The sequence below is a fragment of the Dromaius novaehollandiae genome, chromosome 10, assembly GCF_036370855.1.
Source record: "Dromaius novaehollandiae isolate bDroNov1 chromosome 10, bDroNov1.hap1, whole genome shotgun sequence".
NCBI classification, from domain to species: Eukaryota; Metazoa; Chordata; class Aves; order Casuariiformes; family Dromaiidae; genus Dromaius; species Dromaius novaehollandiae.
Window position 1 is genome coordinate 24491949 of NC_088107.1, and position 1113023 is coordinate 25604971.

General features: G+C 50.7%; 35 protein-coding genes, 2 long non-coding RNA genes and 2 other non-coding genes across 95 annotated transcripts in view; 22 read left to right on the forward strand and 17 right to left on the reverse strand.

Annotated features, from left to right (window-relative positions):
• Positions 1-10527: 10527 nt before the first annotated feature.
• Positions 10528-24855, forward strand: HEXA (hexosaminidase subunit alpha). Its single transcript, XM_026115646.2, has 14 exons — positions 10528-10902; positions 15736-15834; positions 16183-16248; positions 16426-16472; positions 16914-17024; positions 17935-18036; positions 18140-18272; positions 19360-19540; positions 19960-20046; positions 20405-20477; positions 21345-21525; positions 21766-21856; positions 22625-22729; positions 23269-24855. The coding sequence occupies exons 1-14, from the start codon at positions 10620-10622 to the stop codon at positions 23330-23332; spliced, it is 1623 nt and encodes a 540-aa protein (XP_025971431.2). The 5' UTR covers positions 10528-10619; the 3' UTR covers positions 23333-24855.
• A 3803-nt stretch (positions 24856-28658) lies between these two features.
• Positions 28659-47447, forward strand: CELF6 (CUGBP Elav-like family member 6). Of its 3 annotated transcripts, none has more exons than XM_064517642.1 (13): positions 28659-28990; positions 30458-30540; positions 38167-38215; positions 39802-39930; positions 40013-40092; positions 40224-40367; positions 40627-40771; positions 40891-41040; positions 41195-41257; positions 42052-42132; positions 42435-42578; positions 43857-44012; positions 44985-47447. In XM_064517642.1, exons 1-12 carry the CDS (start codon positions 28726-28728, stop codon positions 43982-43984), a joined length of 1461 nt encoding a protein of 486 aa, XP_064373712.1. In that variant the 5' UTR covers positions 28659-28725; the 3' UTR covers positions 43985-44012; positions 44985-47447. The 3 variants fall into 3 exon arrangements, with proteins under 3 accessions (XP_064373712.1, XP_064373713.1, XP_064373714.1); XM_064517643.1 differs by having other exon boundaries at positions 42055-42132; XM_064517644.1 differs by lacking the exons at positions 28659-28990; positions 30458-30540 and adding an exon at positions 33811-34024.
• A 1259-nt stretch (positions 47448-48706) lies between these two features.
• Positions 48707-56875, reverse strand: PARP6 (poly(ADP-ribose) polymerase family member 6). Of its 13 annotated transcripts, none has more exons than XM_064517650.1 (22): positions 56635-56870; positions 56387-56464; positions 56204-56298; positions 56012-56072; positions 55721-55811; positions 55394-55460; positions 55093-55242; positions 54492-54642; positions 53866-53919; positions 53365-53460; positions 53104-53196; positions 52715-52840; positions 52518-52583; positions 52170-52237; positions 51807-51855; positions 51373-51482; positions 51157-51229; positions 50843-50912; positions 50032-50111; positions 49880-49943; positions 49375-49459; positions 48707-49257 (listed from the first exon to the last, which is right to left on the reverse strand). In XM_064517650.1, the coding sequence occupies exons 1-22, from the start codon at positions 56635-56637 to the stop codon at positions 49155-49157; spliced, it is 1833 nt and encodes a 610-aa protein (XP_064373720.1). In that variant the 5' UTR covers positions 56638-56870; the 3' UTR covers positions 48707-49154. The 13 variants fall into 13 exon arrangements, 5 of the variants coding, with proteins under 5 accessions (XP_064373720.1, XP_064373719.1, XP_064373718.1 ...); XM_064517649.1 differs by having other exon boundaries at positions 51373-51485; XM_064517648.1 differs by having other exon boundaries at positions 54465-54642.
• A 2378-nt stretch (positions 56876-59253) lies between these two features.
• On the forward strand, positions 59254-82607 carry PKM (pyruvate kinase M1/2). Of its 3 annotated transcripts, none has more exons than XM_064517652.1 (11): positions 59254-59408; positions 66001-66170; positions 66567-66658; positions 69747-69878; positions 70084-70270; positions 70925-71195; positions 71888-72038; positions 73405-73557; positions 77764-77930; positions 80556-80737; positions 81379-82607. In XM_064517652.1, exons 2-11 carry the CDS (start codon positions 66020-66022, stop codon positions 81483-81485), a joined length of 1593 nt encoding a protein of 530 aa, XP_064373722.1. In that variant the 5' UTR covers positions 59254-59408; positions 66001-66019; the 3' UTR covers positions 81486-82607. The 3 variants fall into 3 exon arrangements, with proteins under 3 accessions (XP_064373722.1, XP_025970992.2, XP_064373721.1); XM_026115207.2 differs by lacking the exons at positions 59254-59408; positions 77764-77930 and adding exons at positions 65738-65790; positions 76995-77161; XM_064517651.1 differs by lacking the exon at positions 59254-59408 and adding an exon at positions 65738-65790.
• A 1069-nt stretch (positions 82608-83676) lies between these two features.
• Positions 83677-107940, forward strand: GRAMD2A (GRAM domain containing 2A). 2 transcript variants are annotated; one of them, XM_064517653.1, is made up of 12 exons: positions 83677-83783; positions 89789-89902; positions 91224-91281; positions 94876-94948; positions 95078-95181; positions 96196-96294; positions 97809-97880; positions 99621-99683; positions 103382-103538; positions 104299-104398; positions 104795-104902; positions 105326-107940. In XM_064517653.1, exons 2-12 carry the CDS (start codon positions 89799-89801, stop codon positions 105327-105329), a joined length of 942 nt encoding a protein of 313 aa, XP_064373723.1. In that variant the 5' UTR covers positions 83677-83783; positions 89789-89798; the 3' UTR covers positions 105330-107940. The 2 variants fall into 2 exon arrangements, with proteins under 2 accessions (XP_064373723.1, XP_064373724.1); XM_064517654.1 differs by lacking the exon at positions 105326-107940 and having other exon boundaries at positions 104795-104906.
• A 1500-nt stretch (positions 107941-109440) lies between these two features.
• Positions 109441-117666, reverse strand: SENP8 (SUMO peptidase family member, NEDD8 specific). 2 transcript variants are annotated; one of them, XM_064517656.1, is made up of 3 exons: positions 117518-117654; positions 114048-114171; positions 109441-112190 (listed from the first exon to the last, which is right to left on the reverse strand). In XM_064517656.1, exon 3 carries the CDS (start codon positions 112163-112165, stop codon positions 111527-111529), a length of 639 nt encoding a protein of 212 aa, XP_064373726.1. In that variant the 5' UTR covers positions 112166-112190; positions 114048-114171; positions 117518-117654; the 3' UTR covers positions 109441-111526. The 2 variants fall into 2 exon arrangements, with proteins under 2 accessions (XP_064373726.1, XP_064373725.1); XM_064517655.1 differs by lacking the exon at positions 114048-114171 and having other exon boundaries at positions 117518-117666.
• A 140-nt stretch (positions 117667-117806) lies between these two features.
• MYO9A (myosin IXA) lies at positions 117807-335779 on the forward strand. Of its 3 annotated transcripts, XM_064517657.1 has the most exons (44): positions 117807-118089; positions 164748-165657; positions 199866-199960; positions 204908-204970; positions 208176-208275; positions 210753-210809; positions 215257-215354; positions 218623-218749; positions 227165-227254; positions 249614-249730; positions 257780-257914; positions 274069-274190; positions 275032-275173; positions 276024-276219; positions 280608-280727; positions 285773-285848; positions 289695-289838; positions 290713-290752; positions 292744-292866; positions 297212-297292; positions 298555-298665; positions 300114-300236; positions 300759-300908; positions 301173-301483; positions 302544-304238; positions 305487-305568; positions 306129-306341; positions 312588-312700; positions 313146-313303; positions 314519-314742; positions 315040-315156; positions 315857-316045; positions 317751-317798; positions 318553-318664; positions 319531-319592; positions 322581-322773; positions 323382-323510; positions 324121-324226; positions 324355-324486; positions 325910-326033; positions 327360-327413; positions 330817-331019; positions 331349-331491; positions 332074-335779. In XM_064517657.1, the coding sequence occupies exons 2-44, from the start codon at positions 164815-164817 to the stop codon at positions 332529-332531; spliced, it is 8019 nt and encodes a 2672-aa protein (XP_064373727.1). In that variant the 5' UTR covers positions 117807-118089; positions 164748-164814; the 3' UTR covers positions 332532-335779. The 3 variants fall into 3 exon arrangements, with proteins under 3 accessions (XP_064373727.1, XP_064373728.1, XP_064373729.1); XM_064517658.1 differs by lacking the exon at positions 327360-327413 and having other exon boundaries at positions 306126-306341; XM_064517659.1 differs by lacking the exon at positions 306129-306341 and having other exon boundaries at positions 305490-305568.
• Positions 335780-337115: 1336 nt separating this feature from the next.
• On the reverse strand, positions 337116-340555 carry NR2E3 (nuclear receptor subfamily 2 group E member 3). The gene is made up of 8 exons (XM_026116149.2): positions 340498-340555; positions 339518-339668; positions 338722-338825; positions 338381-338626; positions 338121-338302; positions 337549-337789; positions 337366-337471; positions 337116-337248 (listed from the first exon to the last, which is right to left on the reverse strand). The coding sequence occupies exons 1-8, from the start codon at positions 340553-340555 to the stop codon at positions 337116-337118; spliced, it is 1221 nt and encodes a 406-aa protein (XP_025971934.1).
• A 6158-nt stretch (positions 340556-346713) lies between these two features.
• LOC112992409 (uncharacterized) lies at positions 346714-348836 on the forward strand. The gene is made up of 7 exons (XM_026115458.2): positions 346714-346809; positions 346934-346951; positions 347421-347495; positions 347766-347783; positions 348114-348315; positions 348431-348642; positions 348733-348836. Exons 1-7 carry the CDS (start codon positions 346714-346716, stop codon positions 348751-348753), a joined length of 642 nt encoding a protein of 213 aa, XP_025971243.2. The 3' UTR covers positions 348754-348836.
• A 3488-nt stretch (positions 348837-352324) lies between these two features.
• AP3B2 (adaptor related protein complex 3 subunit beta 2) lies at positions 352325-366344 on the forward strand. 2 transcript variants are annotated; one of them, XM_064517660.1, is made up of 28 exons: positions 352325-352660; positions 356285-356360; positions 356458-356532; positions 356854-356949; positions 357131-357291; positions 357562-357628; positions 357730-357912; positions 358221-358397; positions 358733-358830; positions 359008-359062; positions 359243-359314; positions 359503-359565; positions 359793-359925; positions 360023-360132; positions 360257-360433; positions 360555-360741; positions 360861-360979; positions 361332-361443; positions 361731-361911; positions 362018-362207; positions 362294-362369; positions 362787-362893; positions 363038-363269; positions 363353-363437; positions 363722-363819; positions 363939-363962; positions 365233-365371; positions 365775-366344. In XM_064517660.1, exons 1-28 carry the CDS (start codon positions 352461-352463, stop codon positions 365923-365925), a joined length of 3444 nt encoding a protein of 1147 aa, XP_064373730.1. In that variant the 5' UTR covers positions 352325-352460; the 3' UTR covers positions 365926-366344. The 2 variants fall into 2 exon arrangements, with proteins under 2 accessions (XP_064373730.1, XP_025972197.2); XM_026116412.2 differs by lacking the exon at positions 363939-363962 and having other exon boundaries at positions 352326-352660; positions 365775-366343.
• A 321-nt stretch (positions 366345-366665) lies between these two features.
• CPEB1 (cytoplasmic polyadenylation element binding protein 1) lies at positions 366666-414266 on the forward strand. Of its 4 annotated transcripts, none has more exons than XM_064517662.1 (12): positions 366666-366955; positions 375065-375242; positions 385465-385653; positions 402641-402867; positions 404522-404771; positions 405074-405187; positions 405505-405558; positions 406673-406809; positions 408486-408684; positions 411549-411643; positions 411921-412001; positions 412874-414266. In XM_064517662.1, the coding sequence occupies exons 1-12, from the start codon at positions 366860-366862 to the stop codon at positions 412982-412984; spliced, it is 1731 nt and encodes a 576-aa protein (XP_064373732.1). In that variant the 5' UTR covers positions 366666-366859; the 3' UTR covers positions 412985-414266. The 4 variants fall into 4 exon arrangements, with proteins under 4 accessions (XP_064373732.1, XP_064373731.1, XP_064373734.1 ...); XM_064517661.1 differs by having other exon boundaries at positions 366667-366955; positions 405505-405594; XM_064517664.1 differs by lacking the exons at positions 366666-366955; positions 375065-375242 and adding an exon at positions 382336-382732 and having other exon boundaries at positions 405505-405609.
• Positions 414267-415283: 1017 nt separating this feature from the next.
• On the forward strand, positions 415284-420929 carry RPS17 (ribosomal protein S17). The gene is made up of 5 exons (XM_064517666.1): positions 415284-415412; positions 415898-416049; positions 417166-417271; positions 419861-419926; positions 420805-420929. The coding sequence occupies exons 1-5, from the start codon at positions 415410-415412 to the stop codon at positions 420883-420885; spliced, it is 408 nt and encodes a 135-aa protein (XP_064373736.1). The 5' UTR covers positions 415284-415409; the 3' UTR covers positions 420886-420929.
• On the forward strand, positions 416774-416906 carry LOC112993148 (small nucleolar RNA SNORA71). The gene has a single exon (XR_003261665.1). It is a non-coding gene; the product is annotated as a small nucleolar RNA SNORA71 (small nucleolar RNA).
• Positions 417911-418044, forward strand: LOC112993143 (small nucleolar RNA SNORA71). Its single transcript, XR_003261664.1, has one exon. It is a non-coding gene; the product is annotated as a small nucleolar RNA SNORA71 (small nucleolar RNA).
• A 1075-nt stretch (positions 420930-422004) lies between the features above and the next one.
• On the reverse strand, positions 422005-426995 carry TERB2 (telomere repeat binding bouquet formation protein 2). The gene is made up of 7 exons (XM_026116252.2): positions 426932-426995; positions 426350-426431; positions 424419-424564; positions 424203-424264; positions 423362-423447; positions 422937-423028; positions 422005-422315 (listed from the first exon to the last, which is right to left on the reverse strand). The coding sequence occupies exons 1-7, from the start codon at positions 426993-426995 to the stop codon at positions 422173-422175; spliced, it is 675 nt and encodes a 224-aa protein (XP_025972037.2). The 3' UTR covers positions 422005-422172.
• A 725-nt stretch (positions 426996-427720) lies between these two features.
• Positions 427721-432318, reverse strand: TRIM69 (tripartite motif containing 69). Its single transcript, XM_064517667.1, has 6 exons — positions 431842-432318; positions 431049-431144; positions 430138-430371; positions 429349-429371; positions 428872-428996; positions 427721-428266 (listed from the first exon to the last, which is right to left on the reverse strand). Exons 1-6 carry the CDS (start codon positions 432316-432318, stop codon positions 427722-427724), a joined length of 1500 nt encoding a protein of 499 aa, XP_064373737.1. The 3' UTR covers position 427721.
• Positions 432319-432462: 144 nt separating this feature from the next.
• On the forward strand, positions 432463-436125 carry LOC135329380 (uncharacterized). The gene is made up of 2 exons (XR_010390829.1): positions 432463-432918; positions 435952-436125. It is a non-coding gene; the product is annotated as an uncharacterized LOC135329380 (long non-coding RNA).
• Positions 434157-437070, reverse strand: B2M (beta-2-microglobulin). 2 transcript variants are annotated; one of them, XM_026116129.2, is made up of 4 exons: positions 436911-437070; positions 436070-436348; positions 435429-435463; positions 434157-434829 (listed from the first exon to the last, which is right to left on the reverse strand). In XM_026116129.2, the coding sequence occupies exons 1-3, from the start codon at positions 436987-436989 to the stop codon at positions 435450-435452; spliced, it is 372 nt and encodes a 123-aa protein (XP_025971914.1). In that variant the 5' UTR covers positions 436990-437070; the 3' UTR covers positions 434157-434829; positions 435429-435449. The 2 variants fall into 2 exon arrangements, with proteins under 2 accessions (XP_025971914.1, XP_025971923.1); XM_026116138.2 differs by having other exon boundaries at positions 434157-434834.
• A 3247-nt stretch (positions 437071-440317) lies between these two features.
• PATL2 (PAT1 homolog 2) lies at positions 440318-448625 on the forward strand. Of its 2 annotated transcripts, none has more exons than XM_064517669.1 (19): positions 440318-440474; positions 441202-441304; positions 441544-441890; positions 442156-442224; positions 442367-442432; positions 442821-442988; positions 443207-443293; positions 443976-444130; positions 444584-444667; positions 444754-444892; positions 445181-445301; positions 445378-445475; positions 445869-445913; positions 446092-446240; positions 446445-446604; positions 446999-447139; positions 447242-447339; positions 447411-447560; positions 448253-448625. In XM_064517669.1, the coding sequence occupies exons 1-19, from the start codon at positions 440451-440453 to the stop codon at positions 448290-448292; spliced, it is 2244 nt and encodes a 747-aa protein (XP_064373739.1). In that variant the 5' UTR covers positions 440318-440450; the 3' UTR covers positions 448293-448625. The 2 variants fall into 2 exon arrangements, with proteins under 2 accessions (XP_064373739.1, XP_064373740.1); XM_064517670.1 differs by lacking the exon at positions 440318-440474 and adding an exon at positions 440491-440620.
• A 4685-nt stretch (positions 448626-453310) lies between these two features.
• SNX1 (sorting nexin 1) lies at positions 453311-473576 on the forward strand. Of its 3 annotated transcripts, none has more exons than XM_026116186.2 (15): positions 453312-453537; positions 459284-459386; positions 460269-460405; positions 461698-461764; positions 462981-463024; positions 465064-465205; positions 465670-465748; positions 466496-466571; positions 467753-467866; positions 468019-468112; positions 468753-468958; positions 470628-470771; positions 471280-471360; positions 471905-471976; positions 472421-473576. In XM_026116186.2, the coding sequence occupies exons 1-15, from the start codon at positions 453394-453396 to the stop codon at positions 472469-472471; spliced, it is 1554 nt and encodes a 517-aa protein (XP_025971971.1). In that variant the 5' UTR covers positions 453312-453393; the 3' UTR covers positions 472472-473576. The 3 variants fall into 3 exon arrangements, with proteins under 3 accessions (XP_064373741.1, XP_025971971.1, XP_064373742.1); XM_064517672.1 differs by lacking the exon at positions 453312-453537 and adding an exon at positions 454087-454155; XM_064517671.1 differs by lacking the exon at positions 471280-471360 and having other exon boundaries at positions 453311-453537.
• Positions 473577-475926: 2350 nt separating this feature from the next.
• SNX22 (sorting nexin 22) lies at positions 475927-478986 on the forward strand. The gene is made up of 7 exons (XM_064517673.1): positions 475927-476028; positions 476815-476898; positions 477165-477269; positions 477376-477470; positions 477674-477706; positions 478023-478096; positions 478355-478986. The coding sequence occupies exons 1-7, from the start codon at positions 475960-475962 to the stop codon at positions 478462-478464; spliced, it is 570 nt and encodes a 189-aa protein (XP_064373743.1). The 5' UTR covers positions 475927-475959; the 3' UTR covers positions 478465-478986.
• A 386-nt stretch (positions 478987-479372) lies between these two features.
• Positions 479373-482563, reverse strand: PPIB (peptidylprolyl isomerase B). Its single transcript, XM_064517677.1, has 5 exons — positions 482270-482563; positions 481224-481337; positions 480980-481073; positions 479970-480154; positions 479373-479802 (listed from the first exon to the last, which is right to left on the reverse strand). The coding sequence occupies exons 1-5, from the start codon at positions 482423-482425 to the stop codon at positions 479680-479682; spliced, it is 672 nt and encodes a 223-aa protein (XP_064373747.1). The 5' UTR covers positions 482426-482563; the 3' UTR covers positions 479373-479679.
• Positions 482564-483230: 667 nt separating this feature from the next.
• CSNK1G1 (casein kinase 1 gamma 1) lies at positions 483231-604407 on the reverse strand. Of its 2 annotated transcripts, XM_064517674.1 has the most exons (14): positions 604253-604407; positions 581546-581640; positions 556153-556571; positions 548195-548235; positions 542866-542935; positions 519773-519924; positions 512188-512422; positions 509511-509596; positions 507211-507295; positions 504666-504814; positions 502975-503079; positions 498812-498919; positions 494723-494829; positions 483231-489089 (listed from the first exon to the last, which is right to left on the reverse strand). In XM_064517674.1, the coding sequence occupies exons 3-14, from the start codon at positions 556331-556333 to the stop codon at positions 489035-489037; spliced, it is 1374 nt and encodes a 457-aa protein (XP_064373744.1). In that variant the 5' UTR covers positions 556334-556571; positions 581546-581640; positions 604253-604407; the 3' UTR covers positions 483231-489034. The 2 variants fall into 2 exon arrangements, with proteins under 2 accessions (XP_064373744.1, XP_064373745.1); XM_064517675.1 differs by lacking the exons at positions 483231-489089; positions 494723-494829; positions 498812-498919 and adding an exon at positions 498950-499491.
• Positions 604408-611061: 6654 nt separating this feature from the next.
• PCLAF (PCNA clamp associated factor) lies at positions 611062-613274 on the reverse strand. 3 transcript variants are annotated; one of them, XR_010390830.1, is made up of 5 exons: positions 613118-613274; positions 612949-613038; positions 612716-612872; positions 611908-612191; positions 611062-611502 (listed from the first exon to the last, which is right to left on the reverse strand). XR_010390830.1 is itself a non-coding variant. In XM_064517678.1 (4 exons), the coding sequence occupies exons 1-4, from the start codon at positions 613164-613166 to the stop codon at positions 611445-611447; spliced, it is 354 nt and encodes a 117-aa protein (XP_064373748.1). In that variant the 5' UTR covers positions 613167-613274; the 3' UTR covers positions 611062-611444. The 3 variants fall into 3 exon arrangements, 2 of the variants coding, with proteins under 2 accessions (XP_064373748.1, XP_064373749.1); XM_064517678.1 differs by lacking the exon at positions 611908-612191; XM_064517679.1 differs by having other exon boundaries at positions 611062-612191.
• Positions 613275-614274: 1000 nt separating this feature from the next.
• On the forward strand, positions 614275-651932 carry TRIP4 (thyroid hormone receptor interactor 4). Of its 3 annotated transcripts, none has more exons than XM_026116279.2 (13): positions 614275-614399; positions 616660-616826; positions 617053-617189; positions 620536-620769; positions 621913-621991; positions 623845-623974; positions 624510-624725; positions 625229-625355; positions 626118-626305; positions 627487-627611; positions 628839-628930; positions 646653-646755; positions 651660-651932. In XM_026116279.2, exons 1-13 carry the CDS (start codon positions 614365-614367, stop codon positions 651725-651727), a joined length of 1701 nt encoding a protein of 566 aa, XP_025972064.2. In that variant the 5' UTR covers positions 614275-614364; the 3' UTR covers positions 651728-651932. The 3 variants fall into 3 exon arrangements, with proteins under 3 accessions (XP_025972064.2, XP_025972056.2, XP_025972072.2); XM_026116271.2 differs by lacking the exon at positions 614275-614399 and adding an exon at positions 615412-615713; XM_026116287.2 differs by lacking the exon at positions 614275-614399 and adding an exon at positions 615412-615713 and having other exon boundaries at positions 620536-620706.
• Positions 651933-658998: 7066 nt separating this feature from the next.
• Positions 658999-748285, forward strand: ZNF609 (zinc finger protein 609). 2 transcript variants are annotated; one of them, XM_064517681.1, is made up of 10 exons: positions 658999-659351; positions 676567-677444; positions 722278-722503; positions 739139-739226; positions 739817-742169; positions 742470-742836; positions 743224-743399; positions 744104-744320; positions 744667-744745; positions 745154-748285. In XM_064517681.1, exons 2-9 carry the CDS (start codon positions 676698-676700, stop codon positions 744738-744740), a joined length of 4248 nt encoding a protein of 1415 aa, XP_064373751.1. In that variant the 5' UTR covers positions 658999-659351; positions 676567-676697; the 3' UTR covers positions 744741-744745; positions 745154-748285. The 2 variants fall into 2 exon arrangements, with proteins under 2 accessions (XP_064373751.1, XP_064373750.1); XM_064517680.1 differs by having other exon boundaries at positions 744667-744736.
• A 3144-nt stretch (positions 748286-751429) lies between these two features.
• OAZ2 (ornithine decarboxylase antizyme 2) lies at positions 751430-765773 on the reverse strand. The gene is given in 6 exon segments (XM_064517682.1): positions 751430-752262; positions 753887-753972; positions 755735-755910; positions 761834-761914; positions 761916-761991; positions 765624-765773. Coding segments are annotated over 6 exon segments (573 nt in total). The 5' UTR covers positions 765644-765773; the 3' UTR covers positions 751430-752128.
• Positions 765774-792998: 27225 nt separating this feature from the next.
• Positions 792999-826451, forward strand: RBPMS2 (RNA binding protein, mRNA processing factor 2). 3 transcript variants are annotated; one of them, XR_010390832.1, is made up of 9 exons: positions 792999-793366; positions 808841-808918; positions 810630-810668; positions 811282-811344; positions 812469-812619; positions 813326-813474; positions 816457-816619; positions 825068-825137; positions 825258-826451. XR_010390832.1 is itself a non-coding variant. In XM_064517683.1 (8 exons), the coding sequence occupies exons 1-7, from the start codon at positions 793307-793309 to the stop codon at positions 825128-825130; spliced, it is 603 nt and encodes a 200-aa protein (XP_064373753.1). In that variant the 5' UTR covers positions 793003-793306; the 3' UTR covers positions 825131-825137; positions 825258-826451. The 3 variants fall into 3 exon arrangements, 1 of the variants encoding a protein (XP_064373753.1); XR_010390831.1 differs by having other exon boundaries at positions 825068-825352; XM_064517683.1 differs by lacking the exon at positions 816457-816619 and having other exon boundaries at positions 793003-793366.
• Positions 826452-852011: 25560 nt separating this feature from the next.
• SORD (sorbitol dehydrogenase) lies at positions 852012-874490 on the forward strand. Its single transcript, XM_064517684.1, has 9 exons — positions 852012-852165; positions 855829-855862; positions 856589-856753; positions 858944-859103; positions 860905-861023; positions 861503-861568; positions 869480-869655; positions 872369-872490; positions 873139-874490. Exons 1-9 carry the CDS (start codon positions 852106-852108, stop codon positions 873302-873304), a joined length of 1068 nt encoding a protein of 355 aa, XP_064373754.1. The 5' UTR covers positions 852012-852105; the 3' UTR covers positions 873305-874490.
• A 1758-nt stretch (positions 874491-876248) lies between these two features.
• DUOX2 (dual oxidase 2) lies at positions 876249-899490 on the reverse strand. Of its 2 annotated transcripts, XM_026116375.2 has the most exons (33): positions 899420-899490; positions 898556-898639; positions 896789-896953; positions 895469-895656; positions 893638-893839; positions 892439-892605; positions 892284-892344; positions 892004-892100; positions 891754-891826; positions 891105-891207; positions 890597-890760; positions 889979-890145; positions 889608-889726; positions 888042-888179; positions 887602-887715; positions 886521-886723; positions 885910-886095; positions 885258-885483; positions 884465-884558; positions 884067-884242; positions 883695-883764; positions 883073-883168; positions 882016-882194; positions 880913-881143; positions 880545-880644; positions 880350-880399; positions 880083-880210; positions 879633-879786; positions 878759-878991; positions 878407-878565; positions 878089-878244; positions 877870-877998; positions 876249-877360 (listed from the first exon to the last, which is right to left on the reverse strand). In XM_026116375.2, the coding sequence occupies exons 1-33, from the start codon at positions 899463-899465 to the stop codon at positions 877238-877240; spliced, it is 4581 nt and encodes a 1526-aa protein (XP_025972160.2). In that variant the 5' UTR covers positions 899466-899490; the 3' UTR covers positions 876249-877237. The 2 variants fall into 2 exon arrangements, with proteins under 2 accessions (XP_025972160.2, XP_064373755.1); XM_064517685.1 differs by lacking the exons at positions 895469-895656; positions 896789-896953; positions 898556-898639; positions 899420-899490 and adding an exon at positions 894015-894188.
• A 5411-nt stretch (positions 899491-904901) lies between these two features.
• Positions 904902-911772, forward strand: DUOXA2 (dual oxidase maturation factor 2). The gene is made up of 7 exons (XM_026115115.2): positions 904902-904974; positions 906479-906642; positions 906824-906881; positions 908763-908897; positions 909090-909303; positions 909773-909987; positions 910451-911772. The coding sequence occupies exons 2-7, from the start codon at positions 906496-906498 to the stop codon at positions 910648-910650; spliced, it is 969 nt and encodes a 322-aa protein (XP_025970900.2). The 5' UTR covers positions 904902-904974; positions 906479-906495; the 3' UTR covers positions 910651-911772.
• Positions 911773-914819: 3047 nt separating this feature from the next.
• Positions 914820-923508, reverse strand: DUOXA1 (dual oxidase maturation factor 1). Of its 2 annotated transcripts, none has more exons than XM_026115128.2 (7): positions 923301-923508; positions 922154-922329; positions 920862-920919; positions 920051-920185; positions 919707-919920; positions 918166-918380; positions 914820-916883 (listed from the first exon to the last, which is right to left on the reverse strand). In XM_026115128.2, exons 2-7 carry the CDS (start codon positions 922298-922300, stop codon positions 916663-916665), a joined length of 990 nt encoding a protein of 329 aa, XP_025970913.2. In that variant the 5' UTR covers positions 922301-922329; positions 923301-923508; the 3' UTR covers positions 914820-916662. The 2 variants fall into 2 exon arrangements, with proteins under 2 accessions (XP_025970913.2, XP_064373756.1); XM_064517686.1 differs by having other exon boundaries at positions 920051-920194.
• A 15489-nt stretch (positions 923509-938997) lies between these two features.
• Positions 938998-943990, reverse strand: NMB (neuromedin B). Of its 2 annotated transcripts, none has more exons than XM_026115102.2 (3): positions 943782-943972; positions 942831-943033; positions 938998-939281 (listed from the first exon to the last, which is right to left on the reverse strand). In XM_026115102.2, the coding sequence occupies exons 1-3, from the start codon at positions 943918-943920 to the stop codon at positions 939234-939236; spliced, it is 390 nt and encodes a 129-aa protein (XP_025970887.1). In that variant the 5' UTR covers positions 943921-943972; the 3' UTR covers positions 938998-939233. The 2 variants fall into 2 exon arrangements, with proteins under 2 accessions (XP_025970887.1, XP_064373757.1); XM_064517687.1 differs by lacking the exon at positions 938998-939281 and adding an exon at positions 939288-941923 and having other exon boundaries at positions 943782-943990.
• Positions 943991-952921: 8931 nt separating this feature from the next.
• Positions 952922-966942, reverse strand: SEC11A (SEC11 homolog A, signal peptidase complex subunit). 4 transcript variants are annotated; one of them, XM_026115759.2, is made up of 6 exons: positions 966807-966942; positions 966446-966555; positions 963906-964055; positions 959949-960068; positions 958250-958307; positions 952922-953145 (listed from the first exon to the last, which is right to left on the reverse strand). In XM_026115759.2, exons 1-6 carry the CDS (start codon positions 966855-966857, stop codon positions 953125-953127), a joined length of 510 nt encoding a protein of 169 aa, XP_025971544.2. In that variant the 5' UTR covers positions 966858-966942; the 3' UTR covers positions 952922-953124. The 4 variants fall into 4 exon arrangements, with proteins under 4 accessions (XP_025971544.2, XP_025971537.1, XP_064373759.1 ...); XM_026115752.2 differs by lacking the exon at positions 952922-953145 and adding an exon at positions 957792-958084; XM_064517689.1 differs by lacking the exons at positions 952922-953145; positions 963906-964055 and adding an exon at positions 957792-958084.
• A 3483-nt stretch (positions 966943-970425) lies between these two features.
• Positions 970426-1010316, reverse strand: ZNF592 (zinc finger protein 592). Of its 3 annotated transcripts, XM_064517690.1 has the most exons (10): positions 1010213-1010316; positions 1008724-1008879; positions 1003074-1005418; positions 988939-989117; positions 984214-984390; positions 983249-983408; positions 980078-980353; positions 978185-978297; positions 974253-974388; positions 970426-972741 (listed from the first exon to the last, which is right to left on the reverse strand). In XM_064517690.1, exons 3-10 carry the CDS (start codon positions 1005408-1005410, stop codon positions 972190-972192), a joined length of 3930 nt encoding a protein of 1309 aa, XP_064373760.1. In that variant the 5' UTR covers positions 1005411-1005418; positions 1008724-1008879; positions 1010213-1010316; the 3' UTR covers positions 970426-972189. The 3 variants fall into 3 exon arrangements, with proteins under 3 accessions (XP_064373760.1, XP_064373761.1, XP_064373762.1); XM_064517691.1 differs by lacking the exon at positions 1008724-1008879; XM_064517692.1 differs by lacking the exons at positions 970426-972741; positions 974253-974388; positions 978185-978297 and having other exon boundaries at positions 978412-980353.
• A 64-nt stretch (positions 1010317-1010380) lies between these two features.
• Positions 1010381-1017377, forward strand: LOC112992237 (uncharacterized). Its single transcript, XR_010390833.1, has 3 exons — positions 1010381-1014047; positions 1015228-1015288; positions 1016546-1017377. It is a non-coding gene; the product is annotated as an uncharacterized LOC112992237 (long non-coding RNA).
• Positions 1017378-1031731: 14354 nt separating this feature from the next.
• LOC112992799 (mucosa-associated lymphoid tissue lymphoma translocation protein 1-like) lies at positions 1031732-1064406 on the reverse strand. 9 transcript variants are annotated; one of them, XM_064517694.1, is made up of 16 exons: positions 1064300-1064403; positions 1063950-1064098; positions 1063431-1063541; positions 1062727-1062845; positions 1062231-1062384; positions 1061331-1061509; positions 1060629-1060749; positions 1057769-1057804; positions 1056534-1056737; positions 1050411-1050588; positions 1045054-1045128; positions 1044189-1044316; positions 1043519-1043650; positions 1042807-1042958; positions 1035643-1035768; positions 1031732-1034093 (listed from the first exon to the last, which is right to left on the reverse strand). In XM_064517694.1, the coding sequence occupies exons 3-16, from the start codon at positions 1063438-1063440 to the stop codon at positions 1033728-1033730; spliced, it is 1980 nt and encodes a 659-aa protein (XP_064373764.1). In that variant the 5' UTR covers positions 1063441-1063541; positions 1063950-1064098; positions 1064300-1064403; the 3' UTR covers positions 1031732-1033727. The 9 variants fall into 9 exon arrangements, 7 of the variants coding, with proteins under 7 accessions (XP_064373764.1, XP_064373768.1, XP_064373767.1 ...); XM_064517698.1 differs by having other exon boundaries at positions 1057778-1057804; positions 1060653-1060749; positions 1063431-1063545; XM_064517697.1 differs by having other exon boundaries at positions 1060653-1060749; positions 1063431-1063545.
• Positions 1064407-1073598: 9192 nt separating this feature from the next.
• On the forward strand, positions 1073599-1109395 carry ALPK3 (alpha kinase 3). 2 transcript variants are annotated; one of them, XM_064517700.1, is made up of 13 exons: positions 1073599-1073790; positions 1086903-1087024; positions 1093813-1093930; positions 1095247-1096309; positions 1099972-1101823; positions 1102824-1102971; positions 1104520-1104647; positions 1105286-1105321; positions 1105455-1105729; positions 1106133-1106221; positions 1106612-1106829; positions 1107024-1107072; positions 1107332-1109395. In XM_064517700.1, the coding sequence occupies exons 1-13, from the start codon at positions 1073627-1073629 to the stop codon at positions 1107651-1107653; spliced, it is 4584 nt and encodes a 1527-aa protein (XP_064373770.1). In that variant the 5' UTR covers positions 1073599-1073626; the 3' UTR covers positions 1107654-1109395. The 2 variants fall into 2 exon arrangements, with proteins under 2 accessions (XP_064373770.1, XP_064373771.1); XM_064517701.1 differs by lacking the exon at positions 1073599-1073790 and adding an exon at positions 1083076-1084157.
• A 332-nt stretch (positions 1109396-1109727) lies between these two features.
• Positions 1109728-1113023, reverse strand: part of LOC112992389 (sodium/nucleoside cotransporter 2-like) — an 11365-nt gene continuing 8069 nt past the window's right edge. For 3 of the 4 annotated variants that reach the window (XM_064517703.1, XM_064517702.1, XM_026115411.2), the window contains 7 exons: positions 1112993-1113023; positions 1112603-1112771; positions 1112175-1112372; positions 1111644-1111725; positions 1111005-1111103; positions 1110398-1110509; positions 1109728-1110095 (listed from right to left, as the gene is read on the reverse strand). The exon at positions 1112993-1113023 is cut by the window's right edge and continues 100 nt beyond it. In XM_064517703.1, the coding sequence (XP_064373773.1) occupies positions 1109975-1110095; positions 1110398-1110509; positions 1111005-1111103; positions 1111644-1111725; positions 1112175-1112372; positions 1112603-1112771; positions 1112993-1113023 (812 nt within the window). In that variant the 3' untranslated portion in view covers positions 1109728-1109974. The remainder of the gene's footprint in view (positions 1110096-1110397; positions 1110510-1111004; positions 1111104-1111643; positions 1111726-1112174; positions 1112373-1112602; positions 1112772-1112992) is intronic. The other variant, XM_064517704.1, reaches the window with a different exon arrangement.

The window sequence follows — 1113023 nt, forward strand, 5'->3', positions numbered from 1 at the left end:
CGCCGCCGCGAGGGGGGCCCCCGTGCGGGGAGCGCGGCGCCCGGGGTCTCCTGGCTGCGGAGCGGGCGGCCGTGGGCGGCCCTGGCCGGGCCGGGCGGCATCTCCGTACTTCAGCTTTGCCTTTCGGGGCAGCGGGGATAAAAATACCCAGTTCTCCGCGGTCCTGTTGGGCCGGGGCCCCTTTCCCCACCGGGCCATGTGACCGAAACCGAGCGCCTCGCAGCTGAAGCGCTGTAAGACCAGGCGCCCGCGTATCGCCCCGGGCCTCGTTTGTCTGGCGTTCTGCAGGGGCCAGAGCACCCGTCAGCAGCCCCGTGACCAGGCCGGTAGCCGACCTGTCTCCTCTGCAGGCGGCTGGGGCCGAGCCAGGCACCAGCGAGCGCTTTGGGCCGGTCGCAGGGCCAGCGGTGTTTCAGGTGGCCTCCTCCCTGCCGGGGCCTGCTCAGCGTGCTCCCCGGCCCAGCGCTTCCCTGGCCGCTCTCTGCCCTGGCAGCGGGGCGGCTGGGTTTCCCACCTCTGCCGTGCTCAGCCCGGCACAGCTGAGGCACGGGCATGGCCAGGGCCAGCCAGGCTTATTGTCCACAGCCGTTCGTTCGGGGAGCGCGAGGGGCTCCGGTTGGCTTGGTAACCGGCTGCAGGCTGGCCCAGAGGAGAGCCCGCGGAGAGCACGGCCTCTGCTGCGATTCACTGCGGCAGGGCTCCAGGGCCGCCTTCTCCTCCACCGCGGCGGCGCTGATCCGCTCCCTCGTGCCCTGGAGAGTCATTTCTGGCTGGGTGAAGTGGGGCTGTTGTGATGTGGTAATGCCGTTCACCCACTTTGCCTGGATGAAAACGGCCTCATGCCTGGGGGGCGAGGGAGACTCAGCCTCGCAGCATGCAGCTAGGTGTGACGAGTTGCATCAGCTCTTTGGGCGGGAGTCAGTGCGGTGCTTTGTGGTTGTGCAGCACCTGGCACAGTGGGATCCTGCTTCCGCCTCGTGCTTCCTCAGTACTAATGCAGCACAAATAACAAAGATCTTGTGAAACAGGCAGTGGCGCTCGCAGAAAATTAGAAGCCGCCTCTGAAAAGCTACAGGGGTGTTTATTTTCTGGTGGCATCCATAAAGCCTAATGATGGCTGCCGTGCCAGGGGTTTAAGCTCAGAGTGACGCAAGTAGGTGCCCTTGTGGATCCAAGCAGATGAGGTGTCCAGCTTCCTGGGCAGGTGCCTCTAGAAACTTCACTGGGTACCGACCTGCATCTTGAGATACACAAGCAGCTCTGAAAATCAGCTCTAGATATTTCTTAGCATTACAGCAGCTTTCAAGTGAATTTGCTAGTCACGACTGCTCTGTGTCCCCCCCAAGTAGTTGTCCTGCAAACACTCCTCTTACTCAGGGGTCTCCGTGCATCCAGGTTGCAACGGGGCAGCTGGTGCCTGCTGTCCCCGAGCTCTGACCATCCCCGAGAGAGTTGGGACCAGCAGTGGTCAGGAGCGCTGTCCCAGAGGGACTGGGGGGCGCAGGCTGAGCTGGGGAGACCTGTGGGCCAGCCGCCTATATTGCCTCATGCCAAGCTACCTAGTAAATAAAGCCAGGTCCCTAATTACCCTATTTACTTGGAATGGCAAAGGCCTGGGCATTAATCATCCTGCCCTACATAAATATAAATAGCGCTGGCTTTGTTCAGCTCTGGACTTACCAGCTGGACATTTGCCAGGCTTGTCCCATCTCGCATGTCAAGTGTCCGTGGCTCGGTTGGCTGTCACACGTCCTCCCTGCGGTGCCCGTACCTGGTCTGATGGTGCAGGGCCGCGCCGGGGCCTCCGTCCTGCTCCAGGAGCCTCCGTGGCGGACAAGCTGCTGAGCCCGGCCGTCGCCTGCTGCCCAGCACGTCCCGGAGCGGGAGAGGTCATGGAGAGGTGCTGTGTCCCAGGGCTGCGTGACACCCCCAGGGGCTCTGCACTAAAGGCCCAGCTGACCTGCCCAGCTGGGGACATACGTAGGTCCTCGCCAACACATGAGCAGGCGTGAGCCAGCGTAGGGCAATGTATCTGCTGCAGCATCCGCTGGACTCCAAGGAGCTGAGCAGTCTTGCAGAGAGGCTTTGCCTGCACATCAGGCTCTTGTTTTATCAGAGCTTTGCCAGCTCCCATGGGCTATGTTTTTGTTGACCCACAAAACTGGGTTCAGCCCTTTGCTGGAGATGACTTTCCTCTCTGGGACAAGACTATCTCTGTCTTTGGTAACCTGCTTTTTCCTCTTGGGACCACCCTGGTCAGAAGGGCACACTGAGGGGTCCCGGTGGCAGGTTTGGGCAGGGGCAGACCCGCAGCAGGCCCCCACCATCGCCCGGCCAGGCCGACTGCCCGGAGGAGCGGCACCGTGCCCGGGGCTGCCGAGCGCCTCCCCGGTGCCCTCTCCTGGCCCCTGCCGATGCTGCACAGCGCCCGCCGCCTCCTCCCGGCGTCCGGCCTTCCCCAAGGCTCTGTCCCCTCACGCTCCTCGGGCTCTCTGCAGCTCTTCAGGGCCCAGATACTGGCTACAGCAACTTAAGCTGAAGGATAGTGTGAGCCCCCCAGGCCCTGATCAGTGATGAGGGTGCGCAGCCTCCCTCCGGGCTCCAGGAAGCAGTGCCTGGTGCATTCCCTATCCCAGATGCTCACCGTTCCTAGGAGTATCTTCTCTCCCCACACCCTTTCCAAAGTATCTGCCTCCCTTGGACACCCACAGTGGGGTAACCAGCTTTGCAAAGGCTTCATCAGACCCCCACGACATAAGATATTAGGCACCGAACTGACATGATCACCATGCACAGTCCTTCTGAGCACCGCGGGGCAGAGCTACGCCTGCAGCTCCTTCTGGAGTAGCACATTCCCACTTAAATAGCGTGCAGGGTGATCTCGGTACAGTGCATTCAGTAGCACAAAGCACAGTCATTTAGAAATACATTTAAGCTCTCTTGGTCATGTATACATCAAGGAAAGGTTGAGTTCAGGCTCACAATGTGTCAACAAATCTCCGGGCATTAACGAAATTTCCCTTTGCGAGAAGTCAAGGCAGCCCCCACTACACTTGCAGTAAGCGCGCTCTAATTCTCTTCCTCCTCAACCAGCACAGGGGAGATTTTAGACAACTGCTGCCTTTCAAACCCGAGTGCTTCCCTTTCTCATATAATCCCATTAATAAGCATTTATAAACAGTGACAGGATCTTCTCTGTGCAGCAAAAAATGCCATCCCACAGGCACAGGAATACGATTCTCCTCCTACAGTCCCAGCCTTATCTTTACACTAGAAAAGCTGACTTTTCCGCTGCAAGACGTGTATCGGCACTTTGCTCCTGGTTATTCCCCTGAACTCTGAGTGTTAGTCTTACTTAATGACAAGACTATGCTTTTAAAGAGCACAGTTTAAACAACAATCCATGCTTCTCAAAAATATTCCTTGCTATGAAATTTTAGCCATGGTCTTTGCAAAAGATCATTGCTCTAATTATTCATGGCTTTCCTTTCCTTACAAACTTTCCAAACTAATGGTCATCACCCTGTAGCCTGCGGAGCCCTGGCTGCCCAGGCTGGCAGTGAAAGGTACCTGAGAAAAGCAGAGCTGATGCCTTCAATTCGTTATGAGGGCACCTGCACTGCCTCTGGAAATTTTAGGACTCCAGCTGCTGAAGAAAGTTGAAAACTGCTGTTCTGTCCAATGTGAAAAATGATTTAGATCTCTGAAGGCACCTGGTGCTTTTTCATTTTATTGTTGCAAGAGCTTAATTGCAAAAGTGATTCTAGTAACTGTTAACACTGACAAGAATAAAATATTGCATTGCAATCACCTTCCTCGGTAAAGTCAAGCGCATGCTTAAGGGATTTACTCGAGCAGGGCCTTTCTGCACACTCATTTCATTTCTAGACTGGGGAATTTTTCACTACACATCCACGGGCTCTTGATTGATTCCGGTTCAGCTGATTGCTTAGACCCACAGACGTGATTGAGAGGAGGCAGGCACAGCAGCCACGTACATTCAGCCTCCGCAATAACTCACAGCAGCCCCCCTCGTGCCTGATAGCACCGGGCAGGGCCATACGTTTGAAATGATCTCCCATGCAGCGCTGCCACGAGTGCTCCCAGCCGGAGCGCCCCTTCGCTCTACCAAAAAGCCACAGAAGTGCTCCGTCGCTCCTTGGGCCAGGTGGGGCTAGGCAGACGGCCCTCCGCAAAGAGCCCTTCTCCTCTGCCGCCTGATAAACGTGGAGCTCCCCCGCTTGGGAAGAAGAAACCCAGGAGATTTCTCGGTGCCCAGTTTCTGGTGTCCTCCCTTGGTTTGATTCGGCTGCCAGCACAGCCATCAATGACCCCAAGCGCAAGCCTGAGTTGAGATGCTCTCAGATCACTGCAGTTTCTCAGCCACCCAAAAGCTGTGCAAGCTGCAGATAATCCAGACAAAAAAAGCTTTGCAAATAATACCAATAGTGCAAATATCTCCAGGCTGAGCTCAGCATCATTTCTCCAGCCAGGAACCCAAATCCTACAGACTGATTAACACATCTCACCTCAAGCTTGTTGCCTTAAACTCAATTTTTAAGTTCGCATTTGTACCACCCCTCAAACATGCCCAGAGCTGAGATACGCTCCTGTTTGCTAGCACTGAGTCTCCTAGGCCTCGCTCCCCGTACATGTGCTCTCTCATCTGAAGAAGTCCCTTCTGTTAAACTCCATCTGTGCTGAGAAATTCACTCGCCACATGCGTCTGCGAAAGCATTCAACGGCAGCATATAGCATGACAAGCAGCGGTCAAGGTGGAAAATGTAGAGCTATAAGAAGTAATCATCCCGCAGCCTGCGTTCTGAGAAGTGCCGGGACATGCGTTTGCAGCTCCGAAAGCACGGATATGGCAGACTGCCGTACCCTGGCCTGCTTCAGCCCCCCAAAACACAGATGTTCCATATGAACTGAGCTGTTAGGAAAGGACCAAAATACACTGGGCATGGATTTAGGGCCGCCTTCCATTTAGGATATTCTGTGTGCACGTGCTAAAGCTTCCACAATCAACTCCGCTGGTTTTTGTTGGTGTTCAAGATGCAAGCACCCCTCTGCTCAACGAAACCGCTGCAGCAGATGGGGACGCGTGCCGGTGAGCATCTCAGCCACTCCGCTCAGCGTGGCACCGCGGTGTTGGGGCACGGACACGGCTTCCCTCCCGTCATCCCCCTCAGGGACAGGTATCTCTGGCAGGGGCTGGGAGGCAGCACTCAGAACTGCCAAAGCAAGAGCCATCAGCACTTGTTTGTCCTCTGACGCTAATTTTAGCTTTGGTAAAACGCCCCGGTTCTGGTCGCACTGCAGTGATGCCTGGCTCCTGTTTGGTAAGGCGAGAAGTCGCTGCTGCTGCTTGGTATGGCCCTGCACACCAAACTTGGGGAGAGTCACTCCCAGACAGGCGATGTCAACCTGAAGGAGGAAACATATCCTTGTCAGCCCGCTTCCAGCGGAGCATACGCTGTGTCTGCACGGAGCAGCCAAGAGCTGGAACAGCAGATACATCAGCATCTATTCACGCAGATGGCTCGCTCCCTGCCAGCTCCTGCGTGACACTGCTCTGAGCAATATCCTTCCTGAAACATGGAGATTCGCAATGTGAGGGACCACGCCTGCAAAAACCCAGTACCTGCCTACCTTTGTATCCCCCACCACTGCCATCACAAGTAAGGTTACTTCAGTGCCTGACGGCTGCAACCCTCATGGTTCCAGTTCAAATACCATAATTATTTTGCCAAGAATTACAGGTGATGTAAATAAGCAAATGAAGAGTAAGTTTGCCCAGAAAGCTCTTTATCTGAGACATCAAAATTCAAGTCAGAGATCTGCAGGCGTTCCCAAAAGGTGATCTGTATTTTCCAAAGCCTTCTTCGAGCCACAGCAGCAGCAGGTCCGCTGACCTGGGAGCTGGCTCCATTCAGGAGCGAGTGTGCTTAAACAGCGTTTGGCTCAAACAGCAAAACGAACAGGAAATTCATGGGAGCGCTCTATGAACATTGCCATGATCATGCATACCAAACTGATCCCGGAAAGTAAGCCCAGCATAGCTTCACAGTGGGCAGGACAGATTAGACTCCAGCCTTGCAAAACACATGTGGTCATGCTCAGCAGGACTCGAGCAGGTGTCTGGGTGGACCGGGGCCACTGGCCAGTCAGCTTCCTCCATGCCCCTTTTGCTGGCTCTTACGCTCCTCACCAGCAGAGGAATCTGCATGCAAAACACCCTCCTGATTAAACGCAGATGCAACCAACGTTAGAGGAAATTAGACAGCATAGTAGATGGTTTTATACTCAAAAAAAAAAAAATGCTGTGGAACGAAGAACTGCACTGACAGCCCAAAGGCCATCCTCATGCCCAAAAGGCAGCCAAACTGGAAAGACCCAAGTGTGAAATACAGGCCAGACTTTAGAAAGACCTATGGTAGAATAAGGAATTTGGACTTCTACCTCCCACAGAGAGCAGGTAATCCAGCACAGCCCTGCTGCAGCCCAGTCCCCTGTGGAGTCCCCCAGCAACCTGGCTTTTTGCCAGGAACGGGACAGCTCTTACAATCAAAAGACGACAACTTGCAGCTACCTGTGTGATGGGTATCACATGACGAGCATGGTGCAACACTCTCAGCCATCTCGCATAGCTCAGTGCACCAGCAGGAACGGGCACTTGCCTCTGAACTGGTGCGTCCCTGCTGTGGGGCTGGGGACCTCAGTTAGGGCGACATGACGTGCAGTGAGGCAGGACAAGTAAGCTCCAAATCGTGTCTCCCTGTTTCCTCCATGTTTGTTCCTTGCTGAACTAGCAGAAGAGGCCAATCTTGCCAGATGGCTGTATCTCCCTTGAGAAATGCTCTGAGGCCACAAGCTGCCTTCATACGGGCTACAGAAGAGACGTCCAGTATCAGTGACTTCTGGCCACTACTGCTCTGTGCCTGATGCAGGAAAGCATGTAAGCCAGTCATTTTAAGCAGAGGCTCCAAAGTTAGGCACATGCTTAAGCAGTTTGCTTACGTAAAGATGCATTCCTGAATCAGACTGTTAGTCTAGATTAATGCCGGCCAGCTACAGATGAACTTCTCTGAGTCATCCCCTGGAGACATCAGGTCCCCTAAAATAGCAACAACAACAGAATACACAAGAAGACTTGAATACGTTGACTGAAAACCATAATCACAACATTTTACATAAGTGTGGTGAATATGCCACCCTTATACAGACTGAAAAAAGGATTTGTTTCAAGCCGGGGCAACAGCCCCCAGGAAGATAAGCCACCGCACTCTTGGATTTCAGTTTCACACACTGGGAGTAACCCTGCTGATGTTGCTGAGATTGCCTGATGTAACACAGCAGCAAACTGTTTTTCCTCCTGCAATTTTGATACAGTGAAGCTGCTTCAGGAAGAGTTCAGAGATACTGGAGTCAACGGCTGTTGACAGAAAAGGAATGGCAACAGCTGGTATTTCAGAGGGAGCAGTTTGGAAAGGGAAATGTAGCAAATCAAGCTCAAGACCTAGGAAGCTACATGTAGACAGGCAGTAGCCTTGAGACAAGCAGAGGAAAACTTCAGCAAAAAGAATGAACGGGGTTATTTTCCCAGAGGTCCAATGTAGGTTTTAATACAGTCACACTGCTCTATTTTTCAGGCATCCATGCTTCTTCCTGCCATTTGACGTGTCTATGGATGGAGACAGAGATAGCTCCATGAGGCTAACGCCCTGGAGCAACGGACACAGGAGTCAGGCTGACCATAAAGAAGCTACTTGGTACATGCCAAGACACTGTGCTGAACCAAGATCCTAACACCTCTCTCTAAGGAACACAGGGGGTGGGTGCAGATTATCAGGGCCCAAGGGCACCAACAGGCCTTAATTGCCCCAACTGGGCTCACCTGGGACCCCCACCCACGCACCCTCTGCCCATTGCTCCAGGAGCTCCATTTAAGGCCTGGCCTGAGGAGTCACTTCTTTTCTGAGCAGTAGTGTAGGTGTACTTGCTCCTATGTCTGTTCCTGAGTTGTTTGGATTTCCCAGATTGACCTCAGACTTGACTCAAGTATGTTACTTTTACCTGATGACCCTGGGAGGGCTGATAGGCCCTGTTGCTGTCACCACCATGCTCTGATTGCCTGGCTTAACTGCTCTGGGACTCTGCTCTGTTGGTGAGATGACAGCCTGGCCTGTAGTATGGCAACCCTTGGCTCTCAGCTTGCCTTCCCTTAGGGGGTAGCCAGCCCTTGCTGCTCCCTGACAGGGGTGTGGAGAAAGGATGCAGCGCTGTGTAGGTATTGTGCTCCTGGCAACACCAGCTGGTCCCTTTGGACCCATTCCTGATGGACTCTAGCTCCCTCAAATCTATGGGTGCCCCTTAGCCATTCCTTCCACCTTCACCCACCTGAGATCCCCTACCTGTCCTCATCAATCTCCTGCAATTCCCACAATTATGTTTCAACCCCAAACCCCACTGTGATCACTTCCAGCCCCCTCGCACCCCTAGGATCTCCCCAGCCTCTCTAACTCCTTGACAGCCCCCACTTTACTGGCACCTCACAGATTCTCTCATCCCTCGTGAGCACCTCCCTCCATCCCTCTCGAAACCTTATCCCCCCCAACCCCCAGAAAATCCCACCCCTTCTCCTTTCCTCTTCACCCTCAGCCTCGATATTTGTCCTGATGCCTTCATAACATCTAATTTTGCCCACGTTGATGAGAGGCTTTGAGTTCTGAGTTTATCAGCTGTAGGCTGCAGGAGAACAGCCCAAAGGACAAGCCATAGCCTAAAGAGGCAATTGGGCTATCAGGAAGACTTGTTGGAGGCAACTTGGAAAGCAGCTGCTGGAGGAGCTGTCGAGCTGCCCTCCCCACTCCCTGGAAGCACAGGGCCTCCGCAGGTGGGTGCTGGCAGGGATGGAGCAACCATGGCTGTGTGGGAGAGCCAGCTGGGAAGGCCAAGGAGAGTCCTGTGCTCACAGTGGACTTGGGCCAGAAGCTGTGATCCCAAGATCTGCAGGAAGCTGTGAGGTGTGCCCAGCCATAAGCTTTCCTGTGTTAGCAGCAGCAAACAGGCTTGCAGCTTGACACTTGACAGTCTGAACAACTTGTGCTTGAGGGTTTTTCTGCAAAATGTGTTTTCCTGTTGATCCCTTCTTTCCCTGTGCTGCTTGACAGAAGAATTGCTTAAATTCCACATCAGATCTTTCTATGGCTGTGTCCACCACTGCCTGCTTTTGCAAGATGTGTTTTTGTCTTGCTCGAGTGTGCTGAGGCCCTTTGCCTTGTCCTGCTTTCTCCCGTGGCATTTGTTTCATTTCCTGCTTGCTGCTCATGCCTGTGGCTTGCATCTTGCAGCATTTCTAACAGCTTTGAGTTTTCTGGCAGCTTCACTGCTTGCTCATGATGGCTGGTATTGGGAAAACAGCTCTTTCCTCAAACTGGATTGAGTTGCTTTCTCTGTAGGTAAGACCTGGGCTAGCGTCCTCACTTGACTCGGGATTGTTGTTGAGAAACACAGAGGCGGGAGGATGAAGGCAAAATGCAGAGTTCACTCGAGGCTGCAGGGGGCTCAGGAGCCCAAGGGGAGCTCAAACACCAGAGCTGAGCCTATGGGTTTTCTCGTTAAAGCCAAATCCTCTGAGAACATCCCTGTAACACTTGAGCAGTAATTTCTTCCCTTGCCTGTGCCGGAGTTGCTATCCGTGCGTAATCAGGGTTTTGGTACTACGCCTGGGCACGTGGCAGCCCTGCCGAAATGATCGGGGATTGATAACTGGGTCACAACGCACGAGTCCCTGGAGACACCCCTGCATGAGACATCACCGCAGGAGAAAGCGCTTTTGTGCAAAACCCAACCAACGTTTTACCAGTTACCTTTATCTCCCTGGAAACCTGCGCAACAGCCCTGATTTATATCTGCTTTAATAAAAAACACATTGTGCCAATAAAAGAGCACTCATATGCCGAAAAGCAAGGCACGTTCGAAGCCCACGTGCACTTAATCACACAACCTACGAGCAGCGCGTGCCGAGGGCTGGTTTTACAACATTCGTCTTCTCCTCAACTTCAAAGGGGGCTGCGGGGGCTCCGCGACCGCGCGCCTGGCTCCAGCTTGCTGCTGCCTTTTCCAGCCGGGCAGAGGGGATCTAGAGAACAAGAGTCTCGAGAGGAGGGCGAGGGAAGAAGCGACGTAACGCGGACCCGAAGATGCGTGTGGCACGGGGATCGGCAGCGTCGCATTTGTTTAAAAGCACATAGCGAAGAGGCGCTCGCCTAGGCGAAGGCAGCAACCGCGCAGCCCAGCCTACGGGAGCGTCGAAACCAAACTAAACGCTGCAAACGCCGCCTTTTCTCTAGCGCGCCGCGGGATTTTCACTCTGCCGATGGTTTCCCCTCGTGGCAAAGCGGGAGTTGGGGCCTGGGGCTAAACCCCGGCGAGCGCGCGTCCCGCCCGGCCCCGGCTGCGGAGCGAGGCTGCGGTGACGGGCGGCCGGGAGGGGCCCGGCGCCGCCCCGCTCCGCCGGCGCCGCCCCCGGGGCAGGGCGCGGGGCGGGGGCTGCCATTTTGTGCGTGCCGGGGGGCCGCGCGGGGAGGGCGCCGCGCTGCTGCCGCGGGGTCGACATGGCGGCCGCGTCGCCTAGGCGACAGCGGCGCGGTCACGCGGGCGCTGCCATGGCGGCGCGGGCGCTGCTGATGCTGGCGGCGGCGCTGGGCCCGGCGGGCGCCGTGTGGCCGCGGCCGCAGGCGGAGCGCCCGGCGCCGGGCGGCGGCCGCTGCTGTCTGCTGCCGCGCCGCTTCGGCTTCGCCTACGCCGCGTCGTCGGCGGTGGGGCCGGGCTGCGCCGTGCTCGACCAGGCCTTCCGGCGCTACTGGGAGCTGCTCTTCGCCGGCGCCCGCTCGGAGGGTGAGGCGGGGGGCCCGGGCTGAGGGCCGGGGCCGGGGGCGGCGGTGCGGGCAGTCTGGGCTCCTGGGGGAAAACATCCCCCCGATCTCCACTCGCGGAGACCAGCGTGCCGGGGTCCCCGCGGGGTGCGGGTTTAGCCTGGTAAACTTGAGCTCTGGCAGAGCAAAGGTGTGAGCCGTGACGGCCGGCCTGGCGGTTAGATACCGAAATAGCTCGTGGTGCCTCCGGCGTCGCCCTCAGTCCCACTTGCGCTGGTGGGTCAGCGCCCTGGGCTGCCCCGGAGCACCTCGCTCCCTCGCCATCAGCAGTCGCGAGGCACCTTGCAGGTGCTGGCAGAGCAAATAAAACAGTTCTTAGGAAGCAACGTGCTTGAGTTTGCAATGTCCAAACTTTGGGAGCACAGCCCGGATCGATCTTGAGCTTCAGTGCTCAGCTCGTGCTCCATGCCTGAAAACTGAGGTCTTGGTTATTTGAATCCTACCTACTGTTCGTCTTCTTTCGTCTTCTTTCGTCTTCTTTCGTCTTCTTTCGTCTTCTTTCGACTTCTTTCTTTTCTTTTTTCCTTGCTGAGCCTGACTCCTGATGACTCAGCTACTTGATCTGATTACAAGTTACTTAATAAAGGGCAGTGTTTCTTCAGTATATGCAGGGAAGTGCTTGCTGGGCTCCTGTTTAAAAGAAAAGAAAATCCCGCCTTGTACGGCACAGTGAGTGCCAGTTATCTGGCGTTTCTTTCAGGGAGTTACTGGGTCAATTTGCTGTTTCTGTCTGTATTTCACATTATCTCCTTCAGGCCACATTTCAGCTCCCCGGGGCTTCCTTTTGCTTCCTTTTCTTCCTCGTGACCGTGGCGAGAGCTGCTGGCGGTGTTGCAATTGCTCCGGCTGTGGTGCTCTCAGGAGTCGCGGCTCTTCCTCGTAGCGGTTGCCTGTGTGTCCAGTGTGATGTTTTGCGCTAGGGAAAGATGCTTCTGTTGCCTCCTGCTTGTTCCTTGGTTTAGTCCAAGAGCACCTTTTTTTGTAAGGTGAGATATTAAGCATCCCGAGGTCCCAAGGCCTTTCTGGCAAAGAGAGGTGGTGACTCTTGGATTCATGCTGGACTTTTCTATAGTGTAAAGTGAGTGAAAGCAAAAGCTTTGAGAGCGTGGGCTTGTTTTGGGACAGGTCATAACTGCTTATTGCCTCTTGACTTCTTTATGATAGTGCCTGTGGTGCGTATAGGAGGAGACATAGTAAATTCCCTGGCTGCTTTCGCTGAGGCAAACGCTGCGAACGTGAAGCCAGCACACGCTGATGCTTAATGCCTGCGTGGGTCTGCAGGCAGCCTGACGCGCTGCATTGGAGAAATACGAAATGCTCCATTCATCAAAAAGAGCTAGTAATTCTGCTTCCTAATGTTTTAAATGTCAGCGTGAACTCTGTCGCTGCTGATCAAAGCAGAGGAGGGTGACGGCACTGGAAGCTGCTCTGCTTCATCTCGAGTGCATCGTGCTTTGATACAGGCAAGCTTGAAACGCCGAGAAGAACCATTTGGCTTATTTTATTTCTTAAACCCAAGTCTTGTAAGTAGCAATAACAATAAATTTTGATTTGATAGCTGCAAATACCCCTCTTGTTTCCTCTTGCTGCTAGGAACTAAACTTAAAACAGCTAGTGTAATTATTCATGTTTTCCTGCTTCTGTCAGAGGGAAATATGACCATCACATCACTTGGAGCAATTTCTCATGATCACCAGATCAAGGTCCGTGTGCGTACTCAGCACTTTCCATACACCCTGCTTTATGTGGGACTCAAAGTCCACATGCTTATTTTTAGCATTTTTTTTTCCTCCTTGCCTTCCTTTTTATCCCCATGAGTGACTAGTAATAGCAGGCAATGGAAATCCTGTATGGAAAGAAATAGTTTCTATTAATAGAGAAAATAAAGAAATAGCTTTCTTGCCATTTTAGAAAGCTGGTACATCAATTCAACAAACAGGCACACTGATTGAATTGCAGAGGCTTAAGGGGACTTCAGCATCTTTTCCCGACTTGTTGAAAGCATGCTAAGGCAGAGCTGGTCTGATCAGCTAGACTCTCGGTGACATGAGTGCCCCACATTCCCAAACAAAGTCCTCTTAAAACTCCCCCAATATTACTGTACTGTTTCCTCTTGCCTTCTGGGAAGCAGCCTCATCTCAGGGGTGTTGCTTCTGGCCTGTGGCAGAACATGGAAGCATTGCGGTTGTGATTTGTGCCCTGAAAGCACGTTTCTGAGAGTCCTTTCTCCTGCCGAGAGTGGAGGGCCGGCAACCACTCTCCCAAGTGGGCTCATCCCAATGGCAGCTGTTGTTGGTGTTACACTGTGAGAGGCGGTTGCAAATTGCCAGGGTCTGAAAATGTTTTAGAGATTTGTAGACTGTGTCCAAATTCTGAGTTACTTTTGGACTTTTGGCATGAAATCAAAGACTAATAGAAGTTAGAAGAGACTTATAGAGATCTGTGGTCAACCCCCTGCTCAAAACAGGGCCAACCTGGTTAGAACCAACTTTGAAGTTGGATCAGGTTTCTCAGGGCTGTGTCCAGCAGAGTTTGTGGTATCTCCAAGGATGCAGAACTGGGCTGATGTTCCAGTGTTTGACCATCTTCAAGATGAAGATTTTTTTTTTCCTTATCTCTAGTCGGAATTTCCCTTGCCGCTTCTCCCTTGTCTCCTGTCCTTTAGCTGGGCGCCTCTGAGGAGTATTTGAGAGAGTGTGCCCCAGGACCCCACGTGGAGCTCAAGCCAGGACCTGTCATCCCTGATGTCTTACTGCAGTTAGCGACTGTTGCTTTAGTGTGTTTGTCTTCCAATCCATGGCAATAACCAACTATCAATGTGGTGTTGGTAGTGCTGTTTGCAACCATGAGCCTCAACCATTGGGTTTAATAGGTGATTGATTGCTGCCATGCTTGTCTACCTTGTCTTCTAGGCTTAGTGCCACTGGCACCTACCTGCCTTCTCCTTAGTCAGGAAAGCTATGAGGAATCATGTGCATGCAACTGGATTTTAGCACAGGTTTTTTTGGTAACTTTGTTCTGCTCTGCCTTCCGGTGTCTCCCCTTCCAGATCGGGACTGTCTGGAGCTCTTGCAAGCTGGGTTCATCCTGCTGGTGCATGCCACGCTCTCTGTGTTGGATGGCTTGTGCTCGGTGGTGTCTCCCTGCATGGGTTTAACAAGGGGTGCTATGATGGGACTGGTGTAACGGGCTGTGCTTTGCAGCGCTTGACTTACTGTTGGGCAGAAATTTGCTTCCTCTCAAGGCTGCCGAAAGGACAGTTGATGCTTAATAGAAAATTCAAGAATGCCTTCACCTTGGAGACCGGGCTCTTCATCCAGGCCCAGCCTTGGGAGAGCAGAGCTGCGGCTGTTGTTCTGCTCCTGGAGACTGCTGCTTAAATCCCTCCACGCTAAATCAAAAGCTCCATTTGGGTGGCGATGAGTGAAGGAGAGGCTGGGAAAAGCTTGTCCCAGGAAGATCCCTAGGGGAAAAAAAAAAGGATATTTCCCATGTGTCAAGGCCTGACACGTGGTGCTGTCCTTGGTGAGCTGCCATCTCACCAAACGTAGGGAGGAGGCCTTGCTGCTGTGCTCAGCATGCCAGATCGCACCTCTGTGAGGTTGCCTTGGCTACTAGCTTGTCTGTAACTGAACAGAAAACTTAAGACTGCAGAATATTCTTCCCTTCTGCCGTCTCTCCACAGAAGTTTTGTCATTCCTTCACAGAAACGTTTGTGGTTCCTGGCTCCTGCAAGCTTCAGAGCATCCATTCCCTGTGTTTCACCCCGGTGTTGGCTGTGCCGGGGTCTCTCTGAAGGCTGCTTGGTGTCTGACTTATGACCAGGCTCACTCAAAGCCGAGCTTTTAGTTTTCAGTGACCGTATTGAGCTGTTCCTGGGAGTGACGTGTCTTTGAAGGCTGTGGCGGTCTGGCGTGTACCTCGGCTGTGATCAGCACGGTCCCCGCTCAGCTAACCTGTGCTCTTGCTGGCTGGAGACTGCCATGGGCTGAGCTGCACTGCTCAGGAATGGCTCGACACCCCCTTCAGCACTGGGGGAACTTCTCCCATGGACTCCGGTGAGGACTTGGGGCTGTGCAGCATTGTTGAAAGTGCTCTTTCGGATAGGGAGGAGTGTCCAGAGCTCCTGCTTGAGATCCGAATGTGGCTGGGTTTATTCTTGTAGCTGCTGCACATGGGACCTACTCTGCAGAGCACTGAAGTTGGTCAGGAACCTCTCTGTGGTGAGTTAAGTTTGTGAGGCCTTACAGTGACACCTGACTTGGCTCAGCTTTGCAGTATGCTTGGATTCATTCTCTGTCTTTTTTTGCTCTAGAGAATTTCTTTGCTTTTTTTGAGAAGTGGGGGTGGGATAGGAGAGCTCTTGGGTTTATTCCTTTTCTGCCCAAGGCAGAGAGAGTTTAGAAGTATGAAGCTCTTCATGCCCCCTGGAGAAGACTTGGTAGTTGTGGCTGTTGCTCAGAGTGCAGGGCCTGGTGTCAGGGATGCCTTGGGAGCTGCTGCTAAACCAGGCTCTGATGTCTCTGCTTTTGTGGTGTGCTCCTTTAAGCTGCTGCTGGGATGCCTGTCCTTGGGGCTTCCTCACCAGCAGACCTTCTCTGCACTGGAGGTTGGGATCTGCTCATGTGGTCGTGGTTTCCTGTGTCGAAGGGAAGGTTTCCTGTGTTTTAAAAGCTATGGCTGGGCCAAATAGTTATGCATCTCTATCACTGGTGGGGCTGGAGGGAAGGCAGCGGGCTTGGGAAGCCGGGAGAGAGCCGGGGGGGTTAACGGCTGCGGTGTGTGTGTATTGCAGGGCATGAGCAACCCTGCGGAAAGCCCTGTGCCCAGCTCCTGGTCTCTGTGGCCTCTCCAGGGTGCGATGGGTTTCCCAGCCTGGACTCCAAGGAGAGCTGTGAGTATGGGGTTTGGAGCGGGAGCACAGATGTCTCTGTGCCCCTTAGTTGGAACTGGTGCCACACAGCACTTCGTGCGTCTCCCAGTTTGGGGGTATCCTCGCTGATTTGTTGAGAAACTGGGGCTGGGAGGGAGCGACTTACCTGAGGATGCTGATAAGGCAGTGGGAGAGGCAAAATAAATAAATAACCCCGCAGCTTTCTGGGATCCCGGGGACCAGCCCTCTGTCAAAACTGCTGCCCGGTCCAGCTGCAGCCCTGTGGCTGGGGCTGTCATGCTCTGTTGCAGTGCGTGATGGAGCGCGGGACCTAACGCCTAGGCTGGCCTGTCTCATGCTGTGTTTCAGATGAGCTCTCCATCGCACAGGACTCCTTGCTGCTGTCTGCAGATGCTGTCTGGGGAGCTCTCAGAGGTGAGGTGTGTTCAGCATTTGGGAGTAGCAGAGCTCTGATGGGCATTCCCACTCTCCCTGCCCCTGAGCCTGCGGGGACAGCTCTCTGGGCCTCTTTTCTGTAGATTTGCTTTGTTAATTGTGCTCTGTTCCTTTGGGGGAATCTGCTGAGAGAGTAACTGTGTGATTTTCCCACAGGCCTGGAGACGTTCAGCCAGCTTGTTGGGCGAGACGAGGATGGCACGGTGAGTGGGAGGCTCGCGTGCAGGCAGGCTAACGTGAGCCCTCACGGAGATACGAGCCCTGACGTTGCCTCACAGGGGCGGGCTGTGCTGCAGGGCAGTGAGCCAGCTCTCCCTAATGCTCCTGCCTTCAAGGGTACAGGCTAAGGATCGTTGGGGGACTTGGGGGCTGGTGGAGTTCCAGCACAGCAGCACAGCCCTGTAATGTCAAGGGCCACGTGGTGATTCGTGAAGACAGAGTCCAGCCAGATTGCTGCCTTCTGAGCAGGTAAAGTGCTGTGGCTCCTTCTGGCTGGCTTACACGGAGGGGTTGCGTGCTCGGCAGTGAGGATACCCCTCCTAGTCCTGCTGGCCCTGGGGATGAAGATGACCCTGATTCTCCCCCGTTAACGGCTGCGTTGCCTGCAGCCCTGCTCACCTCTTCCTTGTGCCCTCTGTGTGCAGTACTACATCAACGAGACGGAGATCATGGACTTCCCCCGCTTCCGTCACCGAGGCCTGTTGCTGGACACCTCTCGTCACTACCTGCCTCTGAGAGCCATCCTGCAAACGCTGGTAGGGCGCCTGTGCTGCGAGGCGTGTGTCCTGCCCTGCTGACAGCCAGCTGAGTACTGTCTGGGGGACAGAGCGGATTAGCTAGGCGTCCCTTCCTATGGGATGGATGGGAGCTCCCTGGGTGGCTGGGAGGCCTTTTGGTTTTTGCTGGTCCTTTCCAAAGATCACAGGAGCCATCTAGTGAGAGCCAGCCATACAGCTGGGCATGGGGCAGCCATCCACAGCTCATCAAGGAAGAGCTTGTCAGACCTAGCTGTTTTGAAGAAAACGAGCCTGTGTGCCTCTAGATGAAGCAGCAGGGTGGGGTGGGATGGCAGCATGACCTCAATTCTTGTACACTGATCTGCATCGTGGAAAAATGCTTCCATGCTGCGGGCCCTTCCTAGTGCAGTGCTCTGTGCCCATGGCTCTGTGCCCGATGTAACTTCCAGCTGCCTCAAGTGGGTGATTTTTCACTTCCCTTGATATGTGGGAGAAGGAAGAAAATCCTGAGGTATCTTAGATTCCTGCAGCCCAGCTTACTTTCTGAAGCCAGATTGTTTCTGAGGCAAGGAAAACGCTAGCTTCTTCCCAGTCACATTAGACGAAAGTGGGTGGTGGCTCTGCACTCATCTCAAGCAGAACTGAACATCCAAGTCTCAGTCACTGGCTTGCTTATATGGAGAAACAGGAGTTTTATTGTTGGCAGGAGCACTACTGGCCATCTGCAGCTCTTTGCAGTGCTCACGTGTTTGTCAGATAGGTATCTGAATGACTCCTGGAGCCTCGGGAGCATCTGGGGACACTCCTTATGTTTACCTTGTCCCTTTGGAGTGCAAGGACCTGGGGCCCCTCACGCCCTCTCTGCAACAGGCTGGCTGACCCTTCAGGCAGGGCAGGGCATGTTCACCTTGTTCCTGTTGCTTCCTAGGATGTCATGGCTTACAACAAGTTCAACGTGTTTCACTGGCACATTGTGGATGACCCATCTTTCCCATACGAGAGCGTGACCTTCCCAGAGCTCAGCAAAAAGGTAACCCATCCTGTTCGTTGTGCAGCTCCCTGCTGAGCACGGCGAGCGCTGAGCACTCCTATGCCAAGGGAGTGAGGCACTGTGACTTCTTGTGTTTCCCCAGGGAGCCTTCAATGCCGTCACCCACGTGTACACAGCCAGTGACGTGAAGATGGTGATTGAGTATGCCCGGCTCCGTGGCATCAGAGTAATCGCAGAGTTTGACACTCCTGGGCACACCCTTTCGTGGGGTCCCGGTACGGAGCAGGACGTGCCTGGGGCACTCTTCAGGGGCGCAGGTGTTAGGAGAGCTGCAGAGCTGGGGGAGGAAGGGTCTCTGCAGCCTGGATCCCAATAGCATGGACAGCTGTGTCCCACAGGCAGGCTCAGGGGAGGAGCAGGCCATCAGCTGGGGGAAGTAGGGGCCAGCAGTCCAACTTCCAGAACAGCATCCAAAGGGAAAATATTTCCATCTCTTCTTGGGTTCCAAGCTGGGTGCTTTTTTGGAACGTTTGTTCTGCCAAAACTCAACCTCATGGGGTACAGCAAGGATCCTGGGTTCCGCTGAGGGCGCAGCTGACCAAGCTTCCTCACTCTGCTCAGCTGGACCCCCAGTCCTGATACATTGCTCCCTGCTTTAAGAACTGGGAGTACCTCCTCGTCCATGTCTCCCAGGAGGTGTGAGAAGCTCCAGAAAATGCCACTTTGTCTTCCTCTTTCCTTCCCCTCCCTCCGAACGGCCCACACTGGAGTACGCTCTGTGCATGTGGTCTCTGCCAAAACCATGGCTGCTTCCCCTTCCCCGTCCGCAGTGGGTATACTGAACCGGGAGCGGGAGCGGGTGCTGGGGGCTGCACTGGCATTATCTTTTCCCAACAGCTCTGTGCGTGGTTTCCCCTGGGAATCTCCATAAAGGAATAGGGCCATGGCTGGGCTAGCTGGAACACAGGGTACAAAGATTTGGTGTGGGAGGGGAATGACAGGGCCTTGTCCCCTTCTTGTCCTCAGAGCAATCGTTGCAGGAAAGAAGGGGCGTCTAGTCTAAGAGGCTTGAGCCTACCCGCTGCTCTCGTCGGGGAACGTGCGCCTGGGGCAGCGGCAGCAGCAGTGTGTATGAGAGGAGCACAGGACCAGTGCAGAACGCAGCTCTCTCCTGATCAGATCAGACTTTCTGAGCCAGAGATCACATTGCTGCTGCTGTGGTTATGCCTCATGCACTGCACCTGGGCCTTCTGTCCCAGGCAGGCGCTGGGCCATGCTGGGGAGGGTCTGGGTGGCTACTACGCAGGGAGAGATGGGTGTGTTTAACCCCTTCCTCACTGTACTGGGTTTGTTGCGACCCAGGTGCTCCAGGCCTCCTAACTCCCTGCTATTTGGGCAAGAATCTTTCTGGGACCTACGGGCCCATCAACCCCATCCTTAACAGCACCTATGAGTTTGTGACCAGTTTCTTTCAAGAGGTCAGCGCTGTGTTCCCAGACTTCTTTCTTCACCTCGGTGGTGACGAGGTGGACTTCACGTGCTGGTGAGTGTTGCCTGGTCTGAAGTCAGTCTGGGCAGGGCCTGGGGAAAGCGCAGATCACAAGCTCCAGTTTAGCTGGGGAAGTGTCTGGGATTAGGGTCTGGAACAGGATCAGTGCTCTGTTGCCTGGGTGCCAGCATGTGGACGGATGACAAGTGCCTGAAAGAACAGCCACCTGAAAAGGTCGGGAGAGGCAGGGTGAGAGTGGAGAGTTATTTGCATGTAAGAGGGAGCCAGAGGGCTAGAAATTTAGCATGGGACCCCTGCATCCCACCCCATCAATCCTTGGCCATGCTTCTCTGCAGATCTTTGGTGTCTTGCTTCATTAGGCAGAGAGAGAGCATGAAAAGCCTTGGCCAAGTCTACTCTTACTCCAGAGCTCTGGTATGCAGTGCTTTTATTCTCTTCTCTCTCGTACACAGGAAGTCAAATCCAAAAATCCTTGCCTTCATGCAGGAGATGGGATTTGGTGATGATTTCACAAAACTAGAGTCGTTCTACATCCAGCGGTAAGGATGGCTGTGTCTGGGGCCTGTGGCTACAGTGTGTGACAACACAAATGTCTTCTGCTGTCACGGGGATCCTGTTATCTCCTTTGCAAGAATGCTCACACTTGGGCATGGCTCCCTGACCCCAAAGGGAGTAGCCTGGCCACATTTTGTTGGGAGACCAGACCATGAGGCCTGGGCCTGAAGCTCCCCTGTGAGGGGCCAGGCTTTCTCCCTTACCTTCTTCAGAAGTACTTCTGTGTCTTGCTGTGGGTGTTGGGAAAAATCGGTGCTTCCGCTGTGTCTGTACACAACTGGCAAAAAGAGGGGACTGTAGCTGGGAGTATCTATCCAAAACTCAGTACTGTTTCTGCTCCAGGCTTTTGGACATCATCTCTTCCTTTGGCAAGGGTTACGTGGTGTGGCAGGAGGTGTTTGACAATGGAGCGAAGGTGAGAGTTGGCTGCTTTCCCTAAAGGGATTCCCTGCGCTTGGGCAAGCAGTGCCAGTGCCCCAACTGCACTCTCTGGTGTGCTCCAGGGGCCCTGTGCTGGTGCTGGCGGGAGGTACTCTGGTAGGGGATTGAGGTTGCTCTTGACACGGTGCTGGCGAGAGCCCCCTGCCCTCATGGTGGCTTTATCCAACTACTGTCAACAGGCTCTTTCCCCCAGGTTCTCATATATGTAGCTGCAAGAGGCAGGTTTTAACCCTGCCTGGGGCGTGCTCTGCAAATGGGCTTATCCCTTCCTAAAAGCAGCAGCGGTTATTCACCGGGTCTGCTCCCAGTCTCTCTCGGCAAGTTCATGTTGGTGTCACGTGAGCCAAGTGCTATCCCGCTGTTCAAGCCTCCCTGGCTGGTTAGGAAGGCGCCTGAGGAGCTGCTGGGTTTTGCCAGCTCTGTTTTCTCCGTTTGAGTTCTGCCATTCGGGTGGCTCCTGGGAGCTGCAGTTTTGTGAAGGAGGCTTGTGCTGGGGCTGGAACGCATCAGAGATGCAGGATTTGTGCTACCTATGCGACCATAGTAACCTTGCACTGGTCCGTGGCTTTTGTCCTTGCTGCGGGTAGGAAAGTGCTCTTGTCCCTTCCTGTAGGCACAGCCCTGGGGGCAGAGGAGATTGCACCGCTTCTTGTGGACCACGCCACAACCGGTCCTGGGCTGTTTGTGGGGCAGGACCCCAGGCAGAGTGGGGTGTTCGGGAGGCATTACACAGCACAGGCGTGGATGGCTTGGGGACACTGCTTGTGAAGGGAGGTGATACACTCGGTTGCCACGCTGATTCTGTGCACGGGGTTCACGTATGTTTGTGCTGTGGGGCCAGGTGAGGCCAGACACAATCGTCCACGTGTGGAAGGAGAACTCCCCACCGTACAAGCAGGAGATGGCGGAAGTCACCAAGGCTGGCTACAGGGCTCTGCTCTCTGCTCCCTGGTACCTCAACCACATCTCCTATGGGCAGGACTGGATGGAGGCCTACCAGGTGGAGCCTTTGCAGTTCGAAGGTGCGTTCCTTGTGTCAGGTTCCCTTACGGCAGCTGACTTGCCTCTCGGAGGTAGCGTCAGGGCTGGCTCTCTTGCTAACCTGTTTTCACTGCTGATGTAAAGGCACTTGAGTGACCCTGTCAATGCCGTAGTCTCCATAGCTGAGCCAGCTCACTGCTGTTACAGGCACCTCTGTGGGCAGGGCAGTAAATCACAAGTTCTCTTACAATACCTGATCCTCTGCATGGTGTCTTTGGCAGGCAGCCCTGAGCAGAAGGATCTGGTGATCGGCGGAGAGGCCTGCATGTGGGGTGAATATGTGGATGTTACTAACCTGACCCCCAGGCTCTGGTAAGAGAAGTCCTGAGGAGGTTAGCCTGAGTCATGTGGGCAGGGCTCAGACCCATTTCCTTCACCACTGAGTTATGTGCACCAAATTCTGCCGGTTTGGTCTCCTAATGGTACTTGACTGTGTCCCCTGACAACATGTCTGTGGTAGCAGGAACTTTGCTGAGGCTTATACTAGGGGTTGTGGCGTCTGTGAGACTGAAACAGACCCCTGTAGAACCTGCTGCTGCAACCACTGCACGTTTAATCCTGGTCTCTCTCCTGTCATCTGGACACATCCTGATCTGCATGTGTCTGGGAATGGATCTTTCCGTATAAAGAAGCTATGTGCTTTATCCTGGAGGACTTGGGGCAGGAACCAGGCACCTGCATTTCTCCAGGCCTCCCCCAGACCCATCCTGGAAGGGGTCTCCTTTCCTCCCCACTATTGTCTAAGGGTGAACTATCCTCTAAACGTGAACTACGCTCTCTCTGGCTCTGTGGATTTTGAGCCAGTTGCTCTGAGAGCTGGGCCTACGCTCAGGCTGGCTGTGCTCGTGGTCCTGCTCACAGTAAGTGCGGCCGTCTGGGTGTGGTGATGCCGTTACCATCAGGGAAAGCTGCCTGGGCCTTGTGGATAACAGAGTGCATCTTCCCTGAATTTACACCTGCATCTCTAGAAGCAACTTCAGGTCTTAAATCAGAGCAAAGCCTTTGGGGGCTCAGAGGTCTCTGCGAGAAGCTTTCCCACGCCCCTCTGAGCTGAGTGCCTCTGTCCCTCGTTCCTTCAAGGCCGAGAGCTGGGGCTGTAGCCGAGCGACTTTGGAGTAATGCGACTGTGAGGAACCTGCAAGATGCATACGTGCGACTGGCCAACTTCCGCTGCGAGCTCCTCAGGTAACCGTCCCTCCAGCAGGGATCCTGAAGAGGTGCCAGCTCAGGGGGACAGTGCAAAAGACGTCGTCTCTGACGTTCAGCTCTAGCGAGACCCTGGGGACGGCAGTGAGGGTAATGGTGCGGGAGGTGAGGGTGAGGTGGGGCTTTCCTGGTGGGAAATGACCCTTGTACTTATCGAAACTCCCAGGTGTTTCTCATGCCTGTGAGTGGGCAGAGCTTGCTTTGTGCAGTGCTGGAAGAGGGCCCCGGCGTGCGCGTGGGCTGGCGGCTGTGCTGAGCAGAGGGTTGGTGATGGGGAAGGGGCACTCGTCGGAGCCGCTGCCTCTCCGGCAGCACCGGGCTCTGCCCTTATGCCTTGCTTCCACGAGTGAGCGAAAAAATGCAATCTGAGTGCAGGATGAAAAGCGCTCCCTTCTTGAGCATGTCACATCTCAAATTGGGTGCCGATGGCTAACTCGTGCTTCTCTAACTACTCAAAGCCTAACCACGGGCTCTGTTTGTGCCCTCTCTGTGACGGCTCTGTCTTTGCTGTGTTCCAGGCGGGGTGTCCAGGCTGAGCCGCTCTTTGTAGGATACTGTGATCATGAATTCGGTGGATTTTGAATGGAGAGCCCTGCTGCCCTCGCCCTCTGTGCGCACAAGAGGAATGATCTCTCCCTATCCCTCTCTCTCCCCGCCCTTCCCTCAAAAGCTGCTGGCATGTTAAAGGGACTTCCTTTCATTTGCTCTTGCCTTGTTGCAATGAGCAATTTTTTATTTGATGGTGCACTCTTTGCCTCTTTTTCTATTCTTATTTGTTCTTTTAAATCTATAAAGAAATGACCCCAAAGAGAAAAGGTGCCTTTTCATGCTCTGTTGGGGCTTGGCAGACTGCGCGAGGATTTTCGCTGTCAGATCAGCTTGCTGTCGGAGATGAGCAGGCCTGTTCCAGCGATGCCAGTGGAGGAGCATCCGGCTGCGCCTTGTCCCCGTGGCTCTGGAGCTGAACGTGTGCATCTCAGGGACCGCAGCCCCACAGTGCCAAGCTCCGAGTTGCTTTTTCAGGTGGATTTCCCCCTCCCTCCAAGCAGAGCTGCAGACCCTGCCTTGCCTCTGTGCTGAGTACACTACCGCTGGTATAGTAGACTTCTGCTCCTTCCTCTGGCCCAGCTCTTGGGTCAGGGCCTGGGTTAGGACCAGCCCTGCCGTACAAGCTACTGTTGCTGTTGTAGGCAGCCAGGCTGTCTGGATAAATGGTTTCATCCCTGCCTCATCCCGGCTGAGGGAAAGTTAGTCTGTAGTCACACAGCGATGTGTTTGCGGGGGAAAGGCTGGTCTTGCAGGTCCGAGGTTAGCTGTGGACTCCCCCAGGGTTTTTGCCTTGACCCCAACTGTTGCCTGCTGACAAAGTGCCATACCTATGCTGGGATGTCACTGTGCAGAACAGCCCACCTTGGTTTTCCTTCTGTGGCCCTGCCTTTTGTGTAGGAGGTCTTGCCCTCCGTACGTCAGCGGTCAGTGTTGCCTGTTGGTTCCTGTCCTTGTCTCTGTCTCTCCTCCGTCCGCTCCCTCAGCTGCTCTGGCTGGGTCCGGGCAGGAGGCTTGTCTTCAAGCCACCGCCTCTGCTGCCCTAAACCCGGTCTGCTGCCACCTCCTTCTCTGGCTTTTGAGAAGAGGAGATCCTGAAGCCCCTTGGAGGAAACCTCCCAAACCTGCTGTGCTGCAGCAGGCAAGCTGGATCCGTGGATGTTATCGAGTCACCGCTTGGCCCCTCCATCAGCCATTGCCCAGCACTCAGCCAGCTTACCCATCCTCGCACTGCTGCTCTGTCCTCAGGTGGGCTCCACGCCAGTTCTCCTGCATCCGAGTAGGAGGAGAGTAGGTTCCTTGGAGAAGAGACTGGTGGTGTTGCGTTGCTGGTCTGAGGAGCCGGGGCAGTCTCGGTGCTTGTCCTCTGATGGTCAGGGTTGCCCTACTGGAACCCAGTTCAGCCCCAGTGTGGGGATTTCTCAGGGAGAGCTCCTGTACCACAGGAGTGTTGGGTGCGTGTCTGGATGTGAAACGAGAGACCTGCTTTTAGCTCTCCGTTATGGCTGGAAACTTTTTGCTCCTGTTCGTTTTGAATTAAAAATGTTACTGAAATGGCAGATCGTGGATTTCTTTACCCTCCTGCAACGGGATGCCCAAGCAGTACTTGTCTGAAGTGATATGCAAAAACCCCTTCAGTTTTAATTGGAAAGAAAAAAAAGTGGAGCCCAGCCACAGCGGAGAAGGTGGAGGGAAGCCCGCCCTAGGCGCGTAAACCTCTCGCCTGCGCTGGGGGTTGCAGTGCCTGGTGCTTCGGCCCCGCTTTCAGCGAGAAGCCCAGTAGAGACCAGTTGAGTCGAACTGGAGCGAGCCAGGATTGCGAGTCCACCCGCCTGTCGCTCCTGGTGCGTTTGTTTCTCTTGGATTGAGTAACACGAAAGACACAAATAATAATAGCTGCTTCCTTGTGCTGGGGCTTGATGTGCTGTCAAGTCCTGAAGAGCTCCGAAAGGCTGGTATAATTAGAGCTCCTTGTTCCCTGTGAGGCTTTTCATCGGGAAGTGCTGATCTGCTGAAACTTCGCAGAAGCCTCTCGTCCCCGTGAGGCTGCTGAGGACGGGTTTTCGTGCTCTGAAACGTGTTTCTGGTCAGAACAGGGGTGGCCAGCAGCCCCCTCCCTATCTAGGCCACCTGCCTGCGCCTTGGCACTTAAACCTGAGCCTGCTCAGGCGAGTGTGGGTCCCCATTCCCGGCTGGAGCAGATGCGTTTTTGGAGTTGGCTTTGGAAATGCCTCAGTTCCCTGTTGTCCTACAGCACCGCAGGAACAAATGCCAGTGGAGCAGAGCCTTTCTTCTGACCCGTGCTGGTATCCTTCAGTGTCTTAGACCTCATAAAACACTGACTTAAGAGCCACCGAAGCTGATAAAGGCTTGAAGTGGAGGTGCAAAAGGTAGTAGGTGTGACGAATGCTTTTCCAAAGCAGCAGCGTGTGATGACTGCAACTCCATAGCTGCTCAAATGTACGGAGAGGGATGATGAATGTCTATGTCCCTCCTGCTACCGCAAGTAGAGCTGGTGCCACCAGCTTCTTCCCCATCCGTAGCCCTGAGAGGAGCCAACCACCGTACGTGAAGGGCACGTTCATGACTCGAGGTAAGCAATTGTACCAAAGGCAGCCTGGCCACCTTCCTTGGGAGACGCGTGAGCATCTGCTTGGTTGATGCTCGTGGCAGTGGGTTCGCAGCCACTTCTGTCTGTCTCTGTCTCCTACTACAGCTACGCCGTCGCCTTGGGGAAGGCCGGCCAAGCGCTGCCTGTTCCCCCGGGGGTCCCGAGTGCCCTGGTGCAGCAGGAGCGGCCGGTGGCTGTGCACGAAGCCGCGGTGCCTGGGCTGAGCCCTGTCCCAGGCGGGGAGGGAGGCCGGGAGGGCAGGGGGGGCTTGGGGGGGCGGCAGGCACCGAGGAAGGGTGTTATTATCCCATCCTACTTCTCCCTGGGCGGGGAAAACAGGTCCCTTCCCCGGGTGCCTTTGTCGCGGCGTGGGCCGGGCCGGGGGATCCGCTGGCCGCGAGCGCGGCGCTAACCCCAGCGAATTTCCTTCCAGCTGACCTTTAAGCACCCGATGATTTACCGCGTGTTTACCCACAGCGACACCGGCGCCCTGCTGGGGATTTAATTACCAGCCCAGATTGTTTCCATAAAGCTGCAGGGAGGCAATTACCGGGCGATATTTATGATCAGGTGTAAAAATCGCCCGCCTTTTCCCTCCGGCCTCCCCGGTTTATCGGCCCGGGCTGCGGGGCCGGGGTGCCGCGGGCGCCCGCCACCTCGCATCCGCCGACCCCGCGGCGAGCCGGCGGCTCCCGTCCTCACGACGTGTTTGATTCCTTCAAGAACATCTATTTTTAACTCGTATTTGTCATGTAAAACTTGCCAGGGATAATACGCGAACATGCAGCGTGTGAATCACTCAGGCCAGCGGGTTTAAAAATAACCCGGGGCGTCGCTGAAGAAGGGCGCTGCCTCCCGCCCCGCGGCCGGGCCGGGCGCTCCGGGCACAGCTGTGCTCTGCTCGCGGGGTCCCGTCCCGCTGCGGCGCCCCGGGCGGAGGCAGCAGCCGGTGCGGATTAAAAAAGGGGGGGGGGGGGTGACAACGTTTATACAAAGCCTCATATGTCAAAAACGCAATTAAAAAAGTAATTACCCGAGTCTGGAACGAAGCACACGTGTATTTCTTTGCGCAACAAGTGGCGGCGATCGATAATTCCCGGCTCGGGCTGAGGCGATAAGAGATAAGTGCGTTTGCCGCCGGGTTTTGCCATGAAGGAAACGGCGCTTCCCGCCGCTCTCTGCGCCGAGCCGGTGGCGGGCGGGCGGCCTCGGTGCCCAGTGCCAGGGCAGCCCCCGCGCCGGGCCGCAGAGCTGTGCGCTTAATTAACCGGCGCGGAGCTGGCGGGAGACTCGTCGGAGGTGGCGCGTCAGAGCTAATTACAGATTTTTTTTCCGAGCTGCGTTCTCGTTTCGGGCACCCGCGCCAGCCGAGGCAGCGCTGCCCAGGCCTCCGTCCCTCTGGGGACAGCCCTCACGGTGGCCCCAGGGAGCCCAGGCCCCGGCTCTGGGCATCTCCTGTCTCTGGCAACCTGGGTATCAACATGCTGTAGCCATGCCGAGGAAGAGCAGGGTGTTAACTCTGAAACCTACTGATGATGGTAGGGGATAGGCAGCTGGTTGCGGTGCTGGAGAGGGGGAAGGGACATCCAGGCAGTGCACACCGAGGAGATGCAGGGCACAGGCGGGAGAAGGGCACGGAGCAGCCTCTGCGCGAGCCAGGGCCCTCCGCGCCTCAGTTTCCCCAGCGCCAGAGGGAACCCCGGGCAGAAAGAGCCCCCTGGGGCTTGCGCAGTGTGGTGGTCGGAGGACCCTGGTGACGACCTGCGCCAGCCCCCGACCTTTTCCCTGGGGAGCCGGTGCTGCCCAGAGGGCCGTGGCACAGGCTCAGCGCCATCACAGTGTGCTCGTCCCCATCCCACTCTGCTGCTCTGACTTTCCCCCGTGACCGAGCGCAAACGCACTCCCCCGATGCATTAGTTATCTAGTTATAATTATCTAATCATATAATCGAAGAAATATTGTATATATTTATTCTATATAATATACAAGAATCTAATAAAATAATCTAATAAATATTATTATCTACTGTATCTATTATATTCCATATTATTACCCCAGCAGCTGGACCCGGGCAGGGCCCGGCACTAGGAATATCTGGGGGGGACAATGGGGTGTGATGGGGGGCAATGGGAGGTGATGGGGGTGACGGGGGGTGAAGGGGGTGATGGGGGGCAAAAGGGGGCAATGGGGGTGATGGGGAGTGATGCGGGCAGTGGGGGGTGATGGGGGGCTATGGGGGACAATGGAGGTGATGTGGGGTGATGAGGGGCGATGGGGGGCGCTGTGGGGTGATGGGGGTGATGTGGGGTGAAGGGGGTGATGTGGGGTGAAGGGGGTGATGGTGGTCATGGGGGGTGAAGGGGGTGATGTGGGGCGATGGGGGGCAATGAGGGTCATGGGGGGCAATGGGGGTGATGGGGGGCAATGAGGGTGATGTGGGGCGATGGGGGGCAATGGGGGTCATGGGGGGCAATGGGGGGCAATGGGGGTGAAGGGGGTGATGGGAGGTGCTGGGGGGCGCTGGGAAGCGGGGGGGGCTGGGGGGCGGGGGGCGGGCCGGGGTCCCCCCCGCGCCGCTGCCGGCCGCCGCTGCGGATTGGCCGGCGCCGGCTCGTTATGCTGATGCCCCGCGCCCGGCCGGGGGCCGGCGGCTGACGTCAGCGGGCCGGGCGGCGGCGGCGGCGGGAGCGGGGGGCGGGGCGGCGCGAGCGGGGCGCGGGGCGGCGCGGGGCGGCGCGGGGCGGCGCGGGGCGGGGCGGCTCCCGCCTCCCCGCGCAGCAGCGGCGGGCGCAGCGGGCAGAGCCGGCGGCGCGGCGCCATGGCCGCGGCGGGCAGCGGCGTGGCGGCGGCGGCGGAGGCGGGCCCGGCGGGCGCGGCGTTCAGCACCGCGAACAGCGGCCGGGTGAACGGCCTGAGCCACCCGCCCGGCGCCATCGCCATGAAGGACCACGACGCCATCAAGCTCTTCGTGGGGCAGATCCCGCGCAACCTGGAGGAGAGCGACCTCAAGCCGCTCTTCGAGGAGTTCGGCAAGATCTACGAGCTCACCGTGCTCAAGGACCGCTTCACCGGCATGCACAAAGGTACGGCCCCGCCCGCCGCGGGGCGCCCGCCCGGCACGGGGTGCCGCCGGGGCCGCGCGCTCCCTCCGGAGTTTCGAGGAAGCCCGAACTTGGCGCCTGCGGCCGCCCGGGGCCCTTCGGCTCCGTCCGCGTCCCGGTCGGTGGGATTCGGGCCGGGCCGGCCGCGCCGGGCCCCGCGGCTCTTGCCCCGGCCGGGCCGCTGCGGCGTCGAGGGCTGCGGCCGAGGGAGGCGATGGCAGCCCGGACGCTCCCGGTCCGAGCGGCGTCCCTCTTCCCGGGGAGCCCTGGAGCCGCCCGGCTCCTGCCCTCCGAACTTCGCCGGGATGCTCAGGGACCAAAAAAAAGAAAGGGAAAAAAGAAAGGAGGCAGCCGCCTTGGTCTGAGACGGTAAACACGGCAAACGCAGCCGGCCGGGGAGGCAGAGGTGCGCCGAGCGCGCCGCGACGCCGTCCACCACGGCCTCCTCCCCGGGGCGCGGGGCTCCCGGCACCCCCACCGCCGGCAAGCCGGGCCCGGCCCCTCGCCCGGGCCGAGCTCCCTCGGCTCCGCAGCACGCTGATTGTACTTATTAGGAGTTATTAATACTTAATCAGCCGGCGGATTTAATTGTGCCAATATTAAAAATGCATCGATGTCAATTTTATTCATTAAATATTTACTTTGTCGAAGGGAAACTGTTTTGCTGCTGTTTTAATATCACTTGGGGAAGCTTTTGGATGCGCCCGCATCCCGCGGTGGCCGAGGGGAGCCCCCAGGTAGCCGGACAGGGAGCGCAGGGCGGCCGGGCTGGGGCCGGGCGCGGGATGAGGCCCGTCCCCGCGGGCCGGAGGGCAGCTCGCTGCCCCCGCGTGCCCGCCCGCCCGCCGAGCATTGCGGGTGAGTAAGCGCTCGGCGGCGTGAGTCAGCGTGGGAAAAATCTCGCCCCGGCCGTGTTTCCCCTTCGCCACCCGCCGCACGGTGGAGGAGCCGGAGCCGGAGCATCCTGCAACCGGCCGGGGGCCGGGACCTGCCGGCCCCGGGGCAAAGCAGGCCCCGGCGGTGGACATGGGCTCCCGGCATGGCAGCGCGCCGCTGCGGGCGGGTGGAAGCTGGTCGGCTGCCTGCGGAGCGATGCGCGGTGTCGGAAATCGCCCTCTTCCTGGAGGAGCACGGCTGCAGCTTTCGCCAGGCTCCCGGCCCTTCCACGCCGTAGCTCACCCGCTCTCACCTTCCTCCCTCCTCTCCGCCGTTCCCCTTCTCCCACATCACTTTAGTGGCTCAAAAGTCGCCCCTTGCCCTGTGTCCCTCGAGGTTTGGGACACGGGGCGGCAGCAGCCGGCACGGGGCTGGAGGAGGCAGGCGCGACGGGCTCGCCGGCGCGATGAGCCGGGGCGTGAGGACGGGCGCCGGGCCGGCTCCGCGTGTGTTGGGGGGCTGCCGGGGCCCCGGGGGTGCCTGACTGCCATGTGCCGTCTCCCGTCTCCGCAGGCTGTGCCTTCCTCACCTACTGCGCCCGGGACTCTGCCCTCAAGGCCCAGAGCGCCCTGCACGAGCAGAAGACGCTGCCAGGGGTAAGTGAGAGCATCGTGCCTCGGTTTCCCCCCGGGCCGCTTCCCCGCCACGCTCCGCGGGGGCCGCCGGGCTCGCGCTCGCCTCCCGTAACGCGATATAAATATTGGATCGTAATGAATAGGAACGGTCTGCGTGCGGTTAGAGCCGGTGGGGCAGGGAGACTCGCAGATATCGATCTGGAGTTTTAAATGAATTCACCCTGGTTTCGGGCCCCGGGTTTCCTTCTTGGCAAGGGCTGCTGCGAGCGGCTGCCATCGCTGCTGCGCCCCGACGCCGGTGTCGGGCCCCGCCATTGGGGGTGATGACCCCTCGCACGAGCCCGGCCGTCACCCCCGCCGCGGGTCGGCGCTCGAAACCCGGCCGCCAGCTCCCCAGCTTCGGTCACTATATCCTCCCTTATTTATTTTTTATTATTTTTTTTCCTCCTTCCTCCTAGCGAAAGAGCGATTTTGTGGCGCGCACGGCCCCCCGGCCGGCTGGCCCGGCCCTGCGGGAGCGGCTCCAGAGGCCGCAAGCCGAGGCATCGATTTTCTCCCGCCTGTGCGCCGCTCTGTGCTGCGGGCTTCGACCTCCCGAGCTTAACAAAGTGAAAATAAATATTTAATTATTCCCCTAAATAAAAATCGATAGCGCCGCCGGTTGGCTGAGTGAAGCGCGGGCCCCATAAATTTTCCCCGCACGTGGCTCGCAGCGCGCCTGTTCAGGCAGGAGCCGTGGCGAGAGCCCGGCGCTGAGTGGGGCAGCGCGGGAGCAGTGGCACGGCAGGACCGTGGGGCGCACAAGGGCTGCGGGGTGGTGGCGGTCACCCGCATCCACGCTATGTGCACATATGTGTGTAGCGTGTGGCGAGAGCCTTCACCATGGGGGTGCCAGAAGGACGAGGGGGGATGGCATCGGCGGGGATGTGCCAGCCTGGCCCATGTTCTCCTCACTGGCACAGTGCATCAGTAGGCTTCAGAGTTAACACCCCACTTTGCTGGACAGTGAGGAAGCTCCATACAGCAGCCAGAGCCGCTGTGTGTGTGGCACTGCAGGGTCCGGCGCACGGACACGTGTCCCCATGGGCACGCACCCGCACGCAGGCACACGCCTGCACACGGATGTGCGTCTGTGCATGCACACGTGTCCCCACGGGTGCACACGCATCCCCGTGGCCGTGCACCCCCCCGCAGGCCCCTCGCCGCTCCCAGCCATCCCCCACATCACACATTCCCCCCAGTGCCGTCTGGCCCTGCGTGCCAGTTGTGTCCCCATGGGGAGGCCGTGATGGTGGCCAGGAGGCCGCTGCAGTGGCAGGGAGGCCGCGGTGGCAGCAGGGAGGCTGCGGCAGTGGCGGGGAGGCTGTGATGGTGGTGTGGATGCTGCGGCAGGGAGGCCGGTGTGGTGGTGGGGCAGCTGTGGTGGTGGTGTGGACACCATGGTGATGGTTTGGACGCCGTGGTGGCAGCAGGGAGGCCGTGGTTGTGGTGCGGATGCCGTGGCGGTGGTGTGAATGCTGTGGTGGTTGCAGGGAGGTCGCGGCGGCGGTGTGGATGCCATGGCGGTGGTGTGGACGCCATGGCGGTGGTGCGGATGCCGTGGTGGTGGTGTGAATGCTGTGGTGGTCACAGGGAGGCTGTGGCAGTGGTGTGGACGCCGTGGCAGTGATGGGGAGGCCATGATGGCAGCAGGGAGGCCATGGCAGTCATGGGAAGGCTGTGGTGGTGGTGTGGATGCCGTGGTGGTGGTGTGGATGCTGTGGTGGCGGCAGGGAGGCTGTGGTGGTGCTGTGGACGCTGTGGCAGTGGTGTGGACACCACAGCGGTGGTGCAGATACCGTGGTGGTGGTGTGGACGCCATGGTGGTGGTGTGGACACTGCGGTGGTGGTGTGGATGCCACAGTGGTGGCAGGGAGGCTGTGGTGGCGGTGGTGTGGACACTGCGGTGGTGGCAGTGAGGCTGTGGTAGTGGTGGTGTGGACACTGTGGCAGTGGCAGGGATGCCATGGTGGTGGTGTGGACGCCATGGTGGCGGCGATGAGGCTGTGGTGGTGGTGTGGATGCCGTGGCCGTGGTGTGGACACTGTGGTGGTGGTGTGGACGCCATGGCAGTGGTGTGGACGCTGTGGTGGTGGTGTGGACGCCATGGCAGTGGTGTGGATGCCGCGGCGGTGGCTGGGAGGCTGTGGTGGTGTTGGTGGTGGGAATGCTGTGGCGGTGGTGTGGACACTGTGGCCGTAGCATGGATGCCATGGCAGTGGTGGGGAGGCCGTGGCGGTGGTGTGGATGCCGTGGCCGTGGTGTGGACGCTGTGGCGGTGGTGTGGACGCTGTGGCAGTGGTGAGGAGGCTGTGGTGGCGGTGGTGTGGACGCCGTGGCGGTGGTGTGGACGCTGTGGCGGTGGTGAGGAGGCTGTGGTGGCGGTGGTGTGGACGCCGTGGCCGTGGTGTGGACACTGTGGCGGTGGTGTGGACACTGTGGCGGTGGCGTGGACACTGTGGCGGTGGTGTGGACGCCGTGGCGGTGGTGTGGACGCCGTGGCGGTGGCGGGGAGGCTGTGGCGGTGGCGTGGACACTGTGGCGGTGGTGTGGACGCCGTGGCGGTGGCGGGGAGGCTGTGGCGGTGGCGTGGACACTGTGGCGGTGGTGTGGACACTGTGGCGGTGGCGGGGAGGCTGTGGTGGTGGCGTGGACACTGTGGCGGTGGTGTGGACGCCGTGGCGGTGGCGGGGAGGCTGTGGCGGTGGTGTGGACACTGTGGCGGTGGTGTGGACGCCGTGGCGGTGATGTGGACGCCGTGGCGGTGGCGGGGAGGCTGTGGCGGTGGTGTGGACACTGTGGCGGTGGTGTGGACGCCGTGGCGGTGGCGTGGACGCCGTGGCGGTGGCGGGGAGGCTGTGGCGGTGGCGTGGACGCCGTGGCGGTGGCGTGGACGCCGTGGCGGTGGCGGGGAGGCTGTGGCGGTGGTGTGGCCGTGGCGGTGGCGGTGTGGGCGCAGCGGTGGGTGGTGGCGGTGCAGGCGTCGCGGCGGTAGGGAGGCCGCGCGGAGCCTGGCCGGGGCTGGGCTGCGCGGTTCCCGCCTCCGCCCGCCGCCCGCGCGCACTCCCGCGGTCCGACGCTCGTCCCGGAGGCCGCGGCCCCGCGCCGCCCCCCCGCGCCGCCCCCGCCTCCCCTCGGGGCCGGCCGCGCCCTCGCCCCGCCCCGCGGCGCGGTAGGGGGCGGGGCCAGGCGGGGGGCGGGGCCCTGCCGAGGCCCCTCCCCTCGGCTCGGCCCGGCTCGGCTCGGCCCGGCTCGGCGGGGCTGCGGCCGCCCCTCCCCCCGCCCCGCCTCCCGCGCGGCGCTGCGCCGAGCCGGGCCGAGCCCAACCGAACCGAGCCCAACCGAACCGGGCCGAGCCGAACCGGGCCGGGCCGCGGCGGCCATGCAGCTGCCGCAGGTGGCGGCGCCGGGGCCGCGGCCGCCGCTGCTGTGGGTGCCGGCGGGCTCCAAGCTGCTCTGCATCGAGGTAGGGCCCCGCCTTTGTCTGCGCCGCCGGCGCGGCCGCGCGGGGGGGGGGGGCGTGTGCCGGGGGGGGGGGCACCCGGGGGGGGATGGGGGAGTATTAGCACCCGGGGATGGGGGGTGGGGGGGGTGCATTTGCACCCAGAGATGGTGCGGGGGAATTGTGGGTGGGGGGTGCATTGGCACCCGGGGATGGGGGGGGGTTGTGGGTGGGGGGTGCATTGGCACCCGGGGATGGGGGGGGTTGTGGGTGGGGGGTGCATTGGCACCCGGGGATGGGGGGGTATTTCTCGGTGCGGGGGTGTGTTTGCCCCTGGGAGTGGTGGGGGTACGTGTGTGCTGGGGGGGTGTTTGCACCCGGGGTGGGGTGTGCGCGTGGCCGTGGCTGTCGGGGTGTTGCGCCCTGGGGCTGGGGTGAGGGTGTGTTGGTGCCGGGGGTGTGTGTGCAAGGGGACGTGCCGGGGGCTGCACCCCCGGCGGTGCGTGCGGTGGGGTGTTGGGGGGTGTTTGCCCCCGGGGTGTGCTGGCCGGCGGCCGTGCCGCCCCTCTGGCACCGGGGAAACTGAGGCAGGGGGCTCCCAGCGTGGCGGTGCCGGCTGTGGGCGCGTGTGCGTCCCCGCCTGTGCGCCGCGCGGGGTGTGTGCCGGGGGTGTGCGGTGCCTGCAGCGGCCTGGCGCGTGGTGCGGGGCTGGCGGGTGGGTGGTGGGTGTGTGGAGGCGGGTGGTTGTGCTTGGGTGTGCGGCTGTGCAAGCGCGGTTGTCCCTGGGGACACTGGGCCGGGGTGTGCGGCTGTGCAGGGGTGTCCGGGTGTCTGTAGGTGCTGGTGTAGGGGTGTGGTTGTGTGCGGTTGTACCCGGGGCTGCGTTGGGAGTGTGTGCGGGTGTGCGTTGGGGGTGTGCTGAGGCAGGTGTGTGGCTGCACACATGGGTGTGCGGTTGTGCCAGGAAGGACGTGGGGGTGGTGTGTGCCCGGTGTGCTAGGACCGATGTCTGGTTGTGCATGGGGCTGTGCTGGTGCAAGTGTGTGGCTGTGCGTAGCTGTGCGGTTGTGCATGGCGATGTGCTGGGGCGGGTGTGCAGTTGTGCACGGCGGCATGCTGGGGCGCTGCACGGCTGTAGGGGGGTGCGGCAGTACCCAATCCGACTGTGCCCGCCAGGGCAGGTACCCCCTTTTGCCCACAGCTGCTGGGGTCTCCGGCAGGCCGTTCCCAGGGCAGGCGGCTGCCTGTACCCGAGCGGCTGTCTCCCCGCGCGGCTGTTGGCTGATTCCGCTCCGGTAGCCGGGTGCTGGCAGTGTGTCCGTGTGGGGAGCCGGCGGCAGCCCCCCCCGGGGACGCCCCAGCGCTGGTGGCGGGTGCAGGGCTCTCGTGGGCACCCGCTGCTCGAGTGTCACGCGGTGACGAACCACCCGCCATTCGTATGCGCGACGTATTTCAGCTGAAATAGGTCTGGCTGTTGGGCTCCCGGCACCGCCGAGGAGGAGGGCGAGACCCGGGAGGAAGGAGCGAGGAGGGGCCGTAGCCAGGGCCCCGTCCTGCCCCGGGGAGTGGGGCGCAGTGATTTCTCGCGTGGGTGCCGGTGCCGGCGGGGGAGCGGGGGTGCTGGGACACCCCAGCCGGGGTCTCCCAGGAGCATCCTCGGGGCGCGTGGGGACGGGGCTGGGGCGACGTAGGGATGGAGGGAAGAGGGTGGGTTGGTAACGGGGTGGGAGGGCGGGCAGACGGACGGATGGGGCAGTAGGTGCTGATGGAGGGAGAGATGGGCGTTGGGGGACACGTGGGTGGCTGGCTGGGTGGGTGCTGCGGGTGTGGAGGGATAGGTGCTCTCGGGGTGGACAGATGGGTGTTGGGGGATGGATGGGTGCTGTGGGCAGGACGGGTGAATAGACGGGCGGGTGTTGGGATTGGTGAGTGTTGTGGAGGGATGGATGGACGGGTAGGTGTTATGGAGATGGGTGGGAGTTAGGTGATGGATGGGTGGTTGTGTAGGTGTTGTGGAGGGATGGATGGATGGTTATTTGGCTGTTGGGCAATGGGTGGATGAAGGGATGGATGGGTGTTAGGAGAGATGGATGGATAGGTGACTGTGTGGGTGTTGGGGATGGGTGGATGGGTGTTGGGGATGAATGGATGAGTGTCTGGAGGGATGAAAGGGGGGATGGATGGGTGTTGGGGTTGGATGGACAGATGTTAGGAGGGATGAAAGGGTGGGTGGACAGGTGTTGGGGATGGACGGGTGTTGGGGATGGATGGACAGGTGTTTGGAGGTGTGAATGGATGGGTGGATGGGGGCTGGGGTGGAAGGGTGGGTGGATGGCTGGGTGTGCAGAGAGGCGGCTGTGTGGGTGTTGGGAGGGGTGTTGGGGGCATGGATGGAAAGGTGGGTGTTGTGTGGGTGTTGGGAGGGGTGGATGGCCGTTTTGGAGGGGTGGTGTGGGGATGGGCCACGCAGGACAGACGGACGCGGGGGGACGGGAGAGTTTTCCCTGGTGCCGGGCAGCGGCCGCCCTCGGGTAGGTTAGTCGGTCCCCGAGGCCTGACATTTATAAACATCAGACAGTCCCAGAGAATCGATACAGTTTAATAACCGGCGAGCGGAGGAGAGAGGCACATCAAAATGACAGTCTGCGGCTCCGTAAATGTTATTCTAAATCACACTCGCCGGGTTTTTATTGCGTTAAGCATATAGCATCGGGCATGGGAAATATGTCCCAGCAAAGGCCGTCGCGCTGGTAAAGGTGATTGGCAGCTTGGCGAGGGGGGCTGTGCCTGTGCCCCCTCCCGAAAACGGGCCCCCCTGCCGCTGCGTGCCAGCAGCATCCGGCTGCTCCTGGGAGGGATGGGAGGGACGGCGTGGCCGTTCGGGGACCCCGCCGTGGGCCGTGTCCTACCCCCGGCACCTGCGTGCCCCTGCCAGGCTCCCGCGGCCGGGGGCACCCATCTGCACCCGGGGCACCCCCCCCCACCCCGGCCCCGGCGGCACCCTGGTCCTCGGAGCATCCCTGGCTCTCGCCGCCGCCGTTTCTTCGCCCCGTTTCCCTGGAGACGAGGCGGTTGCTGGGGAAACCTCCCTTCTCTTCGTTATCCCTCCTCGTTATCCCTCCTCTTCGTTAGCGCTGCCGAGGCTGGCAGTTCCCCCCCCTCCCCGGGGTGCCGTCGGGGGGGCCGAGCCCCCACGTGCCAGAGCGGTTTCATTCCCGGCGTGTCCGGTGCAGGCGCCTGTGCCCCTCCAGCAGCTGCTGTCTCCGGGGTGTATCCATCCGCCTGTGCGTGTGTTTGTACCCAGCGGCTGTGCACGTGTGGTGGTGGTGCCCAGGTGTGTGCTATCCCCGTGCACGCACGCGTGGGGGACACCCGAGCGCCTGTCGTCTGTCCGGCTGTGCCATGCGGCTGTGCGTGCACCGTGTGTCCACGTGCAGGGGTGTACGCGGCGGTACGTGCCCGGGCGGGCTGACACGCAGGTGCCCCGCGGCCGATCACGCGTGACGGCTCGGCGTTGCCGTGGCGACCCCATCAAGCACCCAGCGGCGCGGGGGACGCGCGCTTGTTGCCGTGGAAACCGCTGTAATTGCAGCGCTTTGAGGAAGAAAAAGGAGTGATGGGGGGGAGAGGAGGGGGAGAGAAGAAGGGATGAAAGGAGGGATTGCTTGGGGGGGGCTGGCCGGGAGAGCAGCCATGGGCCGGTGCTGAGCCCCCCAACCCCGAACGGCCCCTCGGGCCGTTCGGGGTTGGGGGGCTCAGCACCGGCCCTAGAGCTGGGACACGTCCCCTTGGGGGAGCATCTCCCCAGGGAGCATTGCTGGGGTGTGCATGGTCAGGCCATGGGTGAGGAGGGACAGGAGGGTGTCCCTGAGCCCGGGGGTGACCCCTCTGCTTTGTCCCCCAGCCCTTCACCCCCCAAGCGGGGACATCCCCGGTGGCACTGCTGGGGGGGCTCAGAGCCCGGTCCGGCGTGGGCAGGAAATCCAGGCCTGTTCTTGCAGGTGACCGGGCTGGGGGAGCAGCTTTCTCCCTGCCTCTTCCCATCTGTGTGCCAGGCAGGTGCCAAATCGCGGCCTGGATTTATGCTCCCCATGGAAGGGGTCCGCGGTGGCCAGCAGGCCGCGGTACCCACCACTAACAGCCCCGCTCCTGGTTGTGTTTTGCAGATGAACCGCCCCATCCAGGTGAAGCCGGCAGACAGCGAGGGCCGGGGAGGTAGGTAGCCCCTGCCGGCTTGCCCCTGCATGGGCAGGGGGTGATGGGACCGTGCTGGGGGGCCTGCGAGGCAGAGGAGAGACCGTGGACAGACTCGTAGTGTTGTGATGCTGCAAAGGCAGGAAGGGTTGGGGATGTGCCACCGCGGTGGTGGAGGGGACCAGCTCCCCTGCCCAGGGCCTGGGTGACCCCGGGCACCCGGAGCAGGTGAGGGCTGCGATGCCGCCGTGCCCGGCACCCCCGAGTTGCCCCACGGCCCTGTGCACGGAGGGTTGCAGCGGCACCGCTCTCTCGCTGGCGAGGTCCGTCCCTCCGGCAGCCGCTGCCGCAGGGAGGTTTGTTTGCAGAGACGCCCGCGAAAGGCCCTGGCTTTGCCACCGGCATCCAAACCAGATCTAAAAGCAAACAAGCTCTCTGCTCTCGCCGCCCGGCAGGCCAGGAACGAGACAGGCAATAAATGTCCTGACGTCATGCTGGGAAGAGCGCCAGAGCGCCGGTCTCTGACAGCCCCTTCGTCTTCCTCCGGCTAAATTACCCGCTCGGAGGTGCGCGGGGAAGGGTAGGAGCGACCCCGGCAGAGCCGGGGCACGGGGAGCCTGCGCCGGCCGCACACGGCTTGGAGGCAGCGCGTGGTTTACGGTCTGAGCCAGACTATAAAACACGGCCCTTTCTCGCGCTGAAGAGCAGCGAGCCAGTGTGTCGCCGGCGTGGCTATTCCCCGCGGCCTCGCCAGCCCCCTCGAAGGTAAACGCTCCCCCCAAATTCTCTGCCGAGGTTTGCAGCCCGCAGGATTTCGTCTCTGCTCCCTGCCGCTCCGCGGGGGTTTTGCCGGGGGTTTCCCGGGGCTCCGTGCCAGCCGGGGGGAGCAGGCGGCCGCGGTGCCTCCTCGGCCGATGCCTGGGGAAGGCGGCGAGCGATGGACACTCAGAGACCCGAGCAGGGCCGGGCGCCGCGGAGCTGCCACACAGCAAAACCGCGCCGGGGCGTTTTGAGCCGGCTGCCCCTTCCCAGGTGGGGTCTGAGGCCTGGCGCCTCTCGTAACACCGGTGAGACCCGTGGCTGCAGCCAGCATTGATGCTGGGGAAGCCGTAGAACCTCCGAGCAGGGCTGTTGGGTCCTGCACTGTCCAGCTTGGTGTCCCTGGGCAAAGCAGGGGGACGCAGGGGCGAGGAGCCGGGCCGGGGGCAGCCGCCAGCGCGGCCCCGTGCATCGACTCCCTCCGGCCGGCGTAAACCTCCGCGTGTTCAAAGCGCAACGTGGTTATTAAACACGGCTCGGCTGGCGCGAGCCCGTCCCGGAGGGACCCGGCAAATAAATTACCAACTTAGCGAAGGCGGTTGGTGAGGGATGGAAAATCGATGGGTGAGAGCCACGGCCCGGCCCGGGGGCTGCCGGGGCGCCCAGGCGGTTTGTGTGCAGCAAGACAGCGCCCATTCCCCTCATTTGCACAGGACCGGACAGGCGCGAGTCGTCTCCCGCTGTCGTTTATCTGTTTCGCCGGTGGTAACGAGGAGCTCCTCATTGTTCGCTCCGCCGGCATCGGGCTGCTCGGCGGTGCGAACGCGCGGCTCGGCTTGCTTTTCCAGAGGACAGGAAGCTCTTCGTGGGGATGCTGGGGAAGCAGCAGAGCGAGGACGACATCCGGCGCCTCTTCGAGCCCTTCGGCCACATCGAGGAGTGCACCATCCTCCGCGGGCCCGACGGAGCCAGCAAAGGTGGGCGCGGGGGCCGGCGGTGGCATGGCGGGGGGGCCGCGCGCGGAGGAGCCCCCGCCACGGCGCCCCTCTCTCCCCGCAGGATGCGCCTTCGTGAAGTACGGCAGCCACGGCGAGGCGCAGGCGGCCATCGGCGGCCTCCACGGCAGCCAGACCATGCCGGTGAGTGCCGCGCCGTCCCCCCGCTGCCCCCCGGCTCAGCCCACCTTCCACCCGAACCGGCAGCTTGCTGCCCCAATCCCCCCTCCGCGGGGGAGAGGGGGGCCGCCGTCAGCCCGTGCCCCCCCCCGCAGGGCGCCTCGTCCAGCCTGGTGGTGAAGTTTGCCGACACGGACAAGGAGCGTACCCTGCGGCGCATGCACCAGATGGCCGGCCAGCTGGGCATCTTCAACCCCATGAGCATCCAGTTCGGCGCCTACGGGGCCTACACGCAAGCGGTACGGGCGCCGCCGGGCCGGCGCGTGCGGGGGGGCTTCGGGGAGGGCGCCGCGGGGGAGCCCGGCGTGGAGGACCCCGTCAACGGGCCCGTCCCAGCGCCCGCGTTGGCGTCCCCTCGCCTTCGCTGTCCTCATCTGGACCCCGGTGCGGACTCAGTGTCGCACCCAAGCTGCCGGCTGCGAAGGGGAGACGCTAATTCATCCATCCTTTCCCCCTCCCTCCCCCCCATCTCCCTTTTCCGCCCTTTCTTCCCCCAAGATCATGCAGCAGCAGGCGGCCCTGATGGCGGCGGCGCAGGGCACCTGCCTCAACCCCATGGCCGCCATCGCCGCCGCCCAGATGCAGCAAATGGCCGCCTTCAACGTCAGCGGGCTCGTGGCCGCCCCCCTGACCCCGTCATCAGGTACGCGGCCCTTGGGGTGCGCCGGGGCGGCGGGGGGGGTTGGCAGCTGCCCCCGCTCCTCCTCCTCCTCTTCCTCCTCCTCCTCTGCCGCCGCCGCTGACGCCCCCGCCCGCCCACAGGGACGAGCACGCCGCCCGGCATCAGCACGGCGCCGGTGCCCAGCATCGCCACGCCGCTCGGGGTGAACGGCTTCAGCCCGCTGCCGCCGCAGACCAACGGGCAGCCCGCCTCCGACACCATCTACACCAACGGCATCCACCCCTACCCAGGTAGGCCGGCAGCCTGCACCGTTCACCTTGGCCCGAGCGCTTCGCAGCCCGAGCGCGCCAGCGGCCAAACCCGGCGGGGAGGCGTGAAAGCTGCCCGCCCTCGGCGTTTATCTCGCTTATCCGCCCGCCCTTCTCCCTTCTTGTCTCTCCCCAGCTCAAAGTCCCACCGTGGCGGACCCCCTCCAGCAAGCCTACGCGGGCATGCAGCACTACGCAGGTCTCGGACTTCGCTTGGCGCTTCTCCCCCGGCCCTCGGTGCCGCCAGCCTCTGCTCTGCCTGCGCTCCCGCTGGCACGGGGCTTCAGGAGGCGGCAGGGTGGGGGGGCCGTCCCCGTGGGATGCTCACAGGGGGAAGGAGCGGGCGGCTGCCTGCGGGGAATCGGTAGCGCCTCGGATGTTTGTCGCGCCGAACCTAGTTTCATTAGGAGCGCCAACGGCGGTTTTCAACAGAAAACTAAGTTTTCGTCCATGGATTATAACTTTTTTGCTACTGAAAGTGCCAGCTTTCTACCCAAACGCTAGCTTGGGTTTGCTGCGTGTGGCCTGAGCGCCTGGGAAGGGAGATCCCTGTGTTTGGCAGTGTTCGCGGCATCAGTGGGAGTCACCGCGTCGGTGCAGAGCCAGCTCTGCCGGCCGGGTCCCTGCCGCCCTCGGCGGCACCTCTCTCCGCTGACGGTGGAGGGAGCCCGCGCTTCGCTCTGAGCGAGGCAGAGCTAGCGGGACGGTCCGGTGCCTCCGTCCTTCCCGGCGGTTTCATCACCCGGGCCGCGCACCCCCGTCGGCCGACCCGGGCTCTGCAATTGCTCCCGGCAGACCCTTCGCCCGGAGGCTGTGCCCCAAATATTTCAGCATCCTTCTTCCCCCGAGTAATGCGGGTTTTGCACCCAATTTTTCCACGCGGAAAACTTTGCTGGCAGGAGCGCAAGCGCTGGAGGCGTTGCGGATCCCCAGCCCGGCGAGAGCTCTTGGTCCCGGGCTCGGGGGTCTCACGGCGGCGTTTCTCTGTTCCAGCAGCATATCCCACTGCCTATGCACCCATCAGCCAAGCCTTCCCCCAGCAAGCGCCCATCATCCCGCAGCAGCAGCGAGAAGGTAAGGGCGCCCCGCGGAGCTGCTCGCCCCGCTCTCCCGGCGGCCGGCGAGACGACGGGCGAGCGCAGTCGGTCGGAAGGCAATTCCCCCAAATCTGTACCCGCAGTAAGCGAGCGGAGGCCTTGCAGAAAGCAGCCCCATCCCAGGAGCAGAGGATTTTCCAGCGGCGTTTGGCTGGATTGCGCGTTTTGCAGGGAAAGAGCTGAGGCACAGCCTGCCGCGGGCGCCGGAGGAGGAGGAGGAGGAGGAAGGCGCGGGCGGCCGCTTGGCTGACGGGCGCCTGTCCTTTGTGTGTCACCCAGGTCCCGAAGGCTGTAACCTGTTTATTTATCACCTGCCCCAGGAGTTCGGGGACGCGGAGCTCACGCAGATGTTTTTGCCTTTCGGCAATGTCATCTCGGCCAAAGTCTTTGTGGACCGGGCCACCAACCAGAGTAAATGCTTTGGTAAGTGCCGGCGCGCGCCTCTCCCCTGCCCCCGGGTCCAGGGTCCGGCCCGTTGCCGCTTGTCGCTCTGCCCCGCTTTGCTAAGGGGAGCCGCGAAGCGTGAGCTGGCGGGGTGCTGTCGTTAGGGAAAGCCGCGCGGGGTTTTCGTAGCCGGGCTGAGAAGGGCTTGACGGCAGGGCCCTGCCGCCGGGCCGAGCGAAGCCCAGACGAGCGCGTGGCCGCTTGACCGGCGCGGCACGCGTGGCCGTCCCGGCCGCGGTCTGACCGCCCGCCCAGGCGGCGCAGGATTTTTCCCTGTATTTAACTGTTTTTCCCGGCCGCGCTGTCTCTGGCGCCTCCGAGAGGGGCCTGGCTCGTCCCGTCTGCGCCGCCCCGTGCCGGAGCTGCAGCCGGCAGCAAGATCCCCCTTCACCGCCCGTGCCGGCACGGAGGGACTCACGTGTGCTACCCGGTTTTACGCCGTCCCCGTGTCCCCAGCCCGAGGCGCCCGCCCTCATGGCCGCCCGCACAGCCGCTGGCAACAGCAGGCAGCTGCGTCTGCTCCGCTTGCACGGCCGAGCAGCGCTGCCACCGCCGCCGTCACGCTCCGGGCCCACGGACCTCATCACCCTGGGGTCCCCACAGACCCACTTAACCTGGTGTCCCTGCAGGCTCCGTCACCCTGGTGTCCCTGCAGACCCTGTCACCATGATGTCCCTGCAGACCCCCTCACCCCGGGGTCCCCACAGACCTGCTTATCCTGGTGTCCCTGCAGACTCCCATCACCATGGTGTCCCCACAGACCCTGTCACCATGATGTCCCTGCAGACTCCCATCACCTCAGTGTCCTCACAGACCCCGTCATCCTGGTGCCCCTGCAGATTCCCATCGCCACAGTGCCCCCACAGACCCTGTCACCCTGGTGTCCCTGCAGGCTCTTGTCACCTCGGTGCCCTGCCATTCTGGGCTGCACCATTACCCCAAGGCCTGCCTTTTTGGGGCTCCCCAACCACCTTGGGGTCCTTCACGTCTCAGAGGCTGCCACCCCCGGCAGCCTTCCTCCCCCTTTCCTCTTCTCCCTCGGGGCCCTCAGCAGTGGGGCCCTCAGCCGCCCCCGGGACACCCAGGAGCCCGGGCACGGGGAGGCAGCGGTGACATCCCCGGTGTCCCGTGCACCCCACAAGCCGTCGAGGGCGGAGGATCCCTCCCCGCGGCCCAGGCCCTGCGGTGGGCACCGGCGGCGCTCTGGGTGACGGCCTGTGTCCTTCCTCCCCCGCCCCCCTCTCCCTCGCCCCCCAGGTTTCGTCAGTTTTGACAATCCAGCGAGCGCTCAGGCAGCCATTCAGGCCATGAACGGCTTCCAGATCGGCATGAAGAGGCTAAAAGTCCAGCTAAAGCGGCCAAAAGACGCTAACAGGCCCTACTGACCCCTGCTCGCCCCGGCCCCGCAGAGAGGTAAGGGGGGGCGCCGGGGCTCGGCGTGGGGAAACGCCGGCGAGACGGCCGCCACTCCCTGCGCCCAGCTGCGTCCTCGCCGCCCGCCGTTGCCCCCGGCGGGGGACGTGGCTCCCGAAGGTCCCCAGCGCCTTGCGGCACCAGGACTCCCAGGTCCTTCTTGAGCCGCTGCTCCGGGCGTTCTCGGTTGCGAGGCTCGGCTCCCCCTTCGACGCCTCCGCTGGCATCGGAGCGGCGCGTACGGCAGCGCGCCTCCCGTCCCCCGAGCCGAAACGCGAGCGCGGCGGCCCTGCACGCGGCGGACCTCCGACGACTCCCTCACGCCGATTCACCTTCTCTGTATGTTTTGTCTCCTCCGGCCCCGCCACCTCGGTACCCAAGCAGCCCCGGCCGCTCGTTGCTCCGCGGCGGCCCAGAGTTGCCTAGCAAACCCGGGCTGTTACGGGAGACCCGCTAAAATCGGTCCCTCCCTAACGAGCCGACGCCGTAAGTGCCTCGCTCGCACCGCCATCCTCCGCGAGGACCGGCCGTGACCTCGTTGCATGACTTGCCGTTGAGTTTTTTGGTCTCTCTCCCTCTCTACCTTTGTTTTTTTTGGCTGTTTCGGCTGTTTGTGGAGTGCCGTGGTGACGCCCCGCTTGGCGGTGGGGTCGTCACGAGCTGTGGTCTTGCCCGGGTCTCTCCTCTTCCTCCTCCTCCTCCTCCTCCTCCTCCTCCTCCTCCTCTCTGTGGTCACGTACGGATCTCCGTGTGTGTGTTTGACCACGTTCGTTGCTGGGCCGCGGCCACGGGGAGTGCGCACAGCCCGAACCAGGCTCCGCGGTTCGGAAGGGATCACTTAGCTGCACACGCCAGGAATCCTAAACATACATATATATATATATATAGATGTATCCTTTATTTATTCTTTTTCCTTTTTTGCCTGCGAAGCCGGGGCCGCCCGCGCTAACGTGCCCCTTTGCTGTCTTGCAGGTTGGGCGTCCCGCGGTGTATGAAGAGTTTCCCCCTTCCCCACGTGCAGTATCCAAACTTGTAACTCTCTTTCTTTGCAACATATCATGGAGGAGGAGGAGGAGGAGGAGGAGGAGGAGAGGACGCGACGGAGGAGGAGGAGTGCGGAAGAGAGCGCGCGCCATTCTGGTCGTACCTTTTCTTTTTCATTTTGATTTTCGGATCGGTCTCGCGACGAGAAAGAGAGAGCGAGGAAGAGCGGGAGGAAGAGCGAGGCGCTGGCGTCGCGCAGAGGCCGGCAGCGCCTTGCCGCCGAGCGCCGGCGGAGACTTTCCGAGCCCCTTGCCGGGAGAGCGCCGCGATTCCCGGGAGCGCCAGGCCTTGGGGCGCCTCGGCCGCCCTTTTTTTTTCCTTTTTTAATTTTTTTTTTTAAGCACTCATTTGCTGCTACAACTTTCCAAGGAGGAACGAGGAAGGAGGCTCCAAACGGATTATAAACCAAAGCCAGTGGGATGGGACCAGGCTCACGCGCTTCACCTGGACGTTTGCTTGAAAAAGGAAAGAGAAATCATGTTTTTTTCCCCACACCTGGCTGAGGGAAAAAAAAAAGGGATAAAAGGATGTTGGACTTATAGAAGATATATATAAATAAGTATATATATATATATATCCCATGGAGCAGGGTGGCAGGAGATGCACCTCCCCCTGCTTGTCACTGGCACAGGGACATAGGATTACTTGTTTCAGAGTCATATCATTCCTTAGAGTTTAGGGACCAAAGGACTATTGCTTTTTTAAATATATATATAAATAAATTAATTTAAAAAAAAAGAAAACAACCGAAGAAAAAAAACAAAGCGGAAAGAAAAAAGGTTGAAACAACGAGCAGAAAACAACTTTCTCGCGTAGAAGCTGCAAGTATTTCAAAGAGAAGCCCGGCTCGCGGGCCGGACGGGCCCGGCGGCGGCTCCCTCGGGGAGCCAGTGAGCACCTTGGGTCGTTGGCCCTTTCTTTTTTTTTCTTTTTTTCTCTTTTTTCTGGCAAAAAGAAAAAAAAATGTTGAGGTTTCAGCAGAAAAGAGGCGAAACGAAATAAACTTATTTTGTCAAAGTCGTCACATGGTTTTGTTCTTTGGAGCAAGCGCCAGCGCTGCCCCGTTGGGGTCCCGCAGCGCGCCGGGGCGGAGCAGACGCAGCCACGTGTTTCCCCCGAGAAGACGGCGCCGGCCGCCCCGCTTTGACCAGCGCCGCTGCTCTGCACGGGCTGCGCGAGCTCCCGGGTTTTTCACTCGTTTCGGCGAGGAGCGAGGACTTTCCCGGCCTCGCCGCCCCCGGGGAGCCGCTCTTTTCGTCTTTCGCACGTGTGCGTGCCTGCTTTTTCCAGGAAAGGAGGAGCCGAGGGCTGCGGCGCCGCTTTTTTTTTTCCTTTATGGTTTCGCTGTTTTTTCCCAGCGATTTCGAGCCGCCTGCTCTTGTTGGCTGCTGCCCTCCCCTCGAGCCCCGACCCGGAGCCAGGCGGCTTTAGCGGTGATGTGAAAGTGGCTTTTTTTTTTTTCTTTTAGGAAAAAATCCCACAAATTCAAGCAAAATCCTGCTCGGACCTGGGGCGGCCGTCAGCACCGCCGGGGCAGCTCTGCCCCCGGTTCGGTGGCTTCGGGGACGGCAGCCGGGTTCCCGCCGCCGGGCCTCCCTTGGCCTGCGAGGGCAGGGGACGCCGGTGCCCACCAGCGTTACGAGCCTGTCAGTTCTCAGCCAGTGACGCGTTGCCGCAGCCGCTCTATATACTATAGCGGGTTTTTTAAGTCTCTGCTTAACTTTCTTTCTAAATCGCAGTTGAAGCGGAGGGGCGTTTTCCCGGGGGGGCACACGCAGCTGGAGCACCGGCTGCCCACCGGGGACCGGGAAACTCGCTGTTGCTTTCTGCCGTGGCTCCGGGACTGGGGACTGGGGGTATTTTTTTATTTTTCCTCGTGCAGACACTTGAATCCCTCCCGTGGGAGCCCAGGGGCTGCTGGTCAGGCGGGGGGGGCGAGGAGAGGCCCAGGCCCGTCCCCGTCCCCGCGGCGGTGGCCTGCGTCCCACCGAGGCCGCCGCTTCTCCCGCCCCACGCCGTCCCCGCCTCGCCATCGAGCACAAACCCAGCAGGAACTGCCATCTCTAAGGGCTAATCTTTTGCTGCCATAGTCTCTTGCTACCTTGAAGGACCGACCAGGATAACCCCGGAGAGGTCTCCGTGTAAAGCTACCTCTGCCAAAAAGGCTGCTATACCCCGCTCCGCCCCCGCGGCCCCCGGAGCCTCTCTGTCCTCGCGCCGGCTGCGCCCGCCCCGGCGATGCCCGCGGTCCCTCCGGCGCCCCGGTTCTCTTCGGCTGCTCCTTCTTTTTGATTTCCTTGTAGTGGAAAGCCAGACGCACGGGCGCTGACTCTGTATCTTTGTAGTGACTGGTATCTGCTTAGACTGAAATAAAGCACAGTCCAGTGGGAATTTTCCTTCTCGTTTCGCCCGTGAGTCTCTTCCTCGGCTCCCGGGATGGTCCCCACGTCGTGGCACGCGCCCTGCCCCACGGCCTGAGCCCATCTCTCTGGGGTGATCCCTTCCCTATGGCACCATCCCTTCTCCTTGATGCGATCCCTTCTCCACAGCTGGGTCCCTTCCCTATGGCACCATCCCTTCCCTGTGGGGTGATCCTGTCTCCACGGGGTGAGCCCTTCCCCAGGGCACCATCCCTTTGCCGTGATGTGATCCCTGCTCTGTGGTGTGGTCCCTTCCCCAAGGCACAATCCCTTCTCTGTGGCATGAGCCCTTCTCCGTGACTCCATCCTTTCTCCATGATGCAATACCTTCTCCATAGTGTGGTCCTTTCCCCTTGGCACAATCCCTACCCACGGGATGATCCCTTCCCTGTAACTCCAGCCCTTCGTCATGATGCCATCCCTTCTCCATCGTGTGGTCCTTTCCCCATGGCATGATCCCTTCTGCATGGCACAATCCCTGCTCCATGATGTGATCCCTTCTCCATAATGCGGTCCTTTCCCCGTGACACGATCCCTGCTCCGTGGTGTAGTCCCTTCCCCGTGGCATGATCGCTGCCCTGTGGTGTGGTGCCTTCTGCAGAGCACCAGAGCCTCTCCGCCGAGCCAGCCCTTCCCCGTGGCACCATGCTTTCTCCACAGTGAGACCCCTTCCTTGTGGCATGACACCTTGCAGTGGCCCCATCCCTTCCCAGTGACAGCACAGAGATGTCCAGCACCCCGGGCTGCTGGGGACAGGCTGCTGGAGAGCTGGGGCTGGCGGCTGAGACACCTGGCTCCAGGATGGGGCCGTTGGGAGGTGGGTGTGCAGAGGGACGGGGGTCAGAGGAGCACTGCATGCAGCCGGCACGGCTCTCAGACCATCTCCCTGTGCTGGGCAGAAGCACCCCGGACCCCTCGCCATGGCCTGGGGCAGGTACCCAGTGAGACGCCTGGCTCCCCAGGCCACACCGTGGGTCTGGACCATGAGTGAAGCACAAGGAGACCTGCTCCCTTAGGAAACCCAGACTTGGCATGAAATCCAGAGCTGTGAAGGCCACCAACTCCTGTGCCCGTCTCCCTGCCCGCTGAGCCACGATGCTGCTGTGCCCGCAGGGCCGGCTGCAGCCATCTCGCCAACGGGTCCAAAATGAGCTGGGGCAGGGGGACAGGACACTGCCATGGTGCCCCATCGCAGCTAGGCTGGCAGAGAGCGGCACACCCAGCCCAGGATGTTTTTTAAAGAATTTTAATAAGCTAAAACGGATTTCTTTTCTCTTTTTTTTGTGTTTTTCATTTTTTTTTTGCTTCAGTTTCTCTTCGTTGGTAAAAACATCATCACTGTAAACGCGAGGAGGGATGTCCACCCCCCCCCCAGGCAGCGGGCACGCGAGCCAGGCCGTGCCCCCAGGTCCTTCTCCACTCTGGGATGGGACTAGGGACACGGGAGGGACAGGGGAGAAGGGACCACTAAATCCGCCTCGTGCACGCTCTCTGCTTTACACCTATATACAGGATGGAGCCCGCCGGTGCTGGGCTGCCGCGTCTCCGCTGCCCTGATCCCAGGAGGCGCGAGACCCACTCCCCCTTCCCCGGCCTCCTCCAGAGCCTTCGCTGCTCCACTCGACGGCCTCGGACGCCTTTTGGCCCGTGTGCGAGGACCACGGCGGGTCCCTGCCCCTCAGTTTGTGTACACCTGAGTCCCAATCACACGCATGATCTCCTTCTGGATTTTGGGGTCCTGAGTATTGATATTGGCATCTCCCACTTGGCCATCTTCATACCTGCGGGGGCAGAGCTGGGTGAAGGGGGGTGTCCTGCAGACCCCGCGGCAGGCAGCCCGGGCACCCAGGTTCCCCCCCGCCAAGGGAAGGGGTGAGACGGGCACTGGCCACACTCACACAAAGAAGAAGCGGGTGCAGACATGATCCGAGACAGGGCAGACCCAGATGTTGCCGTGCTTCTGGAGGTCCTTGGAGGTGATGACTGCCAAGGCAAGAGGCTGTCAGAAGGGTGCTGGGGCCCATGGGGACCGCACAGGTGTCCCCACTGGAAACAGCCCAGGCTCTGACCACCCCTCCCAGGACAACACACTGGGTGAACCAAGGTGGGGTTGGGTCCTTCTGCCCCAAGTAAGCACTAAGGCCTCTCTGCTGCTCCCATCACAGCCAGCCCCTCCACAACCCCCAGCGTTGAAAGTCCAGGAGGAAAGGGGGTTCACACCAGCATGGCAGGAAGGGGGAGGGAGCAGGGGACATGGTGACAACGGCGGCAGGCCTGAGGGCTGCTCCCTACATGGCACGGTACAGCCAGGCTGGGAGGACCACGATGGCCACCCGAGGAGCCTGGGACCAGGGTGCTGCCCCCCCGCCCACCGCCCCGTCCCCTCGCCCGGGTGCCCCGCACCTTCACAAAGCGCAATGCAGTTCAAGTTGCGGCTCTGGAGGAAGCGAGACTGGATGGATCGGGTCTGCGGGGAGAGCACCTGGCATCAACCACACGCGTGCAATCCCCGCTCAATCCCATCTCCCCCCGCGCAGCCCCCGCTGGCCCGGCACCTGGGGAATGGTGTTCATCCGGTTGTATCGCTGCACCAGCTCGTCCTTGGAAGGCATCCGGTGCTGCCCTTTCCCCATCCCTGCGGGACAAGCGACACCACCGCCGTCACTCCCTAGCCCCAGCCCAGGTCGCGGGAGCTCCCCGGGGTGGGCACCACTGCGGCCGCTGGGCAAGGAGCACCCCAAGGCTCTGTCACCCGGCAGGATCCCGGAGACACGGGTGAGAGGACGCATGCCACAGACGCGCCGGGGACAGCTCTGCCACGCTGCGGCACCCGCGACACGCGAGCGCAGCACCGAGGTCAGGCGAGGCCCTGGGAGAGCAGCGCCCGGCCCCGAGGTCCCGCAAGGTGGGAGCACCCGATTTTCGGAGCTGGCAAACGAAGCAGACCCAGCGGCCGTAGCGCGATGCCCGACCGAGGGTCCGAGCCAGCTGCGCCCAGAGCCCCCATGGCTGCAGGACCCGCGCCGAGCCGCGCTCTCTGGCCAGCCAGAGCCTGGCAGAGCTGCTCAGAGAGACAAGTTGTCTCCCTGGGGAAAACTCCACCAAAGCACCTTAGGGTCATTTCTTCCCTAGAAAATGCTGGATTTTTCCCCAGAGACCAGAGCGGTGCATTGGAAATGCCAGATCCGGAGGGGAGCGGCTGGTCCGGGCAGGAAGGACGCCCCGGGCACAGCCGGGAGGCCTCGCCACCCTCCTCCCTGTGCAGCTCCTCCCAACGGCATCGTCCGAAGCGGAGCCGGGCCCGTGCCCATGCAAGGAGTGGGATGGGAGTGCAGGCGGGACGGAGCAGTGCATGCAGCCTCTTACCTGAGTATCCAAAGGAAATACTGGAGATGGGGCTCAGATAGATGCCCTTGCCATAGGCTGCTCCATGCAGCTTGCAGGAAAACACCAGGGTGAGTGACGCGGGGGGGCGGGATGGGTGGCCGTGCCGAGGCCACCCCGACAGCCTGGCCCTGGGGCCACCACGGCAGAGAAACCCCAGCCTCGGCACGCAGCAGACCCTGCGCGGCAGGGCTTGTCCCCCTCTCGGTGCCCTGCCGTCCCTCCCTACCTGCTGTCCCCCACCTGCCGGGCCGTCCGGCCCTTTGCGGCGACGGCTTCGGCCGGGGGAGCGTTACCTGCAGCTTGGTGTAGGACGCGTTCACCAGCCCGTTGCGGAGGATGGAGTGCCAGTTCTCAATGTGAGAGCCGCTGAAAGAGCCACGGCCACGTCAGCCCCTGCCCCGCGGCACCCACCTGCGCCCCGCGGCACGGCGGGCCCCTCCGGCACCCCCAGGTGCTGGGGTCACCCCCGAGGAGCCCGCCGCCCCAGGCCAGCCCCACGGCCAACGCACTGGAAAGCGAAGGTGCTGCCGTAGAGCTTCTTGGCGGTGCGGAAACGGGCCTCCTTGGCCGGGGGGCTGCTCAGCAGGAGGAACTGGTGTGAGGTGTGCATAAACTTCAGCTGCTACCAGGGGAAACGGAAGAGCAAACCCAGCGCCGGCAGGGAGAGAGGAGAGACAGACACAGATCATGCGCGGCAGCCTGGCCCCGGCAGCTTGCCGAGAGGGCTCGGCTGCGCCGAGAGGGCAGTGACAGCTCTCCCATCGCTGCCATCTCTGGCCCCTGCCATCCCACATCCCACATGCTACATCCCACATGCCGTATCCCGCACGCCGTATCCCATACCCTGCCTCCCGCATCCTGCCTGCACGGCCCCATTCCCCCACGGCCAGCGGTCCTGGGGGCTGTGTGCCACGGGGCTGAGCTGGAGAGCCAGGCCACTTACCCTGCTGAGAGGTAGCTTGACGATGTGGGATCTGTTGCTGGAGATTATCCTTGGAAAAAGGAGGAGAAGGGTGGTCGGACAGGGCGGCTGCGGTCCCATGTGAGTCACACCAGGCTCTGGGTGTCTGGCTCAGCCTTGAGCTGTGCCAGCCTTGCAAATCCTGCCCCAGGGCCGGCCAGGGGATTGCAAACACCCCCTGGGAGAAAGCAGCTCTGCCCTGGCCCCGGGGAACAGCCCCAAGGCAGCTGCGATGGGTCAGGGAGCTCGCGTTGGGGATGCCCGGTGGCCCATCCCATGCCGTGGGGCTCCAGGTGGCTGCCCCTGTCTCCCCTCCTACCCTGCCCCGCCAACCCTCAGCTTTACCATTGCAGGAGGGGATGCGCCAGGGGGTCCAGTTTGTCCATCTGCTTCTTGATCTCCAGATATGACCCCTGGCAGAGACAGAGCAGAGGTGAGACGGGGTGCAGGTGGGTCCCCTGTCTTCCAGCCCCCCCGACGCGATCCCGTACGGATGGACACCGGTGCCAAAGTGCCATCCCCAGGCCAAGGCCAAGGCAAAGGATCCGGCACTGGGAAGGGGCTTGGCTGCGCCGTTCCGTCTAAGGCAGCCTCACATGGCACCATGGGGCCAAGGTAGTTGTGGATCCTCCTGGCTTTGGCTCCAGAAGTACAGGGCTGGGGCGGGCAGGTTGGGCAGCGGGGCCAGCGTACCTGGGTCATTTCCCGGATGGACATCACGCTGTCCAGGGCCTTCTGCAGCCTCTCGTAGTTCTTCTTCTGCATGTGGGGCAGGAGAGGGGAGGCCGTTGGAGGTGTGCTTCAGGCTCGCCCCCAGCCCGCCGTCCCCGGCACTGTGCGGCCTTGGAACACCGACCTCCTGCGCGGCCCCCCAGGCCAGTGGTGCTTACCTTGGGGTTGAAGGCAAGTGTTTTGGGGTCGTTGGGGTCCACCACGGAGGGGTAAGGCTCAAAGATGATGCTCTTGCGGGGGGACTCCAGAGCAGCACGGCACATGGCCACGAGCAGGTCCACCACCTGGGCAGAGAGTGCAGGTGGAGGGACGGAGGAGTGGGGACATGCCCCAAACCACCCCATGGCTCCAGCAGCCCCCACTTCTGCTTACGGCCCCCTTGGACCTTCACCCTCACCCTGGGGCTGGATCTGGCCCTGCTCTGACCTAGGGTGAAGCAGCCAGAGCAGGACCCCAAGGACAACATGGGGCAGGTGTCCTAGAGCTGCCACCCTCGGTGCCCACATCACCCACCTTGCCGTGCCCCAAAGCCCGCGTGGGCCAGTACCTCGGCGCCCGTGGCCACCTCCTCCGCCGCGCCGGACATCACGCCGAGGGTGTAGAAGGAGAACACGCACAGCTCGCGGGTGCACACAGCCGGCTGCAGAGGAGACAGGCACCGTGTGCCGGGTCGGATAGAGCCCCCAGCCCCCACGGGGGACGGTGCCCCCTTGCGCCCTGCGACACAGGGATCCCGCGGGGGCTCTGCCGGCACCCAGCATCCCCAGCTGCGCCCACTCAGCCCCTGCGCCGGCCCCGGCCTCGGCACCTTGAGCATGGAGCCGTTCTGGAAGACGTGCTGCTCGTCGCACACCACGCAGTACTCGTTGAGCGTCGGGATCCGCTGCTCCGCGTACTTCATGATCTGCGGGGGAGGCCGCAGGGAGTCAGGCCCTGCTGCCGGGAGCAGGGGCCCTTGCGGGGACGGGGAGCACCCCAATGGCCTGGGTGCTCGGGTACCACCCGGACAGGCTCTGCCTCCCCCTCGTCGAGGAAGCGGCCTTGCACCCAGGTGATGCTTGGGGCTGCGCAGGACCAGAAGTGGATGCAAGGCAGGAGACAGCCCTGCTCATGGGACCCCGAGGAAAACCCCAGGCAGGGCTGTGTGCTCAGGAGCCCAGGCTGGGTGGGATACTCCAGGCAGGGGGACACAGGCTGAGCGGGAGGCAGGGCAGCATGGAGGATGCTCCAGGCAATGGGATGTGGGATGCTCAGTAGCATGGAGGATGCTCTGGGCAGCGGGACGCAGGGTGGTCGCATGTGTGCTCACCTGGACGAGGAAGCCGTATTCCAGCGTGGGGACGTTCTTGCAGTGGCCACCAACCTGCGGACAGAGCCGGAGCAGAGCCAGCTGCGTTATCCCCTTTCCCCCGCGAAGCCCCTGCCTCTGCATGGCGCCCGGGGCCCTGCCGGCTCCGGGGCCCTGAACACCCCCAGCACGGCGAGGTGTCTCCCCCAGGGGCAGGTGCCCTGAAAATGCCAGGGGGATCCCAGCATGCTCCCAGGGATGCAGCTGCATCTGGGGCATGTTGTCAAACCCAGCCCTGCCGGATACCGCCAGGACCGGGTCCGGGACCAGCGAAACCCCGCATGGTCCACATGGCCAGCGACCCAGCTCACCCGCCATTGGTCCGCAGCCACCCCAGGGTGCTGGGAACGAGGTGCAGCGGAGAGAGCCACACAGGGACACAGCCCAACAGGGTCCAACATGCTGCCCTTGTCGAGCAGGTCTCCCCAGCAGCGCTGGGCCACCGCTGAACCCACGATGGCCGAGACACTCCAGGGCAGCCCCGCGGACACCCGCCGCGCGCAGGGGGGACGGGAAGGGGAGGGAGAGCAAAGCAAGCCCCGAGCCGGGGAGGCACCCACCAGGATGTTGAAGGGGGCGACACCTGCCTGGGTGCTGGGGGGGTAGCCGAAAACCTCCACCTTGGGGTTCTTCACCGTGCAGGAGACGGAGCGGTTCATCAGGCGGTTGACGCGCACCTCAGGCATGCCCAGCTTGCCCTTCAGCACCGAGTCCTGGATGACTGGGAAGCTGGGCGACCTGCGGGCACAGAGCCGCGCTGACCTCCCGCGGGCCACCCTCGGCTTGGCGCCGGGCCCTGCCCCACGCTGCGGCCAACGTCAGGGTGGGCAGGGCGTCGAGCAGGGAGGAAGGCCCAGTCCTGTCCTTCCTCCTCCTCCAGAGGCCTGATGGAGCCAGACACTGTCCCTAAGCCCCATTTCTCCCACCTGCTCCTCCTTCCCCTTAAAGCCAGCACCAGATTCACTTTTTTAATGGTTTCTGGGAGCTCCCTTGACCTCCTTGGGCAGAGAGTGGCATTAAGTGACAGTAGTTGAGGTGCAGATGGGGGAACTGAGGCTTGGTACCAGGACGAGGTTCCCAGCCTGCCTGGCTAAAGCCAGGCCCAGGGTGACGGGACACAGGGCTGCCCCTCGAGGGGACGTGGTGAGGGGAGGCCAGCAGGAGCGGGGCCACCACCCGAGGCCTTACTTGGGGATGGGGGAGAAGATGCTGAGGCCCGCTCGAAACTTCTTGATGGTGCCGCTCGTCTTGAACCAGCTGTGCCGCTTCTCCTGCTGGGTCTTCAGGAAGTCGTTGCTCAGGTGTTTCCATTGCTGCGACGTGAACATGCCCAGGATCCTGGGCAGAGAGGCGGTGTGGGCACACGAGGGCGCGTGGATACGTAGCACCCGGGCGGCTTCGGTGCTCAACGGCACGGTGGCCGTGTCCCCGCAGACCCGCCGGGAGTGCCCCCCGCCACCCCGGGCACGCGCCGCGTTTCAGCTCTTACTTCTTCAGCTGCAGCCCCAGTCCGAACCCCTCCTTGTTGGACGGCTGGAAAACCTCGATGGATGGTTCTGCGGAGAGACCACGACCGCTGCTGGCGCTGCTGAGCTGCCCCGGTGCCGGGACGGTGCCGCAGGCACCGTCCTGAGGGCAGGTGGGGAGCAGAGGCCGGGATGGAGCATGGTGCCCCTCCGTGGGGTCCCGGGGTACCAGCCCCCTGGGAAGGACCCTTCACGCCTCCTCCTTTTGCAGTGAGCAGGGATGGTGGAGTGTCACCCACGCGTCCCCGCGCCTCACCCGGCCAAGGGCAGGGACCCCCAGCCCCACTCACCGGGGCCATCGAGGTACTGCGAGAGGGAGAACCGCAGCCGCAGCACGATGGGCTCCGTCCGCAGCACCTTCCAGGCTGTTGCCACCTCCTCCTGCCGAGGGAGAGCCGCGCGTCAGCGGGGCCACGGGGGCCCGGGTCACGGTCCTCTGGCATGCCGCCCCGAAAGCAGAATTTGGGGACACCCGGGGGACGCCAAGGCTGCCCCACACACCGCCCCCAGCACCTGCCCTCCTGCAAACCGGGTGCCATCGGGCGCCACCCCGGGCACGCCACGGTGCCGCGGTGACTCACATCGAGGAAGCTGATGTTCACGTGGAGGTCGATGTCCACGTCGTCGATGGTCCCATACTCCCTGCAGAGAGAGGTGCCGCAGCGGGAGGGCCGGGATGAGGCCGGGCGGGTGCCGGCCCCGCTGCCAGCACCCCCTCGCCGGGGCAGGGACCCCGCTCGCACGCTGCCCCCGCCGAGCCCGGGAGCACCCACCTGACGGCCACCGAGTTCTCGCTGTAGATCTCCTTCACGGCCTCGATGTCGGCGTCCAGCTGCGGGTGGCGGTACAGGTCGGCGGCGCAGGTCCCCTGCGGGCGCAGCACCCGCAGCGCGGTCAGGGCGGCCGCACGGGCTCCCGCCTCTGCCCGTGCCGGCCCCGGCGCCGGCGGTGCTTACCTGCACGCCGTAGAGGAACTCCTCGGACTCGTTGTCCCCGTCGGAGTCATCGTCCGTCCAGTACTGGCCCTTGAGGTCCTGGGGGGGCAGCGGGTCAGGACGGGGCCCCTGTGCGGAGCCGCCGGCGGGGCAGGACGGCCGGGCCGGGGCCGGGCCTCAGCGCCGCCGGCTCCCCCCTCCTCGCCGCGCCGCGCCGGGCCGCGCGGCCGGCCCCGAGCGCGGCCTCCCCGCCGCCGCGGCCCCCTCACCATTTTACCGGCGCTCGTCCGAGGGCGCTAGGCCTCTCGCCTCCTCCATGCCACCGGGCGGGCTGCGGCGAGCGGGGCGGCCATGCGAGCGGCCCGGCCCTGACGTCAGGCCCGCCGGCGGGGCCGGCAGCGCTGCGCTGCGCTCCGCCGTCTCCCAGCAACCCGGCCGGGCCTCCGCCGGGGCGGCACGGCGCCCCACGCCGCCGCACGCCGCGCTGACGTCAGCCCCGCGCCGGCCGCCGCCACGAGCGGAGCGGGGTTATGCCCCCCCCCCCCGCCGCTTCCCCCCCGCCTGGGATCTTATCCGGGCCTGGCGCGAGCGACGCCCTGGGTCAACAGGGCCGCTGCCGGGCGGCGCGGGGGCCCCGGGGAGCCCCGGGGCAGGCGTTGTGCCGGGAGGTGTCACCCACAGCCCCGCCGCCCCCCGTGCCTGGGGCGCCCATGGCACCAGGGCCGCGGGGAGGGTTTTGCCCCCGCCGTGCTGAAGGGGGGCACGGCGAGCAGGGGCGCCGCGGCCCCAGAGGCGGCCTTGGCCCGTGCCGGCGTGCCAAAGCCGCCGTGCTCTTTACCCCGGGCGGGGAGTTCACGGCAGCCGCCAGCGCCGGGGCTGATAAGGGCGCAGCGCCCGCCGGTGACAGCCGCGCTCGCAGGCAGCAGCGGGGCGGCGGGGCACGTGGCCGGGGGATGCGCTGGCGCCGGCGGCACCCAGCTCCCCGCGCGGTCCCCGACCGCAGCACGGCCGTGAGCGGAGCCCGTGCGGGACACGTGGCCGAGGCCGGCTGGGGAGCGGGCACGTCCAGCCGTGCTGAGCCGCCTTTGCCGAGCCGTCAGGCTGGGACCAGCCCTTTGCCGGCTGCAGCAGGAAACGGGTTGGAAGAAACTGCCCCAAATCGTTGTTTTCCCAGTGTGGGAGTTAAAGCTGCACCGTGCGGGGTCAGTCCAGTTTCCTTCATTTTCTTGCAGCCACCGGGGCCGGTTCGTGCCCGGAGGCGGCCTCCGGAGGGTGGCGATGCCCCGGGGCCCCGGGACCGTGCGTGGGGCACAGCTGGGTGACGGCGCTGGCAGCCCGGGCGAGCGAGCGCCAGGGCCGGGGAAGGGGCAGAGCGGCGGGGAGGAGGGAGCGAGCTGCCAGAGGCACTCGCACAGCCGCTCCGGGGCCCGCCGCACCGAGCTGCCCCGCGCTCAGCCGCACCCCGCCGGGCTGACTCACGCGGGAAGCGCTCCCGTCCCTCCGCTTGCCAGGAAAGCAGCTGACGTCTGTCCTTCTGCAGCCGGGTGCCAGGAAAAGCCTCCCCCCGAGGCAGCGGGGCGGACGGGGAGCGGGAGGCCCAGGCAGGGCCGGGCGCGCAGGGCTGGGCGCCGAGCTGGCCCCCAAACTCGGCAGCCCGTTGTAGAACAGTGGACGCCCCTTGCACAGCTTTTGGCCACCGAAGCAGCCAAAGGGAGCGGCGGGGCTCGGGCCTCCGCGACCTCAGCCGCTGGAGACGCCGGTCCGCTAGTGAAACCCACGTCGAAAAAATAACCGCGGGGACCGAACGGCAGGTCAGCCCCGGGGCTGGTATCCAGGCCACGAAACGCTGCTGCGGGTGCTGAGAGCATCTGCAGGGTCCTGCCACGGGGAAGCGAAGCAACGCGGCCCCGCCGTGCCCCAGCCCAGCCCGGCCCTGCAGCAGCCAGGGTCGCGCGCGCTTGCTTTCCTCCTAATCTCTTTTATCTGCAGGGATTTATCTAGGCAGCTTTAATCTGGGCGAGGCTCAGCGAAAGCAGGAAAAAACAGCTGGAGGCGGCCGCTGCGGGGGGCCAAGGTGCCGCTGCCGGCGGGACGGCGCCTCGGGAGCTCTGTGGGGTGGCGGCTGCGAGGTCAGCGATGGCGCACCAGGCACCAGCCCTGCCGCCCTCAGGCCCGAGGCCGACGCACGCAGCGCGGCAGGGGCAGAGCCATCCCACGGCCATTTTTGGCCCAAACTCCCCTCTGAGGATCTGGGGCTGGGGGTGCTGGTGGGAGCTCTGCCTGCAGCCCCAGCCCTCCGCTCCCCGGGCGAGTGGGGCGCAGCGCGCGCCGGCGGCCGCCGGGATTTTTTGAGAGTCAGGGCGCGTGTTTAGGAGCCTAACGTTAGACTCCTATTTTCGGCCTGGCACCTCAGCCTCGCGACACGGGCGGATAAGGTCAAGCAGGCGAGACGCGGGGTGACGGGCAGCGCGGCGGGCAGGCGGCCGCCCACGCCTCAGTTTCCCACACGGCAGCGGCCGCTCGGGTCTCCCGCTCGCAGATGGCGGGCGTTTGCCAGGCGCCTCGCCGGGCGCTTCTCCCCATCCTCCGAGGGATGCGGCACCCGCCGGCCTGTGCTGCTGCGGGGGGGGCGCTGGGGGCTGCGCTCCAGGTACCGCCGGGCCGCTGGCAGCAGCAGGACCCAGCCCTGCAGCGGACGCCATGTTGCGGGGCGAGGCCGAGGCCCGGCCGGGGGGTGGTGGGGGGGGGCGCGGCCCCTTTAAGGCCGCTGTCACTCTCGGCTTGCATGCCCGGCTCCCGTGCCGCCGCCTCATTGGCCGGCCGGGCGCGTGCGGCCGCAGCGTGCCTCCGCCCGCCGCAGCTTGCGCGTCCGCCGGGGAAAGGAGTCCCGGCGCCCAGCCCCTCCCGCGCGAGGCCGGCGGCGGCGGCGGAGGGATCCGGAGGGCGGTGCTGCGGTCGCCGGGATCACCTTGGCGAGGCGGCGGCGCGGCGCGCAGAGAAGCTGAGGCTCTCGGGGAGGACGGGCGCGGGGCGAGCGGCGCAGGTAACGGCGGCGGCCGGCAGCGGCGGCCTCGGCGCCCAGCCCCGGGCGGCAGGGGGACGAAGGCGGGTGGGGCGAGCAGCCGCGGTCCCGCCGCGCGGCGGGGGCCTCCCGCGGGGCTGCGCGCGGGGTGGCGGTTGGGGGCGGCCGCGGCGCCCCCCGGGAAGGAGGGGGTGTCGCGCGGCGGCCCCGTGGGGGGTGCGGGGGGGGGGGCAGAGCGTGGCGGCGCGCGCTGCCGCTGCGGGGCCGGCGCACGTGGCGCGCCGCGAGGCGCCGTCCCGCCCCCGAGCCGGCCGGCACCCGCCCGCCCTCCCCCTTCCCCGTGCACCGGGGCCAGCTCCGCTCCCGCGGCCCCGCTCCGGGAAGCGGCGCTGCCGCCGCCCCGCAGCCGCCGCACGGGTAGCCAGGCGCAGCCCTCGGCGCGGCTTCGCGCCGGCCACGCGGCTCTTGCGCCCGGTGGGCTGCAAGCTGAGGCTAGGTCCTTCGGGCGCCGGGAGCAAGCGCTGCCCGTGCCCCCTGCCCTCGGCGAGGGGAGGGGAGAAACTGCATTTTTGCGAGGAGGTAACGGCTAGTGTCAGGGGGGAAATGATAAAGCAAAAACCTCCCCGAAGCTTCGGGTCGGTGCAGTAAAACTGACGGGAAGGCGTGTGATGGCTGGATTGCAACACCTTACTGAGCTTCCTGTCTGCAAATGACTTGCGCTGGACCAGAATCTTCTGGGAGGCTGAGTCAGATATGGAAAGAGTGAAGCCAGCCCCCCCCCCCCCCCCCCCAATCCCCCGCGCACTCACGTAACGGCTCTGGCGATGCTCTGAGTGGCGTGAACTTAAATCAGTACACGGCTCAGTGACCTCGCTAGAGATGCAGCAGCCTCCTCATTCCACACGTAAGAGAAGGCCCCTTCTGAATTAATCTTCTGTCCTCCTGTAATTATGCTTGCCTAAACATGTCCAATTGATTTTTGACAGTCACTTGTACTTTACTAAGGGCTATGAAAACCTTTGAAACATGTTTGAACCCTCTTTGCAGTGTTAGATATGCATGAGCAGTACTTTTGTTAGCAAACAATGGAAACCTCACTACTGTCTCCTCCGATTAGTAAAAGTAGGCAATCTCTTAAAACGTGCTTTGCTCTGGTAACCTATTTATCTGTAAGGCACAGGTTAACAGAAATCACTGTTTCAAGGAGCTTTTGTGATGCTAATGTCTAATTTTCTGGTTATGTGCCCACCACCTTCTGCTACAATAGCTCCTGTGAAATGCTCCTTCTAATCATGACTTGCTTTGGCACAAGCGCTTTAAGGTTGGATGAAGGAAATAAGAGTCTCTGATTACCTAGATATGCCTAGGGAAGCCAAAGGGCAATTGTGCAACCAGAAGTGCTTATTAAAAATTTGGTCAGAAGCACTTCATATTTTTATGTTTAATACCCTGTTTCCAAAGCGGAATCTGGGTTAACGGTCAAAGTAACTGCTCCTTAGGCGTAACCCGCACATCTTGCTGAGGAGGAGTCATTTATACTTGATGGAGGAGCAGCTCCATGGCTGCCATTTGGTGGCCTAATGTGTCGTAATGATGCAACTAACTCTTATTCCATCCTGTGACCAGATTAAAGAACGCCTTCTCTGCCAACACAGGAAACTGTGCTGTGAGCCAGGTGTTTGAAGCAGTGTCTTGGACTTAAAAGCCTTCCAAGAAACTTCACTTTCACAAGATAACGTACTTCCTGCTGCTTACAGAAGTTAGGAGATGACTGTAGCCTGCATCTGAGCCTAGTGCTTGGATAGTCTGCATTTTTCTTGTCTTGCTAGTCGTCTTTGTCTGCCCGAAGAAATACATTTATTAAAACCTTAGCATATTTGTTAGCTGAACTGACACAAAGCCCATTGCTTAGCTTGTTAATTCCCCTTCCACACAGCAAGCTGGTGTTTTGAATTGCTACAGAAAAATGCTTCTTAGGCTGAATAGGAGGGCAAGCCACGTGTTAGTCCTTTATCTCTCTCCCGGGCTCTAGGCCCTTGTGCTGCCTAGGGGGAAGATGGTGCCCCTTCAGAGGGGGCTGAGTCTCGCTGCAGTGTGGTGTGATGAATGGCACGTAGAGAATGGGACTGCAGTACTAGTCACTGCCGCTACCAGACTGAGTGCGCAGCAAATCTTTATCCTGGAGCTGGGGATGCAGTGGAACAGTACCTAGCTGAAGGACCTGTATTTCCATCTAGAGTTACGTTTAAATTTTAAAAAGCTTTACTTTATTATGTAAAAAAGCCTTTGCCATCTTGACAAAAGCAGTAGCTAGCCTCGATTTCCGTGGGAGCAGGCTTTCAGGTTCCCTGAAAGACCCCCTAACCTTGCAGTATATTCCTTTGACATAGCATAAGCTGGTAGGTGTGCCTGCTGTATTATGTCTGGGCTGGAAATACATCTGTTCAGTTAAGTTCTTCAGCAAACATCTAATGCTAGTCATCTGCACTTGGTGTTTTTTGGGTTTTTTTGGGTTTCTTGGCGTTTTTTTGCCTGCTGTATGCCTTTGCCCTCTGGGAGGGGCAGGCTGAGCTAAATCATATATTGATGTGACTGTTAATCCGTTTGTGTGCAGGGAAAGTGCTGATGTCGCACAGCACCATGCGAGCTAGCATGACCTTTCTGGTCCAGACAATTTGCCTTATGAAAGCCAGAGAAACATTGGCATCAAAAAGCTGCAGGCTGTGAATGTCTCCTTCTGCATAGCTGGAGGTATAGGAAAGGAGTCTGCACCGTGCTGTTGGGAAGAGCTTATATGAGCTGGAGCAGGTGGTGGGTTCTGGGTCACATCCAGTGTTGCAGATAAGAGATTGTATTTTTGGTGGCCATCTTGTAGTTATGTAACAGTGCAAAGCTGCTGCCTGCAGCAGCAGCCTGAAAGAAGAACATGTTGTCCTCTCCCTTCTGGAAGAGGAGCTGACAGACCTTATTAAAAGCTTGATTTGCCACAGATCTAGATTTTTTTCTGTTGTTGTTGAGTCACTTTAGCTTCTGGAATGAATAAAACCAACATTTCTCCTAGATCTTAGGATGTTTTTGGAAGTCTGAAAGTTGGCAGAAAGCTTGCCTGGTTTCATAACCCTGGCCTTCCCAAATGTAATGTGAACTCGTACCATTTCTGCCTCTCTCTGACTTCTTTGGCACTCGTGTAGGCTGCCTGGGAACACCTGGACTCGAACAACCTTGTTTTTCAGAATGAGTGAGATTGTGCAAGCACAGCAACCCGTGCTGCTCACTCCCCCATAGGAGAGGTAAAAGAACTGGGAAAGTTCATCCACCGTACGGCTCTGCTGATGCCTCGATGTAACTTTGAGGCTCTTACAGGCCAAGAAAGGACAGTAAAACATCTTTTGGTGTGGCGGTAGTTAACACCAGGCCAGCCTGGCAGTGCTTACACATAGGGACAGTCCCGGGGCGTTCTGCCCACAGCCTAGGCACTGCAATCTCCACTTCCCCGTGTTGCCAGCTGAGATAAGAGCTGCATGCAAAGAGCGAGAACTAACTGCTCAGCCTGGGCTGGGGATTGCCACTTAGCTCTGTACTGCCTGCTTCTCTCTGGAGGGGAGGGCTGGAGATGCCCTGGTTTTACTGTTTCTTGCAGCAGAACTGGATGAGCTGGCTTGAGTTAGTCACCTTGCTACTGAAACTGATCTTCACTGACCTCAAACGGTCCTGACTTTCTAGAATATTCAAGAGCCTGAAGATACCGGGGAAGTACCAGGCATCTTTAGTATACCGTGGCTGGAGCATGGGCAATTCTAGTATTAAACCCAGGGGTTTGCTAGTCATTCCCTGAGGAAGGATATTGGATTTATTTGGTGCTTAAAACATCCCAAGAAATAGGCTTTTCCCCCTTGATCCACCTAAGCTGACTGAATGCACAGTGTCTTCAGGTGCCCTTGAAATCCTTGTCCCTCTATTTGATTAAAAAAAAATCAAATACTGGGAAACGCCAGACATTCCTGTCACACTTTAACTGTTCCTTGTGGTGTAATTCAGTAGATGCTTTGTAAATATACGGTAATGAAAGGCAAGAGGAAGCATAAAAATGTGAAGCTTGTGTAGCCAGATGTGTGCGGGCAAATAGGTCTTTGGGGTTTTTTGCTGCTGTGTTTCTTTGCTCTTCCCTGCTGTAGACAAGGTCACAGTGTCTGTGATCGATTTTTCTGGTCTCATTGAGCTGCTGGAAAATCTCTTGTAAAGGAGATTCTGACTTGAAATGAAACTGAGCTTTACCTCCCTTTTTGTATATTTTTAAAGACTTTGAGGGGGGTAAAAATTATATATGCAAATGACTTGAGTGGGTGGAGGATTTCCATGAAAAAAGGGGGAGAACTCGTCTGTGTGTTTTTTTTTTTTTTTAAAGCTTACTTTTAAAGTAACAGTCTGGATGCGATTTTCATCTTAGGATGCTATTGTTCCATATTCTTCTACATCTTATTTTCAGAAGCGGCACAGACCTGATCATTGCTATTTGTATGTAGACAGTTTCCCGGCAAGTGTTTTTCATGTGCATCTACAGAAGGCAGCACTGTTATGCAGGTGTTCAAGGACAAAGGAGCAGATGTTAGAGAGCTAAAACATAATGTTCAGGTCTGACCAGCAGGCATTCCTATAATAATGTGACTTTGTCAGGCTTTTTATGTGGGTAGACTTTCTTGTACTAACTTCAGTGAATCAGCAGCTTCTGGCAGTGCTGAGGTAAAGGACACTTGCCAGGACAAATTATGGTTTTCAGTGGCCTGTCTCCTTGCTCTCTTCTGCAGCGTAATGAGGCTATGGTGAGTCAGGGCTGCCTGCGAGACCATCTGCACGTAGGTGCGGAAGGTCTGACTAGCGGAAGCGGCGGAGGGGAGGAGCAACGGTCTGAATGGAGCCTCTGTGGCATCCCTGCGAGGCACGCGGTAGGGTCCCAGGGGGTCTCCCCGCTCATGCGTTAGAGGCATGGCGTTTCATTCTGGTCATCCGTGGTAGCTTTGTCAAAGCTATCTGTTTATTAGTGCCTCTGTTTTAAAGCTGAATATATTGGTGCTAGCTCACTTTTTTGCTTATGGCAGGAAGAACTGTGTGTAAAAACCCCACTGTACCTCTGCGGTCTGAGCAGCAATTTTTCTCTCTAAATGCCGTGCTAAAGGAATCTCTGAAGTCATCTCATAGGTTGTGGTAAGTTAGGCTGAAATAGTCACAGACTTTGAATCTCTTCTGTCTGTGGGCCTATCCCCTGAGTGCAGTGCTTGAAGTCAGAATCAGTGATCTGCCTGTGTTGCTACCCATCTTAAATCACTCATTTACTGAAGGCTTTTTGAATGCAGACAATCCAGACACCTGACTGAGAGCAGGGGCAGTACTCTACAGATTATGTAACCGGAATACGAAGTGGCTGAGTCTTGCCTTACCAGAGAGTACAAGCACAACCAAGTATTCTTTGGCAGAGTATAAATGCAGAAGGGAGATGGGCAGGTAGAAGAGGTCAGACAGCTTTCAGCTGCCATTGCTACTTCAGAACAAAATTGCAGTGTGACCTGAGGCGTGCAGTTGGAAATGCCCTGGAGCACCAGTGCTGCTGGGAAATGAACATTTTTCCATCCAAGCAGACAGTTGAGCTTTAATTCAGCTCCCTCCTGGGAATGGGGACCCTTCCTGCTGTTCTGGGGATGCTCAGCTCCTGCAAGGGCAAGCAGCTTGAGTTTGTAGGATTTTTATCTTACTGAGTTGATGCCAAAAAGTGTGCTGAAATTTCTCAGATCCTCTGTAGTTAAAACTCAGAGATTTCCTGTTCTGGCCTTGCAAATGTTACTGGGACTGCTTGATACCAGAAAGTGGGGGGAGAGGTGGTGGAAGGGGGTGTTGCAGTTTCCTATTGCATCCAAACAACAAAATACTGAATAACCGGTCTTAAACTTTGTGGTGGCTTTCTGCTGCTCTAGGGTAGGGGTCTCTTCCCATCCCTGCATTCCCCACGGTGTCTTTGGTTTGAAGAGGGACCTTGAGCATATTAAGGAAATCTTCAGTCTTGTACATGTTCTGCCAAGGTGTTGCATTTAATAACTCAAGTCTACTTATCTGTACAGGCTTAAAGGGTGGGTTTTAAGCTTAGGTAGACTCCATTTTGATTAGATGCTTCTCTCTGGAAGACTGCCTGTGTAAAGCACATCTGCAGTCACGTTAGCAGCAAGCTACCAAGGCCCACAGTTGTGAGGGGAAACCCAGTGAAGTCTTGTAGGAGAAGTGATTTGTGGGCTTGGAGAGAAGAGGCAGAATCTCTGCTTGTGCACTGAAGTGCTTGAATTTTGTTGTCCTGTAATTCTAAGGGAAGACTGGCTATGAAGAGAACCTATGAAGGGAACATCTCCATGGAAAGCAGGTAAGCTTTGGATGGCATTTATGGGGGATAACTTTAAAATAGGAACAAGTCTGCCTGTATCTAGGAGATTGAAGTAGGCACATAAAGATAGTTCAACCAGTGGCAGGCTTCTTGTTACTTCCATGTTCATCACGTGGGTATGTTGACATCTCTGCTTGACAAGCAAGTATTTATGATTTCTAAGCCTGGCAACACTCTCTTCTCTTCTAGATACAGAATTCCAGCAAGGATGTCGAAGCACCACGATGCAGGGACTGCTTTCATCCAGACCCAGCAGCTGCATGCTGCCATGGCAGACACTTTCTTGGAGCACATGTGTCGCTTGGACATTGACTCTGAGCCAACCATTGCACGAAACACTGGCATCATTTGCACCATTGGTAGGTGATTCCTAGATAAGAGAGGATTGCAGCTCTTCGCACCAGTTCAGCTATGAAGCCCTGTGGTGGTGAAACTTCTTAGGGAAATTGTGGGAAGGCTTCAGCTTTCATCCCTTGCCAAGGCTGAATTTGTGTTGAAACAACATGACTTTCCCATGTCTGCCTAACCTGTGTTATTGCTAGGAATGAAGCCAGTAGCTGGGGAATCTTTCCAGTTAGGTTCTAACAGCCCTCCTGAAGGCAAGTTGCAACAGCGCTTGCTGCTGTAGAGATGAGCTGATTCAGCACTGAGCGAGCCTATATCCATTATACCTTACTCATCCGCATGAAATACTCTCCTCTTGGGGTTCTCATTGTTTTTACAAAGTTAATATTCAACCTGTTTCCTCCTTCTAGGCCCAGCCTCCCGCTCTGTGGAAAAGCTGAAGGAAATGATTAAATCTGGCATGAATGTTGCCCGCCTCAACTTCTCTCATGGCACCCATGAGGTAAGGGTGGGGCCTGAGCTGATGCTGCCCAGACCAGCCTTGTGCCTGCCTGATACCCTGGACTCTCGTGAAAAGATCCTAAGTGAAATCCAGCTTACTCAGGCCAGCCTTAGTGTGGGAAGGTGGTACTTAGCTCTGCTTTGGGGGGGAAGAGCACACCAGTTGCAAACATTGAGCCTGAATGACTGTTGAGAACACTTAAGTATGCTTTCCAAGCCATTGTGAAAGCAGCTCCAGTTGGTTCCTCATACCTACACTTGCATGCCTTTCTCTGTATCCGCCTCCACCTGGGAGCCAGGTAACTGGTATTTGACACTTGTGTACACTTTATTTGCCATAAATTCCTTCAGTTCTTCCTTGCCCTCACGGCCTACTGTTAGCTATAAAAGGCTGCTGGTTTGCAGTTAACAGTGGAAGATGAGAACTTTGGTCATGGTCTTGCTGTGCACCTTTGCAGGAATATCTGTACTATCAGCAATTCATCTTGCCTGTTTTACTGCGGGGTGTTTTGGAAACAACTGATCGGTCGATAATCTTGTTCCAAAAGAGAGCTGCTAGGAATTTTAAATTTAAATTCCTGGGTTTGCTTGGCTAACTGGCTGCCCACATTATGTTCCTGGCAGTCATGGGGATAGCACCATGATAGTTGGGAGTTGGTGCAATAGGCTTATAAGAATAAGGTCAAAAGAAATCAGCACTATGGTTTGTGGTAGACAAGCCTGTGTGGATATAAATAGATGAGATCCTCACTGATACTGGAGAAGCCAAGGATCCCATTCCATGTTGCCTAAAATGCCACCCTGAGTTTTCATGCTGGCTGTCCTCCAGCTTTCAAAATGTCAGACTGTAGCCTAGTAACAGCTGTAGATGGCTTTACTAATTAAACAGCAAGAGCCTTGAGGTGCATAACAGCTTGGCCTGTCACCCTCAGGATCTTTAAAGGGCACAGGGCACTGAAGAAATCAAAAGGTCTGATGCTTAGCTGTGGACAAACATCAGACTTTGACTATATTAATAGTAACTTCTGGGGTAGTGTCAGTACATAGGCTGCAGCCTCATTAAAAAAAAAAAAAAACAAACCTAGAACAAGCAGCATGAAATAACTTTGCCTCGGAGGAAGAGTAGCCGAATGCCATATCCTGGCTCAGCTCTTGGGCTGGGTGGCTCAGCAGGGAGTTAGTGGCCAGGTTGAAGTTGGGAGTTCGGAACATTGCCCAGCTGAGTTGCTTTTGTGGCTTGCATACTTGTTAGCTGGGTGCAAGGGAACAGGGAGTGTGGCTTTTTGCTTTGAGTGAAGTGAAATCTAATCGCATATTTCATACAGATGAGGTTAGATTGCAGCAAGAGTCCAGTCTTGCTGTAACCTCCCGTTTAGTTTGACTGTTGCTGTAGTGAGTCTCAGTCCCCTTCTGGTTCCTCTGAAACACTCTGCTTGCCAGTGAAGTCTCAAGAGGTGTTCATCTGTCCGATGTACTTTGGTTCTGGGGTCCAGTCTAGTGTCTTCAGTAGGGCTGGAGTTAACTTAAAGCGGGGTGTTCAAAGATCTAGCTGTATGCTTTTTCTTTTTTTTTTTTTTTTTTTAAAAAAAATCCTTTTACATCCAGCTGTGCCTGCTTTTTGGTTCTTGTGCATGTGTAGTTTTACAGGAAGTCAAACTCCTTAGGAGGCAGTCACTCATCTGTATCAAACTAAAACAAATCCGAGGCAGCTGGGACCAGATATGCTTAATGGCACTGTTCAGGCTCACTTCCTGTGCTGTGTCTGTGTGGGCTGTGGGACGGTTGGGGCCTTGTCAATCCCAGCCTGCTTACTTGATCAGAAAATGAAATTGGTTCTGCTCTAAAATGTTAGTTGTTCCGGTGTATCTCTGGCCTACAGCATTCATACGTGCTTAAGTACAGCTTGTTCTGGCTGCTCCTTCCTGGTGTTGATTATTGTCCCAGGGATACCAAAGTTGGTGTGGGAGGCTAACCAGGGTGGGGGAAGTGAGGTTTCCAGGTGAGACTGCTCAAGCATTGTCAGTCTGTTACAGTGAGAGGAAAGGGCATTTCTTATATTCAACTGTCTGTAAGGGATTACATAACTTTTCAGTTAAGGTTATCTCCAGTGTTGTTTAAACAAATAAAGTAAATGGATCTGTTGATCATCTGAAGCTCATTTGAGGTAGTTGAGATAGGAGTTTCCCAGAGTTGTCTGTCCTGGAACTGGCAGCATTAGCAAAACGTTCTTGCTTATGTGAAAGGGTTTGGAAGCTTTGTGCGTGATGCTGGAGTCCTGAACTTCCTGCTGCAATTGCTTTAGCTCTAGAAATAAAATGTAAATACTTAAATGGATAATGTCGTCTTAGTAAATCCCTTATCTCTGGGGGAGGTTTAAACCGAAGAGTTGCAAAAAAAGCTTGTCCATCTGCTTGCCAGTGGAGTTCAGAGCCTCGTTATGCCCAGCCTTTGGAACTGATAGGAGATGCCAGACTGGAAGTGTGTGGGGAAGTCAGCAGTACAGGGAATGGCATCCTCCCTTTCACGCGCTGAAGGGAGGAAAGGAAAGGCCATGTGTGGTAACTGCTTAGCTTTGAAATTTTCCTGGCATTTAAAACTCTTCCCATGTGCATAATCTTTCAGCTGCTGGCACTTCTGATGTTGTGCTGTGTTGAATAGGCAGTCATTACGAATGTTCAGCAAAGCTGTTGGCTTTTTAGTTAGGGAAGCAGCCTTCCTAAAGGCTCGTTGGTTTCCCTCTGATCTTCAGAGGGGAAGTGTACATCCCGATGGAAAATCACTTCAGCTGAGCATTTAGGCAGTTTCCTTTGGTTGTCCATATGGCCTTAGAACTCAGGGCCTAAAATACAGTGAATGCATAGCCAGGTAACTCGGACTCTGCTTTCACATAGGAAGGACCCTTGTCAGTCCACACTCAGTGTCTTTAGAAGCTCAATCTGAATTAAATTCTGGAGCTGGAACTGGAATTGAGCAGAATCTGAGAGCAGAGCTGTAAACTTGGGTGGTGGTTGGGATGCATAACAGTCCTTTCTCTACATGGTGGAGGAGGAATGGGACAAAAGTTTCCGTGTCTTGTTTTCTCTTGCTAGTATCATGAGGGCACCATCAAGAATGTGCGAGAAGCTACAGAGAGCTTTGCCTCTGACCCAATCACCTACAGACCTGTGGCTATTGCATTGGATACAAAGGGACCTGAAATCCGAACTGGACTCATCAAGGGAGTAAGTCGCTGCTTTTTTCTTCCTTTTTCAATAAATAAGTCTAGATATTATGCTTATGCCTGTGGCCTGTTTACAAAGCAAGAAATGTCTTCAGGGAACTAGACAACTGTGTGCAATGTCTGGTGTCTATACCATGAGTTAGGAGTAGCTGCTGCAGTGAATGTCTGTATACTGGTCTGACTGAAATGTGTGTTTTGACATGCAGAGTGGCACAGCAGAAGTGGAGCTTAAGAAGGGCTCAGCTCTCAAAGTAACCCTGGATGATGCCTACATGGAGAACTGTAATGAGAATGTGCTGTGGCTGGACTACAAGAATCTCATCAAAGTTGTGGATATTGGCAGCAAAATCTATGTGGATGATGGTCTGATTTCCTTGCTGGTTAAGGAGAAAGGTGTGTGGCAACCACAGGGTTTTAGGATCTGCTAGCAGTACCTGTTTGTGCTTTCCTTCCAGCTGTCGTCTGGTCTTAAGCTCACGGTCCTGTAGTCCAGAAAGGTGTACCATGCTGATAGGTTTAATGCTGCAGTTAGATTTCCACTTAAAATGCAGTGAAATTTCTTCTACTTCAATTGTAGGAAGTTTCCCACAACTAACTGTGGCTGGATTTCACTAGGCTACCTCTAAAACCCCTTGTCAAAGATGACTTTGTGGTAGGGGTATACCTGTGCTCATGACCTAAGTCTGTTCAGCCAATCTAAGTCATACTTTTCATGCAGGATTTAACTAGTTAAGCATGGAGTCTTGTGGTCAGGCAGGGAGTTCCAGCCTCCTGCTTGGAACAAATGCATGTTTCTCCTCAAGAATAGCATAGGAATGGAGTTAGAATGGCTTCTTGGGCTCCCAGGAGTAGGTTGCAAGCTCCTGCATTATGTCAGTCTGCTGAAGAGAGCAGTACTGTGCTTTTTATCACACGCCGTGACCGATAGCGCTGACTGTTCTCAGGCAGCTCTGGTGGGAGGGTGGTAGAGGAGTGGGGAGGTAGCGTGGGAGCTGGCAGTGGGGAGCCTGCCGGTAAACACTGACCGTGGGAACGCATCTGTTACAGGCAAGGACTATGTCATGACGGAGATCGAGAACGGTGGCATGCTTGGCAGCAAGAAGGGAGTGAACCTGCCTGGTGCTGCAGTGGACCTGCCTGCAGTCTCTGAAAAGGACATTCAGGACCTGAAGTTTGGTGTGGAGCAGAACGTAGATATGGTGTTTGCTTCCTTCATCCGCAAGGCGGCTGATGTCCATGCTGTCAGGAAGGTGCTAGGGGAAAAGGGAAAGAACATCAAGATCATCAGCAAGATTGAGAACCATGAGGGTGTGCGCAGGTGAGCTTCGCCCAGGTGGTATTGCAACTCAGTCCCCCTGCATCCACAAGAGAAACCACGTGGAGCACAGACCTCTGCACTAGTGTGCAGACTCCTCTGGTCTCTGATGTTGATCAGCAGTGGTGGGCTCACAACTAGGGTACCACGACATGATGGTAATGCAGGCCACCAGTTAATTTCATGTGCACAGGACCTGATGGAGCTGCATTATGAACAGTGGCTTGGGTAAATGTCACAACCAGAGTGTGAGGGGTCAGTGTTGCAGCCTCCCTGAGCCCCTTGAAAAATCTGCTGTGGTCTTTGGTGAGTGTGAGTTCAGACTTGAGCAGACTTGTTTTTCTGGGTGAAGTCAAGGTAGTGGGTTAATGCATGGAAATTGCTAAGTCTCGGACAAACTGTCAGGCTAAAATGTCTCAGATCAGCTCATGCTCTTGTTCCGTTTTTTGTATAGCTCTGGAAACTTTGTGCTGTGACGTGGCCTTGTTTTTCTTCCTTCTACCATGGTGTTACAGGAAGCCTGCTGCCTGATACCGTAATGGTACACAGGAAGGCAACTTGCTGATAGCATAGCTGCATATAGCACTCCAGAGCAGTGAATCTTTTTGGAAGCAGGGGCATGGAATAGATGACCTGACCTCGGTGAGTTTCCCTGCAGAGTAAAAGGGATAACAAGCCTTTTCTCTTCTCATCAGGTTTGATGAGATCATGGAGGCCAGCGATGGCATTATGGTGGCTCGTGGTGACCTGGGAATTGAGATCCCTGCTGAAAAAGTCTTCCTTGCCCAGAAGATGATGATTGGGCGCTGCAACAGGGCTGGAAAACCCATCATTTGTGCCACTCAGGTATGGAAATGCAGTGCTGGCATGTAATTGTCAGAACAAGCGTGCGGAGTCTGGCAGTATGTGTATCTGTTGCTGCATGCTGCAGAGGGGTGGGCTGGGGGAAGGTCCTTGATGGCTTTCAATGGAGTGTGAGACACCAAGAGCAAAGGCTGGATAGCTTGTCTTGAGGCACTTGAGCTCCAAAGGAGTTTGTTCAAGATACCTTCCCCAGGTAGGTCACAGGACCTCTCGATTGGTTGCTGAAGGTTTTGTGTTTGCATTTGATAATACATCTGTGCCTAATAGAGAAGACTTGCTCAGAGTTGCTGCCTCAAGTCTTCTACAAGGTGCGCTCCTACTGCTGCATCAGAAGGAAGAGAGTGAAAACTCAACCTTCTTATCTTTCTGGGAGGTGCCAGTGAGGGAGGGGGAGTTGAGACTCCTCAGCTACACTGGTTCCAGTTGGGATCTTCTGCAGACAGTCTTCAGGCCCTGGGACAACTGGCTTCCTGGCTGTGCTTGCGTGCGAGCTGTGGAAAAAGTGCGCTTCTAACAGGATAATGAAGACTGGCTCTAGAGAGTAATCAGTTGAAGTTCTGTATTTACAGCAGCACCTGCTCCTTCTTCCTGAGACTCTGTATAATAAGGGATTAAGTCAAGCATCTTAGGAAGGGGTGAGAGCTGGCCAGGCTGTGGTGGGTGGCATTGCAGAAGTCAAACAGGTGGCTGGTTTATAGAGTTTCCTTATCTTCTGGGGAAAGCGTAGAAAGAGCTAACCTCCAAAAAACTATCCTGTGCTCTGCTTTCTTCAGTGTCCTGTGCTTATATTTGCCTTATTAGCTGTACTGAGTTTACTAGTATGTACATATTGTATGAAGGACGGGGTGAGGATGACTCAGGCTGGTACTGACCTTGCTGTTAACCTGTTTTTTAGATATTAAAATACTGTATGCCTGAGATCAATTGGGAACATGTGGCTGGGTTTGAGCAGTAGCAGAATTTCTGTAGAAGAAATCTACTGTAATACTTCAAAAAGCTGCAAGCTCCTTGAGTTAAGCCCCATACTGAAAAATTAACCTGGAAAGTCAGAATAAAGAATCTGTGGTGCTGTGTAGGTTAGACTTTTCTGGAAAGGGAATAATTGCAGAATGGGTGGAGAATGAAATGGGCTCCTTTCCTTGTTTGTAGATGCTTTAATTTAAAACTGGTAGGGACCAGCCCTCCCTCTCTTCTGAACCCACAAGAACTCTTCTCCTAGGGTTTTTAGTGCTGGTAAGCAGAGTGCTGTCTTCCGCCCTATGTATAAAGGTGTGTTGAAGTGCACTAGTGAAGAAGCAGCTAGTTCCTTCTGTGGTGTTTTGATTTCTTTGGACTTGTCCTTTCCCAGATGCTGGAAAGCATGATCAAGAAGCCTCGGCCAACTCGTGCTGAGGGCAGTGATGTTGCTAATGCTGTCCTGGATGGAGCGGACTGCATCATGCTCTCTGGAGAGACTGCCAAGGGAGACTACCCGCTGGAGGCTGTGCGCATGCAGCACGCTGTGAGTAACGCCTTTGCTCTGGGGGGACCTGTCCCGCAGGTGGTAATGGCAATATGCCATTTCCCAGCACCGTCAATCTGAGCAGGCACCTGCAGATCCAAATGTCTGGTGCTAGGTGGCAGCACCCAGCAGCCTGTAATAGCAGTTTTTTTGTCCATGCTCTCACTGTGGGCTTTCCTTTACCTAGCATGGTCGTGAGGCCCCAAAACCTCCATTTGTGTGCTATGTACTGCTGCAAGGCAGAGCTGAGGACTGCTTTGCAGTGCTGGGAGATCTAAAACTTCAGATTTCTTGTACTCTGACTCTTTTCCAATGCCAGGGTGAAGCTTTTTTTTTGCTGTTACCTTGGAATGAGTTTCTTCAAATGTGCTACTCCTTATTCAGTGTCTCAAACTCTTCCAAGGTCAAGGAACAGCTTAAGCAGTTCCTCGACCTTGGAGAAGTTTAAGCAGTTTATCTCTAGATAGTGGAACATACCAGCTGACTCCTCTGTATGGGGGCAGGGGGGAGGCTTGCAAGTGTGACTTGCAGCACTGTTACATTCGATGCCTAGTGCATCTGGTGATGGGGATGCTGTTGCATGACTACTGACAGTGCCTAGTTTTTACATGTCTAAACTGCCAGGAACCTCTGCTCTGCTTCGAGTTCACCCAGCTCATGTTTCAGTTAATTAAAAAGCCTGATGCCAAGTACAGTATCTAGAAGTATTGGTTCTCCCCAGTTACTGCTGCTGTGATTCACAGCAGTGATAACTCACAAGTTTCATCTGCAGTTCAGGTTATACAGGTTAAAAAAACTTAGTATGTGTGTTTGCAGTGCATTATGTGAATATCTTCTTCCTTTTACCTTTATTTGATCAATATGGAATGGTGCTTTTTGCATATGGGAAATGTGAAAATAGGACTTTGGGCAGTGATTGGGCATGAGATGCTGTTTTGCAAGCTGAATACTAACTGTGCCTAAAAGGTTCTTCCCTAATTTTTCACCTAAATCATGAGGGCTGACTTTCTACTTTCCAATATTTGGAAACTTGCTACAGCAAAACTTGCACCTGGTTTGCAGTTCTGGCATTAATGCTTAGACTGAGGCAGGCGGTACTTTGGAGAGGATCCCTGAATTTCTGAGGATACTTGCATTTTATATAGATGAATATTTTGATCCTAAATCAGCAGGCAAATACAGGAGAAGCCTTCTATCCTAGCTGAGGAAAGTGCTGGTTTCTGTCTTTGAGGTGCAGGGCACTTCCCATAGCCTGCTGGTGTGACAGGCAGACATTCAGCACTGCAAAAACACCCTCAAGAGCAGCTTTCTCCTTGAGTTCTTCACCAAGGTGTACAGCAAGCTGTGCAGCACTGGCTGCGCCTGAAATATCTGTAGTCTGAGCTTGGTGCCCGTTGCACATGCTGCCTTCTTCCTGCAGACCTGGGAATGAAGTTGTTCTGCTTGTTTTCTTCTTTCACTCTGGACAAATACTTGGTGTTTTTACCCTCTCTGCAGAGGAGCAAATACAGATTTGTTTTGTACTTTTGTGTAACTTGGCACAGGCAGCAAGATGGGAACTCTCTTATAGCAGAAAGAGCATAACAAAAGAGCATAACAGAAGTGACGTCCCTAATGAGTTTGGTAGCAAGCTTCCAAATACTGGGCAGGCTATTTCCTACTTGTGGTTGCCTTCAAATTCCACTTCTTAATCCACATTTTTCTTAAGCTGTGTGGAAACAAAAGTCTTTAAAAGCTGCTCTGGAAATTCTGACAGGACCAAGGTTCAAATAGCTGCTCCATTCTCCTTCCTCCCACCTCCATTCTGGTATTTCTATACAAGCCCGCTAACTGGAAACCCTCTAGCCATTTCTCTGTGAATAAAACCAGCTACAAAATGGAATTAAGCATTGCCGTGCCCTTCTGTAGTCATTGTCAAAGTGGGCACGTGTATACAGGTATTGACTCTCTCAAATGTGGTATGTGGGATTCCCTCTAAACTCAGGCTTACTGTGCATGTTAGACAAAGCTGCCTGCGTTTTGCCCAGGAGCTGAAGAGATAAGACTTGGCTACCGGCTCTCGTGTTTGGCATAAGCAGTTTGAGGTGGATATTTACTCTTTGTTCCACTTTTATCTAACGGCAAACTTAAAGCCTGTTGTAACAAAACTGACTGCTTTAAGTGTCAGACCCTGAAATATTGCCGAGGAGCTTATGGATGAAGACTGGGACTGGAGTTGGCATTGGACTCCTGTTCCTGTCTGTCATATGTGTCCTGTTATATTTAGGCATAAGGCACTTAACTACTTTGGCTTAAATTGATATCTGTCAAAGAGGGATAATTCCCAGCGTCACATAATTTATTAACACTAGAGTGGCAAAGTACTTATTTGGAAGGGCTCTAAATACAAAGCTTTCACTATAATGGCACTTTAGTCTCTGCTTAAACATCAACTTGTCCTGCTATGTGTAACAGCTGTTTGCTTTCTAGAGTAACTGAATGAGGTTGTCCTTGAAAAGATGATCAACCTTTTCATGCTTTCTTAGTCTCTGCAAGCCTTCTTTATCGGGTTGTCAAGGACTAATGCAGCCTTTTGAGATGAGAATTGTCTGTATGCTGAGAATCACTCACACTTACTTGGATGAATAGATTATTGAACTCATCTGCAAATGCTTAGTCTGAACAGAAAGCCTGTGGTTGTGCCTCTGCACATGTGGTCTGTCCAAGTCCAGTGCCATACAAATACCCCAACGGACATGGTGTGACAACCCTATAAGGAAGACTCGCTTCTGTTTGTTCCTCTACTACTGAAAGGGAAGTTGGTACACCACTTGGAGGTGAAACTCGTTGGCTCTTAGCTAAATTAAGCCTAATGAAAGTAGGAGCGAGCCTATCTCAGCTTTCAGAGGCATTGCTTGCACGTTGAGCTCCTTGAAAACTGTTCTGCTGGTGCTGTGCCACTTTGGAGAGTGAGAGAGGAGGAAACAAGGGGTATAGGCATCTACAAGCAGTGCCTCTGGAGGAATCAGAGGCAGGACCTGCAGCTGCTGGATAGATGCTGTGTGATCCTCTCAAGGAAATAAGAAGCAGCTGCAACAAAGTGCAGTCTGACTCTTGGCTGGCTTGTTCTAGTCCTTGAAAAGAGATCTGCATTTGGTTGCTCCAAAAGGACTCCAAAATACAGCAAGAATGCTGCCTTTGACATGCCTGCCAGTGAGCAGGACCCACCAGCTGTGTGGTGTGGCAGAGTGGCCCTTTCAGCCATGGTGCTGTTAGAGTTGTTCAGCAAATTCACAACCTGAGAGCCAAAGTGTTTCACATACAACCTGATGTTTAATTTCCTCTTGCATGCATTACTGTGACAATTGAGCAAATTAACGTGATCTCATGTTACTCTGGTGCATCTTTCCTTTTTCTGTTACTCCTTTCTTCTCCTTCCCTCTTACCCGAGCCTGCAGATCGCTCGTGAGGCTGAGGCTGCAATGTATCATCGTCAGCTGTTTGAAGAAATTTTCCGCCTCAGTGTTAACAACAGGGACCCTGCTGATGCCATGGCTGTAGGCGCAGTGGAGGCCTCTTTTAAGTGCTTAGCTCCAGCTCTGATAGTTCTGACCGAGTCTGGCAGGTAGGGCTCAGAGAGGGGTAGATGCATAGGCTCTGTAAGACAACTGCAACTCTTGTTCCCAGGATGCGAGTTAGCTGCTCTGAAGGCAAATGTGTGCTTTGTGCCAGCAGCCTCCACAAATAGAAACATGCTCCGTCGTAACACTGCCAATGCTCAGCCAGCAGCATGCTGCTACACTGTCAGCCTTGCATAACCGCTGCAGTCTGAGTTGACTTCCTCTCTGTAGCAGGGCAGGACTCCAGGTAGGTAGAAGCAGAGCAAGAGTGCCTGGCAGTTGGGCATGGATGTGACCTGAGTGTGGGCCAGGCAGGGTGAGGTGACTCAGCAGGGGCCACCAATTGGGAAGAGAAACCTTTTGAATCAAATGCTTCCTTCATAAGATTGCCTCGTTAGGGTGATGCCTCCTGTGTCTGGCTAAATGTTGTAGCCATTACCACAGCATATTAGACCAAATCTGGACTTGCTAATTGGTGACTCTTCTGAGTGTTAAAGATTGACAGGAGCTGCGTGACACCTTGCTGGTAGAGCATCTCGCCTTACTCTGTGCCATTCTGACTGACTGACATGAGTGTTGTCTTCCCGAATGCATGTTGCTCTTGTAGATTGCCCGCGAGGCGGAAGCTGCCATCTTTCACAGGCAGTTGTTTGAGGAACTGCGTCGCCTGACCTCCCTGAACTGTGATCCTACTGAGGCTGCCGCTGTTGGCGCTGTGGAAGCGTCCTTCAAGTGCTGCAGTGGGGCCATTATTGTCCTTACCAAGTCTGGAAGGTAGGAGGTGACTGGTTCCCACGGGTCAAGTGGACTTCGTGACAGGGTGGGGGCAGGAGGCCAGCAAAAGTTTTCTTTGAAAACCTAGAGCCATAACAGTGAAGTCCTGGTTTTGGCTGCAACTCAGCCCAGGCCGTCTGTCTGCAGTGCCCGTTCCTCGGAAGATGGGCAGACATCTCAAACATCTGCAGATACTTAATCTCCAAGTTACTGAGCGTGCCTCCACCAGCGTGGCATCAGCACCAAGCTCTGCCTTCTCTTGCTGTTCAGAATGGCATTTCTGTCAGCAAAGCTGACTAGAAGAACAAAAGGAAAAACAAGTGTTGCAGCTTTGACTGAAACTTCTTGGCAAGAAATCTTGAATTGAACAGTAAGACAGAAGTTCATTGAATGCAGAATTTTTTTAATCAAGTCCTTAACCTGTCTTGATAGCAATCAAATTACTGATCTGCTTAATGTGCCAGGTCCCTTGCTGGGCCATTCAGGTATCGGCACTGCTTGCCTAAGCCCAAGGGGCAAAGAGGGCGTGCTTAACCTAGAGTCGTTGGACTGGGGAGCTGAAAGTGTTGGAAGTCTTGTCTCGTGCAGGCTTCCTTTTGCCTGCGTGGGATCTGTCTCACTGAACAGACAGGCATCCAGCAGCCAAGTGTGTGCCTGCCCTGTCAGAGCCTTGGCTGCAGGTGAGAGACAGGGCAACGCAGGCTAGGCAGTTTGGCAATTCTGTCCAGCGGTGGTGAAGACTGAATAGACACAGACTTTCTCAGCTGTGGAAAGGAAACAATAAAAGGCCAAAGCGCTGCTGATCAGCTTTCCCATCTAGAGGAACTAGACTGCCCACTGTCAAAGCAAGTCTGACAATAAGTCTTCTCAGAGACTGCTTTCTAGAAGGGAATCTGGATTTCTTGCACTGAATTTGGACCAAGAAAATAATGTTGCAGCAGAGATGTCACTATTTATGTGCTGGGTGTGGTCTACCTGCAGAACTGGCCCATCTGTGAATTCTTCATCTAAACTTACAGCTTAATATCGTTTGAAACAACCACTTTCTACAGAGATGGGGAATGACTGCATAAGCGCTGAGGTTTCTGGATGACCTTGTGCTTCTAATGTTTCTTTGTAAAAGGTTCCAGTCTTACACTTGACCTTTTTTAAGAGATTTGAACTCTGATATTTGAATATTTTTAGCTGTGGATTCTGTTACAGCCTCTAAGTACCTGGGTCTCCTGGAGCTACTGGGAGGCTTCTTGGACAGTGCGAAGGGTTGTGTGAGAGCTGGCACATGTGATTGGGTGCTTCCAGCAGGCTGCTACTGCTTGCTTCTGAGCAGCAATGTTTGACTGGATCTGAGTGTTGTGCAGCTTTGGCTGAGCTCAGCACAAGAAAGCTAGGCCGCAAAAGCTAGTAAAGACATGAGTGTGCCGCGTGACATGTCAGGAAGATGGACCTGTAAATGTTGTGATTAACAGCAGCAAACCCACAGGTTTTTTGCAGATGTCTCCTAACAGCAAACTGCCCAAGGAAGGGGAAGCTGTAGCTCACTCAGTGTGTGCTGCTTGCTGTGTTAAGGCATTATGTGCTCTGTGCCTACTATCCCTGTCTAAATTTCTTTGTCAGTCGTATTTGCTTCCTGTTTTGCACAGAACAAAGCTCTGTGCAGTGGACAAGCCTGTCTGCTGTAGCTGGCTTAAGCAGGTGAATATGGGTTGGAGGCAAATGGCCTGTCTGGTCCCCACACGTGGGGTGAGAGCCTCTTTGAAAGGAACTTCACAGCTGCCTGGCGTGTTCCCGCTCCATGCAGGAGCTGCCAGGGCAAGCCTCCCCAGAGCCATACAGCTACGCAAAGGCTGAGGCTGATGCTTCTGCCGTCTGCTTACAGAGCTTTCAGAGAGGAGGCTCTTTGCTTCTGGGCGTTTGGGGATATCAATATAGAGGATTAAGTGTTGGCTGCCACTCCTCCAGGATCTAGATGTTTAAACTGATACGTGTGTTGTAGTCAAACCTATTTCTGGGGCAGCTCTGCCCTTTCCGATGCAGTTTCCTTGTCATGACTGCTCCGGAAGAATCTTCCCTGTCAGGCTTTGGGTAGCACTGCTGGTACAGGCTCTTCCCCTCCCACAAAGTGGGAGCTCATTAAAACAGAGCAAGCTACCTGCAAGGACTCCACTGAGATGCCGAGGGCTGCTTGCAGAGGCCACAGTAAATGGCACCTAGCTGCCTTAACTTAGCAACAGAGGCACATAAGTGCTTGTTCTCAGGCCTGAAACCTGCAGATTGCACTGCCTAACCTCAGGCAAGCTGATCTCCCCCACAGGACTAGAATAGGGACTATTTCCTGGGGGCAGCCTTCCAGTGTTGGTTCTCCCAGCTGCTAAATTCTGAATTCAGTCTGGCATCAAGCTTTACTGGTAGAGCTTCACTCTTGTGCCAGCGGTTCCCACGGTCGTCCTCTGCAGTGTACCCTCAGAGGCTGCGAAGCCCTTCAGGCTGAAAGGCAAACCCAGCTGATGCTTGTGCTGTGAGTGGAGGTGGCCCTCCGGTTGTATGCAGGCTTCCCTGAGCGCGCTCTCAGGCAGCTGTGCCCGTCGTACGGTGCTTCATCTTGCGTTGTGGCTTTCTTCCTCCTAGGTCAGCGCACCTGGTGTCCCGGTACCGCCCCCGGGCTCCCATCATTGCTGTGACCCGTAATGACCAGACAGCACGCCAGGCCCACCTGTACCGTGGCATCTTCCCTGTCTTGTGCAAAGAACCAGCCCATGACTCGTGGGCAGAGGATGTGGATCTCCGTGTCAACTTGGGCATGAATGTTGGTGAGTTGCGCTGTTCTGGCCTCGCCCTTAAGCAGAGGTTGGTGAGAACAGTCTTCTAGGCCACGGTAGTCCAGAGGGCCTCAGTCAGTGGCTTTGGGGCTGCTGAGGGGACCTGTGACAAAGGTAGTTACTGACAGGAAGGGAACTGGCTGCCTCTGCTCAGTAGGTGACTATCCGATTGGGAAACGGGGCAACAGTGTTACATAGGCACACCGCATCCGATTGGGAAATGGGACAGTAGTGTTCACAACAGCCTTCAGCTTCCAGCAGAAAACCTAGGCATGCTCTGATGTGATAAGTGCTTGGCTCACGACGTTCATCAGTCTTGAAAGACGAAACTGAGACCTAGAGTGACTCCTCTCATGGGGCCCTTCTCTGGAGTACATAGTGAAGGCTAGGGGCCGGTCAACTGTGAGATGTGACTGATGGGTGGACAGCAGGAGGATAGGGACTCAATAAAGCAAAGCTACAATCCCATGGGACAGGCTGCCTGCTGCACCCCTGTGACATGAGCAGTGAGCAACAAAACTAAGGAGCTGTGGAGAACCAGTGGCAAGGGATGTTCCCCATGTGGCAAGCTTACAGGTGGCATTTGGTGGTGTGGGAGCTGAGCTCTGATGCTTTTGTCCTTTCTCTCCTAGGTAAAGCACGTGGATTCTTCAAGAGTGGCGACTTGGTCATTGTACTAACAGGCTGGCGCCCTGGCTCTGGCTACACCAACACCATGCGTGTGGTGCCAGTTCCCTAAACAACTGACTCAACCAGCAACATGTTCCTTCCCCCTCCTCCACTCCCCCTCCCCTTGCATTAGACCAGCAATTGCTTGCAATGTTCTCCTTGTCTGTAGAGTGGATTTAGGTTGCTAAACACCACAGAGAGCAGCAGCAGGGGGAAAAGACCTTAAATCACTAAAAAATACTTGAAGTGTTTAGTTTTTTTTAAAAGTTCTCCCTGTAGTTAAGTACTGCCCTGATGTATGTTGGAGTCAGTGTAGGAGGTTCCTGCATGCTGATGGGACTTAAGCTCCTCTGCCTCCTCTTAGCCTAGTTACTGTCCTCAGGGTGTGAACGTGCCTTTCCTTGCCCCTGTTTGGGGTGATGGGGAAGGGAATAGGTGACTTAAGGTTCAACGGTTCCGGTGTAACACTCCACAGTAGGCAAATCGCAGCCCTGTGCCCCATAGGTTCAGCTACGCAGCAGCTCCACCTGATGCCTGTCCTCTGCTGTGTCTTTGTACGCCTGCAGGCTTGCACTGTTAGTGTCACCAGTACACTCCAGTTCTGGAGATGTCGTGGATTGCCATGGCTCTGTCTAGTCGCACACCGTGTGGGAGCTAGGCTGGCTCTTCTCTGGGTTTACTCTGGTTCTCTGCGCTCCAGACTCTGCCACACACTCAGGAGGTGGGGGTCCTCCGAAAGCAAGATGTGCTTAAGCCTTTTAAATCTTAAAAAGCATCTTGCTTGAGGATGGCTGCTATTCTTCCCCCTCTGATGCAAGCAGAAGCTGTTACACTTGAGACAAAAATCTGACTTGAGACCAAATCTGAGATGAATCCAGGCCTGGGTTCTCTCTAAGCTGTTTTCAGTTTGACTTAAGTGGTGCAGGGATGGGGATAGAGCTAGGATAAACCTGGATGTTGGCTCTAAAGGGTTGAGCGTTTCGAGGGTTTCAGCTGTCCACGGCGAGCGCGCTTCACCTCTGTGCTAAGAGCTTCCTGTGCTCCTATTGCAGCGTTGCGTCTCTGTGAGTTTAGTCATGTTTCCTGAGAAGGTTCTCCTTCCTTGTACATCTGGACAAACTGTTCACTCTTAACAGGTGTTTCGGGTTGTAGAGCACAACTATGTACATCAATAAAGAAAAGCTAAAGCACCCATTGGCCTGCTGCCTCTGTTGGGGTTGGTTGAGCTGTTCTGGGGAGGGCTGTGCTGAGGCGCGTGGGTGCTGACCGAACAGGCCTGCATGGCAGGCTGCTCCCTGGGCAAGGGGCTTTGTGGTGCGCGAGCCTCTTGCACGAGTTGGCTGGCTGCAGCTAGAGGCCAGGGCTCGGGGGTTGACGGCAGTGTGTGTCCCACTGCTGCCACCTCCTGTGGAAGGAGCTGCGATGGCTCTGAGCTGTTGTGGTGTCTCGACAGGGCCAAGTCTGTCTCCCGTGGCTGCCTGTGCATCGCTGCACACGTGGGGCGTCCCCCTGTGAGCCCGGCTCCCTGCCAGGCATGGACATCTGCCCCGTGGGCTGTGTCCACACTGGCCCCTGGGCTCCTGCTGAACTGGGAGCCTGTACTGGGGTTCATGCAGCCATCCCCAGAAGACATGGGCTCCATCCTGTGCATGTGGCTGAGGGGTGGGTTTGGTCTGTGCCCTGCGCCTCCATCCAGGGCTCTGCAGCAGGGGATGGGGGAAAGCGAGGTGCCTCCCTGCCGCTCCTGGCAGGGGCCAAGGGAAGCGCAGGGGTGCCCTCAGGACAGAGGGGCAAGAGGCACCCATGGGTGCCTGGGGCCTGGGCAGGGGTGGTAGGACTGTCTCGGCGGGGCTGTGGGGTGCACAACGGTGGCTCTGCTGCCTGCAGAGGGTGGCAGACAGGCGGGGGGCTGCATGTGGGGGGTGATGAGGGGATCTGGGGCAGAGATGGGGCAAATGGGGTGTGTGGGGGGAGAGGGGGTGTATAGGGGGAGGATGGGGCAGGAATTGGGCAAATGGGGGCGCAGAAGCAGGAGAGGGGCAGATGGGGGTGCAGGGGGGAAAGATCGGAGTGCCAGGGCAGGGGTGGGGCAGGGAATAGGGCCGCGTCCCCTTTAAGAGGCGGGTCTCTCCTGGCCTGGCCCGCCCCCTACCGGCGCGGGGCGGGGCAGGGCGCGGCAGAGAGAGGGAGGCCGACGGCGCGGGGCGGCGGCCAATGGGCGCGCGCGGTGGGCGGGGCGGCGGGCGCGGGGCGGGGCGGCGGGCGGCCAATGGGCAGGTGCCGGGGCGCCGCGAGGAGGCCGGGCGCGCGGGGCATGACGGCGCCGGGCCGGGCCGCGCCGGGCGGGCAGCGCGGGGCCGCCGCGCAGGTAGGGCCGGGGGTGGCGGCCGGGGCCGGGGGCCGGGGGCCGGGCGGGGGGCTCTGCTCGGGGCGGGGCGGGGCGGGGCGGGGCGGCTCTGTCCGCTGGGGATCAGTCCCGGGGCTTTGCCTTGGAGCCAGCCCCGAGCCGCTGCCGCGGGAGGGCAGAGCCGAGCCCGGGGGCGGCGGGGGGCGCCTGCCCCGGGCCGTCGGGGAGGGCCCGGAGCCCGCTGCGCCCCGGGCTCCGGTCGCTGGCTGGCGCTGCGGGGGCGACCGGGCTGCGCCGCGCCGGGGGGGCCCGCCCGCAGCGCGTAGCCCCCCTCGGCGGGCGGGAGCCGGGCTGGGGTGAAACCCGGCCGAGGGGCCGCTGGGCGGCCGGAGCCCGGCGGGGCAGCACCGGGCCTGCCTCGGTGCCGGGGCCCCGGGCCGGTGTCGGCCCTGCGCCCCCGGCTGCGAGGGGAGATGCGGCAGGGGGGTCCCCGGAGGGGCCGCCGGGCTCCCCGGCCCCTGGGCGACCGAGGCGGCCGCCGCCCGAGGAGGAAGCGCCGGGAAGAGAAAGGCGGTTTCTGGTCCTGCGCCCGCGAGCAGGAAGCGGGGGGAGCCCGGCTGCTGCCGCCCGCTCCCCGGGGAGGCGCCAGGCCACGTCGCAGCGGGCCCCGGGGCCCGGCGAGGCGGGAGCGCCGCCGTGTCGCCCTCGGGCCCGCCGCAGGCCTCGGGGACCGCCGGCAGCGCGAGCAGGGAGCCGCCGGGCCTGCTGCCGTTGCCAGGTGAGGCTCGGCCGGGAGGCGCTGGCGGGGACCGGCCTGCTCGCCCTGAGCTGCCTGGCGCCTCCCGAGCCGTCGCCTGGTCTCGTGGGTTGGGAGACCGGTATCCCCAGCATCGCTCCGAGTTTTCCGCTCTTTTCCCCCCTCTCCTTGTCCCTGTTCTGGCTCCGGCCACATCCTGCCGAGGAGCCGGGGGAAGGGGCACTCGGTGTGCCCGGCCAGCCGAGCCCTTCCCTGCCCTCCGGGGCAATTTTGGCTGCCGCCGCGAGAGCTGGAAGCCGTAGGCTGAGCTGGAAGCCGTAGGCCGACGGTTCCCGGCAGCGCAGTCCTGCCGCCGCCGCGCGTTTCCTGCATGCGGAGCAGAGGAAGGCAGCAAGGGGTAGCCGCGTCCGAAAGGCTCCTTCTCAGGAGCCCGCAAGTCGTCCCTGTGAAACCCCAGCGCTGGCTTGCTGAGAAAAATCTCTCTTTTCTTTTTTCTTTTTAAATCCCTTTCTGAGAAATCCCCATTTAAAAACGTGCCGGAGCAAATCTTTGCCTTGATTTGGGGAGAAAATCCACCTAACGCTCACGTATTTCCCCGGCCGTAGGAGCCGGGAGGAGATGGAGCGCTGTTGGTGAGCGTTTTGGGGCACGCGGGGAGCCGACCCCCTTCCCGGGGCCTGAGCTGCCCTTTCAGGGTGCCCTCAGTGAACTGGGGTGGCCGCCGCGTGCGGCCGGGACGTGGCCCAAAGCCCCGCGTCCCTGCGGCTCCCCAGTTGCAAAGCGGCAACCGAGCGAGGTCCTGCCCCGCTCCTGCGCTCGCCCGGCGCCGAGGGCGCGCGGCTGCTGCTGGCCCCAGCTCGTCCTCTTCTCCGTGCGTGCGGTTTCGGTGTCCGACCTCCCGGCAGCGGGGCTCCGGGCGCCGGCGTTTCGCTCGCGCATCTTCAGCTGTGGCTGCGCTCCAGAAAGGGCGCTCGATTCCCAGGCACAGATAAGGAATGGGAATGACCTTGAAACCAGGGAGCAAGGACAGCTCGCGGGATCTCTCCTCCCGGCCGGGCTCTCGAGTGCTCCGCGGGGTTTCTCGGCCAAGGCTGTTAACCCCTCGCCCCGCTCCACGGCCTTTCGAGCAGCGGGGCAGGGGGAGGGCGGGCGAGAGCGGGCCCAGGAGTCCCGTGGCGGGGCTGGCGCGTCTCCACGCCCTCTCCGCCTGGCCGAGCGGGGGACGCCGGGGCGGAGATGGCTCTCCCGTGGCGGGCCGGGGCCTTGCTGCGCGGGAGTCCTCCGGCTGCGGTTTTGGGGCGGCAAAGTCCCCCGCTCGCTCTCTGTGTCCTGCCTCCGCCGCGCGCTCCCAGCGAGCGGGTGCCTCCCCCTTGTTTGCGCTGGGAAGTGGAGCAGGGAACTGATCCAGCTTGGAGACAAAATAAAGCACCGCAGCTCATCGGGGGCGGCAGGGGGGCTTTTGCTGGGCTATTTTAGGCTGGATCCGAGCGCTGCGTCGGGGAGGAGATGCCGATCTGGGGGAGGAAGAAGCGCTGGTGGCTCGGGGTGGCGGAAGTGTCACGGTGCAGAAATAGCCGTGCCGTCGTGGGACCACGGGGATCGGCCGCTTCGCGCTGGCACGAGGGGCTCTTGCTCATGGCAACACGAGCCCTTGGCTTTCGGTTGTTTGGAGGGGAGGAAGAAATCCTCCGCAACACAACAAGGGTCCCCCTTTCTTGCAACCCCGGCACGGGGCCGTGTTCCCAGCTGTTCCCGGGTGTGGGGTTTAACGTGCAAGAGGCCCTCGCGCGTCAGGGGGAGGGAAGCGGCTGTCACGTGTTTCCCCATCGCCTCCTTCCTCGAGGAAGAGGAGGGGGCCGCTCAGGGTTGGATGCTGTCTCCCGGCACGGGGCAGCCAGTGGCCCCCCGCCCCTCTCCAAGCCACTGCCGTGGGCTCCCGGCAGAAAGTCGCCCCCGGTTGCCGGTGCGGGGCCCCTTCGCCTGAGCCCCCGGTAGGGCTAAATCCCCTCTCGCGGGATTAAGCAGCGCAACTGCTCGGGGATTTAAGGGATCATGTGGGGGAAGCCGGAGCGGGCTGCGGCTGCTGGCTTGGGAGGCAGCAGGTAGGGAGCTGCTTTGGGCAAGGCCTGAGTGCTGCAGCGGTGGCTTTGCCAGCCATCGCGCCGTCCCGGGCCGTCCCCCGGCACTCGCAACGTGCTTTGCGCAGCCGTGTCCTCGGGGACGGCCCCAGCGGTCCGAACCCGCGCGTGCGGCTGCGATCGGGTCCAGGCCCCTTCGCGGGGACGGCCCTGGGCTCGTGCAAGCAAAGGCTGCTCTGCCGTCCCGGTGCGATGCCCAAGGGCGTTATTTTGGCACTTGCTGTCAGCAGAGCTGCTCGGGGCCGGGAGCGGAGCGGGGACCCCCTCGCTTTGCAGCGAGGAATTCATTTGCTTTGCAAAGGCTGGCTGGAGGGATTACGAGCTGATTTGCCAGCGTATTTCTAACCGCGTGTCGCTGGCAACTGTTGTCTAAAATGTTTGTTTTTCTGCAGCCTGCCATTGCCGAGCGGTTTATTTTTCTGGCCTCTTCGCTTCCCGAGCGTCCTCGTTGCGGAGGGCCGGTGCAGCAGCGTCTTTTCCGACGTGCCGGTGTCTTCTCTGGTGCGCTTGCAGGCGGAGGCTTCGCGGGTGCTTTGGGAGGCTCGTGGAGCTGCGAGGAGCCTCGGCCTGTCTGAGGGCAGGGCTTTAATACCGATTCCCTTCGGTCCAGCTTTCTGCAGCTGATTTTCAGCCCGATGGCTGGGTTTTGTCACCTCTTGGGTCTGCTGGAACGGCCTGTGGGTTTTCTTGGGAAACGGTTCTTGTTTCGCAGCAAACCCACCTTGATTTGATGTTTTGGGACGTCCGCATTCAAACTGCGACGGTGGGAGGGAAAGGATATGGGTGCCGTCACGGCAGGGTTTACTGTCCGAGCCCCCGAGGAGGAAAAGCGGAGAGTCGCAGCCCCCGAGCGTGTGCCTCGTCCTCCCGGAGAGCATCCCGCGTGCCCCGGCCGGGCAATTGCAAGCCTCGCGCTGGGAGGGGGGAGCAGCTGGGTGTGCTGGGATGGCTTCGGTCCCTTTTAACGCCTTGCACGCAGTAGCACGAAGGGAAAGGGTGCGTGTGCACGTGCGCGTTTTATTGCACGCAATGAAATCCCCTCAAGCTGCCCCTCCTGCCTCCCGGAGCAGCTTGCTCACCGCGTGCGTGCGGTCAGCGCCGTCCGGCCCCGCGGGGACGCGGCGGGTCACCATTGCCGCCGGAGGGGCTTTCCCGCTCGGCGGGCAGCCTCCGGGCCGCGGCAGCAGCTGTCTGCGCGCCTGCGGCCTCTCCAGCGCCTTTTGTTCCCCGTCGCGCTGCGGCCCGGCCCCTGCCCCCTCCGGATGTCGCGGCCGCTTGCGAAACAGTTGCGGTCCCCGGCCTCGGCATCCGCGGAGGAGAGGCTGGCATAGCCGGGACTCGGGCTTTGGGCTCCCGGGTGGCTGTCGGAGGCCGGCTCGTGGCCAGGGCCGGGGCAAGTCGCGTGGCTGAGGGTCTCGCGGGGAGACGGCGGCCGGGCGCCTGTGGGAACTGAGGTTGATGTGACTTCAGACGGGACCCTCGGAGCGGGAACAGGATGCGTCGGGACGTGGGAAACCCGGCTGGGAGCCGCGGGTCAAGTGGGGGGACGTCACGAAAAGCAGCTCGGCAGCGCTCAGCAGTGGTGTTTCCAGTGAAGTCATTTGACTTCACATCCTTGGCGCTCGGGAAAAGTTTTGGAAGGGCTGAAGGTCCCCGATGGTGGCGTCATCTCGGACGCCCAGTGCTTTCCTTGCTCGTTTGGCCTGCAAAATGTTTCGTGCAGTCGCTTCTCAGGTCTTTTGCTTAGTCTGCCGTAGGCCTGGAGGAGAAACGGCCAACAGATTGATTTGGCTTTTGTTTTTCCCCCGTCTCAAAGTCTCTTGGTCGGGTTATTTTCTCCTTTTTGCATTTCTATCACTAGCCCAGGACGGAGCCATCTGTCACCTCTCCTGCGACGTGGCTTGAGGTCGGGGCACGGGAGGCCTGGACTTGGCTCTTGCGCTCCGTCACGGTGACACGCGACCTCCCGCCGGCCTCCACGGCAGCATGACACCCTCAGCAGAGAGGCTCCCGTGGCCGTGAGCCCCCGTTTCCACCCTCCCAGCCCCCAGGAGAGCCCCGGACGAGCTCCTTTCCCCGCACAGTTCCCTCTCCTCGGGGCCAGCTCCTGCTCCGCGGTGCTCGGTGCCGGCCTGGCCCCGCGACCCCCCGCACTGCCGCTCTGCTTCTGCCTCTTCGCCTCCGTGGATCGGTTTCGCGGGCCAGAACCGCGAAGGCTGAAGCAACGGCAGCTGCGGTTTGCCCGGAGCAGAAGCGTCACCTCTGCGGGCTGCCAGGTGATAACCTCCTCCGCGCCGCGCGGGGAGCGTGTTTACTCTGCGTGCATATCTGATAAGCGCGTCCGATAACGCTCGTCGTAGCAAATAACAGGCTTTAACAAGAGGTGAGAGCTTAAAGGAGGGAGGAGGCGTCTCCAGGAAGGGTTTTGCCCTGGGAACGACGGCAGGTTCTGCTGCTCTTGCCTCCTGCCCAGGGAGGGAACAGGAGAGGCTGGGTAAGTCCTGGCGGATTTTAGGGAGGAGAAAACACGTTGGCAGAACAAATCCGGGACTGTCCCGGGCTGTCGCTATCAGTGTCCTGCCGTTCCCGGGCAAGCGAGCTTCTCGCTCCACATAGCTCCGTCTGGGACGGGGAGCGGTGCACGCGGGGCAGGGTCTCGCTGGCGTCCAGCACCGCTGCCCCAGGGACTTCGCAGAGCTGCGCTGCTCCCATCCCGTCCGCGGCCTCGGTGGGAGGCTCTGTCCTGCCGCGTCCCAGCCTTGCCGGGTGTTATCTGAGCTCCCGGTCCACGTGATGCTTATAAAAGCCACCTCGAGATAAGCATTTGTTTGGACAGTCCCTGACCAGCCAGCCTACTTCTTCCCTGCTGTTAGCTTTCCCGTAAGCTGGTGGAGACGCAGGCTTCATTTCTTGGCTCTTCGGTTGCGAGTGCTGGGGAGCCCTGGCAAGAGATGCCCCTTGTTCTTGTGCGAGTCGAGGAATCGCAGAAATGCTGTTGCTGCCCTTGAGCGGCAGAGCTGCGAAGGTCTCTGTGCAGATGGGGCTTTGAAGGCTACGGATTTACAGCTCTAAAGCTGGCGTCTTGCCCCTCGCGCCCTTCTTCTTGTGGGCTGACAGACGTCTCCTTGCAGCGCCAAGCCAATGCATGAAAAGGCAGCTCCCCTGAAGAGCCCTGAGCCTATGCACGGCCGTGACAAGCTGGAGGCAGCTCACAAGGAGAAGAGTTTGGATTCCCTCGATGGCAGGTGAGCCCCGAGCTGGGTTTGCGGCTGGCGTGCGGGGGGGGAGCTGAGTGGGAGGACCGGCAGGGAGCCTGGGGGGTGCCTGGACCTCTTGCACCCGCAGTGCAGAGCGTCCTGTGTCACCTGGCTGCCCCCCGGCCACGATGTCATTGCAGAGGAGCTGGCTTTGCTTGTGGCTGGGAAATTCCCCGATCTCAAGCAGGGCCTGGGGTGTCTCGTGAAGTATTTTTCCTTTCTCTTCATGTTGTGGCATCTTCCAGGTTCCCCTCTGCCTCTGGTCCCAACCCACTAGGTAGGAGGCTTCTGCAGAGAGGGCAAAGAGGGTCCCACGTTTGTCTTCAGCATCAAACATTTGGTCTACAAAAATGGGGGCCAGAGGTGTTTGGGTAAAGGGTACAGCGTTCCCCCTGCTGAGGTGCTGGGAGTGCGTGCGTGTGTGTGATTTCACTGCCTGTCTCTGGTTGTTTCCTTCACCCCCGTGGTCCATGCACTCTCGCGTCCTGTCTGACGGATGCAGCTGGATGCTTCACGCGGGTCTCCTGCCCCGGTGCCCGCGGGGGAGAGTTGCTGGTGGGACGAAGGACGGAGGCTGCAGCCTGGCACTGGCCGTCCTCGCGTGCGCGGCCCTGCTCTCGCCCAGCCCCGGGGCGGCTCGCGGGGCCCCTGCCCACGCGCGTCAGTGAATTCCCAGGGGGCCAGGCAGGAGGCTGGAGCGTGAGCAGCAGGAAGCGGCAGGACCGGGCAGCGTGCTCCTTGGTGGGGACGTGCCCTCTCGGCTGCCCTGGTGCACACCCTCCCCAGGGCTGGGCAGGGCTGCTGGCTCCTGCCAGGGCAGGTTCCCAAACGCCCGTTCGGCTGCGCTGCCGGGGCTCCGGGGAAACCTGCCCCGGCCTGAGCTGACCGTCGCTGGCTCCTAACCTGTCCCCAGCAGCTCCTTGGCTGCCGCAGCACGGCCTGGAGGCAGCTCTGGCCCTGCTCCCCCGATGCCGGGGGTGCATTTGCGGGGTGTGACACCCCGGCGCTGATGGGCAGCGATGTGGGCTGTGTTTCCAAGCCGTGGTGCAGGCCGGCTCAGCCAGCCCACGATCAGCCCGATGCCAGGTAGCGACGAGCCTTCTCCTGCAGCAGGAGCTCCTGCGGCCACTGTTTAACGCCCGCCACGTCCCTGGAGCGTGACTTCCCGGAGCGCGCGTTGCGCGGGCGGCAGGGAGCCCCGGCGTCTCCTGAGCGTGGCTGCCATGCCTTGCCCGTTCTCCTGCCCTTCGTGGGTAGGGGAGCGGGCCAGGGAGCCGAAACTCTTTGCTCACCCAATTCTTTCTTGCAGCCTCCACCTGAATGAAGCCCTGAAGGATGAAGACATCAAGAAATGCCACCGGGAAGTGGTAAGTCTCTGGCTTCGCGCTGAGCAAACATCCTCGTGCTGGGCGCAGCCAGGCCTCCGGGATGTCTGCCAGGAAGGCGTGCCCGCCCTGCGCGGGGAGCGGCTGATCCCGCGGCACCCTTCCCGCTGCTCTGCTCCCCGCCAGCGCCTTTGCTTCCCGACGTGCCCTGCGGTTTCCAGAGCTTCGTGCCGGCAGGCCTGGCTCCTGCTGCGGCCCGTTCCCCTCTGAGTAGGTTGGACCTGTGCGTAGTCATCTGTAACGTCCGTAGGCATGGGGAGTGTGCAGAGCCTCTCCTCTGGCGCTCAGACTTAGCCATGGTTGGGGCCTGGATGTAGGCAGGATTGCTCGGAGCGTGGGCAAGCGCCAGCCGTGCTGCGGGTCTCGGCCGGCCTGCTGTCGACGCAGCCGCGAGGCGGGCCCGGGCCTGGAGCAGCGCGAGGTGGGGCAACGGCCCCCAGGCTGGGGGCAGAGCACTCCTGCCTGCTCCTGGGGGAGCCGGCGGCTCTGGGTGCTGTCGGCGGCTGTGTGGTCGGCTCTCCCAGGGGTTTGCGTGATCTGCCCGGCCAGCGCTTTCAGGGCTTTGCACTTAGAGCAGAGGAGCAAGCTGAAATCTTGAAGCTGCAAACTGAAAATAACAGTCAATTCATTTGTATTTGAACCTTAATTTCTATAGTTTCTGGATGTTCAAATCACGTCCAAAAGAGAGCTCTTCTGTTCAGCTACGAACAAGAACAGCTCTGGAGCAGAAGGAGTCAAGGAGACCTCTCCCTCTTGGGTTTTACTCTGACAAGGACAGCTCAGAGCTCCCAGCCGAGCACCGAGGTCTGACCGGCAAAGGGAGCCGTGTCGCTGCAAAGCAGCACCGTGGAGGGCTCTGGGGTGCTCCAGGGACCTCTCCTCGCCCTTCCCTGCCTGCCTGCGAGGCTCTTTAGCGCAGAAGAGAGGCAGCGGCGGGTTGCCCGGAGGAAGACTTCCAGCCGGATCAGGAAGGACAAGAGCAGGGAGATGCTCCGGGTACCTGCAGCTCCTCCCTGCGCGTCTGAACGTCTCCTTGCTCCTCTTCCTACAGCATCTTTAAGTGTTGACTGACTGGCGCGTTGGAGAGGGCCATGCAACACCCACCCCGGCTTGTCGCGTGACGCAGGCAAAAATCTCAGCTAATCCAAAGCTGCGGTGCAATTAGCCAGGCAGCTGGAGCAGGGCAGCAGCCTGCGAAGAGGCGCCAGGCGGGCTGCGATCACGTGCCTTTCGCCGTCCCCTGCAGACAGGCGTAAGGCTGCACGGAAGGATAAAGTTGATTTGTGTGAGGCTGCTGCAGGCATTGCTCAGGGCGTCCATCGCGGGACGTAAGCGGGGATGCTGGACACCAGCGGTCTGCAGGATGTGTGTCCTCCTTCCCGAAGTAAAAAGAGCTCTTTAACGCGGCAAAAGACTGCTTGCGTCCAGAGTTACGGCCAGCCCTTGCCCTGCAGCCCCCAGAAGCAACGTGGCCGGCTGTTTCCTGGCCCCCGTCGCCCTGGGGCTCTGCAGGGCTGTGCCTGGGGCTCACATGGACCATCAACTGCTGGCCGAGGTGATGGCAAGCGGTAACGTGCTGCAGGTGGTGCCTGGGCCGCCCCGCGGCTTTGCGAGCGTGGCGGCAGGTCCCTCTCTTAAAGGCCATGACTGTTTTTCTTGTGCTGGCCAGAGCTGGTGAGGATGAGGCTGGTGGATGGGAAGGGTGGCCGGCCCCGGGAAGGGGGCGAGATGAGGGAGAAATTCCTCTCCCCCCACGCAAAGAGGGTGCAGCCCGGCCCTGCCATGAGCTGGCACCGGCCGGCTGGGATCGGCCTTGGCTCGCGACCCAGCTTGCAGCCTGGAGCCGGATGGAAGAGCCGCCCCCGCTCGCTCCTAATCCCTTTTGAGGGCCTGGATACGTTTTTTTTCCTCTTCCTGAAATAAGCTTGGCCTTGTTGGGAATTGAACCCTCCTTTGGCCTCGCTCGGGGGTTTCTCAAGAGAACAAATGGCCTGTCCTACTTGTGAGCTGGCTTTCACGCTCCGGTAGGGCTCCGTGCTTGGCAGGAGCCGGCACGTTTCTGCCTGGGCCCGGCCGCCGGGATTTCTCCTCTCCTCCCAGCAGCCGTGGGCGCTGCCCGGCCAGGGCCACGGGGGATCGCAGCCCTGCTCCCGCGGCCGGCCAAGGACCCACCTTGTTCGGCAGCTCCGAACCCGCCTGAAGTGGAGGCAGGAGGTATATTTAGCCAAATATTTTGCAGATTATTCAGAGGCATCTGGGAGGGTTGCGAACGTCGGGCAGGCCGCCAGGCAGCTGGGGGCTTCTCCTGAGCTTAGCGGTGTGCAGGAGGCAGCGAGAGACGGCCACTGGTTTGTACTGGGGCTGGGGATATTTCCTGCCCTGGGGAAGGCAGGGCCCCCAAAAAGCCCTGAAACGCCCCCGCCACCAGCCTCCTGTCTCTCCAGGGGGGCATCAAGCTAAGCCAACCCCAGGTGCTGCTGAGCCCTGATCCTCTTAAGGCCCAGCTCATCCGGTGGCAAGGTGCGTGGGGTTAAGGTGACCTTGGCGCCGTGGGCAGTAGGGCTGTGCCCGCGGCACTGCCTGCAGATGAGCCTTCGGTCCCGGCCGCGTCCTGGGAAGGCACCTCATCCCTTGGGGTTTTCCCTCGGATTTTGGGTGATGGCTGTGAGTGATGACCGTGCTGCTGGCGTGGCAGAAGCGCTCCTTCACCCAGGGTGGGAATCCTCTCCCGCGCCCCTCAGCTGAGCCATGGGCTGCAGCACCACCATCCCTGGAGCACGCTGCGCTGGACCGCGGCCTCGGCAGACCCCGCGGCACAGGAACACCGCCTCCATGGCCCTGCAGCTGCGCGGAGCGCGAGGGGCACCCAGCTCGTTTGCTGGGCAGCGGCGGGCGGCCGGGGCTCTGCCCTGGCGGGGCTGAACCGATCTTTATAAGATATGCCGAGATCCGAACTTTAAAAAGCTGCTTGTGCCGCCTCGGAGGACTGGCTAATTGAGGAAACTTAATGCAAAGCGTTGAACTACTTCCATGTATTTAGCTTATATTTAGAGTTGTTGAGCTGCTGCGGCGAGGTGCAGATCGATGGGCTGGCGGAGGGGGGCCCTGCCGCCTCGGCCCGCCGGCTGCTCGCTCGCTGCTCCTGCCACGCACCGTCTCCAAGAGGCCCCGGGGATAGGAAGAGCTGGATGGCGCGGCGCAAAGCAAGTGGCGTCGCCCCGGATAAGGGAAGAGCTCGCGGGAGAGGAGAGGAGCTGCTGGGCAAAATAATGGCTTTGCGATGAGCCCGCTGGCAAACCGGCTCCTGCCAGAGGCTCCGACGTCTCCTCCGGATAAGCCTGAGATATTAGCGGGAGCGTTTACGTGGGCACGGGGGGAGGGAGGCACGACCTTGGTGCCAGAGACCCTCCTGCGGTTTCGGGGTGCCTCTGCCATCTCCCGGGCCCGGGGGCTCTTGCTGTGCCGGTCGTGAAGTCCCCGCCGTGCCGGGGGGCTTCGGCATCAGGGCCTCCGTCGGTCTCCGTATCAGCAAGGTCGCGGCGTAACTTTGCTGCTCTGCCTCTGCTCCGTTTCCAGGCCGCCAGCAAGTACAACTCGCAGTACCACAAGCTGTTCAAGGACATCCCGACGGAGGAGAGCGTGCTGAAAGGTGAGCGGCGAGCCGGAGGCGCGGGGTGCCCGGCGCTTCCCCGGCCCGCGCTTCGAGCCCGTGTTGGCGCGGCCTGCGGGGCTCCGGGCCGGGGGCTTTGTCACGCAGCCGCGCCGCTCTGCGTTGCAGTTTGCTCCTGCGCGCTGCAGAGGGACATCCTCATCCAGGGAAGGCTGTACATCTCCCCCAACTGGCTCTGCTTCTACGCAAACCTCTTCGGGAAGGACATCAAGGTAACCGGGGCGCAGGGTCCTAACCCCAGGGCAGCTTTCTGCAGGAGCAGCCCTCCCCGTGCACCCACCACCTCCATCCCAAACACTCGCTTAACCCAGGCTATCGCTGCAGCCCGCTTGTCCTTTCCCGGGCCCAGGCGCCACCGAGAGAGCTGTCAAAGCGTGGTACGCGTGGGGCAAGAGGGGGGCTGCTTTGCACTGACGAGGAGGGGAGCGCAGCTGCGCCTCTTCCTCCGATAACCTGCAGGATCTGCCTCGGGAAGACAAATATTGGTTTGCTTTAAAATTCCCTAATGCAAAACCTCGTGTGAGCCACGATGGCGTTTGAAGGAAGATCAAAGGTTTCAGGAGGAGACCAGAGGAGATCTGAATCTCTCTCGGCTTTTCTGCTTGACTTAAAACCTGACGTTTTCCCATTAAAGCTGTGGCTGATGGGGATCTTCAGGAGGAGTGACTGCCTTTAAAACTGGGCTGAAGGACTGAATTATTTATATCAGCAGCTTTAAACAAATATCTGATGGAAGTACGGCATGTCACTTCCAAAGCGAATCGTGTTTCAATGAAGTTTTTCTGCCATAAATTACATGCTGCCCTGCTTTTAACCGTGGCCTCGCTTGCAGAGACTTGGTGTCTATCTCTCAACGGGTTTTACGGCGGCTCACTGTGTTTATGTTGGACGATGGTTTCCCTGCGTCCTCGCTGTTTTGATCAAGTAGAAACTAGCTCCGAGCTGAGATGAACGTGGGGGGCACTGTGACCTTTAATGAAAGCAAAGCTGTCTCTGGGAAACGCTACATCCCCGTGTTACTGTTGTGTTTGGTGTGCAATTACACTTCTACTTGATGCATGTTAAATCTCCGTGTTTCGGAAGAAAACGCACGCATGGCAGCCGACGTCCTGAGGTCAGGAAGCGCCGAGCAGCCTCGGCTCGGCTCTGCTCGCGCCGGGGACCCGGCTCGGCTCTGCGGCTCGTCGCCGAGGCGCCCAGCTCTGACCGCGTGTTCTGCCTTCCAGGTTGTGATCCCCGTGGTCTCCGTTCAGCTCATCAAAAAGCACAAGACAGCCCGGCTGCTGCCGAACGGGCTGGCTATCACCACCAACGCCAGCAGAAAGGTAAAGCCTCTCGGCATCCCGCCCCTGCGGCCGCCGCGCTCCCGGCGGGCGGCAGCCTGAGCCCTGGTGCCTGCTGTTTCCGCCGGTCTCGCTGCGGAGCCGCCTCTCTCCTAGGCGCAGGCAAGACCGCGCGCGCAGCCCTTCTCGCCGCCCGGCTACGCCGCGGCCCTGCCGGCGGGGGAGCTCCCTTCGCTGCCCTCGCGAGGGGCTCGGGGCGGTGGCGCGGGGCCGGCCCGCGGAAGCCGGCTGACTTGTCCGCGGTCAGCGCGCAGCGAGCGGAGCCCGGGACCGCGGAGATTCCCGGCCCCGGCTGAAACCGCAGCCTCTTCAGGAAGCGAGCGGAGCTCTTTGTGCTGGCGGCCGGCCAGGGCAAACACTGCAGCTTTGCTTTTGTTTCTGAATTTCACTTTGTTTCTAGCTGAAGCAAACTCCAAGTGAGACTCGGCAGAGCCTGGCAAATCCCTGCCAGGCTCTGACGAACCCTTTAAACTCCATAGACCCAAGGAGGGAGGAGGCTTGGGCCAAAATGCAGCCCAGGCTGGCAGAAAGTTTGGTTACGGGGTGCGTTTGGAGCTGCAGCTGAACTTTAAAACGCGTTGGTTGTTGCCGAGACGTGCTGACGTATCCCCGGTTGGTGCTCCAAGCTCCGTGCCTGCCGAGGGCGCTGCGTCACTGAGAGCGGCCGATGGAGTCGAGCTCAAGGCAGCACGCGGCTAGCTGTCCCCTCCCGGGGAGGGTGGCAGGAGCTGATCGTACTACCGGATTTTAGCAGGGGGTAGCAGAACGCAGCGTTCGGGTGGTTGAAGTGGTCTCCCTTTTCCAGCCGCTCCGGCTGCTAGGCCTCTTTGCGCAGCGGACAGGGCAAGCGCCGCTTTCGGCTCCCCTCGCACCGAATCGTAGCCTGTGGGATGCTTTTGGTTGCCCTCGCCCCCGTTCTCCTCCGCGCCGTCCCGCTTGGAGCCAGCAGGCGCTCAGCTGAGCGTGGGGGAGGCCCTGCAGGGACGGCAGCCAAAACAAAACTGGCCCCAAAAAATCTGGTCCATGTTTTAGCCTGCTTCAAAAAATAGCAACTGGGAAACTCAGCAGGGAGATGTCTGCAGGGAGGGCGGAGGGGACGTGGCTCCCAAAGGGCAGGAGATTCAAGGGCAGGACGTCTCTGCCTGTCCCCTGCCATCGGGACACCGGCCCTCTGGCGAAGCCCCCTGGGAGCAGAAGTCATGCTGCCACATCAGACCATTAAGCCAAGCTGCTGTTGGTCATGTTCAACATCGTCTTTGTCTTCCTGGTCCCCTGGGCTGGGGGATCTTCCTCTCGCTCTGAACCCCGCTGGCTAGCAGAGCCTCTCCAGCGCTTTCTATCCCACTGGGCTCTTCCCTAAAAAGATGCTCCAGGGTAACTCACGGGTCGGTGCCCCTGTCTGCCGGGGGCTGAGCTGGTGGGCACCGTCCCCTCCTGTGCAGCAGGACGGATTGAGCAGGAAACATCTCTCACAGCAGCTTCTCTCTCTTTTGCAGTACATTTTTGTGTCCCTGATCTCCCGGGACAGCGTGTACGACGTGCTGAGGAGAGTCTGCACACACCTGCAGGTACCCTTTACTCTGTCGTGGCACCGGGAGCTTGGCTTGTGCCAGGGAGGCCCCCTCTCCAAGTCTGCCAGCATTTCGACAGCCCCACCGCTCGGCACTTGCCCCTTGGGCTGTGTCTTACAGAGCGAGGTTTTTTTCTTTCAATACGAAGGCTTTGGACTACTCCCAAAGGCGCCTCTGGTCCTCTGCAGGAGGGCGGCAGAGGCTCGTGTCACAGGGCACTTTTCCATGTCTCCGCTGCTTTGCTGGCATCTCCCTCCCTGCCACCACGTGGGATGGCGTGCAGACCAGGCTGGCTCCCTCCTCCCGGTGTCCTCACGTTGGTGACCGTCCTTATCGCCCTCAGATCTCAGAGGGGTTCTCGCTCCACAGCGAGGATCTGGGGCAGAGAGAGGGGAAGGAGACGTGCCTGGGGCTGCCTGCTGAGAACAGCAGCACCTCCTAACCCTGCTGGGTGCCCGGCAGCCCCTGCGTCTCCCGGTTTGCGCTGTTCCCCTTGGCAAGCAACTCCCTTGCTCTGCATCTGCTTCTCCTCTCTCCAAAACCAGGGCAGCGCTATGAGCGCAGGGATTTAGTAGCTAGCGTTGTCCTTTGAAGGTGAGATGCTCTGGTTGCTTTGCCTTCAGGAAAGTCTTCTGTCAGCACCCCGAGGCTGACGTTTTGGGGTATGAGGAGGAGCAACGGGCTAAGCCCTGCCTGAGCCAGTGTTAAGCCACACGTCCTCCCCATGAACACCACATGCTGTCTGATGGGAAGCAACGTTTTGGAGGACGCAGCCGTGACCCTTTGATCAAACATATTGCCCAGATGGGCCTTTTGAGCCCCTTGGCAGCATCTGAGATTTGAAGGCTCCCTTATGGTGTCCATCCCACTGTCCCTGAGCTGAGTTTGTACCTCAAAATGACAGTGGCTGTTTCCAGCGGTTTGTGATGTGCTCTTGAACATCTCAGAATGAAGACCAGGCTTCTTCTCAGCATCTTGGCAGGGACAGAGCTGAGCTCATCTGCTGTCGTTCACGTGCCACGTAGGCGTCTTGCCCCACACCGCGAGCCGCTCGTGAAGTTTTCTGGGTCACGGATGAACTAGGCAGGGCCCAGCAGGGTTTCTGTTCTCTGCTAGGGCGTGTGTATGCATTATTTTATAATCTGGTAGTAATACTAGTTCTGCCAGTATGCACATCACTGACTTTTCCTCAGATCTTCCAAAGTTTGGGGAAAAGGGATACAAAGTAAAAAAAAATTACAATTAAAAAGCCTGAAGGGGGAAGAAATCCATCAGTCCTTGAGCTGGAGATGAGGATTGCCAGGACTTATTTGTTTTTTGTGCCTTTGAAGCACATGGGAGTGTGGGTGCTGTTCTTCCCCCGAAAGGGTGCTTCCCGGGTGTGTTGGGACATTGGGGGAGCATTTGGGGTGACTCAGTCCGTTCGCCAGCCCGGGTGGGACCCAATAGCTCTGCCCCAAAGAGCTGGTTGGAAACTCTTCCCCAAACACTTCTCAAATGGCGAATACTCATTTGCCCAGTAAAGAAACATTTTGCAGGTTGTTCCGTCGTGGACTCCCTTAGCACCTACCCATGTCAGTGGCTGCAGAGAATCCAGTTTGATGTCCCCAGGCATGAGACTTCCCACCTGCGACTGGACATTAAGTTTTGTAACTAGGGCTGAAGTAGGAAGAGGGGCGAGGGGGGAAAGGACTGGTGAACATGGATAGGTAACATCTGTTTCTTTCTCCCCTCCAGGTTTCGAGTAAGAAGAGTTTGAGCTTGAAAGAGTTTACGGAGGAACCCGATGCAGTGTCGCTGGTAAGAGTCAGACTTGCATCAGGGAGCTCTGGAGGGGCCCACGGTGCTGTGGGATGGATGGATGCTGTGAAGGGACGAGCAGGGAAACATCCATTTGAGCCGTCGGTGGGGGAAGCGCTTTCCCCACGCGCTCAGAAGCAGCCGGCAGTGGTGTGTAGCAACAAGCAGGTCCTCCAGTCCCAACATTTGCTGGCTACTAAGAAAAGTTGCGTAAGGCTGTGGCAAACAACTTTTTAGCTTGTCCTATGGGATCTTTTTACGCAGTCTATCGTGACTTGGCAGCAACAGCGTTAATAGAAGGGTCAAGAGGATGATTTGGAAAGCCCACAGTTGAGCGCGAGCCATCGAGTGAGGCAGCCAGCCTCTGCGGTTTGTTTATAGAAATGAGAACTTCTGATTGATGTCCCAAAGGCGGCTTCTTGGCCCTGACTGGCTGTGGTCTCCAAATCTGATAAAGTTCCCAGAGCTGTAAACATGGATAATATGTTGGAAATGCGATTGAATTATTTAAAAAAAAAATGGAGGGGGGGGAAGAAAAAGGAAAGTATGTGTTTCTCTGTTCAGGCTGATTCACAGAGAGATCACGCTCAACAGATCCTCTCTTGCTTGCTAGCTGCAAGTGTCAAGTATCTATAGAAGTGTCGCAGCGCTGCTGCTGCTACCGTGCTGGTGCCGGGCTGGTGGTACGTTGATGGCTGTGCTCCTCGTGCCTTGGGAGGTGTTGTGTGAGCATCCCAGCGCTTACAGCTTAAGTGGCAAGTGCTTTATTATGGCAGCCTGCAACGCCGTAGTGCCAGAGCTGAGAGGCTGGGTCTCTGCGGTGATGTGAGTGGCCTTAACTACAGGGAAGGCCTGTAGCCGGGAGGGTGGAGGGCAAAAGGGGTGGAAAGCGTGTCCTCAGATGGGCTTCAGCTGACTGAGCTTTATTTGCAAACAGGAGTAGGAGAGCGTATAGTGCCCTCTGCGCAGCGGTCAGCTGGGGTGAGAAAGCTCCTCTAGCTGGAAACGTTCACTTTCTCCCTGTGACGTGAGCAATTACGGGGCCACGTGTGTAGTGCCGTGACCTAGAAAAGCCTGCTTGTGTTGGCTGCGGGCAGCCGACATGTGCTCATCTCTCGGCGCTGCCTATCCTGCGTGAGCTAGTTGCGATGATTTAAAAATCGACTTAGTGCTGGAGAAAGGGCTCTGGCAGTGTCTCCAGTGAAGGCCACCTTGGCTTTCTGTGCGGGATCCGAAGGAAGAGCGTGTTGACGGCAGGGGACAGGCACAGGCAGGCAGATGGAGCATCTCCACCGCTGGTGTTGGTGATGCTCCTGTGAGCACCAAAACATCCCAGCGCCAGGGCTGGGCTGAAATAGGGTCTGGTTGTCCCGACGGGCTGTGATGGCATCTTCTCTGCTGTTCCCTTGATGGCTGGTGTTACCTGATCGTGGGCTGCTTCAGCAGCAGCAGAGTCCTTGCGCCTTTTCCTTCGGGTCCATCTTGGCAGAGGCAGTCAGTGGGTGGCTGCCGCAGCTCTGTGCCCATCCCAAACACATCCCAAAAGCTGACGGGGACCAACTTGTTGGTGTACAGGAGGCAGCTGGGGGGGGGGCAACCCAGCGAGGGCCCCGGATCAGGGCAGCGTCAGGCTTTCGCCGGGCGCCCCTTTGCCGTGTTGCCAGGCTGCCCCGGCGTCCCGCACGGCTCCGCAGAGGCCCTCTCCACCGCGCGCATTCCTCCGGCGGCTCCTGTGTCTCGTAGGCAACTGCGCCGGTAGCGGCCCTTTATCCTGGGAGTTGTTTTCCAGTCCATCTTCGTTCCCCCACCGCTGACTATCTGTTTGGCCGCTCGCCTGGCGAGCTGGAAAGCGCCCCGCGGCTCCCGGGCTGCGGGAGGGAAGGCTGCGCCCTCCCCGGCCGGGCAGTAGCTGAGGCCATTCACAGCCTGCACGGAGCTGCGCGGCTGGGACGGGGAGACATGACGACAGCCACGGGCTTCTGCTCCCTCCTGCTTAACCGAGCACGCTCGGCCGTGGGGGGATTTGCCAAGCCTGAAATCCCCTAGTGCAAATCTCACCTTGTGTTGTGTTTGGACAGGCCGCTGAGCCTGGGGGAAGGACGAAGCACCAGGCAGTGTGGTTTTGGGGGTCCTGCCTGCCTGGGGCATGCCTGTGCCAGCGTGGCACCCCCCGGGCCTCATCCCCGGTTTCTTCGGCATCAACCATCTCCTCGGCAGGGCACACTGGAGGCCGTGCCCAGTTCCCAGCACGCGGGCAAGGTCACCTCCTGCGGGGCCAGGGCCGCAGCGCGGGTGGTGGGTGACAGCAGGGCCCCTCTTGCTGGGACGTGGGAGCAGCCCCGCGTGGTCTCGCCAGCCCCTGCGGCAGGAGGCTGTTTATGAAGCATCTCGTAGGCTTTTCTTCCCTTCCAGGGTTATAAACCACTGGGAAAGGGGCTTGGAAACCAGTGCAAAAGCCTCCCGGCAGGACTGGAGTTGCCTTCCCCTCCCCGGCCCGCCGCACCAGGCACTAGGACCCGCACCTTGAGTGCTCATTTCACGGTGAGGTTTTGCTTCAGGCCATCCTGGCCGAGGCAGCCGGCACAGCACAGCTCACCTCTGCGTGACGCCTCTGCCTGGGACGACTGCACCCGGGCCCGCAGGATACGGCCTCTCCCATGGTGCAGGCGGGTGCTGCTGGCCTGTTTGGGCTGCCTTGGGCTTTGCCGAAGCCGCAGGCTCAGGGGTGCTGTGTCCTGTCTCCGTCCCTCCCCTTGGTTATTGAAGGCTCTTGCCAAACCCGGGAGGTTGCAGGAGGTGGTGAGTGGGACATCCCTTGTGGGCTGGTGGCTCTGTGCACTGCGCTGGCTGCAGAAGGTGATGAGCAGGACGCCCCTCACAGGCCAGTGACCCCATGCGCCGGGTGCCGGAGGCGAGAAGTGAGATGTCCCTTGTGGACCAGTGGCCTTGCTGTGCCTGTGAGCTGGTCCTGGTCCATGCAGGAGATGCTGGAGGCCCTTGTAAGAGGTGAAGGCTGGTGACAGCAAGAGGAGTCAGAGGTGACACTTACGCTGCAGCCCCCTGTGACCTGCCTGGAGGTTTCTAGCTGGGCAGATGGCAGCAGTTGCAAGAGCCCTTCATGTCTCTTGGAGGTGGTGGGGTCTGAGCCGCTTCATCCTCCTGCTCCGGGCTCGACTGCAGTCGTGCTGCTGGGAACGCCAGCTCCGCGTAGATGGATGGGCCAAGCCGTTTGATTTAAACCAAAGCACATCCCTTGTCAGAGACTCCAGCTTTGGCTGGGAGCGGGTTTCTCGTGAGCTTGGGATAAGCTGTGCTGGGTATATATAATTTTTCTGTCAAAATATTTATGAAATGACTGCCTCTTTCCAGAGCCACGGAGCGTGGCTAGGCTGGAGCGGTGGGCGCACCGTGGGGTCTGGCGGGCGCGTTTGGCTCGCAAAAGCTCAGTTTGCAACGTAGGGAATGAAACGAAGGTAATTAACCACTTAACTGGCTGAACTGGGAGCACGTCAAACTTTTCAGCCCTTGGACTCTCCAAGTACAGGCCAGGCTTGTGTTTAAAAAGAGAAAAATGCAGAGCCGGGGCCAGCGTGAAGGGCTTGGCACGGTGTCGGGGAGCCGCCTCGGGGGGAGACGGCCCAAGCGCATCCGTGTGCCCCGCGGCGTGGGGTGCCGCTCACCCGGGGTGCTGCCCGCAGGAGGTGATCGTCCCCGAGGGGAAGTGGAGGAAGGTGTCGCCCGCGTCGCTCTCGCTGGCTCTCCCGGACTCGGACTACCAGTGCATCCACCGGACGTCCGTCAGCAACCTCAGCGCCAAGGAGAGCTCGTTCACCTCGGAGGAGCCCTTGGTCTCAGGTGAAGGCCGCGCTCCCGCCCTTGGGCGAGCGGCAGTGGGCGCAGACCGCGCCGGCTGCTTAACTTGTGCCCTGCCCTGACGCGGTGGTGCTTAGGGTGTGACCTGTCACAAATACACGCTTGCTGATCCTCAGGGAAGGATGGAGGCCTTGGCCTGGCAGATGATGGAGCTGAGGCACAGGAGCTCCATAGCAAGGGGACAGCAACAGGCCCCGGGGGTGGGATGGGGCTTCCCAGCTGCCTGCTCAGCACCCAGGCCCCTGAGCCAAAGCCCTGCAGTGCCTGAGCCCTCGGAGCGCACCCCTAGCAGCCCGGGGCCCCCACGGCGGGGTGGCGGAGGCGAAGCCAGTCTGAACGGAGGCAGCGATAGCCCCGGGCAGGAGGAATATTTGCCCCTTGTAGCTGGAAGGGGCCCATCAGGGAAACATCCCACCAGCCTGAGCAGATCTGCGGGGTTTTCCTGCACATGCTGTAGCGAAGTTTCTGCCATCCGCAGAGCACACGGCCCCTTCGCCTGTGCGGGCTGCCGGGGAAGGGCTGGATGCCCTCCGTAGCACAACGGGGCAGCTCCAGCAGGCTGTCGAGCAGAGCTGCTCTTCCCAATGGAAATCCCCGTCGAGGAAGGCCCTGGGTCGCTGGGCACAGGGAGTGGGAGCGTCTGCTGAGCGTATCTGCAGATCTCCGCTCCAGCTGTCCCGCGTGTCGAGCCCACGCGGCCACGTTCCTGCACTGACTCGTCGGCCCTCGGGTTGTGTTTCAGAAAGTGCAATAAACACGGAGGAGGAGCTGGAGGGGGAGCAGAGCTGCGTGGCGGAGCTGAGACCCTCCGACTACCAACTCCTGAAGATCTTCATCGTGCTGTAAGTGCGCTGAAGGGGCCGCGGGCTTCGAGGTGCCTGCGGGAGGGAGGTTGGCCGGCCCAGCCCTCCCAGCGCAGATCAAACGCCGTTGGCCAACAGCAGCTCTCCAGCCATGGCAGATGTGGGACAGGCATCTTCTGGAGCTGGGAGCATGGAGGAGGAGGAGGAGGAGGAGGGCAGGGCTATGCCCATCACTTCTCTGGCCGTAGTACAGGGGAATGGGTGCAGACTAGAGTCTCCATCCCAAGAAAGCAGTTCTGGAAGCAGCATTGGGGCTGAAACCCAGGGAGGACAGGGATGCTGGGGAGGGCCAGTACAGCCAGATTCCCACCGTCAAGGGGAGAGCTGGCCTCGGCCGTCGTCTCTGACTGCTTGTGCTTGTTCCCTTGCTCCCAGCATCTGCCTCCTGGTTGTGTCATCTTCGTACCTGGCGTTTCGCATCTTCCGTCTGGAGCAGCAGCTCTGCTCGCTGAATCGGGACTACCTCTCCCGCGGGCACAGGAGGTAAGGGCTCCGCGTCCCCGTGAACCCTGCTGTGCCTGGAGGGGTGTTTTGGGACAGACTGCCTCCCAGGAGGGTGAACCGCACAAAAAGTGGAGACCCCACACAACAAGGCGTGAAGGTCTTGGGGCAGATCTCGGGGCAGTGTGGCTGTTGCCCTGGTTCAAGGAGACAGGTGTTAGGGCGAAGCTGGTTGTTGCCCCAAGGCTAACACGACCCCCAGGCATTCACAGGGAGACAGGCTGGAGCTGGCTCTTCCCCCAGTGCCAGCGTACCCGGAGGCTGGGCCAGGCCGGGAGGGGGTACACGGGGGTCTCTCCCCTCCTCGTGCCGGTGGGACGTGGTGGGAGCCCATCTCGCAGCCAGGCTGGGGGACGGTGCCTCCCTGGACGCTCACCTCTGCCTTACCCTGTTCTCTGCTTGCAGGTGACTGTTGCCCCCAAGCTCTGGCTCAGGACAGGCGATGACAAGAGAGTAGCACTTTGCATACAGATCTCCCACCCGGGCTCCCGGCAAACGTGGCTGCAGTATTTAGAGCGTCCGAACTGAGGAGTCGGGGCTCTTCTCTCCGTTCAGCCTCAGCAGAGCCCTGCGTCCTCCCGGCTGCGGGACCCGGCTGCGTCACGTCACGAGCTCTGCACCGCCTCCGAGCTGTGCCTCCACGTTCGCATCCTTGCAGCGTCCCGCGCTGCTCTGGAGGGAGGCAAGCGCTGCATCTTCCGGTCAGGAACCCCAGGCTTGACTGTTGCACGTGGCCCGTCTTCTCCTCGGCCGGTATAACTGGGACCAAATACCGTCTGTTCTCCTACCGTCGCAGACTCCCGCTTCGAGCAGGACTGCCCCTCTGGGTCACAGCCACCGGTGCCAACTCCCCGTGCCATCGGAAAGCCATCATCATCCCAGGGCGCCGACGCTGTAGCACTGGACGATGGCCCAGTGGGCAGCTGCCCTGGCTGGAGGAAGCGGCTGGGCCTGCCCATAGGACTTGCTGCTAAAACGGTCACTGTTTTTTATCCCGAACTTGAGTTTCCTTGTTAAAAGTTGACCTTAGACTTACTGTAAGCGCCTGTAACCAAGTGGATGAGCTCCCGGTTGCAAAGGATGCAGGCGGCTCCCCGGCCGTGTTCCCGTGCTGACGTTGTTCCCATCAGGACCAGTTCCTCCCACGCTGCGAGCTGGTCGGTTCCCCTCCGGCACGGGGCGCGTGCCCCGTCTCGGGGAGGTGCTGCCACGTCGGATGTCAGTGTTAGAGCCCGGGAAGCGCCTCCAGCCCAGAGACGGCACCTCCGGGGAGGTGCAGGGTTTGGGCAGCCCCAGGGTTGGTACAGCTGAGCCTGGGCTTGAGCTGGCTCGTTTGTCCCTCAGCCCCTTGCAGCTCGGGAGAGGGGGGACGCAGGGAGGGGGCACCGCTGCCGCAGCCCTCGGCATGGGGGGTGTGAGCAGGGAGCGCGGCGCCCCGCGAGAGCCACAGCTCTCCCTCCCCGAGCGCGGGCCTGGACGCGATCCGCCTGGCTCCCGGAGGGGGATCTGCGGCGACGGAGAGCAGGGTGACAGGGGCGGCCGGCCCCGCAGTGCGGCGGGGAGGGTGCGTGGGGGGGACACGGCCCTGCTACCCCAGGCAGAGCCAGGACGCGGGAGAGGCCGAGCGTGCGAACGTGCCCGAGGCTGCTTGCTCTCGGCTCATGTTTAGTGTGTGCCGATGGTCCCCCCTCCTGCCCCGCGTGCCGCGGAGGTGGGGGCAGGATCCAGGGGCGCTGGGGGCTCTGCAGCAGCCCCCCAGCTCTTCTGCACTGCTTTTCCCTGGAGCCAAGGGGGGTCTCGGGGCGCCTGCACGCTTGTCCTCTCGCAAAGCACTTTAGGATCCTCCAGAACAAGCGTCCTCGCTGGGGACCGCACCGGGGACTGGGTGGTCACGTGGGACCAAGGCTTCGTTAGCCGTGCTGCGCCTCGTTAGGCATCCTGAGAGAAGCCTGCGACAAGCGGTGGTCTGCGGCTGCAGGCCTGACTGCTGCCGGTTGACTTCTCAGGTGTGTGTCTGGGATTGTGACGTGTCTGTGCCGATTTGTGTATTAATTATCGCCGTCAGGTTGTAAGCGCTGCTCAAACTGCGTTCCTGGGCGGCGGGGACCCCCCGCCCTGTCCCACGTCCCGCTGCGGAGGTGCAGCGCGGGGCCGGGTGCCTCTTGTTGTGTTCGTGTTGAGGACGGCTCTGTTTGTAGGAGCACAGCCCTTGCTGTGGGCGTGGATTAGGCCCTTGTTGATGCAGCGGGATGCCCCTGCTCCCGGGGGTGAGGTCCTGGGGACCCCAGGCCGGGCTTGCTCGAGCTGGGGGAGCGCGGCCCGGCGTGGCCCATGGGGTGCCTGGTGTTTGGGAGAGCGCGGGGCCCCTGGGCACGCCGCGGGGCGGTGGAGGGGCTGGGGAGCAAAATTTGGGATGGGGGAAACGGTGCCGAAAGCAGCCCTGCGGCCGGAGTGTGTGATGGAGGAGTGAGCAACGTGCATCCCTTGGCCACCGCCGCAAATCCCTTTTTCTTAGGGGAACGTGGCTCCGCAAGCTGCCGTTGCGGGGAGGGAGAGGCTCGCTGGTCCCTGGTGCTGGGCCGGAGGCTGCTGGGGCAGCGCCCCCCCCCATGCCCAAAGGGACCTCGGGGCCGCAGGAGCCTGTGTTTTGGGGGGTGGGCTGCAGTGCAGAAGTGAAAACCATCTCCGTGGCCGGCGTCCAGCCGCTTCGCGCCCTTCGAGGGGGAAGGATGAGGCTTTCCCAGCTCGAACACAGCCTGGCTCCCATCGCTGCTCAACCCACGGTGAAATGGCGGCAGTTATTTGACAACCCTCCTCCTCCTCCGCCACCGCCGCCCCCACGTGTGGCTGCTCGGGGTCCCACGAGCCCCCCGGGGCCATCGCTGCCCTCCCAGCCCTTCCCCTCCGCTCGGGCGCCTCCAGCCTCGCGGGGAGCCCGCGGTGCTGGCCTGGCCGGGAGGTGCTCGCTGCCTCGCTCCGGGCCGCGGACGTGTTCTCAATAAAGCCACCGTTTTCTAGCAGCGGCGCCTGCCAGGAGAGTCCTTGCTGCGACGCTGGGGTGGGGGCGAGCGCCCGCGGGGTCCCCCTGCCCTCGCCGGGGGGGTCATCCCCTCCCGCAGGAGCCCCGCGCTGCGGCGCGAGAGCTGCCCCGGGTGAAAGCCCTGTGCTGGCTCTCTCTGAACCTCAGGCGTTTTGGCAGAACGGGGATGAAAAGAGCCAGGCCGTGGGCCCGGGGCTCTCGGGGACGTGGCCGCCTCGGCCCGCAGGCCGCGAGGTTGCGGGGAGCAGCCTGGGGCTGGTGGGGCTTCGCTGGAGAGGCCGCCCACAGCGGGGAAGGCCATTTTCTCACTAGATGGCGGCAAAGGCTGCAGGATGCGGCCGAGGAGCTTGAGGCCAGGCCTCGCCGGCTGCTGGGCCGGGCTGGAGCCTTCCTTCTCCTCCTCATCCTCCTCCAGCCACCACGGGGTTGGTGCCAGGTGGCTGCTCGGGCCCGCGGAGGGCGGGTGGCAGGGCCGGCCGGGCTCTTCAGCGTCACCGAAGGGCCCGCGGTGGCTTTAGGCGCCTGGCCGGTGGTCGCTGGCAGAGGTGGCACCTCAGGGAAGGGGCTGACAGCTCTTCGCCGGTGCCCCATGTTCGGAAAGGCGCCTCTCCTGGCAACCCCGCTCTGCCCCTGCCGATGGAAGGGGAAGCCTGGTGCGGTTTGGGGTCTCCTGCCTGCTGGGAGCCGGTCGCGAGGCGCGATGTTGTGCCCGAGACGGCATTCGCCTGCCTCTTCAGCGCGTGTTTATTCTGCCTGGTGACGCCCTTGCTGTTTGGACCTATTTGCTTTTCTTTGTGTAAAGAAACGCCACGTAAAAGCCACCGGTGCATAAAACTTCCTTGGTTGCTCCGTCCCGCTCGCCCTGGCAGCCTTGTCCCTTCCCCGCCTGCGGGCTGCTGCAGCGGGGCAGCAGAGGCTTGGGCAGGGTGCCTGGCCCCACCGGCAGCATCTGCCTGCGTTGCGAACGCGGCTTTGTCCTCCAAACGGTCTCCCTGGTAACTGCCTCTTCGTAAGACCCTCTGGCTCTCCCCTTCCGATTCCTCCCACCCTGATGCTCCCCCAGTCCCACCGACTCACCTCTTGGGCTTTCCTCCCTGCCCAACCCTCTCTGCTTCACAGCCGCCCCTAAAAACACAACAGAGCCTAAACCAGAACGTACATTCTCCTTCCTGTTGCACAAAGCGCTGGCAGCGTTGATCTCTGTGCTCGCAGAGCGAGGGCGATTCCTCAGCCCGCTCCGTTCCCTAGTCGCTGGGAGCGGCGCAATTACAAAGCCGACGTGAGACCTTGGGCTGGTTCCTGCTGCACAGCTCCACTGCTCCCAGAGGTGCCTGAATGGAGGACGGTGCTGCCAGTGAGTCACGCTAACAGCAAATGCGATGCCAGGAACCCACGGTGCCGTGGGGCTGACCGGGCAGCAGGGGCCACCTCTCCGTTACAAGGTATGCCGCGTCGCAAAACAAGAGGCGAGCCTGTGAAGTACGTGGTTCGCATTAAGTTTTATTCCCAGATCTAGACAACAGCTCTCACTGGGAGGAAGGGGACCCAGAAGGAATCACTCCTTCATCCCCTTCTGCTGCGCGACACCATGATGGCAGCTCTGGCTGGGTAAGCGCGGTGTCACAGGAGGAGGAAGGAGTTAATGCTATCATGCCACAGACAGACGTATCTGTTTGTATAAATGAACAGCTAATCTGCAATGTCTGTTAGAAGTGCTGGTCTGCGTTTGAGGCCCTCGGGGCAAACCGAGGGGGTGGGGTGGTGTCACACCTTGGTAATAGGGTGCTCCACAAAGAGGAACCAGGTGAGGAGCAACCTCCCTCAACAGCCGGCCGTGAAGTGCATGAGCTGCCCGGGCCAAGCAGGCCCCTGCGTTCAAAAGGAAATCCCCTTTAGCAACTGATTGCATCTTATTTCAGACAACGGTCAGGTTGGCAGCTCCACCAGACCAGTGCGAAGGATTTTCCATGTAGCTGCAAGGATGGAGGGCCAGTAGTGGCGGGGGGGGGGGGGGGGGGGGGGGCCGGACCCCAGGCTGCTCCTTCTGGAGGGTCCAGGAAGGGCAGTAACAGCTCTGACCCTTGGTTCCCCCCGGGCTAGCCTGTGTGCGTTTGCTTGGGTGTTCTGGAAGTGTCTCTTTGGGTGCATCTACTTACCTTTTCCTTAGCAACAAGGAAAGTTTGGGACATTCCTGCCCCACACTACAGTTCACCATCCTCTTTGTTGTGCTGGCACAAACATTTGTGGTGCTGGGCTGTAAATGAGATCAGCGAAGCAATCCAGGTTAAAAACAACCCCTCCGTCTTTTTGAGGGCTATTTTTAACCTGTATTTCACTGATCTAGTTGGCATACAGACGTGTGGTTATTCTGCTAGACACTGCCTAAGCAACTGGCTCTTTGTCTCTCGTGAGGTTATAGATTATTTCTTATCCTGCAATGACATCTCATTTTTTTTCCACTGCCAATCCTGTCTTTTGATAAGAGGATCGGCTCTTAGATCCCAGCCATAATCCAGCACTGGAGGAAAAGTATGTTTTGAATAAACCAATCATGAGGCAGACAAGTATATTAAGGACTAACGTCTTGAGCTACAAGGATACTGCAGTTATTTTTGTCTTTTATACCTCAAATTCTGCTCCTTTGTTCTCCTTGGTATGTTTTTCATCTTGAGAATATAAGATCTGTTTCTGTGCTAGAGGAAACAGCAACTGTCTCATATATTCTAAGCGTAGCAAATGATAACGAGAGTTGGGGAACGCTGAAGACTGCCTCCCCCCCACAGCAGAATGGAGATGACCTAAAATTGTAACAAAAAACACTTCAAAGAATGGATGTCACTCTCCATCTCAATTAAGGTTCCCTTCCTAGGATTTGTTTTCTCAGCTCCCTATTAATCTTCCACTGGTTCAGTCAGACTTTAATATGTAATAAGAACAAGCAGGGGTGGGGACAGAAAAGCTACCTTCATACAGCCTAGAAAAACCTACATGAAGAAAAAAAGATCCTTGCCCCCATTCTTTAATTAATCATAACTTTCCTTTTTGAGTCTCATCTTTTTTTATAAATATCTCTGCATCTATTTTTCAGCTGCAACTCCAGCCTTGCTGCTAAATCCTGTATTTCACAAGTACCGTTAGGCACAGATTAGAAATGTCCATTATAAAGCAATTGGGGCTCGGTTTTAAAGGACATTGCCAAAGCTGGTTGAGTGCAGCAATGCCCAGAGCAAATCAAAGCCACCTAATGTGAGGGTGTGTTGCCTGCTGGGCGGAGATGGAGAAGGATCTTTAGCAGCCCATTTTGCCACAGCAAGAAGTGTAAAAATCACCTTTGACAGGAAGATTTAATTGAGAGCAAAGTGACTTTACTAGTCCCACGGCCAGTCATTCCTAGAGGAGACTGAGGCTTTCCAGGGAGGGTACTTGCAGGGGTGTTGCCATGCTGGAGGGGTTACATTCTTCTTTGGGAACATCCTGCGCATGGGCATCTCCCTCAGGCACTGGGGGTGCTGACTCGCGGGCAGGAAAGGCAATTGTTTGGGGCCGGGGTGGGGACTGCATCCAGATCACTTCTGTGCAAGTTTAGCAATGAGGGCTTTCCACTCTGCTCGCTTCTGCGTGATGTAGGAAGGGGTGAGGAGCTGCAGCAAAGGCTCCTGACGTCCCTTGAAGTAGCCCTGACACAGAGCCTCCGTGTTACAAATCACGTACATCCCACAGTCATAGCTGTTGTGCTGGGCAGGCGCTTTCTCCTCTATGAAGGTTGCTTTGCCCCCTTTTTTGCCCAAGAAGGCCTCCAGCTTCCCTGCCACTTGCTTGGCATGGGCAGAGTTGCTCTTACTGTGGGAATCATAGTGGGCGAAGTACTTTTTGTCCCTGAAGTAAACCAGTAAGCTCCAGTGGGTGCCTCCAGCAGCCTGGTTGGAGTTATCATTGATAGGCAAGAACACCAGCTTCTTGTGGAGAAGGTCTAGCGGTTGAAGGAATATGGCTACTTCTTCCTGACTGGTGGCACATTTAATGAACTGAGCCACTTCGGGACCAATAAAACACACCTGATCACAAAATTCCTGGAACTGGTCGCTGGCAAAGTACTCGAAGGCAAACCCAATGATGTGATCGTTGAGCCAGCTCGGGGGGTCCAGCAAGGCAACATCTGACTGCCTGAGCAAACTGTCCATGTAACTGAGCACGACAGGGTCCATTCTGCGGAGGTAGGGGCTTCAAAAGCTGAAACATAGAAAGGGTAGAAGATAAATTATGCAATTAGACCACACCTTTGACAAGATAGAGTGCAACAAATTTCTCAAGTTCCTTCTGAGCAAGTAGTGAATAAAAGACTACGTTCCCCAGACCCATACTGAGGGACCAGTATTTGAACTATCTGCCAGTTGACAAGACTACGATATGCAGGTAGGTTCCTCATCTGCAGCTTGTGACAGAGGCTGAGCCGGGCTCTTCTGCTGCCCTAGGAGCAGCATATTTTTCATCACATGCTGCTTAGACAGATGTTTCACAGTTACAATCTTAATCTGTGCTGTGAGTGAATTCAAAGAGGTTGCAGCTCAGGAACTGCAGCCACTCCTTCAGTTCTGTGCTTTGCACAGAAAATATGCATGATCCTGGAGAAGTCAGTTGGTGTTTCTGTTTCACCTGTACAATGACAATCACTGTAATTCCTTGCCTCATTGGTACTCTAAAGAAGTCTTTTCAAGGCTCTAAGAGACATATACAATCCTTTTCACCTAAGTAACAGAGATACTGTCACAACTGGGTGCCAGGCACATGACCTGTTCCAGGAAAACCTGCTGGTCTGCCAGCACAGGATGCAAGGCAGTGATAAGTAAGGTGAGGAAGAACAAAGCAAGACAAAACTACAAGCAAACTAGTTTCCTACTGTGGGAATTTTTAGGACAATTCACTGCATGCTTGGCAGAGATTTCAATAATTCAAGTAGCACTGAAGCTGGAAAGTTCACAATATATCAATTTCAGCTCAGATTCTAAAACACCAAAGTTTTGCTCACAAAAGCCACTTGTTATACTGATTATTTATTTCTTTAACCAAAAGGTAGGACCTTTACAACATCTTGCAGTAGGTGTATTATTATGGCTATGTCAGTGATATTTAGAATGGAAGACTAGCTGTACTGTGTCAGACCAAGATTTCACCCTGTCTTTGATGACAGAGAAAACTGAATGCCTGCTGAAGAGCACAAGAACAGGACCAGCACATATGATGCCTCCCTCAAGCTCACCTAGCTTCAAAGAATCTTCCCATGGTCTCGGACGTGCAGACAGAAACGTTTTTCCCTGCATGCATCACTCAACAATAAAATGGCAGGCGAAATTCAGTGTAGACACATGTTGAGTCATTCAGTCCTGTTTTTAAAGTCCTTTTGCAAGTCTTAGCAGTTGGCTGTCAGCAGCAAACTTTGCCACCTCACTGCTCCCCATCCTCCCCCAGTCATTCATGAGTATGGTGAACAATAAGGATCCCTGCAGGTTCCCACTGGTGATGTCCATCCACCAAGAGACTGGACTGTTCACACTGACCTTGTCTTCCTAATCTTTTATTCTATTATTTGTGCAGGCTACATTCTCCCCTCTTAACCTGTGGCTACCTATTTCCTTAAAAGCCTTTTGGAAATTCAAGTGGATTTTATCACCTGGTTCTCCCTATCCATGTGTTTGAGGACATATTCAAGGGACTTCAAGAGGCTTGTGGGGCAAGACCTCTCTTGACTCCCTTCCATTTATCAAATTATCTGTGCTGATTTTGGTCTTTACTATGTTTTCTACCAGTCTGCCTAGTAGAGGGGCCAGGTTTATGTATAACGCCTTTTCAGAAGTTGTTACCCCAAGACCGGCAGGTAGCAAATGTATTAAAGCGCGCTTTAAGAAAGCGGTTACACACCACACTTAGTTCTCACGCTCAGTCTAGCTAGGAGGTGCCACTCAACAGACAACAGTGAACACTAATTACCCTCTGGGATCAGATTAGGATTTAGCCAGGAGATCTTCCTAAGAAATCTTGTTGATCAACCCCCCTATGTCAGCCCCATTTCTCCTTTCACTCCCACATCACCTGGCCTGGGCTCCTCAGCCGTCACAATACGCCACCAGACCCTCTGACGCTTCTCCTCTGCTTGCTGGGACAGGGCTCAGGACAGCAGTGGTGTGACGCCATTTTTGCCTCACCCTTCCCTCACCTGTGCCAGACACAGCATGAAAACATCTTAGGATTTCTTAAAGCACTGTGTGAAAATTCATAATGATAAGATCGCTTTAGTATGATTCAGTATAAGACACTAATTATCCATTATGATAGGGAGAAAAAGTCACATGCAGTGTGTTGTTTACACATTAGGATGGAGTAGATTTGGGCTTTTTATTGCAACATGGATCATTTACAAATCCTTCCTATCGAAGTATGCATAAATTAAGAGAGATTTATATCTAATAAATCTTGGCAAGGTCACGTCGCATGTGACCTGTAAATAACAGAATGCATGAAACATGCTGCATATGTAACACAGCGGAAGGAAGGGCCAAGGTAAAATATCTCAAACTTGAAAAAGCTAATAACTATTTGTGTATCGCTGATAGTGCCAAGACATGCCAGGCAGTAAGAGTCATTCGAAAGGAAGGGGAGCAGCTATTGTTATTTATACTGAGCCAAACACAATGGTATTTGGACAAACTTCCTATATTAATGAACCCAACTAAACTATTTCCAAATTTATAGTGCAAATCCATTGCAACAGCCTGCAGAATAGAAATAAATTGAAAAAAAAACCCCAAACTAAGTCCTGGAAACCTACTAGACTGCCTAGTTATAACCTTTCTTAAAGAATTATAGAGCCTGCAAGTCTAGAAGTGACCACTTTGCGGGTTTACAGGGTCATCGCTGAATGTTTTTTACACGTGCCTGTACAGTGCCCCGGATTCTCCTCTGCTGTATTATTTCTGCTTCATCTTCTCACAAAGACATACACATCAAACCAAACAGCTTTCTAGTCAAGTCCAAATGAAATTAAAGGCTATGGAAGGAAGTGTGCATCCTGTATTCTGTTAATTTTCCACTCCGTAGGAACAGAGCCTTTTTTTTTTTTTCTCCTTTTGAAAAAAGGCATTTGGCAGCTTCCTACAATCAGGAAGGGAGAATGGTTACAGCAAATGCTTAATTGCCACTAGCTACTACTTTTAATTTTATTGCCATCTGGTATTTGTGAAACTGCTTGCAAGGTCTGCATGATGACTCACCACGCATTACACATCTTAAAGGAAAACCCTTCATAGACTCATGTGCCTTTCCGAGCCACTTCAGATAAGCGGCAAGGACGGCATCAAATGTGTAGTGCAGTGGAGCTGTGGAAAGGATTTGCAATCAGAGGGTTTGTTCTGCTCGGGAGAACCTTTCAATTAAAACGGAAGATGAGTTCAGAGTGAAGCTGGGATCTGGATCTGAACATCTTCAACATCTAGGGATGCTGAAATGCAGTCACAAGCGCCAAGCAGAACTGCCTTCACGGGTCTGCTCAAACACAGCCAGGATTTGCACTCAGGCACACTCTGTTCAAGGCTTTTCATAAAAATAGGCATAAGTATTGACCCGGGATGAGAACGTTTATCACGGGTTACAAACAAGAGTCTTGCTCATTCATTTTATTTGCCTATTAGTAGTTGGAATTTATGAAAACGCTCTGTAATCCTCTGCTTCTGAGAGGGATATTAATTTGCCTGATTTCAAGTGCTCAGATGAGAACACTGGAGAGAGAGAGAGAGAGATTCATTTCAATATAAAATTTATCAACCCAACAAGTGATGAAACTGTCCATGTAATTTATGGATTTAAAAAGGGTTCATTCTTACATCAACATGCCAAAAACGCAGGTTGCTCTCATCTCTAAGTTATAACCATTTTACAGGTAATCAGCACCATCATTAACACAAGTTTGATTCATAAATAGATGTATTCAGAATGCAAGGTAAAGGCTGCGTTTTGAAATACTTTACAAAAAAAACCATTTTTCTCATAACATTAAAGACAATCACCTTCTGAATGTAATTGTTCCCTTGTATGCTGAAGGCAGTATCTGAAAGCTGGGAAATGAAACTCGCTAGTAACTGAGTATAAATAAACCGTGATGGAGCAAAGAGCATAAATTAAAGGTGAATCAGATTCCTAAAGTCTATTTTAATAATCAAAGGTGCTAGGAGCATACAGAGTGAATATTTTAACCTGCCCCATCCCTAAATTCCCTTGATAAATGTAAAGAATACAGAGAGAAATACAGAAAGCCATCTGAAAGAGATGTTATTCAAACTTTACGGAAGGAAGAACTGGAGACAGAGAAATTTTCAGTGGCTTCTCTGAGGTCATGTGGAATGCCTTTGGAACAATCAAGAGCAAAAAGCCCCATGATTTAACCACAAGACCATTCCCTTTCACAGGAAATAGTTTTTGAAAGCGTGTCAGTGCTCTTAGTAATTTTAATGATAGCAAGAGCAGATGAGAAACATCAGTTTCTATTTATCAGTGTAAACGGGGCTGGGCTATACCAACACCCGAGTCTCCGGACAGATTGGGGTCTCCTAATTGAGACAGTGAAGACATTCAAGCAAAATTAATCGAAAAAGTTGAGAAGAATAACTAAGCCAGAAAAGGCCTTTGTTAAGAATAAGCGATCTCCCTTAGTGCATAGATTAAAGTTTCTGTTCTATGGGCGAACAGGATCTTCACAGGCTTCAAGGGTCCTGGATGCCACATTCAGAGGAAGCCCTTCACGGTTTCCGCATGTGCAAAATGGCAGAAAGACCATGTGAATCCCCAGACCTGGGTGTTAAACTAGAAGTCAGTGGATAGCATGCATCATGCTTATAAACAGAGTTTACTCAACAGGGTACTGACACGTGCCAAGAAGAAAAAAGCCACAGTTTTCCTGGAAGACGTGAGGGGCTCGGGACAGTGGGACGCAGTCAGGAGAGCTGCTGGGGGCAGTTTGTCCTGATCTGCGGGAACCGGCGCCCGCTGCAGCCGAGGCGCTGGGGCGGCCGGGCAGCGGGGGGCGGCCCCTGCCCTGCCTCGGCGGCGTGCGAGCGCAGTCGCGCAGGATTCGCGCACTGTCCGTCGCCGAGAGCCCGCTGGAGACTCGCCCCGCAAGCGCCCGGCGTTCCCTGCACGGTGCTGGGGTCTGTGCTGAAACGGGCGAAGCGAGGAGAGGAGGGAGACTGATCCCGCGGAGCTAACGCGGGGCGGAACGAGGCCTGGCAAACGCGGCGCTGCCCCTGCTCCCCCCTCGCGTGCGCTCCTCGGCCGGGCAGGCCGCCCCCCGCCGCCCCCGCCGGGCCCCAAGCGGGGTCACTCCCGCCTCGGCGCTGCCCCCACCGGCTCCCGCCGCGGAGAGGCCGAGGCGGCTGCCGAGGGCCGCGGCGGGGCTCCCGGCGCCTCCCTCCCGCCCGCCGGCTGGGCCTGCTCCGCTGGCGACGGCGCGGTTGCCACAGCAACGCCGAGGCCGCCCGCCGGGCCCGAGCCCCGCCCCCGCCGCCGCTCACCTGCCGCCTCATAGCCCGCGCCCCGGCTGCCGCCCGTCCCGGCGCCCCGGCACCGGCCCGTTGCTACGCGCCGCCGTAAAGCTGGCGGCGCCGGCGTCGTGACGCGCCCCTCAGGGGCGGGGCGTTGCGGGCAGGGCTCTGCTGCGCAGGCGCCTCGGCGGGGGGGGCGGGGGGACGGCGTGTCCGCCTCAGGGGTGTGGCGGGGGCGCGGCCGCGGGGGCGGGGCGCTGGGCCGGGGGCGGGGCGAGGGGGCGGGGCGGCGGGGCGCGCGCACGCCTCCCCCCTCCCCCCCCCCTCTCCGGGGGCGCGCGGGGCCGGGCCGGGCGGGCCGTGGCGGGTGCGTGTCCGCCTCCGTGTCCGCGTCGCGCGCCGCGGCGGCGGTTGGGCAGCGCGCGAGGGCGGCGGCCGGCAGAGCCCGTTCGGCCCCTTCCCCGCCCCCCGCCTCGCCTCCGTCCCCCCGCGCCGCGGCGGAGCGCAGCGCAGCGCAGGGCAGCGCAGCGGAGCGGCCCGGCGGCTCCCGGAGCCCCCTCGGCGGCGGCGGGCTGAGGGATGCGCCGCGCCCCGGCGCCCAGGTGAGCGGCGGCACGGAGCGGCGGCGGGAGCGGGCGCGCCGAAGTTGGGTGCCGGCGCGGCGGCAGCGGGTCGGCTCCGGCCGGGGGGCGGCGGGCGCTGCGGGGCTCCGCGGCGGGGCTTTGTTCCGCGGCGGGCGGGCGGGCTCGGCCGGGCGCGGCGCGGCGCGGGCAGGTGAGGCGGCGGCGGCGGCAGCGGGGACCGCCGCGGTGGCGGCGCCGCCCCGGCCGCGCTGTCGGGGGCCGCCGGGGCGAGGCGGGCTGCGGGCGGCGCTGCCCCGGCGCCGGAGCCCGCTCACCGCCCCCTCCGCGGCAGCGGGGAGCTGCCGGCTGCGCCGACCGGGCCGCGCTGCGGTGCTGCGGCTCTGCGAGCAGCGCCCGTTACGGCTGGAACAACTTTATTTTCGGACGTGCGCCGCGTTTCGGCCCGCGCGCGCCGCGGCGGCGGCGGCGTCAGCTGCGGCTCAACATGGCTGGCCCGGTTCGGCGGTTGGCCTCCCCCGGGCTCCCGCGGTGCCGGAGCCGGCGGCCCGCGCTGGGGGTGCCGCAGCCGGGGGAGCGACCGCGCCGGGGCGCAAGGTGTAAAGCGGCGCGGGGCGCCTCTGCGGGGCGGCTGGAGCCGCCGCTTCCCCAGCCCCCGCCTGCTTCGCCGGGGAGGAACGTCCCACCGGCGGGGACCTGCGTGGCAGCGCTGTCAGGGGACGGAGCAGCAGGCAGCTGCTGCCGGGTTTTAATACCCTGATGCTAATACTCTGTTATTTAGACCTATTTCGGGCTCGGTTGGACAAACAAGACAGTAAAACCGGTCCCTCGGGGAGCTTTTGTCTGTGGTGGCGCTTCCAATGTGGCTGCCAGCGGCGGATCTGTGTGGCGGTAGCGGTGGTGGGCATCGCTGCAGGGAAACCACCCTTCAGAGGGAGAAATAGCCCTGATGTGCTGCAGGAATAAGTGCTGTAATTAAACCGAGTCGTAGCAGGCGCAATTATTTTACGCTCTGAAAAAAGAGCAGACCATTATGCCACTGAAGGAGCACTGCGTTTAAGATTTCTTTTCTTACCCTCCAATTCTAATGAGATATTTCGTTTTTTAAATAAAGTATGGGAGTCTGTGGCATCTCGCTCCCCGGTACTCAAACCTTTATTGAAGTGCTGTGCTTAAGAAGGTTAAAATAGTCTGTTGCTTTCTGGAATTTTCTTAAATGTAGAAGAAATGCCTGTTCTGCTGTATCAAAAACCCTCAGACATGACTTGCAGTGGAGCATGGCCCTGCCTCGAGTTATGGATGCGTTAGGGTGCCTGGCTGGTTTTGCCCTTGCGTTGTTTGCTTTGTCTTGCTTATAGCTATTTAGCAGCTTCCTTCTCATATGTTTACGTTTCATATCCTGAAGTCATGCTGGGATTAATAATACGGAGTATGACCTCAACAGAAATCACGGCTTTCACATCCTCTGCTGCAGCATACGTTACTGTGCCTGTCAGACGCGCAGGCAGCGTGTGCTCTGCATTGGGACTGGGGAGGAGAGAACAGGAACGATTTTAGGGAAATCTCCTACAGCAACACTTGCTAACGGAAGGACGCGAGCTTTGTGACGAGGAGAACATCTCGTGCGGTGTTCTGATAAATCAATAGCGAGAGTGTGTACATCTTAATAGGTTCATCACCATAAAGAGAACATCAGTTGGAGAAATCACTCTCTGGCTAACATAAGCTCTTTCCTGGTTTTTTTTCACAGTGAAGCGTTAGGAAATGACATGTGAGCATTTTCTTCTCATCTTCTCAGACGAGAGATATGCCCGATCGAGATGTTGATGACCGGAACTTAGAAAAGGCCTGATGATGTAAATGCTTAACTACAAGCTTACCGCGTTGGGCTTAAACCCGAGTTTGAGCAAATCTCTAGTTCCATTTGGTGTCAGAGAGGCTCTGTTATCGCTGAAGAGCATCTCCTCTTCAATCAGCTGTTCTGGAGTCAGGTGATAATCACAATTTCCCTTGCATTTTTGAGTAAACTGATCAACTAGTGAGTGGCTTTTCTCTTTTTTTTATTTTTGATTAAAATGAGAGAACTGCATTTTTCTCGAGGACCAGATGTGTTGGGATGGCTAAGCCTTGCTCTGAAGTGGTTTTCTGAGTTTCTCTTGTGGGAGACCTGCAGTTTGACCTCTCCACTGGTTCTGGGAAAGTTAGGCTAGGGATAGCCTTTGCTCTCACTTCTGGCCGTGTTTTTCATGCTTACGGCTGTTCTCATAGTTGTCTGGCTGGCTGCTTAGAGCAGGGAAGATAACGTAGCAGCCGTGAAATGCAACTAATAAGCTTTTGTTTCCTGGTGGATTAATGACTACACAATTTAGCACTAGTGCTATGTAAATAAGGATGACATTAAATGTGTTTCATCTTTATTAGCAGGGTGATAGTCAGTTAATGACAACTTTGAAATCTCTCAAGTGAACAAAGTTCATTTTTCATTTGAATTGCTTTATTCTCTTTGTTTTTTTAAAAAAGTATTAAAATGTAGGCTCAGTTTTTATCATTAACGTGAGTATAGCTCATTTCTAAGTTATTCTATGGAGCCACAGGTTCAGTTACGATTCATAAACTTCACATTTTTAGCCTTTTCTTTTGAGGAAGAGCTGCATTTTAAGATTTAAAGGTATCAAATGGCTCACGTGACATCCACTGCTGCAGTATATCTTTTAAATACACGGGCACCTATATATACCACCTACAACTGTGTTCTACGCGCAGCAGCAGATCTTTGGGAACTTTCACATTGTATTCAGCCAAACAGCTGAATATTATATGCCTGAATTATTTCTGTCTAGGATGTTTGTGATAATTTCAGTGGGTATAAATCGTGTTTAGAAGAAAACCTCTGAGACGGTTAGGCATGCAAGGTCAGGCACTCAGGAAACGTGAAACCTAAGGTTACCTGTACGGCCTTAATTTAGCCCATTGCAAGGTAGGGCGGTAGCAGGAATCCTAGATGCTGCATGCGGCTTGATTTCTCCGAGGATGAACCTCTTACCAGTATCCGGCCGTGTCCGCTCTGGACTGGAGTGGGAAGGGATCGCTTCTTCCCAGCGCCCGCGAGTCAACAGGGGGAGTGCTGGGAGCACAGGGAAGGTGCTCGGCAGCGCGAGGAGAGCCGGCAGCAGCCCTCGCGGCCCTGGGCCCGAGCAGGCCTGGGAGCCCTGAAGCCTTGTTGGGTAGCTCCGGGCACCAGGATTTGACCGAAACGTGAGCGAATGTGAGCTGAGTGTTTCCAAAGCTGTTCAGAGTTTGTCAGGTTTCAAATTGTTTTCTCAGCGGCCGCAGCAAAAAAAGCGCATCTGATTAGGAGGCCGTTTCCTGCCAGATCTCAGTTCTCGCTCCAAACCGTGGACTCATCAGAGCTTTTGAATGTGATTCACTTCCAAATGCATTTTTCAGGGAGAAAATGACATTGTCGAATCATTTCTGTTAAAGCGTCTGAGCTGGTTAAGGTTGATTTCTGGAAATTCCTGCTTCCAGTCAAAAGGGATCGAAGTGCCATGTGCATGTGAAGTCCTTGAGAGGTCTTAGCGCGAGCAAAGCACTGCAGAAGAGCTGCTGTCTGCAGAGAGAAACCCCATCGTTTTGGAGACAAATTGTTTTGCTGTTGTGCGAGCTTGAAAAACATGTTCATTATGTAGTCTGTAAAACTTCCAGTCTGGTTCTGGAGGCTGCATGGGGTGGGGGCAGGTTTCAGCGTTAGAAGACAGGATTTTTATTTAGGCTAAAAGGAGTGCCTCATTTCCTAAAGGCTTCGGCCCTGCGTGCGTACCTTTGCTTAACTTCCTCTTAACTGAATGGGACTTCTCTCATTTCTAAAGCTAAACATGAGCATAAATGTTTAAAGGATCCTGACTTAAGTTTGCAAATTCAGGACTTTCTCCAGCATTCCTTTAGATAAAGCAACCTAAGAAGAGGCTTGGGTTGCGTCTGGATGGTTACTTACTCTGCGGAGGCGCTTGTTACTTGTTTGGTCTTCCTTGCACGTCGGTGTTTAAAAATGTTGTGCTGTGTTTTCAGGTTAGGTGACGGGGATTATCGCAGTTCATTGCAAAAGCTTAGGCATGACTAGGTTTCTTATTGAACAGTTGGAGTGAAATGCTGCTGATGGGATGTCCATAGATCGTCACAACTGTCTCCTGATTGAGGTAATTTTTATGGTCTTTTCTTTTTTACATAGGCTAATTTTTTCCATAGGCTTTGTGAAAACAGGTGTTCAGGATTTAAATTGTATAAACTAAACATGCAAGGCTCTTGCCAGATAATGAAACAGGAAAAAAGGGAAATCGAATAGTCTTTGCGTAGACGTTTTCTGTATGCGACCCTTAGTGTTACCTTGCTACCACGCTTGGCAGGTCGAATGGTGCGATGATATACTTCTCACTCATGCAGTTGCATTAATGTGTTAACTTCTGTATCTTAGAAAATAAAAATTTAAAAGTGAACTCAACAAACCACATGTTCTCTGAAAATGTCAAAATTCATAAGGAAGCATTTTGAACCGTGATTTTAGAATTCAACTGATTTTTGTGTGTGTATTAAAATACTATCAAGAGTTATGGCTGTATTAGTTATCATGGTAGCTTTTTTTGTTTTATTTTTTTCTGTGAGGGGGGAATCATATGGCAGGTGCCTATGGAGAAGTTTTATAGGTGATGTGAGAACTCTCTGTGCTGCAGATTTTTTTTTTAAACAAAACCCTATCATTTTACTACTACCCAATGGTGCATCTGCTTCTTCCTACATGGCATTTTTCTTCACATCGTAACCCTTTCCTTCCAGTGGAAGGAGAAGCTGCCTGGCAGTGACCGGATCACCTACCACGCTGATGAGTTGTCTCATTGTTTTCCTTCCGCTTCCTTGTACGCCTGTATTCCCAGGACCATAGGGTGGGTGAGGTTGGAAGGGAGCTCAGGAGGTCACCCAGTCCAACATGCTGCTTGGAGTAGCATCACCTATGAGGTTAGACCCAGTCACTCAGGGCTTGAGCTGTCTCAGATCAGTCATCTTCAACCTGTGGTTTGCGGATGTAGAAAGAGGTGGAACAAGGCGCAGTTTGGACAACTATGTGTTGGGTGAAAAGTGACTTAAGGGAAACAAGATTATAGCTGATCTGCACCAGTCTACGTTTATGAAACTTCTGAAAGGGTACATATGTCCACTTGAAAACTTATAGGTGTGCACATTTGTTGAACTGCCATCTTCTGCTGTGTTTTCATGATTTCATTAAGCTGATCTTGTAGTAGGCTTCTGTTGAAAGAGGATCTGATCTGGCCGAAGTTAATCTTTGGAGGAGAAAGGGGATAGTTTTCAGGTAGATCAATTTACTGATATCAACTCGCTGTGCAGCCAGAAGCCAGGGGATGGACAGCACTGCTCTTCTTTGGTGGCAGCCTTGTATTGTAAATTCTTGGCAAGTGAAAGTCATGCTCCATGAGTATGGTTTCCAGGCAAGATGAAATAAATAAATGAATAGGTGTGTGTTTGTTGAGATGATTACGTGCATCCCTGAGCTTTAAAGAATTATTGTTGCTCACCTGAATCCTCTCTGCCATTAAGCTCTTGCACTGTAGTTTCTCTTTAAGGCAGTAGGAGCCTAGGTGGGTTTTCCTTTAGATCGGGACTGAGGGATCTCTTTCTTGCCGAGGGCTAAATAGGTCTTTTGTGCACCTTCGACTGTCCACGCGGTGCTGAGGCATGGCTTACTGCGCGCTCACCCGCAAGCGGGTGGCATTGGCGCTCCGAGCTGGAGCCAGGGGTTGTTGAGTTCTTTCACCCTCGCTTTAGACTCTGTTGGTATTTCTTTGTCAATCACTTTTAGGGTTTTTACTAAGAGCATTATGAAGCACTTTGTCTTTTTTAGAGACGGAGCTAGCTCTTGTGCCAAGTCTATCTTCCGTTAAGGGAGAAGAGTCTAAAAGTGGAAATTGGTTCCAGGTTTCCTGGGCCAGGAATGCTGAATGCTCTCATTAATCATTAGGCCAGGCCTTTTTGATTAAGTGCAGTAGACTTTGGTACTGGATGTGCAGTGTCTGCTGTTACGGTACCTATGTGTTACACAGACAATGTTTATGGCTCACGTTTAGTTACTCTGTAGCAGTAAGAGGATTAGTAATGACTTCTGCATTTGCATTTTCTGTTTTTTATTTTGTTCTTGTGACGGGGAATCTGAGTTAAGCCTTTGAAATTAAATAGGCCGAGAGCCTTAAGATAACAGGGCTGCTTTGTTTGTCCCATGACATTCACAGCTAGCTGCATTGCAAGCCATTGCGGATTGCTTGTTTCCTTGTTGTGACTTCTATTTGTCAGCACAGCTTTGGCAAGGCGCCCAAATAACAATTGTATCATGTTTTAGAGATCGGGCCCCTGCTGCTGCACGCTTGGCAATAGCTTAAGGTCCACTGGGAATGCTTGGGGTAGGAAAGCAGCGTCGCTCCGATCGTTTCTCGCCCTGGCGCACGCACGTGGTTCCGATGTACGAACCTGCGGTTCCGATAAAGAGCTGCAAAGAGGGGGGGAAAGAGTTGTTTTGGCTTTTCCTTGAGAAATTCACAGTCTCAGCACGTGATGCTGTCATAGGAAAGCAAGCGGGTAGGAACAGGCTATGTGAATGGGCAAGGGAGCAAATTACCCTACTCGTGTCATATAACCAGCTGTATTACATGTTTGTGTTTGGCCATAGATATGAAAACTGTTCTTGATTGCGCTTTCCCTGCATTAAGTATCCGGAAATGAACTAGAAGCATGCTGGGGCCCTTTCAGCCCTCGTTTCAGCCCATGGCCGTCCTTCTTCGATGAGGAATATTGATGTAGTTCGCTTGGTTGCTTCCTCTCGCCCATCGCTGTTGATGGAGATAAGCGTTCAGTGCCTCTCAGCCAGCTGCGTCTCATCCAAGCTCTTGTCTCGCACAGCTACTGAGTTTTTTTTTTTTTTTTTGCAGTTACATGCTTGACTTAAAGCAAGATGCTGGTGTGATTCTAATACGCCTTGAAAGTACCTCTTCTGATACTTTTTTTCCCAAGCAAGTTTATGAAAATGCTGTTGTTGAAGATCCCTAGGAAGAGGCCAGGTGTACCTTCATCTGGAATGACGCAAGTAGACCTGAAGTTACCTGCATCAGGGGGAGGGCTAGATTAGGCCCTTTTAACCCTGGCTTTTTTTTTAAACGGTTCAAACTGGTTGACTGTACTGCATCGTTCAGCTTTCCTTCGAGAAATAATCTTGGTTGGTTCTGAAATGCCTAGCTATGATTTACAACTACAAAAACAGGTTATTCAGTGCTGATTCTTTCTTTCCAGTCTCCTGTTTTTAGGAGTTACTGCAAATATCCGTTAGGACTGATGGGAAATAGAGTGGTGCTGTGTCCTACCTGCTTGGATCCTTCATACAGCAACAGAAGAAAAAGGTGTTTTAAACTATGTGAACTATAATGCACAAAAAATATTGAAATCAGTGTGTAATGGGCTGCTATTCAATATGTTTACTTCTGAGAAGTTACCTATTTATGTAGGACCCAATTAAACATCCTAGGTATGCAAATACTGTTTTTTCTCCTGTGACAGTTACTATTTTGGTTAGCACCTTTACTAATGTAAAAAATGACAAAAACATATGGACTTCTCTATCAGCTTTTCATCTTACTTGCTGGTATCTCACCTTGACTCACTCCTGATATATTGTAAAATCACCTTGAATCGTTTGTACTATTACTGCTTCTTAGGATGGCTGTTTGTCCAGAGTCCATTTGCTTTTATCCACCAAACACTGATAATCTGAAAGCTGCTGGGCTGTTTTTTTGTCAAAATTCTTTAGACTCTCTGGTATTACACGTAAAGCAATGACCTCTAAGAGGTGTGAAAGATTTACGTGTCCAGCGCTTGTTGAACACTGACGGAAGGGGAGTGTCTAATTCATGCAACCGTCTTTGAAAAACCCGAACTTGGAAAAAAGGGAAAAAACCTCACATTATGAATGTTTTTGATAGAATGCCAAGAATTCATTTATTGTATTCTGCATGTCCATGTTGGTTTTGAGCGATGAACTTAAAACAGTTGACTTAAAATATTTACTTTATAAGACTTCCTTAAGTCTCCTGTTTTTCATACTTTACATAAATATGTAGACAGAAATAAAATTCCCCAAAACATTTACATTTTTACTTTTGCAGCACTTCTCTGAGGTGAAGAACCGTTATGTTGGTTTATGCTTTTTGGGTGCCTACAACAGACCCTCCACTGGAAGGAACAGTAAATGATTTAGTTGTTCAGGAATGTGGTCCCAATCGGCGCAAAAGAGAAGAACGCAGCAGGTCATTAGAAACGTAGCACTGGATTAAAACGGCGTTAACCAATGTTTTAAGACTTCAGAATTAGTACTTTTGGGAGAGGGGGATTATGCTACTAAATAATTCATTTGCGGGTTCACAGCTGCTCTTTCCTCTGCTTCTTTTCGGCAGAGAGTGAGGATACGGGCAGCTCGGATCACCCAGCGTACTCCGCTGGGAAGGGCTTGCTGCAATTTGGAGAAAGATGCAATGGATGGGCAACTTGATCTGGATTGGGGCCATCTTATTTGCAAAGCAAGGTGAAATACCTCAGCAAAAAGGGCACGTCACGTGTTTTACCTGTAATGTTTCATGGGAAGACTCGCATAAGTAATCCGCACAGGCAGACACTTGCATTTCGTGTCAGAAGAGCAGACTCCTTTGCTGTGGTCATTATCTCAGCTAATCTTTTAGTTATCCAGAGACACTTCACCGGGCCTGGGAGGGAAGCCCAGAGACAGAAAGACAGTACAGAGCAGAGGTCAAGTTTGGTGTGCTTGCAGCAGTTAAATCCCCGAAGAAAGGGACCAAAGTGTTCTGGGCTGTTCTGAATTTCCTGAGAGCTGATGGCTACTCTTGTGGCAGTATATTGCTGTAGACAGACCCAGAAGTGACGAAAAAATAATATGTATAATTGAGGCCAATTAGTCATTCATCAGAAGACTATACGGGGTTTGCTTGCCAGTCGGAGAAGGTGGAAAGTTATACGTGAGCACAGTGCCAGTATATCCATACATAGCAATGAGGAATCCAAGTATTTCTTAATGACAAACAGAATTAACTAGCCAAAAGCAACTGAGGAGTCTACAGGTATGATTTTAAAAACAAAAAATGTTTTTTCTGCCAGCGGCATAACCCTGTCTTTTTAAATAAGTGATTGTCAAGCACATCTTGACTTGTCAAAGCACAGGACCTGTTTTAAAGATAATGGCGTAGTTATACTTCTCCAAATACATCTTTAATTTGACTGCTATATGCAGTGATTTGATTAAGGAATTTATTAACATTGCACAGTAATATTTCTTCTTGGGAGATTGAAATTATACCTCCAAGAATTAAATTACCAAGAAACATTACTTAACAGCAATTGCCTATCAATTGCTCCTACTGCATGCTCTAATACTTTGCAAAAGTGACGTGAACGCATGTGCTTTGTTTCACACTCAAATCCGTTTTCAATTCTAGAAATGAAGCAGCAAGCCTGCCTTCAAGTGTTGTTCCTGGGTTTAGATTGACTCTCCATTCTGTTCCTATTCCTCTGCTCCCATTTATGTGACTAAAATCTCTCTCCAGGGCAATCACTGCTCAGCTGCAGTGAACAGTACGATGAATATGAGGGAGAATAAATAGAGGACCCCCAATGAAGGGGGAAAAACGTAATCAAGTATAGAAAGAAGCGAGCACCAAAGAAGGTTCCTTGTCTGTAGTATTGAGAATTTATCATTTACATCTAGAAGTCTTTGGTGGAAAGACATCAGATCTGAGAACTGAAACTAGGGAGGAAAAAAACAAAAAACCAGAATAAAACCCCAAACCCTGCCTGCACAGTTTTGCTGTTGCAAGGAGGCATGACTGTCGCCCCTAGCATGCTGCTTCGCTGGCGGCTGTAGGTAGCGGAGCTACTTGACTTTGGGATTTTTGACAACGTGGGGTTTCACCTTCTGGTTTTCTTCTGTTCGGTGCAGCTGCCCTACTTTAGTGCAGAGGAACTTCATGCTACTTTCATTTTTGTTTTGTTCAGGAGCCTGTGAATCTTCAGATGCAAAAGCTGAATGAAAAGTTTTATCCGCTTGTTGTTGTCTAAAGGAGGCCCTGATGCGAGATCTGTGGTGCTAAATAAGAATGATTTTCAGCTACGCTTGTGGCTCAGTGCTCATGGACTCAGGTTATGCAGTGGGAAGATTGTAATCTTGTCTCTTGCATTGCTTTTGTTTTTAGTAAAAATGAAATCCTTGAGAGTATCTCTTCTTTCAAGCAAGCAAAAAAAAAAAAAAAAAAAAAAAAAAAAAAAAAAAAGAGAGGGGGGGGGAGAAGGAAATTAAAGCTTAACCTACAGACACGGATTTAAAATGTTTTAGATGAAGTTCTTCTGTATTCATGTGCTTTATAAGTTAACTCTCCTTAACCAGGGCTGTCCTTTAAGCTGAGAACTAGTTTCTGTAGGACTCCTCTCTGGAATGGCTCTTTCCTCCTCTTTAGGTTTTCTGGGAGCATTAATCTACATACTTTGCTTTCAGGTATGTTGTTCAGGGGGTGGAGGGGATCAAGTATTCAAACAACGTGAACAATTTTCCTTAGGTGAATGATCACTGCAGGTTTAGATTCTGACGTTATTAGTGAGACTCCTGTCAGCTGCCATTTAATTTTCTTAACGTATAAATGTCGACATTCTTGCCTGTGATTTGCTTTTTACATCTTGATATGACCTTTCCTAAGAGCTCTTAAGCTGTCTTAAGGTCTGGAAATTTGAAGTGTCTAATACAATGTTGCACGGCAAGTGAGTAAAGTGACTATTACAGTTCAGTTGCACAAATGTTTCCATTGTAAAAAGTTATTTTCAGCTGCACAGAACTGTCAGAGTTTTAACTTTCTTAGATGAGACTGAGCATATATTTTCAGATAAGGAAAAGTTTTCTTTTTCTTCTCCCTCCTGCTCTTCCCCTCCTTCCTCCTTCCTCCATCCTCTGCATTTGTTCTTGGAGGCCGTACTGGGCCAGTTTATGGTAAGGAATGGGATTGGCGGGTTAGCGGGTCTAGATTGTAATTTTAAAATTACAGAGACTTCTGGAGCAAGAGAGAAACAAAGGCGAGAAACTTGTCATTTGGAGTGGGAGTCATCCTTGATCAGAAGTACGTCTCGTTTGATCTGAGGGAAAGCTAGATTTGTTACGACTCTTATAGCATGTGAAAATTGAGCTATGACATGTAACTAAAAAAGATCCCTGATTTTTTTGTACATGCCTGAATCTGTGGGCAGTCGCGGGGGGGGGGGGGGGGGGGGGGACGCGTTTTCTTTAGGACAGTTCTTTAGGCTCTCACTGGGTATAATCTCCATGTTTAACAAAGTTAAAACCCTCATTTCAGATTTAGTGAGTGTGATAATTATGAAAGTGTATATTTATATGCTTTAGGGAGCTATACCTCTGAGATGCTAGAATAATATGTAGCTAGCTGCTGCTGCTGCATTTGCAGACAAGAAGGCCAGTCTTGCTGTGATCGCCTTTGGATAGCGAGTACACTATAATGCTTATTTCACTTTCAAAAAGTGCAATGACTTTTGTTTCTAAATTCCCCTAAATAAAAAGCTTTGTGGGGTACACAGAATTCTGTTAAAAGAATTTGAGTGGCAAAGTCAAAGGCGAAAGCTGAGTAAAGTTAGCTCTCCAGCGCACCCGTCATTGTGTCCCTTTGTGCCTGGGCATCAGGGTAGTCTTTAATTACATAATTTTATACTGTTCTTCCCGCAGGAATTCTGAGTCACTCGGTGCACGGGGCGAACAGTCCTCTGCCACAGACGGCAGGGAGCTCTTGCGCCTGCCTTTCTGCATGCGTTTTTGGCTCCAGCACTGACTGTGGAATCGCTGACTGCTTCGTAGACCTCCTGGATGCTTGTCACTGCTGTGCAAGCTCTTCAGCAGCAGTAACCAAGTTGCAAACGCTAACTGCCTTTTGAAATAGATGGATTGGAATTTTATAGGTGGGAGAAGTGGGATGGAAGGAAACAAAGCTAAAGACTAACAAACAAGCCTCTATTTGAGTTGTTGGTTAGGAAGTAGTAGAATTCTTACGGGAATGTGAAGACGGAGACTGAAAACCCCATGGTGACCTGGAGAATGTGGGTCAGGTCAGAGCAGAGCTCCGGACTTCTCCTTCTGAGATCACTGTGTGTTTTTGCTGGCATCGCTGAGGGCTGTTACTGTGTTCTGCATCTTCCAGTACTCAGCAGTTTGCAAAATCAGGACTTAAACTTCTTTGTGTCCAGGTACCTAAAAATAAACAAAACTCTGTGGTCGTCTGTTGGGAGACATCGTCTCTCATAAAGGCAAGTAGGGAAGTAAATTTTCTTTGGTGGCATTTGCTTACTGATAAGACTATTTTTTTTTCTTGCAGTTCCTTTCCTCATTCTCTACATGCCTTCTAATTTCTCAAGCAAGTAAGGCGTGGGTCCTTCTTGTGTCTTACTCAATGCAAAACTGAGTTATTCCCTACATTTTGTGTGTGCTAAAATATGCAATAGTGTAAGTTGCATATAACTGAATTCAATGCTGAGTTGCACAACTGTATGTTATTTTGAGGCAAACAGTTACTTTCATTCATTTTGTTCAAGTTGTTACAAAGTATGTGGAACAGATTAGTGTTGTAGGTGAAACTTGCATTCAAGTTAGCCAGGTTGCCTTTGCTATAAGAAATGCTGAAGAAATGTTTACTTTTGATTTATTTTATTTCATTTTATTTTTGTCCCGAAGTAGTTAATTCTGAAATACATGTCGATGTGAGCAAACAATATGAGCCAGTCGCTGTGGTCGGCAGGGTGTGGTTCGAAAAGGTCTTGTTTCTGATTCTGTTTTGTAGGCTGAGCTGGAAAGGGCTAATTATAGAGACAAACTGGGGAAGGAAGAGAACAGGGTCATTTAGAGCATCCAGCACAGTTTCCTTTAAATTAGTAGTTGGGCTGAATAGATAAAAACAATAAAGCAGCATTGGGTGAGCTTTCAAATACTCTGGTTTAGACTAGTGTCAGCGGCTGCAGGAGATGATGTTTTGTAACTTCAGTTTGATTTTTAAGTAAAGAAGATGTTGAATTAGTAGTTTCATTATCAGATTTGCTGAGTTCAATGTAAAAGGCAGAAAAGATGTTAGAGCTGTTTTTCTTCTTTAATACCTTTTTGAATAGCGATGGATTGTGATAGGGGACTGTCACTGGATGAACCAAAGTAGTTCCTTGTCCCTGGCTGTTGAATAAAATGGACTTTTTAAGTCTCTTATACTTGTTATATATTTTAATAAAAAAAAGACTGCTTTGAACTGTACATTTCATGTAAATATAAAGTGGAAACATTTTGGATATGCTCTATCCCTAGTTTGAGAGCAAACTGGGGCTGAACATTTCTTCTCGGGGTTGTCTTAGGGGTTTAAAAGCTTTTTTTTCCTGGATTTATGTATGAACTAATTCAGATTAGAGGAAATAGTGTTTTAAAGAGGTGATGCAGAAGCAGTATGTGCTTTTGGCTCGTAGCTCCACAGGTGTGGAAAGTAATAAACCCTTAGGCCGCCTGGAATTCATACAAGTCAGTAAAAAAGCTTTTACTGTGCTCTTACCAGATGATCCTTGAGTCCTTTAAGACACTCTTGTCTCGATTTTTCTCCTTATTGGAAAGAGGACTGATTGGCAGACCCTCCCCTTTTCTGCAGTGTATTTTTGCCTTTTTTTTTTCCCCCTGGACTTACTGTCTTGCAGCATACAATTGCTCAGAATCGTTGTGCAGAAATGAATATAGTAGAGCAAGGAGAAAATGAGGGGAGAAAAATCCAAAATTACGTTCATGCTTCTTAATCCAGATTGGCAGGTTCCTTTTGCCGGTGCTGTGACTCATCCCAAGCTTCCTTGCTTGAGGCAACTCCTGGCAAGGCATCAAAGCAGAAACCCGTGCTTTCAAACCATCGCTGAACCAGGACTTTCCTTGAGTGAAGACTGTTTTTCTTGTGCTGCAATCTTTCATGTGCAGAACACTGCAGGATGCGACTGTATCTCTGGGAAATTTGCAATACGCTTTGGTAATTCACCTTTTGGATGAGAAGGTTCCTTCTAACTTCTTTGAGCAAGACACGTGCTCGATCGGAGGGTCTTGCCCATCTGCAGATAGGTTAGAAAAGCCCTCCAAGGTCAATGATATAATCAGATACCAGAACAGTCTTTTCACTCTTTAGTTGCTTCCTTTTGTAGAGCTTGTATTTAGGGGTTTAGCCTGGCTTTCAGGCTTAATATTTCATTTAGGAAATTCTTGGGCTAGGAAGGAATTCCCCCCCCCCCCCGAGGGAGTAGGCAGAGGTATGCTTATGCTTTGCTCAGAGCTATGGTGGTGGTAAAGGTTCCTGCCCACCCCTCCTTCATTCTCCTGGTAAAACTAAAAATATAAATGCTCCTGGCTCATTTTGGTTACAACTAGTTAGCTTTACACATGTGAAACAGTAAATTTTTAATAAGCTTACTCATTCTGAGCAAGAAGGCTTAGCAGTGTGAGCAGCTCCACCAGGAGCTATTTAGGGTGGTGCCTCTGGGAGGGAAAGACCCAGCTGGATCTCGGGGAGGCTTAAGTGATACATAGCAAAGCTCTTACTAGCAGGTTTGTGTCAGAAATTGGAAGTGTCTGGTGGAAAGCATGGGATTTCTGTGGAATATACCCCCAGTGACTTCATGCAAGTGTCGCCTCTTTATGAGCTCTGCTTACTCTTACTCTTGTTTTTAGGTGTTTTTTTTTTTCAGCTGAAATGTATCTGAAGTGTTCTGTAGGTTTATAATATAGTAAATTTTACAATAATAAAACTTTTATAGTAGTATAGCTATATATACATATAACTATATATAGTTATGTTGTCATAAAATATCATTATATTACCAATTAGTGGTTATATTATTATAAATGTATACATCATATATATGTATAAAGCAGGTTTACAATATTAGATAATATTGGTAGGTTTATTTTATTTATTTATTGTAGTGCCTAGTTACAGCCCAAGATCTTTTACTGAACACCAAGAAGGTACCTGGTCCAGAGAACTTAGTCCTTTGAGATGGATCCGTAGAGCCTGTCAGGAGCTCGATGAAATAGTGCCGAAAGACCACATAGGTCAGCCGGGGGCTTGGCACACCTTAGCTGTGGGATTTCTTTTGTAGGTGTCACGCAAGGAAGAGAAAAGCTTGAGAGAATAGGAGAGCAATGTATAAATATTCAGAGGCTGCTTCTCTCAAGTGTGTGAGGGGAGGAGTCTTGGAAGAGTCATGAAAGTGGTTGCTCTTTCCTCCTTAATGAGCAGAAAATGAAGACTGGCATCCTGAGCTGGCAGAGGAGTCAACCTTTTGATAGTGATCTTAAGTTACACAGGAGGAAGAGCCTTAGAAGTACCAATTAAAAAATGCATATTTAATTCCCTAAGGATATATTAGGATGCAAGAGAAGAGCAACAGGATCCTAGAAGACCTTTATTTTTGCAGCCACATTCTGGCAGGTGATGACAGAGTAACGTTGCCTTTCCCATAATCAGAGAGAGCAGCAGCTGAGATATGTGCCCGAGAAGGGAGTTTCGGATGTGTAGGTGCATGTGAAAAACCTCTATCTTTACAATCTTTGTGTATTGAGAGAAAAGAAAAAAACGAATAGATCTGTTTTTAAATCCTGGCTGTATGAACTGGTACATTAACTCCAAAACTTGGTCTATATTATTTTTGCTTACCAGTGAGACCCTTTTTCTTCTGTCTCCATTTAGTCCCTTCAGCTTGTATTTTGGAAGTGGCATTTTAAACAGCGTTGCCTTGGTTCCTCTTTCCCTACCACATTGCGTCCGCATTTCTTTCCTTCACCCACTTGATTGTTTTCCGTGCATGACAGTCCGCAGCATAAAGCTTTTTTGTATGGATGTGTTTTCTTAGGACTTGCTTATTCTGCATCTGAAACCGTGTGATCCTTGGGGCTTTGGAGGACCGCTATAGCAGAAGTTTACTGAAGCAATTTCTAATATTGATAGATGGTGTTTAGGTGGGTACGTTCCCTCCTCTTTTTGTTGTGGCATGTTCTGTGACAATTAGGACTTCTTAAAACTAGGGTTCCTACTTTTTTGCTGTCACCAAAACTTCAAATCGCTATTCAGGATTGTTTCCTACGGAGTAGCGCACAGGCTAGCAGCGATGGCACGGTCTCTTTTCCATGTCTCTCATCTGTCAGGACAACTGCTGGTAGGTGTCTGCCCAAGTGAAACTTCACAGCATTGCTGCATTCTCAACCGAATTATTTTTATGCTATAGTAGATAGTTAAATACAGCATAGGTTTGGTGGTATTTGAAAATCCGTGGTGGAAGCAGCGTGTGCTTTCCTTGAAGCAGTGTTAAGTGAGACTGGGAAAAGTGTATTTTTGTGGCTCAGCCTGTGGTGGTTCTGCTGCTCCATTTGCAGTTCAGTTTTTGAATTAAACATTTAGGCGAGAGTATTCGATTGCAAGGTACTGTGATCTGTCGGGCGCTCAGTGCATCTGACAAGCAAGATCGTCCTATTTCTGTTTCTAATTGAGGTTTCAAAAACTCACCTTCAGGTAGTTACATTTGAGGACTGTACCCAAGCATGCCAAGTGGCTTTCTGTAGGTAGGTGTGCTGAATAAGGTAATTGTTACCGTTGCGATAGACCTATGTTAATGATTTTAATAAATGGAAAAATTGGAGTCTTATTTAATCTTGGTGTGTTTTTAAGCTTTCCGATCGTGCTCAGTGCCGTGATGTATGGACTTTTCCTCTGCAATGGGCTCAGTGTAGTCAAAATGCTATAACCAGCTTTAATTTTCTCCATTTCCTTTGATTCTCAGCTAACCCATTTTTTCAGGAAATTAGTGACTTCCCGTAGACTATTTGTAGTTGCTGTTGGCCGAGAAAAGTGAGGTGATGTCTATGCAATGAAATCCGATAAAGTGTTTGGGAAGATTAGCTTTTTCCTTTTCTAGGATTGGAACGATATAATTGAGTATGATGGTGTTTTAAGACCAATGTCATGTGTAATTTCTGTTCTAATTCTTGTTGTTGTAATGGCAATGCTTTTTTGTTGACAGTAAAGCTGCCTGGGACCACTGGAAGTGAGCAGCTCTCCATACCCTCTGGCTGCCCAGCTTTCCGTTTCGTATCAGTACAACTTGCTTCTGGATTGCAAAGATGAGCCAAAACTAAGCGTTTCTGTTCAGTTGATTTATTGGATTTATTTAATTAGCTTGGCAGTACTGTTTTTCTCCTTTAAGAAAACAAAAAGCAAATGAAATCTGTTGGGAATCCTTCTTTATTTTTGGATCTAACTGCGGAGCCGGAGAGACTGCAATGTTTTTTCTCGATTGCTGTAGAGATCCTTTTTTTTCTTATTTATTTATTTATTTATTTATTGGAGTTCACTCGTGCTGAGCTCCCCTCTCCTGCCGCGGGGAGCTGGACTGGGAGCGTGAATGCTCTGTGGCCGAGGTGCGTTCAGCAGCCTGCCCCAGACAAGAAGCTGTGAAGACTGAGTTTCTCTCAAGACTCTCAGATTTCAAATATTATTTTTATTTGCTTGTGTGAGAAGAGGGTGCATGGTTAAGAGCAGCCGGTAGTCTAATCCTGTCCTTCAGCATGAAAATCCTGCGTTTTCAGCTCTTTGTCTGGGAGCAGCAGAACATTGAGACTTTGGGACTTTAAGCCTTGAGCTCCTCAAAGCCCTATGGTCACCTGTAAGGGGAGATTGCATGATAAAGTGCCATAGTTTCTTAGTAGAAGAAACGTGATATAATAATAATGTGTGTAGCTTGGCAGCCTTTAAGAGGAAGTTTGGGTAGGAGTGTCTTGCTGGAGGCACCAAAATCGCTGAGGACTGGCATTCGGCTTGTTCCTTAGCGGTCTCTCCGCGTCTTACTCCTTTGCGTCCCCCTTTTGTTCTTTGGAGGCATTGTTGAGGTGAAAATTCGCAGTGATGTTACTTGCATTAATCTTATTTACTGGCGTTCTAAGAATATCTGACGCTATTGTCTGGTCCTTCGTACGTGAAATCTAATCTCTGCTCAAATTAGCCCTTTTGTAATAAGGCTTTTGTGTTGGCTCTTACTTGATAAGTGAGGGAACAAATATTACAACCTTACCACCAAGGTCGTTATCCATCTTCAAGATACAGTGATTGAGCTTGAATGTAGGTTATTTATGCATAGAAAAAGAAGTTATCTGTGTTCCTGAATTACCCCCATCCCTGCCACTGAGCTTTCCTGCCCCAGGACACGGTCTTGGAGCCTGACCTGGCCCTGTGGCGAATTGCAGCCCCTTCCTATCGCTGAAACAAAACGGTGTTTTTCCCCTTTTCCACGTGTGCAGTAATTCTGGCGCTGCCCGGCCATGCCAAGCCGGCAGCATACATGCAGAAAATGCATAATGAGCCCAGTGTTTGTGGGCAGCTCTGCAGCAGCTTGGGGTTTCCAGCAGCACTTTTGAAATATGTGCAGCCCGTTCATTCGGCGCCTACGCGGTCCAGCAAGCAGCGAGGGCGAGGAGGAGCAGGGCCGGGAGCAGCCGGGTGCCGCTGCAAATACAGCAACTCATCCATCCTGCAGCCTGTCCCCGAGCCGAGCTGTCCCCGAGGTTGCGCGTCGCCGCTGTGGAGCGTAACGAGTGAGTAGAGCTCAGACCGTGGACTAGGGGCGGTATCAGATCCCAGAAGCCGTGAGAGGAAAGTGGCTGGTGTCGCCTCCGGGGCGCTGCATGGTTAACGGCAGTTTTTTATTTACTTCTGTTTTAGGCTTGCAAAGTGTAGGCAAAAAGGGGGATGAAAATCATGTTAAACGAGGTACTTCTAAAGCATCTTCATGATTTTCCAGATGGCTGGCTGTTGTCATGTGGATTTTTTTTTTCCTCCCCCCGGATGGGGAAAAGAGGGAGAGAAAATTGCTTCCAGAAATGATCTTATAGCTGATGAGAGAGGCACCAGCTGAGGCAGCACTATCGTGGAAATGGCAGGCATTGCAGACAGATGATGTTTCTTCCTGTCCTTGTGCAAAGCTCTTGTGGAAGCTTTATGGTGCTGGATAATCCTCTTCAAAACAACACCAAGGGACCCCACGGAAAGCTCCCGCTTGTCAACGCTTAGTGTGTGGCAGTTCAACCCATGGAATGACTATGCTCAAGATGAGTCTTAAAAAAACAAACAAACAAACAAAAATATAAAAAAAAAACAAACAAACCCTTGGACTTTCTTCTTATATTAAGGGGGATGAAGTAAATTCTTCTCACTTCATGCTATTTTGATGGCAACTCATTAGCAAACTTTCTCCTTTTTGTATTTCTCCTAATTCATATTTTGAATGTCCTAGTGCCACCATTTGGTGGCTTTAATATTCATCTAATAATAATTCCTTAATCTGGCGTACCAGGGCGGTTCAGGTTGTTTTGGACGTGGTACGGATCAAAGGTACCTTGTGCAATCTTAGAGGGGTCAGGGAATACTGGAAGTTATAAGCCGTCTTTGGAAACGGCTTTCCGCAGGAAGCGGTGTTCCAGCAGTCTTTGCTTGAAGTCTGAGGATTTCCCAGAAAACTTCATGAAACTGCCCTTCAGGACTCCTGGGTGATAAGCTTTTGATGATTGCTGCTACTATTAGAGCTCCTAAACTGGAGAAAACTGCTTGTAAGGACACGCGCTGTCTTTTTTTTTTTTTCTGGGCACTGAAGGGAAAGTGATGTGGCACACCGCGTAGTTTGGCAAAATCAGTAACCATACTGAAGAACCATCCATCTGTATTTTACCTATATACATATTACAAACAAATTATTAATTTTGAAAGTTTCTGTGTGTCAGGGCCTTTGCTTAGTTTTCCTCCCATTTGCAGCCCTGCAGGCACTTGCCCACAGAACTTACAGAACGAAAACTGTCCCAGCATGTTCTGGTTCTCCTTGGTCTAGTAGTCTTCTGCTGATGTTGTCCATCCTAAAATCGAGTAAGTGCATAAAGCAGGATATACTGAAGTTGGAAGCTGCCTCTCTTTATCTACTTAGGCACAGAGATGAAAGACGAGCTGATGCACGCTTTCCTTTGGAAACTTCCCTGACTCTATACAGCGGTTGCCTTCCAGGCACAGTGAGAAGCCGCTCACACGTTAGCAGGAGTTCTGGTGGCAAGTGCGATGGGCCGCCTCCCTTGTAGGGAGTTGACCTTTTTTCTGTGTGCCTGATCCTGTGTCAGAGTACCTATGTCCCATTGTGGATGTTTTCAGCCAGGGTTATTTGTACTGTTAGCACAGGAACTATAAAAAATACGTGGCATCTCTTTAAAGCTCAAATTGGGAATCTCTAGAAATCTCTCTAGGTTCTTGTTTTCTAATTTATTGAATCCACAGTGAGCCCACCTAGCATTTTGCTTTCCCCATTTCCAGTCGTACAATGAAAGCAATGGTTGGATGATCTCAGCAGGCATAAGGGTAGCAGAAGATGTTGCCTCCTCTGCAGGAACATGCTGTCCCCATAGTTAAGTTGGCTTGATCCACTGCCTCTGAACTACTTCAGTGGAAAAACCAGCTGGTTTAACTTTTCCTGCTGAAGATTGACGTTCTACCCCTCCACCCCCCCCAAACAAACCAAGAAACAAGCAAAATGTGGCCAACCAGTAAGGGTCAAACTGAAATGAAATGTCATCCATTACCTGCTCACATGGAGAGTTGCAACTAGGACCTACTGGGATCCAGATTATTCAACAGGACTGTAAAAAAAAAAAATCAAAAATATGTTTTTCATGTCTGCTTGTTGAAGAAGCCTTTTTGATTTATGTTCGTGCATCTTTCACATGTATGCGTTTCAGATGAAAACCAGCATGGCTAAATGATGAGGTTCAGGTTGACTCTAGCCAAACAGATGCACTTCAGAAAATGAAACTTCAATCTTAAATTTACTTAGCTCATTTCCTAGTGTCATTACATTATCCGGATGATGAATGTGCTTTAGTTGTGTGATCCTACACTAAATATATTTTTAAACATTTTTCACGCTCTCTTCTGTTGATCTCATCAAGGAGCAAAGTTAATAGATTTAAGGCAGTCGGTTTCACTTCCATACCATATGTTCCCTAAGACATTTTTGAGGAGTAAGTATAATGCTTTTATATTGTATTTTACCATATGATACCAATATGTACTCAACATTTCAGGTAACAGAGGTAGGCATATGAATTCTACTCGGAGAAGCTCTCAGCGAGGTGACTTGCTTTTTCTTAATGGTGCCATCTCTTACTGTCTTTTCGAGGAGCCGGGAAGGATGACAATGTTGTTCCTTGCTCCACCGAGGACAAGGAGATCATGCAGTCATTTGGAAGTGTTTATTAGACTTATTTAAAACATTCCCCCGCAAGTAATACTTCCTTGAAGAACAACTTCTAAATCATTATTACTCTAATGTTAATTAATGAGAAAGGAGGAATTCATGCAATATTTCAGTAGCTGTAAATACTGCAGTGAGTTTGGAGGGACAGGGCAAAGCAGGATCTTCCTTCGTTCTGCTAAGGGAAGTCACCACGACATGGCACAGACACCAGCTTTCTTCCAGCTCCCGTTGCTCCTTAGCCACTGCACTGACCCTGGCGGGGATAGTGGCAGCTGAAGTGGAGATGGGCAGTGGGGAAGGCAAATGGGGGGTAGGGATGGAAAGGAGCTTTGCTGCAGATTACCTGGGAAAAAATGTTTGAGGCTGCACACTACGTTTCTTTAGAAGACTTCAGGAATTGCTCTTCTAAATTGGCACAGTTCTGTGCACATGTAAGTTATAAAATTGAATTACTTACTCGGAGAACGCATGGTCTCATTTGGGAAGGCTCTGATTTCTTTTCCTGTCTAACAAATTTTGATCGCTACCTGAAGCGTAAACTTAGCTGCAGCTATAACCTGCAGCTAGTGCTTCGGCGGTATTTTGAATTCGGTTAAGTCCCAGGAGTGAGGTATTGAAGCTGACAGATTTTTCTCAGCATCTGGATGGTACCATGTATTTGAAGCTTTCTTCAGCACAATTTTAAACAAATATACTAGCTTATTTTGGATGTTTTGTGTTACAGGTGAACAGATTTCCCTTAGACTAAATATGTGACCCAAATTTGGAAGAAAAATTTGGTTTGATTGTCTGGTAACTTTGTGAGGCTGGGAAATTTCCTCCACTTTGCACACTCTTCTTTAGTTTTTCTTTGAATTTGGATTTTGATATGATAAAAGTGGATCATGATAGAATTCAACCCAAAATGTCAGTGTATTTTTGTTTGGTTGGTTTTGTTTAGGGAAGTTGGTATTTGCTCAATTAAATTTTGTCTTAACAAAATAGTGTAGAGAGAACACTTATTTTTCAGTAGTGGGTTGTTATTACCGCTTTTTATAGAAATTAATGTCCTTTAATATAAATGCTGAACTTGACGGTCTTAGTAGGGAAGAAATCTTAGCTAAATATTTCTGGAAATGTTACAAAGATATAGCTGCTAATAATTTGTGTTAGAAAATCAACTGAAAATTGACTAATTAAAAAGACTTGTATTCTATCACTGCAGGCAACTTTATTCCATCAAATCCACTGCCATATTTTAGGTTGTTGAAGCTGAAATCTCTGACCCGTTCAGTTCAGGACTGCAGATCTGAGCACAGCATCTTCCTTTTTTGTTTCTTACAGGCTTGCCATATAGTCCTTTTAGGGTTAAAAATATTTTGCATAGCTTTACTGCCTGTGATGAAGTGAATTAGGCATCATCATCCTATGAGCGGTTTAGAGAAAGGACTCTGATTTTATTTTATTTTATTTTATTTTTATTCCTTACAGTGTGGGAGAAACTAGTTGAAGCAATACCTCGCTGGGTGTTCTGTGCAAGTGCTACAGTTTTTTAAACTGTAAATGAAAACCAGCATGCCTTGATATTATGGAAAAATGCCTGTGCAATGTTCTCTGGAAAATTCAGGTCAGCTGTTCTTTCAAAGCCAGCAGTCAGACTGCCCTTTCATAAGGAACAATTGTGAAGTACTTTTGTCATTTTTGTCATCCTTGTCTTTTGGCAGAAGAATCTAATCAGATTTTCTCTTTAAAGGGATATTAATCTTGGAGATCAGTGCCAAAGAGAAAATGGTTTACCAGGACGTAACCCGTTCTCTTTCCTTTTGCTTGCGGGATAGACGTCGCAGCAGGTCAGCGCGCAACAGAAATTGGATATGACATTGCAGAGACTTTCAAGAAAGGGCATGAACTGGTTAGAGTGAGCGAACTGGCAAATGCCTTTACTGGTTGCAATTTGGACGGCCGAGATGTGGGAGGCCCTTTACCCAGGATGGCAGAGGTTCTGGAAATGAAAGTGAGAGGTTAATTTTTCCCCGTCAGCAAGCTGGGAGCTAGGGAAGGCTTGGGGGGGGGGGGGGGGGGGGAGGTCCCAGATGGCAGCTTATGAAGTAGGAGATCCAATGAGCCATGTCTGGAGAAGGGAAAGTCTAATGAAGTCGTCACTGGATGTTGAAGATTAAGGGAAAAGATCCCAAATTCGTTTTGTTTTGGTCCAGGCTCTTGGTAGAATGGGAAGGAGACAGAAATTTGAAGCAGGTACAGCAGAAACTGTGAAAAGATGAAGTCTCCGAAGTGTATAACTCTGTGCAGAGGAAAAGAGATGCTCCGATGTGCAATATGAGCTAGGAAGACCTGTTCCTCGAGGAACAGTTGGCAAAGTAGTATGAGAAACAAGTGAGTGTTGCAGAAGCTGAAAGAAGAGAGAAGAACGTGGGAAAGTATAGTGAAGGGTGCCATCAGGATCTGAGAGATCTGACATCCCCCTCCTCTAGATAATGTATTTATTTTTAAATCTTTGTTTCTGAAATTAAATTTATCTCACATTTCACTTTTTTTTACCCCAAAAACAGTTTTGGAAGAAAAAACCCTGTTGGGTTGATTATACTGGTTTTAGTCAAATTGAAGATACGTGTTTCACTGTAATACAGCAAATGCAGAAAGGGTCAAGGAGACTGGAGAATCGATGAGACTTGAATCAGAGTCCACTTCTGCTTGCATCCGAACAACAAAGAATATGATAAATGTTTTTCTGTGCTCATCAGGCTCCAGATACTGATGTTCTTAAATGGGGGCGAAACTTCAGATTCCATTCTGCCTGCAACTGAGGCATAGATAATCATAATAAAAAATTGGTTAAAAAGCATTTTTGATAGAAATTGACTTTTTGGGTGGCGTCCAAGCACAGAGAACTGCATCAGTTTTGTTAGGGAAAGTCGGGGCTGCTTTCTCCTGAGTCAGAAATTCCAAGGCTTTCTGCTAACCTCAGGCTCGTGCAGCTTCCGCGCTTTCTGGGGCCTTCAGAAACGGGAAGAGCAGCGCAGATCGCTTTTCTGAGAAGTCAGCTAAATCTCAGATTTCTGATCCGAATCTCGGTCTGTAATTCCTGTGCATGCACTATAGGTGGGTATGGCATATCAGGGACAGCATATTTTATTGGGGGGGAGGGAGAAAGGAAAAAAAACCTGTTTATTGCTTAGGAACTAGCACTATTGCTATGAACGAGATGGAGGAATTTTTCATATCTTATCTCATGCCTTTGCAAAAAGTAGAGCCGGTGCGTAAATGTCAGTGATGGTAAAGAAATAACGAGCTGTATTTCAGTTCTCTCAGAACTATGGGAGTTGATTAGTGGTGACTTTATATCCATTTATTTATTTATTTATTTATTTATTTATTTTTGCCAATGTGTTCATGGTAATAGAAAATGGATGCTTCTCTCATTATTCCTGGATATCACCGTCGCTTTTTCTTGATGCGATGAACAAAGGCGCGTCCTGGAAAGCTCTGCGTGAGCTCAGCTGCCGTGCCGTATAATCCCCTTACTGAGCGCGTTTTTCGGAGTTTGCAGGAGGAGCAGCCCACCTGCACGTCCTCCCGCCGTACGCCGCGGATATCGGGGCCGGCTGCCGCCCTGGGGAGCGAGCACCCACCCTTGGCGTGTCTGAGCAGAGCGGAGAGGGAGCATCTGCCGCCGGCCCGACCCGCTGCCGCTGCGGCGCGGCAGAGCGGCCCGCCAGCAGCACAGCTGCCTTGCTGCACGCTGTGGCCTCGGGCGGCTGCCTGTTGTGGCCGGTGCTGCTGTCCTAATGTTTCTAATTCTGCCAGTGAAATGGAGTGCAAGTAATTGAAAAAACCAATAGGTTAAATCTTCCGATGCTTTTTTTTTTCATTGCTGTGTCTGTCTCCCCCACCCCCATTTCATAATGAACTTGCTTTGCCGCTAGCAAGAAGATTGAATTAATTTTGTTTACTTGTCTTTTTAAATACTTATTATTGGATTTTCCTGTCCTCTTTCTCTGATGCACAGTTCTGCCGTATTTCTGCCGTCCGAATAATTTGTATGTAATCTATGCATTGGGTTAAAATGGTTTATTTAAATTCTCAGATTTCCCCCCAACTTCTGCTGAAAATACAGCAATTCTTTTGAAATTAGTTGATTCAGTTGGGTGGATGAGTACTTTGAAATTAATCTTTGAATGTGGAAAAGATACGAAACATGCATGCACAAGACTGAAAATACTTCAGCTGAAAATTCTGTATGTTGCTGAATGTGAATCCCAGTTTGAATGACTTAGCTGAGAGGAGTCAATAGCCTCACCTTTTATGCAGGCTCTTGCGAGACACTTTTGCATGGAAATCTGATGGCTCTGGAGAGAGACTTCTGATGCTACGTTTTGAAAGGGCAACGTATGGCTTCTGTTTCATGACGGTTCTCATAAAGCAGGTTCTCATAGCAGGGAAAATGCTTTGTAGTTTAAGTGAGGACCATTAAGATCTGGATAACTGGATATTCTGGAGCGTCTGTAGCTTCCTGTTGAATTGTCTTTATAAATAACAGGTAGAAATGAAACCAGTTGTGTTATTTGAGCCAGTTTCATCCCTACTCTGCTGTCATCAGCATTGCATTTCAGTTTCTTCAGATAACGTATGGTTGACCTTGATTGCGTTCTGTCCCCTTTCAAGGACGGAGATGGCAGGTTAGTGTCTCGGTTTGAGTGGCTCTCTTAAATACAGGTACAGCTACATGTTAGTGCTAGTTTGTTACTGAACACAAGGTTAAGGAAAAAGGAATGGTTGAGCCTTGACCGTTTTGCACTGATGTTCAAGACCTGATGCAGTATTAAGTGTTGGGGCAGTGTTTTGAAAACTGTGGTCTACTTGTGCAAAGAATTTGTTTATAGGATTTAGATGTAGGATTTGTTTATGTTCTTTATTGCAAATTTTTCAAATGCAGGTTTTCTTTTTTCTTTTCCTTTTTTTTCTTAGCTATTACTGATGGTATCTTTTTATACTAGTAGAGAAAGTATCTCAAAGATACTATCATTGTTAATGTTCTTTGCAAAGCAAGGGAGATGTTAAAGCCCAAGTGTACCACAGCCTTTTGCAAGATGTATTTCATCTTCTGTGCCAAGATCATTTTCTGTACGAATGCAGAGAGTGGGCTGGGAGAGCTGCGTGTTTTGTGGGGAGTAGGGGCCTCTGCTTCCCCTGGACAGGGGAAAAGAAAAATTGGGAGGGACAGCTTGGCACAGGGGAGAAAGTAGAAGGTGAAAGGGCCTCCCGCATGCGGGGGGAACGGCCCAGAGGAACTGAAGGAGCTAATAGTATGGTGAAAAACAGAGAAATGCAAGAGACCACTGCTAGGTACAACAAAAGTTTATTTGTTTTTAGCAGTCTTCTAACTCGTTGGTGGAGATGGACTCTGAGGCTTTTATTAGGGACTTGCCTACAGCGTCAAAATTTGGACCGGCTTTCTCGCAGAATAACCCTTTAGCAACAGCTAAAGTCACTAGTCATTGGATAATTAGAAGAATCCGCTTTGAAACGTTCGAAACCAAAATATCCTAGGGGAGACTTTAAGATGTATAGCAATTTCAAAGACGATTAATATACAAGGTGGAGGAGGGATTTTTTCCCTTATTGCTGCATTTGGCACCCCTCCGAGCAGTTAGCAATCTCAGGATAAGTGTGATTATCCACTGACTGCAGTGGGGGCACATGCCATAACTGAAGCAGCTTCGAGCTTTGGTGTGGTGAATGCATGAGCAGATGTCTAAGAAAGCAGTTTTGCAGACCTCGCTCAAATCAGTTTCTCTCTCTCCCTGTGATATTTCTACTCAGGACGTAACACTCCTCTGTTGCGATTTCTGTCATCTGCTTTAAGCCATCTGAGGATGCTCGACCTTTAATGGTGCAGACTGCCTAAACTGGTGTTGCTCCGTGTGCCATATGTCCATTTGTTTTCTGGTGGTTTTAACGTTCCCTTTTGGGGGATGGATCAAGTTAGAACTTGTTGTTTCCAGCCAAGGATGAATCTGTTTGGTTATTTGAAGGGGTGGAGGTGGGTGGAAGGGCCTGTGCTCTCGTATGAGCCTTAGTGCTGCTCTCTCCTAATTCAAAATCATGCCTGCTAAAGAAAAAAGTGGAAAGTTTCCTCCCTTTGAGTCCCCCCCACCCTTGTGCCCTCTCATTCTTGATGAAAAATAGTCCTGAAGACGGGAATGATGTGCAAGCTCAGCACGCTCAGAGTGGAAGAGTAAAAGAAAATACTTTGTGCTAGTTTCAATTGAAAATACTCCGTTTAATTTGTGCCTGCTGAAGCAGAGAAATCCTTCCACTGCCAATCTTGTGAATGTTTCTATTTTTGTTGCCTGATCTCCAAAGAAACCAGATCTCCAGCTCCCAGACTAGATTTTATTTTTTTCTTTTTTTTAGGTTAGAGAGTATAGTGAAGCTCTGGCTGTTACCTTGATCAGCTTTCTTCTTGCCTTATTGGTCTAGTTTGGTGGTTTTCCAGAACCTAGAATGTACTTTTGAGTTGTATTCATCAGTTATGTTCCTTTGCTACCCTAATTTGTGCTGAACTCTAGCTTGGCCATGTAAGGTGGACGCTGTTATCCAGCTGCAATAACGAAATCGTGGTCTGAGCCCCCGTGTGATTCTGGTTTTTGCTCAAAGCTCGCCTGTTGCAAAGCTTCAGAGCAGAATGCAAAGTCCACGTGGAGCTCGTCCCCCAGCGTCACCTTACTCCTTGCCTGTGGAAGCGGCTGGCGCTGCTCCGCGCTGGGTGGCCTTATCGAGCGATCTGCCTGACAGCTCTGGAAACAGGCTGCTTTCTTCCTAATCTTTCTCACTGATATACCGGTAGTTAAAGGTGCATGGCCATCAATAAAACTCCCATTTTAAATAACCCGGAAGAGGCAGCCTAAAATAGACACGTCTGCTCTGGCCGTGCGCCGTGTCCCAGCCTCTCCTGTAGATACGTGACTGTTTGTTGCTCGTTTCATTATCAAAAAACCAGCAGAAGCTGAATTTTGTTCTGTTGCTCCCTAACTGATGCATAGTTCCCATAGGCTCTTTAAAAACTCCAGCCCTCACTTGGCCAAGTGTTCATCTTCTAAGGTTATAAATGCTTCCTTTGGATGCTATCACTGATCTCTTGCAGGCCATCCATGGCGCTTCCCCGAAGCAAAACCCACCATGCACGCGCAGCAATCTTTCCTTTTGCTGCTGATTTTTAAAGCAGAGTAGCATTTTCTGTTATATTCTGATGCTTCAGGTTCAACTGAACAAATGGAAAGTGTGTCTTGGTAACTGCACTTTGTATCTTGCTGGGGGTAACGAGCTAGTCGATTAGACCTCTAATTACGTGAGCCCTTTACATGGGCTTGAAGCTGGCCGAGTTTATGAAGACCGTGTGGTCAAGAAACCTTCTCAGCGTTATCACCACCAATATCCCTGTGTTCCTTGGAAGGATCACTAATTCCACAAAATAACCCCGCCTTCGTAGTCTGTCCAGTTCTTGCCTTCTCTGCTAAAAATGTTGATGCCGGTGCCAAGGCAGCGTTGCTTTTCTCTTGGGCCTTAGCATGGAACACGTGTTTCATTTCACATATATTGTGGAGGACTAAAATAGCCATCAAAATGCTGGCGTCCCCTTGTAAGAGCTGTCTGCCTGCTCCTTCAGCCGCAGGGTTCGGTAGCAACCGGGGAAGTTGGAATAAATAAAACTTATATCGGATGGTGTTTATCCCTGCTTGGACGAAGTGGACAAAAAGACCTGCAGTCCAAAGAAGTTCATGTTGAAAGCAGTAACCCTGGTAACCTGGCTGATGGCAAATACCGAGCGATATTTCAAACAAGCTGGCCCTTCAGTTCTGGAATATTAATTAGTCTAATATTGAACTTCAAATATTTTTGCCAAAGGAAGGTGATACGCGTTATTAAATACCGAGTTATCTCTCCTTACCCTTTTTGCTTCTCCTTTAGATACTAGTGATTTTGAAGAAATACAAAGCTTGTGTTTTCAGATATTTGCTTGTTCTCTGGCAGTTATTTTGCTCTGATAATAACTATTTTTAGCAAAGTTGTCATTTATAATTCAGGGGATTTTCCGTACGTACTGGTTGTACAGAGGCTTTTGTTTTTAGTTTCATATGTCAAAATGCATTTGGAATACTCTTCTTTGCATTTAAAAGACACTCTTTTGTTGTGGCACTTACCTGACAGTTTAATTTTGAGATTGAATATATTGTTTTGTGGTTGGTTTAAATGTAACATCCTGCTTGTGTCCTTCCTTGTAAATGATCATAATCTTTGGAAAGAATATTTTTTCTAAATATGGACTTTGGAAGAGAAAAGACTTAATTTTTTCATACGCTGTTTTTTCGAAGCCTTGTTTACAATAGGATGCGTCCTGCTTGCTTCTAAGGTAGCTAGACAGATTTGGCAATGCAGTCCTAATTTTCCTTTTCCTTTGATGGTACATTTCTGAATGTTTCAAGTTATATTCTTTTCGGTTAGATTAAAATAGATTACTCTGAAGCAAAGCCCTAAACTAGCATTGTAGGATTTTGTTTGCGTGCTCTGCTTAGAGGAGTCGAAACTACCTGTATAATATGGCTCTACACATCAAGTTTCTAGAGTAGGTAGTGATGCTGAAATTTCCATATTTTAATGGTTATGTGAAATGGGAGAAAGACGTTCTTGCAACTAGCCTCCATCTTCCTGTGCTTCGTCTGATGTTCCTCTGTTTAGAGGAGATTATTATTATTATTATTATTTTAAAAACAACTTTTGTAACTTTTTCTGATGAACTGGTGGAAGATGAAAATAATCTGTGACTTGGTAAATAATTTTGTTGGTTTTCTGCTTAGAAATTCTATTTTCTTTTTGGAGGAAGCTCTCCTCTCTGCCCCCTTGTCTCTCCAGGCTTTGTTAATACTTATGGAGCTCTTGGGGTTGGGGGAATGGAGGGGAAGGGTAGCTTTTAGTTCTTCCATGAGTTGGGTAGGGTGGGATGCTGTTTTTTAATCTGAAGGTTAGTAAAGCGGAGGATCATGTTTTGTTCTGAACAGGATTAAATAGCAGCAAAGCCTGCCATGTAGTTGGAGGCAGCATTAATGGCACTTTGGAAGACTTCTGCAGAGGCTGATTGCAGCAACTCTCTGCTAACGTCGAAAAGGATGAGTAAAAAGGGCAGGCAAGTTGAACCAATATTGCTTCTCCTATGCTAAAAGAAGTAAGGGAACAAGCATTTGTCTTGTCCCTCTTAGGTGCCCTGTGTGGAGACAGGCAAAAACTACGGTTGAGGCTTTGCAAATAAAGCCTCCAAGCAGGAATCAAGATAGCGTGTGAACTTCTGCAGTGTTTTCTGAGATACGCGGTCACCTTTCCAAAGGAAGAGAGGCTTATGCAGTTGGTGTGGGTGGGTGTGCTCCTCTGTCCTTAGAGTTTTGACTGCTAAACCTCTAGAAACTTTGGTTAAAACTGATGGATCTTGGCAGTGTTAAGAAACAGCCAACTTCAGGGGAGCCTGGAAGGCAAGGGAAGAGGAGCCCTATAACAAGGGGAGGTTGCCTAATGTGTCGGCTCCTCAGTAAGCGCCGGAGAGCTTGCGTGTGCCATGAGGGATGTTGTGAAAACCTCAGCCTCAAGAAAAAGCTTTATCAGAACTTTTCTGTTATTGGGCACAATGCAATCCAGGCACGGAAAGGGAAATCTAGGGAAATCAATGCTTTCATATACTTTTTTGCTCTTCACTTATGCTTTAGCCGCTGGCTAGTGATACATTAAGCTATTTTTGATACTAAACTCTGAGGTGGGAGGGACGTGTTCGGATAACGCATGGCGTCATCTCTTCCTTAATATGAGCTGTAACTCCAGTAATGAGCAGCTGCCTTTTTCTGACAAGGCTGCAGTTTTTGCTGCCGAGGGCTGATTTTTCATTTATTGCAGAAAACGTTATGCTCTTTTGGGGAAGTGATTTCATTTGCAGATTGAGAATGGGAAGGTGGAATAAGCAGAAGTGGCAAACAGGAAGACAAAACTCATGTGCACTTTCCAGTTAATTGAGAGCCACCGTCAGTCGTCAAGTAGGGCTGTGGAAATGTGTGCGGGGATGTGAAGGGTTTTAGAAGAACCTGGATGGACTGTGCCGCAGTCCTGTTGTTTTGCATTTAGGAAGAGTTACAGCAGAAGAAACGACTTGGTGGAAATTACATTTGCAAGAGTGTTTGAATGGAAGAAAAAATACCCGCAACTGCTCCTGGGGTTTGCTGAAGGTCCTCAGTAGCTGCGAGTCCCCAGGGCAGATGCCAGCAGCTGTGGTGACGAGTGCGGAAGGAGTTTTAGTTCGTGGTGAAGCCTGTGGGAATTGAGCAGGTGAGATGGAGAAGATGAGCGTGGTCCTGTAAGATCACGGACTTTCTAAAATAACTCAACTCCTATTCAGGTGCTTGAGAAAAGCTGAATGGTAGTGTCGCTTAAAGGATGCGAGACAAACGGAGCAGAAATGTCTTTTGCAGAGCTAGCTATTTAACCTCTGTTTCGTTAAAGGACATGGTTAATTGAAAAACGTTCAAAAATTGGTTTTGGCTCAAGATTAGTGAGCTTTTTATTGCTTGTTTAAATCTTGAGGAGTGTATATTTTCCCAACATCTCCTATCAGTAGGAACATTGGAAGTGTCTTTTTGGTGGAAGGAAGAAGAGAAAGCTAAGGCTTTTATGTGTTGATGGATCTTCAGGAGTAGGTAGATAATGGTTTTTGTGAAATTGGAATATTTCATCTGAATATGATTGTTTTCTGGAAAGAGTTTTCTGGGAGAAGGCTTTAAAATCCTCCCATTCTTACTGTCTGTTGCAGTCCATAATCTGCTGTAAAATGAGGTAAGAGAGAACAACCATAATGCAATTATGATATCTATATATATCTATAGCACTGGTGCACTTAAATTTGACTTGGCGCCGATGCTCTATTAACTTCTGCCAGATAAAATCAAGGCTCTTAAGACTATCTTTGAAGAAGACCTGAAATTATCTAGAGATGGCTTGACCCAGTGTTTAGAAACAATGCGGTGACATTCAATTATGTATGTTGCCAATATTTTCCTTTTTTTTTTTTTTTTTTTTTTTTTTAAAGGAACTGCAACACTGGTATTGTCACTTATGAAGAGGTTTGATTACTTGTTTTGGTGCGGGCCAACACAGGCCTTGCTGGACTCCAGTACGAGCACAGCCAAGAGCCGTATGTTTGTCCCAGCTTGTGTGTAAAGCTGGTTGAGCTTCCCCGAGAAGGAAACCCATATGCTGAGGATCTGGGGAATGAAATATAGGTGATATATAGTTCTGGAACTGAACGGGATCCTTTCAAAAGACATATTCTTATGTTATGATGAAATTATATTATAAGAAGTTATTTCTTGCCCATAGCATATAAAAATCTAATTTTTTAAAGCTATTACCTTTCAAAATTCTCCAAGACAATGATACAAATACATGTAGGTGCAATGTATTTTTGAAAGACTCATTGCTTCTAGAGAGTGTGTGGATATATATAATTTTTTTTTTGTTCAACTATTATTTCAAGTTTGCTTGTCGTGTGCAAAGTGCGATACTCCTCGTGTTTAAGTTGCTACAAAGCAAGTAGTGCTGGAGTGCTGTGCTGCACCTCCAGTGTGCTTTGCAGCGTGGCAGTAGGCAGATGTCTCCTAACCCCAGCGCCTGCAGGGCTGGATTACAAGGTGAGGGACGTCTTTATTCCCTCGGTCTTTGTTCCCCGAAGCTCCTGAGCTCTGTGGGATAGAAGCGTCTTGTCCTTAACGCCTGTGTGATTCCTGAGCTCTGAGGAAGGTATTACTGGTGAGATGCTTCCAGCACTCCTCGGTTTGAACTCCTACAATAGTTGGCAGTATACCCCTGCTGTAAGGCTTTGCACTGTTTAACAGATTCAGTAAGATTTTTATTGTAAACACTGCTTTTTTTTTTCCAGGTTGTATATGTAAAACTTTTGGCTGCAAAAAAGTACAAAGTAAAAATAGCTACAGGCACATGCTTCCTGAAATAATAGGAAGATGTTATATCCATTTACAGTTTATACAGCAAATATTTTCTGAATCTATCCTTGCTGCTTTCACAGTCCAGATGTCCTACTTCTTCACCTACCCTGAACATGCAGATAAGGGAAAAGGATGTAAAATGAACTTGTAGGATTTAAAAACAAACAAACAAACAAATTGAGAAGCCCATTAAGCTCTCCCTGATGGTGGCCGATAGCGAACGGTGCTTGGCGTAAGGAACGGGGCTTGCGTTGCCCGCCCTTGCTCCAGGATGCCAGCTGAGCTGCTGGCAACCAGCTGCGTTTTAGGAGCTCCTTAAACAAATGCAAGATTGCAATCGGAAAATTATTTAATAAGTCTGAGCAATCTCATGAATTTGTTTAACAGCTTTTTGGATCCGGCTGTGTGTTTAGGCCTCCGTGGTATGCTGTGTCAAGGAGTTCCTCTGTGGTATGCAGTTGCTCGCTGGCTCTTCTCTGTGCTCGTATTAGTGCTGCGTTTGACAGTGATTATGCTTTCGGGATATGAATTCCAGATTGGCCTCCAGTTAGGTTTCCAGAGATCGAACACTACGCTGTACACCTGTAAGGAACAAATCCAACGAGCGAGCAAATTGCACTCCAAAATAAGGCTCATCAGCCTCGCTGACTAATCTGGCAACAGCATTCCATTACTGCACTGAGCACGTTTCGAGAAGTCATTGCAACCGGTGCTGGAATACCTGCTGCGGTACGTGGTGTTTGCTGTGCGCTTTGTATTCTCTGGTGCGGCTTCGCTGGAAAATGAGATGTTCTGGCCGTTCCCGTGGACCGTGTTGCTGCATTCGTGTGCAATGTCTTGTCGGATGACGATGCAGAAGCCTGGAATTAATCTGGTAAAAACATATTTGTGTCTTAGCAGATACTTTGTGTTAGATGTGAAAACTGGAAGCTCTTGTACTGGAGTGTTTATGTGGTCATCTAATCTTTAATTGTGGAAAAATGATTACAGGTTTAATAAGCTGTGTAGAACTTAGAGGGGACACGGTCTCTGCAGAAATGTAAGTGTTACTGTCAATTTTTGACTGAAATAATGTACATTGGCAGGTTAGCTCAGCCATATCACTGCAGCTTTCTGTACGTAGAGCTGGAATATTTGGGCTTGGATGTAGTAAAGGCTTTTTTCCCTACTTCTCTGCATCCTCAGAAGGTGCATGGCCCTCTGCTGTCGTGTAGATGCAGTACCAAGATAGAAGAATAAACCTACTGGTGTTCACCCCAACCTGTCCTGGTCCAGACAAAGATACTGGCTTAAATATCTTTGCGTGAAGGTAATTTCACAGATTGCTTTGCCAGTACGTAGCTACCTTTGTTGGCAACTCAGAATGGACGACAGCAAAACTAGGCTTTTGTGGCCCTTTAGGCTATATTTAGATGGCAGTAACCCCAAATGGGCAACCATGCCAGTTCTTGCCACCAACCGCCGATGGCAGCCAGTACAGGGGCTGCTATTTCTCGCTGTGTATGTGTTGCAATTCAGTTTTGAACTGGTGATGCGGAAAATCTGTCTCCTTCACGGCGAGGCCATTTACATAATAACTTAAAATGTCCTGTCTGAAGTTGGTATATATGAAAAGCATGGAGACATGCATGTATACGCAACTCAAGTAAAGGCTATGTATTTCCTTCTCTTGGGTGGCTCATACGTTCATAATGTCATCCTTTTAATTTTAATAAGGAAGAGAGAGTCCTTGTTTTATACATGCAAAGTGAGGTAGTTCAAACAGTAGTAATAATTCAGTAATATTTCACATCATCTGGTATGTGCTTTATTAGAGAAGGAATATCCTTGAAAAGGATATTTTTGCTGTTTTAGGAGTTTTGAATCCTGGCTTATGTTGTTGTCACTTCTGCAGTGGCAATCTTGCGGGTTACCTCATTTGTTTTCGCAACAGTGAATATTTTGAATAATTTACTTTGTGTTGCTTTTCTGCCTTAACCTTTTCCGTTTAATCTTAAGATAACCTCTGCCACCAACCTGGTTTTGCTGGTTTTTGAATGAAACCAAGGGGCCTATTTCAGTGCTCCAGAAAAGAGATGACGTGTGAGTTGTGCTGTTTTCTCCTCTTCCTCTCCGGTTATGTTTAGAGAGATGTTTGTTCAGGTTTGTTTTGTTTCTGTTTGCTTAGTAGATCCAGGAAACACTTTGAACCTTGGCGTTTGCTGCAGAGCAGTTGTAGAAGAGCCGCAGCTTGGTGCGGTGGGTTTTCCGGGCTTTGCTTCGGTGTGCTGCGTGGATGCGTGGTTGCATCAGCACTGGGAAAACCCGGGGCCGGGCACCTAACTTGTGCGTGTCGTGGTGGATGTTGTGGTGCCTCAATGCTCTTCTGGATCCAACTGTCGGCCACGTGTCAGTCACGGTGGTAGCCTTTACGCTGTGACCACGTTGTGGAACGTGCGAGTGGTTAATTTGTTCATCTTGGGAGCTAATTTTCATGGTGCACCTCAATAAAATGGGTCATCTCTGTGCTGCAGCAGGCCTCCACGGGGCTGTGTGGGGAAGGTGGCCGCTGTTGGGGTGGAGAGCCGGCACGAAGGCGTCCCAAGGGGGGCTTTGCCACTAGGGAAAGGAGTCCAGGAGCGTACCGTGCGGGGCTTTGTGAGCCGCAAGGAGCTTTGCGGACATGGCGGCGGAGGTGAGTTTGGAGCAAGTCAGATCAAGATGGAAGGGTGGAATATTTTCCATAGCCCAGATGTTTTCTCAAAGGTTAAGATTAGCAATCTTTACTTCATACCTTTCTGAAGCCCACAAAGCAGCGTGCAAAGCGCCCAGACCAGCGTGAGGAGCAGGTCTGTACTGACCTCCTACCACGTTAGCTCGTCCCATTGGCATCGCTTCAGAGGTTCTACCAAAGCAGTTCAGTAAATACTGGTGGGTTGTACCTCTTCCGTCTGGCATCATGTATTCACAGTGTTACCATATCTACCCCGTGGAAATAAGTTGAGTTTTGACAAATGAGAGTAGCTAGGTTTTTTTAAGACACTGTATTGACTAATCAAGATTGAAAGTGTCCTGAAAATGAGGCATCACTCAAGCAAGTGATGGCCTTGAGTCAAGAATTTGTAGCTGCTCCTTAGTGACCTGCACGTATGGAAAATAAACCTTTCTGGCCTTGGAGACTGCGTTGCTTCTAGAAACTAGTTTTCATGCATAATGTTACTCTGGCCGCTCTATAATGAGCGAAAACAATTCTTGGGGCATTATTTCTTTGCTAGCTGGCTGTCCAATGCCAACTTAAATATTTTTGATATCCAGTAGTTTTTCCTGGAGTTCAAAACGCTGAGTGATATTAATAATACATGTATACGGTAGCGTGTATGAAGTGCAGATGACTTGTGTAAGTCAACTTAATAAATATGCCTAAAAATCCTAATTTTGCCACCAGTCATATGTAAAATGTAGATTTCCTATATCCATAGTTTGATTTTTGATATGTGAATTTCTTCCTTTTTATTGTACACAGTGTGGAACTGTGAGCTTTGAAGCCACATAGTTACACTCAGTATAACAGGAGAGGATCTGCTTTGTCTTTTTTTTTTTCTTTTTTTCTTTCAATCAATTTGTCAATTATTTTGGACTCAGATGGAGGTTTCAGTGTGTGACTGCATCATGTAGTAAATTAAGTGACTTGCAATGAAACTACTGCAAATCCAACCTCATACATGGTGAGAATAAAACGTAGCTGTTCTGTAATCAAACTCTGAAATAAAAGTAATTCTGTGCAGCCCACCTCGGTTGTTCCCTGGTTTGCACATTAACATTTTAAAATGTTTGCATCTCTTAAACAATAGAAATGCAACAGTTATTAAATTGAGCAAAAAGAGAATACAGCAAAGATTGTGTTAAGATTAATTTTGAGTCATGCCTCATGATGGTAATAATATGAGAGAACTAATGCATTATTTGTTTTTAATGCTTAATATTTGTTTCATTAACCACTTGACAGTTTTGTAAATGTAATTTTGTCACTTTTGTGAATGATAAATTTATAATGGCATTTAGAATAGATTTCTCATGCCTCTGGTCAGTGATTTCTTAAATAATTGCTAGGAGAAGCAAAACAACTTCAGCTTACAATTTATCTATCTATATAAAATCATTTAGAACTAGGGTATTTATAATGCACTTTACACTGCATTTAATTATGTTGTTTTATCTGCCATCGGAAATGCCACCGTTTCTAGGAAGGAGAGCAGAAACTACCTCTAACAGTCCCTTAAAGCTGAAGATAAAAGTTGTCTGAAGAACTATATTTCAAGCTGCTTCAACATTGCTTATTAAGTTGACAGTTAAACTGTTAGGTGTATGCCTAATTTGAGTTAATCTTTTAAAATATAAGAATGATTCTTTCCCCTGAAGTCTCTAAACAATTGGAATGCCTGAAGTATTTTCTTCATTTCTGCCTCTTTGTTAGTCCTTGCCGCTCAGGTTACAGTTGTCACTGGCCACATATGGAATATTAGAAGAGCGATGTTTTTAAGTTAACCAAGCGGCAGCCTTCCAGCACAAGAGAGGGTTCAGCACTGGCATGCTTGCTTTGATTTTGTTTCTTATTTCTCTTGGCTGTACTTCTTCTGGATGCCAAGGCTCTCGAGACCACTGTACCCGCACAACAGATTATAATCCAGTGCAAGTTTGGCTTTCCGGTTCGGAAGACCAGACCTAATCTGGCCTTGAAGAAGAGCGCTCACAGCGACTCGTTTTCTAATTTGCGATTGTAGCCTCCTTTATATTTAGAACGTAAACCTTTGTATTAGATTACTAACAATGGAGTTGTTAAACTCAACTTTCAGATGTTAGGAAGCACAGAAGATAAAGGTGCTTTTGCAGAAGTACTGTGTTACTCTTGCATGTGGATATGGGAACATGGGCTTGAACAGGTGAGCTTGGACACGCTTAGCTGGGGCTCTCCAGCTGCCTGTCCTTTATTGGCATTTTCTCCATAGCCAAGGCAAAAAAATGCAATGTATGCCTTCGCTTCAGCTGCCATAGCTGGGGCCGGCATATTAGCACAAGCCGGCCTTCATCGGTGGTTTAAGAAGCTGGCCTGCGCCCTGGGACAGCTGAGGCCCAGACACACGTCCCATTCTGCTGCTTCTGTCGCGGGGTGGCTTCTGGCCAAAAAGCCAAGACAGCAGCTGGAGGGGCATGGTGCCTCGCACTGAGCTAGCTGCCAGGTCAGAATTCAAGTTTTTAATGACCGTGCATTTTTTTTTTGTAAGCGTCCAGCATTTTTTTGTTTCTCATTTACTGCGATGTGATTTTACAGATGAAGCAGTGGGACACAGAAAAAATTAGCTTGGAAGTGCTGCCTCTTCAATGAGTGCCCCCCAAAAGCTGATTATTTTAATTAACACTGCTACTGTTTTTTATATGTCTAAAGCATAGCACACACATTTCAAGAGCATTTCAGTACTTCCAGAAGTCAAGATCCAGGGACTCAAGTTGGGAGCTCGAGGAAGAGGAACAGGCAGTGACCATGACCATGGGTTAAAGACTCTATTTACATCATTTATTGCCACCCCCGGCATCACACAGAAAGTCTGTGATGGAAGTAAAGAAGGAATTCACTTCTGTTCAGTTGTCTTCATCACAAGACCACAATATGCCTTCCCATAGTCCTTTTTTTCATGCACTGTGTGCCTTCACGTATGCTCACTATAGTTTCTCCAACAAATGAAGCAGGAATCCTGCAGACAAGAGCTTCATTCCCTGTAGAGCCGTGACTCATTCTCTGGACCTGTGATTTCATTCTGTGCACAGAAGGGGCTTTGCCCTTAAGGGGAAGAGTAAAGTGATTGTGTTATTATTCACGTCTTAACTCTGTTCCCTGTTCACAAGAACTGTATTTGCAGAGGCTTCTGAAAATACTTGATTTAGCAATCTTGTAATTTTTTTAGGGTTTTTCTTGGTTCCTTTTCAGTTTGCCTTAGATAAAAGGTCTTGTAGAAGCTGATAGATTTCCACATGGGTTCTCAGCAAGGGTACGATCAACCTGTAGCAGTGACCTGTCCCTTCCTTGAGCTGCTAGGAGAGAAACCATTAAGTGGTATTCATAGTTATTTCTTGGACAGCAGAGGACTGTCAAAACCTCAAAATGTGTTTAAGTTCAGGTTCTGGAAGGGAATGTCATCTGGTGAGGTAACCTTCCCAAACCATCTCCCTTTTGGAGCAGATTCGCATGTAACCTTACTACTTTTCTGCCTATTTTATTAGTCATCTTGTGAGAGGATGGAGCCAGCATGTATCACAAGTTTAGAGCGTTAACTTTTGCTGGGCAGTCCCACAGTTCAGGCACATCATCTAAGGTTACATCCTACGTTTTTCTGTCACCCTCGGCATTAAGTGGGCATCTGTGGGGGAGAAGTTTGTATGTCTGAAGATTTGAAATTGTGCTTTAGGTTATACGTAAACTGAAGTAGCTGGCAAGTCTGCCTCTTGCTGTCGATCCCTAACTGTTACTCTTTATGTTAGTGCGTGCCTGGATTCTACTAGAAAGGTTTGGCCCGCACTCTAGAGCGTGCGAACGCTTTCACGGACAATATTCAAAGTACTTGGACTCTTAGGAGGTTGTGAGGACCTCTTATGAGGTCAGTTATTTTATTCTGAAACTTTATTTTTTTTGGAGTTTTGTCTGCAAACAATAAGGCTACACAATGTATCTGTGGGCCTCTTAAGGAGGAAGAAGTCAAAGGTTAGAGCATGGATTTGTGCTGATGTGTGCCTCAGCTGCAAATGCAGTGTCAGGATAAACAGAACCCATCTGAGAAAGAAAAGAGCTTGAGTGCACAGCAGAAGGTGTTTTGCAATGGTGGAAAAGCTTCCAAATGGCAAGTTAAAGTGCTGGTCTCATGGTTTAGCACAGAGGTGAACAGATAGAAGTTGATAGAGTTGCATAAAGTGATGAATAAAAGTGAAAAATATGGGGAAAATAAGTCTGGTATCGCTTTCTGCTTTCTCAGTTTTCAACCAAAGGCAGAAGCTGGTGAGCTTGGGAACAACTTACAGAATGCTTGCAACCTATTTTAGGTTATGTTTAGTATGGCTGTCTTTAAATCTTTGGGAGCTATTTACATACTTTTAGCTGTGTATTCACAACATCTTATTTTAAATCCTGGGAATCTTCCTTGGAGGCTGCGTATACTTCTCTGTTGACTGTAAAGGCATGACAGTGTGGGATTACCCACGCTTGCAGAAGTATTTTCACCATCTTCCCCCTATCAGAGATACAGCAGTTAGTGCCTGCCAAATGTGGTTGCTCCTTCCGAGTCTTGACAAAAACAGCCAAAACCCACCTTCTGATATTTCTGAATCTGCCTTGGATTGCAGACGTCAGGAGGGCTTTTATGGAGAATTATTTATTTGGATTTGCAACATCTCGGGAAGTAAAAGATGCCAGATTTGCTAGATTCCCCCACGTTGGCTTTGAACTCTAGGCACACTTAAATGAAAAGGATTTTTAGCTTAGGGAGGCAGGAAGAGTTCTTGATTAAAAAATTGGCGACAAATTGAAAAATTAAAGGGAGAGGAAAGAAAGCACTGAAACAGTAAAAGGTGCCCTTAAGATGTACCTGACATCGCACGCCTGTTCTGGCTGCCCCGGGTTTCCCTCTGGGCCGCAGAGCGCAGGAGGCTGCTGCCTCTGGGGACCGCGTTGTGCTTCTGAATTTGCAGCCGGTTTTCCATCGTTCCGGTTGCAGCGGGGATTTCTGACACCGCTGAATGCTTGTAAGCACGTCTCAATTCTCCCCTTCCTGCTTTCGTTTTCTGTTCTAATTTTGGTCATCTGACTGTGCTGGAGTCTTGCTTAGCTGCTTGACATTTGACAGTCCAAATAAACTACTCTTAAATGTATCTGAAAGAGCTTTATTATGTATAGAGAGAATCCTAGAGTGCTGAATTTCTCTTTTTCCTGTCCAAGTTCATCTTTCCTTTCAAAGAAGCAAATCTGCATTGTGATGATAAATGTGCACTGCGACATCCACAGACCTCAGTATTCCTCCTTGTGTGGTGTTTTAGTTCTTCTGGATCAAACTCTCTTTATGCAGCTCTTGGATGCAATTTACTGCAATACAGAGAAGGTCTCATGTGCCACCTCCTGTGCATGGGTACATAGACACTGTTGGTTTTAGATAGCGCTGAATCATACCCTCCCAATTGGAGGCTCTTTGAGGCACTCCAAAGTCGATAATGAAGCTCTGCTATGACCTTTCCTTCCCATTAGCAAATAACAGAGAGAAAACACGGTGCAGAAGAGAAAGATGATAAAAAGGGGGGAATTAGCATAATATAAATAGTCAAATGAAATGATTTGTAAAACAGTGCAATAACCCTATTCTGGATGCTTGAAGCCATGGACATTTTTACAGACGTTTTTGTTAACAAAAGAAGTAATTGCTCTTATTTTTTGCTTCTTTATACAAGGAAAAGTTAGGCTTCTGAATGGATTTTCTGCCTTTCTAGGACCTAGCAGTTTTTAAAGCTTCAGCTGTCACAGATGTGTCAGTACAGCAACAGTTTTGATGTCACCAGCTTGTCATTGAGGCAACAGCAGAGCTACGCTATTTTGTTGGCGTCTAAGAGAAATTCATATAGGTTTTATGCCAATATATTCAGATTGAAGACTGAAATATGTTTAAATTGGCCTGTTTCTATATCAGGTTTCGAAGTTTCCTGTTTCAAGAATTTTTGCCACGTATCGTATGTATTTTGATGCACTGGTGGACGGACAAATCCAGTTTATCTTGAACAATAGTAGCTGTTACAATTATCGGAGGATTAGGAATGGGAAGAAAGTTTATCTGGGTTATGTGATGTTATAGTAAAGCAAAGTGAACTTTGCTTCCAGAATTTCCCCTTTAGCAGCCTCAACACTGACTCTTTTTTTCTTTTTTCTTTTTTTTTTTCTTCTTTCAGTCATCCAATATTTGGCAAACTCTGTCCATGATTTCAAGCTTTAGCTGTCACAAATTATTTATGAAGGGTACTCATGCTTCCAGCGGACAGCTTATTCTGGCTTTTGGCCATATGTTGCTTACATTGTCCCTGAAAAGGGGAATATGGAGACTTGTCTTTCCACATGGAAAAGCAGGAAACCAAAAAGCACTGGATTTTAAAAATGCAGCCCCCCTAGGACAAGAGCGCTCGCTCTTATGTAGCCTCGTATATTTTCATAATGCTTTGAGAAATCACGTTTGCTACCAGTGTTTAAGAAACTGAGACGGCGGTCAACTGGTAGAAGATTGTATATAGTGTAAAAGTAAAACTTACTTGTTTAATGTATGCACAAAACCTAACTGAGCGTCAGTAATTTTGGCATACTAGTTTTTCTGTCAGTCTGCTAGTAATCAAACCATTATTGTGATTTTTTTTTTATAAGGACCTCTGGGTTCGTAGTAAATATTCATTTGCTTCATTATGTAGTAGGACATAGGTTTAATTTGTCATATCACATTTCTTTACAGATCGTGCTTTTTATGTTGCAAGTAAAATTATGAGAGCAGAATTGAGCAAAATCAGCAGGAGGAGTCAGGTTTGAATCAAAGTCTTCATTCAAATGTAGAAAATGTAAAAATATAGAAAATATGAGACAAAGCATTTTGGTTAAAATGTCCTGAATTCTCAACGGCATGCAAGTCCTCCCCTTAGCAGGTACGCGCAATCCATAAATTTTGGCCAAAGCATTCATGGGCGTTTGCAATTATTTTTGACCTCTGGGGCTAATGTATCTTCCAGGTTTCTGTCTCCAGTGGGATCAGCCTGCTATTGCTGCTTTCTTCATCCTTGCCAAAGTCAGTATGTTAGTGTAATAGTTGAAAGATGGGTTGGTGGTAAAGCCAGGTAATCTTATAATCTGCTGCTCATTTGGTAGAGACAAAAATATACTATTTCAGTAAGATGTTAGCTTTTTTTTTTCCCCTCCCATAAGCTTGTATAAATGACCTGCCTACGTAGATGTGCCATAATATTGATAGACTCTCATTTAAATGTAAGCATACAGCAATGCTGCACGTCTTTGAAGTAGATAGGGAGCGTTCAGAGCAAGTATTTATGGGTTATAGAGCACTTATTCTTGTGTTGTCTTTCTCGTGTCCGTATTTAAATTTTTGCCTCCAAAAGCAAAATTATTGTTAATTGAAAGAGTCATATAAAAGCTAATACGGCTGCCTACTTGAACAGTGTTTTCGTTAAGAGAACCTCACTGCTGACGTGCACTAATTACCCACAGCTATGCACGTTTCACTACACTATTTTCTCCGACGCGCTTTTAAAATTCACTGTCCCCAAGAGGTGTGTTTGATGTTCGAGCAAAGCCAGGCTCATGTGCATCAGTGGCTGGGAGACCACAAGCAATTATCTCCATCAATGTTCCTTTGACCTACCATAATACTCCGAGATTATATTTAACGTTATTAAAAGCAAATCGTGTAGCGCTCCGGTGATTTACAAGGCTCAAATTAGCAACTCTTCACTTTCTCACCTCACAAAATTGCTTAACCGTTGGTGGAGGCTCCTGGCGTTCAGATAGCTCTAGGAGACCTGGCTCCTTTGAGGTCCACTTCCAAGGTTGCGGGTGTTTTCAGCTGTCCGTACGTCGTGCTTGGCTCTCTTTTCTGTCAGACTTCAAGTTGTTTGGATATCGAAGGTGCAGTTCTTCTTTACGCCACCAAGTCCGTGCAGGATAAGTGTCTGTATAGAAGTGGACAGAAGTTTTTTGGTAGGCAGGGCAGCGCAGCAGACCTGATAACTTCATAGCGACTTTGTCAAGCTCGTGAGCTTTTGCAGGGAGAGGAGGTGGAAGGGCAGGTAGGTTTACTCGAGCGAGCCCACTTGCGTCGTTTGTAGCTCTCATGTGAGTCAGCAGCCTCTGATAACTTGACTAAAAATAGCAAATCATCTTGTCTTAAGCTTTGAAGTTGAGTCTTAGTGAAGAATTATCTAGCTGGAGTTAAGTGTTTTTTCCCTCGTCAAGAAAAGCCGATATGATAGTCGGAGAGCTAAACAAAGAAAGCCCAACCCAGCACTTAACTGACATCATCCCTGCCGCATCTGTGCATGTCCTAAATCTATAGGAAAGCAGCTGGAGCATTTCCCAGCATATAATGTATGTCCTGCTACCAAGCAATACACGGTGAATCCGTGCCAGATGTATTTCGCTGTGACAGAGTAATTTCTTTGCTTCAAACGGCATGTGGTTAGGGATAATATACTTAATGAAACGTGAGCGAGGAACAGTACGGTGTAAAGTAATGCTTTTTCATTTGAGCAGCTCAGAAATGTTTGTAGTAAATTATGTAGATGTGCAAATCCCAGCCGTATGGAGGTGGCGACGAGGGAGGAGTGTGAGGAGAGGGCAAGCATATAGAACACTCCCTCCGAAGGCTCTTCACAATCCCTGAAGCTCAGGAGCCTCCCTAAAGCTGATGGGGGTTCAGACCTGGTGCTTTCAGCCGCTGCTGAGCCTTCTGCTGCCGCTCAGGAACAATCTGTCATCGTCCCTGGGGTCCCTCCGAGGGACAGCGCTCGGCTCGGAGCTCATCAGGTTATACGTAAAGTCAGGATCTGCATCACATAATGCTGACCTGTGTTAAATTTCTCCTGCCACTTTATTGCCCATATCCTGCCGCGTGCGGTCCTCTGCATTTCTTCGTGGCTATCTTCTGTCTTTGTACTGGAGTAGCTGTGAGGGCTGCTGGGAAGCTCTGAGAGTCTGTTCCTGCCGATTCATCAGAGCTGCAGAGCTGGGAACCACTGATCTGGCAATTCCTTTCCTTGGGAGGGCGGTTAGGATGTCTCGTTTTTGTAGTTACTAAGTTTGAGCAATTACCTGTCCGTTTAATATGTTTCAACACTGGAGGTTTGCTTTTTGTGTTACTTAGGCGATGTGTGATGGTTAAAAAGTGAGATTGTAGGAGCGAGTTGGCTGCAATGCTTCATGTCTGATATTAGATATAAACATCTCTGAGAAGGTCGACGTGCTGGGTGGAAAACCTGTTACCATTTGCATCCTCATCGGTTGAAAGTCTCCTAGAGAAGAGGGGAAAGGAGTCTATCTGCTGGCACATGCTATGGCACAGTGTGTCTGGGTCCAGGAACAGCTGTGCAGTGAAAAACGATGGCTGTTTCCTCTTGGTGGAAAACATCTAAAATTTGGGGGTGTAACGTACCATAAATACATGCAAACTGGAGGATTTATTTTGCAATATGCATTTCAGAGCGGCAGTAGGAGTAGGTGAGTTGCCCTGATGCAAGCTCCTTATCTCGGGAGCGTTTGAGCGCAGCACCAGGCGCGTCGCCATTAGCGTTGGTGCCGCTTCCCTGCACGGCAGGCGAGAACCTGCAGCTCCTGGCAGCTGGGCCGTCGAGGGCTTTTTTTTTTTTTAAACTCAAGGCTAGGCAAGTAACTTTTTCAAGGGTCTTTTTAAACTTGGTTTGAGAAGGCCCTTGTAGTGACAAAGCAGGCGTTTTCCGTTCGGTTGGAATATGCCTCCGAGGTGGTATTTTAAAGTTTTTTTTTAAGTGAGTATTTTAGAAAACTGTTCAAAACCTCCGAAGGTTTAGTCGTCTTGCAGTTTCTGTAAAACAGCTAGTTTACGTGCCAGGTAAATCAGTCTTTGGAAAATCGAGGGCCGGTTTTCAGAGTCGTGGTTAATTGAACGACGCTTGCCCTGATTTTGCCAGAAGCATGTAAATATGAATCTTAAGCGTTATTAGCTCTCAGATAAGTTATTTGGTAACTTTAATCCGTCTTGCAGACTGCAGCAAGCTTTCGACATGAGAAGAATGCTGTGGTCGCTTCAGTATGCTATCTGGTATGCTGTCCACAAAACACTGCTTTTCCTACTGATTTCATTCTCGGGAGAATACATTGATTCAGAACCGGAGGGTCTCTTTGAATTTGTGGGGCCTGAAGCGATTAGCGTTTGTGCATTAAGTGTCTTCTGAGTGCGTCTTTCTTTACAGCGTTGGTGTATTAAAACTCTGCTCTCTTTTCAAATGTCAGCTTGGAATGATGAGTTACTTCGTTAAGGTGATTGGTAGCGTTATTTCGGCTGCTTCCCTGCGTCGCTTTTCACTGCGCGTGTCAATCTTTGCAGAGATTCCCGCCAAGATAAAACGCTTAACCTGGTTTTGTTTTGCCATTTTTTTTCGTAGTGTTGATAACATGATGACATGACCGCCCTGACTACGCAGTGCGGGTACTGATGGGAAAGGATCCAATATGAGTGTAAATGATGTTGGAGGCAGACGACGCTTTGAGGATAGCGAGTACACGTTGCACATATACCCTGGGAGCATTGCCGAAGGGACTATCTACTGCCCCATTACTGCCAGGAAAACTTCAACGGCGGCCGAGGTGATCGATTCGCTCATTAATAAACTTCAGCTAGAGAAAACAAAATGTTATGTCCTTGCGGAAGTGAAAGAGTTTGGGGGGGAGGAATGGATCCTCAACCCCACGGACTGTCCGGTCCAGCGCATGATGCTGTGGCCTCGCATGGCCCTCGAGAACCGGATAAGTGGAGAGGATTATCGCTTCCTTCTGAGGGAGAAGAACCTCGATGGGTCTATTCACTATGGCAGCCTCCAGTCTTGGCTGCGGGTGACGGAGGAGCGCCGCAGGATGGTGGAGCGTGGCTTCCTTCCCCAGCCGCAGCAGAAGGACTATGACGACTTGTGCAGCCTACCAGACTTAAACGAGAAAACGCTCTTGGAAAACCTCAGAAACCGCTTTAAGCAAGAAAAAATTTACACCTATGTAGGCAGCATTCTAATAGTTATTAATCCGTTCAAGTTTCTACCTATTTATAATCCTAAATATGTTAAAATGTATGATAACCATCAGCTGGGAAAGCTGGAGCCCCATATTTATGCTGTGGCGGACGTGGCCTACCATGCTATGCTTCAGCGGAGGAAGAACCAGTGCATCGTGATTTCAGGAGAAAGTGGGTCAGGAAAAACACAGAGCACAAACTTTCTGATTCATCACCTCACTGCCCTCAGCCAGAAAGGATTTGCTAGTGGAGTAGAACAGATTATTCTTGGAGCTGGACCAGTGCTTGAGGTAAGATGAAAATGATAGTACTGTGGAAACTTTTTTAATGGTGTTTAAAAAAAAAAGAAAAAAAAAGTAGCTGTGGTTTTATTATGAGACTAATCTGAGGTTATCTGGTAAATGCTGATAATAAACAAAGTAACAACAGTATTAGCAACAAGAGGAAGTTGCTTCTCTGCCTGGGAATACTAACTTCTACTGCAAAAATAAGGTGCAGCCAATGGCTTTTTGGCAGAGTTATTAATGCATTTATTTTCAGTCAAGTGTTCTTTACTACGGGTATATTTCATTGATTTTTCAATTCAAAAAAATCATAAAGGTATGAAAAAAGCTTTCCTGAATTAACAGAAGCCTGTTTTATAATATGCTGAAAGTTGAGTTCATTGCACGTAGTGCCTAGGTGGTGTTATATTTGAAGAGTTTCTTTACACTCAGCTTTGCTGAGATGGGGAATTAGATCAAAGATAATTTTAATAAGTCAAGAGTTTATTTTTCAGCCCTCGATTTTTCTCTGCTTGAGGTTTAGCCTGTGTGATTTGTTGCTTTATGAGAACTTTTGCTGGGGAGGAGAGGAGCGTAGATGAACTGGACCATTAACTTCACAGATATGAAACTCTGAAGAGGGGTATAAGTATTTATTATTTAATTTACTCTCTTAAGTTGACTGCATAATTCCTTGAAATTGTTTTCCTTAGATTTGTGAAGGTTTTCTTTGTTAGTTTTGCTCGTTAAAGCCTTCCTGCACGCGGCTTTGTGTGCGTCTTACTTGGGTGATGGGAGCATCAGATTTGGAAAAATCACTTCAGCTATGACACATTTCCTCTTTGAAGCTGGGATACAAAGGGGTGGCTTTCTAAGAAAGGCCAGCTGCTGGCGGCTGTGGAAACACTCCTCCCTCTTGTCCAAAAAGCTTGTTGTCAGTCCCCTGATTATTTCTAGATGAACTTTCATCTGCGTGTGTGAACTGCGTTTTGACTGTGGCCACGCGACTGGTGTCTCAGTCAAATAGGCAACAAAGCAAAATTCTCACAACTGGAAACTGTTCAGTTCTCATTTCTAGCTGCTGTTTTGGGCTTTGGCCTTATCTTGCAAAAGGGTGCAACTGCTTTGACAGTTGTAGACAAACGTATCTGTTCTGTTTGCATTTATTCCATTAATGAGTCTGAGGGTTTGGGTCAACTTAAACTACCAGCAGAAGCTTGGGAGCCGAGGAAGGACGAGTGTTCAGGCTTTGTGCTCGTGGATGTCTCAGCTCGGGATAACTGAACAGCTTTGTCTTGCAAAGCCTACAAGCTTTTTCTGTTTTCACTTTAGCAAATTAGCAAATGACTAAGTCATTCTGGATGGGTTTTGTCCTCAAAAGGAGCAAAGATTCATTACAAACTAAAGATGGAGAAATGGCACACACTCTTATTCTGATGTTCTTTGTGAAGCTCGCTTGTGCTAGTTTTTTCAAAGCACGCACTCAAGTGGGTTCTGAGTTCTTATTTTGCCCAGTGTTTCTTCTCGTGGTGTGGAAAGGATCATGGAGCTGTTTTCTTGTTGGGGTGGATTAGAAAGTATTAGACCAGGCCCTCATAGTCTGTGGTTAATTCATTACTGCAGTCAAACAGATCTTGATTCATTTTCAGTTCTTTTCTTTTCAGGAGCTAAGGGGGAGTAACCAGGCTTTGGATTTCTGCAAGTGAATACTACATTTAAAACCGTGTTATCACAGAGCAATGAAATCATAGACCATGAGTCTACAGAAAAAGGGATCTACATGTCTGTATAAGGCTTGTAGATCTTATACGGATCTACAGATTTCTGTATAAGGCTGAATGAACTGAAGTTCATTATGTCTAGATAGGCCCAGCATTTTGTGCAAAGTGTTCAGTGCTGTTCTGCCTGTTGCAGAAGGTATTGATGCCTGATGCACTCCATCTCTGAAAAGGCCTTTAAACTGCTAAGAGGCCTTTAAAAGTGTGTATTTTCAGTGTTGTAAAAAAGTGATGTCGCTTTGGGCAATGACAGCATGCTGCTGCCCTGTATTAGCTCTGAGGTGTGTGTTTTGGACTAGCTCATCTAAAACTCTTGTTGCCTCTTGTCCCTACAGCCCCTTTTCTCACCTTCTTAGCTTTTTAAAATTGATCAATGCACTCCTGTATTGGAACTGCTTAAGAGAAGACTGTAAGAACAGCTACCTGGGTTCAGAGTGAGCATCACTGTAGCCCAGTATTGTCTTCAGCAGTGGCTGTTTGCAGGTGCCTGGAGTGGAGTAGGAATGCAGCATCCATAAAAAATGTTACCTGTAATGCTCTCCCAGCTTCCAGCTGTTTTCACTGAGGGTTTTTTCCGAGATTGTTGTGGTTGATTTATTCTGTAACCCCCAATAAATCTCTCGTGCAAGTATGTGCCTATTTACCTTTGAGCCCATGCAAATGTCTTGCCTCCACAACATCCGTTGTGAGGAGGGGTCTACCCGTGGCGGGTGGGAGACCTGAAACACCACTTTATGTTTGTTCTGAGCCTGGTTCCCTGTAGCTCCATTTAGCCTTTAACAGATGGGACCTCACTGACCAAGCTAGTTTTCATACCTGTTTGCTTCAATTACTGCATACCAGCTCCAATTCTGTTATTTTTTTGGAAAGTTTGGATGCCTAGTTCTGAAGCTGCTGGTCTAGGATGAGTTGCTCTTGTAGTTTAACAGTGGAAATAAATCTCATCCAACGTCTGGCGAATAGTGTCAAGTTTGGCTTTGGCGTGCTTCTTATTGTTCATTGTATCTTGCTGGACAAGTGCGTGCTTTGTAGTTCTCCTAAGCAGCGTGGGAGGGAGAGTCCCCAACTAGCTTAGATTTCCAGAGGTGGGGAAAAGAGATCCCCAGAAGGCCAGAGGGTAGAAGGAGGTTTGGGGAACTCTTTTTTTCTTAAATCCTGTTTTCTTCAGGAATAGGTCCTATAGTCCAGTTGCAAAAGTGCCTAAGCGTGACAGACTGAAGGTCCGCTGGTGTGCAGTCCCTTAAGCGAACAACTATTCCACCTACGGGAAAGAGCTTTAAATGCTTTAAATGCTTTTTTCAAAAAGAAACTGTACTATTTTTTAATATGTTAGGTTTGAAATTATTGTAAGTCTCAATGGCTTCTTTCAGTGTGTTTGAACACTCTACCAAACTCCACATTCAACGGTCTACGTCTGTACACGTGTGTCCGTGTACTCAGTGAGGTCTAATCACAACACGCACAGCCAAGTGCCCCCAACTCGCTCTGTATGTTTGAACACTGAGAAGCTTCTCGAGCTCATGCAAAATCTCACTGCAGTTCCCAGCTTTCTGCATTGCTTGCAGTCGAACAAGCTTGTTTCCAGAGTCCAGAAATAGAGGCTCCCTGTGAGCTGCTGTGTTGCTGGCTCTTGGTTCTCTGCTGCCTGTTATTTCATGCTGTTGAACAGGGAGATAAAACGCAAGCAATTTTAGTACAGTGCAATTAGAAAGTTCCTGATGATCAGGACTGCAGTTGTTACCCTGATGTTTCAGGATGGGACTTTTTAGATCCACCTGCTTTGCTCTTAGATGAAGGAGAGCTGTGCAAGTAGTTACTGGTAAAGCTCTCGTGGAGATTGCCATTTATATTCATGCTGCTTCTTCCTCCAGTCTGTTCTGCGTGTTGGAATCGGGCACAGGGGAAGGATGTAATAAGCCTTTCTGCTCTCCTTTCACTAGACTGCAGCTGTCTTTATTAAAAAAAAAAAAAAAAGGAAAAAAAAAAAAAAGAAAGAAAGAAAAAACCCCATCTGACACATCATGAATTCAGGGAATCGTGTCTGCTAGCTCTGCTTTTGGAACAGTAGGTTGCATTCTTTTGCTTTGGCAGCTGCACTTCTGTTGTTGCACTTTGGTAGCTGCCTCCAGGTCTCTCCACAAAAGTTAGGTTAATCTAGAATTTCGTCTGGTCTTCCATTTCCGTTCAAAATATTCACAAATCAGTCAGTCTTAAAGATAAGCTGTGCCTACTTCTGCTTTTCCTTTGCTTCCTAAGATTTGTTTTAAGGGCTCTTTGGAGAAGATCAACTCTAATGATTGACCTTGCTGTGATTCCTTGCGTTTGTACTTGAAATAGGCTTTCTCACTCACTTCTTTAAGTGTGGATGCTATACTTATGTATTTTTTTCTTTCTCTCTTTCTTCTCCCTTCTTCCAGAAGCTTTCTTGGATCCCCTTGTTTGCCTTCTGCATGCTTAAAATTAAATTCAGCTCCGGCTTGACTTTTAGGAGGTGGTGCACGGGACATACCTCTTCGTGCTTCCACTTCTAGTTTTGGGAATACACTCTTTGAGCCTGTGTATACTCAGGCCTGTTTGCATCTTCCCCTTTCTACCTGCTTGCAAAGCATTTTGAGTGGATTGAGTGATGGAAACGACCCATCCATTCCCGGGACTGCGTTTCCAGTTGCACTAGCACGGGGGGAGCACGAGCGCAGCAAACTGAGAGTCTGTGCAGCTTCCCTGCGCTCCTGTTTCACCGTTTTGACTAGCCGAAGGCAGCTCATCTTTGGGAAATCTTTCTTGCAGAGGTCATCACGCGATTCCTGTGAGCCTCATCCAAAGGATGCTTTTGGGGAGCGCTGTCAAGCCACGCTGTTATGGTCATCTAAATGCAGTAGTATCGTCAAATGGTTGCACGTAGCGGTGACTTGAGTTGCAGGTGTGTGCTGAGCCCAAGCTCTGTTGTCTTCTTCCTAAAATAGGATTTAATAGACAAACCTAGTGGTGCTTTGGGAATGGTTATTCTCATACCGCAACATACCTTTTTTAATAATATTTGACAGTGCTGGTTGACTTCAAACAAAACTTTTTTTTTAATTGTGTGCAATTATGGCATTATAGGAACAACCTGAGTCACTGTTCATTTTGTGATAAATGGTATTACTTAAATACCATACTTTTTAAACAAAAACGAGGTCCAAATTGGTTTAAAAAGTGATTTTCTTTATACTTTTCCTGTATGTTTCTCTCAATTTCTTATGAAGCATTTTTCCCTATGCAAGATTGCCTTTTTCATATGGCATAAGTAGAGCTGAGTTTGCCGGTTTTGCTCTTTGGTTTCAAGACTGAGCTTCTCAAATTGAATTATTTTACTTGGATATCAGAGGAAAAATTGCATGGGCTAACACATGCTATACTTGCTGTGTAATTCAGTTCTGTTTCTGATATACTTCATGCACCGCTTTGGATGAAAACTTCATTATGATCAACCTGATGCTCCATCTGGGACCTGCAGCGAATGACTGTGCTGCTTAACTACTATATATATAGATTGTTTGCTTTTCATTTAGATGCCAACCCAGATATTTAATAAGAAATGTACTAGTCAGTGGGGCACGCGTGTGTTTTATATATGCGTGTCCTTTTCTAACAGTCTCAAGAGAATGAGAGAAGACTTCAGCATTTTAGCTACTGCTGATGTGAATTGTCCAAAGACTGAGGGACTTGATATATATATTTTAACTCCATTTCCTCTGCTTCAGTGAAACAGCACTTTCTTTTTTGTTTCTCTTTTTTTTCTTCTCCTCCCCTTCCACCCCGACAAGTTCATTTTTATTTTTTAAGGGGGGAATAGGAGGAGCTCATTGCAGGCAACCTATGCAGAACAAGAAGTGTTTCTGCCGTAATTGTGGCTTTTGGCCTTATAATTTCAGATTTGCTGCCAGAAATATATTGTTATCACAGGATTTCCAATTATTAGTTGTTCTACCTGGAAAACCTTAGGTTAGACATGAGGCTATTTTACCATAGATAAACTAGATGGAATAAATGTTGTATACAAAGTGGTTGCTTTCCTGGGGTTAACTAGCAGTGAAAAATAAAGATGCTTTGTGTGTATTATATGAACTTTTAAGGACTATTGCCAGCTTTATAGCTGGTATCTTTAAATTTAAAATCTGTTCAAACCTCAAGAACTGTAATATTGTAATATTTCATTTTGGGCCCGAAACAAAGGTTTCTTGAGGTTTTTCTGTGTGGTATTCCCAATCCTCCTCCCCGTTCGTTAAGTCTTCAGGAAAATGTGCTTTGGCAAAGCAGCTCTTCAGCCTGCCTTGGTGGCATAGATGGGATTCACAGCATTAATTCACTTAACTGAAGATTCCCAGGTCACAATCCAATTTAATAGGTCAGAGCTAATTGGCCGGAGCAATTCAAGCCTCTTATGACCAAAAAAAAAAAAAAAAAAATTCTGTGGAAGTTTGAAGTTGTGTGGACCATCCTCTCCCCAAACCCCCCATGATCTAATGCGATATCAAAACTTGCTGTTCTCGTTGCTGTAGTTACTAGACTGCTTTATAGCTTAGGACGGGATTTGAAGCTTATCTGCTTCGACATTCAGTTGCAGCATATTTTCGAAGGATGTATACGCTGTGAAACCCGATTTCGGCGGCTCCCCTCCTACATTCAGCCAGCGTTGCCTTAGAGCTCACTAATTGTGTGAAAGCAGTGGGGATCGGGATGGGATGCCAGACCAGCGCTGGCAAACGAGTCGGTCGGGATTTTCAGCTCTGAATCACCGCATCTGAACCTCAGAAGTTGCGAAGAAAACTATGCCTGTCCAAAGGGATATTTTTTTTATTTTTAAATTTTCTTTTACTAGTGTGTTATCTATGGTTCCCATAGCTAGCAAAGTGGTGGTGGTAAGTTATCGGACTCACAACTCTTCTTTAAATCCCAGAGAGCTGAGCTGGGATAATTAGGTAGGACTCAAGCAGCTGAATGCATGAGGTTTTCTTTACTTGGACATCTCTCCCTCAGCTAAATAAAGGAGATGGAAATTGTGTTAGTTTGAGATAAATACTAAACTAAGTATGCAGAGGCATGCAAGGTGAGAAGGGGAAGTAAAGATTTTGGGTATATGCTAGTGGTTCAGGGCTCACTACTTTTTCAAGAGCATTAGACATTGAAGTAAGGCTTTCAAATTGCTATTGTGGAAACCTAGGTGTCCAGTCCTTCTTTCGCTGCTGCTGACTTTTAAGTCAGGACATTGAGGTGTTCTGTGCCCTGTGACCATGGTGTGTTTTCGTTTTTTGAGGTCTACTAGAGACAAACCCTTGGGAGACCTCTAAAAGGGAAGTCTAGTCCAGTGGATTTTAGTGGCCAACCAGCTGGAAAATAACTCTTTGGGCTTGCTCATCTCGGCTAGTTTTACTGTTGACTCATATTTTCCATGCGGGGGGCAGGGGGGGGGAAGAATTGTACAGACTTCCTTAATTTTTCAGCAAGGGACACCTCATGCTGGTGGCTGCCGTCAGCTCTCTTCACTGAGGCTGGCAGTTTGCAAAGAAAGGCAAGCGCTATTTCTTTCTTTTCTTGCACTGGTCTTAGGCAGAAGGTAAGGAATGCCTGAAAATTCGCAAGCATTTATTTATTTATTTGCAAAGTCCTCCCTGGACTTTGGGAAACTTGTTACCCACCCCTACAAACCTGGAAAAGGAAGTTTTGAAGTATCCCCAGCTTTTCCATTAGCTCCTGGGGGGTAGCGCTGCAAATTGGTCCATGGTGGCTTTTTGAGCAATACCTGTTTGTGTTTGTAGATGCGTTTAGTGGAGGAATTCAGGTTTATAGCTTGGACTGCTTTTTCTCTCAAACTTGGTGACATAGCAATAACTTCACCTCTTGGGTTTTTTCTCTTTGTAGGTTTTTCCTATATATATATATGTATATATATGTATATATATTAAAAATAGTGACATTGTTTGAAGTCTTCTACATAGAGTTGTAATGTAGGAACATTTTTCATTAACTGTAATTTTACCTACACTTTTAATTAATATGAACCTTCCAAACTCAATTATGACATCCTTGCCTTATGCTTTAAGACACCGGTTTCCAGGAATGTCAAAATGAGCTTTATACTTGGCATCCCAACCTGTTCTCCTAGGCTTAAATCTTCAGAGATGGGAAGTCGGCGTCGTGCTCCCCGACGACTGGGACGCTGCTCCGAAATGCTCGAGCTTCCTCCCCTGTTGTGGAGGAAGTGAAAGCGAAACCACGCTGCAGCTTTGCTGGGGAGGTCTGAATGCAAATTGATGCATCAGATCTTGTTCTTTGATAATTCTCTGTGTGAAAGAAAAAGTAGCAAATTTCTCCCTGCCCCAGGTATGCCCAAATGTCCCCCGACAGGCATCGGAAGTGCCTAGATTTGAAGGAGGCGTCAGATCGCTTTCTCATCCACAACTTTCCCACAGTCTGGTTTGTCACAAGAAGTCCTGCAACGGCAGCTACAAAAACTAGACATGTTTCCTAAGCAGCTGTTTACATGCATGTTAACACGTCCCCGTGGGGATTTCTCAATTGCTTTAAAAAATAAGGCGACGTCTTTCTCGGACAGGCTAACTCACGTTGCTGTTTGCTGACGGGAGCTGTTGCTGTCATTCACAGCTGACATGCATTTGCATCATCTGCGCCGAAAAAAACCTGGTTGCTTGAATTGCTTTTGAAAAATAACAGCCTTCTGTAGCAGTAGCAATGCTATATGCATTCGCAGTCCATGGTGATTTACTTAGAAATCTTGGGAACAGCACTGGAGCAGCAAGCAGCAATTGCTCCAGTGCTGATCCTGCTTAATTTCTGAAACAACATTGCAACACCAGCCTGTATTTTAGTTGTACAAGGAAGTTATGGTTTCAGTTTTAAGGTCTAGAAATCTAGTAGCTTTTTTTTTTCTTTTTTAATCCTACTGGTTCTGGCAGTTGGATTGTTAAAGAAACAGAAAAAGTTCGGAGGTGCTTAATTGCATCTCACAGCACTTTGCACCGGTGACGAGCAGACTCTTTCCCTCCGTTTTGCTGAACTAAAGCAAGCTGGAGAGCTGCTTGCAGCAGCTGCAGAGCTGGCGGCTCTTAGGCACGGGGGAAAACAACATTGCACGGCCAAAACGTTCGTAGGTGCTCCTGACAGCTTCCAGAAAAATCAATGAACTAGAGGACCCGGGCATGCCCTGCGCTGTCAGTCGATCCGAGTGACGCCAAACGGCGGGGAGCGGACAGGCGGTTTGGATGGGTGCACGCACACGGACCAGCCCTCATCCCGCGAACTCTTTTTGCGCTCAGGTGGGATAAAGCGATGCTGTTTTCCTAGGGCGAATTTTATAGGTTTTTCAAAAATGTCCTTTTCTGAAAGGCCACTGCAAATCTGGTGCATTCCCGCGAGTGTATTTTTTCCTACATCCACTCGGAGCATTATTAATGGAAGTCTAAGCTTTGAGGTTGTTGACCCCAATTTCATTAAAATATGTATCTTTTATTCTTTTAATTAGTTTATCTAATAGAGTTCATGAAGCTCAATTTGCAGTACACTGATTTGAAGTCGTTTGGCTGTGCCCCGTGGTTATAGAGGTTTTTACATCTGAGAAACGGTTTTATATGAAGGGGCACGAAAAAGATGCTGTTCTGCTTATTGCCCATTCTTGATCATTTCTGACCTAGGATAGGCACTATCGGCCTCATCCCCCCCGTTTCGTAGGCATTTCGAGTCAGGGCTAGTTGTCTAACGTAGAGCTGAGATTGCAGCGTTACAGTCTTTTTCTCCCCGACGCGTGGAAAGGTTCGCGAGGGAGCAGCGCGCAGCGGTTGCACGGCTTCTGCCTAACGCGGGAGGAATTTGCGCAGGCCTCCGACCGCCGAGGCAGCACAAAGGAGCCACACATTCCCGCTCGCGCACTGAATGCTTTTCGCCACCAAAATGCTCTTGTTCTTGGGCTTGTGATATTTTACCTCGTATTGCTTTCCAGCTCTGTAACAAATACTGTACTGCTCGTCTGCTTTTCTGATGCAAAATGATTGAATCTGTATACTTCAGTGTCTCCTTCCGCTGTTTGGACTCATCCTCTCACTTGCTGTTTTGGCGTTTTTCCACTACTGGACCTCCGCGGCAAGCATTTTATTGTGCATAATTTTAAAATCCAGTTTATTATATTTGAACGACAGCCATTGTCCTCTGTGACCTAAGGTGACTTATTAAAGCAGCACTTTTTTCCTCCGGTGACAGACGTAACCAGAAGCCTGTCCCTAGCAGAGGCCATGTGTCCATGCCTATATGCAACCAGATGACTCCAGATGATGCTTTCCGATCACAAATCTGATTCATCGTCATCCTCAGAAGTATTTTGCAATCTTTTTAAAACCATGTCTGTTTTATATGATACTAGAGAATAGTTGGTTTCTTTGACACAAGTATGAGATGCATGTTTTGGGAAGCTCGAAGGAGGGACCTCTTTTCGGGAAAGCTTTTGTTTTGTCCCCTCTAGCTAATTTCATCAAGTAGGATGACGATAATGTAGTATTCTGGTAAGTAACGGCTTTGGCCGAAGGCCGTGCTGCTGCTGTCTGGGAAGGCTTCACGAGGCCTTAATTTCAATAGCTGAAGTGCCGCCTTCTTAATCTTACTATATATAGTTGATACCGATTGCAAAGAGCTGTATGAATGCAAAATAGCCTGTATCAGGCATTCAGCCTCTATCAGGCAGGGCCTTGAGTGCGGTTTTACAGCTTGCCAGGTTTCATCGTAGCCCTGAACTTCCAAACCCTGCGTTTAGCGTTTCATTCTGGCCCCCGCGTCGTGGTGGTGCCTCCTTTCCACTCGTGGCGGGAAGCGGACGGGCGGCGAGGCGCGGACGGAGGGCGCAAGAAAGCGCCTGAACCCAGGAGGCTTCGGGGCCGTGGCTCGTGCAGCCCTGAAACTGTAGGTCCGTCCGCTACTGCTCTCGTCCTCCACGCTTTGGAGAAAGCTGCTGCTTTTCCCCCCGATGTCGACGTCTGCCAAATATAAAGAAGCGCTTAACCAAGCGCCTCGCGCCTTGAGCAGGTGGCTTCATCGTCAGCCGATTTGAGAGCAGTCAACTGAGCGGAGCAGGAGAGCGAAGCACAGGCAGGTAGCTGTTAAGCCTCTGCAGAGTAACGATCAATTTATTCCTCCTCTAAGGTTAAATATTGTACAGGGGTTAACCCTGCTTAAGCTCCGTTGAGTACTGAGCAACTGCATGGCCTAAAAAAAAAAAAAAGTGTCTTCTCCTAAAAGCAGTATTGCAGCTTGTTTTATGTTAACATCTGGATGATGTTCATTCTCGGTCAGCGTGAGCAGTAAAGCAAGTTGAAGCAGCTCCTCGTCGCCGTCGTGGTTGCTGCCCCATACGTCTTGCCCCTTGCTCTCGTGAAGCTTCACGATGCAGAAGTGGGCACAGCCATCCCGCCTGGTGGCCCCCACCTTGCAGTCGCCCACCTTGCATGCCTGCAGCAAATTCCTGAATCGGGGGCGATGCCTCTCTTGAATAGACCCGGGTGGGCTCTGCCTCCGTCGATTTGGCTCTACGAAGCTTGCAGCACCTGCCGTAAACGGCATTCGCTCCAGCCCGCCCCTCGCGAGCAGGAGCACGCTTGCAGCTGAGCGGCTCTGTACCGTGTTGCGAAGCCGGTAAGGGTTTTCTATTTTAAAACTCGCAGTGGTTTAATAAAGATGGATCTCACAGCTAGATGAAAGCTAAAGCTTTTGGTATGACTTAACTGCGCAACTGGTGAAATGAGCCGTGTCTACGTTGTGTAGCGGCAGTCCGCCCCCGCCGCTGCGCCTGTCAGCCTCTGCAGACCCTCCTGGGTGCGAGGTGAGTCACTTGCCTGCCTCGGCGTGGGAGCCGAGCGCTTTCGCAAGGAGGTGCCTCGGTGTTCGGAGTCCTAACCCTGTCCCCGGCTGTGGGGTTAAAGCCAGAAATGAGAAAGTTACAATACTGGTCAAGAGTCTAAAGCATATTTGGGATTTAGCACGCTACAAACCAAATCAGCAGATATGGAAAAGGATTATTTGCAGGCATGAAAGCAAATTGGGTTGGCTCGTGTTGTTACCAAAGGTATTGGGAAACCAAATAATCTATTAGGACTATAGCAGAACTAGAAATCTGAATTATTGAGATTATTCCCAATTTTAAGCATTATCGGATGTATTTAATACTTTGCCAGTTAGGAAAGTGGTTGGCCAGTACATTCTGTTATGGGCAGATTGGTTTGCAGGGTATAAGGTAAAGGTTACCCAACACTTCTGTTTTCAAATACTAAAATACTAGTGCCATGCCTTCCAGAAATCAGGGTTTCCAGAAATAATAAAGTAACTCCAAAAATGACTTTTTTCTACCCAAGAAAGTATTCATTTTATTTGCTTTCCAATGAATAAAGAATGATCACATTCAGTTTACATGTGCAATCTGCAACATTGTTTAAAAGGCTTTAAATGTGTTTAAAGTGCCCCCTCCCCAAATTACCATTGCCACGATAGGTGCATGGAAACCTCAGCTTTCAGGAAACTGAGGTTTTGAAGGAAGAGAGCACACGTCTCAGAAGAAGGGGTATTTGTGCTAATGACTGCTGCGGAAGAGGCTGGAGATATATATAAAAAATATATATAAAATATATATATATGTCCCCCATATGTGTGTGTGTGTGTATATATGTATATATGGGAAGTGATAGAAAGCAAGTTCAGCAACTTCTGGCCATAAGGAGATAACAAAACCACATATATATACACATATAAATATATATATATGGTGTGCGTGTGTATATATATACACACACATATATATATGCGCACACGTATGTATTACCAGGATGTATAGTCTCGTGGTGTCCTGTAGAAGGGAAAAAGAATAAAGAAATGGGATTCCTACATGGTGACTTTGTGGTAGTGATCAAAGATGTAAAGATTCTCCCAAAATAGGCTGATTTGCTTGTGCCTTTTAATCAGGAGCATGGTTTTGAACAAGGAGATGTATGAGAGGTGTCTAGTGAGAATGCAAGTATGCTAATAGATGTGATCGCATCTGGGATAAAGGCGGAATGTGCAAGTTTTGATCAGCTTGAATTGAGAACTGTCCCCAAAATGCAAAAATCGTTTCAGGAAATTGCAGGTCTGGGAGCAGGGATCTAGACCGTCAGGCCAGGGTTGGTGCAGTATCGCTGTAAAAAAAAGAGCTGGAAAAAGAGTTTAGGCTGGAAGTTACAAGAAGGCTTTAAAGCATCAGGACGGTGGATTCGAGCGGTATACCAGGAGGAGCGATGAAATCTAGCTACTTTGGACCAGTTTGTGCAGGAGTCCCGTAATGCCGTTGCTGGCCATAGCTGGGACGGGACTTGGTGATGCACAGTATCTAGTCCCGTGCCTGGTTTCCAAAATAACTGCATTTCCCGGGTGACTCTTGTAGTGTCCATGGTGTTTTTTGCTCCTTCCTGTGAAATTCCACCCAAATTGGTCTAAGGTATAAATCTTCGGCATTACCTTTTTGGGCTCTGCCATGTTGTGCAGTGCTGGTGCATGCTAGTTACTCCCCTCCTCTCTCGCTGACCAAGGAACACACCAAGCTGGTTTTATTAAAATAAAACTTTTTAAGAACTATAGTTTTCTTTCTATTCGGAATAGACTAAGTGCAGGCTGGGAGCCGTGGATATAGCCGATGGCTCTGAGTCTCTGCTCCTTGCGTGTGAGGTCCGTTTGGGGGTTTTGCTTTTACAGCTTACAAATTTCACAATGAAACTCTAAATTTATGTGCCACATTGATATCTTTTTAGTAAGGAGATCTTGCAGCTCCAGAAGATTGTCTTGGCACGTAGAAAATTCCCTTTACTTTGCTTTCCAAAATCTAGACGAAAACGTCAGTGGAAAGGACCAACATCTGTTGCTGTCGCTGCCAGATGTTTAGTGAAGAGCAACAGATAATTTCAGCACTTCTCCTGTGTCTGGATTGACTGGGGCAAGTGGCGGTGTTTTCTTTTTTCCTCTTTAAACCTGAAGAAACATTCTGTTGTACGTTCAGCTTGCTTTCGCCAAGCGTTGGGGCCTGATTGATGACTCTCCCGCCCGGTGCTTTTGCACACGCTGCAGGATTTGCCTTCCAAATTCCCGAGGCGGTGCAAATGCTCGCCTTGAATGTAAATACTTTTTACCCTGCGGGTAAGAGGTAAAGCTCTAAAATGAGTTCTTATATTCCAAAGTCCAATACAATGCAACTTCTTGTAAGCCATTATTCGAAGGGTAGGTATAAATCAGTTGTGCAGTGGGTGGAGTAGGTTGCATTTGATGGAGTTTGGGAAGATTTGGGTCACCTCCTTAAAACAGGAAATTAAACGGCCTTCTATGTAACTCTGCCCATTTTTTTTTTTAACCGAAAATTAAACTTCCTTGTGTAAGCTTTCGAAATATACTTTCCAATTTAAGGCTCTCAAAAAGTGTATGTGCATTTTGGTAAGTCACGCTGTTCATATTTAAAACTTGATTATTTACAGAGCCAGAAAAAGGTAGATATTGCAAATGCCTCGTTGCAGCTGCATTTCGGCAGTATACCGGAGCCAGCCCTGTTGTCCTTGTCGTTGGTGACTGATGCTCTGATGATACGTAGGGTGGATATGTTGCCTCTTGTTGCCATTTGGATTAATCAGACTCATTTTTTACTCGAGTATCTTTTTGTTCCTGCTGAATTTGGAGTCCTGGGCAGGCTACAACTGCAGTTATGGTGATGCTTAAGGAAGAATGTGTTTGAATTATCTGACTGAACTCTGCTTTTGTGGGCCAGAGTTTTCTCGGTATTTGGAGGCCTCTGGGATAGAGGTAAACTTGCCAGCAGTTCATAAATTTTAGCCGGGCTTTTTACCTTAGTCAGGAAATTCATGTTTGAACTTTATTAAGGGGCTTAAGCTAGGATTCGCAGTGATCTAATACCAGGACGCTGCCAAATGCAACGTGCCGTCTTTGTGTTTCGCTGCTCTTTTTATTTTAGCGTTCTTGCTCGCGTCCCTTTCCCTCGTGCTATTCCTAGCGTTGTTCATTGGTGGTGGATTAAATAAATGCAAAATGCCTCTCGGCTGTGAGGCACCAATTGCAGCAGCAATGCGCAGCCGAAAGCGGGCGAGCTTTAACCCGGTGCCACGGGCATTGCTGTCCCGCGTGTGCATCGCCTGCCTGCCGCGGTGCGCAGAAGAACGCGCTTTCCAGGGGAAACTGGAACGAGTAAATATGTTTAACTTCTCCAAAAACTGGCGTGCGGTAGTATTTGACAAGCAGGGGGAGATTATGTAGCTGAGCAAGAAGAGCTGATGTCGCAGGTGTCATGCGGAAGGCCAAAACGATTAATCACATCGAATCACCCTGAGCCGAGCCCTCTGGGTTGTGGTTTGGCATCGAGCTAGCAGCCTCCGCGTAGAAAGCATTATTTTAAGTTAATTCTCAAGCTTCAGAAGAATGCATAAGATGAGTAAGCTGGTTTTGCCAGGGAAAAGCATATCCATCTGTGACGGAAACTTGACCTGTTTTGGATAGCAGGCATCTACGAACGTTTGCCCAGTGTTTTAACCGTCGCATGGGCTAGCGAACAGGCGAGGTGCGTTGCTCTTTGCTTGTCCCTTAAAAGTGGCCTAGCTGAGTAACTGAGGATGGTGCCGAAGAACATGGGTGTATCGTGGGAAGCTGCAAAAGATGTCAAAACTAGCTTGCCTTTGGGTTAATTTTAAGTTGGTTTTAAAGAAAGAAAGTGGATTACCTGGACTTAAGCGCTGGTCAATGTTGGGATGGCGACCTGTGCTTCCCAGCGTCTTCCTTTGGCTAGTGGATGCTATCGCTTGTATAAGCTGCTTATATATGATCGTGTGTCGGGCAGGGATGCTTGCGTAATGAGTATAGCGTAACGATGCTCTTTTCCCCATTTCTTCTCCTTTTCTGCAAATTCAAGCAAAGCATCACCCGTTTCTGTGCTCTGAATTGCAGTCTCTCTTAATTGCTGCCCTGTGCTTGGTTTCCATCAAATCCTCTATTGCCAGAAGTTTTAGATGTGTGCGAAATGGAGGAAGGACATCTTTATTTTAGAGAGAGCAAAGGTCTTGCGAGGGTTAGCAGGAGGCTCGGAAAACCTTGCTTTCCTCATTTGCAAACCATGCTTAAAAATTCGGCGAGGTCGGGTGGGCTGTGAATGACGGTTGCCATTTCAGCAGCCCCTGTGTACGGCCAGTCAGTTCCTAAATAACCCGTGATTGACTCTCAGTCCCTGTTTCTGCATCACGCGGCTGTCCACCTCCGATACTGCTTTTCCATTTGTGCTGCAAATTGTGCAAATGAGGAGGTATGTTTGCTCTTCCCAGTAACACATATGCAGTGATGTTGCCTAAATTGCCAGTGTGCATGTACACAAACTCGTGCTCTTTTTTTAACGCTCTAAGTATAGCAAGTGGGCACCCAAGAGCCGGTAAGCCTGGATTAATACTGGGCTTGGGCTACTTCAAAAGGGATTACAAACCATAATATTGGCATTAATGCTGCGAGAGCGAAGGGAAGCTTTCTGAAGTGCTTATGCAGCACAAAGAAACTTTGCTGAAACCTTTTAACTTGCACTGCTGCTTTTTTGCTTTCCTGGTCTACGGAGGAGAAACCTGTGGTTTCTAGAATTACATCACAATTATAATATTTGTAATAATAGAGATGCAATATAAATAGCCTTATGGCATAAGTGAAATATATGGGTAATGAATGGGTGTGACCCGGTTGTTGCTGTCTTGGTTTTTTATTCTGGCTCGCGTAACCATTCCCTCCATGTGACATCTGGTTTTCATCTGTTGCAGGAAAGCCAAATAATTTCAATAAAACTGAGAGAAAACATAGTCATTTAAAAAAAAACAGTTGATGTTTGGCCTGTTACTAATTAAATTTATCAACCGCAGTTATTGACAGAATGGACACTCATTGGGAAGAGTAGAAGTGTCTTCTGCTGTACTGCCCAAATCCAGCGTAATAGGGCCGTAACTCCACGCTTTCCCTCACGTTGGTGCCCGCAAGTGTCTGAGACGATAAATAACTTTTTGGTGAACCGCCTATCTGTGGTTTCAGCGAAGCACCAGAGCGCATTCGCAGTCTGGCTCCTCAGAGCAGCCTTAGTTCAGTCTCATTTCCAGTCTACTCAAATTCGCATGGTGGTTGTCTGGAGTAACGGGGCCTTTAAAAAATGCAGAATATAATGCAATGACAAGGAGAAAATGCAATGACAAAAAGAGAGTTCAAAAGCAATGGAATCGCTTTTTCTTTGCATCTGGTTTATAAGGGTTTGCATCTGCTTCACCATTACCATTCACCAGGAATCACCATTAAATACAGAGAGTCTCTATTGCATTGGCAGCCCCCCTCTACCGCATTTTAAACTTGTGTTTTATCGATTGCTAGGGTTGTAGCGAACGCTGTAAGCTATTAGGCACAAGTGCACTGTGTGCAAACTGAGTGTTCGTCTTGCTACGAGAGTTATTGACCCGTTCAGCTGGGCGCTCTAGGAACATTTAGTAATTTTTTTTCCCAGTTAGGCTGCAACACTCTTGCAGATCATTAGATCGGTTGTTTCCCGCCCCCCCTCCCTTTTTCTGTGGCTGTGAAAGCTTCCTTAGGATATCATTATAAGTAAGTAAAATATTTCTAGTTTTCCGTATTAATTGCAAGCATTCAACGGGAAAATTGCATGTAGCTAGTTGAGAGAAGAAAAGGTTGTTGAGAGAAGGAGCCTTTTTTAAAACCAAGGTTGTCTTGACTACTAGCTTATTGTTTTGGCATAAAGGATCTACATGAACAAATTGCGAAGTCTGTAGGAATCATAACTTTGCGTTTTGACTTCAATGGTTGTAATTTTTAACTTGGTTCTCATGTTGGAAGATCTTAAGCACTAATTTTTCCTAAGAGTTTAAGCTTCTAGTTTTCAGTTGGAAATCTAAAAAGTAAAATAAGCTTGAGCTTACTATTATGTTTTATACTTTGGAAGGAAGTGTTGCATTTCTACTTGTAAATTTGATTGAATGTTACCAAAAGTAACGAGATCCATGTTTCATTTTCCCTATGAGCTGCTGAAAGAGTAGCATTTGCTTGGAAAAGGAGATGTAATTTGGGAAGGGCACTTACAACCCATGAAAGTTGTCTTCAAAAGAAATCAAGGAGCTTTCTGTCTACATCAGTGCTTCGTTTTGGGGGCCCAGGTCTGTATCTCAGGGCCAAACTGGACTTCAGCTCCGTTTTGTTTGCCTTACTGTGGACCAGTCCTGTTGACTTGATTTAGAGGGTGGTAAAGGTAAATAGTTCAGTGACTCAATACTTTAATCAGATAATTCTATGTAGAGATTTTAATACCCATTTCTACCTAATGTATGAGTTATCTTTGATGCATTTGTTTTCTAATGCAGCATTTACAGGATTTCAAGTGTAGAAATACCTACAGAGCTATTTTTAGAGACAGGACCAGTTATATATAGCTTTTTTTCTCCCTCTAAATTGACTTTGGGCAGACATTACCTGGTGGGAGAAGTTCGTATGCCTCGTGAGGGTGATTTTATTTGTGTGAACGTGCCTGGACGTCATCCGCGATCGAGCAGAAGGCCTCCTGACCAGAGACGGTGGCTGTGCTGCATCCGAGACTCACAGAAAGGCATAGAGAAAGGAGGAAAAGACAAAACAAAACCAGAACGGGCTTAGGGCATATTAGTTGAGCTTGCTTTTTTTCTTTTCCCGGCATGTTTGTGTCTGCTTTGTGTTTAAGCTGACTCAGGATCTTGAGCCGGTTGTGGACACAGCCCCACGTGCGTTCGTGCCGCGCGCCCCGGGGAGCAGGGTGCTGCAGCACAGGGACGGCAGTTCCTTAAGCCGATCATCTTCCTCAGCACTACTTATCCTCAAACCGTGGCTTTAGGTACATGGAGCTCTTTGGCACTAATTCAGGGTTTTTTTTCTTCTTCTTTTTGCACATGCCTGGTAGCGTGGGCTTTTTCCCCCGAGCCTTGCTTCAAATCCCACCGCAATATTAATTATTGCAGTAACTCTAGACTAGACAGTCAATGAATTTTCTGCCCATTCCTGTGGCTGGGTATCATCCAAAGAGAGAGAGACGGGGAAGAAACTGCAGCAGGAGAGATTACCGGGGTGATAGCTCTGGCTGGCTGCTGCCCGAGGCAGCCTGGCGGTAGAAATCCCGCTGGAGGCCGGGGGCTGAGAGGTCGGACAATCGTGCCGCTGTTCTCTCCCTGCTCGTAACCAGGAGGAGGAAGGCTCAGCAATGCCCACTTCATGGGAAGAAAGGTTTCTTTCTGCAGTTTTCCTTTTTGTCAGTTTTTTAAGCTTCCTTTTCCATTCCTCCTCCTCCTCTTGAACTGCAGGCAGAGTTATTTAAGAAGTGCTGTTTTCCCCATGAATTTCGTTTTTTTTTTATGCAGTGTTTTACTTGCAAATAACCAAATGCACTTAATTCTCTGCCTTTAAAGTCAAAGATGCAAGCAAAACCCCCTTAACCTACCACTTTTTTTATTTTTTTTTTGCTTTTGGCTTTATCAAGCTGCTGTGAGTGAGCGAGCAGAAAAAGTGCCGCTGTGCTTCCCAGCTGGATTAAAGAGATGCTCTCAAACAATTTCTGCTACGCGTTGTGTGCATCCTTTCTGTGCACAAAGCAGGTAGAACTATGAGAGGCTTCAAAAAAAAATTCTCCATCATGCAAATAAACTGTTTGCATTCTTAAATTTAATTTTGCTTTCAGCACGGAGCATTCGTTATTTCTTGAGAGGTTTGCTGCAGCTCTACCCCCACAAAATCTTCCCAGATCCCTCCAAGCGATATGTTCGGAGACATTTTGACTGCATTATGCAGAATGCGCTTCCCTCCTGCTTCTTGCTGTAGGTGTTATTTTTAAGGTTTCACTCGTAGGGATTAGCGCGAAGTGCAGACAACAGCTAGCATAGCCGTGGGCACAGCAGAAGCTCCGTGATTTTCTCGGCATCTCGAGCAGGTTTGTGCTGTGCGTAATGCGAGTTAACAGATTGCCGTCTGTCCTCGGTAACGTTATAGCTCAGTGTTATGGGCTGAAGGCTTTACAGGTGGATAATATGTGATGAAGAAATTAAGATCTGGATATAAGATAGCCTTCCCCCTCGTCATCCCCCCCAGGATTGATACCTGTGCATAAACACGCACTACGGAGGTTGATAAAATTATATAAATCACAATCTCTCTGAGTCGAAGAGAGATCTCAGGCAGACCCCTGCTTTTGCACACAAGTGATGCTCACCTTCTGGAAACGCTGCGACACCTAAGAGGGTCAAAGGCTCCTTTTACCTTTCTACAAAGCCATAATGCATCACGCGTTCTCCTCATTGAGAGCTTTACTGCTTATCTGCAGCTGGAATAATATCTTCCAGGGGCTGCTATGTTACCATGGGACTCCTTCAGCCTCGAAATCGGACGCATCTGAGGCACTGATATGCAATGTCTGCTAAATTTAACTCTCCCCCCCTCCTGTAGACTCTGGCTTTTCAAATGCACCACTCAAATGGATTAAATCCATCAGATTTTAATTTACCAGCATCAGGCCACGCAGTCTGCTTTCCTCCCGGCGTTCTGCTGCTTCCGCATGTCCCTTGCTTTCTGTGTTGCCTTATTTTATTTATTTATTTTTCCTCCCCTGCTTTGGTGCTTTCTACCTCCCTGTGCTTTCTTGCCGCTTTGGACCACAGCTCGTGGGCGCCTTGGGCCTCCCGTCTCAGTCCTTGGGGCCACGTGAAACGATTCCCTGAGAATCCTGCTCCGGGAAGGGCACGAGCGCAGCAGCAGAAGCCGCTCTCACTACTTTCCAGTGATGGACAAACTTTCCAACGTAATTGCTCATGGCCCGTAGGCTACGCGTTGCATATTGCTGCTTTGCACAATGAGGGCTTGTTTTTGCCCTATCTCCCTTTTTCACATCCCTGTGCACCATTGGGTTAAATCCTTTTCTCCAGTAAGGTTTGGCGGAGAAATGTCTTGCTAAATTCAGAACGGTTATTCAGAATTTGTGTTTCTGCTCTGAGGTTTGTTTCAGACCTGCAGAAAGCATGTATTCCTGGAGGCCTGTCTAGTTTTCCAGTTATTCTCGTTCCTCTGATAAAAACAGTGTTACATCTGTCTATCGAATTTGCCCTGCCTCTGTCTTTATCCCATTGCAGCTGCTGCAGTGCAACTATCGTGCTGTATTTTCCATTACGTTGCAGTATGTTGAGTTGGTTACTGGAGAATCACTACGGTGTGTTTAGGCATTTTTGTAATTCTCCAAAGTTTGAACGGAGGCACGTTGGTCTAGATACCGGTGTGGCAGAGCTTGCTGTTTCTGCAAGGTGAGGCAGTTGTACACCACTCGTTTGTTTAATTAAGCAGAGATGGAGAGGGAGCACATCTGCTAAATCTCTTTAGGAGGGCAAGCGAAGGAGAGGCTTCGTCAAACAGCGTGATGGCAATTAAACAGAAAAGATGTTAAAAAACCCCCCATCATACCTGCCTGTTGGAAACCTGCACTTTGAGAAGAGAGAACAAATATGCGTCTTTATATTCCATGTCGTTAGCTACACAAGAATATATAGAAAAGATGCGACTGGTGTCTCTTTTTGCAGATAATTTGAGACGCTAACTGAATGCTGCTATATATCGTACTGAGTCGAACGTGATGCTGCAGATCGCTGTATCTATTATTACTCCCTAGCTACTTCATTATTTATGCTCTGCAGATAAAATCGGTGCTTCCCTTTTGCCAAGAGAAAGGGGTTATTTCAAGAATGTCTGTTTGGATGGAGCTATCTTTAGAAAGGGTGTCGCATATTTGTATGAAATTATTCAGAAAAACAAACGCTGTTGCTGTTAGCTCATTGACCAAGGGTGGGGGAAAAAGTCCCCGTGTTTTCCGAAGGCAGCTTCTGTATTTCTCATGCTGTTACGCAGCATTGCAGCAAAGCGCAGGAGCTTCACGTGTTGGTTCGGAGCAGCCAGCTGTACGTGCCAGCATCGCACCTGATCTTCTCCTAAATATCGTACAACTTAGTTGCAGCCCTGCCCGTGCACTCCGTTGTACGTAGCATCGTAGTACTGCCTATAGTCTTTTAAAGAACAAAAGGTTTAAAAAGTTTGTCTTCTCCAAAATGAATGAAGACTGTTATACAAAGGCTAAAGAGGCTGCAGAATTAAGTGCTGTTAAATTAGGAAGTCCTTACCGAGACTTAATTTGGTTCTTTGCACTCCTGGTCCTAGGCATACTCCATAACTTCACCTACTCCTTCTGTCCCCTCTGGTTCCCCGCTGCCTGAAGCGCACAGCTAGGCTGGCTCTGGGGATCAGTTAGTTCATGTAGGAAAATGAGCTTGCAGCTGGGAGGACTGCTGCTTCGTTTGCTGCAGGATTTGGCACACGTACAGCAAATGGAGGAGGGAGAACCATTTCTTGATGCATGCATGAAGAAATGATAGGGTGAAGGTCCTGGAGCCCCACTCCACGTTCTCGTGCAGTTGGCGGAGGTGGGAGATGAAGAGCTGCTGCTCTGCAGCTTCTGCTCTCCCGTCACACGTGGAGAAGGGGCTGAGAGCGGGCTATGAGGGGCAGTCGAGGCTCTGCATCTCCAGCACAGTGGCCAGCACAGTTTAGGCAGCGGTACGGCAAAAACAGGGCTGGTTTAACACCTTGCATTTCCAAAAAGCAGTAGAAGGCAACTGAGAAGCATGGGGACAAAATTCCCACGTGGTGTCCCAAATGCTTAACCTCTGGCAAAGCCCGGCTAGAGAAAAGTGGGAGATATCGAAACATCTGTATTGATTTCTTGCAAAGTGGATGGGGTAATTCTTGCAGGACATGCTCTGAAGTGAAAACTAATCCTCTGTTTACAGGCGTTAGAAACCATAACCCTGTGTCTGCCTTGTGCAATGGGGCATCGGCTGTGCTGGGCTTCACCGCGCAGTTCCTTTCTCTTTAGATAGCGGAGGGTGTGCTCTCATATTTACCCCCAGATTAGCTAATTTTTGCAGTTTGTCGGAAATTATCACGCCCTCAAATATAGTCAAATTTTATACCTTTGCCAAGTTGAGACCTTTTAAATAGTCTATTTATTTGTTTTACCTGAAGACTGAAAATGCATTTTTAAGCAGTTGTGTCATCTGGTCAGACACATATCTGATTTTGGGCTCGTCTTTTCAGTTTTGGTTGACAAGGATGTCTTCGTTTCTGACAATTCTCTTTTGCTCCGTAGGAGTGATCAGCGCCAGCCGTTGGTTTTCCTGGCTCCTGGTTTTCCGTATCAAACATTGCGGTCACAAACGAGAATAGTTTAACTGCTACGTAGAGAAAAGAGTCCTTCCTCCTGCAGTTTTTGGGGTCTGTTGCAAACATTTAGCAATGAACATTTGCGATTTCCCATCTTGCTGTTTGGGTTGTGCCGAAAAGGCCAAGGTGATTTTCGTGTGTCGATCAGCTAAGAGAAGCCGCCTGCGACTGCCGGCGCTTGCAGAGTTGCAGAAGGCACCAGCCGTGCTGAGCTTGTGGCAGGCAAGCGAGCAGTTTTAGCAGTGCACGGCGCGCTGCAATCTGATGCTGTTTGTACACAAGGAGCAGCCAGGAGTGCTCGAAATTTTGGAGCTGGACCAAGAGTTGTGGATTATTCACATAATCTGGCCGAAAGAGCAGGGTCGAGCTGGGGACTCGTATGCTCATGTTTAACCTCGTCCTTCCTTGTGCAATATTATTTTATGTGGCAGAATACAAATGTGGTTTTTTTAATTGTATTGACTTAATGGCAGTGCTCTGACAGCTTTTTTTTTTGGGGGGGGGGATGTATTATTTTTGTCTGTAACTAGAAAAAAAGTAGCTGCGGTCTAAAAGGAAGGATAACACAGGCAGCGGCCAAGTTGGGTTTTGTGTTACAGCGGTATGTTTTTGTTGCTGCTAACGTGTTTTTGTTTTTACTCATTACGCATATTTCTCTTGGGAAAAAGGGTGAAAATATGCGTGCAGGATACCCCGAGTGATGCCGGGCCCGGGGGAAGGCCGGGCGCTGCGGCCGCTTCTCCTCCTGCCACTCAGCTTGGGCCGCTAAGCGTGGTGACGAGCTGCAGGAAAGCTGTAGATAATTTTGCATAATGCAGTTATTAAAAAAAAGCTTGCCAAGGATGGCGTGTGCCGTGCCGCTTGAATGTTTTTAAGGGGACATACGTCCGACTGGAGAGACCCCGTTGCTTTCGGGAGCCGAGCACTGCTGTACGTAGCTGTCCGTGATACCCGATGCCCTGCAAAGCTGTGGCGGGCGCAAGTGAATTTTGATGTTCGGGACTTGGCGATTTTGTAGCTCCCCAGTAGCGCTGCCAGCAGGAAAGGCTCCGGTGTCGCGTACAGCGCCTTGCACCCAGCTCCAGGGCAGCGAACTGCCGTAGCATTTGCAATAAGGCTCTTTGCTGGCATTTGCCGAGGCCGTCGGCTGCTGTCCTGCCGCACGGGGCTGCCGTTTCGAGCAATCGCCGAGAAACCTTCGTTGCAGAACGAGCCGCTTGGGATGTGTCGCCGTCCTTCGCTGGGGTCTGTAAAAATTCATTTTGTGTGGGCACATGGGGCCGTCGTGGTCCGACCTGATGTCGAAATATATACTATAACCTCTCAGGTAGTTGCTTTAAATATATATTCAACGTGCTTTTACCTGTCAGTGCTTCATTAAGTGCTGTTTTACTTCTTCTGCAGTGCTCACTTAGGGCACTGCTATTGCATGTTGGTGCGTAAATGCTAGCTAGCATCTTCGGCCATGACTTGTTTTCATCTTGCCCCCATCATTTTATCTTTCCGTGATTATTTTATACCTCCGTTAGAGCTTCCAGTGACTTTTTCATACTGATTAAGGAGATTTTTCTCAGTCCCAGGAGTCAGATCTCGCCAGAGCCGGGTGCTCCAGCCGTTGAGGGCTGCATTAGCGGAGGACTGGGGACTTGAGCTGGTACTTACGGATTTGGCTGATGCCCATCGGCCAGCTGCACACTTGGTCGGGTTTCTTTCCCGTTCCGGCACTCGTGCAGGAAAACTCTCCCTGTTCGGGAACAGGGCTTGCGTAGGAGGGCTTTGGTTTGCTTTTGGGCTTTTTTTGTTGTGTTGTGGTTGCATGATGAGTCCTTTTCCTGAGCGTTCCTTAAAAAGAAGCAACTTTGGGCTCATCTTCTGCTGAAGTCCAAAATTGGAAAAAAAAAAAAAAAAAAAAAAAAAAAGAGCGTTCTGCCAACATTAAAACCTTTGCCAGTAACACTGACATAAAATCCTAATTTTTATTTAGCTGATAGAGCGCTTGCATCAGCACAGCGGTAAATCTCCGGAGCAGTTGTGTGTTGTAATGACTTTTGTAATAATTCATCTAGAGTGTCTTACTGAGGGTCTTTGATGGTGCTCTCGATAGTTGCATTACATCATTATCTTGCGCACACTGCAATGTCATTTATTCAATTAATCAGCTTAAAATGGACACCCAAATCTCCTCCAATCCAGTGCTCAAATATTAAAAGTAATTTTCCCCTATATAGGAATTAGTGAGTCTGAATTGTGAGTGTATAAAGACAAGCAGTCATAACTGGCCCTGGATTTTAAGCCGAATTGCTATAAAAGATGTGTTTGTTAATTGTTGGGTCCCAGGATGGTTGCTCGGTTCAGCAGAGGGGGAGGAATTGCTGCCCTTGAATAGCATCTCTTTGCTGTGGCCAGGTAGATATTTAGCATAAAGGCTTTACACTTAGGTGTTTTTAGTGGGCATAAATTGCCTGCTTGCATCAGTAAGAAGAAAATCATGAGAAAGTAGTGTTTTATACATAGTCTAAGTTACAACAAGTATGTATATTGGTAGGGTCGAACTTGCTTGGCTGTCATTCAATAGCTGTCCTCTTCTGACTGTTGTTCTGAAATATTTTTCAAGTATTCGATGTGCTTTCAGTGAAGAAAATACTGCTGGGGCTGATTCTGAGTGGTGCAAACATGCGAAGGGCGCGCTGTCATCGGCGGTCGCGTGGAGAGCGTTTTAGCCTTCGTAACGCAACAAATGGTATGTTTGCTAGGAGCAAAAGAAGGGGGGGAGAGAGCCTTTAGAAATATTGCTTTGAAGCTTCGAAGAGTTTCTGCAAGATGTGTTTGCCTGTCCATATGGGCCTGTTGTCCCTGAAGTCTGCTTCATTGAAACAGGGGGTTGGGGGAGGAGGGAGAGGAAGGGACTCAGCAGAATTTCCTGGATATTTTTATCCTGTGAACTTTTTCCATCTGAAGGATTTGCATAGCACATATTTGAAGATTCCCTGACGGTAGGCAATGAATATAGCTAGGGCTGGAGAGAAGGAGGGAGAGGAGGACAGGGCTGCATCTTCTGGTCACTGTGCCGACTTCATCCCTCTTGGCGTTCACGATACCGCAGGCTCCGTCTTTAATGAGCTAAATGAAGTTAGCTGGTGCTGCAAAAGAGGAGCTTCTCTTTTCAAGTGATATTTCAGGCCCTGTTTACTTTCCAGTCTTGGAACGGAAGAGAGATCATACTGGAATGTTTTATAGAGATAAAGTATTTGAAACAGATTGGTTTGGGGGCTGTGGTTTTCCATCAAAGCCAGCATGAAGACTAGTATAGAGCTGGAGTTTGTTCTAGGCAGCATGTTGACCCATGACTCTTATGACCTTGCTCCCCGTATAAGTAAGTAATGGAGTAATACGGCTAGATTCTTGGAACCATAGAATAACTTAGGTTGGCAGGGACCTCCCAAGGTCATCTAGTCCATCTGTGCTCCAAGCGGGTCCAGTGGGCTCAGGGTCTTGTCCAGTTGAGTTTTGAGCATCTCCAAGGATGGAAACCCCACAACCTCTTTGGGCTTCGTTCTAGTATCTGACTGCCCTCATGGCGAAGACGTTTTCCCTCTGTATCTAATAGGGCTCTTCCCACTGTAGCTTGTGCCTGCTGCTGTGCAGCTCTGAGAAGAGTTGGGCTCCGTCCTCTCTGAACCCCCGTGAGGGTCCTTTTTGACAGCAATGTGGCCTCCCCTCTGCCGTCTGTTTTTGAGGCTGAACAAAGCTCTCTCTCTCAGCCCCGTGTATCTAAGTTGTACGTAATTTCTTATATGTATATGCAACTTGGATATATGTACTTATACAAGTATATATTTATATACAAATATATATAAAAGTCACAGAAATTATGTATGGCTTCCAGGGATATACAGACGTAGAAGTGCGGGATGCAGTGGCATGTGCAAGTGAGGGGCTGCCTGGAGGCGCTGACTCCAAACACCTTTTGGGCTTTTCAGGCTCATGTTTCCCATTCAAATTTTTCTGGTTGTGTCAACAGCTAGGAGATTTTTTTTTTTTCCTCAAGCATTTGAGAAAAATATCAGTTTGCAATATAAAAAAAAAAAAAAACCCCACACTTCCTTTTGCCATTATATACTTCTTTTTATAAACTGCTTTGGCACCTCTGAGGTTTGAAACAGAAAATTTTGGTTTTGGTATGTAATATGTTCCAGTGGCTTGTTTAAAAAAAAAAAAATAAATAAATAACAAATTTTTGTTTCTAGGGTTGTCTTGAAAATATGTGTGTGTATATATATATATATAAAATATATATTTAAAAGTTACCTTGCAGATGAAACAGAGCTGTAATGTTAAATAAATTCATTAATGTTTGAGGCTCGGGACTTATAGCTGCAGCTGCGTTCTCGGTGAGAGCTCTTTGCTCAGGTCCTGCCGTACGCTATAAATGCTTAGTGGTTTGTGCTTGTTACCATAAAAGCATAAAAGGTTTCATTAGGCCGTGTGAAGTCTCTAACCACAACGAAGAGAAGTAGAGAGTGAGGTGTCAGCACTCGAACTCGTGTTTAATTGCTCTGAAGCGTTATTCAGTGCTATTCCTTGGCCAGGGAGAAGGGTTCTTTGCAAGATGAAAATAAATGCTATTTCACTTTGCACGAATGCAAGCAGTAGCTTGTACTTTTGGGCTTTGGGAGGTGTTTAGGCGTAGTGGTCTCTGCTGCATGGATGTGGCTTTTGGGGGTCCTTACTGAACGTTGGCTGTGATCGCTCAAAGCAGTAATAGTTCCCCCAATGTGACAGGGTACAGTGACGTCCCAGCACTGACTCTGAACAGTAAGTCTGGTTTTAAGGTAAGAACCTTACAGAGTTTAAGCTCTTTAGCTTAAAAATCACCGACTAGACGAGGCCCTGCTAAATCCTGCTTTTTCTCAGGCCACCCAGCAACTTTTCTGTGCTCGGTTTGATGGACAGATCTGCTTATTTGAAATGAAATCTAAACTTAGGCTTGCAATAAGCAAATATATATGTTCATTGCAGGTAGAACAAAAAGCAGCAAAAAACAGTTGTCTTTAACATCCACCTATTTATGTTTCAAGATGCAGACGGGAATTCTTAAGTGCGCAGAAGAATTTAAAACACTGGTGCACGGTCTGAATGACAGGTCACATAAGTTTCCTGGAAATACCAATGTGACTAAATTTCAAGACACTGGAAGATATTTTTCGTGCATCTTATTTTTCTCCTAGTGCTATAAAGATACTGTGAATATTACCAAAAAAAAAAAAAAAAAAAAGTGTGAGGGAAGCATCTATCAAATCTAGAAATAAATTACAGGTGATGTTTGATATCAAACTTTAAAATGTTTCTCTTTTTGGACGTATATGCTGGAATAATCCAGCCCAAGCCCCGTAGTTAAAGCACGCTGGGGCATATTTGAACTGTACGTTCAATACATACTCTGTATGGCTGGAAATTTTGTGGGATGTGTTTTCCTAAGCAGAAAACATGTATTATGTTTGGTTATTTGCTTTGTAAAGGTGTCTTTCTTCTGTTAGTTAATTATTTTATATAGTGACGTCCTTGTTTTGTTGTGCTTGACAGCTGTTGTTACGGGTCAGCAAGCTCAGTATTAAAGAGTTTTTAATAATAGAGTAAGAATGGGTCTTTGTTCTGTTTGTATATTTAATTAGGTTTTATGGATGTAAATTCAGTATCTCTCTGAAATAAATGTCACCAGCGTTACGCCGTTTGTGTCCTTGCCATCTAATTCTGGCCCTGGCCTTTTTTTGAGGTTACGCGATGGCAATCGACTCTTCTTACGTTGTCTTCCTCCCTCTTCCCTGCATTTCCCAGCGTGCAAGGGCTTGGGCTGTTCGGGCATCTGGCTGGACCTATTCCATAACTTCTTCATCCATTGACAGCATCTATAAATAAGAAGATTTAAATCCACAGCTGTAGCAGGAAGGGTTATGGGCAGTTGTTGTGAATTCAGCGTAGTGTTTGGTTGCGTTGCTTGCAGTGCTGCTCGCTGACACTTGCCTTGCCGCATTGCTTGTGCAGTTAGAAGCAAGCCGTGCTCTATGAATACACTTTATTCATGAATTCCCTTACTAATTTCATAGTCTTCTCTACGCTATACATGCCAAAAACTCTCAGTAATCCAGAGGAAATAAATCTTCCAGCGCGCTCTTCTCTGAAATTAAGCTATTTCTTGTCAGTAGCATGTGTAAGCATGATTCAGTCTTTTGTCTTTCTCCCAAGGCCTTCAGTGCCCAATAAAATATCTCGGTGGAATAGTCTATATTGAGGCTTAAGCAAAGTCGACTCGCTCTTTTTCCTGACATATTCATAGTAAGGCTTTCTAAAAAATTAAATTCACATTTCAAATAGATTACAAACCATTTTGAAACACTTGTCTATGAATGCTTGTCTTTCTACAAAGATGAAGTGATGTATCTGTTACTTTTCCCCTCAAAGGGCATAGCTGCAAATATAGATCAGAGAGGCTTATTTGAGATGTGTTATGCTGGGGAGCCTAAAAGGCACGGGTGAAGGCGTGTGTCTCTCCCGCAGAGCTGTCAGCCCGAGCAAGCGGGCTCGCGAGGTGCCACTGCGATGTGAGACTGAATCAGCGCGGTGGTTCCCTAGGTCGGTACGTTCGCGTGTACTCCCGGCGCTCGGAGTCGGGACCCAGGGCATCTCTCTCAGCTCTGAGTTGCATCATAAGCATTTTGGAAGAGGAAAGGGACAAAAAGTGGAGGGACCTGCCTGGGAAATGAGTGTCGAGGGAGGGAAATTGGGACGTGTTTAGAGTGCATGAAGGAGGCACTAATAGGCATCAATAAGCGCAAAGATATTGGGGTGAGATGAACTTCAATGTTGTGATGATGCAAGAGGAGAAAGAAAAACATCAGTGTTAAACTTATCCACTTTCTTGGTGGGCTTGGCTATTTGACACCCAGAAAGTACATGATGATAGTCCTGATTGCAGGGCAGAAGCTCGAGAATACAAACTCAGAGGACTCAAGGTGAGCCCATAAGTCAATCCAGTTCAACCCAAGAGAGTCCTATGATTTTGAACGCTTTTTGAGCATTCGTTGCTGAGAATATTGACCTGCCTTGTGAATTAGCTTGTGGTGAAAAAACGTTTCGCTTGCGGCCCTGTCCGCACGAACCATCTCTGTGTGCAGAAGTGCCGTAGGAGGTGGTGGGAATGGGGCTGCTAGTAGCTCTGTGTTTGCTGTGCTCCGAGCTGTTGAATCATCGGTGGCCAGCTCAGAAGGCCGCATTGCTCATACAGAGGAGGGTATTGAATTTGTTTCCTTCCAAATGTTGAGCCCCGGCCAGTAAAAGCTTTGGTCTCCCTAAGAATTTGAGGAATGCTGTTATGGCGTTTTTCCGTTGAGCGCTTACAGCTTCGAATCAATGAGCTAGTAAAATGAACTAATAGGAGCAGAATGTAACTTTAGTGAAATAGTCATGATTCACTTGGTGTTTTCCAAGGCTGAGCCATTTATATTATGCGCTATCATTATTGGCTTTAGAAGGACATGGTGTACTGTTCGAGGATATGTAGATTAGACAAGCATAAATTGAAGTAATAGAACTTTTTTATAGCCTAATAGTTCTGTTCAAGAAACACAGTGAATAAAACAAACAAAAATGTGTTAAGTTGTCTCAAGTTAAACATCAGATATTTCTTTAGCTACTTATTGGCTCTTTATCAGTATGCCTTTGCCATAGAGTTGGTTTAAATTTTAACAAGGCATGATTCAAAGAGCTTTTGCATTTACATAAGGACTAAAGAAAACGCATGAAAGACTGATATTATGTGTTATGGTTTCCGTAGGCTTTTGGGTTATAAAATATACTGGTCTGACATGTTAATCCAGAAAAAGTCATGAAGCTCATTCCTCCAAAAAAAAATGGAGGACTTCTGCAGTTTCCCAGTCCAGTCCTCAAAACATGTTCTCCTTTATCTGCCTAGCTGCTGCCTGTCGGAGAGCACAAGGAGCAAGGCGATGTTCTGTAGACCTATCTCCACCTCCAGGGAGAGGATGAGCTGCTGCCTCCTCATTAGCTCAGGGTGGAAGAAAATGGAGATACCTTTTTTTCTTTCTTTTTTTTTTTTTCCTCCACCCTCTCTTCTTCTCTGGATGTAAAGAAGGCTGGTGAAACAGAAAGTTGCTGCTCACCCTTCTCCGAAGAGGGTATTGTTGGTGAAGCTGGAAGGCAGCAGACTGATTAAGGTTCTGCCAGGCAGCAGAGAAATGCTACAGCATTAAGAAACTTGCTGATTCAACATTTCCGTGATTTCTGATCTGTAACTGCACTGAGGTTGGGCTGTAACTGTAACAGGCTGCAAGCAGCCCTGTGCCCTTTCGAGGAGGAAGCGTCTCTGTTGCGGTGAAATTTTCCCAGTTCAGGCTCTTCCGGAGAAGTCCTAATAAGTAGACGTTGCTTTTGTCGATGAGCTATTACGTTGTCTCTCCAGTGCTGCACAGGGAACTGAACCGTAAAATGCCTCTAATATTTTTGTTGGCTTAATAAAGAATTTAAGTCGTATGAAGGGGTGATTAAAGTAGGGTTGCCTTCCGTCTAGTCTGTAGAAGTTCATAGTGTCGCTGGCTCGTTTGCACTCAAGTGAGCAGCATCAGTTCTGTAGAAAGTTTCTCCTGTTGACTTAGCAATGATGTGCTAGGTTGTGTTCAGTCCTGTTGCGAGGAAATGTTCGTAATTAATATTATTAAATATGTTAACATATGGTAAGTTGCAAATATAGAATTACTGTTCTGAGTTTATTGGTGTTTGGAAAACCAGAGGCAATGTGCTAGCTTGTGTTGAATATAAACATATTCTGCTTATAAGCTTAGTGCTGCGTCTCTGTGTGCTGAGCTGTTAAGCTGAAATACCTGGAAGAGAATAGGTAAATTCTTTATATTTGTCAAAATAGCACTCATGCGCTTTAATGTGATAATACCTATTTGCAGGGAAAGGGTGCCTGGAATATATTTAAGGAGGTCATATGACGCCCCAGAGAATTTCATCCAGCCTTTTCTCATTGCTTACCCATCTCTTTCTTTACGTTCCTTTTGGAAGTTCTTGCTTTGCTGGTAGCACCTGAAGGCTGGAGCCAAAGGATGATGCTACACCTCCTCTTCCACCGGGATCCTAACTTTCCTGGCTAGGGCACTTTAGTCATGGAGCTGAGCTTCAGGAGGAAAAACAATTGCTTTAAAGAATTTATGCATAAGCAATGTACATACATGGGGCCCTGGGGGTTGCAAGCAGAAGGCTCTGGAGGCGGCGGCGTGGCTGGTAGGACAGGGAACCGAGCAGGCGGCGTGAGTTACGAGAAGAGGGGCGAGGACTTGAGGCAGATGGCTGGTGGTTAGGCTTGGCTTTGCTGGAGGTGGGACCGTAAAACATTGCTTTAGAAGCAGTGGACAGGGTGGCTTGTTAGTCGACGGGCAACTTTAGGGCTTGAATGTTCACCCGTAGGAATAAGCTGCAGAAAAGGGTTTAATGTACTTGGAAGGGGAGGAGGAGGGTTCAGGGAAGAAAACCATTGGGTGTGGGGATGTCTCTGTGGCCTAGTGATTTCGGGGGGATGAGCAGGTAACAAGTACGGGCAGCCTAAAAACATTTGGAAGTTCTCTATGGAAATACTGCTTGGCTACATGTCCGACATCGGCATCTCTCTGTAAACGCAAGTATAATTTGCTCGTCTGGCAGGTTTCTGCTACTGCAGAACTAGTTTTAATCAACTGAAGCAAATTCCTATGCAATACCTTGAGTTTAAACAAATCTGTGTATGCAAATCGGAGAAAAATCGGTCATTACTCTGCTTGTAAATCCCCTTGCAGTTAGTGGGCTAACTAGATTTAATGCCCTGCGCGGCAGCTGATGCTCTTCCTCCTCCCCGGCTGGCTTGACTGGGGCGACGGCCCATCCCTACGCGCTGCTAAATCAAGTTTTCTGGGAAGATAAAAGTAGAAGTGAGAGCGAGCATCGCACAGATGTGCAACTGAGCGTATATCGACTGCCTTTTCTGGGAGGCTTCATTTCATTTGGCATTTCTTCTCCTTTCAGCTGCAAAGTGAAAGCGGAAAAGGTCATTTGAAAAGCTTGAGACTGTAAATGTAAAACCCTGTTCATCTTTTCTAATAAATAGCTGAGTAGGAGATAAATCTATTGGGAGCTAGGACCTGAATTCTGATATTAAGCCTCAGGCCAAACCGTATTTGTAATTGTAGTTCAGTGTACGTACGCAAACAACTCTTGGAAAAATTATCTTGCATATAATTACCTTAAATAAGTTCGGATTAGGAGAAAAGATTATCAAGATGCATTTAATAAATGAAGCATTAACTGTACCTGGCAGACTGACTTTTTCTGTCCCTGTGAGCCAGGTTTTGGAAGCGCCTTGGGCACAGTCGGAGATTCCAGTTTTCAGCTGAACAGTTTTGATGTGCAGTTTTTGCAGTTATTCTGTTTTGAGATTGCTTTTAAACAGCAGTAACTGACTGTCCGCATTAGGTGCCTCAGCAAGGCAGAGCTTTAATGAAAGCTTTGCTTACTAAGGACCGAAGAGCACTTCAATTTTGAGACAACTACAGCAAAAAAAAAATCGAAATATTGAAATAGTGAAAATACTATAGGTTAGGTGAGCGTCACGTACTACGCTGTCTAACGTCCGAGTAGCCTTCAAAGTGTGTTTTCTCTAATTTCATACATAATTAAAAAGCAGCTTCCTTTAGCTCATTAAAAGTTGGAGTCTTGTTGAAGCAGTGTACTTCTATATTTATTTTCATGAATAAAATATAGGCCTTAATATAGAATGTAATAACCTCAATTATTAAATGTCTGTAAGATAACTAATGCTTTATTTTTAAACAGTGTTTAGCCTCCCTCCAGGAATGTCAATTTGCAAATGAATGTGGTCCCCAGAAGTTTATCATATTATTTCGTAGCTCTTTTGACTTACTTTCCCCACTTTTCTTTATTAGTTCTACGATAGCAAAATCCCAAAAGTAAGCTGCGTGTGGTGTACATGTAAATAAGGTACGGTGGTGGCTTTTCAAATGTAATAATAGTATCTCTTTATTTTAACAGGCTTTCGGAAACGCAAAAACGGCACATAACAACAACTCAAGCCGCTTTGGCAAATTTATTCAAGTGAATTATCAGGAGACGGGCACTGTGCGTGGGTAAGTGAAATCACTGCAGGAGCATGGTTTCTATATTAGTATTCTTCCTTGCACAAGAAGTCTAGACTGTTAGAAGTGATGCATGAAACAGAAAGTTAATTTTTTTCGCCAGTATGTTTCCCAAAACCTTATGCAGTAATCTTTTTTAAAAGTTTATTTAAATCCATTGGTATGAAAATGTCGGCCTATCTATGCTGCAAATGGAAACGTGAAGACACTGGAGCTGGCTTTAAACCAGCCAGCCCGGTGTGTGCTCTGCCCGCGGCTGCCTGGGTCTTGGGGCAGGAGCAGGATGAGAACTGTCAGCTCGGGCTCTGCTGTTAGGCTTAGGCTGGTCTAGCTCACGCGCTTGTGATTTAACCATCACGCGCTTGTGATTTAACCATCCGTCTCCCATTAATCATGATGACACCCGCATAATTCAGCGTAAATGTGTCTTTTCTTCTGCAAATAGCAGTGAAGGCAGGAGAAAGGAACGTTTTAGCGGGGATGGGCCCCCAGGATGGGTCGGAGGGCTGGAGCCTGTGATGAGTAGTGGCTGAGAGCTGGCTTTGTGCAGCCTCAAGAAGAGAAAGCTCGGGGGGGGGGGGGGGGAATTTAATTACCGTCTCCAACTATCTGATGTGTGTTAGCGAGGAGAGAGAGCCACACTATTCTTGGAGGCACAGAACAAAAGTCGGGTAGGTGAAGGACGCAAGTTGCAGCAAGTCAGACTCTGATTAGATTAAAAAATTCTGGTGGTCAAACACTGGGACAGGGATCCAGAGAGACTGTAGAAATCTCCATCCCTGAAGGTACTAAAAACTTGTCAAGCAGCTCAGGACCTTGTGCAGTCCTAACTTTGGTTTTGGTTGTATTTTGGTCAGGGCCTTGGACTAGAGGACCTCCAAAGGTCCTTCTCAACCTTAATTATTGCATAAATCTGTCTGACAACATGTCGGAGGCAGCTGCATTGCAGGTTGTGGGACGGTGCAGTTGCTTTCATCCACCGTAAGAGCAGTTTTAAGGCTGTTGGTGGCGGGTTGGGAGAGTATTGGAAGTTTTACCACAACCTGGACTAAGTGCTTGAGCAGTCTGCAGGTTCCTTATCCTCCTTCAGCTGACAGAGAGGCTATCAGTTTAATCCTTAAATATTTGCATTTAGGACCTTGTTCAAGAAAAGCACAATAAAGGACAGAAGATAGAAAAGCAGGAGAACAGTAATGAGGACTGAGATATTTTACAGTCTTCTGGGCTGGAGATTTTAAGGGCTGTTGATGGCTGGAGAGAGGCAGTTTGTGCTTCCCCACCTATAGCTAAAACTTTCTGTGGCCAACCTGGAGCTACAGGAAGCTGCAGTGACCACCTTGCTTGTTTTGAGGATGCAAAGAAATCTCCTCTAGTGATGCAACTTCTCTTCCCTGGGCAAAAGTGTGCTCCAGCTGCCGATGTGCATTAGGGCTGTTCCAGGGAGCTCAACCTGTCATGACTCCTCATGTCTACTTGCTTGTCTTATACCTAGAATGCCTCTTTTTGTATCTTTTCTCTTTTTTTTCCTATCCTTCACCTCATTTCTCAACATCTCCATCCATCTTTTCCCCAGCCCTCTTACCTGTATTCTGCCACACATTTTCTTTTTTTTTTCCTTGCCCAGCTGTATATCCCCGCGGTGTCCAAGGAGATCCTTGTTTCCATCATTAGCCTCCACTGTAGGAGCACGTGATTTCTCTCCAGCATTGCTTCTGCTACCCAAAACTCATGGGAAATGCAGCTGAAACTCAGATTCTCCCTCCGCTGCGGCAGAAGTGCTGCATCTGTGGATGAAACACTGCGGATGGGCTCATCTGAGCCGGGCTTTGCCTGTGGCTCACTTCGGTGTCAGGACATCGCAGTGGCTCGAGCTAGCTATAAATGAGCAAGGCTGCGTTAACTCTGCTTTCTGTCTGGGCTAATCAACTCAGCTGAGAAATCAAGTGTGCAAGTGGCATTCTAGTATTATTTCTGCAGCTAGCTAAGATATCTCTTGCTGGGACTTTGTGGCTATTTTTAGCGAATCGCTTTTAAATTTTTTCTTTCTTATTTTCCAGCAGAACAGTGGCACATGAATAGCTTCCATTCATTTTTTTTTCTTCTTCCCTTTCGCATGAATTTGAATAGTCTATATACCTTCCAATCCAGCAACTGTTTTTTCATCCTATTTCTAATCTGATGTGGGTTTTTTCATTATTCATTTTGGTCAGCAGTTCAGTTATATAAGGATAAGCCTCAGTTTTTAAATATTTACTTAAACACGTGGTAACAGGAATCCAACAAATGCCTTAACAGTGTATTTATCTTGTCATGGTATGTTGGCTCTACGGTAGTGGCCTCTACTGTTATTTGCAGGTTTCTGCTAATTATCATTTTATTAGTGTATTCTAGCTCTAAAAATAAGAGGAAGGCTCTGTCTTTTCTTTAAAAATGCAGTTGTCTGATCTTTTGTTGCATGGTATGATGTGACTGTGCTTTGCTGCAAGCTTGAAGTGCTGCCCCACTGGCAATAAGAAGACGTTTTTAAAAGCCGTGAGCTGTTCCTGGGGGATGACAATAAAATACTGTGTTTCCATAGTCTTAAAAAGAAGTTCACAAGTTTATTTTCTCTTTTTAGGCTTTGCATAGATTTTAAAGCACTTTGCATCTGGCTTCCTGAGTCAAATACCTCCCTGTATTGTGCATACACTGTTTGCTTTGTTACGTGTAGCTGTAATTTGTGATCCTGAATCAGAATTTTGCGCTGTTCATAGTCTGAAAATAGCAGCTGGATATTTGATTGCAAATGAGTATAATGACCAGAACTTAAAGAGAATATAACATTAAGATATGCAGTAGCCAAGATATTTAGTAGTAGCCAACCCCACCCCATGAAATTAAGCCTTTGAAGATGTCCTTAAAACTGATGGGGCATGAGCAATGGCTACATTTAAGTGCATTCCCATAAGGCTTTATGAATTTATTAAGTCCTGTTCAATGATAAGTGACTGCTGGAGGAAGGTCTTTGCAAAGTGTTTAGTCCCTGTAAGATGATCAAAAGCCTCCACATCTTAAAAGCTCCATAAAACTGCAGAAGAGCCAGATAGGAGACATTTAATTAAAAAGCAGCAATGCAAAGGTATAATGTTAAATTTTGCAATAGTGTGAGCCTATAGTACAAATGCCATGAGTTAGCGCTTTCAAGCATATTGTGTTTGGGTACTTTGCATGTTGGTATACGTGTATTAAATTCATTCTCAAATTTCAGGTGATGTTACTGGTTTGCTAAATACAGGTTCTGTAGCATGGCTAGGTTAGTATTTTGCACAGATTCATAACTCCTAGAGTTTCTTTTCTTTACTATTAAACCTGTGAATAATGAAAAGACAGGTTTTATATAATTGGCAGCAGTGGAAAGAAAAAACATTTGGGGATGTCTAATTTTTATACTTATTTTGTTTTCCTTTTTCACTGTCTTATTACAAGAGTGTCTTTCTTGGGACATATATTCATTATGATCTTTGCACCAAGCAAGGAGTATCTTACTGAAACAGTGTTTTGGTTGGATCTACCGAAAAAAAAAGGCAGCTGGCCCTGCTTTAAGTAGGGGGTTTGACTGTATGACCTCCAGAGGACTCTTCCAAGCTAAATTATTGTATGAATCTGACTCTCTCTCTTCCCCCCCCCCTTCTTCTCTATAATGAGAACAGAAATCACAGGGGAAAGGTTTAAATGACAAGAGTGGTGGACTTGATCCAGGTTGTCTCATACCTGAGTGGGATTGGGACATTCTAATACCCTTTTCCCTACCCCAGTCGTTCACCAAGTCTACACTGAATTTCATTTCTTGGCTTAAAAACTTATAAAACATGAACATATCCTTAAGGTGAAAAAGGGAAGACGGAGGAGACCTTTTGGAGAGGAATATCCAAACCTACTGGCGCATCTTTTATACAGGAATAATACAACTTTGCTCAAGCATGTGTTCCTTTCTTTGCTCTTCCTACACAGCAAGAGCATCCCATCGTGGACTGAACATGCCGGTTACGGTAGCCTCTCCCAAGAGCTGCCAAAGCAGCTGTCAGAAAAACTTCTGGGGCATGTCCAAGTGACTTTTATGAGAGAAGGGAAGAATTGCTGAGAACGCAAGCACTGAATAGGTCTGGTTGCCCAACTGGAGATCAGAGTGAAGAAGTGAGCGTAGAGGCATCTCATTGTCCCACTGTATCCAAAGTTAATTGGATTTTCTGACTTGCACATGCTGCTTCACATAGCTGTTGAAGACACATGGCTGCTGAAGTCATTGCCACATCGCTGTGCTTCTGTAGCTGCAGAAGCACAGCCTAATCTTGTTTTAGCTAGAAAAGCTTTGTATTAGTATGTAAATTAAGCATGTTTATTATGAAGGCTATTAGGATAAAATATAAACTCCAGTAAATAACTTCTGCATTTTTTTTAAACTATAGCCACAATTTAATAACCCAAGTTTTTATTGAAAACCGCTGTTCTGGCAAAGGGAATGATAATTTGGGTACTGATTCTGTAGCTAAATCTTCTTTTGCAAACTTTTGCATCCAGATGTATTTCTTGTTGAAGTAGGATCTGATTGTGCACAACCCTTGGTCTGCAAGTGATTTTATTTTGCTGGCTTTGGATTAAATAGGTATCCTAGAGTCTTAGTTTCTGTCAAAATTTCCCCCTGCACTCCCTGCCCATAGGCTAACTCATCTGAGATCATGTTTTTCATATCCAAGTTAGCTTTGGCTTTGTATCAAGCCAAAAAACCTCAAAAGCCAAACATAATATTGGGCTTGTTCTGCCTAGGAAGAAATTTATATAACTAAGTGAAACAAGGCTGAAACTTTTTTTTGTGTACTAAAACTGCAAAGTCCCAGTAAAGCTGTGTTCATTTAAATTGAATATTTGGTCAATGAATAACATTTTTATTTTTTCTTCCAGAGCTTATGTTGAAAAGTATCTCCTGGAGAAATCCAGACTGGTCTATCAGGAACACAATGAACGGTAGGCACCTACATTTTGCTTGTATGTTTGGTTTTAATTTTTATATGTCTTGATAGCATGGCATAGATAGCTCAAAACCCTGTTTCAGCTGGAAAGGGGGCTCAGGATTTTCACGCTTCTAATAATGTAATGATAGTTGCTTCAATGATAAATTATGTATTTAAATTCTGCATTGTACTGGCTTGGAGAGAAAAGTCAAAACTCAAAAAAAGCCCTAGTAGTTTGGATTTGGAGTAGATGATATTAAGTTGTATCATCTCCTGTCCTGGCCCACTGAGCATGTGTTTAAACTAGCTCCGATCACACATGCTATAATGACTAAGTGCAACAGTAAATACCTGTGCATCAAGGAGAGGACAGACCATACGCTACTGCCGCCTGCCAAAAATGTTCTGAAATAGCTGAGCAGGATTTGCATTTTTTAAACTGTGGCAGATGGAGGCAGCAGCTTTGCTGCACTAGCCTAGTAAAACAGCACTGGTGCAAAAAGCAAGGGAACCGTGTGCAGCTCCATTTATCCAGCGGGGTTGCAAACTTGCATCTCCCATTGCCTAAGCGAGTGCTCTGATGTCCAGGCTGCTGCTTGGTGAGTGGCTCCGTGCCGTCTCTTGAAGCAGGGTTGTTATGTAGCCCGGAGTGCAGCAGGCTGCTTTGCACCAGGAAAAGCGTATGGGAGTCGGGACGCGGTTCTGCAGGTTCATACGCAGGGCGCCCAGCTGACGGACTGGGAAGCTCCGTGTCCTGGGCCTCCTCGCTTTCAGCGTTAGCTGTGTGTTTCATCTTTGCGGCGGGGTGTGGGGGCGGATGAAAGGGCAGAAGTAATCCTTGTGATAGCAACTGGAATCAGGAGTCCATCTTGTTTTGATCGTCTCCAAGACCCAAGGATTTTGTACTCCTCCATGTGCAGGGAACATGAAGGGATCTCCACCCAGATGGATTTGTAGCTCTCTCTGGCTGGTGGCACAGATGTATTTGAAGCTGCCGGCTAAGCAGAGATGAGAAGTGAAAAGGGGTTCTCTGATTTGCTTCCTACGAAAGCAAATACCATCCTTTCTCTTGGCTATGTTTTTAAAGGGGGAAGCTCAGGTGCATGTTGGGGGAGAAGGCGGTTTTGTTGGCGTGTGCTTCCTAAGGCCATGAGTTTGGGAGCAGCTGCCAGCTCTCTAAATCCACCACTCGGATCTTGGAGTAGGGCAGAAGCAGGTGACATAGCTGCTAAGGCCACCCCGGCCCTGGGCAGCCTCAGGAGCAGAACTTCAGATGCTGTTGGACCTGCAGAGCTGGTTTGGGTGGCCACTGAACTGCAGGCTTTTTGATGTATGATTTTGGAGCTGGGTGCTGAAGTCTGCCTGATCTCAGTTCTCATTTCCCATGTCTTTTTCTGGCCGTAGCAACCTCTTTGCTATGTGGCTGCCTGTGTTGGAGCAGCATATAACTTGGGGAAAATCAAGTTCTTCATTTTACTGACAGTCCTTGACTTATGTTTTCCATTGTCTTTATGATTAGTCATATGGATTATTATATACCATTTGTTTTCTTGTGCAACTTGTGAACTATTTAATATCTAATTTTGGGAGGAAGATACTATTTTAATTCTATTTTAATTCTGTTTTCTTAGCACACTGAAACCATCAGAAGGTCATCTAGAAAAATCTAGAGAGAGACAACAAAGTTAGGCAAATTGTTTTTTCCTAACTGCAGCTTAATTTTCTGTTAGGTACTCCTTTCTCGGTAATTATTACTCTGATTTTAAACAAATTCGCTGCTTCTAATGTGAAAGATAGTGAACTTTCTGTCTTCTGATGTCTCTCAGCTCTTGGCACCTCGGCCTGTGTTCCCCTTGGTGGTAGTTGTTCTTGCAGAGGTCTAACATTAAGTCTTGTGCATGGCTGGGAGATTCTTGTCACCCAGCTGAATGTCGTAACTCATCCTTCACCAACCAAAGGATTTGGTGCGTGAAGCTTCCCCGAATGCCAATGGATTGATCCCAAAGTTAAATGGTGTACAGCCTCAAATTTGACAAACATACTTTGGAGCATTGTAAGATAACTAAATGTGTTTTCCCTTGGAAAATGTCTGACCTAAAAGCAAAGTTTTAATTTTAAAAATACGGTTGTATTGTTAACACTAAGGGCTTTATAGTCATTTTGAAACAAGACAGATGCGTGTCATTTGGTGTGTTTTTAATATTAGTAATATTCAGGTATTTCGAATATTTTAGTAGCCATAAAAATAGAAGATTTTCCATTCTGAGATACAGTACCGTAACTGAGAAATTATTGGCTTCTTTGTAGCAATAAAGTTTTTTTTAAAAAGTAGTAATTTCTGCATTTTAAGGAAGCATATTATTTTGATTCTAACAAATATATAGCCATTGCACACGTTTCTGGAGGAAAATACAGCTATGTTATCTAGGAATTTTTGAAATATATTGTTGGACAGTGCATGTCCTTGGATGGAATAGGGGACCTAATCCTCCATTGCCTGGTTTGATCTTTTGCAGCAGTGCAAACTGGATATGAGCTAGTCTCAAAACTGCTGTCAGTGTTAGATCTTCCAGTCATTGCAACATGGTTTGGACCTTGTGTATTTATTCGATGTACCCATTAAGGGCTTTGTAAATTGGATTCAGGGCTTTTTCATCCATTTCTGCATCAGGCCAGGTTAGCACCCTGTGTGAAACGATGGCAGAGGTTGAGCTCTCGGAGGGCTCTAGTGGCACAGGGCTGCGGTGGCCGTTAGCTGTCACAACAGCCTTTCAGGGGACCACGGCTGGGTTGTATCATCATATAAAGTGTGCTTATGGTAAGTCTACTCACTGAAAAGTGGCGTGGACTTCAGATTGCTCCCGGTTTGCTGAGAACTGGGTGGTCATGTGGCGTATTCAGTTTCAGCAGGTCTCTTAGATGTCCAGGAAACAGATGCATCTCATTCCAGACACGTTTGACCATTTCCTTTGTGCCCTCTCCAAATTCGTGAATTTTTTAGGGTTTTGTCTTCTTGCTGTCCTGTCCACTAAACTGCTGACTTCTATCAAAGTCACCCTACTAACATAAAGTGTCACCTTCCCCTTGCTGCGTGCTCAAGTTGTACACGCAAGCCTGAGTTTACACATTGGAAAATCAGCTTACGGTGTTTACCTGTGCTTCTCTGCTTAAGGCTGATACTTGCTTTCAAGTTTAACGTCGTTTTTATTTGTTACCAGGAACTACCATGTATTTTATTACCTCCTGGCAGGAGCGAGCGAGGAAGAAAGATCAGCTTTTCATCTTAAGCAGCCTGAGGAGTACCATTACCTCAACCAGGTGGGACCACTGTACGGGCGGCTTTGCGACAGGCCCTCAGCTCTGCTGACCTGCTGCCTTTTCTATTGCTGCTACTTAATGTCAATAAAGAAACTGCGTCTAAGGGAGAAACAGTAATGTTTTACCTGTATGAATGTTGTTTAGTCATTGACATCTGTCTTCTGAGTAGAAGAAAAGACAAAACTCTGTCCATTTGCCAGCAGTTGGTCTTCAGGGTATAATATCTGTCCTAATTCTGTAGCTCTGTGGCTGTCTGTTAGCGTGAACCTTTGAATTTAACAGTATAATAAGTTTAATATAAACAAAAAAAAAAGTAGAAACCATAGAAAATGTGTGAATTAAAAATGAGTGAGCTACTACCATTGGGCAACTAAATTCATCCTTCAGAAAATCTACTTTACTTTAGGTACTTAAAGATGCTGTTACCAACTGATGTTTGAAAAGAGGGAAGATGCTGCTTTTGGCTCAAAAAAAAAAAAAAAGAGTAGTAGTCATATCTGGAACTGTAGTTACCTTATACGATGATTTTAAAAAGTGTTGTTGCAATTTTTTTGGAATGGAAACTTGAGTAGCAGTAAAAAGTAGATTAACCTAGAAGTGAGAGAGAAGCTTATAAGCATAGTATAACGCAAATAGCCTTTAGTCTTTCTAGAAATACAGTTTAACTCTGTAAAATGTCTCAATTACCCAGGGCTTTTTTTTAAGATCTTTAAAGTGGGCTATCAAAGTCAAAATATATTGTAATATTAATGACTACCACCCACACTTAGCAGGGTCAGGAAATTCGCACAAATGAGTAACATATTAAGAGTTTCAGGCTTTTGCTCTGTCTCTGTGCTTTTGCCTTCTGCGTCCGTATGTACTGCAGAGGTTGGAGAACATGATGTGTTCTTTACGACCATCTGTGCTGCAGTTTTGAAGTCTGAAAGTGCCAAGATCATTTGGATTGAATGTTTTGGCAGTTTCGCAGATTTTGTTGGGCAATCCGGTAGTTTTATGTTAGTCTAAAACATTGCTTTTAATTATATTCCTTTTTTTTTTTTTTAATAGTAGCAGTTAAAATTTGAAGATCCATAATGCTTTGAGCAATATAATAAATCCAATGGCATATAATGTGTTGATCTGTTAGGAATGAGTTATTTAGGTTAAAACATGTATTTTAATCTACATTATGATCCTGTGGACAAGTAGACTGCAGAAGGATGCTAACTACATCCAGTGCATCATGGAAGTAGGCTCTGGACTTATGTAAATGCCGTATATGTGGCATAGTGACGTTTTGGATTTGTAGGTTTTTGATCATAATCATTTTATTGTACTTATTAGAGTTTGAGAGACAAGTTTGCATTGAAAATTATGTGAAAATAGCTCCTTTAAATATATTCAGTGCACCATTTCATATTAAGGCTTTCTAACAATGCAATAACATCTTTCCCACATCCTTTAGTCAAAGGGGAAAAAGCAAAATAAGGAGAAAACAGAAAAAAAGAGGAAGCTTAATAAGGATGTAAACTCTGGAAACATTAAAGGGCAATGTAATAAAATGACCCGTGAGCATTCGCAGTAACTTCTTAAGTGTGTCAGAGAGAAATCCCTCCCTATAAAAAGCAAAAAGAGCAAACTTGGAGATGAACATAAAAATTTAAAAATTAAAATTATAAAGCTATAAAACATTGAAACAGATCCTTTAACTCAAGGACTGACTTAGTCCTTGAGGCAAGAATTATTTTCTTTTTCCCAGGTTCCTCAGTTCACATTGTGTTATGCAAAATAAAGTGGTATTTTGCATTGCAGATGAGAAATAATCTATTCAGATATTTCAGCATAAAATATTCTGTCATTTTGTTGATGTCAATGTAGAAAGCAAGCTGGAAAAAATATTTTTACTTTTTTATGAACAAATTTACTTATCATATCTCCAGAGTTTGGATGACTTCTGTGTATCAGATAAGACTGATAGAAGTCCTACCCTGCAACTTGCTGAACATATTCTGTGCTGTTTACTAATTTTCATATGGGTTAATATGAATAATTTGCAGGGTTGGGTCCTTATTTAGTCAAATTTCAGCTTGGTGCTGCAATCTGAAGCTCTGGTGCCGCATCTCTCTCCCTGTCGGGACTACTCACTGGTTCCTGAAAGTAGACATGTCCTGCACTGTTGAGACCTTTTTTTTTTTTTTAAACTCCATCACCATCTGATTTTGGCTTTTTGACTGATTTTTTTGACTTCCCCCAAACCTTCCGAGTCTTGCTTGTTAATCACATCACAGGATGACAGCTTTGCAGTATGGGTACCCGTCTGCAGCAGAGTAGGAACAAAAACCTGCTCTTCTGCATGACACTAGGTAAACCCCATATTTTTCAACCGTGAAAGTTTAATGCTCTTAAAAAGCGATTAGGCTTGCGGCACGAGAGATCGCTACTGCATTGAGTCGTTTGGTCTGAATACTGCCTAACCGGGTCTGCCTTGCTTCCAGCTGACGCGGAGACCCCGCAGACAGAGCTGGGAGGACTATTGCTGCGACGCGGAGCCGGTCAGTACAACACGTGCCATTCGGCCTCGCCACCGCCGGGCTGCTGCTTGGCTCTCTCGCTGTGCCGAGACCCGGGGAGAAAGCAAAAATCAGATTAATTTTAACCTGTCGATAACCCTCTCTGCCCTGCAGTGATGTTGCTCGTGTTTTAGCTCGGGACAATATTGATTTTCTTTGCATTGCCCTTTTTTTGGTTGCTTGTCTCTGGAAAGCCTCTTTTTTGAGTTAGCTTGGGCATCTAGTCTGAGCGAATAGCTGAGACTTTTTGATATAATGCACGTTGGGTGTTTTTAATAAATCGTGTTACCGAGTATTTGTGAGATGGCAATACTGTGAAAATTGGAATCGCTTTCTGGTAGAAGAGCGGCTCCGTCTCTGCGAGCGCTGAGAGATGGCTCATTTTAATGGCAGTTCACGGTGGCTGCAGCAGTGTGTCTGCTCACCAGCTTCTAGGGAAAAGAAAAAAATAAAATAAAATAAAATAAAAGGATCAAGCCAAACCCAGCCCCCCAGCCTCACCATCTGTGAGAAAATCAGATCCTGATATTACTGGAAACACAACCAAGTCTTTGTTGGAAAATAGTTTTGCTCGCATTACCATCCAGCTCAGCTCCTGAGCCCTTTCCAAAGCGATCTAACCAGAAAAGGGCACGGGGAGCTTCTCCCCCTTCCCCGGCTCCTCTGTCATGCCGAAGCCCGGGATGGTGGCCTTGGCGGGTGCCCTGCCTCGGCTTTGCATGGCCTGTGGATGTGTCCATGCCGTGGTCCCTGGCGCTTTTGCCTTGCACCAGAAAGCGTGCTTTAAAGCCACCGCATGTTGCTGCTGCCAATGTCACCGCTTACTTAACGGTTCCCAAACTTGGCAAATATATATCTGACAGAATAAGAGGGCGATTTGGGCAAGTACTGTGTTTCAGCGCGGCTAAATGCACAGGTTGAGCAGCAAGATTGCAGCTGCAGTGTCTCCTTCTGCAGGAGGGAAGGGCAGCTGAACTCCCTAAGGTTTAAAGAAAATTCGAATATTGGCATCCTTATAAGGCTCTATGAGAGCAGGGAGGGCAAAGTGGCTGTTTTACCGTGTGCCTTGGTATGCTGTAGGCTTCAAAGACTTTAATTGCTTAAGGAATCGGTTCGAGCAATTATTTGGAGCTATTGCAAGAAAAGCAAAGCCTGGAGTTGCCATGTTCCCCTAGACCAGGGAAGGGCAAATAATGCAGTGCCAGCTCAGCAGTGCGGGTGCCACGCTTTAGAATTCCCATTTATAAAGAAACCCCTATTATATCTTCTTTAAACTTTTCATGGAAATACATGGGTTGCTCCAATTTAATGACAGTAAGCAAGGGACTGACTTTTGCTTGGAAGGGCTGAATAGGCCAGGAAACTAATTGCCCCAGCAGCATATTGATGACTAGTTTAGCATACAGGCAAAGGCCTTTAGATGTTTGTCCGTCATACTATCAAGGAAACTCTTAAAAAATTATCCATTAGGAAAAAATGCATCATGCAAAGGTGAAATATTGCATGTGGCATCTGCTTTTAGAGAGATGGTTTGCAAAAAGCTTTTCCATATGGATGAATGAGTTTGGCAATGATTATGTAAATTGTTAATTAAAGTGCCTTTGGCTTGGGTCGTATTAATTCTGAGGCAGCTCTAGTATGTCACTGCTGACTTGTGACTTCAGGTTGGATGAATGATGCCGCCTAAAGAAATTGTTTCCTGGAACATAGATCGTCCGTAAACCCGGCACTTGGTATCTTAAAAGCTTTTTGCAAGTCTTATTTGCAGATATGTTTGTGTTCTGCAGACCCCAAGTACCGCCTTGGGGGTGTGTGACAACTTCTCCAAAGTATCCTCAACAATTTTGTGCTGACCAAAGAAGCCCGTTGTCCACTACAGCCTCTTGAGGTAGCACTTGCAAGGATTTGAAGAGTCTTGCAATTTATAGTTTAGGGGCCACCTATCACCTGTTGGCTAGCAGTCGTTGTTCAGTGTCAGCTTGGGCCAAAAGAGAGTGAGAAGTGAAGACTTTTTATCTTAATATTTTATAGTATAAATATTCCATATGATATTCCATATTCCATATGATCCTTGCTGGTCTTACTGGAATAGAGCGTAGTTGCGCTCCTTTGAGTAAGTTATATGGATAGGTAGCTTAGACACCTGTGCTCAGTTAAAATGGGTAGATTGCAATAGTGTTGTCTATCCGCAAAAGGTGAAAAATTCACTCTTTTGAGTATTTTCTAAGCAGATGCAGGCCCATTATGTTCTAATTAAATTTTAGGCCCCATATTCGTTGGTATTGCGCATGGTTTTAAAAAGCGCGCAAAATATTCCCACTGTTCACCATCTTTTCCAGATTCGCCTTGTCAGTGCAATATTAAATTGTTGTGCCCGAAGACCACTGATAACAGTTTTAGACTTTATTTTTCAGTTGGACTGGATTTATGGCAGTGCACTGAATTTCTCTAGCTCTTAGGGATGGGGCAGTTGCGTATGGGGAGGTACCTTTTTTGAAATAAATACTTCAAATAACAATTTTGCCCCATAATCAGTAACTATCACTGTAATGATAGTAACTAGTGGGATGAAAAGCAAGAGCAACAGGGATTTAGTTGCAGGGCTTTAATTGCATATGGATGCAGTGAGCCACAAAGCTGATACTATAAAATAACTTTATAAGTGTCAGTGTCTGTTTTCATGTAACAGTCAATATCCTGTGATTACTTGGTATCTGTGTAATGATGTTCCCTGTAGTATTCATTTAGTTTGGTGCAGATTTTCAGAACTATTTGTGCAAAAGCTCGTGCACGCTTGCTCACGTGGCGCATATGTTTTGCAGACAAATGCGCCAAACTGTCGATCCAGCTACTTAATTCATTGTCGCTGTAACTGTAGATAACTTTTTTTTTTTTAATTATATGCCTAGATTAATTTGTAGGAAGCGATAGTACGATATTCTGAGGTTTAAGATAGCATGTATTGGGTCACACACAATAACCCAATTTTGATTTGGAGACTGGGAGGTTTCTTAGGTAGCAATGTGAAGAAAGGATTAAATAGAGGCTCTGGAGAGGGATAGAGTAATAGATAACGCATGGGCCTAAGGTGAGCCAAATCACGCAGCTACTTGACATTATTAGTTTATGTACTCATTAAGGAGAATTAATTTAAATATGTTTCCTAAATATTGATGCAGGGTGATTTTAGTTGGGCCCAGAATGTAACCTGAATTCCACTGTTTGCTCCGAATGTATCGGTGACTGCCATCGGTTTGGGGAGGATTTGGAAAACTAAAGCATTCAGCCTGAGAACATCGGCCTTCCCCAGACGTAAATTCAGTGGATTTCTAATTCCCTCCTTGCTGCCATTTTGACAAAATGTGTTGGTTTTTGGAATAAAGTTGATGAATAAAATATTTTAAACTTTCCCTTTCCTGGGCAGCATTTCACTTCACTGATATGTTACATGAAATTACATTTTATTTTTGAAATATTTTAAAACTGAGTTCTTCCTGTTTAGTTGTAGGAAACCCTAATGAACCAGGACAATTAATACGGAATAAACTGCCTGTAAATGTATAACATAGTTCATATTGCTGCTAATTCACATCCTTTTTGCATGCTAATTCCCCACACTGACACTCTTTCAACGCTGTCGGTAGTAATGGTGCGACTTACCTCTTTCTTTAGGGGCTAAGACATAGAGTTGAAATAAAAACTTACCTGCATGAGAAAGTAATCAAGAAAGTTGTTGCGGCAAAGCTATTCCAAAGTAGCCCCTGCTACAGTCAAGGCTATTCTAAAATAAGTGTGACCGTGTGATGTGTGGTTTAGGTGCAGGTTTAGGTGTCCTTTGAAAGAAAGGAGATTTGAAAGGACAGCTTGCTACGCAAGACAAAAACACAACGCAGAGTAAAAATGTCCGCGTGGGAAGTTAGTGCCAAGTAGTTATAGCATTTAAACTTGCACTCCAGCTAGCTTTCCAATAAGGGCATATAAGCAAATTCTCCTTGACAGCTTGATTTTTTTTTATTAATTGTGTATTCTTTCCAGTATTTAAGAAGAAAAATTCTACATTGCCACTTGCGCTAATCCTGGCCTCTTATTGCATTGCATACATGGTACTTGCTGTATCTGCTGTGGCAGTGTGGAACAGGCGTTCAAAGCAATGCTGGAGGTGTGAACAGAGTGTTCGAAGCGTACGTTCGGGGGGGAGGAAGCGTCGGAGGGGCTGGGTATTGGTGGTAATTAGCTACAGTTATTCCCCATAATGTTTGTGGGCCCTCCTGTATATCTCATTTCCCAGTGCCAGATTGGAAATGTTCTAGTCTCTGATAAAAGGCATGGAAATTACTAAATGATATTTATGAAGTGCTGAATTGGCCATCTGGACCTGTTCTGATCTTAATTTCTTTAAATGCTTCATCTCTCTCTTTGAACCCAACAGGACTGTTTCTCCGTTGAAGGGGAGGACTTGAAGCATGACTTTGAGCGCTTGCAGCTAGCCATGGAGATGGTGGGGTTTCTTCCCAAGACTCGCAGACAGTGAGTTTATTTTCTGTATAATTTTTCTGATAATGCACGTGACTTATGCTAACTTGACTCTACCGGGCTCTATATGACATATCAGATTGCTGATGTGAGGAGGAGTAACAACCGTTGCCCATTCACACAATAGAGGAGTAAACAGTATTTATGCATGCCTTACTCCGCGTATCATGAATCCAGGTACTGGTGTAATCAGAAACCCTAGTTGTAACCTTTTGATTACTAGTCGTGCTTAATCCTTTGCGTGGAGCTGCCAGTTCTGTAGAAGGGTGTTGCCACCAGGCCTTCGTCCACCAAGTTAGTGGAAGTGCTGGTTGAAAACCCAGGCTGTTGGACTGCAATACTGTCTTCCACGGACTGCAAAGAATTACATGCTTTGCATGAGGATCCTCTTTGACTAAAACGGCAAAATAATTCTTGTAGTGTTAATCATTGGCGTACTTCATTGTTTGAAAGTCCTGAGAAGGTTTGAACAAATTTGACCAATGTGTTATTAAAATAGTTAACACACAGTAAAAAATATATATATATTAAAAAGATGACCTCAAAGTGAGTATTGTTTTTGACGTTACCAGTGTCACTGAAATGCAAATCAGTAACTGGAACACCATGAGAAAATCTTGCACTTTTTTAATGAGTAAAAATGCTTCAACCATAATTTAATGAACACATTTTCCTTTCTGTTTGAAATATGTGGCAACAGGGAATTACTGCTTTGTACTAATGGCACTTGAAACCCTATTCATCACCTAGGGTAAATGAAGTTTAAGATGCTAAAATTTTTTGCAGCTGAGTGGATTACCTCCTTTTGTTTTAAGCATCATTTTTCTTTTTAATATGTCTGAGCAAAGTGCCTGAGCCATCAATTAGAAGCCCTTGACCGTGGGACATAACGTCCCACCTTCTACTCCAACATAAAATTGTTTCACCCATCTGAAAATCTTCTTCATCCTTTATCCTAAGCATAATAAATTAATTAATAACTTCTTCTTCTTTCTACTTTGCACATGCATGGACAAACCCAAATATGCATGCTGTTAGTGCGGATATGTTACATGACTTCTTGGTTCCCTGTCTTTCATGTCTACCCACTTTGTATAAAGCGTACGTTCAGCTTCTCAAGCAAACAGGCACACATCTGTACCGCGTAAACTAATGGCGTGGTATCCCACTCGAGGCAAGCTGCTTTGCCCACACTGTAGCAGAAATGAGCTTGTGGGGTAGTGCTAGACTGCTGCCTGTATTCTGCCTCAGCTCACTCTTTATGCAACAAGATTCGTGTTTCAGTGACAAGATTTCTTTTTTTTTTAAAGCCTGTTTGTGGTGCCAAATTGCTGTACAGTAAGCTAGTTTAATTGATGGACTAAACCCATCATGAAGTGCCCGTAGAGAATGGAGTAGGATGTCACTGTAACTTCATGTTCTTGGTTTACTGTGCAATAACTTTGTTAGTGGACAAGTTCTTGCACATGTCCTGCTGTGTCTTCCCAAAAATGCACTTGCCTTTCTTAAGAAAAAATAGTGGATTCTTCAGTATGAGAACAAATTTATTCTACTTAGCATTGTACACCTGCAAGAAGAAAAAGAAATCACCTTCAACTGAGTATAAAAAAAGCATGGACATTTAAAGTATTATTATACTTTATGAAGTGATTGCTTATAGCAAAGCATGGGGCTTCATGTTTGGAAAAATGTTTATAGTTGCATCAACGTAACTCATGATAAGGAATCAGTATTTTAGAGAGAAGGGAGGTGAGGCTAGAAGAGGTGAAATTGTATTGTCCAGACAAGCACTAGCTAGGCAGGGCTAGGAATCGAATCCACATCTCAAAGGTCCCAAGTCTACACTACCAATCAAACCACGCTGCCTCCGGGTTGAACGCGCCAAACGTACAAGTGCAAAAGATTGTTCCTTAGCTGTTACTCTTACCGACTCAGCCTTAAAGTCATCACTGAGGGATAAGCACCACGCTGAAAATAACAAATTATCAGTTAAAAAAGGACTAAATGCAAGTTGAAGTTTCAAGGGAGAAATCATGTTTGTATTCTTGCGCTATTCCTATTCAATATTTCATTACCAAATATGAGATATTATCTCTTACAAAATATAATATTGAATAATTTCCAGGAAATATATTCCCTTTGCCTAAAGAAATCCTAGAAGCATGATAAATAACAACGGCACGTTATTTAAACAGAGTGATCTGATTTGTTTCCTAGACTCCTGTTTATTACAATATGCTCTGTAGCCCTGTCACAGCTAATAGATACAAGTGGTAGAAGTCATGGTAGGAGACCAGGAATATGATTAAAAGCTAAGTTTTCTGAATCAGATTTTGTGGATTTGAGGCCAGAGTTGCTAGCTGAAATTTTATGTTCTTTTCTTTATTTTTTATACTGGAGATCAGACTAAATTATTGTAACGATCCCTTTTGGGGTTCTTAAAACTGTAGCCAAATGTTGCTCTTCCTTGTACCTCTGAAAGATCTTTGCCCTAATCAATGGATTAGTTTAGATATGACTTTTTCTGTGTATGTTTTTACTTACATGGGTACATATGTGCACTCACACATATGTATATGTAAAACAGAATTCATTTCTATTTGTTTTTAGCTTTCCTGAGTGTGCAGAGCTAGGGACACACGGTTTATAGCTGAAGTCAGCTATGACTGGATAATCTCAAAGAGCGGACAAGAATATCACTTAAAAGATTACCAAACTACCAAAAAAAGAAAAGTTAGATAAATTTGATGGGAGCAGTAAATTTTTTTCATCTGTCTTAATCTGCTTAAGTATAATAAAAGCATTTAAGCTCTTTTGTATAGGCTTCCAAGCTGGGACTAGATCCGAGAGAGTGTGCCAATGCTGGGCAAGTTCAGTCTTGATTAAGTGAAAATGAAATTTTGTGTGGCGCAAATTGGATGCTTATTTTGAGTGTGAGTTTTTGAGCAAGTGTCTGGAGATTATGGGCAGAAATTGCTTCAGCTTGAATGTAAGATGAGTGAGTTAAATATGAAGATGCCACTTTGAGGGTGTGAGGACGAAACGTATTGTAGAAGGGGCAAAATATTAAGTAGTGCAAGAAGTGGACTGAGAAATGCAGCATTCTTTTAAATACTATTTGGAAGTGTTTTTGTACTGTAGCAGTTTTCATTGTGATGGGGTTCGATAAGTGCTTGATAAACTTTTGTAGCAAAGTTTGATATGGAAAATTAGCTTTAAGAAAGACAATAAACTGAATATAAGTTCTCTTTATTCTTTTTAGAATATTTTCTCTCTTGTCTGCAATACTACATCTGGGTAACATCCGTTACAAAAAGAAAACGTATCGGGATGACTCCATAGATATCTGTAACCCTGAAGTACTACCTATTGTCTCAGACCTGCTGGAGGTAAGCCTTTACTTTCCATCCTGTAACCTTTACATGTCCCTCTAATGAGCTACCTTTATTTTATAATAGAATTTATTGCCATTTTCACTGAAGAGTATGTTCTCTTGTTGTAACCATTAATATTGGCTGTTCTTGTTCATCAGTCAGTAAAAAGTTCTAATGATTTTTGGTGGGGCTTTTGGTGTAGTATTTATTTTTTCCCCTAATCTTACTATTACTACTACTTCAGCTTCAGTACACTGTTTAATTTACTGAAAATATTATTTCTGTGATTTAAAATTTCAAAGGCTGTAAACTAGCGCTAGGAGGAAGGAAAACCTGCTATTCAGCATGGTGTTTTCTTAAGTTGCCGACCGTCACCTCCCTCACCAAAATTGCTCCATGCTCCTGAGATCTATTCCAATATTTATATAAGGAGTTAGTCAAGAAGCTAAAGCAATTGGTAGGACTGATGGTCCGTCCAGCCCGCTTTTCTGTGTCTGGTAGTGGCACTAGGAGATGCTGTGGGGAAAACACACGAGCCTGGCTGCATTTTGCTGTCTGTTGCCCTCATTACTCTGACAGCATCCGCACAGGTTTTATCTGGCATGCTAGAGGCTACATCCCAGCCTGTTCCTTTTACTAGCCATTTAGGGACCTATTATCCATGAATTTATCTAATCCTTTTTTCCACCTGTTGATACTATCTGCAGTTTTACTGCTTGGGAGCACTTTGTCCTCTGTGGATTACGGCTGCGCCGGTGTCATTGGGAAGGGTTTCAGTTCCGCAGCCTGGATGGCCTGGGGCCACGTTCAGTTTTGTAGATCAGTGCAAAAGTACCAAGTTCCTGCTAAAGCAACTCTGCTAGCCAGTGTGGGTTATGAAGCTGTGGCATTATTTGCTTGTGAGAAAACATTTTACTTAACAAATGAGCCAACTTGTCCGGCACTTGCCTTCCACACTGAATAGCAAAGATCAAACTCTGTTAATATGGATGCAGAGGGCCAGAAGCTCTCCTTGCCCTCTCACTTTTCTTTAAATGCTCAAAACCACCTGTAACTCCAAAGGCTTCTGAAGTCAGTTATGACAACTATATAATCTTTAGTCCTTTGTTATTGTCCTCAACTGCAGTCATCACCCCAAACTTATCCTTGGCACATCTCACCTGACTGATTCCCATCATATCCCATCTTGCTGAAACACCGGGGAACACGCTCAGCAATGCCAGCTGCTGTGGATGATGAAAAAAAGCTGTGCATCACTTAGATCTCCTAAGCCCCTTTGAATACTCGCTGGAAGGTGTGCAAGACTAATTTCTGCTCATTTTGTGATAGCATCAGCAGAAACCCTGTTGTGCGCACTTGGTCCTCTCTCATTCCTTCCCTCAAACTGCTATTGCGCTATAACTGAAGAACTCAGGAATTTGGCTCTCGAAGATTTTCCTAGCACTTCACTGATGTTCTGAATTTAAAGCGGGGGAAGCTTCCGTAAAATACAGGTATATGCAGCTGCATGCTCTTTTGCATCTTGCAATTGGAGATTGCAGAAATAAACAGAAGGAAACGATGAATTTGGACTAGAATGTTGTTGATCTTACCCTGTTCAAAATGGCCGTATTGAGTCATAGCAGGAAAGCAAGTCATTCAAGAAGTAATTGGCTTTTTAAAAAAAAGCTTTGAATAAGAGAGTGACTTATAGATCTGTAAAAGTTCCAGGCTTTGGGTCTTTGCCCTGGCTTTCTATTGCAAACAAATTCTTCTGCAACATCTGTATGCTGTAAGTTATCAGGATGTTTTTTGCACATGTACATGTGAAATTATGCATCAGTTGGGCCATATAGATCCAACTGTGGCTTAGTGCCATGCCGTAATACAGCACAGACTGTGGACGCCATGCTCACTTGCATTTATCATCAACAATGCGTACAAAATACATATTTTTTAAAACTTCACCATTTGAAAAAATAGAATTTTAGTTTAGCTGAGCAAAGTGGTATATTTCTATTGATCTCAGTAATTCTTTTGCAGGCTAAGTGGTCATATACTCTATAAAAAGCTTGGAATTTGGAGCAAATCAGGGTGATCCCATCAGTTATGGTCTTGCATTCCTGTCATGTTTGGGATTGAGAAGATCAAATTGTTGAATGCTCTTTAGTCTGTTGAAATACTGGCAGTACAAAAAATCAATATCTCTGAAGTTAGAGATACATTTCTTAAAATACACAACTGCATTTGGCTGAGTGATGTTGCTTGTCCTTAAAGATACATTTACAAACTTGCTCCCTGACCAGGTGAAATGAAAAGAGTAAGTGATGATTTTCAGAATAGACTTGCTTTCTTGTTTTGAAATGCTGAACCTTTGCAGACCTGAATAGATCTTGTGCAGGGTTGATTCAGTTTTCACCAAGAGAAGGACTAAAGGCTTCAAACAGATCAAGCAGTTTCAAAGTGCATCCATTACACGTATTTATTTAGTTAGCTAGTTATGACTCTCTGAATTAAGTGTAGTGAATCTTCCTGGCCAGAGCCAAAAATACTGGTTGGCCTATTTGACATTTCATGGTTTGTCTCATTTGGGTAGATTTTTGAGGTTGTTTTATTTTGTGGTTACTGAAAAGTATACGGTTTTTCCTTTCATGCCGTTGTTCCTGAAAACTTCAGTTGGCTTGAAAAAGTCATTGATTGCCTCTCTAGACCTTGCCTTTGCTTAGAATGGAAAATCAGCACAGAATAAAAATAGTATTAGCTGACAAATACTTTAACTTCTTTTCATACAGCTACTGTGTTCTTGGCTGGACGGTCTAGAGTGTAGCAAAAGAATTTCGGAAACCAGCTCACCTGTGATCTGTTACTTAGAGTCCAAAATTTTGTGTGTGTTTTGCTTTGGGTTTTTTCCCTTAACGGACTCACTGGGTTCTTTGCTCATTCAAGGACTGGCCAAGTAAAAGACGATTTGTAGGACAGCAGCTGGGGAGTCCTTGACCAGTGAGCGCGGTGGGGTGGTGTCAGAGACGGTGTAAAGCCAGCAAAAAAATTATGGGCTCCCCTGCCCTCTGCCTTTATGTGTTGGAGGAGAAAAAAGCATATGGAGCTTGTAGGTGGCAGGAGAGGAGGCAAGAGGGGAAAAAAAAATGTTGGGAGGATTTAATAGATAGGCCATGAAAAGCAGCTGCTGAACTGGACCCATCTGAGATCCCCCAAAGAAGAGGGGACCCAAATCAAGGGTAGCCTTCGTGGGAGATGGGGAGAAATGAGCAGCCTGTCCGGGATGAAAAAGTTGGGCAAAGCTAACGTGTTTCCCCTCCCGAGGAAAGTCTGGCCCCGACTATTGTGAGCTAGCCGCTACGTAGGAAAGAGCGGAGCCTTTGAGCGTCTAAGGGCGACTGGGGGAATTTCCCTGCCATAGCAATTAGTGTAACAACGTTGAATAACACTTATGCTTTAACTGTTATACCTGTCCTGCCTCTATATAAAGAGCTCTGAGTCCCTGTAAAAGGAAGCTAATACGCAGATTTTTGAGGGAATTTGGAAGGAGATAAACTACTGAGATGGATTTTCTTCTTGTTAGTGACAGCCTCTTCCAATATATTCTTTTGGTTTATTAAAACATTCAGACTAGCATTTGTTGAAAAAGCAAACTGCAATAAAGGATTTTGGCCAGACTCTGTGGATCATTGTTTCATTTACAGTAAGACCCCAATTCCTTTTCTTTTCTTTCTTTCTTTCTTTTTTTTAATTTTTTCTTTTCAAGAACAGACATAGCGTGTGGATTATGTGAGGGTCTTGGCAGGTTTTTCTCGGCCTTTGTTTAAGCTTCGCTGAAATGCAGTGCTGCAGCATGATGTCAATGCTGCCTGATGGATTGAGCAGACGTGGAGTTTTGCAGAAGTAGTGAAATTATTACAGACAGAGGGAGAACTCCCCTGCAGAAACCTTAGAGGATTTTGTAAAACTTTTCTGAGGAAAAGCCTGGAAGCACTGATTTGTGGGCTTACTGGTATCCATCCCTTTCCATCAGTCCAAACAAAAAAAATTCTCCAGACGCTCAACGTGGGCTTAAAACAGCAGGGGTTTTGTATTTATACATGTAACTGATACTTTAGCTATATTTTAGCTGGAGGAGCTGTTTGTTCAGAACTCCTGGCTAAGCTAAATCTTTGGGCTGCAGATGACCAAGGGCCTTTGTTTTGCTACCATTTCCTTATTTTTTTTATTTTTTATTTTTAAGATCTTAGCTGTTTCTGTATAGTACAAGACAGTATAATTGTTAGGCTACAGTGATATGTTTTTGGTTTGTGAAGTCTTGGACATATTAACAGAAGAAATCTATTAGAAATGACCTAGTGTCAGTTCACCTTAAGGGAGATGGGTTTGTTCTATTAGAAGAGCAAGAACCTTCTAATCATGTATATTTACTAATACCAGAAATCATTTCAGTAGATGGAGAATTGAGTAAGGATGGTAAATTGTATCCTCAATAGAGCAGTTTTATGCTGGATTGCTAGGCCTAGGTAACCAGACTCAATTTTTTCAATGCAAGTAAAGGTAAATATAAGGTACGGAGCGTCCTAACTTAGCTCTGCCAAATCTCCCTTTTGCGTTGACGATGTTAGCTTTTGGAACTGATGTCTGCCTGGATAGAAAATTTATGGGCTAAAGTTTTTTTTCCTACTACAAAATGCTCTTCAGCTGTCCAGAGGAATTCCATATTCGTCGTGCTTCTTGTATGATAAGCATCTCAGAAGCCAGTAGAGGAGCGAAAGGAAGGCAAGCATTGCAAGGTGCTTGCACTCAGCAGACTCTCACACCTTCTCTTATGAATCCACCTTCCAGATGAACCCACCATCGCCATCTGGGGATGCAGAGATTCGAGCTTGAACTTGGGTCAGATAACCTTCTGGTTGGTCTTGCCCTTGTAAGACCTGTGAAAGGAAATCAAAGCTTAAAAGAAAGCCTGAATAAAAGATTGCAGTCTTTTTCAAGGACCTTATCAGAACTAATGGAAAATGAAGTCAGCCCCAGCAATGTCTGCGTTCGGTCATGAGTTGACACCATTGTACTCATGACTTTCTCTTATTTCCTATCAGTCAGTTACGGAAGGAGTGCAAAATGTTGTAATGCCCTTCTCAAATATGGAGGCAAGGAGAATGGGAGACAAAAAGATATGTTTTCTCGCTCTTGAGTTGGAAATGGCTCATTTTTCTTCAGCTGCTATAACAAAATACCCTGGCATTACTGGAGAAGTCATCTCAGCCTGTTTTGGCTCCAGCCCAGCCTTTGTGGGAGTCTGCCTGGCCCTCTGGCTGCCTGCGCCCCGCCGCCTCCCCCGGCTGCCTCTGCTGACATTTATAGCAGTGAAGGAGTTGCCAGTCATCCTTCACTGAATTTTAGAGATCTACTCATCCAGCCATTTCGGTGTTAGTTCAGCTTGCATATGGCAGTGAGCTCTTAAATCCAGATTTATGGAACAGTGACTTGACTTTCTCTGTGAATTTTGTCCCTGTAATTAAGATATAAACTCCGACAGGCCGTGCAGCTTTTTTGAGAGAGCTGGACTTTTCCTTTAGGTGTTTGAAAACCAAAGGTCCATGAAACATAGCTTAGAAGTGTAATTTCAGGGACACAAGCTGGAGAAATAAGTTGTGTTTTCCTCTCTGCTAGTCTGCTGTGGTGGCTTTGTCTCTATTTCAGTATTTCGCGCTTCCTGAATGTCAGATGAAGCATAGGAGGTGCACGCTGGAAACGGTAAATATGTATGTGCACCAGGTGTCCTTAGTCATCTTCATATGCTGAGTTTATCTTTAGAATGGTCCTATTGCTCCTCATTGACATCAGGCATTGGATGCCTTAAAGCTGTGGCCTTAAATTACAGTGCAACCATAAAAGGATGGCTTGGCTACGCCTATAGAGAAACGTTCGCTCTCAGAGATGATAAAGCAATCAGACCCAACTCAGCTGTGCAGCAATTGTGGGTAGAGACCTGGGAATGGGTGGGAATTGCGTTCTAGGCTGAATTTCCCGTCCTTGCCAAGTATATTTTCATTTGACAAGATCGTTCGGTGATGCAAGCTGACCTGGAGGGGTAGCAGATTTGGGCATTAAGGAAGTGTATCTGCAGGTCTCCTAGATCAGGGTAGCGCAGGGAAAAGGAAGCTACAGAGAAAAATAGACAGATGGGGATGGTGAAGGAGGGTATGGGTCGTTGTTTAAACCACTTAAAATCGCTGTGTTGACTGACAAATCTGGGACTTGGAAGCATTTTGGCTGTTTAGTCTGGGCACCAAAAGTATTACATTGGATTGTTTTTACTAGTAACCATCTGATACCACTCTGCCTATTGCCTTCGATAATTAAAAAAGCCAGTGTGCTAGCTGCTGGTTGGTAATAGTCCTCCACTGCTCCTACTTCAGCATGTTTGCTGTTCATGTGGCATCACAGCCAGCGCAAAACTCGCTTTTGTTCCAAGCTTTGCAGTTGATGGAGGCCAGCTGATTGTTCGGCAGTTGCAAACTGCTGAAATAGTGCCCACGTTTTGCTTTTGGCAGTGCACTCGAGTCAGCAAATGCCCAAACTGTATTTGATGAGACAGGAGTCCAGGACTGAAGAGGAGCTGAGTGGGAACTTGGAGCTGAAAAGATGGATTGTGTTGGTTCAGAAGGTTGCGCTTAGGTTGTGCCCACAGAAAGCCATCGGTCCTACTGCCTGTAGAGCTTAGCAAATGGCCCTTCTGCTGTACATAGGGGAATAGAAGCCCAATGTGAGACTTTGCTTCTTGAGCAACCAGAATATTTTTTTCATTTGTTCTTGAAAGGCAAAATAGGATCATAAAAATTGGGGCTTTACTGGATTGCTGAGGCCAGATGACTGTAATCTCAGCGTGTGACACTTGACTTATCATAACCTAGGCTTTGCAGGGAGGCGAAAGTCATATGCAGGTGCCTTTCTGTTCAGGTTGAGGCAAAAAATCTGTGTTACTGGGTGCTGCAGGGGAAGTCAGTTATGTAAAAATGCATTGGAGCCTCTCAGGGAGGCTCTCGTGATGGTGCTTTTGGTAGAAGGGAGTAGAGCTTTCTGTGCAGAATGGTGTCATTATTGCAAAGCTTTGCAAGATTTCTCAGGTTCAAGTGGGAAGTGTACAAACTATGTCTTATTTTCGCTGGCTCTCAATACTAATTCTCGGGTTAAACCAATAAATCGAGACACCCTCTGAACTTAATTGCTAAGTATTCTGCGTCATCCGTGTCAAATCCTAAATGGGTGTACATTGTGCATGTACATGTGCTAAAAATGTGGCCTGGGATGATTTTCAGAAATGTGGATTTGGTACTTCTAGTTTTCATTATAGATGAAGATGAATATGTATTTCAATATATATTCTGAACAGGCCTGAGATCTGACTGCATCAAGGCATTTAGATTCAGTAAAGTGTATGGTACTCGTATGGCCTTGGAGAACACTGAGTTGCTCAAACTGCATCAGATATTTATTAATCTGTAGCTACTAATGCCTGGCACAAGGATTTTCCCTAAAACTAAATTACATTTCTTTTTTTGATACTGAAATTTAGCCAAGATGAGAAAATAACTAAAAGTAAGTAAAATTGATGTTTGAGCCTATAATCCTCTATTATGGCAGAGAGGGCAAACTGTAAACTTCTGAATTTCTCAAGAGAATATGAGAATAAGGCTTGAATTTTGTGGGAAAGGAAGCCTTCCCTGACAGTTCGTGATATCGCAAGTGCAGTGGTCTCGGGTGCGAGACAGGGAACGTGGCTCTTGCCATGGGAGAGTGGTATCTAACCCCCTTGCACAGCTGGGTCTGCTTAATGTTTGTTTCTGCATCTGCATTACCTCAAAGCTGTTTCTGGTATGGCTGATTAGCAAATGATTGTCACCTTGTGGGAAACTGTTTTCTTCAGAGAGTGGTATCAGGTGTGAATATCAGAGCAAATATCAGGTGCTTTTCTTACTATTGAAAAGGTTTCTTCCTCCTTTAATTCCTCCCCTTCCCCACCTTCCACTCCCAAGACCTCTCAGAGATGCTTCTTAAACTGATGATGCTATTTTGCTTGTTTATCAAGTAATTTTTTATGATGCTATCCTGATAACACTAGGCAGTTGATGTGTTTTGCTAACAAAGGGGGGGGGGAAAAACTGTGAAAGGGAGGAGCGCTTCCTAGGCTACAACACGAACAAAGGAACCCAATGGGAAATTGCTGGAAATGGGATGGCTGAATGTAGAAAATCAGGCTCCCTTAAATACCACGTTTTCTGATGCTGGATTTATGTGCTGAATTGTCTTCTCTCCATATCTAGCTTGTTTTTATGGCTTGCACTTTAACTTTGCAAGCACTGGCAGAACCGTGTGGATTTTTTTAACTCTACTCCTAGAATAATCATTAACATCATGTGTTTTTTGTTTTTGTTTTTTTTTTAGGTGAAAGAAGAGATGCTGTTTGAGGCCCTGGTTACCAGAAAGACAGTGACAGTAGGAGAAAAGCTCATCTTACCATACAAACTGGCAGAGGTTGGTACATAGTGTTTATTTTAAAAAGGAAAACTCTTGGGATGGTTTTCAGCACTTTGAAATGAGTTTGAAATATATACTTAGCTCTGGTACAGTTTAAATTTTTATTTATTTATTTAAAAATAAGGAAATGTAGGAGAAGCTGATATGTGTGTGAATCCAGGGAAATGGCTGACTTCACCTTCTTACTGCCATTCTTGGAAAGTAGATTTGTGCATTATTACGTGGTGGTGTTTCACTGTTTTAATGATTTACAGTTGAGTAAGTGTCCTCCAAAACAGAAACTGTGCATCACTGAGTGTATGTGCTGCAAGTTGAGCAGTAGTTTTCTCATGTCATTCCCTGAACTGTAGCACTGATTTGCCCCGCAATAGAATCAGGATCTAAGACCTTCAGGACATTCCTGGTGGGATACATCAGTCATTTTCTGATTTCTGTATGGGGAGGAGCTGAAGATCCTCTGTAGAAAATTCCCATTATCATTTCACAAGATCTCTTGCTTTCCGAGTCCTTAATTTAGTGCTTTGGAAGGGACACAGCTCAGTCGGTCCCTCTCAAATTGTCTTGAGTATAGTCTGTGCCACTGCTAACCTCGGTGAGGACCCTGCATGACGTGTAACTTCTGTATTATGATATCTCTCAGGATTACAATGTCAGAGAATGTGTTTTTCTAAATACGTGGTCTCCAGGATTTTGAACTCTATTCTGTGGCTGGTAAACAGAAATGCCTCTTATCTTCACCAAAGTATATAAGCTGTGTTCTGTTTGCATGCCTTTTGGCTGTTTCTGCATCTAGTGTCCTCGTGTCCCCTATTTCAGAGCATAAAGAGTGTGACAGTACAGTTATCCCTTAGCCTCGTGATTATGTCAGAATTTGCAACATCTTAAATTCTGTCTCTGAGAGCAGATCCACTACATTGCAAATAGCTGTGAATAGGTAAGCACTTGATATTTTGTCATCAAGGTCAGCCATAGATGTTTTGACAATGTTTTCTGTTGGCCAGAAAGACATCTTTTCTCCCCTTTTGAGATTGTCTGGGATCAAGTTCAGTAACTGTAACTGAACTTTAATCTTCAGAAATTTTCCTTTGTGCAGGGTTTGAATCACTCCTAGTAATGGGCACGCAGATGCTTTTATTGTGTGTTTGCAATGGGTGTATAATGGATGTGGTATTTGTCCATTTTACATAGGGATTGAGCGCAGATGTAGGAAATGCTAGAGAAGTTTAAAATATAACTGTTACCACCTTTTTGCTGGAGGTTGCTTCCCAACAGCTATGATGATGGAACAAAATGTACTAATGCCCCTCCAACCACCTCATTGCAATATCTGGCAGGTTGGATTAAACTGTTTTTTTCTAATAGTTTAAGTGCAGCCACCAGACTTCGCACTGAAATGGCCCGAAGGAGTGCTCCCTTGCCCTATTCTGTAGCTAGTATTGTGAAGGAGGGTCTTGTCTGGCAGAGGGCAGTAACATTCATACAGCAACTCTAATGCTTTAACTTAGTCTTTGCATTGAGAGGAAACCTGGGTGGCCCAGGAGTCTTATCTAGATGCTCCTACTGTTGAGATCCAGGTGTCCCTGTTGGTACCGAAAATGGCTGGGCATGAAATTCTGAAGTGCTTCTCAAAATATTTTTGGCTCATGAAGCTCAGGTATTCACTCATAACAACTTGTCATCAATATTTGGTAGAATAAATGAAAAATCAGGGTGTGGTGAAGGGATGCTGTAGGGGAAGGCAGAGGAGCACAAGACTCTAGTGAAAAAGCTTGATGTTGTCTTCATGACTAAATCATTTTGAAAGTAGCTGTGAATTGCCTCAGAAAAAGATAGGCACTGCCCATGCTTTCTATCCACTGTTCTTACAATGTTAGCATCCCAACTGCCATGTCTTATTTGGTAATGAGCTCTGGCATCAGGTTCACCACTGTCCTTGACAAAATAGAGCATAATCTGAGGTTATTCTAGCTGGAACTTCACCACTGCAAGAGGTCTACCTGTGGTCTTCCTCCGGCTCAGAGAATAGGAGACGTGATTTAAATTCAGATCCATCTGAATCGGGAAGGAAGTGTAGGATTCATTTGACATTTTAAGGCTTTATGAAGAATGCTGATATCCAATAATCCCACTCATGACTAATTGGACTGTTGGCCTTAATGGGAAACACTTGGTGATCTCATTCCATGCTCTAGCCCAGGGCTGGTTACCCTTCTTCTGTTCTGTATTTTGCAAAAAGCACTACAGTTGGCTCACATGGAAGGAGTAATTACAGCTTTGAGGATTTTCAGACGGAGGGCTGTCCCACCAGGGCTCCTGCAACTCGTAGGTAGCTGTCTTTGCTGATGAAGCAATGATGTATGTAACTGCTACCTTATTTTCTGGATGTTAAAATGCTCAATGGTTTTCTCATAGATTGTTGATATACTGAAAGTTTTAGCAGAATTTGTCTGGAAAAGGCTATACTGCAGTGTTTCTCCAAAAAGGACCATAAAATGTTATTTTGGCATATATCTGCTCTTTTAAACCATCAAGAAGAGCAGCTTGCATTTAGCAAGTGCTTTCCAAGACTTTGAGCAATTGTATACGCACAACCTGCACCCAGATGGCTGGACAATGGAGCAGTTATTAAAATAACTGCAAAAAAGTCAGCAAAGGTTATGATAAAAGAAGGGACCCTAAGAAGTGAGGTTTATCTGGTTGTGAAACCTCTTGTCAAAATTGTGAGTGGAAATAGTAGGTTATCAGGCTGTAGTGGTGAAGCGTGAGTTACTAGCCTTGGGCTTCTATCTCCAACATCACTGTTCAGACTCCTCAGGATAGCTGGAGAGTTTGCCCGTTGTTAAAGAGATTGTGTATCTCGTGACACAGCTGTTGACTCTGCAGACAAGGAACCTGTAGCCCTGGTTTCCTCAGTTGTGTCGTACTACTTTTTGAACTTTGGACTCTCAGAGAGGAGTTGTAAGGATGGAGCTTCAATTTGAAATAAATGTTCTTTTTGCATAAAAAGCCTTGAGATTTTACATTCTGCATGGATTCGTGAACTTCAGTGATGTTCCTAAGTGTGTCTACTCTGTCCCAAAGACCAGTGACGCATTCAGTACGGATGGCTGGGCTGATGTTCTCTGATCTCGTTGATCAAACAGTGTTGGAATATGTGTGGATCACAACTTGACGTAGAAATACCTTACAATAAATGGCGAATACTCTTGGTACGCACTCTGCGATCCACCTCTCTGCCCTGCTGTGTGATAGCCTGTAGCATCAGGATCCTATGATGATGGTGTTGCCCTCCCTTGATAGTCTCGAATGAGCAGAGGAGACACAGCTGGCCTGAAGTGATCATGTCTTTTAGAGGCTTGGAAGCCTGAGAGCTGAGAGTGGACCTATTATACTCAGTTAAGTCTTTCCTCTTCAGTTTTTCCCGAGCCCTAGCCCCACAGGAACGTTAAGAGCATGCCTTTGTTTGACTGTAACGATGCTGCATGCCTGCCTGTCCGCCCACTGTATTGTTATTGTATCATGATTAGAAACGTTGTTGTGTGGTTTGGGGATTTTTTTTGAAACTGTGGTTTGGGCGCTTGGCAGCTCCTCATTTGAAACAGTTCTCCTTCGTAACAGTTCTAAACTTATATCAGATTCTTTTTGTAGATTTGTTCTGCTCATCTTTATAGTAATTTACATAAAACTAGGTATTTTATTCCTAAATGTCTTGATGCTTGGCTATAAGTATCTCAAAAGGAAGGAGGAACAACTTAGAGCTGAATATCTAGGCAGCTTGAGGCCAATGTTGCTGAAAATGACCCCTGCAGTTAGCAACTGTTTCCTTGATATTTATTCATACTGTACTTCTGTACTTATTCCTCTTTTTTTGGCTTTATTCTTATGAATAGCATTTTGAAGCTAGGCATAAGCGTTGGTGTTGTCAACTCAGTGTTCCTTTTAATTAGCCCACTTTTTGAGCGTTACCTGTGTGTAACTGTGTTGGCGGGTGACGCTGGAGGATCTAAATTGCATTAACAGGTTAAAATTATATTAAACTCCAACAGAGTGAAAACACCTACCCCAAGTAGCAGCAGTTGCTAGGGCTGTCTTCTGCAGCTGAGCAAGCTTTTTCCAGCACATGTGGAGTTAGTTTAACTGTATTTCATGCGGGAGGGTAATGGACGTGTGGTGTGATAAGAGCACCTACTCGAGGAGGGCTGTAGACAGGAGCAGCTGGACTGTTGTGCACTGAGGTCCCATTTCAAGATCTGAGCTGTTGTTTCTAGATTCTCAGTCAGTGCCCATCTTCATGGTATTACAAAAACTGAGTGAGTGAGTGCTGTATTCTTCAGGAAAACCCTGTAAAATGCAATATGCCATGAGATTTTTTTTGATCGTTCTGTAAATCTTGGTGTATGTAAGAGGTTGTGTGTGACCTTGGTTTTAACATTTGGGTGATGCCTATTGTCGCTGGAGCCCCTGGTATTTCTGAAATTAAGGAGAGAATCAAATGAGAGACCCGGTTTTGGAGGTTAAAACCGACTCTGCTTGGCCTAAATGTCGCGCATTTAGGAGCACAGTTACAATCCCTCCTTTCTGTGGAAGCGGTGGCAAATTTGGGCTTGATTGTACACTGCATGCAGCTGGAAGCCTGCGGTGAAAAAGAGTTGCCTGGATGGGCTTGGCCTGCATATCTAACCGTTGTCGAAATTTAAATGAGTAAGAATACCGCGTCCATAAATAATGCTTATATTTACCTCTGGCAGCTGCCTCTTATCTTGAGACCCACATTGGGTTGTCTGCTGTAGAGCTGCCTCCTGGAACCATTCATTTTTCCTTTTATAGTAGCTGGATGGTATTTTAATGCAGTGTTTTAAATGACTGCATAATTTGCTTTAGTGCTAAGGTTTCGAAGCTTTATGCAGCAGATACACTTAGAAAAAGCTGCACACACATGAAAGGCTGCGGTTTTGTTCAGAGATCTAGTTTTTTTTGGCCGATACAGCTACTAATGTCTTTATTAGGAGTGAGCCTGTATATTAACATAGCTAGCAGCAGTTAATGGATTTCCAGAGAAATCATAGTGTATCTGTGCAGGCTGAGCACAGTATTTGATGACAACAAGCTGTTCATTTCTACTGTATTGGGCAAATGAAGTGCAGAATTAAGGACTCTTCTAAAAGAGGCGACTTGGCCATGGGAGCCTGCGAGCAGTCAGTGGTGTCTCAGATGATTAGAATATGTTAATTCAGGTCTGCCTTTAATGCAGGCATTTCTCTCCAGCCACAGCACTCTCCTTCCTAATAAGGTGAAATATAACAAGCATCAAATGAAATAGAGAAAAATGGGATTTTAATGGCAGCAGAATAATGGGTTCTGAGAGTTATTGTTCTCCCTCCCAAAGTGCTCCTCAACTCCACTCCCTGGATATTTTTTTTTCATATAATAAATGCATTTTTGCAGTCCTCCATACAAGGTAGAAAAGGTTTATAACCACAATTTGGGCTTCCAAAGGAAAAAAACCAGACACACCGAATATTAAGTGGCTTGGATGATGTTTGGTAGGAAAAACGCAGCAGATCCAGGAGCAGAGCACCTTAATCAAATCTTTGTTGAGAACCTGGAGGTTCTTGAAATCTTTTGCTCTTCTTTGTTTGTAATCTGAGCATCATCTCAAGCTTAATCTGTGCATGGAGCTGCTCTTCTGGGCCACATCTGTCTTCCTGCTTCTATCTAAATAATTCCAAGAATTCAGTTTTTTCCATCTCGACTTACTGCAAGACTCCAAGGCCCTTGTTTCATGCCTTGACTAATATAGTCATTTACCTCTCTTAAACCCATTCAGCATCTTGACTGGTGTTTTTCCACTCCTGTCAACCCTCTTTTTGCATTCTTCAGCTCGCTCCCCCTTTCCGTTGCAGCAGAGACAAGCTCCACGTCTGAGCGGATCAGCCATCCGCACCTTGTTTCCATCCCATTTGTTCTGCTTATCAGGCCAGTGTCTGTCACCTGCTGCTCTGTTTTTCACCAAAGAATCTCTGCATTTTTTTCCATGATCTCCATTAGGTGAGGAAAAACTCTTTATCAAAGTATATACATCTGTTACCGAATCCTCTTTTACCTCCCTCCAGAAAACAGATTTTTCCACGATGCCTTCAATTTATTTAGTTCTGTTGGCATTGCTTAAGCAAATGACTTTGCAAAAAGACTTTGTTTTAACAGTTCTTTATAATTTGCAGCCATTTATAAGCAAGGAGGTTTTATACCTGAAGATTAGTTAATGAATGAATTCACACTTTCTAAAGAGGCCTCTGGATTTACATCTTGAGAAAAAGGTCAGAAGAGCACAAGATGGTAACTTGCTAGTCGATCAAGAAGCAATATGGGCATATTTGGGAGACTGTCCCAGTTAGGTCCAACACAAGTGACTGAAGGACGGACTACTGCAGTAGGAGTCCCTTCGGGAGCTTTTCTTCAGTTTAACCTGGCTGCTTTTGCCACAAGTGTGAAAAGGAGAAACTGTTTAGGAAGACTTGCCCTGTATTGTTACATTTTGCTTTTGTAGAGAAACGTAAATGGTTGCTGTGGATTCCATAGTTAACTAAGGACTGATCTTCAGAAAGCACTTGTGCCTGGAGACATGGCATGACATGCAACTGAGGGCAGTTTGGTCCTGCCCTGAGACTCAATTAACATACTGTTTATTTTATTTTTATTTCCTGCCCTTATGGCACTCCTCTGTATTGTATTATTTAAGGTGAAGAGCATTAGATGGTGTGATAGTAAGACCCCTCGGACGCAAAGGGTTTTTTTGGGTCCCTCTGCCTTGCCATAAATATCCTCAGTTTTGGAGGTCTGCTAGAACTGTGCGTAGTGACAGACAACTTATTTTGAAAACTTGACTCCTATGCAACCTTTGTAGAGAACATAACATGCTACCACATCTTTGCTTAATTGGCTGTATGGCAGTGACCTGTTCAGCAAACGGCTGTGTTACAGCCAGTTACGTGGCCACGCAGCCACTCAGCCCTTCTGAGATGGTGCACAGAACACCCAGATTGCAACTGAATTTATTCTGAATCTGCACAACGCTTTTTATTCCGTACAAACGCATGCGTGCAGGTCCATGAGAAATCGGCTAACGATTGCTTACAAAAGTGCTTGTAAGATTCAGGTTCGTCAGTGATTTCTCCCCTGGCTTGATTGGTTAACGGAGCTAACCCAGCACATGCTCGAAGTTTTAAAGAAATTTAATGCAATGCCAGAGTTGCTAACAAAAGCATTCAGTCTGTACGCATGGAAAAGGGCAGTTATCACTGAACCTGTATTTGCGGTGTGATGATAAAGCCGGGAATGATGGTTCAGCAGTCCCTCCACGTGTACTGAGGGCCAGGCAGGGAAGGGCTGACGCTGTTCGTCCTGCCGCCCCTGAAAAGGGGGAATCCAGAGCCTCTGTCTACCTTTGCCCTGGGCTGGGCTGCCCTGGTTTTGGTGGGTTGAGCTTAGGGAGAACACTTATTTTGAGCATGGCAACAGTTAATCGGCAGGGACACAAGATAGAGAAGCCATGTGGAGCAGACCTTAATGCGAGGCAAAAAGTATTTCCTTACAGCAAACGGCTGAGTGATGTCTCATTAGCGTATGTACCGGTGTGATACCATCTAATGCCTTTTTCAGACCATGATGAAGAAAAAAGGAATGGAGTTCCATGGCCAAATTTACCAATGGCATAACATTAGCTAAGATATTTAAAAAAACAACGGAAAAGATCATAGTTACAACTAGCTATGAACATTAAACAGCCTGAAAATATTACAGGAGAAAAAGTGAGAGGGATGCACAATAATAGCAGGAGGAAAGTGGGATGAAATTTCTCAAACCTGAAATATAAGGATGGGGATGCTTAATGGAGTAGAAAGCAGCAAAACTGCTGGAAGCACGTACTTAATGCCAGACAGCATTAGCTTATGAGACTCATTGTCACCATAGGTCGTTAAAAGCAGGAGCCTAGCAGGATTCCTTTGAAGACTTGGTACGTTGATGACTATATTCAGAATTACCGAAAAGATATTAATAGACTAAAATGGAAAGCCCACAAAGCTTTTAAGAGACATGCAAACGTCTCCGCTTTGGGACGCGAAGGCGTCCTATCAATAGAGAACTTCGAAAGAAACTTTTTCCTGGGATTAGGTTTTTCATAACTTTGTTTTCCCTCGAAACTGCAAGGATCAGCCGTGCTTGGTGACAGCATATGGATTAGACAAGACGAGGGTTGTCTCAGCGTTGGCGCGCTGCGTGTGTTTTCTTGTGGGATGCAGCATCCTGCCTCCATCAGGAAGACGGATTCCATCAACACTGTGTCTTTTAAACTCTGTTTTGATGATTCTTTTACATTGAGATGGTTTATGCCTGAATGTCTGTTGGCATTAGGCTGTGCATGGGAGATGGTGCTGAGATTTGGCTGAACAGGGCTCGTTTCTATGGAAATCTCCCAAACCTGCAGAACTTTATGCTTAACAATACACACCTGAGTATCAGGGGAAAAAAATCATGCAAGTTCTTGTGTATGAGCTCCGTTTGAACTGTTCATGGGGCCCTGCCCTTGGGACAAAAGGAAGCCTCTCAGATTTTTAAAACTTTGAGTAGCACCCAGAATGAGGACTTGAAGAGGGGAAGCGCTGACGTCCCATGGACTGCTCTGCCCATGGTCAGCCTCCCCGCTCCAAAGGCCGTTTCCGTCATCAGATGCATTCTAGGCTCTCTTTGAGGGATCTTTTAATTACATTTGATTACTGAAAAGATGCTTTTAATTCAAAAAGTCCCTTTGGTACGTGTTTTCAGTAATTCTGCTATTTAAATTTGGGCTAAGCTCATGTGAGGAGATATATAAGAATGGAAACCATGCCTGAATTAGCAAGTCGGCTCTTCCCACGCACGGTGTAATTTTAGTATAGTTGGTTGGAATATGGGATTTTCTATGTAATCTCACTCAATTAGAGTAAACTTAGATTTCTTGCTTCTCAGAGAGCTGACTAATACTGTTTATCAACACTTGAAGTAGGAGGATGTGTAGAAGGTCGCTGGCTGGACAGGGTCAGTTGTGCAAACTGCCTGTACAGCCCTGTCGGTTGAGGTGCACTGATTTTTAATTGCAGAAACTTGCCAAAACAGACTGTAGTGAAGATGATATATTGGCAAAACAAGTTTTTCTACAGTAGTGTCTTTTGCTTGGGAAGGATGAGCAGAAAGGCAGGATTTGGCTATAACAGCTAAAGTGCTATTTTTGGCCCTATGTGCTGTGCTTCATGGTAGGAATGCTAGTATGCTGCGCCTGTGTACTAATGAGAAAACTCTCCAAAATGTAGCCTACGGATTCCTTCTTGGGTCAGGTCACACGTTTAGTTCCTCTGTCACTCAGTAACCTATTAATTTATTTATGTGCCTGGTTTCACTGTGAAAATGTGGGCAAAGGGCTTGGAAAGCTGAGTGGGGTTTCGGTTCCCGCTGTTGACATTTGGACGTAGCAGAATCTGCAGGAACGCAGCTGGAGAGAAGCAAATTGTTTTTCATCCACCATTATCAAGGTCTTCAAATTTGGCTGCCCAAAGACTCTGTTTTCGGGCAGCTCCTCACGCCGAGCTCCTGATGGCTGCATGGGAGCATCTTCCAGGGGTGCCTCAGCTGGTATCGCTGGTGTTCTCCATGCATCTCTTCTCCCGTTCCTTACTCCAGAGGGAGAGCTGGGTACCAAGGGATGACTTCTGGAAGAGTTTTATTTGAGGAGGTGAAGGGTTTTTTTTTTTTTCTTTTGTTTTTTCCCTTTGCTTTTATGAATTGCTACAGCTCACACTTTCAAACCGTGCTGTCCAAATCAGAAAGCTAAAGCGTCTGACTAAAATCTTTTTAGGAAGAAAATGCTCTTAACCACATGACTCTGGTGCTGAGGCATTAAGAAAATGACTAAAAAAGCTTTTTTTTTGCTTTTGGTTTTGCCTGTAACCTATGTGATTTTTTTTTTCCCTGATAAGTATGACCACATGATTTACAGACATTCAGCTACAATATGACAATACTATAGAAGGGAGCTTGCAAAAACATCTCTTAAAATACATAGCAGGCAGGCTCTGGTTTGACATGGCTTGTCTCCCATCTGTCCTCTTCCAAATCCTGCCTGCCACCAACAGGGACGTGCTAGGTGGATTGTTGACACCCACAGCGCGTTGTTCTTGCTTCTGGTTTTCCACTTCGTTTCCCCTATTTATGTTTGTGTAATGGAAGGAGGATGAGTAAGAAAGGGGAAGCAGAAGCTGGTGAAGGCTTCTGAAGAGTTTTAGCACAGCTGTCTGACGCTTTCCACGTTTGCCTTGGAAATCGCGTTGGGGCAGGAATGGCATGCAGTAATTTCACCGGGGACGTATGCGAGAGAGGGAGCTGTGATTTCTTGTTGATCTGTGGTCCTAGTGTAAGGGTGAACAAATTAAGCTGCGATGAAAGGAGTGGAATAACATTACTTTTTAATGATCACTTAGTAGTAAATGTTGGGTTTCCTTATTTGATTTTCTAGACCAGCAGGTACTTCAGTAGCTCTGAAGGTCTTTCTGTCTTATGTGAACATGATGATATATTGACAGAGGAAGATCATCTCACTGGACAAACCACTGATTTTACTTCCCCTGTTGTGGTGAATTTTCGGGGAAGAGTTTGTGGTTTGGGAGCGTCCCTATGAATATCTCTGAGTAATTTAAACTGGCAGATTGGAGATGGGCCTTTCCCACCACGTGCAAGGAAGAGATCATGGGAGGTACTGGGAAATTAGCACCAGAGAAGGGAGAGCATGAGAAGAGTGTTTTTTGTTTTTGTTTAAGGTACTTAATATGTTGGAAACTAGTACAAAAAAACTCTCTGAATGTGAGAATTTTATTACTGGCTTATTTTAAAAAAAAAGAAAAGAAAAAGTTCTGCCACACCTAAACTGATTGCTGCTGATTTCAGTAGTGGGTTGGAGCTATAGCGACATTTCAGTCCAATAACAATTTTTTTTCATTGTAAAATCCACCAAGTTATAAATAAGTTCTGGAAAACATAGCTGACACTTGTGTCTTTTGTATGAAATGATCCATTGACTGGACACCTCGCTGCCTCCTGACTTAAGAATGGTAGTGAAAGACATCTGCCCATACGTGGTAGCCAGAAATTGTGTTAGCTCGTGGTTTAGGGTTTTTTTTTCCTTTATACATTCACAGAAATAAAACATAAAAATGAGCCTTTATAGGAAAGCTTGTAACATTGCTAAATAATTTTTTCCTTTTGGGCAACTAGACTCCTCTTAACGTTTTTCACTCTTCTTCTAGCAATCCTTTAAAAGGTTTTTTTTCCTCTTCCTTTATCAATACAAACATAAGTCATCTGCCTTTTACAGGCTGTAGTGAGTACTACAGAGTAATAGTTAGAGTTCCCTTAGGGAAAGCAAATGTGAGCACGACAAGATTTTTAATACGATGCTAAGATAAAATATGAGTATGGAAAATTACATCATGCTTCTTATGCCCGAGTATGATATAATACTTACTGATGCCAAGATAGGGCTTAAGCTAGAGCCTGATATCCTGCAAGAGTACTTTCCTCTGGGTGTTAAGCCTCTGTTTAAAAAAAGCTAAGCCTGCCTGTCTCAGCCTATGTCCTGTGACCCGAAGGGGAACCACAAAAGCTGCTTAATCTCTCTCTCGCCGCGGGACACGGCTGTGAATGTAAACCAGACACACGCTGCATTAGGTAATAAATAGAAAGCTAGCAGAACAGCAGGAAACCATAATTCTCGGTGCACACACGTATGATTTGGGACCCACTGAATAGGCTGAGCCTAACGTTAGATAAGAGTAAGATGCCGAAACCTACGTTTTGGCCAAAAGAGGGATTTATATCTCGTCTAATTCTGGCAACTCTATGGCTTGTAACTGTGCATGTTTTTCGAATCCAGCAGTCTGGTGCAATAGTTCCCCAGTTTCCGTAAGCCGCGGAAAGGATCCGATGCGCGACCGACTTTTCTATGTGGTGCTACTACGCTTCGTCACCATCCGTCTCGTTTTCTGCTGCTTCCCTGATTTAGCTAGGCTTCACGGCTACGTTTCTCTCGCTTCCTTCTATGTTACTCCCTTTCAGAGTGGGAGAGTGGCAGACCAAGCAAGCTGCTCTTTAGCACTTGTGCTCCTGTCTATACAAGTGCAAAAATAAGTCGAATCAACCTTAGGATTTTTTTTTCCATGGAACAGTAACAGAATCATAAATAAAAATCTAGCATTTAATTTTATTTTAATGCAAGCGGTAGCTACTCCACCGCCACTAGCATACGCTGCTCTTGCCTGCACAGTAGCACTCTGATTAGTAACTGGCCCCTAGGACCTATTTAAATAAAACTATATTTAGAGTGTGTTTTATTTACCCATGCAATTTGTGGCAGCTGCGGAGATTGTCATCAGCTGGATACCCATGTGCACCCTTTTCGGTAGGCTGGATGTCCAAGATGATCAAGAGGAGGATTGGCTTCCGTTCCTGTGAATTAGACTGCTTTGTGAGATGCAAAATGTGTATTATAAGAGCTTGAGTTGCTCTTCTTTTTGCTTGCTCAAAAAGTGGGAACCTTCTGTCAAATAAGAAAACAAATACATTTTTTTTCTTGTGTTTTTTTTTTCTATTTGAAAATTATGTAATACCACTCAAACCCATAGAAGCAATCGAAGGAGGCATCAGTGGAAATTGGTATGTAAATACCAAGGGTAAAATTTAGCAGGTATTAAAGTGTGTTTTTCCTCTGAGCTATCTTGGAATCGGATATCTGTGTTACAATAAGTTCAAATTTAATTATGAAGTTGAATTTCACTTTAGAGAATAAATGGGGGAAAAATGGGAATGGCCAATAAAGATTTTAAAACAGACATAAAATTATAATGAGTGAAAGCCTGTGTATGGTCTACAGATGATAGCTCCCTAGATTTTTATTTATTTGTTTATTTTTAGGATGCCATCAGGTGCTTGGAATCCAGCGCCAAATTTCTCTGAGCAGGAGTGAAAGTTGATTCATTGGCTAATGCACTGAAAAGTTATTCCACGTATTAAAAGAAAAATGAAGCAAGCCCCCATAGAGCCATTATAAATATGTATACAGATTGGATTTTTTGGAGGGATTTCCTGAAGAAGAAGACTCCTAGGCACTTGGGAGGTTTTTTGTTATTTTTAGCATGGGTTTTTTTGACCATTTCATTGGAAGCACCTTTCATCCTTGTAGAGAAATTATAGGAAGTATATCAAAAGCCCTGAGGGCAAACGGGATATTTCCTTTCTTCCTGCGTTCCTGTCTTATTTCCTGAGGAGAACAGGAATCTCCGTGTCTGTTGTACCCAAGCAGAAAATGTGGCGTATTTGGTGGTGACCAGGCCGACTGAAAGAACATAGCTCACGTGGTTACCATGTTTTACGCAAACTTCTACGTGCTCTCCAAAAAGACAATTTTTTTGGCAATCTTGGGACTCTTCTAATCATTTTTATGAGTATTTGATATAGTGATCTGAAAGGAGAGCAGGCATTTCTTGTTTCCTTCTTAGGAAGTGCTTTCCAGGATTGTGCACGAGAAATAATTGGCATTTAAACATCTCATTTTCAAGGGCTTGTAGCTTTTAGAAAACTCTGGAGTCAACGTGTTGACTTCCCTCCCGTGTCTAGTTTGTCCCCTTGCAAAAAAAAACAGTAGGAAATTTAATAGCATGATGTTGGCCAAATTTGATGGAAGATGTAATAACGCGATGTTGATCAACTGATCTCTTCAACGTATCTTCAAAGATGTTTCATAGATTTTCATAACCCTGAAGGAACAGGAGAAGGCTTGTGCACCATTTGAACACAGTTAATGACCTCTGTAGTGTTTTAATCCTCACCAATTCAGTTCAGTGCTTACACTTACTTTTCAGTTCTGCTTTTTAAGGTCACTCCTGGTTAACTGAGCCTGCGCTTAGTCACTGGGGTCAAAAAGTAACTTAGGTGCAGGCACCATGTAACCTGTCCTTCATAAGCAGTGATGCAAAAGCAGTAATGGCATGAGACCACTTGCAAATATTAAATATTTGCCCTTAATAAAGGTATGTTTCTTCTGTGCACAACGGTCTTTGAGTTCCTCTACTTGCCTCCTGCAGCGGGGAGCACGCAGTGCTTCCCCGGTTCGGGAGGTCGTAGTGATGCTCGAATTTGAAGGTTGCAGCATCTCCTAGGCAAATTCTGCAGCTATTAAAATCCAATGCTAATTAATTACTTTGATAAACTGGTTATAAGAGCTGCCTGATCCACACATCTGTCACCTGACCTTTCTCCTCTGCTTGTCCCTTATTAGCCCCTCTCATACTTTTGCATTAGCAATGAAGGAAGACAGGCAGCTCTTGCCGTTGGAGGCACCTAAGATGTTTAAGATGTCTTTAGAGGTCTGTACCTGTCTCTTACACATCACTTGGGAGTCATCTCTTATTCGCAAGTGATCGGCGCAGAGCTGCAATCTTCTTCTGTGATAATGAAGGGGATTAGCTTGATTAGCTTGGCTTCTACTTTTGAGCCTCAGTGTTGACTGATGTACCGCATAGGAGGGGGTATTTATTTTGTGCTGGCTTTTTTTTAAACAAAATGTTAGTGGAAGTGTTTATACTGGTTAGAAGAGTCCTTTATGCTCTGTTTTCATTTGGGTCAGAAATGTTTAAAGTTGGATGTCAAAGGCCGGTTGCTGTTACAGATATGGCCTCTGGTTTGTTGGTTTTGGACGGAGTAGGTGGGATGAGGATTTGGGTTTTGAATTTCAATATCGCTCCAGATCTCGCTGTCGTGAAGGGGGGTCTGCACTCCAGATAACGTCCATCTTAGCTCTAGAAGTGCTTGATTAAAAACACATAGCTTCCAGCAGTGTCTTAATTGTTTTTTCTTTAGTTGCTTCTGTTTGCCTTCTGATGCCTATGATGTGCAGGCACTGAGATGTTACTGCCATTATGCGTGATAAATTTGTGCTTTTTGTCTTTAAAAATTCCTCGGGATTTCTTTCCACCCACCCTCTTTTCTCCAGACTTTATTTTTCCCCTTAGTCTGAGAAAATCTTAAATATATATATATATTTTTGGTTAGAATTGAAGTATTGCTTGCTCTTGCTCCTATATTAGGTTAGCAAACAATATAAACGCCGAATCCAATAAGGCTGGCAGACTGCACGCTAGGGAACTTTTTATCCCAGTAGATCATGTGAAAATATCTATAAAAGGTTGCCTGGGCCTTTGCCAGGCGGGCAGGTCACTGAAGCGTAGCTCTGCGGTGCCGTCGCGCAAATGGCATTTCGATCAAAGCGGCGGGGTTTGAAGCAGCTCGGTGGCTTGACGAGAAGCGAGATAGATCTGTCTTTAAGGGCTGGGGATGCCCTTACGGTCCTTAATACCAGGTTGGGCTGAGTGGAGGAAGCAACCTGGCAGCTTGCGATGCTGCGACGCCAGCGTGAACTTTGCGCAAACGGTTTCCCCGTATAAGCTTCAAATCTGATTTTTTACTATTTCTGACAATCCCGTGGCTCTGAGAAGGCAGAAGGAGAAGTGCAGGGGAAAGACCTGACATTTCGAAAGGAATAGGAAGCAAAAACAGCTTTTCTAATCGTTTTTTAAGAGTCGGTGCATATCGTGCAAAGCTTTGCAGCAAAGAGCGCCTTAAAATGCCAGTGGCTGGGCTGCGGTTTGCAGCACAAGATTGCCTGCTGTGGTAGCTTTTTTCATGAGAATTGCGGCCAGGCGAGGCACAAAGCTGCTGTTACAATCAGGGTTTTAAGTGCAACTGCAAAGGTTACTTTAACCTAGGTTATCCATACATAAGCTGTTGTAGTTTTGTGCATGTAGCAAGGGGCGGGGGGGGATCATGATTGTGGCATTTAGTAAAATCTTCAGTTTTTCCAAAAGAGCTCCAGCCATGGAGCCGTCCAGCCCGCTACCTGGGCTTCAACAACGGCTAACGGAAGCTGTGCAACAAGAACGTACATTAAAATACCGTTCTTTTCCAAGAGCATGTACAATTTTGCTGTTTTCTGCTCTTAGTGAGTTGTTGCTTCTGTGGGAGAAGGTGGTATGCGACTGTAGGATACAAAGGTTGTCTTGTTTGGCCTATAGTGGAGAGGCAGAGATGAAAGTTTCATAGGTAATCCCAATTTCTTTAATGTTTTCATTTTGGGAATTTGATTGCAACCAGCAGAACATCCATTCAACTTAATTTTTTAAAGAAAAGAGAAAATGTTTTTAATTTTCTAGTTGTGTTTTGGGGGTTTTTTGTTTGTTTTAGCAAGCAAACAAATTACTTTGTGTTAATACCTACTTCAGATTGGAAACTTTAGATCTTCTGCACCTAGTTTCTTACTTCATTTTCTTCTTTTCCATTTTTAAGTTTATTTTACTTTTTGCATTCGGTCATTATCTGGGCACCAACAAGTATTTTGAATAATACCAGGAGAGAAAGGCCTTACCCACGGTTTCAGCACAGCAACGCGGAGCAGCGTGGATGAGCAAGTAGGGATGGCAAATACGGTGTTTGCTGAGCACTGGCAGACGGGAAACATGCACTCGTGTGTTTGAAGAGGCTGTAATCTTCAGAGATCTCAGAAGTCAACCGAGTGTATGAAAACTGCCTTTTACAGGGGTTTATAGCTTGAATAAATTTGTTTTTCTTTTCTTGGTTATATCTTCTGGCATCTCTAATACACAGGCTTCCTGAAACTTTAGGTCCTCACTCCAAAACATTTTAGAGAGTTTTTAATGTTTCGGTCTATCTTACTCTTGCTCTCAAATACTAAAATCATCTTGGCAGAAGATTTTTCCAAAAGTATATATATTTTTAAGTTAGCCCAAATTTAATGGCCATCATGAAAACTTGCAGGCCGATCTTATGAAGCAAAGCAAGGAGCTCAGGATCGGGATCTTGGCAGAGGTTGGCCAACCTTATGCGGTGACGTTTCTAGCATGGGAGTGGGGAAGCCTGTGATAAAATGTTTTTCCTTGTTAGTCTTACACGCAGGAAACTTACTGATTTAAATATTCGCTTGAGTTTATTTCTCGAATCACCAAGTCAAAGTGTGTTTGATCTGTTTTGTTTTTTGAATCAGTAAGCAAAATTGGTGCGTGTGCGCGCAAGATGTTGTGCTTCCTTTGATCCCAGCGAGGTTGTTTTGGCGTTGCATGAGCTATTTTTATTTTGCTTTGTGAGTTAATCTGACGAGCGCTGCAGCATTGTAGACCTGCTGAAATGGTCACGTAATGCGGCGTGCAGAAGAGACGAGAAGTCGCAGACAACAAAAGCGGCTTCAAAACACGCAGCAGGGTTTGGAAGACGGACCATTCCTCGGAAGGAGTGAACGGGATCGCTTCTGCAGGCGAATGCTTTAGCCACAAATGCAGAGAGCAAAGAAACTGGTGTGACAGCCCGTAGCGAGTCCATTTGTTATTGGGTAGTTAGGAGAGCTCGCTGCAAGCAGAGGGCTTTTATTTCTCTATTTATAGGTCTGAGTAATGCACAACGGACTTCTAAGGTGGTGATTTTAGAGGAGGGCAGAAGTATTTGCAGAGGAGTTAGGTTAAAAATCAGTCAAAGCAAGGGAAAGGAGACTGCCCGGAGGCAAGCGGTGCATAGTGTATGCCATACGTGTCAGAAAGCGTTTGCGTTTAACACAAATGTGAGTTAGAGGCTGCGCATTGCCTTCAGCAGGTCGCATGTGTTCATTACCTTTCTTCTAGACACCCTAATAAATACAGGTATGAAGTATTTTCAGTATGCCCTTCAGCCGTGTATGACGAATGCAGCCTTTGCACATCGCTAGCAGGGTGTTACGAGTTACGTCGTGAGCGCTGGAGCCTTGGGAGGAAGAAATCCCATTGCTAAATCATGCAGAAAAAGGTCAAGTGCGTAAAACTCTTGGAGAGGCAGGAGCGTTTAAGCGCTTATGTTAAATGCTCTGCCGCATGAGTGCGGGTGTGAGCATGGAGTTAAGGTCTGTCTTGAGTAACAGGCCTATAATTACAAGAAAATCCTGAATATTTGCACACCAACTTGTGCTGTGAGCAGCAGAGACGTTTTGGCACTTCCTTGGTGCTGCTGCTCCTTGGCGACGTAGCGATGCCCTATTGAGCAAACAGAAAGTAAGCGCGAGCCCCGTCTAAGGTAACAAATTGCAGTGCAGGTTTTCTTTTAGCCCTTCTGTATTTCATAGACTTTATGGACTAACGTTATTTTAAACCATCTCCCCTGTGGCATATGGCAGTGCGAGATGCATACCTGAATAGTTAATAAGTGGTAGAGTGAAAAATGGGAAACTTGTTTTTCGAGTGCAATACTGTAACAGTTTGGGGGGAAACTTTGTAAGTCCTGCTTTCGAAATCACAGCAGCTCCTCACCTCGGAAAGAAACTGTAGCCCCAAACAGTCCTCAGATTTTGCACTTTGATACCTATGTGTGGACTGGAGGGGCTTTTTCCGTTGTGTAACATCACCCGGGATCTGGTCTAAAGAATAAATACCTCACTGAAGACTTTAAAAACAAAACAAAACCCATGAGTCACGAGACATGGACCGTCTATGCTGTTATTTTATAATTTGATGTTTTATGGAGGTGAAGTGCTGCCTTCACCCTTCAAGCCCTTTGGAAGTCTCTCGTTCAGAAAGCTCGTGTGGTTTTGTGTGCTGTGGAGTCCGTTCCCCCGGCTGGCAGACATCGGTCCACCCGCGAGAGTCTAGCGGAGGCCTCCACCCGGTCGGGGCTCTCCCGGGAGCTCGTGCCTCGGCAGGAGAGGCGGAGGGAGCCGGCCTTGCTGAGCTGGGAGCAGAGAAGGTGTTGGGGGGACCTATCTGCAGCCTGCCCCTACCTGTGAGGAAGTTCTCAAGGAGATGGAGCCAGGCTCCTTCCTGAGGTGCACGGGAGGCAATGGCCTTGAACTGAAGCAGGGAACTTCTGCCTTGGCATGAGGAAAAAATGTGAGGACAAGGGCTATGGGGCCCAGAGAGGTTGTTCTGTCTCCGTCCTTGGAGGTTTTCGAGACCCAGCTGGGCAAAGTCCTTCACAGCCTGGCGTGAATTCGGTGTTGACCCTGCCCTGAGCAGGAGCTCGCCCTAGAGTCCTCCTGGGGTCTTTTCTAGCCCAAACAAGTCTGCAAGTCAGTAAACTCTGGGCATAAAAGTACCTTGCTGGCAGAAGGGGCACCGGGGCAACCTGCGTATCTGCAACAGGGTTTCTCTGAGCTGTGCATCGTGGACGCTCTGCCAGGACGGGTTTAGCTCTGCTTCCTTTGTGCTTTGTAAGCCGTGCGTAAGATGGCCAGGTTTCTTCGGTTGCCCGAGCCTCCAAGAATCCCCGTCCCAGCCCCGCCGCCTTGCATCATCATCTGCCCTGGGAGCACGCAGGGCAAAATGCTGCCCTCTGTTTACACTGTTGCAAGCCTGGTGTGACAACATTTGTAGTCGAGGGATTATCTGGATTTGTTGGTATAACCGAGAGAAGAAATTGGCTTACAAGGAGCCAATGGATTTGCAAATGAGATCCATGTGTAAATGTGCCTCCGCCCTCATGTTCTACAGACGCTTCTTTGCCAGGAGTTTCCTACCAGTTCTTCTAGATGCATAAAGCCATAGCTCCTAAAATAGTTGTAGAAGAATTCAAGATTTGGGCAGTGTGTTATTCTGAGGTGCCCGAGTCCGAAGCGTAGCAAAGCGCGTAGTTCTCATGTGGGCTTTCCAGTTTGCCCCGTGGCAGAGGACATCTCGGGAAGCCGTAGCAGTCAGTTTGCAGCCCACCCGTTGGGAGCCTGGGTCCGGCAGGGCTTGGACATGCTTAATGGCACCGTTGTCCCTTGCAGAAGGAGGAGGAAAGCTCAGGGGAGGAGTTGTGTGCATCCCCCATAGTCTCTAATGAAACGGAGTAAAACAACTATTGCAGTATAAAACCATATATGACTGTAAAGGGGAAACAATGCCCTTCTTTATTTTGCGCTCCTCTGCCATTATATAGAAATGCTTTTTGTATTGTTTTTTTTAAATTGCATGCCTTTGCATTGGACCAGTTCATTGGACTGGTTTGCATTAGGACAAATCATTACGGCAGTGGGAAATGCTCCTGCGTCTTGGCCTTCCTCCTCTCCTAGGGATGGATTTTTCTCGTGTTTGTGTGTGATAGAGGTGCTGATCATTTTCCAATGTTGTCAGGTTAAATAGGCTGAGATAGAACAGAGTGTTAGAGAATTGGTCTTGAATAGGTTTTGTATAAATCACTGAAATCCGTACCCCCCCCCCCCCACACTTTGGGAAATGCAAAAAAAGACCAAGAAATCCCCCACCTTGTTTAAAAACAAACAAAAAAAACCCCAAAAACCTTTTTGTTCAGTAAAGGGAACAGAAAATGGTTACTGTAAAATACGTAGGCCTGCTTGTACATCTAAATGCCAGCAGGATTTCAGCGTGCTTGTTGGATAACTCAGACATTTCAGCTGCTTGCACTGGGTCTTTAAAAGTGCTGCTTAGATCTGCAATACAACAAATCTTTTTTCAGTTCTGTTGCTCATGTGTTTTCATCGTACACTTGTTTTTGGTTTATAACAAAGCTTTTTGGGGTAAGCGATAATTGCATATTAATTGTTGCAACATTTTGTAATTCTCTCTGGCACACTGCTTATCCGACAGTGTTTTATTGCCGCTGAGCAAGAAATAGCTGGGACAACGCCGGTCTGGTCGTTGCTGTTGCATGGAGTCTTGCGTGCACTGTGAATCTGTGAACATCTGCAGAGTGCGATGTTCTTGGTATCGTGGCAGGAGCTGTGGATTATGCTGCTGTCTTCTCCCACTCCAGCTTCTTGGAAAGAGGGAGAGAGAGCGCATGCTGGATTAATTGCAAATAAGAGCAAAATGTTGACAGGAGAGCATGTGTTTAAAGATGTTGTCACAAAGCATTCAAGGAAAAAGAGGTAGCTTTCCGGGGGCAAAGAAGCTAATAGCAAATAAGTGATGCTATGTTACCTTTGTGCTTTTGCTTCACATCGGTGAAATAAGGCTGCTCTGATCATGTACCTCGATGGGAGCTCGGTTGAGGGAGGATTTTTTTTTTTTTTTAACTTCTCACCAATTAAATTGAGCCGCAAAATGTTTGCAGCTCACTTAAGAAGAATAAGAAATGGGTTTTTTTTTGGGGGGGGGGGGCATTTGTTCTTCAGTAGGAAGTTCACTTGCGCTCAGTGCAATAATTTGAAGATTTGGTGAGAGGTGTTTCAATGCAATCTGTAACAAGCCACCAGGTTTTTTGTAGTTCCAGGCTTTATTGAAATAGGTGTGTGTGAACCTGCCATCGATGACAGTTTCCTTGTTGCCTATTATGCAGTGGCCAAAACCAACCAAAACTTGGCAGTTACCACTGGCATTGTAACATTTTACGTGGTTAGTGTGTTCGCAAGCACTGTGATAAAACTCAAGATAATAATTTGGACCAAGGAGTCATGAACAGGGAGAAAAGAGATAGCCCGTACATGTGATTTACTGCTTTATGGCTCAATATTTAACCAACCTGTTCCCTAGTGAGCCTGTTTTGGAAAAGTGCAAACTGCTTATCCTCCTTTCTTCTTGTTTTTAATCATCATTAATCAAGTGAAATCTCGTGCATCAGGGTTGAGAGAACGGCAGGATTTTGATGGGACCTCTGAAGAAGTATTATTCCTCTTTCTGAGACAACTGCTTGAAGAGCAGTAGTAAATCTGTCTAGTATGATTTGTAGCTCCCATTCACAGTACCTGGAAAACTTCAAATGTTCAGTAACGTTTGCTGATTTACTATATAGCCGTAGAGGCTTGAGCCTCCCCCTTTGTAACCCTTCTGTCGGTACCAGGCAGTACCGACCCCAGTGTGTGTTTTCACATTGCTTGATACGGTTGCTGTGCGATGGTCAGCCTCCTCTTTCCTTCTCCCCGAGTAAACTCTTACGTGACCTCAGTGAAGTTAAATACGTGTATCTCTTTTTTTTTTTTTTTTTTCTACTTCTTCTTCTTCTTCCCTTTTGCCATCAGTGATGGGATTTATAGCGTGACCTCACGCATCCTCCCCTTGGCTGCACCACAGTGAAACCAGCCCAATTCAAGGGGCACATTTCATGGTTTAATTGAGTTGAATAGCAGCACAATTGTGACAAATGACCGATTGCTTTCAGGGACGGTGGAAGACACAGCAGACACTAAAAAGTAGGCAAAAGCTTTGGCTGGAAAGAAATATGAACGTTGGACACGTGAGCTTAAGAAATGAATCCATTTTAATGCAAGCCATGAATCATTTCCACTCACCGTTTTCTTTTTTCTTTCAGGCTGTGACTGTGCGAAATTCCATGGCTAAATCGTTGTACAGTGCCCTGTTTGACTGGATAGTTTTTAGAATTAACCATGCACTTCTGAATTCAAAGGATATGGAGGAAAACACCAAGGTAATGTCTCAAGTCTCTTGACAGCTTTATTTTTGCAATGCATTTCTGTTTTAAAATGTGTAGCTATGGGATAAACCTTGCCCAAACTGCTAACAGCACATTGCTTAACATAAAGTTCACTTTTCCTCATGGAACATTGCTGTTAATATTTTAGAATGAGTATATAATTATTTTAAGTGATGCTTTCTGAGCCAGGAAAAGTGAACAGCCTCAAATAATATATCCTCCAAGTGGCTAGGGAAAAGGCTTTGTTTTAGTCACGACGGCCTCTTCCCCCACCGGTTCCAGGACGAGTGCCAGATCAGTTTTACCTCCTTGTGAGTAAGACTGTTGGACCGTATGTGATTGAGGACTTTTTTTTTTTTAATCTTGCTAGCACAAGGTGTTTTAATGAGGTAGCTATTCCATAAAAATAAAATGGAAAGCCCGTCGTGCGCAGGTATGTATCGAGGTAGAGGATCTCGAACTAGCACAAGAGCGAAATGAGGGAAAACATCCCAATGGGAAGAGTGAAGTCAGTACGGTGCCTCACTGATTTCCCAAAGAATTTGTGGAAGAGATTACACGGCATTTCCTGCGATAGCAGAAGCTGGACTCGATGACCCAGGACATCCTTTCCACTCCTGTGCTCCAAAAACTGTAACGTATGCCTCTGCACTCGCAGTGGAGACTGCCCCTCGAGTAGCTCTCGAAAAGCCTGGGTGCACATATGTGTATGTGCACGCATGCGCTTGCAGCTAGCCAAATACCCTGGGCTTTTAAATTTTGGGCACAGGCCAGCAGAATTTCTTGGTTGTACGTCCAGGCTGCGGCCACAGCTGCCAGAAGGATGATTGTTTTGCTAAGTGCTAACGTTATGTTTGAATTATGCTGTAGGATTGATTGAAGTTGCAGAGCCTTGCAGGGTATCTGATCTTTTGTTTAGCTGTATGGAAATGCTTGTAATGATTACAGGAACGTGATTATAGACCATAAGGAGACTGTGTTTGTGTAAAAGTCATATTTAATATGCAATGGTGGCGCTACGAATAGAAAAGTTTGTTAAAGTGGGTAACGTGCCACATACCTTCTGACTGCACATGCTCCCTCTCCCTCTGTTTAGTATTTTACTGAAAAAATTGTGTTCTTTCCTGATTTTTTTCCAAGTCAGGAAAACTTGTTTGGGCTGAAAAAAGCAATTTGTGTATTTGGTGAGTTTACAAAAGCTGGATCCCTTTTGTAAAGGAAATGCTTCTCCAATACTAGTCTGTTTTCATGATCCAGTTTCAGAGAAATATTAAAAAAAAAAAAAAAGAGTTGTATCTTTCCCATAGTATTTACATCTATAACAGGGCTTGGGCACTATTTTGTAGAAGATCGAAAAGAGTGGGGTGCAACTTCAGATATGTATGGGCTGTTAGACTTCGGTTACCAGTCTCAAGGCTCGGCAGGTAGGAGTTAAGAGTCCAAACTCATACTTCTTACTTCATCGCCGCCTCCGTGTCCTCCAGGTGGGACTCCAGGCCTGTGTAACTGGCTTCCTCTGCCTCCTGTTGCCCATCTCCCTACGGTATCTGCAGGATTCATAATTCCAAGTTCTCTGACCCATGTCTTTGTCCCAAAATTGCATGGTAGCCGTAAGAGCTATGCAATGGAGCAAGTGCTGGGAGGCTTGTCCTTGCACAAGAACAGATCCACGTACGTTGGCAAGAGCACAAAAGCTGGATTTACGGGAATGCGCAGGCTCTGCTCTGTGGCGGGTGCCAAGCATAGCCCAGCCAGCTGACTGGGCTGCGTGTAGTCCAGGTTTGCTGAAAAAAGAGCGTAGTGCTTGAGTGGGCAAGATATCAAGGTAAAGAACAGAAATATGTACCTCTATATACAGTCGTGTCATTGGTTTCATCTTCAAAACTCTTTGAACATGGGTTAATTTTCACGGTTCCCTCAGAAATCAAGAAAATGCATGAATCTGCCCTTGTTATGAACAGAGAAGTTCAGGCGGAGGGTTTCCGTGCATTGCATATGGCCACTGGGAGGAGCTTGGTTAAACTTGGATTAGAAAATTTTCTCTCAAGTTGCATTACAGTGTCACCTTCTCACCTCTTGTTAGCCCCCATCTTCAAGTCCTCTAGCACCGAGGAAGGAAAAAAGCTGTCGGGAGTGGCTAGGGGTAGGAAGAGCTGCATTCGCCAGTCTGCGCCTGCCGTTGATACCCACGACCAGCAATTACAGCTGCTGCTCCCTTCTCCGCCCTGGAGGACCTGAGCTGATACTAATTAATTGTGTTTTCCCTAACACTTCACAATCCTCTTTAAATCCTTTTGCAGCTTAGGCTTTGAGAAACCCTGGATTAGAGTGCAGGCCCTTCTTAACTCCCATATGTGCTCTGGGGGTTTGGCAACATGAGCGAGGAACTGCAAGGTGGACCAGGCGCGTGGAGGTCTCTGATCTCCGGCATGGATGTGAATGGCACCGAGCAGGGCAGGAAGTGTGAGGGACCATCATTTGCTCTTCTGGCCAAAACTGATAGATCCTGGAATTAGCTCCTTTCTACAAGGCGACATGTCAACATTTAGACGATGGTATTTACTACTTCGAGTGACAGCATCTACCAGCCCCTAAAAATTTTCTCCGGACACACTCACTGTCTGATTTGTGAAAGAAAAATGTAGTCTGCCAACCTCTCATGAAAAGTTGGTGACTCTTGAGTTTGCAGTGTGTTAACAGCATGTGAGCTTCTCTGCAGTAAGTGGCCACATAAATGCTTTATGTTCAGTGTGGATGCCGTGAAAGCCTTCTTTCACTAAGGGGCTTGGGCTTACTTTGAGGTGAGAGCCCGCAGGTGGGTGGTTGCTGAGGAGTATGCCATCAACACGTGCTCTTACTAATCTCATGGGAATTTATTGGTACTGGCGTAATCCTGTGCCACGTTTGTCACCGGTGTTACTTTGACTCTTCAGGTGTACTTTCAAATAATTAAGCAGATTCTGAAGGTGCGGGAGGTTGTCAGAGGAGGAATTGCTGGCAGCAGTTGGTCTTCTATGGCAGTCAGGATCCGTATGAAGCATAGGTTTAAAAAAAAAGGGAAATCCATCCAAATTCAGAGCAAGTGTGGAGAACTGTATAATCACCGCTTCGTGTCAGCAAGGCAGACAGGCGTCAGAAGCTGACTTCAAAAGTGAACATGCAAGTGCGTTTCGTCCCTAAGTGCAAATTCGGATTTCAGTGCTTGTCCCCAGCCATTCTGTCAAAACCCCGTGTTTGAGCTTTTGCAGCCTTTGCCGTGGGGTAGCTGAGGGTGTCAACGTGCACGAGTGGAGGTTGTGGAAGGAAGCGAATACTTACAAACACGCAGTTGTGCGTATGGTGTGCATGCAGAATCCTGCTATACTCTCTGCTCTGTGTGCCGGGAGAATGCGTGTAGCCATCTCTGTATTCGGCAAACGGATTTGGCTGAAGCAAAGAAGTGTTGCTCCAACCATCTTAAGACGATCTCTGTAGACCAAACCTCTGTAGACCAAAGAAATCAGCCTCTTTGGTGGTTATAGCATTCCCCAGTGAGACTGCATTTGCCAAAGAGGCTGTTTGTGGCTCATTAAGCCCGTTAAATCTCCGAGGGACTATCTGTCCTGGTGAAGAAGATCTAGATCCTAACAAAGTCAGTGACCCTAAGAGAACTTGGGACAATTAAAAGAGAGAGAAGTTTCATGTCCCAATATGTGTGTGTATCTGATGTCAGCAGCAAGGAGAAGATCAAAAGATGAAGCTAGGTTAGAAAAAAATAAACAGTCCTCATTCTTTCAATATTTTTCAAACTAGTATTTGAAAGATTTAAATCAGACCTTTGATATCCAAATTTAGTTAAATGTACATTGAATTATTTTAGGAAAACACAGTGGGATTTGGCTTATCTTGCTTGCTGACAGAATTCGTAGTGTGTTATTTCTGAACTGAGTTTTGGATAGTTATGTGATACGTGTTGTTTTATGCTTATAGCAATGCTGCTGTGTTTCAGCTTCGCCGAATCGCTAGCTGCTGATGTGTGTTCTTCATTTTCCATGGTCTTTTCTCTATAACTTTTGGGTTTTGTTATGCAAATGACTGTTCTAATGATATTGTGCAAATTGTCCAAAATTTGACCTGTATTAATGAGGTCAGAGACTTTTCCTTCTCATGGGAACTAGAATACTAAACCTCAGAGAGATCTCTTATTTAATTTGCGTTTCATAAATTAGGCTAGGAAGTTTTACAAGTCCTCCTTATTGCTTAAAATGATGATACAGTGTAGATGATGTTTTAATGAAAGACATTTTTGTCAGGTTTTTTTTAAGCTTTTCCCATTTGGCTCTTGTGAAGTGTCTTCATTTCCTGCTAAATAATGCCGCTATTGTTTTCAGAGGAGGTGCTCTGCATGTGCTCGTGATGCTGGAGGTGAATCCGTGCCTCTAAATAACATAAATTAATCACCTAGTTTATTCTTGGCTGTATGGCCTGAAATAGAGGAAGAACTGCTGAACACTTAATGGGTTTAATGCACATCTCTTCATTATTTTCAAGTCCCAACTTGCAAATTCCTGGTGTGTCATTGCCTCCCGCTTGGTATAAGGTGCCGGCGTGGGAATGGCGGTGCTGCAGATTGCAGTCATCCTTTCGGATTTACTGCTGGTGGTGGTTTGGATTTTTACAGTATTGGCTTTGGTTGCAATGTTGTAAAAACAAGTGATTTTTTTTTCCCCGAGAATTTGAAGCAAACCTATTTGCCATTGCCAAAATGTGACCCTGCGGTGGAATGACGTCACCCGCGGGCGTTCGGAGGCAGCGTCGGCCAGCTCCAGCAAGCTCTGTTTATTGCTGGTTTGGGGATTGCCGAGCAAGTGAACTTAGCTTCGAGCCGGTTATTTGCTGTGTGCCTCTAAGGCCCAGACTTAGCGTTTAACTCTGTGATTCATGTCGGTGACATTTTTAGAAAAGTGTGAGGCTGCTTTTATTATCTCAAATAGAGAGTAATTCCTAACCCTGGAGTCCTCCAAATTTAAAAATCCTTGCAGACACGTTTAAGGGCAAGAATTTTGCCATAGACGTATCTGCTGAGCAGCGTTGTCTGCTGCTAACCCTGCTGCATACTTGTGCAATACCACGGACTTGCAGGCTCGTCCGGACTGTGTACTTGTGCTCTTTAAATATTAGTTGCAATAGAGAAACAATGGTAAGACGTAAGCTCAACTTAGCTACGCGATTATATATTATATATCTTTGCTGATTTCCATATGGCACTCATTTGAAATGTGAATTGGGAACTGAAGAACTACAAGATGTAAAATTCCTTTAATTATTTTCTCTACGTATTGGACTGCAAACTTAATCCTAAAACTAGTAAGACTGCATGCTTTTGGGAGCTAGGTAGTTTTTAGCAAAATAATTTCACGTATGCATACGTTAATGGGAATATATATTTTTTTAAATCTTGCAGTAAGAAACAGCCGTACATCGGCAGAAGACTTTTGTTGGTTTTTAATGGAAAAGCTGGTAGAGTCCTTCAGCGTAGTTGCAATGAGATTTCTGGAGAATAATGTGTTTCCTTCTGCAGGTCAGTTAGCAGAGAAAGAGTCATAAATTCCCTGGGTTTTATTTTAAAAGTTTTACCAGCTTCAGTGTGTCGACCTTGTCCATTTGGGAACTCTTTGCACTATTGTCTCCTTTACACGACAAAATGAAAACGACCCGATTAACTGAAGAGCTCTGGTCTAGTCTCTCTTGCACAAAGCTGTACAACTAAAGCCACATTTTAGATGTTGTGTTCTGGAGGTGTTCAGCAAGTCTTTGGGCAGATTATGCATGTGGAAGCCAGCCGAGGAGTTATTAAAGTACTAAGCGATACGGGAGAACTGCTGTCTTCTCCAGTGTAACAACCATGGTAGGACGAAACCATGCTCATCTCACGTGCTCGCTTTGATATCTGCAATGATTTTGTTAAATGCAGGATTTTTGGAGTTCTCTGAATTTTGCCTCTCTGAATTTGTTTTATGTGGCATTTTTTTTGTGATGGCAGAAACTTGTAAGAAGGCAATTTCAAAATATAATAAATAGGTTTCTTCTTTTATAGCTAAAACAGCCACATGTTTTTCTATATGGAATAACTGTTTTGATTTATAAATATATTTATGTACACACATTAAAATATATCTTAGGAGCTGTTCTGACATGGTAGATTAACCAGCCTTAAAAACAGGGGGATAGTATTTGTGCATAAGGTATTTCATATTAAATTACGTTTGTGAGAGCCGGAGAAGTCCGGCCCTGTTGAGTCTGAATTGACCACTCGTGGCAATGGTGTGACGATGTCCCCACGGTGTCAACGCGGTGCTTGTGAAAGATCGGGCAAGATCTAATTCCTCACTCCAGTGGCTTCAAATCTCCATTTTTTGGTTGAATGGCTGTTTCTTGTGGGTATTTAGCCAGGTGATTCAAAGTGCTGGGTAACGTTAAAAACGCCATGCCTCCGGAGATGCGCAGCTCAGGGTGGTGCACTTCCGGGCATGCTGCCTTGACGCTCTGCCCTCTCCTGATGACAGGACAGCTGCTGGATGGACCCAGGCTGAACTTCACCTGCAACCAATCATTAATTAGTGGTTTAACATAACATGATATTGGAACTTGCAGAAATTCTCCTTCCTTAAGCTTTGTTTTTACCCCAGTGCCCCGTGTAAGGGAGGAGAGACCCTCCAGTTTGGAGAGGAGACTGGCGTGGGATGCTGTTGAGCTTCACCATATCACAAAGGTGGTGGGTAAAGTGAACGTAGAACTAATTCTCCAAATTCTGCGATACTACAGGGCACTTTATGGAACTAGAAACTGAAACACTTTTTTAAAATAATGAACTTCTGGAAGCTGAACTAAAGGGAGCAGGGAGGTACCTTTGAACCTGATTCGCCCTGTAACTGCGGTTGCAAGGAATGGAGCATTAGGCTTTCCAGCACCACCATTGGAGACGCGATGCTGGTCTGGTCCTTTCTTCTGTTCCCAGTGCAGGAGCTGGGATGGCTGTGCTAGGAGTGCCGGGCTCGGGGACGCACGTCCCCGGGAAACGCGGCCTTGTTCATTCTGCCCGTACCGCTGCTTCTGCGGCAAACAATGGTTTAGTCTGCCGAGGCCGTGGAAGGCAGGAAAAGCACAGCTTCTGCTCGGTATTTTAAAAAAGGAGCTTTTGTTTGCTTTAACAGCTCCGTTGCCTAAGTTTCAAAATACGAAGGAGACTCTTACTTAGGGGACTGATCTGAGTCCTCCTTTTCAGCAGCATTGCTGCTGTTTGCATCTATTTTCGCAAGGCGATAGAGGCAGCCTCCCAATGCCAAATATCAGCCCATCAGGATTATGCTATGTGACATTTGTCTTTGTCTTGTGGGAAGTTTTATTTTTGGAAGAAGTACCTCAGAAGTTACCTTTTCATTGCTAAATAGCTTCTCTGGTTAACTTTCTAATCTATATTTTATGCAAGTTGGATGTTTATATTTGATACTATTTTACTTCCAAACAGACTTATTTGCCTTTATTGCAATGCATTATTTCTGTATAAACCCCTACAGTGCAGGTGTTTCTTTGGCGGCCTTACAGCTGGAGTGCGTTTACTTAGACACCCTGTATTTACTTTGTAAGCATCTTTCTGTAGACTGTCTTCATGGTGTGAGTCTTTTTTTTCCAACCCTACCCCCACTTTTCTCCCCAAAGGATAAATACTTTCATAGAGCCAATAGAGTAAGTTGGAACTGGGTTCAGGTTTCCTCAAGGATGGCAATTTGTTTGACTATAAATAATAATAATAAAAATACTCAAAAGGACTTTTATTTTAGAAAAAGGCTGTCTGTCCAGAGATCCAAGATTGCATGTTGCCTCTGATGTAGGTGCAGTCTTCCAGATGGCATAATATTAATAGTTCCAGTAAAAATTAAAAGTCCCTCTCTAAAGTAGATCTAATTCTGTTTGCATGTTTTTGATTAGGTACTGTATGCAAATAGCCCATTTATTTTATGTGATTTCTTTCTTCCAATCTGCATTCTTCCTTTTGTCTTGCAGACTTTATCCATTGGAGTACTTGATATTTTTGGCTTTGAAGATTACGAAAATAACAGTTTCGAGCAGTTCTGCATTAACTTTGCCAATGAGCGCTTACAGCACTACTTTAACCAACACATCTTTAAGCTTGAGCAGGTAGGTCCGTAAATATTTGCTCCGTGATGCCAAGGAGTAGTGGCATAAGTTTGTGGCACTGGTATTCTGTTAATATTTTTATGTTACAGAGTGTACTGTGAATTACTCAAATTTACTTTGCTATCTGCGATATTTTCTGATAAATGAGCACTGTGTACCAGTAAGTATGAAGACCCTGTGTGGGTGTCACTTTGCAGCCTTAAAATCACATGTTGTACTAGAGATGACTGAAATACAGGCTGCAATTTAATAAGTAACATATAATACCAAAGGGCATAATCTCTTTACTAGGACGGGAAGAGGCATTTCCAAATATCATCTGCAATCTAATGACCCCAAACAAGTGAGTCAAGAGGACTGTTATAGTACATGTCATTTCATGAATGAAGAACATGCAGCTGGGTTATATGGGAGCCAATCTGTCTTCCACAGTGTCCTGGATTTGTGTTTTTTTTCTTTTTTTGAATGCCAGTATGCCCGCATTCCCTCCCTTCAGGTGAAATTCTCCTTTGGGTGAGGTCGATGGAAATGCTCCTTACCAGGAGTTTCAACAGTTGGTACTTGATTAGGTGCACTCTTCAGCATGAGACCAGCCGAATCAGAGAATTAAGCCGGTCCTTCCCAAGAAGTCTGGTAGTTTCATTTTGTGTCTTTTCAGTATTACAAGAACTCAAGAGTCAGATGAGTCCAGTAAGAAAGTGCAGGCTCCTCTTGCTTGACCTCGAGTAAGAGGAGGGAGTAATACAGCCTTGGATCCTCTGGAGCCCTTGGGGGATGCTTGCTAGCGAGGGTGACCCTTCTCTGCCAGTGCTCTTTTCCTTTAGCAAGAAGATGGAGCAGAGCTACTCAGAAACTATTTTATTTCAATTTTGTAACTGGCCTTTCTATTCCAGTGCCTCCTGCTTCAGTAGATGCAGGAAGAAGTAAATGGGAAAACCTGCCTGTACGTACAGGCAAGCAGGTCTGCTTTAGCATTAGGCACCATAAAAAGGCAAACTAAAAGACAGTATGCAAAGGCAGTATAGCTATTTTTTCTATAAAATTGCTGATATGCTTTCCAGAAGGCACTTGGGACTCTGTTTCAGGAGAGTGGACTTGGATGCCATCATCCATGAGGGAATTCCTGTACTTTGACTGGGATTTCTTAGCAGGTCACTGCTCCTCCCCGGGCCTGGGGTGTGTGCAAAGCTCCTGATTACAGCAGCCTGACAGGAGGAATGTGTCCGTAATTCTCCTCGGACCGTCTTCTAGCCAATGACCTAATTAGCTTTCTGCTATAAATCTGTCAAGCGCATAAAGTCATTAAAGTCCATATTTTCTCTATGCATGGGATGAGCAGTTGCAGCAGCATGCAATTCCAAACGGCTCATTCAGAGTCTCGGTGCCAGAGCACATCATCCAAGAAGAAAATGATCCTATGCAACCTCTGCTAGGAGAAAATATTCTTATCTTTATTTTGCCTTCTACAAATTGAAATAAAAACTGTACGGCTGCCTAAGTGATAATTCTTGGGTGAGGACAGGCATGTTTTATAGGGCTTTATGATTTACTTTTGCTTTCTTTGGAATTATGCTCTACATATAGAGGAGTAGTGCTGATGAAAACAAAACTGGTGATATGTATTCAGGTTTTTGGACTTGAGAATATTCTGGCTGGCCCAAAGATTCAACTGCTTTTTAATAGCAATTGCTGTCCTACGGGTTAAGACTGGGCAGTTAATATTGCATTTCAAAACAGCAAAATACTTCATTGCCTGGACTGTAAATTTGTCCGAGATATTTGTAGCATACTAGGGTGTATTTGATGTCTTTTGTGCTGAAAATCAAGTGACCCTATTGATGGAAATTACCTGCGGGCACTAGAATCTCAGCAGAGCATGGGTATCCTCTGCTGCCAGAAATAGGTTTGTCCTAGCTTTAAAGCTTGCAGGAGGCCGAAGATGGCATTGCTAAAACATTTGGGTATTTCTGCTAAAAGGAAGGACAAATTTAAGTAAACAGCAAGGATTTTTCTCAAAATGATTGCCGAATCTGTGGGCAAGAGTGCTCTGTTTAGCAGTGACGTAGCTGTCGCTGTGACGTGCTTTTTATGTTATGGGAACCAGAATGCTTACTGCAAAGTGATCCAGCACAGGCGTGGTATTATTTTAACCTTATTTCATTTTTTCTTACATGATTCCTGGTGAAATATAATAGAATGTGCTTTGTGAAGCTTTTTTTTTTCCCCAAAAAACCTTCTGTCTAAAGACAATGCGATTTCCAGCTGTTTGCAAACAAGCGTTAGAGGCATCCTCTGGCAGCCTGTCTTCAGGCTGCAGCCTCCTATAAATACAGCTGCTGTTGTGCTATATACTGAGAAGCTGTTCAAGACCGAGGCGGATTCAAAGATCTTTGCAATAGCAAACTTCTGTCTTGGAGCCAACTATATGAATAAGGATAACACATCCCTGCGTACTGTTTATAGTAAAATAGGAGCAGAAGGCAAAAAAGGTAAACGTTAGATTTCTGCCTTGAACAAAGACAAGTATTAATGTCTCTTTGCTATTTTTTTCTTTAAACCAACTGTTCTGCATTACTGTGGAAGACTTAGTGATGATTCATGATACATGGGAATACGCTTCACCGGATGCTGGAAACGTACAGGAGAGACGTATGCTAGTCGGGCCGCAAAACCCAGGCTCATAAATTTTCGTGTACCTGTATTGCCCCACTCTTGGGTTCAGAACGCTCGTGATTTATTTATGGCTCAAAAGCCTGTTATTGGCTGGGAACAGCTTAAATGCAGCCTGCCTCATCATTTAGGAAGGCTTTTTCTTTCTGGTGTGGCTCCCTCAAGGCAGGTTTGCTGGGTGGAGGACAGGAGAGGGGTTGTCCCCCGGTGCCAGTGGCTCCTCATGTAGGCACTGCCCAGCATAATGCTCGCTCCTGGGGACAGGAGACCCAAGCGTCCTGCCATTTAGCAAGTCTCACGCGAAGCACCACGTGGTCTCATCCTTCCATCAGGTTGGCAAGACCCCAATTTAAGGCAAGACCTGCCCATTGCTCTTTGACTAGTTAGCCACTATCAAAACATACTTCACGTATCTGGGGCGATTCGCTGGTCCTCAAGCAACTGAGCCTCTCTGTCTCCATAGCTGCATCCTCTCCACGTGGGCTCTTCTGCAAAGCAGATGAGCGCAGTGCTGCTGTGCCATTCAGATAATGCTCAGGTGCTTTTCTGTGATAGGAAAATTGCATTTCTGCATTATAACGTGCTTTTTTCAATTCAGGGCATGGCATAACAATGCGAAATAACTGCTGGGTGCAAAATTCAACTTCGGAGGCTTCTGTTAAGAGAAAAACCATTTTAAGAGTTTCCCCTGAGTGTTGAGTTTCTTTGAGTTAGAGGGACGGCAGTGCTGATTCTTGCCTCGGCTTGTGTCGCGTGCTGTCCTGCTAATTCGTGTTATGTTGAAATGTTCTCCAAACTCTGTTGTCTTTGATTTCACTCGTCTCCCACACCTCTCCTCAGACAACTTTCTGGTATTTTTCCTTTTGATTAACCCCCTCCCCACCCCCTTTTCCTGTTTTCAACTGGCACTTTGGAAAGTTTGAAAAGAAGCTCTGTAGCTCTCTCTCTCACAGGCCTTGCTGTTTAAAGTGCTTTTCTGCCTCGCTTTATGTGTAGCAGCAGCCTCTGTTTGCATGCCAAATTTCAATTTCGAGGACATCCTTTTATTGTTTTAAAAATTGATGGATAACTGGGGTTGAGGCTTGAAAAACAAAATGATCTGGAACCCGATCAGCTGGCGTGTGCTCGGGTGTTGAGCAAAGTCCCATTTTATGTCTCGGCCCCGGTGAGCTTGATGCTCTCCGAGCTGCTCTGCTCAGTCTGTTCACGTGTTAAAACTTAATTTCATAAAGATAACATGCCCTACAAAATGTTTGCACGGTCCTCTAAAGATCAGTAAATATTTACGGAGCCGTGCAGGTTTTATTGTTCCTGTGCAATAGGTGGGAAAATCTCACCATCTGGGCTGGTGCAGAGATCATATATTTGTTTGCTGGTGCAAGCAAACTAAAAAAATGCAGTGATTTGCGCCAGGGAGTGGTGATACGCAGCGAAATGACTGTATCCTTCGTATTACCTGCTGTGTTTTAAAGGATGTTGGATATACAGGATTTCTAACTCCGTGCTGCTCCGGTAGCCTACCTTGTGCATCAGTTAGAGAAAATAAAGCTGCATAATGAAAAAAAAAAAGGGGCTTTCTTCCATTGCATGGAGCATCTTTTCTCTTCTCGATTTATTCAATCCGTTTAGGCCTGGACAGATTTTATCGGTGCCGAAGACAGAAGACGAGCATTAGAAGTCAGCCGTTGAGTATTGTAAGACTTGGTTCAAATTTCTGTTTGAGTTGGAGATGGGATAGCGGGCGCTTTTTGGAAAATGCTTTAGTCAGCTGTATCCCACATGACATGCAGAGAAATAACAAACTGCAGAAGTTATTGATTTATTATTTGGAAATATGCCATTGCACATAACTCACATCAAGCCTTTTTTTTCTTTTTTTTTTTTTTTTTTTTTATAGTTGCTTAAACATTATCTTTAGAATAGGAAGATTTCAAACTGCATGATTGAAATAAAACATGACTCCCGTCATTATCGGCCCCCGAAACTGTTTGCTTTGGCTCTTCTGCTCTGGGGGGGTTGTTGAGTAAAGGGGAAAGGGAGATTATAAACCAGGACGGGATTGCAGAAAGGCTTAGTTCACCCCCATCCTGTTACCAGGTTGCTCAGAGCGATGAATATGTGCCCCAGAAAAAAACAAAAGTCATATTAAATCTGCATACTGGCACCTTAAGGAGATGTCTTGGAAAATGCGGCAAACTGTTATTAGAAAACAGAAAAGCTCTTCTGATGTGAGGTGCTGGTGTAAAGGATTCAGAGTTTCTGCATGTTTTGTATGTCAGGTTTAACTATCTGTAAATTTAGGTTGGTTTTTGGATTTTTTTTTTTTTTGATTCCCTGACTTTTGCTTCCAGATCAATTCAGTGAAGCCCACTAGGACCTTTGCTTTCGCGCAGCTATCCCAGTTGTAGCTGACAGCATAAAAATCTTAAGAGAAATGCACCTATTGGCATTTGTGGAACGTATTGTAGTCATGTTTTGCATTCAGTCGAGCCCATGGGTTATCCCATGCCTCGTAGCTCCGCGCTTTTAAGACACGAGTCCATCTTTTGAGTCGGAGAGAGAGGTAAAGGTGGAACTGATTTGGGAGTTAGTCAGCAAAGAGGCCATGGTTTTTAGAAAAAATATAACTGTGCTGGAAAAGGAATATTTGGGCAAAAAGCCAGTGAGCCTAATGGGTGCTTTGAGCGTGTGGGTGCCACTGCTTCATCCTGCACATAGCTTTCGGGCAGCATGTTTCCAAGAGTGCTTTTTCGGATGATTTGAAGTGTTTGGTGTATTAAGTCGCTGTACTTCTTGCAGTCGTGGCTCATAGGTGTTCTGCTGGAGAAATAAAAAACCTTGCGTTGAGCAAAATCGAATCCTACAAACATTACAGAGCTCATCTTGGTAAAGGCGAGTCTTGGCTTCTGCCTTCACCTCTTCTGAAGGTTTTTGTGAGCTGGGCAAACTAAGGCAAGTTTCATCAGGTGTCCAGTAACTGCGTTCCTCAATTTTGCGCTTCTGACTTTGAGGTTGTTGGCTCGATTTTCCTGCAGTGCCAAACCCTCAGCACGTTCACCAACGTTACCCGGAGATGGTAGTCCAGAGCAATGACGTGCAGGACAGAAGTCCTGCATGTTCCTTATACGTTTGAGCTAGGTTAGGCAAGAACTTAAGAAATCTTTGGTTATTTCAGCTTGAAAGCACTAGCAGGTATTTGGGAGCACCAACTTTTCTTAAAACAACATGACATAGACATGTCAGTAGATTTTCGTAGGCAGGAGGACCTATAGAAGGAGAAGGACCAAAATAGATGCTTGCTTTGGCATGGCAACAAGATCTTATAGGGGACTTCATAAGGGTAGTATCAGACAACTTTTGTTATAGGTTGTACTGTGAGCCCGCTGCAAGGATGACCGAATGGGAAAGGAGACGGGACAGTGTATATTTATTGACATACATCTGGAGTGGTGACTGGAAGGGAAGCCAGGGCCCTAGCTTGGAGAGTGCAGCCTGGGATTGACTATGACTGCTGGGGTATTCCCAGTCCAATTTTTCCAAGCCTGGTACATTTTATGAGGACTGTATTTATATTTTTCTTCCTTCTTTGGTCTAGATTAGCAGGTTACATACAGGTCACTGGCGTGCAAAGTTGGGCGCCTGCTGCATCGAGGCAGGGCAGCGGAGAAACTGCACTGCAGGCAGCTCTTTAGGCTGATGATCCCTCAGCCTGTAACGTTGCTCTAATAAATGGTGCAGTCCATAAGAGATGCTTAAGTTGCATGTGGCGAAGAGGAGAATTGGAAAGATGAGAGCTTGAGCTCTCCTTAAAAAGTTTCCCTGATTTCAAATACCAAAACGGAGCTGAAATTTTCACCCGCGCATTCTGAAGCTGATGGGAGGCTGGCCACTGCCTCCAGGGGCTCTGCATCAGCGGCTAAATGCGGTCGAATCCTGTTCCCTGGCGCAGCTGTTGCAAATTGCCCCGACTTGCCAGTTTCTGGATGGCCACCGAAATAGCAACCTCCAACGCGGAGGACCTGGAACGCAGCGCTTCCGCATCCAAGCCAGCTGCCAGCGTTCAGCAAGCGTTTGGAAAGCCTAATTAGTTGCACACGCTGTACTTGTCACCCGCTGGCGATTGCTGCCTGATTTACCCCCGCCGGGAAAAACAGAGCCCATCCAGCGGCAGCTAAGTATAACGTCTTTCAATTATTTGGTCTCTATTTTCTTGTTGTCGCTGAACGACAGCTGAGTGTTTGCCTCGTGTGCTTCGAGGAGGATCCCAAAATGGGAATTCCCTGATTATTTTGTTTTATTTTTTCAAGCATAAAACTAGCTAGCTGCTGCACAAAGATTCACGTCTCCAATGCAAAAATGGACCGCCTTTTGGCGCTTAGCTTGCTGGCGTACGAGGCCGCGAGCGCTGCCGCCCTCGACGGATGCCCCGAGCGCCGGCTAGGCGTGCTCTCGAGCGCCGAGCCTCCGCGCTGCCAGCAGCGGAGGTGGCCGCTGATGAACGGGGTGGTTTAGCAGAAGGCAGGCGGTCCCGCGGCCCCGGCACTTGTTTATAACCTAAAGGGGACGTAGACGAAGTGCCCGCCGAGGCTGTTTATCGGAAGCCCTGCATTACCAGATGGCGTCATTAAAAATAGCCTGCACTCTAAACCTGTTTATAGACTGTGTATTTGCACAGCGTGTGGGTAGGTATTTATAGATGCTGCATCTGGGGGGGTGTTTTTTAAAGAAAAAAATAAGATGTGTGTATATATTCCTTTTCTACTTAGATTTAGGGAAAAAAGAAAAAATATATATTTTTATATATATTTCATGAGCTCATAAATGGGAGTATTGGCATTGCCCGCCTTGGCCCTCTCCCCCGGAGCAGCATCTGGACCTCGAGGCATCGGTGTCGCCTGTGGCCCGAATCTGCAGAGATGGGCATGCGTCCCGCTCATTCGGGAGCCCTCTCGTAGTAAGGTTTCCCCGTGCGTGGGCTTTGTCGTCTTCAGATGGGAGAACCTGATTTCCCAGGCTGCGGCGGGAAGCTCTGCTTAACGCCGTCCTGTGCCTTGGGGCTAGTTGGAGATGCCTGCCTGAATTCGCCAAGCGTGTTTCGTAGTCCTCGGTGGGAGGCTGCCAAGAGCTCCTCTGCCCCTTCCAGCCCTTCAGAAACATTTCCCGAGCTCCGCATGTCTTCAGATGGACTCGAGGAGGTCCTCTCAGGCTCCAGCTGATGCGCTCTCTCCTGGTGGCTCCAGCGGCGTTAGACGCCCACTGCACTTGCAATGGCTTTTCCTGTTATGGATTTATGCAAAGAAACACGGCCACGGCCAGAGCACCTGAGAGGTCTCCTCTATGAAATACGGTTTTTATGAACCCGGCAAACTTCCCCCAAGTCCTGTACCTGGCAGAGACGAGAGATGGTCTTCTCCTTGCGTCCTGCCACCAGTTCCCGTTCCCTTTATCTCTGTCAGAAGCTTGGAAAAGTAGGCGAAAATTGTGTTGTAATTTAGGATTTATGTGCTTTCTGAATCAAAAGTAGCACTTGTCAAACCAGAGGATGCCAGCCCTGCTGCACTCCCTACTCAGTGGGTTAGTCCATTCCCATACCGTAGTGTTGCATCTTCCTTATTCTCTGAATCAGGTGCTCGTGTTGCTTTTATTTTTATTTTTTGGCCTCAGATCAGGAGTGTCATTATTCTGCCATCATCATTTTGACTTGCAGTCCTTGATATAACGTAAAAACAAGCAAAGAAGGCAACAGCACACCGGTCTGCAGTGCAGCAGTACAATTTAATGCAATCTGCTATGCTACACCAGGCAATTTAAGGTTAAAATTATCCACAGCCATCACAATATTTTCTGCTCACTGCTTTTCCCCCATATTTAAATATCCAGCCGCCTGACTTCACCCGCAGCTTTGGGAAAGCCCAACTGGGCAAACTTGAGAGCTGTGGGACCTCTTGGTGTTTGGCCAAAGGCCGTGCTAAAAGATTGAGGGCTTTATAGCTTAGAACTGGGTGCCTTAAATGTGGGTCCAGGTTGGTCAGGACCTAGTTTAAAGTAATTTTTAGAAAGTTAATACTCTGTTCTTTCCCAGAAGGCTTTTCAATATAGTGTATTTTGTCCTAATTTTTGAGTTGAGCTGCTTGAGATGTCGTTTGGATGTTTTGGTCCATCTGAACTTGAAAGGTCGGTGGTGTGTTGTCGCACAGATGTCAGGTGCCTAGCAGTCCAAAGAGAAACGATTTAAAGCCATGGGTTTACTGCCTCTAAGCTTGTATTTGTGAAAGCTGGTATTGAAGGTAATGAGAATTGACTTGCTTGCAATATTTTTAAGGAAGAGCTGAGGACACAGACCAAGAATGAAAAGAGAAATGAACATAGTTCACTTCCTACTCTCACACCGTCCTCAATTTTTAGGAAAAATACGTTCAGAGAGAAAACCGGGAATGCCTGGCTATCGATTGCATCAAAATGTGGCATATGTCAGCATAAAATGTAGGTACTGAATCTTAAAGTGAGGTACTCTGGAGCAGTTTATAATGCCTACATAACCTTGCGTGGCAGTAAGCGTTCCCACATGGAGCTGCTCCAGAAGAACTGTTTTCTGCTGATTTCCCCCTTTATTCTGGGAATTTTCATGTGTAAACAAGGCCTTCATATGCCTCAGTGGGAAAAGTTGTGGGATAACAAGCTCTGGCAGATAAAGTCCTGGAGCTTATCTGGCTCCATCTGGGAAGGAAGTGAATGAGTTGATGGGATTTTCCTCCACTGCAACAGTTTATTTGGGTGCTTCTGAAGCAGGTATTTTTGCGGGGGAGACAGAAAAGACCATGTTTAATTTGCACACTTGAGGGCTTCTTTTTGCACCCGATTTCCTTGCAGCCCCTGCTTTATAAACCCCGGCTCTGATTGCTTTTACGTGTGCACCGCGCAGGGCTCTGAGGTGGCAGACAGGCTTCCAGTCACGACCGTCTGTGCTCGCTTAAATATAGCACTGCGGGCGCAGACTTGCTCCTGCAATGAGGAGCAAGATTTGCAGAAATGTTTCACGCACAAAGTGCCGCCCTATCTTTGTCAGGGAATCCGTCAGTTTTAAACATCGCTTTATGGGCTGCTTCCCGATTTTTCACTAGAGATCCCTGCTGTAGAGGAGGGCTGCTGTCGCCTCCATGAAATGCCGAGAAAGTTGTGCGGCTTTTGGCCTGCAGCCCAAAGAGAAGACATTAATGCAAACATCAGTGCAAATCTTTACCTTCCCTTTTCTCGCAGGTTGTTTGCTGGATGGATGCATAAGGGGAATGCAGGATTCGTTTTAAATTATTCACTTTTAACTGACATATACTCAAAACTTAATTTAATCTCCTATGCGAAAGACTGCTGCATTTTTTTTTTTTCAATATAGAGAATACTCTACTTAGATTAGATTGGAAGAGACACAGATTAGAACAGGCACAGATTAAGCTCCAGTCAAATGAATAAAGTGGGGTGGACTCCTCACGCTGCAAGTTATTACGACTAGTTCACCCTCTCTGGGTGGATATAAGTGTACAGATGGTGTTTTCCAGCACCGGTCCGCTTCCTCGAAGATGCTGTTGGGCTTGGGGGTATTTTCCATCAGTCAGGATATATCAACCTTTAATTATGTGGCGGATCAAAGAATATTTCTGTTTGGTTTAACATCTAAATAAAGGTAATGGTACTTGTTTCTCCGCACATTGAACTGTAAAAATACAGATGTCTTGCATTCATGGCAGTTAGGCTTCTCTCCGTTCTTGCATCCCAGTGGGGAATATTTTCCCGATACTCAGCACGCGTATTTTAAATTTCACTTCATCACTCTGTTGCATCCCTTTATACTGGCGAAATCAGTTCCTCTCTTCATTTTGTGCTCAGTGGCCAGTCGCAGGCAGGCAGTATTTCTCTTTAATAGCGTTTGGCTATCTGCTTACTGTAGTTCTTTTAATTTTCAGTGTTGGAAATTCTGCTAAGTTCTGTTTATTTGGTTCGTACTCATCCTGTGTGCTAATACGCCTCAGGTAATGTGATGATACATCTTTATATATATATACCTGATATCAGTAGAGATTTATATGCACAGGTTCTAAGTAAATACATTTCAAAGTTTGGACTCACCTTTTAGATCTTTTTTTAGTGTTTGAACGTCACTAATTGTCTCCTGTCTTAGCATTCAGATCAGCGGGAGCATTACAATTCGTATTAGCTTGAAAAGATGCAGCGCAAGCAAGGAAAACACGACCTAATACTGTCCTTTCTTATGAAACACCTCCTTGCCTTGCCACCTCTTTCCAAATGGTGAAGTACATTTTCTTTTTCTTAGCGAGAGATAGGATGAGGTCGCTCACCCCCTTCTCTCCTGAGCTCCAGCTGAGTCAGATGGGCCAAATCGACGTTACACACTTGCTGCCCCGGCTAGACTGGCAAACGCACGGATGCAGCTATGGCAACGAAGCTCTGCTCTTGTCCGTTCAGCTAACGTCACTGGAGAAGTTGTTGTACTTGCGCTGGCAGAGCAGCTCCCCTTGTTGACATATGTTGCGTGTCCGTGAGGAGGCCCTGCCAACATAATCATGCCGGCGTGGTCAGAGTAGCAGGGATGCTTCTAAGTGCTAAATTGGAAGGCATTAATCTGCTCGTGGCTGCTATGTAGGTCATCTGGAGAGCAGTCGGTAGCTCCTCGCCCTGTATAGTTAGAGGAAAATACTGAGCTGCTGGACTCTGAGGAACCCGAATGAATTGTTATGGAATATTTTGGAATTATTATGGAATATTTTGGCTCTTTGCTCAGTTCCTCGGGTCCGGTGCTGTGTTTGGGAGCTCAGCGCACAGCCGAAACCTAGCTCCTTCCTCCCGCGTAATTGCCCTGCTCCACCTTCTGCCTGCAGTAACCTAAGTTTCTTTCTCCCAGGGGTGGGAACAGTAAGGCAACATGTTTTTGGAAGTGAGAAGGCCAAAAATAGGAATCTGTGGACTTTATTGGACTAGAAGCTTTGCAGATACTAGTGATGTCAATGGTACGATTCTTTGTAACATTGATTCATTGTCAGAGGTCCCAGGATAGGCGTGTGCCTCTGTCAAGAAGTTGCTGTTGCCAGTAACGTTTTGCCTGCGGAACTGATATAATCTGTGCCAGTAAAAGCACTCCGACCTGTATTTTCATATTTCATGAGTTTGTCAGAAAGATCGCATCTTTCTAGCGCAGACCATATCTCAGAGTGCTGAGAAACAAGTTCCAGTGAACCCTGTCAAGACGGCTGAAATTACTGCCTCCCTCCTTCAAAGTTATTGCCCTCAGTGCATTAGTCTTCACACACGTTTCTGTCCCAGACTTCAGAATAACGTGTTTAGATGACATCGGTGTATTTTACTACATCGAGCAGGATGGTACGAGATTCCCTTAGCTCTTCAGGGAGTTGGTCAGGACTTGGATTCGGTGCATAAAGAGGGAGATTCACCTTTCTTAGTGCATCTCTGTGGTGAGTGAATGGTCGCTCCCAGCTGCTGGGTCAGGACTGAAAAGCTGCAGATGTTCTCACCTTTGAGGGATGGAGCATTCCTTGCAGATCATCTCCTTGCTGCTGGTATCAACAAAAACATGAGAATTTCTGCTCCCCAACTGCTGTCAGATATGTCTCCAGTTTCATGATCAGGAAAGATCATAGATGTTCCCTGCAATTCCTCGTTTTCCCCAAATGGTCTTGGCCTCTTCTGACCGGTTCACTAGGGCTCAGGCTGTGAGATTTGTAAGGTTGCCCTGTGGGGTCTGTTCACGCTTTTCCAAAGCGCTGTGCTCCTAGGGAAGGTGCGGGGAGTGCTGCTGCCTTGGCAAAGACCCTTCCTCCAGTCTTTACCCCTGGCTGCTCCTCACCGAGTCCCACGCCGCAGGGCACTGTGCACGGAGGGACCACGTTGGGAAGGGCGACCTCACGGGCCGTTGCCTTCTGCTGAGAAACCAGGGCAGGGGCTGTAACGCCGGGCAGGGAATCAGAGCAGCCACGTGGGCTGGCGGGTTGGCAGCCTCTGCGCGACTCGTGAGAACGGGTCCAAGGAGTTCCCTTGCGCTAAAGCACGCTGCTCAGCGCTAGCTGGTTCAAGCTCAATATTAAGTAGGTCTTGAGATAGGCTTTCAAATTAATCGGGAAGTCGTTTCAGATGTAAAAGTGGTCTTAAACCACCAAAGGAGGGGAAGGTTTCTCCTCTGTAAAACATAACTCCATTTTAATTCAACGTGTAAATATAAGCTGATTTAATTAAGAGGTGTTAATCCTCAACTTGAGAGTTCCTTTCTGTTTGAATGGCTTATTTCAGTTATCTTGTTACTGATTGTCTTCATCTCGTCCTTGCATCTATTAAACAAAAACCTTACGTTTTTTAGATGTAATTCCTTAATATTGAAGTGCTGTGTAAGGACCATGTATCCGTCAAAGGATGCATGGACTTGAGTGTCCAGCTCAGGAATGAAGGAATTTGGAAGTAACTTTTAGGGCCATCTCCTAAATTCTGCAGAGACAGTCATCGCAATATTGAAGACAAATAACTGAAAACGTACTCAATTAAGTGGAACATATATGTATGGACAGCAATGATTTTACCCTACAGCTGCTGCTTTTGCATGCACGGTTCCCGCTGTGTTCTGCAGACTAGTCAAGATCAAGGAATTATATCTGTAGAACACAAAGTCAGAGTTATTTCTCCTGGACTGTGATTCTTTCTAAAGACAAGCAAACTGATAACTGGAAGAATGCTAGGAAAAAAATTAGAAGGAAGGGGAACTTTTTTCCACTCACCCTTTGGAACAATTATGCTGGAAGAGTTACTGTTGCATACATGAGCTATTGTGGAAAAAGTTACTATTTAAGGACTTCAGTCCCTATTCGTATTTGGCCAAACCATCCAAAGCTGAATTTGGAAGGGGAGAAAGCAATGGACAGACAGACGTGGGGGGACATACCCCCAGCCTCAGAGGGACGGGGTAAGTTTTTGTCTTGTTTTGTTCGAGAGGAAAAAAAGAGGAAAAAGCAGTATTTGCCAAAATTCTGCGGTTGGAGAAACTGAGGCAGGAGATACTTAATGATTTGCCTCAGATCTTGCACAGTCTGTGGCAGAGCTGGACGTGAACCTGAAGAAGCGGCGTCCTCGTGTAAGCGTTAACTACGAGATCATTCTTCCCCAACTGCTGGAAGTATAATTGTAATAAGCACCTAGAAGTGGGAATAAACTAATAAATTGCCAGCTCAACTCAATGGTCTTTTCAGGTCGTTGACAGAGGTATATTTAAGAAAACGAGCTGTGTTTCCAAGTGGCTATTTTGTACCAATCTTTGGATTAGTAGGACTTTATAGCGCGGTCAGACCGTTTCGCAGCGACATTAACCACGCAGATGCAGAACATCCCATGCGGGACTGTATGTTTGAGGTGAAATGATTTGCTAGAAAGCTGCTAAAACAGCGATGTGCTGTGTGCCCGGTTCAGATTTATGCAGACTTAAAACTGTAGGTGATTGGTTTTGGAGAAGAAAGAAAAATGTGTAAAGCTCCCAACATGCCAATATAAGTAGTTCAGAAAGGGTCACGATAAAAACTAGGTGAGCTGATTTAAAAATAATAATAGTAATTTTTTGCCGAAGGGCCTCATAATCGAGGCCAGCTGGCCGCAGTAGTGCTTAGTGGTAAGTGCTGTCACTCGTCTGGATTTTCTGAGCGGCTTCATCCGGGATTTTGATGATCAAAAAGCCTCTTCCAGTTCCCTGCCTTGCTGCTTTTCCTCCCCTTCCCTTCTCGGAGCGCAAAAAGCCGATAGAGGAGAAAGTCGGAATCTGCTGGGACCGCTCGCCTGGATTATCCAGGCCAGGGAATGACTTTGGCGCTGGGGAAGGTCGTTCGGAGGAGCGTGCCGAAGGCGCTGCGGAGCCGGCGGCTGGCTCGCTTCCAGGGAGGCGCTGGCAGCACTTGCAAATCCCGGCAGCAGCCGGGGCTGCCTTTTTCCACGTCGAGGCGTAAATGGGAGTCGGAACGCCTCTCCTCTTAAATCCCGAATTCGGCTTACAGCTCGAGTGCCTCGGCGTGCAACGCCTGGGAATTTCAGCGCCCGAGAAATTTGCAGGAGGTTTCTCGTTCCTTGCTAGCATTGGGCAAAATCGGAAAGCTGTTCCCTTTGAGCACTGCCCACTTGGCAGAGGGAGCTTTTGTGGTTTTTCTTGCGTTTCGGATAAGCAAGCAAGCCAAGCTAAGCCTCCTGCTTGAGCGCTATTCTGTCGTCATTACTGAAAAGCAGTGATTGTGACAGTAACTTAAAAAAAATAGTAATAATTGTGGGTTGTCCCAAAGTGCTTACAAGTACTCTTATTCTTGGAAATAACACGTGAATAGTTCACGTTAAATTTTGGGTAAAGATACAGGCCCTTTGGAGGAACTTTTTAAGGCTTGCACTCGCACTTTGAGCAACAAGAGCAGCAAGAGGGATAGGAATGGACTGGATTATTATAACGTGCATATTATAAGTGCAGCCAAGGAGCTTTTCCTTCTTCAACTCTCTCATCAACGAATGTTTTAAAACAGAGAAGTAAAAATATGACTTGGACTGCTACTGTTTTCAGCACATGGAGAAACGCATGCTTACGGTATCACTATTGAGGGAGGGCAAGTTGCAAGTTGTCACTTAAAAGCATACGATAAAGATGATGGTTTTTGTAAAGAGACCAGCTATACTTTCTTCCAGGCGCGCTAAAGTCATTTTTTCCCTCCTCTGCGTGTAAATAAATGGATGTATCCCACTACCGTTTTCTTTTATCGTGCATCTAACTAAATTTATTAGTTTGCTGATGATCATTCAAATACATTGTGTGATGCTTTAACAGCGAGTCAGAGAAGGGAAAGGCAAGAAGCAGCAACACGTGCAGCGTATCATACGTATTCAGTGGGTAGGGGCTCCGGTATAGCTCGCCTACGCGTGAGGGAAAGCAGGCCAAAGTGGGGAGAATCGGGTTTTTTTTATTTGTGTTTAATGATGTGTGGGGTCAAATGGAATTATTATTTCTGAAGGTGCCACTGCTGTTATCTGTGAAGCAGGTTTGAAGATGGATGTGCTAAAAATTGCGGAACGCAGTGCACTTCTCCGTGGTTTAAGTTGTACAAACCCATCTCTCTTGGTTGTTGGTTTTTTTTCCCATTAAAAAAAAATATTTGGCATCGTGTTATCAGAAGAACCGTTCATTTTGGTAAACAGCATAGCAGTTTCTTTGAAACCCTTTGGTCTTTGCCTTTCTTGCTCTTGCTTTGAAGCCCTGTGCTCGAAGCTGCACTACCAGCTCTCGCGTGGAACTACCCCCAAATATTTGGCACCTTCAGGATCCACGTTTTCTTCCGTTTCATCTTTCTGTTATTTGAAATTATTTTTTTTCTTTCTTTTGCAAAGCTGCTGCATATCACTATGCTTGCCTCAAATATTAATGTAATATCCATGGCTTTTTTTCCCTTTAGGAGGAATATAGAGCAGAAGGGATTAGCTGGCACAACATAGACTACATAGACAACTCCGGCTGCATAAACCTCATCAGCAAGAAGCCAACAGGCCTGCTCCATCTGCTGGATGAGGAGAGCAAGTAAGTGGGTGCCCGAGAGCCGCGAGGGCCGCTGCGGCAGTGGCCGAGCCCGGGGCTCTCGGCGCCTCTGCCCGGCTTGTCTGCCTGCCGGTTGCAAGAGGAGAGCGAAGCACTCTGCTCCGAGCGCCTAGCTGAGCCCCGTTCAAGCATCCAAAACTGCTTGTCCTACCGGCAGTGGTGGATTTTTTTTTGCTTAGAAAGTGTTTATCCTTACGTCTCATCTCGTGCCGGTTTTCCCTGGGAGATGCTAACAGGGAGCCGCGCTGATTTATCATGCCGGACCGCTAGGTCGACCTTTTGGTTCCAAGCTGATACCATGGACGGCGGGGAATGAAAAAGCTAAGCAGAAAGCCCTGACTAATAATTATTAAAATTCAGTGTCGAGGGTTCCTGCCGTGGTGGGGAAGGGCACAGGTTTTCCTTTGCTTTGCCGCTGCCCTCGTTTCTCTTGCCGCCTCTCGCGGCGCAGCAAAATGAAGATGCTTGAAGATCCTTCAGTGAAGAACCTTAAAGATCCTTCTCTTGAACGCTAGGTTCAGTTGGGTCACACCTGCAATTGAAATTACTCTTGTAGATAAAATGTATTGTTTCCTAGATATAAGAATATCCCATAGATGTAGGGCTGAGCATATAAGCATATATATGTGTGTATATATATATTTTTATATATATGAGTATTTGATAGCATAGTTCGGATTAGTATTTGTTTAATATTGGCCAGCACAGAAGTGGAAGCTCAGAATATCTCTATTTCCTATCTGTGGTCATTAATAAATAAGCATAAAGCTTTTTTTCCTTTGCGTTCACAGCCATCCTCTTTTTTTCCCCTCTTTCTAATCAGTTTTCCCCAAGCCACAAACCAGACGCTGCTGGACAAGTTCAAGCGGCAGCACGAAGGGAACTCCTACATCGAGTTTCCAGCAGTCATGGAACCGGCTTTCATCATCAAACACTATGCGGGCAAAGTGAAATACGGAGTGAAGGTCCGTCACCGCTTGCATTTGAAACATCACCTAGTTATAATTGGGAAGCGGAGTACCGCAGGCTCTACCGAGATGGTTTGATGCACAGAAGGGGACTTGGCTGGAGGAAAAGAAGCAGTGGTTGGGAGAGGAGTGTTTGGTGAAAAGCTTAATTTTCATTTGTATTTTGGGGGGATTATATCTTAACGTTCTCTTCCCTGTTGCAAACCCTATATGCAGGTAGGTTGGGAGGAATTAAAGACGTGTGCTGAGATTGATGCTAAGCCCCTGCGATGCATTGAAATTTGGTACTGTGTGTTTAGAGTTAACTTGAAACAGCAGATTGTTGCCAGCATTTCTGAGCTCTGGTTCGAACAGGAGAAACTCGTGTTTTTTGCTGTTCCATCATTAGCCTTTTTTAATATTGAGGTATCCTGGTTGCAGGAGCATAGGTCTTCTTAAGCAGTTGACTGATGTAGGTACTTTTGAAAATCCTGTGCAAGTTATTTCAAAGCCGACCCCATTTATATTCCTGCCGATTGCATTACTAGCAGAAGGATTTGGGGTGTGAAGATGCGCTCGCGTGAAAGCCTGCCTCGCTGTTTATGGCTGCAGATTTGGAACGGTGTTTTTGATACTGTCATCACGCATGGCAGTGATGAAACCATCAGCTTCTCAACGCCTCTTTCAGAGAACAGCGTATCAGAATTAAGCATGTATTTCCTAGACATAAAAAGGCGTCTAGAAAAAAGTTAGGAGCACGATTCAATAGCAGGGTTGTTATGGGGATAGTGTGGGAGATCCACCACTGTCTATCTTGCCCATCGTGTTTACGGGTTCTTCTTTTCTCCCCCTTCCCTTCTCTCCCTAGGATTTCCGCGAGAAAAACACAGATCATATGCGGCCAGACATAGTCGCTCTCCTGCGAAGCAGCAAAAACGCCTTCATCTGTGGGATGATAGGGATCGATCCGGTGGCCGTGTTCCGCTGGGCCGTCCTCAGGGCGTTTTTCAGGGCTGTGGTTGCTTTTAGGGAGGCCGGAAAACGATACGTCGAGAAGAAAACCGGTAAGTGTGCCCATCTCCTAATCTTAATGCAAGTTTTTCAGCAGTGGTATTGATCTAACGTATTACTACAGTATTTTAAACAGCCAGTCTGACTTATCGATGTGCTCCTGTCCCTAAGAATCTATTAAAAAATAAATCAATTAAAGTGTATAGATTTCCAGTATCCAAAAGCACAGCGCACGGTGGTTACGTTTCCAGCTACATTTGCAGTAGACCTTTAGCACGCTGTAACAAATGACTTTCATTTTTCTGCTTCTTTAATTTTTCCATTGTGTAGGACCCAAGCGTAGGAAATCTTGTGCGATTTCAATAGAAACATAAAAATTCTCCGGCACAAAAGACAAATTATTTTTAACTAGGAATTCCTGAACTGTTAGTGTTACATCTGGAAAAAATAGAGAATAATTCCTGTCTATAATCTTTCAAGCTGTTCATCCTCTAAGCTGAAAGAGTGTCTCTCTCGTCTAGCATAATTCATTGCTACGCAGTCATCTAGAACCACCTCTCCGTCCTCATGCAGAGCGCAGGGGCATTAAATTAAAGGAAAGTAATGGTGCATCATCATGCTGTGGCAGGCAATGCTTGGCTGTGCTTTTAGAACATTTCTCTGCATAAAGCAATTTTGGGGAAGACAGGTACAAGCTATTACTAGTAATTCCTGGGCACAAGAGGGCTTGAAATTCATGATGAAATTAGAGCATCAGCAGGGAGAACGTTGGCTAAGTTAAAATTGAGTGCAGAGCCACCGCTGTCCTTTTTAATTGGAAGCACTGAGAGCTTTGCATCAGGAGAGCCAAAGAACTTGGGACAGAGAGCAGAGATATGGAGACCATATGAGCAGAAAGAACAGTCTTCCTGTCCAGTGAGGATAAAAGTCACCAGAAATAGTTGGTTTAGAAAATTTGTATTTGCGTTTTCCTAGTATTACCTCGGACTCTCTCATAAATTGCACTAAAGCAAGCTGCTCAAGGAAATAAAAAATTATGCCCTGCTGATTTCAAGCCCTGCTTCGCCTTGGCGGCCGTTTGCAGTCGCGCCTGCTGCGTTAGCCCCCGCCGTAGCTAGCTGCCCGCTTCCTCTGTCTGGAGTTGCCTATATCTCTACCAATATATAGATATAAAAGGGAATCCAGGAGGTTTTCAGACAACTCTGAAAGACTTAGTGCTTGCCCTGCCTTCTCTTTCCGTACCGAAACAAATACACAGTAATTGCTGAGACAATTTCTGAACCTTTTCCGGGACGCGGCGCTGCTGCCGTAGCTGTCTTGTATCCTCTGGGCCACTTCCAGATGTCCTCGCCCCCACTTTTTGTGCTTCACGACCTTTCTTTTTCTGAGTTAAAAAGAAAAAAACTGCCCCCAGATTGTGGGCGACTGACGTTTGTCTTAAACTTCCTGACAACCCTCAATTGGTACCCGGGTTTTTTTGTCTATGTGGCGTCTTCAGAAAGTCACTTCCTAACACCCAAATTGGGAAAAAGTCATGAAAAAGTCACGATTGTATAGGCAGAACTAACGGGAGGAGTTCAGCTAAAATTAGTTCCTATATCGATGAAACCATTTGTGTAGGGGAGGCATCCCTTGTTTTTCCTACAAGCTATGGCTGAACGGGGGCAGCCACGCTTTGGCTTCTATAGGACGTTTCCCACCTCTTTGTGAGTGACAAAGTCCCCTAGTTTGGTGCACTTTTTGCGTTTTTTAAAAAAATCTGGTGCAGTGTTGCTGCCTATAAAGCAAGGAAGAAGCCCCACGCCGCAGACGGGTTCGTTCTGCTGCGGAGACCTCGTGCCCGTCCGCTGTTCAGTTGTGCAAGTCACGGCAAAACGTGGCTGTGCCCCCCGTCTGCAAAATAGTTTGTAAAGCCCACAAACTGCTGATCTGGACAGCGCATCGATGGCAGAAGGTATTTGGGAATTACGAAGGAATCCCTTGGCATTAGAATTAACTCGCTTTGGTAACAGTTCTGGGGAAAAAAAGCAGACAACTGAAGACAGCGTATGTTTTAAGTTTATTTTGTTTTTTAGTTTTTTTTTTTTTAACCAAACCTTGCTGGCTTTAATTAGCCTGATTGGAATGCCTCAGTGCATGTGGGCCTGGAACTGGTGACAAAATTATGGTAGATTAGCTAAATTTCACACACATGCATTTATACCCCACATCCTTCCGTGCAAGTGTGCATGCATAAACTTTATATTTTTTAAAAAGGCATTTAAAAATGCTTTCCATTTATTGATTTCTGAAGCCCTGTCTGCTTCGGCTACACTCCAACAGACAGGTGTAACTAAAAAGTGGAAAAATGTCTGAAACGTGCTTTTTTTAAAAAAAAAAAAAAAAAAGAGAAAAGAAAAGAAAAGTCTCCTTGTGTTCTTTTGCATTAGGCCAAAATCAATATACACTGCTTTTACCTGTCTGAAGGCCTGTTCGAGTTATGCTTGCGATACCAAACTGAGCTTTTCATGGAAAACCTTTAGCCTGTGTCTAACAAGCTCTGCAAAACTTGCTCTCTCCTTTTTTTCCCCCCGTGCTACTTTCGTTTCTCTCCTTGCCTACGCCAGTGGTGCCAACCAGTGCTACGAGCACCTCCGTGCTCTGCTTGAGCAGTGCCAGTGTGGCATGATCAGCGTTTCTTACTGCTGGCATCTGGTGCTCTCCTTTCTCTTTTTTGTGCTCCTAACGCTCTCGTGGTGCAGCTTTCAGCACCGGCGTGGTTGTCCTCCCTCACTTTGAGGGGCACAGAAGCAAAGCGGGGCCACGTTGTGAATTTTTGTTGGCTCCATGTCTCTTCTGCCCGAAAGATGCCTCTTACGATGCTCCAACCCTCCTCGAACTCAGAACAGGAGAGCGATCTGGCTCCATACGGATAGCTAAAGGGCGGGCTCTTTGCAATGGTTGTATTTTTTTTCATTATTGAGTTTATCTGGGAGGACTGTGATAGTCCAAAAGAGCTGCACATTTGAATTTGATTGGTTTTTCATGAACTTTGATTACAGGAACATTGCCAAGGCTTTTAGGGAATAAATTTGGCCGACTGACGTCTCTGCAGCCTGCTGAATTATCAGGATGAATTTCTTACCCAAACAGTCCTAGTAACTCCCTGGTGAAAACTTAGGACTGGAGCTGTTCATATAAACCAAGCTCTTCAAACTCGGTGTTTTCTGCCACGTTCTTGGTGTAATTTTGCAAAGCAGGACATGAACCTAGGTCCTAGCGCTGATAAAGGGGTCGTGTTCAAAGAATCCCACTGACCTGGGCAGAATTCCCAAAGCTGGGCACCAAAATAACCCTAAAGAATAACATAAAGAAGTATTTGCCAAATAAAGGTGATAACAGAAAACTGATTTTGTATTGAGCAATTTAAAGCGATGTTAACGTGAGAAAGATGCTACTTGACAGTGTTCCTCTGTAAAGTTCAGGTTGGTCCTTTCTGATGATTTAATGCGTTGGTATTAAATGCTTGGATATATGCTGACATAAGGTAACTCCTCAGTGACCTCATCACACCTTGGCAGGAGCATGACGTATCCTACAGTTTTTCTGATTTCCTTGAGCGTTTCGATGGCAATGGAGAGGTTGCCCCTGGGTAACATCTCGCCCGCCGCGTGCTTGGCGCTGGCCTGTGGAGGTCCTCCTGGCCTCGCCGCGGTGGCTGCTTCACCACCTCCTTCCAGCCGTGCCCCCTCCTGTCACCTGCCCAAACGCAATGCCACCCGGATCTGGTCTCCTTGTTCTCTCAAGGAATACTGGACCTTTGCTAATATAAGTAATTGCTATTTTTAATGGTAAAATCTCAACAATATGTGGTTTGGAGATGGGCACCAGATCAGATTTGGAGGTGGCCATGTTTGTGAACATCTGTGCAGGAAACTGTGGCTTAACGGCTGACGGGAGCAAGGAAAGGATTTTGCCCAGTGTAGTTAACAAAAGTCAAGATTTGTGCAATCCGTTTTTTTTGTTGTTGTACAAACAATCTTGAAGCGATTATAAAGTTTTTGTGCTCTGGCTCGGAAAGATCTTAAAGCAATTAGAGTGATGGAGCTGGTATCTCCTGCAGTTAATGGAAAATATCCATACGGTCATGGGGCAAATGGGCTCCTCTGGGGCTGAGCGCCAAAGCTTCCTCGCCGAGGCGGCGCTGAGCCAACGAGGCAGCACTGGGCCACTTGTCATGATGCCTGGTCATGAGGTAACTGAAGTTAAATTGTGTCGTGGCCGTACGCGGTGGGAACGGCTGCAGTCCGCGCGGCTGCGGTCCAAGCCCAAACGCGGTGTTTGACCCCGGCGCGCTGGTGCGGTCAGGGCTGTTGGCAGCATTGCTCTTTACTCTCGCCTGATTTCTGCTCACGTAATCTTTCTCTTCTCTCCATTTTTTGTTTTTATTTTGCTTCCCAAGGGCATGATGATGCAGTGCCATGTGCGGTTTTGAAAAGTGTGGATAGTTTTAGCTTTCTCCATCACCCAGTCCATCAGAGGAGCTTAGAGATCCTGCAGAGATGCAAGGAGGAGAAGTACAGTAAGGCTCCATATCCCACCGTCCTCTCTGATCCCACACTCACGTCAGGAAATGGAAACCAGGTGCATTCTGGGTAGCGAGGGTGAAAATGCGCAAGGAAACCCCCGGGGAAGCCTGCTGCCCTACGGAGCAGGCTGTCCGAAGCGAGGGGTGTTGAGTCCTTGCCTACTGGAAATTAGGCAGAGCTTTAAGAGTAAACTGGAACACAAACCCATGTCTCTTCAGATCCTGGATCGTTTTGCTAGTCCTTGCCCAGTTTACTTGCTGATCTAAGTCAGGATACTGAAGTGAGGGTTTTTTTCGTTTATCACATGCATGATAAGTTCAAAACACTGCAGAGCCACCAGGAGTATTCCTGGCTTCAGGCTGGTACAGCTAGAGCTTGACTTCCAGCCAGATCTCGGTCTTCCTATTTTGTATTTTTTTTTTTTTAATTACACCTTCATTTATTTCATCAGACTTTTAAAAGAACAGTAGCTTGAGAACATACCTACGTTGTTTCCAAGGGCTTTTACTTAAACGAAAGCATTTGGCAACTTTTTTGTTTATGGAACGGGTGGGTAAAGATGCACTTGGTCTCCGTTTCTCTCTCTCCCTCCCCTGTTACATAATGAACTAGTTCTGCATGACACCATGGACACTCCTGCCTGCGCTACTAATTGCTACGGCCGGGCTTCTCTTGCGGGAGGAGAAGGGAGTCCGGCCGCATGGAGCATGGCACCGAAGGCAGGTCACCCGGGGTCTGCCGCGCGATGCCACCTCGCTGGCCGTCTCGCTTGGGCGGCCGGTGGAGACCGTGACGTACCGTGATTTCAGGAGCTGCCTTACCGCTTTCAGAGAGCAGTGATAAAACGTAAAGGCAAACTTTGAAAAGGGAGCATATGTACATATGTATATACTTATGTATGTAAGTATTTATTTATATATGTAGTTGGTGCTTGTACTTTTAGCTCTATCACTTTTGTGCCATTATTCTCCTCCTTCATTTTGCGTACTAAAGCTTACAGAAATAGAGCATTGGTACAAGCAGCCTTTAAGGGCAGTTTTTCTGCCCAAATTGCTGTCTTGGAAAGCGTGCAACTCATGCCTAAATGCAAAATGCAGAGATTTGCTCCTGCAGAAACGAGCATGTTAAGTACAGTACTTGCATGTTAACTCTTCGCAAATATGTATTTCCTGTTAGAAATCTTAGATCGGATTTCTCTTCTCTGCTCCCTGCAGCGGGAAGCGCTGGGGGAGCAGAGGAAGTGTTCGAATTCCTACTTTAGACTTCTGCCTTCATTTTTTTCTTACAATTTCCTACTGTTATTACTTACAACGACAAGGAAATATAAAGCAGTAAGGCAAACACAGCAATAGAGTTTCCTAATTAAGTGGTTTTTTTGCTAATAATAAACTATTAAAAGGCTGATGATTATCAATAAAGTGATTTCAATTGCAGATAAGGATTTGTAAGTTAGCAATAGGAGAGGTTCAGGGTTTTTTAGCTTGCAATTTGCTTAAACATGAAGAGGGAAACCCATTCAACCAAAGAGACGCTTTTAAATAGGCTCCTAATTTAATGTAAAATGGGGAAGTCCTATGTAAATGTATTGGTGTTGAGTCCAACGTTTGAAATATTTGCGTAGTACAGTGTAGCTTTGTCTAGTAGGGTGGTGATGCAGTTCTGTCTCACGATAAAACCAGGGTACGGATCCGAGAGTAGAACTGTGGATTGGCCCAGAGCAGCTGACCTGACAAGCAAGTAATTCATGTTCTGCATCCAGAAATCATTCCCATCTTCACACAGGGTGTGCTCTCACAAGCTCGTTCCCCAGGCTGAATCTCTTCAACAGGCGAGACTAGGGCTGGACCATATATATCTTTGGATCCTGTGCTTGTGGGCCCTACAGGTGAGCGCGGTGAGGCTGGGGCTGGCCACCGGCACTCAGCTTTTCCTGCAGGTCCGGTGAAGTTACATCCTTGTCATCCTTGACATCCTTGGAGGAATCTCTATTGGCTGATGTTCCGAAGCAGCGAGTCGACCGGGTGTTACCCACCGCTCATCTCAGTGAGGGCAGGTAGAGGGGTCTGGTAGGCAGATCAGCTCGTCTTTCTGATGCCACTCCAGCCGCAGAAAGGGGAATGTATTTTGGAGATCAGAATAATTTTATTCCTGCAACGATCAGCCTTTCAACCTGCACCTGAGCTGGGTGTAGGGACTCTGGTTTCTACTCATGCCACCATGTGTTTTCTTTGCTTGCAGAGTATTAATATGTGCAATTTATTAACACATACTCATTATTCAGGATCCTCAAAGCCACGTGCGAAACATCTGATTAAATCTAAAACTTTCTTTCTTTTCATTTCTAAAAAAAAAAAAACCCCTCTTTTCCTGGAAAAGGGCTACATCAATATGCCTGAAATAGAAATCTTCTTTTCCCAATCAGTGCTAAGTCCTGTTTCACTAAAGCCTTGTCTTCATAATTTCAGTCTGGCTCGCTTGGTTAGACGGTGGTTTTGGCTTTTTCTGTCAGGGATTTCTTTGGTGGGAAGCGCAGGGGTGAAGGCAAGTGAAGAAGGACAGAGTTTGTTCCAGAAGAGAGGGCATAGACAAAAAAAATCTTTGAAATAACAGCAGAAGCCTTTTTTTCATGAGTATTATGGTCAAAAACATTCTAGAGAAAATGCAGTGCTTTATGTTAAAGGAGCCTTCTGCGTGTTAATGGGAAAGTATCTAGGAATATATGCTATATTAAAAAATATGCACAGCTAGACATTATGTACTTGCTTACTGTAGTAAATAATTTTAAATTTAGCCACATCTCTTCAGCACTGTAAACAGTGATCCGTGCTACTGCTACACTGCAAAACTATTTACAAAATACTTCAAAACTGCAGTATTTTGAGCAGAATCTCACTTTACTGTACAAAATCCATATGATAGCTGTGTATACATTTTGTTACTTGAATGTGTTTTGAATCAACAGCTGGAAGAAGTAAAGATACCTGAGGGGAAATGTCTGTGCATCAGTTCATACTGGAAGCACGGAAGCACTGGAAGCTGTTTGCATTTGCCCCCTTTTTCCCTTCCAGTCTTTCTCTGGAAAAGCAAATACTTAAAAAAAAAAAAAAAAAAAAAAAAAAAAAAAAGAGAGAGAGAGAGAGAGAAAAAAGAAAGAGGAGGAGGACGGATACCTAAAAGAGCACCTAAAAATCCCATGCCTCTAGCAAAATTGGTGCACTTTGTTAGCCTTGCAGTTTCCTGGTCTTGGGCTCTAAAATCAGGACTCGTTTTTTCTGAGAGGTTTTTTGTTGCAAATTCTTAATTATTCTCATTTCTTCTTTCTTTCAAAGCAAGCCTGACAGCAGTTCTCTTTGCCTTGTATCGAGGATGGTCGTTCTCTGTGTTATTTCAGACAGTTGAAACATCTGGCTTTTTGTACTCTAAGGAGGAAACTTTTGAGGGGGAAATGGAGGTCTCGAAACAGAAAGAAGGTCCCTCCAAACGGAATGAGACAGAGATAATGACTTAAACTGCAGCGAGGGAGATGTAAAAGGAAGTTTTGAACTCTAGGCATAGCTAAGCATTTGGATACAGTGTCTGGCTTGCTTTTCCAGAATCCGCAGGGATAGAGATTACCAAATCTTCGGAGCGGGAACGGTTCGGTAGCTTTGGTCCTGCCCTAGAGCAAAGGAAAGCGCTGGGTGACCTACAGCAGCGCGTTCCCAAGCTTCATTCAGGTTTCTAGGATCTTTGGCCACTTGCACCTCAGGGTTTTGAAGATCTTCCCTCTTCATTAACATGCTTTTGGGTTTCATCTCCACATTCAATGTCCTTTTCTTTTGCAAAGGGCCAAAGTAAAAGCCACTGTGTTGAATGAAATCGGATTAGCACAACTGGCTCAAATCTTTGCCTATTTTCTTCTGCATTCAACTTCAGAGAAGATCCTGCCATAGGCAGCTTTTACGCCAGTGATGGGGGTATGTGAAATATGAAAGTGATAAATGTGACGAGGGAATATGTTATTGTTTCTTCCCATCCCATTACAAACTGTGGTTTAGACTTCCTTCATTTTGGAGGTTTTTTTTTCCCTGAAATTTTGTTCCACTGCAGAAATATCAGGGTAAAGGAATACACACTTTTGCAATGTCAAGTGAGCTCTACAATGTTTCCTCTCTCACAGCAGAGATTTCAAGACAGTTAAAAATTGCTTGGCTGTTTTCTTGTCAAACTCAAGTTTATCAGGTCTTTAAATATATGTAGTTTAGTGACTTGAAAGGTATTTTGTTTTCCACAAAAATTGCCTTCTGTTGTCGTCTTAAGTGCTTGGTTACAAAACATTTCCACTTGAGAAGATAACAGGGGAAATATCTGCTTCTGTAGCCTACAAAACTATTGCATTATAGCTTCCTTGGCTATTTCTCATACATGATGCTCTAAAGCTTGCCATCTGAGAAGATACAGTTTAGTAAGCCATGAGGCTTCCCCTCGCAGCAGCGTGCTGCTTGCTATGCATGTCGGTGTCCATTTACTTGCCGGAAAAAGCGTGCAAAGAAGAAATTGCCGCTTTCGGCCACGATCTAAATCTCTGCCTTTCTCAAAGCACCCAATTTCCATGCAGCTGCGTAAGCACATAGACGGTCAGGCGCGCGGAGGAGCACCCGCGTTGCTGCTCGGGAGGTGCTTGGGCTGACGGGAGGCGGGTGAGCTGCGACCCCGGAGCTCCCTGGCAGTGGCGGCAGCTGTTTACTTGCCCCTTTTTTTGCTCGTCAGCTCTGCAAGCCCATCGCTAGCAAAACGCGCCTGCGTGGGAGGGAAGGTAGCACGCTTAAGCAAGCAGCGTTACTCATAAGGTTGATGACTCTGTGGCAAGCCAAGGGGTAGCGCTTAGCTGGCGACGGACACGGCAGCAACCGCGACCCCTCCTCGGTGTCCGTGTGCCTAGCATGTGCCATGACAACCCCATGCTCCTCCTCGCCCTAGTCAACGCTAAGCTACGGCCGCGCTGATTGTCCCTTGGTGAAGAGCCAGGTGAAACCTTTGTTTTGATGTGCTGCTATAGGTATTACTCGGAAGAGCCCACGAACGCCCCTTTCAGACCTTCAGGGAGTTAATACCATCAACGAGAGAACCCAGCGGTAAGTCTGCTCCTTTTCCCTTAGCACAGCAAGGAGGTCTCAGATGGGAGAATATCGTGTGTTGTTATGAGTGACTGTAGTAACATTTCTTCCAGCTTGTTTTTTAATTTTGTCTTCTTTTCATTCTTTCCCTGTCACGTGGTCATATCTAAATGTCTTTACCTGACTTAACAACAGACATGGAACCCAACTTTCCTCTGTCGAAAGGCAGTGATTGTAAGTGGTGGTGATGTACAAGGTGGTAAGAAGCATGCCAAAAAACTAATGAATGTACCAATATCAAGGAAATAAGAACTTGTTGAGGCTTTTTCTCGAGACAAAAAGATGATGCGTTTGTGTATGGAACAGCCTGCAAGCGGTCTGGTGCCTCCAGGCTCTGCTTTGTGTGGAGGACCCAGAAGGTTGCGAGTCTTGAAATGGTAAATTTTCAAATGTTTGCTTGTTGTGCAGATTTGTTAAGGAAAAATCAAGGGAAACCTGATGACTAGCGTGAAGGTAATTCTGCTGATTGGCAAGTTTCTTAATGCACAGGAGCTCCTCTACCTCTCTGTCATATTACAGCATGTGAATTTGAATTTGGTTGTTTTCACAGCTTACAAGATTATTTTTTAATCCTTCCTTGAAAATTCTGGCCATTCAAGCAACTACCGAATGAAGACTTCTGCTTGTGAGTCAGGTCTGCACTTTAAGAGGCACAGATCTGTGCCCCTTCTGCAGAAAGTTCTCCAAATTGATTTCAGAATTAAGCTTCTTGTGAAGCAGTGTCTCCGTTTCAAAGGGAAACCTGGGCTCTAATCCTTAGATCATTTAAATTCATAAATTTTTGACATGTTTCCCAAGTCTCGTGCAGAATTCCAGCTTGTGAAAATCATCTTACGCTATTGTGAGTCTTCAGAACCGACGTTCAGTGTTTCTAGCTCCTCTGGTTGCGCAGGTTTCCTTAAAGGTGGTGTAATGTGAAACTTTCCACGCAGAGATCTTCGCGTAGAGATAAGAGGAGCTCTGCAGTCAGACATGTTGCTGCAGAGGTGCGAGATGGAGCCCGTGCCGTGTTTCCCTAGCTGCACTGTCGCAGTAGGCTGAAGGAGGATGAGGTTGCTTACTGAGAGAAAGCCTTCAGATTCGATGTTGGTGCACAGCCCCGTCCCACTTAGCAGATTTGTTCTCTTTTCTGAATGCACATATCAAACCCCAGAGATGTGTTTTTGTGGTGCTTTCCTAGCCCAGAGTGTTTCCGTTACCTTAGCGAGGGGCCATCGCTGGTGCTTTCTGTCAAGGCAGGGAAATTCCTACTGTCACATCAGAGTAGCAGGGAGCAAGAAAAATATATTTGTTTACTCCTTGCTGTGGAGTTCAGTCTATGGTCAGCTGTATTTATTTGGCTAAAAACAAGCCAGCATAGCAAACAAATTCCCTTAAATGTCCAGGAGATCAAGGGTAAGGGCTATTGTGGTTTTTTTCCTTCATCCTCAGCAGCTGTATCCTAACAACTGGTTCCTCTCAGAGTAAGGGCAGACAGTTATTCCTTGGACAGGGCTGACATATGTGCAGTGATTGACAGAGAATGTATTTATGGAGGAACCACAAGGACTATGTTTCTCCTGGTGTGGCTCCTCAGCAGCATGTTCCATCATCTTTGGTTCCCCTACATACAGTGAGTGACTGGTCCCCGAATGTCTGAGCTCCATCCTTCCAAAAGTGCAAGCCAGAATGTAATCTCTCATTAAGATCTTCAAAATCCAGAAAGCACTTTTGGAGTAGGCACGCAATTTTAGCATCATTTGTTGCAGATGATCTTGATCTGAAGGCGCGTGACTTCATAAAAAGTAGGTATAAATTGCACTTGTCAGATAGGAAGGAGTAGTGACAGAAATAAAGGTGACGTGCATAGAAAGAAAAATTACTTGAAAAACGATGCTATTTAATTATCCTTCTGTTCAGAATTGCGCTGCTATGGCTTCCCAATACGTGCTAACAGATAGGCCAGTAAGCAATTTAGAGCGCTAAATTAACCAGAGGAATTTTCTTTCAAAGCACGCTCATTATCGCGTGGCTGCTGCTAAGTCTGCGCTGGAGCGCCGACCGGCAGGATCGCCTAGGGCATCCTTCTGAAAGCAGATCTGAGGCATGACTTCATGCCGGAGGTAGCCAGGCGGGCTTACTGAGCAACGCGCGCCTCAGATCTCCTCCGAAGAAAGTGCCCATGTGGCTGACACATGCTGTTATGGCAGCTGGAGGAAAGCGGGCTTCAGGAAAGCATCAGGAGGACAGCATGCCTTCAAATTGCCTTCAGCAGCCATTGTATAATTAAAACCATGCCATCGCTAACCAAAAGCTCTCGGGCTGTCTGTTTTCACGCAGCAGAAACCGTTTGCTGTTCATTGATGTCAAGAAGTGTGCAAAAAGGCAGGTGTTGACCCATCTGGCTTTAAGCAGCCCGTTCTGCTTGGTGGGACGATGAACCTCCCAAGTGACCAAGCAGCTGTGTCAGGCCCTGTATGTGCATCTTCACCCTGGTGTGTCCATTAGGAACGAATACAGTTATCGTTCCATCTCGTAGTCAAACTGCGTGGGACTTTCTAGGGCTTCCTATTCTTTAATCTTGTTCAGAATCCGTTTAACCACATCCTGTCCCAAGGCAGAGAGCGCTCTACTGTCACCCGGGATTAATGATGGGGTTGCAGTTCCTGAAAGTGGCCACTGAGGTTTTGTGGTCCTGGTCAACCTGTGATTTTCCTCAGCAAGTAGGAAGTTTTTGACAGTTAGGACCTTTATTGTAAAGGCAAAGAAGGTGGAATGGTGAGATAGTAAACTAGGTATTTATAGATAGGTGCTAAACTAAGTTAAATATTAAACTAAATTTCTTCTTAAAGCTTCTCAGTGGCTTTTCTTGAATCAAAGGGGCGTCTTTAAAAAAAAAAATAAGTCCTACAGCACAGTTTGCTGTGATTCATCCTTTCTTTTGGTAGTAGTATATGTCAAAATATAGATTTAACAGAAACTAGGGAAAAAATTGAGAAGCACTGGGTTGAGACAGTAAGAGAACTTGTATTCATTACTTCAGGGTCCTGTTGCTCCAAGGCTCTAGCTACAGACTTTCAGAGCTGGCTGAAGTAAAAATTTTTCAGTCTTTCTTTTTTCTTTCAGTCTGGCCCTCGATGATATTTCCCCTTCCTCCAGATAAGGACTTTAAGGGCCGCTTTATTGGGGGACCTCAGAAGACAGTGGTGCCTGCCTGAGACCCCATTTAAATGACCATGTCCTTCAGAATCTGGCCAGAAGACTGCTCTACTGCTCTCCTCCATGTGTTGAGTCTCTACCTATTCCTTTGTCTTCTGCCTGAAATAGTTCTGGTGGTTTGGCAGACCCCACATCCCGCTTGGATCTGCTGTTATTTCATACGGCCATTTCTGCAGGGCTGGAAAAGCCCCCAGGGTATTGCAGCCAAGGGAGACGCTTTGCCTAAGCCCCCAAAATCGGAGGGATGCTCTGCAAGTATCTGCAGACCCAAGTTGTCTGCCGGAGAGAACTGGATGTTATTGTTCTCCTGATGATAGTTAGATCTTTCTATGCATATTTGATTTTTAAAATGTGATTAACTAGCTGATTGCTTTACATGTTGTGTCTGGTATTGTGAGCTTGTCACGTGGGAGTGAATGATTAGTAAAGAGAATAAACTTGTGATTGTCATTTTCTATTGAATTATTTTATAATCTGTCAGTTTAGAAGCTTTTGGTGATTTTTAAATAAATGCTCTCTGCACTTTATTTTGTCAAAAAAAAAAAAAAAAAGATTTTTGTGTATCTTCCTGAAAGTGTGTTGTGACTGCCCTGCCTTGCATTTCAGTGATGCCTACGGAGTCGGCTGGAACGGCAGGATGGGGCTTCGGCACAGCAGACTCTCCAGCCCGAGCTCCTTCCTAGACAAAGATGGGATATTCGTTAATTCGACCAACAGCAAGCTGCTGGAAAGGGCCCATGGCATTCTCATGTTAGTACAAAAGGACTGGATTTTGGCTTTATTCCTGGAGTATAATAAGCAGCATGGGTAATAATAGGGACATAAATAGCCAGAATAAATGAATATGCTTCTAGCTAAAAAAAAATCAGAGCTCCGAGTGGACTAGGACATTGCAAGGTTGGGTCAAAGCAACCTCGGTAGGTTCTGTGTGTCTGATTTATTCGGTCTCTTATCATTCATTTGCAATGACAGGCACAGGGAAGAGAGAGAGGGAATGAATCTTCTAGTCAAACCAGTCTCAAGATATGACAATGATGTTATGCAGAAACATTTTTTAACGTGATATTAAAGTTTCCATTACAAATTAGATGTGGAAATGACGTTGGTGAGTCACGCTACATCCTCATCCGAAGTTTCGGAAACCCTTGCCAGAGCGCTTGGAGTTAACGTGTGATACGGGGAAGCAGGATGGTCATTCGTTTCGCGGTGCCGCTCCCCCACTCACCCCATCACTTCTGATGTAACCACTTGTTTTGATTGGATACCTTCCTTTCAAACACGTACAACTAAATTTGTCAGACTACTTTGCAGAATGCAGAAGAAACATAATTGCAATGCAGATTATGGGAAGCAGTTGCTCAAGGTGATTTTGAAGGGCTTATTTCATAAATTCCTGCTATGTCCGTTTTTCTGGACCTTGTGTTATGTTTATTGCTTGTACAGTGTCAAAAACCCACTGCTGTCCTTTGACTTGGGTATGTTGGGACTAACGTGAAAGAGTCTGATTTCTTAATGGCCGAAGTTGAGCTGTCCTATTATACGTGAATATCGCAACAGCAAACACGCGAACTCTGGTCTGCGATGGTACGCTTGGATTAATACAGGCTGTTTCTTATCTCTCTAGGCGAAATAAGAACTTCAAAGCCAAACCCAGTCTCCCAAAGGTGAGAGATGAGCAACGTTTTTACCTCTTCTGCTACTGGTTTAAAACTGTAGGTGCAATGTTGAAATGCTAATGTGTGTGTAAGGAAAATTGCTCGTTTCTAGTCCAAGGCCTTTGGCAAATGAACTCTGGCCTGCTCTGTTTGGGGCTCTTTTTCTGTAAAACCAAAGGATTGCAAAGCGTGGTAGCAGCAATTTACCCTGGGAGAGGGCTGTGTGAGCACTTGCATCTTCCTTTCTCTGTTGAACTTTGATAATTAAGTCTCCAAATTGAAATAAGTGAGTAGGTTATGGCTGGTATTTGACAGACAGAGTGATTTTTCAGGATGCCTACCTAGGTGATACAGATTTTGTCTGAAGAATATCTCTGCAGTTAGGTAATTGCACCCTGATTACAGTATCACTGCATACTATATTTGATTTGTAGTGCCTGTTACCTTTAAATTGCTTGTCTAATACTGTTCCAGTTTCCCTCTGTCTTGACTGTGCTTATTATGCTCCAAGACACAAGATGCAAAAAGATCTGTTGTGCGTAACTGGAAGAATAATGTTTTCTGTGGCCGGTGCTGATACTGCTTTGGCAGTCGGAGAACGTCTGGCTGATGCTGCCTGTCTTTTGATAATAATTTTACTTGCTTAAAACTGAGCAACATGATATAAATATACGGAAGAAATGGTGCTTTCTTGCTGCGTAGCCCCATAACTTTCCACTGGAGAGAGCTGCTGTGTGCTGTGGCCCTTTCCCTGCCCTGGGACCGTAGCAGTGGTGCACCTCCATGGTGGTGAAAGAGCAGGGGCCGGATAATGGCAGAGCGCAGCAGGTGCCGGTTTCCACCAGGACAACGTACGCACCCAAAACCCATTTCTTGCCCATAATGAAGTGATTTCTGGAAAAAGAGAGCGGCTGGGTGAGCTGCAGGCCACGCGAGCTGCTCTGGCAGGCTTCCTGCAGTCCCGAGGCTAGCGTTGGAGCATCCCTGTGCTAGGAGACACATGACTTCTATGCAGATAACTCCTTTGATTAACACTCCAGACTGCCGAGTTACTAAATAGTTTTCGGTCCATCTCAGTTGTCTGTTAGCCCAAAGCAGAAGCCTGCAAAGCATTAACGCTGGCTACCTTTCGTTCGGCTTTGATTTCTTCCTCTCCCGCAGGAATGCAGGGAGCAATCTTTAGCTTTACTGTTCTCTGTTGCATACTGATTGCACCTGGAGAGGCCCAGAAACAGTTAATAAAATTACTGTCAATTAATAGTGAATAAATTGGGTGCAATGAAGCAGTCATTTCATAGCAGTTGTAAGGAAAGGTGATATCAGTGGGATAGACTTTGTGCACTGATATTTCATTCTCAGCATTCACTGTCCTGGCTGACTCCAATGGAAATCTCCACTAGCTTTTGTACACGTGTTTTTCAAGTGAACCAAGTTCTCCCTTGGAGCGTCTCATCCCCAGATGCTTGCTCTTCACAAATCAAAGCCGAGATACTTTGGTCCTGCTGGCAAGCACGTGTTTTTCATCTACAGCTTCCTATTCACATGAGTGCAGCCCCAGGGCCTGCTGCTTATGTCTGGTAGCTCATTTTCTGCATGTGTGCGATGATTTGTTTGCAGTGGTCGTAGCTGGAGGTGGTTGTTACCATTCCATCAAAATAATCAACGAAGGGGCAACTTTTCTGTGGTGCTCGTGTTTGCCTGCAGCTGACCGTTAGTGAGTAGCAGAGCCAAACTTTACGTGATCAAGGATCCCCTTGGCAAGTCCTCCGAGGCCAAGGGAAGCTTGAAGGAACATGATCCAGTGGGTCCATCTCTGGCCAAAATGGAATAGAGCTAACTCGTTGTTCCTTGATGTTTCTCGTTGAGATTGAATAGCGTGGTTGCCCTAAGGAAGCCCTGCAGAAGAGGGGATATAAAGAGGGATGTAAAGGATAGCATGGCAACGAGGTCTGATCATTGTTGTATTTACAAAGAACAAAATAAGTCTCTCTTTTCCACAGCATATGCTAGACGTGAAATCCCTCAAGCACCTGACTAACCTGACGCTGCACGATCGCATTACCAAATCTCTGCTCCATCTCCACAAGAAGAAAAAACCACCCAGCATCAGTGCCCAGTTCCAGGTAACTGAGTTTCATGTTTGTTCTCAAGACAGAGAGGTGTTAACAAAGAGAGATTTTTATCGATTTAAAAGCAAGTACCTGCTCGGGCTCCCAAGGGTACATAGGAGAGTGCTTGCAGGCACAGTGCTTACCTGTCTTCAGCACCATTTAAGACATGAATTTGCCTGAGGATGTGGCTTGGATAAGTTATGAGGGAATGCAGAAACCTGCAGGTATCCAGCTGATGTAAAATAGAGAGAAACAAGAGTTAGTGGATGTTATGGTGAGTAGGGAGAGGATGTGCCAAAACAGGGGAATGAGGTAGGGTGTGAGGATGAGTTGAAGAACAGTAAGATTTTCAACTAGGGGTGGTCTTCTAAGGACAGTGGTGGGGAAAAAGGCAGTGAATTCTGTTATAAAATCATGGTGGGCAAAGCAGCAGGCAAAATACTGTATGGGACCTGGCAGAGGGATGGACTGATTCTGGTCTGCCCTGTTTGTGATTTTTTTTAAATGCCTGTGACATGGTTATGTATCTAATCAAGCGTTATGTATACAGTATATATCTCTCCACATGTGCATGTATGCCTTGCTCTTTGGTACCTTGCTTTCAAAGCAATCATATCATGGAGTTTTCTTTGTAGGGTCCATAAATAGTAAACTTTGGAAATGCTGGCATTTTAAAGTGTGTTTACTTGCATTCTGCGTTGGAAATCCAATCTGTTTTTGTGTCAGTTAGACTGTGCATTTTAATAGGCGCTGAAAGGTCAAAATCTTGCTGCATTATCTCAAGGCGCATATAAGGATTCAGAGAAGGGATCGATGCTGGCGTTTGCTGCGTTGTCAGTGCTCTGCACCACTGACCTTCCCTGTGAATAGCTACAGCTAAAATAATTCTCCAATATGTGCATCAGGGCTTGGAAATTGCCACAAGACTTAACAGTACCAGACATGCACAAGCATGTGGTAACATTAGAAAGCAGCATTTCAGCTAAAATCACTTTCAAAGAAAGTCTGTTGTGTTTTTTACTTTGTTTTTTGGAGAAGTGATTCATTTTTAGGAAGTCTGCATAAATCTGGGTAAGATTAAGTAATTAAATACATACACATGCCTGCCCACATATACATGTGTATATATATAATTTGCAGAATGTGCATCTGCATATATATTGAGCTTAGTCTAGTCTGATGGTATGCTGATTAAAATATAACTTCTACAGAGTGTCATTAATACAATACCATGGAGTGGTTGAAATGAGAATGTCTTGGAATGAAATGCATTCCTGGAACCTATTCATCCTGCAAGTGAAATTCTACAAAGTGTCACTGTACGTGGCTGAGATTCCTATATATTTCATAGCATACAAAAATAAGTAGCAAAAAGACCTCTGAGCATTGTAAGGATTCCCTCCCTGCCCCCATGCAGCAGAGCAATTTATTCGAATGCCAAGCGTTGCCTTACGGCTTCTGGAGTTCACCCGCAGCGACTGGGCAACTCGGGAGCGATGCCTAGCTGCATACAGCGTGTCCTCTTTCAAATGAACAAAAACATGTTCAAGTCAGTCCGAACAGCAGCACACTGGCTCCTTGTATTACTGCCTGGTTCTCCTTTTAGAAAAATGCAGGGCACTGTCACCCTAATTTCATTTAACACGCGTAAGAGAAGCATTTTCTCAGGAGACCAGCCTGGTGCAAGCCTGCAAGATAGCTTTTTATCAAGAGCATGCTAATAAAATTGCAGCGCATGGAATTGGGTCACAGGCAGGAAACACAAATGTTTCCTATCATGCATTTTTGCTGATAAATACTGCCTTGTGGCTAATGCCTGAACCGGGAGCTTACAGCTGTTCTGTCTCATATTGATTTTAAATATGCCGAAGATTATTGCGACCTATAGGCGAAATATGTCTGAAAGCAGCATATGTACGTGCAGTCGGCTGGTGAAGGCAAGGTTAAGAGCGGGAATGCTGTTGTAGTGCGTGGCATTAGTGCTTGTGAGTCATAGCTGTCTTTACTAGGGGATGCTTTAAGAGCAGCGACGGCTTCCTTGGCTGAAGACTAGCCTGCCCGTAGCTGAACTGAAGTGCAGAGATTTGTACTCTCCCTCTTGTTCTGCTGGTGGTACTCAAATGAAAAGGAGCCTGCCCTTTCTCGCGCAGGGTGATGCTGAGATGATTAATCCTGCGCTGGAAGGATGAGTAAAAGTGGTGAAAGAGCGTGTGGCTGTAAAGTTTTCCAGGCAGAGGGCAGAGAAGAGTTAATCCGGTGACTTGACACGTACTTTACGGATTCCTGATGATAAGGGCCTAACAGATGGCGTGTGTGTGTATGTGTAGGGGGAACCATCTGCTGTGCGCAGAATATTGATAGTTGTTGATGACGGGAAAAATCACGCCAGCATCCTCTCTGCTGTAGCTGCGAATCGTGCAGCGCTCTCCCAAGCTGAGCCTTGCCCGGGTCTCCCGAAATTTCCCCGTGCCTAAAGCTGCTTGTTTGTCTCGGGCATCAGCAGCGCTGCCGGGCAGAACGACCGCATCGTTTCTCGCCCCGCGCCTCCCACCGCCCGGACGCTGCGAGGTTAACCCCGGCGAGGCCGAGCGCGGGACCGCTTTATCCAACGCGGACGCCCGGCGTGGGAGAGCAGCGCTCCGCTGAGGTTTTTTGTTCAGCACTGGCTAGAGCTGATTTACGTAGCAGATTATTGGTTAATAAGCTTGCTTTTCTTTTTCCCCCCAAGTGATTTAAATGTACCTGTCACAAAGGAAGGCCATGGGCAGGAAATCTGTGACCGTGCAAGCCAGCTGAGGTTTGCTGCTTCGTAGCCTCTTCTCTGGGACGGCAGCGGCAAGGCCATTTTAATGGTCTGCACCAGCAGGAGCACAGCTGCACGGCATGTGTATGTGTGCTCTTACCCAGATACTGTATGTACAAAATGTCTATAAACATGAAAGGCTTCCCATAAAGTTGTCTTTAAAGTGATCGGAAGTAAAATAAAAGGCTTTCTGCGCACAGATTTTTAGATGAACTGCTGCTTTCCCTTATTACGCACTTGTGCACACACTTTTATGAGTATATATATTCATAAAATTGTAACTGTGTGTTTATAGTAAATATACAACAGAATATCTTTTAAAGCTCTGAGTTTCAGTAGCTGTTAAAATCAGGTCAGCACCACGAATAATCAGCTTGGAAGCAGGTTGCTAACACCATGTCAGCAACGTGCTCAGCCCTTAGGGATGCTCAGAGCAGTTGCGCAGGGGAGATGCGGTGAAGGAGTCCATCCAGGCGCCCCGTGATGCGGTGACTCTGTATTCGGATCTTAATTCGTCGATGTGTTGTTATTCACGGAGCTCCTGCTTCGCTGCAAGAGAGATTTGTGAGCTGGAGGCGTCCCTTGCAACGGCGTTCTGCTGGAGCCGTTGCGAATGGAAGTGATGCCAATACTTTTATGCCCTACGTTTTTAATAATTATGCAGAAATTACAGGAAATATTACTGTCGTTAAATGTCAGTGTTATAAATGACCAAGATTTATTGCATGACATAGTAAGAAATGGGACTCTAGAAAACCTTTGGTTCTCAAGAGTCACAACTGTGCATTTCAGCAGAAGAGCATGGCCAAAGATATACCAGCTTTGAAGCCCTTCTTATATAAAAACAGCCTATGATGTGTTTAGGGTTCACAGGCTTTAAAATTCATTGTAAATTCAGTTATTTGAAAGAGTGGGAAGTCACCCAGGAAGAAGAGGACAGGCAAACTATGGGAAGTGAATATTAGAGAAAGCTGCCAGATCTTCCCATTGCAAAACTATCAATCATGAAGAGAATTCACTTCTAGGCCAGCAATAATGTTTTTACAATAAAAAAAGAGACTGGAACAAATGCTGCATGGTATCATTTTTTAAAGAGGAAAATTGCTTCTTTGTATTTAAAGAACATCAATGACCGTACTGTCTCCCACAGATGTTTGGTAGATAGTTATCTTGGAGCTCCCACTCAAATCTATAAATGGATCATTGGCGTGAAATGGGAAATGGCTTTGGACTCCAACGGCTGATGAGAAGAGGTTGAAGATTGGGGACTGTCTTAAAGTACAGTTCTTCATGACGTACTGCTATGAATGTCATTTCAGCAGGAGCCTTAACCAAACAAAATCATATTTATCTCTAGCTGATTTGTTGGATGCAAAGCAATAACAGCCGAGTTGTAGGATGTCTGAAACGCTCATTTTGGGGAATGGGTTCCTGTCTGCCTGGTTTACTCATCATTCGTTCAAAGTTTTGTTTTCTGGTTTAAGTGCCTGGATTTTCATTATCCCCCATGCCCTCGTCTCTGTTTCCGCGTTTAAGATGTACTCTCTGTTGCAGGCATCGCTCAACAAGCTGATGGAGACTCTTGGGCAGGCAGAACCTTATTTTGTCAAGTGCATTCGCTCTAATGCTGAGAAGGTAAATGCTGACCTCTGAAATGGCGCTGCTGAAGGCTCGGGTACAAAACCGCTTCTCAGCCCTCGCTCGCGCATAGACTTGTTCCCTCTCTGACTGTCTGGAGATCAAAGAGCCCACTGGAAACCCATAATGTGTTGAGGTTTTGGAAACGGAAACTTTGCCAGTTCCAGCGGTGGCGTATAGCCAGCTCCACCGCTGTTGATTCAGAAGCACAAAGCAACGTGCCCTACAATTTTATCCAACGCCCAGCCGTTGTACTGTCTTACCGTAGACTAGTTAATTTTCTAGGGCTTTTGAAAGGTCCTTCTGCAGCACGGCCGCTGGATTGGCAAGAAAATAATGAAGTGACTTAGTAGGGCTGGAGCTCTTCTTCATTCCCGAAGTCCCGCTTGAAATCTGCAGCGTCTTGGAAGTGTTTTATAAATACGTAAATTTTTACACTGAGTTGAAAAGAAAGCCCACACCACTGAATTGGATTTAAAAGGTGCTTGTTAAAGCATCTACTGTATCATTTGGGCATAGAGTTGTTCTTGGTAAAGTACACTGGCTTTTGCTGTAGTTGTAGAAATAAGTATATGAAAACTCTTTAATAAATCAAATTGACTCCTTCAAAGTTTCTGCCACCTGTAGTAGGGATTTACAGGCCTGTGAATCCATTTTTGCCATTACTGAGCCCTGAAGTGTCTTTCTTTAGGTAGAATAATTTTTTCTGTTTCTAAAAGCAGGTTCCTTCAAAATAAACCACATTATTCCAACTGACTCAGTGATGTACAGTATTTCATTAATATGACTTTAAAGGGCTGGTTTGTCTCATGGCCTAGGGACCCTTAGTTTAAAAAGAAGCTTGTTGTGATACTTTCTTATGGGTTAATCCTTTGTAGTTTTACCCAAACATTTAAAAGCAAAAGATGAAGCATTAGGCCTAGATGATATTTCGTTGCTCACTCTCTCGCCCACTGGCCGTGCTGTTGAGGGGAATCCAAAAAAGCATTCTCTTCTAGATCATAGCTTTATATCTAGCTAGATGTATTGGAAAGTCACCTGCATCTGAGGGCTGCTCCGAAAAAAACAGGATTTGACCCTGGTGGTGGCAGTACGGTTCCTGGGAAACCGCATTGCCTCTTTCTCTTAGCATTGTTGCCAGTATGGATGTCACGCCAGATGTGCAACATGTGCTGAATCAGTTCACCCGTCCATGCACTTAAAAGTGGTTGGAGTTAAAGGAAATATTTGCTCATCGTTGGCTGTTTTTTCCCTTGCAGCTCCCGCTGCGGTTCAGCGATAGCCTGGTGCTTAGGCAGCTGCGGTACACAGGAATGCTGGAGACTGTTCGGATTCGCCAGTCAGGATACAGCTGCAAATACTCCTTCCAGGTTGGATAAAACGTTTTCAGTCTTTAGCCACCTTTATCATCATTATCGTAGTTGTCTGAACGGTGCTAGCTTGTCAGTGCGTTCTTGTTTTTTACGAAGGAATGAATTTATAGCTTGTGCCAGACAGTGTAATTGGCTACGGTCAGGCATGGAGTAATCATGCGCTCTGCTGCTACACCTAATTTCTAGCATGCTACTCTAGACCTAGGCAAAGGCTAGGAGCCCCTCTGCAGATAACATGACATTTTTCTAAATGCAGACATATTTTTTCCCAACATGTAGTTCCTTCTTTTTGCACAAAACGGCATCTGATTTGCATGCATGCTCACGGGCATGTTTTAAAGTCAGCTGCCCTGCGTGCTTGGGGTCAGTGAATTCACTCAAACTCTTTTGGTGAAATGAGGTGCTGCAGCTTGTCTTCCAAGGACCAAATTTTCTAGTTCACCTCCCCAAATCGTTTAGCGTTCTCTCTCTGTAGTGAAAACTGGAAATTCTTTCTAATGACACTGGATCCCTGTCTAAGCTGCAATGGGCCAAGTCAACAAAATGGAAAAGTGCAGTTTGGGGATTCTTTAGAGCAATATCAAAAGCTTTATGAATGCTTATGGGAAAATCCTCCTCAGGGTGAACCAGACAGGTGGCAAGATCCCATCTCTTCAACTTAAGCCTCCAGTTGGTCACTGAAATACAATTTTTTCTTTTTTGGTACTCATTTATTTCGTTTCCTTTGGGATGGCGTTTGTCCCATTGTGTCAGCGCTGACTGCATCTCCTCAGGAGGTTGGTCGAGATCCTCTAGAGTTGCTCGTTCAGGAGAAATCCAGCTTTTCATGTTTTCTGCTCTTCCGTGTTTTTGCCGGGTTTTGTGCATATGTCAGTTTGTTCATGATTTGCTGTTCCCCATTAGTTTCCTGCTGGCAGCTGCTTTTGGCCAGATGTCATGTCCTGCGAGCAGCTGTTTAGGAGGAAAGACTGCTCAATTTTTTTTGCAGAGAGCATGAATCCCATTTTTACCTGGGAGGATCTCTCCTGCAGTACGTCCGCTCTTTGAGTTATTGCAGCAGTAACTGATGAAGCAGTCTCTTGCCTGACATGCTTTGCAGAATCTGGTAACTCCCTTCCGTAGTGACCATATCTGAGGGTGCTTTAGCTCAGAATCACCTCGCAGAGAGATTGGGCAGACTCTCTCCTCCCGCGCTGAAAGACATTCGATCGTTCCTGGGCCTCTGCTTTGATAGGCTTCCCATGCAATGTTGAACCACAGATGGCTTAAATGGAGGAAACTTTGTGTGTTCTCCAGTATGCAAAATGCTCTCTCTTCTTCTGCTCACTTGACAGATCCTGTTTCATGTGGTTGGTGGAGCAAGTCACAGAGTTATTTATGTAAGACAGTGACACAACAGTGCCCGTTTAACCAAATTTTGGTGGTTTGTTTTCTTTTCCCCTCAGGATTTTGTCAACCATTTCCATGTCCTTCTGCCACAAGGAATCAGCCCATCCAAGCACAATATCCATGATTTCTTCAGGAAAATAAAACTCAGTCCGGACAATTATCAAGTTGGAAGAACAATGGTAAATGTTTATCCTCAGCTCACGCATACATTTAAGATACAGATATAACCCTTGCCTGCACTTCTATACTGATATATCAACATTCGCATCTGTGAGTTTAATTAACAAAACTGTTTTTCTTCTGTTTGCCAGCAGCAAATGGCTCAGTTGAAGGTTTGAATGTTGCTAACACAAAATAGTAAGGAATGTAGTTTTGTTTTGACCAAGTCGCGGCGTTCTGGTTTTAACAAGCCTGCCTTCAAAACTCGTCTGCGTTTAGATGTAGCTCGTTGTTATCACAGCTATCGTCTTGTCTTCCCAGAAGGGAGGTTAGAGGCTGCTGTGATTTATGACTCACGTTCAACATCGATAGTCCCAGGCTATAGATGAAATTCCAGAAACCTGTCACAGGTAGCCTGAAGTCAGCTGCTAAACTTCCTTCTGGGCATTCAGGATGCATCAGCCAGTGGAGTTAAATCATTTGTTTCATGGTCACAGAAGAATGATGTTGGTTTTCCATGCTAAATTTTTTTTTTTGGTCAGGTTTTTGTGAAAGAGCGGGAGCGTCAGCTCTTGCAGGACTTGCTCCACCAAGAGGTGCTCCGGAGGATCACCCTGCTGCAGCGCTGGTTCCGCACTATGCTCTGCAGGCGGCAGTTCCTCAGCTTACGGCAAGCAGCGATCATCATACAGGTAGGTGGTGGCGAAGAATTTTGCTGAGATTGCTAATTACAATCCGTAACTCCCTGAGCTTACAGCTCTGTCTGTAGTTGGAATATCCGAAGTGTGAAGTGAGTTCCTCTCTCCAAGGAGCTTACAACCGAAGTTCAACTTCTAGTGCAGTAATAAGTGAGTGCGTGGGCTTGGGAGAGATGGAGTCAGGAGTGTTGTGTGAAGGCAGGTGCCCTCTGATTCTGTCACCGTTCACGCTACAAGGACTGCTTGTTGTATTTGCAGCGATACTGGCGTAGCTATCGGAGTCGAAAGCAAGGCGAACCAGCCCCGGACTCTCTCGTTCGCAGCAAAGCAGCGGTCGTTCTCCAGACCCGCTGGCGGGGCTTCGTAGAGAGACGAAGGTTTCTGCAGATGCAGTTTGCGGCCCACCTCATCCAGAGCTGCTGGCGGGAGTACGCGAAGCGGCGCCACGAGGCAGCCACCAGCATCCAGGCAGCCTGGCGAGGGCACTGCGCAAAGCGCTTCTACCGAGTCGGCAGAAACAGCGTCATCTGTTTGCAAGCAGCCTGCAGGGGATATTTAGCGCGACAAAGGTAAGGTGACTTATTGAAGGCGTTGGGACTTATTTAAGGTAACGTGACAATCAGTTTAATTCCGTGAGTTAAAAAAGAAGATGCTTTCTGATAATGCCTGTTGCTGGGGGAGATGTGGTGGTACAGACTCTGGCAGCGCTCAGGCTACCGTGCCTCGCAGATCGTGGTGTCCCTTCTCAGGATCCCTGAGGCTGTCATGACCTGCCCTGATCCTTCACTGGGCCACGCTCTCTAACAGAGGAGTTTAGTTAGCTGCACATCCTACTCTTAGAATAAGCAGAGCCTATTTCAGGTTAGAGCACGTAGGCAGTGGAGAGTTGAGGACAGAAATACTCGCGAGGTTCTTTTTCTTGGCAGCAGTGCCAGTTTAAGTAGCTTATTTTTAACTCAGATCAGCTCACTGATCTGGTCGCTGCACTGTCTTCCAGACAGTCAGACAGCAAGTGGTGCGAGGACAGAAGGAGCGACGAGAGTTGCCTAAGCCAGCTGCTGCTGAGAGAAGAGCGTTTGCGAGCATGCCCTGCGCGGTCTTGGCTCGCTCACTGCTGGGCAGGTCTTCCTTCATTCCAGGGAAGCACTGCCTACGAGGTGCTGAGTGATTGACTCAGGGCGAAAGATTTGGGAGCCAGGAAGAGCTCGTAGTACAGTGTGGGAGTAGCTACTGGCTGTACCCCGGGCAGCGTGACGGCGAAGATTAGATTTGGAAAGCCAGGGCATGAGGTGTTACGCTTTTCTGCCTGTATTAACTTGCAAACAAGCTAAACTGGGGATGAAGTCTGGAGCCACTGTCATCAGCACAAGAGAAGCTTTTGGGGGTGCTGGTGCAATTCATGATTAGGAGAGATGGCAGAAGAGGAGAAGACTGAAAATTCACTTTGGATACATAACATGTGCACACATCACCTTGCACTTGACTTACAACAAGGAGGGTTGCCTGAGATGCCTGTGGTGATGAGGTGGTGAGACCTTGAGACTTGTGGTGATGAGACACCACTGGTGCAGTGCCTTGAAGCAGTGTGATAGGGCACAAGGGTGCAGTAATTTTTTTTTCTCCTTGCAGGTTCAGAGCTTTAAAAGAGCAGAGATTAAAAGAGAGACAGCTGGAGAATGGCCTGTCAATTAGAGAAGAGGATGGACTGGAGGCAAATGCTGCTTTGGAAATTAAGGGCTCAGACCCATCTAAGTGGGAGGACGGCTCATTTGAAGAGAGAGTGAGAGCTATAGAGGAACATAAATCACTGATTGAGAATAATCGGCTGAATCATATTGACCCATTGGATAGTACTGGAAATTTATTATACAAAAGACATGAGAGAACCAGTAGCCAAAGTGGTATGGACACTGAAGAGGAAGTAGTTGTGAGAGAGAGACCCAAGTCGCTGGAGGATCTCAACCAGAAAAAAGTGGTTCGTGCAAAAAGAGAAAGCCGGAGAATGCGTGAATTGGAACAGGCAAAATTTAGCTTGGAATTGCTTAAGGTCCGCTCCACTGGAGGGCTGTCGCCTTCAGAAGAGCGTCGGTGGTCCACAGAGCTTGTATCTGAGGCACTTCATTCCCCTCAGGGAACCCCAGAGAGTGAAAGCTCTCAAGGGAGCTTAGAGATGTTAAGCTGTGAAGATACCCCAAGTAAACTTGTTTCCTTAGTTTTAGATGAGCAAGATGTGCAGTTGTTTTCCACAGAGACCCAGGACTCTTTACCTAGCACTCCCCAGCCTCATTTGCAGGACAAGTCTTTCTGCGCAGCAGACGTGAACAGCAATTTACCCAGTTGCAAAAGGAGGCCTTCAGACTCCGAGTTACCAGATAACCGTGCTACTAAGGAGCGTGAGGTCTGTGATCCCCAGAATGTTATAAACAAGATGCATCCAAGAGAAACCTTCCTTTCTAGTAATCTACCAACCTTCTACATTCCACCCCAGGACAACTTGAAAGTAAAGCAGTCATTGCTGGAGAATAACCTGAGGAACAAACCAGCTGAAAGAGAAGAGAAAACAGTTACGTTCCCTGAGATCAGGAAGGACTCTGAGTCCAACAAGCAAGACCAGGGCAAAACCTTGATTGGGGAGGTAGGGGGAAAGGCTCCTACCAAAAGAGAGGAACATGGGACAGCTGTTGGAACACAGACCCATTCTCCAGACTCGGTAATCAAGAGACTGGAAAAACTCAATGTGGAGAAGGAAGAACGGCAAAAGCAGCTTCAGCTGCAAAATGAGAGGGAGATGATGGAGCAGATCCGCCAGCAGAAGGAAATTCTAGAGAGACAACGCAAGGCTTTCGAGCAGCTTGAGAAACAAGGGAGAGTGGAGGCTTTGCAGAGGGCTGAGCCGAGCAGAATCAGGGACCCTTCTCTCAAACCATCAAAAAGACCAGACATCCGGCCTCAGTCTGTCCTCATCCTGCATTCCCAGAGCAGAGGGGAGCACGGCCTGACCCCAGGTATAACTGCAGCCTCCTCAGTAGATATTAAAGGTCTCACCGTTGGGAACAGAGGAAATTCTCCAGCCCACAGCGCCCCAAAAGACAGACCTGTCAGCATGTTCATGGAGCGAAAGGAAGGTCAATCCGGAACAGTGCTTGAGCCAGCCCGGACAGAGCGGCCCAACTCCAAACTGGCTCTGGACTCCAGGGATTTCCTGGGCAGCCACCTTTCTCGGACAGAGCGCCTGAGGCAGCCCCGGATGCCAAACCAGGCGGCCGAAGAGACAAGGGCGAGCGCTATATTCTTCACACCGAAGGATAGTCCCTTTGGCCTCCAGTGAGTAAAAAGATGGTGTGCTTTCGTTATAGCCTTAGAGACCGGTTTACGTGACTAACAATGTTATTGCTGGGGGCTGTACAAAATACCTCTTGAAACAAGGACCAGTGTCAGGTTTGTTGACCTTCAAACAATGAATGGACAGAGATCAGGTGAAGAAGAAAATGTCTGGGAGCTGGAAATATCCCTTCTAATTTTCTTATGTGTTGGGTGTTATGTAAACCGGGGGAGATGGTCATAGATATTAGCAGGTGAAAGGTGTTGCTAGCAAGAGAGATGATACTGTTTTCATTTATCCTGAATGAACAGTGGTATGAATTTCTTTCTCAAGGTAAAAGATGAAGAAAAAATTATCAGGATTTTTGGGTGGTCAGAATAGATATCACTAGAGGACAGGGAAAAAAAAAGATCTAAAGATCCCTGTTCTTAACATTAGAATAAGTGTAGCCAGAGTGAACACTCAGATGATCTTACCATTGCTGGGGAGAAAAACAACAATTATCTTGAGGGGGTTTAGGATAAGAGCGTGCTTTTGACAGTGTAGCACTTGCGTGTAGAGTTACACGTGGGATGGTCTTAGTCATTCCAGCCTGTTGCATTTGCACCGTGCATCGCTTAAACGATGGGCTCCTTCCAGGGCACAGGGTCTGGACACTGCAGCAAGACTGGTCAACAGTGAACCGAGCAAAGCGGAAGTTAAATGGGACCGGTATGAGTACTCCCTCGATGCTATGTTAGAGGCAAAGTGTCGATGCTCTCCTTCCAAAGAAGTTTGTGTGAAAACTTGCAGGAGGCTCAGGAACGTTGGTTTGGAGGCAGTTATTTGAAAATAGTCTCTTTTTTTTGTCTCCCTTCTCTCCCCCTTTTTCCATGGTTAGTGCGCAAAACAAGGAACAGGAAAATGAAAACTATATTAAAAATTGCTATCTTTTACTCCATTTTGTAACTCAAAACTTTTCATGCTACAAGCAAACAATCAAATTTCGGAATACAGAACTTAAAAGATACCACGCATAGGCACTATACAGGGAAAGGTGTGATTTGCTAGGCAGAAATTCAGATCTTCGTGTCCCATGGCATTAAGTCGAATCCTGAAGATTTTGAAGCAGCTCCGAAACCTCGTAACGTCACGTTGCAATTTGTTCTTGATTGCGTGCGCTCCATCCTTGCGCGCTCCCGAGGTCTGGGCTGGCGCTGCGGGAAAACATTTCCGAGAAACTTCAACGCTTTTGTTTTGCTGCGTTTCAGCAGGGAAGCGAGTCCGCAGTGCCTTCCCAAAGGTGAACTAGCTAGGAAGCCGTTTAAGATTCCCGGGTCTGGCAGAGGAGAGGTAAGTTGCAGCTTTCTCATTTTCTCTTTTAGTTGAACAGGTGGGGGGAAGGAAAAAATAACCCAGACCCATATTCTGCCAGTTTGCCCTCAAGTGCTTCAGGGATGAGAACTATGAAGCACAAGTGCTACTAAATGCAGGGTGTTTGGGAAAGGGGGATATTGAGGGTACAGCGACTTTCAAGCCTTTGCTTGAAAAAGCCCACATAGCATTAATTCACAGCAGTGCAGAGTTGCTCTTGGTTTAAAAATAAAGATAAATAAAAGGATCTTGCAATCCTGATGGCAAACACTGTAGACCGCAGTCTTGTCTCGTTTGGTTTACTGTATGTCCTGGTAACATCCATGATTGTCCATTTTCTCAGTGCTGTCTCGGCTTTTGTTTCTCCTGGTCCTTTCCACACTACATGTAATGGTGTGTGTTCTCTGTGGGCTGCAATGTTACTCAGAGATGCCTTAAGGCCATATTTGACCTAGTCTGTGATGCCAAACATCCGTAGAATCTCCTTTTATTTTTAAAACATTTTTTTTTGTTATCTGTTTTATCATTTGGTCAAGCAGGTTGCCAGACCGACCCATAAAAAGAAAGCCCGCATGGCGCGGACGCGCTCCGATTTCTTGACTAGAGGTACTTTTGCTGATGGGGAGGGGGATACGGAGGAAGATGATTACGATGACAATTTTGAGTTCCTTCTCTCCTCTGACCAACCTCCTCATCCTGAGACAGGGCCTGCAGCCCGGCTCGGGCAGGCCTGTTACAGTGACTCCGAAATGGTAATTTTCCAATGTGTTGGGGGTGGAAAAAAAAAAGGAGCAAGCGGATAGGCGGGAGCGTTTCTTTGCTAACCTTAGCTGCACTGATCCCTACACCGCTTCTTCTCCCACTCACAAGGATGTTGTAGACGGGTAAACTCGGAGAACACAGCAGAAGCAAATCCCGAATGGAAGGAGAAGTCGTTTGTATTTCTCTGAGCCGAGGGGATGCTCTCTGCATTGGTCCGAGAGCAGCTTCCACAGCTTACCAAGGTTTTCCGTAGCACTGCAGCGTGTATTGCACAGCTGCCTATTTTTTTTAACCACGTTCACATCAATAGCAAAGTCCGACTATTATCTTCTAATGCGATTATCTATGCAAATAGAAAAGAGCAAAGCAAACATTATTGACCAAAAAGCAACAAAGCAAACGAGATAAATCTCACGCCTCCCACTGCTTTTGATTCAGTATCCTCAGCTGCAGTATCTGATGGTTATTCAGGCCTCAATTATTTGGAGTGACACTGGTACACAGTATCTTAGAGAACGCAAAAGCAGGTAAATTGGGCAATAAAACACAGCAGGGATGAAATAGTGGGTTTAAAAAAAAGGGGGGGGGGAGAAAACCCTTGTGGCTCTGTCAAGCACAGATCACAGTAGCTGATCTCCCTTGGCAAGTCCACACGCTGCAGCATAGTGTGATGTGAACATGTGCTGCTGTATGATGCGGAGTGTTTGCATCTCGTGCTTAGTCTACAGCCCGGATAAACTGCTTTCAGCAAACCGAGAACAGACAGTGTTTACTTTTGAAAAGGGAGTTTTCTGAAATGTAAGAGGACAGCACGTGCAAACCCTTACACTTTTGCTGTTGCCCTGAGGTGGCATAGATGTTCACATAGAATATCCCAATAAGAATTCCAAATAATATCCAAAATATCCAAAAAAGAAACATCTCATGTCCGAAGCACTGAGGCCGAGCGTGGCATAGTGCTATTTTACTCATATACTGAGACTATGATGATAAACACTACAGAAAACTGACCGAAGGCATGAAAACCAATGTTCGGTTTGACATTTTAGTTGGGACCTTTGCTGTTCTGCTCATCCTACATTGCCATGGAGCAAACAAATATGTTGTTTGATCCTAAAATCTGCCTTTGCAAGAAATTTGCCAAAGACCGACAACTAAACAGGGCTTTTCGTGCCTTTTAGTTTGTCAGCAGCTTTTATTTTAACTAAATGATAAAACTTGTTCCCAGAATAATTTTGTCATTGGAAGGGGGCAGAGATTGGATTATAAATTCTGTGAATTTTTCAGGTTACTCTGAATAAATGGCTGAGGGTTTTGAGGCAGGAATACTTGAAGTGCTGCCTGTCAGAAATGTGGTTGAGAGGCATTTTTGAACTGTGCTCACTTGGCTGCGTTTCAGTGCTTTCTCTCCCTGCTTTTGTCACAGCAAAGGGAGAGTTTTACTTAGAAGTACTGTTACGACTGGCCTTTTTTTTCCCCCCCCGTTTGATGAGAAGTGAGCTTAAATACACATGTGCATGCAAATGCAGTGCCTTCCATTCTGCACCTTTGGTTTCAGTTAACTGCGTGTTTGCAAGCACTAGGAAAAATAAAAATTGGTCTGTCCCCACTCCAACAGATCCAAAGACCCTATGTGAAAATGGAAAAAAATATCAGCGAGGGAAGAACGAGGAGCAAAATTTGCAGGCGTAGCTCTAAAAGCGCCCGCACGCCTTTGGAAGGCAGCTCCCTGCGGCAAAGGCGCGCTGGCCCGGAGGCTGGCCCTCCACGAAGCCCGCGGCGCGAGGGAACCTCGGTGGGCAGAGGGGCCAGGAGCTCTCCTCCGCTGACGTTCGACGCCGGCATTTCCATCCGGAGCTCCTCTTGCTGCAGTCTCGCTGGCTGGCAAGGTCGGATGCAGACCGGCTCCTGGAAACGCTCGAAGAAACCGCTCAGGGCGTGGGGAGAGCTCTGGGAGCGAGGCTGTGCCGGGCGCGGAGTGCCGTGCTGTGTTCCTGGAGGCTTACCCTGTTACAAAGCTCTATAGCTGTAGAAATCTTTCCCCTGGAAATCTCTGCCGAGATGCAAAAGGCGCTGGGCTCGCTGCTTGGCAAGCTCCGGCCTCGGGAGGGCTCGAGGTCGTACCGCTCATCCGAAATGCTCCGTGACTCTGCTCACCGGGTTTAACAGCTGTCCCTGCATGCAAGTAGTCGTAGGTGCCGACTGTGTCTCCTCTCTCCGTCTGTCTCCCCGTTTCCCGCTGCTCTCCATCGCTAGCTCTAACCGGTGGTCGGGGTTTGCCTGGCCGCGCTGCCCGGCTCGGGCCAGTCGTGCTTGCTAGCCGACGCTCCTCGTGACGTTGCGTGCCCAGCGACACTGTCCGTCTGCGTGTCTGGAAAACCGTGTACAGTGTTTCCATCTGTATTCTGTATTGCACGTTTGAGAGCAGCATTTTGGCTTGGGGCTCCTCTGTGCGAGGACCGCCGCACGTTTAAAGAGCTCTTTTAGCAGCGAAATGTAGGGGCTGTTCGTTCCCAAGGAATAGCAGAGCCTGGTCGGGCGCTGCAAATCGTGAAGCAGCCTGCAATACAGCAGTACTGTTGGACAAGCCAACATACGTGAATATATGCGTAGGCATATTCGTTACGTCTTGTGATGTTCACATGAAGGCCAGCCAGGCAGCCTCCATGGGCAGGGTGGCTGTCGTTTCAGTGAATAGCTCATTCACATTGCTCCTGCCCCCGGCTGCTGCTTCCCAAAAGGCCTCTTTTGCTGGCCGGTTTTGATGTGCAGCTCAGTGGCCTTGCAAAGTTGAGCATGTGAGGACTCACCAGCTGTACTGGCGTGAGCCTGCCCGCCTTGCCCGGGGGTTTCTTGAGCCCTGAGTCAGTGAGTTTGTATCACCAGCTGGGTAAGTAGAGGTCCAGCAGAGCACGACAGTCCAGGGTAGCCCAGGGCAGCAAGGGCTGGGAGCGTTTTTGGCCAGAACTGAAATCCAAGGTGCAACTGTTTGAGGTGGGAGAAATCCCTCCCTGGCTGCGTTCAGCACATATTAATACTGCTTCTGCTTTGCACCTCAGCCTGGAGAGCTGTTCTCCGAGAGATAAATAGGTGACCTTGGTTAGAGAAACCACACCTGCAATATCTTCTGGAGCATTTGGTTCTCCTGCAGCAGAGGCTCTTGCAGAGTGCTTGGAGAGGGGGACGTGGGTAGTGACGCTGTGGTGTATTTTGCTCCAGCCTCTGTGCCAAAGCTGTGAATTTGCAAGCACTAGTCTGAGTATCTCTGTAATTTGTCACCAGCTGATCCCAAGCATGCCTGAAGAGGCAGCAGTGAAAGAAGAGCTCTCGCCCCAAGCTGCTGTTTAGAGTGAGCGCTGCACTTTAGGAAGCCCTTCAAGGCAACATGCAGAAAAATTTCACCCCCAAAATGGCTTTCCTCCTTAGTCTCAAAACCTAGAGAGGTTACTGTGATAGCAGAGGAAACGTTGGACTATAATAGATCATAAATAGGGACAGAGCAGAGGGACTCGCAGCGGTAACGGTTAGGAGGTGCAGGGAGGCAAGATCTGTCGGCAGAGGCTGAATCCTTTGATTAGGCCAACTGAGAGCAAGTTTTGTCTCCCTGCAAATAGCAGAGAGAGGCAAACTGTCCCAGAGGTGCCTGCAGGCAGCAAAAATAGATTTAAAATGGTGAGACTGGGTGCCACTTCCAGCCATCTCATCGTGCGCTGTGATGGCAGGAAGCGTTGCTTCTCCCCATTTTTATTGCACTCCTCTAAAGAAGAGGACCCGTTTCAGACCCTGTGCTTTTAACATCCAAGCAATAGTCTCTCTACTGTGTTTTGCCTTATAAAAAGGCCTTTTTAACAGAACTAGTTTTTCCCCTCTCTATCAAGAGCTGCGTCTCACAGACAAGGCAAGTACCTCCAGGAAAATGTGCCTTCTTGCTAATCAAGGCCCATTACCGCTGTGCTCAAGCACTTTGTTGCTTGAATTATTTGTTGTCTGATTATCCTGAGTTTTTTAATTATCCCAAGTTACATCAGCTTTGGGCCTTGGCTCGCAGATGCATTCCTTTGATGAAGAACAGGATTTATACATGTTTCGATTTAAAAAAAAAAAAAAAAAATCTCCCTCCAAGCTATGTCTAAGAATTACCTTACTGACTCGTTTGGGTGGAAGCCTCCTGCTTGTGTCAGAGATTTCACTGGCTTTGCTGTACTCCAAAATCAAATGCCAGATCTGCTCGTGGACTAGCCGCGACGTACAAAGCGGTGCAGATGTCCTGTAGAGCAACCTTTATGGTGCTCTTGGAGCTCCCTTAACCAGGCTGCCAGGATCAGTGCCTGCCAGTGTGCTTTCAACAGCTCTGCAGAGGAAAAGGGAGCTCAGTTCCCCCCTGAAATCTGGTGTTATTACACAGCAGAGCGCTGGAAGTGACTGAAAGGTTGAAGTTACTTAGGAACAAAGCGTTATCCGTGGAGGTAGATGGGTCACTTTTGAAAGAAAGCGGTGCATGTGGACTGAATGCAAACCACTTTCTTGGCTTGCCTTTTTAGGTGTTTTTTTTTCCCCTTATGTCCATATGCAATTCACGTGTGACCATCACCTAATTGTAAGAACTACAGGGATGACAAATCCTTTCATGTTTCTTTTGCGGTGGCAGTTTTGCCTTATGTGCTGCCATCTCCTGGCTGGTAGGGAATTTGGTACGTGGGTGAAAAATGTGAAAAATGAGGGAGAGCGTTAGTGGTAAATGCGACTACCCTGGGGCCCATATTTTGTAGAATTTTGCTTGAAACACTTTTTCATGCTTAAAACCAGAGCCCGTTCAGTTGAGACAGTTAGATAAATGGGTCAAATGGACAAGGAAAGAATGACACTCTTTGGAAAATACTTGCTTTTTTCTTTGCTTTTTTTTTTTTTTTTTTTTTGCTTTATTTTTTTCTTAAATAGAGTGAGAACATTTTTGTGCTGCCCCACTGACACAAATGCCCACAGCTTTTTTTGGTGGTCATGCCACCAAAGTCACCGAGTCCATCAGGGCCGGTAGGAACACGACAGCTGAGCTCACCACCTTCGGCTCATCCTCCTGCTCTGGGGGGGGGATAAGATCTCCTCTCCACTCTGACGCAGTGGCAATCCTTTTCCAAATACCAACAGGCCTTTTCAGAGTAAAAAAAGACAAAATCTGTAGCTTTCAGATAATTTCTTCCTGCATGCTAGCCAAACTAGAGCGATTTTAGCAGTATTTCCCAAGATAAATACTGTTGTTCACCTAATATAGTGGTGGAGGCTTTGCGAGTGTGTGAGAAGATTAGGACTAGGGTAACTCTCCGTCTGAAGTGCCTCTCAGGACTTTTTTTTTTTGGATAGCGGCTGTTAATCCTTAAAACATCATGTCATGACAGCAGCCCATCTCAATGCTCTAGAGAGGGAAGAAAACACTGTCTCTTGCACTGTCTCCCACAGCATGCAACATAATAGAAACAGTGCAAAATCTACCATTGAATAGAGTGAAATAATTTAAAGATGCATTTTCAAAAAGGCATATGTAATATCGCTCATAGAATGCTACTACATTTAATTGATTGTGAATTCATTTCGCTCTTAAAAATTATCCCAGGGCATTTTAAATGGTGAGGGAGAGCTGAGAGCCTTTGTACTAAAGCTGCTTCATACCTTATTTCCCGAGGGATCCTTTTAGCTTGTCCTTAGCACAAACACTTTGGACTTTTCTTTTATTTATTTTTTTTCCCCCCTGCAAAGTCCACAAAAAGAGCCTAAGGAGGAGAGGCAAGTTCTGCAAGGATGTATCGATATGGCTGAGGGTGCCACGTATTGACAGCTCCTTTGCTGCTGGAAGCACCACAAATCGCTTTATCGTGGGTAACACTGCTCTTCTAAAACGGAGAGTTGGGCTGCTCACTCCACTGGGGTGATCCAGTTGGCTGAGCAGTTTTGCATGCTTGGTGATGTGGACCTGTGGCTTGGTGCACACTAATTTTGATCTTCTGTTGCTAAAGGAGTACGAAGGTTGGACCTTGAGGTAGAAGTTCAGTTAGGTGTTTCAAAGTATTTCTCTGACTGGAAAAGCTGTGCAGGACCTTAGGTTTTCATCGATAGGCAGATAGAAATCAGGACGTGTTTTTGAGTTGTAAGAGATGAAATGTCAAATTTTTGCTAAGAATGTCACCTGACATCCGAAGAACTGTCTCGTTTTTAAAATGGTTTCATGCTTGGAATTGTTGCAGACCGTACAGCGATTTGCATCTGGTGAAGGCCAAACTAAGCTTCATAAAACCATGTCTCAGGGTGAGATTGGGAAGTTGGCAGCTGCACAGAAGAACCTGGCTCCGGACGGGAGGTGAGGAGTATGGCTGGAGCTGGTGAAACGGGGAGAAAAGTCCATCCCATGCCGTTTGGATCTCCTTCGCGTTGATGGAGCTGCTCCGGTCCCCAATTCAGTGTGTTTTCAAAAGCTGCTTTGCTGGCTAAACCAGCCGTCAGCAGCAGCAGAGGATCTATCAGTGACATGTTTCATATGTGACTGTGAACATGCCCAATTAAAGAGGCATCCTGTTCATAGTGCAATGAAGTTTTGAAGCAATGTGACATGTATCCCATCCCAAACCACCTCTTGTACATGTAACTTGCAGTTTCTTGTGTTTTATGAGGATGAGTGTCCTAGTTTCCTTGTTAGCAGTTGTGTGAATTTAACTTTTTCTTAAGGGCCAGAAGGTCGGGGAGATTTTCTATAGAAGGACATTTTCCTAATTAAGGCAGTTTCTCTTTCCATGGATTATTTCCAGGCCTCAACGAGCCAAGATGAGATTCTGGGTGAAGGGGAAGCAGGGGGAAAAGAAGACGCCGAGGGAGAAGCTTGCCACCCAGTCTGAGCTGCTTGAGCTTTATGCAGAGCAAGAAGCACCGAGCAGAGAGGTGATTCCTGGCCTGCAGCTCGGGGAAGGTAAGTTGAGGTTGAGCACCAGGCAGGCTTGCATGCTGCTTGCAGGGTGTCGGAAGGAGCAGAAAAGTTGCATGCACCGTCTTAGCAGAGATGAAAGGCATAGCTACTTTAAAGCTGGCTTTATGCTACTTTTAACAGTGTGGCACAATGTGTAATGACTTGGGTAAAAGTATGGAATTTAGGAAAATCAGGTTATCCGTAGGGTCAAGGTATCTGTAAACTAGAGTATTGTGTATGAATGTGTGGTCTAGATGAGACTGCTGTACGAAAGCAAGTTAGAAAACCATACTCAAAGTACAGTTTGCACAAATCGAAAGGATGCACTGGTTGGACTCTTCTGGGCTGGGCGTAGCGCTGGTCAATGTATTTTTCAGTGCTTTGCTTGATAGAATGGAGACTATTCTCCTTGAGTTCACAGATGACGCCAACCTGAAAGGATGGCGAGGAGAGGATCCAAAACTGGTCTTGATAAAGTCAAAAAAATTCAGAAAAAACGGCGTGCAATATAATGAAAACAAATACCATTTCTTTTCAAATTTCTTTATAGTTTTACAAATAGAAATTACCACTTTATTCAGTAGGATACAGGCCGTACTCTCTTCCTCCCTGTGAGGAGGTGCTGTGTGCTGCTCGGAAGTGGATTCTGTGCCTTTTGAGTAGCACGTTCCATTTTCCAGGAGCGACACAATCCCTGTATCACTAATCCCCACTGCAGCCATCTGGCCGTTGACAGATGTTTCCCCTCACAACAGAGGAAAAAAAACAATGGAAAAAATAAAATTTAATCTTGCTCTAAGTACCATATAAATATAGCCCTTTTCTCCTCCATGGGTTTATTCTGAATCCCATCTCCTTATTTTAGTGGCAGAACTATTTTTTCCTACATGTTACCTTGCCATGTTTCTGTCAATGCAGCTCTGAGAGATTAAACTTGAGTCTTCACTCATTCAGACTTCATCAAAAAACAGATTTTGATTGCTACTGAAGAAGGGGCTCTATTTCTCTTCTAGACCGTAGGTGGTTGAGAAAACATGTTTTCGTTGCTTACAGCTTGATCTCACATAATGCAGGAGACGCTGAGAAACAAAACACACTGCAGAGCTTCAATGAAGTTGAATGCAAATAAACGTTGCTACAGCGTATCTGGGCGGCCAGAGAAAAAGATAACTAACCTCCACTTCATTATCTCTTCCCATTCTTAATTATCAACCGTAGAATTGGGTCCTCACCATCTGACACCTCCACGGAGTCCAGAGCTGTCGGGACTCTACCGGAAAGAATTTAAGGAGAACAAAGAGCCATCTCCCAAAGTGAAGCGCAAGCGCAGTGTCAAGATCAGCAATGTGGCTCTGGAGCCCGTGCAATGGCAGAACGACTCGCTGCAGATCATAACCAGCACTAGCGACTTGAAAAGCATGGATGAGTTTCTCCTGAAAAAGGTAAAGCTTGTCATTACCACTCCAGCTAAATCATGAGAGAGCACAAAGAGCAGACAGAGGGAGCAAAGCTGTATTTTTCTTGTGGGGAGCAGTAGCAATATCAACAATCCAGCTAGGGGAAAGCTTCAGTTACATTCACAGGGAAGTCCTTAAGTTTCTAAGTGGCAGGCAGTAGAAAGCACCTTGTAATAACGCGGTGGAGCGTATTCTCCTTGAGTTCGCAGATGACACCAACCTTACACAGTGCTCTGTCTCGGCACAAGTCGTATTAGCGCATAAAATGCTTTGGTTTCTCAGATGAATGAACTGGATAACGAGGACAGTAAGAAGGACACTTTGGTGGATGTCGTGTTCAAAAAAGCACTGAAGGAGTTCCGGCAAAACATCTTCAGCTTTTACTCCTCGGCGTTAGCGGTAAGTGGCAGCACGGCAAGTGGGACCTTCACCGTTCAGAAGAAATGAGGTGCGCTGAGTTCTCGTAGTGGTTCGAAGGCGCCAACCCTTTCATTCCTGGTCTGCTTAGCCCAAATGAAAGGTGCTCCTCTTCGGTATTCAGTCTCATAACGTTGTAAATTCAGGCTAATGCTTCCTCATTTGCCAGCCCTCAGCAGCATACTTTGAGTGGAGGTTTCTAGTCTCCTACTTTAAGCTTGCTCCCAGTCAAATGGGAGTTGACAGTAAGTCAGTGAACTCCTATTTGCCACCCAAAGTGTCTGGAAACCTTTGTGCTAGATTTGGGGGTTGTGGACCTCTGAGAAACATGGAGCTCTGCACTTCCACTGCTTCTGAATCTTCACAGCGATCGCTGAGCCAGGCTGTGTTAGTGCCAAGACTGTAGGAAAAGTTCCCTCTATGATATTACGCGAGCTGGCATTCAGTGTAGCAGGTGGCAGCTCCCCAGGTTTGTATCCCACTGCTCCGTACACTAGGAAGCTCCCTGACAACGGTCATGAAACATTTCTGTATTAGATGATTCCTTTTTCCTTCTTTTAATCATACTTGTACTTTTCCAAAGCAATTGGATGCCAGTCATGCTAAAACAATTGTTTGGTGCAGAAAACGCAGTCTGGTGTATACAAAAATCTCTTCTCTTTTTGCTTCTGTTTGTTTAAAGGTGGATGATGGGAAGAGCATCCGGTATAAGGACCTGTACGCCTTGTTCGAGCAGATTCTGGAGAAGACCATGAGGCTTGAACAGAGGGACTGGAGTGAGTCTCCAGTTAAAGTCTGGGTCAATACCTTCAAAGTCTTTCTGGATGAATATATGATAGAGTACAAGCCCCTGGACTACACTGCAGTGAAGGTAGTGGTCACTTTTTTCTTAGCCCACTGAAGATTTGTAAACTGTCTTTCTGTGGGGTGGTGCTCTGCATAGACACATGGGAACCTTGGAGGCTCTTGTCTTCTCTTTTGCTTAGTCTCTGACCACCAAAAAAGCAGTTAGATCATCTTGTTTAGCAGATCCACTAGTGCTTTGTCCAGGCAACTCTTCTTGCTGCCTCGCTCATTTAGCGAGGGGGTCACTGATGGGAGATGGTCCTGGGCAAGGCAGCAGGATTCTCTGAGGATCCCCTTGCTGGAGCTGTGCTGGCAGCACCTCTTCAGTGACCATGATGGAGAGGAGAGTTCATCCACAGACTGTAGTGACTCTTGGGTGGGAGTCCTTGGAAGCAGGAGGGGAGAATTCAGGGATGAGTTTCAAGTGAGACTTTCAAATGCCTCTGGGTGGTTCTCTGCACTGAGCATGTCTGCGTGGACATGGCTTGTGGCTTTCTGAGAGACTTTGGGGGGAAAAAAAATTTGAGCGCTGAGCCATAGAGAGAGAGTCACCCATGCCCAGCACATCCTGAGGGCCGAGGTGGACAGCACATGCCAGCACACCACGAGGTGTGATTCCCTGGTTGTGGTGCACTGTGGGCTTGGCAAACGTGAGCTCATTTCTGGGCTGCGCAGGGTCCTAGGCCACTGCCAATGTGTGGAGAGTATCTCCAGGGCAAAACTGCAACACTGGACGTCTGGAAAGGCACTTCCTGGTGATCTTTTTTCCTCGCATATTTGAGGGATGAGAAAAAGCAGGTAAAAGTTCTGCACGATTGTTTAGGGCTCTGAGAGCACGTTCAGATGCCCTGTCCGGTCAGCATACTGCTTTTATAAGAGAGAGATTTTTTTCCTAGTCTCCTGAGCTCTTCTTTAAGGAGGGTGTCCTTCAGCATCAGGTCTGGTTGCAGGAGAAGGGGACAGAGCTGGGCAGTGACAGTTTAGGTAGTCATTAGAGCAGTCACATCTTGCAGCGTGCCTATATTGCCTTTCACAGACGTGAGCTCCTCACTTTCTTCTCCATATTTTTTGCAAGAACAGCCACTAGATCCTAGGCTAGGCTTGGAAGATCGTGTTTGTTGTACCACGGGGGACAGCAAATACCCCCCCCTCCCCCCGGCTCTGTAGGCAGGTGTTCTTGGGATCAGCTGAGCATCAGCTCCAGCTGCAGTGCTGTGCCAGGTACTTCTTTGATGTCTTGCCTGAGATTGAAGAGCTTTAGGCCACTGATGCTGGGCTTGGAGCCAGACCAACAGCTAATGCCAGCTCCGAGATTAAGACTGTGACTGTTGCCGAAGGGATTTCTGAAAATGAGATGTTTCATAGGCATAGAAGCCAAGCTAGTGCTATTTTAGCCCCGACACCTACTGCTGCTAGTCAAAAGATGCAGATATCCTTGAGGGCTAGACAGGTTCGAGGTGAAGCGACCAAGCTGTGGCAGGTAGGACCTGGGCTGCCCAAACCTGAAGTTGCAGGTCTTGCTGAGATCAGGGCCAGCACCTCTAGGGGAGGAGGCTGGTCCCCACCAGGCTCTGGACAGCTTCTTCCCATCCTCAGTGCTCCCTGGAGTGACTGTCCTGGGGCTGCAGGTGGAGATGGAAGGAGACAGAAAAGGTTAGATATGAGTCCTCTGTGGGCTTTGCCTGTTGAAATTGTCTGTAAATACACTTCAAATCTCTTTTTAATACTAGGTGCCAAAAACAGAGAGAAAAAAGAGAAGAAAAAAAGAAGCAGATGTGGTGAGTTAAGCACTTCAGGCCTGTAAGTTAAAGAATTAATGTCCTCGTTGCCAGAATTACAACTGATAAGAGACCTGCTAACAACCTGTCCTATGGCGAGATCTGAACGCTGCACCCTGAACATGCAGCCGTGGAAAGGATGTGCTACAAACATGGGCAAGATAGTTTGCTTTGCTTGTGAGCAGCCGTATCCAAAATGACAGGCTCTAAGTCAGCATTTGCAATAAGGGCAAAGATCAGCGTAGGTTGTTCTCTAAAAACTTGCTCCGTATGCTGATGCCTTCATGGCTTTGAATGTGATGGTCTGGCTGCACATTTGCTTTTGACGGTCTTTAAATCAGCTTGCCAGATATTGAGAAGGCAAATGAGGGGAAAGAGCACTTTGTTTCTTATCCTTTTTCTCTAAGCCTCCGCTACTGGCTGCTGTCAGTGAGGAAAATTTGGACTAGACATACCTCTGGGCTGACCCAGACGGGCCATCCGTACCTGTACCCCCAGGAAACACAGCTGGTATCCAACTTGTTTGCACAGGGGTTTGGTCCCCATACAGATGGGACTGCTGTTTGAATTGCACACAGGGCAATCGGTCCGAAAAGGAATTGCAAATAGCAAACTTGCTCTAAATAAAAGCCCGCACTGCCAAGGAAGGAGGGTGTCAGAAAGCTGGCCTTGTTCACCGACCTATTTTGCAGCAGGCTGTGCATCCAGCTCCTCTTACTCACCACTGACTCCCACCCCCTGCGTTTTGTCCTAGGTGGAAGAGCACAACGGGCACATTTTTAAGGCCACCCAGTACAGCATCCCCACCTACTGTGAATATTGTTCCTCCTTGATCTGGATAATGGACAGGGCTTCTGTTTGTAAATGTAAGCATGGTCTGTTTGACTTTCCGCATGCTCATTTTCCCCAGCGATGGCTTTTAGGCTCTGAAAGATGTTCGCTACTGTTTCCCGCAATGCCAGACTCGCAAATACCTTGCGTTTTTCACAAGAGGATAGCTTTTGGGCCATCTTAAGGGCTTCTGAAGTCAACTAGTAAGTTCGTCACACAGCAGTCCCTACAGCAGGTTTAGTTGTGCTTGGGAGCTTTGCATTACAAATCTTGTCCCTTGGCTGGATGCCGGTCAAGCAACACTGAAGTTGCACTTTAAGATAGATGGTAAGGAGAGTTGGTGGGGCAGGAATGGCAAACGCGTCCTACAGCCCCAGGCTGCACAATTCTTGTGGGTCTTGTGACCATGACATGTTGCTTTGGTTTAGACCGTTTGATATCAAAGCATCTGAACATTTGACAAGATCAGGAAAAAGGAAGAGGGACCAGGAGAGGTTGATCTGGGTTTTTTTTCTAATTTTTTCAATGTTTCTTTGATTAGGTTGAAAATACCAACCTTCTGGTATTTAAGGCTCATATCCAATGCAGGAAGTGTAAAAATTAGGTGCTATTTCCAGCCTCTTTGAGCATATCCATGTCTGATAGCTCCGAGTGACTCATAGATTATTTTCTGAGTTGATGTGTCAGATTTTTGTTATGTTACAGAGACTTAAATGTGGTGCCTTTAAAATTAAAGAGTTCATTTTGTTGTTGTTTGAGCAGATCTAGTACAGGCTTGCCCCCTGACAAATGCAAATTCTATGTGCTTTTGACCCGCTCGTCCTGAGAGGAGATAATTAAGTCACATTTGTGCAGAGGCCTGAAGTTTTGAATTGCTAAATACTTTTTTCCGTTGTTACAGTGTGTAAATATGCTTGTCACAAGAAGTGCTGTCTTAAAACCACGACCAAGTGCTCCAAAAAGGTAAGTTTTTCCCATTCCTTTTGGTGTCTTTCAGACCGTGATCCTGGTCTTATATAGCCCTTTAAAGAAAATACTTACAGGTACACAGATTCATACAACGCTGGCAATAATCCTTCGGGGGACCTCCAGAAGTCTCTTCCTACCAACGCTTCTGTGATTATGAGTATTTTGGTAGCAATACAGAGACACACTGATGTAGACCTGCCCTGTCATGCGGTACCTATTGCACCGATGTTCCCAGTCTTGCAACTACGTTGAACGGAGCTATAACCTTGTTTTATCGCTTCTAAGGATTTCAAAGTTAAATACAGCTGGTGTCAGAAGATAACGTTTTTGATCAAAGTCGGTGCTGTACAGAGAGCTTACAGTGCCCAGAGTCTGGCACGTCGTGCAGTTCCTTGACTTGCGTTACTGCAGCTTTTTTGGCTGTTATGGTTTTTTATGTTTATTTTTAGAAGCGAAGGAATCCATGCGCTTCTGTGGCATGTTGAGCCCGAGGGTTTTACAAGCCCGGAGCCTTTGTTCCCACCCCCGCGCACAAAAATAACGGCTCCCCTTAACCCTGCTGGTCCCCCATCGCCCCAAACAGAGGCGGCAGCGCAGCCGAGGGGGTGGCGGGAGGCTGGGGACCAGCAGCAGGGTGAGGGTGGGTGGAGAGCGCGAGAGCATTCACCAGTGCTCATTAGAGGTGAATTAAGTATTGTGTGCCGGTTTTAAGTGTATGGGCGACAGCGAATGAATGCAGCAGGTCGTCCTAGATAGCAATGAATCATCAAGCCTTTTTTTCCCAGTCATTTATTTTGTGCTGCTTTTTGCTCTAAAAAGCACTTTACAGCCAGGATAATAATGTGCATAAAGCTTTATCAGCTCCCTAGGAGGTATCTCGGGTGTACAGCTCCCATAAAGCCCCATGATTATATTTTTCCCAACAAATAATCTGACCTCCCTTTTGGATATTTGAATATACTTGCTCTGACAGAGTATTCCTACTGCATTTTTCCCCTTCCTGACAGTCCCCCTTTTGCATCCTTGCAAAACAGCTGGGAAGGGGTTCTCCGAGTTTTTGCTTTACAAACATGAAAAGTCTCACAAGCTATCTGATTTTTTTCAAAGAATATGGTGTTGCCTCGCATGCTTTTAAGCGTTTTGCGTCTGCGATTTGAGACCCGAACAGCTGTGCCTCCTGTTCGCAGGGAGGAGACCTTAGGGCTTTGTTATATGCCGCTATTTATGTAGGAAAACAAGAAATTTGTCCTAATGCTCTCGGGTCTGCAGTCTAAGCCTGTCGCCTTGGCCACCGTTCAATGACGCACACCCAGCAATATAAAAAACAGGAAGGGAATTCAGGCCAGGGAAAATTTTGCTGGTAGAATAACTACCTGATGCGGATTAATTAGTTAAATGCCAAGAAAGAGATATTGGTGTATTTCTCTGTTGATCTTTTGGTCCTTTTTTTGTTATCCTTCATGAGAAATGAAACCTAAAACCAAACACAGCTCTAAATAGTTGCTCGGAGATGCTCAGAGCGTTCTTATTCTTTGGGGGTTTTTTACGCAAAAAAAGTTGTTGTGCTGTAAACAAGGAAATGAATTTATGGTTTCTCCACATGAGCTTTCCGCATGGGCAGGTTGAGGTCCTTCTATAGGAAGGCTATGGCTTGTCTGTACTTGATGGATTAACGTTTTTTAGGGTTGTTCTGAGAGGCAGAGTGTCACAGACTGTGTATTAGGCTTTAAGGAGGTCTTTATTTTCAGGCAACAGTCAATTCTGTAACTACTTTTTAACCTTGTCCCCAAACGGATCCGTTTCTTCAGACTTCTGGTGGACTTGACAGAATGCCAAACTCATCTTGGTGGCTGCAGAATTGCCTTCACCTTCGCATTTCTGAGTCCCTTGATGCCAGTATTTATGGCCCTCTGTTTATTTGAGTGAAACAGCACACAATTTTTGCGGCATCACGTTTGATGATAGTTTTTGCAGCCAAATGGGTCCTGTGCTGAAAGGTTAAGAGATGGTTGAACAGTGTAGATCATGAATTTGAACTAGTAGCTGAAACCAGATGTCCCCAAGGCTGCTTCTGGCTGTTTTTTGCATAGGGCACGAAATGGTATGGAAATCTTCCCAGATCCCTCATGGTGATATGGTTTTCATTGGTGAAAGGATGACCTTGAATGTGAAAACCAAGATGGAAGAGTGCTCGTAAGGAGAGCTTTGACCTGTCCCCTGTCCACCACCACCTTGCTCATTACTGGAGTGCAGCAAGGGCTGCTCCAGCACTCCTCGGCTGGGGCTGGGCAGAACACTTCAAATTTGCTGAATGTCAAATCTCCAGCGAGCGTTTCCAATCAGCCAAAGGGCTTTCCCGATGGATGCAGATTTTTTTTTTCCTCGCTCTTATTTTGACATTGCATTTCTTCCCAGATCTTTTGTAGTTGCCAGTGCCGCGAGTTGATCTAGGTATCTGAGACTCAGGTTTACCCATTCTGTTTCATGCATCGTCTTCAGGCGCTGAAGTCGTTCCTGGTGACTGTGGCAGAGCGGTGGAAGGTGGAGTAGCACCCTGGGTCTTGTTGCCCGGCTGCATTGGCTCTGCTGGGCTGAGAATGCTATAAACACGGTGCTTTGGTTAAACAAAGAAAACCTGAACTTTCACGACTTGACGCATGCCTGGAGACTGATCTAAAGAGCTGCTTTTCTGACGCGGCTCAGTAGCAAGCCTGGACTGTGCGCATTTGGGTTGCCGCTGGCATGGGGTGGATGTGGTGACAGCCCTGCAAAACGTCAGGCTGAAGTTAAGCCTTCAGGGCTGTCTTGGCCTCCTTTGCATATGGTTTTATTAGCTTGACTTGCAGATAACCTGGGTCGGCTGAAACGCGCTGCAGTTGAATGGCAGTCTGCCCCGAGCGTGGTGCAGTGCTGGGCCAGCGTTGCTTGCAGCCCTTTTTAAAGGCGTTTCAAGCAGTCTTTCCCTTTCCGCTTCCCCACCAGTACGATCCCGAGCTTTCGTCTCGGCAGTTTGGCGTGGAGCTCTCGCGGCTGACCAGCGAGGAGCGAGCGGTGCCGGTGCTGGTGGAGAAGCTTATAAACTACATTGAAATGCATGGGCTGTACACAGAGGGCATCTACAGAAAATCGGGCTCCACCAACAAGATCAAGGAGCTGCGGCAAGGGCTCGATACAGGTAAAAAAAACAAAAACAAAAACAAAAAAACCCAAAACAACAAAAAAACCCCAAAACAAATAGGGACAAAATCTCTGCAGCAGCCAGGTTTGATGTAAGGAGCTCAGATGAGTTCAACGGGGCCAAAGAAATGAGCTCTCCTTGCTTCCCTGAAAATGCATCGTGGAAGTACAGCACATCGCTTTGCGCCTCTAGCCATATGCTGGCTCTCCTGAATGCTGCCGTAATGTGAGCTGTCCCTGTGTCATCTATTCATTCTTTTTGGGTGCAGGTGCATGAAAAAAGTCCTCCAGTTGAGGGAAAATTCTGCCTTAATAACTCCTCAGAAATTTATACCAGCAAAAAAAATCTTGATTCCCCCATAAAGCCACTTGCGCTGGGAAACACGCTTCTTGTAGTGACCAGGATTTTAAAGTGTGAAGCTGAAATCAGGTGCCAGGTTTCCCGCAACTGAATGCGGTGTGGTTTTGGGGCATCACTTTAACATTTTCTGTCTTAGAGGAATATTTCGTACATGCACTGGCTTCATTTACGGCCTCGCGTTGATCACTTGGTTTTGCCTTTTTGCTTCCTTTCTCCTCAACCCGCTGCCAAACGCTGACGAGCAGACATTGACAACGTGAATTTAGATGACTACAACATTCATGTCATTGCCAGCGTGTTCAAGCAGTGGCTCAGAGATTTACCCAACCCTCTCATGACCTTCGAACTGTACGAGGAGTTTCTGCGAGCTATGGGTAAGGAAAGTCCTTCGGCGTTGAACTCCTTGGCAGAGGGAAGTTACGGCTACAGTTACGGCTACTCTGGGTGCCTAACTCCTTATTTAACGGTTGGTGCCAGCTCAGCTGGTTTTGCCCATTCTCATTTGCCTGGTTCCCAGGAGAGACATAACATTTTTGGCCACCGTTGTTATGCAAAGCAACATGCAGACCATGTTATGCAGAGCAACGTGCGTTTGGTGGCATGCGTTTCTATCTAGTCAGATGATCTCTCTTCTAAGCAGAAGTATTAAGAACGTCATCCTTGCTTTAAATATGAAGAACGGGTATAAATGTGCGGTTTTAATCGAGTCCGTGAGGGTATTTTTAAGCTGCCAGCTATAGCAGATGAGCCTTTAAATAAAAAAATCATTGTGTTTAGTAGTGCCTGTGAGTACGCGAAGTGTGAGGAGGGCACTCGGAGCCAGTTCACGGAGCTGGGCGAGAGAGGGGAGCTGTTATCTTAGTCCGTCTGCGTTAGCCGTGTGCCTGGCTGCGCTCTGCTCGGCGTGGAGAGCTGCCGCCACAAAGCTGGGGTGGCGGAGGGGGCTCAGCCAAAACCCTAACAGCGACGGTGTGTTTTCTCCAGGCCTGCAGGAAAGAAAAGAGACAGTCCGGGGAGTGTATTCGGTCATCGACCAGCTGTCCCGCACCCATCTCAGCACCCTGGAGCGCCTCATCTTCCATCTCGTGAGGTACGGCCGGCTGGCACCAGCCTTCCTGGGAGCGCCACGAGGTTTCCAGAGCTTTTCTCTCCCAGAGTGAAGTGAATTGGAACTGCCTTCTTCGTTAATCTCTTTTTTTTTTTTTTTTTCCCTTTTAGGATTGCCCTCCAGGAAGAGACTAATCGAATGTCAGCTAATGCCTTGGCGATTGTATTTGCTCCTTGTATCCTCCGCTGCCCTGATACGACAGACCCGCTGCAGAGCGTTCAGGACATCAGTAAAACGACCACGTAAGAGCACGGTGGAGTCGTGGAATAATCTAGTTCCTGCTTTCTCCAAATGTTGCTCACCATTAGTATGGTCAGACGGCTCCAGCATAAGGAGCTTTAATATCCTCTAGTGTGGAAACTTAAAACACTGCCTTGTTTTGCATATTAAGTGGGTCTTAATGAACTATTTCACATTCCCTCAGTACTTGAGAGGTTGTTAAGCAAGGATTGCTAAGTGCCTGAGAATCCACAGGAGCAGATCAGCTTGCACTCCAGAGTTTGATTATAAGGTCTCTGCACCCCTCATGTCCAACAGATCTTAGCAGGAGGTGGTGGAGCTTGTGCTGACGTAGTTTTATAATTAGTCACATTTATGGAAAACAGATCTTTATTGTTACTTAATTTTGGTTTTTGAGGCGGTGATGTGCTTGATTGGTGGTTAGCAACATTGATCTTGCATACTTAGATTTCTTTAAGGTATTTGACATAAATATTTGACATAATTTTACAAAGAAAGAGGAAAGCACTTGACCCAGATTCGGTCTAGCACATACTAAATAGATTAAAAAGTGGATAATTGGGACATCTGAGATGAATTGTGGTGGGAAATCATCCAGTGAAGGATGCTTTACCGGGGTTTCGTAAGAGATTGTGTTGCCTCCAGGAGATGTATTGAAGTTGTTGAAGACCCAAAAGCACTTGGAGACCCCCACGTTAGGGGCCACACTAGTACTGTACGTTTGTACGTGAGAATCGCATGGAGCCCTTCTGTGCTTGCTGTGATGCAGGAGATGAGACTTGCTCACAGGGGTCCTTTCTGGCCTTGAATGCCAAAAATATTCCCGCTGGAAGCAATTCCTCTGCCTACCTTTGAGTTGGTGTGACTCAGTCTTCTAAACTAGTCATTGTGAGGGATTTCTTTGTAACCTCTCTTAGACTTCAGCTACAGCACATCCTCTAATTTTATTACCCTGAAAGGATTTTTTCCCCAAAACACAATCCTGATAGCATTAAAAAGTCAACGGAGACACCTAAATGAGGTTGTTGCTGTATTACTGTCTCAGATGAGTGCAAACAGGTCGGGGGATGCGTACTTGTGCCTCAGAAGCAACCTGCCTTTGATGGTTTTGTGCTTCCTACTCCTTGTCCATGTCTCCCTTTCCAAGGGAGGAGTTTCTCTGCTGTAATCCTTGGGGGTCTTCACCTTCAGTTCTCCAGTATGAGTTCCTCTATCCATCCTTAGTCCATTACCACTCCTTTTAGGGAATTTCCACTACCTTTTAGTTTCCAGCCTACAGAGCAGGACCTTCCAAGCTGGAGAAGTTCTCTCCCTCCCTGTCTTTCAGATGAGGCAGATCTCTGGCACAGATGGGGACAGCTCAGATGAAAATTGAATTGTTTTCAACTTCAGTTTTGTCTTTTTCTTTTTTTTTCCCCCCCTCAGTTGCGTAGAATTAATCGTCATAGAGCAGATGAACAAATACAAGGCTCGTCTCAAGGACATCAACAGCCTGGAGTTTGCTGAGAACAAAGCAAAGAGCCGGCTGTCTTTGATCCGCAGATCAATGGTAAGAGGTGGGATGTGCGCGCGGTGTGGTTGTGTTGTGCTGCCCCTATCAGGACAGCGTGGATCAAATCTTCCTGCTGTTTTAGGAGGGTTTTCTTCATCCTCATAGATTAGTGTCACGTTCCCTTTCACAAGAGAGTTTGCAGCAGAGGGGAATCAGGTGTTCCCACGGTATTTTTGTGGAATGCCTACACGTGTTCGGCGCATCTGCTGTGACCGAGGAGGACGTGCGTCTTCCTGCAGGGAAAGTCAGACCACTCTTTGGCTCTGACCAGCCACCTCTGTTCTCTCCTGTCCTCTCCTTTCACTCAGAGTAATCCTGCCTTATCTTCTCCTGCTTATTTCAGCCTCCCTAACCTTTTGCACCTCCCAAACCACCTTATCCAGGACACCACAGCCCGATCCTCAGCCCTGTGACGGCTCCCCGCGTTTTCAGAGAATTACGCAAAAGCGGAGTCCAGCAAAGGAGATGCCAGTGGTCTGTCAGGAGTCAGAGGAGGCACCGTAGAAACGTAGTCACTGGAGCTGAGAGGCCCGTGGTTACATTTTGGGCTTTATTTTGCAAATCTGAGCAAATTGGCCCCAGGTTGAATTGACCCTTTTCTGCCCCGCTTACGAGCAGCTCCATCCGTAACCGCGCAGCGCTCTGCCCTCCGGCATGGCCCCACCACGCTCCGGCCCTCGCGCGGTTTCCCCCTCGGCGTGCAAGCGCAAGGGGGACCCGGGACCAAGCAGCCCGGACCCGAGGCCTTGCTTTGGCTCCTTCTTTGTGCAGATTAGCTCACGATATTGTCCCCAGCAGACGGGAAACGGAGCTGAGCTCCCGAAAGGGGTCACCTCCCCGCCGGGCTGCCTTTGGGGGAGCCCCGAGCCATCTCATTGAGCTGCCGTGCTTCCAGGGGGGATTGATGAGTGAGATGCAGCGTTTGGGCCGTGTGCTCCCCTGCCACGAGCCCAGCACGCAAACAGGCTGCGGGGGGACGCTGCGTTTGGCTTGCTGGCTGCGGGAAAGGGCTCGGCCGCCCCCGGCGCAGGCGGCCCCGGCCCGTTCCGCCGAGGAGCAGGGTGGCCTCTTCGTTCAGAAAGGCCCGCTGTTGCCCGCGAGGCATGTTGGACCTGGGGGCCTGCTTTGGGGACTGCAGGCAGTGCTAAATCCAAGCTTGCGGTGTTACTTTGCCAAGCTTGGGGCTCGGCCGTGCCTTGGCGCTGACGCAGCGGAGAGCGGTCACGGCAAGAGACGACGGCAGACGAGAACGGTTCTTTGGAAGGGGCGACGGCATGTGCACTCTAACCTTCTGCTTTCCTTTTCATGTCCTCTCTAATCCAGAAACCTGTACTAATTGCAGTTAGATTTATGAGCATAACCCGCAATTCAATCCCGGTATGTATTAACTGCATCGCGCTCTGTGCCAGCCGCATCCCTCCATTGTGTGTGACCTCCGCTCATTCCAGCCCCGTGCCACCGGCCATTGTCCGTGACGTTGCCCGTCTTGTCCCTGTGCAGGTGCCTCTCCTCCGACTGACCGTTTCTCCCTCAGGTCCCCCTTCTCCGCCAGGGAGTAGGAATTTGTGCCGGCCGCACAGTCGTGGGGCTGCGCTTGGGCAAAGGCTGCTCTTGCCCAGGCCATGCACCCACCCCTGCATGCAGCTCCTTCTCGCGGCGGGGTGACAGCGCCGGCGCGGGATGTCCCAGCTTTTGGCCGGCGAGGTCACCCGGTCGCAGCAGAGCTCTTGCCTTAGTCTCTGATCTTGCTTCGGTCGACTCTGCCCTTCCTCTCCTGCCTTTTTGCGTTCCCCTTCTCTCCCTCGTAGCTTCGATGTTTCTTTTTGTTCCCCCATTCTGTGCTTCCCTCCTTTTTGCTTTCCTTGACTCCTCCCCTCCCGTTTCTCCCCGATTTCTGCCCTCCTTTACTGCTAGTGCTGCTGCACAGGATGTATTTAGACGCAGCGTTGCCGACTGCTCTTGCGGTGCCGTTGTTTCCGAGGACGGTGGGTAAATCCCCGAGCCGGCGGGGAGCACGGCACAGCTGCTGCAGCGCTCGAGGGACTGCGGCAGAGCCGAGAGCAGCCCAGCCTAGACTCAGACCCTCCCAGCATCAAACGCACCCCAAAGGTTAGGGCTTTGCAGCCTCTGGCACCCAGGGGTGAATTTGTGGATCCAGCACCCCCTCCGTTTTCCCCATGCACCCACCTGCAGGGCTCTGCAAGCAGCCCTGGGGCAGCAGCGCAGCTACCGCGGGTGCAACGGGTGAGCAGAAACCGTCTTTGACACGAGTAGGTTAATGGGCAGCACCGGTTTCAGCCCACAGCATTTCTCCCCTCCCGTTTACGCCCTGCAGTGCCAAGGATTCGGAGGCGGATAAGATCAGAATTTGAGCTATGCTGCCGTCGCTGCACGCAGCAAGGCCCGGCACTGTTTTGCAAGCGCGCTGGCTCGGGGGCTTTTGGAACGCGCCCTGGTCTTGTCATGGTAAAATACGCTGAAAAGGTGCTGCCGTATTTGCCTTTCTCGTCTGGGGCCAGACAAGCGCCAGGTTGATGCAGGTGAACAAACGGCCGAGGCGTGAACACAAGCTCCTCTCTGCTGTGAGCGAAAGCCAGTTGGTTCAGTCTGGAAATTTTCCACTACTAGCAGTAAGGAAAGGAGGGGGCTGACTTAAATCCCCATGCACGGTGTCACCGAGGTGTCTGTCCACCACCAACCCCTGTGGTAGGGCAGGAGGCAGAGCTGCAGGGAGGGAGAAACACGAGTCATCGGGGATCTTTGGGATCCCAGGGGTTTTTGCTGATATAGGATTCGGGCAGCTCAAGAGCCCACCTGGGCAGGTGCCAATCAGGATAACATTGGTCCTGAGCGTAGACGTTTCTTTGCTACTGGAGAAAGGTCTCCAAAGTGTGATATTAAAGATGAAGAGGTAAAATGAAGCAAAGCTTGCATCTCCCTGGCCAGCGCTGAGCAGCAGCGTTCGTCCCGGGGCGGAGGACGAGTAGGGTGCGGTAGTGCTGAGAAGGCAACAAGTCCCGCAGATTTGAGCATTGCCTCATGCTTGAGTTGTATCCCATTGACGACTGGGGGTAGGGATGTCAAAATGCACGTTCCCATTTGAAGAAAGATCCCTGCCCGTGTTTCTGGTAGCTCTTTTGCTTTCAAAGCAGGACGGGGAGGCTCCTTTACCATGACAAGCTGTGCCGCAGGCACGTGGATTATCAGAAGGACCGAGGGGTGCCTTAATTGCAAGGTTTAAATAGCTCTATATGGAGAAGAGCTGAAGGTCCAAAGAGCTCCTTAACGTAGCAATGAGACAGTAACTGAAAGTGAGATCCAGGGACTTCAAATTAGGAACAAAATTGATGTTTTAACAAAGGCGGCGGCTTTGTGAAGGGAGGAAGATGAGTGATAGTTTTCCCATATTGCTATGTTAAATCTCCCCATTTGATGAAAGGCACAGAAAATAACATTAATACTTCTCACGTTATACCTGACCACTGCAGATGATCTTAGTTTATGGCTAGCTTGTACATAAGATGAGATCAGTGTAGGTAATGCGATTATATACAGGTTACTGTTCACCAAATGAATCCAGAGAGGCCCTTGCAGTGGTTTGGAAATACTGAACTCGGTCAAGGGGTGAGCTTTTCAAAGGGCAACCGGAAGATTCGATGGTGTATCCACCACCCAAAGATTTAAGTGTGAGCCAGCATCTTAAGCAAAATCAAATTCCTTCATATTTGCAGCAGTCCAAGAGCACGTGTGTGGTTACTGCTGCTCAGTGCCTGGGTGGTAGCTAACTCCTCTCCCAGGGATCCAAGCCCTGGTGGCAGTCGCTAGTGCTCACGCTGTGAAGTCACTTGAGCTTTCGAAAGCTTCTTCCAGATCCCACAGGAAGGGAGTAAATCCTCCTGCATGCTCCGTACTTGTCTAACTCCATCTCACGTCCAAATGCTGGATGCCGTGGACTGTTCTCTCTGCTTGCATCTCAGCAGGATGGTGACAGTCTGCTGGAATTCATGCATTTGATTTGGGTCTTGCGGGAGCTTGTATTTCTGAAGGATGCTTAAAGCCATTTCCCTTGAGTGTTTGTTTCTGCTTCTCTCCAACCGTCGCTCGCCGGGTTTTCTCGAGCGGCGCTCCGGCCTGCTGTGCCCCGTTTCCCACGCAGTTAGACATGTGCTTAACATGCGTCTTTGGACACTGGGCCCAAAAGTGCAGCCCTGATGTACCTGGCTTTCCTACTTGCCTGCGTGTCCAGTCTCCTGATACCACCCGGCTAGGGCAGGAATGGCCTTCCACGGGTGCTCGTGTGCAGCCGGGGCCTCCCGCGAGCGCGGCGTGCATGCAGAGGGTTGCTCCTCGCGGAGAGCAGGGTGGGTCAGCATTGTGCATGCCAGCGTTTTGTCTGTGCTCTTCTCATCCAGAGCCAGCGCTGCCGCCAGGCGGGCTGAGCTTCCCATCTTGCGGGCTGGGCTTGCGAAACGCATCCTGTCATGTCTTGGACTTTGAAGTCCAAGTTGCATGTAGCTGTCTGGGTACATTGGCTTCATCTTCATCTTCTGGAGTGCACTGAGACTGTTTCGAGTGTGTCCCCCAACCTGGTGTGACATTTGGAGCGTCCGGGGTGCAAACGCACCAAGTGTCCTAAGGCATGATGCCAGATGTTGTCTTTGCTGCTCCTTGGGAGTGGAGCACGCTGGGGAGAGCAACACTGTCGTCACCTGAGACGGATCGTGCGGTACCTGGCGGGCTTGCAAAATAACAGCTCCTTGACACCGATGTTTATCTTCAGGGCAAAGGACGCATACGGCGCGGCACCTACCCCAGCCCCACGTCTCCGGTTGCGGTACGCTTACCCTCGGTGTCAGACGTCCCCGAGGAGACCATGAGCAGCGAAGAGGCCATGGAGATGGATGTCACGGAGCAGCAGCAAGCGGCCATGCAGCAGGAGGAGAGGGTGCTGACCGAACAGATCGAGAGCTTGCAGAAGGAGAAGTGAGTCGCAAAGAGCAAGAGGGTGGAAGGACGTGGTATAACTGTGCGAGATGGGGCTGCGCCTCCGAGCTTGAATTCAAATCCTCCCCGAGCTGTGTTTGATACCAGAATTGCTCCCTGTCCCTGGACACAAGCTGTTTCAGAGAGCTCTTTGCTTTGGTGCCCAAGACCTGTATTTAAGCTTGGGTATTATTTGAGCATGGTGTTTGGGTGCTCGCGTGAATGGAGGACTACCCTGCACGTTTGCTCTTCACAAACACACATCCTCTTTTTTCCTTTTTTCCTCTCCCTTTGGGTCCTGTTTGATCCCCTGGGGTCTATTTTTGCAGGGAGGAGCTGACATTCGAGATGCTAACGCTGGAGCCGCGCGCCTCCGACGATGAAACTCTGGAGTCCGAAGCCTCTATTGGGACCGCTGACAGCTCCGAAAATTTGAACTTCGACTCCGAAGGAGCAATCTCTGACCGTTCAGGTAAATCCGAGCATTGCTATAACCAGATGTGTTTGGATTAGGTTACGGTGTTGTGAAGCTGCCTGTTCTTTACACGCAGCAATTGAGATGGTTTTTAGCGCGATGCGCTAGGCTTCCTCTTCCCACCGTCGGGCCGAAACGTCTGTGCCGGGCTGCTGATTGCCTGGCAGCTCGTACGCAGACCATCTCACGGCGCGGCCGAGGTGACATGTGCCTCAGATCAGTGCTGCGCCGCGGGCGCTGGGAGGGCAGCACCTGGCGGCAGGTACGGCAGGGCCCGTGGTGGACCTCATCCAGCAGCAACGTCACGGTTCAGACGTGGCAGGTGGCAGGACCTGCCTTCGTTCCCGACGTTGCAATGCGTGCAACCGCTTTTGGCTAGCAGGGAGCGTTGCTCTAGGTAGGCCGCGTCCTGGGCGCTTGCTGGGGGATGTTTCTGTAGACGAGACAGTGATGTAGATAATGATATGTGGAGATGGAGGTGGGAACATTTTGTCTCTTTTTTTGTTCTTTCATGGCTTAATCACATATGCTCTGAAACGTGGTGTGGATGGGTAATTCTCCTGTTGTCCCTCCTCTCAGAGAGAAGTTTAGCCCTCGGCTCGCTGCGGCCCGTCAAGCCGGAGGCGCCGAGCCGGCTGCGGAGGCACCCGAGGAAGCAGCAGGACTCGGCGGAGTCGGCGGACTCGGCCCTTTCCTCCTCGTCGCAGTCGTCCACCTCCTGCCTGCCCCACCTGCCCCGCAAGCGCTTCCAGATGTACTCCAAGTCGCCCTTCTACCGGGCGGGCGAGCCGGCCGAGCCCAAGGGCGGCCTTGACGGGCCACCGCGGGCGCCCGACGAGCGGCCCCAGTTCACCACCCGGGGGACCTTCAACCCCGAGAAGGGCAAGCAGAAGCTGAAGAACGTCAAGAACTCGCCGCAGAGAGCCAAAGAGCCGCCCGAGGCGGGCGCGGCGGCGGGCCGCCCGAGGAGCGCCGAGGCCGAGTGTGCCGCCACCCAGCAGCTGGTCCTTTTCGGCAGCAACGAGTTCATGGTGTGAGCCCGGCGGCTCGCGCGTGCCGAGCGCTGGCGGCTCACCCGGGCCGTCTCCCACCTCTGTCGAGCCGCCCGCGCACCGTAGTTACTCACTAACGGCTCGGGCCGCCAGCCCGGCGTCGCCAGCGCTGGAGGGAAGGACTGACTCGTATTAAAAAAAAGTCTTCTGAGGACGGTTTCAGCCGTGGCCTTAACTGTAACGTTTGGGAAATCAAGCCCCCGCCAGGTTTCGGGCGCAGAGGTGAGGCGGGGGCTCCGCTCGGGCTCCCCGGTGAGCGCGGAGACGCCTGCCAACGCCGCCGAGGCGCTGCTCCCGCCTTCGCCCTGCCGCCGACAAGACTCCTTGGTTTGTGGTTTTTTGGTTGTTTTTCTTCCTCTTTTTTTTTGTGCTGGCTTGAAGCAGAAACTCTTCACGAGGAACCACAGCAGACCGAGCCCTTGCTCCCAAGCTATTTGTAACGCACTCCCCGTCGGTGTCAGGTGAAAATAAAACGCCGTCGTTTCCATCCGAGCAATCGGAGCATGTCTCAAAGCACCATCGCCCAAGCCCGCAGCGGAAAGAGCGGATTGATATTTATTTTTTAGGGGGATTTTGTTGGTAGCGATGATCCGTCAGGGAAAGGGAAACAAAAAAATCAACGCCACTGGTTAGCCCGAAGCCAAATGTTCGTGCCGAATCGCCGATAGCCATAGCTAGTCCCGCCGCGGAGGCGCAGAGCAGCGTCTGGGATGGGAGGAAGCTTTAGGAAGCCAAGCTTAAAACACAGCTAGCCATGCGTCGTGAGTCCGCCGTGCTGCCTGCCTGCCGTGGGACCGGCGACCCTTGCGATCGCCCCAGCCCGGAGCGGCTCCCGCGCACAAGCCGTCTCTGCTCGCGGTGCGCCGGGAAAGCGCGAAGGAAATCTGCCAAAAGTTACCTTCTCCAATGTGACCTAACCAACTTTTTCTCACTTTCGAGACCATCAGTATTAAATAATAATAATAATAATAATAATAATAATAATCAAGGACTACTTGAAGTTATATTTGTTTATATTCTGGTTACTGAAGTTTGTTGTAAATATATTTTTTTATACGTTCTTTTTTTTTTTTTTTAACTCATTTTCCCCCCCCAGACAAAACGTTTTTGCCAGGGCAGAAAGCGGCTAGAGGGAAAAGCAGGGGAGACGGCAGGGAAAAGCTGCGTTTCTCGCCGGGGAGCTTAGCGACTCCTTTTGCTGTGACTAATTATCACTCCTAGCTAACGACTTGCATCGTAATCCCCCTGGCCCGGTGTCTTTCTCCGTCAGCACACGTGCTCGCTTGCGCCCGTAGCAGTTCTCCCGGAGCCCGCGGCGTCCGGTGGCGGAGCAGCACGGAAAGCAGGCGCCCGCTGTGCCCGCGCTTGCCGGGAGGAAGGAGAGATTAGGAGCCCCGTGACGGAGCTGGATTAAGAGCTGCTGGCCGTGACCTTCCCTGTAGGCCGGCTGGTCGGGCTTGAGCTGGGGGCTAGCTGCCCCGCTAGCTCCTTTCTTGCCCCAGCCCTGAAAAATGAGGCAAAACCCTGGCGTTTCAGTCTTCCTGGATATCTCATTAATTTTGCCTCCGGCAGCTTGGGACTGCAGTTATTCCACGACTGCTCCCCGGCCACGGCGCCGGGTTCGAGTGCCACCCACGCGGCTCGGGAAGGCGCCGACGGCAGGAGCCAGCTTCCCAGGAGCGGGTCCGCAGGCCCCAGCCCGGCTTTAGCGGCGGCTTCGGTTACTCTTCCCCCCACTCTTCCTGCCTGAACTGCCTTTTTTTTTTCCTTCTATTTTTCGCAATGATAAAAAGATGCTTTAAGCCAAGTTAAGAGCGGTGCCGGCACAGGAGCAGCTCTTGCTATCTCTGCTCCGGCGCCTGTGGGTCTGAGCATCCACCTCAACCGCTGAGAAGGTCCATAGGCGTTTTACGGCCGGATCGGGAACCATCGGGAAGGCGGGTGGTGGTAATGAAGGTGGAAAATTCCCCGAATCCTCCCGGAGGCGCCTGGGAAAGGGCCGGGAAGCACAGGTGAGTGGTGCTAAAGGGAATAAACTCTTCGGATGCATGGCGTCCGCTTGCGAGGAGCCCAGGGAGCGGGGCCGTGCCGGGCCGTCTGCTGTCCCCGGCCCCTGCCGCAGCGGCGCTCAGAGCAGCAGGGTAGAATAAGGGACTGTTTTTCCCCTTTTTGGTTGGATGGATGCCCCTAAAAAAAAATACATATGATTTTTTAAGGCTCTTTTTGCACCCTTGCGTATTGCCCCGAATTTCTGCAAACGCAGCTGCTCCAGGCGGGCGGAGCCGCGGCGGAGCTGAGGGCCGGGCGCGGGAGAGGGGGCGAGCGGGAGTGCTGGCTCGCTGCTCCTCGGCGGAGCAGGCTTAACTTGAGCACCAGCGCAGGTTTACGGAAGGCCAAAAGGGAAGGAGAAGTAGCAGCTCGCCGGGGCCGGGAGAGAGGGAGCAGCGCTGAGCACTTGCAGGAACAGCCGCAGCCTTCCGGACTTTGTCCTCCTTTCCCGGTTTCCCACCCAAGAGCTTTCAGCCAGAAACTTTCTCACCCATTTTCCTTCCCCCTTATGTTTTATTTCCCTTTTTTTTTTTTTTTTCCTTTTTTTTCTTTCTTTGGAGGGAATTGCGGGGGCGAATCGGATGGTTTTAGCAGGGCAACCTCGCGTTTCGTCCTTCCCGTCCACGGCGAGCCGGGTGCCTGGCTGCTCCCCGCGGGCAGTAGGCGCACGGTCAGGTTTTCGGAGATGATCCGCTCCTTGTACCAAGTGAATGTACTTACTACTGGAAAGGACATGGGCTGCGTATGGTTAATTATTATTTTTAATGGAAATTTTTTTAAGTAATTTATAAGTATGCTGAGTGTAAATTAAAGACAAAGTATGTATTGTAAGAGGATATATTATCCTGTGTCATACTCTCTATAAATTTTACCTGTTTAAAAAAGGAAAAAAAAATAAAAGCATAATTATATAAAGGAGAATGATTTATCTTGCCCCCCCTTGCCCCCCAAGCCACGTGGGGGGGGCAGTTACACAGCCCGCCGGCAAGCTGTAATGTCATGTCCGCAGGTTCTCTTTGATTTTTTTAATTAATGTTATTTTCTTTCCTTCTGGAATAAGGCCGTCATATGTATAAAGTGCAATTTGTGTAATATTTCTTAAGCGTATGCTGTATGGCTGTACAAAGCGACTCGATGAACTGATTAACCCCCAGCGTATTAAAGAGCAAAGCTATCACGAGGAAGCGCGTGGCGCCGAGCGATGTGTTTTGTGGAGCCGCTCGCAGTTCGGGGACGCGCGGGGCTCTGGTCAGCACCCGGCTGGTTTGCCTTTTTTTTTTTTTAATGGCTGTTTTTCTTTTTTTTTATGGCTTTTTTTTTTTAACAGCTGTTTTTTTGCCGTCGTTTTTGGGTTTGTCACACGCCAGCCTCACTTGACATTCCCCCCTTGCCTCTGCCGACGAACGGCAGTCAGCTCTTTCCCGTCTGGCTCATCGGGTCCCTCCTTGCCCGGCAGCTCTCCCGTGTCTTCCTCCCGTGTCTTCCTCCCTCCCCGTGGTGCCAGCTCTCCGGTCAAGGCCTTTGCGTCGCCGCTGGGGCCTCGCCTGTGCTGCTCCCCAGCCCTTTCCCCACGCAGTTGTGATTTTTAGCTCCTACCCAGCCCTAAGATGATGTTTCTCAGCTCGCTTCCCATAATGGCCAAAGAGTTTCTCGAGGGCGGATACTCGCTCAGGGGCTGTAATTTAGCTGTGCCTAATAGACGGAGGGGGGAACGGCCGGGAAAAAGTGGGTGCTGAGCCGCCACCGTGGTTTCAAGCCCCTTCCCGCCCCCCCGGGCGCCGGATGTGCAGCTGGACCTTTGCCAGCAAGGGGTGGTGGAGCATCTCTATGCTGTGCACGGGCTGGTGGCCACCAGCAGCTACCTGGGTTTGCCCTGGGCTGGTGCCACCTCGGGGGCAGCTCCAGCATCCCAGCCGGGGGGGTCCAGGACCGGGATGACCCAGGCTGAGCGGCAACAGGCTGTGGGCGATGCTCGGGGGCTCCCAGGGGCTGCCGCAGCCTCTCTCCCCCCACGGCAGGAGACGAAGACCAAATCAACCACAAGCGTCAGCGACCTCCAAAAGCCCATTTATACCAAGTACAAAACCGAGCGGCAGCTGCCGGGGGGCCGGGGCCCCTCTCTTCGCCTGCCCCACGGCTCCCTGCCTCGGCAGTGGGGCGCAGTGACTGCAGCCCCGCGGGGCGTTGAGAAACGCTGCAGCCGATGAGCGGCTTGTGGCGGGGGGGGTCCGAGCCGGTTCCCTGCACTGCTCCGCGGGCTCCCTCCATGCCGCCTCCGCCAGCACCCCCGCACGTTTCCCGCAGGATCCCCCCTCCCATGAGGAGCGGCGGACGCAGGCTTTGATAACCCCTACAGCCCCGTAGGACCAAACCCCCCCGGAGGCCGGTCCCGAAAGCCAAAACGCTATTGCCGGCTCGTCGCGGCCGTCGGGAATCCCGGCTCGGCCCCGCGCGCCGTTGCGTGGGAAAGCGGCGCTGTGGGGCGGAAGGAGCATCCCGCGGCTGGAGCAGCGGCACGGGTCAGTTCTTGAACATGTCGCAGAGCAGCTTCTCCATGGGGGTGTTGCCGATGGTGCGGCGGAAGAAGAGGAGCTCGACGCGCTCCGAGGAGATGAAGCGCAGGGCCGGCAGGAGTAGCAGCAGCTTCCCGAACCTGGGGGGGGGGCGAGCGGGACTGGTGGGTTTCCCCTGCGCCGCCGGGCCCCGGGGTGCTGCGGGAGGGGGCCGGGTGGGGATGCTCGGCGCGGCACTGGGGGGCCGGCGGTGGTACCTGACGGGCTGCCCGGGGTAGTGCGTCCGGTTGTGCTGGCCCAGCATCACCTGGGACTGGTCCTGCAGGTTCTCCACCTGCTCGGGGTCCTTCAGGCCGCGGGTCTCTGCGGGGAGAGGAAAGGCGCTGGGGGCGGTCGGGGGCCGGGGCCGAGGTGCCCCCGGCCGAGGCCACCCAGCTCACCTGGCTTGAAGAGCACCACGGCCTTCATGCAGGCAAACTCGGTGGGGTCGACGGCCAGCGCCTTGAAGCGGGTGAGGGTCTCCTGCAGGACGCGGACGTCCACGGTGGTGGGTGCCAGCTTGCCAGGGGCGCCGGGGGCCAGCTCGGGCACGGCCAGCAGCGGGCAGCTCTCCAGGGGCATGGACCACTGGATGGCACAGAGCAGGAACAGCTCGCTCCAGGCTTCCTCCAGCAGGATCACCTGAAGGGACCGCATCAGCCCTGGCACGGGGGGCTCCAGCACCCCCTCGCCACCCATGGACGCCCCCCTCACTCCCCAGCTGTTTGGAGCACATCTGGTGGAGGCTGTCCCCCACCCCCAGCTTTCCCACGTGCCCAGAGGGACATTTCTCAGGGGGCACTGATGCCACCCCAGGGCCACCCCTATCTGGTGAGCTGTGGTGGCCAACACCATGGGGTGCTCTGACCCCCATTGCCTGTTTTTCCCAAATCCCCCGGGAAAACACCCCTCTCCTCTTATCCTGGGGGCCCCCAGGGTACCCATCACCCTTTGCCAATGGCCCCAGTCCCACCTGGTCACGGAAGGGCAGGTTGGAGAAGACCGGGAGGTTCTTGGCCCACTTGACGGCCATGAAGAGGAGACGGGCCGAGGTCTCGTAGACATTTTCGGGGCTGCCCGCCGGGTAGGGCGCTAGCTGGTACTCGCTGACGGCCCGCTCAGGCTCACTGCCCGTCACATCGACGGTCTCATCAGCTGCACGAAAGCCAACAGCCGGTCACTGGCGGCGCCGCGGTGGCAATGTCCCCACCACCACCAGGAGCAGCCACCCACCGTCCTCGGGCTCCAGCTTGGCGCAGGTCTCGGCGGTCATTAGGCTGGCCATGAAGCGGTGGTTGGTGGGCGGCGTGGGTGGCCGGGGCCCCGGGGCGCCGGTGGTGGGGCCCCGGGGGGGCGGGCAGGGGGCCGGCGGGCCCTCACGCGCAGTGGCCAGGTGCTCGGGCGGCAGCTCGGCGTCCAGCTCGATGCTGTCCAGGCGGACCTGGGCCGTGCTGCGGGGCTGCCGCTCGTTCTGCACGGCTGCGGGGGACGCCGGGGACGCCGTCAGCACCACGGCCCGGGCCACCCCCGCCATCCCCCCCCAACGCACGCACCCACCGACGCCCCACGCTCACCATCCTTGTTCATGCCGGCTTGCAGGCACTTCTTCAGCCTGCAGGCCTGGCACTGGTTGCGGTGCGCCTTGTCCACCGGGCACAGCCCCGTCCCCGCCTGGCACCTGCGGCGGAGGAGAGGTGGCACATGGGTGCCCTGTCACCCACGGGTGCCCTGCCACGATGGGTGTCCTCTCTCCCCATGGGTGTCCTGCCCCAACAACTGCCCTGCTGGGCACCCTGTCCCCTCACATGTGCCCTGGCCCCTTGGGTGTCCTGCCCCAATGAATGCCCCGTCTCCAGGGTGCCCTGCTCTGATGGGTGCCGCGTTCCCCCATGGGTGCCCTGCCCCACTGGGTGCTCTGCCTCGATGGTAGTCTCTCCCCCCCGTAGGTGTCCTGCCTGCCCTGCTGGGCACCCTGTCCCTGCGCTGGGTGCCGTGTCCCCTATGGGTGCCCCACTCTGACAGGTGCCCTGACCCCCATGCATGTCCTCTCCCCCATGGGTGTCCTCTCCCCCCATAGGTGCCCTGTCCCCACACAGGTCCCCTGCCCCACTGGGTGCCCTGTCCCCCTTGGGTGTCCTGCCCCAATAAATGCCCTGTCCCCAGGGGTGCCCTGCCCCAGGAGGTGCCATGTGCCCCCACGGGTGCCCCATCCCCCAATGAATGCTCTGCCCCACTGGGTCTCTCACCCCACTGGGTGTCCTCTCCCCCTCCGTAGTTGCCCTGTCCCCAAAGCTCCCTGGGCCCCCTGCCCGCCCGGGGGTGCCCTGTCCCCCGGGGTGCTCTGCCCCGCAGGGTGCCCGCCGGCCCCACCTGTAGATGAGTTTCCTCCGCACGCTCCGCTTGAAGAAGCCGCTGCAGCCGTTGCAGGCGTAGATGCCGTAGTGCTTCCCGCTGCTCGTGTCCCCGCACACCTTGCACAGCAGCACGGGGCTCAGCGCCTTGCCGGGGGCCGGGCTCAGCCCTGCGGGAGCGGAGCGGTGACGCCTGGGGTCACTCAGCCCCCCCGGCACTGCGCTGCGGGTCCTCCCCAGCCCTGGACCCAGGGGTCCCCACTGTCCCCCCCGCCCCAGCATCCCACTCGAGACCCGGCAGGGCGCAGGGCTTGCTCGGCGGGTGCCTCGGGGCCGGGGAGCATCCCTGCGGCTGCCCGGCCTCAGAGCCTGCGGGGACCCGGGGCGTCCTGCAAGGGGCCACAGTCGGGGACCCAGGCGTCCTGGAGAAGGACCAGGGACCATGGGCATCCTGGAGAAGAGCTGCAGCTGGTGACTGTGAGCGTCCTGGAGAAGGGCCGTGGATGGGGAACGCAGGTATCCCAGTGAAGAGCCATGGCCAGGGGCCCTGGTGTCCTGGTGAGGGGCCGTGGTTGGGGACCACAGTCATCCTGGCAAGGCTCTGCATGCAGGGAGCACGGGTGTCCTGGAGGAGGGCTGTGGCCACCGACCATAAGCATCCCAGAGAGGGGCTGCAGCCGGAGCCCACTGGCATCCTGGAGAAGTGCCGTGGCTGGGGACGGTGGGCATCCTGGCAAGGTGCCATGGCCAGAATCTATGGGCATCCCGGAGAAGTGCCATGGCCAGAGACCATGGGCATCCTGGAGAAGCACCGTGGATGGGGATCAGAGGCATCTTGGAGAAGTGCAGGCATTCTGGAGAAGGACCACGGCTGGGGACCATGAGCATCCCAACGAGGGGTCCCAGCTGGGGACCACGGGCATCCTGGTGAGGCCCCGTGGCCGGGGACCCTGGCACACCGGCGGGGCACCGCGGCAGCCGCGGGCACCTGGTTCTTACCCGAGGGGCTGTCCTCCAGCCCAGCGCTCACCACGGACCCCGCTGGGGACGCAGCCATGCTGGGCACAGTGGGTGCTGCAGTGCCGAGCCCCGGTGCTCTCCCGACTTCTCTGGCTCCTCAGTCCATGGACAGCCGGGGCTCAGCGCGGCGCCCGGAGCTGCGAGGCCGTGGGCGCACCGGCGGGCTCTGCGGCGATGTGCGCGCTTGCCTTGCTCTCTTCAAGGCAGAGCCGGGCAGATTAGCGCCGAGCGCTGTGTAAGCAGATGCCCGTTTGTCATCGTCTTAATCTTTAGTGTCGCCGCGAGGGGGATCAATCAGCCACGCGATGAAGAATTAAAAAGGTGCTGAGCCCCAGCGGCGAGCCCTGCCTGCGCCCGGCTCCCTGTAACCCTAAACCCCGCGACACCGAAGCCGCCGGCCACCACCCGGCGCAGCCCCCCCACACACACACACCCCGCGCCGCCTCTCGGCATCGCCCCGGGGAGCCCGGCCTGGATGCGGGTTTGCAGGGAGCAGCCGGCGGGTCCCCAAATGAGGGTCCCAGCACCCCGTCCCTAGGGACGCCCCATCCTGGCTCCCGCCAGCTTGTGCAGTGCTGAGATTGCGGCGATGGGGCGGGCGCAGCGATGATGGGGTACGATGGGCTGGGGGGGCTATGGGGCCAAGCCGGGAGCACCCGATGGGGTAGGGAGGCTGGAGGGCCACCCGACCAGCCCCATGGTCGCCAGGCGGGGAAGGCCACGTCCCTGCATCCCACGGCCCAGGGAGCTGGTGCCCAGAGGGCCCTGTAAGCGCATAAGCCCTTTGCTAAGGAGTTTAGAGCAGAATCACGAAAAGTGGTAATTAAAGAGCAAGACCCCCCCCCCCCGCCCTTCGCTGCCCCCAAAGCAATTAATTACAAGCCCTGACGGGTGGGGGGGGGGGGGGGGGGCTAATGACGGCGGCACAGGGAGCCACTTAGCCCCTCTCGTCCCCCCTGGCTACAGCCCTGGCTGTCTGGGGTGGGGGGGGATGTCAGGGGGGGCAGGGCGATGTCCTGAGGACACTCATCCCACTCCAGCCGGGCTGGTGCAGGCAGCCCCTGGGTCCAGCCGCGAGGGGTTGGAGGGGGGCTGAGGCCGGATGGGGCGTGCTCTCGTCACGCTGGTGGCCGTGGCTCTCTACGTGCTCGCTGAGCCCGGTGGGCCGTAAATCAGCTTAGCCCCAGTGCGGTGGGAGTGCGGCGCAGGCAGCCCCCGGGGGCCGAGGTGACCGCGGCGGTGACTCAGGGGCCGCCCGTGCCCGGCCCCGTGCTCGCAGCGCCACCGGCCCGCGCCTCAGTTTCCCCTTCTGGTGCCAGCGGAGGCTGCGGCGGGTCCAATCCGGCGGGGAGCCGGGCCTGGAGGCGCTGATGCCGCAGAGCGCTGACGCTGCAGGTGGCCCCGGCCAGGTGGCCTGGTGGTTATGCAACCGCCGCTAAACCCTCGGGGTGCCAGGGCAGCACAATTTGGGATTTGAGGGCTTTAGTCTTTAAACCGGGGCTAGGCGAGGCCCCCACGCGCCACCCGGCGTGAGGCCACCGCGGTGCCCGGGCCCCTCGGCAGCAGGGGGAAACTGAGGCAGGAACGGCCTTCCCCCCCCAGGCCGGGGGCTCTCCAGAGCTGCCCAAGGAATTGCCCACTGGCGTTTGAGCCTGGCCAAGGTTAATGCGTGAAGGTGGTGTTTTGGCAGTGTGGCCTCCTCTGGGCTCCCGCGTCCAGCCAGCTTGAGGATGGGGACCGCTGCGCCCCCCCCCCCCCCCCCTTCACTCCCTGGGATGCTTTGGGCTCTTGCTGACTCTGGATGTGAGACTTTTCAAGCATCCCTCTTTCTTTTGGGGAGATTTCAAGGGTCTCTCTCGGGCTGCTCTGGGCTGCCCTTGCCCCATCCCTGCTGAGGACTTGCAGCTGTGACACAAGTGGAGTGGGAAGGGCTGGCTGGGCATGGGGACCCCCACGGCCTTGGCCACGGGATTGCCACTCCACGGACTGTGCCGTGCTGCCCCCAGCTCGGGGAAAGCCACCGGGCCGTCCGGGCTCAGGTTCTGGCTCCCAAACTAGCCCTGGGCTGAGCTGAATGAGTGCCACAGCCCGCAGCATCCCTCCGTCACCCCATGGCCTGCAGCCTCCATCCATCAACCCATGGCCTGCAGCCTCCATCCATCACCTGTAGCATCCCTCCATCATCCTGGGCTGCAGCATCCCTCCGTCACCCCATGGGCTGCAGCCTCCCTCCATGACCCAGGCCTGGAGCCTCCATCCATCACCCCGGGCTCTTGGCACACCATAGGACCTCGACCCCCTGCCTCGAGCCCTGCGGTCTCAAATCCTGACCTAGATCTCTGACAGCCGCCATCTGTAGCAGCGGCCATCCTCCTCCCTCAGCAGAATTATGACGCTGAGTTAATGCGGAGAGGAGCAAGCTGTCAGATTGCTCTGCCCCGATCCCTTTGATGGGGCTTAGGTGCTTCGAGATCATTTAGAACATCCTCAGCCCTGCCCGCACCTGCAAAAATAACCCCGTGCACCTGGCCTGGGACCATGGGTGCCAGGGCACCCTGGGAAAGGCGGGGTGCCGGGGCACCCATCGCAGGGATGGCCGCGGTGCTAGCAGCAGGTTTCGGCAGGCCGGGGCCAGCAGGTGCCCGTGATGTGCCTGGATGGACCAGCAGCGCGTGTGCCCATGGGTGCACATCGGTGCGGGGTGGTAGCACCATTGGTGATTGATGCCGTGCCCTTGCTCGCTATCTGCTGCATTTCAGCCCCCAAACGGGGCATCGCCATCCCTGCCAGCACAATACCTCGCTCCAGCCCCGGTACCCCGACATGTCACCCACTGCTCCCTTCTCGCCCAGCCATGGGTGTCCTCGCTCCGCCCCGGTGCCATAGCTGCAGGTGCCCTCAGCATGGCCACAGCTCACCAACATGAGATCCTGGGCAGGATCTGGCCCCCGGGATGCCCAGCCGGGGCTGGGGACCGCCGGGCACGGCGATGCGTGCTGACTTGGCTAATTTGTTGTCTGGCCGTGCTCCCCTCCTCTTAGTCAGTAAAAAGCCAGCTCTGGCGCAGGGATTTGGGAGGGGGATTAGCTGAGCCAACCATCTGCTACCAGGCCAATAATCATCACCGCGAGGAAATCCAATAATTAAAAAAATATTGTTCCCACCCGCCGGTCCTCCAGCTACCTCCGTTGCGGCACCGGGCCGCGTGTCCCCCCAGCGCTGGGGGTCACAGCGGAGCGGGTCCCCGATTGCCCTGCCCCGTGCCTGGGGGCAGCCAGCACCCATGGGCACCCTGCCGGCCCCGGGGCACCCGGGGGCTCAACCTGGCGGTTTTGGGGGAGAGCCCAGGGCAGTCGAGCCGGGTGCTGGCTGGCGGGGCACATGGTGTCACCGCCAGGCCCAACGCCACCGTTGCAGGGCTGATGCCGGGGCCGCCGTGGTCCTTGGGGCACCCGGGCGGGAAGAGCCGCCCCGGCGGCAAGGGCGAAGCGATGTGAAGGAGCAAACGTTAAACCCCGCGGCAGGGTCGTGACTCAGCTCCGTGACAGACGCTGGGGCAGATGCCACGGGATTACTCAGCCTAAAACCTTGGAATCTGCTCTCCCCCTCTCTCCCCAGCAGGCAGAGAGCATTTAATTACTAATTTACTAATTACCCAAAGATGCTGCCGACAATCTCAAAAACTCCTGCCAGGGAGGCAGCCCCGGGGCCGGCTGGTCTCTGCCGGCCATAATCCAGTGGGCGGTGGGCAGCGGGGCCGGCCGCGCCAGCCGCCCCAGCCCATGGAGCCACCTCGTTTGAGGGCATCTCCAAGCGATCCAGCAACGGTGCTGGCTCCCGGTGAGGCACACCTTTCCAGAGAGCCTCGGTCCACTGGGGGTGGAAATTTCTGCAAGGGGGTCAGGGCTGGTGGCTGCCCCGTTGCATCCGGGTGCCTGCACGCTCATGTCGAATCCTCCGGCTTGGCCACATTTCGGCCAAGCCAGTCTCCTTCTCTTTGCTGCCCGGCAGCTTTGCTGACAGATTTACCCCAGACGGTGCTTTCTGGCAGGGAAAAAGGGATCATTTTGCTGGAAGAGGCCAGCTCTCTGGTAGGAAGTGCAGGCAGGGAGTTTCTGGGCTCACACGCCATTCCCGGAGTAGAGCTCCCTTTTAAATTGCAATGGCCCTGCTGTGGGGTGGGATTTCTCTATGAGAAACTCTGAGCATGGAAGAAACCATCTCATTTTAAGGGAGAACTTTGCCCTTCCCACCGTGATGGGTTAGGGTCACAGTTGCTCATGTTTCACCATAGAAATGTTTCTTTCCGCTTCAGTGTAGGGCTCCGGTTCGGCCCACCAGCATTTCCAACTTCCTGCTCCAGGACGATGTGTTTTTGACTCCAGCTGGGGACAATTCGTCCTTCGGGAAACCCAGGTGGGTTTTGGGCTGACCCAGGGAGCATGAAGGTGGGTTTGAGTGTCCCAGCCCCACAGGACCATGCCAAGCTGGCAGTTGGGGGGCCAATGGGGTCTGGCAGGGGATAGTGGGGAACAGGAGAAGATGAGGTGGCCTGGAGGGATGGTGGGAACCAGGAGGGGATGACGATGGGGATGAGGAGGGGTTGGTGGGGACCAGGAGGGGATGATGGTGACCAGAAAGAGACAGTGAAGATGAGGTGGGGATGATGGTGATCAGGATGGGATGACGGGGATGAGGATGGGATGATGGAGAGCAGGAAGGGTGGGTGGGGACCAGGAGAAGATGGTGGGGACCAGGAAGGCATGATGGCAATCAGGATGGCATGATGGGGATCAGGAAGGGTTGATGGAGCTTCATAGGGAGCAGAAGGGCATGCTGAGGACCATGTGTGGACCAGGACAGGACAATTGGGATCAGGAGGGGATGATGGAGACCAGGAGGAGAGAGTGGGGACCAGGTGTGGTTGGTGGGGACCAGGAGGGGTCGAGGGGCTCTGGAGGGGATGATGGGGACCAGGAGGAGATGAGAAGGTCTAGGAGGGGAAAGGAGGGATATGGGACTCTGCCGGCTCCATGCAGCCTCCAGCAGCAACAGGAGGTGGCTGCGAAGGGTTAACGCGGCCACCCGGCGCTCAGCCGCATCCGCATCCCGCGTCCCGGGGCCCAGGGGAGCGCGGCTGCCAGGCCTCGGCTCTGGTTTCATGGGTAATTAGCTCCCGTTTATTGGCAGGCTCTTTTTCCCTTTGTGCACCCCGAGGGAGGGCAGCAGCCCGCAGCCCTGCCGTGACAAATGATGCCATGGGCTCCGAGGTCGCTGGATGACAGAGGGCTGCGGACGCGCGGTGACAGCTCCCATGTCACCTGCTCCAAGACCTGCCAAAGCCTTCACTGACCCCCGGCACAAGGATTAAAGTTTAATGTGGCTCCGTGGCTGACCTGGCCCTCGAAACCCAGTGCTAGGGCAGATGCCTGCAGCGCGCTTCTGCTCCGCGTGCAGCCCCGGTGCTTGATCCGACAGGTGCCAGGGCCAGCGTTTGCAATGCCCTTCGCCAGCGTCACCCGTTCAACTGTGCACCTGGGGTGGACGGGCCATGAGCCGCGTCTCCGTCCCTACTCTGATGCCACTGCCAGCGGGTTGCGAGTGAAAGGCGAGTGGCAAGTCAGGTTTGTTCACCCTGGGATGGGCCCCACCACACCGTGGCCTTCAATAAGTGAGGATGGGCTCCATGCCATGGGCTTGCGGTGGTCAGGCTGGTCGGGACAGTCTGGGCACATTCCCACAGACCCCTCATATTTCCGGACACGTGAAACTGGGGACGGCCTCGCCTCGCCCTGGCACCGAGCGCTGCAGAAAGCGCCACGCTCGCTCGCAGACGCTTCCCGGGCTGCAGACCCTGGCGGCCACCAGCACCCGGTGCCCCAGCCCCATCGTGCGCCGTTGGGTGCGGAGAGGAGAGCGCTGGCCGGACGCCTCCGCTCCGGACTGACGCTGGGAGCGTGTGAGTGCACAGCACCTGCGGGAACCTGGGCAAAGCGGGATTTTAACACCCTGCCACAGGGCTGCGGGGCTCCAAGGGTTTCACTGGGCTGCAGCAAAGGACCCAGCGGGGCAGGTCAGAGTGCTGCCTCGTGGCCCAATTCGGAGGAACATCGCAGAGTGAGGGAACCGCAGACATAGCCCCAGAGGCCGAGGTGAGGCAGCACCTGGGAGCCGGCCGTGGCTGTGAGACCGGCCATGACCGCGCGGCCGCTGGGCGTGAGCGAACCCGGGGCTGGCGTGGTGCCTGAGGGCAAGGCAGGGCCGAGCGCCACGGCTCGGCTTTCTGCCATGGTACACAGCACCTGGCAGCCTTTGTGCCAACCAGCCCACATTTGGGTCGGAGATGTCCCCAAGCCCGGGCTGAGCACAGCATCCGTGTCCCCAGCTGACTGGACATCCCTTCTTCTCTTTGCAGATGAACTTCCTCTCCCAGGTAATTCGGGGAGGACCAGCTGCCCACTGCCCTTGCTGTTGCCCCAGCTCACAGCCTTCCACCCCGAATGCTTCTGACACCAGTGCGCATGGGGACGAGTGCCCCGCAGCCTGGGCCCAGCCATCTTGCAGAGCCAACCTCCCACCTTGACCCCATGCTCTCGTATTTTGGGGCAGCAGGATGCTGGGTGCCCTCGGAAATCCCCTCGGATGAGGACTGCCCACAGGATCCTACCCCTTGGCTATGGCACCCAGCACTGTTGGCCCCTGTGGCTGAGACTGTGGTGGGTGCTGAGCCTTCCTGGGTGCGGGGTGGGTGCCCTGGGTGGCTGTTGGGCGCCAGCAGGGGATGGGTGTGATGCTGAGCATCCCAGCAGGATCCTGTTTCAGCCGACGGTGCAGAGCGGCACGCGCAGATAGGCCCCCGCGCTGCCCCACGCCTGCCACCTCTGCCCCGCCTCTCTTCGCAGGTGAGCGCCGTGGTCAAGGCCATGCCCGGCACGGACGGGCCATTCCTCCAGCCCTGGAGCTGGCTGCGTGCCTGGGTGCGACGGAGGTTTGGGGACGCTGATGGAAGCGGTGCTGGCGTGGGGCAGCGGGGCAGGGCAGGAGGAGGGCAGCCAAGTCTCGTGGTAGATTCATCTCTAGCTGTGCCCGCAGAGGGGTGCGGGGCACGGGGCAGGTTGCGTCCCGGTGGGGCAGGTTGCGTCCCGAGGGGGCAGGTTGAGTCCTGGCGGGGCAGGTTGGGCTCTTGGGCTCGGTCTCAGCATCCCCAAGGATGCACTGGGGCTGACTCCCGGTGTTTGTCCCTCCAGGTGAGCAGCTCCACACAGGTAAGCACCAGCACCCACCCTGCATGGTCTCACCACCAGCACCACCTGTAACAGGGCAAAATGCTGCATGGCCTGGGATTTGTTCAGCTCCCGTGGCTGCCCCGGGACCTAGCCCACTTGGGCTGGATGGGGACGGCCTCCCAAGCCCCTTCACGGTGGGTTGCCCAGTCCATGGAGACCCTGAGTGAGCCCAAGGGAAGGGCACCCACTGGGGACAGGCAAAGAGGGGCCGAAGCGGCAGGTCGGCCCCGTCCCCAAGATGCAAAGCTGTGTGGGGCTGCCGACATCCCTGGGGTGCCGGGCAGCCCTGACGTGCAGGCCCATCCCCAGGCCGCGGCCGGGGCGGCGAGCACGGCCGCCTTCTTCCTCTGCGAGGGGCTGCTGGGCCAGCACTTCGAGGTGGTGCCCAACGGGGCAGCCGAGCCCCAGCCCGGCGACCTCTTCCTCTTCCCGCTGGCCTCGGCGGGCCCTGGCTGGTGGGGCGCCCACGCCGGCGTGTACTGCGGCAACGGGGAGATCATCCACCTGGAAGGTGAGCCAAGGGCTGGGGGCCGGCACCGAGGCGGGCGCCCTCGAGCCACACAGCACCGCGTCTCTGACCACAGGCGCCGCCGGCCCCGGTGCAGGGCCCTTCCCGGAGAGCCGAGCGGGGATCGTGGCCAAGCACGGCAAGAGCCATCTCCTGCGGACGCGGGGCCCGGCCAAGGTGCTGAGGAGGAAGGGAGGACTGGACCGGGCGGCGCTGCAGCGGCGGGTCCGCACCGCCATGGACGAGGCCGTGGAGTACAACGCCGTCACCTGCAACTGCGTGCACTTCGCGCTCGCCCTGCTGGGCCTGGGCCAGCTCGCCGTGGGCACGGTGTGTGCCCCTCAGCACAAGCACCCCACTGCTGCCCCGCGCTGCGGGCGAGCACCGATGGGGCATCACCGGAGCCGTCTTCTCTCCTAGATCTCCCCGACGCTGCAGTGAAGGAGGCTGCGATCCAGCCTGGGCCCTCTCTGAGACCAGAGCATCCTTCCCAGGGCTGGCAGCAGGATTCAGGAAGGAGTTGTGTTGCTGGAGTGGTATCTTCAGCTTCAACATCTCTCCCTTCTTTTCTTCTGCGATAATAAAAGATTGCATGTAAGCGAGCCTGTGCTGCGTTACGGAGGGAGGGGATGGGCAGCGGTGTGTGCGTCACGGGGACAACGGTGACTTTTAAGCAGGCGACCCTCCACGTGCCCCTGGAGAAGAGCAGTGAGAGATGGGAGAGGGGCTGCCGTGGCTGGGGCTGGCGAGCGGGCTGGCATGGTGGGTGCCGCCACAGCTGCGGCCGCGGGACGGCCACCGGGACCGGGCTGGGGTGGCCTACACCCGCCTTAGCAACAGGCTCTGCAAAGTGGTGGGTGCTGTCACCCGCTCCCGGCTCAGAGGAAGGGGCTCCCGCCGGCGCGGCTGCTGGGTGCCCGCTTGCCCACGTCGCAGGGGTGCCCGGGGAGCAGAGCGGGGCCGCAGTGGGAACGGCCGGAGGTGGCCGATGCCACACTAAAATGGCTTCCGGGTGTGAACCAGGTGCGCAGTTTCACCTGTGCCTTTTCACTTTTGCTTTCCTATTCTGGGAAACTCATATCCCAGCAGCCACTGGCCCGTCCTCTCCTGGGGCAAAGGTTGTCTGCCCGGAGGTGCCCTCAAGGCAGCACGTATTTTCGAAGGAAGGACCCACCGCTCTCAGCTCTCCTCTGGCCCTCAAAGGTAAATCGATGCTTCTTTGGCTGCTGGCCCTAAAGTGCATTATCAAAATGGTCCCCTGCCCATTTTACTGGTGCTGCCTCGGGTCTTGGTCGCTCCGGGACTTCTCCGCAGTGAGGACGAAGGAGTGGCAGAGGAAGAAGCATGCGGGGGGGGAGGAGGGGATGTTTAGCAGCAGGGAGGATTTCTGTGTCTGTGAAGTTTTGCTCCTACAAAAGAGGATGTTTTTATCAGGGGGCTCAGACTAGGAGGAAATGTTTTTTAAAGGGAGAGAAATCAAAAATGAGAGCCCCGTGCCGGTTTTGAGATGTCTTTGCATGACATGCCTCTCCAGGGCTGGCCATGTCACCTGCAGCTGCTCTTGAAGTTAATGTTTAGACCTAGATGTCAAAAATTAAACTGGAAACTTTGGAAGTTGGTTTTTAAAGGGTGGAAAAAAAGTTCTTAGGTGTGTCCGAGTTCATTCTGGTTTTTGTGCTTCCTGTTTCACTCCTGGGTTTCTAGCCAAGCCCACCAGCAGCGTTTTGATGCGTTTCTTGCAGCCCGGCACTGCACCGAGCAGAGGTCTCCTTGCCGCTCTGCTCACCCGCGCTGCTCTGGCTCCCCCAGGGGTGAGGGATACCAACGACAGTGGTAGACACCTGGAGAGACCCCAAGGTGACAAAGTAAGGGTGCTCCCAGCCCTGCGCAGGGACTGCGTCACAGCGGGCTGCTCGTGCCTCTACCGCCGCTGTTCCGCGCGTGCATATGGACAAGGATCGCTTGGCTGCTGCAGAGCATTTCTAGCCTGAATATCACGGGCACCAAGGAGCGTTTGAGGAATTTTCACAGGACTGATGACTTTTTACTTGAGCCAACAGTCCTTACGGCTAGTAGGAGCAGGCATGCTCAAGGTGTAACGTGTATGGAAAGGGACCTGCTGCTTTGCATGGGAAGAAAAGAGGAAGGAGCACGCGGGTGGAGGTTTCCTGCAGGCTGAAATGATTTTTCTCCTCTGTTTTTACAGATGGCCGGCTTTTGGGTAAGTCAAAAGGGCTTCGCTGGACTCCCTCTTTTCCTACGTCTCTCCGCAAGGCATCGCGAGCAGTGCTAGCCAGGGGCTGTTTTGCAGCAGTGGTACCTAGACGAGAGGGCGACCAGAGGCGGGTGGAGGAACCTCGGTCACCGGAAGACGGGCTGGCGGCAGGTTGGATAAGCGAGCTGCCCCGGGCTGCTCGGGACAGCTGGGCACAGGCCGCGGTCTTTGTGGAGAGGGGGCTGTTTCCGGCGGGGATGATGGGACCATTTTTAGCTCTTTTTAAGAAAGAAGCTCCATCCCTCCTGGCTCCCCGGAGCATTTATTCATCTCCTTTTTTCTGTATGTTTTGCAGAGATTGTTTGAAACGATACGGTTTGTGCTCAGAAAGAGCATTCCTGCTTATGGGGTGGTCTTTGAGACCATACAAGATGACGAGCCGCAAATCGGAGACATCATGTTATTTCCAATGATGTATAAATCAATCTCTTCTGGAAGAATCTTTACACATGCTGCTGTTTATTGTGGCGATGGCGAAGTCATACACTTTCAACGTAAGTTTGTGGCCTCCTCTTGATTTCTTCTCAGCCCCCAAAGCATGTGACAAGCCACAGGCAAAGGAGCAGGGGCAGCCCCCGCTGTGGCCCCCCAAAGCACCGGCACAAATGGGCCGCCACAGATCCAAAAAGCAGAGAGTGAACCCGCCAGTGTGGTGGCCAAGGGGCGACGCCGGCTGAGGCGATCCGGGGCCAGGGAGCAAGACCCTCATCTTCCTCCCGGACAGCCCTTGGAGCCCTGATTCCTGTGGCGGGGGCAGCCTTTGCCTGCACAAGAGCGGCTCTGCGCCCGGCCAGCAAAGGAGGTCGCGCACGGCTATTGCTGGGTTTTTTCTTTTCCAGGCACTGACTTTATGAGAAACAAAGGATGTGTCAGCAAAGAAGGCTACAGGGCCATGAGAAAGGAGCGGGGGAAAGGCCAAATCTACAGGAAAATAGATGGGGTCAATCTCGAAGCTTTCAAAATTAGAGTGCGGGAGGTGATGAATGCAGAAGCCGAGTATTCACTCACCACCACCAACTGCATTCACTTTGCGCTCTACCTCCTGGGCCTGGTGAAGTTCTACCACGAGCTGGTGAGTAGAGAGCCCCGGGGCCACGTCCCCGCCACGGCCCGCGGAGCCTGCCCGGCCAGGCCGCCCTGGAGCGGAGCCCGCCCAGGCACCAGGCTTCATGGCGCCTTTCCCCGGCAGGTCGAGTTCCCCTAGCACCGGCACAGACGCAGCAGCAGGACGGTGAGTAGCCCGGTGGCGCCGCTGGGGCCCGGCAGCCGGTGAGGCGGAGGGCGGCGGGGGACACCCGGCTGCCCCCCGGGTGCCAGCCGCCTCACGGCCGCCTTGTGTTGCAGGAGAGCTGCCAAGTGGTGTGAGCAGAGGCCTGAAACCCTCCGAGGACTCCAGCCTTCCTCACCTCCAGCCTTCCTCACCTCCAGCCTTCCCCAGCCCCTGGTCAAATAAAGAGCGTGCGGCTGCCGCTTTCCATGTCCGGCCTCACTCCGGCCTTTCCCCCTCGCTCGCTTTCTGCTGGGACCGGGCGGGTGCCAAAGCAGCCCGAGGGAGGCCGCCGCCATGTTGGGGCCCGCCGCCACCATGCTGGGGCCCGCGCCTCGCTGCTGCCTGTCCCCGCTCCTTCGCCCCGTGGGCCAAGTGCCCGGGAAAGGCCGAGCCATGCGCTTCGTTAGGATTTTCCATGCCATCGGGTCCGCGGGCGGCTCCCCCCCCGCCCCCCCGGCAGGGCAGGCGTCGCTGCCGCGCGGGGGTGAAGCACCCGCTCCGCTCACCGGCCGGCGGCCGCGGCGGGCTCGGGGGGACGCGGGGACGCGTGTCCCCCTGCGCCTTTAAGAGGCGGCGGCGGCGGCGTTGCCCCCCCGACTCCACATGATCCTGACATCAGCTGCATCCCGGCATCCCAGCCCACCCCGCATCCCGGCCTGCCGCCACCGCGCATCCCGCTCCGCCGCCGCCATGGCCGCCGGGCAGGCCTACAGCGAGGAGAAGGGCGGCTCCTCCAGCCTGGGCGAGCCCGAGTACGGCCACGACCCGGCCAGCGGCGGCATCTTCTCCTCCGACTACAAGCGGTAGGCCGCGGCGAGGCCGAGGCGGCTGCGGGCCCGGCGTGCGGGGGGCTGCCGCCTCCCGCGTCCCCCCTCGGCGCTGCCCCGGCGCGGCCGGCGGCGGCACCCAGGACACGGGGCGGCAGCGGGGCCGGGGGGGCCGGGCGGCACTGGGGCGCGGGGATGCGTGGCGGATGCTGGGACACGGCGGGGGGGAGGCCAGCGGGGGGGTGGGGGCGTTTGGGGCGAAGGCGCTGCGTTTTGGGGCAGGGGACGGGAAACGCCGGCTCAGGGGATGGCACCCGAGCAGCAGCGTGGTGTGGCGGGGTGACCAGGGACGGGAAGCTACCAACGTCCCCCAGCCCTGCACCCGCTGGTGATGTCCCCCCAGCCCTGCACCTGCTGCTGATGTCCCCGATGTCCCCCCAGCCCTGCACCCGCTGGTGATGTCCCCCCAGCCCTGCACCTGCTGGCAGTGTCCCCCCAGCCCTGCACCCGCTGGTGATCTCCCTGATGTCCCCCCAGCCCTGCACCCACCAGCGATGCCCCCGATGTCCCCCCACCCCTGCATGCCCCCATGATGTCCCTGCTGTCCCCCCAGCCCTGCACCTGCTGGCAATGTCCCCCAGCCCTGCACCTGCCAGCAGTCTCCTCAATGTCCCCCCAGTCCTGCACCCACTGGCAAAGTCCCCCCAGCCCTGCACCTGCTGCCAGTGTCCCCCAGCCCTGCACCCATGGGCAATGTCCCTGATGTCCCCCAGCCCTGCACCTGCTGGTGGTGTCCCCCCAGCCCTGCACCCCCTGGCAATGACCCCCAGCCCTGCACCCCCTGACAGTGGCCCCGCAGCCGTGCACCTGACGATGATGTCCCCCAGCCCTGCACCCACCAGCGATGTCCCTGATGTCCACCCAGCCCTGCACCCACTGGCAATGTCCCTGATGTCCCCCAGCCCTGCACTCCCTGGCAGTGGCCCCCAGCCGTGCACCTGCTGGTGATGTCCCCCAGCCCTGCACCTGCTGGTGATGTCCCTCCATCCCTGCACCTGCCGGCGGTGTTCCCCAGCCCTGCACCCACTGGCGGTGTCCCCGATGTCCCCCCAGCCCTGCACCCACTGGCGGTGTCCCCGATGTCCCCCATCCCTGCACCCACTGGTGATGTCCCCATGCCCTGGTGCCGCCCTCCCGGGAGCCCTTGCCCAGTGGGCAGCGCAGGGAGCCTGGCAGCATCCCCACAAGCCCTCACTGCACCCATGGCGGTGGCCTCGGCGCCCGAGGACCATGGCTGGACCCGCCGTGGCTTGGTCCTGTGGGTCCTGCCCACACGTGCCAGCACCTGATCTGTGCCCTTCGGGGGCTGACGCCCCACAGGGATGGCGGTGGCCAGCCAGGCCCCACGACGCGTGCCGGAGGTGATGCCAGAGCCCGGCCGGGCTGAGGCGCAGGGCAGGCAGCAGGGCCCCGGGTGCGAGCGCCGCCCCGGCCATGGGTGCCCCCGCGGGGTGCCGCCCGGGACCCTGCAGCCAGCGCCGCGGTGCAGCTCCGGCTGGAGTAACGGGTGCTCGCGGATGGGGCCATAACGAGGCGCGCAGTCACTAGATGGTGCTGTGCCTTCTGTCCAGGGACGGCGTGTCCGTCCGCACAGCCTGCGTCCTCCTGTCCCTTCTCAGCTGCATCCCACCAGTCCCGTCTCAGGGAGGTGGGGGCTCAGGGCCGCTGGTAGTCACCCCGGCTGGTGCGTGGGGACAGCCTCGAGCTGCCCCGTGGGCTCCTCGCCCATTCCGGCGTCCCCTCAGGGATGGCAGGGCCTCGGTGTTGCCCCCATCCTCCACCTCCCGCTCGTCCCCTCTTGAGGGCTGACGATCACGGTCCCCAGACAGGGCTGGTGGTGGCCATGGCTGGGGGCTCAGTGCCCCCTGCGAAGCCACTCAAGGTGCCCGGGAAGCAGCTCCCTGCAGAGCTCTCCCACCCGGCGAGGCAGCAGCCGCGTCCCTGGATGCAGGACAGGTCCCCAGGCATCCTCAGGGTGACAGAGGGACCCCAGGGTAGGGGACCATCATGCAGTGCCAGGCCTCGGCGATGGCCTGGGGTTGGGGCTGACCCCTCCTGGCCTCGCCACTGAGCATCTTCCCCCGCCACAGCACCAGAGCAGCCGAAACCATGAGCCCCAGGCCCTGCCAGGGGACATGCCGCTGCCGCGGCCCGCGTGGCCGGGACGTGAGGGGCCACCCGGCGCCGTAGCATCAGGTTTCAGGTGGTGGAGCGGGGAGGAGGAGCGAGGCCCGTGGCAGGCCAGAGAGCCAGCGGGAGCCCGGCAGCCCGGCAGTGGGGCTACGCCGCTGTCAGCGTGGGGCAAACGGGCGGTTCGAGAGGCCGCCGGTGAGCCGGCTGCACCCGCCGGCTTCGCTGACCGAAGGGATGCTGTCGATGCCGCCGCTGCAGAAGCTGCTGCAGCAGCTGCCGGCCGGCGCAGGCGGCCTGGGGAAAGCACCAGCGGGCGCCGCGGCCGAGGAGGCGAGGAGCCCGGTGCTGCCCGCCGACGGAGGGCAGCAGGCCTGCTACAGCGCCCTGCGAGCCGACGAGCTCCGGCTGCTGAAGCGGCCCGAGGCGGAGGCCGTGGCGGAGAGCGGCAGCGGTGCCGGGCAGCCACAGCCGCTGCGGTAAGGACCCCCGCGGGTGCCCGCCAGGGGAGCGGGCAAGGGACGAGCCTCGAGAAGGGGGCACACGGAAGCGTGGGCCATGCGCCGTGCTCTCGAGGCTCTGTGGGACGATGGCAGCGGGGACTTGTGCCGAGCATTGTCCTGCCAGGAAGCCCCAGCACCACCAGCTACGTGTGGGTGCAATCCGGGCGGCCAGGGTTTTGGGGACGGTTTAGTGTTTCAGGATGCGACGCTTTGTTTAGCAACTGGCGTGTGCTCATGGATGGCAAGCACGTTATTTCTCCAGACGCTGAAGTGCTTTTGGTGCAAATTGGTGCTGTTTTGGGAAAGCTCCCATCCCCACGGGACAATCTGGGAAGAGGCTGTTGCAGGTGGATGCAGCCTTGCAGGTCTAGCGGTGCCGTGCCGCCAGGTCAGCTCGGGGACCGCAGGGACAGCTGTGCCAACCAGCCTTATAAAAGGGGACATTGGTGACAAGGAGCTGACAGTGCCCAGGGCGACAACCTCAGCCCACGCGAGTTGCCCCAGCAACGCTCCCAGGGCCGCAGGGTCCTTTTTCACACACCTGTAACCAAATTCCTGCCCAGATAAATATTTCACGAGCAGCTGTGGATTGGGTTCCCAGCCTGGCGCGGGCATCTCTCCTGCCCCAGCCTGACCGTGGGAAGGGGGCAAAGCCAAGCGAGTGCCCTCTGCCTCCAGGGGAGCCCTGAGCCAGGCTGGAAACAGGTGGGAAAAGTGAATAAAATGGAAAACAGGACTTTCCTTCCTCTGTTTCTACATCCTGAAGCTGAGGTCCTCCTGATCCCAGCACCTGAGGGCCACATTTGGTGGCCCAGGGCGAGCAAAGCCCTGGGAGCTGGCAGTGGGCACTGGAGGCTGCAGCATGCCCAGCATACACATGGGGACCCTCCGCAGTAGGTGCTGGGTGATGGCCAGGGGCTGCTGGGAGTGAGGGCTTGCTCCTCACAGCACCTGGGCTGCTCCACAGGCATGATGACCTCAAGGAGATGCTGGATAGCAACAAGGACTCGCTCAAGCTGGAGGCCATGAAGAGAATCGTGGCGGTGAGTGTTGCCGTGGCACGAGCTCGGCACCTGGCAATGCCGTGCCATGGGCTCGCCGAGGCTGCGTGCCTGGTGTCACGCTGTTCCTCCCCCCCAGATGATCGCCCGTGGGAAGAACGCCTCCGATCTCTTCCCAGCTGTCGTCAAAAATGTGGCCTGCAAGAATATCGAGGTGAGGCAGGTCTCAGCTGCTGTGCACATGGCCAGGGTGGGCAGCAGCCTTTGCATGGCCTGTGGCAAGAAGCTGCCAGGTGTCCCCGCTGCGGGGTGAGCAAGGGATTGACACCCAAGGGTGTCCTCGGGTCTGGAGCAGTTCCTGGAGGGATGCTATTTGGCATTAGAAAGGCTTTGGGGAGGGCTAGTGTGGGCTGAGTTTTGGGGGGATGGAGGCACTGGATGATGACAGCTGTCCTAGTATGGGGATAATCCTGGGGGAGGGTCTGTGCTGCGGGGTCCTTGCCACCTTGGCCACCCTCTGCCGTGCGGCCCGCAGGTGAAGAAGCTGGTGTACGTGTACCTGGTGCGCTACGCCGAGGAGCAACAGGACCTGGCCCTGCTCTCCATCTCCACCTTCCAGCGAGGACTCAAGGTAGGTGGCCTGGCTTCTTTTAGGGGGGCAAAATCGGGGCTGGGAGGCTGAAGTGGGGTTGGGCAGCCCCAGGGGACCTCCAGCTGCATCCTCTCACTGGCGAAATCCCCATCCTGGAGGGTCCTGGTGGGGCCCAAGAGCCCATCCCAGCTTGCTGCAGCGCTGTGCATGCCCACTGCAGGACCCCAACCAGCTGATCCGCGCCAGCGCCCTGCGGGTCCTCTCCAGCATCCGTGTGCCCATCATCGTGCCCATAATGATGCTGGCCATCAAAGAGGCAGCGTCGGACATGTCCCCATACGTGCGCAAGACAGCCGCCCACGCCATCCCCAAACTGTACAGGTAATGGGGTCTGTGGGCCACCGGGGGCCCAATGGGGTGGCTGGGGCCCCATGGGGTGGCGTGGTGGTGTGGAGGACAAAGAGAACTCGTTTAAAGATTTGTACTTGCTGTTAAATTGCAGTTTTGGGGGTATGGTGCTGGGGTCCTGCCTGCTTGGCATTGGTGGGCAGACGGCTGAGGAACGGGGTTGTTTGGGGCAGTGTCAGCCCCATGGGACTGGACTAGCTGTGATGTGCTCCTGTTCGTGCCGACCCTGCTCTCCCCTCGCAGCCTGGACTCAGACCAGAAGGACCAGCTCATTGAAGTGATTGAGAAGCTGCTGGCAGACAAGACCACGGTGAGCTGGGTGCCCCATCTCCCCTTTCCCAAAATGTGGGGCTGCCACCCTCCCCAGTGAGCGCCCGGTACTCTGGCTACCCTCAAGCCTTACGTCTCCAGCTGGTGGCCGGCAGCGTGGTGATGGCATTTGAGGAGGTCTGTCCCGAGCGCATCGACCTCATCCACAAGAACTACCGCAAGCTCTGCAATCTGCTCATCGACGTGGAGGAGTGGGGCCAAGTGGTGATCATCAACATGCTGACGCGTTACGCACGCACCCAGTTCCTCAGCCCCAACCAGAATGTGAGTGCGGCCACCCAGTGCCATGGCCCTGCCAGAGCTCCTCTGGCACCAGGGGCCCCGCGTCTGCCACTGGAGGAGCCTCGGGTGTCCCCAGGCAGCCCTCGCAGCGGGCAGTGCTCCAGCATCTCATGTCTGGGTCCAGGCACATCGCAGTGGTCCACTGATGTGGTCGGAGATAAGGGTGATGGGAAGGTGGGATGAAGGGCTGGGGTGGTGTGGGAGGGCCAGCCCAGGCATGGCCACGGACAGCTGGGCTGGCACTCGCCCTCCCTCCCAGCGGGGCTGCAAGGTGTCCCGTGTGCCGGCAGGAGTCCCTGCTGGAAGAGAGCGCTGAGAAGGCCTTCTACGGCTCCGATGAGGAGGACGCCAAGGACGCCAAGGCGGAGGCTGCCTCACTGGTGAAGTGCAAGCCCTATGTCATGGACCCTGACCACCGCCTGCTGCTGCGCAACACCAAGCCCCTGCTGCAGAGCCGCAACGCTGCGGTGAGCCCCATGGAACAGCCACCCCCTCGGGGAGCCCTGTCCCATCTCCTCCAGGCCCTGCTTGGCTCTCAGTCCAGCCCCCAGTGGCCAGCAGCTAGTGTCCTAGCATCTTTTCTCAGGACCTCTGATGGCCATGGTGCCACCAGGGGGCTGGTGGGGCCTTCAGGGACCCCCAGGAGGAGAAATGTGGTGGGTGTCCACATGAGTGGACCTTGCTTTCCTTCCTTGGGGTGTTATTGGGCTGGTGCTGGGACATGACTGTCGCACGGGAGCTGTGGGGTGTCCCCCATGGTGTCCCTGTGCCTACAGTGTGACGCACAGGTGTAATCCCACAGGTGGTGATGGCCGTGGCTCAGCTCTACTTCCACCTGGCACCTAAGGCTGAGGTTGGCGTCATAGCCAAGGCACTGGTGCGACTCCTGCGGAGCCACAGGTCTGCAGCACGGAGGCTTTGCTGGCCCCCCGCAGAGCCCCTCAGCCTGCTTGCTGGGATGCCCTGGCCCGTGGGAAATGTGGGGCTGTGGTGGGTCCTGCCCCCTGCACAGGGATGTGCTGGGAGGGCAGCCGGTCCTGGCCCCACTGACCCTGCTCCCCCTCCTCGTCCCCACAGTGAGGTGCAGTACGTCGTGTTGCAGAATGTGGCCACCATGTCCATCAAGCGGAGGGTGAGTTTCAGCTGCCAGTGCACCAGAGGTCAGCCCCATTGCTGCTGGAGCAGACGGAGGGTTTGGGAGGCAGCATGCCTCCTGCCCAGGTCCTCAGAATCACCTGCCCATGGGTAACTTTGGCATGGGCTGGGCAGCCGGTACCAGGGGTGCTCCTAACACTGCTGGCTCTCCACACAGGGAATGTTTGAGCCCTACCTAAAGAGCTTCTACATCCGCTCCACGGACCCCACACAGATCAAGATCCTCAAGGTAAGCCAGAAAAGCCTAGCTGGACCCTTTGCTGGTAGCCCCACAGGCTGCCCAGACCCCTGCCAGGCCTTCAGGGCTCCTAGGATCCAGCCCAGAGCCCCTTCTCCATAGGGGGATGGGAGAATGCCAGGGACCCAGCCCCCTGGTACTGTGTTCCCATGCTGCCTCTCTGTGCTTCCTTCCCACAGCTGGAGGTCCTCACCAACCTGGCCAATGAGACCAACATTTCCACCATCCTGCGGGAGTTTCAGGTATGCTGGGGCCACGGGCACGCTAAGACCACCTGGTGCCACTCCAGCATGGCTCCGGGTGCCAGCACCATGGGGGGATAGAGGGAGATCCCCGCCAGGAGAAGAGGGCTTTCGGCATGCCAATTTCAAGTATGGCATCGTCTCCAAAACTCCTGGCATGCAGCTGCCGTGCAGGGGGATTCCCAGCACTGGTGCATGGGTAATGTGCCTTCCACATGCCCGTGCAGACCTACATCCGCAGCATGGACAAAGATTTTGTGGCAGCCACCATCCAAGCCATCGGGCGCTGTGCCACCAACATCGGGAAGGTGCGGGACACCTGCCTCAATGGCCTGGTCCAGCTCCTCTCCAACCGGGATGGTGAGCAAGCATGGCCAGGGTGAAACAGGGGCTCCTTTGCTCTTGGAGCAGGAGATCTCAGGGTAGGACCCTGCTAACGCAGGCTCTCTGCCTGCAGAGCTGGTTGTGGCCGAATCCGTGGTGGTCATCAAAAAGCTGCTGCAGATGCAGCCGGCCCAGCACAGTGAGATCATCAAGCACATGGCCAAGCTCACTGACAACATCCAGGTGAGTCAGGGTGCTGCGCAGCCCCTGGAGCCGGGGTCCACCCCGGTGGAGGGCCAGTGGGTGTATGGGCTCGGCACCATGGGCTGGGAGGCAGCCGTGCCATGTGCCAATGGCCATCCTTCAGGTGCCCATGGCACGGGCCAGCATCCTGTGGCTCATCGGGGAGTACTGCGAGCACGTACCCAAGATCGCACCTGATGTGCTGCGCAAGATGGCCAAGTCCTTCACCAATGAGGAGGACATCGTGAAGCTGCAGGTCATCAACCTGGCAGCTAAGCTCTACCTGACCAACTCCAAGCAGGTACCAGTGAATGGGCTCCCCATGAGCATGGCGTGGGGTGCAGGGCTGAGATGGCCCTGTCCCTGTCTCAGTTTCCCTGTTGGGAGGGAGAAACTGGCTCTGAGCATGCCTGTCGGTGCAGAGCAAGCTGCTGACCCAGTACGTACTCAACTTGGCCAAGTACGACCAGAACTACGACATTCGGGACCGGGCCCGCTTCATCCGCCAGCTCATCGTGCCCACTGAGAAGAGTGGGGCCCTCAACAAGTATGCCAAGAAGCTTTTCCTGGCCCAAAAACCTGCTCCCATCCTGGAATCCTCCTTCAAAGGTATCAGCCCTGGCTATAGGGTATGGGGACATGGGAACTGGGGGTGTGGATGGGGAGAGCTGTCACCCCAGCAGCACATGGCTGCATTGGAGCTGCCCCAACTCTTCGTCCTGCCGTAGATCGGGACCATTTCCAGCTGGGCTCCCTGTCCCACCTGCTTAACGCCAAGGCAGTTGGCTACCAGGAGCTGCCCGACTGGCCGGACGAGGCCCCCGACCCTTCCGTGAGGAACGTGGAGGTAGTGTGGGGCAGTGCAGAGGTCCCCAGGGCCTGCCGGGGTGGTGGGAGACACTGGGAGCCAAGGTGGAGGAGCTCCAGGGCCTTGACAGTGTTGCCCTCCTCCGCAGGGAGGATGCACCTCCCAGCTGGGGAGCTGCAGCAGGCTTTGGGACAGCCCCAACAGGGGCTGCTCAGGTGCCTTGCCGTCTCCTCGCGTGTACCATGTGTGCGCAGGTGTCCATACACCAGCTTGCTGTGCTCAGGGACACGTGTGGCCAGCCCGGTGTGGGGGTAGGAGGGGGGCAAGGGTAGCACTTTGGGCTCTGTGCCCATGGGCGCCAGCCCTGCTCCATCACCCCTGTCCTTGGCAGGTTCCCGAGTGGACCAAGTGCACCAGCCGTGAGAAGAGGAAGGAGAAGGTGGAGAAACCTTTCTACTCCGATTCAGAGGGCGAGTCAGGGCCAACTGAGTCAGCAGACAGCGGTGAGGGCCCGGGCAGCACAGTGGGGTGTCGGGCTGTGGTGCCACGAGCTGGGCACAGGTCACCAGGGTGGGGGGATGTGGGACACAGCAGGCGGGTGCCGGACGGGGTGGAACGCAGTGCAGGGACATGCGATGTGGTGGGACATAGCAGGTGGATGTGGGATGCAGCGGGGGGATGCAGGACATGGTGGGACACAGTGAGTGGATGCAAGACATGGCAGGACACAGCAGGGGGATGCGGGATGCAGCAGGACGTGGCAGCAGGGCTGAGACGTGCCCACTCGCAGAGCCTGAGTCCGTCAGCGAGGAGAGCGAGAGCAGCAGCAGCGAGGGCAGCTCCAGCTCCGGCAGCGAGGAGGAAGAGGAAGGCAGCGGGGACCAGTCAGAGGACAAGGAGGAGGAGGAGAAGAGGAAGAAGAAGAAGGAGAAGGAAGCCCCTCGGAAAGCATCCCTGGAGAGCGCTGGCAGGTACCTTGCACGCCACGTCCCGTGGGGCTGAGGATGGAGGCAGGGTCTCCCCGGCTGGATCTGCATCCTCGAGATGTGGCCTGTCTGAGCTGGCCTCTCCCTGCAGCCGCAGCGAGGAGGAGGAGGAGGAAGGGGTGAAGAAGGGCAAGAAGAAGAAGCAGCAGCAGGGGAGGAAGGGCCGTGACGAGACCTCGTCCGAGGAGGCCAGCGCCTCCGAGAGCAGCTCGTCTGAGTCAGACTCGGGCTCCGAGGTGCAGGAGTCACCAGCAGAGGTGGAGGGCAAGCGGAGGAAGGCGGTGAGGGCCAGGATGGGGAGCAGCATGGTGGTGCGGGGCTGGCCTGAGCCCCTTTGCTCACCCCACGGCTCTCTGCCTCCTTCTAGCCTGCCAGCACCAAACCCGGTCCCAGGGCCACTGCCGCAGGCCCCAAGGAAATCTCCCTGCTCGACCTGGATGACTGTGAGTAGCTGCCACAGGGCCAGGGCTCGGCTCTGCCCTGGCTGTGGGGCATGCAGGGGTCCTGCCACCCTGTCTGCCCCCCTGCTGCCACCCCAGCGGGTGCATGGCCAGGCTGGGGGTGCCCCCCAGACAGGCCATTACTGCATCCTTGGGGAAACTGAGGCACAGGCCTCCCACACCAGCAGAGCTCAGAGCTGCACGAGTTCTTGGGGTGCTGCTGAGCTGGAAAAGGGGACTGGGATTGGTGGGGTCAACGGCCTCTGTCCCCAAGGATGGCTGCGGGGCACATGGCTGTGCTCATGGGGCCATGCCCATGTTCTTGTCCCCGTGCAGCTGTCCCCTTGCACTGTCCCCATGGGACTGTGGCCTGTCAGGGCTCTGCTAACTGTTTTCTCCTCGCCCCCCTATGCCCCACAGTCACCCCGCCTCCTCCCCAGCCCGTCCCCTCCAGCAACATCGTCTCCACCAGCCTGGTGACTGACCTGGAAGGTCTCACGCTCACCGACACCTCCCTGGCACCTGCTGTAAGTGACCCCAAATGTCCCTGCATCCCCCCAGGGACATCCCGCATCCTCCCTGGGGGCCATCCAAATCCACCGGTCATGGGCACTGCGTGCTGCAGCGCCCGGGCAGCCTGCTCACCCCCGGCCGTCCTCGCTCCCTCGCAGCTGCTGAGCCCGGCGTTCGGCTCGGTGAGGACCTACGAGCTGCTGCACCGCATGACGGGCGAGGGGCTCTCCGTCGAGTACTGCTTCAGCCGCCGGCCCTTCCCGCACGACCCCCACATGGTGGCTGTCCAGATCCAGATCTCCAACAACACCGATGCCGAGGTGAAGAGCCTGCGCATCAGCGAGCCCAAGCCGCTCTCGGGCATGCGGATCCAGGAGTTCCCCGAGATTGGTACGGTTGGGTGGGCTGGGTGCTGCCCGCCGGCCAGGTGCCCGCTGGCTGCTGGGGACGCGGTGCCAGCCGTGTGCTTTCAGAGAGCCTGGCGCCCGGCGACACTGCCAGCGTGGTCATGGGCATCGACTTCTGCGACTCCACCCAGGCAGCCAACTTCCAGCTCTGGTAAGCGCCTGGCACTGGGGCAACATGGGCAGGGGGTGCTCCAGGGGGTGGGGGACAGCAGGGCAGGGACCAGCATCCCTCCAGGGGACAGGGGATGGCCGGACATGGCATGGGGTACTCCAGGGAATGGGGGACAGCAGGAGCAGCACTGAGGTTCCCCCAGGGGCTGGAAGACAGTGGGATAGGCGTGGGGTGCTCCAGGGGACCGGAGGACGCAGCATGGGGTGGGGTCCTGCCTGTGGACTCCGGGCCAGCCAGAGCCTCTCACCCGCCTGTCTCTGCAGCACCCACACACGCCACTTCTACGTCTCCATCCAGCCGCCCGTGGGGGAGCTCATGGCTCCCGTCTTCATGAGCGAGAACGAGTTCAAGAAGGAGCAGGGTGAGTGCGGGACAGAGGCGGGCTGCCTTTGGGGGGACCCAGCGCCCCGAGCCCGGCGCGCCCGGTGCTGACGCTAACCACCCGTTTTATTCCCTCTGCCGCCCTCACCATGTCCTTAGAGCACCTCTCGCGGCTGGGCGAGGGTAAGTCGCAGCTCAGCCGGCCCTCGTGGGCAGGGGCGCACTGCTGACCCCCTCCCGCTCCCCTAGACTAGCTCTGCTGCCCTTGCCCTGTGCGAGCCCCCCTCCTGCACCCCCGGGCCTGGGGACGGCGGCAGCAATCCCTGGCGCAGCTCGGACAGATGCCATGCTGGGTGCCCCCGGTGCCGCCGGGGTCCCGGGGGGCCGCGCCGGGTCCCTGCACAGCGTGGAGGGCTCTGGGGCACGACGGGGCAGATCCCCGGCCCTGGAGACCCCGTGATGCCTGGCTGTGCAGAGCCCCAGGTATTCGTGGGGTCCCTGGACCCCTGCGCTCATGCACCCGGCCCCGCCACAGCAACCTTGTGCCACCCCGAGGGGCCCTACGGCCATCCCGTTGCCAGCACCAAGCCTCTCGCCGGCTGCGGGGACAGCTGTCCCCTGAGCACGTGGCCCCCGGGAGCCGCTGTGCAGCCTGACAGTGCCAGCGGCTCCCTCGCAGCCACTCACCAAGCTGCAGCCGGTGGCTGAGCGTGGGTCCCGCGGGTGCTTGGCGCTCCCAGCGCTGTGGCCAGGGGCCAGCAAGGAATGGGGACACCCTGGCTGCGTGTCCCCATGCTTCCAGAGCCAGCGCGCTCCGCAGCATCCCCGCAGCACAGCGGGGGGAGCCCTGGGGGGTCTGTGGCCACGGCACGGTGAGCGATAGGTGCTGGTCTGGCTGCTGCACCCGTAGCCAGGCCGGCACACAGTGGGTGCTCGATGCCCGCGATACCCGGGCTCCATTGCCCTGCGCTGCCTGGAGGAGCCGTTCCCCAGGGACATGGGACATGGCTGCAGGCTGCTGCCACCAGGCAGGCTGGCAGGACACAGAGACGAGCCCAGGAAGGGTCCTGGAGGAGGGATTTTCCCAAATCCATCCCTGCTGGGGGCTGGAGAAGAGCAAATGCTCAGGGAAGAGCAGGGTGTCGGGACCTCGTGGAAAGCCTGGGCTGCGAGGCCCCAGGCACAACGTGGGGTCGATGAGCCCCAGGATGGGGCTGAGCCCTCCCCCAGCACGCGGCTGGCACCTCGGGACAATGACCCCAGCGGGATGAGATGGGACAGGCAGAGGCTGGACGGGGGGCAGGAATCAGGGCTTGGCTCAGGGACACCAAGACAGAGCCCCGGAAGGGACACGGCCGCTCTCTGGGGGCGCGCGCGGGGCAGAGGGGCTCCGCAGACAGAGGGCCGGGGTGCGAGGCTGGAGATGGGCAGGTGCCTCTGCTGCCCGCCCCAGGGAAGCTGACGGGCATGAGCGAGATCACGGAGAAGCTGACACTGCCGGAAAAATGCCGGAGCGACCACGCCATCGTCCAGCAAGTGACCTCGGCCGCCAACGTGGGCCGCGTGCCCTGCGGAGCAGACAACGAGTACAGGTAGCCGGAGACGCCGCCTCGCACTGCGCTGCTGGGACCCCCGGCTCCTCGCGCAGCTCGAGCAGACCGTGCCGAGCCTGCGATCTGCTGCGGGGCCCAAATCGCGGAGGGGAGGCTAAGGGAGAACCGGCCAGGGGATGTTACCTCTCCGGTCTTACCCAAATCAAAGCAGCTCCCTGGGGGGATGCTCGGGTCTTACTTTAGGACAGGGAGCCCCTGTGCCGCCCGCACCCAAACCCACTGTGACAGTGGCTGCGGGTGGCAAAGGCCTCCCCAGTCCCGGCTGCAGCATCCCAGGAACGGCCGTGCCGGCCCGGTGCAGGATGCTGGGGGGCAGGGACAGGAGGGCGATGGCGGGGACGGCCGCAGCTCGCCCTGAAGCCCTGTGTCTGCCGGCGGGCAGGTTCGCGGCCAAGACGGTGACCAGTGGGAGCCTGGTGCTCATCACCCTGGAGAAGCGGGAGGGAGCCGCGGCCCAGCTGACCGTCAACAGCGAGAAGATGGTTATTGGCACCATGCTGGTGAAGGACATTGTCCAGGCCCTGGTGCAGTGACTGCCGGGCCCCGCCACAGCCACGACCCGTGCAGCCATCTCCTCTGGTCCACCCCGCTCCCCCACACCCTCTGCATCCACGTAACCTGTTTCTGCCGGGTATTTCTCGCCCTGAGCCCCAGCGTGGCGGGGCAGCAGCTGGTGGGGAGATGCAGGGATCTCCGGAGCCGGCTAGGAGGAAGGAGCGGGACAGGGGAGACAGGAAACAGGGCGATGCCCCGCTTGGAGGGGATGCGGCCGGCTCCAGCAGCGCACCTCCTGCCCCCAGCCCCTCGCCGTGCGACGGTCTCGTAGCGTAACCCTATTTATTATGGCCAGGATCTCCCAATAAAGCTCTCCTTGAACCCGCTCCCTTCGGCACCTCCGCTTCGCAAGCGCGGCGGCCGGATCGCCCCCAAATCGCTGCGCACCAGGCTGCTCCGGCCTCCCTGGGGAGGCTGCCCGTGTCTCTGGCAGGCGGCCACTGGCTCCGGGAGGAAACCCGGCTGCTGACATGCAGGTAGCTCCAGTTTGGGCTCAGCTGCTTGAAGCAGCAAGACACTGGGCTAAACCCTTTCAGTGCTCCCGCTGGCTGTGCCGAGCCGGGCTCGGCAGAGGGATGGGGGCGGGAGGCGTTCAGCCCCCAGCCGGGGAACCGAGCGGTCCTGGGAGGTTTCCAGCCATTTATTCAAAGCAGAATTGCTCATGCTTTGACCGCAAAAATACCTGCTACGTCAGGGCTGGGCTGATTCTGCAGAGTCGCTGGAGGGATTCCTGGGGCCGTCTCCAGGAGGCTTTTCATCTTCAAATTGGAAAAAAGGAAATTTGACTCTTTATCACGATCTCTCCTCCCAGCGCGGGCTGGGTGGGATTTAAGAGAGCCCTGGCTTTCCTTTTACCCTTTCCAAAGCTACGTCCCAGCTGGGAGCCAGTCACGACGCCTGTATCCAGCACAGATGTTGGAGGGAGGGGAAAGGATGCGCAAAGGACATATGGGAAGGCCTGAACCCAAATTCGCCTCGAGTCTGAGCCCTTCCGCTGCTGCAAAAAGGGTGAGGACTTTCTGCTTTTTCCATGCTCTCTTTTGCGTATGCAGGAGAAAGGATAAGATCGCCTTTATTTTTACGGGTAATGAAACACTGGTAGATAATCTGGCCAGAACAGCACGAGCTGCTGGGTGTAAAGTGTTTATTTCTAAAAGGAAAGTCCTTTTAAATAATTAACCCAAAAGAGCTTTGCACTTTTCTCTCCCGGGCCAGGCTCCCCTCCCCTCCCACCCAAAGGGGTGCAAGGCTGGGGAGCAGAGTGGCAGCAGTGGGGGGGCGACATTTCACAGCAGCCCTGGGATGTTCCCATCGGATGACTGCGCGCCGGCACTCAGACAGGGGGAATTCATGCCCATGCAGCACTGCCTTGCGTTACGGAGCGGAAACGGAGAGCCAGTGTTTCTGCCACAAAGCGCCTTTCCCCTTTGGGTCCTGCCTCCGTGCAGTTCCCCCTCCCTCCCCGCCTGAAACACAGCGAGAATCACAGCGCCCAGCAGCGTGCAGCAAAGACGCGACGCTCACCGCGCAAAGCGCCGGGCTGAGCAGCCACCTACGAGCAGCCTGGCGACCGCGCGCGAGTCAAGGAGGCTTTGTGTGCCCACAGGGTCCCATGGCCGCAGGCGCCCGCCCGCCCAAAGACCGGGCCGATGGGCAGTGTGGGGACACAGAGGATCTCTTTGTCTCAGGGCAGCACTCGGCTTCACACTGCAGCCCAGCGGCCGAGAAGGGGAGAAGGACGCTGGGAGGAAACCAGCACGGGAAGGGCACTGCCTTGCTGGACGGCGTCCAGGATGCGCAGCCGCCTCCTGAAAGCGCTCGCTGTGAGCAGCCGGCCCCCGGGCTTTGCCCCAAAGCGTCTCCGGAGAACCTGCCGAGCGCGCTGCTCAGTGCCAAAGCTGCGGGATGCATCTCCCCAGGCAGCGCAGGGCTGCCAGCAGCCCGGGGGGGGCTGCGTCTTGCGTGGGCCTAGCCCGGGTGACTTAGCACGGGAGAACACAGAGCGAGCCCACCTGCTTCTGGTGCACCGAGCGTCCCTCTCTCCCGAGGGATGCCGCCAGAGTCCTCCCGCAAACAGCATCGCGCGTTGGCCCGCACAGCCGCCGAGCGCTGTCCTCGCACGCAGCCCTCTCCGCCCGGATGCCGACATAGCAGCGGCCCTGCCAGGCCCTGCCGACGCGCCTCCCCGAGGCCTGGGCCCGGCCACGGGGCCCCCAGGCAGCGAGCGGGCAGCCCCGCGCCCGCCGGGAGGCGCAGCAGGGAGCTGCCGGGGCGCAGGGAGCAGGCCGCGGCCTCCGCCCCGGGCCCTCTCAGGGCCACGCAGCCAGGGCCCCTCCTCGAGGCGCCGGGGCCGTCCCGAGCTCCGGCTGCCCCAAGCGGGCGCGGAGCCGCCGCAGCCCCTGCGTGACCCGGCGCCACATGGCGGCGCGGGGGGGGGGGGGCGCGGCGGGGAATCGCCGCCGGCTCCGTGCGCTGAACCGGCCGCCGCGGGGCACGCCGGGAGGCGGGCGGCGCGCGGGGCGCAGTGCGCGTGCGCGGCCGCCCCCGCCCCTCCCCCCCGCGGCGCCCCCCGCCCCCCCGCGGCGCCGGCCCGGGGAAGCGGGCGGCCCATAAAAGCCGGCGGGGCCGGTGGGGCTCCTGCTGCTGCTTCCGCCAGACCCAGCGGCCCGGTTCGGTTCGGTTTGGTTCGGCCCGGCCGCAGCGCCGCCGCCGCCCCCGGCGCACCCATGGCTTTCCCGCCGGTAAGGGCGGCCGGGCCTCGTGGGGGAAGGGGGGGGGGCGGCACGTGCGGCGGGCGCCGCGCCGCGTGACGGGAGCGCGCGCGCTTCAAAGGGGCGAGGCGGCGGCGGGGGGGGAGGCGGGCGGCGCGTGGCGGCGGCGGGCGCGGCCCCTTTAAGGCCGCCCCCTCACGTGGTTTCACACGTTCGCGGGCCGAGCGCGGCGGCGGCAGGTGAGCGGGGGGGGCGGGGCCGGCGGCGCCTCCCCCCCACCCCGCGACCGGGCCGGGCGGCGCGACCCGGGAGCCGGCGGGGGGGGCCGGGCCGCGGCGGCGGGGCCGGCGGGGGGGGCCGGGCCGCTGCTCCCGCCTGGCGGGCGGGCGCGGGGAGGCCCGCGGCGCTGGTGCTGCGCGCTCCCCGCCGGCTCCCGGGGGTAAAGGGAGGCGCCGGGGCGCGCGGCGGCCTCCCGCGCCTCTGCCCCGCAGCGCCGGCCGCGGAGGGGGGCGGCCGCGGGGAGCCTCGGCGGTGGCTGTAGCGCCTTCCGCGAGCCTCGCGGCCGGGGAGGCGGCGGGAGGCCCGGGCCGGGGCGGCGGGGCCGCGGGCCGGCCGCTTCGGCGTGGGACTCGCTGCCCGGGTCTGGCCCGCGGCGACCCGTTTCGAGGGGCTCAGAGCCGCGCCGCTCGCCGCCGTCCGCGCTGGCGTGGCAGCGCTGGTGCCGCCCGGAGGGCGCCGTGCCGTGCCGTGCCGTGCCGTGCTGCGCTGCGCGCGGTGTCGGCTCGCTGGCGCCGAGCCGGGGCGGCGGCGTCAGAGCAGGCTCCGGAGCGGCGGTGGTGCGCTCTGAGCGCGGGGCTGGAGTCGACTGCTGATGTCCGGGCAGGTAGCGTGCCTCGCCTCCGCCCGTGTGCCTTCCCAACTCTGGTGCACGTAGCGGCCGCGCTTGGTTTTGCTGCTGAGAATAATCGAAACAGCCCCGCTGGATGCACTGGATTCGAGCTGGGATGCGTTACCTTCAGGAGCGCGGTGCTTCTGCCCAGAGCAGCGTGTCCGTCCCGTGCTCCCATCTGGGCAGCCGGCTGTGACTGAGATCCCCTCCTGCCCGGGTTACCGGGGCCACAGCTTTTCTCACCTGAAGATACTGAGCTCTGATTCATGATTGTGGGGTGTGTTTCTTCAGTTAAGTGGAAACCCGTAATCCTGCTTACTGCTTTGAAGTCCCTTTGCCAGGGAGGGGTAGTTCTGAGTGCTTTTAAAGTCCTTTTTAGAGTGGAAAACATGTGGAACAGTTATTTACTCCTAAACCAGGAGACTGAGAGCTTCATGCAGCAAGACTTCTGCTGCTGACCCAGGAGACTTAGTCCCCAACCTCTGCTCAATCAACTACACAGGCAAGAGAGTTTTCTGGAAAAACAAGCTCTTAGCTTTGCTGTTACCCTTTGGTATTCCCCAGCTAAAGTCAATTAACTTTTGCTGTGGCTGTTTTTGTGATAGACTGACCACATGCACTGGCAGTTGGTCTGTTCGTAAGTGGTTCCAGCTAGAGCTGTGGATGGAAACTGCCTTTTGCCTAGAGTTTCAGGGTCCTGGTGCTTTGCTACACTTTGTCTCAACGGGAACAATCTCCCTAAACCAATTAAAACCTCTTGCTTTGATAGCGTATCGAAACAAACATTTGTCATTTCACTTGTTTCAGAAGCAGTTTGGGTAATATTTTCAGAACATTTTGTTCCAAAAATGTCAAAAAGAAGGTGCTTCAATGGAGAAGCTGCTTTCAAAACAAGAGTTTTGGCAAAACCAGCGTAGTTCTGAAGTTAACACTCCCATGGAAAATGATTCCATCGAAATTGCTTCCAAACAGTTTTGGTTCCAGCCAGATGTGTTCGAGGCCCTCTCTACACAAAGTAAACCTTAGAAAAACTTCTTAAGGTCAGCCCAGCTGATGCTGAGAGTGCTGATAAGTCAAGTAGTGCAGACCTTATTTAAGACAAATTGAGCCTACAGACTTTGTCAATATAGCTAAAATAGCAGTATTGCTTGATAGGAACAGTTATGTCAGTATTGTGCTTTGTATTGGTATAGCTGACTTCAGCTTGGGAAGCAAACTACACTAGTAAAAAGGGATTTTCAGAGCTGATTTGATATAAAAGTATTAAGCCATCTTGACTTAATTATGTTGAGACTGACACCATTTTAATAGCTTCTCAAATCTTGTCTCGGGATTCAAGGCTGTAGTGTGCTATGCCTCAGCCTCAAGTGAGGCTTCTGTGAAAGATGTAAAAACCTAAAGGCTGAATAGTGGCTGAAGTGGACAACCTTCTCTGCTCCAAAGCATCCTGAGGAGCTGACGTACATCTCGATAATCCTGGCAGCCAAGCTGTGTTTTGTGGCTTCCCTATGGAATAGGACATCCTCGTCCTCCTTGCGTAGTGCTGCTGTGATGCCGCAGGCTTGCTGTGATGGCCCTGGGATTTCACTAGTTGCCATGCTGAAAGCTAGCTCTCCTGCAGATGTGCGTGGCTTGCTCTTCCGGGCTGTGAAGGTGCCTGCATTTCTGCTTATGCTTAGACATCCTTGGTGGCTTTTGCCACACAGGCGTATTTTGTTCCAAAGACTGAACTGCTCCAGGTTCATTTCCCGTGGGTCTCTCCCTGCAGGCTGCAGTCCTGGGATTCATTTGGGGCTGGCAAGATGTAAAGAGACAGGTCTCCCAAGAGACCTGACAGCTGCTGGGGTAATGCTTTAGCTGCCCGCTTCCTGATGCGGAGCCAGTGAGCAAGAGCTCCGTAGCATGGTGATATGGCTCATCAGCTGTCTTCTGCTCTGTCCTCCTGTTACTGAGAGGGAGCAGAAGCTCCTCTCCCTATTTCAAATCAAGCCAGGTGCTTTGCCTCTCAAGTGGGTTTTGTTTGGAGGACCCTGTTACTGCCATCCTTGGCTCAGAGCCTGTAGCACCCTAGAGATGAATCTTCATGCTTGGACATGGGTTCTTGGCTAATGATTAAGCTGAGCCAAGATGACAGACAGTGCTCCTGTTTGAGCTTCTCCTTGCTGTGCATCATCATTCTGCACAATGCTTCTTGGGTTTGTGTTCCAGATCCACCATGATGACTTAACTTTAAGCCTGTAAATTGTTTGCTTCATGCCACTGTGCACTTATTGCACTGAACTGTCTTTCTCATTTTTCTGAGCTAGGAAGATGTCTAGAAACTCTCTACTTTCCAGCTGAGAGGCTGGGTGTCTTACCAGGCTTTAGGAAGCAACATTTGACTTCTGATGACTTTAAGTAGACTCCCAGCTAGATCACCCTTCTGTATTGGCTATTGCTCATCTATTGGCCACAATAAAATGATGCCTGCTGTTCTGAATTGGGATTGTATGCTTTAGTGGACAGGACTGGCTGGGACAAGTGGTCGTTGGGTCTCTGATTACAGCCTAGGATCTCACAAAATGTGCCAGGTTACTGCTAGTGCCTCCAGGTGAGAGGGGACCTTCCACTGCTCTTGCACTGATGCCCCAGTGAAAGCAGAGGTGGTCAGCTGCTCTGAGTGTCAGCTGTAGCTATAATTACCCCCAGGCAGTATAGTTTCAGAGAAGCCTGAAGAAGCAGTATATGTGTAGCTATCAATGCATTGCTTGGGTCAGCAAAACCCTTCAAGACAGAGCATTGGAAGCTGATTGTAGCTGAGCTCAAGAATGCGTTTTTGCTCGGCTTGAGATTGAGAGTTGAGTATGTTCTGGAAGATGCAGCCTCAGACATGATGCTTCTCTATGCTTTGGTGTTAACTGGTTTTCTTGGGACTAAGTCATGGCTGTGTTCTCCAGCTGTATGTTTGCAACCTTTTCCACTTGAATGTGCAGGCTGAGGGGTTTTGGCCCTGTGCACTTAAAGACCTGCAGAGCTCTTCTCAAAGGAGTATCTGTGTTTTGGGGGGGTCTGGGGAGAGGGGTGAGCTTTACCAGGACCAAGTCTGGAGATGTGAGCCACTTTCTACAAGGTGTTGGATGCCAGCTCCTGGGCCCGGGGTGACTGCAGCATCTCTGGAGTGATAACCTTCATAACCTTAAGGTTAAAACTTTTTTAAGTAAAAGGAGATTCTGTAGAAAAGATTAGCCCTAGTGTTGCTGTTTTCTGTTCTTATTTGTGGCAGGGCTGGTGCTGCCAGTTGTGGGAAGCATCAAATGCTAAATGAGCAGGAATGGGTCAGGCATTTGATTTGCCACTTGAGTTTATTTTTGTCTTGCTAGCGCAAACTCCTAGGAAAAAGCTTTGCCTCCTGCTGTAAGAGGTTCTTTAGCAGTAACATGAGTAGAATATGGAGTTTCACGCTTGTGCCAAATCAGCCTGATGCGGCACTTATTTTTATTAAAGATGACTGGCAATACTTTCTTAAATTGAGCTTCTGTACTCCTCAGCTGCTTTTTATAAAGATGACCTAAAGCCTGCTCTGCCTGTTTACTCTTGCCTGAAGCTTGCTTTGAGCCCTACCTGTTTACTCTTGGCTTGTGAATGCTCTTATACTGTGTTGACTGAGTTTCAGGACCTTATCTGAGGGTGGGCTGAGTCTTTCAGTAGACAAATATCCCAGGCATCAGTGCTGAGTAGATGTTAATGGTCCTAAACAGTCAAGCTGAAATCCCTTCCATCAATTGCTCAGGTCCTGCCTGGAGGTGTCACATGAGTTGTATATCCAGCAGTTTGTTGCTGCACCCTTCTAGCACAGGGGTACCTTTGTTTTTACTGAACTGTGAAGGAAGCTTGCATGCCTGGAAAAGTCTCAGATCATGCCTGTTGAGGACTTGCTTGAAAGGAGAGTTTTGTGTTACAGCAGTAATGCTGCTCCTGAAGATAGAGTTATGGGGAGAAATGCAAGTCCCATACTTGAGCTGGGATAAAGTTGCAGTTGCTGTGTGAAATTGGGTTTAGACTTGCCTTCTGCATCCAGTTATAGGCCACATACTAGAAAGACTTAAGGGATCACTATAAAATAAAGCCAGCTCTGTTTTGGGCTTGCTACTGGTCTTAAGCTTATGTCAAGTTTTGAGCTGCAAGACATCTTGCTCCTCGCTCTGCAGTCAAGATGTGGATGAAGCAGGAAGAAAATGTGGGGAAGTCAGGCCCTAAGCTCTTGCAGGAATACATCCAAAAGGTAGATGTATTAAATGCCTCTGTGACAAATACAAATGTTCTAATCTAAAGCTATAGGCTTATGGGTGTCTTGGAGTAGCAGTGGCCTTGTTTGCCAGCTTAGCTGCAATTCTGTTCTTTGAGTTTGGCTCTAACTAGATTTAATGGCAAGGATTCTGGTCCAGAGGCCAAGACTGGGGAGACTGTGCCTTCCTGCTCTTCTTTAATATGAATCTTAATTGAGAGTGGTACTGTTTGCTCAGCAGGTCCAGGAGCAGAATTCTGCTGCAGTGCCTTTTGGGTGGTGGGAAGACCTGCCTGTGCTCTGAAGATGCTGGTTAGAGATTAAGCTTAGCCTCTGGATTGGCAGAGGCTTGAATGTTGCTGTACAGCTGCACTGAAAGAAGCCTAGATGTGAAAGCAGCTTGGAAGCAACTGGAGTGCCAGTTCTCCTGCTTCCTGGTGCCAGCTCAGTGCTTTGCTCTCCTCATGCAGAAGAAGCTTTACTGGGAGCTCTGACCTGTATAGGATGGCCAGCCTCAAAGCTGGGGAAGCCGATGGATCAGTGCCTGTGGAGGGTTGTGATAAAGCAAAGCTGATAGTGGGCAATGTCTCCTTCCTGTAAGGAGCTGCTAACTAAATGGAAGGTCAGGATTTAGTTCTCTGCCTTGCCAAGTGAAACCTCAGGACTTCTGGGCTATGTTTGAGTAGCTGGGAAGTCACTTTTTCCATAAGCCTGCTTTCTAGAGTGATTGCATGGCTGCTGACTTGGGCTGTTTCAAGATGTTGTTCAGAGCTCCCACACGTGGGTGGTTGCTCTCTGTCACTGTGCACAGGAGAAAACTGGTATCTTGTGGCTGTCTTGCTTGACCTTCCCCCTGCAGTGTTGGGACACTGATTTTTGGGGAAGAGGAGCATCTGTTACCCAGATCTCTGCCTGTTTCCTAGCAATGAGATGAACCATGCTGGAGAAAAGCAGCAATCTCATGCTAGCCACCAGCTGAGTTTGGGAGCTATGCCTTTTAGTCTCAAGTTTATTCTAGCCATGCTGAGCTTGTGCCTAATTGTGACCTGAATGGTCCTGGTCTGATGTGCTGTGCTGACAAATTGCTGACCCACTTGCTTAAGTGTTTCTTTAGTGCAAAGATGTCTGCTTGGGTTTTGCTAGGACCTGGAGTTGAAGCTAATATGAGAGGCAATCTGGAATTTTCCTACAGTGTGCTGAAAGCAGGGTGGTGTGTACTAGCTTGCTTGACACTAATCTCTTCTCTTTATCAGAAAGAAGATACTGGGAGGAGCCTGAAAGACTGCTGGGATAGCCCTGATGCCCCTGCACTTTCCACTTGCAGCAATGCAGATATATTCCGCAGAATAAATGCCATGTTGGACAACTCCTTGGATTTCAGCGGCGTCTGCACCACACCAATCACAAAAGGCAAACGTGACATCTTGCCAGGTGATGTGTTTGGCTGGATTTGATGCAGGCTGGGGGTTTGAGGGTTGGCGTAATGGAGGAGTTGCTTTGGACCTAGTGAACATGTCTTGGTGCTCCCTGGTGCTGTGGTCATTGCATGTCCTTGTGAGCAGGGAGCTGTCTGAAGCTGGGGTTTGTGCTGTTTTGGTGCTGGGGGCTTTGCGTGCCTGAAGCGGATAACCAGACTACTCCCTGGCACTGCGGAGGTGCGTGGCAATGCTGGCTTGCACCCCGTCAGCTGCCGGTGAGGCTGTGGGCTGGTGTGTGGGCTGGATGAGAGCTCTTGTTGCCTGACCTGTGTAATGTATCATCTGCCAACTTCTCCTGGTAGAGAGAGTTCCAGCAGATTCCTCTGTAGTCTGCCTCTCCTGGAGGCAGGATTAATCTGTTAGTGGTTAGGATGGCTGATCTGCTGCATATATTACAAATGCAAAAGACTCTTCAATAACCATTTTTGCTAGAGGTTTGTTAATATCTTGTCTTTAAGAGTATACCACAGCAGTGCATGCAGATGAAGACTGTCTTGCAAAGAGGAGCTTGAGACTCAAATCAGTGCTGCAAGTACTCACTTCCCATAGGCTCTGAGGGAACTGGGCATGTTCTGCTGTCTTTGCTTGGGCACAAAGCCTGCTGTTTTGATGCAAATGAAGCACAGGAGTATTGGGTCTGTCTTATTTTTGTGTCCCTGAAGGACATGCTTTTGTGCCTTTACAGTAGGAAAAAATGTGATGAATGTACCTGCTTGGAGCCTGATGTTCCTTTTGCCAGTGTGCTTCTGTGCAGCCGTGCTTGCCCTTGCTCCCCTCTTCTCTGAATTATAGGGTCAATAAACATTGTTGCCATTATTGGAAACAAGCTGGCCTTCTGGACTTGTACCAAAACAAATGGGAAATAAAACGAAAACCTCACTGCCTGGTGACCTTGCAGGCCTCTAGCCAGATGAGCTTTCCTTGCAGTCACTGGGAGACAGTTGTTTTACGCACCTGAATCAAATGGGGAGGTAAAAGCTGCAAACCAGTGTCTAGGCATCTTGTGGATCAGCTAGCCAGCTGTGGCGGTGTCCTGCCTGGCCTAATGCTACCAGCTTTCCAGCTTGCCTGTTTCAGTCATACTTTTTTGTGCTCAAAAGCAGCAGGACCTCTGAAAACTGAAGGCCTCACTTGTCTTGCTGTTTCCTGTGGTTTCTTCTGAACACTGCTGTAACAATTGTCTTGAACTCTTCATACTAGATCTACTCTGAGCCTGATGCAGTGTAACTTTGTTCTGGACTAGTGAAATGACTGCTACCAGATGACTTCCAGTGCAGCTTAATCTCCTGGGTATTTGAGGGGCTTAGCGCTGTGGACTAGAGACTGACCTGGCCATGTGATCCTGTGCTAGCACTGCAGCAATTCCAGAAGTGGCTTGTTTGCTTCTATGAGCATGTCTAAACACAACATTGCTTGAAACATGGCTAGTGAAACAGTATTGGGAGGATATGCTGTCTATTCCTGGGCAGTTCAATAGGGAAAATTACTGATTTCAGGTCAGTATTCTGGTTAGTAATGTGTTTTAGAGATTAGCTGTTGTACTGAGCTGTTTAGGTATTTCTGTCCCTTAAAACAATGGTACTCAATGTTAGGTTTAACCTTGATGCACTGGAAGCATAAGGGAGCAATAAACCCATCAAAATATTTTCCTGTATCTCCCTGTTGAACTATTTCAAGTTAATGAAGGAGTTGTTTCTGGCTGCTGTAGAAATCCTCACTATAGTTCTCTTATTCCATTTATAACTTGGAATGGAAACGCTTCCTAAGTCTCAGCTTACTCATCCAAGTTAACCTGGTTGATGAAGGAAATCATCTGCTCTAGCAGGAGGGTTTCTTCCTGTGAAGATGTGGGTTAGTTCTAGTATTAGGTCTGGGCTTAGAGTTAACATACCAGCTTTAACCTGCAGTACTGCTAAGGTCAGAACTTGAGCTTGATATCATTAATGTAAACAGTCTTTTAGACTTGCTTGTAAAGCACTTCTCTGGCGAGACTAAGGCATTCACCTGGCAATGAATGAATGAACCTACTGACTAACCCTCTGCAAGTAAGTCTCAGTACTGTTATTACTCTTACGGATATCTGGAACAAGAGGGTCTTGCTTGGTGCACAGCTGCTGTGAGATGGTGTCTTGCTCGGAGGCCAGCAAACTTCACTGCAGAGGTGTTAAACTGTGGTTGTGCTTCAGGTTATCAGTGAGTAACTTGTGTGGACGAGTGCTTCCCTAAGACAAATGATGGATTTGCATAGGAAGAAGAAACAGTTCCTGTGGGAAACATTGTTTCTGCTGCAGAGGAACAAGGCTGTGCTGTCTGGGATGTGTTACAGCACCATCAAATGCAGATTTTCTTGTTCCTGACAGAGCAAGACATTGAGGCTGGTTTCACAAGTAGATGCTGACTGCTGGCACAACCACCCATGCAGCTTGGGGACCAGGACTGGGACCTGCTCAGAGTTAAATAACCTGGCAGAAGGTTTTTAGCTTGTGTGGGCTTCCTGTGCAGTTGCACAAGTACTTGTGGTAGCACAAGGAAAGATGCAGCTTGCTCACTTTCCCAGTGATACTGTGCAGCACTAAGCCAAAACTAGAAAGTGGCTGCCTTTGCCCTCACCGTATAGTCTAATGGAAACGCCTGACCTTTTTGGAAGGTGCATCTGGGCTGTACAAGAGACTGATAATGAAGTACAACCAGAGCTACCCAGGCTGGTCCAGCACTTATCAGTGGTAAGTGTGGGGGTGAGTCAGCATCTGCCCAGTGTCTCAGCCTTGTTTTGTCAGGATCCCTCAGTAGGTAACCAGGGCCTGAATGCAACGATTACACAAGCTTCCTTCTGTCTCTGGGGCAGTAAAGTGCATGGGCTGCTTCAGTTGTTCGGCACGTTGCTAATGAGCATCTTTAAAAAGTTGGTGCTATCAGCAAGAACATGAATCCTAGGACAGCCATGATCCACAAATGGAGAGTTGTTTTGCACTTGCACCTGAGCTTAGGCTCTCCTGCATAAACTCCTGCCTAATGGCCAAAAGGCTGAGCAGCTGATTGTTGGGGTAATGCACTAAAATTCAAAATGCAATGCAGCTAATCCTGCCCTCTGCACATGCAGCAGGGTGGGTGGTTGAGAAACTGAAGCAGGTCATCAGAGCTGTTTCCCATGTCTTAGGGTGAACCAGGCAAGGCTATGCAGGAGAAGTCTTGCTTTTGGTGACCCTAGGTTCTGGGTAGGTGACTCCATAGTAGAGCAGAATGAGAAGGAAAAAACCCTGTTCTGAGCTGGGGCTATCTTGTGTATCTTGCCACTGCTGAAAGCTAAATTGCATGTGAAGAATTCATGAGCCACTGGTGTTTTTTTTATTCAGTGCAAGAACAGCTTGTGTATTGTAGTTAGGCTGTATTGTACATGAGACTCATAGCATGTGCAGTCTTCCCTACTGCCTTTCTTAACTTGAAGAGCCTGGAGACCCACCTATAATGTAGTTGTTATACAGAACTTTCATCTGTTACAACTTAAACTCTTTTGGTGGGGAGGGCCTGGGGAAGAGGCTTAATCCTGTAGGGGAAATACTTGTACTTTAATCTATTCATGGTCCCTCAAGCTTTTCAGTTGTCTTCCTCAGGTCAAACTAAATACCAGTCCAATCCAGGATAAATTTAAGAAGCCCCTTTCAGCATTAAGAGGATTACACGTGGTAGAGAAGGGACTGCAGAAGTTTGTGACCTTTCACTAATGCTACTGGGGAAACACGAACATGTGTTGAAGACACCTCACTTGGCACAGTGAAGTGCGCAGCAAGACGGTGCTGAGATCAGTACAGCATTGGTCTGAGCAATGTGAGAAAGTATAAGCTTATTCAGCAGTTCTGTATTTGACACAGTTGGAGAGGTGTCCAGACCTGGGCAGACCTGTGTGGCAGAAGGGACTAATGCTGGAGACTGAACTTGGCATACCTAATCTTAAATCTCTACCAAGATCAGTTTGCAGTTAATGGTAGTCCTTGGTGGACTTAGTTGTCTTGTCAAAATGATCCGAGTTGGGTGAGGCCCAGTCTGATCGCTGCAGTAGTTCAGAGGTGCTAGCTCCGGGAGCTTCCTAAACGCTTGGTTTAGGTCACTGACCCAAACCAAAGGGTACAAGCAGTGTGGTGGCTGCTGGTGATGAAAGCTGTAATTGTAGAACCTGTCTGGTAGCTTCTGAGACAGGGCTCACATCGTGCTTAAGCACTTGCCTTTCAGGCTGAGTTGATGAAAGGCAAAACTTCTTAGTGAGATCACATGTAGTGCAGACACTAGCTTTTAGTGGCTGTGCATGCCACAGCTTTTGGTGTTGGAGGTCCAGTTTGGTGCCACACCTCTCCTTGAGCAACTATTTCATAGCAGATGTTTCTCTTCCTCCAAATTTAAAGCTGCATGTTTGTCTTGGGTCTGAATAACAATGTGAGCAAAGCTGTGCTGTTTAGGTAGCTTTTGTGCAGCTGTTCAGGTTGCAAGTTTTCCAAGCTTTTAAGCTGGGCCATAGTGTGGAAGATGGTGCTGCTAGATTTTGTGAGAAGTTAAACCAGCTTCTGAAATCACTAGCCCTTCTATAGGTGCAACTTTCAGCTCTACTCAAGAGGGAGCTTTACTCCCTGTTTAATCTTTCTCTTTAGGCTTTGTATGCCCATTTTACTCATGATCTGGTTAAGATGGCCAGTTTCAACTGCATGCAATGTGTTAACAAATGAACTTAAAAGTGGTTGTAGGTACTTCAAATTCACCAGCAGCATTGATTCCCCTTTCATTAAGCTCTGCTCATTTAAATGAGACAAAGTATCCATTATCTTGATATGAGTTGCCAGTCCATCATCTAAAGAATGGGAAGATGCTTAGGTGACTCTCTAGTTGACAGGAGTTGCTTAAGGTGCCAAGCTCACTGTAGAGGCTGCTAGTTGTGGATCATGGTGCCTTAATGATTCTGACTGCTTTATTTAAGGAAAACTAAAGGACAAATGCAGACCAAGACTAGCTGCTAATTAAATCAGCTTCCTGCTTGGAAATCAGCTCTTAGTTGCAGTTAATGACTTGTTTAGTCACCCAAAAGGTCCTCTCTGGTGCTATAAGGTAAATGCTTCTGTTTCACTGTCCTGCAACCACCAAGAAACATGCAGCTGACTTGATGTGTGTGATCTCAGAAGGTGGGACAAAGCTGTAGAAGCAATGACCCAAAATGCAGCACTACTTGCCTCAACTGTGTGGGTTTAACAGGAGGCCTGGGCAAGGTGGATATTGGGAGCTCACCTAGGGTTTGCAGCTGAGAACCCTTCTGCTTGCCCAAGATAAATGCGTTGTCCAGTATACAGATCTGGAATAGTGGAATTGAACACCTACGTGCCTGAAGAGCTACACACCTAATGCCTTTGGCTTTGATGGTTTCAAATGAGATGTTGAGTCCATATAGTCAGAGACATTAATGCAATTCTGTCCTGGAAAGTAGCTCTAGTAAACAGAAAATAATTTCTGGTAAATAGAGATAAAAATTCATCACATCAGCAATTGGGAGCAAGTCACGGGGTCATGTTCTTCCACAGTGAGGACTTGGCCTAGGACTGTTGTACTCTGCAGCGGATGCAAATTGGATGCATGCTGCTGTAGATCCTGCAGGTTTCTGGTGGATTTTCTGACTTACTGTGCTGGCCTGGCACTCTGGTTCAGGTTTTGATGCAATAATCTTGTAGCAGTATCTCTTACCCTTTCTTCTGGGAGAAGTAGGTAGAGCAGCAAGGCTAAGTCACAGTACCTCTTCCTTAGTTTCTTAAATAGTTGATGGCTAGCTTTTCAAGTGTCTGGTTACTGGAACAAGGCAAACTCCTTCAGCTTGGCTGTGAAGCAGTTCACATGGCAACAATGTCTCCAGGAATTTTTCAGATTAGGGGGAAGATACTTAGTCAGGTATTAGACGGACCTCTAGTAACTGGTAGGGTTCTGCCTAAGACAAGAGCTCTCCTGAGCCCCTGATGATTCCCAGTGCACCCTAGGTATCCAGTTGGCTCTTCCTCTAAAAGCTTTCCCTCAAGATTTAGTCCGATTGTCTTGTGTGCAAAACATGCTTGGGAAGCTTTGTTTTCATGGATGCAGTTCCAGGCTTTGAAACTGGAGGTGTAAAAAGGTATGAAAGGCATAACTACTGCTGTGAGCTGCCTTCCCTCTTGTGACCTGAAGCGCTTAGGCAGTCGTCTCGCTGCCTTCTCTGGACTTGATTTGAAAGCTCCGCCTTGGGTGGACCCATAGTCCATGAGGTTGCTGCGCATGAAGATGTTCTGGAGCTTCATCTAGTTTAGTCAGTGAACAGAGCTCCTTCCTATCTGCTCTACTGTTGAGCTGTGCTTATCCTTTCCCTAATCTGTGCACTCGGGCCTTGTTCATGGAGGCATTTCCTCCTTATTCAGGCTTTGCTAGAGGTTGGCACGTAGGAGTGAAGGGAGACCTCTTCAGTGGTTGCAGAGGCAGTAGGAGGGGGAGCTAGCTTGCTTGGTTCATGGTCACTTAACTGTTCTGCTCCCTTCTGTGAGCTCTTGGTTTTCTCAGATTTCAAGACATAAAATGCATTTGCTGGATTTTAGCTTGCTTTGCAGGTGACCTGAGTCTGAAAGGCTTGAACGTTTGCATGTCTTTGCACTCGAATGAAGTGTCATGTTTCTTAGACTGCTGGAACAAGTATGATGGAGCAGAGGGATGCTGCTGCTATGGGGTAGGGATTGAACCAGGCTCAACTTCTCATGCTACCTTAACACATCTGCCACAAACTGCCTGTGGGTGACAGCTCTTAGTGCCTGTCCCTACTTGTCCTCTTGCCACAGGCTAAGCTGTAATTTTCCAAATATTTTCCTGTTTCAAATGCCTGGTTGGTGGAGCCATGCTGCATACCAGGTCAGGGAAATGAGCCAGGCTAAATCTAACTCCCGATGGCTTGGTTTTAACCAGACCAGTTCCCCAACCCAGTTTCCTCTGACAATTCATCTGCGTAAGTGGAGGCGAGTGCTGGGGTGGGGACAAGCAGTTGGGGCTGCAGCTGGCTGCGCTTGGCCGATAGGGTTTGACTGTAGGCTGAACTGCGCAGAGATGCTTCTCTTTAAGAAGTCTTTGAAAGCTTTTGAATGTTCTGAAGCCTGAAAAATGCAGCTTTCTGTCAGACCAGTGGTGTGGGAAGCTCTCCAGCCTATGTCGCAGTGTACCCTGGCTCCAGGGATCTCCTGGACTTGGTGGGAGGATGTCATCCAGGAAAACCGCCTGCTTTGAGACTTGCACAGGAGCTTTGCACTAAGGACCTGCTTCTCACGATGTTGAAACGAAACCTAACCGGCTCACAAGGCAGGAGTTCGGTCTCTTCCAGACTCCTGGGCACAAGCCCAGTGCAGCACAGCTCCCTCTGCCAGGATGGTTGGGTTCCAGTGGCAACTCCAGGGAAAAAATCAGGTTGGAAACACTCGCGCTAGTTCCTGGGGCTTGGAAAAGTCTGTGACAAAGCATTTGGTCTGGGTTGGACTGTGCCAGATGGCAAAGTGAAACTATTTAATATTTGGTAAACATGTACTTGCAACTAACTCCAAGTTGTGACTCTTTATACTGAATTTCTGCAGGAAATTAATTCTGCCTGCCCTAGTATCTTATTAGTTTTGTCTGCCATCAACAACTGACTGCTTTGTAGCAGATTTCCAGACTCTGAATTTGAAAGCAAGTATTCCAGAAATCCATTTAAATTCCATTTTTTTAAGTTGGTTTTCTTCCTGTATGGCCCATATCCATCTTTCAGCATGGTTGTTAGCTGTTTAAAGGGGAAGCAGGCTTGTGCTGGCTGTTTGCTTAGGATGGAAAAAAGTCTCATTAAAAAAAAATGCTGGCTACCTAAAACTTCTTTGTTCGTCAGAGCGGTTGTACATGTAACAGAATTGTAGGGAGCTTGTCTTTAATGCGCATTGGAGCCATCAGAAGGAAATGGATCTCTTGAACTTGAATCTGCTTGGTTTCAGTTAAACAAAACAGCTTATTTCCTGGAAAACAGATCACTAAGGAAAACCTGCATGACTAGATTAGAATGCTATGCTGAGTGTTTTGTCTCTAATGATTAATTTGGTCCCTGTTTTCCTAATTTTTTTCAGTGGTGGGTTTCATTCAGGATGCTGGATGAGGGACTCTAGGTGGGATTAGTTCTGCAGTGTGCATCTTCTCTGTTCTGGTCCCTGCTTCCCAGCTTGATGGGAGTGATCTTGGGAAGATGGCATAAAACCCAGCGAGATACTGGTCAATGAGTGGAAGGTAGTTGCTGGCTGTGAGGGGTCTGGGCTGCAGCAGAGCACTTGTGCATTTCCCTAAACATGGCAGTGTTGCATATTCATATGGGCAAGTTATGGTTGCTGTGGGAACTGAGTTGTCTGAGCAATATGCTTTTATCCTCTCCTCCCTACAGCTGCATTATGAAGGTTTTTAGGACCTGTCCAAAACATGCAATCTGAAAGCTAACTGGGAGAATTAATGCAGTAAAATACCCTGCTGAAGATACAGCATGATGCTTTCAGAAGAAAATTCAGTGCTGCTTCAGGTGCTTGGTAGTAACGTGACTGAATTGCTACTACAGCTTGTAGTAGTACAACTAGAGGAGTAGAAAAACCCGGGGGATGATATCCCAGTGAAGTGCTGTGGAGGAGGCTGCAGCTGGGAAGGGGGAAGACTGCAGTTCGCCCACCAGTACAGCTTCACCTGGTCGCGTCCTGACTGCAGCACTTGGGCCTCCTTGGCGTGAGCGGGTGACGGCAAGCGCCGCACCGATGGTGAAGCAGCCTGCTTCCCGCCTGGGGGGCCCGACTGCTGGGGTCTTGTCCGGGCTTTGCTAGGCTGCGGGTGACTGGATGACTTGAGCATGAAAGAAGAGGCCACGGACGCTGTCGGAGCGTCTGGGATGGCCGGGATTGCACGTGAGGGATAACGTGACAGGCTGGAGTCACTGCAGCGCCCTGCCGGAGAGCAGCGAGTGGTGTGTGCGAGGTGTACATCTGATGGCACAGTGGGAGGGTGTGGAGGCAGGGGGAGGAGGAGGAGACAGCTGCCACTGCTTGGGAGCTGCCTTATAAATGCCCTCTGACTCAGATTTTGGGTAACACAGCTGAGCATCTTGTGGTTTCACCAGCCCCCAGCTCCCGCAGTAAACTGGAATTCTCAGACTATGAACCTGCTGTGTCTCCCTAGGCTATTGGCACAGGCATAAACCGAGGCAAGAATCCGGCATCGCTGGTACCGTAGGCTTGTGAACGCCCCGCAGGGAAGGGGAGGGCTCGGTGGGACCAGGCGCCTGGAAGGGAAATAGGCCATGAAAATTCCTGCTGTGAAATGGGTCCTGCGCTCTGCCTGGTCCTGTTTTTGCTAAAGCAGGGTGATGTGCCCACTCGGCCTGGTCCAGGATAATGCGCTTCTCTTTGTATCGTGGGGGGGTTTGAAGGTTATCCTTGTTACTCAATGGTAAACAATGCAGAGTCAGTGAGGCTCAGTGGCCAAGTTGAACCAAATAGATTATGCTAGCAGAATTGTGAAGCTTTGCATTGGGCTCTGAATTGGAGCCAGCAGCTGGAGTCTGTCCAGGACTAAAGTGTTTTTGGGTTTTGTGGGTGGAGGGAGGCGGGGACAGGAGAGCTGGGTAGCACTAAAACTGTCTGATCTGTCGCTGCTGCTCTCGTCGTTGCTGGGGGGATTGCTGCCTTGAGCCTGTCTGCTGTGCCGTACCGTGGAGCTCTGCTTTTGTGCTGGCTGCCTCCCTTGATTTACTGTAGCTGCACCTCTTTCCTCCTGCGTGCTGTCTCGTCTTCCAGGGGGAAATCTATCCTTTCTTCTTGCCTTTATTTTGTAAGAGCTGATGCAGTTCTGTTGCATGGCTGAGTGACGTCACTGTCAGCACAGTAAGCATCAGCAGCCTGGTCACATGCTGACCCAGTCAGTAATGCAGACGGGATAGGAAGGTGGAGGGGCTGAGGGGGGTGGGGGGCTGGATTCTGGACATATGGTAGCCCTCCCTTTTGGGGTGCAACTGCTAGTTGCAGAAGCAGTGGCTTCCGAGCGGTACAAGACGCGGCTGGGGGCTTAACGCTTTGGAAAACTCCTGCTTTAAAAGAGAAACAGCCCTGAACTCTCAAGCTTCTGTTTGTTCTCAATCTGAGCAGACTTCCAGGACTCTGAAGAAGCAGTGGCGAGCAGGATGCTTTTCCCCACATCCACGCAAGAGTCTTCCCGTGGCCTCCCAGACACCAATGATCTGTGCCTTGGCCTGCAGTCGCTCAACCTGACAGGGTGGGACAGACCCTGGAGCACCCAGGACTCTGACGCTGCAGCACAAACCAGCACACAGTCCGGTGAGTCTCTCTGCTGACACATGCAGCAACAGTTGTTGGATTCCTTTTATGCTGTTTTTGAGCTAAAGCAGAGCTTGTATAACCGGAGCGCTGCCGTTGGTGAGGGGGGCTTCCTGAGCCTTAATGCCTGTGTAATGTGGAGGCAAGCGTGAGGGCAGGCTCCAGTTGGGGAGGCTGAGGCTGGCTGTTCCACAGCCCCCTCTGGGCTGCTGTCAGTTCACTGCAGACAAAAGTGCCTGGGCTCATCTTTTGCTCGGCGCTGTAATGCTGGCAGAGGAATAACAGCTGAGGGGAGAGAGCGGGAGAGAAATCCTTTCCCTGCCTTTGGATGGAGTGGGTGGGGGGGTGTGGTGTTAGGACACTAAACGTGCCGGGTGGGAGCGAGGCTGAACTTTGCTCTGGCAGCCTGAGGAAAATCCCCGGTGGCAGGTAGCGCTGCTCTGCGGGCAGGGGTGTGCGCGCCTGCAAAGGGACCCCCTCCCTGCCTGCCTGAAAGTGCGGGCAGCGGCACTCGCCGCTACCCTACGGCAGCGCTGGCTGCCGAACTCTGCCTGTGGGGTGTGGTAGGCACAGGCGGCACCCAACTGAACAACTTCAGCCCGCAGCTTGCAGGCTGCGTGGAGACTCGGAGGGATCCTTCCCCGCTCCCTCGTTCAACTAGAAATATCAGTCTGTTCCTCGCAGCGGGCTGGAGGAGATGCAGTGGAATGGCTTCTCGCTTTAACTCTTCTGGTCCGGCACAAACCTATGCGATCAGCAGGGTGTGGGCTTGCAGCCGTGCACTGCTGCCTGGCTCGCCCTTCCCCCAGTGCTGTTCGCTGCCTCCGCTCCCGGGATCAGATGCGGAGTTGTTCAGGGTGCTGGGTGCTTCTCCAGCATGATGCAGGCAGCGTTCAGTTAACTCTTCCAGAGACCCTAGGCTTCTCTGGAAAACTGCATGTGTGCAGGAGGAGAAAGGGGTGCTGATGCACTAACTTAATGCACCCCTGTGGCCTGCTTGTGGGGGGTACAAGAGACGGGGAAGAGCTCATTTCCAGGCCTTTGAGGGCTGTAAAGAGCAGTTTCACAAATGGTGGTGTGTTCATTCAAGTATCAGTCCATGGAAAGATCTAGTGCTTTGGCAGAGTTTGTACAAGTTCAGCCTGGTTGCTACAGAAACTCATCCCTTTATAGCAGCATGCTGCTGCTTTGTTAAAAGGGTAGTGCATCTCTGCGCAGACTTGGGTGACACAGGAGGCCCCAGGCGCAAAGTTGGTGCTGACAGGAATGTAGATAGCTTCTGGTGCCCTCCGAGGGCTGTCTGGGCAGGGCGATGCAGGCAGATAGGTGTTTGGGGGTGGAGGGGGTGCTCCAGGCCACCTCTGTCCAGCTGCACGCCCTGAGGGGATGCTATCCTCTGGAGAAAGAGCTAGGTTTCCGGGAAGCAGCACAATGTCTCCATAGGGGTTCTAAAAATCACTTATGGGGCTCTGGAGTGTGAAGCATCAGCTTCACCAGCAGAGCTCAGTTTCTACAGCTAGTTTCTGCAAGACATAGTAAGCAGGCTTATGCGTGGGCCCTAGCACATGTACTTAGGGTCTGCTTAAAGTGAGGCTGCAGCAGCTTGCTTCAGTCTTGCTCTCCTCCAGCACATGGCCCTATGGGTTTCCTTTAACAAACCATAAATGTGCCAGGCAATACCACATGCACTCAGCAGCTGCACCAGCTCGGTCCTGCTTTTGTTGCCTGCTAAACCCTTGCTGGAACCATCACTTTCAAGGATGGTGGAGAAATGAAGTTAAGCTGCTGTCCAGCCCGTTGCACTCCTAGAACAACAGCCAGTGCCCAGATGCCCGTAGGGTTGCTGACAGACTCTGGGGTGCTGAATGCATGTTGCAGGATCCTGACTTAAGGAGCAGTCTTAAAGCAAGCCATGTCCACGCTGAATGGCTCTGCTAGCACTGTAACAGCCACAGTGTGCAGGGCTAAATGCACAATGGCGCTGCAGCATAAGGCCTGTAGCACGCCAAGGCGGCTGTTCTGTGCAGATGTCCTGGCCCCACCTGATCAGCTGTAGCAGTTTCCAGCGCTTGCTTGGCCAGCTTCCTGCCAGGCTGCGTTGGCAGGGGTGAGGATGTCTCTGCAGCTCGGCCAGTCTGCGAGAGAGTAGCGCTTACACAAGTACGTGGCAGGCTTCTGCATGCTGTGGCCTGAGCGGCAGAGCTGAGCATGCGCTGTGGTGCCTTGCGGGGGGATTTGCTGTCAAAGGTGGAAGGGTTCCTGCTTTCAAAAGGGAGATGCACTTGGAGATGAGTTGAAGGTGCTCTGGTGACCTCCGTGCTCATGGAGGCTGTATCTAGTGTCAGATGCCCCCCTGACTGCAGTGCCTAGTGCTGGAGCTTCTGCCGCAGAGGCCTGGGAAGAGCTGTGGAAAGGATCTGAGCTGTGGGCTCCCTGTGTGTTTGTGTGTGACAACTTGTGGCAGCAGCTGCTGAGAGTGGCACCAAGTATGTCTGGGAAGGACTGTTTCCTCACTGCTCACACCTGGTATTCCTGTCAGTACTGGTGGAGGGAGGTTACTGGGGCATAAAGCAGCCCAAAGCAGCTGTGCTCCTTCCACAGGGGAAGCTCTGGCCTTCAGAGGCTCTGTGGTGGATTGAGTGCTGTACAGCTGGGGGTGTTGCCCTGCTCTCCCTGCTGAGACCACACTCTCCCTCTCCATCCTGCCCTCCATTACAGGGTGTGCAGCAGCCAGGCAAGAGGCACTCCTTGGCCTGGGCTGCTGTTTTCTCTGCTGCTCCAAGAGCTGTGGGGATGGCATATGCTTGCTAGAGAAGTGAAGCACTGATATCTGTGCGCAGCTGTTGTATTGCTTCAGTCTGCCTACACCTCCCACGTCTGCAGAGCCTCATCCTTCTCCCCTTCGTTAGGGCCTGGGAGTTGCAATGCAGAGTGCCTTGGGAGGGGAGGTAGGGGCGATCTCGTAGTTCAGGAATATCGTCTGAAAGGCTAATGAAATGCTTCCTCTCTGGGTGGCGGGGGAGCGCTCCTGTGTCTGAAAGCTGTGCGGGTCTGAGGAGCTGGCAGATGCAAACATCCAGGTGGCCTTGCTGTGCCGGTGGAAGAGGGATGTGGTAGGATGCTATTGTGTCCAGCCACTCCCGATCCCCAGCACTGAGGCATGGGAGGCTGCAGCAGGCCTAGACCCAAGCACTGGGGTTTCCAAGACATCCTGAGAGCAGGTGAGGCTGCGTCAGCACTGGGTTGTCTCTAGAGGATGGGGAGGGACAGCGCTGCCAAACAGAGCTGTTGTGCTGCTGGCACCCAACCGCTTGGAAGGTTCCAGCAGTGACTCAGCTGCATGGACCCATGGGGAGGTGGCTAGAAGGGTGGCAGTGCAAAAAATTAACAGTCAAGCTAAAAATATTGCTGATGTGGTCCCCTGCAGTGCCTGTGCTTGAGTACTGATGAGCTGGGACCTCCTCTTCCGTCTGCATGGTCTCTGCCAGCTTGGAGCTCTAAGTCTGGAAAGGACCCTCTGGCCGCAGACCCTACTGGTGTCACCTTGTGTGCCCAGGGTTGTGTTGCGGTGCAGCTTGGTGCATTGGGATCGGGTACCGATTAAGGGCTGGGGCTCTGCCATACCAAAGGAGGCCAGAATGCAGCTAGGCTTGTCTGTGCGCTCTGGTCCTGTCTGTCCCCCTTCAACAAGGGATGCTGAACTGCTTGGATGCAGACATGGTTATTTCTAATGCATCTTCCTTCTGGATCCGGCACCATAATGCACTAAGGATGCTCACTTAGCCCTTGAGAGCATGCCAGATGCAGTGCCAGTCCCTGAAGCTGGTGTGTCTGGAGAAAGCCTGTCCGGGAGGCAGCAGCTGCTGCAGACTAGAGCCGGCTGCATTTATTGGCTGTAGGACTGAACTGCTGTCTCATAGCAGGAAAGGCACATCAAACCCACGGCTGCCACTAGATCTGTCAGACTGGAAACACTTCATCATGTCCCAGGAACCTGCTCTGTGGCACAGGGAGGGGCTTCTGCAGGAAACTGGCCTTGAAGACTTCCAGTCCTGGCATTGCCAGCTGCGTTTGAGGTGGCGTTTCTCCTTGTTTAAAGTAGCCCTATAGTGTGTAGTCACTTGCATTAAGACCTACCAGTTCATCCCTCTGCAGAGGTAAGCAGGGGTTAAGAGGCACATGATAGGACTGCCCTTGGGTGGTATCTGTTGTCTTTGCTGCCCTGTTCTTAAAGCACAAAAAATAGTGTCTTGTTCCAGTTTTTTGCCTGGATAATCAGTGACAGCAGTACACAGGCAGATCTGCGTGCAGATCTTTGCATCTCTCCCTGACTGGTGTTTAGCCTGTGTGCCAGCTGCTAGGTCTGGCTGGTCTGTCCTGTCCTACATTGGGAGACTGCACTAACCCGATGTGGGACAGACAGACTTGCCTACTGGGAAATCCTCCTAGAACCGGCGTGTTAACACTAGGCTTGCTAGGCTAGCAATGCACTGGAGGAAGCTTCTGTCAATATATTGAACCCTGCCCATCAGACCTGAGTGTGGGGCCTCTGTCCTTTTGCAGCAAGTCCTGTAGGTCTGCTGTGTTGCATCAGGTTATCAACTGCCTGGCTGTGGCCCAGGTACGAGCAATTTCCGGGTTGGTTTATGCTTTCTGGCACATGTCCCTGTGAACAGAAGGGGCTTGTTTCTTCAGTCCTTCCTTGGAGAGAAGCTTCTCTCCTGTATCTGCAGACTGAGGCTCACTGCCCCCTTCATGGCATTTTGGCTTTGTGGACTGCAAGGCCGCTTTCAGAAGGATCAGCTCTGCAGTTTAGCGCTCATGGATGTCTGCATCTTGGTGAGTGCAGCGTGGAGCAGACTAGCTCTTGCCTGCCTAGGTCAGGGTGGACCACCTTGCTGCAGCTGTGTATGCCTCTCTGCCTGGTGCATGATCCGAAAAGCTGCTGGTACAGCAACAGACTCGAGCTTTGTCTTGGATGTGCTGTTGAGGCTGCAGCTCCAGTCTCATCTGTAGCCTTTCCAGGGTGGCAGCTGCCATCTCGCTTTCTAGCAAGGCTACAGCTGTACAGGCGGTTGTTCCAGTGCTAGGGAAACGGTCTGTGGTAGGGAAATGCTGCTGAATGCCTCCAACCCTTGACTCTCCTGCTCCCCAGAACTCAGCAACTTCTCCTTTCTGCAGTAGACCTGAACGTGCTGATTATACTTAGTTGCTTAAAATCTACTAGGCTGGAACTGCAGGCAGTGTGCTCTGCATTGCCCAGCAGATAGCTGAAGCCTCCATTCTTGTAAGAAAGAATCACTCCAAAGCCTGCAAGGCAAACCCCTGTCTCCTGAAGGACAAAAGGAAAGGCCCGTTGCACAGAAGCATGGCTGTCTTCCATGGTCTCCTAGCCTCTATCCTTGCAAACAGCAGCAAGGGCTTGTAAGCTGCTCCCCCAGGGCAGGCTGTTTGCAGACTGTCCTCAGAAATACTGTGTGGTGGCAGGTTCCTGAGAAGCCCTCCCCTTTGGGGTTGGTTACTTTTGGCAGAAGGAAGCACTATGTCTTCTCTGGGGCTGTCCAGGTGTAGTGCTGGTCTGTGCCATAGCTAAAGTGAAGGTCAGTGAGTGTTGCTGATCAGTCTGGGGGAGGTTGTTGCAAGTAAGCACAACACAACAGTTGCTTGCCTACCTACAGGGCTCAAGCTGCCTGCTTTGAGCATTCGGCTGCAGAGCTTGAGGAAGACTCTAGAGGAACAGAGGGTTTGGGTAAGGGAGGCCCCCAGAGGACTTGTTGGCTCTGGCTGTTTAAGGAGACTTTGTTTCTCCTTGTGCTAGAGGGAACTTTCAGAGGCTTATGCTGCTGGAGAAGAGCTCGGTGTCTAGATAACTCTGGATTATTGGATATGTGTCACTGAAGTGTCCTAGCTGACTTTCTTCTCTCCCTAGTGAGGGGGAAGCTTCAGGTCTGGGGAGGGATCACTTACCATGTTCACCTTGGCAACAAGAAGACTCATTTCATGCGAGTTCATCTGCAGCTGCACTCGAGTTGAAGCCCATGGCTCGGCAGCCCCTGAAGCTTGGCATAAATCAGGCTGTGGCCGGGATTCTGCCCGCAGTGCCAGCGCTGATGTCCATGTGGCAGTGCGGTGAGCCGGAGGAAGGAACCAGGCTGTCTGGAAAACTCCATGTGCCTTTGTCCCGCTCATGATGCGGCCCTTGGTGCTGGCATCTTGCTGGCCTTTTCAGGTTTGTGGGGGATTCAGGCAATCTGGTAACCAAAGACTTGCTGGTGGAGCGGGGTCCTGGACCTCCTGTCTTTGGTGTCCTGCCTTCCCTTTAAGAGGAAGGGCTTGTGAGGCAGCTGTGCTTGCGTAAGCCTGGGTCCTTCAGGGGCAGCCTGCCCACTGCTCATGGCTTAGCAGTGGAAGCACAAACACAGCGTATGCAGTGGTTGATTATAACACTGTAGGGGAAGTCTCATTTTTCAGAGCAGGGATCAAGCTTGCCTCACGTAGTTTCTTGCATGACAGATGCACTTCAGGAGCACCTGTGAGATGGCCTTACTAAAAGCTTGCCCCGTGCCATCTTAGTTCCTGTAGAGCTTTTCTGAGGACACACTTGGTGTGAATGCCTAATGGGCACTTGTTCCTTGAGCGCATTTGAGTAAGGGCTGCTCAGAGGCCACAGGCTGATTTCTCAACTGCTGAGCAGAACCGGCTGTGCTGTGGAGCAGAAAGCACAGAGCACTTAGTGGCTGCAGACTGCTCATATGGCAACACTGTTTGATCCTTAACAGAATAAAACATATATCAAATGTAAATACACATCAAAACTCTGGTGGGCTTGCAGTTGGTGTCTAATGGCAGTTGCTCTTAATCCTGCTCTAAAAGCTTCAATTGGAGCAGCTTCTCTTAGACAAACAGGTTTATTTTTATTTGCATGGATGTTGTAAAGTATAAGATACAAATAGATGAGTAACTTGAGCAAGAACCCAACCAGCAGTCTGCCAGAACTGCACTGGGCCAGGGCAGCCTCCAGCCTTGTGCTGGGGACAGCTTGAAGGAGCTCATGCACACCCTCCTGAAAACCCTTTCCCTTGACTTATTCCTCTGAAGGGTGTTGCACTGTGGTCCCCAGAGCAGCCCAGAGGGGATGTCATTGCCACTTGGCCAGCAGTAGCCCGTGTGCTCTGTGGAGGCAACTGCAGATGGGGGTGGGTGCAGAGAAGGCACGGGCTTCTCAAGCATCTGACCTTGCTCAAAGCAGCTGGTGGAAGTGCCATGGAAAAATGCTCCAGCATTGGCAGACTTCCACTCTTTGCAGCCATGCTGATTGCTGCTTCACTGCCTGTGAGACCAGTGTGCACAAGTACAGTGGGCTTGTGGATCTTGCCGTAAGCTTTTGACACCAGTTGTAGTCTGGAGTGTATGCATGCCTCTCGGCTACCTCCTGACGTGAGCCTTAACAAGCATGTCACCTTTAGAGGAGAGCATCAGAGCTGTGTTTAGTGGCTCTGAACAGCCCCAGGCAACTAGTAGCTTAGTCTTTTTCCATTGTGATGGGTATTGGAGGTAGTGGCAGGGTGTTTTAGATGTGTACAAGCTCTGGCCTGGGCTTTTAGGGATTTATCCATAAAATGTGCTGATTGAATGAGAGACGAGGAGGAGGGCAGGCTTTCCTCCAACCCTTGTGCTGCTAGATATCTAAGCAGAGGATGGGATGTAGCTGGGCTGAGCAAATGTGAAAGCCTTGATCTGCTGCAGCTTGATCTGTGCTAATATGGTAGCTTTCTAGAAGAGGCTCTGAATGTGTTTTGGCACAATGCCTTCATTATGAACTCCACAGTGCGTGCAGGTCTAAGTGCTTCCGTTTGGAGCTTGTCTGGACTTCCACGGAGCTTTCAGACCTGGTCTCCTGGTGGACTGGGGCTGCAGCAGAAAGTGGGAGTGGTGCCTGTCCCTTTCCTTCCCTGCTTCAGTGGGACAGGTCCCAAGTTCAGGGTCTGCTGCCACTGTAGACTTGAGTGTCACTGGAGCCCCATTGGGCCTGGGCACAGCCTGCTGCTCTGTGACAGCAAGGTTGTGTAGCACAGTGCTGCAGGATAACCTGTCCTTGCTGGGACATGAGTCAAGGCCTATGGGCCAGCAGGGCAGTCCTTGGTCTGCTACACAGCTGAAGTCCCTCTAGCTGGCTTCCCTTGCTGACTGCATGTGGGATGGCTATGAGTAAGGGCCCCTGAGTGCACAACCCCTCTGCAGTGCTGCTTTTTAGGGTTGTAGGATGATTCAGGTGGGAAGAGACCTCTGGAGGTCATGTAGTCCAACCTTCTGCTCAAAGCAGGAAAGCAGAGCTGCTAGAAGATGGCTTGTGTGAAGCTGCCTGCCCATGGGGGTGGGACAACCATCTTTAAGACCCCGCATGGAACAAGGGACAGAACGGGAAAAGGAGCGTGGCCCGAGGGGCCTGTAGAAACTATAATTTATGGGCTGCATCAGTGTTCCCAGGACAAGGTGCTCTTAAATGGGCCAGCCAGGAACACCCTTGGGGCTCTGCTTGCTGTCTCTTGTATCAATTTAGCAGTGCCTGCTGCTATTACTGGTGGTTGGGGCCTCTAAGTGGGTTTTGGCCTGGACAGAGGTAGCTAGTTAGCTAGTGTGTATGAAAACTAGTTGTGCTTCTGTAACTGTATGCGATTCCCACCCCTCACAGCTCTGCTTATTCACTCGCACCTCTGCCGAGTTGGCTCTGTGGGATGATCCCGTCCCAAAAGGTGCTGTGGTCCTTGAGCTGTCACTGCACCGACTTTGCTCGGTGCCACTGCGCAGCCGAATAAAGGGCCTTGCGGAGGGTGCTGGCTGGGGAGCAGGGGCTCGGACACTGCTGCCGGGTGGGGGAGCGCCAGCCGGTGCCACGTCTTGCCGCTCAGCGCCGTGTATCCCCACCGCCAGCTCGGTCGCGTTCCTGTCGTGCGTGGTCCCTTAGGCGCTGGCAAAACAGCTGAATCACAGGTGATGTCTGTGTTACTGCCAGCTCGGAGGCCGCACTCGGGCACAGCAGCAGCCGTCCGTTTGAGACAACCGTGGAGGAATGCCCGGCTTCCCTGCTCGCCCTTCTGGCCTATTTTTAGTCCAAGAGTACCAGAGGGAAGGGAGGGCAAAGCAAACCAACCCCTAAAGCTGCAGTTCTGAGGCATGCAGCCCTCAGAGCAGAGGCAAGGTAACTGGGAACCTGCAGGCATCACTGGGGGTGCTGGGCATGCTCATCCAGCAATGAGGTATGCGGCTTTGGGCCAGCTGAATGCCTTGCTGAGGCCTGTGCCATTCTGCAAATAAGATTGCATTTGGGATTAAAGCCTGGCTTTTAATTGTTCTCCCTTTACTGCAGGCTACTGCTTGGCCTAAAGGAGTATGGCCTAGCAGACTGCTCCCCCAGGTCTCTCTCTGTAAAGAATTTACCTTTTTTCTAAAAGTGCTACCCTAATTGTGGTCCCCCCCCCCCCCCCCAAAAAAAAGGCTGATGCAGCTGAGCAGTGAAAATGAGTCAGTCTCTGCCTTGTTATCACATAAACTAACACATGCTGCAGAGTTTGCACCCTGGATGTTGCAGCGGATAATTGAGAGGAGTTTGGCACTTAAATATAGAAATGTTTGTTCTTGAGGCTTGCAAAACTGAAGCTGTTGCGCTGGATTTGACCTGAATATGTTGGCTTTTAAATCTCTCTGGGATTTATACAAGTTAAACCTTGTTGTGTTTCAATGTTCTGATCTTTTAAAGACGCACGCTGCTGTGGCAGTCTGAGCGCAAATACTTGTGCACTCTTAAAATTCTGAATTGCTTTTTTAGCTGTCCTTTCTTGTTTTTTATATTTACCTATGGCATCTTTTTTCCCCCCTCCTAGAAACACCATAGTAAATTCCCTGCCTCCAGGCTCCCACTCGCTTGGAGCAGGAGGACCGGTGCTGTCGGGCGTTACTGGAACAAGCCTCCGTGTTGCTGGTTCTGATGCTGTCTCCGTTTTTCAGGGCGCACTGAGGAAGTGACTTGCCATGTTGGTGACAGAACCAAGAATAGCCCTCAGGTGTCCTGAGTCTAATTCTGTAGTTCAGCTGTGGGATCATGCTTCCTTTTTTTCATTCCCCTGCCCCCTTCTTAGCAAACCAGAAATAGCTGCCTGAATATCCTCAGTTCTTCTTCGTCCCAAATGAAAAATCCATCAGGGCAGAGGTTCCTCTTTTGTAGTTCAGAAACTAACCTGCTGATGCGGGGAGCTGTGTGTTCGTTCCTATTTGGATTGATTACTACTGGCAAAGCAGATGTTTGATTGCATCTGCTGTTTTGGGGCACTTTCTTGAATATTGGCAGTCTGTTCAAGATGAGGAGTTAAGACTTCTGTTGCAGTGTACAGCTCTGGAGAGGGTGTGTGTCTCTGACTTCAGGTGGTTTTTCTTGAGAATAGCGGAGATTTTTTTTCTCCAGTTGGAGTAATGGGTGTATAAGCATCAGATCAGGAAGACTTGGGCCAGAAGAGACTTCTAGAGATGCCCAGCCTCCTGCTCAAGCAGAGCTAACAGCCAAGCAGGATCAGTTGGCTCAGGGCCTTGTTCAGATGAGCTCTGAGAGTCTGTAAGGATGGAGATCCTCCTCCACCTCTCTGGGCCCTGTCCCATGGCTGCTCTACTACTCAGGAGGAATATTGTGGGTTTTCTGTGGGTTTTTCCTTCAATCAGCATTTCTTTGCTGCAGCTCGTGGCTGTTTGCTCTGTGTGTGCCTCTAAGAGTCTGGCTCTCTTCTCTAACTCCCTGTTAGGGATTTGGGGGGGATCTGACTGCTTTCCCCATGCTGAGCAAGGCCAGCTCTCAGCCCCTTGCCGTACCTCGTGCTCCACCCCGTGACTATCGTAGCAGCTCTGCTGGGCTTGTTTTGGTCGGTGTCACTTGCGCTCTCCGTGCTGGCTGCAGGCTTTCCGGCTCCTAGCAGGCAGCGCAAGGGCCTGTGGCTGCAGGGACAGAGTGCTAAAATGTCACTTAAGATGAGTCTGGAGTCCTGGTGGCCCCTTCCCGTACGGTGAGCAGGTAACGTTTCAAGTGGCTCGGCGCTCGTGCGATGGAGGGGGAACTCGCTTCGGCAGCCCGTCTGGCTCAGTCTCGCTGACTGCGGAGATGTTAACTGTCGCCGTAGGAGGTGGATAAGGTGCCCGTTTGCCTTTCAGACATGCAAATGTTTCTCTTGCCGTGAAGTTGCTTAGTGTCTGTAGGAGGTGCTGCTTTTTGGCTGACTAAAACATTCAGCCTGCTCCCACCCCACCAGTGCAGAGTCTGGCCGGGTGGTGAAAATTGCAGACGAGCTGTTTTTCTGGAACTGCAGCAGGCTATTGTTTGGGCCATCAGCCTTTTTTTCTTTATGAGCTTATTTGACAAACGACAAAAGAAGCTGCGCCGTGTTCAGTCCCCGGGGCCTTGGTCACGCTGCCGCCACCGTGCCCCAAATGTGCGTGCGGCTCCGCAGCCTTTGGGCACAGCAGGTGTCTCCAAGTGGACGCAGAAGCGCCGTGGCTCTCCAAAAGCCGTCTCTTCTGCCCCGCTTGTCCTGGCAGCGCTTTCCCTGCTGATCTCTTCCCCCGTGCCTGCGCAGGGGGATCGGGGTGGAGCAGCAGGCTTTGAAGGGAGGTTTTGACAGTCTGCCATTCCTCCTGTGCTGAGTAATCTCCCGGCAGACAAACTTCTGGTGTCTCTTCTCAGGAGACTGAAATGTCCCTTTGTCTAACCTTGCTGCTGGTGTCAGCCTGCAGATAGTGACTATCTGATGGCTCGGCACTGCTGACCTGCTTATTCAAGCTCCAGTCTCCCTTAAATAGGCTTTCTTCAGCCCTGCAGCGAGCTTTCAGAGGCTCAAATATGTATTCAGAGCATGACTTTTAAAAAGTGCGTGCATGTGCTCCTCTAGCGCTCGGTACCACTGCCTGATGCAGCGTCTTAGCTGCACACGCATTAAGCATGCGGGTGCCAGAGGCTGCGCGTAGTGTAAGAGCCTGGGGCCTGGTACTCTGCGTAGCTCCATGGGAGTTTGCTGTGTGCATGCACGCTTGCATGTGCCTCTTGGCTTGTGGGGTGGCACACTTCCCTCCCAGCCTCTCCATGGCAAATGCTGTTTTTTTCTTGCTGTGGGGAAGGCTTCACTGAGGTTCTTGCGGTGTGGGGAATGGTCTTGAGCAGAAGGAGCTGGGCAGCTGTGACCTGAGTCTTAGCTTGTAGCAGACCCAGTTTCCAGATAACTGGATGAGACTGGTACACGAAGGAGCAAAGAGCATAGGAACAGTGCTTGGTTAGCAGCTGTGTCGAATGTGCTGTTGGCTTGTTTTGCTGGATGGTCTCTTGCAGATGAAGAGGCTAAAACAGAATAGAGGACAGCTTCATGGTGGCAGACTTCTTGAGTCTTCTCTAGCTGTCACTGATAGCTCTTCGTGTCCAGTGTTCTGCTTATCTTAAGGTCTTCTGGCAGTAAAGCATCATTTGTGATTGCATAGTTGTAAGGTGGTTTATTTACCCAGAGCCCCCCTCTAAGCTCTCAGCAGAGGTAAGATGGGCTGCTGAGGGCCTGTCTTTAGGCTTATTTTTTTGTAAAATGGGTTTAGTCAAAGCTACCTAAACTGGGAAGATATTCTTTCAAGGCTGTGAATTTTAGTACTTGAGCAAGGAAGAAACCTTCACTCCTCAAAGTATCAAGCAGGTGCTGAAAATCCTAAGCTGCAAGTCTAAATGGCATGTGGAGAAATAAGACCTGTTCTAAGGCTGGTTGTGCTGGGAGTTGGGTGTCTGGCTGTTGGTGTCCCTTTCTGAGGGTGCACACTATGAACAGCTTGCCCTGATGGGGTGGGTTTGTTTGAGACTGAGTATGTATGTGTTAAAGGTGATAGCTTGCAGTGGCTGATAACCAGCATTAAAAGATGAGTTTGAGTCTACAGAACAGTATAGAAACTAGCCACCCTGTCAAGCCATGGTTCTGGGTGCTTCCCATGTGTTTTTGGGTGCTTCTCCTGTGATGTGTGTGGCCTGGATGTGATGTATCCCAATGCTTGCATGTGCTCTTAGTATCTCCAGAGGCCCCAGGATGGTGCAGGAATTGGAGCATATTTAGGCAATTTTGTCCTGATAGCCTGTACTAGTACAGGCTCAAATAAGAAGCAGGACTGGTTCTTAAGATGTTCATTCTCTCCAGAGTGACCTGAGCACCTGCTACCTGGAGGATTGCCACGCTGGTACCAAGACTGCTCCGTAGTGCTCTTAAATCTGTCAGGGTTTGGCTGATGTGCTTGAAGATGGAGCACGCTGGCTCCAAATTCAGTCATTCAAGTTGCAGCAATGAGTCAAAAGTCATAGCTGCGTTTCTATTAAAAGCTGCCTTTTTTTGCTGTCCCCTGCAAAGAGTTGGCATGCGCTTCTCTTGCGGCTCTGAGCAGAGGCCTGAAAGCTTCCAGAAGCTTTCTGCAAGCCACCATGCTCGGGACACCGGGCTGCTGGAGTACTAATGAATGGGAGTCATGTTTGACCCTTAAGTTAAAACTGCTCCCTTAGACATGAAGACATTTAGATGCTTGCACTTAGCTTTTTTTTAGTCTGGATAGTTGATATCTGCTGTTCTGGCTCAACTTCTGCATCTTTAGGGATGTTCTTGACACCGGAAACTGCTGATGCATCTTGCGTATACACTGCAAGTTGAAACGTCTTCTGCAGATGGTCTGTTTGGGAGGGGGAGACAAACTTCCCCATAACAACAATGTTTATATTGGGTAGCCCAAATAAAGGAGACCCAAATGAAGGAGGCTTTTTCAGTGCGCAGCCTTTTTGGGAGGGATCTTGTGTGTGCCAAGGTTGCACCCCGAGGGGGTTCAGTGTGCGGGCCTGCAGGCAGAGAGCTCAAGCAGACAGCATTTGGGTGCTCTGCTGTCAGGGCAGTTGGGGTTGAGAAACAAGATCAGGTCTCTTCAATGCTTAGTGTTTCCTAGGCTACCTGCAAAGGCTGGCTTCAAGGGACGCAACCTGATCACTAAGCAAGCATGAAGGAAATGCTGAGGATGGCCTGCAGCTTCTCCTTCCACTGTCCCTGTGAGTGGGTTGGTCCCACACTAGGCTGAGTCCAGCTCTAGGACCCACTGGAATGATGTGGGGTTTGTCACAAGCTTACTGTAGCCTGCAGAGCCTGTAGCCGAGCATGGTCTGGGCAGACCTGTCAAAAAGGTCTTGAGGGGATAAAATCCATCTGCATTAACAGTAGGATGCCAACACTTCTAGGACTGGGTCCAAGATGAGGTTAAGAGTGGGTCAGTTGTAACCAGAAGGATTACGCTTGGTAGGAGGTGCTAGAACTTGGATGCCCCAGGCTTTTAGATGCCCTAGCAGTGGATCCCCTGAAAGGACAGTAATCCTGCTGCCTGAATGAGCTCGTACTGCCCTATAGGTTGCCTAGCTGCAGCGACAGCTCAGCGATCCTGGGGGTAAATGTGTAAGTGGAGGGCAGTGGCAAGTCAGTGTGGTGGCAGAGATGCAGATGAAACAAATGGGGCAGAGCAGTTGAGTGCCTGGAAGATCCTTGAGGGGCTCCTGTTGAGCCCCTGGACCCCTGCTTATACAACACGAATCAGATTCTGGTTTTGCGCCCCCAAAGATAGCCCTTTAACCAGGAGACGAGGTTTAAGACAGCATCGCCAGCAGCAGTTGGTATCGTGCTTGCTGCTGTGGGTCCCTAGGAGATGCCACGGTGCACAGGTTTGGTGCAGTGCTCCTTGCTGGCCGGGGTTACAGACCTGCTGTGCTCGGTGGCGGTGGTGAAGGGGCCAGTGCTGGAGCATTCCTCAGCTGTGAGGCTTGGGCCGTGGATCAGCTGCTTTGCTTTGACTCTTGTACTGTTTAGTGACTAATCAGATTTTTGAGGCTGTTTAACAAATTCAGCTGTCTCCCTTGAACAATACACTGGCTGTATTTTTAAACACACCACGTGGCTTCGGCGAAGTCGGCAAACCAGCGTAGCGCAGCTTGCATAGGCTGGGAGACGGTCCGTCCTGCTCTGCTGTGACTAGAGGGAACAGTCTCCTCCCTGCCTTGAGCTGTCTGCGGCAGCTCTCCTCGGCACCCCGCCGCCGCTAGCGAGGCTGCTGCTGGTCGAGCTCTGCTGACAGTAAGTACTACCGGGCCAGCGAGGCTTCCTGCGGCTGCGGGGTTTGTCTGCTCTGACTGCTGCTGCTTTGGGTGCCAGCACGAGTGCTGCTGCTGGGGGAGCTGGACTGATGTTCAGAAGGCAGGAGGGATACCTGCGACCTTACCCGCAGGTGGTCCCTGTCCAAGTGACCCTTTAGAGTGGTCGGGTAAGCTGAGTTCCTAGTCCTGTGCTGCAGCTGAGATGTGGAAATCCAGGGGTCTGCAGCTCTGCTGGAGAAACTTTCAGGGATGAGGGTCCATGGATGGAAAAAGCCAGTGCTCTGGGATGATGTTGTGAATATAGCTAATGGTGCTCTGCAGCTGAGCTCTGCCTCGGGTTCAGAGGTAGATGCTTCAGATAAAGGACCCCCTGGTACCTGCGTGGGGTTTTTGGTGGTGGTTTGAGGTTGCTTACTCCAGCATGAGGCTGGAGATGCCAGCTCCCCAGCTGGTATGCTGCTGGGAAACACTGCCTTGGAGACACAGCTGAGCGTTTCACTTCAGGCATGCTCTACAGCTCTCTCTGGAGTTGGCACCGAGTCGGTGCTGGTGTGTATCGATCACTGTGCACTTCAGCATTTGCTCCTCATCCATTTTGGGCAATGTTTTGGACTGTTGTAACCTCTTCTGTATAAGAGCTATTGAAAGCCTGAGCTTAAAACCTTTTGGTCCTAGCTGATCAGGATCAGGTGTAGCTGAGGATATCAAGTGGATCCCAAACTTGCTCTACTGAAAACTGAAAGCTTCAGGGCAAGCTGCTTTGTTTTGCAACCTCTGAATAATTAAAACCATTTCTGAATGCTCTGCTCTTGGTTTGGGGACACATTGAGCTTGCTGAGACTTGCTCCTCTTGCATAGACGTGGCTGGTGTCATGCCCCTGTGGGATCCCGTATGGCTGAGCATGCCTCGTTTGCTGTTCTGGGTGGGTAGCTGGCCTGAGACCGTGACCCATGCGGTGGGACAAGTGCTTCCCAGCCCCTGGATACCTGGTGCTGTGCTGAGGGCTCTGTGGGTAGAGAGGAATTTGCATGCCTTGATACACTTCAGTGGGAGGAAAACCTGCTGCTGTGCGAGAGCAGCAGTCTGGCGCATACGTGTCTGTCAGCTCTTGGGCAAAGGCCTGACCAGACAGGCTCGCGAACGTGTATCGGGGACAGCACACGCTGACTGTGAAGAGTCTCCTTTGTCAGCAGGCTAGACTGGCACATTGCTGGCAGCCCGTAGCCAGCTCATGTCAAGGTTGATGTGTGCCATCCCACCTCCAAGTCTGCAAATGCCTGTTTTGGGTCAGGCCTTGCTCTTAGCCTGGCCATAGACATGTGCAGGCTGTGGGTGTGGTTGGCATGTGCCACCCTTGCTGCGGCTGTGGGGCTGGTTGCCCTGTGGGTCCCAGCTTGTTCTGGCCCCAGCAGCAAGAAACACAAGTGTACTGATATGGACCAGGCAGAGGGGTCTGTCTTGAAGCTGCTCTGTGGACAACCTGAGGTCTGGATGCAGGACGTGGGGTCCTTGGCTCTGCTGCCACATGAAGTGGGTTCTCCTGTTTGATTACTGCCTCGGGAGAATAACCAGCCCTTGCGGCATTTGTATGCCACGCTGGGCTGCTGCTGTTGGCTCGGAGGCGGCTGGCTGCGTGGCGCACTGCTGCAAGCGATGGCAAGGGCACGCAGCCTTTCTAGAGCAGCCTGGGGGACTGGTGCCTGCCGGATGGGCCATCTCCTGGCCTGGCTGTGTGTGGGCTACTGTAAGATGGGAGGGATGGAAGGAGATGTGGCGTGCTGTAGCACTGATGGGCTGTTTCTGTGTTGCAGTTCTCAGCATGTTGAGTAACCCTCTCGGGAATGTCCTGGGCAAGCCCCCTCTGGGTTTCCTGCCTCTAGACCCCATTGGTTCAGACCTGTCAGAAAAGTTTTCCACGCCGACGCTGAGGAACTCGCGCCTGGACTCCCGCTCCCTCCTGGACTCCCGCTCCAGCAGCCCCTCCGACTCGGACACCAGTGGGTTCAGCTCAGGCTCTGACCATCTCTCAGACTTGATTGTAAGTTTGGGTCTTGTATCTGCTCTCTGAGGCTGGGAATGCGTGGTTCCCGGCACCTTGCTGCATTTCTGGAGAGTGCGGAATAGCTGTGCTGAGCCGCAACCCTGCCGGCGCGGGAAGGGAGCGCTGAAGTGAGGGAGCTGTCATGTCTAGATTGACACAGTGAGGCCCTCTCCTGGAGCCCAGGGCTTGGAAGAAGGGGCTGCTTATGCAGTCTGTCCTTAAGCATATTGCTAGTCTGTGCTGATTTTCCTAAACAGTTTTTCAGCCTTTTGGCTTTGTGCTTGCAGCCCTAGTGGGTTAAAGTAGGGTCTGAGTGCTTGAGCTGGTATATGGTGGGATGACTGGGTCCTGCTTCCAACAGTGAGGAGGCTGATCAGCACAGCTGCCTCCAGACTGCAGCGTGGGCTTCTCGAGAGCTCCAGTCTTTGCCTTTCATTGCCCTTCCCACTTGCTGACTGCACTTCTCCATCTTAAGGCTGTTTCTTCTGGAGCAAACTGGGTCTAGCCTGCTTGCGTTCCCTAAAGCATAGCTAAATTTGGAAGCAAGCACACGAGGACTGTCTGTCTTGCTGACCTGGTCTGTGCAGCTGGGTCTGTACTGCAGTGTGAGCTGCAGTTCTAGGTATGCCAGCAGGGCAGCCTGGCTCTGGCCAGTTCTGTTCCCAGGCCTTGGTGCCCTACACGGCTTCCTTCTGATCCTCAGGACCTGAAGTTAAAACTAGGCTTTGCTGCCTCTTGTGCCGCACCTTGCTCTGCTGCGGTGTGGTTGTGGCCTTATCCTGTTCTTTGGGATGGGCATGAAGGATGTGGCCAGCTTGATTCTTGCTTATGAAATCTGCCCTGGAGAACTGGGTTGCAACAGTGCAGCATCCAGGGCTCTGTGGCAGGTGGTGCAGGGCAGCAGAGCTTGATGGTGGCCTTGCTTGGTGGAGATCAGGTCTTCCCAGCATGGCCTCAGCGTGGGTGGCTGTGCTGCAGCAGCATCCAGCTGGATCTGCAGGGTGATTAGCACTTTAAGCTGTGCAAAGTGTCTTGCATCCCTGCTGTTAATTCATGCTTTGAATCCTTCTGCCCAAGGAGAGCAGTGTTAAACCTGAGAGCAGTCAGGTTTAGTGCAGCCAGCTGAGCTCGCACCCTTGGCAGACAGGCGGTGGAGCTGGCATGCAGAGTGGTGAGAACCAGCGGATTGCTGCAGAGCTCTGTGGGTGCTGCTGGGGAAGCCCAGGCTGCTTCAGAGTGGGGCCTGAAGCAGAACATGGGGGTCCTGCTGGTGGGCTTGGTGCTCCCTGGGGGTGGAAGTCATTCTTGAGGCTGTGCAGGTGCAGGGTAGCTGTTGGCTCTGCCCTGTTGTGTGAGGTGCCTCTGTTCTCCACTGCCAGTTCCTCAGCAGAGGTTCAGTGGGAAATAGCTGCAGGGCAGGCCTTTCCCAGGGAGCTGTGTGGTCCCATCAGTGCCTCCTCCAGGCTGCTGGGACAGTTGAGGCAGCTGCTCTTCTGCCTGTGGTGGATGTTGGGGTCTCAGCAGAATAGGACCTCCCTGAGAGCCTCCTCTCCTGGCCTGGTTGCAGATAAGGCCCAGGAGTGGTACATGAGTGTCAGTGTTGCATCCTCCCATCTGGAGACCAGGTTTTAATTTGGTCTTTTTCTTGCAGTCGAGCCTTCGCATCTCCCCACCTCTGCCCTTCCTGCCTCTCAGTGGGGTGTCAAGGGACCCCCTAAAGATGGGAGTGGGGTCACGGCTGGATCAAGACCAATCTGCTCTGGCTGCAGTAACTTCCTCCCCAGCCAGTACGTCTAAAAGATGGCCTGGAGCATCTGCATGGCCTTCCTGGGATCTCCTGGACTCTCCAGAGGACCCTTTCAGTATTGAAAGAGAAGCCAGGCTTCATAGGCAAGCAGCAGGTAAGTAGGATGGTGGGTCTCAGCAGACTGCAGCGTGTGTTGATGGCCCCGTTGTGCTTGCAGGAGGGGAGGCAGGTGGCCTCTGCAGATGTGGCTGGACCTGAATCTGCAGCAGTTCTCCCTGGCAAGCCTGGTTCTGGGTCTACCTGCTGGCAGAAGAAAGGGCTGTCAGGGAAGGTGCCTGTTACTGCTGTAGCCCTGCTGGACCTGTAGTTGTGCAATGTGGGGATTTGTTTGGAGAACACTGTGGGAGCATGGGAAAGAAGTCAGTGGTCCTATATAAGTGTTTGTGTCTGTCCAAGCTGTGAATGAAGCAACCTGCACCTGGAGTGGGCAGCTGCCTCCCCGGAACTACAAGAACCCCGTCTACTCCTGCAAGGTGTTCCTGGGAGGCGTCCCCTGGGACATCACGGAAGGTGAGCGGCCCTGGCCTTGCAGCTCGTGCTGAGTGTGGGCCTTGGGTTTTGACATCTCAGGGAGGTTGAAAGCCCTTCTGGCATTGCTGCCAGCTCGACAGCAGTGCGGGGGGTAGGCAGGGGATTAAAGGCTCTGCAAAAAGAGCTGTGTTCACCCCACTAGAGTTGCCTGTTTCAGCAGTGAACTGCTGGGCCCTGCCATGGTGTCCAGCTTGCTTTCTGCTTGGGCCTTCTAGAGAGCCCTGTGCAGAGGTGGCTGCAGGGACTTTAGGATGAAGCATTTTGTGGATCACTGATGACTTTCCCTCTGCATATAGCTGGACTGATCAACACCTTCCGTGTGTTTGGCTCACTGAGTGTGGAGTGGCCTGGTAAGGATGGCAAACACCCACGCTGCCCTCCCAAAGGTAATATGCCTAAAGGTAATAGCGACACGGTAGGGTTACTTTTTTCCCATGCTATGTTACAGCACGGATGCTGGGATGGTACGGCTGCATGCTGGTGACTGGATGGTACAGAGCACTCTAGGGTAAATGTCCAACTTGCACTTGGGTCAGCACCAGGGTTGCACTGCACTGTCACCTCTAACCTGGCATCCCTGCCTGCCTAGTGTGGTGCTGGGCAGAAGCCCAGGAGAAAAAAAACCTGGTTGCTTCTGAAGCCCATCGCAGGGCTGGCTTGTTCTGGGTGATAGCTGCTAGCCACCACTGCTAGTGTAAGCATCCAGGGCACATGCACCCTTGGCGTAAAGCACAAGTAGTGAATACAAATGTGCATTCACAGCAAGCTGGCAGGCTCTGAGCACTGGTGAGTGGAACGAGCCCCTGTGGCATAATCCGGTCTGTGAAATAGCTGGGTGATGTGTTGTGTAAGCAGTAATGAGTTCTGGCATAATGAACTTGGTAGCTGATTCGTAGGTTTGGTGGGTGCCTCATGGCCTAGTTCAGTCACCAAAGTAATGTCAGGTAGAGAGTGCTGGCACTGATGGCAGTTTAGGGCCTGGAGTTTATAGTTCTGGGCTGAGATCCTACATATGAAGCGAAGTCTGATCTCCTGCAGACCATGCTGTGGCCAGGCTGGTTGTGTTCCCTTTTCTCATCCAGATGTGGCCGTATTACTCTGTATCCCTCTCTCCCTGCATGTGGGAGGCAGTGGCCCAAATGGTGTTGAACAGGGGTAACTTGCCCCGATGGCTGGGCAGGCAGAGGGGCAATCTTGCGCTGTGGTGAAGACCTGGGCGCTCTTGCAGTTTAGCCAGACTCAGTGCACCATAGGCAGATATTTTATGCAGAGTCTGCTCTGGAAGGGGCAGTATTGCATGAAAAAAAATCCTGCCTTTCACTGGAAGAGGCTGGGGAGAGCAAGGGAGAAGCAGAGCAGATACTTTGGTTTCTGAGAGTGATTTTTGAGGGTGTTTGCAAACTGGGGTGGTCTTTCTCCTCCACTGCTGTTCTAACAGTTGTTTCTTTCCCTTCACCTCCAAAGGATATGTTTACCTGGTGTTTGAGTCAGAGAAATCTGTGCGTGCTCTGCTCCAGGCATGCTCCCAGGACCTCCTGAGTCCTGATGGCCTCAGTGAATACTACTTCAAGATGTCCAGCCGCAGGATGCGCTGCAAAGAGGTGAGCAGACCCATCAGGTCCCCTCAGCCCTCCTGGCTCAGAGCAGCCTGATGTCAAGTGTGCTTTTGACACCCCTGGAGCCAAGGACAGTCTGTGGTCAATAAAACTGTCATCTGGGGAAGATGTGCCTGGAATGTGTCTCCTTCCTGCAGTAGGGCTTACAAGAGAGCTGGTGTGGTTACTCCTCTGCTACTCCTGATGTGTTCAGGCAAGGCTCTGCAGCAGGGATCCTTTGGTGCTAGATGGAGAGTGCTGTGATTAACCTTAGGACTGAGGCTAGTTCTGCAGATGAGAGCAAGGGGTCCTGGTGAGATCCTTGGAGGTGAGAGGGTGCACAGTGTTACTCTGCTCCAGGAAACTAGTGCTAAAGCAGAGCAGCAGAAGTCAAAACTGGCTCTTGGCCATCTTTAATTGGTATGTTCCTACAGCAGGGCCTGACACAGGCAAGGAGGGAAGCAGCAGACCTGTGTCTCTTTTCTTGCTGTAACTTGCTGTTTTGCACTTTGCAAGAGCTTGTATAAGGAATTGTGACCTGGCTTGGGAGCTCCTGGATTTGTGATAGACGCTGCCTTTCCAGTGCTCCATGCACCTGAGCTGCTTCACCTCTCTGAAAATGAGCACAGGAATAGGGATTTCACTGCTTCATGCTTAGTTCTGTGTACCTTTGCTTGTGGGGGAAGGTTTGGATCCTGTTTGGTTCTTTATTAGACCTTATCTGCTTGCAGAATAAATGGCTTTCATGCTTACTGCAGGCAGATATTTTGGATCCACAGCTGTAACTGCAGCTGCTCCCCAGGACAGCCTTGGCTGGCTGAACCGTTCTCTGGAGGTGGAGGTGCAGAGGCTGCCAAAGGATCAAACTGGCATTCCCGTAAACAGGGGCCTTAACTATAGATCAGGTACAGCTGCACAAGTTTGTAGAGTTAAAGAATTGAGATTCAGCTCTTATCTAGACAGGCACAAACTAATTGCACTCCAGACGGCTCTCTTGGTGTCTGGCTATTGGCAGCACTTTCATGCTTGGTGATTTAGCTCTGGCAGAAGTTTCTCCTCTTCAGGGCCCTGTATCAGCTGTCTAGCAGATGGAAGCTCCTGTTGAAATTGGCAGTGGGTGGGTTGTTTCATTGATCTCTTCCAACAATAGGCTTCTGTGCAGGGAGGCATCTGACTGGGCAGTAAACGTAGGTGCAGACTGTAGGTAAAATCCAGTCTTGCATGGATTGTTTCCTGGCTGCCAGCCCCAAGGGACCAATGTTTTGGATTCCAGTTTGGCTGAGAACAGAACAGTGTGGTGTTTATGTTCCCTTGAGCAGGCGCTGGCTCTCCTGAGGAGCATGGGGCAAGGCTGGTCTCTAGAACTTTATTGTGCTGGACATAGACCCCAACCAGCAAGAACTGAGGGGTTTTTGCAAGATAGGGGTCAAGTCCTGAGGGCTTGGAAGGGTTTCTGCTGTCAGCCAAGGGATGCTACAGTATCTGCCTGCTTCAGAGAGCAGGAATAATGCAGCCCGGGTCTCCTTGACTTGAGCCAATAAATGAGGGCTCAGCAGGCCTTCTGAACCCTGTGTTGTCTGTCTGGAGCAGAGTCCTGGGGCAGGACCTCCTTGCTGAGGTGGAGCAGCACAGCATGTGCCTTTGCAGGCTGTTGGCTGGCTGACCTGGTTGTGTGGTTCCAGGTGCAGGTGATCCCATGGGTGCTGGCAGACAGCAACTTTGTGCGCAGTCCGTCGCAGCGGCTTGATCCCAGCAAGACCGTCTTTGTGGGGGCTCTGCACGGGATGCTGAACGCAGAGGCCCTGGCGGCTGTCATGTATGACCTGTTTGGAGGGGTGGTCTACGCTGGCATTGACACAGACAAGCACAAGTATCCGATTGGTAAGTGTTGATCCTGCCAAGCGCAGTAGCTGCCCCAGGGCTGCTCTGGGGAGATGAGCAGGCTGCAGCAGTGCTCTTTGCTTGGCCCTTGTCAATGGGCAAGACTTCCTGGTGCCCTGAAGCTCCGCTGGACAAGCAGCCCACAGGAGGGAACAGCCGTCTGCCTCTGCCTGCTCTGGGAGCAGATGTCCAGCTGCAGGCAATGCTCCTCACCTCCTGCCTGTGAGGAGGGAAACCAGCCCTGGGGAGGGCAGGCAGAGCTGATTGCTCTAGGACCTTCCAGGTCCCAAGCACTTCCACAGCAGCTCAAGCTTTTAATGTCTCTGAGCATTGCTGGAGGGTCTTCTGCTGCTGTTCAGGGCTGTATGCAGAGCCAGCTGTTAATGGTCCTTAGATGCTGCTTTGGCTGTTCTTCTGTCCCCAGAGCAGAGACAGAGCTGTGGATCTGTTGCACTGGCTATTGCTGCCTGTTGAGTTAAACTCAAACCCACTGGTGGCTGCTGGTCCTTCTTGCTGGGGAGGTGCCAATTACTGGGCAGGAGGGACAGGGCAGCAGGAACCACAGGGCAGGGCTGTGAGCAGCTCATCTGAACCAGCACTTGTGGGCAGTGTCCTGGCCCCACTGTTCCCTTTGGTTTCCCTTCAGGGTATTGTTGCTTTGGGCCTCCAGGGTGGCTGGAGGCAAAAACAGCAAAGTCTTCTGGAGTTTCCTGACTAGGTCTGCTGGGAGAATGCTGCTTCCACCTCTGCTCAGGGCATAAGTCTTCCTGGGGGCAGGAGAAAGGGCAAGACTCTCAGAAAACACTTCCACCCATTCTGATGGAAGTGAAACCACAAACTGCTGCAGGTAGCAAGTCTACTGGTCAGCTGCTTCCTCTGCTCCCAGGTAGACCAGCTGTGGTGTAGATCATGAAAGGATGGAGCCTCTGTGAGCCTGTCTCCCAGACAAGGCTGCATGTCTAAAATGAGCAGGTTGTGAGCACAGCATCCTGTAATAACCAAGACAGCAGCCCTCTGCTGAGACTCCCGATGGTGAATTGAGCAGTGCCTCGCTGTTCTTGTCACATGAGCTCGATTCCCTGTGCTGCCTCAGCAGCCTGGTGGCCAAGGGGACACCACTGAGGTCCCTGGGACTGTACAGAGAAACCCTCCAGAGCTGAGACCAGCTTTACAGACTTGGACTGTGGGAAGGCTGCAGCAAGTTCTTGATTTCAGAAGAGACCATGAGTCTCCTGTGTGTTGCCAGGCAGGAGAAATGTCAGTTTGCTAATGCAGAGCTGTCCATTGCTCTTGACTGCTCTTGAGCTTTTCTGGTTGGGGTTTGGTGTCCAGAGCAGCATGCAAGTGGCCTGGGTTCAGGATGTGCTGGTGATGCTGCAACACTTAACCTGCAAAGTGGCTTTTGGGTGACAGTCCCAAGAGGTGGAGAATGGAGGTATGAGACTTTCAGCAGACAGGTGCACTCCTAGCTCGTGCGTGACAACAGATGAAGCATACTAAGCTACTCTGTAAGGTAGCTGCTCAATGTGGGCTCTTTAAGGTCTGAGCCTTAACCTCTGGTGGCTTCCTGCACAGCCCAAACTGCTCCCTCCAGTGGGAGAGATCTCTGGCTCTGAACAGCTGCTTGGCCTTCCCAGCCTTGAAGTTCTCTTAAATGAGATGCAGTAATGTGAACTCAGTGGGAAACTGAACTGTACCTTAATTTCCTTCAGTGTTGAGGACACTTGTGTGTTGAGATACTACCCTGGGCTTCCTTGCTGACTGCTGCCTCTGGTTTGGCAGAAAGCTTTTCAAGGGAAGACTGCATATGCATAACCTGCCTTGTTCCGGATCCTCATGTAGAAGACAGTCATACAACAGGCCTCCAGCAGGACTAACTGCAGTGTCTGACCTGTAGCCCATAGATGCAGGAAGCAATCAGAACTGCCCTTGAGACGGGCAGACCCAGCTCAGCCAAGGAAACCCTCGTCCGGGCTGCTTTCAGAGGGTCAGACTAGGAGGTGGAGTTGACCCTTCTAGGAGGAGGGACCTCCCTGAGCAGATTTGCAAGCTGTGTGCTGTGTCATGGCTGAACCAGGTCTGACCAAGGGCCCCCAGCCCCTTGTCCTGTGTGACTGAGCAGAGGCAGATGCTAAGGGAAAGGTGTAAAGTAGGTTCTAGGTTTATGCTTTGCACTATGGCTGTCAGTGGTGGATTTGGCTGTAGCCTTGTCCGCCAGCGTGCAAGACAGTCTTGTAGCAGCCAAAGCTCTTATTACGCTAAGAACAGCAACTCATAGGTAAGCAAAGATGCATTTTCCTGTAGCTTAACAAGATTTGGCTGGAAATGAGTGGTGCAGGAGCACTGCTGACTGGCAATGGAGATGCAAAATGCAAGAATTCAGGATGAGTGGGAGGCTTAAAATAAAAGCTGCTGAGCTGTCTCGGCACCAGACGTAGCGCTCGCCGCTGCGCTGCCCTCGGCAGTGCCCTGGCAGTCTGCCCCTGCGCCCGGCCACGGCTGGCACTCCTGGAAGCGCTGCCTCCTGTAAGTGCACGCCCAAACCGGCCTGGCAGAGCGGTCCTGGCTGTCCAGCAGTGCACAGGGCCTGTCCTGGCTCCAGAGCTAGTGCAGGCAGCGGAAAAGTCTTTCCGCTCTCCGCTGCCTCCTGTGCTTTTGCTTCTGCACAGGGGAGGAGGCAGGGTGAAGCTGCGAGACCTTGGATACGGTCTCCCAGCAAACGCTTGCTGGCTGCTTCCATGCTGGTGGCTAAACTGTGCTGGGGGGGAAGGGGTGGTGCTCGTGGCAGCCTGCTCTTTGCCTCCCCCAATTCCTGTCATAGCATGCCAAGTCAGGGTGACTGTTTTTTGTCTGGCTTGTTTCAGGATCTGGCCGCGTTACCTTTAACAACCAGCGCAGTTATCTGAAGGCGGTGACGGCCGCGTTTGTGGAGATCAAAACTACCAAGTTTACTAAAAAGGTGAGCAGAGGTGATGGGAGAGGCTTTGCAAGGGCAGCCCAGGGAGTTGCAGCTGCATGTACAGATGGTGGTACTGCTGTGGGTGCCAGGGCCGGGGGAGCCTCTCCCAATATCCCCTCTAAAAGCAGCGGGTGATGATGAGGTGCTGCTCTGCTGGCCGTGGTGGGTGCTGGTGACTGCCATGGCACCCCTGTGCTGTGGGGGCGGTGGGCTGGGGCTGCTCAGAGCAGCTGGGAGTTGTCCCGAGCATAGGTCCGACTCCCTGGTTCTTGCGCAGGTTCAGATAGATCCATATCTAGAAGACTCGATGTGTCAAGTCTGCAGTGCTCAGCCAGGCCCCTTCTTCTGCAGAGACCAGGTAATGCTTTCTCCCTCCAGATGCGCTCAGCTCCTCGCTGCCTGTGCTCGGTCGGAGGCGGGGGGGTCTCGGTTTGCTCAAGGAAGAGCAGGTGCTGCTGTTCTCAGCAGTGCTTGGTGGTTGTTGGGGCTATGCCAGGGTGCAGGGGCCCACCATGGGCAACAGGCAGCAGTGTGCGGTGGGCTGACCCAGAGGGGAGGTAGCTGCTAAGAGTGGTGACACTGAAGGTGAGGGTGGTGCTGGCCCTGAAGCTGGAGGATGGAGTGCTGCTGCCCTGCAGTTGGGCCTGGGGCTGCCTGCGATGTAGGGGACTCTGGCAGACCTCCGCTCGCTGGGGGCAAAGGAGCTTGGCCTGAGTCCAGCAGCTTCCCATGGAGAGAAGATCACTGAGCTGCAGCATGCTCTGCTCGCTCTCATGGGGAGACAAATGGGGGTACGGCAGGTGCTGGAGCTGTGCTGTAGCTCCCACAGCCTGTGCGCCCTGTACAGGTGTTGGGTTAGATGTGTGGCAGCCCCAGACTCCAGCTAGAAGTGGCCTTGGGAGGCTTCTGGCCAGAGCTGAGTTTCTAGGTTTCAAATCCCCTTTTAGAAAGGGCCATGCTGCAAAATCAACACCACCCGCCTGCAACCCGCCCTCCTGCAGCATTGCTGAAATTCCCTCCCTGCTGCTCAGGCAGTGTTCAGAGACCCGCCTTGCTGGCACGGTTTGTCGCAGGGGCTATGAAAGCAGGGAGGGGGGTGCCGCTTCCCTGATGTGCCGGGAGCCTTCCGGGATGGCCAAGCCGGGGAAGCAGCTGGTGCTTCCTCCCACCTCGGACGGGTCGGGAGCCGCCCACCCTGCCCTGCAGCGTGCCCCTCTGCTCTCCCCCCAGATCTGCTTCAAGTACTTCTGTCGCTCCTGCTGGCACTGGCAGCACTCCATGGAGGTCCTGCGTCACCACCGCCCGCTGATGCGCAACCAGAAGAACAGAGACTCCAGCTAAAGGGGCCGCCGAGGCTCGGGGGCCGCCGCAGGCGCAGGAGAAAGTCCTTTTGTTAACCTGCCAAGTGGAGAGCGCACGAGCGTGCCTGCTGGTGCCAGACCCAGGCTGGGAACGCGCTTCCTGAGGACTAATGGGGAAATCTTACATTCACGTTTGCACTTGCTGGTCTTTTTGTTTCTGCACTAATGCACAGTGAATTTTGTCGGGTTTTGTTTGGGGTTTTTGAGGGGGGGAGCACCCCTCAAGCGATTCTGCAGTTCCCAGACTTTGGTTCCTAGTTTGCTGACGAGAAGCAAAAAGGGCCACGTGTTGAGAAGGTGTTTATGCAGATGCCTTCACCTAGGTTTTTTATTTATTAAAGGCGCTTTTTTACATTCCTTGCAATACTGATGGTAATAATGCAGGTCTCATTGGCTCCATTTTTTTGCAGTTGCCATACAGTGCCTTTCCATTCATTTAACCCCCATCTGAACGGCATAAACTGAATGTTCAGCTGGCGTTTTTTACTGTAACAACAAGGAGACTTTGCTCTTCATTTAAACCAAATCATATTTCATATTTTACGCTCGAGGGTTTTTACCAGTTCCTTTTTACACTCTTAAACAGTTTTTAAGTCGTTTGAAACGAGAGATTTTTCTTTCCTGGCAGCTTTTAACATTATTGCAATTTGTGTCTGGGGGCTGCTGGTGGGAAGTTGTAAATCGAGGGGTTTGCAACAGAAGAGGACAGGATTTTTGGATTTGAAACTGGACCGGATAAACGATCTCTGAGCTGCTGTATATAGTTTTAAATAGTTTGTTGCACTTTTTTAAGTTGCACTTAAGGGGGGTTGATAGAGGTTTTTAATCACAAAGTCACAGGACTTACTTTTTCTTTTGTAACTAGCTAAAAAAGGGCTGCGTTTCGGTGGACAGATGAAGGTTCATAGGAGCCCTTTCTCTTAGAGGGGACAAGTACTTTTCCTTTTGTTTAAGAAATGTATGAAGTAACAGTGCAGTCGACTGAAATGCTGCTGGGATTTGAGAACTTTATAATTTTTTTTTTACTTTCCCCTCTATCGGAAGCTGTGTGCCAAAGAACCAGTGTCATAATTTCTCCCTCTTTCCTGCTGAGCTGATGTTGCATTGTTGCATATCCCAGCTGCTCTTTGTGGGTTTTTGTGAAGCTGTGTGTGAAGTCTCTACCTCATTGTAGTATATGCAGGCAAGACTGCACTCTCCTACAGATGCGTGGAGTAAGCTGTGGTGTAGTTTTTGGCACATAATAAACACGTTGCAGCAAACCTCGTTGTGCTCTCTTGCCTGGGGCGCGTGTGGGAGAGGGGAGGGGGCTGCTGGTGCCCCTCCCAGCTGAGCCCCAGCTGCAGAGGGCGTGTGGGGCTGGGGTGGGTGACTCGGGTGTGGGTGAACGCAGGCAACCTCTGCCCTGGGAAAGGTGGGGTTTAGATACCAATTACCAAAGGCTGCTTCAGCTCATGCCCTGGGGGGCCCCCAGCAGAAGCTGCCAAGCTCCAGCTGGAGCTCCCCTAGATACAGCAGCAAGGGAATGAGGTTAATTGGGAAGGGGGGAATGGTCTAACCCTCTTCTCCTCCCATTCCCCTTGGGAGGGGGGCAGCAGGGTCTGAGGCTGCACAGAGTGGGTAGCACATTGCACTGGTGTGTATGTGACACTGGCGACCAGCTGGTCTGTCAGGCTGAGCAGGGTGGTGGAGGGTGCAGGAGCTCCAGGGCTCTCGTCTCCCTTCAGCCTTGGGGTTTAGCCCCTGGGGTGCCTGAGGGGGGCTGGGCATGGGCCACAGGGCTGCAACGGGTGTGGAGACCCCTGGGTGCCCATGACTCTGGAGGATGGGGTTTTTTTTTTTGGGGGGGGGGGTGGCTGGGGCACAGCCCCTGGCAGTGCAGCCTGCCAGCATCGCTGAGAGCTGCAGGCTGCAACCGCAGCAGCAGCCGGTGCCGGTAGGGTGGGGGGCAAGTCCGTTTGTGCGGTGACAGAGCCCAGGCTCCAGCTAAGGGGCTGCCCCGGCTGCTGGCTGCCATGAGCTGAGCTCAGTCGCGGGCTGCGAGTGCGTCCTGCAGCCCTGCACGGGGGCTCCGGGCTGAGGCCGAGCTGCGCGGCGGCTCTGCTCGTGGCCCGGCCGCCGCCGGCGATTGGGGGCCGCCGCCGCGCTCCGCAGGCGGGTGGCGCTGGGGCTACGCCGCCGCCCGCCCCGCGCGGCTGCCGCCGATCCTTTCGGCCACGCCCCCCGCGCCCGGTCACGCCCCCTTGGCGCCTCGCCCCGCCCCCGGGTGTCCGGCCCCGCCCCCGAGCCCCACGCCGCTGCAGGCGCCCTCCGGGCCGCGGGGTGCCGCTGTGGCGGCGGGGCGGCGCGCCCGGCACCGCCTGTCTCCCCGCCTCCTTCGCTCTCTTTCCGCGGCCGCCGCCAACATGGTGGGTGCCGGCCCGCGCCCGGCGCCGCCGCCGCCATCCGTCGCCATCCGCCGCCGCCGCTGCTCCGCCCGGGACGCCGCGCCGCCCTGCCGGCCCCGGGGCAGCGCGGGGGAGCGCGGCGGGGCGGGGGGCCGACGCAGCGCGGGGGAGCGCGGCGGGGCGGGGAGCGGGGCCTGCGGGGCCTGCGCGCCGGGAAGCGGGGGGAGCCGGGCCGGGAGCGGGGAGCCGGGCCGGGCCTGCGAGCCCGGGGTGGGGGCAGCCGGGCCGGGCCTGCGGAGGGGCCCGGCCGGGGCACTGGGCCCTGCCGTGGGGCTGGGGGAGGCGCGTTACAGCGGGCTGCAGCGCGGCGGCCGGGCAGCGCAGGGCGCTGGGGCTGCGGGCCGGGCCGGGGTTAGGCCGGTCTGCCTTGGCCCAGGGCGGCTGCCCGAGGATGGGGCAGCGCTTTATTCAGCTTTGGCGTGACTCGTTTCCCCCTCCCCGCCTAGGGACGCGTGCGAACGAAGACGGTGAAAAAGGCCGCCCGGGTTATCATCGAGAAGTACTACACCCGGCTGGGGAACGACTTCCACACCAACAAGCGGGTGTGCGAGGAAATCGCCATCATCCCCAGCAAGAAGCTGCGCAACAAGATCGCGGGGTAAGGCGGCCCCGGGAGGGCGAGACGGGGTCTGGCCTGCGGGGTGAGTGGGGGCAAGGAACTCGCTATTGCGAGTTGCTCCTGTGTGGACACGTGTGTGTGTGTGTGTGTGTGTGTGCGCGCGTGTTACACAAGTCGCGGCATCCTGCTGGATGCTGGAGCTGCGTTAGGATCTCTGGAGTGCTGCTGTGTCAGGGTGGTCTTGGAGGAGATGCTTCAGCTTAAATTTTTCACTGTCGTATTCTTCGTTGTGCTGCTTGAATACTGGAAACACCTTGCTGTTGGCTTTCAGGCCTTCCTTGCTAGATTGAGCTGGATTTACAGGCTGTTTCCACCACTTCTCAATGTCTGTTAGCTGCAGGATATCAGGTGAAGCTGATATTTAGCTGTGCTTAATAACAAACCTCTGAGTCCTGATGTTCTCCCTTACGTAAGGACAGTGACAGCTTCTTCCTTGTCATTCTGGAGCTGCTGTGGAAACTTTATTTCCCCCCTCAAGGGCGACAGCACCTAGTTTAGCGTTTGGTCACTAAGAAAGCTGTAAGGATTGCCTTAAGCTCAAGATCAAAATACGCACAGAGGATTTGGAAGGGAGTCTCTCTTCGGAGAGCCTGGGACAAAACAGGGCAGTGTCCTGTTAGCCAGTTGGACATCACCACGCGGAGGGTTTTTATGTCCAGTTTCTTCACAGGACCGTGAGCAGCACTTAAAATTTTGTGCCAGAACCTGCATTCGAAAGTGATTCTGGTCTTGTCTGTGACCTGGTCATTGATAGTGCAGGGAGAGGAATTTCGAAAGCTTTTCCCGTGTTTGGTGGGGTCATTCCCATCCCTACCAGACCCTGTTACTTTCGTACATTTTTCTGGCACTAACCTTACTCTGAGGCGGTGAAATAATGCCTAGGTTGTCAGGAGGATTCTGGTAGCGGACCTGATCTCCCTGGCGTGCCGTGGCGGGGTCTGAGGTGAGCGGTTCTGGTTGCCTGTACCCAGTACGAAGTCTGTCACAATTCGGAGAGAGCAAGGGTGGAAAGCCGAGGCTTTGACTCCACGGGTTGAAGCTGGTATGTGAGAAAAGCAGGCCCTGGATGGATGGTCTTCTGCTTGTTTCCTGCAGGTATGTCACCCATCTGATGAAGCGTATTCAGAGGGGGCCTGTCAGAGGCATCTCCATCAAACTGCAGGAAGAGGAAAGAGAGAGGAGGGATAACTATGTCCCAGAGGTAAGTTTCTGGTTACGCTTGAGAGCTCACTTAGGTGTTTGTCTCCACACAGAGAGACTGCAGAGTCTGACCATCCTGCTTGTCTTGAGACATCGTTTCCCCTCTAATGAGGAACGCATCCTTAAAGAACACCCAGATGTAATGGTTTTTTGCTAGTGGCCTCTTAACTCCTTTAAAACAAAACCTCAGCTACAGCTGGGAGGATTTAGCCGAAGGAGGATTTAGGTCGAAGAGGGGAGGATGGAGGCAGATTTTGGCCTCGTATCTGAAGCACTCCTGGCTTTTCCTCAAAAATTTTGCTGCATGGGTTGGCAAGAGCAGCTGACTTCTTGCTGTTGACTGCACCGCCAGTTTGCTGGGGGAAGAAAGATAATATCTGCCCTCGATTTTTCTGATTTAAAATGAGGAAAAAGTAACTTGATGTTATGCAGGATAATATATCAGAGTGGCTTAAAAACTAGTGTACGGTAGATGTCGCTAAAGAGGCAGTGGTTAAAAATCTGCGAGCTGCTCCAGGTTTGTAAAACGGCACCAGAATGCCGAGCTCTCGTTAAAGGATGCCAGGAGAGCGAAGCATCGCCCACTTGGGTGCCCCGTTTGTTGTTGTGCAGAAACGCCTACTCGAGTCTTTCATCTCAAACCTGCATTCGAAAGTGATTTAGGTCTGGTGTGTGACCTGATCATTGATAGTGCAGGAAGAGGAATTTTTGAAAGCGTTTCCCGTGTTTGGTGGGTTCGGTACCATCCCTCCCAAACCCTGTAGCTTTCAGACACGCTGCTTCTTGCCTGTCTTCCAGCTCTCCTTAGTCAGCTCCTGATAAAGCTGTTATTTTCTGTGCAGCACAAAAATAAATGGTCAGTTCCAAGCCTTACCTCTGCTCTTCAGCTCTTGTTAATCGTTGGTGCTAGGGCTTGGCACAGGGTTTGGTTATATGAAGATTATTTGTGATTAAATCCTGGATCTAGGAAGAACTGGTATGATGCTAGGAGCCTTGTCAGTGTAGTAGGGCAGGCTGGTGCCGTCCTCCCCGTTTTGAGCTCTCCCTCAGGGACGCCCTCACCACTTCATCGTCTTGGTCGTGCTCACCCAAGATGGAGTAACGCTGCCCTCTGCAGAGACCAGGCATTGCTCTAGGCTAGAGCCAGGGCTTGGTTTGACTCCCTCACTTCTACATCTAGAAATGGCTCATGAAATGTTGGCAGGTCCATGCAGATGCTCTTCTACATATCCCTAAAACTTGGGGCGCTGAGGCATAAGAAAAATTGTGGTGACCTGCGAGGCTGTCTCGGCATAAGCTGCAGATGTTTCTCAAGCGAGTATAGGAGGCCTAGAGGAAACCATTGAGGCGGCTATCCAAGTATTTCACGTAGTGACCTAGCTGCGTTTCAAAGGCAGGATGAGGTGGTGCTGCTGGTGCAGCAGAAGTTACTCCTGATGCTTATAGTTCTTATTCCTCCCTTCCCTGAGCAGGGAAGGAACGTTTGTGTTGCAGCTGTGAATGCAGTGTTAGTCGAACCTCAGTAATTCATTCTTTCTTGTAAAAATACTGTTGTAATGTAGCCTGTTGGGGAAGAAGTGCACAGAGATCAAGATGTGAGGTCTTGAGAGAGGAAGGGGAGATTGCACTGAAATTAGAGAGCAGGAGACCTCAGGTTCCTAGCCCTGAAGAGTCGTGGGGTGCAGGACTGCCGAGAGATGCAATTGCTGAGCATTACTGTTTGTGGCCCAGCGGTGGTCAGGCTAATAACGCGTCCTTGATTTAGGACCCATCTTAGATAAATGTGAATTTTAGTGGTTATCACAGAGGTTTGGTACAGCTGTGGGCCTGCTAGCCAGCAGGACACGGCAACAGAAACAGGATGGCCAGGGTTGTCCGCTGGCACCGCGACTGAGCTAAAGCGAAGGAGTGCGCTGCCGTCACAACCTGCCTAAGCCAGCGCGGGGAACCTGACTCCAGCTCCTCTTGGGACTGTTGGTTGTTGCTGTCCTGTGAGTGTGCAGCAGACGGAGGTGCTGGCCAGGCTCCCAGAGCTGGTGGGGACTTGCCTTATAGCAGGCACCCCTCCCCGTGTAGCACCTCTCTGCTGTAGGGTAGTCTCTCGCGGTGTTTCGGCAGGAGTCTGTGTAGGTGTCCACAGCGTTTGCTGGCAGATGGAGCTTGTGATGTGAGGAGCAGTGAAAACCTCAGTGCCAGGCTTGGCCCTTCACAGGTAGTGGCCAGCGCCCAAACTCCTGAGGAAGAAGCGTTTCATCTGATGTTCCTGTGGCCTGAGCTACCTTTGCAAATGTCTTCGAGGCTCATGTGGTTGCTGGCACTGGAGCTCTTCCCCACAGTGGCCAGTGAGATCTTGTTCACATGGAAAAAATTGCTGGGCGGTTCTGAATGTGGGGAGCAGCTGTGGGAAGGAGTCAATCCCTTGCAAGCAGCTCCCGTTCAGTGGGGTGGGATCAGAGCTTGCTGTGGGTGGGGAGCTCCCAGCCAGCGCTGACCTGCTTAGCGCCTCGGTGGTAGCACAGACATGGCTCTGGGGCGTGGTTCTGGTCTGTGCAGCACTTCCAAACTGCGGCCATCTCTCTTCTGTTCCCAGGTCTCTGCTCTTGACCAGGAGATCATTGAAGTGGACCCTGACACCAAGGAAATGCTGAAGCTTCTGGTGAGTCTGAGCCATCCTCCTGCTAGCGAGGAAGGCTTTTGCCTTTTGTAGCTGTGCTGAGACTGCCGACGATGTCCCCAGCAGTGCTGTAGGTGCAATGAGGGGCTTGATAATGTTGGCTGAAGCTGTGAATGTTCTGGGCCAGTGACCGGGGGGTAGTTGGTCCCTGTGCTCAAAGGCAGCAGGGATGCCAAGCTCTGCTGGCTTCAGGTGGCCAGTGAACCTTCGATCTGGGACTTGCAGGTGGGTTAATCCCCACGTAAGCTGTTCCTCCTCAAACGAGACCCTAACATGGGGAAGTGGAGCACTTGTGTCCCCTTTCATCAGAAGCCTGAAGGGGTTTAAGGTCTGTCTGTCACGTGCTCCCTCTCCTAGGAGTCCTGGTGCCTGTGGAGTGGAAGGGGGAGGGCAGAATTGTTTTGCCCTGGGCTGTGCTAGCAGGGGTGGATGTGCTTCCTGCCCTCCCCGCTTCTCCCACCACCCCAGCTTCCAACCCCGTCAGCTCTTGCTAGCTGGGGCTTGGTGTGCAGCTCTCCTTCCTATGAGATAGCAGCAGGAAGCATCTTTATCCCAAACTGAGACAGTTCAGCCATAAAAGACCAGTTTCCCCAGCTGCTCGCAAAAGTGGTCTCCGGAATAGGGTGGCCTTCTCACCACCTTATTGACACTGACATAAGCTGGTCCCAGGTGCCCCAAAGATGTGGGTCCAGCTTTCCTCCTACCACAGCATGTTCAGTGCTTCCCTTTCTGCTCCCCTTGGGAGAGGCTGGGGGAATCTGCCTTCCCCCTTGGCAGGGCTGGGCACAGACGGGGAGCCAGGGCAAGAGCAGGGCTGGCAGCATGCAGCGCTGAGTGACTGTTCCTGTGCTGTCTTCCAGGACTTTGGCAGCCTGTCCAACCTGCAGGTCACACAGCCCACGGTGGGGATGAACTTCAAAACACCCCGAGGAGCTCTCTGAGTGTGTCACTGTATGTCATTTTTCCAATAAACATGGGAAACCAATTTGGCCTACTTCTTTCAAAGCCTGTTTCCACATGGATGAACAGGAGTGGGCTGATCCTTCTGGAAGGGCGACTCTCCAAGGCTTTGAGGTGTGAGGAAAATTAATACCTTCATATTTGTGGACAGGTTTTAGGGGTCTTTCCTTGCTGTTTGAGGTGCAGAGTTTTTACAGGCTTTCCTATAGGCATGTGCACTGCCCTCCTGGCGATGGTATGCAGCCACGAGAGGGCGAGCGTGGTGCCTTCGTGGGGCGTGCTGGAGCTCCTCGCTGTCTGTGCGTCCTGGGTTTGCCCGGTGCCTGTGATCTTTCCAAAAGCTCCGGGCAGCTGCGTGCAGTGTGGGTGTGCGAACAAACCTCGGGGCTGTTGTTAGGGCTGTTGTGCTGCTGGGGTGGCTATCTAGGGGGCATGCTGTGCTGAAATAAAAGCTGCCTTTCGTCGTTGCGTTTGTCATTTAAGGTGCTTAAGAGGAAAAAGTCTGTCTTGACTTGTCTTTCGAAGTGGGGGGTGACCTGGGCTGCAGAGAGCACTGTATTTGGGATGGAAGCTCCCCTGTGGAGCTGGCCCTGGTGCAGCCTGGCTGGGTGAGGAGTCTCGAGCCGCGTGTTTTGCTTCCTGACCTTTGTGTGACCGACTTTGGCACTTGCACTCAGGCCTTTGCGCGGCCCGTGGTTGACAGGGGCTCTGCTCAGAGGAAGTTTGGGGCCCAGTGAGTCAGTGACACTTCCGTATGCTTTATCAGGACGCCTAAGTGTGTCCTAAAAACTGCTGTTCGCAACCACGGGATGACCATCTTAAATCCCCTGATACAAATAAAAAGGCAAAGGACTTGCTCTTTTTTGAGATATCTGTCTGTATTTAAGTTCACTGTGGAATTTGTTTCAAATACTAAAGAAGAGAATGTTTACAGCAAACAGAGCCAGATATTTAAATACACTTTGAACATACTGAGCTGTAGTCAGGATAAGCCAAGCAGGGAAAATTTATAAATCCCCAAGTGCTACAGAGGTTTAACTCAGAATTTCCGGTTCAATACCACCAATCTCTTTACTATCTACCCAAAACACAGTAAGTAAACAGACTGACAGTTAAAATAACCATCAGTCTGCAGAATGGAGAGAACAAGTAGGCATCTAAAAGTCTAACTAGGGTATGTTATTAAACAGGATGGGTCTATACATGCCTGATAGCATTCTGGCAGAGCTTAATCAAGTTTTTGTTGGGAACGAGCCACCTGTTACTTATCATTTCCTTTTCAATTTATTTTTCACATCAGAGTAAATGTTAATTTCATTCTGAATCCAATATGCTGTGTAACCTGAGGTGCCAGGAATGAAATCGCATAGCTCTCCAACATATTTCTTCATGTCACGAGCAGAGACATAGCCTGCAAACAGAAAGTGCAAGTCTCATCAGGGGAAGTCTGGGCTACTCTTACTAAAAACAAAGCAAAAACTACAGGAAAAGTGCTGTGGAGAAGGGAGCAATTGCAGTCACAGTATCAGAATTAATAGCCATGGCTGGTTTTTCTCTTGGAAGTTTCTGAGGGTTGGTAATAGATTTCAGGTAATGTCTGGGGAAAATAAGGTTCTGAGATTTACTAGCCAGGAAGTTTAACTACAGCAACCTCTTATACCTGTTTTTTGGGTAATTTATTACCCAGTTACTGCAGCATCACTTTTTATATTTACCTACACCACAGAAAGTAAGGTGACAAGAAATAAGCAATACAGATGGATCAAAACCAAGCAGTATCAGTAAAAAGACAGTTACAGTTGTTAGATGAAACCTGTAGCCATTTTTGAGTGTGGCAGTTGGGGAAAGAGCAACCCTAAACAAAATTGTATGAACATCAAACAGCCAGGACTGGAAACAGGACTGCACATATAAGTAAGAGAAAGAACTAAGGAATGCCCAGGGCACAATATGGGCCCTGCTTCATCAGCATCCCCTGTAATTTTTAAGCGTAATTTCCACTTCTTAAATGTCTACCTGTGCTAAGCTTTACCTGTCACCATGTTATTCACTGGGTATTCCTGAAGTGCATGGTATGCAAATTCCCCTTGGGTCGTTGCTCTTGAATCTGGTTTTTCTTCACTGCTGTTTTGGGGAGACAAGATGGGTGTGTTATTTCCTGTTTTGTGTATTTTCTGAAAGCTGACGGTTTGGGCTGAGTCAACAGGCTTGGGTGCTTCAGGAAAGTTCAGCTTTCCTTGCATTGTGCAGCCATGCCAAAATCCAGACTGTGGCCCTCAACGTCACAGCGTGATCGCACAGCTTCCAAGGCCGTCCCTTCAGTGGCACCTGCCGTGTGCCGAACCAGAAGTCCTGCTGCAGCTTCTATTTTTGCAGGGAGCAAAGGGTGGGGGAGTGGAGGATCCGGGACATGCATCTTGCATGTCCAAATCCTACCACTGAGGATAAGGAAAATACCTTTCAGACAGATCTAGTGCATCTTCCACTTCCTGCTCGCTGTCTTGTCTCACCATCTCTGGTTCGTCAAGTAGACTTTCACTGTGCTGTGACTATCAACACGGAGTTAAATTAAAATTGTGCGCTTGATCCCTTCAACTTAATGCAGTTTACCAAGAAAGTAAATCCATGTTTGTGGCACGGCAGGGATATTGTCTTTAAGCCACCTAGCCTACTCACCTGCAATGGGAGAAAAGGCATAAAGCTTTGGAGTGTGCATCTCTCTTTTGAGTGCTTCCTTACCTTTGCTGCTGGCTCTATGTGCAGTTTGTCAGCAGTACGAATTTGCTGTTTCTGAACGTGGAAAAAAAACCCACACACTAGAGACTTGATCCAGAAGAGTGGTATTTTCAGGGCTTCTGTTTTCAAGCATAATTTACAATAAAATTGGAAATCCAAACATGTTTTTGCTTCAAAAGGACTTAGAAATTACTTCAGGAAGACAGTGTGCAGTGTCTGGGACCTACACAGAGTCATGCAGAAAGAAAATGCCATGCAGAATGGCTGAACTCAGATCTCGGCAGCTCTATAGGCAGCCTGGTTATTGGAGCCACCAGGATGTACAGGGGAGACAGGATGTCTATGAGGTGTAAGGGAGAAAATCCCTTCTGCATGTCCCCTACTTAATCCAGTGTTGTGTCCCTGGGATGTCACGCTGGGGAAGGACACACAGCACAGCAAGCACAGGAACATTTGATCCCATATTTGTTTTGAGGGATGAAAACCAGGCGTTCCTGAAGCTGATGCAACCGATTTTTTTTTAGGACAGGTCAACACCACCTGTATATACTTCTCATCTTACCTGTTCCACACGGGAATCATCCATCTGCTCCCAAATAAAACTACCAATTTTTCTTCTGATTTCTGCCATGAACAAAAATAAATGAATGTAAAAGCATTAAACAATGGCATTGTAAAAGCAATTAAACAATTAAATGATGTTGGTTTGGCATCCCCCAAAAATGCCTGTGCTTACAGGGAATACAGCATGGAGTAAAAGCCAGCTATTTTCCCTCACCTTCTTGCAAGCAGGCAGGAGGCAGAATGAAGTGACCCAGAACTACTGACTGTTTCATATCCGAGCTGGTATTTGCCCATGCGGAGAGATAACAAGCATGAAAAACTGTAGCTCTACCGTCTAAGTAATCTAGGCTCTCATGTATTCTGGAAGAGAAAAAAAAGACATCTGTTTTCTAAAGGTAAGCCTGGAAAAAAAAATAATTACTATCTTTGGCAGCGATTAATCTGGAAGTACAAGGCTAGCTGGCAGCTTCAGCTAATGCAAATCTAAAGGGACATTATTGTTAAAACTGACCTGCTCTAATATTACTGCCTTAAAGCAGGGTAAAAAAAGCATGATGTCTGGCCTTTAGCACCTAAAGAAACACTGTTACTTTCTAGCTATGAGACTCATCCCAAACACCAGGTTCAGCTCCCAGCTGCCTGGCACTTTCTTGGAACAGCCTGGAGGAAGAACCCAGGGGAACAGGTAAAGGTTTATTTTTAGGGATGAAATGGCCCTGTTCTCCAATCCGCTATTGAGATGTTTGAGTTCTTGGGGGAAGCTGGGGCAATATTTAAATATTTAATATTTAAAATTTTACGTAGCCATAGAAAAGTCTTCTACCCCTCCAGTAGTAGACTACGACCTATATTCTAGCAGGATGCACAAGGGATTTTGTGGCTGAAGGAAAGTCACTGTTCAAGGAGTCTTTGGATTCCCCTACCAAGGCTGGCGTCAGTGACTGAAGGGTTGTAAAATCTAAGCCAATTTTAAGCAGTAAAGTGTTCAGCAACCTGCTTATTCCAGCCATTAGGAGACCTGGTGCAGAGTAGCAGGAGGAACTAGAAAACTGTGATTCCTGCTGACATAAACACGCTTACATGGTATTTAATACCCACAAATACTCACTCAATGGGGGGAGATCTCATATCATCTTTTCCTATCTTTGTAGTTCTCATGCAAAAGTGTTGTTGAGCTGTCTCTTTTTTTTTAACCAAGCAGAATGAAAACAGCAATTTAGCCCTTTTGCAGTTGGTGTATAGTCTTTTTTAACTCCGCTCTTACCTTCTAAAGAGTTAACTCGCTGCGGCTTTTTTGTGTGTGTGGTTACTTCCTTGTTTACACTGTACCCGGGCATGATGTCAGCGCGACTTTTAGACCCGGGTTTTTTTAGTAGGTCAATTCAAGGTTAACAAGAAGCAGAAAACAGCGCAATTAATTAAATTCCTGGAAACGCCAGCTGGGTTAGGAGTTAAAGGCGTATTTAACCGCTCGGTCCTGCGCAGAGGCTCGGGACCGAGGCTGAGGGCAGGCAGCGCTGTTAGTGCCGCTCCTCGCGCGAACGCCGCTTTATCAGCTCGCTGCCCCGCTCGCTCAGCTTCCCACGCAGCTGTGCCGGTATCAGCGCCTTCCTCGTCACCCCCACCGCTGGAGTTAAGTCAGCCTGATGCGTGGCCAAGCTAGACAGTTTTTACAGCCGCTTTGTGTTTTGTCTGGGACGGCTCTGGGTACACTGTGGGGCGAGCGCTCAGCAGCGCTCGGTATTAGCTCTCGTTCGGGCTGAACTAAGCAATAAAACCCCTCCAGACGTCAGGGGAACGCTGCTAGGAACTGGAAAAAAACCTGATTTTTAACGGACGTTTGCTTCCATTAAACACGGGGTTAACGCAACCGCGAGCTTTAGCTGTGCTTTCGTTATCGTTTCTTCTTTACATACAGGCTTTATAACCGAAACCTCCACGCAGGCTACGGTTATACAAGATACGCTACATCGAGATGGCTTGCACACGCCGACCATGCGGCGTTTCCAAAACGGTCATTAAAAAAAAGGCCCTTAAGCGGGACAAAGCAAGAGATTTAACTGCGGCCGTGTTTCAAAATGGCGGGGGGGGGCAATTAGTGACGGGGGAGCGGAAGAGCCGCGATGGCCTACCGCCACGTGTTACCTCCGCGTGTCCGGGTGGGCAGCGTCGCTGCTGAAGAGGTAATCGGCGTCCCGGCGCCGGGCGAGCGCCCCCCCCTCGGCTTCTGCGGCGAAGACGAGGGTGAGGCTGAAGGTGGGTGCAGGAGACACACACACCCCCCCCCGGCACCCCTGCACCAGCGGCTCGGCCAGGGGCTGGGTTCGGGGGCCGAGGCTGCCCCCCCTCCCACCACATCCTCCTGCTGGGGCCCGTCATGGAGGAGGCTGTGGGCCCCCCTCCCCATCCTCCATTGCAGGTCCCACTGTGGACCCCCACGCTCTGCCCCCAGCATGGGGGGCTCAGCCCGCTTGCTCACCCCCCCCACCCTGATGACAGGGCTGAGCCCCACATGCTCTGCCCCTCTGAGGGGGTGACAGGGCCTCCCCACCCCCAAAGGTGACAGGGCTCTGCCCCATAGCTCTGCCCCTCTGCGGGGTGACAGGGTGCTGCCCCACACGTTTTGCCGCCACTGCTCTGTCCCCTGAGGGGTGACAGGGCTGTTCCCTGCCCCCCCCCCCCGCCATGCTGGGACCGGGGCAGGGTGGGTGCCGGGGTGTCCCTCACCCCACAGCTCCCGCAGGCCCGGGCTGACGCTCCGGGAGAACCAGGCCTGGCGGCCCTGGAACATGGTGGCAGCGATGGACGGCAGCGGGCGCTGAGGGCTGGCGGCAGATGGCGGCAGCGGCGCTGAGGGGCAGCGAGGCGCCCCCACGGGGCCCCCCCCGGGCGGCGGTGCCGTCCTCCTCCCGACCCCCTCGCCTCTCCTCCAGCTCTGGGGCCTGGCAGCAGCTCCTCGGGGCACCTCGGCCCCCCCCCCCCCCCGTCAGCCCGGCCCAGGGGTGCCGCTTCGTCCCCCGCCGCCCGGGGAGCCTTTACACCCCATCAGCCCTGGGAGCGTTGGCCAAGGGGCTCCCCACGCTCCTTCGCACCGCTGATCACCCCCTTTCCCCGCTCTGAGGCACTTCCCTACTAGTTTCCCAGCCTGGCTGCGCGAGAGGGGACCCTGCCAGCTCCCAGGCCCACCCTCCGGCCGGCGGTGGCGGCCGGCTGCGCTGGAGCGCGGCTCTGCCAGCCCGGAGGTGGGAAAGGCACGTGGGATCCTGCCAAGCCCAAATCCCACCAAGGTCGCCACAAAGAACCTCCCTGATGGCTTGACTCTCGCCCCGGTGTCCTCAAAGCCCTGTCACATTAACAGTGAGAGCTGTAAAACAAAGAGGAGCAATGCCGGCTGGTCAAGCGGCTCTGCAAAGCCACATCAGACTGTTTCGGAAGCGGTGCGTCACTGAGCCTCCGAGCTTTCTCAGCCCCCCACCCCCAGGAACGTACTCTGGATGAAATGCCGGTAAAGCTGAGCCTATATTTTGGAGGAAAACACTTTCAGCGGGTGGCTGTTCTCCCCTGCCTCATTCAAGCATGGGCAGAAATATGGGTAAAGTTTTTCCGTAAAAGTGTCCATGAACGTATAGATGTGGGACATCTCGTTAGCCTCATAAAAGGATACTTGCCCCCCCTCGTAGTCCAGATAAACCCCGATCTTAGAGATGCCCGTCCTCAGGATCAGCCCTTTCATGGGTACATCCAGAGCTTTAAGTTCATTCCTGTTCCTCAACATTATGAGCCAATAGCCCTCTCTGGGTGAGAGTGGGGGCTTCTTTTTGCGGTTGATGGACGCTTTTACCACTCCCAAAGTCCATTTGGTCTTCTTCTCAACCTCTACTTCCCAGTAATGTTTCCCTGAGGTGAAGCCTTCAGCTCCCAGGACAGCGATGCTGGAGTCAAACCTCTCTGGGGTATTGGGGAGCATCTGTTTTACATCGTCATGTCTCACGCTGGTTAGATCTGCAGACAGCACAAGGTTCGGATGCGCTGTTTTAGGGTCCAACGTTATCAAGGATAGGCCTAGGTAGAAAAATGAAGAAAAAAGATAACTTAGCAAAGGAAATGTTTAGCATGTTACTTTGCATGAAGGAGTAGAGGCCATAGTAATGAGACTAAAGAGGCTCTTCAAGGCGGCCAGAGTAAGCAGAGGTCCTGTCCAGAATCCCTGTAAAAAAGCCAGTGCTAAAGTTGGCCCAGCCTGGCCAGGAGGAAGGAAGCCGCCACCACCAACTAGCACTTAAGCTGCACATTTCTCAAATCATACCCAATGGGGAGTTCCCAACTTCTCAGAGTTTAGCTGAGTTATGGGCCAAATGGCAGTATTTTTGTGGCTGACTTGCTCAGCGGTGCAGAGGAAGGCAGTAGCATAGCTACAAACCAGTTCCCCAGAGCAGCATCCGGCTGCAGGGTTTGTAAGATCAGCCTTTCCATTCCTGGCCCGTTTGCTGAAGCTCTTCCAACTTCTGCAGAAAAATGAGGCCAAGGCTGTGGCCTCCTTCACAGCCCGGTCCTGATTCATTCCCGAAGCAGCTCTGAACGAGCTGCTGCAGAGATGCTCTGTATGCATTTTCCTTATAGGCGGTGGCAAAACACATGGTGGTGATAAGAAAGCAGTGGCTCCTTACCTGGACTAAGTACAGATTTCATTTCCTTCCATGCAGTGTACTGGATTGGACCCTTGAATTGTCCCGGGCTGAGTTCACGGCAGACTAGCTGACCTTCAGACAGGGTGTGTGCTTTTTCCCGCAAGCTGTGCAGACAGCAAATCATCTTGTCACTTAGTTTGCTTAAGTAGTAAAATCCACTAGTAAAAATTTGGGGGAATGTGCACAAAATATGAGCATGCAGGAGAGTTGGCCGAGCATCATAATGTGGCTGTGTTTCAGCCAAGTGCAGTCCAGCTGAATCCAGGTGAATCCAGCTGCAGTGCTGGATTTACCCCATATTTACTGGGCTCTGTGATCACAAAGCTGAATATGCCCAAAACAGTCATTTTCAAGTTACATGATTATTCTGCCATATTGAAATGTGGTACAGAAAGCCAGAGTCTTAGATTTTCAGCAAGTTTTTAAACCTGAAGAATTTTTTCTGCTTGCACTTACCTGTTCATGAAGGACTTGATACCCTGTTAAAGAAAAGGTGAGAAGAAGCCTTGAGTAATGGTGTAACCGCTGTGCAGGTAAGCCCTGGTCAGCTGAGCTGAAATAGGCAGCTGGTGCTGCTTTGGGGGCTGTGCACCCTTCCTCTTGCAATCACAGCATGAGTGTTTTGGCAAACACTTTGCCTGTACCCAACTCACTGGGTTTTGCATACTGTATAGGGAGCAGATCCCAAACTCATTCCCACCAAAGTACCAGAAACATCTGAGCCGGAAGCCATGCCAACCTGCAGCATTTCCCTTTCTCCTTCCCGGGGGGAGGCTGGGCTGCACGGAGCTACACGCACGCTTGGCATGGAATTGGGCACCCAGGCTTTAGCTAAGGAGATTGGGGTGAATCCTGACTCCTCTCTTCCCCCTGCTTATTTCCTACCCCGACCACATGCACTGCTTGTTGCTGTGCAATTTCTTGCTGTGGGGGGAAAAAAAAAAAACAAAAAACCTCAAGCTACAATAAGAGCAGTCACAAGCAACACAGTTAGGAATTTATTTCCATACAGATGTCCTTGGTGATAACCCACAAGATTTATCTGAAGCTGGTTTATATTTTGAAGCTTGCCATTCAGAGTTCATCCATACAGAACTGTAAAGCTACAAATAATTTCTAAACATGCCATGGATTCTCCTTTCTTGTTCCCCCTCCTCCTTTCCAAGAAAGTCTCACATTCCCCAGGTTATCTCTTTGCTAACCCACTCTCTCTTTTAGCTTTTTATCTGAACCTCAATTTCTCACCGTTAGGAAGCTGATGGAGTTGTGGTGGTAGAGCCGGGACTGAATGTGCATCAGTATCTCTTTTGCTTGGTTACACTTTTCCTGGAGGACACCCATATTCAGCTGCATGTCTTGAAGAAAGCTTTTCCCCTCCTCTTGCAGCTCGTTCATTAATCTTTTCTCTCTGCCATGAAGGAACTGGTGAAGCTTTAAAAACTCCAGAGAGATGTGATGTTGAAGAAGTAACCTGTTCTCCTAAAAACACGGATTCTTTGTTAACCTGGGAAATATTTTGCTTTCAGCAAAATTGCTTGTAATTCATAAACCACAAATGAGACTTGCTTCATACTTACCCAGATATCCTACAACAACTCTAACCCCTGGAAAGAGTGGAGAACCTTTTTACAAAAATGGACCACTGGTCCAGTCAGCCGGATATTCATCTCCAGCCTTGGCCAATGCGTGATATTTCTGAGGAAGAGGGAAAATCACCCCAGGCTAATACGGTGCTCCAAAGTCTGTCCTGGCCCTTGACAGGACCTCTTGGGCAGGGAGACACAGGGTGCCACGGAAAACACAAACACGACCGGTGTCGGATAAAACAGAGAAGGTTGTGCTACATGTGGTCCTGAAATTGTGATGTTAATCGAAACTGGCCAGCCCTGCAGGATTTACAGGCATGGCCCTCCCCCAAATGGGGGCTTTTTGAGTAAGCTGTCAAAATACTTCCTAAGCAATACCACGACGAGTGCAGTAAGGGCAAAGCCTTCCCTCGTGCGGGGAGATGGTGATGTACGTTGCGATGGCTGATCTATGCCACAGCTGTGTTCGGACATCTGTAGGGGCTCCTCCGCAGAGCAGACACATCGCTCTGGAGGAGAACCAGCAGTTTCTGCCGGAGCGTGGCTGTCTGCTGAATGAATGCTATTCACCTGGTGGGACGCGATCTGCTCTTTTTGCCTGTGCCACAGGATCTTCAGCTTCTGCAGAGTGGACTCCACTCGGGTCCTAATTAGGATCAGGTTTTCCTGTTGGTGTTATACACATGGCTGTTACCCTATGAGCCTCTCCAGTCCCCCAGAGAATTCAGGACAAATCCTTTCTCTTCACTTAAAATATGTAAGAAAAGAAATAACTGGAGGAGGTTGAGCTTATGTGATGGATGTGCACACATTCCCCTTTCCCACCCCTACAACAGCCCTGCTGTCACCAATGTCTGGGAGAAAGCTGCAAGCGGTCTGCCAGGTATGAGCAGTTAGCACCCGCAGGGCACCCAAGGGAGCCCGAGGAGAGAGGGCATCGGCCTTCATGGCAGTTTATACTTTCAGCATAAATACTTCATCAAAAGATCTCAGCTTGGGCAAGCCCCAATAAGCAGACCCATCTGCCCAGCCACAGACTGACTGCTTTTACTTGAAATCTCATAGAAAAGAGCTTTGCTTCCCTCCCAGCCCATCTTCTCCCGCAGAAATCCTGCAGGACCATTGCTCAGGGCTGGGGCAGGCCCGGGCTGGGCTCTGAAGCATGGCTGGCGTTGCAGGCCAAGCTTTGCAGCGCCTTGGTAGGATAAATTCGAGGAGCCATCGGCTTTTTCAGCGCAGGGGACTGACTGCATCCAAATTCATTTGTCAGCGAAACCACGGTTCCTTGTCGGTCTCCTTAGCAGCGAGGTCTCTGACACACAACCAAATAGCTGACAGCATCTTACTGTTTTCGCACACCTACCACGTAGTGCTGCACGGCTTCGGGTACGAGCAGAAACTGGCCCATTTGGTCCTCGGACACCTGTGACTCGCGGCAGAGGAAGCAGGCCAGTTTCCCGGCCAGTTTCCAGAAGAACATGAGGGGTTCGCCGTGCTCGCCGCACTTCTGCTCGCCCTGCTCCACCGGGAAGCCCTGCAGGCTCTCCAGTGCCTTTCCCAGCACTGTGTTTTCTACGTACTGCCCGTCTGGGACCTCGGCCTGACACTCCGGGCAAGCGCAAACCGCTGTCTTCGCCCAGATATTTTTAATACACAGCTTGCAGAAATTGTGGCCGCAGGGCAAAATCACTGGTTCTTTAAACCGCTTCAGGCAGAGGGTACAGGAGAAGTCCTTGCCAAAAAGATCGCCTGGTAGCTCTGGAGTTAGGTCAAATAAGCTTTCAGTCTCACATGCTGATGTTGGCAATAAAAAGGCGACAGCTGTGCTGAGTGGCATCATGTTGGGAGAAACCAGCTTAGATCTAACCGAAAAACATGTCCTGCCAGAAAAAGGTGACCGCAGTGAGATCCTGCGCAGTTCTGGCGAAACTAGGTGAAACGAGGGGCAACGCTGCTTCAGATTCGGGCCCCCGAAGAGAGGCAGTTCCCAGCCCACCACCCAGGGCAGCCCCAGGACCCCCAGAGACCCCCGTCCCATGGCCAAGGCGGACTTGTGCCACCCTCCCTGCCCAGGGCTGACCTTGGCTGTCTGTCCGTGTCTGCCCGGGGGGCTGTTGGGCTGGAGGAAGGTTCTGGAAGGGGGTGGTGGCCAGAGGGAGCCAGCCCCGGGGGGGAGCCCCAGAGCCGGGCGAGGAACGGTGGTGCCCCGTTGACCCTTGCGGAGTGACCAGCTCATTTTCTACCCCTCGCCCCAGGAGAGGCATCGCAGGCATGTTCGCTTCGACGTTCAGCAGAAAACCAGGTGTGAAGACACAGCCACCTCCTGTGGCACCTGCATCCCACCCACCACCCTTGGGATAATGCCAGAGACCCAAGGAAACTGATGGGAGACCAGTAACATAAATCACTGCGCTCAATCCCTGCCAAGCAGCCCAAAAAGGTAAGATTAAATTCCATTTCTCATTTCTACAGAGAGATTCCTCTCTCAGAGCATGGGCAACTGGGATATAAGGAACACTTTTATCCTAGCATTTTCAGATGATTTTAATCAGAGGCTAAGAGAGACTGTTACTTGCAGTAAGCAACTTGGTTTTGCATAAAATGTATTTTCAAGCAGAGCACATAGAAGACAAAAGTTTGTGTAGGACAATTTTTCTCCTTGTCTTGCACAGAAAGTGATTATAATGGAAGAAGCTATGACAGCAAGCCAAGATCACATATTCGTGAGTGAATGTTGTGTCCTGGCAGTTCCACGTCACTGTAAATCATAATATACCCCCCAAAAATAAGTATCATGTCCTCCAGGTTCAACATGCTTGCCAGGAATCCTTGCCAAGCACATGAAATCTGCAGAAATTCAATCCTCCCTGATTGAAGGGTACAATCATGAAGTAATTGTACTGACTTTTCCCTAAAATCAAAGCAGAAAGACTGATCATAGCTACGCAGGCTAAACACTTCTGCTAAGTAGCATTTGAAGTTCTACCATTTTGGGGTACTCCCATCAAAATCTTGTTCAACCTGAGGCATGACACAAGACCAGAGTCTAAACTAGACTTCCTCATTGTTGGGTGAAGCCACTTGTGGCAAACAGTTGGGAAGTGAAAGCAGCTGACTCACACCTGCTTCTCCTCAGCCCAACTTCACTGTACACATTCACACTCTCAACTAAGGTGTCCATTTCAAGCCTACCTGAATGGCTGTGCTCCAAAAGAAGAATGTTCCTGCATCTTCTCCATGGAAAAAGTGCAACTCAGTGCAGTGCCACCACCCTCCAGATTTACCCACAACCCAGTGGCCACCAAGGCCTGTGAGAGCAGAGAACGCATTTGGGTCTGGATATTGTATGACACTGAAGTAGCATCTTAAGGGCAAGTGTCAAGTCAGCGAGCTCCTTGGAGGAAGGGGAAAATCAGACAGGAGAACACCCTGCCCCAGACAAAAAGAAATCAAAACACATCTGGTAGAAAACAACGGGAATATCAGGATTCCCTTACTTGTCAGATAACAGCAGAAGCAGGCCTGCAGCACTCTGGAAGAGCATCAGGAAAGACAAACAGAGCTAAGGGGAACCTTTCACTCCTGCCTCTTTGGGGGTGAACATAAAAGCAAGCACAAGCTCTTCATGCTGGCCCCAGTGAAGTATGTGGCTCCCACTCAAAGACAGAATTCACTGAATTCGCTGAAGTTTTCCAATTATATTTAGATAAAATATCCTTTTAATGGTCTGAATTGTACAAATACTTTTTATAGCGTATAGCAATGTAGATACATAGTAATGTGCTCAAAGAATGCCTATTACACTGTCTGTAATAAAGGGTAAGGTTTCAAGAACGACTATTAAAGCTTTTCATTAAAAAGGCTCACACCAACCCAGACAGCTGTGGCTGCAGCTAAAACTGTTAGGGCAAGCAGATACTACAACTGAGCAGGGCTGTTAAGTTTGAGCAGTATGAAATCACATCACATATCTTCCAGAACAGGCAAACTATTTTACAAAATTTAGATTCCCCGCCAATCAATTCATTTTGGATCTCCACCATAACGGCCAGTTCAGAGCAGCTTCAATAGCATTACTATGTTTGCAGACCATCTGCCACGTGCCTCAAGGGCATAGAGCCCTCTGCAAGCTTTTCCTCTCAATTCCTCGGCATTTTAATTCCACAGCGAAGGCAGCAAGGAATATAATCCAGCGAGTTCATGCTAGAAATTTTAACCCTAGCAGATAGCATTCTATAAAGAAGGAATTTTGTGCGAGATCAGGATGATTCCGCTTCTCCATTACAACTGCAAGTGGGACATGAAGAAAGGACAGAAGCTTAAGCTCATTTCATCTTGCAAGTCTTCAAACCTGCACTGGGAAGAAGAGATTATTGATGCTCGTCATTCTGTTCATACCTTCTATTTTAACTATTTCAAACACTACAATGTTTTCTACATGTGAACCCAGACTCCAGAATCCCAGCTGCAGGTACACAGACCCACCTTCCCACCCTGCAGAAATCTGCTTTTCCATTTCCTACTCTGTGGGGGCCTCATTTTTCAACAAATAATCCTCTATTATGATGACCAGTGTTTTGCACCCCAAACGCCATCAATGATATTCTCAGTCTCTAGCATGCTCTTAACTCTACTGCCCCAGTTTCTAACTCCTTGCCCTCAAACTCTAGCAAAGTCCTGCCCAGCAATCCCACCTGAACCAACTCTGCTGTCCCTCGTCATCAATGATCTTCATGCAAGCACCCCACCAAAAGCCATTGCACCCCAGTTATCACCAGCACCTTCCCCAGGTAACTGGTTCCAACACATTCCTTAGGGAAGACTGCCCTCCTCCCCTTGAGCCCAGGCAAGGGCACAGCACAACCCAGACTTCAACTCTGCAAGCTATGGACTTGCCCCCCCAGACAGCAGTTCATGTTCCCCTTAACAGCAGGGCTCAGTGTAACTTACCACAGTGATCCCAAGTACAGCTTAGAACTCTGGATCTGCAAGAAAGAAGAGCAGAGCCTTAGGCTTCATTCACAGCTCACACAACCCTCTTCTCTCACCAGTCACCACAACCCACAGTCCTGGGGAACAGCCACACTGCAATAACCAGAGAGCTGCCCTTACTAGGCTGCGTGCTCGTAACGGACTGCAGACCGGGTCACCAAGACCAGTCCCCGCCACTCCCCAGTCCTCCTTTAGGCCTGCCTCAAGCATTTTGCTTTACTCCTGGAGGCAGGCCTCATCTGACAGAATCCTGTTTTGCCTCAGGAGTTGCACCAACAGAAGTCCTCCTACCAGAACTTCACACTTACATGCAACTGCCAACAGCAAGAGGAACACTAGCCATTTTATGGCTCAGAAGTCAGGCACACGTTGAGAAAGAAGTGATTTCATTAAGTGTGAATCTAAACATTAAGTGCTGGTCTGCTTACCCCTGCTTCAAAGCCAAAAATCACTGTATTACCACGTATATCTTTTTTTTAAGGTTACTTCACCTAGGAGATCAGGGAACCAGCTACTTACAGAACCTCCAATAATACTTGAAGCAAGTCTTTTCTGTCTATGACTAATTCTTTTATAAGCAAGAAGAAAGTCCACAATACCCCATTTGAAGGTCTGCGGCTCTGGGAGGGTGACGTGGGCCACCCTGCAGGTGTAATCATCATCTTCCCTGGGGATGAAGGGTGCAGACACAAGACACTGGAAAGTCCAGTTGTCACTGAAGGACATGTCAGAGTATTTCACGTCCGGCATGGGTTCTCCATTCTTGAGAAGGGTGATGTTAATCTTTGGAGGGTGGAAGCCCTCAACGTAGCAGTTGAGGAAGTTCTTGGTGCCGAACTCGACAGGGTAACGGGAATACACCTGCACTTTGGGCGCCTCTGCAAGGAGGGGATGGCAGGTAAGCAACAGGGCTGCGGTGGGCACCACCTGTGAGGCAGTGCCGGGGTCCAGGCAGCCTGCCCATGGCCCGTACCCGGGACTGGGTGCCAACCCCGCCAGGTAACCAGTACCTGCCGACCCCACTGCCAGTAAGCGGGACCAGGTCCCCTGCACCTCCCTCTCCCCCCAGTCCCCCCTTCCCACCAGTAACCGGGACCCCCACATCCCCCCTTCCCACCAGTAACCGGGACTCCCACACACCCCCCTCCCGTCGGTCCCCAGTCCCCCACATCCCCCCTTCCCACCAGTAACCGGGACTCCCGCAACCCCCCTCCCGCCGGTCCCCGGTCCCCCACATCCCCCCTTCCCACCAGTAACCGAGACCCCCGCACCCCCCCCCCTCCCGCCGGTCCCCGGTCCCCCACATCTCCCCTTCCGACCAGTAACCGGGACCCCCGCAGCCCTCCCCCCCCCGCGCCGGTAACCGGGTCCCTCCCCGCCACCCCCATGCCGGCCACCCCGAGCAGGGCCCCTCACGGCACCCCCGCCCCGCGGGCTCACCCTTGGCCTCAGACAGGCCGACCAGCGCCACCAGGACCAGCACCAGCACCAGCACCTGCCCCTTCAGCACCCGCTCCATGGCGCCTGCCAGCTCCCACCCGCACTGCCCGCAGCTCGCCCAGAATAGTGCGCTCCCGCCCGCCGGCCGCCCTATTTATACCGGCGGTCGCGTGCGGCCAATCACCGCGCAGGATCGCCCTGCGCGTCATCGGTCTCCGGGCAGAAGCGCCGCGGAGAGGTTAGCAGAGCCGAGTCTCGCAGCTTTCGCTTTCGCTTCTTGCGGGGCCTGGCGCTGCGCCCGGCCCGCCCCGGCCCCGCCGCGGTACCGCCGGGCCGGGCCGGGCCGCTGCGCAAGGGAAGAGTCCCGCCGTCCTAATCACAAGGCGCTCGCCCGGCTTTAATGTCTAACCGCAAGAAAAAAACACAAAATCCTGCCCGTGGAGAACTCGCCAGCAGCACCAAAACCTGCAAAGCCCCACGCGCAGCTGGGTTCCCTCGGAGCCAGCCTCCAGCCTTCCTCCAGCCTACTCGGGGCAGGCCCCGGGTACCCGCGCGGGCTTTTCTCGGGTCGGTCAAACACAACACAGGCTCCCGAAAGCACAAAATGAGAACCCCGAGGTCAAGGAATCGTTTTTTCCGGTGCCCCCCATGCTTCAACTTAGCTGGGCTGGGAGCCCCCCGAGCCGCTCCCCTAACGCGGCCTCCGGGGCAGGCTGAGGAGAGGAAGCAAGCAATTCGCTTTGAGCTCATCCAGCGGGACCTGATTCGTCCCCACAGCTTACAACAGCAGCATCGCAAAAATTGTAGTTTAAAAAAGTTTCCCTCCGGTGGCGAAGCAGCGTTAGCACTTGCATGAGTCGTGCAACCCGGAGCCTGCTTGCGTTTCCACAGATCCCACGCTGCTTTGCTTCAGAGCCAGTGTTTCGGACAGGGCATCAGGACGTGTATATTCTCTTCCATCCAACTGAATAGGGACTGTGAGAGCCTAGTATTTTCTTACGCAGTTAAAAAAATACAGAAAAAAAGGAAAGTCCCTAGCAGTTGGAAGAAGAGGGGCCCCTTTAAGACTCAGCCAACTTCACATGCCCAGTCTGAAGAGCTATCTGCAGACCAAAAAAGCACCTATGGAAAACATCTCCCGCTGGAAGGCCAACTGGGCAGCAGGTAAATCAGTAGAAACTGAGAAGTCATAAAAGGACCTGCACGTGTTACAAAATGCTACCACTGTGCCAGGAGAGCTCCGAGTTGTTGCAAGCTCTTGCTCCAGCTGCTCCACAGCTGCAGCATCCGGCTGCCAAGCTTTTCCAGCAGGAGATGAGACTGTATCTCTTGTCGCACAGCTGCCATTGGAGCCTTACCAGAGATCACACTCGTGGTGAGGACAGGCCCTCACAAAACTAAGCACCAGCTCCTGCATTGGTTGCTGAAGCTGCATCTGGGGTCATGATCTACCAGTCCGATCTACAAGTTAGTCTAGTCCTATCCAGGTGAACAAGCCCTCTGACTTAACATTAGTTACATTAGTTACAACTGCAGCACCAAAGCCTTTCCCTGTACCGAAGCCAAGCTCTGCCTGTTGGAACGGGTATCCCCAGAGGTCACTGTTGTTTGCAGCAAGGCCTGGTGGACTTTCCCCTTAAAGAGAAACTAAACCATGAGTTTCTTCCACGGGATGTTTCTGATAGGCCACACCAATGTGGCTAGTACAGCCAAATGCTTCCTGTTTTAGAGTGTTTCTGCTTTTATCAGCAGAGAAAAATATAGGAGTGGGTGAGATGCGACATGAACACAGCCTCTGAGGTAACTGCAGTGGGTTTTTAGCATGAAGCCATGTCAAGATACATCCATGCCCAAGGGTGGGTAAGTTGAAGGTAACTGAAGAGCTGGAGTCCTATGCCTTAGCTCTCTTCTCACATGCTTCAAAATCTACAGGTCTAAACTTTCCAGGTCTGCTTCTAGGCTGAGCGCTGCAAAAGTAAAACTCAAATCCTCATAAGAAAAAGGACTCTACTCATGCCAGCCACAGCAAAGTGGGATTGAGGAACTCCAGCTGGTTTGCCTTGATTACTCAGAAGGATATTGGCAGCAGCTTGGAAACACACTGGCACCAACTAGAGCAGCAGAGAAGGAGCCAAGCTAGGACTCTTCTGTGCCCTAAATCTACCCCGGATGCAGGTATTTGCCAGGCAGTGCCAGTGCTGCAGTCTAACACCCCCTTTCACAGGTGAGGCCATCAAGATCTCACCCTTATCTCCCCCATCTGTTCCCCAGCAGCTTGATTACCATCCCTGCCCCATATGCAGCCTTGTGTTGCTCCCAGCCTCAAAGGTAGCAGCTGGAAGAACACCCAGATTGCGGTCGCTTTGTCACAGAGAAATGCTGTAGGGACAAGAGGGCTGAAGAGGTACGAAGGCCACCAGCACCAGAGGCCATTCGGGGAGCAGGGCAGGAAACGCCTCGCCTCTCTCGCCCTCACCAGAGTGGGGAGGAGAAGCACCGCAAGGCAGAGCTCCCACCTAAGCCGTAAGGTACGGCCATCCCTCCCGCTCCGCTGCCAGGACAGAGGCCTTGGTGCCCAGCAAAACAACCCAGGGCAGACACAACCAGAGCAGCTGGCCGAGGAGAAGCAACAAACATTATCTCCCAGCAAGGAGAGGTGCCGGAGCAGCACAGCCCGTTGCAGCTTGGAGCGTGCAGAAAAATACCTTCTCGCTCCGTTGCCGCTAGAGCCGGGAGCACTGGCAGTGCATCCAAGGGACACACGGCTCCGCGGCCTTGAGCAGCGATGGAGAAAAGGCCTCAAGAAGCATCAGGCTCCCTCGCTCAGGGGGGTCGGACACCCGGGTGCTGAGGCCAGCGTTATTTGGGACCCCGTCCCCCATGCCAGGGGGATGCGTGGCTGTTCAGAGCCGGTTCCCCAGAGGACCCTGCACCTCGGCCCTGCTGCGGGGCGCCGCCTCCCCCAACAGCAGGATGAGGGGGTCGGGGGTCACTTTCTTGTCAACTCCAACCCTTCCGCGTTACAGTGAGAACCATATAGCATCATATAAGTGTTAGATAACATACACCACGACGCATACAACACGTATCAGAGCAGGACCTCAGCGCGCCGGGCGGGGCGGCCCCCGCCGCCTGCAGAGGGCCACGGCCACCGCCAGAGCAGTGCCAACCGGCCCGGTCCGATCAGCGCCGCCCTCCGCCCCAGGGGCTGCTACCCGGCCACAGCCCAGCAGCAGCCCGGAGAAGAACCGAGGGAGGACGGGACCGCCCCGCTCCAGGGGCAGCCCCGCACGGCTGCCGGTAAACGCCCCAGGTCGTCACGGTGGCCACCAGGAAGGGGTAGGGCCTAGCAAGGGGGGGTGGAGCGAAGCGACTGCGCAGCCGCGCGGCGGCGCTGGAGGCCGCCATGTTGTACGGCGGGCGGCGCGGGCGCATGCGCGGCGGCGCGGCGCCCTCGCCGCCGCGGCGGCCCGTAAAAGGCGGCGGGCGGCCGCAGCCCGGCCCCGTAGAGGGACGCGGGCGGGCGGGCGGCGCCGCGGCATGGCGGAGGGTGGCGAGCCGGTTGTGAGTGCCCGCCCCGCCCCGGCTCAGCCCCGCGGGCCGCCCCCTCCCCGGCGCCGCCTCCCCTCCCGGTGCCGCGGTCGCGTCCTCTCCGCTGCCCCGGGGCCGTCTCCGCTTGGTGCCGGCTCCCCGGGGCGGCACCTTCTCCGGTAGCGCTTGCCCTGGGAGTGCGGGCCGGGTGCCCCTCTCTGCCTCGTGCTCGGGCACCGTTTGTACGCTGGCGGCAGGGTGTTCACTCTGAAGCCTAACGGTGCTCCCAGCACTAGCCACACCAGTGCTGCTCCACACCTGTGCCTTTGGTGCTGGCAGAGCTGCCCCTGCCACCACACGGCCGAGGGCTGCAGCCGTGCTCCTCGCGTGCTTCGGTGGGCTTTGCTGCCCGGATGCCTACCTGCGCCAAGCAAGCGGATCCTGCGCTCGGGGCCTCGCTGGAGCGGCCTGGGAGCTCTGGGGCTTGGTGCAGCAAGGCCGGGGAACGAAGGGCTGACCTCCCACTGGTGGTGCCTGCGATTGGGGCCCCTGGCTGCTCTTGCCCTTCCCTTTCTATCTAGGGAGCGAGCCCTGGGGCTGTCAGTCACTCCTTGGGCACCACCAGAAGGGTGGGTGGGGAAGGGTGTTGTGTCCCTGTCCCCCCCCAGCTGGGGTGCTCCAGGGGCTGGTTAGGGTTGCACCTTCCCTGCTCGTCTCCCTTATTGGGGGTCCCTGCTGCTTTTGACTTCTTGCCCCCCAGATCTTAGAGGATTACCTGCTGGCAGAAGATGCGCCTCTGCTGGAGGAAATGGCCGAGGAGGACGAAGAGCTTGACCTGTACAACGAGATGACTTTTGGGTTAGGTAAGGTTGAAGGGAGTGCTGAGGCTGGGGTGATTAGGCTGTGCTCCAGGGCATAGGGCCTGGGGCTTCAGCCAGATCTTAGCACCTGGTGGGGCAGAGGAGGAGGTGGGTAGTGAGGAAGCTGCTGCCTTGCTGGGACAGTGCCATCGTGCCTGGTGAGGAGCTGGGCAAGGAGCAGAGCCCCCGGGTGCTGCCCGGGCTCTCAGCCCCCTCATGAGCGCTCTGCTTCTTCCCTGAAGATCGAGACTCCACGGAAGAGAATGCTGCAAAAACCCTGGTGCTTCCAGAGAAGAGCCCCGAGCTGGCTGCAGTGGGGGTGGAGGAGGCCCAGGCCGTGGAGCAGCTGGGGCCTGGAGCAGATGAGGGGCAGCTGCTGCTGGAGGAACTGGGAGAGCCCCAGGGGGAAGGAGGGATGGAGCTGGAGGCTGAGCAAGTTGACTACGTGGAGGAGGAGGAAGAGGAGGAGGAGCTGGGGGCTGAGGAACAGGAGGAAGAACAGGAGCCCGAGGAGGAGCCCTATGAGGAGCCCAACGACCTGGGAGACCCGGCAGTGATGAGAGCCGTGCAGAGCAAGCCCACACTGGAGGTGACACCTGAGTGGGGAAGGAGGGTGACCTGCTGTCCCTGCCCAGCCACCTCCCCAGTGTGCGGCAGCTCCCTGAGCTGATGCTGCCCGGGGACCTGCCACTCACTCCTCCTTCCCCAGCTGGCCTTCTCGCTCCCTCCCTCGCAGCTGCGGGTCGTGCCCCGCGCAGGGAAGGAAGTGGTTTTGGCCACCTTCCCTGCCCTAGGGAGGGAGATGCGTGGTGCCAGGGCCAAGTGCGTGTGTGTAACCTTGTCTTTGCTCCTAGAGCCAGGACTCGGCGGTGCTGGACAGCAGGATTGGCTCTGCCTGGGCAGAGTTTGGCAAAGAGGACATGGTAAAAGCACTCCCCTTCCCATGATGGGGCCTGGCACAGGCAGCAGACAAGGGCTGAGCAGCCCAGGCCCCACTTTGGGCAGCATCCTCTGCCCCACTCCTGTCCATGCTCTTTCCCTTGCTGACCTCCCCGTGTCTTTCAGCTGGCCATGGATCCTGCTGTGTGGAGCTCCTGCCCTGGCAGCATCCCACCCCACCACATGCTGGAGGTGGGTACCCTCTGCCGGGGGCTGGGAGATGGGTGGCCAAGGGCTCCCGGGCTGCCTACGGGCCTGCCTGAGACCCTGGCCAAGGTTTGGGCACAGGTCTCCCACTGGTGGAAGTGGGATGGCCACGGGGATTTGCCAGGACTGTCCAAAGCTTTGGTGCACATCCAGAGAGGCAAAGGGGTTGAGCAGGCTGAGAGGGCACACGTGGGAAGGACGCGTCTGCCTTTGGCGCAAAGGCTGTGGAAGGAGGTGCCTGCCCTAAGCAGATCCCAAGCCTGAAGGCAGAGCTGTCAAGAGCTTGGGGAAGCTGGGGCCTCTCTGGGCTTTGGGAAAGGTCTGCTGTGCTCCCCCATGTCCCCTTCCCACCTCCTGTCGCCTCCTCCCACAGGATAAAGCCATCCTGCAGGTTCTAGAGCGGCCCCCTCCCTCCGCCAACATGGCCCTCGACTTCCTCGGCTCCCCCGTGCAGAGGGGATACGCGGGCTCTCCCAGGCTCAAGCACCCTGACTTCAGAGTGATGTCCCCCAAGTCCTTCCCCCAGCGCTTCCTCCGGCAGGTAACGGGTCTTTGCCTGTCCCACGCAGGGAAGGGCTCTTGCTCCCTCTTTCCTGAGCCTTCCTCTCTGTACTGGCTGCCCCTGCTCTGAGACAACTGTGCCCCATAAGAGAAGCTGTCGAGCTGGGCTGCCGTGCTGTGGCCCGTGTCGCTGGCATAGCCCCGAGGGCAGGCGTGTGCAGCCTGTCCCAGTAATGCCTCCTGTCTCCTGCCCTGCAGCAATCTCCTCTGATGGCTCGCTCCGCCTGCTCCCCTCGGCACTTTACGCCGGCTCGCCGTGCCTCTCCTCTCTTTGCCTCCAACCAGGTAAAGCACCAGGCTGCGTGCAGCTGCCGTCCCTCCAGAGGCGGCAGCAGGGCCACAGGTGATGGGGACAGTGCTGTGCCCTGAAAGAGCCACCTCCCGGCACAGCTCTGTGCTGTGCAGGTGCCTCCCCAGAGCTCGGCTCTACAGTAATCACCGGGGCAGTCTGGAGCTCGGCCCTGAGCGCTGGGGAAACGTCTGAGTCCTTTTTGGCAACCTGCTGAGTTGTTCCCCCGCAGCAGGGAGTTGTACCTGTGCTCATTAGCCATCATCTAGCCCTGAACGCCCTTCTCTGTTGTCTGTTGATGGGGAAAGCAGAGTCACCTGGGTGGCTGCTGCTTTGCAGATATCTCTTCCCTGTTTGTCTTGTGGGGCTCCCTGCCCAGTGCACCAGGCAGCAGCAGGACACCATGGCCCAGTGCGGGTGCTGGGGGACGCTGGCAGGGATCGTGCCCTTGTCCAGCAGCAGTGGTGGGACCTCCCCAGCACTGACCTGGGGGTATCACCTCCCCCAGCAGCACTACCCCGCTCTGCGCCCTCTGCAGCGGTACCCCGCGCGTGCCCTTCTTGAGAGGACACAAGCAAAAAGCCTGCGTGGAGTTAGCAGGCTCCTGAAATCCCTCTTGGATCCCTTGGACGGGAAAGCAGGGTTTCCTGCTCACACTGGAATGCTCCTCTCTTCCAGGCCGCGGGGTTTGCGTCTCCAGCCCCTTTCAGGCCCATGTCACCCAACATCAGCACCCCGCCGCGGCCTCTCGCCATGCACTTTGGCCCCATGTCTCCGTCTTTGGACCCCTCTCTCTTCTTCAGTCCATCAGCCAGCGGCCAGCTGAACCTCAGGTAGCGGGAAGGCGAGCAGGGCGGCTGGTTAGGACTGGAGCAGGGTCGCTTTAGCCTGACAAAGTGGCTGGGAGTTTCCTGGGAATGGCTCTAGCGTGGGTGCTGAGCCCCTGGTTGTGATTGCAAGGGGGGTTGGAGGCCACTGGTCTTTTGGGTGAGAACAGCATGGGCAGCAGTGCCTTGGATCAGCTCTGGGCACGCTGGGATTCTCCGCTGAAAGCTTCTGTGCCATCTAGGGGAGGCTGGTTTCCCTTGGTAGCACCATGCACGGGCCACCAGCAGCCCAGTCCTGTGCCCACATCTCCAAGGGGCAGTGCTGAGCGCTGGCACCAAGCCCAGACCGGGCCAGGCACGGTCCTGGGGGTGCTGGGCGCGCTGCGGGGCCTGCAGAGAGGCACTGGAGCCAGCGCTGTGTTTGCCCTGTCCTCAGCCCTCGTCTGGCCTCCTTTGCAGCGTGCCCAGCCACATGACCCAGCTGCACCCCCAGCACCAGCGGATCCTGACCCAGCGCCAGCAGCAAGGCGGGCAGGCGCAGAGGTAAGGGGGGCCCAGGGCCCCAGGGACGGGGGGTGCTGCTGAGGGCTCTGACCAGTAACAGCAGGGTGTGATGTCTTATGTGACAGCATCTCCCCCAAGAAGATGTGGTCCCCTAAAGTGGATCCTTACGCCAGGCTCATGACCAGCAAGGAGAAGGACTGGGTCATCAAAGTGCAGATGATCCAGCTACAGAGTGAGAACATGGATGACGACTACTACTACCAGGTGAGCAGGGGTGAAAGCAGCTGGCCGCAGCCAAAAGCCCTGCTGGGCAGCTTACCGGGGTGCTGCGCCGTGCTGGATCTTCATGGCTGGGGCTTCCCAGCTCTGGCATCCACAGAGTGCCTGGGCCCCTGGTGCTGAGGCCCATCCAGCAAGGGCTTGGGTGGGCACAGGTGGGCTTGGACCATCCGGAGTGGTGCAGCCAGAGATGGCTGTCCTTGGGGGCACAGCAGGGTCCCCCTGCCAGCTCACTGTCCTCTCCTCCTGGCTTGGTTCTGCCTGTCCTTGCAGACTTATTACCACCGGCTGGAGCGCAAGCAGGCAGAGGAGGAGCTGCTTGGCGGGCGCAACAAGCAGGAGCCCCCCAAGCTGGTCACGCCGTTTATCCAGAAAGTTGAGACTTATGACTCAGGTGAGGGGCTGGGGCAGAAGCAGGTGGGTGCACCGCGGCACGGGATGCGCTCTCAGCATGTCCGCCTCTCTTGCAGTGGTGCGCATTGCGGGTTCGCTGGGCCAGGTCGCTGTGTCCACCTGCTACAGCCCTCGCCGCGCCATCGACGCTGTGCACCATGCCCTTGTGGAGGAGGTATGTAGGGGGGATGCAGGGCTGCGGGTGCCCCGGATGCCTGGGGACACAGCTCCAAGCTTTCTCTAGACCTTGGAGCAGTTTAGCAGGAGCTTTAGGAGCTGCAGCAGCACTGAGTCAGGGTGCTGCCCTGGCTCCCAGTGCTGCCCTTAGCATGGGATGGGGCACACAGGTGGACTGGGTGACACCTAGGTGGTGGCAGGCCCCCAGTGTGCCCGTGCCGAGGGGTGGGATGGGGCTCTGGGCAGTCTGACCTGGCCATGGCCTCCTCCGTGGGGTTGCTCTGTATCCTGAAGCCACATCTGATCCCCAGGGAGCAGCTGGCCCAGCGCTCTGCCGCCGGCGGTGTCTGGTGCTGGCTGTAACTGTGCCTTCCTTTCTCCCCTCCTGAAGGCTGCGGGGAGCCACCGGCTTCGAGCGCTGCACAGGATTGAGAGGGTGAGTGGGCGGTGGCCCCAATTCAGGGCTGGGGAACAGTGGGCCCAGGGCAGGATGGAGCAGATTCTTTCTGTCTGGGGAGCTCTGCCATGGCGATGTCTGGCTGGGTAGGGGTCCCGGATTACGTGGGGGCAGGAGGATGCTCTAAGCTGCCCCTAACCCTGTGCCATTTCTCTAGCTGTTCCTGCAGCTGCTGGAAGTAGAGGAGACACAGCGGAAGATGTCTCTGGCCCCAGAGGAGGAGCAGCCCTGCTTTCAGGAGCAGAAGAGCCAGGAAGTGGGGCGCATCTACCAGGCCCTGAAAATCAGAGCCTGCAGCAGTGAAGAGTGAGTTGTGTCATGGTGAGGGGAGTGGGCAGCATGTCCTGGCCCGAGCTGGGCTCTGACTGTCATGGGTGAGCAGTTCTGGGGTGATGGGAAGTCCTGGGGCCTAGAGGGGCTGGATTTCTTCCTTGGTATTGGTTCCTCTCCCAGGCAGGCAGTGGGGCTCCACGTCCTCAGGGCCTGCATCAACACAGCCTTCATCCCCAGGGAGGCAGAGGATGAGTTCTTGCAAGTCCTGTGTGTGCGGAAGGGCAAGAAGCTGACGGCACGGCTGCTACCCCACCTGGCCGAGGAGCAGGCAGAGAAGATCCTGCTGACCATCACCCACCACCTGCCCTTCCTCATGAAGAAGGACATGTTGGATGAGGCGAGCATCTCGAGCCATGGCAGGGGGATCCAGGGCTGCCGCCTCCTCCTGTTGCTCTTCCTTGGGGCACCCTGGGGAACAGGGGTCCCATCTTGCTAGGTCCCAGTAAGGCCAGGCAGCTGGTGGGGTTGGCATGAGGCAGGGGACAAGAGGCTGCTGGGACAGCCCTGGCTGTGAAGGGCAGCCTCTTGGCCTCACTTCTTCCCTGGGGAGGGGAGGAAAGGTCCCCAGGAGGGATTAAATAAAGCAGTCCTGATTGCAGTTGCCCTTCAAGGGAGAGCACTTCTGGCCCTTGCATCCCTGTGCAGGTGTTGGGACAGGGCTCAAGACTGGGGCTGCAGCTGTGATGGGTCAAATGGTCTCAGATCCCTGCTCTCCCCTCTGCCCTGCCCAGTCTCTCCCCCTGCTCTATGGCCCTTTGAATGAGATGGTGGGCAGAACAACCTTTAGCAAGCTCATCGAGGTCCTGCAGGAGATGACCAGGCCTCTGCCGGAGTCCGCCGAGCTCCCGCTCACCATGGCCTTGAAGAACCAGGTACGCAGCCCTGAGGAGAGGAGAGCCACTCAGTGTCCTAAGGCCTGTGGGGGATGCCACGGTGGTGGGAAGTGGCTGACGCTCCTCGTTGTTTCCCCACAGTTTGGGATCTCTCTGCTCTACTCCCTGTTGAGTCATGGCGAGAAGCTGCTGTCTTCCGACACGCCACTGGAGCCGCACAGCGGGGACTTCGAGAAATGGTGAGGACCTCTCCTGTCCTGGCAGGGGCTTGCTGGACAGGGGGTGCTCACTACCACATTTGTGCCCTCAGGACTGACACTGTGTTCCTGGTTGCTCGGGAACTGTCTCAAGTACCCAAGACCTCCCTCGTGGAGCCTCTCTTCTTGCCCAGCAACCTTCTCTCACTCTTCTGCCGCTACCTGGACAAGCAGACCATCCACCACCTGGAGGCCAAGATGGAGTGAGTATCGCCTGGACCCTGCCCAGCATGCTCAGAAATGCTGCCTGCCTCCCTTCCCTTTCTGCCTCTGCTGAGCAGGCTGGGGCAGGGAGTTGCAAGGGGATCTGATGGGGACTGTGCCCTGCGAGAAGAGCAGTGTGTCATGTCTGCCCAGGTTTCTCACCTGGAGGTGGCTGTGTACAATAGATGACAGGGACCTGCTGGTCCCTCAGGGACCCCATGAAACACAAAAGCTCTGCCGCTCCTGGCTGAGGTGGTTCTTGCAGCTTTGCTCCTGCCTGCACTTGGTGATCCTGGGACCTTGCAGGTTGGCACCAGGTTTTTGCTGTTGGGACAAGCAGGTTGCGCGCTGCCTCCTGAACCAGGGCTCTGCCTTGCTGCACGGATCAGACCGAAGGTGTTCATGTAGCTCAGTCAGCCCAAGATGGTCACCGGAGGCCAGTGCCGGCATGTCAAGTTGGCAGCTTCCTGTAACACTTCCTCAAGCTTGAGTGGGCCTGAGGTGCTTGGTCTGGCCACATCCCTGTGGGATGAATCAAAGTGGTGGCCAGAAAGCAGTGGGGATCCCTCCAGCTCTTCGGCCAGGCAGCTCTGGGGCCCCGTACCGTGGGGTGGTTTGGCAGGCAGGCTCTGGATGGCTGCCGCCAGTGGGTATGACAAGCTGATGCTTTGACCCTGGCCTTTCCCCGCAGGTGCTCTCCACTGCCGTCGGAGGCTGCCATGCCATGCTGAGGCCCCAGGAGAGGGATGAGAGCAGGGGCCAGCAGTGCCAGGAACGGGCAGGGGCCCGATGCAATGACTTTGAGCTACGAAGCAAACACTACCCTGGTGCGGGGCACTTTGGGTTATGCTGGGCACTGGCAGGGCCGGCGCTCGAGGGCTGATCATGGCCTGCCCTAGTGCCTGGGAGCACAGCACAGGGACACAGGTAACTTATTCGGGCCTCACACCCTGCGACAATGAGCATTGGGTGTGAGGCGGGTCTGCACAGGGGCGCTGGGAGCACCTGGGGGTGAGTGAGTTTGTGTACAGCACTTGAAATAAAATAAAATGGTGATTAACGAGCCCCTCTGCCTCCTGTGGGAAGCCTGTGCTGTGCGCGAGTCCCCGGCTCTGCTGTAAGCACAGGGGTCTGGGAGCTATAGCTTGGAGCCCGGGCACAGAGCAGCACCCTGCACGGAGATCCCCAGCCCAGGCCCATGGGGAGCCCATCGTTGTCAGCATGGAGGGGATCTGAGTGCGCAGGCAAGGCAGTAAAGGGGAAGAGAGGCAGGTATGGGGGACCTGAGGGGACCCAGAAGGAGGATGAAGGGAATGGAGGGGAGAGACTGTGATGGGAAGAGAGTGGAGGGGCTCTGAGGCCACAGGGCTGGGAAGGGAGGGGAGCTGAGCACACGAGGAGGGGAACGGGCTGGAAGAAAATGGGTATGGAAGGGAAGAGCAGGCCAATGGAGGGAAAAGGAGGGGGTCAGAGCTTGCACGGAAGGGAAGGGCAGCAAGATGAGTGCAAAGGGGAAAGGAAAGATCAGTGCACACGGGAGGGGATATATGGGGGAGCTGAGTGCACATAAAGGAAGGGGGAGATCTGAATGCTCATGGTTGGGTATAAAGCACTTCTCTCTGCTGAGGTTGTGAAGACTGACTAGTCTAAAGGCTTGCAGGCACGGTTGCGATGAAACACTGTGAAAAATATTTTATATAATATTTCTTGACCCCTTTAGGCTCGGTTCTGCAGCTAGCAATTAGGGGATGCCTTAAATGTAGGTGTTCAGTGTCAACGTAGAAATCTTTGAGGTTCCTGCCTGGCTTCCAGGTGAACAGGGTGAGATTTCCTCCAATGCTCCAGCAGATCTGCTAGTCTCAAGTCCACATCTTGGATAACTGGGACATCTGAAATGGCTTAAACACCTATGTTTAAGCACTTAATGTCAATGGCATACACAGAGACCTGAACTTGCCACCCAAAGCTTGCTGTATAGTCTAAAGAGAGGTTTGCACCAGAAAGAGTTTACCCTCAGATTGAGAGCTATCTATATGTCCAAGCTCCAATTGGGTGTCAATGAGGGTAAACTATTCATCTGAAGTACCAGGACCTACAGGAGACGCTTGCTTTTCACACACGGCAGCTAGAGGTCAGGGTACACACTGTCAGTCATCCAGAAGAGCAGCATGTGACTAGCCCTAGGCACTGGAATTGGTGCTCCAAAGTTGTGCAGATGACTGCTTCTCACGGATAGCTGTTTGGCTTAAATGCATCATACTACTTTGTTGCTGATACTGTTTTTAGGGAAACCTAATTGTTCTCCTTGCTGTTAACATGGACCTTGCCCTCCACACCCCAGCTTGTTTCTGGAGATCTGGTATATGTCTCTCACCCTGCCCAAGGTGCTGGTCACCGTTCTGTAGGGGAATACATCCATCTCTCTCACAGGTTGTGCTGCACAGATGTATTTCTTTCTGTTCTTTGGGGAAATTGAGGGATGCCTCTTAGCTGATATGGTACATGAGCACAACGTGGATGTGTGGCAACCTTGTGGCTATTGGACACACTGCGCACCTCTTCTCAGTACCTTTCAGAGGTGCTCAATCATTTCTCCTGTGAGATCCAGCCAGTGCTGGGGTGTGGGAATGAACTCCAGAACAATCTGGCTGCTCTTGTTACCATCCCGATGCCTTTCCTGCTCATCTTGGTGTCCTATGGCCTAATTGTTTCCTCTGTCCTCAAAATCGCATCTGCCAAAGAAGGTACAAAGCATTCTCTGTTTGTTCCTTGCACCTTACCATAGTGACGTTATTCTGTGGGACAGCAACTACGTATGCCCCAAATCCAGCTATTCCCTGGATGTGAGCAAGGTGCTCTTTCTGTGATGACCCCATCCAGAACCCCATCATCTACAGCCTCAGGAACAAGGAGGTGAAAGGGGCTTCCTATTAAAAGGGGATGAAGCTATTTCATCCCAAATCCTAGGTCAGTTCCTGTCAGCTGAACAACCATCTACCAATATGTCAGCTCAAAAGAGGCGCTGGCATGTTGTCAGTGGCGTATAGGAAAGAATAGCGGGAGGATTTAGGATAGGAAGGGGTTCATCTCTCCTAACATCAGGAAAACAACTCAGGTGTCTAAATACAGGTGTCCGGTGGTGTTGTAGACACATCTCTACTCCAGCTTCAGTTTCAGAACATGCATGTCTCCTTTGGCCTGAAGTCTTAGCTGCTAGCCACCCTTAGAAACACTGATGGAGCTGTATCAACTCTTGTGTGCTTTCCCCGAAGGGGCAATATTATATTATAATGCACAGTTTCTTGGCAGCTGGACCACACCCAGGCAATCCTTCCGCTGGTCTTTCCCTATAAGAAGAAACCACAGAGGGCAGCAGTATAGTTTATGCGTTAGAAATCACGTACTCAGGAAATAAAATAAGGTGAACCAGTTTAGAACAACATTCACTTTAAAGTTCTAATAAGTTCTCTGCGCCTTATTTGTTTCAAAAATAAATAATACTTCACTGCCTGTAGTGTGTTGGGGCAGCAGCAGAACCCACAGGGTGAAACCGATAGTTGCAATCAAGTGAGAGCATCTGGGATGATGCCTGCATGGTAAACTACCTGTAAGCAAAAGAACTTTACCACTACCAGACTTGTCCAGAAGACAGACTTTTTCTGCAGTTTCCACAGGCAGAAAGAAAAGGACCTGATGTCGCAAACAGTCCCGGGATGGAACAGGAACTAGCAGTAGCTCACTGATTTATTTGTAAGAAGGAGGATGCCACTGAGGCCTTCGAGATAAGGATGTACAATGTTATGTTTTTGGTTTGCAAAGGAGCTGAATGCAGACCTAGCACAAACACTCCTCACCAGATGGGCAGGAATAACGAAGGAGAAAAGGGACATACAATGCAATGGCTCGCAGTCGCATGTGAAAGCAAATGCTCAAACTTAGAAGGGTGCAGACCGGACTCAGGCATGTTCCTGCTATCTACCAGACTTTATGTGCACCTGTAGCACCTACCCCTTCCTTGGGCAGTGAGTTCCCCAGCTCTGCTTCCAGTTGCACAAAGAAATACTTCCTTGATTTCAAACCTGATTCTTCCCAGCTTCCTTTGGTTCCCCCGGTCCTTGTACTGGAAAAGAGCTCAACTGATCAACCTGTCCTCTTGTGCTGACCCTGGCTCCAGAGCTCACACAGTATTTGAGATGCAGAGTGCCCACAGATATACACACTGACCTCAGCTTTCCTCTCCTATCATCTCATCCCTGTTGTCCACCCCTTCTGAGCTGACTTTTTCTCAAAAACATCTCCTCTCTCCCAGCTGTCACTCGTGACAGCTCAGAGCCACTGTTTGATGTGTGACATAATTGTGTTTCCCGTGAACATTCATCTGCTTTGGATTTCAGCCACTGTTTTATTGCACAGCCTGGAGTCCCAAGGGCTTGTGTGTAGTTCTTGATGGCCAGCTGGTGTCTTGCTTCCCTGTGTAGCCACCCACTGCTCGGGACAGCAAGTCCTGTCCCCTCCCTGCTCAGAGCCTTGTTATGGCCCTGCTGAGCAGTGCAGACCTCATGGTGACATCTTTCTGCCACTACAGCTCCCTGCTTTCTCCCATTTTAACCAGTTATTTGTCCACATCAGGCCCGTCTCCCTTATCCCAGAGCTTCTTAAAAGCCTTGGGGAAGTCGAGGTTGTCTCCGCTGGCTCTACTCTACCCCTGCTCCTTCGGAGGACAGCGGGGTCCTGTGCTGGAGCCAGTCCTCAAGGGCCTCTTCTAGGAAGGCAAGATGCAGATCAGGCAGTCCCGTTCCTCCGCCCTTGAGCTGCTGCTTTTGCAAAGCCCAGAGGGGTTTGGAGGGGTTTCCTCGTCCTTCCTCGCTGTGACTTGCTCCTTCTCTGTTGGGCTACCCAATTCAGCAACTCCCTAGGAGGAAATCCTCAAACCCAGCAGGCAGTTGTTGCCCGAAGACACCAGGCCATGGGGTTTACAGCCCGCTGAAGCGCGGTGGAAGGTGGCCGGTGCCCAGTCAGACTAACGCTGCCACGGGAACCCAGGGCGCTCAGACACGGGGCACTCGTCAGGGAGTCCGTTAGCAAAACGCGGCGTGAGCCCCCGAGGTGGGAAATGGCCCGGTGCCGGGTGCCCTCCGCTGGGGCAGGGGACAGACCCCCAAACCCCCTGCCAGAGGCCGGCTGGGAGCGAGGGGCCTGGCGGCCGTCGCACGGAGGAGGGCGGTGGGGGACGAGGGGCTTTTGTGCGAGGAGGGACACGGCCGGGCGACGGCCCCCGGCCACCTCACGGGGCGTCGAGGGGCTGCAGGGCTCTGCTCAGCGGCGGTCGCCCGGGCTCGCCGCCCTCCCCACACGGAGCCCCTGGGCCTGCTCGGGGGCTCTGGGGCAGGGGCTGGCCCCGGCCCGGCCCGGCCCCGCTCGAGGGGCCCCGACCCAGCCGGCCCGGCCCGGCCCCGCTGGGGGCTCCGGGGCCGCCGCGTCCCCACGGCCCCCTTAGCGCTGGGCTCGTTCACTCCGCCGAGAGGGGGCGCCCTCCCCCCTCCGCTGGTGCAATGGTACGGCCCAGCGGGCCTCCCTCTCCCCCCTCCCTCCCCGCCGAGCTCGTGGCCGTTTCCATGGGGAGGGAGCGACGCTCGCCAGAGGAAGGAAAAGGCGGCGCTCATTGGCTCCCTTTGGCGGGGGAGGGCGGAGAGGGCGGAGGGGCCAGCCAATCATGAGGCCCTCGACCCCTCCGGCCCCGCCTCCGGGGCCCCGCCCCCCCGCGAGCCTTAAGGCGGCCGCGGCGGTTTCCGCCGCGGGTGTCGCAGGCGGAAGTGGTGGCAGCGCGCGGACATGGCGTCGGGCGGCGCCTGCGGCTCCAGCTCCCCCTCTCCCGCCGAGCGCCTCCCCCCGCCCTTCCCCGAGCCCCACGGCGACGGCGACGCGTCGGGGGCGGCCGACAGCGACACGGAGGGCGAGGACATCTTCACCGGCACCGTGAGTGCGGGGCGGGCCCGGCCCGGCCGCTGCCCCGGCCCGGGGGTGGGTCTGGCGCCGGCTCCCCCGGGGGCGGCCCGCGCCGAGGGCAGCGGCCTTGGGCACTCCCCGGCGGCCGGTAGCGAGCAGGCCGGAGCGGCCCCCGCCGGCTCCTTTTCAGTAGGTGTCGGTGCGAGAGCCCCCGCTTCCCGCTGGGGTTGGAGCCGCCCGGTGGCTGCAGCATCGTCTGGTTTGGTCGAAGGAGGCGCCCAGCAGAAGCGTGGAAGGGCAGAATCCCTTTTGGGGAGGAAACAGGGGCTCTGTGCTTATCTCTGCTGGCCCCGGGGACTCTCTGCTCTCCCTGTGGCAGTCACAGTTCTGCTCCTCCTGAAAGTGTTTCCTTATGGTGTTGCTGTAGACATCAGTGCCGTGGGAGTGAGTTAAATGCCCACTGGTAATGCAGAGGGTGCAGGGGGAGCAGGTAGCTCTAAGTGTGTTGTCAGTGCTTGGGCCACTATTTCAGTGCAGTTAACTTGTCAATTCTTGCAGAATCTGAGGGAGTGAAAAAGCTGTGAAGATGTCCTCATGGGGCTCCGGCGTGGTGTTGGAAGCTGGCTGCTCACCCCTGCCTCGCATCAGGTTAAAACTAACTAGTGTGCAGACTATCTTGCCAGGTCGAAACCTGACAGCTGCTGTTCAATGTTATTGTTGTGTCTCAGTTTGTTACGAGACTTCCCAGGGAAATGCCTAGGATTCCTACCCAGAGGGTAGCTCTCACCCCCTCAATAGCTAAGAGACTGTTGGTATGGCCAGCTTGGTGCTTGTCGGCTTGGAGTTGGGATGGAGGACGAGGTTTTTTCTCCATGAGGTGTGAGAGAGGTAACTCAAGCCCTCATACTGGGGCAGCTCAAGAGTATCCTTGTGACTGCCCTTGCCTCGTACTGGAATAAGCAACTATGCGACCACGGAGTGAAACGTATTGGGAAGGCTTAGTTGCTGCTTCTTCATCTGGATCAGTCTGGCAAACCAGGTCACTGCATTGCTGCACAAATAACCTGGTGAATGTGAGTGTGATGGAGGAAATGGCTGGGGGTTTATAGCACCTTATTTTGTTCCTAGTAGTTCTGTGTGTCTGTGAAGCTCCAGCTGTTGAAAGCTGTTTGCATTAACTCATGCCAGCTTCAGCTGATTGGGCCTGCATTTGTCCCAGGCACTGAACAGTAAGTGGCAGCAAAGTTAGAGCAGTGACCGATGCAGCTTGGAACGGGGCTGGTACAAGGGGACAGTTCAGTAAGTTGGTTATTGTAACTCTGATGATAGCTGAGGCCAGGTGTTTCTGGGAAGTTAGCACTGAAAGCGTAGCTGAGGACTAACTCCTGGGCCAGTGTGCACACGGGCTGCCAGACTGAAGAGTAGCAGGTACAGTACAGTCACACAGGCTTCCAGAGGGGTCTGAGGAGCAGCAGTTTAGATGTGCAACAGTTTGTGCAGGTTAAGACTAAGCTGCTGCTGAAGCAAGTCCTTGGGCCAAAAACAGTATCGTGGGGGCTCTGAAGGGAGCACGGTTCAAGGACCTCAGAGCAGCATGGGGTCAGAAGCTGAAGCAGGCTCGTGCATTGCAAAGCAGTATGTGCTTGGGCATTGATGCCTGTTTGATGCTCTATTAAACTGAATCCCCTACCCAGCCAGGGTCTAGTCTCAGGTTCTTGGTCTCAGAGTCTGTACTGAGCAAGGATTTGCCTACTAGAGGGGCCTCCTCTAGGAGACTGGTTATGTGGATGCTGCAGGGACTAGGATTGGCTGCTTAAGCTCCACAAACTGAGGCTTCTTGTGTTGTCCCCTGTGAAGAGTACCTTTGACACCATGGCCTCTACCTGGCTGCCTCACCCAGGCTTTTTCATCATCCCTGTTCCTGCAGGCAAGACAGAAGGAGTTGGTGTCTCTGGCCAAAATCTCTCCAGAAACCTTCATCTGTCTGTAGTTTCCCCAGCCCTGATGCTTTCCCTTCTGGCTGGGCTGGGCCCAGCTCTTACCTTTCCTCCAGTAGGAAACTACAGATTTGACTGTCTGAGGTATGCAGTGAGCATGGAAACCTGTCTGTCACATGAGATGGAGCTGGCCCAGCAAAGCCACATCCTGCTGACTGGCAGAAAGTTATAGGGTTAAGCTGTAGCTGTTTCTGTACCTTTCCTGATGAAGCTTCTGACCTGATGCTGCTCTGGTGTCCTTCGACTGTGTTCACTCAGCAGCAGATAGTCTTGCCAGGAGTCTGCTGCTGGGCTTAGTAGTAGAGAAGCAGGCAGGTTTGGAAAGATGTTGCTTGTGGCTGGATTCTGCCCTGCATGTGCTTCTGAGGACAAAACTTTTGTATTGCTCTGGGTGTAACAGAGCAGTGGAGTCTTGTTGCTGACAGTAATGTGGGAAAATGCAGTCCTGGCTTGACAGGATCTCTGTCATCCAGTGTTAGGGAGAAAGCAATCTATGCTGGTACCTCTGGCTGGCGGTAGAAGATGGTGCTTGTCCTGAGGAGTTCAGGACCTTTATTTAAGAAATGAAGGACACAGTATGTGGCTTGCTGTAAGAGAGCTTTATGGTAGAGGGAGCCTACCAAAACAGGCAAGTGTCAACTGCCGCGGGCTTTCATGCAAATAAAGTGGCCCTTCACAGAAACTGAAGTCTGAGCTGAAGCAGCTTATCAGGTGCTTAGTGTTGTTGTCGGATCAACTGTCATAACTAATACTTCAGTTTCCTGTTGTGACCTTTTGGCTTTGCTTGTCTGTCTGCCCTTGAGTATTAGCAAAACACTTTCTGTGAGACAAGGGAATTGGGCTGGTAAGGCAGATCTGTATGACAGTCAGTGTTCAGGTGGCTTGAGGGCGTTTAGCCATAAAATAGGAGGCCACAAAAGTGTTTGGGTCAGGCGTAGGTATAACCAGAGCTGGAACTCGCCTGTCTGCTCATGGAGGTTGGACAACTGCATGGCCATGATCCTCCCTAGGGATGCATTCAAGTGTCAGCTCTTCTGAAACTGTATCTGCTTCCCTGTGACAAGCTTTCCCTGAGACAAAAAAAATCAGGCTTGTATTTGGGGACTTGGGGAACTTAATTTGCCTGGTGTCATGATGGGCTGTGCTGTGTACTAAATCAGGCCTCTGAGATGGTGGGTGTAGTGTCATGGGCTGATCCAAAAGAGGCTACATTCGTTATCTTCTGTAGTAACAGATGGTGAAGAAGGCACAGGGCGTAGTAATTTCATATTCTTAGAAACTAAGTTTAAAGCAAATGAAGAACCTGGTCACTCTAGAAAAGTGACCTTGATGTGATACTGGAACAGATGACCTCCTGAGTCTGGGAGAGAACTGGGAGCTGAAAGGCCAGCCAGGGAAACTTCAGTGCCTCCCTTAGCTTGTCCATATAGGAATTTCTTACCAGCTTGAAGAGCTGCTGCAGGAGTGGAGGATCTGAATGACCTCTGCTAGAAGTCTGACATAGTATCACTGTGGTGATAGCACTCTTGTTCACTCATGTGCAAGGCTGGGAGAGAGGGTAGCTGCTGGCACAGCTTTCAGAGGTTGCTGCAAGATCCATCCTTGTGAACACTGTTTTTCATATTGCTCAAGTACACCAGCGACCTGTGCTAGGAGGAGACTGATCCTTGGCTGTTTGGAAGGTCCTACACCAAAATAACCTGTTTGAGGAGGGCCAAAACCAGGTGGGGGTGAGGAGCGTGTGCTAGAGGTAGTGTGGTCCAACAGGTGAGCCTTGCTCTGCCCATCACCAATGCAGAAACATTCCTGCTAGTGGCTGTTACTCCTCGGGTATGCTGAACTCTCCCTGCTCCTGGCCTAGTGAGCAGTGCTGGGAAGTGTGTAAGCTCCTGATGTGCCTGGTGAGGAATAGATTTAATGTTTCAACTGGTGGGCTCTGTGGGGACTGAGAAGCAGTCTTGATCGTGTCTACAGATTGGCCCCTATGAGCAGGGCTTACTTAGTCACTTGTGACCTATGCATGATGTTTGCCATGGGTCTGTTTGTGCCTCTGCTCTCAATTTTCCATCGTTAGAAAACATGCCTCTGATGCATCCTGCCTGTAACTGTTCTGATCCAAGCGGGGAGTGAGTCTCTGCTTTCTCCTCCAGAAAAGCTTCCTAAAATAGGGGAGGACCTTTCATCAAATGTCTCTGGAGTTTTATGTAGCCAAAGACTTGGCCCCATCTTACACAGGAGCTGCATTAGCAATGCTTTACTCCTTCAGGAGTAATGGAAACCAGTGGTGTTTTCCTACTAAAGAAAGCCCTCCATAGCCTGTCAGTTCCGAGTTGCTGCTAATAGTACTTCATTTACTAGCCATCAAAGAAGTGTTCTGTTCTCTACCTGGCAGCATTAAGGCATTAAAGAATAGCACTTGCTCTCTGGTTCTAGCTTAGAGTAACTTGTACTTGCTTGTCTTGGTTCAAAATGAAGGGTGATTCATGGCACCACTGTCCATAGCTCTTGCCTGTAGCTGTCATCCAAATTAAGTAGCAGGAGTGCAGAAATTGATTTCTAATGTAGCAGACTAGTAGACACAAGCTGTGGGGTAGGCTTTCATTTTGTCCCAAAGCCTGCTCCCAGGAGCCAGGACACTTCTGGCAAAGCCTGGATGCTGTTTGCTGTGGCATTCTGCAGGCTCAGCTCCTTAAGTCTCTGCCCCCAGGTTTTGAGGCTGGCTTGTCCTGGCTGAGCCATAGCTCAATGGCATGCTAAGAGCACAAGCTTTGAATCAAAGTGCAGTGCGCGAGACTCTGACAAAGCCGGTGTTTTACAAACACGAGCTGTGCCCCTGCTTTAATCCAGCCATGGCAGCCTTGTCTTTGCTGTTGGGGGGGGTGTTGCAGGAGGGGACAGTGCTGCCATGTGCAATGGAGAGCACCAGCACTACTGGCTGCCAGCAGTGCTGGGGGAGCAGAGAGTTCAGAAGCTGCTCTGGTGCCACTTTAAAGTGGAAGGAAACTGCTGTGTTAAAGCATGACCGAGCTTCCTTCATGCAGGGCTTAACTGGCCCTGTGGGGAAGGGCGGCTCAGCCTGTGGCAGTGGTTGAACTCCTAACACAAGTTGAGCTGCTAACAAGGTTCCTGTGGTCCATGACCAATTGCTGTCGGATGCCTCTTGGCAAGCAAATCGCTGCAGGCCTCTGCCACCAGTGGCAATAGCTTAGCTTTCCCAAGGGATCTTCTGTTGTCAGCATGCTCAGCCTTGTATTGCGAAGTGTGCAAGGCTTGCTAGCATTGCCCATCTGGCTCGATGCAGCATTAATGCTGATAGACCTGGCCATGCTATTTCCAGGTAGTGACTTGTATATTATGGGTGTCATGAACAGGAGCATTCGTGTGCACTTCACTGCCCACTGCTCCCAAAGCCTGTAGCGGAAGGACTGCACCTGTGACGCTTGGTCTGTGGACTGGCACATGCTAGTGATCTGCTAGGTGCCCCTGTTCTGCTGAAAACTGGGGTTGACGCTAGCTCTGAAATTCTTGGTGATTCCTGGTATCTTTAGCTGCTGAGAAGCCTTGGTGTAGCTCTGCTGACAGAGATGCTAAAGCTCAAGGGCTGGTAGAGGGGAGGCAGTCTGTGATGTCCCTGGCCACTGTGCTCAAGCATGTAGCTTATAGGATTCATAGTATTGACCCTGTGTGGTGCTGGCTAGAAAGGTGGGCTGTTTGGTCCTCCAGCCTCCACTCCTCAGTGTAAATGACCCCTTGCTTATGTGCTTTTAATTCTTTTACAGAGCAAGCCCACAGCACCGAAAAGGGAATCTCTACTCCCTGTGAGCAACAGCTCCAAAGAGAATGGGGTTCCTGTAGAGCAAGATGATCAGGACTTATTTGCAGGTGAGTCTGTATCTATTGGGCACTTACTGGGGCTTTCTGAAATCTAAGCCTAAGGAGTAATCTCCTTTCTAGCCATGACCTGCTTATGGCTAGACCATGCTTATTCATGTTTATCCCAAGTTCTTATCTCTCTAACTTATGTTCCAGTCTACGCTGGAAGCACTGAGCTCTAGTGGTGTTTCTGGGAAGGTCAGAGTAGCCTCCTCCAGGTCTCTAGCATAATCATGCGGCAGGATTAACTGCTTCAGAGCTGAAGAGGCCTAAAAAACTTGTTTTGCTTTAGTTTTGTCATCTCAAGCTGTTAAGGCAGTGAGTGCTCTCCCAGGGTTAAAAGGTTTGTGGTGTTCCCACCTCCGTGCAGGTGGAGGAAGTATCTCTAGTTGAGATATGGCTGTTTCCAAGCAACAGAAAACATAATATTCCTTACCAAAGGGAAACAAGAAGGGCCAGTCCTTGCACAGCTCTCCTGTTTCTTGGCTAGGTGGGACCCCTCTGGCAGAAGCATCCAAAGAAGAGTCAGCTACTGGAGAGTTTTGACTTAGTCTGGGTGGAGAAGCGTACTGGGAAGGAGCCTACCTTCCAGGCTGGTTTATATGCCATGTAAAATCAAACTTGGTTCTGGCTGTTCTAGTGCCTAGTTACTGCTGCTAGCAGCATTCTGGATTAACTTGATCCTCTCCGGCAGGATTGATCAAGTGCTTTTCCGGCAATGAAAGATGCATCGAGTCATGTTCTTCTCAGCGCTTACAGATGCCCTCCCATGGATATTATTGATTGTCTATTGTTACTCCCCACATCTTATGAACCTCTCCCAGAACACTGAAGTTACCTTTCCAGTAACGCAAAGTAGAGAGGCTGACCCTTGCAAACTTCTCTTGACAGATGCCACAGTAGAGTTGTCTCTAGACAGCACGCAAAACAACCAGAAGAAGGAACTGGCCAAAGCATCCAATCCTGCCCCCCCATTAGACGTAGCTGCAAGCTCCTCTTCTAGAAACCCTCCAAAGAGCTATGAGGAGGTGAGAATTGCTCTGAGCTTTCCAACTTGCCCTACTGGTTTGGGACTGTAATTGGCAGAAACCTGTATGTTTACTCAGATGTAAACATGCATCTTAAATGATGCAATTAATGTAATTGGCATATTGGATGTCCTGGCTCTTATCTCAGGCCATCAATTTGAGACCGATACCACTGAAATGGGGTTCAGGTCAGCCTGACAGCATCCTTGCTCATGTGGAAGCATGATAGTGCAGGCTGCTTCCAGTGCTGAAATAGCAAGCTGCTGATCTGATCCTGAGCTCTGACTCAGAGCTCTAGCACCCTGTATTGCTGCAGATGGGGCGAGTAGTGTAACTCTTTAACAGAAGAAAACTGGTCCTGGGTGCAGGGTCCTTAAGTGGGACTTGTAGTCTGGTTGCCAGGTCCAGTTAATCAGGTGGCATTTGGTCTGAATCTAGGTTTTCTTCTGTAGAGAGAATAAACCTGTTTCAGGGACAAGTGTTCCTTTTCCGCCCTGAGCACCACTGAGCTTATGAGGACAGACTTACTGCAGTGTTGTCAGGAGTAGCATCTCAAGTTAGCTTTGGACTGGCTTGGATAAGGAAGCAATGCAGAGCTAGGACAGGGTGCTGAACTCATCGCTGAACTGATAAGCTGTGACCTTCAGGCTCTTAAGCCAAAGGCTGTTTGGGGTTAGTCTCAGCTCTGCTTCATCCAGTCCCTTAACACCATTCCACTAGGTGCAGGACTGCAGTGCTCCCTAAGCAAGCCTGAAGCCTCTGTGGGTCTGTTGGAGGTGGTGTTGCTGGCATAGCCACCCACTAGCCTTTAGTCTGTCAGGGTATGATTGAAAGACCTGTTCAGACTGGATCTGCTGGTTGCTATTGTGGCTCTTGTCCCCTTATGCTGACACAAGATACCTTGTCTTCTATTTAGGCTCAGTTTCTTAAGTGGTTTCAGATGAGAACTGAAATTGTGATGTAAAAGAGCTAAAAGGAACTGATTTTGTACTGAGCTGAGTGAGAGTAGACTCGGCAGGTTTTCAGCTTAGCACTGTAGCAGTTTGCACATCTGTCTGTGCAGGTAGCATTGCTGTAAGGTCAAATCCCATTTGGGATCCTTGGAACAGGTAGCTTCAACACAAGTAAGAAGCCTGAGGGCTTTACAAATGGTCTTGGCCAGATTTAAGTACCAAAGATGCCTTTGCACTATGACAAGCTCACTTTGATCTATGGAATTCTATAATTTGGAGCAGGTTGAAGCCTGGATTTCTGGATTTAGTTGACTCTCCTTATGTCTTTCTTCCAAACAGCTGGAAGAAGAGGAACAGGAGGACAAATTTGAGCTGACAGTAGGAGTGAGTGACCCAGAGAAAGTTGGTGAGTTAACATCCTGTCCTGCTGAATGATGAAGCTGAGTTAGACAGGCCAGGCTTGGCAGTAGGACTGAATGTGGATATTATCTCCATGTGCCACGGTTCCAGCTTTTGAGCTGCCTCTGCAAGCACAAACTTGATCACTCACTTCCCCAAAGCCTCTTCCGAGATCTAGAGGAAGTGAAGCTAAGCAAAGCAAAAAATCTACATCCCAAATGAAGCAAAGCAGAAGCAGGCTCTGTGAAGCCAAGCACCTCAAAAGCAGGAGCCCATTTTGGGAGGGAGGTGATATGATGTTTGTACTAGCAGAGCTCAGTGCCTACAGCTGTGGTGTACAACTTTACTTGATCTCCAGGAAGCACTGTCCTTTGTGTGGCTGGCAGGGAAGAGGCAGAATTGCCTTAACCTCAAACTAAGCATCTTGCTCCATGCTCTGACACCTTGCCTAGCAGCTGTGGAGTGCTGAGAAGCAAGAGGCCTTTTTTGTGTTGACAGTGGGGATCAGAGCAATTTGACCAGCTACGTGGCTGTCCCTGGCTTGTGGAGAGTTCTAGGTAGCATCTGGTCCCAGCCAGCAAAGCAGCCTTACTTGTGGCAGCTTGTTCCAACTCTTGGCTTATGAGTTCTGGAGTTGGAAGATGCACAGACTTGTAAATTGGAGGTATTTTAGGGGTAGCATCAGACTTCTGAGGATGCCCTTCAGTTGAACTACCAGGTAAACTCTCCTTCTGCCAGACAAAGGGATTTCTGTATTAGCTAGAGGAAACTGCCTGTGATGTCTCAGAATCAAACCACATGTAGTCAGGGGCTGTCTGACTTGCATCCTCTGAATAGACTACTTCATGTGCTGTACAGCCACCGAATTGTTATGTTCGGAGCAGATGTGTGGAGTTAGCCCAAATGCTGTCAGTGTAACAAGTGAATGATTGTCAATGTTTGCTGCCTTAGGAAGTAAAAGGAGGGCTTAGCAGTCCCAAGCAGCCAGGTCGGGTAAATGCCTAATGGGCAGGGGTCCAGGGTCCTGCAATGAGATGCTGCCTGAAGTTCTGCGTGAGGATGCAGGGCTCTGTCACTTCATCAGGACTAATATATTAGAACCAGTAAAGTAGGCAAATGCCAGGAGGTCTCTAGAGCCTTGTGCTTTGGAGTTTTGAAAACATCCAGGTGATGGTGGAAAGGTCAGGCTTGGGACACTAACACCTTGTTTCTGTTTTCCATAGGCGATGGCATGAATGCATACGTAGCCTACAAAGTGTCAACACAGGTATGTCTGACTCACCACTCCTGTGATAGGATGCCATTATTTTTTCCCCACTTTAAGGCAGCCAGAGTGTGTCTTTCCCTAGTCATGCCAATGGTGACCTTAAAAATACAAGAGGCCTGAATACCTTGTTACAAGGGATTCATGAGTTAAAATGCACTCCTACAGACCAAAGGATGAGCCTAGCTGAGAAGTAGGTTTTGAACCTATTTGAAAGGACACTCTTGACTTCAGCCAGTTACATCATTGCAGCCCTGGCTGATGTCCTAGCTCAGTGTTACAGTGAGCAGCAGGAATGACAACCATTGGGGAGAGCCCCAGGCACCAGCTCTGTTGCTAGTGGTTGTGCGTTGATGGTTGTGTCAGGTTAAGCTGATCTGTACTCAGCTCATCTTTTGCTGAAGAGTTATTGCTGTAACTAATTTGCTGTCAGGATCTACTCTCTTAGGCTAGTAACAAGAAATCTGTCCTTCAGGAGCAGCTACTGTCCTTGCAGCTGTGGGGTGCTGTTCTGAGCTCTGCAGAAAAGCTGTTCCTAGGTATCTGACAGTCAACTGTTGTGCTCCTCTACTCCTGTAGCCTTTTATTGCCTTGGACTTGAGCAAATTCTACCTCAGGCTGTAGAGCTGGAGAAGAAATCCAGCTGAAACCCTGCACAGCTGACTGGCTCTCAGCTTTTAGGCCTGGCATAGGCAGTCATTCAAAGGAATTGACTTGAGTTACCCCAGTGACTGCCAACCCTTTTGGGTTTCTGGCAAAGTTGAGTGTTCTGGTCTGTCAGACATGAATACTCCAGTCCAAAGACTATCCTTCTTGCCCTGGTTCTTATGACTTCTTATGGCACAGGTTTTCTAAGATCCTTTTGCTGTCACTTGATGGTCATAAAGTGACATTGGGATGAAGGGATGTACTGGTGATAATCATGTAACTGATGTGCTGTAGCTGGAGCCTATATTTTATGGGATGGTTCCCTCACTGTGAGCAAAGCAAACTGAAGGGATCAAGTGGAGTTGATCTCCTAGAGAAATGGGATTTGGTAGTGCCAGGTGTCCAAAGCCTGGAGTATGGGTGCAGTCCTTGTGTAGGAAGCCAGCAGTTGCCCCATTATACTGTAGGTCCACAACTTTTGTCTAACTGGAGCTGAAAACAGACTGACCCATTGACTCACCTGGAATTCCCCAGGTCAATCACCCTGCTGAATGACAGGTCCAAACAGCACTGAGCTTCCTAGGCTACCTTCATCATATTGCTAAAACTGCTGCCATGTACAGGTCTCAACCTTCTGCATCCACAACGGTGTGACTTTCCCACTTTATGCCCAGCTCTGCCATGGGTGAAGGCACATGGCGCATAAGTAGCTGTGGCATTGCTCTCAAATCACAGAATGGCGGAGGTAGGAAGGGACGTTTATCATGCAACCCTTGGGTTATCTGGAGAGATGGCTTGCGAGAGACTGAGTGAGCTAGTCTGCCAGCGATAAGTACAGGAATGCAAATGGCACTTCTTCCTGTGCTGGAGCATGAAAGAGGCCTGTGGTATGTGCTGCCACAGCCCATTCCTGCCCGCTTAATGGTAGGCACTGTCTCCTGCGGTCTGAAACAGCTGGTGTGCGAAGGGAACTAGCAGATTTGTTAACCTCCAGTTCTGCCTTGGTGACGCTGTCAAAAGCTGCTGGTGGCCCTTGTAGTCTTAGGGTGACAAGTTGTAACCTAACGATGGTCTCCTTCTTGTGGAGAGCAGGGATGGTGGGATTAGGCTGTGCGCAGGGCTTACTAAGCAGCCTGTGGCCACAGTAACAGCTGCTCTGTTGTTAAATAGCATTAATATTATTGCGTAGTCTGAGGAGAACTCCTAGGAGGCGAGTTCTGGAAAGCCTAGGCCAAAGCTTGCTCAGTTTAGCTTTGCCTGTTCCTCATTCCACAGAGCTCAAGCTGTCCTATTTCTGCCCTCAAAATTCACAGCCTCAAAAGCATAATTTGGGCTGTCTATGTAGAGACAGCTTCCCTGGGCAAGCCTGAGCTGACTTTCATCTCTTCCCCCAGACAAGCCTACCAATGTTCAGGAGCAAGCACTTTTCAGTGAAAAGGAGATTCAGCGACTTTCTGGGTCTGTATGAGAAGCTGTCGGAGAAGCATGCCCAGAATGGGTTCATCGTTCCTCCACCACCTGAGAAGAGTCTCATAGGTGAGCAGTAGAGGTGCTCTAGAACTGGTCCTTCTGATGTTGAGCTTCTGCCTGCAGTCCCAGACCTGAGGGGGATAGCTGCAGAGCAGTAGATGGAAGGAGGCTGGTAAAAATTATCCCAATTTTGTGGTGCAGACAAAGCTGTAAGTATGGAATCAGCAGGCTCTGGCCTTAATGCTTTGAGTCCACAGATGGCTCTGCATTCACTTGAGTGTGGACTTGTAACCCTTGCAGTCTTGCCTGGCTTTGCTCTGCCTCTTCTCTGGATGTAGACTTTTGCTAGACATAGGTATAAGCAAATCTTAATTATCCAACTAGTTCTTGCTGATGTAAGGTCTCATTTCAATTGTAAAAAGCCCAGCTTCTGCAGTCATGCTGGTATGGTAGTCTGTACTCTAACAGACCTCGCTACCTTGTGTGTTCAGTTGAAGCCACTCATCACTTGCATCTTCCTCCTGTGCTAGGAATGACCAAAGTGAAAGTTGGGAAAGAAGACTCCTCCTCTGCAGAGTTCCTAGAAAAAAGACGGGCTGCTCTAGAGAGGTACAGATCCAAACAACTATCCCCTCGTGCCTGAGCCAAGCAAGGGACCTCTGAAAGGTCAGACTGGCTGCACTCTCCTCCCTACATAGAAGCAGTCTGCTTCTAGGTTTGCGGTGAAGCTGGAGGCCACTGAAGAGTTACAACTACAGAGAATTACTTTGACTCTAAAACTAACTCCTGCTTCAAAAGACCTTGCTGGGATTTGGTCAGAGGCTGACCAAACTGCACTGACAATGCAGGTTGTAAAATGGAGCTGTCTCATCAGCTCACATGTGGGTGTTTAGTGGTGGTGCAAACAGTGCAGATCAGGTGAAGAGCAACTCAGGCTTTTCCAAAACTGACATCCTGACTACACAGCCCACTAGCGGCTTCTGCTCTGCCACTTGTACTGGCTGCTGTAGTTAGCACCAGGATGTTGTTTACCTCTAGTTTGTCCTCTGAAGGGCTGGTAGAAATGTTGTTGAAGAAGCCAACTGATCAAGATCCAGTCTTGCATCTTGAGTAACTTGTCCCAAATATTAAATGTCTGGCAGGTCTGGTCTTGAAGTCTAGTCTCACTAGAGTCCACAGGGAAGCAAGACTCTTGCATGGTGGGTGGGTGAGAACAGGTTGTTGAGCCTGACTTTCAGCCATTTCAGAGTAAATAACAAGTGCATTGCAGTTGACTTGCACATTACAGCTCAATGGAGTTGCTCAGAGCCAAGTTTGCTACAAGGGAAGTAACTCTTGATATGTTCCACTCTGCAGGTACCTTCGGAGAGTTGTCAGCCATCCAACAATGCTGCAGGACCCAGATGTCAGGGAGTTCTTGGAAAAAGAGGAGGTCAGTACTGTGGAGTAGTGTAAGCTACAAGTACCTTGGAAGTAGAGAAGGAAACAGTGTCCAAGAAGGTAGCAAGGCATGATGCTTCAAGGCTCTTCTCTGCAAAAAGCAGAAGAATCCTGCAAGAGCTCCTAACCAGCAGTGACAAGAACAGGATTCCTTATCTAAGCACTGACACAAAGGAAAAGCACTGTGCACTGATAATGAGCTCTGGCCTAGCTTACCTAAGTCATGGCAGGAGGGAGGACACTTTGAGAGCACGGGTAGTCTTTGTCCTAAGAAATCCATGATTGGAGTCTAGCCTGCTGCTCAGAAGTGAGGAAAGACTGGTGCTGGCTTGCCCTGGCACTGAGATGTTAGTCCTTTCACTTGACAGTTGTCCTGTTTGCTGCCTGCTTGTGCTAAACTTCCACCTCAGGCTAGAACTGACTGAATGAAACTAAATGAGTTACTTGGATTGCAGCTAGAATGGACATCCCTGGGGAGCACCGGCTCCTTATGGAACCGCATATCTGATGTGGTCCCTGCTGCTCCACTGAGAGTACACTGAGAGCCTCTTTGAGGCTGAGCCCTGGGAAACTCTAATCTGTGTGATTCTGACTAATGTTGTGCTGAAGGGCTCTCATAGGAGCATACATCATGGAGAAGCCTCACTTAGAGCTGCATCTGCTCTAACCAGTAGTCTGAGAAATAGTCATGGCTGGCACAGAGTAGTACCCAGCACTGCTCTAGTGTAGTGTCCCAGGAATGCAAACTGCTGCTGGCTCTTGGAGAGATGCTCCAAAGCACTTTTCTCTTGTAATTACATGACCTGTGGCAGCTTGGGCAGCTCTTGGTTCCAGTTGCAGGCACTCAAATAGCAGGAATGGTTCTTAAAGATCTGTGTTACCTTGGCTAAGCAGAACAGACTGGCCCCAGATACCATGGAAGGTTGAGGAACTCCTTATCTGTCTGAAAACAGCTCTAGTCCCATGTTTTGAAAGGCCATGCAGGTTGTACAGATGCTCAGATAGTGTCTGGCTAATGCTTTACAGTAGCTGTGGTGGGTATACTGCTGCCTGCAGAAACCCTGCTGTCAGGGGATCCACATGTATATCACAGGGAAAGTGAGGCCACCGTGATGGTTGTTCTCAAAGCTACTTTCATCTCCTGACAAAGCAAACTTTTTTGCTTCTTTACAGCTGCCAAGAGCAGTAGGCACCCAGGCCCTGAGTGGAGCAGGAATACTGAAGATGTTCAATAAAGCTACCGATGCTGTCAGTAAAATGACCATCAAGATGAATGAATCGGACATAGTAAGTATTTGGACACCTCCAGGCTCTCCTTTTCCTTGCTTTAGAGCTGTGTGTGCCCACCAGCTCAAGTTTTGGCTGTGAGACACAAGTAAAGCTCGTGGCTATGCAGTGGTGCCATCTGTGAGAATCTGCTTTGGGCTCATCCATTTCAGTGGTTTGAGGAGAAGCTGCAGGAGGTGGAATGTGAGGAGCAGCGGCTACGGAAGTTACATGCTGTTGTGGAAACGCTGGTGAACCACAGGAAAGGTAACGAGCTTGGTACTGCTTGCACTGTAGCTTGAGCCATAGCAGTTAAGCCCGAGTCTAATGCCTGACTGGAGGTTGCCAGTGAGTAGGTGCCCTAGGAGGCACTTCTGAGAAGATGTGACATTGCTGCCTTGCTATAAATGACTCTCGTCCCCTTAATTGGGGCGATGGAAGCAAAAGGATGACTCCACATCTTCTAAGCTTGTAGGACTGGACAGGATCACAATGTCAAAGTGAACCAGTGTCCTGCTGGGTGAAGGCTGTTGCTGTTGCAAACCTGAGTAGAGTTGATCTTATTGTTGATTCTAAGCTATCCTCTGGCAGGGAGCAGAGATGTTTTTCTTCCTCGGCATGTTTTGGCTGACTTCTGCGAATCTGTGCCTGTCCTCCCACTCTGCCACTTCCCTTCCTGCTGGCTGGAGTTGCCTAGCCCTCCTCCCACCATGCTGCAGGAGCTGCCAGCTCTGACTGTGAGACGGTGCTGGCTCTTCCAGCAGCAGGGCCGGCTGGTGTCTGTCGGGGCTACAGAAAAGCAGTTCCCGTAGCAGCCTCCAGGCTGAGCTCTGTAGGATGGGGCTCTACTTGCAGGGCACCCAGCACAGCAAGGCCGATCTGTTGACTCTTTTATTCCATTCACTAGAGCTAGCGTTGAATACAGCGCAATTTGCAAAGAGTCTGGCCATGCTGGGGAGCTCGGAGGACAACACGGCCCTATCCCGGGCACTGTCCCAGCTGGCTGAGGTGGAAGAGAAGATTGAACAGCTGCACCAGGAACAGGCTAACAATGACTTCTTCCTCCTGGCTGAGCTCCTGGGAGACTACATCCGCCTTCTCTCAGTTGTAAGGGTAAGCACTCCTTTGGGGCAATCCTCAGAGCCAAGCTCTGGGGTACACTGCTGGTCCTAGCACAGTTCTTAGGCTAAAGTGTGCCAGGAGGCAGCTGGTTCTCTAAATGCAAATGCAGGGCACTGTATATCTCTGATCTCATCAGGCAGAGGGCAGACTTGCTGCTTGTTGAGTTGTGTGTGTGTTGGACTCTGTTCAGATCAGAAAAGTAGGGTAGGTGAGGGCTGTCTGTGCTGTTCTTCAGGGGGAATATGGAGCAAGTTCGTGGCTTATAGGTGGTCTCTAGCCATTCAGAGGTGGAGGCTGCAGCTACTGCAGAGGCTCTAAATTGCTAACCCATGACCCGAGTTACAAATAGATCTGACAAGCCCGGCTGGGGAGTAGCCAGAGCTTTGAAGTGTGTGTAGCCTGCCTGGCATGCACTGCTTATTGCTGGAGACTGACAGAAATAAATCCCTGGTGAGCTGTAAGCTTGAAAGGCTGTTAACTTGATCCTGCCCAAAACCCGTCCTGTCTCCAAGCAGTTAGTTCTTAACAGGCTTTCTTCTGGTCTCTGCAGCCTCAGGTAGGTACAAGCCTGAGGCTGGGCTGAGTTCCTTGGTCTGTCAGCTTCCTCTGTACTGGGAGGTGTGTGTGCTCCAGAGCAGGACAGATCTCTAGGGCTGAAGGTAATAAGACATCTTGGATATTCCAGTAAGCAACTGTAGTCTTACCTAAGACTTCACCTGTTTCTTGGCTGCTCTGTCCTGACCATGCTATCAGATGCTGCTTTCTGCCTTTTCTAGCTCTTCCCCACAATCTAGCTGGAAGCAATCAGAAGTCTAATGGATCTTTCTTGCTTGGGCTAGTGATTTGCAGGTCTGCTAAAATCATCGGCCTCCTGCCAAATGCCTGGAACTTGGTGCCTGGGCACTCTGCAGTGACTTAGCTCTGTGTGCCTAAAGGCAGTCTTGCTCCAGGACAGCAGGAGCTAATGCTGGAGATCCAGTGCGGGACTGGCAAAGGCAGTTCCTTGCACTGGCAGTTCTTGAGGGAAGGCCCCACATGCTGAAATGAGCATGCAGCAGAGCTTGGAGATGGAGCAGGCTCAGTGTTTAGGATACTGCCAGTTCAGCAGGTGCCTCAGACCTGTCCAGGCCTGTGCTGAACTGCATGCTTAGCGGAGGGTTTCCCCACAACTGTCTCCTGCCAAACCCTAGAGTAGATAGCCAGAACCTGTGCTGCCATCCCCATGTAGGGGGAGGCCTCCAAAGCTGCTCTTGAAGCACTAACTGCTTGATGTAACACCTGGGTTCCTTCGCTAGTGGGGTGGCAGGGAGAAAAAGTCCTTCATGACCTGGCCTGTGCTGCAGCGTTGGTTGCACATCAAGGTCTCTGACCTGGACTGGTCCAGGACCTGTCTGGTGAAGCAGCTCTGCTCTTAGCTGAAGCCCCCTTTGCCAAAGGCATGGGTGTTGCTGTCAGCAGTGCTTCCTGCAGCTGCCTACTGCTACTGGTGAGGTGATGGAGGGCAGGGGTGAGCAGCAGCAGAGGGGTGAGCAGCAGCAGAGGGCATAGCTGTGCTGCTTGTGGACTAGCGTGTACAGCCCCGCATGTGTTTATGACTCCTGTGTGCTGCTCCCAGCCTGTTTGGGGGCATGCCAACTCGTTCTCTGCTGCTTCCTTTCAGGGAGCCTTTGACCAGCGCATGAAGACCTGGCAGAGATGGCAGGATGCCCAGACCATGCTGCAGAAGAAGAGGGAGATGGAGGCCAGGCTGCTCTGGGCCAACAAACCTGACAAGCTGCAGCAGGCCAAGGAAGAGATCTCGGAGGTAGGGGGTGAGGAGCACTGGGGTCTCCAATTGGCTCCTTCCCCTCCATGCGCTGCTGCTCAGTCGTAGCTTGTGGCAGCACTGCTCTAGGTCAAGCAGTACTGGAATTGCTCCACTTCTCTTTAGAGGAGGGTGTTTTGAGTTGAAGGGCCACGTAGCAATTGCCAGGCTTGTAACAAAGGAAACGCCAGCTTTGAGCAAGCCCTACAGGAATCCACAGATGCTGCGGGAGGGGCTGCTCGCAGTCCCGCTTCACGTGCAGCAGTATGTGGCTTTCTTGATCACAGACCCTGAGCTTGCAGCATGCTTGAGCACTGAGTGCAGGTGGTGCAGCAGGTGCCACTTGCCGTGGCAGTGAGCAGATGTAAGGACCAGAAGGGCTGGCCTCCGGGGGGGCTGTGCTCCAGAGGTGCCCCCCAGCTGTGAACAGTCACTGGCTGCAAAGCCACTTAGGAGTGAAAGCTTCATCTCCCCTTCCCTGGAAACAGCACACTTCCTCTCTCTGCAGTGGGAGTCTCGTGTGACACAATACGAAAGGGACTTTGAACGGATTTCTGCTGTGATCCGCAAGGAAGTGATACGGTTTGAGGTAGGTTAGTCCCAGCTCTTAAGCAACTCCCAAGCCCCTGGGAGGGAGCTGCATGAGGGCTGAGCTGGCCTAGCTGACTTTGGTGTCATTTAGCTGGGAACACCAGCCTGGCCTAGCCAAGGTGTCACCTCAGTTCCTAACCCTGCTCTCTATCAAGCGGCTGGCAGTATTTGCAAATCCAGACAGGTTTGAGTGGGGCATGTACTACTGCAGACAGCTGCTGTCTTTGGTTAGAGGGGTTTTTCTCCTGCTCAGAGTATGTGAATAAGCATATCCATTAAAATGAAGGCAGATCTGCAAAGATCCTCAGAGCCTGCTAATCTGTTGTGCTGCTCACCAGCTCACAGCCAGCAGGTGAACCTGATCTTCCATTTCATGTTCTCATGCTGCTGCTGGTCACTTAGTGTGTGGGCAGCTGGGACTGTCCAGCTTGGTCCCAGGAGAAACAGGAAAATCCTGTCCCATCCCTGCTCAAGCACACCAGGCTGGAGGGCTTCAGTGGTTAGTTCAGATTTGTACCTACTTATGCAACTATCTCTTGCAGAAAGAGAAATCAAAGGACTTCAGAAACCACGTGACTAAATACCTTGAGACATTACTAAACTCTCAGCAACAGGTCAGTATCCCTAGCCTGCTTGCAGCTAGTCCCCGCCTTGTGTCGGTGTTGGCAAGCCCCTTCTGAAGAGGGGCTTCTGCTGTCAAATCTAAGTAGTGTGAGGTTGCACCCTGCATGAGCTGCTGGGGTGGATGTATCCTGCTTCCCCTGACCACCACAGGCTCCTGTGGGCTGGAGCCTCTGCCCGCAGTCTTGACTGATCGGTGCCTAACAGGAAAGCTGCTTTGCACAAAATACAAGCTGTTGTGTCACACTCAGCTTTGGGCCTGACTCTTGGGCTGCATGCGTGACCCTGGTAGAGCTGAGCCAAGCTCCTGGTGTGCACTGGGGATGGGCTTCTCCCTGAACACTTCTCAACTTGGCCTGTAGAAAGCTTGTTTGTTATGAGCTCGGACTGTGGTGGCAGAGTGACTGCCGGCTCCTGACTCTCTTCTCTCTCTACAGCTCGTGAAGTACTGGGAAGCGTTCTTACCTGAAGCAAAGGCAATTTCTTAATCGGACCAAGCAAATGAGTGTACCTGAACTTTGCCTTTTTATACACTATACCTCTGTCTTTTACACACGAACAAACCCTAGTTAAACACTCTGGAGCTGGTAGAGGTTTAACCCCCAAACAAGCAGCTTATAAGCCAGTAACTCTTCTAACTGTATATTTTTCATTTAGCTACATATATTTTCTTACTGAAGAGAAACTAGTTTCCTGCTTTAAGACCAGACCTGCAGTAGGTGAAGAGTGAGGGGGTTAACAATATATGTAAATGTATATTTTTCAGCCTGGGTTTTAGGGCTCTAATGACTATCTTACTCCTGCAGTGCCATTAAGATTATGTAATAAAACTTATATCAGGGCAAACAAGCTTGTTCTGTTGTTTACAGGAGCTACTTGGCCTGGGGAAGGGAGGTGCAATGCCTGAAGAGAAGAGGCTCTGTTAGTGTCTCAGGCCCCTGAAGGCCAGTAGATCCAGGGCTTGGCCCCTTCAAAGGCTGTGCTGGCAGCCCAGCATCCACCAGGCTCTGCTTAGCTGTGTGTCCTGCCCAAGAGCTCCACATGTGGATGCAGAAGGAGGCAATGGTGCCTGGTGCTTTGATATGTAATATGTTGTTGTTGAGGAAACCCATGACCTTGGAGGCTATCTCTTGGCTTTTGATTAAACTTTAGCCTTCTGCATTGCTTTAAGCATGAGGACAAGCTGCTGTTTGGGCTCGACCTCAGCCAGGCTCCAAGGTGGCCCAACTTCACATGCTATGGACTTGGTCTTGCCTCCCTCAGCTGTGGGGGAAGCAGACAGTGCCCAAGGTAGCACAGACCTCTCATGAAGGTGAGAAGCTCTGCTCCTTCAAAAGCTGTTGGGGTGACAGTAGGTGGCAGCCCCAGGATGCTGCTGCAAGTTGCTGGCTTGGGGAGCAGGGGCCATGCAAGGTGCTCAGCTGGCAGCTGTCCTTGAAGCTCCTTTCACTGCAGAAGCTGTCTTAGGAGGGGGCTTGGCCCTGAGAGCAGGCAGTTATGTTCTTAGCAGATTTGATCAAAACTGATACTGATCCTTCTCTTTTTTTTTTTTTGAAATTAATAATAATAAAAAAACCTGCCTCTATCAACTTCCCCCTTGTCCTGCTAGAGCAGGGGATTCCCTTGTATCCACAAGAAAGTTTGGTGGAGCAGTGCTGCACCTGCCCTCCCCAGGCTGCACTATCAGCACGGGCAGCTGGCACTCCTGTCCCAAGTGCAGCCAAGAGCTGCGCTGCTCCTGGGTCACAGCTAGCACCCTACATGGCCGGATCCTGGCTCCTGCGTCACCCCTCCCCTGAGCAGCCCGGCATGGGCTCCTTCCCCTGCCAGGCTGAAGTGCACAAAGATAGCACGCTTCGCTTGCCAAGCGCCTCTGTCTGCACGAGCTGGGCTGAACTGGCTTTGTCTTGCAGTAGAGAAGTTCCCGTAAAACAGAGGGAGGTCAAATCCGTACAAAGCATCTTGTTCGAGCTGCCACGTGCTGTCCTTGAGGGCGCCTATAGCAGGTGTGGGCCGCGGGTGCAGGTAGTTGTGGGAACTTTGGGTGAGAGCGGCTCGAAGGCTGTGCTAGGGCCGCTGCTTTTATCTTTCCCTGGCTCCTCCGCTGCTCCCCTTGCTGTGTCCTAGGAGCTTGAAGAGCGTGGAAATGGCCAAGCAAACTGCTGCTGGTTCTGGGCAGGGATCCCTGTGCCCTTTCACTAAGTCAAGCGCCAGTCCTAACGGAGACACTAGCCGCTGGAAGCCCCGAGGAGAGGCCGGAACGGTGCTCCGACTTACACCCTGCTCCTGAACGGCTCCGCCGGCGCCTGGCCAGCAGCTTCTCCCCGTGGGCGAGCAGAGGGCTCTGGGCGGCGCTGGCTGAAAGCACAAGGCTTTGGGTCCGGGCTCTCTCCCGGACCTCTGGGGAGGAACCCTTCCCTGGATGGCGCTCCAGGGACCGGCCGGCCCTCTCAGGCTGCGTTCACCAGCCAAAGGAGCCGGGGTGCAGCCCTTCGCTGGGCCGCTCGGCTCGCCTGCCCCGGGAGCAGGGGGGGCCCCGAGGGGCTTTGCCGCTTCTGCAGCAGCTCTGCGCACGGGGGCTGGGGGGATCCCGGCTGTGACCCCGCACAGGAGGTAGAGCCAAACACCGGCTCCTGCGATGAAAACTCGCCTGAGGCCGGGCCGTCTCGGCTCCCCCCCCCCCCCCCCAACACACACACCCCGTCCTGAACCTTGCGCCAGCCGCTTTTAGCAGCGTCACGTGGCCGAGGCTGCCTTTGCTGGTATCGTTTCTCCGCCGTGGCACGGGCTACTGGCGGTGACTTGCATGCGAACCCGCCTCCGGGACGCTGGGAGCTTAACCCGGCGGCCGGGGGGGCCGCGCTGCCTCCCGCGCCAGCAGACAAGGCGCTATGAGTTGCCGCAGCACCTGCGGACGCCTGTAACGCCGTGGCCTCCCTGGGCAGTGGCAGCACTGGCGCTGGGGCCACCGTGGTTAAGGCAGCGCCCTGGGCAAGCGGGGCCGCTTGGCACGAGGAGCAGCGTGCGCTAGCGGCTCCAAAGGCTCCTTCTTGCTTGTGCTGTGAAGATGACCATGACGATGATGCAGCAGCAGCATCCCTGCCTTTGCGGGGCCCAGGCGGGGCTGGACCACACCAGTCTCCAGCCGGGACCCGGCCGTGGCCGAGGGACATAGCCGGAGCTGGCCCTGGGGAAGTGAAAACCCTCCCCGCACACGCATTCATGTGTCTGGCCGTCCCCTAGCGCTTCCTCCGCCGGGAACGCCAGAGGGGCTGGAAGCGGCAGCCCCAAGGGAGCCGGGGCGGTGGCGCTGGGGCTGGCGGCCAGCGACGTGACCCCTGTCTCCAGCAGCACTGGCTCCCGCCCGGGCAGGCCTGCGCGAGGCTGATAGGGGTCCCCTCACCTCCGCCCCCCCCCCCCCCCAATGCTGGCACCGATAAGCCACAGGGTGGGCAGGACCCACAGGGCAGCTCCCAGCCCAGGGGGCTGCCCAAGCGCCGGCCCCACGGCCAGGCACCTGCCTCCCCCCCCCCCCCCCCCCCCCCCCGGCCCTGCGTCTCAAGGGCCACCTCTACCCTGGTGTCCCCGGGCGCAGGCAGTGAGGGGCTGTGGCGGGGAGCGTGACCATGCCACCCCCCCCCCCACCCAAACCCCCTGGGCCTTGTGCTGCCCCACAGCCCTCAGGCCCGGGGGGGGGGGCACCAGCACCACCTGGGCCCCCTCTGCCCCACAGGGCCATGGCTGTCCCCCCCTCAGCGCCGGCCGGGTCCCCTCAGGGCGGGGGGGGGGGGATGGGGGCGCGCCCCCTCCGGGCCGGCCGGGGCGGAGCCCCCTCCCCCCCCCTCGTTCCCCCCCCCCTTACCGCGGTGCCGGGGCGGTGCGGAGCCCCGGGCGGTCCCGGGAGCACGTGCCGGCCCGGCCCGGCCCTGCCCTGCGCGGCGCCGCCGGGGGCAGCGGGCGGCGGCGGCGGGGGGCCATGATCACCGTGTCCATCCCGGCGGCGGAGCCCGAGGCGGCGGCGCGCAGCCCCGACAAGGCGCACACGGTGAGCGGCCGCGGCGAGCGGCGCCGGCGGGCACCTGCCGCGGTCTCCGGCCGCTGCTCCTGCCGGCCAGGGGGTCCCGCCGGCCCCGGGGGGGGAAACAGGTCCCGCCGACCCTCGGGATTCGGGGGGGGGGGGGGGAGGGTGGTCACCATCTGACCGGCCCAGGGGACCCTGCCTGCCCCAGGGGCTGGGGGGGGGGAGCCCCCGTCCTCCCCGTCTGTCCCGGGATGGGGGTCCGCATCTGCCCCTCGGGGGGAGGGGGGGGGGGGGTCCCCCACCTGCCCCAGGGAGTGGAGGGCTCTGCCTGCCCCCCCCCCCCCCGAGGTCCCATCTGTCCCGGAGGTGGAGGTCCCAATCCCCGTCCCGTCCCCTGCCCCGGGGTCTCCATCTGCCCCTGGGGTGGAGGTCCCTGCCCCCCTCGGGGAGGTCCCTGTCTGCCCCTGGGGCTGGAGGTCTCCATCTGCGCCCCCCCCCCCCCAGGGTGCCCCATCTGCCCCTGGGTGGAGGTCACCGCCCCCCCCCCACCCCGGGGTCCTCATCTGCCCCTGGGGATGGAGGCCCCCATCTGCCCCTGGGGTTTTTTTTTGGGGGGGGGGTTGGTTCTCCCTGCCTGCCCCAGTGGGTGGAGGGCTCTGCCTGCCCCCCCCCCCCCCCCCGGCCATGTCCCCATCTGTCCCGGGGGTGGAGGTCCCGATCTGCCCCTCCTCCCCCCCCCCCGCGCCCCGGGCAGTGCTGGCCCACAGGCAGCTGAGACCGTGCCCCCCCCTCCCCCCCCCCCCCCCGCAGGTGTTCAGGGTGGAGGTGCTGTGCAATGGCCGGCGGCACACGGTGGCCAAGCGCTACAGCGAGTTCCAGGCGCTGCACAAGCGGGTGAGGCCGCAGGGCCGCGGGCACCCTGGGGTGGGGGGGGCGCTGGGCCCCGGAGCCGCCCATGCCCCCTCGGCGGTGGCTCACGGGGCTGGGAGGGTGCCCAGGGGACAGGGCACTGCCTCTGCCACGCGCCTGGGTGCTCCTCCTGAAGAGCTCCCCAGAGGCGGCCCGAGGAGCCCCCGGCAGGGTGACGGGCTCCGGGGCAGCACGGGCCCAGCCCTGAGCCGGCCCCGCAGCAACGCGCCCCGGGCTGCGCTCGGCCCTAGATCAAGAAGACCTGCAAGGTCCCCGACTTCCCTCCCCGGCGGGTCCCCAACTGGATGCCCAAAGTGCTGGAGCAGCGCCGGCAGGGCCTGGAGCTCTACATGCGGGTAAGGTGTCTCCCCGCGGCTTGGGGGGGGGGGGGGGGGGGTCACTTGTGACACCCAGAGCACCCCGGGGTGCCAACCCCCTCCGTGCTGTGTGCGCTTCGTTCAGGGCGTCCTGTACCACAATGAGGAGCTTCCCCAGGAGGTGCTGGACTTCCTGAAGGTGCGCCATTTCCAGCAGGAGCCCAAGGCCGGCAGCATGGCGTGAGTACGCGGGGGCCGGGGGGGCCGGCGGCTCCCACAGCACCTGGTTTCCCCGGCGCGGGGGAGGCTGGGTGGCCGCGACCGACCTGCTCCTCTCGCGGCTGGCAGGCGTGAGGCAGTGGCGCCTGGCTGCTGCTGGCAGCGGTGCCCAGGGCAGCAGCTCCTCTGCTGCCGAGCCGCTGACTTGCTCCGCTTCCTTGCAGCTCCTCCAGCCGCTTCTCCGCGGAGGCGAGCAGGTAGGCGACTGCTGGGGCTGGGCTGAGGGGCTGCCGTGCAGCGGTGGGGCCAAGCGTCCCCTCGGCTGGGACAGCCAGGAGCCCTGCTGCGAGGCAGCACTGGCTTCTCCCTGCTCCCAGACCAGGCAGCCGGGCGCCTAGCGGGGACTTGGGGCAGGCGGTGTCACCTGCCCACGCTGGGGGATGTGGTGACTTCTGGGCAGGACCCAGGGGTGCACTTTTAGCCAGGAGCTGGTGGGAAAGCCTGAGCCATCCTGGTCAGCTTGGTGGGACAAGGGGCCCTTTCCCGGTGCTCACCTCTCTCCCGTTGCTGCAGGCCTGGCTGCCTGCCCTCCCAGCGGCCGGTGCTGAGTTTCTGCAGAGACCCCTACGTGCGGCCCCTGTCCACGGGTAAGGAGCGGGGCCACAAGCTGCAGCCACACGTTCCCTTTGTAGCTGGGCAGGCGTGATGCGTTCATTTCCCGAGTCTTGCTCCAGCTTTGCTTTCTGTATGTCCCTGGGAGCCAGAGCACCGCAGGGCCCAACGCGCTGGGGATGGCTCTCTGTTCCCCTGGAGGTTTTGTCTCGCCAAAGCCCCAGGCCAAACAATGTTGCGGCAAGAAAGTCTGCTCTCACTTCAGCTTGCTCTGCTTTCCTTCTGAGTTGCAGACCTGCTTCCTGATACGGTCCTCAGCGGGGTGCTGCAAGGCCTCTACGTCCCGGAGAGCTGCTCCTCGCGCAAGGCAGCGCCACAGGGCCTCGGCCAGCCGGGCTCCTGAGCACCGCACGCAGCAGCCACCTCCCTGCTGCCGCTGAGGGTAGGCCTGCTCTGCAGCGGGACCTCCTCGCTCACTGGATGGGTCTCCTGGGCCTTGGGGAGGGATGGAGTGGTGGGGCCTGGCCCCACATCTCAGGCTAGAAACTCTTCTTGTAAAGCATGTGGTGCAGTGGGCGGCCAGGCCTGCTGGGAAGGCTCACAGCAATAAAACACGCCAGGACAGGGAGCTAGAAAGCAAGAGGGGCTGCTCTCGGACAGGAAAACTGGGGGTGGAAGAAGCCAAGTGGTACAGCAGGAGCCACAGCTGCTCTCCAGACTAGAGCTGGCTTGTATCTGCTCTAACCATGGCAATCCAAGCCCTCACATGTCTTAGTTTTAAGCACAGGAGTTCTGCCTTCTACCCTAATGTTTTGGGTTTGCGGGAGGAGCCTTTGGACTCTGAACTGTACTGGGAAAACCCCTCAGCATCTGGGCTTCTGGTGCTTGGGAGACTGTGCAATAAATCACTCAGGCTTGACTGGCAGATGATTGCTGTGCTCTGTCGTGCTGCAAAAGCAAATCTGAGGCCAGCTGCAGCGCTGCTCTGTTTAACGAAACATGAAAGCGGGGGGAAGAAGGCTGGCTGCAGCGAGGTGATCTCCTGGGGAAGTCACTTTGTGTAACAACCCACTCAAACACAGCTAGGAGCGTGCAGCAGTCTCCCCTCCTCCCGTGTGCACCTTGCCTCCTGGTCTCCCCCAGTCCCCTGCCCCAGGGGTGCTCAGGTTTAGCATGACCCAGGTCTCCAAAGAGCTCCCAAAGTTGTCCTGCCAGGCTTTGACCAGCCTGGGGGATGCGCAAGCAGGGTTGCTGCTGGATGGCTGTGAGGCTCAGGCGAGCCCCTCAGAAAGCAGGCCAGAGGCAACGCTCTAAAAAACACATTGGTCACATTTATTGGTGCATGTGCTTCTTACAAAAGTGATGGGAAGAGGAGCCAGCGCCCCGTCCTGCCCGCTGGCCAGCTGGAATGTGGTAGGGGTGAAGGAGGAGGCCTGGGCAGCGGAGGCGGGCGCGTGGGGCACAGCGGCTCGGCTGCTGCTCACCTGCCCAGGGACGACGCCGGGGAGGCGGGGAAACGCATGGGGGAGGAGGGTGGGGCAGCCCCAGGCCCGCAGCCCTTTGCGGCTGGGCCTCCGCGGCGCAGGGCCCTGCCGTTTCGCTGAGCCAGGATGGCGGCTTATTCTTTGGCGATGGCGAATGGCTTCTCCACCTCTATGGTGCCACAGTCAGCGATGGTGACATCCTTCAGGGGCTTGTCCCGGCTGTCTGTCTTAGTGCTCTCCACCTTCCTCACCACGTCCTGGGGAAAGAACGTGTGTGAGACTAGGGCAACGCGCTGGTCGTCCAGGCAGAGCCAGCTCAGAGCAGGGGCAGTCCCCATCCCAAAGCGCTCTGTCCCCAGCCAGCCTGCTTGTGCAAGATCTGTTTGGTGCCACGCCACCCCGACAAGGGATCCCCCCCCCTTACCATGCCTTCCAGCACTTTGCCAAACACCACGTGCTTGCCGTCCAGCCACGGCGTCTTCACCGTGGTGATGAAGAACTGGGAACCGTTGGTGTCCTTGCCAGCGTTGGCCATGCTCACCCAGCCAGGGCCGTAGTGTTTCAGCTTGAAGTTCTCATCGGGGAAGCGGTCCCCATAGATACTCTTGCCTAAGGGGAAAAAAAACGGTTGTGCTGCACTGATGGAAATAAGTCAGGACAAGAGGGGAGAGCAATGAGGTGGCGGGCAGGGCAGGCAGCTGCGTCCAAAGGCCGTGTGGGGCGTATTGGCGCATCTAGGGGCGGATTAAGTGCCAGCACCACAAGGCTGCGGGAAACCATGAGCATCCTGCCACTGGGAAGTAGCTAAAAGCAGCTTGCAGGCTGGGCAGGAGGGAACGTGCCCCTGTAAGCCTCAAAACGGCCCGTGTTAGAGCAGACCTAGGCGAGGCCTGTAAATGCACCCGGGCCAAGGACAGGTCCTGCCCCAGGAAGAGGCAGGACACAGGGCAGCACAGACCTGACCTTGTATTACCATGAGCTGCAGCGTGACAAGGAGCAGGTCTGACAAGAGCTAGCAAGCCCCAAACTCTCCAACGCGGATATTATTGACTTTGCTAATATTTGCTAAGCACTGATAGAAGGCTTGTACTCGTGGCAGCCAGGACACCCGGCAGGGGCACAAGCTGCTGCAGAGGAGAGCTTTCCCAGCGGGAGACAAGGAGAGCGCTCCAGCTCCCACTCCTCCCAGGGCAGGGGCATCTCTACTTGGGCCCAAGCTACAGCACACTCAGGAACAGGAGCTGAGCCTAGCTCTGTCCGTCCCTTCCCAACACCAAGGTCCCTACAAGCCATGTGCTGGCCCCACTCGGCCCCACTGTGGCATCATGCTCCAACTCCACACTGGCCTCCTGGCGGAGCCCGGACAGAGGGTTAGGAATGTGGCCCCTCTCAAGCGAGCAGCTGGACTCCCCAGACTGGTGTGGGCCAAATTACCTCCGGTGCCGTCTCCACGGGTGAAATCTCCTCCCTGGATCATGAAGTCCTTGATGACACGGTGGAACTTGCTGCCCTTGAACCCAAACCCTTTCTGGGGGTCAGGGGAGGGGAGAGAAACGAGTGAGACAAGGAGACAGGCTAGGGCTCCAGCCTACTCTGCCACAGGACACCGAGGAAGAGCCCCCCCAGGGAGGGGGGGGTCTGGGGGCGAGGCAAGGCCAGGCATTTGGTGGCACCTCACCTCTCCGGTGGCCAGTGCAACGAAGTTATCCACTGTCTTGGGCACGGTCTTGCCAAAGAGCCCAATGACAACACGGCCCACATCCTCTTCACCGATGCGCAGATCAAAGAACACCTTTGGGGGTTAAAAGGGTGTCAGCAAAGCTGGCCTGATCCCCACTGGACCTCCCCTGGGTCAACGAAATGCTCCCTGGCCTGGCCCAGTCCCATCTAATCCACCTGCCCACCCAGCCCAGCCCCAACCCAGTCTAACCCACAAAGTCCAACTGGGCACATCAATCCCAATCTGAGCTACTCCAACTTGGCCTACCACGGTCCAGCCCAGCCTACCCAACTGGGCCCATCGTGGCCCAACCTGGGCTAACCTGGTCTGATATGGCCTACTCAACCACATCCATCCTGACCCAACCTACATCTGCCTAGACCCATCCTGACCTACACTGATCCGGCCAGATTGAGCCTACCAAATCAGGCCCTGACCCAACCAGGCCTACCCCTGCTGGCCCAACTGGGACCAAACGGACCCAGCCTGAACTATCTTGGCCCGGACTATCGAACCAGGCCTACCCCAGCAAGCCCAGCCAGGTCCATCCCGACCCAGCCTAGACTATCTTGGCCCAGCCCAGCCCATCCAGCTAGGCCCATCCTGCCCCAGCTAGGCCTAGTCCAGCTGACCCTGCCGGGCCTGTGCCAGCCAAACCACTCGAGTCCATCTTGACCCAGCCAGGCCGACCACAGCCCACCCAAGCAGGCCCATCCTGCCCCAGCCTGGACTACAGTGGTCCACCCCAGCCCAGACTGTCCAACCGCGCCCATCCTGACCCAGCCTGGACCACCTTGGTCGGGCCCAGCCCACCCAACCAGGCCCACCCCAGCCGGCCCCATCCTGCCCCAGCCAGCCCCGCCCTAGCCTACCCTGCTGCAGCCCGGCCTACCCGACCGGGCCTACCCAAGCCCGGCCACCAGGCCCAGCCCGGCCCAGCCCGGCCCAGCCCGCCCCACCCTGCCCGGCTCGTGCCGCCGCAGCCCCGGGAACCCCGCGCCGACCTTGGCCGTGACCTTGGGGCCCTTCTTCCGCTCGTCGGCCCGCGAGGCGGCGGGCAGCAGCAGCAGGAGCGCCGCGCCCAGCACCGCCGCCGCCACCAGCACCTTCATCCTTCGCCGCTCGCAGCCCGGCCACAGCGCCCGCCGCGCTGCCTGCATCCGGCCCCGCCCGCCGGGCCGGCCCCGCGCCCCTCCCCCGCCGCGCAGTGGTACGCTCCGAGCCGCGCTCCGCTCGCCGCCCGCTCCGGCCGCCCGGGCGAAACCAACGAGCGCGCCGGGGGGGAGGGAACGGGCGGTGCCTTCCGGCCGGCTGGGGTGGTGCGATCCGCCGGGGGGCGGCGCTAGCGTAAGCTGCGGTGCGGCTGCCACGTTGCCCCTCACTCCGCTGCTCCGGGCGCAGCCAATGGGGAGCGGGCACGGGGCGCGGCGGCCCAGGCGGCGCGCCGATTGGGCCCCCGTCGAGGAGGGGCGGGAGCAAGTTCCCGGCGTGCCCCGCGCGTGCCGCCGCTGCGGCCGCCGGCGGGGCGCTGAGGGACCGAAGCCGGCACGAGGGCGGGGGGCGGAGTCGCCGGGTTCGCACGGGCCAATCGGCGGGGGGCGCGGCCCTGCGAGGGGCGGGCTGGGGCGGCCGCGCGCTGAGGCCGCTGGGGGCGGGGCTCGCGCCGCAGCGGGGCGGTTAGGAGCGTTGCGGGGGCTCGCGCCGCCGTGGGGCCGTAGGGGCCGTTGCGGGGGCTCGCGCCGCCGCCGGGCGCAGGAGCCCCGTAGCCGTGAGGAGCCCGCTCAGGTGATCCAGACAAAGGGTGAGGGACGAGCCCGCCCCGCCGGGCGGTGTTGCCGAGGCTGCGGCAGCCAGCGGCGGGGCCCACGAGCCCTGCCCCGGCCGAACGGCCCGTGCCGGCACGGCGCACCTCCCCTAGCTGTGCAGCCACCGCTCCGCCCGCAAGAAACACACAGCCACACGGGGTAGAAAGGAGTCCACAGTTGAGGTTTATGTACTTTACAGTAAAAAAAAAACTGGCAAGAAACATCCCGTCCCCTCCTGCACGTACAAAGGGAAGGATTAAACAGACAAAATAAATTACAGCTCGTCACCGTTTCCACCGGCATTCGGCCCTTGACAGTACCCCTAGGGGACAGGGGCGCAGGGCTGTTCGGTACAGTCCCCCGGTGCCCGAGGCCCTCCTCGGCACAGCTGCGGGGCCGCTCGAGGCCCAGCACCGAGGAGGGCAGGGCCCTAGCGTTACTCCTGCCCTGGTGTGGACAGGGAAGCAAACCCCTGCTGCAAAGATCAACTGTTTTCCTGAGACACTCCCCAAAAGGATAAAACAAATCACCTTTTAAAGCTTTGCCCTGCCTCTCTGTGGCCACTGGTTTCACCTGCCATTTGTCCAGGGGAAAGAAATGCAAACAATCCCCTAAAGCAGTGACAGCCAGGTGGGAGCCCCCAGTGCTGGGGGGACAGAGAGGTGGGTTGTTTGGAGTTGCCCTATCTCCCCCTCCTAACTCATTAATACTCAGTAAAGATGCTAAAGCCCCTCAGTTCTTGCCCAGAAAAGACTTAGGGCATGATGAAGAGCAGGTGAAACTGTATGATAAAGCTAAAGAAAGGAGTGAGAAAGGAGAAAGATTTTCATCAGAGAGGTTGAAGTTTCTCTAAATACCAGATTTGGTACACAGAAGTGTTTGCAGTTTATTTCAGGTGCTGGTGTCCAGCTTAGCACAATTGTTCGCAAATACTGGAGTTAGTTGAATATGTGGGAAGTACATTTTTTATGTCTACTCAAATAGATGTGGGTCAGTGTTAATCACCTACCATACAATTCAACAAAGCTTGAGAAACCAAGTATGTCCAGCTGGTTCCTCGCATCACACTAGAAATCTACAGTCACTCAAGTCCAGCAGAACTCCTAGAGTATGGCACACCTGGACATCCTGAAAACTGTGAGTCCTGCACAGGAGGACACTTGCTTCTAAGTCACTTAGTCTAACCCTATATTAGATGCCTGCTGTCCTCCTCCCAAAGAGGGGAAGGTAGTACTCTTGTCAGAACTCAAGCCCCAAGTGGGCTGTGAAAACCCAGAGCCCTTCACAAACGCATCCTTTTTCGTGGTTCCTTGCTCATGTCAGCAGGCCTCATGAGGCACACAATGGCTGCTGTGGCTGGATATTGTCCTCACATGTTGGTTCCTGTTGGGGTTTAAACACCCCTTCCTCCAAAAGTAATCAAGGGCATGCTCAGCTTACGCTTCCTGGCATATTCTCTATAGCTGAGTACCACCACTGCGGGCTTAAGCATGCCCAACTCAGTGGCATATCAGTACATTACCTGTTTGTTAATTGTTACCAGAATTGCCTGGTAGAGATGAAGGTTTCCAAGGGCCATGGAAAGAAATGTTGAGATTTTTCTTCCTTCTCAGAGCACAAATGTCCCAAGAGTACTTTTTGGGAACAGGAAATTAAAGCTCATGCTAAAAATATTACATTTAAGGCTGTGAAACAGAAGGAGAAAAGTGTCCCAACAAAGCAGACCCTGGCACAAAGCAGTATCTAAGAGTGGGAATCGTCACTGACAGCACACTACAGGTGCTCTCCCTGTCTAGCTATAGTGAAAGCTGCTTTTCAAAGATGCTCTCTTTGGCTAATAGGTAGCATCTCCTTTAGTGCTTTTCTTTGACTGTATTGAGAATAAATAAGCAGCATCTATTTGCATGCTGGAAAACCTCATAATCCTGGGAGTCAGTTCCTTCCAGCTATTCACATCTGTGACACAGGGCTTTTGCTTTCTACGTAACAGCCTGATAAATGGAGAGACTCCCAGAGGAAGAAGGCACTCGAGGCAACAACAGTCCGGTACAGGTCATTGCCACCCTCCTCCACAGGCATGGCTATCAGCATTGCATGTGCTGATACTGCCCAGGGGCTCTGCTGTGGGCTAAGGTCAGCTGGAGGTGGTGCTGGATTCTCAGCTGTTTAAGCTCCTCCGTTGTGCCCTGCCCAGGAGACAGGCATACATAGTGCCCTTCCGTTTGGCGGAAGACACACTTGATGCCTTGCCACTGAAGTGGCAGCTGTAGATGCTATTCCAGAGACATCGGGACCACCTGACATGTGGCCAGCACATTTTCTGGTTGGTTCACGTGCTCATGTTCAAAGCAAAAAATCGCTTAGCCATTCTCTGTTACCCAGGATGCCTGAAGTGGGGATGGGCAGACAGGGAGCAGTGTTTGGTGTCATCATTCCTTAGCGAAGCTCTGGGGGGCTGAACTGTTCACGGCTTTAAAGCACAAAGTGTTCAAAAGCTCCCATGCCATGCACCATCCCCTCAACGGAGGGTTCAGAGCTTACTGCAGGAGGGGAGGGTTACCAAGAGAGTCCAAGAGAAGCAAAGGAAAAGCAAATATTGTCTAATAAGTGTTTTCAGGAAAGGGTAATAAATACATCTATTCATGGAGAACAATGCAGCAGTGCAATGTTTTATTGAAAAAAAAATCTCACTTGATACCTCAGAAGACTGCATCGCAACGTTGGTGGGCCACACCATGGGAGAACTACATCTGGGACCCCAGCGTGACGCTGAATGCTCCCTGACATCCGTGGTAGGCAGCTGATCCGAAAGCCCCTCCCTCACTTCCGTGGGCAAGGGGCACAGGCATATCCCAGGTACTAAGTTAACTTCCAGTGAGAACAGGAGAGGTTGCCCAGGCAGGTTTAATGCCCTACTTCCTACCACAGAATGGTTGGCTCAGTCTGGCTTGTATCTCCTGGTCACCTCCAAACTCCCTGGGGTTAGCAGTTTCCTCAAGCACAGGCCTTACTGTTTACCTGCCTTAAAAAAAAAGCAACAACAAAACCCAACAAAACATCTTTGCCCTTTTAGAGAGTCCAACGTACGATTATAGTGCAAGAGGGCTTGGTACAAGTGAGCATTACCAGCATGCCGTGGGGAGACAGTCCTCCCCTACAAACACATCATCATAGGATTAAAAGAACATTGTATCTCCAGAGTAAGCAGTAGCGGGTCATTGTGAAATAGCTTTCAAATCAACCCACTTAAAAACAAGGTCAGGAAAGTTTCTAAACAATCAAATACATTCACTTTAAAAAAACATTTAAGAACAAAAACTGTTGAGATGGCCCCTTTTCTTCCCGCCCTCCCTCACCCTGCAAACACATACGCTGCAACTACAAGCTGCCCCTTGACTGGAAGCAGCGAGGAATGACCAAACACGGCAGGAGATGCAGAAGGAATCGAGTTCTGGTGACAGGCACTTAGTGGGGCTTGGGAGGGCAGCAACAGAAGTGTGTGTCAGGGCCCAGCTCAATCTGCAGAACATGACCGCTCTCCCTGGGGAGCGCCTGTGCCCCCTTCCCCCCCGCAAGACGCCAAACCATGGTTTCCTACAGCAGAGAGGGCAACGCCCGTGCCAGAGGTCCTGGACTTCCTGGGAGTCACCGGCAGCAGAGGAGTTCAAAAAGAGAGTGGTGGAACACAGCAGTGGTCCCTGTCCTCCCTCTGGTGGGAGGGCGAGAGAGAACCAAGTGCCCCAGCATTCACATGCAGGAGATGAACAGTCCCTTCCTGCCCCTGCGCCCACGATACACCTAAAGGAAAGCATTTTGCAGAACGGGAGCAGTGGGTGTACAGATCTCCTGGGGGGTGAGCGAGTGAAGAGCAAGCCAGCCTGCAGCTTAACTTTCTGCTGGGGGAAAGAGGCAGGTGCAGCCAAGCCTCAGAGCTGTGCTCTGTCAGAATAAGGCATTGAGATAATTCAGAAGAGAATGGCTAAGAGAAACCCCGGAGGGATCCTGGTACAGAAGCGAGGCTCCTCCATGCTGACACCGCACCGGTGCGTTTGCATGCTTCCAGGAAGCACAAAGAGCAAGCGGAGAAGCTCCCTGCTCATGATGATCCCTTGCCCCCTAAGCATGCTTTTTCCCAGCAAGGGGAACCAAACCTTCCGTAAGTGCCACTAAATGAATTCCAAGCTACGCAGATCATCATTTAAAAACAGATAATGAGATTTAGTCTCTGCCTTTCCTCCCTTCGTACTTTCCAGGGAATTCAGGGACTGGAGTGAGCAAGCCCCAACTTTCTGACAAATGAAGTCCCTCACTCAAGTGAACAGTCCCAGCCTAGTCAGATGTCACATGTAGAAAGACAACGCATAAGGAACCTATTCACAGCAACACCCTCTCCCCCCGCCCCCCTCCCCCCCAAAAAAGAAGCTGCTTGAATTCACCTGGAGCCCTGCCATATCCGTGATAACCCCAGAGCAGCCTCGGCCTCCTCAGAGTCTGGAAATGCTGCAGTAGGATGCAAGATTTTACACTTGTGCAAAGTGCTCCAAGCCCTTTGCTAGCTATTGGTTTGGCTCAAAAGCGGTGCATGAGAACTGTGGCTTCCCCTCCAGGGTGGGAGAGCATCCCACGTGCCCCAGGCCAGCAGAGCGCCAGGCCTGTGCTCACAGAGAGGACGTGAAGGCTATTCCAGTCGAACCTATCTGACCATCTGGAGATGAAATCAGTATTAAGGCAGTGAAGTATCCTCTCCCCTGCTGGGGAAGCTTTGCCCCTGCTAACATTTTCTTGCAGAAGGTGCGTATTCATAACCACCCTACCAGAGGGATTTGAGAAGGCTACCCAGTTGCCTAGCCACACACCAAGAAATGCCTATGATTTGGGAAACATCTGGTTTCCATTTACCTTAATCCAGATCTACATCTTTAGCCAGTGCAAACTCCTCCAGCTCAGCAAAGCTGATGCCGCTCCCTCCTGCCAACGCCAGGCTAGTCTCCAGGCTGGTTGGCTCAGGCACGGTGTAGGAAACCATGGTAGGGACATTCACTGGCAGCTAGAAAGGGTGATTGAAAATTCAAGTATGCTTTCCCCAGCACATGACCCAAAACGGGCATTGGGAACCCCAGACTGGCATGAGGGCTGTGTGGATGTTGTCAACATCCCCGTTTGAGGGCATTCTTTGCACCCCACCGTATTCCCAGCTGAATGTCTGTCTGCGCTGGCCTCACTTGTCCACGCAGAAATCCACAGATACAATGTGCATCTGTAATGCTAAAAATAATAAAAAGTGCAACGACGTCAGTTTCTTTAAAACAATCCACATTGCTCTGTTACCATCAGAGGAGGGAGGTGTCAAGGAAGCCAGAAAACCTAACTGGAACAGTAGATTGCAAATTTCTCACAGCTTGCACATTACAGTGTAACTGTTCCCAAGGAGCCTAAAAAGGAACCTGTGTCTTACTGCTGCAGCAGTCAGGCCTTTCTCCCACAAAACTCTCTTGCCCAGACTGCATCCTCCTGCCCTCTTGAGAGCCAATCAAGCCTATGGTATTTTTTTTAATTAAGGAGGGAGGAGGACAGAGAACCAGAGAGCACAGGGGAGGGAGGGGAGTAAAGTGAGCAGGAACTAAGCACAGTCCTCAGGTTTGCATGAACGATGCCTTCGCCGTAAACAACGGGAAGGAGGGTCAGCCAGCCAGCCCCCCTCCCAGGGCGACCAAGACCTGAGCCAGCCACAGTCCTGGTCCCAAAAGGAGCTTCAGGCTTGGAGTGAACGAGGGAGACCATTCAGCAGATCCACCCCAGAGTGGTTTGTTTTGGAACGTTTTCTTCTCTTTTTGGTTTAAAATGTCACTTTTTTCTCTTCCTCCTATGCCTCCTCCTCCCCCCTAAAGAGAAGCCCCTTCCAGTAAGACATGGCAGGAGCTGCAGGTGCAGGTGGTGTTCCTGCAAGGCCCCAGGAGGCACTGGTCACTTGTGACGCTGAGCCGTCTTCTTCCTTTTCCTCTTAAAGAAGCAGCAGCACCTGGAGCACAAAGAACAAGGCAAGTCAGCCCCACACTGCCCCCCGAGCAGGCCCCTGCTGACCCAGCGCCCACCGTGGGCTTCCCTCCGCTCAGAGTAACATGCAACAGCACCTCCACATGCCCGGCACTAGGGCCCAAACAGACCTGCCACCCCACAGGAGGTCTACAAGGCCGGCAGCTGCTCGGGGCTAGCTGATGCTCGCCTGGACTGACGGATCAGAGAAGGCGAGTAGCTGAATACTGATGGTTCCTGCTGCCCAAAGGCTGCAGCAACAGCAGGGCACAGCCCTGTGGGAGCCCCGGAGCGCCAGGAGCCAGGCCCTCTTCCTCTAGACGCTTAACTGGGACAGGAACACCAGGAGCCATCTGAGAAAGCAGTAAAACAGCGATCCAGATACTCCGCTCCCTCTGTCCAAAGACCTGGCGCAAGCCCTGAGGAGCATTAAGACAGCGAGCCTTGGCTCCTCTTCCCAGCTACGAGGCACCTACTTTTAACACTGTTCACTTAAGAGTCAGTCAGACATGTTTTGAAGAGTTCTTGGATCAGGGACCAGGTTTCTTTACTGAACCTTTCACAATAACCTTCAATAAATCATTCGGTGCAGGTATGCATAACTCCTGCTTCTTCCCTCACCCAGTGCAGGGAAGATGCACAGTATTCAGGGTTTAGGGAAGCAAAAGGATGGATAGGGGAGACGGAGGTGGTAAGAAAAACATCGCAGCTGAACCTTCAACCGTGGTGGTTTCACTTGTGGTTATACTGAAAGCAATTGTCCAGGCTTTCTATTCCTGTTGGCTTCCTACAGAATTACTTGGTCTTTAGGGCTTATCTATATTTCTATCCTCAGTCTCCCTCAGTCAGGAATCCTCTGCACAGAGGAAACATTTGTTCTTTGCAAGTTCTGCTCCTGAGCTACCTATCTTTCTCATTCTGCCATTACAGCTGTTTCCAGAGAAGCCCAGGTGATGCTGAAAGAGTATTTTTTCAGGCTGGTGGAAGGGACATGTAGCTAAGCAACAAGAGCAGATGTGACTATGCAAAGATCATTTTCTTCCTACAAGCATCTTTTACCAATAGCCAGACCAAAAGTGTTCAAAACTACTGTAACAACATCTCCAAGTTATTTTCAGCCGGATACACTCTGAAATGTTGGCACGAAACTCCTGTCCTCTCACAGCTAGAGGAAGAGAGTTCTCATTCTCACTTGTACCCCAGAAGGTGCTTTGCCCCCAAAGCACAAGCCTGGCCGTGGGGTGCAAAAGTGATGGGTGACCAACGACACCACAGGAACAAAGCATGCCAGCCCAAATCGTTTGCTGGGGAGACTGAAATTCCCTAGAACACACAGAGCTGAAAGAGCCAAGGCAACAGGAGGGTGACCTCCCACCACATGTTCCCCTGTCCTGCAAGGACTAAGACCCAGGGGAAGTTTAATATCCATGATTTGCCTTTGGGTTCCTTCCAGGCACTCCTAACAGGCCCAGTTTGGAGACAAGCTGCACTTGTCCTTCCAGGAACACGGGCCTAGAGCAATCTGTCAGCTGTGATGACTCCATCATTGCTACCTAGTTTGACATTTGCAGCGCACAGTCTAGAAGCTTTACTGTCACATAACACAGGTTCCTGTGCATTACAGGCCAGGGACTACAGGTGCCCTCTCATCCTCCTGCTCCGGGACTGGTCTTGCACTTCAGGCCATCTGCCACCCTCTCTGGTTTTAACCTATCACAGTATTCCTCTCCCACAGCAGCCACCTGCCTCCATGTCTTGGGTACTAATAAATAGGGAATAATTATGGGGAGAGATGACAGAAAATGCATGAGTTATGATTTCACATGCATCTGGTAAGGGAAGAACAGGGCTGAGCAGCACTCCTTTCCTTGGGCACTGTAAGGAGGGAACTGACTGACTTTTGGCCGGTTTTCCTTGTGACTGTCTATTTACTCTGTTACTCGGAGGTCCAGGGAAGGGTTCAGGAAAGGAAGTCCTTGCAGTTCAGACAGGCAGAGGCAGAACACCAAAATAAAAGAATAAGGCAGGCTGACAATTACAGAACGTGATCTCTGTGCATGCAGACAATGCCCAAGAGAACAGCTCCAGACTATGACATACAGAGAAGCCAGAGATGCCAGAGGAGGAGGCAATGCCTATGGACAGAAGGGCAGAGAAGGGTCAGCCTGTCATTGAACAAGGACATTCCTCAACACACACGGGGCTTTTGAGCAAATCCAAGCTTCCTATGTTTCACCGCACTCTGCAGCAATTCCTACTCATCAGCACCCCAGAGTGCCACCTGGACCTACAAACTCCTCACTTGAGTCTCATCTTGGCCCTCAGTTTACTCCGCAGTGTTGGGCAAGCTGCTTCTCCAGCTGCAGAAAGGGCAAGGCAGGGAGGGAATGCCTCCACAGGGCTCCTTGAGCCTGGGACTACAGCTGTGACTTAGAAAGCATGGTAAATTGTACATATACTTGAGCTGGACTTGGAATAATGCTAATCCCAACCCCTGGGCAATCAACAGGGCTGGACAGGCTCTTAGAGAAAAGCCAGTTCACCTGTACTCTCAGCTGGCAGCTGCAGGTTTTTTTTCCCCCCCTAGTCCTCAGCCTATCTGGAAAGTAGCCATCTCCCACCAGCTCACTCCAAGCAGTATATTTGGCTGGGGATCTATCACTAACAAGGTCTACAACCACTTCTTTATACTCTCTAATCACATAAGCCCTGGGCTGTGCTTCTTCATAGGAAACTCTTCTACGAAGTGATTGCCCTCCTCCCCTCAATAGCCAGGTTGGGGCGCAGGGTTTTCCCTTCATAACCATCTGCGTGAGGAATTCCTGCAAGATGCTTGGCAAGCCTGTTCCCGACTCTGCCCAACTCCATTAGACATCATCTGCTCACGGACGTAACAGTTTGGGGGAGATGGTAAGCCAAATAGAAAATCTGTCTTTTGCATAGATCAGCTCAAAGATCAGCCTAATTGCTTGGCCTAATGTGGCCTCTCAGACTCAGCCCACACCCTCCCCAATATTGTAGGTGGTTCTCAGCACGGTCATAAATCAGAACAGCCCTGGGTTGGCTTTTTGAGTTTGTGCCTTTTTATGGTTTGGTTGGTTTGATTTTGCCAACCCCAGTCTAGTCTGGTCCGCTCCCCCTTGCATGTGGACTGGAGAGAGGGACTCACCACAAGTTGAGCATTTTCAGGCAGCTACAGAGAGTGTAGAGAAAAAACACAGAAAGGAAGAAAGAGCAATTAGTTCACAGAGGTGGGATGAAAGCATGTCACTGCAGCCATGCAAACATGCAGTGCAGACTGGCAGACACACACCATGCCTGACCACCCACCCACCCCCAGCACTCAGACCACCTCTGCCCTTGCCACGTTGCCGCTGACAATTGCCACGTTTTCCAGGGGCTTGAGGCCTCAGACAAACATCCCACGATCTCCACAAGGGCACAGGCCCCACGGGGTACTTTTCTGGGGCTGGGAACAGAAAGGAGCTCCAGGCCATCAGAAGAAGATACGGCTCTATCCCCTGCAGCTCCAGAGGCAAAAGGGCCAGATTACAGATCTGCGTATGTGACCTGCGGTTCAGTGAAACCCACTGCTGGGATCACTACCTTACCTCCAGCACACACCAAAGCGGAAGCGCTTGCACCCCTCCTCTGCCTGCCAGGAGTGCCAGGGCAAGACCTCTCCAGTGCTGCATCTCGTCTCAAACACAGAGCCACAAACTCCAGCTAGTTCTAGCTCCTTCTGGCCCACCTTACTGCGGAGCAGCTACTCAAGTTCAGAAATCCTTTGCCCTCCTCACCTAACTGAGGGGTTTTATAATCACAGACGCAAGAAAAGATGAAGGCAGTCCCCCATGTGGCAAGAGGAATGAAGCAGACTACACTTGGGAATTGCAACAACAGCCCCTGCCAGTGCAAAGCAGCGGTGCTCAACTTCATAATAAACTGTTACACCCTTCAAAACCAAACCTGAACCACCCAAACAGGGCCTGGAAAGAGACAGAACGATTCCACACATCCCAGGACATGGCTTGGGCAGCACGGCCCATGCTCCCTTTCATCTGTCTTGACGTTGTCCCGTACACGCGCCTGGGGTCTGGACCCAGGCCTTGCTGAACTAGGCGCTACAGAAACAGAACAGAGGTGATCCCATCTTAAAAGTGACTCTTGCTTGCATTGGGTTGCCATATCAAGAACTGTTAAGGATGGTGATTTGCCCCAACCATTTTAGGAGCAACCCCAAGCCACTTGCCCAGTAAACCCCACTTCAGTCATTCAGACCAAGACAGAGCCTGCAACACCATACCTGTGGCCTTTGCAGGCCACACTACCCATATTCAAGAGGAATATTGCCCACTCTGCAGCCTGCCCTTCAAGACCTCCTCATCTCTGCTGTACTTTATGAGAAGCCTGTGGCAAAACCAAGGCTTGCTCTTTTGGCTGGAAGGAGAAAGCATATTCACTGCTGCGACAAGTCACTGCAAGGATCAAAGCCTGGCCAGCTACCAGCAAGCAAGATCAAGCAGAAGTGCTTCCCAAGGGACAGAGGCAGTGAAAGACATTCACCTTCAAGACTGCAGTAATAAGACGGGAGACCAGCACTGGCTTCAGCCTGATACACACCTAGGGACCGTTTCCATCAACACACACTTTAACACGTCTGCCATTTTTCCTTTTTACCCTCCCACAAGTCATTCCTAACAGAAGTGCCCATAAAGGCTAAAGACAAGCAACGTGGGACAAGCAACACCAATGCCATCAAGTCAAATTATAACCAGACAGTGGGACAATGTCATGGCACTAACCAGTTCAAAGGCAGCCCTGGGGCCTATTTACCCCTCGTATGGAGAAGTCAGTATTACAGTGACCTGCTAGGGTTCAGGTATAGTTCAGAGGCAGCAAGAAGGTCCCATTTTGAGGATCATGCAAAAGGTGACTTGATGGTGCCAGATGCAGTGCTTGTGCAAAGAAGGACAAAATGGTCAAGGCAGCAATTCTGTACATCGGTTCTCACTCTTCACTACAAGCTACAGAGGACAGGTCCTGCTACACTGAGGTCATCTCAAAGTGAGCATATTGTTCCCCACAACCAGGAAGGCTATTTCTGGTTTCTCCCTCATTCAGCTTCCACTGGGCTGGACCAAGAGGATTCACACAGAAAACTATATGCTCCTGCAGGAATTACTTTAGGACCATTCTGGATACCAGGTCTCCACTTCTTGCAGCCAGAAATAAAGTGTTAACTTTCAGACCAACAATTCCTTCACTGAGCTGTGCTCCAGCTACTCCTACACTCTCAGCATGAGAGTACAGTGTGTTCTCCTTTTGGAACAGGGATGTTCACCGGGATTCCTGAAATCAATCCACATTATTTTAGTATTTGTGCTACCACCTATTTCGCAATACATGCTCTGATTAAGAGTTATGTTCTTTGGCCATGACAAGTGTAAAAAGCAGCAGCAGCACTGAAGGCACCATGCACAAAAGCAGCAATATGCAGGAAAAGGTCATGGGACACAAGCATCAAGTACTTCACCATGGGTAAATATCCCCACTCATTTCAAAGGAGGAGGATTAATCATCACACCAGTGGAAAGCCTGTTTGTAAAGCAAACGTACTTAGCTTCCTCCACCACTTCCACTTCTGCCTGCGCTGTTATCGGTGCATTGGAGTGCGCCCCTGTCGGGTCATCAACATTCAGCTCCCCGTTGGTCGAGCTGACCACCTGAAACACAAACGAATGCCCTGTTAATGAAGCTCCCGACAGAGCACAGTTGCATGTGATACGTCTCCAGCTGCCTGCACAAGGGATATTGCAGCAATGGGAAGTCTGTGGAATAACTTCTGTTTGCTCCTGTCTCTCTACTCTTTCTTAGCAAGCTGTGGGATTCCTGGGATGCCTTTAAACCATGTGCTTGTTTCCAGCAGTCAACTGAAGAGACTATGGGATTCCCTGGACGCCTTTAAACCATGTGCTTGTTTCCAGCAGTCAACTGAAGAGACTAGTCTGCTTTGCCCCAAGCAGAACAGCAGGTAGGGGACTCTGTGCTCGCTAGTTCACTTCGGTTCTGTACCCAACACAGGTCTTCACAATGTCTTTGGGAGGCTACCCTACAGTGTGCTTTTCTTCCACTGGGATCTTAAGAGGAAAAATTAGTGTGAAGACTAATTGACAGCCTTATACATACACAAACTGTATTATGCTGACTCTTTTCTCTTGACACCTTTAGAGCAGTCCTTCTATAGACACTAGCTTCTAGGACCCACGTTTTGATAGTTGAAGCATCTAGCATAGCACTGGCTGTAGACAGCAGGGACACTTCTTGGGAAGGTCAAGTGAACACCTGCATATAGAGGCACCAAGAAATCCCTAGGACATGGGCCATGGCCTGTGAGGGACTTGGCCCTGCTGCCTGCCACTAGTGGGGGAAGAACTCACTCCAGAACCCTCAACACCTCATTCCTTGCACAGCCAGTTCCTAGAAATACTTCATTGCCCAGAGGTATTTATATGGTCTCTAATCTCCTTTTGCCTCACAGTTTACATTATGGCTTACTTGAATGTTTTCATATAGGTACCCCCAGCTGTCAAGGAGCCAGGGGTACATTAGCCAGGAGAGCACATAATGTTCTGGATAATTCATGATCACTCTGCTGCAAGTGGGACTGCAACAGTGACCAACAAACAAGCCTGTATCAGACCGAAGTTCAGCCAGCCCTTCCACACTCCATCTGGAAGGTAGGACAGGCTTCTGCATATTGCTGTGAACACCTGCAGTTGCTCCTGAATCCGGGGCTATAATAATGTGTGGTTCCACTCACACGCCACCTCTTTGCCTTTCTACAAGGTAAAAGGAGGTACCTCACATCCTGGAGTTCCAGTCTTCGGCAGAGTTAGCAGCTGAGATTGCAACTCTGATAACTGAGTCTGGGAAGCCCTACGGTCCGTGCACATTTCAGGAGTCGAGGTGCTACCAGGTATTTCCTGGTGGCTCAGGATGACCTAACCACCAGAGACGAAGGGAAGGAAGCCGGAGAAGCAGCAGATCCATAAGAATTCTCCTCACTATTAAGTCCCTCTACACGTTTGTTTTGAAATCTTAACTTCTACCAACAATTGCTGTTTCTGCAGAAATGAAGATAGAACATGTCCCATGCCCAGTTTTTGCCAAGATAGGTCAGAAATAAGCTCATATATTCTTCGGAGCTTTCCTCTCTAGTGATTACGCCTTGGGTCCTCTTGACACCTCCCTCCCAAACTCTTTGCACTGTAGGTCTATGCAGGCTCTCAGGTCCCCCACACTTCCCACACAGCTTTGCCAAACACTAGCAGTTAATTGTGCTGTTCCCCATGATCTTCCCACACTTTCAAAGCCTTTTGTAAAATGAAATTTAACAAGAAGCAGCTGAAGATTTTCCTTTTCTTTTTTTTTTCATTCTGCCACTTTATTCTGATGTGGCAAATTCAACAGTTGCCTTAAAGGAAACAGCCACTTAAAACTACTGACTTTCCAAAGGTTCAGTGTTAGCCGGGACATCTGCTGAGAAACCTTCTAAGTGTCCATCACACTGCAGCCAGAGCAGCCACGCACAGCAGAATAGCTGCTGTTCCTGGCTGCAGATAAGCAGAATTTTAATGCTTATAGTAGCACATACCTGCTTGGAAACTGCTCAGACAGGTGACCCTCATGATCAGATCCAGACTGGGACTGCCTTACTGCTGTAGCTATTCTGGCGCAGCACTGTTTGTGTGGAGACATGGCTCATGCTTGCTTTGCATGATTGAAATATTCCTCATATTAAAATTAAAATATTCCTCAACACCAATAAAAACACCCATTCTGAAGCTACTGAGAGCTGAATTCTCTACTTTACTGTCTGCTCTTGTCTGAGGTCAGAGCTATACATACATCAGTTCCTCCTTATCTTTCAATTTCTCAGCCAGTCAGAAAAATATCTTTAAACGAAAAGAAGTAACCTGGTTAATGAAGCCAAAAAAATCATTGAAGCCAATCCAATATGAAGAATAATGCAAAACTTCAAACTAATCTGCATTTTACCTATGGGCATCTTGCCCTGGCCCCAAAATCTCCAAGGTTGGAAAGCTTCAGCTCTCAGGGCAGCTCCTCTACACATGCACACACAGAGCCTGCTGGCAACAGGGGCACGTCCAGGGCAAACGGCACAACAGGGCAGAGCGTTTCCAGCCAGGAAAGGGAAGCTTTAGCAGCATGGTGCTTACTGAAAATACCTCTCCTCTGTCACGTTCTGCTTGGAATGAGACTCCTGCAGAACAGAGCGATTTCACCCAGCAACAGGCACTCAGAGTAACACCACGATGTGTGCTTTTTGAGCAGTGAGAAACGGCAACGTGTACTGCACACCTCAAAGGAAAGCGCAGGGCTCCACATGGCTTCACATGAGGATGCGTACAAAAGACAGTATTCAGCTCTTTCCAAGCATTTGGTCTCATACTAGTGTAGTAGTCTCTTAAGACGTATTCAGGTAGCACTTCTTCCTCAAGCTGTTGCCATTTGCAATGAATGCACAATAAACTAGATTACAGCAAAAGATGCAGATGCTGCTCCAGAGAGCTCCAGAAAATAAGACTTCCTGTCTCCTCTGTTCAGCTCTGTCCCACTCCAGGCATTAGTTCCCATTTCACCAGAGCCAGTTTTCAAAGTCATACTAGGAGTGTGTCTGACACTCGAGCCAGCTCTCCCAAGCAAACTCTTTGGCAGACCAAAAAGCTCACCTTGCCAGCAATGTTAGGCAGTTCTCATCTACTTGAATAACTCTTGCACCTTCCCTCTGGTATTTCAAGCTATCTTACCCTGGTAGTAGTGCAAGAAACTCCCTTAGCGAGGCTAAATGACAGCCGGAGGCAGGTATGTTTTCATAAACAAAAGCAGTCTCTTCAGGAATTTCAGAACTTATTTGTACTGGCACCTTTAATGCTGTCTGTCACTGTTGCTTATCCTCTGCTTCACCTTCTAGGTGCGATCATCTAGCACTCACTGGTGGTATCCAGCTTGCAAACCACCATGCCCCTACACGTGTGCTGGTGCGGTTCAGACCGCCATTGGATCCAGAATTGAAATACAAATGCACTAGGGAGCAAGAGAGCATGCTGTGACACTGTGCTGCAGCAACACTTCAACATGTCTCCCCTCCATCCTGAGAGGGGAGTTGCTGTATAGCCTACTTGCACCGGCCGTGCACTGTGCCCTTCTCCAGTTCGACAGCCCTAGATTTCCATTAGGTAGGAGGCAGTCAACCAGCAACTCACCTGTCAAGCCTGAACTGGAACAGCAAAACTGTTTCTCTAACCTTTCTGGGTTTTGTATGCAACAGGCCCCATCTCAGGTGCCTCTTACTACTCAAGAGCATCCCTGGGGGGAGTGCTTTGTAGACCAGATGGGCTGATATACACTACTTTCTGTGTTCAATTTGACACCCGAACAAATCTGAGATCAAAATAGCTCTCAGAGGAGAAGCTTTGCTGAAGGGGTAACAGTAATTATGTTATCAGTCACAGCTTGGGTTGCACAAAACTGTGGCCTGAGCATCAGGTACAGGATAGGGCCAAACCAGCCTGTGAAATTGCCTTCCTGATCACTAATGTTGTAACTGCAATTCAAGGAGACTTCTGGGGATTTTAGACAGATTCTTACATCGAAGCTGGACAAGTCAGAGGGAAAAGGTACCTGTACTGATCCTCCATGCCGATCTGCAGCCAAGTGAGATGTCAAGTACGAGGTATTCGTCTGCCGGTTTGGCTGAATCTCCCACTCTCCTCGGCGATCTGATGGTGCCTGCTCACAAATTCGGAAGCATGAGAGAGAGAGAAGAGAGGGCACAAGGTGAGTCAGGTGAAGAAATGAAAGCATGTTTGTTAGTGAGTTAGTTTTTTTGCAAAAAGCAAGGCATTTAAACATTTAGCTAGGGTAAAATGTTGCTTTACCAAATGCACCTTATACTTCATTTTAGTGGTGTCTGCAGCAATCCACTGCAGGAGTAGATTTCTTCTCCTCTATTTGATGAATGGAGAGAAAGCTCATATCTATTCAGGAAGTTATTTCACTACACGGCTTCATTTCCACATTTTTCAGCATAGAAACAAACATACCAACAACATGTTTAACCAGATCTGTCAGGTCACACATCGGAGCTCTTCACATGGCAGCACGATTGGATACACAATTTGACTTCCCTAAGATACGTATTTTTGGCTCAAATTTGCAACATAAAACAGAGCCACATTTTATTTCACCAAAAGCCAGTGCCACACACTGGTTCATCTGTACAGTGCAGAAGGAAACATCTACCACACCTACTTGACTGGAGTGAGGGTTGGTGTGGGTTTTTTTTTCCTGGTTTTGTTTTGCTGGAAAAAAGCACAGTAGATGAACTTGCTGTAATAGTTTCTTCTTCATCCAAAATAGATGCAAACTTTATACAATGCAATTATTAGAACAATATATTGAATGCAAAAACAAATATGCTATGCATGGGGAAAAAAAACCCTGAATTTATCTATACGGAATGTCCCTTTTGCGCTTTTCATGGAGTAATTCATTCAGCTAGGAAGCAGAGACCCTGAAACAGGTTTTAGGAAAGCAGATAAAAACTACATCTAACAACTTGTCACACTTCCCAGCTTTTTGCCAAAATTCATGTTCCTTCTGCCCAAAGCTAATGTACTTTTTCTGAGATAAGAACTAGCTATAAAATACAAGGAAACACACTTCTGCTGAACACCCTTTTACGAATGAATTTTGCTTCTCAGCAAAGCTGCTTTAAGAACAGAATAGTAGAGGGAATACTCTGCTAGAGCAACGCGCCTCGAGTAATCAAAATGCCTCAAAGGTTTTTGCAATATGTTGAATGATACCCAAGTATAGAAGCACAGGAGCATGACCACCAAAACCAGCCATAGAGCGGTGGTCAGCTCTTGTCCTTGCAAAGAGCTGCATTTACTTTTGGCCATTTGACAATGAGATCTATGCAGCTCAGCTCACTCAACCAAATCGTGTGGTTTCCACTCACAGTTTTTTCACTGGGAGGAGGAGGCAATCCAGGCTAACCTTTTGAGCTTGCACAGTCTCTACTGGAACAGAAGGTACCCATCCGAGTACGTATCTGAAGCCAGGAGGCTGTTGGCTTGACTTTTGAATCTTGGACAGTCTGAGAAACCTTCTCCTGTGGTATCAGATATGTCGGTCCCCACAATAAAAGGTAAGTTTTTCACATGCAATGCTTCCTGCTTCACGGAAAACCAGGATGGAGCTTTTTATAGATCACAGAGTCATATTACACCTCAATGCCTCTTTCACCACATAAAAACAGCAATTCTTAATTCAATGAATTGTTGGCAGAATTCATCTGGAATATGTATTGGTAAGTCTAAACCCAAGAGACTGAACTCTCAGATGTTTTAAGACTAGAAGATTTATCTTTCCTTTGAACTGGTTTTAGGTTTGGAGTTACTCGTTGCAGTGAGCCATACGGAAGGTCCTGATCAATCCCAGCAGGGATGCTGCTCCCTGCCCCACTGGCTGTTTCTGTAGGGATTCTGCTATGCCTCACATCACCATGCAGGTCGTCCCTGACACTCGCCTGTACATGCTTCGTTCTCCTGCACCCTCTCTCTGTGGGAAGAACTATACACATTTGATCTGTTTTATCAGAAAATCCACCTTGCACTTGCATGCTAAGCTTCTTATAAGTCACCCAGCACTGAGGAGATAACGCAGCCAGCGTTCACCTTCCTAAGACCACTAAGTATCTCAGCATAGCTAAACATAACTGGTCAGCCGAAGGAATGCACCTGCTTCCTAAGACCGGGACGCACAGGACAAACAGGCAGGTCTGTGTTAGGCCGGCAGGAGAGGACGTAGCGAAGCCTAAAGCAACTGGTAGGACACGCTCATTCGACACCTGCTCATTCGCAGGTTTGAGCGGAGCAGCCTGAAAAGCAACCCAAACAGTGGCTCTGAGCAAGTGATGTCCGTGAATCTGAGAACATCGAGTTCCTGTTAACTCTCAGCACCTTCCTGCTAGTTACCAAATGACAGGACAAGACTAGCATCTGAAGAGATGGAGGACAGGGCTCACCAATCTTTGCTAGATAGTATCCTCATTTACTAAAGGAAAAGGCTACAGAAAGTAGATCATTCTTGTGTCAGTGTCTTTACTGGGAAACCAAATATTATAAAAGAGAGTCTGTGATTATTATACTAGGGAACAGAAATAAAGCAATTAACTCTGGAGATCAAGGTGATCGCTTGACCCAAACCTGTACCTCCATCCACTACCCTAGAAGTTTACTTTTTCTACTTTTTTCTGCATAGAAATAGTTTGCACATTTAAAAGGAAGAACTCTTGCAAGAGAACTATTTATGCCTTTGCAAGAAGAAACTGATTTTCAGTGCATATTGGGAATATTAAATAATTCAGCATCCTAAATAATATTCAGGTTAAAAAAAATTGTAAAAGTTGCCATGCAATATAGCATCAAGATTATCTGAGAGGCTCAGAAGAACAAGGACTGAAGCTGTCTGAGTAACATTTTTTTCTGCTGTGTACTGTAACTTGTGAACTAACATGCTTGAAAATGAAGCCAGGCATCACTGTCAGTTAAAGGAAAACAAGAAGCCTCGTATGTACATAGCATTAAGGTCTGTTGTCAGGAGCAGACAACCAGAAACTGCCACCCGAAAAGGGGTTAATGCATTAATCAGGCGATATATTAAAGCAGATTATTTTAATAGTACTCACATACTAGTCCACACTAATAAGCATGCATAAATACAGTACTGCGCACAAGCTTCAGACAATCCAGCTTCCTACAAGCAACACATCTAATGAGGGATATTCATTCTGATTGTAGCTGACGGCTTTGGATCTATTCTAGTCTATATTAGCTGCTCTACCATTCCGAGCCCAGCTGCGTGGAACAAGGAAAGCTGAGCCCAGACAGGTTATTACATCTCACACTTGATTCTGCAACCACAAAACCAAGCTCGTGTGAGAATGGAGACAGCAGACAAGGTGCTAGAACGGCACACAGCAGTTAGAGGAGCAGAGCGAGCCCAGAACCACTCACTGGAAAGTAAGAGCACCAACAGCTCTAACTAGGAGCCAGCAGTTGGAGATCTACTGAACTTCTGATCAGTTCTGTTAATACAGAAAATCCAAACTCTCAACACCAACAAAATATTACAACTAGACAGGAAAAAACGGAGAAATTCAGAAACTAGCAGTTCATCCAGACCATGATGCCCAGCCTCCCCAAAGGACCCTACACTGGCAACGCTTTATGCTGCGTGATTTGCTCACAACGGACACTCGGGAAGTGAACTTGACACCCTGTGCTGGATATACTGTGCGTACAGAGGACAAGCACATCCTCATTACGGCTGCGAGGTCCATGGAAGGTGGCAACTGGGAGCAGGCTGCCACAGCCAGAACTGTTGGTCTACTCCACAGCCCATGTGCTAGGAGTAAAAGCAGCCAAAAAAAGATTGTTGGCCAGGTAAGTCATATCGTGTGACTAGGCTGGATAGTTAAGTTAAATAGTTTACCTGCCAACTACAAAAGAACGACCAGCTCCCTTTGGTTCACAATCCTGAGGAATCCACTGGCAGATACAGTATTTCAGCAATTCGTTGTTTCAACAAAATTCCCCTCAAGTCGTAACCTTCCTAAATTAAACAGGGAGCAAGGCTTGCCATCATAAGGCAAGCATCAGCCCCGGCTGCCTCTAAGGCATAGCCTTCGGCACAGGGTTTCTAGTTCTCCAGACCGAGAGGAATGGAGAGAGGCACTAAACGATGCAATAGTGCCTGAGCAATGGGGAGCAACACACCTGATTGCGGTGGGCCTGCTGCGATGGTCGATCCCTATGTACGTGGCTGTCTCTTGTTACTGCAGATGTCCCAGAATCTATGTGAACAGATCCCACTGGAGTAGGCTGGAAAATAAGGTGTTTGTTACGTTGAAGCCAAGGTCCGAGATGCCACTCTCTCAACACACGCATGCACAAACGTAACTGGTCAGCTTAGTTCACATCGTGCAAAAAATACAGGAACACAACCAAAACACTGCTCAAAGGTACTAACAGCAACCTAGGATAATTACAGCAAGTGCTACAGAAACCTCGTGATTTGATGGGTTGCCGGACACCAGCACCTCACATCTTGTAGAAAGCTGAATTTAAAAGAATACAGTTAAGAATGTGGTATCATTGTCAGATCACACTTTAGCGTGTCTCAAATAAGACGACTGCAACTGCAAATACACAGACTTCTTTTCCTCATCTCATTGTCTTCCTACTTTTAAAAACTACACTTGCATAGAAACAGGACGTGCTAAAATTGAAGCTTCATCTGCTATATTCTCACCTAAGTCATAATCTCTGCTCACAACATCAAAATCTCCATAGCAACCACTGCAGTTGTCAGCAATTGCAAGCTTGTCTTACAACAGGCTTTTTATCAATTGCCTTTGTAATTAAACAAGAATGAGCAGAAAAATCATGATTTGCAAAGGGAATGATTACTTATTAAAATGAACTGTTTCGGGCAAAGTAAACATTGGTAATGCTATGTATAGCTCGAATACCAAATCATCGGCAACCGTACCAAGTTTAGCATTGAAGACATTTGGCCTGGCACCAGTGACAATTATTTAGAGATCCCTTTGCCATTGCTGGTGCGTAGTGATGGGCTATTAGCATGAAGGCTATCATCAGAACAACACAAAACACAAGTGACAGGCTGGGCACCATGGACACAAATCACACAGGCAGCCAGCAGAAGAGATTTAGACGTCTCTCTCAGATTTCCCCATGACAGCTCTCTTGGCCAAGGTCTTCTTGAATATAAATGGCTTTTGACAACAGCAGCAACACATCAAGATCACATGTTCCATCTAGTGTCACGGAACTGCTAAATGGAGCTTGGATACTCCCAGGTTTCCTTGCCATGCACTTTATTTATAGCTGGCAGAGCCTCTGGAGTAGGGTAAGCACCAGGATCATTTGAGCTCAGAATGGGTTTGCTGTTACTGTTTGCCGAGCATCCTTCAGAGCCTCGCTAAGATCTCCTGTACTTCTGTATGAGAACGCGACCATTATAGGGATCTTCCGCCATTCAGTGCGGAGGTAGCAAGTATGCTCTCCTGTTGTAAAATGATGTCTTTAGATATTGATTATAAAGGTCTCAAATCCTGTGCTAGATGAGAGAAAGTTAAATCTCATCATGTTCACTGTCACAGGTGGCAAAAGAAGGTTTGAGTGCCCCACCAGAGCAAGTTCAAAGAGGTGAGAAGGGGCCTTCTGCCACTTAGGGAAACATCAAGGCACCGCGAGAACCCCTTGAACACAACATCAGGACATCTCACTAATGAAGAGCCCACGTTAGCTAGATAACAGAAGTGAATGATCTGACCCTGAGCTCGCTGGCATTAAACGGGATTGTTAGGAGCAAACAAAGAGCTAGGTGGCTGGGAAGCAGGATGTGGAAGGCAAGGCGCTGCGTTTTCGCAAGAACAACTTACAATTGGCCTGCCAACCCAGTCATAGGCATAGTCAAAGGTGTAGCCTTTCTTTTCAAACAGCTCTGTGAAGATGGTTCGCAAGTAATCATAGTCTGGTCTCTCAAAGAAGTCTAATCGCCGAACATAGCGGAGGTACGTGGCCATCTCCTCTGTTGGAAAAGGGGAAAAAAGAAGCAGCATCAGTTCAGTGTAAGGCACAAATGACACACTCTGGAAAAATTTAGCTTCACACTGGAAACATTTAGCTTTTCAAACAACTCCAAATAGGCCTTCCCACAGCAACAGGCAAGACTGGCTATCTAGTGCTTGAAGTTGGACCAGGGGCCAGGTCCCCCAGTGATGTGAATTGTCCAGGCTCCACTAACTTCAGCTGAGCCATGCAGATTTACGTAAGCTGAGGATATCCAACAAGTCTTTACCCTTCTAAGTGACCTACCTGACAGTCTTTTATTGCTACATGAATCTCACTGAGCTCTCTAGAGCCCTTCTGCACTGCCCAAAGTCTAAGAATAGTCTGCTTTTATTCTGAATCTTCTGAGTTGCTATAAAACAAGGCCTGTGCTGTATCATCGAGCACCACACAGAGAACTGTCTGGGCTGCCAGTGTTGCCTATGGCTTTTCTTTAAAATGCACTGGTTTTAATAATGGCCCACAACGCTGATAATTCAAACGCTTCTCAAACAAAGCGGGAAGTTCCACGTCTGCTCCACCTCGAACCTGAGTTCCAAGGCCAGTTGTATAAACACAAACACTGAAACACACTGTACAATAAATGCCAACCCACTGAACCTGCCAACAGGATGCTGATGCATGTGCCTGCTCTCACAGACACTTCAAACAGCCACAGCGATTTCATCTGAATTCTGTGGACAAACACAAGCCTACAGCTCTATAGCCAGCTGGAGAAGGAAAGCAGGAGAGGTTCTTGGTGTGCGTGGCCGTGGCACCCCAGAGCTCCTGCGGCAGCTGGGGCCCGGCTGCATGGAGCACTGCGAGAGAACACCTCCTGCCAGGAAGCAAACGCACTGTTCGCTTATGTTATGCAAACTAAAGCTCTGCCTGAAAGCTGAGCTAAAGCAATGCAACAAAATCCAAATTCAGAGTGATCTCTCAGCCTGCCCAGTGGCACTACTTCACTTGTATACTCAAAGCAAGGCTTTGAAGGTGAGGCTCAAACATGAACACGTAACAGTGTTCGTTGTTAAGCTGATGAGCTGAGAACAAGTCCATTTCCTGCCCCTTTCCAGCTCTCCCTTGGCTCATATCTTTGCCAAGGCGGGACTTACGTTATGTTTGAGCTCAGTAGGAGGTGCGAGTCTGTGTACTGCAGTAAAAATGACACATCAGCATGGGTTTTGCCTTTAACTGACAAAAGTAAGGACAGCATTGCTTAGTGATACTGGACTTTTCCAATGGCTCACAGTTTGCATGTCACACTGAGGAAGGAAAAAAAAGAGAGAAAAGAAAAAGGAAAAGAGGAAAGGTAATTCCCCCTTCACGCTGTTATCTCTCAAAGGTGGAAGACCAACAGGTTTCAGCCAGCAAGGAAAAGAAACAACTTCTTCATCTCCCTTCAGCCCAGGCCCGCACAGATGACAGAGCTCTGAGGAAGGAGGACTGGGGAAAGGAAGAAACGCAAAAGAGAGCAAAAGATGAGAACAGCCATTCAACAACAGGATAGCTGTCCTGTTCTGCTTCAAACTAGGTGGATTTTGGATGCAAATACATCTGGGGAATTAGCGCGCCTTGAGTGAACAACATCCACTTCCAGGCCTGCTGCTCCTCGCGCTGGGAAAGAGCCAACAGACAGAATGGTTCCTACAAAAGCGGGGCTGTTATGGGACAACAGACCTGTTGTTGCTCCGACCTTACTTGTGTTGACTTACTTCTGTGATTACGGGAACCTGGGTGCTCTCCCTGAGGTCAGGATGCCCACTTCCTAGACAGAACACCAAGACCCACTCTGTGAAGGCCACGTGGTGCCTGAGGAGGGCTTTAACTTCATGCTCTGCTCTCCTAGCTCCAGGGTGGACTTTTGTTTAACTGCAGAAAAGGTGTCAGGTTCAGCTATAAGCACATCTTTAATAACGTACTCCTTAAAATCATTCTCGGAAGGTGGAATTCAGTGACAGACACATCCTCGCATCTTCTAAGCTGGCCACCTAAAATTTTAACATCTGTGAAATGTTCCAGTTGAAAAAGAATGAACTCAATAGATCCAGCACGGTCACTTGAGAGGGGAAAAAACAGCAAGGCACTCTTTTGGAAGGAAGTCAAGAAGAAAAGTGGGAACATGAGGCACTTGAGCAATGTTCATCCTCCTCAGTGAGAAGAGTTATGCTTATCATAAGCTACGGTCACAGGCTCTCGGGCCCTGCTAATACATAGCGGCAGCTCCAGATGTTTGCCAGCTACAGGAACAACGTAACAGATATGTATCATCCAAATATGTTCTGCCAGATGAGCTCAGAACAGTCATATTTAGCAGGGTATATTCAGTCTCCAACAGTTACGCTGGACTGCAATGATCCCATCAGGACTTACCTGGAAAGTTCTCACAGAGAACTTCAACCGGAGTGTTTCTCTTTGTGTCCCCGATCTTCTGATACCTCTCTTTTAAGGTGTCAGCCTGCAGGGAACAAAAACAGAACACAATCGTGGAGAAGGAGTTCAACCATGAGATAAATGCCATGCTGTATGGGAAGAAAAAAAAGGTATTTAATACTGATTCTGGGTGGTATCAAATGATGTTACTTGTAACTATACTGCATCTTAGACTATATTACTAGGAATACTGTGTTACCCTGTTGCAATTCTCACTATACATTTTACATGCTATCAGCAAAGAATATCCAGCAACACACTCAAAACATCTTCAATATTTGAAAGGAAGTATACATGTTAGTGTTTTACACGGCTATCTTTCCAGCACAGGCGTGAAGGGTGTAGAGGAAGCTTTCATGGGGCAAGAAAATGAAGCTGCATTTATTATGATTGCACATCAGTATTCTGACACTACTACAGAAGAGTTCCTAGGATTAGAGTCATCAGCCAACCACTGCACCTTTGTAAGCAACTGTAAAATTAGATAAACTGTGACTGCAATTTGGGCATGTTGAGTTTTTGCTCTACTGCATATAATAGAATGCAGCCACCACACAGTCAAGTAACCAGTCTACATCAGAGTCACACTTCTCCTGAATCCTCTGCTACTGTAAAATGAACCTGCCCTTTCACTCCCAAAGTGTCTACCACCTAGACAACACTGAATAAACAGCTGGCCATCAAGAAAAATGAAGCAATTTTCAGTTACACATTTCCAACTTAAATCCCTTCTGAAGAAGAGAACTCTGCTCCAAACGGTATCTCAAGAACAGGGTTTTATTGCCTCTGTTTCAGATTATTCCAGTTAGACCTGCAAGCAGCATAGGCATTATAAGATGTTTCCTCAAGACTTTAGTGCTGACAGGATAGACCAAGGGTGGAAGCAGAAGAAGCCTGGAAGAGTGAAAATACCATAATCTAGATCAAGCTGAATAGTTCGTGTTTGTTCTGGAGGTAAGAAATGCAGGACTTCAAGGGACAGCCAACTAATTCTTACTAAGTTCACCACCGATCTGAGGAAATTTTGTAGAGGCTTGCTAAAACCTGGAATTTTTTTTACAATACTTTACAGTATTAATTTAAAACAGAGGAATTCAACTAAACCAGAAAGAGAATATGTAACAGAACAACACTCGCTCAGGCAGTTACTTTAGGATGTGAACTTAAAGTAGGAGAGATTCTAATTTCTTTCAAAATCGTTTTCATGCTTGAAAAAAGCCCTTCTGTGCTTTTATGAATTGTCACCAACATTTTTGGTATATATCTGATCAGGCTTAAGTGGGGCTAACTCTGGATAGCCGTGACAAAGCAGATTAACAAGTTAGGTCATGCAAACTGCTGTCACTGGCCACAGCAGCACTCTGCTGAAGAGCCTGCCAGCCCCAAAGCTTGTCTACTTTTTCCAAGAGTCCCAACAGGTCTAACAGGAGCTACTGTCTTCATTCAGAAACCACCTCCTAACCTGAGCATATTCAATGGCTTTGCTTGCCGCAATTCCAGAGGTGAACACAGTAGCTAATCATCAGGAAAGTGATGGAGAAGCGCAGATGCAACTTCTAGCAGGCTCAGAGCCAGCACACGACTTACTACTAGTTAATTCAGTTGACGGATGTTAGCTTCAGTTGCTGTAACTCAGTTGCTCACAGTCCTCCCCATTGTGCGGGACATTTCATAAACTTCTAACCCAGAATTAAGCACTGAATGTCCAGTGTGTCTGGAGGGAAGCCAAGCTTACTACTTCCACCAGATAAACATTTTTTCAAGCTAAAGTCCATCTGCACATCTAAAACCACCAAGCTGCTCCCATTATAAACACGCTCACAGATGCAGCTGGGGAATTGTGTGCCATAACTGGAATTGCATAAACAACCGTTGCCTTCCAGTCACGCTCCAGCACAGGGCAGGTTCACCTCGCAGCTAAGCTGCCCCAACAGCTCAACGGCACTCGCGTTGCAGTCCCTGCCCTAGTCGTCCATCTGCCTCTGCTGTATCCTGGAGCTGGGTCTTCTTTCCAGTTACACCGATGTAGCTAAGCCAACAGTAACTTGAAGTGACAGGTAACATACTTCTACCTAAAATCTTTTCCGTAGGCAAAGCTAACTCTTGTTGTTAGGCTTAAGGACACAAAGGAGAGAACATCTTCTGTTTGGATTTTGTAAACTTTCCCTCATCAGATTCACATTTGGGCAGAGACCAAGAATGAAAAGTTTCAAAGGGCAAAATCTAAAACTCACACCTACCTTCAATCCTTGCCAGGGCAGGCTGCCTCGGAGGAAATACATAAACATATGGCCAAGGGCCTCCAAATCGTCTCGACGACTTTGCTCTAAAACATAAGAGGTCACAAATTATTGCTGCCGCAGCGGAAACGGGTCCAATCAGTAGCCAGACTTATTTCCAAGATAAAGTTATTACAGGAAAGTTATTTTGCTGGCTGTAGCTCAGACCTTGTGCAAAAATACCTAAAACTGGCTACTACAAACATAAAATGCATAAATAAAAGATCAGCTAGCGGACATGTGGCAATATAGGAACTATAAGTAGATTCAAGAGGTACTGCCCAGCATTAGGTAGACGTTGCAAGAGACGGAAGTATTAATAGCATAGGAGTAGAGCAGTTCCCCAGTTGTTCTCAGGACTGCCAGTACCAATGGTACAACGGTGATGTTGTGCTGGATTATATTATTTCCTCTGAAACACACAGGAACAGGCAGGAGCCACACTTGCAGCCAGCTGCTGGGAACTACCACGTTGCATCATGCCAACCCTTTTCCAGTTGCTTCTGTAGCTCATCACAGCGGAACAGATTAAAAATAGATCCTTTTAGCACTGCTTTTCCTTGTAAAACACTTGCTGCTGTTGCCAGGCAGATGTTATGATTATGAATGCGGAAAAAAAAAGGGGGCCTACTCTCAAGCCAACAGAAAAGTATCCTTAAAATAATCCACCAAAATGTAGCCCACACTATCAAAAAAGCTGAGGGACCACGCAAGAGGGGGCAACGAATCTGGGGCACAGCACGGGTTTGCCGCTGTGCCCGGGTGCACCGTACATTTCCGTTTTCACTCAAAGCTGCCCTGGCACACGGTGAAACCGCTGCTTGCTGAATGACCATTACACAAGCAGTCTTAACAATTCCTTAACAGCACAGGGACCCCAGAAGCAGTATTTTACTATCTCTGGCTTCCTCTCACATTTCAGAAAAACATTTACAGAGAACATCAGAACGCTGCAGCTCCAACCCGTTTCCCAGGAAGGAACAGACTTGGGCTAAACGAGCTTGGAGACCGATTTGGCACTATTTCTCCCGTCCAAATCTCCACCTGCAGGCAGATAACGTATTTAGAACCCACAATACAGAGCGAATCTAGTCGCGCAGCCCACATGCCAAAACAAACTGGGTGAGAGCTGTCCCTGATGCTGCATAATTTGCAAGAGGAGAAAAAGGCAGTGTTTTTGCACAGCATGACTCTCCTTCAAAATTAGCAACAAATGCAACTCTCAAAACAGTCTGGAGGTAGAGAACACTCAACAGAAGGGAATTAAGATGACAGCTCCTGCATGTTGCAGTGATACAGCTGTAAAAAAGAGGATGAACTTGGTAATTTAGTGCAATGATGTAGATGAACTTCTCAGGAAGAGAGTTGAGAGCACTTGTCCTTCAGAAAAATTATAATCAAACTCCTTTACTTTGTTCAGTCCTGAAATGGAGAGGGCAGATGAATCTGCTAGCAGAAAGCCAGCGACAGCGATAGAGGAACAACAGTCTTTGCTGGGCACCTGCCTTTTTATAGCGAAGGGGCCAACTACACCTGGACTGGCCTCACTAGCAAAGCACCAGCACTATGGGAGAACTCAGGGCAGAACTCAACTTTCCCTACTCAAATGCACCTTGGTCCTGTGCCCTCGCTACACCAGGGACCACACTTCTCCACGCTGGACACGGCACCCACCCAAAACAAGCTCTCTTCCTGAGCAAGTCACCAGAGCTACAAAGCCTGCAGGGAAAGGGCCGTAAAGAACGCACACAGTAGAGTTCGATGAAGGTGATCATCTTCATCTTCCCACCTGCTGAAATGAGGACTGTCATCCCCGTTGAAGGAAACATGCCCACACAGTCATGTCTGTGGTTCTCCAGCGGGGAACGTACAGGTTACTCACCAGCGGGGGTGGCAGTGCGGTGCCCGCTGGGTGTTCCCACCCCGCCGAGCACATCGCCAGCACCTTCCAAGCCTTTTTAAAGACCTGTTCCCACTGCAGCTTTTCCTTTCCTCCACCCCTTCATGACTCTTCATAAGGTTTTCCAGAAATATACATTGGGTCCCTCCCTTCTTACTCCCCAAAGAAGGCTCTCGCCTTCTAAGAGACCTGAAAGCCAGCGGCACCCTTGGTCTTATCGCTGGGAGGCTACACAAAGAATATTCCCTATCTTACTACTCTTACGACTTTAAGTGAATATAAACATTTAATAAGGTTTTTTGCCTTTTAGCCACAGAAATGTAATTTTCTAGCATGAAAGAGGGTTGCAAGGCAGTGAGGGGAGGAGATGGAGGACAGGGTTAAAATTAGTTAAATCATTAAAGAAAACCGTTTATCACTTTCTCCTATCAATTATCAGGTCAGGGAACATTCAGCTGTAACACTCGAAACTGGAACGTACCGGTGCACAGAGCTGTGCTAGAAAAATCTATTTGGTCACCATTTAGTATAGCAATTATTGCTCGCCTGCTTGCCTTTTATCACAGGGTTGCTGTTAGTTGTTTAGTTCCTAATAAAAATAAATCCGCACAACCGTGGATGGCGTCACCACACTGAACACTTTACAAGGAGCTTGAAGGGCACTAGACTGCTATAAGCCAACCTACAGTCCGAGCTCTGCAGCACAAAGCACAGCAAGCTCGCATCAATCAAACAGACCTTTGCCGAGATGAGTGTTGATGGACATGTATCTTGCTGTTCCAGTTAAGCTCTTGTGTTCCCTGTAAGGTATGTGTTTTTTGGTTTCAGGATCAATGTACTCCTTCGCCAGTCCAAAGTCTATGATGTGAATGACGTGCTCTTTCTTATTGCCTTGCCGGCCAATAAGGAAGTTCTCTGGCTTGACATCTCGGTAGATGAGGTTCTTTGAATGCACATATTCCATTCGAGATATCTGCAAAATTACGAGGGAAACGTTATTCACAAACTGACCGCCTATTTCACGCCCCTGGCTAACGATGCAGCAAGGTTTCGCTAGTCCATCACAAAGTCTCCTGGAACTGCTCAGCGCTGACTAACTCTTCAGATATTCTATAAGAAATGCAGTAACAGATGGAGCAAACCGAGGCAGAAGTTGCAATCTGAGCTGGGTCACATGCCCCGATACAGAGCTGGAAGAGGAATTTGTCATCCCCCCTTTCTCCATCTACCACACTGTGCTCCCTCGCTTTATCTGAAAGAAATATGGAAAGGCTGTTTTTGAAATGTTACCAACAGAGCACAGTTCTTGGAAGGATTCCACGGAGAATTGCAGCAGCCTTTTTGTATTGATTTTAAACATACTAAACCGGTTACCAAGAGCTCTTCCCTTGCCCACAGCCTTCCCTTGTTGCTCTGTGTCTTACCACCTTCCTCCCTCAACCCATATGTTGTCTTAGACATGCCAGATTCTTCATGGAGGGGGATTTTGGGCAGGCGGAAGCCTGCGGTCCTCAATACTGATGAAAAGTAATAATTAAGATCATCAGTTGTCAACTAGAAATAGTAGGAATATTTTTCAGACTTTGACCAACTTTATTCTGAAGCTACAACTGGGAAGGGAAGTAAAAGGGCAGGAACCACACCTCTGAGGTGATGAATGGCCATTTCCCCCCTAACAACGCACCTTATTCAGATGCTCAATGTTTATATTATTTTTGAAAACAAACATGCTGCCAGTGAAGTTAGAGTAAGTCCGCAAGAAGTTCTCACTCATGTTATTACTTTTTTAGATGATTCCAACTGAAAGTAATTAACAATTTCATTTACTTCATTACCTTTTTATTTGCTTTTTATGTTTTAATTTAAAATATGTCGATTCCCATTTATGGCTGTCTAGGTCCATGGCTGCCCTACATGCTGTAGGAAACCTTTTTTTGGCAAGAAGCTTCTTTAGAAAGGCTATTAAATCTACCCATCTGCATTCAGGCTTTTAACATTATAAAAACTATAGAAAAGCCCTCACAGACTCCAGATTTTATATCAATGAGTTTCTATCCATACAGGTTACTGCTGCACCATTGTAGAGGACGATGGAGCAGAGATTTTCTGAGGAAGAGCATGTTGGAAGGAAAGCAAGTTGCCCTCCACACAAATGAGGGTTTCACGCCCTTGCAGCTCTGCACTGCTTCCCGCAGCGGCATAAACCTAACTCCAGCCTCCGGTATTTCATACGTGCTGTCTCTACTCCAAGTGTGGGTGCTCAGAACCATGTGAGACCTCAAGCTCCCTCCTACAAAATGGCAAATGGACGTCAGGGTCTGAGGTTATCAGCACAGGCTGGTCGTCTCCCCAGGGAGCTCCCCGCGGGGGCATCGCTGGTTCCCGAGCAGTTTAGCGCAGGCAGTACAGGCTGTACGGCTCCACACCTCCTGGAGCTGGGCAGCGGGGACCATACGTGCTTCTGGACCACTAGCGGGTGACACCATATTAAAGTAGCTGATCCCCAAGCGGAGCAGCTGCCGAGATTACATCAATCCAGCATCAGTCCTTCAACCTGTACAGCTTACTTCGACCATGAGCTCTGTTCGGCTGAGAGACCCCGACTGCTGTTTGGTTTCTCACTCTGAATCCAGACACATACTCAGCTGTCAAATCCAGGTCTCTCTTTCTTTACAGCTCTTGGAGCCGTGCCTGGTTAAAAGCTCCGCGCGCCCAGGTCTAGCAGCCGGAGTGCCATTTCAGCATACCTAAGTATGTTTGCCCAGACAAAACAAACGAGGCTCTTTAATTCTGGAGACAGTGAAATCAGAGCCTCATCCCTGCAACAATATTTGGGATTACTCCGTCCTGCTCCCACAGGTTTAGTAGACATCTTATTTTTAAGGAAAACCTCAGATTTGCCCTAGACAAACATCACGAGGGAAAAATAAGGCTAGTGATCAGGCTTGTATATACTATTCATCCCTGCTGCATTTCCACCACTTGGAAAAAGCTAAAGGGCAGGAGGGGACAGCTCTCCTTAAAAACAAGAAGTGCTAAGCAGGGAGGGCAGGAGACAGGAAAAAATGGACCTCAGCTGCCTCAGGGCTGGCAAATAAGACTGCTCTAAGGCTCTTCTTCAAAGACGTTAACAGCACGTGCTGCAATTCCCCTCCCCTCTCATTTTAAGTAGTGATTTATTTTAACGCATTGAGAAAATGGGTTTCACGGCTAACAGCCATGATTTCTAATCAATTATAGGCTGAAGCAGAACAGAACAGATGCTGTGCACTTTGGCCGTTTGTCACGCATTGAATCACCTACGTGACACATCAGCACATTGGAAGACAACAGGTATGTCGGGAGGCAATGCGAGTTAAGATGCAACCCTTCACACTGGAACAAAGGATTTCCTAGCCTCTCCATACGTAACAAGCTTCCAAACAAAGCCTGACTGGCTTATTTGACAATTACACAGACGTGTAATTGCCAACAGCAATTACACATCTGTGAAAAAAGCATAGTTTTTTCTTACAAACTCATGGCAAGTCCCATTGGCCAAGGCAACACAGAGTCTGGAGAGCTAAGACGTCAGATGAAGCACCACGCTCCAGCGGCATTTGGAGATATTTACCTGCCTTGTTTGCTGCCGGTTCTTTCATATTCCTTTTTCTTTACTTCCACGTGGCTGGATACTACCCGATCTGCTGCCTGAACACTGCGCGCAGCTGGCAACAGCTGACAGCGGCTCTCCAAGTCAGAGAGATGTTCCCCTGAAGTAGCCTCCCTGCTTTACTCAGCCTGACAGGACGCTTGCCCTGCTTATGTCTCCCAGCGCTGCCAGTGAAGGGGACCTGGCGACGACGGGTGCTGCATCTCCCTTCCAGCCCTGCTGCCTGAAAAGAAACAACCGGCTCCAGGAAAGCAGTGCGGCACGACCCTCAGCCTGGCTCGCACCCATCACGCAGCTGGAGGAGGAGAGGTCAGGGCGGAAGGTAAGACAGGTCTGCGTTCCCACTGCAGAGACGCCCTGCGTGCAAAGGCACGGGTGCCAAGAGACGGGTGCTCGAACCAGGGGCTCTTCTGTCTGCACATTAATTCCTCTGCATACGCTATGAGGAGCTTGCGCTAGCTGTTGGAACGATTCCTATGCTGGAAAACAGTGACTGTGAAGCAGTGTTAACACCCGCTCTGTCATTTGAACAATAATAAGAACAGATTAAGGCATTTTATCATAGGGCACAGGAACCCTAACAGTGCATGGGAGATTCTACTTGAGAATTAAAGCACGATTTCCACGGCCATGGCTGTCTGAGTTACTCAGGGGTTCATCTTCAGAGCCACAGATCTCAATTTTGGATGTCAGGAGAACGCCCGGGGAGGCGAGGGGGAGAGCACGTCCTGGCACACAGCAGGAACACTGTTGCTCATCCTTTTCAGCCTTCCCTCCTAAGGAAAACAGGGCCGGATTTGGAAAGGAACAGTCTACTGCCTGCAGAAAAGGCAAAGGAGAGTCTAGCGCTGGTTGAGAAATCGCAGGGCATTTATGACATTTAATGAGATGCTAAGGAAACCCATGCTTTTTTTCCACCCCCTCCTGTCAAGGAAACAACTGCAATAAACCAAGCCTTTTCTCCAAAAGGGCAACTCTTAAGGATCTGAACTTGCTGGCAATCCTGTCTCCAGGCACCTCTGATAAACCTGAACCCTTCTCCCACAAGTCACCTGCCTGAATGCAGATCAGATGAGCAGGGATTAAAAATTCTCCCCATTTAAAGGTTGTTTTTGTGGCTCTTGCACAAAATGGTCACAGGTCTGACTCCCAACTCAGACTTTTCACCGCAACTTGGTCTAGATTGCAGCCAGAGACCAAGTATTTGCACAGCGCCTGACACAAGAGGCCTTGAACTCGACTGGCTTCGACAACAAGCACTTGCAGCGAGGGTGGAAATGACAGTGTTCATGATAAACTTGAGCTGTCAGCAGAGCATCACACACGTTGGACCTGGCCCAGAGTGAAAATGGGGAAGATGGAATAAAAAGCGTTTTCCTCAACCCAATCACTGAGTCAGCTCCGTAAAGCTGTAATATTTGTAGCGATTTATTGGCTTTGGGGACTGGCATTAGCGAACACATTTTTGATTTCCAAGCTTTTTCTTAGTTTAGGGACATTAGACACCCGATCTGTTCCAGCTGCACACGGAGGATGGAGGAAGCAATTCCAGGCTGATGCTCTTAACAGAGCAATACAAAGCATCAGAGATGCACGAGCTATAGGAGCAACAGAGCTGAAAGATTTCTGCTGGGGAAGAAAAAAGGCAGAAGACTGCTTCTACATAGGCTTTTGCCCAGAGGTATACAAGAAGCGCGAAACACCGCATTAGACTAAGAAAAAGAGCACGTCTGATTCTACCAGGCTGTATTTGATAATCGAGTGCCACAGCTCTGAGCACAACACATGCTTACCAGAAAAACATGCAAGTCTAGTGACAAACCTGAAGCCTGCATGTCTCATCCTCCCACTGAGACAGACTTTCTTACTGTGTCATCTAATTTGAAGATACTCCAAAATGGGTTCTCCCTCTTCCTCGAAGATTCATCATCATCAAGGCTCCATCTCCCTCAGCCAGGGAGGGAAAACTGCATGTTTAAATTCTCCCATAAACACAAGCTACACTGCTTTAAAAACCCATATATGTTTATCCTAGATGGCTTTTCTCTCTTCTAACATCTGCAGAGTTCAAGGGTCCACCTCAGTCTTGAGGGGCTGCTACCTATCAAGCTAAATAAAAACAGCCAAGCGTGCATGCTTTTAAAAAAAACATCTTTTAGGGATGTCTGGGTAAAAATTGACCCCCTGACACACAAAAAAAGTAAATCAAGCACCACCACAAGGAGCACACACTGACTATGTCCCACTAGCTCAGGAGCAGCACGCCTTTATTGCTGAAAACCAGCACAGGGAAGAACGGCCCGCTCCCTTTCTCCAGCTCTGCTGCCGGCGTTGCCGCTCCACGTGCACCGAAACACTTGCAGCAGATCTCGCCGTCCTCCCCCTCCGGGGAGGGGATCGAGCCCGAGGCAGGAGAGGCAATGCAAAGGCGACTCCCAGCATCGGGGCCATCTGGGAGCTGCCAGCACCACATGCTGCATCGCTTCTGCAAGCGGCCTCCTAGACAAATGGCATTGCTTTACCTTTGGTTGGTCTTCCTGGGCTAAAAAATAAATCTGCCTCCTTTTTGGCAACCGGAGCAGCACCGCTCTGTGAAGCGCTATATTGCCCCTCACATTTTTGGGAGTCTCCCCAGATACTGACTTCGTTAACAGGCATCTCAAGCAGCAGAGGAGAACACCACTGCTCGTGCGACACACCGAAGCCTGGCAGCCAAGTTTTATGCCTCCTCACATCTGAGATGAGAATTACAGCAGCTTAAGCAGGCTTGGCTGGTCAAAAACGACAGCAAAACACACTTTATGGAGATAATACAATTGAATCTGACAGTTCAACTTTTCTTCTTATATGAGTCTCATGTACCGGAGTGTGGCAGAGTAACTAATGATTCAGTGCAGGAAATAAGATAAATCCAAGACAGCTTCCCTCAAAGCCTTGTGGTTTTAGCAAAGGGTTCTCATTCCAGCTGTGCAGGAAGAGCCAAGCCCTTTGCAAAACGGGCTGCAGAGGGCCAGCTGAGCCCTTTTCCCGGGAAACTTCCCAGGGGCGGAGATGGGGCAAAGCTAAAGATGCTAAATCTGTCTCTCTAAATGCATATGCTTCAAGCTAATATCTCATTTATTCTTCCCGAAAAGACTGGCAAGGTCCTAAAACATCTCCTCATGTAAAGAAGAGAAGCACTGCCTATAGAGAATATCAACTCCATTTGCAATTGCCTTTGCTGTCTCCATACACCACCCACTACCTGGCAAGCCGGGAACAGCTAAGCATCTGTTTTCCAAATAGGTATCACTGTCTGGATCTTGTGACTTTGACTGGCCTGCCAGCTCACCAGCAGCTGGTGCTGGTGAAGACCCTCCAGCTAGAGCCCAGCTGCAACCCTAGGGCGCTGTGTCAGTCTTAATCTCCCCAGAGGTCTTCCTGGAACGAAATTATTCCTACCAGTATCAGGAAATGTAGTAACACAACAGTAGGAGATATAAGTCTGTCAAATTCACTGACTGGAGTTCTTACAACCCAGTTTTGCCCTATATTATACACATGCACCTAAATGTGTATCTACATGGGTTTTCTGTTCCCACTGTTTATGAGAGACTATGAGTTATTTAAGTACTTACTGAAAAGCTGCAACAAATGGTAAGACTATTTCTGGAGTGCATCTTTACAACCAAAAGGAAATACAAAGTACATCCAAGCTTTGCAGTCTCATGCCACTTGATTTACTCAAAAACGAGACTATAAATTGGTTTTCCACTGAGCAAGGAACACTCAAAGCCACACAAAACTGGGAGCACAGCTTCAGGAACCTAACGCCAGGCCAGCGTCGTTCAAACTTCTGCATTTGTGGCCTTGGTTTTCCCTTTGAGACTCTGCTATAGCAGACCACAGATTGAAAACCAGTGAGCCAAACTGAAATAATAGTTGACTGGCGCTACCCAACCGCAGGTGTTCACTCACCATATTTAATATTTCCTGTTTGCATGTAGTTCAGTTTGAACACAAACACAAATCAAAGCTATCGCTTTCGGCTTGCTTTCCTTAGGCAAAAAGAGACTTCTGTAAAGCTGCCCACAGAACTGTTAGTCTTCTAAACCACTGGCCAATTTCAACCAAATTTGACCAAGGCAGAGACCTCAAATTCACACAAGTCCTGTGAAGGTCAGTGGGCTGGGCACAGAAGACCCCGTGCTAGTATTGTGGCTGAGGCGAGCTCAGCTCCCACCACCTTGAGAGGTCTCAGTCTATGAGCACCCTGGTAGCACCAAACCAGCACAACCAGGAGGAGTGCGGGAGGGTGCTGTACTTGTGTGTCCTGGGGACCGGGGAAGGAGGGAGACGTTTTGTGGGGTGTCCGAGCAGAGGGAGGGAGTTGGGGTAGGTATCGGGGCAGGGAGCCGTAGGGGACACAGGGCACAAATCTCTGAAAATCCAGGCTTTGCTGGGTCTGCTACTCAAGGAGCAAGTTTGCTTTGAGCATAATTTGACCTTTCCTTCTTGAGCAAGAATTTTTCCTCAAATCTGATGGAAGGAGATTCTCCCTCAAACCAACAGACACCCTTGGATCTTGCACTGCGGGAACCCAACCCTGCAGCTAAACCAGGACTGACATAAATAAATACAAGTCGTCATCGTGGAGCCGCCTGGCAGAGCCTTGCCAGCTCTGTTACTCACCAGCTGGATGGCTATCATTAACACCGTCTTCAAAGTGAACGTCCTATCACAGAGGTCAAACAAATCTTCCAAGCTCGGACCAAGCAGTTCTAGTACCATGGCGTTGTACTTTCCACATGGTCCAAAGTAATACACCTGGGGAAGGCCTTCAGCTGGAAGAATACGAAAAAAATTGAAATCAGTCAGCAGAACAACATTAATACCCTTCCTTCTGGGCGCAGGTCTTGCGCTGTGCAGCACCTTAATTTTCACCTCTCAAGTGTCCTTTCTGTTTGATCTTGCACAGCCACCAAATAGGTTTCAGCACGTATTGTGAATGAACCGAAGGCCAAATCACGACCACATGAAAGTGTCTCTGGCACTGGCAGCACAAACACCGGGACTTTACGCAACCAGACATGGAGTTCCCCGTGTTGCACCAAACACGAGGCAGAGCGCAACCCCAAACACGGGCGGTTACTCGTCTGAGCAGCCAGGAAGATGTTAGCCCTTCCAGAAAACAAGGCATGTCCAAGAAAGGGCTGCTTCTTAAACCAAGATAATACACGCAACCTTACACAAAGTTTACGCATATTATCATCACAAGAGAGAAAAAAAGTTCTGCTTCAAAAGAGAGCAAAGAGTTACATTTTGATGCATCACCACGCAAAAATAAGCAATCACAAGCATTAAGCAGATCTGTAAAACACTTTGCTAAATCACACAGGAGACTCTCGACACACAACGGGTACGAGTCAGAGCCCACCCTTCCTCACCTAACAGCTCAGGAACATATTCTCAGCAAGAGCTTGCAATATTTATACTCAGCTGACAGCACCTTTTTGTGTCTATTAACTTCTGAAAAATACCAAAAAAGGGGGAAACATCAGCCGCAGTGTCTGACCGCTTACTGAATTGATCAGAGCTGCGCAGCACTGCTTGAATCAGTTCTTGAGAGTTAAAAAGAAAAATCAGATCAGCCAATCCAGGGGAGAATTCGGCGCCAGGGTAACTGCAAATATTTCTAACCGGCACCGAGTACAGGCACTCAGCATCCTGGCACCACTGGCAAGCTGCGGGACAGACTTTGTTTTGCAATGTACTTTCAGTCTATGGCTCATAAGCAAAACTCAACGGAAGGATTTTCATTTTGAAATATAGGTTTTTGCCCTGTGTCCGATCGACACCTTCACTTTGAATACACGAAGGTACGACGTCTCATTATTCAATTTAGTGACTAACTACGGGGAGCTCTACCACGTGCACGGCCTGTTTTCACAAGACCAAATCACGTAGAGGTCCATAAATTAGGTAGTATGGGGCCAGAAATGAGAGTGATTACAAACATCATGGTGCATTTTAAGTAAATGCATACAAACCCATATATTTATGTGTGAGCAATACCAAACGTAGCAAAAAAGTTCCAAGTTATCAAACACCAGAATTAAATTCTCCGTGTCACTGCACTTTTTTGCACCTGCATCGTGACGTGCTCACGCAGCTTGGCCCGACATGGGCAAAGGTAGCGAAACCAGAAACACTAGGGCCTAAAGCGTGTCAGAAACGTCACAGCTTTAAGCCCTACTTTAGATTCAGGAAAGCCTCGTTAATCTGCCTGCCGGCACTCAGCAACTTGCCAGCAATGCAATAAATACTGCATTGAGATTACTAAAGCTTAAACATTATGGAATGTATATTCATGTAAATTACTCAAAAAGACCGAAATACAGCTGGACAAAGATTATCCTAGGATGGGTTTAATCTTGTTAAATCACATGCTTGGGGAATCATAGTAAGCATCAGCCGTCAGGACGCACTAATGAGATATTACACAGTATCACGGGAATTCCCAGCCCAACCAAAAAAGTAGCCACAAGGACAGAGCTCCAAAACAGAGAGGTTTTTTACAATTTCCTAATGCCGAGTTCATCACCTCTATTAAATAGAGACTAATGGAATATTCTATGAGAAGTTTAAAAATGAGATCGCTATAAATCCAAGATATATATACAGTGAGTGCTCATATCATGATTTCTGCAGTACGGTAACGGGCTTGAAAAGTGCCAATCAGGAAGGAAACCACTCAAGCTAGGAGTGTGCTAATTAATGGATGCTGGAGAATACAATTTCAGACAGGCTCTTAGGGAAGGTGGAGAATCCCATTCCCAGAGCAAGGGAAAAGGAGTGAAGTTATAACCTCCTTGCTACAGAGAGATCCTGGCAATTAAAATTATTTCCCTACTGGACATAAGAACCAGGAAGATAAATCACAGCAAGATGGAAAAGACTGGGATTTCATATTGGAAAGGGAGCAACACAGCTATGTAGTGCTCTCTAGGGTTGCTAACCCCTTGAGTTACCTTTACCATCAACTCAAAGTGTTTCAGCAAGACCTGGAGTACCCTTCCCAGCTCCCACGGCAGGATAAAACCTCAGAAAGGCTCTGCTCTGGATGGGAACTGCTGCAAGGTAAAGCCGTAGCTAAGAACATTAACAAAAAGCATCCTAAGTGCCAGCTTGTGGAAGAGATTATTAGATTCAGGCATAGTTTGGGGGGGGTTGATGTTTCTTGGGGGGGTTGGCAGCAATGCTGCCAGCTCTGCAGTCAAGACTGAGCTATTGGCTTTGCTAGAATGCAAATGTCATAAAACATATCTAATCTTCAGAGGGCGTTTAGAGGAACCCGCCAGGCCCCGGGTGCATCGCTCACGCATGCTCGATCCAAACAGGCACCACTAACGAGTGTTTCCCGCAAAGCCGCACTTGAGTCAGCTCGGCAGCCGGCCCCTGCCGTCACCGCTAACGGGGGATCTGTCCCCCGGCAGACGTGGCTCAACGCGCCTCCAGCAGAGCTGGCACAGCCCGGCTCCTCCCCGACTCCAGGCAAAACCTCACCGTCCCCCGGGGAGCAGAGCAACAGCGTGGAAAGGGCACCCGGCCCGCCAGGGAGAGGGAGGAGAGTCAGCAAGGTGCTGCGGTCAGCAGAGACGCCTTGACGCTGGTGAAAACATCAAGCGAGGGACCTCTGGCAGCATTACGGAGCCCCCCACCAGCTCCCGACTGGTGGACGAAATACAGTCAGAAGGGACACAAGGTAAATATGTCCTCACTCGCTCAAACACAAGTCAACATTAAGCAGCTTTTTAGGAAGCGGCGCAGCTCAAAACAGAAGCTGTAAACTTGATGCAGATTTTAAGGGTGCCTGTTGCCCGCAGGATGCAAGCCGTCAGATTAGGCTGGATGATTTCAGGGTGGTCCTCTGGGAACTTAAGATACAGGCATCTCAGAACCAATTCTTTCTATGAACGGTGCGTAAAGTAAGATGAGACAGCCTAGGGAATTTTACGTAAAATTTAGTTTATGCCCAGCTGCATAATTCAGGATGCAGCTTGGTTCCATTTGAGCAGCAAGCAACGTGTCCTGGTCCCACTGAGTCCACCTCCATGGTGAACCACATCGACTTCGCAAATGTCATGAGTAGATCTGAAAACACTCAGAAGAACATTTCCAACAAAAGAGGTTGTTTGAGGAAAAGGTATCCTTTGTCTGAGCAGTCAAACTTGAGGTTTTTAATGCAAAGCAGTTGTGTTGGCAGATATTGATAAGGTTAAATGAAGCCACTGTCCTGTGAAACAATTGTTTTTAGATAAGCAGTTCTGTATTCAAAGTGTGTAGGATGAAAAGCCATGGGCAGAGCAGAGTCTCATCCTGAGGATGTAAAGGTACAACTCAATGCTTTAAACACAAACCATGAGCAAGTTAGTGTGACTAATGAGTGGAATAACATCTAAACAAGGAATTTCTCCATGGCTTTAAACACAAGACCAAAATAAGAAGGCAAGAAAGGCAATGTGTGACGTGTGCAGAGTCTTCTTTGGAGAAAAAGTAGCCTATTACAGTTGGAGTTACTGCAAGCAGAAGTCATCTGAATTTGCCTAACTGCTTCAATCATGCAGCCGAGCAGTTTGGCTCAACCATGTATAAAAGGCCCTGCTCCACCCTTGCTCCGGTGAAAAGTTTATCAATCCAATAAACACACAGTGATCACTGTACTGGAATCCACAGGCAAATTCTGCTATTTCAGCAGTGCAATGTCTTGGAAAAAAATCAAGCTGAGCCTAGCGAAAACCTAGCATGGCGTTTCAGAAATTAAAGCACTGTGGCTGGAATGAGTGCAACATCAGACATCAAAGCCCGAAACTCAGACTTCACTACCACCACGTTCCCACACAGCCACACGACTTGGGCCTTGGGTTTCCCAAGATGCTAAAAATCCAGTGCTCCTGCAGGCTGCCACCAAAAGGGACCATCCCATCCTCACCCCACCCTCGCCCATCCCACTGCTGCTCCGTGCTCTCGTGGCCGAGCAGTAAGTTGGATTGGGTGACTAACCCAGAAAAGCTAGAGCCAGACCAAATACGAGCAAGGGAAGAGTAACTCAGAGCAGGACCACCCCTCTTGGAGAGACCTTCATTTGAACTGGATTAACACCAGGGAACGACACCTTTCGGCAAATTTCCATTGCAAGATGAAGCATCCTGGCTGATTCAAGATGTGCTGTCTTGCTACCACATTTTTTTGTGGCATGAGTAACAGCTCTAATACTTTGTCAGACATTCAGCATATTCCAGCAAGCCATGTTAGCCCAGGCAGCAGATGTACAGGTCATCCCGGCAGTCCAAAGCCATTTCCAGGACCAGTCATGAAATGGCGAATGGCAGCGAGAGAGACGCTAATCAGAGGCTATGCTCAAGGGAAATCTTCGATTTTGTGGCATTCGCCCCACAATGGAAGGCGCTGAAAGCGGAAACCATCTGCTGTAGCAGTGAGTATGTGCTGATGCTGTCAGAGACTATGAATAAACCTGGTGCAACACTGAGCAGCCCAAAATACACCCAAGAAGAGATGAGGTGGCAAGGACAGGAAGCTATACGTGACACCTACAGCAGCGGAGGCACAAACGCTGAATCTCCATGCATCAAATCTACAGGAGACCGTCACGTTTTGTAGGAAACCGAACAATACTATTAGCTTCTGCATCACCAATTTTTGCTCCCACGGGACACTGGTTTACCCTGCCCTTAGGTGTGGTATTGCCAAATAAAGAGGAGCTGACATCTTCAATTTCAAGAAGAACAAATACAGCTTGTTTTACTCAGATTTCATAACGTCTCTTGATGCAGGCTTCAAAGCTGAGAACTCAGCTCACTGCAGGGGGAGACACTTCCAAGAAATCCCAAATCAGATACCCAAAGATGAAGGGAAGGGGAAGCAATGCAACATCAAGCAAATGGCTGATGCTTGATGCAGGAACACGGTCTCCAAGGGCGGTGAGAAGTATTCTTCATAAAAATGCATCGCAAGAAGACACCACAGCCCCCCTGCAGCACTAGTGCACAAAAAAATTCTGCAAGATTTTAAAGCAACACTGATGAATAGCATGCAGATTGTCACAAAATCTTCATTTAGAGCAGAAAGGTTTATTTTTACGAGTCACAGAACACAAAATTACATGATAAACAGCATAAATAGCAACCGCGTAAGTGCTGAATATTTATAGCTAAAATTAAACATGTTTCAAACAAATTAAACAAATTGCTTTAGAGTAGTCAACCCATTTAAGCTGATTACACTAATGAGGATCTACCCTTCTCTTAATTTTCAAATCAGAACAAAATCCTAGCTGAAACAGAAGCTTTGCTATTGACATCAACTGGGCCAAGATCTCATCTTTTAACCTCTTAAAACACGCCCTGAGATACCAGGTTTAAATCTATGCCAATATATTCGTTAATGGGTTACATTTATGAGCCATGTTCTGCAGGCTGAAATCACCAAGGCTCATTCTGACCTTCCAGTCTATGAAGAGTCTACTATAAAAATAGCACGAGGGGAGAAAAAAGAAGAAAGCTTTATTACTTTGAATGAAGTTTTCCTAAAGATCTTCTCAATATTTGACTAACAGGTTTCTGAGCTGGCTTATTTTGAAATAAGACTGCAAAAGCTTTTCATTATAGCCCTTCACTAGGACTGCTTTGGTTTCAGGACCAAAACAAAGCTTTAGGGGGAAAAATAATAATGAAAAAAAAAAAAAATCAGTGCTCACAGCTGGTCCTTTTTTGTGTATTTGAGTGTCTTCATAGCAGTGTACCAACGGTAGGATCACATTAAGCAGAACATGCTCACTCCCCAAAGGCAGCAGCAGGTAGTTTGGCCATGACAACACTGATAAAAATTTTGGAAAACCCTAAGAGCTGGCAGCAGGACACTCAGTGAAGTTGCACTGATTTCATGCCCACTGTAGCTGAACAGGGCTCCCCGCCGCAGCTGTACACTCTTTCCAATTCGTTTGCACAGGCTGGAGGACTCCCGCGATCGCAGGAGATGGATCTTGGGGATGGAGCTGAAAACCACCCTCCCTCTCCCATACAACTTTCAAGGCCTGAGAATAAGACTACAAGGCTCAAACCAATGAGCCAGCCACATAAAGGCATGGTTATCAAATAAAAGCAATATTTAACCTTGATTTCAATAATGAGCGAGCGACATTAAAGGCTCCTCACAAACTGTAATTCCCTTCTAGTTTTTCACTAGGTCCCCCCAAACCACCTTCTCCCGGTATGGTTATTCAGAAAAACTGGCTGCATGTTCTTTGTAGCTCATTCTTCAAGTTCAAATGATTAAAAGTAAATCTGTAACCGAACCAAGAACAGGCCCCCTTTTAATGCAGCAGAGAATAATTAACTGTAAGGATGGAAAGGGACTCAAGTCCTGGGAGTCAAGAAAAAGGAAGTCAATGTACTGTTTTAAAAATAGGGTATTTTACATTCAGCCCTATCACGTTTAGTTTCAGCTTAAGGGGTTGCAGTATACAAAGCCTAGTGGGGTTCATGACGTGGGGAAGCCTAGATTTAGCCCAAGATGAGCATGTGCTGTAAGAGTCTCCCACAATACAGGACGTAGCCCGACGACTTCTCTTACAGACAAACTTTAATTCATCTCCTAAAGCTGCTGGCTGTTGCACCGTTGGTCACTTAACACTGCTTCTTTGGAGGAAGGTCACCAAGTTTTAACAGGTTATTAGTGCTGCCGCTCCTGGGGCACTGTCGGGACATGTCACTGCTCGGTGCTTCTTCAAGAGCCAGGCTGGAGGAGTAGGAGGGTTTGCTAGTGAAAGCTCTCATTAACAGGTGAGGGGAATGCAAAAGAATTTAGACAAAAAGCCTAAGGACGAGGATGATCCTGTCACCTGCAAAGCTGCCACCAGTGGGATCCGTCACGTGAGGAGCATCTTCAGCTCAAGGAGGCGGCCGGTGTTACTCTTTGGAATAGCTGACTAAGTGCTTGGCATGACAGTTGTCACTGGGCACTTACTACAAGCCCAACCAAGAGCTCTTCATCTGTTCAGGAAAGTTAACACATGCCCTTGTAAGCGTTTTAATTAAGATTTTCATTTTAACAATATCCTTCACTCCCTTTAGCTACAACTTTAACTGGAGGAGTTTGGGGCAGGCAAGAGATTGTAGATGATCTAGAGTATTTTCTCAGAAGTCCCATCTTGTTTGCTTTAGGAAAACATGTAGCAGCTGGATGGCAAAGCAAAACCAGTAGAAAATGCGATTTGTGACTCTGGCACTGACTCAGTTGGAGCCATGCTGGAGAGGGGAAGGGGACAGGAGGGGACAGGACCTATCACAATCTTGTTAACCACTGTGACACTTTGCAAAATTTGAACTGGCATCAGATGAGTGAAATAACCCCAAAATAGAAAGCCAAGCCAACACAAAAAGTCATGGTAGAGAAGCGGGGCTGAGTAGAGCACAGAGCACAGTTATGGCTCAGTGGTGACTGCAATCAGAGGGCGACTGGTTCTGCTGCAGCTCCCTTCCTACTGCTCCGATGGACATCTCAGAGCTGACCAACCGGCTTGGCAATCGTGAGTGTCTGCAGCCTGCCTTATTACTATAAAGCTCCTGGATACTTTCCTTGCACTCCGCTGCAATTGTGCTGCAATACTCTGGTTGAGAGCTCCCAATTTACCCTTAGATCTTTCCCACTCGAGAAAACATCCTCCGGCTGGGGTGAAGAACAACCAGACCCGTCCGAAGGCCAGGTAGCTTCTGCCCCTCTCCTCCTGCAGTCAGCAATGGTGCCTGGGAGGCAGCTGGCCGCCCCCACCGCCTGCTGCCTTTAGCTCCTCAGGGAAAATGGCACTCAGCAGAGCATCACTTAACGAAACCCAGCTCCCAGCTGCTCCTCTTTCTCCCCTGCCCTCCCTCAAAGCCAGCAAGGAAAGCAGCAGCGAGGGCTGCCTCTGGATCCACCAGATAAGTCACCTCCCCAAACCTCGACCGGCTCTTGGTGCTCCTATACCCGTTTATCGCAGACATCTCCTCCCCAACCCAGTACTCCGGCTGCTCGTCCTATTCCAGACAGCGGCTCAGCAGCCCTTTTTACCGCGTCGTTATAAGCTCCTTTTACTGCTGCTCCCCCCGTATATCCTCACATTCCCTTTGCTTCAGCTGCTGCCACACGCGAAGCTTGCCTGCTTTTTACAACGCTGCTTTGGCAGGGCGATGAATCATCTCCTTTCGAGCAGATGCAAAACGCTCTAGCGTTAGGGCCCAGCGTGAGTCGCTGCAGCGGGACGTTCTGCAGGACCGCAGCAGGCGAGCAGGGCTGCAGCGAGGCAGGGCTGGGTGCCCCGGCAGGCAGCACCACTCTCACCTCCTAGATGCTCGCGAGAAAAACGTGGCTTGCATGAAGGCTTTCAAAAGACTCCAGCTCCGCTTCAGAAACCCGGCATATTTTGTGCACCTTCTCGGGAAATACAGGCTACGTTGAAAGCCTGCTGTGTTTTGAGTAGCTTGTTAGTATCTGAATCTACCAAAAAGGTATGGGAAAAGGAACAGAAGAAAAACAGACAGGGGAAGGACAGAAGGAAGAACATATTTGTTCTTGCTGCTGGTAAAGATCCAAACTATTTGATTTGACTTCGGTTACAGAAAAACAGTTTTCCCAAGTATTGTGTTGTTCAGATGGGGTGGCATTTCATTTTCTTTGAGTTGTACAAGCTGGTCTCCTGACACCATGGTTAGACACCATTAAATAACTCCATGCACACAAAGAAAGAAGCAGTTTTATAGAGGGTACCAAGAGGAGGTTCACATTTTTATTTATAAAATAAAAATCAGGTTCAGCCAAACATTAAAAAACAACAACAAAACAACAAAAAGCAAGCTTTTTGCTCAATCTCTGGCTATCGTATAGAGCTGCAAGCGCTCACCTTTCCAAGTATCCCAGCAATTCAAAGCTAGTTGTGTTGATGACCTGGCTAAAACAAACTGCTCACACGATTACTTCAAACAGATACAATTTACAGTAAGCGTTAGCTCTGCTTAGACAAATGCTATCAGCACGGTGTTAGATGACTAAAGTACACCAGCACTTTATCTGGCCAAAAGATAGGGAGAAGAATTAGCACTAGTTAGAAAGACTAGCTGCAGGAAGACTTGCAAATCTGTTGTGCAGAAGATTTACCCAGAAGCACCCATTCGCAGCCAATTTTTTTAGCTGTAGCAAGTAAACTGCAGTCAAGTGAAATTGTTGCTTCATTTCCTAAGAGGAAAAAAACCAAAAATACAACAGTAACCTGCCTTCTTGGCAAGCTACAGGAGAGGTCTGGAGACTGAAATCCCTATTTTACCTCCAGCATCAAGGGAAAATTTCCCTGAAGTCTCCAAATGACTGTTGGATTTTATGCTGATGCACCCTTTGCATGATCCAGTGATGGTGGCAGCTGGCATATAAGACAACAGCTTAATAGGAAGATCAAAACATTACATAATTTTAGAATAGTTATTTTAAACCACCCCCAAAAAGCTTCAGTTTAAAGTTAATTATCTATCTTTTCCCACGTACTCGGGAAATGGGGACATGAGTGGAAGAAAACATCAGAAGGCTTAACTTTATGTAATTATTCCTCCACCCTCAAGCTCCAGTCTGCTTTGCTTTTTCGGCTTCTTTGTGCACGCAGCGGAGATGGCGTTCTGGCTGGGAGGCACGAACAGCTGAGGTGCTGCAGGTTTTGAACCGCCTGCAGGTTAACTCGGGGGCTACAGTAGCCTGCTGAAGGCGATGGGATTTGCACAAAAAGCTCTTATGTAATTAAAATACAGCCAGGGAGCCACCTTTCCAGGCCGGCTCCCCCACAGCAGGGATAGCTTGCTTTACAGACCACGAATATTTGACGGTTGGAGGTACCTCCAAAGTCTCACTAAAGAGATACGAAGCAACAAGTGGCTGTGCAACGGCACTGAAAATGAACACAGCCTTTTCGTCGCATCTTGAACACGACCGACTCACTATCATCACGGGCCCAAGCCTGTCGAACAAGCAGCGGCTTAAATGCCCTTTTAGCAACTACAGTCGCATGCTGCAACAATTCTACCTCCAAGGTGTGCTTTGGGGTGTTCGAGGTGTTTGTCACTCGGTGCATCGGCCCCACGTTGGCAAACCGGCCAGGTATACTACAGGCAGCCTCCGCAACCAGGATCGCAGCTCCTGCACGCTGGATAGAGCAAGAAACACACGGCCTCCCGTCTCCTGCTATGCTGCAGGCCACCACGCTGGTGGCTTCTACAGGTCCGTGCAAATCAAGATCATGCAAGATCACAGCCATGAGGACTAACCTGGGTCTGTTAATACCGCAGAGAAATTACTTCCCACTCAGCTTTCCTTGGCTGTACAATTCTTGCACTGGATCAGTTCTACCTACTGAAAGGGAAATAAGTAGCAGGTTCTGGCTTCTTCATTTTAGCCAGGTTACAAGGGAGTTTTAAAGCAACTAAGGATGTGCTCCATGATTGCTTTTTTTTTTTTTTTTTTTTTTTTTTTTTTGAGAACAAGTACCGTGCATATTAGTTACTTTATAGATATGATCTACAGGATGCTTAAGAAAACTTCAGAGCAGAGCTGCGGGGTTGCAAGAGAGCACTCAACCACACACACTTAACTTCAGAGGCACTGGCAAGGAAGAGGACAGTCAACCCAGGGAGGATGAGGGATGCTAAGAAAGCGGCAATAATAAAAGACTTCTGCTGAATCGCTCCTCTGCTGTCCAGAGGAACACTTTGATTTGATTGCACCGAATCCCAGGTGGCCACTGCTCTTAATAGGCTCATCTCCATCTCCTCCTCTGCTGGAGGCAGAGCTCTTACCGACTCCCCGCTTCTTCCCCAGCCACGTGCTGCAAGTCTGCAGTGCAAGTTAAGTAATACTTTAAGCTTATCGTGTGCCGACCAACTGCAAAACAGGGTGAAGCTGCTGCTGCCTCTTGCGACAATAATGCAGAAGGAATTTGACAGCTTAAATTACAGCTCAGCTCCAACCCGTATCACTGTGCGGCGACCAGCAGTTGTGCTAGCCACGGTGGTGCAACGGCATAAGGCAAAGTTTGCATGCACGGGCAACGTTCGTTGTCGATCCAACGACATTCGATTCTCGCATGACTAATCAGCTGGTCCAGTTTAACCGGATAAAGCAGACGAGGTGTCAGGTACGCAGTCCCTGCTTTGAGCGCTCGGGAGCGAGAGGACTGGCAGGGAGCTGGCCCTCCTCGGTGGCAGCTCGGTAGCAGGAATACCTTGTGCCAGCGCTGCCGTCAAAGCTGCTTTATCATCAGCACAGGGCCAAACAGAATGACTGATTGAAAAGCCACGAGATCAACGTTTGTTACTGCGGAAGTATCAAGCCGGTAAGGGAGGAATGCGAAGAGCCAAACACAGGGTAAGCTATCCGCAACAAATCAAAAGGTTGGCATTCATCAGTCCCGCTACACGAACTGCTGCCGTTTTTGAGCGGGGAAAAAAATGGGTTGTCTGATCAGTAGAAAAGTGTTATCCACACAGTCCTTTAAGTCATGGAAAACCTCTCTTCCCCTCCCATTCCCAACAGAAGAACGTCACGCAGAAGGGAAGTTAGCTGCACAAAATGATACACTAGCTCCAGATTTCATCTTTTTGGTTTACCTTAGTAAGACAGCTGAGCATGAGCAGGTAGGAGCAGAGTTTTGAGGGAAAGACTATGCCACTTGCAGAGAGAAAGCTTGTACCAAGCCGCAAGTCTCCACTCAGGGCAGACCTTGCCGTGAAACGCTTCTAGCACAACTTGGTCCCTTACAGATTCAGGGGCAGAGTCAACGGCTCCTCTTTTAGAGATATGAGGGGGGCGTTTCTGAGCAGGAGGTACCTACAAAACACTAACTCAAACCTACTGAATAGCCAGCCTGAGAGGCAGACAGCCCTATGTACCAGAGTCTCACTCTTGCAAAACCTCCCTGGCACAGCAGAAACATTTTCCTTCTTGACGTGAGCAAACCTGCCCCCGCTTCTAGTTGCCCCAATGGAGAGCACCTTCAAGTCTCCAGCATACGCAGGATGCTCCTGGTGCTTAGGCAGCACAAACGTACGAAAGGGTCCCACTAGATCAAGCACACAAATCGCCCTTCGAAAGAGAAGCAGCTTTGCTTCAATTGATGTAGTACGCAACACCAGATACTTGGGCTCTAAAGAAAACGCATTCACTTTTTAATTATAAACCTCAGCTAGTTCAAAAGTACAGAATTCCAACATCTTGGAAAACTGTTTTCCTAGAAAGGCTAAGAAAGGGGGTAAACGGAACAGCAGTGCTAACTGGTTATTGCGTCCTCATTGCGGTTTTAATTACCCTCACCCTAATCGTGTCTATCTGTTCGATACAGACGTACCGAACCTGAATTCTAGGGCTTACCTATGCATGAAGCACCTGGTATTTCCATTCCTTCACTCAAATGGCTCAGACACGCAAAGTCCACACGACATGGGCTGCTAACAAGCCTGAGAAATTTCAGCTCAGGGTTTGTCAGAAAGCACCAAAAGCAGCCCAGAAGTAAGTGTCCTGTCCCACCTGTCCACGTTCAGCTGTATCGTTACAGCAGTTGGGCAAGTGGCATCTCGCTACCTGCTCTTATTAGATATTGCCGTCTACCAGGAGAAGGCACTGAGGTATCTGGGACAACTTGGATGAGTCTGACAGCTACTGATTTACGACCGCTGTCATGGGGCATGTCACACTTCAAGGAAACCATCTGCAGGAAAGGGATTTTTCAGCTTCCCAGCATGCTGCCTTTGCCCTCCGCCAGCCCTCCATGAGCTGCACAGGGTAGCTGGATTTTGATTTGCGACTACTGCAATGAATGCTGGAAGAGCAAGATATGCATGAGGACTTTTCAAAATATAAAAAGGAAACTGCCCTAATCTCATATTCAAATATTAATGGCCTTGCTTTAAAAGCATCTGAGATGGCTTCCAATTGACAAAGCCTAAATTTAGCCAGAGGAAGTCAAAACTCCTGATGTCAAGAGATGCTGAACTGTGCATGTTCAGTAAGCCCTTAACAAGGGAACTGCCACATTCGAAACCAAGTATTTTTAGATAGCAAAATATTATTCCTCAGGGATCGACAGCAAGCCAACATTGAAAGCAGGCAGGCTTTTAACTGGGCATGTTACAGTACTCCACTAAATTTTATTTTGCAATTCAAATGCTCTGAAGTCAGAGCTCCCTCAAGTTCAAATTTCCTTGGACTACCCTAACTTTATAAAGAGCAAATACAAAAGCTTGGAGCTGTTGCATCACCACCCACTGCTCCAGGGTGCAGCTAACTCTGCTGGGGATCTGTGTGTGTTGCACTTCACGTTGATTTACATAAATACATAAATAAAAGCAATTTTCAGCTGAATGCACCTTGTTATTTGTTGATGACATTTCTCAAACCTATCTCCTATGGCAAGTTTCCTGGCAACAGCTTGCAAGATTTGAGAACGAACATAGTAGAAGAGTTTTTCCTCGCCATTATAAAACTAACCCAAAAGCTTAACAGAAGCGCTGGGGTCTGTCCCAGGTAGTTGAAGTAGGGAACTCTTAAATACACAGATGTGACCCAAAGGAGCAAGTTGCTTTCAGTGCAAACAGAAGTCAGCTGTGCATCACTATCGTGCTCAGAAATAAGCTACCAATTAAACACTCACAGCAAGTCAACACTGATTTTCTTCAATAATTCGAAATACTTAAAAGAAAGAGGCTGCAGCACACATCTGGAGCTTTGAAACATGACAGATACGAACAAACTTTTCCATACAGTGAAGCAGGACATGACTTAGCTTCAGGCCACGGGTGCGTATCACTTCAAGCCAGCACAAATCCACTTCATTGCGCAGAGGCGATACCCCCAGCACCCTCTTGGGCCCCAAAGCAGCACCTTTCTCTTGGGGGATCTTTCGCCGGCTCGGTTCCCTGATCGCCACCCAGCCATGGAAGTGCTCCCATCAGTTCAAAGGTGGTGGCAAACGCAAATGGGATTTCTGAAGATTAAAACAGCCACAACAACGGCTAATGTATACGTTCGTGCTGCTTAATTAAACAGGGGTGTAGACCTCTTGCATTAACCCTCGCTTAAGCGGCCTCAAGTTACTTCAGCTCCCTTGGGGAAAAGTGTTGCACAAAGGGAGTTCCCCACCAAAGAGCTGCTGTTCGGCAGCATGCTCCATCACGGCAACTTGTTTACAGCCACATATAACAAGTCTTACTAAAACGACCCCTAACTAATTGCTACTGAGTGACAGTGTTGTGCAACCGGCATGGAAGGAATTCTTCTATAAGGGATACTTGGCACATACAGCGTGCAGGTGGTCCCAGATAAAAGCAAGATCTCAACACAGAATAAGTGCGCTAAACATAGGCAATCCTGAAAAGCCAACTTAATACACGGTATGGAATAGCAGACAGCTACATTGAAAAAATATCCATGCAAATATTGACTAGACTATGTAAAAGGCTCAGTTATTTATACCACCTTCATTTTTCTTGGTCCTAATCCCTGACAAGTAAACAGACTGCTTCACTCCAGCAAGTTGGGCAACAGAGAGAGGTCCAAAAGTAAACACACAGACTCGATACTTCATTAGAGGTGAACTTGTTTACAGAGCAAAAATTAAAACAGAACTACAGAATCCTTAGATATTATATATGTAACGACATATCCCTCCCTGACTCAGTATACGCTGCTTGGCTTGTGTGCTATGACTAACGTACTGCGTGGGCTGGAGATGTTCTCGCTTTCCCGGGATTCTTCAGCATATCAGGCTCCTCTCCTAGTTATTAAGGCTGCAGTTTCCAACATGGCACCATAGCAGCTAATTAAACTTGACGTCCAATTGCCAATATTATCTACCCATCGTGGAGAAGAGCACCAGCTTCAGCATCAATGACAGCGCAGCGAGGCCACGGGCTTCAGCTGCGCTGTCGCCTAAAGCTACGGTGACACTGGGCTGCTATGAATCACATGTGCCAAGGTGGGATTGCGAGGGAGCGGCGGGGGGAAGGCATGACTCATCCGCCAGCTGATTTTAAAAATAAGCTACTACTGAACAAAAAAAAAAAAAAAAAAAAAAAAAAAAAAAAAAAAAAAAAAAAAAAAAAAAAAAAAAAAAAAAAAAAAAAAAGAGTGTACCATTTTTTCCACAATATGTGCATAGGCAGAAGCTGTCACTATGTGGGAATCTGATCATCATTTCAGCACAGCCAAAAGAAACCCAAAAATAAGCAGTGCTCCCTTTTACCTCCAAAATGCAGAGCGTACACTGACGGCACTATGCATGACACTAGCAATTACAGGGGAGAGATGACAGATGCTTTGAAATATGGTAAGGACGATGTCATTCCTGTACATCTACTGGTCACTACTGGAAAGGCAATACTTCCTAGGACCACAGTGAATTATTTATTTGTGTAGAAGCACAACATTAAAAAGCAGTTTCTCGGTTGTGTGGAAGTGTTTTTCAGCCATGATCATCTCCTTCGGGAGAGGACCTGGACGAAGAGTCTATATACTATAGACGATAACCGTCCTGTAGCAGTGGGCTCCCTGACCTCAACAAAAGGCTTTGGGGAAAAAAACATACATAACTTTGGGGAACAAGAGAGTTGAAGTGTTGTAAATATACATCACCACGCAGCAAACCACGTGTTTGCCTCAACTTCTCAGCAAAGCAAGGCTTTAGTAAAAGGTACTATTTATTTTTCCAGTCAACACCAAGAGGGGGGGAAAAAAGCTTTTAAAAACAACAGTTGTCTTAAGGTCTCAACATTTGGTCTCCATTTCAGCTGGGGGACTGGCAGATACGTGAAATCCGTTGGATCCGAGAGCAGTTGCACTGGGAGAAGCATCAGCTTTATGGCTGCAGCCCTGCTGCAGCGTCCAGGAGGAAGGGGCTGCCCAGCTCCCTGACCCCGATGTGCCAACAGCTTCAGCAGCTACGTCTACTCTGCACAATGCAGGAGCTTTCTAGAAGTGTTTACAAACGGTGTCCTCAAGTTCCCTTCGAGAAAATTATGTCAAACACTTAATGGATTTCATACGTCTTTATGGCACTGAGTAAGAATACAGAGGTTCCCAACCCCATTTGATCTTCAATTACATCTAAAGTAATGGCTGGTGTTTAAAAGGTGTCCTGTGACTTCTCCATGTTCACTGTATTGGCTCATCAGCTTCAGTAACTTACCTACAGCAGGAAATTTAGCAAACACTCTCAAATTCAAAAGGCATCACAAATTGTAACACATTTGAAGCGTTTTCTCCCAGAGCTCAGAGCAGTTGGATCCACCTGCCACACTACAGGCTTGAACAGCACTGCGTGCACTCCTCCACCACCCCAAATCACGATAGTTGATAAACAGGAGAGTCCAGTAGCTCCACCTGCAACTCGAACTGTCTGCTTGGAAAGACCACCGTTTGCAAAGGACTTGTAGGAGCCGCAGGAGGTGAACGCAGCTGCTGCTGTGGTGCATCAGCAGACTGCAGCCAAAAGCCGGATGATGGGACAGGCATAGATAAAAGCTTGGCCACGCGCTCCTATGTGCCTGCATTACAAACAGGAAAGAGCAGCTCGAGCCAAAGACAGCTGCTGAAAAGTGAAAGGCAGAGACGGGGGAATATGGGCACTATTTGCTGACCCAAGACGAGCTTCCAATAAAGATTTTGGAACCTGAAGGAAAGGTGGAAATCTGGAATCAGCCAAAGAAAAGAAAAAAATCCTGCTTAAGTTCCTAGAACCAGAAACAATAAGCAAAAAAGGTCCACAAGAAACTGCCAGCACAACTGCTGTGACCACTGCATGCCACCTGCGTGACCCAGGTTGCTAAAGGTGGCCCAACAAGCCTAGCAAGCCTCCAGAGTGATCCAGAAGCTAACCTGCTTTACTCCTTCCAAACCAAGCAGGAGAGGCCTGCGATGTCACTGGGTGAGCTGGGGATGGCCTGCACAAAGCAAAAGCTTCGTCCTTTGGTAGCTGCCCGAGCCTCAGAACCATCTCAGGAGCTAGAAGCTGTGTCCGTTTCTCTAACCATGGCCAAGTAACTCCATTTTACTCTGCCAGCACTGGCTTCCCCACCCTGACGCTCATGGGCAGACGCTCCAACGTCAACCTGTGGTGGAGAGAGCGCTCCTCCACTTGTCCTCCTGCGGGCCATGTGGCATAAGCATTCAAAAGCTTTTGGGAAGGCCGAAAAAGCAGGCCTTTGCTCCATGAACTTCAAGGGGTACCTGAGTTACATGCTCAAGTGCCTGGTCCAACACTACAAACACACTGGAGACTTGAACTGCTTCTGGCAGCCACAGGAGATACAACAGGATCCTGTCGAGCTGGCGGCAGAGCTTATCTTATCCTCGGAGTATGGAAGCAGCAGATTTAATTAGCTGCACGAAGCCTCAGAGCAAGGCGAAGCTCACCAGCCGAGGAATCAGCCTGGGAGAGGAGGGGAACACCTGGAATAGCCTTGAAAAGAGCGGTTTATAGAGCAAGAACCCAATTTTGGGGAATACCCATCACATTTGGGCATACGTGGATAGCTGTGCTACTGCACATTCATCCCCAGGCAACCACCATCCAGCAAGAAAGAATTTGGGACTGGCGTACGTAGCCCTTGCCACCACCGATAAAGCTAGATCCAGCAACTGGCCCAGACTGAATCCTGGCTGTCAGACACACTTGTGCGTGTTCACATGGACTTTACAACAAAGGGCAATCATGAAGCAGTTTAATGTAGGACACAAACTTCTTACAGGATTGACGACAGGGAAACACAACTAGTCGACACAGAGCTTGTTGAAACTAGTCCAGTTATCATGGTTGACGAACAGATCATATTCTGGACTACTTAAAAGGAATTCTAGCCCTTTCCTAAGGGACCATATGGATCAGCCATCAGGACTTTGACTCCACGCCTATGGTTTGTTTTTTGTTTCACTGCCTACATGCAGGTAAAACAGTCATACACTATTTTAGGCTATTAAATATTTAATTCCACAGTGAGACAGAAGAAACTGACAGATGGTCACTGCACAGAGAGCCTCTGCCTCTTTTTGGGGGGGAATAAAGAAGTTAAAGGAATAATCACAACATCTTTATTTCTAATAGGAACCATATAAATCCAAGCACTGTGCCAGAGAACAGGGCCGAGAGGAGAAAGAGAGGCTCCTTACAAGCAGCTGTTAAGCAACAGCCACCTTTGCATCCCCGTGAGCGAACCATGCCGTGAAAGTGCCTTGCCAAGCAGTCCATTGGGTGGTCCACAGATGTTCCCGCAAGCTGGCATCACTGTGTCTCACCTATGCACCCGAGCACTCCCCGCGCTCCTGCTGCATCTTCTCTCCCAACACAGGAAAGAAGATCTAGAGGCAGGGTGGAGCACGTGAGCTGGCAATTCAGGCAAGGAGTTTTTTGGTTTTGCTTTCAAAAACTTAACTTCTATAATGGCAGATAAGCAAACGACCCTCCACTTGAGGGGGCAAAGTGGAAAGTTTTTGGAGAACTGTTACTTTCTCCCACTATAGGGAGCATTGAAACGTCAAAGCTGGCACCTATTCCTGCAGAACTGCATCAGGAATGTCCATCAGCTGGTTGATCCTTAACCAAGACTATCTTGGTTTGCTCATTAAAGAGCTATTAAATTGTGTTTTAATAAGAGTTACATTCATACAGTTCAGTTCCCTTTATCAAAATTCTCACTACTCTGGTGTATCTTAATCTAGTGTGAAATATGTCTTAAGGTCCACGAGAAAAACAAATCCAACCTTCTACTAAGCTAATCCAGGCTGACCAGTGATCTTTGGCTGAGTCTAATGGCAGATAAAGAGGCTGGTGCCAATGGGAAGTAACAGATGCAAATTCAGTGCCTTGTCAGAAAAATCTTTAAACATAGGTGCCAACAGAGCATCTGGCACTGGAAGCTAGTGTAGCTGCAGAGGGAAGAAACAGCACAGTTGTGCGATAGCTGCCGTTTCCACGATGTGGAAACATCTAAAACGGAAGTTCATCCCAGGAATCGACTTTTGACAGAGCCCTCAATTACTGGGCTGTATGCAATGCTACTCAACTACATCAAGGAAAAGGCAAAACTAGACCAAATAGCTTGAAAACAGACCAATTCCACTAGTTTTTGACTATGGCAACAAGGGAAGCAAGTAACCAATACACATCCTTCAGATATTCAAGTCCAGAATTCTTCTAAAATGTAGGCAAACACCCCAAAACAGGTATTACACGCAGTATAAGGAAAGAGATACAGCAGTATCAGACTCCAGTCAGCATTATAAAGCTAGTTGTAAAGCTCTCCCCAAAAGTATCATATCTGCTACCAGTGTTGTCAAGGACTCCATGCCTTCTTAGCAAGATTACATGGACTCCCACAATAAGCAATAAACACAAATGGCTTTCAGTAAGATCCGGAGTTAGGCAGTATATTGAGGTTGTGCTTCTATTTTGTCCGTATCTAACAAATCACGATCCAGCTTTTCAGTAGTCTTAACATTTACTGTTCCTTGGAAAGGCTGACTGCCACAAAACACTTCCTTCCAGGCTTGACTGCATGAGCATGTTTGCCCCAACTTCACACACTGACAACGACATCCTACAAGAAGGTTCCCCTTTGATTCACAGAAAGCCGGTCCCTTCCAAACAGCATGTTCCTCTGATTAAATACAATTAATATACTTTTAAAATGTTTACTCTGAACATCCAGGGGAAAGAAAAATCACCATCAACATTCTTCTCACTAATATATATATATTTACAAACGCTGCACGTAAAAGCAGCTGATGACAATTTTGACTTCTCATAGAGATACAGCTCACCGAGACCATCTGGTTATACAGTCAGCTGAAGGAAGCAGTTGCACTAACTAGAGGACTACTATATTACTTTTTAGGTTAGCAGTGGGAGATTCACAGTCAGCCACATTAGCTGGCAAGATTAATTGGCTGATTTATTGCACAGTATGTGACATGCAACACTACTGCTGTTTGTAACTGAGTCATGCACACCATGGCTCTGGACACATTCACTCTTAGCTTGGTGAGTCTACGATAATTTAAAGTAACCAGACCTGCTTATGGGAAATTAGAGGCAGTCTGTTTCAACAGTTGAAGTTTTCAAAGTGAAGACCATTAAAATGTAAGGGCAGCCTGGCATTAACCACACAGCTGAGAACGGTCTCAACTATTTCTCTGGAGTGGGAGGATATTTAGCCCCGATCTGTTCTTGCAGCCAGCCAGCCTTTCCCCAGTTCTCAACTTAATGTCTGCACGGCACGCTGAGACTCCCTGGCCCTGGCAGTCTGACTCCACCAAAATTTATTTTGTTAAGCTTCCAAGTTTCGCAGAGAGACAAGAGATACGGCTCCCATTCTCCACCCTAGCTTCTGGCCTCTTTCCAGGCTTCTTAGCAAAACTGTAGCTCGAGAGCTTCTAATGGAAATAAACAGATTTTCAGAGCTGGGTTTGCGATGCCAGTAGGACCATATAGGTTTAGAGATGAAAGTCATGTCCTTCATAAAGCCTCCAACAGCCTCTTGACAAATACTGGCAAAGAGCTAGAGATGACAGTCAATCTCGAACAGAATGAGAGATGCTGAAGGCAAGACCTTCATGTCCGACGGCAGCACATTCAAAAACACTTCCATTGCCATGCACAAGTTCTAATAGGGCAGAAATGCAACGTGTGCGCAAATAAGTGTTGTAGGAAGAGGAATTAAAATTCATTAGGAACAGCAGAAAACCCATAAAGGAAAATATTTAATCTAAACCAAAATGAAGCCAAGCTTCTAATACTCAATCAGTTTAAAAATTCCTCAATAACATCTTTAAAGAGTGGTAGAGAGCCAACGGGTGTAGAAAAAGCTGACTGGGATGACACATTCTCTAGGGTATCCCAGAGACAGCAGGCATCAGCAAAACTCAAATAGGGAATGAAGAGCAGAATTCAAGCATCTCATTCACTCTGTGAACTTGCATCCCTTTTATTTATTACAAAGGCTTCAGTAGGAATGCTACAAGTCTCAAACACAGGCAACTGGAATTAAATGAAGACATTAACCTGTAAGAAATCGTGTGGGCAGTGGATAATCAGCAGGATGCTAACCCCAGAATGGAAAGCACGTAGAAAAGAGCACCTTATTTCAGTGGCCTAATGCTGCTATGCGTTAAAGAAAGCTTAGGATCCAGTCATATATGCATGTGACTTGTGCCAGCATAGCACAGGACTGCAGCAGCAAAGCTAAATGGGAAAAATATCACATCAGGGCTGACCAGCAGCCACCCAACAAGAACAGCAGGACTCACACGCTGAGGGCGATCAGAGAGGCAACAAGGGCAGCAAATGCAATAGTGAAAAACATCAGTTACCCCACAACTGGGTTAGTATCACACTACAAGTTAAGGCACGCGCTTCATACTTTAAACTCCGTAAGCGACTGCTCCTTGCAGCAACTGGCTGAGGCACCCATAGAGACAAGAACCCTTGACTGACTTCTGCGATATACCACAAGACCTGCTTCACAAAAAAACAAACCAAAAACTGTGAAAAAAAGTCCCTTGTTTACAGTCATGACAACTTACTTGGAGATCCCACATTCCATGTTTTACATCCTATAAGGAGCAAAAAAGTCAAAAACTGTGCAATAGCATCCAGTCTCCAGGGGATATGCTGCGTGAAATTAAGGCAAATGGCTAGAGAAATTGATGGGAACGAGCGAAAAGTAAAAATGCGGGATGACTGTATGAGTACCACAAATTATGAGCTCAGAGCAGATATACCGCCAAATATTGCCAAAATACTAATTTGAGCAGAATGAAAAATATGAGAGCACAGCCTCTGCAAGTGGAAGTTGGATCCACTCAAGGAAAAAAACAAATAAACAAAAAATTCAGGAAAAGTGTAAAAGAAAAATTACAGTAAAGTAGGAAACTTGCCAAAAAACAAGGTCAAAATATTATCAAGGCACAGAAGGAGCGGAGGAAAGATCTTCACTTCTGAGATGCTGCTTCATGCAGTGTCTAGTCAGGGCTGTGGAAGTCACTGTCACAGGGCACATGCTAACAGTCTATATAGGTTTAAAAAACAACCATAAATTCATGGAAGAAAAATCCAGACACAAGCACAAACTCAAGCCCTACATTAGAGAAATCAGAGAACTCACCAGGGCAAAAACCAAGTAATCACCATAGGCTTATCCTGTTATATTCTTCCCTCATTTCCTATGGACTACTGTCACACGGAGGATACTGCATAGATTAGCTTTTAGACAAGCTTATGGCTTAGCAAATAGCAGTGAAAACTTGGCATTTTAGTATTTCATTACAAAGGCCCTATGCTTCTTACACAAGTTCCTGTGTTTTAAGGCTTCAAATCACCTTTTTGAAGTCTGTCATGCTATACACAAATAGCTTTCAGTCCATTAAAGGTTCCCGTGTTTTAAGAGCACATTTATGTAGGTATTTCACATGTCATTCAATCCTCACCAACACAATAACCAGTTTACTGAAGAGAGTTCCCAGGTCCGCATAACTTTCAATACCATTAAGGTGTTATGCTGACGAAATCTCTTCCAAAAGCTCCTATGGGACTACAAGAATTTGCCCAAATCAGTAAGCTCAAGTCAAAATTACACAACAAGCATGACAGCATCATTTGCTTTAATAAAATCACATACTTTCTATAAACTGAAGGTAGGTTTACTTACCTGCACTTCCAAGTTGTTTATAAAATCTGTACTCTAAATGAAGCTGCGGTGCACGTGATTTTATTGGTTCCTAAAGCAGAAAAAAAAAAGTTGGTTAAAATCAGTTTACTTGAAGTTTTATGATCACACAATGTTTGAAGTTTCAAGATGAGCCAGTCTAGATGAAGAGTCCAGCCACAGAACCGACCATTAGATGATATTTCAATAAGTAGAGGACAAAAAGCAAAAAAAAAAAATTGCTCTATGTACTCTGGAGGAGCTTTTCTGGCATGTGCCAGAGGAGAAATAACTTCCTCGTTCAAAAACAACGCTCGCTCTTGAAAGGGAAATTCAAGCATTGTTCAGCAAAGCTCCTGATCCTTGAACCACAACAGTACGTTTGCAGGAGGAAAGCCAAGGCCGCAAAAGATTAAGTCACACATTCACAGTTTGTGGCCTTTTCTTGCCCAGAGTATTTTTGGTGGTCACTAGCATGTATTTTCAAAAGATGTTGAGTCAAACATCATTGTTTTTAAGTCAGGCCACGGTTGCAAAAATATATAGTTTTGTTTGCAGTAAGCACTACAAAGCAGCTAGATATTTGACAAGCCTTCCCTTTCAGTAACAGGTGTCAGTCAAACATTTCAAAGCACATAAGACTACTCTATTTTTATAGATAGAATAAAAACGGATGAGCTATGTCTATCGTGCACCCACAACATTTCCCGATTGTCAGTCATCTGCAACAAAACTTAATGCCTGCAGTCTATAATGGCATTAACACGCAAGATTACAAAGCTTCTGAAAGTACACAGTTAACATGGAGAGGATTAAGAGACTTGAGTAATTATGTTTTCAATAACACCGTGCACTTGGGAAGACAGTAATGCTGATTCAGCTATTGCCCTTACATCTTTTAATGGAAGTTAATACTCGCCTCAAATTTGTCCCTGGATATTACCTATTTTTCTTGCATTTCAGAAAAGAAGTGCCCCATGCTCAAAACTTCATTAAAAGACTCATATCGTGGCAACAAAGTTAACCCAATCAGTGTCCGAATTTCAAAAACGTGCTAAAGAGCCTTCTATTTGGAAGCTAAGTCTCCATCCACTAGAAGTTTGCCTCTAAAGAAGCCACCTGAGATTAGCAAAAATCACTTGGTGTTCCACATCTGCTCCAATAAGTGACAGCAAGAGCATCCAAAGGAGGTGCAACACAGGCAAGAGTTTGAGCTGCCATCTCCAGCATGCTGGAATAACAGTTCTGTCCACACCAAGGCTGTTGCTGATCCATCTGCCTTTGTCCATATTGCAAGACTAATGTCCGCAGTTGGCATGAATTCTGCATAAAAGACTTCCTTTTAAGTCAGAAAAAAGATAATGTACAGGAATTCAGGCAATACAACTTCCAGTCAAACTGTTCATCACCAGCTCGAGTCATTTTCCTTGCTGGAAAATGGAGGAAAAGAAAAAAAACCCACCCACCACACTCTGGTTGCTTCTGAGCTTTCTGATGCTTAAAAGGTTTGAAGTCAAACATGGCTAATCCTTTAGAAAACAAGTGGTGAAAAGCACTCCAACTGTACTGAGGATAAATAAAAAGCAACGCAATATCCAGTTTGCTAACCAAGTCGCACATTTAAATTAATATAGATGTCAATGCTGGTTTGAGCAAGAGTCTTCAGATGCCTCCCCCGGAAAGGGATTTAGAGCAACAGGAACTCAAGTCTATTCAGTGACTTCAAGCTGGTAGGAGGATTACTGTACCAGGACATGAAGTTGCTTGTGAGAAAGTAGGGGACAGTAAGCCATGCCCAAGCAGGTCTCCTTCTGCACCAGGAGGTGCTGGAGAAATGAGCTTGAGCTCTGGACGCGTGCCAGAGTTGTGGCAGCATCCGGGAAGATGATACCAGAACAGATGGCTGTCCTGTAAGCAAAGGGCTTAGGGATGCTGGCAGATGTTGCCTTTGTATCAAAAATAACTGAATTACTACTGCCTAATGGACAAAAACTACAGCTCAAACCAACGGACACTGGGATCATCATCCTTCCGAGAGGGCACGCAGGAGGTGCGTGGTACAGCTTGGTAATGCAGCTCCCGCGCTCAGATTACAGCTTGATTTCATACAGGGAAAAAATCCTTACTATATGCAATGCAGCATTAAAAACCCTCAGAAGATTAAGGTGGTAAATATGACCACTGTGTTTCAGAAGACAGATTCCCTCAGGAAGCAGATGCCCTTAACCAAATAATCCTCAGCAGAAAGGAGGAAGAGGAGCTACAAGCTACACAAGGCAGAGGCCAGCCAGTACTTTGCACTGCCAGAGCAAGATGCAACACAACTGCAGAAATCCCTCATCCCCAAAGACAAACCAAGAGAGATTAGCAGTGAATTTTGCAGCCTTTTCTGAGCAACTCTTTGGCATCTATCGCAGAAGTCTTAATTCTCTCATTTTCCCTACATTCAGCTTTAACGTAATGACGGGAGGCAAATAGCTGAGACAGCAGGGTTGCAGTTGCAGAAGATGATCTCAAACAGTTCAGAGGATTTGGTGCAGAGTTTTGACTCGGTCTAACGATGCAGATAAAATGGCAAGTGTTGCCTTCAGGTACATTGAATGCAGCTACTTTACTGCTAACCTGTAGATGATTCAAAGGGTAAAACAAGTCTTTCGAAACGTAGTGAGTTGTTATAATGAAAGCTAAAAACAAGATTTAATGAGGTCTCCCCCAAGGAGAAAGGCAGGACTATTTACAAGTGTTCTTGGTCTCAAGTTTTCCTGGCTTTTTTTTTTCCCCCGCAAAGAGACTAGATTATTTGATTTAACCAGTCTGTGTAAACACTAATTTAATAACAACATTTGAGAAGCTGGATCACAATTTTTTTGCTCAAGCCTCAAAATGGCATATAGGAAATAAGCACTCAGCAAATTAGTTCATTAATTGCATCCTCCTCCTATCCGGAGCTGAAGGGCTGCCTCAAAGAACAGAGGTTTTAGCTCTTGAAGGAAACACTTTGTCCTCTCAAGTTTGCTGCACAGTTTTGATGAAGAGTAATTTCCTGCACAGTATTTCTATGCAGAGAAGTGGGCAATCCTTGGCACTTGGCAGCATGCCATTCTTTAACCCAGAGGAAAATACAGTGGGTCTTACACTCCTGCATAAGAAGTGTTTGCTTCCCCCATGATCACAGTTAAGGACCCACATAAAAGGAATAAGTGCTTGCAGCTGAAAAGGCAGAATATGGTCTCCCAGGGAATACGGTCTAAGATTAGGAGACAAAATCTTTGCTAGTACTCCCTCGCTAACCTTCTCAAAAATCCACTGCAACGGAGCAGGTGTGCAAACGGAAAAGCTACATGGATGGCCACGGAGCAGCAACTCCAGTCCTTCACATCCAAAGGATCAGAGATTTTAAAGTATGAATCATAATAGTGCAAACAAAATTGGAGTGTGTTGAAGTGTAACTGCTCTAGCATACAGTCACTCAGTATTTTGAAAAACTAAAGAACGCTATGAAGAAAAAAGAACAGGTAAGATTCAGGTGACAATAAAGCTAACGCCATTCAGCTCGAGCTGTGCAGCTATCGAAAGGGTTCAGGTTACCGGGAGGTGCTGGGACAGCATTGTGTTGAGAAACAAGAACTCACTGAACAAACAGATCTGCCTTTTTGGTGCACTATTACTTCCTTACTCCTTCCAATGCTATAATTCCGTGGGATTATCTGTGAAAGCCAAAGCAAATTAGGAGTGTTATTGGCTCAGTAAAACACCTAGTAGTATGCATACAGCACGTTTTCTGTTGTCAAATCTGCCCCAAGAGCAAGCTACTTGACAAGCATCACTCCTCCTTTCTGATGCAGATCCATAGCCCAGCAAGGGTATAAACTCCACTGCAGGCATTTAATTTTTAGGGAAGATCTTCTGACATTTGCCAGTGGGAGGCTTCAAAATGAATCCCTCCTGCAAAGTACTAATTATTTTTCATCTACTACGCATCGCATAAGGAGAACGTTAGATATGGAAGATCTGTGGCACTTCAACATGAATCAGAATTAAATACGCCAAGTCCATCTTGATCTTCTCTAATCTGAATGATTCCTGTCATTTTGCCAGACAGCATTAGATGGAAAAACAGGCATGTTTGCGGCTAGTACCAAATTAGTGCAACAACTTTTATTTAAAATTCTAGCTTTTGGAGCTGGGATAAAAGAGCATACTGATGAGTAAAGAGCACTGGGTATTTTCAGTCAAACACTTCAAATTTCAAAACCCCAACAGACTAATGAAAGTCTTAATTAACGGATAGAAAAGTTAAGGCATAAAAACAAACTACTGGGCTACGGTTTTCTAAGGCTGGTAGAGCTCAGGATTAAACAGTTTCCCCATCCCTTCGACTCAAACTTCAAACAGCACTGTTGACCACTGTGCCTTCATACCCGGAAGCAACCATCAAAAAACCAGTTTTATCTGATCCATTTGCTGCACTGCAGAAATACGAAAGTAGCCATCACGTGCTTGGGGAGAGCTACATCGCCTGCAGAGTAGAAAATAAACTGATAACTGGGTACTGGAGGCTTGTATGACAGGATGGGAAGACAGCTGTGCACTCAACTGCTTGCACAATTTCTGGTGTCTGCTACTGGAAGGGCCAGAGTTTTTATGCCACTCCTGTAACACTGTTCAGCCAGTCTGATTCATTGTCACCATCTCCTAACACAGGATAAAAGGGCTACAACATCTTCAGGATAATTTTCTCCTCTATCCTTAGATATCCAAATCAGCTAGATAAAGACTGTCCTTTGCTGGGTTGCCTCTTGTTTTGGTTGTTGCATCCGCAGCTTCTCAGCATTATACCAGAGTAAGTTGTGCTGTTCCCCGAAAGCACCTTCTAACTGCAGAAACGCCCCTATTTCCTGCCTCTCAACTCAGAAAACATGGAGCAGCAAGCTGCACAGTGCCGTGCTCCTAACCAAACGCCTTGCCAACAGTCCACCTAGAGAACGGTTAAGGGTCTGGAGAATGGATGGAGTCCTGAACAGAAATACTCGACCCCAGGGACTTGGAAGCTGTGGCAAACCTGCAATCAGTGCTGTTCACTGGGACCTAGCACGCCGTCTTGGAAAAGGGACAAGGCACATAGAGGTGTAAGACAGCTAAGGACCATTTATGCACGAAGAATGGTGAGTGTGTTGTTTTTAGAGTATTCAAGAATTTATTCTGCGCTTCAATAAGTTATTCTAGCTGAGGTGAGAGCAGCCTTAAGCACAAAGTGAGAGAAAGCTGCTTTTTGTACTTAACACTAGGAACTCTGCCAAGTCATTTAAGAGCACATGAAGCTTCTACTTACCAGTTTGATCGCTACATATTCATTGGTGTAGAGATTTTTGCCTGTGAAGGAAAAAGAAATATCTTTTAGTTCTGCATTCAGCACTTCCAATTTGAGAGACAACGCTGAAGAGCTTCACTGATCATCACTGAAGGCAACGAGCTGTCCATCTTCTCTGAATTAGACACTGAAGTTCATGCCTCTAACCAAGTGCAAGTCTCAAAATAATAAGCTGGAGCAGTTCACCAGGCTAGGCAAACACTATTTTCCATTCAGCATAAGGTACCCATGGATACCTTACACAGCACTTACGCTCAGTACAAGTATTTGAGAAGGTTTCCCAGACACTCAGTGTTTTATTATCCATGATATGCCAGAAAAGTTTGGGGAACAAGAAATGAAGAGTCAGACTAGTATTTCTTTTCAGAAGTGTCTTGATTCTGCTGGACACTGGACAGTTATATCTGACAATCTATAGAGAATTTCACTAGCTTAACCGTGTAACATATCAAAGGGACTATTGCAGGTAGACATATGAAAATAACCTTTGTATCAACACAGAGCTTTATTTTTTCCTCCATGAACAGTGTACATGAAAGGCCTTCTCAGCTGATCAGTCAATCCTCAATCTAATAAGGCCAACAACTGCTGGCTGCAATACAGTACCAATGAACTTCACAGCCGTTCCCAGGATGTTAACAAATACACTACATAAATAGAAGAACAAAATCCATTCTTGGGACCCCCAAACACGCAGCACAGCAGTACTCCACTCCCCCTTTCTCCCAGCAAGCACCGTGGCTTGTAGCATGCAGGAGTACCCATGCTATTGCAGACTAAAGGTTTGTTAGTCTAGTACTAGCTCCAGCAGCACCTAGGATGACTATAAACAGGCAAGCACATAGCCGTACCTCCACACCACCAGTTACCAGTAAACCGTAGCTGAGGGACATCAAGCCAGAGCTAACACACTTGCATTCAACAGCTGTAGGTGAATTTTTACTCCATGAATTTGGCTGGTGTTTGCACCAAGCCTTTGGCATCCTTAATGAACTGTGGCAGAGACCCACAGCTGTGTGTGTCAAGGAGCATCTCTTTTTGCACGTTCTGAAACTGCCAATTATTGTATCATTCAATATCCTCTCGTTCCTCTACTAGGAAATTCGAGCAATCACTCCCTGTTCACCTTCTCCATGCTGCTTGTGATTGACAAGCACTCCTGGAAGGAAGATCCCTAGGGAAGGATGCTTAGACAGTCCTCATACAGCATCTGTCTTGTACCTCCGACATCTCTGCTGCCTTCCTCTGTACCTGGAAGGAGCGTGGCCACCACTGCACAAAGCTCCCTGTGCGTTTATACACATGCCTACCATTCCCAGTACTGCTTGCTCGCTTTACTGTTACTGTGCAATGAAGTCATGCTTTCATGGAACAACTTAGTAGACCTCCAAAATTCAGTAGCAACCTACACAGGAAGTTCAGCAGTGCTGGTTTGTAGCACCAGTTTTGCCTGGATCTGTCAGGCCTTTGCTTCCCAATGCCTGCAGTAAGTATTGAGGCTCAGAAGACTGGATTAGCTACTGAGCAAGTCCATCGCAAGGAGTGGCACACTTCAAATCAGCTAGAAGTTTGGGAAACTTAGCACATCTATGTAGGCAACGTTAAAAAACATGCCTGGTCCTCCCCTCATGTACATGTATTCTTTGCATGCAGCAACAGCACTGGAAGACTCAATAGAATTAAAGACCTAAAGATGACTGTTGGTGTTCTCCCATGCTCTTAAAATCCAAAATACTTACCAGGGGAATTTCTTATTCCCACCCCCTCCCCTTTTAAAATTTAATTATTTTAAACAGCTTGGTATTTTCTTCAACTAACTTCTTTTGATACCTTCTCTACTGCATCATTCAGTTTAGTTCTGGCCTCCAGATTTCAAATAGGACATTCCTGATATAGGTCCTACACTGAGCAGATGGCTTTAATATTCATCAGGAGGTCAAGAATTTTACCAGAAGATGGACACCTCAACCTGTTGATGCCTCAACAGTAACTGGCAATGCTGTTTAGCACAGGACAGGCAACTTAGGGTGAGGTTAAATGGCCTAAGAAATGTTTTATGCAATCAGACATGTAAGCCGAGTTTCACGGCGTTAACCCCTGTAACACATTTGTTCTTCAAAGGGACCCTGCTGTTTCTTAGCTCTTTCATTAAAAGCTAGTATGTGTAGGCTGGAAATGAAGGGTAGGAACCAGGTTTTGCAGTCACATCAGGAACACCCAGATGGTGGCTTCAAAACAGACAGACTGGAAGAGTGCGAAGGCCAAACTCAGCAGAAAGGCAGGTGGCAAGGATAAACTGCTTCCCCATTTGAGACAGATAAGGACTCCAGCCTGATACCATCCGAGGGCAGCGGGGGAGAACATGCAAGGACATTAAGAGAAGGCAGCCTAAATACACTTGAATTATCTGCTCCATATTAGCTCCCAGAAAATGAGTCGTATCAGCCGCTCCAGATGCGGCTTGCCCACCGACACTTCCTCCTCCCTCCCCCTTCAAATGGGATTAAACTGATATCAAGATGCTCAGTTTGAGGATACTGCATCCGACTGAGGGAAGCTCCAGCCCAAATATACGAGAAAATTATGTGCTCTAAGCAGCAAAAGACCTGAGGCAACATGGGAATACTGTCCCCCTACAGATCCCATGCATGTCACGCCCGGCATCGCAACCCTGGAGCCACATCACTTCAAGGTAGTTTTAGCACTCAGCGTGAAGGGGTGTAACGACGGTCAAGGGGCGATGACCCACAGACCTTATATTACCACTCATGCTCTCCCGCCTAAATGGGATAATGATACTGCAAAAATACTGTTAGGGCCCTCCATGTATGTCCAGCCATTATTCGCCCTATTATACTCCAGTTATGAAGACCAAGAATAAGCAGAAGCCAGTTCTGATGATGAAATTCCTCAATTAAAAAAAGGCATTGGTAAAACACTGATAAACTAGCTCCAGATATAAGTCTGGCAAAAAAGCACATGAACTGACCAACTTGCCCTCCAATTCAGCCCCTTCCAAGCAAGGAAATAGGGAGGAGAGTCTGAACATCTAAATGGGTCCAGTTTTTGAACTCCAAACCATTCCTACAGCTACAAGGGAAGACGTTTGCTTTGCCAATTATCTTCTGCAGCTGATGAGAGCAAAAGCAAAGGTCCTTGAAACCTTCGTAGTGGCTCACTCCAGCCTGAGATCATGATCTACCCCTCAGTTTTGCTACCACGCTGCTGCCCGAGGTGTAACGATTCCTCCCTTCTCCTTACACAGGGCAGCACAGATATTAGAAGACAAGCGTAAAGGCAGCACCACTTGCAGGACGGCATTAAGCTGCATGGTAAAAATAAGCTGCGAGTAGAAGCTGCACCTTATCTCAGGAAGACAAAAGCTTTGTGATACAACTTGGAGGATTTAAGCATGCTAACAAAAGCCTTTCAAGTTCAGGCAAGGCTTTAAATGGAGAAACAATTAAGCTTATGCCTTGGTTTTGGGTAGTTCCACTGACAATTACGAACTATATATTGTAAATGAGAAGTGATGCATTAAGTCGCTAGCGTTCACGTGGGAAATCTAACCAAGTGGATTTCTCAAGCCCTGGCGGTGTGATGTACGATGCGCTGGCTGCCCAGCTGAGCTGCAGACAGGTAGAGCAACCCAAAGCCATCAATCTCTCGAGCACTGCACTTCTGCAGTCTTAATTTACGAGCCACAAGTGGAAACCTTCTCTCACAACTAGCAGGAATTAAATATTTCTTTTTTGACCTGTCTAGCTTGGCATCCTATGCACAATATGTTTTGATGACAGGCCGAGGCTGCCAAACGAAACTGCTCCAGCCCTAGTTTACAGGAAACAATGTCTATTTTTATATTAACTTGGGGGTGGAGGTCCAGGACATCATAAAGGCAGAGGTCACACTATCAAACATCCAACTAGTTGTCCTACAGACCAAGTAGAGCTTACCCCAGACAGCGCTGCACCTACAGAGAGACTGTGTCCTGGAGGCATCAGCCTAAACAAGAGTTCATGTGAATTTTGTACCATGTTTGCCCTCCTGTCTAGAGCACCTCTCTCCAAACAACAGCACTTAGGGTGGATCCTATATATGATGTGCTGCCATCCCCACCTCTTTTTTTTTTTGTACACTGTGGGTTTTGCTTATCACAAGTTCACTGCTGAGATGCACCAAACCTTCATGAGACCTGTGTATGACTCATGCCAGCATTTGACTTCAAAACACAGTTTCTCTGAGTAACGCATGAAAACCGATACTTATTGTAAAACCCCCTTGCTGCACTGGCCCATCAGGAGAGGACACGAGCAATGGATAGGATCAAGCTCTCCTAACGCTGTCTTTCAAGCAGGGCTAGACTGTACCAGCTGCCATTTTTAAATGACAATTGAACAGTACAATTTTGAAAATGCCAGCTAATGCAAAAAAAAAAAAAAAAGATTTGGGCTTCAGTCTACAGCTCTACATTAATTTCTGGCTTATCTTAATGTCTCTTAAAAACAAATAAACAAAAAATCTCTTTCCAACCTAATGGAAGCAGCAATAATTTTGCATTAGTACATGTTTTACGCTTTACTAAATAAGAGTGCTAAAAGTTGGGAAATGGCATTTGAAGAGGCTTATTTATCCCTAGTCTCATGGTTCAGGATTTCAGATGAATACAGCTGTAGCAGTCGGCATTAAACCTGTCCAAGGGTGTTATGGTTTCAGAGCTTTTCCAGTGGGCACGCAAGAAAAATCCATTCTGCAAGTCCATGAGTCAATATGAAGAGGTGGTTCATAGGCTGAGTTGGCAATGGCCAATGTAAAAAACATTAACGTCTGTTTTCATACTAGCTTGGGGTGGAGACTCAGGGCATCATCAAGGAAGAAGTCATGCTATTACAATTGCGGGCGTTTTTCAGTTCGCTTGAGAATTAATTTGGCGGTTCTCCGGGAAGCTGCACCACGATCTTGACGCCTCCTTAGAGCGCGGTTTCACACAAGGCAGCCAACCAGCATAACTGCGCGGAAGTCCCTCCACCTTCACCTGGCATTCTCTCTGGCACATTTCAGACCCCTCTGGGATCCAATTTGCTTAAAACAGCAAAAGTGATTTTTGCCGAGAAGTAGCCAGTGTTCCACCATCCTGAAGAATTAAGCATCTCACAAGAGGGTAGACAAGCGCCAGAGCAAGTCTCACCTAGAAACAGCAAACCAGACCGCCTGCTTTTTGCTGGCACCCGAGGCAGGTTCAGCTACTTTGGAAAAAACAAAATCTAAGCTTTTACACACCACCTACCCTGCAGCCTTCCCAAGGGAAGAGCCATCAGTTAACACACTTTCATCTCATTATTCCAGGCCAGACACTGATTTTTGTTTTCATCCCTTTCCCATTTCAGCTCATCTTTCCAGCTGAAATCCTACTGTTTTGCTCCAGCATGACTCCAAACACTTCAAAAATAATATACTTGGGGCTATTTATTTGTAATAAGGAAGACCAACCCGAAGCAGCTAACTTGACATTCGCAGAAAACAGCTTCACTATGTGACATTGCCTTTCCTCCCCCCAAAACTATCGGTCCCCTGGTGACCTGGAATATGCTGATACAAAAGGAGCTCAGAGTGAAAATACAACACCTGAAAAGAGCAATTCTTTGGAGAATTAGACAATATATTTTGTCCTTGTTTACCAGTCTACAGGCTTTGTGTGACTTTGTTCTTCCTGTGTTTACTGAAAGCACTCACTGATGCCTTACTTCTCTGAAACCACATTAAAAAAAAGGCCAAAAAGCAGAGAGGGCATGCCATGCATCTTTGCAGGACAAAATTGTTATCAGACTTGTTTGCTTGCATTTCAGACATGCTTCTTCTCCTTCCTCACTGCACAATTCAGCAATAATTAGCATCACATCTGTGCAAGCAAACAAGCGTTCTTAAAGCTATAACGACTAGCAAAAAGTGTAAGAGTTTCAAGCAACAATACAGCTTAAGGACCTTACACTTAATTCCCATTATCAGTGTGTTTGGCCCTCTGCCCAAGTACAGCGAGTTACAACATACTCTGTTACCCAGGATTAGCAAAACATTTACCATGGTAATGTATCAATGTACCAGAATTACAAGCCACTCTATTAACAGGTGATTCTTTTTCCGTAGCTAAAACTGAATTTCTCTGTAAAGCAATCTTCTCAGAATTGAAACCCCTTGTTTAACGCCCGTGCTTTGAAACAATACGTTAGTTAGAAATCTGATATCCGAGTCTCCAAATAGCTAAAACTTTGAGAAATGTGGAAAAGAACAACCCTGGAAACAAGATTAGAATTTGGACACCAGCTGAATAAAAGCAAGAGCCATTTACCTGGAGGGATCCAATACAGCTGCTAAACACTCGAAGCAGAGTTTTGCATTACAAAGCAATTTGACAGCTCTGGCCATGGAGTTGTTGCGATTGTGACATTTGCATTTGGGGGTCCCTTCCCTTTAAGGTATAATTCTTCTGGGCATTTCACTGAAAAACGCAACACAGCTATGCATGTTATGTTACTAGGAGGATCCAAACCTCATCACCTTCAGGCACCAATACTGCCCATGTGCTGTAGGTTCATATTCAGGAAGTTGGGAATTTTTGTCCCTCATCTCGCTTTTTCCGCCTTTGGAGCATTAGCTGTACTCCTGTAAATCAGTATAACTTCTCTAACGCAACATTGAAATCAAAATTATCAATTTACTGAGAAAGAACATAAGCAACCTGGTTACTCTTTATATTATGGAGAGGTGGCCTGTCCTGTAGATACAGTAGCCAAACCTCAGAATGAAAGGTAGCCATACATAGGATTCGGAGCAAGAATCTACGAAGCCTCTGCTGGTACTTATAATTCCTTGTTGGTAGGTTACCTGAAGCAATTTCCTGTTCAATTTATCTGTTATCCCTTCTTCTTAATTTCAGTTCTAAATAGTCACCAAGTTTCAGGTGAAAGGTCCACCTGCTTTCAGTCCACAGCAGTCCACCTGCCTTCAGCACTCAAATTTATTAGCACAGCAATCCACTTCATTCAGCAGAAAGAACAGAAATGCAACCATTTTAAATAGGTCCCAGTGAAACTATCACAAGTTGTTTCCTCTGATTGAAAGAAAAAAAAAGAAAAAAATCTTATCCCCAAACCACATATTGAGAGCTCAGAAGCATATAATCAAAAACACTGGCTGCTTCCCCCTCCTCATTTAAAAAAAAACCCCCAAAATACCATTAACACATCCTTTGTTTAGAATGACTTAAGAGCCCAACACAACACACTCCGCAACGCCATCTGTTTGGGCAACCAGCTGCAAGACATGCTGTTAGAAGACCAACGGAGCAAGAAAAAGCAAGGGCTGTCGGGCCGGTTCAGTGGCTGGGAGGCAGCAGCCAGATGGCCCGGCAGCACGCCCTGCTCGTAGCCAGCCAGTGAGTCAAACGCACGGGACAGACCAGGGAGTGGGTGATGGGGCAGAAATTAGGGCAGGGAGGTTAGTGCAGGACGTGGAACGGGGATGTGGCTGAGCCCTGGCAAACAGTCTAACCCCTTGCTTTAATAGGGTGTCCTGACTTATGAACAAGAGATTGAGAGAAGGATTTAGCCATCTAGACAGCTGAGAAGATTTTTCACCTTAGGCAAGACATTCAGCGTTGAGGAGAGAACAGTCTTCATTGTCGAGATTGTTCAAAATTTGCATCTTTGGCCTCTCCAGTGTACTCACTTTGGCTTTATGCAAATAAAAACAACGTTAACAGTTACATTTTCTGAGTCAGAAGCTGCAGGTAAGGTGGCTCAACACTTGGGAAACAAGACAAACACACTGATTTCTTAAGCCAGAGTAAGTTTTTATGAACTTATATTCCAGCAATGAAATGCTAACCTGGACAACAGGCCGTTAAAACAGTTGCTTCTTACCTAGTCTGAGTTCTCCAAAGTTCCCACACCCAATCTTCTTGCCCACTCGGAAGTTGGGTCCCACCATAAGAACACCAGAAGATGCGGATGAACTCGACGGTCGAGAACCGTGCCCGCTCCTTCCCGGCATTCCTTTCGTCGTGCGCTGCCTTTCATCCTTTTCCCTATTAGAATGGTCCATGATCTTAGTGAAAGATCTCTGCCAGCGAGCTGGCAGAGAGGAATTGGAGTATGCACTCTTCTTCTTAGAAGAGAAATATATATCCAAAAGTATCTGAGTCAGGGTCCAAGAGAGTCATGGAAACGCATGGAGTTCTTTTGGCACCATATCCAGTTTCCTAATGCATCTTTATAATGTACCAAGTGGTCGATTACGTTCTTGAGAACTCAATAAAGGCAAGCTGCTTTTGGTTTCTTACCTGGGGAAAAGAAAGAGGATATACGAAATAAAAATCATTATTTTAAAATACCAAGAGAGAAATGTGCAACATGGCAAACTTCCAGTATTTTCCAGAGCTATTTAGGCCTCAAAGAAGTTAATAGCTATGTATTAACTTTACTGTTTTCCTAACAGTTTGCTGATAAAAAGCTTCAACATCATGAAGAGAAATAAATGATGGCCCATCCACTGCTTCCTGTTAGAGTTAGTATGTATGGTGTTAGTCCTAATAAAAACAATTTCAATTACACCAGGATGTCAGGTGGAAACAAGGCAAGGAGAACACGCTCCACCTTTACAGCAACTGTGCAGTGTAAAGTTTGTTCTCCCTCTTCATGCATTCACAAAGTGTTATACAAAAGCCAGACAAATGAGAAGTGGCAAATGAAAGATGCTAAGAGAAGAAAATACCGAAACACTTAAGAAATTACATGCATCTACTATACTAAAAGTCATATCCTGCCTAGTTTTGCATCTTCAAGAGTTAACCTCAGATATATTTGCTAATTGAAACTGATGCTTCAGAGAGGCTTGACCAAAACTAGTAGTCAAGATTAATTATTTTAAAAAAACTTAAGAAATTTCTTGAAAGCTGTGTCAACATACAGTTCACATTGACATGTCCATCTTTAATGATTTAGTTTCCAAATAAATGAACTTTTGCAAAATAGATTCTAATGGAATGAGGCAAGAAAGTCAAAGGCCAAGATCTTCTCCAGCAGACCAAATTCATAACTGGCAAACAAAAGCCTGACAGTTCTGGAGGAGAAACTGAAATACGCTACCTTCCCTGTATGCCCAAACTTGTCATCATTATATCCCCGGGGCAGGCAACTCTGGACTACTCCAAAGAGCAGCCTGGTGCATCTAATGAGCACCAGTCCATTCATTTTGTCAAAAGATGACAAGAAACACATGCTTGTCAACCCATGCAGGCCAGATGGCACAGCAAAGGAAAGGGTTTTCTCTGTGCCTACGGGCCAGCCTGAAAAGACAGGCTGATGCTGTGTGGACCCAGGAGCTCCTGGCTTTACAAGTGCAGTGCAGGGAACTCAAGGAAGATTGACACCTCACCATGAGATCTATCCTGGGACACAAACTTGCCCTGGATCTTTTCGAGTAGCCAAGTGATCCAGCCTGAGCCCTCTGTGGACAGAGGTAGCTTCCATCACTCAGCAGTGAAAGCCTGAAGCCTCTGTAGCAATAGCCAGGTCCAACTTGATGGGATGGTCTGGAGATCCTGAAGTGGGAGTGGGTGAGCTTCTCCTCACACCCAAGGCAACGGGCAGGAGGAGGGAAATGGTGTAGCATGCTTTGCCTGTACGGATGCTGCACAGGGAATGAGCATACCTGGTGTTAAACAGCAGATGTGGACACACTAGTGGTCGTGGCTCAGCTGTTAAGCAAGAATCACCTATCTGGAAGCATCCCCCACCTCCCAGGAATTACATATTATATTCCGCTAGGACTCACTGTTGCATTCATGGTTCTCCAGATGTGAGCAGAAGAGTGCCTGAATGATTTTAGAAGCAGAGTTGTGTCCTACTTTCATGCGGACATCTACAGCTAAAAGCATCAATGTTTGCATGGAAGTTAACAAATACCTCCAAAGTCAGCAGAAGAGTGCTAGCTGAAACCACCTAAACCAGATTCACCGTGGAAGGACATCGTCAACTGAATGCCATCAGGGACACCCAGAGCTACAACTGTACTTATGGGTGTTCTGAGCTATTAAGGAAACCGGCTCAATCCTCCTGCAATATATTCATAGCTTATTTTTCCAAGGGATTTAGAAAGGGTTTTGGTTGTTTCACAACAGCTAACCTAGCTTGACAAAGCTAACCTGCCTACTTCCAGTCCTCCAAAGTCCAAAAATAAAAAACAGAATTACTATGCATCCACAAACCAGTGGCACAGAACAAAAGCATCAACTCTTTTGAAATATGAGTATATTTTCCCTGATCTTCCAGTTGCGGTACATTTACTTCTAGAAATTTTTGTTTTGATCTGACTCATCTGTATACAAGGCAGAAATCACTCACAACAGATCCAGAATATGCTGGTCGCTGCCAGCCAGAAATTCCAGTTTCTCAGTATGAACAAGTCTTCAGCACAACTCTGACCTTTTCTATCCATTTCCATCTGCAGCTCTAGACATATGAACAAAAGAGGGCACAGTTTTCCTCTGCTCGAGCATCCTCCCCAGATTTTTTTTTTCAGAAATCCTTTAGCAAAAAAAGCAAAGGTTAAACAAAGAGATGCATGACTTGAACAACAGTATTTGGGAATTACTTTTCAGTACTTTGGTTTATAGATCACTGGAGCTTCTACATCAGACAGGGAGTCTGAAGGAGTCTGAACAGGCTCCATCTTCACTGGAAGGACACCCACCTTTCAGCAGTACCTTAGGAAAACCTTCAACGCTCCAGAAGAGGAGCTAATAACAGATTAAAACACCCATAGATGTGAGCCAGCTTCATGTGATGTGACAACCCCACAAAAACGTCCCCATCTTGAACACGGCTCTTGCATACGCAGTTAAGGTTGCACAGCTTATAACCCACGGGATATTTCATCCAGTGCACGACTCAGCAGTCCTTTTTTCCCCACAGGGAAAAAGCAGATGATTTCTTGTAGCCTCTTTGCATGGAGGTGGATCCCTGCAGAAAATGCCATATGGCACATTTGCAGCAAACCCAAAAGGTCAGAGATCTGTACTGCGTGCGTACTGTAGGTCTGGCTACGCAAGTGCAGAAGCTGCAGCAGATAGCTCTCACGTGGTACCAGGCAACTCTGAACTGCCATTCATGATTAGACACCACCAGTCTAACTAGGTACAGAAGAGCTGAAGATGCCCGTGTACAAGAAACTCAGTGGTTAGTATTACCAAGCCTTACTTGTATTGGAGATACAAGTAATACAAGCTTTAATAGTTAAAACTGAATATGGATTAGCAGGAAGTATCCATTACAGGTAAACAGGACAAACTGGTTCTTCATCCTAGATATCCACAACATATTTTCAGTGGTGGCATTCATTTTGACAGGGAGAGTTAGTGCCATTTCTTAAAGTCAGTGGCAGGGATACCAGCAAACAGCTCATATTTGCTTTGTATGTGCTTTGCTTTCAGCATGACACTAAACAGGAACAATTTGCCTCAAGTGATCTGCTGGTACAGCTTGCAGAAGCAATGATGGATGCTCTGCCAGATATCAGAAAACCACTTTGGATGGACCCCACCCCAAACCGTTCTGGGAGAGGACTTCAAAAGAGGAAAAGAAAAAAAAATAGCTAAGTCATTGAATCATCCTTATTTTCTGAACGAAAGCCATATGTGCAAGGATGATGAAGGTATGCTTCCAGGGCTGAGCTGCTGAGCTAGATCACTAGGAAAAGATGAGCAGAACAGAGGAGCTCTATGAATGAAAAAGTAACACTCTGGAAAACACACTAGACCCTGTCAAAGTCAGAAAGGAGAAGTTTTTTTTTCCTGGAGACCAAAGGCATCTTCGTTGAGGGGGGACAATCCATGGGCAACAACTACAGACCTCACAAAAAGGGTAACAAAAAAGTCTCTAGCAAGAGCAAGTAAGACTAGCTATACGCAATATAAACAGACTACAGATACAATTCTATTTGCAATTCTGTTCTACCTTTTTTTCCCCCTCCATCTCTTCAGGAAGAGTTCCTATTCAGCAGCTACCGCTGAAAATCAAAAGCAAAATTATGGTCAGATCAAAGTAACGACAAGCTCTGGGAGGCTGCCATTTCAAAAACACAGTAGCAAGTTCTGCTGTGCTCCTCCTGACCCCTAGCCAGTTCTCTGCTGGAAAACACAGCACACAGCATTTTGAGACAAGGACAGCACAGCTTTGTGGGCCGAGGAGATACCAATCCGATGGATTGCATGGAAGACATGCCAAAAACCCTGAAAGGAAGAGGCAAAAGACTGCATGACAGCAAAGTCAAGAGGAATGATAATGTTTCGGTAAAGTTGTGGATAGATCTTTCTTAAGACTCTTTCTTGAAATTCAACTAACAGTTGCATGTTAGCTGAAAGAAAAAAAAACAAGAAAAGTCAATATAAACTAAAAGCACAGGACAGGGTTTTAAAACAGCTCAATTAACTTGAGGTGGAGTGGAGAGAGAGGCTGTTTAAGAATGCACTATGATTTACAGCATTTGTCGTATGGTACCAAAATCCATTTAACCTTCCACCTGCCCATCCTGCCACACTGACTTACCACCAGCCTATTACCTGCAGGGCAGATCTATCCCGCTAGCAAGGGTATTCTGCAGCAGAACCCAATGCCTAGGTGCAGATCTTCCCAAAGTGCTTAGCTAGCTGGGGCAAGAGATAGCATCCTTGGAGAACATGAGAATTTTACCCGCTATGATAGCACGATAGAGCCGAAAGCCACCAAGAGGCTCAGACGCACAATTCAACATGGTTCAAACAGTCCGTAATATCGGAGTTGGCCTCAATTTTCAGCTGGCAGTTGCAGGGCAGGCCATGCTGAAGAAGTGCTCCATGACACAACTACATCATTCCTTCAAGGGCTGCTCAAGCCTTTTGCGAGCACAAGTCCTTCTGAGCCTTGATACGAGTTACTCCCTTCTTCCCCACCCAGATTTAAGCCTAAACTCAGCTTAAGGCAAGTGCACCAAGTTTCAGATCTGACGGCAGAGATGCACTGCTCTGTCTGACGCTTAAAGCATCCTGCTCGCTGCTTGTGGGATGGGACAAGCAACCTGGTTCTTCTCAGGCAGATAAGTAGACCGAGCTCCACCACACGTTTTCTAGCTAGTGAAACAAGTTTTTAACGGTTATAAGCCACTACGCCCCCATCCTTCCCCCTTCCCCACTGTTCCTCTCATTTGTGTACAGCCTCCCCAGAGGAAGGATGGAAAGGTCACACCTGACAGTTTGAGAACACTAAACATCCTCTTTCTTAGTTAAAAGCCTTTTGCAGCAAACAGGAGTTCGGATCAGCAGTGAAACAGTGAATCACGTGTTTGATGATCTCTTTCCCATGGCAAACACTACGAGCAGAACCCAGTTGTCAGGGCACCAAATTGCACAAATTTTCTTCCAGATCTTTTACTATTCCTGCTATATAAAAATATGACTGTAGTAAATAGGGCATCAAATATGGCTTTTAAGGACTAACAAAGAAAAAGCACTTGGTTTTGGAAGAGAAGCAGAAGAACCAAGACTAGACTGTAATTTGAAGTCTGTCACATTAATATTTAAAGACTACTCGGAACGCTAGGACTATTTCCTGCCACGATACGAACTTTTTCATAACGATTTTCCTTCCTACCTTTCCACCCACTCAGCAAGATTGCTGACGAAAGTTACTTGCATTTAAACAAAGCTGCAGGAAGATATTTGCCTAATGGTGACTCAGTTCGACTCCAGTATTCATTTCACTAAAATATACTTCAAGACCTGGGAACAGTTATTTAATAATAAGAGATACGGGGTTGAAGGGGAGTTACTTAAAGCACAGCTAGTTCAATAAAGAAGCTGGCTCAGACAGTATCCTACACGTCCAAACACTTAGGACTCAATCTCAATTACTATCTCACCTCTACCAACGAAACTGGAGCGTGAGGGTTACAAGCCAGCTTCCAGGCAGCACTGAAGGCACCTGCCACAGTCAGGTTGTGATTGGTAGTGGGAAAGGAACATAGTCTAGCAGGAAGGAGATTTATTGCTTACTGAGCACTCATCACGACAACATGGGCATGGCATAGCGACACTGCTCATAACCATCCTGTTTTCTCAATTAAGTCTTAAGTTTGAAAGTAGTAGTAGTAAAGGATAATACAAACAAGGGACTGGTGTGAATAAGTCAAGCAGTACGTATTCCTGCCCTTCAAAGGAAAGGCTTGCTTCCCTTGCACTGAAAATTTCTTTGACCTACTTGAGACGCTCTGGAGACCTTACCAAAGTAAGATCCAGAGCTGTCAGAGTGCTGTTTTGTAATGCAATTTCAGATAATCGAGACAGATATTGCAAGTGAATGCCCCTTTCCTCCAATCAAACCAAGCAGACCTGATGCAGGTCTGCGTGTATTTTTGATTTGTGAGGGAGTCAGCACATGTGCTAGAAATCAAACTGCAAACCCTCGGCACATGGATCACCACTCTAACAAGTGCAAGTAGTTCAGCCGTACAATTTTCCTTCTCTTAAGCTGAGAACTTCAAGGAACTCTGTGGGGATGGGTGATCTCATCCTACACTGTCTAAAAGCCGCAACTCCATTTCTCAAAGCAACTTTCAGATTGTTTAGGACAGGACAGGCACATGCCTCCTCACAGTGTTTTCCAACATCCCCCCATGTACACGTGTAATGCTTTTGGTAAGTCTCTTGATCTTGCCTGGAAAACACTGCCAGGATCTACCGCTTCACACATGACTTGAGACTTTTACATTCTCCAGGGCTCTCAGCTGACATGTGCTAAACATAAGGATATGAGATCACTCCGTACAAAAAAGATGGCAGCATAATGATCAGCATCAGATGCTCATTTTGCACAGATCAGGACAACCAGTTCACTCTTTAGAAAAGAGATAACAACAAGTAGGCGGGTTATGATGATTACTTTAAAACCAGGATGCATGAGGTGTTCCCTCAAGTCCTCAACATCTCCCAATGCCTTTTATTATCTTACACCTTTAAGTTCAGAGGAATAAGCCGGCTTCACGTGTCCTACACTTCACTGCAATGCTAAACAGCTCCCTAGACGTCAATGCTCTTCCCATATTAAACTGAGATAAGAAAACCTTTCACTCACGGCTTCGCTCTCTTCCACACTGACACACACACTGCCATCATCTTCAGTGCCCTTAGCACCTTCTCTTCCCACCACCTCATCTCTTTCCTTCCATGATGTTCCACTTCTTACCCTGCTTCTGCCCATGCTGCTTTCCAAAGTCTTCTTCCAAAGCCACCCAGTCACACACTTCTGGTAAAGTCTGTGTCCGCCAACTGGAAAGCGAAAACATTTTCTAAGATCTGTCCTGCTACTAAGCAGAAAATTAACAGATAACCTAATACCCCATCTTGGCCTGATCTGGAAGATGATCTTGCTTTAGTGCTTGGCTGTTCACACAAGCTAGTAGTATGACTGCAAAGTCATAATAATCTGTCCATGCTCTCTGCAACCATTAGAAATGTATGTTTTTGCCTATTCCACTCCTACTCCAGAGCTTTCTGGTTAGCTAGAGGGTCTCCCCCTATAAGATACTCCCCCAATAAGCTTCTTATTACAGGAGTGTATGTCTACTATCTGACCATACACCAGCAGTACCTCCGCACACCCATTACAGAAGAAATCAGCATTTATTTGCACTTTCCCAAACAGCACTAGACTGACCTGGTTTTTAACATTCTCAGCATTGCAAAAAACAGCAGAAAAACTAAAAAAAAAGGTCAGTTTTCTCTGTTGCAGTTTAAAGCTTGTAGCAGCATCAACAAAGTTGTTCGCAGACTAAGGCAGGGACCACGTCATGTCAGACGTCCCACATTTGGAAGGTTCTTTCCAACCTTAAAGGCTACAGGTGCATTTTAAAAATTAAGAATTGCTTCTATTTAACTGTTTGACCCAACAACTTATCTTCAGCTTGTGGAGTTGGTTTTGTACCAACCACTTCGCAGGCAGACAAGCATCTTAAGCTGAAGCATACAAGCCGTGTTTTATATGTCTAAATTGTTGGGAAGGGTGAGGACAGACAACTGTGGACCACTACACTCATATTCACGATTCATGAATGCGCACAACTGTCAAGCTGACACAACAATTACACAACTCTTTCACGCAAAGGGAGGAACTCAAACACATGTTACTTCATCTCCCACTCATATCGTTTGCCACAGTAGGGAAGTGAACTTGCAGGAAATCTTTTCCTTGAAAATTCTGTGGACTTGCTAAGAAGCACTAATGGTACGACCCTCAAATAAACGCATTGGCAAGTTACGTTTCCAGATGAGGCTCAGTCCGATGTTGACTGTTGTCACCAGAATGGTCCAAGAGCCCATCATGCAAGTTCACCTCTGGACTTTGTTCTCAAAACCCCCTATGCAAGTTCAATGTTTAAGCAAGAATGTTATGAAGGAAAAAGCAAGTTAGTTCTTCCAAACGAAATCAGTCAAATGAAAAAAATAGACCATTTCAGGGAAGTGTTTTGTGTGATGCAAGCTGGATTCAGTCATTATTTCCCACTCAAGTTAAAGCAAAACAGAGGCCACGAAGTACTAAAGCAGTCATGTATGTATATAGCATATACACATATATATGTATATAGCATATACACACATATATGTATATAGCATATATATGTATTACAATGCACTACAGACCATAATCTGCCAGAAAACCAGAGGATTACTGCACTTTATGAAGAGTTGCATTATGCTAGAACAGCTAAATGAACGGTTGCTTAAATTAAAAATCCCCTAATGAAAGAGTGATCTGCACTTTTTTTTTTTTTAGGCTGAGAGGAGGGGAAAAAGACTGAAAGGCAACTGCCAGCTCTGTTCCAGTCTACATTCTGTGGCTTGTTGCAGAAGTCAGACATACATCCCTCTGCACAAAAACCTGACAGACTGCCAAACCCCCCCTCGTCGGCAGCAGCACCCCTGAAAAACGCAGGTGTTCAGCCCCACGCAGCTGTCTGCGCAACGCCAGCCCCAACACCGCATCCTCAGCGACCCCAGGAGTCCTGCAGCCCGAAGAGGCAACTGTCACGTACCAAAATTTGAGCACTACACCTTCATATTACTGTAACCACCCCTGGCTTTAAAATCCAGTGTTTGAAAGGCTTCTCAAAGACCGGTGAAAGCATGAAGTTTAGGATAGTGTCTGCTTGCAAAAATAGGCTAAGGCCATGCAAGATCAGGTACCAACAGAAATAGATACTCATGAGGATGCTGCAGAGGAAACGAGGAAAAAACCTGACAGCAGTGAAGGGTCTACAGCAGACCTGGTATAGGACAAGAACTCTGCAGATATTCTCTTCTCCAGTGTCCAGGTACCACACATACTTTTTTTCATCCAAGTATCAGCTTACTTAACAGCAAAAACAGAGCCTCAGGTATACCTACTCCATCTCCTTCCTTTCAGGCAATGTATTTGAAGAAGAAAGGGGGAAAAAAAATCTACTAAAGAGGTTACTTCTAGACAGCCATGTACATCTTCAAGCAATAATCCACATTAGGCAAACTCTGGTGCTTGGATGGCATGTAGTGCTTGACGGATGTAGTTTGCACCTTCTGGTGTCAAGGATGAGCAAATTCCTTGTCAAGACCACCAGTGCAGCTTGGGCTCCGGATGAGCATGCTTGGATCACTGGTAGCAACTCCACTTTTGGAGGTGTATAGCAGAACTTAACACAGATCCACCACAATAGTCTGACTGTTTTATCTGTGGACCACCTGGCAAGAAAAAGCAGCCTGGAGGATGAGTTGCAGACAGGTTCAGATAGCTTGAAAAGACTGGTGTTTTGGTTGGTAAACACACACACAAAACCCCTCTGCATTATCCAAATCAAAGTGCTTTTTTCTCGTTTTCAGAAAAGAAGGCAAGTATCAAGTTCAGAGCCCACAAATGCTTCTGAGGTGCTGGGGGTGCCTCTTATTAGAAGGAAAAAAAACCCTCAACAGGTCCCACATGAACTTGGACAGGGCCAAAGAAAGCTGAAGACCCCTTACTAGCAAGAGGTAAGTAGAAGACATGTTATTCAAGCTCAGCTTGAGCTGACAGGCAGCCCTGACCAACTCAAGAACGAAGTTATGAAGGTGCATCAAACACAGGTGCATCTCCTAAGGATACCAAAAGGAAGCTTTATGCAAGCATCTAATTCAACGCAAAGATTTAGACACCAAGCCCAGATACACATACCACAAATCAGGCAACATTAATCCCAACCTAGGTGTGCCCTGCAGGGATGAATACCAGATATCTGTTAAAGCAAACTTGGCCATAAGAGAGACTTTGTGCAGCAGTGCCGTACAGCAGGGCAATATTCAGTATCACAGAAACTGAAGCAGCTGCTCTTCACCACTGCACAACCTCATATGAGAAGAGGACTTGAAGAAAAACCTTCAAGAAGGAGCGTGATTTGAAGCACAGCTAGAAGATGAGGGGGAAAAAAAGGTGTCGATAGGGAAAAGTCAAAGTGCGTCGCAGCCTGTGAAACTATGCTTCAAAAACTGGACAGGCAGGCAAAGCCCACAGATCACGGCAGGGCAGACAGCCCTGCCATGTCCAGGCGACTGCATCCCTCACATTCAGGGCTGCCCAGCGGGCTTTGCTTGATCCCCATTTCCCCAGTTGCTCCTCACTGGAAACCCTTCAGAAGAGGCGCTTGATCAAATGGAAACACAGCGAAGGAAGGGATGTTTAGCTAGCACACCAGCATCTCTTAAAAATTCAGTAGTGCCGACGCCAAGAGCAGAGACAAGTAGTGTAGGAAAAGGAAACACAGGCAAACTTGATACAGTATGATTTAATGCATGTGGCTTCTCTTTAATGCCTGAACTCCCCTCTCTCCTTCCTTGAAGATACTGCCTTTTCAGGCAGCCACAGGACAAAGGAAGAGACTGTGCTGTCACTTCAGATTTAGACATTTGGCAGGAATTCATCTGGCATATATAAAAATATTTATATATATTTTATATGTCAGGTGAATTATATACATAATTTTTACAACTAAATTACTTTGAAAGAGAAACCTACGTAAGGCCAGTACACGGAGAAAAATCTTCCCAAGCTTTTAATGTGCTGTTTATTGGAGTCACATTGCCGTCAAACAGACTTTAAAGGGGTGAGGAGTCCTGCAGCTACGTAAACGTGTTAAAGAGCATAAAGGGGGGAAAAGGAAATAAGCAATACTCCTTGTTCAGGTCTGCAAATGTGCTGCTAAAGTAGAGGCAAACAAATCCAAAAGCTGCTACCAAAATGGGCAGTAGCTCTCAGCATACGCCTTGCCTGCCATCACCAGATCCATATTCCCCCCCACTTTTTTTTTGTAGGGTAGAGTTTTTACTGATTTCACTCACCTAAAAAAGTGAGTCTATAGTACCAAGCAGGCAGGTAAAGATCAAGTTGACTAAAGATGTCTGTAGCCCATCTCTTCTCCAGGCCTTCGTTATCTCCAGGAAGAGTTTCTATAGACAGTAGAGCTTAATATTTAGGGCACTGTTACACCCGGAGCCCGAGACCTGTTTCAGCGATTTGTCCTCCCTTAGCATTACGGGATAAAAACTCCATGAAGTCATCTCAGCAGCTGTGCTATAGTCCCAAAATGAGCTGTTCAAGGAAAGAAAAAACAAAAAACCCTAAACCTCCCCAAACCACTCTCCTATAGGTCAGCATCCTTACCATCTATAAGGAATGACTTTTCCCTTTCTGCTGCCTCTGAATTTTAAGACTTCCTTTTTTAGGGCTCCCGACAGTTCTGAAACAATTTAGCTGACTGAGACGACTGACCCGGGTAGTCTACGCAACTGGAAGAAGCCAAGAACGACGCGCAGACAGAGCAAAATACCTGCTGGAAAAGTACAGGCCCCCTTGCAGGAGGACCGGAAGATGCTGAGCAGCTCTGTGACAGTTTTGTGGAACAGTTCGGTCTTTTGCTTTTTTACAAAGCAAAGGTCGCTGCTGCAGTTTCGCTGCTCGCTCTGATGTTGCCTCCTCCCCAGTGCAAGGTACAAGCTTGGTTACTGGTTCCATTTCATGCCCACGAGTGGCAAGATAGGCTACACCTACACAAACATTATAAGCTCCATAAAACCCTGCACTTCCGCAGCAGAGTAATTATACATAATAATCCCAAGATATGCAGTTAGGCAGTTGCATATGTTCACAGAAAGTAAATATTTGCACCTAGTTACTTCCTCAATAAGGCAAGGAAGTAGCCCAAGCCACCAGGCTACAATGTGACACCAAGCAGACTCCATCCCCAGTCCAGAGAGCAAGTTACACAGTTTTAAAAAAGATTTTAACACTTGAAGGTTACCTTGCTGGGGGGTTTTGTTGTTTGGGTGGATTTTTTTTTTTAAACCTAAAGTATGCAAGTTGGCAATGGTTTAAGAATATTGATGTGTTGGAAGGGTATTTCAGCTTTTTCCACACTCATTAGCAAGCGCCATCCCGTGACTGTCATTTCTGTACCTGTGCTTCACATGACATCTTTTTATAAAGCCACTTACACTGCCCGTCAAGGCAAGGTTTGCACGCTACAATAGGTAGTGAGCGTGGCATCAGGAGAGGCCATGTCTCCAGGCTCACATACCTGACACAAAAACAGCTCAACGTACTACTACACGTCTGTGCGGCATGAACAGTTTAAGAAAGAGCAACAAATACTCTCAGGTTTCTCACCAAGACAGTCTTGATGTAAGCTCTGGCAATCTCCTTCGACTGTACCCATCCAGCTGACAGTGTTTGCCTTCACACGCCATCAAGTTTGTGAAGTTTCTCCCCTTTTCTCAAGTATACAACAATAGTACAACTTTGAACTTGCAAATGATCAGCCCGGTTAGGAGACGGCATCATCCTTTCTCAGTCCACTTTGTTATCCTGAATGTAGGTTCACAAGCCAGGGTGGCAAAGACCGGCCTGCTCTCCCAGGCATCATGCTGCCCTTTCAACAATCGAATGGGAACGTCCACTGAGAAAAAGCTGTATTTTCAAGAGATGCAGTGAGACGGTGTTAAAGTCAGCCGTCCACACAATCTCTGCACAGTGATGGAAAGCAACCCTTTCCGTCTGCACGCTCATGGTGCGAGATGCAGGGAGGGAGAGGGGAAGAGACGGACTATGCAGACAGCCTTCTGCCTCCACAAAAAGAGAACAGCCAACAATACCAATAGCTAGAAAGAGATATCAAGCTTCCGCAGTGCGCTTATTTTCACTATTACAGCCAGATGGATTTGGTGACACTTTCGTGCTAAGGTCGCTGCAGTGCCCAGCTCCAGGCATACAAAGTTCCCATGCGTGCCAATCTCTGGAGCAACTACTGATAATCCTCTATCTGCATTCACAGCTCCGTCCCACCATCTGACACTTATTTCCTAGATTAAGAAATATATCAGGCAATAATCGAATGCCTCAACTACCTTCAGCGGATGCTTTCATTTGCCAAGACATCTCGTCATTTTGGCCACACCTATTCAAATTTAAGTTCTTCAACTGCAGAAGAGAATCACCACTGAAGTTATTCAATACCGAAAACAACCACACCAGGTTACCACTGGGTACCGATGCTTCCCTTGAAGTTGAACAAGTGATGCATTGCATTAGCACTGGCAATACTGGATGCCCATCTGCATTTGGTTTCGAGCAGCGACTGCAGACAGCAAAAGCAAGCCAGCACTGACACAATCGTTCAAGCTTGTATGCATTTGACATTGCTATATCAGCTTAAGACAACACCGCTTGTGTTAGATGTCTCAAAAGCAGCTCTTAATATAAAAGAAATTTAGGAGAGGGAAGACAGGTTACTTATAGAAGTACTATTAGAAAAGTGAGCATCTTCTCACGTAGACTGAAGGACCTAGTGCAAATATTGTGCATGGCTTTACTAAAAGGACTTTATATAGAGATAACCAAGCCCCTTTGGTCTCTTGCAAAAACCTGTCATTAGTTCTCAGCCAGCTCAAAGCGTGGCATCTCCTCCAGCTTTTCTCACATCACTCCAACCTATTATGTGGCTTGATGCCTTTAATTTAGAATTCATGCTCCTGCAATTACGTACAAAGTACAGTTCTTTCTGTGAAAAGCTCTAATTATGTTTGCCTGTTTGGTTTTCAATGATTAATTTATATCTGAATAGATGGGTGAGATGACTCCCCAAGAAATAAAGGTAAAGAAACCAAAGGTTCTATATGCCAGTATGGGAAATAAGCTGAAAAGATTTCTCAGTTTCACAGCGAGGTAACTTTACAAGTCAACCTGTCCTAGTTCTCTTCTTACCCTACCGTTCAGGACTTTGCACAGTTCATGGCCTGGCTCTTCTGTTTGCTGTAAACTCGAGACGTGCCTACGTAAAGTGGATATTATGCCAAAACAAACAAATCTTCCACCCACTTATGATCCTGCAATCTATTAGGAAGGAAAGGCAAGGCACATAGCATTAAAACTATAAATACCAACAAGCATGAACAAGGGTAAAGTTAAGTCCTACACAGTTAGCAAAAAGACTAACATTTTGCTCCACTTCCTAAAGGAACTGGGCTTCCGCGTTGGCCTTGCATGTCAGTACCCCTGTTTTGCAAGCTTCCAAACTCATCCACGTGGTTCAATCCCATTTGACAAAGGTTTCAAACACTACATTTCTACAGACTTCACGATAAAGCCGAGGAAAGATAGCTTCACACCCTCATTCAAGAAAATAATGAGGCGCAAGATCAACCATGCAGTGAAACATAAAGGAACCACAGGGGAGAGAAGTGCTCATCCCTATCCACAAGAAAAGCTTCAGTGCTGGTGTCTTACTAGATACTGGATTATACAGTCATCAAAAACATATTTTATAACTTCCCGTTCTCAAAGTCATTTAGCCCTGTAATACAGCATTCAGATTTTGAGGCAAAGAACAGGTACGCGCATCTCTGCTAGGCACCACTTTTCCCCCATGATGTCCTAACGGGTGCAACTTTCCTCCAAAAGCATATGGTGCAAGCCAGCTTTGCTGTTGGTTTTCATATATACAAATAAACGTCACCAGTAACCACATAAGGTTATTTGCTATATAACAAGTGAGAGTGAGCATTATAACTGAGCGGAGACTGATCAAACAGGATATTTTTAAACAGCCAAATTCAGAGCCATTCCTTAGGAACAAGATTACTAGTCCTAACAGAGCAAGCAGGATTATATCCTCAAGGAAACCTGAGGAATATTTTGATGGTCAAAGTAGAACAACAGCTCCGTGCAAAGCTGTGGTCAAAGTAGAACAACTCCGTGCAAAGCTGTGCTAAGAAAGGTCGCATGATCCTTTGATGCCCAAACAGGAGTAACCACATAAACATGAGGAAAGTCTAAGCGTACATAGGAAGAGCTCTGTGCTGCTGTATTTCCCTTTTTCTAATGGCTTCAAAACAGTGACACTGCAGGGAGAAGCATAAAGATTCCTCAAGAATCAGAGCAAGGTCCTGTGATAAGATTAAGGCAACTCAATGAGTTTGGCGTAAAGAGGTGAGAAGACACTTTTTGGCTTCCCCCAGATTAGTAATGGGAAGAAACTGAAGCCAACATACCCAGTAAAGAAAAAACAATAAAGAAGGTGCAGCTACCAGAGGAAGCCACTGGTTCCCTCAGAGCCAGAGAAGAAAGTGGATATATTTCGGGAAAATACTTTGACTATAAAGCAAGTCTGCCTTAGAACATCAGGTTGACTTTTAAGCTGGAAATCAGACTAGATGATCCCAAGTCACTTCCAGTTTCACACAGCAGTAGCATCGGCCTCCAGAATTTTCTTACCAGGTTGATATTTTGCTGCTCAAGCTCCGCCTTGCAAAGTCATCAACATCAGCCTTGTAACAACGTGCAATCGTTCCAGCTTCCCATGCTCCTATGAATGAGAAACTATAAAGGCTCTAGAGAGCCACTTGTTCCAACCTTCAATTCTCACCAAGTCTAAATGAATGTGTTGTTTATCTTTTAACATTAAGAAGAGATGCAGAACAGGTACTTGCAGAGTTTTATAACCAATGAAAGCACATGCAGATAACAATATTACTTTGCTCTGCAAGACATGGCCTTTGACTAGTTATGACTGGCAGACTTCTTCACATAGAGCTTTATAAGCAGCAATTTTGTTGAACACATGACAGAGACAACACCTTATTCCAGCCTATTAGTTCTAAGATCATGATCTAAAGCACTAAAACATATTCATTTTCTCTCCCCTCCTTTCCCCCGCCATGAAGAAACAGTTGTGAACCGACCCTTCAGACTGCCATAGATCTACTGTGCTATTCTAGGCTGGGGACACGATAGGAGTTGAGTCCTCACACAAAAAGAGAAAAAAAAAATTAATAAAGGTAGGAGTATTAAGCAGCCCAATGCAGCAGAGTGACTCTTCAGGCCATCGGTTTTCTTCTTTCTTCCACCTGGAGGCTAAATGCTTTCACACATTATCTTGGACAAACTGGGACAGACCTGTGAATAACAAAAATATATAAGGCTTTAACAAGGGTTTTTTGTCCCATTAAGAGAGCCACCTCCTTACCAGGGGAGAAGTCTGAGTGCTTCCACTATTCAGTATCTCTCTGTCCTCCAAAAGACACCAACCTCCCATTGCGTATCCTCTCCCACCCCAAGATCTTCAGTCAAATAAATAAACCACCGAGCCGCTCAGAATACATTGTTGAAGCCCCCTGGTCCCCCCAGCTACAGATCATAGTTAGGCATCATCTTTAAACTATCTTTTCAAAATGAATGACTTCATTACACTCATTTATCCAAATAGCACAAGCTTGAGAAAGCCGAAAAACAAGCCCACAATGCAGTTCTGCCACGTGGGAACAAGGTAACTACAGAACCTTTTGGAAAGAGTAGAATAGTGTATTTTGATAGTGTTTATACATAATGCCCAGTATGTGCCTGTATATCACACACTTATTTAAATAAAGGAAAGTCATCCTGTGCGCTTCGAAACCTAGAAATTATTCCATTTTCAGCTACAAAATATCACTTTGAATCACCACATGTAAATGAAAATGCAAGCCATTTACAGCTTAGCTTTCTCAGTCAAATCATGAGAAACTGCAGGTGGCACAAGGCATGAGACATTTGGGATTTTAAGAAGAAACTCATGCAGTGAAAGTGCAGGTGCAATCAGAACACGAAAAACCGCACTGAGGGGGACAAAAGGTCCACGTGAACAACCCCCCATCTTAAGAGGCCAGTAGCAGATGTTTAAACAAGACCATGGAGCACAGGAAATACATAGTGTGGGAGTCAGGGGGACACACGCTGTAATGACCCAAAGTGGTATCATTATACGCAAAAAACTTGCACTGATTTTTTTCTCCCCCGCTTCTATGAACTTGTCCCATTTCTTTCCAAATTTATGTAAACTTTTGGTATCCACAGCTTGCAGAACAATACTCGGCCTGCGTCAAGTGAGATAGCTCCTCTTCATCTTGAGCCTGTCGCCTCCAGGGCTAGTGTGAGGCAAATCAGGGTTCTTGCTCAAAGGACTAGCGCTACGTCCCCAAAGACAGCATCCCAGAAAGCGAGACATGATGCAGCTTTCAAAGCGGCCAACTTGGACACTGACATCAGACAAAGTCTTTTCTTTTTCTCTGTTCATAGATGAGAACAAAAAGTGATGAAAGAATATTGTTTTGTCACAGGAACCATATAGATTTGATTCTAACTCAACTGAAGAAGCTTAGGACAAAAGGACACTGAGGACAATCTGACATCTGCTGCCTTTTAGAGGAAACGCTAGAAGTCGTACTTTCCAGCACATAAACCCTCAACCTTAACACGGAAACTAAATTCTCTTGGTCTGACAACCATCCCTCTGCACAAACTGTCTCAGGACAAGCAGATGAAACTGCACATGGAGGTAAGATAACTCAATTAAATGGAGAGAAGGGGGAAACCTATTTAAATATGTTCTATTCAGACACCTTTGTGTGGGATTGATCATTGCCTGGCCGTGTCTACAAAGTACTAGTCAGATGTCAAACAGCTGGTATAACCACCCACAAAACCCAGCTTCATTAGCTGAACTCTTTATCAAAGGACTTATCACAACATTGCAAATCCCCGCTGCTGCTTGAGGCAGAGAAGAAGGGACAGTGACTATGTATTTACCAGTAGAAACCGCTTTACCGTTACCTGTCAGCTGGCTAGGAAGTAAGCAGAACAGTGCCTATCTGAAGCTTATCTGTTTTTTTCCCCATGGGTCACATGCAAACGCGGCAGAGCACAACTCGGGACCTCTCACACCAAAGGATTCCCGAAAGGAAATAAAAGATGCCAGATGCCCAGGAACCATTCTTCTGAACAGAGTGCTCTGCTACAAACACACAACCAACTAGACAAGTGACAGCACCTAGCAAATCGGTGCTTGTTAGCGTGGCTGTCCATCACTGGTTCAGCTGCACAGGAGTGGGTTTGGTTACTGCTAGGACTCTTTTGGTCTCCCTTGAAATGGCATTGCATACAGGCAAACAGCGCCTGCATCTCCTCCAGCCTTCCTTGCACACCTGCATGTTGAGAAAATAAAAGGATTAAGGCAGCACAAGCAGTGAAAGGAAACATTCCTTGGACTACTGTGGAAGGTACAACTTAGCGGCTTTTATTTTAAGAGGTTAGTTGTTCTGTAAAACAATATTCCCAACTCACACGCTAGTACAGGAAAGCAGCTTACGTCTGATCCATGTGGTGACCAGGTACAGGCCAGGTCAATTAACATACTTCAGCTTTTCTGGTTTTTCACAGAAAAGCAACCAGTAAGACAAGGCATCCATGCACCACTGCAGAAAAGCTTTCACAGATCTATTTATGACACCTAACTACACACAAAGCTTGGGTGCGAGTCAAAGCTCCACATGTACTCTGCTTCTAGTTTTGATCTTGTAGTAGTTCAGATACGTGATGACATGTTTAATATTCAATAAACTGCAAGTGCTGAAGCACTGCAAGAAGGTGCAAGACAAAGACATCCAAAAACTGAGAAGTGAAGCAATTAAGCATTTACTTCCAGGCTTCTCATGACCCAAGGTAAATAAACAGTGAGAAAATCTTTCTCAGACAGCCATCAGTTTATCCCAGTAACATTTTCTATCCACTTTTCATGTTGGCCCTACCAGCTAACTTCAGGTGAATCTCCAAGTGGCTCCACAAATCCTCTAAAGCACCCTAGGAGTCTGAAAAGCTGCTTCCACATCACAGAACGGTTCAGACTCCTCCACCCCATCCCCAGGGAGGTAACAGGCCATCATTAGCCTAGACTACAGCAGCCTTAGTAGTTTAGCTGACAGACTGAGACAGGCTAAAAACTGAAATTAAGCAAAGACAGGGCAACTCCAATCCAAAGTTACCTCCCCAGAGCCAGCAGCCATAGGTCAAGGTCATGGCTCTTCAACTAGCAGCTCACGGACAACACCCTGCCCAGGAGGTAACAGCTTCAAACACAGCACTAGCAGTCTCCCCACCAGCATGCTACACCCTCAGCAGTGCAAGACAGACCTATTATTTCTTAAGCACTGGAGAGCAGTGAGTCCCAGCACTCCTGAGCCTGTTGCCAGGGTTAGAGGGAGAGCTTCAGTATCCAGTACCCCAAAAATGGGCCGGGCAAACCAGAGCAGAGCCTGGCTGTACCGCTCCCATGCATCTCCTCCTGACCTTGCCTGGTCCTAGCCTTCTCCTCTGCCAGTGTCCTGGGTACAAGGGAAGCCACAGTAGAGGTTTAAGGCAGGCTTTGGCTGTCTCCTGCTGGCTGAGCACAACAGAGAGGAGTTTGTTACAAAAGCTGAGTAGCCCTTAGGTTACCAGAAAAAAGTCACATCCATGCCTAGTACACATCAGAGAAGTTTTAAAGATGGCTTAACCAATTTAACATTTAAATACCGTAAAAGGCATGTTCCTGCTCCTCCATCCATCCATCAAATGCTCCCAGACTCTCCATTTCACTGGCTCTGGCACCCACCTGACCTGCTGGTGAGCCAACTCATCTCACTCACCTAGCAGTAACTGAAGAGCTTTCTGTCAGGTTCCTGAGCTGAATCCTTACTGAGAGGTTAGAAAAGTCTCCAAGCCAGTAGAAGGAGAGTTACAGGTAGATGGTATCACCCTTAGCAGCAGCAGCAAGTTGTTTCATACTGCAGCTCCATGAGATTGACAGCTAAGAACATTGCAGACAATTGGACATTTATGATTCTTCTTAGAACTCAAGATAAATGCATGTTCTCAAAGAGTTTTGCTTCCTAAATATCAGCCTGTTGTCTGGTAGTTTCCAGTAGCTCTTTTTGTATCCTGTCTAATAGCAGAGTGCCAAGAACATAAAGGCTTTCATTTGTGTTAACTGCAGTAGCAAAAGCTTTAACTAAAACTGCAGCCACATCTTCCACCCTCACATGTTTTTCGAGCACTAGAACACAGCACAACCTCCCTCCCCCATCCCATTAGGAGAAAACAGGATAGGAAACACTAGATTTCAGAACTGGCAGATATTTAGTAAGCTAAAACCTGACACGAGCAACACGAGGGAGAGGAGCTGGAGGTACTTCTTCAAATACCAGTCTCACATCTTACTGGGAAAACAGGACACTGAAGTTACCTCCCTCCTGAGCTATGGCAGGATTTTGTGGGAGGTATTAAGAACTTCCAGAAAGGCACCAAGAAAAAAGGCTAGCGTGCATTGAGATACGTAATCGAGACAACTGGAACATCTGTACTGAGACCCGAAGTGCTTCCAGTACTAGGTAAGTAGTATCTCCAGAAGCACCTCTCACCTAAACAAGCAGATACTCTGAACTCTGACACCTTGCAGCCCTTTGCAGAGCTGTACTACTTCTCTTGATGTATACTTCTTCACTGTGGACCTGTCACCAGTGCCCCCAGTCAGAGGCCACTAAAATTTGTTCTTGAAGATCATCTGTGCCGCTTTTCATGCCTTTGGATTCCTGAAGGACAGCTGCACCTTACCTGTGCCGATCGTGCTGTTCACAGACGTGCTTTTGGAGACACCACATTAGCTACTGCTTGTTCTGTACTTTAAGCTTAAGGTCAGGCCATGCCTCAAGGCAAGAGGAGACTATTACAGCCGGCTTGGTCCTCCAGTACACACACCTTCATGTCTGAACTGCACAACAAGGGAAGTGTTACAGGATCTGGAGGAAAATATTCTTGGGGGAAGGGAAACAGTGCAGCTTTACTCTGATTTACCGGGACTCTGCATGTCCAGAGGAAGGCTACATACTATCCCAAGAGAGAGCAGAACAGATCCAAGAGTCTGTGTACCAGATCATTCACCCCCAGCACAGTGTCCCTGCGTAGTCTCCAGTGCCGAGCACAGCCTTGGAAAGACAGTGCTCCTCAAAGCTCTGCAACGGGCACATTTCAGAGACAGAGGCTGCTTGAACTTCTCAGCAGTCACTATCAGGACTCTATTCACCCCATGTCCCCCATAAAACATTAGGCCATCAGCTCTGCTCCCAGGAGGCACTGGCAGATTAGAGGATGCTGCAGAAATGGGGGATGGTCACCAACAAAACTGGTGGCTCACTCATGGCCCGCAAGCCATTAGCGGTGCTCAGAAGACCCCTGTTCTACAACACAGAGGCAGGACACACTTCCTCTTTTACCTACCTGCGAAACTGAGACAGCAATTGACTTCCCGTGGAGATGTTAAATAACCAGAAGGAGCCTGGCAAAGAACAAGACCACAGAAGACCTACGGCTACGTAAGAAGCCTAGATGACAACCAGAATTCACAGCAGGATCAGCATGGCAGCACATCCGCCAGACAGATTTGGCCCACACAGTGCTAATTGCCCAAATAATACCAATTCCCCTGAGACAGCTTGATTTTTCCCCAGAACAGTACGTTTATGGAAACGTTAAAAACTATAGAAAAGGCCTCATAGCATACAATAAAAAATAAGGATTCGTCGTTGTTCTAATGAAACTGCGAACGTGCACTGGGTTTTTAGCAAGTAAATGGAAATCATGCTGACATACAATTGTTCCACCCCCGGCTTCGCCTTCACACATTTCTTACAGGTCAATTTTAAAGAATTAAGTCTTGTTCAGCTAAACATCTGGTGGCTGTTGCTAGAGGAAACAGACTATCTGCAACATTTGAGCAAAAATAATGAGTTACATAAAAGCAGACTGCATAAGCAAGAACAAGTGTTTTGCCAGCATACATATCTCAAACATTACATGAAAAACTATGCTTAATTTTGGGGTTAGAATACAATGAAGTTAACCCATATGCATTAGAGAAGTAACGGAGATTCAAATTCTCTAAGTCCATGAAAATATAATCATGCTGTATTACAATCAATATTCTAGCTAGCAGCTGCCCTAGAGATTCTGCAGAAACAGTTCTGCTAGAGAAAGAGGAGTTACAGGTGAAAAGGGGACCAGTTCAGCTGTAGGCATTTTCAGACTTATATCAAGTCAGTATGAGTTGAGAAGCTATGCAAGATGGTTTTGGTCCTTAACAGTTTGACTTAGAGCCCCCATGCCTAACAAAGCAAGTACTTTTCCTTAACACTACAGAGCACCTTTTCAGTCCTTTTCCTTGGGATTTATCAGTGCTTTGAGTCCAATGCCCAAAAGATAAAGCTACACAGCACTACACTAGAGGCTTGATTTTGAGAGGAAAAGCTGACGGCTGACAAGAAGCTCTAATGACATCACCATTCAAAGCCCTAAGACCAAACCAGAAGCCTCGTAAGATTACAGATCTTTTATAGGGGCTTTATAGATCATGAAGTCCTGCATCAGGAGACACAGCATTCCTGAGAACATCTCAAACAGCGTAACACTAATATACTGGAATTGCGCTTCACATTATGTACTTTTCTACAAATAGATAGCACTGTTCTTTGAGGAGAGCTTCAGCACTTAAATAATCCAGAAGCCTGATGGATGACTAATACAACGAGAAAGCTTCGAGCACAGAAGGATATTTTCAGTACCACTCACTCATCAGGACCACTGACAATACACAGCCGCTGAACAGCGGAGGCACCTAAGGCTTTCACTGCTGTCTCCTTTTTTTTCAAAATACACACAAAGACTTTGGTGGCAATGAGCTTCCTCCAGCACTGCCTGAAGTCCACTCTGCAATCAGCTCCAACTGCTTAGATGGTATAGTGTTATCTTGTACGTGTCACCACTGGCCCAGGACTATCTCATATTAGCATGCAGTGAATCTATCGCTATTTTGTAGAAAGCCACTCCAAGACACCGCTTACTGAGCACACTGGAGATGTGCCCCATGAGCAACTGTTTAAGCCAGGAGTTCCACTGCTGTTCTCATTTGTTTACACCAGCCAAGAAGAACTTGCTCCTAAAGCCAGATTCCTCCAGTTGCTGTGGACATGGCACTGCAGGTTCACCAAGCATATCAAAGCAGAACATAGAGTCAAGAGCCGACTCCTCAACTCCTATGGGCAAAGTGTCTTCCTCTCACAAGGGCAGGAGCTGAGGCTGCGTTGATGTTGAGAAGCCACCAGGCCAGCACACCTCCGCTGGAGGGTCCTGAGGCAGGATACAAACGCTCCTTGAACGAGTGATGACACGAGCCGGGGTGCTAGCTTACGGAGAAGTGTGGGCTGATGAAAGCATGACACGGGGCAAACCAGAGCTTGTTGAAATATGAAGTTTAAAATTCACAGGAAAAATAAAAGAGACACAGGAGGCAGGAATGGGATACAGGTGTAGACAGGTCAGGAACAAGATCTGTGGCTGAGACAGTGCCACTTTTTCAGTGTTGGAATTAGTAAAGAATTTCAGTAATATATTATCAACTTCTACTATATATTAAAGGGAAAAAATGTACACTTGGGTTTACTCATCATCTGATTTAGTGTTCATACTGCCCAACAGTCTCTGCTTAAAATCCACATCTGTGTGCAAACGGTTGAATAGAAAGCAAGTGGTGAGGGGGAAAATTAGACATCTTGAGCTGGGCAGAAGCTTCTCTCAAGTGAAAAAGCATGCCGATTCCAAACCCCACAGAAACTGCTTCATCTGATAAAAAGGTTCCCAAGATCCCAAACATCCTCCAGGCAGGGATGAGGAAAAACAAACCAATGTCTTCAAGTCACACAAGAAACCCTCCGCAACATCATGTCAACAAAGCATGCTTCTTTAGACTTCAGGGGCTTATCTTTAAGACAAAACAATGTAAAATAAAGCACAGTCGGATAACTACAGTCCCTCTTGGATTCACAGAAAGATATTGAAAGCACTATACTGCACCAGTCTGAAGAAGTTTCAAGCAATTAATGACACTTGTACTACTAGCACCAAGAAGAGAGGGAAATCATTTTTAAGGGACAAAACGGCAAAATAATTTGACATACCGTATCAAGCAAAATTGACAACACATTTCTCCTTCAGGCTGGAAGCGTGAAACAGTTCCTGGCCCTTCCCCCCATCTCTTTCTCCCCAGTTAGTCGAGACTACCAAAACTCAAAAGCTCATTAGGCTTTCTATATGAGAAATTTAAACCAGAAATTACGATTTAGAAAGAATTTGTTTTGTGAAGTTATTTTGTCCAAAAGCAGAAACAGCATCTCCAAAAGTTTTTATTATTATTTTTTCCCCATCACCGATTTCCTGAAACAGGCAGTAGTGTCCTACGTATACTGAAGTCAGACATACTCACCTAGGAGCGTTACTGATTTTGCTCTCAGTTCTGGAAAGAAAGTTCTCTCAACATCTTTGATTTTTAGTTTTCTGCTTATTTCATAACAAAGTTAAAGCGCTTTTAGAGAAGCTTCAGTTCCTCATGAAAGACTTCGGACTCTCCCCTACTTTATATCCTACCCAACTTGAACAATTTCCCTATTCAAGGTATTCACCACTGACAGGCATCCTTGCAGTTACCTGGTTTCCAGCTCTCAACACATACATTTCTAGAACTAAAGGTAGGGAAGTTCAATCAGGGATGCAATTTGCGTTAAGCTTCCAGGCAAATTATTTCTGGTGAAAACAAAACCAAACCCCAAAACACAGCACTGACAAAACGAAAATATTGAAATGGAAACATGCAATAAGAATTGAGCAGCTTTCATTCAGATCTCTAAGCATCCTCCCGCAGGCCTGAGGGCCACTTCACATATTCTGGCTAGACGTTACTGCATTTTAAAGCACCTCCCCTTATACATCTTTTTTTGAGGAATGAAGATGGGATTTGCATGCTAAGATCTTCCACAATATCAACTCAAACTATACTCACCATATGTTTCGTAATTCACTTGTCTTTGTTATCCGAAATCACAGCGTAAGCAAGTACTGGGGCATCAGAGCAGCACAGCAGCTAGCCAGTCATACCTGTAGTGATTTTAAGAATAAATAAATAAATAAATAAAAGCAGACATTTTAGAAAGTCTAAATGCAACAGCTTCCAGTCTTGCTTTACACTTTACAGAGAGCCAAAAACCTCTTCCTATAGAAAAATCTAATATTTCCCCTTACTCCAAATCAGGACGTGAATTTTCGTTCAAAAGAGGACAGTGTTTTCTTAAAATACAGATGTTTCCGACTGCTCAGTGATTTTGGTTTGTGTTTTCAGTAAGCTGCTTCCCCACCTTGGCAAACAGGTTCCCAAACCTGAACTCCCATGAGGCAGCATCCACGGGCTGACTACAGCTCCTGCGATGCTCCGGGCCCTTTGGCCAGAAGGAAGCACAAGGGGGGTTTGTGCTCGTTTCTTTTTTTCTTCCCCTCCCGCCCCCCAAATAACATCCTCCCGAGTGCATAGCCCATAGGGCAGAACAGGGCTCAAACACCAGTTCCTAAGGGGGAGTGCTCCATAACCGGGACACCAAGGCTGAACCAAAATGAAACTGGATGATGGAACTGCCCTGGATGACCAGATACAGGCCGCTTCCTTTTTTGTTCAAAATTTAGACATTTAACTTCCTTTTGAGAAATGTGGACTGTTAAAACAAAAATAAAAGTAAGTTTTAAACAGCAAGTTCAAGATCTGAAAAGCCTTAACAGCCACCTAGAAGACAGGCTTATCTGACACTGAAGTACCAAGTCAGACTCCCTTACACACAACGCTCTGCAATGTGCTAACCCCTGCTCCCAAATGCCTAAGGGCATTCAAAGCCCATCCCTAAGCTAGGGCTTTTCTTCTTAATTTCCTAATTATTACAGCAGAGGTAGAAGTTTAAGGGTCCGTACTGCCCTTTGATATCACTGGTTCCACAAGCACATGGCAGGGAAAAGAAACACAGTCTACTCTCTACCCTGACCCCAGCAGAAGTAAACTTTTCTCACTTTAGAAAGCCCTGTGCTCTATATTAGCAAGAAGAGTTGTGGGGTTTTTGTGTTATTGTTGTTTTTGTTTTTTGTTTTTGTTTTTTTTGCTTTCTCCAACAGCAAGTACAAGATGCGTCAAAGTCATGGTTACCAAGAGTCACCACTTTGACTGAAGCATGCAGGAATTTGGGTCTACTTCTGCCCTGTACTTTTATAAGCTTCTTGCCAGTCCAGTCCAAGTCACATACATTCTCTCCATATTGTTCATAATTTCTTCTCTCGAGAAACTATGAGGTTTGCTCAACTGCATTGTAAGAGACTTCAAAAGTCTTAAGCTCACAGCAGCTATCATTATTAATCCTTGACCTCAACTACCCAGCACCAATTTGTGAGTAAAACCAGCCGCTGGGATGAGGAAAACACACCACTTAAGGCTTCAGCTTACAAGGTCTAAGCAACACTCATCCTTTCAAAATGGCACGACATCAGGTAGCTGAATATATCCCCCTATATCACAGTTCTTCTAAAGCATTAAGGAAAACTTTAGAGTTTAGTACCAAGTAAAACTAGATTATTTGACCCAGTCAAAGGTCAAAGCAAGGAAGAACCAGCCAAACTTGTACCCAACTAAACCGCAGAGGACATGCAAGCACTTATACTCATAGTCAAAGTGGGATCGCAGTGCTTTTTATTGGCTTGACAAAGCAGACCAAACAGTGCTCTTGGGCAAAGAATGGAAGGACAATCCCATGAACCTGACACTCCACATACTTAAATGCTGAACACTTTTTAACCTAGGGAAGCTTGCTCTTTTTCCACCTTAAACACACCCCAACATTGCAGCTTGGGAGAGTGTGTGGGGGGGAAGTACTGCATAGAAATGCCATATTGGGATGTTTGGTCAAAAAATACCTCAGTTTGTTTATATAAACAACGACCTCCAAGAAGTACTGGCATCTGCAAACACAGCACCTAAGTGAAAGAATTTACTTATAACGTGCTCTAAATTACAATTATTTACTTACGGAACAAAAGCAAATAAATCATCTCAAGCTCCGCTAGGGTTAAGGCCTGAAGCCAGGAATTACATATTATTCATGTTCTGCTTGAAGACAAGAACACAAGCGCATTATGGAAGACTCGAAGTGTAACTTTGAATCCCCAGCGTTGGTCAGTCCCTGTGACTTCCTGCTACTAAGGCCAAGATACAAAACTCCGTCTGTGCTTCAGAAAACCAATTTACTAAGAGACCTTTCAACCCACAGCACGGCAAACAGGACTCCTCCCTGGCCCTCCCCTGTTCCCATAACAGCTCGTTCTCAGATGGGACTCCCAGTCTCATGAGAGCATTGGAGGTTAAAAAGCTGGGTTGAGCTCATTTTCTGTCCCAGAAGCCCTGTCCACTACCAAGATCTCTCAAGCAAAGCGTGAAGGACCCCAGAGTAACAAGAAGGACTTGGCTCATGATTGCAGCACACGTCAGAGGAACAACCTACATGAGAGGCTGGAAACCTCATTCAGTTGCAAGTATGGCATGAAACAGCCAACCCTCGTAGCAAAAAAAGCAGTGGTGAACAAGCTCGAATATGTAGAACAACCCAGTTGGTGCACAAGTTTATCATGGTAATGAACTCCATTTTGGATTAACATTTTCAGCAAACTGTACAGCTTATGCAGAATAAAAGGGGCTTGTGCCTCTTCTTGAAGAGAAGATGAAGGTGGAGGGAGCCACTACAGCAAGAGGGAATGAGAATGAAGGAGGCAGTCTGAAACCAAGAACAGCGAGAAGGACCTTTTCCAGCTTTTGACAGATAATTCAACTTTTGCATGTTATTTAATACCTCCAGCCACTTTGCCCATTTCCTGTGACATCCCCTTGAGAGCAGTAGCTAGGCTTTAGGGTTATCGACACACATGCCAGGTTGAACTGCCTGGACCTTGGCTTCGCACAATAATGCGGAAATAACACAATTTGGTTTCAATAAGGTTGCGTTGGTTCCCCCCAAAACACTCTCTTCAGGAAAAGCAGTGCTTATTTCACAGAACACCCAAAACGGAGGGATACGAAGCATTTGGGGAGCTGGAGCTGGGCACGAGTCCCAAGCACTTGTACTCCGGACATGCTCCTCTGCATCACTTGACGTAGGCAAGGCGAAGGCACCTGCCTGTTCTCAGCACACTGCCAACAAGCAGCATCTCTGCTCCGACCTCGAAGGCCGCAGCAGTCAGATAAACACTATCAAATCGACAGGGGAAGCTTCGCAGACACCAAATCCTTTTCCAGCTGTCAGCGAGAGAGAAAAAGGCCACACCAGAAGCTTTAAGCTTTGCTAGATGTTTTTTCCCATTATTTTTCAAAGCGAGGACGAGAAGAGAAGCCAGCTTTTGAGCTTGCTTTAGCTGCAACAGAGTAAAAACTAATGTCCCTGAAGGCAGCTCATGAATAGATAATATTTGCTCCCTTTGAGTACACAACCAGATCTTTCATCTCCTCCAGGGGCCAGGGGGATCTGTGCCAGTCAGAACAGAGAAGTGATTTCCAGAGACAGAGTGCTTTCTAGTTTGGGCTATACTGCAGACACTTCTTGGCTCCCAGAGGAAGATGTAGCTTCTGTCATAGCAGGGAAGACGACTCTACTAAACCATGCCTTATTAGTTCTCTCAGGAAGCTGCTCCACAGACAGCTTTAGGTCTTTTGTACTTTGTCTTATTATTGTATTACCAGTTAGCAGCGCAAAACTCTGGGTAATACTTAAAAAATGCCCCGTCTTTAGGCTTGAGGCTCCTACTGTCTTATCAAACGAAAGCACGGCAGCATGATTAAAAAAATCTAACCTAACCCACTTCCCCACTGCAAAGCCTTCACACAAAAGAGAGAAGTCTCCCAACAGTATTATATGCTGGAACAAAACTTGAGTAGCCAACGCGACGCTCCAGCGCTCATCTCGAGTTTGAACAATGAGAAGTTTGTGCAGCCGCGTACAGAATTTGGATCAGCTCTCCAGAAACCAACGCAGTCATTCTTCAAACGAGCCACAGCCAGACTTGGCTCAAGATATGTGCAAGTCAGCATATTTTAAACCAAGGAGTTCTATATCCATATGGAGAAATAAGGTCTTTGTAGACTATTTCTGGTGCACAAGAAAGTCTTTTCAGGAGAACTCAGCACTGTCAAACAGTTTTGGCATAATACCTGGAACATATTACTACTCCAAGTCAAATATATAGTCATTTAAAAGCTCTGTCTAGATAAAGGCTTGTCTTCCCTACATGAAGTCATCCTTTTTGCTGAAAAACAGAAGCACACGAACAATCTCAAGGAAAACACCATGTTCTTCAGTTTCATCCCACCACCCAGTGTTTCAGTCTCCCCTCATACAGACATTTAGCCAGAACTGTTACCAAAAAAAAGTCCAAAACACTTAAAATAGCAAAGACAACCCCCCAAAATATTAATACAATTTCAAAACTTTAAAAGGTACTAACATTTTTAAAGACTCCAGAGATCTAAAGCACCTTCAGTGGCAGTGAGGAAACTAGTAAAAGCATCTATACATACTAAAGCCTTCCCCCAAAAGGCAACTTCAGGGAAAAGTCTGCCTAATGACTAAAAGCAATAAATAGATGAGTTTGTAAAAATCAAACATTCCTCTCCTATTGTGCCAACATACAAGAAATGTCTCTTTAGAGGGAATGTCAATTGGCATGACAATCCAGAGTTCAGCAAATTTAAGCTGCACGTTATGTGCAAGTGCAAAAGAGTGAGGAAGGAGCAAGGAAGGATCACTTAAGCTGTGTAGTTACACGTGCTTTCCTCTCAAAGCCATTGCCAGGTTAAGGCAGCTCCCAACCCATCTGCCTTGTTCCCCTCATGTTGGTAACCCGTTTGCTAACAGAGAGATCACACTGGAGACACGCTTTAAATATTCATTTTACCATCTTCTGAGATTGGTTCCCCGATCTGGTTCATCCTGTCACCTTACAAGAAGGAAGGATCAACACAGCCAAGGACTATGGAGGACTGAGAACCCATTTTTGCAAGGAAACTGCTAGGTATGTGACCATACCCTCACACTGTTCCTATTTCTTGCCTCATTTCCCTCCTTTACCCAACCTGAAGTCATTCTGAAGCCTACAGGTTTGCTTTAGTATCTCCAACCATGTGGCAAAGCTCCTTCAGTCTTACCCACATCAGAGCTCCACTACCAAGTGCAGCAGAGAGGTCTGTGCCTAGTCTTAGGCCACGTTTTTAACTTCAATCAGACGAGTAGCTCAGACATGCCACCTGCACCTCCATCCACATACTGCTCCGGTTGCTAAATGGTTACAGAAATCATGAACAAATACAGCTCAGAGGATGGCACCAAAATAACTAAGGCCACGTCCTCTGCAAGTTAACAGAGCTGAACTTAATAAGACCCATCTAGCTTAGATTTGAGTCTGAAACAGCAGCCATAAGGAGATGCCTGAGAAAGAGAAAGAAGAGGGCAAGCATACATAGCTTTCCTGTGCAACTCTTCTAACCTCCAACTATTTTTCATTCTGGGCCCTCCCGAGTCAGTTATGTTTCTATGTATTCAGTAACACTCAACGGAGTCTCGTCATGAGCTTGTCCAGTCTCCCTCTGAACCTGCACCACCTTTTTGTAGCTCCAGCATCCTTTGGCTGGTTTTGAGAGTCCATTATTCACTGCCTGAAAAACAACCTCCTCCTGTTTGTTCTGAACCTGCCTCCATCTGATGCTCCCTAAATCTCGTAGTGGAGGAGAGTGGACCATCCTCCCACACAGGCCGCTCCTGATTGTATTGACTTGACCAAACCTAGCTAACGTTAAAGGATTAGCAATGGATGAAAACAACCACTTCTTGTCAGAAGGGACACAAAGTAGAAGACCAAATTTGACCGTATAGAATAAGCAAGCAGCATTATTTGCCAACTAGCAGTAGGTATTAAAGCCTATGCCTGGCGTACAGTAAAGCAGCAGTGGAGGAGAGAGGACCCAAACCATTACATTAAGGTTGTTTGCAAACCAGGTTCGCCCTCAAAAGATGGGAAGCAGCAATGAGAAAAGGGGAGAAGGTCATATCTTGTTGGGTAAATGTTACTGTCTTTTCACCAGAAACAGATACTCATATTCAAGACCTGAAGAAGAATTGAGCGCAAGGCTGATTGCCTTAACAACTACACTTAAAGTGAAACTCCTCTGCAGACTCAATTTACAAATTCCTCTCTGAATACACCCCAAAACTGATACCTACGTTTCTTCTGCTCAAATGAAAAAGAAAGGTCAAAGCCAGTATAAGTTATTCTGGCACCGTGCTTGGGCAGTACTCGGAACAATAGTTGTCTGACACTTAAATAAAAAACAAAAACACTGCTGCTTGCACAAGCCTTGCAAATACCACTCGAAGCATTGCTCCCAGCTCCCCTTACTCGTGAGTAGCCCACGCATTTCAAATGCGGCAACAGAGCACTGCAAGGTCTAGATCTTAATTTTGCCCTTACAAAACTTTTCAGTTATATACTGGCGTGCCTAATTGAGTGCAATCTTTGTGCATGTAAAGGTTTGACATGCCTCATAAGCCACTGAAATGTGCACATATTTTTACAGCCTGCATAACAGGAAGCCTAATTTTTGTTAATAAAAGGATGCTGAAGACTTCAAAACTGATGCCAACAGTCTCTGTGATGAAAGGGTACAGAATGGTGCCTGGAATAAGACCAGGAGACTAAAAAATTTAAAGATAACAAGTGGACAAGTTCAGATAGAGCCTCATTTGTGATGCATAAATACCTTAAAATGAAATTCTTCAAATCTTTCGAATCATTCAGAACAGAGAGTCCTGCCTACTCCAAATTAAGTTTCATTACACAAAGTTTTCATTGCCTATACTTCCTTGAGGTATTCCAAGACTACCTGCTTCAAGTGGTAAGAAATCATTTGATATTACATGGCTCAGTGACATCTCAGTGAGGCCATTCCTCCTCTGTCCTCTTGGGCTGAGGATGCTCACAAAGACCACTATGTTTTACACTTCTGCTACTAGCTTCCACTCCTGAAACCTTGATCTGTTTGATTCAGTCTACAAAACTTGAAAAGAAATCAAGCTGGGATAGCCTACATAAAGAGTAGCTTACTTTTCACTTCCAGATGATCAAAACTTTTGCAGAACACATATGTGTGAAAAACTGTACCTTGAAAGATATTGTGGGACCCTGGGAAAAACAAGTCCACATCCTAAAGCTAAGCATCTGCTTTTTATTCCTGTGTAAGAGCTACTAAAGCAACACCTAGCTTTGCAGTCCTGCTCTGATGACCAAAGTCTCACTCAAACACTACAGCGACAGATCAACAGTTCTGTCCCAGTTACAATTGCTACACAAATAAGCGTTCATTCTCAAAGCTGAGCTCTCTTCCAATCATGAAAGGACAAAGAAGTTTCAAAGATAACCTGCAGGTAAGATTTTTTCCTCTTTGCTTACTTGTACATAGAAGTAATACGCAGTAACAGCTAAAGTGGAGTTCTCATGTTGTGCTCACGCTGCATCTGAAGCGGTTCTGTCCTTCTCTGCAGTCCTACGGTTTTCGGTTCAGCTGAACACAGCTCAGTGAGGATGGATCAAAAATGAGTAATTCCACACAAATGGTCAAGGTGTAGAAGATGTTCTATATGAATGAGCAATTAGAATAGGGCTACCCCACCTCACACATATGGGCCCATCGAACTACCAGCACAGCAAAGAAACAGCTTCTTACTTGACTTCTCCTGAAATTAGAGGGCTACCAAGTGAAACGGTGTTGATTAACGGTCTAGGTATGCTGCAAGTTCAGAGAGAAGGACTGAGAAGGAACATAGGTCTTTACTAAACATTAAGATACAGAAACATTTAAAATGGGATTTCGAACCTCCACTATCTTATCAAAACAGACGTTAAGGAACAGTCAGAACACACTCAGTCTTATGCAGGCTCGCTCGCCTTACATCCTCCTGTGAAACAGTTCCTAAATCACACATCGAGTATCACTATTAGCACCTTGCACTTTGTTCATATTTTGGATTTTTTTTTTTAAAAAAAGGAACCCTCTATGGGTTTAATGAGTCACACAGGTTATATTCTTCAGGAGCTGGTAGCATCTGTACAAGGAACATTTCTATTCCCCCATCCATTCTAGGAAGAGAAGTAAATCCCTCCTAATTCAAGTCTAAAAGAAGTCTTCCCAAATGGGATGTCTTATTAGACATGGTCAGGTATAGCTTCCCCAACTGCAGTCCCGGCTTGGATAGTGTAAGCATGTTCCAAAAATCTCATATAGGCAAAGGAGTTTTCTTGCAAGATTCCACTGATTCACATCCCAAGATTAATTTCTTCAGTTCTTTATATATTTTGAAGAAAAATTTAATCAATCATCGCTAGAACACACTGACCTCTCAGCCTTCAAAGCGAGGATCATTTGTTCAACATTCCCCCGCTTAATACATTGGCTTACTAGATCATTAGCAGACTCTTACTTCAATATCCCTTAGAAGAGTTGCTTGCTAAGCTGATACTCCTCCTCAGACCTAAGCACAAACCATTAGCCCAAATGCTGCTATTTGGGATCTATTTTCACCACCTGACAGATTTAGGCCTTGAGCACTGCAGAGTGGGAAGCTTGCCACATACTCAGATGACACAGCTGGCTCTTTAAAGGCAAGTGAGTCTTTCCAGGAGAAGTCCATTACACTGCTCATCAAGACCTCCGCTGTTCCTCAAGAGCTCTGCTCTGGTAGACTTTAGGTTCTTTGCAGCTTCTATTTATCCTGGTTCTCTTCCTCCATACATCATCCCCTTTTAAGAGAGGCCAACAATCCAGTGAACAATACTTAACTAGCTAGCGAGGCAGTTTTATTAAGTGACTACTGGGTGTTATTATATAGTTGTAGCTAGCGGTAGTCAAAAATTCAAGTAAGAGCACCAGGAGTCTAAGGAAATAAACCCACACGCTCCCCCAAAAGTTCTTAAGTCAAGATGCTTGCAGTTGGGAACTCGCACAAGGACCGAATGAGAGCTTTCATGGAAAAAAACAAAAACACCCAAACAAACAAAAAAAACAAAGTATATTCTCCATAAAATGGAGCAAGCCAAACAGCTGCAGCAACCAAGAGCAGGAATTCCTGCTGTCTTCTCCCCTGCCTGTGCTTATCAGACCTATTTGTGAAGAAGTCTAACTCATTGTAACAACAGGAAAAAACCAACCCAACAATAACTGGATAATTTTGTGCCAGGTTAGAGAGTTAAAGCAGCTCAGAAACAGGTTTGACAAGCACCAGAAGCAGTACATAGGAAAGGCATGATCAAAACCTCCCCTTTTGGACACAGCAGTTACAACCACAGACAAACTTTTCACGCTCCACAACAGGAGATTTCAATATCAAGGAAAGATTAAACCCACAGGTTCAGTATTTAACTACTAAACTACATGAAAAGTTCCCCGAATGTGTTAAAAAGACTAAGTTTATATTTCCCATGCTAAAAGTGGGGTTCAATAGTCCAATTTCTGACTACGTTTTTCTCAGGCATGGATCAGGAAGCTGGGAAACTCAATAAGCAAAGCACAGTTCATCAGCCACGACACGAACACAAGCAAAGCAGCCCCGGTGAAGCGTTGCGATCATCACAACAGACACTGCATAAAATCAGAATGACACAGAGCGAGGCATCAACATGTACATACTCTGCTACTTGCTGTCACTACCCCGTTCTGGGCTATTAGCTGATCGCGGTCTGGAAAGGAACGCTCGATCGTCCGCTGGCCCCAACCCCGCACTAGGAGAGCGGAACAGAAGCATTATGATCACCTCCTCCCACTTTCTGCATACAAAGGTGGAATTTCAAGAATTTCTTTCATTTTAAAGGGACTGAGAACTTCATGTTCAGCTTATTTGTCCCATCTTTCTAATTTTTATTTGCCTGGTTTCGGTTCCTAGCCATCCCATTTTGAAATGCCTTTACACGCAAGTCACGGTATCTCGTACGTCAAATCTCATTTGAGTATTTACAGCATGTAAGATCTGTAGGAGGGTACCGTATGCTGAGAATCACCTCAAGATTTCCCCTCCCTCTTATCTGAGACATCATTGCAAGCCATCCTTCATGGCCCTTCAGAAATATTGCTGCCTCCTCCAACCTTTCAAGTATTCCAGAAAGGAAGGGGGTCCACGAAGCTGGGATAACTGAACACTTGAAATAAGAAATGCCCTACTGGTGGTCTTCCTAGCCCAGTATTCTCTCTCCAACCATGACGATCACAGATCTATGGGGAGATGCTATAGGGAGCAGGAGCCTGGCCAGTTTTTGCAGTCTGCTGCCCGACCAGCATCCACAACTGTTGCATTAGAGATGTTAGTATGGGCACCCCCTGCCCAGTCCCACTAGCATCCATTTTACAGACCTGCTGTCCATGGATTTGTCTAATCCTTTTTTGAATGCATCTAAACTTGCAGCTTCCACAGATTCCTGGGACAGCAAGACCCAGAAGTTTGTTGCCTGCAATTTAAAGAAGTGCTTCCAAGCTAAACAGTCGTAGACTGTTTCTCCTGGATACGCCGCTGCTCCATTGCCTTCAATTTAACACCCCTTCTCTGTACGTTCTCCAGCTCCGCTAAAGATGCGTGACCAGAAACACAATGCAATAGATTTAGTCAGACATTCATGTATTGAAATTCACTCAACTTATTACCCAACAACCCTAGTCTTTAATCAGATTAATATTTCCCCTCCTAAAAAATAAAAGATAACATGTACTATCTGTAGCAAGGAGGAGAGACCAGTGTGCCAACAATAACTCACTCAATGGCAGGGAGACTAGATAAGTCCTGACAGTCCCAACTGGCAAGCAATGCCCATGCCAAATAATAAGGTTTTTGCCCACTCATCTGCAAAGAGTTTCTTTCACAAGCCAAAAAAAAAATCACACCACTCACTGCACTCCTAAACACAAGTAAGCACAGCAGACACTCGAAAATCCTGTTCTACTTCCCAGCAACAGCCATTCCCATGCAGCTGGCAGTCTACTACCAACCCCAGAAGAGTCTGGTGTTTGAGAGGATGGCAGCTCAGGAAGCCTGATTATACATGGAAGGGAACTTCTTCACTACTCTCGCATGATGAATTATGCATTTAATGAGAATCAGCCTTAAGGAGAAGCTGCTAAAGTTGAACATCGAGGGTAAGGCAAAGAGTCTTATTTCATACAAGGAGGCAAATTCAAACAACAAAGCAGATGCCAGAACTGTCCAGCTCTGTACACTGTCTCTCACACTTTAAAATCTTCTTGCAGAAGCTGGAATAAAGCACTATTTTGCACAGATAAATTTAACCTTACCTTGAAGGCAAATATTACTAGTCACAAAGTTCGGAAGTTGCATCTGTATGAAGCCACTTCGATTAGACTTCCGCTTTCAATCACTGATCTTCAGTGTAGTCGACAATTAGAAATGGTCATTACCAAGTAATCCCTACCATGTCAAGTCATATCTGTCTTCTTTGAAGCCTTAATACCCACTGGTAACGATCACTTTGTATGAGTAGATCACTCTTCTGAACTACATCCAGACACTGAGTTAATCACTGCCAACAGCAGCATCAGAAGTGTCAGCAATTATCCAACATGAAAAAGCTTTCCTAGTTATAGATCCCCAAAGTTCAGTTCCCCCCAGAAACGCAGCCTTTACATTTTGATACACATAGCTACAGATAAGTAGCAAAAGTCCTTGTAACACAAGGTCATACCTAGTTTCCTAGAAGACTAATTTTAGCCATCTGTGCCTCAGGCAATTCTATTAGTTACTTGAAGAAAGGCTGCTAGTGCTGAGCGCTGGTACAAGGGTAAGTCCCTTATAACCCTGTTTCATTGCAAACAATCTCAAAACTATCAGCAGAGAGCCCTGTCTTAATCCTAAAAGGAGACGGATTTAAATACTATACAAAACTAGTATTGGGACACCGCGATGCTGTCTGAAGATAGGTTTGTTCAAGTGGTGTAAACTATTACTACATTCAATTTTAGAGTTGGTAAGAGATCAGTTCAAGAAGATTTAACAGATGGGGTTTCAACACAAATGTATTTTAGAACACCTCCTTAGCAAGCATGTTTCCTACTCTAACATGCCTCGCGCTACAGTTACAGCACGCCGTGGAAGAGCCGGTCGACCAGAACACAGGGATTATCGCAAGCTTTTGTAAATGTTACTGGAGACTGATGGAACAGTTTGCGAAGACGAGCTCCAGTTTACCAAAAGGTGTCACAGTGAACAGCTTTGCGAAACATTTAATAGTTTTCAAAGCCAAAATGATGGTGATGACTCAGATTCCCTAGCAGTAGCGTTAACTGCAGTGGGTCTAGAGATCAGTATCAGCAGAAACCCACAGAAGTAGCGTAGCACTCAACTGAGTTTCAAAGTCCAGAATCACTGCAAGCTTTCTACAGGATCTACACACAAAAGAGTTATAGAACTTGATTCTAAGACATTATGGTGGAACATCTAGAAAGCCTCAGCCCTGCAGCCCTTCACAAACCCTGAGGAATCAATTCTGATAGAAGAAACCCAAATATGAGCGTCAACTTAATCTAATGGGGTGGGGGGGGGAAGTATTACTGAGATCACTGGGAAAAAAAAAAAAGAAAAAGAAAAGAAAAACCCACCAAAGTGAGCTCAAGGTTTCATGCAGTAGATGTTGAGTATTTGTTGGCCAACTAGATGCCCGAAAGTCACATTCCAGTCCTTAGTGTCTTTGAAAACGGCTGGTAGCAACGAGGGCTGCCTGACCGTCCAACCTTCATCCTGCATATAGCTGTTCTTGGATCTGAACCTCTTCTTGCCATATCCCCAGCCAAGGGCATGCAGAGACCCTCAAGACCCCCCAGCCCATATGCTGCATGCCAAAACCATCTACTAATACCAAAAAGTTGTCCCCCAAACCCTGCCTCAGAGCATGTTGTCTCCCTTAAGTTGAAGCACTTTGTTTTCTGCAGGGACGAGGAAGAACAGAACAAACGGTTCCAAAATACCACGCTCCGAATCGTAGATCTTGACAAGTGAAGCAACTCTGGCACATACAGTAACAACTAACATTTAGAAATGCTAAAAGACACTAAGTGCCAGTGCCGTATCCAGTAAATCTAGACAAAAACAAAGGACTGCATATCAGTTTGGAGCCTAATATCAGTCTTGGATCTTAACCACCGAGTATCGACTTCGGCACAGGTATTCTTTCCACAGCAGCAGAACGCAGACTAACTACTGGTTTACCATCACTGCTGTTGCATCTATCACCAATAAAACTGAAGCTTCAGTGCTGCCAGCACTGTGTAAACCTGCTTCAGAAGTACAAATGTGTCAAAACCTCTCCAAACACAGGACAGCTGAGAAACAATATCAGATGCTGTAAGTGGCTGCAGTCCTGATGTGAGTTGCAGGAGGATCATCCAGAGAACCTGAGGGCCTCCAAACCACCTAATCTGGCCCTGACGTTTTGGCACTAGCTAAGCCAGCTAAAATAGTCCACGGCTAGCTACAAACAAAGCATTTCTCTGGGGCAGGCAAAAACCATGCTGCCTGGTGGAAGCATGCAGAGCATATATTTTGGAAGTGTTTTATTTCCACCTAAAAAGTTACTTCAGGCACACGTTGCTACAACGCCTCCCTCCCGGAGGAAACCGGTAGGCTGTTGTCTGCTACTCCGGCCCGGCCAAGAGCCCGTTGCCACAAAACGACAGCAAGTGCCTGTCTTCAGGAGCCTCCTAAAGGTGAGACCTTTGAAGTCTAACTTGGACTTGGAAAAAAAAAAAAAAAGAGAGAACTACAAAGTATGTGGTCTCTGTCTCATTAAAATAAGGAGCTACAGGTTAATAAGTCTCGTTCATTCATCAAAGCTTGTTCTGTTAAGATCTAGGAAATAAAACAAAGCTATAGAAACTAGCCTGGCACATTACAAACACCTAAGACAGTTACAAGGTACCTAAGGACAGCCCAGCTAGCCCAAAGTAGCACTGCTGCAGGGTTAAAAAATATATATATAAATAAAAATAATCAAACAACTTATAACAGATTTCAGAAAAGTTGAACTGTTTCAGGCATTTGCCTGAGCTTTCCCCGTCAACAGAACAACTTTGTAAGCTGTATTTAGAGGACTTCCTCTCATTTGTTTAATAGACCTAAGTATGCAGAAGTCAAATCAACAAGGAATGCTGAGATTCCCAAGGGATGAAAGCTCAAAGACTAGTAAGTCTTCTGAGACACTGGGATCAGTACACTTCAGAAACTTACCCACAGAGTTTTGACAAGCAAGCAGTAATAATTCAATTTGCTATTTTTTTTTCCTGCAGAGTGCCCTCTGTTAACATGAGAGCTTAAAAAAAGGAAAGACTGCATCATTTAATTTGCTTTGCTGTTTCTGCAAGCTAGATGTTACCAGCGTAACAACGATGAATATTTGAGAAAGAACATGCAGCTTTAAACCCCATAAGCACAGAAGATCTTCTGCTACATAAAATAAGTTACGAATTTGCTAGCTTCATAGCAAATTGCTAAGATCAAAGTTTCCGTATTTTACAACGTAAAACAAATAACTAAGAAACAAGTACGTCGGACTGGCTATAACAGAGTTCAAGTATGCTTCTCCTACAACTTGATTAACCTAGTTTTGTCACTAGAGCACAGCAATTCCTTGTGGACTGGAGAAACTGAGTAGCTCTACAGAAAGCTGCTATTCCAGAGTTTCATTAGCATCATTACGAGCTGCACAACCTCATCATCAAGCTTTGTCAATAGAAACAATACATTAAAACGCATATATGGGACAGCGACTACTCAAGGTATTTAATAAATTATGTGGCCTCCTCTAATGTACCATGTGCAATTTGGCCAACTCAGAAGACTATGGACATATGACAGCTTCAGAACAGGCCAGCAGATTCAGGGCTGGAAAGAAAACTCCACTACTTTGTAAACGCCCGTAGTTTTCCCAGCCTAAAGGAATGTCATAACTTAATCGTTAAAAAATAATTTTAAAAAGTAGCATAGCAGAGGAAGACAGCAAAACAGCTTTCCCAGTCTCACAACTGAGTATCTCCAAGTCCTGCATTAGATGTTCAGATTATCAAATCCAAGCCATTCAATTATCTTCTGCAAAGCAGGAACTGTCAAACTAATCCTCAAGGTAGAACTGCTGTCAACTCTTGAGGCTATTAAGTTATTATCCAGAGGAGATTTGCTCACAGAAGAGCAAACTAAAGCAGAAGGTTCAGACAGGTAATAGACACCTGTCCATTTTCAAAAATCGGCTGCTCCGAACGCATCCTGCAGGAAGAAATAAGGTGTGAAAAGCCAAGAGTAAATGGTAACAAGTCTCGCATGGATTAGCATTGCACTGTTTTTGCCAGCTTCTAGAAATAAGCGGTCTTCCAAATGGTAAGGTCTGCTGAACGTCAATTATCTGTTCCCATATAAAAGAAGCATTTTAGCAAGGAATTAAAGTACCTTCTCCCTCTTTTAAAAACAAAAAGCTCTAGGTGGATTTAACATAGAATCTAGTTATGCTCTAGGCACAGGGCTGAGCATTTACCTCTCGATACCATCTTCTGTAAACTGTGCCTTCCACACCGGCATCTTTGCTGCTGTACTCCGAAACCTTCAATCTTTCTGGCTCTCTGTAGATCCAGATCACCACTGCCATAACTTCACTGAAACCAAAAGCTTTGCAGGGCTCAAAAGGGCGTATACGTGCATGGATAATGTAGAACAGTCAATACAGTGAGCATCACGGGCCTGTCCTTCACGCTGTCGCTTTCTGATTTGTCAGATGCAATTCTCAAAGCATGAGGTTTAGACCCATCATGTCCCAGAGCAATTCCCACACGCATGGGACAGCAGGTGAGCGAGCGCAGACCACTGGAGGGATCGAGGCTAACCTTCGCACCCGAAACACAGGTCAATCCTTGCGGACAGCGAGGTGGTCCGGGCCTCCACCTGGGAGGCTCTTTTCCATAGCCATTACCACTCTGCTGCCCCTCTATTTATTTCTACAGCACTGCTGGCAATGAGAAGAAGGCAACTACTGCAGCCACATACCTTCAGGGGAACTAAAACCCATACTGGAACCCAATTTGATTTGGGTGATTTGGTTATAAAGCTCAGATATCAAGCTTGACACAGGACCACTCATTTGTGTGGGAACAGACTCCTAAATAACGTAGGGAAGAAGCCATTGGCTGTGGTCCACAACGGTACCACCAACATAGGCAGGAAGGAAAGTTTCTGTAAGCAAAATTCAGGATGAGAAGAGGAGGTTGATGACCAAGAGTTCTGTGCTAGCAGTTCTTTGAAATGCTCCCACACAGGCTCAGATTCGTTTGCAATGCAGACGATTCTGAACCACTGGGAGCCCATAAAGAACAAGACGACCAAATTCATCAAAATAGCACCAGGATACCAGCACTTGAAATCCAGATTAAAGACCCCTCTGACACTTCAGAACAAGAGCAGAGAAAGCCAGCAGGCACAGAAGAGCTTGTATTTGAGGACAATGAAGCTTCTGGGGAAAAGAAACGGAGAAGAACTTTATCTCCTCAAAAAACAGCCAAACAAGAAAAACCCTAGAGGTAAGACAAGAGTTGGCAATATAAAATCAGAAGCTAGACAATCAATACAGTACAAAGTGAGATAAATGGAAAGACAAAACCAAGACACAGATGTGTTGCTGCACAAATGCTGGAGGTCCAAAAGAAAGATGGAGAAACTCAAGTGCCTATTCTTAATGTGATAATATGGATGCAGTAGGTATGCTGAAAACACAATAGAGGGCAGACAAATCGATGGGACACTAACACCACATTTCAAATTATACTGGAAGGACTAAGGAAGCCTTCAGAGGATCTAGACTTTCTTTAGCACACGGCACCATTCAAGTCACATAAGTTTAGCGTGTCAGCAAGAAACATCCTATGGATGAGAATTCTGGGCTTAAACAAGAAAAATACCGTATGAGCCACCCGAGCAGCAATAGCAACTGACACACTATCACCAGAGGGCTGTACAAGCAGGAAGCGTGGTATTAAACGGAGATTCACAATGCCTCCGTGTAAACTGTGCAAGTGTCACGTCAATACGTAACGCCAAGACTAAGTCCTTAAATAGCACAAAGCAATGCATCCCTGACAGTGCACGAGACGCGGCAATTCCTGACTTCATCTTGAACAGCGAGCAGAATATTAGTAAGAGCCACTCACACCCAATCTGACCATACGACAGAGGTCACAGAAGCCAACCTATCCAGTACAGTAAGGCTAAACTTCCAAGAAAGAAGCTACTATTTTTTATTTTTTTAAAAAGGAATTATACTTGGCAACCACACGTAAAATCTTTACAGATGGCATGAAAAATATCTGAAGATACTATTCAAAAGCTCAAAGCAAGTGCACTTCAACAGAGACCGAAGAGAAAAGTCACATGATTAAGTGCAAGGTAAGTAATTATTAGATGATGTCTCCCAAAAGTTAAACTGTGTTTCACACCTAATTTGCTAAGCCCTGTTCACTTCTGTTCTCCTCTTTTGGCCATGGTAAGGCAAGCCAAATAAAGTTTGAGGAGCAGCTTACTTAAATCATAAGAATTCAGATCTTTGCAACATGCATCTGGAAAAGGAAACCTGCCAGAGAGTCAGCCAAGCAGATAAAGCTCCAGGGGGGCAAAAGGACCACTCAGAAGTCAAGCCCAGAACAACCACCTTGCTTTACATCCACAACCACCCTGGAGGAGGACGGGGAGGTTCCCCACATTGGTCCTCTCATGGTCCCTCCACACAGAAGAACTCCAGTCTCCAAATGGAGGGTCTGGAGGAGGTTACTGACCGAGCTGCCAGAGCCCGACGGCATTCACTCAGAAGCACTGAGGGAACTCAAGCATAAAACAGCAACGTGACAAATGCCACATGTAGCTTCTTGGTTAAAGCTGTGCTGGGATACCTGAAAGGCATTTGCACCAGTTTTTAAGGATGGATTCAGAGGCATCTGTGCAACCACAAACCAGGCATCCAAACTGGGCAAACCGACAAAGCTGTCCTGAAGAACACACTAAGTGGATACAGGGATAATTATATTTTATAAAATGAAGTCATGTCTCAAGAGTCAGAGGTTGTTGCGTTCTTTTTTTTCTTTCTGAAGGAGTCAGAGCACATCCACAAGGAAAAGGCAGCTGATATACTTTATTTTAAAAAGTACACATACACACACACGATCCTTCACCAAAGCTCTTCAGGGAACTCAACTGCCATGAGATAAAAGGAAAGATCCTTCACATACATAAATAACTGGTTAAAAAAGATAAGGGCGGGGAGAAGACAGGCATCACTGGTTTGTTATGTAGTGGAGGGATGTCAACACAGATTCTGTCAGTTTAACTATATCGAACTGTGTAAGAGAAAGTAATACTAAGACAACAACATTTGCTACTCTGAATAATTTAACTTTATCAGTAAATAAGAGCAGTGCCTATAAGGAATTGCGGTAAAATCTTGTGATATGAGCGGGTGATAAAATTCAGCAAAGCAATCAGGAATGACAATCCTAACTTCAAATTAAAAAAGGGAGAGAAGAAGAAGGACAGACAGAACATGAGCTAACCCTCAGGAAGGAGACACCAGGGCTCTAGCAGAGTATTCCATGCAAACAGTAGCTCTGTGGTTTTTTGATCACTATGGAGCAAGTGCAACGCCTGTAATTATGAAGAAAAGAAAACAGAACAAAATACAAATCCACAGCATATCATGTTCTCTAAAGTGGCACCTGCACAATAAACATCGTGTGCTGATCTGATCATTGCTTTTGCTAATCCCCCTCATGTGCCTATGTTGTCCCCCCTGCCATTCCCATCTCAAGGAGCCAGACTATAACTGGAATGACATGACGAACAAGGAGAAGAGACGTGGAAAGGAAAGGCTAAAAAGACTGGGACAATTCAGCCTAGCTAAGAGATCGCTGGGATAGGAAACTACAGTTTCCTAAAATCAGGGAGAAAGTGAAGATAGAATATGTTATGAATTTGCTTCTTGCTGATTTTATGACACCCTCCCAGTTCAGTTGCTGTCTCTTCCAACACAAGCAGGTACAGCGCTTGGTTTTGTAACTCCCTGTACAAGGCCGTGAATATTGTGACGATTCAAAGTGAGTGGACAAGCTTGTGCAACACAAATATGAAGGTTACTGAATTCAAGGATTACTACACCTGGCTCAGGAAGTTCGTGAGCTGCTGGAGTGAGAAAAATAGAGCAGTATTTCCCCAGATTAGCTTTGCTGTGTTAGCGCACTCCTCTCACAGTGCATCTGCTACTGGTTACTAGTAAACAGGATACTGGCCCAGATGGATTTCTGGTCTGATCTAGTATGACTTTTTATGGCATTACACAGGATTTCATCTGCTAACCTCAAAGCATGCAGCATCTGATTATTTCCTAAGAGTTGGAAATGAGTTTAAAAAGCACACACAAAAAAGGCGGGCATCTCAGAAATCTAAGGTAGATAGCAACGGGCTGGACTAGGCTGTACTTACAGTCTCATCCAGCTAATAATTCCCCTTGTAATGGAGCTGTGTGAACCTGTCTGCTGGATCAATCTTGCCAAATATTTTCCACCAGTGACTTTGGCATAAGAAGTTGAAGTGTTGTCAATACAGAGGACTGGAACAGCATGAAATCTCCCGAAGAAGAAAAATATGGATGGAATAAAACAAGACAAAGACATAAACTTCAGAATTTGCAAGAAATTTTGCTATTAATTGGAAACTCAAAAATCTAAGGGAAAGAGAGAGACACAGAATATTAGCTTGTCGCCATCAGCTGTGAGCCACCAACTTGATCCAGCAGTGAAGTGGAAGATACCGACAGGAAGAAGTTATCCGTGACACCGTACGACATCCTGGCGAGAGCTCCTTCGGCATTCTGCGTCCTGCCTGGTCAGGCACGTTCAGAGATTAGTTTATGCAAACACAGGCACAGAACAGCACGAGAGATAATCAGGAAAAGAGAAACCACAAGGTTGACCTGCACAGTTGGAGAATAAGGAGCCAAGAGGGGAAACGGAGCGCTTGTTGAAAGCACTGAAGGAGAAGAGCGCTATTTTTATGAAGGACAACACTGGCATGGGAACAAATACGTATGTACTGGCCACAGTCAGGAGAATCCAAAGCAAGTTTCCAATCACTGCAGCTGGAGCATAACAGATCAACACAGCAAGAAACCTGGACTGTCCTAAACCAGCATGGACTTCAGGCAAGCAATCGAAAATATGCTACTATAGCCCTCCAGCATAAAGAGCTGTGCCCCGTCTTTGCAACCCAACTGCTTTTCAAATAAAAGCCACCAGCTGGAATCTTTGCCGAGTCCAGAAGAAGCAATTTCAAGGCAGGCAGTGTTTGGAGAAACAGTTGCATATTGCAAAGTTTAAGCATTTATGCAAGACTTAAGTGCAAAGCACTGCCTTTATCAAGCTGATAGTCTAATATTTCAATAGTCAGCAGTATTTTGCCAAAGGGTTTCAAAGTCACCTGTATTGGGGTACCACTATGCTTGGAGCGGAAAATTCATCAGCAAGAACAAAGAATTTCCAGGCCTTACTCACAAAAATGCTGTTAGGAGTCTAACTGTACTTTAGAGCTAGACGCTGCACACAAGCTCTGACCTATATTCCTTGACAGCCTCAGGTCTAGCTTCCCTCTCTCTATATAAATTCGTGGAGCAAGGATACAGAGCTGGACACCAGCACGAGACATCCTGTAAGCCTGCAACGGAAACATACCTTCAGGCTGCTTACAGATTTCAGTTACGGTTGAGCACAGCCCCACCATTACCTTCCTAGCTTTCTAAGTAGACATTTTTTTTAATCACTAAGACAGAATTACCTGTTTCTAAATACCATGATATTTAAAGTTCAAGATCCTTCCTTACCTAGTTGCCCCCTGCCAGTGGTCAGCACTCCATACAAGAACTCTAGCAGCATCTCCAGTTCATTCCTGGCTGAAAGAGCTCTAGTATCAGCAGGGCTTCAGATGGAGAACACTCTGTTCATCTCTTTACAGCAGCAACAGCTCGAATAACAAAGCTAAATTCTAGCATTAGTAATATTTCAGTGCATAGGCTACACTTCCAAAACTTCAGCAACAGACACACAGCAAGGTATCCTCCATGGCTTTCACAGCCCTAAGAAAGCAACCTCTCTGAACTTGTAGCTTAAAGACGCTCTTTGTAAGTTGGAATGCGTCTGTGGGAAAGCACTGCTAATATTTGATAAGAGCTCCAAAATGGGAACAAAGCTTACTCTTTTCAGCCCACCCATCATCCTCTTCCCAGCAGGCCGGCAGAGACCACGTTACGAACACAGGATTTAAAAAAACTAACACGCTAAAACAGAGACATGGAAAAGACAGTTTGTTTTGTACGTAATGAAAGTCAGTAGCTGAGGAACTGAGAAGAGAAAAAGGCAAGTGCTGAGGAGCTCGGGGAGTGGCAGCACGAGCTGGTTACACATATGCATTAGGTCACTGATTAAAAAAAAAAAATCAAGTCTTCGATCACACCCATGACAGCGTGACTTCAACTAGGACAATCTGACACCGACATGAGAAATGGGGGAGATGGCAAACTTTATATAAAGTTAGGGCCCAGGAGGCAGCGAATATTAAAAACCGAATACGAGCTTGGAAGGCACATATGCCAGTTCATGTGAACTGAAAAAAAAAAATCGAGTCACCTTCGAGCAAGGCTGAAGAGAGCAGCTGCCTGTTTTATTCCGTTCAATGAAACGGATCCTGAGCAGAAGACAAAAACGCCACAAGCTCTCCGGACAAGACAAGAGTCGAACTATCCCTGACCCTTAAAGTTTGACACCGTGACAAACAGCACATCATCTCCTAGATGGATGGGGGGGGATACACTTCCCACCCACATAAAGAAGCTCCAAAAGCACTTATCATTACCTATAGCCTTTGTTTCCTTTAGATATAGCAACAGCATTAGGTTTTAAAAAGTTCCTGCTAAGATACCAGCCCTAGAAGTAGTTTCTTGGCAGATGACCTGCCGCAGGCTCGTAGACTTCGGAGCTGCCCAGAGGAAAGAGCGACGTTTTCAAACCCACGCAGCTTAACCGGGCTCCCCCCGCTCCTAACCGCATCATGGCAGCCGCAGCTCGGGTAAATTAGCTAATAACGGATAAGCGCCCCCCCCCCCCAAAAAAAAAAAAAACACAACCCAATCGCCAGGGCACCCCGGGGCATCGCTGAGCCCGGCCGGGCGGCTCCGGGCCCCCCTCCCCGGCCGCCCGCAGCGCGGGGGGCGCCGCCGCCGCCGCCGCTCGGCCTGGCGCCGAGGCGAGTCCGCCCCGCGCTCGGGGCCCCTCGGCGGCGGCGACGCGGCAGCTCCGCCGCGGCCCCCAGCCCGGCTCCGCAGGGCAGCGGCGGCAGCCACCGCTTCGGCTGGGGGGGGGGGGGGGCGCCGCGTCCCGCCGCGACACGCTCCGCGCCGCTGCCCCCGCTCGCCCCGGCCCGCGGCCACCGCTCGGCACCGAAGCGGGGCGCCCGGCTCGGCGCCGCCCCAGCGCGGCGGCCCCGCACCGGAGCTCGGCGCCGCCCCGGGCCCGCGGCCGTACCTGGCTCCGGCGGCGCTGCGCTCCGCGGCGGGCGGCTGCGCTGGGCCGGGCCGCGCCGGGCCCCGCCGCTGCTCTCCGCGCCCCGCCGGCGGCTCCGCCCTCCGCCGCGCTCCGCGGGGACGCCGCCGACCCGGAAGCGCTCGCCGCCGCCACGCCCCGCCGCGCGCGCCGCCCTATGGCAGCCGCCGGCCCGGGCCGCCGCGCCGCCCGCAACCGCTTCCGGGGCGCCGCCGCGCCGCGCTCGCCCTAGCAACCGCGTTCCGTTGCTACGCGGAAGCGCCGCCCGCGCCTCCCGCCCCGCCGCCGCCGCCGCCGTCCCCGCGGCGGGAGCCCGGCGCCGGCGCTGCGGGAGGGGCGGGCGCGGCCCCGCGGCAAGGCCCGCGGCCTGGGCGGGCCCGCGGCGGCGCAGCAGGCCGCGGCCCCGGAACGGCTCCCGGCGCCGACGGCGGCGGTTATGAAATCCGAGAGGCGTCTGGAGACCTCGGCAGCGAGGGAGCCCTCGCCGCCCCTCCAGCCGCGGCGCTCCGAGGCTCACGGGTTTAAATTAAACCTTTTCCTTACCCTCTCGTATTCCCAAAGCTGGGCTTGTGAATTCTCCTGCAGAAGTGTAATTCAGTAAAGCACAGTTTGGTAAAAACTAGTATTTTGCTTTTGGTGTTTGCTCCTTTTGTTACCTATTTGCAGTCTGCCGACTTATTTAAGACATTGTATGCTTTGAGATAAAAATATTCCTCTAAGAAGTGTGGTATGAATGTCTTAATCCAGCCACCTAAATAGCCCGTCCTACCAGGGTTCATCACATCTAATACTGTTCCCGGGTCTGCTGTGTTACAAGGAGTTTATGTTGTACTTCAAGTCACATTGTAAAATTACTGGTAAAAAAAAAAAACGTTAGCGTCATTACATCTTCGATGAAAGGAAGCGGCCCTGGGAGCTGAGCACTTGGGGAATATTGACATTCAGTATTGACATTTTTTAAGTGCCATAAAGACAATAGGGTACTAATTCACCAAAGCAGCCTGTGTGATTTTGGAGCAGGAGTGCCTCTCAGCAGGAGGCTCGAAGGGCAGCCGCGTGAGATTTTGCATTTTGAAATACACGTCCTGGTTTACCATGGAGAGCAATTCCCCTTCCCTGAATTTTCCAATTTCTGCTCCGAGCCATCCAGAAGCTCCCGAGGCTTATCTTAATTCTGAAGCCTGCTGTTTATTGTCAAACAATTTTTATCCGAGTAATTCTTTTGATAAATTATAATAAATGTATGGTTTCTGGTTAGCCCTGTGATAATCCCACGAGAGCTTATCAGAAGAATGGCACACGTGTTCAAAGACATATGGAGAGAAGAGAGCTTGCAGCTGACAGCGGAGCGTGTTAGGCTGGTTGCGACCATCTGACTGGAACAGCGGCAGACACCAGCTTTATCTTCTCCAACTGAGGCAGGTGAAAATTAGGACTGATTCATGGGCACATTATTGCTAGAGAAAGGAAACTTCTTGCTTCTTGTTTTTGAAATTGCTGGATACTGTAAAGGAAGCATCTCCAGTTGAGACGGACCGTTTTGCTGCTGTGGGGTGCTGGGTTGAAGCTGGTGGGTAGAACAATAACCCTTTGTTTAGGGGACAGAGAAAAGACAATGAAGCGCCTGTTTGGTTATTCTATCGAGGAGCACTAGCCAAACACAAGCACAGTTAGTGCCTGAGCGATGTGGGCGGCGAGGCTGCCCTGCAGGCCAAAAGCAAACGCAGAATTATCTTGTATCATTTTGAGGAATGCTGGACACTCGTGTGCAAAGAGGAAGAGCCAGAGACTGAGTCTCCTGAGAGAAGCCTGAGAAAGACGTTTCCTAAGAAAGGAAAGTCTGGAGACAGAAACATCAGCGTGCTTGGCAGAGAAAATCTTCATCCAGGGGATGCTGCAAGCTCAGTGCTTTTGGCAGAAGTGCCGGGGCAGTTGCATTTCCCACGGCAGGGTGGGATTGTGGCGGCCTGACAGCTGATGGCCCGCTCTCCTCAACGCACAAGTGCCACCTCTCTGTCCGCGTCCTTACGGCAGGGACATCTGCTCTCTCCGCCGAGCAGCTGCCTCCTCCGCACAGCCTCGTCTGGAGTAACAGGAGGACCAGTCTCCTTCCGGTCGGATCTGTCCCGTTGGGAGCAGAAGGCTCATCCTACGTAGAGGAAAAAAAAAATCAGACTATTATTTTTTTGATGTAGTGGCAGGACAAATCTGCCAGGAAAAGCTTGCAAATGCTCTGAAGCTCCAGCGTTTTGTAATCATCCCACATTACTCGAAAAGGGAAAAAGCAATGAACTCCTTGCAACTTTCTACCCATCCCCATGTCCTACTCCTCCTTGTTTTTCTTCTTTCCCTGCCCTCCCCAAACACCTGGCAGTGTGCACATTGGCTTTGTGGTCCAAAATTCATCCAGGAGACAGGACAAGCAGTTGGCTGCTTACAGCATATATCCATCCAGAAGACAGGACTGGAGAAACATAGTCCTGGAAGTAAGTAGCCTAAGTAGCCCCAACCTGAGCTGAAAAGGAGCTTCTGGGCCTTCTCCACATGGGGGCATGGGTGGGAGTCCTCAGGGCCATGGCTTTCTCAAGATCAAGGGTCATAAAAATAGTTCAGACTGTATGCAGAAAATCCTAGATATTGGAAATCTGAGAGTCATAAAAAGGGAAGAAATCTTTTTTTGCCTTTCTCAGGAGCGGGGAAAAAATCTGGGATCTTCTACTGAACCCCACCAGACAGTGCTGATAACCTGACCCGCGCTCCGAGGCACGACGGCATCTGTCGAATCATGTTAGCTAGTGGATGCAGCTGGCTCCAACCAGAACATAAAAGGCAGAAATATCTTCCGGCAGTTGGAAGAAGCGTCTAGAATTCATTTATGAGGAAAAGTTTAGGTTGGGAAAGGCTATGTTACCACAGGTGCTTGTTGCTAAAAAGCTGGGTGTCGCTTATCCTGCAGAGAGACAAATGCACTCCAAGACCATAGCTTATTGCTGGAAAAAGGCTAAATGTGTGTTGCCCTGGTCGCTGGCACGATCGCGTGTTTGTAAGCTGGAGATGCTGCTGACATCTATTGTCAGCACTGGGTATTTTCTTCTTCTGGTGGATGTTTGTAAAAAGAGTGTTAAGTTTGAAAAATTGAGGATAACAAGTTGGTCAATGCTGGGATACAGCGAGTGGTCTTACTTTGGTACCAGCTTGCTCCTCTTCTGTATTTTATAAAATAACTTAAAAATCCAACTTACCGAGTGCATTCATGAGAACTGGGTTTTAGCTGGTTTTGTGTTTCCCTCTTTTTCCCCCTGTCAAAAATCAGTGAGTTGCAGGATTCATATGGATTTAAACAGAAGAGCATCGTTAACAAAGATTTTTTAAACTTAATTGGAATGACCAGTGAACTAAGGAACTGGAACCTAAAAATGGAAAACTACTTTGTAATAATAATAATAAAAGACTAGATTTTCACTTGATTGTTCCCCTTAAGTTCTCAAAAAGTCCCTTTTGCCCTAAGTCTCTAGAAATCCTGTTGCATGGAGAAAACTTATGTTACATTGTGCGATACCACATAGTAAATCCTCATCTTAAATTTGTTTTCAGCATTGTATGTGACCCTTCCTTACCACATTAAAAGTTCTTCATGAAAGCATTTGCGGCTGCAGATGGAAACTGTGCACCCAAGACACTGATGTGTTTGGGGGTGGCACAGTTCGGGCACAGAGAGGACCGGTTGCCCTTGGCCGGCTCCCTCTCCACTCAAGAAAAGGTCGAGTCCACCCTTCCCTCTGTGGCCTCACCACGGCTGTAAGGAGCCCCCGGACCCTGCTGCATTTGTCGGCTTCGTTTTGCGACACGTAACTACAGGGGGGAATGGGCTACAGCACCAAGTAGCTCATGGACGTGGACAGTCTGTGTAAAACAAATCTCACCTTCTCAGCAAGGTGTTCTTTGCATTCTTCATCTGCGCGGCACTGCCTGTGTATATCTGTATATTCAATGCTTGGCCTGCTCGCCGTGGCTTCTCCCCCATATGCTGAGGTTACAGTTCCATATTCCCACTGAGAAGTGAATATACGCGAGCAAAAGCCTTTACCAAGGTCTGGGGAGATGCCTTCCCCAGAAAGCGCGCCCAGCTGCCCAGAGGCGAGAGGGCTTCAGGCAGCTTTCAGTCCCAGCTGAGCCCGCGCATCTTCTCATCAAAAACTGGCCAGTGTGTGGATGTGTCTCCAAAAAATGTTAGAGTGCTTACAGTCCCTGTGGGAGAAGCGGTAGGATAGGAAGAGGTCACAGATACTTAAATCTACATATTGCTCCTCAATAGAGTTTCTCCTCTAGCACTTTTCTCCAGTGCTGACACCTGCAGCTCCCCACTGGGATGTTCAGTGGTCTGTCCCTGGACGTACCTACACTGTATTTTGCACCAGTGTCACTAAATTGGTCCAATTTCATTATACAGATTAGATGAAACCTGTGGCATCCATTTTTTCTTTCTACAAAATTAAAGTGGAAAAGCTTAAAAGTGGAACATTTAATAGATATCCTTTTATGTGCTGTGCATTTTGCCCCCTCTTCTTGCGAATGCCGTTCACATCACAGCTTGCCTTCTAAAGTAAAGCATTTTATATTCCTATTCTGTAAGATTTTAACTTTCTAAGGACTGGCATATCAGAACAATCCAGAGACCATTTATTAAGGCCTTCAGTGGAGACCAAAGAGTTATTCCTTGATCATTGGTCTGGGAAACTGTGGTTCATACTACTCTTCATTGAATTTTGTCCAGAATAACTCTTATTCTTCCTCCCTTCCCCTGCTTACAGTTTCGCAGGCCTCATGCTAATACTAAACATGATTAGCACAGGAGTTAATGCAGCCTGAAGCTGATGTACAGCTCTGATAAGGAAAAGTACAGTTTGATCTCAGAACAATCGAACTGACTGGACCTTGTATTCAACAACAGCCCAGCCTCCACACAGGAGGAGCAGCGTTTCGCAGAAGCACTCAAAAAAAGCCGAGCGTGTACCAGCACAGGCGACGCGCGATGGCACAGGTGCACAAACAGCATTTCTGGGTTTCGATCGGGGCCTCGGGGAGGGTTTCTTGCTGCTCCCAGGCAGTTTTAGAGAAACCGGGCCTGAGACGTGATTGAGGAGCACATCTAGTTTGGGTCAAAGAGGCAAAAGAAAGGCCAGGATAGCATGCAAGAGCTGCAGGGGGGAAAGGCAGCAGAGGAGGCCACCCACAGGGCCTCTAGCCTGGGATCTAAAGTAGCGCACGCACAGCTCAGCACTAGCTTCAATGTACAGAGCCATCCGGGAATACCTATCCCTGGTCTCATTAAGTGAGGGGATGTGAACTCTATCAGGCAATTTCCCCATGTAAATAAGCAGGAATATTACATTGAGGCTTACTAAATTGAGGGAGAATATTTTTGACAAAGTGGGAATCCATCCTTTGCCAGAAAGTGCCGAGAAGCTCCTGCCCCTCAGCTCTCAAGCCTATGTCGTTGCCTTATTGCTGCAGTTACAAGTCTGCCTGGATAAAATTCATCAAAATCCATCAGCCCACATTTATATGCGGTACATGCAGAAATAACTAAGATCTTGTACTAAGAGACAGAATATATACTTTTCAATTCAACGTTGAAGTTAACCCATTTCCTCAATAATTCAGGCACCGAATGATTTGCTACAGTAGACGCAGACAAGCATCTAGCTACAAAACACTGTTCAGCGGCTTTTTATTTTACTAGCGCTGTGCCCTAGAAAAACCCATTATAAAACAAAGGTTTTGTTATTTTGCATGATAATCAAGGTTGAAGTAGCCTGTAGATTTTACAAGACATTATCACAAGCTTAATTTACATCAGCCCCTTAATTTACAACACTTTTTAAGTTTCCACTACAGATAAAGGAAAATTTTTACTTGCTACTTGCCATTCAAACTATTTTAAGCATCTTTTTCTGTGACATTCCTTCTTCTATTTGCAGGCTTTTAGGAAGAAGCAGGCTTGTCAGCTTTTAGATGGTGCTGTGCTAACCCCTTTCACCATGGCAAATGCAACAAGCTGATCTATTAAAGCCACCGCTAAATTACGCTTGCGTGCGTACACTCACCTTTCCACCAGCGAGCACAAGCTCAGCAATGCCGTGATGATTCCTGGTGCTTCTAAGAAACAGCAGAAGCAGAACTCAGGAGAGCAAAACTCACTGCTTCTTGCCCACAAGACCTCACTCACTACCCCATAAAGTATCCAAGAAGCTGTGTGGCAGCTTCAGCCCATTCAGAGTAACAAGTCTTATTTGCTTTTAGCTGTTTACTCCCTCCCCAGGCATCCAGGTTGTTGATTCGTTGAAATAATCCAACTTGTTTTAATTAAACTTTGCCTCTAACTACTCAAAGCTCTCTAGGTCTGCAGAAGGTTGAAAGGAACTCCTTTTCCCTCAGCGACCTGAGAATGGGCCTCTTCACACCAACACCTTGTAGCATCCTGCTCTAGTTAAGAGTCAGCTCCCCTTTCAAGCTCAGTACCTTGCTCTCCTTCATTGAACACTCTCTTTTTAGCATGACTGTTTCAGTGTTTCCCTCCAGTGAAGTGTTTTGAGGCTCTGGCCCCAATCCCAAGCCTTCCCCCCCGCTGCTTTCCGATGCAGGCACATATTGTGTTTATGTACCAGACGTTAACAAGTGACAAGTCCCCTTCCGCCTCACCATTGTTTTTACAAATCCAGCTTCCCCATCTTTGGAAAAAAGGGGTTGTCATTAACAGTTTTTAGTTCAATAAAGACACGATACAGATGTACTTTCAGGAGGCTTGTGTAATAGAAAAATGACAATTTGCTTTACAAAACAGAGCACAAACAGGGGGCAAGTCTTGGACAAGCAAAAAGCAAACAAAAGATGAGAAGAGCACAACATGCAGGAGTCATTGAAGAAGTCAAGGAAACCAAAATAAAAATTAAAAGTGCTTTACACTGAATGCTAAGCTTCAGAAAGTATATATTAATTTTATCATAATTTTTTGCAGTCTCTCAAATTTAGATTTGAGGACTATTTAGTAAAAAGCCTACTTTTAGTTCTATACAATAGCTGAACATAAGCATAAAAAATATACAACTGTACAAAGACCAGCTCAAGTACAGGAGACGCGCAGTTTATTATTAAAGTCAGGCTAGGATTGTATCTACTCTTCTTCAGAGGAGGTGCCATCTTCTGTAGGATCTGGTGGCAGGGGGCGAGCTCTGTAAAAAGTGATTTCAATTCACAAGAGTTAGCAGAACTCGATCAACTGTTGCTTGAATGGTTCCAATAAACAGAGCCCTTTTACTAGAGGTTAAGTGACCTAAATGACTTCAATTAGCCCCAGACTCATTCTTGCACCTGGAGACAACAGGAGCCTTTGAACTGATACAAGCTACCTTATCCTAAGAATTAGAAGACTGGATTATAAAGCAAATGCCTACCTTTCAAATGGGAAAGGCTACTTCAGTGCAGAAGGAATTTTACACTGATACAATCCTTGCTCATTCTCTGTTAAGCTGCGTTTCCTTCTCTAACTAGAGGGCCACACGCAGGTTGATATCGTTTCTAGGAAGCTGAAAATGTAACTCTGATTTCAGGCCCGAGTTTCAACCTGACTAACTTACCTGTATGATGGGGGGAAAAAAGAACAACAAAAAAGTTGCACAGTTAAGTAAGCAGAGCTCTTGCTTCTTTCAGAACATCCAGGGAAGATGCAAACTGTTTTAGGTGGAGACACTGCATATTCTCTTTAGCATTATCACCCCCTCGTCCTTATTCAGCCAGGACATCTTAAATGGAAGAGATGAATGTTTAGCAGCACTACAGTACACATCTTTCATTTCTCCAAGAGGTAGGATGGAAGTCTTTCTGCTCGCTTGCTTTGCAGGGCCTTCAAGACAATTCAGGACTACTCCAAGACAATTTAGAGTTATCCATATTTGATGTAAGAAAAAAAAGGAAAAAAAAAAGGTAATTCTTTAAGAAAACAGAGTCTCTGTAAGACAATGTTTCACACTGCTATCTTTTTAGTCAACAGTACTGACTACAGGCTTATCTCTGAAGTGTCAGCTAGGTAGAGCAACTCAGCTCGTGAAATACCGAACTTGCCAGCAGTCCTCAAAGCTTTCCTGAAACAGAGACAACAGCTGCACAAAGTTACGTTGCTGTTCTTTTCCTTTCTAGGCAAGCGAAGCATGTCCGAGCACAGAATTTGCCTAACCTCCCGGCTACGGCACCCTTTTTTAGCCCCCCCCCCCCCGGAGCTCACCAGCAGCCGGCAGAGGCCGCTAGCCGAGCAGCCCTGCCTCCGCCAGCCCCCGGGCTCTCCCCGTCCCGGGGCTCTCCTGCCCCTTCAGGATAAGCCCGTAGCTGTCACGGCAGCTGGGAGCCGGCCGCGGCGGCGCGGGGCTCCCGGCCCCCCCCGGTACTCACCGCGCGGCGGGCCGCGCCGCCCCGCTGCTCCCCGCCGCCTCGCCGCCCGGCGCCTGGTTCTCCTTCTGCGGCCGCCGCAGGAACTCCCCGATGCCCCTCTGCCAGGCGGGCGTCGGCCGCACGCACACCGGGTTGCCCCCCGCGTAGCGGCCCTCGGCTGCGGGGAGAGCGGCCGTCAGCGCCGCCGCCCCCCGCCTCGCCTCGCCTCGCCTCGCCCCCCCGCCCCACCTCACCTCTCCTGGCGAGCGGCTGCGGCGACGACGACGGGCCCGCGTTGGCGCTGCTGGAGCCCAGCACCTTCCGGGGCGCCCGGGCGGCCACCACTGCAAGCGGAGCGGAGCTGTCAGCGAGCGGGCGGCGGCGGGACCCCGGCGGCCTCCCCCGCGCCGCGCCGCGCCGCACCTTTCCGGTAGGTCCCGCCGCCGCCGCCGTCCGCCTTGGTGCGCACCATGCTGACAGGAGCCGAGCCGAGCCGAGCCGAGCCGAGCGCAGCCTCCGCCGCGCGCGCTGCACCGGCCGCGGCGCCAAACGGCCGCCACGCGCGGGCCGTCGCTATTGGCCGGCCGCCGGCCCGATCCCGCCAATGGGAGCTCGCGGGGCGGCGCGCGCGCCCCGGGGCCCGCCGCTCTGCCGGGCGCGCCAAAGGGCCCCGGCGCCGGGCTCCGCGGTTCGGCTCGGCTCGGCTCGGCCCGGCTCGGCTCGGCCCCGCCCCCCCCCGGCCCAGCTCCCCCCCGCCGGGGTCTTTCCCAGCACGATCTGTTCCCTGGCCAAACTCGCTGCAGGACCGAGCGTTAAGGAGGGAGGGAAGCGGTGCCAGGGCACAGCCAGCACCTGGGCCGGGGGCTGCCTCTGACCACCAACACTTGCTGAATGCAGAACCACCCTCCTGGTAACGGCGCGTGGTTTTAACGTGGCTGCGCAAAGCCTTTATGGTATCCGGGCCCCCAGGTGAGCACGGCAATAATAAGCCGGCGGGACACCGAGGCTGCCCTGGAGCCCAGCCACTGTTGTTACCTCCCACCTGGAGGCTAGGCCTGGAGCTGCCTCTGATGCGCAAGCCAAGTTTCGCCGTATGAAGACTTTGCTGGCAGGGGGGAAGGCCCTGGCACCCTCAGCTTCCACGAATGACTGCTTCGTGGTGAATTAAATCAGCGTCTCCCCGACGTGAGTCTCTCCCTCGCAAACATCCTGGGGACAGCATGGGTAGCTGATGGTCTCGCTATACGTTAGGGGCAACTGCTGAGCGCTTCGAAAGGTGCTGATAGCAACACATACGTCTGATAAATACCTTAACCATCACTGCTTGTGTCACAGGCACTGTCCCCAGGAGGGCACAGGCCCATCTTTGGCCTTACTCTGCACAGCCCTGACAGGTCGGGCCTGTACGGCTCAACACGAGCACACCCACGTCGGTGGAGGTGGCGCAGAGAGAGATTCCTGCGAGGGGCCAGAATTGCTGCCAAGGGAAATATCCCCTCTTCCCTGCAGCCTATATAGACCAGGGAGCTGGGGTTTTCCTTTCACGCAAGCTTGCACCATTTCTGCACCTTGAATTCAGAGTTTTCTGCTCCTTTTGAATAAGAGAAGGATGAGATCCATGGATTTCTGCTGACTATGGACAAAGCAAAGGGACGGCGTTTCAGAGCTGGATGTTTGGCAGAGCTTTGTCACCACCCACGCACAGGTATGTGTGGGCTGGCGGGTAAGAGCTTCAGGGACCCAGCAAATCTGTTTACGGGTTTGGTTTTGCACAAATGGATGGCAGCGAGAGAAGCATCTTATTAAATCGGCTGGAGATAAGATCAGGTTTGTGGAGCATTCGGTGCACCTAGAGATGTGGATGTGGGCAGCGTTACAAGGAAATGGGCGTCCGCCCTGTCTGCAGTCCACACAGAGGCTTTGCTCACCTTCTGCAGCGCTGACGACGAATATGTCATCCTCCTCGATTACCCCTCAAGCGCAGAGCCTTACGACGATCAAAACCCGTTGTGTTGCGTAAAAGCAGGCTCCGAGTGTGGTCCTGACTTCTGGGAGCCGGGAAGGATCCAGAGTCTGGAAGGAGGGGAAGGCGGGTAGGATCTCACGCACAGAGGTCATCTTCCCTTGCTCCAGCTCAGCTCTTCTCCTCTTTCCTTTCCCATTTTCTCAGAAGTTGAGTCCAGGTTTTCTGCATTTCTTCTGTTTCCCTGTGGGTCCCAGCAGCCAGGGAGGAGCTGGCGCGCCTGGAGCTCACCTTCAGAGCGCAGCGGTGCCATGGTAAAGCAGCACCTTCAGCGCCAGCACGTTGCTGGCTGATGCCTTCCTGCTTTGGAGGCTGGGTGCCCCCAAGCCCAGCGATCTCGCTCGCGGCCCTGCCGTCACCGCCGAGCCCTGCTGTCGCCCCCGGAGCCCCGATCCGGTGGCCAAGCAAGAGGGCGGCCTCCTCTCCACGCCGCTGCCCTGGGGAAGAGCTTTCCTCGCCTCGCCCGGCCGGCGCCCGCAGCAGGCGCTGGCTGCCGGTCTCCAAGGAGGTGGTAAAGCAGGGCAAAGCGAAGTTTCCATGGTTCTTCCCAAAGGGAGGTGTCAGGTTCAGGAGGAAAAGGTGAGCTTGGGTCTCGGCGGCCTTCGCCCGCGTAGCAGCACCCTGGGACCGACAAGGCCTGGCTGTGTCTCCCCGGCTGAGGTTGACTGAAGGGCGGGAAGGGGGCAGTGCTGCCAACCTCCAAACCTCCGGGAAACACCCCCAAAACTGCAAGAGGATCCACTCGGGAGGAAATCGGCTCTGTCTGCTCACTCACTCACTCGATCACGAAACTAAGCGGCCGAGCTCCGTGCCCCGGCGGAACCGGCGCGCCGCGGCCGCGTTTCCGAGGGGCGCCGGGTGCCGCCGCGACGCGCCGGTGCGCCACTGTTCCCCTTCCCCCGCGCGCAACATGGCGGCGCCCAGCCCGCTCCTGGCCTGGTGCGTCCAGCACCTGCGCGGCGACTTCGGGCTGGACGTGAGCGAGGAGGTCGTGCGGTGAGCGGGGCCGGGGGGGCGCGGGCAGGCTCCCCGCCTCGGCCCGGGCGGCACGGTGCTGTCCCGGCCGCCCTGGAGCGGCCTGCACTGCGGGGCCCTGCGGGAGCCATGGAGGGCCTTGCTCAGCGCCGGGACACCGCGGCCCGGGCCCGGCGGGTCCCTCCTTCCCCTGCCCGCTGTGGGGGCCGCGGTGACCCCTCGGGCCTCTTTGGGCACCTCTTGGGCCTCTTCGGGCCCCCTCAGGCCTTCTGTGGCTCCTAGGCCCTGTGCCACCTCCCGCTTAGGGTGCCCTGGCTAACGTAAATGGGAGATACCGGGTTCGGAGTGGGGTTCGGACTGCCGTCGGGGCTGCTGCTGGTGAGACGTGGCCTCCCGGCGTCTATCTGCCTGCACGCACCGGGGACAGCATCTCTGCACCTCGCCTCGTTGCTCCCGTTCCCCGGGAGGGGGGCCCGTGCGAAGCACTTTGAATCTGTGGGGTGGGAGGTGGCAGGGAGGGGGGGCGCACGGCTGGGAGGGGGGGCGCACGGCTGTAGGTGGGTGAAGAAAGGCACGCAGCTATTTCTGTGTATTTAAAGCAGGAACTTCTCACAGGCTTTGATTTACGGTTACATTTTTAAATCACGCGGGGGAAACGAGAGTCTCAGTGTGGGGTTTTTAGTATGTGGCAGAAACGACAGTGGGAATGTCACTGTGCCTAGGAACAAGGTAAGAAGGATGGTTTATCTTCCATTTTTCCAGTGAAACAGCAACAAGAGATTTCTCAAAGGGCGTCTGTCTCTGAATTTCTCTTAGAAAATCCTTTCCTTCCCACAGTCTCTTCAGCAGCCTGAAGGGGAGAGCGCGTGTGATTAGATGCACTAGTTGCACGTGTGTGTGATGAGACTTGGTTTCCTGAGAGCCAAAGCCCCGTAACCCATTTTCCCCCCGTGCCGTCCTTCTGCAGGTACATCTTGTCGATAACGAACGAGGATGAGATCCGGGAGTACGTCATTGACCTCATTCAGGGGACCGACGGGAAGAAGAGTCGGTTCGTAGAAGAACTGCTGGCCAGGTGGCGGAAATCCTCTCAGCTGCCTGCGGAGCCTTTACCGGCGTATCGGAAAAAGGATGGTGAGCAGTACTGAGAGGAAGGAATTAAAGTATCAAATAAGCTTGTCTCAATTGTTCTGTTTATAGACAATTACAAGGCCCTGAAGTTCCTGTGGATAGTCCTATTTTTGTATGTCATGAAAGTTTAAAGCCAGTTTTCATTTGCCAGCTGGATGCAAGAGTTCAGGGACATCTTTCTCTTGCTAGTAGTTACCAAGCCTTTCTTTGTGGTTACGCGCTTTTCTAGAGACTTCAGAAGTGCCTCGGGCTGGAGACCAGGCGAAAAAGGGTAAACGCAAAGGAAGGAACAAACAGGAAACACCTGCGTATGCTGAGCCAAGTATACATGTAGAGGAAGTAAAAACCCCCCTTGACCTGGCCAAGGTGAGTATATCTGGTATGTGAAGGCAGAGAGGCTTCTGGAGTGCTGAGTGACTTTGTGGGTCAGTGGATCTTCAGGACAGATTATGAACCTGGGTTGGGGGGAGAGCTAATACCAAGCACTTCTAACAAAACAAGCGACTGAAAACAGAAAAAAGCTTTCAGAGATATGAATCCTTTGTTATTGGAGTCCTGATGAAAGCGATTGTGTGTCTGAAAGCACATTTGTGTTTTCCAGCTACATCATTGTGTCTAAGAAATATTTACCCTTCCAGTCAAACCTTGTCCTACGTATGTTCTTTAGCGTCTTATCTACAGCATTGCTTCTGTGCGATACATCTCCCTTGCTAGTAAGAGACCTTTCTTCACTAACAGACAGCATTTAGTGTGGCAGCCGTGAGCTATAACCTGAGCAAATACTTTGGTAGCTGTTGGGACGGATGGGAGTTGTACGATGTAAGGGTGTTGCCAGCAAGTTGTACAATAGCCTGGTTGCAATGAGAGGGGCGGCTGTTTCCGTATATCAATGCTGTTCAAAGCTGACAGCAGATTTGGGCAGACGGTGCTCACATTGTGTGCGCACAGGAGTCTTTCACTGCTGTGGGGTAAATGACCTACCTGGGAATGGGGAGAAAAGTTGTATATGTTTTGTGTCTGTAATGGAGAGTGGAATATTGATCATCAAGCAGTGAATACGTCAAAGTGGATTTTACTCTCTCTAAAGAAACTTGAATGAGAGAGTGGACAATGAGAATAGATGCTATAATTAGTAATAGCAGGTATTTCTTTAAATCAGAGTTGAGAAGGTTGCAGAATTAACAGAGCCAGCATGTGGGTGAAATGTTCCTATCTGCTCTATTCAAAACCTTCCAGTCATGCTGAATAAAGCTTTAATTGGCAATTGAAATATTGCAGGCTGCCAGGCTCCTGCTGCTTCAGAGAAAAGGCCTTGAACGCTAGAGGAATCTGAAGAGCTGCAGCTAGTGCGTTTTCACTGGGCTTCAGCTTTGGTTTGGCAATCTGGTTTGGCTGTTTCCCTCCCCTGCTCGGCTCCACTTCTGAATCACTAGTGTTGAGATTTAGATGTTGTTGAACCCTGTAAACAAAATTTTTTGAAGTACACATAAATAGTTGGAACTCCAGTGAAAGAAAGTGCAAAATCTGAGAATAGCAATACTAAAAAACAGGAAATCCAGCTGTTTCCAAGCAGCACAGTGCCATGCAGCAAACAGTAGCTGCCTTTATTTATGCTTTTATTTTATAGTTGACTAATGCCTTTTCTTTAGTAGTCTTGCTTTCAATTCAGCAGAACCGAGCACATCAGTGAGCACATCAGGTATGAGGATAGTTGCTGTTAAATGTTGTTGTAATTACTTGGACTGAATTTCTGGATTTTGTTTCTTGTATGTTGGGTTTTGACCCTGAGCTTCACAGCTAGCTTGCTGAGAACCCAAGCTCCTTGCTTACATGGATCCATATATATACGGATTTATACAGATCCAGCTGCAGAACAATGGTCCCAGTTTGTATCAAGTGTAGCAGATAATTGCTATCTGAAGTGTAGGAGCATGCTCTCCAGAAATAAGTGTGTGAATGTACAGTGTGCCTGATTTACGTTAGACTTGCAGTGGAGTCTTTCATGCTATAAACATCAACCGTACTGCACATCCTGAAATTAAGTTCCACCGTTTATCCAGGTGCAACCCTGACATGGAGTCACTGAGTAACATCTAAATTCTAAAAGTCAGGTTTGCACCTGGATAAGTTTTGGAAATCAGAGGTACAGTTTTAAATTGAGGATTTTGTACTAGAGAAGTTGCAGACGCTTAACATGTTTGTAAAGGCAATCCTTTGAAAGGTAAAAGAACACATTCTTGAAACTGAGAGGTTAAAATGAATGGTGATGTGCTGTTTCATTGGAGTTGTCTTTTAACCTAATAAATTACTGAAAAACCTCTGCCAGGGTTTGCTAATCGAGGTCATTTTATCCATTTTTGTTCTTTCCTAGCCGTAGTGTTTGGATTTGGTTGTGGCAATAAAGCCAGTTGGGTAGAGCTGGGGGAACTGGAAAGGCTGTGCCTACTTGTCGCTAAACCAGTAGCCTGGTGCTGTTGAGAACAGAGCATGAGCCAAGCTGGTGAAAACAACAGACCATGCAAGAGGTGTCCTAATGCCACTGTATAGCACCGTCACTGAGAAAAGCAATGTGGGAGGATGCTGGGAGCTAGAAGCCGTGCTAGCTGGGCTGCGGGTCAGGGAGCTGGAGTGATCCTTTAGCCTGCAGCAACCAGAGAAAGCGTGTTGTTTTCCTTTGGTGAATCAAGGTGGGTTTTCTGGGAAAGAGATTCTTAGAAATCCGCTTCTGTTCTATATGAGAGAGTCTCTGCAGAGGAGAGGCAAAGAGAAGCTGTCCTTGAGCTGCAGGAGGATTTTCAAGTGTGTCACAGATATGACAAGTAAAAGGTGAAGAATACATTTGTATTGGAGTCACGCTTGGTGAAACAGCTAAGGGTAATAAGCTGTAGCTTTTCTCGGTCATGGCTAGTGTGCAATTCATGGTTGAAAACAGTCTCATCTAGTGTTATGAGATGAGTTTGTGCCTGGAGTGCGTTGTGCTTACTTTCAAAGCACTGGTGTTTGAGCGTTGCCAGAGAAATGGTATCAGGCTCGAGGTGGCTTTGGTCTGTCCCTGTGGAGTGATTTCTGTGTGCTGTGTTATTATTTGTAATTAATTCCTCCATGCGATTCATGTCTCAACTGATACCTGCTGGAGATGTCAGGGTGAGAGGGAACCCTTTGTTTCTTTGATCATGATGCATGGTCCCTCCCTTGGGGAGAAAATGGACAATTTTGCCATTAGATGGTTAATCCAGCCATCATCCAAAATATCTTGCTTCATTCCTGATCAGGGTTTCTCTGCCTTATCTTAAGCCAAACCTTAGATGTGCAGTCCTTGATCGAAGCTAAAGAGTAGCCTTTGAAAGTAAGTCTGGGAATATTGGGCTGCTATTTGAAGCTGTTAAATATCAGTCGATCATACAGGTCCTGGGGACTGACAGCACTGCTACTACCTAGACCCAAGCAGTTTCAGCTTGCAGAGGCAGCGAACATATCAAATGGATCTGCAACACCCTTTTGTCCTTGTTTTGTTTAGATTGCTTAGATCTTTTCTGGCAGTCCTAAGCTTGTCTTTCAGTTGTCTTGATTTGAATCTGGGGTCTGGTCCAAGTTTCATTCCAGTCAGGCAGAAGGATGAACGTCTGAGTCTCTCCAGTCTGTTCAAGGGTCGGTGCTTTCTCTTTGCTGCTGGCTTGCAGTGTGAATGTACTTCGTTTTCTTTGCTTCTCAGGCACAGGAGACCGGCAGTGGAGTCAACAGCAGTAGTAATTCCTCCAAGAAGAAGGCCAAATATGTTAACCTGTATACCAAGGAAGGACAAGACAAGCTGGCTGTCCTGATCCCTGGGCGTCACACCTGCGAGTGCCTGGGCCAGAAGCACAAGCTCATCAACAACTGTTTGGTTTGTGGGCGCATTGTCTGCGAGCAGGAGGGCTCAGGACCCTGCCTGTTCTGTGGGGCGCTGGTTAGTAATGAGGTGGTTTTTGTCTGCCGTGTTTAAATGCAGCATATTGCGCTGAAGGGTTTGAAATGGCTTGGGGCTGAATTAGCCTCTTTGCTTCTCTTATATCGAAGCTCCTGTGGTGAACTGCTCCAAGCTCTAAAGCTGTGCAGGAAGCAGCCTGTACCACCTCTCTCTGGAGGAAGGAGAACTGATGTGGCTTTGAGTTACTTTGTGCTTCTCTTGTGATGGACTGCATCAGAGAGAGAGGAGAGGACCGGTGCCCAAAATGCGTGCGAGGCTTCAGCCCTGTCTGGGGCACAGCCCTGCTAGGGTTATACAGGGGAGGAGGCTCTGCCAGGGACAATGTGCTGGCTGTTTCCTACAGCACTTGTGCTACGAGCATTATTTGGGATATCTAGTATGTCCTGTATTTGATTGAAAGGGCACTTTTTGGAGGAAAAAGGCAAAGATAGGTATTGTGCAATATATTACAGGTACTTTCAGCCTGCATGCACAGTCATAGGGTCTATGGCTTTGAAACCTTCAGCAAAGATTTCCTTTTTCCAGGTGTTCATTAGCTGTTAATGAGCTCTTTGAAAACCATGTTCAAAGTGGAGGATGCTGAATTGGGTTGCTTTTATTATTATAGTTTTAAACTCTACATTGATTTTTCTTTTAACATTAAATATTCAAGCTGTATTTGTCCTCTGGGCAAGATAGTGATTATGGGTTCAGTAAAGGTAGCTTCAGGAGAGAAAAAATCAAATGGTTGGGTAGAGAAAATATTTTAAATCAGATTGGTAACTTTGTCTTTTTAAAGACCTATTTAACTACAAGTGACTAACCAAGAGGAAGGACCTCTCTGTCAAACATTGCTTATCCACTTAGAGGAGTTCTGAATGCATTTCTCATTGTTTGAGATCACCTAGCGGTGTGTTCACCCCCAGAACCAAGAAAGACGAAGCTGTACATAGCTCATGGATTGTTTTTAGAAATATAAGTAAAGAACAAGCTTTCACGATTCCCCTTATGTAAATAACACAGAAGGAAAACAGGTGTGGACTATCTTGGCTGTCTTTAACAGCTTGCCTTGAGCTGTTGTCTAAGGCTCCAGAGCTGGTCAACCATGTGATGTCCTTCCTAATCTTCCTTTTTTTCCCTCAGGTGTGCACTAAAGAAGAGCAGGACATTCTTCAGAGGGACTCAAACAAGAGCCAGAAGTTGCTGAAGAAGCTCATGGCAGGTTAGTAGCAATTGTATGCCGTTAATATAACGAATCCAATTGGTTATGCAGCAGCAGGAGCCCTGTTCTACCTCACTGTGCTACACATTGGACTTGCCCTGATGTTGTGTAAGATTGAGACTGTATATGTTCTTGTCTGTAAGTTGTTCAGATGTGTTCATCTGAGTTACAAAGAACTGTTGGCAAAGTCTAAAGGAAATTCCTTCTAAGAGGCTGACACCTCAACGTTTCTCTGAGATGTAAATTCCCAAGACAGTCTGTGAACTCTCTTTGCTTCAGACCTTACTGACCCACTTGCTCCCGTTCCTGCATGGTGTCTGTGATGGGTATTAAAAGGATAGCTAGGAAGCTGCCTCATTGTATCCTTTCAGTAAGCACTCGACAGCGTTTTTGGAATTCAGTGGAGGTGACAACTGCAAGTGTCAAATGGCAACATATAATTTGTGTACCCAGAAGCCCCAAGGTTGCTTGTTAGGCATTCCTGAATCAATCGTATGAACTGGACCACTGCAGTAGTCCTTGAAAATTAGGATAAGTCCCATGTGGAGTATGTGCTGTGGAAGATGAAGTGCTGCTGTCTGATTTGCTGGGTCTGCAGAGGTGTTGGTTAATTTTTCTAATGATTCTTGTCTAACGCTATTCTTGGGAGCTAAAAATAGGAACAGAGCCAAGGAAAGCAAAAGGAAGTAATACCCAGTCTCCCAGTGAAGACCTGTGCATTATGGGGATGTTTGTCTGAGTTGGGTTGAAATATATCCAAGGTCGCAATGTTCTTGGTTGAAAAATAAACTTTGCTGAAGAACCAGGGGAGTATTTACTCTAGGTCTCAGCGTCAACTTCTCTAGAGCTGCTGAGATGCAAGAGGTCTTGTAAGTCCTTGAGCATAATAGCTGATCACAGAGTCAATCTGTGTATAATCTCTCTGCAGAGATCCTGATGTACTTCAGGATCCCCTTTTCTTACCCATTTATTGGTCTTCGCTTCTGCTTCTGCTGTGTCTTGCTTTCTGCATTATCTATGTAGGTGAAAGCTGAAATATGGCTAACTACTTGTCTCAGGAATGGAATAACATGGATCAGTAACAACAGAGGAATACAGGCTTTTTTCCTTCCCTGAATTTAATCCAAGGCATTAGGCTGTGTGATATCTTCTGTGAAAAACATTGGTTTGTTCCACTGTGGGCTGTGATGCAGACAATTTTTTCCTTTTTCTCGTTTTGTTTGGTTGTTTTGTTTTGTTTTTCCTGCCCCTTGCTGTCATGGTAAGAAATCAGAGATTGTTGCTGGGAATAGCTTTCTCCATCTCTCCCTATGGCTGGTCTCAAACACCTGCTGAGGTATATTGGGGGAGGATTTTATTTGTGAGAAGCTCATACAGCAGCAGATGTGGGACTTGCTCTGTGCATCAGTGGCAGTTGTCAGTGATCTCTTTTGACTGAGAGTGCCCTCCTTGGCATCTTCAGTGTCTGTTTCTGGTGGTAACAACAGTTAGGAGATAATTTTAGGAGGAGGCTTAAGGCCTGTGGTTGAGGATGGGCAGACTGGACTGACCAAATTGTTAGGGAAAGGCAAAGGAGAATCAAAGAGCAGGGCCTTCTCTCTAAACACTTTCTAGTCATGGCCACTGTGGTCACCTATTTATCTATAGGGGAAGGAATCCCTGAAAGGTGCTGGAGGGGAAATCAAGGCTTGGACTGGCTTAAAAAGGATACTGATCTTGGTGCAAGATACCTCTTCTAGTTCCTTTAATGATACTTGTTTTAGGGGATGTTTCTGCAGCCAGGCCCATCAGATTGGGGTTGAAACAGCTGGCCTGTCTCATAAGATTGAGCTGTGATTTGTTTTGTGTCTCAGGTGCTGAAAGTTCAGGGAATTTGGAAGCTATAAGCAAGGACTTACTGCCTCGACAAGAAGCTAGACTCAAAGCAGGCCTGGAGATGGCTGTGAAACACAAAGACAAGTTGTTGGAATTTGACAGGACAAGGTAAGGTACTAGCTGAGACTATCATGAAATTAAATAAATTATCTGGGAGGCAAAGCTGCCTTTAACTGAAATGTTATCAAGTTCCTTGTGAAACCTGGGCTGTAGCTACAGACACATTCACATTGGAGTTTGGCCTTCACATTCACTGGAACAAGAGCCAAGACGTGGTGGTGAGAGGGAGGTATGTGGGCCATGATTCCTGCAGCCTGTAGTTGTGTTTTCCAGTCCTAAACTGGGGAAGGGCCCTTTCATGGTGGAAGGGGAGCGGAATCCCTGAAGCTGCCCCTATGCCAAGCTGGGACCCATGGTCTGCATAGGATGTGCTCCATATTAAAGGTGGGAGCACTCGGGATCTGTGTCACGCTGCTGCATGGCTCTCAAATCGGTCCCACTTGGATGTCCTTGCTTTGTGTCCCTGACAACCCAGCTCTCTGGAGAGAATGGGAGGGAGGTAGGGAGGCAGGGCTGGGTCAGGCAGAGCTGTGTGACTGTCCCTCTGTGCTGGTCTTCTGCCATTGCGGTTGTTTCTGGCCAGTGTGCGTCGGACCCAGGTCATCGACGACGAATCGGATTACTTTGCTACGGACTCCAACCAGTGGCTTTCCAAGCAGGAAAGGGAGGCCCTCCAGAAGAGAGAGCAGGAACTGCGGGAACTGCGTCATGCCTCTCGGCTTGCCAAAAAAATCACCATAGACTTTGCTGGTAGGCAGATCCTGGAGGAGGACAACAGCATGGCTGAATACCACAACAAGTGAGTGAGTATTGGCAGTGCAAAGGCATGCCCAAGAGCAGGGAGGTGAAAATCATTGCTGATGGTGGCCTGGCTGCGTCTGGAACAGCAAATGTAGGGAAAGCTGAGCCAACTTTTCTTCCTTGAGGGTCTTTGTGGATTGCAAAATATCTCTTTCAGCACAACTCTGCTGAGATCCCCTCCTAAGCTCAGCTATGTGAGACTTGTATGGAGCTGAATTAGCAACGTGTCTGTTAAACATAAAGCTACCCTGCAACGAGATGTTGCAAAAGGGCTATATCAACAGAACCAATTTGTACTGAATTCAAACCAGACTGAGTTTCTGTAGTGGATAAGAGTGACTGTTCAAATTAGAAATTGGCCTGAGCAAAGAAATCATCTAGTTAGGGGAGGTGGTAAAAAAAAAAAAAAAATGCTTTGGGTTGGAAGTGTTTGAGAATGGAGCAGGAAGACATTTCCAGAGGGAAGCAGGGAATTTTCATGAGTCTTGTTTGTGCTTGCAGACTGGATGAAACCATTGAAGCCATTAATTGTGGCACGCTGGGCAAGCCAGTTGGGAGCCCAGAAGCCAAGACGACTATGAGTTCTGGTGTTTTAGTGAACCCCCATCTTCTTCAGCCTGCGCCTTTGGTCAGTATGGGCTCAGTGATTTATCCCAGAATAATGACTAACTCGGGAAGAGCTGGGCTTAAGAATTGTGACTTCCAGCCTGTTTGTAGTACCTCTTTCCTCCCCTGTGTGACGGAGATATTTATTGGCTGTCTGAGCTGGAGACAGAGAAAGTTTGCCAATGCCCTGCTCCATTCCTTGCTCTTTGGAGGTTTGGCCTATTTGGGTTTCAGTCTCCTGCCTCCTTTTCAGAAACCTGGAAGAAGTTCTGAGTCAGCCTAAGGCTGTGTCACTTTTTCAGCTCTATTTATGAGGCCTTTTCTGCCAGATTTCTCATTTCCAGTTGGCATAAGTTCTGTCCTCTGATTCCATTTTAGCCATGGTGTGCTTGGTGCACAGTAAGCATTTTGGAGGTTGAATGATTACCAGTGCAAGTGCTGTGTTTTGGGTGCTGACAGCTGTGAAGATGCTTCGAACACTGTACCTTCCCGTGAATGCTTTGGGAGACCAGTATATAGTTTTATTCTTTAAATCAGTAGTTGAGCTTTGGTGCATATAAAGGGAGAGCTGCACAGAGTGGATTCACTACCTTGCATTTACTTCTGCCAAAGTATGGGGTGTAAGCACAGCATTCTGCTTGCAAGGAAGAAAGAGTAGAGTGACCTCAATGAGAGTAGTGCCTTTGTCCTTAAGTGAAGACAAACTTCAAATAGGATTTGCGCTTGATATACATTATTACTAGAAAGACTAACCTTTTTTTTCTTTGTTTTGGACGCACTGAAGTGGGTGGACCAAACTGGTTCGCTCCCACACAGGAAAGCCATCCATTCTGTGGACACTGGAAATGAGCCTGGCTCAGAGAGGAACAGGTTGCGGATTCAGGATCGAGAGTTACAGGAAATCTCAGACGATGGTTGGTGCCTCAGCATGCACCAGCCTTGGGCTTCCTTGCTTATAAGAGGAATCAAAAGGTAAAAGAGTGACCTGAACTGTGGTTTACCCTGACCAGCTCTTGTTTCAGAGGTGAGGTGGGAAGTTGTGTTCCTCAGAGGACTTCTGTGGACTCGGTGGCATCGTACAATGACTGATACCTACTGATAGCTCCGAGTTTTTGTTATCTGTTGTTCCATGGGCTTATCTAGCACTCTAACTTGAAACATTCCTTTTCTTGAGAGGACAACAGCTGTGAAGGATGTGTAAAAATAGGAAGCTGTACATCCTCATCCAGTGTACTGATCATTTGAGAAGCCTGTTTTTTTCATGAGAATAGCTAACCTGGAAGGTGCAAGCTTCTGCATGGTGGGTAAATTTAGAGAGAAGCCGAGATTTCTGCAATAAAATCAGGGCATACCTTCCTGGCATTTCAAAAGTAAATAAGCTGAAAATGTCTTTTCGTCCATCATAAAGGAGCCAACAATGGCACCAGGCTATTAAAAAAACCCTTTCTACCACCTGCCCCCTCTGGCCTAGGAATCAGGTTCTGAAGAGAAGGTCCTTCAGCCCAGCATCCCTGGCATATCAGTACTCCTTTCTACTATTAATAAAGAACAAAGCATCTTGTTGTCTTTAGCCTTTATTTTCCTTCAAAGGATTTTTCATTTTAGAGAGCCAAGTTGTGGCTTTTTTTGTTTTTGTTTTTGTTTCTTTTTTATGTCCCAGGCTAAAGATGCTGTAAATCTTAACGTGCACTGCTTCTACATCCAGGTGGTCTGAGGAGGCTGTTGTCGGATGCCTAGTGCCCATGCTGGCATCCCTGAGAACTGCAGCTAACGATGGCCTCCTAAGGATGTGTGGCCCTTTATTACTCCCTAGTTTGCATGCTTACTGTGCATAGCTTTTTGAGCTTGTATGATCAGATTGTCTTACACATGCGTCCAAAATACTATTTTATTTGCAGAGGATCAGTATCCCGTTTTGCTGTTGCTCTAAAGCAGAAGAGAACATGTTTTGCTTGCGGCGTTATTTTTTGCCCATCTCAGCTTCTCTCAGTAATGCTATCATGTTGCTTGAGTTCATATACTGTATTCTTTCTTAGGGCAAAGCTTAGTAACAGAAATTACGTAGTGAATTGGAAATATCTATAAACTGGAAATCTATCCATGCAGGATTTCCGACAAGATTTAAGTTCTAAATTCTCCTTTGTTCTCTCTAGGGTGGAGGGCAGGACCTGGTACACATCTCATAGAGGGAGGTTATGGATAGCAGCTACTGCTAAACGACCTTCCCCTCAGGAAATCTCTGAACTGGAGGCCACCTACAGAATGCTGCTCCGGAAAGGTGAACTTCTCTCCTTGGGCCTTTGTATTTTTTGGTACATTGAGCCACATAATGAGCAGTGTCAGAAAGCCCTCTCTGCTGTGCGGTTATTACTGCTTCTCTTTTTAACCTTCTGTCTGTTCTTGAAATTCTCTTCCTCCTTTCTGCATTTCAACAGCTGAATGGGCATGGCGACAGATTTTAATTCCATCCTTTTGCTGGTCAGATACTCCAAGCACAAACACTGGCAAATTGCATGTGGCTTCAGTGGTAACTTTTGTCGGCAGAGGACTTTGGTCTGTTCTGGGCTCAAGCAACAAGATACTGAGTGTGTGCTTGTGTGTGTATGTGTGTGTGTGTGTGTGTGTGTGTGTGTGCGCGCGCGTGAAGTGACTTGTGTTTCAGTCTGTTTGTGGTGATGTTTAATGCTTTTCATATATTCTGACCGTGTGAAAATTGGGAATGAAAAGCTGCAGGTTCCCATGAAGGTGATGTTCTCTCTCATGAGGTTCGGTGAATGCTGGCAGCTGCCACACTGCACGCCTGTTAGTACAGTATTTCTGCATATCACCCAGCTTAAATGCCATGCAGCAGGATTGTCTGTTCCCTGATCAGAGCAAGGAGCCCTTCCTGCGCTACATGTTCTTCTCTCAGAAGCTAAGCAGGGGAAGGTATACGGAATTAGTTCTGTCAGTCTTCATCCTGTCATGGTGAAGATCCTGAGCCTCGTGCTGTTCTTGACCCTACCTGTTCATTTGCTTTAATGTGCAAGTTTACTTTGTGAAAACCTTCTGGTCTCTTCTGGTCTTCATGGACAGTTGGCTGTTGCTGTCTGTGGGCTAACAGGGCAGATTGGTCACTGCAGATCCCCGCTGAGCAGTCAAACTAACATCAGTAAAATGGACCATCACAGTTTGGGAGCAGGGCACACTGATCAAAAACACCAGCCCTGCACAGATGAAGCTCAAGATTGTATGAACAGGGCTGTGTACACCCTTTGCCTTTATCATCGCACATCTGGCTTAAGCCAGAGCCCTAGTGCCAGGCTCGCCTGGGCAATGTGCTCTTTCTCCAAACATAGGAAAAGAACTACAGGGTGTTAAAATTGTTTCATGTTTTCTTGTGCCTCAAAAACTAGGAGAGCACTGAGGGAGGAAAGTTTGTATTCTTAACCAAGGGCACCTGAATGCTAGAGGACCCCAGCTATGTATATAGGCACACTTTTAAGATATTTTTCTTTTGATGCAGATGTGGAATTCCCAAGTGATTATCCCTCTGGGTGCCTCCTAGGCTGTGTGGATATGACTGACTGCTTGTCACAAGAGCAATTTAATGAGCAGGTGAGTACAGCAAATAAGCCTTTACAAGCTGGTATTAGCAAACTTTTAGAGTAGCATTTCTCACTTGATGTGATGCTCTGGAGAAGACGTTGAATAAAGATTTTAAAATACAAAGAGGGAAGAAACCGATACCGTATACTGCTGTGTGACTAGCAAAAGAATGTGCCGAGAGAATGCATTCCAATTATGGTGGAAAGGAGCTGTGGACTAGTGTAGACCAAATCCATGGTCAGCCTTTCTCATAGTAAGATAATCTGGTTGAAACTAGTTTCTCACATAGTGTCAAACTTTTTTCAATAAGCTTTGTAAAGTTGATGTTTAGGACTTGTATCTGCGTAACCAAGTCAACTCTGGCTTGAGAGACTGTGCTGTAAGGACTCTCGACAGCCGTTGCTTCCCTGGTGGCATGGACAGATGTAGCACTGGAATGCTCTGGCTGTGGTGAACTGTGGGAGACAAGAAGCTACAGCACATTAACGTTGTATCCCTGTTTTGCATCCTCATTTTGCAGACTTGGGAGCTTACATCTCATCTGGATGTAACTTCTAAAGCACTGGTTGTTTGTCCCATAGAAACTTCATGGGATCCAGACAGAAAGAATTTCTGCAAAGTTTTGCTCAGCCAGGCAACAATTTTTGCTATCACTAGCTATAACCATACCAATCTTCCTATCTCAGGAAGTGAGATTCCTATCTCAGGATTCTCTGGATTAGGAAGTGTCAAGTACCTATTTGGTTGCTGTTGAAGAGCAGTGAACAATTCCTTAAGCATGCCCAGAAGAGACTTTGCAGTTACTGCAGTGGTATGTGAAGGGGCCAGGGAACTCTGCTTAGGAGTGTGGGGCCACTGACAACTGCAGCGATGGTGGTGGCATGCCACAGGGTGTCATCCCTGGCCTGTGGTGCTGGCTGGATCAACTAGTCCTGTTTATAAGAAAGGCCTTGACCCAGGCAGAGCTCTGGAGGGAGGATGCCACCATCTGGAGATGCATGGAGTGCCTGGTGCCTCTCCCTGTAGTTGGATGTCACAGTGGCATTATTGGTGGGATTTGTGCTCTGGTTGAGGCACTGAGTCGCCAAGAGAAGGAACTGTGGGAGGAGGCGAGCACCCTCCCATCAGAGAGGATGAAGAGGAGAGCGACAGGGTGTTTGCAGAGACGCTGCGGAGGGGAGAGTCTGAGCCCCAAGATACAGGGAAGGAGCTACAGCTAGAGGCTACACTTGAACAAACAGTGGTTGAAGACTTCCAAGGAAGTTAAGGGAGGCTTAAGTGGGCCCCTTGCTGAATGAAGCAGGTAATTTGATGACAAGAGACACAGATAAGGCTGAGGTACTCTGTGCCTTCTTTGTCTCAGGCTTCACCAAGAAGATCTCCCAGAGATCTTGCACTTAGAGGCAGCGTTCAAGGAGGAGAGGAACTACTAGTAGTGGAGGAGGATTGAGCCAGGAATCTTTTGAGAAAACTTGGCCTATACAGGTTCATGGGAGCTGATGGGATGCATCCAAAAGTGCTGAGAGAGTTGGTAGATGTCTTTGTGAGGCCACCCTTTTTTTTAAAAGGCTGTGGAGCTCAGGGGAGGTCCCCAATGACCAGAGAAAGGCAACTATTACATCCATCTTTCAGAAGGGCAAGAAGGATGATCCAGGGCACTTAAGCCAGTCAGCTTCACTTTGGTCCTTGGGAAGTACATAGAGCAGTTCCTTTTGGAAGCCGTTTTGGGGCATATGAAGGAGGAGGAGATTGGGAATAGCCAGTGTGGATTTACCTAGGGTTAGTCATGCCTGACTAACCTGATTACCTTCTATGATGAAAAGGTTAGAACAGTGAATATCTTTTACCTTGTCTTTAGCAAGGCTTTCTGTGTGGTCTCTTACAGCATGCGTGTATCCATGTTGGGACATTGCAGTCTGGGTAGGTGGACTGCTGGAGTTAAAAACTGGCTGGGTCATTGGGCTCAAAGTGCAGTGATTAATGGTTCATAATCTCCTTGGAGGCTGGTTTCTCGGGGGTCTTTCCTGGGACTTCTCCTATTTAATATCTTTAGCAGTGACCTGGAGGGGGAGATGGAGTGCCCCTTAACAAGGCTTTGAATGCCACACTTGGGAGCAGTCAATACGCTCAGCAGCAGGGCTGTCATTCAGAGGGACCTGGACAGGCTGGAGGAACAGCCTCATCTGAAGTTCCTTAAGGACCAGTGCCATGCCCTGCACCCAGACTAACCCCCTGCATCGGTGCTGGGGAGCAGCTCTGCTGAAAGGGCGCTGGATGTTTTAGTAGCCAGTGAGCTGAACATGAGCCAGCAGCGTGCCCTGGCACTGAGGAAGGCCAGCAGCATCCTGGGCTGCGTTGACACTGGTGTAGTTAGTAGATGGAGGGAACTGATTATTCCCCTTTGCTCAGCACAGGTTAGGCCACATCTGCAATACCACGGCCAGTTTTGGGACCCCAGCACAAAAAAGATTTTGATAAATTAAAGTGAGTCCAGCAGAGGCCACCAAGATGGTCAGCAGGCTGAAGCCCAGGCCCTGTGAAGAGAGGCTGAGGAAGAAGGCTTTGGAGGAATCTTCTACCTGCAAGGAGGTTATAAGGAAGACAGAGACAGGCTCATTTCTGAGGTACATGGCAGAAGGATGAGAGACAAGGGTCATAAATTGTAAAGAGGTTTCAGTGTGACTTAAGGAAAAAAATTTCCCAGAAGTACAGCCAAGCATTGGAGCAGGCGTTGCCCAGAGAGGTTGTGCAGTCTCTACCTATGGAAGTTTTCAGGATCCGACTGGACAAAGCCCTAAGGAATCTGGCCTGATCTCAGGGTCAATCCTGCTTCAATCAGGAGGTTTGACTAGTGACCTCTTGAGATCTCTTCCAAGCCAAATGAGTCGGTAATGCTGTGACTGAATGTATGCCTAAAATCCGGAGCAGCCGATTTCTTTAGGGTGTCATTTTGTTAACGTACAAAGTTCGTAGTTAGTAACAAGCAAGGCATGGCCATTCTTGATACTGTTTCATGTCTGTTCACTCCACTGCCCTCTGCAGAAATCAGGTTTGGTCTGATGGGAACCACTAGATTCTGGTATGGAGGTCTTGGTAGTGAACAAACCATCTTGTGAGATAGAATAAATGAATTCCTTGGCACAGAGGACTGTAGCACGGGAGAACGTACACCAGAGCAGTGAGGTGCCTTCCTGCCATGAAGAGTTCAAGGGGCATTGGCAGTTCGGGGCTGTTTCTCATGCGGTGCTCTTGTAGCCTTCCCAAACCTGTGAAGTTCTAGCAAACAAGTTACTGGAGAGATGTCTGGAAACTAGAGCTGAAGAGAGTATTTCCGATTAGGTTGTATCTCTTTTCAGTCACAAGCTGTTCTCTCAGGAAGGGGGAGAGGTTAGAATATGAGCAGCAGAGGGAGCTTTGGGACTGGAATACAGCAAAATCTGCAGGAGTATTTAGCCTTTGTATGGGAGCAAGTGTAGGGAAACAAGAGGAAAGGACACTGGGGCCAGTGCAGGATTTTTTTCTGTGCCATCCATTGATTTCCAGTTCGGTTTTGAATGGAGATTCTCTTCCTTCTTCCGCTGTCTGTATTGGCACTAGTGGAAAATATGTCCTGATCTCTAACAGGTACTTTTCTCTTTCTGGCAATTTCTCCTCTTCCTTTGTGGATATGTTCTTTAGATGTTGGTAAAATGGCTGTGACAGCTTCTTACAATCTTGAACGTGAGCTGTAGATAACTAGCTTTTAATCTTCCCGTAGAGAAACCTCACAGCTGACTATGTTCTCTATAAATTCTTCCCACTTTGCTGATACCATTTGGCTGCAGAGGCACTTGGAAAAGAGCAGAGTATTCCAAGAGCACTCTTATCAGACTGGTAGGCAAGAAATTCCTCAATGCCACGATGCCATGGCACATGCAGATTTAAATCCCATTGGCTGTTTGCTGTTCCCATGTTACAAAAAGTTTATAATCCCTAATTTATTGTCTTTTTTTACAGTGTTTTTGTAAATCTTTTTCCCAGCCTGACTTTATGAACGCAGTGTTCATTTCCCTGACTTGTAAGGTTGACTTCAGAGATCTGAGCATCCTTCTGAAATTGGTGATGAGCTTCTGTTTGTGGGAGAATGTAGGTGTTGTTGGACTGTTGGGAGCACCAAGTGCCTCTGAAAGAAGCTGAGAATGATTTAATTATGAAAGCTAGGAAGACCAAAATGTGTGCAGTGTCAGCTCAGAAATCTGAGTTAGGTCTCAGTGGGAGCAGGAAATCCCTTTTGCTTACACTTACGATTTAGCACAGGTTCATCAGCAGCTAGCACCAAAGCTGCTCGTTAGCAGTGTAATCCAGCAATTTCTTGGTGTACAAAGAGCTCCTCCTAGCTTCAGGGGGAGCCGGAAAGGAAGATGTTGTTTTCTACCTGATTATGGCATGCAAAAAACATTGAAAATCTTCTAAAGACTTGCATTATGCAGCGCAAGTAAGGTAACGGCTTGCAGCAGCAGAGGCGTTTTGGAGGTTAAGCCACTGCAGAGCTCTTTTCAAGCGCTGCGCTTTGACTCACCCCTCTCTTCCTCACCAACTCTTACTTGAAGCTTCTGCGTTTCAGGAAGAGGTCATTTCACAGGTACTAGGCAAGCGAGTAGATGATAGGTGATACCCGCCATGTGAAAACGAAATGGTTGCCTGTCTTGCTCAGTGTCTTTTGATGGTGGCCCTGCCTTTTTCAGCAGCCACAAAAGTTTGTTTTGACTCTTGTGACCATTTTACCCATAGGGAAGGGAGACTTTTTTCCTGTTCTGTCCCTCCTGTCACTTTGCTTTTATTTCTCTGTCCTTTTGATGCCGACATCCACTCCCTATTTAGTACTGTCTGCAGATTTTATTTCCTTGCTGTTTGTGTCTTCTGTCAGGTTGTTAATGAAGACGTTAGTGGCGCCCTGCTGGTATTTTTCTATCATTATCATCATTTAATATTTTTTACAGTTGGGCTCAAAAAGTAAAATGAAGCAATGATGCCCTGTTTTGCTGAATGCTGCACAAACAGACCAAGTCTGTGAGTGTGCAATAGTATTAGGGGCTTTTTTTTTTTTGAGTTATTACTGGATATTATTACTCTGACCTTGTCTAACCCCTTCAGTGGGGTCAGTCTTGCAGCTCTCCTGTTTGCGCAGTATCTGAAGACTTACTGACTGTGCTGAAGTGGTTTTCAGGACTGTGGGAGAAGTGATGACAGAACAGGATCTTACATGCAGTAGCTGGCAGGGGGCAGAGGAAGATGTTGTCTGAGAAGAGGTGTCCTTGTGACTAAAATCAGCATCACATCAGGTAGCGTTGCCCTAATCCGGGTGGTGCTACTTACTGTATGGACTAGGTAGATCAGTTCCTTTTGGTCTCTTTTCCACATGTAAAATAAAGACGTGCTTTCCTGTCACCTGTGGTGTACATCTAATGTTATTGCTAAAAGCTGTGCTATGATCCTTGGATAGAAGGGGCTTTGAGAGCACAGGTTATTACCTGGTAGGAAGGTCCCACCGAGATGCTGAGTGCAGCGTGCGTTATTCACGAGGGAACGAAGCCAAAGCTGCTTTCTGAATTCAGCCCACTGATGACAGCAGGTGGTTAGCGGCTGCCAGGCGATCCCTCTGTGTGGCTCTCAAATCTCTGTATTTCCAGTCGAGTTTAAGACATCCTGCACCTCCTTGGAGTGCGATCTGGGCTCATTTCCTTCTACTAGTGGCAGCCACCCAAAAGTGCTGCTTCAGGTCAGAATGATCCCTTTGTTATGCTCTCCTGCGCTGAAGGTGACCTGGAAACTTTTCCCTGTCAAGATCTGAGCGTTGACGACTGCTTTTCCTTGCTCCGGGCTGACGTCACTGACACCTCGAGCAGAGCAAGGAGCTGCCTTTCTTTTCCCGCATTAGGTGTCGGTGACTTCATCAGCGGTAACTGGGGAAACATGGGATGGTGCAGGCAGGGCTTGGCAAGAGTCTAAAGCAAGCACAGAGCTATTTACATTTATGCTGTTTTAATGTGCTCTGAAGTCCATGTTCATTTTGCTAATGATTTTGATCTGAAAGACTATTATTTTAACTGGAAAAAGAGTATTTCTCCTGCAGCTATTTTAGTAGTTGGTAGGTGTGTTTGGATCTATTTTGAATGCAAACAGACACTGATGCCTGGATGTAGCTATAATCTTGGATTGAAATATCAGGTAATTGTGTTTGACGGGAGTAAAATGTTTATTTTTCACATCTAGGTGATCACTTAGTGTCCTAAATGTGTACAAGGGAACATGTCTAAGCTATTTTTGTGCAGCAAAATTGCAACTATCTTTTAAATAGGCTCTGTCTTTCCCTCTCATGGAAATTTAGGTTTAATCTCTCGTCCTCCTCTTCCCTCCCCAATGGAAATAACAGCCCAAGTAATGAGACTTGGGTGCCAAGCATACAGGAATTGATTTAACTTCTCAGATAGGAAGGAAGGAATGAGGTAGGAATATCATATATTTAGAATCCAGAAAATGCCTTTTCAGATTATCTACAAATAAAGGAACAATAGCACACTAGTAAGCTTTACCTAAGTAAGATGCTAATGAGAGAGAGAGAAACAGGAACGTACATACTGAAGTGTGCTTTGACAAACAGTGTAAATGTAGAGATTTAAGTATTAGTTTTTATGCATACCTTCTCCCAAAAGTAAAGGTTTCCTAGCACAGAGAGCAAGTGAGACAAGTGCCTGTTGTGTAGCGACGTGCCACACTGTGCATGTTGGCAGGGAATGTCTTTGTTCACCCCCCAAGGGACGATTGCCTTCCCATTCCAGAGTCTTAGTTATTGCACCTCTACGAATGAATTATTTTTAGCAGGCTTTTATGGTTTTGGAGACTAGATCAGATTTGCTGGAGGAAGTTTATCTAGGTGGCTGTTAATGATTGCAACCAATAGAAAGGCCTTTGAACTTTATGGGTCCCCAAATTCTCCTAAGCTGAATTTGTGTTTCGTGTGTAGCCTGAAACAAGATCAAGTGGTACTGGTATTAGTCTGGCTTGCAGGGACCCACAGGTGACGCATATCTGCGTTCAGTTTCTCACTGTACTTCCTCAAGGCATAAAGTACCTCTGCTCCTGGGTTACAGAAGTAAAGCAAAGTAGGTGTGCAGCTGGTTTGGATTATAGATGGTAAGAGATGGGAGAGTTTTTCCTTATGTGAAGTGCTTTGGTTTTCAACAGAGACTGTTCTAACACTCCAGCTGCCTTGCATAAGCCAGCAGATTTACCGAGGCCGCTGCTCAGTCTGTTAAGATGAAGGAGAGATTGTCACTTGATGATGATTAATTTAGGAATGCATTAACATGCCAAAGAAATCGAATGATAGAGGCTAGCTTGCCCTCTCCTCTGGTTTCATAGACCCTGGGGAAAAAATGAAGCCACGGCTGAAGCATATGACTTAATTAATGATGACTGTGGACTTAGCCTCTGCTACCGTTTTAGCAAACTAGTCAGAGATCTGGGATTTTTTTCTTTCAGATGTGGTCACTGGTACTTGCCTCCTCCTTGGCGTCTGGTCTTTATTTTATCAAATCCTTGGTTTCAGGATTAATTGACCTCAAGTCTGGCTGCTGCTCAGGTGCCCCACATCCTCACTTTCCATTTCTAGCTCTACCAGGTTGAGCCGTGATCGAACTTTAGGTGGTGACCCTAAATCGTGAGGGAGCTGGCAGCTATGAAAGACAACCACTGCTGTAAAGGTACAAGTGTCCAATTGCTTAAGCTTTCATCAGCATGTCATTGATTTCAGAACCCCAAACAGACCAGTCGCTCAGATGCGTATCCTGGTTCTGTCACAAGTCTGACTGTGCGAAATAGCACAGTGCCCGTGTGATTGAATCAACAGCTAGAACCAGCAGCCTGCCTCTGGCATCGCTCATCCTTGGGGAACAGCAGCAAGGGTCATCGTGGGGAGTAATGACTGCCAGAGAAAACCAGGGCAGGGATGTAGATGCCTTGTCTGTACAGACCTTTATTCACCAAAATTAGGTTTTTCAAAGTTCGAATTATCTTGGCCACCTGCTGAGCTCCTCTGTACTCCTTGCTTTGAAACTCTGATTTATGAAAGGACTTTATGAAGCTGATTGAAAATCTCTGACCGCTTCTAGCAGGGCGCAGGCACTCTGGGTTGCTTGAGCGGAAGCAGGTGCCTGGGTTTCCCCTCCTCCCCGTTGCCTCTTTCCTCCCTGTTGCCCTGTTTCTCCTGGCAGCGTGGGCAATGGGGCTGCACTGCAGCTGAGGCCAGCCCGGCCTCCATGGTCCCTTGGCGCAGGAGTATGAACACGGTTCTTTGAGCTGAGCCTATTACACTGCTGAATATTTTTCCACGTCCACCCAGTTTCCCCTGGTGGTCGTCAGTCACTCTATAAACGTCTCAGGCCCTTCTCGTGCTATTTGGAGGTTTACCATGGGCGGGTGCTTTCTCAGGCTGGGACTTGAGCCGCAGGAGGGTGGTGGCGGCGGCAGTAGGTCCTGTGACGCAGGCAGGCTGGGTTCTGGGAGAGCAGGGGAGGATGCAACATGCCGTGTGTTTGCTAGCACCGCTGAGCCCTCCAGGTCTCTCCGAGGACCAGAGCCCTGGCAGATTGTTCAGTGTTTCAAAATCAAGTGCACCAGAATGAGTTTAAATATTAAATCTACATTTCAAAGTCCTGTTATTACTTATTATGTTTTAATTGCTTCCCCTGCCCTTTGAATCAAAGTACAGCTTGTGGTGTAGAAACACAACTCGATCTGCTTGGAGCTGGGAGGCAGAGAACACCCACTGGATGCATTAGACCGTCCGGGGGAAGGATCCTGCAGTGATCCTAGGCTGCCTCCCCTGCCGCGTCTGGAGCTGGCTGCGTACTAACTCTGCATGCGAGGGGCAGAACAGACAGCAACTGACAGGCATCACTGTGGGAAGACGGGGAAAGGAAGGCAGGCTAGCAAAATTCCTTGTGCATCCTCATGAAGAGAGCCTATGCCAGCACATTATCTGCCAGCAGCAGATGTAAGCTCTCAAAAACAGCAGGGAGGATGTTGACTGCAACAATGCATCAAGGCTGCGGTTTGTAACCTCAATAGTAAGGCAGTTAACTTTTTTTTTTTAACAAAGACATTTTGATTGCCAAATCCATAACCATTAGCAGCTGTGGTTTTGAGCTGTTCCTTCCTCACACGTTGCAGTCTAGACCTGACAGGCTTTCAAACAAAAGTTTGGCTGCCGGCTTGTGTTTTTGTTTTTTTTTTGGTGAATCTGCTTTTTTTTTTTTCCTTTTGCCTCTTCTGTCGATTTGGATTGAACGTCATTGATTATCCGTTCTCTAACCCAGCCTTCCCAGAATGGCTCCACCGCTTTCGATGCGGTCTTCTGTGACTGAAGGCTGTGGCCAGCACCGCGTAGAGTTCCTCGGGTGCCCATTCGCAAGACGGCAGTCATGGATGTCTCTGCCTCCGGCTAGAAAAGTTGGCATTTCTAGAAATTTGGATCTACTTAGGGATTTCTATGTAGGAAAATTTATAACCAAAAGCCAGTTTGGTGTGTGCTAAGACAGAGGGAATAGGTCCTTAAAAGATGATGGCTGAAAATTTACTCAGAGTTGAAAGTGTGATGCATGCAAGAGCATGTTGTGAGGGAAATCAAAAGTCGAAGTAAATCTTGGTGCTCTGCAAGCACTTGACATAATTGGGAGTCTGAGTCAGGTCAGGGAGACATACATCGGTGGCAGAACCTGGATCTCCTGGCTCAGGTGATGCCTCTTTTTGCCAGCTGGGTGTCATCTTTGCTGCATAGTTAGTGCATATGTGCCCTGGAGCACTTCTCCAGAAGGCTGGATTGGGAAGATTGGCTAGCTCATCCCCCAAAGTGAACCTCTATGTAAAGAGATGGTAGGGACTACTGCTGCTAGAACAACAGATGGGGAAAATATGCTTCAGTATGACTGTCCTTGGAAAAGTGAGTAGGAAGGACAAAGCTTGGGCACGGAGGTTCTCCGTTATTGAAGGCTGGTTCTGCACATTGTGCGAAGGAGGTTGTTTGGTTTTTTTTCTTTCTCCTTGATACTAAATAATTCCTACCTGGTGGTGGACCAGCACTGGCCCAGGCCTGAGCACTTACCATTAACTGAGCTTCGAGCATTGGATCAGTTTCGTCTGCAGTGGTACTCGAGCAGCAATGTGGCAGTCTGTGGGGTAGCTGCAAGCAAGATTGAGCCTGCGGAACCGGGATTACCGCTGGCAAAGTGTGAACTGGAACTGGGGAGTCTGCAGAACTGACAGCTAGAGAAACGTATCTCTGCTGAGGAATGCTGTGTTTGAGGCTCAGTCTCCGTGAGGCCGGGAGAGACCCCCCTTGCTGCCCAAGGGCAGCATCTTTGAGCTCACATTTCGGGATGGGTTCTCCCCATGTTATAAAGAAAAGCTCCTCACTTGCCCCAGCCTTCAAAGCGGTGAGCAGCTCCGGGCGGGTGCAGCTCGCACGAGGAGGGTAATCTCGAGAGCAAGCAGAGCGAAACGTTGATGTCTTCCCCCAAAGCACGTAGTGAGCCAGTGGCAGAGCTGCTCCTGGCTGCCTTACCTCATTGCTCGCTCCTCCTCGGTTGCTGTTTTTGCCACAGCAGCGGTGAAGAAGCCAGGGATCTGGATGAGCATCATCCGTGTAATTTTCTGGGGCTCCAATTCTCCTGAACCTTGGCTGCCCAGGGACCGGTGTCCAGGTTGCAAGCGTTACCATAAATGCCCCTGTTTGGCTGCAGCAGCCCTGTTGCTTGCCAGAAACTACCGACTTTCTTTTCACTTTTGCAAACCACTAAAGAAACATTTTCTAGCTGGATGGTGAGCAATTTCCCTCAGGAGAGGAGGAGAAAATGGCTGTTTAGTAGTTAATTACCTGTTATGTTAGTCTGACAGCTATGAAGCTTATGAGGCATGAAAGAAGAGTGGATCCGCCTTTGCCACAAATCACCAAGAAAACTGGGTGAAGGAAGCTGCGCGGAGGCGGCAAGCGCTCGCAGACCTCCCCAGCCCTTCCCCTCTCGCAAGGGCACCGTTCGGCGCTCGCCTCCGTCTCCCGGGGAAGCGCTTCGCTTCCTGCTGCCCGGCTCGCGCACGGCCAGGCAGCTTCTCGTACCTCTTGGAGCAACCGTGGCAGAGCCCGGTGTGTGTTTCTGCCTGCTGGGGAAGGCTGATTTATTGCTGCGCGCAGGCCTGGTTACAGCAGCCCTGCTCTTTCAGAGGGACCCCGTCTCTGCCAAGATTTTTTTTTCCTGAATGCGTTTTACGGTGAGGAATAATCTAGCTCTCTTGCCAACACATGGGCTCTGCTTGCTTTTATTCTTTCCAGACGGTTTTGCTTTCCAGCGCTGCCTCTTTTATTTTGAAGCTCTTAGAGAGCAGCGGGGAAAGCAAGGCCAGGGCTCGAGCTGGTGTCCTGGACCAGCGTTGCCTGGCAGAGTTAGCTGTATTTCCCGTGCCGGACTCCAGAGAGGCATGCCAGGAAAATGATTCAAGCGTTTCCATTATTAACCTTACAGAACGGCTCTATCCCCTCAGCACAAGCTCCTTTTTGTGGTTCGGCGGGGCATCCGAATTCGCCGCCCTGGCGAGGCGCCAGGGCCCGAGGGCCACCCCTGACGGCCCGTAAAACGGAGCAGATGGCGGCTACCCCCCTCCCGGGGGACTACAGGTTCCAGCGTGCAATTCTCCGCGGTGCTCCGGCTCCGTCGGCAGCGTGCCGGGCCCCGCGCGCTCCACGGGCAGCGGCTCCGTGTTCGAGATGAGTGGAGGAGAGCCGGCTGCATTGCAGAGCTCTCTAGGCCACTCCGTGTTGGAGGCTGGGAGGGGGAAAACGCTGGGGTTATTTCTCCCGGGTGTTTTTAGACCGTGGCCTCTCCTGCAGCATTTGCTCGTTTCCTTCGCCTTTCGTGTCTGGAGGCCTTAATAAGACCAAGAGAGTAGCTTGAAAGGTCACTTAGCGGAGCTGCCGGGGAATATTTGTGCTTAGCGCTTTGTGCTGCTCCGTCACAGGCGGTGCCTTTGTTCCTTCCTCGGATTCACCGGAGCAGAGCTCATCTAGTTAGTGACGGTTTTGCTCCCCTGGCGCATTTGCCTTTGGCCGTTTCGATCCCCCGCCTTCGGTTCACGGCGTTCGGGCTCAAGCGGACGCAGCGTATCGGAGAGGGAGGAAGAAATGGAGGGTAGGAGAGCGCGGAGCAGGCTGGCCCGAGGGCAGCGTTTGCAGGTTCCCAAGGAAACGGCGTGGGGACCGCTTTGCCCGAAAGGTAGTCAGCTCAATGTGGGATCTTTGAGACGGACCGGCAATAAGAGAGAAATGAGAATAAAGGAGGAGTATCATCTGCGAGGAAAAAAAAATGATCCCAGGGCCTCCCACAGAGGAGGGACAGGGCTGAAGTCCAAATGGGTTTTGCACCCTGATGGTGGCTGCAGGGCACCTGGTCCCTCCAAGTGGACGTGGCCTTGGGGAGCATGGTGCACAGGCCACCCCGAGTGCTTTGGACCAAGAAGGCCAATATCCATGTCTTTTTTCCACTGCTGAGACAGGGGATCGGTACCGGCTAAGGGTACCTAACCCAGTGTTGTTACCAGCGATGTTTTGGGGCAGCCCGCATGGCCCCTAACTAAACCTGGCTGCAGGCTTTATGCGAACCAAGGGAAAAAATAGTTACCTTAACCGATCAGCTGCGGGGGGAAACGCAGCCCTCTGTAAACCAGGCTTCGGATGTCGCAGAAGATGGGTTTGTTTCTCTGCTGACCCTCAGCTGGCTTCTCCCCTCCTCTGCTCTTTCGCTGGGGGCTGCCGAGCGGGGAGGCTGGGCAGGCCTGTTTTTATCCCTGGTCTTGACAAGCTGGTGATGGGAGATGAGGGACGGCGCAAACGAAGTGTAGGGAACGTTCATTAGCAATTATCCCTGCCTGCAGCCCGATTGGGGTGGCTGCTGGGGACATCTGATAGCCACTTAATGTATGTTCAAAGCACTGGCTCCGGAGAGAGGGTGGGCGCTGGCAAAGCCGGTGGCTGGCTTGCCGCGGAGCCCAGCACACAGCTTACTTTTCCAGCTTGTACTCAGATGCTCCATTTAACCTCGAGCTCTTTCTGTGCGGTAAGCTGCCTGGAGATCCTTTTTTCTTTTCCTGCTAATCTCTTCACGGCTCGGATCTTGCAAACCTCTTAGTAGCAAATTGAAGTCCCCGTAGCGTGCTCGCGGAGCTAGGCGGTTGCATCTGCATGTGGCTGGAGCGAGCGAGGAGGGCTGTGGCGGTGCTGACAGCCCTACGGGGAGCGTGCGTGGTGTTTTGGACCGGTGCACGTGAGCAGCCACCTCGCCTGCAAGCCCTCTGCGCGGTGGCAGGAGGTCTGAAAGGAAACTCAGTCGTTTTTTGCACTGTAGTTGTATTGTGTGACCCCTTTCTTAAGAGCTTTCTTGCTCATCTGCAGGATTGGGAGGGTAGATTTTTTATTTTTATTTTTTTTCATGAAGTCCTATCTGGCCTCTGGTCTTTATTTGTTTTATTTGGAGTTTTACTAAAGGAAATTGCTGTTGTAGGCCCTCAGTACTGGCCATATCCTCTGTCTTCTCTCTCTGGCATGTTAGATGTGGCTTTTGGCCTTTCACTACAAGACTTAGGTTTGCGCAAGCACGGATGAGCAAAGGCTGTTCTTTATGGGGTGTTGGGGTCATGGGTAAATGTTTTCTGGGCTTCCTAAGCGTACTGCATGGCGTAGTCCTTGATGGTAGAGTGACTTGGCTGACCTGCTACAGTCCGAAGCAGGAACGTTGAGGGTTTGATGATCTGTTGATCCAGAAAAGTTGCAGACAGTTGATAAAAGCAATAGGACAGAAATCCCGTTGCCTTGGGGAAGTGTTTCTGGGAGAGGGAGAGAGAGGTTGGGATATCGTTTGAGAAAGAAATCGGATAGAAAGAATTGCCTACAACTGCACAGAGCGATAACTTTCTCTGTGTGACTGACAAGTGTAAATGTCACTAAAGGCCGTCCACATTTTAGTTCTTAAGTGTCAAAGGCACTTTGAGGAATAGATTTTTTTATTCATTAGGCACTTAGGCAGCTTTGAAAAATGTAACGGAGATGAATGTGTTTCATGTCTTGGCGCCAATGTCTCTGGAGAGCAGAAGTCAACCAAATAATTGCCTGTAGCAGAGGCATCTTTGGAGCATGGCAGGGAGTCACCAACTCCCTAGTGTTGAGCTGGGCTGCAGAAAGAGCGGTACAGGCGGAGGAGAGCTGTTCCGCCACGATACCTGTTGTGATCCTGTTGGTGACTAGACAAGACTGCGTGGCATTGCCTCTGTAGACACAATTGGTAGGTATCTACAGATGGCTTCACTATGTTGCCCATCCCCAGGAAGGTGAACGTGTGTGATGTTGAGAGAGCGTGCTGTTTAGGGGACTAAATAACAACAGTGAGAGATTTCAGCTGGGACATATTGGCACCTCTAGTGATATCGTCTATAGTGGCAATTTCTAAACACATTAAATAATGAAGCTAGTTCCAGGTGTACCAGGGGAGAGGCTGTGCTCTTGGTCCTAGTGATGCGTTTTGTGGCCAAAGAATATTTGGCCCTTTCTCCATTCAGTTTGCAGGCGGTGGTTTCAAGAGATGCAGTGGGCACGTCCAACCGCTCCCTGCTAGAGAGCTGGAGTACTGATTTCCTGCCGCCTCCGGCCGCACACTGCTGTCGTTTGCCTTCCTCCAGCAGCGAGGCTCACCGGACCCTTCTTGGAGCCATTTTAGCCCATTAACCTGGCAGAACACAGACTTTGTCAAAAACCTCCGAATTTTCTGCTGGATGAATGAGTTGAATTGACTTGTGGAAGGGACTGGAGGGATGTGGCTGTGCAGCTGGGAACAGGGGACGAGCAAAGCCTGACCATTAGATTGGCTCAACTGCTTGTGAAAATGCAGCCCCGATTTCCCCACCTTGGTGCATCTTCTTGTCTCTGGGCGGAGGAGGGGGTTATGGCTTTTGCTCAGCTCCAGCAGACGGAAGTCTTCTGCCTTTGTTGTTCACCAGACCTGGTGAAGAGATTTCCTGGGTAAGGACGATGGAAAGCCTTAAGCGTAGTGACTTGACAAGGGACTCCTTCCCTGTCTCCTGGGAGGGAGATGCCAGAGGAAGGACTGAGGCTTTTAAAATGCAGGACACAGAGGCTGAGCGGATTTGGCATATGTACAGAACCGTACCCTGGGAGAGGAGATGAAGGGCTGTAACATAGAGGAAGCCTCTAAAAGCAGGGTCAAAAGAGCAGCAGAAACCCAAGTCACAGCTGTGGCATCCATCTCGGCCTCGAGATTGGATTGAGCCTTTTTTGCTGAAGGTTTGATCCTGTCCCAGAGGAAATCCAACTGTTAGCGGAGGAACCAACCTGTTACTTTCACTGCTGATGCCTGGATACCTGTTATGGGGAAATTCCCGATGTGGAGGCTTAGAGGATGTGGCAGCAGTGCTGTGATGCCCAGATCCAGTCTGTGCAATGGTGCCTGACTGGTTGAGGAGGGCAGATTTGGGGAGCAGCTGTACTCCAGGCAGCAAGATGGTGGCACATCGGTCCATGACACACAACTTTGAAGAAGTCACTGGCTGAACCAGGGATAACGGTGTGGGGATGGACAACCTCTGTGACCAGGTTTGGACTGTGGCTTAGGCGCCACAGCTATGTTGTGTGACCTTCAGCGGCCGTGCTGGCGCGGGAGCTGCTGGCTAAGTCGGATCCCTGACTACGGAAGAGAGAGCAGCCACCCGTGTAGTACTGAGAGCAACGAAGCAGAGCCAGGATTTTGCGGTCACCGGGCGTTCTGGTGACACCATGCCTGGGGTGTTCATATCGGCTCTTTCCAACCTTCCCAAATCCTCCCTCCCTGCAGAGGGGAAGTGAAAATACTTGGCATTAGCACAGGGTAGTGGAAAGAAGTCGAGTAACGTGGCTTTGCAAAAAGAAACCTGTCCGACCCCAGATCAGGACAGCAGGGCGTCTGTGCGCCGTGCAGATCAGCGCAGCACGCTCTCCCCTGCCGCAGGTGTTATGCAGTGCACTTAAGTGCACATACGTCTCTGGCTAGGTGAACGTGCCCCACACCGCTATAAAACGAGGGGGCTGGAAACGCTTTCCCAATGGATCCAATCCTAGTGTCAGGCTTCTATAAATCTCCCCTAACTGCTGGCAGCGCTGCCAAACCCTGCTGCAGCACAGGAAAAGTGGGTTGCTCCCGGCTCTGCTCTCTGTGCCCAGCTGTTCCAGGGCAAATCCAAACTCATCTTGGCAGATTGGTGAAAGAGGGAGAGCTTTTCAAACACTCAGCCTAGAAGTCATTTGTTAGTAACAAATGGGGGATTTGCCAGGACACGCTCCTCCATCTGGTCTGGCATCCTGTCCCAAACAGCAGCCTTCATGGATCTGCTTGAGGAAGGTAGGGGGGAAAGCAGGCATTTTTCCCATGGAAGGGAAACTGCTTCCTCGTGGCGTGCCCTAGCTTCTGCGCCTGGAGGGACAGATAGCCCTGTCTGTGTGCATCTGTCAGCACAAGATCTGCAGCTGATGGAGAATCTGAAGTGATGGGTAGTATATATTTTTTTATGATAGTTCTGCATTTCACTTCCAAACGTGGGTGAGACTGAGCTGCATCCAACAGGACTTCCATGCACTTCCCTTGCTCAGTGTTTTTTCTTTTTTTTTGCCCATGGTTAATGAGAGAAGAGCTCTGTTTATACTCTTCCTGTATAAATTCCCCAATGTTTTCATCACAGTGAAATCTCCCTGTAAACTTTGCTCTGCCAGGGCAGAGCTCTCGTTGATATGTTCAGTAAAGCCCTGTTTTCTGTTGGTGGCATTTGGCTGTTCCCCCCTTAGATGCAGACAGTTCTTGGGGACTGTGTGTTTCGCAGCAGGACGGTGCGTACTCTGTGCAGCTACAGGGAAATCTCAAAGTGATTAAGCGCAACTGTTTGGTCTGAGCTCGTATCTGCTCCGTCGGGAATAGATGTGGATATATCCATGACGGGCAGCTGGAGGGGGTGCTGTGGCTGCTGGTGGGCTATTTCGGTTGAGGTGCTGGTGTGTCACTCAAAGCCAGCTGTGGTTTGGTGGGGCCACCATCCAGAGGGACAACCCGCATCCCTGTTCAGCTGAACCCGGGAACACCTTGGGCTGCAAATCAGCTTCAGGCTTGTTAGCACCAGCACAAAGTAGGCGGTGAGAAGGCAAGCTTGGGAGGGCAGCGTCCCAGACTGCCTTTTTAGCAACAGCCCGCACTTTAGCTCAGCGTAAGCCAGCTGTGAAACCACACCTTTAGGCAGCTAAACACAGGTCTGCACTAAGTGAGCTGGAAAGGGTTAGGGAGCGCTCAGGGAAGCGGCTCTGGGGGCAGATCGGAAAAGGCAGCAAGCTCCGCCAGAGGCGTGATGAGAAGAGGCTTAGCGAGGGGCTCTCTGTCCCTCTGACAGCTGGGTCTGCTGAGGAGGTCTGGTTAGGGCCCAGAACTGCAGTTGTACTGCTTCCGTTCAAAGCTCCTGAACTGGCTTAGCCTGAACTGGTACAACCAGTGTATATAACCGATCTCTTAACTAATGTTTTGTCTGGAAGCCCTTGCTTTTGTGCCGTTTCTGTGCGTTGAGTTCTTTCTGTGCCCACTGCAGTGTCTCTGACTTTGTTTTGTGTCTGTGTGTTTCACAGTATCCGGAGTTGAGCCAGGAGTCTGGGTCTCCATTTGTCTTCATCTGCACTAATCCCCAGGAGATGATTGTGAAGTTTCCCATCAAAGGCAAACACAAAATCTGTAAGTAGTAAAGTTTCCACAGATGCCCCCCTCGGCCCTCCTTGCCTGCTCTCATCGCCACCTCTGCTTGCCTTTGCCATATGGGTTCGCAACCTTTGCCCCATGCTCTTTGATCTGTAGGTGTTTGTTTAATGATTCAAATACATCTGTAATATTTTTGTCTCCAGTTCCCCTTTCCCCAGATGTTGCTTCCTTCCAAATACATGCCTCTTCCTGTCTCTGCAAGCGCTTGGGAGTCGGGGAGCGCTCACATGCTATGAGGAAACACATGTCTGCAGCTGATCTGCTCCTGGCGTGAGCGCTCGCAGCCTGGGTCAGGACACGAGGCACAAGTCTCGCTTGGCCCTCGCAAGAGGGGAGGAATGTGGCGATCCTCAGGGCGATCCGTTCTAGCTACTTGCTGTCGTTTCGAAACTGTGCGCTCGCCCGTCGGGAGGGGAGGGCCGGGCTGAAGCAGCAAGGGCTGCGGGTCCAGATGGAGGTACCGCCGCAGCCGAGCTGCGGGCTGGCAGGATGGGATGTCCTGGCAGAGCTTGCAGGGAAGCGCTACGGCATCTGTCCGTGCTGCGCTTGCCAGTGTTGTTAGTCCCTTTTATGAGCCACCAGCCCTCCGCAGGCTGCCAGTTATTCCTGCCCGCTGCTGTAAAAAGAAGGGAAGATGGATGCAGCAGCTGGGGAGCCTGTAGTCAGCTCCATCCTTATTAGCAGCTTCCCCACCACACAGCCTGGGGAAGGCACTGTACATGCTTTCAGGGGATGTGAAAAATTAATTTGACAGGCTAAAAGCAGCATAAGCAGAAATAGTCTTGGCTGTTTGTTTAGCAGAGCTGATGACTGGGTTTTCTTTCTCATTTGCAGCCTGGTTCTCTGGGAGTAGTTACCTAGCGGCGCGGCAGCAGCAGGGTTTCTCAGGACCGGTTAATAAGGCCTTTTGAAGCACAGTGGGGTCTTTTCTCTCTGCGCTCAGGCAGAGGAGCGGTGCCCTCCCACGGCTTCGATCTCTCCTCGGGCGGTCAGGGTATGCCTTCCCCGCGGTGGCAGCGAGCAGGTGGAAGGGCAAAGCAATTTGCTTTATCCCCTGGCTTTTGTAGCGAGATCTGGGAGGTGCGTTCAGCCAGTGGCAACGAATAATGCTTGGTGACCTGCAGCTGCAGAGCTCAGTGAGGGCTCAGGCCTTGCCAGCGGCACCGAAGACCCCAGGGACGGGTCTTTTCCAGCGTGCTGGGGAGCAGGCGAGACTGTGCTGAGTTATTTAGGATGGAAATGTCTTTGCTGTGCTCGAACAGCCTCACAGCCGTTGTGTGCTGGGACAGCCGCTGCCTCCTCCCTTTTTTAGCCGCTGCCTGCTCTGGTTCAGGCTGTCACACGCCACCATGCCGCTTCCCCGCCACGTCTGCCTCTGCCGAGCTGGCTGCGGGGAGAGCCGATGCGTGCCGCGTGAGCGCGGAGCGGCTGACTTCCGCGCGTCCGCTTCCCCGGGCGCGAGCGCTCCCTGCTCCCCCCCATCTGTCACATCGTGTCCTTTGTGTTGTGACAGTTTCCTGCTTGGAGAAGGATCAGTCTAACAGCCTGGAAGGAAGCCGGCTGTGCTGGCGGCTGCCCGCGGGTCCCGCTCCCACTGCTGGCCTTGCCTTTCCTGGCCTCCTCCTGACAGGATCTGTCACGAGAGCGCAGGAGCAGCAGCGGGGAGATTGTGGAGTTGCATGTTCCCCTCCGGGGGAGATGTAGTCGTTCCAGGTCGCGCAGACAATATTTGTGACAGATGGGGGAAGGAGCAGGGAAGCCTTTGACCTTTCCTTGTGGTAACACGCTGTTTTAATCGGAGCTGGCTTCAGATCTAATACAGTCAAAAACATAACTCGCCGCGCTGGAAGGAGAGCAGGGAGGCAGGCACCGGCTCAGGCTCCACCTGAGCTCGCTGGCCTGCCCCAGTCTCCTTGAATCCTGGCTCAATCCCTGACAAAATGCCAGTTTGTCTTGTTGGGAAGCCAAGCCGGAGCAGCTTTTGTTGCCAGATAACAGCATGGACCTCACCGCAATGACATCTGAATGCCTCTCCGCTGCAAATTAGTTGTTTCTAGCAGCCTGGGGAAGGAGAAAAGTAACACAGCTTAATTCACTGCCAGGGTTATTGTTTGCGTGCAAGGGCTGGGCACGGTTTGTGTCACGTTTCTGCCACAGCTTTCCCCAAGCGTGTTCCTGCTTGGTTTCGTTGTGCGAGGACAAAGCCCATCCATGGCTCTCGTGGGAGACTTCCTCATATCTTGGCAAAGCTTCCCTGAAGTCCCCCTTGAACAACCCACCCCCCCGAACACCTGACAGCACTGTTCTCCTGGAAGAGCACGGAGGGAGACGCAGAGGCAGGAGAGGGGACGCACCATGGTAGTGACTGCGGGATGAGAGTCCTTAAATCATCCAGCATAAAGGGAAGGCGACCCCTGAGGCTGTCGCCTTATTTTTATCCTTTTCCTAAAGGTTACCCCCGTGATGTGTTATCTTTGCCAGCTTACAGAGCAGAGGAGCCTCTCGATCAGTTTGGGGGACCAGGAGGAGCCGGCAGGCCGTGTTAAGCTCTGGATGTGACAGAGCTTTGGTGGTGGCAGACCAGAGTGTGGAGCGAGTGTGAACTCACTGCCTTTCTCCTGCCCCAAACCCCACCGTTTCGCGACTCGGTGGTCTGACACGCTGCTCCTGAACAGTCTGGCTTAGGCTTCCTGGGCACCCAATCTCTTGCCATTTCCATCCATTGCAAGAGGGGCTTATTCCATATCCTCATGCAGGTGTGGAAAATTTCTTTTATATCGGGTGCCAGAGGGGGCAGAGGGATGATGGGTTCCCCAGACCTTGTGTGACAGCATCTTCTGACCTCTGCAGCTCGGGGCAAGAACGCTGTCTAAGAAACCCGCTTCAAGTAATGTCCTGCTTTGCCCTTCCTGTTGGCCTGAGTTTTAATTTTTTAACTGATGGTGGTCGCAATGCAACGTTGGAGAGGGTCGCAGCCACCCTGCTGTGTCCTGCGAGCTGCGGACTGGGAACTGCCGTGCCAAGGCTTTGGCAGCGTCTGGTCCCTGCTCCCAGTTTCAACCCAACCGTAGCTTCTCATTTCGGAGTTTGCAGAGCTATGGTGAAGTGACTCGCAAACGCTTGCTCACATCTTTTTGCATATCTTATGGTTTCTACGCACTGACCTTCCTTCTGGAGCGCAGACAGGAGCGTGCTGACCTGAAACTTGGGCTGCAGGAGAGGACAGTTTCAGGGGGCCTGGGGTAGTTGTCCTGGTGGGACATCCCCAGCAAAGCAGTCTTGTAGTCTGCCTTTTCTGGGAAGAGCAGTGTCAGACTCTTCTTGGAGCTGAAATGAGAAGTTTTCTCAGTTTGAAGATACTCTCGTTCCTCAAGCAGAGTAGGCGATTGACTGGTTAGAGCTGTTTTTTCTGGGCTAGTGTCTGCTGCTTGTGGCGCGCTGGCATTTACTGGCAGTTTTTGGAGCAGTCTCTGAAATGGGACCAGTTTGGAGCATAGCGCGTGAGTGCTGCTCTGCCCCGAGAGATCCCTCTGCTGCCCTGAGCCACCTCTGGGCACGGCTGCTGCCTTTCCTTCTCCTTGCCGTCCCAGGCAACGTGTCGGTGGCCTGCGGGAAGAGGTTGACCCAGGCATGACCACGGCGGGCTCCCTGCGTCCCTCCCGGAGGGCAGGCAAGGCCGCGGGGGGCCTCCCCAGAGCCTGGGCTCTGCCTTGAGCTGCCGGCGCAGGGTTTGTAGCTTCTCCGACTCATTCCTGCAGCTCCGTGGAGCCCCGTCCCTGCCCTGCAGTGCTCCCAGCTGCAGACAGACGGACAAGCTGAGGCTGGCACCGGGAGGAGGGGAAGGTGCAGGCAGCTGGGCTCCTGGGGAGACGCGGCCTTAGAGGAGGTGAGCGGCACTGCCTGCCAACAGCAAAGCCCTCGCCGGGAGGCTGGCTCTTGACCTTACGCGAGGCAGTAAGGCAATCTTGCCTTTCTTCCTTGCCTTCTTGAAGGAGGAGCTTTGAGCGGGGCGTTTTGGCTGGGAAAGCGGCGCATCCTTGCTTTGGAGAGTTTGGGTAAGGGCAGGGCGAGGGGGACGGGGCGGCTCCTCGGAGTATCGTCCTGGCTTGCTCACAGTGCCTGGTTTTGGCCTCCTCTGAAGAAGTCACCCAAAACAGGCTCCTTTTTTGAAATTTCACGTGCTGCTGGAAGCAAATTGGCCGATGGCCATGGAGCTCGGCGGGCTGCGGGCGTGAGAAGCGCCCGGGCTCTCCGGCGTGCTCGCGGGTCCCTCACAGCCTGCAGCCCTGGATGCCACCAACCTTGAGCTCAGCAGCATGGGGCAAATCCCGCGTTGGCCAGGTGAGGACGCAGGTCCCCAGCCTGCACTGCCAGGCCCCATCGCGTCATGGCCCTGTCGCCTTATTGCCCCCGAGCTGGGGGCCTGCCCCGGCGGCACAGCAAGCCCTGCAGCGAGCAAACACGTTAGAGAAACATGTCTCCAACGCCGTGTTTGACGGTTCCCCCCCTTCTCCGTGGGCTTCCTTCGAACGTGTCGACACAGATCCCGCGGGCGAGCAAAGAGATCGCTTTCCTCCCGGCAGCAGCAGGAGCGATGGATGTTAATTTGCTCTCCTCCTTGCCGGAGCCCCCCCAGCGTCCCTTTGCTGTACGGTGCGCGCTGCCCCCAGCTCCCCGTGTCGCGCCTGCGGAGGGGAGCTGTGGCGGCTGGAAACGCCTGGCTCCTCAAGCACGATAATTGAATGTGACAGGAACACACTAACTAGGAGACCTCGCTGCCTCCAGCTGATTTGCATTGCAAATAGCATTTAAAAATAAAGAGTGATGAGGGCTTCTTTTTTTTTCTCTCCCCCTTTCCCCTTTCTCCCCCTGCTTTACAGGGAAACTGGATTCAAAGATCCATCAAGGAGCCAAGAAGGGGTTAATGAAGCAGAAAGCGATGGTGTGAGCCGTGGGGGAGCGGCGCCACGTTCCCACGCAGCTCGGGATCTCGCCACCGCTGCTCTCGCTGGGACGCCTGGAGGTGCCAGGATGGTGCACGGCTCTCTGGAAAGCAGGTGCTCGTGGGAAGAGGGATCCAAAAGTGCTGTTAGAAAAGCCGATACTGTTGTACGCATTGGATTCAAAAGTCATTAAAAGGAGAAATGTTTTCATCAAGCTCTTTCCTTGCCCAGAAGCTTTCCAGCCCAGTGCTTCCAGGGCAGTCTCACACCGCAAAGAGGGGTGGGTGGGAGACAAAGCAGACGCGCTGACAGATTCACTCAAGTGCTGGCATCTGCACATCTCTGATGAGCGCTGGCCCTCGAGTAGTCCCAGGATGGGTCCAGAGAGCTCACTAGCAGCAGCCAGCACAAGCTCCAGCCAGAGGCTTCATCCATCTCAGCAGGTCGGAGCTGGCTCCATGCTGGCTTTGGCAGCGTCTCCCTCCCTGGGCAGCTCAGTGAAGAGACAGCTTGTGACTCGAGGTCTTTTGGCCGGATCGGGTCAGGCACGTTACAGTGTCGGCCTCAGAGGAGAGATCGCTGCAGCTGCTCCGAGCTGCTTGGCAGGGTTTGCAGCTGATGCTGCCCTGTGCCACCTCCGTATGCGATGGCTTCTCTTCTAACGAGGAGCTGCGCAGGGCGCAAAGGGGCCGAGCGCGATGGCTCTGGACATCTGTAAAGCCCTGGCCCTGCCTCCCTTCAGCACGTGCTTGGGGAATCGGAGGATCTGGGGGGAGAGGTGGGCTCTGTTCCTCGTCCCTGCCTGCTCGGAGGCTGTGTGCGTGAAGCTGGTCACAGGAGCTCGCTCTTACAGCTCTTGTCATCTTTGGGAAGTGTCCAGCCTTACATCTCTCTCTTCTGATTTGTATCAAAACAGCAGCCAGGAGCTGCCCCCTGCCCCCCTAGCAGCTGCTTCCTTGAGTTAAAAACCCACTCTGCCTTATGAATAAGATTAATTTCCCCTTTCTTTAATCCTCATATTCAGCATCTATCTGCATTGATGTGTCTGTGCTCATTATGCATTGATGTTCACTGGGCTGTGAGCCTTTCGTGCCACGTTGCTCCAGGCTCTGCTTTGACATGGCCTAGGTGTTCCTAAACTCCCCAGAGCCCACCCTGCTCCGGCGGGGGCAGAGCAACGGCGGAGCGCCCTTGGCATCCCTCCTTTTCCCCTGGGACGCGGCAGGCCGGCCCGTCCGGTCCTGAGTCGCCTCCCACGGCAGGGAGCAGCAGGGCTGCTGGCTCAGCTGCTTGGTGCGGTTGTTGGTTACAGGCGCTTGGGTGCCCCAACTCTCTAACCTTGGTTCCTGTTGCTACCACATCAGAGAGGAGGAGGAGGGTCTGAAGCCTTCTCACTAGCTGTCTGCACACCCTGAAACTCAGCAGCCAGACGCAGCGGTGATGTAAATCATCCCAGGGAGGCAACTGATGCTGCCTTTTGCCCTGGGAGTTGTCTTCTGGCTCCTCTTCTGCTGCCTCTGGGATTCTTTCTCTGGGGTTCTGGAGATGGTGAATCTGGATTAAATACACACCCACGTTAACTCTTCATCTGGAAAGCCCTTGCGGCTGTTTCAGCTGCGATTTGCCCGGGCTTGGTGCTGAGGTTATTGTATGGGAACTGCTGTTCGTTGTGACAGGAGAGGTGTTCTCCTACTTGCATGCTCCTCTGGCTGTACCTGCCTGCCCACCAACCTGTCCCTGTCCCTTGTGTCTCCCTTGCCCACACGTAAGACCTCATTCAGCTGCACTGAGACTCTGGGGCCCAACTTCCCTGTGCGCTGGTAGCAGCTGCTCTGCTGTCTTTCAGCGTTTCTGTACTTCTGCTGTGGAGGCCCTCCTCTCTCGGGTGGACGTGGGTTGCTCTGTTCCTCCCGCGCTATGGTGTTCGGCCTCCAGGACACGGGGAAATGTCTGCAGTGCCTGTAGGAGCAGAGCTAGGGAGGGATGGGGGGGCCTGGAGTGGGTTCCTGGGGACCTGGGGGGAGTGCTGGGTGGTAGCTAAAGAGGCAGGAGGGGGCTTGGCCTCGGTGGCTGGGAGATGGAAGGACTTGGTGGGTGGGTGGGAGAGGCAGGATGTCAAGCTTTCTCTGCCCGGGGTACCTACATCTCCCTCACTGCTCCCTGGTGTGAGAGAGCCCCCGGGGCTGGGGAATCTCTCCTGGCGGTGGAAAGGGTCAACCCTTGAACCGCCTGCACCGGCCTTTCCTAAAGGCAGAGCGTGTGGGACCAAGGTCGGGGAGATGCTCCAGGTGGCTCCTCTGGCAGAAGGTGTGTGTGAGGAAGGCCGAAGCGTCTGATGAGCAGCAGACTACGCTCTGCAAAACATCACTGCCCTCTCAGCCTTTGTCCCCAGAGTGGTAGGAGTCCCTGGAGCCTAGGAGCAAGGACCAAGACTCATAATTCTCCTGGATGCTGAAAATCCAGGACTGGAAGATCGGGACTCCAGGGCATGCTGTCACCTGCCCCTCGAGCTAAACTCCTGATCCACCCAGACACACGTGCCACTGTTGCAGAAGAAATCGGTGGTGGAGAACAACCTTCCCAGAGGGACACGATTTCATTTTCCTTGTCCCTTTGCCCTCTCCTGGGGCTCCCACATGCCCTTGCTCAAGGTCTGTCCTGGCTGTAGATGTGGTTGCCCCTGTCTCAGCATCTCCCTGCTGCTGGGCAGAGGAGGTGGTGCTTTCGCAGCTCGCTGTTTTGTACCAAAATCCATGTGGACTCGTGCTGGCTTCTTCTGGGGCTGCTGGAGCTGGGGTTTGAGTGCTGCCTTGGGATCTTCCCTCCCACAGCTTTCAGCTCTTGGGAGAATGGGAAAACCGAGGCAGCGTCTGCCCTGGGGGCTTTCCTGCGCAGGCAGCAGCGGTGAGAAATGGATGGCATCCTGCCCAGGGGCACGGTGGCCCAGGCTCAGGCTGTGCCGTGCCACTCGCTCTATGGCTATATGGCTTTGGTTTGGCGTTAAAACAGATCCATCACTAGTTTGCTTGCTTCCACCTCCCTGAGAGAGCCCGCCTGCTCTTCGTCAGCTCCCTGTCCTTTATATTACTTACAGCTCGCGCCTATATGTCATCTGCGGGTTTTATCTGCAATGATTTTATGTTCTCCACTAGTCATTGGTAACAAATGTCGAATCGCACCGGGCTGGGAGCTCCAGCGCTGGGGCTCCAGCAGCCACGGGCGCGCTCCAGTGCAGCTCACAGGTACGTCTGAAGGCGCGTTGGTCAGCCGGGTTTTAATCCGTGTAATGCGCATCCCATTGCTTTGATGTATTCTTAATATTCTTAATGTTCCTTAATCGAAACGTTATGTCGCACCCAGTCGAAAGCGTGCCGAGATCCGTGTGGAATCGGTTTATCATCCAAACTGGTTGTCATGTCAAAATATGCCGTCGGAGGGATTTGTTCAGATCGCTTCCAAAGGAGCTGTGTTGCCCAGCAGAATTTGTATTTTTCTCCTTTAATTCTGCATTAATGACATCGTTTACGGTTTTGCCCAGGAACGAGCAGAGTGACACACCTACACTTCCCTGGTTTGTTCTGCTTCCTCCTCTAAGTCCTGGCAGCCACAGTAAAGCTGGTTTTCCCACCCTCGGGAACATCATTACGGACCAGGGCATATTGAAAATCAGCATCAAATGCCCAGGAAGCCTTTTAGCCAGAGCTTGAAAATTTGGGGGCAAAAAATGACCTGAATTTGTTAATTGTAGATTGTCAAACTCAAGTACCTGCAGCTCCCCCTCATGGGAGAAGCGTTTCATCATTTCCCTATCGCACCATCCCACGGGATTGTTTCTCCCTTTGGCTCGGGGACCTGGCTGTCCATCCCCCCATCAGCCTCGCGGTCCTCCTCACTTTTACATCGCCCGTCGCCTTCCTGCAGCTCTGCGCGGCCGGGGAGATCCCTCTGGCTCTCCGTGGCTCCCTCCTCTCGCATGCGTTGTGTGGCCGCGGGAGGTTATTATCCGTCTGGTCCCGCTGAGCCAGGCCGGCCACGTGGGACGGAGACCCGCGAGTCTCTATCGAGATGTCCTTGCCTGCTCCTCCTGACCGTTCCTGTCCTCCTGATTGAAATCTTTCTCCCAAGTGATTTTGCACATAATTTGCTTCTAGCTTGGTGAAACGGACTCTTCCGCGGGAGCTGTACCGCCGGCGGGAGATATACTGCAGCCGTGCCTCACCCCGCTGGCACATAACGAATGTGGCCGAGCCGTGACCGCTCGGACATCCCCGCGTTAAGCTGTCCTTCTGGCGCATAAAGCTCCCGCCTGCCGCTCCGGTGCTCTCCGAGTTCAGCATTGCCATCTGTAACGTTGGCAGCCGGTGGGATGCCCTGCTCCGGCACGGGCCATGGGGCCTCGGGGGTGGCGTTCCCCACCGGACTGCCCATCCTGCCCAAGGACGGCCGGTCCCGCGGGGTGGCTCTTTCCCAGGTTTCTGTGATACACCACCGTTGAGTTTATGCTGGTGCAGGAACCATTCCTCACGTCCACCATGTTATGGGTGCATCAGCCATTAACGAACTCCTCATTGTCTCCTTCGGCGTCGTGATTAACTTTAGCACCGACATGTTGGCTGTGCACTAAATGAAGGTTTATATATTCATTCTTCTCATCCCCCTTTTCCTATGCTTTACAATCCCTCTGGTTCCCTTCTCACCTGCACCTGCCCCACAAGTCAGAGAAATGGAGCAACGGCCCCCCAAAATTGCGCCTTTTTACCCCATCCCACCTACTCAGCCAGGGGGTTGGGTCTCACGTCTTCCTTGCTTGGTTGCCAAAAGGCCTCTCAGAAAATCAGAGCTCACCTCCTTCAGTATCCTGCTGAAACCAGCTGTGTGGGGCACCAGCAGGAGGGTTCGCCCACCCTGCCACCGGCTGGCTTATGGCATCCCACTTGGGAAACCTGCTTAGCGGTGGTCACGTCATTAAGGGCCGTGAAGAGATGGCACCATGCTGGGCTCTGCCCGTTCTTCCTCCGCTCAGGCCAGGAGCACGGGCAGGGTACGTGGCTTCCCGGGTATCTGTTTCACGGTGTCTCTGAACGTCTCACAGGTCAGGCTGTGGAGGCCAGTCCCTCGCACCTCTCCTTTGACCGCTTGAATATTAAGCATCAGTGTTTCGTGGTTTCCAAGCTGAGAACATGACAATGATGGAAAACTCTCCCTGTAGAAAGGGAAAAAGCAAGCAGACATCGCGTGAATGAGCATCCAAAGCACACCGCAGTCGTGCCTGCGCGTCGTCCTTAGCTCTGCCCTCCCGTCCGTATGCGGCTGGTTGCAGCCGGGGACTACTGGGCCATGTGCTCCTCTGCCCAGACGCTTCCTCACCCTCTGCTCTCGTCGGTGGTGTCTCCTTGCGCTGGCCCAGGGCTAGGATAACACTGCTGGCTACAACTTCTGCTATCCAAGCTAACGCACGTGCTAACGAAGCCCTTAGAAGATATGCCTGGACTGAAACCACCTGAGGGGCAGGTCCTGGGCTGGGTATGTCCCTGTGTCTGCCTGGCGGTTGCAGTCCTGTGATTGTGGCGCAAAGAGGAAGAAGTCCTCGGCCGTGCCACGCTCTGGGCCCGTTTGCATGCACGACCTGGCCCCTCTGTGGCCGCGGAGGCTCCCAGGTCCCAGCTTTCAGTTCCTCATGGGTTCGGGTGCTGCTTTCTGAGCGCGGGGACCCAACCGTGCTCTGGGGTGAGGATTTACAGGGCTGATCTCCGACGAGATTGTTCTGCCCAATTATACAATAAATAAAACTTCTTAATCCCGACAGCAGAGCTAACCCACAGCAGCACGTTATCTTTAGGGCGACTTTATATCCAGGCGAGATTTATTGTGTTTCGAGAACATCGGACTCACATAAATTAGGTGCCGCGCGGCTCACCCTGTCTGAAGGTTTCTGTGCCTCCTGCCCCGCTGCTTGGGCGATTTCTGCAATGACTCACACCGGGGAAACGCTGCTGCGCTCGCCGAGCGGAGTCTATTTACGGCTGTACGACTCTGTTGGTGTATCCGTTTGGGCAAGCGACGCGGCATGTCGGGCTGCGCCTCCCCCGAGACCCTCTCAGAGCCTCGAATATGCGTCCGGGGGAGCGACCGGGCCTTGCGGGACAGACACGTCCTAACGGGTGGTGAGATGAGGGGTGGGTTTGCCATCCCGTGGAGACCAGGGGCGGCAGCACCTCTCCGGGGTGGGACATCCCGTCTCGGAGCCTGAGCATGGCCGCCCGGGTGGGTGGGAGAGGTGGTGGCTCGTTCGTGCTCTGTGGTGGTGGCTCAGAGCCGCCGCTGAGGCTCCCGGCGAGGGGACGGCGTCCGCACAACCCCAGGTGCCGTCCACGCACGGAGCCCCTTCCCTCGGCCTCTGGTCGCTGCTCATCCAGCAGAAAAAGGCTGCCTGTTTCGTCACCCGGCGTCCCGGGCGGTGCGGGCCCGGCCCTTCCCTTGCGTCCCACCCGCCGGCGGGAGCTCGGGCGGCCGGCCCAGACCCGCGACCCCGCCAGACTCGTTGTCCGTCGCGTTGGCTTTTCGGCCCGCTCGGTGGCCCGGCCTGAGCCCCGGGGACAGGGACAGGATATCGCGGCCAGGACGGGCCGAGCTGTCCTCGACGGCGCGGGGGAGCCTGAACGGAGCAGCCGAGCGCCTCCGTCCCGCCCCGCCTCCGTCCCGCCCCGGCCCCCGCTCTGAGGTGCCGCCCGCGGCGGCGCCGGCTCCCCAGGGGACGCGATCCACTTTCCGGGCTTTGCCCCCCACCCCCGGCAGGTCCCGGCGGCGCGGCGCCGTTGCGGCCCCCGACCCGCCCCCGCCGGCTCCGGCTCCGGCGCCGCTCTCCGCGTTTTCCCGCCGCCGCGCCCCGGCCTTTGGCGCGCGCCCGCTTTGTGCGGCCGCGCCGCGCCCCCGCCCGCCCCGGGGCCGCCGCCGGGCCCGGCCCTGCCCGCCCCGGCCCGGCCCCCCCCGTCGCGCCGCGCCGCGCCTTTGTCTGCCGGCCCCTCCCCTCCCCGCAGGCCGCTTCCTCCCCGGCGGGGACCCCTCCACGTGCATATTCATGGCGGGGCGGGCCGGGGCGGGGCGCCGGGGCCCCGCGGGCAGCACGTGGCGCCGCGCCCGGCGCCCCCGGCCCGGCGGCGCGCCCCGACCGGCGCCCGGCAGCCCCCGCGCGGGGCCGGGCCGGGCCGGGCGCCGAGCCCCCGCCATGCGCGCCGCGCCGGCCCCGGCTCCCGGCCCGCCGCCGCCGCCCCGCGCCGCGCCGGGTTTTCCGCCCTGCTGGCGGAGGGCGGCGCGCTCCGGGTTTTGGGCGCGCTCCGCGCTCCGCGTTTTCCGGCGCGCCCAGCGGCGGCTCCCGCTCCGGCTCCGCGCTCCGGGTGCGCCGCGGCGCCGCGTCCCCGCGGAGGCGAGCGGAGCCCGGCGCGCGGCGGCCGCGTCCCCCGCGAGGCGGACCCCGGCGCGGCCTGCGCGGAGCGCGGCCCAGCGGCGCGGCGCGGCGCGGCGGCATGGCGGCCCCGGCGCCCGGCCCCTAGCTGGCGGCGGAGGCGGCGCCGCGAGCCGCGCGGCTCCATGGAGGAGACTTAGGGCAGCCCGGGACGGGAGCGGAGCCGGGTGAGTCTGACCCCGCGCCGGCGCCCCCGGCGGAGCCGCCCGGCGCCTCGCCCGCCCTCCCGCGGGGACGGGGACGCCCTCCCGCGCCGGGCACCCCCGCGGGGCTGCTGGGGGGGGGGCCGCGTGGGGGCCCCCCCGGCGTGGCCGCTGGGGGCTGCGATCCCCCCGGGGAGCCCCCTTGGGCTTAGGGGCGCCCTCCGTGCGGCTGCTGGGAGCTGGGGGTCCCCGTGGGGCAGCTCTGGCGTTTTGGGGGCACCGCCGCGTGACTGTTGGGAGGTGGGGGTCCCCCTGCGGGATTTAGGGACACCCCCCGCGTGACTGTTGGGAGTTGGGGGTTTCCCTTGGGATTTAGGGACACCCCCCGCGTGACTGTTGGGAGTTGGGGGCCCCCGGGGGGTCTCCCTTGGGATTTAGGGATACCCCCGTGTGACTGTTAGGAGTTGGGGTGCCCCAGAGGACACCCCTGGGGATTGGGGACACCCCCTGTGTGACCGTTGGGAGTTGGGGGTCCCCTGTGGGTCCCCCTTGGGACTTGGGAACACCCCTCGTGTGACTGTTGGGAGCTGGGGTCCCCCAGAGGACACCCCTGGAGATTGGGGGCACCCCCTGTGTGGCTCTTGGGAGTTGGGGTCCCCCGTGGGTCCCCCTTAGGATTTGGGGACACCCTCTGCGTGACTGTTGGGAGTTGGGGTCCCCCAGAGGACACCCCCGGGGACTGAGACACCCCCTGTGTGACTTGGGAGTTGGGGTTTGCTCATGGGACACCCCTTGTGTGACTGTTGGGAGTTGGGGTCCCCCATGGGTCACCCTGGGGATTTAGGGACACCCCTGTGTGGCCGTTGGGAGTTGGATCCCCAGGGGACACCCTTGGGGATTGAGGACTGCCCCCGTGTGACCGTTGGGAGTTGGGGCTCCCTCGTGGGACACCCCCATGTGACCGTTGGGAGGTGGGGCTCCCTTGTGGGACACTCACGTGCGACTGTGGGGGGCTGAGGTCCCCCGTGGGACAGCCGTGGGGTTTGGGGGCCCTCCTCCGTGACCGCGGGGTGCTCGGGGAGGTCCTCTCGCTTCCTCCACGGCTGTGGAGCCTCGGCGGCAGTTGGGCCTGGGGGATCCCCCGTGTTCTGCCCTGGAGCCCGCCTAGAAGGGAGACCTGGTGCGGCCACCGCGTGCGTGGCTCCTGCCGTGTCTCTGTGGGATGGAGGTTGTCGCCTGGTGCGTGGGGGGTCGCGGTCCCATCTCTGCGGGTGTGTGTGGGGTGTCATGGCCCTCCTGGTGTGGTTCCCCTGTGGCTCTGGGGGGTAGGGATCCCCCACGTTTGAGGGCTCAGAGCACAGCCCCCCACGTGAGCACACCGTGGGGCTGCCCACTGTGCTGGCAGTGGCCGGGCAAGGAGACGTTGAGGGTCAGGGTCAGGGCAGCCCAGGGCTGAGCTGCGGTGGTGGGGTGCCACACGCATGTGTGGGGGAACGTATAGGGCCAAATGCCTGAGCTAGTGCCCTTATGCCCCGTCCTGGGGTGGTGGCACGTTGCCGTGGCGTGGGGACGTGGTTCCCCGAGCCTGGGAGAGTGCTTTGGTCAGGAGCACCCACACCTGGCGAGCGAGTCCTTGATCTCCAGCTCTGGCCCTCAGATCCCTGTGGGTGCGTTTCTCTCTCCGTTGACCCCGTGTCTGTTTGCCTTGCGCAGGGAGGCTGTAAAGGACTTGAGGGGCTGGAGAGGTGCCTGGTGGGTGGCAGTGCTACCACTCCATGCCTTCCCTCTGTTTGCAGTGCAGGTTTGAGCACAGCTTTCTGAAGAGACTGATTTCCTTCTCCCCCCTTGGGCTTGCTGAGGAGGAAGAACATCTGACCTGTGTGTACATGTGACACAGGCGACAGCTCAGAGCAGTTTCGGGTTCCCAGCACTGGGCGTGCGGGGGGGTGGTGGTGGTGGGAGTACACAGCCCCTTTGGGGGATTTTCTCAGCACAAATCACGGAGGATTAAACTCTCCGAAGAACATCTACCCAAACACAAGTTGTCTCTGGGGGAGTGGGGGGGAAATCCTGTCTCTGCATGCAGCTTCTCGTGGATGCTGGAGGCACTGGTGTGTGGAGGTCAGAGTCCTAGGCAAGCACTTGAGCTCTCCTTAGCTGCCCTTAATTAAGGGCACTTTGGAGGGGGCCTGTTGGGCCTCTGTTGCGACGGTGAGACTGTTGATGAAGCACCAATAACTGTCCTTGGAGCCGCGACGCTGCCGTTTTGGAGCCCGCTTTCGAGGGCGCGCTGGGCCACCGCACAGCTCGCCCGCGCCAGAGGGGCACGGCGATGCCGGGGGAGTGCCGCGGAGCTGCCTTCGGCTGCGGTCGCGTCCCCTCGCGCGCAGGAGCGGGGCAGGACCCCGGGTAGGCTGGCTCCCGGCCGGGGAAGTGTTGAGATTGGAGTATAACTGGTGCGGGGCTTATCTCGGCAGCTCCCCGCTCCCGAGCGCAGCAGCTTTTCAGTCCTCGGTTGCGACAGGAAAGGCGAGCGTCTCCGGATGGCACTAGTTTGGGCTGAAGTAAGTAACAAAGTGGCTATACTGGTAACACGTCCAATAAATGCTCTGGTTTTATCTGAGTGAAATGGAGGGGTGAGAACTGCTGCTCCGTAGATAAAGCGGCTCTCCCTCCCGCCCATTGTGTACACAGGGAAGGTCACAGGTTCAAGTCTTGTCTGTGAGACTTGGCTCTCTTCCATCTCCCAGCAGGCCTTTTTTTTTTCTCTTTTTTTTTTTTCCTTCCCCCTGTTCTGGGTAGGCCCTTTCCATTGGGTGAGGTGTTATACAGACTTTTTTTTTTTTTTTTTTTTTTTTTTTGGTGACGCACAATGAAGAGCTCAACGGGCCCTTTTTCCACCTCCAGAAGAATAAGGATGCCGGTGTCGGGGCTGACTTCCATGCTCTAGCCCGGCCTGCCTTCGTTCATCGTGCCCTGCGATAAGGGTAGAAGCGATGCTTGTGCTCGCAGCCTCCCTTGTCTGGACATCCTCAGGAAAGCCTATTTCCCTGCTTTGTGTGATGACTCTGGCATAGGATTATGCTGCACATTTCTAGCTCTTTGTTGGCAGTACGTAGCCACACGCAGCCCTCAAAGAATCCAGTCAGCTTATTTTATTGATTAGCTTTTTGAACGGAATAATTTATAATTTTGGAGCCATTTTGATCTCGAAACAAAAATCCTTATCCTTTTATAACCTCTTTAATCCACCAGCAGTCTCTCGGCTCCCTGTGTATCTGTGGGGCAGAGCTTGCTGAAGAAGAGACGTGCACCAAACTGGGAGTTTGGCCATCTCTGTGGCGCGAAAGGACAAGTATGTAATGTTTTATCTAAACTGGCCTCGCTGTTCAGGACAAGGGCTCTGAGCCAGTTAGAGCCACCAGAGGAAATTAATTATCAAGCAAGTTGTAATGATCTGTAATTGAGTATGGCCAGGGCACTGGGACTTTTTTTCAAGCTGGGCTCTCGGACTTTGTTTCCACTGAAGGGTTTGTGTGTTGTGCGAGTTGCCACTGGGCCGTGTGTTATTTAGTGGGGGTGCGTGTGTACGTGTACACGTAGGTGTCTCGAAATACAAGTGTTACCCTGTTGCTGTGGCCTTTGTGCGTATTGACTCGAGTGAATATTCTTTTTTGCAGAGTGTCTCTTAGAGGGAGAAGCTGTCGTGAATAAGGAGTATTCATCCATATGTAGCCCCGTGCCTTGGTCTGGGCGGTAACTGCAAATAATTTCTCCTTCTCTGCATCCTAACTGCAGCCTGCCTCGTAGGATGCCTGTGTGCACAGCATATGCTTCTGGGTCAGAACTCTGCCGTCTCTAAAGCTCTTTCTTTTAAATCATTAGTCTATCTAAAAATGCATCTTTTCATGGAGAAATGTCACACGAAGTATAAAGGCAGTCGAGGGATTCTCATGCTGTGTTGGAGCTACCTAACAGCTTGTGTATCTTTATTGTGTATGAATAAGAAGGGAGGGCCAGAGTTCAGTCAGTCTTGTTTATTCTTTTTGAGAACAGGGCCAAATTGAATTTAAATTTGCCCCTAGATTATATTTACAGTGTTTTTTTAATTCTTTGCATTTTGCATAAATTATAGTTGCTTTAGGAGGCAGCTTTTGGTTTTCTCTATTTCTAGCGCTTCCGTGTGGGCATCCCTACAAAAACAAATCAATGTTGATGAGTTGTATCTGTGTAATCGTGGACTGTGACAAAGGTTGGAGAGCTGAGATTGGGATTGCGTTCCCAGAGCTCAGCCATGTAATAAAGGCAGTCGAAGATCAGAGTTGTGTGTCGTGTCTGACGCTGTGATTTATCTGGCATTTCCTGGGTGTACGCTGCCTAAAAAGGGATCTTTCTTTGCTTGCTCATCAAGGAAACAGGAAGAGCTGGGCTGTATCATGTTGCTCTTGACCTTGGGCTTGGATGGGCTTGAACCAGGACTTGGGTGAAGTGTTCAGGGCAAGGAAGCGCCTCTTCGTGTCCACACTGCACCCAGCACAGCAGGCCCCTAATTCAGATTAGGGCCTCTGGGCACTGATGCAATAGTAGTCACAGATGTAATGCAGTAAGCCTCTTAGTCCCCTTTATCCCGAGTATTATGTAAATAAGATGGTATTTATGGTTCCAGGTATGTTGTTTCAGGGCTGTGTGACACACCGTGTGCGCAGCTATGCCCTTTGAGTGTTGACACTGCTCCTTCTGGCTTGGTTACCTGGCTTTCAGCAGGGACCTGCTTGGGGGAGGTCTGGGCAGACGTTTCGCACGGAGCAGATCACATGCCTGCTCTGTAACAAAAGGAGGTGAGGCCGCAGGTGACCTTGCCAGAGGCTGGTGACAGTTTAACCGTACTGGGTTACTTGTACACAGCAAATTGATAGGCAAGCACAAGCTTTGGATAGAGTGCAGGAGATGAGGCAGTTTCCCACCGAGGGTTCAAGGTGAGCTCTGCGTTATCTTTGCAGGTTTGTTGCAGAATATGGACAAATGTTTCCCTAACCTTTGGGTCGCTAGAGTCATGCGGGTCTGTTCCCATGCTTGTCCCGTGTCCCCACCTGCTGCCTTCCTCCAGTGGTGTTCTCCAGGGTGATAACTATGGAGGAGAATAAAGCTGACAGCTCTTTGTGGAAAGATTTTCTGATAAGTTTGCAGGCAGCGACCCCTTGAAAGCACCCAGAGATGGCAGGGGCTGCGTTAGTCTGGAATTCTCCGGTGACGTCCTGTTTCTTCTGACGTCGCGTGGGCATGTCGTGGGCTCTCCGGATGTGGGGAGAGCTGGTGCCTTCTCGGTGGAGCTTGGCCACTAATCTAGGAAAGTCATATAGTTTGGCTCTTCTGTGGTGATGCTGGCCAGAGAGGAGGATGATGCTGTTGTGTGGGGATATGCAACTCTAGCAGGGTTTTGGGGATATGGGAGGGATATGTTGAGGAGCCCAGGCTGTGAAGGGTGATCTGTGAGGTGCTTTGCTCATGTGACAGAAGGGGGTAGGTAGGTGAGACAGCTCTGAGGGCATGGGTGCCATGGGAGCTCATTTCTGGCCACATGTAGCCTACTGGACCGGTGCTTTTGCCACCACAGAAGCACCCCGGGCCTTTCTGCCCAGCAGCCAGCGTGCCGGTCTGGAGAAGCAGTTGTTCCACGTCCCCGAGCAGGTTTGTTTGGATGAGAAAATGATGCAACCTGGTTTCAGGGTACTGTTTGCTTGCGGCAGCAAACAGCTTTGTGTGAAAATGTGCTGAGAGCCAAGTCCTGAACTGCTGATCGCCGGATGGCGGAAGGGAACGTTGGGCAAAAGGTCCCTCTGTATGGGCCCAATTTCTCATGTTGAAGCAGCTGTTGTTGCTGGGTGTTGAGGCCAGTCCTGGGCTGGATAATCCTTCTCTGATCCAGCGAGGCTTTTCTGACGCTCTGAGAGAGTGCTGATGTGGATTCAGGACTTGAGGAGCCAGGAGACCCAAACGGAAAGAATCGGACGCTTGTGGAGTAATTCACAACTTTCCTTTTGCCTTTCCTCCTCGGAAAAGCCCAGGAGCATCCCTGGTTCTTCCCAGCTCTGGCCTTTATTGCCGATACGGGCGCCTCGTTGCCTCGCTCGTTGATTTGCATTTGGCAGGGTGAGCTAGTTCAGGGGCTGATCGGATGGGGAGCCGTTCATTTTCTTTTGTGGGGTGGTGTTCAGCTGGGTCACTTGGCCGCGCTGACTCAACCCGCGGCTGTAGCCCTGAGACAAGGAAAGGAGAAGGACGTGACAGGGACGTGACTTCTTGCAGTGGCAGCTGGCAATTGCATCAAAAATGCACTTTCCTACTAAATGGGTTCTGTGTCCTGCGGTGTAAAGTGGTTTCAGATGAAAGGATAAGTTTTTGCTTGGACAGACCTACAGAAAATAGGGGATGGTTGCCTGCCTGCGTGAAGCTTGCTCTGTGACTTTAGTGGCTTGTTTTCATTTATTTTTTTTGAATGTACAGATTTCTTTAAAGGAAATGCCTATTCCACTTCTGGGTTTTGGTGAAAAATCTGTTTTCTAGGTGAAACCAAGACACTGGTGCTCAAGCTCAGCTGAGTCTTTCATGTGCAAAAGACATTACAGACTTACCATCAACTCAGATACCTGGTGTGAGATACCTCTCTATAGAGATATAGACACCCACGCATGTATGTTATGGGCCTGTATGTTATAGGTATATGTGCGTGTAACTATATACAAGGATGTGAGTATATATTTGTGGATGAATGAAGGTTCTTTAAGGAGAATTGTGATGTTTTGTATTTAAACATTAAATGCTCAGCCTTTGCATTTCACTTCCTTGTTTATGGAACAAGAAAAGAAACAAAAAGGACAGGAAAAATAATGTTGTCCTTTTATGCCACTCCTTCCCTGAGCTCATTGTGGACACAAAAAGGTTTTGCAGCATCACAGATTTTCCCTTCAAGCTGTTCCTGGGCCTGCTTGGCCTCTGTTCTGACAGCCGAAAGGATGATATCTCTGTAGTGCTGCATCGTGTGTGTCGTCTCGTCTCTTCGCACGGATCCAGTGAAGTATTGATAACAAAACAAGGCCGTTTTAGAATGGTTTTAATAGGTTTGATTAGCCCATTTTTGCTTTTGATCAAGCAGATCATTTCTGAACCAAAGGTTTGCTTCCTAGTTAGTGCCGAGTCCTTAGCCCTTTTCTGACAGGAGAAGGGGCAGTTCAGCAGAAGTCTGTTTTGCAACTTTTAAATGAGTGAAAATGAGGTGTTTAATCACTTAACTAATGTTAACCACTGTGATTTCAATTGAAGAGGTAAAGCTGTCCCTGCTAATCTCCAGGAGAATTAGTAGTCCTCCCCTAAAGATTTACTAGCAGATGCTATGGTGAAGTTTCTTGTCCTGGAGACTTCTGTGTTTTTTTTTTCCCCTCAGCTTCGAATAGGTATCTTCTGCACTGTTTGGCACAGTGCCACAAGTAATTAAAACTGAACTTCAACTAAGAAAATAAGCCAAGTATACTTTGCATTATTCTTGCTTTTTTATTGTATTCCTTTATGTGCTCGCTAATTTGCAGAGTTCTGTAATTTGCAATGGGTCATTAGTGTGAATTAGCAAGTTTCTGATGTATATCATAGCTTTGCAAATGTGCTTTATTAATCTGTGAAACACACCTATTTATTATCCCTCCCTTAAAAAAAAAATGCTGAAGGAGTTTCTTGGCCTGGTTTTCCCTGTGCCTGGATTTGTCCCTGTCTGTGCATATGCCTTCCCTTCTCCTTCGCTTTGCAGTCTGTTTGGTTTCTCCTGAAGTGTTTCCAGGCTGATGGCTTGACAGCAAGAGAGATTACAGCTGTAGGTAGTCTGTATTCCTCTGCTGCAAATGAAGCCGCAGCTAGTGCTAGCCAAGGTGCCCTAATTGGTTATTGAATGAGGGGGAATTAAAGGCATTAGTAGGTGAAGTGGCAGGTCCTTCATTTTTGGAGCAGTGATGTTCTTCCTCTTCTAAAGCCTGGGAAACAGCCAAGGCTGCCTGTTTGCTCTTCTCCTGTTGAAGAGGAGGAAAAAAAAAACCCTAGAAACTGGCCTGTCTGTTCTCTGCAGCTTCTGGGAGCAGCCTAGGAGCGAGCGTGCAGCAGTTTGTCCTCTCCGAATGGGTCACGGCCGAGGCGGTGTGGAGCGCTTTGTGCTGCGCTTCCCTGGCCCTCACCCCGGCGTGTGCTGTGTGGCTCTTTCATGTCGAGATCAAGGCAGAAGCGCGGCTGGAAGCTGTTGCTTTGGTGGTCAGAGCGCTCGTTTTCATCGCTCCAGTTATCTTCCTCGAGACAGCGGGGACAGAAAGCGCGAGTTAACTTCTCTGCAGACTCCTCTCTGCCCAAGCGCTCTCCCGGCGTGCACCCGAGCGCTCTGCCCGCTGGCATCTGCTAGCGGAGTCGGTGGTTTTCCTTTCCTGCTGCACCTGCTCCGGGTGGGATCCTGTTTGGAAACATGCTGACGGCTGTAGCTGTCACAGCCCCAGCTCAAATCCTCTTCGCTGGCTCTTCTGGGTGCATGGTGGGGTTGGGGGAGGTCGTGATTACCTTGAGCTGCTGGAGCTGCCGCGTGCTTTGTTGTTATGAAAGCGTGGCCTCTGGCTCATAATTTGGCGTCACACCTTATCTGGCGTCACCGGGCCACCGCTGAAAGTTAGTCCCTCTGCCAGCCGCCCGCTCCTCGATCGGAGCTGACCTGCCCCGTGGCTCCGCGGTCGCCGGCTCCCACACGGACGAAAGGTGCGTAGCACCGGGCCGGGAGCGAGGCCCGGCGTCTTCGCGAGGAGCCTTCGTTGCCCTCCGCGTCCCGCGATGGAAGGGTGCAAATAGCTGGTTGAGACGTGCCTGGCCTGCTCCCACCAACGCCTGGCAGCTCTGGGCTGCTGCCAGAAGTGCAGGTGCGTTTTTGCAACCCTGCCGGTTGCTGTTGGATGAACAGAGGAAAAATGGGAGCTCCTTTTTTCCAGCAAGCACTCCAGCAGTTACATACGCCCCTTCAGCATCTGCGGTCTTCGCCAGCACTTCGGACTGATATTTTGGGGATCCCTCCTGATTACGTTTCTCTTGCTGCTTCCTTTTGTTCCCGACTTTTTCGGGTTGCTGGCGTTCTTCCATGCCGCGTGGAGCTTTATCTGCAACTTGTAAGCCTTTTGGATTATTTTCAAATGTTCTCTGGCCTGGTCCTTTTTACAGGCTGTGCATTGGGACGGGCCACTGGTTTAGATATCATTAAGCCAGTTTAAGCCTCTAATAAATCAGTTCATCTCTGCTCTGGGGTTGGCAAGGGTGAAACTAGACTGGTTTTTAAATCTGCATAGCTGCATTAGTTCCAGTTTCCTAATGGAGTCCAGCTCGCAGTATGAGGGAGAATCAAACCCCAGATTTGTCCCGTATGTCCCTGTGGGAAGTGTCACAACGCGTAGTGCAGTGCTAGTCAGATGAATTTGCTCTAATATCCCGTTTCGAGTGTTTAGTGTGATTTTGGCAACAGCCAGCCGTGCTGTGGCTGGCTGGGCTCGCCAAGAACAGGCTTTATGGAGATGTGTGGGTATCTGTCAGTGCTGCTGGTAGCGACTCGGATGAGGGATAGCGCGCTGGCTTGTTTAGACTCAGCTGAAGCGTTTCCACGTTAATTCTGGCCAGTTTTTGCTCACAGGGTCTCTGCTTTGCTTTTGCCACTGTGCGCATGTGGCTGCCGGTTGTCCGTGTGTCAGCGTTTGAGAGCTGGCCCTCTGCGGTGATCCCTCTCCGGCTGCGGCGCTGGAAGGCGTGTGCTTGGTGCAGCGTGTTGGTAATGCTGTGACACCCGCAAGGCTGCAGGTAGCTCACGGGGACCGCAGGACAAGCAAGAGGATACAGGTCTTGGGTGCAGACGGTGCTGTAATTCTAGTTGTTGTTAAACCGTCACGTGCGAGTCTAGGCCCTGCAGTGACATGATGATGTCTTCCAGTGTGCAGGCGCAAGGGTGAGGGGTAAAACCCTGCTCAGACTTCCCAATTTAGGTTAGATCTGAAAACTGAGAATGTAGGAAGGAAGTTGGCTTAGTCATTTTACATACCGAACACTTTTTCTCCCACGGCATATGGGTTTTTCTATTCCTCTTTCCCAGTAAAGCCAAATGTTAAGAGCGCTGGGCACCAGCTGATGTTTATGGAAGTGGATCCGAGTGCTGGGTTTGCTGGTAAAGCTCTTGGCTGCTTTCAGCTGTCAGAGATTTTGAAGTCAGCAAAATCGCACCTGCGGGAGGAAGTCTAGCCCATGGCTTCCGGACGGGCAGCCTACGGCCAGCCGCCGTCTGGGGGAGCGGTCGTCTCAGCCTTGCTGCCACCTGCTCGAGACTCGCCGTGGTGTCGCTGGGGGACTCCCAGCCCTCCTCAGGAAGAGGAGCGATGGCTCGTTTCCTCCGCACCGGAAGGCAGATGCTCGGGAAAGGGAAGTGCCTTGCCTGCAGCCGTGCTGAGAGAGCCACGAGACATGCCGGCCCTGCTTTCGTGTGTGCTGTTTGTGCCCGATTTACCTCTTGTCCATGCTGCTGCTTCATCCCACCATTGTGACCTTCCTGCAAACGTGGATCCTGCCTGGCTGGAGGTCCTTCAGCTCTCTGTGGGAGCACTGAGAAGCTGAGGTTTGTCTGCTGTTCTTCGGAGGAACGAAATGAAAGTGCGCTTGGTGCCTGAGGGCTGCAGACTTTGTGTGGGTCTGTAGGTCTTGGTGTGCCTTCTGCGTTGGTCCCATGCGCTTGAGTGAAGTTCCACTTGCTGTTAGTTTTCATGAAATATGAAGCTCTGGACTTCTCTGTGTATTGTCAGAGGAAAGCAGAGTTGCATTTTATTCGGTGTACAGGAAGGTAGCGTAAAAAATGCAAGGGTTGAGAGACATCAAAATCAAATAACCGTAAATCTGAAGGATTTTAAGCTCTCCAGGTACACAAACAAAAAAATTGTGGCTCTGCTGATGACGCTTCAAAGAGTGATGGGAGGATTAAAGAAAAACTTGTTCCAGTTTTTGCTATTTCATATTATAAGGGAAGGCCTGAAATTTTTTTCCTCCGTTTTTGTTTCCCCCTTTTTGTGTGCCTCACATATTGGTGACGTCGCTGCTGGTTGTATTTGGCTTGTTTGGCGTTCAGGGAAGCATGTGCAAGCATAGGGGGGGTCTGCAGAGGGTGGGTTTGCTCTCCTGAATCTCACTCAAAAGCACTGGGTTTTTCAGCCTTTGACCAAATTTCTGTTTGGCACTGGAGTTAAGTAAGCGTCGACGGAAACGTTGAGTTTCAGTTAATCTGGCAAAGCTTTTTCTTCAAACGCAGCCTGGTTCAGATCTAAGGCTCTGTGCCCTACTCTTGTATTTATTATTTTGCTGAACATCTTTGGTTGTAGCGGCCTAATTGAATGTTGCCGTAAAGGTCATGTTTTAAGGTTATGAGCAGACGGAGGTGGACGTGAGGGTGAGTTCTGATCCTAACCGCGTTTTTTGACTGGTGATGAATGTTGTGTTGACACTTGTGCGTGTAAAAATGCTAGTTGGTACTAGGTGGGTGCTGCGACTTGATAGCTCTCCTGAACTTTGCTCCAGGCAGGGCTGGGGCCCCCTGGCAAAATTGCCCAGCCCCATCCGTACACTAAAAAGGTCTTTGCTTCTCTCTCCCATCTTTCTCCATCTCCGGCCTCTTCCAGTGACCTCGTCCGTCCTGCTTCCGTAACGCCTGCGCTCCGAAATTTCAGGCTTTTCTAAGGAATGCCAACAAATGAGTCACGGCTCGCGTGTTGCCCCGTGTCAGGTTCACCGCTAGCGCGGAGGCCCAGCCCATGGAAACTTTGAGTCCCCGCAGAAGTTTCGCTACTGGTAACCAAACGATGAGGCTGCATTGCATGCTGGAAGATGTAGTCTTCGTGGGGCGCACCTCCATATTGAAAAAAGAAGGGTGGCTCCATTTTATTCAAATTGGGTTCAGCCTCCGGCAGGGCGCCAGCGTCAGGCCGCTGAGCCCGCGAGCCCCCGAAGTTTCCGCGGCGCGTCCCGCGAGCGAGGAGGCGGCGGTAGTTGGCGCCTCCGTTCTGACCCCGTTTAACGGCTCGTCGTGAAGCCCTGCGCTGGCGCTCGTTTTGCAGCCTCGCGGGCTCCCGCGGCGCGAGCGCGCCCGGGGATGCCTGCCCCGTGGGGTGGCAGTCCTGGAGGGTGTCATGGCAAATCGCCTTTGTCTGCTCCGGCTTGACTGATGGACGGGGGAGAGCAAAGCCTCCTCCCCTGCGTGGTTTCTGGAGCTGAAAGCAGCAAGTGAGTGAGGAAGCTCCTTTGTGCAGATTTCTCTGTCTCCTCTTGTGCGTGCCAGCTGGCTCTCATTCAACATTTTTTTTTTTCCCTTCTTTCTTCCCCCCCCATCTCTAGAGAGAGGGGGCGGGGAGAAAGGGAACATCTTAAAAAGCGAGCTACAGCAAAGGCACGGGAGTTACTTAACACAAACGCCACCCAAACAAGCCCAGCTGGGGGATTACAGCCGGGGCGGTGGGAGCCGCAGAGCGCCGCGGCTCGGGAGGGGAAGGCGCGTCCCCTCCGAGTTTCTCTAGTCGTAAAAGGAAACAAAAAAAGGCTCTTGCGCGGAGGCAGCGTACGGGGAGAGCTGTCGGCTGGCTGCCAGCGATGGATGGCGGGAGAAAGGGCCGCGCGGCACAGCATCCCCCCCCGGCCCTGCTGTGGCCTGGCGGCTGCAGCCAGAGGGGCTCTTTGGGGTAGCTGGGGGGGGGGGGGCTGCGGGGGGTCGTTTGGGGCCGTGGTGGGGACCGTGCTCCCCCCCAGCTGCCCATGCCGCCTCGGCCTCCGGCACGCGTTCGTGGGGTCGCCTGGAAGCCGAGGGTGCGCTTGCGATGGTGGCTCGGGCCCGGTCGGGGCGAGCGGTTAGCCAAAACACTGCTCCCTGCCTTTGCCCTCCCGCAGGACCCGCCTCGTACGGGAGATTTTTTCCGTCGTCTTGGCCGTTCCTTATTGCGGGCATTCCTGAAAGTTAATCAGGGTGAAAATTGCAGTCAGTCATGTCTGGAAGCCACCGGAGGCTGGTCCTGGAGCGCCGCAGCCTCGAGCACATGGGTATGAGACAGGCTTCCTACGTGTGGGCTGGTCGCATTGTTGCCAGGAGAAAAGCTTTCTCCTGCCTCTCGCCGCCCTTGGGCGTTAAATCATTCCCCGATTTGGTTTCCCGGCCTCTGCTTCCCCTACAAAAACTCCGAGCGACGCAGCCGCCTTGGCTTTGCCGAGGAGCATCCTGCGTGCGTTAGCACAAAGAGCTGGGGCTCGTGCGGTTTCCCAGCTCTCCGCTTGGTGCTTTTTGAAGTGCTCCCTGGCTCCGTTTGAATAGCTTTCTCTAGGTGTGTTTGCAGTTGGCTGCTAGCTCCGAAAGTGAACTTTCAGGTTTGTCTCTAATATGTTGGCTCCTTCCCAGCGCGTAGATGTGGATTGTAGAGGTCTCGGCACCTAATGGAGCTGAATTATTCATGTCTGGTGCTGTGTGTGCGCAGCATTCCCAAGCAGAAAGCTGTCTCCTTGTAGGATCTGTGCTCCAGGACTGCTCTTAAAATGCTTTGTTGGCAGGTCTCCAGGCCAACAAGTGAGCACATGCTTTTCATGTTGTGCAGGGATCAATCCTGCCATGGCAGGAGGTAAGGGGAAGGACAAAGTTTATAGCTGAATCAATCTCGCCGCGCTGTTTTTGCGAGACGCCGTGATTTGCGGTGGCGTTACTCTCCTCCGAGCAGAGCGCGGAGGATCTGAATAGCGCCCAGCGCCTGCAGCCCTGCAGGAACTGGAGGGCTGTGCAAAGCAGATGGGGGGGGGGGAAGCCACCCCCTCCTGTTGGCCGTGGACGGTGGTAGCCCCGGGTTCTCCTACGTGCTGCTCGCCCTGCGCCTTTGGAGAGCAGAAAGTGGGAACTAGAGCAGGGATTTAGGTGGGGGGAGTGTTTGCTGAGCTGGGGGAAACGCTTTCGCCTTGTTTGCCCAGGATGGCTTGCAGGGAAATGACCCCAGAATTGCTTACGGGGGTCCGCAGCACGTCCCGAGCTCCCTGCGGCTTGCCTCCTGCCGTGCTCTTAGCACGGCTCTGCCTTTCCTCCTCTCTTGCAAATTCAGCCTGTTCTTGTTTGTCCTGTTTGTGCTTCTCGCGCTGCCTCCCTGCATTAGCAGACCTCGGTCTCCCTCGACACCTCCTCTGTAGGGGGAATGTAATTTCCTCTTGTTTTCTAAACCTTTGATTGCTCCTGTCTCTCTAATCTCTGGGGAGCCGGTGGACTTCTGGGCTCCTTTTTTTTCTCCTGTTGGAGGAGAAATTAGCAAATGTTGATGGCTTCTGAGCTGCTGGCATAGCTTCGGACCAAAGTCCTCCTTGTCTGCTCCCCTCATTTATTATATAGATAAATAAAATGTGCGTGCACACACACACGTGTGTGTATGTATCATATATTTATGTACATAGGCACACTTTAATATATATTTAAGATGAGCTCCTTGGTGTGGGCTGAGAGCTGCCCAACCCCATGCAGTCACAGTGCGGGCGGAGGAGTTGCATGGTGTGACTGCTGTTCCCGTTGCAATATAGCTATGCAGATTTTTATATAATGTTCTTCAGACTATTAGGCCCTACCTTTGCCTCTTTGTCCCTGTGACTCGAACCGGATGCGGCCCTTCGCGCGCTCCAGCCTTGGCGGGGTGCGTCGTCGTGGGCAGCTCCCCTGCCGCGTTGAGGTTGGGCCTCATCGTCTTCCAGGAGTTCCTCTGTGTTGGTCCCGCTCGGCGAAACCACGTTGCCGAATCCCGTTTGCATGGGGAAGGCAGTGTCTGGCTGGGTCTGTTTTTAATGTGCTGCAGCTGGATACCATGCCTCCGTCTTTGGGCTGATCCGTTCCCTGGGAGGGGACTGTTACAGGCTAAAAATCTGGGCCATCCAACTCATTATCAGCTTTGCCCATCTGGACAAAAGAATCGCTGAGGATCCGTGGCACAAAGGCAGCCCAGAGCGCTCCGGCGCTCCTGGCCAGCAGCTCGCCGCGGGAACACGCGGCTGCCGGGGCGCTTCGTGCCGTGGCGCGCTGCCCTCGTTCCGCCGAGCCGCGGTGGCGAAAGCGCAGCGAAGCCGTCCTCGGGCACCTCCGGGCCTGCCCGCGCGGGGTGCAGTCCCTCCGTCGCATCTCGGGCTGTCCGCCCGCGTTGCTCTAGCTGTGCGGCGAGGTTGGCCGAGGAAGGGGGCTCTGGAGAGGCAGGTAGGTGGGAGCAGCCGGTAGGGTAGGGCTGGAAGCGCTGCCTGCCCTGCCCACCCCAGCTGGGAAGTGGGTGCTGGGGCGAGAGACATGCGAGGCGGCTTGAGAAGCCGTTAGCGACTCCGGCGCGCGACGTGATCTCCTGATTCTGCACTTTCTCTGTCGCTGAAAAGAGAGGTCAGTGCTTTTCATTTCCAGCCTGCATGCTAGCCCCTGGCTCCTGGGGTTAAAAATCTCCGTAATGACCTGTCAGAGAGTGGATTATTAGCTGTACAGAGCCAGGGATGCTGTGGGGAGCAGATGGAAAATGGTCTGGCTGCTGCAGCCTGGCTGATGAAAGAATCCTTGGCATTTTTACAGTGTTTGCATCTCTGGAAACGCACCGTGAAGCTGCTTTCCAGGCTCCTGCCTGCTGGGGTTTGAAGAAATTTGTATGTGTTTGTGTTTTTGCTTTTCTTTCTCCACCCCCCCCAAGTCACCTGTTTTTTGAAGTGTTGCTTGTAAATAGTAACAGGAGTCATCAGGCCTTGAGCTCAGCAGGGTGGAGGAGGACAATGGCGCTCGAGAGGAGCTACATCCAAATGGGTGGTCAAGGACTTCTTAAGAGAGCTGGGAAACGGGTGGCTGCGTGACTGGGGCCGGGTGGCTGCTGGGAAGAGGCTGTTTCATCTGTTAATTATGTCTCGTAAATGTAATTGCCACTAGCTAATTTTCAGTGAGTGACTTGGGTGCTTTTTGGGTTTGCGTGTGGGTTGTTTCTTTTTTGTTTTCTTTACCCCCATCGCTGCCTCCCGGGAAAAGGCAGCGTACAATACATCTGAGAGCCTGCCCTGCGTTGTAGTGAGGGCCAGCGACCGGGAAGCCTAGAGAAGAAGTTTTGGGCTCACTGGGGTCTGCTGTGGTCCCCCCTCATACCTGCAGCTCTGCCTGCTGTTTTGAGATCGGGTACCTGTGCAATTTTGCTGCTGCCCCTCATCCCGGCCTCGATTTCCCGTCGTTTTAGCCTGCTGTTCATTTAGTCTTGCTGGATGTTGTGGCGGTGCAACGCTGCGGCCAAATCGTCCGAAAGCGAGGGGCCGTGTTTTGCTCTTTCGGTGCAAGCCCGAGGCGAGCGCTAGACTCACGAGATGGAAAGCTGGTGCCTTTGCGAACTGGCCTTCAGTGACTGCTCGGACGCTTCCAAGTGCCGGTCGTGTTGCAGGCGCTCTGAAGCTGGGATTTATTTCCCACCAGGGCACTAAACTTCTCTGGCAAGTGGCTCCATCCCTTCCAGCGAGGCTTGCTTGGAGAGGAGCCCCCCCAAGCAGCCCCTGGCTGTGGGTGGCACGAGCAGGGGAGGAATCAATCCTCCATCCCAGGGGCGGCGCACGGGGAGCGCTCAATAATTCAGAAGGAAATGGCGAGCAGGGAGTGTGTGAGTAATGTCTTGTTGGAGCTGAGAGCTGTGACCTGCCAGGGCCTGTATTGATTGAGGGACTGATGCCAGATGGCTTCTGCTGCGGGGACAGCCAAGGAGGTTGCTGAAGAGCCCCGAGCTGGGACGCCGCGGGGACGCAGGCGCTGGGGCCACGGAGGCAGCAGGCTGAGCGGAGGCTGCTGTGCCGCATTAGACCTGTCGAGGTCAGGCTGGAGTCTGATGCAGGTTTTGGGGAATCTGGGGGTTTCATCCCGCCAGGGCAGTGGGAAACTGCGCTTTGCCAAGAGCAGCGGGTCTCGGCATGTGCAAATTGGTTTTAGTCTTGGAAATACTAAAAGTTAATGTGATCTCTGTGCGGAACAAGGGAAAAGTGGGAGTACAGTTTGAGGAGGGACCTGGCACATCTGCCATGCAGGGACAACCGAACCCAGGTCCCTTGATGGCACATCGGTTGAAGCATGTTTGCCTCTCTAGAAAAGTTGTTGCATGCGTCTGGGACTGTGTGTGTGTAACGCTCTTCTCTTTGCTCTCCCTTGCAGCAGCGATGCCGTCACCTGGGCAGACCCCGACCGCTGGAAGCCTGAGGACATAGGTGCAGCTGCTGCTGTGGACCCGAAGGGTGTGGAGGCAAGGAAGAGCCTTGAACCGTGAGGGGGCCGTTAACTCTAAGATGTCCTTGAGCAGCGGAGCTTCCGGAGGGAAAGGAATTGATGCGAACCCAGTTGAGACGTACGACAGTGGGGATGAATGGGACATTGGAGTAGGGAATCTCATCATTGACCTGGACGCTGATTTGGAGAAGGATCAGCAGAAATTGGAAATGTCGGGCTCCAAAGAGGTGGGGCTCCCAGCACCCAACGCGGTAGCTACCCTGCCTGATAACATCAAGTTTGTGAGCCCAGTGCCAGGCCCACAGGGCAAGGAGGGCAAGTCCAAGTCGAAAAGGAGCAAGAGTAGCAAGGACAGTGGCAAGCCAACCCCAGGGACCTCCTTGTTCACTCCCAGTGAGGGAGCTGGTGGCAAGAAGGAGGCTCAAGGACGCTCTGGGGACAGCGCGAACTCTGGTGGCTTGGTGCCTGCTGTCACCCCGAAGGGCTCGGAGAAATCGGCCAAGGCATCTCGCAGCGTGGCTGGCTCCAAGAAAGAGAAGGAGGGCAGTTCATCCAAAAGCAAGAAGGAAAGGAGTGAGGGTGCGGTGGCTCCATCGGAGAAGGAGCCCAACGTGCTGCAGCCCCTTGCCCTGGCTGTGAGGGTGGGACAGTATGATGGGGGCCAGGGGACAGAGCCTGCTGCTGCTGAGCAGCTTGGGAGTATAGCTATTGACACAGGAGCTGCACTCAATCCCTTGGGAGTTAAGTCGGAACTGGAGGATGGGGAAAGTGAGTGCCGGCAGCTGAAAAAGGTCAAATCGGAGAAGGTAAGGGAGATGGCTGGGTTGTTTGTGGGCGGGTGGAGGCAGAGCGTTGCCACTCCCTGCTTTGGGACATGCCGCTGTGCATGGCGCGAGAGCGGGAAGTTACGCCGGGACGGTGTCTCTTTGGAAGCAGGAGGCAGCTGGCGGCACTCTTGGGTGCTGACGGTAATTCATGTGGCAGGTTCTTTCCGGTTCTGTCGTGAAGAGGACTTGGTAGCGCAGCGCGCTGGGGTCTGGAAGCGGCGATGGGAAGGCGCTGTGTAAGTGGAGCGTGGCTTCTGGGAAGCCTGTGCCAGCCAGTTACTGTGTCATTGTTCGTCTAGGCACAATCCTGTCATAACCCAGGGGAATATGGCTTTTTCAGTCCCTCACCCTGCGGCTGTCGAGTCACGAGGACTCAAGTGTTAGGAGTCTGCGGCAGGAGCGGCGTGTACCTGCAGAGCACCTGAAACAATACCCCAGCCCGCTGGGGGCCACGGCACACGATGGCTTTGCGTGGCACCCTTTGGAGGGAGCCAGGTGGCACTGAGGGCTCTCAGGAGAGGCAGCGGAGGAAGGGGGTCTCTATGTTGAGATGGTGGAGAGCTCTGAGCAGAGGGTTGCAGCCTGGGCTGGTGGCCTGGGCACTGCCGCGGTTGTGCTGTGTAGGGTCTGTGCCTCTCCGATTCCTGCTGCTCTGCAGGAGGAGTCCGAGCTAGCAATGACGACAAGGTGCTGGATGCAGGTAGGCAGAGTCCTGTTTCTGTGCCACTTCCAGCTCCTGGCAGAACAGGGCAAAGTGGGTCTCTGATGCACTGGCTACCACGCTCTGCTTCACGTTGGCCTCATCTCGTGTGTCAAAGTGATCCCTGTAGCTCCCAGAGGAATTTATTTCTCTGTCGTTGCATCATTTGCAGAGAAGGAGACCTTAATGTGTTAGTAAATGTGGGATCTGTGTGGGTGTATCAGCAAGTACAAGGTGCAGGGATGACAGGAGGTACTGCCTCGCTTCTTGGTCTGCTGTTGGTACGTGGGCTTTGTCCCACTTATAGTGACAACCAGCCTCGGGCCACGGGGTTGCTGTGGGTGTTTTCTGTGTTGCTCCTCTGTGAACTTGCAGCAATGTGAGACGGTGCTGCCGGTGAGCCGGCAAGGCTGTGCCGCGGTTGGACAGGAGCAGCCTACGAACGCCCTCCTCTCTTCCGGTTGCTGGGGGTGCGAAAAGTCTGGCCGCTCCTGCCAGTGGAGCGTGACTGGTCCTGCAGCCGGTTGTCTTAGCGCTGCGTGGTGATGGGGTAAATGGCTGTGTTTCTCAGGAGCGGTTTGAATGTTGCTGCGCTGGGTGACTGTGGAGCAGAGCGGTGGAGCAATTCCTGTGGCTGCTGGAGCGGCAGGTTGGTTAACTTGTCCCTAGTAATTGCAGTGGCTGACGTGATTTCTGCTAGTGAGTGTGGATGAGGGAACCCACAGTGTGCCTGAATCTGTTCAGGCTTGGCTAGAGAAGCTCCTCCAACGCCCATGTTCCCCTTGCTGCCCTACGTCTGCAGCAGGCCTTGGTGCGCGTGTGTGGTGTTGCTGACGTGGGCCCGTGAATCCGAAGCGTCCGAATGTCAGCTGTGTGCCCGTGGGTCAGGGAGAAGGGGGCACGGAGCAGGCCTGGCTTTCTGTCCGGGTGCCTGGAAGTTGACGCGTGTGCGGTGAACGCTGTGAGCATCTGGAGCAGCTTTGCTCTGCTGCTGTGAACAAATGCTGCAGTGTCGGGAGGAAGGACTGTGGGGATTGCGGGGTATCAGCTGTGCTGTGGTGTTTGCCTAGCTGCAGCCAGTGGCTCTCCAAAAGGAGTTCTGGTGCATATCCCATCTTCGGTTTGGCACTGGGGTCTTGGCTGTTGGGAGCCAGGAAGGGATCAGTGTGGAGTGAGGATGGGCAGCACTCAGCGGATTTGGGAGTGTTGCTGAGAGTCCAGTGAGATGTTGGGGAGCAGGCTGCTTAGGGGAAAAATAACTTTGCAGCAGTCCGTGAAGCTAGAACTGAGTTTTGGTCATGGGAAACAAGACACAAGTAAATAAAAATGCAGAGAGAAAAGCACTGGACTTGTGCCCTCTGCTTTGATGAGGCATCTAAAGCTTTTTTCTCAGCAAGCTTTCATAGCACGGTTCACTTCTAGAGGGTTATCCTGATGGGCAGCCATAAAAGCTTGTCCCTTCCAGCAGCGGTATGCCTTTCCAAACTGGTATAATGATGTTTCTATCTCCAAAAAGATAGTGCAGAACACGAAAATATGGAGAGAAGGCTGATGAGGATGATCACTTATGTGATGGTTCTGTAAGAGAAGCTACTAAGTAGGTCAGTGCTCTTCAGCTTGGGAAAAACACTCCTGGGGCAGTTGGTTGAAGCCTGTAAAATCAAGGAGTGGCATGGAGAAGATGTGTTGTTTCCTTGTCCTTTCCAGCAGGAGACCAGGGTGTGTTGAGTGAAACTGGGAAGAGGAGCAGATGCTTTTTTTGCCTGATGAATTTGTGGAATTCCTTGCCGCAAAGAGGTGGATGCTGAAAGCCTCCTGATGCTCCGGGGGGGCACCTGGATGGGTCTGTGGAGGAGGAACCCATTGAGGGCTCTTGCAAGGCAGCATCTGTGACTTGGAAAATCCCTGAAGGGGGAGTGGAGCCTGGAAGAAGTTGGAGGAAATATCACAACATGCTTATCTGTGGTGTACTCCTTCCCTGCCATGAGCTGCTGGCCACTGTCAAAGCCAGCACGTGAGCTGGCTGGACCACTGGTCTTATCCAGTATGGCCTTTCCTGTATTTTAATGCTAAAGATTTATTTCTTTCATGCAGAAACCCTCCATGGCACCTGCTGGTTTACGGAGGTAGAAATGCCAAAATAAGGTCCAGATTACGAGGGGAAGGGGAGCAAACATTTCTATACGGTTATACCGTGAGGACAGTTCTGCTCATTCTGGTAAGACCACATAGATGAAGAGCCCCAACTGAGGGGCTTGATCCCTATTTTCAAAAATGACTGAAGTGTCCAGGTCTGAAGGAAAGCGTGTAGGGTTTGGGCCCAGTAGGAAATGTTGGTTGTGTTTCCTTGGTCTGCTGGACATACGGTCACCCTGTGAAGCGTTAGATAGCTTGGTTCAAGCTGGCAAAGCTGGGGGCGAGGAGAAGAAAGGTGCTCCTGGTGGCAGCTTGCCATGAGTCTGGCATCTGCGTGGTGAAGCTGGGGGAAACCAGTTTTATTTCTTGAAGACCAGCCTGAGGATGGGCAGACAGCCGGGCAGCGTGCTTCGTGAGGATCGTGGCCACGATCCGCCTTCCCAGGTGGCCTGGCAGTTGGCATGAGGTGCCTTCGCCCCGTGAGATGCCAACCTCTGACAAGAGCAGATGGAGGAACGTGGGAGGCTGGAGGGGCCGGCTCCTGGTACGCAAAACCTGGCAAAAAGGCTGAGCGCGAAGGGGAACTACGTGCTGGCTGTGGGCGGGCAGCTCCTCCGGGGAGTGCGGCGAGAGGATGGAGGCGGCAGGTTCCCGCAGGCCTGGGGGCAAACCCTGCTGGGAAGCGAGAAGCTCGCTCAGACTGAAACGGGAAGGGCCACCAAATGACTCAGTCGCAACCTCTGCGCTCTCGCAGCCTGGCCTCCGCTTAACCCTGCTGCCGGCGCTGTTTTGCCTGCTGTGCCCTGGGCAGCGAAGCTTGCTTCTGTCTGGTGATGAAGAGAGGGGAAGACCCGCTCTTCCTCTGCCTCTTCCAGCCCACGGTAAAGAACATGCCTGTGCCATGCTTGTGTGCTGAGCAGGCAGCTTCCAGCCGGGAGTTGTTGTTACACCTTCTTGGCTGGGTTAAAGAGCCCTTTAGTGTTTTTCCTTGACAAGGTACTTCTGTGCCGTAGTCGGATCACCTTCTGCCCCTCCTCCCTCTTTTGTGCTCTTCACGTAGCTCGCTGTAGGGTTTTTGCAGCCCTCGACTCCTTGCTGGGCATACGAGAGAGCCTTTCTTCAGGTTTTCGGCGTCCTTTCACAACCGCAAGTGCTGGAGCTGGACCCGAGGGCCGTGTGCTCTGCTGGGGTTTGTCCAGCGCCACTTTTTGTCCGGATGCAGTTTGGTGCTGAGCAAACGCCCTAAGCAGCTTGCTGCCTGTGCGTGGTTCCTTACGTCAACCCAAACTGCCATTTCTTCGAAGGATACTTGTGGGGGCAGGATTGGGAACTTCTCGTAGCGGGGAGCGGAACAAGCCTGCGCTGATTTGCCCCTGTCTGGTGTGTGTGGGCTAGCAATGGTGTCGGGCCTCGAATCCTGCCTTGCTCAGCGCTGCCCGGACCAGAGCTGGGCCTCGCGCAGGTGCTAGCATTTGGGAGAACAAGGTTGTCTTTGAGGAGAGGCCATGTTCACCAAAATGGCTGTGCACGGGGACACCTTCCTCCTGTGGGGCTGGAGCGGTGGCCGTCAGGGTGGGGGAGGACAGGCCCTGCGCCTGCTCGTCGCTCCCCCTTGCCGTGCTCTCGGTGGCCTCGGCGGAGCTGCTCTTTGCACGCTCGCCCGCGCACCGTCCGAGCAGGAGACGTGTCCCCGCACGGGTGGGGAGGACCTGCTCCGTTGGTGGTGCAGCCCGCCGGCCCCACGCCTCCCCTCTGGCAGCGCGCTGGGCCGGGCCCTGGCCAGGGGATATTAAGCATTAAACAAAAGAGCCTCCCAGCTCTTGGCCGCTGCTCCGGCTTTGTTTTGATTGAGAGGTTGTTCAGCGGGAGGAGGGCGTTTTTCCTGACGGGCGTCCAGATGTGACGCTGCTGCAAATGAGGAGAAGGCAAACAGAAGCCGCTGGAGACGCGGCTCTTCGGAAAACCCGCTTTGCGTCACGTGTACTGCGGTTTTAGGCAACGAGGAGGGTGGATTGGGTCACGTCCCCTGCGGGAGTTGGGGCAGAAGCCTCCAACGCGCGTTCGCCCTGCATTTCTCCTCCCAAAGATGGTGTAATTCTGTACTGTGTGCACCAAGGCAGCTCCTTCACGAAGATCCCTTGCGGCTGCTGACCCGGTGGCAAGGAGACATTGTAAGATGGGGGATGCTGCACCAGACAGGCCAGAAAAGCAAGTGTGAAAATACGGTTGTGGCTCCGTGGCGCGGGTGGGAAGGCAACGTGCTGTGTTGGTGTTTGAAGGCGGCGTTCGAGTTGCGGCTGGGAGGCGAGGGAGGAGAGGTGTTGGTGGAGGAAGTGGTAGGGCAAGCTACACTGTGCCGCTGGCAGCTGCAGCCTCCAGAGCCCTCCTCTGCATCTCCTGATCGTACTCCCACAGTGGTTCCTGCTAAGCAGGCGTCTTGGAGCAGGTTTCCAAGCCAGGCGTGCTCTTACGCTGGTGCAATGGCAGGGCTGCTAGCTTCTTTGCATGACTGCAATGCTTCATCTATCTGGAAGGATAGTCATTTTAAGAGATGGCAGTAGCTGAGCGTCCAACACAAGTTATTCCTGAAAACGTTTCCTTGCGTTCTCCCTGCTGCCACTGTCTTGTATGGCAAAGTTTCCAATGCAACTTTGGTCTCGCCAGGGCTTTTTCTTTCTCCCGAAAACCCTTAGGGACAGACCTGTATAGTGTCTGTAGTGGTTTTGCCACAGTCCTGACTGTTGCAGTCTGGATGGGGCCCAGGATACTCCCCAGTGCTGGGTGTCCCTGCATCCCGTGTCTCAAACACTTTAAACATCTTAGTTGGAATCAAAATCTGCCCCTTTTTGGAAGTAATTAGGTTAGGTGATGGGGAGAGGGTTGAGGATGGGGGTAGGGATAAACAGACCCTTGTGTGACTTCTTTCCTTGGAGAGATGGGAGATCTGCCCAGAACGTGGTAGCTCTGTTGGGATCCAAGCACAACAAGAGATGGCTGTGGGCCACTTTTGGGCACCTGTTACATTTCTATGCACAGTTGCTCAGGATCTTGCATGTTCTCCTAGCTCTGCATCTCAAGAAGAGATTCACGGTCTGCGTAGAGCCTGGAGACTGCCATGGGCTAAGTCCCTGACCTGCAATGCACGTGGCTCTGGAGGTGCCACTGTTAGTCCTGGGCCGCTGCTATGCTTCGTCCTGCTGGCAGATGTAAGCAGCTCCATCTCTGCTGTGATCTCTTCTGTTCTGGTACCCCAGCCATCATCAACTCTGTCCCTTAGTGCTTGTCCTCTCCTCCTTCACTAGCTGATGATGAGAAAAAGCAGCACAGCAGATTCATATTGCTCCTGGCGCCCTTCTAGGTTACTGTCTGACTCAGTTGCCCATGTGTCAGTCTTAGGACTTTACTTCACCATCTGCAGCAACTATTTGTGTCTTGCTTTGATACAGAACGGTTAAAATGGCTTCTCTGCCCTAATCTGCAGAGCTCCCCGAGGACCCTGAGGACCAGAGCAATCAGCAGCAAAAGCGGTGAGACTGTGTGCCCACCTTTTTGGCAGCCACAGTAAGAGTGTGTCCAGGTGGATATGGGAGCTGCTGTCCTGCTGCCTCGTTTCTGGGAGATTGTGGCCTTCAAAGCGTGTTTCTGAGGGCTGCCAGCGGAGATCTGGTCTCTTAGCATCTGTGTCACTCTGATGTCGCTCAGCTGCGGCATCTCAGTGTTTTCCAGAGCGCCTTCTGTGCTTGTTGCTGTCTGTAGCAAAAAACCAAAGCAACCTTCCCATCCCAAACGTCCAAAGTTTCCCTCTGCTTGCTAATGTGCTGTACGGGGCGAGTGGCCTAGGCAAAACCAAGGCTGTTCTGACTCGAGACTCGTATCAAGCCGGATGAAGAGGGGTCCTCTTCGTGTGAGATAGTGGTTTTGGAGGTGTCTCTTCCTAGCTTGGAAGCACAACTGGCTCATGTGAGGCAGAGCGGGGAAGCGGCTTTGCACGGTTGTCCCAGCCTCGTGCTTCAAATGCACACTTGTAGCTACGGCCAGGAGACTCGGAAAGCCGCTGGCGTGAACAGCTTCATCGTACGCGGGCAGTGTCCACCGTCTTCATGGGTTTGCTCGCTCGCGGGGCGGGGGCATGGGAGGAAGGCCTCCAACCGCAGGCGTTTCTGCGATGCTGTAGCAGCCCCCTTGGAGGCTTTGCTGTGCAGATCTCTTCCCCCATGTGTGCAGAGCTGGTGCTCCCCTCCACTAACTCGTTTTCCCCTGGTGACTTTGCGGCAGGTTTGGCATCCCTCGGTGCGTTGGGGCCCCCAGGGCTTCGCCTGAAAACTCAAGTGAACGGGAGCAGCGAAAATCACCCAAAAGCCGTTTTTCTCTCAACTCAGGCTTGCTACTGCCTTTGAGAGCCGCACGGTAGAGGGGGGAGAGGCGTTGATGCCGGGTGGGCAGGCGCCGAGACTTTTAGACTTTCTGCTGTTTCCCGCTCCGGAGGCCGCGGCTCTTTCCAGGGAACGGCTTTTCCGAGGTGAGCCGGCCGAGCCGAAGGCTTTCCGGGAGGCGGAGGGGGGCTGGTGGCGGTGGTGGGGAGCGCACAGCAGCTGCTGGCTCTTCCCAGCTCCTCTCGCTGTGGTTTCCTTTCTCTGGCCATGCTTGAGTAAGCCGCCTCCAGGGCTGCTGACAGGGCTGCGTTTGGAGGCCTTGGAAATTACACTGCTCGTTTCCTTATCGTCCCCTGACCCACAGTGCAGAGCCTTCTGGTGCAGCAACAAGGCAAGCAAGGGGCACGCGGCCAACATGTGTCAAGAGCTACAAAGGAGGAAATTGGACTTGTTCACTTAAAACCGTGGGGTTAGTCTTTGAGTTTTGGCTCCTACTGAGAGGTTATTTATACGTCTGTCTGTTTTTTTTCTTTAAACTGCTAGATGTAGCAGGCTGCGAGTCTTGGCTGATCCCACCTCTGAAGATTTTATAACCCAGGCAGGGGAAAATTGCATCGCCTCCCCGTTGCATCTCCCAGTTGCGTGAACAGGTACGGGCTGGCAGCGGGAGCACTAGGAAGGGACTAGCGAAGGGGTGAGTGAGCTGTGATGGATTGCTGGCTCCGGTTTCCCAGCTGGCCGGGCCTTCGTGTTGGAAACGCAGCCCCGACTCTGCCGGGATGGAAGTTGCCAGCACCCTGGGAACGAGGACCTGCAGCTCCCCGTCGAGGGCACAGCCGTACGAAACGGAGCCGCGCTGGAAGAGCGGAGAAAATAGCTCCATGTTTGCCAAGCGGGAATGACAACACGGGGAAGAGGAGGATGAAAGAGGGGAACAGCTCCTTGTCGACTGGGTTTACGCCGGTCGCACGCTGCTTCCTTGGCTTGGAAAAGCTATAAATCCGCTCCATTGTGCGCTTTGCGGCTCCCCAGACGCTTGGTGATTAGAGATTTTGATGAAAAGGCCAGCATGTGACCTATCCTGCTGACTCATGTGCCCAATTTCTCCTCCAAAGGAGACTTTCTTAGCAGATGGTAACTGCTTGAGATGGGTCAGATTTTGAGGCTAACTGGCTTTGGTAGATTCTCTTGTGTTTGTTGCTTTGCTTCCAGGCTGGCGGTGGCTGCTTATTAGCCTAATGACCCCTGTTACACAGGACCATTTATCTGGCTGAGTGAGATTTCTTTAAAGCGAGATTCTTGCATCTCTAGTGCTGTGCAACCCTGAAGGCTTCAAAACTGGCGAGCTGCTCTCGCAGCCCTTCCGGGGAGCTGATGCAGGGGGAGTGTGCCAGGAATAATCCACTAATGAGCAAATCTGCTCCTCCACCTGGCAACCGTGGAGGCTACTGAAAAGGGCTGTGGAGCAAAGCAGTGCCTGCTTTTTTCCCTTCCTTTTGCTGTTTAAGGCTGGCTGGCTTTTAAGGGCTTTCCACCTTTTCCAGTTTCCTGTGAGCACGGTGTCTTCTGTGCCACTAGCTTCTGCGTGTTTGCTGTGCAAACGGAGCTCTGCGTTCCTCCGGGGTTTCTCCGCTTTAGGATACTTCATCTTCATGGCGAAGCCGTGAAATCAGTCTTATCTGTAAGCATTTAGACCAAGCACAGACTTAATACAGCCATCTTGGAGACGGGTTTGGCAAGAGGTGGCCAGAAAGACCAGGGCAGCCCATGAGGGCAGGAGCTGCCCGGATGGGAACGTTTTGCTGGGATGGTTGGATGAGATGATAGCAGGGAGCACCTCCCATGTCCCCACGTGCGGGAAAAGGAGGGGAAAGGGAGCCGGTGGTTGCAGCGGGCTCTCCGGGGCGCTCGTGCCAGGTTCCCCGCAGAACGGGAGGCCTCGTGTGGCTTTCGCCCCTTGCGGTGGGCAACGCCTGGGAATGACTTTGCCGCGGGGAGAATGGCAGCCCGAAGGAGGGCTGTCAGTCGGCCCTGCTTTGATCGCCACTGCGTGCGGGGTCCCCCGGAGAGAGAGAAGCCTCTAAGCCCAACGTTGGCACTGTGGGCAGCACAATTACCAGTCCTCAGCCAAGCCCGTCTTTGTCTTGGTGGGTTTTTTGTTTGTTTTTTTTTTTTCTTTTCTGGCTGGGAGAGGCGCAGACCGTCTCTTTGCGAATGAATTTGCTTTGTGCGCTTGTCCCTGCGTGTGAGTTTTGTCTCTTGGCTGGCTCTGCATTCCCATGTTCCTCAAAGCCCCTTCTAAAGATGTTCCCAGCCACCGCTGAGCGGAGCACAAAGGCGCTCGGCCTCCTTCCGCTTCCTGCTGCCCTTGGCTGCCGCGACGCCCGCGACACCAGCAGATGCTTTGCTTTCGAGGCCGCCGGGAGCCACGGTTGAGCGTCTCTTCGGTGCTTGCCTGCTCGGAGGATCCTTGCGCTTCGAGACCTGAAGTCCACCGAGTGCCTCCTTGGTGGTGTCAGGGGAAAGGGCGGCCAGATCTTCTAGTTGTTGAGCCAGCGGGCTGGAGGCACGCAGCCCGAGACAGGGCAGGGCTGGGAAGAGCTTGCTGGGCTCCGAAATGATTTAAAGATATCGGTAGTCTGATGCTACGTTGTATTTGGTGACAACATCTGCTCGAGATATTCCTGTCGCTGTTACTCATTCCTGCCTGTGTCCGGCTTCGCAGGACCGCGCTGTAGGGGAGCGTGACCCGAGACAAGTGACGAGGTGGCACAGGGCCGGGAGCCATCTCCCCGGCTTGTGGCGTATGCGATTCCTCCCTGTGTCCTCAGGAGCCTCCGCCAGCCGCCTGCGAAGGGCTGTGCCAGCGCTGGGCCCAGATGGTCACGGATCCTTCCCAGCACCTTGTGTGCTGGATAAGTCGCTTTGCGGGGAGAAGCTAACCACGGAGCTCTTCTGCGGTGGAGTACTGCTGCGCGCTCCTATCTGCTGACACCACGCTTGATAACGCAATTGGTTTAAACCCGTAAGTGGCTAGATTTGTCTTAAAATATGGTCCAGCCCTCATCTGCTTAGGGTCTCTCGTGATGGCCTGCGCTGAATAACACGGAGAGCAGCAAACCTCCGTTGTGGTTTGCTTCAGGCGTTCAAGCCGGGGGGTTTAACCCGATCATGCCACAGAGGTTCTTGCATCTCGTCTCCTCTTGAGTGACAGGGTTGCGATATAACTCGAGTGGTTTTGCTCTGGACCATGACAGGGGGAGGATTTCCCAGGGCTCCTAGCTCCCACTCTCGATTTGTTTCTCGGATGCAAGCACTGGAGCGGATTGCTTTCTTCCCATGCCTCAGTTTTGTCCTCCGAGACACGGATCTGATGCTTCCCTGTTAGGCGCGAGCGTTGCTGTGCTGACTTAGGTGGGGAAACCGCCTCGAGCTCGCGGGCTGGCAGGTGCTCCAGGTGAAGGAGGTGCAATTACAACTACAAACGCTGTGGTTGGGGTGTTGCTTCTTTTTTCCTCCCCCCGCCCCAAGCCAGAGAGTAATTTCATTCCAGGAAGCTTGCTCCCCCAATTAGCTATGTAAATGCAATGTTGTGATTTTTTTTTTCCCAGGTGCTATGCAAATGAGAGCTGTTCCCAGATTCCCCTCTCGCCCTCCGCCCCCCTGCAGTCATTGAGATGCAGGTACGCTGCCGCCTGCGCTGGGAACGGCCCCGCTCAGCTGTTTAACAGATGGATGTTGCTTGCTCTGGAATGAGCCGCCTGCCTTCTGGCTGGCTCACTTCCTTGGGCAAAGTCCTCGGAAGACGGTCCCGGCAGCTGGGAAGCTGCAGCTCGGTCCCGGGGTCGAACCAGCCCACGAGGGAGAGCTGTGCTGCTGGATCCTGGCCCGCGAGAGTCCCCGGGGCGAGTAGCTTCCCCGGCTGCGTGGCTTGTCCGCGGAGGGCAGCAAGCGGAGGTTTTGGATGTGTTGTTAGATGCGCTGGGAAAAAGGGCTTGTTCCATGCGCACGGTGTCCCAAAAATACTGGTATTACCAAAGCCACTGTAGGTGTGTAGGTGTTACAGGCTCCATCTTAGGATGGGTCTGCATGGCGTGATGAAGGGGCCGCGAGGCTCTTGCTGTCCTAAGTGGGCACGGCACAGCCATGCACGCCAAGAGACGTGGCTAACGTGACTATTCCAGCTGGCTTGGCACTGCCCTGCCAGCTTGTTTGGATCTAGCTTGGGATCTCTACCCACCCTGCCCTGCATGATGCACCTTGGGTCTCCACTCCAGTGCGCCCTACGGTATCATGGCTGGGTCTCCTTGACCTGGCAGACCTGCTGCTACGTAGCTGAGATGGGCCCTCTCCAAGGAAGAGGGAGCAAAGTGGTGGAAGAGAGGGTCATCAGGAAGGTGGAGGTGCAGCAGTTGGACTGGAAGGCAGGCTTGGGAGGGGAGAAGGTCAGGGCCAGGCTGTGCAGTTTTGGAGGCTGGAGGAGATCTCATCTGAAGCCTGAAAAGGATCCTGTGAGGGGAGGATGGTCAGGTGCCAGGAGGCTCTTTGAGGTGGTGACGAAGTCGTCCACGAGAGCTGGCGCGGGCTGACAAAGTCTCTCCTGGCCTGGCTTTGGAGAGACGAACCTATCTATAGGATGCCTTGTGAGTAGACTGGTGTTTTAGCGTTTAAAGTGATGTTTGCTGTTCTGTGGCTTGGAGGGGAGGAAGGCAAGGTTGTATATATCACAGACCCGAGCAGTTTGCTAACAGGAAGGCTTCTTTTTTTTTTTTTCTTTAGCATTAACATTTCAAGGTACAGGAACTCTTTAGGTATTTAGTGTTTTATGGTCTTCCAGGCTGGCTATTAATACTCCACTTTGTGTACAGGGCGAAGGGAGCTGGAGGGGCTGAGCCTTTGCAGGAATGTTCCTTCGAAGGAAACCAGCCTTTTTTCAGAAGCCCTATGGCAAAGAGCAGAGCATCACTTAGTGGCCCTGGCTCAGTGGGGAGAGTCAAAGCCCCTGGCTAGCAGGGAGACGGGCTGTGCTCTGCAGCTGTATGTTAAGAGCTTCCAGGACTGGCTCTTGCATTAAAAGAGCATGGGTTGCGGGTGAAATCGCCCTCAAATATCAGGGCTGGCCAGAGCTGCTGTGGCCTTGGGCTGATGAGCTCTGGTCACTGCCTGGATGGTTTGCGGAGGAGCAGTTTGCCAGCAAAGAGGCTGCGGTGCAGGCAGGCCCTGCTGTTGGGCTCGGCTCCTCTCTCCGCTCCGTCATACGGTCGAGGGTAGAGAGAGTTGTTGGTTTGCCCGGGATGGATAACCTGGGAGCTGCTGGCTGGAGCTCAGACCACCGCGTGTCCAGCTGGTGTGTTCGGGGGGCTGTGCCTGGCGGGAGGAGGGGTACGGCTCAGTCTCATTTTGGGATTTCCAGGCTGGGTGCTTGGTGTTGCCATGGCTTCTTGCAGGAACATCTCCCTCTGTAGCACCCTTCAAAGGTGGGAGGTGAGGTGGAAAGGGCAGTGGCAGGTCCATGTCTGGCTTCCCCTGCTGCTTGAATGCAGGCTGTTTTGGGGTTCCCAGTGCCCCGCTCCTGTCCGTACCTGACCTCTGCAGCATGCTCGAGCGCTCAGGTTGAGTACGTCTGCCTCCCCCCCAGGCAAGGGGCTTTCCTCCGCCTTTCTCAGGTGGCAGAAGAGAATGGGTAAGATGAGCATCATGTCTTTGCGGCCTCCTTGCAGTCTCCAGTCGTTGGCCACAGGAACGAGAGCGACCAGACCTGCAGGTGCCTGTTTTTTCTGGGCGAGAGACCAACCACTTCATCCTTCAGGCCACCGAGGCAGCCAGACTTTCTGGGCAAGGGGGGGAGAGGTCCAATTTGGCGCGGATCCCACATCGGTAGCAGGAAGTGCCGGTAATGAGAGTTCAGCCTGGCAGGGCTCAGGGCCAAGAGAGACATCTCGGGTTTTCAAGGCTGCAATGGCAAAACGGAGCGTGTGGAGTCGGCGGGTGTGTGTGTGTGTGTGTGTGTGTTGGGAAACCGTCCATTTCTGAGCACCACGTCCTGCGTTCTGGTGCCGCGTTGGCTTTGCTCGGTGCCCAGCAGCCTTTGGGATTTCTCCTCCCCGGTGAGGCCACCTCAGATGCGGCTGTCAAGCGGTACGTGGAGTGACGGTGCCGCTCGGCCTGTGCCGCGTGCTTTGCTCGGCCACGTTGGCAGGATGATTAGAGGGTCGTACGAGCGGTGCCGCTAGGAAGGCAGTCTCCTCAGGGAATTGATGGCCTGGTATGGGAGACGGGAAGAAAATCTCTTCCAATTTCCCATCGATCCTAACGAGCCTGCGTGTGGGAGACTCGCATGGCCCGGCTGCGTCGGGGGCTATTAACTCTGCCATGCAGCGCTTGATATCGGGTCTGCTTTCCTTCTCAGCTGTGGGAAATCGAATAAAGGGAAAACCACTTAGGAGGGTTTTAATCAGAACTCGGCCGAAGAATTTAAGGAAATCCAGGGAATCTTCTGACAGCCGCGCTTTGTGTTGAGCCTGCCAATGAGTGGGAGGTCAAAAACAGCGGCAGGGCTGGGGCTCCGAGTGCCTGCGTGGGTAGGTTTTCGGCTTCTGGCCTCTTTAACCTGATTGCATCTTGTTGCCTCTGTGCTCTGTGTGCGAGAAGCAAGCAAATAAGCCTTCCTCAAAGCGCCGGAGACTTGCTGGCAGCTGGAAATGAGGCAGAGCCCGCTGGGAGCAGTTGCTGAAAGTCATCCCCTATCCGCGAGAGATGGCCAGCGCGGGCTTGGGAGGGGGAGTGTTGCTTAATTTACAGTAATGCTTTCCTTGCAAACTGAGGAAATCGTGTGATACGGTTGGATTTCTTCAAGAGGTTGTCGATAGCGGTGTTAAACGTTTGTTGGGAATGGGAAGTCCTGGTGTGAGGTTCATAGTATTCCTGAATAGCGAATGGGCTCAAAATGAGGAGTGCGTTTGACTGTAGATCGCAGAGCCCGCGACTGGAAAATCAGCAGAAAGGATGTCCCTTGGTCGGAGGACCTCTGGCTCGCATTGCTGCGATGCGGTGGTGGTCTCAGCTCTCCAAACCCTTGTTCAGAGCTGCTCACAAGTTTCCGAGGACATCTTTTCAGCTGAAGCTTCTCAGTTTTTGCTTTGGCTCAGTTGCAACTCTCTTTGTAAAATTGTATTTTGGAAAGTTTGATTAAAAATCCATGGAGCAGCATGGCCTTCTTGACCACATAGGGGAAGAAGAGCTGGAGAAGGAGAGCTGCGGAAGCATTTTTTTGGATGTGCGTCCCGCAGTCGGGTAACCCAAACCAGCCTTTATTTTTCGATTCAAGCGAGGTGAGCCTGTAGTGTCTGTATGAGTGCGAGCCTCACGCTGCTGAGCCGAAACCCCCCGTTTGTGCATTTGCAGAAGTTGTGTGCGTTTGTAAATGGCTTTCCAAGGCTGTGTTGTGCTGTTGCTTTTTGTTTTATTGATATGCCAACATCTGGATCGTTTTTCTAAATGCGCTTTCATCCAAGAAAAGGTTAAGGGAGTGAGAACCATTCTGATAAACCTGCCAAAAATAATCTTTGCTGGAGACTAAGTGCGGCTCTCAGTACTTTCTCTTGGAAAACGTTTTGTGTGTCAGCACAGTGAGAAGCAGCACGGAGCCCCCAAATGCCGTAACCAGTCATTCCTGCTGGAGATTATAAGCCTTAAATTCTCTGCAAGCATGTGCGACCGTCGCGTGCTTGGTGCCATGGTCTAATGGTGGTCAGGGAAGTTTCAGGAAATTGTGGCGGAGGTGACCGAATCCTTGGAAGGAGGTATCTGAGTGTCCGTGGCCAAATTGGTAGGAACGACCTGGAACCTGCTAGCAGACGCATCCATCTCGCTCCGTCCGCATGACAGATTGTTTTTGTTGCTTCAAGATAACATCTGATCCTGCGACGAGCCGAAGTACCGAGTCCAATAGCTGGCATAGCTTTAGGCGTCGAGGAGGCGATAGCGACAGCATGATGCAGATGATCTTTAAGGCGTTGTATGAAAAGCCGCTTAAGAAGAAGGTTGATGCGGTATTGGAGTTGCGTTTGGTTCTCGGTACCTGGGAAATGCGGAGTTAAGCTGAATACAGCAGCCTTAACTCTGCCCCCTTAGTCGTGTTCCTTATGGCAGTATTTTCACTAGAAATCACACGTCCGTATGCTGTGACTTTGTTTGACAACTACTGCGCACTGAAAAGGAGCTGCGCCTCTTCCTTGATGAGACATGTAGGTATATGTGGCATGTGTTCTCCTCAGAAGTTGTGTGGCCATGAAGCAAAATATGTTTTTAATGCCATATGCTTCGTAGGGGGCAGAGTTAGAGTTGCCGAACGAAGCTTAACACTCTCTCTTCTGACTCGAATGGGATTCAGCTCTGGCTTTGTGCTCTACGGTTCCTCACCCAAAGGAAGCTGGATTTGTTGTGTTGGGGTCAGCAGAGTGCTTTTTTTTTTTTGATTGACAGTTTGCTCCTGAGCAGGGACACTTGCAGAGAAAGTTGCTTTTGAGGTGCTGGTGCAGAAAAGCATGTTCTTGGGAGGACTTTCTTCTGGACCTCTCGGTTGGTGGCTCGTGTATACCGCTAAGCCGTAGGGCTCGTGTTTGGTGTCTTGCCGAACGGGACTTCCCTTCAAGAACATCCATGTCTGTTATATCCTGTTGAGTAACATGCAAACCCAGGCCTTGAACGGGCTGCTGCTGTTTTTTTTTTTTTTTTTTTTTAAGAAAAGGGGGAAGAAAAAAGCAACTTTGGAGGGAACAGGAGCATAAGCAGGGGATGTTGGAGGCTGCTGCTGATGCCGCCACAGCTCACGAGCCGGTAAGCGAAGGCTGAGCCCATGCAGGGCTGTGGGAAGCTCCAGGTCGCCTTGGTGAGCATCACCCTGATGTCTTGTGCGGGCAAGCATGTGCATCGCGCGATGCAGCCGCGGGGCTCGGCGAGAGGCTCGCATGGCGTGTGATGGGGGGCACTTCTCTGGGTTCATCTTCTAGCATCGGGGTTCATCTTCTAGCATCACTTCTTTACAACCATAAGGATTAAAAACATGCCTCCTAGCCTGGACCCCATGGACAGTTTGATACTAACCCTGAAAAAGTCTTATCCGGAGGAGAGTGTGCTTGCTCATGGGACCTTCCAAAGCCCCGGTGTGCATCTGGGCAGCTGAACCCGAGCTGGGCCCAAGCCAGCGCTCGCTAGAAGAGCTCACGACGTTCCCTTGCACGACGGCCGGGAGCTGCTGCTAGGCGGCTGGGGAGGGCAGAAGAAACATGGGGCCGGACGGGGAGCTTGGTCCTGTAGAGGCACTCGGGGACCTCCAGCTGGCTGGTAACGCGGTGGGGTTGCAGGGAGCTGCTGCTTGATCCGGGCCAAGAATTTGTAGGAGCTAAGTGATCTGTCCTGGAGCCGGGCTGTAACGCTGTTCTAACGTTAGATTTATTGCTGTTGGCAAGCGGTTGCTGAAGTGCCCGGTGGAGCTTCTGTCATCTGCGCGTTCCTGATGGGGCAAGCGCTGTTTGTTTTTTCTGGAGTGGAATTCAAATCTCAGTGTAGTGTTGCTCATTAGGGCTTTTTCCTCCTTCTTTCCTTTCCTTTTCTTTTTAAGTTTTAAAAATAAAATATTGCAGGTCTTGATGCTTCACCTTGTTTCTCGCACAGGGAGGATCGGGCTGGGTGTATTTTTGAGCGGAGCGCCTTCGGTTTGATAAGACTTCGTCTCTCTTGTTGAGACCCTCTGTGTGTGCTTTTATCTACATGTATTTTTCATTAAGGTGTTAGCAGTATGTGGCCTGCGTCTCCTATGTGTTTGATAGCCACGGGGCAGCGTGCGGCCTGGCGGGGTTTTGCTGTGAAGATGATGGCTGCTGGAGCAGAGCTGCTCAGACTTCGCCTTGCAGAGGAGCCACCGCTTTTCTCGTGCGGATAGGGGAGCTGCTTTTGGCTCGCAGCTGGATCTGAGAGGCGACCTGTTGGGATCACAGCGGGATGCAGGATGCTGGAGCTTGGCTGTCTGCGTGCGCTACCCTGGAAATTGGGCTTCACCCTGGAAGGTGCTTATTTCAGAATGGGGGCTGTCTTACTCTGCAGGTCTTCTCCCCGTGTCTAAGCCTGCCGTGTTGTCTCTGACCGCTTCAGTGCCTGCTGCTCTTTCCTCCTATTAGCCCTGCAGAAGAAGTGAGCTCTGGAGGAGCTAAATTTGATTCCACCTTTGGCCTCTGCAGTATCTTACTAGCAAATCCCCCTGGAAAGGTTGATCTAGCAGAGCTTCTGGTGCTTGGGTTGATGTGCAACACGACGGATTTAGCAGGGCGCTTGAAGCGGGGAGGAGTTGGGTTGGGATTCATCTGTAAAGCGGGCAGATCAGTTAAGTAAAACACTCCCTCTTCCAATGCGCTAGTGATTCCCTTCTGGCTTTCACCGAAGCCAACCTACAGCCAGGTTTAAGGAAACGGCTCTCTGGACATATCAGGTATTTGATCATGGTCTCTTGGAAGATGGACAATCTCGCAGCAGAATTTAGGATAAAACTTTTTCCCAGCACAAAATGCAGAGCACATGTTCAGCCTCATCTTGGGCATGTGAACTTGTTTACGTACTAATGTGGTTGTCAGAGCTTTGCTGCTGTATGAGGAACTGGCCTACCCATTCCTGGCCACTTCTTCCCATGCTGGTGTTCAAGGGTTTGTGCAGCCACATGGGGAACTGGGTCGGGGAAATGATCCGGTTAAAAGCTGCATCTAGCAAAACAAAACAAAACAAGTGGGTTTTAACCCAAGCAGGTTCCCAGGGCTGCACAAATGCATGTCCTGGCAAAAGGGGTAGTTGGTGAGCCAGGGTAGGAATGAGCTGCTGTGGATGGATGGTGATGGGATGACTTCTGGTGGTGATGCTGCTCCATGAAGACTTGCCAAGTGTGGCTTTTGTTGGCAGTCGGCCTTGGAGAACAAGCCCGAGACTCTTACCGGGGACTCTGGCTGGCGAGGCTTCCCGTTTTCTTCCTGGAAAGCCCAGACTTGTTCCTCTAAGGATGGTTTGGGGTTTCAGTGCCGCCATCAGAGGCAGAAAGCCTCCTTTCCACGCTTCCTGTCGGCTCGTCCCACTCCAGGGTGCAGTGCGAAGGGCTGTGGGCGCAGGAGGGGAACGCGGAGCGCTGCACCGCACCCATGCCCATCCTTGCTGCCTGGGGCGAGGGGGGTTGCCTTCAGTAATCCTGAGTAATCCTTTAATCTGTATCAACACTGATAGGGATTAAAGCAGCAGATAAGGTTCAGACCATGGCTTCAAGCTCAGCGATATCCCCACCCTCTCCAGCTAAATCTGGGCTGATTGTGCTTTCTCTTAAGGGGACAGTGCTCATTTGCTGAGCAGTTGAAATGGGTTGAGTGGGAGGATTAGTTGCTCCCAGCTGGAGCATGCCCTTGTCACTGGACTCTGGCTTCCCAGACAAGGCCATTGATCCATCTACATACGTTCCTGAGCCCATCGTGCTGGCTGGTGACCAGTATCTTAGGCTTACTAGAACAAACCCATGCAGTTGCACGTTCCTCGGTGGGTAGCCGGTCTGGAGCAGGAGATCTGCCTCCTGCTGTGTCTTCTCTGTTAAGTTTTCCTGGATGTTAGTCTGATTTGGTTGTAAATGCTTGGTGCAGCTGAGCTTTTAGTAGGGAACGCACGTGAAGCCTTCCTGGAGCAGGCAGTGCTGCTGATCTGCAGTTGCTTGCAGTCTGCTCCTCTGTAGCAGGATTTCTCCCTTACCCCATACTGCTCCTCCAGACTAGGACTCCCACCGCTGTGTCCTTCTCCAGGCCTTCAGCACTCTGCTCTCCCACTGCTCTGAGGGACTTTACTCATGACCAAGTGCTGTGATGCTCTCGCTTGTGTGGGATGTGGGCACCTTCCACTTCCCAAGCAATCCAGGCTGTGTCCCAGTGCTCTCCCTTGAAGGTGAGACTCTAGAGCTGGCTGTCCCTAGGCTGCCACCGTATTTACTGGCTGACAAATGAAGGCTGTTAATGCCAGGTGGAAGAGCAGCTCCTGGTTGAGTTTACCATCCAAAGCAGGCTGTCCCTCCTGTTTTTGCTGTCTTAAATTCCTCCTCCTTTCCCTATCCTCTTCTAGTTTCTCCCCATGTGCATGGGATTGTTCTGAGTTTGCCACTGGTTCTCTCATCAGAAAAGCCATGGTTAATCCTTGCCTTAAATCCTTTAAGCTGTGAGCAAACAACCCCCTTTTTAAACTTCTAGCACGCAAGCTCTGCTGGGATGGAGCTTGGCTCGTAAACCCAAGGTTTTATTTTTGTTCCCGGATCTTCAGCTTCCAGCCCCATCTTCTGCCAACACTGGTGACTCTCTGTGCCATCGCTGCAGAATCTGGTGCAGTGGGTGGCTCGACTGCAGCATGACCTGCAGTGATATATCCTGGGTGTAAAAATTCAGGTTCCTAATTATCTAATGACAGGTTCCCTGGGTGCCATGTTGTTTGAAGTAGCAGGTGAAGGAGATTAAGATTCATTATTTAGCTTCAGTGCGGCTGAGGCCTCACCCCTTTGAGGAGCCTCGTGTCCCACACAGCGTGGGGTAGCATGTGTTGGCCTTGCTTCTCGTTTGTGTGGACTAGGGCTGCTGGGAGTGAAGGGAGAGCTGGAAACCTAAAAGAAAGCGTTTGCCATAGGAGTAGGCACACTCGGGTCTCTGTACTGAAATCCCATATCTTGTCTGATTCTTTCACTCTGTGTGATGATGATGTTGCATTAGCAGTTTGGATCTTCTGGGCCTGTTTATTCCTTCAAAACGTAAGGTCATGTTGTTTTGGTCCATATTTTCGTTGGTGATTAGGTGCTTTCAGTTACTGCACGTCTTATTTTTGAGGATCTCGGAGTATCCACCCTCTGAAAATCAGCATCCTCTAAGGCATTCTGCAGAACCCGGGGGAGCAAAAATCAATGACTGCTTCTGAAATTCCCAGCCTTTGTATCTTGAATTTCTCTTCCATGTAATTTAGGTTCTCTCTCAAAACTCTGGATCAAATAACCTTTAGAAGTGAAAAGATTTGCGTTGTACTTGCTCTCCAGGGCTGTCGAACAAGCACCATAAACCTTTCTCCACTCTTGCTCCTGAGGGGAGGAAAGGCCCTGGTACTTCCTAGGGAATATAAAACGGCATCTTGTGTGGAGCGTTGGTGTCTGGGGCTTACTCGGTAAAATAGAAGGAAGCTAAGGAGCTTAACGCAATGTTGGCATCCAGCAACTTTGAGAGTTTGCGTCCTTCAAGTCAAGATGGTTTTGCTCGGCAGCTCTCGGCTGGATTGGGTGCAGGCAGCCTCTCAGCTCTCTGCTTATCAAGCTGGTCTGGCAGATCAAATTGGATTTGAAGGAAATACCGCATTAAAATTGCAAAAATTGCAATGTTGCTGTGCGTTCTGGGCTCGTGAGAGCCGGAGAGAGCACAAAGCTGGGCGAGTCAAAGGGAGGAAGAGGGCCGCGAGTCCACCTGGCTGCTCAGCCTTTGCACGATACGGGGACGTTGAATAAAGCCTGGTGAGCGTTCAAAGGCTCTTGAAGCAACGCTGGCCGATGATGCCGCTGGGAGCCAAGGCTTGCTGCTAGGCTGGGATTTCTGTTGTCTTTTAAAACAGCAGCGTGCTTGTTAGCGCAGGCTGATTGTGAAAGACGGCTTGCAAGGGCTGGGCTGCAAACACCCCTCTTTGCGTGCGGGGGTACGTCGCCGCTTGCGTCTCGCCTGGCAGCGCGGCGGAGGAGCGCAGGCACCGGCGGTTTAGCTTGGTTCTCAGGTGGCCCTGCCCCAACAGCGTGATTCACGGAGCAGTCGGCTTCGCCTACGAAGCCGTAACGCGGCGAAGGCCCCCGGGGCCGAATTTGGGGTGAGTCGAGGTGGGAGCCGCCTGCTCCCTGTGCTGCGGAGCACGGCAGGTGCCGGGCAGCTGCGGGGTGGTGCCCGTCGGAGCTGCTCTTGCCTGCTGGTTGCCATCACTCTTTCCAGGAGCGCGAGGGAGGAGCAGCCTGCAGGCATTACATGTTTTAATGCAGGCTGATGTGCTCGCTCACCTACCACAGGCAAGTGAGGGCTTGAACAAAAGCTGGTTGCCGGCATCTGAGTGTAGGCTTTTTTTTTTTTTTTTTCCTGCAAACAAGCTGGGTGATCTTGGCTTGGCTGTTGGCACCGTGTCTTGCAGCATATGACGGATAATCGGCCTGGCTCACAGCCCGCGGAGGAGGCAAGGCTCCTATCAATATGTGACCTGGAACGGCATGTATTCTTTATAAATCACTGCCTGCTACTGCTGGTACTTCTCTTGCTTCGGAGGGATTTCAACATCGGCGGCAAAGTTAGCCGAGCGTGAGCGCTCCCCTTTGCTGGGCAGGCGTACGGAGGCCTGGGGCAGCGAGATGCTTGGGCAGCGAGATGCTTGCCCAGCTCGTGCGCCGAGTCTGCGCAGGGTGAGTAGACAGGGCAGCCTTCCCTCGCAGTGCCCTCCCCTGGTTTTACGCGGTTTCGGAGGGGAAGTGCGGAGGAAGCGCTGCAGCCCTGTGACACGGTTCGCACCTCTGAACTTCCTCGCCGCACAGAGGCTGCCTCTGGTAGACAAGGGGACCATGGCCCAACCTGAACCAGTGGCCTAAGTCTTTAAAAGTCAAGGATTGCAGCCCCTTATGGGGGTGGGCGAAGGATTTTATGCCAGTTATGCCTTGGCAAAGCTTTTATTCCTAGTTGTTGCCTTATGCTCAGCCTTGGGGTGCCTCAGGGGCCCAACCCACAGGAGTTAAGCTACCCAAGCTCCCAGATGTTCTTCTGTGGTGGGTAATTAACCATCTTGGGATCAGCCCAGTGCTGGAAGCAGGGTTTTTCTGTGAACGCTAAAAGCTGATCCTTTCTCTCCTCCATTAGAAATAGTGAAATCAATGAAATAAAACATCCTGGCATCCCCTTTAGGGGTGCCAGACAGGCTCTTCCTGCAGGCCTCCACGGAGGGACACCTCTGCTCCTAGGTGAACATCACTCGCCAGCTGGACATTCAGGCCAAATCTGAGTTGGACACGTTCCGATATGGAGCGAGTCATTCTCTTCCCCTCCAGGCTACCCGAATTTGAAGTGCAGCTTGTTGTGGGCTTTGCAGAAGGTTCGCTAATGAGCGCAAGAGGGCTTAGGCTCCGGCCAAGCACGCGGGAGGACTCTGCTTGCCTCGATGGGTTGCAGGAGCTGAATTTGGGGTGTCTCGGGCTTTCGTGCGGATTGCCAAGAGCAGGAGAGGAATCGCTTGGCAGAGCAGGAGGAGCATTGGAAATGTTGCATCCCGTCTCTTGGTGCTGCTACGGGAGCAGACGTGCTTGCAGCGCTTTCCGTCTAGTGGGGATGGCGCAGCTTTGACTCCCCTCGATCTTGATAGGCTTGTTAATGAGTCGAAAGCCATTTTCTGCTGCTGGATGAACTGCAGCAGGATTTACTCGGCAGGGCACAGCGAGGCCCTGAGCTTTGCAAGCGCTGGCAGTTGCTGAACAGAGCAAAAATTGTCGTATCGCTTTATGCCAACAGCAGGGTACAGGCGAGCAGAGCTGCAGCCGAGAGACTTGGCCGTCCTGGAGAGGGAGGTGGCAGTGAGCCGGGCTGGGGAGCCAGGTGTGATGAAGAGGAGGCTCAGGCAAGAACGCCGCCAACCAGCTCGTGGCCGATTCCCGCGGACACTCTCCTCCTTCGTGTCCGACTTCCCTCTGAGGCCGGCTTGTCCTGCTGGGGATCTGACCTGCAGCGACTGTTTGATTCCCCTTCCTTTAAGGCTTTTGCTCCAGCTGCCCGTGCTGCTGCATTAAGGCTTTTCCTTAGCTATCGGCTCTGTGTGGCTACGCGGCGAGCCCGTCTCCGTCCCTGTTACGGATGCTGGCACTGCCCCGGCCTGCTCCTCTTTGGCACCGTCTAGAGCAAGTTCTGGCAACCCGGCTCCTCTGGTTTCCAGGCTGCGTTTGGGGAGCTGTTATCTCTGGAATCGAGCCACCGAGGCTTTGAAGAGCAGGATCTCCCAGGGACTAGCTTTTCTCCCCTGCTTTGGGGCCTCTTGGAGACTGCAGTCCGTGTGAAAGGCAAGCGAGTAACGATGGGCTTTGCAGCAGCTTTCCTGCGAGTGCCGTTGGTTTGCAGAAATTGGTGCCCTTAAGTTGGGATGCCCAAAGCTAATGACCTGCTTTTTTGTTTTGTTTTTTTTTTTTTTTTCTGAAGATCTGCAGCTCCCCCATGCTACGTGTGAGCTGGCAGCAAGGGGCAGGCAGGGACAACTGAATCAAGCTCCCCGAGTTTTGGAGTAATTAATTACTCCTCTGCCTGACCCCCCACCCCAGGGGCGGTTTTGGACTGGTTCCTGCATGGTCGTGGACGTGGGCACGTCCAGCTGAAGGAGGTGGAGGCCGGAGCGAGCTGCCTGCTCTCCGCGTGCCCTGGCGCCGGGGCCAGCGCTCTGGGTGGGAGCTGCAGAGCCAAAGACCTTCCCAGCTCCAGGTGCTGGATGTTGTTGCTGGCTTTGGCTTGTCGCTGGCTCTGCTTTTCCCCGAGTATCCCGGTGGCGGGAGGCTTGGATTTTGGTCCCTGTTCATCCTTGGCCATGGGGCTTGCCCGACTAGGTTTTTTTGCGACGGCTCGTGGTTCTCGGGGAGGTACAGGGGAGGGTTTGTCGCGTGTGGCTGGGGCAAGGAGTGTCCGTTTGGGGCTGGGACTTTGGGGGCTTAGGGCACAAAGCAAGCGAGACGTTTCAGCTATCCTGATGGAGCACGAGAGGTGCTCTGGGAGTCGGGCGCGGGGGTGAGGCTACGGCAGTGGCAGCTGGGGCTGTAAATAGCGCCGCTCTCCGTAGGGAAAGAGTAAATTGTTTCCCCTTGCTTGCTGCATCCCTTTCTCTCTCCCGGTGCCCTGTTCCTCCTCCTCCTCTCTGCCATTAATTGCTTAGCGATTGCTGATGCAATTAAAACAAGATGTGTCTGCAGCCTCTGCGCTCGCCTCCCTCCTCTAGGGCCTTCCCCTGCCTGCTAGGGATGGCTGAGCCTGTTCAGAGGAGGGGGGGAGCCGCTGCCTGAGCGCTGTTTCAGGAGAGCAGCTCGAGTCCCTGGATCCGCTCGCGCTGCCCCGATCCCCGCGGCGCTGGGCAGCAGCTGCCGCTGGGCACGGTGGCTGTCTGCGGCGCGAGGTAGCGACGCTTTGGGGCCTGCGGGCGGGCGAGCGGCCGACCTGGAGCTCGCGCGGGGACGTTTCTCCTGGCCTGAGAAGGTGGCCTTTTGACTCTTAGCACTCGCAAGCATGTAAACAGCCTGGAGGAGAGGCCGGCCAGCTGATTGCGGCTGATGTTTAACGGCAAGCAAGGCTTATATTCCCTTGCGTGGGGATTGGGGTTAAGTTTCCAAGAGCAATTCTGTGTGTTTAGGTTTGATGAAGCACTGGGCAAAGGCCCCCAGTTTGGGGAAGGCCTATGTGGGGGCTGCACAGGGGGAAGCGGGAGGTGGGAAGCCCACTCTGTTCCTCAGGGAGGTCCTCTGTGCTCCCAGCCATGGCTCACGTGCTCCTCAGATGGTGGCCTTGGTGCCATGGAGCACCCAGGCTGGACCTGGCCCCCACGAGGGCTCCTGGCAGTTTGTCCTTTCGCAGCTGTATCTGGACTAGAAAGCACATGGTATTGGATGGGCCAAGGCACAGTTCAGGCTCTGTGAAAGCCGAGTCCGCTGCCCTGCTGTTTTGGAGAAGGTTTGGCAAGAGATCGGGCAGGATGGATGCAGGAAGGGTAAGATGCTTCTCTTTGTGCTGTGATCACTCTGAGGGCTGGCAGAAACACTCCTAACCCCACCATCGGGGCCCTCCGTGTCTTGTGTTTGAGGTCCTAAGCAGCTTTCTGGAGCCTTCCCATTTGACAAGTGCCAGGGATTTGTGCGGGTCAGAGCCTCGCTAGCAGAGCTGGGGCTGGCGGCTCTTTTCCTTGTGCCTCTGCTCCTGTGTGTTTTTCAGCTGCCAAGACTGAGGTTGTGATGACTGATAGACAGGACATCTTGTGGGGCTTGGGATCACTTGTGCAGCAGCTAAGGCTAGACACCTGATGAGTCACGGTCTCCTGACTTTCAAAGGAAGAAGAGTGACAGCCATGTAGCACGGGAGACGCTCATCTGAAAAACAGGACCCCGGCTCAGTCATCTCTGAGGAAGGCAGCTGCGGAAGCTGCTGGCACCGAGGCCAGCAAGGGCTGTGGTAGCACAGATGACACTTGCCCCTCTCTGTGTGGGAAGGGAGGTTGCTAGTATCTTGGAGGAAGTCTTTTCTCCTTTGCTAGTCTGCATACCACATCCCTCCCCGCTTGCATGCTGCTGCCTGACGCCGCGTCCCCCAGCCTGACTCCATCTGGGAGGTCCGCTTTCTCTTCCAAACCTCCTCTGGCTTCTGATCTCTTCATTTGCCCCTTCTGGAAATTGGCGCTGCTTCTCCAGTGTTGTCAGTTGGCTTTGGAGCGTTGCTTTGGTGTGTCACTTTGCTTTTTCCGTCTTCTCTTTTGTACATTCCTCAGTTGCCTCATCTTCCACACGGATGATTCTCAAGTCCCCTCCTCCATCGTGTCCATCTTGGTGGTGGTATTGCTCCATGTGAAGAGAGTCATTCCTTGGCTTTTGCCTTCACCTGGCCTGGCTGCTTTTCACCAAATTTTTGCTCTTTAATCCCTTTGAATCCCTCCCAGCCCCTGTTCCTCTCCTGGTACCCAGGCAGCTCCGCTGGGACTGTTTCATTTCTCTGCGCCTCGGTTTCCTGTTCCAAACTCCCCCCATCCGGAATCGCTGTTCTTATCTGTCAGCCGTCAGCTTTTTCTCTGAGGCAGTGCCCTTCGAATACAGGCTCTTTGTCTTGTGTCTCCACAGCTGAGAAACACGTCTTGGGTCTGACACATCTGCCACGTCCCTTTCTTTTCCTGGCAGCCTCTGCTTCTGTGCATGTTTGATTCCTTGTGCAGGTACCTCTCCACTTCCAGGTCTGTGCCAGCATGGCCTTTCCAAACCACTGTGCTTTGCTGCGTAACTCTTGCCTCTGTGCTTCTGCTTTATTGGTGGGAGCGGGGTTGGGTGGCCTGAGGACTGTGTCCTCGAGCTGTGCCCCTGGGCCAGGATGTGGTGGATGTCCTTGGCAAGCTCCCTGGGGCAGGTTCTCCCCGCACAAGCTACATTGATGTTCTTTAGGCTGCTGGCTGAGTTGTGGCCACAACTTCTGCTGCGGAGAGAAACTTTGTGATGTTCAAAGAGGTGGTGGAGCCTCACCTTCTGTGTCTGCTTGATGGACATCAGCACTGGGTGCCGATATTAGCAGAGAGACAAAGTGATGGGTGGCGAAGGCAAGGAGGGCTTTCGCTGCCTGATTCCTGCCGTGGTCATGGATCCGTGCTTCTTGAGCACAGGGATTGCCACGAACACCTGGTAGTCCATCAGCCTCTTGCTTGGGTGTGCACCCTCATGTCCACTCCCAGTGTGACCTACAGAGCAGCGTTGTGCACAGAGTCCTGCTGCCCTTGTGCCAGTGCTCTGCTTCCTAGTCCCAAATCTGGAATGGCCCTGCCCTCTGCGGACAAGGCAGCCCATTAGCACATCTCTCCTTACGTTTATAACTGCCTGCTGTCAATATCTGGAGTTGTTCCTACTTCTGTTTTGATCAGCGGAGCTGTACTTCCAGGAGCTACGCATATTTCTGGAGCCGCGGTGTATGGGGACTGGTAAGATTTGGCAAGAAATATCTTGGCTGGCAGTGTTGCCCTTCTGGGCAAAGTGGCCCTGTGTCTTCACTGGTCACGTCTGCAGTGGGACTCCAGCCCCATGGCATGGGGTCTGCTGAAGCAGTAACTTGGTGTGGGCTGGGGAGCAGAGCATGTGTTGCTCATGATGATAATCTGTGTGGGAGCAAAGTCCCCAGGGTGGATGGGCATGTCTGGAGCAGCTCACCCTAACCGCAGCGAGTGCCCTGGCATCCCGGAGCTGCTAGTCAGTGCTTTGGGGAGCCTCTTACTTCGGTCCAGACTGTGCTTTGTATGACTCTTCTCAGTAAAAAAATGTGTTCCTTTCCATCAAGTACAAAGCAAGAGCAGAGGAGTACGTACAGACTCACCATCTCCATGCTTTCAAGAGAGGTGGTATGGTCGAAGGTCAGGTGGGTTTACTCCAGGGATTTGGAGGCGGAAATGCGTTTCTGCTTCTTTGGACTAAAGTAGAGGTATCTAAAGCTGCTGACCAACCATTGCAATAGCTCTGTAGCTTCCAGCGTAGGCTTTGTTGCAGCATTTCACTGACTGTTACCTGTGTTGGTTCTTCTCTTCTTTAGTTTCAAGCACAACTAGGAGCATCATAGCAAAAACCCTGCACAAGATGCTCTGCTGTGACTGCCAGGCGGTGTAACCCAGGTGAAATGTTGGAGTCGCTTGGCTGGCTCAGTGGTTAGTGCTTTCCTCTGCCAAATTAGAGACTTGGTGCTTGTGTCTAGCCTAGAAATGAGCTGCTGACAGAGTATCTTGCCTGAGGCAGAAGCAGCTCATTTTTGCCAAAACTGTCTCTTGTGCCTAAGGAAGACGACTATCCCTTTTGCAATGGGTCATGATACCAATCCAGGACAGGCACCTGGTAGTGGCATTTTTCAGGGGTATTCTGGTATCCTGCCTTGTCCTGGTTGCCTTTTTTTCCCCCCGAGAACCTGGGCTTGAGGGATTTTGATGAATGTCTGTCTTCTCAAGTTGCGAGAGACAAGTAGTCAATTCCGTAATTATTCTGTTGCATGTCTGAAGGAAACCACAAAGACCACGGTGCGGAGGAAGCCAAAGCAGTTCCAGCCAAATCCCTAGTTAGGAATCAAAGACTTATAAGCGCCGTGGTGTAGAGCTACGTGGGACTGGGTTCCCAAGGAGTTTGGGAACATCACGGTGTAGGGAAGTAGGGTGTCTATATAGAGGTGTCCCTTTTACAGAAGTGACCAGAAGGACTGCTTGAACAGCATGGGGTGACCGACTGTGGTCTCCAGGTGAGACATGAACCCTTGGGGAGGCCAGCTCTGAACCCTTGGCGTTTCTTGCACAAGATCACTTTCTAATTGTCCCTCAAAGCAGACCGTAAGCTTGGAGAGCCCTGGGGAAGCAGATAAGGCCTCCCTGACCCCTCCCTCCACACCTCTCATTAAGGCAGCAAGGTGACTGCGCATGCGGCAGGAGGGAAGGATGGAGGGGAAAACACGCAGGCAGCAGGTAATTAAACCAAGCGTTTGCTGCTTGTTGACTTTTTGCCTCCGAAAAGCTCTCGGCAGCCGTGAGCAGAGCTGACAGCCTCTGCAGGGGCTGCTTGCAGCGCGGTGGCAGGGCGCTTCGGCAGGTCGGGCTTCCCTCGCTGGACCCCGAGCTGCTTTCCTGGGCTGCGTGGGGTGGTAGGAGCGTGGTGCCGGCCCTCCCCGTTGGTGCCGAGGGCTCTCTCCGTTTATGCCCTCGGCGCCGGGACGGGAGTGAGGTGGTCCAAAGCAGATGCTCCTGGTTTGGTGCCAGGCGTGAGCTGGCGTGCTACGTGGATGTACTTGTCTGTTCAGCTCCTCCTGGCGTCCGCGTCTGCACTGGGATTCACCCTGAGCGCAGTGGTGTGAGCTGAATGCAGCAGGTCTCTGGTAGGCAGCGCTTGGCAGAGAAACGAGGGCAGCACCGCTGTGATTTTTTTATTGGTAAGCGAGGGTTTGACTTCATTCAGAAACTCTGGGCTTTGGCTTATTCCTGCGTTGTGACTTTCCAAACAGGACAAAGCTTTTCACTCGGAGGATCTCATACGTTTTGCTCTGCAGACTGCCTGCTTCAGCTGACGGCACTGCGATCCCTCTTCGGCCCCGTGGGAGTGTTTGATTTTAATGACGAATGTCCGAACTCTGGGCCCTGTTCACTAGCAAATGCTACTTTGTGGCAGGCCGCCTTGAGCGTGATGTCTTTGGTGCTAAAATGCCCATCTCCCGTTATCATTCTGCTCTTTCTCACAACATTGATCGCTCTGCCTTAGTGAGAAGCAGAGGTAAACGTGCTGTGTTAATTTGAAGAATCAATTAAATTTAAGGGATGGGGAGGGGGATAAAATCAGTGAAGATCTGGGCTGGCTTATGGTGGGCTAACTAGCAGTGTCTCTACTAGCATCTCTGCTTTATTTTAGCCACGATGGTTAAAAACCCAGGAGGTTACTGGAGCGTAGCTGTAGCGCGCTCCCGTTGTGGGTGGCGTTCAGCTCTGATGATGCTCTGGCTTGTGTGCCCACCAGCCTGTGCGGGCTGGTTTTGCGTGTACGCCTGTAGGTATCCTGCGAGCGTCTTTCAAATAATGAGATACGAAGGTGGTTGTTCAGCGTGAGAGCTTGCCCCGGCCTTCCTTATTGCTTGGTGGTATCTGATATTCTGTTTCCTCTCGTGACAGAATAGTTGCGCTGTTGTGGGTTCCACTGGGGGTAACGAGAAATGCTGCCTATCAGACACCTCTCTCCAGGGACGACTGGCATACGCTGGTATTTTGGTGGCAACGGTGTTCTGGCTTGTTAAAAATAAGCGTTGGCTCTGTTTCATGGTGAAGGCGAACAATTTCTCGTTAGCTTAAATTCTGTGACCCTGTGGGTATCCCAGTGTGCAGACCGAGAACGTCAAGGTTGGAGGGTAAAAACCTTCCTGATACTTAGCTGGGCTGGAGGAAAGCTTCAGCTCCGATGGGTGGTGTTGGTGTCCCCTTGTTCCAGTGCCCAGGTAGCTTTGCTTCGGCGTCCTCCTTTGCTGGTGGGTGCTTGTTACCGGATTTCAGATGTATGCTCCGTTTCCCTCTAGCCTGGGGGAGCCGATGAAGCAACCCCTTGAAGGTATTTTCTATTTTTGCATCCAATGCTCTCAAGGAGAAGCATGGTTGCATGCGTAATAGTCCTGTGATTTGAACCACAAAGCTGCTGTTCTCTCATAGATGTGTTCAAGACACACAGCCTGTCTCCCCCGCTTTCCACCGGCCGGCTGGGTCGCTAGCCTGCAGGTGAGGCCCTGGATAGCATGAGTTATGGTCTGGCTTTGCTCTAGCTAATTCCCATTTCTCCCCAGCTGCTCAGCTTGCCTGCGAGCGATCGATCCTCTGCAGTTGTGTAGCTCGACTGCCGGCGGCTGTCAGTTGTCAGCGCAAAACCCGCTGGGTGAGACCTTCATAGCTGTGCTTCAGCGCCTGTTTGCTCTTAGGTGCGGCATACGGCATCCGGGATGTCGGCTCGTGATGCGACTACTAGTGTGGGGGGTTTTAAGCCCCCGTGTGTTTGATGCGAGGATGTTTTTGGTGAGGGACGTGAAGGAGAAACCCGACCCAGGATGAGCACCCAGGGCCTGACTTGTCTGCCTGGGGAAGTCGGGACCAGAGGCACCGAGGGGAATTTGAGCTGAAAAGGGGAGAGGGGAGAGTTGGCTTCTATCTCCAAGGCTAGAATCAAAATCCAGGCTGACGAGGCGATAGGAGTCTGTCGATTCACTAGTTAAGCTCCTTCCTTGCAACTCCAGCCTCTTGCACCTCAGCTGTACAAATTTCACGGTGATCCAGGACCGTCCTCCCTTCTGGCTGTGCAGCAGAGCTGTGGCAGCTCATGAGGGATTCGGGCTGAGGATCTTCAAGCCAGGACCGTAGTGCTGGAGGCAAAGGAGAAGCCAGGAGGTGGATGAAGCCCTGGTTCAAGTACGCCAAAGAGTTTAAATCCTCAGTTACCAGCAGCAAACTTGTGGTTTGTGTGCAAGGAGCGCGTGCAGCTTGCAAGCACGTGCCATGTAGTAGGAGGTGCTGCTGTGGGATCAGAAGGTGGGCCTGTGGGCTGCTCTGCATGGACCGGCGGGGAAGGGGGAGAGAGACAGCAGCTTGATTTAAATTAATAAAACTGGGGCAATCGCCCTGAAAAACTTGGTCTACCTTGCCGCATGCTGCAGGCAGTGAACCCTGTGTGTTGGCAGCAGGAGCTGAGGGCTACCTGTGCAGCGGTGGCCCTGGCTGAAAGCCATCGCTGGGTGGGAAGTGGTTTGGGGAGAGCACAGCATGTACCAACCAGTGTATGATTTTTTTTTTTTTTTTGGTGCTACTTAAAAAAATAAAGTTTAAAAAAAAGTTGCTGAAAAGCTGGGATTGGGGGAGTGGGGGGAGAGAGAGGTACAAAAACCCAGCAGAGAAGATATTTGTCACCTCCCTAGTGTGAGATTTTCATCTTGCGTGCGAGAGACAGAGCCTCTTATTCAACAAGCTACACTGGGAGTCTGTTCCTCTGGCTGCGAGTCCCCAAATTGCAGCGCTGTGCTTGTCCCTAAACCACAGGCACCTTTTAGTTACGCACGTAAGCCACGCTCGTAGGTGGTGCACGCACCTTGTCCTCTTGCCTGCCCCCGTCCTTGGATATCGTGTGCTTCAGCTTATTTCTTGCTCGCTCTCCTCCTGTAATCTCCTCATCAGTCCATCAGAGAGCTGGTTTTGTGACTAGAAACCAAGAGAATCTCTCCTGGCAACTTGAGCAAAACCTCCAAAGAAGAGCAGATAAGAGCCAAGCGGGCAGCTTCCTAAACATGCAGCCTGCAAGGACTGGGACGTGAAAATCATACCAAAATAGCTCTTTAATATTAAATAGATGGAAGGAAGACATCTCCTCTTGCCTGAGGGATAAATAGATCTGAAACTCTTTCTACACTTTGCCACTTACTGCATCTGAAATGCATCTCTCGCCCTGAAATTGAGCCTTTCCAAGTGTCTCGAATACATGGCTATGACATGTCTGTAAAATGTTCCTGATTTTGTGAAGCACATCTGAAATGTGCTGGGAAGTCTCTGTATACAGTACCTGGCAAATGCAGTGTCTTTTTTCCCCTCCCCTCCCCATAGATCGGTAGCTGTATGGGGCAGTGAGATATGATGCTCTTTAGTGTGCTCTGAACAGACATGTCAAAACTGGTTGTGATCTCCCAGTGCCCTTAAAGCTCCCGTAGCAGTAGAGCTAGTCCAGGATCTGAGCCCTGGTGACTTGGGGGATGTGTGTGTGCGTGCATTCTGCTTCACAGACACCTCATTTTATCTCCTTCCCTCCCATCCCTTCCCCAAACAATTTTTCTAGCTGCAAGTGTTGAGCACACAGCTTGGCTTCTGCTGCCTCCAAGGCAGAAGTCCTAGAGACTTTAAATACCAAATGTTGTTGGTAGCCACAAGCTATTGGGTTTCTTATATGGGAGAGCTACTTGGAAAATACTCCAGCTAGCCAGCTACTGCTTGGAGGTAGACTGATGTGCTGGATGAAGGATGTTTTTTCTTACCCTCATGTCCTTGGGTCTGTAGTCTCCTGATCCAGTCAGACAAGTTTATCTCTGTACTGAAACTGCTCTTTTATCACAGTAAAGTTGTGTGTTCTGGTTAAAACATGAAAGAATCACAGGAGAAGATAACCCTGCAAAAATAAGGCAGCCTGAGATTTCCTTGCCTGAGCTGGGACGAGTCCCGCGTCTGCTTGATGTTGGTTCCACGTTGGTGAAAGGTGGAGAAGCCTTCCCCGTGTCTCGGGAGCACTGGGAACGTGGTTGTTGGCATTTCAGTGCCTGGCATGGTGGGGATCTGAGGTGGCGGGAGGATTTGGGTACTGTGGAGGTCTGAGTAATGAGGGATGTAGGTGTCCTGTGGTAGCGATGGAGGGATGTGGGGAGGAAGGAGGAGTGCAAGGAAAGGATGAAGGATTCCTTCCTTAGTGACAAGCTGGACTGTTACCACAGGTATTTCTGAGGTTCCCACTTGGAAAATACTTGCATGCTTAGGAACAATTTCATTGCCAGAAGGTTGTGGCCAACTTCTTTCTTAAATGTTCCCAATTCATCCCATTCCTCCCTCCCTGTCACTGTTTGCATCACACTAATTCCTCTCTCCCCTTTCGGTGTTTTCATCCTTCATGCATTTGTAGATTATGATCATGTCCCCACTTAGCTGTTGCTGAACCAAGTTATCCATATTTAGCTCTTTTAATCTTCTCTTGCAAATCAATCCCTTTAGCCTCCTCGTTATTTTTGTTCCTCTTCTCTGAACTTCCTCCAACTTGTCTGTGAGGTGCGCAGGGCCACAAGCAATCTCTGTTCTCTGTTCTCGTGAGAGCCATCAGGGCAAAGCTATTAAATGCCTCCTTCTTGGATGCTGTGCTCAAAGTGCTCTAGACTTTCCATGCCAGCGCACGTCCCCCTGCTCTTCCTCCCCTGTTGCTCCCAGTGTCTCTCTGTGCTATTGCTCTGTTGGTTTTCTCCATCCCTTTTACTGCCCTGACTTTCCCCCAGACCCATTTGTATTTTGCAGTTAAAGAATCCTGTTTCTTTCCTGCCCTTGGGCCTGTGCCTTGAGATGTTTATTCCTACCTGGTGGTGTTTAGCCAAGGCCAAATCAGGGTTGAGAGAGGTGAGGAGGGGTTGATGTAGACACAGTGAGCAGAAGTACTGTTTGCTGCTCCTGATTGTGAGTCTGGGTGTCTCTTGCAAGCTGTTCCTTCTGTGTCAGTAGCCTGTTGCCAGGTGGCTACAGAAGATAAGGCAGGCCTAGCTGAGCCAGCTTCCTGACACTGCTTTGTGGCTGTGTGCCATCTGAGGGCCTCTGCTTAGAGGAACCTCTAGGCCATGTTTACTGGAGTTCCAGATGTGAGTGACCAAGAGAGCATCTTTGAGTGACTATCGCTTGCTTTTGGACCCATTTGCGGCCCCTGGACGCTGGGAGACCCAAGCCAATGTTGTAGTTCTGTCTGCTGTGAAAAGTACAATGTTAATGTGCCGGTGGTCACTTTACAGCTTGACTAAGGAAAACATCTGCAAGTCAAGCATATCTTTTTCACTCCCCCCATCTGTTCTTCTGGGGCTCTTCTCTGAAAGCAAGGGAGTCTTTTCTCTCAGTATCTAATGTACTTTACTAGGTGTACAAGTTAGCTCCTTAGCAGCGTGAGGGAACCGCTTTTGTGCGTGCGGTCGTGTTGCGCCCCATCCTTTGGCTCCAGCAGCGACTGCAGAACGACTGCGCTGGCTCGCAGGCTGGGCTTTGTCCCTTCTCATCTAGGGAGAGGCATTAGAAATGCAGTTGCTCTGGATACTCGGCTTGATGGTGAGAAAGGTGGTCCCTTGGACTGTGTGCCCAGCAAGCAAAGAAGCCCAGAGCGGTATTATTTCTGGTACAAGCCTCAGACTCATCTCCTCCACTCTGCAGTTACTAGAGTCCGGACGTATCTTGAATTTGTTAGCAAATCCTGTGAGCTGCGTGTCTTCAGGTTGACTTGTATATTCTGCAGCTTTCCAAGGATAAGGACTTGGAACGTGCAGGGCTTTGCGTCTGGGTGAGCGCGGGGAATTTCCCGTGTCCTCTTCCCTGGAGCACAAACCAAGGGAGCTGCCCCCTTCCGAGCGGAGCACCTCCGGTCTGCCGTGGCCGAGCAGCTGCGGGGTCTGCGTGCTGGGGAGTCTGTGCGTGCGCTTGTTCTTGCGAGACTGAAGTGAGAAAAGGGGGGGGGGGGGGACAAAGAAAAAGATGAACAGGGAAAGTTGGAGCTGTGCCGTTTTCTGACCGACAGGAACCCGAGCTGCTGTGCCAGCTTCTCGCACGTGCCCCAGCTCAGCCCTGACCTAGTATGTGTCTGCCTTGGACTGTTGTCCTTAGCAGCTAATCCCGATAAGGATTTACTGTTAAAATTTGGTCTCTCTTCATCTCTAAAGGGCCTATTTTCAGTCTGTTATAATTTGCTGGGGATTATGTTTACCGATTTTTTTCTGGACTGTTTGAAGGTGAGAGATGAGTAGGGTGTCCCCTGAGAAGGACAGGGCACTGGGTATTCATATGGGGACTGCTAAATGGGACAGAAACCAGGCGTCTAGGGCTGGACGGGCTTGCGTTGATGTTTGCCTGGTGTGGGCATGGAAGCACTTGCAGTACGAGGCAATGTGGCTTTAACTTTCAGTTCAAGCATAATAGCCTTCTCCTTAAAAACAGAGATTAACTGCTTCCTTTATAGCCCACTGGGAGTTACAGGATTACCCGCACTTACTGTCTGACCGGTTCATCTGCCTACGAGGAGATACTGAGCTCTGTAATATGTACTTTGTCCCTACAAATAGTAGCGCTCCGGGAGCTCCTGGGTGGTGGGTTCTTCCAGGATGACTGTGTGGCTGCCTGTGGCCTTGGTGGGGGGGATTGGGGTCAGCATGGCGCTCTCCGGATCCTGGCTGGAGCGAGACCTGCTGCTGTGGGTGCTGTGCTCCCGTGGCATGGAGGCAGAGCCCGTCAAATCTCAGTCTTACTGCCCTTGAGGGAATTTGCAGGGTTTCAGCCATGCAGATGCTGATTTTTTTCATCCGATTGCCCCTGCCTGTTTTGCGGACGTGAGGATTTGGATTTCAGGGTTGTCTCTGGCTTGGCTGTGTGCAGCTTCTGAATCCTTAGTCTGGGTTTTTATATAGCTGGCGGTTAGCATCATGCTTTTAAAGGCTGCTGTAGCTGCATCACAACGTGGCAAGTGGTTCGTGAAAGGCTTGCTGGATTTATATCCTCTTTCCGGGAGATTGATGCACTAGGGTGCTTGCAAAAGCGTTTTTGTTACTCCTTCGCCTGCTCTAATGTACTGGTCAAGGAGTGCTAGCGTTAGCACTGGCCATTTGGGTACTGCTTGGATTTCTGCACAAGTTTCACGTGGTCAAAGGTAGAAACGTGTCTGCCTTGCTGTCGTCATGGCTTTGGCCCTGTCGCTACTGGTTTTCCTACGTGAGCGTGTCGTAGTGGGAGAAGAACAGAGAACGTGCGTGGGAGCGGCCGGGAATGGCAATCTGTCGGAGTTTGGTGTGGACGTGCGTAACGAGATGTGGGGGTTTTCAGGGACTAGAAGATCTCTCTCTACAAGAAGACTGGGTGCAGGGCCAGGACCTTGTTTGGGGACCTGCTTTCTGAGGAACAAATACTGGCTTCCAGCCCAGACAGAAAAGAGAAGGCGATATGCATGTCTGTGAATGGGGGACACTGAAGAGCTAGGCTGCACTGGTGGTTGAGAAGGTCCCTGAGAAAGAAGCCTGCTGTCTCTCATGGTGGGAAAGGTCCTTTTTTTGCTTGGGTAGAGTTGCCTGCTTGTTTTGTTGGTTTGGAAATGAAAGATAAAGCAAGACTTCGCACTGTGGTGGTTCTCTCATAGAGTCCTGGCTTGAAGGATGCTTGGCTGGCCTCCGCTGTGTGGTAGAGGGCAGAGCAGGCAGCGGTGTGAGAAACCAACACGTGTGGGCAATGTTGGCAGTGCTGATAGGAAGGTAGGCAGGGGTTATGGGGTGTGGGGTGTGAGAACTGGGTTTCTGGTGGGAAGCCATGCAAAAGCCGTCAGGAGGATGCTGAGGACCTAAGAAGGAGAGATCTTAGCTGTGCTGTGGCCAGCTGGGTGGTCAGAGAGAGCAGGCCACAAGCCTTGCTGCTGATTCAGGGTTCAAGCATCACTCAGGTCGGTGAAGGGCTGCCTGATAGGAGTTGGGTCACAAGCCAGGAGACCCTGTTATTTTTGTTCAAGGTGAGCACCCGCATCCCCGATCAGTGAAAGGCGCTCAGCACATCCCCACGTTGGGATGGAAGCCAAGACCTCTTCTCGCAAGCCTGAAGTGGAAGAGATGTTGCTTGTGGCTGGGAGCCTGAGCTTTACTTGGGAAACTGCTTCCCGGTGTGCTATGGGGAGCATGCGGGGGCCAGGCACTTGCTGTCTTAAAAGCTTTTCTACTTGAGTAGCGCTGCTGAACCCGAGGATGACTCCAGCGACGGCAAGAGCAGCCTCTGTATGGTAGCAGCGTACAGAAAGGGCCGAAGGCCAGGTCATTCGATGCGGAGGACACTTGCAGCCATCTGCGGTCAGGCTCTGTGTTTTCAGCCAGCTCTGTCCTCTCTTGACACGGACGCATCCCTGTTTGGCGAGTCCCTTTGCGGCGTGGGCTCTTGTCACCTTTTCACCACAGACCTTGCCGTGTTAGAGCGGGCTGTCTTGTGTTTTAATTCGTGAAATGAGGAGGGGAGGCTGTTGAGGCATCTCCGTGGGAGCGCAGAGGAATATCGGGAGTTAGCGTGGGTGACCTGAGACCCAAATACCACATCCTCAGTCAGCCTGTCAGACTGATTCTTGCTTCACAGAGATCCTAACCTTGATTTTCTTCCCTTCCTGTCTTGCTCGCTTGTACTGACTGTCCCCTCCCGTCGCTGCTATTTGCTGCCTCTCACCTACAGGAGACACCTTCCTTTTCAAGAGCAGATCTGATAGTCTTGTAAATGGTTGGAGCAGGTGACTTGGTGCCAGCACGTCTGTCTTGGATACTATTCCTGGCTTTATTGAAGACGTGGTGATACACGAGGCCATGCCTCTGCGGTGTCTGCCTCCCCTTGATCTTGAAGTGCTGGAAGCAGCAAGATAAGACTAGTTGCATTCAAGCAGGGATTTTTACCCAGCTCTCTGATGGAGGACCTGCGTAGACAAGGGGTTAGAACTGGCTTTTTGAATATCAGGTCACGTTAAAACAGCTTAGCCAGCTTGTTAGTCTGGAGAAGGCCAGTGAATCAGCGGAGAGCCTGCAATAGCGCTAACCACAAGTCCGTCCAGCTTCTCTAACGTGGAGCTCCTTTGGGATCTTGTTGCAGCGCACAGGGAGGGCTGAGGCTCATCTCTGTTGGAACGTGTCTTTGAGTCAGGACCTGGGGAATTGAAACCCGAAAGTGGGAGCAGAGAGCAGTCCCTGGCAATTCACCTCCTCTTCCTAGAGATCAGGACTTGGATGAGAAAGGCCAGGTCACAGTGCTAGACAGCAGGGTGCTGTCCCTGATGGGGATGTATTGGGCGCTAATGAAGAAATTGGGTCTAACAGGCCTTGAAGTCTGCAGTGGTTTTCACCAACTCCAGTGGATTTAGGGTTGCTCAGTTGCTCCCGCCCATCGCTGGAAGCAGGAGGTTGCACCGCCAGCGTGATCTGATGAGCTGTTCTGCCCCAGCGTGCGTTTCACCGTGACTGGCTCTCCGTTTTCGATGGTGCTACCAGAGAAGCTGTCCTGCAGAGCCAAGCAGAGCTCGCACGTAGGCTGTGCGCGCCTTATCTCGAGGCGGAAGTGCTCGTCCAGGCTTTGGCTTTTGTGGTGTGCTCATGTGCTGCTGAGGCAGACTTTCCCAGATACCTCTGCCTCGAAACGCCTTGCCGAAGACGACTCTAAGTTTAAGATGTGCCTGTTGACCACAGCTGGTGTGGAGCTGGAGATCTTGGCCGCTGGATGATGCCTTGCTTCATTTGGTAGGACACCTTGCAAGAGGCACTGTTGGGTTTGCAGTGGGGGAAGCGAAGCAGTTTGGTTAGGGATCGGAGGACATTTCCCCAACAGAACAATTTCTCAGCTGCATTAAAAAGATGTGGCCAGCTGCATCTGCGTGGTGGGGCCAGGAAACCAGCAGCCCTCCCGTCTGGGCTGTGTTCTGCCCCTGGCTTCCCACGTAACCCACCCCAGTCATTCAGCTTCCCACCGCCTGCTCTCCCTCTCGGTCTGAGTTGCTTGGCCTGTCCGTCCAGCACCTCTGAAGCGCTCTGGGGTCCGAGGACGGGAGATCTCCGTGGTGTTGCGTGCTCAGTGCTTTACGTTACGACGGTAGTGCGCGTGGCAACCGGGCTGTGATCTCCCCTCCTGCTGCCGCTCGTCGCTTTGCGAGGCCTCGCGGGCTGGGAAGGTGTTTGCACAGATGGAGGCAAATCCAGCTGCTGGCAGGGGACAGCTCTCCGTTGTAGCTAGGACGTGGGAACCTGTCCTAGGGCAACCGGCATAGCCGCCAGCAGGAAAACGCGCGTCAGCTCCCTAGGATGGTGGGAGCTGCTCCCCTCCTTGCTGACTGCCGTTGTTGCAAGGAAACCGGGGAGCCCAAACCCTCCTTGCAGGCTGCTTTTGGGACAGTGTGCCGCGTGGGGTGCAAATGTGGTTGGCCTGGCTGTATCTGTAGGGTCTCCAGGGCCCTCCAGGTGATGGTGCACAAGTCCTGGTGCTTCCGTCCGTACAAGGCGGGCGCTGCGTTTGGCAGCCCCCGGGGGTTAGGGGACGCCCGCAGCCTTTTCCCTTCGCTCCTCGGCGTTGACGGCCTCACGGATGGGAGACGCTGCGGATCTCGGGCAGGCGAAGGTGTCGGGGGCGAGAGCAGATGGCGAGGGGCGCTGAGGACGTGCCGCTCCCGGTGAAGCCTGGGCCACGGGAAGCCTCCCAGGAGCCGGCGGAGGGGGGGACCTGCCGGGAAGAGGGTTTTCTCTCTCCTGCTCTGTTTTTGGGGGAGATGGTGAGAGTCCCAGGTGGCGGAGCAAGTGCGAGCCAGCTGGGTCTGTGTGCTCGCGGTCTCCCTTCCCACCCGCCGCGCGGGCGAGAGCTGGCACCGGCACTGCCTGCGCTTTACCTGCCAGCTCCAAAGGGCAAGCAAGGAAATCCGGGCGGATGCTCCTTCCCAGGAGAGGATTTCCGCCTGCTCCAAGTCTACTTCGCATTAGGGGCTGGAAAACCCCCAAGTTCCCATCCAAAGAGACAGGCGATCCTGCCGGTGGTGCTATCCAGTATCCAGCCTGGGGAACTGAGCCGTTTTGCTCTCTGCAGAGCAAATCTGGGGAGCACGACGCTCGGCGCGTTCCACCTTCCGTGGCACGGCCTCTCGGACGCGTTTCAGCCTTCCTCGGAGCAGCTTTTACCGCTAGAGACGACTGTCAGAAATGTTGACGCTGCTTTTTTTGGAGGAGGAACCCATTGCCCTGCTGCCCGCCGGCCTCTTTGGGGCGACGCTGCCGCTTGGTCCCGCTTGCAAAGGGGGCACCGGGGCTCTTGGCATCTCCCGCTCCTGAGCGGAGGAAGGATGGACTTTGCGGGCTCAGATGTGCCTCTGGAGAAACCCACCGTCAGGCCGTGCGGGCTCGGCTTCCCCGGGCCGGGCAGCGTTTTCATGATGAGCTAGCGGGCAGCCTGGGCCCCACAGTGAGGAAGGATGCACGCATGATGGAAGAGGCTGCCTTGCTGGTGTCCCGTAGCACCCCAAAGCTTTCGTTGGCTACCATCGCGGCAGGGCCTGGCGCGGAAAAAAGCAGCCAGCAAACGCTGAGGATTTATCGCTTGGTGCGCTACCTAGGGCAGGGGTTTTCCGGAGCCGCCTCTGGGAGAGGAGACCCGGGTGAATCCCTTGGAGCTTTCTCCGCAACGCTTGCAGTAGGATAGGTGGTTGAGATTGAACCGCGCGCATACGGTGTGCGCCAGTGCCTCTCGTTCCCAGGTCCGGCGACCGAGCGGGACCAACATCAGATGCCCCTGAACGCTGGGCTGAGCCGCGCAACGTTGCCTGCGGCCTCGAGCATCGCTCTCGAGGTGCAACATGGAGAGGGTTCAACGCACGTTTTGTCCTCATCGGCCAACTGGCATATGGTAACCAAGTGGTTGTGACCAGTAATTAGGATCTCCCTTGGCTTTGTGTTGCCTTTTGATTTTGCAGGAGTCGAGGGACCTTTGTAGACTAGGAAGATAGGCCACGGTGCTAGGTAGCCTCTTAACCTGGGGCTACGGTGAAGCTCAATAGTCTCAAACGCATTAGTGGGTCTGCTGCCAACCGCTGCAAAATCCTTGCTCGCAAATGCGCTGCGGCGTGGTTGTGTTAGCGCGTTAACGCCGCGCCGTGGTTAGCACCGTCTCTGTCCTTGCAGATGCAGCACAAATACATCTGACTGATCTTTTGCAGCTTTGATTTTTTTTTTTTTTTTGGCATACCTGTTGGCTCTTATTGTTTGGAAATGCCGTTTTCTTGCTTTTGTGTTGCTTTGACCGTAGAGAGCAAATCAAAACACTGGTTAAACACTGGTTTTGCCCGTCTTCGCGGCAAATTGCTTGGCTCCGTTCCGCTTCTGTCCTCGCTGGTGGTGAAGGCCTGTTCCTCGTGATGGAGGGAGGAACGCCACCGTGCTGAGCACTGAAGGACTTTCGCTGGGGGGAATCGGAGGGGCAGGCGGCTCTGGATGGCTCACGCTGGCATGGGAAACTTTGTTCTGCCTAGCTCACGCGCAGGGGTGGCCTTTGCGCTCGCTGCCGTTTAATCTCACAACCTTCTCCAGGAAGGGAAGAGAAATAAATTGTCTTCTACGCCGGGGATTTAGGGTCCCGAAACGCTGAGTGATTTGCCCGAGGGAGTTGATGTCGGAGGTGCAAGCCAGCACTGTGCAACGCAGCCCGAAATCGCCACTAGCTGCACCCTCGCTGCAGCCTGCCGCGGGGCTGGAGGAGGTTGGGAAGCCGCCGCTTAAGGCTGTAACGGCCTTGTGTCTCTAACGCGAGCATCTCTGGTGCTGGCCTGGGAATGGCCTGGCGGAGGAGCTTAGCACGTGCCGAAGGTGAGAGTGGCCGGCGGCCCGGCTGCGGGTGGTCCCCGTGCCGGCAGGGCTCCGGCAGCCGGTGCCGCCGCTTGGAGCGGGCCCGTCTCTGACCCTCGTGCTGATGGAGCCGGAGGATGAAAAGCCAAATTCGGCAATCAAGCTGCCTCTCTCTACCTCTGGCTTCGTTGTGAGCCTGCCCGGGACCTGCCGAGCGCCACGCCAGAGGCTTTGTCCTTGTCCCAGCCTCCGGAGCGTCTCTCCGGGCCTTTTCCACTCAGAGCTCCGGGCGGGAGAGCTGCCTCTTGCACCGCCGGTTGATAAATGAGGCTCTGTTTGCTCCGGCGCCGAGTGAGATATGAAATCCCATAAAGCCTCCTCGCTTGTTAGAGAGATCTCGGCGAGCTGCTTATTATGCGCCGTGGCGTAATGCAGATTACAAATGCGACCGAGCGATAATTAGCAGAGCTGGAACTGTAATTAAACGCTCCTGTGCTGCACTGTGGTTTCTGTTGCAGGGTGGAAGGAAGCTGAACGGTTTCAAAACCCCGCAGGTGCCCTTCCTTTCCTCTGCATGCGCCAGCAAGCAGCCAGCCGCCGCTGCCCAGCCCCGGCTGCTCGGGGGGCGAGCGCTCCCCGGCACGACCCGGCCTCGCTCCTGGGGACCAACGCCAGCCAGCTGTGCCTGGATGCTCTCCAGATGTTTCACCAGGGGATGGGATGGGACTTGCCCTGCTTTGTAACCGGTTTGTCATGGTGGGGCAGCCTCCTCAGCCGGGGCTGGATGGGAAAGCGTGGTCTTCAGGAATAGCTCGCTTTCCCGAGCTTCCCCAAAGGAGCTTGGTGCTTCCTTAGGGCATCTTTCTTCCCCTGCATTCCCCGGGATGCGCAGGACGGGGCTGCTTTGCCTTCGCCCCCATCGTTTATGCCAGCAACCTTTGCAGGACTGCCTGGCTGCTGGGTTGGGGCACCAGGCATGGGGCGGTCCCCGAATCGGAGCTCTTTCTCAGGGACGAGAGCCAAGGACGGGCTCCCGAGCGAGCCGAGTTTGCCGCTGGGAAGTCGGGCCTGGTGCGTGGGGGAGAAAGAGCTGCTGAACGAGACGGCAGGCAAAAGCACGAGCTGTGCTGCTGATGGAGGGAAGCTTGCAGTCCAGCCGCTGCTGCTCGAAACCTCTAGGCTGTCTTTAATGCTTATTGGACTGGATGCGCTCTGATGAGCTGTCCAGACAGAGGACATACGCGGGAGGACAAGGAGCCGGCTGCAGGCACGTGGGCACAAGGCGCTTTGTATTCTCCTGTGTTAACACGGCTGCGACAGCAAATCCACCCGCCCTGGCCAAGGCAGAAGACCTCCGGGCTCTCCGAGGGGGTCTGCATGCAGTTCCCCTGCCAGCAGACGAAGTCGTGTTTCGGATGCAGCTTACCCCGTGGGAGTAGGTAGTATCCGCTGTGCAAATGCCGTCTCCTGCTTCTCCGCATGGTTACTGCGGTGTAGGGATTTGCCTCTCTCGTGCCGTCTCGGCCTGAGGATGCCTTGCGTCGCCGAGGGTTCGGAGAGGTTTTGCAGGCGCTAATTGCTCAGGGAGTTGTGAACGTCCTCGCTCAGGGAGATGGGATGCTCCGGCCCCACGGCGTGGTTGTGCGTGGGAGCGCGCATGCACCTCGTTGCATGGGGCGGGCAAGGTTTAACGTGCAAGCTTCTGCTCCTGGAAGTTGCCTTGTAAAGGGCAGGCTTAAAAGAGGTCTGTATGTGAGCGTGAGAGCAAGCAGGTAATTTTGGCAGCTGTTCAGGACCAGGATGCCACCTTGGAGTGGGAGGCTGACCGTTTTGTGGGTGTCAGCAATGTCAGCCTGCAAGAGCCAGCGATGAGGTTAGAAGTGGTCACGGGCTGGTGTCAGTGTCCCCGCTCGGTCACGAGCTTGGAGGCCTCTGCTTCCTGCCTCTTGGCGCCGGCTGTAGCAGTCTTGGCCTCTCCGGGGTTATCATCAGTCAGCTCTCTGTAGAGGTTTACAAAGATATCTCTTGGCGTAGTGCTGGAGGCTGTGGAGGGGTCTTCCCCTGACTGAAACTGAAACACAGGTCAGGGCTCGCTGATGACTCAATGAGTTTCCTCGGTCTGCTTCTGTTTTGAGGTTTCTCAGTATCTTATCAAGATCATAAACCTTCCTGTGAGAGAGGAGATCTGAGCAGAGGATAAGCAGCTAGCCCGAAAACAGCTGCAAATCCCCTTTGGCAAGCCAAGGCGAGGGAACTGATTTACTACGGATGGGTTGGCTGATGAACCTTGAAGGACAGGAAGGTTTCCACCCTGCACCTTCCCTTGGCCAGCAGCAGAATCAGCCTATCAGCCATCCCTCTCCATACGGCGTTGTGTTCTGCTGGTGTAGCAGAGCGGCTGAGGACCTGGCTTGTCAGCGGCAGAGTGACTCAGCCTTGGGCCGTGGTTGTGCTTGGCGTGTTGGATTGTTGGCTTTCCAAGCTCGGCTCTGGCAGTGCGATGTGGTTTCCGTGCGCAAGGAGAGCAAGATGGCTGGCACTTGTTTGGCCTGCAACTCTTCTCCCCCAGCATGAGGCATCTGCTGGATCGCTCTCTGAAGCTGATACTTTGCCCTCGCTTGATAGAAAAGAGAGTTGTAACCTGAATGCATGTGTCTTCAGATGGTCATGGGGTAGATCTGGGAGGAGGACCTTGGTTTTCATTGGCACCAGAGGGAGACCGCTGCTCGTTTGTCCTGTCCTGCCAGTTGAGCAGAAGCCTGTAATTTTTTTTTCCTAATAAGCCGTCAGGTCTGAACTCACTGACTACATTAACATCTGAGCAATAGCCAAAAGGCATCCTGACCAGGGATGATTACACCAGCAAAAGTAGTCTGTGCAGGGACTTGGCACAAGCACCTTCAACAGCAGAGCAGATCCCTCCTGTGGAAGGATGTTGGGTGTGATCTACGTAACTACAAAGTGCTGGCTTTTCAGTGGGTATGGGCACGCCAGGGTGGAAAAGGCCTCCTAGATCCTTGTCCTCTGATAAGGTGTGGGACTTGAACCACCTCCTAGCAAGCAGGCCAAAGGCAATTCTGGCATAGGAATTAAGAAGGTGGTAGCCCTGGGCTTGGGGTTCTTCAGAAATGTAGATGCCTTTTGATACTTGCTCTCCCCTGTGTATTCCTGACAGTGACTGGCATGTTTCTCCTTCCCCACAGATGGAGTCTCCGGTCTCGACGCCTGCAGTGTTGCCCTTGCACCTCCTCGTCCCTGTTGTCAACAACGACATCTCGTCGCCTTGTGAGCAGATCATGGTACGCACCCGTTCTGTGGGAGTGAATACCTGTGATGTGGCACTGGCCACCGAGCCGGAGTGTCTGGGCCCTTGTGAGCCTGGGACCAGCGTGAACCTGGAAGGCATTGTCTGGCAAGAGACGGAGGATGGTAAGTGTTGTTGGAGAGTTCCTTTGCTCTCCAGCGCTTGCATTTTTGAGTTACAATAATCTCCTTCTTCCTCTTTCCCTGCTGTGTTGCTTGCTGGCATATCCCAGGCTTCCTTTCCACCACAATCTGGGTGGTCAGGACAGAGTAGATGTGTGGGAGCAGCTCTTAAAGTTGGGTTTTTAATCTGTACAGCAAATGAAGCAACCAGCCAAAACCTGCAACAGCCCAGTGCGTTGTGTTATCCTGTTGCCCAGATGGTGGGTGAAAATCTAAACTGCCATTTCTCTGCCTTTATGTGAGAGCTAACTTGTTACTGGAGGTGCCAGAGAAAAGACCATGCCAACCTGAATGGGAGCTTGACAGAGTTGACTTCATTTCTAGCTGGCAACCTGCAAGTCTGTCACAAAAGCGCGCGAGCCCTGGGAGGCAGCAGAAATCTCCTGCTGGATAAATAACCCCGGCAGAGCTTTCAAAATAGACTTGACAGGAGCTCAGGGCTCTCGTCTCTCTTGCCAAGCCAGCTGAACCTTTTTCCACTGGAACTCATCTCATCTGCACGGAGTTTGGTTTGCTTTCCCAAGTCCCTTGCTTTGATGGGTTTCAATTGCTGCTGGGGCTCTGCCAAATAACATTGGGATGAATAGGTGGCTCAGTGTGCCACGGTTAGCACAGAAACCCAGTCGTCCCTCCAGCCTCTTCAGGAGGTTGGATACTCAGGCTGGAGGCCTGAGCTGAACTCCTCATATCTGAGTCTGGCCCCAGCTGGAGTCTGGAAGCAGAAAGAGAGACCAGAAGCACAAATGTGAGAAAGAGCAGAGGTGGTAGAGGCCAGCCGATGGGATACCTCAGGTGGGCCAGGTTGGAGCTCGTCTTGGACGTCTGCTTCTGCTCTTGCTTTGCCATTACGTGCGGGGAATGAAGGTGCTGGCCTCAATCCCAACTCTCTCTGGCAATGCTCCTCTGGCTGCACTTCACTGTGACTGTCTTCGTTATCTTTGATGATAATTGAAGTTGAACTTAAACCTGCTTTTCCATGAACAGGCAGGCCAGTGCTGCTACCATTTAGCCACAGGTTGGTGGTGTAAAACTTCCAGTGGTGCCAGCACAGATTACGCTGAAGCTGTGCGTGTGTTTTGTGGCCTCCTGGCTGAGGTTGTTGCTGTTTGTCCCCTTCAAATAGACACGGTTGTTCATAGGTGTGGAAAGCTCCCTTCTCGCTAGCCCCCAGTGCTGTGGGAAGGTCAGGATGGGACCCGATTCCTCTTTCCTCTCCCCTCTTGAAAACCATTTTCGAAAGGGCAGCTGGTGCAGGACGGGGTGGTGCAATGGCCCCGGGTGTGGAGATCAGCACTGAAGTTGTTCCCACTTGGAAAAGCATCATGACCTGAGGTATTTGGGAAGGGAGGAGTGCGCAGACCGCACTGGGGGAGACTACCTTGAACAACCGGTCCTTGCTAGCTTGAGACGGGCACCTCCAGCTTCCTCATACACCTCTGCCTTCCCTGTTTTACCTTCCGCTCAGTTGCATGTGTGGAAGGATTCAGCTGAATCAAGTCGGCAGGGAGCTGTAAGTGCTTTTTTTCTGCTGCTCCTGAGGCAGGAGGAAGCCACAATGCTGGAAAATTGTACCCAGGGGATTCTTCCTCTCTGAGCTAGGCTTGCTGGTAGGGACAAGAAAATGCACAGCAGCGTACAGGGGCCCTGAACGTGGAAGTCGGCGCGTGCTGCCGGGCATCCCCGCGTGCGGCCGGCGGCACCTGGGACTCGGCTGCACTCCGAGCTGCCCTGCTCGTTCTGGGCGTGCGGGATCTGCTTGCGGATAGCGGGTGGCAGAGCTGCCAGCTGTTTTGGGAATTGCCTGGAGCCTGCAGTCGCTTGCGCGCCGGGTCCGCCCGTGTGAAGCCAAGTTAGTGAGCGGCTCCTGCTTCCCGCTGCTGCCCTTCGCTCTGTGCTGGCGGCTGGTCACGGCCAGGGATGCGGGTGACGGGGAGAAGGGCATGGTTTGTGCCAGGTTCCTGCCTCAGCTGCACCGTGCCCCAAGGAGAAACACTGTGTGAGATCTGCTCGCTCCAGCTATCAGCCTGTCTCTAGTGTTTTTTGGTCTCTGCAAAAGGTCTGATCACCTTAAAAATTGTAAAGCGCTTGCCGTGAGCTGGGGAAACTGAGGCACGGGCAAGCTGAGTGGCTTGTCTGCAGTGGCACCCGGATTAGCTAGCAGTGCAGACAAGCATCAGCCCCTCCTGGGTTTTAGGACTGTGCACGAAGCACCAAACCATCTCTCCTTTCCCACCAGCGTGTTCTTCTTCAGCCTGGTGTCCAGAAAAGCCCGGGGCCACGGAGTTGGAGATGCGTGAGTATTTGTGCCTCCGGAGCTGGTGTGTCACCGGTTTTATTTTAGATCAGCATCCAGCAGGACACGAGAAATCCAGGCACTAAAGGGCGAGGATTAAACCTCTTGCAGGAAGGGGGAGAGGTGGAGGCAGGGTCTGGCCTGGATTCAAGAGCACCACGCGATCCCCAGCTCTCCCGCTCCTGAAGGCGTACCTGCGGCTCCGCGGAGCCGCCGTGGCGTGAAGCTCCCGGGAGGCTGATTTCGGCCCTGCTGTTGGAGACCTCTGTGGGCAGCGGTGAAGCTGGTGAGAGCTTGGACCTCTGGGTCTCTCTGGGGGAAGTCATGAGAAGAGGTGCACGGTGGGCAGAGGAGACCGTGCAGCAGCACGAGGAGGAGCGGAGGAGCAACGGGGCATCCCCGATCTCACAGGAGACTGAGCACAACCGTCCTTTCCCTCTTCCCCCCAAATCCCTTGACTACTCGAGAGGCATTGAAGTGAGAGCGAGACGGAGCAGGATTCATCCAGTCTTGCAGGGCTTCAGGTTTTATGAGATGCGCGTCGGCTAGATGGGGGCCTCGGGCGGCAGCTGGGAGTTGTGTGGAAGTGCTAAATGTCTCCCTGTGCCAACGCTGCTCTGAGCTGCGCTGCGCTTTCATGGCAGCTCTGGATGGCTTGTAAAATTTTCAAGTCCTGATTGCCGCACGGTGCTCTCTGATCTTTCAAAGGAGGCGGCTGCGGCAGGCCTCCTGCTTCGCGCCAGAATTAGCAAGGAAGCCGCTGCTTTGACTGCACTGCTGATTTCCAAGCCCCTTTCCTCGCAGTTTCTCCTGTAACATCAGGGCTTGGTGTTTCTTTTTACCCTCTTTCTTTTTTTTTTTTCTTCTGGGCCTCGCCAGTCTATGAAGCTCTGCAGCCCGTCTGCCTGTCCTTCCGCATTACCCCTTTCTTTTGCAGCTATCGTTTCAGACCGTGCCTCGGAGGCATTCTGTGATTCCTGCAGCTCGGCTATTTTTAGTCTGCAGTAATTCAATGAACTTGTGCAAAGATCCTTCTCTGCCTGGCTCTGCTGGCTGCTGCTTGGTTCCTGCTGTCAGGAACGATGGCTTTTACAGCGAGCCCTGCACTCCTGTCATGCAGAATACAAATCCTGCTGTTTCCTTTGGTCGTTTCCAGTCTGCTGCGTATGTCAGCTCCCAAAGTAGAAGCATCTCTCGTACTCAGTTGTATAAGACCAAAAACCTGGGGTGAATCCGTCCCTCTTTCCTGATCCCCTGACATCGCTCCTGCCTTCTCCTCGTTGCTGATGGAGCAGGACTTGGCTTTGCTACAGGAGTGTCCCAGACCTGTGTGGTGTCCAAAGCTGGAGCTCACAAAATGCGTAGGGTGCAACGAGCATCTCTCCTTGCCCCGGAGATTCGGGAGGGAGGCGAGGGAGGAGAACCACAGGTGTAGGGCATGTCTACAAAGCAAAACGAGGGGTGTTTCAGCATGGATGAGCGTGCCTGTGTGACCAGAGTCCAGTCCCAAGATCCCCGAAGGCAGTGCTAAAATGCCATTACTGCCGCTACTCATGCAAGTGCTAATTTAGCCATGGGGCACGCCAGCCTGGGCCAGCCTCCGTTTCTCCGTGATGGGGCCAGTCTGCGTTTCTCCTGGGTTGACATCCCCTCTTCTGGTGGCTTGAGCAGCACCTCCCATCCTTTCCACCCCACCACACTCGGTGTCTCCCCCGGGTCCTCACGGTGCTGCTGCCGCCCCAGCATGACCTCAGCAGAGCCGCCGTGAGCTTCGGCCTCGCCGGATCGCTTGGGAGGACCCCGGGCTGCAGGAGCAGCGCTGCCGGCATCGATCCTCACCTCCCCAGAGCTGGGGGATGACGCTTTCTGCATGCCCAACTGTCTGAAGCTAAAGTTCATTTCTTAAAATACCAGCCGCTCGGCTGAGCGCAGGAAGCACGTGGTGTCTGCTGGGTGGCTCTGGCGGAGCAGAGTGTGTCGCAACGTGTGAAGTGGTGTTTAAGCTTCACCGCACCGTTACCTGAGCAGGGCTCGTGGGTCCGAGTGTTTGCATATCGCTTGTGAGCCAGTCCGGCCTGCTCCAGCCGGATTAATAACAGCAGGTGCAGGGAATGGAAGGGCTTAATTGCGACCGATTTTTTTTTGCTAAGCAGTTTGTTCAGAAAGCTTTTTTCCCTCTTGCTGGCTGTGAGCAGCACTTGGCTCGTGTCAGGCATGTCAACATCAGAGATGGAGAGGAGGTTGCTAGCCTGCAGCAGCCACTTTCTCCCCAGGGGTGACAGCCCCGTCCCCCCCAGCGCACTTGGCATGTGGAGGTGCAGAATTGTGTTTGCTTCCAGTTAATTCCTGACTCCCTGAACGTGCTGCTGTGAGCACTTCTCATTTGGCACTTCTAGGTCTTTGCACGCTTCCCCCACTGGGTCTGTAATGTGACAGTGTAGCAAGGAGAGACCGCTGACACAGGGCAGCGTTGTGAACAGTTCCCACTGGCTCTGCGAGGAGAAGCATAGCTCTTCCCTGGTGCGTGATGTGTCCTTGAAAATTGGATTTGTGTAGGATGTGCCCCCTAGGCTCCCGTGGTAATTGCTCTGACACGGGCCCTTCTTTTGCAAACTGTTCTCCTCCGGTAGCCCCTGACTGCGTGTTGGTGGCATGTGCCATTTTTGCAAGCTGAAACGATAAGCGTTGCTCTGTGCGTGGCAGCAAAAGTGTGTTTGGGCTCATCCAGTGGCATAACTTCCTCCTTCCCTTCATGTGGGTTTGTCTCGCGGCTGACCCGCTGAGCTATCTTTCTTTGCTGAAGACGTGAACTCTCGGTTGGAAGGGTGTTTGTTTTGTTCTTCTGGGGTGTGTGTTTCTAACAGGCACACTCACCCCGAGGGATCCCATGGCTTGTAGGGGATGAGATCTACCTGCCTCACACACCTCTGGGAAGGGGGTTGTACAGCAGACGGTGACATGGATGGTTGACCAGAGCTCCCTTTTTGTAGAAAACAGCTTTTGGGTTGTCCTTGTGGCTGTGAAGTTGGGCAGAAAGCCCCCCTAAAGCCTGGCAGTGCTGCTGTGGCTTTAGAAAGAGACCAGAGTTGACCGTTCTGATGCGGTGGAGCGAAGCTCCGAGGAGCTGGGATCTCCAGGCCTGATGTCCCTGCTAGCTCAGCCAGCCCGCCTTGCCGCCATGCCTATCTCCTTCCTCTGCCCTTCTCTAGATGAGTTGGTGCCGGCAGTCATGTAAAAGCTATGGGATGTGATCGCCAGCAAAGGCAACTTTGGGGCTCCAACCCCTAAACATCTGCCACTCGCTGCCTGCAGCATTTGCTGCGGACTTTCAGTTCATCTGCGTTGCTGTGGCTTTAGGCTTGGGTCAGGGTAGGGTCTGGGGTGCGTTTTTCTTACCTACTGGACGTCAGTGGTGGGGCTGCGCTGGAAGCTACCTTGGCCGCAGCGAACGGCCTGTCCTATCAGCTCTCCCACCGCCGTGACGGTGATGCCTCTGTGTGCGGCTGCACCTTCTCCATGCCCGTCTTGTGCAGGAAATGTGTTTTGTTAAATGCCTTTCACGGGAGCAGCTGTCTTGGCAGTTTCCCTAATTCTGTTAGGTGTGATTCCGATCTGCAGGAACTATTAACTGATCTAATTATACCGGAAAGCATCACTCCGCTTGCTGCCTTGTTAGCTCCTGGGTCTCCTTCTTCCCCCTCGCTGGAATTGGTGTCACCTGGCATGAAGTGCATCGCCGGGCATGACGGCATCTCCTCGCCTCCGCTCGTGGGGATGTTGGAGCAGCGGCTGGACCGGGTCCTGACACCACCCGTGCCGTGAAACCAGCTCGGACTCCAGCAGTGGTGTTTGCAGCCAAAACAAGCTGTTGCCTGACATACAAACCTTCATAGCAACAAGGATCACAGCATGGCAACAGCAGCTACACAAAGGAAATAGGAGAAAATGTAGCCCTCCAAATCCCTTTCTTGACGTTTTTGTCGGGGTGGAAGGCCAGGGCAGGTTGCCCGTGACCAACCTGCATGAGCTTTATGCTCTCCAGGGACTTGGACTGCACTTCTGCAGGCAACTCCTAGAGGTATTTGGGGGCTCAGTGCCCACCTTTGGGGCTTTGGGCACTGCTCATGCCAACATCAATGCGCGTGCTCGCATGGAGTGGTGTCAGGCTGGACGCCACGGTCCCGAGCGAACGGGAAGGAGCTGTAGGGCGGTCTTCACGGGGACAACCACCCGCCGGGTTGCCTGTTGCAGCTCTACAGCCTGAGCAGGTCGCACAGCTCTCTTCGCCGTGTCCACCACCATCTTCCCCTTCCTGGCTGCATCAGGCATCTCTCGTGCTGCCGCTCTGGCCACTGCCTGCTTGTGGCACTGCGTTCCACCCGTCCGCCCACCCGGCCAGCAAGACCAGGCTCAACTTACCCCTTCCCTACATGTGTTTCTGCCCTGCTCTTGTGCGTGCTGTGCCAAGCCTTCCCCAAGCTTGTGGCAGTGCCATTGCTCTCTGAGCCCTCCTGTTTTTGCTGAACCTACAAAAGCCCAGAGGTCTGGGAGATAGGTTGTGTGAATCGAGGGAAGGGCAGGAGACGCACGGTAGCTTGGGAGATGATAGGAAAGGGCTGAGCTGGTGTGTGAGGGTAGATCGGAAGATCTTAACCTTAACCACAAGGAAGCCCTGCCCCAAATAGATGGCTTTGCACTCTTCATGTGCTGCCTCGCTGTCACCTGTCCCCTTAAATGGTGACTCTTGTTGCTGGGAATCTCTCTGTCTCTCGGGATGCCTGGCAGTACTGGGGATGCTTTAATGGTGGTGATGGGCCAAGATTGCATCGCCTTGAGGTGAGATACTGATATCTGTGTCTTGGGGCTTCAAAGGGGGAGACACAGTCCCCTATAAACAAAACCCAGCGTTTGTAGCCCTGTGAACTCAAACGCGGAAATAGGAGGTGAATTCTCGAGGCTTTTACGGCGAGGGAGGAGAGCACAGGAATCAGGGGGACCTCTCTCTCTTGCTTTGATAGTATTTCCAAAAGTAACGAGTGATTGTAAATCCCCTCCAAGATTGCTGAGCCGTTCAGCAGAGCCCGAAAGGGCTCGCCGCGGTCCTTTGAACCCTCCCGCAGCCGTTGCCAGCGTGGCTGCGACTGCTGGGATCTTCGGGTCAGCAATGCGGCGGCTTGCTTCGGGCTGCCAGGGCCGGAGCGCGGTCCGGTGCTGGTCGGTGGAGAGGACTCTCTTCGCGCCGTTGAGTTGCAAACTCCTCCTCGTTTCCCCGATAGACGGTGAGGCCTCAGCCCTCGGAGCGAGGTGGCTGCTTGCATGTCGTCGTAGAGAAGCAGAGCTTTATTATGCATAATTTCCCGGTACTCCCACAGTGCGACCGCTTCATATCTAATATTTGCTGGCAGAATGCTTGACAGTACTGGGAGGCAGGGAACTCAAGTAGAGCTAATGCACTGCTTATCACTCTCAAAGCACTGTTTATTTCAGCATCTGTCAGCTTTGTATGAAGGCTGTTTTATCAACAGGTGAGCAATATTCTGCTCCAGACAGGACTATTGCTTGTGTCGAGCTCCCCGAGGCACATGTGTAGCTGCCCTGGGTAATACCAGCTGGGGCTCCTGCTTTAGCCGCCAAGCGCTGGATTAAAGGGCTTGTTTACAAGGGGGCCTCTCGAGCTCCAATCTGCTGCGCCGCGCTTTTATGGGAGTTAAATTGGTTTCGACGCCTCTACCTCCCTTCTCCGGGGGAGCGAGGATGGATGTCCAGGCTGCTCGCAAATGGCCCTGCAGCGTGTGGCCTGATGCGGCTGTTGGGAGCTCGCTGGACCTTGGCGTCGCGGCGGTGCTCTGCCTGGCTTGCCGAGCTCGGAGGAGCGCCGACGCGTGCCAGCTCGCTGGGTCTGCGGTGCCAGGGCATCTGTCGTGTCCCTCCCAACACCGTAAACCTCCCTGCTCGGCACGGAGCCGGCCGGCCTTACTGCCGGCAGGTGAAATCATCTCGGCGCCTGGCAGGGCTCCATCCTGGATGTATCTGCCTGGATAGGGCGAGGGGCAGCTGGGGAGAAAGCTGCCGCCCGAATCCAATGCTGGCGCTGGCTGGTGCAGCCGTTTTCATCGCTGCTCTGAGCTGGCCCTTGCAATCCCACGGGCATGTTTCCCCGAGGATTGGGATGGTGGGTGGGAGGACACAGTGCAGTTACCACCCAGCACAAGCTGACACCCAAACACTCGGGCTGCTGGATGGGGGACAGTGGGGCAGTGGTTTTGCTGTGGAAGGAAAAGCTGTTTTCCCTGTTACTTGTTGGGCCATGGCAGATGGGTCCTCTCCCAGGAAGGTGTCAGGACCTCCCTGCTATGGCCCACCGGTCCTTTCCCTCAGACACCGAGATCTCTGCTGACCAAACTGGAAGACGTGATGGCAGGTAGAAAGGAGGTAGGTGAGTTGGCTGGCACCCGTAATGACGTCCGTCTCTTGGGTCTGGGGCTGGCAGGGCCTGTCCACGTGCTCAGGGTTAAGCTCTTCATCAGGCTTGCAATTGGGAAGTCCCCTCCGGCAGCTCTCGCTGGGGGAGGTTGGGGGTGGTGGGGTTTTTTTGGTCTTCCTCTGCAGCGTGGATCCTCTGGCAATTTTGCGCGGCCCCTTCCTCGCCGGGGTGGCGATGAGGGGTGCTGGCAGGGCCTGTGATCTCTGCTTTCCTGCTGTCACGTCGTGGCTGTCATTTGCGGTTTGTTGCTGAAGGTTGACGCTTGTTACGGGCTTTGGGCAGGAGCGTGACAGCAGAGCTGTGCATGTTCGGCGGGTCCTTGGGAACTAACTGTCCATCACATGGCATTGGTGACAAGTGACTGGTGTACTTACAATGGCATGTCCTATGGTCGCTTTAGTCACCCACAGGACACCCTTGCTGGCTCTTTTCCCCTGGGTAGGAGCTTGTATGGCCCCAGCCCAAGATATCTCTGCTGTTTTCCCTGCCCCAGCATGAGACTCTTCTCTCCACATCGCCTTCCTGTCCCTTCAAAAGCTGTCCCTTGGATGGCTGGTGACAACGATCTAGCTCCAGTAACCTCCCCTTTGCTCCTGCCTGGACGCCTCTGAGATCCCAGCATTGATCTTTGTGTGCATTTAGTGGGATGATCATATCTTTGTCTAACCCCACCTGGGAGACTCTGCAGGAGACCGGAGAGTATTTTGGGAAGTACCGCTATGGACTGCCCTCTTCTTGCACGCTTCCTTAAGTGCCTGCTGCTGGGGACGGGATGTGGGCGAGATGGTCCTGGGGCTGGCCATCTCCCTGCCCGGAGGAGCCCTCTGCTCTCCTGGCAGTAACAGCGGAGCTGTTGTATGATGGCTGTGGGTGCTGCACTCCAAAGTCGGGGTGCTGCAGGTTGTGCCAGCTGGGGCATCCCAGAGGTGCGTGCTTTACCGCTTGGGCTTTGCGCGCCATAGAGCACAGAGCTTTCCCTGGGAAATCCCAGGCAAAAGTGTCGCCATCTCAGTGAGATGGAAGAAATAGCATCCAGGGCCGTTGCTCTTTAGCTTCTGATGCTGCCTGGGTATGCTAGCTGTGCCTGGGCACTGCCCACGTCCGCGGGACTGCCCTGCCTTGCTGCACGCACGAAGCAGCGGGAGAGCTCGGTCTGCTTTGTAGCATGGGATCCCGGCTCAGGGAGGTTGGGACCAGCTAAAGGTTGTACCAGAGCATGGATGCCCCCAAATGACTGTGTCCGTGAGCTGTCTCTCAACACAAGCGCTCCTTTTTTCCCTTCTCCTTCCAGCTGTGGCTGGAGCGTCTTTAACTAAGGGAGGAGGAGTTGAGAGGCCGTAGGCTGGGTCCCTGCTGGGTCCCTGCTGGGTAGGTGTTAATGCAGGAGGCAGCAGTGGAGGTGAGGACCCCTCCTTGGGGTGCAGTTAAGCTGAGAGAAGGACTAGCAGCTGGAGAAATTCATGGAAGAAGGGTATTAAACCCACTAGAGTCACCACGGTGCTGGAGGCTTGGAAGAGCCCCGGAGCAGGACTGCTGCGTGTTCAATCCCTCCTCCTGGCCACTGTCGCAGATGGGATACTGGGCTAGATGGACCTGGATCTGAGCTGGTTCACGGACCTGTGGACAAATCACAGCTCCTCATGATAAGAAGTTCCACCAGCTGTTGTCCCGTCACCTTTCAGATCTTTTCAAAAAATCAGCAGAAAGTTAGCAGAGCTCTCCTTGCCAACAGCTCCACTGCTGTTAGACAGCCTCGGTGGCGGTGGAGATGGCTTGGGCAGCTGCCAGCCTGCTGGGGCATGGCAACCTGCGGAGGAGGAGGAGGTAGAGCTGGCCGTGCTTGGTAGCTTTCTCCCGGAGCAAACTGGTCTCTCCATCTGGGCGCTGAGCTCAGACCACCATGCTCTGCTGCAGGGTGCCGGGGGCCTCTGCCTGCTCACACCTTTTTGTCTGTACCGTCCTGGTTTTGATGGTCCGGCTTGTGAGCCTGATGCAAGAAAGAGAAGCTTCAGTTAGAGTTGCTCCAGCATTGAAAAGCCCCTATATGCTGACTTTTCCTTGGTCTTGAAGGAGCTGTGCTGGCAAGCCTTCCCCAGGCAGACGGCTACGGCTAGGGCTGGTGGAACAAGCTCTGCAGGCGGTAGGATGGCAGTGCCAATATGGCAGTGGCACCTTAAAGAGAGGAGATCCTAGTGCAGTCCTGGTACCTGCATGATTAAAAGGGGTTCAGGATTGTCTCAGTCCTCAGAGGAAAGGAGAAATGGCCATGCCTGTCCTCAGCGCGCTCATTAGCCTTGCAGGGCTGGGGGTGCTTTGTGTGCTGGAGCCTTTGCACAGCGGCCGCTGTGTCCTGGCCGTGGTGCTCGGGTGTTGAGCCTGGACTTTCCATCATGCCCAGCGTATATCCTGTTGCACATGGGTTACCACCTTTCCCTTTTCCTCTGCTCGAGGAACCTTGGTCGAGTCAGGGCTGGGGGACAGTGAGCCATATAATGTACCACTTGCCCACAGCGCTGAGAGCACCCATGCTCTCTGGGGGTGCTGGGATCCTTCCCCCTTTCTCGGCAGGATTTGGAGCTGCTCTTGGTTTGGTTGGGGGGCTGAGCTACAAGCTGGCTCATTTTTGCAAAGCGCTGGACGACCATGAGGGCTGATCACAGATCACCCGCCGTTTGGGAGCGAGGTCTCCACCTCCAGCGCGGCTCTTGGCTTGGAGGGGTGCTCGCGAGGCAGGTTGTCCCCTGCAGCACAGCGTGGACTGTGGCTCTTTCGCTTTCTTTTGCCCTCTCCTACCCAGAGCCATCCTGTCCCCGAGCAACGTGAAGGCAGGTGTGGTACCGCCCACAGCCCCCCGTGCTGAGCCTTAGCCCCCTCCGTCTCGCGTGGCTTTAGCCAGCCGCCCCGGCGAGCCTCCCGACAAGGTCTTGCTCTTCCAAGCTGCGAAATGAGGTCTGCGCTAAGTGAGAATCGGCCCCTCGGGGCTGATCCATCAATGTCACCTCGCTCCCGGAAAGCTGCAGCCCCAGGCAGAGGGGACAGCCAGCGCAAGGGACTCGGACGACCAGGAGATCGATGCAGCTCTCCAAAGATCATTGGAGGCAAATGGAGCAATTCTCCAGGCGGGCGTTGAGGTTGCTTAAGCTGTCAGCACTCGTATCCAGGAGCCAGCAGGGCTCAGTGCCTGAGCACAGCTCTAATTAGTGAACTAAAGGCTGGGATGAAGGTGCTCGGCTGGCTGTGATGACCTCCTCCTGCCGTGTGTCCTCCAGGCATGTAAATAAAACCTCCCTCCTCTGCTGCCAGCCGGGCTGGGAGGAGGGTTTGCAGCTGCGTAGGCAAATATAGGACGCAAATATGGGTCCCTGCATACCTCGGGAAGGGCCGGCGCTGCCAGCTTCCACCTGGCCAGTCTGGCAGCAGCCGCGAGCTGTCGCCTCTTTTTTTCCGCGCCGTGTTTGCCTTGCCGTCTCCCTCTCCCTCTGCCTTTCTCCCTGGCTCCTGCCCCATCTCGCCTTTTGTTCTCTGCTCCATCTCCCCCGTCCTCTTTAGCACACGCAAGGCGAGGGATAAAGCAGTAGCTTGAGCAGCCTCTGCCCGGTTTGTTTTAACCTCCCTACGTCCGGCTGTGCCGTGGGTCTCTAGCTGTGCCCGAAGCGGTGGTGTGGCTACGGGTCATTCAGCGCTCCCGCGTGTCCTGGAGCGCGTCCTCCGCCTGGATGTGTCCCGGGAGCTAGTCCTGCCGTTGTGGTGTCCTGCTCCATGACGTTCCAAGGGCCCTGCTGGCCCCTGGCTTTGCTCTCCGGCTCTTCCCTGCGTGGGGAAACCATGTGCAAACTGTCAGAGATGCCGAAAGCAGGGTCTGTCCAATGGAAATGCATAGTCTCGTCTCATCTAGCGCTGAGCATTGCCTTCTCCCAGCAGTTTGGAAGGAGGATTTAATGCAGTGCTGTCCTTGGTAGCCCCACATCTCCTCAGGCTTTGCCTCTTTGTCTCTTTGACCCACCACCTTATCCTCTGCTAGGTCTGTCCCCTCCAGCCCTACCCCGGGACGCTTCCCTTTCCTGGGTGTCCTACAGCTGCACCTGGCAAGTCCCAGATCCGCTGCTGAAGAGCACCCATGCAGGGACCGACTGTGAGCTGGGCCCCCGTGGGTCTCAATCCACCGGCTGTGGGGCGGATGGGTGCCCAGGTGCTGCGGGGAGCAGGACTTGCTTCTGCAGCCCCTCCTGCGAGAGGCCCCGAGTGCGTTGGCTATCTGGATTTAGGGTGCGAGAGGCTAAGGCAGCCTGTTTCCCAGCCCTGTGGAGCTGGGAGAGGTCAGTGCTTCACAGCTAACTTCAGAGACAGCAGCTGAATTTAGGCACCCTTGCAGCCCGAGGAGAGGACAACCCGCTTTGGAGCAGCGGCACGTGGTGCGCTTGAGCTTGGCTTTGCCAGCTGGGCTGGTTTGCAGTGGGATTGATGGTAGGATGAGCTGGTACTGGGAATCCTTCGCCTCCTTGCTGCGCGCTCACCTTCCTCCATCCTACGCCTTCCTCCATCCTGCACCTTCCTCCATCCTACACCTTCTTCCTGGGGTCTTCAACCACTCTGCTGCTTTAGAAAGAGGAGTCTTCCCGGCAGGGAGAAGACCCCCAGCCCGCGCCAGGGCTGCGTAATCTTACCTTTCCTGCTGACTCTTTACCCAAACACGGTCATGTCCCTAGCCTTTGCCTCGGGTCTGCAAATCCAAATATGCTCTTCACTCGCCTCTTCTCGATCCCTGCGATGGAGGGGTTATAAAAACGAGTACGTGGGCACTGCACTTGCCTCGCTCGCTGCTGCATGGGGACGCTCTGGATTGCTGCTTGGCCTCCTTCGCGTCCTCCGCTGTGACCGCCCTGCTAGCCCTTTGCCGCCTTCCTCTCCCATCCACCTTTTCGGCTCTCTTTCCATTTGCACTTTTACCGCCTCATCTCGTGTTGCTGCCTGCGCCTCCCCAGAGACGGGCAGCGGCTCGCTCCCAAATCGATGGCGCGTTCCTAGACAGCAACCCGGTGGTGTCAGCCCACCTTCGGCGCGGCGTTTAATTTTCCTGCTGGGCGCAACTCGGCCCTGCTGCAGTGACATTAGCACTTAGCAGCCGGGACCTCTGCCGGGGCGGGCGCTGAGTGGTTTTCAGCCAGGCTCGCGTGGTATCGATTGCTCGAGAGCTTCCGAGGTGTCGGATTCCCGTGAAACCAGGTGCGTCTGGAGTTATCCAAGCGGCTCGCCTCCTTCCCAGGCGCCTGCGAGATTCGCTGCGTGGTTGCAGCCTCTTTGAGGGCCTCCAGCCTTCCTCGGTGGGGACAAAGCAGTGGGGAAGCTCCAGTGGGTCCTGGGCCACGACGTCGATGGAGATGGCCGGATGGTCCTCAGGCCCCTTTTCCAAACGCAAAGCCCAAATTTCGAACCCCAGAACGGGCCAGAGGCTGTTCCTCCGGGTCCGGGTGCGTTTTGAGCCTCCCCTTGGCAGCGGCTCCGGGATGCCGAGGCAGCGCGGGAGCACCCAGTGCCCTTTCCCAAACCTCGGCTTTCCCAAACCCCCTTGCATCTCCCAAAAGTGGAGCCCGCGGACAACCTCGGCGCCGCGTTGCCCTCCGCGCTGCCCGCTTGCCGCCTGCCTGGGCTGCCCTGGCCCTGCCTGCGCCGGCTCCTCTCCTGCGGGTTCGAAAGCCGCTTAGGCTCTATCCCCGGGCTTTAAATTGTCCCGCGTTATTGTTGGAGGATTAGGAGGGGATTTTGCACAACTGGTTGCAGCGGGTTAAATATAGGCTGGGGCGCGCTGCAGGGCTCACGCTGAGCCCCGTGCCGGGCTCTCGCTGCGGAGGGGAGGGAAAGGATGGGCGCCCCGGCTCCCGTTGGAGTGGCTGGTGCTTTACGGGAGGGGAAGGAGAGAAAGGGTTTGAAGCAGAAACGGTTTTCCCTGCTGCGCTTTCTTGCTGGAGCCTTTTCCGTTCTGTTCCTCTTTTAAAATGAAACCTGCGTTTTGGGCCTCGGCTCCGTGAGCGTCTCTTGATTTCATATATTATCGCTGCGAAGCCTGCAGCTGGCTGCTGGCACGTTGCAACCGGGGATACAGACCAAGATTTACAAATGTGCTTCAGGCACAGCTGTTCTGGGCTCCCTCGGCTCCATCCATCTTCTGGGTCTGCGCGGCTGTATATCTAGCTGCACTCGTCTGCCCTTGTAAATGAGATTTCTATCTCCCAAGTTTTACCTTGTTCAGATAAATGCACTCAGTGCAAGGGACTCTGCTCCTGGTCGAATTAGTTATGCAGTAATCAGAGCAGTCCATCGCTGGGAGGAAATATCCACTTGAGTTCACTCGGCTAATGGCCTGAGATTATTTAGTGTAATTGCTTTCTTATGGAAGCACTTGCAGCCCGCTGGCCACGAGAGACCTGGGAAGGTGCTAGCGCTGGGCGGGCTCGCCAAGCGGGAGCAAAACGGGTCTTCCCCTGCCCTCGTGTGTGGTCCGGAGGAAAGCCGAGAGATGCCGTGCAAGAGGTGGCTGGCCCCGGAGAAAGATCGCCCGGGTGTGCGTCCTTGGCAGGGCCGTCCTTTGGCTTTCTGCTCTCTCTTTGCTTCCTAAAGTTCTTTGCAAAAGCTGATGTTGCCAGTCCCCCGGCAGCTTTCTCAGGTCAGCGTTGCCCAGGGCTTGCCCCACGCTGGAGCCTGGCCTTGCGCAGGACAAGGAGGAGATGTGTCCCCTGCTGCCGTTTTCTCCAGGCAGAGCAAGGTGGCAACGGGGGGATGGTGCCTTGTGATGGGTCTCGGTGGGTGTCCTGCAAATGCAGGACCAAAATGAGCATCAGACAAGGTTGGTTCAACCCAAAGGTTGGGCTCTCCTGCAGGGATGCTCTGGACCCCTGTGCTGGGCTTGAGGTGGTCCATGGAGGCAAGCGGTGGTCGGGCTGCGCGGGGATGCTGGGCAGAGCTTGCCATCTAGTGGGCAAAAACATCTCCTCCAAGAGGGCTGTGGGGTTTGCAGCCCTGCTACGGGGTTTGCAGCCCCGCCGTGGTGCCCGCAGCCTTGCCATGGGGTTCACAGCCCTGCCGTGACGTTTGCAGCTCTCCCGTGGGTCTCACAGCCTTGCCGTGGGGTTCACAGCCCTCGCCTCATGGAGATCACCCCCCCCCCCCGCAGAGTGCACGTACAGCCAGCGTGGATCTTCAGGCCCCCCAAATTACGCAGCCCTTTGGGGCTTGTGAGTTTTTGCATCTCTGTGAAATTGCAGAAAAATAAAGTACCAAGCAGCTCAAGGAGTAGAGGTTAAGCAGGTGCTAGGCAGAGCCCTGCCGAGAGAGGGGATGAGCGGGGTGGTTTCCTGTTCTCGGTGCTGCTCCAGCCTAGAGCCCCATCTCTCACATATCTGCTGAGATGCAGTGAGAGCCAGCAATGCCACGTGGCCCTCCAGGGCTTCTGGAGACCTAGGGCAAGGTCCTCCATGAGGTGTGAGGGTGCCTGAGTGTGTCCTCCTCCTCAGTTGCAGGAGAGGAATTGTTTAAGGCAGTGATTGGTATCCGTTATCTCCATGTTTACACTAAACAAATCACTCCCCACGTTGTGGAGGGGTTTGCCCAAAACCTGCTCCCTTTCCCACCTCTCCCTGGCCCTAGAGCTGAGCCCATCTCTGTGTGTGCTGTTGTCCCTCCTCTCCATCTTGAAAGGAGAGAGCTCCCTTTCCCTGTAGCTCAATGCCCAGGGAAGGGCAAGACGCCGGTGGAGTTGTGGGGAGGCCTGCCTGGCCACGTGTGACCCTGTCTCCTCGCCTTGCAGGTATGCTGGTGGTCAACGTGACCTGGAGGAACAAAACGTACGTGGGGACGCTGCTCGACTGTACGCAGCACGACTGGGCACCTCCCCGGTAAGTGCGTGGAGGGGCCTGGCAGCACTTCATGCTCCCTCAGCTGCCGAGCACCCTGCTCAGGCGGGTCGTGCCTGCATCACTCCCCACTTCGCCCAGGCACGGAGGGGAAACCCAGCTGTGTTCGGGCCTCGTGTCACCCAGCACGCTCTGCCCATTGCCCTTGGAGCTGCTGTGGCAGGCAGCGTCTCCTGCGGCCAGCTCGTGCTTGTCCGCGGCACCCTGCTAAGTTGCTAAAGTGGAGCTTGAGCTGTGCCATCACCATGTTCCTGGCCCGGGGCCGCTGCCGCGCGCCTGCTGTGAGCCCAACATCTCCCAGCCCATCCTGGCTGCACCCATGACTTTTTACCTCTCTGGAGATGGAAGCCAGGTGGGCATTTGCTGTCTGAGCTCTCTGATTCCTCTTAACCCCTTCTGTGGTAGTCTTGGGGTTGACATGGGCCAGCTCGCAGGATTGGCAGCGCTTAGCCCCGCTCACAGCTCTCTGCAGAGCTCAGACTGTCCGGGGGAGGAAGGGGCCCCCTCCGCACAGCGGGGTCGGCGTAGCCTGGCACGGCTGTCGCTCAGTATAAGCTTCTTGTTCTCCGCAGGTTCTGTGACTCTCCCACCAGCGACCTTGAGATGCGCAACGGCCGGGGCAGGGGCAAGCGCATGCGCCCCAACAGCAACACGCCCGTGAACGAGACCGCCACGGCTTCGGACAGCAAAGGGACCAGCAACAGCAGCAAGACCCGGGCGGGAGCCAACAGCAAAGGGCGCCGGGGAAGCCAGAACTCCTCGGACCACCGCACGCCGCCCAGCGGCACCACCGAGGACGTCAAGGCCAGCCCCTCCTCCGTGACCAAGCGGAAAAGCAAGCCCCTCTCGGACATGGAGCTGAACTCCAGCTCGGAGGACTCGAAGGGCAGCAAACGCATCCGCACTAATTCGATGGGCTCGGCAGCCGTGCCCCCAGCTACGGTCAAGGTGGAGCCGGCTGTCCTGGACCGAAATTGCCCCTCTCCCATCCTCATTGACTGTCCCCACCCAAACTGTAACAAGAAGTACAAGCACATCAATGGGCTCAAGTACCACCAGGCCCACGCACACACGGATGATGACAGCAAGCTGGAGGCGGATGTGGACAGTGAGTATGGCGAGGAGCCCTCCCTGCACTCGGACATTGGGAGCTGCAACGGTGCTGCCGTCTCTCAGAAGGGCTCGCTCTCGCCGGCTCGCTCGGCCACCCCGAAAGTCCGCTTGATGGAGCCCCACAGTCCCTCCCCATCTAGTAAGTTCAGCACCAAGGTCCCCTGCAAGAAGAAGCTGGGTGGAGAAGGAGACACCGACCCTGGTGCCCTGTCCAACGACGGCTCTGAGGATGGTCCCTCGGTGGCCGATGAGACGAGTAACGATGGCTTTGACTCACTGGAGAAGAGGTGTGTTGATAAGGACAAGTCCAAGAAGGCATCTACTGCTAAGCCGGAGAAGATCCCTTCCAAAAGCTTGAAGTCTGCCAGACCCATTGCCCCAGCCATCCCCCCGCAGCCAATTTACACCTTCCAGACAGCCACCTTCACTGCAGCCAGCCCCGGTTCCTCCACAGGCCTCACCACCACTGTGGTCCAGACCATGCCCAACAGCCCTCAGCTCAAGCCCATCCAGCCAAAGCCTACGGTAATGGGAGAGCCCTTCACAGTCAACCCTGCCCTGACCCCTTCCAAGGAGAAGAAGAAAAAGGACAAGAAGAAGAAGGAGCCCAAGGAAGTAGAAAACCCTCTGACTCCTGGGAAAGTCTGCAGAGCGGAAGAAGGCAAGAGCCCTTTCCGGGGGGAATCCAGCGATCTCGGGACAAAAGGCGAGGGACTGCTGAATGGCTCCTCTGACCCGCACCAGAGCCGGCTTGCCAGCATCAAGGCTGAGGCGGATAAAATCTACAGCTTCACAGACAACGCTCCGAGCCCCTCCATCGGTGGTGCCAGCAGGCTGGAAAATGCCAACCCAGCCCAGCCCATGACCCCACTGCACGTCGTGACCCAGAACGGAGCAGAAGCAAGCTCGGTGAAAACCAACAGCCCAGCCTACTCAGACATCTCTGACGCAGGCGAGGACGGGGAGGGCAAGCTGGAAAGCATGAAGGCAAAGGATCCTGAGCAGCTGGTCAAGGAAGGTGCAAAGAAAGCTCTCTTCCCCCCACAACCCCAGAGCAAAGAGTCCCCTTACTACCAAGGCTTCGAAACCTACTATTCCCCAGGCTACCCCCAGGCAAGCCCGGGGCCCTTGAACCCCAGCAGCCAGGCTGCGGCCGAGACACAGGCCTTGAAGCTGAAGAAGGATGAGGAGCAGGAGAGCCCGGAGGTGAAGGTGAAGAGTGAGGGCTGCGAAGAGAAGAAGGCAGAGCTCGGCAGCTCCAGCCAGCAGCCCTCGGTCATCCAGCAGCGTCCCAACATGTACATGCAGTCCCTCTACTACAACCAATACGCCTACGTTCCCCCCTATGGCTACAACGAGCAGGGCTACCACGCTCACCTGCTGAGCACCAACCCTGCCTACCGCCAGCAGTACGAGGAGCAGCAGAAGCAGCGGCAGAGCCTGGAGCAGCAGCAGCAGCGAGGGCTGGAGAAGAAAGCGGAGCTGGGCCTGAAGGAGAGGGAGGCGGCTCTCAAAGAGGAGTGGAAGCAAAAGCCACCCATGCCCCCAACGCTTACCAAGGCCCCGAGCCTCACAGACCTTGTCAAGTCAGGGCTGAGCAAGGCCAAGGAGCAAGGAGGTGCTGACATGGCTAAATCTGTGATCATCCCCAAGCTGGAGGACTCGTCGAAGCTGTCCGGCAGCCAGGTAGCTGAGGGACTCAAGGTGAAGCTGAGTGAGGCCAGTCACCTTGGGAAAGAGAGCGCTGAGACGAAGGCTGGCTCCGAGTGTGGCCGGCAAGCAGAGGTGGACCCTGTCCTCTGGTACAGACAGGTAATGACCGCATGCTGCCCGCCCGCCTGGGCACTGGGCCCTCTCCTGTCACGTCTTGTAGGAAGCCCCTCGCTGGGGGGGCTCATTCCTGCTGGGATGTGGCCCCATGACGTTGCCAGTTGGGCTGGGAGGGATGGGGCTGGGACGCAGTGGAGATGATGGGCTGCTCCAGGAGAACAAGGAGAGCCTGGTGCCCCGGGAAAGGGGAGAGGGCTGCACTGGTTTCTTCCAAAAGTTCTGTTTTGGGGGCATGCGGTGTTGGGGGAGGCAGCTGCTCTGACAATTCACTGGTTCTTGCAGGAAGCCGAGCCCCGGATGTGGACCTACGTTTACCCCGCAAAGTACTCGGACATCAAGACAGAGGATGAGCGGTGGAAAGAAGAGAGGGATCGGAAGTTGAAGGAAGAAAGAAGTCGAAGCAAAGAAGCGGTGTCCAAGGAGGACGGGAAGGAGAGCACCAGCTCCGAGTGCAAACTGACCCCCACCGAGGAGGCTCGCATGGTGGGGAAGGACCCCAGGCCCAGTGTCCATGTCCCCGTGTCTTCACCCCTCACGCAACATCAGTCCTACATCCCCTACATGCACGGCTACTCCTACAGCCAGTCGTACGACCCCAACCACCCCAGCTACCGGGCCATGCCCACGGTCATGATGCAGAATTACCCAGGTAGGAGAGCCACAGCCTTCTCAGGGACTGCTGTCTGGCCCGGGGATATCCCTTCCTGGGCTGTGCCTGTGTCCTGCCCATCCTCCTGGAGCCGGGCACGGCTATGGGCCGGAGCTGCCATGATCTTCATGGCTCGGGGCTGGGCAGGGGAGCTGCTGCCACGGACTTTGTGCCGTTGCTGTCGGAGGGTTCCAGAGGCAGAGGGAATTTCATTACTGGGTTGTGGCTGCGACTCGTTGTCTACCAGCTCACACGCCTTTGGCACACGTCTTTGTCATCTCCACGTGGGGCAGCAGAGCTGCATGCGCCTGCTGTGCAGCCTGAAGAAGCAGCAGGTGACAAATCTGCTTGCTCCTCATGCTCTGACTGCCATCTTTCCCCCCGCAGGATCATACCTACCCTCCAGCTACTCCTTCTCCCCGTATGGGAGCAAGGCGTCCGGGAGTGATGACAGCGACAAGTCCCGAGCCAGTCCCAGTGTGAGCTGTAAATCCAGCTCGGAGTCCAAGGCCCTGGACATCCTGCAGCAGCACGCCAGCCACTACAAGAGCAAATCGCCCACGGTGAGGGTCAGGCCAGCTCCATGCAGTGGCTTCAGGAAGGTCCCTGGGTCCTGTGGCCAGCCCAGAGCAACTCTGCCTAGCTTGGGCTTTTTGCCGTTCCTGCTGTAGGAGACCTGGGGCCCTAGAGAAATCCCACAGCACAACCCCTTTTGGAGTGACGAGCCAAACCTTTGGGCAGGACCGTCCCAGAGAAGCCCTGAGACTCCTCCAGGCCCTGCAGTGACAAGGCAGCACTTGTCCTCATCCCTGGAGCTTGTCTGCTGGTGGATGGGAGACCAGGACATAGGGCCTGGCTCCATCCCAGGGCAGTGTTGCAAACTCCTTTTAGACCGAGCTGAGAGAAGGAGCTTTGATGCAGCAGCAACTCCTGCTTTTGGACGGGAAGGAGCTGCCCTGAATGGGACCTGCTAAACAGGTTTGCATCCTGCTGCCCACTTTTGGGCTGGTCACCAGCCATCCCGTCGTCGCCGTGCTGCGCCAGCAGCGTCACAGGGAGCCTTTGGACAACGGTCCCATGCGGCAGCCTCAAGGGACAGCCACCTGGTGGGCTCTGCTCGCTGGAGTGGCTGCTCTGAGGGCCCTGCGCCCCGGTGCCCATGCCAAACCACCCTGCGGGGTAGCCAGGACGAAGCCAGCCCCTGTCCCTGTGAGCTGCTTTGAGGCCACCAACTTTGCTCAGTGTGAACCTGTTTTCTCCTCCCCAGATAAGTGAGAAGACGTCTCAGGAGAGGGACCGCAGCGGCTGTGGGGTGGTGGGGGGCGGTGGGAGCTGTAGCAGCGTTGGCGGAGCAGGAGGTGGGGAAAGGAGCGCAGACCGGCCCCGGACCTCGCCATCTCAGCGCCTGCTCTCGACGCATCACCACCACCACCACCTCGGGTACTCGCTGCTGCCAGCGCAGTACAACCTGCCCTATGCAACAGGTAGGAACCAAATCCTGCCCTGGGCTGGGGCCTGGCTGCTGGGGACGGGGGGCACAGCCGGAGGGGCTCCTGGGGTATGGCTGCTTCAGAAAGGGCCCCGAGTGGGGCTGGGCTGAGCTGCCAGGAGTTGGGAGGGTGCGCGCAAGGTTTTGTAGCCATCTTTGGGCGGCGTGAACCCTGCGCCCAGCACTACTTTGGCTGCATCCAGCGCCTTTCAGCTCCTCTCGGAGCTCAGGACAGACTTGATCCGGACATGGGGGTGCTCTGGGCCCAGCCGGGATGGTCGCCAGGCTCAGCTCAGTGCCTGTCTCGTGCTGCTGGCTCCTGACGCCGCTTCTCTCCGCAGGTCTCTCCTCCACAGCCATCGTTGCCAGCCAGCAGGGCTCCGCTCCCTCCCTATACCCACCTCCCAGGAGGTGAGAACGGTAAGGCTCTCCCGCGGTGCTGGCGTGGGCGGGCCTCCACCCTGCTAAGCCTGTGGGCAACCACACATCTCCGCTCCCCATGGCCAGGAGGAGGGCGCAGGCTCTCTTAGAGCACAAGCGGTTGGGGTGGGTGCACATGGCCCAACATGGGTTGGTCCGGGGCTGTCTCGAGGAGGAAGAGCAGCCCTGAGAGCAGAGGCTGTGCTCATCCAACCTGCTCTCCCCTGCTTGGCCCTCCGTGTCCCCAGGTCACCTCTGGAGCCCCCAGTGAGCGCGTCCCCAAGAGGCAGGCGCCGCCTTTCCTCTCCGGCCTCGTGCCAGGGCTTTGCTGACTGCCCCGCTCACAGCCCTGGGACTTGTGGGGGGCCGCTGGATGTCGGAGCTGACTTTGCCTTTGGTTCTCCGCAGGATGTGATGCGCTGGGATGCCTGGGCTGTACGAGACATGTGACTGGCTCACATGAGGACGCGCTGGAGACTCCTTTAGACATCAGTTGAATGGTGTTAATTGTTCTGCTTGACGTTCCTGCCGTAATCCGAGGCAGACTCTGTCTTCTCCCCCGGCGGACACACACTGAATTCCCCCTCTACACCTTTCCCTTTGGTGAGTGGGCGAGCTGGTACCTATGGAAATATTTATTCTACTGGGCACCGGCGCTCGGGATGGAAGTGAATCACCTGCCTGGTGCATATGAAGAGGAAACGGAAGCACTGAGGTTTCTCGATGAATTTGAAGCCCCGCCGTGTCTTTGGGAGTCACTGCTTCACGATGGGTCTGAGCATCACGGGACTCGGGGCGGGCAGGCGGTGCGGGCTGGGGCGCTGCCTGCCACCTGCCTCGCGCCGTGCGCTCCTCGCTCACATTGAACCGCGAGGCGGAGCCGGAAGCGGAGGCGCAGTCTCAGGAAAGAGCATTTTTGGCTAGTCTTATTAGTGCTGCGTAGGCCACGCGGAGTCAAGGTGGGTGTCGGAGACGCTTGTGCGGACGGGGAATGCCAACCCCGTGGGCTGAGTCGCTGGGCACAAACGTACGCGCTTGTGCGGCACAGATACGTCAGCAGGTCAAGCAGTGCCCGCGAGTTCGAGTAGGCTCATAGCCATCCAAAATCCTCAGTCAGCCCCCTGCGCCAGGCCTGAGGGGCCCTGCAAACAGGCAGCGGGGCGTTGCGGCGCAACGTGCCTCTGCGCCCCGCTGCTCTCCTCCGTCTCCTGCTCTGGGCTCCGCCACCCCCGTCTCTGCGCCGGGGCGAGGACTGGGCGCAAGGCAGCTCGCGTGGGAAGGAGCTGCCTGGGCAGCCTCCTCTGCTCCCGGTGCCCCGCACGGGGCGGACGCTATTGGCCTTGTTTTGCCTGGAGCGTCCCGCAACGTGCCGGGCAGCGGGGTTGGAGGAGGCTGGGGCGGGGGGGGCTGCACTTGGCCTGGGTGAAGCAGCAGCTCCTCCTGGACGGCTTCGGGAAGCCATTTGGATGCGATGGGCAGCTCCATCTGAGGGCAAGGGGTGCTGCGGAGGTGAGGGCAGCTGCGAGGCCGAGCTGCGGGCTGTGCCCATCACCGGCCCGCTGCCAGGATTTCTCCCCAGTGCCTTGTACGGCCCAGACCTGACTGAAGCTCATTTCCAAGGCTTTGGAGTTGGTTTCTGAGCTGTGACTCTGCAACCCGCCCCCCCCCCCCCCCCGCCCCCTAAGCCTGCCCTCTGCCCCCCATGGCAAGCGCTTCCCCTGCCCCAGGGTAGCGTAATCCTGCTCGGTAGCTAGAGCGTGGGATGCGGCTCCCCTTCCCATCCACCCTCGGCTTTTAGGTTGACTTCCCCAGGCCGTGGGCAGAGCTCAGCGAGGAACAAGCACACTTAGGCTCTGTCAGAGGCACGTCTCCGAGCCACGCAGGCGCCCTCCCCTCCCCAGTCCCATGCCGGGGCTCAGGGCACCGGGTTCTTGAAGCCGGTCCTCTGGGCAGCACGCGGCCTGCTCCCGGCTGCTCCCGTGTCCCCAGCCCCTGCAGCCAGGGGCTTTCTGGTCCCCCCCCCCCCCCCCCCCCCCCCCCCCCCAGCCGGGGAGCGGCTTTTCCCGGGCCGGCTCTCTACCTCGGCCTGGAGCAGCTGGGCCGCCCCGGCTCCCCGTGCCGGTCCCCAGCGTGGGCAAGCGGTGCCGTCCCTCCCGGGCTGGGGGAGTGCGGGGCTGCCGTCGGTCCGCAGCGGGCTCTGTTGCGTGTGTGTCGCACCCGGCCCCAAGCGGCCGCTGTACCGGGATGCTCTGCCTGCTGGGCTCTGTACATACTGTAAAAAGCAATTGTTTGAAAGCTGTTGTTTTGGGTTTTGTTTTCTTTCCCTGGTTTCCCCGCTTTACCCAGTTCGAAAGGAGACACTGTCTGGTCTCAGCCCCGTTTCGGCTGCAGGTAGCGCGTTGGTCCCAGCCTGCTCTCCTCACTGCCTCTTAGTTTGACTCATCTTTCTTCCTCTCCCCAGTCTGTCTTTGCAAGGCGATGGGCCTGGCTGCGCCGCGTGCTGCAGGGGGAGCAGGCTGGGTCCCGGCTCCCTTTGTCCTCCAGCAAGGGGTGGGAGATGCTGAGCAGTGGCTCGACCCCGTGCACGTACAGCTCCACCCGCAGCCACCGGGCCCGGCACACGCAGGCCGTGCGGCTGCTCGGAGCCGGGGGCCGAGGCGGGCAGGCCGCCTGGGTGGCGGGGTCGGGCCGATGGAGGAGGCTGTGTCCCGAACGCAGCCCCCTCGCTCGGTTCGGCCTGCAGAGCAGGGCTTTAAGGCTGCTCCCACCTCCAGCCTTGGCCGGTCCCACAGGTCCTGGCTCCGAGTCCAGCCCAGGGCCTGGCTCTGCGTCTCCATGAGTGCTGCGGGCATGGAGGGACAGCCGAAGGGAGCAGAGGTGGCCGGGGACTGCGAGGTGACAGGGGGAGCCTGGGGCTTTGCTGGCAGGTGAAGACGGGGCATCTGCTCACCACGGTCCCAACGGAGTCTCCCTTTAGGTGTTAAGTGAAACAACAGGTTAAGCCAAATCAGTTTGAAGTTTGACCAGTTTTCCTATTCGGCACCTGCGCATGGGGCAGGGTGGCTGGCTCAGAGGCCATGCGCTGAGCCGGCTCCCCCAGCCCCAACCCTGCTGCCCCCCAGGCCCTGCAGTCCCAACCCTCTGCCCACCGGGTCCCCCAGCCCCAACTCACCGGGCTTTGCAGTCCCACTCCTCTGCCCGCGGGGCCCCGACACCCCCAAACGCCGGCCCACCGAGCCCCGCGGGCCCAGGCCCTGCCGTCCCCGAGCCCCTGCCTGCCCGGCCCCGCGAGCGGGAGGCCTGCCAGGGCGTTGAAGCGTTGATGTTTATAGCTCTTGTTTCCATTGGAGTTGCTGTGTTGGGTTTCATTTTGGTCTTCCTGATTCTGCCCTTCTGTAAAGTGTACATTATTACCAAGTTCCTTGTTTTTTTTTTATATATATATATATATAAATATATATATATACAAACTGTACTCTTCTTGCCTTTGTACATTTGGGCAAGGAGAGAGAATAAATCTTTTTAAGAGACAATCACAAACCTGTGAGGGTGGCGTTTTCTTCCTGGCACTGCTCTCCCCGACTGCTGCTCCTCTGCCCCCCCAAAGAAAAGACACAGCCACCCATCCCAGAGGGCTCGGAGGCGGCAGCCGAGGGGCCTTGACGCTGGCGGCCTGGACGCACATCGTGGCTGATGGGTTTTTTTGTTGTTGTTTTTTTTTTTCCTTTTTATCTCCAAGCAGCCGGTCACTGCGCTGGCCTCTCCCCGCACGGCTGCTCCGTCCCCTGGGGATGGGATCCCTCCCTGAGCGGCAGCGTCGCTGCCCCCGTGATATGCCCGGCCTCCGCGGCTGCCTGCCGTCCGCTTGCCATTTAAAGCCCTGGAAATGCAGTTAAAGGGATAACGGCTTAAGGGCCTCGTCAGAAGGGTCAGCTGCCAAGAGGTAACTGGAGTAATGAAGGTTTTAATGGGCACCAGTTACATAATGGGACAGGCTGGGGGCGAGGTGGCACGTAGCAGCTCCGGATGTTGAGCCGGGCACACTGGCACTCCAGGCCCAGGTTGTCCCCCTGCGATCTGGTGTCTGCAGCAGTGGTCAGGTCCCCACAGTGCCTGGTGGGGGCTTTTCCCACCCATCTCCCTCATGGTGCCCACCAGGCCCTGAAACACCCCCCCAACCCCCTGCCCTTGCCCTGATGCCAGCAGGCAGGAGCACCCAGCCTCAGCACCCACCGCCAGGAGCCAAAACCCAAGCCAACGGTAAATCCCAGCCCTCTGCCTGCACTGGGTCCCTGCAAGCCTGGCCCCGCTGGGCTGGTGCGACCTCAGCCCTTCACAGAGCATCCAGGTTTGCTGGCTGGGCTGAAGCCACACTCCAAGTGCCCTGAACCCTACTGAGGACCACTGCTTGCACTCTGTTTTGGCACGCGAGTTGGGGGGAGGGGTGAGACCTTGGAGTAGGCAGGTTCTTGCTCCCAGCACCTTCCACTGGGAGCCTGCTGATGGCAGGGGCTGGAGCTGCAGCACCATTCATGCCACCCCACAGCAGCACCCACCTCCACCCCTCACTCCCCTCTGCTCGCTCACACACACCATCCAGCCCCAGGAGCAGGCCTGGACCAGGCCGGTCTGTTACCAGCACACGCAAACAGCTCCACCCCCGGGAAACCCCAAGGTGGTGCCTGTCCCAGAGCCTACAAGCGTCCTGCCACAGGGGACACAGAGCCAAGGTGGCTGTAGAAATGTGCTCTTCCTTGTCAAACCTCACTTTCACAAGCCTAGGGAGGTCACCAGAGCTGCTTTTTCATTGGGGTGAGCACCAGGAAGGCAGCGCACATGGCAGCCAAAACTCACAGGAGATAGCAGCTGGAGGCTGGTACAGACTCAGGGGCAGGTCCAGCTGGGACCCTGCCAGCAGGTACCATCCAGAGACCAGAAATGCACATTTTCAGCTTTCAGGAAGCTGTTTCTAAAGAAATTAAGGGCTCCGAGACAGATCCGTTTGGCCACAATTGCTCAGCTGCAGACAGAAGCCTGTTACCTTGGGAAGGTACCTGCTGCTATTGAACTAAGAGGGGGTCTGTGACAGTGTGTGGTTGCTAGCAGAGGATCACATGCTGGCCCAGGCTGCAGTTCATTGACCAGCACTGGAGACTGGCCCAGCTCAGGACCCACGCGCAGGACCTTGCACTCAGGCAGTAGGCCAATTAACACAACTGCTAACATAACCGCAAGGAAGGAGCAAAGCGATCCCATCCCCATCAAGTTAGAGAGGAGACGAGCTAAAGGCAGGAAAGGAGAGCCCTGGGGCAGGATCAGGGCCCAGAGCATGCAGAAATGCCCTGGTGGCTCTGGCTGGGAATGGGACAGGAACAGGCATAAAGCTTCTGCCTTTCAACCTATTGAATTTCAACCTTTCAACGCTCTGAATCCTAGAATGAGAAACGTGTGTTCTTTAAAACAGAATACATACAGGGTCTCTGCTGCTTTCAGTGTTCTTAGAGCAAGGAGAGGAAGTAAAAGCCGTCACTGCTGAGCCAGGACCAGCCCTAGCCTAGAGCATGGAGCCACAGTAAAGCCAGTGCAGAGCTGTTCCCATCAGTACAACTCACTCTTCAACTTCAAGCCAGCCCCAGCTCTCATTAGCCTGGTTCACAGCTTCAGTTCTGAAAGGCACTGAGGAGGCAGAAGCAGAAAATCGGAATTTAATGCCCCTTTTGATGAGATTTGGCCACTGGATTGGACTAGAGCCACTGGCCATTCAGCTCAGCCGGGAAGGACGGGAAAGAACAGCCTTGCTCTTGTCCAAAGGGGCCAACCACACACTTCCTTGCCCTGTCCATGTTCGTCCTACTTTCATTCTGTTGGAGGGGAAGGAGGGAAGAGAGACACAAACTTTAAGATGATTTATTCACACAAACTGATATCCCGGCCCCACCTCTCTCCCCCAAACAAAACACACTGACCATGACGTTTATGGAATGGCTTGGCTTCAGCTTTTAACAAAATCCTCCACAGAAAAGTGAGAGCATAACAAAGCACACAAGGACAATTCCACACGCAAGCAGCCAGGCCAGGAAGAGAGCTCACAACACGTCTCCAGGGCACAGTTTATAAATACACCCTTCTCATGTGGCATTCAAAGAAAGCCAGCCAGGTTGCATCCACATGGCATGAAGACAAGAGCACAACCTCATTCTCCAGCATTAGAAGTGGCAGGATTGAAATGTGAGCTACAGCTAGCAACACCACCATCCCATCCCTCCAGCCTCCTCCAGGAGATCCCCAGAATGGGAGAACTGCCCCGCGATCTGCGCAAGTGCATGTTACTAGCAGAGCTGCCTTCCACACCTGTCCCCGCACACGATTCCCTTTGGTTTGGATACAGCTGTTATCTCAGTGTCTTGAGATCGCTTTGGAAAGGTCAGGAGGAAGAAAAGAGGTGCGACAACAGCCAAGGGCCTGCTCCTTACCAGTCCTTGGGAAGGGACTGACTGCGCGAGCTTTTTAGGCTCTTTGGACCATGAAAACCATCACACCACAGGCAGGTAAGGAAACGTTCCCCCAGACTAGAGGTATTGCTCCAAACACTCACTTGACCCTAAATAAGCAGAGTACCATTGCAGCATTAAGGGAGGCCTACAAAAAGGCTCTTTTCCTTTTAAATAAGCAGCCCCAGCTGTGTGAAGTTAATCTGAATGCCCCTTTTATTGAATGCTGTGATAGTGCAGTGGTAACATTAAACAGAGTAAGACTGCTTAAACAAAAGCTGGAAGAGCAAGAAGTTTAAAAAAAAAAAAAAAAAAGTTAAACCAGTTAAACAGCATCGGTTACCCCAGAGCAGAGACGCATAGGGGTTTTAATGTAGTGTTAAAAGTTAACTCAAGCACATCTCTTCCATGTGTCTAACACCCAAAACATGCCTTATATTTAAGAGTCTGAGTGAAAATAAAAAGGTAGTCTGTCAGATGAGCACACACCACACATCAGGTGATCAGGAAAGAACCAACACTGATTTATAAAAGTCAAGGAGTTGATACTGCATCTACCGCTGTGCTTCCCTACACTGCCAGGCTCCCACACATGGCCTGGGCACGAGGCGCCTCTAGGCTAACACACCACACAGCTGTACGTAAAGAGCTCCTATGCCGGTTCATAAACATCTTCCATTTACTATTTGGTGATTACATGTGTGTATACATAGTTCTCTAGGCAACACATTTCAATGAGATAGTCAACTCTGAGGATACACAGGCCAATCTAACAATGAGAAATGCAGTTTCAGTCCAACAGAAGCTTGTTTTCCCTTTCCTCAAGAAAGGAGATTTCACCCTCTCTCCCCTCAAAAGCATTTTCAGATGGAACTGAAGTCCCCTGCTGCAGCTATTCTTCATCAGAGGAAGAGTTCTGATCCAGGGGGTACACCATGAACATCACGTCCGGTCGCGACGGGACAGAGGGGTGACCAGGCCTCACGATTTCAAAGCCCAAGAAGCTGAATGTCTTCAGGAGCGGAGCTACCAAAGAGAAGGAAATCGTTACCATCAGGAATGTTGCTCTTTACCCTAAAAGTCATTAGCCTCAAAGTACAAGGGCATGAAACATGCCTGTGAGCTAGCAGCGCATCCAGAACTTCCCGCACAAAAAGAAACCATTTAACACAACAGTCCTCCTCCACAAGACATCTTGTCTCCTCCTGCATTCACTGCAGTTGCTCCTAGGTGTAAAGGGGATTTTAACCTCTACAGAGGACGAGATTGCTCTGTGTTTATCTTGTGATGTCTGTTCCATCCCTTCTGAGTAACAGCTACACTTGTCTTCTACTTGCACAAGCTGCACTTGGCCAGGATGCCTGTAGCTACCTCACAGCATACCGAAGGTTTCGTTTCATATTCAGTGGGCTGCCCCAGAAGCAGCAAACAAGGAATCTACTTATTCAGGGACTGGACAGAGCTTTCCTGTCTCTGTAAGAAGGACCTGGAGCTCAGACTGGAAACCTCAGACAGCTCAACACAGCTTGGTGCATTCCCCCAGGAAAACCATCCACGGACCCTGGGTTATGCACGGAACAAATTCATAGTGGGTAAGTCCAGAACCTCCACCTCATCTGACTGCAACGAGATATTACAGATTAACTGGACACACGTCCCCTTGTTACTAAGCGATCACTTCCCTGTGACCTATGTAAGTCACCCTGGTACAGTATCTAATCTCTACAGCACCCAGTAATTATTAACTTCAAGCTACTGAACAGTCATGCAGATGAGCTCCTATATACTAGTACTTTTCCTCCATTTGAAGATAATTCTTCATACCGTAACGTGGAATGGTATCTTCCTGGGTTCAGTGCAATTTAGCTCTAACAGCGCTGCTCTGAGAAAAGACAGTGCAGCTCATGAAGTAGCGGAGTAAAATTAGAATTAGGAAAAGGTTCGAATTACTCCTACCATGGCAATTACTTGGTTACTAGCCTGCATCTAGTAAAATTTAAAGTGATGCCTCCATAGCTTGGTACCTTGCCACAAATCTCAAACTTCCGTGCTCTAATCACTCATCCATTACCTCTATCTTTAGATACTAATGCAGCCTCCTTAAGCCATAAGCATCTATAGTCAGGGTCAGGATTACCTGTAAATCTAGGAAGGGCAAAAGTGCTGGAGGATCTTTAAAAAAGCAGATGAGCATCAGAGCAATGAGCTGGAAGTGTTTAGTTCCCAGGTCATAACCTCTCCCCAGTCTCCCCTTCCAAATCACACAAGCCTGATGCCAAAAGGATACCTTCACTCCTAACCCAAGAAGAAATATAACCAATTTCTGGCCAAGAAAATATCCTAAATTACTCAAGAACAGCTTTCCTCATGTGAGTTTAGTAACAATTTAACTGCAGGACAGCAAAGCAAGCCCAGCTGGAGAAACTAAATATTCCCTTTCCCTCAGTCCCAAGAAAGGACTTATCCAGCTAAGTTATTTCCTCTATGAGAAACATTTTCTAATGTGTAAGGAAAAAAAATTATGCACGCCACACAATTACTGCAATAGGAAGCTTACGTGAAGCCTTGCCTTGGGATTACCAGATTTTTGTACAGATTTAGTAGTGTCATTTTAGTTCTAGGGAGCAAACCTCACGGTAGGAGTTCTCACCTCTGTCTTCTCTGCTTTTTCTGAAGCAAATAAAGACGTAGTTTACTTTCATTTTTTCTTCAGCAAATTCCAACAGTGCTGATAACCTGCCAAGGAGGAAGAAGACAAAAGAACATCAGATATAGGAAGTCCTGTCCTGAGGAAGCCACTGGGCAACATCAACTGTTTGGATGTTTTAAGGCAGAAAGATTACTTGTTTACAGACACAAATCCCATCTTACAGAAACAATGGATGCTGAAACAATGGACTTCCCGCTTCACTATCCAGCCCTGCAAAACTAAGCTATCCTCACACAAAGTCACGGAGCAAGTCCGTGTCCTTGGTTGTCTGCATGCCAGCACGCACAAACACCCATCCCTATGGGCCAGTGATTTCATATGGAAGTCTTCATACGTGGGAAGATAAAGACTGCAGCTCTTCTGTGGCCAGACCCTCCACTGGTAACACACACTAACGAGTCTGTAAGCTTTGTACTTTATGAAAAAGAGGGCTAGTGCCAGGCAGGTAAGAGAAAAACCATCACTGAAGGAGCATGTGCACAAGCAGAGCTGTCTGGGGACACATCATCCACATGGCACAACTAAAAACCATTCCGTGAATCCAAGCTTCCTTTCCGGCAAAAATGCTTCTGCCACCTCTTCATGGAAGCAGAGCTGCATTAGCCCCTGTCTAAGCCCCGGGATCAGTGTGGCATAGCTGTCTCTGTCACTGCTGACCTTATAAGCATTTATGATGCACACTGCTACAGCAGTGACAAGCAGGACTTCAATCGAGATCTAATTAAACAGCAGTCAGCGAGACTGGAGCGCACCAAGGGAGATTAAATTTGCAAGGATTTTGTTAATATGATAATGAACTATTCTAATTATAGCCTCTACTAGGCTGTTTTACCTAGCTAAAAATAATCTTACAAAGTTATGCTTTAAGCCGTGATGACATGGGTGGGTAAATACCCTCACAGGAGAATCTGCTCCTACGAGAGCAGGCACTTGGACAGCTAGAGGATTTGTGGGCTGACTGCAGAAAGCATATAAAATGTTTATGGATTCAGATTCAAATGAGACAAGGGTGAGACAGCAGGAATACTGGCACTCCCTGAAGATGTCCAACGAGATTTTTTTCATAATTAGCTTGTGTTGTGTAATGTGAAGTTTATTTCAACATTTAGAAGGACTTCAGAGAGTTCTGCACAGGACTCCACTAAAGCCACATCCATACTACTGTGCTCCCTGCCAGCAGAGATCTCTGGCAAAGCACTTGGCAGGAAGTAGCTGCTCTGGAAGCTGCATTTACACAAACTTCTCAGAGCAGAGCTGTCTGGACAAAACACTACCGTCTTCTGCCAACAGAGAAAAATCAGACTCTGGCACAGCCAAAAGCCCGTGTGGCAGTGGTCCAAAAGCAGATCCACCTACTGATGAGAAGTAGCACATCAATATAATGGAGTCTTTCCCTGAAAGAGGGAAAAAGTACTTGCCAAAGTAACTTTGCCAAGTGGCCAGTAGAACAAAACTGGAGAAAGACTTGTAGATTTTGCACGCCCAAGCATGCAAAGAATCACTCCACTCATTCATCACTTATTTCTCATTACCATAAGAAAACAGTCTGAAAACAGTAGCCTGTCTTAAATGGTTATCTAGGGGAAAAGATATACGGAGAACCAAAAGAAGGAGGACACTTCTTTGAAAAGGAGGGAGTAAGGAAATATTTTAGATATACAAACCAGGAACAGAGGTGCCACACATACAGCCTGCCTCTTCCCCCCGCCCCACACACAGCATCACCAACATAAGCAAAACATTGCTCCCTGAGGAGCTGTGGACACAGCCCTGGGAACCTGGACTTACCCTTCTTTGCTTCCATCAGCTAATAATCCATCAGGGATTTCCACAAAGAGGCTCTGATTAGACAGCACTGCATCCCAGGAGGAAGTCTTCACCTCTGTGACCTTGTACTGGAAGTGGACAATATGAGGCTTCCCTTCGTGCACTGGGACATCTTGGTTAACAGTGATCTTCTCGTCCTGCACATTGTGGAGGAGCAGGGGGGAGAGAAAAGCTCATAAAATATGCTATAGTGTTTTAGTGCCCTTCAACACCAGGTAACACAAGAACTATGAGCGCAAGTCTGGTACAAAAAAGATTTTACAGCAGTAATAATAGAGGTGAACTTCAAAATGGACCTTAAATGCACTAGGTGAAAAACACATGTTGAACAGGATTCTTCCCACTGTACTATTACTGGGTCTTTTTTATTTATTTATTTTTAAATAATCAAAGAACAGATTTAGGATTCCCAGCTCTTCCCAGAGAGGCTTTTAACCCCACTACTCACACTTCTGTTTAGAAGCAAGCGTCCTAAAACACTAGCCAGCCAATTCCAAAAACTGTACCTTATTAAGGTTTATTGGGTTAAGTGCCAGAAGCTGGGAGGATTCAAGAGAACTATCCCATGAAATTACAGACCAAAAGTGATCAAGAGACTGTGCTTAAGTGCACATGCAAAGAGATTTTCAAAGGCATTTTCAAAGGAAATCCCCTGCTGAAAAGCTGAGGTCCTTACAGCCTGAACTGTATCCAGGGTTACAGTCCATCACTAAAATTCATCAGGGACCTGCCATAGCTCAAGAAGGTATGCACAGTCAGATGCAAGATCTCTTCCGAGTCTTAGCACGCTGAACACTTTTAAGGGGTTAAGAGCCATCGCTCTAAACTACCTGCATTTTCCAGAATACCTTGCTTTTATTCTGGCCTAACACATCCAAAGAAAGAGTGAAAAAGTAAAATCCTAACAGCTAGGGGAGTATAATTAAAGAGATCCAAATGCAAACTGAAATGGTATTATAATCTCACTGAGAAGAACATTATACTTTTCCCTTTCCCCTCCTTCGGCTCAGGGACACACCACAGTGAGTACTCAGACCTCAGAGTGATTTTTTTTAGTCATGTTTTCCAGTTCAAGTGAATGCAGTTTTACATATTTACATTGTATTAAATTTCTGGGTAGTGAGAGTCTATTCATTCACCACAAGTCCCAGCCACACCTTTGAAGAGCGGTTCATGAGCTACCCTTCAAAGAGCACAACTCCAACCAACAAGCTGGAATAGTATCTGCTGCTATAGCCTGACCAGTTTTGTTGCATTTCCCCTCCCTCTCCCCACGTTCTTTAAGAGATGACCACAAATTGCTTTCCTAGATTTTACAACCAACTAGTATGGCAAATGTTTTTGTCTCCTCATACAAGGGAGGAAAACATATAGCACAGAGAACTCCAAAGTAGACAGAAGTTATACAGATTTGAAAACTGTGACTAGGTCTTTTCCAGAGACCACAAGCATAAACATGCCTCTCTAATACTGCTCTAACTAGAATGGCAAGCGTGCCATTCTGCTTTGAGTTCTGCTTAGCAGTTCCTAGAAAACAGTTTAATGGTTAAACTCCATTCCTTCTCCTGGCAATTTCTGTAGACAGTTGGCTTCCCCAATAATGATTTCCATATTTCACTGCAAAAAGCACCAATGAAGTAACAAAGAAATCCCTAGGTTCCTGAGTTAACATATCAACTGCAGTGGACACTAAATTGTTCCCCTCTGCTTGGTTACAATACTCAGTCTGTCACGTTTATGAAGTTACCTGCACTACTTGGAAGACAGAAGTAAATCAGATATTAGAGCTAATTCCAGTTTTGTTCCTGTATCACAGGAAAAGACAGCCTGGGGAAACTGCACACTCCTCTCTCCTTAACAGCTTCAACAGGTGAGGTGGGAAGTGTTATACGCCACACAGATCATTAGATGAGTGGCATCTAATGGACATTGCTTTTTTACTGTGCAGAAAGTGCCTCCATTTCAGGAAAGATCTTCCTCTCAAGTAAGAATCTGTTTTATCAGGGTGGTTAATTCAGTAACTCATTATGAACTTCAATCTGCTGATGACCACCATATATATATATAGCTGGATTGGCAACACAAGCAGCAGTGATACTGCTGCAAAGCAATACCATCACACCAGAATAGCTTTAAATTTAAATTGCATTGTAATTAGGAATACACATTTCTTTAGCCATAAAGCCCATGGGCAGCAAGTACAGCACCGAAAGCTTAGTCCAGTTTGGACGTGTCATGAAGAAGTATTTCTGCTCACAACCATAACATGTGGGGTGCAAATACATTAGCAGCCAATGGCACTCATTAATGGGGAGAGATTCCTCAGCACTGTTGCTCTTTGAAGCGGACATTTGCTTTTAGAAGTTTTAAACTACTAAGGCATAAGCATCACTGAAAGACCAGTGGTTCAGCCAAAACACATTTCTGAACATTGCAGGCTTTCAAGTCTGTGATCCCAGCATTTTAATTCCAATTACCACGTATATTAAAATAGGTTCCTCTTGGCTTGATAATTGTGACAAGAAAGAAGCTATTAAATATGTTAATGCTGGAGACAAAGTAACTCTCCATAAATCAGGAACCGCCTGGCTTTGGTAACTTGAGCAGGGGAAGCTGTGTTTAAAGCCCACAAAGCTTAGCACAGTCTTGCTGAAAAAAAAAGGTTTACACTTCATCAGAATAAATATTCTGTGGGAAATAAGTTTATTCACAGAGTCTGACAGAAGTTTTCATGGCTGTGCCTGCTGCCTGGATTTATTTTAAGTTTTAAGCCAACTGCACTAAGAAACTTTGCCGCTGCTGCTCAAGGAGAGGTTAAATCAGACTGTGGCCAATAAGGCCAGCGGCAAGAGTGGTATCTGAGTGCAGGGAATGCTCTGCACTACAAGAGTGTATTAAAAGAAAACACACAACCACAACATAAACAAACACACACAGAAGGGGGCTACACACATCTCTTTCTGGTGACTTTATAGGACCCTTTTACATTTGTTTTTACTGCGCAGAAAGTGCCTCCATTTCAGAAGAGATCTTCCTCTCAAGCAAGAAAAGCTCACAGATGTTTCTTTTCTTATACTTCACAAAAACAGGGCTAGGAAGCTGAGAAGAGCAGGCTGCGATTGACACATTGGAGGGGGAGGCACACATGCATTTGTGTAGAAAGACTGGCAGAAGCCTGAATTAGGAGGGGAAAAGCTTTCTGTGTCTTCTAGCTTAGCCCTTCTGTCACCAGCAGTTCTACACTTTCAAAGACCTTCCCATGCACCCAAAGCTAGCAAGGTTTTTCACTTAAAAAACCCTAATGCAATAGCCTACTGTTCCAAAGGCAGCATGACTGCATGGATTAACAGAACCAGTTCTCCTGGTTCTTTGGGAATTAAGTTTACACAGCCTATCTTGGGCAGCCGATTTATTTTTTATTTCTGCGCATTAAAATAGAGTTAGCAAGATTCTGAGAAGAGAAGCTGTTCCTGTGAATCAGCAGCCCAGAATTCTTTGGAACGTGCTCAAAGCAAAATCCTATTTATGCAACAAATGTTCAGTTTTAGTTCACCCCTGCACAATCCCCCCGCCACGCTCTCAGAGCCAAAAGAACTCACCAGGCTGTCTTTTACACATAACTGCCTAAATCATCAGCTCTCCAGCCTTGGGCTCCATTTCAGTCAATTTTAGCCTCAAGGACCAGCTTCCACTCAGTAACGATTCATTGTGCACAAGATTTTCCAATTCAGTTATATTCCTCAAGTGTCCTGAGGAGGACAGGAGGGACACCCCTACGTGTTGGCAGGGGAAGGAGAAAGGATGTTATGGTCTACTATAGCCAAGCGACTCTAGAAACCCATGTATGCAGCCTAGTGTTGGCATGCGCTACACCTGCGGGCTCCTGCCAAGTTTGCTAGCCAGAGCACGTACTTCGGTTCAAAGCCCATGCTGGCTGCACAGCACCAACTCTGACCGCTGTTGCATTCCCAGTTCTACAGTAAAGCTCCCTTGATAAAGAGCTGCACATTAAGTCTCGTAACACATGACATAACAAAAACTACAGGGCGCCCCAACTGCTTAATTTATAATGCTGTAGCATACAAGTACTGTGCTGCACACTCTGAAGGAGGCAGGCTCACAAAGAAAGGTCATCTCCTGAACTACAACAGCTCATATAGCTGGAAAAAGTGCTTCAGCTTTCGGATCCAGATGCCTTTCCAGGTCATACTGAAGCACGCTGGCTGAAAAGCCCAGCCTGCCATAACTGCAGCCCCACTAACATGAGCACGCTACTGGGGGGGAGGGGGGGGCCCTCTCAGCAGCCTTGGAGAGAGTCTCAGACTCTCAGAGAAAGCCACAATAATGTATGTCCAAGGTTAGTTTTAACTACCTGCACCACAAACTCCACAAAGAAGTGAACTATGTTCGGGAAGAGGCTGATTCTCTGACAGGTTCTGGTAGCAAACTAGGTCCTGCCAGCAATAAACTCTGCAAAGAATTACATTCCTGCTTCTGAGATGCATCTATCTAGACACCTCCTCCACAGGCAGCAACCCCTGCCTGCACACCACTGCCAACAGCTTCTGTGCTCATGGAAGGCCATATTGAAGTCAAATGCTTCAAAGCCTCCAAACTGTGATTCTTTCCAACAGCATCCCCTCCACATTGAGCCTATTTTCTGCTTTTGATCTTGTCTGGTGTGTGCACAATGCTTGATAAAGACTAGCCTGCAAGAGTTAAAGTTGGAGGCACCTCTATTTCTCATTCCCTCTCACCCCAAAGGAATACAGTGATAAGTCCTGAGACCTGTCATCAAGCTACTTCCAACTCCCCTTTGTCCAAAAGGAAGCCAGCTGTGCTGTTCGCTGCATCTGTGAAGATGGTGGTTTCTCAGCATTTCACACCCCTTTAACTTCTGTGACAATTCAGCTCAGTAGCATTAAGATGATGTTATATTATTCCAAAAGTGTTAAGAGGCTACACAGGGCAGAGAGACTGAAATTTATATAACTACTTACTGTAGTCACAAAGTAAGCAGGTGGGGCACACGCTAAAAATTCACTAAGCTGGCACAAAAGAAAACTTCTCTGACAACAGACAAAAGCAACATTGGCCTCCGATTCTCTCAAGCATTTAAGGAGAAGACTTTCGTAACTGTGACCTGAAAAGGCCTGTATCTTTTTAGCATATGAAGTCTGGATGCCTCCCACAGTATGATTAAAATCAAGTCTAACACCTATGACAACATTTCTGTCTGAACAGTCAAATCTGCAAGCTCAGCAATAAATTTAGGCTTTCTCCTCTGACAGCACTTTATTGCCTGGCTTGTGGAAAGCAGCCTCTGTCCCTGAAGCAGGGCAGATGTGTGCCACTACAATATAACACAGAAAAGTTGTGCGAGTGCTGATTACTCTAGAGAAAGGAATAGCCAATCCTCCTCACCTGAAAGCTAAAAGGAAAGACCCCTTAAAACACAGAAGGCCACAAAATGAGAGGTACAGATATATTTACCCCTAAAGAAGTCTGCAGACACAAACATTTTATTAGCTTCTCTCATCCTATGCATACATTCTAAAAATATTCCAGTTGGAGAGATGGATGGCAGCCTCCCCCTTTTCTGAAGTCAGGAGAGTTATTCTGTATATCTGTTCAGGCAGTTCCTAGGCCCTGACAGCTTTGCCTTCCGGACTAGGGCATAGGAAGAAGCTTATCAGCCATTTACTCCTCAGCATTTCATCTTTCTGCTTCCTGCTTCCTCTCATTGCGAGACACTAAAGTTGCTTCACGTGTTGGTAATGTTGGCTCTGCGCACAACAGCAGAGGCAGACCTCTGGGAACAGGACGAGTCAATTATTTGCTGCAGACCTTTGAGAAAAGTCCCTTGTTTCTCAATAAGCAGGTGGTATTTAGACAAGAGAGAGCTGGGTGCAGCTCAGTGATACGCCAACAAGATTGCTGAAATTTCCCCATTTATTACTTTGGAATAGTTTGTATTTATCCCCACCAGACCGCAAAAGGAAGCAAACATGGCTGTAACACAACTACAGGTCATTATTCTAGGTATTAGATCATTCTCACCTTATATATCAGAGCTGAAAGAGAAGGATCCCTGCTACCCCCTCGCCCACCGGGGATCTTCGACAGTGGGTGAGGGGCATCAGGAGCACCACAGAGGCCCTGGAACAATGTGCCTGCAGCACTGCAGCTGGGGACAGTTACTCAAAGGTAAAATACTACTGCAAGAAAAAGAGAGAGAACACAAGGTTACGTTAGCAGGATCAAGTTTCTGATGCTACAGCTCCTCACAACAACTCCAAAACACTTGTATTCCTGCTCCTCCATTGCACATCAGAGGCAGCTATCAAGCCTTTTAGTGCCTGGACATCTATATTAAAAACACTTACGGCCCAAGCTTTGTTGTATCAGAAAACGGTGGTGTTTTGTTTGAAACAGAGGAGGGGCTTTGTAGTGAAGAATTGAGAGAGTGCTGAGCAACCTCATGCTAATAAGGGACACCTGGAAGACTGCCAGTAGCAGATGGCTGGAAACGCATGACCAGATGAGCACACATTTTCTATAGACAAATATCTACAAATAGATCAACAGGATCCAGAAGGAGGAGGTTTAAGTTTCACATTTTCAGAATGAGGAGGAGTGAAAGGGCTGGTTCTTCAGATATCTTGAACATACTATACAACATCTGATTTGACATTTTCACATGCAAATGAAATGTCATACAAGTGTCCTTCAGCCCAACCCTGCATCTTGTAAGTTCACCCCACAGACTTTGCCCCAAGATCTACTTTTAAGAACTTGACCCAAGAAAAAAATGTTTCCCGTGTAGTTTGTAAGTTTGCTTGGATCTCCTGCACATGGTTGATTAGGATCGCTTTGAACACAAATTTTAATACATACTCCAGCTTTTAGGAAGTCCATGAAAGCAAATTATTTTACTTCTGGAGCATTGCTTCCTTTATCAGAACCACAAAAACTCTTTGCTGAGGAACAGCATAGCAGCAGTATTCCTCTAACAAAGCCCGCAAAAGCAAGGCAAAGAAAACAGTCTTTTTTCAGCGTTCCTATTACAGAACACACCAGCACAAAGCTAGGTGAACACCACCTTTTCCACAACCTCCCTGAAAATGAAGGGGAATGTGAGAGTTTTCAGTAAGCATAGCCAGTGAGGAACAAGACTATAAGGGACAGCCTCCATGTAAGTATCCACAAGTTACTGTCTGTCCTAAAACTTTTCATACCAGCTGTTTCCCAGATAGTGTTTTTCACTCCAACCCTCCCCTCTTCCTGCCCCCTCCATGAGCTAGACAGTCTTAAGTATCAAAAGATTAAGTACTGAGTCACACTAAGTCACTTGAACCTTCGCTACAGTATGCTGGAACATATACCAATAGTCTGCAAACGAACTACTGAAACATTTACGAATGCCAAAAAAAAAAAAAACTTCAAAATGCAATTAAAACAGACAGAATACTGAAATGCTAAGATCTTGGCTATCCATCTCATACTGAAATAATCTTTCTACAGGAAACACAAATATTCTTCCTCCACATATTTCCTCCTCCTCCAGGTTTGCTAGACAGTGCTCCTCAGTGGTGTTCCCATGTGGCCACAGCCTACAGCAGACTCTGCTTGCAGAAAGGACCGCTTTAAACACACTAGGAAAAGATATTAAGCAGTTGCATTGAAGATGTCTCAGGGCAAAATCCTTTATACACATGCTCAGTTGTGCTTTGCATTAATACAGTCCTTCCTCACGACATCGCTGGGGCTATCAATGGACTAGTGTGCATTCAGCAGTAGTGGATGTGGAGAGGCATGACAAAGCACTTTGCTGTGCAATTCCCCACCCCCAGAAAGCTGTTGGCAGCTTTGTTATTCCCTTCCCTCCTCCCTCACCCCACAGTCAACAATGTACTATTGATAGCTCTCTCCAACTTGTGGCCAATGCATCGAGAAGCTGGATAATGAAGTGTAGTTGTGGGAAAAAAAAAAAGAGGCAGTAGTTTTCATGCAAAGCAGTTCAAGACACTTCCCACTTTTGCTTCCTCTGGCACATGCAAAAGTCAAAACACAAGACCCCTTCAACCGCAAGCTCAACCCGCCTTGCAACACTGGGGCTTTGCTAGTCTCCAGAGCCTGGCCCAGACCTGTACATTACCTCTATCCTTCCACAAAACGGCAAGGCTACAGCCAGCCAGGGGCCTAAAAACAGTACACTGGGCTTATGCAGAGGCAGTACCATCAGGCAACACAAAGGAGGCAAATTAGAAAAGCTTTTGCTTCTTCCAGATGCATACTGGCAGCAGTCCTGGAAAGAACTTCACACAAGTGTCCAACTCCAACCACCTGAGGAGGTCTCATCCCTTGCTGTGTCTCCTACACGTATGCAAGCAGTCCATCACAATTCTGCTCTGGGAAATCCATCTATAGCTTAAAATTAGGATTACTCTCCCATCTGCTCCAGCCTCTCCCCTCTCCTGAGAAGCTGCTTTCCTTCAGCCAGGCAGCTTAGTTTAAAACAAAATGAATTTAGACCACCAAGGTCCTTTCACTAAAGAATTTGCCAAGCAAAAACTTCTTGACCAACTCCCACCCGAAACAAGTGCTGTTAGCAAGAGTAATTTTTAGCCAGTTGGTATAACTTCAACCTGCAAGCTCTTAGCGATTTCAACTCCGTCCCCTACCCCTAGGAAGGGCAAAGCCAATAGTTTTGAGCCTAGTCACAACTGCTCTTCAGTATGCCTACAGATCCTTCACACGTGGAGCTCCAGGCCAGGGCTGCCTTGAATCCACAACAACTATCAGTAACTTTGGGTCTGGAAAGCTATAGCTTTTTTTTTTTTTTTTTTCTCCCCTCCTCTTCTCTGAAGGCTTGCGCCAGATGGAGAGATCTACAAGCTCCCATGACACTACGGAAATAAACATTTATTTCTTTATTTTAAACAGGCTCTGAAAAAGCAGCTGAACATAGCCCGGAAGAAGAAGTTACGATGCAGTCTGCCATTGTAAGCCATATAGTAAAGAATCTTATTTGAGGATTAACTAGTATGTAATAATCTTAAGAATACAGTGTAGCCCAAGCATCTGCTCTACATGCAACAGCCAAGAAACAAGGCCGTCTTACACACACTCTCCGGGCTCTTATCTACACAGTTTGATAGAGACTCAGGAAATGACACTTTTGGGGCTGTAAACTAGGAACAGACAGACATGAGATAATGTAGTCGGTTGGGGGGAGGAACAAAACAAAAACACTAGTTGAGAATACCAGTGAGCAAGTTCATGACTGTTGAAAACCAACCTGCCAGGAAAATTACTGGATCTTTTCGTTACAGATGCTGGGAAATTGCTTTCCTTCCGAGGACAGAAATCCTTCTCGGTGTGAAGCACTTACTAGCAAAAGGTGCTCAGACACTCGCGAGGTGCCCCCCCGCCCCCGGACGCAGCCCCCCCCCCCCCCCCCAGCCCGGGGCTACCTGCGGCAGGGCTGCCCTCGCCCACCCCACCTAACCCAGGTGCGACAACAGGCCGCGGAAGGGAGCCGCCCTGAGGCGCCCCAAACCCGGGGCGGGGGATTACCGAGGTCTCAGGTAGCGGGCAGCGAAGCGACACCGCCCCCGGAGCGCCCCGGGGGGGGGGGGGGGGGGCGGGAGGGGGGAACGGGGCTCTGCCCCCCGCGAGCATCGCGCCCCCCCCCCCAACGCCTGCCCGGGCCCAACGGCCGCCCCCGACGGCCGCCCGCGCGCCGCGCCGAGGAGGGCCCCGGCGGGAAGCGGGGGCGGCCCCGCCGCACGGCCGGCGGGGGCTGCGCGCGGGAGGGGGGAGTCGGCCTCGCCGCGCCGCCCCGCACCTGTCCTGGGTGTTTATCATCCTCGGCTCGGCTCGGTCCGGCTCGGCTCGGTCCGCCCGCTCAGGCCCCTCCGCACCTCCTCCCTCGCTCGGCGCCGCGCTCCGACTGACCCCCGCGGGCCCGCGCCGCCCGGCCCCGCCCCCCGCGCCGCGCCGCGCGCCGCCCGGCCCCGCCCCCCTCACGCCCGCGCGCCGGGCAGCCTGGGAAACCGCCGCCCCAAACAAAGGCGCGGGCCGCGCCACGCCCACCCGCCGCGCAGGCGCGCCGCCCTCCCCTCCGCCCCCCCCCTTAGTGACGCCACCGCTCCGCGTGAATAGGGGTGCGCGCGCGCGGGGCACGCGCTGCCCGCCGCTGGCGCCTCGGCGCCGACCGTTGACGGCGGTTGGGCCCGGGCGGCGCCGCCGCCGCCGAGGGGCCGGAGCTGGAGGCGGCCCGCGCCGCAGGCGGTCGCCCGCAGGGCTGCCCCGCAGGGCTGCCCCCCTGCCCTCTTCCCGCGGGGCTCTCGGCGCCGCCTGAGCGACCGTGGTGCGTGGGTGTGGTGGGCCTCGAGGCCTGAGGCACCCGCTGTTCCTCAGGCGATGCGCAAAGCCGGCAAGGCTCCGGGAGCAACGGGCAGCAGGCCCGAAAGCCAAAAATAAAGCTTTTTGCAAGCATGTTGCGAGTGGGGAGCATGTCACAGGGTTTGTACAGCTGACGAGCAGGCAGAAAATGCAAGAAATTACAAGAAATGATGGCGCTGTCGCAGGCAAATGAAGTGTTTCTACCTATCCCTCTTCACCATGGAAGTGCCTGGGGGGTTCTGACATGGATGGCTTTTTTGGGGGGCTTTTTGGAGATTTGTCTCCTGCTGAAATGGTGGGAGAAGAGGTTAGAGATCAAGTGACTCAGTGAGTGGTAATGAACTGCTGGGCTCAGGTGGTATCCCTGCAGGCAGCATCACCAAACCGCTGGCTGTGGTGTCAAATGCCCTGCTTAAAATGTGATGCTGATGCTTAAAAGCTGCTCTGGGGAGCTGCAGGCTAATAACCCAGATGTACAAGCAAATGAGTAGGAGCTCAAATAAGGAAGAGCCTTAATGAGCATGTGGATAACAGCGAAGTTGTGCAGGGTCTTATGCTGAGCGACATGTTCATAAGGGAAAGGCAGTGACAGAGGCATTTAGGGTCGTAGAGGTGAGGAGGCTGGAGACCTGGGCAGCCTGATGAAGCTGCGGCGTTCTGTTCTGCAGAGCGTGGTGGGTGCTGTGCGGAAACCAAAAGACTTGCTGGAAGAGAAGTCCCTGAGGGCTCTTAGATACAAAGACTCCAAGGGTGGCTTAGCAAGTTGGAGTACTGGCAAAGCCTCATACCTGCTCGCCCGGTTTCATACTGTCTGTGTGCATCTGCTGGTGACACCAGAGTATATGGGCCTGGTCTGACCTGGCATGAGTGCTGCGATGTGAGGTAGCAGCCCGGAGGGGAGCAGGGTGGACTCCTGGGTGACACGCATGGCGGACCAAGCCACACAGCACCCGGCGGGCTTGTGGACTCCAGGGTCTGACAAGCAGTGCTTGGTTTGGCCTCCTGGTTCCCAGCGTCGCAATGCTCATGTTCATTTGGCAGGAAGTGACCAGCTGTTCTGCAGAAAGCTGGAATCCTGCCAAAGTCCAAGTTCAAACAGAGCCCATTAAATGGCCTTTCCCCCTTCCTCCGCGTTTAAAGTCCTGCTTGCAGCCGTAATTCTGTTTATATTACCCAGGAAAAGCGAGCTGAGACTTTCCCACAGTGCCTGCTTCTCAGGCGATTGTTGTTCGGGAAGCCGGAATGTACGTGATATTATTTTTGTATCCCCCTGGGAAGCGCTTTATTGCATGTCACTCCATGTCCCCATCTATGCCAAGGAAAGTTTGCTAAGCACAAGTTCTCTCGCTGCTACTTGCAGCTCTCAAATGCTTTGCTGAGATGCCTCTGGTTTGGGTGGCTCTGCCTGTGCACGCTTGTTGGAAAGGGGTGTTAGTGGGGTGGTGGGCGCTCTGAAGGAGCGGCAGTGTGGCTGTGTGGGGGGAAGACCTAACAGCAAAAAGGCTCCTAAGCTTGGTCTCATCTAGGGCTTGAAGCAAGGAGGGGAACGTTGCTGATATCCCTTGTCTCATTACCGAACTCTGGGAGCAGCCGTCGCATTGCTTAATTGCTCTGTACCTCGGCGTTGCCATGCATAAAAGAGGGAAGGCAATTACCCTGCTCAGAGAAACGGGCTGTTACTTATTTTCATCCTCATTTTGCCAATGAAAAGTGCTGTTGTGTTACAATTTGTGGGGGGCACAGAGATGGCACGTGAGGCTGGAATGGCAATTGAGTCTCACAGGGTCAGTGTTAGAGCTCCGTATTGCTGCTAGTGGAGTTCAGATAGCAGTTTTTTCCTTTCTTCCACAGACCTCATCCAGACAGGCTCTGGGCAGGGGTGAAAGCTCTGAAGAGGACACCTATCTCTTGACTGGCAGATGAGGAACCCTGAAAACAAGACACAGAAGCTAAACAGGGGTGTAGCAGCTCTGCTCTGACTCCTGCCGTCCGCGAGATCCTGGCAAGCACGCACAAGTCTGTAATCCCCCAGTATCTCTAGGACAGCCAGGTATTTTGCAGAGCAATGAATTTTGCTGCTTGGACTCCTTATTACAGCAGAGAGAAAGCCATGCCTGTTCGCTTCTTAGGCACTTGTAACCTGGCAACGGTATTTGTAGCACTCGTAGCATTGAAGGCTTTCCTTTTACCTTCTCTCCAAGGCCATGCGCTGATTTAGTTCTCCCATTCACAGATGTGAATTTCTGCTGTCTGTTGTTGCCTGCTGTGTGTTTGCTGCCTGTACTGTAACAGCAGCGATGCTCTGCCAGGCATCACCACGGTTTCCCCCCTGCTTTCAAAAGTCAAAAAGTTGCACTTCTGCTTGGTTCCTGTCTCCGAGGGAGAGTGCGTGGGGCAGGCCTGCTGTTAGCGATTGCAGTCTGTCCGGAGAGATGCCTAAAAATGGGCTTCAGTTCAAAATCAGGCTGTGCCTTGTTTCACTGCAAATAAAAGCAGTTTGCAGGCGGTTTCTGAGCTCTGAGAGCTCTATGTGTTATTTCAGCCGTGGGACCCCGTGCGTCAATCCAGCAGAACTCTAGCAAGTTCTGCCATGTCCGCTCCTGGCCTAGAAATGCTATTTATGCTACAACCAGTCTGAGGTAGCATTAGCATCTCTGAATAACATCGCTGTTTGCTGTGATGGTTGTCAGATTAGTTATTCCAAATTAGAGACATGGAACAGATGATGTCTGCAACCTTTATATTCTAGAGGCTTGCAAGCACTAGCTATGCATCTCCTAAATTATTCTCATTAATTATTATGATCAATAACAGAGTATGTAGCTCTTAAATAATACTTTCCATCAGTAGATCCTACAGAGAAAGGCGATATAATTTTCCCTAGATGAGAAATGCAGAACTAGAGCTTGTCTGCACGTGGTGCTGGTGACCACCCACGGGAGTGGGTTCCCGCTGTGCTGGGGCTGGGCAGACACAAATTCAAAGGTAGTCGCAGCCTCAAGGAGCTGCCTGACTGTGAGACAAAAGAAACTCAATGGAGACAGGAGAGGACAAGATGACGGGAGGGCAACCCCTTGGTCAAAGCTGTCTTGCACATGGGACTGACGGCAGAAACACTGTCCAGATGTTCAGAGCAGAGGAGGAAAGCAGGATCCCTGTGGGACGGGCCATCTCTTGAACGTTTGCTCTGTGCTCTTCCTTGGCTGCAGTCCTGGCCATGCTGTCTTTGCATTTGTGTGAGAAATGGCCAGAAGCGAGTTCACCCTCTCTGACCGGCTCCATGGCAATGCAGTCACAGGGTCTCTTGCTGACCTTGCGGAGATGCAGCAGCTCAAATAATAAAAACATATCTAATGCAGGGGCGGATGAACCGTAGAAGTGGGGGGTTGCAGCCTTTCCCTTCCCATCTAGTATCATTTACCCTTCTGTCAGCTGTGCCCTCCTCCTCCTTGCAGCTGGAGTGAAGCTGCAGCCAGCTCGGGGATATGCGACAGTGGCCACATCCAGCTGGAGCTGGTGGACTCAGTACCTATAACAGCATTGTATAGCTGGCTGTGTTTGAAAGGTGTTGCCTAAAGGAAAACACTTCCAAACAGAAGTTTCAAAATAAAGACAGGAAAAGATTGGTAACTTTACAAGCAATTAATACCCTGTAGTTACTTAAAAACCTCTTTAGAAATGTGTCATTCAGAGCTTTTTAGGGTAGAACACGTATACAGGAATGTAATGATGTTTTCAACAGCAGCCTTTTCATCTCTTATTCCATGACTGCTCTTTTTCTAAGTTAGGATCTTGTTTTGCTACAAAAAAACAAAACAGCACAAAACAAAAAACTCACTGCCAGGGAATTTTGTTTTCATACCTCACTCCTCTCGGCACAGCTGCCAGGTTGGTCTTCCTGTGCCGACATGTCCGCATCATGTTACAACTGTAGCAGCACCATGAGTGTTCCTGACACCTGATTTTGGCATCCTGTGTTTCTGAAAGAGCCATGGATAACTTCACTAAAGCCAGTCAATTCATACGGCAGCGAGGCTGGACTCATGTCTCAAGGTTTTCATGTGGGTGTCCACCTGAGAGGTGGATTTTTATTGTTTAATTTGTTGAATCTAGCTATGCTAACCTGTGTCTCCTATCTGCTTCATATCCATAACAAAAAGAATACATTCATCCCAAGCCATACTGATGCAGTTTTCTGCTGGCCTCTGTATTTCCCAGACAAGTTGATTGTCTGGCAGACCTGCCTGGTGTTGGGGGTCAGATTTAAGGCACGTTACTGACATCCATGTCTTTTTTTTTAAATGAGCTTTGTCAGAATTTGTTATTTAGCCATTAAGTGCTGCCACTGCAGAGCTCATGCATGAGCTAAGTTGAAAATCTGCTAGCAGTGAATTAGTGATGAGAGAAAAGCAGGTCAAGGAACATATTGTTTCAGAGTGTGCTGAGCTTTAAGCTTAGTAGAGGTGATACTGGTGCATCTGAGACCTTGAACCAGGGTGTAGACAGAAAAAAACCCATAGAAATCATGGTAAGGGATGACTTCCCTCTGCCGTGTAGTGAAGAGGCACTGTCTTCTTCATGCCGGTGGGATTGTGCACCAGCACCAAATGAAGGTGTTACCATGTAGCACAAATTTTGGGCTTGTGGGGGATGGAATGAGCTGGATGGTGTCAGGGGGATGAGAGATGGCGATGTGACATGGTGGCCCACCACGAGATGGGTCTGTGTGCTTTGCGTCATGGTCTCATATGTCACTGATTAGCCCCACGCTCCAGGAAGATCCCTGGGTCAGCCCCAAAAGCTCTGTAGATGCTAGAAAGGGCTCCACTTGAACTGACAAGGCGATCTTGGGGTGAGATGGTACTGAAAAGGACATGCCAGAGTGAGTCCTGAACAAATCTGCTGTCCCTCCAGGCACAGAGTGTCGGGATGGGTTGCCTTGGAAAGGCAGGCAGGGTTTTAGCAGCAAATACTGGAAAAAGATGGTCCCTCCGCCCATGATCTCCTGGCATAACAAAACCTGGGAATGGGGTGTAATGGAAAAAGTAAGCCATGAAATACAAACCCTCCAGCAAGGACAAGAACAAGTAGGTGCAAAGTTCAGGAATGTGGCTCCCAGCTTGAGACTGCGTCAGCTGAGAGCTGGCAGCTGGCAAGAAAGTGTACCCACAGCATAACTGCGGGGAGCAGCACCTCTCCGAATGGGAGTTACCTCAGGAGGTCGCTTCTCTTAATCAAAATAAATGCTCCTATGTGTTTCCCTGCCTCTCTTTCCTCTGAGACACAAGAAGGCCCAGCCTGCCTGTAGCTTCTGCTCAGTGGTGTCTCTGCATCCCACTCCTCTGTGCCTGGAGCCCCTGTTCTTGGCTGCTTTTGGAGTCAGTCATGCTCCAGGATATGGCCAGAGCCTCCTGGTGTAGGGTCTGGTTGGTGGCATGGAGAAATCAAAAGGAACCTCAGGTGAAAGTCCAAAGAAAAATTGCTAATGAAGAGGGAGGGGTGCTTAGAAGCATTAGCAGAGACCTGCTTGGGAAAAGGGGGCATTTGGAAAGCTAAATATTGTGTTTAAAGTGTAAACCCAGGAATATGTTCCTCCACATACAGAGCTGTGCGTGTGCCTTCTAGCATCATGCAATTTGCCTATTTTTATTTCATGCTCATTGGCATGAAACAAATAGGATTGTTTCTGTTAGGAGGCAAAAAGGCTGGTGGATGCAACAGGGGCAATAGCAGCATACACAGATGTAAAGGGGTGTCTTGCTGCTGACACATTGCCCGTTTGAATCCAGCTAGGCTGTCGTATTGATTTTTGTAAAAGCTCTTTCAATTATTTTTAAAATGACCTCATCCTTTCTGGCATATCTCTGCTCCCTCGTTCATTTAACGCAGGCATGGCAGGCTTCATTTCACCTCACTTTAGTCATCTGCATGTGAGCTGGAAACAAGCTGCTCCCCTTGCTGTCCCTGGAGAAGAAGAGGTACCTGCAGGGTGTCGTTGCCCAGGCCCTGTTTAGACGCTGCGTGAAAATGGGATGAACAGAGCTGGAGGTGTTTCTAGCAGGGCCGTCAAAACTTAGGCACAATTGGGCACATCTGCTGCTTCTGCTGCACATTGGCACAGCAAGACAGACTGAAGCTGATTTTACTTCAGCATGTGTATTTTGGGGTTCAGGATATGTTCCCAGCACATGAAAATGGGTTTGCGTGAAAGCATGTCTGAGCTGTGTGTTGGGGCGAAAGGGCACAGCGATGATGGGAGCCACTGCTGGGCAGCCAAAAGCCATCGCGGAGGTGTTTTCTAAGGCCACAAGCTGACGGAACATTACAAGCACAATATAAAAATTAAAACACAGCCCTGCATTTGCACATTGAATTTCTCAGTATTCAAGCGATGCTTCTCTAGGGCTCTTAGAAATCCCAGAGGATGAGAATTTAGAACTATGCCTTGGGGGAGCTTATTTTGTTTCATTTGTATTAACGTGTGGTTATGCCGTAAAGTAAGAAATCTCAGATAGGAAGGGACATGTGGAGTCCCTGCAAATCTACAATCCTTAAAGGTAACAAGTCCTATCTCAAAACTCTCTACGCAGAGGGTGTGCAGTGGTTATGTGGCGCTGGCAGAGTGGTGTCAGCATGGAAAACCTTGCTCTCCTGTCGGGTTAGCAGCACAGCACCCGGGCTCAGCCCTGGGAATGTAATTTGGGACTCAAATGCCGATTATCCAAAATGCCGGACTACTAGATTAACACAGGAAGCTGCACAGCGGTTGTCTTCTTCAGGCCTACGGTGGGATGCATGCAGCGAAGCAGAAGCCTTTGCAATACTGTATGTTTATCACCTATATAGGTACAAGCAGACTTAGCCTGCTCATGGCTGCAAAGTGCCTGTTTGCTGACATCTCTCGACCTGGAGGTGAAGCTGCTGGAAATAAAAAGCCAAGGAGCGAAAGGACCTGTCCAGGCAAAACAGCCACCCTATTTGCTGTAATAATTTTGTTTTTCTCAGTTCTACACCCCCACAACTATGTGCCTGGGCCTGTTCTATTGAACCGGATCGTTCGGAGGCCTCAGTCGAGATCTGGTATCCAGGTAGTTCTTAAATGTGATCCTGCCTTTGTCCCGTGCTGCGGGGTGCTCTGGAGAAGGTAACGCTGCTCCTCCGTTTCCGTGCTGGGCATGCAAATGCAGGCTTTGCCGCGTGGACTCAGAGAAGCGATCTCTGCAAACCCCCAAACCTGCGTGCTTGGAATCGGCTCTTCTGCGTGTGCAAGGCTTCTGTTTTGTGTGCGTCCGTTCCCGTGCGCTCGTACTCATAAAGCTCCTGTTTTTGTGGCCCCGCAGGAATTTGCAGGCTCAGTGAAACTGCTCGGGGCTCCCTGCTGAGGCTGGCCGGGTGTTATCCCTCCAGATCATTTGTCAGAGGAGGCAAAGGGCTGATGGAAGAAAATCATTCTGCAAATCTGCGTGCTTTGCTCGCAGTCTGGGTGTCAAAACATGACTTCTGCCTCCCTGTCTGCCGCCGCAGTATGCTAACCTCAAGCCAGGGCTCTGATAACCCTAAAGTTGCTGATTTTCTGGAGATGGGCTCTCTCTGATATTTTCCAGTTACTGCTAAAACCATACCCTGCCTGGATAGTTTTAGTGCGACTGAGCATAGGTGCTTGTCTCCTATAAATTTATGCTTCTTTATGTTTTAATTGATATTTTTCCAAGTGCTCCAGGTAAATTGTTTATTCAAAGTATGGATAACTAAATTGCTTCCTATGATATAAACCTGGGAATCTCTTCTTTTCATTGGCTGTTTCAAACCCACCAAAATACGCCTTCCCTAGTGTTTCAAAGTTGTATTGTATGTCAGCTGTGACTGAAATTGCTTTTATAAAATTACATTCTTTATTTGAAACAACCCCAGAAATTGCTGCTTAGGCACGCAGGGAGGGAGCTATGTCTTGTATTCTGGATGAGCTGAAAGTTTAACTTAGCAGGATGTGATAAGAATGAGAAAAATGCCATGAACTCTTTACAACCAAGGCCTGCACTATCTTCAAAAGACTCAAGACCTCCTAGCTTTACTGGAAAGTTAGATCACCTGTAGATGGTAGAAAGGAAGTAAAATCTGTGGTTCTTGTGTAGTTTACTTTTATGATAGCTGCGTGGCTCATTTTTTCCTTGCAAATACGACTGCACTCGCTTTTGCGGCTTGTCACCGCATGGACGTAGTAAGCAGGGTGGGATGCACGCGCGTGTAGGAGATAGAAAATAGGTGGAAAGGCTTTTTGCACCCACGAAGGGGGAGAGGCTGGTCTCCAGCGTGTTGCCTTCGTTTGCAAAGCATCCACCAGCATTCGTGGGCGTCTGAAGCGACGTTCGTGTGGGCCTCGGCCTGCCTCAGTGCAACGCGCGGCGCTGGCCCCGTCTCGTGCGAGCGCTCTCGCTCGCGGGCTCTCTGCAGGGGTGTGTGCGGCGCATTGTTTTCTAGCATTGTTACAAGGGGACTGGAAAACCGGTGAGGATTTTTCAGCCCAGAACGTGTTCAGATGCCAAAGCTTTTTCATCGCGATTACCTTGCAGTTCTGCCTGTTCCAGGGAAATGTTGTTTGAACAAAGCTTTGCACAAAGAATGGAGAGAGGAAAGAAGTGAGGGGGAAACAGGAAAAGGGCCTCTCAACAGCTTTGCTCAGCATTTGGAGCAGAAACACCTTTGTTTTGCAGGTGATTCTGGCTGGATTCATCCTGGGGCCTCAGCCGCTATGGGGAGTCCCTGAGAAACCAAATGCCTTTTCTTCAGGAGCCCTCAAAAGACCTCTTCCCTTCAGAGAAGTGACCCAGATCAGGCAGAGGTCTGGGCTGCAACGCCATTATCTTCTTTCACAGGGGCAATCTGCAGTCCTTGGGGCTCCATCTCTAACATCCAAGAAAACCTGAGCTCGGGGAAGATGCAGTCTACATGTAGCGCAACAGATGCAAGAAGGAGCTTGAGAATATGGTCATTAAACAGCTAAGCGATGGATTCATGACCTGGTCATCTGGAGTCCCTGAAAACGCTGATAAAGAGCTGCACAAGATGCCTGCCTGGAGGACGTGTTGAGGGGGACATTCCCAAATATTGTGCCAAAAGCTACATGCCACCATATACTCATGATGCTTCTACTGGCTGGAGCTCATACATGTGTTTGTTGTATGGATAAAGGAATTACACCCACTGGAAATGATATAATAGACCCGGGACAGACAATAGTAGCTGGTAGAAAAGCATGGCGTACTGTGGAAGGGACTGGTGAAGTCTGTCCAAGGGGAAGCTGTGCCTTGGATCCTTCGGATTTGCCTTTTGGATGGCTATACCTTGCTATATGTTGCTCGATCAGCAGCATGTAACATTTCGAAGACGGTTGCCAACAGCAGCTCTGATCCGCAGCGTGCAAATGGACGTCTGCTCCAGGGTCTGAGCCTGGCCTGGGAAGGCATCCCTGCTCCCTGCCTCCTCCTGGAAGTGAGGATGGGGACGCGTTTGTGTGAGACCAGCAGCGGCAGCATCCTCCTCCTGGAGTGCCCCCTTCAGCCTGTGCTTCAGGAGCGGGAGGAAGCGGGTTTGGGCCGGAGCCAAGGCTGGAAACACTCGCGCTCGGCACGCAGCACGCAGGGCGCCTGCTCGGCCGCCTTGCTCCACCGCAGGCGGTGCGGGGGCTGCGCTAGCACCTCTGCAAAATGTCGTGTAGCAGCTCTGCTCGGAGATCAGCTCTGCTCTTGATGCCCGGCAGAAATTACCTGCTCCCAGTGGGAGCAATCCGTGCTCCCAATCCATGCTCCCAGCGGGCGCATCCAGCCTCCCAGGGCATCCGCAGACAAGCTGGGTAAGAGGCATCGGTTCAGGCTCGTGAGCGGATCTTGCCCCAGGTGGCCCAGCCGGCGGGGGCGGCCCTCGGGGGGAACTCCGCGCAGAGGCCGTTCCCAGGCTGGGGCCGGCTCCCGGCCGCTCTTGGCACTCACTCCGCGTGGATTGCGGCGCTTCCGCCCTCGCGTCCGCTGGCCGTGAGGCGCAGGAAGTGCAGTGGGTCGTGGGAAGCGGCCCGAGGACAGGAGGCTGAGCGGCAGCCGAAAGCGGCGCCCTGGCCCGCTCCCTCTGCTCCGCCGGGCGAGGAAGCGCGAGACAACGCGAGAGGAGCCGCGGGAAGAGGCGCTGCGCAACGCGCGGGGCACGCACACCGCGTCACGGCTCCCGCGTGCCCCTCGCCAAAGCCCAGCTTACGCCAGCAGCTGGGGTCAGCACGGAAAACATATTGCCGCTTGAGAACATCTAAAATGCCGTGTTTTGGAGTTACTCATCCCCCAGCTCTCTGCCAGGAATCCCTGTGTCCAGCCATAGGACCCCCGGGAACATGGGCGCAGTGGTGCCCCACGCGGGTCGCCCTGCGTGGTCCCGTTGGGCACGCTTCCCCCGACATGCCTGTATTTTGGGGGGAATACGCAGCTCAGCAGTGTCTGAGCTATTCGGCTTTGGGCATTTCCGCTTTTCTTGCTTTTCTTGCACCAGTCTGGCTTGATATGTGCATGGGGGGGGGGGTTATTTGGGAAGGGGAGGGTGCAGATTGCTTGGAAAAGGGCTGGTGGGTAGGAGGAAGCCAAAGGGAACAGGAAAGGGCGTGAAGTGAAGGCAAAATGCACATCGGGAATTTTTAAGTAGAAATCGCTATTGGAGAAGAGTGAAAAACGGGGGTTTTCCAGCCCGAAGCTGTGAAAAACGGGGGCTTTCCAGCCTGAAGCTGGGTTTGCCCCCGCTCCGCGGGCCGCGGGCCTGGGGTGCTGGGGCGCAGGGCTGCTGGCTCGGCCGGGAGCTGCGCGACCCTGAGCGGGGCCGGCGCAGCCACGGGATGGCGGTGTGCTCGCGCGTCCGGCGCCGTACGGCTGCGCGGCGGCTGGGCTCGGCCAGCCTCGCTGCGAGACGGCAGCCTCGTCCGCGGTGCCAGGCCGCGGGGCTGCCGTGGGCAGCGGGACCCTGCCACTTACGGACCGTGTAGGTTTCCAGGAATTAAAATTTTGCGTTTTTGCCTTTTTAGGGCTTTTCTCATTGCCTTAAAAATGCCAAAATTTTTTTTGGGGGGGGGTAGTACGGCTCCCGTCTCGCCTCTCACAGCCCCCTCTCTGCTTGGCCAGGATTAGGGATGTGCCGGGACTCAGTAGGGAGCAAACCAGTGGCTAACGCTCCCCTGCCGGTGCCGTGGGGACCCTTCCGCCTCGGAGCCGTGCAGCTTGCATCTGCCTGAGGGGAGCACGGGATGGAGCTGCATCCAGCCGAGGGCATCAAAACTGGGCTGCGACAGGCTAAATCCAGGCAGGAGGATGACGCTGAACGAGCCGCGCTCCCCGTGCCCTGCCGGTGGCTTGTCCTGGGGACAAAACCTGCACCCCGTCTTTGCCCTGTGGTCGCGTTGCCGCTCTGTGCCGTACCCGGGCAGCCCCAGCCGCTGCCACCTCCTCCGCTGTGGTATGACCCCAAACTGCCTCAGCTCCGTTTTTTGTCCATCCTTTGCTTGTTCAGCCCATACGTGTCGTCTCCCCCCCCCCCCCCCCCCCCCGTGGCTGCCTTTTCTTCCGTTTTGTGGGGAAGTGATATTAACCCTTGCGTGATCTTCCTGTGGCTGCACGGCGGCAGGATTGGGCCGGGGGGGCTCCCAGTCCCAGAGAGGTGCCAGCAAGTCCCAGGCTCTGTGTCTCACCGCTGCTGCCGGCTGAAACGGAGCGAGGAAAACACGATCACACATATATAAACCCCAGCTGCTAACACCTGAGATTTGGGGGGTGGTCAGCTCACGGCACTGCGTTGCCCAACCTGCCAGCCACTGAGCAGGCGCCGGTGGGAAGGAGGATGCAGCGCTGCTGCTTTACGACCCCCTGCAACTTTTGTCCCCGTCTCACTTCTCCCCACAGCGGTTTTGACGCCTTGCTTCGCCCTGGGGACAGCGGCCCGGGTTGTCCGGCGGGCTGAGACGCGGAGGGTGAGGTTTCCTTCCAGCGAGACGACTGGGGTCACTCTTTCACAGCGAGCGTCTTCCTCCCTCCGGCGAGCTGGGCTTTCCGGCACGGTGCACGCAGCATCCCATCCCTCTAACGTCTCACCGGCCAGGATTTCAAGCTCTGGGGGCTACGTCCTCCGGGCAAAGGCAGGGTCAGCAATATTTTTTATTTTAAATAGCGCGACTGAGCGGGAATAAACCTTTTGTGCGGCTTCGGACGTTTGCGAAAATAGAGGACGAGCTCTCTAGGGTTGGACGCGGCGAGCCACGTGGAGGAGATGTCCCCCCCGGCCTGCAGCGGCCAGGAGGGCCTCGGTGGCCTCGGGGGGGTCCAGCCACGCTGCCGTCCCGTGTGAAAGCGTCGGCTCCCAGCCCGCCCGGGGCACGCGCGTCCGCCTGGGAACTTCCTGTCCCCTCGGAGGAGGCGGAGGGAGAGGAGCCAGGGGGGAGCGAGGCATCGCCCATCGGTGGGAACCGATAACGCCGAGGATGGGGGTCCGCCGGTCTAAATTTAGCGATGCGGAAGAGCCCAGCTGGCCCTAAGCAGCCACTGGGCGAGCTGAGCGTGCTGGGAGCGTGCACGGCTCCCACCATCGCTGGGGGAGCAAAGCTGTTGCCGGTAGCCCTGCTGGAAAGCCCCCGTCTAGGCTGGAGTGCTCGGAGAAGGCGCGCCGGGGTCCATCGGGGGGGATAAATCCCCGGGTCACGCTGTTGTGCAAAACGCTGTGGCGCTTCGGGCCCGTCTCGCGAACCTGCGACGATGGTTTCGTGGTGCCGGGCTGGGCCCCGGCGGTGCTGCTCCTCGGAGGCCCAGCGCCACGAGGAAGCGTGGGACGGTGATTCGCTTTAGTAACACCGTGCCGGAGGGTCCCGTCCGCCGAGGCCGGGCACCAGCCAGGCCCGGGGATGGCGGCATGGCCGTGCCGTCGGCACGGGCCGGCTGGGCAGGGCGATGGGCCTGGCCCGGCCCGGCCCCCGGAGGCTGCCTCCCCGGCGTCCCGCGCTGCCGTTCCTTCCTTCCGCCTCGCCGCGCCGCAGCCGGCCCGAGCCGGAGCCTGTTTAATTCAGCGAGTCATGAATTCGTAATGATTATTTACTGCGCCGGGCTATGAATATTTGATAGCGGCCACCGGCCCACCGCAGCGCGGAGGAAAGCGGGGGGGAGCGTCCCGGCGCTGGGGCTGGCGCAGGGCGTTTGCGGGGCTCGGGGAGGAGGCCGTGGCGGCAGCTGGACGTCATCAGGCTGGGGGAGGACCGAAGCAGGGCCCCGGCGCGGAGATAATATTTTGCAATTCGCTCCAAAGAGCCTCTTCCTGCTCGTGCAGCCCCAGCTTTTTGCCCGCCGTCAGCAAAAGCCGGCAGCCCCCACGCAGCGCCGGCCCTTTCCCGTCTTCCTGTGGCTCCTCGTGCCCCAGCCGGCGCTTCACGGCTCTCCCCGCTGCGCTGACACAAGCCAGGCCGGCCCGAGTGACAGCCCTCCCCTTTTACGGTAGCTCATCCTTCATCCGTCTCTGCCGTCAGCTTCCTCCCGGTGCAGCCGAGGAAGGACCGGACAGCGGCGGGCTGGTGCTTGGAGCGGGCTGTGCCGGGACGGCGTGTGTCCTCCCTACCCGGCGCCGCCATCCTCTCCCGTAGACCGAGCGGCGATCCCACTTATTCCCAGCCTCCCCCAAACGTGGCATGACAGCCTAAGAGCAGAAGGACCGAGCCACCCGGAGGGGACCAAGCTGTGAAGAAGACCTGCTGCTGGGAAACATCTCCATTCTCCAAATCCAGGCTCAGTCCAGCCGCTGAGCTCGAGCTCAAGACCCTGCTTTGCGGGTACAAACACCGGTGGCACTGGGACAGCGACCAAGCCGTCCGACAGGGGAAAAGCCACCCCATGCATGGGCAGGATGAAGCCCAGGAGGAAGCGTTCGGTGTTGAGTGATGCGACCCTGGAGGATGCCCTGAGCCCGGGGAGGGGGTCAAATCTTCCCATGCAAAATTAATCAATGTGCCCTCGGGGCTCCTCTCCTCCCCGTGTTTGCCAGCAGCCCCTTGCCAGCCCCGTGCCTGGGAACAGCCTTGGGAGGTGTTAGTGGCTTTGGTAGCACTGGGACACACTGCTGCTCCATCTGTCCCCCCTGTCTGTCACCTTATGTGGCCCTGGAGGCTCCGGCTGCCACGGCGTGGTCCGGGAGGATCCACGGTGCAGGACAGCCGCCGTCGTCCCAGGACCACAGCAGAGATGAGCTGGAGCTTTGCAGCATCAGGCATCTCTGGTGGCTTGGCTCGATGTCCCCGGTTGTCCCCTGGCAGCATCCCCACCAGGGCGCACCGCGGCAAAGCGCTCAACCGGCTCCTGGCCTGTGCAATATCCATCAGCGAGCTCTGCGGGAGACGTGGAATTGCTCTAACCGCTCCAAATATTTCATCCCAGGCCGCAGGTCCCTCCAAAGCTTCGCTGCGTAACCCCCCCCCCCAAAAAAAAGCGAAGCCAGGCTGCCACAAACCCGCTGCGTCCCCTCTCGTCCTCCTCTCCTCCCCCATGCCCGAAACGCCTCCCCAAAAAGATGTCTTGCCCTTTGTACGAGTGACTGTGGGCGCTATGCGGCGGACAGGCCGGCAGGAGCAGGGAGCTGCGGGGAGCAGCGAGGTTGCAGGGATTAGGGGAGGACGCAGGGATTACGGGGGGTGATGGCCACATTGCCAGCGGGCGCAGGATTTAGCGGGGGGACAGGGATTAGCAGGAAGAGCGGAGATTATCGGTGCAGGCGTTAGCAGCGATGCAGGCGTCGGTGAAGGGCGCGAGGTTTTTGCACGCCGGCTTTGCCCTCGACCGTTGCTGTGGAGTGCTTCGAGGCACCCACATTACTCATTATTCTGATGAATTCAGCAGCAGTTTTGACCAAATAAGTCAAGAAAGCGGAAAAAGATCTCAATGGCTCCTTGCTCCTCTCTGTCCCGCTGGGCCAGAGGTTGCAAGCCGTCCCCACCGCCGCTCGCCGGCCCCTCTGCTCGGCCCCGAGCGCCGAGGGGTTTTGCTGGCCTGCGGGACGCGGCATGGAGGCGGCACGGAGATGCGTCCAGCCCCATCGCAGGGCTTTGCCCCACTCCTTTGGGGGCTCTTCTCCGACCTCCCTGCCCCAGGATTTAAACCCTTCCTTCCAGCCTGGCGTTGCTCATGGAAAGTTTATATATAGCCTTTTGTTTTCGCCAGCGTTGCCCTCGAGCTTAAATAGCTCTTCCCCGTCCCTGGTGTTGACCCCGGATGTATTTATAGAGAGCAGGCAGACCTGTGCTCAGCACCCCCCAAGCTCGCGCGGTGCCCCCGCGGGATGCTCTCGCGTCAGCGCTGCTCCACGTTTAGCCGTGCCCCTGCGTTTCTTGAGGGCTAGGGAGGGGACAGCTGGTCACTTTTGGGGGGTTTTATACTTGGGGCTGCACTGGGTTGCAGATAGCTTTCTCTGGGGCAGAGAAGTGTTGGCATGGAGTGGGTGGCTCTGAGTCTGTCCATACAGGAGCTTTTGGAACTACCATCATTAGGGTTCAGAGTGAACGGCTGCTTGCACGGCCCAGACGCCTGACATTTCTCTTCGGACTGCCGTTTCGTGAGTTTCAGATATATCAGCCGTTCCCTCCTTTTAAATCATGGAGGCAAAACATATCTCCAGTTTTCTCCCCTGCAAACCCTGCCACGGTCTTCTTCCAGATCGAGCGGCAGCTGGGCTGAGCACCGAGCAGTTTGTGGCACAGCGAGGAAGAGGCCGGCGACCTCCTCCTCCAGCACTGGCCCCGGCGGAGGGAGGCAGCGGCTCCGTGCGCAGGGCAGGGAGCTCCCAAGGGTTAATCGGGAGGCCTCCTGCCACCTCCCCGCCAGCGAGCCGGCTCCCCCCGCGGGTGCCCGACTCCGGCTCCCACCCTGGAGGTCTGGGCTGCTGCGCGGCCTCCCCTCCAATCTCTGCTCTTGACTATTTAAGGCAAACCTCCTCGCCGGACTTTAAACAAAACCCAGCTCCTCTGGCTCTCCTCGTTTTAAATAACTCGCCTGGCGTAAACATAATGAGGCATAAGCCTATAAATCAGGCATTCCCGGGACCTGCCTGGCAGGGCGCACGCGGGGGGCTCGCCAGACCCCCGGGCTTCACGAAACCGGGACCTCCTTTGGGCGGCTTCGGCAGCAGGCGAAGGGATACCGGGGCAAGCCGGGGGCTTGCGGTGGGGGCCCAGGCGTTCCCAAAGACACTTAATGAGCTGACGGGGCTAGAGGCACTGCCCGGGCTGCCAGCGTTGGGGTAAAATAATTACGGTTGCAAAACAGTTTCCATTACGGCCCCTGCTTTCGCCTGTTGTTCCCTGCTGAGGCTGGAATTTTCCAGGCCGTAATTCCCTTCCTGAAAATGAATTATTCCAGGGAAGTTCGCGCATAAACGCTGCAGCCCACTCGGGGCAGGAGAGAGGGGGACCGGCGGCGGCGCAGCGTCCGGGGAGCTCGCACCGAGGGCCCGTGGAAACGCGTGGCTCGCGAAGCAGAAGGGCTTGCGCCTCCTTCCCTTTGCCCGGAGCAGCGGCGGGGAACGAAACGCCTCAGACAGCTCCGGCACAAAGTCGGATCCCCTCCTGAAAAATCGGGGCGTTGATGGAGTTAAATCTCCCCGTTGGGCTTGCTTTTCTTCCCTCAGCCTAGGTTTTCTTGGAAACCAGTTTGTGGGAAACCGGTTAAAAATAAAGCTCCGTCCTAGAAGTGCTGGCGATATTCAGAGCATCGATGGTCAGTGATGCAATGCATGTTTTTGCAGGAATTTGGGATTTGGGGGAAATGCCTGTGTTGTAGACGCGACCCAACTGCGTCGGGCCCATCACAACCTCATGGGGACACAGGCACGTTTGCTCCCATCACGTCGGCCGAAACGATCGGTCACGGCCACCTTCGGAAAACTGGCGCTTGCCGCTGTCGGCACTTGCGTTTACACGTTGTGGTCAAAGCAGAGCAGAATTTATTAGAGCTCCTCTTGGGGACCGATGCTTCCCATGCTAAAACGCTTTGTTTTCTGTGGTTTTCTAGCATTGCCAAACTTTAGGCGTGAGCTGCAATCTTTCAGGCTGGGTGTCCAACATACCAACATAAGCAAATTCTTCGAAACGGGCCAGTCGAAACAATTCTGGCGTTTCCAAGGCTCCGAATTGCAAAGATGCATGGCTTCAGTTTGCTGGCAACCCCCCCGCTTTCAGGGAGCCCTTGAAAACCCCGCGGGTTTGGCCCCGACGAGCGCGGGCGCCAGCAGCTGCGGGCCGGGTGCTGCTTTGGCCGCGGTGGCTTTTGGCCCGCCGTGTTGCAGGAGGGCCAGCACCGCTGGTGGGGACGGGAGCGATGCTGGGGCCTTGCCTTGCTGCTGGCATCGCCCTCCCCTCTCCTGTCTCCGTCCCAAGGCAAACGCAGGATAGATAGAGCAGCCTCTTCCAAGATGATGCTTCGTTTAGCTCTCATCTCCCCCTGATTTGCTAGTCCCCCTTGTTATCCGCATGACGGAGGAGCTGCCTTGGAGGTTCAAGCAGAGACGGTGTGGCTGTAGAGCAGATGTGATATCCTGGGCTGCCCTCAGTGGTGCTCAGCGCCTGCCTTCGCGCTCAGCTCGGGCACAGGTGCAAGGACACAGCTTCTCCTGTCCACCCATGGACACACGTCCCCAAGATCAAGGAAAGCCCTGATGGTCCTGGGCGATAAAAAGAAAGCAGCTAATAAGGTGCTCTTCCAGACTTCTGGCCACGAGGAGGAAGCGCTGCTGCCAGGCTGGAGGGCCCTCACCCTGCACATCCCCATCTTCTCGCTCGCTGAGCGGCTTCTCTGCGGCCCGCGGTGCGTCACGGCCCCTCGCAGGCAACCAAGGCTGCCGGGGAGCCGAGCGACGCTGAGTGCGGCGGGATTGCGCGCTTGGGGTTTTGGCCGTCTGTTTTGCAAGTCGGAAGGTCATGTGTGTGTTGGCCATGCTGCCAAGGATTTATCTGCAAGTCCTTTTGTTTTATTTTACAAGGTCTGCAGTGTGGAAAAGGGCTGGACATGAATAATCTTCATGAAAATGGCCCTTCTTTTATCTTGGAAGAGTTCTGGTCATGTTTTCTATGATGACCAGGGAACGTACCACAGGGCAGGGATAGGTGTTGACCACCACCTCCTTTATGAAGGTGGCCTGTCTTGGCTTTAGTGCTTAATCACACAAGGGACCTTAACAGCAAAGTTTGGGAGAATTGTTGCCTTCCATAAGTTCCATAATATCTGGTAATTCGGTATTAAAATGGTTTAGCAGTGAATGAGGAGAAGCTGCTCTGGAGAGGCCATGTTGATGGTCGGAGGAGGACGTGCCTGAAAGGCGGACCCGCCGGGCAGGATCGGACACGGCCCGTCCGCTTTGGTGCCGGATGCCTGTGCTGCTGACACCCAGAGGTGTCCGGGTGCTCTCCCACCGGCGGGACGTGCTGTGGGAAGGAAAGGCAAGTCCCTTGTCCGGCCCTGCTGCCCCATGTCTGGCAGCACATGGGATGGTGCAGGGAGGCTTGGGATGCTGGCGGCACCGATAGTCTCTCAAAACCCCGGGTCAAGCCGCATCCCATCCCTGCTGCCCCAGCCGCCCACGCGGGCTGGAGGCGGGGGGTGAAGCAGACCTTCCCGCTGACAGCCCCATCAAAACTGCAGCCAAAGCGCCGTGGAGGAGCAGGATCTGGCCCCGCCAGGACTTGCTGCCGGGCGACATGCCTTTCCCCTGCAGCCGGCAGCGAGGATCTGGAGACCGTCAGAGCCACTTTGTCGGCGCCGCGGGCCAGAGGCTGAAGTGGAGCCCGCGCTGCCTGACGGACGCGCCGACAGCGGGGCCGGGGGGGTGGGCGGCAGCCGGGATGGGCTCCAAGTTCCCCTCCCGAAGCCGAGAGCGTGTCCCTCTGCGAGCAGGGCAACTCCTGCGTCGGCCCAAACGGGGAGAGCCAGACATTAGAGCTAGGAGCGCTGCCATTTCTTTTCTGCAGAAGAGGGCATTTCACCTTCAAGGCAAAAAAATGAAGAGTTTCAGGGGAGACTTAATGCACGGTCTTCATTTCAGAGGTGAATAAACTGCAAAAACCCTCCTTGCAGCAGCGCTGCTTCCACCGGGGGACTGCAGGCACGTTGCATCTGCAGCCCATCAGGGAAAGCGTTGGGGCTTATTGTTCGTGCTGCTGGCTCAAAACAGGCATTTCTGTTGGGCTCGTTTTTCTATTTAAATTTCATAAACATGAGCTCTTTGCACCCCTTTTTGGTCTACAGCCCTTTCAGCCGTGGATTTGACCCGCCGGGGGTGCGGCGAGCGGAGAACGCCCTCGGACCTCAGCTCCAGCGGCGCTGCCAGGAGCGGCTCCGAAATGCCCATAAAAGCAGCTTCGCAGCGATGTGATGCGTCTGAGCAAACATCTGCACGCACCTCCGAGCCCTTGTCTTTCTCGGTTAGCTTCAGCGCGTCCTCCCGGGGGAAGGCAGAGCCGCATGGAGCAAACTGGCTGTGACGCACGGAAAGCAATGGGGTTCTGCAAGCGCTCACCCGCCGTCCTCGGAGTAGCTACTCCGGGCACGTTGTGGCGGACAAGCCCCGCCGTCTCTGCCCAGAGCCCCTGTGACTTTATGGGCCCCCCCGAAATCCCGCGGGGCTGTTCAGTACCCCGGTCCACCCCCTGCCCTTCCCGGTGCCCATTTTCCTGCCGCCGCTTCTGTCCCCGCGTTCACCCCCCCGTGGGGTTAAAGGGAAGCTGAGGAGTGACGCTGGGGGCTCCGGAGGGGACCTGGCAGCCTGCCGCTCGCAGGCGGCCCGTGGGACCTGGCTCCCACTCGCTTTCCAGGATCGGCAAGCGCAGCCCGGTGCCCGGGCTCGCAGCAGGACGGGAGCAGAGGGTTGGGAAGAGAGACCTCTCGCCTGCCGCTGCTGTTCTCCAGAGGGTTTTTGGGAGCCGAGGGTGAGAGCAGGGGCGGGGAAGGCAATTTCACTCCGTCCTGGAATGGATCCAGAGAGGAAACGTGCTGCATTTTAGCTACGTGCCTGTTTTTCTGTCCTGGTCCTGAAACCACTCAAGCAAAAGGTTTTGCAGCGAGAAAGGAGGCACTTTGCACTTCCTGCAGTATTGTGCATACTTAATGAGACCAAGTGCAGAGCCCTCATTATGCTCCTGGCGGTTCCACTTACCTGTTTGGTGATGCTGGACGTTATGGGCCTCAGTTTACCCATCTGTAAAATGGGGATCACGATGCTAAATTGATAAAAAAAAACCAAAAACCCAAAACCCTGTGATCCAGGAACACAGGATTATTATTAACAAACGTGGAGCGCTCTCAAAAACGAAAGTCGCAGTGTTCCCACAGTCTCAGCCCAAGGTGTAAAGCGTCTGTCTCAGGTTTACACATAGGTGTGGACGGGCAAGGCCAATAAACGTCCCACGTGGGCCTTGCAGCGAGCAGGCTGCAGCACCACTGTGCCATACCTGCGCTCCAGGGCTGCTCATCCCTTCTCCCGGGAGGGGTGGCATGTCCTGCAGCTATCATGATTAAATAGCAGCAAAAGGACTAGGACCAGCAGGAGCCCAAAATGTTTTATAGGCCAGCCCTCTGCAACCAGACCTCCACGGCATTTCAGGATGGTGCAGCCATGTGGCGACTGGTCCCCTACGTGCAAGGGGTTGAGAGCTGCTCTTCAGCTGACTGCCATCCCCGTTGCCATCTCAGGCTAGTCTGGGGCTGGATGGGGCGACAGGGCTGAGAAGAATGGCTGCACTCTGTGTGGGGCAGAGACGGGGAGTGGGAGCTGGAGAGGCGCTGGTGGAGCTTCACCAAGGAGCTGGGCTGGGTCAGTCTGGCCAAAAGATCAATAGGTGTCTTACTACAGCCTACAGCTCCTGGAGGGGTAGTTACAAAGGTGTTGGAGCTACGCTTTTCCACAGCAGTGGCAGATGATATAACATGGGGCAACAGCCACAAACTGTGCCTTGCAAGGGTCAGGTTGGATGTTAGGGAAGACTTCTTACTCAGAGGATGGTGCAGCCCTAGGATGGGCACCCAGAGAGATGGGGAGCTCCATGCTTGGGGGTCTTCAAGCCAGGACCAATCTTCAAGCCGGGATCCAGTACTCATGACTGTCCTGCCACAAATGGGCTGTTAGACTAGAGACTCTGGAGATCCCTTCCCACCAACAGGGATGATACCATCATAAAAGTTCCCAAACATTTGGATGCTAATCTGTCCCAAAAGCAGCATCTCAGCCCTAAAGCCTCCTCCTACCTGTGGTCAGAAACCTAATTTAAGGTTCTGTAAATAGTCTTTGGTGACTCTCAGCACCCAGCTTGCATGTGCCCATCACTCACCATGACAGTGTCAGTGAGCCCCATGGCACAGTGGAGAGCTGAGGTGTCACCTAAGACAACCCCTGTGACCCCCAAAGTGAAATTCCTGCCTCTCTGTAGATGGGTGGACAAGTCCCAGCTAAGCCACGTGCCTAGGATCACAAAATGAGTGGGCAGCAGGAGCCCAACCGCAGAGAGACCTCTCTCTGCTACTGCCTATAACCAGCACCTGGGTGGACCAGGCCCTGCTCCTATCCAGCCTGTCTCTGTACCAGTCTGTCTCCTGGCTCTGCCAACGGCCTCAGCAAACTCAGAGGACAAAGCTAAAAAAGAGCCCCTGGAACATGCTGCTTTAGGTAAGCTGGGACAGTTTAAAACAGCAAATTGCCTACAGGTGGCTGTAGTTTCAAGTCCCACCCTGATTTCTCAGCTGATTACAACCTGTTTTTCCTATAAATCACTTAAATACGCCTTCCCCATGACCTGCTTAATGGTTGTGAACACCTGGCAGCTTTTACACCCTTTCCCCATGAGACAGGGGAGTTCTCTTCCCCATTTACAGATGGGACAGCGTGGGGTGGAGATGCTCCTGTGGGACACTGGCAGGGCAGCAGTCTGAGAAGGTGGTGGTGATGCATACCAGCCTCCAAGGGCCAGATATAGCCCTGCATGTGCTGCCCATCCCTATGTGTGAAGTGGGAGGAGACCTGCAAGCTGCTCTGGAGATGAAGATGCTGTTTTCTAGCTGACAGTAAGTGCTTGGGGTCTAGGCCAGCTCCCTTTGCTGCTGCCCAGAGCTTGCAGTGCCAAGGCCTCCCCAGCAAGCTGTTTTTTGTATCACCTCCCTGTACCTGCCTGGTCCCAGCCCTGCTCTGCACTTGTGGCAGCCTGGTGTGGTTTTAGATGGGCATCACTGTTGAATTACCCCTATGCTCCCTAGATGTATTTGCTAATATAGCATGAGGGTGGAGAGACTTGGCCTATGGACAACTCTGTGCTAGGATTTTGAGAGAAAAGCCAAGAGCCAGCCCTCTGTGCTAACCACTAAACTGCAGGGCCACTTCAGCACCTATCAACTGAGAAGGTCACAATGCTGTACCTAATGGTGCATTTCTAAATGACTGCAGAAGATGATGAGGTCTTGGGCCTAAGAGCAACTTTTTGGTTTCACTTAGAGGTGTCTAATCAGTGTGGATTTGGCTTTTCTGCCAGCTCATCCACTCCAAACAGGAGGGGATGTGGGACAGGTTGGCAGTGGCAGACTGGCTATGCATAGCATCACCTCTGCTCTCCTAACCAGTGCATCTCAGTGGATGTAGCATGGCAAGTATGGGGCCTCTGGTGTAGACCTTGGCTAGATCCCAGAGGTAAATATGGCATGGCATTACCCTGGGCGTTCACTGCCTTGGAGTGAAAAGCACTGGTGTGAAAGCGTATTGCTGTGAAACTCAGATGAGCTTTACCCAAACAAACCAGAATGTTGCCCCAGTTCTGCACCAGTTCAGCTGAGCTGAAGATGGATTGCTCCTTTAAAGCTGGGCAACTCCATGTAGAGAATGACCCAAAGGAAAGATTGTCAGGCAAAATCAGTGCGGAGACATTACACTTTTTGGTGGATTGGCTCACCTGTGAGGACTGGTAACAGTGACTGCTTCACTTGTCCCACCTTCTGCCCACCCCCGTGGGCTTGCTGTGGCAGGGAACCTCTCTCTGTCTCCCACCGATGTGGTCTGCTGCCACCAAATACAGCCTCTACAAGCAGGACGCTTCTCTCATGCGCGACAGCAACGTGGCAAACTTTCCTCCAGAATGAACCAGGGGCTCTTTGGAAATTCAAGTTTAGGCTGGCATTGCTGCCCACAGTAAGTCACAGAAGTGCTGGTTGGAAAGACCTGGGACGTCTCTAGTCCGTACCCGCTTGAAGCAGGGCCATTGCTGGGTAGCCCAAGTCTGGATGCAACATGTTGGGTAGGCTGGTACCAGGAAGAGATGGGCGCTGAGAAGATAGAGAGGAAGGGGCACTGCAGGAACCAGGCAGAGAAACCATCAGTAAGTCTCATTTTAGCGCAGGGAGAGAGCAGGTCTCATAGCGGCGCAGCTTTCGTTGCTCCAGTGTCACAGCTACAGCAGTGCTTCCGCTTGCGGCGGGTGTTTTTCCTGCTGTGGAAGAGACGGCGCGTTTCCTCCAAACGTTCGTGCGTGCTCTCGGCACCGTTTCCTTCGGGGTCGGGTGAAAAGCCGCTGTTTCTTTTTTTAAGTTCCAGCCATTAATATCTCCCTCCTCTTGCTGCAGGTTCTGCATCTGCTGCGGTTTCAGCCCTTCTGACTTCAAACCCAGAGTCCGTAGAAAGTAAAAACTGCAAACATGGAAAAAGCTCAACGGGCTCAGTGAAGTTAGGCTGTTTTTAGCTTCATTAGCACTGGAAGCAAATATTCCAAGTATTTCCAGTCTCCATCAGAGTGGACTTGCTCAGAGTCTTCTTTGACATGACGGGGAACATATTCCTGGGAGCACGGTGCTTCTGCACAGCCTTACGTTGGGGGGTGAAGGCTCTCACACTGCATCACCAAAGACCTTGTCCTGCCCTGGAGAAAGCCTTGCTCTGCTCGGGATCCGGCCGCGCTAAGCGTCGTGGGTGAATTGGTGGCTCTGCTCTTGGTTCGGCAGTGCTGGGTGTATTCTTTGTACAAAACGTTTCCAAACAAAACCTATAAAACCATGCTCTAAACTGGCAAATTGTTTTTCTTAATTAAAAAGCACTTTTTTCTTTCTTTTTTTTTTGCTGGAAGATGCCTTCTGTGAAAAGCATTTTGTGGGTGGTCAATTGGGGAGCAGCTGAGCAGCCTGGTGGGGATGGGGCTCTCTGACTTTGCAGCCCGTTGCAGAGAGCCTTACAAAAAGAAATAGTTGTCTTGCTGCTGTCTGTAAAAAATAACCAAGAACTTAATATACAAATCCACTGTGCTGCATGCAAACAGCTGCTGCTCTTAAAAGCCCTAACCTAGAAAGCAAGGAAAGGCAAAGCCAGCGCTCCCAGGAGGACATGCACATTTTCTCCCCCCGATGCACCTCCTGCGATGAAACCCCCCAGCCCAGCGAGCGCTCGCTCGACAGCAGGAACCGCCTCAGTGGCGGTGCTGCATCTCCAGCATTTCCTTTGCAGTCGGGAACCAGAGCTCCTCAGACGGTGCTGAAGGACATGGGTGCGCGGAGGGGTCTGGAGAAGGCTGAACTGAGGGTGAAATTTTCCTGGAGAGCCCCTGATAACGAGCCTCTGCACAGCCAGGTGGAAAAGCAAGTCGCAGGCAGGGCTGGGGCTTTAGCACAGCAGCAAACCCAGGTGTCAGTAGGGAAATCAGCCGTGAGTTCACCCGGCCGCATTCACACCTCTGCACAGCCTCCGCAGGAGCGAAACGTCATCCCGGAGCTAGTGCTGCGAGCAAATGTTGGGCACGTCTGTCGGAGTCGCTTAATCGTGGAATAAGTTTAATTTCGAATTGAAATTCGACTCAGTTGGGGCAGCACGGGAAGGAGGTGATAAAAAGGCGGTCGCGCAGTTGTGGAAGGGAGACGAATGCTTGGGATTTAGCTGGGGGCTCTCTGATTTTTGAGTGCTGTTTTTCTACCAAGCTCCTCGCGTGTTCGCGATGACGCAGCTCGGTGCTGCTGCTGTCACCGTCACGGACAGTGTCTCGCCCCGGGGCCACCATGGGTAGACGGCCACCAGCCCGTTCCCAGTGCCTGACCCTTGCTCCCCTTCTGCTCTGTGGTGGCCACAGCCATCCATCGGGAAAAAGAGCGTGTCGAGGCAGCGGGGGGTGGCCGGGGCCACGCGTGCTCCTGCGATGGGGCTGGATGAAGGAGGAGATGCCAACCAGAGCCCAAAGTTGGGTCTCCCAAGCAAGGTCTGCTTCAGAGCAGGAGGAAAGGAGGGCTCAACCCGGTGAACATGAATAACCAAGGCAGTGTGGCACCGGCACGTCCAGCTCGCAGGCTGTCCGGCATCCCCAGCCGAAGCCTGGATGAGGGCAGGCCGCAAGCTGGGGGAGGAAAGGGGTGATAACAGCGCAGAGATGCTGCTCGGGCTGGGTGTGAGGGTGGCTCTGGACAGGGCTAACCCTGTCACGTTGGGGACTGGGATCACACGCTCCCTTTGCAGCTTGGTGGGCAATGGGAGCACTGGGGGAGAGCGGGGCTGATGGTTCCTCTCTCTTTCACCCAACCTTGGAGGTGAGGAAGTGATGACGTATTTGCAGCAAGCAGCACTGGTTAAACTAACGCAGCTCAGATCCCCTGAACATCTCCCGCTTGGCGGGCTGACTCCAAACGCCAACACTTGGGCGAGTTGGAGACACAAAATCACCTTGAGAAAGGCTTCCCCTCCTCCTGTCGCAGTCACCCCACGCACAGAGCAAGGTGCTAGCGCCTGATGTTTGCGTTACACGTTCGCCTCGCACAGGGATGGGGCAGTGGGGATGGGCCACGTGGGGATGAGCCACCTACACCGTTGTCCACTCATGGGGACACCCCGTTACACTTCCCAGCCCTCCTGCATGAAAGCCCGGGGGAAGGCAGAACCCTCTTCATCCTCTCTGACCACCATAGTGGAGATGGGAATGGGTCCGGCTGCTCCCTGGGCACAGCGGGGACCTGGTGCACCACTGCCACCGCTGCGCGAGGGAGCTGGTGACCCTTCCAGAGCCTGGCCTGACTCATGCCGGCCTCCCTGCCCACTTCGTTAGGACAAGGCCGTTAGGCAGGAGAAGGGCAGAGGATGGATGTGCCTCCAGCGTGCTCCTGGTAGCAGCCTGGAGAGCCTGTGCTTCCGGCACGCGCCAGCTGCCAGGGGGGACGTGGGGCTGCTCTCCCAGGGGACCTGGGGCCACTGTCCTGGTGCTACGGGGCTGCTGTCCTGGGCTCGTGGGGCCACTGTCCTAAGGGATATGGGACCCTTGGCCCGGGGTTATGGGATCCAGGTCCCGGGCTCTTGGGTTGCTGGCACCAGGACTTGGGGCTGCTGTTGAGGGGTTACAGGGCTGCTGCCCCAGGGTAAGGGGGGGCTGCTCCCTCCGGGGCTACGTGGCCGCTGTGCCGGGGGGCTCGGGGCTGCTCTCTCGGGCCCATGTGTCGCCGTCCACGGAGCCCAGGGCCGCTGCCCTGCGGAGCTCGGACCTCCCCGGGGCTCAGCCGCTTCCCCCGCCGCCCCGGCAGCGCCGCGGAAGGAGCAGCCCGGCCGGGGGCCGGCGGCGGCGGGGCCGGGCCGGGGGGGCGTGCCGGGGGCCGCGGGCCCTTTAAGAAAGTTGCAGCCCGAAAGTTCATCAAAGTTGAGAAAGTTTTTCGTGGAAAAGGGAAAAAAGCCAACAACAACAAAAAAAAACCCGCACCCCCCTGCCGGGGGCGGGCCGGGCCGGGATTGGCGGCGGGCGGCCCGGGGGCGGCCCCGGGCGGGCGGGGCGGCGGCGGGCGGCTCCCGGCCCCGCGGCTCGGTGTGCGGCGGCGGCGGCACCGGGAGCGGCGGCGGCGGCGGCGGCGGGGGCTGGGGCGCGTCGGCCCCGCAGCTGCGGCTCGTTGCGCTCCGCTCGGCCCCGCTCCGCCCGGCCCGGCCCGGCCCGGCCCTTAACAACGCCGCGGCCGCAGCGCGCCGCATGTGAGCCGGGAGGGCACCGCGACCGCCCCGCGCCGCCCCGCACCGCCCCCGCGCACCGGCCCCGCACCGGCCCCCGCTCCCGGCCCCGCGGAGCTCCGGAGCAGCCGGCACCCCCGCCCCCGGCACCCCACCATGAGCAACCTCAACAAGGACACCGAGCACACCAACGGCAGCGGCAACGTCGAGGAGGAGGTGGGACGGCGCGCTCGGCGCCGGGCGCGGCGGCGGGAGCCGGTAGTGCGGCGTCGGGGCTGGGGGAGCCGGCGGCGGGAGCCGGTAGTGCGGCGTCGGGGCTGGAGGGCGGGGGGAGCCGGAGCGGGGCTGGGGGGAGCCGGCGTCGGGTGTGGAGAGCTGGGACCGGAGCGGGGCTGGGGGAAGCTGGTGTCGCGGCTGGGGAGCCAGCGTCGGGGCCGGAGCGGGGCTGGGGAGAGCCGGCGTCGGGGCTGGAGAGCTGGGAGCGGAGCGGGGCTGCGGGAAGCTGGCGTCGGGTGTGGAGAGCTGGGAGCGGAGCGGGGCTGCGGGAGCCGAGGACGAGGCGTCGGGGCTGGGGGAAGCCGGCGTCAGGGCTGGGGAGCCGAGAACGAGGCGTCGGGGTAGCAGTACCGGAGTGCCGGCAGACTGGAGACGGTGTGTCGGGGCCGTCCCGGGGTTGGGGAGCCGGGACCAGGCGCCGGGGCTGGAGTACCGGGGGGCGTCGGGGCTGCCCTGGGGGAGCGGGGCCATGCGCTGTGCTTGGAGCAGCCTGGGCAGGGACCTGGGGACTGAGCTGTCGGGGCTGGAGCACTGCGGGTGCTGGGGCTGCCTGGGAAGGGGGACCGGTGGTGGGGGCTGGACTGGGGATGGGGGCCGGGCCACTGGCCACCCAGGCAGGGCAAGTCCTCGCTCCTGGCTGAGAGCACCCTCACCTGCCTGGTGGCCTTGTGGCCCTCTGAGGCAGGGGACTGGCCAGTCCCCACTCTCTCCAGCTTGGCGTGATGGCTGGTCCCGTGGTGGAGGCTACCTTGGGCAAAAGCCCTAGAGGGTGCCCCGGGTTCAGGGTGCCCCTGTGGCTGGAGGCACTGGGCTCCTGCAGCTGAAGGCCGCTCCGCCCATGCGAGCTGCTAGGGACAAATTTGGGCTGTTTTAGTGGAGCCCTCGTTCCGCTCTCCATGTGCTGGCAGCCTGGTGGGGATGGAGGGCTGGGAAGCACCTTGCCAGCAAGCCTCATCCCTTAGACGGCTATTGCGAGCAGGAGCCTGGATGCCGCTGGGCCCCATCCTGGGAGGGCTTGTGAGGCTCGTTGTTCTCCAGCCGTGTGCCGAAGCATCTGGAGCTGAGCCTGCAGCGCCGTGCGCTTGCCCTGTGGCTGCCGAAGCTGCTGGCCGGGCGCTGGTGTTGCTGGTACCGCAGCACCTTGCTCGTCCCGCTCCTCGGGGAGGTCTTGGCGCAGCGGGTCGCGTGCTGCCCTCCGTGTTAGAGATGGCTCCAGAAAAAGCCCGGGCATGGTAGCGTTTTGCTGCAGTCCTCCGCGCCTGGCCCCCGGGACCGGGGAGGTGCTCTGCTCCCTCCCCCAGCCCTCCTCGAGCGCGCCGTGCGCTCTCGCCGCCGCAACATGGCGCCCGGCTTGCTCTGCCGCTCACCGGGAGGGCTGTGCGGCTCCGCGTGCCGCCTGCTTTGGGACTGCCGTGCCCCCTGTGCCCCCAGCCCTGGGGTGGGATGGATCAGCGGGTGACGATGATGTGGTGGCTGTAGCTTTTTTCCCTCCCCTGCGTGGAGCAAGGCTTGGGCAGCGCAGGAGGACGCGGCTGCGGTACAGCCGGTGGCTCGTCCTGGCCTCGCTGCGTGATACTGGTGTGGGTGGGTGGAGAGAGTATTTGGGTGGTTTGGGGCCCTGTGAGGCCCCGTAGTGCGGGAAGGCTCTGTGCCGGGGGTTTCGTGGCCCGCACATGCATGCGCAGGAGACTCAATGCGGATCCTTGATCCAATTATTCACTGGCCTGCAAATCTGCCCGAGATCGATGCTGCTTGGTGCGTCCTAGCCGACGTTGCTCTGCCTTGGCTGGGACCTTGTGGGTGGTGGCCGGGTGAGCTCTGTGAGCTGGGGGAGAGTCTGCTTGTTCCCCCACAGTTGAGGGCTGCCTGGGTTATGGTGCAGCAAAGCGAGTGCTGGAAACTGGTGTGTCTTTATTGCACCTGTGAGCATGAAAATCCTGTCCTTTGGGAGGAGGGAGGGAACCTGCCCTCCCCAGAGTGATGCTTGTTGCTGGAAAACCTAGTTTATTTAAAAAAGGGGGGTGGGGGGAAGACTCCTGGGGAATGGGGCTGGCCTTGTGATGGCAGTTGAACAGAAGTGTCCCTTGCTCTCCGTGATCCTGCCTCCAGATGTTTGTGGGAAGGTGGATGGTTCAGCCCACCCTGCTAGATGGTCTGCAGCCCTGCTGGGCACCTTCTGCTACCCCCATTCCTCCAGGGTGTAGGGTGGCAAAGACTGCCCTGGAGGCAGCTGAGGGTGCTTGGGAGGTGGTGGTGCTGAGCTGGGACTGGTGCAGGGTGTCACCTGAAGAGCGCCTTGCACCTCATCCCTGTGTTTCCTTGGTGTGGTGCTCTGTGGGCCTGGCTGGGACACCAGCCCCCATCTCTGGCGGGGTTGCTGTTGGAAAGCCCTCTCTCCTCCGGGATCCTGCTGTCACCACAAATAATGCTGTGGGTGACTTGCTGTGGGTTGGGCTCTGCGGTGGATGCTCTGAGCCTGTGGGAGCCCTCTGAATGCTTGTTTTTCCTTTCTGGCTGACCAGAGGCTCTTTCTCACAGTAGAAGAAGCTAATGCTGGGCTAGGAATGATCTTGTGTTCAGGGTCTTGGCTTGGCCAGAGTTTGGGCTAGCTCGGGATGTGGCCAAGAGCTCTCCCCTGATACAGGGGAGCAAACAGTTCTGTAGCAATGTTTACATTTAATGCCAAGCTGAATCCTTCCAGGCCAACATAAGCAGGAGGGTGTGCTGGAATATCTTCCTGAGCTGTGTGGATGATACCGCTGGATCCTGGTGCGGCAGACACAACTCGGTCTCCCCGTGAGTCTCCGTTGCTGCTTTCCAGAGCAGTTGCAGAAGGAAGACGTGTGCCCCAGATACAGCAGGGCGAAGCTCCCAAATTCAGCCCAATTTATCTAATCTGCGAGTCCCTGGATCTCGCAGCCCCTTCCTGCCCAGTGACATGGGGAGGACAGGAATGTCTCTTGCTCCTCTCTAGGTCATTAATGGGAATGTTAAACAAACAGGGCCTAATGTCAGTCCCTGCTGTTCCTCACCAGACACCTCCCCAAATTCGATACCTCGCCACTTACTGCTATCTTCTGTTTAGTTTTCCAGGCAGCCGCCAATCTCTGTGACAGCATACATCCCTGCCCTCCCCAGGGGTGGTGCGAGACTGTCAGCTGTCTAGGTGCCGCACACTCATTGCAGGCAGTGCTTCCTCCGGCAGCTGGAGGAGCTTGCTTGCTTGCCGTGGACACCGTGTGTTGTGGTTATATGGTTGTATTGTAATGAGGACCTCTTGTGTTTACCCCCGTGACCACCACAGTCTTGGGTGTTCAATGCAGACATGTCACTTCTGCTCTGGTCCTATGGCTTATAACTGATTTGGAAGCCTAAAGTTAAACCTTGCTCCTCAGGAGGTCACTGGGGAGCAGGGGAACTTTGGAGCCTTTTGTTTAGGGTCCTGAAGCAGGTGGTTGGAGTGCGTTGTTATCCCATGTGTCCTCTTGCTGCTTTGTCCCTTTGAGGGAAGGGGCCAAGTCTCAAGGGCCTCCTTGCAGCAGGGTGGTGGGGGCTGCTGTCACAGTAGGGCTTGGACATTGGGGGCTGCTGAATGTGGAGAAAAACTTGAAGCTGTGCTGGAGATCTGAGAGGGGAAGTTGGGCTAAGCACAGGCGAGGACCAGGAAAAGCTACATGGTCGTGCCCTACTGGGAAAGGATCATGTTCCCTGTTGGTGCATGGCCAAAGGCTATAGATGACATTGATTAGAGTTAGAGAATGCCCTGTTACAGGAGGCAGAAAGCCCTTAGCTCCCAGACCGCTTCCACTGGGAGGATGGGCTAAGCTTTGACTCGGCTAGGATAGCGAGTACTTCATTCCTGGCCTTTCTTAGTTGTTGCGTGCTGGAGCTGCCAGAACCATCCAGAAATGCCAGTGGTGAGCCGGTATGTGTTAGATGCTGGGTCTCTGTAGCACTTCATGGACTGGTGCCAGACATCTCTTGATTTCTGTAATCTCTGCTTGAGTGGACCTAGATACCTCTTGCATGCATGGATTGTAATTCTCTGACTTGAAACAAATAAGGTTAACGTAATTTCTGAAGTCAAATGACTCTGATGCTGCTCTCTGCTACACAGAGCTTGAGGGTGTAGTAGTTATGGTCACCACTTGCTAATCTTCTTGTATTCAGTCTGCCTGAACCAGAATGGTGTTTCAGAGCTGTTTTCATGCATCATAAAAGTATCTTCCATGTTAAATGTGGCTTTATGTCAGTGACAGATTGTTGGCTGAGCAATACCCTGAAGTCACCATGCAGGCAGAGGTTCTGGGAACCAGGGTGTTCCCAGACCTCTTCTTAGTCTATCAATGAGCTATTCTTACTGGGGAAGGGATGTGGGAATCTCCCTGTCCTGGTGCCTCTGTAAATAGCCCTTGCAGGATAGCTTCATTTTTTCTTTCTTGCCCTTTCAGATGTAAGGTTGACTGGTCTCTAAGTTGCATTGAACATCAATATCCCACATAGTCTCTGTGACAGGGTAACTGTTCTTCCTTCTGCTGCCTGGCTGTGTAGCTAGTCTAGGAACTGAGGTCTTGTTTCAGAAATGCGTCTTCCTCCTTGGCTAGTCTGAGGGGGTGCTGAGTAGAGCTTTTCCTATGTGGCCTCATAAGGAAGGAGTTTCTGGTGTTGCAGTAGCCTGCAGAAGTTGGGAAGGGCCATGCTATCCTCACAGTCAGAAACTAGCAAGGGGCTGTGCTTTCCCCTCACTGAGATGGGCAAAGCAGGAAGGATGCCGTAGGAGATGTCTGGAGGGTAGCTGAGAGTTGTTCAGGCTTTGCTGTCTTCCCTTGTGGCTCTGCTAGAGGAATCAGCACTGTGTGAAGTTGACTACAACTCTTGCCAGAACTGGTGCAGGAAGCTCTTGGAGGAGCTAAAAGCTGTTCTTGACTTGCTAGTCTTGGCAGTGTTAAGTTTTGTCAAATCATGAAGGTTGAGCTACTTGGATCATGGAGTGCTGCATGTGTCCAGGGCTCCTGAGTGCCTGAAATCAAAGTTTTGGAGACTTACCTGGAGGCGAGTGTGGAAGTGAGATGGTCAACACCTCACCTGTGCTGCTGGGCATCTTTTCTTGGTGATTTAACTTGGCGACAATGCCCTGCTCTATGGAATGGCATGTACAATAACGTAGCTATGTTGCCCAAAGCAAGTGAGAGGCAGTGTAGTGTTGGCTGTGCCAGATCTGGCTAGCTCTTCCCACCAGCACTGCTGAGGACTAGGTGCTTCAGAGGAAGGAGCAAGAGCTCCTGCAGGAGCTCTATCTCAGACCTTCTTGCTATCCCACCTGAGGCCTCTGTTGTGAGGCAGACCTTGGGCTGCCTGTTATGTAGCTGAATGGCCCGGAGTCCCGGGGAGCTCTGGCTGTCCCTGTGATGGTGCCTTCTGGTTTGAGACTGTCTGAACTCCTTGGGGCAGCTGTAAATGTGGTGAATTGAATGGCAGCAGGTTGTCTCCTTGGTGGCTTGATCCATTTCATTCTTCTGAGAGAAGTCAGGCTGCACCTTCTCTCTAGGAATATGAGACACTAGCTGAGACCTGGTAGCCTTATCAGATCTGGAGGCAAGTTGTCTCAAAAGCTTGTTCCCTGAGGAAGCTGAGGTGTGTGTACACCACAGGCCACCCCCAGAATAGGAAAGTACCTCTTGTAGCAACACTACCATTATGTGAGGATGCTTTGTGTGGCAGAGGCCACAAGCCTGAAGAATTCGGGTGTGCTGTAAAACACCTGCGTGCCACATGGGATGTCTGAAACTGAATTCCTCCTGTGTGCTGAATGCTGTGTGGTTGGACCTGGTGAGGGAGCAGGGCAATAGGATGCAGCCCCAGTGCTGGACATGCTGAATCTGGGATACACTGAAGTGTGTCAGGGTGGCTGTAATCTGGAGCCAAGGCAGTGTGTCTGGGGAGGAGGGACCCTGGGGTGGTGCAGGCAGTGGTACTGGTGCCATAAGGGGTTGTGTGCCACGTGACCCTTCCCTTGGCATGGCAAGAGTGGATGCCATGTGTTTAGCAAGGGCATTTTGCCCACTGCATGTGAGGTCATGGCTGGTTTGGAGGCCTGAAGGCTGCCTGGGCCTGCTGTCTCTCTTGGGTCAGCCCCACCAGAGAGGGGTAACTGGCCAGATGGTAGATGAATGTGGAGGTGGAGCACTTGCACAAGCTCTGGGCTCTGCTTGGTGTGTCCCAGGTAGAGCTCTGAGGTGGTGAGGGTTTCCTTGTTACCAGGGCTCATCCACTGGCTCCGTTGTTTGGAGCAGGGATGCTGCTGAGGCTTGCTCTATCTAGTGAGGATCATCTCCTGCACCCAGCCCTGTGGGCAGGGACAAGATGTTGACCTCTGCTGTGTGCCCTATGGGAAGGACCAATCTGAAGCCCAGCTGGCCAAATGTGGTAGGGCAGGGAGGCAGAACATAGGTATGAGATCCTGCCTTGCCTTGAGGTGCCCCAGTGGCTGCTGGGGTGGGTTTCTCTAGATGACAGTCACATGGGACTGCATGTGCTGACTTTATATAATGTTCTTCTTGATCACTCTGCCACAGCTTACCCAGGCATGGGCTGTAGTTGGTGGAAACCCAGGGACCAGTGGGATAGTCTACCCACACGGAGGATCTCCAACCCTGCTGCATATCTCAAAGCGGTTATGGAAGTGTTGCACCTTCCAACTGAGATGTTCCCTCCTGCCTTACCATGCACCTGGAGATGTGGTGATGGGTTCTTGCATTAGTGTTAGCTCAGGTCCTGGTTCTCAGCTGTATGTAAGAAGCTGTTGGTCTGGGGACATAAGTCATCTGTTTTGAAGGGCATCAGGCCAGGGTCTGTCTGAAAGTGGGCTGAGTTGTGGTTCCTGTGGGCTAGTTCTTACAGCAGTGGCTTGAAGTGCAGAGCGAGTACGGACATTGAGCAAGCACCCACCTCTTCTGGGAGTTGCCAGAGGAGGGGAGGAAGCTTTATCTCCTGGCCTCACAGTGGGATGTGAATCAGGGGACTGGTTGGGATATGTTCTGTTTCTAGCTGGGACATTATAGCTTGTACTGTGCTGTATCCATTCTTGTTACATGCTCTGCCCCAGGCTGTCTTTCTGGGCTGACTGTCTCATATCTGCTTTGTCTGCTATGTTGTATGCACTGGGCGCCCACCTGAGGTCTTGCGGGGAAGAGTGCCCTGTGGTGTGGAGGGAGGTCAGGGCATGTTGTTGGTCAGGGTTGGCAGTCCTGGTCCATTTTGGGTGGCATAGCTACTCCTCAGTGGGGAGCAGCTATGTCTCTTGCCCAGAGCTGGGCTAACTCAGTAGTGCCCTGGTCCTGGGGGTGCTTGGCTGCCTACTGGTGTCCCCAAAGAGCTCCCTACAACTAGGGTGACACTGCCATAACCACTGTTAACCCCTGAGAGCTGCCACAACCTCTCAGCTCACCACTGCTCTGGTTCTGTGGAAGACTCTTGGTGTTGGGCTGTGGAGCTGTCAGGCATGCTCCATGGGGCCCTGACTTGGCCAGCAATGTGCCACCCCAGATCAGGCTGATTCAAGAGGTTCATGTACCTCTCTGGTCATGTCCTGCCTCTGTTGCTACTCAAGTAGAGGAGACAGGTGTAGGACCAAAAGGTGCCTGGGAAATTAGCTTCTGTCTGGGTGAAGCAGGGAGCAGCTGCTTGGACACAGATGTCTTGTTCAAGGACCCAAGGAGAGAACATACCTTGTGAGGGCCCTGCATCCAGGCTGATGTCTCATGCTCAGGGCAGAGGCTGGCAGGAACTTGTCTCATCTCTGCATCTGCTGCCAGGAAAATGAATTTGTAGGTGCAGGCAGGAGGAGGTGGTCTGTGGCAGATTTCTGTGGTGTGCTGTTGTGAGCTATCACCCTGTGTAAGGTCTGGCAGCTCCAGCTGATGGTGAAAGGTGCCTGTAGGTCCTTTACTACTGCAGGGATCCTCCTGTCCTTGCTATGTCACCGGAGACAGGAGTTCAGTGTGATGGGCTGTGCAGTGCAAGCATGAATGTGAGCATCTTCTGGCATGTCGGCTGAGATTCTACCGTAGCACATCTTTTAGCAAGGTGGAAAGCTGGGGGCTGTGATGGCAGACTGGAAAGGATGCTGTGCCAGCATCTTCCTGAGCCGGGGAAGCCCTGCCTGATGTGCCTAGTTGGGAGAGTAATCCCCTGGGAGCAAGGGAAAACCCTCCCTGGCCTCCCCAAATGCTGCTTCAGCTGTGAACCTGCTGCTATGGCCCTAGTGCCCGTGGGTGATGTACTCCCTGCAGGGTGCTGTGAAGGCAGGGACAGGACTCTACAGTGGGGAGCAGGAGGAAGTCTCCAGCACAGAGCTGGACCAGCGGTGCTTCCTCTGCTCAGGCCATGGCCTAATCTTGGGTGCTGTCCCGTTATGTCTGGACTTATCTTCGCCCATGTGCTTCCTGCTCAGTTGAGCAGAAACCAGCGCCTGTCCCTGCTTCCCTCCTCACTCAAATGCCTTCCTGCCCTGACTGCAGTGGCTGGGCTGAGCCCCATGAAAATTCCCCTGCTTGATGTGGGGGAAGAGCAAATGTTTGTGGGGGCACCCTGATCCAGAGGTAAGCGGAGTTGTGTAAAACACCCTGGCCTGGGGGCCCAGTACCAGTGCTCTGCTGGGCTGGGCTTTCTTGTGGCCTGCCCCTGGTATCCCTGTCCCCCCAACCCCAGGCTAATAGGATGTTGTCCCTTGAGCATGTCTCATGCAAAAGGCTAATTTGAAGGGAACATGCTTGAAGCCCTCCTTGCTTTGAGTGCTGGGGGAGGACCGTGGTTCAAGGCTGCTTTCCTCTCCAGGGATGTGGCCTGGGTGAACAGCTTCCCACCGCCGCAGCTGCTGTGGCCTTTGCTGTTCTGTGCATCCTGGCTGGAGCAGCTCCTGGACTGATTCTGCACCTAGGCTAGGTAGTAGCCTGCCTGCTGGCCCTGCAAACTGTCCAAGGATGTTATAACTCTGCCAGCTCCGGAGCTGCAAGCAGGCAGCTAACTTGTGCAGCCTCTCTACTGTCAAGTGCTGGTGGTGGGGAAACTGAGGCACGGGGTGGTGAAGGAACCTGTTAATGAGGCTGTTCCTCTCGGAAGGCATACTCCATAGCGCTGGGACTGCTATGCCTTCCTGCCAAGCTGGAGCTGGCAGAAAATCAGTCTCATCAACCTCTCTGCACCAGTTGCCCCTTCCCCTATGGCTTCTGGGGGTTTTACATGCTGGGGAACAAAACTGCCCAGCACTAGGTCTTCCTAAAGCAGTGGCAGGAACTCTTCATGCCCTGGGCTGATCTGGAGTGGCGAGATTAGGGCACCAGCCACTGCAAAGTCCTTAATCTCTGTGGTTGGGTTTCCAAACATTTCCCTCTCTGCAGCCTTGTTTTGCAAGCTCGGTTCCCCGTGTTTTGCAGCTGTGCCTTCTAAGTCCTGGCTCCTAGAGCAGCCTGCAGGCTTGCCACATTCCAGCAGCCTTGCATCAAGTGGCCCCAGCTGCATTGCATCCAGGACTGGGGTTTGGCAGTGCTGCTGTGGCTCTGCGAGCATCCCCGGGGCTGCTGTCCTGCTCCTGGGGAGCTGGGTGCCAGAGTGGAGCCCCGCATCCCTCCCAGGATGTGTGGCGGAGCGGGATGCTCTGTGCCGCAATAGGTTTTGATTGCCAGAGCAACCATTCCAAAAAGCTTCCCTCTCCCTCTCCCTCTCCCTCTCCCTCTCCCTCTCCCTCTCCCTCTCCCTCTCCCTCTCCCTCTCCCTCTCCCTCTCCCTCTCCCTCTCCCTCTCCCTCTCCCTCTCCCTCTCCCTCTCCCTCTCCCTCTCCCTCTCCCTCTCCCTCTCCCTCTCCCTCTCCCTCTCCCTCTCCCTCTCCCTCTCCCTCTCCCTCTCCCTCTCCCTCTCCCTCTCCCTCTCCCTCTCCCTCTCCCTCTCCCTCTCCCTCTCCCTCTCCCTCTCCCTCTCCCTCTCCCTCTCCCTCTCCCTCTCCCTCTCCCTCTCCCTCTCCCTCTCCCTCTCCCTCTCCCTCTCCCTCTCCCTCTCCCTCTCCCTCTCCCTCTCCCTCTCCCTCTCCCTCTCCCTCTCCCTCTCCCTCTCCCTCTCCCTCTCCCTCTCCCTCTCCCTCTCCCTCTCCCTCTCCCTCTCCCTCTCCCTCTCCCTCTCCCTCTCCCTCTCCCTCTCCCTCTCCCTCTCCCTCTCCCTCTCCCTCTCCCTCTCCCTCTCCCTCTCCCTCTCCCTCTCCCTCTCCCTCTCCCTCTCCCTCTCCCTCTCCCTCTCCCTCTCCCTCTCCCTCTCCCTCTCCCTCTCCCTCTCCCTCTCCCTCTCCCTCTCCCTCTCCCTCTCCCTCGTGTTGGAGTATTGGTGTTTAGGGTGGCTCTTCCCAAAGCAGATCCTCCCGTGGGAATAGCTGTGGTGCCTGTGCCTCTGAGCAAGGAAGCTGGTGGCTATGGGACAGCCTGGGTCAGGGGCTGAGCCTGCAGGGACTTAGCATGTGGCCCAGGGGATGGCCTGCCAGGGAGGGACCATCTTTGGGATGCTGTGTGGGAGCTTGTCATCTGCAGGATGGTGCTGGGCTCCCTTGATGTGCTGAGCTCTGGTGGCACAGACAAAAGGCTCCACGCAGAGCTTGGTGCTGTTCCTGTAGAAATGCTGATGTGCCCGAGTGGGGTGGCTCTGTACATCCAGCATGTACCTGTCTGCAGCTGGGGGTAATTTCCTTGGAGAGGGTGGCTGTCTGGTGGCACAGGGATAGACGAGGCACCTCAGCACAGTCCTGCTTCTGAAAGCCTGATGAGCTGCCCTTGGACATCTGCTAATCTCTGGCTGTAAAGGCTTGTGTGCTCCAGGTGCTGGGAGAGTGGCCCCAGGACCTGGCTAGCTGCGGAGGGGGTAGAGTGGCCACAGCTGTGCAGAAGCATGGCTGGAGGTAATGCAGATAACAGATGGATCTTGCAGAAGGGGAGATCCTGCTTCACTTGCTTCCAAGAGGATTTGGAGCAGTCTCTTAACTAAATCCCAGTGCTAGAAAACTACCAGAGCAGCCTTACAGGAGATAGGGACTTGTGCCTTTGCATCTAACATTTTTGGCATACCTTGACCCTTGCTGGGCTGCAGGGCAGTGTCTGGCCCTCCTTGGGAGTCTGAGAGCTTTTATTTAAAGGAGAGCATCTGGCCTTTTTGGGAAAGGTGGACTGGGTAAGACTTTCACTGGCTGGCTGGGATGGAGCTGCAGTAGGAAGAGGCAGGCACGGCTGCTTAACTTCTTGGAGCCTTGGTGCTTAGTACCAGGCTGTGCTTGCACTGGATAGCTGTACATGTGTCCCATGTCTGTTATGGGAGATATGGCTGTGTAAGGACTGCTTTAGAGCCATTGATTTGAGTACTAAATGGCATTGTCCTTGCCCTTCCCTGCTCCTGTGTGGGAGCTATGCTAGGATCCTCGCTCTTTAAGAAATGGCCTAGTTGGTCTTGTCCCTTTTGGCACAGATCCTGTTTTCCATGGCTCTGCTCCATCTCTGAGTGTTTGGACTGGGGACATCCCCCGAGGGGGCAGGGATGGGGAAGGAAAGTGTTCTCCGCAGGGCCTCTGACAGTGTGACCCTGCTGGGCTGTCCTTGGGGAGAGCTGCTCCCTGCTTCACTGCCCTCCTTCTCCTGGAAGTGGCGGGGAGGGTAGCTGAGAGCAGTTGTTCTGGGTGAGATGGGGTTGTTCTGACCTGGCATCCCATCTCAAGTGGTCAGGAGCGAAGTCTAAGGAAGAGCCTCTGAACAAGGTATTCCTGCAAAGTTATTTCTGCAGCATCTCCAAGCTCCTCCTGAATGTGAGCTTTGGCCTGGGCAATTCCTACTCGAGGTCTGTATGGGTTTTTGTTTGTCCTGTGACTTGCTCTGTGGGGTGGCTGGATATCTGTATTGGGTGGCAGGGAGCTGAAGCAGGACAGGTGTGTTTAAGCAGGAACCACATCTGTCTTGGCATGTGTGCAAGAGCTTGGACCATGGATTCATCTCCCTCTGCCCTGCGTGGTCCTAGTGACCTCTCGAAGCCTGCAGGCTGTGGGCTGCAAAGGGGTGACTAGAGAGTCCCACTTCAGTTAATCCTCTGGACGATTCTGGTCCAGACCCCTGACTGTTGCATGTGTGGGGTTTTTTTTTTGGGGGGGGGGGGGGGAGTGGGGGGAAGGGAGTGGTGGAGGCCAGGAACCAGGACTGTCCACAGTGCACAAGATGTGGTCACACCATGTGCTTAGGCTGGCAAGATGCCTCCCTTTCTGGCTGCTGCTGGTCACATGTCTACACCTGGTCTTGGTCTGAGTGGGGAACTCCTCCCTCTGACTGATCATGCTCTGTTCATGTCCCTTGAATGTATAACCCAGGTCTCTCAGCCTCACCTCCTTGAACAACTTTGGCTTGTCACTCACTTACCCTTTTCCAGATCGGTCATGAATGTGCTGAATTGCAGAGGTCTCAAAATCAACCATGCAGTCTCATCTCTTAACAAGCTCTTCTGTGCAGGGACCTTCCTCAATCTGTCCTGATACCCCTGGGGAAGACTTGTTTGAAGATCTTAGCTGGTAATGTTTGGGGGAATGGCTGTCCTGGGTTCCCTCAGACTCTTCAGGGTCATATCAGTCCTTGGTGGGTGCTGTGGGTTGCCTGGCGTCCCTTCTGCAAAGTTGTGAATTGTGAGAGACCGGGCCTGGAGGCTGAGGGATGTTTTCTGTCTGCAAGAGAAGGTATCCTGTTCCTGTCCTTGGCAGTGACTTACAGGGACAGCTTTAGGAGCTTGTTACCTTTGACAAAGAGCTTTCCTAGGCACCTGCATTGCTCTGTTCAAGCCCCTGGAAGGGCTCTGAGTAACTGACTTTCTCCTTCCCCAAGCAACTGCATGTCTTCCATTCTGTCACGCCTGTCGCAAAGACTTACTGAGCGACGCATCACGGGACCATTTAGAGACCCAAAAGGGATGTAGATTTCTATCTGCTTGGAAGAAACATCCATTCTGGGGTCTAAGCACACTCAAATCCTGAAATATTGAAAAGGAACAGTGCTTTCACATGGCTGAGGCACATGTGTGTGGAGTGTGGTGGCACACTCTTCCCCTGCAAGAGATGGCCCTGTGTCTTTTGGGAATGTGCGGAAGGCACTCCGCATTGCCAAGCTGCAAGCGCCAAAGTCTTTGAGGCGTTGTCTCTCGGCTTGCCTGCTGCTGTTGCCCGCTCTACCCAAGCACAAGCTGGCCCTGGAGTGATGCACTGAGGCACCGAATGAGGTGGTGGGCTGGGTGGGGAGATCGTAGGACTGAATCTGGGCATGGAAAGCATTTCTGGAGTGCTCCAGATAGCATCCTGCTTCCCTAAACAGGGTAAAACAGAAGCTGGGGTGTATGGTAAAGCTGTCTGTACCAAGGGATCAGGGTATGCGGAGACTAGGGAAGAGGATGCTGGTGTCAGAAGGAGGGATGCTCCGTGGCTGCATCCTTCCATCAGTCTTGAGATACTGGGTTAGAGAAGGGCTCTGCACTCTAATGGGGGGGGGGGAAGGGGATGTCAGGAGCCCACCTGGGCTTTAGCTGGGGGGTAGCAGCTCTCAGTCTCAGCAGGCATGGGGAGAAAGAAGGACAATGGGTACCAAGGCTTTAATGATTATTGTCTATCCTGGAGGCTTAAGCTGATTCCTGAGCTGATGTGAAGGGTGTAACTCTGCCCTTGCAGGACTGTCCTGGGTGCAGGAGCTCAGGGGAGGTGCTTTTCTTTGTTTCCTCTTGGAAGCAGGAGAAACTTTCCTGCTTTGGGGAATCTGACTGGTGGAAGCATCCTATAGTTGTGCAAGTTTGGCTGCCCCCAAAGAGTTATAGGATGCAGAGGCTCTGATGCATGTTCCTATGTTCTCAGGCTGCAGTGCAGGAGCAGGACAAGTGTGTGATGCTTGGTTTTGTGGGAAAAGAGGTTTAATGAGGTGTCAAATAGAACTTGGCCCCTCTGGGGAAGGGGAAATGGCTGAGCAAAAACTAAAATGTGGGAGCAGAACGCTTCTGCCCTGGAAGTGTGATGGGGTCACTTCAGGCTAGAGGCAGGCCAGGAGATGGACTTTGGCACCATGCTCCTGGTCCTGCTACATTCCCAGCTGATGGCTATAATGTTCTACAGCCTGGAAGTGTCTGGCACTGTCTGGTGCCATTTTGAGCATTCAGGCATCAATGTTGTCCCATGACCTTCCAGTGGCTTGTTTGAGACTGGCTGAGTGGGTGTCATCCCCATGTAATGAAGAGCAAGGAACATAAAGCTCCATTTTCCCATGGTTTTCTGTCTTCCCTCTCTCCTCTGTCAGTGCTGGCCAAGCTATGATGCAGTCTCCTGGTCCTTGATAATGACTATACTTGTGTCTTGGTGATCTCTGTAGTGCATAGTTTCCCTTTCCAGTTCTGTGCTGACTTGCAAGAAGTCTTGGCAGATGCATCATGCTGCTTCCTATGGAAATGGGCTGGCAGCCAAGAGCTCCCAGTGCAGGGAGAAGGTGGTTGTGGTGGTCTGACTGTCAAGCAATGCTCCTAAGCCATGTGCCTTTAGCATTGCTCCTTCCTGGCTATTCATGTGAGCTATAAAGCTATCTGTTGAAGTCTTCCTCTGGTATTATACTTGTGCTTTTGCATGCCAAGTGCCTTTGGGGGTGTTACAGGACTTGTACAGCTTGGAAAGAGGAGTGCCCTCCTTGGGCTTGCTGTACTGCAGCTGGCTCCTGGTTGGGCACAGCAAGATACCATAAGAGCTGGCCTGGGAGTGACATCTAAAGGGTCTGTTTTGCATTGGGGACGGAGCAGGGATGGACCCCAAATCCTCACAACAATGTCCTAGGGCTCTTGCGGAAGTCCAAGATGCGTGTATGGTGGTGAGGTAGCTTTCAATCAATAGCCGAAATGAGGTTCTAGGATGGGCTAAGGAAAGGAGGTCTAGCATGTGAGTGTGTTTCATCCCTGTAGATAGGGCTAGAGAGAGAACTGGGGCTTTCATCAGTCTCTTCTGGAGCTTTTTGATGTGTCAGCCTCTGCTTTTGTGCATTTGGCAATATATGATCTAGTAATCTTTTCAAGTTTTAGCATGCATCAAGGTCCAGTCAAGGACTATGGGGCTGCTGTTCACACCCTGTTCAACCCAAACTTGCTCACCTGTGGTCCTGAATCTAGCTTGTAAAGGTCTAAATCTTTCCCTGGAAATAAGGAGGGGACTTGGTGTATCTGACAGAGGAAAACGCTTCTGTAATGTAGGGGAGTGTTAGTGTCTGCAAGGCTGCCTTTGGTGTCAGGTGAAGTACCTCCGTTGCACCTAGCTTCTGAAGCATGCTCTGCAGTCTGCTCCCCCTCTGGTACTAAACATCTCCTTTCATTAGACCTCATTGCCCTCTCCCCTAGGTACGGACGCTGTTTGTCAGTGGCCTTCCTGTGGACATCAAACCCAGAGAGCTTTACCTGCTCTTCCGACCATTTAAGGTAAGAAGGTTTATCTTGCCTATGCTGTTCCAAGGAGCATGCAGCTCTGAGTGTTGTCTGGGGTGCTGGGTGAGCAGCCTCTGCAGGACTGCATTCTCAGTGTGGCTGCTGTGAACTGGAGGCTTGCAGCTCTGGGAGAAGTGGACTGGCCTGCCCGATCTGATGGGAGAAGAGCAGAGTGGGAAGGAAAGAAAATCAGACCTGTGACTTGGCTCTGCTTAGGTGCCTTCAAACCTGGCCTTTGGTGGGAAAGATGCTGTCTTTCGGCCAAGCTTTCAGCCAAAGAAGTCCATCAGAGACTGCAGCAAGGATGAAATGGGAAACTGGACCTTTTGTGAAAGCTTTGGGAACCTGATAGAAAGCCAGAATGGCATCCCACAGGTTGCATTCAGCTAGGTAACCTCCATTGGAGCCTGTTGGTGAAATCATCCCATCTCCAGTGAAGGCTGCTTGGTCAGCCCTGCTGCCCAACTGGACCAGCCCTGGGTACTTCCTTGGCTCCAGGATGTGTCCTGATGGACCAGGCTGTGGTTGCATAACTGTCCATCCTTTACTGGATCTTTCCTGCTGGCCACACCAAGGACGGGCATGGCATTCCTCCTTCCAAGCGCTGGTGCTTTCAGTTGTTGTAGAGTGTTGTGGCTCCACGCAGTTGCTCAGAGCAGCCTGTGCAGGTGCATGGAGGCTGCTGAGGGTCGAATGAAGAAACTTCTTGAATGCGTGGACTTAATCCATGTGATAGCACAGTAAGCTGCAGAAAGGTCATTTGAGGAACAAGGCCTGGGCTGAGGGTCCTTTGCCCTGCACCAGCTGACCTTCCGCTGGGCTGTGCTAGTTGGGGGGGGTACCTGTCTGTTTTGGGAAAGGGGATGTGAACACCAGTTGTTCTGCGAGTTATCCCTTACCCTGCAGGTGTGGACTGGGGTTGTGCAGACAGTGTGGTTTGCTCAGGGTGCTGCTTTGGGATGTTTCAACTCAGTCTTGTCTGATCTGGGACACCAACCATGGCATTACAGCAGGTGGGCTGTCCTTGGGGAAAGTGGGTGGCTCATTGCTGACCAAGTGCTGGGACCCACGAGCCAGTCCATGCCCAGAGCAATGGTAATGTCCTGGGACTCTTCTTGAAGTCTGCCCAGTCAGGGCAGCAGCGTGTCTCACTGTTGGTTTTGAGTGGCTCGTGTCAGTGATCTGGCTGCACCTGGGCAAGGACCCATGTTGTGCCGATTGAATAACATGCACTTTGGGTGTAAATTGGCTTGTTGCTGCCTCCAGCTTGTTCCTATGCAAGGCCTGGGAAGCCAGACGCATGGCCAGTGAAGACCTGCATGAAAACAAGCCTCTTCCTGAGGAATCCTTGTTGCTCACAGCCCTAGCTGTTGCTCTAGCACGGGGGCTCTGTGCCCTCTAGGCAATAGCCAGGTGGGATGCTCTTCTATGAAGCTTCATGAAGAGCTGGAAAAATGTCCCAAAGGGGCAGAATGGACTGGCTGAGATACCTGCTCTACTCTTAGATTAATCTCAATGTGTTCTTTTGTTGGGGAAGCAGAGACCAGCTCCTTTGGAGAAGGGTTCACGTACCTCCCCCTGCTACAAACCCTGCCTTCCAAAGGGCTTGGTGCTGCAGGAGCTCCTGAAGCTGTCATTTCATGTCTTGCTTGCAGCTCTGCTCCTTCAGGAACCTGACACTGACTTGTTTTCTTCCCTTCTCCAGGGTTATGAAGGGTCACTGATCAAGCTAACATCAAAGCAGGTACCTCTTTCCTCCTGCCTGGGTATTTTTGGCTTCTGCTAGCAGAAAACTAAACTTGCTGAGAGGGGATGTGGAACGGATGCCACTTCACTGTGTGGAGCATTATCTGTGTTCAGCGTACACAGCTGGACTCTGCTCACACACCCTGTCTTGGTGGCCCCAAGCACTCGGCATGTGCCGAATGCGTCTGTATCTTCTCTAGCTGCTCTGAGCTGCCTGAGCTTCTGCCTGTGCTCAGCCCTTGCTGAGTGAGACCTGATGCTTCAGCCTGCAACCCTGTTCTGGCAGAAGCCTTCCCCTATCCCAGCCTAACTAAGGCTGTGGTTCTGGCAAGATAACTGTGGTCAGAACTGGAACACTTGTGGGCAAGGGGGACTGTTGCTGGGGGCTGCCGGAGTGTGAAGTGCCCCCACATGTAGGAACACTGAAGCATTTGGTGTAGTGGGGACAGATGGAGAGCAGGAGTCTTGGACCTCTAGCTCTGCACAAGGGCCCTCTCTAAACTCAGATGGTCCCTTCTGAGTGCTGTAAGCTGTCTGGGGCAGAGAGGTTGGCAGGGTAGTCTGAAGAGCTGAAGAGGCTCCCAAACTGAAATCAGCATTATTTCTTCTAGCCAGTTGGTTTTGTGACCTTTGACAGCCGGGCTGGTGCTGAAGCAGCAAAGAACGCCTTAAATGTGAGTATCCGATGTGCCAGGAGGCCCCAGGGAGGGCTGAGGCTAGTCATATGCCCTGCAGTAGCTAGACCTAGAGCTGCATCTAACCCAGCTGTGGGCTAGACTGACACTAGCCTTGTCTGTAGTATAGGAAAGGCCAGGCTGGTTCCTAGGTACCTGTAGCCACAGGGCAATATGCAGCTGAAACCCTGTAATGCTATACCGAGGCACATAGAGCCCGACTTGTATTTAGCATCAGCTTTTGAGGCTCTAGGTCAAGCTCACCAGATTAGTCTGGTAGTGAAAAGTCTTGTGGCCAAGTCTTATGGCCATATGACAGATAAGCTTTCTTGGTGCTGGTGGCCTTGTTAAAGCTTTGCTTACCAAATGCCCTGATGAAAAGTGTGCGGCAGTTCAGCAGAGCAGGGCATTGCCCTGGACTTTGGCCTGCCAGGACCTCTGCAGCTAGAAAGTGCCTGCTTCAGGAAGGCATGGCATAAGGAAACATGCCTTCCCGTGTTCCTGTTTCCATGGCAGGACATGAGGCCGGGCCAAAGCTGGCTGGTACCAGGCTCCTTAGCATGCTTGCCACATTCCCAAACTGCTGCAGGTCAAAAAGGGACATGAGGAATGTGGCAGGTAGAGCCCAAGCTATCTGCATCCTATGTGGCCCTGCAGAAGTTGGTGGGATCTAGGCAGCAAAACCTGCTGAGGTGGTTCTGCCCTGCTGCAGACCCTGCCTCGGGCATCTGGGCATGTCTCTGCCCAGGCTGGCAGTCGGTGTAGCAGCACCACAGGTAGCCCAGTCTTTATTGGAGCATCCTGTCCCAGCTCCAGCCACGTCAGATCTTCCCTGACCACCACTGGCAGCAGTCACAGCTATGCCTGCTGGTGAACTGCACGTAAAGAGCAGTGCTCTATGCCCCATCTTGGTGGTAGTAGTGGGCTTTTTCCTGGTTGTGTGGTTCTAGGTCAGCTGAAAGTGGAAACACAAGCCTGTGGGAGCTTGAGTGTTGCAGTGGGCATGCAACTGCAGCACGATGGCCTCTGTTCCCCAGTTAGGCTTTGCTCCATGAATAGATACAGCCTCTTCTTGGACTGGAAACCTCCCTGCTGAGAGACTCCTATGCTTTCTCTTGCTGCAGGGCATCCGCTTCGACCCAGAGAACCCCCAGACCTTGCGGTTAGAGTTTGCTAAGGCCAACACAAAGATGGCCAAGAGCAAGCTGATGGCCACACCAAACCCCACCAATATCCACCCTGCCCTGGGCGCACACTTCATTGCACGAGACCCCTGTGAGTATGCTGGGAGGCAGCTTGAGGTAGCGCCTGATCCAACCTGGGAGATGCCCAGCACCAGGAATGCTGGCGTTGGGACTTGGTGCAGCCAGGGTGGAAAGGACCTCTCTTACCCACATGCAGTCTGGCTGAAGCCTGCCCAATGCAGTAAGGCCAGCACACAGGTTGCGGGAGAATAATGGGCGTTCAGTAAAGCTTCTGGCCAATGCTGCAAACATTGGGAGAGCAAGAGATGCTTCTTGTAGATGAAGTGATGCCACTCAAGTGCTTAAACCATCTCTAGATGTAAAGCAGCAAGGGCCAGTCCTGTGCCACACACCCTCAACATTGCACTGTGGGGCAAGCAGACCTGCTGTGGCTTGTCAGGCAGCCCGTAGCATGGTGCTGAGCCCCACCTTTTTTGTCATCCTGCAGCACCAGCCCAGTGCTGTGTGTGTGTACCAGGCTGCCTGAGCCCCCATGCTGTGCGCTGTGGGGCTCTCAGCAGGGATGGAGCTGTCTTCCTGGGCTCTCCTGGCAAGGCTCAGAGGCTGGAGGAGCAGCTGGTCACAGTGACACTGCAGGAGAATATCTCAGTGCTATATCTTAAACCTCACTGGGACAGCAGTGCAGAATCTTGGTTTTGAGCTGAAAATCCAGAGCCTCTCAAGTAGGCTGTTGGGGCCAACTCCTAAATGCTATCACCTTGTGTTTTCCTGTCTAGATGACCTGACTGGAGCAGCTCTCATTCCAGCATCCCCAGAAGCATGGGCTCCCTACCCACTGTACACCACGGAGCTAACCCCCGCCATCCCCCATGCCGCGTTCACGTACCCAGCGGCTGCTGCTGCAGCTGCTGCTCTTCACGCTCAGGTGAGTTGCTCCTGGCCTCCCTTGTGGAGAACTGTGCTCTCCTCTCTCCCTGTCCCCTGGTGCTTGTCCCCTTGGGTCTCTGCTTGGTTGGTTTGACCCTGGCCTCTGCACCTTGACTCTTGGGCCAAACCTATTCCTGACTGAAGTGCACGAGGCCCCCAGCCCTGAACAAACCACAGGGGAAACATTAAAGCACTGGCTTCCGAGTAAACAGGCAGCCTGAGTGGAATTGGAGCTCAGCACTGATTTGTGGTCCTGCAAGTCCAGCCTGCTTCCCTGCTAGAGGCAGGCAGCTGGGGAAAGTCAGTGCTCAATTTTGGCTGGCTCTGCTGGTCTCTGTGGCCAAAGAACTGTGTTGTGGGACTGCTGTGAGGAAATGCTACATACCAGTGAATAAAATAGCAATGAAATGTCCTCCTTGAAATTGGAAGTTGCAGTGAAGGCAGTGGCTTAGCTTGGTGCTGAAGCCAGAACCCACTTGGGCTGAATGACTTGGACATAGTTTTGAAGCTGAAGTGGATGTCCTACAGGACACGAGTTATCAGAGTCCTGCCACAGCAAAGAACTGACATCTGTTCATGGGGTGGTGTTAGCTGCTCTGGATGCAAGCTAGAGCGAGTGGTGAGTTGTGTATTGGCCTATGGAGATGCTGGCGGTGGTGCATCCAGCTGCCTGGTATCCCAGAGGATCTGCTTGCTGACAGCTGAGGTGTAGGGATGTCTGTGCTTTAATGCTTTAATATACTGAGACCAACACCCCTGCTGAACATAAATGATCCTGAAGCTGTGAATATGAGGAGAAAGCCCAGACTGGCCAAACTGAGATGATTTCTCCTAATTCCAGGTTAAGGTGCTTGGTTTGGGGCACTTGGAATAGGAGAACCTGTCAACCCTCTCCCTACCCTGCTTGGTGTTATCCACTGGCTGCACTCTGTCTGATTTGGTCTCTGCTCCTGTAGTAGTGTCATGAGGAGCCAGGGCAGTGGTGACTCTGGGCTTAGTCCACAGAGCATCAGGGTTTAATCCCTGCTCTGTCCATCCTGCCAAGCAGGATGTTTGTTTAGCTAGACTCTTCCCTGCTTAGCTTGAAAGGAAGAGGAGCAGTGTCCTCTCACCTTGTCCACCTGGCTGACAGTTCAGTCAGCCCTTCAGCATCCTCCTGTTCCTGTGAGCATCTTGACTGTGTAACTGTCTGGCTTCAACCCAAGCATGTTTTTCTCAATGCTATGTGGAGAAACTGGAGGGGATGCAAGCTGCTGGCCAGCCTAGGCTTGTCTGTCCTGCCCATCATCCACTTGCCGGCCTCTGCTGCTTTTGTCCTTCTGCCAGTGAGCTAGTGTTGGGCTGAAGCTCCTGCAGGGTAGGTGAGAAGTATGTGGGGCCCAGGGCAGGACCAGGCACTGGCCTGCTGTTCCAAGGGCCTCCAGAGCCAGATCGCATAGGCTGGTCCTTTACTGGATATTGACCACTCCCAGCTAAAGAGCTGTGCTTGCTGGCCTTGTCCAGCAGTTATCAATGGTGCCCACGGCTGCTAGAGCATATCTGTGTATGCTCTGCTCCTGGGCAGCCCAGGAGAGTAGACTTCTCTCCTCCCCTTCCCTGCCCCTTGCATGGGGCAAAAGAACTAAGGGGGCTGTTGGTGGCTGAATTACCTCAGTCAGGAAGGGCTGGGAAAGCCCTCTCTGTACTGGCTGAGATGGTTGAGGGAGGTGAATCCATTACTGTGGATCTTTCAAGGATGATCATCTGTGTGCAGAGACCCTGAGTGCAAGGGTTGGACCCTTACCCAAGACTTTGGAGTATAGTGGGGGAGGAACGGTCCTGCTGTGCTGAAACAGTGAGGTATCAAGGAGGCCTTCAGCCAGATCTTCTCCCTTTGGGGTCTGAGTTCTAGTTCCTGCCACCCAGCTGGCAGGTTACTCATTCAGGACAGAGAGCTTTGCTACGTAGGTTTTCTGGCCTGAAGAGTGACCCTGAGGCCTAAACAGGTCTGTAAGGGGTGATGTGCCCATAAGCCCTAGGGAGCCAGCGCAGCCCCCCCAGGCTGTGGCCATGGCTGGACCCAGCGCTCTGCTGAAGAGGAGCAGCCAGGCTGGCCGAGCAGTTACAGCTGCTCCTCGCAGTGCTGTGCTTGAGCTGGTGGTGACCTCGCAGGGAGACTTTCTGGCGCAGTATATGTTACCAATAAAGTTTTATGGAGTTAAACATTACTCAGGCTGGCAGTTCTGAGTTGCCTGATCTGTAGGCTGGAGTCCTTTCCCTTGCAGCGCTGAGGCAGGGTGGGGTGAGTCAGCGAGGTGACTTTTGCTCGTGAACTGGGCTAAAAGATTTAACCTTGGTCTTGGTGTGCTGAACCCTCTGCTCTTGCTGGTGGGGGCCTGCTCACCTTGCTACAGTGTCACGGGAGATGTGTATGGTTCTCCAGGGTAGCAGCTCCTCCTCCTGGGATCAATATTGGCTGGAGGAAGTTAATGGGGATGGCTGGAGCTGTAGCAGCTCTGTAACAATCCGTCCTAGGGAGAGCACATAGTAAGAGGCAGCAGCTGAGCTGAGAGCTCATAGCAAAGGTTTTAAGCTTCAAGTGCCTGGATGCTCATCCTCTGGCTGCTCCATGCGGGAGTCTGATAGAGAGCAGGAGAGGAGGTGGCTGCCCTCTGTCATCCACTTGTGTGACCTCTTGAAGAGCTGCTCGGAGGCCTGGCGTGAGTGACGAGGGGCGGGAGATGGCACGAGGCTGGCCTGGCCTCAGTCTGTGCACCAGGAGCCCTTGGTAAGCTGCTCGCAGACTAGACTGACTGCTACTCCTGTGCCGCTGTGTCATGGCAGCGCTCCCTCCAGGCAACAGGCTGATGTCGCTGTGCCTATGACCTGAGCCTGCCTGCTAAAAGCCTCTGCCCGTGGGAACTCCGTTGACTTTTAAGATTGTCCCGTTTGCCTTCCCTTCCTCCCACCCTCTCTCAAATCCCTCCTTTGATGTCCCTAGTGAACTCCAGCCATGATGCCAGCGCAGGCTAGCCCTGAAGCTCAGAGCTGTCCCTGGAGATGGGACACCCTAGTGATGCCTTTTTGCAGCTAGTGGAGTGGCTGTACTACAGCTCCATTCCTAGAAGTGTTAAGCATGATGGCAGCCCCGTCTGGAAAGACTGGTAAGGTAACCATCTCTCCTCCAAGGTGCACCATGGGATTTGCAAGCTTCTGCCCATCTCTGTAGCCCATATATCCTTGGCAACCCAGTGCATGGGCCTCACGCTACCCACCCACCAGAGCCTGGGGAATGAGATGCCAGGCGTTCTTTCTAACCCACATCTCTGACTTGGCAGCACATGACATGGCGCACACAGCATGGCACCATCTTACATCAGCTCCTCCCAGCTGAGCCAGGCTCGGCCAGGTCCCACCTGTGGGAGGGGAGTAGCCTGGTCGAGCCGGGGCAGAGACAACCCTGCCGCTCAGTGCAAAAGAAGCCTTGTCTCTCCCCAGCCACAACCCTTCAAGGGCAACCAGAAATACACCCTGACCTCACTCCTGGCACACGGTGGGGGAGGTGAGTGACGTGATAGCTGAAGCACACAACTAAATTCTACTGGGCACGTTAGACAACAGCACTTGCCAGTCACTTTATTCCAGGATTGCATACCGGGACAGACCTGACCTTAATGATGGGTCTAATCTCACCTCTTTCCTCTCCAGTTACTGGAAATGAAGCCAGTTTCTACCTTGAGCTTGGCTTCTCTTTGCAGCCTGAAATTGCAGGCAGGATGCAGCTCTTGTGAGCCATAATGAAGGGAATCTGCAGCCTGGGAGGGATGGGAGTTGCGTAGGAACTTGGGATCTTGGGGAGGGGTGGAATTGGCCCTGCCTGGGAATAGCTGGCGGGGAGGATGCTTGCTGTGGCCAACTCTAACTGAAGTCTTGGGGGTTAGTGGCTTTATGCTTCTGGCCTCTGACTCATATTTCTCCTGCAGTGGTTCTGGATAGGCTTTTGTGCTGTGTGATTGTGATACTGGGGCAAGGGGAGCCATCAAAGATGGGGCCTAGGGCTGCCTTTGTCCTTGAAGGATGTGCAGGAACATGGGATGCGCACCCTGTTTCCCAGATGACCAACTCAGCATGTGTGCTTGACACAAGGATAGAGGCAAGGATACAGCTTGTCTTGTTCTCATTAGACCTGGCAAAGGGCTTCATTTTAGTGCCTATGTGATGGAGTCAGGCTGTGTTGTCTGTGATGTAAAACTGCTTGTTCTGGAGTGCCTCTAACCCAAGCTCTGAGCAGGCAGTAGGAAATACCAGGGGCCCCCAGTACTCCTGGAGCTCTTCTGAGCAAAGAGATGCTTCCAGCTGTTGCAGCACCTCTGAAGGCAGGACGCTGCTATGGGCAGGACTTGCCCTGGAGAGCAAGGCATGAACGTGGGAGTGCCTGATTCATGGGTACATGGATCAAATACATGGGTGAGGCTGGTGGTGGCCACCACTGGGCACTGAAGGACATCAGGTTAACCTGTTGGGTAGCCAGAGCCTGGGAGCCTGCCTGTGGTAGATGTTTCTAAGGCAGGGAGCAGATCATGGAGTGAAAGTTCAAAGCTGCCTATGCCATTGGAGATGAGCTGCCAAGGTGCCCTCAGCCTCTGCATCACTGCCCATGGCAGCGGCCTTGTCTGGAGGCTGTGAGCGGACTATGGTGGTGGCCCTCTGAAGCTGGGACCTGCCCACGTGAGCAGTGAAAGGAAGGCACAGTCCCAGTTCCGCTCTGTGTCTGTGTGGTGGTGAGGAGTCCAGCAGGACCCTGAGGCATCCCAGCACTGAATGGAGGCAGAGCCCATCGATGGAAGGGGAGGTCAGTGCTCTGAGTAATTCTGCAACCTTTCCCTTCTGGCTGATGCCCTGGCTAGCTTGGGGGAAACTGCTTCTCCTGGGCAGTGGCTGTTGTGGATGGACGTGTGGCTGGTCCCAGCAGCTGCAGTCTGGTGCTGGCCCTAGAGAGCAGAGAACATGGAGTATTTTCTCTGGGGGTGGGCTTGGGTGGTATGCTCCTCCTCAAGTACCTGGCTCCTGTCAGGATGCTACTGTTTGCTGGCCTATGTGAGTGTGTGGATGCCACCAGCCTGGTTGAGCCCAGAAGCACTGAGCAGTGGTCACCAGTGTGACCTACTGGAGTGGAGAGATCCTGCCTTTGCATGCTGCTGAGCCCTGGGGCCTGCCCTTTAGGGTCCTATCTGTGAAGTTTCCTGGACTTCATGCTGTGGCAGCCAAGCTCTGTTAGACCCTCCTTGGGATGGGAGGCTGGAAATGATGACAGATTTTCTGTGCCTAACAACTTGTTGCCTGTTTGTTGGGGCGGTCACATAGGACTCACCAGGATACCTGTTCAGGTGGTCTCCATGCTTCAAAGAGATGTGAAGCACTCTGCAAGGCCTTCATGGCTGTGGTGTTCTCCTAAACTCCAGTGATGTTGACTGTGGTGGCATTCACTGGGCAGGCGGGACTGAGCAGACTCTCCCCAAGCCAGCATGTCCTCCTACCCAGAAAAATGCAGGTGGGAGATGTTCTTGGCTCCTCCAGGTACCTGCTGAGTAGCCATTATCTCTAAAACACACCTGATGGGTGAACTGGACCAAGATGCCGTCAGAAGTGACTTTGTGAACTATAGTCAGTGCTAACTCGCCCTGGCTAGCTCAAACCCAATCGGCAAAGCAGCACAACCCACTGCCATTCTGGAAAAAGGAGAAATCCTTGTTTGCTGAGGTCTGCTATCTGGGTATGTCACCACAAGCCGTAGCATAGGCTGCCTTGAGGCCCAGGAGAGTACAGGGCACTACATGTTGAAATGACATGCCTGTTGAAATGCCCCTTCCAAGCAACAGGAAGGGCCGGTGCCTGTCCTTTCCTGCATGTTCCTCAACAGGTGCAAGGCATGCTGATCCTGCAGCTCTCCCCGACTGTAACTGCCTTGAGATGTACGTGCAGTGTGTGCTTGGTTCAACTGCAGCAAGCTTTTCCTGATGTAGTTTGAGCTGCTTGGGTCTTGCACAGCGTGCAAGTATTTGGATGCTTGTCTCCTCATCCCCTTAAAATCCCAGCCCTCTCAAGGACCCTGGAGGCAGATGGCTTGAGGGAAGCACCTGCTGCTGAGGCTAGAAGGACCTGGCTGGAGAGCAATAATGGATGTTAGTTCCCTGTGGATGCATCTTTGAAGGCTGTCCTAGCTTGCCATGGGTCAAATGGCAGGCTGTGTGTTCCCATCGGCTGTGTTACTAGGTGGAGCAGAGCAGCTCTCGCTGGCCACCTCTGTAGTCTGCTCAAGGCCTGCACCTGGTGACCTGTGGCCTTGGGGAATTGATGACTGGTGGCATGTGGCTTCCTTTGCTTGGTGGGTGAACAGCATGTTCCTATCTGTGCTGTGAAGTGCTTGCAGCTTGCCAGGGTGAGGCTGTCTCAGCAGGGCAATTTGAAGATGCTTCCCTGCAGGTCAGCAGGTAGTGACTAGATGCAGCTCTTGAATATGCTGGTTGGGGTCCCACCAGCTCCCAGGAGCACAACAAAGTGGACTGGTTTGTCCCTACTTGCACAAGGAGGCCTTTCTGGTACTGGGGGAGACATGTGAGCCTGGCTGTGGCTGCATCTGTTCCAGTGCTAGGCGTAGCTCCAGGAATATCCCCGTGATGCAGGGGTTGACTGCAGAGTGAAGATGACCAGACTTAGAAGTAACTAAGGAGGAAAGACACAGACCATCTATGGCTTGAGGATGAATGTGGGTGCTCAGTGTGTGTCCCTCTCTTGCCCCTCCCTCCCCTCAGCCTTTTTTGCAGAAAGAATTGCTTTCCATATGTGCGGTGGTAAGATAAGCAGAAGCTTGAACTCTTAGTGTAATTGGGAGAGGTGTTGAAGGACTTCACAAGGAGAGTGAAGCCCTGATGGGGCATTTTTCTGACCTGTTTATCACTTCTTTGTGGTTTAGGTAGTTCTGATCCTGTGCTGTAGCAAGGGACAGGCTCCAGTTTTCCGGATGTTTCACCTGGCCTCTTGTTAGTGGCTTGAATGTGGCAGGTGGAGGCACAAATTACTCTTCTCCAGCTCTTTTCTGGGAAAGATATTGAATCTTGCAGTGTGAGGCTAGCTGAAGTCAGCCGGTGGTGTCTGTCTTCTCCCTATGGACAGGAGATGTTTGCAGTGGTGTGGCTGGACTCTTTTCCAACTGTGAGCTAATGTGGCTCTAGAAACAACTGCGTGCCTTCCAGTAAAAGCCTCCCTTGCTCTGCTTTTCTAGCCCAGTGTTGGATGTCTCGTCTCCATTCACTCTTTCTCAGCATCCTCTTTGATAGACCTTGCACTAGTTTTGAGAGGTAACGGATCTTCTCCAGGGAAAAGTGGCTCCCTCCAGGAAAGCGTTCAGACTTGACCTGCTGGGTTGCAGTCATCTGAGACAACCCTGAGTGGTCTCTTGTGCATCTGGTCTCCTCTTCCAAATTGCACCAGGAGCGCTCTCATCACAGTGCCTCTCTACTCCCTGGCAAAAGCAAGGTGCTTAAGACACTTTGAGGGACATGAAGCAAATACTGCCTTGGCAGATGCCACTGTCTGAAACACGTCCTCTAGGCTCCTCTTGGCCAGGTGTTGCCTCTAATCTGGTTCCTCCAGTGCTTTATGCTGGCGTCTCAAGCATCCCCCCTAGTGAGGGGATGTTCCTGCCTTATCCCATCAAGCCTGTATTCTTTCTGTAGGCTGAAAGACCTGGCAGGTCTCACTCTGCAAACCTTTCAAAGCTTTGGCCTGTACCCGGGATCACCGCATCTGTGTGAGCTCCTGACAGCCTCTGCACTAACTCCCCTGGCTGCTGGGCTTGTGCTGGGAGCACATGGCCGCTGTTACCTTTGCACAGCAGTGTAGAAGAAGCAGGGTTTATGGCAGGTGGGATTATGGCAAGTCAGGCTGGTGGGGTTGTGCGCAAGCATCAGAGGCCTATGAGAGGAAGGCAAGGACGAGTGGTCCAGCAGCAGTGGAGGTTTATTAGTGCCAGAGCTGAGAATAACATGTGGTTTAGGAGAAAAGCAAGAGTGGTTGAAACTGGAGGTGCTGGAGGCTCTGGCCAGGCTTGGGATACGGGGTGGATGTGGGGCAGGAGCTGGTTCACCCAGCTTAGACCTCCTCAGCAGGCCAATAAGGGCCGCTAGGCTTGGGGAGCGGGGTGGGGAATGGCTGTCTCGCACGTGTGCTGTGCACAGCTGCTGTGCCTGCTTATATAAGCTGTGCTGCTCGCACTGAGCCCAGGGCGGGCGGCGTGGGATGGAGGCTGCTCTCGGGGTTAAGCACTCGCAGCCCAGTGAATGAATGGGGAGTTTCCTGTTGCTGCTGGGCAGGAGGAAACTAATTCCAGCTGTCAAGGGGAGGGGTGTCAGTGGGAGATGTTGGCCAGGGAGGAGAGCTGCAGCCCACTGGCTGCTGAGGAAATGTGGCCTGGCTGAGCAAGCACCCTCCCCAGTGACAGGGTTGGGGGGGAAAAGTGACCCCTGTCCTGGTGCTGGCTGCTGCTGTGGTGGCCCCCCAAGGTGTATCAGCGATGCTACTGCCTGGAGAGGGCTGTGAGTCTTTCTGGCCTGTATCACTGCAAGGAGATACCATGCTAGAGAGCAGCATGGTGTTCCCAGGCAGGGGAGTGAGGCTGCAGCTGAGCTGGGTCCCTCTTGCAGGTAGGCAGTAGCTAATGGAGAAGTGAAGGGATGGTGTACATGGCACCAAGATAGCACTTTGTGGTCATGCCACTAGGTAGGACCTGCACCCCTCACTGGGGAAGAGGGACTTAATGTCTGTGCCTCAGCTTCCTTCAACCCAAGGTTGGACTGCCTGGGATCCACCTAGCTGTCATGTTATGGAACTGACTTCTGCTTGTGGGGCTGACTGGGGAGTGGGGCCAGCTGGGAGATGATGACTTGGTGGTGTGTGTTCACCTTGTGAAGGTGTCAGGGTGTCCAGCTGGTCCAGTGTGCCTGGATATACAGCTGCTTTGAGTGTGGAGCTGGTGCCTCTACAACAGCCTGGAGCCTGGGATCTAGTAGATCACATCTAGCTAAGACTCCTGTGAGGGCAGAGCCTCTGGAAACTTGCAGGGCTCCTTTTTGGGCTCTCTTCCTGTAGAAAGTGTCACCAGCTGTGAGATCACAACCCTTGTGCTGGCACGGCCAGTGGATGGAGGACTTGGCTGTTGCAAGCATCTGTGTTTTCTGGGAGGTGTGTGCTTGTTTGTGTCCCCCCCCCCCCCCCCCAAGCACCTTCTGTAAGGAGGCTGTGGCATCAAGATCTCAGCATTTGTTGCATCTGTTACAGGAGTGAGTGCAAAGCCTCTAGCTTCTCCATCAGGTGATAGATTGCCTCTGCTTCTTCAAGGGGAACAGGGTTTGAAGGGACCATTGAGGATACATCTGGCCTGGAGAGTACTCCAAGGGCTGATGTGGGGCCTTGGAGTATGCCCAAGTTCATTACTGTCTCCTCTGAAGACCTGTGCCACAGCTTTGGAAGGTCCTGTGCAGCTAGGGTCTCTGTGGCCCGGCGCACAGGCTGCCTCTCCACTCCTGAACTCCCCTGCCAATGTCCAGTGTTGTTCTTCTGCGTCAAGACTTGTGTTGCACATGCCATCCAGTGTATCTGTCAGGCAGCTTGCTGGCTGCTAGGTAGCTGAACAGTCAGCTGATGTTCTGTCACCCCCACATGCAGTGGGTTTCTTGATGTCTCTTACAGCTTGCATGGGAGACCTGACTGGCAAGAAGGAGGCTGGTGGGATCACCCTTGCTGGAATTGCAGTATTGCACAGCCATGTAGGGGTTAGATGAGCTCTGAAGTCAGTGCCAAATTAGATGCCTGGGCTGTGACTAACTCTCCCACTCCCCAAACTGACTTGGGATCTTGCTTCAAGAAAGTCTGCCCATCCCCATCTGGGTGTCCTTTCTCAATGGGAGAATACCATACACTGGGGGTGGAAGAACAGTTGTTTGAATGGTCTGGATCTGGAAAGACTGTATGGGTGTTGTTTGTTTTTAATCCCCTCTTTGGCCCTGGAGTGGTGCATATGCTTGGAAAGGGACTATCTAGCCAGGATTGTCCAGGATGGTCTGGTAAGGGGAAGAGTTCATGCTGAGCTCTTGGTGTTTTTCTGCCTTTTTCCTACCTGTCTTGAGACAAACTCCTCCCTTCTACTGGTACCCTGAATATACCTGCTGGTCTTGATGTCTGTCTGTGCTGAAGCTGTGCTCTCCTCCCACCAGCTGGGAGGGAGGAGAGGGGGATGGCAGCTGCGTTTCTGCTCTCTGTGCAAACAGCAGCAGCACCGAGCTCCACTATCTGCTTCTGCTGTTGGATATGTGCTCAGTCAAGTGACACAAATTCATCTCCCGCTGCTCTGAGATATGAAGCTGCTCACTCAGCCCAGCCCGACGTACCAATCCTGTGGACTGAACAGGAGCATCTGGATGTCTGATGCTATTCAGCTGGATGTTGCTAACTTGCTGAATCTACTGACAGGCTGGGGAGTGTCCATTCAGTTACTGTTCCCACATCTGCTCTTCAAGTCCCCATCCAGCAGGCCTTCCTCAGCAAGGAGCAGGCCTGAGCAGTAGATGCTGCAGCAAAGACCTGCCAGGGAAGCCTGAGTCTTGCAGGCTTGCAGCTCTACCAACTGTTCCTGTCATGTAACAGAGCAGTGCTTTGCTTGGTTCGCCTTCTGATGGCTGGCTCGTGGCTTCAAAAACTTCATGGGCCTCTCTTGTGGCAGATGAGCCAGTTCTTACCTTCTGCAGGTCACAGGAAGTTGTCAGGCTCAAGTGCAATGTCTTGGTGTTTCCCTTGTTGGCCAAGGGCGGAGTGGTCACCACCTCAGGGTGATAAATGCCAGCTGTGAGCATCTTCTGTCCTGCCTGAGCCTGAATGGGGGGAAGGCTGTGAAATTGGGATGTGTGGGGGATAGGGACAGTGCTGGGGGACAGTGCTCACCTTTGAAGTGGTGAACTTCACATATGGCTTGGTGGCAAGGAGCTTTTCTAGCCTGAACATTGTTGCTCTGTGTGTTTGTAGTGAGTGGTCAGTTGTGTGCTTTCTGTGCAGGTGCTCTAGCATCAGTCTTGAATGGGGGATCTTCTCCATCTGCTGCAGCTAGCGGTGCTGTATCGGGCCTGTGACGGCCCCTTTCACCCCTCCAAACTGCCAGGGTAGCTCAGTGCTGTCGCATGAGGTGTCAGTGGCAGCCAGGTTTGAAGTGGGCGACTGTTCTGGTTATGCCAACAGGCAGAAAGTACTGGGGATGCTGAAGCAAGCCCTAAGGCGGGGTGCTGGTCCTTCCTTAGATGTGTGTGATCTTGCGGTGCTCCTTAAGGGAGGATCTGGCTAGGTCCGGGTGCACACGGAGCCTGTACTGCTGGAGCTCGGGGCTGGTGCGCAGAGCGGTGCGGCCTGGGGTTGGATGCTGTCCTGTAGAAAACCCCGGCGGCTCCTTCCCACATCCAAGAGGTCTCGGCTCTATGCGCCTCGTACGTGGCGCGAGGGAGCCGAAGGGCTGGGCTCCGGCTGGAGCATCCCTGCTGACGGCTCTCTGCTGTGGCTTTCTTTTCCAGATGCGCTGGTATCCTCCCTCCGAAGCTACCCAGCAAGGATGGAAGTCTCGTCAGTTTTGTTAGCTCGTTAGTAAGTAACGAATTACCCTCGGAGGCCGGTGCCTGGGCTGCTGGAGCTCCGGCAGGGAGGAAGGAGGGGAGCTCGGCCGCGCGGCCCGGGGCCCCGCTCACCGCCGCTCCTCTCCCGCAGAGTCTCTCCTAGGCTCCTGTTCCTCCTTCCCGCCTCTCCGCGGAGGGACGTGCCAGGGACGATCGCTCAGGCTCCTTTTGGTTCGGTTTGCGGCCGAGGCGCCCGCGGGGCTGCGGGCCTGCCCGGCACGGGCGGCGAAGCCACGGCGGGGGCCCCCGCGCTGCCTCCGGCCCCCCGCCCGGGAGGGCTCCCGACTGCCCCTCGCTGCCCGGCCTCGCCGCGTCCCGCAGCCCGCCTCTCCCCTCCCCGACCCCCCGGGCGGCTCGGCTGAAGGAAACGAAAGGCCATCGGTTTTGCATGTTTTTCTGGCATGAATTAAAACACTTAACTTGTGTATGTGTGAGTGTAAGTTTGTTTGTTCTAGCGTTTGTGTAACCGTAGCAACAGGTCTTGGCCCGCGGATTGATCCAGCAAGGTTTTCGTCTTGCTTCGGTGAAGACTTGGCTTTTGAGAAATACTAACTGTCCTTGTCTCACCCCTTCTTCCACCTCTGCTGCCCTCCCCCTTCCCAGTACGACCAGAAGAATTTGAAAAATGTTTTTTTTCCTTTTTTTTTTTTTTTTTTTTTTTCTTCAAGTACGATGCACTGGGTTTCTGTTCTCATCCATTCTCCGGTTTTAAAGTCAGGGTTATTATATTTTTCCTCAGACTTCTATATATAGAACGGCTGTAAGATATCTAACTTTTTTCTTTGCCTTTTTTTTTTTTTTTTCACATCCTTCTGATTGGAGAGAATCCAGTCCTGCCAAATAATCAGCCATCCTTATGGGAATACCGAACAAAAAAGTACGAGTATTTTTGTACCATGTGTAATAAGGAAATATTTATGCATCATAAAGAATTTCTTGTGTGTTTGTGTGCAATTAATTATTATTATTATTAAAGAGAAATTGTAATCCTGTAAGATAAGTTAATGTTTAGTTAAAAAAGCTTGAAAGAGAAGGGTTGTCTTCTGTAACAATGATTCAGTCAGGCATAGTAAACAAGAAATTGTGCAATTTTTGTTTTAGCATCTTATTGCTTGGTATTGAAGTGCTTTAAGTATTATACGACCATGGCTGTCTTGCTTGTATTAAAAGATTTGAGAATAAGTTGCTATAATTGCTGATCCTATGAGAATGTGAAACTGGATAATATATGAAATGCAAAAAAAATATATATATACCCAGAGGCTGCTGTGACTCTTTTCTGTAATCTGTAGTCTTTTCTTCCAGGGTTGGGTTGGGGGATGCTGCAGCTCAGCCAGGGTCAGGCTGCAGTGCTGGGGTGTCCCTGTCCCCCGGGAGGCACGGGAAGTCCTCTGCTGCAGATGGTGCTGCCAGATTTGCCGCTGAGCGAGAGGTGGTGGGATGAGGGGGGTCCTGTGGCCGAGCTCCCCTGGAAGCCTCCGAGATGGCAAGCAGCGCGGGAGGCTTTTTCTCCCTGCTTGTGTTTTGTTTTCCTCGGTGGCTGCGGTGGGAGCCGAGGGCCTCTCCTTGATGCCAGGAGTGTTCCTCCCCGCGCGCAGCGGAGCGAGGAGATGCCCATAGAAGGGAAACATCCTTCGCAGCCCCAGCATCGTGCCTCGCTGCTGAGCTCCTCCTCCGGCTCCGGGCGAGCGCCCTGGGGTGAGAAAAGGAAGCAGCCACAGCCCCCGCTGAGCTCAGGGGGCGTCCCTGGCTCCTGCCTTGTTTTCTGGCCTTATCTCTACCTGCTTAAAACAGCCGTGGGAACTAGGGCCCTATTGCTGGGCCTGCAAGCAGCTAGGATGAAACCAGGGCTGCAGGTAGCAGCGGGAGCTCCCAGCCCAGGGTCGCCTCCTGCTATGCTGGCAGCAGCTTGTTAAAATTGCTTGGGGGAGGCCCACGGCTCTCCCTGTGTCAGCCAGCTCTCAGCCAGGGCAGCTCTTCCCCTCCGACCATGCCGAAGGACTTCTTGCCTCAAGTGTGGTGAGAGGAGGTGCCCTGTGATGCTCTAAGAGCTGGTGCTGTCCTTGGGTACAGCCTCTCCCTTCCAAAAGGGGCGTATGATGGTATTTCCATTGCGGCTGTGCTGCGGCTTGCCCTGGGGTGAGGTGGTGTACTGCTCCCGGGGGCTTGCACCATCACCCTGTGCCGCTCTTGGCCGAGACCTGGAAAACTCATGACTTCAGTGGGCACCGGTGGCAGCTGTGAGCACGGCTGCCCTCCATGGGCCGGCCTCGCTCTGCTCGGCTGCGCCTGCTGACGTCTCCAGCCCTCCCGCGCAGCTTCCCACCCTGGGGCTTGGTGTTTTCCCTTCTCCCCGGCACTTCGAGGGCAGCGCAGGGCCGCTTAGCAGAGGCCAGGAGCAAAAAGGAAAAAAAAAAAAATAGTAGTGCTAAAAATAGCCCTGCTGGCCACTGTGCCTGGGAACGGACTCGGGCTGAGATCTGCAGCGGGGCTGTGGGGCTGCGGGCTGGGAAAGGGGGGCTGGCGGAGGGCTGGGGTTCGCGGGCTGCCATGCTCCCTGGTGCTCAGCGCCCGCCCCGGCCCTCCCCTCGCCCCTGCCCAAGCCCCGGCTCCTGTCGGGGTGACTCGGCTGCGAGGCGGGTCTCCCGCGCGCTGCCTGCCAGCTCCCGCCCCATCTCACGGCTTTGCTCACCTAAGTGGAAATGCCCCCGGAGAGCAGCCGGGGCCCGGCAATGGGAGCGTGCAGGGCTTTAAATTATAGAGGAGATTAAAAAAAAAAAACCTTTAGCACATGCATTAACATGGCCAGGCAATGAATAATTTATGCCTGTCTCTATTAAGCTTTTACACTGGGACCCGCACAGCGCAACTCGCCTCGGAGCTAAAGTAGGTCACGTCTGCTCCAAGGGTCCCTGGGCGTCCCTCTCCCCGCCTGCCGTGACTGTGTGGAAGCAAGGCAGCGCAAGCACGGTGTGTGCGTGTGCACACACGTGTGCATGTGTCTGCTGCCTCTGCCCCTCTGTGTCCGTGACCACGTGGGCACGTGGGGGCTGTGGGGCTGCCTGTGGAGCATATCCCAGCCTGAGGGGTCTGTGTGTGTGTGTGTGTGTGTGTGTGTGTGTGTGTGTGTGCGCGCAATGTCCTTGCCCAAACTGACCGTGGAAAACCATCCTTGGAGGAAGCGCTCTGCAGAGGCCAGTCTGGTCTGTGGCCCGAGGAGAAAGGCCCTTGGCATGCATGTCCTCCCGTGTCTGCCCTGGCTACTCCTCACGGTGGCAAACCGACACGTAGCTTTGTCTCCTTCCTTGCATGCTGGGTCTGGGCTGTCACAGTGATGAGGAACAGGGCTGGTTGAAAACAGGTTGCTCAAGTAATTTCCCACCTCAAACAGCCATTTCATCAGACCCAAACAGGATTGTGTGTAGGATCATCTCACTTTTCGGTGGGAAAGGGGATGCCTGAGCTCTGCCGAGGACAGGAGCCCATGAACCAGGCACAGAGAGATGTAGTGATTGCTCAAAGTCCTGCAGCAGACTGGGAGCCCAGCTGGGAGGAGACACCAGGTCTCTGGCATCCCTCAACCCAGTGCTTGTCCCCAGCACTGTCCTCAGGCCCATGTTTGCTGTACAGCCAGGAGCTGGGCTGGTGACATCCTCTCCCCAACCCATGTCCTACATAAGGGGACACTCTCTGGGCAGCAATTTGGGGATAGGCAATGTCTATGGATGAGATGAAGTTCCCAGATGGCACCACTGGAGAGCAGGCACTGGACTGGGCACAGGTGGACCACAGCCACGTCTCTGCCTGCTGGCATCTCAGGGGAACGGACGCAGGAGGCTGTCACCCAGGTGCTTTGCTCTCTGGTGCTGCCTGGACCTGTCAGACAGTGACCATAGGAGAGAGCTGCCAGAAGGTAAAGGACCGGGTGTGCTAGGGCTGGAAGCAGAGGGACCGGGTGAGGGAGGAGGCTGGTTTCAGCATGGTTTCATTTCACAGGGGATGCTTCTCCCTGGGAACTCCCCCTCTCTTCTCCTCATTTTGAAGGTGGAGAAAAAAAAAATCTGTCTGGGAGCTTTCAAATTGTTTTCTTTGAAAAGCTCTACGCTCCACCACAGTGCATGGCCCAGCTACTGTAGCAAGGAGCGCTTTGAAAACACAACATCTATCTGGTCATACACCAAATGCCTCTGGGCACGGCTGCTTTGGAACAACCTGCCTCTGAATTGGCCCAGGCCCCCATCTGAACAGATCAGACATGCTTGCAGTGGGCCAGAGCATCTTCAGGGAAGCCCAGACACAAAATCACGCCCCTGCTTGCCACTGGAGAGCTAGGGAAGGAGACAGGTTGTTTAGTACTTGCATCCATCTGGGAACCTGCTGGTTGTGAGGGACTGCAGAGCTCCCCTGCTTGGGACAGGCATTGGCACAGCATAAGCTGGCTGTGGCCTGGCTCAGCAGTCAGGAGTGTCTCCCAGATCTGATGATCTCCTCTTGGTCCTGCATACCTTTGCTGACCGGTGAAGGTGCTCGGATGCCACTCAATCATGCAGATTGTATGATGTGGTGCCTTCATCCCACTTCTGTGGCAACTACCGATTGAAGCAATTAAAAACAGCTTCTGCACATAATTAAAATGGCTTTTGCAAACCCCAGTAACTTCCAGTTGCTGGTCTGTACTGGCAGCACAGTGTCCCAGTCTCCTTTCCCTGAGGCACCCCTCATCACTTGGGCTGAATCCCTTCATGGCTGAAGACCTTTTTGACCTCAGGCTAGAGGATAACCTTTGGGGGCTTCTAACAAGAAAGGCAGGGGTATCTCCAAACCTGTGCTCTGCCTTCATTGCTGTATCTCCGTCATTATTTCCAGGTCTACTGGCAACTTCTTTCCTGCAGGAAAACTATTCGGGTGGCTCAGCTGGTTGGAGACCAAAACTCCCTGGGACCAGGGATGTCTTTCCAGTTGTTCATACACTGGGCAGACATCAAACACCACAGCCACAGGGCGATGTCTCAGATGGCCCCTGATTCATGCTCCATCAGGCATTGCTGAAATTTCTGGCTTTAGCAGCTACAGCTCCCAGATGATCTCCAAGAAGTTGCAGCCCACATAACGTTGCTAAGCAGCTCTGTGGGGATAGGGAGCAGGTCTGCCATGTCCGGGGAGCAGCAGGGCGAGTCAAGCACGCACCAGCTCTGAAGATCCTCAGCCCAGCTGCTGCACATGTAGACATGTAAAACGAATGGCCAAGCTGTTTGATGATGGGTGAACTTGGTAACATACCTCTGGTAGAGGCAGGCTTGACTGGCGGACATACAAGTAGGCTGCCCAGGCCAGAGATGTCTTTGGGAGGGCAGAAAAAGCACGGAAATGATGGAGGACAAGAGGAAAAGCAGGAAGGAGAGTGCATGCTGTCTGCACCTTATCGTGCATTTCCTTATTGCATAGTGCCCTCTTCCATTACTTTTGCTTACCTGCCAGGTTGGGATGTTGGCACATTGGCTACAACTCCAAAAATAGCTTTCCTTTGCTATTGCTCCCAAAACCACACATTTGTTAAATTATTTACCAGCCAAGCAGGAATGTTGTAGAAACTTGGAAATAGCATCCTGATACCCCCATACAGTGAGCACAGAAAGACACAGCTGATACCTAAGAGACTGACCACAAGGTCATAAAGTAAGTTGGGACAAAACACACCCTGCACAACAGCTGCTGCTGAAAGGCAAGGGGTACCAGAAGCCACACCCAAAGCAATGGAGCCACAGCCCAGAGAGGCTTCAGGAGTCAAGGTCCTGCTAAGGATGGTGTGATGGGGGCCTGCAGAAGAGACCGTCATAGCACAAAGGTGAGCAGGCAGCTGGTGGAGGGGGTTATTACTTAGTGAAAATTCCTCTCTCATTCTTTTGCCACAATACCTGCGATCATGTCAGGTCTTTATATGATATTCAAAGAATAAAAGCTGCTCCAAATCAGTAAGAAGACTCTGAATTTGTTATTTCTGATAATGTAGTAGGTAAGGTGCTTGCAGTGTGTGTCTGGGAGAAGCAGTCTGGAGTCGCAGTGTTAACTGAGATACACAGTACAGTGGAAAAGCCAGGAGGTGGCATCCAAGACCTGAGCACATGAAACCAAGACACTTTACCAAGCAGGAGCTTAACAAGACCAGGAGATTGCAGCTTGGAAAGGCAGAGAAAGGGCTCTTGGTTTTTGTCCTGCACCTTCCTCTCCCCCTTGGGATGAGGAAACTGTAGCTCTTTTAGACAAAGAAAATCTGTATTAAGTTAATAGAGGCAATTCTTGCTGCTTCTTTGGTCAACCACAGCATCTTTACCAAGAAATACCAAATCACAGCAGCGTTTGCAAAACAGACTTCAGGGGTCCCTAGTCCAACCACCCGCTGGCAGCAGAACTGTCACCAGCTCAGGTCATCTAGCTGAGCCTGGGAATGCCCTGGGGATGGAGATCCCCTTACTCTCTGGGTGCCTGTCTCTGTGTGTGGCTTCAGGTATTCCTCATTCAAATCAAAAAGAAAGAAAACTGTGACAGCTTTAGAGAAATCCAGAGATCACACCTTCAGGTCTTCATCAGTGGAAGGTGGAGAGTTGGCATCCAAATGGGAAACTCCAGCTCCCAGGGCTGTCTATCCTATCCCTAGCAAGTGGTGAAAAAGAAAGTTAGGGAAATGGGCCAATCTATGAGCTCAAGGCCATGGTATTAAGAACTTTGAAAATGATAACATCAGTCATGATTGGCTCGTACATTACTGGGGCATTCCCAAAGCTATTAACAGCAGTACAGCTGCGTACCAATGTCTATCCCACCAGGGAGTATTTGGCACGTGGGCTGGGGGAAGGGGCGCCGAAGGGGTGCGGGCACTGTCCTGCAGAATGGGAAACTTGTTCCCACATCATTGGATACTGCCTTGCAGTCCAGGAGGCCTGGATCAAGAGGCACAGCATCTTGTGTGGTATGCTGGCTGAAGAGGCCAAAAGACTGGGCTGGGTTGCATATCTAAAACCCCACCTCGGCGACGCTAACAACGAATGCCTCAAGCCAGATTTGGTGGTGGTAAAAGGGTTCCGGGCGAAAGTAGTGGATGTTGCTGTTCGCTAGGAAAGTGGTTTGTCATCCCTAGGTGACACAGTGGTCGAAAAAGTCCGAAAGTATCAACATCTGGAGGAGCAAGTGAAGGAACTGACAAAAGCTGGAGAAGTGGAGTTCCTGGGCTTCCTGGCTGGCGCTCGCAGGAGGTGGTACAACGGCAACAGCAGCTTCCTCGTGGACCTTGGACTCTCCAGCAGCCACCAGATGAGGATAGCGAGGCTCTTCTCGTGGAGGGCTCTTCTACCCTCAGTGGACATTTTACACATCTTTACTAGTAATGGTAAGGGTGTTTAATTTCTTGCTAATTGGCCTAAGGCAATGTATATGACTTTGTTAATTCAAAGTCCTTCTTTGTGAAGGCAACAGTAAAATTCTTCACACAGATGACGTGGGCTTGCTTGGGCTTCTCTACTGCTGAATTTTGCTATTGCTCAGCTCCCTTGCAGCTGAGCCTTGTATGTTGAGATGTGGGATCTTGTCCCCAGATGACCTTCACTAAATTTGACTTGGGTGGACAAGCTGCCTATTAAGCCCAACCCGGAAAAGGTTCCATAGAAATTGTATGGTTCAATAGATATCCCACCGATCCCATCAAAGTCCTTTTCCCCGAAGAACAGGAGGGAAAAAGGCATGGGGCAGAGAGAGCCAGCATGGGCTTGGCAGTGGGGTCCCTGGTCAGAGTCTTTCTGTAAGTGAGGGGGAGCAGTGAGATGACAAGGGCTGGGTGAGTCACCACCATCCTACTATGGTGTTGGGGTAAGACGGCAGATGGCACTAGGAGATTAGCTCAGGAAGGTCTTTGAGCAAGTAGGAGATGCCTGGAGGCAGCAGAGACTACCTCTGAACTTGCAGCTCATACAACAGAGCTCCACACAGAGCTGCTGGATGGGAGACCAAGAGGCAAGAAACTGCTGCAGAAACCCAGGCCTCTGGGCCAGAAAAAGAGCACAGGGGCACTGGCCCCCGGCACAAACCTAAAAGTGTCTCCAAACACCTCCAAAATGCCCTGCTCCTTTGGTCTGGGGCCCATAATATGGAAGAAATCCCAGCTTTCCCTCTAAGATGGGGACAGATTGGGGTTTCCTGCATGCCTGACCTGCTATGGAAGTCCCTCTTCCTTTATTTCCTGCACTCTCTAGGCATGTCAGACCAAGCAGTCTTTATCTGCTGCGTTTCATCCACTGAGCCTTATCTGCTGGGCTTCACTGTGATTGGCACACTCCTTTCATCTGCCTCTGGGTCACAGGAGTGAGGGGGAACTCCTGAATCTTCCCCATCGGGGACCAAATCCCCACACCACTTACCCTGGAAAGGGACTTCACCGGGCAAAGTGAGGTGTTCACGCAGGCCAGCATGTCAAGCAGAGCCAAACTGGGTACAGCGGTTACCGACTTTCAAGGCAGTACTGCAGGGTTTTTGTTGGCGTGCAGATACCAATGTCTTTCCTGGGCAACAATGCTAAAAGGTTTGTGTCCTGTGTAATGTATCCTCCCTCCTCTTTACATGCAGGATGCTTAGCGGGCGCAGCTGAGCCCTAGGAGGTGCCTGTGGTCTATATGTGCTGGCCTCACTTAGGCAGCCCCCAGAAGTGATGCCAGCCTTAATGTGTCCAGGCATTGTCCAACTGCTCCATGGCATTGCCTGTTGTGTGTTTCCATTTTGGAAATCATACATATAGATGGGAAAGGGCCTGCTGACAGTCCTCCAGCAACTGGCTTTTATGGTTGTTTCTGCAAGGCAGTAGGGGAAATGGCGGGGGACACAGGTCTGGACCATGGTACTTAGTGCTGCCTCTCCTGAAGCAGCACAGAGTTGCTGTCCATGGAGAAAGGCCTTAGATGTGAAGGTCTTTATTGGCTTTCAGGTTAACATGAGTTCTCTGCACCAGCAGCAGTTGCTGTGGGTTGTACATGGCCTTCTGGGAGAAGTGGGTTGCAGGAGCAAGTGAGCTTGGAGGCTTTTTGGCCAAAGAACCTGAAACCATGCGAATGGCTAGGAGAGGCCATTCAGCTCTGCTCTGTCCACAGCATGCCTGGCTTCAGTTTCAGCTGGATCATGCCATGCTTCCCCCCAGCAAGCAGCACTATCACTACACAGCTCCAGGAGGACCAAGTGGCCGCAGTCTCCTACCCGCCAGGGGCCTGGGGCTGGTACAGCTCTGCCAATGCTCCCACGAGATCTCTGCACTGGAGGGCAGCCATGGGTCCCATCTTTCAAGGTGCCTGCTGGCGTAGGGGGATGCTGAGCAGTTCATCCCAGGACCTTGCCTTGGGAGCAGGTTAGCCTGCTAATTGAGACAATCTGAGCCACAGGTGCCATCATTGGCCAAAGTCAACAGCAATGTGCTTTGCTTCCTCATGGTTGGCTTGATAGGGTGCCTGATGGGTTGATAGCCTGATAAGCATGCCCCTACATTGCAGGAAGCTTTGTGGCTTCACCTACCCTCCTGCTAGACACCTGCAGTGAGGGTTTTCACTTGCAAACACAGGCCTGACTGCCATGTGGAAATATGGCTTCTGTGCCAGAGAAACGTTTCCTGAAAAACTGCCAGCAGCCAGACCCAGGTGGAAACAACATCTGAGATGTTGAAGCATGGGGGTATGAACACCTAGCCCTCGTGCTGCTCAAGGGATGCTTGCGGGTTTGGGAAACAGGTGTCATCCTTTCCTTAATGGACCAGAGGGGCCTGGCCAACAGCAGCTGAGCTGGGCCATGCCACCATGCAGCGCCACTGGCTCTGCCACACTTCTGCTGCATGGATGCCCACCCGGAGAAAGGTGCTCTGGCTCGCTCCCCGGCTGGCCTTTGGGAACTGACCACCCTTCCTGAAGGGAACCAACCAGCCTTCCTGAACTGATCACCGCTTTGCCTGTGAGACCAGCCTGCTCAGCAGAAAGCTGTTGGTGCGGGAGTTACATTTTCATTCTTACATTTGGATGATTCAAGACCAGTCAGGGGTGCAGGTCTCATAGATGAAGTAGCTGAGATCTTTGGGAACAGTGCTGTGCTCTGACAAGCCAGCATCTCCTCCAGGTGATGATCCTGCTAATCCTGTTCCTGCTTCTTCATCCTCTGTGCTACCTACACTGTCCCTGTGTATTTCAATCCCCCCACACATGCCCTCCCCCATTACATTAATTCTTGTGGGAAAACTTGCTGCCCTGTCAAATTGCCAGCTGCTGTGATTTCAGGAATGCACCCCTGGCTCAGACCAGGGTCTGGCTGCGACTCATAATATGCAGCTGTGACGTTGTAGCTGTAATGATTTATTTTTTCCAGCTATGCTAACTGTCTATACGCCTTTACCTAACAACTGTGACTTGTCTTTGACAAACAGGGAGCTTGAGTAATCACATCTACCAGTGCTGTAGGGCCTAGAGATGCAGAGAGGGATGCTTAGGCAGGTCAGTCTGGCGTATGTCACCCCTCTTCACTGGTCAAGAGCGCAGCAGGCTGAGGAGCAAGAAATTCCCCTACAAATGAATGCATTTACCAGCCTCACTACCATCACCCGGCTCTTGTGGTTTGCCTCATAACAGTCTTTAGGGAGAACTTAATTAACGAAAGCATCTCCAAACCCAGGGGCTTGTTTCTGCAGAAAGCCAGTCCCAAACAAAACGCTGACCATGGGTCATGACTACCCTGTTCCTGAATCAGTCCTTGTGTTTGCGTCCCAAGCACATCAAAATGCTGATGAGGACTGAATGGGGCAACATTTGAATAAATTTTGATTAAATGCCCACATCTTTGAGTTACCCATCTGGTTTGGGCTCCTAGACATGGGCTAGGAATCAGTACGGAAATACTGTTTTTCCAGGTAAATTGCCACTTGTAAGTACATCCTGTCTTTTGGTGGCGATGGAGGTTTCAGGGCAGTCCAGTGGGCACTGGAGTGAAATATTTCTCTTTTACAGATCACTCTGGCTATGCCAGCATCCTTCAGAACTGCATTTACCAGATTTTCCACAAATGCATCTAAGAATGACCTAGGCTTCGTTGGCTTGGACTAAGCACATTTTTCTCACATTTACATGAACCTCTTTCCTTAGTATCTACAAAAAAGGCTTACCTGGAAATCCCTGTGATCACTGGCCTATCGTCTTCATTTCTTTTCTTAAAAAAACACTAGTTCTGAAAAATTTGCCATTCCTTAGAGAAAGAAAGCTAGCAACTTGGGAAGAGACATTGAGTTCACACGATAGACTTTGCTTAATTAGACACAGGAATTCTCATATCCAATATATGTAAAAAACTTTGGTGGTGGAACTTTAAAAGCTATTTTAACATTTAACACTTTTATGGCAAAAAAAGCCTTTCTTAACATTTCAATTAAATGGCCTTGCTGCAATTCAAAATGATTATTTTTTACTTCTGATGGAGATGTTCTGCATCTGGGGAATAACTAACTGCACAGGCTGGGCAGCAGATCTGCAAGAAAGGACCTGGACATCAGGGTGGACAGCCGCTTGGCTGTGCATCTGTGCATCCTTGAGAAGGGGGAGGAGGGGGATTTCCAGGTGGATATATGGGGAAAAAATTCACACTGAGAGTGGTGCAGCTGCAGGACAAGGGGCCAGGGAGGTGGAGGGGGATCTCTATTGCTGGAGACTTTCAAAACATGCCTGGACAAGACCTTGGGCCTCCTGCTCTGGCTTGGAGCAGGAGGTTGGACCAAGACCTCCAGCAGTCCCTTCAACCCTGAACTTTTCTCTAATTCTTGCAATTTATGATGACACTGTGTGGGAGAAAAGATAAGCCTAGCTAAGCGGCCCTTTCTGACCACATTCAGTACCAAGTAAGTCATTCATCACGTAATACATGTGGATGAAATTCTTTTTAACAGATTTTTTTGCTTTAAAAGACATTTCTAACTCAGAACAACAAATATCTATTATTTCAGGGATTAAATTTATTTCTCTTACCCACTGAATGCAGCCTACATTTTCCAGAGGGTTTAAGCACTTCAGTGTTTAAGCACTTCTTAGTATTTGCTTCTCATTGTACATGCCCTTAAAAGGGCACTATATAAAAGAAAACTAGAAGTTAATGGCTTTTTGAACAGTTTCTATTCCTAAAAGAAAAAAAATATCCCCCCAAAAAAGCCCAAACCAGTAAAAGCCTTGGGTGTCTAAGGAAAATATTTTGTGGTTAAGAGAAAGGCAATCTCCCAGGGGTGTATGTTTGCATATCTGATCAGGGCAAAGCTGGGATGCACGATCCTGAACCAGAAAGTGGTCAGAAAAAGCAATGATACTTGCAGAGGACAGTGTTGGGGGGTGAGCCTTGGGAAAGATAGTGGGTGGACGGAAATGTTAGGCCCTGGTTGAGAAACACAGGCAATTTGACCCAGGCAAGTACAAACTGGCCTTCTGACAGATCGAGCACTGTGCAGTGTCCCGCGAGACGGGTTTTCTCACATTCTCTGAGCAGAGATAGTTAAAACTACAGGCCTTTTGTATCTGGGCAAAGTCTTAAGTGTGAACATTAGAGCTGAAGCATTTGCATGGGGGTAGCTCCAAAAGGCAGAGAGGAAACGGCCAAAGTCCAGATGAAAAAGGGGGGAGCTGGGTTGAGATGTTCAGGGTAAAACCATCCCCAAGCCACTGCATCTAATGCTCTTTGTAGCAGACTGTGGAAAATAACATTGTTATGACTACCTCCATTTAAATGCACCTTAGCTGCTCCCAGCATAATCTTCTGGCATGGACAAGGCAGGATGTGAGGCAGCGTTTCAGGGCAGCGGCAAGAGAAAGCCAAATGACAGAGGGCTACCAAAAACGAGTGAGGATACATTTTCCAGAGCCTGTGATGAGGGAGAGATACGGGGGCGAAAGACATCTGCCTTCCTGAGCTTACAGAGCAGGGATGCGTGCCATTCCTTGGAGGAGAGAGGAAGCCTCCTGCAACACCATCCCAAGCAGAACGGAGGAACTGATCGGGGGAAGCCAGCTCCACACCAACCCAGCAAGCGTGCACGGCCCAGTTTGTACTCCAGTAACCGATCTCCATGGCAGAGACTCCTCAGAAATGGGATGGGTGTCAAGAAAGCATTTGACAGTCTTTGTGGCTGTTTACTGAGATGTGCCTTGAGGTGTCTTGACTTGCCCACAGGAATCCCATTTTGGCTTAAGGCATGGCCTTAGAGTAAACATGGGCAAAAAAACCCGCTCTGGGCAGAAAATAGGGCCAGAGAAATGTGCATGCTCATCTCCAGCATTTGAAAGAGTACTTCTTACTATGTACCTCTCCTTCCCACAGATTTTGGAAAGATTTCCTACCGTTTCTCTTCATCACTTGCATCCCACCCTTTTATTCTTTTCCCAGGATCTTTGCTACCATGGGTACTTCTGGGCACTATTAAAACATGATTTTTTTAACTCTTTGTGGGGAAAAGTGATGTCAGCTGTTTTAAATCATTTTGAAAATGTTCCTTTAGGAAACAATAAATATAGAGACCATGCCATCATTGATGCTTGTGTGACTGATGCCATGAGGAGCAAAGCTTGGGCTGAAGAACGAGTAAGTGTTGTGTAGGAACACACTTGTGTAGGAAAATATATATTTTCATAGAGAAATGCTACACAGACAGTTTAGTTCTAAAGAAGAAGATGAATGTAGAAAAGCAAGAGTAAATGCACAGAATGTATTTTCCTCATTTTTGGGACAAAGTAACCTCTCTGTGCCATTATATATTTAAATGAAATTTATCTTAATAATTGCACAAAGATCTCCAGCAGAGAGGAAAAGCCAAACTGTTGAGTCAGGCACATTACGCAGGACCTAGGTCATGTCTGACTTACACAGAAGTGGCAGCTCTAGATATTTTCCAGTGTGAAAAAATACAGGGCTGTAGGAGTGGGCTTCATTCATTTCAAATGAGCACTCTCAGACTGCTGTAGGCAGTTCAGTATTTCTCTGTTACTTGCGTTGTCTCTCCTATAGACTTCTACATGCAGACCATGCTAGGACATCAGATGGTCCCTGCTGCACACGTACAGCCGGCATCTCCCATCGCCCACACCCTGCCCCATTGCAGTGTAGCTCCTGTTTCGCAGCTACCCAGGTCTTGCCCTCATCGCTCCTCGCTTGTCCCAGCAGACCAGAACTGAACCTCCTGGGTGAGACTCAAGCCCCAACGTAACAGCTCTGCCCCAGAAATGTTCATCCCAGGCCCATGGTGGTGACCAGCAGGAGAAGGAGGCGTGAGAGGAGCTGCGGGGACTGCTGGAGGTGGGGACTGACAGAGGCTAAGTGCTTGGATGGTGATGGGGAATGGCAGGTATCGCTTAGGTTGATGTGGCCTCCCAGCCACTGCCTTGTTCATTAGGTGTCTTAAATCAACTTTTCAGTTTTAGTCCAATGAAAACAATGGGTAATTCAGCCCAACTCACAGTAACAACAACAACAAAAAATTCCTGCCGCCTTTTTTGGAGGGGAGCACCCTCCTCCACCCATGCAGCCACACCATGCCTTTCCCTTTGAGTCATCCTTGCCTGCAGCAAGAGCGGGATCCTCTCATCTTCCTTGGCTGAAGTCTTTTGGACTATTCCAGCAGTGGGGGGAGGCCCATGGGCTGATTCACAGCTCCTAGACCTCATTTTCTTCCAGCCCAGCAACTCTCTCACATCCTTAAATCTGCCTCTGGCCTTACTCCCCCAAAACCGCACAGGGTTCCTCTTTCTCATCAGCTGTTTCTCGTCTAAGAAACACAGTTGTGGACATGTCCGTGTGAATATGAACTTGGCCTCTTGCAAAGCTGCAGCCACACTGCTGGGATATGAGCTATCATGGCTGTCAGCAGGGCTCCAGACTGCACATGAGACATGGGGTCTCCACATGCGCACACTAGTCCTGCAGGCCTTTTTGCAGGAGGAATTTGCTATAGCAAACTCACTTTGTTAAGGTAAGAATTGCCCCAAGGCTCTGGCAAGAGGCATCTGTCTATAAAAAGCTCTGCTAAAGCCCGGGACAGAAAACAAGGGATTGGCCTACTGAATGCCAGGTCCTGCATCACCATTGTCTCTGAAATGCTCTTTGTCATCCCATTCAAGTCTTTTTGCCATCCCTTGGCTGGTGATGGGTATTCAGGGATCCTTACCGAATGGGTTCCTGGCAAGGCTGAGGGAATAACAGAAAAACTCTCAAACTACAACTCCTTCAGAGGCTCACTGTGGGTTTTTAAAGCTAATGGCCAAATACACTGCATGGAAGGAGGCATTGCCAAGATCATGAAGGCTTTGGAGAGAAGCTGAAATCTAGGCATGTGTTAATTTTGACTGAGGTTTTAATCCTACTGTACTCAAGTCTAACGCTACATTTTCTCTATGATCAATACATTATGGCATTAGTGCAGTTGTAAAACATCTCACAGAGAAATGCATAACTGAAAGAAGCACATTTGTATCTGACAATAAGGAAATCAGTGATGCAATACCCGCAGTTCCATTTCTGTATGGAGCTAACTGCATAAAAAAGTTTTTAACACAATGTTATCCCCTTTGTTCCTCTGCCTCTGAGGCTACTTAGCACTGTGCTAGTTGCACAAAGCCTCCAGGAAACGAGAAAAGCCACTTGTAAATATTCATTTCAAAGAAGCTGAAAGTGCACTTTTAACCAGTCTTTCAAAAACCCTGACAACCATAATGTCAGAATGTCAGAAAAATAAATCCTCTCCCCCTGAATTGTTTACAGAGATTTTTTCCCCCTAAATGGCCAACGTTGCAAGAATACTTGTGTGCAGAAATGAGCAGGTCTTAGGAAAGAGTTGCTGGCCCTGCCAAAAAGGGTTGGCAAAGCAAACTGTAGGCCAGAGATGCAGGGCTCTGTTAAGTTTGTTCTGTGGAGTAAGTGGTGAGCAGGTAAACACAGACACTCAGCGGCTCAGCAGCCCTCTATGGGAGGCTGCCAATTGTTAGTGATGATTAGCTTTTTAAGAGCTGAGTTCACCAATATGTATGTCAGAAATATGTAATGGTCTCTAGTTGTTTTGCTGGAGCACGCAGATGTGATGGAGATAAGCAGAAGAGATGGACTCAGCGGCAGTAGTGCACAGCCTTGCAAGAAGATGGGCCTAGTATTCGGTTACGAAACAGCTTCATGAATAAGTCCAGCAACTTCCAGCTCAATCATTGCTTTTAAAGACTGGAGTGAGTCAGTTCTGAAATCTCCTAACGTGTAAGCCAACTGGTATGCTGGAAAGAAGAAGGGCATGAACTGGCCATGCTCAGCAACTTAAGCACCAGTTAGTTTTCGACAATAGGCAAGTTAGCGCCCATCTTCCTGGGCTCTTTCCAGTCTAGCCTAGGATGTGAAAGGTGGCAATCTGCCAAGGGTTAAAAGCGCAGTCTCCATCTTGTGTCACCAATCCACCAAATACGTCAGATACAGCCTCTGCACAGTTTCTCGAGGTATCATCCCATTTCTTTCTAGGTCCTGGGCTTCTACTTTTTGCCAGGGTGTGATGTGACCACAAGTCAGCCAAATGTTTGAGGTGGATCTCAGACTTTTTCCAACACTCCACAAAGACTTCTGGCATAGCAAAGCCTGGAATAAACCAGAATAGATCACTCTTCAGCTAAAGGGAACTCAAAGTGGCAATGTTGGAATAGAAATAAGAGGTCTATAAATTTTTTTCTCCACCACTGTGTCCCTGCAAGTATCCTTGCTTCCAGGCTTGGTTTTAGTCAATTCCATGGCATTGAGTTCAACCCTGCGCAGGGCCGTCAGTCCTTTCCCACCACCCCATTGCCTGCTCCCTGGTCCTTGCAGCCTTTTTGGAGCTACAGCTTCCCATCTCCTTGTTGTGGTTACTACTTCTGCCTTTTCTACCTGCTCTGCTGTGCTGCCTCCGGAGTCTTTCTCCCTGAACAGGCTCAGCTGCTCACTTGGGAAGGAGCCAACCCGTCACTGCCTTCCTAAAGGAACATGATGGGCAAAATTAGAACAAGCAAACTGCACCAGTGCTGAGAGTTGTCTGGGGAAAGCCTCGCTTGTGCTGTTAAATGGTCCTCAGAGCAAGCTTTAGAGTAGGATGTATTACCATGCATCTGAAGCTCAGTTCAGCCATGCAGCAGCAGAGGAGCCACAGCCCATGAGTAATCTTCTGCCACTGGGAGAAAGTTTGTGGCCCCTGGCCTTCAGGTGGGTGCAGAAGAGCTACACCATATCACAGCTACACTGTAACAGAGCTGTATCCCAGCCAGCAGCCCAGTATCTTCTCCGGCTTGTAACTCGTTGGGCTCCAACCCACTCCCTGACTTGGGAGAGCTCCCACTCTCACATCCTGCTGTGATAGGCTTTCCTCCCCAGTTTGACTCACGCCAGTTTTCCACAGTCAGCCTCCTCCTTCAGCCATTGCTCTTCCATTGCGTCTGAATGAATGCTGTTTGTATGCAGACAGTAGGTCAGCCACACCATGCCCAGCATGCCTTTCCAGCCACACCTGGCTCTTAGTCATTTGGCCCAAAAAGGATACTCCGGATCATTCCTGCTGCTCACAGCATGAGGGTATGTAAAGTCCTGCATATCTTTCGTAAAAGTAATGCAAAGTCTCTGCTGCCTCCTAATGCAAATACCTGAGAAAAATAGTAGGAATTAGGTGGAACAAATGCATAATGAAGCCAATGTGTGAGAGTCTGGCAGCTTCTCACCTCCAGAGGCATCCAGAGAAGAATATGGGAACACCAGGAACATCAGGATTAGGGTTAGGGGCAGGGGTAGGGTTAGGGTCATGGTCATGGTAGTTTCCAAAGCTAGAGATACTCCCAGGCTGTCTGAAATCACACTGTTGAACAACAGAGGTCTGGGGTCTCCCTACCTCTTGTAGAGGAGACAAGCAGCCTGTCCCATGCTTGTGGGTGACAAGACCAGGAGGAACCAAAAGGGGAAGCCAGAGGAGAAGGCTGGCAGTGATGGGGACTGAGAGGAGGTGGATGACTGCAAGCAGACATGCTTATGGATTGAGTGAGGTGTGTTAGCATTGAGGGCAAGGACACAGGGCTGCGGGTGATGCTGTACAAGACCCCAAAGGGACAACAGAGTTGAGAGCAGGAAGAGGAGAGGGGCTTATGGGACAAGAGGAGGATGCAATGAAAGACAGTTGAGGTTAACTGGAAAGGGGAAGAACTTCTCAAAGGGTAATATCTGTAAGGGTGGGATGATATCCCAGGGAACAAATGGGAATGGCCATTTAGCAGTAGGCTAAAGAGGGACTGGATGCGAACAGTGTTTCCTCTGTGCCTGAAGATTTCAAGGTGGACAGTCCTTCTGTCATCTCCCCAGACTGCTCCTCCCCTTTGGCAAGAGTGCTGCTCAAGTCCTTTTAAGTTCTGCCAATACACAAGAGCCAGGGAACTCTCTGTTGTCAGCAGAGAGCCTTTGGAAAGGAGTTTATTTGTCTCCAAATCCTGCTGCTCTCATCAGTAAGAGAAATTTCTCAAAGTTCTTCTGCTGCTTTGGGAATCAGAAATTTGTACAGACATAAGGTGGCACCAGCATTTGTCCATATTTGTTTGGTTTTGGAGTAACCTCCAGTTGCTTTCTGAAGAAATGTGTTTCATGAAGTGCACTTTGCTCTTGATATCAGTCTGGCTTGGAGCAGTCTATCACTATCATGATCCACCCAGACAGTTACTGTATGTGAAATCTGTTTTTTTACCCTCCCTGGGAGGAGAACGGAGAGGACAAAAATATTACACCTATATGTACTCAGGATCGGAATAAACAAGAAGGAACCTCCCCTGGCCAACTTCTCCCTCACTGTTAGGTTCTCCGTATTTCTTGGAAGACCAGTGAATGGGGAGCTGCTGTGCTACCTAAAACCCTCTTAAGTGACACTCGCAAGCCCTCCAGGCACCTGTGCTGGAGGAAGGAGCAACCTGGACTTATAGCATGACTTTTCTCTGTCTTTGGATTTACTCTCCAAGCAGGATTCCTGCTGTCTGGATAGAATTTTCTGCCAGTGGCATCCTACCACCACTGAAGTCCAGTCTCCCTTGGACTCCGGAGGCAGTCAAGAATCCTCCAGGTCCCAGTGCTGAGCAGTATCCAATTCCCCACTCCTGGTGACCGGGGTTAGGGTCAGGGGGAGTGGTTCAGAGCATGGACCACTTACATTCATCTCATCTGCTTATGGTGCAGTGCTTGTTTCCTTTCCGAGCACCTTCCACCTGGGGATTTGCCCAGATAATCTAACATGCTTTTGTTAAAGTCTCAGCCTCTAGAGTTTCTCTTTCACCTATATGGGCTGTTAATGCTATCTAAGGACCAAGATGGGGAAATTCTACTAGGTTCAATACCTGCCCTCCTGCACATATCAGTTTCACAGAGTTCACATCAGATTAGAAATGAAAGCTTCACCTCTTGGGGAAAGGAAGCTTTTCAGTTCCCTGTGAGATCCGGCATTCATTTCTAGCCCTGGGTGGCTGGTTTTACAGTAAATAAGTCACCTTGTTTAACAAGAAAGAATGTCAACACTTTTTTTTTTTTTAACTTCCGAACAAACGATGAGGGGCAGGGTGAAAAACTGGTACCTAGCTTCATTGCTGCACTTGCTGTTTTTGTTTCCCTGTGTTTCCTCATCTGCGGAGGGAGTGTGGCTTGTGACACATTCCACAGCACTTAGTTATTTGAGATGTGTTTAAAGACATGTTTTCTTTCTTTTTATAGGATCCCTTCGTACTGCTGATGTTGAACTTACTGGCGGATGGTGCAGGCACGGATAAGATATGACCACAGACAAAAGTAAATAACTGCCTCCAGCTGGGTGCTGCTAATGCTCAACATATCAGGCTTTTCCAGGAAATACACCGTAGGGAATGGCCCAGCACAAGGGGAAGACAAAGCACGAAGTGTCATCCCACCCAGTACCTATCTGGGGTATTGATTCCTGCTGAGAAGTAGCTGGACTTTCTGTGTAGTCCAATTCCTGTACAGAGAACGAAGCAGCTTCCTCATGCGTTATCCAAGTTTCATTGCTGCTCCCCACCACCTTCCGTTTCCAGCACAGCATGGTCCAGTGTCCCTTCTCTGCCTTCAAGTCTCCTTGCAGCTATTCCTTTTCTGGTTACCCATCTGTGTCTTTCAGCAACCCCCATCTGTTCTGTGCTCTGTTGTCCCATTTTTTTGCTCCACTTGCATGGAGGTTTCTGTTCTTTCAGCCTGCCCCACAAGTATGAAACCTCTCTCCCAAACTGGTCTATAGCTCACTATCCCTCTTGCATGGCTCTGTCTACCAGAGCGCAGATGCCACAATCACTTAACGGTTATTTCAGAGAGGGCTATGCCGTGAGCCCAGAAAAAGCTCTGAAAGGCACTCGGATACCTTCCCTGTCCTTCCTTCATCCTAAGTGTAAAAAGTAATGGTCCTTTCTTATGGAAAGAGATGGTGAAATACAAGAAACCCAAAACACACAGTGTTGATCGCACTGCTGAAGAGTGTGGACCAAGGTGTTTCTCTGGGAACGAATGCAGGTACCACATGGCTGTGGCCTAATCCATTCTGGAATTGATGGTGTGTGAAGAGAATCCAAGGAACCAAAAGAAAGCCAAAGAGATGAGCAAAATAATCAGGCTCATGTAGGCAGGTAGTTTCAGTCTGGTAGCTGAAGAAAGAAAGGGATGCAGCCGTTGAGAGGAAGTAACATCACCGACTGCTTGATTTTCCCTGTGTTTGTGAAAGAAGGATTTTAAGCATATCTTTCCAGAGGGGGACTGGAAGGGAATCACGGATGGTTGACTGCAGAGTCCAGCGGAGAGTCACTAAGATGGTTGGGGCTGGAGCATGTGGCATTTGAGGAGATGCTGAAGAAGCTGAGCTTGTTTCATCTGGAGAAGAGAAGGCTTCTGGGGGACATAATTGCTACCTTCTTTACTAGAGGGAGGATATAGATAAGATGGAACCAGATTTTCCTCACAGGTGGCCAGTGAAAGGAGAAGAGGCAACAGCACAAGCTGCAGTAGGTTCATTCCAGTTGGACATAATAAAAAAATTGTTCCCTGTTAGCATGGTGCAGCTGTGGAACAGGCCCAAAGATTTGGAAAGTGATCGCCACCCATAAGTGCATCACTTCCAGACTGGAAAAGGCCTTGCGCAACCCAACGTGGCTTTGAAGTTAACCGTGCTCTGGCCAGGAGATGGAAGACAGACCCCCAGATGGTCTTCCAAGGCTAAATCTTTCTCTGATTGCATGGTGCTAGGATTTGATAGTGGTGTTTCTTCACTCTTCTTATCTCATGTTAATTCCAAGCATAAAGCTCCAGTTGGGCCCAAAAGGACTGGATACTTGGGTTTTATTTTGTTGCTTTGGTGCCTTGTAGATTAGCCACAGCTCGAGAGAGGATACGGGCAAAGGACACTGGGCTCCTAGGGGTATTAAAAACCTTACCACTGGTGTCTGTTGCTCACCTGTGCAAGCTTAGTATCAGATTTGAAGTCAAAGGAATTTCAGTAGGGTATTGCATGGCTGTGACATGTAGGGGATCATTGATTAAATATATGGGCTACTTTCCTGGACTAAACACTTGCTGTCCAAATGTCATATTCTGCTGGTTTTAAACAAGAAGCAGATCTGATGGTGGTCCATCAGCGTGCAATAGGAGCACACATGCAGCAACTACTAGCCTAGGGGAACAGATGCCCCTGGATGGGTGATGTGAAGGGTACAGCTTTCCCAGGAGGAGGAAAGTCACATGCCTTCACGCTTTTTAAAGTTGACACAAGATTACTAAGGCATTGTCTCACAAGGGTATTTAAAAAATGATTTCTAACGCAATACTATTCTGGGTAAAATGATGTAAAATATTGATTGATGGGACACTGGAACTGTGAGGGCTTGTCAGCACATAAACATGAGTGTGTGTGAACAAGGAAGTGAGCGACTGGTGACAGGTTCCGAGGAAATCATGTATCAGAGCTATGCAAATTACTATGTTTAGGAGACTTCTTGACATTCAATCACGGCATCCATGGAAAAGGTAGAGGCAGCGGTGGCACGACTGCCACATATGCACAGGGCTTGTTAAAGGTCTTGCCCCAAAACAGAAAGATGCTGTAAAAATCTATAAACTGGCAGCCAGAAGGACTCCCATGATCCCCGCTTGTCCTTACCTGACTGGGAGGCTGGATATGTTAGATCCCTCTATATTTCTCTATACATCTTCCCAGCGGAGCATTTTGTGAACTGTTCAGGGACAAGCCATGTGATGGAACACTAAAAATCCAAACACAGCAAAGGAACTGCTTTTGGGGGAGTGCAAATTGTTTGAAAATAATGATTGTCGATAGATAATTTAAGCTGTGGCCCTGTTGGTACGTTTAGCAAGAGGTTCTTATTTTTGGAACAAATCCTCTTTAGATAAAATCATCTGAGGGCTTTTCTAGGCAGGGAGTTAACTTCTGAAATTAGAACCCAGTGGTTATTTCAGAAAATAATTGTCCCCACTTGGATTTATTCAGGGGGAGTTACTGAACTGTCTAGGCAGACCTTAACCTGAATCCAGGCCCATGACTTCCACACACAGCCCTAACACTCATATTTGCTTTGATTCAGAGGTAGCACAAGGGTGTCACAGGACAACAGTTTTATGCTGAGACGCTGAGTATACCATTCCCTTTATGTGGAAGACAGAAGTTACTGCTGTATCCTTAATTGATTTCTTTTGCTAATTGTTGTCAAAGGTGCTGGCAGATCTGGACAGGCGTCCTAGCATTCTTGAATAAATTTGGAAGAGAACTTTTGCTCCAGTTTGTCAGAAATAGTATTATTATGCTGGGAAATGGGTGAGAAATGTCAGGGAACCTGCTGAGTGTCACAGTACCTCCCAGGGAAACACTGAACTCCCTTCTGGGGTAAAATAGTGGGGGAAATAGAAATAGCTACCTCCAGTGTGAGTCCTACTCAAGACAGCTGTGCTGGAGGACTTATGGAGATGGAGAGATCGGGTTCAGGTTACAGGGAATTCAGCCCCTTGGCTATGTTTAGGAGCAGGCAACAGACTTGTAGTGAAATCCAAAGTTTATAGCAGATATTTGTCCTGCTCCACCCAGGGTCCGCCAGCCAACACTGCTCCTGAGGCTGTCCTGCCACCTGGGACTCTGCTGAAGGATCACCACAGACAGCCTGGAGTCAGAGGCAACATCCTCACCCCCAGCATGCACAGCCGGCAGGTCTGTGACCTGAGACACTGCCCTTTGCTTCCCCTCGCTCCATCAGAGACATCAGGGGAGCTCCTACTTGAGGACTGCCACTGCTCTCCACACCTGAAGCCATCTTCAAGGTCTTGTTGTGGCACTCACCAACACGTCATCTCCAATTCCCTCTATGTCCAAGAGCATGCTCGTGAGCCCTCCTGCTGACCGGGAAGCATTTGGCACAGGCCTGAACTAACACTCATGCTTAGGACCCTGGCTCTGTGGTAAGGCAGGGCACACCAACACGATGCTACAGACCACTCTGCTAGTCAGACACAGGACAAGCTCACACTGTAGGGCTGAAACCAGGCACGTCAGAGCCGACCAAAGCACAGCAAAGATCTAGAACTCATCAGTGTGTCTTACAGGTTACATACCAGGAAAATATATGCAAAGTTTCACTGATACAAGTGAACTGACTTCAGGACACGTCAACAAGGAACCTACATTCTTACCTAGAGAGGCAACAGGCATCCCGATCATTGATTAAAAAGGGAAGAAGTTTTATTTTCATTGAGTTAATGTGGTGTGAAACTCTTTTGGTGATAAGAATTGTTTTGCAAGGTCAACCTATGATTATGACATGATCTTTATGGTATTGCTAATGCATGCTTGAGGTAAACGTGAATGATCTGTATGGTCAGCAGAAGCTGCATATAAGCATTAACCAAACTGAGAAAGAAATGAATATGTAGCTAAGTCCTAAGCACATTTTGTTTAGCGTTCTCTCTAGGTGACAGTCAAAAGAGCTTGCCAGGCAGTGTTAAAGGCAAACAAAGAGAACTAGACCAGGGCAAGAGCTTCAAAAGTGCTTTGAAACCAGGATCTCAGAGGACTTGTAGAAGCTGGCAAAGTCCTTGTGATCTTAAAGCAAGAGCAGGCCCGGTTGGTTTGCTGCAGCTAGCTGCCAGGCAGCAAATACTGGTGAAGAAAATACAGATGGAAAATGCGAAGTGGATCTGATCCAGAAGGAAAGCAGGAAGGAGAAGGGGAGCAAACTGAAGACCCAGTGCTGACAGTCATGACAGGGAAGAGCAGAACAGCTGAAGAAACCAGCTCTCCCACCCCAACAAAAAAGCGTCTTGTCTGCCACAAACACCGGCAGGGCATCTTCCCTTCTCACTGCACCTTAAGAAGAAAAGACAGCAACATTGATTCCTCCTCAGAGAAAAGAGAACCAAATCTCTTGAAAGGCTGCTCCCCCACCACTGGCCCAGGAGCAGACTGAGCCTGGGTTCTTCAAAGCATCCCTGGGTGCACAAAAGCATTTCAAAAGCAGCAGAAAAACCACTTTCACCACAAGATAAGGCCTCTGGAGATTTAAATACACATTTTTTGGTTTGCACAATGCACCTGCTGTTGGCCTGGCCTGCAGCTCATAGCCTGCTTGTTCCACGCAGAGGAAACCTCCATGTGTGCCGCAGCGTGTAAAGAGCAAGCGCTGCTTTTGCAGCTGAGCGTCCCAATGGCAGTCTGTATCCTGTCCGCAAGAAACAGAGGCGTTTCAAATGGAGAGAAATTATCGGGGGCATACATTAGGCCTAAAAGAAATTTCCCTCAACAACAGGAGGGATTAGGCAGCATGCGAATTGCCAGCTTCCCGGGCATTCCCAGACATGCTTCCTTCTGGGCAATTTTGCTCCACTTCTTAAGGGTTTTATCTGAAAATTGGCAATATTGCTGAGCAGACTGGGGAACAGAGTGAGTCAGGAGAGTGAGATTTAGTGCTGCAGGAGCTGAAGACGACTCTTGTGCCTGCTCCCAGCTGAGCCCTCAACACCCTGCAACGCACTCTGGGAGCAAAAATGATATAAGAACACAAAGGACTTTTATTATATCAAACTCCCCAAGTTCTCGACAGAGAAACAGCTTGAGCTTCTGCGAAGAAATCATGAAAGGGGTTAAATCTAGAAGCTGTGGGCACCTCAAGGGGTTTGTAAGGAAGCTTGCAGGCCTCAGTAACTAACTCCAGGATTTCTTCAGATCCAGGGATCTAGAGGGCCAGACTGCATGTTACTGATAGGGCTGTGAGATTTCACAGTGACTTATAAGGCGAGCACCAGGCAGAACAAGGCAGATAACTTGCCCAGCAAGTCTAGCTTGGAGGCTAATTGCAAATATGTCACAAGGAGAGCCATGAACTGGTGCCTCAAGAAAATGAGTTCATTCAGGAGGAGATGGCTGTTTCCTGCCTTTCCATAATTTGCGGAAATTTAAATATTCCTGCTTCATCCACTTAAGTAGTGTATGCAGCAGGAATTGCATTGCTGTGTAAATACTGAGCAATGTGTTTCATCATAGCTTCCCTTGTGTACACAGACTCTTTCCCCTGCCCTCAGAGCAACCACAGAGACAGCGCATAGCCACTAATTTGATGTTGACTACTGCTCAAATAAACATTAAGAGGAGTGACAGATACAGCTGACCCTGATGTGGAGGAAAGAAATGTCTCAGTCCTTGTTAGCCTGGAAGATAGTCTAAAATATGATTGCAAGAAGGAAAGGAAATAAACAGACATTCCCATTCACGCAAGCAAGAAAATACACTAGGTGGGAGTAATAACATTTTTTTAGCTGGTTCTGGCAACTTTGCATGACCTGTCCTGCAGATTTCTTATTTTTGCAAAAACTTAATTTAGAAAAGCTTTAAGCTTCAAACTGTTCAGGTAAAACAGGAACGGATAAACCTCTCAACAGCTTTGCTAACTCTGTTTTTTCGAGGGTCTTGAACTGAAAATATCTTCTTGGTATCACTGAAAACTTGAGGTTTTTGCAAATAAGCAGCTCTCACCACTGAGATGCCCATGTTCAAGCGATGCTACCGTGCCCCCAGCATGTTCCCAGTCAGTCAAACAGCTTCCACAACCATTAAAACTATAGGCGGTTCCAGATGAACCAGCTTTGTGTGTTTGATTTAGTTTAGGCAAGGCCGCAAGCCCGTGTCCCGTTGAATTTTAGCCAAAGTACATGGTACCATGTTTATACTGGCTTTACACCTGCAACAGGACAAAGCAGACTAGTTTATCCAGCATAAAAGTAAAATGTGCATGGGCAAACAATGCTTGAAATAGGAGGGGACCTAGCGGTACCCAGTTAAGGTCTGGCAAAACAGAACCAGTGAGTCTGTGCTGTATCACAGCGTTTCACAAAGCACCTTCAGCCCGGCCGATGCGGCACTGCGTCCCCCTGAGCTGGGCGCAGTGCCACGACCGCGGGCCGAGTCCGGGGACGCCCACATGGTGCCGGAGAGGGAACCGGGGGGCGCAAACACGGAAAGCTTGTGGAGTAACCGGGGCTGCCCCAGGTGTGCGAGGGGGCTGGAGCCAACACGTGGGCGGCCGTGGTTCTGGCAGGCGTTGACTTGCACCTTGCCTGTATTAATTCACAAATTTAATTCCCTCAGCGTTGCTTCTTGAAAGGCGATACAAACACACGGGGACCCCCCCGCGCCCCCCCCGCCCCGAGCTGCGGGGGAGGCCGGGGCCGAGCGCGGGGCTGCGGGCCGGGCCTGCCCGCTCCGTGCCGCGGGGCGGCGCCGGGGCAGAGGGCGGCCCCGCCGGCGGCCCTTGGACCCGGGCGAGCCGCACCGCGCCGGGCTGCGCCGAGCCGAGCCGCGCCGCACCGCACCGCGCCGGGCCGAGCCGAGCATGGCGGCGCCCGGGCAGAACCTGGCCGTGGTGGTGCACCGAGCCGGGGACCTGCGCCTGGTACGGGGCCGCGCCGCGCCGCGGGGAGCGGGCAGCGCCGGGCCCCGCCGCGGCTCGGCTCGGCCCGGGGGCCGGGAGGGGGCGGCCGCGCTCCACCGCCGCTGCGGCCCCCGGCGGGCTGCCGGGCCGCCTGGGCCCGCGGCGCAGCCCCGGCTGGGCCTCCGGGGAGGCCGCGGCCCTCAGCGCCGCCCGGAGCCGCGCCGGGCCGTGTGCGGGGCCCCGCGCTGGCGAGCGGCGGCCGGGCCGGCTCCCGGCACGGCGGAGGGGAGGCGGCGGTGCCGCTGGGGAGCCGCGGCCCGCGGGCTGAGCCCCGCCGGCGCCACCGGGCGAGGGGCCTCGTCCGCCGGGACGCGCTGCCTTGTGCCGGGTCGGTGAGCTGAACCGGCCTGGCGGGCGGGAGCGGCGAGGGGGGCTGCCCCGCAGGGCCTTCGCCGGCGGCTTGCGGGGCCCGGGGAGCGCTGCCGGGCTGCAGCGCCCCGCGGCCTTCCCACCTCCGCCGCGGCCCCTGCGGAAGCTGCGGCCGCCCGACGTGTGGGCCGCTGGCAGCTGCCCGCGAGGCCCTCTCTGCCGTGTGCGCTGAGCGGAAAGAGGGTGTCGAGAGCCGCCTCCGGTAGCTATTCCGAAGAAAAGGCGTTCCCGGAAAGTAGAAAGGAAAAAACGATGTGTTGATTAGTCCAGCTCATGTGAGTGCAAGTGAGGACTAGGAAGGAGGTTTTGAACCAAGCAGCCAAATTGTGCCCTCATGCGCGTATGCCAGAATACCTTGCAGGGAGCGGGGCATTTGTTTTTTTTTAAATCAGCGCTTCAAGCCAATTCTGCTTCTTTTGCTGTAAATACTCGGATGTACTTGGGTGACAAGACATTCGTGGCGCCACTAAAGATTTATGCTTGCCAGTTGGGTAGGTGCCAAATCAGAGAAGAAAGATTTCTGTGGGTGAACATTGACAGACAGTTTTCTGCACAAACAATTTTGGTAGGAGAGCCCTTAACGAGTACGCAGACTTTGGACACCTGTAGCAGCTCGCTTGTGAGATGATTGTCAAGGAAGCAGTTGATTTTTATCATTCCTGCACAACTCAAGCAACACGTGCCAAGGCTAAGCAGTGTTCGTGTCCTTAATTCCTGTATGGCTCCCAGCCAGCTGTGACATAACTCTAGTCTTCACGAAGAAGTACATCCAGTATTTGCCTGACTTCTACTAGACATAGAAGGGATTATCGTAGAGAGTTCAAGAACTCATTTCTAATATCCTGTGATTTGCGCAGGCATAAGAAACCTGTGATTCTAGATGCTATCTCATCCGGTCTGTGTTGCCGCTCATTAAACTGGCTTACGCCCAGATCTGCGAGATTTCCTTGGGATATTCTCCCTTCCAGAGACTTCAAAGAGGGTCATGTGCTCCCATGCCTGGTGGCGGGACCCCTGGGATGTGATCTTCCCAGGCTTCTTCCTAGCATTTCCTTGCCACGATTTGAATGGCAGTCATCAAATTGCCCCACTAACTACGTGAAGAGTTTGAGCTTGTTACCTGCATTATTAGTGTCTAAAGTTAGGTGAGATCATTTTCCCCATAACACGCATGCTTTTTTTCAGTCTCATGGACCTACTTGCCGTGGGGCAAATTCACAGTGAATTCAGTAGTTGATCTGCACTCTATGAAAGTGTGTTGGCTTCGTTTTTGTTGGCTCCTCTTGATCTTATGTTGCAAGGTTAGCACAAGCTGCTATTTGCTGCCGCTTGAGCATTTATTGTTTTATATACATTTTTCATATCTTCCCTTTTATATGTCTCCTTTCATAGAAAACATTTGCTGCATCTGTTTCACAGCCTCAGTTATACCTGTTGCTGTCTCTGTCCAGTGAACAGATGACCAATGAACAGAAGATATGTCCTAAAACGCTTTGGGGTCTTCCGGTTCGGTCACTCTGTGTTTTCTGTAAATCAGGCTGGAAGATTCACTTTTTTCCAAAACTTCTGTTTTTAGGCACAGCTTTTATTGGAAAAAAGTTTTTTGGGGGGTTGAGGAATGTCACATGCACAACATCTTCAGCTGAAAGTTGGCTTTTATCTCTAGCTGTGGACTGTTCTGTTCAGTCCTTTTGAAACAGCTCAGGGTGTCTGTACCTGCACCTGATGTTTCACCAGGTTACACTCAGGTATTTTCTACAAAATGGGGTACACCTAGATCAACAGCTTTTAAAAACTCTTGCTCTGAGCTGTGTCCTTAGTGGGACAAAACAACCCACACAGGAAAATGTAGATACAGTTCTGAGCAGTGAAAATTTAACTAGATTGAATTGTACTCTGATTGACACTCCGGTCACCAGAACTTGCTGCATCTTGCTCACTCACAGCGCCAATGGTTCAGCAGATATTTTAACCGTGGTGGAAGAGCGGTGTTTCGGAGAGACACGTGCATGGGTCAGCATTTGTCCAGCTTGCCCCAGTTCTTCGTTATGCTACAGTCCCAAGTGTAATCAGCCTGCAGGGTTAAGGTTTTGGTGCAAATGAGTTGTGTGTGTTTCTGCACTCATTAAATCTCATTTTGTTTCCAGAATTTTACTTTTCGTGATGTTGAGAAGTACAAAGTACAAGTTGAGGAGTGCTGCTGGGATTGAGAATGTATTTAATTAGTTAAAATACAGCACAGCTTTCCACAAAAACAGGGTGGGATACCCTGCTCTGCCCTCAGTGGAGGGAAGCGGAAAATTTTGTATTTATTGTTGCGTAGCAACTTCTAACTGGTGCAGCTAATATATGGAGGACTGTTCAAAAGTGATCTTTCATCTCAAATCCAAAGATAAATTTTCATGCTAAGTGGAGAGTGAAGAGGCACTTGCAAAAAGAAACAGCCAGAGATAGACACTGCAAGGTGAAGTAACCAACCGTGGGCTCACTTCTGTAATGTGCACCAAATTATTACTAGTAGCCGTAGTTTTTTAACAGGGACTCTGTGTAGAGGAGGTCTGCCCAAAGGCCTTCTGCCCAGTTTTGGCCTGTGGGTGAAGGGGTCTAAGATGCATTTAAATTTGAGCAGCAAAGGGATTATGAAGAGTTCATTGTTCGCACTAACCGCTTTGTTAGCTTTGCAGAGACTTTCTTGAAGACACTATCTTAGAGCTGGGTTTCTTCCTGGTTTGAAAAAATTAAACCTTTCTCCATTTTCCTCCTATAAGTTAGGAAGACATGTATGGCTGAGCCTGTTTAAAGCTTGGAAATTCATGTGCTATTTCTGTTATGCGGTAGTTGCTTGACTGCAAATTTTAGAGGTGTTTGAAAGCACGTGTCACAGTCCAACATGGCAGTTGAAGAGGACAAATTTGCTTTCAGGGTGCAGTATGAGGGATTCAGCTGAAACTTGAGGCTGTTTCAGGGCAGGGAAGTTCAGTTCATGGATCTTGTCTGCATGGAGAAGTTACTGCGCAGTAAGTTAGAGCGTGGATTTACAAGCTGTCTGTGGGGTCACTCGGATGCCCACGTTACTCCACTGGGTAAGCAAGATGAGCTGGCGCACACTTACATCCTGCCTTATTGCACAGCAACTTCTATGAGCAGATAGAACTGAAAATTTGTTCTGCTTACAGATTTACCTGGAGTAACCTAGACTGACTTCCCTCAAGGCATTGCACAAGCTGAACCCTTTTCTTGTTTGTTTCCTCCCAGGAAAACCGGCCGATCCCAGAACCGGGTCCCAATGGTAAGCCTAGAGACTGCTTCTAGCTTGCAGTGTTATTTACTGATCTGTTTTCTTTTCCCATTCTCTTCTGCCAATCTGTGATGCTATAAAACAGAGAAAATATTTCTGAGGAAATATAAAATAATCCAGAAAAGAACATGCAGCTGAAATAGGTCATGCGGTGTGTCCCCTTAAAAGAAAGAGCTGGAGCAATCAAAGATACGTCCCATTATCTGGTTTGGTTTTTTTTTTTTTTGCTTCCTGTTTCATCAGTTATATAATTCACATTACACAGCTCTTGGGACAGGTCAGATGATCTTACTCAATGACTAAACAGGAATGGAGTATGGGCTGACAGGAGCTGGCTTTACTAACTCTCTCCAGGGCTGAAGTCCTAGCTTAGGGAGAAGGAGGAATTAAGTGTGATTGCTCTTCTGTTCTTGCTGAAACAAGATAGTAGCCATGCCCCTCTTAGATTTCATCAGCTTTTGTTGGCAGGGTTGTTACTGCATTTTAAGCTTTCCTAAGCTGTAGATCCTTATATAGTTTTGTATTTCAATAGGCATCTCAGGAATATGCCATCTGTGCAAAAGCGTGTATGTGCAGTACATTTATTTAATGCTAGCAAAATTGGATGTTTGTGGCTTGGTCTTGGTTGTGGGGCACTGGGACAGCAAACTTCTAGTTGTCCCAGTACCCCAACAGGTAAGCTTTTTCTCCAAGGAAACCTTCTTCTCTTTCTGGCAGAAGTCCTCCTGCGGATGCATTCTGTTGGGATCTGCGGGTCTGACGTTCACTACTGGCAGCACGGTCGGATCGGGGATTTTGTTGTAAAGGATCCCCTGGTATTGGGGCATGAGGCTTCCGGGACCGTCATCAAAGTGGGATCAGGAGTAACTCATTTGCAGCCAGGTGATTGTAGTCAAAACTGTCTTTTCAATCAGTCCTTGAGTAGGAATTGCCAACAGGCAGTGCTTTTGTGTTATGTTTATTTATCTGATATTCTGAGCTGTGAGTTGTGCAATGTGACCACCTCCTTCAAAGAGTGTCCCTGCACTATTCAGCACCCAACTTGGCCACCATGGTTTACGGTATTTTTTAGGTATGCTTTGTCCTGTGATATCTTGAGCTGTCTGAGTTTACTTTAAGGCAGAACCAAATGTATGGCGGTACAAGGTGCTTTTTGTAGAAGTTAGAAAAAGCTTCAGAAACCATGTACACTGTTCTCGCCAGTAACCTGCTGTTAATGCTCCTTTGCTGTGTTGCTGAAGGAGCAAAAGGCCTCCCACAGTGGAGAGAGGTCACTGGTGCAACTCCATCAGACCCTGTGCTGTGACCTCTGCTATTCACTGTGCTCATAAATGTCCTAGAAAATGGGCTGAGCAGTGAAGTTTGCAAAGTTTGCTTCCAATAGCAAGTTAGCAAGGTGAAGAGGACAAGGGAGAGCTAGCGGGAGTTGCAGAGATACCTTATAGGTGCCTGGGCGATAAAATGCAGATGAAATTCAGTGCAGGTAAGCATAAAGTGGTGTCCATGGCAGGAGAAACAAGACCACCTTCATATCTAAAACAATGTGCTGACCATCACTGCTGAAAGTGAGACCTTGGGCTCTGACACAGTGCATGGAAACATCGGCTTGGTGCTCAGTAATGGTGAAAAACGCAAATCAATGTCAGGAAAGGGAGAGAGACTAAATCAGAGAACGTTCTGACATCTCTCTGTGCATCGCTACTGATGCACTTCTGGAGCTTTGCATGCAGTTCAGATCTCATTTCCAAAGGAATATAAGAGAAGTGAAAAAGGGTCAGAGGAGGACAAGAAGATGACTGAAGATGTGGAACAGCTTCTGTATGATGAGCGACTAAGCTAGGAACTCAAGCCCTAAAGAGACAACTCAAGGACATGTGTCAAAGATCTAAAGACTCATGGAGGGCAGGGACAGGGCACATAATGATCACCTGTTCTCTGTGTTCCCCAGTACAAGAGGAAGGGGCAGTGGGAGCTATGTGCAGCATTCACAATAGACGTAGCAGACCTGACCTCCTTGGCGAAGGATGGTGTGGATGCTAAAAGTTTACACAATGGAAGATGGAAAAGAAATCTATTGTGGGTTACTAAATACAGAGAAATCACATCTAGCTTGGGAAGTCCCTGAGCTGAATATGATTGAAGGCTTGGAGAACACTGAATGAAACAATTGTATGTGCTTGTCCTGCTCCTCTCTCCCTTAGACATCTCCTCGTGGCCATATCAGAGCCAAGGGCATACTGGGTTAGAGAGATCTTTACTTCGATCCATCCTCCCTTTCCTATATTGCCTATATTGTGTCAAGTGAGGGCCTTTTGTTGGAGAGCTTCACCGTGAGATTTGTCGTTGATTGATTTCCTATGCCAAATAAAAAGGGTTCTATTGTGTACTTTGTGTACTTGCAATTGTACTTTGATCCCACAGTTGTTTTCTTTAGTCCATCCTGCCTCATGATTTTGGGTAAACAGTTACTCCTTGTCCTGCAGCATGGGCCCTTCCAGCAGCCCACACTACTGCATTGTAGCATCAAGGAGTTTCTGTTCCGGGACAAATCCTGCCTGACTTCTGGGCATGCTTCTGCACCTTATTTTAGCTGTCTTCCCAAGGAACAGCTCTTCAGAACTGGCAACTTGGTGGCCAGCAGAGCTCACCTGCTTTGTCCTGATTATTTTCTGTTCCAGTTACTAGAGTTTGTGAAAAAAATCTGATCATGTGTGACTGTGGGATTTCCAGGAGTGAGGGCTGCCTCTTCAGTGGAAAGGGGAGATCTGCTAAGTTTCAGTGTAAAGCAGCTGGAGAGAAGTTTTTGTGTGACTAAGCCTCCATCCGGTCTGTATCCATGTCTCTGAAATACCAGCTCTTTTCATGTAACTGTGAAGATCTTGGTGATGAGGCCCCTGCAAAGGAAGTGTTAGGAACTTTCCTGGTGCTTGTAGTGTGACCTTTCTCAGTCAGTAAGTGCCCTTATGCTTCTCGTGCTGGGTTTTCATTCTCTCTTCCTTGACCATTCTGAAGTACCCATACCTACATGCCCACCTTTTCCCCAGGTAACACAGTCTGCTTTCACTCTGGCAGGTGATCGAGTGGCCATTGAGCCAGGCGTCCCGAGAGAAATAGATGAGTTCTGCAAACTTGGACGCTACAACCTCTCTCCAACCATCTTCTTCTGTGCAACGCCTCCTGATGATGGGAACTTGTGCTGCTACTACAAACACAGTGCCAGCTTCTGCTACAAGTCAGTCACTGCTCCTTTTGCAGAGAAATATGTGTTCCTTGGGGGGAAATTAGCTGAAGCAGTCACCTCTTGGCCCTTTTGAGTGTCACAGTGAGAGCTCTTTACTAGAACACAACAGGTTCTATTGCTTTCTGATCTGTGAATAACGTATATAAGGCTTGGATGGAAGCTACATTGCAAAGGGTTTGTCAGCCAGGTGTAGTTATCCCCACTGGTGGCAGACATAAACAGATAGTTCTTGAATATTTCCTGGGATGTCACCATTGTTTTAACCTTTAATTATTTTCCTTTTCCCATTTGCTCTCTGCTTTTGGTTTCTTTTCTCTTGCCTTATTATGTCCTTGCCTTCTTATGACTGTACCCGGAGGTCTTTGCCTGATTCTTTGAGCTGAGCTAGCTTTATTGCTGCTTTTTAGAAAGCATCATATTGACTGCTGACACCTCGCTCTATCATTTGAAACAAAATCTTCCTCGTTAAAGCAGAACAGGCACAGAAGCCACCATCCTTGCCAAGCCACCTTTTGTGTGGTGCTGAGCAACCCCACTAAAGCACCAGCATTATAGCTCTGTTTAACATCCAGTTCGGTGAACTTGAATATGTTCTTAACTGTGGCAGGACTTACACATGTGCTTAGCAGGAGGCGTGTGCTTCAGTACTCTGGCAAATTAGGACCCTAGAAATTAGGACACACAAACCTCTGCAACATTATGCCCCTGTAAGTGCAGTTACACAAGGAGTTAAATGTAGTCTAAGGTAATGGCCCTATGAGACTGCTCTATCTCTGGAGCTCACTTCCACCCTCAGTCTTTGTGGAGCAGGTACTTCCATGAGCAGGCAGGGGAAAGCAGCCGAATGTGCCTGGGATTGAACTTTAGAGTTAGCGTAGAGTTAGCGTTCAGGATCGAATGAATCTGAAGGAGGTGCTTTTATTTCTCATGAGAGTCCTCAGGCAGAAAGCTCCTTTCAAAGCAGAACCCAGACAGCTGCTGGAAGATTGAGATGCTCTTCTCATGGGCCCAACTTCTCACTGTCCAGACCTGCTGTCACTGATTTCCTCTGCTTTATTAAAATAAATTTTTCTGACATTTCCCAAGCTTTTGCTTAGGAGGAAGCGGCTGGCAGCTGGTTTGTACCTACCCTCTTGCAGGGAGAGATCTGCTTTTTTTTTTTTCCAATTTGGATACAAATGACTTTTTGCTGTCACCTGTGCTAGCTGCATTACGCTGTCATTTCTGCCTAAAAGGCTTTTGATACCCACTTTATAAAGGCTGCCACATTTTTCCTGACTGCTGGGAAGGTGCACACTGGGGCCTGTCTACTGTTTGAAACACTGTGTGTCCGTGAGGATATCCAGGGGGTGATGGGGATGCCTGGTTCTGGCTGCCTTTTCTTTATGTGGCATCATCATTGGCTTGTGTTAGGCAGGAAGGTGTTTTTGAAAGCCTGGATCTAAATGAATCCTGCCAGGTGAGGGGTCTGGGAGTTCACTGGTGGGTCCAGCCACAGGGCAGCCTTTGGGGTGATGAATATGCAGCTGTGGGTTTTGTTCCAAAGAGAATGAGCAGCAAGGGAGACTGAGGCTGGGTGTTAGGGTTGACTCACTGAGTGCTGCTTCAGAGCAGGGGAAGAGGCAGTATAAGCTCTTGAAATCCCTTCCAGCCCTGCATTTCTCTGTCCAAGAGTGAGAGCATATTTTACCACTGTGATTTAGACCTATATTTGGTCTCTGAGTAGCATGGTTTGCCTCCATCACCCTGATAAACCTCTTTGGTGAATATTGCTTCTGTCTGGTTCCTGTAGGCTTCCAGATAATGTCACCTTTGAAGAAGGGGCCCTTGTTGAACCGCTTTCTGTGGGAATCCATGCCTGCCGAAGAGCTGGAGTCACTCTGGGAAGCAAAGTCTTCGTGTCTGGCGCGGGTATGATAGAACATACTCAGGTCTTGGGTTCCCTGCCTGCTGCAGCTCTTCAGGATGGAGGGTCAAGGACAGTGTGCAAGCTGCGCTTCTAGGCTCAGCCGTAAGCATGGGTCATGGCAGAGCTGCACGGATGCTGAGGGGAATCTTGAGGCTCTCCTTGCCTGTACTGCACTATAGCACCACATTTTGAGCAGCCCTACTCCAAAGTGCAGTGTGTGGGTGTGCTGAGCTCACCAGCTCTATGGAGCGCAGGAGCAGGCAGTGCTTTCCTTGCTGAATCCTTCAGGTATCAACATCTGCCCTGTCAGCATCCAGTTTCCCCACCCTTGGTAGATGGTGATGCTGTGATCCCAGAACTACCCACCCGGAAACACCGTTGGAGCCTCCTTTAGCGCAGGAACTGAGCTCCTGGCATTTTCTGTGCTTGTGGATGGTACTGTCTGGCAGCTATGTATTTTCTTTCTCCTCTGTGTACCCAGGACCAATTGGCCTTGTTAACGTGCTTGTTGCTAAGATGATGGGTGCAGCAGTCGTGGTAGTTACAGGTAAGTCCTTTTAACCCATAGGAGTGCCTGTTTCCATGGTTTAACACTTTGACTGGTTCATAATAATTCCTTGAAGGCAACTGCTGGGGAAGGCAGTCCAAGCACAATGGAAGGTCTGTTCCTGAATGCACTAGTAGTGTTCCTGTCTAGAGAGAATCCTAATAAACACCTAATTTCCCAGGAGAACTTAATCTTCCCAGTAGTTGACATCTATAAGAAGATGCAGGTTGCAACTGCTGCTTCTCTACTAGGTTAGCGGCCCCAGATAATTACCTCTGCTTCCTAGCAGAGACAGGTTGTGAAGGTGCATAAACCACAGGCTCATGAGCACTCCTTGGATCAAGCCCAGAGACTTTTGGTGGACTTTGAGCAGGTCTTTGGGAAGAGAAACTGCATCTTTATGTCAAGGTTCTGAGTTACAGAAGCTCCCTTTTCTCCTAGTGCCTCTGATCACTGACTTTTCTTTTTATTTCCATTTTGAGCTGTTCTGACCTCAACTTTCAGCTGTTGCTTAGTGTTACACATTTGGCTCCTAGATCACGGTGCCCTGAGTATCAAATTTCCTCTTCCCTGTAGGGCTTGTAGACCTTGATTATATTTCCTTCTTAGTCTTTGCACTGATAAGTCAGGCAGTGAAGGCACCACAGTGTATTTTATACCTCTCTTGGAGCTATTCTTGGAGCTTCACACTGAGCAGTTTTTTCTTATTCCTCTTGTAGTGATAGGTGATGGCCTGGACACAGTGTTTCCCCAGTCCTTTCTGTGTTCAGCCGTATGGTCCCTCTTCAGTGCTCTTTTGATACTCTTCTTGCTGCTCTCCTGCTGGGGGGTTCATTTTCAGGTGGTTATCCATAATGGCCTAAAAGGCCTTTTCAGAGTCCCTGCCTTTCAGAAATGGGCCTTCCCTGCATAACTGTGTCCTGGGACTTTTATATGCTCTTGTATTTGGTTAGACTGTTCTTCTGATGAATGTATAGGTTCAGTCGTTGCTCATAGCATGCTCACAATGCACTGTGTTGACTTGCAGTCTTTCGGCCGATTAGAACTGGCACTGGGACATCACATGGGTGCTCCTGTTTGATATTCACAGGATCATAGAAGAGCTGAGGTTGGAAGGGACCTCTAGAGATTGTCTAGTCCAGCCTCCCAGCTATTTCTATGAGAAATGTTGATATGAAGGTTTTCCTGGACATTTCTAATCTGACTGCTGCTTGCAGTGGGGCTGTCATCAGCAGTGGATCAAGTCAGGCATGGTTTTGTCTAGCTGAGTGTGGAAAACCTCTGAGAATGGAGATTCACATCTCTCTGGGTACCTAGTCCAGGACTGCACAGCCTCCTAATGAAGAAGTTTTTCCCGGGGTCCAATCTGAACCTCCCAAACTGCAATTTGTGGCTATTTCCCCTTGTATTTTCTGCGGCTACTGAAATGAGTTTCTCCATCCTTCTTTGCAACTGCCCTTCTGGTTGTTGTAGACTGCAATTGGATCCCTCCTTCTCTTTGCCAGACTAACCCAGCCCAGCTCCCACCACCTCTCCTCAAAAATCAGGCTCTTCTCCACATAGTTTGTCCGGAGGAATTGACACAGCAATGCCAGCTGGAGCAATCTCTTGAGGTTCCCTGGTTGAAATTTCCACCTGTTCTTTGAACAGGGCCTGGAAGTGTTGTTTCCAACTGCCACCACTACTCTCTTTGATCCTTCTGAGTGCTGGTGGCCAGGAGGAACAATTACAGATACAGCTAGACGAGGAGCACAAATTGCTCCTGCATTCCTGGGCTAAACTCCAATCTGGAGCTTTTAAAAGGCTGTTATTCCACCTCCCCTCTTAAGGCCAAGAATATTCTTGGCCCCTCAGTTACTGTGTTTCAGTTTTCAGGTTGAGAGATAAAGTTAGGGTTTCAGCCTCTTGTCACTGCAGAAACATATTTCAGTAGTAGCTTGTGTGAAAATCCAAGGCAGATCATTGCCTTCTCCTCCCTAAGTCCTCTAACTGCCTACTATGGGGCATTTCTTGCTCTACTGCCCCACGGTGCAGGGGTGTGCTTGGTGGATGTAATCAGTGCTGGCCATTTATTTTTCTAAGTGTTGTGTTTTGAGGATGATAGTTGCTATAGCAGGAAGCCCAGCTCTGGCTCTTGAATCATGTATGAGGAACCTTGATGCAGAGCTGAGCTGGTGCAGGGCCTGGTGGTCACCCAGTCCTTGGGTGTGGAAGGGGTTGATAAGCCAGCAGGAGTTGGTGGGGCTCATGTTGATGGGTCACTTTGCTACCCCAACCTCTGTCCTGCTGCCTTGAGCCCAGTCCTGCCTGAGCATATATTCTTTCCTGTAGCCCAGGAAACTGCTGCTTCTTCTGTCTGTGAACTGCTGCTGGGTCAGCAGTTCACCATATGGCATATGCTGTATGGCTCCACATGGCCATAAGGAAGTTCTTGGTGCCTGGTTTGTAGGTTCAGGAAGTTTGGCTACATAGAATTAACTCCTTCTTATCTTTAAGCCTTGACCTAAATAGTGATCCTGACCTCTAAACATCTTCGCATCACCTACATGACAAGTGTTTGGGTGAGAGGCTCAGAGACGCCAATGTAGGCGCTGTCTCTTCTTAGATATTTTGTGCATGACATGGGCAGAAGAATGGGTTTTCTTTGGCTCTTTGCCCCGGGGGATTTTGCTGTCCTTCTCAAGGAACTGCTTTTTCTGTTGACATTGGGAGCCAACAGCTGTGAGCTGACTGTCTGCTCACAAAGGCCCTCTTGTATTTTGCTACCAGATTCTTTGAATTCATTGCCCAGAGTTGTTATGATGTGTTTGTCTGTGAAAAGCTTTGTCTGCACAAGACATTTAAAACTGATTACTTTAAGTATTTGTGTTTGTTTGGAGAAGCTGCATGCAAATCCAGAAATCTAGAAGAGTTGTGTTCCTGACCTGGGGAGAACTCACCTTCTATGGCTTCAGTAGCGGTTTTCTGTGGCATAGCTGGAGCCAGCAAATTTTGGAAAGTTACGTTTCTGCAGAGGGGTCGGGTCCCTTCCCTACCATTCCTGGAGAGATGCTGGCACTGTAGCTAGAGGCTAACATTCAGCCCTACCCTTCCCAAAGGCTTGCGTGCACCAGAATTTGGCTTTCTTCCCAGCTATGGCAGCTTGTTAAGTGTTAAGTGCTAAAAATAAAAGATACTAGTGCTTCTGATAACCGTTGCTCCTTTCCCAGAAGTGATTTCCTCCTGGGAAGACTGGTTTTCTCCCATTTGGGGGGTTTTGATGTACTTAACTGCATGCAGTTGGGTGCAGAAGGGGTTGGTTGATATGTTTTGGGGCTCTTAATCTTTTCTGTGGTCTAAAGCTTTCTGCACGCTGCTGCTGAAGGGGTGTGATTGATATTTATGGGAAACCTTCTCCTGTCTTCTTTGCTGTGTACATAGCTGTTGCTCTGGAAGGCTGCTTTTCTCCTTAAAGGGATCTAAAAGAGCAGCCTTATTCCCCAGCAAGTGCAGTGATAATTTGGGTATTCCTATGACAATGTTAGGCCTTGCTCGGCCTGTCGCTAAAGGGATCCTTAGTAATTCCCACATAAGAGAAATTATTGCACTTGTGCCATCTAAGTCTGAAGTCCCTGGTGCTGCTGCCTTGTGCTCCAGAAACCCTGGAAGTCTGGTCAGGGAAGAGGAATAATGGGACAGAATTCAAGTTCTGCCTGAAGGATCATCAACACAGAAAGTATGATAGTGTCAAGGATATTAGCCTGTCAACATGGAAAGCGTGAGAGCTTCAAGGATATTAGCCCATTAAGTTGGATCCATTGGTAACCATCACGAGAAGCTTAAGTGTAATTTGATCACTTCCATGGGAGCAGAGTTACAAGAATGGACTATTTTTAGTCTGTCGGACAAAAAATTATTTAGCTCTGGTGGCCGGAAGTGCAAATGAAATTCTGACTAGAAGCAATATGCAGCTCTGTAGTTGTATAATTGATCAGTTTCCCAAGCGTTGTGTTGGGTTCAGCCAAGTTTAAAATCCAGATGACAAACTCACAAATGTCTGAGCTCTAGATAATATGGTAATCTTCTCATTTTATGTAACTTGTGGATCTGTCAGCCTCAGTAAATGCTTAGCAATGATTTGCTTATGCCAGCTACACAAAGATGTTATGACAGTCCTGACTGAGTCTGATAGTACTGCTGGTGTGATCTGTACACCTCTCCTACGTGAGGACTTCCTTCCCGAGCAGATCAGCAAACTAGAGGACAACTATAGGAGAAGTGTGGAGTATCCTTGTGAATTTTGCTGCCTGTCAGCTACTTTTGTGGCCACTTTGAGTACTGGCTGACAGAGCGGGCTTTCTCTCCAGAAGTATATCTGTTCCTCCTATGGCAGGCTGCCCACAAGGGCCACTGCCTCTGGATACCTTTCTGTCAAAGGGACAGTATAAAATATACTAGCAAATGACCAGATATGACAAATGGCTGAATCTGGCTGTGTCTGCTGCATGCTGGTGTTCCGAACAGGGCACTTTGTGGGGAGTTTGACCCATTGCTGGGAGTACAGTTGAGCCCTGCAGTCTCTTTCCCATGTGCTAGCATGTGGGAGACACCAGCCGTGCCAGGCAGAAGTGCTTCTTGACTCTTCAAGTGCCTTGAAAAGAGCAACTTTTGCTCCTTGGGAGATCTCAGAGTGCAGCTCAGCTAGCAGAGCGTCGAGCATGACTGTACATGTGGCCTGCGGCCCAATGCTCAGGGCTTGGGAAGGACAGACATGACTAATGCCTCCTTCTGCCACAGGAAAGAGAGCTCAAGCCAGGGCTTCCAGGGTGATGTTACTCTTGTTTTTCAGCCTTGAGTTTTCCTACTTCATTTTATTACCCTTTGTTCTCCCTTCTTGAAACACCCTCCACAGGTCTCCTGGGTACTCATCGTGGTGGGTGTGCCTGCACCTGGCCTCCTGAGCATTCTCGCTGCTGGTAGGGGCATGTCTATGGCCTGCCCTTCCAGTAACGTCACATTCGCCGTGTGAGGGGCAGGGCAGATCCTCTGACCTTGCTTCCTCCCAGCATGGGAGCTGAGTCAGAGTGCCTCATGTTAGAGCAGTGGCCTTGGCAGGGTTATAGCTGTCTCTTTGTCTTCCATTCTCCTTTTTCCTCATTATTTCCCCCCCACCTCCATCTCTGATTTCTCTGAAGCCAGAAAAGAAGCTGTGCCCTCATAGGAGGGGTATGTTCTTTGTGGTGGATTCACTGTGTGTCGTGGAGAGAAGACTTGGGAAAGCTGTGGTTTTCTGAGTTTCAAGCCTAGGACCACTGGCTGGAGAGACTTGCCCGCTCCACCAGCCCTGGGTTTGAGAAGTCTTGGCTATTACAGCTAAGTTTCCACCTTTGATCCAGGCTTCTCTTCCACTGCAAAGACAGAGGCCTCTTTGGACCACTGCTTCAGTGCCCAACAAAGAGGTAGTTTTTGCCTCGGAGGTGCCACTCTTCTTTTCCACTGTCTACCTCCTCATGTGCAGAGATGTTCTGGCCCTAGTGGGGTCTGGAGAGGGAAGGGTGCGTTCCTTCCAGGGGACATGGAAGAGAAGAGATGAACAACATGGCTACCCAGGGCAGCTTGCTCCATGGCACGGGCCAGGGCTTCATCTTCAACTTCAGCCAAGACGAATTTGTCTGTCATAGGCATGTCAGGGCAGGTTAGGTGAGTGTTCTCAGCTTTACTGAGGTGATTTCTTTCTTGGGGCTCTCAGGGTGAGTTCTCCTTGAATACAGTTCACTTTTCTTGAATCAGTAACCCTTTTGCCAAGCTCGAAGTCAAACAAATGCCTGTTCTGGTGTGAGTCGTTACTATGTCCATGATGATCCTGGTCTCCTGGTGTGCTCCTGTCCAGACTGGCCTGTCGCACTGTGCTCCCTCACACATGGCCAGTGTCAGGGCCCCTTGGCTAAGACTGAACCTTGCTGGTGCTGGCTGTGTGCTGGAGCAAGTTTTTTCCTTGCCTTTGTCTCCTCTGGAAGACCAACTGTATTGTGACGGGAACTGCTCCATGCCCAGAGATGGGCAAGGAGGAATAGCTCCTTGAGGCCATTAGTTATGGGCTGTTTTAGATTTTTTAGGTCTTTAAAACACATATTTATGGAACTGTAAAGATTCCTCTTGACAGAGTACCATAGTGCAGCCATGCCCTCATAGACATTTATCTCCACCTGCCTTGTTTCTCTGTGTTAATGGCATATCCTAGGCCCAATCTATTGTCATATTGCGTTCCCTTTCTCTTACATGTTTGCCTTCTAATTTATCTGTGGCGGAAACTGCCTTGAGAGATGCTCAGCAGCCTCCAGCCCTGTTGTAAGAAGGGTAAAAGGGTGGGAGACATCTGTAACAGGAGGGATGCACTTAGTGTTGCCAACTAATGCATTCTACAGTTTGCTCAGCTGAAAGCATCTACTGATGGTTCATTGAGGAAGCCCTCAGAGAGCTCTTGATCTCCTCTCATCTGGTATTGTTAGAAGTGGAACGGCCAAATTAATGATCCTTTGAGCCCGGGGTGATGTCTCCTGTCAGGAAGGCTTCTTTGTGCTCTGCTGTCCATAGCCATGGGATTTCCAGCCATAAGGGAGCAAGGTCAGAGTGACCTTGCCTCTGCCTGCAATGCCCAGGACATTCTTGAGGAGAGAACGTGAGCAATAGCACAGCACCTTGTCTTGAGAGCCAGAGAAGGAAAATGCAAAAGAAATGAGAGGTGGGATTTGCATAATTGTAGGCTCCTGCCTAGGTTAACTTGCTGAGCTTGTGTATATTGTGTTTTTCTTACAGTCCTGTTCCACTAGTGAATTAAGGTCCCCGATGAATTAGTGAAGCTGCTTCATGAAAGAGTCATTGCCAGAGAGGCACTGAGCAATGCAGGATTAGACAGTGGCAGCTGGCAGCTTTGGTAAGATATAACTGCACTTTTCAGGAAGGTTGAGTGTAGCTTAGCACTCCCCCATCTGTCCTGCCCTTCTGCTGCCTTTTGCCTTTTCCTGCACTAAGGTTCCTCTGCTCTGCAGTGAGTGTTGGGACTGCAGCATGCATTAGCCCAGGGCAGGCATGGTAGCAGCATAGCCACAACAACATGGCTAGTATATGTGCACCAGCGCTTGGCCACGGTTGTTGGTGTTGCAGTCACATCCCTGCTTGTAGTTTCAGTGTACGTGCTCTTTAAACTTAAGCATGGCCTTCTGATCTGTCTTGGCACTGTAGCCTCTTGGTGCTCCTGGCGCACTGAAGAAAAGTTTGGAGACCTATGAAATGACGTTCTTAGAAAACTGCCCTCCAGTCCGGTGGTTGCAGCTGTTCCTTCACTTGGACATTGCTTCAGATGATGTGCTTTTGTCTGTGAGTTTGGAGAGTTTGTGCTTTGCCTCTTTGAAGCACACCTACCCCTGCAGCTGGAAAGTCTTTGATATCTCCTGGGTCTTAAGTTATCCTCATTGCTCATCCTTCTCTGCCTGTCTAGAAAAATGATCAGATCTCCTCTGCACCTCCTCACTGACAGCTGTGTGAATTTGAGGGACAGAACTTAGACACTTTCCTTGCCTGATTGTGTGCTGCTCTACGAGCACATGGTCACACTCCAGAGAAAAGTGCCTGCATCAGGGCTTCTTAGGGGTGGCCGCCTATATACTTTAAGGGTGGGAAGCCCTATGGTTTGCACAGGCTGCATAAATTTTGAGAAAGTACTAGAGGGTTGTAGTTTCCCATCTTGTCCTACCACATAACAAATGCTAGTTTGTTTCCTGAGATAATGACAGCTGGTCACCTAACAAGGTGGCTCTGTCACCACTGTTGAGACATCAGATAGTGGCAGGAAGTGGATTGCAAGCTCAGGTTCTGGCTCTGCCTCTGCTTCATATAGTGCTCTAGTTGTTGACTTGTTTCATCTTTCCCCAGATTTATCTGCCTCTCGCCTGCAGAAAGCCAAGGAGATAGGGGCAGATTTCACCATTCAGGTAAAGAATGAGACTCCACAGGAGGTGGCTTCCAAAGTAGAAAGTCTGCTTGGCTGCATGCCTGAGATAACTGTGGAGTGTACAGGAGTGCAAGCCTGCATCCAGGCTGGCATTTATGTGAGTATCACTTGTTCCTGGGGTACTGGCATCTGGGTACTGGCATTTGCTTTTCTCTTTCTGGGACACAGCAGCGAATGACATTATTTTGCTCTCATAGTGCTTAGTCTTGGCGGGCTAGGTATGGGAAAAAGAAGATTCTTGTTAGAGAGCAAACTAAGAAAGACAGCTAAGCAGAGTTATGTCTTTGCAGACATCATGGGGACAGTTGTCTGATCTGATGCTCAGATACATTACCACTTACCAAAGAGACTACAGTAAAACTCTGAAACCTGAGCTTGGCTGAATAGCAGTGTCAGGGAGCTCGTACAAGTAAGAGAAGATCTTTCATAAAGTAGAAGCTATGTCCAAATGGGGAGAATAATAAAGAATATAAGTTCCGGCAGGTGAAGAAGGCAGTTAAAGAGGGGATTTTTTGTTGTCCTCAACTGCCTGATGGGAGGTTGTGGAGAGGATAGTGCAGACTCTTCCCAAGGATTCAGAGTCAAAGGACAGAAGAGACAAGTTGCAAAAAGAGAAATTCCAGTTGTGTACAAGCAGAAAAAAAAATTCCTATGAGAGGAGTGGTGGAAATCTGCATCCTTGGAGATGTTCAACACCTGGATGGATGCGACTCTGAGCAGCCTGATCTGATTTTGAAGGTGGATCTAACTTTGAAATTGGCCCTGCTTTCTGTAGGAAGTTGGACCAGACACCTCCAGAGGTCTCTCCCAACCCAATTTTTTTCTTTGACTCAATATGTTGCAAAATCAAAAGAAGGCAGTTGAAAAGGGAGTTTCAAGAGCAACTCATAAAAGGCATAAAAACTATGAAAAAACTTTGCCTTTTGCAAAATGCATTGGGAGCAGGAGGTCTGCAAGGGAGTCCATAAAACTGGTAAACAACCTAGGGGTAAAAGCACCAGGAGATAAAGTCACACTTACTTGTTATGTATTTATCTGCTCTGGGACTCTGTGTTCATCCTTAGCGAGGCTCCCACACTGGAATCCTTCCTCAAAAGGTGAGCTTCAGAGTCTGTCTCACTGTGAAGCATCAGCAGAAGAGAGAGCAGAATAAACTGACTAAGCAAATAATGAAAACCCTATCAATGGTGTGACCTACAAGATCTGAAAGGCCTTTGGCCTCTGTTGGTGCTGCTGTGGCAGAGAGGATTAGTTTTAGCAAATCTATATGAAGCCATTCAGCAAGAAAGAGTAGGGTAGGGTAGAGGATCGGTGTGCCAGCAGCAGCTCAAGTGCTGTCTCCTGGTGCAGCCTCCTGTTCTGGGCTCAGCTGACTCCAGGCAACCTCTGCAGGGTGAATTGCCCAAATTCCCTTTGCAGTGGGATCATGCTGATCTTACCTCCAATTTTGTCTCTCCTGAAAACCACCCCACTGCTTTTACCTGCCCTCTTAATCTTCCAACTTTTTGGTAGCATGGCAGTGGCGGCAATTCCCCAGGCATAAGCTTGAACTCCAGGAGAGTTCAAGAAACCATCTCAAAGGAATGATTAAATTGTGGTTGTCAATTTTAACAACACGATATAGATACAACATGGGAAATTCAGGTGATACAGTGATACGAAGTATTTGCTGTTAGTAATTACCTTCGTTCAGGATGAAAATAGAAATAAGAAGAAAATAGTTTTTTTTTATATTCAGAAGTTAATGTTATTTTAAGGAGAGTTCTGGGAACACAAAGGAGATTCTGCAGGCCTGTCATTTAATTTTAAGTCTGTAGTAGGCCTTAGTGTAGTATTTCTAATAGAACCTGGGATATGGTGTTTGGAGTGACTTGTGTTTTGAATGATGAGCGATCCCTTCAGTGAGGCTCAGGAGACCTGGATTATGCTCCTGATTTTGGTACTAGTTTGCTAGCTGGCTTTGGGCCAGGCAAATCTGATCCAGTTCCTCAGCTGCCTTCCCTTTGGAGCACTGTCTTTATGAGGTCTCAATTGCAGCAAAAGCTTTTGGATGTTACTGTAATGTGAATACTGATTTCCCCAGCTTGTCTGTTGTGCCTTGGCTACGTGACATTACGATGTCAGTATACCAGGCAGCACATGGTGGTTTCTGCCAGTGGGTTGCTGGTGGACTTGGTCTCTGGCCATACATTTCCTGTGGGCTTCTCCTGCTGAGGATTTTCCTGCTGCCTGTGGCCTTAGCTTGGACTTCAGGGTTAGAAATGTAGGAGAGTAGGATGCTTCCACATATGAGAGATGGTCAAGGACAGGGGCTTAGTAGTTTCAAAACCTTTCTAAAGCCCCACAGTGATGTGCCTACCTGTAAATCAGCGAGGTCATTTCTAACTTGCACCATAGCCAGGTGGTTATGTGCTTTTGAAAGCTTCTTTGTGGCTCAGCTACATTTTAGGCACATAAAAACTTGGAATATCAGGCTCTTAGACATTTTGAATCTCTCCCATTGAAATCCATTCTCCATTGAAAAAGCTTTTTGTACTCCTAAGTGCCAGTCATTTTTTGGAATGGAATTTAGATACCAAAATCCTTCAGGAATTTTCAGAAAATTGTTTCCTGAGTGTTGTTTATCACATTTCACACTTACGGACTCCTGACAGCATCCTGCCTCTCCCTTGGCTTCTCTGTTGTGCTCCAGACAGTGCGTTACAGCCACAAAGAATGATTTTATTTTTTACAGTCTGCTGCGAAGGCTCTGGCTGTGGTGACTAACTTTGTTTAGCAAAATATAACATATTTGTTTGTGTGTTCTTCAGGCCACTCGTTCTGGTGGGACCTTGGTGCTGGTGGGACTGGGGCCTGAAATGGTCACTGTACCCATCGTTAACGCTGCTGTGCGGGAGGTGGATATCAAGGGGATATTCCGCTACTGCAACACGTGAGTCTTGTGCAGGGCTGGGTGGGCTGAAGTGTCTCAGAGTGTCTCATCCTCAGTGTCCTTAAGAAATTCTTGCTTTCCGCAAGGAGAGGGGAAGTGAAAAAGCTTGGTTTTCCTTACAATTGGTTAAACCTCATGTCACTCTGAAATACCAGCACCGCAGGGCAGACAGCCTGGCTGATTTATCTTGCACTTTATGCCTCGATTACTGGAATAGTCCTGCACTGCAAACTTGATCACAGTAAAGCTGGCCAGTTGATCAGCTGATGGGACCTCCAGCCCAATGCCCCATTTCAAGCAGCAGATGGTGCCAAGAAAGGTAGGGACCCTTCAAACCCTTCCACTGCTGCAAACAAGCCGAAATGGAAAAAAAGTATATAATTAAGATTTGTGCCTTCCACTCCTGTGCCCTGTAGAGAGGGAAGGCCAGGTGCTGGGGGCATTTTGGAGGAGTCTGGCTTGTCTGCAAGTGGACTGACTCGTTGTGAAAAATTCTCCTTGCTTCCCTGGGCTGCGAAAATTGTTATAGCAAAGTCTGGCTCTTCCCTGTCTTTCCTTGAGGCTCTTGGAGAGCACAGGCCTTCACAGAGACCTCCCGGATCCAGACCAGTGACTGCTCTCACGCCCTGCTCTACATTTCCCTTCCAGGTGGCCCATGGCAATTGCTCTTCTTGCGTCCAAGCGCATAAATGTCAAGCCCTTGGTCACACACCGCTTCCCCCTGGAAAAGGCTCTGGAAGCATTCGAGACCACTAAGAGGGGTGAGGGAATAAAAGTCATGCTGAAGTGCGACCCCACTGACCACAACCCCTGAGATGCGGAGGTGCCCGGCCCTCTCCCATGTTACACTGCCTGTATGTGACTTGACGGATGAGGCCACGGGAGGCCGATGTATGGCTGTTGCATGTTCTCATAGTCACCTTATGCAGGCACTCCTTTGTAATAGAGCTATAAAATCAAACTACAATAAGGGTGTAGGGCACTGAGGGATAGTTGCAGCTAACTACAAATGAAGAACCACTGGGAAATAGTTTGAGGCAAAATGCTGCTCTTTGATTAGAGACCTTGAGTCACACAGTTGGCTCTTCTCCAGCAGACCACATGCTCTGAAGAGTGTGGGTTTCTCTGCGGGTGTCGGGCAGAGCCCTTCCCTTGTGTGTGCTCTGAGAGGCGCCCATGTGGCCCTGCGGGTTTGTCTGCAGACAGACGGTGGGAGGACTGAAACGCTGGTGCTATGCCTTCCGGCCCCAGTGCTGCCCTGGGAGTGTGCTTGCCACAGGTCTTCCCACGTACAAATCCCTGGGCACAGGATAGCCGTACTTGAATACTCTGCCTTCCAGTGGCACGTTTCCGTGAGGATGCTCAGGGATTTTAATAGCCTGTGGAACAAAGTCTGGCCAGCCCATTTCTGTGGAAGTATCCTTACATTCAAGTAATTCCCTCCATGCTCTTTGCAAATAGCTCTGGAACAAACTGCAGGCCTAAAGCCTAGGCACCAGGGCTTTTTTGGAGAAGCTAGTCTGGAGGCTGGCTGTGGCTGTATCTGCCATTTAATCCCCCCACAGCAGCTCCCAATGGGGCAAAACAGGCTGTGGCAGAGTAGGCTGGAGTGTGTTTGCAGCAGAAGTGCCCTGTCTCCAGCTGGGAGTGCAGAGAGCCCGGTCCTGCCTTGGGGGACCCACAGATGCAGGTGGCCGGGGACCCGAGAAGGGGCTGCTGGCAGGGGCACAGGTTTCCTTTAGCGTCGAGGGATGTATGGGAAAGAGGTGAGGGGACGGCATCACTCAGAGGTTTTACCACTGCAAAGGAATCGCAGCTCGATATCAGAGCTTCCTGCTGAGTTTGAGAGCCATGAATGAGGTACTAGTGTGGCGGCAGGTTGCAGATAACAAAATCACATTGTAGATTACAGTTGTCTTAATTCTAATACTAGGAGATCAATCCAAGAACCCTCTCTTGGGCCGGTACCGAACTTTATCCAATAAATGCTTCCTACCTGATGGCTGTCCGTTCCTTGAAGCTTTGGATGGTTGGTTTGGAGGGGTCTGTGGCTTTGTGGCTTGGAGACCTTGCTCTCATTGCAGCACACGGTCTTGTGTGGTTCAGTGGGGAGAGCCGGGGAGGCTGGTCCTTCAGAAAGCCCTCTGCACGTCCTGCACTGTGCTCAGCTCAATGGTTGGGAGGTGCCCACTGCCAACGTACACACCACCTCCGGTTGCACCAGGAAGCTGAGAAATGACTGAGAAGGACTTTGGGGTGACAGGGCTGTGCTGGGTTTCTGGTGGAAACCCAGCAAGGCCCAAGTTCACCCCCTTTGGCTGGGTCTCCTGATGCAAAAGCAGTCTGGAAAAATGAGGTCCACGGGTCAACATAAGCCACAGAGGGAAAGGTTGGCAGCCCTGCAGCCAAGCTGAGCTGCTCCTAGCTGCTTGGAGAAGCTGGTTTGCAGGGAAGGCTGTGGGTCAGCTGTTGCTGTGGGACAAGGAGGCTGCCCCATGCCCAGGGCACAGCTCAGTGGGGGCACCTGTCTCCTGCAGATCCCCCAGCCGGTGCCCTGCCCAGCTGCAGCGAGCAGTGGGAGAACTCACAGCTGGCAGGACCGTGCAATTTTGGGTGATGACCCACCCGCTTTTGGCATTGGTTCTCCTGCCAGGCAGCTGTCCCCAATCCACCCCTCAGCACCGACTTTCTAGGCCTTGATTCATTCAGAGGGGCCCGGTGGGGGTTCACTGGTGGCTCGGAGAGGCCGTCCCTTTTGGATTAACCCCCGAGAGACGCAGAACGGCCATCTATGATGATTTATACCAGCCCATTATGCTTAAATCAAAGGAGATACATACATATATATTTTGTTGCAGAGGTGGCAAAGTTCATTTTGGCAGAGGTAGAAGCCTTCAAGGCCGCACTGTTACAGGGCTAAGACACAACCCAGTTTGGTTTCCCTTAGTCAGAAGGATAAACGGTCAAAGTACTGTTCAGAGTAAACTGAGTAGTTAATGTTTCAGGCTGGCTCAGTCACTGTAAGCAGGTAAAACCTACTGAGAGCCTGTGCCCATAATCCTGCATAGTGGTGTTAGCAGAGCCCGTGCAAGAATTGCTAAAAAGGCACCTTGTAAATGGGTGTGCGAAAGCCGGGAAGGGGAATGCTGCTGGCGTGAGCATGTGCCGCCGAGGGAGCGTGAGCCGGGGCTTCTGCTGAGCCGGGGCTATCCAGCCCCGATGACGTGGCTGGGGACTGTTGGGGATCGCGGGGCCCTGTTATTGCTGGGAACTGCAGAGCTGCTCCCTGGTGTCTCGGGGGGCTTGTTAGCACCCCAGGCGCTGGCTGCAGGTTGAAGTGATTTCCGTGGTGGTGTCTGGCACTTCTCCTTGGGCCCCTTGGCTGTAAACTGCCCCACGCCAGGGCTTGCTGGGAGGCATTGCCACTGCAGGGGCATTGCTGCAGGCCACAAATGGCTGCAGAGGCTGTGCCTGGGCTCAAGTCTGCATTTCCCACCCCCAAGCCTCCAGCCATATCTAAAAATCTAAACTAAAATCAAGGCTGTTTTAGGTCTGAACAACCCCCCCCCCCCCCCCCCCCCCCCCCCCAAAACCTTTCTCATCCTGTGCAACCAGTGCAGGGGAAACTCCTCCTAGTTAACCTGAATGTTTCCCAGCAGGATGGGACAAATGCTCTGTAGCGGTAGCAAGGCAAGCACTATGCCGCAAGTATCGCAACTTGCTAGGCGACAGAGGTGCAACTACAAGAGACAAGAAAATGATTTAAAACTTCAGTCAGCTTTATTTAAGCAAAGAGAAAGGATATTGCTCAGTCATAGCCCTAGAGATTGGCAGCCCAGTGATGCATAGCCAGACATGAGTTAAACAAGCATGAATGATCCCTGGTTAAAGAATGGTGGCACTGCTGGAAGAGGCCAGTGCAAACACAGGTAAGGCCCTGAGCAAACTGAGGGGCGGCTCAGAGCGCTAATGAACAGAGACACGTGAGTGCATGAGGGAAGCTGAGCCCCTTTCCTGGAGAGGGATGGTGGGGAGCTCGCTGGCTCCACACACTGTGCGGAAGGCTCAGGGCAAAGTGCCCTGAATTCAGGTTGCACAGGAGCCAAGCTGCTTCCGAAAGCGCTTCAGAGCCACTCCCCAAGTGACCCTGCGGAGCATGTGCTTTACTGTCTTGTGGGATTGAGGCGGCAGAGCCTCCCTTGAGTTGAACGCTGGGTTTTCTGGATTGGGACGTGCAAGCTGCCAGCCTGGCCCCGGGGTGCAGGATGCGGGCGTGCACAAAACTCAGAGTGTGGATGGCAGCAGGGAGCCCCGGGCCAGGGAGACATGCGAGCTGTGCAGGCAATGCTGTACTAGTGCACCGAGTGCCTGTTCTCAGCCCTGTGCCTTCCCCGGCTCCCACGGGCCAGGCTGCACATGGTTGCGGATGGGATTTTCTCCTGGAGACAGTGGCAAAGTGGTGCCACATGGGTGCTGGGGGTTGAACACATGCATTTCCAATGAAGATGCCTTGGTATTGCTGTGAGAGGCTGGAGCAGGAGCGTGCTGGGAGATGGCCTGAGAGGACGTGCCCACTGTGGTACCTCGCTCTGAAAAGGATGTGATCTGCAGACCGAACCATGCCTGCTAAAGGGTCCTGGCACGTGGCTCCTGGCCAGAGGGCGGGTGAAGGCAAGGCCATGCCCAACCCCAGCTCTCCGCAAGCAGTCTGGGGGGGAGGGGGGGGATGGGACGGCAGGGGATAGGGTCAGAAATTCTCATAGTGATGCACAAAGTAGGCCTGGTCCTTCTTGTTAACTTGCTGACAGGCCTTTTCCACGCTCTTTGTCATCCCAGGTGGGCCACAACTGAACACCCCAATCTTCTGCACCTGGGGAAAGAGGGAGGCTAAAAGGATGTTGAATCTGATGGCATGAACTCTCCCCCAGCCCAACCACTCACACCAACCCTTGTGTGCCTCAGCCTCCGGCAGCATCAAGCATGGCTGCTGGCCATCCCTGCCTGAGGAGGCTTCCAGGGACTTCCCATGGAGTCACTGGGGCAGTGGAGGAGTGATGGGGGCCTTCGGAAGGATCCTCTTGGCTTCTGCCAGCTCCAAGCACTGGCTGCAGCTGGTGTCTCATCATAGGGGGGTGGTGGTGGTGGGGTATTTGGATGGGCAAATGTGACCCCCATGGCTCATCCTGTCTCCGGAGGGTGTGTGGGTGGGTGGGGGGTTAATGCCCCTTCTGCCTTCCCCTTCATGCAGGCACCTCTAAGCTCTGCAGGGCCTTGGGGATGGGCTGGGACCAGGGCTGTCACTGTTCTCTGCACTGGCTAGTGGGTGTCCCCCTCCTGCCCCCATGCAGGTCCCCAAGGCCCAGACAGGGTAGCACAGACCTCAGGGTGCACCTCCTGCAGTGAGGTGAAGAAGGGCACGAACGGGGGCCGCCCAAAATGGGTGATGGAGCGCAGTCCTGTGAACAGGCTCCGGTTCAGCACCTTCTGGAAGTGCCGCTCACAGATGTACTGAAAGAGAGATCAGGGCACATCAGACCAGCATGGCCCAAGCACTGGGCTGGCAGCCTCCTCGGCGTGCAGCCCTGGCCCAGGGCTCACCAGCATGGTGGTGCGCAGGTCAAACTTCTCGGCCAGCTGTGTGATGTAGATGTGCACAGAGACCAGGTTGTTCCGGTCAGCCTCCTCCACCTCATGGATGATGTCAGCCAGCCACTCGAACTGCCGCTGCGTGCGCGTCACCCAGATGAAATAAATCTGTGGCGTGCAGAGATGAGGCTTGGTATGGGGCCAGGACCCCCAGTGCACGGCCAAGGGGGTCTTTTTTGGCCAGATCTTGGGGAATTTCACCCCCCAAAAGACCAAAAACAGCACAAGGCCTCTTGGGAGGGCTCTTGCCCTCCAGCTGCTTTCTCTTACCTTTTTACACAACAGCTTAGAGCTGAAGGATGACTTGAAGACCAGGTCCTTAAGGATGGATGCAAAGGGCGTCACCCCGATGCCTCCTCCCACCAACACTGACACCTCGAACTTGTTCCACTCCTGGTGGCCCTCCCCAAAAGGTCCATCCAGGTAGAGCTGGAAAGGAGCTGACTCTTAGCAAAGCATCTCTCTCCTCCACTCACCCAGGGCTTTGCCACCTTCAAGGCTGGACAAGTGCCTTGGGCTTGGGCACAACTCAGCACCAAGTCGCTCTGGACCTGAGAGCTGCCTGCCCTTAGAGGGTCTCCGTCTCTGGAGCAGCAGCCCCTGGTGCGCAGTGCCGGCTCACCTTGGGCAGCTTGCCAATGACAGCCAGGTTCTCTGGGGAGTAGAGCTCCCGCAGGCGGGTAGTCCAGGGTCCTACAGCCCGGATGTGCAGGCTCAGCGTGTCTTCGTGTGGCGCCGAGGTCAGGGTGAACGGGTGGTACTCGGTGGTGCCCAGGGCCACACAGGCAATGCGCACCCACTGCCCCGACTTGTAGTCAAAGTCCTGCGGCCGCTGGAACCGGAGATGGGTAACACCTGGGGTGGGAGGTGGGGTGACAGAGGACTTTGCTAGCTCCCTCGTTAAGGTTGTTGCTTGAGACATTGAGCAGAGGAGGGAAAAGGCTGGAGAGATCAGTGGCCTCAAGGAAAGGTGGAGCATTTGACCTGTGCAAGTGGTGGGGGGACTGGGCTTAAGGACAAGCTGTGGAGCCAGGCCTGGGCACAGGACGCCCAGAGAGGCCGTGCCAGGGCATGACATGGAGACCAAGTAGTTCTCATTAGGTAAATAACTGATCCCTACTCAGGGAGATAAAGCCAGTGTGTTGGCTGAGCTATGTGCCTCAGTTTCCCTATCTGTGGAGGGCCACCAGGAGACCCTTGCCATGCACGGGTGCTGTGAAGGCACTGGGGAACATGTTACAGGACAAGGCTGCCTCCCTAAGTGGTGTCAGTCTGAGCCACCAGTTCATGTGACGGCCAGCAGGACATTTTCCAGGGCCAGAATGACCTGTGTGCCACCTGGGTCAGGGATTGCTGCCATGGGGCACCTGCACCTCAACACCAGCTGGACTGGAAAACTCAGCCCCTGAGGAGCTGGGTTTCCTTTTCCTCTGCAGCCCCCTGATGCTCTTGTGAATGGCCTGACCTGGCTCCATGGGGCTCTGCGGATGTGGTACCTGAGGGCAGGAGCTCGGCTTTCACCACGCCGATCTCCACCTTCTTCCTGCTCAGGCTGAGCAGCTTGTCTGCACCGTAGATGAGAGCTGGGATAATGAAATAGATGTGGAAGCGGGGCTGCTGGATCAGAGCGTAGCTGCCGTGGACGATGATCTGGGGAAGAGCAGCGAACAGCCCCCATCAGTGCGGCACTCAGCCCAGCAAACCATTGCCCTGTGGTTAATTTGGTGACAGCTCACTGGTAGCAGGGAAATGGGAGGGTCCAAGGATGGTGGAAGGAGCAAGGATCCAGGCCACCAGGTCCTTTTGAGTACTGGGCCCTGTGGGACCTGCCTGGCTATTTTTCCTGCTGCTCCTCGCTGGCTGGGCTGAGCCTTGGGCTTGCAGTGCATCAGCACCACCTCTTCCCCCCCTGCCCAACAGCTGGGCCAGAAGACGACTTGCATTACCAGGACATAGAGCAGCACATAGAGATGGTGAGTGATCCAGAAGCCCTGAAAGCTGATGCGCCGGAAGTGGTGGGTGGCAAACACATACATCACAGCAAGAATCACGAGCAGCAGCACGCCTGTCGTGCCTGCAAGAGAAGGGTTTGGGAGATCCAGGGTGGATCAGGCCTGCCCCACAGGGGCTTCACCTGGGCTGGGCAGAGACTGCCCGCCTCTGGCACACAAGCAAGCATAAGGGTATGCAGCCTGACCGCTAGGCAGTCTTACCTGGAATAGTTTGGAAGAACCACCAGTAATACTTCTGAGGGAGCTGCGACCTAGAGAGGGACAAGAAATTGCACCATGGATCATGGACTGGCCAGAACAGGGATAAGCCTTACACTTGTCTGAAAAACGTTTTCATCTTCTTTCCCATCTATGTCCAGGATGTTCTGCCTGGACTGTCCTTCAAATTGCACCTACCCATCATCCATAAAGACACTGGAGAAGAGACAGGACAACACACTGAGAGGGATGACTGAGAAGATGTAGACATTCACTATGTGGCCTGCAGTGTGTAGCACTGTAGAAGACAGAAACCAGGAGAGAAAGAACATCATCACTGAAGTAGATGGACATGTGGCAGACTGCTGATATGCCCAGCAGCCTGGCGATTACTCCTGTTCTGTGGTGCAAAGCATCTAGTCTCGCCAGGCTCCATACACAACGGCATGCTTCTGCCGAGTCCAGCTGTGTCATGATGGGCTGGTCCCTCCTGAAGAGCTGATCTCCTGGTTTAACAGTAGTTCCTGGGGGACATATCCCCTGGGCCTCCCCAGCAGACCACCTACCTGAGAGAATCAGGGCTGCCATGGCAATCCAGCGATGGAAGTCCACAGCGGCGTCAAAGGGGATGTAGCGATTGAGGAAAGTCTCCCGCAGGATGGTGATGAGGTTCCGGCACATGGTGAGCAGGATGTAAGAGTACATGAAGGAGATGCAGGCAGCTGACCCCCGAGAGATGATGAGCCCGACAAAGGTGGTCTGTGCAATTCCAGTGAGGGGGGATGCAAAGGCATAGTCTGGGGAGAGAGAGCAGAGTAGGGCATCACACGCCAAACACACTGCCCCTTCCTGCAACCAGAGTAACTCTGCCAAGAAGTGGCCACCTGGGACTGGGCTGTGTGGAGACAGGGCCACACTGTGCTATGTTGAATCCAGGATCTGCACTGGTCTCTGCTGCTGGGAGACAGGATCTCCTTGGAGGTTGGGGGAGGGGATTCAGCTCCTCTTTACAGCACTGTGAAACTGCATCTCAATACTACGTTCAGAGTTGGGCTCCCCAGTACGAGAGGTATCAGCAAACGAACGAGTCTAGTGGAGGCCATCAGGATGGGTGGGAGCTGGAGCACATTGTGTATGAGAAGGCTGAGGGAAATGGGCTTGCTCAGCCTGGAGGAGACAAGGCTCAGGGGAGACCTTGCTGCTGTCTACAACCATGTAATGGGTGTTGCAGAAAGGATGGAGCCAAACTCTTTCCAGTGTTGCACAGTGACAGGATGAAAGGCAACGGGAAAATTTTTGCTAAAGGAAATTAGAATTAGATATCAAATAAAAACTCTTCACAGGGAGAACAGGCAAACACTGGGATGGGCCCCGTGATGAGACTGGATCTCCATCCTTGGTGCTCTTCAAACCTTCTGTAGACAAGGCCTTCAGCCACTTGATTCAACTTTGAAATTGGCCTTTCTTTGAGTAGGGGGTTGGACCGGACACCTCCAGAGGTCCCTTCTGGCCTCAATAATCCTTTATTTCAAGGGAGGACCAACACTGTTGGACAAAGCTGTGCCAGGACCTTCCTCACTCCAGTGTGTCCCATGCAGTGTGTAGTTTTTAGGAGCCAACCCTATGCACCCCCCAGCATCTGGGGTGGCAGGGCTGGAGGGACACTCACAATATGCTCTCTCCACAAACAGGCCAGTGGTGATGGCAGAGAATAGGACCACACAGACAATGTGGCGCCGGTAATTCTCAATGAAACGTTTGAACTCCTGGATCTTTTGTTGAACTTTGTTCCGCTGGTATTTTTTCCTTTGTGCTTCAGTGTATACATGTAGCTGGTACCGGTTCACTCTGGAAAAATAGGAGAACTGGTGTCAATTCAAAATTTACCTGATGTCAGATATGGCTCAGGGACTGTAGGGCACCTAGCACACTGGAACAACCCTCTGCAAACAAGTGCAGTGAGCTAAATAAGATGGTATCAGAGGTCCGTCTTAGGCTATGATCCAGTTCATACAGTTATGAAAGCTGGTAACAAACATGCAGATAATGCCTGGTGAAATAGGCCATAAAGCAGAACCCTAAAAGATAATTTTTATAGTGATAGCGAACCTTCCAGAGGAATGAAAGATCCCAGGACTGGATATATTTTGAAGGATATATTATTCCCGGCTAGGAATAACAACTTAACTGCTTCGTTGGAAGAATATTTGCCACTAACACAGCAACGAGGACTTGAGCCACTCCTGCTGACATTGCAGGCATTGCAGAGCTGAAGCAGCAGAGTCCCAGAGGGCAGAGGAGGGCTAGCAGTGCCGGCAGGACTTGCCATACAGTGCCCCTCTCTGCAAGTAGGGCATATGCTCTACAACCCACTATCCTAGGCTCTGGAGTCGGCCACTTCATGGTTTTTTTCCAAAGACACATCAGCCAGAACCAGCTACAGTGGTAAGCAGCAAATCCTGTGCTGTCCCACTCAAATAGGCTTATTCCCAGGGCAGACATCATGCCCCAGCCTGAGAAAGGGTGATGTGTCTGCCCAGGCAGGGGTATCTACTGGTGGGGATGGTGTTGCATCCCCTCCCTCCATCCCGCCACCTTCATCCTGAGTTCTTCACAGCAGTTATTTGACTTAAGTCCTACCAGGACACAGAGACATAAGAAATTGGAAACAGCAGCCTGGCTGAACAAAAGCCCGAATGCAGAAAGCAAGGAGAGGGCATACTCACTTTCTGCCCAGTCTCTTCCTCAGTTCTTGCCCTTCTTGCTCCATATACTGGGCCACGGTTTCCAGATTTGGGCCCTCCTCCCTGTCTGAGATGGTTCTGCCAAAAAGAGAGCTTGTCTAGTTGAAAGCTGTATTTGCAGGAAGGGCTGTGGGTCAGTCAGAAGTGGGTCTTCTCCATTGCTGCCCCACAGATGCTTTCCATCTCAGACTCAGCCTAGAAGGGGCCTTGATTTTTCCTGCCAGTCTGCTGCATTCTTTAACTGCAGGGTACATGGGTCGAATTCACTCCAAGATACCCCATTGCCACGAAAAGCAGTGCAGGCTCCCCTCCCTGTGCTGAGGCATCTCAGTCACGTAACACGCACAGTGTAGGCTCTCCAGGAGGCAGTTCCTCCCCGTGCTCGTGTGGAACACTAGGGGAGGGGAGAGGGCAGCATCCAAACCACAGTGTGCTGCTGCCTGCTCATGGACACGTCCCAGTGTGGTCACGACCCTTCTCCAGCACTGGGAGTGGGAAGGCCCAGTAGAAGAATTTGTTGGAGAGGTTGAGGTGAAGGATAGGTACGCATGAGGGTAGAAAGAGAGAAAGAAACAGCAGCAATAGGATTGAGAAGAGAGCTTACCCTTTGGGCTCATTCTTTTTTATGAAGGAGACACGGTTCTGTATGTTTTTCTTGAATACATCAGGGACACCTTTCAGGATCCAAAAGGACAGACAGCCATTTACATTGTATAAGATTCAGTGGACAAGGTTTAGACATCTTTTCTGGGCAGGGGTGCAGTGGGGAGAGTCTTTGTGTTGAACAAAACTGCTTCCATGTGTCACACATGGAGCAACAGCCAATGCCAGATTACTGCCCATGGAGAAGGGGGCAACTAGGGGTTGGAAAGACAGATGGGACACGATTTGGAAGCTACATACTAGGTGCTGTTCAACTCATCCAGACCTGTGGGCCCAGGTGTGACCCAGCACTCCTGCACATGCTCTCACTGACCTTTGATGCAGAGCTGTGTGAGACGGAGCTCGCTGTCATGGTCCCGCAGCATGTAGTGGAAATCCTCCCACGTCAGCTCATCCCTGTCCTGAAACCCTGAGGCCCGAAACATGGACTCGGTCACCTGCTCTGCCTGATCTCTCGACAGGCAGTTGTTGGAGATTTCAATGAAGGACCTGGAGCGAGGAGGGGAGATGGGAATATTAGAGTGCTACAGCTTGAGTCCTTGAAATAACACAGGGCAGAGCCCCAGACCGGTTTCATTAGATCTCATGTAGTCCTCTTGGGGACTGAAGCACAGAGATTGGGAATTGCTTGTGAAGACATCTACATTTGTAGACGTTGGCAAAATATCTACACAGACTCCTGGTTCTGTCTAGAGAGACGAAAAGAAGTACCTGAGCATCCTCAGAAACTCCTTCTTGGAGAGGAACCCATTCTCATCAATGTCATACATCCTGAACATCACCTTGGACTTCTCTTCTGGGGATCCTGGTGGGAAGGGAGAGAGGTGGAGTAAGAACAAGATCCTATTTTCACCAGCAAAGGTGCTTTCAAACGTCGTCTTTGAAAGCTTAGACCTGTGGCAACAGTCTCTCCCATCTCTGAAAAGACTGAGTGCAAACTGCTGATAGCAGTTTGAATAGCTACAGTCTTTCTTCACTCTCATGGCTCACTTCTGCTTGACTTTCTCAAGTGAAAGGTGAAAAAATGGGTAAAGACATTGTTGTGCATTATTTTCCAAGCTCAATATGTGAAAGCTTTTTTACAGCAATGATTTTCTGGGTGCAAGTTTGATTAAATCTGTCATTTATCACCTCCACCTACTAATTTTCCTTTCCAGTGGTCAGTTAGGGAGGATGAAGCATGATATCAGATATGGTTGATATCTCTCAAGGACAGGATGTACGGTCCATTCAGGAGACAGAGTGGACTTGTGTGTGGGAGGAGACAGACCAACATATAGCTGTTTTGAGATAGCTGTCCTCATGTACAGACAGCATAATTGTTACTGCCTTGCAAATCAAATTCAAGCTGTCCTAAGCAAAGTGAACTTTAATCTGTAGAACTATCTGCAGATTGACCTGCTGGATGGATCTTGTCCTTCACTCTGCTGGTGACATCACTGACAGAGCCTAGAAACAGGACTTAAGGCAACAGATGAAGACACTAACCAACACCAGGTCCCACCTTTCATGAAGATCACCAAGATGTCCAGGAACTCCCGGAAGGAGATGTACCCATTGCCGTCTTTGTCTGCCAGTGAAAACATGGACTCCACAAACATAGAGTGGGCTTTGAGCCCGAGGGACTCGGCAAACTCAGCCCTACTCAGCTCACATGTCAGAGACTCCTTTGCCTTCTGTGAAGATTCAAAGCTGAGCTCTCCAGCATCAGACCGGTCAATGTCCAGCACCTGTAGGTTGTGTCGCACAAAAGAAATCCTCTGAGTGATGGCAGAGCAGAAGGCTATTGCTCGCTTGTCCAGCCTATTGCATAAAGACTGGTAACTTTCCCAGCACAGACTTCATGACAGATACCATAGGAACATCCTGTATTCCTCCAACACAATGCACCTTTTACAATAAACACCACTGACCGTTACAGATACCTCAGTCACTTCATGGCAAAGTTTCTTTCTAACATTAAACAGTTGTATCCCAACAGCAGAGCTGACTTTGTCTTCTGCAACAGAAAATTTTCTGTAATTCTAAAAGTATCAGCAGCTTCCTTGTGTGTGGCTAACCAACTCTTAGGGAGAGCAACAGCAGCAATATTCATTGTTTAGTCAATACAGAAATACCTTCCTCCCTTCATCAGAGCCTGCCATGCCTCTACATACCTGAGCAAATAGGTGCCTAAAGAAAGTCTCCAGAATCTTTTTCCTCTGCTCCTGGGTGACTGCCTGTTTCAGCAGACTCTGTTCCTTCATCTCAGACACATGAAGATCAAGACTGCTCTTTTTCAAGTAGTCTCGTAACTTCCCAATGAAGTTGCTCCTCTCTGCCTCTTCACTGAAAAGCAGCACCTGCGAAAGGCACCAAATGGCTGTCAGTGGCAGAGGCTCTCAGCCAGGCTGAGGTTGGACATCACACCCAACAGCCTAAAAATCCAAGCTTTCCTCAGCAGTTGTTGGCTGTTCTTTTCAAGCTGGCCTGACCTCCCCTATCAGATTCACCCCACATATGCCATTTCTGTGTCCCTGGGTACTGCCCGATTTGCTAAAGCCCACTGGTCTGGAGGTCTGCAGATCAGTACGAAGCACTGCTGCTGTTCACCGCCTCATGGTATGAAGTGGACCTGGTGGTTCTCAGGAGGCTCTGGCCACCCTTTGAGGGCCCATGCTTCCCCACGAGCCCAGTGCCCAGGCCTGAGTGATGCAGCATATATGTGACCAGTGGCAGAGGATGCTGGAGGGCCCAGGAGACAGTCCCCGGGCATCATGGTACTCACCAGGTCATACTCCTTGGGGCTCTTCAGGAGCAGAGCTCTGCTGCCTTTGTTGCTGGAGAGAATCACCTCTACCCTTTGTTGGGCCTTCAGACTAATGCTCCGGAGCACAGACCACCTATTATCCAGCACTTTGAGCACTTTGTCAGGTTGGAGCTGAATGTAGACAGGAGAACTGTCAATCCTAGGACCGTGCCACTCCATGGCTGATGGGAGAGAGAACGGGACTCAGCTGGAAAGGCACACCTGAGCTCCCATTCATCCCAACACCTTCCTTCCCTGAGATGCAGCGTGGGAGTAACTGCATGGGGCTTGTTCTAAGGGATGGTAGTCCACTATTCCTTCCCTGCTAAAGCTGCACAGTACAGAGATTGTACACAAAATACCTGGCAGGTGACATGGGTTGCTGGGAAGGGAGAGCTGGACTTTGCTATTGCTTAGTCTAACTTTGCTGCAGTAACTGTGCCATCTTTGGTACAACTCTCCAGTTGTGCCTGAGTCTTGGTTTTGTTAGAGTTAAACCCTTCCACCCTATTTCTAAAATTTTAGACTTGCAGTTTTATGTGGGCTCAATGCTATTCACTAACCACCGGCCACATGTCTGCCAGGAGACCAAATACGTGTTAAGGAAAAAAATGATGTTCTCCTGACTGCTCGTAACAGAGCAGAGCTCAAGTGCACAGTCATGGGAGGAGTGCAGACCATGGAGCAGGATAGCAAGATCTTCCCAGCCTTCAGAGCAAGGAAATACAGTCCCTGTCCTGGAGCCACTAGTGCAACTGCTCTGCATCTGTTTCCCTCAGGTAAGGTGTCATCTGGAGAGCATTAGGATTATAGGTTCATAGGGTAACTCAGGTTGGAGGGGACCTCAGTCTCTAGTTCAACCTCCTGCCCAAAGCAGGGCCAGCTATAAAGCCAGATCAGGTTGCTCAAGGCTTTATCCTGTTGAGTCTTGAATAAAATGGAGATTGCATAATCTCTCTGGGAGATCTCCAAGCTATATTTTCCAGCCTTGCTTTGGTATGTGCCCTGACTTCAGCAGCATCACCAGACCCCCATCACAAGATTAATAGTGCCACCTCACCATGTGCCGCCTCACTGGTCACCTCTCTCCGCACGCTGGGGTTGTGCTTCTTCTGCAGCTTCTTGAAGTCTCTCTTGCGGAGAACAGCAACGATCCAGGCAACAAACAGACTTACTGGGGACACATTGGAGAAGGAGGCATGAGACATCACAAAGTTCCTTCCTGCTTTGGCAGTGTCTCCTGTATGTCTGGGGCAGGCAGGGTTTTATTTCTTCCCCATCACCCCCATTTAACCTTGCACAGTTTTATTTAACCAAGGGCTGCACCAACACCAGTCCATGAAAGCCCTACTCCATCCCAAGCACTGAAAGACCTGCCACCACAAGGACCTCAAGAATGGCCAAGACTCAGCAGCTCCTGCTGGGAGATGTTTGGCCTCTGGGCACCCATCTCCATCTTCCAGTAAAGGAGGAGAGAGAAAAAAAAAAGTAATGGCAAACCTAAAGGCAGACAGCAGAGGACAACGATGATGATCCCAAAGCCTGCGCCGCTGCCTTCAAAGTAGTCCAGTACGGTCAGGGGTGTGCAGTTGGCCAGGTGTTGAGCTGTCAGCTGCTGTGGCTGAGGGCATGGGTCCCCTGTATGGGGGGAGAAAGGCTGTGAGCATCATGGGCCTTTTATCCCTCTTCCCACCTTCATCCTTGGAAACCTCTACAGTTAAGACGCTGGTGGGGTTCATTGCTGAGTGACCCAGGGAGCACTGCAAAACTGTCTCATGCTCATCACTGGCATGATGTTCAAGTTAAACTCCAGATTTTAGGGGACAGCCTTTGGTTCCAGGCTGAACCTTTGCCTGCCACACCAAGCCAAGCACAGAACTGGGCTGAAATACTCTGGGGACTCTCTGCTGTGAGCACCATCATCTCTCCCACTAAGATGGGCTGAGCGAGAGGCACCCTTGGCCCTGCCAAATCAGCACTCAGCACCTCTGCTTATCACCTGGGTGCTGTAAATCCAGACAGCTCTCCTGGTACAATTGATTGATGTGTACGTCTAGGGAATCAAAACACATTGCAAGGACTGGAACACGTACCAAAAAAACCCCGCTTTTTTTGAACAGGAAGGGTGTGGCAAAATCAGGAGAGGGAAAGGCATGCTGCTATTTTCGGCCACATCTCACCCCGAGAATAATGCTGGGACACCCTGTGGGTCCCAGCAGCAGGGACAGGAAAACTCATTTCAAAGATGGCACAGAGGAGCACTGGGGCAAGAGGTCCTCATCAGCCTTCAGTGTGGGACTTGCATCTTTAATGCTGCTTCTAGCCTGCTGGGAACCAAAAATATTCTGGGACACAAGCCCTGAGCCTTCCCTGGGCTGAAATCTGGCTGGCACAGCTCATCACACACAGCTCCTCTCTTGATCTCCGTGGCGGTTGCACCACAACCTCAGGAAAGACCAGCCAGCTTTTTGAGGAGCCCTGGTTAACCAACAGCAGAACAGCTGGGCAGGAGTAGATGTTACAGAGCAATACCCAGGGAATATTCAGAGGTTGATGCAGTTAAGCACAAACACAGTACACAAAGCTTAATGCATCTGCAAACTTCATGGAGTTTCAGGTCACTCACCAATTCAACCTGCAGACCTGTGTGTATACATATATAAAAGCAGCTAGAAAACATGTCAGTTATGAGCATGACACAGCTTGGGGTAGGCAGAGGCCAAGTCTTAGCAACTGCAGGACTTTCCTGGGCATCATTTGCCAGTGGCATTTTTGTACCCAGGCATCCTACCAGGACTCATGCAATGCACATGCCTAGACTTCATCTCACTTTCAACATCAGCTCTGCCTGTCTTGCTTACAGGTGATCCTTGAATTTTGTGTACATTTTGCTCGCTTACGGGCATATCAAGCATCAGGCTTGTCAGTTTGCCAGCTGGTTGTTTTCCTTGTGTCACTGAGTCACTGGCTGTGTCATCGAGACTGGCCTGTGTCTGAGCCCAGTGGAGCCATTTCCTCACTTGTGCTGTTTGCTCCCTACGTCCTGGCACTGGACACAGCACTCACCATCATGCCAGACAAACACCTTGCGCTGGATTTCTGTCGAATTTGCGTAGGTGACTGCAATGAGGACATCGTGGAACGTGGTGTTGCGAATCTCCCTGGTTTCTCCCTCTGTGAATAAACTGAGAAAAAAGACATGGAGCCAAGTGGTGGCCGGGATGACACAGCTTTGCCCAGAAAGCCAGCTGGTGGCAGGAGGGATTCACTCCCTGCACTGTTTTAGGAACTGAGGAAGCTCAAGGATGGCTTTTTCCTCCAGCCCCAGTTGCTGTGGCTTCCTGGGCTATAGGGATGAGGTGTCCATGGTTCTCTATGCAGGGCTGACAGAGCAATGGGCAACCTGCTCTGCGTGCCAGACAGGGAGAGGCATTTACCCATTCTTGGTGTTTTCAAACCAAAACCTGTCGCCATCACGCAGGCGCACAAACTGGTCCAGGATGATGGCACTGAAGAGGGAGCCGTCAGCCTCCAGCATGCCTCCGGGGAGCAGCTCCAGCCTGGCAGTGTCGTTGGTGTACAGAGCAGCAACCCGCTCCAGGACCTGGACAGAAACCCGCACCACACACACAAACACAGCATGAGCAGAGGGAATTTTGCCAGGGCATCGAAAAGTTTTGGGAAGCCTCAAGAGGAGCAGGAAACGTGCATTTCCCAGGCATCCCATGTCCATCGGCTGGGCAGATGATCAGACCCACATAGCCTTGAGCTTGTGCTTGTGCTTGAGCAACCAAACATTGCTCCCAGAGCAACTCAGCTCCAGGAGTTGAGCATGCAGCAGCATGGGAGCTCTGCACAGGGGCAGGATATACTTATGCACATCGTGTAATTACACAGTTACTCCTGTACAACAGCCACACACATGAAAATGAGCTAGACCAGAATGTGCACTGATGTACCTCTTCCTACCTTCTTGGAGAAAACAGACACTGCTTTGACTGTCTCGAGGTCCTTTGACCTGTATGCTTTCTCATCCCAGTCCAGTCCCCTGTTACCTGTTGTCCCAGGTGTGGGGCAAGGTCTGTCCAAGTCTGGAGAGGCTTCAAACCAAATTGCTCCCGGGCTTGGTTATAGGTGGGCAGGCCAAGGTCTCGTCCACGCTGGAGCCAACTGGCCACATAGTCGGTGCGGGTGTACTTCAGAGGCCCGTACCAGTAATCTTTGGGTGGAATCAAAGCCATGGTAATAGTAAAGCAGACCCCGAGAAGCAACCCCACCTGCCCCGGATGCTGGGCTGCCTCGTCCCTCTGTCAGCTATGCCCCCCCATAGGCTATGCTGAACACGTAGATCACCTCCATACCCCACCTGACGAGGTCTGACATGCTTAACACGTCCTGCAGCTTCTCTGCACCTCCATTAACTAGGTTGAAGCTGGTCAGATCATGCGTTCTGGTGCTGACAGTGGTATCAACGGGACCTGCCTCCCCACCTCAGCCCCCCAGAGCCCAAGGAGAGACGGTCCCCCTGATAATGTGCCAGCTGCACAGCAGGTTAGTGCAAACCTTGGAGATCTTCCACCACAATGTTGTCTTCCTGCTCCGCAATCTGCGAGCTCATCCCCAACAGGAGGTCGTCCATGTCCTCTGCACGCTGCAGCCTGGTGCTCTGAAGGGAGATGGAGGGAGCAGGTGGATCCTAGCAGGACCGAGGACATGGGGAAGCCCCCCACCCCAAACTGGTACCCAGAGTCAGTCTGCAGCGGCCATTGGACCCTCCCAGCCATGGCATACACACGTCTGCCCACAGAGCCTGGCGGCACGACTGGACCGAGCCACGTGTGCAGCAAGTGTGAGACACTCTACAAGGGCCTGACAGCACAGAAGAGCAGTGCTGCCATAGTTGGCAAAGGAGCCAAGCGGGGTTTGAGTTGGACTAAGCTGGAAAACAACCCTAAGGAGGAGGATAGGAGGCAGAGCTGCTCCCCACTCCAGCTCTTCCCAGCAGCACTGACTGCTTTGTGGTGTGCTTGTTTTTGTATCCAGCAGAGAGATTTCATTCCCACATCCCCAGCCATGCCAGCTGAGAGCATAACAGGCAGCTCTGCAGGATTCATCTCATTCCTCAGAGGGATCCTCCAAAGGGAGAAGCAATGTGGGGAGAATTGGGGCTTTAACCACACACTCTGGACCCCGCCGCGCTCCCTCCCCATACCTCTCTGCTCCAGTAGCTGTTGCAGAGCCGCAGCGCTGGGTACGGGCCAGCCTGGAACTGGCACTTGGGGTCTCTGAAAGAGGAGAGCAGGGCTGGACCCACAGCCCCATGGCTGGCCGCCCCCGACATGGGCCCAGCAGGCCCCGCACTCCCCGGGCGACGGGCAGGATGACAGGGAAGGAACAGGGACCAGCCCCACCTTCCCCAGCACAGGCACGGCTCTCCCACAACCTGGCCTGGCTGCTCCTACCTCCTGTAGACACCCGGGGGCACCATGGTGGCAAGGAAAAGCGACGCGGCCGCCATGAACTCCGGTGAGAGGCTGGGGTCCATGTGCTGCTGGTAACCTGCAGGGGCAACAGCCAAGGCCAGATCTGGCACCTGGGAGCAGAGGGACCGAGGCACCAGGCCCCCTCTGCCACCCCAGCTCCCTCGGCCTGCCTGGCCCATCCCTCCTCCCCGACCCAGGGCCCCTGCACGCCTCATGGCTCCATCGCCTGTGGGCAGCCCTCTCCCATGTCACCCCTCACCTTTGTACTCCGGGATGGCTCTTCCCAGTAGGGCTGGCAGCCACTCGTACAGCACGATGCTCTAGGGCACAGAGGAGCAGGTCAGGGCCAGCGCTGGGGAGGGCATCAGGGCCCCGGCAGAGCTGGGCTGCTCCGGCTGGGAGCCTGACCCTCACCTGGAAGGTGGCGATGACTCGCTTGCGAGCATGTTGGAAGAGGTCCTCGTCAGGCCAGGTGGGGTGCATCTGGGCCAGCACCGTGGCCCAGTGGTTGTGGTAGCGAAACCAGACGATGCTCTCGGCCTGCAGGAAAGGGTTCTCATTCCCCCAGGCGCTCCCCAGGTCTGCAAGAGCCACCGGGGCCGTGAGAGGCAGATCCAGCCACGGGGTGCGTGAAGAGGCTGGGGTGCCCCTGCCTGTGCCCCCTGGCTCCCCGTCCAGGACATGGGGTTAGCCGTTCCAACGGACGGAGAAGTGCCCCCAGTGCTGTGGTTAAGGGGATGGTGCCTCTTGCCCTGATGGCTCTGGCACCATGCAACCTCCTCTCGTCTCCTGCCCTTCTCTCCTCGTCCCTCCTTTCCCACCTCCTCCCGGGGAGAGGAGCAGCCTGAGCGAGATGCAGCATGGGGCAGAAGCAAGTGCAGGAGGAGCAGCTCCGGGCCTCAAGCACAGACCAAAGGTCAGGCAGGTAAGGAATTCAAAGCAAGCTGAGCAGGTTTTATTGGCAGCCCCTTTCCCAAGACGACATCTCCTCGGATTAGAGGGATGGTATCTATGCATCGGCTGGGAGCTGACCTGCTGCCTTCCAGGGACGCGGTGACTTAAGTTCACAGCGTATCTTTGCTGTGCGGCCCTGCCTCCTCCAGGACATGCATCTTCCTCCTCCTCAGGCTGGGAAACTGCCTTCTCTCCTGTAAGGCAGCTGGTGTCTCTACACCACATGGTCCTGCTCACCGCACTTCCACAGCCACTTGAGAAGGGGCTTAGCTGCCCTGAGCCCCCTTCATGATCCCCCTGCCCTACCCTGGGGTCCCTCTCTGCCCTTTAGGCTTAGCACACCAGCTGCCCTGAGCCTGGGGTGCTGCACAGCATCCCTCGTCCTGGCCACGCTCCACTCAGAAGTAACCATCTCTCCTTTGCGATGGAGTTTGCTCAGGGAACAGGGAGGGAAAGGGAGGATGCAAGCCAGGACCGGTGTTTGTCAGCCACCTTTTCTCATCGCGGGGATGGATGAGCAAAGCCTCCTGCAGTTGCCCTGTGCCGTTAATCACTGGAGCTCAGCTTGGAGCCTTGCCGGGTCAGAGATGGAGCGGAACAGGGAAAATCATCAAGGATAACTGGCCCACAGGGAAAGGAAACCCCAGGTTCTTCCTTACCATAGATCCCCTGGGGACCACCCTTCCCCGTGGATGGATCCAGAGCCTTCCACATGGGGACTCTCCCATCTGTCTCCCTCGGGAAGCGCTCGTCGGGCCCAGAAGCCAGCTTCCCCCCCGAGAAGCTCCTCAGGGCGTCGCTCCAGGAGTGTGACGGGCCATAGATGGAGCTCCCGTCGAGCCAGCTTGTCACGTCGTTGGTCTGAGGGGAGATGTGGAGAACAGGCATTAACCGGGGGCAGCCTCCGAGGGCTCAGCGGAAAGGTATATAACATCACGCACGCTGAAGAGTCCCAAGCCAGCCCGTTTGGTCTCTCGTCATAAGGCAGCCACCCCAGCCCCTATTTTCACGAGAGCTACCAAGATACATGTCTTACCACGGCCAGTCGCTGTGCAAACTACTGGACTAATTCCCACAGGCTCCTTGTCTGGCTTGGAAAAAACAGGTGCAGATTTTTCAAAAGTATGTTTTTTTTCTCTTCTTTTTTTTAATTATTATTTTCAGCTGTGCCTACAAGCAGACAGCCCTGAATCCTTATGCAGGCAAGGCCGTGCTGGAAGGGGGCCAAGCCCGTCTCTGGGGAAACTGAAGGTGGGGGTGAGTGTAGGAAACACTGGAGCTTTCTTTTTCCGGGGGCTGTCCCACCATGAGATCCTCCCTGGCGAGCCTTCTTCTCAGCAGGGCGTCCTGCTGCCCTAACAACATGTCGAAACATCTCCTCTGCCAATATTTTCATGAAATCATCCTTTTTCATTTGAAAATGTGCTGGAGTTTGTTTTTTTAAGGTTTGAAATACTGCTAAAAAAATGTAACCTGCTAATCTGGTCTCATTGAGGTTTTGCCACATGAACAGTGTTGAGGTTTATTGCTTTGGCTATTTTGATTGGGAAATTTTCCAAAACTAAAGGAAAAAAACACATCAGTTTTGGAACTCATCCAGCCTCAACATAGCAAAATAGAGAGAGATGGGGAAATCTGGATTTTCATGAATGCCTGAAATCCAGGGAAGTTTTACAACAAATACCACTTTGAAAATTGTCAGGAGGGGGAAAAAAGTGTGAAATCCATATGGATCTTTTGCCTGGTATTTATTAGTGACAGCTGCATTGCTAGGAGCCAGAGAGCGAGCCATATGAGCTGATTCCGCATACCACGCACTCCGCGACACGGTGTCACCCCGACCCCACGGGAGCACTTCAGACAGGGTGACAGTACCAGCTCAGTTCCATGAAACATTCTGAAAGATGAGTTTTTGCCTAAAATATCTGTCTTAATTGCTAATCTTCTAGAGTGGCACAAGTATAAAAAGATCTCTTATTTAAGTTCTTCACACTTATCCTAAAATGGCCCTGGTTATCATTTGTTTTAACAGCCACAGGCTGTTCTCATCTGGTGCTAACAGCCCTGTCTTTCTCATTTTGATTGACATCATAAAAAGTTTGGCAGCTAAGGAACATTGTGAATGGTTCCTGCTTTACATATTTCTCCCTAAACCTTGCAAGATACTCAGATTTGCATTAAAATAGGCGGCACAGGCAGATCTGGAGTAACCATCAGGTTTTCTTTTGGAGAGAGAGAGAGAGGAAAAGAAAGAAAAAAACCAAAGCACTGATGTTCAGCAACCACAACTGTTGCTCTATGTAAATTAGTACCTTGGATGACTGCAGTTATTTGCCCTGGGTTCATACTCTTGAGAGTGGTGTATTTTTAAGAAGACAGCAGCGCTCTCCAGTTTTTACAAAAGCCAGAAAGTGCTCCTACAGACCCAACTGTCAGGTGCAGAGGAAGTTAGCTAGAAGGGGAAGAGCAAAGGAAGCGTGGTGTCCTTACCTGCTCCCGGGGGTTGTTGGGGCTCTGCCCTGTCTCCAGTGCCCACTGGATGCGCTGGAAGGGCAGGATCACCTCTCCAGTGCTCGTAGGGTCAAACACAGGGTCTCCGATGGGGATGCGGATATTCAGGAATTCAGCGGGGCAGCCAGGTTTCTCTGCTTCCAGGATCTCGGAGAGCACGTGGAAACCTGCCAGAGAGCCGAGCAGAGGCGGTGGCTAGAGGGGCTGTCACCACCACGTGGAGTGGGACATGCTGGTAGGCAGCCAAGCAGGTTTCCTTCCTGCCTTCACTGCTGGTTTGCTCTGTGACCTTGAATAAATCACTCCAGGCCTTACTTTCCTGTCTGTAAAGCAGGGCTGTCAAGCCCTGCTGTGGTAGCCTGAGGCCCTCCGTGAAAATGAGGGCTAGAGGGACCAGTGTGCCTGGCTCCATCCCATCCAAGCTGGGGCTCCACATGCTCCTGGCCAGAGCTCACGAGTAGGGCAGGGTCATTGAGGGACCAGGGTGGAAAATCAGACAGAGAAACTCAGCCAGTGGAGGTCCAGAGACCCCCGGCATCTGCTGGACACTGCTTCACTGGGAACAAGGCTCTTCATCCAGCCATCGTTTTCCTGAGCTCCTGCTCATCAGTGGCCTTCAGGGCTCAGGGCTGCTGCTGGTGCTGAGCCCTGCGGCAGCCATTGCTGTTGGCCCATCAGAGCTCTGGCGTGATGGGAAAAACTGCCTCCAGGCAGAAGCTGAGTGGTACCACACTAACGTCTGCTCCTCCAGCAGCTGTGGGCTTGAAGGCTCCAGCAGCTCATCTTACTTGGAGCCAAGTGGCCGAAGCTGGGTGTTGGGAGCCATGTGTGAACTTTGGGCTATATTTGGAGCTAATTTGTCTTCAATCCTTTGACAAGTTCAGCCTGTTTCCTCAATGAGCTGAGACATGAGATCTCCAGGCTCAGAGACCCGAGGCCCAGCTGAGCTCCTGAGCGAGAGCAGAAACTGCTCCGACTTGCAGCAATGCTGCCCAGCAATCGCTCACTATACACCTGTTATCAAATCTGTCAAATGTTTGCAATAAGATAACTCTACTGTTAAAACAAATGAGGAAGTTACCAAACAATCGATACCAGCATTTGGGGTAAGCACAGGTCACTGAAAATTCATGCAAATTCCCTTGCTTAAGCAGTACTTTGGGATGGGAATAGTCCAGGATTTGTCTTTCAGATGTGGATCTGCTCTGAAATTAGCAGATTAGGAGTGACAGGAGTCATTCCAGGTATGAAAAGCAGTCCCCAGTCTGTGCCTGGTGCATGCCAAACCCCCACTCTTACCGAAGAAGACGCCAAGGACGGTTGTGTTCCTGCGGGAGGGCAGCCCAGAGGGCCCCTGGGCCACCGCGACGCTGAGCTGGCGAGCATTGGGCACGCGTGGCTCCTGCAGTGCCTGGTACACGCCGTCGGCATAGTTCGCTGGCAGGAGACGCAGCAGGCTGGCACCTGGGGCACCAGAGCAACAGGGTGTGGGTCCAGCAGCACCGGACAAATGACAGCCAGGGTAACGGCATGTGGGAGGTCCCAGAAGAGAGTGGTAGAATGATGTAGACATTTATAGGGGCTGAGAACATACAGGTTTTGGCAGTGATAGCAACTCCCATCACACTGGAATCAGTCCTCTTAAAATTATGAAGGATCCTGTAAGGGCACATTCCCTTCCAGCTGTCCTCCTCTTGCCCTTGTACATGCCCTTTGCCTCCGGGAGGGTCTGGGGAGCTCAGCTGGCAACTGGGGCGACACTGAGCTGCCTGTGCAGACTATGCAATTCTGTGCAAACATGGGGATCAGCCTTTTGCCAACACCATAGGAAATGAGAGGGAACAGCAGGAGAGACACAAAATAAAAGATGAAACACCCTGAACTTCATATCCACTGCCCATTCCATAGCTGAAAAGCTGGGAGGTAGGAGGTCATTTCCCACTGATGAGCAAGCACATTTCGAAAGGCTGTTCACCACTGTATGGTGGGCTTCGCTTGCAGGAGTTCCGTAGAGATGGGGGAAATCCTGAAATATTGGCTGACTACAGAGGGGTGGTGGGCTTATTTTCTATAGGTTTATTTCCATATGGTAAGGGCTGGTCTCTCTGCTTGGATAGAGAGAGATCTTGTCCTCCATGGGCTTACTGGCATCTCTCCGACAAGCTTTGATGTGACAGCTGGTGACAGACATGTCATGTTGGAGAGCTATTCAGACTCAAAGGAAGCTGTACAATTGCCACTGTAACTTGTATCACCACGTAGGTGACAGATCTAGGCTGCAGGATATAGAAGCATTCATCATCTTTAATATTTCAGATGGGATCCTGCCTGATCTGCCCCGGTCCCCAGCTCAGTGATGTCTCTGGAGGTGGGCTCCATGGGCTGATTGTAGCGTGCGAGAAAGCAGCTCCATTCCCTTATCTGGCACCCAGGAATCCTGCGTGCCTGTCCCAGCACAGGCCAGCACACACTGCACGATAGCCCCTCAGCCCCTGGCACATGCACAGTATCTGCCCTGTGCAGAGCAGAGAGAGCGGGACAGCAACATCTGTGCCACAAACCCTTCTGTCTCTGACCTTGCATTGAGTGCTGCCTAAACTGCATGCTGATTTTGGCCAAGGATGCCTTTTCTAAGCTCTGGCATCCCTGACCATCACTGAAATGCCTGCTGAGAACAGCTAGGTCCTCCCATCCTTGGATATTTTGAAGGTGCTCCCAAAAGCACAGCTCTTTTCTGGGCCTGACCGAATGCCAGCCCAGCCCACAGATGTTGCCTGAGCAGCAGGCACGGTAAAAATGGTGCTGGTACATGAGGGAGAAAGCTGAACTGCTGGCCCCCTCCAGACTGCTCCAATGGGGCTGTTCAGGTGCATCTGTGGATCTACCCTGAGTGACAATGTAAGAGCCAACAACAGCCTCCTCTGTGGGAACTGGCATTGCCTGGCCACCTCCCCGGTTCAGGCTCAAGTCAGAAAGGGTTTCTCCCTCAGCCCTGAGGCAGGTCAGATGCCAAAGAAAGTGTGAGCCTGTCCCCAGCCCACCGCCCCCAGGCCCCGTGGCACTTACCCGCTGAGCCACGGCTGTGGTGCAGCAGGTTGTTGTACCAGCCATCGTAGCGCTGGACCTCCCAGAAGATGTTCTCCTGGGCCCCTGGAAGAGACCAGACCCTGACTCAGTGGGGACAATCAGAGCGAGACTGGTACCAGGAGGTGACCTGATGCAGTGCTGGCGGCAGTCCTACTCCAAGCATGAGCTTGGACTAGAGCTTCCCAGGGTTTCATCTCAGCATCTCCCTTACAGAATTATATTATATTGTTGCATTTTCCCTTATTTTTTCTGAATCCTTCCTTATAAACAGATATACATTGCTCTTCCTTCAAAAAGAGGTCAGAACTTCTCAAAATAAGATAACAAATTCAGACCTGTGTTCCTGAAGTCCCCAAATCAATATGATATCTGATATCTGGCTATCATCAGTCTGCTCCTAAAGGATCTTAATTTTCTCCTGTTTTCTCACTGTGTCAGAGCAGATTTTCCCCTTACTTCTGACCCCTACATTATCCACATGAGTCAAACAAAAGCCTTGGCACTGGGGCACTCTCCTCCTTGGCACTCTCCTCCACTGTGCATCAGCAGAAAAGAGCCTTCACCAGTAAGTATATGGCCTATTTCCTGCATGTTAGTTTTTATTGTTTTATTTTTTATTATAATAGCAGCAAGAAACCCCAGTTCCTGGTTCCAAGCTGTGTGTACATGTAAAGTCTCCCAACCTGCAGGCCCCACAAGCTCAGCATTTTGCTCCATTTCTTTCTTGTTTCCTCACAAAGTGAATTATGCCCCACTCTGATACAATGCTCCATACGTTAGAGGAAGTTCCTCAGAGGGCAGAAACTGTCTAGGATCGCCCATTTCTTCCCAGAAACTACTTACCCACCAAGGTCGACATCACCAGCAGAACCAGGGCCAAACTCAACATCTTCTCTGTGGGATGCAGTGGCCACTGGGTCTGTGGAAGGAGAGAGCTGTAAATAGAGAGAAGGAGGGAGCTGGAGCCAAGCTGCTCCAGGAGGCTGGAAACACCTGCAGATCATATTCTCAGCTCCCTCTTGTGGTCTCTCTATAGAGAGACCTAATAAACCCTTTGCTATCGTGTGTTGGCAATACGGCCCGGTTCTGGCTGCGAGAAGGCAGCAGAGACCCCATCACCCTGGGAAAGCTCTGTCAATAGGTAACAACCGGCCTGAGATGGGAATCCTTCTGCTGGAGCAGGGCCGGTACCCCTGCCTCGGGGTACCACCTGCTCTAGGCTCATGTTCATCATCCACGGAGGGACTCACTAAGCTGGGCTAGCTCAGTTATGGAAATCCGCTTTTCATTACAGAAACGGATACGTCTAATGTGCATTGTCCCATTCAAATATCCAGCTGGCAACATGATGGGAATGACCTCAGCATGCAATCAAGTATCCAAGAGCATGTTAATACAACAGTTAAAGATCTCTACATCAGCTCTAAGCTAACTCCTTGCAAATGCTCAACAAAAAGCTCTCAAGACTAGCCTTTCTTATGATGCTTTCCCATCTTATTTTCCACAAAGACCCTGGATCCAGAACAAATGTCATCAGCGGGACTTGAGCCTGTAAATCCTCAGGCAACTCTTGACTGAATAGAGGGATTCCCAGACACATGCAGCAAAGGCTGTGTTTTTCTTGTTCTTAAAGACAGAGAAGATACTATAATGCTGCCACTGGGTTTCCATGAAGTTTGGTAAAGGAACACCAAACTTGAAATTAACTCCAGAATAGGGTTTTCTACTAAATACAGCTCTTTGTCCCTCGTCCCAACACTATGGGTGTAACAGCACTGTGAATATATATCCAAAGATTATCATTGTTTCTTCTCCTACATTGCACTGTTGCAAGCTGAAGTGATCCTTTCAGTCTTTTTTCTTGTTTTAACCAAAATTTAAACCAATGGTGGTTTCAGAAAGCTTACACTTTGCCAACAGTTCTGTAGGTTTCATTTTAGATTTACTAGGAATCACGACAGAGATTGTTCAGTTATAACTGAGCGGCACAAACTGTAATATACAAGTCACTAAATACACTGTCCACTTGCCAAATGAAGTGGTTTGAAATTTCAGTGTCATTATTTGTGCTCACAGTTAATTGTGCTTGTAAAATAGGACACATTGTCAGGTTGTGAGCATAATATATGACCAGCAAAATCTGCTTCAGTCAAAGATTTCTCTAAGTTTGTTTTTTTTGTATTAGACAACTAGCTGTTTCTCAGGAAGTAACATTTCCTCATTCCTCCCACTTTACAACAGCTCACCTGCACTCAACATGTCACAGGCAAAACATTTGATTAGTTGTCTTTAACTCAGTTTAAAATTAAATCAGTATTGAAATACCCGTTTGAAGGGCTGATATGTTGCAATCACAACAGAGGTCCATTGCAGGCACAAAGCTACAAATACACATTCCCGTCGGTTGGCAACGGGGTTTCTGAATAGGGCCATGCCAACGGGATTTTCAGATTGCGCTTCCCCTCCACGCACCTGCCGAAGCAATGCTCAGCCCGCAGCTGGCTCTGCAGGGACATTGGACCCCTGCGAAGAGCTGCCTGCCCCAAGGTGGATCTTTCTCACTAGCAAAACCTAGCAGTACAATGTGCCAACAGAGCTGGCAGAGAGCTGCACGGCCCTGGAGCTGCCCTACAGCTCCTCGGCAGCATGGGCCTCACAAACAGTTTGGGCACAGTCCCTATCCTTGACTGTGTCACAGGGTCTGTGCTACACCGGGGGCTGCTGGAAACCTCAGGGCTGCTGAGGGAAACATCAGGCAGAGGTCCTCGACCCCCAGTGCCATTTCTATCCTCCTGGAGCACCTCCTTCTGTAAGAGGCCCTGGAGATTTCCCATCCTTCAGCTCTCTGCTGAGTATGGTCTTGTGGCCACAAAATTTGGGTTGTGCAGCTGGTGGGACCCAGAGCTTTGTAAGTCCCATCCCATAGGAGGAACATGAACATTTAGCCAAAGGGTGAAGTGTCAAGGTGCTTGGGACCTCTGCTAGGAGTGTCAGAACCCAGTTGCCATCACCATGTGGGACCCTCCTACTAGAAAGCTCCCTTCATTCAAACAGCCTGCTCCCTTCTCAAATCAATGTGAAAGGCTGGGTGGCCGGAGACACCCTGAGCAAACTGTAGCAGTTGTGGTTTCCCTGCAGAGATCGATGTGACCTCCCCTGCCATAGGAAGGGAATCCCCATAGACATAGCTGGATTTATCTCCTGCCCCCACAAGATGTATGGTGTTACAATGCCCATCCAGAGCTGGGGCCTGAAGGTACCGCAGAAGATTAAACAAAGTCACTCAGTAAATGTGGTGCTAAGCTCAAAGCACATAACCATAGTCACAGCATAGCACCTGACCCCCTTTCCCTTGGTTCTTCTCACACAGCTCCAGCAGAAAAAGGGTTTTAAAATTCCCTGTTACAGACCAAAGCTCCCATTTCATCAGATACAGGAATTACTCTCAGACCAAGAAGTCATGAGATTACATGCAAGTTCTTTTGTGCTCCTCATGTCTCCTGGCACCAAAAACCCACTTACTGTGTGGTCAGTCCCAGATTCTGGGGAGCCCTTGGAGGTTTTCTGTGGTGGTCCTGCTCCAAGTAGTAAGTTGGACTAGAGACTCCTGAGGTCCTTTCCCACCAACACTTCTGAGATCTGACATGGGAAGTTCTCTTCCCCTTGCTCCACCTGCCTTCACAGCTCTGTGTCCTCCCATGAGTTATTTGGTACATCAGCAGTGTGTCTCCCAACTAAAACTCACAAGCCATTTCGCATCCCTCCAGGGTAGAGCTTAGTCTTTGCAGGCATGGGGAGGCACTGGCACCATGTCCCTTCTGTCTCAGACCTTCTCCAGCCACTGCCGGGAGCTTCCTTACAGGCCAGACTGAGTGACAACTGTCCTTACATGATACCCTCAGGAAGGGGTAGGTGCAGATCTAGGCTAGGGACCCCATACCCGAGGAAGATGGGCATTTCATGAGCAGCGCTTAGCTGTCCCATGAGCTCCTGTCCCATGCCACAGCTGAGAGCTCCAACTTTGCTCTCCCCACTCTTCTCTCCATGTGTTGAGGACCCAGTTGCTGGGCTTCACCAGAAGAAGCCCCCTGTACTCCCAGACACCTCCCAAACCTTGCAAACCACCCAGGGGCTCCTTGACATAATGAAACAGAAGCAGCACCAGAAGCCCATGACCCAGCTTGCTGAGAGAAAGATTTGCAAGCTTGGCTTAGTTCCACAGACTTGTCAAGTTGCCCGGGAAATGTGCAAATCTGATGAGCCCTCCAGGCTCTGCTGTTCAACAGATTCCCTGTGCCACCTTGGGAAAGTCACTCCCTCCCTTTGTGCCCAGTGAAATCAAAGCCCCAGCTTCCCCAGCCCTCTCTTCTCTCAGAGAGGATCCCTGTGCCCTAAGTTAAGCCCAGAGTTTCCACCTCTTGGCATATGCTGAAGCCCTGCTGTAGAGAACATGAACATACGGCCTGCCCTAGACCCAGGACCTCCGGCTCCACCTGATCTTGGCAGGTTTGGCTCTCCCTAGAGCTAGGGCTTTACCATCCCCAAAGCTCGTCTCAGAGCCATGCATCAGCAAGGACTGTGGGGCCCATCAGGTGCAAAACATCTCCCCAGCCCACAGTAACGTATCCTGGGAGAGCAGCAGCCCTGTGGCAGAGCTGAGTGTGACAGTGCAGATGGAGAGCAGTCTCGAGGCTTCTGACAACCCTTCAGCCTGATCTCTGTGGTCCCTCTTGGTCACGACTTAGTTTATTTGTGGCTCACACCACTGCTGGTGGGACATATTGGGGAACTGTCGCCTGTCCCCACCAGCCCTGGGATTTGGGAACAGTGTCCCAGGGCCACCACAGTGCCCAGCAGGGGCTCCCTTCCCCATGGGAAACAAGTGGCCCTGAAAGGTCCCCGTGGCCCCCTGTGCCCACACAGGTAGGGACACCAGAATCCTGTGTCCATATGAGACAGGAATATTTGGCCCTGTCCTACTAGTCCCCTGTGCCCACACCCCTGAGCCCACACAGGCAGAAACACGCATGTCCTGACACTCTGCCTCCCCGTCCCGGCCCCATACCCACGCAGGACACAGACCTGCATAGCCCCAACTCCAGAGCCCCTGTGCCCATGGCCAGCCAAGCCACACTATCCCCAAACCACCCCACGGAGCCCATCCTCACGCAGGCAGGGAAATGCCTGGCCCCATCCCACCCGGTCCCCACGCAAGCGGAGGCATGCATGACCCGCACACAGGCAGCGACACACATGGCCCCATCTCACCCTGTCCCCAGTCCCCTGCGCAGGTGGGGACACGCATGGCCCCACCCCACCTTATCCCTTTGTCCCCCATGCAGGTGGGGACACGTGTGAGTGCGGCCCCCCGGTCCTCCATGCAGGCAGCTACCCCCTGCCCCCCCCATGCAGTCAGGGACACGGGTGGCACCGCCTCTCCCCCCTCCCACGCGGGCGGGGACACGCGTGCCCCATAGCCCACCCCCACGCAGACAGGGACACGCGCGGGCACCTACCCCCAGGGCCCCCACGCAGGCGGGCACCCGCGTGGCCCCGCACCCCCGGCCCCTTCGCTCTCCCCCCCCGCCCAGCTCCCGCGAGCCCCACGCAGGCACGCGTGGGGGCCGCGGCGGTCGCGGCGCGGCGGGGACTCACCGGCGCGGCGGGCGCAGTGCGGCGGGGCGGGCCGCGCCGGCATTTACATAGGGCTCCGCGCCCGCCGCCGCCTATAAGAGCGCGGCGCGGCCGGTGCCGCCCGAGCCTCCCCGCTGCCGCCGCCCGCAGGTAAGAGCCGCCGCCCCCGGGCGCTCCGCGGTCCCGGCTCCGCGGCGGAGGGAGGGACGAGCCCGGAGCCCGAGCTGCGGGCCAGAGGATGCTTGCCGCGGTGCGCCGGCTCCCCTTGCTCCTGCCGCGGGCCGCAGGGACGCTGGTGGGGGGACGGCAATGAAGTTTGAGGTTGGACCGTTTCCCCGGGAATACCCTCAACAGCGGTTCCCAGAAGTTGTACGATGGGGAAGAAATGCCGACGTCCCTTGATGTTGTCTGAAAATTCAACTTGGAAGAACAAAAGGAACAACTTCTATGTTATGTTTAGATTTTTCAATTCCTATGTACTGTTACCTGCTTTAACTTACAGAGAGTTATATTTGGGGGAATACCAACTTGGTAATTCTTCCTTCCCCCATTACATCTTGTATGAAATTTGGGCAAAGAGATAATGAAGCTAGTGGAATTCAAGTAATTAAAACTTAACTTGTCCCAGGCTGAAATGTTTGTTTATCCCTTCTCTTTCAGGAGGTCTGATTGTTTGCGAGCACGTTTGCTGGCCCGGGGACCCTGCAGCCGGACTTCGGTCTGATATTTTTTATTGGGACTTGATTACGGCTCCTACTTTTCAGGTAATCCTAGAGAAAATGATGCTGTCTTTCTTTGGGCTTGGTTATCCAGTGGAACAGCCCAGAATAGCTTTAGCAGAATAAGCCAAAACAAGATTTGTAAGTACGTGATAGCTCTGTTACTCAAGCAAAGGGTCTAGATAAGGTTAGGTCTAGGTCAGTAGTGAGTTAGACCATTTCCCTCTAAAGGCCGTCCTCTGTTAAACTGCTTGCTGTAATGATCTGCGTTCTCAGTGGAACTCTTCTGAAACCAAATGTTGCTTTATGGGTTGGAGAGTGAGTTCATCTGTACAGGTCCAATTATTTTGTGATGCTTATTATAATCCCCACCCACTTCTAAGCATTTTGGACTTTCTCTTTGTGCCTGAATTGCTTGGGGTTGGATCTTACCTAAAAATACAATTATTATTGTTTGCAGAAAATGAGAATAAAACCAATTACTCCATGTCGGGAAATTATGAAATTATATCTGGTCATGAGTCATATTAGCTCTGGCATCCCCTGACTTTTGAAGACTTCCCAGGGTAGTCTCATGCAGAGATGCTATTAAATAAGCAAAACAAAAGGACTTAACATGCAATCAGTTCTGACAGAAAAGATCTACCCCAGAAATGGGGGCAGCTTTGTAATTGCTACAACTTAAGTGTTGGTGGGAGTTGAAAGCAATCTGGGAATTACATGCTGAGTCTGCCACCTGATCTTATGTAACTCCGTCTCCGATGGCTTTGAGATTTGCTCCTGATGCTCGCGTGCTGCCGAGGAGCCTTGCATCCTCGGATCCGTGTCCCAGCTCCAGTGGGTTGCTTCCGTCCCCTCTGGACCAAGCGCAGGAGCAGTCCACTGCCTCCTCCCAAAATCATGCTTCGCAGTGTTGGGGGAGAAGCCTCCTTCAAGACAGGCGATAGGGTGGAGGTGGTAGACTTTGTTCTTCATGATGATGGCCTGGGGCTGGGAGAATTTTGCTGCCGTGAAGTTGATGTTTTCAGGGGCTCATTGCTATTCCGGAAAAAAGGCTGCGTGTGCCAGCGTGGAGGAGTCGTGGTTGCTGGCTTGAGGCTTCTTCTAAGGGTGCACCACGGAACAGAAAGCCCTGCTCGCATCTGCTGGAGGGAAAGGCCCAGCTCTGTCCAGGGAGGAGCTGCTCAACAGGTTTCTGGGCCTGGGCAGCTCCTCAAGCCACAGCAGAAGAGCAACTTGTGGCTCCCCCATGTTGCCACAAGCCCTTCAGGCTGTCTGAGCTGTGCCCCAGGCACCTCCTCTGCCCTGCTGAGGGCTTTGGGTGGCGTGTTTCTCTGCTGTGCAGTATTTCGTCATGCCGGTTTCCTTGAAGTGTTACATTTCCTTGTCCCTCTGGGGAGCTTTGTGACAAACTTCCCGCAGCTGGTTGTTCCATAGCTGAGATGGGGTGGAGGTGATTGGGGTTGGAGACCCCTGAGGCTTGAGACAACCTGGCAGGGTAGCAGATGAGGCAAGCTGGGCCTCTCCTGTGACAACCTCTCTCTCACAGGCTCCTGGAGGTGCAGGATGACTCTCTTTGATGGCGTTTACCCCTTCTACCCTCAGCAGAGAAAGAGCTTTGTTTTCGACATCAGCACCATCATAGTGATCATCGTCTTCCTAACGCTTGCTTGCAGTTTCCTCATCATCATCCCGGGCATCCGTGGACGAGCGGTGTGTGACCCCTCTTCCTGGTGAAAAAACGTCTAGTTCTCATGTTTTGGGGAGATGAGAAAGAGCTGCAGGTCCTTCACATACCGGAGTGCTCCCAGCTGGCCTTTCACCGGCTGGGAGTAAGGTGGAGGACAGCTGTAGCTGTTCCCCCGTGCCTGATGTCCCACCTCTCTCCCCACAGAGGCTGTACTGGCTAATCCGGGTTCTCCTCAGCCTTGTTGTCGGGGTGGTGATTGTTGGTGAGTGTTGCACAACTCCGGGGGTGGGCCCGTGTGAAGGATTAAACTCTGGGGCAGGGTTTGTGCCTGGGAAACATCAGCTGGTGATCGCAGCTGTGGACTGGCAGAGGCTGGTTGCAGGGTCTGCCCTGCCCCTGCAACACAAAGCAGGGGCTTAAGAGCACTTGGAGGTGCTCGCGCCCACCTCTGAATCAAGAGAGCACTTTGCTCACTCCAGCTGCTCCAAGGAGGCCAAACCGCCCCGCTTGGGTGAGCTGCACAGCCCTGTATTCTCCCGGCTGTGCGATCCCTCCTGAGCTGCCTGCTGCCGCGGGAGCACGGCTGAATGGCTCGGACTGTGGCCAGAGGAGTTGGAAGGGTGAAAGGAGCCGCGCAGTGACGTCGGGAGAGCAGGTCGAAACAAAATACGGGCAGGTTGGAGGGAGGGAAAACATTTTCCAGGGAGAGAGACAGGAAGAGATGGTGAGGGAGAGGATTTGATTTACTAGAAACTGGGAGGTGTTTTGGAGTAAATGGGACTGACGGGGGAACCAGCAAGGACCAGACTGGGCACTTCAAAGGTACACAGGGCTGCAGAGAGTCTAAGTGAAAGATGGAGCAAGGAGAGGGAAAACAGCAGGTGAAGAGAGCAACTAGCCCTAACCCAAAGTCACAAAAACTCTACAGTTTTGAAGAAAAGACATGGCAGATGACAAGACCATTTAGAGAGGAATGACAAACCACAGCTTAAATGACTCAAATCCCAGTTCGACAGGACAGTAACAGTAGGGAGCCAGGCTGTGACCAGATGTGTGGCACTACTGACTGATGCGTGGGTCACAGGGCCCAGTCTGACATATAGTGGTCACCCTCCCTCTAGGGGTGTCCGGGTGCTGTGGGGTGCCACCAGAGCTGCCAGGGAACGTGGTGCCAGGCTCCAGCCGACGAAGGGGTGGAGGTCACAGCTATGCTCCACAGCCTCAACCCTTCCTCAGCCCTGGAGAGCCATCCAGCGCCACTTTCATTACAAGGAAGCAGTCGGGCGCTGCTTGGGCACACAGGAGGAATCAGTTGTTTTAAAGGCAACATCAGGATTTTTGTCTGGCAGCAGCAGGACCCACCTCACTCTGTAGCTAGAAAATGTTCCTCCAGAACTGCTGTTGGATCAGTGCTCTCACAAGCATGGGGGAAGCTGATTCCACAGCTGAATTCATTTTCAGGCAGGCCTAGAAGGTCTCTTTCAACCTGAGATCACCTTCGTTTTTAGCTCATTTCAGTGCTGGAAAATTAAGTCCATTGCTAAGTTCATGTGTTTCAGAAAAGGATACTTTTGTTCTGAAAACATAAACCAGAAATGTTTCAAATTTTTCTTTTGTGCCTAGCTGAAATGACCAGCAAAACTGCGACAGCACTTGCCACCCTTCTCCACCAGCTCCATTTGACAGTGACATTCACTATTCACTAATAGCGAGATCTGTTACTCACTGATGAGCTTAATATTCAGCAACAAAACTCATCCCTTGTCCCAAGTCTGAGAAATGGGCTCATTTCTGAGCCCTGTGCTTGGGGTCCATAGTGCGTGCTGTGGTGTGGAGGCTGCAAGGAAGTACTGAAGAGGATTCCCAAGGAGGAATCTGGTCGTGAGGGTCGTCCCTGGGGATCTGAGCTTTCTCTGGGATCAGGGGAGTGGATGCTCTGTGAGAGGAGGACATGAGCTCTGCCAGAGCTTGGGAAGCTAGCTGAGGCATGTTCTTGCAGCTGAGTCAGCTCTCCTGCCCTCCTTTCACTCCCTTTCAGTCCCACAGCAGGAAAACTGCAGTCTGTACTTGCCTGAAATCCCCCTTAAGCAGAGCAAGGCATGAGACCAGCCCCTCTTTAGCCCCAACTTACTTTTCCTGGCAGCTGTCCAGTACACAGGGGACTGGGAGAGTGGCTGGGTGAAAGCAAATACCTCCTACAAGTCCTTCAGCCGTGCCTTGGTGAATGCGGACATTGGGCTGCACATCGGCCTGGCAGGAGTGAATGTCACGCTCATGGGTGAGTCTGGTGTCCCTGTCTGGGGCTGTGAGGTGGCCATGGCCTTGGGAGGTCTCCAAGCACTTTGTGGACTGCCTTGGTCTTACTGGCCTTGCTCCTGGCCCTCTGTTGTCATCGGGGTGCCCGTGCTCCCAAGTGGCAACACTCAGACTAGAGGGCAACAGCAGGACCTTAGTCTTCCTCCTCTGGCAGGAAACCCAGTGAATCAGGTCAATGAGACCATCAGCTACAACGAGCACTTTGCCTGGAGCTTCGATGCAGATTATGACCACAGCTACAGTGAAGGCCTGGAGAAGGGGCTGCCCAGCCCCATCCTCTACGTGGCAGAGAAGTTCACCACGCAAAGCCCCTGTGGTGTGCACAACCAGTATCGCCTCTCTGGCCACTACGCATCAGCCACTCTCTGGTGAGCCTCATTCTTCTGGCGCGGGTAGGGGAGATGCAAGGATACGGGAAGGGCCCTGCTATCTTGTCCCTAAGCCTCCGGAATTGGTGAGCATTGGGTGGTAGTTGCACACTACCAGGAGGAAAGCTGTAGGAGTGGAGGAGCATCTGTGAGGTCTGCTGTCAAACCTCCTTGGGATGAGCAGATGGGAGGGATGGTCTTGGTCCTCTCTGCAGCTGAACCCCACTGGGGTTGGGCAGGACACAGGGGAGACTGGAACATGGTGCAGATCTCTGCCATGATGTGGTGATGGTGGCAGGGACCTGTCCCCATGGAAGGCAGTTGGAGCTGCTGTCCTTGGGGGCCTGGAGAGGCATCACACAGTGCAACCAGGACCCTAGATTCCTCCTTTGACATGGAAAACCTTACCTAGGGCATCCTAGTCCATGGCACTTGTGCACTTCATCACTTGGTCTTCTCTTGTCTCCAGGGTGGCCTTTTGCACTTGGCTCATCTCCAACATTCTCTTCTCCATGCCTGCCCTAGTCTATGGAGGATACATGGTCCTGGTCACAGGGGCCTTCATGATCTTTTCACTGCTCTCCTTCTCCACTGTGAGGAACTCCCCGATGTGTGCAATCCAGTTTGGGCCTGCATCCCTTCACGTAGGCTATGGGGGATCCTTCTGGCTCACGCTAGCGGTTGGTAAGCACAGCAAGCTACATCAGGGAATGTCACCGTGTCCCTCTGGGGGTGTAAAAGTCCCAGCATTTTCTCCCCCAGAAATGGAGGTGAGATAGCTCAGGGAGTGCAGCCCCTTGTGCTCTGCAGGAATCAGAGTCCCAGCCAGTGCCTTGGCAAAGCAGATCCTGGTGGAGATGTGGAGAGGGCTAGCAGAATGTGGAGCACCTTCCCCATCTAAAGGGGGGGGGGGGGGATTTTTAGTCCCTGTATTCCTAAGGTGTAACAATGCAAGGAAGTGGGAAACACATGCCTGTCAGTTTTAAGATGCTCAGTGCAGCAGCTGAAGCCACCTCATGTGGAGGAAGGCCATCTTCTATAAGGGAAGGTATTGTACCTTGGTGGGGGGCCTATCGGAGGAGGGATGTGGGATGGGGAACATGCTGGTGTTTACAAGCATGCTCTCTGAGAGCATGTTGTTTTCCAGGCTTGCTCTGTTTTGTGATTGGGGTCACTGTTGTTGCACTGCACTTCTTCAACTTGGACCTGCTGAAAACCTTCTTTGATCTCCATGTGGATGAAGCGGAGGAGTGCCAAGAGATGGCTGAAGTGTACGTCAACCCTCAGTTCACCAACAGTGCACTGTCTCCTCCTCAGCCCTCCACACTCAGCCCTAAGAGTATCTAGAAGAAGGTTTTTCCCACTTCTTCACTGAGAGTGGGCCCAAGAGGGCAGAGCACGAACCCTTCTTGGGCTTCCCACAGAGATCCATCTCCCCAGCCAGCTGCCACCAAAGTGTGCACATATGTTCTGTTGGGATGGGGACTTGCTGAGAAGTGCCTCTGAAAGCTGCATCTCCCTGTCCACGCTGCCTGGGAAAGGGTAGACTTTGCAGAGAGCTAGCAGGCTGTAATTGGAGCAGCTCACGGCTCTGCAGCCTTCTGAGCTGACCATTCACCTGAGGATCTCTGTCGCAAGAAGTGGTGTCCATTCCTGCTCCTCACCCTGCCACAATGTGGTGCAGTGAGTCTCCAGTGGCTGGTTCCCATACTAAAAACCGAGCTCACTGGTGAGACTTCTTCTGCAGAGCACCCTGGAGACGCCAAAAGCCAGGGATTAAGCCTGCCTAAGCTTTCTTTCCCAAGCACTGATGTTTAGTGTAAACCTTTAGGTATACCTAGGAAAGCCAGGCATAGACCCAAACTCTGTTAAGCTGGATGCTGTATGAGCTAGAGTAAAAAAATCTGCTCCAAAAATAAGGACTGAGTAAACGTACGATGGAGGTTACCAGGGGGAATGCAGTGATGCGATGACTTTCATAAAATGCTTTCCGAGCTTAGGCTTTATTACACAAGAATAGTTGCCTAACATAAGCCAAAATGATGCCACGGGAAAGGCACAAAAAGGAAGAATGAGCTTACATCGGCACAGCTGGAACAAACTTGTGCTGGCTGGGCTTACCGCAAAATGCAAGCCTGAGGCCGAAAGTTAGATCCAGCCTGCTTATAGCCAAGGTGAGAAATGAAGTGCATCGAGTCACATTATTACAAATAAAAGATGTGCTCTGGGACCAGACTTGCTGACACTATGACGTTTCCAGCAGGTACAAGGAGATTGCCATAGCTGAATGTTTGATACCTGGGCAGCTTTAGTCCAGTTAATTGTAAGAGAGATGATTTCCATATTGTTTTGGAAAAACTCTTGTTGTTAAATTGGACTACTTATTTCTTTCACATGGTATTTGTATTGCATTAGTTTGATTTGTTATAGTCAAGAATGATTATTTTTAATAAATTTTTTTCAAAACCACGTCTCTGAAATACTTCAGGGCTTTTCTGGAATAGTTTCTGAAATGGAGGTTCAGAGGCTTGTCTGAAGGTAGCCACTTGTGAGTTTGAAGGAGGAGCATCTTTCCCTTGGGTGATGCTGCCCTGGCAGAGGTGCCCCAAAGAAAGGACTAAATTTTTTGGCACTTACCAAGGTACACCCTTGAACAATGTTTGCCATTAAAAGCAGCACACCACAGTGATGTGGGAGATCCTGAAAAGGAAGTGCCAAAGTGAACTTATACTTGTCCAAGGACAAGGACAAAAAGTTGTAAGGTTAAAGCAGCACAACTTGCAGTGGGTTGACTCCCTTGGGAAAGGGAAGATTCTTTCTTCAGCCTTCAGAGGTCAGGCCTGGGGGCCTTGCTGGAAGGTGCTACAACAAACACAGGCTATAAGAACTGGTATGGGACAGATCCCATGCCTTGAAATTATATGAAGTTGAGGTGTTTCCTACTCTTTCTGTCTCCACATTTGGCACTCTAATCCTCTCTAACCTCATCTCTTGCCCTTAGGAATGATTTTCCTTCAGGAACTGGTAGCGTCCTTAGTGGAAGAAAAGCTTTGGCCTATTACATCTGACATACAGAGGCGTGAACCCAAATTAAAAAAAAAAAACATAAACTGGATTCATCTAAAGCATTGAGTCACCATTACCAAGGCCAGCTCTTTGTGTGCCTGGCTGGTTTGCTAAGAAACACATGATGGGATTTCTGTAGCTGGACATGCATGGGGCCAGGTGAGCAGTTGCAAGGAAACCATGGGGGAATGCAGAGATCCCTTCACATACTGTACCTCTCATGGAGATACGTATTTTTCAGTGACAGCCCAGCGAGGTCAGAATAATGAGGGCTGCCTGTCCTGGGTGTGGAAATGTTGTGAGCACTGGCTCCCAGAGGGGAGATTTGCAGCGTGTCTGGCAGAGGACTTCTTCCCTTGCCACCTGGAGCCCTTAAGACCATTGCTGGCTGGTGGGTTTCTGTTTGCCCCACTGTAGGCTTGCTCCTGGGTCAGGCAGGCAGCCCCAGCATGTTTCTGAGAGGCCAGGCTGTGCTGCCAGCTCCTGCGGTGCGCTCAGCATCTTGGCACTGGGCTCCCAGCTTCACCATGGCAGGCGTTTGACCTCATTTCCCAGCTACGCCCGTGCTTAACTTTCTCCACACCCTCAAGCTGATCTCAGAGCATGTGATTTGGGACATGCCTGCATCCCTCTGTGTATTTTTATTTGTTCCCCTGAGAAAGCACTAAAAAATCAACTGGAGCGTAGCAGCGGGAGGCCTCCAGCTGCTCTGGGAGAGCTCGGCCAGCTGAGGTGCCAACTAGAGCATGCCACCTCCTTTTCTGGGCCAAGACTTTCCTTGTCCTGCCCCTGTCCTCCCTCTGTACTGTCCAGCGCCACCACCCCAAGACATCTCAAGGACCGGTTTTGAAGTGGAGGTGGCCACATGTGGCTGAAGGATGCACATGCATGAGGCCCATGGCATGTGGCCATTTCTTTCTCAGCCTGACACTGGAGGAAGCACTGGCAGAGAAGAAAGGGGTGACTGCTAAGAAGCACCCAACACCCCATCTCCAGCAGTGAATATCAAAGCCATGAGGCTGTGGACCTGCTCAGTTTGCTTCATGGCTGTGCGGGGATATCAGAGGCTGTTATCTGTGGCCTGGCAGGAGTGTGCCTATCTCCCCAGCCCTCTGCTTGGGGACAGCTGCTAGAGAAGGCCACCGGCAGGGATGGGAAAGCTGACAAGTGATGGTGACCACTTGCCAGCTTTTGCCCCAGCACTGGGGGGACAAGGTTTGTCAGCATCTCCAAGGAGCCCGGTGCCCTTCTAGCTGGCATTATTTGTCCTACGGTGCTTATGGGAGCTGCTGTGCAGGTGGTTTGGGGCTGCAGGGACAGAGGCTTGGTGGTCCAGAAACTTTCCCTGGGGGATACATATTTGAGCAACTTTCTTTTTGGCTCAGGGATGATTATTTTGCCTCACTGCATGTTATTATAGCAGCTTATTGACATGCACTGTAACAGTTGTGCTTATACAGACCCTAAGCAGTGCTGCTGTAGGACCTACCTCCTCCATCCATCACAGATCCCAGCTCAGTTTTCTGGCTGGATTGAACTGTCTTCGACAACAAGATGTAAAATAATTGCCAATAAATCCCTGGCTCTCAGCCCAGGCTGCTTCTGGCCCCACGCTGCCCAGATTGGACCTGTCTGCTGGAGGGAATCTGGCATCTAACCAGAGTGCCTGTGCCGATAAACAGAGGAAGCACCGTGTGTGTCTTGGAGAGCAGACTGGGGGTCAGCGAGGGTCATGGTCCCCATGCCTGGAGGTGCTCAGCACCTTGGGGCATGTGGTCACTGTGCCATTTAGCAGGCGCTAGAGCTGCCCTCTCCCCTGCCACCAAGCTGGGCTGCAAGGAAGAACGGGCTTGGGACAGGGAGAGGTTTAGATGGGCAGAATTTCAGGTTTTCCCATTGGAAATAAGTGGAGAAATTAAAAGGTTTTGTTAGTGCCTGGGGTCTGATTCACCTGCAGGCTGAGGCTGAAGCCTCTCTTGGTGCACACCGTTGGGAGTATCATGGCTGAGATCTCTCAAGCCCAAGGAGTCCAGCTCCATTTTTAAATGACTGACAATGAGAATGAGGTCCTCTTTGAAGACTCTCCCATCTGGAGTGGGATGGGGGCAGGCTGCTGTGCCTGGGCACTCCCCCACAGAGGGCCTGCCATGTTGTGATTCCTCTGCAAACCTCCCTGCTGAGCTGGGGGCTGCTCCCACCAAAGTGTCCTCACGCCCAGGGTCACCCAAGGAGTTAACCCCCCCCCCCCCCCCGCCCCATGCTCAGCCTGCTTGCATACCTGGCAATGCTTTGATACCCCATTTACCATGTGTCATCTTGTCCCAATTGCCCTGCCTTAGTCAGATGCACCATGTCTGGACACAAAAGGGCTCTGTCAGTGAGTTTTTCCCTTTCCTATTGCTGCCAGGCCTGGCAGGTCTCAGAAGTCCATCTTCTTTGCTAGACAAGAGAAAGACCAGGTCCGATTTATTTCATTGAGATAGAGGGGAAAATACGTAAGTACAAAACAGAAAAAAGATTTTGCAAGATATGCACAAAGCGAAAGGGGTGCAAACCTGAAACATGCTCAGTTCTCTCTGTCCCTCCACGTAAATGGCCAAGACGCATCTTAGCAGCTGGCAGCCTGGAGTGGGTGGCTGCATGTGCAGTATTTCAGCACCACATGCCTCACAATACGTATTTTCACAGTTAAGCAGGATGAAATCAAGCCTTCCAGACAGGGTATGATGCCCACCTCTTACTGATTAATTACAGGCGCATTCTGAGGCACCATAGCACCTCTGTTCCCTTCTCCTGCTCTTGTTCCTTCTTGCTGAAGCATTCTGTCTTCCTCTCAGAAGGTTGCAAGAACACTGGTGACTCATGGCTTGTGACCGTCCACTCTGATGAGCTTTGATTTGTGATGTGTGAAACTGCATCCAGAGCCTTGCACAGAGCCCACAGAAGGGAGCAGGGCAGGAAGGTGGCTGCTTCTGGCCCTTTGCAGGGTGAGTGGACTGTTCAATGCTCCTCTGAGGTCTGGCCATGCACATTCCTAGGCTGCTCCTGGATTGTCCCTGTGGTTTCTGGGTGTTTTTAAGCATTGTAAAAAGCAGGGACCAAAACCCAACTCCTTGACTGTGCTTCTTCCAGCCCAATGTACAGCCCAACGCACCTCAGACCTGCTGCCCATGTTGAACTTGAGCTGTGGGATTCCAGGATGGTCTGAAATCCAGGATGCCTCCAAGATTTGGTACCTTCAACATCCCAATGAGTCATGGCCCTCCTTGCCAACCTGTTGTTCACCACACACCGAGAGGAAACACTGCACTTGGGGCATCCTGGTGGCCATAGGGCCCAGCTCTGCTCACTTGTCCTGCCTGCTGATGGGAAGAGATCCCTGGGCAGAGTCCCCTGGCTACTTAGAGGCCTCTGGGCTTGGGGTGCTGCCAGGGGGCTCATTTCGTTCATTTTTATGCTTTTCTCTAGTTTCTTTCATTTTAGCCTCTGCATCTTAGGGAGGCCTCTCAGTGTTTGTTGGAGATGGAGTAAATGGAAGAGCAGTAGCCCAGTAGCTGTAACTGGACAGCCAGGAACAGGGCCAAGATTCCTCACCGCAAAAGCTCTCCCAGCTGCTGGTGAACTGAATAGCAACAGCAAAATGGGGGCAAACTGTTATTTTTGAGACCTTTCCAGGCTTGGATAGTCACATCACCCAGTCCTTCATGTGTCTGTTCCCATTTGTGCTCTTAGAGGGCTGGGGCTGGTGCTTGAATTCAGGCCTCCTGCCAGTCCCAGCTGTCATTGCCTTGTGTCAGGCCATGGCAGGGGAAAGACCTCAGCTCACCTCGTCCACTCAGGGCAGACCACGTCCATGGGGAGAGGGGCTGGTGGAGGGGCTGGTGGAGATGGCTGCCCTCAGAGTGCCAGCACGGCTCACGCAGGTGCTGCTCAGGGTAGTCTCCTGTCCCAGTCAGGCCAAGAGCCACTTGAGACAGCCCAGAAAGCAGCAAGCCATGCAGGCAGGCAGACCATCTGGTTTTAAACCCAGTCTCTGGGCTGGTCCTGCAGAGCTGTGCAGATACATCTACATGCCTAATGGAGCACAAGCAAGAGGGAAGAGATGCTGCTCCTACCCTGGGCGGCTCAATAGGACCCTCTGTGGTGGGGGCACTTGGCACCAAGCTGCAACAGGGGCAAGGCAGGGACGAGCTGGGACCCTGACCTGCCTCTGTGCTGTGGCCAGATGTGCAGAAGGAAAGCAGGGTGTTCTTGGGCTTCACTCTTCCTTCAGTGCCCTCCCACCCCAGAGCCTTACAGTTTGGTGGTTGTCACCTCACAAAGCTCACTCATCGGGACCATCAGCATGTCCTGCTCAGAGGTGCTGGCGTCAGCTGGCAGGGAGGACTTCTCCCACCCTTCTGCTGCTTCTCCCTTTCCCTCCCTGTCATCCAGGTTAAAGACAAGTTTCAGCTTCTCTGGCTGCAGAGAATTCAGGACGATGACACCAAGCCCCAGCAGGAGGCACAGCAGCCCTGCAACACAACAGGGAGACGTTCATTACTGAGTGCCCCTAATTCTCTGCACATCCTTCCCCTGGTGTCCCAGCATCATCCAGACCAGGATCTGGGGCTGGGAGGCCAGCGGACACGTGGCATCAAAGGAAGGGGTTAGTCCCCTCCATTTGGTGCTTGTGAGGCCACGTCTGGACACGGTGGCTAGTTTGGGCTCCACAGTACAGGAGAGAAGTCAATAAACTCGGGCAGAGGGCCAAGATGGTGAGGGCTGGGGCGCGCTGAGTGTGGAGAGGAGCCAGGCTTGTTCAGCCTGGAAAAGAGGGGGGACCTAATCGCCATCTTCTGCTGTTAGAAGAGAGCCAGTCTCTTCTCAGAAGTGCAGTGAAAAGATGAGAGGCAACAATACAAGGTGTAACACAGGAAATTCCAGTTTGATTTAAGGAAAAAATTGTTCCCCAAGAGCAGAACAGCCATGGGACAGATCCTGAAAAGTAGAGGAGATCTCCAGCCAATGAGGATGTTCAGCACCTGACAGGACAAGGCCCTGTACAGCCTGATGTGGCTTTGAAGTTTACCTTGCTCTGGGAAAGGGCTGGATGAGAGATGTCTGAAGGTCCTTCCTTTTGGCACTCCTCTACACACACAACTTTGGCAATTCAAATCTCCTGGCTGGTCAGCTCTTTTCTCCCAGCTGGAAAAATGCTATCCTAAAGTCTATCACGCTGTTGCAAAAACATGGCCATCCAAGCGCTCACCTCTCTTCCAGCTCACTGTCAGTCCCAGATGAACTGCCCCAGCTGGCCACCTCTCAACATGCTCAGCTTTGTAGTCACTCAACTATATGGGGTAGTAGTACACTGTTACTCATGGGTCTGAACTTCCATCATTTTTCCTCTTCTGGTCATGTGCTAATAGCATGCAGGATTATTTGCTTCTGAGCAGCTCTGTATCGTCTGTCTGATCAGAATACCCTATTTGCCCAAGCTAGCTTTATTCATTGTCAGTCACTGGATTCTGTGGCACTTCTGCTCCTTTTTCCAACCCAGGGACCTCCTGGTCTTTATGGGAACATACTGATCCTGAGGTCAGGAAGGGACTTTTGCTAAGGGATATGGACATTCTCCCAGGTGAACTGAGTGGCTTTCCTCATTAGGAGTATGGAGAAGCCTTGAACATAATCAGTTTCTGTGACCACTTGTGGAGGGGGGGGAAGAGGTGCTGTTGGGGCTCTCCATCTTGACTGTGCAGCATTGCTGTAGGGAAGGAGAAAAAAAGCCCCACGAGCAAGCTGAACACTCACCTGTTGCTAAAGTCAGCCAAAAGGATCTGCCATAGACTGTTTTCAGGGAAGCTGGGCCAAACTGGATGGGACACTTTGGAGTGTTCCTCGCAGTGAAGAGGAAGAGCAATGAGAAGAGCATCAGTGCTGCAGTGAGCAGGAGCATGTAGCCACCATAGAGCAGGATGGGCATGGAGAAGAGCAAGATGGAAAGGAGCCATGTACAAAAGGCCATCCTGAAAAAAAGACAAAAACCACAACACTGAGCAGAAAGTGTCATGCTTAGAGTCTACTCTCAGGTCTCCTCTTTAAATCCTCTTGGAGATGGGTTTATCCCATCCAGCCTCCCCAGACCTTAAGGGGCATTGTAGAGAGGATGGAGTCAGACTCTTCTCAGAATCAAACAGTGAAAGGACAAGAAGCAGCAGCACAAGCTGCAGTAGGGAAATTCCAGTTGGACTTTAGAAAAAATTCTTCCCCATGAGCCTGGTAGAGTCCTGGGACCAGGCCCTCAGAGGTGGAGGGAAGGAACTCCACTCTTGGAGACATGCAGCACTGAACTGCACAAAGCTCTGAGCACCCTAATCTGGCTTTGATGTCAGCCCTGCTCTGGGCAGGGGACTGGTCTAGAGACCTCCAGAAGTCCCTTCGAAGTTAAATCTTCCTCTGATTCTATAACCCGCCACAACCTGCCACCTGGGCCGTGGTTCCACTCATTTAAAGGGAGAACAGTAACAGTGGAGAACTTTGCATGAAGACCCTCCTAGTGAGCCATGCTCACATGTGATTCAGCATCTGGAGTGAACCCAGCTGCCAGCCCTAGCCTGTATGTAGAATTTGGGCTTAGTTCACCGTGAAGGTGAGTCTAATGAATGGTTCTGAATTCTAAGAATGATTACGTGAATTTTACAGTAACTCTGCTGAGTATTCCTGAAAAACTCCCCATCACCATAGCAGGAAAGGTTGTGCATGGCTGGTTTTTCCTGAGAATGGCTGAAGAGATTTTTAGCAGGGAATTGGAGTTTGTGCTCATAGGAAGACTCAATCACAAGACTCGTTCTTCCAGGTAGTGCCTTTTCCCATGAACTCTCAGACATGAGGGGATGCTCTGAGACTGCTTTATATCACAAGGTAGCCTCTGAGCATCCTCTTAATGGTCCATCCTGCTCTCCAACACTACGTGTCATGCATGCCAGAGGAAGCCCCCCATGGCAGTCTTAGCAGGGCTCTGCATCTTCAGCAAGATGGCTTGGGAGAGGACCTTGAATCATAAGACCCAAACAATGCACCTTTTTTTTTTCTTTAAATGAAAAATAATCTTCTATTCAACTGTAATTTTATCCATCAGGGTAGAGAACATAGATAATGACTCCAGGACAGATGATCAAGTCAGGCTGAGCATTAGCAACCCTAGTTCTGTGGAAAGGTTGGTCCTCAACACTGGCCAAGACTTTGGCGTGGTCTTACTGGGAAGACAGTGACTCCCCCATCGACTCTCTGCTCTACTCTGCCCTTTCTACTTCAGTCCCCTCAGTAACCAGAGATCTCTTGCTCTGCCTTACCACAGCGTGAGGGATGCGTAGTGGCCAGAGAGGCGATACTGGTTGTGCACACCACAGGGGCTTTGCATGGTGAACTTCTCTGCCACGTAGAGGATGGGGCTGGGCAGCCCCTTCTCCAGGCCTTCACTGTAGCTGTGGTCATAATCTGCATCGAAGCTCCAGGCAAAGTGCTCGTTGTAGCTGATGGTCTCATTGACCTGATTCACTGGGTTTCCTGCCAGAGGAGGAAGACCAATGTCCTCCCTTAGCCTTGGAGGCAGCTCTGAAATCCCCCAGTGTGGAGACTCGGGGGACACTGCTGCCAAGCTTGTTCCCCATTGCCTCCTGTTGGAACATGCACTCACCCATGAGCGTGATGTTCACCCCTGCCAGGCCGATGTGCAGCCCAATGTCTGCATTCACCATAGCGTGGCTGAAGGACTTGTAGGTGGTGTTTGCTGTCACCCAGCCGTTCTCCCAGTCCCTGGTGAACTGTGTCACTGTGAAGACTGCAAGGGTTAGTTATGGCCTGGTGGCAAGCTATCTAGTGACAACATACACTGGAAGCACCTGCTGTGACTGTCACCATGGCTTGAACTTCAACCACTTCACCCCAAGGACTAGGCCTGGGTTGTGAGGCCTGAAGACATCTCAGGTATGGCAGAAACCAAAGTTCTTGTATGTCCTTTGCCAACACCAACCCTGAGCTGTGACCCAGAGAGAGCAGATGGGACAATTCCTCCCCAGGCCTAACTCAGCCCCAAGTATTAGAAGCGATGAGACTGGCCTGCAGGTGCCTCCCAGGCACTAGTCCTGCTCCAAACACCAGCTTCGGGTGCCCTGGCAGACAGCAGTGGGCTTTCAGTGAGTGCCCTGGAGGTGATCTTTGCATCTGACCAGCCTTTGTAGAGGAGATGGTTGACTGGGTTGTTGCAGATGCATTACCACCAGATGCCTGCACTTCCCTCTGCTTGCTGATTACCCTCCTGGACCAGGTTCTGGGCAAAGAAAAGGTTTGGTCTCCTCTGCGAGCTAGTCCTGAGGGCTGGACTCAGCTCTCAGCTGCTGTTCCTCCCCCCACCTCTCTCCTCCATCCTCCACATCTTGGTTGTTTTTGTGCTTCCCCGCCTGGCTCCCAGCTGCTCAGGGACCCATGCTTGGCACCCCAGTACTCACTGAGGACCACTGCTCCAATGAAGAGGCCCGTTATCCCACGCAGGAACCAGAAGAATCGCTGCAAGGAATCAGCAGAGAGCAGGGAGTTAGCACTTGGGACCAACCACTCTCTCTCCTTGACCCTTGCTCACACAGCGAGTTAGATGGTACGTAATAGGAGGAGCAAGGAAGTTCAGATCAGCAGTGCAATGTGTGTTCCTGCAGCCCAGGGCTGCTAAGTTAACATATCACCTGCTCTTCAAAAAAGTGAGTTTCAGCTCAGTCAAAACCTTTCAGAGGGAGGATGGGTCTCAGTCAGCTTTTCCAGTGCAGAACTCAACCCAAAGCACAGCATTTAGAAATGCCAGCTAACAAGAAAATGGACTTGCCCCTCCCCTGAGTCATCCCAAAGGCTCTGGAAGCACGTAGGAGGTAGGTCCCCATAGCTCAGGAGTCCCTCTGCGATGTGTGGGGAGCAGGGCCTGCTGTCATGGGGCACCCGGGTGCGGGAGGGAGGCACAGCTACACCCCCCAGGAGGCAACGGGGGATCCAGGCAGAGCAAAAGGGTCAAAAAGCTGATATGGGAGAGCTGTACCGTTCTCCCTATTGGAGGGATAGAAACACTCCCTTTCAATATTCCTGAACTCAGGTTTCCGCAATTTTCCAAGCTTTACATGTTTAAATGTGCTGACAGCTGTTCACAACTGGAGACAAAAACAGCTGTCAGGGTTTGCAATGTTCCCCAAGGTGGGAGCTGTTTCTCTGCCAGCTCCACTGTAAACCCAGGCATCCGGCTAGCTTACTGAGTGTGAGTGGCGAGCTCTGCGCAAGGCACAGCTGGCAGATCAGTTTATCACAAGATGGAGAGAGACATTCCCTTTTGGCCTGCCACCGTGCTGGAGCTGTCTGGAAGGCACAGAGGCCCGTGAGCTTACAGATGGTGTCATGACATGTGCAGCACACACCTTTGTTTTCCAGGGATTCAGAAAGGTGGAGCAAGACCATTGCGCCTCACCTAGTTTTTCTACTCCTGTAAAATCACTCTGGCTTGCTCATAGCTCAATCTCACCAAGAGCTTGCTACGCTCAGATCTGGGCTTACTGATCCTTATACATTTGGGATTGTGGTGTTTGGCCTCCCCAGAATGGGGTAGGTTCTGGGTTGGACTTGAGCTCACCCCTGAGGTTGTTAAAGATCCCAGAGCCCTGGCCCATGGTCACATTTGCTGCCCAAGTCAGTTATACAGGCAAGGAAGGAGGAAACACATGCGATGCAGCTGGCATGGACAACAGGACTTAGCTCCTCCACTTACCCCTCTGCCCCGGATCCCCGGCAGGATGATGATGAAAGTGGCCAGTGCAGAGAAGACGACAGAGATGATGACAGTTTGCGTGGTGTCAAAGGGGAAGCATGCATTCGTGTTGGGGTAGAAGGGGAAGGAGCCATCCCACAGAGTCATCCTGGTGCCAGGAGGGGAGGAAATCAGCACTGAAAGAGCCAAGAGAGGAGCAAATCACATCCCTGACAGCTGGTGGCATTCACTGCATGTGCTTCCTCCTATACTGCACTTCCATCCGACACAACCTTCCCCACAGAGCTGTCTTCTGTCCTTCTGCCAAAGCATTGCCAGTCCCATCCAGGCCCAGAGAGAGGGTTGTGTGCACATCCCAACTGCCGGGCTCTGTGGCAGATCCCAGAGCAGGACACAGCAAGCTGCACTGATGCAGAGCATGCATTGGTCTGAGGGCAGAGCTGGGCACTCCGCACTGCAGGTATCCTGTTTGGTTGCATGGGGTGGGCTTTGCCTACCAGCTAGCTCCCCAGGAAACCCTTCTGAGGGACATCCCAGAACAAAGAAGTTTCAGAGTCACTGGGCCTGTGCCTGCAATGGTCAGGTGTGTCCCCAAATGGGACAGCAAGATGCATACAAATCGCTGGGCCTTTCACTCCCTTTCTCTGCCCTTTCTTGGCCCCTGTTCTTCTGTCTAGGCTCTTGCTTTTTTTCTGGGCCAGATTTTTGTCTAAAAAGGCTGGTTCCTGTTGTGGGTGTGGCACCAGAATATGCTCGGGACACTCAGTGAATCACTGCACAGACAAACCAGGGCCATGCCCATCGGGCTGTTCCTCTCTAAGCCGCAAACAGAGGTAACTCCTCTCCATCCAAGGAAATGGGGATAATCCAGAGGGAACAGAGAAATTGCCCTGTCTGAGGCAGCAGGATGCCAGTCATTATCTGCCAACCCTCATTCCTTGGAGCTGGCTGCAGGTAACATTTTCCTATGGCAGGCAGACGGCTCTTGCTTGGAAGGTAAGCATGCAGTCATGTTTTTGACATAGAAATTGGCCAATCCACTGCTCTACTAGGAAAAGCTGCTCAGCACCCCCAGGCATGGGGAGCATCCTAGCAGCAGGGCTATAACTACGAAAACACCTGTGCCTCCCCCCCACACCAGGCCTACCTCTGCCTGCAGCTGTGTCTTAGAGCACCACGGCTGCCTGGACGAGCGATGCCCTGCCGGCTGCTCCTGCCGATCCTGAGGGCTGGTTGCTGTAGAGGTGCAGTGTGCTCAGGGAAGTTGGGGAAAGGAGCGCTGCCTTCCTCTCTGCGCTACCTCCCCAGGGCGGGGGCGAGAAGCCAACTCGGCATGCCAGGGCTGTGTTTCTCCCCGTCTCTTCTACAGTATCCGCCTCCCTAAATGGCTGGATCATGCAGCCGTTCCCACACCTGACCTGCCCTCTCTGGCACTCCTGCTGAGCCCTAGGATGGGTATGAGCCAAGAGAGCTACAGGCTGGCAAAGCGCCCTGGCGGTGCTGCAGAGATGAATGAGCCTGGGGAGGGTGGGGGGCTTTTCCCTTTCCTTACCTTTTCTTGTGGACAGGAAAAAATTCCAGCTGTTTTTTATGGAATGAAGGTACTGAGGCTTCCAGGCTCCTCAGGAGCCTGCTAGGGGCAGGCTGGGAGGTTGCTGGGGAAGGCATCAAAGGAGTAAAATCCCCCATCTGCATTGCCCAGTGAAGCATGTGAGCTCCCAGGACATTTGGCTCAGTCTCCTGAGCCTCACATGCCTAACTCATGGTTTTTGAATGCTTGGGGTTGGCAGTGTTGACCCTGCTCCAAACTCCATCCCCAAGGGAAGGTTCGCCAGGAAGGTCCCAGCTGACTGGTCAGTCACGGGGAAGGCACCCCGGCAGCTAGTGAGGGGACCGGCAGAGAGGTGCCCTAGACACAGCCCTAGAGAGGCTCCCAGCCCTGTTACACAGTAGAAGCTCAGATCCCTAGTCTGTCCAAAGAGTGCAGACAGTTTGGTTAGCTGGGACAGGTTGTGTTGATGCAGAGAGGCCCCAGCATGGCAGAAACGTCTGCTCTCCTGACCCCCATGTGGAGGTTCCCCTCAAGCGCTGGCACGGCCACTGCTGGGAGCTCCCTGCCTCGCCAGGGCGGGGGCATCGGAACGGCCAGAGCTTTGAGACGGGCTAATGTAGCACGCTCGTGAGCGTTTCTTGCTCGGTCCCAATGCTTTATGGCAGTGGATAGGCTGTCTGGACATCCCGAAAAGCTATGCTTCCCACCCCCTCAGAACAGGAGATAACAGAGGTAGGTAAAACCCATGTCTTACGTTCATGCTCAGCAGGACATGAGCTGTTTCTGGGCAGAGACTTTGCCATTTCCCTTTAAGTGCCAGATTTGTGCTCCCAAGTCTGAACACTGACTCCCTCCATGGTGTTTTTTTTTTTAAAAAAAGGCAACATGACTGGCACACCTGTATGCAGATCTGTGCTGCAGATGTGTGTGCTGGTGCAGGCAATGCTGGGGACGTAGCGTCAGCTCCATCCACAGCTGCGTCTGCAAAGTGGAGGGAGACGTGGGGTTGACAGCAAATGGCAGAGGTCCTGGGGAGTGATTGCTGGATGTCTGCGGGGCTTTGGACCTCTTGGAAAGGTGGAAATACCTCTCTTCTCAGTGTGGGGAAGGGAAAACTGAAGAGATGCCTGGTAATCAGCAGGATGAGCTTAATCAAGATGGGGAAAATACAACCATGTGAGGTGGTATGTCTGGTGTGAGAAGCGGTCTCACTAGGAATTAGACCATCACTCATAGCACTCTCTGGACCTAGGCGAAGCAGCAAAAGGACAAACTCTGCAATAGCTTAGCCAAACCCACATGGCTGCTTCGGGCTGATAGGTTTGACAGGGCCAGGGAGCTGGCTGGGCATCAGACACATTCCCTTCTCCCTCCTCTGTTGCACCAGCCACCACTTCTCCAAAAAAGCTGCAGTGCTCACCACGCAGGTGAGGCCTGGCGCCTGGCGCGGCTGTGCCTCTCCGTAGCAGGATGCTGGAGCTCGGGACGTGGGTATCATTCACAGGCCTTCCTTCAGCGCTGTTGCTGCTCCCGATTTTTGCAGGCTGCGCCAGAAATCAGCTGGGCTAAGTCAGGAACCGGCTGGGCTGCCTCAGCGCAGGTTACTGGGAGGTGGTGGGTTTGCCTCAGGAAGAGATTGAGACATTGCCGCTTTCATGCTGTTCAGAGGAACAGCATCATGCAACACCACAAGCCTGGCTTTTGGAGAGATGCCCTACCACCACGAAACTCAGGGGAACCCCACTTTCCCTCCATCTCTAAGGGAGCTGACGAGGTGCCCAACAACACAGCGAGTGCATTTGGGTGCAAGGGCATCAGCAGACAGGGCTATTCTGGTTTTCCACCCCTCTGCCTGTATACCAGAAATAGCAGCACTCCCCCCACTAGCTGTGCCCAGAAGGCACTGAAGGTTATGGGATCGGGTCCTAAGAGGTGAATTAGCCTGAAATTTAGAAAGGCTCCTGAGGGGAGGTAGGTGTTTAAATCACCCCTGGCTGGAAAGGGGATTTCCTTGAATCGCCACTTTGCATGCAAACCTTCCCACTCCCATGTACCGCTGCAGCCCTGTGCACTGACAGAAATGCAGTGGTGGTAGTGGGGGAACCTGAACTTCCAACAGGTGCAGATGTGCAAGCTGATGTGCTTGTGGGTTGGCAAATGTGGGAAAACTACTGGATTTACACCTTATCCATCACTCTGCATCCATAAAGAGGTCTTACAGGAAGCCTGAAGCTATCTTAGTAATTGGGTTTTGGGTTTGTTTGTTTGTTTGTTTATTTTAATATTTCTCTCCTTGTCATTTTCCAGATGTTTCTGTTATTTTCTGGGGACAGCAGGGATAGAGGCAGTAAAGTATTTTAGCTCACTGGGCACCTTCCAGGAAATGGGTCTTGGGACTGATTTTGGCTGTCATACGCTGAGAACACAAGGAGCTCACAGCCTCAAGTTCAGGGCACTGCTCGCTGCCATAATCACCCTGCATTCAGTTTTGATAGCCTTCTTTATTCAATAGCTTCTGCTTTGCTCGTTGCCAATGGTGAACAGGAGGATTGCAGATGAGTCAGTTGATAAAGATCACCTGAAGAAGGGGGAGGGAGGGGAGGGGAGCAGCACAAAGAAATCTTCTGCACCAACAGCATTGCAATGTCAGATCCGTCACCATGTATGAACGAGCCAGGAGCCAAGGTGGGGAAGGTGGAGGGATGTGCCTGGGCAAGCAGGGCAGCTTTCAGAGATGCAGGGCCTCAACGGGAGCCTTGAGAGACCACTCTTTGCTCCAAGTATGTGTGTTAACGGGTAGTGTTCATCCTGCCCCACCGGCAGATGACAGGAGTCTTATCACGGCTCTCCCTGGTCACCCTCAGTCCTCCCTGCCTCCTGTGCAGAGGGTGCCTTGGCTCAGACAGCAGGTAGAGTCAGGCTGGGGCCCTGCTGCCATGAAGGCTGGCCAAGGTCCTGCCCCATTGAGCGTCCCATCGCTGCCAGAGCAGTGGTCTGGATGGCATCCCGCAGGCGCAGAGGGAAAGGCCTCGTCTTGCCTGGCCCGTGGGGAGCCCTGTGGAGGTGGCCCTGCCGATCGCTGCTTCCCACTGTGGAGTGCCTCACCAGGCAGGCCGTAACATGCCTGCCATGGAGTGTGGGAGCTGGTGGAGGAGGGTGGGAGGGTGCACGGTGGTGGAGGTCAGCCCCACTGTCCCTGCTCTGCTGTGCGGGGCTGGTGGGACTGGTAGAGTCCAAGGACGTTTGGGACCCCAGGAGGGTTGGCAGTTGTTTGGTGGCCCCACAGGTGCAGCCAGCCATGAGCGCAGCATCAGAGGAGGCTGTGTATGGTCAGGAAGAGGTGACGCTGCCAGACAGCCTTCAGGAGCTTGGCCAGAAGCTTGAGTACGTGAGACCTGTGAAACAAGACTGGCCAAGAGGCTGGGGAACGGCCTGGTGCACACTGGCTGGGTCCTCTCTCATACCTGTGACTGCTGCATGTCTCAGCTCTTGACCGGTGGTCTCTGTCTGCATCATCTTCCTCTCAACATAGCTCTCCAAGCCTGTGTGGGGACTAGGAGCACTCCTGCTACATCATACCTCAGATGTGTGTCCTTCTGCACAGCCTCAAGCTGCCTGTCTTATACAGAGACCCACATTTCATGTACCTGCCCATCCGCTCAGTGCTCTCTGGGGAGCAGTCCTGTGGACATGGGAAGGCATGTGGAGGTCTGACCAAATATCCACCTCTTCCTCTGTCCTGTCTCCAATGTGGTTGGTAATCTGTCATCTCATTGCAGGTCCTCGGAGCAACATCTAGCTTTGATAGCCGGTACGTTAACTGGGCACATCATAGCTGGGCATAGGTAGGGAGGTGGGGAACTGCTGCCTGCCTGCGAAGAACTGCTGACCAAAGAGACGGGGGTCTTTGTGCTGCCTGTTGGTGAACATGGGAGTGAGCGGAGTCCAGAGCCCCAGGATGTGATTGCGGGTGGCTCTGTGCATGTTGCCAATGGACCTGAAGCGTATGGCTCAGGAGTCAGCACCCCCGGCTGCTGCCGTGAGAGCCACCGGGGTTTGGGAACGGCACAGTTTTAGTCCCATGTGCTGGACAAAGACTATGCTGTTTCCTGACCCCACCTGGCAGGTCCACCTACGGCCTGGCCCTCCTGGCTTGAGTAGCTTCATTTGTAAGGAACGGAGAAATGCTCTAGGCTACCTCACAGCTCCCTAGCCTGTAGTTTCTCCCTCTCTGTGGTTAAACTCATATGTGTTAATGGACATTTAGGAACATGATGAACTTGGACCACTCCCTACTGGCAAAGACAGACCCATGAGCCAGGGCTGCCCAGCATGGCAAAAGCAAAACAGGCTAGTTTGGACTATTTTAGGCTCCATTCCACTGCAAAACCCTGGGAATGGGAATACGCAGTCACTCCTGTGCACGGCTACACTGCTGGACAGGTTCAAAAGCTGAGAGATGTGTCCTTGCACACATATTGCCAGCACGAAAGAGGCAAGAACTACCATGACCTTTGCTTCTCAGGCCAGCAAATTACTTGCCTGCCTTGACACTGGCAAAAGTCAGCCCTTGTGCCAAGATCTTCCCGTGTGATTGCTTCCTACCAAAGCTCACCGAGCCGGAGCAGTGGGAAGTGGGCGGGGACAGGTTGCACTGGGGAATGGGTGGGTCTGGAGCAGACTGGCCTCAGGGATACTGGAAGCAGTTGTACAGACCTTGGGTTTGGCAAGCTTGGTCTGTAATGTGTTGTTTTGGTGCCCCAGGTGCCAGGCTGCTCATTTCCTGACAGCAAACTGTGCTGATGGCATGTGCCAGGTGCCGCAGGAGCCTCTCATGCCCGATGCTCACTGGCTTAGCATCTCTGTGGTGCGGTGGCCCTCTGGACTGCCCTCCCGCAGGAACACAACCACCCTGGGTGTCTTGTTCGGTAGGAGCTGGAAGCTGCCATGCCCTCCTTGTCATGTGATTAGAAACCTGGCCGAGGTTCCCCTGTCCTGGAGTCAACATCTAAGCAAACTCCAGTGAAACATGCACATTGCTCAACAGCTTTTAGCAAACTCCAGAAGACAGCGCGTGGCAGCAGCCTCCTCCCATGGCTGGAGGAAGGGCATGGCTAATCCTACTCCAGGCAAGACTCATTAGAGAAAAAGGAGTGAGGGTAAACGGAAACTTCATGAAGTTGGTGGAGTCAGGCTGTCCGGCCCTTGCTCATGACTCTTCTGGAGACACAGCTAGGAAGCCATGAAGATGACATAGGAGGAGGCTGCTGGCGCCAATGGGTAAGATCATCCGCTGTATCATTAGATGCTGGGATGCAGCTACTTGCCTGGGATCCTTTGAAACAGCTGAATGGAGAAGCTTGAAGGGAGGGACAGGAGGAAGGACAGAGAGGCTCCCCCCTGGGCAGGTTCCACCCAGCACAGTGCATAAGTTCTTGAGCAAAGCGTGGTGCTGTCAGGCTGGACTGTGGGAGAGCTGTGCCCACATCAGCAAAGGGGATGCCCGAGCTGGGGCCTGTCCCTGTTCCTTCCCCAGCGTCCTGCCCTTCGCTGGGTTTGCTCAGCAGTTGCCTGGGCAGCGTGGCACCTGCCAGGCCCCTGTTCGGGGGCAGCCCTTGGAGCTGGCCAGCCACAGGGCTGCGGGTCCAGCCCTTCTCTCTTGTTTCAGAGCCCTGGTGTGCCAGTTCCAGGCTGGCCTGTACCCGGCACTGTGGCTCTGCAACAGCTACTGAAGCACAGAGGTATGGGGAGGGAGTGTGGGGGGTCTGAGTAGTCACCCAGGGGCGCCAGAGCCTGCACAGCTCTGGGAGGACAGGGCAGAAGAGGAGGCTTGTTCTCAGCCCCTCCGATGTGTGCGGAGGCAGGGAGCATCCTCCGTTGGTCTGGACTCGGAATGAGGTGCTGTGGTGTGAAGGCACCCACAGAGCACAGCAACTGGAGAGCAGAGCCCTCACTCTCCACTCCCCAGGGTCTCTTCCATCAGCTGGTGGCCTGTTCACCCACTGTAACCATCACGTCCCGTCTCTCTGGACACAGCACTCTCCACCAACACCCTAGGCTTCACCCTCCACCCTTCAGCATGGGCAGCCCCTTTCCCACATTGGGCCTCTGCCCATCACTAGAGCTCTTTAGAGCCAAGATGGGGTCCCACATCCATGTGGGGTGTCCACGGTGTGTCCTGGGGTACACCACAGGACATAAGCGGCTGGATGGCCTTGTGGGGTCCCAAGAATCTCAGCTTTTGTTTTTCTTTGGTGGAATAGATGCTTGCAATTCAAGAGGGCACCATGTCTGGAAACTACCAGGGTAAAAGACACCTGGTGCTTTAAAAGCATGTCAGAAGACCACTTTTGACCTGAGCATCAGGTTGGCAATGGGAGGGGTCACTGGATCTGAGGGCAGCAGCTCGCTGCCTGCCCACTTTCCCCAGGGAAGAGACGACGGGGAGAGAAAGAGAATGGGCCATGCGGGTGCCTAGTTCCCAGCAGCTGTGTCCTCACCTCTGACCAGTGCTGATGGAAACATTGGACTGGCTGAAAAAAAGAAAAAAAAGGGATTTCACTGTGATTTTTTAACATCCTCCCCAAATGATGTATTTCCTGGTATTGTTCCTGACAGAGCTGAACGTTTAGATAAAGCCAGGCAATCTTTTATGAATGTTGCCTTCTCCACTAAAAAAAAGGTGTGGGTCTCACTTCCCAGAGCATCTGCCCAGCCTCATCCCTGAGCACCCAGCTCATCCGGCAGAGCTCTGCTGCCGCAGGATGAGAGCATTGCAGAAGTGCTGAATGCCTTCCCTGTTCAGTGCTGCACAGAGAAAGGCCAGGAGCTGGTCTGCCGTCTTTGTCCTGCCTTACAGCAGCTATAACAACCTGCAATCTGCCTCATGGGACTTGCTCCGAGTCCACAATATGCAGGACACCCAGGGTCAAAGGCAGCTGTAACCTGAAGTGGGACCCAGTAAATCAGTGCCCTTGTGCACTTGTTGGGAATTTTACCTTGAGAGCGTGGGGAACCCCACTCCCTGCAGATTACAGTTTACAGCCATTCCTGTGAGAGTCTGCCGAAACTAAAAACAAGCTGATCCCTTCTAAGCTTTGCTTGTTAATGATGTGCTGGGCTGTAATTAGCATTTTCAGCCTAGCTTGTAATTTAGAGAACAAACTTTCTTTCACAGTCCCTGTTGTTAGAGGCCTAATGAAAGCGATACTGATAATCCTATATCTGGTATCTCCATGCTAGCCTTGAAATTAATGAACAGAGCAGTGCTACCCCACCGTGGACTGCAATGCAAGTCTGTGTCTGAACATACACAAGCCATCTGCACCCCATATTCTGCCTATGGGTAGAGGGTTGTCTGAATGTCTCTTTCTTCCACCCAGATAGAATTGCCAACAGTATATGGTGTAATGAGAAAGCATTCTTCTACCTCAAAAGCAGTGGAAAGAACTCAGGGCTGATCTGCAGGGTGGGGTCAGAAATATTGTGAGATAAATTACAAACAATTGCTTGTTTAATATTTTAAAAAATATATAGAATCATGACAGTCTGTAAGCAGAGATGGCGTTGCCTTAGATTATGCATAGAAAATCATTTGATCCAGCTGTACTTAGCACAGGTTTTGTAGGGATTGTGCAACCTTGCTGCAATCAGTTTTGATCTCACAAGACCCCTGGCTGTCCCAGAGTCCTGCCAAGGTTATAAACTCAGAGCCTCTCCACTTGGCTTTGGGTTTGGAGAATGTCTCTCCCTCATGCTGCAAGGAACAGTCTGAGTTCCTCCAGGGTCACCAGCTCCTGCAGTCTCATGCTCAGAAGTGGCACTTAGGAGAGGCACAGAAATCAGGAACATTATGCAGAAATCAGCATGAAGGAGGTAGGACCTCCATGGGCTATTTCCAACAGGATGAACTTTTCAAGGGAGGCTATAAGGCAGTGCAAGACATTTCTGGAGATGTGATTAGAGTAGTGGGATAAGAGTTGAATTGAAATGAAACGTCATTCTGAGCTCCCTGACTACACAAGTCCAGAAGCCCAGATCTCCTCCTTGATCCACGGCTGCTGACGCATATGCCTCGGCGCACACCTGCAAACCCCAGAGAGTAACTAAACCTGGCTACTTTTTGTCCCTGCTGCTCTAGAACCATTTCCATCCATTGAAGGATGACATCTCATGTTCACCAGGAGCAGACGCTGCAAAGAAAGCCTATAAAAAAAGCTTTGTGGGTGTCTAGCTGGGATGGTCCATCTCTTGCCTCAGGACTAGCTGTGTCAGGTCAGGGTTTGGTGGTCATATTGGGATGAGAGAGGCTCTCCCTGGAAAAGCATGAGGGATAGCAAAAATGTATACAAGACCAAGATTATTCTGCTTCCCAATGGCAACCTGATTTCCTTTCTTTTCCTTTTTATCCTGGCACAATGAGCTTCCTCATTGCCTGGTTTACTGCTTTCCTATGGAAGAGAAATCTCAAGAGATTGCAGAGGAGGAAGCGTGCCAACATGAGGTCAGAGACGTTTGCTGAGGGTGTAGAAGGTGAGCCAGTCCTGCATGACTGAGCATGACATAGAGCACTTTGCTAACCCTGGGACACCAATGACACCAAGTGGTGGCAGTGGCCCCTTCACCCACATTGCTCTGAGCCAGTTTCTCTTCATGAGACAGTCCCACAACTAAATAGGAACAAATGTCAGTGGGGCAGGTGATTTTTCTCTGTTTCTCTTACCTAGCTTCACTTCTTTGTCCTATCTCTGCAGTCATGCCATAGCCACAGCAGTGGGAGAAGTCCAGGATACATTCTGTGGTCACCCTGTAGACATCCATGCTCTGAACTGTTGCAGCTACTGGGCATTTTTGCTGCAGTTCTGCTCCATGACGATCTGTGCACTCCAAGGAAGAGATTCTCATTTGAATCATTGACCTCAGTGCACTGCTGGGCGGAAGCAGCCAGCTCTGCTGCGAGCAGGTTCTGGAGAACACTGAGGCATTTGAGTTTTGTGAGCAGGAGGAGTCCAAGCAGAGTCATGGAGGGATGGCCTTGGTCTAGAGCAGCAAGGGGAACAAATGTAGAGCTCTTTTGTGTGGAAGGAAAGAGTGAACAATTCACTAGTTTCCCCAGCCTGGGTGTAAACCAGCCTCTCTCACTGGAGAAAGCACCCTCTCTTTCCTAAGCCCTTCCTCATCTTACATGACCTCGTGGTCCCACTTCCTTCTCTCCCTCTGCTTCACAGCCTTGGAGTTGCAGGGCCCTGGTGAGCCCAGCCAACATATTCCCCTGCTCTTCCAGTCAAAACTGCAGATCAAGGTGCTGGACAGGAAGTGGTCCATGGTCCACAGCATCAGCCTCCAGTTCCAGCAGTGGATGGACATGATCCTGCCCAGCAGCCAAAGGAATAAAGCTTTGCTCCTGAAGATCCCCAAAGAATATGAACTGATGTGTGATGGGGCATTTGTGCTGATAGACTGTGTATGGTGTGGATCAGCAGCCAACTGTCATAAAGGCAGATCCCAGAGCAGAGCAGGCAAGTTGCAAAAGACTTCTCAAAAGCTTGGAGGCATGATATCTACCAACGTCCTAAAACAGCTGCTTAAGGATAGGCTTCCAGGGTAATGATCTCAAAACACCCAAGAAATATGAGAGCCATGGGTGACCACCAGAAGTCACCCAGGTGCTTTGAGAAGATCAGTCTGTAGATGTGTTGAGTTACCTCAATCTGAATATTATCCAAAGTCCCTGGGGACTGTGGAGGGGACCTCAGCAGCATTCTTCAGTGTGAACATCTAGCAGCACACCTGAGGTTAGCACCCTAAACCTTAAGTTTCCTTAAGTCTTTGATAGTTACAGGGATGCTTTGTCTTTCATATCTATTTTCATGGAATAATATAAGGATTGGAAGCTCAGGAAGGAAACCCACTTAGAAAACACAGCAACGTAGATTTATGGCAGGATCTGTAGTACCTGGCCCAGGGCTGGACAAGGAGATATGGTGGCTTTGTTCATGGGGTGTACTTTCTCACTAGGGGTTGGGCTTCCATGTAATCAGAAAACAGGCAAAAGAGAGAAATCAAAAGCAATTGGTTCCTCAGGAGATACCAGAAGTTCCCAATCAATAGGGATGGTCAGATTGCTGAGCTGAAGCTCTCTGGATGGCCAGGGAATTCCTATCTGCCACAAATGCTGCTTTTTAATAGTGGGGAAAAGTGGAAGGTGTTTGTTGAAGATCTGAACATCTGCTTGGAAGGGAGCAGGGTGATACTCAGAGTGTCAGAAATGAGGGAGAAGGACCTGCTGAAGGAGGCTGTGACAAAGAAGCAGAGGAGCCAGATCTTGGAATCTTGGAAATATTTATCAGATATTTATTTGCTCAGGTTTGTACATGGGTGTAGACAACACTGAGTTAGGTACCTGATGAATCCCTCAGATGCCGCAGTATTGGCCTTGAGTCTTCAGCAGTAATCATGGAGCAGGGTAGGGCTCAAGGCTGGGAGGGACCTCAGAGATCTCCATTCCAGCCTCCTGCTTGGAGCAGAGCTAATGATAAAGACACATCGGTGTGCTCAGGGCCTGGTCCAGGTCAGTGATGAGCATCCCCAAGGGTGGGGAACTACCCTCCACCTGTCTGGGCCTGTGCTACAGCCACATCATTCTCATGGGGGAAAATGCTCAAGGCCTTCCTGCAAATAGGTTTTTGGAGAAGTGTCCCAGAGTGATCCCAGACAGTCATGTTGTGAATCTGATCAGTTCTCATCTCACAGATGTGGGATATTGACAAGTCAGATGCTGGTGACCTCAACGATGACTCTTCACAGAAAGGCAAAGGAGTCTCTGATGTGCAAACTGAGCAGGGCTGAGTTTGCCTAGTGCTTGGGACTCGAGCCTTAGGACATGTTTGGGAAGTCCATGTTCTCCCTGGCTAGCAAAGATGACAATGGGTACATGTCCTTCCAAGAATTCCTGGATGTCTTGGTGATCTTCATGAAAGGTGGGACCCAATGCTGGTTTGAGGGATAGGAGAAGGCCATTGACTTGGCTCCCTGTCTTTTTATTTCTCCTGCTGGGGAACCAAAAGTTAGGGCACATACAACTTCAGGATAAACTCCTGGTTACTAGCCAAATGGAGGCATAGGACAGTGACTGTTTCAAAACACATTGCTACATGGGAAGCCCATCAGTAAAAGAAGAGATCTCCAGACTCCCTTCATTGGATGCTACCCTGCATCTCAATGTGAACAGAAATTTTGGGAAGAAATTTGAGTCTGAGATGACTGGCAAGCTGGATATGCACATATGCTTTGGTGAGCTGCTGGTCTGTAGATCACAGAGCAGTGCTGTCCCCATCTATGTCAATAAGTCTGTTCTGGTGGAAGAATGCAAAATCTGGCCACCTGTGTGTGTTGCACTGCACGTTCTGCAGTGACATCAGTGATTTCCCCAGAAAGTCCCAACAGGACCTTAGAAGGTCCCTCTGCAGGGTGTTTGCTAATCCCCTGAGCTTTGCTTGTGTTGAGAACTTGGCTGTCCACATCCTCTCCATCAATGGTGCTGGAAACCCAGCCTCCTCAACATTGCTGCAAACTGGCACAGCTTTCAAGGGGAAGGTAGGAGACATGGCACTGGATTTGCTGCAGACCAGAGCCATCCAGAAGGTGTCGTTAGGAACAGGGTTGTGATGTGGGACAAACATCTCTAAGTGAGAAGCCCCAGCCCATGCACTTAGTACCAGGCTGAGCTGTGTCTGGGAGAGCAAGTGACTCATCCAAAAGAGGAGCAGACCCTCTTCTATGCAACAGTGGTTCTTAGAGCAATGTGATGCATGCACTGAAGCATGAGGCTAGCAGAGAGAGAGACTCATTTTCATTCCAACCTCTCCTTCAAAGTGGGCAAAACCAAGCTTGGATATCTGGATGGCTCCAAGAAGTCCCATGCAGAACATGTCTAGAAGCACAGGAAATTGCCAGGCTACCAGTGGATGCTTTTGTGGGATTAGGGCCTGGAGGTCCAGACTGGGCTTTGAACTTTGGGCAGTCTGTTCCATCCCAGGAAGGCTACAGAGGCATAAATGTTGAAGGGAGATGATTTTTAAGGACTCCAGATCTAGTCTACACAACCCAACATAATAATGAGGAATCAGCTACCAATTTTGCATGGGATGTCCTTGGCTCTCCTGACTTTATAAATAAGGTGAAGCATGAAAGATTTTGTGGTCGTTCAGCAGTGAGACCTGTTCTTCCTACCCATTACCTGGGGACTATCACGAAAGCTGAGGTGGGCTGGTGCTTTCCTTTAAGCAAATTTTGTCAGTAGAACCATGGCCAGAGTCTTTTCTGTGCTTTGTCTCTTTTCTCCTACATTGGCTCTGTGTCATAGGACAAGGGAGAGGGGGCATGGACTGGACTGGGTAGGAACTAGGAACCTTTAGGGAAGGGATCTCTCAAGTGCATGGTGGTCTGATCAGCTGAGAAAACTGTCTGTTTTGGATGCTGCCATGACATAATCTGGAAGACAAGACTTGAAGGAGCTACCCCCTTCCCCAAAACTACCCAGCTCCTGCAGTGATGGGACCAAAGGACCCACCACAAAGAGCAGAGATGCACAGATACGATATGGGAGAGAGCAAGGTCACCTGGAGTGGGAATGTGTGAAATATCTCATCAGTGGAGCAAGACAGAAAACAACTGATAGGAAAGAGTTTGAGTTTAAACCTGAAAATGCCTGTGTTGCATTGCACCGAGGTGGCACTGCGCCAAGGATTCTTTTGAATGTTCTCTTCCTTAAGGGGACTGTAAAAGAGCAAGGACTCCAGGTGTAGCGTGACCACAAGTAAATAAGCATTTATTACTCACTCTTAGACTAATCTCTCAGCCTAATTCGCTATAGCTGGGCACTAAATGTTATTCTACGCATGCTTCAGATTCACAACTAAGTTGCTGTCTTCTGAAATTCAGTCCCTCGATGCCCCGTCAGTCACAAAGGAATCGCCCTGCAGCCGTCCTCTTCTCACCGGGTGAGAGGTCCTGAGGTCAGTCCAGCTGTCCAGAGCAGGGTCCACACTGTGCGAGATGGCATTTATCTTTTATAGTTCCCCCGAAAAGCAGCAGTTTAAGCCAATCACAAGCCAAATTGTCTTCTTATCTAACCAGGCTCTGTTTCTCCCTTAAGAATCTGCTGCAATGATGTTGGGGGCAGCTAAGAAAGATGAGTTGCTGTCAGTTGTTCAGGGAGGGGTTTTATGGGAAACTCCCCTTGAGGCGAAAGAGTTTGCAGAGTGGCACTAGGTTTGGTGGTCCCCAGCTACTTGGCTTTTCTGTATGTCAGAGAAGCAAGCTGCAGGGCCAAGGTGAGCCGCAGGCACAGACGGACAGGTAGACTTCCTTGATTATCAATGTGGGCAGCACTACCATCGCCCCAGATCAGCCACAGTGTACACAAGCATCTCCTTGGCACCAAGGATGAAGGACCACAAGTCCTTGTGATGCACCATAAGTAGACACCAGCAGGGATATGGCCAACATGGAGGAGGCTACAAGAGTGCAGCAATGCCTGCCTAATCTTAGGAAGCAGAATTGACCCTGTCCTGATGTGGCAGAGGAGCAAAACCTTGGTCTTGGTCTTGGTCAATACGACTGTCATGGGAGTCAACACACTGTGTGGGGCCCCAGAGGTGCACCACCATGCTGGTGAGCCCCACATCAGGGTTGCCTGGTAGAGAGGCTGCTGGGCTGGTGCCAGGGCCATGCAGGGCCTTCTGATGTGCACTGATCTCTTTCAGTACATCTGCAAGAGGCACTCCAGAAGGTGCTGACTTAGAGCCTGTTCACAGGGTTGTGCTTGGTCACCCATTTCAGGTGGTCCCCCTTCATGCCCTTCTTCACCTCGCTGCAGGAAGTGCATCCTGAGGTCCATGCAAGCTCTGTGGAGTCCTCAGAAGAGCATTTGCCCTCGGTGGGAGGCACACAGACAAGCGACACATGCATCTCTCTCCTGGGTTAAAGCCTCCTAGCAAGGGGACAGCTCTGTCACAATCCCATGTGCCACTCACACAAGCCTCTAGGATGGTGTGACCCCACTCCTGCTCCCTCTCCATAACTAGTAGCGAGGAGCTTCTCAAAGTCCTGTTCCTCCTCTCCAGGTCCAGAAGATCGGGGTCTTCAGCTGCAGCCCCACCTGCTTGACTGAGAACATGGAGAAGGCCTTTTAGCAGGTCAACAAGCAGGATCAGACCTGTTTCTTCCACACTGAAAATATCTAGATCCCTCCCTTCCCTATCTCTGCTTGGGACTGGGTTTACTTAGCTGCAAAAAGCTTCAACCTTTCCCTCTTAAATCAGGCCAGAGCCTGGCCACTGAAAAGTTCTCCAGGAGGCAACTCCAGTTGTCGATACTTACCTGGGACATAGGAGAGCAGGTTTGGTATGCGGCTCTATTTCTCTTTGCAAGGCTTGTTTCCCATCCTTCAGCATTTCTGTGGGTTGTACAGTCTCCTTCAGAGAGGCTGTTTCAATCAGGTCTAAAATAACATCTGCCTTTTTCAGCTGTCCTGCACAATGGAGGATCCGGGAGCTGTACCTCTGTTTGCATGAATGTTTTTAACTGTATGCACAAGGTGAAGTTGCACCAGATGACAATCCCAGAGGGGCCAAAGCCAGGCTGAGTGCCTAGTGGTCACAACCAGCACCCGAAGGACAACAAAACAAGGACCAGCTCTGGGAACTTGTGTACATATGGAATCCTGGGGTCCTGCCAGCCTAGGACCATAAGACTATGCTTGGACCGGAAACCACATCCAGGACCTGAACAAGATGCCTTTTATTTTCATGATGGTTTGCCATTAAACCGCTGCTAATCTCTCCAGCTAGGAGGTCACGTTGATGCCACACACATGGGTTTGCTCCAGCAGCAAGCGCTGCAGGCAGCTCATCCAAGCTTGCAATTTTGTTATACAGCAAGCAGTTCATGCCTCCCCTAGTGAGTAGAGGCTGCAGGGAGTTAATCCTATCCCCTCCTGGCTGCTAAGGGCAAAAGGCTGGAGCTCAGCATGATTGCACTGACAGCCTTGCTCAAGGCCACGGCTGTATCACTGGATGGTGAGGGGCAACGGTGCACAGAGCAGAATGTGCTCTACACTACCTGGCACCACATGCGCCCAGGAGGGAGGAACACAGCCACTCACAATAAAGAGAAAAAATCACAACCCAACACCATCAGTGCTGAGAGTGATCCCAGCACGTTCCCTCCACCCCCCAGCACAACCCACAGGCTTCCCCCCTTTCTATCCCCCAAGGAAAGGCTGAGCTGGTCTGTGCAAAGAGCTGGTTTTATTCACAGGGGCACATTAGACATTAAGAAAGCAGAAAACATACAGAAAATGTACAGGGAGGCTCTGCTTTTCATACAGGCAACCACTATTAACAATATTACAGGAAAAAAAAAGATAAAAGTGATGTTGCTACAGTAACCCACACGGAAGTTGCTCTCCTTCATTTGCCATACATAGACGAGCCTGCAGACCCCATCCTCTGTGGCTGTGCTTCTTCAGTTTGAAAAATACTTCTCCAGCACCTTTGTTAAAAGCCCTGTCTCCTACAAGGAAGAGCACAACAGTGAGCCACTTGCCCCATGTGCAGCCTCTGCCTACATCACCTGCCTGCCCAGGCAGCATAGGGCCAGAAGACCAGACTGATGCCCTGGGCTGGACTAAGAAGGTGCTTTCACAGGTGGTTCAGGACAGCAGGGGCTAGAGGGATAGCACACAACAGGGAAGGAGCCAGGGGCCCAGATTCCCCCTCCCATCCCTTCACTCCAACAGCTGGAAGATGCCAGAGGTGAACTTCACTGCAATACAGCCCTGCAGCAATGAGACAGCAGCCTCTGGGTCATGTTTCAGGGTCAAGAGCAGCCTCGGGGTCTGATTTGGCAGGGAGCAAGGCAAAAAGGCAAAAAGCAAGACACAGTAGGGAAGAGTCAGCGGGATTTTGTGGAATTGCTTGCAGCTCAGAAATCCCAGAGCTGTGTGGGACAGAATTTGTGTTCATGCAGAAGGGCTCTCCCCATAACTCTGAAGTCATCTCAGTCCATACGCACAGGCCATTTACCTCCTGGAGAAATGCTGCCACTTATGCAATGAGATGACAGCCCTTCCCGCCCCTACCAAGCACTGAGATGATCCTCCCCTGCCAGCTAAGTCTTTGCCACGCACAGGAACAGGGAGGCACTGTGACCCACTCCCCCCAACATGCTAAGAGTCAAGACCTGCCTGCTGCATGTAGTTTAAAAAAATTTTGCAAACCCCTTTTGCTCCATGTGATTTCTGCTGCCCAAAGCATACAGCAGCCCATGGACTCCTGCTCTGCAAAGGGAGAGAAGATGTCTGGAGAAGACCAAATCCCAACAGCAGCAGGCAGGACTAACTCATGTGAAAGGAGAACAAGCGAAAAGATTAAGTCCTGGTGTATTTGGAGGGGCCCCATAGAAAGGAAGAACCAATTTGTCAATCACCAGTGACAATCCCAGAAAGGAAAAATCCTGTTTTTTGGGTTTGGTTTTTTTTTTTTTTTAATAAAAGCCTGCATCCCCTGATGCTTACCCTGCCACACAACACAGCAAGTGCATCAGTGCAGTGGAGCAACATCTAGAGAGCATGAGAATTCCTGCCTTACTGACTGGCAGGTCCCAAGGAAGGTGCTTTTCTAATCTGAATCAAGATGAAAATGATAGTTCCTGAGCAGGGGTGGATGGAGAGTTTCACTCATGTCAAACAGCTCAATAGACAGCCAGTGAACATGGCAAGCAAATCAGTTCAAGCACAGGCTTGTTGCTGATCCCAGGTGTCCAACAACAGCCACAGTGATGGAGAAAACAGAAAAGGTGGCAGGAATTGGCAATGGCATCAGGTCACCCACACAAGAACAAAAAATACCAAGGACCCAGTAGAGAGCATAACACAGACAGTGCTCAAAGACACCAAGAAGAAAGAGTTCTGTATTATCAACCAGCAACTTGAAGACAAGAATGTCCCAGGGGAGAGAGGGAAGGAGTGAGGAAAGGAGCAGGAAGGCAGGAATTGAGTCAAGTGAGGTGCTTATAGATGCTGAAAGGCCAGAACTGGATGCAACACCCTGCACAGAGCAGAGCCTCCGCTGCCACACAGGCAGGGAGAGAACAGCCAGCACCCTGGGGCACCAACTGGGTCAAGCCAAAAGAGATGAGGGGTTTTGGGAGGAGAGGGGCAAGAGACAGGAACCAGCTGCACACCAGGCACCTAAGTTTCGATGCCACATGGCTGCAGGGCATCCCACCTTCAGCAGAGCCACCAGAGAGGCACCAGGACAACAAGGTAACCAGCCAGCCGGGGCTGGCTTGACTATGAGCCAAAGCACTCTCCAGTGACGGAGCTTCAACACCCAGCACAGACACGTACCAAAGGCTGGTGTTCAACACTGGCCAGAGCCTGCCTCCAAGCACTGGAAATGAGCAGTGATAGCGCTGGCAGGGCAGACATCCAGGTGGCTGCCTGAAACACAGCACTGGTGCCTGGGACAGCCTCCACCCCAGAATACTTGCAGTGAGAGCAGTGACCGCGTGACTTACCTACATGGAGGAGAGCCACAGGATCACTTTAATTGAACTCACACCACACACTTGCTACCATCCTAGTGCATGAGGCAGGGCAACACACCGACCAGCCCTCCCACCATCTCAGACAGCTCATGCAGCAGCAAAGCACTCTCCTCAAAGGCTCCCCAGGGAAGGCTGGAGGGAGGTCTAGGACCTTCGGAGCCCTCTCTTCCCCTTCAGCTGGGTCTGAGAGGCACAAGCTGCAGCAGTGCAGTGGTCATAGCACACAGCACCTCAAGGGGAGCAGAGTGGGCTGGTTTCTTCAGCGATGCCCAGCTGCCTCTTCAGTACAGAGTTCCCATCCTGATGGGATCAGTTCTCTGGGGGAGCCTCAATTTATCTTGATCTGCTGAAACCAAGTCAGAAAGGTGCTTGAGCAGTCAGTGCCACTCTGGCTCACATCCCTGCAGCTCTGCTCCACTCACACCTTCCCAAAAGAACAAAGAAGAAGAGCAAGTGCTGCCTAAACCCAGATGACAGAAGCCATTTTACCTGTGTGCAGTGTTACTGGATAGCTCCTCAAGCACAGCAGCTCAGAGGACAGTATGCGTAGACCCCACCTAAGCAGATTTCATCCCTTTTAGGCTCTCAATTGTTTCCTGCAGTGACTAGAAAGGGTGAGATGCAAGGGGAGCACACATGAGGCAGCAGCGAGGCTGAGCCAGCCAGACCAAGCAATTCCATCTCCATGTCCCTGTGAGGATCTGTGTGTACACATTGTCCCCAGTGGGGGATTTTCCACCAGGATCTGAGTGAGCTCCAAGGCAAAAGCTACACCAAGGAGCCAGGGAGAGGCGGCTGAGGATTTGCTGATGCACAGCAGGACTATCAGAGCTCCTGCTACAGAAGGCGCCTGCTTGCTCCCTGAGACGCGATCTGCACGGCAGTATGAGCCACGTACACGTCACCTTTGCAAGCCAAGCTAACAGTGCAAAGCGTCCCCCGGTGACAAGGGATCTGACCAAGGCAGCACAATGCCAGGATGGGGGCATCAGAAGCCCAAGACCTCTTTGCAGGACAGGCTCCTTTCCCTGCACACTGGAAGTTGCATGCCTCTTGACTTACCTCTCCTTAGAGAAAGGGGAGGTTGGATTTCCCGGTCCCTGCAGTGGCTAGGTAACGCAAGGTGAGGGGACATATTTTTCCATGGCAGCCTCAATAACCATTCTCTTCTGCATCCAGATGCTCCTTAGCAATCCCTGGGCTGAAGATCACCACTCCCACAACTCCACCACAACACCCCCTGCTCATCCTCACGCCCTTCCCAAGCACTTGGGACAACTAGCAACTGTCTGACTGGAGACAAGCCTAGAGATACCTCTCCTTTGCCCCTTTATGGCTGCTCTTAAGAGGTGGTTTAAGGAGGGTTAACAGGAGCAGAAGAGGGTGGGGAGGGGAGAAACATCCTAACAGTTGGGCAGATGCTCACATCTCCACCCAGAGATGTTAGTCTGCAACAGCCAGCCTAACACCTCCCTGTTCAGGGCATCTCCCTTCCTATTAGTCAATATTCACCTGGTCAGTGAGATCGTATTTCCCTTGGTTCTCATCCAAAAGTCTTTCTTGCAAGAGGATTTTCAGGAGCTCACGGGTAAGCAGTTCCATCATATCCTCCAGCAAGGCTCTAAGAGAAGGACCGAAAACCATTGGCACAGCAGGATCTTCTGGTGACTCCAGGTGTGGAGAGCCTGAGACACTCTTCTTCCCCATGAAGTGACCTGCAATACAATACATTTGTTTATCCACGAAAAGACCTGCCGAGGGGGGCAAGGATTCTGGCAGAAGGACATTAAGCTATTATCTGCAACCTCATAGCAACACAATTCCATGAGAAGCACCAAGCAAACCTACACCTGCCTAAAACAGCCAAATACAATACAGTGAGGAGCTAGTGAGGAATAATTCAGCAATGCCAAGTCCTTGCTCCACATCACACTTCAGGGAACTTTCCATCTGCTGTCAAGATCTCTAGGGTTAAAGAAATATTGCACTCATCACCGTGAGATGTGAATTTCTCCATAAAACTGAGGCTGCCTCATCACTGCCTTGATGCTCTTCTGGCCACCACAGGAGGTAGGGTGCCTTCCCCTGCCAGCTACAGCATCGACTTGCTGGGGCAGGGCTCTGCAAGCCCTCCAGCATCCCCCCCTCTGCTTTGTGGGGAGGGGGGAGCAGAGGGCTGGCCACAGCCTGCCACATCCCCAAGTAGCCAGCAACCCCTCCAGACCAGGGTCCTTGGCATCCTCCAGATCCACAGTAGGAGCCCCTGGAGGGCCACCTCCCAACAGAGGTGACCTGGCACAGCCTGCTCCATCACCCCACTTCTGAGGCGAGTTTGACAGCACTCAGCCAGGCCTCGAGGCTCCCCGAGCATTGGTCCCTCGCCTCCAGCCAGCCTCCCCCACCTCAAGCTGCGGGAACCCCACAGGTCCCGGGGTCAGCCGCCCCGCAGGCTCCCGCCGGTACCTGTTGCCCAGAGGCTGCTGCGGGGGTTGACCTTGATCTTGGCCGCCTGGCTGCGGTGCTCGGCGAAGTCGAGGTGCACGGCGGGCCCGAGCGCGGCGCCGCACAGCAGCAGCAGGAGGCAGGGCAGCAGCGCCGCCATAGCCGGCCCCGGCGAGACCCCCTCCCACCTGCCGCCGCCCTGCCGCCGCCGCCCCTACTTATAGGCCTGGGGGGGCGGGGCCGGGGGCGGGGCCTCGGCACGCGCCGCGGGGCTGTGGCGCGCGGCGCCGGGCCTCCTTCCCCCGCCCCGCGCAGCCGTTCGGCTTCCCGCCCTCGGCGCCGCGCGCCCCCAACGGCCCGGCCCGCCCCGCCCCGCCCCGCCGCGCGCCCCTGGCAGCGCCCCCACAACCGCCCCTCCCCCCCGGCAGCCGGGCTCCTCCCGGCGCGGGGCGCCTCCTCCCTCGGGGAACGGCTGGGCATCTTCCTTCCTTCTCGGGTTTCCTCCGGGTGACAGCTCTGCCCTCGAGCATCTCAGTCGTTCACCCCAATTTGGGGCCCTCTGCAACGCTGACCACAGCGCACCCCTTGCCTCCTCCAGGGCTGGAAAAAGAGGAGACCCCTCTGGTGCCCCACACGTGACCTGCATCTAGGGAGAGCGCAGCCTCTTAACCACAGTCCTCTGAGCCCCACCACCTAACCCCTTTTTATCCATCTGGTTGTCCACCCACCCAGAACCACACCACCCCAGCCCGGATGCAAGAACATTGTAGAAGATGGTGTCGAAAGCCTTGCTGCCATCGAGGTCAATGACACCACTGCTCTCCCTTCACCCACAGCTCCGGTGATTTTATCATGAAAGGCAATTAGGCTGGCCAGGCAGGATTTACCAGCGCTCAGTCCTTGCTGACTGTTCCCCACCACATTCCGCTCCTCCACATGCCCAGAAGTGTGTTCCAACAGGACTCGCCCCATGAGTTTCTCAGGGGAAAAAAAGGCCAACTGGCCTGTAGCTCCCAGGTTGTTCTTTTGGCCTTTTTTGAAGATGGGTGTGACACTTGTCTTTCTCAGGTCATCAGGGTCCTCCCCCAATCTGCACAATGACAGGGACTTTCCAAAGTGATAGAGAGTAGCTTTGCAGGACATCCAGCAACACAGGCGGCCAGCTGCATCAGCACCCTTGGAAGCAGCCTGTCCGGTCTCATGGATCTTTATGGGTCAGGTTCTCTCAACTAATACCTGTCTTGACCCCTTATCCACTGCTGGTTGTTCTTCTCTTTGAAACCTGCCTTTAACTACAGAACCTGGGAGAGCTTGTTAGTGAAGACTGAGGCAGTGCAGTACCAGCATTTTATCCATGTCCTCTGTCCCTAAATCACTTGCCCCATTCAGCAATGGTCCCACATTTTCTTGTTCAGCCTTTTTCAACCAATGTAGCAGCAGAAACCCTGACACCCCAAGCAAAGTTCAACAAGCTGAGCTTTGTTTTTCCTAACATTGCTCCTATGTGCCTGGGTAAAGTTTCTAAATTTCTCTTTTGTAGCCTGTTCCTGCTTCAACCACCTGCACGCTGCCCTTCAACACGGGAGCTCAGTTCCGAGTTTCCTGTTTAGCTAAGCTCCCCTCCTCATACATCTGCTCCTTCACTTGAGTAATGGATGTTTGTTCTCATGCTTGGAGGATGCTGTCCTGAAACACCCGCTGGTTCTCCTGAGCTCCTTTACCCTTCCCAGCTGCCCCCCCATGCGGTTCTGCTTACCAGGTCCCTGAATAAGTTGGTCTGCTCTCCTGAAGTCCAGGGTCTGTATACCACTGCTTGCTTTTTTTCCACACCCCTTCGTGTTTCATGGCCACTGCGGCCAAACCTGCCATTGATTATCACACCCCCAAACAGCTCTTCCTTTTCTGTTAATAGGACAGAGCCATGCACATCCGGCAACAGCATGGATGGAGCTGTGTGTGCTGAGCAATGCCAGGGAGAGAGATAGAGCAATGATGGCCGAGGATGGTGGGAGGTACAGGCAGGGACTGTGCATGTCCAGGGATGTCTAGGGCTCGAGCAAACTGAAGTCCTTGAAGAACTGGAGGCATTTGTTCAGAGGACTCTTCTTGTCACCTGCCTGTAGCCCAGAGGGGTTTCCAGACTCCTCTAGTTCCAGAGGTTTTTACAGGGGTACTCTCAGAGGTTGACAGCATGCAGGAAAAACCCACATCTGAAATGATAAAGACTAGACAAGTCTCTAGTGCCCAGAGTTCTCATGCTGGGTTTCAAATCACCTGTTTTTTGCTGCTTTTCACTGTGCTGCATACGCAGTACTACCCAGGGAGCAGCAAGGGTCACCTTGCTCCCTAAGAGATAGGGAGCCCAGAGATAAGCACAGTAATGCAGCCAGCAGGGCAGAGCCCAGTCCCACAGTACCTGAGTGAGGCCACAGGGCAGCCCCAGAGATGGTAGCCAGGTTCAGCCAAGTGGCAATTTGAGGTCAAGCCAGGAAGTCAGTCTGCAAGTTGAGGTCCATAGCCAGGTAAGGCTATGGCTGCACAGGAGACCAATAATCCTACAACACAGGCAGAGACTAAAGGCCCAGGACTGAGTTTAAATGGAGCTCCTGGGCCCATGAGCAGAGGATGCAGGGGTTCCAGGTGAGGCTGGTTAGAGCCATTAAGGCCTATTAGTGCACTCAGGGCCCTGACAACTTCTGCCAAACTTACAGGGCTGTGACTTTGCAAGAGGGTGCTGACTGGGGGTGGGGAGGGCATGGAAATGCCTGAGATGATCCAGTTCTCCTGGGAACTAGCACAGAGGAAGATTTGTCAGCAGCATGCTCATCATTTATTTACTGCTTTCCAAGAGAAAGGGGCTAGATAAGATTCATGCCTCTTAACAGCAGGGGGTTAGACTCCTAATTGCAAAGGCAACCTTAATGTTACAATGAGGAAAAAAAACTTAAAAGCAGACTGAAGTACTCCTGCCACCATTCCCTTTTCCCTCCTGCCACTTGCAAGAGTGCACACTTCCACACTGCACGCTCCCCCCAGGCAGCCAGCTGGCCAGTCAGAAGGCACAGGCTTCCCCGAAGGCAGCCAGATGGCCAGTCAGAAGGTGCAGACTTCCCCAAAGGCAGTTAGCTGATCAGCATATGTACTCTGTCTAGCCGGGAGGCATGACACGCTGATGGGCCAGCAGGCCAACTAGAAGACGTGCCCTACTAGTTGGTCTACCACCCACCAGGGAGGCGTCCACTAGCCTCATGCCCACGTGTGCTCGAGGCCCTGGGCTGCACCAGCTTTGCTCTTGGGGGAATCTCACTCCCTCTTTCTCACTTTCCCAGCACACCCTTTCAGATGGAGTGATGCCAAGTTGGGCAGCACTGGGGACACTTCTCTGCACACCTTTCAAGGAGGCAGCCCTTTAGGGTGATCTCTGTAAGCTGTTTGGGATATGTAAATACAATGCACACTGTGGATGTGGCATTTACAGCACTGTGGCCCTGACTCTCACTCACATCATGACAGCTTCATCTCCTCCATCAGGTCAGCAGGCCCTGAGGCCCTCAGCCCTCTGTCCTGGTGGTGCTAGGTGGCTGTGACTGTGCCTTTGGCTTGGATGTCACCTGGCAGTCCCTCATGAGCCCAGCTGAAAGGTTTCACTAGTGTTTGGTTGGGCTGCCTGGGATGGTGCCCGTGATCCCTCCTTGCCAGTGCACACAAGGTGCCACGGAGCTGAGATCTCCTCCTCTGACTGGCATTATTTCACCCTTTTCCAGGTGGTTGAGCCTGCAAGGTTGATCTGCATTGCCCCATTTGAGCTACTACCTTCTGAGGAATATTGCTCCAAAACTGATGTTCTGGAGCAGCAGCAGTATTTGCATGGCAGTTGCTGCTGCAGCTGGTGCTCCAGCCATGCAAGCACATGTTCTTTTATCTATTTCCTCTTGCAGCCTGTATCCCTCCTCCAAAGTACTGCACTGTCACTTTGTGCTGAGAAAACATACCTTGAAACAGACTGACAGAGTTTCAAGTCTTTTTTCAAACCAGTTTTAAATTCACTCATGGTTGCAAAAGTGCTGGGAATTTGGGGCATCTGGAGAAAGCTTGGCATGCAGTAGGTGCCTCCTGGAGAGGCTCTGCACAACAGGGATTAAAGAGGCCAACTGAGCTGAAGAAACTCTCCTTACTCCATCTGTCCTGGCTCCCTGCTGGCAGGGTCAAAACACTTACCAGTGACCCAGCAGAGCTGGGTCTGGTGTGATGCTTGCTGTGTCACGGCATGTGAGCCAAAGGTAGGGAAGAGCAAGACAAGGGGTTACCTGTAGGATTACAGAGGATGAAGCCAGGGATGAAGTGATACCAATTACAGAGAGGCCAGAGAAAGGAGTCCTGAGCAATTACTGCACCTACTGAAGCATGACGGGAGTTAAGTCCTTTTCCTTCCATGCAGCAGGATGCTCCTGGGAGATGAGCTGAGAGACGATGGCAGCCCCAGGGACAGGGATTGTCATGTTCCAAGCAGCAGGAACCAATATAGCATTTCAAATGGGTGAAGGCTTTTATTCTGATCTGATTTTTAACTAGATATGTGACCAAGCCAACACAGATCTTTCCTCTTTTTCAGCTGGCAGCTGCAAGCTGCAAGTGTTATCTAGGTCTGGATGTGAGAGGAGGGGCAAGTATTTTTGATCCCAGTGCTACTGATGAAGGACTGCAAGGCACAACATTTCAAGCCAGACATGGGAACAGCTGGTCCTTCTCTGGGGCAAGGAGAGTGTGGAGTTCCTGGATGGGGGTCAGTCCTGCCCTGTCCCAGCATTGTAACAAATACTCAGACACTGAGGGGACAGTGAGTTAATTGCTGAGTAGTAAGATTTGGCCTGATGGGGCATGTGGGGAGAGTTGAGTAAGAGGGGCCCATAATCCTCATTTCAGTCCTGGGAAGAGCAGTGGAAAAGCTGCTCAGGGTCTTAGTTAGTGGAGGATGGAAGGGGGAGTTCACTGCTTGCTGAGCAACAGGGTTGTTGTTAAAGGTGACTGTGCAGCTATAATCCGCTCAGGCCTTTGAGAAGCACTGATTTCATCCTGCACAATAGTCTTATTAAAAACTAGCCTCAACAGCACAAAGGTGCCCAACAGACAGATCCTGAACGGAAGGCTCAGCACAGCTCACCCTTTTCAGTGGTGTAATTACAGCCAAGCATATTTTCTGATGAATATTGTGCACGTACTAAACTGTCACTGGGGAGGCATGGATGCTCGACAATCGACTTCGATGCTGGGTCCGTCCAGAGGGTGTTTTACTGCACCTGGGAATCAGGATTGCAGGTTGCACCATGGGCAGTTGCAGCTTGGCCGTACAGGCCAGAGCGGGCTGATCACGCTGCGGCCAAATTCTTCCATTCCTGTGAAGGCAAGAGGGTTGCTCCCTACCCTGTCACCCTGGGACTGAACAAATCCAGCTTGAGAGACAGCTGCAACAACACTGACTTCGCTTGCAAACAGAGACCAGGTTTCCTCTGGATTTTTTAATCCATATGTTCTTTGCAAAGAGGTGATGTTGTTTCTAACTTGGGAAAAATAACTGTCATCCACATGCAAGGGGAGCTGCCTCAGGGAGGTGTGGGGACACGCCTCCTCCTCTACAGTGCCAGTGACACAAACCTCAGCCCCCGGCCACCAGCCTGGTAGGTCTGTGGTATGTTTTTTGCCTCTGCCTTCCTTCGGCTTTGGACTGCAGAGCTGCCCCCCTCGGCATGCCATCTGCCACTTCGCTGGAGAGCCAGCACTGGATGGCAGTGGAGGTGTCTGCTGGCGTGACACTTTTGGTCTGGGCCTGCTGAGACCGCCAGCATTCACAGCAGGAATAGTCACTGCAGTGCTGCTCCACTGCTTTCTCGCTCTCCAGCATAGCTTCATTTTCCCAACTGTTACCAGAGGCCAAAGGAATTTTCCCAGCTTATATATTAAAAAAGGCATTACAAATTCTATTTTAGAAATGGATTTGGCACAGAAGGGTCACCACAGTGGCTTCTGCAGGTGGTGGAGGCCAGTGGCTCATCAGCCACCAGCTTCCTGCAGGCCCCTCACAATGGAGCCAGGGAAGGACAAAGGTGACTCAGCAAGCGCCAGGCTTCTGATTGATGCGGTATGTCTGTGAGGCAGAGCACGCATCTGCACAGAAGTCAGCGTCCCCTCTCCTGGTGGCATTAACCCTCTAAGCTGGGCAGAACAGCCTGCAGGCACCTATCCTGAGTCCCTGCACGGAGCCAGGCCCTTGGAGAACCATCCCTTCTCCCCCAAAGTAGCCTCAAAGATCTCGGGATTTCTAGCTTGCACCAGTTTCCCTTGATACTCCCAGTTCCTCTCTTGGAGCAAACAGCAATGTTCTCTGCTTTGCTATCCGTTTTCTCCCTAATAATTCTAACATGCAATCTATTTTCTTGATGGCTACTGACCACTGAAATGGCATTTTCATAGCAGGGGCTGTTATAACCCTGGCGTTCCTGACCGTAACACTTAACTCAGAACCTGTTGTTTTATAAATAGAGTTAAAATTGTTTTTTCCCCATGTGCACCATTTTATATTTATGTACATTTGAATTTCATCTTTTTTATTGCCCCATCTTTTTCCACAGTTGGCCTTCATCCAAACAACCCTGAGTAACTTTGTATCAGCAGCAAACTTCAGTATTTGCCTGCTTTTCCAGATCATTTTGAATATGCTGAACACAGTCCTTGTACAGATCCTTGGCATTTTCCACTACAGAAACAAATTGTTTCCTCCTACCTTTTGTTGCTTATATTTTAGCAAATTATTTCACCCTGCAAGAATCTTCCTCCTATCCCAGGGCTGCTTCATTTCTTTAGGAGCCCTTGCTGAGGGACCTTGTCAAATACCTTTGGCAAATCCAGGTGGAGGATTCTGGTAGGCTCACCTTGCCCACACACTTCCTAACTCCTTCAAAGAGCTCCAAGTCTATTCTTTAGAGGAAGCCCTCATCCTTTCCAGTCCAGAAATCAGGTTTATAGCCTACAGATCCCTGCATCTCCATGTTAGCTACCTTTCTGTCTTCTGGTGCCACAGTGGTTTTAACAGAACAGTTGCTCACCACGCCAAATAGTTCAGTGGTTTCAGGTCTGAGTCCCTTCACAGGGACTGCCCTGTGGGCAGCTCCCTCTGAGCCTGGGGGTCTGTTACTATTCTCTCCATCATCAGTTTGTTCTGCAAATCTTCAACCAAGGGTTTTCAGGAGCTGATGGCAGCACAGGACACCTGGGGACTTCCACTCCCTATCAAAGAGCAACTCTGGTCTGCATAGGACTAATAAAAGATGAGGAGGAACAGAACCGTGACATAGTCCCTATTAACCAATCCTCCAAATGTACCTTAAGATCAAGCATTATTTCAAGGAATGCAAGAAGACCCTCCCATAACCATGCACAATAAATATATCTAGAAACGGCACAGCTAAGAAAGCCTTGCTAACACTGAGCTAAGAACAAACAAACTTAACAAACCACTCTGGAAATACCATGGTTCACAGGGTTTAAAGCAAGGTCCATTTTGTTTCTTCACCATTGAATTATGCCTAATACCTTGGCATTGACTAATGCATCTTCCAGAGCGGCAGCCAGTCTAGCCTGGGAGGCACGCAGAGCTGGAGAACTCCAGAAGCACAGTGCAGATGCTCACAGACCCTGCAAATATCCACCTGGGCAGGCAAACGTGTGTTCAAAACCAATGGCTCTAATAAAACACAGATGCAAAGAGCGAAACTTGTGGATCCTCCTATTTGTCTCCTTCACAGATAAAACTCTTAGTAGCAGTTTAGTTGCTTCAGCTTTTCTTCACTGCTTCTCCAAAGCCAGGTCAAATTTAAAGTCTTGTTAAATGCCTGAGGGTCTGTTTTGATGCATTTGTCTCTTGTTTACAAAGATTAAATCCCTCTGTTACATTCACTCTTCCACAGGCAACAACTGTTGTTTATAAAATAAAATTTGAAATCTTGCACATCATGTTTTCGACTCTTTTTCAATTTTCATTTAAGCAGTAAATGAGTTGCGGTTTTCCCTGAGGTTTCCCACTTACTCCACACCCGCTGGACATAGTACAAATAACTCCTTTGCAAGGAGACTTAGAGAAAAAAAATCTTGTTTTCTTGCAGGCAAATCCAAACCTAACTCAGAAGTGTCCCAACCAGAATTATGGGCAGAAAGCTGACATCCTAATTTGATTGAATTGATGTTTAGAGAAATTAAATTGAAGTTCATTTTCTCCACATTATTTTTTACTTCTAGCTCTCTGGAACCTGAAACCCTCCAAGGCTAGTTTCTATAGAAGAGAGAGATCAGAAAGGAAAGGCAATAGCTAGATGCTTGGCAGAGAAAGCTCCAGAAGTGTATTTTAAATTATTAAATAGACTGAGCAGAAAAGTCAAGAGATAAGGAGACAGGGAAAGAGAGTAAGAGCTAGAGAATGTGTCTGCTCCACCCCGCATTGCAGCGAGTGCATTTCTAGTCTGTTCTTAATTAGACTATTCTCCATGGAGATGTTTGATTTCTCCCTAGGTGTAGGGAACACAGTTGAGGTTGCTAAATCAAACAATCAAAAGACAGGACCTACCAGAACTGAAAATGTGTATGAATTGCCCCATGAGCAAGAATGGGTACCACCTTCAACATGATCTCATTCATGATGTGCTCAGCCAGTGGGACCCAGCATGCAGGCAGGACCTGCTCTGCAGGGAAGCAGGGCTATGCATGAAGGAGGCTGGTGTCCGTTACAGAAATTGATAGGTGAGCAGGGACAAGCTCACAGCAGGAGAAATGATGCTGCTACGAAGAGCGGCTCCTCGTGAACAGATGGGCAGACCACCAACCAGTGGTGAAACTACCTGATCATGGCTAAGTAGATTCAACAAGTTATATCCACCAGGACAGCCACCTTGCCCCTTCCCACCTACTAACTCCAGCACTCATCAGACTGCTTGGTGAGCTATTTCTGCAGGGACCTGCTGCTTTTGGAGAGGTGAGCAAGTTGAGCTGGCTAGGTGCAGAGGCTGGTACAGGATGGAAGTATTGCAAGGGAGGGAAAAATGGAGCTAGACTCTTCTAGCTTCTTGTCCATTGAAAGGACAAGAGGCAATGGGCACAGACTGAAATACAAGAAATTCCATTTAAATGTAAGAAAAATTTTATTACGGTGAGGGTGGTTAAACACTGGAACAGGTTGCCCAGAGAAGTCGTGGAGTCTTTGTCTTTGAAGATATTCACAACCCGACTGGATAATACCCTGAGCAACCCGCTCTGAGCAACCCCTGGCCCGGCTTTGAGCAGGAGGGTTGGACTAGATGATCTCCAGATGTCCCTTCCATCATTCTGCGATTCTGTCATTCTACGAAAAGGTAAAAGAGGCAGAAAGCTATTAAATTGGCTCAAATCGCAACTAATTGTAGGTACTGAAAATCACCTATTTCTCTTTTCCCAGCTGTCAGAACTAATACTGCCTGACCCATCATCTACTACGCCCCATTACTACCAGGAGTTGCTGACATCAATGGGAATTGTGAAGGCTCTGCATTTCCGGTATCACCCGGGCGTACCTGGCGGCTTGAGGACTGGAACCAGGACACTCCTGATCTGATTCAGACACTGAGTCACAGACACTGTGTGGGTCTTCAGCCTGTGATCCATAAACATGAGGGATCTGGTTTGTATTTCCCTTGCTATTGCACAGAAGCCATCTCCAAGTGACAGGCTCTGCCTGAACTACCTCTCCTTTCCTTCTCTCGGCATCTCAGCTCAGCCACTTCTATACAGTCAGGCTCAGTGCACGGGACTTGCGTTCCTGCGCTGCTCCAGCAGGAAGTGGTCTTCCAAACCACCTATGGATAAGATTTTGCCTTATAGACTATACAGCTGACCTGTTTGGACTTTAACAGCAGGAAAACCATTGTGAGGCTTGCAGACGCAGAAATTCAAATGACAGAAGAGCAGAGTGAGAATTACCCAGTCTTATTAAAGAAAGCACACAACCCATCATCTTACACATTCCACCCCTAGAAACCCCTGCTAAGCAATATGCATCAGCAGATCCGGATGAAACAATGTAATGCTTATTACTGTTTAACCGACACCCGAGCATACAAGCATCATTAACACACAAACGAAGACAGCCTTTGTCTCAAGGAGTTTCAGTTTTCAGCACAGCTTATTCGTTACTCCTCACAGCTGACCTCCCATCACTCATGCTTTGCTTATGCATTTATCTTTGATATGAAAAAAGAGTCGATGGAAAGCAAAAGACGTCTAGCAACAATTAGTAATATTGTAACATTACTTTGCTTTTTGAAACAGTTCCTTCCCATGAAGGAATCTGTGCATAGCAGAATTGTGCCTTGAACTGCGGATGTGATTGAACTGTAATTAGGCAATGAAACTGCCTACCAGAAAACCTGCTCTGTTTGGCTGTAACCACAACAGAGCCAGAGGCAATCTTAGCCCTGACAGATCTTTTTCTTTCTTTGCCTTTATAAAACAGACCTTTCAACACCCACATACTTTATAAACAAATCCCATTCCTGTTGTGACACAAAGGTCTCCATCTTTCCTAAGCCGTCCTGAGAAACTTAAAGTCTTTGAGTCTTTGTTGGAGCTGGCCCGACAGCTTACAGAGAGAGTGTCTTCACCTTAAGAAAGAAAGAAAGAAAGAAAGAAAGAAAGAAAGAAAGAAAACCAAAGACCACATGTTCTAGGAGCAAAACCCCTGGCTCTGCAGGAGCACAGAAGCACATGCCAAACATGTCAGCATCAGCACCCAGCGGAACCAGAGATCCTGCATGCTCTATAGCTTTTCTGCTCAGCAAAGCAGAATATAGAGACACAGACGGAGCCAGCAGCTCCTCTTTGTCATCCTGCCCCCACACTCTCAGCTTTCAGTTTGTGCAGGCTCTTCCCCGGCACCCTCCCTTCCCGCTGCGGCAGGAAAGGCGTTACATTGATGCAGGAGGCGACGCAGGAGGCAGTGTGGGAGTCAGTGGGCGTCTAAGTTGTGAGCGGATTAACTGCTTATTTATCCTCACTCTAATTAGAGCCAACACTTCATTTCACGATTGCAGGTAACACAGAACCACGTTCTCAGCTACTCTGAGATGAAAATACACAGGACATAGGCCACAGAGATGGCTTCCCAGATTTCACATCACAGCCCCTGGCCGCTGAAAGTGATTTAGAGCAACCAGTTCTGTTCTTAAAGTGTCTGCAAACCAAAAGCGCAAACCCAAACCACACTGAGGCTGGGCTGTAGCAGGCTTTATCCCCTCTTTTATCCCAACCCCTCTGCATTTTTTAAACTCTTGCCCAACTGCTCACATACAATCCTGGAAGGGCAAGGCTGAGAAAGCTACACCTGCCTGCAAGTGCCCCTGCCTACCTGCCAAGCAGCATTGATCTCCTGGGAAGATGAGGTTTATGGGTTTCCAAGTTAACTTGGTTACTGTTTTGCTTGCACCCCTCTGGCTCATCGTCACATTCTGGCATGTGCTCACACCGTGGCGAAAGCAGAGATTAAGGCTTGGCCTGAACATTTTCTCCAGCAATGTTGGGATGGGCGGCTGTGGGACAGGCTTATCCCACAGCTGCACTGAGTGTGTGCTCAGCTACTTTGGCTGCTGACACCTGCTGCCAGTAACCAGCAACACCAGCACGGTGATCATGCCAAAGGCAGGACACATGCATCATTATTTCCAAACATGTAAAATGACCATTTCTTTTCTCTTAGAGCTGGGGTTCAGAAGATGCACTTTAAAGAGCTAATCCTTGCATCCCCGGCAATCATAAATCCTTTGTATTTTAGCCTTTTGTGTTACTGTCACTGAGTTAATTTAACAACTGCTTTTCTGTGATCGGATTTTGCAAAAGGTGTGAAAGTGAGAGGACTCAGAGAACAGCAACAGCAGCACTTTCAGCAACTTTCATTGAGAGGTGTTGATTAGCAGGTTTCAGAAGTGCTCAGCTCAAGTCCTTTTTATGTTTCCAAGTTAATAAAATTGTTTATGCACAAAAACAGTTCCAGCTAAAGGCAAAGCAAATGTGGTGCAAACTTAGCGAACAGAGACTCAGCCTCGGTCCTATCTGTAAGCGCAGAATTGTTGCTCAAAGGCCTCAGGAAGGGGTAACACAGCCACAGCAGCCCTTGAGAAGGTATTTTGTGTTCTTTCATTGCTGCTGGGTTTAGCTTTTGACATTGCAAACCATCTACCACTCAAGCATTCTGGAGAAATTTTGTCTCCAAATTCTATTCTCCAGTATTGGAGCAGCAAGTAGGTATTTTTATTACTGTTTTTTAATACTAACTTATTATCACTCAAAGAGAGAAAGGCCTGAGGCTCAGCGCTAGAGGCAGGAGCGGTGTGCAGGCTCTTTGCAGCATCCCAAACATAAGATAAAATTTTACTTCATCCTACCCAGGGAACGAACCACATGGCTTCAACCAACTGGCTGTATCCACGGTGGGATGCCACAGGTCAACACAGCTACTGAGCATTAAATTAAGCAGCAGAGCTGTCAGCTGAGTGAGCTGTGGTCCCTGTGGACACAACTAATAGCAAAATCTACCTCCATAGACAGGGCAAGCCTGAAGCAAAACACAAGATGCATAGGCAAGAAAATGCATGCATGGTGCATGTAAATGCACCATTAACACCCCACTGCGCTTTGTCCTTGCCATTCCCGACTGCTTTTACCCCACACAGCCTGTGTGTATGGCAGCAGTAAACATCTCTAACGATCCTTTTTGATGTGCAGTCTTGGAACAGTCATGAAGAGCGAACAAAGATGCAGTGAAATGCACCTAAAGTAATAATCAGCAGCGTTGGGCTGTCCATAGGTTCTGCAAGATCAAGAGGATTTGATCTTGCTGTTAATCTGGGGAAAGAACAGATGTGGAAGAGACGGGCTCCTGCTGCCAGGGGCAAGCCTTCCTAGCAAGACAACGGGTAAGCAAGCTGCGCAAGAGAGACTCAAACAGCCTTAGCAGGAGGCAGCAATGCCTCCCAGTGACTGCTCTTGTGAAGATGTGCCCTAGCAAAGGGGAAGCAAAATGTCATGAGTCAGTATAGACACCAGGGAGGTAAGCTATAAAGGTGCAATGCAAATAGCACAAATTAATATAAAAGCAGTTAACTACAGAGCCTCTGCCCTGTACCTTTACCTCAGGCTCTCCTCTGACACCACATCTACACAAGCAGAATCACTTTCCAGACTAAGAAGCCCGAAAAAAAGCTGTTGCAGGTGGTGACAAGAGGTTTCTCCTTTCAGATCTCAGGGCAGCGTAGCTTTCAGGTGAGCTGTAAGACATGGCCAACTGTGGGGATCATTAGGGACCCAAATCCCATTTCCGAAACAGAAGAAAATTTGCCTTTTGCATCCTACTTCTCCAAATAGCCCCCGCCCAAAAGCTGTGGGTATTTCCCATCCAAATTATTCTGTTACCTTGTGCTGCGCTGAATACTTACGGCAGCCACCGCATTTCTCAGACACCATTTCTTTCAGCAATGAAAAAGGTAATCTTTCGCCATCTTCTGCCCCAAACACCTTGGAGTCCTTAAGTATATTACTTCGGTGTGACTTACAGAAACATACAAATATTGAACTGATCTACAGCTAAGGACTGCTTATTCTCCAAAAAGCAGCAAAATAGCAGTTATTACTGTTCTATAAAGAGAAGACAAATTAATTCATTAGGCTCTGAAAGTCAGTCTGCAAGGCAAAGTCCACGTATGCCCCAGGGAAGCTGGGCAATAAGAGGCTGCATTCAGCAGGGGAATACGGAAGAATGTGGCAGGGCTCAAACTGGGCGAGATGCAAAATCTTTATTCCAGTTCTGAATTGGAAGAAGTACCACCTCCACAGATAATCATTTGACAATTCAGACAGCACAGGGAGAGGTCAGGCTTGCCCAGTGGAGGCACAGACTTAGAGGACACGGTCCTGTAGGCACTTTGAGAGGAAGCTCAGCTTCAAAGTACAAACACTGAACAGTTTGGCTTAAACTTTTAATATAAAAACTCACTGATGTACAAAAATGCTAAAATGTGACAAACCATTGGAAATACTGTGATAACATTCGTCCTTACGCAGTAAAAAACAAAACAAACCCAAACTGGTAAGAAGCTTTGAAATGTATGTTTTCCTCTTCCTCCCCGCACATCAGACCGTCATCTACTTAAAACGTTCATCTACAAAAAACATGGCATCTTCACTATGAACTTCAGTGCAACGGGCTACTCTCGATGGACCAGCACAAATAAACCCAGTAAAAAGAGGACTGCATACTGTAAAAGAAAGCAGGAGAGTCAAGAGTGTGCATTCACATCTAAAGATGCAGTAACAGCAGCAAACGTACAGAGCAAAAAGTTCAGGCTGTATGTACGGAAAGTTCTCATAAAGTAATTTTAGCTGGGGAGGGGGAAGGAAGGAGAAGATGAACAAGCTCTTACCTTAAATTTTGGATAGTCATTCATTAAGATAGTCACTATTCCAATATAGGGGACAAATCTATAAGGAAAAAAGTTTTATTAGAACAAGCAGTATTCCAGGGTGAATACGGACAAGCACTGCCCTGGGACTGTACAAAGGAAGTGCCATTTAAGTGTGTTTTGTCTAGCCAAGCACTATGGTCAACAGGGTTAGGACTTCCCCCTCCCAAGCAAGGAAGACATGAGAGTGGGGGCTGAGTGAATATCCTACCCCCAGGGCATGTTTTCACCTATGCCTTCTTTGGCAGGGGCTCTGAAGCAGGCTGCTTTCCTTCCTGCCTAGTTTTGAGTCTTTCTCTCTCTACTGACATAACTGGCTATTCTTTCCTATGTCAGCATCAATCTTCTTTAATTTCTTGGCACTCAAGGGCTCAATGGCATCTTGAAGTAATCAGACCTAATTAGGTAGTGCTAGAAAAACATTACCCGTTTCACCCAATGCTCCCTTGCTTGTGTCTTCAAACAGGCTGGCTTTTCTTTAAGGCCACTGTAAATGGAGCAGAGATCTGAAAGGCGAGAAGGGACTTTCTCCTAAGCTGTTCTTTTAGATCAAACAAGGTACAGTCATTCAAATTACTCCTTGTTACATATGGTGTGCTGCAAAGGAATTCAACCAGCTTAGAGAGTCACCACCTGCAGCTTGTCACTGACTGCTCATCCTACTTTCCCCAGCTCCTTTTAGCACGGTAAACCCACATCCAGGTGCCAGCAAGTTTCTAGGAGCAAACGTTGAAAATAAAACATTGGTGTGGCACGAGCTTGTTATCTGAAGAGGAGGAAAGGGGTAATCAGTGTCAGGTTTGCAAAGAATGGATTCAAGATAAAAGAACCACAGTGGAGCTGCCTTGGGATAGATGGATTCTGCACAGAAACAGTTTAGCTTGTAGGCTCCCAGCAACCACTCTAGCTAAGACCAAAATATAAACAGCCCCACAATAGAGCCAGGCTATCTACTTTCAATTATTTTGATCCAAATGCTCTTGATGTTTAAAGTGATGTGCCTAGCCATGATTTTGGGTATCAAAAAAGCTTAAGGGTGAGCTTTTTATAACTTTTTAATGCAATTATCAGAAAGAAGGGGTTTTGTCAGCATTGCAGATAGTGGAACTCTTTCACCTAATTGAAGAAAATCCTCAGGAGAAAGGACAACTTAAAAAAAAAAAGAAAGAAAAAGAAAAAAAGCAAGCTGTGGAGATTAAAAATGGGTGGTAGTTTCCTCCTGTGAGGGGAGGAAAGAATTATTTAGCAAGCAGGCTCTCAAGTTCTCTGTTAACTCTGATGAGAACATACACCATTTCAGCACCTGATTGTGCACACAAGGGATTCCACATTAGAAATTCAGATCTTGCTTGCCTGGAAAGACTGTGATTTGCAAAAGAGTTTTGATGAAAATTCTCATCACACCTTAATGTCTGTGCACTGTCTTTGCATTGATGTCCATTCAGCATCAAAATTTCAGAATGCAGTTCACAGCTTGATAAGTAAAGACTAAAGCCAAACTCAGAACTGAATTACTTTTGTTTTTTAACTCTCCACGCTACCTTTTGAAACGCTTTTGCCCAGGTCGCATAAAACCCAGCAGGGAGAGTTCAACGGGAGAGGGCAGATGGCTTTGGGGGAGGGCACTGCAATAAGCTGCATCTTTCTCAACTTCACTTACCCTCTTGCTCTTCCTACTACATCCTTTTTCTCCAGCCAGTGCTGCCCTTGTTTGTACAGCCCTCTGTCATCAACAGCATTATTGTCTCCCTTTGTCAAAAATTTGATGTCACCATTTTGCCTAGCAAAGATACGAGAGCCAGTTAGGGGAGGAAAAAAGACTTGTTAACATCTGTTCTAGACAAGCACACAGAAACTAACACAAAGATAGCAGAAGCAATCATGTCCTTAGATGTTCAAGGAGAATGAAATAGGGTAACTCACTCTGTTAAATACAGTGGAAAGCAGACTGTTTGAAAAAAACCTGCAAACAAAAGAATGAGTTCTGGCCCCAGCCAAGCTCAACACAGAGCAGCTTTTCTGCAGAGTTTAAGAACAGAACCAGCATGATAAGCCATGTCTAGTGAAGGTGCAGCTATTGTGTCTCTTTGCTTTTGGTTTCTCTTCTGTTGATGCTTCTCTTGCTGTATATACAAATGTTGGGCTGTGCTCTATACTGCCCTCAGACTTTTGGGTTAAAACAGACAGGTCTACTCAGTAGTGGTCTGAAGCAAGCTGAATCTTAGAAATAATTAGGAAGGGGGAACAAAACTAAACAGAGGATCCCATTTATGATAACGTATGAGCTCACGACGTGCCTACATCTTGAATACTTTGTGCACCCCCTACATCCTTTTTTTGAAATGGAGAGAAGAACTGGAAAAGGCTTAAAACAGATAACAAGGGCATTCAAAAGTCTGGAACCACTTCCACAAAAGAAACAACAGACCAGGACTCTTCAGCCTGGAAAAGACAGAACTGATGGGAGAAAAGACAGTAACCCATAAAGTCATAAATGACACAAACAGCAACAATCAGTTTTTCACTGCCTCTTCTGATACAAGACCTAGGGAGCATCAAACAAAGCTAAGAAGCAATAGGTTAAAACAAGCAAGAAAAGATGCTGTGCAGAACTAACATGGTGCGTAACTAAACCGTGCCTTTTTGCAGTAGGAAACTTTGGATGCAAAAAAAATTCCACCAGTTCAAAAAGTGACCAAGTGTTCCATGTAAAAAAGAAAAAGTAAATCTTTTGAGGGCTATTGAGGATATTGATGGGAAATACCCACAGCTTTTGGGCAGGGGCTATACAGAACTACCACTTCTTGCTCAAAACCATAATTTGCAGGAGATGGGGAAGTTAACACTGCACACTCTCTCTAGTATTTAGTTTGTCCTTAGGTGACTCTTAGCTAGTCAGAAACATGATCCTGGAGTAGATGGACCTTGCTTTGACCTGGGCACAGCTGCTGTTATTCTCTTAGCTTTATAACACCATGTTATCCAGCCTTCCCCAGCCATTTCCATTCAGCTTGCTGGCCTCCCTACAATGCTTGTTTCTAAGCTGCAGTTTGTGCAACTACTTGGGGATCAGCTGGCTGCTGTCATCTCCCCATGGCATCTGAAGGCACATGCTGAGCAGGGGTGTTCCTGCTGCTTGGTTCTGTCGGCTTACTCACAGAAATGACAGATCGAGTACAACATAGGAAAGCGTGCAAAAGATCTGCAGAGCTTGTGCTGTTTTCACCATGCCTGAATACCAACGTGTATTACTTGACATGAGAAGCTTGAAAACCAACCAAACAAAAACCCAAAATACACACATCTCTTCAAAGCACCTTTGGCTCACAGTTTTGGAACAGCAAATGCTCTAGGAGCTTAGAGATACAGTTTTGAAAAAAAATGAAGATACCCAAAGGTGCAGATAATGTAGTTTCAACTCTGAAGACTGATGTGTGACATCTTATTGAGCCAATTTCACTGCTCTATTACATGCCAGCATGAGAAGCCCACAGCCAAGTGGCTCTGCTGTCTGAAAAGTGAATGAAATCCAGTCTGGCTTTCCTGCACTAAACCCACTAACTACATTTTGTCTGCAGACTCCATGTTTAGTGACAAAAAATGAACCCAATTTGGCTCTGAACAAAGGAAAAAAGACCAGCAGGTAGAAAACATTTGTTCAGTGAAACAATGCTGATGCAAATTGGAGTCAGTTACCACATAATCAAGCAGAACAGGGTATTTGGCTTTCCTTTACTTTGACACTCCCATCAGCTTTCACAGAGACTTTTCACATACCGTTTTCATTTCAGTCCACAACTACAGGAAGAAATTGCAAAGCACAACTGGCCGTTCAGAGAACACTCTTCAAATCCAAATTGTTGTCAGATAAATATTCCTTACCTAGTGAAAGGAGTGACTGATAACTCACAATCCTGCCTTCAGCACCCAGCTTCAATTCACAATACTCATTTTTCAGTTGTATCTTTACTAACAAAAAAATCTTTTTTTTTTAATGAAATCTGAAATATTGGGGAGGGGGTCAACTTCACAGAATCTAGGATTGGTACTATGTTCCTGGTACTATGTATTTTTTTTAAGACCTAATGTTGAGGTAGAGCCAGGAAAAAAAAGAAGGGTGAGGAATATCTGGAAATGAACTGTAGCACAGAGTGCACATTTCTGCTTCTCTCCTTCCCCTGCACTGGCTGAGGGCAGAGGGAAAGGACTCTGACTTTTCTTCCCTCTTAGATAATCCCTATGAGCAGCAGTACAGGGGCCCATCTGAGCCATTAGAATGTAACAAGGAAGAAAGAAAGCAGTATTTTACTTAAATGAGTTCCCGAGATATGTCAAAAAGCGTGCATGCACCATCTGATACGAGTCACAATGTATGCTGACCTTATTTTTAAGGTAACAGTATCGCAGAGATGTATCTTTGCTTTGAAAACTGACTAAGTGGTTGTTAACAATTTTGGTAGAGAATAATCTGAACAGCAAAGAATATGGCTGTCTTATGCAAGATAGGTCACTCACATCCGTGATTTAAGGTGGACTATTTACGTGCATGAAGCTGGCTGACCTTGAAGTTGGGCCAGACAAATGGTCTAGATGTGCCAACAGCTGTGGCTGCTACGAACGCTTGGGGGAAGGGATCCGCTCTATCCTATCAACCTGATTTGGCTACAGCAATCCTCAAATGCCACCTTTACATATGATTCAAGTGATTCGCTAAATCTAGGAACTGATCTCTCAGCCCTGGTACAGCTCCAGTTCATTCATAATGCAGCAGTCATCCACTCAGCAGGAACAGATGCTGGGACCCCATCCAACTGTTGTGCTCTTCTCAGGGCTGACTTCAGGAAGTAGGGATTCAGTTCAAGATTTAGTTTTCACTCAAATCCCTCACAGGGCTGGCCTATATCCCCACAAACTGGCCTCCTGTGGTCACAGTTGCATCTTCCTAGACCAACAAAACAGGAAGGCTCACAGAGAAAGCCTCACTTGGAAAAACTAAACCCTGTTCAGCAACCATGCCAGAATGACCACATCTCATTCCTGCAGACCAAAGCTTCAGAAACTCGTCCAGTTCAACATTTTGAGAATGAACAGTACACGTATAGTGCAGCACGTCTAGAGACTCTGAATACAATAACACAAACCTTCCTAAGGAGGAGAAATCTTCATACAGAGATACCCTGCCTCTGTATGACAACGGGAACCAGAACCATGATAAAGAAGCTTTAAAATAATGCCTGCTGTATACAAAATATCTTTCTTCCCATAATGTTCTAGCGCTACAGACAAGAGTCACTTCACACACCCACATGTAGTCTTGTCTAGGGGTGACATCACAGCAACATTACTTAGCAGTTTGGGATGGAAATGACGGCATGGACAACATTAAGTTATACAGGGAGATCAGGAAACTGGGACTGACGCTCCAGCTTCTTAATCCTGCTAGATGATCTTTCTAACTAAACAAAAGAGGAAGATTTCATCTGGCTGAAACTTCTATATTGCTTTCTTCAGCAGCTGGATATTTGTCACTGAGGTTCCACTCATTCATTTACCCCAAGAAGATGAGCAAAACCACAATTTGGACATATGCAATACAACCCCCATATTCTAGACATACTTCTCATGAATTTTCAGGACCCGATGAACTATAGGAATTTCCCTTCCTTCTATCCTAAAGACCACAATTTCTCCCACTCTGATCGGATCTTCAATTCGGTTGGTTAGAAACAGGAGATCTCCTCTGTGAAATGCAGGCTCCATGCTGCCACTGAAAAAAAGAAGAGCAGCAATTGAACAATACTTAAAAACTGAGAATCAGGTTTTGAAGTTTAGAGTCTTTTGAGAAAAATCTCAAAATAACCTTAATACAGAGGTCCTAAGAAAACTGAATGGATTTGGAGATTGGGCCCGTATCTCACCTCTGTGATACTCAGATTTCCATCCACTATGCTAGCACAAATTCAGATTTGCTGGTAAAAGAGAAATGCCACCAGCCAGCATTAACAGCGTACCAAACAGGGAAAAGCATCTACTGCTCTTAATAATGAAAGAGTGGATGACAAGCAGTATCTTCTCTACTCCTGAGCTCTCAATTGATAGTGCTACACTGGCAATACTGCAGTCCTCTTCCTTCAAAGTGTCTGAAAGCTTTGTTACAGGTAGATAGATGATCTTTGGGAACAAAGCACTCAAAGCATACGGCTCTTGCATTCCCATCTGGAACAGACAGACGGGTGTGCTAAAAATTTGTTATCATGATTCATCGCTTTGCTTAACTATCTCATTCCAGGCACTGCTATTCAAATTATTTTTCTACTGTCTTGTAAATGGCAATTGTTACAGAACACTTAACCTTCTTAATTTCAAACAAATTACGCAGTACAAAAGGAAATGATGACCTTTAAGTACCGCATATACTTCTGTTTTATCTTGAGACTGTGCAGAAGCTGCCATTCACAGTATAAGATCACATCAGCAAAGAAGGGATGTGACCTAACAGCCTCTGTCTTACTCGCTGGAAGAAGCTGCATGAAACATCTCTCACCTGTACTTCACAGATCCAACAGGAGGGAAGAGGAATGCCACTTGCTTTCATTTTCTGTGTGTTTTTTTTTAACGGTATGTAGTAATTAACACTGACAAGGGAAACACACTAGAAGGACAATGCAGCTATAGAACAGGATCTGTGAAATAGCCACACAGCCCGACAGCGCCAGCATCTCATGGCTGCCCAAGAACTTCAACAACAGGAATTTGTCGTAATAAATAGGAGGATATGAGCAACAATCCTGGCGCCTGCTGCGTTCCACTTACGTGAAGGCAACATACAACATCTGAAAACTTATCCAATTGTGGCGTGACATCCGTTATTTTCAGCCATATGCATAGAGGGGGAGAGCTACAGGAACACAAAGACACCATTCATAGGTGCATTCCTACAGCTCACTAGGAGGCCAGGAAAAAAGACCAGGAAACTATGAAAGAGCAGTTAGATGCAAATAACACATTTTAAAGATGCAATATAACACATAATAATACTCAGCAGAGCGTTCAGCAAACCATTCCCATGTACAAAAAGCTCATATAGTCAAGAGGAGATTATTTCCTGCCATCTCAACGTTTTCAACTTCTTTTTTCATTAATCAAGGTTCAACACATACTCCAACTATTCATATAGCAGCAGCAAGATAGGCAGACAAACATGCCAGGAAATAACAGCGCATCTCAATGTTCTACTACTAAAAGTTCTGTTACGGGGAAGAGGTATTAACCATTTTGGGAAGATCAGTTCTACCACAAATACCGCTTTCATACCACTCTCCTACTTGAGCAATGGATTTATCCCTTGTGCCAGGCCATTTCAAGGCCTTCTTTTTTTTATGACTGCTTTTGCCCACACTGTCATGCATTTTTCCGTGAAACTTGGTAAAATTCGGAAATGCCTGGACTGAGCTCTTCCACTTGCCATATTTCTTTCAAGTCTTTCCCATTCTTCTCTTTCCCCTTCGATCACACACAAGTTAGCCAACTAAGAGCAGCCGAGGAGTACAATGCTATTTTTATGTAAGGCTTCGTATTTTTCCTACCTACTGTCTCTTCCTTCACTTTTTTCCTGTGTTATACTAGGTCACAAAAAGAGGCTCTCGCCTGTCAGGACCTGGCAGCTGTGGATGTAAAGCACAAGATGGAAATAAGAATCAGAGTCAGGAATGCCTTGCTGCCCAAACTCTCTAGAAAGTGTTCTCCATTGGAGCTTAACAGCCTTGAATGCTGTCACCTCAGGGTTAGTGTTTCACTGCTATTTTTTGATTTTTTGGCACACCGTATATTTTTGAGAGTCGGGTTACCTCTGCATTCTCTGATTCATACAGCCCAGGAGGTTACACCCCTTACCCTGATACATTATTAAACGCGCCCTCAGGGTCCTTTTAAATTCTTCTGTGTTACTTTCTGATCCACCTCAGCAGAGGTTTGTTATGTACAGAGATTAAACTAAAGGCACAAGCCAATGGTGGGTGCAAGCTTTGGCGTGGGGCTGCTGAAACACTGCTCCGGCCTGGTCGGCTGGGCCTGTCCCTAGTTGGGGGCGAGGCGCCCTGCCGCCGGGTGGACCGAGCAGCCAGGCCCCGGCGGCCCCGGCGCTCAGCAGGGCTTTACCTCAGCACCACCACGATGGGGCTCTCGCTGCCGGTCACCACCATGAGCCCCTTCCAGATCATGAGGGCGGACGAGACGATCATGCCGAAGTTCAGCACCTGGTAGTAGAGCTGCAAGAAGGGCGGGAGCCGTGTGAGGGGCGGCGCGGCGCGGCTCGGCTCGGCTCGGGGGGCCCCGCAGCCGCCGGGGGAGGCGAGGACGCCCCGCGCCAACGGCGCCCCGGAGCCGGCGGCCTCGCGGCGCCGGGCCTTCCCTTCCCTTCCCTTCCCGGCCTGGCGCCCCGGGCCTCCCCGGGCCCCGCCGCCTCCCAGCCCCCACGGCCCCGCGCCGCCGCTGCCCCCGGGGCCGGTGCCGGCCGCACCTGCCGCTTGTTCATGCGCCGCACATCGTCCAGAAAGTCCAGCGACAGCATCGCGGCGCCGGCGGCGGCGGCCCTGGACAGCCACTTCCGCTTCCGCCCGCGCGCCCGCCGCTTCCGGCCCGGCCCGGCCCCGCCCTGCCCTGCCGCGGGGGCGGGGCGGTGACACGGGAGGGGACCGGTGACAGGAGAGGTGACACGGAGGTGAGGGGGAGGTGACATGGAGGTGACAGGAGAGGTGACATGAAGGTGTCAGGAAAGGTGACAGGAGAGGTGACAGCACTGATAGGAGAGGGGACAGGAGGGGTGACAGACGTGACAGGTGACAGGACAGGTAACAGGGGAGGTGACAAGAACAGGGACAGGAGAGGTGACATGCAGTGACAGGACAGGTGACAGCAGTGGTGACAGGGGGTGATGTGGAGGTGACAGGTGGCAGGAGTGCTGACAGGAGAGGTGACAGGACAGGTGGCCGAACTGGTGACGGAAGGTAGCAAGAAGTGACAGGTAGGTGATGGGGGAAAGGAGCAGTAATGGGTAGGTGACAGAAACGGTGACAGGACAATGACAAGGAGATGACAGGAGGGCTGGCGGGAGCAGTGATGGGAGGTGACAGGCGAAATGACAGGCGTGGTGACAGGGAGGTGGCAGGATGGGTGACAGGACAGGTGACAGGAGCAGGGACAGAGGTGGCAGCAGCAGGGACGTGGGCAGACGACGGGGAGGCGAGAGGAGCCCTGCAGAGCGGCTCCTCGGGCAGGAACATGGCAAAGGAGGCACCCACGGGTGCACGGGGCGCCCAGCCCCCTCGGCCCCAGCCACGGGAGTGGGTGGCCCATGCACCAAGGTAGCCCACGTCACCTTGGGGTTAACAAGACAGTGCTGTGCCCGGGGCATTTAGGAGCGAGGGTGACCAACATCATCCACCAGCAAGTTCTCACCTGTCACCCACTGCTCTGAGGTTGGGCGACCATCCAAAACTGCAGGAGCTAAGGTATCCTGCAGCTGTCCCAAGCACCGGGGGCAGCAATGGCAGGGCGATGAGGATGTGCCTCCCAAAATGAAGTGGGCGACACCGGAAAATTAAACATCTGTTCTGCCCCGGGATTGCTACAGGCCCTTGGTTGATGCCATCCATGGCTGGAGGGCTTCCCTGTCTACCTTCAGGCCTCTTAAGCCGTGGTGCTGTCAGGAGCTCGGGCAGGTTTCACCTGGGACAAGGTCAGAGCCCATAGTCTTCCTGAGGAAATGCAAGACAAATCCATCTTTGTGGTTAGTGGTCCTCGTGCCCCCAACATGGACGGCAGCTGGTTGAATACAGAAACTGCTTGTTGGCCAAAGCAAAAGGGAAAATTGCACGGTTAGAGAGAGACATTTGCAGATGGGATCTGAGTGTGCTGGTTGTCGTCATCTTGAGCAAAAATTACGGCCTGCTGGGTTATCTCCTGCACTGAACGTGCTTCATCTGTGAGCCCTCTGAGAGCTCACAGATGTCTCGGCTGTCCACAGGCTCTTTTCCCCGTGCTCCAAAGGGACGTGGGAATTCCTCCTGCTTGGGAAAGGGGTGCGTTCCCTACAGCTGCCTCTTGAACCCATGGCTTGCACTTTCCGTTTCACAATCCCACCAATGACGAATGCAGTTGCCAGGCCCCATTTAAATCAGATTTTGCCCTTTCAGTGTTCCGCCTAAAATCCCTAGGCTACACAAAGGGGCAACTCATGAGTCAAAAACATATCTAAAGCCACGTGGGTATTTGCTCGTTGTGGATTTCCCAGTCATGTGGAGACTGCCAAAGGGATACATATCCTCACAGACCACCCCCCACTCAGGACATCACCTGCAAGGCTTGCCAGTCATCATGCAAGCCCTTTAGCCCAGAGAAGGGGAGATTATAGATGGTATCATCAGCTACACCAGCCACTTGGTAGCAGGTCAAAAATTCCTTCCTCCCTGACTGAGCCAGGCCAGCACCTCGTTCCCCATCTTAATGGGGTTATGCTGTCTTTACACAGTACGTTCAACTTACACCCATTCCCACGAGGCTCCTGGCCTCACCAGAACGATGGTGGACCATGCCTTCGGGTCAGCCAGGCCTGAGCCTTGAAAGGACCTGTGGTTGCCTAGGTTGTGTAACACGTAAAGGCCACGCCTGGCCACCAAATTGGTGGCTTTGGCCACCTGTTAATATGGTTAGTAGGAGGCCTTCTAACTAGCTCTGACAGTGCTCTTGGGCGCTCTGATAGTGTCTGCAGGAGAGGACCCTGCCGGCTCCTCGGCACATGGCTCCCATTCCCGGATCCTGTGCCTGCCCCTCAGCAAATAAGCAAGCAGCACTATTTTGCTCTTGTATCCTGCAGAAGAAGTAAAAAGTAAGGCTGTGCCTGTTGGGTCTGAGGCTGGATGAAGAGGATGAGGTTTTGCTGCTCTGCACCATGCCATTCTTGAAGGCAGGGTGATGTCCTCTGTTCTAGGGGAAGGGAAGGTGACAGGGGACAGATCCACATACCCCTGGCCACCAGCACCCTAGGGAGCCCCTGAGATTCTTGCAGTTGCAAAAGCAGCTCCTGCAACCTTCCTCTGCTTCAGGCATAACTTTAGACACTGCCACAATGGCTCAGGCCTCCTCTAGGCCCACAGAGCTCCTTCTTTAGGCTTGAAATACATTACCTTTCTCAAATTAAAAACTAGTTTTTCTCCTGCACCCCACAGAAAAAGAGAGGAGCTTGGTGCCTACGTGCTCTCACAGCTGGATGATGTATGCGTGCTGCGTACGGAGAGCCACAGCACAGACCTCCAGAACGGCATCACACCAGCTTGGACACGGCTAGCGATGCATGGGCTATACGTGCCACCCATGGAACAGTCTAATCCTCCTGCTGCTCACAAATCTGCAACTCCTTTGTTTAGGGATGGATCCAGCAAAGGAGCAACACAGACAAGCAGGGGAACCGGACCAGGAGTAAAAAGCAGAGCAAACCAGACTCGTGGCGCACATGCATCCACTGTAGCCATAACTGCAGGTCCTTATTTCAAGACCAGTGTGAACTAAGTGGATAAATGGCATCCTCTTTGCCTGAACCGGAAGACTACAGAAGCCAAGCAGGACTTATACTGGTCCTTTGCTTTACAGAGGTGGCTTTGCTTTCTTCGGACACATTTTACAGCATCCATAATGTGGAAGAGGCCAGAGTGCTGCCCTACACCTTTTTTCCTGTGACAGGAGGCCTCGAGTCCTAGGATGTGTATGTTGTCCTTTTCAGCAGCTGCCTCACCTTCCTGCCACTCTCAGCCCTAAATAGCCTAAGTAGCAGAGAAGACAATTATCCTTCACAACCTTGCAGTGGGGTTTTGCCACATGCAGAAAGGCTGCTGTCCATCTGTGGAGGAAAGCAGAAAGCTGCTGCACACAGCCTTACTGAAGCTGTTGGATTACCAGGGATGTTTCCTGGCTTGTGGCACTGACCAAGACCACACAAGACTTAATACTAGTGAGCGGCCCTTAAAAATTATCTTCATTTTTTGCTGTAGCAGGGCACGCTTGGAAAATGGTGGCTGGCAGTAGGTCCATCTTCTGCACTAGCTTACCCACATCACCTAGGAAGAACCAAGCCCAGACAGGCATTGTTGGATGCTTTTATTTGAAATACTTTGAAGTAAACATTATAGCAAGGCACAAATGCCACTGCAGATTAAATAGATATGTGATGGCTTGGGAGTGCCCCCTGCTATTGTTACTCTACATAGGCTACCTTGTAAAACATTCCCTAGGCTAATGTACACAGTATCAAAAAATACAAAGAGTCCAAACTGTTTGTATCAAAACACATTGAGACAAGAAAGTGAGCAATTCAAATGCAATAAGATAAATAGTTCTTAAATTATTTAAACATTGTCATAGTAAACAATAACGAGCAGGATTCTGGCTCAACATAAAAAATGGTATAGAAGATAATTATATTACACAAAAGCATGTGTTTGTTGAGGGGAACAAGTGAGGAAATAGTATGGACAGAGAGTCAATATGACTACATGGAAATAAACGTCTCCAAAGTAATACATAAAACTGAGTCAAGATGGGAGAAGAGCTATCAAAGGAGCTAGAGTATTTGAAGCATTACAGTATGGCGGTTTCTCAGTTCTACAATCCCCTTTCTGGGAACCACTCTCCTCCTTGCCTGACACTACGTAGGGAACCTCCTCAGCTACCGAAAGGCACTGCTGCTGACTGCCGCAGGAGACTAGATTAGGTGGATAACATGCAGAACAGGCCATACACTAGGGTGTTACCAGGTTGATTTCGCTTCACTGTGATCCTAGTATCTGCTTCTTAAGCAAGGAGCTTAAAAAAAGCAGATGAGGGGTGTTTGTCTCGCAGAGCTCCTAGCTGACGTAGTGAAGAGTACGGGGACTATTTCATTGCAGGCGATACCGAGACGGGGAGGGGAGTCTTCCTGTTCTGTGAAACATGACATCCAATCTCCAGTGCTCCTCCCTAGCACAGGGAGGCACAAGTGTTTATGGTGCCATACTCACCAGCCACATCGCTCTGCCTGAGCTTCGAGCATGGATAAGCCACGGAGTATAAGGCCCAGCCTACAGCTGGCTACACCCACCTTCTGTATAGCTTCCAGGAGTGCAACTACACTGACATGTGACTGACAAGTCCCTGGGGCGGACCAGACCCTTGTCAATCTGTGACACGTGATTTTGAGCTCTGCTCACACAAGAGGACGGTAGCTATGAAATTCTCTTTGAGGAGGAGTCAAATCCATGGCATTTCATTAAATTACCTTGTGGGAATAAGACAAGGGAAATAAAAAACCATCTGAAGCTTCAGTACAACTTACAGCTTGCACCTGTCCTGTGTAATGTAGAAGATCTCGTATCAGCCAGCATAGTCCTGACAAACGTGTTTTGCTGAGACAGCATTATGAATTAAAACGTGTAAAACAAAGGCAGGATGGGAAGAGAAAAATAAGTCATAAATACTAGGAGAAAGAAAGCAAGATAGGGAAGGCAAGGCTGGGGCTCCAGGCAGAGGCTGAGGCAGTGCACACTCGAAGGAAGAGAGCTCATCTTAAGGAAACTGCAGTTGCAGAAAGTGCTCCTTGATCCTCAGGAGATGGACAAATTCCAGCGAGGATTCTCGCCCTGCTTTCCCTTTTCACCTCTCTGATCTGGCAGAGATTTAGTGCTTAGGATGCAATGGTGGGGTTTTTTCTTTTTTAAATTTCCCTTACAAATAGAAGTTAATGGAAAGCAATGTCCATCCCAAGAAATCAGCAGAATATTTAAAAGATTTGCCCCATCCCCACCCGGTATTTTGAGTAAAAACCCCCCCAAACAAAAAACCCCAACCAACCAAAAGGGTTTTTTTTTGTTGTTTTAAGTCTTAAGAGACTTTGAATGATTGTTCTGAGAGGTGCTATTAGGACCCTCCATACCACACGTCTGACTGTGTTCACAAAGAGCTGAGTCAATTTTGCACTCTTTGCATTTCAGATTTTCTTCTTCCACCGTAGTGTTCATCTCACCATTATACCCCTCATGTCCATTCTCATTCATCTCTGTTTGTAACTTCTCTCTCTCCTCTTCTCCCTCCTCTTGCTCCTCCTCTTCATCGTCCTCCTCCTCCTCCTCTTCCTCCTCCTCCTCCTCCTCCTCCTCTTCATCTTTTACTTTATGAACAATGAAGAGGTGTCTGTTCAGAGAGATCTGAGATGTGTAACACAAGCCACAGAACAAGCACTGATACGTGGAGCTGTCCGTCTTGTGCTGAGGTATGTGTTCCTGAAATTCAGTACTGATGTCTGTTGCAAATCCACATTTAGCACATTTCCAGTGTGCTTTCAGTTTTTTGGCTGGCGGCACGCCTGAACCTGCAGTGGTCTCTGCCTGACCCAGCTCATCTGTTGACATCCTCTTTGGAGATTTTGCCTTAAAAATAAGATTTAAAAGTTACTTTATTGTTCTACCACATGTAAGAGTAAGCACCTTAGCTTGCTAAATTCCATGCATGTATCTAAAGGCATTAGAGGGAAAATACATGTAGGTATTTTGTTATAAACTAAAATGAAGCCATGTCTAGGGACTCCTGTTGCGTTGTTTTTCCTGCAAGTACCTAAACACCTCAGGGCTTACTGCAAGCTCTATTCCAAGAACTTGCATCTTCACCCCAATATGCAGGATCTCAACTGCTATCCTTTCACATGAGTTGGGAGACCTGGGAGGGACTGGCTAGACAGAGACATGATGGGGAAGGAGAATTTGAACTTGACAGGGGAGGCAAAAAGAGTCAGAAAAAGAAAACATGATGAGCAGAAGGAGAAGCCCGTTGAGTGGTCATAGCTGAGGGCCACAGGGATGGTAATTAGCCTGGGCAATGTTTCTTAGATTTAACTGTGGACATTTTCCCCTCCACTCCCAGGCTGCTTCCTCATGGTGTCTCCATTAATTCATTCCCTCTGTCTTATAACCCTGCAGTGTGCTTCTCCTCCCCTGAGGATCGCTCACTTGCATATGCTATTTCATGTGATTTTGTCACCTACGTCTTTGTTTAAGGCACAGTTAGGGCTGTGTTTGCAGACCCAGTTAGAGACGCGTGAAGCTACTGTCTGTCCACAGTTCAGCCAGGTGTGCCCTGAATACACCAGCTCTGCTGGGTGGAAGCAGCTAAGAGCTCCTGGACGGGAATTCTTGAGCTGCCCCAGGTGTTTCCCTGTCACTATGCCTGTAAGCACTATACAAAAATACGACACAAATACAGTGGGGAGTCAGTCACGGTTGAGATCCCTCAGTACTCTAGTACAGATGAATGATAACTAGCAATGATAAGGAAAATCTACTTCTGTTTTTAAAGTAAATGGAGCAAAGAAACTCAATCAGCCAACCTCTCTCCACCCAAACCAATCCAAAATGAAATTAGTTGAACAGTAACATGTGCTGAATAAGTGTACCCAGTTCTGCTTAGGAGAAACACAGTTCTTATATGTAGCAGATCTAATAAGATTTTAAAACAGAAAAGGAATCTTTACATAAGTAACAGAAAAAAACAAGGTGGAGAAGAGGAAAAAATGTATCAGGCTACTGTACCTCAAGGAAACAGAATACGACGACAGAGGAAAATGAGGGTAATTACAAACCTAAATTAGATCTGGTTACAGAGTAGACCGACAAAAGGCCAATAAAACACAGGGTCGCATGTTCAAGAACATCTTGAAAAATGCAAGATACATTGCCCTGGTGCTGCTGCAGCTCAGCTGCACTTTCACTTTTGATCACGATACTGTCAGAAAGAAACAAACTGGGTGCAGTTTACAGAAGAGGAAGGAAATCTGCCATATGGATGAGAGGGCTTTACTGCTGCAGGGCTGCAGCTCGACAGGACACCCTAAGTAAACAGCTACTCGCCAGGTATATTTATTTTTCAATGAAAATGTATCAGTTACTTCTGCTGTGTCTCTCTCTGGAACTTTTGCTTTGGCCATCTGGGATAAGTCTGGGTTTTTGATGCCGTGCATGAGGCTGATGTGATTCTCCAGCATGAACGGCTGAGGAAATGTCTGGTTTTCATCTGTGCAGTACCTTGGAAATACAAAAGGAGGAAAAATATTAGAGGAGAGGCCCAACTGTTCATTTCCATACAAACAGCTCTTCGTTAAGTGTCAAACCAATAGATGTCATTGCAGACAGAAGCTGGTGAGTAATGTACTATTAAGATTACCAAAGTATGTAGCAAATTGCTGTTTTAATAATAAAACATTATCCCTAACAGAAATCAACAACAGTTTAGCGTTTACCACAGTAAGCATGAATGAGAATGAAAGCAGGGCACTTATTTACGGTACCCTAGCAAATAAACACAGGGACTAGTGGAGATCAGGCCCACTGCGACACATGCTACATAAGCACAAGATACATAGTCAAAATGGAAAAAGCGTGGGAGAAAAGTTACTCTCAGATGAGAAACCAGCACCATAGAGGGACCCTGTGACTCGTGTGACACTGAGGAGGCTTCCAGCAGACCCAGGTTCAGCACCCAGCTGTCCCAAGCACCAGTGTAGTATCCCATCCACAGACCACGTTTATCATAATAGGTAAAGTTATTATAACACTGCTAAACTTGCAGCTATGGTAACGGTAACGTAGTCAGAAGCACTTGGAAATACATAGCTCATAAGTATACATGTTAAAACTTGGTAGGATTCAACAGCTGCCCGAGACCATGGCTAAAATTTCCAAAGGAGATGTGAACGGGCAGTGCCATCTGCTAACCTTCCCTCCGTGATGACTGAGGTTTACTGGAAATAAGTGTCAGGTCTTGCAGCCACATTAAAAAAAATCCCTGTAGCATGGGCAAGTACATAGTAGACTCTATTAGGAGTTGGGAAACCCAAGATCGACTTCAAACTCTTCTGCTGACTGTCAGCATGACGTGGGGAAGGTCTGTCAGCTATGCATCAACCTGAGAAATGAGGAAAGCAATACCAGACTTCTGTGAAGCACATAAATTACAATTGAAATGTAGGCTGCAAGGGATGAAAAGCAACAGATAGAGGATGAAAAATCTCTGGGCAATAAAGAAATTTTTTAAAAGGGGAGAAGTTCCCTACTGATCTTCTAGCTTCTTCACCAGATGGAAATTAAACAACAGTCAGTAATGATGTGACAATGCAGACATGCTCACTGAATATTTCTGTTTTTTAACTGAAACCACTTGGATGATAAATCAATATTTAATAATGATGGGATTTTTCTCCCTCACAGAGGCAATAAGAGAGCCTCTTAAGTAGTATTTATCAAAAATAAACATTTCCAAAATCAAGTGTTCTGGACAGTTTGTACTTATGACTTGGAAAATAACAGCAAGTTCCGATAACAATAACCAAATGAATTATGAAAAAAAAAAACCCCACCAGATCATTTTGCAATTTGCTCTAATTTGGAATCCTTCCCATGTGAGCAGGGAAAGATGCTTTCCTAACCTTAATTATTCCAGTGGCAAGCTTGGCAGAAGGATGTTCAGGCAAATCCTCCGTCACTAATTTCTCCCTACAAAGTTAACAGAAGGCAGAGACCTAAGCAGGGCAGGGGGAAAAGTGGGAAAAAAATATCACAGCTTGAAATGTTAAAGCAAGGGGGAGGTGGCCTACAAGACAGCATGCTGGTGTTGCAAGAAATAGTCAGCTATCGGATCAATGAGAAATTTCCTCATACTTCCATACTTCACATGGAAATCCAGGAGTAGAGAGGGTGACATGAAGTCAAGGCACTAAAAACTCTGATGGGAACAACAGTGAGTAGCAAGACTGATACAAGGCCTGGTGGGAGGAAGGAAAACAGATATCAGAACCTAAGGAAAGAGATACTATGCCTTAAAGAGCACGGGAAGGAGCCAGAGGAGGAATTCAAAGAGATGAGAGGATGTGTGAGTGGCAGTAACAAAGCTGATTTTTAGAACAGCACTCTGGACAAACTAAAAGGGATTGAACCAGTTCAGAAATACAGGGGCTGTGGTTCAAAACAGGATTTAGGAAAAGACCAGATGGACAAAGAGTCATCCCCATCTACCGATGTAGAGGCTTTCCTCAGTTCTAGCGCACACAGGTAGGAAGATGGTTGGAGGTGACCCCGGAGGGCAATCAAAGATGGGGCATGTAAACAGGGAAGAGCACGACCACAGAGGCTGCATGTCGAGACACACCAAAATCAACCAGCTGACAAAGGGAAGACCAAAGGGAAGACCTCAGATGCAAAGAGAAGCTGTTGGAGGTACTGGGACAAGTATTTCAAGGAAGAGGTTTAATCTGAAGGGCGCCTTGACCTCAGTAAGTTTGTCACTGCTATGATGAAAAAGAACACAACCACTACCCAATTCAGACTTCATCAGTGCATTTTGAGAAGGGGCAATTACAAGCTTGAGAATTAAACACAACCACAGTTCACTTGAACGTGTAGCTGGATCTTCTCTACTGTAAATATGGCATGACCTTGGGCGCTCGGGTGGAGCTTTGCATCTCCAACTGCCTGTTATTCTGAAAAGCAATAGAAAAACTGAACTCCTGGGTCTGCGCAAGCTAATGCATGTGGTAGGCGAGCAAGTCCTGGATTATTATGCATTTCTGTACAAATCCTTCTTCCCCCCTAGGCATCACGTTCATTCCAATACACTCTACTTTGAAAACAAGTGAGCCAGAGAGAACGGATTTATACAAACCAGGTGCATGTAACTCTATAAGCCACTGCCCACAAACTTAACACAGAATAAAACATACTGGGAGCCAATGTTTCATCTTCTCCAGAGGTGCCAAGTCACAACTCAGTACAAAGAAATGGAAAACTTAGAAGTCCTGGCTCAAAAATGCATAAGGAACTTACTCCTATCAGGCCTTAATGGTGTTGCCAGGACTTCCTCCATTTACTAAAAGCTATTGTGGCTCACTATGCTGTCCAGAGAAATAAAGTACATGAGGGAGGTACTCTTCAAAATATGCTTCTAGTAATTTTAAGTGCAGTGAAGTGATAGCACACTCTTAGAAACACTTGCATTGAACCAAAAAAACAACTAATCCCACAATCTATGTCACAGAAAACTTCCCTCCAAGCAGAAATGTGCTTTAATTCTTTTTCAGAGGGATGTCTCAGAATAAGACAGTAATCAGGTCAGTGTAATTGCTTGGTGTATGACTTATGCTATTACAATAAACAAGAACACAATAGTTCTGGAGGCAGTTTTGTAAGCGTTGGGCTTTTTCCTGAAATGAGACTGCATTCACAGCTAAAATATGCTCATCAGCAATGATTTTCACTCACTGCTGATTTACATAGCTCATTGGAAGTCTCCAAATCCATTTGTTTTTGGACTTTGAGGTGCACCTTCCCAAGGAAATCCAGCAGGCCTAATTCTCCACTGTCCTGCAGCTTGTGCAGTCATCTGTGTCTGTGTAAAGACTGGTGGCAAGATCTAGTGCCCTGATTCGTTAGCATTTTATACACCTTTTGCATCATTTTTGCACCATTTTTTTCATGGGGAAGGCACAAGAGTGATGCATGACTACACGAACTATGAAACAACGAAAGATTGGCCCACTATTTTATTGGCCATTTCACGAGAATGTGCAATGTAATTCTCATTTTGCACCTGCAGATCTCAAATCAGACCTTACCCTAGGTTTCCAAAGGGCATTTTGCAGCCAAAACCAACCAAGGACTTATTTTAGCCACCAAATCTCTCATGTTTAACATCTTCCTCTCACTCTCCCTCAGTAATTTATAGCCTGGAGTAGATAGGAGCAGACATGATCTGTAACAAAGGGCTTCGGAACGTAAAAGTTTAGCCTGTTGTTGAAAACAAATTTGAAGAGTGGCATTCAGTACTTACCAGCAAGTGTAAACTTTCTTTGCTGTGTCGTGATTATTGCGGATGTGTCTACGCAGACTGTTAGAGGCATTAAATGAGCGTTCACACTGTCGACAGGGATATCTCTTCATAGACTAGCAGAAGAACAGAAACATATTTTAATAACAGGGAGACAGAAGACACTGACTGGATTCTAACATACCCATGCTGTTCCTCTGGACCTTACCTCTCAGTTGCAAAAAAATCCCTCTTCCACTGATAGAGATCATCAAGATTTTGGGGTCTCACATATACACAGCCCAACAGTTGGCTAATCTCAGCACTGGTTTTCTAGAAATCAGGACAAGTTAAAGCACAAGCCTTTTTTTTCCTTTTTTTTTTCTTAATAGGAAGGAATTGCATTAGTTACTCCTGCTGTGGGTTCACTTCGCTATAGGATCCTATGGAATTAATTCAGCAGCCACAAAACTATCTCCAGACCTAACTTTCGCAGAATCTTCTGAGAAACTTTCTGCTCCTTGGGTTTCTGCCAGTCTTTTTGGCAGGAACCAAACAGAGGAAAAGGAGCAGACAATATCAGATACCATCTCTGCTTTGTTAAGAGCAGGTGGAAGGTCCCTTCCTCTCCCCCAAAATAAGGCAGGGCCCCAGCGTGAAGTACAAGTCCACTTACCCTTCTCTTTCCTCGTATTTCAGCATAATAAAAAAGTAGGATGTTAAAGAGCATCACACAGTCCCACTTGTTAGCCATTTATTTCCATGTCTCCTGATGTAACTCTGCCCTGTAACTAACATCCTCCTTTTCCTACATCTATCTGAAATTACGCTCCTTGGTATAATTCGCATGCATTCCATTCAAGTCTTCTTGGACTTTTTAAATGAATGAATGTATGTATTAAACTTAACTATTTGGCAAATTTCCTACTTCTGTAGAAGTCAAAGGGGAAAATCCAGCATGTTCACCATGCCCCAATCTTTTCCTCTTGATATTTATCAAGTGCACAGTCCCACACTCCCCAACTCAAGCTAGAAGGAATCAACGATGATGATCCAGATTTCCACAGCCTCTGCTCATGGGACTCAAAACAAGAGTGACTCAGTGCATCAAATGAGAAGTCCTGATGCCAAAGTACTAAGAAATCTGGCTGCACACGACATCTTGGCCTATGTTCTGCCAGTGAGTAAGGATTAGCTTGACAGAACTAGGTCAAAGCAACACAAGGAAGGCCTGAGCCATATAAAACCAACAAAATTGAGATTCACACTTCCTATAATGATAGCTCTGCACACTGCATGTGTCCGTTACAATAATCTTCCGCAGTTGGATGTCCTGTGATATTTAGCAAACAATATATTTTTAGAGGAATTCCATTTCCTTCCTTAACTTTGTGTTCAGTTTGTTTAGACCGTTTTTTACCACAACTACAACCTTATTTCCAGTTACATTTTACTCAGAATACAGTCCATGCTATGCTGCACTGGCTCACGTGGTAGGTTTGTATCATCGCTAACATTGCCACACTAGAGGAAGAGTAGCTGCTCAAGGAAACTGTAAATACAACTTAAGAACACTCAGAAGAAATCCTGGTGCTGCTGAGTGTTAAACCAGCAGCTGGAGAAGACGCAACTTTCCATCCACTTACCCAAATGAGCAGACAACGAAGCCTGACGCTAGATGCAGTGGGAGAAGGAACAGCAAAAAAGGATGAGGTACGCAGGTTGTTGGATATATCAAGGACAGAAAGTGGGCTTACAACACACTATCTCATTATTTTGTTCTGGCCCTCCTCTCATTCCTCACTGAGCTGACAAACAGATTCTCAGTTTCTTTTTGCCCAAAATATTAACGACTATCGGATTCTTTTACTAAAAGGATCTTGTTATGTAGCTGAAGTGTTTCATTTGTGTCCTTACCCTTCCATGGCTTCTCTTCATGTGGGACACATAGGTTTCCCGATCGGGGATCCATTGTGAACATTCCTTACAAGTCCAACCAGTTCTTCTCAGTCTGGACTTTGATTCAGGATTGTGTTCCACCCTCATGTCCTTCCTCGGCAGAGAGGAGTGGGAAGTCCCATTGGCTACTGACAGCTCCTTTGGTGAGGCGTGAACCTGGTTCCTTGATGCTTTCTCAGACTTCTGTCGAAAGTTTAAGAGCTCCTCAGGATTTTGGGGGACTCCATGAACACCCTGGATAACAATAATAATTGAATCAAACATTACCTTTATATATAATTTATATACGTTTATAAAGTGAGGTATATTATAACATTTATTATTTAAATAAATAATCTAAGCCCCCCCCCCAACATGTTCATGACTTGCTCCTGTATATCTTCCCATTTCCCCACAAAACTGGCTATAAAGCTTTGCCTGACAAGAGATTTTCCCACAGAAACACAAAGCTCTTATTTATGTTTCCTGCAAGACAACAGCAGCTCCTTGGTGTTGTCTGTTTAACATTTTGGATGAGCTCTGAGAACTCTCGTTAAAAAGGGAAGATGTAATGAAAGAGAAATGTTAATTATCATTATTTCAAGAGCCTAAATTCTAAAAAGACATTGCTCTGGTAAACTCCGAATGAAATGTTTGCTGTTTTCTTGGGGGCTCCAAAGCTGCTTGATCTTTGCTCAAGGGAAGAGAAAAGACAACCTCTCACAATTTCTCCAACTCTACTTTCTACAATTCCATAGCTCCTATTGCTACGCACATTTTCGCAGTTCAAAACTTTGCTTTTTTACAAATAAAAGCAAGTATTAAGCCAGAAACCAGCCTTATAAGGAACACGTCTTCAGGCTTCTCGATCATTCAACAGGCCAAAATCCAAAGTCCCCCAAAAAGTTATTTTAACAAAGAAAATTGAACATAAAGAAAATAATCCAGAAACGAAGAGCTGTGGGAAAGCAAAAGCAAATAAAATAGCAACATACCAATGAAACCTCAAGAAACTCCCCTAGGAACAACAACAGTTCATCCACACAAAAGGATAATTTAGAGGTTTAATTGTGCACAGTAATTAATAATGGGTAAAGTTTCAGCACACAAAAGCCCCAGGCCTTTGGAAGTCTCTCTTTGGGTTGGACACCAAGCAGAAACTTCAAAACACAAGGTCTCATCTGCTTTGCACTTGATCCAGCTGATGTCCGCAGGAGCAGTTTCATGCAGTCGCAGGGGAATGACAGCTGTCCCACGGCATCACTAGCTATTTAGGGTAATATGAACACTTCACATTTCTCCCCTTGTGGGAAGCCAGAGAGTGTTTTATGAGCAAAGAATACATTAATACCCACTATTCCATTCCTCCTGCTATTATACCACAGGAAGGAGGAAAAAAAAAAGGAAAAAAAAAAAGGCAGCACGGAAAAGTGAACCGACTTCACTGCAGAGTCAATAACAGGAACCAGACCTTCTAACTCCTACTCTTACACTTTAACAACTGAAAGTCAGAAAAGACATGAAGGCACAAGGTTTCTTTACCTCTTATGTGGGCACAAATCAGATAGCACCTACTATGAATTCTATATTGCATAGAGGAGCCTGATCTGATGGGAAAAGAGATCGGCTAGTGCAACTCTTACCCTGCGACAGCCAAAAGGTCTTCTTCAATTACAGTCTCAAAGACCCAACAATCTCCAAATGTGGCCTCATGGTTAAAAGACAAAAGTTTGGCAGTCAAGATGTCAGAGTGCTGGGCACAAACTGCTGCAGGCAAGTCCCTGGGGCTTCCAAAGGAGCTGCAAGAAGTTGCGTACCTCAAGCCCATTGATTAGCATTGAGTTTGAACACCTCTTTGAAAGTCCTGGCCTTAATCTCAGCTCTATTTTCCCTGCTATAATATGGGAAGATTAGTAATCATCAGCTTCACAGGAGGGCTTCAGATTTTAATTCATTAACGCATGCAAAGCATTCTCAGATTTGCAAGTTAAAGGCATGGGGGGAGAGAGCAAAGAAGCAGTTTTGAATAGTTTTCTCTTTTGGGAGTATGCTAAAGAATCTTCTTGCTTTTTAAAGCATGAGTATAAACAAAATAAAATCACTGATTTAAAAAAATTATGTCACTATTCTTTCTAATCAAAGGGAAGTAAGACTTTGCAAGCTCTTTTTTCAGAGTGCCACCAGGAAGTCTTCTGAGAGGATTTCCACGGCAGTGTTGTTGGATACTGTACATAGAAACATATTGACTAAAACAACAATAAATGTGGCACTCACACGTTCACGGTATAATCAAAACTACAAGTCCTCACACGCATCCCACTACAAACCACCAGCGAATGGAAAATAACAGGCTTTTCATACGTATAGAAGTGCTACGAATGGTAGTGAAATTACTGCAGTGCTTATTGGAATATGAGTTCCTATTGAGGGAGCGCAGGCTTGGAGTGCTTTCCACATCACTAGTCCCACCAAGTTTTTTGGCCTACACACAACTATCAATCTTCAAATCGTCTTCTGGAGCACCCTGTGCTGCGCTGGGCCTGCCACGGACCAGCGCCAGCCTGGATGTGCAAGGCAGGAGGTCCCACCTCCCAAAAGCTAGCACCTCCGCAGCAATTGCTCCTGCCGCCCCTCTCATTCCCCTCCTGCAATCTGATACACTTCTGCTGGCAAGCAGAGCAGTTCGGAAAGCAGGGCTTCAAATGCCGCACAGCCTCTCTCAGAGGCAGCTACAGGGCGGCCAGAGAAAATTCACCTTTCATTATATAAATTGAATAATACCATGGGTAGTGAACTCTTCTCCCTGCCTCCTCAGCAAAGATAAAGCTCCCCCCAATCCTCCAAATTTAATCACTTCTTCTGGCTTAATACAGAACAGTTAACAATCAGAAAGATTTACCTGTAGGAGACTAGCTTTTTCATTAGGCTAAATTACATATAGATGAGAGTAACTGCCTGTACCATTACCGACACAAAATGCTCTCTACTGATGTTTCCACAGTACTAGAAGTTTTTGTAATCTATTTTTCCACTAATGTGTTGGCTAATTAGAACTTTCCACTTCTTCAAACCATTCCCTTACATAGTTGCTGCAAACTCTCTGAGAACTCAGAAAACAAGACTTCGTATCAGTAAGTTGGTGGGACTCACCTTAACGTGCTGCATTAACTGCTGTTTCTGCATATACACCAGCTGACACTGTGGGCACTTAAACACTCCCACTAACAACTTGTTGGCATTCTGCTGAAAGTGCTCCTGGAGCAGTTTCTTCTTGTTAAAGACAGTCTCACAAGAGCATTTGTAGATCACCCTGGAACAATTAAAAAAAAGTAAACTCACTCTCTCTCCGTTAGTTATCTTGAGACAACGGTGCAAAAAGTTATCTCAGCAATGTAACTTCAGGAAGGGATGTGCTTCTGATGAGTGCTGCACTCTCAGTGTATTGTCAACACACACCCACATGGACCACTGAACCATTAACTCAATTGGGAAGAACAACAGAAAGCCTCAGGCACCTACCAGTTTTCCAAAAATAAGTTTGCTTATATGCATATGCATAACTACCTACATATGTGTAGGTAAGTGCACACAGATGGGAGCAGATTTAAAGCACACTAGCTACATATTACTTCCAATCTGACTTTTCCACAGCCCCTGCCTTAAGGCACACATTTTCAGCCCTAGCTCGAGGCTTGGAAGGGAAAGCTGTGGTGTGGAAAGAAAAGGAGGTTTTCTCTAGTGATTCTTTGGTGCAATGCTGCATGGCATAACTCTCCTCTTCCTTCTGAGTGCCAGATGCAACAGTTACCCTGGAGTCATTTACCAAGAGGTGCCACTCTGGTTCCTGCTGGAAAAAGAGGCGATGGTCAATACCCTTTTTTTGCATACCTGGACCCCTCTCCTCCTACCCAAGAAGACTGTGTTCACATTGAGGAGAGTGGGTCATGGTCAGGGATGAAACCCTTTCAGTAGACAAAGCAGCAGCTCTTCTTCTGCCACAAAAACAGAAACCAAAAATAATAATAATAATAAAAAAAATAACTGGGACAGACATGGGGAATTCTGGAGCTACCCAGCAAAGGGTAAGAACCTACAGATAATTACAAAATACTTACTGAGTAGTCTTGTGAGGCTCTGTTGGGTGCTGGCTAGTCATGTGAGCAGTGGTGCTGTCTGCTGACTTGAAGGCCATCGGACAAAAAGAACACTTGTGGAAGACTTCGCAGTGTTTCTCGTGAATGTGCACTTTCAGCATGGCTAGGGTCATAAAGACAACTCCACAGTGGATGCACCTGGAAGACGTATGAAAGAAAGAGCTGAATTACCTGTACAACATTGCTTCCAACAAACACACACAACTGGAAAGCACCACAGTGGGAGGCACCAGGCTACGGTGGGTCCTCTTTTAGTCTCTTCAGTAGCAACGTGGAAGAGGCACGGAGGAATACGATATAGGAATTCAAAAATACTATATAGGAATTCAAAAGCTGGACATATCTCATGACCACATGTTAGTGACAATCAAACAAAACCATAAAAGAAGCCTGCAGAGCTTGAAACAACCCAGAAGGAATAAAATGAGATGCGGTTTGGCAAAAATGCAATCCCTGCATCTGTGAAAGCCAATTTAGTCACAGGTACAAGTGAAGAACTCAAAAAGTAAAAGTACCTGATGAGATCTCTGGGTAGTAATAGGCAGCACAAATGGCAGTTATTCCCCAGTACAAACCAAAACCAAAACCAAAACGAGCAACAGAGAATATTCAGCTGAGAAATCTTCAGTAACCTGTATGATTGCTCATACTACACTAAGCAGCAGGAAATAATGACAGAAGCAGCAAACATACTAAAAACTGCAACAGAAATATCCAAGAAATTGATTAAGCTCATTAAAATCATGAGGATACAGGTGTTTGACTGAGTAGTGCTTGGTCTGGAAGCTGGGGGGGGGGCGCTCCTGGAGGAAAGAGAAGAGGAAGTGCTTGCAAAGGTTGTGTATGGAGCCAAAGGATTATTTTCTGCAGCTAAAACCAAAGACTCAGGTCCAGGAGGGTAACTATGGTCATCCAGCCATTCCTAGCCTGCCGCTCCTCTCAAAACACTTTTGGGACAGGCCTTGACTGATACTCCCCAAAACAGCAACAAATGACAGCCGTACTATATTTAGCTTTAATATCCCTTCCAAACATCCACCTGACTGTTTAGCTTATTAGGGAAGCCACAAACAAACACTGCAAGGGCACATGAGGACGGAGATACCTGGCCTCGCCTGGCTTGGGCCATGCCAGCTGAAGTCTCCCACCCTGAGCGGGTCAGACAGGAGCACTTAGTCCGCCTGGGGACCAAAGCAGCTCTAGTGATTGCTCCTAACTAGATTCAATCAAAATGACTAACAACAGATCCCTGTTTAAGCCCACGCAGCACATATCGATCATTATAATGAATGAGCTCTCCCATGAGGAGCTTGGCTGGTACATGGGAGGGGACAGTGCTTCCGCTAAGAGGACGCACGAGACAAATGAGGGCTAGTTTCATCCAGTCAGCCAAACTGCAGCCCGGGGTTAAGTTGCTTTACAAATAAAATACTTCTTTTTCCTCAATTCTGAGGTCTCCTATTTACTAGCAGCACTACTAGTGCTTGAGCACTCAGCAGCACTGTGGCAGACGGTACACCGCTAGCTCTGTCCCAGATGGGACCTCAGCTATCTAGCAACTGGAAGAGTGCCAAAACTGTATCAAAAACAAACAAGCCACTGGATTATCCCTCCTTCCAAATGAGCTTTCCAACAGAGTTCAGGGAACAACTTTGTGCTTTGAAGCTGTACATCAAAAGACCACGATGCAGAGGCCAGCCCAAGCTAGCCAAACCCTCTCCCCCTAAATACACACAGAAATGCTATTTTCTTAAATTTAGAAAGAAAATCCGTGACACCAACAGCTGTCGTCGTCTTCCGAAAAGCATGAAAATATTCTGCTTGGATAGTTCTGCCTTCAAGCCCGGCCCTGAGTCATATGAGACAGAAAGAGACTTCTATTATAGTAACATCCAAGAATTGTGTCATTACAGGAGACTAAATTCCCAAGTATAAATGGAAGAACAAATACTGATTCTGACAATAAGGTCTAGCCATTACATCCAGGAATATCTGACTGGATTCTTCAACAAACACTCACTGAATAACAAGACACGGTTCTGCATTATGTTTGGTTTTGGTAAGCCCTAAGGATCTTATACAGAATTAGCGATGAAATAACTCCTAACTCTGGGTCGAGTTGATTTAATTTATAGTAAATGGCAGTTTAAACAAAAGCCTCTTCATAACCAAGAACTCCAGTGCCAAAAGGACAAACTTTGATAAAGTAAATTCATTAGTGGAGCAAAACGGATGGAGGATCTCAGAGGCTTGCCATGTAATTTCTGTAAATAACAAATTCTGATTACTATCCAGAAAACATATCCCAAGCAGTAATTCACATGAGAAGATATTAGGATAGCCTCAGGGCAAGGAGGGGTAGGGTAAAAGTCTTGGAAAGAATCCTGCAAGAAGAGATAAAGCCACAAGATGTTGTCTTAACCCTCTAAATACTTCTTTCTGACGCTGTCATGTTCTGGCCCCTGAACTCTCCAGACGGCACCGAGCAGGGAAACGAATGCCACACAGCGCCACGTCAGCGGGGACAGCTGGAAGGTGCTGGAGTTACTCGGAAAAGGGTGGGAAGGCGACATTCGGAGTTGTGCTGAAAGCAGCATTCAGAACAGACTTGTTCATTTTAATTTCTGAGTAAGACCTTTCCCCTCATCTTCAATGTAATCATGGTATGACTGAACCAAATTCAAACAATCTTACTCCAAACTTAACTGGGTGAATTGGGAGGTTCGCAGAAAAGGAAACAGAACATGAACTAATCAGAAAAACAAAACCAAACTCAGAAGTTCAAGAAATACAGGGATATGGTGAGAAGTAGCAAAAGTCAAGCTGATCCTGGGAAGGATTTAAAAGAACTCTGAGGCTTTTCACTTCTGCAAGAAACAAAAGTAAAAGGAAAGTACTAAAGGACAACAGGGCAGATGCCACGGATTATCCAGATCTGGTTCTACAACTGAAATATTTCATCCGTTTTCAACAACGGCAACGATATCAACCCCACAGCAGAGACAGGAAGAATAACAAGGATGGCACAGATGCAGGCATTCACCTGTCTGGTGGATTCAGCTTCCACAGGTGAGTTTGAGCGGATGAGATTTAGAGAGAAGTTAAAGAAATCTAACTTCTAGAGAAGCTAGTTGAAGATGAAGAATTCCCTAAGTATCATTCTTGAGCTCTGTCTTGCTTCAGATCTTCGTTAATGACCTTGGCACAGAAAGCAGATACTCACTAATGACATCTGCAGATGGATCAAAGCTAGCATTACTGACAAGGATTAAGCCATCATAAAGATATTACTGTAATACATCTAGGATGAATAATATTTTTTGAAAAATGCAAGGTCATACACTTAAGAATCAGCACCAACCTCTGCTGTAAACTGGGAGCCCATCAGCTGCAAAGAGAGGAGAAAGGACTTACACTGCATCATCACCAGAAGACCGAGCTTCCTATATAATGCAGCTTAGACCAGGGTGACACATTGTCAATCAAGGCGTTTTCAGAGACGGGGATGCTGCGTGAGCGGCACCTATACAACGCTCAGCATAGTGAAGCTATATCTGCTATTGGGATTCTCAGGTGCCAGCACAGTACAAACACCTGCATCAACACTCTGGTTAGGTATCTGACAGCTACTCCTATTCACATCTTTTCACCTAGGGGAAAACCTTTTTTTCCCAGCATTCCTCCTTCTCTCGAATTAATTCATTTTCCAACAGCATCGGCATCACAGCCATTTAATTTGCAATGGACTTAATTTTGTTGCAGGTTATGCCCCTCTGCAATCAGACCCCATATAAAAAAAATCTGTATATAATTAAATTCAGAATTGGTTTAATACATGTCTTTTCATGGTTGAAAGAAAAAGCCCTTGAAAACTTAAATGTGATTTTAGAATAAACCACACAGGGGAGGCTTCTTGCTGACAGTCTACAAGAACAAGTCCAACAGAAGATATTGCCCTATTCACTTTAAATTTCAGAGTTAAGTATTTAATAGTAATCAGAGAAAAATAACAGGACTTTAAGGACTCTTTAAAGGTCCCCATGTCCACTGTTCATCTCCCAGGGAAAGCATCTATACCCTACCATAAGAGCAGTACTGCACCTGTGGTGATCTAAATATGTAAGGCAGGCAAGGTTTGTAGGGAAATGTAATAATGTATTTTATTAAAGCAATCAATTCAGCTGAGGAAAGGACAACACGCACACACCCCATCGCATCCAAAACTTTAGAAGCCTTCTTCCATTTGTGTCAGATCTTAACAAGTTGTTTGGAGATTTTTAGAGTCATACAAGAAAATAATCTGTGCTCTATTTGTGAAGGCACACATCCCTCAGTCCATGATGACTGACATATATATAAGTTCAAAGACATTTAGAGGATTAAGATCTGCAATGTTTTCCTGTAAATATCAACTCTGAGATGATTGTCTGCAACGTGAAGTTAACACAAACAGGCAAACATCTTTTGACTTACAGCCAGCTCAAAATCATTTCTGGTCTGAGGTATCTCCTCTTAAGCTCATTTAGTATTTCCCAGTTTCAAACACGTTTTGCCACACACAAAAACACATCTATCCTGTGTCGCATCCTCTCTTTAGCTTCCACCAAAAGGCACACACGCTTCCCAAGATCTACACGCGCTTCCCATTTGTCCTTGCGTTCCCAGACCTTTTGCAGCAGCACCAACCTGAATCCAACTTTGCGGGAGTAATGCAGGCAGTTCTCCTTGACGTGGGTTTGGAAATAGGCGGACCGGCACACTGCTCCGCACTCCGGGCAGCAGTAGGGAGACTTGTGAGCATGGATTCTTTGATGAGCACAGTAACTGCACTGGTTAGGTAGCATCATCTGGCACACTTGACATGTCTGACAAAAGAAAAGTCACATTAGTTATTTATTCCGTGCTGGCTTTTTTCCCCCCAAGAATTCATCCTAGAAAACTCTGAGGCTTAGAGAAAGCCCCATCAACTTCCACCCCGATGGTACAAAACTCTGCAGCTACACTGCTTGACGGCTTTTCCAGAACGAACCAAAGTACTTTTATAACTAGCCATATCAGATGACTGCATCCATTCTTAAACCACAGCCTCTGTGGTTTAATTTTTTTATTCCCCCCTAAAAAAGGAAAACAAAACCTTTCACCTCTTAGCTCGGAAAACGTTCTGCTTAGTCACTGCTTTCATCTTAGCAGGAAAGCCTTTGAGCAGGAAAGTACTTTTCTTAACGCTGTTTCTCCCCGCAACTCAAGTAAAAAGACCAGAAAAACCCAACTACCTCCCAGCTCAAAACTGTTAACGCTGAATGCAGTGCAGTGTTGAAATGTGGTAGCCTTCCCTACCAAAGACGCATCCGAGTCTCCTGAAAAAGTTCTTTTGGCCACATCAAATCCGAACTTTTGAAGACTACACGCCACATGTGCTATAATATGTTTAAAGATACTTCTTGGTAGCCTCACAGTAGAGATAATACAAGGTCTCTTTCTCTCCCTGTTTTTATACCCTCTGCAAAATCCCATTTTTTGCCTGACATTAGAAGGGCGACACTCACCAGGAATACGGCTTTGCCACAGCAGCATCATCTACTTGATACCTAAAGCTTTTTTAGGTGGACACACAGTCCCAGTTTCAACAGCTCTCAAATCTTTGCTCGCTTTCACAGATACCTTAACTCTTCTGTATTCTTCCAAAGCCCAGGAGCAGCTATTAGTGAGCTACCAGAATATATGTTACCTAATTCCTAAGCAGCAGCATAGCAGTAGTAGATACCTACCCTCCGGACTTGAGTTGAAACTCTCTTCCGTCATGAATAAACCTATGCAAAATTACTCCTCTACTCCCAGCTCTGCGTTATGCATGAACTGCAGCAAACGGCTCATTACAGATTATCAAATCAGGTAATTTAACTGCATCCTTTGTTCAGCTATGTTTAAAAAAGGCTACAGGGCTGATTAGATCAGAGGCGGCACGAAACTGTACCCGAGGGCATGTCTCCGTAGCCCAGCGAAGCTTTTAACGTAGCGCGTGCCCATGTAGCCTGACAGACCAAACCAAATCAGGCAGACTTAAGTACCAGCTGGCAAATGGAGGAGAAACTCGTGCCAGAAGCCCCTAAATCTGGCAAAAACATAACACCGCTTAGGGCCAATTCAGTTTTCTGCACTGTTGCTATTCCACCCAACAGCTGTAGGACACTCTGCTATGTAATTCCCGACAGGGAACCGTCAGAAAACACGGCAGGTAGTAGAAAGCATCATTTATATTGAAAGGCGAAGCCATGACAAATCTGAAAAGGTTCATGGGAAAGAAAGGAAGGGAAAAAAGAAAGACTCACAGAAAGAAGAAACTGAGTAACTCACCAAACAAGCCTCAAGGACACACGACTTGAGACACGTTACAAACGGTAGTTTAAGAACAGAAAATACTTGAGGGAAGAGATAAACGGGTGGAAGAAAGCCAAACGACACCCCCCACCAACACACACCTCAAAGAAATCCAGTTCAGATAAACTCCAGAGTATTTCAGCACTTCCCCAAACGCCAGAGGAACCCCCCAACTGCAGCGAGAAACCACAGCTCTACCAAGACATGGGCTGAACCTGTGAAATATAAATGGAACCAGTGGCCCCAGGAGAGATTTGCTCTGAAAGGGGAGATTTTAGGGGCAGAGCACTGCCAAGCAGGAGCTCCGGTTCTCCAAAGCTCTCCAAACCCCCAGATAACAGCTATAAGAAGAAATTCATGCCCAGGGAAGCCTCAGGCTGTTTTATTGCTTTTTATGCAGTTTCTTGCTAACTGGGTTTCAATCTGCAGCAGGGATTGTTACTTTTTTTTTTTTTTTGCTGTGTTAAGGCAGGACTGCTCTTGCTTTGATCTCGCTCACTTTTTAAAGCCAACTCAGCATAAACGCAAGTAGAAAGCACCTCTGCTCTTGCAGCTTAGCAAGAAACGCTTCCTCTCGGGATCCAAAAAACTGCCTTGTCAAGGCTGATTTAGTTTTAAGGCAGCAAAAGGGGCCGCTCGGGGGCTCACCTCCTCCTCCCTATGCCCAACACCCTCGAAGGCTCCCCTGGTGCTCTGGCAGCCGGCACACACCAAAAATCTGGATCTTCCCCCCGGCGTGTGCCTGTGCCAGCTCTGCTGAGCCACGCGAGAGGCTCAGCGGGGACAACAAACGCAAAGGCAGGGCAGAAGGAAGCGTGGGGGATGACTGGCAAGAGGCATTAAAACTAATAGTTATCTTCTCCAGGCTCCGCGCAAGCGGGAAGCCTGCCAGGGAGTGCATACACACGATACGGGAATAAAAAGCCAGGCTCAGCGAGGATAAGGCTAAATGAATTTATTGCGTCTGCATCCGCTGTGGAAGAAGCTGGATGGATTCCCACATGGACACCACGCTCCGTGGGGAACTCGGGAGTTTGGGAAAAAAAGAGAGAAGCTAACAAAACCCCGAACTGCAGCTCAGATTATCCCATAGAAACAAGGTTATGGAGCAAACAGACGTAACGGCAATGAGTCACAAGGGCAAATTAGTAAAGAGTAACGGAAACTTGCATATTTAACCAGTATTAATTCTGCACTTGGAAAGAGTCAACACAACTTCTCTGTTCCTCCTTCGCAAGCTCCTCCAAGTTCTCCAAACGAGACAAAAAAAATATATGAATAAGAAGGATTTGACCTACCTGGATTTCCCAAAGGGTTTTGACAACACCTTTTGCCAGATGCTTTTAAGGAAACTAAGGTGCCATGGCATAAAGGAGGAAGGATTTTTTTTTAATAAATAAAAAGTTAGAAGAGAGGAATAAACAGTCACTTCTTAGGTTGGAGGAAGGTCCCCAGCGAGGTTCTGCTGGGATTTAGGCTCTTCTAAGTTTTCACAAGGGATCTGGGAAAGGTAATGAGCAGGGAAGTGGTTGATACTTGGGTAACTCAGGGCATTACAGATAAGGGCCAGCCCTGAAGAACTGCAAGAAGACCGGGCAATAAAATGGCACGCTCTATTTAGCCATCTATTGAAATTTAAGTGATGCACATGGGGAAAAGCAATCTTAGCTTTATACGTAAAGCGACAGTCTTCTGGCTGACCAATGTCACTAAGGGGCAAGATACTGGGCTTACAACAGTTCAGTACAAAAAAATACCCCCAACAACTACAACAACAACAACAACAACAACAACAACAAAAAAAAAGCCCATCAGCACAAAATTCGGCAGCCATTAAAAAACCTAAATTAGATGTCAGAAATAAATACAAAGAAAATAAAAACCCAAATCCACCCAACACAAGGCAGGACAGGGAACATCCCTCTTCTATGCATAGTCCCCAAAGTTTACGAGTGCTGGTTCCCTTCCTCTGGAAAAGGCTCGGGGCATGGAAAAATGACGACTGACATTTTTGTGCTCATTCTCATCTTTTTCCCCTACGACATGCGAACGATGGCAAGGCCAGAAATCTTGGCACCCAACCGCCCAAAGGCCTCGTTTAGAGGTGGGAGCTCCTGCAGAGCTCTGCAGAAGCAGAGGGGCAGCTGTGTCCGGGCTCCCGTTCGGGCTTCATCTTAGAGGCTCAGTGGCTTTTTCTTTCGCAACTCTTCTGCTTTGTGGAAGGAAGGGTTAGCTTGATTCCAGATGTCACGTTTTTATCTCTTTTCTAGTTTTCCATGACTTTTCAAAGAAATCTGGCAGCAATTTGAGACATTTGTTAGTCAGTTATTTCTAAAGCGTGTTACCAGGATATTGAGTTGTGTAACGTCTGTGCTTTTCATATACTCCCATTAACCTACGCTTTAATCAAGGGTTATTTATTACAAGTTTTCATTATTTCCCATTTGCCTGTAACATTTCATTTCAGTTTTTCCTCCAGAAGTCACATTCATGCACACACACAAAAATGTTCAGAAGCTCAGTCGTTTCAGAATACTTAAATTTATTCCCATTTCTACTTATTAGCTTCTTCAGAAGGGAGGGAGAAGAAAAAAAATTCACTGAAGTAGAGTTCATGTTAAAAAAAAATAATACATCATTCCAAAAAATTAGTCTTACTAGACACAACCCTGCGGTCTTTGAAGTGTTTGCAAATCAGGAATAGTTAGCAAACAGCCCTACACCAAAAAGGGCCTGTGTAAAGACAGCACCATTGACCTTTCTGTTTCATTGAAACAATTGACTAAATGACTCAGTGGCAGAAGGGAGCCATTTACAAGTCTGGTTTTCTTTTTTTTTTTTCTTTTTTCTTTTCCTTTTCTTTTTTTCCTTCTTTCTAACTGCCAGCACTGTAAAGCACTCTGGATCAGAAAGTTGGAGCAAGCCCACTTCTTCTCACGCACAGGCACCACTGCTCAATTCCTGCGGCCAATTTTCTCGCTCAGATAAAGACCGTAACCAGCTAGGGCACAATTCTCAGTAACACACAACCGAAATCTCAAAGTAGGACTCGGGGCACAAAAAGCCTTCGCTTTCACTTATTTCTGATATGTGGATGGAAAAGGAATCAGCTTTGGTACAAGCCAAGAAACTGTACACCACTTTTAGATTCGCATTATAGTTAGGGAGGCAAGTAGCATCCATGAAGTTCACATCCATTTAGAGGGGTCCTCAGACTACAGAGAGGCTTGACATTATCATGCACCTTCAGCCAAAAACACGGGGATATACTAACTCTAAAGCATGGGAACTGAGCTACAAAAGAGGAATTTGTAATAAGGCTCACAAAAAATACATATTAAGGACTCAGAGTGAAACAGCAGAGGGGAACAACATGATATTTTTGGAATGCAAATGTATTAAAGAGCACTTGTTCTTTACATATTCAAAGCAAAAATCCCCCCCCCTCAGAAGTGCCCCAAACCCCAAGTTCTTCCCAAATCCAGCCTTTTGAAAGTTATTCTTTTTCTACTTTAGGCAGGGCTCAGGGGGCAGCTGATACTTCTGATAGCTGAGGGATCACAGGCAGCTAGGAACGCGCGAAGGAGATTAGCAGGATGTTTCTGCTATAAAAAAATTAGCAGTGAATTACAACTTAAAGTTAACCTTTAACTTCACATTAGCTTTCACTTACTGCCTCACTGGGACAAATGCCAGCAATCTGCATCCTTCAGAGTAGATGTTTTGCTGTGTAGTTACATGATGTGCTGGCTCCAGCAGTAAGGCTGCTTGCCGAATTTCGTGGCTCCAGCCCACACCGTCAGCTCTGCAATTCCTGCCTCCAAGCTTCCCTTCCCCACCTCTCGCCTTCTTCACCTCCTGCTGGTACACCCGTTGGCTGGGCCATGCCAAACATCACCAGATGATCCACACTCTTGGAGGATTATTTTTGACTTGTATTATTGCAACAATCCAGTTTACAGCATTGCTGCACAAAAGGTTATCAACACAAGCAGAAGGGGCAGAGAATTTCTTTCCCTGCCGTTGTGATAACCAAACTGCATCCCCCAGGCTCTCTTCAAATGAATGTCTCACTGCATTAGGATATTCAATTTATAGATGAAAAAAATTACCAGAGAAGCCTGCCAAATATTAATTATAAGAAGGAAAACCTAGAATCCAGCAGACTTAAAACCACTGCACTGATATTTCAATGACAGAATACACATCAAGCCCAGTCCTAACGTAGACAAGTTTATCCTAGTTAACTCCTATAAGGCATGCAACTCTTACGTTGCCACACCTAAGTACAACAGAGAGGTTTTTATTTCATTGGTTATGTTTTAAAGTGTCAGCCTTAAGATCCAATGAGGGAGCCTGTCTGGGCTTCAGTCTATAGGACACGATTAGAAGATGCTCTTCAATCCTACTCCAGTCCAAAACTTTAAGCCACCTGCTCTCCTACCAATGCTACCTTATTCCCCCTCTCCACCATATGTCTGGTCATCCTCAGCTCCATCTGTGCATCCCACTTCCTCACACTTGCCCAGTTCACTCTTATTTGTATTCCTTCATCTCTCTCACTGCCCAATGCTCTCAAATCCAGTGTCCTTCTTAGACCTTCACCAAGACTAACTCTTCCACACACCTGTATGTCTAAATTGGTCAAGACACCAAGACCCCAAGACACCAGGGTGTTCAAGCCTCAGTAAAATTAGGCATTCCAATAAAAACTTTCTTCCTAAAAGCTAGCATTGTTCAATAGCTGCAAAATACATTTTTGCATATGCAGAAAAATCCCCAGGTAAAGTTTCAGTGTAGACCTAAAAATTTGACAGCTCTAAGAAATTGAAAGTGAAATTGCAATGAGAAAAAAACTAGTATCACAGATATTTACAGTATTGCATCATATGAGCTTAACTCCAAATTTTCTCAACCTGCAGCTCTTCTCTCCTCATGAACTCAGCCATGATTTTCAAGAGTTTCAGTTCTACATCATTTCTTCTCACCCACCAACCAACCATTCTGCCTCTTGCACTGCGACTTGAAAGCTGAACCAATGCTTCCAGTTGCTGAAAGGACCACTGACTTGACATTGAGTCAAGACCTCCCAGTTTCCACACTCCCACTGTCAAATCACTAGTAGCTACGTGGTACATGTCCCTTCTCCAGTCTTCTGATGGTAACACTAAAGTCCTTTGCTCTTCCCTCCACCCAGCAGCATGGTTTTTCTGCCTATCCATCAGTCATGATGCCCATCTTATAGTCTCCCAACTCCGGTTGTTTCTTCTCACTTTCCTCCTCTTGCTTGCTCCTTGCATTCCACCAAAGACAGTGCCACGGCTGTTCGAATTCCACTTTTGCTGTCATCTTCAGCAATCACTTTGCTTTTTCACCTGTTGCCTCTCTACTTGCCCAGTCACTCCTTTGCTAATCCCAAGATTTCACTCCTCTCTCCAGAAGGAAGAGATAGGGTAGACTTCTCCACTCCCACTTCCAACAGTCTCTTAGTTCCCAGCATTGGTAGCAGGTTCTTGCTTCCTCTCCAACCCTGAGACTTCATGAGCAGCTTTTGCCAATCTAACTGCTGTCTGCCACCCAAGGAGCAATCCCCCCCCCTTGCCCCCAGGCACACGTCTCGGACGCCTCTTTGCACCTGCCTTCATTCTGTTCCCAGCTTCCTCTGAGCTGATCTGACTCCCTCGAGGCTGCAGGATAGCTATAGCTGAGAGAACGAGCGCAGGTGGGGAAGGAGGGGAAGGGGAGATTCCCCTTGTGCAGCAGTTACTCACACACTGATTTATGCAGACCATGAAACTGCACCCTACCTCTCCTTCCTCCCCAGCCTCTTGTCCTCCTCATCCTAATGCTCTGCTTTGGCCTCAGGGTGCAGGCTCACGCTCCCATCCTGCCACTCATCTGTCTGCGCTCCCAGCAATCACCGCCTCGAGCTTCATTCCCTCAACACGTTCATTGTAACAACATCCTCCACCCTTTCTGTCTATAAATCCAGAAGGAAAAAATCTGTATAAAATAAAATCAGTCTTTGCTAATACTTAAGGCTTGCATTAAGTGCTCTTGGTTTGGGAGAGGGAGAAAGTGGTGCTTTATGGGGCCACGTGAATTTTTGTTGATTTTCAGTCTTCTTGCTTTCTAAAGTAAAACACAAACACACAGGAGGGGGGAAAAAAAAAGAAAAATAGCAGAGATGGCTGCCGTCTTTCTTGCTTGCTGCTTTGCTGCTGGGAAATTACTAGTGCAGCATGTGGTCCTCCTAGCTTCTGGCAAGTTTTAGCCAATAAATTATAAAGCATTGATTTAAGAGGGGGAAGGAAGAAGAAAAGGAAAAGGCAGCTATAAAATAGCTTTTAAGTGACTCTGATGTAGGTGGTGCATAAACAGGATACGTCATGATTAACTGAAAAATTCTTATTGGACAAATAAAGGAAGACAGACAAGGAAAGAAAAGGGAAAGAACAACAGCACAAAGATGTAAAAAAAAAAAAAAAAAATCAGAGGTCCTTAGTTTACATTCTGTACATTACTTAAGTCTTAGCTACCTCAATGGGCTTTGGGTGGTCAAGTCAAAAAGACAGACCAGTAAGAAATATCTCTGGTTACCAGCAGATGGACAAGTATGCCCAAGAGGGTCAGAAAGTACTTCGAATGCAGTTGTTCTGCACTATTCTATCCTGCCAAACAAACAAACTTGTTTTAAAACCAGTTTGTATCTTTTGTTCATTACTCCTACTGGAACTCTCTTCCAGAATTCATTCCTCAGATGATTAGACACCATCTTCTAATTTTCAGGGTAAACCTATTTGAGCCTGGTGTTCCATCAATGCTGCCCTTAAGCTTAAAAAGCTCTTCTCTATAAACATCATGTTGGATAAAGAGTGGCCTTGCACACTTTTGCTCTTTTAGGAAAGAAATAAAAAAAAATGAATGCACCAGGAGCTGCATGGTTTTTGCTCATCTCCTGTAATTTAAGCCCAGTTCTGTAAAGGCTACAAAAATTGCCTAATGCTAACTACGTAGGCTGATCCCTGAAAGTCCTGGGGTGAAAATGCATAAGAAATACTCCAGCCTTGACTGACTGCCCCATTCAGTGTCCTCAGTAGCATGCAATTCAGAGACCCACTGCAAGAGCTTGCAGAGCCCAGCAGCACAGCTGGGCAGTCAGGAAACATCGTGTGGACTCTCGAAGGAGCCAAGCTTGGTGCAGCCTAAGAATATAGGAAGCACTTAATTTTTGCAGATTTAATCTCTGGAAGGAAGAAAAAACCACAACCCTCAGCTTATATTCTGGCCAGTACAGTACTGAAGTTCTTTCTAGCCACAGCAGGGATTATTATTATTATATTTATTACCTACTATAATATACAAGTATGAATGGCATTCTGGTCGGTACACTGCAGGTTAACATATAACCCTCGCACAACTGTATCGCCTTAGTCATTCAGAGTCTTCTTGTGCCCAAACACACATCCTGCTTTTCAGTTGCTTCATCCCTTTCCTACTCAGTCTTCAAGACCATCTAGGTCCTCCTGAAAAATATCCCCAAATTCTTCCCCTCTGCAATGATCTCTTACTTTGCTGGCTCAGCAAATTTTATCTACACTTTCATCCTCTAAGGTCCTTAATATGAATATTAACTAAAATTTATCTTAAAAATATTCCTAAGGGAATCTTATAAGCAACCTGCCTCCAGTTGCAGGCACCGCTTTTAGGAGGTTTGGGCAGAACCAGTTAATTCAACTTCTTCAGCACAACTGTTCTGCACGTGGCACTCAATCAACCATCTCGCTGAACATCACGAAGAGTCGGATCTACCCATTTCCCTAATAATAATAATTAAAAAAAAAGAAAATCATAGAAGATGTGTATCAAATTAGTTTGGCATAATCTAGCTTTGTTTTGCTTTCCACTTGCACCTATTTAATTGTCCTTTTTCCTCACACTTGCTTGAGACTGTAGCGCACTGCTACAGTCAGACAAAACAGATCTGAAGTTACCTGGAACATCTGCTACCACCTTTTGCACCTCTGGAGAATAACAAACATAATACCTACAGGCAGCTCAGCTCGTAGCTGGATTGAAAAAAATAAATAAGTAAATCAATGAGATTTTCAAATTCATATACCATTTTCTTCTTATGTTCAGAGACAGAAGAGCTGTAAACAGATCCCATCAAGTGACTCAATTCACAAGCTCACAGAAATTCCAAAATTGGCCTCAGAAGACTTCAAAAAAGTAAAGCAACTGTGATCTACTAATATGAACTGCTCAAAAGATACGTTCAGTAAATCCACTTCTTTCTATTTCTGAAATGGATTAATTTGCAATTCTTAAAGCCCATATGCTCACTATAAGCCACAGAGATCCTACCTCAGTATTTGGACAAAATAACCTACCTCCATCTTAGGCATACACTGTATAAAAATAAGCCTGGCTGGATTTCCCTGCTGTATTTTGAACAGCAGTAGTCATGTACCTACTGCAAATCTATACTGCAATATTAAGGCCAAGCTCACAATTGTTCTGAAGGTCTTTCCGCTCCTCTTTCTCAATTGCAGCATCGTCCCTCTCCCTTCCTCTCACTCTCTCCAAATTTCCTCCTTTCCTTGCTCTCCAGACCATATCTTGGTTTCTTCCTCCAAAACAACCATGATCCAGCACCGTCATTCTCATTTTGGCCACACCTAGAAAACTCATGTAGCTCTTTAGCTTTCCTATTACCAAGGACTTTACTCAAGGCTAGCCAGAAAGTTCAAGACAAAATATTTTCCAAACTGCCAACAGGAACAAACTAATAGAAAACCCACCAGTCATTCTATTTTCCTTTTAAACAGGTATTGAAAATGTGAAGATGCCAAAGTAATTCTCAAAGTCATGGCAAGAAACTCCAATTAAAGTGAGAAGTCTTAAGTATCAATACAGGACACATTTTCTTGCGTAGCAAAGCTGGCTTAAGCTGTTGCTCTCTCTCCAATCCAATCATTCCTGCCTCTTACTGCTGCTTGCTCATCCTTCAGTCGTATCATTGCAACATGAAACTGCATAATTGAAACAATCAGAATGATAAATAAGTCTTCTCCCTTCCACCTCCATTCTTAACCAACCCTGCTAGATAATGTGCCTTCCCTTCCTTCTAAACAAGGTGACGCTCCCATTCCACATCAGGGCTAAAACATTCTTTCGAGTTAAAAGCACCGTACTCTCCAGAGCTTCAAACTCGGCTTGGTTTCTCAGTTTATCTTCACCTTAGATGTTTCCTGCAGGAGAGCAGGAATGGTTAATAATCCAGATGCGGTGGCACTTGACAGAAGAGCTCCAAAGAGCATAGATCAAAAAACCATTTAGCTTATTTTACATAGGCTGGGGTCTCGGTCTCCTGGGATTTACTCCAGCTAACAGCAAACCACACACTATCCCCAGAGCAAAGAAGAAAATTCAGCAGGCAGACCAACTAAACAGTTATCTGACAGGCGGAGAGCTGACAGCCCATTTCCCACCTGCAAGCCCACAGGATCCCACGTAGAAGTTCCAAATGGAGAGCTGGATCACGCTGGCAGCAAGCATTCGAGCACTGTGCCAAGGCCATGATGAGAAACTGAGAATGAACATGACTGCACACACGAACTGGGAAGAAGGGGTGGGAATGCCCAGGGAAGTGAACTGTACAAATTTGGGAGGTGCAACTCCCAGGCTATATTCATCCCCACAGGGTTTTCTCATTCTACAGAAAGCTTAATATTACATTCGCAAAAATGCTACTTCTACCCTTCGTTCTCTTTTTCAGCCAAAGAGACTCCTTCCCTCATACATCCATCTACCCTTCCCAAGAGCCCACTTTTGGGGGATAATCTGGTACTGGGGTAATGTGAATATAACAACCACTGATGATGAGCTTTAGGCTATAATATGGTGAGGACCAGCTCTCCTGCAAACAAAGCTGAAGGGACTTTTTCTGTTTGCTGAAGCTCTTTGAAAGGTAGAAGTCAAGCCATAGCTTTATTTAGAAAGTATTGAGACACTCTGTACTTTACGGACACATGGGGGAGAATGTGTGACTCAACTCTGGGATTCAGCACAATATTCAAAAATACAAGACTCAAAATACTAGATGGCCATTTGCTAGCTTTAGGACATGACAGTAACTTCCCTCCCCACCATACCTTTCTTCTTAAGCAAGGTCTCAACGCAGTAGGAAAATATCCCCTACTAGGGGATAAAACTAAAAGGTTACACTGAATGCAGCTGTTACATGAATGCTTTCCTCAGCAGCACAATTTATATCACTGTCCGCAAAACAAGCGACATGGCACAACTCTGGAGATGGAAGCAGACGGTGTGGGCAAGAGGAGAAGAGGAGTATTTTTCAGCCGCTTTTGCCACCTAAGAAAGTGTCTACGAAACTAGACGCTCAGTCATTTCTAGCTCCTACTAACATTCCTTTTTCTGACTTAAATAAAAATAGCAATCCAAGAAGTTGTCTTCATTAATGCAGAGTCAGGGTTGTCCACAGCATCTACTCAGAGTTCAGCCATTTCATGTCTTCCTATTTCAGAAGCTTAAAGACGCATACTCCAACAGTTTTAACTACATCCTTCTCATGCCACATCCCGATACAGTCGTAGCACAACGCTACTTTTGCTTCCTAATAAACAGGAACGACCTATAGCTCCCCTACGAGAAGGCAAACTACTTCACAGAAGAGCACCAGCTGAAGGCATATAGGCACAAATTCTTTTTTCCTTAAGAAATTTACCAGTTTTGTTGGAAGAGGTGTTCTGGGAATGGTATGGAGCACCACAGGGCAGTCTGGAGGACAGCAGATACACTGAAAAAGGAGTCCCAGTACAATGCCGTAGCAAGAGGATGAATGAATCCCTTTGCATGTAAACATGGAAAGATCAAGTAGGGAGGAGATGGTCTTAAAAGTTCTACTGTCCACTCTTTTCCAGTTTTTTCAACACTCATATTCACAAAAATAATCTGATACCTAGAGAACATAATTTGAAGCAAGAGGCTTAAACTCTTTTCTCAGTTAAGTTACAGAATAAATGATTTGATTATAGTCTAAAAATACTTACTATCAGACACTTGTCTAAGTAGCTCTCAAATTGATAATCCCACAACAAAAATAGGAAATACATTTTTGACGTGACTGATTAACATTTTAGCTCCCTTAGGAGCACCCGCTGTATCCCTTCACCTGAAGGTTTTAATTCAAGACTGCTGACATTTCTTAAAAATGCATCATGGTTCAAAACCAAGTTACGGTGTTGACAGAGCCCAGTGCTTGCTTGGTCTGCCTTACGCCAGAAACCCGATTATGTGGCCATGACAATCCCTTCCAGCCTTACCATTTTTCACTAGATAAAACTCATTCAGGCATAATCTGCTTTTTGCTGATGATGAATTTAAGAGAAAGATAACAAAGCACCTAAATGGGACCACAGCATGCCCATGTTAGTAACTTCAATATTCCTGTTATCCATTTAACTAGAAAAGGGATCCTCTGGAGCATGCAACTGCTAAGATGGCCAGGGCAGAGACTGGCAGTCACATCCCCAGGATGTCTCATATTGGCGTGGAGCCCTTGTTCATGAAGCTCACGGAGGAGATCATACTAGGAGTCTGCCAGCTCTGCTGGCAGCCAGAGGGACATGGAAAACTTTCATTTCATCTAAAGAAAGCAGCAGAAAGGATTCCTCCTCCTGTTCAACTTTAGATTCTTTTCTATTCAGAAGGTATTGGCCATACCATCTAAAAATAAATAAATGAACAGAAAGCCCCCCAAGCCTGTGGTCTGCAAAGTCCACGCTGTTGTCAGAACACCAGTGCCATCACGTATATCATGCTGCTAGCCTCTGAGCCAGTCCCATCCCACTCCTTTACCAGGCTGAAAGTAAAAGCAGCTCCCAAAGTCCACTGTTACGCAGAATATTTTGGCATAAGTTCTACAGAAGGTGAAATTACATTATGTCAGATTTTCTCTAACCAAATTTAGAGCACAAAAATCTGTTTAAGGTACTATTCTGTTGGTCTTCCCCTACAGTGCTCTTGTACACCTCATCCAAGTGATCTTTGATCTCCAACACCAACTTCCTTTGATGCTCGTGGATCTCCGTAGTCCTTACTGTCCATTACCTGTCACCCCCATAATTAAAGTCATCGCCTCCTTTTTGTTTTCAAAGTGTAGGAGGAAGGTAAAAAAGCAATACTAACATGCCCAGAATAGAAGATGAACATTCAGTGCGGTCTCCTCAGATGTGCACAGAGACCACTATGCCTGGGCTCACCGGCCTCAGTGCATGTATCCCAAATCTTCCCCACAAGCAGCTTTCTAGACAAAGTAACTCATTTGCCAGTATGATGCCTGTTTTATTCCTAGAGGACAATATACTAAAAACAAAACGTCAGAGAGATTTAACTAGTAATATTAAGTGATGACTTACCAGTCTCTCATTATCTTCTGAGGTTCTCTGGTAATGTGCTGCTAAAGCAATGTAATCTTGCGCCTGCTTGTTACATTCAAGACACTTAAGTCCATGACGGGTTAGTCTCAATGGGTCCGTATACAGAGGCAAGGCTGGTTGAGTGTTAGAAGAAATTCCTACGCCACTTCCTGAAGTAGCATTGGGCTTACGTGGAGGAGAGGGGAAGTGCAAAGTCTGAGGAGCCAAAGACACTGACGAGCTTGTAGGAGAAGGTGAAAACATTTGGTCTAAGGAAATTGGTTTCATTAGCAGCTGAGAACACTGCATGATAAATCCTTTGCTCTTATGATCTCTTGCATGTTTAAGCAAGCTACACTTATTAAAAAAAAGTAGCATAGTTGAACACTGAGTGCACATGACTTCAATATGAACACTTCGTCTACTATAGTGTTGAGTTAGGCTTTTCTCTAAGGCAAATGAATCCCCACATTCCAGGCAACAATACCCAGAAGCAGGTAAGTTAATACTGGTGTCAGGTGGAGGGCTAAGGTTTGGAGTATATATTGGCACTGGATTGGCACTGTGTAGTACTTTATTAAATGCCTCCACAATTACAGGAGCAGCTTTCTTTACTTGATGGACCAGCGGCACAGACATCTGTGTCAACTGAGGTTGACTTCGCCTCTGCGCGGATGACTTTGCTGTAACAGAAGCGGCAACACTATGCGGAACTAAATTGAGATTTGCCAAGTGCACAGCTTTAGGAAGAAGACTGGAACTGGTCGCATTAGACGGCTGCACCACGATGCCTTGCTGCTGCCTCTTGTTCAGCTGCTGACCCACAATACCTACTTTTATGGCACCACTGCTGCAGTTTGCCAGTGGAGAAAGAGACACCACAGAGGCGTTATTTGCAGCAATATCTGTTTTCATACCATCTGTGTAAGGACTCACTACATTTGACAGCTGGATAGCCATAGCAGCCCCATTTTTGGTTGAATTCTTGCTAGCCTCATTTTCCATTACTGCACTAGTGTCAGGGGAAGGTAAAGACTTGATAAACTCTTCAGCAGATGAGGTTTCCACAGGTGATTCTTCTGAAGATTTGCCCAACTCATCATTTTCTGGCAAAATTCTAGTTACAGTTCTTTTAATTTCACCAGAGGACGTCTTGATAGTCTTTATCCTAACTTTGGGAATAGCTGGCGGAGAGCCCGCTGCCATGGAAGGAGAGCCTTTCCCGCTACTGTCACTGCAGACACTTCGAGGACTCTCAGGCTGCTTGCTGGCCTTTCTTACCACCTCTAAGGGGCTTCGCGGACTCTTTGGTGACTTAGGCATTTTTGGACTTCCCTTCGTTCCATCTTTAAAAGGACCGGAAGGTTCTTTTGTAAGACTCAGTTGATCACCTTTTGGAATACATGCAACTTTTTTGGCCTGAAGAGCTACTAACGCAGCCACACAGGATGACAACTTTGAATGAGTCGGCTTTAACCTCTGGCGAGGCGGTACCGATGAGGATACGTTCAGCTCAGGCACAGACCCTTTACTTTCTCCTAAACTACTGTTAGGGAGGTCTCCAAACACCAAGCCTTCTCCAAGAAAGCTATTGGTATCTACCAAGTCCTTGCTTGAATCCACAAATCTCTCTGTTGCTTTGTCTTGTTCTCTTCTGCTCATTTCCAGCCTACTTTCTGGCTGGCAGTGAATTTCCATCTTTTGTTCCTTTTTACAATACTGATCAAACATGCTTAATTCTGGTTCTGGTACCTTCCTAAGATGATCTAGTACCGAAGCTCCTGTTGGAATATACATTGACGGTGGTGGAAAATATGGAGTTTGGGCATGTTTGGGTTTATCACCAATACTGTTCTCTTTGAACGCATCCTCTGGTTCAGGGCTGGAAATAGGGCTAAACTGACTAAATGTTGGTAAAGGCTCTGACTTGGACTGGTCCAGTTTTTCAGAGTAACTTCTTGAGCTATCACCATTAATAAAAGTTGACTCAAATTTCCCATAATTGTGCACTAAACTGTGAGCCTCTGATGGCAGATCAGAGCCACGAAACCCATTGTGTAACAGACCAGTCCCAAGATGATTCCCTTCCTTTTCTGCTTCAAAGGACTCCTGACGACTTGTGTTCTTCACAATAACACTCACGACAGGAGCATCAGAGGGAGGCAAGGAGTGGGATAAGGACACATTTTCATCTATGCAGATTCCTGATGACTTCAGGTGATTCTCATTCTCCTCCCCAGCTGATGGGATGGTCTCCTTGGCATCAAGGCTAGTCGGATCAGGGATGTCAAAAGCAGCCAAGAGGTCATCAAAGTCTGGGGTTTTCATGTCCCCCATGATGAAAGCTACAATTGAAAGCAAAATACTTCATCAGGTATATTTCCCCCCAAAGACAAACTCTGAAAGACTCATTTGCATAAACATCTTATATGACAAAAAACACAACTACCCAAAACGCTAATGCAATGGGGTACCAAAGCTAGAAACATCTGCTTGCAGTCACTTCAACTTCCATTTTAACTATTCTGAGACTGACTGTCTATACACAAAGATATTAGTTGTGCGGGGTCCAGGGTTTTCAACATCACCTGCTTGGCAGAAAAGTCTCAGGGCCAAAACAAGCTCTCCAGGGGAGGGGAACCCCACACCGGCTGCTCCAGGCCCACTTTGGCTGGCATCTGCCTGAACCACTGCCAGGCTCTTTTCACCTGACCTGAGGCTGAGAGCAGGGGTCTCTCATGAGTTTTGGTTCTCAACTTGCATGTTCTTTTCTCTGCCTTCTGCTGCGCTGTTTTGCGGGACATCACAGGGAAGGAACTTCTGCCCTAACCACACCAGTAGGCTCAGTGAAAGCTCAATTCGCATCCTGCCTGGGCTGCTGGGGGCAGGTGACAAGTGACAGGAGCTGTCCGGCAACGCAACCTGCCACCTCCAGGTGGTCTGCAGCAGTCTCAGGTCACAGCAGAGCTGCTCCTGGTGCTGCGAGCAAAGAGGTGGGAGACAGCATCTCCTTCTTCCAGTGTCCCTCACAACAGGGATGGTTCAAACATGGCCTTTTAAGTGTCACATGCAGGGGGCATGTTTTCAACCTGTCAGATACATCATTGCTCCAAAGACAACGGTTGTTATTAGCCTCAATAGACTCAGAAGTACCTTACTATGCTATTTTTTTTTAAGAAGCTAAATGACAATCAGTGCTAATTTCTCAACAGATTGTCGTATCTGAAGAATTCAGTCCTGCTTCAAGCAAAAAAACCCACAAGTGAACAGGTGGCCCATGAGAAACAGCACTGAAAAGTGAGATGACTCCCTGCCCAGGGCATTTTAAATAATAGAAGTCTTTACTAAATATTTTAGTACAGTAGCTCAAAGCGCTGTAAACCAAGTGGGGGTTGTTTTAAACACAGGGTCAGTCCTGTAGCCCTTAATTAGGTAGTGATATCAGCAGGCAAAACTGCCCAAATACAGAATGGTGGATTATATCTGAATCATAATAAAAATGACATTCCTAGCTATTTCTCTTTATAAGCCCTCCAGAAGGGAAGCGGAGACCTAGACACTAGGTACAGGGTCCTGCTAAGGCAGTGATCAAGCTTTGATGAGATGCATGATGAAAACTTTCACAGCACAGAGTTGTTGGAAGATTTGTATTCACGGCTGTAAGGAATTCTGTTTTTCCCCTCCCCTTTAATTGAGATGGTTTAAAGTTGGTGCTATATATAGACTTTCTGAATATTTAGTAAGCCATTCTTTTAAGACATTTCATTGAAACCCAAAGTTCATGTGAACTGAGGCACAAAAGGGGAAAAAAAATAAGGAAGAAACCAAAGAGTGTCAACTGAGCTCAGCAGAGCACCAGCTCCTACTTGGCAAGGAGCACCCACAGGCAAGGTAAATTCTGCCACACTTACTGACTCGGTCTGCATCAGCACTGCCGGAGCCAGCAGCAAGCCAGGGAGACAGCAGGGGTGGCAAGCACTCAAAAGCAGGGGGAAGAGTTGGGAGCAGAGGTGGAAAGGAGAGGAGAGGAGGACCCTGGGACAAGGACGACAGGGAGGAAGAAGCTATTTGGTACCTTCCAAAAAACCTGGGGGCCACTCACTTAAGACTGCCTTCATTATGTATGACGGGAGAGGGGAAAAAGTTTGTCCAATATCACATTAAAACAAAACAAAACTCTTCCTGCCAGATTGCTGGTAAACAGAACAACTTCCGGAGCCAGCCCAGGAGAAATCGATTCAGCACCAAACAAGAGAACACCCTGCTCTTTGAGCTTCAGTTCGGCTCTGCCTGCAGACAAGCCCTGGAGGTGTTGCTTTGGTTAATCTACTGCAAAACACTCGGTGGAGATTACTTGGCTTAACAGTGGCTCACTGTGGTTTAGCTTAAACTTGTTCTTGTTCTTAAATTAAACCACAAATATGAATGTCCACAGAGGGCTCTGCAATAATTTACAATTAGATCCCTCAGCCAGGTAGGGCAACTTTGCATTTAGTTAAGTCCCTGGAAACTCAGAAGAATATCCATATGCTTCAAATCACCAGCAGTTGATAATGAGTTTAGAAACACCCCAGATTATCGCATTTGGCAAGGAGCACGGACCTGAAACTTCCCTTTCCTTTGAGTGGGAAAACTTGTGCCAGTTGGGAGCGAGAACTAGGCATCATTCAGCTCCTGAAATTTCTGGCACACAAATCCTTGCGCAAGGAAGACATTTCATTCCACAACTTGGAATGCCCAAGTACTACATACAGAAAAATAAGCTTGCCAATCGCTTATAAAAAGCTTTTGACCTTTCTCATCTCACCCCCACCCCCAAACACCTATCCACATCTTTGGGTGCTATAGTATTTTAAAATATAAGTCAAATTTGAGGTATCTAGAACATTACAAAATAAGCTTTTCTTGGAAGAAATCCCACATTTTCAGAAGATTTCGCGTATGTCTTTGAGTCCTATAAAAGACTAGTTTATGCTCTTTGCTATTACGAGAGAGAACACAAGTCTCAACACTCAAGTATTTCTTGACAAAATTGCTTCTTAAACTTATTGTATGTGAAGCTACAATTTCTCAAAATAAAGCAAACTGGACTCAGGTTCAGGAAAAGACCAAGTAAATATCTTGTCGATGAAAGAGATTTTTAAATGACATAAATATAAAATTTTGCCTGACCACCAAATGTTTATGTCCGTTCTTAGACAGCAAAGAGTTACAATTAAGTATATAAAAGAAATTCTACCAAAGCCTTCCACAAACTAGCTTGTGAGGAAAGCAGAGCGTCCATCCTTACATAATGCAAGTCCTCAGCACTAGAGCTAGTTAAAAAACACAGTTATGAAGGCAATTTTCTCTACTTGCATATGCAAATATGGAGGTTGAGATTTGCAAAGCAATAGGTGAGAGAGAGGTCAATAAAATAAGCAAAGAACAAGGACTTACAGAGTAAGATGCATATGTTTAAGTGCACAAAAATGGCATGTTTCTGGAGGGGGCCAGCAACCTAGAACTCTCCAGCCCCTTCAAAGAAACTGGGAATTCACGCTAGGTAGCCTGATAAGCCCCAGGGCCTTCTGCACTGGCTCAGTTTCAAGATTGCACATTCAGCTAAAGGTAGGACAGGACCAGCTTCCCATACGTGCACTAGACAAACCTTTTATTGGCAGGGTTATTCCTGTGGACTTTCTGAGATCTGCAATAGCTCCTCTGCAGCTTTTAAACCACCGTGTGACATGCTGCTCAGGGAAGAAGCTCAAGATTCCCGCCTCATATTAAAGCGTGAAAATACAATTATACCCAGGTAGGCGTCCTAAAAAAAATAAAATAAAAAAAAATAAAATTTCTTAATCTACAAAACAACAGCGAGGGACAACGGAAAAATACACGCCAATGGCAGCTCTCTGCACGACTCCTGAGCGCGGAGAAGTCAGACTTTTTCTGGAGGGGGTGTGGGAGGGAGGCAGACGGGGCCTGTTTGCCAGGGGAGTACTTTGGGAAGGCTGGGATGGCAGAAGCGCTGACTGAGGAAGCACAGGGAGCATACGCCAACTGGCAGCGGGGGAAGAAACCGAGTAGGTTGAGGAAAGCAGCAGTCCAGGGACTGTCAGCAGGCACAGTTTGGGGAGGTTACAGGAACAGAAAACTTCGCCAGCAGCGGTGGGGGGAGGACCAAATCGGAGGTTTCACAAACGCAGGCAAGACCGAGGGCTGTATCTAATGTTTTAACACGCGTTCAAGTTTTCGGAGCGCTGTAAAGGAATGTGGCACATTCCAGGACAGCTGCAGTAACGGTGCGAGCGGGGCTCCACGGCGCTGCGGGCCGGGGCCCAGGAGGCAGCCAGGCTCCCGGGGCGCGAGCCGGGGCCCCCCAGGTGCTGGCTCTGCCCCAGCCGACCAAGCGGGCCCCGCTCCGCAGCCCCCTGCCACGCACGAACGGGAAGGCCGAGGGGGGGAGGAGGGGGCAGGGGCCGACGGCCCCTTCCCTGGGGACCCTCAGGCGCTGCAGTTTTTCTCCCCCCCCACAAACGGGTTTGGGCCTCTCGGGGCCGCGCCGCCCGCACTGAAAACCCACCGGAGACAATGGGGGCGCCACGGCCGCCCGGACACCGCCCGCCCCCCCCGGGCCGGCACCGGACCGCGGCGGCTGCCCGGGCGCGGCTCCCGCCGGCGGCCCCGCGCTGTCAGCCCGGGCCCCCCGGGCGGCGCGGCGCGGCTCGGCGCGGCTCCCCGCGGCCGCACGTGGGCGAGCCCCGCAGAAGTTAGTTTGTCCCGGGCGGGCGGAGCGGCGGCAGCGCGGCGCCGCTAGGCCGGGCCGCCCCGTGCCCGCCCCGGGGCCGGCGGCAGCCGTGAGGCTCGCCCGCAGCCGCCGGCCCGGCCCGGCGAGGCGGGGGCGCCACGGCGGGCAGCGCAGCGCAGCGCAGCGCCGGGGCGGGGGGCGGCGGGAGCCCCGGCGGGGCCGGAAGAGCCGGTGCCCGCGGCCGGGCGGGCGCGCAGGGCTCCGGCTGCCGGCGGCGGCGGGGCCGCCCGCCCTGCCCGCGGGGCGGCAGCACCCGCCCGGCCGGGAGGGACGGCGGAGGGCGGGAGGGAGGGCGAGCAGGAGGGGCGGATCCCGGCCCGGCCGGACCCGGCCGAGCGGCACTCACCCACGCAGGCGGCTCCTCTGCGGGCCCCGCCGCCGCCAGGGCCCCGCGCAGGCCTCACCCCGCACCGGGCAGCAACGGCCGCAACATGGCGGCGGCGGGCGGGGCCGGGGGCGGGGCGGGGCCGGGCCGGGGCACGGCGGCCCGCCTCCCCCGCCGCTCCGGGCCCCGCGGTCCCGGGGCCGCCCCTCCCCAAGGGTCCGGGCCGCGCTCCCCCGGCGCCGGGAGCCGCCCCAGCGCGGGGCCGCGGCCTCGGTGGGGGCAATGGCGGCGGCGGTACCTGCGCCGCTCCGCGGCCCGCAGCGGGCGTCAGGCGCGGCTGTGGCGGTGGCGGCCTCCCGGGGCGGCCCGGGCGAGGCTCCGCCGGGCCCTCGCCGGCCTTTCGCGGGGGGTTAACGGGGAGGTCGGCGTTTGCGTCGTTCGGTTGGCGCCGCGCCCCCAAGGTCGGCGACCGGCGAAACCACCCCGTCGGCGAGCACGGCCCGGGCGGTTTTGTAACCGCTGCGGAAAGACCTGGCAGAGAGCCAAGGGACCCGCGGCGCTGCCCGAATGCCGCCTGCGCCGAGAGCAAAGCCAGGCAGGGCTCGGCCCTCGCCCGGTGCCTCGTCGCGGGCCTCGGCGGGCGCCCGTCTGCCCTCGGCCCGGGCACGCGGCCTGCGCCGGACGCCCAAACCGCTGCAGCACGAGGCGGCGGCCTCTGGCGCCTTCCCTCCGCGGCCTCGACGCCTCCTCTGCCGTCGCACCTCACGCGCCTGCGTGGCAGGGCTCTGTCTCCTCTTACGCCTTTTTCTGCACTTGGACGCCGCCTTGGAGGCCTCTTCTGAATCCTGTCTGGTTTTTCGGTGATTTTTGCTCTAAGGACGGAGCATTGGGCTTGTTGCTGGAGTCAGGCGCACACTGCTGCTCTGAGTTGTTGCTGGTTGTCAGATCCTGCAACGCCGTTGCGGGGTTTGCAGCGCGGCTTGCCTTCCGCTGCTGGCTGCGTGGCCGTGAGCGTGTCTGGAGTAATTCTCTTGCTCGAGAAGTTTATTTTACCGAGTAAATTAGCTCAGGCATCAGAAAACACCTTCCCCACCTTATTTACCCCTTGGGCAGTACTTTTCAAGTAGCAGTTCCCCTGTCACTCTTTTTTAAAATGATAAAAATTCATATAGCACCATGTCAAGAATAGATCCTCACGGGACATTGCTAGATACATCCCATACGGGTGATTCCTGACTCTTTAATTTTCAGAATGCCTCATTTATCTATTTTTAACTTTTGCTTGCCAAGACCTATTTTCTAGCAAGGCATGCTGGCTGGCCTCAAATCTGGTAATTCATTCTTATTAATTAACTGTCCTTTAATTCTTTCCTTACTGTGGCCCGTATCAACGTGTATGTAACTTTATTTATGACTCTTTTTATTAGACTAATTGACTTGGACTTAATTGTCCCCCCACTTTCATTTTTAAACGCGAGTAGGGCTTTAGATTTTTTTCCTCGGTCCTGTGGAACTTCCATAGGCTTTTAGGATTTACTGGCCATCAATTTTAATTGCTCAGTGACTTCCTTAGCTGATAAAACTGCTGGGTACGCATTATCAAGTCCTGCAATTTTAAAAAAGATGTTAACTGTAATGGCTTATGCTTAATATCTTTCATAAGTACTGATAGTTTAGGAAGCATTTCGTGTTAAGGTACAAGCCACCCTCCTCCCATCATAATGAAAGACAGAAATACTGAGTTTTCTCTCCTGTGACATGACAGTTTTACCATTTATACCTGGGAATGGACTTAGAGTGCTGTTCATATGGCATTTGTTTCTGATCTAGTTAAGTGATGCCTTTCCCTTATCCTCAGCCCTGTGGGCAATTTTTTTTTTTTTTTTTTTTTTTTTTTTGACACTCTTAGCTTCATTTCCTTCAATGCTGAATTGCTGTTTTTGCCTTTCTCCTTTTGGAGGTGATACCCGGTTCCTTAAGACTAAAAAAGGGCAAAGGAAGTCACGCAGAGAAAATACTTTGAGTATCACGACTGTTATCTATATTTTTAGCATGTCTCTACAAAAAGCTATTTCTGAGTTGGATGTTGAATCTAATAAGATAGCTGACATTTCTTGCACAATTTATAAAGAACTGCCACAGTCCTCAACGTGTTATGGCTCGCAGGAAAGCTACCGTAATTTGAAGGAATGTGCTAATTAAGAAATACAATGCAAATGTGAATTTAGAGACACTCCATCCCAGATGGCCAAGGAGGATAGGCAGCCCTAGAGTGGCAGGTTGGGAAGCTAAATCCCCCTCCACAATGTAGCAGAGACGCAAAAAAGACTAAGGCCAATCTTTATTCTTATGCACGATCTAAAAATTGCATTTCTTTTTTGTATTTTCAGTCCTGTGTGGTAACCGACAAATTTGGAAAGAAAGAGTCTTCGTGCTTTCTTTAGGAGATTTAAATTTGTCACTTTGGGCTCGTTTCGTGATCGAAAATAAACCACTTAACCTGGTAGTTGTGAATGGCTCTAAAGAGGCTGGGATTACAAAGCAACTCTCTGGGCTTAATTAGGGCTGGGTTTTTTACTGCTTTCCAGTACATCCACTTGGCCAGGGTGGGCTTACGAGTGGAGCAGCCTTCTGTCTCGGTTTTTTGGACGTGTAATGCAGTAGTAAGCGATGCCCAGTCGTGTCTGAGATTTTCACTTTTAATTTTTCCTCCTGCTTAGCGTTGTTCGTGATTGCTTTTTAGCTGGGGGAAACCGATTCTTTTCAGGTGCTGGTTACGTCGGAGGGTGTGTATGCGTGAGTATGTGTGTAGGCAGGCTCCCTGGCAAGTATGGTGAGACTTCTTTTATTTATACATAACAGACATAATAAAGTCCTGAGCACTCATGCCTAGGCAACTGTCGGTTTTCAAATCCGTGATTAATTTGTTTCTGTCAGAACGAGGTGTTACAGAGAATTACCTTGAGCTGGTTGCAAAACTTTTGTGTTATAAAACTATAATTAATGTTTTAGAAACTCCGGGGAAGGTTTATTATTGGCAGGGTGAGAATGAATCCCCAGACACAAACATTCCTCTAAGATAACAGCATAGCCTTCGGCGTTATCTACACAAAAAAAATTGCTGTAACTTAAATCAGTGTAATTAATTAGACAGATGTCATCTGTATACATTGAAAACCATTTACACCTTTCACTCAGGCTTTTAAAACAAGAAGTTCTCCCTGACTGTGAGGGTGTGCCCTCTGCATTTCCCCCAACTGATTTTTTCCCCTTTTGCTTCTTGACAAATATGTGGATAAACCGACCCATCTGTTCGCTGAACCAGCCCTCTGTACGACCATTGAGCTGCCACGAACATGGAAAAAACCTGCCCTTATTCCACATCCATGTCCAAAGTAGCTAATAGCTGGGGATTGTGGCGCTTGCGATAAGGGCGATCTCACCTTAAATTCCTACATCAAATCAAACAGACCAAAGCTGCTGTCTCTTTGTGAGTAGAGGAATAGGAATAAGATTCCTAATTTGGCAAATACTTATTAGAGAAGAACTGTTTCTTGCTCTGCTGTACTTTTGATTCCCATTTATTGCAGTCGGGAATGTGATGAATTAGGCTGATTTCTGAGGGGGAAGTTGTGACCAATGGGTACCAGAATGGCAAGAGACGGGTTTCCCCCATCAGCTTTTGCTAGTGCAACAGCAAACTCGTTTTACTATTTACTAGTTTTACTATTTACTTGTTTTACTAGAAAACTGAGGAAATAAATTCCAGACAGACAGTTTTCTTCATCCATGAGAACTGCAGGCATGCTAGAAACGTAACGGCTCTGGTGGAGTACGGCCGCGCTCTAAGGCCTGGGTGAGTAGGGTCCATTGCACAATCCTCTGTGCTAACAGCAAAGGCCGCGCAAAGCCCTGCACTTTGTTTTGTTTCTCCGAAATAGCACTGATGCAACTGCCTGGGGGGCTCTACGTCCACCCATGGCATGCTGGAAAAGGCTAAAATGACCCCTTTCTTGTCGAGCTGTTTTTAGATGGGCGCACTTCCACACTTTGGATTGTGGCACGGCCGGAGGTGAGTGAATTGTGGCACGCAGCTGCGGCAGGAGGAACTTCCCAGGCTGGTTCTGCTGTTGAAGCAACGTTTCGTGTGACCGCAGCCCCGGGCCCAGCCTGAGGGCTGGGGTGGCCTGGAGACACTGTGGTTTCCCCATACATTTCCCAGGGTGGCAATGCTGGCTTAAGTTGTTCTTGCCTTTGTGCCCTCAGTTGCACTGTGCAGCTGCAGTGGGACCGCTCTGTGAACCAGAGAGAAGTGATCCTGACTTTAAAAACCTCCTTGGGGAAGAAATTAAATGCCACCAGTTCCCTCATCTGCTCACACATGGTCCCACAAGGACTTGTGTAGGCAAAACTGAGGAATGGGGCGGTTGGCTCCTGGGTGGGAGCCAGCCAGAGGGAGGGCTGTTGGGGCAGGAATACCAGCGACAACCAGTCGCCAAACCAAGGTCCATGTCACTCCTGGAAACCTTCCTGAACTTTGCTAGAAAGTTTCATCAAAGCTTGGGAAAACAGTGAGCAGAATAGCACTGGGAGGGCTCTCTTTCTTAAAATGCCTGTTGCAATAGGTTAAAAAAAAAAAAAAAAAAAAAAAAAGATGGTGACATACCCATAAGGTCAGTCTGTTTTGCAGGCAGAGCTGGCTGATACGCGGACCAGCAGAAGCAAGAGATGTTTGGTAGTAGCCATTATTTAGTACCATGGTTTGGCCAACGCAGTAAACTGCAATATGGCAGTCCAGGCGGGGCCAACCTGGTCTGTGTCTCAGGCTGGGGTTTTTGCACAAAGACATTTCTTCAGTTAGTTTCTCCAATGAAACGTAATAGTGAAAAGCGTGCATCAAACAGAGATACCCCAGAAACTGTAATAATCTGCCCTCTCACTCCATCCTTACCCTCTTGAGATATCTGGAGAAATGGATCTGTCCATGTGTTATGATAGCCTTTTGTTGTACTAAGCTCTAATTTTTTTCCCTACAGGACACTTGTATGGAAAGGGCAATTAATATGGTAGGATTTGAAGTCAGGCAAGAAAGAAGAGGTGAGTAGATAAGAAACTCACATTGCGTGAAAATTATCTCACATACCTAGCAGATGTATTTGGGAGAATGTATGACTTTATGTTTCCAGGTGTCAAACAAGGATTATGTGCAATGTAGCCACAAAACTATACGTTGGATTTTTCATTTCTTTGCAGATGCGTTGATAATCCTCATATTGTGAGTCTGACACTTTTGGCATCATCCAGCAGCTGGGGGATATTCATATTTAAAAAAATAAAAGTAAAATCATGTGCAGAACCTTATTGCAGAGCTACAGCAAGAATAAAAAACATCTCAAGTCAGGCTGCTCTTAGGACTAAAACCAAACCAGCTCCATCTGGCCTCTTGGGCACATTCTTTTAAAACAAGACTCTATCTGTAAGGGGCAAGCAACTGATATTCTGGCTTTGTTTAGCTTGGAAATCAGAGGTTCAGGTGTCCAGCCCCACTTAAATTGCCATTTCTGCCCTTGCCCATATGTACTTGGGCGCACGTCCCATGCTTATTTGTGTTGAAATGAACCTCGGTTCTTTCCCAGGTGCTTGCAGGAGCCTTGCCTACGCTCCCTAGCGCGTGATGGAAAGATCACTGTGGGACTACTTGGCACCTGAGTGATTTAACCTGCAATTGCACTGCATGCTAGGTGGTTCCAGCCCTCGGTGGAGCAGCCCACATTGAGGCTTTATCCCACAGCCTGTGCTGAGTAAAACAACTGGATTTTAAACTGTAGCCAGCGTGGGGCAGAGGCTTTTCTTTACAGCTAGGGACAAAACCGAGCAAGAGGATTTTTAATGGTGCTATGTAACACTCACAGCCTCTTCTTACTTCTCAAAATTTGCCATTTCCCAAGAATCCCACAGCTCAGGCAGAAATCTTTCATGTTTGATCTCCAACCTGTGATAGGTCTTTCTTCTTTTTTTCGCCTGGAAAGTATTCACAAAATTCAGTGGATTTTTGTTTTTAAAATCATGTGTTACTATTTCCTCTTTCAGGATAATAATAGGAAAACACAGCTAAACCTTTAAATTGGATAAGTATAGGTATGAATTCTGTTTATCACAGCATCAGTCTCCAAGTATTTGTTATTATGTCATTATGGAGGTTCACAGTCATCCTGAAGTGGACTGTTTGCTTTGCCAGCATGTTCTTGATGTAATTTTCATTATACTATGAAGTGTTAAATTGCCATAATTTTCATCATATTTCAAAGCATCAAATCGCCACGCAACTGAACTAACTCACTTAAGCTCTCCCAGGAAAGCCCACAACTTTACCGCTAAGTCACGCTGACTCTCAGGGTAACGCAGCCAAAACTCGGTGCTCAACTGTGCTTTCTGGGAACTGGGCCAGCTCCGTGTCACCCTTTCACAACACCAGAACGGCTGCAGAGTCCCATGGAATTGCAGAATGCAGTTTGGCTTGTACATTTACATTACGAGCTGGTTTTCGACTACGTGATGACCCGACGTGTCTCTCCTGGCCCCCGTCTCCATGCTCCCTGAAGGTATGTATGCTTCGAGGGGCTCTGCTCTATCTCACTTCCACTTACCTGTTAGTCTAAGGAAAGATCAGTGTCTCAGAAAAAGTGGTAGATTTTCACTCTTATTTTGGATTTAGATAACAATAAACGTCTTGCCTTCATCTGCATGTTTCACATTATTTCACATGCGAGGGAAGAGCCCCTCCATGTCTGCTCGTTTACCCCACGTTTATTCTGCGGCAGGTATGCAGAGGCACATCGCTGCAGCTGCAGCATCTCTCGCCTTCCTCCTCGCACCTCTGCTTATGCTTCCTGGCACGCTGCCTGCCTCTGGCTTCTGCATCGCCTTTGGCATTGGCATCGTCTGCCCTCAGCTGTGGGATCAACAGAGCCGTTTCAGCACGGGGCAGCCCGTACCCGTGTTGCGGAGCACATCAATTCAATGCCACTTCACAGGCCTTTTTGAGAAAAAGCTGGAGGAGCAAATGGGTACTAAGCAGCAATATTTACACCCGTGGAGAGGTCACAGCCTTCAGCAACACCTCTCATTGCTACAGCTCCTGAGAAGCAGTTTTGGATGCAAAATCTATTTCCTAAAAGTTAATCTTTGCTTGCCAATAAATTTCTCTCCCTTCTTCTCCAGACCTTTGGCTTTGTTATCCCTAGAGACAGAGAGAGCAAGGAACCTTGGGAATTTATGCACCATATCTTGCCTTTCTCTCTCACCTTGCTTTGTCCTTAAATTCAAACCTGGCTTTAGCTGAGACAACTGGTGATGTGGTCGCTGAGGCTTTGGCTGCATTAATAGGTAGATTGAGCAGGCAAAATTGTTCTCTGCTCTGCCTTCGATAGCAGGTTGTCTTCACACTCATATTTCCCTGGGAAAAAGAGCTAGAACCTGAACACACAGTCATGACCTAAATAAGAAATTGCAGCCTGTATGCTAACGCGGGAACTGCAGTTCGTTCAGCAGTGAGTGTGTCTATCCAACTCCCGAGCTTTGTTTTGTTGGGAAGAGGCTGGGAAGCAGTGTTTTCTCAGGCTTGCACCCATTGGTAAACTTGGGCTAGAAGTCAGCAAAATATGGGAGGGTTCTGGAGCCAAAAGGTGTTAGCTTCCTTTTTGTTTTGTTTTGTTTTTTTAACAGTAGGAACGATCTTGTTCGATTACTAGTTGATAAAGATGATTGGACTGTGGAGAAGAGAAATAATAGCACAGAGAATCAGGACACAGGGTCTTATAAAAGGAGCACAAGGCAGAATATTTTTTGTTCAGAACAAGCTTTGGGAGTAAAATGAAGAAAGACAGGAAATTATAAGGGGCGATGACAAAGAGGTTTTTCAGAAAAGAAAAAAATTGTAGGATTTTTTATGGAGAAAATTCTTTTTATCCCTTCAAAACACTGAGGACTGTGATGATAAGAAAGCACTGTACTAGCACAGTTGAAAGCTCTTTGGAAATGAAGTTTTCCACCATAGGCCTCCTTTGACCCTGTTAACTGTGGACATCAGAGTATTTTCATGTTCTTTTTTATCGTGTTAGACATTCATTGGGCCATCAGTTGTGCTGTGCTGTCATTCAGGATGCTAAGCAATGGGCTGTGGTTGCTCTGACGTGTCAGTGAAAGACATTTAAGTATAGGAAAAACAAATGTCTCTGGCCTTCAAGAAACAATTTTCCAAAGGTTGAACTCCTATTGACTCACGCCAGCACAGCAGAGCAATGTGCTAAGCACATTGCAGCCTACCTGGGAGCACAAGCGTTTCCTGCAAGAGAAAATCATGGAGAGGAGCCAGGAATGAATGACTATCCTTGGACTGCTGGATTAAAAACTTTCCTGCAACAAAAGGGCTGAGTGGGGCTGTTTAAAGCGTTGCTGAAGCCAAGGAGTTGCAATAAAACGGAGTAAAATTACAAACCTGCAGTTTTGGGGTAGGAATGAAACAAGCAATAAAGGTATTTGCCTTTTTGGGAGATGGCAGATTTCTCAAGTCTTCTGCTGAAGCATCTTGCTATGTCACATTGCTAGAAGTAATATATTGGGCTATAGGGGTTTCTGGTGAACATCTCTTCCATTCCTATATCCCCTTTTTGCAGGGCAACATCTCCCAAGTTGGACAGCCCTTTATGAGTATCGGCATGTTGTTCTCTAACACAACTGCTGTCGTCATTGCTACCTACAATACCCCAACTTTAAGGCCCTTCTCAGACAGAGGATTTGATCAAATAGATCCCACATTCATGACCAGCACCCTGGTGGCAATATTAGAGGTGCTTTTTAGCCAGTCTTCATGGACAGCTTCTTTCTCAGCTGGACCACCAGGCAGGGAAAGGCCATAGGAGAGTCCCTCCTGCTTAAGGATCCAGATAGAGTCCTACTGTGGGATCCTACTGACGACTTCTGTGTCGAGTGGATCCTCAAATGAGTGGGGTACTGTGGAAAAAGAAGCTGCTATTCCCTCGCATCATGTCAGAAATACACGTGCACTCAGAGCAGTGTTGTGGGTCTGGAGTGGATGGTGGTCTCTGTTCAGACCTAGCTATCTGTGTTTCTCTTCAGCCATCACCAGCCTTTCCAGGGCAGGGAGCAGGAGCAATGCATTGCTCTATAGCCAGGCTGAGACTCTGATTTTGGAGCCAGGCGCTGCAGAGTCAGGGCCAGCAAAGAGGGATGCATGTCCTACAAGTACTTCAGGATCATCTGCTGTGCTCTGTCTGTTGACCTTACATATCTGAGATAGGCCTTTTGATCCAGCCACCTAAATTGCCTTAAGGAAACCTCCATAGTTTGCAGACATGCTGAGGGTTTGTGATGCATTTGCTCGTTTCCAGATGAAGGAGCTGAGGTGGCTTAACTGGGCTGATGTCAAAGGGAAGAGTAATAAATAGGTTCTTGCATTGCCTCACCAAAGTGATAAGTATCCATCACTTGAGGTATTTCAGAGCCTGACAGACAAAGCATGCAGACCACTTTGAGGGATCAATCTCATCATGCCTTTCAAGAATCTTCTCTTCCAGCTGAACAACCCAGTTGCTTCTGTTTTTCCTCCCAGGTCATACTTTTTAGCATGCTGCTCATTCTTGGTGTTCTCCATTGCACCATCAGCAGGACTGTCCCAGCTCAGTGCCACTGATGGCAATCCAGATGAAATCTCACCTGTCATGCTAGGCTACTAGCTTTGACTTTGCTGTTTCACAAGCAACAGACACTTCATTCAAGGCCTAGATGCACGGAAGAGCTGAAGACACGTGTACATGCAAAGTTCACTGAAGTCCTGAGGAAATTCAAGCCCAGGCTGCTCTCTGCCTACAGTGCTGCTCCAGGGAGCTGGCTGGGACTTGGTCCCTGGGAACGACTGCAGACCATCTTGTGATTCTTGTGATTTTGTTCATCAGTGTGAGTCCAAGGTGCATCACTGATTTGCAGGAGAGGGAGGCTGTGGGCACCTGGCCTCATGCAGCTGGAGTGAAGGGGAGGGAGGTCCCACCAGTAATGCAGATGAGCAACTGCAGACAGGCACCTGGAGAGACTGCAGTGGGTCTCAGCAGTACTGGGAGTGAATCAGTGGCTCTGTCTGGGTGGCTCCCAGCAGCATGCTGGAGAAGATGATCCCAAAACTGCACACATTGTTTTAGTAATTAAATTTCAGGTTTTCTCTAATTAACACAGATGCCAGGGAGACTTTTTTTGAAAGATATATAGAAAGTGAAAGCATCAGATTAACTCAGCAGCAGTAGGACTTTGGGGAACAGCTAATGAATGATGATATCAATTTAGTAGTAGCCGTGGTGGTCTAAAGATATAACTTGGCAAGGGCTATAGAGAGAGCTCATATATTTCTTTAGACCAGCTGATGCTTTTGGGAGAAGAGGGAGACAAGCTCCTCTGTTGAACTTGCACTGCTTGTCCCATACCACTGGAACAGGGACCTCTCCAGAAAAAACATTAAACAAATACCACAAATATTGGCAAAAGAACTGTTCTCCGAAGTCTCTTCCCTTGCCTTGCTTCAAACGCCACAAACTGATCATCCAAAATAAACTCCCAGGGAGCAGCAGTCGCGTAGAAGCACACCAAGCCAAACCGCCACATGCAAATCCTGGCCATGCATCTCCACAGACACAGCAGAGATCACTGCCCCTCACTGCCCCATCAAACTCCACTATGTGCATCTCACACCAGGGCTGGGCTTCAAACAGTCTCACTGAAACTAGGTGGGGAAAGCCAAATCTACTAAATGAATTTGCATAGCCAATGTGCAACAGAAAGCCCTGCTCAGCAATGAGACAACTGGCCTCATAAAATAGCCAATCATCAGCTGCTGTCTCTGACCTCTCAGGTGCAATCCTCCAGGGACACCTATAAAATCACTTCAAAAGATGGAATTACAACTTTTAGCAAGAGGAATTGCAATTTGTACCTCCGCTGAACACCAGAGAGATGCCAGCTTTCTCTGCCCATGCTCTTTGCACTTAGTGTTCAACAGGCAGTAATAACCACCTTTTCTTTTTGTCCTTTAAATGTTAAAGACATAATCCCAACTGTCCTAGCTAATGTGCTCTTCTTCAGGAACCACCTCTTGCTCCTGTCAAATTATTAAATTTATTAACACAATCAAGCTGTACTTAGTAAAACCATTCCCAAGGTACCTTCCTGCCCCCCCCTCCCCTGTTATGCCAGTTGAGGTAATAAAAGACGTTTGGGGGGAAAGACTTGAATCCCCATCCCACCGCTCTGGGTAGCCCCCAACATATCTGCACACACTCTCCTTCTCTGCTGCCAATGGTGTGACCCACCCAGAGCAATGTGAAGCTTTAGCCAGTGTGGGCAGGGAGGAGCATCCTTGTGCTTGCCACATTTCTGGTTTTAGCTCTTTTGCAAGAGAAACAAACTCCCAGGAGAGCATAGAAAGGCACAAGACTGTAGCTAAACAAAAATTGACAGCTATTTTTATAGGCTCCTAGAAGGATTTAGAGTGGAAGCAACCTCTGGAAGGTCCCTAGTCTGACCACCTCCTCAAAGCAAGGCTGCTCACAATGCTAGCTCAACTTGCTTAGAGCCTGATGGCCAGGATGTCTGTGACCCTAACCCCTGTGGCAGTGCCAATTTAAAGAAATATATCTATCAGCCCATGCAGAGGCAGGGATGTGGGGGTTCTGCAGTGACAACCAATTATTTCTTGGCATTTCTGGCGTTACAAATTATGACCGTCTATCTTGGTCTTGTACTTTTCTCTGAAAAGCAACAAGGTTTTTGGGCTGTCAGACCCCCCCTGCACCACACCTGGTGCCTGGGGCTGTTTTGTGATGCTAAGGAAGAACTTGGTAAAAATCAAGGCTTGTCTGACTGCAGGGGGCCTGGCAGAAGAACAGCAGCAAACATTAGAAGAGAACAGGCATTTGGAAGCATCTTTTCAGAGAACAGGGCAAGTGAGGCTCCATAGTTATTTCAGTAGCTGTCTCTGGCTCGTGAACTATGCTTCTTACTCAGCCTGTCACTTCTGCATGGTGCGGTGAAGGCCAGTCTAGACTGGAGGTTGCAAACAGGGACGGCACCACGCAACTTGCTCATCACAAGACCTACATGCGCTCATGCGTGCATCCTGGGACAGGCTCACAGACAGATGCCTTGAAGAAGGGAAACCAGAAGAGTGAGCCCCAGGGGTGCTCACACAGCCGCTGGTGTGCAGACATGCCGCAGGAGCAGGTTGGACACATGCGTGCACCCTCCCAGATATGTTCACACTGCAAAACACAGAAGGGCGCATAGCTGGATGCATCTAGACGTGCATGTCAAATCCTTGCCAGAGTCCCAGAGCTTTCCACCATACCAGCTCTCCTCCAGATCTCTAATGTGACAGCATGGATGTATCTATCTTCCCCAGGAAGCGTGCCCCCATTAAGCAGCCCCAGGACCCTGCAAGTGAATACCTGAGAAGAGGTCTCAGATACCTGGAGATAAAAGTAGTCATTAAAAAGGCATAAACAAAGGGCATTGCAGTTGTTTTGCCACATCTCCAGACTTGAGAGGAGGCTGAAATAACCTTTATATAATCCCATTAGCATTTCCAGTGAAAACAACGGTATTTTAGGAGGCAGAAAAATGTATTTTCTTATCATCCAGAAAGGCCAAAGGTATTTATCTGATTTAATATTTTATAATTGATATTAAGCAACACAGAAGAATAAGGCAGGCAGTCTGGTAATGGTTGCAGCCCTGTGGTGACATGGCAGGAACTGTCCTCTGCTCTCCCAGTAATGTGTCATACAGGGGCCTGGGCAAGAGCCAGCTCTGGGCGCAACAGCCCTTCGCTGTGGACTCTACAGAAAAAAGGGCTTTCTCTCAGGTCCCGCTGTGGTAGTACCCGGGATGCAAAGGCAGGCTCCTTCATGTTCACAAACGTTGCCACTTAACAGCTATTTCAGCATCGCAGCTCTGCAGGAGCAGACACTTGAGCTGTCGCAATCCCAGGGGCTGAAACTCATCCTCAGCCTACCTGTGATCTTCTGTCCTTCCCTTGTTGGGCAGGGTGCCAGCACAGCCCTGACTGAACTGCCACTTCCTTTTGCGATGGGAAGGGCTAGGTGAAAAGGAAAGCTGGGGAGAAGAGACAGCTGAGGATGGGGGAGGACGAGTGAGAACAGGGGAAGGGCATAGGAGTTGGGGGCTCAGAAGTGGACTGCGATGCCCAGAAGGAATTTGGCAGCCAACAGACATGTGAACGTTCATCAGTGCTCTTCACGATGATGGCTTTGCGCTCAGAGTAGCAGCAGGTCAGGACCAGCACCCCTTCTATAGGTCCATGAACTGCCCCACCGCGTGGGCCTTGCACTCGGGTAGTGAAGAGACGTTGGCTAGCTAGCTAGCTGCAGTCTCACCCAGTAGGGCCACCCTCACTCAGCGTTGTCCCGGGAGCAGAGGGGCTGCAGTGGGTGCAGTGAAGCCCCACTAGTGCACAACAACCGTGACTACAACGCTTGGGTAAGTACCTCATATTTTTCATCTCCAGTAGGGAATGGAAATTAGGAGGTTATTCTTTGTGAGACTTTCTGGAAAGTCATAGCTGAAATCTCTCACTTGCCTGTTCCATCTGTTTATTTTTACCACTTAATAACACGTCTGTCTCGTCAACTCTTCCTGACATCATGGCAAGAAAATCCAACTCAGCAGACAGCTTTATCAAAGAGACATTAGCTCTTCGTTACTCTGTGACACCGCATCAGTGCTTCTTGTGTTTATGAAGTCTAGTCTGTAATTTCAAAGAGTGTCTTCATCTCTTTGAGGAGGTGATATGACCAATGTATTTGAAATTGTTGATTATTATGCAAAAGGTTATCCAAACTGTGAAGATAAGATGCAACTTCAAGCCCTTCAAGAAGTCTCATTTATTTGGTGATGTGCTTTTCTCTTCGCTGCCACATGATGTCACGGACCTAATTTCATATGATTAGTAACAATGGCAAAACAGCTATCGAAATAACCTTTGAAAGAGGAGCAGAATTCTGGGACCATAAGAAGAGGCTGTTTCTCATCATGAATGCAGTATTAGTCTGCAGGCTTCACCGTGACACAAAACCTGCTTCTGTCTTTGCTTTCTGAAGAGGCAGCCAGCAAGCTGCAGAGGGGTAGCTGGCCTGAATGTAGATCGAGAGTGTTTATCCACTTTTTAATTTGAGCAGTCTTGTGTTTATTGCCTTCACAGTGGATGACTTCACTCACCCTTTTTATTTACAGCTATCCTCCTGGCTTCACCACTGAACAATCTGCTTGTTGGGGAAGCCTGGAAGAACTGAATCTGAACTATCTTACATTTTCAGATAGGCTGTTTCACCACCTTTCCCTTATTTTCTAGACCTACCATAAGTTCAGAACCAGTGGAGCTGAACCAAGGACTTTGTTTGCTTTTTGGATAGGGAAGAAGAATATTTCACTGAAAACACATCCTCCAATCTGCTTGCTGTTCAGAATCATTCAGGATATGTAGTCTTTTGAGCATATAATCTGGTAGCAGAATCACAAAAGCATCGGTTGGAAGGGACCTAGTCCAACCTCCTGCTTGAAGCAGTACAATTGCCAACACGAGGAGAGGGGAGAGCACATCCATGGGTGTCAGCATGTGCAAAGCATGATGGATGAAGGCCATCTGTGACACACAGCCTTTGATAGCATGGCCTGGATTTAATGATCCAAGAGCTGCTTGCTAGTCCTGAGTCCAGTATCTTCAATTACCATCTTGTGTATAGTCCTGTTATGCCTATAGGAGGTAGACTGCCACTACCTTATATTCCAGTATGTTCAGAAGTGATCCTCAGCTAATGACTGCATTTTAGAAAAAGAGGAATTCTTCTATTAGATCAGCTCAAGAGATCGTCTTGTTCAATCCGTGTCTACAGGAGAGACTGCTCAGAACATTATAACCTGCCCACTGGGAAGTCCCTTCCTCCCCTAGGCCAGCTAATGCCTTCAGGACCTTTCCTGGCTAGATGTTAAGCTATTTCCAAAAACTAGGGAAAGAGGACCAAAAAGGCATTCGTGAGTCTTGCAGCTCCTGAGTCTTGTAGTTCCTCTCTCCTACATATATTCCACCATACTGCATGCATTCTCCCATAAGCAGCCATCCAGGCCCAAACCCATTAGATTGTGTGTGTATCTGGAAGCTGCTGTTCTGGAATAAAAGAAAGAAAACTCACAAGGTTGCAATTCAAGTGCTCGTATGGTAGGAAAGGTCAGAAAACAGCATGAGATTGGCCCATGGCATGGAAAAATTCAGTTCAAACTCTTACGATTTGACAGCTATAGGAAATTGCAAATAGTGTCCATAGTGGGAGGTGGCAAGCAAACATATCTAGAAGACAACACGACTAGCTCTGCCCTGTAATGTGAAGTAGGGAATGCTCTACAGGCTCTGTGGTAATTGTTATGGAAAATCTCTAGCAAGTGGAAAATAAAGAGAATCTACTGGTTTCTAAACAGAAAATTCATATTCACTCTTGTGTAAAAAGAAGGTTTTTTTTTTTCCTTTCTTCTAAAAAGCTGAAAAGAGATAAATGGTCTGGCAAAGGAAACTGCTCAATATTCCTTCATCTAGACATTCCTCTCCTTAGAAACAGCTCTTTAGAGCACATTATGTTTTATCTGGTGCTCCAGGTATGCTGACATACTGCTGCATCACAGACATTTGGTGACCCAGCCTGGGGCTCTCAGTAAGCTCACTCAAGGAGGTGAAACACCTCTGGGCTGCTCCTTCAGCGCCCTGACAGCACCCAGACCGACCTGCCAGGCAGCGTAACCCTGAGAAAACAACAAAAAGCAGCTGCTTTGCATGGAGGAGACATTTTCCACTACACTGAGGACACTTCAGTAAAACCACGCAGCAGTCCAATGGCCTTACCTGCATAACACTTTTAAATACAACTATATAAGATATCCTTATTATCTTTACTTTCTTACTTGACAGCGTATGTATCATCTATTTTTCTGCATCCTACCCAGATTACAGCACAGTTCGCCAGTCATCTGGGTCAACTGGACTAAGCTGGTTATAAGCATGTCTCCAACCACCTAAAGATCACTGTTCCTTGTCTGATAGTCTGCAGAACTCAAATGGCATGCTAACATGGCTAGGATGTAACTGTGCTGATTCTGGACCTACTAATATGACTGCGATGAGAGATGACCCAGGAGCTGGCAGAGGCATTTCTGTCCCTCTGTTGAACACTCTAGATTTGTAAGGAAGAAAACATGTTTATGTGCTACAGAGGATGGAAATGTTCATAGGCACCCACCAGTGGGTCCCAGTCTTTCTGTACCTGGAGCTCTTGAATTTGATAGGAGAGAGCTCTTGCACAGTGCCAGCAGGAATTGGTAAGTGCCCAGAGAGGGGCTGTGTGAACCAAGAAAATGCCCATATTCTGCCCTGCTTTTATGCTGCTGCTTGCATACAGGGGCGCAGTGCAAGGCAGTAATGCCCCAACGGTGTTTGAAACACCCACAATGACTCACTGATGTCTCAGCTGCCCAAAGGTGCCACTCACTGGTTTACTCACATCACCAGTGCTTCAGGTGCAGAAGGACTGCCTTATGTTTCTAACTTTCTGTTCCTGGTTGAGTTTGGAGCATGGCTGATCCAGGACATATCTGCTGTTACATTGCCTCATCTGCAAAATAGCCAGCTGAGAACAAACCTTCAGGAATCTGCTGCCAACACAAGTATGCCAGGTCCAGGCATGTATGCCATATATAACACACTTCTAGACTGTGCCAGTGATTTTCCAGTAACTAAATAAAACAGGCAGAAATGGCAATTCCCTGATTTTTGCTGACCCTTTTTTTCTCACTCCTCTTGGGAGCATTTGCCTTGTTTTGTCAGGAACTGCCAAGCACCTGCAAAAATGCTGAGAACTACATCTCAAACAAACTCTGTCCTTAGCACAAGAGAAGCACCACCAGGCTGTTGACCAAGGGCCTTCCCTGCAACACATCTGCATTGGCAGAGAGAAAAAAAAACAAGGGGAATCTGTCAAAAAAGAAAATTATTGAACATTTAGATGTGGCTATTTTTTTCAGAGATTAATGAATGTTTTAAAGTTTCAGTTAGTTTGCTGCTTGTCAGATCAAACACAGCAGCCTTGGGCAAAGGGAAAGCAACTGTATTACCTAAAATATGGTTCAAAGTGCTCTAGTAGCTGGTTGTAGCCCCTCTGCACAGACTGGCCCAAGGACAGTGGGAAGAGGATGGCAATGACCATGGTTATAAATGTATAAGTGAAGGTATGGAGGTGGAGAGGGAATGTAAATTGGAGCTGATATTTTTGGTTCCACCTCACCTACAGTTGTGCATCTAATGAGGGAGTCCCAGCCTTCAATGGGTCTTGTATTCCTTCTTGGAGAATCAAACTAAGAAACTGGATTCTTGCTAAGGGTAGCTAGAAGACTACAGACGTGAAAGTGTACCTGCACTGTCCAGCCACAGGATCTGGCCAGGATATGACCCTGTAAAGAAATGCAAGAGGATAACACCAAACTTCCAGATTTTTTAAGTCTGGAGATACCACTCACTACTTCAGAAAATGTAAAAAAAAGGCATGGAGGCCTACTTGAAATTGTTGGGGATGGAGAGAAAAATGGAAAAGACACAGAAAGATGAATGGGATATATGCTGCCAGGCGAGAAAGGGAAGCAGATAAGGAAAATGGATGTCTGCTGTGGGAACTGTGGGGTCAGTGCCATGGCAGAGGAGAGCAAGTCAGAGAGACACAGTAACAAGAGGTGAGGTAAAGTCTCAGCGAGAGAGAGAGAAGGGAAAAAAAACAGTGTTGTCCAGGCAACCAACCTCTCTATTGCACATTACAGAGAGAGGCAATCAGATCAGGGAGGAGAAGGATGTGGTGTCGGATGAAGTGGCTGATTTGGGAGCTCAGTCACTGCAGTGTTGAGGTGGGGACGTGAGGACAGCAGGCTGCTCAGCAGCCTGTCTATGTTGTCCCCATCCTCGGGCTCTGGGCTGGAATCAGGATAGGCAGAGGGGGACAGTCCCAGGAGCACCTGAGTTCACTACCATTCATAAAGGGCCAAGGAGGATTACAATGGTGGTAATGACATGAGAAATTAAGGGTTGACTGGAAGGAGACTGTTGGGAAGGAGACTTGGCCACTGCCATGCTGAGACCAGAATATGAAATGCTAGCACATCGCACAGAGATGGGCACCCCTTCCTTCCTGCACCTCAGGGGGACCACAGGGAGCTGATGGAGCCCAAAGACTATTGCTGCAAATGAGGAAGCACATGGACCTGCTGGTCAGGGTCACAATATCCAGCATACAGGAATGTTGGAGGAGTTACCCATCCTCCATGCTGGATGGTGGAAACAGAGCTGGCATTCAGAAGACTGGGATTGAACATCTAACCCACCATGGGAGAGTTTAGATTTCATATCTAAGGTAGGGGAATGGAGGTAGGAGCAGCTTCACCCACTCCTAAAATGAATCCAGACCCAAGTGTGAATCACCATCAAGCTGGATGGGGGTGACACTGGTCTCAGGGTGAAGCAGATGTTGTAGGACTTCAAGGGCGAGTGCAGAATGCTGGACAGATGGATAAACTGGCTAATGAGGTTCAGCTCACAGTGAAGACAAAAATGGGCAGATCAGAAGGCAGGGCAGTACACTGTCACCCCCAGCCAGAGGTCCAGGATGTGACTGGCCTCCACTTTTGCAATTCAGCTTTGCAAGTGCTTGTGTTTGCAGCTGTACCATGCTGTTGACTGAGGTAAGCAGCAACATGGTGGTAGGGCTGGGCTTGGCTGCAGGGTCTCCTAGAGGGAGCAAAAGAGTCAGTGACAAGGACAAGTCCTGTGGCTGGCACCAAGCCTCCCAGGACAACAGACCCCCTAAGCCTAGCCCAGCCATGTTAGGGCAATACCTTACCAAGGAGACGGATAACTCACAGTAAAGGCTGACATTATTTTATTTACCTCTTATCTAATGTCATTTTATCCATCTTCTAAATGCAAACTTCAAAATACAGTTACCTAAAAAATGAAGTAATCTCCACAGAGAAGAGCTTAGAACTTAAAGTTTAAAGCATAAAACAGCAGGTTAGAATTAAGTTGCACCCAGCAATTAGAGGGAAAAATAAAGACCTTTAACTCTGCTCCACATGAAGCCCTATGCATTCACAGAATCACAGAATGGTTGAGGTTGAAAGGGACCTCTGGAGATCATCTAGTCCAACCCTCCTGCTCAAGCAGGGTCACCTACAACATGCTGCACAGGATCATGTCCAGGCGAGTTTTGAATATGTCCAGCGAAGGAGACTCCACAACCTCTCTGGGCAACCTGTTCCAGTGCTCTGTCACCCCCACAGTAAAGAAATTTTTCCTCATGTTCAGATGGAAATTCCTGTGTTTCAGTTTGTGCTTGTTGCCTCTTGTCCTATCACTGGGCACCACTGAAAATAGTCTGGCCCCATCCTCTTGACACCCTCCCTTAAGATATTTGTATACATTGATAAGATTCCCCCTCAGTCTTCTCTTCTGCAGGCTGAAGAGTCCCAGCTCTTGCAGCCTTTCCCCATAGGAGAGATGCACTAATCCCCTAATCTTCTTTGTAGTCTTACGCTGGACTCTCCACTAGTTCCATGTTTCTCTTGTACTGGGGAGCGCAGAAACGGACACAGTACTCCAGGTGTGGCCTCACCAGGGCTGAGGAGAGTGGGAGGATCACTGCCCTCAACCTGCTGGCAACACGCTTCCTAATGCACCCCTGGATACCGTTGGCCTTCTTGGCCACAAGGGCACAGTGCTGGCTCATGGTTAACTTGGTGTCCACCAGGACCCCCAGGGCCTTCTCTGCAGAGCTGCTTCCCAGCAGGACAACCCCAACCTGTACTCGTTTATGGGGTTATTCCTCCCTAGGTGCAGGACCCTGCACTTGCCTTTGTTGAACATCATGAGGTTTCTCTCTGCCCAGCTCTCCAGCCTGTCCAGGTCTCTCTGAATGACAGCACAGCCCTCTGGTGTATCTCCCACTCCTCCCAGTTTTGTATCATCAGCAAACTTGCTGAGGGTGCACTCTGTCCCTTCATCCAGGTCATTGACAGTAAGTTGAACAAGACTGGACCCAGTACTGACCCCTGGGGGACACTGCTGTCTGCAGGCCTCCAAATAGACCTTGCACCACTGAGCACAACCCTCCGAGCTCTGCCATCCAGCTTGCTCCCAATCCACCTCACTGTCCACTCATCTAGCCTGCGCTTCCTGAGCTTGCTTATGAGGATGTTATGGGAGACAGTGTAGAAAGCCTTCCTGAAGTCATGGTAGACAACAGCCACTGCTCTCCCCTCATCTACCCAGCCAGTTATTCCATCATAGAGGGCTATCAGATTGGTTAAGCATGATTTCCCCTTGGTGAATCCATGCTGACTACTCCTGATCACCTGCTTTTCCTCCACATGCTAAGAGATGACATCCATGATGAACTACTCCATCACCTTTCCAGGGATGGAGGTGCGGCTGACTGGTCTGTAGTTTCCCAGGTCCTCCTTCTTGCCCTTTTTGAGGACTGGAGTGACATGGGCTTTCCTCCAGTCCTCAGGCACCTCTCCTGCTCTCCAAGACCTGTCAAAGATGCTTGAGAGTGGCCTAGCAATAACAACTGCCAGCTCCCTCAGCACTCTTGGGTGCATCCCATTGGGGCCTATGGATTTGTGGGTGTCAAGTTTGCCTAAATGATATCTAACCTGATCTCTAACTCCTTCACTAAAGGAGTCTTCCTTTCTCCAGACTTTCTCTCTTGTCTCCAGGGTCTGGGATTCCTGAGGGCTGGCCATAGCAGTAAAGACTGAAGCAAAGGCAGCAGTCAGTAACTCTGCCTTCTCTGTACCTTCATCACCAGGGCACCCACCCCATTCAGCAGCGGGTCCACATTTTCCCTAGTCTTCCTTTTGCTACTGATGTATTTGAAGAAGCCCTTCTTGTTGTCCTTGACATCCCTTGCCAGATTTGATTCCAAATGGGCCTCGGCCTTCCTCATAACATCCCTGCGTACTCTGACAATGTTCCTATATTTCTCCTCAGTGGTCTGTCTCTTCTTCCACATTATGTATACTTCCTTCTTCTGTTTGAGTTTTGCCAGGAGCTCCTTGCTCATCATGCAGGTCTCCTGCCCCCCTTTGCTTGACTTCTTACTCATAGGGACGCACCAATCTTGAGCTTGAATATTAACCAGCTCTCTTGGACTCCCCTTCCTTCTACGGCCCTAACCCATGGGATTCCTCCAAGTAGGTCCCTAAAGAGGCCAAATCTTGCTCTCCTGAAGTCCAGGGTTGCAATCCTACTTATTGTCCTGCTTCTTCCTCACAAGATCCTGAACTCCACCATCTCATGGTCACTGCAGCCAAGGCTGCCCCCAACCTTCACATCTCCAACCACTCCTTCTTTGTTTGTTAGTACAAACAATACAATTCAAAAACACCAGTAGTGTTTTATTCAGAAAAAAATAAACAGCTTTGCTTTGAGTAAGCTCAGCCTTCACATGAGATGCCATTTGCCAGGATTATGCGAGCCACAGATGTATTTTGCCCCGACAGCTATAGAGAGATGTACATAATCCCTCCCTTTGCATGCTGTTCTCAGAGGCAGTGAGCAACGAGACTCTCAGCACCTCCCAGCTGCCTGCACAGCAATTCCCACTGATCTATCCTTAAGTCTCTACAGTGCTGATTTGATCTTTGGTTCTCCCCTCAATTAGATTGTTTTCCTCTGATTTACTTTCTTTATCAGTCCATCTTATTTAAGCTACATTTAGGAGAGAAGGGCAAGGAGGAGCTTTGCATTTTTTCCTAGGCGACTTTCTAGCCTTGGGCCAGATGGGGCCTCTCTTCTTCCCCTCAACACAGTGAGGAGAGTAAAAGCCTCCTCTGTTCACTTTGGACAGGTTTCCAGCACTTGTAGGATAGTTTATCTGGAAGTAGCATTTCATACTTTTCCATGCTGGAATAGACAGTCCCACTGTAGACTGAGATACAAGCATCTTTGCTGCTGACAGAGAACCATAACATAGAAAATGCTCTATCCATCCCTCTTTTAGACCTGGACAGGAGACATCAGGTGCTCTTCCCACTCTGCCATCCTTGAGCTTACAAGAAGCTCTTGATCTCCAAGTTCCTCCTTCCACAAAATCATAACTGGAAGGGACCTCTGGAGGTCTCTGGTCCAACATCCTGCTCCAAGCAGGGTCAAATTAAATCAGTTCATCCACATCTTCTCCAGTCCAGAGTTGACTGTCTCCAAGGACAGAGATCCCACACCTCACTACGCTCACTATGCACTATATCTCACACCTGGCACTATGCCAAAACCTTTATTAAACAAGTATTGCAGAAGCAGGCAGGGGGTACTGCACCTACTTAGATTGTCTTTTGGTCCCTGCTCACCTGTGGCTCTTTCTGGACAGCTGGTTCTGCATGAAAGGTAGGACTTGAGGTTGCCCAGGGTGAACGCACACAGATAGAGATAGGTACTTTGAAAAAACTGATACTAATAAAAAATTCTTTGAGGTTCTCCCTCCTCCATCCTGTCCTTTCCCTATCCCACAGCTAGGAGGTTCTGCATGTGAGAGGAACTCAGGATCACACAAGATTTAACACCTTTTTATGTCTGTGTGTAACATGCTAGAAGGGGCAGGTGGAAGTGTGAATCTGTAGCTACTACTGATGGAAAACCAGCCTCAGTTGTAAACATGCATTTGACAGGACATCTCAACCTCCTTTTCCTCGCAATCAGGAAAATATAAATGCATTCCTTAGAAATACATAAACACATAATTTAACATCTGCTTTTACATAGGCAGGACTTACAAGGAAAGAAAACCACACTGTAAGCCTGGGGGAAAGCTTATACATTCATACAGTTTTATCTTGATCACTCATTAATTCCTTGTGTCACCTGCACAAGCGTGATGAGAGTCTGCAGTTGCGTTTGGGTTTTTAGACTGTGTCCCTGCTGCAGCACAGGCCTGTAGTGTTTATGGGTATCCTACCTCACCATGTTTAATGCTGTAATGCTTGCTTTCGGGCACTTGCTTAGCAAAGGCTAATTCTAAGAAAATATCAGCCAGTGCCCTTGACTATGAGCAATATTAGGTTTTGCCTGGAAATGTTATGACTTGTAGGGTGGCCCTGTCTTCCACTAGACATGACAATTACTCCTCAGTGTTCCCAACAGCGCAGAACATTTTGTGGGACAGAGGTTACTTCCAGCAGGCTTTGGCCCTGCACGTTGCAGGGCACAGATGGGAGAGGCCTTACCAAAAGCAGCCTCAGCCACATGCAGCCTGATTTGGCCAGAGCAATTGCTGAGGCTGAAGGCAGCTGACAACTTGTGTCGTATTTATCACTGGAATAACTGTTGCCTTTTCGAAAATACAGTTCCCAGGCTGCTCATGACAGTCTGCAGGTATCAGGGACAGTCCTGCCCTGGGCCAGCCCGGAGCAGCGCTGAGCAGAGCTCACTCAAGTTGCTCTCGTCGTTCTCTTCTGGCTCACTGCATGAGTTGGAGGGGTTGCTGTTCGGCAAGCTATGTCCCGAGCCCATCCTCAGAGGTGCCTGTGCCTTTGGGCCGCTCACTGTGGACGTGGACGTGTCCCTGAGGCACAGGCTGCCTGCAGATGCTGGAGTTTGCTGGTAGCTCGGCTGGGCAGAACTTCTGTGACTGAACAACTGCGCTACCAGAGATTTCTGGAGGACTTTCTGCAGGCTTTCACAAGTCCTCTGCTTTGTGCTTAGCTGGGTGTAATGCAAATCCAACTGCAGGAGCACATCTGTCTGGAGAGGAGAGCAGAGAACACAGAGTGAATCAGAGTCCAAGACTTAAAGCAGAACTTTTTCGCTTTTTCTACAACCACTGTCAAGAAATTACAGGCTTGGCTGGCTGTTCTGCAGGCTCACAGCCCCATACTGTGGTGTGCTGGAGCAATGCTACTGCCAGAGTAAATGAGCTCTAATATATGTTCATGATGGTTGTGGGCCTGAGATACAGTTTCTGGATTTCAGGGTTCTTGCGGTGCCTTGTCAGCGCACTGTCACTGAGAGCGTCACCTCCCCAGTATACTGCTGCAGGGGAGCAGGAGTGGAGAGGACTGTGCCCAGGAAAACTGCACCCATGCGAGGAGCACCGTGATGTCCGTCCTGGCCAAAGCACACACGAGAGAGAGGCACGCAAGGGGAGGGATATGAGCCACTTAAATAAAATGCGCATCACATTGTGAAAGCTGGCAGTTTAAAACAGCAGTGTTCTGCAGGGATCCATTCTCAGTCTAGCACTATTTTAGATCTTTACAAAGATGGTGAAGAAATCAGAAAGTAACATATTAGTGGCAGCCAAATTCCTGAACATGAACTCCTACCACAGGGCTGTGCCTAAGACACCTGGCTGTACAAAGCAGGAAGATGGATAATGGAACAGGAGGGAGATTTTCCCTACGTGTCTGGCAGGCATTGCAGGGTCCAGGTCCCAAGTCTGCACTTAAAAAGCAACACTGAATGCCTGGAAAGGGTTCAGAAAAGAGCTCCAGGAACAATCAAGGACTGGAAGAACGACCATACACTGAGGCACTTAAGGTACTGAGCAAACTGAGCTTGTTTCAAGCAGATCTAGACAGCAGCTTGATTGCATTTGGTGCGAGACCATGCAGAGCAGAGGCTTTACTTGTGCAGATAAGCACCTCACAAGATCCACGTAAGACAGGGGTGCAGGGGATCAAACAAGAAACAAGGTACACACTGCTGCTTGGGAGAGATAATCCTTTGGAAGAGACAAGCCATGGGACTAGCAATTCTGCCTTTTCTTCGGTCTTTAAATATAGTCTGAGTGTCTTCTGAAATCCTTCTTGCTCTTGGTTCAAGCAAAGAGGGCTTGGTAGTAATACTCTGAAGGCAGGGGCTAATTCCTCCCACTGTTTGAGTCTCTGGCCAGCCCACGAACCCAGCTCCCCGAGGAGCACGCAAGCCTAGTTAGACATCCTCCTTCACCTGAAACATTCAGGTTACTCTGATCTCTGTCAGGACCAAAGCACCAGCCTGAAAAAGGCATGGGGGAAAAGAACAGCCTCTTTGGCCAGAGAGTGCAGAAGGGCAGGGTGAACCAGCAGAAAGAGGCAGGCTTTTGTGCCTCAGAGATGTCTGGGCTCCTAGAACACCCACCTGGGTGTTACCAGGCAAGACAGAAGGGTCTCAGTCCAGTTTCCGGTCAACTGCTGCATGCAGTCCAGGAATAGCAGAGGGGCACACAAGGCCAGAGCAGGCAGGGATAGAGAGCACCAGTTACACGAGGGTGTGGGAGAACTGCATAGACTCCCACACAGCAGCTTTTTACCTGAGTTTTCTGCAGTCCACTGAGCTGGAACGCACAGTCTTGCTCCTCCTGCTTGAAAACAGAGGCAAGTAGAGACTCCACGTGGTCTGGGTGGCTGCCCTTCAGGATGGTCACATCTTGCCTCTCCTGGGTTGGGAAAACAAGAGGAAACACATCAAGTTTTCAGCATCAGCCCATCAAACATACTGTATCTTGTTTTGGATTTGAGTCCTCTAGGATGGGTGACAACCTGGGACCCATTATCTACCACCCCCCCATATGCGATGGTGGTACTCTGCAAGCTGGCTCTGTTAGCTGCTACAGCTTGCTCCTGCCAGCCTAGCTTGGCCAGAGCAAGGATGTGCTGGTCTGCCTTTGGCCACGGGAGCCGAGTGGCCCAGGCGGGCTCGTTGTGGCCCTGCATAAAGCTGGTGGAGAGCAAGGAGGGGCCAACCCTTGTAAAGCTTTCTCATTGTCGGTGTGAGATGCCGCACTAAGCATGCTGATGCAGGAGGCTATCTGGGACCTCGCAGGGTCACAGAGGTTAGAGAAGCCCTGAGGGCTCCCACAGCACAAGGGGGCTGAAAACAGTGGTTTGTGATGGGGACATTCATGCTAGTCTTTACGCACCTCCCAATTGCTAGGTGCAAGTGGACAAAGCAACTTGTTTCAGGCTGGGATGCAAGGGAGAAGGTCAGGGTTGGAAGCTCAGATGCTTGACCCCAAACGCTGTCTGGGACCTGCAGGTGTCAGGGTCACCCCGACTGCAAGGCTGCTAGAACGGGAGTGAGCACTACCTCATCCCTCTAGAGCTGGTCCAGCGGGTCCATTGGAGGCAGGCTGCAGAAACAGCATTTTCTCTATACGAAGCAAAACCAAATCCTTTCTCTGCACTCAGCAACTTGTTACCAGAAAGATGATGAGAACCCGCAGGGAGTTTTAGGAAAGATCAGGGCAGTCAATGGACTTGGCAGAAAGGGAATCAGCTGTGCCAGCAAGGGGAGGACACAGCTCGTAGGGGGATGTAGCCGCCCTCCTGCCGTGTTCCTTAGGGTGGCCTCATCCTGGTTTCTTTGACAGGTCTGAACTGTGAAATGGGAGGAGACAGACTGCAATGCAGAGCACTTTCTGCCAACGAATACTGCCCTCTCCTGCTCTCTCCTTCCTATGCCAGCCAGCGTCTCTGCAGGCCCTGCTCCAGGCTCGCCTCAGCTCTTTGCATCAGATCATCTGCTCTGATCTCCCATCTGCTCCTCTGATGCAGTCACGGCCCCTCCAAGCCCAGCAGCCTGGGTTAAACTAAACTTGCATTTCAAAACAGAGAGGCTCTCCAAGCACAGGGAAGATCAGCCTGGACACCACTACTAAGGCCGCAGGGCTTCAGCGGGAGGACCGCATTAAGGAACAAGTGGCCGTACTGGGTCCAGCCGGCTCCATCTCACCTGGTGTCGCTGAGAAGGCACTGCAGCATGTGCTTAGGGAAGGACAGGAGAACGCAAGTGTGCCCCTGCCCAGGGTGAGCCCACGCTGCCGGCCTCCCGCAACGGGAAAAGTGGTGACTTCCGGGGCCGGAGGTGGTGTCTGTGCTTTCAGCAGCCTTTGGTGGACTCTTATGAACATGCCCAATTTCGTTTTGAACCTTGCTAGACTTGTCATACCCAGAATGCCCTATTTGCTATGAGGAAAACAATCTGTCCAGTCCATGGTCAGAAGTCATCCGCATGGTCACCCTGTCACTGGTCTCCTCCCTGCCCACATCTGCTCTCTGATGCCATGTCACTCTCCAGAGCCGAGGCCTCTCCTCTGACTTTCTCCTTAGCCTCCCCGTTGCTCTTTCCACATCTTTTGACTTTTGCAGCTCTGCCTTCTCCTGGTGCATCCTCACATCTGTGACTCCTCTAATTGTCTCCTCTCTGGGGATTCACCAGCCTGTAGGAGCTGGGGTTGGACCATATTCCCTTTTTTCTCCTTGCAGGTATGGATGGGGTCTGGATCAGGTAGCTTTTAAGTGCCTGGTTTTGCAGTTGTGTTACCACCCGTGCAGACACCAGGAATCTTGGATGATGAATGTCACAGTTCGGTTTTCAGAAGCAAGGCAGGAGTGCTCGTATCTGTGCTATTACAGTGGACTCTTCTCCCTAACACCTGTTTATTGCGCTACAATTTCAAGCCCATTGCAGCTGGGCCACCCTTTTCTTTTTTCAACCTATCTAAAAAAATACTCAGCATACTACGAACACGACTAGCGTGAATATAAGAATATTCCATCACAACTGAAAACACAGCTTATGAAAAGCCAGGCAGCACTGGGATGTTTGGATGGGGGTGAACCACCCTGCACCCCTGAGCGACTGGGACGGAGCAAGCCCCAAGCGCTGAATGTCCAAATCGGACGCGCTGTTTTTCTCTGCCACAGACCTGGCACCATTCCCAGAGCACCTATCCCTGGAAGGAGCAAACGCTCAGCGCTGTGGTGAAAAGCCCAAAGTCCCTTCAGCATCCATGTAGGGAGGATCTGCCATCTAGCAGATCCCACTCTGACTAGATGATTAACGGATTAAATCACTTTGTGATCAAATGATTTTGGATTCACCAGTCAACCACACAATGCCGCTCTGCTTCTGCACAGGGGGTTGAGCCTGCATCTTGTTCCCGAGCTGAGGGCCCTCACCACTGGGATATGGACCCTAAGGAAGGTAGAAAGGGCCAAAGGTGTTGTGTGGCCCAGATCCTGCTACAAGGCAGATCCAGTGACATACGTCATGCCCGACAGATGCATTTCCAGCTGCTCTTGGAGATCTACACAGATGGTAACTCTGTGACACCTTTAGGCAAAACCTCTCCCGGACCACACTCTTTACCATGAAAATGTCACGGCCAGCCTGGATCTTCCTTGGTGCTATTTAAACCATTATTTTTTCCATCATCACAACAACCTTTTATGTGTTTGAGGGTCCCCCCTCTGCCAATCTTTGCTTCTCTTGCCTAAATGACAGTTCTTCCAATCTTTCCTTTTATTACTGGGGATGTATTTTAGTTGGTACACATTTCTCATGAAACATGGGTCCAAAACTGGACCCAGTGCTCCAGCCTCAGCAACAGCGAAGCGAGTCAGAAAGGATCTCATCCAAGCCTTGGAGCTCTTGTTTACATCCTCAGCACAGTTTTCTGCCCTGCTCCCATTTCTCCAACCAGCGTGGACCCCAGACAGAACTGTTACCTGAGTTGTTCCCCATCCTGTGTGTACACTACTGCTTATCCCTGCCCACAGGTAGCACCTTGCATCTGTCTGTGCTGAATAACAGTCTTGCTTGCAGACTGTATCTCCAGGTTATTAAAGTTTTTCTGAAACTTAATCCTGTCTTTTAGCATTATGTGCTGCCAAGTGTTACAGCATGCTTCTGCACATTTAATAAAAGCATGCTATAGAACATTACTGAGGTCATCAATGAAAATATAAAACACTACCACAGCCCTGGTCTTTCAGAAAAAAACCAACATATTTTTATAATAATATTTGCATCTTCTGAACTATCCCACCAAGGCACTGTCATACTCATTCAGTCATAGCCTTGCTTGAGTATGAAGGCTTTGAGGTCTTCCTGGTCATTTTTCATTCTTCCACTAGTATTCAGATGTCTGGGATGCTTACTAGACTAGCTCATCAGCCTCTTTCCACTTTACTGTAAATATCCTCATTCCCTTGTTTTAGGCCTCTGCCCATGGCACCACTGCTTCTACATGTTGCAGGGTTTTGACATTTGTCCACCCTGATCCTAGTTTGAAGCCTTCCCCAGTAATCTTGCAAGCCATTTTGCAAATATACTCTTTCCTCTTCCCACCACTTCCTGAAGACCTCACTGTGCAGAGAGGCATCTCTTCCTGCCCAACCCAGATCCTTTCTGCCTTGCACTCCCATTCCCATGATCTTGTAGCCCCCTTCCATAGATGGCTCCGTGGGGCTGCATTAGGGCCTCCCATGGGTTTAGCATGGGATCCTGGTTGGTTGGCAGAAAAAGCTTTGGCACCCCTTAGGTGTCATCTTGGATTTGGGCTGGTGGGGACAGCACCTCTTGGGATGTTTCCTCTACTCAGCAGCAGGTCCCTCCATCTCCTGTCACCCGCAGGAAAGAGTCAATTATTGTCAATAATTTGGGGTTAATTGGAAAAAAAAGAATCACCAAGTCCTTATTCCAATCCCTAATCCTGAGGGATCAATTAAAGCCCTGAAACGTGAGATTCAGTACCCCTTGGCTGACAGCAGCTTGCTATTCGCACAAGTATCTGCACTCTGCTAAATTCCCAGCCTCAATAGTCTCCTGTTCCAATGACAACCACAATCTAATTACAGTGGATACAGGCAAGTATTTCCTTCTGTTAGTTTCCTTCATCATTTCTCGCTGTGTAGGAGTCAGGAAATGGAGAAAAGGATTTTCTAAATTAATTTTTCTATCATCTCATTCATAATTATTTATACATGTTTCTATGGTAAAATCCCTACAGTGGGGATTTTGGTATTTTTTAATGAAGATGATGTTCAGGAATTGGCAAGACCAGAGTTTTGGCTTGCCCAGAGTTTCAGATATTCTGAACGAACTGGGGAAAAGGTGAGTGGAGATGCCATTAGGTCAAACAGCTCCAGATCAAGTGACTTAGCTTGGAAATAAGGGGATCCAGGACAAAAGTTAAAAGAAAAAGAAAGAAAAAAGAAAAAATAGGCGTTTAAGCAGCACATAGCAAAAAATGGAACTGTCTAACTCTCAGCATCATTCTTTTCTGCATATTTCCTAAAATAGTCTCTCTCTCTGAAGACAGTCCTTGTCAAGCAAAAATGCAAGCCAGGCAAGGCACGAGATGGGAGAGAACGCTACCACTGATAATGAAAGAAAATGGATCTGTGCTACACAAGGCCACTGTAATTATCTCTGGCAACCCTACAGCGAGCCCAGACTACCTGCTCAAGTCACTTTGATAGGCAAAATAAAAAATGGAAAAACTGTTACTTCCCTGACCAAATGAATCTGTGGGTTAATTCCTCAGGAGCTAAAACTTGCACCTTGCATCATGCCTATGTTTGCCTGGCTTCAGCTTCCAGCTCTGGGGTCTTAGCAATGCGAGGGCAGCTCAGACAGTCGTCCAGGCTCCCCTCGGCATCCCTGAGGAGGGTTGGCACAGTGAGGACGCAGCCCACTCGCCCAGATCCCAAAGGGAGTCAGGTGCCCTCCTGCAGACATCCTTGCATCTCTGTGTTGGTGGGCAAGGCCGCTTGGTCCCAAGCACCAGTGTGAGTGGCCTCACTGCAGCTGTCTAACGGGGGCAGATGAACTGCACGCCAGCGCCGAGATCTGCTGCCATGTCAGCAACCACCATTGGAGGTCACTGTGTGCTAGCTCTGCCATGGAGCAGGACAGGAACAGGGGATCAGAAAGGGACCCCAGTGCAGCCAGAGCCCTAGGGTCTCCTCAGCCTCTCTTGCACCAGCTCTGGAAGCAGGAGCAAGTAGATGGACCCCCTTTTCCCCACAAGCACTAATGTGGGGTGGATGCACACAAACACGGACTACACAAACAATTTTCACGCACGGTTAGGGAGCTCACAAGGGGAAATGATGCTCTGGCGTGGTACTGAGTAACGGACAGGATCAGGCTTCAAACCTCCCACTGGACGCACCGCTCTGCATCAGTGACTACAAGATACTTAGGGTCAGCATCCCTCCAGGAGCAACAAGGGCCGAAAAATCCACCACAGTCGTGCTACACTTCAGCAAGGGAGCTACAGAAAACGAGGAAGATTGTTAACAAAAAGGAGCAGCAAAGAGAATTAAATTCTTAGAGGTGGCATGCAGACCACTGGAAAAGACCACGCTGAGAGCATGGTGCCTTCCAGTTAGAAGTGTGAGAAAGGGTACAAGGAAGCTGGTACGGCTGAAGAGTGAACAAGCACATTAGGATATACTGTTATGTTAAGATACATCAGCACAGCATATTAAGAAAGCATCATTCAAAGAGCCAGAACTGTTTCCAAACAAAGAACATAGAAAGGATCAACTCCAGCAGATTAAATGCACAGATTTAATCAGGCAGACTAAAAAAGATCAGTCTGGGGAGTAAGTAGCTAAAGGCATCAAAACTAGCGTTAAATCCTTTTTCCAATGCATTAGGAGCAAGGAAGGTGGCAGGCAGTCTGTGGGACACTGACGCATGCAAGGAGCACTCAACGAGCACAAGGCCTTTGCAGAGAGGCCAAATGGATTATTTGAGTCAATGTTATTAGAGAAGGGGATCCTCGCACTGAACCAGGGACTATAATAGCAAGTTACGTGAAAATGTAACTCTCAGTGCTCAGCAGAAATTGCAACTTCTGTTAAGAATTGTTAGGAAATGGACAGAGTAAATCTGAGAGCGCCATTACACCTCTGTGTAAATCCCTGGCTACACACACTTGAGGGCTGTTCTGGTCCCCCCCCATCCCAAGGGTAGAAGAGACCTGCTGCACTGCCAGCTCAGGAGACTGAGACAAAGACTGAACACAAGCGCTCATAGAGCCTGCAGTTGTTGAAGGAAGAGCTCAGATTAATGGGCATGTCTTTCTTCATGCCATCAACCCCTGCAGGCACTCTGTCTGAAGGGGGGAGGAAAGAGGAGCCCAGACCTGGTGCTGGGCTGGAGAGAGCAGGAGCACAGTGATCTGTAGCGCAGGTAGAGCAGGCACGTGAGTGTGCACCAGGACTGTCACATGATGGGAAAAGTCACTTCCCTTTTCTTTTCTTCCAGACACTGTACAGGGTTGGTGCCACAGCTCCGTCTGGGATCCTCTCACTGAGCAAGGAGCAACCAGGCCCAGCAGAGCTCTTGCTTTTGAAGAGGAGAGCTAGGCTAGACACCCCAGCAATGAGCCTAGCAAGCAATAAATAAGTGTATGATCCCCTCTTTTAGCTCAGGGCCTGCCTTTGCGCATGGGTTCAGCCCTTTCCAGACCTCAGGATTCTTCTGACCACGTAACTCATGCCACATCTCCCACTCTGCACCCACTCTCCTCTCCTTCCCCTCTGCTCCAAACTCACCCTGAAGCATGCACCCCACCTCCCTGCTGGGCTCACCATAAACCCTCTCCTGTGCAAGCCCTGGGGAAAGGAGCCAAGAAGTAACTGGAAATGGGACCAGCTCCTCCCTGCAGAGGACTCACAGTTGGACGGCAAAGCAGGAGGCGGACGTCAGTGATGTGGGACGGTTGTGCCTGCAGCTTGGCGCACACATAAATCACATTGGAGAAAACCTGGCGGAAGCGGAGCTCCACCCGTGCCCCGCACGGGAACATCACTATTTCACTAAGCAGCTCTGGAAGAGAAAGTCGACTGGGATGAGCACTAAGCACAGCATTGAGCTCCTCAAGGTCTCTCACCATCAGCCCCAGCTGCTCCCTGTAGGCCAATGTCACGCGACCTCTTCCCAAACAGCTGTGAGAGCTCTCCTGCTTGCCAGCACTTAGGGAGGCTGCGTGTGTGCAGCAGCCCACCTGCTGTGGCACCTGGCCTCCATCTCGAAGCAAAGTGCTCCTCTGCTGTGCTCCCGTTACTCCTGTGCTGCTGTCCTGTCTCCTTGCTGTGCCGTGACCCCCAACCAGAGGCAGAAGCAAGGAGGAGAACGGGGTTTTTCCCTACACACTGCCCAGTGCTCACCCAGCAGCTGGCACTGAGAGGCAGTCTCACACTTGCTGCCTTCTCACCTTTCCCCCTGCCCAGCCTGGATACTCCCTCCTCATCCTCAGCACTCAGGGGCACAGAGGCTCCCTGGTCCTCTCAGCCCCGCTGTGCTGTTTTGGCAAGTCTCTCTTGAATTTGCCCCTCAGCGCTCCTCCTTCCTTGCTTGTTAGCTCTCCCCACTACTTGCATGCTTACCATGACCGCGTCCCCAGCGCAGCGCGGCTGCTCCCGAGGGGCAGATAGGGTCTGTCAGGGCCCGGGCTTCTTTCAGTGTATGCTTGATCTCCATCACCTGCTTCCCAGTGACCAAAGGATCCCGGCCAATATCTGAGAGAGAAATTTTAGAGGCACTAAGGGCACTGCAGCACCCAGAGGCATCCAGGTCCCTAATTTTCTCATCTTGAATTTCAGACCTTACACGAACATCTTGGTGGTGTTGCTGCCAGGCTACTAAAAGCTCTTAGAAGGCATGTCCTGCTGTGCCTGTACTGTATTTCTGGCATGGCTGGACTCTCCTTGGTTGTGCTGGATGAGCTAGATTCACCTACGCTGCAGAGTGTCTTAAGGAATGGATAACCAGTAATTTAGATGAAGGCCTTGCTCTGCTTTAACAATCTTACTGCATCTGCTCTGTGACTCCTGATCTCCCTCTTTGACTGGCAGGCCTCCCTGCTTTCCAGATCACAAACATGTGCATTTTCTACTTTTAAGGAGAGGGGAGTGTGGGTGCTGATCTTCATTCTCACCCCTGCTGGGATGGCTGGGCTGCAGAGATGTTGAGCACTCATCACTCACTCTCTGCTGATATCTCCTCTTACCACTGCTACTGAAATAAGTGGTTTCCAGCTTAAAAGCACTCCCTTACCTTCTAACACATCCTCCAGCATATGTGTAACTTTTTTCTCCTGCAGAATATGTTTCTTCAGATATTTCATGAAGATCCCGGAGCTGAATTCCCCATCCTGCAACTCATAGGCTTCTGCATCTTCACTTCTGCAAAAATAATGACTTGTCCTCACTTTTCTGCGACTGGCATGAAGCCCTGGGGTACTTGGGGCTTGCTGACGTCCAGTCTATGTTGGCTGAGTCTAGCTTTGGTTAACTCCTCATGCAACTGCACAAGTGAGGGTGGGAAGGGCTTGTGCAAGCAGGAGGGAACAGATGGAAGAGCAGAGCACAGCCTCTTTTGCCAGCCCTGGTGGGTGACAGCAGCTGAAGAGCCTGTGGAACTTCCGTTAGAGCAGTAAGCAGTGCTCTTGCCCATCGTGGGAGGCTTCAGGTAACCTGCTCGTGGCACATGTGCTTTGGGAATCAGCCTCAGGCCTAGAAGGACAGATGACAGGAGCTGATGCCACCTTCCCACGTAACTTAGGACTGAAGAGCTGTGTGCCTAGCTTTACAGTCCCATAGCTGAGGAGAGGCAGACATTGTGTGGTGGGGAAAGACTCCATTCACAACGCCTTGGAAAGGGGGTCAGACTGAATGGTGGGTCAGCTCCAGTCACTGGCAATGCAGGGAAGGAGGAAAGAAGCACCTGAAGAGCAAACGCTAGAGGTGAAGGGTGAGAGCCAGAAGAAATATAAGAAAGACCCTCTCAAGCCTCCAAAGCCGCCAAGGATGAAAGGATGTTAGAAGACAGGGCTATGCCAGCCCCTGCCACCATGGGCAGGTGCCCGCTTTGGGGTGTGCTGGGGTCGTGTCATGGCGTGGGCATGACAAAGTATACTTACGTGGCATAGCCATAAACAGTATTGCCCCAGGGCTCCAGCGGCTGCACCTGGGACAGGGCACACTCTGGGTTGTACCTGGAAGAGGAGATGAAGGTACAAGTTAGTGTCGAGGCCATCAATGAGTGTGTGCATGGCCCTGTGCCTGGAGGGGACAGGGCCAGAGTGCTCCACAAAACCTGTCTCCTATGGGTAGCAATGGGATCACCCCACGCATCAAGTATAACCACTCCTGTTATTCAGGAAGCAACAGAGACTACAGCTAGGAGTCCTAAGAACCCCTAAACCACAGGGCAATGAGTAGATAGGGCCAGCTCTGGCCTATCTGTGCTGCTGAACTGCTCCCTGTCCCACAAGCAGGCCTAGAGCTGCGGGTGCAACCATGTCTCTGTCTTCCCAGGGTTAGTTTTTCCACAGATTCAGACAGAGCATGTATGGGTTCACCTATTTCCAAGAGCAGTTAGATCTGCCTGGGATGACTGGTTTCCACTGAAAAAGCTGTCATGCTGGCACTCAATGGCAAGCCTTTCTAAGGAGCTCATCTGACTGGAGTTAGACTGGACAGCAAAGAGACTGGTTGCTTCTGGGGTATGAGGTTTACACCAGTGATTTGGAGCTGTTCCCAATCACACAGGGACAAGAGCCGAGAACAGAGGCGGTGTTATTCAGTCCCAGGGTAGTTTGCTGGGGTTGAAGCTGGCAAGCTGAGGAGAACAGAAGGGGCTGCTATATGGCCAGCAGCCAGCAAGTTACCTACTGCTGGTGGTAAAGTCTAGGGAAGCTGTTGAATGGTGAATATTCATCTGGCTTGTATAAATTTTCTAAAGAAGCTCAGAAGAGAAATGTTGGAAAAGAGATGATTCTAAATATGAACATCGAATGGGGAGATTTATCTGCCCCCAGCTTCTCCTAAACAAATGGAGATAGCTAGGATTCCAGGCCTGAGGAGACACAAGATATCAGATCCCAAAATAAGCTGAGATCCCTGCTGTCCCCACGGTGGGTGCTTCTCACCCAAGGCTGCACAGACACAAGTTGGTGCCTGCCTTTCGCGACTGCGCCAACAGGGACACATTGCTACAGCTGCATGTTTTCAGCAGTGGCATTTCCAGACCACGACCGAACACAGTGAGAGGCCTGACAACTGCTCACTCCTGCATGAGCCCCCATTAAAGTCTCATTTATATAGCACATCTCATGCAACTCGGTTGTAGTGAAAGCAATTCTGATCTGCATTCCAGATAGGAGATGGTGTCTTCCTTCTGTCCTAAGCAGCAGGTGCTAGAAACCCTCCTAAATCGGTGCCTGGGGAGGAAGTGTGCTGAAATTCCTGGAAGAGGCAATTGCATCCACCCAAAATTAGCACTGGTCTACACATAAACGTACTAGGTTACACACAGACTACACGTTCCTGGTTCCTCCTGCACTGACACTGAACATCTGCTACCATTTGGCCAAAGGGGATGTATTTCTTATTGACTTGACATTTCTGATGGCAGCACATGGTGTGACGAGATACTCCAAGTTAGACACACATGCAGCTCCCCCTGGTTCGAGCGGGGCTGAGCAAACAATCAGAAGACTGCAACTATCTGCAATTCCCGACATTAGTCTCATCAAAAGCGTGCTGGGAAAAAGAGCGCTGTTTTAAGGAGTGGTGTAAACAGGCACAACTATGAAATGCAGATGCTTTGCTGAGCTGAAACACTGGCTTATGTTTCTCACGAAAAATAAACCCAGGAGAGAGCCTTCTGCAGCAATCCAGCGTGAGCCCACAGGGATAACACCTACTGCATGGAAGTGCTGCGTTTGCTGTGAGAAAGTGTAGAAAAGAAGTGTCAGATTGGCGGGGGGGGGAGGCAAGGAAGAGAAAAACAGCCACATCGCCTCATCTAAATGTCAGAGCAGACCTCACATTGCATCCTTCTCCCAAAGTGCCTTAAGAACTCACTGAGCACAGAAACTACTGACGATGCCAAGAAAGCAAACACCAACCCAAAAGCTATTTCATAGATTGTTGTCATTCGTGTCAGAAATCCCAGTGCAGCCTTCGCACAGCAAAGCTACACGCTGCCATGCTATATTTAGGCAGTGCGTTTGACATCTGGATGAATTCCTGGCTTAACCTCTGCCCCCAGATCTGGCATGGGCTGTGGTGATGATTCAGCAGCTCCGCTCAGCAAAGCTTATCGCAGAATTACAGAAACACAGAACGGCTGAGGTTGGAAGGGACGTCTGGAGATCATCTAGGCCAACCCCCCTGCTCAGCCAGGGTTACCCAGAGCACGCTGCCCAGGACTCATTCTAGACAGCTTTTGAATATCTGCAAGGATGGAGATGCCACAACCTCTCTGGGCAAGCCGTTCCAGTGCTCCAGTCACTCACAGTAAAAAAGCTTTTTGTCACGTTCAGGTGAAACTTCCTGTGTTTCACTTTGTGCCCATTGCCTCTTGTCCTATCACTGGGCACCACTGAGAAGAGTCTGGCCCCACCCTCTTTACACCTTCCCTTCTGATATTTATATGCATTGATAAGATCCCCCCTCAGCCTCCTCTTCTCCAGGCTGAACAGGCCCAGCTCTCCCAGCCTTTCCTCATAGAGAGATGCTCCAGGCCCTTAATCATCTTAGTGGCCCTTTGCTGGGCTCATCCCAGTAGCTCCATGTCTCTCTTATACTGAGGAGCCCAGAACTGGACACAGTGCTCCAAGCGTGGCCTCACCAGGGCTGAGTAGAGGAGAAGGATCATCTCCCTTGACCTGCTGGCAACGCTCTTCCTAATGCAACCCAGGTACCATTGGCCCTCTCTGCCATGGTATCCAGGATTAGCTGCTCCATCATCTTTCCAGGGATTGAGGTGAGGCTGACTGGCCTGTAGTTTCCCAGGTCCTCCTTCTTGCTCTTTTTGAAGATTGGAGTGACATTTGCTTTCTTCCAGTCCTCAGGCACCTCTCCTGATTGCCATGACCTTTCAAAGGTGACTGAGAGTGGCCTTGCAATGACATCAGCAAGCTCCCTCAACACTTGTGGGTGCATCCCATCAGGCCTCATAGACTTGTGTATATCCAGTTTGCTTAAGTGATTCCTAAAATCTGAACCTGCTCCACAAAGAGAAAGTTTTCCTTTCTCCAGATTTTCTCCCTGGTTTCCAGGGCCTAGGATTCCTGAGAGCTGGTCTGACCAGTAAAGACTGAGGCAAAGGCGGCATTCACTACCTCTGCCTTTTGTGTCCTTTGTCACCAGGGCCCCTGCCCCATTCAGCAGTGGGCCCGCATTTCCCCTATTCTTTCTTTTGTTACCAATATATTTACAGAAGCTCTTCTTGTTGTCCCTGACATCCCTTGCCAGATTAAATTCCATATTGGCCTTTGCCTTCCCAGCCTCATCCCTGCATACTCAGTGTCCCTATATTCCTCCCAGGTTACCTGTCCCTGCTTCCACCTTCTGTACACTCCCTTCTTCTGTTTGAGTTTTGCCACTAGCTCCTCATTCATCCATGCAGATCTCCTGCCCCCTTTGCTCAGCTTCTTGCTCATTGAGATGGACTGCTCTTGTGCTTAGAGGAGGCGATCCTTGAATATTAACCAGCCTTCTTAGATCCCTCTTCCTTTTAGGGCCCTATCCCATGGGATTCTTCCAAGCAGGAAGTCTGCTTCATCTGCAGACCAGGAGGACGCTACTATATCCCTATCAGTGTATCCTCTAGAGCCATGTGCTCCTGCTCATCTGCAAGCAGTCCCCTGCCTGGCGTCACGCCGGGGAGAGCAGCAAGGTGCTGCCGCATGTGCTGGGATGGCAGAGAGGTACTCAGTGGTGCGGAGACGTAACAGGCTCTGCTCCCTCTGCAAGGCGTGCAGTGTGCTGAGGGCAGAGGGGAGCAAGGCGGAGGACAGGGAAACTGGAGATGCTTCACTATGAGGCATTTAGGGAAAGCACCAGGGACAGAAACTTCCAGCAATGTTGGCAACTTAGAGCTGTGAAAAGCAGGATAAGTGCCAGCTTGTAAACCTACTCAAAACAACTATTCCAAGCTCTGTTACCACATGTAAAAGGTGCCAAAGATGTAACATCTTTCCAGGGGCTGGTGGTTCTTTCAGGGCAGAAGACTAAGATGCCTGCAGTCTCAAAATCTCCATCATCCAGCAGCTTTCCAGTTCTCAGTCCAGGACCACAGGAAGAAAAGGGAGACTTTACTGCCTTTTGCCCTCCGGGTCTTTACTGTCCTGTAAGTCTGCCACAGGAGCCCCAGATAAATGAAATGATGACAGCTTTTACTGGATAAGTCTAACTAACTCTATTGAAAATGGGCAAACAGTAATTTTCTACAGCCCGAAAATTAGCTGAGGGAAGATGGGTTTTCCACAGAGAGAGGGAAAAAGCTGATCTCCAGCCTCAGCATCAGCCTCAGTCCCACTTCAAGGCATGAAGTCTTTGGAAGTCTTAAAGGAAATGGCCAGGAAAACCAAGTAGCACAGTTTAAAATAAAATATTTTCCCCATCATGTTCCCAAATGTTTGCTATGTTGCACTCTTTTCACTGAGACATTAACAAAAACACAGCCAAGAGAAGAGATGAGCTAAACAGTCCAGCCTAAGCATGCAGCGCAACACGTACAGTGAAAGCGTGAGGTCAGTGAGCAAGTAAACACAGCGGGCCAGCTGGCACGTCAACCAGACATGTCCCGCAGAGCAGCAGGAAAGGGCCAAACTTGCATGGTGGACCTCGGTGGCCTTCCTGCACTAGTAGGGCCAAACAACGTGAAGAAGGGAAACGGCAGAGGGATGTTATAGCCTGCCAGGCTGGATGGTTCAGTGCAGGGGGAAATCATTTGGAGATGAAGCACAGAATGGGGCCACTGTGATGGGGCTGAAATGTAAAAAGACAAATCTGTACTGTCTTTGTGCTTAGTGGCAGCAAACGCTTCATGCTAGGGCAGAGCTGGCCTTGCACAGGCTTGAGAAAAGCATCAGGACTTGCTCTAATAGCCTCAAGTCAGCCAGGCTTCCTCATCATGGAAAATCATCACGGAAAAATCAAGGAAAGGTCTCCAACCCCTTCTCTCCATGGGACCTCAGGCAGGATCTGACAGTTACAAGGCTGAATCTAATGTGTGACTGACAAGGCTGCCCAAGAGAACCTGCAAGACCCAACAGTCTTGGATGTCTTTATGACATAGTCTAATAATCTGTGACAAAGGCCTCAGCTCAACAGAGAGACAGAGCATGTGCCCCTGGCAATCCACAGCAACATCTCTGAGCAGTGACATTGCTGAACGGGGGCTGAGGCTGGCAGCAGCTTTCCTGAGCCCTCTAAATGCCATGTTCTGCCCAATCTGGGAGAGGAAAGGTGAAAAGCGCCCTACCATTTCCTGCAGGTGTCCAGAAGGATGAGATTCAGGGCCGTCTGCCGCTGCTGCATCTTCTGGAGGATCCTCTGCACACTGATGCAGTTCTCGGGGGCATAGGGCTGTGGGGCATCAATGGGGACCATGTAGTTCCTCCCTGAATGTTCGTATCCGTGCCCGGCGTAGTAAAATATAGCTGGGAATGTGACAAGGAGAGGATAAGTCACCATGCAAACCTGCAGGCCCGTCACTAACTCCCCACAACAATGTCTCATATTCCACCCTGAAGAGATACTGGCACAGGATAGACCTGGACCAGTAGCACCTTTAGGCAGGAAACTGGAACTGAATTGACCTCACAATTTTGACTTTCTTTAAAATCTGCTCCTTTGAGCCCTGAGAGACTCTCATGTACTTGGTTTTCCACCACTGTTCTTCAGGAGATCCCAGTGTCCCTGGGTTTGGATATTTGCTAAACAGTAACAACCTGCACTGCGACATCCAGGCTCAGTATCTGAAAGGCTGAGTTCCATTTTTTACAAAGTTTTGGTTAAAAAAGGTTTTTCCTCTTAGTAAGACGACGACAACGGACAAAGAAGTATTTTACTCCGATCAAAAATATATTAACAACCTTTTAAATGCAAAGCTCCACAGCTTTCTAGTTTTGGAGCAGAGACTGGCAATGCATTAAGTGATGGAAAACACCCTTCAGCTTTCAAAAGCCTACCTGTGTTTATATATTTATTAACCAGTGAAAAACAAGACAGAGACCTGAACACACGTACCACATGTTTCAATGATCTCAAACCAGCTCCCAGGCCTTTAAGGTGGGAGAGGAGTCAGACTCTTAGAAGTGTTGGTGGGAAGGGACCTCTGGAGTCCAACATCTAACAAAGATTTTGGTTTGGAGGTTTAATCTTAAGCACGTAAACCAAAATAATAGTTTCCGTCTTCATGAGAGAAGGCAATATGGGAACCTCCAGCTTGGATAGCCCAGCACAGAGGGGGCCAAAGATGGTGCTGCTCTCTGACTCTTATCTAGCTCCCCAGATATGCCTTTGCAGAAGGGCTTTCCTTACATGTGGGGATCCTCATGTGAGCTGTAGCCTTCCGAAAGGAAGCTGCACGGTGGCTTGCTAGCCCTTCTCAGCACTGATACAACTGTTTGCGGGACTTTGTTGAAAGACAGCTCGGGGAACTGAAAAGGGTTGAAAATAGCTCTACAAGATGACGCAAACAGTTGCATTGCCGCAATTATGGGACAGTGGAGAACTAGAGTTCAAAATGGGAACAAGCAGCTAAGAGGCAAAAGCAGGGGAACTTCTTAAGTCAGACTTGCTGCCAAAGCCTTTGCTTCATTGAATAACTGCCTATCTTCCCCACACTGCTCCTGCCTCTGTAGTTTGCGGGACCCTCTTTTGATCTCTGATGCTGGAAGGGATGCAGTGAATGGAACAGGAGCTGAAGGACTGAAAGCATGATCTCATAGCAAAGACAATCTAAAATCATCCTTGGTTTCTATTCTCAGAGGATTAAAGTTACTCAAACAGCTGTTTTCACAGGTGCTGAAAGGTTTGGGTTCCTCTTCTTGTGGAATCCCAGCCAGAAACAGTGGGCTTTGACTTGCAGAAGTTCTAAACTTTCATAACTTGCAAATTGAAGCCACAAAACCGTGCTTTGAGACTATAGAAGAGAATCAAATGGGAAGCATTCTGAAAAAATCAGATGCAGGCATTTCGGATTTGGCCTCTAAAGTAGTAAAGCACTTCTGGCTCTCATCTCTCTAGCTCTGTTTTCTGTACATAAAATGAAGATGATGAGATCCTTTACCAGACCAAGGCACTGTTAAGACAGCATCACTGACAGTTGGAAAGAAGTAAAACATTACAGAAAAGCCCAAAAAGAATGATTAAATCACTAGTCATTGCAGGCTTTCCATGATGAAAGTGAATCACATGCGGGGATCGTGTCTAAGGAGAGTAAAATAACATATAAAAGAAGTAAATATTAAATAATAAAATAACACAGCGAGTATCAAATGTCACCTGCCTTGAGCATGGCATGGTCCTTGCCTACAAGAATACAATGCAAATGCGTCAATAGAGACAGCATCAAAACACACGGACACAGAAGGGCTCAGGTTAAGGCAGCACAAACAGCTCAATACAGCACTTTCTAACTTTTCGGGGCTCGTTTTGCAACGTGAATACACCAGCGAGTGCTCCCTGCACTATATAAACCACAAGACAAAAATGACTCTAGCTCCACTCGAGAGACAGGAAACATCAGGATTCATGCTGGCTGAGCAGCTTTGCTGCAAACCTGTTCTAAACATAGTCTCTCACTTTAAACAGGCCCCTCAACATTTTGAGTAGTTCTTTTTCTTAATTACGAGTTTAATTTTACTGTCTTCCCACGTTTTGTGAGACAAAACTGCTGATCCAAGACTAGCTTCTGAATACCAAAATATAAAGGGGAAGTTTCGGAGACTGGTTATAATACAGGAAATGTCAGCATACAGCTTAAATAACATATGACGGTATATTCCTAGTATTTCACTCGCAACTTTTTTCTCTGTTGCATTTCCGACATCATTTTTTTGACTTGGGACTTTTTAGGATGGTTGAAATAACATCTAGGGAGAGTCCTTGCTTGCCTGAGTGGTACATATTCAGGGTGGGTTTGGGGCCTGCCCCTTTGGGGCAGCTCTGCTAAGAGGAGATCTGGAGGAAAAGCAGGGTGACAGACAAGCCACCATCTCTGGAAGGTGAATTAAAAAAAAAGCCTTTAGCTAGTTATATCGCTTCGAACATGCAGTCATACAACACCCCTGTGCCTCAAAAGGAAGCCTGCATTGGCTCAGGTCTTGAGAAATCTCAGATGAGGTTCAAAAATAAAATGTGCAAAGTCTTGCACTGGGGCAGATAACCCCAGGCATCATTTTGGCTGGGGAGCTATTGCTTGACCAGCAGCCCTGGAGACAAGGGCCCGGGATCACGGTGGCCACCACGCTGAAGGTGAGCCAGCCCCAGGGCTCTAACGGGGGTAAAGCAAAAGACGCATGGGGCTACAGTAGGAGACGCAGGACCAGCAGGGCAAGGGAAGCTGTCGCACCCTCTCCTTGGCCCCGGGGAGGCCCCCCTTGGATCCTGTGTCCAGTTTTAGGGCCATCAGTTCAAGAGGGAGATGAAGAAGCTAAAAAAAGGCCAGCAAAGGCTACCGAGATGGTGGGGTCCAGGGTTAGTCTGGTAAAGTGAAGGTGAAGCCAGGGTCTAACAGCAGCCTACAACTCCCACAGGGGCTGTTACAGAGACAACAAAGCCCAACTCCTCTCAGCAGTGGCAGGTATAGTGTGGGGCAACAGGCACAGACTGCACCTCGGGAGGGTCAGCTTGGACAGGAGGAAAGACTAATCCCTGGAGGGTGGTGCAGCCCTGGACAGGCAGGTGGAGAAGCAGAGGGCTTCATGCTTGGAGGTCCTCAAGACCTGATAAAGCAAGCCACAACCAACTGGATCTTGTGTTGATGACAGTCCTGCCGTGAGTGGGATCTGGACTGCAAAAGTCCCTTCCCACCAACCCCTGTAGGAGTGCAAGTCACGCATGGCTCAGTAAGTACACACAAGGGAGACCCGGCCATCCAGGGAGTCCCTCAATTAAAAGAGGCCTAGGGTGGTCAGGTACTACTTTTTCAGCTATTAGCAACATCCTGAAGCTAAATAAAAACTCTTGAAGCAGTAACAAGTATCCTGCTTAAACATTAACCCAAGTAGCTAGGTTTTCCCTTCTGATCTGTACCAGGAGAAAGGTGCATGAATGCGCCAACATTTCTGCTGTTGCTGTTAAGCTTCAGAAGACAGGCAGCCTCATCCCTAGGGCGTGCAGACAGATGTATCTGTGTTACGCCAGGATCTCCCACTTCAGCCTTGTGAAAGACTTTCACGAGTTAGCCCTCTCCTCCCAGCTCTCTGCTCAGCTCCATGCAAAGCTCTCGTGACTTCAGCTTTGGTGGTTGCAACACGGGAGATGGCACCTCCGGGATTCCCGAGCAAGAAAAAGCAGGTGCAGGCACCAGGATGGCTCTGCTTGTGCAGGTGCCTGTTCACAACACCTATGTGGATGTACAGGATGTGCACATAGGAATGCTAATGAGCTTTGTAGTTTTAATAGGTGACCTAGACTGCCACTGGATCTGCTGTGTCACCATTACCTTCCTCTGCATCTGAGCCATCTGAATTCTCAATCTGTCAACTGGTTCTAGGCCTTTATTCTGGAGCTAGTGCCTTGAAAAGCTGATATGCATAGCCTAGGATGAATTGTTGGCTTGTTCTAAACATGCACTTCTATCAACATGACAAGTTAATTTCAATGACTTGCTGTTCACCAGTTTCTTTTGATTTTATGCAAGATAAACATCTGAACACTAGAAGATGCATCACAGCAAGGAGCACTGCAGTTCTGATCCAGAAACCTTGGGGCAATCAGCAGACAAACTGAGCAAAGTCCTCACTGTAAGTTTGGATGCCACCCAATTATGACAAGAGTCTTCAACTTGATCACTGTACTGGGACTAGCCTGATCTTTGCTGTCTCAATACATTAGCAGGCCATTCAGCTTAGAAAGCTGCAAAGAAAAAACACTATTCAAAGCAGGCTATGCCTGACAAACACCCAGGGCTTATTAAGGTTCAGTACCTCAGCTGTTAATATTTTCCTTGCCAGTGCACAAAATCAATTTTGCCATGAAGGATCAATGGCCAAGAATGCAGAAAAGCACTGGAAGTTTAAAAGAGGCATGACAGCATGAAAGGTTTGTCATTTAAAATCTTTTTTCTCTCCAATGCTTATGAAAATAAGGGAATCTCAGTGTAAAAAAAAAAAAATGTTGTTTGGTTGCTGGGTAGGATCTGCAGCTCCTTATATCCTGCTGGATCCATGGAAGAAGTGGGGGAGCTCTCCAGGGGGAGCCCAGGAGAAGCAGAGGACTCTGGTGAGGGAGAGAGGAGGTAAAGCCTGAGATTGAAGGGGATTTCAGAGAGAAACCACAAAAGGAAGTTTGCAAGTGAAATCATAGGAATAAGCTGTCATCAGATGATGCACTCAGCCCAAGCAGTGACAGTCGTGCGCTTCCTTTCCACACCAGCTGAACCTCCCAGGGTGAGTCAGAGATTCCCAGAAGGAGGTAGCTTTGCTGTATTTCTTCATATTAACATTTCATTTGTGGCCTCGTCCTTATCCTTTGCACAACATCCAAACCTCACACTGATCACCATGCTGGCATTGGCCTGCGCTCAGAATATCCTACAGCGTCACTCAGACTGGAGGGCTGGGAAAAAAAGCAACATACAAAGCAGGCTGTGCCTCCCTGAGATTTGGAAGAAGAAACCATCTCCCAGGTGTTTCCAGGGTATTTGTCATGCTGAGAGGGCCTCACAGTCCCCAGAGAAGCTACTTCCACCAATGACTCTGAACGCCTGCTTTAAGATCCACAAGATCTGTTCTTCAATTTTGTTTTTGAGTAATGCTTCCCACCGAGGACAGTGTGCAATAAGCTCAAAGCCCAGCACCTCCCACCTAAGCCACCTACAGCTAGGAATGCTCTGCACTTCTGCAAAAAGGCTGCTAGTGTCTCAAATTAGACCACCAGGAAAGAGAAACAAGGAAATTGTGGCCAGCTGCAACACTCAAAAATGAGATCCTGCCCTCACAAAGGAACTCTGTGGGGCCACCAATATTCACTTTAAAAACAATCTCCTAGATTTTATCTTTCAAGAAAAAAAATTGAAACACCCTCTCCCATGCACTGGCTCCCCGAAACCTCGGCGCTGCAGCACAAGACCATGCTATTCAAGTTAAAAGCTAGCCATGTACCAGAGAAACACGAATTATGACTGTCTGTAACCTGGCCAAAACCGAGCAGCATTTACCTGGGGGCTCCTGCCAAGCCTGATACTGCTGCAGACTGTGCGGTAGGGCTCCCCTGCTGCACATAAAGAAAAGTTCACTCTCTTTCTTTTAATATAACAGCTGTTATGAAAATTTATCACCGAATCCCTGCTCCTCCCATGCATCAACCACTGTTCAGCTTGCGTTGGCTATTGCCTGCTCGGCCTCAGCGGATGGCCAGGCTGACTTTGCCTTACCGTAGACCCCTTTCCCCAGAAGCTGCAGGAACCGACTGACCGCTGTCGTCATCTCAGCCTTGTTCAGGTCCAGAAGAGACACAACCTGGAACCCCAGTTGCTTTAGAAGAAGACTCAGTTCAAATACATCTGTGACAGGAGCCATCAGGTTTGGATGATGCTGGTAATGGTTGTTGCCCACCAGAAGTGCTATCTTGTCTGTAGCTAACAGAAACACCAAATGGCAAAGCTGTAAATGCTCAGCAGGGATCAAGGCATCACTTCATTCAATCAGACTGAGGATATTTGAAACTTTTTCTTATATTTAGTTGAGATATACATACCCTACGCTGCCACAATCCTGAACTGCCCCCCCACCCCACCCCAGGATATAGTATTTCGGTGAACAAATCTAGTTTTTAACCTGGTTTAAGTTCTGTTTGACCTGTTGTCCAGAGAACTAGCAGCCCACATGCCAGCTCCACATTATGCCCTTCTGCTTGGAACCAGAGCAATGTTTTGGGGGTTGGGAGGGCTGTCAGCAGACAAACCAAAAGGGAGAAAATATTTTCATTTCATTCTCAGGCATTTTGAGCCTTTTAAACATTTTGGCAAAACCTGGTCTCATACAAACCATCATACTGAAAGCAAGACTTGAGAAGTTTTACTTGGAAAGCAAAACCCCAGCAGTGCAGGAGGATCTGCAGTACTGAAGTTATTCAACACCCACACTATCGAGTCCAAGTCTTGTAAGTCAGCAGCGCCTTGGAAGGGGAAGCACTGAGCCAGGCATAAGAAGTTCTTTCCCCCATTAGTTTGAAGGACAGAAGTCCCAGATTCTTGCTTCATTTTAGCCCACAGCTTCCACCATGGGAAAAACAGACATATGGCATTCAGCAGCCATGGGAGAAAGAGCTTCGTCCTGGTCCAAGGAGCTCTTTCAAAGAATGCAAAAAGGTGTCATGCGAACAAGACTTTGTAAAGTCATTTGGCAGGCAGAGATTGAGATTGGGTTACTCATTAGGAATAGTCTTACTCTACTTGCTGACACTGATTGGTTCTTGGCAGGGCACAAGATTCATTCTGTGCCTTGCAACTTTGATCCCCAAAGAACGGCACCAGCAGAGCTCGTGACAATGTGGGCATAAAGGCTCAAAATGGTCCCTGCAGGAAAAACACTCCTATGTCCTGTCCTCACATCCACTCTAGAGCTTGATTTTCAAATAGGGGAATAATTGCTCAGGAAAAGTACTCACAGTACTCACCAAAAAACTTTTCAGAGTGACACGTACCTGGAAAGAAAGAGGGAAATCATAAGCCCATGCTCAGCACCCAGCTTCCCAATGCTAACTGCCATCACAGGCCTCAAACCCGTCCCCACGGCCCCTGGCTATGCAAAGGTGGATCAAACAACACAGCAGCGCAGCTAAGTGAGCGACACAGGCTACTCCTCAGGCAAGTTTTTCACAACCCACTTACTAACCTTAAAGATACTAGTCTGGTGATTTCAAGAGCCTGCCTGCACCAGCCCTCCAGAGGTTCCTGAAATCACGTATGGGCAGCGAAGGGAAGGGTCAAAGGTGGTCAAAGACGAAGGCCAGGGCATGCACAAGAGGAAGGTGCCAGTGTGTGAGCAGCCGGGAAGGCCAACGAAGCAAAGCTCACAGAAAGGGCAGGCTGGGGGAAGGAGAGCTGGCGTGGAAGAGCCAGTGCTGCCCATCAGGAAGTCTGTACTACTTATATCAGCCCTGCCTGGGCTGCTGCTCTTCCCAGGATGACCTGCCTGCTCCCTCATTGCAGGGAAGGCAAAGGAAACAGAAGGACTCAAGGAAGAAACTCAGTCAACATAAGCTTCAAAACAAAGAGCATCTCCCCATGAACAGTCAGCACTTAGGAAGCAGACTGTTTGCTTTAGATTCCGATAAGATTTCCAGTGCATTCCAACACCCAGGTTTGCTTTTCCCTGCCTCTTAGCAGTTCCGGCTCAGAAATGCCACCCCAAACATGAGTCATTTTCACGAGCTCCATAAGCTTCCCTACCTGAGTAGGGGTGCAGCATGGTCCTTCATCAGTGCCAGCATGCCCAGCGGGCATCAGCGCAGGCATCCCCTCCCCTGAGCTCTCCCAGTATGTAGCCTCTTAAAATCATCATTACTCTGACAGCTTCAGCTTTTTTTTTTAATAAAAATAATAATCATCATCATCATCATCATCATCCAGCCCAGGAGAAACCCTAAAGGCTCTAAATGAAGAAAGTAAGGGAATATTTTTTAATTGCATAAATTTCATGGGTTTGGAGCTGCTAATGCTCCACGGATGCCTGGAAAGCCATCAGAACAAGCCCATTTGTCCTTTTCTGCCTCTGACAGAGCTGTGTGTTGCATGTTAAAACTATACAGCCTTCCTTCACATTTTCAACCCAACCCAGTCTGATGCCCCTTTCCCACCACCTATCTATCCTGAATGCTATTTTGCCTGCTACAAGGAGTGAAGGAGAGCAGACAAGGCTCCCTAGTCATACAGGACCAATTTGCAGTTCAGAGATTTTACAGCCAACATAAATAGCCACATAAGAAACTTATGGCACAGAAAAATCTCTAGATGGAGTCAAGAGCCAGCAATGCCATCCTGTGCTATTCCTGTCTCATGGCCTAGCAAGGGCACAGGACCAAAGCAGCCGTCATACTGAAGGTGGAGTACGTGTGAGGTCCTGGAAAGCCATCTTCTCCCCAGAATCCCTCAGGTCCTACAGGAAGCACAGAATCAGGCCTGGCCTACTAGCCTGAGCAGCCTTAACATTCCTGAAATAAACACCGTCCTTCCCAGCTCTGTAAAACTGAGCACATAATACTTTCTCTCAGTTAGATAGTAAATTAGTTTCAGCAAAGGACCCCACTACAATTTGGGGTGACAGCTATTAAACCAGCACCTCAGCAGGGCAAGAATACCCGAGTGAGCATCGCAGAGCACAGTCTAGCGTGGCAGGTTTCTTATGAGCTGATCAGAGGTGCTTTATAAGCCACATTCAAACGCGCACAACCAAAAACTGAAGCAGACGGAGAGCAAGCAGCCAAGTACCCAGGATTCAGCTACGCCCAGCTGCGTGCGTGCTGATCTGCCTGCCTGGAAGCCTGACAGCTCCGACACAGGTCATCAATTCTCCTCTCTACTCCCAGACATCAGAAAGACCCCATCCGACTCCCACGCGTAGCTCATGTCCCGCAAGACGCTTCACAGAATGCAAAAGCCTTTTCAGCTTCAGTTATGGCAAAGGATACAGTGGCATCCCTGTGGCCAAACAGCTGTACAGACAAGCGGGAAGATCACTGAGTTTTTTCATTTATAGACGCCACTTCCCTCGCTAATTTTGAACTCTGTTATCAAGGAATTTCCATTTATCACTGCCCTGGCCTGTCAGCAGGGACTAACAGACACCCACGTCCTCAGCTAGGGAGGGCTTGTGTAGCTCCACTGAGATCATCGCTTCAAGTATATCCAAGGCGTGAAATTGTGCTTTGCAGGCTGTTTCAGTGACAGCTGCCACAGGACTGCCAGGACTCTCCAATTTCTCTGCAGAGCCCCATGTTGCCTCTTCACAAGTTGCTATGGCTACAGAGGGTTTCTAGGTTCAGCAGCAGTGAGCCTCTCCAATATCCAAGGCCTCGTATGCACCACCTCTGCCTCGCACCCCCTTACCATTTAGTGCAGGGCCTGGCACGTAGCATTCACACAAATGCACATGCGTTTTTCTAGACAGGAACCGTTTAGCCATTGAACTGTTTAACATGGCTATTTTTTTAAATGACATTCTAAAAAAAAGGCACTCAGAAGCATTTTGTGCTGTGCTCTGCTGAGAAGCAGTATCTAAAACCGGGGGCCTTTTTTTTGTTACTAACAGTGTATAAGATGGGGGAAAGGTGTAAGCATCAGAGCTGCGTGTCCTGCTTCTCCCCATCTCACAGCCCATAGCCCAGCTTTGCCTGCACAGAGCGAGACCCAGGATAAAATTATTGCACTGGGCTCCTTGTTCACTAGCCTGGCCTTTCCAGGTGAGAGCACTAAAATCCTCTCTGCCCTATAATCACTTTTCACGCTAAAAGATGATTTGTAACAAACCAGATGCTGGTTGGCTCTGCTCACCCACGTGAATATCCACTGCATTGGTCCAGTGCTCTCCGTGGCTATTGGAAGCACAGCAGAGGTACGTGCCGGAGTCGCTGACCTTTGCATGGTTGATCTAGACAGATTGAAAGTTAAATCACATTATTTATGATGAATGCTTGCATTGCCCTGACAGTATCGGCCAAATGCAACCCTGTTCCTGGAACTCAACGTCTCTTTTGTTGCTGTTCACCAAGACCTCATTCCTTGCCTGAGAAAACTCAGTCTAATGAGCTTTTCCATTATTTTTCTTTCTATAAGAAGCTCAGTAAGTTCACACACTGTCTGTCATAGACCTCAGCTTCTAGAGCACAAGGATCCTCTGCCAAACCCTCCCTTCTTTCTCCAACAGCCCCAAAGCACTGTTACAGTCATATTCTGTCCCTGGAAGCCATGCTGGGAGGACAGTGCATGACTATAACTGAGTTGCCCACTTTTCCTCATTTTCTAGATCTCTGTTCACACAGATCAAAGCATGCCTGGGCCTTTAAGTGCAGATAACAGCCAGGCATAAGGACTGTGACCTGCCATATCCAGGGTGACAATAAAATATTTTGGCAGTCTTTCCAAGCCTTCTGAGGTTCCCCCATGCCTGTGACCCAGCAATGAGCTTCTCTCATCTTCCACAGTTTATGAACCATCCAGAGGCAACATTACCCAGAGTTTTTTTTTCTTCTGGTGTTCCAGCACATTCCCATTACGGTACCACTGGAAGCTCGGGGCTGGGACCCCCATGGCAGCACACTGCAGTTGTAGTGGCTTCCCTACTTCTACCTTCTGCTCGATGGGGTTGAGGATGATGACTGGTTCTCCTCGCCAAAGCTGAGGGAGCAGACCTATGAAGCAACAAACGCAGCTGGTCCTCTCTTGCCAGGATAGAGAATAAAGGCATTTTTTCCTGTAAAGGAGTCTGTGCAGACTGCCAGAAAAATGAATTGTTTCCGCTTGCACACAGAGATACTGCCCCACAGTAAGGCTGCTGTTCCAGAGCGGCCTCTGTGTCTTCTGCTCTTGGAGCAGGGAGTCCTCGAGAGCAACATCTACAATAGTGAGACCACCCACCAACAAGCCAAAGCAATACTTTTTGCTTTCCAGTCCCAAACGTGCCCTGATGCCTGAAGAGGCTCAGCATCTCCTGCCAAGGGTGCAGTCAACGTGCTGACCTCAGACACGCCCAGAGTTATTTCGCTCAGTTTTGAAATAGCCAGACTGCTTCTTCAGGTTCATCTGCCAAATGCAAATCGGCAAACACCAAGCGTAACATCTCTTTGGGAAATTTCTGGTGAGTTATCAGCAGGAAGAACAGGTAAAAACAGTCTGGGTTATTGGGATCATGACAGGATCTGACATACCCAGAGCAGGGACACAGCTGTCCAGCTTGGACCTGCATGGTCATTTCACTGGAACAATCCTTCTGTATAATGATTTTGGAGCTGGGAGGACACACTGACCCTAGAACTGCACAGGGTCACTATTGCAAGGGGCTGAAACATTTCATCTGCAGGCAATATTTGTGCAAAGCATAAAATAGAGAAGAGCTAGAAGACATGCTCATACCTCTGGCAACACACTGATGGACCTCCACTTTCACCCAGTTAGAGAAGATGGCATTTTTATAGAGGTCATTGATTCTGCAGGTGTAGAGTTGGGTTTGCTGTGCAGTGATGAGCAAGTCTTGCTCAGTGGCACCAGGAATCTGGCAGCAGACAGACTGAAAAGAAAACACAGGCAGTGGGCAGCACATCCCATTTTCATCACTGGTAGCAGAAGGCACTAGGAAGACCTTGTTAAGAGCAGGAAGAGTGGAAAGTCCCTGGTTTTGTCCCCTCCTCCAGCCAGAAGGATGGAGGGAGAAGGAGCCTAGCACCCTACACAGCATCCACTGAAGCCCTAGGCAAGCACAATCATGCAAACATATCCTATTTCCTTCTGTTCTTTGCTCTTTTCTCTTCTGCCCTCCTGGTTCCCACCAGATTCGTCCATAGAGAGTGATCTCCATTATGCTGCAGTGCACTCCGCAAGACCCAGGGCTATCTCCATGTAAAAGCATTACCTGGTGCTGACAAAACCATTGGTACTGCAGAGACGTGCAGGCCTCAGCTCTGCATCGCAGAGTGAAGGAGTACCCAACAGGGACGGAGACGGAGACCGGCTGCTCGGTGATCACAATGGCTACAGAGAAACGGATGCAGATTTGTAGCACAACCAAGGAGACAGAAACAACAGGGCACGCGCGCAGCATCCTCACCCGCACAAGTCACTCTTCCTCCTTCAGAGGAGAAATGATCCAGCACAACCCAGGCGCTGCTTTGTTTAGACCAAGGCTGCTCGCTTCTGTTTGGTGCTTTCTCATAAAGCGGCTGGGCACACAGTGCCGCAGGACCTGTTGGGAACTTTCTTCTGGAAGGGAGTAAACCCCTCAGGTCCCTTAGGACTGGGCCCCCTGCGCAGAGAGGCCTATCTCACAAAGGAAGGAGATTTGGGAAAACGAGGAAGCCCCACCTCCAGTGCACAGGGATGCCACTATTTTTAGTCTTCTTGACAGCTTAAATATACAGGTCACAGCACTTTGAGGCATATGCTTCGTGCTGTCCCCGATGAAACACAACACAGGCATTTCGTTGACATGGATCACCTACAGGGACGACTCAGTTTGCTTAACTGACAACTTAGAACCCCCAGCAGCACCTACTCCAGGACACCAGCTGCAACTCCCCAGTTGACTCCACACCTGAACACGGCTAGGGAGCTGCTCACCTTTCTGCATTGCTTTCACAGCGGCTTGTCCTCCCAAGCCTGCATGCACGCAGCTGGCCTCAACAGCCGTCAGTCTCGCACTTGGCTTTTCTCCCAGTTAAGAAGCAGCATCTGCCTAGGGAAGGGAAGGAAACAGTAGTGATGGTAAGGAAGCTCCAGGTCCCCCGTGGAGTATGTCAGAGCCCAGAGCCACCCAGGACTCCTCTCTCCATCCTCCGCTCCCATAGCAGGCTACTAGGAAAAAAAAAAGCGCATGAGAAGGAGCACAGGGCTGTACGCCATTCACGTCATCCATCACATTCCTCTCCCAACCTCCTGGGCCTTGAGCAAACAGCCCAGGCTCCCTGCGCTCCTCGGGGCAGAGCTGCGGACGGCTGCGTTTAACTCTCCGCACGCTGCTTGCCCGCTCCCGCCAGCCCGAAGCGCGGAGCGGCAGCGGCGCGCAGCTGCCGGGCCCCGCAGCCGCCAGGCCGGGCCGAGCTCCCGGGCGAGCCGGGGCCGCGCCGTCGCGGCTCTCACCTGGCGGAGCGGCGCGGGGGGGGCTGCGGGCCGCCATGCTCGCCCGGGATGTCGCCTCCTCCTGCGAAGAGCCGGGCTCGGGGCTCGGCGCCGGGCTGGGGCTGTCGGCGCGGCCTCGCTAGGACGGACAGGCCGGGCGCTCCGGGGCCCTGGGGGGAGGCAGAGGGGCTCAGCGGCTCCCGCGGGCCAGGCCCCCCCGGCAGCTCGCGCACGCGGGCGCCGAGGCAGCGGGTCCTTCGGGCCACTGCGACCAGCGGCAGCGCCCGCGTGGCCGGGCCGCAGGGCCCGCTCGCTCGAGGGGCCGCGCCGAGCGCCGCCCGTGCCCGCGGGGGAGGCGGCCCCGCACTCACCTGCCGCCGGCCCCGCCGCCCGGGAAGGCGCTGCCGGCGCCGAGCGCGGCACTTCCGCGCCGCCGAGCCGGAGCCGCCCCGCCCCGAAAGCGAAACCGCGCCGCGCCGCCCGGCCCCCTCGGGGCGGCGCCCTCCGGGGCTGCCCCGGCCCGGCCCGGCCCGGCCCGGCCCGCCGGCTGCCGGGGACCGCGGGCCCCGCCGCCACGGCCCGTCGCCGGGGGGGCCTCGCCCGGGCCCACAGCCGCCCTCCCTCCCGGCCCCGCGACCACCCGCCTCCCCTCTCCACAGCCACCCTCACCCCGGTCCTTGCAGCCACCCTCATCCCCGTCCCACAAAACGCTCTCACCCCTGTCCCCAGTGTCACCCTCACCTCCACCCCATGGCCACCCTCACCCCATGGCCACCCTCACCCTATCCCCACAGCCACCCCATGGTTACCCTCACCCTCATCCCCACAGCCATCCCCATCGCCACGGCCAACCTTACCCTCATCCCCATAGCTGCCTAGTCCCCGTCCCCCCAGCCAGCCTCATCCTCATCCCTATGGCCGCCCTCACCCTGAATCCCACATCCACCCTCACCACTGTCCCTACATCCCTCATCCTCACCTTGCCCCATGACTTCCCTCATCCCCATCTGTCTCCACAGCCACCTTGCTGTGCCCACAGCCACCCTCACCCCTGTCCCCAGGGTTCCCTTTACCCCTATCCCTACAGCCGCCCACAGCCCCACGGCCATCCTTACCTTCATCCCCACAGCTGTCCTCATCCGTATCCCCACAGCCACCCTCACCCTCATCCTCAACACTATGGCCACCCTCACCCTCAACCCCACAGCTGCCCTCACCACCTTCCTCACATCCACCCTCACCCTCATCCCCATGGCCACCTTCACCCTTGTCCCCACAGCTGCCCCCATCTGTCAGCATGGCCGTTCTGTTGTGCCCACAGCCTCCCTCGCCCATGGCCACGGGGCCGTATCCCAACGGCTCATGCTGATGCCACAGCTGCACTGCGGATGCCACAGCTGCACTGCCACCTGCTCCCTCAGCTGGGAGAAGGTGAGCGAGGATCCAGCCGGCACTGGCGAAAATCTGCCAGACCGCTTCCTCCGAAAAATCCCCAGCCAACCCTGCCAGGCATCACCAGGGTCTCACGGGAAGTGAAGCTGAGCCAGCCAGCCCCGGGTTTACACAAGTCCTCTGGGACTGGGCAGAAAGGGGACAGATCAGAGCCGAGGGCTTGTTCGTCATTCATTGGTTTGATTTTGTTCTTAAAGCCCATATTTCACCTTCTTGATACAAAGGAAAAGTATGAAATCTCTCCCCTGGTTCCTGAAGTCTCCCTCTTTGGCAACTGAAATGAGTTTGAGGATTCATTAATAAAGCGGCCAATTGATTTAGGAGTTAATTTTTAAGGAGGCCTCTGGGAACAGAACACTTGTGCCTGTCTAATTTTTATCTCAAATAGTCTTTTATAGCAGAATGAGAGATCCTTCAAGCCCTTCTAGAGTTATAACTTAATGAAATGAATTACACTTGTATGCAGGTTGTACTTGGAGAAACTAGATGGCAGTGACTGTAAGGATTCATTATTGCTGTGCCATACAGTCCTGATTTTTATTTACAGGCAAAGTTAGGACAACAGGCAGACTCCCCTCTACCAACAGCATCTCAGGTGGGGCACCAAAAGAGTTCAGACCCCATCCTAATAGGAGCAACAAAATAAAAAGAATTCAGTAGAGCTACATTTAATTTTGTTATGTGGCTCCACGACATATCCATATCTGGTTTTGTTTCAGTCCCTTATGAATAGGATGTGATAGCATTAGAGAAGGCACATGAAGGATAATAAAGATGATCAGAGGTCTGGAATGGCCTTCATTTAAGAACAGGCTCATTAAACCAAAACTCTTCACCTTTCGAAAGACATCACCAAGTAGAAAGGTACTAGATAAAAAAATGGAAGATGGGCTGATCTGCTGGGCTTTGGTCAAACATAACCGTTTGGATGTCCCCAAATAATCCTCAAGAGGAAGCTCTGGAAGAGGGGCTGCAGCTTGGTATACTTGCTGTATGTGTGTGCCAGCTGCCCTTCACTGCGGGAGACCTGAGAACGGTACCACAAACATGCCTGAGCTCTTAAGTGGAGTAAAGGCTGGAAAAAGATTTCACCCTCTCTGGCGACATAAGCTCTGCAGAGCCAAGGATGAGAGGTGGGCAGGGACTGCCCCTGCTCAGGATCTATTGGAGTTCAGAAGTGTTTCAGGATGGAGGGCAGCCCTGACATTATGAGCCTGGTCTGGCCAGATCACATCCCCAGTGCAGACAAACTTCCACCAGAATGGTTTCTCCTACAACTCCACAGATGGTGCCAAACAGTGGTCCTGAGTCATAGTTCCCCGTGGTGCCAGGAATGCGGGGAACCACAGACCACCTGGAGGAGAAGCTGCAAGAGGGACTGCTGAGCCCCTGCCCATGTTGTATTTCTCTGCAGTGGTGAAAATGGGGGCTGACAAAGGAAAAGCAAGACTTGCACTGTTAGGGATGTCTCTCTCTTGGTCTGTATCCTGAGTACCTTCACTGGTGGCTTAAAAGGGCAGGACAGGCCTCCAGGACTGTCAATTAAGGCACCTCTAAGGAGAGAAGCAGTCATGGCTGAGAGAGAAAAAGACTGAAACAAGGTGTGCAGGAGTGGAGACTGTGGGAGAGGTGGAATCACACACACGTGCTTCCCCAGGAGCAGCAGAAGGGACAGAGCTAAGCTGTGCATTAGGAGCAGAGGGAGCAAGCAAGGACGAGGGATGTGCCTCTGCCTGGTGCTCTTCTCTTAAAAAGGATGGGGAAGCAGATGCTAGGAAAAAGCAGAAAACAACACAAGTGGTGGATGGAGGAAGGATTTGGATGGAGGAAGGATTCTGTCCGTCCAAGTCCTTTCCTCGACAGGGGATGGTGGGAGGAACATCTGTGTGCAATGGGTGCTGCTTATTACAACTGGGTATGAGCCACACAGCCCAGAAGTGGGACTGGGTGCAGCCATGGCCCAGTCAGCATTTCACTGTGTGAATCTGCTCATGATTAAACCAGACTGGTATGACCCTCCTTTGTGCTTACCTCCCCTGTTGTCTCTGAGAGGCCACAGACACAGTGTGTGGGCATGATGAACCTCCTTTTTCTTAATTTCTAGTACAGAGAAGGCCTGGCTGAGCATCTGGAAATGTACCTGTTACATGCTTAAAATAAACATATTAATGGATTGCAAATTAAGGTTCTGACTGAATATGTTCCAGCAGCTTCATGTCATTCCTGTGATGCAGAGCTATTATAAATACAGCTCAGGTAACTAGTAAAAGTTAAATTAACTCCAATGCTTTCAGAGAGCTAAAGATGAAACTTCTGGTTGATACAGCATCTTTTCAAACAGCTGGAGGTGTTGCACTGCTGCCTTCCAGATTAGTCCATCTGGAACTTCTTTGGACTTCATCCTTTATCAAATGCCCAGTCAAAAATTTTATTACGCCTGTCCTCTGAACTTGGGAAAAGTCCTATGTAGGCACAGTCTGCAGCAATATCTAGTAAAGAATATGTTTTTGTCTGTGCGCTGGTGGTAGAGTTTGTTGATGTCGTATTTGGAGAGCAGGAGCAAGTCTGTGTGATTTTAGAAAGGGAGGAACATATGTTTATTTGTGCTGGATAGGAAAGGGAAGAGTATATTGTGTGGGAGGAGTGTGAAAACATCTGTGTCTCTCAGCAACTGTGAATCAGTGCTGGATTTGCAGGCAGTGGACAAACGCTTTGCTAACAAGAATGCAGGATTGAAGCCTTGTGACTGACTGGTTTATACTTCAAAAATTAAATGTTGAGAAAGTGAGTTTCAAAATGGAGACAAGAGCAGAGGGCAGTCTCACTCTCTGCAGACAAAATGACTAGAGACCAGATGTTGCAATAAAAACCTCTGTCTCAGCAGCATAACTGGCACAAGAATCATTCAGAGTTCGAAAGGGCAGAAGAAAATCCCCATGTGTCTGGATGACGGATCAATCACTAGAACAGGATTCATCTCAGCTAATTTGAGCCGGTAGGTGTTAAGCCTGTACTTGCCATCCAGGCTTCCCTTCGCAAATAGGGTGTCACAGAAGCACACTATAATTGAGGTGCGAAGGGACCTCTGGAGGTCTCTGGTCCAACCCCCCCGCTACAAGCAGGGCCAACTTAGATCAGGTGCTCAGCACCTTGTCCGGTCCAGAGTTTACTATGTCCTAGGATGGAGAGCGCACATTTCTCTGGGCCTCTGTTGTACTAGTTGACCCCCCTCCCAGGAAAATGTTTTCCCTAACATCGAATCAGAATTTCCCTTGTTGCAGCTTGTGTTTGTTGCCTCTCATTTGATCACTCTGCACCTTAGAGAAGAGTCTGGCTCCGTCTACGCCCTCCTATGACGTAGCTGAAGACAGCAATAAGATCTCCCTTTAGCCTTCTCTTCTGAAGACTTAACTAACCCAGCTCTCTCAGCCTCTCCTCATATGTCATGTGCCCGAGCTCCCCTAATCCGCTTGGTGGCTTTCACTGGACTCACTCCAGGATGTCAGCGTCTTTCCTGTATTTGGGAGCCTGAAACTGGACACGGTTTCGCCCACAGGGCAACACAGAGCCCCTCCAGTTCTGGGCACCCTTCTCAAGATGGTCTTAACTGTTTCTTCTGTCAGACTAACAACCCAAGGGATAGGGCTGAATGGTGACGGGATGGTAAAATAACATGTAATTAATATCTTGGGATTTGAATTCAGGTTTACCGAAGCTAATGGACCTAAAGGTCCTCCTTTCAGAAAAAGAAATGTAAGCACCAGAACGCCACATTGGGTCCTCCCAGCCTAGCATCCTGCCTCCCACACTGGGCAACTGCTGGGGTGCACGGAAGGTGTGAGCCTGGGGCATGCGCATAAGGAATCTTCTCTGGGGTACTCTAGGACTTAGTCACTCAGAGACTTCTTGATCAAAAGTGAGTATCCTTCTGCTAAACAAACCTCCAGAGATCTTTCTTCTATACATCCTCTGTTTTTTTTTTAACTCCTATTGACATTCAGCAGCCACTATATTGTGAAGCAAGCAGCTCCATAGCTTAATAACAACATGCATGAGAAAGCACCTCTACGTTAGTGATTTTACCACCTGCTAATTTCACTTGGTGCCCTCAGACTTCTTTTGAAACACAGTCTCTCCCTGTCACTCAGGATTGTGTGGACCTCTGTCATATGCACCTTTGTTATTCTTCTAGGCTGAGGAATCCATGTCTATGCAGTTGTTCTTCATGTGGTAGCAGCCATTCCAGGCTTCTGATCATCCTTACTGCCTCCTGTAAGGTTCTTTTTATTTTCAGTTTTATTATATTGTTTGAGATGGATTAGTCCATGCAGAGCCCACTGCTACCTATGGAAAATAAGTATTGTTGTTTCCCATATGGATCATGTTACATCTGTCGTTGTGGAATTTCATTTGCCATTTTACTCCCTGGTCAGGTGAGATCTTCAGTCAGCCCACTGGGACAACAAGTCCCCAGGACCTTTTCCCCCATATTTCTTAGGATCACATCTAAATGTCTTATGAGATTCATCACTTGCATTTGCCAGGACTGAGTATTCTCTCTGGTGTCACAAATCTAGCTGTTTACATGTTTTATAATACAATCACCTGCCACAGTGGCCTGAAAAAAGCAAATAAACTCCAATACCTACACCTGAAGTGACAGAGGCCTCTTTCCAAAACACTGGTCAAATGCAAGGCTGTCCTGAGATCTGAGCTGAGAAAAGTATTTTGTTGGAACTTGAATGGAAGTGCAGCAAGTCTGATCCTGATGGATAGATCTGAATGAGTGAGAGAGCCTTGCACAAGAAATTCTCAAATATTGGCTATTTGGCAAGTGAAAAGGGAATAACATTACTGAGCATCTTCAGTGAATTGTGGCCATCTTTACAGAGATCACTAGAAAGCCAGAGGAACATACTGCGTCAGGCCATAGTCAGGCAATTTGGTAAGTCCAGATTTAGTTTGTTTAAGACTGGAACAGAACTGCTGCAACCACAAAAAAAAAAAAAAAAAAGAATTGTTGACCCAGTATAAACTGACTCTGACAGGTCAATAGGATCCAAGAAACTTTACATGAGAGCAAAATTCACTTGGTGGGCTTGGCAGTGGATCTGATGTCGTCTGCACGTTCTGCTCTACTAGGTTGCATGGCTGAATCACCCACAGCCAGCTCAGTCGCTCCCCACTCCCTTCTCTCCAAACCCCTAGTCCAAAGATGTCACTGCCCTCCTACATGCATAGCTTTGGGCATCTGCTGGACTTGGCACTTCCCTTGGTGGGCAAGAGCTTCTCCATGCTTAGGCTCAAATTGTAATCTCCCTCTCCAGTTGGACCAAGGCTTGATATATCTGTGACAAAGGCAGCTTAGGTTCAGGCTCAGTTATGTCAAACTGCTGTTGCTCCACATCTCTGCTGTGGCCTGGTGTCACCCAGCACATGCCCATCCTTTGCTGTTTTCTATGTTCTTTTCCAGGGCTTCATGGCTGGTCTCAGCCTGTTGACTTCTCACTTTCACACTCCATACACACCGGTGTTGTGTTCCCAGTACAACTCTCCACACCGGTAAGCTGTCCATGGTATTCTGCTGCGGGACCCAGGCACTGCAGCAGCAGCCGCCCCTGCTGGCATGGCCAGGATGCACCGAGTGCCTTCCAAGCCCTCAAGTCCACTGAAGTTCCTTGCTGAGGTGCTGGCAAGTCTGCAGCAGGCAGCCTCTGGGTCCTGGAGCCCTAGCGGAGGTCAACTTCCAAATCACAGTGTTTGGTGGGGACAACAGGAATGAGGGATGTCCCACTTCCACATGACTGGTGTGACCATCCTCTCCCCTACTGCTTGCCGTCTCATGTGTTTGTCTCGCCAAGCGAGCGATAAGCTCAAAACAGGTTGTTTTCCCATCATGGAGTCTTCTCTTTACAACAATATTTTCAGTTTTACAGCAATACTCCTATGTTATACCACTCTTCTGTTCTTCCTACCCAAGGATATACTGAATAGGAGACGGCAGTTCTTTAGCCTCAACTCTGAGCTTCTTTAGTACCGGGAAAGCTCTAGGAATATGGTCAGCTCTGTATTTACCTGTCACATGCACTCACTCTTCCTTAGAATATGTAGAAAGTAAATGGTACTCCTGGGGCAAAGGAGGTTTACATTAATTTCCGTTGCCAGCTTCTGCTGAAAAAAATCTTAGCAAGCTGCCTGGATGTTGTAGCACAGCGTGTACTGCAAAGGACCTTGTAGAAGCAGAGAGGGGGTAGTAGTGTGATGGTCTGGTGGTGGTAAGGTGCAAAGGAGACGTGGTGCTTTCTGTCTCCCAGGCTGAGGATGATCTTGGGAACATGAACTCTCTTCCCTAAGCAAGGCAGCCACAAGCACCCTACACTTCAGTGGGTCTGGTGCCCCACCGTGCTATGGGAGAGGGAAAATGCACTGGCACAGGACACCCATTACAACAGACAGCGTAAATACCACATCACATTGCCTAGTTTAACAGAAACATACAGCTGGGCAGTCATGGACAAACAACTGCTCTGGACCAGATTTGCTCTATCAGTCAATGCTGTGATGGAGAGATCTGGTTTTAACACTTATGTGCCTTCGGCATACAATACAACAGCTTGACAAGCAAGATGAAAGTGGAACAAAAGCAAATTCAATTCTATTATGGATTGTGTTTTCATTTGGTATTAAATCAGTCTCAGTAATCTTCTGTGACATGTAGCCACCTTTTACAGCCTTCCTTTGTGCTGTCCTCTTCAGGGAGACAGAATAAATATCAGCACAGGACTTCTCATTGGGTGCCCAGGAGAAAAAAGCAGGCAGACAAGACATAAAATGTTCCTGAGACTAACAAGAGGACGTGACTGCAATGATTATGTTGAATAATACTGCCTGTGAGGGCAGAAATATTGCACTGCCAACATAATGGCGAATTTTATAACAGATCCCAAGATGTCTTTGAGGTGTCAGAACCCCAAAGCTGATCAACGCATATGTGGGGGGAGATAACTGTGAGAAGCCACTCGAAATGCCAGATTATATATTCTCTCCCCCTAAAATGAGCTGGAAAACTGAACTTGAGCTTGAAAAGATGAATTTGAAGTGATTTGTGGTCAGTGGCGATTTTTACGAGATAAAATTTCAAAAAATACGGCAAATCTCAAAAAGGCTGTGATCCGCAGAAAAGCTCGAGTAAATCCAGTCATTACATGATAAAATAGGATTTAAATTAAGAGATGCCTTTAGGGAGGAGGAAGAAACTCAACTCCAAAGAGCAAGGGAAGAAATAGCAGTTATCCTGGCCTCAATATACACTTGATAAAGTCTTGAGAGACACAGAGGAGAGGCACAGAAGGGCCCAGCACGAAGACTAGAGCTTCAGACACCCCTTGCCCTGGTTGGCTTGGCCCTTCATCTGGGAGAGGCCATCTCTGTGCCGCAAGCCACGTGAAGGAGGCGTGAGGTGCCACGGCCCACGGTGCCACTCTGAGTCATGGCCCTTCGTCTCGAGAGGCCCCGTCCATGCTGTGAGCCGCGTGAGGGAGGCGTGAGGCGCCGTGGCCTTGGCCTAGGGGAGCCCTCTCGGTGCCGTGAACTGTGTGAGGGAGGCGTGGGGCGCCTTGGCCTTGGCCTAGGGGAGCCCTCTCGGTGCCGTGAACTGTGTGAGGGAGGCGTGGGGCGCCGTGGCCTTGGCCTAGGGGAGCCCTCTCGGTGCCGTGAACTGTGTGAGGGAGGCGTGAGGCGCCGTGGCCTTGGCCTAGGGGAGCCCTCTCGGTGCCGTGAACTGTGTGAGGGAGGCGTGGGGCGCCGTGGCCTTGGCCTAGGGGAGCCCTCTCGGTGCCGTGAACTGTGTGAGGGAGGCGTGGGGCGCCTTGGCCTTGGCCTAGGGGAGCCCTCTCGGTGCCGTGAGCTGCGTGAGGGAGGCATGAGGTGCCATGGCGGACGGCGCCTCTCCAGTCCCCGACCTCTGCCCAGGAGAGGCCCTCCGGGTGCCGCCGGCCGTGGGAGACAGGTCCGCGGTGCGCGGCCCTCGGCGCCGCGGTAGGTGCCCGAGGAGCGCGGGGCCCCTCCGGCCCGCGGGGGCCGGGGCCGGGGGAGGCCGGGGCCAGGGGGGCCGGGGCCGGCGCGTCACGGCCCCCGCCCCGCGGCCGCCGAGTGACAGCGGCAAGTGCGGCGCGGCTATAAATGCCGGGCGGTGATTGACAGGCCGGCGGCGGCGGCAGCGGGGCAGAGGCAGCCCGGCCGCGGCCATGGGCTCGCCGCGCCGGGCCCTCGGCCAGTCCTACGCGGGCAACGGGCTGCTGTCGCCGCGCCGCCCGGGCAGCGCCGAGGGCGCCGAGGAGGCCGAGAGCGCGGCCTGGGCCTCGCGGCCCGACCGGCGCAACTACCTGCTCAGCATCCGGCCCGAGAACAGGTGAGGGCGGCCGCGGGGGCCCGGCCGCGGCTCGCGGGCCCTGCCGGGGGCGGGCGGCGGCCCCGCTGCGGCCTCCCCGCGGCGGGAGGGGCCGGGGCCGCCGCGCCTGGGGCTGGCGGGGGGGAAGGAGTAACTGCCTCGTCTGCCCGGCGTTTAGTCTGGGGAGCTTGAGTAAAACTGCTGTAAGAGAGACTAAAACTAGGGAGCCGCGGGAGGCTGGGGGTGGCAGAGGCAGCCGGGGCGGCGGAGCGGGGTGCGAGGCTGCTGCCTTGGTGCCCCCGTCGGTGCTCTGCGCTGTGGGAGGCAGGTGCTGCCCGAGACCGAGATTTCAAAGGACGGAAGAGAGCCCAGAAGCCTCGAATAATTAAAAAAAGAAAGACATAAGAGATGGGAAATAGTGGTTCAAAAATAATTTAAAGACACAATGGAAGCGCTGCTACCAAAGCTGTGAAATCGTAAGGCGTATTCACGCTGCTGAGTGGGAAAGTGCTGGCTGTGGGTTTTGATTGTGCTGTGGGAGGAGAGCGAGCTGCTGTGATCAGTGATTTCTTTTTTCTTTTTCCCGAACTGTGAGGCGATACTTCAGTTTAGAACAAACTGATACGATGATTGAACTTGAAATCGTATCACAACCCAGGCGTCTTTTCTTTCTGAAGGCGAATCGTCCCGGCACACAGAACGAGAAATGACGTGTCCGCAATCCGCTGGAGACTTTTTGCAAGATTAAAAAAAGCAGAAGAGGGGGAGCCGTATTGATGTTATGGGCTTGGGTTCTCAAAAACAATTTAGTGCTTGTTTGTTGTAGCCTGGAAGAGGAGGACTAGCTTGTCGCTTCCCAGAAAGGGGATGTATTTTTGTTTTTGTTGCTGGGGCAGGGATTGTCACTGTTGTGCATCTTGCTATAACAGGGCAGGTATGTAAAGTTGACGATCTTGCCGTAAAATCCTGATGGACACTAGCTTCTGTGTCTCTTCTTACTTTGGTATACTCAAGTTAAACTTGCGTACGGGATACTGCGCTGACTCCCCTGGCTTCACTGTAGTGAAGCTGCGTGTGTCTTATCTACGCCAGACTCTAAGCAAGAGGCCTGGTGTGTGTGTGTGCCTTATCTTATTGCCAAAAAGGTATTTCTACAGTGTAGATACGGACTATGTAGTGACGAGAACTACATTCTTGGGTTACAAGTAGCTTTAGGCAGAAGGTCTATGGTAGGAATAAAGCTCTTCTCTCATGGGAGAAGGTGTGGTAAATACGTTGACAACAGGCTGAGGTCACCAAATACAAGGAAACATGCCGGTGAAGACAAAGGCACCACTAAGCAGTTAGTCACCGAAAATAAAGCCTACAAACTACTAGAATTCACTACTCCTCAACTTGTATGCTCTCAAAATAACTGTGCCTTTTCCTTAATGATGTTTTATGAGTGGCTTCCAGCATGTCGAGGATTTATGCCTCAAAGAATCTGAGATGCGAAAATAAATAGAGAGGACAAAAAAAGATAAAAAGATGCCAACCGTGAAGTCAGATGTTTGAGCTGGGGCGATGCCAAAGTTAAGTTGCTTAATTCAGAACCTCGGTGCTTGTATCCTGTTGTGCAAGCTAATTACATACCACGGCATCTTCAGCACCAGCTAATGCTCGTATAGTGTCTACAACTAATCTGTGACCTCAGACTATACTTAATGCCAAAAGGAAATCTGTAATGGAGTACAATATTTTCCTTGTACAGATTAAAAAGTCCTTAGTAAATAAGTTGTTGAGACCTTTTGGTTGCCTAAAGCTTGTCTCTCTCCCCCACCAAGTATCTTCACATTGCAGCTTTAATCAGTTTATTCATAAAGGAGGATCCATCGCTCCTTCAGGTGACATCTCCAGCGCTCCAAACTGGGTTCCCCAAATCGTGGAAACTTTGTTCATGGCCACATTCGGTGAGTCCGACATGTTCCGGATGTGTTGACTGCAGCTCAAGCACAGTAAATCCAGCCTGTGTCTGCAAGGCTCAGAGTCCTGAACATCCTGAACCTGTCACGCTAGTACTGTACAGTGGGTGCACACCTATTTCCAAGTATGGGAGCCTTATACTTTTGCAGACGAAGGTGTATTGCCATGTTTAATCTGCAGTAGATTCATTTTCCACAAGTTTGGCCAATCCCTTTTTCAACTTGTTTATGTACTTGGTCATCAAAGCCTATGGCAAGGCAATTTCGTTTTGCCTGATAACTTCAGTGGCTGCCCCTTTCTGTTGTAAGCAGCAGTGAAAGATACCCTCTAAATAGCAAAACTGACGTTTTTCTTCTATTCATAACATAGCTTCCAGTTTCCCTGACAAAAAAGGAAGGCATAATATAGAAAGGTCTCATTCCCTGCATGGCCCTGGATGTATCTGCAAGCGCTGAAGACTTGAGCCAGGTGCTGCGGAAACTCGCAGTAAACTGTATTATTGCCTGTGATGCAGGGTAAGGGCTTGAATGAAATGGGGTTTTTGTCATATAATTAAATAATGCATCCTAACAATACTGAAAAGCAAATGAGTGGAATTGTGTAGCAAGACTTTCAGAAAGCAATTGAGTTTAATGAAATGCAGAAACATCTGGAGAGCTTCCCTGGGAGCATTTGAAAAGCAAGATGAGTGAAATGCAGATAACATTCAGCAGTTTTCGCAGAATGTATTTGAATTTGGTGGGTTTGAAGCTAATGGAAACAGAAGACATAAGATGCAGACACAGAATTGAAATTGGAGGCTGCTGTGGTGGCTGGAAAGCAAAGCGGATATTCAGATCTGAAGAAAGTGTTTTTCAGGCTTCTCTATTGCTGTCATATATATTTATAGAGTATGTTTAACTGAAGTCTTTATGTTCACTCTCTTCACCCTGTCTCGGAACAAAGCACTAGAAAGTGAATAGTGTGACATGGCAGAGGTACTTAAAGGCATGGAAATGCCTTTATGAACAGAAACTGAGATTAGGAATCCTTACTTCTGAGGAGCCTTGTGGGAAAGTTTCATCTACACAGTTGCATTAATGAACTGTGCAGAAAGAACAGCCTGGATGATCTTACTTTGTCTAATTCTGTAGGAAGAAAGGGATATTATGTAGATTGAAAGGATACTAATTTGAAAACCGGTACGTGCTTTTTCCTGATTTTATCTTGTAGAAATTGGCCATGGTACAGTGGAGGCCAAAAGATCAGAGGTATTGAAAATTGTCATATAGAGAACATCCGTCCCTTATTACAGAGAATATTGAGGATATTTACTTTTTGTGCCCTTGGGAGCTGCTCTTTAAAAAGAACCTTTCCCTTGAAACAGATAGTGAATTCCTGGCTTTCCTCTATCTTTAATACACCTCATAACAGACAATGTGAGTGGCAGGTACTGGACTTGGTGACTTGCCTCTGCCATGGCAGTTGGCAGGTTTTTTTAAATTCTTCTGTCTCAAAGCACTCAGCTATAATTACTTCAAAGTGAGAGCAAAAGCTGCTAGTCCTGTCCAGAGTCTGCTCAGCTGCATTTGTGGCCCACAATTTCAAGATATCTCTTTTGATACCCTTTCTGCAAGAACTCTCTGGGTTTAGAGAGTATCTAGTTCAGAGATATAATTTTATGTAGAGTTATGACAGAGGCTTCATCTGAGTCCTCGGCAAATTACTCTGTTGTCTTGGTGTGAAACAATTTGCACCTCTCTTCGAATGCAGATGTCTGCCCCGAGGTCTTGCTAAACCATTGCCTCCCTGCTTGAATATCCTTCTGCTGTCGTAGCTTCATCTATGTGGATATTTATAGAGTATAGTGACATTGCCTCTGAACTTTTCTTGGACAGCTATCTTTACTTGTGGCAGTTCAGCTCAGGAGAGTGCCTTGCAATGATTCTCCCCCCCCTCCCCCCCCCCCAAGCATCTGGCTCTCCTGGCTAAGAACCATTCCCAATCTTGTATCTCTTGTATTGCATGTAATATCAAATGAAGGTGGAAGATCTGTTACTATAATCAATTGAGCTGAAAACACAAGAGTACTTAGTTCCTGAAAAGCATGCTTAGCTTCTCGTTCAGGGGAGTTCCCTCTTCAGCAGTTTGACATCTGTAACTTCTTATGGGACCTTGCTTTTGCCAGTAAGAGGTATAAATCTCTGATAGGAAAGCAACTGAGGCATCTGAGGGAATTCAATGTTTCTGTCTTGTCTGACCGAAGTGTCTCAAACCATGGAAGAAGGCATGCCTGGTACTCACTCAAACGGCAGAAGTAAATGTATTAATGGGTGAGTCGCTAGTCTGTAGGCTCTCTAGGTATTGGTATGCTATTGGTATAACTACCTGCACAGTGGTGTCCTGTTTGAATGGGACTCCTTGGCAGGTTTATGTCATGGATAATAATCCCAAGCTGCATTATCAGCTCCCTTTCTAAAGCACCCTGACTGTATCTGCTAGAAGAAGTCAAACTGATCTGAGTATGGACTGATAGATCAAGGTGTGGGGTTGGACAAAGGGTGCTCTTTGTGAGTGCTTTTAAGAGGCAAAAAATACATTGCAGGTGTGAATTTTGCTCTTCTCTGGAACCATCACAGAGATGTTTTCCAGAGCCTGGGATCTCTTCATGCTGCTCGGAAGGGAGAGGCATGGTCTCATGTGAAATAGGCATCTCTTGTGCCACAGCAGAGGCGATTTCCGGGAGACAGGATTAAAATCTGCTCTTACCCTCGCTCCGTCTCAGCTAGAGAAGGGAGGTCTCAGATGAATGAGGCTGCTGTTGCCTTGCACTGACTCTGTCTCACATTTTATAGGCCGATCCAAGGAGTGCAAAGTAGAAGAGCTGTTACAGGGACAACTATATTTTCACCTTGCTTATTTTCCAACCCATACCCACTAAGCACAGTGAGTTCAGTGAGATATCGGAAAGATGTCAGTTTATCTGAGCATCTCATTGTACAATATTTGCTTTGCTTTCTGTTGTACTTCCAAATTCCTTGATTTCTTTCAGCTAGCTGCAGGCTAACTTGGCCCACAGAACCAGTAATACTTTAGAGTTCAGTTACACAGATCTGCATCATCTTCAGCATGTTAGAGGTTGATACAGGAATATATAGCTTAATCTATTTATTGTCTTCTATCCGCTCTGTTAATGAAATCCAGCTCTAAATTGTTTATATGCGAGTTGATGTTCATCTCGTCTCAAAGTGAATTACCTGCAGGAAAATGCCTTATTTCTCCAGCTGTAACATCAATTCATTCTGTGACCTTGACAAGTAAAGACTCGATACATCCCTTTTCCAGTCTGTAAAATAACAATGTGTCTTGTACAACTCCATAGCACTCAGAGCTGCTCTGTCACAAGATTGCTGATAATTATTGCCACGGTATATGAAATACAAACACACTTGCTCTGTGTGTGCATGAAGTGCTTGATAAGAAGTGGGGCACACGGCAGGAAAGAAGCCTTAGGCATAACCACATGTAGATGAAAGCTTCATTGTTGGCTTTTAAACTCTAAAACGGTTAGCTACAGACAGCTGAGAAAACATTTGGAGTGGCTTGTGTTTGTCTCAAGCAGTGTTAACCTTGGAGGCGGAGAAGTTCATGTGAAATCTTATCCCTCGAAGTCTGCATGTGCAAAGCATGCCCAATGATATCATGGGACAGAATGCGGGTAGCGGGGAGAGTCCGCAAAGGGTTGTCAGGGTGAGTCCTCTGCCCTGCTCTTAAGAGGGAAGCGCTGCCCTGTTCTTCATGGGTTCTTGGTCTAAGGAGCTTTTGGCCAATAACGCTTCCCTACAAAAGTAATTTAGAGTCCTCAGTCTTGCCATCATTGACACGTTTCTCTGTTTTACATGCTGCACTGGGCAGCTAGTGTAGCTCAATCAAATTTTTATGCCGTTAAGAGCTCTGAAATGTATTAATGTCTCTGCAGCTCAAGCAGATCAAGTGCATGTACTTGTACACGTGAGTAGGGAGCCGTTGTGAAGTTTGTTTTAGTGTCTCCTAAGCCCCTGTTGACTTCCATATGAGGACATGAGCTGGAGGGAGAATGATTTCTTTATCTGAAGGGGAAAAGAAACAAGGAAAGAGAATTTCAAGCAGTGATTGCATGAGAGGGCTTAGAAAAGCTACTGGGTTTAAAATCTATATGTTTTTAAAGCAATTAACTCTTTAGCATAAGAGAGGCGATGTTCCGGCACAGGCCATCAACTTGAGCAATATTTTAATGATTAAAAAGTGAGTGTGCATGACAGTTCTGCCTCCTACCCTTGCAGCAAGACTGAAATTCATCAAGTGCATGGAAAAATAGGGGAAAGATTGTCTTTATTTGCAAAGAAAACTATGAATAGTTGAAGGGCTGAAAGCCATAAGAGGATGATAAATGTCTGTAGAAGTTTGAAAGTATCTAATGAAACAGAATTTAAAGAAGGATTAAGGGAGGTAGAAGCTATCCAGAAAAATAGTAGAGGGGTATAATTCTCATGGTCCAGTAAAATGGCAGTTAATAACCAGATCAGTATTTTTATGGCTAGCTCTCAACAAGCTGTGCTTCGCTTCCTAGATACCCAAGGTGGGTTTCCTTCCACTGGTTTTAGACATGCTAAGAGCAGACCTCTCTGAGCTAACTGGCCAGAGCTCCCTTCCTCCAATGGAGAGAAATTAGCACCTTTAGTCCTTGATTTACCTGCTTTAGATGCAACGCTGAGGATGAAATGAATTGTTGCCTTGATCCATTGATTGTAACAGGCCCCAAGCTTGCTCAGGGGAGACAAATCCTCTGCAGATGCTGCACTTAATTAGGTGAATCCTGTAGTCTGTACAGTAACAAATCTCTCTGGAGAATTGAGGATACACTTTGAGCTTGGACTGTCCGTAGCCCAAACTAGGCAGACAGTTGCTGGGGCATCTGGCATGCCTTGCTTGGAAGTCCCAGCTATCCAAGTTAATATATTGGTTTAGAGTCTGATGTAGATATGGTGGTGCAGTCCTACGTGGAGATACTGTAAACTTAATTAAAACGAGGTGAAACGCCAGCTGCTGGCAGGCAGGCCTGTTTTATTTGAAGCCTTTAAAATTTGATCTTCTCTCTGGGTGTAAGTCTCTAATCTGTAAAAATTCTGCTTGTCTCCTTAGAATAGTGAGGTTAAATTTGAATTAGTACTTGGGCTCTTTGTTTCTGTTTTTGTGTGTGTGATAATATCGAGGCCCCTCAAGAGACAATCGGTCCAATATTCAGCATTGTGTTTCAGGATGTGCCATGAATAAAGCCTGGGTTGCGTGCTCAGCCCGGAGAATTGAGAAAGTACTGAGCAGTGTTTAATTACATGATCACTGAACAGTGTTTAATTACATGATCGCATACACAAACACTAGGGAGTTGTGTTACAGGCACCCTTTATTCTGGTTCTTGTCTTTTGAGCGATTTACTTTGCAACCAAGAAAGGACTCCTTCCCATTTATCTTATGCAAGCAAGCATCATTTTTTTTCTTTTAAGAAAAAATCTGCCTATGCTAGCATTCTCCAGCAAGCATTTTAGGATCTTCCTTCTTAGCTCCTCAAGTGATGTCCATGTCCTTAGTACTCCTAGAGGTCAAAAGGACAGTTTCCTTTGCCACGGCATGCAAAATGTTTGAGTCCCTTTCCTGTTGGAAGAACTGGGAGATGAGACTCGTCGCATCTCTGTGCAGTTAACAGCCAGCTAGAGCTGCCCTGGGGCAGCCCAGAGCATTTCAGAAGGACGAGGTGCATCGGTCCCAGTCTCCCAGGGCTGCTCGGGAAGGCTGCGCTTGGGAGAGTTGTGGGGAATGGGAAGCTCAGATCCCTTGGAGAGGGGTCACGGCAGGGAGAAGAGCAGCTGAAAGTGCAGTTTGAGCTCTCCTAAGCTGTGAGGGCGGCTGGGAGCGACGAGGACAAGGTGGCGTGCTGATCAGTAAGGCAGGTAATGCAAGGAAAGCCTTGTAATGCTGGAAGGGACTTGGTACTCAGAGGGGTGCCCCAGGTACTGGAGCTCAGCTGGAAAGTTGAAGGCTCCTCTGTTACATTCATCTGACCTCTCTTGTGGGCCAGCACAGTGCATGCTGAGTTGGATCAGGGAGCTGATTGTCAGTCTGTTAAGGTTAGTGTTTTATTTTCTAGCCAGATAGCTCCTGATCTGCTCATCCTCTGGCTATGTGAACACCAGTGTTGGCACTGGGGAGTGATCAAGAATGTGCATCTGGGGGTGGAGAGGGTGAAGCTGCTGCCAGAAGGGCAACTGCCACCCAAGTTTGTTGGGTTAAAGCAACTTCTGAGCAGCTAAGACTTCTGCATTCCCCTGTCTAAACTGTCTTTGTTCCTCTGATCTGAAGGAGAGGAGTCAGAGCTCTTCAGAGGTTTTGTTTTGGTCCAGTAAAAGCCCCTGTGTATGTAAGTATTTGTTTAAAAAAATCACCTTAAAGGTCTGGTAGTTTTGTCTACTTTTTCTAGTTCTTCTAGTCACATGGAGACTCTGCCTCCACATATGGAAATGCTGCATGTTTGGCAGGAACAGTTTTCAGAAACCCTCTGTGGTCATTTTTAGGACAAGACTTTGAGTCCTGCTGACTTCTGGGCTCTGTGCAAGTCCCAGTCACACAGATCTGGTCGTTTGGGTAGAAGACCTGAAGACATGAACCTTTCTTGCTTTTCCATGCTGTCTCCTATAGCATTGTCATAAAGCACTAAAGAGGTTTGGCTGTTTCATAGTGGTCTAAAGTGAACAAGGCTGAGAAGGTTTGATCCATCTGCCCAGACCAACGTGGGTATTTGATTTCCTACAGAGAGTTCCCCAAGGATGTGTCTACACTGTGGTCACTTCTGAGGTTGTGTGGTGAGATTGCAGCGTAGACATGACTAACGTATATCTCGGCGTGATTCAACCATTCAGCTTGGGTAGTGTTGACTAGCTGGTACTTGGTTAGTTTTCTACTTCTGATTGCCGTGTAGGTGAGCTCAGGCATAGTCTAATGAGCTGCTCCTCACTGCTGCAGGTCTCTGCTGAGAGGTTATTTCCTACAGCCTGCCAAGGGCTGCTGCCACAGAACGGCAGCGTGGCTGTTTGGTTAGGGGCACGAACCGTCCCTGGAGATGGTTCTCTGGGAGAATTGTCTGCCACTGGTAAGTAGCTTGTCTGACGGGTGTCTCCAGTGTGAGTCTTGGCCTTTCATTTTATTCTCTGAATTGGTTGATGTTGTGACGTGTTCCTGCAAAGAGAACAAAAACTATAGATTCCTGTAAATCCTACTTTTTTTTTTTAATCTATATTTTAGTGATTTGGTTAGCAAGCTGGAGAGCCGTATATAAAGACTGAAGAGTTTTCAGCTTCTCCAAAAAGCTGATACCTCTGATGCTGAAGTACTGAGTGTGACCAACTCGGGCCACCTGCTTGTCAGCGGAAAAATGAGTTTGCGGCGCTCTGCACTCTTGAGTGCCATTTCGTTGAACGTCTCCTGGGTGAAGTTGCCTGCTTTGTGGCCAGAGCTGCAGATGGTGCATGGAAGGCTCAGGTGCTGCTTCTTGGAAACCTACTTGTATAAATGTCCTTACATTTAGTCTCTGTGATTAATGACTGTTTCATTTTTACAGCCTCTGATTACCATTTACAATGTGGCTTGCTCATCCTGGCAGTCAGCCTGAGTAAGGCAGTTGTACCTTCTTTTAATAGGAACTCTGACCTGTGCAAAACGACTCATCATTAATGCATCTCTGTAATGGTTTATTTCTGCTCCTTTCCATGCTTTTCTGTCTAATGGTTTTGTATGCTGTTTTTTGCTTAGCTTATCAAGCAGCAGATTATCTCTCTCCAGTTTAGGAAGGTAAAACTACATTGCATTAAACTTCTCTGACCAAGCACTTTGCTGAATCTGACTGCATGTGATTAATCTGTAATGCTTTGGTACTAATTAAAGAGAGCACTGAAGTGATGTAACGGCCTTATTCTGCATGACTGGATCTCTTAATACTTGCATGAACTGCAGACAGCGAAGTGAGTGTTTGTCATAAATCCTGTGTCAGGTGCAAGAAATATTCATCTTTCTTAGCCAAAGGATGGGTATACAGTTTGTTCAGCTATTTCTTGATATTAAAGTGAGACTTCCATACAGAGACGCATTAAAAAGTAGAACATGCGGCTGCGCTGAGATGCAATCAAAGAAGAAATGTTCTTCTTTCCCCACCATCCTGTGCTTTATCATGAAGATTCTCCTTCCTTTGGACTCTGCACTGAACCACACTTGTGCAGTTGTACTTTGCCTCTGGCAAAACAGCACATTTGGAAGTCAGTTGGCGTTAATGATTTGCTGCAGAAGCGGGTAGAGGACTGACTGTGGAGGGAAAGGCCTCTGCAGAATGCTCCTGTAGTTCTGGGATTGTTAACCAAAAGGTAAGGAAAAGAAAATAGTGATGAAGCTGACACTTCTCAAGTCTCCTTTTCCTGAAGGTTGCTTTTGTATGGAAATCCCTCTTTAATGTACAAAGGCTACTGAACTGCCAGCTGCCTCCTCCTAGGCTGCAGGGCTTTTTCTGCAACAAAGATGCAGTTTCAGGAAAGCTCGGAGGAACAGTGGCTGCCACCTTATATCACATTTCCTGAATGCTCCGAATTACTGATTTAGAAAGCGATTTGAATTGGACAAGTCTTGTTGCTGATGGAATAAGTCAACTGGGAACCGCACAGTGCTGCAGTCTCTAAAACCTGCCTGTGATTAATACAATGGTTTCTTTGAAAGATTAAATTGACTTTCCAAGCTTTTCTGCCAAGTGCACAGAGTATATTGGGCAAGTCTTGTCTGATTCATCTGCTGTGCCTGCAGAGTCCCCAGCTTCTGGTGACACTGCTTTCCAGAAGCATTCAGTAGCCTTTGCTGTATTTCACCCAACTCTGGGGTTTGCACTGAATAGACTAGACTTACTCCTGGTGCTGCCTGCTGATATCAGTGGCATGGTACTGGGGTTAAACTTGGTTCTGAGTGTAACTATGTGTGTGCATCACTTTTTTTTTTTTTTTTTCTTTTTGATAAGATGCTGATCATGTTGCTGGGATATGAAATGTTAATTGATGCTTGAGAAGCGCTAACTTCACTATGTGGATCTGAAAGGCATTTACTGATTGGGGGCTGGGCATCTGTATCGATTGGGCCATCAAAACCCCACCAGTAACTGCCTTGGCACCGGATTGTCTGCCTTGCTTTTTGGAAGTGGGAGGTTTTTTCTCCTGGTTTTGGAGTATGGAAAGGTTTCTTTGGTTTGAAACAGCTATTGGCTTCCACAGCCCTCCGCTGGCCCTGTGGTTGTGTGGGGAGTTGCTTGGCAGGACCAGTCTCCTGGGGACCATTGACTTCCACAGAATGGTGTCTAAGCTGTGGCATCTGCTTTTTACCCTCTGTCCCACGCGTGCGTTTGGATTAGACGGTGTTTATAACCCTTGCTCAGTAGATGAGGCAAGTTTGCAACAGCCCTAGCTGCTATCCTCTTTCCTTATCGTTACCCAACGAAAGCGGTGCCGAGGAGCTGGGTGAGGCTCATGCTGCGTCCCAGTTGTTTGTCACCCAGGGACTTCATCTCCCTGGATCTCTTACAAACTGAGGCTAGCAGGAAGCCAGAATGAAAATCATAGCACTGCGCCCTTCAGGTAAGTCTTCTGGGGGGGGGATGAAACGAGTAGCTTCTGTGCCTGGAGCGATCCTGGTGCCTTTCAGCCTTGTGTGTGGTTCGGTCCCTGCTGCAGTGCCTGTCAGCGCACCTGGCCTGGCTGCATTCATGCTGAGAAGTGTGGTTTTCCTCAGACACGTCTGCTTTCCGAGCAGGTACAGCATGAGTAGCAGCAGTGCCAGCATCCTGCCTGTGAGCTGGGGGCTGCTTTGAGGCTGGGGTCCTCCTTGTAGGGCACTCACTACGTGCTAGGAGCCCTTTTGCTCGTAGTGGAGCTGTGTCGGGAATGGTTTGGGGGCTTGTTCCCTCTCTTGCATGTCTCTAGGAGCTGATCATTTGTTCAAGGAATATGTCTTTCACTGCTGATAGCAGTGTAAGTAGAGCTGCCAGCTACCAGTTCTCTGGCAATTTTTGCTATTTCTTTGAAGATCCTAGCACTTGAGACCTTGGGTTCATCTCCTAGTATAAACATTTAGCTTTTTAATTGCAGAGAGAAACCTACAGAGAGGATGCTCTTCACTTCCAAGGGCTCCAGAGCACTATCCAAATAAAGACACAACTGGGAGATAAATCCTTTTTTCCCTCAAATAAAGTCAAGGTCTTCTGGGGCCTCTCTTGGTGACACTTTTCTGTCTATCAGGGTTGGCAGTGCTGCATGAATACAGTGATTTAGTGCTATCCTTGAATAGTACTTGAATGACTGGGAAATCTAAGATCCACTTTATGAACTTCTGAGACAGTACTGGCTCCTTGGATAGTTCTGGCTGATGTCCTGGCCTGAACTTCAGGGTCAGTGCATGAACTCGTGGTGCATGTGGCCTGTAATACCTACATGCAACAGCAAGCAGTAAACTGCTGTCAGCTTCACATACAGTTCCTAAGCTCAGGAAGGTGTAAGCCAGGCTGCAGGTATCCTTCAGTGAGCTGTCCCCAAAGCAGGGAACATTTTGAATTCAAAGCCTTTAAAGAAGGCCAGGTGTTAAGGAGCCATGTTTAGTTCACACTTGGCCTGAAATCCTAATACAAATTTTTCACAAATAAAATCCCAGTGAATGGAACAATGCTTGAAACACTTGTAGTGCGGTACCAGGAATATGAAAGTGAAGCTGACTTTGTTAGTGTCTTAAATTAAGACTGCAAACTGATTAAAGAAATGCTCAAGTGTAATCCAGAATTAAATTGCTCCTGACAATTATTTCTGATAACATTATAGGCAAAGGGGATGTCTCCCAAGTGACACTTTAAATTGACAGTGTCATTTTAGGAGTGAAAAAACAGTCAAGTAGCATCACACTGCACTGGAGTTGTGAACAACTTAATGTTGGGATGGTGGGAGGGAAGAAGGGCATTTAAAACAAGAATGCTTGATGATGGGGAGCAGCACAGACAGATCTCTGAGACCAGATAGAAAGGAAGGAGACCCTTTGATTTCTTTCTAGGTCCTTCATCTCTAAGAAATACTTCTTGAATCTTCCAGGAGCACCTTCTGCGCAATCATTTCTCAGCTGACGGAGGAAACCCAGCCACTATTTGAAACCACTATCAAATCCCGTTCTGTGTCCGAGGATTCTGATGCTAAATTCACGTGCATAGTGACAGGTAACTGTCTTCAGTGAATAACCTGGTCCTGCCTGACTTGCCGGACTTGTGCTAATAAAACTCTAGAGCAAGGGATAACAAGACAACACACAACTCCACTGTTGTCAGACTGCCAAGTAAAGGTTCAGCAATTGCATGATTTCAGCTTTAATTTAAAGGGGAGGGGGGAACACCTGAGACTGTAAGGAAGCAGAGGTATAACCTAACGTCTCCAAAAAAACAAATTTAAGTACTGAAAATGGAAAATGCTAATCACTACTTGGGCTTGTAACAATTTATTGTCCTCCTCTAGTCTCTGCTTCTTCTCTAATCATGGAATCCGTAACTTGGGAATGTGCAGTTTTGAAGACTAAAGCTGTCATATTGGAGCCAACTTTGGCTCTCCTTGGCTGTAAGTGGCTGGAGCGCAGCAGGGGTGGCACATTGGTGATAGATCTGAATATCTGAATGTCTGAAATAAAAGCCAGTTGCTGCCCAGTGTGCTAAAATCTAACCTTGAGCAGGAAGGAGTTTGGCCAGCAAGAGGGGGAAGGGGAAGGCTGAAGAAGGGGGTTCGTAGTAAGCCATTGTGGTGATGTGGCATGGTAGTGTTGATGTAAAAGCAAGCAACTCCTTTGCCCATGGGCTTTTGTTTTGCAAGTATAGAGACTCTAAAGCCTCTTTTTTTGGTAGTGTCTATCTGTTTAAGACACTGTCGGTCCTTCCTGATGTTGCACAGGTTATCTATTCCAGCAGGCTACTCTGTGAGAGATGTTAGGCAAGTCTAAGTTTTGGAAGCAGGAGGGTATCTCCAGTGAAACTCTGCCGCAAGTACCAAGCCCTTCCTGTGATTCAGGAAATCTAATATGCCATTGGAAATATGCTGTAAATGAGTTACGCACTAACAACAGCAGGCTGAAGCCCTTCTGTGGGAGCTGCCAACTTTGAATTCTTGGCTCTTCCCATATAGGCTCATTTGTCAAAGGTCTGACTTTCTGATCTTGTAGGGATGCCACCGGTGTATTGAGTTCACTGACTGCTTAACTTCAACAGAGCACTTCCCGATTCCTAGAGCAAAACTGGACTGCTGGGGAGATGCTGCCAAGCCATGCCATTCAGCCCTTCATTAGAAGAGCTCAGTCAATTAAAGTTATTTAAATAGAAAAGCTTTCTACATATTGCACAGCAGTGTGGAACTCACTAGCACTGTGCATTGTGCAAGCCAAGAGTCTCGGAGGTCAAAAAAATGACTCATGCTTAGATATGTTGGAAAATCCTGAGCAACAGCCGATACAGTCCTGTCTCTTCTACCTCCCCTTGCCTGAAAGTGTAGAAATGACTCAAACCCAGAGCTTCCCTCAAAGGCATGTGATGGCACTGCTCTCCCTCCCAGGATTTCTTGCCTCTTTTAGAGCACCTAGTCCTGGCTTCTCACACTGGCTTAAGTCTCTGTTGGCTGCCCCTTGGGGTTGGCAGTTCCTTCTAACAAATATCATCTCTTCCAGAGTCCAGATGATACCATCGGGTCCACGTGGGCTTTGTCAGTGCAAGAGGCCCATGCGTGCAGATGAGCTCTGGTTCACTGTTAGACTGGAAGGTAGCTGATGGGGAAGGAAGTGCCCTGCATATGCAACTCTAAAATGCTGTGTTTGCTCTTAAGAGGAGATGGGAGAGATGCTGAAGTATCTGATGCAAGGCTTCCTTGGCAGTAGGAAGTAAAAGCCACTTCTGTGTCCTCTCTAGTATCTCTCCCTGGAAAAGCTGGAGAAACTCTTCACTATACATTGTACAGGAGACATGTTGCCAAGGAATAACCACCTCTGCTTGTACCAAATTGAAGTATCAGCTCCTAGAGATGGATACAGTCTCTGTCTGGTCTGTCACCCTTCCCATAGTCCAGCCTTTGCTCTTGGCAGGCAGGAGGCTGTCTTCCAGCTTTCGGTGACCTGCTGGTGCTGTGTGGCACACTGTGATTTCTTACTCCATCAAGTGCAAAGCTTGACCTGATACTGGTCTCACCTTTTAAGGTGAAGGAAAATGTCAAATGAACATCTTCGACCTGTTGCCTATTGCAATATTTTACACCAGTAGACTGAACTAGAGGAAGTTTTTATCCACTTGAAGTGAATAGACCCACAAAAAGAGAATTTTGATGGAAATGTCCTTAAAACTTGTGCCCTGTGATCAGTTTGAGAATCTCTTGCATGTAGTCTTGTGGACTCTCCTAGGAGCTTGGGATCTGTTTGGGAGAGAGGGTCACGAGGTTGAAAGTTAGCTGCAGCTGCAAAATCTAATCAGTAGTTCAACTATCCCTCTCTGCCATGATTTTTACATTCAACTAGGAGATGTTACAGAGAGAAAGGAAGTACATCCCTGGTCACTGCATGGCAACCAGCATGTGTCCCAGTGTTGTGGCTTGGGTCCAAGGACACTTTGGTTCATAGACTTATAGGAGGCAAAGGGTGGACTGTCAGCTGCTGCTGTTGTGACTCTCAAGCCCCAAATACACGTACATGACCTACGAGGACATTTTAATGTCTTCTGCTTCTTGATCGATGATGACAGTTACATGGAGTGCCACCTCTGGGAATCAGTGATTTGCTGGTTGCTTCCTAGGAAGGCAGCAAGATGCAAATGTTTGAAGAGCCAACCTCCAGAATGTGTGCTGACAACAACGTCTGTGAGGCAGACTTCCTAAGCTCTTGGGGTGGTCACACAAGCCCTCCTTTCCTCCTGTTGTCTAGTTCTCCAACGCTGCCTGCCTGCTACTGGTGTCCCTACTATGTCTGATTTGATTATTTCTGGTCAAATCCTGCATCAGTTATGGCACTTTTTCTTTTTTTGGACAAATTCCTTCAGCCTGGGGGAGGAGGGCTGGGGGTTAAGCAAGTGGCCTGGGTAGTGGGTGAAGGCCTGACCCTGAAAAAAATGCATGCAACAGGTCAATGGAGGGAGTTAGAAATGGGGAGGGGGAGGTTCAAGAGGAGAGAGCTGGCTGGTGGGAGCCTGGGTGCCTGGGCTCAGGGTGAGGAGGGTGAGTGAGAGGAAGGGGAGTGAGTGTCACTTGCAGGCCCCGGCATGGAGAGTTAGACTGTTCTTGGTGCATCCCAGTCCCCCCTGTCCATGTTACTGGAAGTCTTCTTGTCTTTGGTAGGGGCAATGGGGGCTTCAATCCTGAAAGCTGGAAAGGAACAGATCTTACCGTGACTCCTCCTCCCCAACCTGCCCACAGCCTCCGCTCCACATAGCTTGTGTAGAGCAGAAATGGAAAACCAAGGAAATCTGTGTGATTGTTTCTAAACTTCTTCCATTTTGCTGAGTTTCAAAAGCCCAACAACTACCTCCTGCCTGATAAAATGAAAAAAGTTGCTTTAAACAGAGTTTCTGTGGGTGATTTTGGGTAGCTATTGCAAGAATTTGTTTTGCATAAGGTCACAAAAACTTTGAAGGCTTCTCAAACTTTAACAGCTTGAGGAGAAAGAATATTTGATCTAAACTCAGCAGTTTCTCCAGGGAAAAATCCCTGCTCAGAAAAGTCTCTCTGGCCCTGCGGTGCAGCAGAGGACAGTGCCTGACTCTCATGCTGGAGTAATGCCTCCGGAAGACATACTTCCCAAAAGCTTTTGCTGGGCCTGAAGACACATAGGGAGCGTGGTGGGAGCCTGCCCTCCTCCCCAGGAACGCAAGGCACCGCTCTGTCTGTAAACGTGGGGCACTTGCTGGTGAATGTCGGAGACCAGCTGCTGGCAAATCCATCTCTGCACCAGCTGCACGGGGGGTCTGCAGGAGTGACAGATTTCAGGAGGACAAGTGCCCGGTTTATGAATGACCGCTGTGCTTGCAATGTGCTTCCGTTACATCCAGACGTCCAGCGCCTTGTAGCATGGCGGTGCCTGGAGACTGTGTCCTGAGCTCAGCTGCCTGGTCCCTCTAACTTGCTTGAAAGCAGCCGACAACATCAGCTGTTGAGCTGGGGGTGTTCCAGCTGCTAGCCAGCCCTGACAGCACTGCGTGCATACCGGGGGGTTAAGCCTGTCCCCAAACTGGAGGAATTTATTAGCGAGGCAGCCTGCAGATGGATGCCTAGGCCTGCAAGGCGAGCGGCGGCTCCCCTCCCCACCAGTGTGCAGGGCATGCCAGGGAGTGCAGCAGCAAACCTCCTGCGTGCTCAGGCATCTCTCCAGCCCCTGCTTGGCTCCGGTTACAGCGCCTGGGGAGGGGCGGCTGGCGTTTGAAGGCACGGGAACGCTGCGGGCAACTGCTCTTTCTAAACTCTGACCAGACTGTGCATAGAGGAGGGGGGAAGCCTTCCCCTGGCCCTCTGTGTGCAGGTTTCCAGCTGGTGCTTGCCTATAGCTCCCTTTTGCTGCAGGCTGGAGCTTGCAGCAGGGGCTAGTCCGCGAGCTGGTGCCGCATTAGCCCCTGGTAGGAGGCAGGTAGCCTCATGGACACAAGTGCAATGAGCAATAGAGAGTTTAGGCTTAACAGCAGGAACAGCCTTTCATCGAGGCACTGCACAGCTATAGAAATTATGGTTCTCTCTGGCAGAGGTCAGCTAGGAATGGCAATCAGCTGCAAAGGCCATGGGGGGACATCACAGGGCTTCTTGGAAATGATAGGCTTGCAGTTCCTAGAACAAATTGCAGTGATGGCTGTTCACAGGATATTAGGAAAATCTACCTACCAGTTAGCTGCATTAATGACCATGGAGGCCTCCTGAAGGTCACGTGCCCAGAGTGGCACTTGGGAAGGGCAGGATTGCTCTGGCCGAAATACGAGTTGCGCATGGAAATTGTTTTGTTCCTGGTCCCTAGAACAGAAAAAAACAGCCAGAGGCTCATTCAGCCCAGGGTCCTACTGCCAAGCATAGTCAGTAGGTAATGTTTGAGGAAAACATAAGCAACAGGGTCAGTCTATGGTGATCCTTTCTCTGGGATACTCTCATGGCTTTCTCCAGTTAGCAATTTAGGGCCTATTCACCTCAGCCACAAGTGTCTGGGGGTTTTGCACTTGTTCTAAAACTGGATGGAAGACCAGTGCTATTTGCAGAGTGTAGGAGGAGAACCTCACCTCTGTCCAGACCAGAGCTGCCAATGGCGGCAGTGCAGAAGTGAATGAGAGGGCAAAGGATGTGAGCGCTATGGGCAGCAAGGATGGAGAAGGTATATGTCAGAGGCGATGAGAGTAAGGCACCGCAGTGAGGAAAGCTGGAGGATAGAGCCAAATCTAGAGGATTGTCTGGGCTATGGGGATGACTGTCCTCCACGCCTAAGAGAAGAGCAGGACAGGAAAAGTTATCTGACCCTATGTCCCCAGCCCTAACTGGTTACAGCGGAATAAGTCCAAGCATGTAAGGGGGCAGGGTCCAGAAGTGCAGACAGGAGAGAAAACCAAATGACACATGGGGCGGAGGTTTGGTATGTGCTGCTTTTGCTCTTTCTGGTCAAAGGCATTCTGAATCAGCCAAAATCAGGGCTAATTCTTGCTGATGAGTCTTTGCTCCCTGTCCTCTCACTCCTGCCACAAGGCCTTCTTCACGGGGATAGATGTAAGCTGGGCTTGGGTGTTGCTGCAGGCTGCCAATGTCTCTGTGTGGTGCAAATAGGAGTCTCCTCTCTGTGGAGATTAAAAGGGTCACAGCCAACCTTGAAATCTGTGGATGGACAATTGGGAAATATCCAAATTAGTTAGTATCCTGTCCCTGCCTTCTCTGAACTTGCGAGCCATTGGGTCTAGACATTTTGGATATTCCTGGATAGCCATTGCTGGATCATTTCCAGCACAGCCCGTGAATCCAGCCACCGTTCCCACCGTCTTCAGGGATCTTGGGGCTGGCAGGGAGACTCTGGAGGCTGGAGGTGCCAGCCTCCCTCGTTCAGCAGAACATAAAGTCAGTAGGGGCATTGGCATGAAATAAGCTTCAGGTTCCTACCTTGGGCTTTGAACAACTGTTGAACACATTTAAGTTGGGGTATGACGTGAGCATTGAAACTTGTATCCCGTGCCCTTAGGGTCAGCTTGTCTGTACTGGGAGCCCTGTCTGAAGTACAGGAATGAATGGGCTGCTTGCTCGAGCAGTTTTTAACCTGAAAAACAGGCAACTTTTATTCTGAGTTAGAGCTGCTGTCAATGACAGATGAGGGCTGTGGCTAGCTTTGGTCGGTGTGGGGCATCCTGGTGATCCACCACCGCCTACGATGGGGGAGGATGTGGCTGTGTGCCTGGCACGCTGGCCAAGCAGTCACACACGTCATGATGTCACTCTACGGAAAAGGCAGGTGACATCTGTTGTCAAGTGACATTTGTAGGACACCAAGCTGGCTGTGATGCAATCAAGGTTGCTTCTGTTCAATGGAAACTTTTGGATCAGTTTACAGACTGACACTTAGTGAATTGTTGTTAGCTCCACAGAGGAGTGAATGTCTGTTTTCTAACCTTAGGCTTAATCTCATCAAAACATGACTCTTCATATGAAAGTGACGGCGTGCTCACCTTCTGCTTCCAGCCAGTGTTAGAGGAGACGATCGTGTGATCCGCTGTCCTCTGTTCAGGAATGAAGTGCTGAAATTTTTTTCTCAAAAATAGCCCTATTGCTAGTAGTGATAAAAGATTTGGATAAGCGCATCTTGTTTCCACTCACAATACTTTTCTGCTGTGTGATTTAAAGAATGGAATGAGCCCAGAATAACATATATCCTATTCTGCCAGAGCGTTTCCTTTTACTATTGATTCCTTATCCCCGCAAGACCAAACTTGCTGTGCTGTTGGTTGTAATGTTCCACGCACTGACATAACTGCTTCCTCTCCAGGATACCCACAGCCAGAAGTGACCTGGTATAAGGATGATGAAGAGATGGACCGCTACTGTGGTTTACCCAAGTATGAGATTTTCCGTCATGGAAATCGCCACACCCTGCAGCTGTATAAGTGAGTAAAAAAGCTGGAGAGTAGTGGATTTGCTGGTGGGAGCTTTGAGTGTGTTTTCCTTACTTGGAGAGGTTGGCTGTCAGCAATGTTCTTCCCCCAGGGCCAGTGCTTGCTGGCTCCCCATACTTCCCATTGCCATGTTCCCAGCTGTCCCTTCCCCTTCAGCTCTTTGCTCGAATGACTCCCCCATCACATCAATATGAGGTCCATTATTGCATCCAAGGATAGCCACCATGCCGGAAGCAAGAGGACTTCCGATGGTGGTAGCAGTGTGTCATCAGTGATGAAACAGGAGGAGAGCATTAGGACTGAGAGAAAGCAAGAGAAGGGAAAGCAGTGACTGCACTCAGGATGATGATCAAGGAGATCAGGCAAGGTAAGGACAGAAACGGTCCGTAGGAGTGTCGTGAGCATTGGAAAGGGTGAAAGAGGGAAAAGGGCTGCAGACCTGTCCCAGGCCCCTGGAGAACCTTTCCTAGCTTTCACCATGAGGTCGGGGAAGGAATGTGCTGCTTCAGTGCTCCACTGACAGAGTCATGGTCCTCCATTATGCAGACAAGACTGTCAGCTTCTTTTAACTTTGAATGAAAGCTACATTTCTGGGGAACCAAGCACACTATGTCCCCAGCAAGCAGAGACCTATTGCAGTTTGTGTCCTGGATTTTGGATGTCGGCGAGAGATGACGCTCTCTGAAAGTGCAGGTTATTGGTATTGCTGATAGTCCTGTGATCCTTGCGATTCTAGCTTGGGCTTTTCTGCCACCCCAGGCACACTCCAGGTTTCTGTGAGTGGCTAGCTGACCTGTTGGAGGAGTGGGGAGCTCCTCGGGCCAAGAGTCCCGCAGGGGTGAAGGTGGAAGTGGTGTGCATGTGCTTGTGTCTGTGAAGCAGGGTGGGAAGGCTTTGGCAAGGTAGCAGGATGGAGTAAAAACAGAAATGTAAGGATCAAATTTAGGCAGTGGAAAGTTGAGTGGAGAAGGTCTTACAGAGGGATGTGGCTGACAACACTCAGAACACCTGGTGCTAGCTGTTCCTGTTTCATCACAGCCCTCTGCTGTCAGTGTTACAGCCCAGGGGGAACTGAGCACTGATTTGTGTCCATCTTGCTTATCTGTTAGTGCTGAGAACAAGCAGAGGCCTGTGAGGGAGGCCAGTCCCAGCCACAGGTCTCCAGATGTACTGCAGGCACCTCAGGGCAATACCTTCATCTTTTGGCCCCTCTCGAGCAAGAAGGGGGAGAGCATGCATGTGTGTGTGTGCAGCTGTAGTGCCTTGGGGAGGAAACGTTGGTCTCATGCGGAGATTTTGGTTTCCAGGTGCAGAGAGGAAGATGCAGGCATTTACCAGGCCTCAGCTAGAAATAACAAAGGCATCGTATCCTGCTCTGGTGTGCTGGAAGTGGGAACCATGACGGAGTTCAAAATCCATCAGAAGTGGTTTGCCAAAATTAAGAGAAAAGCTGAAGAAAAACTGCGAGAAATAGAACAGGGCAAGAAACGAGGGAAAGAAAATGTGGAGGTGGAGAAGTTGCAGAGGATGAGCCCCGATCGGCTCCAGAGAAAGCGGAGGCTGACTAGGGATCTGAATTTCCGGTCAGGAACCTCCTCATGGGAGAAAGAGGATGTGGCAAAAGTGCATGTTGCTGATTCTCAGTCCAGATTACATGAGGATATTGCTGAGCCGAAGGAACCACCTGTAAATGCGATGACTGGCTTTTCAAACAAATTGATAACACCTTTGAAAGCAGAAGTGACCGCCAATGGAGATGTCTCTCTGGAAAGTGGGGAGGAGAATGGGAACAGCTTTCTTGCATACATCTATGAGACAGTGGAGGACCTAAAAGCCAAGCCCATGGCCAAAGACTCTGCTGCCAGAAAGAAAAAGAAGGTAGTGGAACCTCCAGGAGCAAAACAGGAAGTTTCAAAGAAAGAAGAAAGTGGAAGAGATAAGGTGAACCCCTCATCAAATCCAAGGTTTGCCCCTCCTGTCCCCTTGCGCAGGAACACACGTTTGAGGGTAGCAAATGATCAAGAGGTGGAAAATATTCCAAAAACCAAAGAGTCTGGAAAACCTATGAATCAGGACACTAAAACTAATGCATATCAACAGAGCTTGCCACCTTCCAAGAGTGACGTGCACTTCTCTTTGAAAGAGATGTATTTCGATAATCAAAAGAAACCCGCAGTGGGGAAGGAGGAGGCAGGGGCTACAGAAGAAGCTGTGAACGAGGCTGTGCTGCAGCCCGTGGGCATCAGCAGACAAGCAGAGAGTACTTCATCTCCCTCAAAAGTGTCAAAGGCAGGACATGACTCATCTGAGGGACAGAAAGGCCAGCGTAAAGAACCGAAGCCAGAGGGAAACAAAGCCCCTGATCCGCAGGTAACTAGACCAGAGAGTAGCCATAGAGGGGTTGCGACAAGAAAATATTTGTGCCATGTGTTTGCGTTGGTTGTGCTGCCAGCCCTGGGAGGCTATGTGCTCCTCAAGGGAGCTGCTGCTGAGACTGCAGGGATCTCCTCTGGCAAAAGCACTCCCCAAAAAAGGCTTGCTGGGCTGTGGGTGCCTGAACAGCAGAGCTTCCAACTGAACACCCCATCTCTGAATAAATGTCAAATGAGGTGGTGAGGGGAGATGTACGTCAGGGCCCTTCAGCTGAACAGCTGGTCTCTGAGCGGCCTGGGGGGTGCCGTAAGCTCTCCTGTTTCATCGGCAGGCTGACCTCATGCGAAATGTTTCCAAATCAGTTAAGCAGCGAGCACTGAATGGCTATTTATAGCTGGGGGTGGATGCCTTATGCGTACGACGCGCAGTGAGGCTGATGACATCTGTTCAGTTTAGCATTTGAGCCTGGGCTTCAGCCTGATGCGTTTAATGAGCCCCCCATGCAAATGAGTGCAGCATGCCAGGTATGCCATGTGAGCGCCGTTAGGCAGGGCTTTGAATTTTGTTTACAGTTCAACGTGTATACAGTAGAGCTGGGCTTTTTTTTTTTTTTTTTTTTTTTGGCTCTTCAACTGTTGGAAAAAGGCTGCTGCAAGACTCATTGTGGGGATGCAGAGCCGGAGTGCTGCACCTGCTCCTGACTCTCATTGCATCTTTTCATCAATGTCTATTTTTGTCGCTTAACCTGAAGCATTTTCCATGAAAATACTAGACTGGAAGCTACCAGTCTTTCCACTCCTGACCTGCCCCTTCTTTTTCCTTTTTTTTTTTGTTAATGACCCCTGCTGTGGTAAAGGATTCTCCGAGTCTGATTTGCAGGTGCTGTCAGGATTTGGCATTTGAACGACGGTAGGTGCACACTTTCGATAAAGACCAAAGCTATTAGAGGAGCACTCAGGGCGCAGCACATCTCTCTTGTGGATTGCTCCCTTGGCAGGTAACGCAATATTTTAGGATGCGGAAACATCCACAGTATGAGAGGTGGGACTAACGGGTGCTCCAGTGAAAGAATTTCCTCTCTTTCTCTTCTGGATTTCCTTGTAGGTGTACAGCCATAGGTAGGGCACCAGTTATTGGTAAGAAACCTGCTGTGTTTTAGTGAACCAAGTGTGTCTGGGTGCTGGACTCATTGCAGTGTAGCACTGAACCCGTCTTTAATGTGACCCATCAGCATCACACATTGCTGCGTAAATTATTACTGAGCATGCAAGACCATGGAAAAGCAATTCTTTTTTTCTCTTTCTCTTGCATTTTCATGACCCTTGCTCTTAAGGAGAGTGGGACTTGTTGGTACACAGCAGCCAGACTAGGGCTGCCATTCCTAAGGCTGGAACTTGTATGAAGGTATTTTCTTCTTAGAAAAACCACTCACGGAGGGACATGTGAGCTTGTCAGTTAGCATGCCTTGTTGTAGACAAAAGCAGTCCTATCTAAGTGCTTTAGCCTCTAGGTGATGCTGGGGGAAGTACTCAGACATATGTATCACCAAATAAGCCGTTTTTGAAGCTGGCTCCAAGTGCATTTGAGAATATTTAGACCCCAAAGTACAAGGATTGCTTGGCTTTTTCTTCTTTAATCTTTTTCCTAAACCAGAAAGGGCCATAGTGTAGGTGTTTTCCTGGCTTTGGTGCCAAGCTGGGCCTGTTCAGGACTTCTCTTTTGATCTGGGTTTATCCATTGCAGAAGGTCTCTGCAAAATGCCAGGGTCTAAACTTCCTCACGCACAAGGGCAGAGTTGTAACTAGGTTTGGCTCAAGATCCCTCTTGCAGTAGTTCTTACACAATTTTGAAATTGACGTTTTTATTCTATTTCTTCTTTATGCCCCTAGTCTGGCTGTTTCACAGTTACTTTAGGACAGATGCTGTGCCCCAGAAACCTTTTCTGAATAAGCTTTAGTTCCTGCACCCATGCTTAGGAAATTTGCCTTCAGCTCTAAGTGCTCTTCAGCTGAAGAGATGTTCTCATTGAGCAGCGCTGTCTTGTAGAGATGGCTCTGTACATTGAACCATTCCTGTGAATCGCCAGCCTTTTCCATCCTCTCTTCCTTTGGGTGCTGTGGTGCTAAGCTGCTTTTCTCTGGCCAGAGGGGCCGAGGCCTGGACGTGCCGTTAGGTTAGGCTGTGTCTGCCCCCATCTCTTTCCGTGCCACTGAGGACCAAATACTGCAGTAAAACCCCAGGCGTTTTCATTGCGTGAAGCACATCTTTCTGCCTCATCCCTTCACTAAAGAAAACCTTTGAAACCTGGGCACTGAGACACTCTGCTGTGGCACTGAGCCCTTCCAGGCAGCTTGGGGTGTGTGACTCCAGGGGAGTAGCAGTGGGGAGATGTGGGCTGCCCATCCAGCGCTATGAACTGGACCCCTTTTGTGCCTGTCCTGTGTGCGGAGAAAACGTTCGGCGTTTGGGGTCCCTTGGAGTCTGCCAAGGAGGCAGACTTGAATTTTATGTGTAGGAATGGCCCCCCTAATACTAATCTCCCCAATCCCCATCCTTAATATTTCCATAGACATCATAACAGATGCTTGAGGAAGGGCTTGCTGAGAGTCCAGTGTCATCTTTCCTGTTTTTTCTAAGCACTCGAGCTAAGCTTATGTGCCAGGAAAGTAGAAGGCCTAAGTGCCACAGCCCACCTGTCCCATGGACCCCATTTTGGAGGCATAAAGCTTAAGATAGAGATCCTTAGGAGAAAAACTTTAGCAGCAGATCCTCTGGGATGTTCTGCCTGCAGGCCCTCTTCCTTAGGGGAAGGGGAGCCTTTTCCCTGCGTGCACCACTCCTGGTGCAGTTGTCCCGATGTTGCTAGCTGAGCATCCGTCAAGTACAGCATGTATGACCAGTATTACTGCCTCCCCTGAGCCTTACCCTGCAAAAATAGGTAGGTCCCCTTGGCTGGATGATTTCACCAGATCTCCTCGGGATAAAGCTCAGCCATCACAGTGGGCAGCTCACTGAAATGTCTGCTGGGGTGCAGCTGTAGTCGGAAACATTTGAGCTTCCAGAATGTCAAAGAAACAGGATGATTGAATAGCACAGATAATATTACGGTGTACAATTTCACTATAAATCATTTGGGCAGCCTCATCCAGATACCGTGTGACATGCTGATCGCTCTACCTCAAGATGAAGATTGCAGATATATCCTAGGGGGAAGACCGAGTCTTAAAAAAGAGCAAGAAAATTATACAAGGTCTCAGCAGCGGCTGGTGAAAACAGGGGAAGTTTTGCTGCTTGGGAAGGAGTCGTGTTGGAGGGGATACAATTAAAAGCCATTGAATGTTTTAGGGAGGTAGATCAGTCTGCCCTGTTGTGCACAACCAAGATGTTGAAAGACAACAGAATTGGAGCTGATTAAATGAAAAACTGTTTTATGCCATATGACAGCAAGCTGTGGGACTCACTGCCATGGATACTGGCAAAGCCATGAGGGCCTCGATGTTACATGAATGTCGGAGATACCGGGTTAGAATAATTGAGGCTTAAGAGTCAAACAGAGGCCAAGCACTGCGATGTGGTATAGAGGAACCATAAGCACCACTGCGTGGAAGCAGGCAGTAGAATAGTGTTCATTCTCCATTTTTACTTTATTTTTTTACTAGGTTGCAGTAACAGTGGGACAGTCTGCTAGTGACTTAAAACATCCAGTGTCTGGTCCAACGGTAGACACTGGTCAGCAAGCCAACAAGTGTGAGGAGGTCAGGAAAGAGACACCCATCTGCCAGGAGACCAGGGGGTCTGGAAAAAGGACAAATCCTAGGCTGAGGCTTCAGCAACCATCAACGCAACCAGCACCTACTCCTGACCACACACAGCCTAGCAAGGAGCACCCTCCCTCTTGGAAACAAGCAGAAGGACATTCCCAGACTCTCAAAGGCGAAGAGACCCAACAAGGACGGTCAAATCAAGAGAACAAGAGCCAAGTTGAAAAAGAGCCATTGCTAAACAAATCGAGTGCTCCAGCACCTGGAGATAATATTCCTCTTGAGCAAAGTGCCCATCTGACGGCAATAAAGCATGGGGAGAGCAAAGAGGCAGGAGCACAGCTGCCTGGGAGGCAGCCCCAGGCGGAGGCAGAAGGGAGCTGTGCAGCGGAGCCGTCTCCTGGGGCTGCAGGCAGGGAGGTGGCAGGGACGCCTTTGGTGCTTCAGGAGGCTGAAATGCCAGCTCCTGTTTCAGTCCAAGCTTCCAAGGAAGAGCCGCTTCCTGCTCCTGCAGCAGGGATGTCGGTGCTTCAGGAAGCACCGACTGCAGCTCACAGCACCCCAGGGAAAGAGGCTGCAGCAGGGGGAATCCCGTCTGGAGCCCAGCTGCTGCCAGATGTGAGCAAAGAAATGGAAATCAAAAAGGCAGATGAATCTGCCTTACAGGAGAAGTTTCCCGTGAGATCTTCAGGGGAGGAGAGTGCCAAACCAGTGCCTGTAGGACCTCAAAGAAAGGAAGGAGGAGAGCAAAGAGCTGCAGCTCCAAGCCAGGAGCCAGCAGCACCTTCAGGCACTTCTGAAGGAAGCACTGAGGTCCAGCCACAAGTACCGCTGGTTCTGCCGAGTCCTGAGAGACCTCAGGAGACGTCTTTGGAGGAGAAGATGCAGCACAAAAACCTTGTGTCTTCCTTGAAGAACTATCTACTTCTGCTTTTAAAAATATCAGATAGCAGTAAGGATGTCATGAAAGATGACACTGACCTCAATGAAGAGGAGCAAGCTGCTGTGGAGGAAGCAGTGCTCCCAGAAATTGGCATTGCAGGCCTGAGCCCCCGAACCTCAAGGAAAGTTTTGGAGAAGGTACAAAACAATCAGCTCTTCCAGACAGCAGAAAACTTGCTTCTGACTCCCAGGACATCCAGGCGGATCACGGGTATGATCAATGAGGAATTCGTTACCAGCAAGGAGATGCTGGCTTGCAGGCCTGTGCCACCAAAGAGACGTACCAGGGTAGCTCCTGAGGTGGAGGGGCCACTCCAACTCTCTGTGCCTTCTATCGTGGTGGGCAGCATGCCAGCAGCAGGAGCAGGGCAGCCTCCTAACAATATTTCTGATTTGCATCCAGCGAGCTGTGAGAAAGAGAGCCCTGCTGACCCTCTTGCGATGCTGCCTTGTGCTACCCCAGAGGAGCTTGCTTCTGGGGCGCGACGCAAAATATACCTGCCAAAAACCAAGCAGGTGGGGGAGGAAGAGGATGCAACCGCAGAGAGCCAAGGGCATATGAAAAGTCCTACTGTTTCGCCACGGCAATCCAGGAAGAATGCAGCCCTATTGCAAACCCCTGTCCTGGCTCCGTCCCCTCCTACAGAGCAGCGCTCACCAACCCTCATGAGAAAGATGGCCACATTGGAGGTCCCTAAGCTGTATGAGGAGCCCACAGGTGATGGCAGCAGTGACCGTGAAGTTCCTGAAGATATTAAGCCAGAAGTACAACTGGCAGAGTCCAAGAAAGAAAATAACCCATTTAAAGGTAAGAAAAAAGGTAATTCCCATCTTTGGACCCTGAAGTAGCCAGACGAACTGTGCTGTAGAAGCATGTTTCCCTGTTGCTTACAAAGGGAGCCTGGCCAACCAACGTGGTCTTCTGGGCAGAGCCCTCTGTGACAGCCAGCTGGGGTCATGTGAGTTTTGTGCATTTGCAGGGTTTTCATCATCAGCCTTTGGCTGTTAGGAAGGCAAAAGTCTGCCCTGAATATTTGCAGAGTCAGATGTAGCCAGGTAAGATGGGCTGGAGAGAGAGCTTCTGTCTGAAGCACAGGAGAAGCATGAGCATGACCACTGCAGAGAAACCACTAGGCTCTACTGTGCCCTGCTGGGGTTAGTGCAGAGAAAGCAGGGGAAGGCCAGAGAAGATAGTGCTGATACTGGCTGTCAACACAGCCTGGACTTCCTTGTCCAAAGGAATTACATAATGCTCTTGTTCTTGGACTGCCTGTCTTGGTCCTTGCTGTGTCTCACGCTGGTCAGCAGCCCAGTAGGTGTGAGCAGGGTGCATACTCCTTTTCCATCTCCAGGGTCAATGTTAGTTTGATCCCTGGTGACACTGAATCAGAAGAGACGCAGTCCGGGTGCTGGGATGCTTGCGCGAGGCAGGCAATACTCTCGCAGAAATCAGAATTCTCACAAAAGTAGGACTAACCTTGATAAATCCTTAGTCAAGTGAGTAAATGTTTCCTTCTACATTTCCTTCTACATTCCTTTTTTTCTGCATTGCCTCTTGCTGAGTCCAGCTAGGTGGTACTGTGCTGCACTGCTGAATTAATTTGTACCACTTTTATCCCGTTGTATTTATCCAAATAGAACTCTGAGACCTTCCTTGTGAAGGCAATGTTGTACCAGAGTGTGCCAATCTACATGTGGTACCCAACACCTACGTCCTAAGCAGCAGTGCTGGGGTTGGCTGGCTTGTCCCCGGAGCTGCAACCAGCATTGTGTTTCTCACCATCGGTCTCTTTGCACCCTGTCCTTAGCTCCACAGGTGATTCGTAAGATCAGGGCAGAACAATTTTCCGATGCATCAGGAAACCTGAAACTTTGGTGCCAGTTCTTCAATATTTTGAGCGATTCTAAGCTGATGTGGTACAAGGACGAGATCCCTGTAGCAGAAGCCCAAAGGAGGTAACCTGCCAGCTCTGCTTTGTTTTAGTCTTTGTGCGTAGCCCTGGGTTCATGCGTTAAATCCAGCTCTGGCCCTCATGCTTACTGGGCTGAAGGTGCCTCTTTTGTTAAGGCTGCATGGGAAGCTCATTGCATGGCACAGTACGTTGTGAACTCTGTAATCGCCGTGCCCTGGGAGGGAGGGATTGCCTGGATGGGGAATGGCTGCCCTACTTGTCCTGTTGATGCTCCATCCAGAATCTGGCTGTGGTTTAGGGGCTGATGCTTTGAATAGCAGAGCCCTGAGGAGGGCAGAGGTTGAACCCAGGCCTTGGGGAGGGCAGGGAAGGTACTATGCCCATCTCATGGTTTGAGAGCTGGATGTGAGCTGAAAACTGGGACCCCTAGTGATGTACTTGATGGTGGTGGCAGTGCTGGGAGGGTCTGCTCGCTGCACCCAAGCAGGCCCATCCATACAAGCAACTGTGGTAAGTGTCAATGGAGAAAAACAAGCTCTGGCCATGCCCTCTCTACCTTTGGCATGGCCTTTGTGCTTGGAGAGCATTTTCAGACTGCTGGGTGGCTTACTGTGTTCTGGATATTCCTTTGCATGCAACAGGGAAAGCTCTTTGTTCTCAAGCCTAGGCAAGCAATGACTTGTGTGGTAACATCATCCACGCTGGATGGGATTCGCCTGATGTATCTGACCGTCACCTGAGCTCCCTTTATAGTGAGCAGGTAGAAAGAGGTGCATTTGGGGCACAAACCGTCCCCTGTGGCAGATATTTGGACTGGGGCAGATGGACTGGGAGCAGCCGTTTCCTTCAGGCTGAGTGGGGAGTGCAGCCAGCTCGGTCAGTGAGTCTCAGGTTGAGGGTCCCACCTCTTTCCTGTGCGATCCATCATCCCCTTGTTGATTCATGCTGGCCATGCAAGACAGAAACAGGCCTTTGTTTTTTGTGGATATATGTCCACCCAGTGTGCTGCCACCTTGGCTAAGAGGAATTGCCAGCCCAAAGCTTGGTGCTACAGACTGGAGAAGACCAGCAGCCTGCTGATATGAAGCTTATGCTCTACCGATTCTTTGGAGAGGGAGAGGCTGCAGGATGGGAAGTAGTATCTGCCCTTGCTCATGAATTGGCTGAAACGTAGCAGGAAGCTTGACACCTCTGTGCCTGTTCGGCTTCCAGCAATGCTATCCAGACAAGGATTTAGTAGCCCAACTACAGCCCTGATCTCAGCCACGCTCAGAGGCTAGTACCTTTACTGGGTATCAGTGTGGGATTGCAGCCCAGCTCCAGCCAGGGTTTACGGGGTTTCCTGGGAAGACGTGCATCTCTGTGAGTATGAACTGCAGGGCAGACCTCCTGATGCCATGACATGCTGGAGGAACAGCTGGGACACTGCTGCCTTCCCACATGCCGTTGGGCTAGCTGGGAAATGAAGTCCCTTTTCTTGGCAGGGTTTGATTCCTTTCTAGCCCTTTTCCAATTCTCTGGAGGCTGCATGGTGCCCATGGCAGTGTGCTAGTCTGTGACAGGACTGACATGATGCTCTAATTTCTTGCAGTGCCGGTGACGAGGGCCAGGCAGCCTTGGCTATTGTGCAGGCATCCCGGAAGGACTGCGGGGTCTACCAGTGTGTGATAAGCAATGAGTACGGCACTGACTCCACTGATTTTTTGCTCAGCCCAGAAGGTGAGGAGCCCCTAGCAGCCTGGGCAGCTCTCCTGGCTACCTGGACATGCGGTGGGGTGGCACAGAGAGCCATAGAAAGGGCTTGGTGTTGGGTCATGGAGGGGGAGCTCTGCGAGCTCTGGAGCTCTGTGCCTCTCCAAGGTGTGTGTCTACGTCCACCTCCCAGCAGCGAATCCCACCTTGGTATCACTTCTCCTTAGGACAGTGTGGGGGCAAGTGTGGTGGGAGAGGGCTCAGATTTGGGCTGAGGGAGCCTGGCTTTAGCATCAGGGAGAAGGCAACCCATATGACTGTGGGGTGTGCTCTGAGCCTGGGCGAGAGCACTTCAAGGGTGTGCAGGGCCTGGGTTCTGCAGAGGAGGGAGTGACATCCAGCTTGGCCATGGTGCTGTTCTCTGCAAACTGCCCGTCTGTTAGTTCTGACTCAGAAGTGCTCACTTTTCAGGGTCCCATTGAGGTGGCAAGCCCAGAGCTTCAGTAGAGTGGAAGATGCTTGCCAAGCCAGGCTTGTCTGTACTAATTTATGAGTGATTCAGGACATTTTCTTTGTGATCCCTTCATATGAAAGTGCATGGGCCTTGGGGCAGAGTGGGATCCTGACAGGACCCTGACTGCTCTCCTGCCTTGTGTCTCCTGCAGTGCTGTCAGGATTTATCTTGCGGGAAGAGATCGAAGGTAAGGGCCATCTGCTGCCGAGCTGTGAGTGCTGCCGCAGCCACCACCTCTTGCTGCGTGGATGCAGGCAGCTCAGCGGCAGGGGTAGGACATGCCTGCTGTGTCCCTGCTCACGAACTCTTCCCTCCACCAGTTGGTGAGGAGATCGAGATGACGCCCATGGTGTTTGCGAAAGGCTTGGCTGACTCGGGCTACTGGGGGGACAAGTTCTTCGGGCGTGTTGTGAGCGAGGACATGGAAGTGGGTGCCGGCTTCCTGCGCAAAGCCTGCCGTGCCAGGGCCATCTACGGCCTGGAGCCTGTCTTTGAGTCTGGCCGGACCTGCGTCATCAAAGTGCACAATTTCATTGTCTTTGGGACCAAGAATGAGAATAGCCTCATCGAGAAGAACTACGATATCACCATCCAGGTGGGCACTGCAGGCTGGCACCCTTGTGGGGCAGCTTGGGGCTCTGGATGCCCTCCACTTGCCTCCTGCACTCCTTCCTTGTCTGTCTGAGCCACAGTCCTCAGCTCTGTTTCCAGTTTCTTTATTTCCTTTAACTTTTCCAATGCTCTGGATGAGCTGAACCATGTCCCAGCAGGGCTGGCACTGTGCTTGTTGTTCCTGGCTTCTGCCCTTCTCTCTGAGCAACACAGAGCTGCTTGTAGGATTCCTGTCACTTGTCCTTCGACTGCCAGGACAGGAAACAGACTGGTGGTGGTACCGAGGGATGCCTTGTGAGGCGGGGAGTCCCGGGGAAGCTTGGGCACTGGCTGCCTGGTTGATGTGAAGCAGGAAAAGGCTCTGACTCTTCTGCTTGAATCCCCAGGAATGTAAAATCCAGAACTCCAGCCGAGAGTACTGCAAGATCTTTGCTGCTGAGGCACGAGCCATCCCCGATTTTGGAGCAGTGCCTGAGTAAGTAGGGTACTGCGACTCTCTGTTGGCTTGATAGCGGGGCAAAGCAGCTGGCTGGTGGGGAGGGTTCCCCATGGGAGCTGGGGAGATCCCGAAGGGTGGTGCACTCTTCTCCCACCCTACAGGGCATCATGCCCAAGGGAAGAACCCAATGCCCGAGCGTGTTAAAGAAGTTGAACCCAGGGAAGTTGTGGGGAGGGGGAGGAACTCTGCCAAGGACTAGCAAGCTGATTTCTAACTCTGGCAGATGTGCTGGAGTTTGGCTTTGGGAACAGAGGGGCAGAGGTGGAGGAGAAGGCCATGTTTGCAGATGGCGGGTGTGAGTCTCCATTTGCTGAGGTGGGAGAGCTTGTCAGCTGGTGCCAACCCCAACTGTGTGGTGCTGTGCAGGATAATTCCTCTGTACCTGATTTACCGACCGGCTAACAACATCCCTTATGCCACGGTGGAGGAGGATCTGGGGGGCCCCTGCGAACAGTACTGTGTCACCGAGAGAGACGGCAGCCTGGTGGCAAGGGGCACCTCAGAGATTGTGCTCAAGTGCTGCACCTTCCAGCACTGGGTCTACCAGTGGACAAATGGAAACATCCTTGTGACTGACATGGAAGGTAATGGGACCTCCTGTCTGATTTCTATTGCTCTTCCCCACACCGTGACTTGTGAAGGGAGGAGGAAAAGCCCCGCTTAGGCCTCTGTGCCACGAGCAGGTCATCCCTGCTCCAGGGGCAATGGGCCTGCCTTTGGCATTGGTGCCAAGCATCCTTGTCTGGGCAGAGACTTGTCGTTCTCTCTTTCGTTGCAGGGGTGGGATGGAAGATGACCAATGTGAGGATAGCTACCAATCTGAAAGGGTGAGTGACCTTCCAGCCGCTGTCTCAGGGCAGCCCAGGCTGTGCAGCTCTGCTGCTTGCGTTGCAAAAGAAACAACACGGTGGTGAGCGCAGCCAGGCTCCATCTTCGCTAGCCAGTGGGCGGGAGCTCTGCAAGGCCGGGTCCAGCGCCTCGAGTCCCTCCTGGCTAGTGGTCTGGGAGGGAGAGCTGCTGGCACTGGAGAACAAGGCGAGCGGGAGGTCTTGCGTGAGCCAGGGCTGAGTGTGGCTTTTTTGACAGGTACCAGGGGCTGAAGGAAAGCTGCTTCCCATCCCTGTTGGAGCAATTCGCAGCTACTCACCAGTGTAACCACTACTGTGCCATCCTGGGCCTGAAGACTCTGGAGCCGGTGAAGCCCAAGGGGTCCAAGAGCCCCTCCATGGGCAGGAAGTCCACCCAGTCCAGCCCCCAGCTTCCAAAGAAGGGCCTGGCAAGTCCCCAGGGCACCCGCAAGGCTTCTGTGAGCCCCAAGAGCTCCCGGAAAGCGGGAGAATCGGGGGAGGCCCAGGCAGCCTCCAAACTCAGATCTGGAGAGAGCGGCAAGTCCGGCCACCCTCAGTAGCCAGAGCCGCCTCGGCTGGGACTCTGCTCGGGCCCTGCGCCCAAGCAGCCGGGAGGCAGCGTGCACCTCCGCACCCCGTTGGGAAGGGGGAGACCCCAGCAGCAGCCGCTGCCGCCACTCTCCTTCCTTCGGCTCCTGCCCCGGCTCGTAGCGTTTGTGTTGTGTGTGGTGTGCTAGCGAAAGAGCGACCTGGCTGGATTCACAGCAGGGCCTGCAGAGCTGTGGGTGTTGCGGCGCTGGCCCACGGCCGCCATCTTTATTACCTCTTTAACATAAGCTGCCACCGATGGTGGACCTGTGGGGCTTTACAGCCCTGTGCAGTGGGGCTTGCTTCCCTCTGTTGACTGTCCGTTTAGCTTTCTTAAGCTCGGTGCTGGTGCCTGGCTCTGGTGTGCTCAAGGCCGGGGCCGTCAGCCCTGCTCCTTTGGGCTTTGCCTATGCCATGCTGATCTACAAGGCCCCCTTCCTGGCAGTGTCCCCAATGCTTGCCAAGGTGACAGGCAGCCTGGGCTGGTCTGCCTCCTAGCACCTTTGTGCTCCCCCACCACATGCCACTGCACATATCCCCCTTAGTGTCCTCCCTGAAGACACCGCGTCAAACCTTGCCAGTGCTCCATGTCAAGGATGTGAACCCAAACAGGGCCCGCCTGGTCCCGTTTGCCCCGGCAAAGCTCTGAAAAAGGCAAGACTTTGTTTCGCTGCAGCTGGTTTTAGTGGTGAGCTGCAGCTCTCGTGCTTCTTTGCTGCTGTTGTTTGGGGAACCTGTCACGTGGGATGACACTGGTGTTGGTACTGGTGCTGGTGGCTGCATGGCAATGGGGGTTTGCATCCCTGCCTCCCTCTGTACTCCCAGCCTCCTCGTGCATCCTAGGGCAAGCATCATGAGGTCCCTAGGGCCTCCCACCCCCTTGCCGGGTGGTTGCTGAGGCCGGTGGTGTTGCCCATGGGTGCCAGCCATGCCACAGGAAGGCTGCTCTACCTCATGCAGGGCCCCCAGGAGCTGGGGGAGGTCTCCCCTGCATGCCGAGGGCTGCTGTGGCACATGCGCCCGTTTGGCCTGCTCCTTCAGCTCACCAGGTTTGACACCTCTTGCCTGTCTGCCATATGCAAACCCTACCTGGCTACAAACACCACCCAGTCACCCTTGCTTAGTGCCACCATAAGGCACTGTGTCATATCCCAGTGGAAGTGGCAGCCCCGCTGCCAGCCTGTCTGCCCTGTGTGCCTGCAAAGGATGGTGCCGGGTGGACTGTCCAACTCTGGGACTTATGACTTCTGGCCGTGGCAGGAGGCAGTGATGGATGGGCAGTGGTGCTCAGGCTGGAAAGTAAAGTGGCCTGAGTTGCATCAAGCGTCCCTCAAACCCATCAACTCTTCAAGGTGGGCAAGAGCCAGCAGAGCGTGACGATGGGCAGCATTTGCTGCAGTGACGCTTGCTAAGAGCTCTTGTCCCAGCTCTACGTGCTCCTGTCTCACTGCAGAGCCTCACCTTCTCTAGGGCTCTGAAGGATGGCGTTGCGCATGTGATACCACCCCGTAAGAGTCACGAGGGCATTGGTGTCCCATCCCAAATGTGGCTTATGGCAGCCCAGCAGAGGAGGGGATGGGTCAGGTCGGGAGCACCGTATGCTCTGGGCCCCGGTGCTTGCCATCAGGTCATTGTAAAATAACGATGTACATATGTGGCCGCGTTGGCAAACAGCTGTGCTCGAGTGCAATAAAGCGAGAAGGACTGGCCTGTTTCCCTGTGCTGTGGTCCCTGCGGAAAAATGCCGCAGCTCCCTGCTGGGGGTCTGGGGCCGCCTGTATGGCACCCAAGTGGGGCGAGATGGTGCAGCTTGTGTTCAGGGAAGGATGGCTCTACCCCATCTTCACCCCTTGCGGGGAAGAGGGTGGCTGGGACTAGTTCCTGAAGGTGACACCCGGCAGCGGTTCAGCTCGCAAGGTTTGCAGCAAATGTCAGCTGCAGGGAGCTCCGGTTGCAGAGTACAGCCTGAGCAAAGCACCCTGTCCCCTATGGGACAGCACGGTTTGGTGCCAGAGAGCAGCACAGAGGGCTCAGGGTGAGCGCATGGAGATTTCCATGGTTTATTAGGGAGCTGTCCCCCGCCTTCTGCAGGGCCAGCACCTCAGTGTGGGTTGCAAGGCGCACAGTACTACCTGGCACCAGTTGGGCAGAGGGGAGAAATACAGCTGCATGGGTCTGTGCTGGGGATTTTTGTGCCTTTGGGGGGTAGGCCTGGCAGATCTTGGTGCTTGCAGGCCCTTTACCCTGGAGCGGGCAGCTGCCTGCACCTTTGAGTGCCGCAGCAAGTCTAGGCTCACCCTGCGCACGCCGTGTGGTTGTAGTGTCCACAGCACTGGACCAGGCACAGCACGCTGTCCTCCACACCAGCCCAGGAACCCGTGAAGGAAAGGGTCCCATTCTCCCCAAGCACTGAGCTGGAAGAGGAGAGAGACATAGTCAGAACATGCTGTCCCCCTTCTTCAGCTGCCACCCCAAAGCCAGCAATTTGAATCCTTATGCCAGGCTGCCATCCGCCGTGCCTTCCCACCAGGAGAGCCGCATTGCTGGGTGCCAGCCATGCCATGGCATGGAGTTGTGGGGCATGAGGGTGAAGGAGATGGGATGCCTGGACAAGCTGCAAGGTCCACCATCCAGCTGTGGCTGCGACCCTGACACATGTGGATCCCTAGATAGGACCATACAGCATATGCTTCCCATGGCCTGGCCATGCACCCACCTGGCAAAGAGCTGCTTGCAGCATGTGTACATGGCATAGCTGGTGGAGCTGAAGTTGGTGTTCCTCAGGAAGGTCGTGCAGTCGCTCACCTCTGTTGGCACGTGAAGGAGGCCTGGGGGACAGGACCTTGTGGTTGGGGCTCTTGGACCATTCTTGCAAATCCTGTATCTTGACCATGCTTGCAAATCCTGTACCTGGATCCTGCTTAGGAATTCTGTATCCTGACCATGCTTGCAAATCCCATACCTGGACTGGGCTTGCATATCCCCTAAACCCCCCGCATGCAGCTGCAGCTGTGGCCCCACGGAGCTCCTTGCAGTGCCACAAAACCCGCTCTTGAAATGTCCTGATCCCAGCCCCGATGAGGGTGAGGGGGCCCTGCAGAGCTATGAGGCGAGCAAAGGGGTGCCTGGAGAGCCCTGGCAGAGCTGTGGGGAGAGCAGGGGGTTTTGGAGGCTTTAGCAGAGCCATAGGAAGGGCAAGCCAGCCTTCCCCATCCTGTCACATGCATTTACAGGGGGTTTCACGCCTCTGCCTGCCCCTTTCCGGCCCTTTCTCAACTCTCGGCTGCCCCCCGGAGCTGCACAGCCAGCGAGTAAGGACCTACCTGCCAGGCAAGCATTGAGCATGGAGACACAGATGCCGGTGAGCAGGGCTCGCAGCACAACAGAGGCACAGTCACTCTTGCGCTGGGGTACAAGGGAGGCTGTGGGGGCAAAGCAAAGACTAGTGTGAGTTGGGCCCTTGCCCTCACTCTGCCCTGAGTTGGAAGCAGCCGCAAGGGGGGATGCATTGCTGGGTCCCCTCTGCCACGTGATGCCCTGTCCTGGGAACCACTTGTCTAACGTGCCTTGGGGACATCATGATCCTTCTGCCAGGGACTGGCATGCTGTCTGCCAGCGCTGGTGGCGATGGGTGCTGGCAGAACACTGTGCGCATCCTACACCCATGGGTGTTTGATCAGAGCCACCCCCAGTGCTGTCGGCACTGATGGTGCTGCCCTTTGCCCCCGTGGCTTGGTAGCACTTGGGCTGGTGGGTTGTGCCATGGCCCTCGCCCTTGGGTGCGGTGCAAAAATCACCCTTATCACCTCATGGAAATCCCATTTCTTATCTGTGTGCTGGCAGAGACCGGACACAGAGGCTTACAGACAGCAAATGTCTCCCACTGCAGCTGACCCTGTGCTCCCTGGGCCTGGGATCCCACTGCCCCATACTCAGGGACGCTGGACATGGGTTGTACTCACTCAGGCCTCCCAGCATGATCCCGATGGAGCTGAAGTTGGCGAAGCCACAGAGTGCAAAGGTGGCGATGCTCTCAGCTCGCTCCTGCAGGGAACAGCAGCAGGGGATGGTCACCTCAGCACAGCAACAGGCCCAGCAGGCCCATAGCACCCAGAGTTGAGCACCATGCTGTAGCTACCAGCCCAGTTGGGCAAGATGGAGATGAGTCCCCCAACCCTGCCCTTTCTCCTCCAGAGTTTTTTGGGAGCAAGGAGGTAGGTGGTGGACTGCCTGCCTGCCGGAGAGGCTGGGCTGAGGACACAGTGGGTATGGCAGAACCCTGTAACACCATGATCTGCCCCACTGGAGAGCAGGAGAAATGGAAGAGGGCTTCACTGACTGCTTCAAGATGACCATGTACCCACCAGCGAGCTGGACATTCGAGTCTAGCTGGCCAGAGCTGCCCTCCCAACCCAACACCATCATCCGCCGGTGCCCATTTCACCAGGCACCATCCCTGCCCTGTGCCTGACAGAGTGGCAGGCGTCTCTCACAGATATCCACTGCTTCTGGCTCCCATTCCACTCCTCCAGGCCTGACAGCCGGTTCTTCTTGTATACGGCCAGCTGCTGGTACGCCACAAACTCGTTCAAGAAGATCTTGATCCCCAAGAGCTCGGCCACCAGCGGTGAGTCTGCCCAGTCTGCCCCCATGAGAAAGGCCACTGGCATGAGGATGTAGGAGCAGATCACCTGGGAAGGGCATCCCGGGACGGAATTAATTCAGAGCTTACCAGCTGCATAGCTCCCAGCTTGGGCACCTGTAGCCAGGATTTGCTAAGCACCCAAGGAGAAAGCTGAGCAAGAAGGGGTCCTGGCAGTCTGCTGAGGCAATGGGCAGCAGTGGGGATGGAGAGAGGCTGTGGATGGGGGATCTGGCAAGGTGAGGACCACGGGCTGCCTTCAGGGTCACTGATGGATACCTGGAAGGAGAGCCCCTCGATGTCCACCATCTCCCCGAGCCAGCGCAACGCGGCATTGATAAACTCCAGCACTGCCAAGAAGGCAATGAGGTTGGCTGCAATGTTAGCCACGAGCCCCACGGAGGCAGCAGCCCCGTTGCTAGCAGCTTCCAGGATGTTCCGCTCCTCTCTGCAAAGGAAAAGAGCCTGGAGGGCTCATATGGCCAGGTATCCCCCATGAAAGATCAGCTCTTGGTCCCTGGATGTACTGCACTGTCCGCACATCACACAGGCTCTCCCGACCTCGGGTTGCTCATGACCCCTGCACCTACCCCCAAACTGTCCCCACAGCTTCCCCAGTTTGGCAGGACAAGTAAAGCCCCACTCCTTCATCCCTCTGCCCCCACTCACCCACAGGAAAGGCGGATGTTTTCTTTGCCCT

Excerpts from the sequence above, each read along its gene's own strand:
- HEXA (XM_026115646.2), top strand. The coding sequence starts at position 10,620 with ATGGCGGCCGCGTCGCCTAGGCGACAGCGGCGCGGTCACGCGGGCGCT. Across the intron at positions 16,473-16,913 it reads GGCGAGACGAGGATGGCACG|TACTACATCAACGAGACGGA; the intron begins GTGAGTGGGAGG and ends CTCTGTGTGCAG. Across the intron at positions 21,857-22,624 it reads AACCTGACCCCCAGGCTCTG|GCCGAGAGCTGGGGCTGTAG; the intron begins GTAAGAGAAGTC and ends CGTTCCTTCAAG.
- CELF6 (XM_064517642.1), top strand. The coding sequence starts at position 28,726 with ATGGCCGCGGCGGGCAGCGGCGTGGCGGCGGCGGCGGAGGCGGGCCCG. Across the intron at positions 40,093-40,223 it reads ACGGCAGCCAGACCATGCCG|GGCGCCTCGTCCAGCCTGGT; the intron begins GTGAGTGCCGCG and ends CCCCCCCCGCAG. Across the intron at positions 40,772-40,890 it reads CCCCCTGACCCCGTCATCAG|GGACGAGCACGCCGCCCGGC; the intron begins GTACGCGGCCCT and ends GCCCGCCCACAG.
- PARP6 (XM_064517646.1), bottom strand. Across the intron at positions 53,197-53,364 it reads AGAACGGCTCCATGCTCAAG|CCGGCTGTGTGCACCCGCGA; the intron begins GTGCCGAGGCCG and ends TCTCCTCTGCAG. Across the intron at positions 49,460-49,879 it reads CTGCATTGCGCTTTGTGAAG|TCATCACCTCCAAGGACCTC; the intron begins GTGCGGGGCACC and ends TTGCCTTGGCAG.
- PKM (XM_026115207.2), top strand. The coding sequence starts at position 65,750 with ATGAAGAGAACCTATGAAGGGAACATCTCCATGGAAAGCAG. Across the intron at positions 66,171-66,566 it reads TGGCATCATTTGCACCATTG|GCCCAGCCTCCCGCTCTGTG; the intron begins GTAGGTGATTCC and ends TCCTCCTTCTAG. Across the intron at positions 69,879-70,083 it reads GAACTGGACTCATCAAGGGA|AGTGGCACAGCAGAAGTGGA; the intron begins GTAAGTCGCTGC and ends TTTGACATGCAG.
- GRAMD2A (XM_064517653.1), top strand. The coding sequence starts at position 89,799 with ATGCATGAAAAGGCAGCTCCCCTGAAGAGCCCTGAGCCTATGCACGGC. Across the intron at positions 89,903-91,223 it reads TTGGATTCCCTCGATGGCAG|CCTCCACCTGAATGAAGCCC; the intron begins GTGAGCCCCGAG and ends TCTTTCTTGCAG. Across the intron at positions 91,282-94,875 it reads AGAAATGCCACCGGGAAGTG|GCCGCCAGCAAGTACAACTC; the intron begins GTAAGTCTCTGG and ends CTCCGTTTCCAG.
- SENP8 (XM_064517655.1), bottom strand. The coding sequence starts at position 112,165 with ATGGACCCTGTCGTGCTCAGTTACATGGACAGTTTGCTCAGGCAGTCA.
- MYO9A (XM_064517657.1), top strand. The coding sequence starts at position 164,815 with ATGAGTGTAAATGATGTTGGAGGCAGACGACGCTTTGAGGATAGCGAG. Across the intron at positions 276,220-280,607 it reads ATACGTCGAGAAGAAAACCG|GGCATGATGATGCAGTGCCA; the intron begins GTAAGTGTGCCC and ends TTGCTTCCCAAG. Across the intron at positions 285,849-289,694 it reads ATCAACGAGAGAACCCAGCG|TGATGCCTACGGAGTCGGCT; the intron begins GTAAGTCTGCTC and ends CTTGCATTTCAG.
- NR2E3 (XM_026116149.2), bottom strand. The coding sequence starts at position 340,555 with ATGGCTGCGTCCCCAGCGGGGTCCGTGGTGAGCGCTGGGCTGGAGGAC. Across the intron at positions 338,627-338,721 it reads AGCCGGCATGAACAAGGATG|CCGTGCAGAACGAGCGGCAG; the intron begins GTGAGCGTGGGG and ends CGTCCCCCGCAG. Across the intron at positions 337,249-337,365 it reads TACCCCGGGCAGCCCGTCAG|GTTCGGGAAGCTGCTGCTAC; the intron begins GTACCACCGCCG and ends CCCCCCCCCCAG.
- LOC112992409 (XM_026115458.2), top strand. The coding sequence starts at position 346,714 with ATGACCGCGCGGCCGCTGGGCGTGAGCGAACCCGGGGCTGGCGTGGTG. Across the intron at positions 348,316-348,430 it reads GGAGATCATCCACCTGGAAG|CGGGGATCGTGGCCAAGCAC; the intron begins GTGAGCCAAGGG and ends CGGAGAGCCGAG. Across the intron at positions 348,643-348,732 it reads GCCAGCTCGCCGTGGGCACG|ATCTCCCCGACGCTGCAGTG; the intron begins GTGTGTGCCCCT and ends CTTCTCTCCTAG.
- AP3B2 (XM_064517660.1), top strand. The coding sequence starts at position 352,461 with ATGATCCTGACATCAGCTGCATCCCGGCATCCCAGCCCACCCCGCATC. Across the intron at positions 359,315-359,502 it reads CACAGATCAAGATCCTCAAG|CTGGAGGTCCTCACCAACCT; the intron begins GTAAGCCAGAAA and ends TCCTTCCCACAG. Across the intron at positions 359,926-360,022 it reads GCTCCTCTCCAACCGGGATG|AGCTGGTTGTGGCCGAATCC; the intron begins GTGAGCAAGCAT and ends CTCTGCCTGCAG.
- CPEB1 (XM_064517661.1), top strand. The coding sequence starts at position 366,860 with ATGTTGGAGGGAGGGGAAAGGATGCGCAAAGGACATATGGGAAGGCCT. Across the intron at positions 366,956-375,064 it reads CTTCCGCTGCTGCAAAAAGG|AAAGAAGATACTGGGAGGAG; the intron begins GTGAGGACTTTC and ends TCTCTTTATCAG. Across the intron at positions 412,002-412,873 it reads CCTTCTTCTGCAGAGACCAG|ATCTGCTTCAAGTACTTCTG; the intron begins GTAATGCTTTCT and ends CTCTCCCCCCAG.
- RPS17 (XM_064517666.1), top strand. Across the intron at positions 416,050-417,165 it reads CTGCGCAACAAGATCGCGGG|GTATGTCACCCATCTGATGA; the intron begins GTAAGGCGGCCC and ends TGTTTCCTGCAG. Across the intron at positions 419,927-420,804 it reads AGGAAATGCTGAAGCTTCTG|GACTTTGGCAGCCTGTCCAA; the intron begins GTGAGTCTGAGC and ends GCTGTCTTCCAG.
- TERB2 (XM_026116252.2), bottom strand. The coding sequence starts at position 426,995 with ATGTTCCAGGGCCGCCAGGCCTGGTTCTCCCGGAGCGTCAGCCCGGGC. Across the intron at positions 423,029-423,361 it reads GCACTAGATCTGTCTGAAAG|CAGTGAAGAAAAACCAGATT; the intron begins GTATTTTCCTTA and ends TCCCCAAAACAG. Across the intron at positions 422,316-422,936 it reads AGTGAATAACATGGTGACAG|GCTATGTCTCTGCTCGTGAC; the intron begins GTAAAGCTTAGC and ends TTCTGTTTGCAG.
- TRIM69 (XM_064517667.1), bottom strand. The coding sequence starts at position 432,318 with ATGATGCCACTCAGCACAGCTGTCGCCTTTTTATTGCCAACATCAGCA. Across the intron at positions 430,372-431,048 it reads AGCAGATCGCGTCCCACCAG|GAGAACAGGTTACTTCTTCA; the intron begins GTGAATAGCATT and ends CCGTGTTTTTAG. Across the intron at positions 428,267-428,871 it reads GAAATCTGTACTTAGTCCAG|GCCTATCCTTGATAACGTTG; the intron begins GTAAGGAGCCAC and ends TTTTCTACCTAG.
- B2M (XM_026116129.2), bottom strand. The coding sequence starts at position 436,989 with ATGGAGCGGGTGCTGAAGGGGCAGGTGCTGGTGCTGGTGCTGGTCCTG. Across the intron at positions 436,349-436,910 it reads CGGCCTGTCTGAGGCCAAGG|AGGCGCCCAAAGTGCAGGTG; the intron begins GTGAGCCCGCGG and ends CCCTCCTTGCAG.
- PATL2 (XM_064517669.1), top strand. The coding sequence starts at position 440,451 with ATGGCGGAGGGTGGCGAGCCGGTT. Across the intron at positions 441,891-442,155 it reads AGAGCAAGCCCACACTGGAG|AGCCAGGACTCGGCGGTGCT; the intron begins GTGACACCTGAG and ends CTTTGCTCCTAG. Across the intron at positions 447,140-447,241 it reads CCATGGCCTTGAAGAACCAG|TTTGGGATCTCTCTGCTCTA; the intron begins GTACGCAGCCCT and ends GTTTCCCCACAG.
- SNX1 (XM_026116186.2), top strand. The coding sequence starts at position 453,394 with ATGGCGTCGGGCGGCGCCTGCGGCTCCAGCTCCCCCTCTCCCGCCGAG. Across the intron at positions 460,406-461,697 it reads CTCCAAAGAGCTATGAGGAG|CTGGAAGAAGAGGAACAGGA; the intron begins GTGAGAATTGCT and ends TCTTCCAAACAG. Across the intron at positions 470,772-471,279 it reads CCAAGGAAGAGATCTCGGAG|TGGGAGTCTCGTGTGACACA; the intron begins GTAGGGGGTGAG and ends CTCTCTCTGCAG.
- SNX22 (XM_064517673.1), top strand. The coding sequence starts at position 475,960 with ATGATCACCGTGTCCATCCCGGCGGCGGAGCCCGAGGCGGCGGCGCGC. Across the intron at positions 477,707-478,022 it reads TTCTCCGCGGAGGCGAGCAG|GCCTGGCTGCCTGCCCTCCC; the intron begins GTAGGCGACTGC and ends CCGTTGCTGCAG. Across the intron at positions 478,097-478,354 it reads CGTGCGGCCCCTGTCCACGG|ACCTGCTTCCTGATACGGTC; the intron begins GTAAGGAGCGGG and ends TCTGAGTTGCAG.
- PPIB (XM_064517677.1), bottom strand. The coding sequence starts at position 482,425 with ATGCAGGCAGCGCGGCGGGCGCTGTGGCCGGGCTGCGAGCGGCGAAGG. Across the intron at positions 481,338-482,269 it reads GCCCCAAGGTCACGGCCAAG|GTGTTCTTTGATCTGCGCAT; the intron begins GTCGGCGCGGGG and ends TAACCCCCAAAG. Across the intron at positions 479,803-479,969 it reads GCAAAGTGCTGGAAGGCATG|GACGTGGTGAGGAAGGTGGA; the intron begins GTAAGGGGGGGG and ends TTCTTTCCCCAG.
- CSNK1G1 (XM_064517674.1), bottom strand. The coding sequence starts at position 556,333 with ATGGACCATTCTAATAGGGAAAAGGATGAAAGGCAGCGCACGACGAAA. Across the intron at positions 519,925-542,865 it reads TAAACAACTTGGAAGTGCAG|CTGAAGGCCTTCCCCAGGTG; the intron begins GTAAGTAAACCT and ends GTATTCTTCCAG. Across the intron at positions 489,090-494,722 it reads GAAGTGGTGGAGGAAGCTAA|GTGCTGCTGCTTCTTTAAGA; the intron begins GTACGTTTGCTT and ends TTTGTGCTCCAG.
- PCLAF (XM_064517678.1), bottom strand. The coding sequence starts at position 613,166 with ATGGTGCGCACCAAGGCGGACGGCGGCGGCGGCGGGACCTACCGGAAA. Across the intron at positions 612,873-612,948 it reads GCAGCCGCTCGCCAGGAGAG|CCGAGGGCCGCTACGCGGGG; the intron begins GTGAGGTGGGGC and ends CTCTCCCCGCAG. Across the intron at positions 611,503-612,715 it reads GCGGCGCGGCCCGCCGCGCG|AGCTCGCCCCCTGCCACCAG; the intron begins GTGAGTACCGGG and ends CACTTTTTACAG.
- TRIP4 (XM_026116271.2), top strand. The coding sequence starts at position 615,628 with ATGGCGGCGCCCAGCCCGCTCCTGGCCTGGTGCGTCCAGCACCTGCGC. Across the intron at positions 623,975-624,509 it reads TTGGAATTTGACAGGACAAG|TGTGCGTCGGACCCAGGTCA; the intron begins GTAAGGTACTAG and ends GTTTCTGGCCAG. Across the intron at positions 628,931-646,652 it reads AAGAGCAATTTAATGAGCAG|TATCCGGAGTTGAGCCAGGA; the intron begins GTGAGTACAGCA and ends TGTGTTTCACAG.
- ZNF609 (XM_064517680.1), top strand. The coding sequence starts at position 676,698 with ATGTCCTTGAGCAGCGGAGCTTCCGGAGGGAAAGGAATTGATGCGAAC. Across the intron at positions 677,445-722,277 it reads AAAAGGTCAAATCGGAGAAG|ATGGAGTCTCCGGTCTCGAC; the intron begins GTAAGGGAGATG and ends CCTTCCCCACAG. Across the intron at positions 742,170-742,469 it reads CTGTCCTCTGGTACAGACAG|GAAGCCGAGCCCCGGATGTG; the intron begins GTAATGACCGCA and ends TGGTTCTTGCAG.
- RBPMS2 (XM_064517683.1), top strand. The coding sequence starts at position 793,307 with ATGAGCAACCTCAACAAGGACACCGAGCACACCAACGGCAGCGGCAAC. Across the intron at positions 810,669-811,281 it reads TCAAGCTAACATCAAAGCAG|CCAGTTGGTTTTGTGACCTT; the intron begins GTACCTCTTTCC and ends TATTTCTTCTAG. Across the intron at positions 812,620-813,325 it reads CTTCATTGCACGAGACCCCT|ATGACCTGACTGGAGCAGCT; the intron begins GTGAGTATGCTG and ends TTTCCTGTCTAG.
- SORD (XM_064517684.1), top strand. The coding sequence starts at position 852,106 with ATGGCGGCGCCCGGGCAGAACCTGGCCGTGGTGGTGCACCGAGCCGGG. Across the intron at positions 859,104-860,904 it reads AGTGCCAGCTTCTGCTACAA|GCTTCCAGATAATGTCACCT; the intron begins GTCAGTCACTGC and ends TGGTTCCTGTAG. Across the intron at positions 869,656-872,368 it reads GCATCCAGGCTGGCATTTAT|GCCACTCGTTCTGGTGGGAC; the intron begins GTGAGTATCACT and ends TGTGTTCTTCAG.
- DUOX2 (XM_026116375.2), bottom strand. The coding sequence starts at position 899,465 with ATGTTGAGTTTGGCCCTGGTTCTGCTGGTGATGTCGACCTTGGTGG. Across the intron at positions 880,400-880,544 it reads AGTGTCTTTATGGATGATGG|GTCGCAGCTCCCTCAGAAGT; the intron begins GTAGGTGCAATT and ends GTCCCTCTCTAG. Across the intron at positions 879,787-880,082 it reads ATGTGCTGCTCTATGTCCTG|ATCATCGTCCACGGCAGCTA; the intron begins GTAATGCAAGTC and ends GCTCTTCCCCAG.
- DUOXA2 (XM_026115115.2), top strand. The coding sequence starts at position 906,496 with ATGACTCTCTTTGATGGCGTTTACCCCTTCTACCCTCAGCAGAGAAAG. Across the intron at positions 906,882-908,762 it reads TGTCGGGGTGGTGATTGTTG|CTGTCCAGTACACAGGGGAC; the intron begins GTGAGTGTTGCA and ends TTTTCCTGGCAG. Across the intron at positions 908,898-909,089 it reads AGTGAATGTCACGCTCATGG|GAAACCCAGTGAATCAGGTC; the intron begins GTGAGTCTGGTG and ends CTCCTCTGGCAG.
- DUOXA1 (XM_064517686.1), bottom strand. The coding sequence starts at position 922,300 with ATGACTCTGTGGGATGGCTCCTTCCCCTTCTACCCCAACACGAATGCA. Across the intron at positions 920,195-920,861 it reads CATTGGAGCAGTGGTCCTCA|TCTTCACAGTGACACAGTTC; the intron begins GTGAGTACTGGG and ends TAACCCTTGCAG. Across the intron at positions 919,921-920,050 it reads GGTGAACATCACGCTCATGG|GAAACCCAGTGAATCAGGTC; the intron begins GTGAGTGCATGT and ends CTCCTCTGGCAG.
- NMB (XM_026115102.2), bottom strand. The coding sequence starts at position 943,920 with ATGGCGGCGCTGCTGCCCTGCCTCCTGCTGCTGCTGTGCGGCGCCGCG. Across the intron at positions 943,034-943,781 it reads CAGCAGCCTCTGGGCAACAG|GTCACTTCATGGGGAAGAAG; the intron begins GTACCGGCGGGA and ends ATTGTATTGCAG. Across the intron at positions 939,282-942,830 it reads AATACGATCTCACTGACCAG|GAGACAGGGCTTTTAACAAA; the intron begins GTGAATATTGAC and ends TCTTCCTTGTAG.
- SEC11A (XM_026115752.2), bottom strand. The coding sequence starts at position 966,857 with ATGCTGTCGCTGGACTTTCTGGACGATGTGCGGCGCATGAACAAGCGG. Across the intron at positions 960,069-963,905 it reads GTCCTGAAAATTCATGAGAA|GCAAAATGGTGACATCAAAT; the intron begins GTATGTCTAGAA and ends TATCTTTGCTAG. Across the intron at positions 958,085-958,249 it reads ATGACTATCCAAAATTTAAG|TATGCAGTCCTCTTTTTACT; the intron begins GTAAGAGCTTGT and ends TTTCTTTTACAG.
- ZNF592 (XM_064517691.1), bottom strand. The coding sequence starts at position 1,005,410 with ATGGGGGACATGAAAACCCCAGACTTTGATGACCTCTTGGCTGCTTTT. Across the intron at positions 983,409-984,213 it reads GAGCCTCACAAGACTACTCA|GGTGATCTACAAATGCTCTT; the intron begins GTAAGTATTTTG and ends TAATTGTTCCAG. Across the intron at positions 978,298-980,077 it reads TGAAGAGAAGCCATGGAAGG|TCTATGAAGAGATATCCCTG; the intron begins GTAAGGACACAA and ends TTCTTCTGCTAG.
- LOC112992799 (XM_064517695.1), bottom strand. Across the intron at positions 1,045,129-1,050,410 it reads CTGGACACCTGCAGGAAATG|GTACAACCCAGAGTGTGCCC; the intron begins GTAGGGCGCTTT and ends CTCCTCTTCCAG. Across the intron at positions 1,043,651-1,044,188 it reads GCTGGAGGATGTGTTAGAAG|ATATTGGCCGGGATCCTTTG; the intron begins GTAAGGGAGTGC and ends TTTCTCTCTCAG.
- ALPK3 (XM_064517700.1), top strand. The coding sequence starts at position 1,073,627 with ATGGGCTCGCCGCGCCGGGCCCTCGGCCAGTCCTACGCGGGCAACGGG. Across the intron at positions 1,073,791-1,086,902 it reads AGCATCCGGCCCGAGAACAG|GAGCACCTTCTGCGCAATCA; the intron begins GTGAGGGCGGCC and ends TGAATCTTCCAG. Across the intron at positions 1,102,972-1,104,519 it reads GTAGCAGAAGCCCAAAGGAG|TGCCGGTGACGAGGGCCAGG; the intron begins GTAACCTGCCAG and ends AATTTCTTGCAG.